Below are 1153433 nucleotides of genomic sequence, written 5' to 3'. Positions count from 1 at the left end.
AACCTCATGTTGGCATTCGGGATAATAATAATTAATATAGATATTCAAAACTTAATACTAAGTTAGTGGAGATAAAGAAAAATAGATGGACTTGAAAGTTTTTGAAGTGATACAGGAAGACTTTCTGATGAATTAAATGAAAGTTGGGGAAGAAAAGGGAGGAGTCAAGAATGAGTACAAGTTTATTGAAATAACTGAATGAAGAGTGGCATTATTTATTGAGATGAGGAAATATTAAGTAGGATCAGGTCATGGGTGGAACAATAAAATTCTCTTTTGTCCAACATAATGTGAGATACTTATGAAACATGAAAATAAGGTGTCAAATTTTGTAGTTAGACGTGCATATTTATGGCCAGAAGAAAATCACATATGTTGTAGATTTAAGAAAATTTGAGTTATAAAAAACATAGTTATTTTATCTCACAAAGTCCTCAGTAATTCAGGAGCATGATGTGCTTCCTAAAGACAAACAGTTTGGTGACTACTCAGTAACTTAATGGGACCAGTGAGATGTGAAAGAATGAACCGAATCCCACAGAACTAACCCACAAACTAGTCTTTTGACTTTGAAGATGCTAGATTGTAAAAGAGTTAATATCCTAATCAATTCTATATTCCCTAATTCTATGATTCTCCTTAATTTTATGAATTTCTCATTACCAAATCCATATTGGTAACACCAGTTGCAACGATATCCGTAATCTTCCTGTAAGGTTAAACCCAACCCATTAGACTTTCCTCTTAAAAAGAGATAGTATAGCCAAATGCTACAAAAATCACCAGTTCTGGTTAGCTCTTATTTTAAAACCAGCCACCTCCAAACTCACTGGTTTTAAATAATTATTATAATCTGCTACAGTTCTGCTAGCATAGCTTGGTAGTTCTCATTTGGTTTCTTGTGTACTTGCAGTCAAATCACATTTGGGCCAGAGTCATCTGAAGATATCTTCAATCACATTTTCAGTGCCTGAGATGGTGTGATACTGTGATATATAATAAGCAATGTATATTTGGTGTTTGTCCCTATTTTGGGCACAAAGTTCCTAAAACCCTTGACATTTCCTAAGTAGGGAAAGCAATCAAGGTGTCATTTGTTATGTTGATGTTTGACTTTTGGAAAGCACTTAAGGATGAGGGCTGGTTGCCTTGAGAACCAACCCTATGATTAGAGGGTTGGAATTTCCAGCCCCATCCTTTGACCTCCACAAAAGGGGAGAGGGGCTGAAGGCTGAATCAATCACCAACAGCCAATGATTTAATCACTCAAACTTACATACTGCAGCCTCCATAAAAACCCAAAATAACTCAGTCTGGAGAGTTCCTGAATTGGTGAACACCTTGAGATATGGGGAGAGTGGGAGTCTTAGAGAGCATAGAAGCTCCCTATCCTTTCCCTAAACCTTGCCCTATGTATTTCTTCCATCAAGCTATTCCTGAGTTATATGTGTTTTATAATAAACCAGTCATTTGGTAAGAAAATGTTTCTCTGAGTTCAATGAAACACTCTAGCAAATGAATCAAACCCAAGGAGAACACCCCTACAATGTCTGGTCTGTGTCCAGTCAGTCAGAAGCACCAGTGACAACCTGAGCTTTTAATTGGCGTCCAAAGTTGGGAGGAGGGCAGTCTTGCAGGACTGAGCCCTTAACCTGTGAGATCTGATGCTATCTCCAGGTAGAGACTGTTAAAAAATGAGTTGAATTGTAGGATATCCAGTTGGTGTTAGAGGATTGTTTAGATGTGTGTGGGGCAAAACCCCCCATGAAATGGAATTTGTAATCAGAATCTTAGATGGAGAGATTGATTCTAGCTGGGCATCTCTCTACATGGTCTTTTCATACATCTAGCCTGGGCTTCCTTACAGCATGGGTATCTCAGAGGAGGGACTTTCTTTCCTGGCACCTAATTTAGGTCCACAAAACCTAAAGGAAAACTGCAGTGTTTCTTCTTTTCTAAGCACACAGTATGAGTTTTACAATATTTGATTGGTCAGAGCAGTCATAGAATAGCCCAGATTCAAGGGATTAGAGGAATATACTCCATGGCCTAATAGGGTCAGTAGTACCTATCTTGGAAACAATCTATCACATCTCTCTGAGCAGCTTGAATGGAAAAGAGTATTGTTTTCCAAACATCAGCTCCCAATCGGGGATGCTAACCAGATATAATAAGTAGTGGGCTGATAATCAGAGCAAAGATTCTAAAACAACAATTTTATAAGGTTTATGCTATCATTTACCTCTGACACATAGTCTTTAAAAGTACTAAAATGTTGGCATATCTGATAACATCCTAGTTTGCCCATACCTTTTTCCATGTTCATGTATTCTATCACTTACGGTGGCAACAAATGCAAACTCTATCAATCTTATTATTCTTTACTTCTTGTTTGTTTCCTCATATCTCTATTTTTAGTAATTCCAAAGAGCTCAGAAGCTCTCCAGTCAACTATAGAATAGTGATCTTGACACTATGGTAATACATTAACCCATGATGATGCAGAAAGGCTTTCCATTGATGTGTTTGCACCAAGAGTTTTAAGGGAACTTATTTCCATATTCTCAACCTTCAGATCTTTGCTAGAATTTATCAACTTGTGAATGAAGCAATACTCGCAGTATTCTTTCTCCGAATTTACTAAAATAAACACACAAATAAAACTCTTCACTTATACCAAATCTTACTGTGCTATTGTAAAATTGTCCCTGGGTTGTAAAATCCACCAGGGCATCAAACAAAGGAGAAATTAAAATATTGGCTAAGAAAGATATAGTTTAATATTTAATTTAGGCAACATAAATCCATAGGGTTTTCTGTCTTTTCCTGCTTTGTTATATATTTCTATGAGGGAAGGATGAAGTTTGCTATTAGAAAAATATTTTGACCTATTTGGGTATGCATGTAATTTATAGAGCTTAAGCTATAGATTAGTGAAGCCACTTCTTTGAAAGGTAGTTGGAATGCATTGAGGACTGCCACATTTTTCAAAGTGTGTTGTATATAAATCATGTGGGTAAAACTTCTAGATAACGTATTTCAGATATTTTGCATTTCATTTAATACATAGCTAAAATCTATTGTATCAAATCATATCATGAAATGTTCATTAAAGTTATAGTCATTCATATTATTTTATCTTATAGTTTCTAGCTACTATATATAAAGCACATTAATCTAAACTCATATTGAAAATATTTAAATATCAACCTACAATACGTATGGAAGCATAGTTTATTAAAATTATTTTAGGCATTATGTAAGCAAAATGAATAGACTGTCTTTGCTCTATTATCTATTTTATTTATCAGGTTTTATTGAATAGTTGCTATTATTTGACTTTACTTCTGGACAATAGGTCACATTACTGCAGGGATCATATCTATTACAGCGGTATCCCAGATGCCAACTATGATGCCTCACATTTAGTACACACTTAATGAATGCACTGTGTTCACATAGGAATGAATGGATTAATGAGCAAAGGGAAAGATATAGAAGATGCAGAGGCGAGCTCTTCTTATTTAAATTTGTATTGATTATTATTTAAGCCATATACTGCAGTCCTTTTTGAGGTTTCATTCATTTATCATAATGTTTTTATCCATTTTCAAAAGTATGAGCCATAATTGATCAGTATATATGTTCCATATTATTTAATTTACTAGTTGATATTTAAATAACAGATATATTGGGGTATAATTTACATAGTATAAAGTTAACCCAAATAATTTTCAATGTATAGTGCAGTGGTTTTCACTGTATTCACAGAATTCTGTATTATAATGATAAGATATGATCATGTCATATCATTATAGTTAATTTTATAAATTTCAGCATCCTAAAAACAAACCCCATACTCAGTATAATCACTTTTCCTCTCCCCCTAGGTGACCACTGATCTCTTTTTGTTTCTATGCATTTGTCTATTCTGGACACTTTATATAAATGGACATTTTGTATAAATCATGCAGTATAGAGTGGGTTTTTTTTGGATTAGCTTCTCTCATCTAGAATAAAGTTTCTAAATGTTATACCAGGTGTCAGGACTTCAACCTTTTAAAAATTGCTGAACCACATCCCGTCATATGCATATACCACATTTTGTTCCTCCATCCCACAGTTGATGGGCATTTGGGTTGTTTCCACTTTTTTGGCTGTTATGAATCAGTTGCTCTGAGCATTTATTTATAGGTTTTATATGGACATGTGTTTTCATTGCTCTTAGGTGTATACTTAAAAGCAGAATTTCTGGGTCATATGGTAAGTCTATGTTTAACACTGAGAGACTATAAGCTGTTTTCCAAGGGGGCTGCACATTGTTCAATCCCACCAGTGATGTATGAGGGATCCACTTTCTCTATGTGATCACCAACAGTTGTTATTATCTTCCTTTTTGATTAGCTCATCCTGGTGGATTTGGTATTTATTTGCATTTCCCTAATAACTAGTGATGCTCAGTAACTTTTCCTAGACTTATTGGCTTTATTGGACAAAGAAGGTGTCCAATAAATGTCTAGTCAAACCCTATGGTCATGTTTAAAATTAGGTTATTTGGTATTTTTATAATTAAGTTGCAAGAGTTCCTTTTATAACCTAGATACAAGTCACTTAACACACACATGATTTACAAATATATTCTCCCATTCTTTGATTTTTTACTTTCTTGGTGGTTTAGTTTGTAGCACAATGTTTAAAAATTTGGCTACAGTCCAAATTATCTACTTTGTGTATTATCACTGAGCTTTTGGTGTTGTATCTAAGGAACACTTTGATTTTTAATTAGCCTTGTTGAAAATCAATATTGATCAGTGCCGTCCTAATTCACTTGTTTTGTGTGGCTCCCCTCATTTACAGTGCAAATCCCACGGACTTCTCCAGACCTTCAGCTGGAACTGTTATGTGCTTTCTTCAAAACAAGTCCCAAGTTTTTAATAAGGCTGGGCTTACCAGAAATCCTCTTTCCACTGTTCAGTTGAGATGTACAGGCACTTTGCAAAAATGATTGTTGCTTAAAAAAAAAGAACAAGAGGGGAAAAAATACGTGCAAACAAGAGAGAGAAAAAAATGTAGAAGATGAAAGATGAGAGTCTCATCAAACAAAGAATACCTAATTTTAAGATAAAACCCAAGGACTTCAGAGAGCATAGTGTATTTGGGAAAAGGAAATAAGGCTGGTTCAGTGGAAAACACACCATCTGTTGAGGATGGAGTTTCTCCCTTATTATCCTTGGGATGGAGTTCTCAATTGACCAGAAATTTGCATTCCGATCCCTCAGGGAAACCAAACAAAATACAACAAAAAACAAAGCAACAGGCATGAAATTAATTGTAATCATTTGATTCTGAAGAGCTCACACTTTAATGTATGTACATCACCTATTAAAAATGCAGGTTCAAAAAAAAAACTTTTTAAAATGCAGGTTCAAAAAAAAATGCAGGCTCTGGGGCACCAGGGTGGTTCAGTTGGTTAAGTGCCTGGCTCTTGATTTCAGCTCATGATCTCATGGTTCTCGGGATTGAGCCCCACATCAGACTTCTCACTGACAGCACAGAGCTTGCTTGGGATTCTCTCTCTCTCTCTCTCTCTCTCTCTCTCTCTCTCTCTCTCTCTCTCTCTCCCCTCCATGCCTGCTTGCACTCTTTCTCTCAGAATAAATAAATGAACCATAAAACAAACAAACAAACAAAACAAAACAACAACAAAAAACACTGCAGGTTCCGATTCGGCACGTATTGGGTAAGGGCTTGAAATTCATTTTTTAACAAGCTACACATGATGTTAATGCTGCTGTTCTGGGACCACAGTTTGACTATCAGAGCTACAAAGGGCAGAAAAGCAGGAGTTCATTCACTCCTTCAGAAGGGGAGAACATTTCACTTTAGAATCTGGCTCTGTTTATCAAAATTATCTTTTTTGCATGTTTTCAGATTTAAAGGTCAGATCTGTTTTATTTTCAACAGCTGCTTGGGAATTGCTTATCTTGCAGTTCCTGTATGGGATTTGATTACCTAATTGCATCAAAAAGCTACAAGATAGCTTCGGAGGACAGTCCTTCCAATAGCATCCAACAGTCAAGGGTTCAAATCTTAACAGGCAAGCTTGAAAAGGCAACTTCAGTTAGTATCTCTGGTCCACTCAAGAAATGAGAGCCCACAGACTATCTCCTCTCAGACACCTATGGTCACATGTGCATGTGTGTGTGCACGTGTGTGTAGGGAGGTAGATTTTAGACCCTACCACAAAAGTTCCCCCAGGGGAGAAGGCTGTCCTCAAAAGTGCCACTAAAGCATCCATAGGCCAGTGTAAGGCCCAACTATAAAATCAAAGAAATCTGTCCCTGGTAAATACTCAGGCAGACAAATAGTCTGACAAACTGTCCCAAATATCTACCATATTCTAAATGTACTGTTGATATCCTGAGAGACAGAGATTAACAAGTTTCTACTTGCAAAGGCGCACAGTTTGCTGAGACTTTCAATTAAATAGACACTAGCAACATGGTAATTAAGGTGGTACAACAGAGTTGAGCACAGGTGAGGAAATGTCCACTTCAGCCTCTGGAAGCAGAAAACTCAGGAATCATTTCTCAGAAGATGTGATGCTTGAAGCTGTTGTCCCTTCCTTTCTCTCTTTCCTCCCAAGTTCCTTTATGCAGCCCAAGAACTCTCCTGTCAAGAAGTGAGGGTCTGCTGAAACTCTTTAACCTAGTATTATTGATGGTGACACATCCTGTGATACTTTGTCCTTTTCACCACCACAAACTTTTTTTTAATGCTTATTTATTTATTTTGGGAGAGAGAGCACATTCATGAGCAGGGGAGGGACCGAGAAAGGGAGACAGAGAATCCCAAGCAGGCTCCTTATTGTCAGCACAGAGCCTGAGGCAGGGCTAAATCTCATGAACCATGAGATCATGACCTGAACCGAAATCCAGAGCTGGACGCTTAACCAGGCATCCCTCTCTGCAAACTATTCTTAAAATCAAAGCATGAATTGATAATAATAGAAATTCAACAATTAGGAAAGGAGACTATTTGGGGGTTGAGGTGTCAATCTAGAATCCTTAAAACAGCACCACTGGATGACTGTGGCCATTTAAGCCTGAGCAGACCATGACAGCCTTTCCCTGGAGCAAGAGGTATCCTTTAGGACTAAGCTCATTTACCTGGCCAGGCCCTGGATTCTGGAATTGGAGACAAGCATTAGGGAAATGCTAACTGCCTGCTCCCCTTATCACTGCAAAAGAGCAATTTGTAGAAGTGCCTGGTACTTTCCTCTAGGAGAGGAAGGTAAACCATGTATCTCTTACATGGACTACCTGGCAGGTGACTTAATATGGAATTATGCCTCTGGGGGAGACAGGTGAGCCCTTGATCACTAAGGATAGGTCTGAAAGGCAGCAGAATGTAGATTCAAAGATCAGTGATAGTTTATATAATATATAATTGCTTATATGGTAAACAATCTGGGTGAATCTCACAGACATCATAGTGAGTGAAAAAAAAAGAGAAATACAAATGAAAATGTTTTATATGTTTTTATTTATATAATGTCCCTAAGTCAGGTAAATCTGATCTATGGTGGTAGAAATCAGAATGGTGGTTAGTGGGGGCATGGGTGGGTTGGTTGTATTGACGGGGAAGGAACATGAAGGAAACTTCTGAGGTCCTGGAAATGTTCTACGCCTTGATCTCATCATGGTTATATAGGTGTATTCATATGTATACATTAATAGACAGTATAGGTTATTGTACTTTATGTACGTTACACCTCAAAAAGAGAAAATATAATTGGCGTAACAAATCTTGGTGACCAGAACAACAAAAAATCATGCCTTACTCATACTACAGGGTTTTAAAACTGCCACTCACTTGTGGCACCTAATTGGCTCAGTTAGTTAAGTGTCCAACTCTTGATCTCAGCTCAGGTCATGATCTCACAGTTCATGAATTCAAACCCTGACTCAGGGCTCTGTATTGACACTGCAGGGCCTGCTTGGGAATCTCTCTCTCTCCCTCTTTTTCTGCCCCTCCTCAGCTCTCGTGCATGCTCTCTCTCAAATACATGAATAAACATAAAAAAATAAATAAAACTGCCACTCACCTAACTTGGTCCAGTCAGTCAAATGGCCACACCTACCTTCAAAGAGGCAGAGTATATTTTCCCTGGAGGGAGAGAGAATGAGCAGAATATTTGTGATCAACTCCAAAGACTCCACATACTTAGATCTTGGAGTTCTGTGTAATAGACATATTTGCATTTATTCATTCTCTTATTCACTTATCAAGAAAACATTTACTAATTACCTGTTATGAACAAGGCCCTTTTTTAGGCATGTGAGTGGGATAAGACATAACGGTCTTGCTCTTATGGAGCATATATTCTCGTTAGAAAAAAAGGCATTACAATTAATACATTAATATTGTGATTGACGCAATGACATTTTGGCCACTGTCAATGCAAAATAAACAAGGCTTTTTAAAAAAATTGTAAAGAAAAAGGAAAACACTTTTATTGGAGCCCAAGTTAGGACAGCTGCCCTGGGTACACAATCTTCACAAAGAGAAATGCTCTGGAGAAGGAACATTTGGTGCAGGGTTATTTATGTTTGTTGTTTGTTTGTTTTCATATAGAAAGCATTACAAATCATGACAAAAGACATTCCACAAAGTTGCAGGCTTTATCTTCTGCTTTTATTATGTGCAAAGCTGTGTGATTTTAATCTTATGGGAACCAGTCAGATTTTTCTTCTGCTTATCTTTATGTTTTGAAGGCCTCTTTTTGGTTATTATTTTTTTTAATGATGCAGATGTACAATGTGTGCTCAGGGCAGAAAGAAAGCCCATGTTTTGAGGTTTTGCTGAGTCATTTTGACCTTGGTAAATGTTAAAATACAGCTTCCCTGAGAGCTCAAGAGAAGAGCCCACAAACATGAAAAGTGGAAAATGCCCTTTATTTTATCACCACTTACCCTCATCTTTTACTTTAGGACCTAGTGTCTCTCTTGTAATCAGGAAGCACCAGCTGACGTTTGTATGACACATTCTGGACAATCCTTCACCAGCCTTGACACTTCAGCAGCTCCATGAGTCATCAGGAGTTCCACAGATGGGGCAAAGAGTCCAAGATTCTAAACTGCATAGCTGCTGAATGCAGGGTTCAGAATAATCAGGCAGATGCAAGGAAGTCTAACAGGGCTTAACATTCACTGCCAAAACAGCACACGATCCAATCAAATATTCTAAAGAATTGACTAAGGTTGCAAAAGTAGAAGGTAAAGAAGTATAAGTGGGAAGCCAGAAAAACAATAACAGCAATGACAAAATGTACCAAAGGGTGAAGGGTACAAGAAAGTATCCAGAAGAATATCAGATACCTGGAATAAGGGTTTTCAAACTTGATTCTGTACCAGAATTACCTGGAGAGCTGTTTACCCAGGCTGCTGGGTCATATACCCAAAGTGTCTGATTGAGTAGACACAGAGAGTTAAGACTTTCCATTTTTAGTAATTTTCAGGTCAGGTTGATTTTGTTTGTCCCTGGACACACTTTGAGAACCGAAGAATTAGAAAAAGATAATGTACAATCGAAATGCTCTCCCTTCCCTCTGACTTTGAACAAGCTGTTTCGATTCTCAAACAAGAAACTGAGAAGTTCTGCCTACTACTGCTATTATTTTTCTGAACTTCACTATTAAGATGTAGGGATACCATGGCAGTGAAACCTCTTACCCACCTCCAGGGTCTTCCTGGAGTTGACTACAAACACATTAAGTTAGCTACTATTTTCTTACTCATTCTGCAGAAGCACCTTGCTTTTAAAAAAAGTGTATTTGTTGGGTTTATACTACAAACGGCAACCTGCTCTCCAGGACCACAAGCTGGAGCTGGATCAAGTTATAGAAGATGACACACACGAGGTGATCATGGAGACCCTCCTGTAGCAGATGCCAGGGCTAGTGGTGGTGGTCAAGGGAAGTTTAGTGAAATTGTGGGGCTAGAATAAAGGATAATAATAGCTCAGCAGTCATTACCATATTGCAAACATCCATTCTCTGATCTCGTACAAAATAATATTTTAATGTATATTTCCATTAGTCCTAAGCAACTGATAAATTATCACATTATCATTATAATCATGTTCATTCATGTGAAGACATTTTTTGAGCTGTTAATGAGTGCCAATTACTGGTACAGATTTTGGAGGTTCACTAATGAATGAGGTAAATCTACCACAGGTACTTAAATTACAGGGATCTTTTTTTAAACTACAGTCTTTTAATCATGTCGCCTATCCCCTCATCGTTCTACTCCTCTGCCTCTCAATTTAATCCCTCTACATTTGTTTATGATCCATTGGTCTACTCTTATCTTGCCCTACTGTCCTGATCAAGATGCCACTTTGAGTGCTCTTTGCATATTCTTTCCTCCTGTTGAAAAAAAAGATCACCTCATTGCTCTTAAGTCTGACTCACCCTTATTCATCTGTAAAGGTCCATATCAACCACCTTTTTTACTGAAACCTCTTACTTTACTGTGGCCCACGCTCTCTCAATTTCTTTAGGACTTAATGTATCCACAAAGCACTTAAATGTATGCACTATTGAATTTGTACTGAGCCATGTTATTTGTAAGTAGCACCTTCACCTTGCAATTTCAATTCATCAGAATTATGGATAAGACTTGCTATCCCTTCATAGAATTGTCATTCCACAGTAGTGTCGTTTAAAGTTGATAATTCTTCATCGGCACTAGGATTGCAATCTGGTGACTGGCTTGAAAGAAAAGACAAATTTAGCCATTCCCAAACAAACTTTGGTGGTCAGAAGTAATCACCTGAGTTATGTAAGTGTGCGTGTGTGTGTGTGTGTGTGTATGCGCACACGCACGTGCTCATGCATGTGTGTGCTTAAGTCTGAACAATAGACCAACTATCTCAAGATCTCCAAATACAATAAAACCTTGGATTGTGAGTGACTTGTTCTGTGAGTGTTCCACAAGACAAGCAAACATTTCTAATCAATTGTAACTTGATAAACAAGTGAGGTCTTACAATATGAATAGTACATGGCACTGAAAGTCACATGATCACAACTGAGCCAATAGTTCTTCTCTCTCTCTCTCTCTCTCTCTCTCTCTCTGTCTCTTGCTGCGAGATTGTGAATGATTGTCTCCCACGCTCGATACTTGGTCTCACACCATGGTGTTTGGCAGAAATCAGTGATTTTTCAAACTATTGCCACAACTGGCACTAGTGTATTTTTTGTCACTTCAAAGCACCTATGGACAGTCCTTTGCTTTTCCATACAAGAGTAAGCTTAGGAATGTTTTGCTTCATTCTCAGTCATTGGATAGTTTCCTTGTTAAAGTTGCATGAAAACAAAAGATTCCATTGAGCCAATGGGTAGCAGTGATTCGGTTAGTGATAGTGAAAGTCGTCCTACACAATAATCCTCCTCTTGTCTCCCTCACACCAGCCTCGAAGGTTTGCAAAGGTAAGTGCAGATTAATTTGTTTATATTTCTTTATATTTTGTATTTTCTTTATTATTTTATATTCCATTACAGTATTGTAATCATCTTATATGAATATTTTTGGGTTGTGGAACGAATCATCTCAGTTTCCATTATTTCTTTTGGGGAAATTCACTTTGATATACCAGTGCTTTGGATTACAAGCATGTTTCTGGAACAAATTATGCTTGCAAACCAAGGTTTTACTGTAATGTGATCTAGGAATCTATATTTTAAATAATAGCCTTCAGTGACTCTTATGAAGAAGAAAGTTTGGGGACCTCTGGGCTGCATATTAGAAACATCTAGAGTTTATAAAAGACACCAATATCCCAGAATAATTAACTCAGAGTCTCTGAGAGTGAAGTTCTCCTGGTGTAAGCATCTTCTAAAAGCTTCCTGAGTATTCCTCTTGGGCAGCCAGGACTGAGAATTGCTGCACAGCCTAATTTAAGACTATCAGTAAAAACGGGAATTTGGCACAAAATCCAGTTATGTATGTTTCTTCCACTTATGAGGATGTGAGGAGAGGGCCTTTAGATTAAAATAACAGGCACCTGGGTGCCTCAGTCGGTTGAGCGCCCAACTTCAGCTCAGGTCACACAATCTCACAGCTGGTGAGTTTGGGCCCCACGTAGGGCTGTGTGCTGACAGCTCAGAGCCTGGAGCCTGCTTCCAATTCTGTGTTTCTCTCTCTCTCTAACCCTCCCTACCCCAGCTCGTACTTGGTCTCTCTTTTTCTCTCTCAAAAATAAATAAACATTAAATATTTTTTTAAAAAGAATATTTATTCCAATTGAATTCTGATAATATAAGTCATAAATATTCATTTCGAAAAATTGGAAAATACTAAAAAGTATAGAAAAGTAAATAAAGTCACACATCATGTTAAGAATCAACACTGTGATATATCTCATCCTAGCCAGTTTCCTCTCATATTTTATAGATAAATGAAAGATAGAGATATCCTGCTCTATGGGCTCTATTAGTCACAAAATTAGTTTTATATTTACATATGAATTTAATGTATTTTCTTCTGTTAATATAATATATGTATTTTACATTTTTCTAAAATATAATTTTATGGGTGCCTGGGTGACTCAGTCAATTAAGTGTCCGACTTCGGCTCAGGTCATGATCTCACAGGTAGTAAGTTCAAGCCCCATGTTGGGTTCAGTGCTGACAGCTCAGATTCTGGAACCTGCTTCAGATTCTGTGTCTCCCTCTCTCTCTGCCCCTCCCCTGCTCACTCTCTCCCTCTCTCTCTCTCCCTCTCTCTCTTAAAAATAAACATAACATATAATTATAAAGAATGCCTACCCTTAATGGGTATAAGAAATTGTTTAACTGAAATTATGTATTTCCATATATTTTCCTGTTATTTATACATTATTTAAAATGACACCATATATTTTTTACACACACAGTTTTGTACTCACCATTAATCATCTTCCAGTATTATGACAGACCTTACCTCTTCCATATAATATGACCTCTACCTTGTCACATAATAAAATATGATTATTTCTAAGTAATTAGAAGTGGCTTTTTGAGTTAAGAGGTGATCATATGATTCTGAATTTGTCTTTAGAAAAATGATAACAGCTTACAAAAAATGCACGGAATTACCTGTATCCATTAACACTCTTATTGATAAACATATTTAAGTGCTGATTCTTTAGGCAAAATTTGTGCCTCGTTGTTCAATTTGCATGATTAAGAATAGTGACTCTGAATATTTTTTCCCTAGGTATTCATGTAATTATCCCTTTTGAGAACTGCCTTTACTCCCTCATCCCCCTTTTTTAGGAGGGGAGAGTAATTTTCCTAACTCCTTAATTTGTATGAATGAGATCCTTATGTTGGTAAGTTTTTCATCCCCTTTTTTCTCTTATCATGCTTTTTCCCTCTTAAGCTTTTCATTTTTAAAAAGTGTTTATTTACTGATTTTGAGAATGAGACAGAGTGAGAAAGAGAGAGAGAGTGGGGGAGGGGCAGAGAGAGAGAGGCAGAGAGAGAATCCCGAGCAGGCTCGACAATGTCAGCATAGAGCCAGACTCAGGGCTTGATCCCACGAACCACTTAAATCATGATTTGAGTTGAGATCAAGAGTTGGCCGCTTAACCAACTGAGCCACCAGGCCTCCTTCCTCTTATGCTTTTAGAAAGAAATCTTTTATGGGCGTGCCTGACTGGTTCAGTCAAAAGAGCATGTGACTCTTGATCTCAGTGTCATGAGTTTAAGCCCCACATTGGATGTAAAGATTACTTAAAAATAGACTCTAGAAATAAATACATAAATAAACAAGACTTTTATGATAAACAAATCCTTTATTTACTGAAAGCCAATAATCACTTTACTTGGAGTTCTTGATTTTGATATTATACACACATGTCTTTCCTAATTCAAGTTCAGATAATTATTCATTTATTTTTTAATTCTCTTATGGCTTCATATATAGGATGTAAGTTTCCATGAATGCCAGTATGTATACATAAATGGATATGTGTATGTGTGTACTTTTAATTCTTCTAAAATATGTTGCAATAAATGAACTAGTCATCCTTTTGTTCATTTTAGGAAATAATTATCCATTTTTCCCAGTACCAATTTAAAAATAGTTTTACTTATTCTAATTTGTGTACTACTTTTGTCATATACTGAATTTTTCTACACTTGTTTTTCTGTCTATTTTCTACATTGTGCAATTGCTCTGTCACTCTATTTTGAACCCATTTCATGCTATTTAAAATATTTCAACTCCATAGTGCACGTGAACACCATTTAATGCAAACTCTGCCTTACTTCTCTTTTATAATAAACTTGAACAACGTGCACTAAATCTAAGATGCTATTTATAAAGATAATGAAAGATGAACCTACTATCAATAAAATCCATAATAAATTTCTAATCAGATCCATCACTATTTAAATCTAATTCTCATTCTCCTTTTAATTTTGAAGGAAAGTATTTCACTTTGTCCCATTCATATTGTATAAACATCCTGGAATGTGTGTTTAGTTATCTTCAGAAAATTTCTGTATTTCATCCACTTTCCACCCTCTCTGCTCTGCAGGTGGCTGTTAACTTTGCCACATTCTTTATCTGCATCAGTGGCTCTACCACATGTATTAGTAAGCTTGGGCTGCCATAACAAAACACTACAGACTGAGTAACTAAGGTAACAGAACCTTATTTTCTCACTGTTCTGGAGTCTGGAATCCAAAATCAGTGAATCAGCATGGTTGGTTTCTAGAGCTCTCTTCCCGACCTACACAAGGCCACCTTCTTGCTGTGCCTCATGTGGAATTTCCCCAGTGAGTGTGCATGGGGAGAGGGAGTGAGCAAGCTCTCTGGGATCTCTTTTTTACAAGGACATCAATCCTACAGCATCAGGACCCCAACCTTATGCTCTTTAACTTCAATGACTTCCTTAGGGGTCCCCACTCTAAACATAACCACACTGGATGTCAGGGTTTCAACACATGAATTTGAGTTTTGAGGGTGGGGCACAAACATTCAGGCCATAACACCAGATCATTCTTAGTGAGATCATTGTTTTACTTTACATATGAAATGTAACTCATAGCAAAATTTTCTCCAACACATCATTGCATAAATTGATTTATGTGGGCCTATGGTGGATCACAGAATAGATGTCCAAAATATACTAATTGGCACCCATGTAAAAGACTTATCAGTGGTCTCTTGTGACATTTAATTACTCACCTTGCTTACACATTCTTCCAGTGTATTTAAGCTTATCTTAATTCCTGGCAGTTGGGTAAACATTCATACATATGTGTAAACAATTATTTCCAAAATGTCTTTCTTCTAGAAGCATGAATAATCACAAGGTTAATGTGCAAGCTAATATTGTCCTTTGTGGATCAAGCAAGTAACTCTCACACTGTGAAACCCTCAGAAATTACCCTCTTCCACTGAGAAGCTTAAGCTGCTCTTTGGCACACAACCCTTTGGTCTGACTGTCTTGTGTTCCAGTTGATACCATAATCAGTTAGAGGCCAAACACATGCTTTATTATAAGAGCAAACAGAGTACATCGGTTCTAGGGATCAGAAAGAAAGAAAGATACAAGATTTGACAGCCACAGACATCTAGAAACAGACTGGCCTGAAATGAAAATTTTTGTAAGCTGGAGCAGTTAGTGTTGTGACAGTCAGTTTACATCTAAACATCAGAATCTCCACCAGAGACCGCGCAGAAAAAGTGATGTTTTAATAAGATTCTTGCATGTTTGCATTGGTTCAGCCAATAGGCAGCATAGCAAACCCCAGATCAAGGTATGAAATTCTGTCTTCACCTTGTGTTAAGGGAATATCAATTAGGTCGAAAAGAAATTAAAACGTCAGACCTTGATAACATAGCATTAGGTGATAAACTGAACTGCCAAGATAGCAAAACCATTACGTTAACAGTACTGTGCATTACTATGACTTGTGTTTACTTCTGTGCCTCACACATTTTATTCTGCTTGTGCCGTCTAGTCTCTGGACCCTTAAAATGATTAAAAGCTGTAATTTTTCCTTAAATATATCTCCTAGGTCACTAATTACATTCTCTAGACTCTTACATCCTTATTCATGTGACCGTTGCTTGTATTTTACAATGGGACTATTGTCAGCTGAACAATCTAGCTGTGATGCCCAGGCAAGGCCACACACATTCCATGCTAAATCACATTACTAAATACTTTTTTCTTGGAACATGTTTTATCGACCACTTGAGAGCGGTTTAATTGTAAAGGTGCTAAGTGGGAATCTAAAAACCTGTTCCTTTTTCTTAAACAAATTTAAAGCTGCTTCGCCAAAAAGCATAAATGATGCCTGTGGTGTGTGTGGTGGATATGACTCCAGTCTCTATGGGTTCCACATGCTTTGCACCCATCTTTTGTCAACTGTCCACTCTAGGGTATTTGCAGAAAGGTTCAGACTTTCTTTAATGATTCTGAGATTTCTTATTTTCTTTTGCGTCTGTTCATTCAGTTCAAAAATCTAAACACCAAACAGCTCCCACAGTGGCCTCTCCATGAGCAATCACTGTTTATTCCATAAACGAACGACGTGTTCCCAGGAAATTAGTATTCCTTGGTTGTTGCCAAGTTAGGGAAAAGATTATTTTCTAGGTATTACAGTGTAGAGGATACACGAATAATAAGCATAAGAATAATATTATTTAAAATGTCTACAGCATTTCATGATACTCCAGGTAATTCTTGATCTTTGAATATACGAAGAATATGGTTCATTGGTCCTGTATTATATTGCAACATATGTTAAATTATTGAGATTAATTCAATGTCATGAAAATACACTCTTAACAGATGACAAGTAGCTGTCATACACTTACTATCTATACTAAGTAATAGACTCACTGTTGATAAACACATCTCTAGCTGCTAAAAAGGCACACTGGCATTAATTATTAAGCTTGTGTTTATTCTGTAACACCCGTGATGACTTCTATGGAGGAGCTGAGAAATGAGAGGATTTTAGAAAGACCTTTACGGAGAGGCTTTGGAGACAATATGCAATCAGTATAGGGAAACAAAGTTCAGGTGACCTTGGTTCTAGACATTTTGTCAGAGCAAAGATTAGGGTATTACTATGCCATTGTTAAATATTTTGACCAGTTCAGTTGGTCAGTTCCATATGGGGAGGATGGGTGGCGGATTGAGACCAAACAAATGAGCCAAATCTGCCTTTTGATTAAGCAATCTTTTTTTTTTTTTCAAAATTGTTATTCTCCTTGTTGATATGCCTCTTATAGCTAAATTAGGCCTTGCTTCTGTCTACCCTACCTGCTGTGGTCTACCTGTGGTTCTTTATGGGCATTTAGAATTTGAGATATCATAGTAAGTCATGTTTTCTGACAATTAGGAAGGCAATTGACTTAAATTGAAATAATTATTTTCTTTCACTGTTTTTTTTTTCTGAATACAATTTAAATCATGAATATATTGGAAAGTATAGAAGTTCTGTAAAACATTTTAAGAATCAACCATCACTCCAGAGAAAATTATCACTAAGGTGTTGCTTTTTGCTTTCATTGTTCTTAAGAATGGTTGAGAGTATAATATGTAGAAAATTCCTTCACTCCAGTTATAATAAAACTTAACAGCACAAATATTTCCCCATGCTATTATTATTTTGCTTTGAGCATAAGATGTTATGAGCGCACAGTATTTCATTGGGTTTGCAGGCTGTAATTTATTTACTTACCTTTTTATTATCCTGAGATAGTTCTGTAATAAACATTTTAGGGCAAATTTTTTTGATTAATTTCAATTTCTGTGTAATAGTTTTCAGTGATAGTTTGTGCATTAAAAAATATTTGTGGGCACAAAGTTGCAATTTGCTTTCTCCTGGGTATTTACACTTGGGGGGAAATTATTTTCTTGATATTATTAATAATGTAATTTATAATCACATTTCTTGATACTCTACTGATGATAATGTGATTCATTATCACACCAGTATAGTGATGTGTATACAGTAGTGTATATAATTCCGATTCTGCTTTAACTGTTATTGGCTTTGAACAACTTGTCTACTTTGACAGGAGAGTGATGGTACTTTGATTTCATAAGTGTTTCTCTTCCTCTGATGTCCATGTTTGCTTCACAAAATTTTTTGTTAAACACTTGTATCTCATTTTTTAAATCCATTATTGTGTATCTTGGCTAATTTTGACCTACATGTTAGGCATTCTTTTCCTTACTGTTTTTTCAACTATATTTCTTGTTATCCAACCAAGGGAAATAAATGGGCGTGACACTTTGTACCAGGAAACATTTATCTCGTGATCTGAAGCTTTCTGGAGCCTTAACACAGCCTTAAAGGCACTCCTCTTTCCACTGGGAGTATATAACCCAACAACAACAACTTTATGCCACTCAGGTTTTTACCAGGCACTGTACATATATTATCTTGTTTAGGCCTTCACACTGCATAGGAGATGCTGAGGTTAAAGGAAGTTTAGTGACTACTGGAGATTTTGTTAGATTTGTATTTTTGGATTATTCTTATCCAGTTTTCAGATCAAGAGTTTATTAGCTTACTTAGGGGACTTCTAAACTTTTCCCTCCCTGCTACAGTTTTTTTCCTTCATACTGATAATGTAGTAAATTCATTGATTACTTTTGGAGTGTTAAACCAACCTTCAATTTTCTGTAATAAATCCATGGGTTATTAACATTTTTGTAAACAGATGGATTTAGCTTGCTAATATTTGGTTAGGTGTTTTGTTTTGTTTATATCTATGTTAGTGAGACATAGGGGATTGTCTTCTCTTATCTGTTAAAGGTCTTAACAGGGCTTGGTATCAAGCTTTCTCTGGTCCCACCAGTGTGTTGGCAAGAGTTTCCTCCTTTCTTTTGTGGTAAGAATTGTGTAGAATTGATATTATTTCTTCCTTAAATGTTTAGAAGGATTGTCCAATGAAGACATTAGTCTGTGGTTTTCTTACAGGAAAGACTTTTGAATGTGAATTACATTTCTTAAATCTAGAAATATTCAGATTTTATATTTCTTGTGCCAGCTTTGGTAAGTGGTGTTTTTTGGAGAATATGAATGTTGCATCTAAATGTTCAAATAGGGGTGCCTGGGTGGCTCAGTCTGTTGAGCGGCCGACTTCGGCTCAGGTCACGATCTCGCGGCCTGTGAGTTTGAGCCCTGCGTTGGGCTCTGTGCTGACAGCTCAGAGCCTGGAGCCTGTTTCAGATTCTGTGTCTCCCTCTCTCTGACCCTCTCCCATTCATGCTCTCTCTCTGTCTCAAAAATAAATAAATGTTAAAAAAATAAAAAAAAATGTTCAAATATATTGTGTGATTTTTGTCTGCTTTTTTAAATCACTTCCTGAGAGTATCAAAATATTCAAGTGAAATTTAAGAAAAAACTTTGTCTTTTGGTCCATCAGTTGTTACTTCATATTTTTTGGTGCTACTTATAGATGTGCATATATTTTCTTATTACTTTCTTTTTTCATTAGCTGGATATATCAGAATATAATATCCACTTTGATATTGCAAAGCTTCACTTCAATTTTTTCCTGATAAGAAAGATGATTACATGATCTTCCATAATATTTACCTAATATACATTTGTTCCCAACTAATGAATCGCTTGTTGATATTATCTTAACGGATCTTGTATAAAATTATCTGAGAGCCAATCTTTATATTCATGAGTTGGATTTCAGTCCTGTACAATGACATAGTCATTGTTATTTTTGTTAGCTTATTTATTTATTTATTTACTTATTTATTTATTTTGAGAGAGAGAGAGAGAGAGAGAATGCATGTGTGCATGAACCAGGGAGGGGCAGAAGGGGAGAGAGGGAGAGGGAGAGGGAGAGGGAGAGGGGGAGGGGGAGAGAGACAGAGAGAGAGAGAGAGAGAGAGAGAGAGAATATTAAGCAGGCTCCATGCTTGCAAGCATGGAGCCTGATCTCACAACAGTGAGATCATGACCTGAGCTGAAATCAAGAGTCTGACACAACTGATGGAGCCACATAGGCACCCCTGTTAGCTTATTTCAAATAGTGTATCTCTGTGCTGTGATTTTCTTTGATTTTTATCTTTTTTATATTTTCTTGATTAAAAAAAGAACTTTAGTTAGTTTCAATTTATATATTCTGTTTTTGTTAACTTTTATTTCTCAACTTTTACAGGTATTCACGTTTATTTTTCATAATCAATCTAAAAAATATTATATATGTATATATTTGTATACACACATATACCTATATCTACTACTTATCTATTATAAACTTTTTTCTACAAATAAGGAAGTTTCTTCAGCATTTTTCACTACTCATTCTGTTTCCTCTGTGTGCCATCCCAACCCCCACACGAGCTTTGTTGAGTATCTGTTTTTTGTTATTGCTTTGGTTGACATTAAAATTCCATAAGTTATTTACTTTTTCATATTGTCCATATTTTTTTGCTTTTTGATGCAGTAATTTCTTGAAAAATCCTCTCAAAGAGGATTTTAATAAGATCACGTTTCTGAGCCTGTGTAACTCAGAAAACCTCTTTATTTTTCAAAAATGACAATTCTGATAGACATACATTTTAGGTTCAGAGTCATTTTTTTTCCCCTGACAGGCAGTTCTTCTTTGTAGATGTGTTTTCCCTCAGGAAGTTTTTAGAATTTTTTTTTTTTTTTACTTTTGATGTTATTAAATTTAATTTAGTTATGTTCCCAAGTGTTCCCACCCTCACTCCCATCTCTTTGGTTCAGTTTTGTTAAGAAATAAAATTTAACTGAGCAAATTTTAAAGATCTTATTGGCTTTATTCAACAATTCATGAATCAGGCAGCATCCCTTCTAACAGACAGAAAGGAGCTCTGAGGGGCTGTACAAAATGAAAGATATTTATAGGCAAAAGGGAGCAGGACAAGAAAGTTATACCAGCAAAATATGGATTTGTTGTGGCAAAGTCACTTTCCTTCAGGGGAGGGCAGGTGTCTACCTGGCCAATTACCTCACTAGTGCTGATGAGCTGATTCCCAGTGACTGGTTTTAGATACCATTTCTGTGAGATCCAAAACTGTAATTAAGTCCTGGATTAGTGACCCAAGGCTTAGCATAGTAACTCTATTTGGGGCTTGTTGTCTTTGTTTTTAACAATATTTTATGAGCTCCTTTAATCTGTAGTCTTAGCTCTGAAAGACTCTTGGTCCTTAGTTCTTCAAATATTCTCATTATTTTTTCTCTGCTGGGATTATTATTAAATGGATATTAATATTTCTCTTTATATCCTTAGTATCTTTTACCTTCCCTTTTCTCTCATTATTTATATTTCTTTATCTTTGCTTTCTGGAATAGTTCCTGAATCTAATGGTTTGGCTTGCTAGTTTGTTCTTTAGTTGAATTAATCTGGCCATTTAACCCTTCAATAAATTAATTTCATTCTTCTTTTTTATACAAATTATTTCTATTTGGGTATTCTTTAAAAATATTTTTACTTAGTGTTTCCAATATGACTCCTTAATTTCTAAGTCTATATATAATTCTTCTGGAGATTTTAGAGAGTTAAATGATTCAGAACAGAGAGACAAGAGTATCAAAATATGAGCTAAACCACTTTCATTTTCCCCTCTCTACCCACTATTGACCAACCTTTTCTCTCAGGATTTTTTTTTTGTACTACACTATCCAGTGATGTTGTTCTTTCATGGAAGGAAAGATTTTTGCCAGAAGCATACCTGTAGCTATTGTTAACCATTTACCACCCAGCTGGGCTCCAGGGCTTCTCAAACTTGAGTGCTCATGAGAAGCTCCTGGCAAGCTTGTTGAAACATAATTTGGCTTCCACAAAGGAAGCTTCCACAATTTGACTTCTGTTCACAGAGGCCCTAGTGGTTGGGGCCCACGACTTTGTATCCTAATGGATTACCCTATATTCTCTGGTTTGAGTTGGGCTAGTTGTACTGATTTTGATTTTTTGAATACAGCACTTTTGAGTAATTTTCAGATTCTAATGTCTGTACTAAGAAAACTTCTGAGTTTTCTACCCATACAATGTGTGGATAGTACACTGTTTAGTTACTTAGGTTCTGAAAGGACAGTGTTAACAACACCAGAAAGAAAAAAAAATTCTCCAGCATCTGAAAGATTTTGCCAAATTTGTGACAGGATTTCAAAAATTGAAAAATGTTGGAGTCTTTTCAAGGACTGGAAAATAAATGACATGGAAAAACAATACATGACAATGAGACAGATGTGAGCTCATATCTGATAATGAGGGTCCATAGACCACTTATTCGGTGGGTTGGACTAACATTTACATTTATGTCAATTCTATGGATTAGAAGGAAAGCATCTCTTGTTGGGATGACAATAGTAAGATACAATGCTATAATGAAATCTAATTGTTATTAGCTATTGCACTGGAATGTCAATGAGGGGCTGCTTTGTTCAAAAGCTGGCATTGGCAAAGTTATTAAATTGGTTGGTTCATCAGGGAATATAGTACATTAGTGAGGTATTCAGCCATGACTGAGTATATGTATTCGAAAGGATGCCTTTGTAGGTTTCCAACATCATAAATCAAGGTAAGATTTAGTACACAACACTCACAGGAAGGGGCGATCGTATATTTTACAAAGTTTAGCTCAAGTAAGCTAAACCTTCAATCATATTTGGGTTAGTATTTCATTTTTATAATTTGTTCCATACTATTGTCATGTTTATCATACCTGATTCTTGTACAGAAAACTTTATAAGGAAGATGAACATGATAACTGAGTGATAAAAAGATAATCCCTGCAGATTTCTATTGAGCTTCCTCTGTGCTTGGTAAATAAATCGTATTTTTTTGGCTTTTAATTATATATGCTTAAAAAGTGATCATAATCAACCAACTTTGCATTTATTTCCCAGGGTGCTTCCATAAGTAATTACTCTAGGTTATTAGAAGTAAATCTAAATATTGTAAAATACCCTAAAGCTAGACAGAAGATGAAGGGTTTTAATAATGAGAGGACAGATTTTTTTTTAAGCAACAAAATAAGAAATTTATTTTCTTATACTATTCCAGCTTAAATATTTCCTCCTTTTACTTTCATCAATTCTTCTGTTTTTCCCAATCTGAATTAAGATCACTGTTTTGGATTATATTACTTGCTTTAAATTTATTAGACCTTTGAACTCATTTGGCTCCTCTTAGAGTTTTTACACACTCATCTGCTCTACTGTTTTGTTTGCCTGTTGAGAGTAGGATGCGTACCTGATAAATTTCAGTAGTACCTTCCCCTTCCCCTAATATACTAACAGACATTTACAGTCCAATATTTTTTGTAAGAAAAGTAATATTTATATGATATTATTATAGGACTTAATACAATATTATTAAATGTGTGTTTGGCTTAGTAATAATTATTATATCAAAACTGTATTCCTTAAATATTAAATAAACAAGTAGCTTACTATGATTAGAGTTATAAACCTATTAGTTACCAAGCCAAAATACTAACATCTCAATAGAAGATATTTTGGGAGGATTATAAAATCAAGTAAATAAATAATAAATATACGTTGTATATGATAAAGTTCCCATGCACAAATTTAAAATATAAGTGGATATATGTAAATTACATTATTGTGTAAACACATACATATCCATAGAAACAATATAAATGAGTTTACAAGAAACACACACATACAAAACAAACTTTTTTTGGATTCAACAATACATCCTCTTGCAAGTACACATAAATGCATCATTCCTGTAGTTGCCATATAAAACACAAATATGTTAAAAACAGTGTGATATGCTAGTGTAATAGCCATAAGATTTGAGAATTGAGTTCTAGACTCAGGTGGAAAAATAATCCCTTAAGAAATTACCTATTTTCTCTGTTCTTAAATACCTTACCTTTTAAAAGTAGTCAGGGAGCTTGGGTGGCTCAGTCAGTTGAGCATCCGACTTCAGCTCAGGTCATGATCTCGCGGTCGGTGGGTTTGAGCTCCACATTGGGCTCTGTGCTGACAGCTCAGAGCTGGGAGCCTATTTCAGATTCTTTGTCTCCCTCTCTCTCTCTCTCTCTCAAAACTAAATAAACATTAAAAAAAATTAAAAGTAGTGTATGAAACTCTCTGATCTCTAAAATATCTGACCCAAATGGTAAAGTCTGGCCTGGTCCTAAATACGTCTAAGGCTACTATGTTATTAGCACTGTGCTAGGAGCTCTTGGCATCTGTGCATGTATGGACACGTGAGTTAGGTCACCATGGGTAAAGGGGTAATGAGGTAGGAAATGCACAAGATACCTGCTATCCTTAAGGAACAATAATTTTGCTGGTATATGTCTAGGTGTGTAGAACTGGCCCAATAAATAACTATGACATGCCTTGTATATCAAGGTTCTCCAGTCAGGCATAGCTTTTTGAGGAGATGTATGCCATCTAAACTGAGACTTAAGGATAGAAGGAGTCATCCTTTGGCACCAGGCAAAGGCTTTCGGGCAAATGAAACAAACTACAAGTGTGTGAGGCAAGACAGAGGTGGTTGAGTTTTTTCTTTTGTTGTTGTTGTTACTATTTTGTCCTATGTCTCTGTAGGTTATCAGCAGAAAATTCATAGGGACCCAGTAATCCAAAAATCTTTTAAAAATAACATTAACATCTTAAATGATTTATGCAAACTTAAATTCAATCTTGCTTAAGAGAATAAAACAATAGAATTGTATACCCACAGGGAACATCTGTGTCACTGTAGCCCCATGCTTTCCAAGGTCTGCACTGTGAGACTTTTCTACTCAGCGTAGCAATCTCATGAAGCATTTACTTAAAATGACACTAATACAATATATCTTTTTCATTATATTTAAAATTACATTTTAGAAAGTGCACAACTTCAAGTGAATTACAAACACAAATTTTAATGTATTAGACACTATTAATAAGATGAATTTTGCTCTACTTTGTGTTTTCTGAGTATGAAGGCTTCAAAATAAAACATTCCTTGCTCTGCCATCTGTGTACATGTGTGCATGTGCTCGTGCACAGCATGTCATGTGTAGTGCTCATGTTTATTTAGACAGGTTGCAATTCAGTATTGGTATTATCCCTAATCATGACCTCTTCCCCATGTGTGCTTGATAAAGTTCTGAAGATATATATCCTCCTATAGCATACACTTGCTATACTTAATTGAATTCTGGTGAAGTTTGAACACAACTTTTTGGTACGGGCTGTAATTCTAATTAATAATAGATCATTCAAAAAATAATATAAAACAGGGAGAGGGACAAAACATAAGAAACTCTTAAATATGGAGAACAAACAGAGGGTTGCTAGGGGGCTTGTGGGAGGGACGATGGGCTAAATGGGCAAGGGGTATTAAGGAATCTACTCCTGAAATCATTGCTGCGCTATATGCTAACTAACTTGGATATAAATTTAAAAAGAAATAAACTTACAATAATAATAATAATAATAATAATAATAATAATGTTCAACAAGTAAATACAAAATATCGATTGTCTTACTAAAACTATATTCCAGAAAATTTTGAGGTTTATTATTTGGTATACTCTGATTTGGCCTTTGTGTTTATGATGCATACTTTGACTTGCTTTACAATTTTCAAGCAACACAACTCAAATGCTGGAATCATTTAATTGAAAATATATATTAATTACAAATAATATTCTATTTATTTGTATGAATATGGATTTCTTATAATTGTTCAACCAAAGCAAAATATATAAATAAAATAATTCATGATGCTGTTATGATACTGTGATTCATAACTTTCAATAATAAATAGTTGCAATTTACAATGTTTTAAATTTTGAGGTTATTGTAATAACCTTATTATTTAATTGAAGGCTTTTTAAATAAACAATTATAATACATTTCAAATCATTAGATGACCTTGTAGTTTAAAGGTGCTGCTTTCTGCTTCACCTACTCGAGTTTCATAAAGGGAAGGCTTTTGAAAATTTTGCACAATTCAATATCCTTGTCGATCACTGAGCTGGGTCACTCTACTCTTCCTCCCAGCCCTGCTAAAGGTAAGCAACTCATGTTCAGATGGGGAAAGACACTCTCACAAAGACTTCTGCAGATTAGTATTTTTCTGTTTTGTTTATTCGTTTGTTTTGTTTGTTTTTTAGTTTGTCATGGTGTTATTTGTTAACAATTTTATTGAGCTATTATTCACATTCCATATAATTCACCCATTTAAAATGTAAAATCCGGGGGTGCCTGGGTGGCCCAGTAGGTTAGGTGTCTGACTTCCACTCAGGTCCTGGTCTCATGGTTTATTATCCCAAGCCCTGTGTCAGCCTCTGTGCTGACAACTCAGAGCCTGGAACTACTTCGGATTCTGTGTCCCCCTCTCTCTCTGCCCCTCTCCTACTCATGCTCTGTCTCTCTCTCTTTCTCTAGCTCTCAAAAGATAAATAAACATTAAAAATATAAAATGTAAAATCCAATAGTTATTAGTATATTCAACATCACTAATCTACTTTCTACCTCTGTGGATCTGCCTATTTTTGATATTTCATATAAATAGAATGCCTCAATATGTGACTTTCTGTGTCTGGCTTCTTCCACTTAGCATAATGTTTTCAATGTTCATCCATGTAACATCTATCAATACTTATTCCTTTTTACTGCCAAATAATATTCCCTTGTTACTGTATAGCATATTTTGTTTATTCACTTATCAATTGATAGGTATTCTGTATTGTTTCCACTTTTGGCTATTACAAATAAGGCTGATTTGAACATTTATGTATAGGTTTTATTTGTAATAGGTTTCATTTTTTTGGGGGGGTGCTTACCTAGGAGAAAAAATTGCTGGGTCTTATGATGTCCATTTTTAACACTTTGAGGAACTGTTGAACTACTATATTCACATTCCCACCAACAATGTATGAGGATTCGGTTTTCTCCACATCTTCATCAACACAGGCTATCTTTTATTTTTATTGTATTATTATTTTTATCATCATCATCATTATTACTATTACTGTTCTGAGAGTTGTATGGTAGTATGCTATCATGGCTTTTTTCAATAAATAATAGAGGAGTATGCATTTACTAATCCAGTGTCTCTGATATACAGCAAATACTTTGTTCATATACACTTTTGTTGGATGGGATATGATGAGTTATCTTTGAGTGTAACTGATGGAAAACTACAGTATTAGAATAATTTGCAAAGGCAATATTTTTTACAACTGTTAATTTTACTTACTTAAGAAAATATAAGTATAAATATATTTATTATGCATTTATTTCAAGTAGCAGGACCATGAGAAAACTAAAATATGATTTTGCATTTTTAGCTTATACAGGTGGAATCTTATTATCTATCCTCAAGACCATTTAAATGAAAAACCAGTCGCAATCATGATATCCTTCTGCACAGTGGTGATGGGTTATATCCATACAGTTTCTGCTCCAGTAAAATCCCATTTTAAGAAAATACTATGTGCTATTCACTCACTGGACATTCATTGTAATGGGATGTCATCTGTGTAACCAATATGAATTGTAATCTTCTGTCGAGTGGACATATGTTGAAGTACAGGTGACTTTGAGAGATTCTATACATGGTAACTGACCAATGTATTTTGCTGGCTCTAAAGCTCAAACGAGTTCAGTGGGTAGAAGCAGTTGGTATCCTATCAAAAATAGACAAAAATACATTCTAACTAAAGTTTTTGTTTTATTTATTTTTGCATGTAAAAAGACAATACAGATATAGCATAAAATATGTGATGTTCGCCAAGCAATGACCCACTATGCTCTTATAACACCTTGTAAAATGTAATCAGAGCATTTGTCACACTGTATTTGTATTTGTGTGTGTGTGTGTGTGTGTGTGTGTGTTTCACGAAAATCTGAGAAATAATTAAGAGTATAGAATGTGTGGTTTATCTTCATTTTGCTAGCACTTAATGCAGTCTCTGGCATATAAAAGGCTCTCAATTCTAGTTTACGAGTTCATCAGTAGGGCTGCTGCTGAATGAATACTATTCCTACTATTGATAGCTATTATTTACTGAGTGCTAATTATATGTTATGGTCTTTGTACTTTATCTCATTAATCCCTGTGTGTATGTATAATGTCGGTACTCTTGTTACCCCAGTTTTTATCAGTGAAAAAAAAAATGAGGTCAGGGAAAATAATACTGAGAAGAAGTTAAATATCCTTTTGTCAAGGTGAATTCTTTGGCTTGTTTTTGTGTTTATGTATCAGTTTGTGTGTGTTTTACACATACAGTTTCTTCAGAAAACGTGGAGGTAGGGTTAGGATCTAGCATGTGTTTCAAGAATAAGTTACAGTTAGTGTGATTTGACCACGTGAGAATTTATTCTATCCCTCATAGGGATCCTTACAAGGGAAAGAGAGTAGGGATGTACACGTGAGTTTTTGGTTCAAGCATCTAAGAGGAAAGATCATGTCTTCTTTTATTTCCCTTTCTGCTCCAAACCCACATTACAAAGCTTGTCCAAAGCGAATACTCACTAAAGATTATTGATAGGCAGCCTACCTGCCACACATCGTCTTTGTTAAGTGAATCATAATGAAAATACTTCAGGTTATGATGTCTGCCCTTTGAGAGAAAGAGAATTTAAAGTAACCACAGCCATTCTCAGCCTGCTGGAGATATGAATCTCTTGGCACCTATTAGCATAATCTACTTATGGAAGAGACATAAACGTGGAGCTGAAGACCTGCAAAATGATTTGCTGGGCACTATTGTTGAGCCTTAATTTAAATCACTTGGTTTTCTCCATTATTATTCCAAAGCCTCATCTGAATCCTTCTGATGCTAAATGTACTTTATAGGGACAATATATTTTCATAACTTGCAAAATCTTTAATGTAAGATTTATATATCTTCAGTGAGATGGATGAGAATAATTACTTTGAGTCTTGTTAAGTTCCTTAGAGCAATGCTGTTACAAATTTGTATAATAGGAAGAATTAAAATGTCACAAGATATATTTCTGAATCTAACAACCTTAGCATTTAAAAACATTCTTAAGCACACTATTTCTTTAAACAAAAATCCATGGGTTGTCTTTGCATATATTTACACATGATGACAGTATAGATTTCCTGAAACTGTTTCTTAACACCTGGAAATAGCGGGACCCAGATTTCAGGTCCATTTGCAGTGTGGCTGCTTTATGTGGAAGCAAAGACTTCACCACAGTCCCAAGGGCACTCTGGTTTTAAACAGCCAATGTGAAAGCATGCCATTGGTTTCTGAATAAACTTGACAAGAAAGGACACAAATTTCACTTTCCATCAAGAGAAATGCAATTCAAAATGCATACCCTTATAACAGTTAGCAGAATCAGTTTTTTATTCATAAGAAAGTTTTAGGTCAAAGAAAAGCTTTCCTTAAGTGATATCTTTATCTAAATACAGATGCTGAGACTTACAGATGCATGGAAAGAGGTAATAGTTCCATAATACGGCATAATTGTATTTGCAGTGAGGGAAGCAGCTAGAGCCAAAAACTCTTCTGGGTGCGTCATCGAACACTTGGCTGCTTGTTGAGCTACCATCTTTAGAAATACATCATTTGCCATGCCTGATGTCAGTCTCATTTCACGTACACTTAAAAATCCATTCATTTATTCGTTGCATATTTACTGAGCCTATAGCGTGCCAGACACTGATCTAGGTTGTGCAGGTACAGCAGCAAACAAAATGTATAAAACTCCCTGCCCTCCTCGAGCTTATTTTCTAGTGAGGGAGACAAGACAAACAAGTAAATCACAGCCCAGCATTTGATCTTACTCCACGTGAGATGAGCAGGCATTGATGAAGCATTTTGAACAGAAGAGTGACAACGTGACTCAGTTTTAGTAGACACTCTCTGGCTGCTTTGCAGAGTTCAGACCAGAGGACAAATGGGGAGGCTACTATACTAATTCAGTGAAGAGTAGTGGCTTGGACCAGGGTGGCAACTGTGCAAGTGGCAAGAAGCAAATCAGGTTGCACCTATTCCTTGAGGGTATGGATAGTAAGTCTGAGTGTCGGTCAGAGAACTAGGGAGAATGCAGATATTTCTTATGCAAAGGATCAAGGGGAAAATACACTTTCTTCATTTTCAATTCATTTTATATTTAATCTCTATCAACATCTCAGTATGGATTATTTTATTTAAATCAGACAAAGACCAAGAGATGACTTCTATATGATGGTAAGTGTCCAGGTAGTCTAATATGTGTATTTTTGTTCCCTTCAACTTATATTTAATTGTTTCAAGTTGGAACAAACATGACCTTGCAGATGGCTTCACAGATTACAACCATTGTGTCACATTGTCAGGCAAGTCCTGAATAGAGAGTATATTTTACTACAGATATAAGAGTGTTGGAGGAAAGCATATTTTTCCTTTCAAATTAAGAAAGAATGGTTATTATTGTGCATGTTAAGAGTGTTTCAGGTGAGGTTGGCGTGGGGTCTATTGATTCTGCTGTAAGTATATTTAAAGGGATAAAGTACACTGTTGTTCAAGAAGAACACTCTGACAGCTTATGAGTCTTAATGATGCCTACATAATAAAGGAAGAGAAAGTCACCATTTCTGCCATGGCAGAGGTGAAACAAAGTTTTATTACATGGTTCCCTTGAGGGAACTGAATTTATGCCAGGATAAGTGTCCAGGAAGATGTGATGTTAGATGTTGAGCAGTTGAAAGAAAGGCTATGCAAGATTTACTTTGACTCTTGATCTCTCATTGGAGTTGTATTCATAAGGAAAATGCAGAATGAGAGCTGGTAATTTAAATGACTCTTCTAAATTGAAATAACTTATTAAGATAACAAAGTAGTAACATTTCATATATTAACAATCAGCTGTGCCTCAAATATCAATAATTTTCATAGATTGATTCATTCATTAATTTTTCCTCTAACAGAAAAGGCTAAAGAAAGTAAGCCTAGTTTGAAACAGAGGTTTTCTTGGGAAGAATTTAAGTTTAAAAAGTTATTAAAGGTCGATATGGCATTTATTTTCTCAGTGGAATCAGATTTTCATGCAATGTTGGATCATTCAGTGTTCAATCAGAGAAGCGGAACCACTAGGAGGTTGTCCTTTTGTGTGTGTATATATAGTAATATATATCTACATATGTTATTTGTGGATGATACATATGGATTATATAGAGATTCTATATATAAAATCTTTATACATGGACTTCTATAAATGGAATCTATATATGTGGAATCTACATTTGGAATCTGTGTATGGAATCTCTACATATAGAGTCCCTATTTAGAATCTGTATGTGTATATATCTGCAGAGGCCAGAGTCCTTTATGGCAACCTAAATACTCACCTGGCCTGGGAGTCTGGAAAGCTGAAGGATTCAGGGGACAGTGAAGTGGTTTCAGGCACAACTGTTGCCTCACAGCAACAAGGGGACAACAGGTCCGTGACCATGTGTATAAGCTGCTCCTCACTCCTGCTCTCCAAATCTCCTATGAGAATTTCTAGTGACCCTTGAAACTGATAATATATAGGAAAGAGAATTCTAGAAAATGTAATGCAACATAGTCCCACACATATAGCGTTTGGGCCTGTGAGACCAAGAACATGACTTAGACTCAAGTCGTAACTTTATTAACCACAGGATTTGCATGGAGTCATGTAACCACTTTGTGCTTATTTCCTTAATCTGTAAAATCTGGTTAATAATGGATAGTTGTGAAGATTAATGTAGATGTTCTGTGTTAAACATATTAAAACAGTATCAGACTGAATTTTATTTATTTATTTATTTATTTATTTATTTATTTATTTATTTCCTATTTAAAAAAACAGTGGATATAATTTGTTTCTTAGTTAATTTCTTAATATAGAATAAGATTTTTCTAAACAATGTGTAAACTGGAGTTAAAATATTCCTGAAACTCCTAAAACATCACTAAGATATTTTAAACTGATTTAGAAAAATTGAGTCTTTTATTAGTAAAGCTAAAACATCAGATGAGAATTTTTCAAAGTATGATTAATATGCAAACTATTTTAGTAAATGGTATTTAAAAAAATTTTTTAACGTTTATTTATTTTTGAGACAGAGAGAGACAGAGCATGAACGGGGGAGGGTCAGAGAGAGGGAGACACAGAATCTGAAACAGGCTCCAGGCTCTGAGCTGTCAGCACAGAGCCCGATGCGGGGCTCGAACTCACGGACCGCGAGATCATGACCTGAGCCGAAGTCGGCCGCTTAACCGACTGAGCCACCCAGGCGCCCCAGTAAATGGTATTTAAAATCACAACTTAGAGACCATTGCGAGAATCCAGATTTATCATCTTTTCTGGAAAAAAAATAAGAAGGATAATTTGTTGTGAGAAAAATGCCTAAGGAAAAAGATAAAACCCACAGATCCAGTCGTTAGATTGAATACACAAGAAGTGTGTGTGTGTGTGTGTGTGTGTGTGTGTGTGTGTGTGTGTGTGTTGGGGGTGGGGGTTATAACACACATACAACCTGAGATCTAAAATTTATATGCGGCACTAAAACACCACATTATAGATTCCCTTCTCTCCATAACCAGACTGACGCTCTGTGCCAATGTAAATATAGTTATTAAAGCTCTTGGTGCAGCAAAAAGCAAAGGAATTTTAAAAAAAGTGCTGTCCTCAGCTCTCACCTGGCTTCCTTGGCAGGTGGGCTGAGCTTGAGAGTCTATAGGACTGACCCACATCTTCCAAGAAAGCAGTGAAGGGATGATTTAACCTGACAGTCTGGTCGCAAGGGATTTGCTGAAGATCAAAGCCTGAGGATCCAGCAGAGCTGGACAGAGAAATGAGAAGTGGAGGGTTGAAAAAGGAGACCTAGTAGAGCTGAACTAGAGGCAGGGGTTTTCAGAGGTGAAGATTGTCTTAGTCTCTGTGGGCTGCTATAGCAAAATACCAGAGACTGGTGGCTTATAAATAACATAAATTTATTTCTTATAGTTGTGGACACTGGGAAGTCCAAGATCAAAGCACCAGCAGATTCTATGACTAGTGAAGGCCCATGTCCTTGTTCATAGATGGCTACCTTTTTGCTGCATTGAGTAGAAGCAGAAAAGCCAGCTGAGTGTATGGGTACAGAAGCATTTAGGGTAGATGTGCAGGGGAGAGCCTGTAGAGGCTCTTTGCTGAATGCTTGTAGGTTTTCAGTGGAATATGATGCTGAGAATAAGACTGGTACTGAGAGTCTATGGACATGGTAGAGAGTGAGAGAGTGAGGGAGAGAATAGACTAGAAGAATATGGCAGATTGCCAGACTGCAGCGTGGACACTGTCCTGGGGAATTAAAGTGTCCCAGTTATCACTGTGTGGGCTATGAAATGCAGATAAACTGTAGTTGGGGGTCTGGGTTTAAGCAGGCATCTTGTCTGTCAAAATAAGTACAATGAAATATGGGGTTGGGGCAAGGCAGGGAAAGTATATGCAAAGGACTGGGTATGACTGATGATTTAAGCAAACAAAGAAAGAAGGGAAGTGAAAAAAGGGAGGGAGTGGGGAGTGAAAAGGAAGGACAATGAAAAGCTGAGAGATTTGTACATGTCAGTGAGGTAGAAGGATTATGTCTCTGTTTTAAAAGCTTCTTATTGGTCCTATGGCCCAACGGGCTTAGTTATTCCATCTGCTACATGTCTTCAGCTTCTTTTTATTTTTCCTGGCACTGCGTTATTTCAGGTTATCAAAATCATTATTCCAGGGGCATTGTCCTTGCCTCTAATCCAGTACTAATCAAAGTATGGTTCACAGACCAGCAGCATGAATATCACTTGGGAGCTTATTAGAAATGCAAATTCTTGGGCCTCAACTCAGGCACACTGAATAAGAATCTCTAGGAGTGGGGCTCATGTGATTGTTTATGCACATAGCATGTGAAAATTACTGCCCTTGCTGCAACCCATTCCTGCCCAATTATCCATGGGGTGGTCCAAACAAGCAAACCTCATTATGTCACATTGCCTCTCAAAATGTTTCATTGGGTCCTCTTTACCTAAAGCATAACATCTAAAATTCCTTGCTTATTCTATTCCCTTACCCCCATCTTATGTTCTAGCTTTTGTTTTTCCATGTTTTCATGCCTTAACCTCTGCAATTTTGTTTGCCCTGAATGGGCTCTGTCTTGCTACACTGACAGAAACAACTATGACTCAGTCTTTGCATTCAAGCTGAGACCTTTCCTGGTTCCCCTAGCTCAGCTCAGGTGACCTTCCTTCTTTGCTTCCATTGGACTGAATATAGACTTCTGTTTTAATAGGCATCTCATAATCTCATTACTTTTTCGATTTATTACTCTCCTCTAGAAAGAAGGGCCCTTGATGGTAAGGATATTTTTCTTTTATCTTTGTAGTTCAGCATCTAAAATAGATATTAGGCATTCACTGTATATTCATGGAGGATGAGTGACTGAGTTATTCCAGAGTGAAATGGTTTCTGAATTCAGATGCTATGCGATGTACACATCTGATTCACAACGATTTATTATGTGCCATGCACAGCCAGAAATAATGAACAATCTGTTTATAGAATACATTTCTTTGTACCAGGCCATTTACAACTATATTAAATAATAAAATATTCATAATATTTTCATTCTTCATATGTGAAAAACAAACATTTACTAATTTTTCAATAAGATTGTGTGATTTAAGAGAGTTATTTTTCTTGAACTATATGGAATTTGCCCCAAGTATTCAGATTCTTTCCCCAAGAGTACTCTTGTGATCCCTAAAAGTATTTGCCCATTTCTTTGTCAGGGCAATACTACTAGTCTTGTGGTTATATAGCAGAGTTTTCTAATTTGAACATTGATTGAAGCTATGACGATGGCTTCATAAATTTCATGTTCTGGACAATTGAGCCAACCAGGCACATTCAGATTTGTTATGCATTTCATTTCATGTGGCCACACTAAGCAAACACTTGATTGTTAATCTCCAACAGCTGGGCCAACTGACACAGTTAAATGGTAAGATGTTCTTGGGCACAGGAGATATACAATAGCAAACTGAGTCATTTTGGAATATCTATATCCAATAGGATAGCTTACGTAATTATTTTCATTTAATGTTGGTGAATTAATAAAATCCTCTGACAGGTAAACCACCAAAGGTTTTAGGTTTAGTTTCAATACTTTTGGCTCATGTAATATACTTTTCAAATAGTAATGCAGACTCATATTAGCTTTGAATTATTACAGCAAATGTGTGACTTCTTTAAGAAATCAAACTACCTCATACTCTTGTTTTAAAGGCGTATGTAAATTATGGGACAACTACTTGTTTTGGAAGAAAGTTACTAATTTTACAAAGGAATTCACATAGCCTCCTTACACAGCATTTTTACAACACAAATTCATTATTTAAATTTTTTTTCTCAATTATACAGAGATTACAACCAAGGTATACACACTAAATTAAATGAACCTGTGGAAGACACTTTTACAAAGTTGCATATCCCCAAGATTGATACTCATGAGGATCCTCTGCTTGACTTTTTGAGATCTTGCCTGTGGCAGATTATGTCAGTCCTCATTGATATCTGTGTCCTTTCTTTTCACAAGCTTGACTGCATTTTCTAGTATCCTTGTTTAGCTCTGGTCGATGCAGTATGAATGGAAGTGATATGTACCTCCTTCAGGCAAGGCCCAAATAGCAACTCTAGCCCTCTTTTCCTGCCCTTTGGCTGAAGGTGCAGGATTCTGAGGACCTAGAGGAAGTATCTGATTCTGAACTAGTTCCATGGAACAAACACCCACCATCCACCAACTCTCAATGAATTGCAGTATGATTGAGAAACTTGAATTGTTTTAAACCACTCAGATTTCAGGATTTACTTTTATAGAAGCTAATATTATTTGCCTTAATTAACATCATTGGAATCTACTCTCTATAGACAAAAGTTAGTTTTCTCCCACCATTGACTTTTCCTCAGGTACAGTTGAATGTCCAGGTCCTGCTTGGCAAATGATTTAGACAATAGGGGAGCAACAGTGAAATTGTGGACAAGGATTAAGACAGAATACATCCAAGCTTAACCTGGAGCATGCATGAATTTCCAACATGTTTGTCAGCAGGCTTACTTATGACCTCATGATGAAATGAATGGAAAGTTAGAGTGAGGATATAAGTCTGCCTTTAATAATCTAGATATGCCTTAGAGGAAGTGAAGTCACAGACTAAAAGGAAAAATTTTCTCTTCTCACAGTGCTTGATATATCAAGTGTGTGAGTTTTCCCTCACTTGAGCAATTCTGAATCTAACTTCCCAGAATTAGCCACGCCCCATAAGGAAGGGCTCAGTACCACAGGACTGTGTCCTATGTCAGATCCCAACTGCAAGAGCAGAGTCCCCAGGTCACCCATACTTCTGTCCAACTTGACTACAAACACAAGGTTTCCATGACTCCCTCCTGAGATTCGATTATTTGCTATAATGGCTCATAGAACTTAGGGAAACACTTTACTCATTATTATTGGTTTATTATATAGGATATCTAAAGGATACAAATGGACAGCCAGATGAAGAAGTACATAGGATGAGGTCTGGAAATATCCCATGAGGAGAAGTTTAGAACACACCACCCTCCTGGAACATGTGGATATGTTCATCAGCCCAGAAGCTCTCCAAACTCCGTTGTTTGAGGTTTTCATGGAGGTGCAGTACATGGTCATGGTTGGTTAAGCCACTGGCCATTAATAAGTAGCATCCAGCCTCTCTTCCTTACCCAGAGCTGGGGATAGGGCTGAAAGTTCCAGGTCTCCAATCATAGTTGTTTCTTTGGTATCCAGCCCCCATCTTGAACTACCTAGGAGCCCACGAAGAGGTATGTCAGTAACATGTCAGGTATGGCTGTAATGGGCTTATTATAAATAACAAAAGATACCCCTCTCATCCTTTTTACTTGGCGAATTACAAGAGATCTCTGTGCTAGGAACTAGGAAAAAAAGACCAAATATTTATTTCTTATTATATCACAATATCACAGAAGCAATAATGGGAAACTTTTTTAGAGGTTTTTAATTATAGGGGTTTATTGATGAAAGCAACATTTAAGCAGCTCATACCCTATGTAGCTCACTTATATTTTAAAAGCCCCTTCCCACCCCACTCATAAGGGTGAAAACAAGTTTCCAATGTTGGTAGTATGTTTACATCTAAAACTCTCCCATTATGCATTTGATAAAAGTTATATGTTGTCTCAGCATCACATATAGGGATGTATCCTAGCAGGCCAGATGGTGGCTAATCCCCTAACACCTGGGAGTATCACCATCAGATTGTTTTCTCAGGACAAGGGATAAAATCCAGTCATCTGAATTTTGCTTAAAACCGTAACAGCTAAACAGAAACCCTGATATTCAAAGTTTTTTTTTTCTCTTAACTGTATATATTAGCAAATATTTGGTTCTTAGTAGCAATGTATTAATGCAGCTTTGTTTACTTTACAACAAATTTAATTAGGATTTAGCAATAAATTGATTCGATTTGTTTATTCTTTCATCCAATCCCAAGGCTATTGATCTCTAGTAACTAGATCCCAGCCTTCAAGGGATTCAAAACTTAATGGAGTAGACAGGTATGTGATGGATGGTTGAGTTAAACACAGACTATTAAGGTAGCACATAGGATGTTCATTTAACCCAGACTACAAAATTGAAGGGCAGCAAAGGGGAGGATTTGTTTAGGAGATCATTAACATATAATAGGCAAGCCAACTGGATAATTCAGAAATTGTATTTTATAACATGCTTTTTAAGTATAACCCAGATTTTGTGGCTCAATACATATTCAATTTGAATAACAGAGTGGAATTTGAGTACCTCCTGTGTGACAGACACCATGTCCAATGTTTTACTTGTGTAAAGCTCACGGCTTTACTTGTGTAAAGCTCATTTAAAGCTCATGGCAATTTCACAAAGTTGACACTCAATTTAAAAGATAAGGAAGCTTATTCAAATTTGGAGTCACTTTTGGATACCATAATTCATGGTACACTAGCCACTTTAAGAAACTGCATTTTATAGCATTTACTAATTTGCTAACTTATCTACCTATTTACTTATTGTTTGGCAAAAAGATAAACTACATTATAATCACATGGTACCATTAATGGCCCCTTGGGAAAGGATTTTTATACCCTCTTAAAGCCACTACCACCTACTCACTTATGTTTTGAATCTGCTTGAGAAGAAATAAGGCTTTCTCTCCATTATTAGAGCTATGGTTTTAGATGTAAAAACACCACTGGAAGAAGCAACACATCAAAATTGATTCACACAGAAATATAAATGAATGCCAGCCTTCACTTAGCTTTCTGTGAATAAACAAAATTTTACTTTAGCTATAATGTGACTAAAAAAATAAAAGTTTGAGAGAGCAGGTAGACACTAAAAAAAATGGAGAGGAAGATGCCATGAAGTTCTAAGAGAAACAGAGAAAAAGAGGCAAGGGACACTGAAGAAAAATTTGAGACTGCTTGCCATTTTCCCTAAGGCACAATCTGTTCAGGTGTTTAATCTCTCATTATCAAAGAAGCAAACCAAACTTCCAAAATTAGTTATTTTTCTTGATTATTTTTATATCTAATTTTCATATTGAGACAATCAAGTTTAATTAATTCTCCTTCATACTAATAATTTGCAGTAGTAAAATGGCTGAGGAGAATTCTGTTGTTTAATCATGAACCACTACGAAAATCATGCCAGCAAACTTGGATTCACTAGTATCATTTATTACAGGAGCACTGTTAAAAACCAAGTTAGGCTACTACTATGAACAAGTTGGTTCTTCACAATTTATTCACTGTTTTGTTAAAATTCCCATTTAGGGGGCGTCTGGGTGGCTCAGTCGGTTAAGCGTCTGACTTCAGCTCAGGTCACGATCTCATGGTCCGTGAGTTCGAGCCCCGCGTGTCGGGCTCTGGGCTGATGGCTCAGAGCCTGGAGCCTGCTTCCGATTCTGTGTCTCCCTCTGTCGCTACCCCTCCCCTGTTCATGCCCTGTCTCTCTCTGTCTCAAAAATACATAAATAAATAAATAAATAAATAAATAAATAAATAAATAAATAAATAAAAAACGTTAAAAATAAAATTCCCATTTAGAATGAGACTGATTTAGATGGTAATCATAATTAATTCCTAGTTGTGAATCACTCCTTGGGCTTCACATTTTGCTATTGTCCTGGAGAATCATCAGCTTTGAACTTGATCTGATTCATTTTCCCAACAAATATTAGTTTACATAGAAATGCTTAGGTCCACCCTCACAACCAATTTGACTGACTTAATTTGAAGTTAGGGACACTTCTGATTAAACCTCTGCATTTCAGTGATTTTGTGTTCAGTTTTGAAGATTCAGAAAGGTAGAAGATCCATGGCCCAAGTAATACTCAAGCACAAATTTGGTTATTGTGTTTTATGTAGTATGAAGAATTGCTGTTCTTGACTAATGAATGAATGTGTCAATCAGCATGCTTTAGGTGTCTTACTCAATACATCTGCACACACACACAAAAGACTTACGATTTAAGATTAAGAAAAATGAGGGGCGCCTGGGTGGCTCAGTCAGTTGAGCGGCCAGCTTCGGCTAAGGTCATGATCTCACGCTCCGTGAGTTCGAGCCCCACGTCGGACTCTGTGCTGACAGCTCAGAGCCTGGAGCCCGTTTCAGATTCTGTGTCTCCCTCTCTCTGACCCTCCCCCATTCATGCTCTGTCTCTCTCTGTCTCAAAAATAAATAAACATTAAAAAAAATAAAATAAAATTAGTGTTTAAGAAAAAAAAAGATTAAGAAAAATGATTTAAGAAAAAATCTAGAAAGATTTGCAATCAGACTATTTTGCACACATTTTTAATGTTAATGTGTTGCCCTTCTTTAAAACAAATGAAATTGAACATTGTAGAAAATATAGTTTCTACAATGTGGTATGGTTATTTTGAAGGGAAAATTTTGAACTTCGATTAGTGGGCAGGTACTCAAAGAAGAAACATTCTAATCAAATAACTAGTGAACAGTGACTAGTGCAAATATCTTCTGGTTGACATAAAAATGTTAAGACACGATTTTCATTCCCATTTTAACTTAGTATTTTTTAACTCAGTGGTCACTTATTTATGTGAGAGTACTTTTGATTTTAAATTGGAAAATTAAATTTAAAATAAAACAAGTACATTTGACTTTATTTTAATTGAAGTAAAATAATTTGAAGAAAAACAAAAAAAAAATGCTGAATTTTACATAAATGCTTTTTATTACAAGAACTCTGGAAAACTTGCTCAAAAATTTTTTAAATATGAAAATCGTTAAAATGTGATTAATTTAAACTACACGTATCATTTTTATAGTGTCAATTGATTCTTTGCTATGAAAGACATGAGGATTAGCACTTTTTCTCTTCCTATTTCTCTCTCTTACCTTTCCTCCTGATTTTGTTGCTTTATTCAGCATTTATATAACATTCTGTGTCTATAATTTTCTTACCACTTTGTCTAAGTGTCATATTTAAATGGATTCAATGTTCACTGCTAGCTCTTCTACCATGGTGTCTCCATTTTTGTGTAGTTTATCTCTTTGCTGAATTTCACCATTGGGCAGTTTATTTATTTCTCAAGAACCTAAGTGCAATATTCCCCGAAGGAGAACAGAATATTTGAATACCCCCTCTTACTTTTTTCTCAAATGACAATATGGTTGGAAATAACACAGAATTATTGAATTATACTTTCCATTTTGAACTTTGTAAGTAGTTTTACATTGTCTTTTACTAAAGAATATTTCAGGGGAAGAGTTTGGAAACAGACTTTTTTCTCCCTTATAAGTGCCTTTTGTTTCTGCCTATAGAATAGTAAAATATTTTCTTCATCTTTGAAGCTCAATAAAAATTAGCTAGAATATACTTACATATTAGTTGTCCAATGATAAATTTTCCTGGTATTTTATTTATCGTACCTATATAGTATGTAGGTTCAATGCTCCCTCATTTCAAGAAATTTTTCCATGTGTTACCTTCCTCAATACTATTTCTCATTCCATTTGTTGGATTTCTACTTTGAAAACAACAATAATCTTTATATTCAACCTTCTTTGTCCCCTTTCCATATCTATCATTTTCAATTGTTTTGATTTCTCTGTCTCTTTTTTTTTGCATTTACTCTGATTATTTCCCTCCATGACAGTAATTTGATATTCAAGGGCTAACTTCATCAATCATGAATTCTATTCATTTATTAGATCTGAGTGGAATTGTTTTAATATTCAATTTGGTTTCAACATTTTTATTCTGCTATTGTAATCATAGTATTTTTCCTTTTGTGTTGAATTCATATCTATACTATTTTTATCTTTTGCAGTGGCCTCTGTTTCTTTGTTTTATGCATTTTGCTCATTCTGCTCCCCTCAACATACATCCCATCATGGTTAAATATGTTTGCATAACTATCATGCAATTGTTAAAATCTTGTTTATCTTTGCATTAGGCAGCTCTGTCCATACCTTCTATCTACTTCGATATAATGGGAATAAATTCCTCTTCAGTCTTTAGTCATCTTATCCAGGACATTTTTTTTTCTTGAAACTATAATTTGAATGGTAGATGTTGAATTTAAACTGTTTTTCTGTTCCTGGGGTCATGAAGACAGGGAATGAATGGGGAGGTTTTGGATGAAGCTGAGATAAATTCTTACTGGAGCACAGAATTCTGTTCTCTTCTTTGAAATGATATTAAATGATTTGTACTAGAGTCAACTCTCCTAGTTAGGTGGGCATCCCCCAAGTCAGTAACACTTACCACCAATCTTCCTCCCCCAAGACGTCAATCCCTCTAGGCCTTTTCCATCTTGACCAAAGTCCTATATTGATATGTAAAATTTTACAATCCCAAGAACTTGTTATTCTTAAAATTGTTCCTGCTTAACTACTTGCCTTCTTAATACTTCTTTCTCCAAATTGGAAAATATTATTAAAGTATTGAAATATATTAAAGTATTGAAAGTACTTGTATTGGAAAATATTATTAAATATTATTATTTAACTTGTATTGGAAAATATTATTAAAGTATTGAAATATATTAAAGTATTGAAAGTTAGTATTTAACTAACTCCCTTTCTCTTCTCAGTAGTGTTATATTCAGTTCTAGATTCTTCCTTTGTGTCCTTGGCTGCCACTTTTAAAAGTTTATGACTATTTGCTGTGGGTGAATCTTGGTAATTTATTTTGACTAGTTTTGTGCTTTTTGCAAATTTGGGACAGAGATTTTGCAATACTGCTTCCCTTTGACACCTTAGCTCCAAATTCTCTGGTTTCTAAAGTAATCTGACCATGACAAAAATGAAATAAAGAGAAGAAATTGAAAAGAATGAAATAAAAAGAAGAAATTGAAAAGAATTAGAAATAATTAAAGGTAGCATAATAAATTCAGTGGTGGTTTGGATCATTGCCATGACCTAGGCAATGTTAGGCAAAAGAAATCTCTATGGTCGTAGAAATGTTCTACATTGTTAAAGAACAAAAATTCAACTCAGTAAATTTGAAGATCTAGTTAGTTTTATTAAGTGATTCATGAATGAGTCAGCATCTCATCTAGCAAATAGAGGGGAGCTCCAAGTAGTTATAAAAATGAAAGTTTTTTTGCAAGAAGGAGGGTGGGACAAGAAAATTATTAGCAAGGGGAAGAAGATTATTCCAAGCAAGGTCACCTTCCCTTAAGTGGAAAGGGAGGGGGTCTTATTAGGTGAATTATCTCATTTTCCTTTGGGGAATAGAGAGCCCATTTGACAGATTACCTTTTTGGTAATTCAGATCCCTGAATGCAGGTTAAGACATATTTCTGGGAGAGGTTGAAACTGCAGTTAGGTTAGGTATTAAGCCTCGGTCTGTTGACTTGGCCTGAATAACACCATTTTGGGCCTGTAGTTTTCTTTTTAACAGTATCTTTACTCTGCAGTATGGTAGTCACTAGCCACATGTGGCTATTAAGCACCTGAAATGTGACTGGTGTAATTGAGGAACTGAGTTATTCTATTTTATTTTAATTAATTTAAATGTAAACTAAATAGCCCATGTGGCTAGCTTCTACCATATTGGAGAGCTGAACTGGTAGTTCTCACATTTTATATGTATGACAAGTTCCTTTTGCATGGATTGCTGGACTCCAACAACAGTGATTTTTATTCAGTAGTTCTGGGATATGGCCAGTGATGATGATGCTGTCTGTCCAGGGTACCACACTTTGAAAAACAACTCTAGATAATCAAACTTTCTTAACAGATTAAGAACACACCATTCATAAAATTGTCAGAGGAAAAGTACCAGTTTACAAAAAATGGTGGTGTTTAACAATAGAGAGATTCCCAATAACATTAGAACATACTCTCCAATAAAGATAAAACACTACTCTTTGTTCTTTCCTCATAGAAAATAACTACTTTGACTATGTCCCATCCCTGGTGTCCTGTGATAATAGTTTCAATGCTACAAATCCTGCTTTGAGTTTTCAGAGTTTTTAAAATTATAATTAAGTTTATTTCTAAACAGAAAATAATGGTAGCGATATTTTAATGTAGATATATATTCAAATAATCCCTCCATGGCATTGCTAGATATTTTATCAATAACTCAGTGAAGGCAAATCTTTTGAAGATGTGGAATCTTTTATTTCATATGTACCCATCATCAACAATGTAGGGATGATAATTATTTCCTCCCCTCAAATCTACTCCTAATACTCTGTTGACATTTCATGTTGCTGGACCACATAATTCAGTATGGCTCATCTCATACAAACTAGGACACTTTGTCATGTTCATACCCAGAGAAAAACACAGCCCTATGTTTCTTAGATAAATAAAATTGGTAGCATTTTCTCCCATTGAAATAATCTCACCATTTAGTTTTATTAGTCCAACAAATTATCATTTTTCATAAATCATTTGCATTTTGGAGCCATTTTCCATTAGTGTTTGACAGAGAGATTCACTGCAGCTCTAATATTTAAAATGGGGAATTTCTTTATCTGTCTTTATTAAAATGTTAACAATACACATGGGGAAATAGAACCAAGATAATCAAGACAGCTATTTTGAATGTTCCATTAGAATTTTTTATCTTTAATTATATGACAGACCCCATCAGTTCTCCCCAACAATGTTAATGTTCCTTATCATTTGTGTTGCTGTTTTTTTCCCCCCTATCATGTTTATTATTATTTGAGTTGATTATTTAGTAGGCTTTCCCAACTCTACCTATGGATTTGTACTCAGTTATCTTGGATTTTTATCACTAGTGGAGTGAAGTTCCTTGATATTGGGGAGTGATTACTGAACAGTCTGTCATATATAATAATGTGTAAATATTATGGATATATAACCTCTCATTTTAAAAACTTTTTGTTACAAGAGATACACCTAGTCCTGAAAAGGGTCAGAGATGAGATTTGTTTAGGGTAGATTTAAATTTTTGCAAATGACTGCATTAAATATTTTCAAGAATAAATGACAAACAATAAAAATTAATAGCTACTTTGGTAAATACATTAGAAAATTAGTGGAGAAGAATCTTTTAAAACTCATAAAATGCAATTTTAATTATATACACTACGGGTTTAGATAAATTTATTTTATAATATAGCTACCTATCAAACACACTAATCAAACACACTAATTTTCTGCCTTCTGGCATAATGTCAATTGATTTCTTCCTAAGAAAATTTTGTCAGTGTTCACAGTCTTTTCTAATTATTAATATATAACCTAAAAGTGTTTGTGTGTGTGCTAAATCTCCTTTAATCAACTCTGAAGATAATGTCTTTTAGGTTTTTGTTTGTTTGTTGTTTTTAAGTAACTTTATTCCCTTACTTTCTGTAATTTTTCTTGATTTCTTAATCCGACTAACCTTCTATGAGTGCAGTGATGTGCATGCAGTATGTGTCTGTGTGTCTGTTTCATTGCTTTATCCCTAGTATCTAGAAAAACATATGGGAGGAAGTAGAAAGAGTAATAGTATATGAATAACTATGAATCTGATCTTATTTATCTTTTAAAAGTTAATATAGTCACAAATCTTATGCTTTCTAATAATAGCTATAAATAATTCATAATACATTTTATGTTTTTAATGTTTATTTATTTATTTTGACAGGTTGGTTTAGGGGCAGAGAGAAAGGGAGGCACAATTCCAAGCAGGCTCCACATTGCCAGCATAGAGCCCCACGTGGGGCTCAAACCCATGAACCCTGAGAGCATGACCTGAACCCAAATCAAGAGTCAGACACATAACTGAGCCACCCAGGAGCCCCTAATAATACATTTTAAATATCATTGTTACATGACGCTGACATTGAAGAATATAGTTAAGAGTTATTACTCTACAGTTACCAAGATTCCATAAACAAATTTCAGGTACATGTGACAAATTTGGAAAATTACTTGTAACCTATATTAAATACAAAAGAGAAATACCATGCTTTATAAAGAGCCCCTAGAATTTGGAAAGAAAAAAAGGATGCTATAGAAAAACAAAAAAAAAAGAATATAATTAGGAAATCTAAATATACATTATAATATAGAAATCTAAATAGCCCAAACCCAATCGTGATCTCAATTAAATAAATACAAGTCTTAACAATGACATAGCAAATTTTGGCCAACGAGATTGACAAAATGTAAAGAAGAATAATATCTAGTGTTTCAGAGAGTATGAGAAAAACTGGCACTGTCATATACTGTTGATAGGAGAGTAAATTGGCTCAACTATTTCAGAAAGCAAAAATTTAAATGCTCAATTCCATTAACTGATTAATTCTACTTCTAAGAATCAGTCCTGCGAAGACCTTCAACTGGTGCTTCAATGTCTGTACAAAAGACCTCTGAAACATTGTATGTAATGGTAAAATATTGTAAACAACCTCAATGTCAATATTTGGTAACATAAATTATGTGAAATCAATAGAATGGATTACTTGCAATCATTAAAAAGTAAGAAACTCTATTTGAAAATTTATTTTTTACTGAGAAAGTGAGTTGAAAGACAATAGATCTAGTTATAATTATTTTATTTTTTTACAGATAAGATATATACACTTACAAATATATTTGTATGAGCCCATGAATTTTTATCAGTGTAAGGAATAAATCTAAAATGGTATTGTCCAAATTGTCAACTATGATAAACTTTATGAACTGGGACTGGGTAGCTAAGTGAGAGATTTTCACATTTTTTTAATCTTTTTTTTTTTTTTTAGAATGAGCATGTATTATATTTGTAATTCTTAATTTAATGCCAATAGCATTTTATATTTTATATTCCACAGTGTAGAACAGTATATTACTCTTATTTATTTTAAGAAAAATTATTTAAATACTTGAAATTTTATCTAAACATGTAATATCATTCTTTTGACCCAACTGAATAGCATAAGAGTCAAATTTATTATATATGTCATACAGTAACATGCAATATACTTTCTTTTTTATTTTGCATTAAATTATTAACTTTAAGCATTATAACAAAAATAGATTTTAATTTATACCACTGTAGACCATTAACATCTTTTTTCATTCTATTTCAACCAGTTATTTATTTTAGAAATTCTTCAGCTGTTCCTTCTCAACACAAAGTTTATAACAATCTATAAAAAATCTCACAGGAACAGAGCCAGTAGTTATGATGAAACCTTTTATAATTTTCCCATTTTACCTATCCCACACATTTTATTGTTTTAGTGATGGGTGGTTGTAATAAAACTAATTGTAGTAAGCATAAACTTTCTTTTAAAACTAATGAAATTTCAGCAAAATAACAAAATATTAACAAAAATCTTTTTTTTTTACTTCAAATGTAATACAGTTTTCATTTTCAACTTTCAAATCTGGAAGACTATTTTCATTACTTAAGTTTTATTGTCCTATTAAAATATTATTTCTATATATTAACTGTCCTCCAGTGATTTTAGGTTTGATATCAAAACCCATTTTCTCTGAAACAATAGTGATGGCACTATTCAGAGCTAATGATACATTATACACTTGATTATTAATTTTGTGTTTTTTAAGTGAATATGAAAATTGGATATGAAGAGAATGAAAATGGTCTTCATTGCTGTGAAGAATTCCTTTCCATGATTTTAAATCAGAGTTACCAGATGATCCAATTTCTCCCTAGAAAGATTTAATTAGTTACACTGGTTGAAAAGTTTGACATAGTTCCTAGATGCTTTATATTTAAGGCTATTTTATAATTAAATGTCATATTATAAAAGCCCTTCTTGCTTCTGAATTAACTTATTAATGGATATTGAATTAAAAATCATAAAGTTTAATGCTAACTGGTGAATATTTCTTGAGTCTTGACTAATAAACAGTTGGCATATGAACATTCTTGTTGAAATATAGTACATTTTTATTAGTGAATACATTTTCTATTTAAAAATTTTTAGGTTAATATAATATAATTGGTTCCATTAAGCCATTATAATATAAATTGCATTCCCCTAAGGTCATTTTAGTCTTTACACATGGTTAAAGGCATTCATCAGTTATATAAAATTGAGTGCTGTCAATGAATTTTACTATTAAGTAGGGAACTGTCCAGTAGACTGAATAACTAAAAAACAGTAGAGAAAAAGCAAAATACAATTGACCCTTGAACAATGCAGGGGGCAGGGATGCCAACCCCTCACACATCTGAAAATCCACTTAGAACTTTTGACTCCCGAAAAACTTTACTAATAGGCTGCTGTTGACTGATGACCTTACAGATAACATAAACAGTGGGTTAATATATATTTTGTATATGTTACACACTGTATTCCTACAATAAAGTAAACTAGAGAAAATAAAATGCTATTAAGAAAAACATAAGGAAGAGAAAATACATTCACAGTACTCTACTGGATTTATTTAAAAAAAAATCCACACATAAGTGAACACGCTCAATTCAAACCTGTGTTGTGCAAGAGACACCTGTAAGCTTACACCAGTCATGCGTTTTTAAAATTGTCTCACCCATATTAAATAAATTCTTATAAAACTCTCTAAGAGTTTGATCCTATTATTAGGTCCATGTTAGAGTTGAAGAAACAGGCCTGGAGAGGCTAGGCAATTTACCCAGTGCCATATAGGTAGTAGGAGATTAAGCCTGAATGTGAGCCCAGAGAATGTAGCTTCACAGGCCATGCTCTGACTTAACCATTAACCCACCCAGCCTCTGTACAAATTAGTTTTGAGTGACTGAATTAGGCACTTGGAATCAAGTGACATATAAAGTTGCAGACACAGATAGACCCGAGATTCCATAACTTTAATTTGCTACCAGAAGCCCATTTGACAGAAATTCTAATTCCTCTGCTTATTTAGCATGTTAATAGAGTTGTATACACCAAGATATCTGATTTGGTTCAATTTTGCTGCCACTTGGTATTAAAACCTGAAGAGATTTAGCTGATTTCTTCTAAACTCCTGCCAGACAGTTAATGTCAAAAAAGGATAAACTTTCTCATCCAAACCACTGATGCTTTGTCTTCTTTAAAGAGTCCCAGTGTTTTCACACTTTTGTTAGAATATGTACATTTCATTTAAAATATATACCCTGAGTTTTGGAGTGAACCTGGTACATATTTGTGACTGTTGTCTTTGGTTTCAAAAGGCCGTATCAAACCAGGAGGAATCTTATCTAAGGTGAGTACAGTTTATAACACATTTAGCAAAAAGAAAAGGGGGAAGAAAAAGGAATTGGTCCAAGCTGTAAGTCAGCAGGGTGTATCAGTCCCACAGACGTGTTAAGAATGAAAACAGGAAGATTAATATTAAAAAAAATCAGTTTGCAGATAAAAATAGGTGTTATTTGTAATGAAAAGACCTCTCAATTACAAGTAATACCAAAATTGGTTTTAAATAAGTTTTGTATTGTCCAACATATTGTTCTAATATTCTATTCTATGAACAACAAATAAAAGGGTAAAAAAGGAATAAAATAATAATAATAATAATAATAATAATAATAATAATAATAACCATCAGGCACCATTGCTGTCATCAAAAGGCTAGCATTATCTTAGTTTTTTCTTTTCCTAATTTCCTTGATCTGATGTCAGAACCATTAGGTAGCCCGGAGGTTCACTTTGAAAATGAAGGTAGATGAGGGATACAGGAGTGCTGATGCATAGGGGCACTTGTACCCCAATGTTTATAGCAGCACTTTCAACAACAGCCAAATTATGGAAAGAGCCTACATGTCCATCAACTGATGAATGGATAACGAAATTGTGGTTTATATACACAATGGAATACTACTTGGCAATGAGAAAGAATGAAATATGGCCTTTTGTGGCAATGTGGATGGAACTGGAGAGTGTTATGCTAAGTGAAATAAGTCATACAGAGAAAGACAGATACCATATGTTTTCACTCTTATGTGGATCCTGAGAAACTTAACATAAGACCATGGGGGAAGAGAAGGAAAAAAAATAGTTAGGGAGGAAGCCAAATCATAGGAGACTTTTAAAAACTGAGAATAAATTGAGGGTTGATGGGGTGTGGGAGGGAGGGGAGGGTGGGTGATGGGCATTGAGGAGGGCACCTTTTGGGATGAACACTAGGTGTTGTATGGAAACCAATTTGACAATAAATTTCATATTAAAAAAAAAGAAAAGAAAATGAAAGTAGAGTATAGCCCCTTTCTCCTTGTTCCCTTCCCCAGTTCCCTAGGCCAAGGTGTGATCCTCTCTGCCCTGTAGCACAGCCATGCCCACAGCTGTACACGGATTTCCATGGCTTCCACTCTTGACCTCCTCCAAGTTGTACTCCATGACCCATTCCAGAGAACTTTAAGTTAGAAATGAGATCACATCACATCCCTGCTTATATTAGTGAAAAACAGAAAAATTGGTGCATTCCCATAGATCTTAGAAGAAAATCCAAACTCCTTTTCAAGGCCCAATGACTGAACAATCTTGCCTTTGTAACTGCATCTCCTTTTTTTTCTTCCACTTCCTCTCCCCACCCCATGGTTACTTATTTCCAGTTATATGGTCCTCTAGTTCTCCAATGAGCCTACACATTCTCTTGTCTCAGGGTCTTTGCACTTTTCTGGAATGCTTTTGTCTGGAAGCATTTTGTCTGGAATGCTCTTCCCAAGCCCTTCAAAAACCTACCTCAATCTTATTCAGGCGTCTGCCCAATATCATCTCCTCAGAGAAAGCTTTGCTGGGCAGCGATTTAAAAGAAAGCCCCTAAGTCCCTTCCTGTCACCAGTGTATTTATTTCTTTCATGGCAAATGTGACAGTCTAAATTATCTTCCTTCTTTATTTGTGTATGTGTTTTCTGCCCCACTAGACTGCACACTTTACCAGAACAGGGTCCCATTCTTCCTCATTTGGGCTGTGCGGAGCTAGATACTTGGCAAAGGGTAAATGTCCATTGAATAAATGAAATTGGTGGTGAATTAGGTCAAGAGGAATAACCCACTATTGACACTCTGGATGATGAACATGTTCTTTGCATGTTCATTAGAATAGAAAGAGAGGCTGGAGGAAGTCATATTGGAGCTGAACCCCCTGAATGTATTAAATGATGAGGACATAGTAAAAAAAATGACTGTGTGTGTGTGTGTGTGTGTGTGTGTGTGTGTGTGATATTCAGTTTTATCCTCTCATGAAAATGTACATTGTATTTAATGGTCTTCAAATTTAATCATAACATGGCCATAATTAAAATAGGAAAATAGATTTGTAAAAGTAGTTAAATAAATGCACATAATTCTGAGTGTTCAGAAGTTGAAAATTTAAATAAGGATGCCTTGATCCTCAGTGTCAGATTAACTAAAGATATACTCTGTGATGTGGCTGTCAAATTACATGGTTAAGTAGTCTTTATAATTGAAATGCTTATACGTAATTTGTGTATCATCGTTTGAGGTGACAGACCTCCAGCAACAACTGAAATATTTTTGGTTAAAAGTGAAGCTGTCTTTTTGGAAGTTAAGATAATTAAGTAGTAAAATATGGAATTTAATACATGTTATATTTATATGGTATTTTCCTTTCATTTAAAGTCCAATAAACCTGTTCCAGAAACCTTTAAAACAGAAATTTGCAATAAACTGACTTCAAAATGGCCATTGTTTTTAAGTGTAGTTTTTCTTTTTAGTTTGGGCTGGGCCTTGAGTTTACAGTAATTACCACAAAACTTAATTAAGACTTAGCAAGATTTTGAGGAAGGGATCATTGCATTCATGTTCTTTCCAGAATTTGCAGCCATATCATTTACATCCCCTCCCTGAGGTTTCGTCTCATAAACGCTTTCTGCATATAATTTTGTAGGGAGTATAAGAATCTTTGCAAACTACTCCAAGAACATGGTCATGATTTGTTTTAACTGCCACAACCAATCAGATCTAAAGAGCAACTTATTTAATGAACACAAGTTCCTAAAAATAATAATGAAATTACCAAACTCATTATTTGACAGCAAAAAGGTAAATAATACAAATAAATAGCATGATTCAATGCTAAGAGGTAATGAGAATCTAGGCATTTAAGAGTATCTGCAAAAAAGGCTAAAGCTGACTTCTACAAATTCATTGCTGTAGGACAGACTTTCTAATTGCCTTTAAGGATTTTTGAAAAAAAAATGAGGTGTCAAAAGCTCATTGAAGTGTACACTTATCTGGTTGAGTTTTATGGTACACAAATTATACTTCAGTAAAGCTGCCAGTACTATTTTCCAGCTTCATCTCCCTCTACATCTTCAACTTTGTTCACTCTGTGCCTTCAACACTATCTCCCATACTTACCATGGCTTTCACTTCCCAGCCTTCTCCTAAACCCGCATTCCATCACCTATTTAAATAATTCATTCTTTTCAAGGGTCTTACACTGATATAACCTCTCCACGATTGAGCAAGTGTTTCTAAGCTATAACTTAGTACAACTTCACTTGTTGGTCCTCCCTCCTCTCCTACCTTCCTTCCTTCTTTCTTCTATTATTTTGTTTCTGTCTCTATAACCCAGTTATTCTCTCAAAATGTTTTCCTTCCTAATGTATATAAGATGTGAAAGGCTGTATTTCTTTGAAGTTGCCTTACTTTTGAATGGAAGTTAGTTATTAAGCACTTTTTTAATGTTAAATTAGTAGGAATTGCCATTAATCTTGTTCATACAGAAGGAGCCAGAGATATCTTTTATCTTACTGGGGTGTTATCCTTCACTACTGGTCCAAGACTGTGCTCCTAGAGTGCCAAGGCTGTATGTATGACAAAGAGATGGCAAAAAGCCAAGACTGTCCCTTTTTGTAGTAACTTTGTCCCAGATTCTTCAGGACCTTATACCGTAAATCATTTTTTTTCATCATGCCCTCCTACTTGATCCACCTTCTAAACATGCATTCAGACTCAGAACCCTGCTTCTTACAAAAAAATATTCCCTTGACCCCATGATAAAGTCATTTTTCTCTTCTTTATCAACAATACACCATCAATATTATCTACACTTTCTCACCCATCAGCTCAATTTGGCATTTTTTTCCTAAGTCCCTGTTTTCATACTTCTGTGGAAAGGTCCTATATGACCCTCTTAGTAGTTAAGTTGTATGGTTTATAACCAACCCTTTTGCCTATCAAAATACATTGTTTCTCACATTTTGTTTGAAGCAAATAGCATTTAGAATTTGTAATAATTGAAATAGAGCTAAATTCTCTGTGACATTTTCAGATTTGCTCATGTTCAATGGCAAGAAAACTTGAGCCTGAGTTGACAGTGAATCAGTTAATTCAAATCCAAAGATATTTATTAACAACCACCTGCTATATGAAAGGTGTAGCAGGAATATAGCAATAAATGAATAAACCAAGCAGCATTTTTCCCTAAAAAGATTATTATGTAGTGGCAAAAAACAAACAAACGTTAATTATGTTAAAAGCCAGACTATGATGATAGAAAACAGAGAGCCACTTTGCTAGGAGAATGGTGATTCTGCCTGAGAGTGGGTGTTTGTTTGTTTGTTTTTTTCTTATTTTTTTAGTTTGTTTTGTTTTTAGTTTATTTATTTCTTTTGAGAGGTGGAGACAGTGCGTGTTGGGGAGGGGCAGAGAGAGAGAGAGAGAGAGAGAGAGAGAGAGAGAGTGAGAATCTCAAGCAGGCTCTGTGCTGTCAGCGCAGAGCCCCAGGTGGGGCTCGAACTCATGAAACTGTGAGACCATGTTCTGAGCCAAAACCAAGAGTCAGACTCTTCACCGACTCTGAGCCACCCAGATGCCCTGAAATAGGTGTTTTATATTTCTTTTTCTCCTTTCTTTTCTTTAGTATTACTGTGGTTTGTATTACCCACATTTCTCCGTTCTTGAAACAGTATCATTATGGATCTCTGCAAGGATCACTTCTACTTTATGTATTCACTCCCTGTAACATCAGTCTCCGCTGAGGAAAATTTTATAAAGATCAAGTATGAACTGGACCTGGACCTGGTGGGGTGACTGGAAGTCTACCATTAGAGGAAGAGAAGAATGCTCCAGGAGAGAGAAGGTGAATGGAGCAACTAAGAACTGATTGCTGCTTCAGGCTGTGCGTGGTGACAGCATATGTGTCTAGGAAGACCGTTGCAGCCAAGTTGTAGAGGGCTCAGATTCATGTAAGAATTCTAGCTGAGGAATAGAAAATCTATTCCAGTAACTGAAGTAGGGGAATTAGTTTGTAGATGGTCCATTATTGAAATCATAATCACAATTAAGATTTGAGATTATATTTCCCGCTGGTACAGCTAGAATAAAACAGAGGTCTACTTGCAATTAATCTTTTCTCACATACTGATCCTATAGGCTTTATGCTGAAATTCTTTTAAAAATGCTCATGTTTTCCCTTTAATACTTACCACTACTGGAGTTTTTGTTTGCCTTCAGAAACATGAGTGAAGTTTATCATTGTGTTCATTGCTAAGACTAAGCCATAATGGATAAAGTTGTAGACTGGAAGATTTAACTTCTTTAATTTACCAGGTATCTTTTATGACTTTTTTTCTCTTCCTGCTCCCCCTTTCCCCTTCCTCTTTGTCATCTTCCTCCTTCCCTTCTTTTTTTGACATTTCAACACAACCATTCTCACCATCACTAGCCATGTATTTCCCAGGTATTTGTTTTCTCATAAACTGTATTTTTCCTTCCTCTTTCTGAATTAGTCCCTATCAGGGTGAATAGCTGAACAAACGTGAATTAATTATTAATGCTCCCTATACCAAAGCTAATTAGTTTTCTTTTGTTGCACAATTTAAATAGACTGAAGTCTTACAAAAAGAAACAGCTTCTTTTTCGGTAAAACTGACATGTGTATAAACATATAATCATAGTTTGGACATATTAACAATGTAGCTTTCAACACAGTCACATACAGAAACTGGAAAGAGGGAGATGCTAAATCTTGTGTGATGACACTCTATTAAAATCTAAGTTGAAAGGTGAGAAAAAAATTACTTTAAGATGTGTGTGTGTCTGTCTCTCTACCTATCTATCTAGCTTTTCCTCTTCAGCTCACCCTCTATCTATCTAACCTCCTTCCTGACTTTAAATTTGTTCATGATTCTCTAATTTCCTGGTCTCCATGTGTTATATTTGTCAATAGCTGAGATTTTGGGCTTGAATCTGCTCTGATTCCTTTATTATTCTAAGCAAATCAAAATTATTCTTTCTTATTCTAAAATCGTAAATGATTTGGGGGCACCTGGGCGGCTCAGTCAGCTAAGTGCCCAACTTTGGCTTAGGTCATGATCTCGCGGTTTGTGAGTTCGAACCCTGCCTCAGGCTTGTGCTGACAGCTCAGAGCCTGGAGCCTGTTTCACGTTTTGTGTCTCCCTCTCTCTCTTCCCTTCCCCCACTCATGCTCTGTCTCTCTCTGTCTCTCAAAAATAAATAAAAATATTTTTAAAAATTAAAAAAAATAAAAATATAATGTTTTTTAGGCCTAACAGTTACCTGATAACTTCCTTATATTAGTATCCCTTTCCTCATTCAAGTATGTAAAGCAGTATTCTTTTTACTTTTTCCTCCTAGCATTTTTGTTGTTGTTGTTGTTTCTACAAGAGCCTTGACTACTTTCGATCTGGGAATCTTTCTGGTCAGAGTTCAGACATGCCTTTGAAGTTAACATCTTGTGTTTTTTCAGAAGAGAGTTTCTACTCCTTTTTCATATTCTTTGACCTCAGACCAGCCTTCAGTAATGCATTGGATTTGCTGTCTCTTGCACGACTGCCACTGACATTCCATCACTGTTTCTCTTGCTCTATGGGAACTCAAACTCTTCATTACTCTCAAAATATTTTAGTAGGATTTATTAGCACTTAACATTTATAAATGACAATCAATGGCATGCATGTCTGTTCCACGTGCTATGTAATAAATTTTCTATACATCAAAGGATATGTTTTTTGTTTGAGGATAAACTTTTATCATACCTCCATAAGTGAATAACAGGTAAGAACAAATCACAGTTACACAAACTGAGATTACCTGGAAACTTTTAAGGATGTTTCATATTTTTATCGTAGATATAGACTTGGTTGGGCTGCCATAAAATAGCAACTCCAAAATATCAGTGTCTTAAAGCAAGCAAATTTTCCTTTTATCTTAAAGTCTGCCATAGGATTGGCCAACTGTCCAGGGCAGCTGTCTTCTGAGCTGTGGCTCAGCAGTCAAGACTCCATGATCATCCAGAGGGTGGTGGAGAGTTCTAGAATATTCACACCAATAATTTAAGGCATTGACCTACAAGCAATAAAAGGTTCTTCCCTGAGAAGTCATTCAGCAGAATTATTCACAGGTTTTCACTTTAGGAAAAGGCAAAACAGAACAAAGAAGGATAATTTCCTTGAGTAGCCATAGAAATGCAGAGAATCAGATATAGGTAATGACTAGAAATGTCTACCAGAACATTACACAATGAACCTCCATCTTAATGCTAACACCATATTAACTTTTTTTGACCCCATGGCTGTCAACCCCAGGAGGTATATTAAATTATTAGCAAGTGTTAAAGGAAGAAAGAAAATTTATTATGGATGAGGCATTACAGGCCTGATGAATGTAAACAAATTATCTGGGACTAGAATAGGTCATTTAAATACAAGGAAAATAAAGAGGATATATCAACTAGAGGGCAGGAAGCATTCTGAGAGCTTTTTTGGAGATAAGCATGGGAAGAATAGAGAAAAAGGTAACAGATAGGAAAAATGATATGGTGGCTTCATGATGACTATTAAAAGCGCCAAAAGACAGTATCTGAGTATGCTTATGTTCAGGCAAGTCCACAGGTGGGCGGGGATCTCTCTGAACAGAAACAAGGAATGGGTTACAGAGGTATACAGCAACAGACCACCAGCACGTGTGAGATGAAAACCAGATGGCTTAGAACAGATGTGAATCCAAAATCAATGACCAAAACACTGACTTATGCCCCAAAGAGGGCTATTTTAGAAGCTGGGGTGAATAGGAATCATGGTAGAGGAAATAAAGAAGTTTCAAAGAAGAGGAACTTTTTCAGAACTACTGAACCACCAAAGTGGACACACATTCTTCTGTCCATCTGCTTAGAGTTTAGATTGGCTTTTCTTATTTATAGTCAATGAAATGGTAGCCATCTGCCTGGTCACAAGATAACTTGCTTCTGGTTCAGAAGCAAATTCCCCAGTGTGAAGTTCTGAACCTGAGATACACTAATGCCAGCTTCCTACGGAGAACTTATACAAACTCTTGCTGTTGTGTCTTCCGTTTCCAACCTAGGTCCTGCCTTGTACCAACTAGTTGTTTAACACTTACTCTGATTTATTTCTTTTAATAAATCCCCTTTTGGGTTATTTAGCCAGAAGCAGTCTCTGTTGCTTGCAACCAGAGAACAATAATTAAGACTGCCCTCCCCCCACCCCCTGAAATACTGAAATTTCTGCACCCAGGTGATTGAGAAGCATCCGGAAAATGAATAGTGGGTTATTTTTTTTTATTTTTTAATGTTTATTTATTATTTTGAGTCATAGAGTGTGAGCAAGAGAGGGGCAGAGAGAGAGGGAGACACAGAATCCAAAGCAGGCTCCAGGCTCTAAGCTGTCAGCACAGAGGCCACAGTGGGGCTTGAACTCACAAATCATGAGATCATGACCTGGGCCAAAGTCGGACACAACCGACTGAGCCACCCAGGTGCCCCAAAGAGCAGGTTTTAGACTGCAGATGCAAGAGACATATAAAGGGAGAATGAGCAGTATTTGAGGACTAAATTGTTTTAGTGAGGAAAATTTAAAAAAAAAAAGAAAAAGTAATTAAGAGTTTTAAATTTGAGGGCATCCAAAGGGTGTGGTACCTTCAGTAATTACAGAGCATTAGCCTATGGACTATTTATAGATAGTCAGTGGTATTTGGGTAAGTATACTCTTCCATAAACTTGAGAGTTACCGTCACAGCAATTCTACAAGGAAGAACAGGCACATGGCTCCTTTTTCTCTCCAATTTTATTTTTCCTCACAATCTTGATTCCAACTACACCCAGCTAGTTTCATTTCTCTGAATATTTCATGCCCTTTAACATGTACGTGGTTGTGCCCGAGCTAGATCTCCCTCATTGTGTCTCTTTCTCTCTTGTTTGTCCTTTATTTCTTCCATCAGATGTTGTTCTGTGAAACCTCACAAACAACAGTACAAACAACTGCAGAAATTAGCACTCACTGCTGTCTTCATACAGTTCCTGGCACGTGCACTTAGTATTTCATTTGTCAAATTGCAGTCTACTATTTAGGTGTATCTATTCTCTCTGCTCCACAGAGAGTTCCTAGAAGTGAGGAACATTCTACATTGCATCCCTGGCACTTAGTACAGTCAGAGCGAGTAATCCTTTTTTCAGTTATTATTATTACATGGATGAATGAATAAATAACTGATCTACCCTTAAGGTTTTTCCATGTCAAAATCTGCTAACATGTACACACAGATTTTCAAACCTTTAAGTTAAAAAAAAATCAATACACTGAAAATGGTACTGTCCTGTTATATTTAGGCTGAAAATTCAATGTAGACACTGGATGAATTCTTATTGTGTGTTTATACAATGTGATTAATGCTTTAATGTGATGCTAACTCTCAGATTTATGGAAAAGTATACTTACACAAATTCCTCTTTACATAAAGCCTAATTTTATCCTGTGAATATAATTTGCATAGCATTCAGGTGCTTGCAAATAGTTTATGTTATCTTCCTATAATCCACTCATGGGTTGTTATGACTGTGTGCGTGTGTTTGTATGTGTGCACATGTATGTATGTACATGGGTCTACACATGTAGTAGATTTTAAGAAGCGATGCAAAGCACAGTGGAGTCCAGATTAAGTCTCTGAATATTTCTATGACAACTAAATAATTGATCTCAACATTTCCTTCCTGATTAACCTTATCCCTAATCCCCATCTTCTCATTCATCACTCCATGTTTCTGATCTGCACCTTTTTTCCCTCATCATCTCTTTGTCACATGTACTCTTCATGAGACTAACTTAGGCTTTATTTTAAGACAGTAACTTTATTTTCTTTGAACCAAGTTTAAAAAAAAAGCCCAATTGTCTAAAGATTCAAGGTTTTGTTGCTAAGATTATTAATTTACAATCTTATATTTTTGTTTCAGCTTTGCACAATCTAGTGGTTAGTATGCATGTTTGAAATATAAAAGGGAATTTTTAATACACTATAAAAAGTTCATTGAAACTCTGGATAGAAGTTGTGAAGTAAATGTAATTACTATGTAAGGTAGCATAGTATTTATAAATTACATGAGAAAATTACCTAGGGAAAAAATCCTTCCTATATATATAATTTGTTTTTAATTCAAAATGACCATTATCAGGACTAAGTCTCAAAAGTTCTGTGAAGCAGTAGAATTCATAATGGGCACTTCCATGACTGCCTTTTTACATCCATCCCTCCCCTTCAATATAACCAGTGTGCCTTCTGGGTCCCTCACTTCACCCCTACTCCCCACCCTGTTAAAACCTACTCTACTGAGAATTATCCAGCATGGCATGTATGCTCTCCAGGCTGTGACTTCCAATTTTCTGTAACTCAAATCCTCAACACTCAGGCTTTATCATCCATAGCTACAACTGATGTACTGTCATGTTATCATTATAGGTCCACTTACTCATTATACTCACTTTCGATATATTCACAATATCTGAAATGCCCTTATCTCCCTGGCAAATGACCATCTCACTTCCTCTGAAATCACCTGCTCCAGAAAGACTCTTCCAGTCACATAGCAGTTGTACAAATTGAATTACACCCATTGTCTAGTTTATCAATTTTATTATTGTACTTACCACACTAGATTTATTTCTGTGAAATTTTTGTATTAGGTTGAAAGACTGTTAGGTTGCAAGCCATTATCTCGCCCTGTTTCCTTTTGAAATGTTACTTTGTGGTATCTTCCCACTTCGAGTTCAACCATGTAAATCACTTTCTCCAATACCATGTAGGCAAATATGATACAAGCAGAGGTTTGAAATGTACTCGCACACTGAAGCTTATTTGCTCTTGCCTTTTGATATTAGCATGAGAAGCTGCCTAGACTACCCTGGGCTAAATACACATGGAGCAGAACCATATTGTCCCAGTTATCTCTGCCATGGTCATCTTGCACCAGCTGATAACCAGCTTATCAGCAGATACGTTTGCTAGGCAATACTATCATAGCAATAGGTAAACAATATGATCACTTTGACTCCACCTTGTGAGCTACTAGAGGACTCAGTGTCTTCAGTAACGGTTTCTTTCATACTTAGAAAAGTAGTTGACCTAGTATGTTTTGGTTGAATTGAACTTAATAACACCATCATTTATCCTTTCCCAAAGGAAGTGCATTCTATATCTTCTTTCTAATAGTTAAAATTTAGTCTCCTGCTTAAAGAGATTCTAAACAAAAATAAAGATATTGGAAAGAGAATTATGTAATCTCCCTAATCAGCATATGCACATGACTAATTTACATATCTCTATAGCCAATCTTAAGCTCTAGAAGAGAGTCAGTATTATATATTTTTCCTCAGTGGTCTTCATGTGATGTTCTGCATTTCTCTAAAACTGATTGTAAGAATTGTGCTTGTCTAGGAGGAGGAGACAAACTTTGAAAACATCATCAGTGTTCTTTTTCCATCCTTCCTCTACTGATCATATTAAGCTCTGTCCGTTTTCAGTGTAAGCTGCATATATAAATTATCTCCCCTGTTTCATGTACTTGATAAGGTACTATTTCTCATATACATTTTAGAATAAAATTATGTATAAATTTTCAATTCTGGGCAGTAAAACCAAATAGGTAAATCTCTCCCTTTTATATAAATAAAGAAAACCATACACTTAAGATATGGATGTAGAAAGATTAGGAATTCCAGGATTCAGCTATTTAGAAAGATTGTTCTGACCCCCCTCACAAAGGACTTCTCTTTCAAGCTTTGAAAGAATCAATCTATGTAAGGATATTTCTCTAAGCTGCTAGTGCAAAAGTAATAAACATCAAGCTTATGGACGGGTGTGGAAACTGAATGGCTTTGCTTTTCTTCCAGGGATTTAATTTATTTTTAATATCACAGGTGGCTTGAGGCAAGGTGTAATCATCTGTCACTCTTCAGTTAAATCATATCCCCTCACTTCTGAAATATTCTTTGATCTCCCTACCTGTAAATCACATTCTACTTTCTTTGTCATAGACTGTAGCATATAGATATAATAATGACATTATAAATTGCCCAAGAAGGTGGGGAGTACATCCATTTAAACAGATGATTAAGGGACAAAACACATGCAAATATTAACTCATACATTCACTATTTTTAATGTTTTTTCTTTTCTGACTTAGTTACCAGAAAATAGAAAGTACATAAAATAGAGTTGAAGGCAGTTTTTTAATTTCTTTAATTTAAAAGACACCAGACATTTTTTTTTTACTGGCTTTATATTTTAGGCAATATTGATACCTTAAGTCTACAGCTGTCTGGTTTTGAACACATAAGTTTAAATGTTCTGATTATCAGTTGGGCAGATCCTAGTCCATACTGAAATTCTCTAGATGCATACTACCTTAATAGTATTTTGGTTTGTAGTGACAAATCTTAGTTCACAACAGATTTCCTAAGGGAGTCACTGGGTATAGTATGTACTACTTGCTTATATTGGAAATGGTGATGGCTAGAACAATAATTTTTGTTACACCTATATGAAAAGCTACCTTTGCTTCCCCCAGTCAATGTAATCATTAAATACTTTAAAAGAAATTTAAATGTTGCAAAAGGATGTCAGTCTTCATGGATGAAGGTCATAGATGGTACACATTTCTGAGACACTTTGTGTGTGTGTGTGTGTGTGTGTATGTGTGTGTGTGTGTGTGTGTGTGTGTATACAAGAACTGGTAAAATGGCAAACAAAAGAATTCAATATGAAAAAATCCTTGGCTAAATGAATCATAATTTCTGGAAATATGAATGGTGGGATAGAAGGAAGGGCTTCTATTTCCACGAGGGAGGAGATCTGGAGAAAAAAGGGAAAATCGTGTACAATCCTTATCTGCTTCTACAATTCTTAAAGCAAAGAATCCTGAATTTGGTATCATCCTGTTGAATGATTGTAAATGTTGGGGTTCTTTGTCACATCATGACTTGCTTCTTCTCTGTAATAGAAACAGCAATCACTGACAAAGAGAATTTGCAGTTTTGAGTGGGTTCAGAACAACTAATTTATACGAGTATACAGAAAAGAATGATAACACTCATCCAAACCAACAAAACTACATAGGGAGAGGGACCTGAAGCAGCTTTATTAATTTCCAGTGTTTGGCACAATGAGGCTGAAACTGTTTCTATATTTACAGTGAGCTGACTAAATTTGGCAGTTTGTTCAAGTCCTGGCTTTGGAAAGGAACCACATGCATGTATTCATCAAGACCTTAATCTGAGAATTTCTATTTATGACTTGTATGGTTGACAACAACTACCTTGGAAACTACAGATAGGGGGCACCTGGGTGGCTCAATCTGTTAAGCCTTCAACTTTGGCTTGGGTCATGAACTCACAGTTCAAGAGTCTGAGCCCCTTCAGGCTCTGTGTTGACAGCACAGAGCCTGGAGCCTTCTTCCAGTTCTGTGTCTACCTCTCTCTGCTCCTTCCCTGCTCATGCTCTGTTTCTCTCTCTCTCTCTCTCTCTCAAAAAATAAGTAAAACATTAAAAACATTTTTTAATAGAAACTACAAATAGGACTCAGTCTGAAATCTCCATGCCTCACATGTTTTCATGGAGTGCGCTTGAGTCTCCCAACCAAACTCTACCCCAACCTGAGCAGTTCTTTATGGTCTCATTACGACTCATATGATTCCAATCTGGGCCTCTAGAGATACAGCCTTATTTATGGTGTTCCTGTAAGGGAGTACACAGATTCATAATCCAAACTAAAAGCTGTTGTCTTCCATAGGTGTCTTACCTTAAGAATACGTAGCCTTGAGGTAGTATCATGTGCTTTTTTTCTTTTGAGCTTTGCAAGAAATTTATAAGACAGTAATAAAAACACATACAATTATAACTGTCAAATAGATGAGAAGACTATGTAGTCAGTTGCCTTGACCAAGGAAAAAAGTTCTCTAGTCTATCGCCAAGCCTCTGCTAAATAATGGCCTTCTCCTTCCATTGTCAAAATCTAACTGGATAAAACATTAAGAACATTGCTTGCTGCCAGTATCTTTAATGGTGTATTACAAGACAATTCTGAACTAATGGTCAGCAAAAACATAGTTTCCAGTTTTCTTGAAAATAGTACAACATGTTCCATGAACAGTGGACTAGTTACTAGGACATATGCTACAATATAATATTTTATTGTGTTCCATTGGATGGATTTATGGTATTTTCATGTTCTTCTCTAGTAAATACTTGTCTTTTATATGCATGCTGTTAGATCAAAAAATAAATAGGCATATTAAAGTACTTAGGACTTTTAAAATAACTCCATTTGCATTTTTGATAGTTTTTTTCTCTGAATACTAACAGCTCAATTTTTGAATTCTTCACAGTACACCTTGACATATTGACTCAGACTCTTACATCAAGAATATATAAATTTCTGATGGGGCCCCTGGGTGGATCAGTAGGTTGAGTGTTTGATTTTGCCTCAGGTCATGATCTCACAGTTCATGAGTTCAAGCCCCACATGGGGCTTGCTGCTGTCAGTGCAAAACCCGATTCTCTGTTTCCCCCCCTCTCTGACCTTCCCCTGCTCATACTTTCTCTCTCAAAAATAAATAAACTTTTGTTTTTTGGGTTTTTTTAAGTAAATTTCTGGCTTTAATGGAATCTCCTGCTGTATTGGCCAGCATCCCTTTAGCTGCAATTTAAAAAAAAAATGAGGTACCATCAAGGGATAGTGCAGCACCCATGGGCTAGGAATAGCAAGGAGTTATTACATCCAGGCCTGGTGAAGCAGGAGTGGAGCAGGGAACACAGAGAAGGAAGCTGCACGGGGAGGACTCCCAGCAGATAGAGGGACCCCACCCTGCTGATCTCTGCCTCCTCCCACCTTCTGACCTCCTGCCCATTCCACCCATTGGCTGAAACCAATGAGAAACCAGGGGACCAGAGATTCTAACGGTCACCTTTCCAGAGCACAGAACTTAGGGCAAAGGGGTGGAGAATGATTTAAAGGCACAGACAAAAGGTCCAATAGGTTATGACTCATATTTATTCTTTTTATAATTTTATATTTTATAATTCATATTTCAACAATTCTTTATAAAGCAGGTAGTCATTTTATAATTTGGAGGCAAAACACTTTTTAGTTAACGTGGATTAAGTGTGAGTGTAGACATATGCATGCATACCCAGCGACAGACAGAAATCCACATATTCCCCACATCTCACCAGCTCCCAACCCCACACACAAATCTCCTCTACATCTTCCACCTTCTCATCTGTTCTTAAAAGAGAACTTCTCTGCTTTACAGTAAACTTGAATTCTAAACCCAGCTCGGCCATATTGTTCAACAATCAGGAACAAGTTGTTTAAAATGTATGTTTCAAATTTCTCTCCTGTACAAAGAGAAATATTCTTTCAGTAAAACTTAATAAACCAATCTTCCTACAACATTTTTTTTTGTTTTTCAGGCCCGGAGTTTTCTTTTTTGGTTCCCACATGTAGGGCCTGGAAATTAACTTTGAGTTCAAAATTGTCCTATCTCCATGAAACAAATAAGTGTCATTTTTTCATAGGACACATGGTTTACAAATTAATTTTTTCAAAACACACTTTCTAAGATGGCAGTTATTTAATACAAGTAACCTAATGCTTAAAGTCAACCAAGGTCTATGACCAGAGAAATGGCGTGGGCACTGAACAAAGAGTATGATAGGTTCAAATCCTAGCTCAGTCACTTAACTGCATCAAATGGGAACAAAGCTTAAATTACTAGGCTACAGTTTTCTCATCTATGGGGAAAAAAATCCCACACATCATAATCCTCCTATGAGTTTCCTATTACTGCTGTAAAACACTTACTACAAATCTAGTGACTTGAGCAACACACTATGTTCTGTAGGTCAGAAGGAGGTCTGGGACAGGCATCACCAAAATCAACATGCAGGCAATACTGCATCTCCTGCAAGTTCTAGAGCAGAGTCCATTTCCTTTTCATTTGGGTTCTTGGATTCAGTTCTGTGCAGTTATAGAACTAAATTCTCTTTATCCTTGCCAGCTGCCAGATCAGAAAGTTCCTAGAGGTATCTCTCTGGTCCTAATCCATTGCACCTGATATCTTGGAACCAGAAACAGGGATCCTACCCAAGCTGCCATGTCTCAGACCTTTCTTCTGTTGTCACATCTGCTTCACTGACCACAACCAAGGAAATTTTTCCACTTCTCGGGGTTCATGTGATTGCACTGGACCTCCCTGAATAACCCAGGATAATCTCCCTATCTCAAGATTTTAACTTAATTAGAGCTACAAAGACCCTTTCATCAGGTAATGTCACATACTGATTGGTTCTGAGGATTAGGATGCAGACATCTTTTGAGGGGTCATTATTCTGGCTATCGCAATCCTGAATTTGTTATGTTATTATAAAAATAAAATGAGATAATGCATATAAAATATTTAAGGTAGAGCTTTACAGAAAATAGATTGCAATAACTGTTGAAACTGTAATAGTACATGGAATGTTACAAAGAGGAAAGCAGTGACCTGTTTGATATAATTTCAAGAAATTGAAGTGACTTTTTATGATCCGAAAAAAACCCTCTTTGTTTTAGTGCTTGAAATGCCACCAAAAGTCATGTTTTCCTTTGGGTGCTAAAAAAAAAGGAGATTGTCCTCAATAACTAAGTAATGAATCAAACATTTCATGAAGTGTGGGGATATTGTACTTGAAACAGAGATGACTTTATTTTGCTTACTGCTGTACCCTCAATGTTTATAAAAGGAGCAAAATAAATATTTGTTGAATAAGTGAATGAATGTATGAGTGACTGCGTGGGGAGAACAACCCTGAGTGAACAGACGTGTAGTTTTGGGAAGTGAGAGAGAGGCGGGCTTCAACAACATAGCCACTGCCACTTCTTGAAGCTTTCATTCTCTCTCTCCCGTATTGCTTCCAGGAGTCCCTCTGAGTTCTTTTGAATTGCTCTCTTCTCCAGTCTATTCTTCATTTTACAGCTAGAATGTGATTTCTTTAGCCAAATCTCATCACTCATTTCTCTGGTTAAATTCCAACCGGAGTTTTCTTTTGCCTGTTTAATAAAAACAAGTTCCTGCAATGCCCCTGAAGATCTGGCCCCGACCACCATTTTTCTTACATTTGACTCTGCTGCCGCATGAAGTTGGCTGTTTCTTTGCTTACCTATTGTCCATACTTATCTTGACACCTTTGTCCATGCCAATCCTGCTTTATATCCTCCTCCATCTTGAGATGCCCTTGTCTGGCATTGTTTTGAATGTCTATTTATTTTTGAGAGAGAGAGAGAGACGGACAAGCAGAGAGAGAGGGAGAAAGAGAATCCCAAGCAGACTCTGTGCTGTCAACGCAGAGCTGATGGGGGGAGGCTCAATCTCACAAACCATGGAATCATGACCTGAGCTGATATCAAGAGTCAGACACTTAACCGATTGAGCCACCAAGTCACCCCATGATTTTAACACTCAACATGGGTGCTACCTTCTCCAAGAAGCCCCCCTAGCTTTCGAACTCCAAGGTTACTTCTGTATCATTCTGTGTATAGTTTTCTCCCCCCCCAGAGGATGCTGTGTCTAATTACTTGGCTCTCTCTCCTATCACCTCCTTTCAGCGGGGGATAGCAAAACAAAGGAAGACAACCTTAATTTTTTTATTTTATTTTAATTTTTTTGCATTCCCTTTGTCTGACACAGTACTCAGCACATAATAAGAGTCTTAAGAATAAATGAGCTAAAAACTACCAAACAACAGATATCCCACTTTCTAACAGAAAAATAGACGTTAGGAAAGCCAGGCATTAAAAACATAAAGAATGCCTTTCTACTTTGAAATTGCATCCTGGTGCCCCCAGCATACAGAAGTGGGGAAAGAATGACAAAGATAAGTTTACCCTCTCTGCTTTGCAATTTTGTGAGACACCCACCAGCTATACTTAACCTGCAGTTCCTTTCTGTTTGATATATGTAAGGGTTCCCCAGGGGAAAAAGAAGAGTCTAGCAATAAATGCTGCTTCTCTCCTTTCTCCCAGTATTCAACACCATTTCTATGGGTGAGAAGAACCCTGAAGGGCTACTGTAAAACCAGAGAATTTTACACCCAAAATTGGGAGAAGAAGCATGTTTTAGAAAACATGATAGTCTGAGACTGTGAAATCTTTAAATGAAGACAGTGGCTCTTGTTCCTCTCTGTTGACCATTGTGCCTAACCCATGCTTGGCTCAGAGCTAGAAAACAGGCTCTATTTGTTCAGTGACCCAGGATTCATGCAGAATGAACTCTAGGTGCAGAATGATGAGTAACAGTGTAAGTTTGAGCAAATTTGGTAAATGTTGAGCTTTGGTATTCTCATTTGCCAAACAACAATAATATCCAACTGCCTGTACAGAATTGTGATAAGATCATAGGAGACAACAGCTAAGAAGTCCCATTCAACTATTAGCTTCATATAATATGCATATGGCTTCTGAAATTTATTTATGAACAGCAAACTCACAAGTGAGTAAACAAAAATGGCCAATAAATTTATGAAAAGACTCTCAAATTACCTAGTAGTCAGAAATATGTAAATTAAAACAAATATGAGATACTTTTTTTCATCCTTCAGATTCTCAAATATTTTTGAAGATTGATATCATCTGGTGCTAGTAAGAAAATTATACCAAAAGCAGTTAGAGAAAGTGCTATAATATTTCTAAAAGACGGAGGACTTCCAAAATTTTATTTAAAGATTCTGTGACTTGGGGCACCTGGTGGTTCATCAGTTAAGCATCCAACTTCAGCTCAGGTTGTGATCTCACAGTCCGTGAATTTGAGCCCCATTTTGGCTCTGTGCTAACAGCTTGGAGCCTGGAGACTGCTTTGGATTCTGTGTTTCCATTTCTCTCTTTCTGTCCCTCTCCCGCTCATGGTCTATTTCTGTCTCTCAAAAATAATAAATAAACATTTAAAAAAAGTAAAGATTCTGTGACTTAACATTTTAAAAGGTGTACAATGTTATCATGGGAAGTCAAAGTTCTATTTGGATTTTCTTACATTTATGATATTTTTTAATTTAAATTATGTAGGTGGGAGTAAAGAGATACTACAAGAATTTTAGTACTTAGAGTTCAAAGTTTATTCTAGCTTTAGGTAGAAATATAAATTGCTGTAACCTGGCAATATCCATTATAATGAAAATGTAAAGAGTATTTTACCAGCAATTCTAACTTGGGGGATATTTTTCATGACATAACAAACAAAAATAAATCATGTTCTATAAACAGGCCTTTGCTACAGTGCTGTTTGAAGGCAAAAATCTAAAATCAAGCATATTTCATCAATAATAAAAAGTTGACAAACATCTATTTAAGGGAATGATTTGGATGAGTATGAATCTGGAGAGATGCCCATGGTGTGCAGTTGAGACAAATGAAAAAGGGAAAGAATAAATGCAAGTTTTAGAATAATGTAAATGGTAAAATAACACTTAAAGAAATACAAATTCTATATATATGATAAGCATTTAAATAAATACAAAGGCAGGTGATTTTGTAAAGTTATACATCTCAAATTTCTGATTTGGGTTACCTTGGTGGGTGAATGTAAGAGTAGAATGTTAGAAGAAATATTAACATTTAAAAAATCCAATTATGTTTTATTTTCCAATTTCAAAAGAATATTCAATTTTTGGTTAAAAAATTGAATAACCTATAAAAATAAAGTTCAAGACGGCAAAACTTGCTGGAGGTGGAAGTAATGGTTGGAAAGAGGAGTGAGAAAAATCTTCGGGGTGATAGAAATATTATTTTTTTTTATTTTGTTTTTTTAAATTCACATCCAAATTAGCATATAGTGCAACAATGATTTCAGGAGTAGATTCCTTAATGCCCCTTACCCATTTAGCCCATCCCCCCTCCCACAACCCCTCCAGTAACCCTCTCTTTGTTCTCCATATTTAAGAGTCTCTTCTGTTTTGTCCCCCTCCCTGTTTTTATATATTTTTTGTTTCCCTTCCCTTATGTTCATCTGTTTTGTGTATTAAAGTTCTCATATGAGTGAAGTCATATGTTTTTTGTGTTTCTCTAATTTCACTTAGCCTAATACCCTCCAGTTTCATCCACATAGTTGCAAATGGCAAGATTTAATTCTTTTTGATTGCCAAGTAACACTCCATTGCATGCATATATATATATATATATATGCATGCAATGGAGTGTTTATATGCAAGATGTGTTATATATATATATATATATATATATATATATATATATATATATATGCCCTCTCTTTGATGACAGACAGCCATCTGTGCTATGGGATGGCCAAAGTGACAAAATCCTGAGACTGGAGATGTTAATCCCTCAAAGTCCCAGAAATGGGCCCAGAAATGGAGGAGGATGGCTTGAAATCCAGGCCTGAGCCAAACACCTTATAAATATTCCTTCCTCAACATCTGGCGATGACAGGGATTCCTCATGCCCCTGTACCCCTTCCCCAAATCATCAGTTCCTAGTCTTCATCCTATGCAAATAGAGCCTGACCCCAGGCAATCAGACAGGAGATCCCGTTCACTCCTGGGTGTGCACGAAGTATGTTATCTGGCACTATCTCCAGGAACCTCCAGTCAGCAGAGGAGGTACAAGGGGGCTCCAAAGGGCGGATCTGAGTACAGATCCAGCTGTACCCCCAAAACTGCCTGATCAACTGGCTCAGATGGGGATGCAGAGCAGGGATGAAGCCAGACTGAGGCAGGGAACAATGACTCCTTAACTATGAACTTTCAAGTTTAGGTAACTCTGGGCTCATGTCCCCTGGTGATAGAAGTACCCTCAGTGGAGGTGCCCTTTCCCTGGCCGCCAGAGCTCTGGGTCTGATTAGGACTCACTCCTCCTGGTCAGAGTGGAAGGGGAAGGTGGCTGAGTCCCCTCCCCCAGGGAACACATGCTATTCTCTGAGAACTGAACCAGGGTTGCTATCTTGGGTAAACGTTTTCAAAACTCTAGGAGGCCTTGGAGTCCACCCTCTCATCATAAGCATGGCCATCTCTGAGCAGAGAGAGACCACTTCAGCTCTGAGGGAGGATGGTTGCCCCATGACCAAGCAGCACCTTTTTAAAGTTCCCACTTAAAGGAAGGAAGGGAGGGAGGGAAAGAAAGAGAGAGGTGGGAAAGAGAGAAAAGAAAAAGAAAGAAAGAAAGAAGGAAAGAAAGAAAGAAAAGAAAGAAAGAAAGGAAAGAAGAAAGAAGAAAGAAAGAAAGAAAGAAAGAAAGAAAGAAAGAAAGAAAGAAAGAAAGAAAGAAAGAAAGAAAGAAAGAGACCATTTGGGGATTTGGGGGTGGGGGTGAGGTTTGAAGCAGTTGTTAATAGCAGCTGTCACCAAGTAAGCACCTACCATGTGCCACCCATCATATTCTGCTTTATACACATGATCTGATTTAACCATCACAAAGCCCTATAATAATAGGGCTTTATTATTACTATTATTATTCCCATCTTGCAGATGAACAAACTGTAGGTCAGAGAAGTTGAATAACAAGTCCTAAGTTAGAAAGCTAAAAAATAGCATGTTCAAAATTTGAACCGTTGACTCTCTGGCTCCCAAGGGTATACTCATTTCACTAGCTGCTCTGCTGTCCTACCTGGTCCTTTTTCCAGCCTGTGAGGCAGACCCTTATCACCGTCCCCCTGCAGGACAGGTGGAGCCCTGAGCCTTGGTAAAGCTGATGATGTTACTGCCTGTGGAAGCAGAGAGAGGGCAGCCATTGTCTCACCCATTTGTTAAGGGCAGTGTTGAGCTTAAGAACACAGGCCCAGGAAAAAAGGAAGGAATTCAAATTGAGACCTAGATTCTCACTAGCTGGGTGACCTTGGAAAAAAAAAAAAAAAAAAAAAAAAAAAAAAATATATATATATATATATATATATATATATATATATATATCACATCTTCTTTATCCATTCATCCATCGATGAACATCTGGGCTCTTTCCATACTTTGGCTATTGTTGATAGTGCTGCTATACATATTGGGGTGCATGTGGCCCTTCAAAACAGCACACCTGTATTCCTTGGATAAATGCCTAGAAGTGCAATTGCTGGGTTGTAGGGTAGTTCTATTTTTAGTTTTTTGAGGAACCTCCATACTGTTTTCCAGAGTGGCTGCACCAGTTTGCATTCCCACCAACAATGCAAAAGAGATCCTCTTTCTCTGCATCCTCACCAACTTTTGTTGTTGCCTGAGTTGTTAATTAGCCATTCTGACAGGTGTGAAAGGATATCTCATTGTGGTTTTGACTTGTATTTCCCTGATGATGAGTGATGAGCATTTTTTCATGTGTTGGTTGGCCATCTGGATGTCTTCTTTGGAGAAGTGTCTATTCATGTCTTTTGCCCATTTCTTCACTGGTTTATTTGTTTTTAGGGTATTGAGTTTGATGAATTCTTTATAGATTTTGGATACTAACCCTTTATCTGATATGATATGTCGTTTGCAAATATCTTCTCCCATTCTGTAGGTTGCCTTTTAGTTTTGCTGATTGTTTCCTTGCTGTGCAGAAGCTTTTTATTTTGATGAGGTCCCAGTAGTTCATTTTTGCTTTGGTTTCCCTTGCCTCCAGAGATGTGTTGAGTAAGAAGTTGCTGTGGCCAAAATCAAAGAGGTTTTGGGGTCCATTTCTGAGTTCTCTATTCTGTTCCATTGATCTGAGTGTCTGTTCTTGTGCCAGTATCATACTGTCTTGATGATAACAGCTGTGTAGTATAGCTTGAAGTCCAGGATTGTGATGCTTCCTGCTTTGGTTTTCTTTTTCAAGGTTGCTTTGGCTATTCGGGTTCTTTTCTGGTTCCATACAAATATTTAGGATTATTTGTTCTAGCTCTATGAAGAATGCTGGTGTTATTTTGATAGGGATTGCATTGAATATGTAGATTTCTTTGGGTAGTATCGACATTTTAACAATATTTGTTCTTTCTATCCAGGGGCATGGAATATTTTTCCATTTTTTTGTGTGTCTTCTTCAATTTCTTTCATTAAGCTTTCTGTAGTTTTCTGTGTATAGATTTGTCACCTCTTTGGTTAGATTTGTTCCTAGGTATTTTATGGTTTCTGGTGCAATTGTAAGTGGGATTGGTTCCTTGATTATTCTTTCTGTTGCTTCATTCTTGGTGAATAGGAATACAATCAATTTCTGTGCATTGATTTTATATCCTACCAATTTGCTGAATTCATGAATCAGTTCCAGTGGTTTTTTGGTGGAATCTTTTGTGTTTTCCATATAGAGTATCCTGTTATCTGTGAAGAGTGAAAGTTTGACCTCCTCCTGGCCGATTTGAATGCCTTTTATTTCTTTGTGTTGTCTGATTGCAGAGGCTAAGACTTCCAATACTATGTTGAATAACAGTGGTAAGAGTGGATATCCCTGTCTTGTTCCTGACCTTAGGGGGAAAGCTGTCAGTTTTTCCCCATTGAGGATGATATTAGCGTTGGGTTGTTCATATATAACTTTTATGATCTCGAGGTATGCTCCTTCTATCCCTACTTTCTTGAGGGTTATCAAGAAAGAATGCTGTATTTTGTCAACTGCTTTCTCTGAATCTATTGAGAGGATCATATGATTCTTCTCCTTTCTTTTATTGATATGATGAATCACGTTGTTTTGCGGATATTGAACCAGCCCTGCATCCCAGGTATAAATCCCACTTGGTCGTGGTGAATAATTTTTTTAATGTATTGTTGGATCTGGTTGGCTAATATCTTGTTGAGGATTTTTGCATCCATGTTCATCAGGGAAATTGGTCTATAGTTCTCCTTATTAGTGGGGTCTCTGTCTGGTTTTGGAATCAAGGTAATGCTGGCTTCATAGACTTAGGAAGTTTTCCTTCCATTTCTATTTTTTGGAACAGTGTCAAGAGAATAGGTATTAACTCTTCCTTAAATGTTTGGTAGAATTCCCCTGGATAGCCACCTGGCCCTGGACTCTTGTTTTGGGGGAGGTTTTTGATTACTTATTCAATTTCTTTACTGGTTATGGGTCTGTTGAAATTTTCTATTTCTTCCTGTTTCAGTTTCGGTAGTGTATATGTTTCTAGGAATTTGTCCATTTCTTCCAGATTGTCCATTTTATTGGCATATAATTGCTCATAATATTCTCTTATTATTGCTTTTATTTCTGCTGTGTTGGTTGTGATCTCTCCTCTTTCATTCTTGATTTTATTTATTTGGATCCTTTTTCTTTTTGATCAGACTGGCTAGTGGTTTATCTATTTTGTTAATTCTTTCAAAGAACCAGCTTCTGGTTTCATTGATCTGTTCTATTGTTTTTTGGTTTTGATAGCATTAATTTCTGCTCTAATCTTTATTATTTCCTGTCTTCTGCTGGTTTTTGGTTTTATTTGCTGTTCTTTTTCCATCTCTTTAAGGTGTAAGGTTAGGTTATATATCTGAGATCTTTCTTCCTTCTTTAGGAAGGCCTGGATTGCTATATACTTTTCTCTTATGACCACCTTTGCTGTGTCCCAGAGGTCCTGGGTTGTGGTGTTATGATTTTCATTGGCTTCCATATACTTTTTAATTTCCTCTTAAACTTCTTGGTTAGCCCATTCATTCGTTAGTAGGATGTTCTTCAGTCTCCAAGTATTTGTTACTTTCCAAATTTTTTCTTGTGGTTGATTTCAAGTTTCATAGTGTTGTAGTCTGAAAATATGCATGGTGATCTCGATCTTTTTGTACTTACTGAGGGCTGATTTGTGTCCCAGTATGTGGTCTATTCTGGAGAATGTTCCATGTGCACTAGAGAATAATGTATATTCCACTGCTTTAGGATGAAATGTTCTGAATATATCTGGTCCAGTGTGTCATTCAAAGCCATTGTTTCCTTGTTGATTTTTTGATTAGATGATCTGTCCATTGCTGTGAATGAATGTTTACATGAATGAATGGCACATGAGTGTTTACAATTGTTAGGTCTTCTTGGTGGATAGATGCTTAATTATGATATAATGCCCTTCTTTGTCTCTTGATATAGTCTTTATTTTAAAGTCTAGATTGTCTGATATACGTGTGGCTACTCCGGCTTTCTTTTGTTGACCATTAGCATGATAGATGGTTCTCCATCCCCTTACTTTCAATCTGAAGGTGTCTTTAGGTCTAAAGTGTGTCTCTTGTAAACAGCATATAGATGGATCTTGTTTTCTTATCCATTCTGTTACCCTATGTCTTTTGATTGGAACATTGAGTCCATTGACATTTAGAGAGAGTACTGAAAGATATGAATTTATTGCTATTATGATGCCTGTAGAGTTGGAGTTTCTGGTGGGTTCTCTGGTCCTTTCTAATCTTTGTTGCTTTTGGTATGTATGTATGTATGTATGTATGTATTTACATTTTCATCTTTTCTCCCCTCAGAGAGTCCCCCTTAAAATTTCTTGCAATGCTGGTTTAGTGGTCACAAACTCCTTTAATTTTTGTTTGGGAAATGATTTATCTCTCCTTCTATTTTGAATGACAGCATTACTGGATAAAGAATTCTTGGCTGTATATTTTTCTGATTCAGCACATTGTATATATCCTGCCACTCCTTTCTGGCCTGCCAAGTTTCTGTGGATAGGTCTGCTGCAAACCTGATCTGTCTTCTCTTGTAGGTTAAGAACTTTTTTTTCCCTTGCTGCTTTCTTGATTCTCTCCTTGCCTGAGCATTTTGTGAATTTGACTATGATATGCCTTGTTGATGGCCAGTTTTTGTTGAATCTAATGGGGGTCCTCTGTGCTTCCTGGATTTTGATGTCTGTGTCTTTCCCCAGGTTAGAAAAGTTTTCTGCTATGATTTGCTCACATAACCCTTCTACCCTTATTTCTCCCTCTTCCTCCTCTGGGACCCCTCTGATTCTTATGTTGTTCCTTTTTAATGAGTCACGGATTTCTCTAATTCTTAAATTGTGCTCTTTTGCCTTAATCTCCCTCTTTGTTTCTGCTTCATTATTCTCCATAAGTTTGTACTCTATATCACTGATTCTCTGTTCTGCCTCATTCATCCTTGCCGCCGCGGCATCCATCTGTGATTGCATCTCAGTTATAGCATTTTTTATTTCATTCTGACTATGTTTTACTTCTTTTATCTCTGCAGAAAGGGATTCTAATCTATTTTCGACTCCAGCTAGTATTCTTTTCATGATTCTAAATTCTGGTTCAAACATCTTGCTTGTATCTGTGCTGGTTAAGTCCCTGGCTGTCATTTCTTCATGCTCTTTCTTTTGGGTTGAGTTCATCTGCTTCATCATTTTGAAAGGAGGAAAGGAATTATTGAGGTTGACAAAATTAAAAGAAATTAAAATTTAAAAAGTATTAAAATTAAAAAAAGTAAAAACAAACACACACATAAAATCGAATAAATGATGCTAGATCCTAGCTGTGTTTTGGTCTGGGTGTTGAAAGTGTCTTGATAGATTAGGGAAAAAAAGGGGGGGAAGAAAAAAAAGAAAAAAGGAAATTGTTTGAAAATTTTAAAAAATGAATATTCTGGGTATTGAAAGTGGCTTGATAGATTAGAGAAAAAAGGGGGAAAAGAAAAAAAGAAAAAAGGGAAATCATTTGAAAATTTGAAAAAACAAATACACTGAAGTAGACTAAAATGAAATGATGGAAGTAAAATAGAATTTGAAAAAATTTACACAAAAGTAAAAAAATATAGTAGAAAAAAATTAAAGAAAAATATTTTTAGTAAAAATTAAAAATAAAATGAATTTTTTTTCTTTCTGTAAGAAAATAAATGAAAAAGAGGAAAAGAAAGAAAGAAAATTGAGTAGTTGGACCAGATAACAGACTGGAATATGACTAAAATTACTTCGTTTTCCCCTAGCAGTCAAACTATGAAGCACTTTATAGTCCATAAACTAAGCAGACAGTGAGACTTGTGTACTTGAAGAGCAAGGTTGGCCCAGCTGGGCGGGGCTTAGTGTAACATCTCCATTCTCCACTAGATGGTGCTGCTTAGCTTACTGGAGTAGATTGTTGTGGCGCTTGCAGGTGCATATGCGCATGTGCAGGAATGGCGGAAAATGGCTTCACCCAGCTACCCAGTCTCTAGAATTGGAATTCTGTTCTCCACAATCAGCAATCATGCACCTGTCCTTCATCTTTAGCTTCTGTCCACTCCACTTCTGTCCACTCCCACTTCTCCACCGTCTGTGACCAAGCCCCAGGCAGCACCTCCCTCCTGAATTTTGTCTCAGATGTGGCTGCCTTCCCCAGCCCCCCACTTCTGAGGGACTGCAGCTTTGACCCACTCCTCCCCTCTGTGGAGTCTCTCACCGAGCAATGGCTGAATGCTGGCTGCACCCAGGAATGCTTGCAAGACCGTGCTGCTGCCAATGCCCAGAGACTGCGGCCAGGTGCCAGCACGCCCCAGAAAAAGTTCATGAGACAGTTGTAGCAGCAGTGCCTCAGGGATTATGGAAAATCACAACACACATCTGGCACCAGGCTTCACCCCCAATGACCTTGTTCTAGTACCAGTGAATGTGGCCATTCTCTGGGGTCTTCTGGGCCCGGGTGGCCTCACAGCCTCTACCAAATGTCCTTCTAGCAGTGGAAGCGCTTCTCCCCATGTGGCCTGAGAAACTCCTGGACCCCACTCTGCTCCTAGGGATTTGCCCTTCCCACCAGAACACCACCAGGTATTGAGCTGCAGAGTTGCAGCATTTGCGCTCCACTTGTTTATAGTCTTAATGGAATTTAAACCCTCTCCTTTCTCCCTTCTCCCTTTTCAGTTTAGTCCCTGTGCTTGTTTCCAATTTTCAACTTTCTCTCCAGCTGCTTTTGGGGAGGGGTGCTTTTTCCATATTCTCCCCTGCCCTGCCCCTGTCTCCATCCTCTTTCTGCACTCAAAAGTGGCTCCCTGCCCTCTGCAGCTTCTCTCTCCCCAAATTCACCTCTCCACACCACAAACCTGCTGAATTCTGTGGTTCAGATTGTGCAGATTGTTGTGTTAATCCTCAGATCACTTTTCTAGATGGGCAGGATGGTTTAGTGATGGTCTGGCTGTATTACATGGACACCAGACACACAAAAAATGTCCATGCTGTTCTGCCATCTTGGCTCCTCCTCCAGAAATATTCTTTATCTTGACTGTGGTAGAAGTTACATAAATGTATGTATTTAGCAAAACTCATCAAATTGCGCCCTTAAAATAGGTTCATTCATGGGTTGATATGGCTTATTGTTTTCTTTCCATCCTATACTTACATGTACTCCAAAATCTGTGGAACTACTGTTCTCCTGGCTTTGTTTCAGTGATAGCAAAGGAGCACACAAGAGGGTAACTGCTTAAAAAGCTTTTATTATTCATCCTACTAATCAATCTAATTTTCCCTATGGAAATGCTAGATGTGTGTAGGTCTTTTTCCTGTTGTTATTCTGACAAAACCTTTTTTAATTGATCAATTTCCTTTTTCCTCTTGATCATTCCCAATCAGTCAAATTTCCAGCTCAGTTATACTTAATTTAGTATATTTTATGGTCTGCCCATTTGTGTTTTCTAACTTCTCTGTCTTGGAGAGATAAGAACCTAGTGTTGAGAAGCCCCTCTTTAATTAGCTTTTTCTTATTTTTAGAAATTAATTATATTTATATACTTAAAAAAAATAAATGGCCTAAAATAATTTGTAGAAAAATAAGAGCAGATGATTTAAAAATCTAACTCATCAAGCTTCAAATTTAGTGTTTGTTATACATCCAGGACTGCTTGGAACATAAAGAGAAATTAGGAGACATAAGTCCTAGAGTTGAAAATTGTTGTCATCACCATTTTTCCTTTTTTGGAGTTAACAACTCCAGAAGAAAAAAAATCTTCCAAAATAACTGTGTTATGTAATGTGGAAAAGAAAACAAACCTTGTTAATTCTTTCAGAAGATTTTTTCAGTACCTGTAGTTAAGAATAAATTTGCATCTTTTATAATAGTTTTTGTCATTACAGTAAATAGCCTCAGATGGTTATAACCCACTCTGTTGCTCATAAAACCCATTTGATGTGTGTTTATCACTTGCTCTATAAGTAGCTTTTCATTTCTGTTTGTTCCTGCCATGGTTATAAAATATACTACTATAACAGTTCTTAAACACACAATAGCTCTATAAAACAGTATCTTTGGTGGATATTTAAACTATTTTAATGTTGAGGCAAAATAATTTAATGTCCCACCCATATGTTGAATGTTTCTAAAAGCATTTAAAAAAAAACCCTAAAACCGTCACACCTGCAAATATCTCAAATTCTTCTAAACCTGTTCAGGCTTATGAGTAATTCCACCACCAATCAAATCATGGCCATCAGACAAGGAGATAATTCATGCATGCTCATTTTCTCTAATAGCCATTGTTTCAGAGCTCAGAAAGTGAATACCAATTTCATCTCTTGGTTTTGTGACATCTATGACTTCCGGGGCATAAGAAAATAAGAAGAGCCTAGCAAATAAACTTGGAGTCCCATTAGTTTGTCCTGCTCCAACATTTTCTATATAGCCAAATTAATATCCTCGGTATTATCAATGAAAATTTTCTATTTATGCTCATGATCTACTTTTCCTCATTTCCAATACTAACCATCAACATCTAAATAACTTAGATTTTGACATTTTGACCTCTGTGAGGATTTTTTTGAATGTCATTATGAAGTGAATTATGTGAAATATTTAATTTGTAAATTAAATATTTAACATGAAGATATGGAGAATTTTAGAACAATAACATCACTTATGTAACATGAATAACTCACAAATAAATTTCAAAGCATACATAATTCTCCAAACTGCCACAAACTACTGGGGAGAAATAAACATTTTATAGTCATGCAGATATTCACCAACATTTCCTCATATATGTAGGAATTAATATATAAACATAAAGCAACTTTTGATAACAATCTTACCAAAGTTATATACTTGATTTATTATATTTTATAGCAGTATTATGTTATGAAAATATATTATTAGTTCATTCATCAGTCCAACAAATATTTGCTTAACCTTACCATATGCATGGAACTGGTCTATGTGCTGAGGGTCTAAAGCTCAGCCAGATCATTTCTGGTCCTCCAGGAATTTCATTTTGAAGAAAATAAAATAGATATTTAAAATGTAGTGTGATAGGTACTCTGATAGTGGGTGGTAGGTCTTCCTAAACTTCCCAGTTGATCTACCTTTAGTTTGTCATTTTCTTCATTTTGTTAAAATAAAATGAAGTTGAATATTTTTTGTGCTTTTCATGATCATTTTGCCATTCATAGTTGATTTTTACAAGTACACAACTTTATGATTTTTATAAATATTTTTTTTTTTAATTCCCTGGTCATTGAAGTAAAGGTAATGCAGAAAGCTAGGCACCAGGCTTGTAATAGATGGTGACACACTGTGAAAATGTGCACATATGAATGTAACAATGGAATCAAGTTTTAATTTATTCCTGCTGGTAGATAATAGCAGTAAGTCAGGCAGACTGATGTGCAATTGCTATTTATCCAGTCACATATTGTTTGTAACTAAGCACAATGCATGAGACCTTTTTTCTGCCTCACTAAATAAGTTAATCATGTAAATCAGAGGGAAATTTCTTAGAAAATATGGGTATAGTTTAAACACAAATGATGCATTTTTCATTGCTAAGAATAAAAACAGATGTGACAATGCCCAGGTGTCAATTACAAAACATTATCATTCTTTATCACATATCTATGTGAATTAATGGAAAATTAACAGGTTACATTGATATACACGGTTATCTGTAGAACATGATCACCAATACACATCATTCTGCATAATTAAAATAAATCTAACGGCTCAAATACTGTGATAAGAATTGAAAATGAGATGCATATTATTTCTGCAAATTGTGTTGAGATGCTTTTGCAACAGAAGCTCAAATATCCATCATTTAGTCGATGAAAAATCCATTAATGTATGTTTAGTGAGTTCATAGCAACAAACTGGGCATGGCTAAATCCTTTTATTTTTCTCAATACCTCAATGTTCCACATGCCTTCTACTATTATAAGCAATAGTAGCAAGACAGGAGAGGCAATACCTGAAAAATTGATGGAGAGGAAGGGAATGAATGAAGAGGAGGCAGCAAGGATGGCCATTACAATGTGCATAATTAAGGTACTGACTCAGGGGACAAGTATCAGCCTGGATTCCTTCATATGTTGTATTTTCATTTCCAATCAGTTCAAAATCCTATCAAATTTTCCTTTGGTTTTTGTTTAATTAGCATCTTATTTAGACATATTTTATTTCATTTCAAATACTGGGGGATTTTTGCATATATTCTGTTTTAATCCTATTGTGGTCAGAGAACATGCACTGTATGGTTTAAACATATTAGATTTATTGAGACCTGTTTTGCAGCTCCAAATCTGGTCTATCTGATAAATGTTCATTGTGAACTTGAAGACTGTACTTTCTGCTTTTGTAGAGTGTTCCATAAATGCCAGTTAGATCAAGTTTACTGATAGTGTTTTTCACATCTCTTATACCCTTATTGATTTTCTCTTTGTTTTGTCATTTATTGAGAGATGAATCTTGAAATTTCCAAATATAATTGAGGATGTATCTACTTTTCATTATAATTCTATCATTTTTGCTTCATATGTTTTGCTTCATTATTAGGCATATAAAAATTCAAGATTGTTAGGTCCTTCTGAAAACTTGACTTTATCTTTTTGGTTTAGTGTTAGCATGATACTTCTTGTTTCATTATCTTACTTTTAACCACATTGCATATTTATATTTCAAGTGAGTTTCTTGTAGACAATATATAGTAGAGTTTTGGTTTTAACCTGATGACAATCCCTTATCTTCATTTGGCATTTTTAGGCCATTTACATGTACTGAATGTGAATATTAATTAATATGCTTGCCACTTGCTTTCTATTTGTCCTATTTTTTTTTCTTTTTTCCTATTTCCCTCTTCTCTATTTGTATTAATTTTGTAACGATTTCAATTTTATTTCCTTTTTGGCTTATATGTTATAACTCTGGTTTATTGTTTTTTTTGTGTGATTATTTTAAGGTTTATAGTACTCATATATCCTTAATTTAATTCAGGTGATAGATCTATTTGCACATAGTATACGAATCTTCCTAATGTTACTTCCATTTCTACCACCCCATGCCTCTGTGCTATTGTCATACATTTTATTTCAACAACATTTTAAATTCTTCAATATGCTTTTACTGCTGTGGTTTAAATAGTTAGCCACCTTTTTTTTTTAATTTTTTTTTTTAACGTTTATTTATTTTTGAGACAGAGAGAGACAGAGCATGAACAGGGGAGGGTCAGAGAGAGGGAGACACAGAATCTGAAACAGGCTCCAGGTTCTGAGCTGTCAGCACAGAGCCCGACGCGGGGCTTGAACTCACGGACTGCGAGATCATGACCTGAGCCGAAGTCGGCCACTTAACCGACTGAGCCACCCAGGCGCCCCAGTTAGCCACCTTTTAAATAGAATTAAATAGTAAGACAAAATAAGTCTTTTTATTTGCTTATATAGTTACCATGTTTTGGTGTTTTTCATTCTTTTGTACAGATCTAGGTTTCCAGATCATTTTCCTTTCACCTGAAGGGCTTACTCTAATATTCCTTATAGTACAAGTCTGCTGGTTATTAAATTCAGCTTTGATGTGTGTTAAAAATTCTTTGTGTTTCACTCTAAATTTTGGAAAACATTTTGACTCAATCTAGAACTCCAGGTTGACAGGGCTTTTTTTTTTTTTCCTTTAGTGCTTTAAAAGTTTTACTCAACTGCCTTCTGACTACATTGTTTCTGCTGAGAGAATTGGCTGTCATTCTTATTATTATTCCTCTCTAGGTATTGTATTGTTTTATTCTGGTTGCTCCTAAGACTTTATATTTATCATTTTTTTAAAATTACAGTGTAGTTAACCCGCAGTGTTATATTAGTTTCAAGTGTACAATATAGTGCTTGAGCAATTCTATACATTACTCAATGCTCATCATTATAAGTGTACTCTTTAATCCCCATCACCTATTTTAGCCAACTCCCCACCAAACTCCGCTCTGGTAACCATCAATTTGTTCTCTATAGTTAAGAATCTGTTTTTTTTGGTTTGTCCCCTTTTTTCTTTGTTCATTTGTTTTGTTTCTGAAGTTCCTCATATGAGTAAAATCATATGATATTTGTCTTTCCCTCACTGATTTATTTCACTTAGCTTTATACTTTCTACATCCATCCATGTTGCTGCAAATGGCAAGATTTCATTCTTTTTGTGGGTAATATACCATTATATTTATGTGTGTGTGTGTGTGTGTGTGTGTGTGTGTGTGTGTGTGTACATACTTACATACATATGCATACCACTTCTTTACCCACTCATCTATCATTGAGCACTTGGGATACTTCTATAATTTGACTATTATAAATAATGCTGCAATAAACATAGGGGTGCATATATCTTCTTAAATTAGTGTTTTTGTATTATTTTGGGTAAACTTGGGAATTACTGGATCTTAAGGTAATTTTATTTTTTATTGTTTGTTTGAGGACCTTCCAAACTGTTTTCCACAATGGCTACATCAGTATGCATTCCTACCAACAGTGTACAAAGGTTTCTTTTTTTCACATCCTTACCAACACTTGTTGTTTCTTGAGTTTTGATTTTAGCCATTCTAATAGGCAAGAAGTGATATCTCAATGTGGTTTTGATTTGCATTTCCCTGATGATGGGTGATGTTGAGCATCTTTTCATGTGTCTGTTGGACATCTGTATGCCTTCTTTGGAGAAATGTCTATTCATGTCTTCTGCCCATTTTTAAGTGGATTATTTGCTGTTTTGGTTTAGAGTTGTATAAGTTCTTTAAAAATTTTGGATACAAAACTTTTATCAGATGTGTCATATGCAAATATCTTCTCCCATTCTATAGCTTGTCTTTTAGTTTTGATGATTATTTCCTTTGCTGGGCAGAAGGGTTTTTTTTTTTTAATTTTTTTATGTTTATTTATTTCTGAGACAGAGCATGGGGGGGAGGGGCAGAGAGAGAGGGAGACACAGAATCAGAAGCAGGCTTCAGGCTCTGAGCTGTCAGCACAGAGCCCAGCATGGGGCTCGAACTCACAAACCGTGAGATCATGACCTGAGTTGAAGTCAGTCGCTCAACTGACTAAGCCACCCAGCTGCCCCCAGGAGGTTTTTATTTTGATGTAGTTCCAAGGGTTTGTTTTTGCTTTTGTCTTCTTTGCCTCAGGACATATATGTAGAAAAATGTTGCTGTGGCTGATATCAGAGAAATTACTGCCTGTGTTCTCTTCTAGGACTTTTATGTTTGCAGGTCTCACATGTAGGTTCTGAATCCATTTTGAGTTTATTTTTGTATATGGATGTATGAAAGTGGTCCAGTTTCGTTCTTTTCCATGTAGCTGTCCAGTTTTCCCAGCACCATTTGTTGAAAGGACCATCTTTTCCCCACTGTCATTCATTCTTTTCCCTCCATTGTCAAAAATTAATTGACCACATGTTCATGGGTTTATTTCTGGACTCTCTATTCTGTTCTATGGATCTATGTGTCTATTTTTGTGCCAGTGTCCTACTGTTTTGATTACTACAGCTTTGTAGTGTATCTTAAATCTGAGATTGTGATACTTCCAGTTTTATTCTTCTAAGATTTCTTTGTTTATTCAGTGTCTTCTGTGGTTCCATACAAATTTTAGGATTATTTGTTCTAGTTCTGTGAAAAATGCTGTTGGTATTTTGATAGTGAGTGCATTAAATATGTAGAATGGTTTGGGTTAAATATAATTAAAATATAATTTTCTAAGAATGAGAGTATATAATGTAAGGAATTAATTTATAATATTTAATTAAGATATCATTTCCAAATGTAGCCTTACAGTTCTTGAGATGCCATTGTCGTTAGCAATCTTTTGATATGATGGCCCTGGCTAGAGGCTTTTTTAGCATAAATTGCCACTTTTCTCATTCAGACATTTCTCACTTGGAAGTGGTCAAGACACCATACAACAGGTTTCTTATATACTCAAAACTCCTCAAATGTCTCATATAACTTCCTTTCCTCCAGAAGAATATTTCCCAAGATCTTAGAAGAATCACTTAGGGGGAATGATGTCTCCTGTCAATTCAATGTATATTTGGAGACAGGGGAAAAGAGCCTGGAGTAACTTGAGGAGATTCAAATTCTGGAAAACCTCTCTGTGACATCATGGCACTGATTGATTTATCTTTGTTGATAGCTAATGGGTCTTACAGGCTGTCTCATTGGCTTCTCAGAGAATATGACTACAGTTGGCTTGGTTTGTGTTTGCAAATCAGAATGCATTGGCAATCCAATTAGTTAATTTGTTTTCACCTCTGTTCACCTTTAAGAAAATAAACACAGGAAACTTCCTAGATCATTGAATCATTGCTTTCTCTAAATTGAAGTCATTCTTCTGCATGCAGATTTTACATTAAATATAAGCAGTTTTATAGATGTTAGAGTACTGATGACAGAAACAAATAGAAAAGGTGAGATTTTTTTCTGTTTATCCTTTTCTCCGGTGATTTCATGGAAGAGTAAATCTTTACAAAAGCTCTCAAAAATAGCTTAAGAATAGCTTTTTACAACATGAACAATGCAGCTTTTAACAGTTTAGCATTTCTAACCTTGCTATCTGACTTAGGGGAAATTTTCTTTGCTTTCATCATGTCGGGTTTCTCACCTGAAATATAGCCATAATGCATTTTACTCTTGCATGGACTACATAAGATAATAGTTGTAAAAATCACTTTGAAACAGACTACCCATTACCTACATAATATACAACCACAATAGTATGTATCATTGCTGAATTATTCCTTTATAAATGCTTAGTATAATGGAAGAATGCAAAGCTTGAGTCTATCACATATAATTTTCTTATAAAACCCTCTAAAAGAAGAGTCAAAATAGGAGAACAAATTACTCCATGACTTCAATGTAGGTTTCATGAGAGTGAGAATAAAGTGGTTAAAAAATAAAACAAATAGGCAGTATTTGCTAACAATAGACAGAAATATCATGCAATCCATTTTTCTTAGCAATGGGCAGAGTTCTTTTTAAGTCATATTCACTCTGGAAATTGCCTTTTTTTCCTATAAAAATGCCAAGAATACCCATACAGCAGAGCAGAGACCTTGCAAAGCTGAGAAATCATTCCCAGAGTATCACTGCACTTTGCAGAGAGGGAAATGAGATAAAATCCTGAAATCTCAGTATCATACATGTGTATGTAGTTAATATAAAGAGGTGATCAGGCTTCATTATGCCTACACCTTGAACCATTATATAGACAAAGACTGAAAAACTCTGAAATCAAGTAGTTGTGATTAATGTGACTCAGAATAGGAAGAAAGATATTTATTTCCCTTAGCAACAAACTGAGTGTTAATATTCCTTAGAGATATGGAATGTTTACTTTATAAAAAATAAAAACAGAATAAAAGAATATTCCATGCATGTGTAGAATATAGGTTTATTGTTAGCCTTTTAAAAGAATATTCCATATATGTGTAGAATATAGGTTCATTGTTAGGTAGCCTTTTAAAATTTTCTGTCCCGTTTTCCCTTCTTGCTTTATCACAAAGACTAGCGATTCTGCTCCTTTATACTATGGCTCCTTGCACCTCTCTGTTAGATATAACAGTTAATTCTTCGAGGACACTTGCCCAATAGTAGTGTGTTCTGTTCTCAGAAGCCTTATCTCATTTGATCCTCTCAGTGACACTGGCAGCAGGGGGTGGTGGCGGGTTGGGGAGGTACTAGTAGTTTCCCATTTGGCAGATACGAAACTGAGACACTGAAAGGTTTAATAATTCTTAGTTCACACAATTAATAAATGGGAGAGTCAGGATTAAAACTGGGCTACTTGACTCCAAACACTGAGGCCATAAACACCGTGAGATACTGTATTTGTTACAATAACCCGTTCTCTCACTTTGTGGCCTCCCCCAGGACTGCACTCCATTAATACTCACTCTCTGCACCCCACTGACCTTCCATCACTACCTTCTACCTTTGGCTTCTGCATCTTCAGTTGCTCCTTTCACTCTGTTTACGTGTTAAAGTTTCTCATTTTTTTCTAAAACCTTAATAATACCATGATCCTTGCCCTCCACCCCCAACTCTTTCTCTTGTCAAATCCTCAAAGCAATAATCTACTTGGCCTCTGTCTCAACTTCTCATTCACTTCATCACATTTAATGAAACTAAAATGTACTGGTAAAATTTACCACCCCTTCCTAATTCCCAAATTTTTACTTTCAGTTCATTTCCTACTCAAATTGAATACAAAACTTGACATTTTTACCATACTATCTTTCTTTAAATGTTTTCCTTTTTTATCTTTTTCCTCCTGATTTTCCTTTTACTTTATTTTGCTCACCTGTATTTTTTGTCTTCTCTCCTTTTGTCTTCTCTCCTTTTCTTTGAGTATTTATGTTCCAAGAATTCCAACCTTTACTCTCCCCTCTCCTTGTTCTACAAAGCACCCTTGATCCATGTACAAGAAGAGCTATACATTTATAAACCTAGTCCTGATCTCTCTCTTCAGTGTGGGATCCATGTTACCAACAGCATGGTAGACATCACCACCCAAAGGGTATGTAGACTTCTCAAACAAAGCAAACACATTATTTCCCACTGCCCTCAGTATTTCCTCCCTCTCCTTTATTCTTTACATGTGAAATGGGAATCATCATTCAGTTATCCATGTTCAAAACTCAAGGCCTTCCTAAATGAGTTAAAACTTGTAAAATGTTTGAGTCCCTGCACCTTGTAAGCTCTCAATATTTGTGAGGTAACAGTAGTATTGCCTTTAACTTGTCACTCTTCCTTACTGCTATATCCAACCAATTTCTAGTCATGACAGTTCTATTACTGTTCAGCCGCTGGAATATCTTCTTCCTTTTGCACTGCCACTACTTCAGTTTTTTCATGCTGCTGATTTTAAAACAACTGAACTGGTCTCCCTGACTGTAAATTCTAACCTTTCTTGTTATATTTTCTCACTGCCTACAGTTATCTTGCTAAAGTACTCCATGTGATAAGTTCATGTAATCATGATATGTAAGGTCTTTCTCAATCTAAACACAAATTACCATGCCAATCATACCAGTTGCCATTTACCCCATAACACATTTAATGCTGTGCACTCGTCAGGATTGCTTCTCAACACTGAGACTCACCTTTCCATGCCCTAACACATCACGCTCCTTTTATACATTTACTCCATGCTTTCTCTTTTTGCCTGGAAAACTCCTACTTAATTTTTTGTCATAAGCTTGAACATAAATCTTTCCCTATTCATCTCTCTATCCACTTCCATGCTTATCCCCATAAGGCAGAATGGAGCACTGGCTCCTCAGATATCTATGCAAATTTCTAGAAACCAATTTTTAGCACAAATTATCAATTGTTTCTATAATGTTGTATCTTGACAATGATATTTTATTTTATACTAATTGAGCATGAATTAATTATAATCATTATTATTAATTATTAATTATCCTATGTCTTCAAGGAGAAATTCAGTCTTGTTTAACTTTGTATTTTCAGAGCAATTCATATATTTAGCACATAGCAATTCTCAAAAACTATTTATGGAATGAATGAAATTAAACAACTCTTAAATTTCACCTTCTCAGCCAACCCAATGCTGAAATGTGATTATAGCAGAAACTGCCTTTATATTTAACATCCTTCCTTTGCATCCTTTAAAATTTCAATGTGTCAAGTGTGAATTGGTAGAAAGCCTGAATCTATATCTGAAGACCGAATTCTGTATCTCATTTTCCTCAATTGTAAAATCATGCAACTACTTCATAAGGTCGTCATGGATATTAGTAAGTTTATACACATAAAATAATTAGCATTAAAGTAGTACAAGATTAGCAAGTAATAAAATTATTACTATTATGACTTATTTACTTTTCTGGTGTTTTCCCCCTCTGGTATCTTTGTGCACAATGCTTCCTATAAATGATGTTAATATTGTCTTATGTTTTCCCACCTACAAGGGAGAGATCAATGATTCCTTTTAAAAGTAAAGACATATAAGTAATTAAGCCCTGTAAAGCTCTTTGGTAAAAAATGATGAGAGTTGTAAGAGAGTACAATTATTATTATTTTTGGTTTATTGTTATTATTATTCTATTATTGTAACACCAAGGGACTTTTAGTCAAATTATTGTAGTCTTATGTTAAAATCTAAAAAAAATGAAAAGTGGTGTTTAATTATCGCATAATTCTGAAAGGATAACGAAGAAAACATGAGGTGTTGAGATTCTTGTTCTTATTTTCTAATTTAACACCTCAATATACTTAGCATTTTCTAGATTCTCCTCAGTTAAAGCTGTATCTGACCACAATTTTTTTTGTAGTCATTTTACATTGCTGTTTATTTTTTTCAAAGTACTTCATGTTCATTAACCCATCATCTGTATACATTTACAATTCAATATCTCGACATAAAGTTTTCTTGTTATGTGTTTTTTTTTAATGGAGAATTAAAGAAACCCCAATCTTCTATAGTAGAAACACATTAAAATGTAGAATACATGTCTTCTGCCCCCCAATCTGTAAAATATAAACCACCTTCCACTATTCACTTTTTGGGGCCTCAGGATGGAACTAGCTCTGAGAGAAGACAATGTGATGTTTTTTGAGAGAGAAGCAGTGGGAGCCAGTGTGATTCTTCTCCCTTGTCAAGTGGATCAGGCTGCCTGGAGAGTCATTTATCTACCAAACACAGACTAGAACTCAGTAGCTAAACACAATTCATGTGAAATGCAGTAACCTATGGAGGAGTGTGTATTTACAAATTTTGAAATAATCTTGTTTTGATCACACATTTTTAATAGTTATGCTTTCTCATTAAGTTTATACTACCTGAATATTACTGTTTACCCATACTGAAGAACTAAAGAATTATGAACGAAAGATAAATAATGAATATTCTAAAGTTGTTATGGGAAATTTTGCAGACTAACATATATCACACATACGTGTGAAAAAAAATTTTTTTTTTGCTTTCTGTCCTCATTTTTTCTAAAATATCAGGTGAACTCTTGGTTCATTTATTCATTTTTTTTTCATTTACAAAACAAATATACATGTAGCTGCCCCTAATTTCCAGATGCTCTGCTAGGCAGGAGAAAGTAAAGACAAATAGGATTGCCCTCAAGAAGCTTGTATTTCCTGTGCAGTGATTGCCAAAGTGTGGTCCTGAGACCACTGACATGAGAAGTACCTTAAGTATTTGGTAACTATGTAGATACCTGATGTCACTCCAAATCAGGGCTTCCAAAGTCTCTGTTTTTAAGCACCTCTGTTGATTCTTTTGCTTTTTAAAAGTTGCACACTCAGGGTACCTGGGTGGCTCAGTAGGTTAAGTGTCCGACTTCGGCTCAGGTCGTGATTTCATGGTTTGTGAGTTGAGCCCTGCATCGGGCTTTGTGCTGACAGCTCGGAGCCTGTGTCTCTTCTCTCTCTGCCCCTCACCCTCTCACACTTTATCTCTCTCTCGCTCTCTCAGTCTCTCTCCCTCCCTCCCTCCTTCCCTCTCTCAACAATAAATAAACATTTAAAAAAATGCACCCTGGATTACCTTTGCTATACCAAGTATGGTCTGAGAAACAACAAATCTTTCAGCACTTCCCATTCCCATCCCTTACTTAATTAGACTATACAGTCTAACTCATTAAATGGTTCACATGGACTTAAAAGTCTGAGAAGCACTGGTCTGGTCTATGTGTTTTCTGAGGCCAACCATACAATGAAGCTCTGTGATTTTATTGAAGAGTGATGTGGGAGACACTAAGTCAAATGTTCTCCAGAACTTGAATTCCACCATTACCTATTAATCTATTTTTAACATTTCTCAAGCGAATCTGTTAAAACTACTATACTTTACTTGTGTTTCTTGTTTGTTTGTCAAGCTCCAATGGTCATTGAAAATTTAAAGAGTAGTAATGCGTTGCTTGGGCTGATCAGTTAGTGTCTGTTATTTGACTGATGCAGGGGCATGTGGACAATCAGTACAGATGTATTACAAAAAATGAGAGAAACACTAGAAGTCACTGCAACCTGTCTTCGATCATCCGTTCATTTTTATTCAATAAATATTTATTAAGCTTCTGCTATGAGACAGAGTTTGAAACTGAATTTAAGGTATTAATAAAAGCAAATATTTATAGACAATTTTTACTATGTATCAGTGAATCTTCTTAATTGACACATGTGTTATTGCATTTAATAGGCACAACCATATAATGAAGGGACTGTGGTTACTCCTGTCTTACAAGTGAGGAAGCTGTGACCAGAGATGTAGAGGACTTGCTCAAAGTCACCCAGCCAGAATAAATTTTATTTGGAACTTGGATCCACCTCTATTTCATCACAGGCCTTCCTTTTTAACTTCTATGCTATATTACTATATACTATATTATATTATTTCCAACACCTTATTTTTGGAATTAGACCATCATAGTTCTTAAGTAGACACACAGGTGAAAAACTATGGCAAGCATACTACATTTGAGGCCCAAAGGAGTCTCAATGGAAACACAGAAGAAAGTAAGAATCATTGGTTTAGGTAGGAGTCAGAGAAGGCCAGAAGATGTTTCCATGGTCCATGCATGGAGAAGAAAGAGCAAAATTCTGGAAATATGGAGTAATGTGTACAATAGCACAAAGCATGACATAACATGCCATATCTAGGTGACTATAGTTGACCCTTGAACAACACAGATTTGAACTGGGTGAGTCCATTTATAAGTGGATTTATTTTGATACAGTACTGTAAATGTATTTTCACTTCCTTTTGATTTTCTTTATGACATTTTCTTTTCTTTAGCTTACTTTAGTGTGAGAATACAGTATATAATGCATATAACATGGAAAACACATGCTAATCAACTCTTAAGGGCTTCTAGTCAACAGTAGGCTATTAGTAGTTTAATTTTGGGGGAGTCAAAAGTTACATGCACATTTTCAACTGCATGGGGTTTGGCACTGCTAACTCCTGCATTGTTCAAGGATCTGCTGTGTAAAGTTCTTGGTTTTGCTGGATTGCATGTAAGTTTTGCAGTGGGAGAGAAGTACGAAATGATGGACAGAGAAAGCAAGTGGACAGATATTGCAGAAAGTTGTATGTCATTCCAAGGATCTCAGATTTATCTCATAGAAGGTACAAATCTATTGAATGGGTTTGAACATGTAAATCATCAGGTTTTACTTCAGGAAAATTAATTTTTTTTTATTTTTTTTATTTTTTTTTTTTTAACATTTATTCATTTTTGAAAGAGAGAGACAGAGTGCAAATGGGGAAGGGGCAGAGAGAGAGGGAGACACAGAATTCGAAGCAGGCTCCAGACTCCAAGCTGTCAGCATGGAGCCCGATGCAGGTTTCGAACCCACAGACCGCAAGATCATGACCTGAGCCAAAGTCGGCCGCCCAACCAACTGAGCCACCCAGGCGCCCTAAGGAAATTAATTTTTAAAGAATGGTAATTAATAGTGTAAACTTTTGATAACAGTGAATCCAAATTTTCTGTCGCTGCGTATTTTGGCTTCATCAAGGAAATTGTATTGCTGAGAGTTTGTAGGCATTCTGGCTCCAAGAAAGGGTAACTATGATATGATTTCTTATACAGACAGCCAACCTTCCCAGCAGGTTTTTGATCTGGAAAATTATGGGTACACACATTTTTCCCACGAGTTAGTGAATTCAGGTGAGTTATGAATTCTTGTAGGTCAGGTTAAAAAATTATTTTGTGATTAGCTCCATAAGCATGGGCCAATATTTATACCATCATTTTTGTTTTTAAGTAATTTTTAGGTTGTTTGGTACTTTGGGATCCTAGAGCCTACGTATTGGGCATAATAACTCATGGTGCCAGAATCTAGTGAAGTACAAGTGTTCCTGTCCATCAGCAAGTGTCTTGTGGACAATTTTCAAGCAATGCCTTACTAGCAACACTAATTCCTAGGACTGAACATGACACCTAACAAACCTTCATCTGATGAATCCATCCAACTAGCCATTCAAAAGGCCATATAAATATAAACATAGATGATGCTAGAATTTAATTCATTCCACCTCCCTCAGGTCTATTCAAGCTATGCACATGTTTCTTATTTTATTGTTAAAACTTCTAATTCCAACTTGATTTAAAAATTGACTTGCTTATGAGATGCCTGTGTGGTTCAGTCGATTAAGTATCTGACTCTTGGTTTTGGCTCAGGTCTTGATCTCATGTTTCATGGGTTCAAGCCCCATGTCTGCAGTGTCACTGCAGAGCCTGCTTGGGACACTCTCTCTCTCTCTCTCTCTCTCTCTTTCTTCTCTCTTCCTCTTCTCTCTCTCTTCCCCCACTCCATATGCTTTCTCTCTCCCTTTCTCTCAAAAGAAATAAACTTTTAAAAAGTGGTTTTTAACAATGGAGTAATTTATAATTGACTTTTTAATTTTTTAATGTTTATTTATTTTTGAGACAGAGAGAGGGGCAGAGCCTGAGTGGGGGAGAAGCAGAGAGGGAGACACAGAATTTGAAGCAGGCTCCAGGCTCCAAACTGTTAGCACAGAGACTGATGTGGGGCTTGAACTCAGGAACTGGGAGATCCTGACCTGATCCAAAGTCAGAAACTTAAACCGATTGAGCCACCCAGGTGCCCCGACTTATGTTTGTTTTTAATTGAGTAAGTTTAGTTCCAATTTCAGGTACAAACCAAGAGGAAAGGAGATTTTACCCACTTATGGTCATGTCTAGAGCAGATAGATACTCTTTTTTCTTTTTTGGTGTTCTGTGATCACCTGGCTAATGGAATAAAATTATTTATTGATATAATCTTTTTTCATTAACTAAGTTTCAAGGAATACCAGTTCTGCTCCCACCAATTTGATTTCCAGTATTTGGTACTTGTATCATATGAGACAAATAATCATTGGTTTCTTACTTTGAGTTTGGCCTGGCATTCACCCAAGAGAGAAGTGTTATTCATCATTCTTCCTAACCACGAGATGTTGCTTATCTGGTAGGATAAAATAGAGAAGATCTTCAGCTTAGTGATTTTTTTATGACCCAAGTCAGGATGTGAACTTCAGGATCTCTGCTTTTATGCATTAACAAGTTATATTCTTTATACATTTTTCATAGGAACTGTGCTGTTTTCTTTGTTGTATTTTTTGTCTTTTCTTCTTTTTCTTTATTTTTCCCCTTTTTGTAGCACAGTGGAAATTCTTCACTCTTTCTTCCACATAGTATATCTTTCTAGGTCACACCCTTGCTGCCTCAAGAATTGTAACGAGAGTTATAAATCTACAGTGTCCACATACTTGGAAATTCTCTTCCGGACCTTATCCTTCATCATTTTCACATGAGAATTTGTTATGACTTTGAGTAATGGTGTGTTTTAAGAAAACATATTCTATAAATAGGTGGTGCCTTTTGTGACACAATGAGAATGCCATGAGCCTACTGGCCCTCTGTCAATAGGCCATTTGTTGTTTGTTGGTTTTTCACAGTACAGTTGTCATGAAGCTTGCATCTCCCATTCTCAAATTAAGCTATGTTTTATTTTTGGTTTTGTTTTGCTTTCTCAATATTTTTTCTCTCAAGAACCTATGGTTTAGTGGGAAGAGAATTTAAAATTTAAAAAAATGCTGGTTTCAATTCTGGCTTGATCACTGACTCATGAAATTATTCTCAGTTCCCACATCTATTAAATGGATAAAATAAAGCCAACTTCAAAGGATTGATTTAAATTTTAACTTATGCAATATAGGTAAAATGCTAATATATTTTTATATGTTTATATTTGAGACTGAGAGAGAGAGGGAGAGAGTGCATGCATGTGCAAACAGGGGAGGGGCAGAGAGAGAGGGAGACAGAGGATTCAAAACAGGGTCTGAGCTGAGAACAGAGAGCCTGATGTGGAGCTCAAACTCAGGAAGTGGGGCTCGAACTCATGAACCGTGCCAGATCCAAAGTCAGACGCTTAACTGGCTGAGCCACCCAGGTGCCCCTAAAATGCTAATATTTTATCTTGAAGACTAAGTTCTCATAAAAACCTGGAGACATTGCTATTGTAATATTGTGAATATGTTTTATTCTTGATTGTTGATTTATGGGTGTTTGAGCTGAAACCTTTCTTAATTTCGGCCCTTCATGTTGCAGACTAGGGAAGTAAGACATAGAAAGGATGTTGCTCAAACTGCAAAAGGCAAAAATAGACTAGTCTCCTCAAATCATCATGATACTCCAACTTCAATTCATGCCATGATCCATTTTATTTTATTTTCCCCATGCTGGTATTTCTCTACCAATAGAGTTCCTCCTCTTCTCACTTCATAGCATGCACTTCTCGACCATTTTAAATGTGAACCTAATGATCAGGGACCCTGCCTAATTAACTAAGTCAGTGTAATGTTTCATGTTAACACCTTAGACTTTGATATTTAACATGTTAAATAATTTCATACTTTTGAGTTTATTTCAGTAATGATATGTGCAGAATTACTTTACTGAGGAGTGTTGTTTGACCAAAGCTACACTCTGCCCCAGAGACATAGGCAGGTTTCCCTTGCTCAAGGCTGCTGCATTCTATTTAAGCCTTGCTAGCCAAACTAATTAAAATATTTCATTTAAGTAGTTCTGAGTGTCAATTTTTTTTGAGAGTCTCCAATTGATGTTTCATGTGTTACTAGAGAAAAATTTATTTTGTAGATTTATTTCTGCTTAAAATACAATGTGATGTTGCATGACTATTCTAGCCAGTCCTGAATATTAGAAAACAATGCATAGTCACATGAATCTTGAAAGGGTCATGTTTATTTGAAAAATAAGTTGATTGGATTTAAATTAACTCACTTTCCAAGATCACAAAACTTGAGAGACCTTATACGTTTGTTAGGCTGTTGTTTGTAAGCACCCTTATCACAATATGTAGACATGTATATATCAACAATTTGTGTAGCTAGTAATTTAAAACGCCTTCTTCCATGGAATACACATTAAGCTTCATAACTTTTAGTTTCTAAAACCTATCATATATGACTATTAAAATTGAAAAAAATTGAGTGAACTCTCAATTATTCAGGGATGGACCTATCAGTTGATACAATCACCACGTTCTTCACTTTTCTTTCTCTCTCCTTGCTGATGTCTTGTGGTCATTATCAATACTCACTAGCAACTCAACCAAAATGAGGAAGAGAAACAAAAAATAAATCCATATTAAGTGTTTTTTTTTATTACCAAATTATCTTTTAAATTTAAAATTATAGGGGCACCTGGGTGTCTCAGTTAGTTAAGTGTCCAACTTCAGCTCAGGTCATGATCTCGCGGCCTGTGAGTTCAAGCCCCGTGTTGGGCTCTGTGCTGACAGCTCGGAGCCTGGAGCCTGCTTCAGATTCTGCATCTCATTCTCTCTCTGCCCCTCCCCCACTCGCATTTCTGTGTGTGTCCCTCTCTCAAAAGTAAATAAACATTAAAATTTTAATTATAGAGAAAACATTAGAAACATTGGCTTTTATTGGAAGTTTTGAGAGTATCTGTATATTAAATATATCAAAACTCTTCCCTTCAATAATTCTGTGGTGTTCAAAGATATATTTGGGCCAGATAAAGAAGGATACAGATGATACTTTTGATTTATCAAAATATCAAAATTTATCAAAAATATGTTAGTTCATATTTTTTTGTTGAGCTTTGTTCCATTTTGTTTCTTTCACTAATTTGATGAGTAATTTTCTTAAGTTGGCATTTGCACAAGAGAGACATTTGATGTGTGCTAGGAGACTGTATATGTGTGTGTTTTGATTGATATTAAATAAATTCAAACCATTGGTAATTTTGAATTGACCAGCTATTTTCATGTCAAAGCAGTAATAGACATTTTGGTGAGATAAAAGGAGAACTGGAGTTTTTAGAAATTAATGTGTAAACAACTTAGTATTATCTTCATCTACAAAACCATAATTTTCAAAAATGATACTGTTTTAAAGCAAGGACAGAATACAGCTCTGGTTACAAAGGATATAAATTTTTACCTAATTAAATAAAGGTAACTATTCAAAACCATACCATTTGAATTCTTGGAAACTTTAAAGCTTAAATAGATTTCTACCCTTCACACCCCACGGGCATTTTTAATAAGCCACATGGTATGATTCTCAGCTTGGGTGAGAAAATAAAATGGGAATCTCTCTCTAGAGAACCCTTATATATATTACATCCAATTAGGCTTGTCCTGGTTCTGTGAAGTCATCCTAAATCACAATGGATGATAACAGTTTGTAATTTTCAACCAGAGAATCCACTTTAGTTTGTAACTTTGGTAGTCAATGCTTGGCAGCAGTAACTTATTTTGATATAGGAGACATTTACAAATACCTTCTAAAGGCTGACAATCAAAACATTTAATTGTCCAAAGATATTATGGAAAGAAGGACATATCCCAATATAATTACTTTAAACATGATGACACTATATTTGTTAAGAATGTATTATTATTTTCCAAGTTCTTCCCAATTTTTGCACAAATTTGCTATATAAGCATTTTATGTGTATTAGCTTATACTTTCTGTTTCTGGCTCCTGTGAGCTTTTTAAAAATCAAAATTGCCATTTCCTCAATATTAGTACAGATTCAAATGTGTGGCTATATTTTGTGTTTTAATTTTGGTTTTGTTCTGTAAGCTTTATCAACAAAACACCATCTGGTACATGTTAAAAATGGACCATATCCTCATTCAATTTGGTTGATGTTCAGAATACAAAGTTGAAGAGATGTCCTTCCATGTTATTTTTTAATCATTAGTTGTTTGCAAGCATATGTGAATTAACAATTTTAGCAGTGGTAACACATTATATATCATTCTACTGAACAAGATCTGTTTTGATCCAGAGAAAACATTGAAAACTTTATAAATTATAAAGATGCTGGTTAGGTGTATCTCATTCCAATGTTGAATAAGTTCAATGTTTTATCATTCCCTCAATTTATCTCACCAGTTATCTGATTTTTACAAATATATTTACACTGTACCCTTTTAAGTCCATTCATTTTGTCATTGCTCTTTGCCAACGATGCTAAATGTTAATTAAATTTTCATTATATCAATCACTCTTACATTGCAATTGAAAAAATACTGTGTCTTCAATTGAATCTTAATATTTCTCAACTTTAGGAAATATTTGTCAATGCTCGTATTTTCAATGGTAAGAACTATTTTGGAGGAAGGGCCAAGATGGCAGAGATGCATCGAAGTTCTCTGTTTCTCTCATTCCTGAAATGCAGCTAGATCAGCACCAAACCATTTTGCGCACCTCAAAAATTGATCTGAGGACTAACACAACACTCTGCATAACCTGAGCCACGGAATTCAACAGGTACATGGCGAAGAGAGGTGAACTGGGGGAGAGAGAAGCCACAGAGGGTAGAAAACTGTTTTTGTTTGAGGAGAGAGGACTGAGACAGTGAGAAGAGTAGAGGAAAAGTACTACCCCTGAAAGCAATTGGAGAGAAAGAGAAAGAGAAAGAGAAAGAGAAAGAGAAAGAGAAAGAGAGGAAACACCCACAAGAGACTGAACAAGAAAGGGAGAAAGGAGAAAGGACAGGGTTTCAATATCATTTGGACTCCATAAAGAGGAAAGCACAGAGTTGCAAACTCCACAACTCAATACATGGCGGTGCTCTGGTGGGAAGGGCAAATCCCCAGGAGTAGACAGGGAGATCTGAGGGGTCCTTGGGCCACACGGGGAGAGGCAGTTCCTCTGCTGTGAGGATGTTTGGTAGAGGCTGTGTGGCCTACCCCTGGTCAAAGGTCCCTAAGGACCCCAGAGAACGGGCACATTTACTGATGTTGGAACAAGGACGCATTGAAACCTGGTGCCAGATGTATGTTGTGATTTACCATAGTCCCTGAACTGCTGTTACACAATCATGTGAAATTTTTCAGGGGTGGACTGGCACCCGGCTGCAGTTTCTGGGCCTCTGTGGTGGCACAGTCATGCAAGCATTCCTGGGGGCAAGGTGGCACTTGGCCATAGCTGTGTGATCCTCCCCCAGAAGGTTGGAACAGGTCAAAACTGCAGGGCTCTCTGAAGTGAGGGGTTTGAAAACACAGCCCCATCTAAGATAAAATTTAGGAAGGAGGTGTTGCATGGCAGGCTGATGGCCAGGCTTGGTTGTGGACAAGTATAGAAGCAGAGAGTGAATGGAAGCCAAAAACAAAGGAGGGGTGTTTGCCCAGAGCACAGAGTTCTGATGCTAGAGACTAGGAAGCTGGGTGACACTGTTTCCACCTCTCCTGAATATGCACAAATAATATGCGCACACCACACCCCACCCCAGTAAGCTAAGCAGTGCCATCTAGTGGAGAACAGACCTGTTGTACCAAGCCCTGTCCAACTGTGCCAACTGAGCCCTAGAGGACAACCACAAGTCTTTCCACCTGCTTAGTGAATAGACTATAAAGTGCTTCAGAGTTTGACTTCTAGTGGAAACTGGATGTAATTTCATTTGTAGTTCATTTGGTTCACTGGTCCATCTATTATTTCTTTTTCTTTTTCTTTCCTTTTCTTATTAATTTCCTTTTCTTATAGAAAGAGAAAAAAATATTTTTGCATTCCATTTTTATTAAAAAAAGATTTTTTTTACATTTTTACCTATTAATTTTTTTGTAATTTTTTTAATTCTATTTTTTCATTTCATCTTATTCTGCTTCAGTGTATAATTTTTTTAAATGTTTAAAACTTATCTTTTTTTCTCTTTCTCTTTTCTTTTCTTTGCTTTCCCTTTTTTCTCTATTTATCAAGCTTCTTTCAACAACTGGACCAAAACACATGTAGGATTTAGCTTCCTTTATTTGATTTTTTTGTTTTTTTTTTTTAATTTTTTAAATTTAATTTTATGTTTTATTAATTATTTACTTCTTCTAAAATGACAAAACAAAGAAATTCCCCCCAAAAGAAAGAACAGGAAGAAATGACAGCCAGGGGCTTAATCAACACAGATATGGGCAAGGTGTCTGACCCAGAATTTAGAATCACAACAACAAGAATACTAGCTGGGGTTGAAAAAAATCATAGAATCCCTTTTGTGGAGATAAAAGAAGTAAAAGCTAATCAGGAAAAAATTAAAAATGCTACAACTGAGATATAAACTTGAATGGTTGCCACAGGGGCAAGGATGGATGAAGCAGAACAGTGAATCAATGACATAAAGGACAAACTTAAGGAGGATAATGAAGCAGAAAAAAAAGAGGGAAACTAAGGCAAAACAACACTATAATAAGAATTAGAGAATTCAGTGATTCATTAAAAAGAAATAACATCCAAAGCATAGGGGTCCCAGAAGATGAAGAGAGAGAGAAAGGGGTAGAAGGTTTATGTGAGCAAATCATAGCAGAAGACTTCCCTAACCTGGGGATATCCAGAGAACTCGCATTAGATTCAACAAAAAACAATCATCAACAAGGCATACCATAATCAAATTCACAAAATACACAGACAAGGAAAGAATTATGACAGCTGAAAAGGCAAAAAGTCCTTAACCTATAAGGGAAGACAGATCAAGTTCACAGCAGAAACTTTCCACAGAAACTTGGCAAGCCAGAAAGTTAGTGGCAAGATATATTCAACATGCTAAATCAGAAAAATATGCAGCCAAGAAGTCTTTTTCCAACAAGACTGTCATTCACAATAGAAGGAGAGATTAAAAAGTTTCCCAGGACTAAGGGAGTTTGTGACCACTAAACCAGCCCTGCAAGAAATTTTAAGGGGTATTCTCTGAGAGGATAAAAGATGAAACAAAACAAAAAAGACCAAAAGCAACAAAAACTAGAAAGGACTAGAGAACACCACCAGAAACTCCAACTCTACAGGCAGCACAATGGCAATACGTTCATATCTTTTAGTACTAATTCTAAATGTCAATCAATTAAACTCTCCAATCAAAAGACATAGAGTAACAGAATGGATAAGAAAACAAGATTCATCTACATGCTCTTTACAAGAGACCCATTTTAGACCTAAAGCCACCTTCAGGTTGAAAGTAAGGGGATGGAGAACCGTCTATCATGCTAATGGTCACCAAAAGAAAACCAGAGTAACCACACTTATATCAGATAATCTACATTTTAAAATAAGATGTAACAAGAAATAACAAATAATTAAGGGATCTATCCACCAAGAAGATCTAACAATTGTGGACATGTATGCCCCCAATGTGGTGAGACCCATATATATAAAACAATTAATCACAAGCATAAAGAAACTCACTGATAATAATACCATAATAGTAGGGTATATTACCCCACTTGCTGCAATGGAGAGATCACCTAAACAGAAACTCAACAAGGAAACAATGGTTTTGAATGACACATTGGACCAGATGGACTTAACAGATAAATTCAGAACATTTCATCCTAAAGCAGTGAATACACACTCTTCTCAAGTGCACATGGAACATGCTCCAGAATAGATCACATACTGGGACACAAATCAGCCCTCAACAAGTACAAAAAGAATGAGAGCATACCATGCATATTTTCAAACCACATGCTATAAAACTTGAAATCAACCACAAGAAAAATTTTTGAAAGACAACAAATACTTGGAGAAAAGAACATCCTACTGAAGAATGAATGGGTTAACCAAGAAGTTAAAGAGGAAATTAAAAAGTACATAGAAACCAATGAAAATAATAACACAACAGCCCCAAACCTCTGGGATGCAGTAAAGGCAGGCATAAGATGGAAAGATATAGCATCCAAGCTTTCTTAAAGAAGGAAGAAAGGTCTCAGATACATAACCGAACCTTACACCTTAAAGAGCTGGCAAAATAACAGCAAATAAAATCCAAAAACAGCAGAAGATGGAAATAAAGATTAGAGCAGAAATCAATGCTATTGGAATCAAAAAAGTAATAGAACAGATCAGTGAACTCAGGACCTGGTTCCCTGAAAGAATCAACAAAATTGATAAACCCCTAGCCAGTTTTATCAAAAAGAAAAATGAAAGGACCCAAATAAATAAAATCCAGAATGAAAGAGAAGAGTTCACAACGAATACTGCAATAATACAAACAGTAATAAGAAAATATTAAGAGTGGCACACATATTTATTATATGCCAATAAATTGGGCAATCTGGAAGAAATGGACGAATTCCTAGAAACATATACACTACTGAAACTGAAACAGGAAGAGATAGGAAATTTGAACAGACCCATAACCAGTAAAGAGATTGAATTGGCAATTAAAAATCTCCCCGCCAAAAAACAAAAACAAAAACAAACAAACAAAAAAACAACAAGAGTTCAGCACCAAATGGCTTTCCAGGGGAATTCTACCAAGCATTTAAAGAAGAGTTAACATCTATTCTTTTGAAGGTGTTCCAAAAAAATAGAAATGGAAGGAAAAATTCCAAACTCATTCTATGAGGCCAGCATTACCTTGTTTCCAAAACCAGACAAAGACCCCACTAAAAAGAACTACAGACCAATTTCCCTGATGAACATAGATGCAGTAATTCTCAACAAGATACTTGCCAACCAGATCCAGAAATACATTAAAAGAATTATTCACCACAATCAACTGGGATTTATACCTGGGATGCAGGGCTGGTTCAATATTCACAAACAGAAAAGGACAAGAACCACATGATCCTCTCAATAGATGCAGAGAAAGCATTTGACAAAATGCAGCATCCCTTCTTGATAAAAACCCTCAAGAAAGGGAAAGAAAGATTATACCTCAAGATCACAAAAGCAATATACAAAAGATCCACTGCTAATATATTCAATGGGGAAAACTGAGAGCTTCTCCCCTAAGGTCAGGAACATGACAGAGATGTCCACTCTCACCACTGTTATTCAACATAGTATTGGAAGTTCTAGCCTCAGCAATCAGATGACACAAAGGGATAAAAGACATCCAAATCAGCAAGGAGGAATTCAAACTTTCACTCTTCACAGATAACATGATACTCTATATGGAAAACCCAAAATATTCCACCAAATAATAGCTAGAACTGATACATTAATTCAGCAAGGTGCAGGTATAAAAATCAATACACAGAAATCGGTTGCACTTTTATATGTTAATAATGAAGCAACAGAAAGAGAAATCAAGGAATCAATCCCATTTACAATTGCATCAAAAATCATAAAATACCTAGGAATAAACCTAACCAAAGAGGTGAAAAATGTATACACTGGAAAGAAATTAAAGAAGACACAGAAAAATGGAAAAATATTCCACGCTTATGGATTGGAAGAATAAATATTGTTAAAATGTTGATACTACACAAAGCAATCTATATATTCAGTGCAATCCCTATCAAAATAACACCAGCATTCTTCACAGAGCTAGAACAAACAATTCTAAAATTCATATGGAACCAAAAAGGACCCTGAATAGCCAAAGCTATCCTAAAAAAGAAAAAGCTGGAGGCATCACAATTCCAGACTTCAAGATGTATTACATAGCAGTAAACATCAAGACAGTATGATACGGGGGACACCTGGGTGGCTTAGTTGGTTAAGTGTCCTAGTGTGGCTCACGTCATGATCTCATGGTTCGTGAGTTTCAGCCCCATAACAGGCTCTGTGCTGACAGCTAGGATCCTGGAGCATGCTCTGGTTATGTGTCTCCCTCTCTCTCTACCCCTCCCTCACTTACATTCTATCTCTCTCTCAAAAATAAATAAATATTTTAAAAATTAAAAAAAATAAAGTATGGTACTGGTACAAAAACAGACACATAGATCAATGGAAAAGAACAGAGAACCCAGAAATGGCCCCATAACTTATGGCCAACTAATCTTTGACAAAGCAGGAAAGAATATCCAATGGAATAAAGAAAACCTCTTCAGCAAATGGTACTGGGAAAACTGGACAGTGACATGCAGAAAAATGAACCTGGACCACTTTCTTACACCATACACAAAAATAAACACAAAATGGATGAAAGACCTAAATGTAAGATAGGAAGCCATCAAAACCCTCGGGGAGAAAGCAGGCAAAAACCTCTTTGACCTCGGCCACAGCAACTTCTTACTAAACACATCTCTGGGGACAAGGGAAACAAAAACAAAACTGTGTCATTGGGACCTCATCAAAATAAAAAGCTTCTGCACAGCAAAGGAAACAATCAGCAAAACTAAAAGGCAACCGACAGAATGGGAGAAGATATTTGCAAATGACATATCAGATAAAAGGTTAGTATCAAAATCAATAAACAACTCATCAAACTCAACACCCAAAAAACTAATAATCTAGTAAAGAAATGGGAAGAAGTCATGAATAGCCACTTCTCCAAAGAAGACATCCAGATGGCTAACACACACACATGAAAAAATGCTCAACATCACTCTTCATCAGAGAAATACAAATCAAAACCACCATGAGATACAACTCATACCTGTCAGAATGGCTAAAATTAACAACTCAGGCAACAGCAGATGTTGGCAAGGTTGAGGAGAAAGAGGAACACTTTAGCATTTTTAGCACTTCTGGAAGGGATGCAAACTGGTGCAGCCACTCTGGAAAACAGTATGGAGGTTCCTCAAAAAACTAAAAATAGAACTATCCTCTGACCCAGCAATTGCACAACTAGATATTTATCCAAAGGATACAGGTGTGCTGTTTCGAAGGGACACATGCATCCCAATGTTTATAGCAGTGCTATCAATAATAGTGAAAGTATGGAAAAAGCCCAAATGTCCATTAATAGATGAATGGATAAAGAAGATGTGGTATACATATACAATGGAGTGTTACTCAGCAATCAAAAGGAATGAAATCTTGCCATTTGCAACAATGTTGGATGAAACTGGAGGGTATTATGCTAAGTGAAATTAGTCAGAGAAAGACAAATATCATATGACTTCACTCATATGTGGAATTTAAGATATAAACAGATGACCATAAGGGAAGGGAAGCAAAAATAATATAAAAACAGGGAGGGGAACAAAACATAAGAGATTCTTAAAAATAGAGAACGAACTGAGGTCTGCTGGAGGGGTTGAGGGTGGGGGTAGGGCTAAATGGGCAAGGGGCATTAAGGAAGACACTTGTTGGGATGAGCACTGGATGTTATACATAGGGGATGAATCACTGGATTCTACTCCTGAAAGCATTATTGCACTAGATGCTAACTAACTTGGATGTAAATTAAAACAAAAAAAATAAATAAAAATAAATTTAAAAAAATAAAAATAAATAAAAATTTTAACAATGATTTATTTTGAATCTGATTTTAACCAGTTGCCTTTCATTCTTTTAAATCAGTGAAACTTCAATATTTTTCTTCCTTTCTTATTTTATGAGTCAAAATGTTATAGATAACAGTGATCAATGTGAATCATATATACATTTTCATATATAAAATAAAAAGGCATCAAACTTGACATCTGAACAATAAATTAATGAAAAACTATTAGGCATGAAGAGAAGCACTTGTATGCTCCAAATGAGATGAAATAAAGAGATAAACACTCAGTAAGTATAGCCTTTAAAATTAGAAAATCTGAAAGTAATACATATTATAGATATCAGTAACTGAAGAGAGTCTAAAATATTTCCTGCTGATTTTCACTACCACAGATCTCTTTTGCCAGTACCAAATAAATTTCTCTATTCTTAAACTACTTCCCCCTGCTTACCCAAATCTCACTTCCTACTCACCACCCTTTTTAGTCCTCCATCCTTCATGAATTGATCCCTCATCTACTGTGCCCACAGTTTACTCTGCCTTGTAAATAGTAATAGCCTATGTGTATACAGTTTAGTTGTATAATTTTCCTAATCTCCAATGAGATCTCATCCATTTATTTTCCTTTTACATATATATGTCTTATTCCTTCAACCTAAGTGTAAAGCCACGAAGGACTAGGAACATGTTTTATTCTTTGCACTACTTGTGACATGTGGTACAGTGTCATGGCCAGTAACCTATTTTATACCCTCACTTGGATGTTTTCAATAGATTGAAAATTTGACCCAGGATCAGCTTTTCATATCTTTTTTCTTGTTTTTCAACTGAGTAGCTCCAGCATTGGTCAAACCAGATAAAGAATATCATTCTCCCTAGGCCAATAAATCAATAAGTTTTATCTTGTGTCATTTCAAGTTTTGTGTTTCTACCAATTGTCTGCAAGTAAATTAAATTTAAAGAGCTTCTTCACAGTTTCACCCCCAGCAATTAAAGAGAATATGTTTAATATCTTAATGAGCAAATAAATGGTTGAATAGATAAATGATGAGATAAATAAGTTTTAATATATAATAAGTATGTGTCAAAGGAATGAGCCATAAATTTATAGAGCACAGATACAATAACATATTATTTTCTTTTCAAATAATATTTTTTATGATCAAACCCCATTCTGTGCTCTGTGTTGACAGCACAGAACCAGCTTAAGATTCTCTCTGTCCCTCTCTCTCTCTCTGCCCCTCCCTTCCTTGCCTCTCTTTCTATCAAAATAAATTTAGAAATAAACTGTAAAAATGTGTTTTAAGTCCCTTCAATAATCCACTAAATTTCATATAGTATAAGTGATGATAATAATAATGAAGTTGTGCATCAAATATCTTAAGAAGTAATAATGTTGAACATTTAGTGTATGCTTGATATTATAATATGTCCATTTATACCAACATCATATATACCCCACTTAATTGTTAATTTTCCTACCAGTCTTGAGAAACAAGAGTTTATCAGAGTGTAGAAAGCCAGCTCTGGTTTCCATGTCATCACCAAAACTATCTAATTATAGTTACTCATTCTTCTCCTTATCTATGCAATGGAGACACTATTTGTTGACTTCATGGCACTATAGTTATGAGAATTGAAGCAAGATATTGGACACGATTTTAAACTCTTAGACTGTAGACATCTGATAGAAAGCTATTGCTTTCCTCAATTGTAATTTATGTCTTTTTAATATCAGAAAAGTGTTACTCTTATTCATAACAACATTACTCCACATCTGAATCTTTCTTTCCAGGCAATTGTTATACTCATTATATCTCAAATAGTCCTGGACACCACGTATAAAGCTATTCTTATGTTGTGTATTCCTGCACTCTTCCTACTGAGTTCAACTGATAATTTGACTCTAATACTTTCCCTTTTCTAACTTTTTTACTCTTAGTAGATTTTTTAAAAATATTTATTTACTTTTGAGAGAGACACAGCACCAGCAGGAAGGGGGCAGAGAGAAAGGGAGACACAGAATCCAAAGCAGACTCCAGGTTCTAATCTGTCAGCACAGAGTCTAATGTGGGGCTTGAACCCATGACCCATGAGATGATGACCTGAGCCAAAGTCAGACATTCAACCGACTGAGCCACAAAAGTGCCCCTATCTTACTAGATCTTTTAAATAGCATATGTAAGTCACCTCAAATCTGTTTCATAATAAACTAGGGGAAAAATGAGCTATAAGTTGTGAAAATAAAATGCTGTTATAACTGGAAAGGAATGAGGATTGTGTCGGCTATATGGTTATATTATCTTTTGATTTTTAACCACTACATTAAATGAGTGACTTATTTCAAAGGAAATTTCCAACAAAACAATAATGGCAGAAGAAAGAAGTCCAAAATTCCATTGTTCCATAAATAGAAAAGGCTCATATAAGCTATCTGAATTGATGTTTTCCAGTTGCTAGTAAATAACCAAAATCTTGCAGAAATCCAGGGAATCCTCAGTCAGGAAACATTAGCCGAATCTTGGTAAGGGCAGTAAGTTCTGTGGTATTTTAATTTGTTCTCATCATATCATTTCCCTTACTCCTCAGCTTAGTTGTGGCACTGAAAAAGATATTCTATATTTCTAGTACAAGTATCATTCAGTACTGATGGGAGCAAAACGGACCCCATTCACAAAAAATTGTAGTTGATTGTTTTGACCTGCCTGGTAGCTCCCTGAAGGACAAGCTCAAAGGGTTTGCCTTAATCTCTCATAGCTTGAAATTCTCCAAATGCTAAGGTGTCTATCAAAGGGGTATTTTTCAAAAACATTAGCTAATATATTAATGGTATATTAACATGAATTACCTGCTGCAATGAATAACAGGTAGACCAAATAATAGACCAACCAAAAGCTTTAGGACAAAAGACTGGAGAATTAAATGTTTGGGAAAATAAGGGCTTTGAAAATCTCCAACAGATTCCAGGAAGTCTAGAAGGCTACACATAAACAAGGCGATGAAAATGCTCAGAAAAAAACAGAAAAGGCTTTAAGCTTTCACTTCTGGTTACCTTTCAGATTCTTTGCCAGCATGAAGTAAATACTAAGATTGGGATGTAGATTGCATTGAAGGCATGCCATGACTCACAGAGAGATTCCATCTCCAGTCTGTGAGATTTGTTTTGTTTCTTGGTTCTAGACATGTAAGGAAATCATTGTCCAAACACTAGCAATTGCTAGCATAACAGAAAAGGGACTTCACTGACCACACATGATAAAGAATACAGACTTCATAATATTATTTTAGAAAAGCTATTAAATGGGGGCACCTGGATGGCTCATTCGGTTGGGCGTCTGACTTCAGCTCAAGTCATTATCTCGCAGTCCGTGAGTTTGAGCCCCGTGTCAGGCTCTCTGCTGACAGCTCAGAGCCTGGAGCCTGCCTCGGATTCTGTGTCTCCCTCCTCTCTGCCCCTTCCTGGCTCACACTCTGTGTCTCTCTCTTCCTCAAAAATAAACATTTAAAATATTTTAAAAAAAGAAGAGAAAAGTTATTAAATGAACAAAAACAATTACCACAACAAAGCAGCAACAAACCCTAAGGAAGGGAAATAATCTGAATTCCATACTTGCCATCAGATTTGAAATGCCGAGTTTTCAATGACAAAAACATTAGATATACTGACAAAGAAGAGGTTATGACCCATGTACAAGAAAATAAAAATTAATATAAACAGTCCCTGAATAATCTCAGACATTGGTGCAAGTAGATTAATCCCTATTTTATTTTCAAAGAGCTGAAGGAAATCATGACTAACAAACTAAAGGAAACAGTGAGAACAATGTCTCACCAAATAGAAAATATTAATAAAAAGTTAAAAGTTGGAAAAATAAATAGAAATTCTGGAGCTGAAAAGTATAATAACTGAAATGTAAAACTCAGTATAGGCACTCAACAGTATATTCATGCAGGCAGAAAAAAGAAACAGCAAATTTTAATATAGATTAATTGAGTTTATAAAGTCTGAAAAATAGAAAAATATTTGGAGCAAAATCAATAGAGCCTAAGAGAATTGTGGGACACCTTCAAACATACTACCATACACATAATGATTTCTAGAAGGAAAGGAAAGAAATAGATAGTGAAAAAAGAATATTTGAAGAGATGATGGCCAAAACTTTCCAAATTTGATGAAAATATTAATTTACACATATAAAAACCTCAAGAAATTCTGAATAGTACAAATCTAAAAAGTCCCACATTGAGACACATTATAGTGAAACTATCAAAAGACAAAGACAAAGAGAAAATCTTGAAAGCAGCAAGAAAGATGTATCTTAACTTGTGCAAGGGATACTTAATAAGATGAACAGATGACTTCTTATCATAGATCATTGAAGTCAGAAGGCAATGGGATGGCATATTTGAAGTATTGAAAATGATAAACAGCAACCTACCTACCAGCCAAGAATTCTACATATGGCAAAATTAGCCTTCAAAAATGAAGGAGAAAATATGTCCCAAGATAAAAAAATACATAGAGTTTCTCATTAATAGACTTGTCATACACGAAATGCTAAAGACAGTCCATCAAACTGAAACAAAACACTAGACAGTAACTTGAATCCACATGAAGAAAATAAGAATTCTTATAAAAGTAAATAAATAATTTTTAAAATGTAAATACATTTATTTTTTTATAACTCCTTCAATTTAAAATACAATAAACAGCTAGCATAGAAAAATAATTATAAATGTATGTTATATTGATGGGCATATAATACATAAATATATAATTTATAACAATAACAACATAAAGGTGGTAGATAGAGCTATACAACACCAAAGTTTTTGTATGCTATTGAAATTAAGTTGATATTAATCCAAACTAGATTTTTTAAAGTTAAGATATTAATTGTTACCCCCAAGGCACCCACTAAGTAAATAACTGAAAAGTAAATAGTAAACAAAATATCAAGTATTAAAATGGTACACCAGAAAATATTTATTTACTAAAAAAGAAGGCAGTGATGGAGAAATTTAGGAACAAAACAATAAGACTAATGGAAAATAAATATAAAACTGGGAAAAGTAAGTCCTTCCTTAACAGCAGTAATTATATTAAATACAAGGAGTAAAATCACCAATTAAAAAGTAGAGATTGGAATAATGGATAATAAAGTATGGTCCAACTGTATACTAGTTGTGAGAGACACATTTTAGATTAAAAAATTCAAATGAGGGAGGCACCAGGATGGCTCAGTGGGTTGAGTGTACAACTTCGGCTCAGGTCATGATCTTGCAGTTCATGAATTCAAGTCCCACATTGGGCTCGCTGCTGTTGGTGCAGAGCCCACTTCGGATCCTCTGTCTGTCTCTCTGTCTTTGTCTCTTCCCCGCTTGCATGCATGTGTACTTTCTCTCTCTCTCTAAAAAATAAACATTAAAAAAATAGAAAGAAATATTAAAAAATACAAATGAGGGACACCTGGGTGGCTCAGTCAGTTGAGCATCTGACTCTTGATTTCAACTCAGTCATGATCCCAGAGTCATAGGATCAAGTCCTGTGTCAGGCTCCATTCTGAGTGTGGAGCTTGCTTAATGTTCTCTGTCTCCCTTTGCCCCCTCCTGGCACTCTCTTTCTCTCTCTCTCTCTCAAAGAAAAAAAAAATGCAAACAAGCTTAAAGTAAAATAATAGAAAAGATAACACATGAAAAGTAATTAAAGGAGACCTCGATAGTAGCCATATTACTCTCAGGCAAAATAGATTTTCAGATGAAAATTGTGTATGAGATAAAGAATGTCATTATATGATGACAAAAGGCCAGTCCTTCAAGATATAACATTATAAAATATATACATATCTAAAAATAGAGCCCTGAAATACATGAAGCAAATATTGACAGAATTGAAAGGAAAAAATAGACTGTTCCACAATAATAGTGGGAAAATTTAACCCCACTTTCTACAGTGGATAGAACAAGATGGAAGGTCAGCAAGGGAATAGAAGACTTGAACAAAATTAAAACCAAGAAGACCTATCAGATGTGTCTAAAACCCTCCACCCAACAGCAACAGAATACATATTATGCTCAGGCTCGCTTGGAATATTCTCCAGGGTAGACCGTATGTTAGTTCACAAAAGAAGTCTCAATATTGTTTTTTTAATTTATTTATTTTGAGAGAGAGAGAGAGAGAGCACAAACATGGTAGTAGCAGAGAGAGAGGGAGAAAGAAAATCCCGAGCAGGCTGCGCACTGTCGGTGCAGAGCCCAACCTGGAGCTTGAACTCATGAACCATGAGATCATGACCTAAGCTGAAATCAAGAATCAGATCCTTAACTGATTGAGCCAACCAAAAGCCCCTAGAATTATTATTATTTTTAAGTTTGTTTGTTTGTTTATGTAATCTCTAAACTGAAAGTGGGGCTGCAACTCATGACCTTGAGATTAAGAGTCACTTGCTCTTCTCACTGAGCCAGGCTGGTGCCCCTTCAATAAACTTAAAATGATTGAATCATACAAAGCATTTTCTCTGACAATAGAATAATTAGAAATTGATAAAATATGGATGTGGAAAAGCACAGGTATTTATTTTTATTTTATTTTTTACATTTCTTAAATAAACTCAATAACCTAAATTTCTACCTTAAGAAACTAGGAAAGAATAAACTCAACCCAAAGCAAGCAGAAGGAAGTACACAATAAAAATTAGAGTATGGAGAAATGAAAAAAAAGATTAGGGATAAAAACAAACCAATTAAGCCAAAAGTTGGTTTTCTATAAAGATAAAAGAAAATTAGCAAACATTTAGCTAGACTGTACAAAAAAGAAAGTCTCAGATTACTAAAATTAAGAATAAAATCAGGAATATTACTACAGACCTTACAGAAATTAAATGCTTATAAAAATCCTATAACAAAGATATGCCAAAAATTTAGATATATAGACGAAAATGGAGTAAGACCTAGAAACCCACAAACTACCAAATTGATTCATAAACAGAAAATTTGAATATATTTGTTATAGATAAAGAGTCAATTAGTAATCAAACACCTCCCAACAGCAGACCAGAACCACTGGTGAACTCTACAAAACATTTGAAGAAAAATACCACTATTTCTCAAACTCTTCCAAAAAATACAATAGACGACATTTCTCAACTCATTATATTAGATTTATGTTACCCTAATACCAAAGACAGACAAAAGCCACACAAAATTATAATGTAGATCAAAATACCTTATGACTGTAGATGTGGAAATCCTTAACAAAATACTAGCAAACTGAATCCAACAGCATATTAAAAAGATTACACATAATGACTAAGTAAGATTTATCCCAGAAAACAGAAAGTGGTTCAACCTTTAAAAATAATGTAATGCAATACACAATATAAATACAATCTAAGAGAGGAAAAACACCCTATGATCTCAGTAGACCCAGAAAATTTTTGGCAAAAATCTAATATCACTTTTATGACAAAAATATTCAGGACAATAACATGATAATGGGACTTCCTCATCTTGATAAAGGGCATTTATGAAAACCCACAGCTAACTTCACATGAATGGTAAAGGACTGAAAGCTTTTCCACGAACATAAGGAATAAGCCAAAGAAGTCTGATTCCATCAATTCCATTCAGCATTTACTGAAGTTTCTAGTCAGAACAATTAGGCAGGAAAACAAATAAAAGGCATCTGGCATGGAAAGTAAGAAGCAAAACTATCTCTATCACAGATGACATGATCTCATAAATAGAAAACAATAAATAATCCACAAAAAGACCTATTAGAGCTAATAAATGAGTTCAGCAATATACAAAAACTCAGTTATATTTCAATACGCTTGGAATGAGCAATTCAAAAGTGAGAATATTAGAAACATTCCTACATATAATAGGATCACAAAGGGTAAAAAACTTCTGAGTAAATGTAAACAAGGAAGTACAAAATTGTTCATTGAAAAACACAAAATGTTGTTGAAATCAGATAAAAATTTAAATAAATGACATCCTTGTTTATGGATTGGAAAATATAATATTAAGATGGCAATATTTTCCCAAATGTTCTACAGTTCCATTGCAATCCTATCAAAATCTCATCTTCCTGTTTTTCAGAAATAGCTAAGTACACTTCAATATTTATATGCATTTGCGAGTAATTCCAAATAGCCAAAACAATATGAAAAAAAGAAAAATTTGGAGAATTTACAGTCCCTGATTTCAAGACTGTCTCCAAAACTACTGAAATGATCATACAGTATTTTTTTTCCTCTCCTCTATTTTATTTATATGGCGTAATATAATAATCAAAATTGTGTGGTACTGGCATAAAAATAGATATATAAATCAATGGAATAGAATTGAGAGTCCAGAAATAAATCCATATATGTAGAGCTAAATTGATTTTCAATGACAGTGCCAAGACAACTCACTGGGGGAAGAAAATCTTTTTAACAAATTGTGCTGGAACAACAGGATATCCACAAGAAAAAGAATGAGTTTGGACCCTAATTTCACACCATGTACAGAAAGTAACACAAAATGGATCAAAGGCATAAGATCTAAACATATCTGTAAGTCTTCCTATGCTTGTGTTAGGCAGAGTATTCTTAAATATGATACCAGAAGTGCAAGCAACAAAAGATAAAATGGATATCCTGAACTTAATCAAATTTAAAAACTTATTCCTCAAAAGACATTATCAAAAAAGTAAAAGGGCAGCCCATGGAATGGGAGATCATCTTTGCAAGTAATATATCTGTAGGAGTCTAGTATCCAGAATATGTTAAGAACTCTCACAACTCAGCAGCAAAATGATAGACAACACAACTGAAAAATCAGCAACCAAATGATGTGAATAGATATATCTCCAAAGATATACAAATGGCTGGTAAACATATGAAAAGATGATTAACATGGAGTCAGGGAAATGCAAGTCAAAAATGCAATGAGATACACTTCAAACCCACTAGAATGGCTCTAAAATAAATAAATAAAATGTGAAATAACAAGTGGTTGGTAGAGAAACTGGGATCTTGGCACATTGCTGGTGGTAGTATGAAATGATGCAGGGGCTATGGGGAACAACTTGACAGTTCCTCTAAAACTTAAACATAGAGTTATGATGTGACCCAGCAAGTCCACTCCTGGGTATAACCCAGAGAATTGAAAATATACTTTCACATAAACACTTGTGTGTAAATGTTCATATCAATGTTATTCACCATACACAAAAGGTGGAAACAACCCAAATGTCCACCAAGTAGTGAATGGGCAAATAGTGTGGTATAACCATGCAATGGAATTTTATTCAGCCATAGTAAAGGGCAAAATACTGATACATGCATGAACCCTAAAAACATGAGAAATGAAAGAAGCCAGGCACAAAAGGCTACATATTGTAAGATTCTATTAACATAAAATGGCCAGAATAAGTAAGGAATTCATAGAGACATAAAGTATATTACTTGTTAGAGGAGGCTGGAGGTTGGGGAAAATTGGTAGTGACTGCTGAATGATTATGAGTTTTCTTCTGGGGGTGATGAAAATGTTCTAGAGTTAGATACATTGATGTGATGGTTGGACATCATTGTGACTGTACTAAAGATGACTGAATTGTACACTTAAAAAGGGCTAAACTTGGAGGTAATATCTCAGTTTTAAAAATTTGGAAAAAGAAATATCCAATAGAAATTTTGAAAACTAATATAAGTATGGAAAACATATCTCATGTGCCTTCAATATAAGGTATATTTACATGAAAACTCAATTCTTTCAGACTTTTTCTCTAAAATGTATACCATGTTATATTAAGGTTTCCCAATATCTATTTGTAGAATACACTAGAGTATATCATCTTTTCTTCTAAACTATATGCTCCTTGAGGAAAACAACCATTTTTATTGTTGTTGAGTTTCTATTACTGTTTTCAACTAGCTTAGTCACTTACAACTTATGGCCATATTAATAAATAGTTGTTGAGTGACTTATTCACATTCTGGCTTAGAAGAAGGAAGTTAATATGCTGTCATTGGCAGTGTCTGGCCCAATTTTTGCCTTCCAGAAAATGTGTTTTTTTTGTCATAGTTACAAAATGAATGGAGCAGCCAAAACATGGTAGGGTTATGGAGATCATTCACTTGATGAACATAACTAAATTTGAGTAATTTCCTGGCATCTTACATTTTGCAGGATGATCAGTTTTTATCATCTTTGGTTTCAGTAATAAATGCTTTGTAGCTCCTCAGATCCTAGAACAATGTAAAAGGAGATAGAGACTCTACTCACTGAGACTTTCAAGCCTTTATGTAGTTGACAAATATGATGAACATCATATGATATGTTCATATGATATGATGAACATCATATTTGACTTTTGCTTCCTAAAGGCATTCTTAAAAGCTGAAGTCTGTTGAACTCAGCTCCAGTATCATTTCCATATATGATACTTCACTGCAAGTGACAGAATGGACTTCTCTCTGATAACATTCTTGGGAAAAAATTCACTTTTTGGTTCATTTTTGTAGTTTCTTGTAGCAGCCAGAGTTAAACTCAAGTTTTAGCTAAACAACTGAAGGTAAAATTCACTTTGTTAATTCAGTCTTTGGTCTATGATATTCTCATACTTGCTTTTTATTAGAAATATGTATCATATTTGATATACACAATTTCTTTAAAAAATATAATGTTTTTGGCTTCCTCCTTTCACTATATTTCTTTGCTAACATATTATTATTTTATTTTAACATCCCTTTTGAATTGCCCACAATCTTTAATAATAATGCTGCTATTTATTTTTGTCATGCTTGAGATAAAACTGTGCTATTGGTCTGTCTAATCTACAATTTCTCATACAACTTGGTTTTTTTCCCATTGAGTCTAGCTTTTAGTAAAACAAAAGGATGGCATGAACAACTAATGTCTTGACTATTCCAGTCCCCTGAAAAATGTTTTTTTTTCCATCATTCTCTTGAATTTCCACACAGCCTGTCCTGGTTTTAATCTATTTTTCATACATTGTGGAGATGTGGAACACAACATAGGAAGTAATAACACAAATAAAAGTTACTTCAGAACTACCACCAGAAATTTTTTGTTGTTTTGAAGCTTTCTGTAAGTGATAAATAGAATTCCAAATAACTCATCAATGTCATTCTTGGAAAAAATAGCTTTCGTTTTCAGTGATGGTAGAACTCACTTTTTTTTTGACCAAGTGTTTGGTAGAAGATAAACAGCAGGCTAAAAACCACTTGAACAGGTAATTTTAAAGAACTTTTCAAACTTGAAATTCTATTTTCTCAAGTTCATAAGTTTTACACTAACCCTCAGAAATGAAATTAGTATTTGATGAGCAAACTATTTGAAAATGCATATTTCAACCAGTTGTCCAAGAGTGATTTGAAGGGGACTCTGCATTTGCTGATAGAACTAGCATAATTTGTCTGCCACCTGCTTCTGGAATGGAGGGCTGGCTGAATCTTATTGCACCCAAGCTACTGTAAGAGAGAATTTGCTCATAATTTCATTTATTATTTTGTAATTTTTAGTCTCAAACATTTGGTATTGTTTGGCCTTTCCTGTCATATAAAAATTTAGGGTTTTATTGATATAAGACTAAACATGTGTCTTATTAGATTCACTCTTTAAAAAATTAACCCATCATGCTGCATTTAAGACTTAAAGAATTTATAAAGAATGCAATGAATAGCCATATCTAGTGCCAAGCTTAATATGTAAAATATTGTCCCAAGTCAAATATCCTTTGTCTCTTGCTTCCTGAGCATCTCTCCCAGAGATAAACCTCTCCCAGAGGTAAACAGGATTCTGTAAATATGACCACCTTGAATCTCCCTATTTGTTTCTTGCATATGTATGGATCTATAAGTAACATCCAGGGGTTGTAAGATGAAGCATATAGGCTATCGTTTGCAAAAAGGATGTGTGAGTCAAGGAAACGGTATGAACTGAATATACCCAAGTTGCCACTGAAATACTATTAGGTCCAGAGTTCGAAAAACGTGGGTCACTGAGGAACACATGATAATCATGTCTTGGATAACTATGAACCATGTCAGTGTAAGTTCAATGCTGCACATCCCCTCTCTCCAAATGGCCCAGAATGGAGGACAGGGAGTGGAAAAGTGAGTCAGAAAAGAGTGAATGGGAAGAAGAGGAAAAACAGAAGTAGCCAAAATGGGGACATCGATTCATCATGTCTACCTTTACAACCTTGCTCATTAAAGTGGCCACGGTCTCTTTCTCCTGCAACAAAATTGCTTAAAACATTAAAACAAGAATGGGATATAGGTTTTCATTTTTTTACCACTACAGCATCTAACAGCCAATGAGAGCAGACTGATAATAGATATCATTTTAATCATAGCTTGAACTCAAGTTGAAAAGAGGAGAACCACTCCCTACACAACAACTAATAATAATAATAATAACAGCATAACTGTATCTCTTTTAGATGTTTCTACTGAAGTTAATATCTGGAAAGAATTTCACAACTAAAGCTGCTACTTCCTGTTCATCTCTTTCTTGACTTCCTTGGAAAGGAGCTATAAGAAAATATACCAGGATACCAGCTTATCTCAGCCCCACTACCCCACTACCCACACCATGTGCCAATCTCCCTGTTCTGGAGCCGAAGATGGGAATAGAGTTTTGACTGCAAAATGTTCCCTTCTCCTTGCATTTATTATACATGAGAAAAAAATATTTTAGAACTGATGGTAGAATGGAGGGATCATGAAAACAAAGCTTTACAGTTTAAGGATTTAGAAGTTTCTTGCTTTTTCACATTCATTATTTCAACTACAGAAGAAGGTAAATATACCACACGCATCCATGAAATGAAGCAGCCAGGACTCAGTGACTTGCTGAGAAGGTGTAGACTCGTAGTTTTACTGGGTGAAGTTATCTTTCTTTGGAAGAATAGAAGGGATATAGGGTCTGTATTTGTTTTATTTTGTTTTGTTTTGGTAAATGCGCATGTTATTACCAACAACAAAACAGCAAGGATGGTAAATTATTCACTTCATGACTTCAAAGAGCTTCTACTTTATAGATAGTCTCGTAGATCATAGATCATGGGCATAAATAAGAGTCACAGAACTTAGGAGATGGACAGGGCTTTTGTGGTCATTTAGGGCAACACCTCCTAAGAGGCAATATTTTCCCAACATCTCTGAGAAAAGATGTGCTAGGCCAGACCTTCCTGCTGGTGTGGGTCTGAATTTGGGTGAGAATTTTCACTTGGATGTGGTGCACACTTGCTTTCTCTTTGGCTTCTTTTCAAAGCAGCAAATAAGCAGTCCAAAAACTACACAGCAGCTAACAATGTTGTGGGTCTTCAAGTTCTTGCAGTGTTCACACTGGGGCATGCTTCCCTCCTGTGTGCCTGCCCTGGAGGGTCTAGGAGATTTACTATTTTGTTTGTTTGTTTGCTTCCATGGTCAGAGTTGTCCATGATCTAACCCAAGAAATAGCTCAGACTGTGAGAACATTTTCCATAATGGGTGGCTGACAACATCATAGTGTTTTCTCTTTCAGTTTGGGAAACATAATTGTCAGCCTTTGCTCGACAGCTGTCGTATTGAAACCGAGGCTGAGTTTAAGTCACAATGACAAGAAACATATTCCTTAAAAAGCCCCAGTTTCTAGTACTTTGTTAACACCTTCTTCCTCTCATGGAAACATGAAATCCATCTCTTAAATTTCCAACCTTTTGTTCTAGTCTGAAGCTGCACCATAAAACTTAACAACCTTTTCTGCAAAACAACCCTTCAAGTATCTCAATGAATTACCTCCTTTCTACAATCACGTTTAGCCTTGATCTTATTTTCTTTTCTAGTCCCCAAATCCTGATACATCTCTTCCCATAACACAGATTCTCTTGCCTTTATATGCTCTCATTAGAACATTATCCAATGAGTCATTTCCAAATTTAAAGTGTAGATTTCTGGGGCACCTGGGTGGCTTAGTTGGTCAAACGTCCAAATCTTGATTTCAACTCAGGTCATGATCTCACGGTTTGTGGGATTGGGCCCATGGGGGTTCTGCCCTGACAGTGTGGAACCTGCTTGGGATTCTTTCTCTCCCTCTCTCTCTGCCCCTTCCCCACTTGTACACATGAGTGCTCTCTCTGTCTCTCTCTCTAATATAAATAAACATGAATAAAAGAAAAAACAGAAAGTGTAGATTTCTTGGCAGACCCTTGCTGAGCCACAACATTCTCCCATGATGCACATCTCCACCAAGGATTCATTCCTATCTACACTGGAAATCCTTTATTGCAGCCTTTCCACTAACAGTTGTACGTGTTCCATCTCAGGAAAGAAGGGAAAAGGGGAGGAAGGAAGAAATGGAAGGACGGAAGGAAGGAAGGAAAGAAGGAAGGAAGGAAGATTAAAGGGGAAGAGAATAAGAGGGAGGGGCAGAGGGAGGAAAGAAAAGATGGAACTAGAAAGTAAAAGAGAGTGGGAGAGAGGAAAAGAGGGAAGGAAAGAAGGAAGGAGGTAAGGAGGAAGGAAGGGAGGAGAGGGAAAGAAGAGGGAGTCTGAGGGAAGGAAAGAAAAAGGACCAAACAGAAAGAAAGAAAGAAAGAAAGAAAGAAAGAAAGAAAGAAAGAAGAAAGAAAGAAAGGAAGAAAAATTATTTTGGCATGATATGTTGTCAATAAATCATGCAAGTTTTTAAAAGTTTTCCTTCTTTGGCTTCTAACTACTCACAAACTATTTGATAAATATTACAGTAGGTTTCTGTTGTTTCTAAGTAATATCCATTCTCCATTTTTCTAACATTGCCCAAATCTCCTAATGGATCCAGGCCCTGTCACTTCCAGGGCAAGCATTTTGGGAGAGCTGTGTCTAATGTGAGCTTCAGTGGGCCCATGAGATTCTGGTCTGCCCAGTCAAAACACTTTATTCCTTCATCCATGATGACTAGTTCAGAGGTAGACATCTGACCCATGTGGAGCCAGAGCTAACCCCAGAATTTTGACTGAAAAGATCACAGTAAACTGTATATCATCAAGATTTGGAAGAAAGCTTCAGACTGCTAGTGGCTCCAAGAGGAAAAAGCAGATGTGGGGGGGTAAAAAAGCCAACGCAAAAAAAAAAAAAAAAAAAAAAAAAAAAAAAAAAAAAAAAGGAGCCAGGAGATGGAAACAGCTTCTTGATAACCTGGAAGTACAGAGAGCACACCACACCAGAAAGTCATTTCTACCAATGAACTTTCCAGTTACTGACACTTTTTGTTTAAGCCCCTTTCATCTGGGTTTCTTTATTTGCAATACAAAGAGTCATGACTAGTAATATCTACTTTCCCAAAGCAAATATCAAATTGCACTAGAGTTTCCAAAATCAATTATTCCCAATTTAAAATATGAGGATATTGTTTGTACATCTTTAGCATTATTCCTTTTTCTAATCCTTACCCTTAATGTACCTTATTAATTGTCTAATTATTTAAACAACTCCCTTCCAGGCTATTATAAGTTACATGAAAACAGGAAGTGTTTATTTGTTCTGTTGACCTTTATATGTCTAGCACAGTGTCAGGCACTCAGTTAACACAGCATACATGTTAACATGATTGATAGATAGATAGATAGATGCATACATACACACATACGCACATAGAAATAATTAAATGAACTTTCTATCAACTCTCCCATTCTCTACCGTTCTTCAGAATTTAGTAGCATATGCTTTGGGAACTCATTCACAACATCTTGTATTATTCTAACAGGTTTCATCTTTTGATCACATACTCTCCTGAAATCTTCTCCCTTCTGATTGCATCCTCGATTATGAATTTTCCTGTCTAAGGAATGTTCATTTTATGCAAATAATGTGAGCTCAGAGAGATGCTTCTCAAACTCTTTAACCTTAGAAAATGTCCCTGGTAATGTGTGTTGAGGGTGCTCATCCCATCTGGGAGAACAGATATTGTATCTCCACACTCATACATTTCAGTCTCCTTGAAGGTTTATGCTTTTATGCTTTCTGTTGCATCTCAAGATGAATTAAAATTCCCTCTGATGACTTACTCCCCTTTAAACAATTATCCAGGATCTTTTTGGTTACTTTGGAGACTCTTTTAAGACTCTTAACATTTTATCTGTCTTCTCCCTAGCCATTACACTTAACAAGGCTATGAATTATCACAATTAACAATATCGTTAAATGCCAGAGTCATTATTCATCCTGATTAAAAACAATACAAGAGCAGACATAGAGATTTCCCTCCTATTCAGGAACTTGTTTAAGAAACATCTGACCTCTGAAGAAGCTTCTGGGAAAACTTACATTTTGTCTATTTGTTATTAAAAATTGATAGGTAAATGCAGATGAAAATGACTCATTTACTTTTATTCAGTCATACCAAAATTAGCCAAATGGCTTTTGAAGCTGGTAATTTCCATTGCTCTTTGCAATGGAAAAGTGCTACCAATTTACGGAGGCGGGGGGGTGGGGGGCATTATAGTGGTATCCAATAATGCAATTTGAACAATAATGCACACACAAATAGCAAATTTGTTACCCTCTGTGCAAAAGCTAAGGCATTTGCATCTGTCAGTATGAACTTACACTGAGTTTGTTCTCAAGAGATTTAAAAATACATGCTAATTAAGTGAAATGCATAGTATCTATTATTAGGAAAAATAGTAATTGTAAGGATGATGATGATAGTGGTAGCTAGATAGCACTTATAAAATTGTTTTGGTTTGTTTGTTTGTTTGTTTATTGGGGGGTGTTACAAGTGTGCCGAGCATAGCTTTTAAGTGCTTTATACAAATTAATTTAATTAAATCTTCCCAAATACCATTTGAGGCAGGTAGTATGATTATCCTACTTGAGAAAGGGGACAAATATTACACAGATTAGGCGGTAAACAGCCAATGCTGAGCACCGGAGGTGACACTGAGCACAGCATGTTTAATGAACCACAGAGGGTCAGATGCTTTCGTGTGATCATATCTTATAATTTCAATTTTCATTTTCTTTCTAGTACATGGGTTATTTTTAAATATATTAAAAATTTTAAGGAAAGAGGTATTCGTTACTCTTGTTGGCTATTTCTGGCTGTTTCTTTTTAATTTTACCTTTTAATTATTTTGTTCAAAGAATGCAGCCTTCTGTTATATAATTTGTTCTGCTTTTAGTTGTGATCTATTACATGACAATTTTAAATACTCTTTTATGAGTGTTTGAAAAAATTGTATTATTGTCTTAAGGGTAGACCTCTCTCTCTCTTTCCCTGTACATGGATATATAGAATATAGAATATATATACTATCTATGTATAGCTATTAAATCAAATTGTTGCTTGAATTTTACTATTTCTCTTTATTTTGATTTTAATATTCTCATAAAATACATTTACAATGAAGTGTCCTAAGGTTCCCACATTTAAGGATTAGTAAATTTTTACTTATATTTTTATCAGCTTAGTTTTTTTTTATATTTATTTTTGAGAGAGATAGAGAGTGAGCGGGGGAGGGACAGAGAGAGAGGGAGACAAAGAATCCAAAGAAGGCTCCAGGTTCTGAGCTGTCAGCACAGAGCCTGATACATGGCTTGAACTCACAAACCATGAGATCATGACCTGAGCCGAGGTCGGATGCTTAACTGAACAAACTACCCAGACGTTCGTATCTGTTTTGTTGTGTATAGTTCAATACCATATTTTAGGTGTATAAGTTATCATAATTTTACTGTTACCAATATGAAATATTTTTAGCCTGTCTTATTCATCAGTTTGTTTTCTGCTGTTATAATTGACTTTACAACGCTAGTGCAATGCTTGCTTGTTTTTGTTGGGGTGGTGGTTGTTAAAATTTGCCGCATGTGCTTTCCCTATTATTTTATTATCATATTTTTAACTCTCTCACTCTCTGTAACATATAGGTAGGTTTGAGATTGTTGTAAATTTGATGTCTTTCATGATTTTATTTTATTTTATTTTATTTTATTTTATTTTATTTTATTTCATTTCATTTTTTGCCTGGTGTTAGGGCCATTGTTTTATAATAAGAAAATGTAAGTAATTTGTGTTTATGGTTCCTACTAACTTACTTAGCATTTCTTAGGTTGGGGTCCTCAGAGAGGAGAGTGAGAAGGAAAGGTTTATGTGCTTCTGCTACATTAGAGAGTGTGATCTCAGGGAAAAGCAGTGAGGTCAAGAGGAGGCAAGAAGGGGGAGTCAGTAAAGAATGTGTTATTGAGCTGGCTGCCACAAAATAAAACTGATGCTTGACCTTCAGAATCCCTCGCCCAGAAACCATACGACTTGGCATAGTATGAGCTAGGGAGACAGGGGTGAAAATTTGTCCACTCACTCTTGCTGACATACTGCTCAGAATTTTAGATGATGGACTATTACTTCCCCACGACTCTCTTCCTCACCGCCCCGTATGCTGGTTGGATGTAGATGAGCATTAGGTGAGGATCCTTAGCTTTCTACACTTATATGTGAGAGACAAAGGGTGGGAAGAGGAGGCATGAATGGGGCACAAGGCAAGGACACTGAAGTGACAAGCCATGAGGTTGCACCTGTAGAAGTTGGTCATAATATTCTCAGAGCTGATCATCACAGAGGTGGCCTAGAGAAGAGCGGTGGGTCTGAGAAAGTATAAACAAATGGTGCATTAGAGGCTTTTAAAACAGCTTTCTTCTTGACATTTAATTGCGTTTCTATTTTATTTAATTTAATTTATTTTATTATTTTATTTTCTTATACTGAATTGTTTCTTCCCATATTCTTTCTAGTTTAAGGCATAATGCATCATATACCTGTTACTGATAAATGTTTAATATACATGTTTATGTTAAATTTTGAAGAATAATTTAAATTAGTATCTATTTTTTTAAGTTTTATTATTATTTTTTATTCTGAGACAGAGAGAGACAGCAAGCCATGGAGGGACAGAGAGAGTGGGAGAGAGAGAATCCGAAGCAGGCTTCGCACTGTCAGCACAGAGCCCAATGTGGGGCTTGAATGCAGGAACTGTGAGATCATGACCTGAGCCAAAACCAAGAGTTGGACACTCAACTGATTGAGCCACCCAGGTGCCCCTAAATTAGTATCTCTTTAGAAAATGGACATCACATACATTCACCATCCTTGTACCCTACATGCTCCACATCTGTCAGTCACTCCCTATGTTCACATTCTCAGGGTTTAGTATCGACAAAAATTTTGCAATATCCCTAGGTTGTTACACACAACTGTGTTACGTGTTTCTTTTCTTTTTAATTTTTTTTAATGTTTGTTTATTTTTGAGAGACATAGAGAGAGACTGAGCATGAGTGGGGTAGGAGCAGAGAGAGAGGGAGACACAGAATCCAAAGCAGGCTCCAGGCTCTGAGCTGTCAGCACAGAGCCCGATGTGGGGCTCAAACTCATGGACTGTGAGATCATGACCTGAGCCGAAGTCAGACGCTTAACCAACTGAGCCACCCAGGTACCCCTATTTTCTGGATTTTTAGAAAAAAAATCTGTTTTTGAGCTCACTAGTTTCCTTTATACCTCTATCTATTTCTCAATTCAAACCATCATGTGAGTTTTCTAATTGTTTTATTTCAATTTGAAACTAAAAGTTTAAAGCAAACTCTTTCTAATCACAGCTGTTTCTCTGCTTGGGAAGGGTAAGGGAGGAGTTACCTATCTGTTCCAGGAATCACCATAGTGAATGACCAGGTAGCCATCCATTCACTCTGATCATAAGGGTCCTCTGGCCTGTTAAAACCTTGGCAGATGATCATTCAATACAAAATTGGGGGGCTCTGGTTTCTTATGCTTATTTTATTTTCTTCATAGTGCTTTTTAATCTCCATTCTAAGTTCCAGGGATTCCTCAATATTCAGGTTCTCTGATGGTGCTCTTCAGGTTTTTTGGTGCTCATTTTGAATGCTTATTTGTTTTTGAGAAAGAGAGGTACAGGGAGAGAGAGCAGGGGAGGGACAGAGATAGGGAAACGGAGGACCCAAAGCAGTCTCTGTGCTGACAGTAGAGAGCCAGATGCAGAGCTCAAACTCACTAACCCTGAGATCATGACCCGAGCTGAAGTCCCTCTCCTAACCCACTAAGGTCCCAGGAGCCCCTGGTGCTCATTTTGAAGATGCACGTGTGTGTGCACATGTGCGTGCATGTGTGTCTGTGTGTGTGGGCGTGCGTGTGTGCCTGTGCATGTGTGCACATGTATGTGCATGTGTGTGCGTGCAGGTGTGTGAGTGCAGCCACCTTTTCCAGTGGTACACCCCCTACCTTCTCCCTCTTGCTCTCTTCTGTCCTACTTTGTTACCTGGCTTTTTCTCATTTTATGGGATTTTGAAAAACAGCATAATAGCGTTGTGTACTCATCCTGTCCCTTTAATACAATCTGCAGTACACTTTCTAATTAAGTATACACATTTAGGACACTTAGTTTTCAATAAAACATACTTACCAAAAGGAAAGAAAAATGAATTCACGTATCTGAGTTTATACAGTGGATAATATTTCTTATCTTAAATTTTTGTTAGCTTTAGCATATTGCCTGCCATCCCGCGGTGGACTCAGTTTCTGAACCAGAATAAAACTTAGAGTGATACATTAAGAAACCACCAAGTCTTGAGATCTACCATCCTTCTACATGATGTGACCTGAAACACTGCATATTATCACCTGAGATCAATATTAAATATGTAAACTTTAAAAGATACAAACTGTTTACAATAGTTTAATCTAGTAAATAAATCATAAGTATTTATTAATTTCTATATATAAATCGCAGTCTGCATTAGTTGTTACAGATTATACGGTCTTAGAATTTAATACCAGTTGCAATTTTTGTCACGCATGTGGCTGCATGTGTACACATTTAAATCTCTGTATTTATAGATTATCTCATTAATAGGAGCTTCATTCAAGGATATTTAGCATTCCAAGAAAATACAAATATAAATATGAGAAAAGCTAGTGTAGTTATCTACACAACCTAAATACAGAACAAATCCTGCATGCTTCAGGGATCTAATGGGATCTTGGGGTCCATTACATGGCACAATTGGTTCAAAATTATAAAGTCTCTCAAATTTTGAAAATTAAAAGTTACCTTCAACTTAAAGCAAATGACAATAACAAAATGTTAGAATAACATATGGCACTAACCAAATTGATTCTAAATGGCCACCTGTCCTTATACCTGTAATTTCCCCAACAGATAATTATTGGGTACCTGCTTCTCAGTACTGTTTTAGGTATTAAAAATATGAAGATGAACACAGAAACAAATTCCCAATCTAGAATGATTCTTACTGTTGCATTTCTAAAAATATCTAGTAAGATAAGAAACAATAGTAACAGTATTTTTTGTTAAATATTGTACTTTACAGTCAAAACAAGAAGTTATTAAAGATATGCCATGACCATAAATTTAAAGAATTAATATTGTAAAATGTCCATACTACCCAAGTCAATCTGCACATTGGATGCTGTCTCTACGAAAACCCAAGTGGGATTTTTCACAGAACTAGAGCAAATAATCCTAAAATTTGCATGCAACCATAAGAAACTCTGAATAGCCAAAGAAATCTTGAGGAAAAAACAAAGCTGGAGGTATCACACTCCCTGACTTCAAGCCATATTACAAATCTGTAATAATCAAAACATCATGGAACTGACACAAAAAGAGACACATAGATCAAAGGAAAAAAATAGAGAATCCGGAAATATATACATACTTACATGGTCAATTAATCTTCAACAAAAGGCAAAAACATAAAATAGGGAAAAGATAGTCTCCCCAGTAAATGGTTGAGGAAACTGGACCACTTGTCTAACACCATATGCAAAAATAAACTCAAAACTGATCAAAGACTTAAATGTAAAACCAGAGACTATAAAACTAGAAGAAAACATGGGCAGTAAGCTTTTGGACATTGGTGTAAGCAATATTTTTTTAGATCTGTCTCCTCAGATAAGAGCAACAAAAACAGAAATAAATGGGACTACATCAAACTAAAAAGCATTTACACAGCAAAGGAATCCATCAACAAAATGAAAAGGCAGCCTACTAAATCAGGGAAGATTTTGCAAATAATATAACTGATAAGGGGTTAATATCCAAAACATATAAAGAACTTATACAACTCATTATCAAAAAAACGAACAATCCAACTTGAAAATGGGCAAAGGACCTGAGTAGACGTTTCTCCAAAGACATATAGATGGCCAACAGACACAAGAAAAGATGCTCACCATCACTCATTATCCAGGAAATGCAAATCAAAACCACAATAAGATATTACCTCACAGCGGTCAGAATGGCAAACAGACAAGAAATCACAAATATTGGTGAGAATGTCAAGTAAAAGGAACCCTTGTGCACTGTTGGTAGGACTGCAAAATGGGCCAGCCACCATGAAAAACAGAATAAAGTTTCTTTGATAAATTAAAAATACAGCCATCATATGAGCCAGCAATTTCACTTCTGGGTATTACCTGAAGAAAATGAAAACGCTAATTCAAAAAAATATATGCACTCCATGTTGTTTGCGACAGCATTTTTTTTTTTGCAATAACCAAGACATGGAAGCAACAACCTAAGTGTCCATTGATAGATGAATGAATAAAGAAGACACAATATACAATTGTGTAGACACAAAATACAAACACAATGGAATGTTACTCAGCCATAAAAAAGAATGAAATCTTGCCATTTGTGACAACATGGATGGACTTAGGGGGTATTATGTTAAGTGAGATTAGTCAGACAGAGAAAGACAAATACCATATGATTTCACTTATATGTGAATCTAAAAAAACAAAACGATGGAACAAACAAAACAGAACAGACATAGACTCAGAAAGACAGACTCAGAACAGACATAGACTCAGAGAAAACAAAGTGATGATTACCAGAAGAGAGAAGGGAGGGTGGGATGGGCAATACAGGGAAAGAGGATTAAAAGTTACAAACTTCCAGTTATAAAATAAGACACAAGATACAATGTATAGCACAGGGAATATATTCAATAATATTGTAATAAATTTGTATAGTTGCAGATGGTGGCTGTATTTACAGTGATGATCACTTCCTAACGTATATAAATGTTGAATCACTATGTTTTACACCTGAAACTAATATACTATTGTATGTCAATTATTTTGATTTTAGAGGAACTATTTTAGGAATTAATAGATGTCTAAAACTAGGTTCCCCACCAAGTTTGGGAAATTTAGGGATTTGTGAAGGTCATAATGGGTATTCTTCAAACTATTCAGCATTTTCTTACAGAAATTACAGTTTTAGTCTCGGTGTCCTCAGTAAGGTTGCAAAGACTCACTAAAAGATTAATATTTCTTTTCTTTTGTTGGAAATGCATTAACTCAGTCTTTACTCAGTTTAGCAGTGGTAAATGTGTAAGCTTTGACATTGATGCAAATTTGAATTCTGGTCTCATAGGTTGCATTATATACACATATAATAGAAGATTCAGCATAAAATAACCACCTACCTGTAGGCGTCCAATGTGGTGTTTGTTAACAAATGTAGTATGTATGTTTACATAGTGTAAAAATTTAAATACAATTGATTTGAGCTTAATACCCCTGTAGGTAGATTTATATCATCATAATCTATTAGGTTAAAATGTGGATGCTCTAAAACAAACAAACACAATGAAACCCCATGGGCTCATAAAAATATAATGAGAAATACATTATGTGCTGATAAGAGATAATACTTCATGCAAATGTGGCATTACATATCTCTTTGTGTTTAGGAATTAGCTTGTCAGCTATGCAAACGCTAGTCATTATTTCTTAACATCCTCTGATCCTTAAGTAGCACACAGAAGCAGGTGCTATATTTCACTCATTTAGTACATTACAGAATTGTAATTTTTTCGATAAAACTAAAAAGAACTAGATCACACTATCTTCTTTGATCAATGTTCAGAACAAATATATGGCAGAGAATTATTAAACAGTACCTCAAGCATACTCTGTCCAGAGGGCAATAGATTATTTAGCACCATGTCAAATCACATAAACTAATTCAGATATGATAAATTGCAATAAAAAGCACACTGATGTTTTTATTCCTGTATTCTAATAATGAGTATAAAGCAATGTTAACTATAATCAATCAGACACATTTATTAGCATGATAACCCACCGATTACTATGTATTGGCTATGAAACAGGTAACAGGATACGATAATAAAAAAGATAAAGACATTACTTACAGTATATGGGCTCTTTTACTTTAGGAATAATAAGTATAAAGGTAAGTGTAACAATACTAATTTGTTGAAAATGCAGTTAAATTCACAAATATTGACACTTACTGGCTGCTTCTTTTTGCCTCCCTGGGTTGTAAATAAGAAGTACATTAAATAACTTGAAATTTTCTCACATTCATTTTCAGTGCATTTAGCCTTCACCTCATAAAAATGTGTATTGGCTCCAGGCATGAAATTTCCCAGATAGTCAAAAACAAATCTGCCCAATCAATGCCAATAATTTTCTAAGTATTTTGAAAATTAATATTTATAAAGGACGAAAGGTTACTTGCCTAACTTTGCAATTAAATGACTATTTTCTCTTCCTAAATAGAAATTAATGAATCAATGTTTATGCAATTGTCTGCTTGCCAATTAAACACTTATCTTAGAATTCATAAATGTCCTTGCTCTTCAAGGAGTCAGCAACAAAGCATTCTTTCTTTTTTCTTTGTTTATAAACTTTCTTTTGTATACTTTTCCCTTATCCTTCATGCTTAACTATTTTTTTTTCTCATCCTCTTTGTTTTTTACTCCTTGCCCTTTCCTTTTCTTCTCTCCCCTTAGCCTCCCTGCACAGGGAGAGGCTAGCGATGGACCACAGTCCAGCAAGGTGGGAAGCAGCAGCTGAGGGCCTGACTGAGGCACGGGAGAGACGCAATTTGTTCAGAAGTGCTGATCACCTTAGTTTAAAACATTTTGAAGCCACGAGGGAGGGCATTCCCTGGCCCATAATCTAGGGACTCAATTTTTTTTTCCATTGGGTTTTCTCTTTCTTTCTTGCTTGCTTGCTTTCATTTATTCTTTTATTCTTTCTTGTTTTTTTTTTTTTTTCTGCAATGAACAGAAGATTTCAATGTTCAGCAGTGTTCAAAGTGCTCAGTCATTGGCAGTACCCCTGAGGCAGAGCCAGACAGTGAAGAGCTAGGCATCGTAAGGATGGCAAGGAGAGACTGTCCTGTTGTACATGTGAGAGCTTAACCCAAAGTTGAGACAATGGCTGTGCATCTGGAAAAGACCAGGAAGATACTGAGAATAAGAAAAAGAGACTGTAGAACTCAACAATAGGTTTCGAAAGGACAGAAATGAGTCACAGATTGGAAATGGAATAAATGCACATTTATGCATTCTTTCCCATCTGTTTTTTTAAAAAGCACATATATCACCTGATGGTTATCTGAACGAGAGCCCTGCTGAAGAAGATGACAGTCAGACTAAGCCAAGCAGACAAGTAACATCGCTAGAGGGAACAGTCCTAGAAACAGGTTTTACGATTTAGCATAGATATGTCTTTTTTCTTAAAAGAAACAATCTTGGCTTATATTTTATTCATAGAAGCCATTCTTTACTCTATTGCCTTGAGTGATTTTGGCTGTGTGGAGATGTGAGTATAGTAGTTTTAAATTCACCTGTGCCCTTGAAACAGCAGCCTCTGGTACATTCAACATTGTTACCCTACTGCTATTCTGCCTTCTCTGTGAGCCTCTCTCCTCTTTTCAGAAAATTGTGTTCCGGTGCTATTACCGAATTAACACTTTGCTTAAATATATACATACAGATGGACACGCACACGTACATTTGGGACCGAATGTGTAAAACCCAAGAACAGCAAAAAGGCATCTTCTCCATGAAGAGCATTTGAAGTGTCTAAAATACTCTTTCTCCCCTAGTTGTTGGGGAGATGCAAGGATTTATTAATAATGAGTAGAAACGATACATGTTAAACAGAAAGTATATCTTTCCTTTCATTTAGAAATAGTAAGTATAATGTTCCTGAATCTGCCTCCCATATTAAAGGATAATTTGCCTGTCTACAATTTAGTGTTCATTTGTCTACTAAATTTAAAGATGTAATGATACATTCCTAAAAAGAATTTGAACTGTACTTTCCAACATTATCTGCATATTGGGATCTTCTGGAAAGCTTTAAAAATACCGAAACCTGAATTTCACCCTCAGAAATTCAGGTTTTTAAAATTCTCCCTGATCGAGGTTCCTGGGTGGCTAAGTCAGTTGAGCATCCAGCTTCGGCTTAGGTCATGATCTCACGGTTTGTGGGTTAGAACCCCGCATCAGGCTCTGTGCTGACAGCTTGCTCAGAGCCTGCTGACTGCTTTGAATTCTGTGTCTCCTTCTTTTCTCTGCCCGTCCCCCACTCATGCTCTGTCTCTGTCTCTCAAAAATAAATAAATGTTAAAAAAAATTAATTCTCCCTGGTTTATCTCATGAATTGCCCTGGTAAAGAATCACTATATTAGGGCCTGCCTATACATGAAAACGAAAAATTTCTTCTCCAAACCTACCTAACTATATAATAGGATGTTAGAGGAAAGTTCCTCCTGAAATCAACCTCATTCCATTTATAATTCTTTCACTGAATAATCCTGGTAAAGAGTTAATCTGGGCCAACCCTGACTTGAGAGAACATAGTCTATAAAGATTAGAACAGGGATTTTGGAACCAGAGTCTTCAACTGGAATGGTGGCTCAAACTTTTATCTGTTGAGATATTTAGGAAAAGATGAATCCCTAATAAAACATCATGAATTTCCTCATCTATAAAGTAGAGGTAATTAAAGATCATATTCAACGGGGCGCCTGGGTGGCTCAGTCACTTGAGCATCCAACTTCGGCTCAGGTCATGATCTCACGGCTCATGGGTTCGAGCCCCGTGTCGGGCTCTGCGCTGACAGCTTGGAGCCTGGAGCCTGCTTCGGATTCTGTGTCTCCCTCTCTCCCTGCCCCTAACCCACTCGCATTCTGTCTCTGTCTCTCTCAAAAATAAACATTAAAAAAATTTAAAGAAAAATCACATTCAACAACCCAGGGGCTACTCAAATTAAATGGAAGATAATATGTGTAAGACTTAGCACGCAGGAAATAGTCAGTGTGTATTTTCTCCTTCTCTACAACCGACTTGTAACCTTTCATGTTATCTGCTGCTCATTTAGTATAAAATAGGAAGAAGCAAGTGAAGGTAATCAAAATCAAGTCAGTCTACTTACTACTTTGGCAATATCTCTTTAAAGACTGGGGAAAAGGTTGGTACTTACAAGTTTAAGGGGGGGGGGGAATGATTTAAAACACACACACACAAAGCAAAATGTTTTTGTCTTGATAAGTACCATTCAACTTAAAATACTGAGCTATGAGAGATATGAGGTTATACCAAAGACACTGCTGATGCTGAAAAAAATTCATAAGCACACATGTGAAATTGTTTTCCACAATTTAGGGCACAAAGGCAGGATGACAATGTAATACAATTGCAGAGTGCTAGGAATACAAACCTGAGAAAAACAAGCAAGTTTCTTGACTCTACAGTTAACCTTCCGGAGAAAGATATATTTTGATCAAGTAATCCTACAGGTCACTGGAACAAATTGAATGCTGCAGATAGAAGGGAATCAAATGTGGATAACAGCATACTATTTAGTGGTAACAAAGTTGCCCGCTTGAGAGAGATGTAAGCACCCTGGACTAGGGTGGGGTGGTGGAGACAGCGAACAGTTGATTTGCACAGACTATGTGGTCAAGAGAACCGCTGGGATTTGCATATAGAAAGGATTTATGCATGTACTATTTAGGATGTTCGTTAAATCAACAGGATTTGGAGAAGCTTGCCTGTGATACCTAGGTATCTGACTTGAGTTGCGACCAGCTAGGCTACTATTCAGTAAAATTGTGTGTACTAAATAAATCTTTTGTTTGGAGTGGAAGACATGTTATGAACAAGTGAGTTTGATATTCCTTTGGAGTATCCAAGATGAGAAGTTAGGTAAGCAGTTGGATAAATCCTTGGCCCCCTCAGAGGAGAGATGTGAGAAGCAGATAGACATCTGTGGGTATTGACTATGGATGGTGAGGGGGCAAATGAGGCTGTGTGCATGGGAGATCATAGTCAGATAAAACACACAGCAAGAAGAGTGCACACATTTTTATTGAGGTCTGCCTATGCTAACACTAACTGCCAATCACTCTGGTGTTTAAAATAGCCTACCTAACCCACAGGTACTCTTCCTTAGAAGCTGTTCGGAAGCGAAAATAAAGGGAAGCCTGGGTGGCTTACCTGGTTGAGTGTCCATCTCTTGATTTTGGTTCAAGTCATGGATCTCATGGTTCATGATGTTGAACCTGCATTGGGCTCCGCACTGACAGTGCTGAGTTTGCTTGGGATTCTCTCATTCTCCTTATCTCTCTGCCCCTCCCTTGCTCTCAGGCATACCTGTTTCTCTCTCTCTCTCTCTCTCTCTCTCAATAAAATAAATAAACTTAGAAAAAAAAAAGTGAAAGCAAAGCTGCTCATCAACGACTGTTTTTGCATATATTTGGAAGTCCAAGCAGGAAGCCAAAATTTCCAAAAGGCCCTTTGATACAGTCATTGTGTAGAAGGATCAATAGAATATCAGATTGAGAACTTGGAAGACTGTTTTGCCATTTCAGTTTAGAATTCAGTTCAGAATCCTAAGATTGTTTTGAATCCCTAAAGAAATAGTTACCCCTGGGGATTTTGCCAAAATGGTCTCCTTTAAAAAATAATTTTCATGTTTGTCAGCTGCAGTCCATAATCTAAAATTTAATCAGGGATCTTAAATCTCTTCTGAATCTCCAGTAGTCTTAGCAGCTTTAAAGGCATTTGAGAATTACTAGTTCTGTCCATCTTACTGCAGGGAAAAGAGCAAAAATGCAATATTGAAGGATTTTTCCTATGTTAAGCAACTCCCTCTGCTCCAAAATGCAGAAAACACCAGTTTTTTACTTAAAATTCTATTTCTAACCACCTTAGGCAGAGTGGTTGAATTCTTACTATTCAGGGACAGTCAGTTTAAAACTTCAACAAGTAAAATTAGGCTACCATTTCTTAAGTTTAATCTTACCATTCCGGGTCAAGAGTGCTTTGATAATTTGGATTCCAAATGGAGTGCAGGAAGCAATTAAGAGGGTGCTGCTGTGAATCGTGTACCACACTCACAATTGAAAGGCCCAGTTTCCATTCAGCCCATCTAGCCCACAGTACATGCTTGTGAGCTGAACTCTGTGGTAACATGAATTTCTCACCTTCCCTAGCCCTATATCTTCCTTATAAGGACTGGATGCTTTGTTGTTGTAGTTTTACATTTAATTGTGAAATATTTCAGACCTTCGAGTGAGAAGTGTTATAATGAATATCAAGTTTCATTATGTTAGTTTGGGAAATAACTATTTTTGATTTTTTAAAGAAATTAAACATTAAGGATACAGTCAAGAAGCACCTGGGAGGCCCAGTTGGTTGAGTGTCTGACTTTGGCTCAGGACATGCTCTCACAGTTCATGAGTTCAAGCCCTTCGTAGGGCTCTGTGCTGACAGCTCAGAGCCTGGAGCCTGCTTCAGATTCTGTGTCTCTCCCTCTCTCTGCCTCTCCCCCACTGCTCTGTCTCTCTCTCTCTCTGAAAAATAAATAAACATTAAAAAAATTTAAAGATACATTCAAGGTCCCCTTTCTAGACTTCTCCTGGATTAGTTTTTCTTCTTCCTCTGAAGTCATCACTTTTGGAAATTCATTGTACATAAAATAAAAGCTTTTTTTTTTTTTTTTTAATAGCCAAAGGTCTACCAGATCCTCACCTGTGACTGTAGAGGGAGGGAGTCAGAGACTGCGCTAAATCTATAGGTATTGGTCCCTTATGTGTTAAAATTATAACCATTCCTATATGTAACATATATATATATTATATTTATTTTATATATATATATATATTATATTTATCTTATATATATATATAATTATGAAAATTTTTTTCAGACCATTTAAAACATAGAAATCTGTGGAGTAACAAACAGTATTTTACAACTTTGGATTTCAAATTATTTTCATCACCATAGGTGACACATGGTTTATAAAATAAATAATGAAAATAATTAAAGCTATCTGCTTCTCAAAGTTGGAAGTTTCAAGTGAGGTAAAGTCCTCTGCAAATTTTAAAATCAAATGCTTTTTTAAATATTTTAATTTTTTAAAAGTTCATTTATTTAGATAGATATATGTGTGTATGTGTCCATATATATATATATATATATATATATATACACACGTATATATTATGTGTTCTATATTTTCATTGCATAATTGTGTATCCATAGTGTTTTGGTTTTTATTCCCTTTATTTAAATAGTATTATACTACATGTAATATTGGTGCCTTGCTTTTACTCAGTATTTCATTTATGTTGGTAGAGCTAACTCTAATTCATTCCAACTAGTACATAGTGTTGGAACTTAGGACACACTACCCCAAGATATGGCACCTTGGCATACTAAATAATATAAGTTTAAGGAATTTGAGAAAACAGCAGAGCAGGAAGGTCACTCTGATCTCCACCTCCACTTCTCTCCCAAAGCAGGTCATAAAACCCTCATGTAAGAGGTGCCCTCCCTATACCCACAGTAAAGGAGCATCTTTGTCTCCAAAGATGTGGGGATACCAGTTGAATCCAAATAAGCAGGCTTTGCTAAGTTTCCTCCAGTTTAACTACACCTATCTCATATTCTTTGGCCCTCCACATTTCTCTACAATTATCCACTTTTCATCAAGCCTAGAATAAAAACACTTAGGTTTAACTAGGCTCTGTTTCCTTGTAAGGCTTCTGTGTAACTTAAAACCTATATTAAATAAACATACATACTTTTCTCCTGTTACTCTCTTTTTGTCAGTTTAATTTTCAGACCCAGCCAGGAACCCTAAGAAAGTCAGGAAAATGTTTCCTCCCCTACAGTAGTATTCCGTTTACCAATATACCACAATGTACTCTTCCATGTTCCTGTGATGAATGCTAGGTTGTTAATAATTTTATTACTATAAATAATGAAACAGTGAGCACTATTGGTCTGGCACATGCCTTCTTGTTCATATGTGAAAGTCTAATACATAGAATATTTATTTTTGGATATAGATTATAAGATTGTTAGCCTTTTCCACCACATTGCAAATTGCTCTCTGAAGTAGTTGTAAAACTGTAGTAACAGTGGGAGTGTTTGTTTGTTTTTTTTCATTTCTTTACCAAAATGTAGTATTTTCTTTTTTTCATATGTTGGCACAATTTTATCTCAGAATTTCATAGCTACATCTATGAAAAGTTGGTACCACCACCATTGTCACTTTCATCTCTATAAACACCATCAGCTCCCTGATTCTTTTCATATGCACAGTTCTTAAACACTTATGTACAATAGAATGGACTACATACTGTAATCTGATATGTAACTGGGCATAGATCAAAACATCATAAGCAAAATCTTTATTTTGTTCACCATATATTAACTAGTGACAGTGAAAACAATTATAAGTCTGATTCAATAATAAAAAGGGGGGATTACGTAATCATTGATGAGGCCATACCACACTTACCATGAACTTCAAGGAGCCAAGCACAAAATTCTGCTCCTGCTTGAGTCAGACATGGCATCTGACCCATTGCTAAACTAGGAATTTGGTCAAATTATCAAACCATTTTTTAGCTCCTTTTAGCTCCTCTTCAAAATCCCTTCATTTCATGTATTTGAATTAAAGAGACTATGCTTAGTTTTGACCAAGCTCCTTTTTTTTAAAGTTGAAAAGCGATTTTTCAAATGTTGCGACCCAAAGAAGTGAAATAACTTGATGAAGTCAAATTACAACCTTTAACTTTTAACATGTTTTACCTGATTTTTTGGCAACCTAGGGCCCTGAAGTAAGGTGCACTGCCAAAACATGCTGACCCTCTTATCATGGAGAACAGTTCAAGCCATCCACATTTTGCTGCTCCACATATTCACTCTAACATCTCAACTATTACCTATTATTTGAGGACTTTTCTCCTTGCTTATCAATCTGGTAAACGAACTAACAAGTATTTACAGTGGCTTAATGCCCCATCTACCCTAGAAAATATTTGCCCTGGAGACAATTATTTTACTCAGTTTCTTTTTTAAGTCTCTCAAAAATATTTTTCTATAAGTATCAAACTAAGCTTCTTAAATGTAGGGGGAAAACAGAAATAATCTTGGAAGATTTTTATTATTGTTATTATTATTTTGATTTACTTAGGTATCTTTAAGAAAACTCCTCTACTATCACCCACCCCATAAAGTCCTGAGACAATAGCGCTCACCATTTAAATTCAAAGACACAAGCACAGCATGCTAAAGGAAGTAAGGCGAGTACATAGGTAACTGTTTTTAGTGCCTATTAAATATTGTTAAATTATAATGAAACATTTAAGAAAATATATGTGACATTCAAATGAACACCAAATGATTTCATTTCACACTAGTCAATATTAAATTAACTCCATATTACATGAAAACATTAAACATTACTGAAATAAGCAATAAAAGAAAATTATGCTGCAATATCACAAACATATCATTATTGGAAATTTGTTATTAAAAAAAAGAATAGGGTAAATATTGTAAAACTGTTTTAAAGTCGTTTATTTTAGAAATAATTAAAGGGAAATAACATCATACCAGAAGTTCCATTATGTGTTTTAAATCAATGAACAAATGGAACACACTCTAATGTAGGCAGGCATAAACAAATTGCAGTTTGCACAATGCAGTGCTTACTAAAGGTAATTGAAGTGACTGAAAATAACCAAATATCTAAACAATGTGTAGAGTCTATAAATGCTCACTTTTCTTTTTTTTTTTTATTTTTTTTTTACGTTTATTTATTTTTGAGACAGAGGGAGACAGAGTATGAATGGGGGGAGGGTCAGAGAGAGAGGGAGACACAGAATCTGAAACAGGGTCCAGGCTCTGAGCTGTCAGCACAGAGCCCAATGGGGGGCTCAAACTCACGGAGTGAGAGATCATGACCTGAGCCAAAGTCAGAGGCTTAAGTGACTGAGCCACCCACGTGCCCCAATGCTCACTTTTAAAATTATGTTTTAAAATTAAAAATTAAAATAACTGACTGAAGGGATTGCTAACCTAAACAGTCCTGAATTTGTAATAGACACACAGGATTGGCCAACTGATATGAATATTTAAATTGTTCCAAATTATGCACTTCATTAAAACAAAAAGTTTCTTTTGTCTTTATACCCATAACCATTATTTCCACACATTCATTCACATTGCAGACATATTTAAGTATTACCAATAATTTAAATCACTCAAGTGATTAGTTAAATTGCAGAAAACATAACACCATAATTATTCTACAATAATATTTTGATTAATTTGACCTCTGTTTAATCATGCTCAATAGATATTTATGGGTTATTTGATTAATGGGCCATTTTGATTTAGATTGATTCTGTAATAAACTCAAGGATACCAGTTTCATTGGGTTTTTTTGGTTAGTATTGTTCTTGTTTTGCTTTATCCAGTCATTCCTCGAAACACGCATACACACTTAACTGCATGCCCAATCTACAGCAAGCTGGGACACATACATAAGAGATCCTTAAGGAAATCGCAGATTCACATGGAAATCAGACACACAGGACATATTGTGTGGCTCACTGTGCTTGGGGACTATAGTCGAGCCCTAAGAGTCCAGAGAAATTGTGCGTGCTGGATTTGGGGCATCATCACTTTCTGGAAAAGAACAACCTGGGTGGAGTCTTGAAAGACTTTGTCAACTAGACAAAGTTGAGGAGAAGGATCAGTACAAACAGCTCAGTCCACCAAGCTCAGGAGACCATGATGCCCAGGTTAAGTGGTGAGATGAGCTTGGATGGAGTGGGAAACAAATGGCCACAGTAGGCAGGAAATATCAACACCAGGTCACAAGGGTGCTCATGCCATTGTGAGGAATTGGGGCTTGATGACCACATAGAAGCCCTTAAAAAATGTAAACAGGGAAATGGCATTATCAGATGTGTATTTCAGAAAGCCATTTTAGCTGCTTCGTTATTGTTAAATATTTCTTATAATTTACATAAATTAAGTAGACATAAGAGGAAGCTATGTGATGACCTCCCAGTATCACTCTGACCTGTATCTGTAGAAGGACTCAGAGCCTATGCTAAATATATGGGTACTGGTCCTGTAAATGTTAAATTGCAATAGTAAAGGAAAGGCTGGGCACTTGTTTGGTCCTTTGTGTCTGCCCGTTAAGCATGGAGGTAAACCAAAAGAGCTCAGGAGTAGAGCTGGAAGTTCACTAAAGTTAGGATGTGTAAACTCGTGGCCTGCAGGACACTTGTGGCCCATTTCCTGCTTCTCTTAACATAGTTTGTTGGAACACCGCCATATCCTCCTACCTTTACACATTGCCTATGGTTAGTTTTTCACTGTATTAGCAGAATACTCCCCAAAGAAACCATAGGGTATACAAGCCTAAAATATTTACACTCTGGCTCTTATAGACAAAGTTTGGCAATTCCTGACTTAAGAGATCACTCAGTCCCATGATTATTTTTTCCAAACAATCATACTTTATTTGCTCTTTATTTCTTCTTATACCCCACACATGCCTGGGATCATTTTCCTTCTGCCTGAGGTAAAACCTCGAGATTTTCTTCTGTAGTAAAGTCTGTCACAATGACCCTTCTACCTTTGCTTGACTGGGAACAATTCTTTTTCACCAACATTCATGAAATGTTTTCTGGGTTGCAATCATTCTCTTTTACACATAGAAGACATGATTCCTCTATCATTTGTCTTACTTTGTTACTGTTAACAAGGCAACTGTCAGTCTAACTCTTGCTCCTTTGAAGATAATCTTTTCTTTTTTGTTTGCCTCTGGCCTCTCTTAAGATTTTTCTCTTAGTCTTTTTTTTTTTCCCTGCACCTTCAATGTAATGTACTTAGTTGCAGATTTCTTTTTAAGTACCCTGCAAGAAATCTGTGGGCTTTTTGAATCTGCAGATTACTGTCTTTTTGGGTCTAGAAAATTCTCAACCACTGTCTCTTCAGATGTTCGCTGACCCATAGGCTCTCTTCTCTCTACCTAAGACTCTGATCCCCTGTCCCAGACCTTGTTAGGGTGTCATTCATGCTTATGTTTTTTTTAAGTTTATTTATTTATTTTGAGAGAGAGAGAGAGAGAGTGCAAGAGAGCACATGCTTGCATGTGTGAGGGGCAGAGAGAGGGAGAGAGAAAATCCCAAGCTGGCTCTGTGCTATCAGTACAGAGCACGACATGGAGCTTGATCTCACAAACCACAAGATCATGACCTGAGCCTAAACCAAGAGTTGAGTGCTTAACCGCCTGAGCCACCCAGCACCCCTGTTGTCCATGGTTATTAGTCTCCTCCTTGGGTCTTTCTGGTTTTTCTAAATAATTCTTTTCAAATAATTCATCTTCCTGTAGACCATGCCTGTCTTTAGCTCTCCTTAGCTTGTTAAGCCTACTCACAGAGATTTTAATTTCTATTCTGCATTTTTCCCAGATTTTTTTTTTTAATTTACTATGTCACTTTTTATAGTCCCAAGCCCTCTGCAAATATCTTTCAGTTGGTCCTTCATTTATTGAAGTTTTATCAGCATGGCTGTTTTGCAGTTGGTGTCTAATTATTCCAACATCTGATCTCTTTGCCTTTTGCTGCATTTCTGTTTCCATTTCTGCCCTTTCTGCATATCTTCATGGAGTGTGGCATATATTCGCACCTAGTTATTATTTTTCATGTGATGAACTTTCTACTTGAAAACTGTTTTTGGACTAATTTGACAAGCACTTTTTCAAAGAGAAAGGCCGTTGTTGCATCAAGTTCAGGGCTTGATACGGATAATTCAACACCTGACTGTAATTCTACCCAAGCTCTGCCACTTCCAGCTGACCCTCAGCCTGAGGGTCAACTCTTTAGGGTCTGGCTGACCAAGAAGGAATCAGATTCAACTTCCCGGGGTTGTGTACTTCTGGCCTTTGATTTTGGTCCCATTCTCAGAAGGTGTCTGCCAGAAAGTCATATACATTCAGGGCAGAATCACTTTCTGTGCTGGCATAAATCTCTGGTTTTTGTTATTTTTTCACTTTGGCCTGGTAATTCCTTATTATCCCGTTGTCTATGTGATGTTTTTAAGAAGCTTTTTTTTTCTTTTTGTAATATTTTATCCAGCTGTTTAAAGTTTTCGACATGCCAAAACCTGGCCCTCCCATTACTAGAAGGAAAAAGTTTTCTGAACTTGCATTTAAAAACTAAGGAGACTAGATTAAAAATGAAGCCTTACCTTTCTGCTTCCTCTGCTGCCTTGGTGGGGCAGGGGGAAGTTTCTCAGCCTATAACTGTCTGTACATGTAAAGGTCTATAGAAATGCTTCATGCTCTTTTTGCTCTGACATTATAAAAAGCTCATGATGAAATAACTTGAGGCCATTTTTGTCCATAAAGGGCTGTGGCTATGGCAGATAACCAGAACCCCAAGAACTGTCTGCTGGTGCTGCAGGAGACTGAGAAAACGGCAATTCATAGAAACTCTTCCACCCTTAGAATCTGGGCAGACTCTTATCTTTGGTAGATAGAGTGCTGGAGAAAGGATGTTATATGTTTTATGGGCAAAGTTTTAAGTATCTTTGAGCACATCCATTCTTACCTTCAGAACCCTGTGAATTTCACATGAATGAGCCGGTGATAGACTACCAGATGATTTGAAACCATGTAGGCAGATGCCCCAGTCACTCAAGCCATGGAACCTACCAGCTGACTACTGATCCATGAGCAATCTTACCTGAGATCAACTGAGATTACTCAAGTCTGTCCCAGACTAGAAGAACTACTTAGCCAAGCCCAGCCAAGGTTGTCAACTTGTGACTTCATGAGCTAAATAACTGGTTGGTCCTCAGAAAAAGCTAATTCATGTAGCTATGGTAGTTATTAAAATTATTCTTGTTGGGGCACCTGGGTGGTTCAATTGGTTAAGTGTCAGACTCTTGGTTTTGGCTCAGCTCATGATCTCAGGTTCTGAGTTCAAGCCCCTCATCAGGCTCTGTGCTGACAGTGTGGAGCCTGCTTTGGATTCTCTCTCTCCCTCACTCTGCCCCTCCCCTGTTCACTTTCTGTCTCCCTCTCAAAATAAATAAATAAACTTAATTTTTTAAAATTATTCTTGTTAAAGTCACTAATGACCTCTTAACTGTCAAATCAATGAGCATTTTTTCAGCCCTTATCTAAGGAGACCATTTGTATCATCTGACAGTGTTGGTTACTATTTAAAAATTCTGGATTTCTGTGACACCATACCTTCTTGCTTCTGCTAAAAGTTCTGCCCTGTTCTTTCTCCATTACCCTCACAGATTTTATTTCTTCTGGTTGTTCATATAAGTGTTAGCCAGATTTCAGTCTTCTTGCCACTTCTCTATCCATACACTCTCCTCTTAGCTCTCCTCCATTTTTTTTTCTTTCAATGACCATCTGTATGGTTATGATAACATTATCTCTATCATTGTAGAAAACCTCTTCCTACTTACAAACTTGAATATGTAATGTGACGCTTAGCTGACAGTTAGATACATGTCCCCAGGCCCTAAGATTGAACATATCCCAGAATGTGTAATCCTGTTCTTCTCTGCCACCTGCTGGCTGGCTGGCTACTCCTCCATTTCACATCATGTCACAAGTAGTCACCCAGAGGCCAGCTAGAGAAACCTGGGGGTGACACTGGACTCTGCTGAATTCCATCCTCCTCATCACGTGTCCTCTCTGTGTCCATCCCACTGCCCCAGTCCAGGCCTTCCATTTCTCTCTCCTGAAATACTGATCACTTCTGGACTAGTCTCCCTAACTCTAGTTTGTTTCTCTTATAGCTGTCTTAAACTTAGCTGCCAAAAGAAGTTATTAAAAACAAAAAAAAAAAAACAAGAAGCAACAAACTTTCAGAAGCTTAACATTTACTGCAGCAGATTCAGCAAACCATTAGCACATATGTTACGACAAGTATCTTCTCCCCCTCTGACAATCATCATGAAGTGATCTCTGCTTTAGTTCATGTTAAGTCTAGAATCCACCTCTATGAGACAGCCACTACCATTGACAAGGAGGTAACTTTAAAGCTGAAATCTATTTGACTTAGGATTGTCAGAGGTAAACAAAGCTGAACACTAACTTGTAAGGACAGATTTTAATCAGTAATAGGGAAGAGGACCCAGTAAGAACTGAACTCAGTTTTTATTGGTCCAGAGGTGACTGGGTATTTTAAAGGGAGAGTGAGCAAGTAGGAAGAGAGGCAAAGTCGGGGTCAGTAGAATCAGGGAAGAGAAAAATTACAAAGGATTGATCTGTGTAAATGCTGATTAGACCCACTGTGTCTGATAGCAGGCAAATAAGGAAGTTAGGACTCTGTCCTCCCACAGATACTGAGAAACTGAGACAATATCCTTTCTGATGTTCATATTTTAAAGGAATGATTTTCAGGTCCTTGAGAAAGATATTCGTGAATTGAAGGCAATAAATATACATCTCAAAGGGACGGGGAAAAATTCAATCGAAACCCCTTTTAGGAAATGCTCTAAAGAAAAGGTGTTTAAAGCCTATCTTCAGATGTTGGCTAGAAGGAAACAGTAAGTCCTTTTGGGACCCTTGAGTTTTCTCAGGCAGGCACTTTAAGGGAGACTAGAGTCATCCTAGGGATGAGGCTTTCGGCTGCCAGTAACTATGTTAGTGTTTGTTTAGTTCTTTTAATGTAGGAGGAGGCAAGTGGACAGAATTATTTGTGTTGAGAGTCTGCAGTGCTTATAGGCCAAGGTAGATACCTAGTCAATAGGAAGGACTAGAGGAGTCTGGCTAGAGGTTGGTCAAGCAGAAAATCTTTGTCAGGATTCAAGTCTAAACTCCTTAACCTTATATTTTAAGAATAGGGTAAGCACTTAGAAAATAGTGACTGATTGTTCCAGTTAATTATATTGCTGCATGGCAAATAACCTCCAAAGTCTTTACTTTATTCAAAATTATAATTTGGGCAAAGCCTCACCTCTACTCCATGCAGCACTAGCCGGTGCAGGTAAGCTGGGGCTGCAGCATTTACTGCCAGAATGGGTCATTTACATGCCTCGCAAGGTTGGATTGACAGTAGGCTGGGTGGTCAGCCAGCGCAGTTGGGAAGGAACTTCTATTTCTGTGAAAGTCTCTGCATGTGGCTGGTTGGGCTTCCTCACAGTATGGTGGCTGGATTTTAAGAACAAGAATTATGAGAGGCCCACAGTAGAAAAAGATTCCTAGGACAGAACCTGGGAAGTCTCAGAAGGTCACTCTAATCATATTTTATTAACCAAGCAAGTTGATAAGGCTGGCCCAGATTTAATAGGTAGGGATGTTGATGAGGAGAGTGTCAAAAGTGTGCCCATTTTTAACCCACTGTACTGAATGTCTGAATGAACATAGTCAATGAGGAATATTTATTAGCTGTCGCTGTCCATATCTTCTGAATTAGCTTTTCCATTGCTTCTTGACCATTTTCCTCCAAAATAAACAAAAATACAACCACTCATTATTCCTCTCTTGTATCTTCCTTTCTTTGCCTCCTTGTTGATGCTGTGTCCTCAACCCAGAATGCCCATCCATTCTCCTACTATTCACTCTATATAACACTACAGTTCTTTTAAGATGCAACTCTATTTTCTTTCATGTATCATTTTATGAAACATCTAGATGCTCTTCCCTTGGATTCTGTCCAACTCCATGTGGATCCCTATAAATACTCCTGTGTACAGTTTTGCAGTGTTTTGGTGATGTGCCCATTTACCTTACTAGATATCTTTATATCCCGAGCATTTAGCACAATTCCTGATAATTATAAGCATTCAGTGGTTCTAAATTAAACAACAACAACAAAATGCCTACAGGAAAACACTGACCTCCCCAAACTCCAGTAATACTTGTGGACTCAACATCATCTGAGAATTGGTCATTCAGTCAGGATTATGATTCCAAAATAACTAAGGGCTATAAGCAACATTTTCTCTTATCTCAGGGAAATTCCCAAGGAGTCCTATGCTCTATAGGCAAGTGTCATTTGACAAAGGGTTGTGAAATCAGGTTCACTGCTCTTTCAAATTCTGCCTGGTGCTATGATTATAGTGCCTAAGTAGCTTGAATTTCCTGGGCAAGAGTACACTATGCGGTAATAATTCAGAAGCTGTTTTTTTTGTTCTTGAAACATATGGTGCTAGCTAAGATTTATCTTGGGAAAAGCTGGTCAGGAAGGGAAAATGCTGAAGAGCTGAAACATCCTCCCAACAGCTAAGGAAACGATAGAGGGGCACTGGCGTCCTTCCTTGGAGAGCTCAGGCTCTCTGCCAGTTTGTGGTCCATATGTTGGACCCAGAGAGCTGCTCCCGTTATAATAATGATTGCCTCAAGTTGTGTGGGGCTGATATTCCCCCAGAGGGCTCACGGTTTCAAGCATACCTAAATGCACTCTGTTAGACAACACAGCCTCAGAAAAATGGATTAGCACTTCTAAGAAAAGAGTTTATTTTTATTCTTCCTGGTTACAGAGTTGCAGGTTGGCTCCTGGAGAATAAGTTCTGTTTTTGCACCACACTGATGTTCAGTTGGGTGCAACATTTATTCTGGTGAGAGTACAGAGCACAGAATGTGAGAAGAGAGAAAATCTGTCTCTTGGCTTATCTCTTGTAAAAGAATTTGCAACAGGGCTAAGGCTACCTGAAATGAATAACATCCTGAAAGTACAGTCTGAATTTACCTGTGATTCATTATTTATTTACATGAGCCAATAGTTTGATCAAGGAATAAAAAAATTTACTTGATTTGTTTTATGTGCTCTTTTTTTTTTTTTTAATTTTTTTAATGTTTATTTATTTTTGAGAGACAGAGACGAAGACAGAGCACAAGCAGGAGAGGGCAGAGAGAGAGGGAGACACAGAATGCAAAGCAGGCTCCAGGTTCTGAGCTGTCAGCACAGAGCCCGATACAGGGCTCTAACCCACAGACAGTGTGATCATGACCTGAGCCCAAGTTGGACACTTAACTGACTGAGCCACCCAGGCGTCCCTATGTGCTCTTTTGTAATATTTGTTTTATCTATGTACTCAACCAATCCCTTCCCCTACTCTCCTTCACCTCCTCTTTCCCTCTCTCCTCTCCTCTTTCATTCTCTCACTCTCTTTGCATGTGTGTGTTTGTATAAATTAAATATGCAATTATATATGTATATGGAAATAAATACATATATAACTATATACCATTTGCATGTATGCATATTCAATATAAATCAAACTGTCCGGTTGAGTGAATACAATAAACCTAGGATGTGAATTTTATACTCAGATACCTTCTAGGTAGAAGAGTAAGGGTTAGTTTCCTAGCATTAGCAGAAAAAAAAAATAGGTTAGTAAGCTTGTAAATATTATGTACTTGGGGGAGGAAATTTTAGGAAAATATTGGCAATAGTAAAAGGTAGACAGGAAGTTGAAGAAAACTCTAAATTAAAAAGAGAAAAAAATTGTTAACTTCCTATAGGAAGGAATGGTGTTATATGAATAATAAAATTTAGTTACAATAATGATTAATAATGGAGAATGACTGAAGTAAAAATATTCTGATTAAAGTATTTTAATGGTTTTTAAAGGTGGTTTTATTCTAATCTCCATACATCAGACTTAAAGAAAGAGGCTAAGAGAGTAAAGACTAGTGTTACTACACTCATAGCAACAATTTCTAATCAGCTTATCCAGGAAATACATGTTCTAGATAGGATAGCCCGATTTCCTCTGTATATAAATTTGAGCGTGTGTGCATTCACATTCATTCTGTTATAACTGAAAGCATGCCATTTGCTGGAGGAGGTTAAATAGTTCCCCTTAAATATGAATATGTTTGGAAAACCCTTTTTCAGAAAGAATAGAAATGTTAATTTCAACCCAGTCATTTCCAAATTATAATAAATTACTCTAATCTGAATAAATGAGTTTGTAGTACTATATTTAGAAAATACATAGTTAAAAAGAAACATTCTAATAAAATAATTGTTCTCAAAAAGGTGAAATTTAAATTGAGAAGTCAAAAGCAGATGTAACCTGAATATTTGGCCAATCCCATTAAGATAGATGATAGGAAATCTCAGTGTTTCCCTCAACCTCCATCAAAAGAAAAAAAAAAAAAAAGTGTTCCTCCAAAAACCGAAACATATCCATATCCCATTTAAATCAGCCTTTCTTGTGTTGGCTCATTATAATGCTGTTTAAATCCAAAATATTTTATAAAATATGTTTTATAAACAGCTAAATATCTTACCTTATGCTATCATCCAGACTATGCTCTTAACCCATGGAAGCAAGCACTGCGGATTATGTGACCTATTCTAATCCCATGAATATTATCCAGTCACAGGGCCAACATTCTCAGCCAATAAGCACTCTGTGTGTTCCAACTTGAGTTTAATGTACTTTATTTATTTTGCTGCACCCTCTAATGGTGCTTCCATTTATCTTATAGTAAACAGGTTTGATCTCTCATGACTAAAAGGAGCCTCTGCCAAACAGGGATACCCAGCTGAATACACTGGGTGTTAAAATAGTAGTGTTGTGGTGTTTGTAGATACCTTCAACAAAATGGCTGAAGAAAGAGATGAATAACAAAGAATGGTAGGAAACCATGGGTGTCAAAAAAAAAAAAAAATGATTCAATCAATTAGTGTAAATAACCTCTTGAGCAGTGGTCCTAAAACTCAGGCGAGTGTCTGAATCACTTGGAAGTCTGGTTAAACCACAGCACAGAATGCTAGCCCCATCTTGAGTTTCTGTTCAGTAAGTCTGGGGGATGGCCTGAGAATACTTACTTCCAACAAGTTTCTAGGTGATACTGATGCTGTTAGCTGGGGAGCCCACTTTGAAAATCATTTTTCTAGAGCAAAAACTATTAAAAAGGGTTCTTCGAGCTGAATTTTGTAATGCCTGAAGTTCTAAAACCTCCCACAAAAGACCACCAGAGTCGTAAGTCAAAGCCAAGCAGCAAGGGTCGTTTATTGCAGGTTCGAACCTGGTCCTCTGCGCACTCGTCGCCGGTGACGCAAGAGGCCACGATCAGGGTTGGTAGACAGAGACAAATAGCACAGGGGAGGTTTCAAATTATGAGGGGCCTGGTTAGTTGATTTTAAAGTAAGGACATTTGTTGTTCTCTGATTGGGCGTCCTTTGTCTGTCCTTTGGTGGGAAGGCTTTGTCCATTACTTGTGGCTGGAGGAAGAAAGGGGGAAGGGGGTAGGTGAGGAATGTGCTAAGCAAGCAGGTTTACAGAAGCGAGAAATGCCGGTTAGTTTATGTACAATCATTCATTCCATTACATATCAGACTACATTTAGGAAGTTTTACAGCCCATTCTACTACACAGCGGGTTACAATCAGGAAAGGTCTCACAATGCTCATAGCAAACAGCAAGCAAAACAGACTTCTCAGCAATTGTATTTCTTATCAAAGATCCATAATAAGCAGAAAAGAGAACCTAGCTTTAAACTAAGGCAGGGCTGTCATTTGGATTCAAAGCTGTTCCTTTCAAATTTCATCAGAATTACTAAAATTTTACTTTGAGAATTGTTTCAGAAGAGCAAAAATGGTGCTACCTGGCTAACTTCCATAAGGAAAAAAAAAAACACATATAGAGTAGGGTTTATAGTCATTTTATATTGCTTTTCTACTGAATGATGAGTGAAATGTGAATATTCAGCAAATTTAACTAAGAAAAAAAAATGTCAGTCCTAGAATTATCTAAATTCCTGCCCACAGTAGACTTCCACATTCATTACTACTCTCCTGTTTTGGCTACTCAGTCTCAGAATAACATCCTGGAAAACTGTCATTATGCAAACCTTCTCCACCTCTTTTTTTTTTTTTTTTTTTTTTTTAAATGCTGATATGCTACCCTCTCACCTCCTCAAAGCTTCCAGACTCTGATTTCCTCTTTTTCTCTTTTTTTTCTCTTTTCTCAAGTTCTCAGTTCACTCTCTTCTGCCTCATTATTTTTTCTGAAGCCAAGTCATTACCTAGATTTTATGGGTAAACATCACAATCATGAAGAAATAACTATTTCTTTCTATGATTAAAAATATCATTGTTTTCTTGTCATTCTTGCACATGGCCAAAATAATCCAATCTATGGGGCACTCGGGTGGCTCAGTTGGTTGTGTTCAACTCTTGGTTTCGGCTCAGGTCATAATGTCACATTTTGTGGGTTCAAGCCTCATGTGGGGCTCTGTGCTGACAGTGCGGAGTCTGCTTGGGATTCTCTCTCTCTCTGTCTCTCTCTCTCTCTCTCTCTCCCTTCCTCCCTCCCTCCCTCAAAATAAATATTCTTTAGAAAAAGCAAAATAATCTAATCTAGTCGTATTTTCCCTTCTGACTTCTGTATTACTGATCATTGATAGAAAAATATGGTATAGCCATCCTGTGAATATGCAACTGGAAATGTGTGAGCTCCAATATTAGTTGGGCAGGAGTTATACATGTCCTTGATTAGCATCTCCTGTCATTGTCCCCAATCTCTATTTCAGCTTCTCCTCACTGAGGTCCCTTTCTCACTATTGATGAGGTAGCATAAAGCAAGCTGTCAGGCCACAAACACCTCCCTCCCCCAACTAGGTGGGATATGTGGGATATTCCTTGGGCACTCCTGGTTGCCCAAGAACAAAGAAAAGGGGAAAAACAAATAGTTAACTGATAGAAATCATTGTCCTGCAGGAACTAAGTTTTCATCACACCTCTATAGTGAAGTAGGAAACAAAGACAGAAGGAAATGGCAGATAGAACTAAATTTCCTCATAACCTGCAGCCCATTGACAAATACTTGAGGCTGGCAGAGTAAACCATTTATCCAGGAACTCCCTACTGTCTTAATGTTAATGCTTTGCTAGAGGGAAAAAACGACCTTAGCTTGACAATAGCTAGGCCTCCACTATCCTGTAAGTCTTCTTTAGCATATGAAAATCTCACTGGAAATTTCCCCTGGACTTTTACCTCCCCTCCCCCCCAACTCCATAGTATAAAACCAGTCTCTCATGGTCCCAAGGCAGCTCTTTGGGCAGGGGTCCTGTCCCCATGCTTCAATAAAATCAACTTTTTGCACCAAAGACATCTTCAAAAATTCTTTCTTGGTCATCGGCTCTGGACCCCACAAACCCCACCATCACCCCCCCCAACCCCCCCCCAAAAAAAACCCTTATCAAATGCCTCTCTATCACACTCTGGAAAGATTTTTCCTCCCATGCCAGCCACATAAAATAATAATAGTAAAAATAAATAATAGTTTTAATAATAGCCACCAGTCAGTTGTCTCCTTCCACTTCCTTCACCCATCCCTATGCTGGTACTTCTGTCTGCACTAGTCTGTACAGCCTCATTGCTTCCTGCATCGGAGGAACACAGAAGAAACAAGAGACTCAGAGGAACACAGAAGAAACAAGAGCCAGCACATGCGTAGTGTTGGCTAAGTACCCCCATTTCACTTTATATGTCCCCTCACCAGAGGAGCACCTGAGAAAGTAGGCAACACTTAAAAGTTCAGAAACAGGGTCCATTGTTGTTTTAAAACAAAACCAAAACCTCACCAAACAAATCATTTCTTTCCTGGCCTGTCTCCTAAACTAGACTGTGCACTTTTGGTTCCCTGTGACTCTTGCCTTTCATCTCTGATTCCAACAGCCAGCTCAGGAGCTGGGACATCACAGGGACTGCTCAGTAAATGAATCAGTGGGTCATTCCTCTTTTTTTCATTGTTCTAATTTTTCCTGACTCTTACGTGGTGCTCCATAGCTATTACCACTTAGTTTTCTCTTCTTCACTATTACGTGGTAAAATATGTTTCATTTCCTTATCCACTTGCCTGATGTTTACATCTCATTTTTTAAAAGTGTAAGTAAGACATAAAAGTGCAAAGAAAAATTCTACTCACCCAGAGGTAACCTTCACTGGCATTCATTAAATGACATTCTGAACACAACTCTATGCATATTTAAATTTTTCAATCCCTGGATCTCATGCTGGTTTCTTTCAGTTCTTATCCCTATTTCAAAGCAGGTAGTGGGAAGCCATGGTAGTGAAAGCTACTTGGAGTAGCTATTTGAAGAATAGAGGGTGGAGCAAAATGTGTTGGGGTGGGGGGGGCACTTGCCTTGGAACAAACTACAATTTCATTCAGGTTTGTTGTTTCAAACCCCCTCTCACAAAATCTATTATGACTTCCGATTTAGGAGCATCTCCCTGTTCAGCGTTTGGCTTTTAGGGCAAAACTGCAGCTCACAGTGAACTCCTATGGTGCAATCAGATGATTTCTGCTTCCCCCTCCATTCTCACTCTTATGTCCAACCACCTCCCCTAGCTAGGAAGCAGAAAGGAAGACAATACAATGACACCTCAGCAGGGATCCACGTTAGGTGTTTCTCTCCTGTTCTGCCTTGTACCTTTGGGTCTACACAGGGTCACTTTCTCTTCCTCCCTCAAACCATGCACATTTCTGGACTCTGTCGACACTCTCCACAAAGAATTTTTGAATCACATTTTCAAGACCATCTTACTTTTTAGAGAAATTGCCAAGTCTGTGGTTACCTAAAGTCTGAAGAGCTAAGTATCAGCTCTAAGGCGCCATAAACATTTTGGTCCATATTATAGTGTATGACACAGATATTTTTAATTTTAGGTTTGCAGTTAGGGTCCTTTCTTAGCACTTTGAAAAAAAAAATGTGTCCCCTCTATTCCCCCGCCCCCTCCCCCCGTTGTCTATATTTGTTCAGTGAGACTTAAGGGAAGGAGTAGAATAAAAATGACTTACCTCTGCCATTTTTCATCAGAAGCCCTGTCAATTTGCTTTGAAATTATCTTTATGAACAATGTACTGGAGAGGCAGGAATTACAAAGAAAAAAAATGAAACCTGTTTGTAGTTGTACTTTGCTCTGGGAAAGGCTTCCTTTTGTTTTTATTTGCCCCACAGCTGAGTTCAGTTTCTCTTCTCTCTAAGTGTGGAGAAGTCCCCCCTTATCTGTGATTTCTTCCTCTGCAGTTTCATTCCTCCCACAGACTGTCTTTCAGAAGCGGATGATCCTTCTTCTGATGAATTGTCAAAAGGTCAATAGTAAGCCTAATGTTAATGTCATAGTACCTGTGTCATTCACCTCATTACTTAGGCATTTTATCTTCTCAGGTCATCACAAGAAGGGTGAATACAGGGCAGCACATATTTTGAGAGAGAGACCAAGAGAGACCACAGTCACATAACTATATTATGTATAATATGTATATGACAGTATATTGGTATAATTGTTCTATTTTACTGTTATTGTTCATCTCTTACTGTGCCTAGTTTCTAAATTAAACTTTATCATAGGTGTGTATGTACAGGAAAGGAAAAATCACAGTATATACAGGGTTCAATACTATGCATAGTTTCAGGCATCCACTGGGGGTGGGGGTGGGGGTCTCAGAATATACTCCCAGCTGAGAAGGGAGAGCACTGTACATGCAGCCCACCTGCCTCTGCCTTTTGTTGTCTGGTGTCATAGCTTGTTTGTCATTCAACTGAGAAAAACACCCTGTTATTAGTATGAACTGAAAACAGTCACAGTGGTGCTCTGGGACTTTCCAGGCAACACCATTAAATAGTGATCCTGAATCTAGCTACCCAGAGATGCTACCACTAACAGTAACCACTGTTGAGTGCATGCATCATGCCAGACAGTCTGCTAAGGGCTTTCATACATTTTAATCGCCTCAGCAACCTGGAACTTGTCTGCTTTACACACACTTTTTTTTTTTTTAAAGTAGGTTCCAAGCCAGCGTGGAGCCCAACATGGGGCTTGAACTCACGACCCTGAGATCAAGACCTGAGCTGAGATCAAGAGTCCGATGCTTAACCGACTGAGCCACCCAGGTGCCCCTTATATAAGTTTTTTAATAAAGAAACTAAACCAAGAAAGCTTAAATGATTTGTACTCCTTCCTCATACTAATAGATGGTGGACTCTCTCTGCTTTACTCCAGACTATGTTCTTGAACACCATCCAAATACCAAATAACTCACTTTCCAAACAATTTGTGTCTATTATCATGTGATTCATACATTATCACCTCACTAATTTGTTCATTTTATTACTCATTTCCACAATGGTTCTGCCACTCTTTTTAACATAAAACATCCCATCCAGTATTATAAAGCTAGTTTATATCTCATCTTGTTCTTCCCCTGATTTCTCAGCATGAAGTAGTATTTCTTTTTCTCTTCTACTAAGGTATGTCTGTTTCTAACCCTTGTTTTTAATGTCCCAGTTCATGTTAGAAGAACACTTACCATCTTTAGCTGTGTCTTTAGGTCTCACGAGTATACTTTACATGTCCTACACTATCTGGTACACAATTGTTGCTCATTTTAGTTCTCAGTACTTGATTTCAACAAATAATGTAAAGAGAGAGACATGATAAAATGGAGAAAAATAACATAGCACTTGATATAAGAATATTTAAGGGATACCTGGGTGGCTCAGTTGGTTGAGCATCTAATTCTTGATTTTGGATCAAGTCACAATCCTAGGGTCCAAGGATCGAGCCCTGCCTTGGCTTCTGCACTGGGCGTGGAGTCTACTTATGATTCTCTCTCTCTTTCTCTCTCTCTCTCTCTCTCTCTCTCTCTCTCCTCTCTCTCTCTTTCTCTCCCTCTATCCCCTCCCCCACTCATGTGCACACATGCTCTCTCCTCTCTAAACCTAAAAAAAAAAAAAAAAAAAAAGTCTAAGTTTAATTCTAGCATGTACTAGCTGTGTAATAGTAGAAAATGCAGTGGAGGGCACTGGACCTCATATTGTCCTATGGAAAAATGGTAATAACAATAACAATATTGGATTACTTTTCACTTTAAAGAAAATCAAATAGAATAATGGATGTAAAAGTGTTTTATAACTTGATGAAGTGCTATGTAACTGTATTATATCATCGTTACTAAAAAAAAAGTTGATTAATTACTTAATCGACTTTTAGGCAAGTATATAGACAGTAAAAAAAAAAAAATTCAAAGCTGAGACTGTGAACCTGAAATACAGTTGTAGTTGTTGAAACTATCTTTCCTTCAGGAGAAGTTACCTGGCTCTGCATTGCCTCAGGGGGTTTTCATCACCCATTAAGGTAAAAAGGCTAGAATCTAAAGATCAGGAAAAATAGTCGAGGTAAGGTAACAGTCTAGCTGGAATTCAATGAAACAAACCAAGATAAATAAAAACCCACCTTGGAGAAGAGGTAGAACTGTGGAAACCATTACTGATGGACTACACAGAGAGCTAGAGGTACACAGAACAGCAGAAATCCAGGGGTTCCATTTGAATCAGCTAACGCAGGCTGTCACATATACGTAATGGTATGTATGCATCACAGATCCCAAAACAAGACTGTAAATCTCCACAATGAGTTATATAATATCCTAATACAAAGAATATACTAGAGCTCCTGGGCGACTCAGTCAGGCTTCTGATTCTTGATACAGGCTCACGACAGGATCTCCTGGTGATAAGATGAGGGCCTGCATCGGCCTCTGCACTGACAGCACAGAGTCTGCTTGGGATTCTCTCTTTCCCTCTCTCTGCCCCTCCCATGCTTGCACTCTCCCTAAAAAAAATGAAATAAGAAGAAGATTTAAATATAAAATGAAAAAGAAGCAAGAGTTTACTACAGAACTGTCCAACAGAAAAAAAATTCTGGAGCTGGACAACAAACCAACTCACCCACCCCAAGAAAAGCAGACCTAGAAGAAGACAAAGAACTGGAGGAAGGAAGCCTTTGGCGTTCACGGAATACAGAGAGGGCAGCCATACTGTGTGGCTTTTTAATAAAGCTGCTGGAGAATTTCTTTCCATCACACTTCCAGAAGAGCCCTCAAAATGGGAAACAAAACTTGTGCACCCGGTTTAACTTGCAGGCATGGTTTTCTTACATTCAGTCCAAGGCGATTAAAAAATCATAATCGGGCACCTACGTGGCTCAGTTGATTGGGCATCTGACTCATGATTTCCGCTCAAGTCCTGATTTCAGGGTTTGCGAGACAGAGCCCTGTGTGCCTGTGCAATGTGAGCGCAGACCCTGCTTGGGATTCTCTTTCTCCCTCTCTCTGCTCCTCCTCTGCTTATACGAGGGTGCACACACTCTCTCTCTCTTAATAATAATAATAATTCAACAACAACAACAATAATACTAATTAACACTTTGAAAAAAGACTATACCATACTGAAGGACTACACTATCCTTTATACGATTATTTGCCATTTGTAAAAGACAGTTAACATTGAAAATGAAACTTTTTATGCTTAATCCAGACTTTAAAATGGATACTTATACAAAGTTTATTTAGTTTGCTTTGGAGGGAAACCAAATTTGGAGAAATAGCTATACTTTCATGTCACATACTGTCTAGGAAACAGTATACACCTAATAAATATTTGTTGAGTGAATCAGTGAAAGCAGCCCCTGGAATATAAGCAGAGCAGCCTTTCTGGGTAAAAGACAAGGCTGAAACCGGAATTCTTTTGACCCATGAGTGCTGGGACATTAATTATATTTAAAAACTTGAATTCTAAAGGAGTGTAAACTTTAGGGAAATGCATAATATGTCACTTAATATGTTCTTTGTTCTATTAAGTGAATTTCTTGGCATTTATGAGAGTGTATCTTGGCTCTGTGTGGACACACTTGTGAACTACTTCAAATAGATCTTTTTTATCTTTAATTTTCTAACAATGGAGAAATTCTGCTTTGTGTTCATGAAACATACATTTTCAAAGATATTTTATGAAACTGAATGGATAATTTAGGGATAAAAATGTGACATATGTTACAGTGTATTTTCTTTTAAAACTGAGTGGAAGACTTTGAGACTTACTACTCTTGGATTTTTTTAGGGGTGTCATGTAACTCTGAAGTATTGAGAAGTAAATTGTGGGGGCACCTGGGTGGCTCAATCGGTTTAGTGTCCGACTTCTGCTCGGGTCATGATCTTTCAGTTCATGGGTTGGAGCCCCACGTCAGGCTCTGCACTGACAGCTCAGAGCCTGGAGCCTGCTTCAGAATCTGTGTCTCCTTCTCTCTCTGGCCCTCCCCTGCTCATGCTGTCTCTCTCTCTCTCTCTCTCTCTCAAAAATAAATAAAGATTAAAACAATTTTTTAAAAAAGTAAATTGTGAATGATGGAGTTCATGTTTCTGAAAATGAAAAGAAAAAAACATTCATATTTTAAGTTTAAACACTTACTTTAACATAGTGATGTGCCAATTAAAATCAAGTACATGTCATTTAAATAGGTTTATTCTATTCATATGACAGCAGCTGACCTTTATGGTTATGCTTTACTGCAACAAAAGCTTTGTGGCTGTTATTCAATTTCTAGTGTGAATTGACTGAAAATGATAAAAGGAGTCGAATATCTAGACTGGGTATATGTCTTGGGAGAAAGAAAAATTATTTTCCCACCTCCAGCAAACTTTCTCATTGATCATAAGATTCAAAAGGCAATCCTCAAGACTGTAATTTACAACAGGTGGTAAACTACTTCAACTGTAATACACAGAATGAAATGTAAAGGAGATAGTCTTTGAGTAAAATGGGAAGGTTTTATTGAATTGTAAGCTTCCTGTCTTATTCAATTTTACATCCCCTAGACCTAGCACAATACTTATTTTGAAATAGAAGTTCTATGAGTATTTATTGAGGTTAACAAAATTTGACTATTGGAATTCAAGTGTAGTTGAATTATGTAAGCAATTATTTTTTCTTAACTAGTTATACTTAGCTAACGGTGACAAACAGCATGAAAATGGACACAGAAATAAGTATACTGAAGTTTTGCAAGCATTTTCTGGAAAGGACCAGATAGCAAGTATTTTAAACTTAGAGTATCAAAAAGAAAAATTGAGGCTATTGTGTGGTACCTATATACCTATTTAAAATGTAACCATTTAAAATCATAAAAACGCTTCTTATCTCACAAGCCATACAAACACAGTCAGAAGGCACACTTGGTTCTTGGGCTGTAGTTTACTGACCTCTGAAGTAGATCCCTATGCAATAAATCTGAAGATTTTGTTCACGTAGGTGACCTAAATATTTCTGTAGATTTGGTCCTTCATGATGCAAATTTATGGACAAAATGGTAATCAGGTGATGGATTGAAATCAATTTCCTGTGAATTTAAAGCAAACAATTGAAATGAATTGTTTAATTGTGCCTTTCTGTCACACATAAGTTAGCAAATTCTGGGAGCTCTGTGGGTGATGTGGATAATAGGGCTTAAATAAGTGTGGAGATGCTACTGAGAATGACATCATTGGAGGAAAGAAAAATCAATGGAATTTAAAGTGCTCCTTAGAAAAGGGATGGATTTAGATAAAAGGAACATATCCTTCCTGGCAGTAGGAGGAAGTTCACAGGCAAATGGACTTTGGAAACAATGTGAGGGTGAGTTACTTGGAGTAGGAGCTGCTACTTGCTCTATAGGCATGACAGGTCATTGTCCTTGAGGTCTGACTTCCGACACAAGAGTATCTAGCACTGGGAAATGTTAAACACAAGTGAGGTCTGTTCAGGAAACTGCTACTCTTTGCCAATAGGAATTCTGCATTTCTAACTGAACATGTGCAATAAAACATATGTGAGCAATGGAAATTAACTGTAATCAACTTATTTCTGTGTTTTAAATGAGATTAGACTGTGGTTCATTAATGTTGCATTATAAAAGGAGTCACATGACATTTTCCAAACTGTAAGGTATCTTACATATAGTACCTTCAAGTGGCATAATAATAAAATTTGAAAAACTATGAGATGGGCAAAGCCCTTAAATGTTCTGAGCCTTAGCTTTTTCGTGGGTCAAGTGAAGAGACTTTACCTAACGATTGCTGATGAGCTATTTATCTTTGAAATGCCAGGAAGCCACAAACTTTCTATAAGTTAAATAGCTAAAGTGCAAAATTACTCACTAAACCACCCAAGGTACACAGATGTAAACATATATAAACATATTAATGTATAATGATTTAATATGTGAACATATTATTTCAACCCTAGACCCATAGTTCCCAAACTATATGTCAAAGTGCCCTAGGGAGCCACAGTGAACTTACAGAGACATTTGTCAGACACTGTGCAAACTTTTATACGGACATACAGGTTTCCCTCACTATCCAAAAGTTGGCCAAGCCTATGAAATCATTCATCAGCCAAAATGGCATAAAGCAAAGCAGCAGTTACCACTGATTTATGTGGACAAAATATATGAGTGTTCCCAGAACCAAAAAGTAACCTCTGTTAGGCTTTTCTGAAACCAAACATCATTAGCAGATGCTAATATCTTGCTAACGAATGTACAAAATAAATAAAATCTCTCAGATGTTGAGACACGTCATTCGAAGCTATGACGGCTTAGTGCCAAGATGCTCGGTGTAGACCCAGGGGAAGAGCTTGGCGGGGCCTCACTTGTGGCTCAAGTGCCCACTGCGTCTATAGCAGCTTCCTACAAACCAAACGATGAACACTATTCTTGCTTTTCACTTTATATATATATACATATATATACGTATATATATATGTATATATATATACATATATATACATACATATATATACATATATATATGTATATATATGTATGTATATATATGTATATATATATATGAAAATCCTCTTTAGATTTATTTTGGTTAGAGAAAACAGGTAGTAGTATAGGTCTTTCATGAAAGCAAAGTGCCATAACGTGAACTTGCAAAAAGTGGAAGGTACATATAGTTCAGTTTCAGCTCGTTCCTTTTAACCATGTCCTATCTTTTAGAAACTGGCTTTCAGCTCGTTCCTTTTAACCATGTCCTATCTTTTAGAAACTGGCTTTTTGGCAGTTGCTTTGACAAACAGCAGGTACCATGTGAAAATCAAGGTGAAACAGGAAATGATGGGTACTGTGTAATCCAGTTCCAAGTCCTGAGAAGTGGCACAATGCTCAACAGGTTGTTAGGACATAGACAATCATTACTTCTTTCATTTATTTTGTATTGTTTATGTTTATTTATTTTTGAGAAAAAGAAAGACAGAGAGTGAATAGGGGGAGGGGCAGAGAGAGGGAGACACAGAATCCGAAGCAGGGTCCAGGCTCTGAGCTGTCAACACAGAGCACAAATTGGGGCTCAAACCCACAAACTGGGAGACCATGACCTGAGCCAAAGGCAGACGCTTAACCGACTGAGCCACCCAGGCTCCCCAACAATCATTACTTCTTAAAAATATTACTATGTCACTAAGCATGCTGTGAACCAAGAAAATTTGGGACCCTCTGACATGATATGTACATCATTTCTGGGTCATGTCTTTCTAGTACATTTGATTTTCTAAGGCTTATTAAGCCAAATATTAAGTATAACTGTCAGAGTAATTGTAATTTAAAAACTCAATCACATTTGCTTTTATTCTGCACTGTTCTAACCACAAAACCACCTAGACTTACAAAGCAACTCCTGACCCACAAGATGTAAGCGTTCCTAAAGAATTGCATGCAACCCTAAAAAACCATTTTTCCATAATAATATGGTGGTAGTGGGCAAGGGAGGGAATTTTAGTCATTCTCAGGAGACATTACATTCATTATTATTATCTTAGAGAGAGAGAGAGAGAGCACGAGTTGGGGGAAGGGGCAGATGGAGACTCTCTCTCCACCGGGAGCCATTTGTGGCCTTCATCACAGTACCCTGGGATAAGGACCTGAGCCAAAATCAAGAGTCAGATGTTCAACTGACTGAGCCACCCAGGCACCCCTAATTATAATTTTTAATGTTATATTATATTTCCATTCATTCCTAGGAGTATGATGAGAATTTAGAACTGTGGGATGACTGCTAGATGGAGAAAGAAAGTAAGCAGAGAAGATTCACTGGGGTTTAAAAGTCTGAACAGGCCATCTGCATGAATTTGTTAAGGTGAGGTCCCATTAGTGAGTATGATTCGTGGGCAAGCAATCATTAAAATGCGAAAACTTTTGTGAGTAAGTAGTAAATTGTCCTTTCCATGAAGGTATAAGTACTCCTTAAAGGAGAAGAAAACTTCAGACTTTTATTCCTACTAATGTACCAGTTTCAAAGACTGAGCTTCCTGCTGGAGAAAACTTTAATGTCATAAGTAACTGTACCCAGTATACATGGGAAACTAAACCCAGCAGAAATTAAAATATGGATCAAAGTAACACACACACACACAATCAAAAATTGCTTGCCTACATAAACTGAGAAAAATCTCTCTTTTTCAGCAGCATGATGCAATGCAATGTACAGGTGCAAAGGAGCAAACAGACCACAGTAAGTCAGAGAAACAGGAAATCAACACCAGCACAAAGGCTGGTGTTTTAAGAATTAATCTTAACTACGTACAGAAAGAGTCAGAGGAGCCCCACCAGATGTGAATTCCCAGGGCACTGATATGAGTAAATAAACCCAGTTTAGTGAGGAAAAAATGCAGATCCAAGGAAAGGTTAGTATAAAACCAGGCTCTCAGACTCAAATGCCACATGGATTGGATGGGCAACCAGAAGGAGAGAACGTGGGTTGTCGGAAAAAGCAGTGAACCAGAGAATGTTGTTTGGTCAAATGCGTCAGCAATCTTCCGGCTTTTCTGGATGATTATCAGGTGGGAAAGCAATGCCATCATTGTCAGATCTGCTAACGTTAGATGAGTCAGACATCTAGCTTTCTTATGTGAAATCTGCAAATCTTAATATATTGGCAACTAGCTAATGACACAATTTTGGATGCCATAAATATCACACAAACACGTGAAGGCCAAAGTGAAATCCTGGTTTTGCAGACCTTTTGCTAAAAGACTTCACCAATACTAGTATGTAAAGATTAGGGGTCACTTGATAAACAAGATTTTATTACATAAAATGTAATGTATGTATGTGTGTGTAAAGAGAGTGCAATTTCCAGTTCATCACTAATATGTATTTTCTTAGTCTGGATTGATTGTTAGAAAATGCCACAGACTAGGTGGCTCGGAACAGAAATTTATTTCTCACCATTCTGGAAGCTGGAAGTCTAAGATCTGGGTGCTAGCACAGTCAGGTTCTGCTGAATGCCCTCTCCTGGGTTGGAGACTGTTGACTTTTTGCTGTGTCCTCACGCGGTGCAAGGCGTTTCTTTTATAAGAGCACTAATCCCATTCATAAGGGGTCTACCCCAATGACCTAATCACTTCCCAAAGGCCCTACCTCCTGATATCATCACATTGAGCATTAGGATTTCAACATATGAATTTTCTGTGTGTAGTGAGGAGGGGCCATAGACATACAGGTCACAGCACTTACAAAGTTTTGGGTTTCTTCCAATGTCTTCCAGGCTCCTTGTTAGAGAGACATCAGTTTCACACCTGGCCACTGAACCTGAAAAAAAAAATGTCCTGAGAATTTTTAGTGACTTAATCAAAGTAAGTTGCATTAAAACTGCAGACTGTTTGGGGAGGGCTTCAATGAAAAACTACATATTTTGGAAGTGCCTGGGTGGCTCAATAGGTTGAGCAACTGACTTCGGCTCAAGTCATGATCTCATGGCTTGTGGGTTCAAGCCCAAATCGGTCTCTGGGCTGACAGGTCAGAGCCTGGAGCTTGCTTTGGGTTCTGTGTCTCCCTCTCTTTCTCTGCCCTTCCCCTGCTCATGCTGTGCCTCTCTTTCTCAAAAATAAGTAAACATTAAAAAAAAATTTTTTAAACTACATATTTTTGCTTTAGATGCAATCCTAACATATGTTAAATGTAATTTTACACCCAATGCCTGGAAACATAAAATTAGAACAAGAGAATAAGATCTGAGGATATTGCTAAACAATCATAGAATTTAAAAAGAGCTATTTAAGCACTTGGTTTAGGGGCAACTGTTCCATACAATCATACCCATCAATAACCCCACTGGGGCCACTGCTATATTAGAGGCCTACATATATAAATGACACTAAAGAATGACAACTGTGAATTTTTTGAATTTTTGAATTTTTTCATGAATATAGGTTAAGTTAAATTCAACATGTTCTCTGCAGGAAGATAGTATAAAATACCAGAGTACTGAAAGTGTTCTATCATGAATATTTCCAAGTTTTCATAGATTTGTTTTTGAAGTCCTTTCCTGGAAAGCATTTCTATAAGGAACATTTCATTTCCTGAAATTACCGAATAATATGCTATCAATGTAATCTGTATGAGAATGGTATATTGCAAAAAAAAAAAAAAAAAAAAAAAAAAAAAAGAGAGAGAGAGAGAGAGAAAGAAAAGAAAAAAGAAAACAAGAGGTAATAAATCATTCAATTTCTATATGATAAGCTTTTAAAATGTGATTTTTTTAATGTTTCCAGTATGAAATTGTCAATTTTTACAACCCCTTGAAATTTGGTTTGTCTCATGGCTTTATTGGACCATTATAATTTGATGGATGTGATATTCCAAACATACGACTCTAAGCTATCTTCCAGGTTGTGCTTTTGTTTTCTTAAAATGCTTCCCTAATAGAACCTTGAGGGGAAAAAAAAAATTGATGCTAGCCTTCTAAAGGATAAGAGACCAAGTAAGAGAAGTCCCGGCCAGTAGTCACCCCCAACCACTAGAGACAAGAATGAGTCCCTCTTGGACTACTGACTCCCTGCTGAGCAACCAACTGAGTGAGTGAGCCCAGAGGAGACCTGTGGCAGAACTCTCTGGATGCACTCAGCCTACACTGACAACATTCAGCATCTGAAGCAGATAAAGGACTGCTGGTTTAATCTTTGAAGTTTCAGGATGATTAGTTACACAACAAAAGATGACTAACAGGATGTGTAAATGTCAGGGGTCAGCAAACTTGTTCTTACACAACCAGATGGTAATATTTTAGGCTCGTGGGTCATAGTTTCTTACACATCTACTCAACTCTGCTGTTGTAGGATTAAAGCAGTCATAAATAATGTATAAAAAATGAGTAAGATATGTCCTAATAAATCTTTATGTATAAAAAGGGGCGGCTATCACACAAATTGTAGTTTGTAGAACTCAGATTAGATTTAGATACATTTAGATACATTGTGCAGATACATATTATACAAACATGTGAAGAGTTTCCTGGTTGGTGAATAGGATAGAATGAAAAATAAATACCTATGTGGAGAATGGGGATAAGGAAGACAGGAAGTGGATTAGAGATAACTGGGCAAAAAGAATGAAGACTACCAGAGTAAAAAGCTTAATAAGTTTAGTATATAATATGCACATCTATGCATGTATGTATACCTGTATGTATTAATGTCAGTTTCTCTAGGAAACATTGCTAGCAAATTCATTCTATATTTGTAGCAATGCTTATTTCAGATATGATAGTATCTAGTTTATATTTCTCTGAAACTTGTGTTTCAGATAAATAAATCAATGAATGTTCATTTTAAACCTATTTCTCAAATTTAAAGTCATTCCCATGGTGACATCTCTTAAATAGTAATAAAAGGTTTTGCTCAAACCGAATGCCTGCCTAATCTAGACATTATACTCTTGTGAAAATAACCACTTTAATAGTAATGAGATAGCCCAGTGTGGTAGAGATTGAACTGAGACAGCTATGTAACTATGTGGCTGACATTCCAATTGGCCGCATTATCAAGACCCTGGATATTGGACAAATTATTTATAGAATTAAGGGTGATAATAATAATAAGACTGTTGGCAGTCTGGCTAGCAAAAACCCTCAAAAAATCTTTTCTACTTAATAAATATTCCCCTAACTTCATGTTAAAGATTGTCACTGATCCTAGATAAGGATCAAATTTTTTAAATATAGATACTTCAGATGTGTATCTGTATTGAATTCTAATGTGAAGATCTTTGCTAGAATGCTTTGCAAGAGATTAGAAATATTGATTCTCATTTAAGTACTCTTAGATCACTGAAATCTCGCTAATGAAGAATTTCTTTAGATAATGACCACTATTGTCTAGTTAACAAACTATATCATGAACATGTAATGCATTAATCCCTCAATACACATGACCTGAAATCTCTAAATAATAAAAGTACCACCTTGCTTTCTGCCTATAATTGATTAAGGTATAGCATTAATGAAATATACAATTCTTGCTCAAAATTCAGAAGGGTATAACTTTTAAGGTGTAATAAGGCTCCAAAACTTGGAAATCATATTTGACTTTCCTTAGTTAGGAAATAGAGGTATGATTAGGTTATCCTGAGTGGGACAATGATTCTATATAAAAAATAAGGTTTATTCTGTTACCTAGAAATGTTTTGCTTGGTTTGGTTTTGGTTTTGGGATTTGGGGTTTTGGATTTTTTTTAGATAGTTCTTATGGCTGAATTCTTCTTGTCACTCAGGTCTCAGTTCAAACACCACATTTGTGGAGAGACCACTTTTCACCACTGTTTTAGGTAGGACTCTCCAGAAATTAGACTATGGGACAGAGATGTGCATGCAGGAAGTTTACTAGTCAATGTCCTTGGATTTAACAGCCATGGAGGAATGAAGGAAACCCAACTGGGCAGAAGCATGCAGTCAGAATTAAGGCCTCAGCAGATCCATCTTTCCCACTAACTCTGGTGCTGGGATGTTGATAAAGAATTATCCCAACTTGCTGCACAGGAGACAAACATTTATACCTCCTCATCAGTCAAGCATTGAAAAGGGGGTAGGGGCATAATTGTGAGTATATCAGCTCTCATTGGCTGAGGGTAAGTCCCAGAGGAAGGTCCTGGCTGAGAGCTGTCCGCCAAAAATACTCCCAGAAGCTAGGGGAATAAGAGTTTCAGTGCTGTGGAGAGAAATGATGGTGTATAAGAGCACCCACTGCATTCCACTTCCTCTATTACACGGATCCTTGTGCTTCATACATGACATTCTGGGACCAGCTCCTCAAAATTCCTGGGGAAACACACAAATGATAAATGGAATGAGCTATAGTGCATATCCTACAGCTAGTCCAAAGCCATAGATTAGGCTCATTGTTCCCCTCCCTTTTAGTTAATGTCACTGCTAATCTAGGTGTCTTACAGACTGGGTGTTGATGAACATTACGCCAGAGGACTTTGAGCTTATTTACTATATGCTTCTCAGGCTTTGTCTGTTGCACTATCCAGTTGCCATAAAAAATTGGCAAGAGAATACAAAGAGATGCCTGGTAAATCATCAGATACATCATGTGGGGACCATGCAAATTTTTCCCTGCCCCCAACATGCCACAGTAGCCTTATATTCTCCTGATGATCAAGGTAAACTGTCCTCCCAGGATAATTTCTTTATTTATCTGCTGGTGTATCAGTATAAAAAGTGCAAAGTGACTTGGTATCAGCTATAGCTTAAAGTTTAATGAGGCTTTTGTGACTCTTTGCAATCTGGGTCTTTAAAGTTATGGAATCAAAATTTGTGGAAGCACAAATTCCCTAAGTGGGTCCCTGGGAGTAATGGTAAGTGAAGCCATCCCATGGTTCCTATATCGTATATTATATCTGTTGAGGACACAGTTATACATAATGGTCATTGATGCACAGTGCATATTTTATCCACTGGAGGATGGAGCCCCATCCTCTCAGTCTGTCATACCCAAGCTGGAGTCTCAACTTTGCCTTTATAAGTCTCCTGTTGCTCTATAAGGCTAGAAAATTCGGAGTGCTGTGGTATGTGATGGGGTCTGTGAATCCCACAGTTATCTCCTTTGTTAAAGTGTGGATTACTTAGTTCAATATGATGCTATTTGAAATCCACGTTGATAATATCAAACACTCTTTAGTCCATTGTATAATGGAGCTGATAAGGCCTTGTGGGCAGAAAAGGCGAATCCACTCTTTGGTATATGGGCAGTTCTATTCAAGATGAATTTCTTCTCCTTCCTGGGTAAAAGGGATCTAATGCAATCAATGCACTACCAAGTAGCTCTTTGGTCACTTCACAGGGTGGTGCCATATTAGAGGTACACCACTAGTTTCTGTTGTTAGCAGGTTAGGCATTTAAAAGTGGCAGTAACTCAATTAAACTGGGTGAGTGTGAACCCATACTATTGGATTTATGCATAGATTCCCTCCCTGTTACCATGGCGGCTCTATTTGCACATTGCACTAACAATGAGATGGCAGATGAGAAAACCTAGCTCACATGAACTGGCTCACTTCAAATTGGTTTATAAATGCCTCTTCTATATTAGATACTCTCTGCTGAGTGTTCACCTATGACAAAAATGTGTTCACGCTTTGTGACTACCCCCATAGATCCATCCACATACCTATTTCTCATATACTGCCTTTATCTCCATCATTAAATCTCCCTCCTTCCAGACCCCTAACCAATTAGGCCATTCACCCTAGCCTATGATTCCATATATATTCTTACCTTGACACCTTTTCTCTTAACACACCAACCAGGTAGAAAACCAGATGCACCACCTGAAGCTCTGTTTGGGAAAGTCTGGGAAGATTTACTCAATATAACTGTTATTCAGGGTCATTTTTTAGTTTGCACTCTCATAATCAGCCAACCACCTATAGCAGAACTCAGTCATTTTCTCATCTGTTAGCTAGTCATAATGGTCCTCTGTGTGTCTTTGTGAGCCACATGTATGAGCTCAGGGAGAAATAAGGGTATAATAGTGATGGATGACATGAGGTCTAAGCTACTCTCTTCTGCATCTTACCTGTGCCTTCTGTCCCTGCTCTTGCTCTGTCCAAATGTACCTTTCCATCTTATGATTAATTTACTTTGGGCTCATCCCATCTTAGTACTTTTTGGGCCTCTTGGAAATCAGTTAATGATGGAAAGCTCTGGCTGACTGATCACTTGGATATCTCATGGTCAGCTGACCCATATCTTCTGGGAAATGTTTTTTGAATAGAGTGCAATTCTCCACTGCAGGTAGTAAAATCTTATACCAGAACCCTTGGGGTCATATTGTGGTTCTTTTATTAGAGCTACAGTAAACACCACACCGCATCATTTTCCGTCACTGATATAGGTAATAGTAAAGAATCTGGTGGGTCATATGCTCCAAGTAGTATAAGCACCTGCATTCTGGATCTGCTACAGAACTATCATTTTATGTTCTCATTTCTGGTGAAAACTGGCAGCCTTTGCTGTTACCCAGTTAACTGATCAAAGAAATATCCCCAAGTGTGATAGATGCTGTCTCTCAAATCCAAAGTGGTGTGATAGCTTTGTCTTTTAATTTTGTTATATTGTTTCAGTGTGCCCCAGACCATTGGATTCCTAAAAATATCACTGATGTGGCTGGCTCCTAAATCTTAATAGGTTTTTATTTTCTATTTTCTGGAGCATATGTATCTTTTTGAGGCCCCCAACACATTTATAACATCTTGTTATTCTTGACTGATTAACATGATATCATTGATATGGTGGGCTAATCAAAATATCTGGGTACCTGAACCAATTCTGCAAAGTATCTACAGCGTCCACATTTCCTCCGACTGATTATGAATAGGAGGAATGGAGATGTCACCATAGTGCTGGATCAAGACAGTAAATATAGAGTGAAGTGTGTTAGTTTGCTCAGGCTACTATAACAAAGTACCATAGATTGAGTGACTTAAATAGACATTTATTTCTCACAGTTCTGGAGTCTGGGAAGTCCAAGATTAAGATGCCAGCAGATTTGGTTCCTGGTGAAATTTCTCTTCCTGGCTTGCAGATGGCTGTTTTCTCTATGTGTTCTAACACGGCAGAGAAAAAGAGCTCTGAAGGATCTTCCTCTTTTGGAAGGACACTAATCCCATCACGAGGGCCATATTCTCATGACCTCCTCTAAACCTAATCATCCCCCCCCCCCCCCCAGAGGCTGCAACTCTAAATACCATCACCTCAGAGGATAGGGTTTCAACATGTGATTTCTTTGGAGGGATACAAGTATTCAGTCCACAACATAGGGGAATTCTGGTAAAGATTTCTTTCATTGACTGAAAGATAAAGTAATATGGATAAAGGTCTTCTTGTAGCCCCAGTCACCTTCCCTCCACACCTTACCCTTTCCACATCTTCCCCTCTATATAATCATAGTGTCTGAGGTTATGGCAACTACTTTGTGGCCATGTAACAATAAACACAAGCACAAAGGAGGCAATGCACTGAAAATGGTGGAAAAATGATAGTCTTCCAGGTTATTGACAATATCCTTGAGCTGCAAAACTTCACTGGGGTTCTTATTCCATTAAGAAGATTTTTCTTATTTAAAGCCATTTGCATTAGCTAATGCAGCCACACATGCTATAAAAATAAACTCCAAAATATCAATGATATCATACAAATTACATCTCTTTCATGTAACAGTTAAATCAGGGTGTTTCCACCTGGGTGATTCTCCTGCAAACAATGATAACAGAACCATGGCTTCCTTCAAATTTTGGGTCCACCAATCTCCAAACTTTGGCTAAAAAATTATCCTGGAGATCACTTCATTTCCACCATTTGGAAAGGGGCTAGAACATAGAAGATTATGCAGGGGAGGTTTTGAATAAATCAGGCCTAGGACCAGCATACATCACTTTGCCTACATTCTCCAGACTATATGGTGACTCTTAACTGCAATCAATAATGAGAAATTATGTTTTCCAGAAAGAGGCATAATGATCAGCTGAGATGTCACAGTACAGTCTCATGTGCCTCAAATATCCCTTTGCTCCATATTAATTTTTTTTTAGTGTTTATTTATTTTTGAAACAGAGAGCATGAACAGGGGAGGGGCAGAGAGAGAGGGAGACACAGAATCTGAAACAGGCTCCAGGCTCTGAGCTGTCAGCACAGAGCCCAACGTGGGGCTTGAACTCACGAACCATAAGATCATGACCTGAGCCAAAGTCAGACACTTAACCTACTGAGCCACCCAGGCACCCCTCATTCTACATATTAAGCACCTTCTAAAGAGAAACAACCCAAAGTTCTACCCAGCTACTTACTATCTCCAGCTCAAATTTCACAATTTTCAGGTGAGGTGCAACATATTTTTCATATTGGGTGTGGCTCTTCATGATGTAGCAAACTGTCAACCAAAGTAAAAATTACTTGTATCCTGACCTAATGTGCACTGATGGAACTGGCAGATAATAACTGGTGATTATCTCATTCAGTAAAGGAAGAAACACAAAGCAATTCTTGGTCCATAGCATTTATGAACCTTTGTATGAATTATGAAGTCTTCCTAAATTGGGGGTAACGAAATTCTTGATCAGATCCTGATTCTGTTCTCTTTCATAAATTCCTTTTATCCGTTGTTCTCTGTGGTCCTTGATTGCCCATATCTACAATGTTTGCTAAAAATGCATGTAGGAGAATATCTCACACATGCTTCCTGCTCCTGGAAGGTTATGAGTCCAAGAATTGTTGTCAGCTCCAAATGCCAAAGACTTTTTAAAAAGTAAGTTTATGGAAATTTGTAATACAATTCTTCAAAAACTTAGTAGGTATGATCTATTTTATTCCAGTCATGTTCTGTGTACTTGTAATCATATCCAAAGCTTTTTCTAGATATGTTTTTCAAGACAGATTGATTTGTTTAATTGTTTGCCTTCACAATTTATATTTTAGTTCATGGAGATGTTGGGGCTTTCTGGCATGGTTTTCAGATGGCCAGAGCTGTAATCTGATCCTTGTTTCCAGACTACATAGGAATACCCTTTATCATTCAAAATATTCTCTCTTATCTGTTGCTGTTCTTGGTCTAAGCAGTAAGCTTTGGTAACCATTTAGCACTCTCAAATCTGGTCTCTTTAATTCCTTTTTAGTTCTTTTGGCGATTTAACCAATTTTTTCCCAGATAAACTTTTTTATTATATTACCATCTCAATACACACAATTATATTACTATCTAAATTACTATATTTTATACTATATTTTATATTATATTATATTATATTATATATTTTATATTACATATATATTTTATACTATATTTTTATTACTATCTCAATTGCCATATTATATTACTATCTCAATACACACAATCACCCTTATCCTTTCCAACTATTTTCTCTAGAGGTACAGGCTCAGTAGGTGCCAGTCTAATTCCTAAGTTACCATGGGCCATGATTTTACCAAATGGTTTATAGCAACATACTACATACATTGGTTCCCATCTGGACTGCTTTCTCATATCATTAGTTCCCTCCCTGCCTGCTACCCAAACACTCAGCCACTGCAGTATATTTAGTTGTTATAACAACACCCCGTTTCCTTGTACTGATCTCCATTTTAGGCTTGTCAATTCTGCTTCTCACTATCAGAAATAATCATGTTTTGTTTCTTGTTTCTGTTTGCTTATTACCTGCCCTTTCTTAATAATACATAAGTTTTATGAGTTTAATGCTTATCTTTCATCACTTAATCTTCTGTACATAGAGCTGTGCTTGAGTCATAGCACACACTCAATATATAACTGTTAAACATATGAATAAATAAGTAGTTTTCTTTGCTCTGTTTCACAGCCAAGATTGTATACTGGGAACTAAATATATGTCTTGTCAGTGTCTTACATGACCATAGTATAGGACCTTGGAGGATCTTATATATACATACAAAACAGTAGCAATCTACTGTATCCTTAGTAACAATATATGTGACCTTTTTGGTTCTTCACACTAAGTGAAGTCTCATCAGTGTAAGTAAGATATAGTCTTTTCTTTTTCTTTGCCAATAATTTAGTGAGAGACCACTGCCCTGAAACATTTTTACATAACACCAAAAATGCCTGATCAACTAAGTAATATATTTACTCAATCTTTTGTTAGAAAAAGACCTATTTCATAAAATGAGTGACTGAATTGATTACATTTCCCATGGTTTACAAGGAAAGAATCTAGTTTGGCTAAGATGAGTTAGAACTGATTTTATATGTTATCCTTCACATCTATTTGAGTCTGGCTCTTCCTCACTATTGATTGTCCTTCCTTTTAATTCTTCTCTTAGATGGCCACACTCTGATTCTAAAAATCTATATGATTTAACACATTAAAATGGGTTAGCACAGTTATAGATCATTAAGTTTCAAAGACTATTGTTAATATCAATTCTTGCTAAACAAAATACTTATATTTTCTAATAAAATATGTACTAAAGTTAAGCACACAAATCTGATGAATCATTCACTTCTGTTGTTGCTGGTGGTATTGGTGGTGGTGGTGGTGGGATCATTACACACATTTTTAGTGATTACATGGAAAAATATACAAAGAGTCCAAATACATAAGTGAACATATTGGAAGAGATATTGCATACCAATGGCAACACAAAGGTTTTCATATTTATTTTTAGACACTTTAAAGCATAGGTCAGATTAACTCCTGACATAACCCCATTTATTAAACTTTGTCTCCTAGTTCTAAAGACATGGACATACATATGATTTCCATCACCAAAAGCTATTTTGACATCATTGTGATGGCCTACTGTACTTTGCAAATTACTTCATCTTTCTTACTGTTTTATGATTCTTCCTATCAATGCCATGTCTCTGATAATGTCACTTTGAACAGTGATTGCATAAATGCTTAGAATTACTGATAATTTCCACAGACAGCATCTTGTAGTGAAGGGAAGTAGTATGGGAATATTTTTCTGTTCTGTGCCGATGTCTTACAATGACTGATTTCCTACAAGATGGCTTTTTTGGCATCCAAAGCAAGGACTCTAGTCCCAAGAGATAACTCTGTGCACAAATTAGAAAGGAATGAAAAAAGTTTCCTAAAATAGAACTGCATTGGAAGATGCATTCTGTCTCAACAAACTTCTAAATTCCAGTAATCTCTAATTAACAAAGATTATAACTCCAAACACAGAATTTTGTGAGGTAACAGACATACAAAAGCTTTTTGTCTTGAAGATTTTTATATTACTTTGTTTGGGTATTATAACCTGAAGGGAATAGAAACCACCTATTTGACAATCTATTTCTTAGTCTAATTGCTTACAAAGCTGAATTTACTTAAAATATTGAAACTCTAGGTTTAAAAATAAATGATTTAGAAGAAAAAGAGGAAAAAAGGAAGCAAGTGGAAAATACAATAAAGAAGGAGAAATAAAAAGGTTTTTGTACTGGTTACAGCTTTATATTTATTTTATTTCATTTTTTAAGGACTATTAATAAGATTGACTATATGTCAGGTAGCTAGAAACTTAAAGCCTATATTTTAAAAACCAGGCCCATAAATTTGGACAGATACTGTTTTAACAATGATTCAAACAATAGATAGATAGACAGAAACTTATGTGTAATGATTATATATATATATATGTGTGTGTTTGTGTGTGTGTGTACACATATATATGCACTATATATATATATATATATATAAAATGCAGCATCTTTTTAACTAAAGTCAAAATGCTCTTATGCATTACCACTTGATCAGAAATTCAAAATGTACTCTAAAATGCTAATTTCCAGAAAATATAATGCCTAAGGCAATTTTACAGTACTTATGATTTGTGCCATTACTGTCTTACTTATTATAATTTCAAAAGATTTATAGAACATTTCTAGTCATTCTTTTTAAGAAAACCTGAACATGCAAAATTTAAAACAAGACATTCTCTTTTTAAAAAGAATATATTAATATATTTTCATCTTTATTTGGAGAAGAAAAGAAGCTGAACATTTATTTTATTGCAAATTATTGAGTGTGCACAACATAAGCTTTCGAGATTACTTTATACAAACTTAATCTTGTCATAATTGTTATTGTGAATCTGATCATGAAGGATAACATTGAGTCACCCATTATTTTTCCTGGTCCTGGTTTTCTCTTTGACCAGGCTATTTCCCAGGGTTATAGATAAACCCTCTCTAAATATTTATTCCTGAGGAAAAAATCTGCTCATTACCAATGTGTGTGTATCGTAAGTGATGTAGATGAAATGGGCAGGGGAAAGAGATTGTGGATGTGTTAATCTGGAGTAGAATCAAAGGCTCGTAGCACTTATGGACTAGAGTTTTCAAACTTAGATGCCAGTAGAGGCTTGGAAAGTAATATAAATGGATTGAACAGGCAGGTATAATTCAATAGACTGTGGTGAACATGAAAGCCTACACTCTCTCAAAAAGAGAGAGCATCTACAAAGGTCAAGCAATTGTTTTCCTGCTGAAATGTAGACTAGATATTACCCAAAATTAGTATAGGGAGAGACGTCAGAAATAGTTCTTTTACATCAAGTTTCAATTAAATGTGGGGATCTCATTCAAATTATTGAGCAATATACAAGGCATACAAAATACATCTCTGTGTTGGGGCACCTGGGTGGCTCAGTCAGTTGCAGGTCTGACTTTGGCTCAGGTTGTGATCTCACAGTTTGTGGGTTCAAGCCCCACATCAGGTTCTGTGCTGACAGTTCAGAGCCTGGAGCCTACTTCAGATCTGTGTCTCCCTCTCTGGGCCCTCCTCTGCTCACACTCTGCCTCTCTTTGTCTCTCAAAAATAAATAAAAATGTTAAAAAAAATTCAAAATACATCTCTGTGATCTACCAACAGAGATTTAAGCCTAATAATAGATCTTGTGTAGAAATGAGAAATTTGCTATAACAGAAGTCTACAAAAATTTCTTTAATTGAATTTTTTAATGTTTATTTATTCTTGAGAAAGAAAGATTGGGCACACATGCATGCACACTCATGTAGGGGAGGGGCAGAGAGAGAATCCCAAGCAGGTTCCTCTATATCTGTGCAGAGCAGAGCCCCAAGGGGGGCTCCATCTCAGTTGGTGAGATCATGACCTGAGCCAAAATCAAGAGTCAGATGCTTAACTGACTGAGCCACCCAGGTGCCCCTCTTTAATCTAATTTTACTATTTTCAACATTGTTAAATTATGGGCCCTATCATTTCTTATCATTTCATATTTGTTAGCTTTTTTTTTCATTCATTTATTTGCCTTTAGGCTTCTGAATACTCCTGAGATTATGACCACCATTGGTCCAAAAATCCCAATGACAATGTTAGTGACCACTCATCAGTGGAAGAGAGGGTGGGTGTAAGATTGAGAAATGAATGGAAAGAAGAGATTTAACAGATTCGTTGACAGGTTGATTCAGGGAACTGCAACAATCCCTCTTCTCTATCAGGAGTGGCAACTTTTCATCCATTTGGGTATCTGTAGCTATGTGGAACAAAAACCTGAATTCATGTCATTAATGGTGTTTTATGTTAAAATAGCAACAGAAAATTCTAATCTAGGCTATCAGTCCTAGGCAATAGAACAAAAAGAGCTGGAAGGAACCAAGTCCAAAATTTGGGTAGAGAAACAATAATTTTTGAAGGCAATAATTAGCAGAACAGGCAAACAAAAAATGGCTAAAAAATTATTGTACATAAAATTCAGCTACTGGTGGAACTGGTTTCACTCTACCATTTCTCTCCCCTCCCCCTCCTCCACACCCCCACATGGGCTCTGTTTCCTGCTAAATTACAGAATAAATTAAACTGGTTTTAGGACAGAAGAAACACACTCAGGGGATAGTTCTGACATGGCTACAAAAGGTAACATCTCTATGGCAGATCAAGTTTTGGCTTTATTTCTGTTCCACCTTTGCTCCCTTGAACTAACCTTGTCAATGGTGAGCCATTTCTTAGTCACTGAGACTGCTCTTGGAAACAAGTTGGTTTCCCCTCAACCCAGACCTTTGGGAGACAGCTTAAGCAAAGGTTCTGTGCCTCAGGCAATGAATCTCATCACACTGTTTTCTCATTTAGAGTCATTCACTTCAGCTAGCTTTGCCCTGACCATTTTAGTACTCAGCTGACATGTCAATTGTGTCCTATGCTGACAAATGTACAGATGTTAGCTCTTGAGCTGCTATTGTCTCTTGCTTCCAGCCTGAGGGTTCCAAACAAGCCCACTTAGAAGGCTGTGAAGACGAGCAACCTTTGAAGTCATTGAATGAAATACCTTATTTTTTTTCCTCAGTTATCTATTTACAGTGTACATTCCACATACTTCTTTTTTTTTTTTAATTAGGGGCGCCTGGGTGGCTCAGTCAGTTAAGCGACCGACTTCAGCTCAGGTCACGATCCTGCGGTCCGTGAGTTCGAGCCCCTCGTCGGGCTCTGGGCTGATGGCTCAGAGCCTGGAGCCTGCTTCCGATTCTGTGTTTCCCTCTCTCTCTGCCCCTCCCCCGTTCATGCTGTGTCTCTCTCTGTCTCAAAAATAAATAAACGTTAAAAAAAAAATTTAAAAAAAATTTAGGTTAAATGCAGAATTTTGATTCTGTCCTAAATGGCAGATACATTAAGTCATTGGCATTCCTTTTTGTTTGTTTGTATATGTTATCATAATGTCAGATAAAAAAAAAAACAATCTGGATCTAGGGAAAGAGAAACTTTATTTGAAAAAAAATACTGCAGTGGAGTGGGGGGAGGGGATGAATTATTGTAGCAGCAGGAGGGGGTTATTAGGAAGAGCTTCTAATCATGAGATCTGCCAGCTTCTCAAATGTTAGCCAGAAAAAGCCCTTTTCTTCAGAAAGAGGAGTAAACAAAGCTACAAAAGGGTTGAGCTTTGAGGAAGAGGATGAGCAAGGGTGAGGTGGTCTGACAGTAGAATGTTTTATGCAGAAGTCTGTCTGTTCTCAGGATGGGGACTATGAAGAGGGGTTATATGTAGGCTCAGGCTAAGGGTAGATCAAAGTCCAGAGGACTGGGAGGGAAGAAAGGTAACCAATTTGGCTATAAGCATTTATCAGTGCGGACAAAATAGTACATCCAATCATTTATGAGGCAAAGAATGGGAATTTGGAAGGTCTGTGTCTGGCCTTGTCAGAGGTGAACAAGTGGAACATCTGTTATTTTATATAAGTCAAATGGGGAAGGGTGGTTCCTTGCAGTAGGGACGGAGGGATTGCCTAATCATTGCTGCTCTCTAGACTCACAAGGCCCAGATAAAATTCACCATCATAAATAAGAATTTCACAGTAAGGTACAAAGAGAATGATAAAGAGAATCCAAGTTCAAGGGATTAGAATCCCATTGCGGGGGCGGGGGGGGGGGGGGCAGGAGGAGATTTCCCAATATGATAAAGCTCAAGAAGGTAATCCATACCGATAGAGCAGTGGTTCTCAGTTGACAGTGATCCTTCACTCTGTCCTCTGGGGCATCTGGAAATATTTTTGGTTGTTGCAAATGGAGGTGAGGGTGCTACTGGCTGTTTTACATCCCCCATGAAATAATTAGCCAGCCCAAATGGCCAATAATGCCAAAGCTGAGAAACTCTGCTTAGGGGGAAAAATACAAGTTAGAGAACTGGATAGTTTGCTGCCATTTTTGGCTGTGTAAACGGTCATAAGAAGCTAGTTTGAGCCTCGATTTCCTTATATATTAACTGGGACAATACTATTTATTTCATAGGGATTGTTGTGAGGAAATAAAACCTGACACCTACCACAGTGCCTGACAAATAAAGTCAGGTAGAAAAAATGAATTGCTTATGCATTTACCAATTCTCCTTCTATTTACTTCGATCCATTTCTCACATTGGCTCTTCTGGATTAACTCTTTTAGTTATAATTCATTTCCCATTAATTGAGAAGAGAGGTTAGTCATAAGAATCTGGGTTTGGGAGGACAAGGAACAAAGCTTTAGTACCATCAGGATTAGTTTGATGACCTTAGGCAAAGCAACTTACTCTGTTTTAGTTTTCTTAACTGTCAAAAGGACGAAAGACATTTTCCCTTATCTGTCTCAGAGATGAAAATAAATGACTTAATAGGGAAAGCAATGGCTTGCCCAGAAGAAGTGATCAATAAATGATTTTTGCTTCAACAACATGTGAAAGCACTTTCTGAAGGTATGAGCATTATCTAAATTGAGGGACCTAAGTGGCTATTAAAATTTATTTCACTATAATTTATTTACCTAGTCTTTTGTTGATATGGATTCTCTTTAATTTTTTTAACTTCTATTTTTATCATTTATCATTTATTTTTGAGAGAGAGAGAGAGAGAGAGAGAGAGAGAGTATGAGAGGGGAAGGGACATAAAGAGAGGGAAACACAGAATCCGAAGCAGACTCCAGGCTCTAAGCTGTCAGCACGGAGCCTGACGAGGGGTTCTAATGAACCACGAGATCATTACATGAGTTGAAGTCTGACACTTAACTGGCTGAGCCACCCAGGTGCCCTAAGTTCTATTTTACGTTAAAGAAAAAATCTTTATAGATGAGTCTCCAATTAAGAGTGCAAAATTCCTTCCACATTTATATCCATTTCTACTCAGGATAGTTAATTTCTCTTAATTGTTTCTGAATTTTATTTGAGTTCTGTCCTTTAATATACTTAAAATAAATATTTTGATATTTTTCATGATTTACTAATTTTAAAAAAAAATTTTTTTTAATGTTTATTTATTTTTGAGACAGAGACAGAGCATGAGCAGGGGAGGGGCAGAGAGAGAGGGAGACACAGGATGTGAAGCAGGCTCCAGGCTCCAAGCTGTCAGCACAGAGCCCGACGCGGGGCTTGAACTCACGGACCGTGAGATCATGACCTGAGCTGAAGTCGGATCCTTAACCGACTGAGCCACCCAGGCACCCCCATGATTTACTAATTTTTGACAGTATTATTTGATTCCAGTCTTTGAAAGATTAATCACACAGTGACTTATCCAACCTTGTATCTTTTTTTCCTTTCTCCCCTAAAGTTTATTGCTTCTATTATTATTTTAAAATTTCTATGTTTATCAATTTCACATTTGCAATGTAACTAGTTGTGTTCCAGTTTTACCATGGGTTGATTACAAATATATAAGCACAATAAAAACATTTACAGTTTTTGAATTATGTAAATATTTTAAATTATGTAACTATGTAACCCAAATACTGAAACTAAAACTGTAAAGAAAGAAATGTAATCTTACAATACTGAAATTTTAATGCTCAAGAATATCCTAACCATTTGCATCTAGTGACTTTTCCTTTCTATTCATTTGAGCTTACATATATATATAATTTCATGGACCATTAATTCATAATTATCTTGTCATTTTCTTTCTTGTCTACTTAAAAAAAAATCGCTGTGCACGTTCCTATTGCATTTAAGTTTCCCCAGGTAGCAGACTCTGAGACAGAGATCTGTGTTCAGGAAATTGAATTGATTGGACCCTGCTTCTAAGGATCAACATGGTGTGGGATGAGGGGAAGGAGGATGGATTGAAAAAAAAAAGAAAAGCTTGTCTGTGAAGTAATCCTAACAAAGGCCTCACATGATCTCATGAGGATTTCTTGACCAGAAATGCTCCTTCAGAATTATCCAAAATCAGGACAAGGATATAGGCATTGGGTGTGTGTTACAAGGAGGCATGAGGTTGGGACAAGATTGGGAGGTGGGTGGGGAGGAGACCAGCTGCAAACTGTCAGCAGTCCAGCAGCTAGGGAAATGCATGCTCAGACCTGAAAGGGGTCTTAGCCAGGGAATGAATCCAGCAGCCCCCAGTAGGATCCAAAACAATCTCTAAGGAGTCATTTTCGTATGAGGTCCTTGAACATTTCAAATACTGGATTTGTTTTTTTCTTTATGCTTCACTGAGAATTTGTCTGAGTTGACTCCATTTTCCTCAAGTCGTATCTTTATTGTCTTTTCAGCAGTAGTGTTCTTATCAGAAATTGATCTGCCAGCAGATTCTCGTGGTACGTTGTACCTCCTTTTCTCCCTATGGAAGGTCATGGAATTTCTCTTTACCCTATGAAGTTATGTAACTCATCAGGTATGGGTCTTTTTTCATTCTAGTCAGCAATAGAATATGAACATTATCTTCATATTATAATATGAAGATGTATCTTTCTTTACCTAAGACCATCTTTATTTTATTATTTGTTCCATTGTTTCTTAACACTCATCTCCATTCTTTTCAACTAGGATTCCTATTCGATGATTCAGTAGGATCTAGAGTCCTGGGTCTTTCCTCCATGGGAAAAATCTCTCCTTTTATTATGCTTCCCTTTGTCTTTTGCTCTTTTTGTCTTCTGGGGCATTTTGTCAATTTTTCTCTTTCAGATCAACAACTATATCCTTAGTTTTGCTCATTTTACTTTTCCTTCTATATGCTGACTTTAAAAATTGTCTAGGTACTTCTTTTAATACTTTTTTTCTTTGACAGCAGTCTCTTTTATAAATACCGTAAATACTTGTTTTCCTCTGAATACACTAAATATATCTTGTAGATGTTTTCTTCTGTGTATCATTTCTATTTCTGCCTAGTCAGCTATATGTTTCCCCACTGTAGTATTTTCTTTAATATTTTTTTCATGTTTGGTGATTGATGATTCAGCGTTTCATGAATAAAAACAACTCATTTGATTAGTATAGGTTGTTTTCATAGGTTTACTCTGCAGATAGATATAAATATTTTTCCCTAAGTGACTATTAAATATGCATGGAGTATGCATGTATGTGTGTATAACTGTGGGCTAGGTTTTATATATACATACATATATATATATGTATATATATGTGTGTATATAGGTATATATATTTTATGTGTGACATATTTATATATAATATTTACTTATAGAACTATATGTTAAATATATAATAGTTTGTATAGTTATATATTTTATAAATGCTATATTTCATGTTTGTTTGATATGTTTTACATGTTATATTATATATGATTTATACATTTGCATATATATGAATACATACACCTTTTTCAAATACATATTTATATTTATATGCACATAGATACTATGAGTCTGTGTGTTTGTTTAATCTAAATGTCCTGAATGGTTCTTCTGTCCCCAAATGTCTCCTCTGTTAGCCTCAACTTCTCATTATTTTAAATATTTTCATAAGGTATATTTTTGGTCATGTTTTTTGTTCTTTTCTACCACCAACCATCCCAGCTTTACTTCTCATCCCCAATTCTACACCCTGGCCCAAGGAAGACATTTCCAATCTGATTAGTCAGCATTCAAACAATAATGAAGTCATGCTCCCTAATGTTGAGTGTGCATTAAATCATACACATCCACCTTCTCTATCTCTATTTCTTTTCCATCTCTTTTCTATCTTCCTTGATGTTTATATGTAGGTGGAAGATCTCATCAGGGGCCAGGTTTCCAGAACTGGCCATCATAAGCTTCTTCTCATCTTTACTTTTTTAACTTATGTGACCAGTCTGAGGGTGATAAGTTCTTGAGGTAAAGATTTGGGGGCAACATAAATTCCCATATAGGCTACTAAAAATTGGACTTTACCAGAGCTGTGTATTAGGGTATCAGGCTTTTGTAGAGCACATAATAATGTGTTTTGTTTCCTACTCACTATTATTCCTTTTGTGTATTGCCCTTCTAAAAACACAGACAAAAGAAGGTATGATAATCAGGAATTTAATGTGAGGAATACCTTACCCTAATTCCTGATAGTACCCATTCATTTGTTTTCCTAGGTCTACATGATTCCATTTAAAATTATAACTATTAAGAATAAATCCTATTGATAGGGATGCCTAGGTGGCTCAGTTGGTTAAGGGACCAAATTCGGCTCAGGTTATGATCTCACAGTTCGTGAGTTCCAGCCCAGCGTTGGGGTCTGTGTTGACAGCTCAGAGCCTGGAGCCTGCTTCAGATTCTGTGTCTCCCTCTCTCTGCCCCTCCCCATTCTCTCTCTCTCTCTCTCTTTCTCTCTCTCTCTCAAAAATAAATAAATGTTTAAAAAAATTTTTAAAAAGAATAAAACCCATTTATCAGTTAGCTTCCACCAAAATTTTTTCTCAGACTTTTACTTACAATCGATCTTCTTTGTGTGCCACCAACCACGACACCCCATCTTCACCCCAAGCCCACTCGGATTACTGCATTTTCATTGTAACTCCACTTATTTAATTTCTCCTAGGAGAAAATAAAAGCACATTTCAATACAAGTGAGTATTTTTTATACTGATAACACTGAAGAAAGCTAGTTTAAATAATAAAATTTCCTTCATATAATTTTTGCATTTTATCTCATGTTAGTAACAAATTACTTTTGGCATGCCTTTCTCTTGATTAGGGGATATCAACGTGTTTCTAATTTGAGATTTATAAGTGTAGTGTTAACCCATTGGCATAGATTAATTCCTTGATTTAACTAGAAAGCTCAAACAAGGGAAGTGGGACAGAAATGGTTTGTTAAGAATAAAGAGGATCCAAAACATCCCGCTACCTGCAAAGGGCAGTCCTTAGTAACTTACCACTTTGAGAAGAGGTGAGCGGCATAGGGCAGCACGCAGTTACAGGTACATGTACGTGGTGGGTGTGTATTGAGGAGGTGGGATGGGGGATTGGCAGAAGACGGTCTAGAAAACTGTTCCTTCTTCACAGTTTTGACAAGAGCTTTTGTTGTTCCCCAACATCACTGTGTGGAGAGGTAGTGGGACCAGAGAGCATTATTTGAATAAATGACAGAGATCTGGGAAAAGAAGGGTGAATGACCTGAAGGCAGAAAGGTGTGAAGAGGCTTGCCTGGGCTTCTGAGTCTGTCACTCCGTTGCTGAGGCAACCATTGCTAGCATAAAAATAAGGTCCATTGTTACCTTTATGGTTGTGTTGAGTTGTTGGAGGAAAATTAGAAAAGAATTTGGATCATCCATTCTCAAGAGACCCATTTGAATCATCGAAGCTTAATGTCATTTGTCTGTATCTCTTTCAACTATGCATTCCACATACCAATTTGCTTAAATGGTGGATGCACATGCCAAATCTAATTATCCCTTATCTCACAAAGTCATTAATCATTCCTATCCATTATTCATTGACTACCGATAGCTACTCCAATCTTTAGTACATGAAACTTCAATATGCATTAGAATACCGTGTTTATGAGTGGCATTTATTTCTGAAATGTACTGCATGGCATTTCTTAGTTAGATGAAGGATTCTTGGCATGGAAGCTGGTGGTGTGTTTTATGTTGCTCTCCTCATAATCTATAAATATAATAAAATAAAAACAGTATGCTAGAGACAATTGTGAAGCTGCTGATAATTATTCATTGTGATGTTAATTAGCACAGTGGAGTGGAAATGTTGTGCAGCCTAAACAGTATCCAAGAATTTCAAAGCACACGGAAGAGAAATTGTAACTTATCAAAAGTATCAGTGGGGAATGATGTGAGGGGAATATAGGCCTAGTTAAAAGAAAAAAAAATAGTGTGAAACAAGGGTAACTATAGCATCCTCTAGCTATTTAGCATCCTCACAATTCATATTGCCTTGTATGTATTTTGACCTTTTGTGTTTGAGTGATATTGAAATACATGCAAAGATCAAGTTCAAGCCCCTTTTACTTTCACATACGTAGTCTATTGCACAGCAGAGATTTGAACTCAATCTCATGACTGCAAACCAGAGCTTTCATCCATGGACACCAAGGGATGTGACCAAAATTTTTTCAGTGCCTCCTACATAACCAGTTATGTAACACATATTATATTACATATGTAATACATATTATTTTCACTATTGAAAAGACTATCTATGTTAATATCTCTATTTATATCTGTAACATCTATCAATTGATCTAGGAAGAGTCAAGGCACATCATGGTTAAGTATCTGGCCCGGGTTTCCTAGATAACAAATGGGTTTGCCAAGATTTGAATCCTGGTCTGTCAGATTTAAACAATAATCTGACTATTTCCAAACACTCTACCTTTTGCTGGCTTCATATAATGCTGGACGAGTAAGAACTTGCTCTTTCTTTATAATATAAACTAATGTTAAGTGTCAAAGATTCTGTAGAGAACACTTAATCCAACTCTCTCATTTTAAAGGTGACAAAATGGAGAAGGTTACTGCTTTGCACATATATATAATTATTGTTAAGGTGGTTTTATAAATTTTTTTTTAACGTTTATTTATTTTTGAGACAGAGAGAGACAAAGCATGAACGGGGGAGGGTCAGAGAGAGGGAGACACAGAATCTGAAACAGGCTCCAGGCTCTGAGCTGTCAGCACAGAGCCCGACGCGGGGCTCGAACTCACGGACCGCGAGATCATGAACTGAGCCGAAGTCAGCCGCTTAACCGACTGAGCCACCCAGGCGCCCCGTTAAGGTGGTTTTAAAGTGTAAATTTCCTAGCTTTTAATCTTGTTGATACATCCCCTACAATACCACAATTTACTCTTGAGCTGCTCATAATTGGAATATCCTATCAACTTTTCCTTTCATTTCTTCTCTTTCTAGCTAAAATCTTTGTATTGTAACATTGAGCTCATAACCTTCATCTTCCATAAACCTTTACCAAATTTCCAATGCATAAAAATTTCTCTTTTCTTGGAATTAACATAACACATACATGGTACAATTAATCCACTCTTACTTGCTGTATCTTTTTATTTATCCTTCCTTGTTATCACTCATCCTTTTAAAAATATGTTCAGATCTTGTCCCACCAGCTAGACAGAAAGTTCTGGGAGAAAAACTTGTACATTCCTTGTAGCTCCTCAGTCTTCTCAGTATATTGACTTTGCCATGGTAGGCACTGAGTCATTATTTGGTGATTGCTTGATAAATTTTGGTTATGAGAGAAAATTATTTGGTTTATTTGCAAGGTACATCAAGTCAAATAATATGATCTTTTATCATTGAAATGAAAGAAAGAAAAGAATTATAGAGGTTAAAAATTCACTGTCTGCTACCTCAGAGGTGGAAACTCAAAATAGCAATTTTACCAGTCAGCTTTTTCTTTTGTGTGCCAATAAGCTCCATATTTCAATATGCATTGCCTGAAAATAATTGCTAGTATTTCTATTTCAAGGTGTGTCTATATTTCACATATTTTTTCACACCTTTGGAGCACTCACTTGTACACAGTTTCCTGAAGAGATTTTGCAAGCTTAATATATGATGAAAAGGAAGATGATAAGGACTGCCCTGATCTTGTTAAAAAACTTACGGTGGTATGAAAATATATAGCTACAATTAGAGGAGCTTAAGAGAAGGGGGAAGAATGTTCTTTTTGTTCTCTTCTATAAATATATATATATATATTTATATATAAATATAAATATATTTTTATAAAATATATATATATTTTATATATAAAAATATATATATATATATATATTGATTTCCTCAAACACCTTCAGAGTAACCATGCTGAGGGGAGGGTGGAAGAGCCTGGAGGAGAGAGGAAATACTGGAATATGAAATAAGACTAGATTCCCAAATTCAAGGATCCTCAAGGGTGGCTTTTCAGGGGTGATTTTGCCAAACAGTAACTTTTGTCTTAGCATGCCTTCCTTCTCTAAACCCATCCCTTCTCTGGGATAGATTCCAATTTTGATAAATGACTCCAGCATCCAGCCAGTAGCTCAAGCCCCAAACCTAAATGTTACCTTTTATCCCTTCCTCTTTCTCACCTACTACATCCAATCAACCACCACTTTCTGCTCATTGTCTCCCAGATATGTCTTAGAAGTCTTTCTACTTTTTTCTAGTCTACTGCTATCACAATAGTCTAACCAACACTGCGTGGGATAAACTTAGGAATCCCCTAGGCTTACACCAATGGGTTAAAAAGGCTTAAAGAAATAAAAGCCATAAAATGGTCACACCTGAGTTTGGGTAAACTAGATTGGCACCTCAAGAACAGGGGTGCAAAGGCACCCTGAGAATAGGCAGGTGCAAAGGTGCCAGGTATAGGAAGGTGCAAAGATCCCCCAAAATAGAGAGGGGCTGCAGAGTCCCCGGAATAGAAAGGCAGAGCAAAGGCCTAAAATAGTTACAGCACAAAGGTGCCCAATACATAGGTATATGAAACAAACAAGATTAGATATTTAGGGTGGAAGCACCCCCAATTTAGTACTATAGCAGAAAAGCTGCTTTCACAGGAGGAAAGGACCAAGTTAGGTAAACAGGTAAATTGGGCTATAGACCGCTGCACTACAGGTGTAGCAGCCCAGAGCGGAGATGATTAAAAAAAGAAAGTTGACTTGTTAACTCTGAGGTTATTTCCCCTGTCTCATCCCCAAGGCTAGCTAAGATAAACAGAGGTGCTACCTCATGTCCACTGTAAACAACCCTCTTTCTGATTGCCCAGCACCCGGATTTTGTTTTGTATTAACGCAAACCCCTAACCCCAAATATCCTCAAGACCCCCTTTCCCTCATATCCACAAGTTAATGTTCACAGATTCATTGTCCCTTTATGCACGTCCATTGCCATGTTTGTAAGAATTCTGATCCTAATAAGAATGGGTCGAGGACCCTTATTCAGGGTTCTTGTTTTTTCCTGGATATTAGCCATGTCTTGCTTTCAGTCGTGCGTCCTGCTTTTTTGCTAAGCAAGAGAGAACTTTAGACCCAGAGTCTACAACACAACACCATCTCTTACCTAAACTATTTACTCTTTCAAACTAATTTCCATCTCTTTCTACCATCAAATATGTAGAGAGGTTAAGATTGCTATAGCTCCAAATGAGCTTCTTTGATTGACCCCTACACACCTCTCCAGGCACATCTTTGCCATTCATGTGTTGATTATCTGATCTCTAGAACCACTGGTTAATTCAAATTTCTTATATATGTAAGACTCATTTTGGTCTAAGCTTTCATATAAGCAGGTCCTTTTACCTACCTTGGGCTGAACCATCTCATATCTTTCCTTAATTCCTGTTGTTATTTTAGAACTCATCTTAAGAAGCACTTCCTTGGGGGCATTTATTAAGTGACATTATTGTTTGACTACTCAAAACTAGATCAAGTTTCCTTTTATATGCAGTTTCATAATAACTAGAATTATAACTACTTAATTACTTATGTAATTATATGTTTTTATTCCCTTCTATCATGTAAATCTTATTACATTAAGTTTGTTGTGACAAATGGGCAATGTCTGTTTGCCCACTAGTGTCTAAAACAGTGCCTAACATCTAGCTGTTGTTTATAAGTTCTTATTAAAACAATCTATCAACCAATGGATTAGAAAAATAACTAGAGGTACTTTGATTCTATTCTTTCACTTACTAGGCCTCATCCTACATCTACTTACCTGGAGAGAGCCAGGGACACCTTGGAGATAATCCTTCCTTACTCTCCATTTTAATTTTTTTAATGTTTATTTGTTTATTTTTGAGAGAGAAAAAAGAGAGAGATAGTGCAGGAAAGGTGCAGAGAGAGAAAGGGGGACACAGCATCTGAAGCAGAGAATTTGAAGCAGGATTGAGTCTCCGAGTTGTCACTGCAGAGCCTGACACAGGCTGGAACCCATGAACCCTGATATCATGACCTGAACTGAAGTTGGATGCTTAACAGACTGAGCCACCCAGGCACCCTCCTTAGTCCCCATTTTAGGTAAACCCACCAAGTCCATGCAGTAATATAAAAAGGCCCTCTCCACTGTTTTTCTGTCAAAAGTTCAACTGTTTCTCTCTACTGTCACTGTGGAAGGAATCCCAAACACTAACAGGAGCATTCATGAAGATTAGTTAGGCAATTTATAAAGTTGTGCATGGCTAACTGTGTTAATCTAAGGGTTCAAAATTCAAGTGGTAGAAGTAATGATATCAATAAAATACCAAGATAAAAAAAAGTCTTGGGGACCATAAACAAATATTTCTCCTCCCTCATTGAATTAAAATTGTCCCTGGGCATGTAATGTAAATAATGATAAATATTGTTAAAGGTTTTTCAAACTAACTGTAAGTAGAAAAAGGCAAAATAAAGACTAGAAACTTGGATCTTGTCAGGTGCCTTAAAACCTGACCTGTTCTTGGCAATGTGGAAAAAAATGACATTTCCAATTCAAAGAAAACCAAACACATACAATACAAACTTGGACATCAATAACATTGGAAGTCAACATGAGATTTTTAAAATTATTTAATTTCGTTGTTTCTTTAAATAGTGGGTCATTACAGATGTTTAGTTTGACTTTAAAAAATATTTCAGTTAGATTTTTAAAAAGCCGTATTATTAGACTAAGTAAAACTCACCTGTTTCATCCTGGAATTATATCTCTATTTTCACAGTGGACCTAATACAGAGTTTTGCTGAAAGGACTTCATTTGTTGAATATTTCTATTCATAAAAATTTTTTGTAGTTTACAACACCTTTGCTATTGATTAAAAGTATATAACACTTCATTCATTTCAGGTTGTTTTGTGTTTTCTGTGTTTAGGCAATCTTGATTGACTATGAAAGCTCTCTTTTTGTTAACCTGGAGTAGTTGAAACATATTTATTTAAAAGTAATATTGGGGCACCTGGGTGGTTCAGTCAGTTAAGCGTCTGACTTTGGCTCTGGTCATGATCTTGTGGTTCATGGGTTTAAGCCCCACATCAGGCTCTGTGCTGACAGCTCAGAGCCTGGAGCCTGCTTCAGATTCTGTGTCTACCTTGCTCTCTGCCCCTCCCCCGCTCGTGCTCTGTCTGTTTCTCAAAAATGAATTAATGTTAAAAAAAATTTTAAGAAATACTAATGATATACACAGATACACTTGGCTAAGAGTTTTCAAGTGAGACAAAAGTTTATGACTGAAGTGGAGAAGGTAAGGTATATATAGAAAAGTCAGCTGTTTTGTACATTTAAAGTTCAATTGTTCTTTTTGTTCTTGTTGTTCTTGTTCAGATGATCTCTCTCGTTTCTTTTTGTGTGTCACAGACATTTCTAGGCCTCTTTTCCTAACCTAACCTTTCCCTGATTACAGACATTGTGCTAATTACTCACTGTGATTCCAAGGTTCGACACAGCCGGCTTTGTTCCCACTTCTGCAAAAACACACAGCTGCATCAATATTCAGTAGGGAGTTCTTGAAAATAACCTAAGTGGCATTTGGGAATAGATCTTCCTTCAGTGGGTAAATACCTATTCAAATCAACAAAATATACATTCAGTAAGCATATTTTTGAAATGCTACAGACTTTCCAAATGAGTCTTTTTACAATGAAAGATTCATAATATGCTAATACAAATGTAAATATTATACCGGGTCACATCTAAGGATGGGAAAGTCTAGTAAGTAGAAATGCCCATTACCCTGGGGCTTCAAGATTTTCTGCCAGAAAAGATGCACGGTGCTATCATTTCCTGACTGTAAAGGAACAGGAAGTTGTGTTGCTATTTGTTTTATTTCATTTTGTGAGTATGTATAAGCACAAGGTGCAGGCTATAGAGACTAGAATGTGTTTTGTTTTACTAATATATGCTGATCCTCTTGTTAAAATTGTTAATTCCTATTTTTTAAAAGTCAGAAATTATCACGTAAGTACTAGATTTCTATCTTCTCTGGAAAACCATGAGGATCTGCCTACTTTGGGCCCCATTCCTACTTGACAGCAAGAGCTGCTGCTGGGTGGTGGCTGCCCCCTCAGAAGGAGGTTGACTCTCCAGTCAGCGACCTTCGTGGACTGTCAGCCTCCCACACACTGAGGGTTAGAGTCAGGTACCATTCATCTATTGTTTTTCTAAGGTTAGAGCTGACAAAGTAAAAATTTTTATACTTGTATTTCCAACGAGTGTGGTAACATTAAACATAGCCAAATGTGGCTATATGTTTGAAGTAAAACATAGCACAAGGGTGTAGTGCAAGAAAGTAGTATATTTCCTTGTGGAAGGCAAAGAACATTCTGTGTATTTAATTTGTAATGTGTCTGTGTGAAAGACTGCATCTTCAACACCTCACCCACTCTAGCCTGCTACACAAATTTATATTAATTTACTTACCTCTTAGGAGTTTAGTTTATAGCCACTATGACATGGAGTGAGCTGACTTTTCTTTTTTTTTTTTTTTTAACGTTTATTTATTTTTGAGACAGAGAGAGACAGAGCATGAACAGGGGAGGGTCAGAGAGAGAGGGAGACACAGAATCCGAAACAGGCTCCAGGCTCTGAGCCGTCAGCACAGAGCCCGACGCGGGGCTCGAACTCACGGACGGTGAGATCATGACCTGAGCCGAAGTCAGACGCTTAACCGACCAAGCCACCCAGGCGCCCCGTGAGCTGACTTTTCTAAAAGAAGTGTGTGAACAGGAAAAACTGGCAAAGGATACTCCCAATGTCAACTGCATTATCTCTGGTCACATTGCATTCATGAGTGATTTTAATTTTATTTTGTTTACTTTTTTTATCCTATAAAATTTTCACCATGTGCTTGTGTTATTTTTAGAAACAGAAACAAGAATGATTTTTTTTTAAAAATGAAAGAAATGGTTTGGTCAGAATACTAAAGACATATTCCCTATTTGTTCCCCTCTGGATGTAATTAATGCATAGTTCAATCTTCATAGAACCTAACCCAAAATGCAAGGGTCCTTATAATCAGCCTTGCCAAATTGATTTTCACTCAATCAAAACCCTCCTTTCCAGGCATATTGATTTTCTCATTGTGGCTTAAACACACCTGAACCCTGAACTGTTTCCTCCTCTACATTTTTATTTATTCTGTTAACCCTCTCAACTTCCACCCAAACCCAGAATATCTTATTTTGTCAATGCTCAAAATACTCACATCATTCAATGTCAGTTCCAACTTCTCAGTAATGCCATCCCCAGATTTCCGAAATGATCGCCAGCTTCTCTAACTGCAATTGCACTTAAGTGACTATAGCAAACAGTTTAATCTTTACAACATTCCCTTATTTGTCCTCGGAGGAATAGGACTAAGTCCTTGAAATAGCAGTAGTTTTTATTATATAAAATAGTTCAATGGTTTAAGAAAAAAAAATTGAGAAATTTTAGAAACAAAATTAACCATATTTATTTACTGTAGTAATTCTCAGAGTTGTTACAATTTGCATGCTCTTCTGTTCCTATTGTAGAAGAGAAGTTTTCATATATGGCATTTTACAAACTCTTATCAGCATCAAATTCTCTTTGAGTCTCTACTTCCATTTTATGGAATACTATTCTGCAAAAGAATCTTTGGGCAATGCTACTTCATAATGTACTCTTATGTTTACCCCTTCTTCTAAACCAGCTAGCAAGTTACTAAAGACACTGAGCTTGTTCTTACCACTCTTTTTGTGCTTCAGTGTCCTTGAACAGCTCTGAGCACCTGGTATGTACACCACAACCAGATGGAGATAAGAATGGCACTAGCAATGTGTTATCCATGGGCTAAGATGTTGGAGCAGTAGCAAAAAGTGGGGAGGGGGGATCCCAGATTCAGCAAACAGGAGTAAATACCTAAAAGAGCACTAGGTAATCTCTGAACATCTAACGTTGTTTCTCTCTTCATGACACTTGTTCCTAGTCATGTCTCTTCTCTCTGGACCAAATGATTTCAGACTCACGCTTCATGTAGCTCTCCACTGTGAAAGAGGCTTAAAGAGATAAGATCTCTTCAATTCAAGGTGCAGCCTCATTTTTCCCTCTACATTTCTCAAATTGATAGAAACTTTACATCTGTCATGTCTTCTTTTAAAGATGAATGAAAGGAAGGTGGATGATAATGCATTCAACACCAGAATGAAGGGCCAGTTGAAAACCCTTCATGACATGCAAAAAAAATAAAATAAAAAATTAATCCAAAGAAATATTTCAACTGTCTACTTACCATCTTTAACAAGTGTTGACCATTGTTTATTTCTGAAATACTTATGTATCTATGTACTAATTATTAGCATTTTGTTTATGTTTTCTTATACTTATTAAGATGTCCTTAAACTCTCAGAGGTTCTGCCTCTGTGACTCTCCTGCAGTGTCTCTGCAAAGGAGAGGCATATGCAGCTTAAATAAGAATTTAGTACATTCTTAATGAATACATGAACTACTTGTAGACAATGCATTCTCGTTGTTCCTCTTTGCCATGTTTTTTTTTTTTAATTTTTTTAACGTTTCTTTATTATTGAGAGACAGAGAGAGACAGAACATGAGCATGGGAGGGGCAGAGAGAGGGGGAGACACAGAATATGGCCTGCCTGAAGCAGGCTCCTGGCTCTGGGCCGTCAGCACAGAGCCCGATGTGGGCCTTGAACTCAGAAACCAAGAGATCATGACCTGAGCCAAAGTGGAACGCTTAACTGACTGAGCCACCCAGGTGCCCCTGCCATGTTTCCCACCCCCCCCCCACTCCCTTGGCCAAACTAGGTCCTTATTTTGCATTTATGTTAATTACATTCAAAACCCATGGGCCTTGCTCATGCACTTTCCTTTACGTCCTTATTTCCCAAAGGGTGGTCAGGGAACCAGTACCACAGGCATCACCTAAGAGCTTGTTTGAAATACAGAATCGTTGGTCCAACTCCAGGCATAGTGTATCAGAATACGTGTTTAAACAAAATCCTTTGGGGACCCCTGGGTGGCTCAGTCAGTTAAGCTTCTGACTCTTGATTTCAGCTCAGGTCATGATCTCGAGGTTTGTGAATTTGAGCCCCATATAGAGCTCTGCGCTGACAGCGTTGAACCTGTATGGGATTCTCTCTCTCCCTCTCTCTCTCTCTCTATCCCTCCCCAACTTGCACTAGTTCTTTCTCTCTGTCTCTCTCTCTCAAAATAGGTAAATAAACTTAAAAAGAAATCCCTGGGTAATTCTTATGCTTACTGAAGTTTGAGAAGTTTTGTTCTATTTCTCTTTTGGACTTCCACTGTGGTCTCAGACACATGGCTTCCTGAATGGCTCCCCTCTCCACTGTCCCTGTTATCCAGGGAGATTTCTTCAGCTTTTCTCTCTCCTCCTTTCAGCAAGTCACCTTGGATGGGACTGTCCAAACCACCTTCACAATTAATATTCTGTCCAATTACCACCCTTCTATTCATATATCTTCTGCTACCACTCCAAAAATTAAAAAAAAAAAAAAATTCTTAGTACCTGCCTTCTTCTAGCTTGCTAGCTCAGATAGAATGCCCTTGTCCTTCAAGATACTCTGAAGAGTGATCTACTCCACTTTCTAGGCATTCTTGGTCTTATTGTCTTCCTTTGTGCTCTGTCACTCTCCTGAAGCTTCTCAAAGTCAAAATTCCTTAAAATTACTGAACATATTGAGCATTTTCCAAACTTCAATTTATGCCCTACTCTTTAAATCTCTCTTTTGTCTCCATTTCTGTGGCATAATCCTGATCTGATTTTACAAAGACTTGGATCTTCCATTTTAATTTCCCTACCTCTGCTTTTTTATTAAATATATTGTCTACAGCCACCCATCCTCACTTTCTCCTTTTATCTCTCTACACATTTTCTCTAAGTAATATTACCTACTCTCAAGGTTTCAACTACCAAGTTCAGTGCTACCGGTCCCTTTGATGGAACTCCTGAGTTCCAGCCTCATGTTTCTCTTTGCATATTAGATATCTTTCCTTGTCAGCATGCCCCAAACTGAACTTATTTTCTCCTCCTTTATTCTACTTTATATTCCTTAGCTTGGCTGGTAAAACTGAAATGCCTTTCTCCATTCCTCCTTCCCTTTACCCTCCATATCTAATTATCTCTGAGTTCTGCCAATTCCACTGTGTTAATAACTCTCATTTCTAGCCTATGTCTCTTAGCATGTTGTTACTGACTTGGTTCAGCATTTCTTCATTATTTCTTACTTGTACTGTAATAACTGTCCCCTACTAGATTTTCTTGTTCTTCACCTGCAGGGCTGTTTCTAATTAATCTTTCTCACTTCCTCCAAAGTGGAAAAGCTTTCTTCCTCAAACTGTAGTCACCTCAATGGGTTTCTCCCTGCAGGTCCACCAAAGGCAAGGAAGGTCTCCTGAGTTTGCAACAATGTGAAAGGGACAGGAAGGTAAATAATCCAAATGATATGTAGTTTCTCAGGCAACATTTCCTTCTAACAACTATGTATAAATGAAAATAAAGCAAAAATTTTACATTGATTCTGGGTCAGAAACATGACTGCAAATTGTTCTTAAAATATTCTAGCTTCATCTTTAGCTAGTAATTCTTAAACTCCACAACTTGCTCATCAAATTTACATGTGGTTTATTCATATACATGCAACATCTTCCTCCTTTACATCTTTGACTTATACCTGAAAATTCTACTCAGTGATAACCTTCTTTCATTCCTGAATTCTCCATCCCCAATTTCCTTTTTCTTTTCCCAAACCTACTTCTTCTAAAAAGGAGTCTGGAGACAACTTATAATTCATGGGCTAATTTTGGGAAAAGGGAATTATTCCAAGAGTTTGTGAGGGATTCCAAAATCAAAACAAAAAAGAAACCTCAAAAATCACCATTTTATGAGTCAAAAGATGGGGAGCAGGATTACTAAAAAGTTCTTTCATAATGCCAGTACCAAAATTAAAGCCTATGAAACCAGAAATCCAAGATCCTGCTAGGCAAGAGTGTATACAAGGAGAAAAGTCTGTGGCAATCACTGGTAATTACAATGAGACACTGCCTAACTCACTGCTTGGGGCTGGAGTTCAAGCACTTGAAGGGTTCAAAGGTCAGCCTGCAATGTTTATAGGAACTGGATTGGACAGGCACCATCCCCTGTCCCTTAGGTATGTGGAACAAATGTTTTTTATTACCCTTGTATCCTTTATTTTACATTAGAAAGGTGACTATGTGAGAAAGCCCAACCTAAATGTGGATGCATTAGGGTTCTCTGGGTTAATAATAAGGGTGACAGCAACTCCTGGCAGAGAGCCTGGCAGCTCCCTCAGGTGGGAACTGTCTTATTCAAATCTGTCTTCCCAGGGCCTGTCATACCCCTAGGCCCCCTATATGCATTAATATGCAAGTCTATTATTTGTAATGATCAATTCTATGTGGCTGTAATTAGCAAGAAACAAACACAGGATAAATGCAGAAGAAATTGAAAGAAATATGCAAAAGAAATATGAAAGAAATAGAAAAAAGTTGAAACACATAGAGAAAAGCTGAAAGTTGCACAGATTTGTCTGCAATGACAGTTCTGGTGTTCATCTGGTTACCAGGGTTTTCATGGATCAAAAATACAGTTACACTGGATGCCATTTGGGAAATGGGGACATTTCTAAATGTAACTCAACTATAGGACTAACAAAAATTAGTGTGCACACTTGAAATTTCATTACTGTTAGAACAGTTAGAAACATTCCATCTACTCAAACCAGCAGAAAATCAGGTATTTTTCATATGCACTCGTCAAACCCTCCCAGGTGGATAGCTTTTGGAACCTGTTCAAAATGTTACCAGAGTCAGAAGAGCTAGGAGTTTTGTTAAAGAATCCCTCTATCGTGTCTACAAAAGTAAATGTATAGTGCATGCTTCCTTTGTATTCCGATACAGAAACTAACAAGCAGCCCTTTAATGCTTCATTTCCTTTCCTCAAGAACATGTAAATATAAGTTCACACATGAAAAGTGATATTAATGGATAATCCTTAAAAGTACAGATCGACCAGGGATTTCTCTTTAGGGACTTAAAGATCAAGGAACTGACTTAACACTGAGTACTTACTAGATTCCAGGATCTTTTACTCGTGGGCATTTAGATGGCTTTTCTCATTTGATCTTTATAAAAACCCTGTTAAGTAGGTATTATCAATAGAAAACAAATGAGGAAAAGTAAGTGAAAACAATAACAAATGAGTACTTAATTAATGCCTAAGACTTTTTTAGACATGTAGATTATCTATTATCTAAACCTCATTTTGCAGATGAGGCATGCTGCTCAGAAATCCCAGGTGACTTACTTCTAGAAACAACACCTTTAAGTGGTAAAGGAGAACGTGAAGTTTTCCTAATTGACTGCATGGCCCAAGCTTCTTTCCTTTCAAGCACCTGCAATCTTTACTTTTTTTAAGAGTCCCCATTGGGATTGTCTCTCTCCTTTTTAAATGTTTGTTTATTTATTTATTTATTTATTTATTTATTTATTTATTTATTTTGAGGAGAGAGAGAGAACATGAGCAGTGGAAGAGCAGAGACAGAGGGAGAGAGAGAATGCAAAACAGTCTCCACAGTGTCAGTGCAGAGCCTGATGTGGAACTCAATCTCACAGAACCATGAAATCATGACCTGAACCGAAATCAAGAGTCAGATGCTTAACCATCTGAGCCACCCAGGCACCCCTATTCACTTTTTAATCAGATCTCCTTGCGAAGGAGTCTGCCAGATAGTTTGTATTTGCCCTCTAATGCCTAGCACTGTGTTCTACCATAGTCAATAATCAATAAACACTGGCCCAGTTGATGGAGGATCTTTAGAGTGCTATTAAGGAACACTTGTCAAACTCCAGGAACTGCTTTGGCCTCACGTTAATAAACAACTGATGATGATGAACCTTTTAAAGAAAATTAAATTATTCTCCTCTGCAAACATGTTTTGTAAAAATAAAAAATTTATTATTTGTGGTTTGGAATGTATTAATCTTAAATACAGTTTAATAACTAGAATAACAGGAATAGGATTGGAAAAACATTCCTTTTATGAGACATAACATAATGAGACATAACAATTATTTGTTATATAGATTTAAGTACAAATTCATAGAACTCCTTAAAAAGAAATTACTGAAATTACTGATTGTCCTATGCTTGAGAATCCAATCAAATATCTCTTAATAGATAATTTCATATATATGCTACTAATCAGTATAACCCCCAAATAAGTGTAACAGCTTGAGCCTTATCCTCTACACACGAGCAAAGGAAATGATATTTATTATGTCTGCTCTGAATTAGGTAGCTAGCTAGGTGCATACAGACTTCCTAATGTTGATATTCCAAACAATCATATGAAATATGTGTGCCTATAATCTTAATCAGATACAGAGACTGAGTCTAGGAAAGGTTACGTTAGTTGCCCAATTCACACACCTTACTTGTTAAGGCCAGAATTTAAACCTGCCTATGTGATGCCAAAATCTTTGTCCATTCTACTTATAGTATGCTAACTTCACTGACTCAAAATACAAGGAAGACACAGTGATGCAAATGCAGCCTTCATCTAAAAGAATCAGAGCAATAGCGTAATGGATAATAAAATATTTATAATATCTACAGGGTCAAGGATAAGTGCATTTTTGGGAAAAAAAATGACTGGAAGGAAACACACCACAATGTGAACAGTGGTTTCATTGCATTACATTTTGTTATTTTAGTAATGGAAAAATTTAAACTCATAATAAAGCAGGATAAGTGCATTTTAGGACAAGGCTCTACATCAAATTATAGAAGAATTCTGGGAGTAGAGCCCTGTGAGGCTATAGTCGAGCTTGGACAGAGGGAGAGAAGCTTCCACACTGCTGCTCTGGCTAAACACAAACTATGGTAGCTAGCACTAATTTGTGAAATTACACTTTTCATTTCAAACCCAGGATAGGAACAGTAGTCATGGCTGGGTGGGAATGCTGAAAAAGAAAACAGTGCTGAAATCTTCTAGTTATTTATTTCCTGGCATAGGCAGGCAGGTACCAAACTGATTAGGCACACAGTAGGCTAGATATTGGAGGTAGAAAGGTGAACAGTCACGTAGGGAAGTCCAGCATCCTAGGGGATAGATCACCCTACTTTAACAGGGTCCTACTCCTTTATGGCTCACTTGAGATGGGGTGTTCAGGCTATCTCTCACTGTATTGTGTACCCTCTCCCTGCAGTTCTGATGGTGAAACACAATCCAGAGACTGTCAAGAGGAGAGTAGAATGGTAATGAAAGCAAACAGAATTTAGTAGTATTTATTCCTCCTCCTGCATAGCTTTTATTCCCTTCCTCACTTCTTTCAAATATATGTCCTCTGCACAAATTCTCCAGTTACCTCCTTGCATATCAGACAGGTTTGGAGAATATATCCATTTGGCTTTATCAACAGCACCCAACTACCTGTTTTATGAAAAGGAAAACAAAACTCAGGTTTTACATTCCGTGTTTAATGCCCAGAAAGAAACAAAGACACCAGCATTGTGATAGTGCTGCCCGATTGAATGGCCTACCCGTTAGAACACTGTTCATGACTTAAAATGGAACATTGTAAAGTTCAGTGAAACAGTGTCTGGTCCCTGTGCAATGAACTTTGGTTCTCTCACCTCCTGAGGAGATAGACCTCAACATGGTAAACTGGGGTATTTTTAGTTCTAGTGAATGTGAGTGGTGATATGAAACCACCAACCTAGCCCAAGATATATTTTCCTATGTGTCTCTGAGGCTGGATATTCAGTCTTTAATGTTTTACAACCAATCCTCAATCAGTGCATAAAAGGCTTTTTGACTTCCATCTCAAGGATCAAAGGTGAGTTTTCACGGGGTTTGCAACTCTCATGCCGTAAATGAATGAGCCGGAAAGTCGTAAAGCTTTTCTCCCTCCCCTTTAACTTGAGGAGTCAGGCCTGCTGATTCAGTCTCATGCTGTCATTCAGAATCTTCCACCTGAAGAGTTTTTTAAGAAGCAAGAGACAGAGAGAGCACTTAGGCAAAGAGGTAGTGTTAATTATTTATTTTTAAGGAGTGGGGAGAACGGGGGAGTGAAAAGAGATGTCTTGTGTCTTTGAGGAGTCTTTCATGAAACTTTCTTTGTGAAACTTTAGAGGGCGGAAAGAGCAGCTACTTGGTTTCTCCTGAAAAGAAAAAAAAAAATAAAAGTGAATAGAAATCATGCAGCAAAGGCTCTGAGGTGGTTTCTACACACACCCAGATCCCTGTAAGCCTAGGTGTGTGTGTTAAATTGTCTATCTGGGAAAATTTGATAAAGCCAAAATCTGGGAGTCTATAACCGCAAGCAAGCACTTGTGTGAGTTCCATCTCAGTATTTCTGTGTGGATGTGGATGTGCTATGAAGATATTTGGAACAAATGGCAGTGTTTTTCTAGCTTTTATGCATTCTCATAGTGTTTGCAGGGACACATCGACTGGGCAGAGTTACAGCTATGAGCAAGAAAGTAAGGACATAAGATTTCAAAAATTATTTTTCCTAAAATTTCATGTGTATATTCTCAAGAGACGTCCTCAGGCGCTCAGTCAGAACCAATGTATTTTTATGTTATGACCTATTCTACCAAACATGGCTATCTCATTTCGCAGGTCAAAACAGATTAAAAGGGGAAATGCTGCTAGCAGTCGGCAAAGGCAAAAATTGCAAAGAGATAGATAGAAAAACCATAAAGCAGACATAGAGATTTACAGAGCCACGCAGTGTGAGGACACCTATTTTAGGAGCCGGCAATTACACCTCCGCTAATAATCTTTGGGGGCATAGCACAGAAACTGATGTTCCAAATGTTGACCAAAGTCATCATATTTAAAATCCCCAGGGTAAGAAAGCAGAGAGCAGTGTAGTAATTTTAGAAAACTGCCCATCCAAAATAGATTTTTAAATATTTTCAGTTAAAGAGAACATTTCCCTTACCAATGATGTGGGATAAACTATGTGTTATTCCATTTGGGTCCAAGGTTCAGTTAACTCAGTGTTTTCAGCAGGTGCTGGTGGTGGCTACTCCCTTATGTGGTCCAGGTGATTCTACTCTTTTTCAACAAGGCAGTGCCAGTGCAGTTAGCATGCAAACCATGCACACGTGTGGGGTGGTGGGGGCAGACGTGAGGAGTGGGTGGGAAGTGGAGGTCATTTGCATTGATGGGAAATAAACTCAAAGGGTATATCCAGTCTCACCTTCATAGGTAAAGGGCATTTATTTGCTTTCCATTTTCTGATAGGGAGTGATAGATTTACAACTAATACAATAAATAGAGCCTTAGGGAGTGCAACAAAAGAATCCCAGCCCTGGCCAGTGATTTGATTTGCTCTAGCACATCTATCTGACTGAGCCATCTGGCAGAAAAACCAGTGTATCAGCAAAGCAAAGGGTGTAGCCGTGAGACAGGCTAGCCCCTTATCACACAGGCTGGGGAGAAAGCTCAAGATGTGACAGGACTGAGGCAGGTCAGTTACCCAGGCTGCAAAGGCTATCAACACGGAAAAGGAAATGAGAGGTCCACACCAGTGTGTTTGACCAGGCCAGGTGCAGAAGGCATCTAAGCTCAATACCAAAGAATGTCTAACAGGTGGGCCAGGAATTAGGGGAAGTCGGGCTCTAGTTAAGAAGATACTGACTAGCGCTGTGGTTTAAGAGAGCATTCCATTCATAATAAGGGGGAAGGAAGGGCACTAGGAGGGAGAAAACTTTCCCCAGGTGGAGAAATAATGAAGAGGTTGACAGGGGCGCCTGGGTGGTCCAGTCGGTTAAGCGTTGAGCGTCTGACTTTGGCTCAGGTCATGATCTCACAGTGTGTGAGTTCAAGCCCAGTGTCGGGCTCTATGCTGACAGCTTAGAGCCTGGAGCCTGCTTTGGATACTGTGTCTCCCTCTGTCTCTGCCCCTCCCCTGCTCATGCTCTGTCTCCCTGTCTCTCTCAAAAAATAAATATTAAAAAAAAAAAAAAAGGTTGACAGAACTTGAACTAAGAAGATGTTAAATTACAAAAATTCAACTGAGTAAATTTAAAAGATGGGCTTTATTACACAGTTCGTGAAATGGGCAGTATGCCACCTAGCAAGTAGAGGCGTTCCCAAGGAGTTGTACAAAAAGGAAAGTTTTCATAGAGGAGGGGTGGGCAAGAAAGTGGTTAGCAAAGGAAAGGATGATTTCAGGCACAGTCTTATCATGCTGAGGACCTCCTCTTTCTTTGAGGGGATGGAGAGGGACCCTCTAGCGGGCTCCTTTGCACTGACTGAGAAATTGACCAATTTTGGGGGGAGGTTGAAATTCCAATTAGGTTAGGTCTCAAGCTCTGGTTTGGAAACTTGGTCTAAGTGACACCATTTTGGGCCTCTGGTTTTCTTTTTAACAAAGGTCTATCAAGAAACAGGAGAGTTAGATAGATGAATAAGGAGGGATATAGAGAATGTTGTGACTTAGAGCTTATGCAACCGCTATGTTCCAAACACATTTATGCTATTAGACAAGGAACTAATTCAAAGTTCCATTCAACAATGAGACTTAGGCTGCCAGTAGTTTGCAAAGTGTTACGTGTGGCTGTGCCAGACTGAGAAATGTGGGTCACCAGTAGAGAGCTCAAGGTGTTCAGAGCTTAAAGATATGATGTAGGGACTGGCAGAGTCACTGGCATGCCTTAAGAAGAACCTTACAGAATTGGAACAAATACGTGTTTTATTCTAATACTCTTACCCAAAAGTCGCATACACAAGTGCTTGTCAATTCTCCATCTCCTCTCCACATAGTGGGGGCTTGGGTAGCTATACGGAGGAAAAAGGAAAAAGCTTTTCAGGTATTTTTTTAGTACCCTATTGAACACATCACTGCATTTTAATCTGGGACAGAGGGTGGAAAAATAGCATCTGGTTAATCAGAGGTTTATAGATTATTTGGTGATACAACTTAACTGTGTTGATGAAATGAAAAATTGTGTGTCTTCCCTAGAGCAGCATTATAAAGCATCCTGCCTGGTACTTAAAATTGATTGTGCATTATATTGGTTAAAGAGTGGCATTTTGGAAATAAAATTAGGGCTGATTTGCATTTGTGTTGAAATAGTTGCGCATGCATTTAATAAGAATGGTTTTTCTCTTTTCTTCTAGAACACATTTACAGTTTGCATTAATTTATATTAACTCAGTGTTTTCACTCAACATTATTTTAAAAGATAAGACAAACATAGATACAATTACTTACCAGGAAAATAACTCTTGTGAGTAAGAATGATTGCTATATATTTCATTTGGGAAAATAAAATGCAAATGTGTTTATTAATTAGAGCACCAGCGGTACCTCAGTAAATAAACCAAGGTGATTTCATTATTTTAACTGACAATTTTATAAAGCACTGAGAAGCATTATATATCATTAATTTTCACACCTAGAGTTGCATTTGTAGATGCTATCAGAATCCTCAATCAATATCTGTTTATTAGGATTTAAGCTCCATGACTTTGCTGCATTATTTTAAATTTACATGTATTTCCTTGATTCACAATCTACAGTAAATTCTTATAGCTTAGATGTGGGCAAAATGTCTTTGAAATCATCATTGATTTCTAGGAAGTAGAAAAAATGAATTTCGTATTGATGGTAAAGGAAAACTGCTATGCGTGATGCACACAGATTTATAATTTAAATAAATCTTTATTTCTCCTTCAAATATGATTGAGAGTTATATTCTCTCTAGAAACTTCCATTTTCCAAGAGGGTGTTTGCAAAAACATTGTATTAACAATTAAAATAGCAACTATTCCAGGAATTATAACAGAGAACTTAAAAATATATTCAAAAAGAACAGAATAACTATATTATTTAATTTATGGTATATTATCTTTGAAGAGGGAGTCAGGAGACTTAGTGTTCAAAAATTTTAATCACATAAGTGAAAAAAAACTTCTTGCTATTATAAAAAATCATGTTGTAAGTAGTGTCAGAGACCAAAATAAAAGGGAAGTTCATAGATTTTGTTTACAATTTTTAAGTTGATATATATCATCAAAGGACTCTGGGAAGACATTCTCAATTTCTCTCTCTCTCTCTCTCTCTCTCTCACTCTCTCTCATACACACACACACTGTAAAAGCTTCACATTTTAAAAGACCAGGTAAATACTACTGAGACAGTGAAATATATAGTAAACATCTGGTTGTAAATCTAAGTGTAATCATCTAGAAAAATTGGCTACAAAATGGACATTTTGGGCTGAATATCAAAAGTTTAATAAATGAAGCTCTGTCAGGCAGGAGAGGGGACTGAGTTTCAAAGGAGCCCAGAAGTGAAAAGCAAGCATAGAAAGATGTGTCTGTGATACATTAAGGGCACCAACAGAAGAGCCTGAAATTGAAAAATCTGAGAAATACAATAATAAACAAAATCTTGACACTATTTTGTTGTAAAATAACTTAATGATTACATGTTAATGATACATGCATGAATCAATCTATCATCAAGACAGGGACATGGTCAGTAAACTGGCTCGAATATGAACCTCATTGCCCCAGACAAATGGTTCTAGGCCAGAAAAATCTAAGCTCTAGAATGCTGGATCCCACTGAGATCAAGATTCACACCTGTCTGTCAAATGCCTCCCAAGTGGCAGACCCCATGCTGTGTACTTCCGGTATGGAAGTGGACAAAATAAACAAAGGCCTCAAGGTGTGGAGTTTGTTATACCAGAAGAAGAGATGTAATAAGCAAATAAACCTGTTCCATGCGGTGATGGGTTTCACTAAGAAATAATAACAGTAATGAATCAGAGTAAAGAAGAGAGAGAGAGTAACAACAATGCTATTTTACAGTAGTTGGGAAAGAGCTTTCTGGCACAGTGGCATTTGACAGAGACTTGAAGGAAGTGAAGAATGAGATATGTGGATTTTAGAAAGAAGTGTGCTCCTGTCAGGAAACATCAGGGAGACTCAGAGAGTTTAAGGACCAGTAAGGTGGCTAGTGAGGCTGTAGGATGTGAGCAGAGGGCCATGATGGGAAATGATGGCTCAGAGGTCATGACAATAAAGGGGCCAGATCATTGAGAGCCTTTGGGGCACTGTAAGAAATTTGGCTTTTATTTTCATTAAGACAAGAGGCCATTGGACACTTCTGAGTAAAAGAATGACATGAATTGAGAAAATGTTTTCTTTGAGAAAATTCAAGAGAGGTGAGGGTGTAGGAAGGGCTGACAGCAAGCTTTTGCCACCATCCAGACAAAAGGTGTTAAGGTTTCTAGCAGTGGTAGTAGTAAGGAGTGGTGGGATCTGAGATCTGTTTTGAAGTGAGGGTCAACAGTGGTTTCTGATAGATTGGATATGGTGTGTGAGAGGAGAGAGATGGGAAGAGAAAAGTAATTGATGACTCTGGGTTTTCTATTCCAAGTAATTAGAAGAATGGAGCTGCCATTTACTGAAATGGGGTAGGTTATGTGTGGGAGATAAATCAGGGGTCTATATTTGTGCATGATAATTTTGAGATGCCTGTTGGAATTTCAAGGACAGAGGAAAAGATGCAAAGCATTTATCTTGGCAAGTAAGAGAATGCATAGAGTAGGGGAATATGGTAAGTTTAGCAGATCGGCCTAAAAATCCACCACAGTTTGTGAATTTCCCTAAGGGATGTTAACTTTCAGAGAGGAATGAAAACTACTGAATAGGACAAGAAGTTTCAGTTAAGGTGTTCAGTTAAGTGTTCAGTTAGGTGTTCAGTTAAGTGGTTAAGGTTACTGAAATTACTTGGAGTTACTCTGACATCTACACATTATGGTGGTGGTATCACAGGGAAGAGGCTGCAAAATGTGTGGCTTAGAAATCTTCCCTCACTGATTCTCACAACCTAGTCCTAACATGAAAGTCACCAATGCAGGAGAGAAATTTTTCTAGCTTCTTTCAGAAGCATTCTCAAACTAGGAACCAGAAACTTGACATTTATGAAGGGAGGCAAAGAGAAATTCATGGAATGCCTGTTGTATCTCAGTCATTGTGTTTGTTGGCTTTTCACATATTATCTTAATATGATCCCCCCAGCTTACTTTTGAGATGAGACTCTTAGCTCTATTTTAAGGGTGGGGAAAATAAGGTTAAATCATTATACCTAGGTAACACAGCTAGCATGGGCTAGAGCTAGCATTTTGCTTTACTTGTAGTCATTTCTATCTTAAGTTGAAAAGATGCTTCCAAACATTTTGGTGTAACGTAGGGGTTTAATAACTTAAGTGCATACAGCACATTAATATATTCGATTCTGGAAAGAAACACTTCCAGGTTTGTAATTTTCATGAGGAGAGAGTCCATAGTATCCCATATACAGGTGTATTCTTGTATTCATTCATCCATCTAACATTCATTGAGTGCTTTTGATAGGCAAGGAGCTATGTACTCCATAGCTAAATAAGACACAGCTCTTGTTCTCAAGGATTTCCTATGCTATCAGGAGAGTCAGATAATAGCACAGTGTTTCTGCTTTAAAGGCTGTACTCCTCTTGCTGTTTAATATTCATCAGCTGCCTATAATCCTGGGCTTTGCAGAAATCATTCACTGCCTTCTGTAGTGATCAGTTAATCAAGCATGGCCACAAAGGGGCTCAAGCAAGGGTGGTACAAGTCTAGATTTTGGAATTCAGGAGAAGCTTTTGCTTGTCAGAGCCCAGGTTCTAACTACAGACAAAATCAAAGCCTGGGAAACAAAGCAATGTGTGCTCTTAGGTACCCTGAACCCAGGAGATTAGCCCAAGGAATGGAGGTCGGATGAAAGCCAACACTGCTGATCTAAATAGAGGCAGACCAAGTTTAGAAATTCTAGCTCAAAAACTCAAATGTTTCAGAGGGGAGAGTTATTGCTGAAACATGAACTAAAAAGTAGGGGTGGGTGTGGCAAGGCCCAGAAGCTCCCAGAGAGGGATGACCAACTGGGACACACCTCTGGATCCTCTTGGGTCTCACACTCTTCTGAATGGACTCTATAATTTTCTCTATCTGGACTCAGGGGAAGAAGGTCTGCTCCCTGGGAGGGCTTACTGCTGTACCAGTAGGAAGAGACAAAGGTCAGACCCCAGGTCCCCACCTCTAGAGTTCCTTGGGAGTCCACGGAACTTCCATTTCTCTTTTAAATCCACTTCACTCTGAGTGGTGTTTCCCGCCCACCTCCCGAGGGGCCTGCTGCCTTTGGTGGTGGTGGTATGGTGTCCCAGAGGTGACTAGTTGCCTAAGATTGAAGTTAAACCCCAGAATTGAATTTGAGCTTTTATTAAAGGGCAGGGCTTTTGACCCACTTTTCTTTGGTGATTTGCTATTCCCAAAGAAGGTCCAGTGTTGAGCTCTCTAGAATTGGGCTTGAGATTTCTGGAGGTACTGAGTTCTAGATTCCCCTGCCAGATTCGCCTGTCTTAGGTTGTTGCCCATCCCTAGGAGGGACAGAAGGCCATATCACGGCAGACATGGATGATCATGATGCTGTGAGGTTGCCTGGAGTTGACCTGGAGTTGTAGGTGAATGGCAGGCAGAGGGATGCATCATTTATACCTGGTAGGATAGTCCTTCCCCAGCATATGGGTAGATGGGTAAACTATAGTTCCTTTCAGAAGCTGGAGGTTGAATCACTATTTATGAAACTAAATATATAGACAGCTGTAAGTGATGGTTCATTATGAATATTAAAACAACAACAGTATTGGCACTTCCCAGGCCAAGGGGATTTAAAGTATTATAGGATGCTCGGGTAGAACAAACTTTATCAACAGACCTGAAAAGATTAGTAAAATAAGAGATGAAATAGATGACAGAGAATGAATGGATCTGCTCAGTGAGTGGGGGCATTACTCAAGGTACAAAATAATTTCCACAAGGCTATGAATTCTATATGTCATTAATGCCAGGGCAGACACAAAAGGTTTAAAATGCATTGGGATCTTCCATATGCCAAATATGTTACAGAGTACAACAGATCCTACTGAGAATGGCTATACCTGAATAGAGTTTAGTCTTCTGAATGTCAGATCAGTTCTTTGATCTAATGGCATAAATATTTTTAACATCATGAATAAGGCGAGACCACATTGGAGTAATTGTCTCAGACACCCGCGGGTACCCTGGCCTGTCCCCTTCTGTATTATATCCCAGTACTAGTAGAGGGTGGAGAGCCTCCCAGGTAGAGCGTCAGCCAGTCCACAGATCCCCTGAGCAGATCTCCTCCTATCCTCAGGGAGAGACGGTCCTCACTTCTCCAGGACCCACTTACATACCCTTTTGAAACTATATGAAGCAAAATACTGGAATAAAATGCAGGTACGATTTAGGCTGAAGTCCTGTATGTTGCATCATGTCAGAGAATCGTGAGGGCTGTGTATAGCATAGGGTACAATGCACTTATTTTTCAGCATTTAAACAGTAAAACTTTTAAATCATTTATTTGGTCCACTCAGTCATTTGCAGGAAGGTAGAAAGCTCCTGAAACATCATTTTTGAAAGTTCAGAGTCTCACAGAGGCAACCAGGGCCATCTGATCAGGACATCCAGGAATGGGAAAAAGGATGCCCACATCAGAGAGACCAAGTGGCACTGACTGACTTGAGATGATACTGGCACATTACCAGTCAGGGCTCTGGAGGTGACTTCAGTCCAGAGGTGGTGACAAGACAGTTTGGTTGTAAGAGCGGATGGAGAATTGGGGTGACGTCCAAAGGATTAAACTGTCCTTAGTTTCTTATTAGAACTCATCAAGGGAAAATAGTGATAATAAAAAAGAAACTTATACCTTAATTAAGAAAAATAATGAAAGATCTTTATAAGGCAGTCAGGACGTTGATGAGTATCTAACAGAGAGTGCTAACATTTGGAAGGCTTTTTATATTCTGGAACACTTGCTGAAAATTTTGTAGATCACTGCCCAATGGATATATAATGTTAACTTGCAAAATTTTAGTAGTCACATAAAAAAATAAACATGAAATTAATTTTAATAATATATTTTACTGAATGTAACATATTATTTCAAATAGTAATCAATATAACTTTACAAATGAGATGGATTCATTTTTTTATACTCAGCTTTTAAAATCCAGCTGTTATTATTTTTTTTCACCTAGAGCATTGAGTTCATAGACAGTGTTGTTTCATCAGTATCACATTTTCATATTTAGCCATGCAAATAACACCTACCTTTTTTGTCTTGGTATTTTTTATGTACTTATTGACTTTATTTTTATAAGCAGTTTGTTTTCAGAATGAATAGAAAGTAGACTTCCCATATGCCCCCCCCAACAAACCACACACACACACACACACACACACACACACACACACACACGCACACACGCACACACACACACACACACACACATAGTTCTTGCTATTATTAATATCTTGCAGTAATGTGATATTTCTGTTACAACTGATGAGTCAGTATTGTTTTTATAAATTAACACTCAGAGTTGATACTAGAGTTCACTATATTGTGTATACTGTGGGTTTTGACAAACATATAATCGTGTTTCAGTATTATACAGGATAGTTTCACTGCCCTAAAAATCCCCATTATTTCACCTAGTCATCCCTTTCTTCCTTCTCCCACAAAACACTGGCAACCACTGATCTTTTCAATGTCTCTATAGTGTTGCCTTTTCCAGAATGTCACATAGCTGGAATTATACAGTATACAGACTTTTCATATTGGCTTATTTAACTTAACAATATGCAGATAAGTTTCCTCAGTGTGTTTTCATGTCTTTGATAGCTCATTTCTTTTTATCATTTATGTGAACAACGTTCCATTGTATGGATATACCACAGTTTATTCATTCATCTATGGAAGGATATCTTATTAATGACTTGTAATTTTTGGCAATTATGGGTGAATCTGCTATAAATATCTACATGCAGGTTTTTTGTGGGTATAAGTTTTCAATTCATTTGGATAAATATCAAGGAGTGTATTTGCTGAATTGTTTGGTAAGAGCGTATTGAGTTTGGTCAGAAACTGTCGACCTGTCTCCCAGGATGTGTATACAATGTTGTATTCCCATCAGCAGTGAATGAGCATTCCTATTGTTCGATTGCCTCACAAGCAAATGGTGTTGTCAGTATTTTGGTTTTTGCCATTCTAATAGGTGTGCAGTGGTATCTCACTGGTGTTTTAATTTTAATTCCCAGATGACATAGGATTCTGAGAACACCTCCATTTTTTACACTAGTAATACCACCACTATTACTACACTAATACCACCACTATTACCACTATTACTTCCTAAGTACCAGGCACCAAACCAATCACTTTTCATGTATTTTCTCACAAGGCTACGAATCACATACCATTGTTATTGTGCATTTTACAGAAAAGGAAACTGGAGTTTAAAGAATTTAAATACATTGCAAGTAAATGTATTGAATCAGGCTCTCTGGTCTTTCTGACTCCACATATCATCTCTTAACTACCGTGTCTTTTATTTTTGACTTAAAATGTGATCCCTCAATCTCTTCCGAAACAACTAGAATGTTGGTTAAATATCATATTCCTAGACACCACTCTGTTGGATCTTCACATGGAGATCTGGAGTCATAGATTCTGAAGGGCACCCGAGACTGAGAACCACTATGCCATCATACTAGGATGACTCAAAGTCCAAATAGAAGTTTTGATATTTTGTTTGTATCTTTATTCATGCATTCATCTTTGAAGCATACTTTCCAAAGCACAATTTTTACATAAAATAAATTATACTGGAAAGAGTGAAAGAATATGTTAAATGTAGGTGAATCAGTGTTTGCTGTGTACCCTGATTAGAGAATACCATATAAACTTTTCTCCATAGCTTTCCATACATATATCTGAAAATTTCTACTAGAAATTCTTATTATTAGTATAGGATACAGCTTTTAAAACACAGGTCTTCTTACTTAGATACAGATTTTTGAATAACATATCTGAATGAAGAAGACTGCATGAAACCAATAGTTATAAGGATCATGGGGAAGCACAGACATAATGCTGATAGCAGGAACATGTTGATCCACTACTATATATCCGTCTGTGCTACATAAATTGGACAAAGACCTTACAAAGTACTTTCAATGTTACAAACCATCTACCTATTTAAGTCCATTTACTGCCTTTTTATTGAGTAGCTCTGTGTATATACTATTTATATAGATATATATTATACATATATGTATGTACACACACACATTTATAAAGTTTATAGTATATTACATAGTAATTCCAAGCAAAAAAACAAAAACAAAAAATCAACACAGCAGGCACCCTATGAAACTTTACAGATTAAACTAAATAGACACCTATTCTTTGTGAGTTTTGATCTAAGACAGGATATTATTAAGGATATTTGCAATAGTATCACCTGTGTTCAAATCTCTGTTACGCCTCTAAGGAGCTGTGGAACCTTGGAAGTCATTGTTTGAGCCTTGGTTTTACATGATTTTAAATGGAGGTAGAGAGAACATCTACCCTGTAGAGTTGTTGCATTAAAAGCATTAGACAGTGCCTGAATCACATTAAGCAGTCAATAAATGTGAGTTATTATTATTTCCACTATTATTATTATTCATAGGAAAAATTGCAAAATGGGAATAGACTCGATAGAGTGGTGGAGTGGAAAGCATGCTATGATGCCAGTGTGACGGCTGGCGGTATGAGAAAATAAATGGCACGCGACAAATGCATGGCGTAGAGATTAAGTGCTCTAGGAATAGAAAACAGAAGAAATCACTTTTCACTGGAGTGGGCAGGGATGGCTTCTGTGAAGAGTCTAAATGAATTTGCAAACGTTTGTAGGTGGAGAAAATGCACATTTGGAGGGGGTATCTTTCCAGTGATGTACAAATTCAGAGATTTTAGCACTTCTTGGCAGATGGAAGAACCCCATTTGGACCCTCAGACACAGCCCACTGTGCCAAGATCTGGCAGTGTGGGCAGGGTTAGTGCCAAGGCAGGTGCTACATAAGAAAGAAGCATGGACATAAGGGAGGAGAAGGCATCCTTCTAATACTAATTGAAGCTCAGCTTGAAGAGCAACTGTACACCTGTGTATAGCTAGACAGATGCAGATGAGGACTATAGCCCTTCAAATAAGCATGTCGCTGGGTCTGGGAAGGCAAGAGGTGTAGCCCCCTGAAGCTACAAATCCTGCTAAGAAGGACATGAATTGTTCTGTACATCACACAGTCTGTGTAGTTCTGCAGTCAGAGAGTATGGGCTCGGACTGGGACTCATTGCTTTTTCCACATAAACTTGGAATTGAACGAATAGATCACAGTCTACAATTGTCTCCATGGTGTCAAATGCCAGCTAAGTTGCTATAGTATTTAACAGTATGCAAGTGAGTTAATGGCCTTGCGGTGAGGATCCCAATGAGGATCCCCAGCAAAATATAAAGTGCGTCTCTCCTTACAACCTCCTGTCTGTCTTAGTGTTTGCTAACTCTGAGGAGTTCTAAAAGCATAAACAAGGTTAGCATTCCACTTTCGATGCCATAAACACATTTTAGAAAGGCAGGAGCAATTTTGTAGCTGTACGTACATTGGGGAAAGAGCATGACCTTGAGAGCTGGAGGTTTACCATCACTTAAAAAAATATGGAAGGAATTGTTCTAAATGTAGCCCTTATCTTTTTACTTTATGGTCTTTAATAGCCACTCTTGATGGAGTGTTTACTAGGAGCCAAGAACTCTATTAGGTATTTTTTAAACTTTTATTTAAAAATATAGATACAGGAAATCACACAAAATTATTATTAAAGCAAATACCATTTTAGCCATCACCTAAGTCAAAGAATAAAACATTGCTAGCTACCCGAGCCTCTCCATATACTCTATCATCTCTCCTTCCTAAAGTAAACCCTGTCCTGATTTTTATAGTAATCATTTCCTTGGTATTTCATTATAGTTTATCACTTAAGTGTCCATCTGGATGCACTATAGCTTAGGTACTAATGTTCTAATTGGTATGTTTTGTCACTTTGTTTTAACCAAGGCATCCATTCCCCTAACCCCCCACCAAACTCCTTTCTATTCTTTAATATTCCTCTATTCCTTTTAATTTAATTCTCCTTTCTATTCTTTAATATTCCTTTAATATTCTTTAATGTTCCTCTGTTGATGAACTTGGGCCACTTGTCTTATTGAATTTGCCCCAGGGTAGAGTGGTTGTTATATGCGTATGGTGCAGCTTCCCGTGCTCTTCTCTTCTCTGTATTTCCTGCAAACAGGAGTGGACCCTTGGTTGGACACAGCTTTGATGTTTTTGGCAAGATGATGTTTTTGGCAACACTTTGGCAAGTGTTATGTTCTCTTATCAGGGGACACATTGATGCTTAATGTGTCAATTTATTATTTTATTGGAGCTTCTAAAATGGTAATACTCTAATTATATCCCTTGTTTTTACCCATTAGCTTGAAGAATTTTATTTAGAAGGAGATGCATCTTCTTGTCTACAATTTAGTCAATCAGTCATGCAGTTCCCAAAAGGGCCAGAATCAATGTTCTATTTTTTTCTTTCACCTAATTTTCTTAAGTTGCAATAATGTGATATTTCTGTTACAACTGATGAGTCAGTATTGTTATAGTATTATAAATTAACACTCACAGTCGATACTAGAGTTCACTATATTGTGTATACTGTGGGTTTTGACAAACATGTAATGATATATAGCAACATATAATCGTGTTTCAGTATTATACAGAATAGTTTCACTGCCCTAAAAATCCCCATTATTTCACCTAGTCATCCCTCTCTTCCTTCTCCCACAAAACAATGGCAACCACTGATCTTTTTAATGTCTCTATAGTTTTGCCTTTTCCAGAATATCATATAGCTGGAATTATACAGTATACAGACTTTTCATACTGGCTTATTTAACTTAGCAATATGCAGGTAAGTTTCCTCAGTGTGTTTTCATGTCTTGATAGCTCATTTCTTTTTATCAGTGAATAACATTCCATTGTATGGATATACCACAGTTTATTCATTCATCTATGGAAAGATATCTTATTAATGACTTGTAAGTTTTGGCAATTATGGGTGAATCTGCTATAAATATCTACATGCAGGTTTTTTGTGGGTATAAGTTTTCAATTCATCACTTAAATACACCTGATGGATTCCCATCAACTATAATTTCTATCTTTATCAACGTTCAAATTTTTCTTGACCAGATAGAGCTTTTTCAAGGCTGGCTTTTAATTCCATTTAATATTATCCTGGTATTTTTTGATAGCTTCCATGCTGGTTTATATCAAAATGTTCCAGGTTTATCTGGCACATTTCTCATTCACAGATGCATTTCTCTAAGAAGTCGTTTTTGTTTTTTTTTTTTTTTTTATGAACAAAATCTGAGTATAAGTGTTAATCATCGCTCCTATGTTTGCTAGAATTAACAAATACAAATAGAGGACATCCAGTTAAATTTCAATTTCAAATAAATTACAAATAAATTTTAGTAAAAGTCTACCCCCAAAAGTCTACAGTGGGCAACGTATACTAAAAGTTTGTCATTTATCTGGAATTCAAAATTAATTGGACACCCTGTAATTTTCCTCACAACTGATTCCAAGTAGATTGGTCATTGTTACCAGGCTGTGTTAGTCCAGGTACTGTGAGCAGCAGGTGTGGTTAGATGTGTAAGTTATTGGAGGAGTGCCTATGAAGGAACAAAGGGGAGACTTAAGGAGTAGAGAGAGGTCTCAAATAGTGATCCAGGCTTTACCACTGTGAAGGGCAGAAGGAAGATAGGAGAGTTAGATAAGAGTTTCAAATTATGGTTTAATTCTATGAAATACAGACACATATAAATACATAAAATTCCTGGCCCATATTTTATTTTCTTGAATAGCTTAGATATAACTTCATTTTACCCCTGAAGGTAAGGTGTTCCTGGGGGGAAGTCTGATAATATTACTTTTAAGTCAAATGTTGTTTTTGCCTAGGTACCCAAATAATTTTTTTTTTTTACTGATCCTTTAATTTTACTCGGTGTTGATCGTGCTATGTTGGCCTCAGGTACACTATGTGATTTTTCAATAAGTAGTTTATTTTATTTTATTTTTTTTAATTTCAGGATCATCTCTTGAATTAAAGTTCTTTTTTTTTTTATTTATTTAAAATTTTTTTTTAACGTTTATTTATTTTTGAGACAGAGAGAGACAGAGCATGAACAGGGGAGGGGCAGAGAGAGAGGGAGACACAGAATCAGAAAGAGGCTCCAGGCTCCGAGCTGTCAGCACAGAGCCCGACGCGGGGCTCGAACTCACGGACTGCAAGATCGTGACCTGAGCCGAAGTCGGACGCTCAACCGACTGAGCCACCCAGGCGCCCCTGAATTAAAGTTCTTAGTGTTTGTCTCACCCCCATCCCCAACCTTGCTTTTGATTTGTTCTCCCATTCAGAACTTCCCTAATCTGTATGTTGGATCTTCTTTGCCATCTATAATATTTGTTGGCAATATTATTGCCAACATTCTCCTGAATGTCTTTCTTTATTCACTTGTTTTTGGTTAAGTTTTGCCTTGCCACCTTCATTAGAGTATCATTTCTTGTGCTTATTTGCTCTAATATACCTCCTAGATTAATCTCTATTTCTAATATGATATTTCTTTTATTTCTCACTCCTTCTTGAGTTCTGTCCTATTTTATTTCTGGGTTTTTCTAACTCTGACTCGTGTTATTCTCTCATGTATTGTATGATTTTTTTTAATGTTCTTTAGCTCATTTTGAAACAGTAAGTTGCAGTTTTGAAAAAATTTTGAGCCTGACTTTTTTGGCAAGCTTTCTTTGTCAACAGCAGAGGTTGGCAAACTTCCCATAAGGTGCAAGAGAGTAAATATTTTATACTTTGCAGGCCATATGTTCTCTGTCACAAATACTTAACACTGCCATTGTAGCATGAAAACAGTCATAGGCAATATGTAAACAAGTGAGTATGACTATGTTCCAAGAAAACTTTATTTATAAAAACAGGAAGAGGGCTGCATTTAGCCTGTGGGCTATAATTTGCCAATTCCTTGTCTGTAGGGGTGTTATTCTTTTTATTTCTCATAGCAACTTTGTTTTTGAGTCCAAACTTTTCACGGGATTTGATTATGATTGGTCAAATGATCTGTTGTTCATTTTTTATGTGAATTTAGTTTTCTTAAACTTTCAAAGTTTTTTTTGAACTTAAATAGTTAAAAGTACAGATAGTCTTTTCAACTTCAAAGACATCCTTAATGTTTTTTTTCTGTAGTATTTTAAAAAATATGATGGCTTGTGCTCTTAAATTGCCTGAATCTTTTACCTTTGTGCTGGATTTCCTCTTTCCTTCATCTCTGTCATCTCTGTTATGCTCAATTTTGATTCTCTTTCCAGTCGTTTTTCCCAGTATGGGGTTCTGCATTGGAAAGAAACCCTTTTTTCAGCATATCAGATTCAAGGCTTCACAGGATCCAGACTTCTCCAGCCACCTTAGACATTGACATCAGCCTATTAAGAATTGAGATTTTATATAACTTGCAAGCTAACAAGTTAACCTACCAGTTTTATGGATATTTGCAAAAGACATGAAGCTCTTAGGGTGCCTGAGTGTCTCAGTCAGTTAAACTTCTGACTCTTGGTTTTGTCTCAGGTCATGATCTCATGGCTTAGTGGGTTCGAGACCTGTATCAGGCTCTGCACTGACAGTGCAGATCCTGCTGGGGATTCTCTCAGTCACCCCCTCTCTCTCTGCCCCTCCCCCACTTGTACTTTGTCTCTCTTAAAATAAATAAACTTAAAAAAAAAGACATGAGGCTCTTGAGTCAGAGACAAAGAACTTTATTACTCATGGTACAGCAAATAGCATGACCATCAGCATATTTATTTGAGCTGTCCTTGTCCCCATGTCCCCCATTCACATGAGGGTGAATGATTGGACCAGATTGGACCTGCTCACATGGTGGGTTTCAGTATAGAACCAAAAGAAATCGAAGTATTTTATAATGGGAAGGAAGCATGCCTTCTCTTGGTTTCAGAGGGAGACATTATCCTTTTTATACTGGAGAGAAAGCATGCCTGCTTTTTGCCCTGGAGAGGGAACAATATTTATCTTGCAAGTCTGTGAACAAACGTATTTTGCTCAGAGGGAGATGCTATTCCCCTTTCCAGGATAATTGCTATGCAAATATTCTTCAAATGATATTCTAGAACAAATGACTATTTCTAGGTAGTAAGACTCTTAGAAATGTGAGAGATCAATGGGAAATCAGCTCCCAACAGGGCCCCTTTTACCAACTGTTGGAATGCACAAAAGTCTTCCAGTTCTACCGGATATTCTTAAATTGATCCATTGTGCTTTCTAGTGTATATCTACTGACCGTTTGGAGGTTTTCTTGAATGTTTTGGCCTGCTCAGTCATTTGTCCCCCCACTTCTCTGTGCTTTTTCCTACATGGATACCAAAGACATTCAAGCGGTATGGCTTTTGGTATTTAGAAATTTGGAGAGATGTCTTGCTATCTAGATTTGTTGTAAATGTTGTGCTTTTGGGTTTGATATCTAGTTCTCTATTTATCCTAAACCCATGCTGGCATCACTGCAGTCCATCTTCTCAAAATAACCCTGTCTTTTAAAGAAGGTATGCCTAGCCTGATTTTACTTTTTTCAAGTCCACATTTTGAACATCAACGTTACTCTGCCATAATATGGTTATGTTCTAAGGTCCTACTGAGTTACGTAGGGATGTTTGCCTCTCTTCCCCTCTCCACACTAAATGATACTGTGTTGTTTTATTACTTTGAGTGGAAACGCCATTTTTTTTTCTTTTTTTTTTTTTTTTTCCTTTAAGATTATATATTTCCCTGTCTTGGCATTACTTGTGTATCCCATCCAATGACCATTCCTCTCACCCTATATTTAAAATGAGGTCCAAAGACTTAAAAATTAGAGAAAAAAAATCATTTGAAATGTATGCAGAGGATGCAAGGCAAAAATAATTATGTACTAAGATTGGGCATAATTCTGGAAGATTCTGTTGACCTTGTGATTATTTTTGGCATTATATTGGCAAGCTGTAGAAATTTAAGCTATATTGAAAACAATGAAGCATCTTATTCAGTTAAACTTTTCCGTATCATTTTACCCAGTATAGCTCCTCCTTTCTCAAGAAGTATAATACTTATATATTAGGGGGAAACAAATAAGTTAGGAGCAACATTGCCAATGTTGTTGTTTCCAAATTCACTTTACCCTGTGAGTTCTCAGCATTAGAGGCTCAGTACTTTATAACATATAGTATCTGCTCATTAGTGTGGAAAATTCCAAATTGATCTGGCTTTTACTTAATGTTCTGCAATCAAGCAATATCTTGTGGGCCTTTGTCCATATCCAGCATCAGTAAATCAGAGGAATATTAAGATTATATAACTTATACATGTCGCAGAGAAACGTGAACTATTCTAAGACAATAGAGAAAAAAAATTTCTCCTCAGTGACCCTGTTCTATAAATTAAGAAAAACAAAACAAAACAAGTGCATGGAAGTTTCTGAAAGAGCTTAATATTCGGGGGGTGAGGAGAATAATTTGTTTTTTTCAAAGTACATTTCCTCCAGGATCTTTCCTTGAGCAAGGAGACTGATGTTGACCCCTACCCACAACCCCTGGCATGTATACAAACTGTATATCAGTCCCCAAGTCAGTCCCCAAGGGGTTGTTCTCTTTCCCTAAGAATTTGCAATTTGGTTGGAAAGGTAAGAGGTCGCTTGTAACAATTGGAATGGTAAGCCAGCCAGTACAGAAAAGCAGCATAAACTGTGTGGTGACATACACATGATATGAGAACAGTGAATGAAGAAAATCCCTGTGAACTTGAATTAGGGGTGGATGGGAGAGGAGCTGGGGCTTAAAAAATCAGTCACGTTTGGGACAATGGACAAAGGAGTGGATGGCTTCTCCACAGGCAGGACTCAGGGACCACAGAAGAGAGCTGCTCATTCATCCTGTGAGGCAATTTTGAAGTCCTATCAACTTGGATTGAATACACTGCTGATTCAATAAAATAGCTAATTAAAGGGTATTTCTCTAGTCATTGATTTGTATAAACTGTGCTATTTGTTATAGATTCTCTCCACCTCCTCCACCGGTGCTTATAATCAACTAGTAAGTGCAAAAAATAATAAGAAAAAAACCACAAGAAAATACACACTTGATATTATTGTTTGAAAACATCAAATATAAATCACCTAGAGAGAAATAAAATTTGGACTATACTTTCTAAAATTATAAAAATACATAGAATATAGCTAATACAGGAGCAGCATGTAGGATCTAACCAGTAAGAAATAAAGTATTTCTAGTCCTTATGAGAACATGAATGAAAATATTAAAGGCTTAATATACTCTGATATCTCTAACAGCTTCAGAATGCATTCTTTTGGCTTTTCTTTTTCCTCCTCTTTTTTTTCCGTCCACTTCTCCCTAATCTCTTTTTCCTCTTTCTCTGATTTGAATAAAGATAGGACTTCAGTAAATATTTAGATTCATAAGAGATATCAAGTGACTCAATGATTCTCCTAAATAGATATAGATGGATGAGCGATAGGTGAATATAAGTGTATAAGAAGTGATCTACACCAGTAGGAAGCAACCCATCTAGGCTACTAGGTTAAACAGAGTTAAACAGTGTTCAGTAATGAGAGATGTATCTTAATGTGCCTCATTTCAATAGAGGTCATATCCCAAGATGTCCTGAAACTATATTTGTATAATCTAAACAGATGACTCTGTGTGGTAAAAGGACTAGCTATGAATCCAAGGACTTGGCCTTGATTTTTGTTTTGTTTTGTTTTTCGAAGATGGTAGAATAATTCCCAGTGTTGTTAGTCAATTAGTGGAAAAAAATAAAAAAAACACCAGGGGCCCTTTAATGTCAGCAGATGCTCTGGAGCAACTTCACCTGTATCCTAGACTATGTCTTGTTTTCCAGAGGAAAATTCATGGGGAGTCTGAATCTGCTACCAAATCCTTAAGAATAAATTGAGCATGGTGTATTTGTTACAAAAGATGGAAATTCTCCCTTCCCTCCAAAAAATTAGTCAGGGTTTCACAGTAGCATTTTCTCTTTCAATTCATGAAAGATTTCCCTGAATGGAAAATGTGCTTTGAGGTGGTGTGGGAATTGCATAAGGGAAAAAGTCAGGTAACCATTATGAAATCTGAGTGTAAGAGACATCTCAGTAATAATGTACTTTCCAAGGACAAAGATAAAGAGGTGTTTTGAATCATTAGAAAATCTAGTGTTGGTTAAGAAAACGAGAAATCTTAAGTTCAGAGAAATTTATTCATCAAACGCAGATGCACTCTCTGAAAAGAACAAATGTTATGCCAATATTTCTAAATACTCTTCCACATCTGACAACCTTTCTGTCATTTGCAGACAGAATGTGATTTAGAAAGCCTGATTTTATTTCTAAGGAAATGTAAAGATGTGACAACAGCAACAACAACAAAAAGAACTGACCGCTATCAGTCAAAAAAGATAGTCTTTTTTTTTTAACTATGCCAACATAACTAATTCATTAAACAATTACCCTTTAAGAAATCAAATGAACTCACATGAACCCCTTGTCAAGCATCAAATGGGTAAAAATAATGACAACAGGTAAATTTTCCACGTTCTCAAGTTGTTTTGGTGCTTTGATTCAGCCATATGTATGGAGAGAAAATATTACACAGAAAAATCATATGCATTAATCTCCTGTCTTAATACAACTGTGTACATCTTAGGAGGGCTATTTAAAGAAGATGTGAAGTATGCTAATATAACAACTAAGCGGACTCACTGCATCTCAGCATGAATGAGCAGTTTGTCAATATCTTCAGGTCTCCAGTGAACAACAAGAATGGCTCTCAGGATATTGCAACTCTGTCTGCTTCCACCAGAGATCATAATTGGGCTATGAATTTTTACAACAGGAAAGCCTTCCTGTCATAGAGACTGACAAAAAGTTTAGTTAAATTAATGCCCAAAGAATCTCTGAACAGTTTGAGTAGTGTACATGGTTATCACATAAATATGTGGTGACTTCTTTTTCTTCCTTTATTTTTTTCTTTTTAAAATAAATTTTTGTGATAGTTCACAAGTTAGAGCTTTTAACATATAGCTTGTTTCAGAGGATTGCTCAACATACTAGTTTTCTGCCTAATGACATGATGTGCAGTTTGGGAAATTCAAGAAGCTGATTGAGGTGAGTAAAGGTGATTGATAGATCGAAAGCAAATGATAGCAGAAGATGTGAACTCAAGCTATTTCTTGATCTGTGAAAAGCTAATTGGACACATTTCAGGCCAGGTCTCTGAAGGCACAGCTCATGAACTCTGCCTTCCTGATGCTGTGCTCATTAATGGCACTCAATAGCGGACTGGCTAATACTAGGGAAAACCCCATCACGGTGGCCTTTACATGACACTGCAGAAGTACCTCAGGAAAGAGAAGAGAAGGAAAAGGTAAGGAGAGGCTTCAGGGCACTAGCTGCTTACAAAATCCTATTTGCCTTATCCGAATGATCTGAAACTGAAGGTTATCTCTAAAGGCTACCCTGCTTCACCAAATCTCAAGGGACCATTGCCTTTCTCTAACATATCAGAGTTTAGCCAGGCCTTGTTATTGGTTGTTGTTGAAGTAAATTTGGGATTTGGGGGTCCTGGGTCTGTTCTTTGATATGGAAGACGGAATACAGAACACATGACTTAAATATTTCTGGAACATCCTATATTTGCCACTGATGCTTAAACATTTTAATGATTATGTTGAAATATTAGATAAATCTCATAACCCATACTCAATTATTCATGTTAATACTTCTAGGTAAAATGAAATGTACTGAATTGGCATCTCACTTTTAAAGAATCAAATATCAAGGGAAGACATTGTAGATGTTCACAATATTTTATGCAAGAAAATTTTTGAGTGACTTTGGAGATTCAAATCAATACGTTGAGGATGCAGCATGCTGGGTTATATCCACATGGGAACCTAAGATGAGGATTTGTACCAATGAAAATTTTCAGAAGAAAGTGGAGGAGTCTAAATCATAGAAATCTTGGTGATTATGTTGCAAAGTATAGAAATGTATAACCTAAAATAGAGGGAATTTTGCTAGGCAATCTCTTCACGTCTTTTGCAGTTATGAGAGCCTGACTCCATTCCACAAAAACTAGGAAAACCTATTTTACCACTGTATCACCGTTATAAGATGTATGGTTATCCATGAGTTAGCTCATTGAACATATTATGTAAGGAAAAATGGTCAAAATACTCTGTTAATCTCTGCAAAACTCTCTTTAAATCTTTTCTTTTTAGAAATGATACAGTGTAGAGAGATTTTTTACATGAATTTTCTGAATTTGAAAAGTGTTATCAAAACAAGAATTGTTACTGTATGTTTATATGTAACTAGAGAGCATGGGGAAGTTTGGATATTAAGGATTCTTCATGAAGTGGCTAACTTACCTATTGAAATTTTTGTATTTTTATAAACACCTGACTCCTACTAAAATTTAAACATGCATAAGTAATTTATCATTCATAGGATAGTCTTTTGATTCATAAAATTACAATATAAGCATAGAATTTTAGAGAAGGGAAGGATCCTAATGGTCATGTATTCTAAAATGTTTAATTTTACCAATTAAGGAAGCAGAGGCAGGAGACTAGTGACTTCATTCTTGCCCATACCTCGATGCTGTGATGGGTCTAGGGCAAGCCCATTCTGCTGACATGTAGGCTGGTACAGGTCCTCTTGTCCAGCTGCCCTAGGGTTATATCTACTTGGGTAGATAGATTTTGTAGATGTTTGATTATACTAGATAGATTTTATATATGTTTGATTATAGATTGGTGGTTTGTTTAAATGACATCCTATTATCAGAAGTCATATACAATTGAGATGTAGACATTCTCTCTTAGAATGTAAGCGTTCCTTTATTTTATTCTTCTTGGACATTAGAGTTTTTCCTTCATTAAGAAGTGAAGTAGAAAATTGTACACTGTAAGTCAAGTGCATCACATTTCAAGAAAATAGTGTGTGTTAATTTACATGTGATTTTTATTTAACTACCTTAACCTAGACCCCAACAGGTATAATGTTTTTAGTTTAGACAAAATAACAACCCATGCAAAAAAACCCTCAAGTCAAAGAAACTTTCCTTTATTAAAAAAAATAATATATATATGTATATATGTATAATATATATATAATTTTTTTTGAGAGAAAGATGGGGGGAGGCTAGAGAAAGAGAGAAAGAGAATCCTAAGCAGGCTCTGCACTGACAATGGTGCCAACCTGATGTGGGCCTGACGCCAGCCTGATGCAGGCTCCAACTCAGGAACCATGAGATCATGACCTTAGCTGAAATCAAGAGTCTGAGGCTTAACAGACTGAGCCACCCAGGCACCCCAAAAGAAACTTTCTTTTTAAAAAAAGAGATCAACAGACACAAATACACATTATAAGAGAAACACATAAAGCTTCTATCTTTATTTGTAACCAAAGTCGATTTTATAATGAGTACTGAAGAGGAGTACAAGTTGAACAGCTGACTTTAACCAAATAATCAAAGAGGATGAGAATAATTCCCTCTTGTCTATACTTGTCTAATGTCAACATAAATCTTTGTACATACACTTTCAAGTCAAATCATTTGTCCAAAATGGAAACATAGTCATCATTTGAAAAGCAAAATGTAAGGACAGAAGCATTTTTTGGAATAATGTAGATCCCTGTCTTTCCAGAAAATATCCTGTGGGAAAATATAGATTGCTGTGTTTATACTTTTACAACTAGGAAAGTTATTCCTGTCAAAAACTTCTATTGGGCCAACACACTATTAGAAATTACTCATAATATGCATTTGACTACCCATGTTTGAAAATGCCAACCAATTTCCACCTTTCTAAAAAAAAAATCAAATTTTTATTTTCTAAACTAATCAAATCTAGATATAACTGATTTTTCTTTATTTAAAAAATGTTTTTTAAAGGAACTATTGTTGCAATTAATATTTAGGGCAAAGGTGACAATTCACTGACAGACATGAGCACAACTCCTCGATTTCTGTGGTAGCTCCTGTCTAGGATCTGGCTAGTCCAAGGACAGAGTAGCTCAGACAAGGGTAAGGGATCCAGCCCTTAGCCAAGAAAACCAACTCAAGGCCACTGGACACCCTCCCCTATCCATATGCTCCATCATTTCTCACTGGAAGCTAGTCACCACCATGGCGATGAGTCTGGTAACATTTGGTTACCTGTGCCTGAGACTGGGGACTGCTAGTTACCCATCTGATCTGGGCAGGCCCTTTCTAGCAATAGGGGAAAACCATGTTGTAATGCATCTAGGTGAAACTGGTGGACTTTATGTGTTATACCCACCCACAGGAATTCAACTGGCAAGACCTTCATTGACTCATTGATTCCTATCCCTGCTCCAGGCTCCCAGTGCCACCGTATCAGGTAAACTTGTAGGCACGAAATTTGGTAAATTTGTCGGGTATTTAGTCTCCTTTCTTTGCAATCCCTCTAAGCCTTACAGTGTGATACATGATAGATGCCCAGAAAACGAACTTTTAAGGGGAGAAGGTTGTGTTGAGCCAAGGGAAGGCTGGAGAAAGTACTTAAAATGTCAAGATTTTTTTTATGTGTCGTGGGGAAAAAAAAAAAAGCAAAAAACAAAAAGTGCTGGAATATCATCATTAGTTATTATTATTTGTAATCCACCTTTCAGAATTCCTCTGGCCTTACTTAACCAGGCAGCTGGCAGGGAATCCAGGCTGGAAGCTAAGGATAAGAATGTCCATTGCCCCAAATCGGGAGGTGCAGAGCCTCGGGCCATAATCTGGGACCACCTCTTGGGTCCCGACAGGTGTTCGCAACCCTTATGGGGCTCCGGGTCCCCAGTCCACAGCGGCCCCCTGCCTTCTCGGAGCGCTGGAGCATGCCCAGTGGCAGCGATAGAGCCACCGAGGGCTTCGCACGGGCGCGCTCCGCTTCTCCGGGTTTTAGCAGGAGCCCGCGGGGGGGCGGGGGTGAGGGGGCCCGCGGAGCCCGGCAGCCTTGGCCGCGCGTGCGGGGAGCTCGCGCGACGCGCAGGGCTCTCTCCCGCGTTGCGGTTGCTCGGGAGATGCTGGAGCGCGGCGCCCGGCCGTTCCAACTGGCGCGCTGAGCGAGTCGCGGGGAGCCCCCGGGGGCGGGCGGGGGGCGCGGACTGCAGTAGAATGCGAGCCGGGCTCCTCCCGCGCGGTGAGACGTCGCTCGAGCGCGGTCAGGTGCCTCTCGCTGCTCCACTAACTTGCCACTTGGTCGTGTTTGGTCTCCGAGGCTCTCTACCCTTTGGGGTGGTGGGGGGCGGGGGGAGTGGGGAGTTCGAGGGTCTGCGGTAGCCGAAGGAGGGATCTTGCAAGGGGGAGCCAGCCTGGTGCCGCTCGTCTTCCCCTCCCCGTCACTCCCCTCCCCCCACCCCGTCGCTGCCGCTTTCCCTCTGCCAATTCGGAGAGCGCCGGGCTCCTGTGACATGCGACCGCTGCCAAGTGACGGTCCCCGAGTCTGAAGTGCCCGCGAGGAAGTGAGCGTCAAGGCGGGCCGCCGGCGATGACAGCCATGAAGCAGGAGCAGCAGCCCACCCCGGGGGCCAGGGCGAGCCAGGCGCAGCCGGCGGACCAGGTGAGAGTTGGCAGCTGCGGCCAGGCCCTCCCGGGAAGGGTGGCTCCAGTCCGCGCTTCCCACGCCTCTCTCTCCCCACCCTCCCCCCGCCCCAGTTCCAGGCTCCCCTCGCTCCTCCATGGACTCCGCAGGAAGTTAGAGCATCTGAGTGCGCTCTGGGGCCGGGCGAGAGGATGCGCAAGGTGGAGAGCCGCGGGGAAGGGGGGAGAGAGGTAAAGGCTGGGGGTGGTCCGGGAGCCCCGGCGGGTGGGCCACCGGAGGGGGGTGGAGAGGCGGTCGGGGCCAAGGAATGGGGGCCTTCTGGTTACAATTAACGCACACTGGAGGAATTGCTGCGCTCCTGGAGGCGTCCGCTGGCGGGGGTCTTCCCGGAGCTGAACCGAGCGCCCGGTCAAAGCTGCCTAGTAGGCAAACGACCTTTAGGCCGAGAGTTTTTCCTTTCCTTTTTCTTTTGAGGAGCCCCGGACGGGGCAGGGGGACGAAACAGGGGAAGGAGGCTTGGCATGCGTCTGTGGTCTGCTGAGTGGAGCGGAGCTTGGGAGCAAAAGGGCATTAATTATTAAGGGAAGCAGGCAAGGTGCTGGCTTCAGTGATTTGTCGGGTCCAGATGTCTTGTGTCTGCAGAGATGGGGTGCTCTGTGCCGGCTGAGGGTTATTTCTGTCCCGTGTCCGTCTTTCCGCACCGGCCACCCCCTTTTATTGTTTTGGTTTTCAGAGATTTGTAGCATAACCGTACGGGGGATGTTCATCTCGCCTCCGTCCCTGGATTGGGGTGACTCGGGAGTTCGGTGTTGCTTTTTCCTAAAGTTGTAACGTCGGGAGTGCTGAGGCTCCCAGGCAAGGAGGAGGGAGGCTGCGGCGAGCCGGCTCCAGGTGTTGTCACGTTTCCATCCATCAGGGACTCCAGCCGGGAGGGCTTCCAGTTAGGTTATCGGCTAACTACGGAGCTGGAGGTTGCCGGCGCCCGGGTACCGGCCGTGGGCCCTTTGCCCCGAGTGCACAGTTGAAGGCCGCCCGACGCCTTTCTGCCACAGACACTCCTAGCTCGTGGCTGGAGGTGGGGTGAAGGAGGTGCAAGCGGCTAGGCTCCGTTAGCGGCTCCGCTTTTCGCATAGGCTAACACGGAGGAGCAAGTGAAGAGAAGCTGTCCAAACCGCGGAGTGGTGGTGATGAGGGCGGCGGAGATGCCAGGGCTGCTGTTGTTAATATTCTAGTCTTGGTCATCTGTCCTGGCTTGTGGTCTCTCTTTTCTCCCTTCCCTCCTCATTTCCCTGGCATATATTTCACACAGGTGGTGGGGATTGCTTAGTGCCTTAAAGCTCCCCCTCCATTTACGGGGGTGAATGTTTGAATGTTTACAAAGCAGCTGTTTCCTTAAACCAGCCTCTTGATTCCCTACCCTGAGAGAAGTATAAACATATTAAAACATTTGTATTGTATGATCTGTCCCTTTCCCTTTCATCTTCTTCCTCTGCTTCCTTCAACACACCACAAGGTAGCAACTGGTTAGCAGATTATAAAACTCATTTCGGGAGAGGAGCATGGCTTTAGCCTCCTCTTTCAAGCTGACAGCCCTTAAATTTCATTAACAAGCCGCTCAGCCTGTCTACTGCTCTTGGAATGATGCTTCCAATAAGAATGATTAGTCAGGTGAGAGTCCCCACATGAAATCTTTGCTCACTAACCTGTGACACCAGCTGGTTACTTGAGGTGCTGCAAACAGCTTAGTGGCCGTGGAGGTGGGGAGGAAGAGACAGAGCGGAGCTCGCAGAAACTGAAAATGTGTATGTAAATAGTGGACAAGCCACATATGCACAGTAAAGCCTTTTGTCAGGATTAATCTGGTGCTTAACATTCAGCTGAAGAGAGAATGGAGCTTGAGTCCCTTTATCGAGTTAGCGTGCATTTTTGTTTATGGCCACTTCAGATATTCAGGGAGTGGCCATTTGCAGAACTCCTGTTTTAATTGAGTTTTTAAAGTGCCTTTCTGAACGTTTACATGAGTTAAAAATGTCAGTGATATGCATATTGTGTTTGAGTTAGAATGAAAGAGATGGCTTTTGCCAGGGGGAGGAAAGCAGAGTGAAGTATATATGGCAGCATCCCACTGAGGGTTTTCCAAGCACTTCCAGAAAATATCTAGATCTAGATCTATTCTTCGTCTGAAGGTTGACATACGAAATGATGACCAGATAATGTGGATGATTGCCGTGACCGTTTAAACTACTTGCTCTGAGATTCCTAAGTTTTTATTAACAGGATTAGTCATTGTTGTATCATTCTGCAACAGTCATACGATTCTTATGTGGTACTAGCTATAATACCCCCCGTATAGACGTGAATGATAGTTCTGGTTTCTCTGTTTCTGAAAAAAATGATTCACAAATTTAAATAAAAGTATAGCTTTATGAAGTCCTACTTAATGTTTAAATAGGGGGAATGTTCCAGCTAATCACTCACCGTATATTGATTTTGAGTGATTTAGGATTTTGGATATTGCCAAAAAGGTCTTTCACTTTTCATGGTATTTTATGAAATCTCAAAAAAGCCTTGTCCGAGGCCATCAGCACCTACTTCCACTTACTGCACAGGGGAAGACTCAATTACAGAATCTGGTTGTGGTTACGGTCCTGTCGTGAGCTCCACCTCTCTGTTTTACCTCATCTGTGACTCTCCTCTGACATGTGTGCCATGACCAGAGTCACCCCTTGCCCAGGCACAAGCAGCAACAAGAATAGCAGGGACTGTGTACTTTTATTAATATTCTGAGTCATTGGAAATGTCTTATCATTTTAGTAGTCTCTCCTTTAAAGCTTCCTTGATCACATGTTCATGACGGTTATTTCTGTTGTTCTCATAATGCTCCACATTTACAAAATGTCTAGATGACTGCTTTGACATGGGTAGATATAGTCATTCTTAATATGATTAGTATCCCATTTTACATTGAAGGATCTAAAATCTTGAGTAATTAGTTATAACTCACTATTTTTAGAAAATCACTTCCTACATGCTTGCCATGTGCCGAGTACCGTCCTCTGGACTGATAAGGTAACGCTTATTAAATACGTTTTTTCTACTTGATCCTCAAAGCAACTTTTTTGAGTTAGGTCCTGTGGTCATTCCCAGTTTAGAGATGAGAATACATAGGATTAAAGAAACTAACTTGATCAAGTTTGTCTTCATAAGTGGTGGAGATGAGACTTAACCCTAGTCTGTGATAAGTAAGATAAAACAAGGTAGTTTAATTGTAAAGTCCCACCTTCTGACTTCTACACAATTACAGTTCAACACATTATTATTAGCGTAATGCAAAATAACTGCAAATATTGTGTGTGTACAAACTGAATATAAAATGGATGAAGAATTTGTTTAAATCTTTGCTTATAAATGTAAATAATAGCTCTTGAAATTTTAAAATTAACTTAATAGCTCTTCTATTGATGGAAATAATACAAACAGAGCCAGGTAGGTCCTGATAAGTACATAGGAACTTAAAAAAAAAAAAATCTTGGTAATGATGGGACTTTCAAGCTTTCTTAAAGGAATAGATAGATGTTTATAGTTAGATCTGGTTTAGAATTCAACCACATTTCCACCAGGTGGCACCCTTCTGCTGAATCCAATGGGTAAAACTACTTCCTAAAATGTTGGAGGGTCCTCTAAACTCCAAATAAAGCAAAACAAACAAACAAACAAACCAAAAACAACAACAGCAAACAAAACAAAACAAAAAAAGCTGACAAAAAAACCCAAAACAAAACAAAAAACTAAGCAAACAAATGAAAAACCACAATCCTACTTTCTGAAGTATGACTAAAAAGTGTATTTTTATAAGCAACTATTTGGCTGCAAAGACATCATTAGTTCTGTATTTCTCCATAGAAAAAAAAAGTATTGGAAAATGAATCTCTTAAAATTCAGTATGCAGCAGCCTATTATGATGAAAGAATTCATGGCCAAAATTGAAATTAAGTATATAATGTGCAAAATGCCTTTGTAAAATATCTATTGTATTTTGGACTTTTAGGTAATATTTGCCCAAAATGTTACTATACAGAAATTAAAGTTCTGTTTTTCTATTTTACCTTTGGTGTAGTAAACGATTAAAATTTTTAAGTGTATGCTTAATTAAAACTTACCAAAAGTTATTCTTCCATGTTTCTCTGACAAATATAAAAATATATTATAATTTAGTCTATAAACTATTGATTTTTAGCACAGAACCTCAAAAAAAGCTTTTAGAAATCATGTTGAAAAAATTTAATGGATGATTTATTACTCTTCTTCTAGGCATTGAACATAAAATATATAGTATCTAATTAATGGGAGAGTTCTACATGATTTGGTTATAAAAGATAATTTAGATTGGATAAAGGTGTTATGTAGAAGTCTTTATAACTTAGGAGATACTATGCATTTCCTACTATCCCTTAATTTCTTATTACAGATATAATGTATATCTTATTACATGTATATATGACATTTTATCTACTGAGTTTAGAACATACCACGAAACATTCCTAGCTTGTAAGCTTCTAATGTATTTATTTCAGGGACTGAGCAAATTTCACATTTAAGAATGATTAAACTATATAAAAACAAGTTAAAGAAAATTGCATTATTAAATATTAATGCTGCATTATCTTATGCAGTGCATTACATTAGAAACAAAACACTGGAACCAAATTTCTCCCAGTCTGAGTAAAAATAAAGCAATTTAAAATTTTTGGTTCATTGAATCATTTATGAATATGTAATGTTACTATTGTCTATGGGTTATGTACTGGAAACCAGAGATTCAAGTTCATATCCCAGCTCCACCCGTCATCACTGTTTTCATGGTCAAGATCACTCACTTTCTATATTTAATTTGTGAATGGGGGTGACTGTAGGTCCTTTATGTGCCTGTTGTAAGAATTAAATGAAATAATATGTAGAGGCTTTTGAAGAAAGTCTGTCTCATACCAACTGTGCTCCCATTCCCTAGTCTGGGAATAGGAGCCTAGAAAAAGCAGAAAAAAGGCTTAAAGGATCATTAAGCCACCTGTAACTAGTATGCTAACATTTTACAAAACATTACATTGTTCAGTACACATGTTTGAATGATTCCAAATGAACTTGCACATGTATATAAATATTATGTTAATGATCTATAGTATTTGCTTTTAACATGAGGGCTGATTTGGCAGACATTGCAGACTTAAAAATACTCTGTTAAATCTCTGCTTCCATTCAATCAAAACTCACTTCTTTACTGTCTTACTCTATATGGATCCAGACTGGAAATAAACATTGGCTAATTCTCACTGACAGGTGAATTAGCTGCAGAATATGTTTTCAGTGTAATACACCTTATAAGGTTATGAGCATGGAGAAAGGGGATGTTTGATATGCTCTTTAATATTTAAGTTAATATTTCATACTTGGGTTCCAAATATAGAACTACCCCCATGTATTTTCGTACTTGCTGAGTGACTTCATGTGTGTTCTAATCAAGCTCATGTTTTACTGAAACGTTACGCAGTAGTCACCCCCACCCCCATTCGTTGTTCTGCTTTCCATGATTTCAATTCCCCACTGTCAGCTGAGATTCCAGAAGCAGATTCTCCTCTGTGGAGACCTGGTGTCAGGAGGTCAGTAGTAGCCTCGCCCTCAGTACCAGTGCCCACACCATTCACCTCACTTCATTTCCTCACATAGGCATTTTATCTTCTCACAGCATCATCATCGTCATCATCATCATCTCAGAGGGTGAGTACAGTCTAATAAAATAATTGAGAGACCACATTCACATAACTTTTATTACAGTACATTATAAAAGTTCTATTTTATTAGTTATTGTGAACCTCAGACTATGCCTCATTTATAAATTGCACTTTATTGTATATATGTATGTATATATATATATATATATATATATATATATATATATACATATCGTATGTATGTACATACATGTATATACACGAAATAACAGTATATGCAGGGTTCAACACTGTTGGGGGTATCAGGCATTCTCTGGGGGTCTTGGAATATATCTATCCCTCGTGGATGAAGGAGGGATGGCTGCAATGAGGGGCGTATAGGAATACATGCATCAACTAGGAAAGTTGGAAGTTTGTCTCAACTGAAGACCTTTAAAAGGTCCAAAAAAAGGGGGCAAATAAGTAATGGAATGCAAAGGTCTTTGTAAACATGTCCTCTTATAAATTTAGAAGTGTTTCTGCCCAAGTATATGCTGCCCTGCCTTAAGAAGTCCTATAGTTCAGTATTGATTATCCCCAGCATACTATTGTTTTAAAAAGTTTGTACTGATCTGATGCATAAGCTTTTTGTCAGTAGGCAATTCTTCATTACTTTTTCCAACTAGATAGCCCCTGTTCTCCAAGGCTTTTAAGTTGTACACCCACCACTGCCCTATCTGGTAGACATTCTGATTACTCATTATATATTAACTAAAAGAAATGCTTGTTTTTTCCAGGATGATAAAGAAAGATGGAAGTATGTGTAGTGGGGAGGATGGGGTGCTGAAGAGAGAGCTCTTCTCTTAGAGATTCATTGTTATTAAGCTCTCCTGAATCCTCAGGGTTTCAGACAGGACTTGATGTAATGGTGAATGTAACACTCACTGCCAGGCTAATACAGGAAACTTACTTTTATCCGAAACTGATAAAATATTTTATTTCAGACTGTTCCGTTCATTAATTGAGGTTAACAGTATCCCTTGTATTGTCTTCCATATAACAAGAAATGATTTTCATTTTCTATTCAAGGTTGACATGCCATAGTTTATTTGAAAGTTGCTGAAACTTTAATAATTTTTAAATCAACTTTCAGATAATATGGTAATTCCATTAACCAGAATAGTATATTGTACAATATTTTGGGAATTGCCAAATGATCTTCAGATTTAATTATGTTTGGGGGAGAGGCGACACAATGTAGGATTGGGAAGAGAGAACAGATTTCAGATAGAATCTTCTATCATTCTCTATGCAATCTAGGGCAAACTGTTTAATCCCTCTAGAACCATTCCTTCATCTTTAAAGGAAGAGGATGTCAAGAATGTTGCAAGAGTTAGAGACATTCTGTATGAATGGGCACATATAACATCTGGCCCAAGATAGAACTTAGTATTTTTATTCTTGTTGCTACTGTGTTTCTAGACTATCTGAGAAGATTACTTCATATCTTGCAAAGGCAATTTTCCATTTACATTGATGAAAGTGCAGAATATATGTATGGGTGGGTGTGTGTACCTAACAAACACCACACATATATACATATCCATTTTTACACTTACAAGCTAAATAAATGGGTTATTTTAGAGTTAGATTATTATAGGTCATAGGTAGAAATAAATGTATAACAATCTGACTGATTTCTTCCATTTTTAGATGATAACCTGTCTTCCCGAAAGACTCAGGATCTTCTTTGAAGTGTTCATGGTTTAATATCCTCTTTCCGGAAGTTTGGTTTCCAGAAATGACTGACTCAGAAATTCTTTGCATATAGGAGCTGAGTGATATGTTGAGTTGAAATTTAAGAAGAGTTAGTTGAGTGCATAATCAAAACTGACTTTACATCTGAGAGAGCCAAGCCAAGCTGTGTATTCCCTAGCCAAGCTGTATATTATCTGACTTTAATATTATTGCAATATATCATATTTACTGATTTTCTCAGGTCAGTGCAAGAAACTGTATATCTGGTTAGAAGATAGCAAATGAAGAAAAGTGAGGAAAAAAAGGCATTTTTATTATATTTATCCTCACCCCTTTTTTGAAATCTAAATGAGGATTCAATTTCTTATACCACCCGAAAGCCTCTGCTCTGAAAACATAATCTGACAAACCTGAATTTTATAATTGGAAACTTGAATGGCAGGCTGTCCTGCGATTTATTTTCAAATAATGGACCAGAGAGACCACTTGAAGTTGCATTAATAATGCTTGTACAGGGTTAGAGGTAGACCTCCCCTGTTATTGGTACTTGGGTTTACTTTTGGCAGGACGAATCAAATAAGTGAAAACTCTTAATACTGTCGCTTCCATTAATCGTATCTTACCTCCAAGAAAAGTTTTAATATAAGTTAATGAATGCAGGACATGGCTACTATTTTTTTCATTTCACATGTTTTGAAACAAGTGCCAGAAAGTCTTTTTTTTTTTTTTAATCAACACTTTAAATCAGTGTCTCACAAACATGCATACTCATTCTTCTCTCTTAGACACCAAATCAAAGATTATGAGTCAAGGCATCTTCTGAATAGAAGTCAGAACTATATCTTTTCAAGAAGAAAAAAATATAAAATTCATGAAGAATTTGTCCAATGTAGAAATAGGTGATTTGGATAGATTAGTATATAATTTACATTTCCTAGTGTCTAGGAGTTTATGAATAGATTATGTACTCCACTAGGTTTATGGGTTTTTAAGGGAAAAGACTATACATTTTACTGTTTGTTTCTTTACTAGAGTACTATAAAGGGATTATAAAAGGACTATTCCTTTCCTTTGATCCTAGGAATTATGTGTGTTTCACTTCTTGACAGTCCTATTGACAGTGACAGGTGGATGTGAAACGAGCATGGAGTTGATATAGAAGGGACCCACCCTTGTTCACATTTATGGAGGTTGCTTGTTACTGCTTTCAAATGGGGTTTACCAAACATTAGTGCCACAGTGGCATTATATGAATGTCTGACTGATCACAGTGTCATTGCCTCTTGTGTTATAGGATGAGAATTTTGATTCCTTTGTCTCAACTTGCATCTGTGCTCTGTCCAAATCCAAATCCAGTCCCTTCCACCTCTACATGTCTTGAGATCAGTCTCTGGCCAGGGTCGATTCCCTGATGTCTAAACCACAATGATGTCCACGGTGGCCTTGCCTTTCCAGATTATTCCTTGAAATGGCCATAAAGTCATAAATGATGATACCATTTTGAGAAAGCATTCCCATTGCTAAATCTAGTGCTTTTGTTTTCTTTTTCTTTTTTTTTTAATTTTTTTTTTAACGTTTATTTATTTTTGAGACAGAGAGAGACAGAGCATGAACGGGGGAGGGGCAGAGAGAGGGAGACACAGAATCTGAAACAGGCTCCAGGCTCTGAGCCATCAGCCCAGAGCCCGACGCGGGGCTTGAACTCATGGACCGCGAGATCGTGACCTGAGCTGAAGTCAGACGCTTAACCGACTGAGCCACCCAGGCGCCCCTAGTGCCTTTGTTTTCAAATCAAGAGATAGCCTATGGAGAGGTGAAGTGTGTTAGGTCACACAGTTGTTAAATCAAGAGGCAGTACTTGATTCTGGGCCTCCTTACTTACAGCCGTTTGCTATGTGTCCTGCTGCCAGATTCAGCTGTTGATAAACATCTTTGTTCTTGTCTTGGTGACATATCTGCCTTCCTTAGCACTTGACATCAGACTAACTTAAAAAAATTTTTTCCCTTAAAACCTTTGAGTCCTTAGGCAAAACTCACTTGACATTCCTTGGTTTCTCCTTTGTGATGTGTTGGTTCTAGGCCAATGGTCCTTAGACTTTTAGTACCTGGCCACAAAACGTTAGAGAAACATATATGCATCTTCTCTAATTTGCCATGGCAAGAAGTCCCTTCCGTGCCATAATGTCATTTTGAAAGTAAACTGAGATCCACTGTTCAAAGGACATGCCAACACCTTCCATCATACATGCAGACACTGGCATTCTTAAATCTCTTCTTTTCCCTTTGATGAATGACCTTCCATTTATCTCCACCCTCACCATTTGAAATTGCAGTTCAGTAGTCAGTGAATTAGTGACAAGATGACTCCCTCCTTCAGAAAGTAGGGATGTACTTTGGAACTCTGGAAAGCATGTAGGTGAATTATAGAACTTCCTCGAAAAGTTAATAGAACAGGCCTCTGATTCACTGGATTGCTTGGAAGATAAAGCTGATAGTTTTTTCAGAGTACCAAGTTCCAAAACTAGACCTGAGACTTTTATATGCAAAATAAATAAGAATTTTTGAAGGACACAGAATTCGTTTTAGTGAAAGAACTAGGGCTTTCTTTTCATTTAACTTCAGGTTAAATTCTATTTACTCATTTGAGCAGGTTCCTCAATCTCTCTCTGAATTTAATACTTCACCTGGAAATGGGATGATGCTTACATTGCAGGAGTGTTCTGAGGATTAGCAATGAGATGGGTTTATTATCCAGGAGGTGCTGAAAAGTGGTGGTGCTTATTTATGTATTTGTTTTTTTTGTTGTTGTTGTTATTAATATGTAGAGGCAAGCATTGTGAAATCAATGCTACACTGATGTTGAGGTTCCCAGATGATGGGAATACCAGCTTTAAAGCTCATTTCTCCATTACTTTGACCACAATTCAGAGCACCTTTAATATTGAGCTTCCATTTTTGTTGATATGGAGATTCTATGGAATAGTCCTGGCTCCAGAGTAAACATGGATTAGGGATTCGTTAAGAAAATTCATGGTATCCCTTTTTATATTACTGATAAGTACAGACGAATCAACAAAGTTTGTATTTTGAAGTTGGAGAACTGAATATGCATTTGCTTTTCCTGAATTTGTTCTTTTCTTTTCCCATCCCATGGTTAAATTCTCTCTCATGCTTATAATGCATTCTACATTTGGAGTGCTGCTTCATTCCTACTCAGAGCTGTAGTCTTTGAGCTGTAACAGCGAATCCAAAAAAACTAATATAGAATCACAGATGGTGCAAATATTTGAAAATAGGTAAATACAATCTAGGATTAGCTGCTTGGGCTCAGAAATGTCAGCTTCGTATTGCTTATTGGTCACATAAGGCACTTTTAGTTAAGGGAAAACCTAGGACAAAAGCATCATGATATAAAATTGCTGTTTTGGAGCTATGCAACATAACAAGCCCATAATTGTTATATAAACTCTAAAATGAGTCACTCTGTAACAAGGAAAGGTGTTTCAGAGAGGTCACCAAGTACCAAGGGGTTATACAGGGGATAAAAATTAAGCAGATATCATATCATGGAACTGCTGTATAATACCATCTGTTGACCTTCATTTAAAGCCAATTTTTTAAATGGAAAATATCCATTCTTACGGGTATGCTGTAGGTAGGCACATATTAAATGACCTGAGCATGGGAGCGAACAGTCAAATTGCCATCATAAAATCCATAGGTGGTGATTACTAATTACATGTGCTGTGTGTCTCTACTTCTGACTGAGAATTTAAAACCACACAGTCTTATTTTCCTTCGGTTTTGCCCTTTTAAGAGATGTATGTTTTTTAAAGGATCTTAGAACCAACCATGGTGACTAAGTCACCTGATTCACTGATAAGATAACTGAGAATGATAAAGGATGACTTCTTCAAGGTCACATCAGTGATGAATTGGGTAGGTGGGAAACCAGAGCCTCTCCCTCCTAGGTTGGGAGTTGGTATGAGACTCAGTCATCAGGATCATAGATCATCTTTTGTTGAATGTATTGATATCAGATGAAGAAAAAGTAGATGAGAATTAAGATGGGAAGTTTCCAGCTATTTTGAAAGTTTTTTTTTTTAATTCAATTTTGTTTCCAGGCAGTAGATTTAATAAAATTAGATCTATTATATAGATTGTATCTGGATGCATCAAGGAGCAGGTGGTTACATGTGTAATGGTAGGATGCGGCTTACATTCTCTGCAGTCTCTCATTTCTCAGATGAAGTGGCAGAGATTAGGAAGGGCTACTGTAGATCATATGTGAAGGTCTGAAGAATACAGCACTGATTTCTCTCAAAATACATGTTCACAAGTAAAAAATCCTGGCTCTCATATAAATATACAGTGAACATATGTCAAGGATTTAACTTATTAATAAAGGAACCATGAAGATGGTAAAGCTGGTTCAAAGAGCATTTCAAGGAGAGAGATTCATATAGTCACTCAGGAAAGGAATAGTGTGCAATGTTTGCAAAATCAGATACACAACTGGTGAATATCTGACAACACTTAAATCATAACTCTTATGGTTATCTTTTATAGCAGACAGAAATGTTTTGCAACTTATCTATCTTTTACAATGAATGTTTAGTTTAGATTGAGATGTAAAAAGTGAATGGTCAAAAGTAAATGGTAAGTTTAAGACAGGTGTATTTTCCTAAAATTGTATAATCTTTGTGTGAGCCAATTGGACAATGACTTAGCCTGACATTGAAAAGATAGAGATGCAGTGATACTTAAATTTTATTTCCAAATTCTCAAAAATTTTCTTAATATCCCCTAACTCACAAAAATGGTGCCATCTGGGTCTATACTTGATGTCACAGCCAACTTCTTAAGCAATTTTATCAAAGCTGTCTCTAAGCCCCTTGGAGCTTCAGGTGTCAGATCTGATTCACCTGCAGCGAGGGCCTGGAATGCAGCCAGTCAGCCAACGCTGTCTGTCAGGTTCATCCCAACAAATTGGTCCAGGTGCTTTTGAGGGACGGAAGACAACAACTTGGTAATTTCAAAGAGCTGTTTGTAGAAAAGATGAAGTAGAATAATTGCATGCGAGGTGGTGAAAAGCCATTCTTGAAGATGTAGCAAAATAAGGTTCAGATCCAGTTGAGTGGTGGTGGTTGTCCCTAGGAAATGGCTGCTTTCAAAGCTGCACTTAGGAGGAGATACCATACCCATTCACACAGTCTTATTTAAGACCCACATTAGTTTCCTTCCCTTGATGCTCACTTTCTTTATTGCCAGTCAAGAAATGTGCATCTGTGAATATCTGGAATTCTACCATGACTTTCATTGTTCCTTTGAAGGTGACCTAGGGGTGGTAACAGTTTAATGACTTGAATGTATTTGTCTCTCTGTGATTGCTTAGTATGGCCTTGAATGTATTTGTCTCTCTGTGATGCTTAGTATCGAGAATTTATATTTAGGGGCCATAGAAAATGAGGACCTTAGGAATGTGAAGGGGTAGGGACAGGAGGAAATAAACATAGAAATGAGTCTGGGAATCTCAAGAGAGAATCATGGTCTGCACAGGAAACAAGCTACTTAACAGGCCCTCTGTTTTTCTAATCTGGGTTTAAAAGGGAAAAAAAAATAAAATGAGTTTTTGTGTACAGAGTGCAAAGAGGTTTGTGAATAACTTGGGGTTTAAACAATTTTATTGCATTATTGAAACTTATTTTCCTGAAATATCTTTTACTAACTACAGGAGACTTTTAGATTGGGTAGTACCTTATGGAATGGTAAAAATGTTCTATATATGTGCTTTCCAGTGTGGTACTCATCAGCCACGTGTAGTTACTGAACACTTGAATTATGGCTAGTGTCACTGAGGAACTCATTTTCATTTAGTTTTAATTAAGTTTATTTATTTATTTATTTATTTTTAAATTTACATCCAAATTAGTTAGCATATAGTGCAACAATGATTTCAGGAGTAGATTCCTTAGTGCCCCTTATCCATTTAGCCCATCCCCCCCTCCCACAACCCCTCCAGTAACCCTCAGTTTGTTCTCCATATTTATGAGTCTCTTCTGTTTTGTCCCCCTCCCTGTTTTTATATTATTTTTGTTTCCCTTCCCTTATGTTCATGTTTTGTCTCTTAAAGTCCTCATATGAGTGATGTCCTATGATTTTTGTCTTTCTCTAATTTCACTTAGCATAATACCCTCCAATTTCATCCATGTAGTATCAATAATTTAAGTTTAAATAGCCATATGTGACTAGTAGCTACTGTATCATTTCTAGACCTTTGTTTTTCAAACTTTAGCATGCATAGAAGTCCCTTGGAAATAATGTAATGTGGCAAATTTTAACCCAGGGAATCTGGAAGGAGGTCCAAGATTCTCCATTTACAGCATGATGCTTTTTCTGTGGACTGTGCTCTAAGTAAGGCTTTATTTCCCAACAGGAAGATTATTGAATTTTAATTTATGGCTTTACCTAGTCTGACCCCTGTCATACAAGATAAGTCTGGTGGCCTATAGAAAAATTACGAAGTATAGCTGTAGAAATATAAAAGGAAAATAATTTTAGTCATAAAATCATTGGCATTTTTATTATAACTAACAGCTAAAATTTTGTGTAATATTCCTGTATACCATGCAGAGGTCAGGTGCCTGTATCTCATTCATTCCTTACCCTAAACTCTATGTAATAGATATTACTTTTATTCCAGTTTTACTAATGAACAGCTGAGAATCATATCATATTAGCTATCAATTGCTTCCCTTTATTAAATTGAAATTACATGATTTGATATTTACATGCTCTTGAATGATTTAAATTATATAAATGATTTGTGGCTGATCAATAAATCATAATTTGATTCTCTTTCATAGATAATAATAGTAATAGTCAGACTTGTAGTTAATGTGATAATCCTCATCAGAACTTGGCACAAGTTAATATTTTCTTATTGTAAAGATGAGGAAACTGAGGGATAGAAAATAATTTGATTAGGGTTACATGATGTCTAAGTGGCAGAACAGGGTTTTGAATGCTGGCTATTTGTATATATAATTTAAATCATTTAACATCATATAAATATCTAATAAATGATTTAATTTTAATTTATTTATTTTTTAATTTTTTTTAATGTTTATTTATTTTTGAGACAGAGAGAGACAGAGCATGAACGGGGGAGGGGCAGAGAGAGAGGGAGACACAGAATCGGAAGCAGGCTCCAGGCTCTGAGCCATCAGCCCAGAGCCCGACGCGGGGCTTGAACTCACGGACCGCGAGATCGTGACCTGAGCTGAAGTCAGACGCTTAACCGACTGAGCCACCCAGGCGCCCCTTAACTTTAATTTAATAAAGGAAAGCAATTTGCGGTTGTTATGGTACATATGATTGTGACCAAAAGGATATTTTCTTCATTTATGAGCTTTTCTACCTTGGGAATCTCTTATTTTCTCTGAACCTCAGATGCTCATTTGTAAAACTGTAATAAAAGTATTCAATTTGTTGGCATTCACTTCACTGCTATATGTTATATATAACATATATAGGCCTTTATATAACATTGGTCTCTCTATGAGATTCTTTTAACATCTTGAAGAGAGCTTAGCTTCCCTCCTACCCCAAGCATTAGACTCAGGAATAAGTGCCAGCATATGCCATCCAAAAATCTGGTAATAACTGATGAGCATTTCCCAGTGGGTAGATAAAAGGAAAGGTTCTTTTATTATCACATTTCTAAAGGCAGATCTATACTCTATGCCTCATCCATGTTAAGGAAATGAGACATTTAGGATTTTTGATACAGAACTTTAAACGTACCCTGTGTTTTCTGTATGAATAAGGAAGATTTTGTGTTAGTAGATGAATGAATGGTACCGTGGAGCAAAATATCTAATAAGGGACAGGACCCAACATTGTGAAAACGTGATTTCTTGTAATTTCATTAAGGGATATAGAGACTTAATAAGCAATGGTGAGCACATGTTGTGCTTGCATTGCCTTATACCCTGTGGGATTTACCTCATTTGGGAAATGGGAGGCAACTGTTTAAGGAACATACTAAACTTCATTTGCATCTCATTTGCCCTGGAAAGGCTGTATGTTGCTGTCAGTCACAATTACTTATTCTCCTAGTGAAAGGGAAGGAAAATAATAATAGTTGAGGAAGAGATGAAGGGCTTTGGCCTTTGCAGACTCCTTTTTTTTTTAATTTTCCCAGAAAAATTACTTCAGTAAATTATAAATTCATGAATTTTTATGTCCTTACCACCTCATGTAATGAAGAAGCTGAGAACCATTTCAAACTCAGAAAATTGATTTGGTCAAAATATTCCCCTTGTTTCCACCAAGTACTACTGAAAATTATTAACAAACACACCAGGAAGAAAAATGGTAGTAATGAAATGTTTTATTAGGTCTTTAAGGAGGACCAAGCCTTCCAAGACTTCAGCTACTTTCAGAGGAGGAATTTTTGGTTAGAATATTCTTAACAATAGGAAAAACAAGTCTTACTTTCCTTATTTCTTTTAAGATTCTGTAAAGATTACAGAGGTATTTAAAAAAGTGTCTTTTCTCTGAAAATTTTTAAAGTACAATCAATTTTTTAAAATACACCTGGTGAACTATGCTAGGACATACTTGGTAGCTGCTAATCTTTAAACCCCCCCCAAAAAAACATTTCGTTTCTAAAGATTCTGGAAAGTCAAACTACTGAATGGCAGGTGGATCAGGCATTAGTCATAGAGCAGATCAGGCATTAATAATCCTTGGTGTTCTGCTTGGGATATTAGAAGACAAATGGGGTCTCAGTTGAGGGGAATGCATTAATAAAAACCAAACAAGCCTTTTATAATTTCTTGTTTTAAAATCTCTTTAAATGACCCAGATATAAAAGGCATATGAAGCAATACCAAAAATATTCCTGATTTCATGTTGTAAAGGCTGAATGAATATGACTTAAAATAAACCTTAATATGTTAATAATTACATATTCATAAATGAAGGCCGGGTAGTGGTACCATTTGTTGTTCTGTTGTTGTTTTTCAATATTTGAAGTTTATTGTCAAACTGGTTTCCATACAACACCCAGTGCTCATCCCAAAAGATGCCCTCCTCAATACCCATCACCCACCCTCCCCTCCCTCCCACCCCCCATCAACCTCAGCTTGTTCTCAGTTTTTAAGAGTCTCTTATGCTTTGGCTCTCTTCCACTCTAATCTCTTTTTTTTTTTTCCTTCCCCTCCCCCATGGGTTTCTGTTAAGTTTCTCAGGATCCATATAAGAGTGAAACCATATGGTATCTTTCTCTGTATGGCTTATTTCACTTAGCATCACACTCTCCAGTTCCATCCACGTTGCTACAAAGGGCCATATTTCATTCTTTCTCATTGCCACGTAGTACTCCATTGTGTATATAAACCACCATTTTTTTATCCATTCCTCAGTTGATGGACATTTAGGCTCTTTCCATAATTTGGCTATTGTTGAGAGTGCTGCTATAAACATTGGGGTACAAGTGCCCCTATGCATCAGTACTCCTGTATCCCTTGTGGTACCATTTGATTTTATCACATGGAATCAACCCTCCTGTGCATTTTAATCCAACATCTCTTAGGTTGGACCTATTGCTTTTCCAAATTAACCTGGAAATCTTAGGTAAGATAATGTAAGTATGGTGAAACAGGGTGATTTGTCAGGGAGTCTGGGTTCCCTGGCCCCTGGATGTTACTGTGTTCAGTGGCACAGCACACTTTCTGTTCCTTCAGACTGTCAGAAGAGTCTCATGACATACCCAATGGATAAGTGATAAACTTTGCCCCTTGAAAAATTTAACTTTATAATTCTGTTAATAGAAAGATGTGTATGTATATAGACACTCAGAATTATGCACCAAGAAAGTTCCTCTAAATTAGTATGGAGAGAATGTTTTTCCTATTTACCTCAATATCATTGGAGCTTTGTGTTTATATTAGAAGCTCTGAGGGTAACCTCAGGCCTTCCTGGTTATAGTTTCCTTCCTTCCTTCCTTCCTTCCTTCCTTCCTTAAGTAGAGAGACTAGAGACAATAAAGAAGCAGATGAAAATCACTTTCTTCCTTCTGAAAATGTTCATCATTTAACAAAAAACATCTCACCTTTATTTTGATTTGTGAATACAGAAAATTTAAAAGCCATTTTCTAACGTGAACTGCCTTACGCTAAGACCTTGTGAGGCACATCTGTTTCTTTTATCCTAGACCTTGAAAAAACAATATTCAGACAAATAGTTTTGCTGCAAAAATTTTTCAAATGAGCAGCTTTCATTGTTTTTAAGAAGTTGCAGAGAAAAGTCTGGTGAATTATTGTGCTAACCTGAAGGCATTCAAAAGTATCTCAGGCATAATTCTGCGTTGATTACCTATTACTTCATAACCCATTACTCCACTTTCTGGCTTAAAACAACAGCTGTTTCATTTCTTTTTTTTTTGCGATTCTTTTGGTCAGGAATTCAGGAAGGGCTTCATGACAGCTCTTCTGTTCCATGTGGTGTCATTAACTCCACTGAATTCAGCTAGTAGCTAGACTAAGCTGAAAGGCAGAGAAGGCTTCATTCATGTCTGGTACTTTGGTGCTGCTTTACATGGCCTTTCTCTCTCTCCACACAGATAATTTGGACTTCTTCACAGCATGAGTCTTAGGACTTCTTACCAGGTGGTTGTCTTTCAAAAGGGAGCACTCTAAGCAGTGAAAGCAGAAATTGCAGATCTCTTAAGGATGAGCTGCAGAAGTTTCAGAGCTTCTCTTCTGCCACACTTTATTTTATTGGTGAAAGCAAGACACAGGGTCAACCCAAATACAAAGGGGAAAATCAACTCCTTGTCTCCGTAAGAGATGTGTAAAGAATTTGTAATCATCTCACATCTACCACAGACTACCAAAGAACAGAAAAAACAACAGAACTATATCTGGATATAAGTATTCACTATATGAGCATGTGGAGAATTTAAGGGTGTTTAAATGATGAAAATATTGTAAAGATAAAAGTGGTGCCATGGTGTCAATGCTGTACTTGGCCATAATCTGTCAGTGTGACAGATTTAGAATGTGAAGGCAAGTTATAATTGATTGAAAACAGTCTTAATGCAATGGTTCTTAAAGTATGGGAATTTATATTTTCATTGTAAAATGGAAATATATAAAACATTCACCTTTATCTAGGTATAGTCATGAAATATATTTATTTGGGAATAAATTTAATGTACTGCTTGGTTGAAAATACAGTATGCTCTAAATAAACTTTTAACTTCAGGGAAATTATGACCATCTAGAGTAATTTGGTGCCATAAAGGAAAACATATATCTAGACTTCTGAGAAGGTATACGTTATAAAGGAAGGGACAACATTGTGCACAGAAGTTGGTTATTATGGCTATAAAGTTACTTTGATTCTGAGATATAATTACTTTAATGAATTCTACCCCTGTGAAATATTTTATGTTGTCACATTTCATGCTGGATGAAGTAACTAAGCTGGGATTAGTATGTTCCAAACGTTTCACATAAAGTCACAATTTTCATGAGAGAAAATGATCTGGAACAAAAAAGCTTTGAGGTTTTCAGGAATGCGATAGAATTCTCTGTGGGGTACCTTTTTTTTTTTTTTTTTCAATATATGAATTTATTGTCAAATTGGTTTCCATACAACACCCAGTGCTCACCCAAAAGATTCCCTCTTCAATACCCATCACCCACCCTCCCCTCCCTCCCACCCCCCCATCAACCCTCAGTTTGTTCTCAGTTTTTAAGAGTCTCTTATGCTTTGGCTCTCTCCCATTCTAACCTCTCTTTTTTTTTTTTTTTCCTCCCCCTCCCCCATGGGTTCCTGTTAAGTTTCTCAGGATCCACATAAAAGTGAAAACATAGGGTATCTGTCTTTCTCTGTATGACTTATTTCACTTAGCATAACACTCTCCAGTTCGATCCACGTTGCTACAAAGGGCCATATTTCATTCTTTCTCATTGCCACGTAGTACTCCATTGTGTATATAAACCACAATTTTTTATCCATTCCTCAGTTGATGGACATTTAGGCTCTTTCCATAATTTGGCTATCGTTGAGAGTGCTGCTATAAACATTGGGGTACAAGTGCCCCTATGCATCAGTACTCCTGTATCCCTTGGGTAAATTCCTAGCAGTGCTACTGCTGGGTCATAGGGTAGATCTATTTTTAATTTTTTGAGGAACCTCCACACTGTTTTCCAGACTGGCTGCACCATTTTGCATTCCCACCAACAGTGCAAGAGGGTTCCCTGTCTTGATGATTACAGCTTTGTAGTAGAGGCTAAAGTCTGGGATTGTGATGCCTTCTGCTTTGGTCTTCTTCTTCAAAATTACTTTGGCTATTCGGGGCCTTTTGTGGTTCCATATGAATTTTAGGATTGCTTGTTCTAGCTTCGAGAAGAATGCTGGTGCAATTTTGATTGGGATTGTATTGAATGTGTAGATAGCTTTGGGTAGTATTGACATTTTGACAATATTTATTCTTCCAACCCATGAGCATGGAATGTTTTTCCATTTCTTTATATCTTCTTAAATTTCCTTCATAAGCTTTCTATAGTTTTCAGCATACAGATCTTTAACATCTTTGGTTAGATTTATTCCTAGGTATTTTATGCTTCTTGGTGCAATTGTGAATGGGATCCGTTTCTTTATTTGTCTTTCTGTTGCTTCGTTATTAGTGTATAAGAATGCAACTGATTTCCGTACATTGATTTTGTATCCTGCCACTTTGCTAAATTCATGTATCAGTTCCAGCAGACTTTTGGTGGAGTCTGTCGGGTTTTCCACCTAGAATATTATGTCATCTGCAAAAAGTCAAAGCTTGACTTCCTCTTTGCCAATTTTGATGCCTTTGATTTCCTTTTGTTGTCTGTCCACTCTCACCACTGTTGTTTAACATAGTGTTGGAAGTTTTAGCATCAGCAATCAGACAACAAATGGAGTATCTTTTTAAATTGTTCATGTTCCTCCTTAGACATGTAGTGCATGAAAACTACCCTGTTCTCAATGATAGAACTTTTTAAAATGGGCTCCAATACCAAGTGTAGATACTTTTGTTTATGGTATATTTCCCTCTTTATGATAAATTTCCCCTTTTTTTACCCCTTGGATCAAGTGAAAGTTATTTAACTAAGGGAGGAGGTAGGAAGGTGCTCTCAGAAGATTGCTGTATTTCCTGACTTGATGGGAATTTCCTGTCTTGTGCTCCCCACTCCTCCATACTGCCTGATCTGCTTGAAATACTGCTTCCTGGGGCGCCTGGGTGGCTCAGTCGGTTAAGCGTCCGACTTCAGCCAGGTCACGATCTCGCGGTCCGTGAGTTCGAGCCCCGCGTCAGGCTCTGGGCTGATGGCTCGGAGCCTGGAGCCTGCTTCTGATTCTGTGTCTCCCTCTCTCTCTGCCCCTCCCCCGTTCATGCTCTGTCTCTCTCTGTCTCAAAAATAAATAAACGTTAAAAAAAAAAAAAAAAAATTTAAAAAAAAAAAAAAGAAATACTGCTTCCTTACCTCCATTTTCTTTATTTTCAGGGAATATGGGAACGTAGAAAGCCAGATGTCCTAAGTGGTGAGCTTGACCACTTGAGAAGAGCGGCTTATACCACATAGAGCATGGGCTGCTGCAAGTCCTTTTAGGAAAGTGAAAAATTTTAAACCCCAAAAAACCCCCATACATTAACTAAGGAAAAAGTAGTAACATACTTGAAGATTTGTCTTGGTATGATAATGTATGACCTGTACCACTAGTTGTGACCACATTTTAACCCACTCTTACTTGAAGCAAAAAGAAATTAGAGAAAAATATTATGATGTCATTCTACCCTAAAATGCCACATAAGAATTATCTCTCACTTCTTAGAGATGGGTTCTTCCTTTAACACTCCAGAAAAGAAACCCTTTCTTCCGAGTTGGTTTTGACTTACTGTTCCTTGGGAATAAAGTTATCTGTAGCATTTTAAGCATCCCTGTCTTGGTGGTTTGGGCTAAGTGCCCTCCAGCTGTAAATCCATAGAACCTTTTCTTGACTCTGTCATACCGTGAAATTGTTTACTCGTTTCTCTCCAAATAGCTACATTTCTTAAAGACAGTGACTGGGTTTTGTTAATTCTGAACCATCAATGGGGAGGTTTCAAAAATATTTGTCAATTTGCATTTGTAGTAGAAATGCTTTGAAGGAAAGGAATCTGGCATTTAGGAGAGGGGCACATGGCAATGTTTATTAAGCTGATTAGTATTTATAATAGCTCCCAATCTGTGGATCAAGGGTACTAGGCAAAGTGGACTGATGAGTCCTGGATGAACTCATTGCAACAGGTGGAATGAATATTTAGTCTTTTGGTATATAATCTCATAGATAAAATCTACGGTGAGTTGTTGCACAGCAGGAGGATAAGAGCTTCAAAAGCTAGTTCAAAAGAGTTTTAAAGCAACTTAGAAGAGCAAATAGGGGAGAAACAGAATCCAGGAAGTACTAGGCTGGGAGGGGTATATGCCTCATGTGAGACCCCAAAAGTCTCTACGGAGGTAATGCCAGTTGGAGACTTCCTGTGGGACCAGGCAATGAGCCGGGTAGCCAGACTTACAGGGGTATATTGCAATGTTAGTTTTAACTTCAAATCCAATCAGCTTCTTTGGAACTGAGGCCCAGAAAGGGTGAGGGAATAGATGGCTCAATGACTTTTCTGCTAAGCAATCACAGAGTCTGCAAAATCTAATAAGAAAAATGATGGCTACAGGGGTAAGACCTATCCCGAGTGACATCATGGGTCAAAAAGGAAACAGTACATTAAACTCATGTCCAGTTATCTGAATGTATCAACTTCAGCTATTACTATTTTTTTTACCATAATATAGTTTATCTGGATGAATTCTTGTGCTACTTAATTGAGGATTAATGGCACACCGAGCTGACCCTGCTAGCCTACATTGGTAGGGTAGAAGTAGAGGAAATTTTAAAAAGAAGAAGAAAAGAGAAGTTGTGTGAACATCTGTAGATGATCCGTGTGAAGTTGGATTTCTTCTATTTCTTAGAATTTTAAAAGATGATGGTAGCCACTACCAGGGACTTGACAAGAGTAGCATTGTCTTTGGAGGCTGCCCTTGAGACATGTTCCCATTTATCACAACTTCACAGAAGTCATACATGGGAGAGCTATAACGGGCAACGCCAAGCCAGCAATAACTAATGGCCTGGGCCAATATTGGTCTTTGAAGTACTTGGATATTAATAAAAGTTAGATAAGAAAGGCAGCTATTTATCTCTTCACCCAATATACTTGCAAACATTTGTACAAGAGATAGATATCCTAATGTAAACATTTTCTGCCAAACATACTGTTGGAATCTCTGAATTGTGACAGGTGACAGCAGGTTGCTTTAAGTAATTGCAATGACACCGAATAATCTAGTAGGAGCTATTGTTATCCAAAGTAATATTTCCTGCCAAACAGTGTTAAGAAAAAAGAGTAACACTTTAGTAATGCATAATGTAAAACTCAAAGAGAATATTGAAAACCTTAAAGGATACTTTATTGCCAAATTTCATCATTGCTGGAGAAAAGTTATGGTAGTCTTTTGTTGTTATGTTTATTGAGTGATGAAATAAGTTACAGTAGGAAAAGAGCATTGCTTGATTTTTTAATTTTTAGAATTAGATCAGGACTATAAAATAAGGTATATCACAGTTGGACTGTAACTTTTTGGTTCTCTTAATTTTTTGTAAAAATTTTATTTTTAAGTAATTTCTATAGCCAAAATAGGACTCAAACTCCCAACCCCGAGATCAAGAGTTTCGTGCTCCACTGATTGAACCAGCCAGGTGCCCCAGGTTCTTACTCTTATAAATGCTATGACATTGTTTTAAAAGTATCCTAAGCTTAGAATACCCAGCATATGAACTGGATTGTTTCAAGGGTTTGCTTTAATAGATAAGGAGGTTTTTTTTTTTCTTCTTTTTTTAACTTTGCTACCAGACACATTCAAGGGATGAGCCTCTGACCTGTTTGATGGTGTTTGGAAGCTGAACTACATTGTATTGGGAGAAGTTAAAGTCAGGGAGTTAAATTATTAACATCCATTAACATATATTTAGAAACTTCAGAAATAAATGTAGTGACAGAAGTTTTAAAGTATTATGAAAGACTACTAAAAAAGAACTCATGGAATATTAACTACTGTTTTACCAAACTCATTTTGCAGAAAAATTATCACTAGAGTCCTGAAAATTGAAAAAAAATAAAAAGTATGTAAAATTTGTTATTAATGAGAAGTATTTTAACTTTATCTCAATTTATATTGAAGCTGCAAGCGTGTTAATTTCTGTAGAAAATTGCATTAAGAATGTATGGTTATGTTAGATTATGATTAAACAAACCAAGAGGAAAATAACACAAATATAGATATTTAATGTTATCTAATTGGGCATAGATGGATGTGGCTCTAATTCAGTGTAGCAGGAACTCAGGGAAGCTAATTTTAACAAAGGGATATAATTTGGACAATATTACATATGTAGGTCAGTATACTTAGAGATAATCACTATAATTATAAACCTGTTAGTATAGATTGTAATGCAAGTATGTTTGACTGGAGTTCTTCAGGAGGTATCCTCACTTTTGTGGTGAAAAATATTAAAATTAGTTTCAAGAATAAAGGTGATTACAGTACAACAGAGCAACTCCCCACCACCTTTACCTTGCAATAAATATACCCTACATTATTGTGTTAGTTATAAACTTAACAAAATGCATTAATTGGTTGAATTTTTTAAAGTCTATTATATTAATGTAATTATTTCTAACTCTTTTGCAATTAAATAGAAATTTTCTCTTATTTCTTCCCCTGTTCTCTCTCACCACTTAGCAATTCCACTGTTTTTTATTATCTTATTTGTGTTTTTTGTTCTCTTTATTGGTTTTATTTAATTGTAAACTCATTTTTACGTGTATATTTTTCTCTGTAGAGAGAATAAAAGTATATTTTATATGGTTGGAAAAACAAACATTTACTGAATGAAACTTATGCACCAGGAACTGTGTTAATTGCTGGATTTACAGCTTTGAAGAAGACATGATATAACTCTCAGAAGATAAAGCAGAATAAAAACAGATATACACCAGCACAATAATATGGTGACTGTGATCAAGTATGCAAAGGATGCTATGAGTCCCTTGTCAAAGCTTTGCTTAGCTCATCCGTGGTGGCGGGTAGTGGAATCAATGAAGTCAGAGGACGTGACCTTAGACTTGAGACTTGAAACATGGTCAGGAGATAAAGGAGGGAAGGAAGAGGATGGTAGCCATTTCAAGAGGTAGACAGCACCACGCACAAATTGTACACATCCCAGTCATTTGGTACTTATGGGGGAATTACAAGCAATTTTATGTGACTGTCATGTAAAATTCAAAGAAGTGGTATGAGAGGAGGCTGGAGAAGCGATGTCCCAGAAATTATTGTCTTTACAGGATATTCAGAGCAGCTTGGGCTTTAACCTAGAGGTTGTGGGAGGGCTTTAAGCTGGTGACTGACATAGTCAGTTTTAGATGTTTCATTTGGCAGCAGTATGCAGGATGGACTTAGGGTAGTAATACACTAAGGTAGGGAGTCTAGCCAGACTACCAAAAAATTCAGATAAGATAATAAAACACCTGGACTAAAATTCTGATTGTAAGAAAAGAACATAAGAGGTTGAAAATATAGTTTTAATTCATCAGGACTTGAGAATCAAGTAGAGTGATGTGTCATCAAGCTGGATATATGAATAAGAACTACTTTAGGAGAATAGCATGAGACCAGAATACCTCCAGATTTTTAGCTCTGTTGACTTAGGGAGGTGATGTGAAGACTCTTCAAATATAATGGGAGAAACAAATACAACTGAGGACAAGATTGCTTTTGATATGTGAAGTTTGAGATATTTATGGACATTGTTTGGCTGAGATGAGATTAAATCTTGAAAGAGGGAGGAAATAAGACATAAATTTTGGAGCCATCAGTATATAATATATATGAGTATATGTATATGTGTGTGTGTGTATATGTATGCACACACACACGTGCATATATATAAACTTGAAAGTAGATGGACTTAGGTTTAGTGTATATAATGAGAAAGTGGTGGTCAATGAAAGATCCATAAAGGAGAAAAATCTAATGGGCAGATGGAAGAACAACAGTGCTCAAGGCCACCGATATCCTGTGGCCAGAACAGTAGGAGGAACAACAGGATAAGCACATCATGGAACCCAAAGAAGTATGAGATTTCAATGACAAAGGGAGAGCTTCAATGTTAAAGATAACAGAGAGGTCTAGAGTTGGAATCGTACATTTTTGTAGCATTTTGGGAAGTACAGGCAAAAATATCGTGGGTTGAAGCATGAGAAAGAGCAGATGGGAAGTAAAATTTCAAGAGTTTTGCTGAGCACGGAAGGAAAAAGACTAATGAGACTGGAGGAGGCATGGGATTCTGATTTCTTGGTTTTAAATTTTGTTTTCTATTATCTGTGATTTCTCTTATGTTTTAGAATAAGGAAAATTGAAAAGTGCTTATCGGCTACAGGCAGAGTCAGACTAACATTGGGGGTGTGGGAGAAAAAGGGATAATTAAGGAAGCAAGGTCTTGGAGTAATGTCAAGTAACTGGATCATTCCATGTAAAGAAAAGTCCAGACTAAGATCTAGACACTTCATTAAGGTTGTGAAATTTTCTTTGAATTTCACCGAAAGGAAGCATGACTCAAGTAATTTTAAGCCAGCTGAAATTTATTAAGAAAACAGGGTGTACTTTATTGTCTCTTCAGAAAATTCATGGACTGGGTCATAAAATACAGGAAACTAAAGAAAATTGAGTGCTAGAAATCTGGTACAAAAACAGAAATGCAAATGCTTCCTAACTATACATAAAGATGCTTATATTCTCTTATAAAAAGAAATACAAATTGAAACTAAACTCAATGCCAGTGATGACTTTTTGGATTGTCAAAAATTGAAAAGTTTGGTAATATGTATTGTTGACAAAGCTGTTGGAATTGCCGATAGAAATGCAAACTGGTACAATTTCATATGGAGAGGAATCAGGCAGTATCTAGTAAAATTATGCATGCTTTTGCCTTTTGACTCAGCAATTCCATTTTAAGAAATCTGTTTCAATATATATTGGCAGAATATGAAAAAAAAGTACACCCAAGGCTATTCACTGTAAGGTCTATTTATAATAGCAGAAGACTGGAAACAATCCAAGTTATCTTTACTATTGTGATGCATCTATACAAATGCAGCACTTTGCCTTTATAAAAATGATTAAGAAATATATCTATTACTATATTACTATCTCTACCTACCTACTTATCTACCTACCTCCCTCCCTATCATAACACACAAAGTGGAGAGATGTATATTACTATTTTCCCAAGGACAGTATGCATTTTCTTGAGTAAATGATGCATAACATAGTTACATATACATGTAAATGTTCATATTTTAACATAAAAGCCTAGAAAAATAAATGCAACATTTAGAAATATTTACCTATAAAAGCAGTGCCTGGCTGGTTCAGTTGATAGAGCTAGACTCTTAATCTTGGGATTATGAGTTCGAGCCCTACATTAGGTGAAGAAATTACTTAGAAATAAAATCTTAAAAAAAAAATTACCTATAACATGAAGAGGGAAGTAATGTAGAGGGTAATTGGAAGATAAGTATATTCTTCTTTGAATGTACATTATCTTGTAGTAATGAATTTGGATCTCTAAATAATTTATATAATTTAAATAATGACAGTTTAATAATAGAATCCCTAAATATTAAAAATATACTGATAGATCTAAACAGGTATTTGGTAGGTTATGTGGCTACACAGAGAGAAGCTGTTCCAAGTGATTTTTAAACAGTAATTTGAATTTATATGCTTAGTGGTATATCCTAAATCTAAATCTATTTTGAAAAAAACTTTTTAAAATATAGAAAATAACTATTTAAAAAATACAACTTTTTTAGTTATATTTTTTGAGTATTGCTGCTGTTATTCTGTGGCTCTGTGTATGTAACATGAGCTAGGTATTATGCTATCAGATGTATGAATGAAGAAATCTGACCAGGACATTCTTGGCTCTTTCTGCACTGCTCTCATAAGAGCCTGAAGTGATTGTCAAGCCATCGTTACCTTCTACTTTATAACAGGCTGTGAACACTTGCTGTAACCTGGATGGCTGGGGACCAGAATGGGCATTTATGTGTGAAGTTTAATACACTAATGCAAGATGTTTAATATAATAGAAAACTATGCAGTGTTTCACATTCTTGTCACTTAGTCTTGGCAGAGGCAACATTCAGATCCCCTCAGGAAGACAGCACTTCCTAAGGAGACTTCACTGTGTTATGCATCAGAGGAGAACTGTGTTGGTCAACTTCCTAGCATTGAGTTTTGCTCTCTGATCAATCTAAATGGGGGCAATATGGGATGCAGATTTGAGGGGCATTTGGTGCATGTTCATCATCATCAGCAAGTGAGCAAACTTATGTTGAAAAAGCAACATGTAATTAGAACATGAAGGGTGCTCTGTAATTCGAAAGCTTGTTTCATACCAAGGAGACGTTGTAGTGCATTCTAATTCTAACTCATGGCGGCTTTCAAGATGGACATGTCTTTAAGATCATATGATCATTGTCCTCATGTTTTATCATTGCTGTGTACTCTTAAAGATGTTACAAGTAAACGTTATTTATGTTCTAGTGTGGTGAAAAAGACCACCCCCCCCCCCACCACACACACACATGTAGAGATGAATGTTTTGTTAGGTTTGCTACTTGTTTTGCACATTTGTCTTTTAAAAGTGTGAATATATTTCTAGATACTACTTTGAGCTTATGTTTCAAAGCTACCCAGTTATTTATTTATGCACTCAAGGAGTTTTACATGTTTTCACACTCTCACCTCTACTTATGTTAATGTGTTTATGTGACTGCTGTATTATTATAGACACTGGTTTTGGCTGTGTATGACCAGAAGTTATTACAGTGTGTTCTACAACTGAAGGTTAGGTAATAATACAAACTTGTGGGACCTTGATTTTTCATATAGATGTGGTAGCTTCTTGAGGCATTGACAGAATTTTTAAGGCTGCTTCTCCTCTGGTTTTGTTACACAGAATTCCTTCCCTTAATTACCCTTGGCCGTGTGTTTTGTGGCACTCCATCCTAAACAAAGCAGCGGGCTGGTACTCCAATTTTCTCTCGCTTCTCTTTCACATTTACTTGTGTACCAACAAACAGTAGATCACCTACTTTATTACTTCCAGTTTGGTGAAAAAGTGAATTTGCCATGACAACCAAGTATTTAATGGAACAAAAGCCTAGATAAAGAACACATCTTGAAAGGAATACACAGGAGCAATATTTCATGCCAGTCTGAGGTGTTTTCAGCATTGAGGAAAAAAAATGTGTGTCATTGAAGTGCCATTTTTTCAGGGACCAGATGTTCATTTTATTTATTAATTGTGGACAATCCATAAAGCATAGCAATATTTTTCCTGAGATTTCTCCCTATGGTTTTCTAATTTATTTGAAATGTAGAAAAGAAAAATTTCAGCTGGCGCTGAAGAATTAGAGTTCACCTTACATATATTTGAACACTGGAGCATATTCTTCCCTCTGATGTCAAATGTTTAACAGAATAAATTAATGTCTGCTTTGGTGAATTTGGGATCTGCCTGCTTCTCCTACTGGAGTTTGTGTTACATTGACAGTAACCTACTGGGTAGTTGTTCCTAGTATATTTAAAAATGATTGCTATAAGATCATGCTTATCTTAAACACACTTCAAGTAATTGGAATTTCAGAGATTCCTGTAATGAAATATATTTGTAATTTGTTTGGTGTTGACTCACAGTAGCTAAAACAGAAGCTACGTTAAAAAAAATCCTATTTCCCCTCCTTTTAGTGGGTAGCTATCCCTATGAAAAAAAGAACACCATTTAAAAGATTGACTTTTACATTTATTATACCATAAATGAGAAAGATCAAGCAAGACTTCTGAGCATGTCCTCTTGGAGATTGTTAAGGCATGCATGAATCTTCATAGAGCTCTCTGCTTTTGCCTCCCACTTTACTCGAACATATAGGGTGTGGATATGGTAAACAAGTTAGCTGTCCTGAAGAAGAAGCCTATCAGAGAATATTTGGAAGAAAAAGCACAATAAAACTGAAGCATGAAGTTGAATGTAACCACATGCAATGGTGAAATACGTGGAGCTGAATAGAGTAGAGCTTCCTGTAGGGAGTTGCTTTATTCTAACACTGGAATTAAGTCACGTCTTGAACACGGATATACAAGGCTTAGCCTAGCAGTGGTGGGATGGTAGACACTATGGCAGGTAAATATGACATGGACAAACTTTAATCATGGCACATACTGGAGAAAGAGGAGACAGGAATAAATGAAGTTGGGGATATGAACTCAAACTTACTTTAGGAGAAACAAGAACGGTTTCACTTCATCGGTGGTCAAAATATCACTATTGAAAGGCAGTCAACTTTAACCACTTTAAGTCAGTGTAATTCTACTCAGAATTCAAATTTTAGGGTAAGAGATCTTACTGACTATATCTTCAAGTGGTTTGACACATTATTTTCTCTACTGCATTTAAAGACTACCATAAACCGTCAAGAGATTACTTGATTCATAGCCAGAATTTAGGATGTTGATAAATCTTGGCCACAAAATTTGAACATTGACCCAGTCTACATCCCATTTGAATGAAGCAGCAGGACACTGAGGTCTTGAAGTATGCTTATGAAAGTGAATATTCTATGGCATTTGTAGTTGGCGTGATTCAGAATTCACCTGGGTTTGCTGCATAGCATGTGTTTACATTCTTTAGGATCTTATTTCCAAGTTTTGTAGCACTCCCCAAAGAGTAATTTTGCTAATATGCGGTGTGTTTATGATCATGATAAATGCTCTCATTTCTCTTTGATAATGTAATAGCTCATCTATGCCATGCCTTTTTCTTTGAAATATTTGCTGAGACTTGCTAATTGATTTAGTGCATTTCCTCTCTTTTTCTATACTCGTCATTCACTGTACTTTCTCATCACAACTTTGTGGTCACATCAACGTCGTTTGATTGAAAACGATACATATAATTTCATGAAGATCAATTAAAATAGATATGTCTATTGTAAATGATTGGGCTAAGACTTAAATGAGCTATCCTCAGCCTAAAATCCTTCAGTTGTTCCTTATCTTGCTCAGAGTAAGAGCCAAAGTTCTTTTAATGATTTATAAGAACTGTATAATTTAATGCCCTAATACTTCTCTCCTGAAAATATAATACTCATCTCCTCAAAAACTCTCTCTTACACATGCCGTTCAGCTTTTTGGTACCGTAGGTTGTGGGGAAGGTACCAAACTAAATGTCTGCAGTCTGTGTGTGTGTGTGTGTGTGTGTGTGTGTGTGTGTGTGTGTGTGTATCTGTGTACTCTCACATCTGGAAGATATTCACCACTTATGCCACTTTATACATACACCCTGCAATTCCTGCTTTTCTTCAGATATGCCTTTGTGCTAGCTGTTCCATTAGTCAGGAATTATCTTCTCTCAGATATCTTCATGGATTTCTCCCTCAGCTTCTTAATGAGTTTGATCAAATTACTTCTCAGTGATTCTGTCCCTAACAGGGTTTGTTTAAATTTCACTGCTTTCCTTCCAAGCAGTCTTTATTTTTCTCCACAACACTTTCTAATATATTTTACTTATTTATTCTCTTTGATTGTATCCCTTCCCCATCCACCACGGACATATGTTCAGTGAGGATGAGGAGTTTATTTTGTCGTTGTTCCTTTTTTACTATTAAATCTCTAGCACCTAACTCAAATTCTGGCATGGAGTAGGCATTCAATAAATGCATGGTAAATGAATGAATAGAAACATTTTCTAAATCGGAGCCTACCATTACTGCTGCCTCTCAAGTAGATCTTATGATGGAAAAAGATGGAAAAGCCCTTCTTACTTTGTCTTGTAACCAGAAACCTTTGACTTATTTGAAACATTAAATGGAACCAGATTCTAGTTTTCTATTTTTAATCTTTAAATTATTCCATCTAAAGACATGCAAGAGACTAATTGTGGTGTTATAGACAATAATAGTAATAAGTACTAGTACTACTAATAATAGCTAATATTTATTAAGGACATTAATTCTCAGCCACAAGTTTTAATTGAATCATTAACAAATTTTAACAAGTTAATAAAAGTACGAATTTTTAACAAATTTAGACCTTTTGATAAGCAATTAGGTGATAATTTTATTATGCCCACTTAAGATATGATGGAAATCAACCAGAGACTTAGAGGAACTTCCCCACTGTTAGACAACTGGTAAAGAGTAGATTCCAAAGGCAGGTGGGAGGCTCATTTGGTTAAGTGTCCGATGCTTGATTTTGGCTCAGGTTATAATCTTACAGTTCACGGGATGAAGCCCCACGTTGGGCTCTGCATTGACAGTGCGGGAGCCTGCTTGGGATTCTCTCTCTCTCTGCCTCTCTCTCTGTCCCTCCCCTGTTTATGTTCTCTTGTTCTCTCTCTCTCAAAATAAATAAACATTAAAAGAAAAGAAGAGAGATTCGATTCCAGATACCAAATAAGTATCTGTCTCAGAGTCCACGCTTCAGCCAGCGTGCTCTATGGCTCACTGTTAACCTCTACCTTATTTAGTGAGTCTAGCTGGGAGGTTGCACAGGGCCCCTTAATCTCTTCGTTGTTTATTTATTTATGTGCTTCTTTGTATTTATTTGTGTTTTATACTTGGGATCTCTTGTATATTTATATGTGGGTTTTACAAAAGCCGTATGTAGTATGGAGGTATCAGGGTCAGGTAAGTTCTATTGTTATTATTATTATTTTTTTAATTCAGCCCTGGGAATCAAAAACTATTATAAATAACTATTAAGTTGTTGTCATCTGACTTCTTTTGTCTTCCGCACTGAAGGGATCATGCTTGATTAGTCATTTGAATGTCTAGATGTTAGATTTGAATGTTACCAATACCTGTGAGAACTTTTTGTCCACACACAGCCATGTAACTCTTTCTTTATTTTAATATCATATTTCCTTCCTAGAAGTATTTGAGGGGAAATTTGTGATCCATTTAGGATATGACCTCTTCTTGGCTCTGGTGTTTGTTTTGTCCTCCTTTTGTGCCCATGCCCTTTTCACATTTGTATCACTGTTCATAGCACTGTGGGCTTTGAAATTTGCATTTAGACTAAAAGATGATTTAAAGGAAACAGTCATTATGTTATGGCTTCATTTTCATTCGTCATCTTCATGGGATGGTTAAAAATATCTGGATTTCATAAGGCGTATTTCACAGGTTGTAGATCTGAGTTTGAGACCATGTCAAATAGTATGTGAGACCCTCTGCTTGACACTTTTGAGATCAAACACTGTCCTAACACCCACAGTGTTTCAAAATAAGGCAGGAGGCTGGCTTCCTACATAGCTGACCTTTAATCAAGAGGAAGGATATAAAATGTCTCTAGAGTGAAATGATTGTATTCCAAACTTAGACTACATAGACATGACACCGGCTCTGGGTCCCATCACTATTTCTGTGCATCAGTTGTTGCATTTGAGGAGCAGAGTACTTTTTGTCCCCCCACAGTTCATCTAGTTTGAAGCAAGAAAATTGAAGAGCACAGCCAAACAAACTGCCTTTTCCAGCTGAACTCTATCTTCTCTGACAGATGGTTTGGTTGGGCGTCTTTTCCATCCAGAGCTGAGCTATATTTGAAGAATGAAAGCATTGAGAGACATCATTTGTTGTATAGCAGCAGAGTTTCAAATAACCATTACTACCACCGATCTCGGCTGTAATTCTTAGATTTTCACGTAGGTGTACAAGAAGCCCTGTAGTGAGATTAAACATTTAGCTAAATTTTTTTTCCCAAAGTCATTAAGCACCTAGCATTTAATCTTTTCTATAAGCAGATTAAAAATGATGGTTGATTAAGTAACAACAAAGGAAGATTCATTCAGAAAAATTGTGACATATTCGTTGGTGTCTTGGTGGAAATGACTAATTTATTATGCAGAAGAATGAGACTTTATAAAAGTATTATTTCCCTATGCAGGTACAGCACTTATGAAGGGTATGGAGTATCTGTTTACTTTGCTGATTTAATTCTCTCTCCTTTTCTCTAGTCAATGCCTTTTTTCTTAAATTTTTTTAAAATTTTTATTTATTTAAAAAAAAAAAATTTTTTTTAACATTTATTTTATTTCTGAGACAGAGAGAGACAGAGCATGAATGGGGGAGGGTCAGAGAGAGGGAGACACAGAATCTGAAACAGGCTCCAGGCTCTGGGCTGTCAGCACAGAGCCCGACGCGGGGCTTGAACTCACGGACCGCGAGATCATGACCTGAGCCGAAGTCGGCCGCTTAACCGACTGAGCCACCCAGGCGCCCCTTTAATTTTTATTTTTGAGAGAGAGAAAGAGAAAGAGAATGAGCGGGTAGGGGCAGAGAAAGAGAGAGACGCAGAATCCGAAGCAGGCTCCAGGCTCTGAGCTGTCAGCACAGAGCCCAATTCAGGGCTCGGACTCAAACTGTGAGATCATGACCTGAGCTAAAGTCGGAGGCTTAGCTGACTGAGCCACCCAGCCGCCCCAATGCCTTTTTTTCATTTTGGCAAAGAACACCTCACCTAGGACTACTTGTGGAATACAAGGGTCAGGCCCTAGACCCTTTTTAATCCTGTCCTCATGTGTCATGATTTCATTATTCTTTACCCTTGACTATTTGAATCCTTCCACCTAATGAGAGTTTATTTTTTATACTAATTTAAACTAAAATGCTACTGACTGACTTGCCTACTATATTTGCATTTTCCTGAGGGCTTCTGAACTTTATCCTACAGAAATAATGCTGATAGAGGGGGAAGTAGATGCATAAGTCATTTGTTAGGAAAGGGAGCAAACCGGGAATTAATATTCGGAAATAAGAGTTGTTCCTCAACTCATAGAATTTACCTAGTCCTAGTTGAGATCATTGTATTAATCCTACTAAGAAATGGGAACTCAACCATTTTAAAATCTAAATCTAAAAGAATTTCAAAAGCTAAAGTTAAAAAAAAAAGACTACTTAGATATTATATCTTATCAGTCCTCACCTAAACATATCTCACATTTTTCAAACAACAGAGCCCTTTTGGTGGCCATGTTGGAGATGGTTCAGATTTTTCATGTCAATTCTAAGTGATGAAGTCTTAAGCTAGGATCTACTTATTGTGAGTGTACATAAACAGCATTGGAGGTGAGTCCAAGAAAAGGAAACAGGAATAAGTCCTTGGCTGGTAGACCATTTCTTTTCAGAGGCCCATGGTACCCTTAAGTTGTATGGAAATCCTTTTTTTTTTTTTTTTTTTTTAAATTTCTCTATGCTCAGTCCCAGTCTTTCCCCAACCATTAGAGTCATAAGTGAGTAAAAATGCTTGATGTATCTTCAGGAGCAATTATTTTCCATACTTGGAATTTCTGCCAAATCCAGAAATCTTGTGGTTAAAAATCCTTATTTGAAGAAGGAACATATTAGGGAATTATAGCATGAGAATGTCTTTCATGTCCCCTTACATTAGTGTCTTTCTTCAAAAGGTAGTGCTCTCATGTCTTTGGATGTGGCTCCTGTGTTAGGAAAGATCCTGAATTTTATGTTAGTGTTTGTACGTTCTTAAAAAATACTACCAAGGCTATTTTACATTTGATTGAAACTCAGCCACACCTTCATAATTCATTTCTGGAAATGAATTCAAGAAATAAAGGCCACTGATTTTAAAGTCAAGCATATTTCTGTGACCTAGAAACTTAAGGTACAACCTTTTCTGGTTTTTCACTAAATGAAAAATACCTACTAATTGAGAATGGGAAAATTGTGGATCTGTGGACCTGAACTGATGTCAGTTTTCTGATTAAAACACCCTTGGAATTTTAAGCTCATCTACTTCAGCTTCCTATTGATATGCTTTTGTTGTTGTTGTTGTTGTTTTCTTTTGTTTTAATTTTTTTTATTTTTTTTTGTTTTGTTTTTAATTGCTTAGCTTCCATCTGAGTACTTCCAGTGAACGTTTGCCTCTTTTTCTTTTTTTGTTTTTTTTTTCCCTAGGATGTCTATATCTCTGACAGTTGTATTTATTTGGGAGTATTCATTATTTTAAGTCTAAATTGGATTTCTTATAACTTTACTTCTCCTATTTCCTATAACTTTACTATTCCTATTTCCTCTGTCTTCAGAGGAAGTCTGTCGAGTGACACTTTCTGTGATGAGGTAAGAAATGTTCTATATCTGTCCAGTACTGATAGGTGGCTACTGAGCACTTGAAATGTGGCTAGTGTGCTGAATAACTGAATTTTTATCAGATTTTAACTACATTAAATGAAAATTGTCACACATGGCTAGTAGAGTGGCTATAGAAACCATGCTTTCACCGGGGACAAGGAGAAGAAAATACATTCCCTTGTATTACTGCCTCACAGGCAATAGACCACACACAGTTTTTTCCACAAAATTTCGAGAAAAAACTTTTAGTGTGAATGGTTATTTTTGTATAGAAATAAACGCATTAGGAAGTTTTCAGTATGTCCAACTCAGGTTTAGAGGATAATCAGTAGGATATGGTAATGGATGAAGGGAGAGATGGGTAGGGAAAGTATGGAAGGAGGGATAGAGAGGGCATTAGAACAAACACACAGGATCAGTAGTTTGCCCAACAAAGCTCATGTTTTCCACAGGAATGGATGGGTCTTCAGTACAAGAAACAGGGTTGACTTGCAGTCTAGGCTTACCATTTTTTTTCTACTCATCCTTCTGATTTTTTTTCCCCAAGTTGTTGCCAGTGTGTATAAATTCTAAGATTTCTCAGATCTCTACTGAAGTGTCAGGTGTGTCAGTGTGAAAGTACTATTAAGATGAGGAGGTGGAGAGCCATGCACATATATGCTTGTCTTTGGCTTTTGTAGGATTGCTCTAGAGCAGTATAGCAGTTTTCCTGCTCTGAAAAAAAAAGGGGGGGGGGGGTTGATGATAAACAGAAATACACACACACACCACCATGGAATTAGTACTTTACCTTTGGCCTCTCATATCTCTTTTTTTTAATGTTTTATTGTAATGATGTTTTATTAAAAAGATCTCCTATCTCTTTTTGAACTGCTCTGTGACCTACCTGAACCTCCTTGTCCAAACACAATGTTCATTATACTCTGTATATTTTGTCATGTTTGCTTCTGGTGAAATATTTTTTTCTCCTTATCCAACAAAAATTCTTTCTTGGCCTATTGAAGTTTACCATAATTATCATAGTAAAGCAACTCATACTCAGATGTGGATAGATTCTCTAGGGTAAGAATCAAAATCATAGAAAAATTGTATTATTCAAATGAATATCTAACTAGTGAAAGTCTGCAGGAGTGGGTGATTTTAAGTAGAAAAGATTTCCCTTCCCTCCTATTCTCTTCACTTTTTCTAATTTGGTCTGATTTTAGATTACTTATTTTAAAAAAAGCTAATTAGTGAAATTATCTTCTACAGTTAAAAATCCATTATGCCTTGTCTACCTGCCTCTGCTTAAAGCTATGCATAAGCTGGTGGTGACCAGTGGCCACTTCTAATTTAGGCAAGGTAGAAAAATGAGTAGTAAGAAGATAATTTAAATTGCTCTAGGGAAGTCTTTATTCATACATGCACCAAGAACTGGCCACATGTCTGACATTGTCCTCAGCATTCAAGGAATTAAAAACAAAAACAAAAAACAACAAAGCCTCTTGCAGCTGACAGAAGCAATATATACCCCTAGGACTGTGTAGATCCAGCATGCAGTTGTGGTGAATTCCATGCTAGTAACAAAGAATAATCTACTGAAACTTTAGACAATGACAGGACTTGCTAAATATTGTATTCACATATGCTAATCTGCAAACAACCCACAAAGCAGGTATTACCACCTACATTTTACACATGAGGATCCCGAGGATGAGGGAAGGAGCCTTTATGGATGAAACCCTGGGCCCCGCCCCTGGCTGCAGGAACAGAGAAGAAAGTATCCACATTCTCAGGGCAAACAGGTCATAAACGAAAGAGGAAGCAGCTCAGTTTCTTCTCCCTGACTCTCCTGTCAGATAGTGAGAGCTCCTACTCTGGGGAGTGGTGACTCCATCAATGAGAGGAATACAGACAGGGAACAAACAACTTCTCACTCCTGAAGGAGACCAGTGTATGCTGTTTCTTAATGGGACTATGAGGGCAAGGAAATGTCCCCCCCCCCCCCCCCGCTTTGCAAGTGACTGGGCTGCTTACTGGATGTATTAGTTAGGCAAATATATTAGTGTGAGATAATGTAGTAGATGCCATAGGAAACCAATTGTACTTGTTAAGGAATCTATAACACCTTAAATCTATGTTTTCTAGTATGTTGTTTATAAGTATTCTCAGATCAAGAGTCTCATGAACAAAGAGTTCTGTTTGTAAGTACACGTGGGAGAAACTTCCTATTCAATTCTTCCTGTTCAATGTTCTGAAAAATAGTGCAGTGGAGAATACATTTGATTTTGTTTACAATAATTCTTCTCACATTTGACCATGGAACCCTGTTGGGTGTTTTTCCTCTTCTAAAGTCAGCCTATTAACATGTCATTTCTGCAGAACACATTGAGAAATGTTTCATTAAATTAAAGGAATGACTGAGGTAGAAAATTTAGGCAAAGTTAGGTATCATAGTGAGATTAGGGAAACATTTTTCTTGAGGTGGATTGTGGTCAAACATTTTGTTACACTATTCAGCTAGGTTTCCACTTCTGTTTAGTGGTGTCTTGTATGGAGAAGGTTGAATTCTCTAGTTTTCTGGGTTAATGGAACCAGTGGACTCTTCATTTATTCTGTAAATGCTAAACAATGTTAAATAAGAATGCTCAGGTTCAGCATGTGCATGTTATTTACTTAATCTAGGTTCAAGGAATTATGTGACATGAATAAACCAGGTTGAAGGTGGTATCTCTCTAACAGTCTTCAAATATGTGATCATAAGATTTGTAAAACTAGAAAGAGAACATGACTAAACAAATATGATTATGGGAAAATTTTCCAACTACCAAGAAGTGTTTTGTTGACTATTCCAGACTTTTCAAAGTGCTGTAACTTCAACATTCGAACCTCCTTTTTGTGTGCATAATAAACATTTCTGCTCTGTGTAATTTTAACTAGACTGAAGGATGCTTACACTTTCCAGATACCAGCTGTTGAAGCAGCAACTTTCAAATGATTTTGCAGATCGGCAAACACATTATATCATTGTGGGTTTTGCAGCTGTCTCTTCAGTTAGGCTTGCTTTGCTTTTTGCAGAGTAACTTGTGTACAGTTACAGAAGAGTATTTGTTTTCCTCCAACAGTCTTGGCAATTAGTGCTTTCCTATCTCCAGTTTTCCTTCAGCGCAATAGGTACTCTGTACTGTGAACCATTTACAAACCAAGGTAATGGCTTACAAGTTTTTAAAGAGCAATTACCGTAGAAAAATAAAGGAAAAGAAAAAGAAAATGTTTTTTCCTCGTTTGAGTCATTTTAAAATTGATAAACATTTGAGCTGCTCTTGTGTTTAAGGCACGTTGCTAAGTGTTTTACAGCCTTTGAATAGTTAATAGTATAAGTTAGTTGGATCAAGAGTAAATGGGAAGGTCGTTCTAAAGAAAAATTCTGGAGGTGAGAGAGTATTAATGTTTTCATGCAATGGAAGGAAACCCAATGAGGCTAGAGCAAAGAGTCCAAAATCAGAGTATCTCAAGGTAAAACTTGGAACACAGCAGGTAGATTGTGGAAGGATTGTTAAGGAGCTTGGCATGGAGCCTGAGGTAATGAAAAGCCTTTGGAGGCTTTTCAGCAGGGGATACCAAGGTCAGATACATGTTTCTAGGTGAAGATGACTCAGTATAGTAAGGAGGATAAATTGGAGAGCCAGGCTAGGTTTAGGGAAACCCTGGGGATGTTACTGCTTCTTATATTACAGTGGATTGACAAGAAGGGGGCAGCGGAGATGGAGAATCCCAGGAGTTTTCTTAGATGCATCTATCAACAGATACATCAGTTATGAGCTAAGGATGATAGAATTTCAGGGCTAGAGAATCCACTAATCTAAGCCCTTGGTTTAGGATGTGGAAACTTAGTCTCAGGACAGACAATTCAATCACCTTGCTAAAACTTTAGGGCTTGTTAGTGGCAGAGCTAAAAACAGACTCCATGTCTCTAGGGAAGCTTTGCTTTCTATCACCTCTCCATTGTGATTTTATTTTGTATTTTATTACCTTCATTTAGCCTTAACTGCATAGTATTGAGTAAAAGAGTAATTTCTTTTAATACCATTGCAGGTACCATTGCAGAAGGGAAATGTTTAATGGCAGCTGCCTCCGCCTCAACCTGTTGCTATTTGACTTTGCGCAAAGTGTTCATGTAGCTCTAAAATCTGCTTTATATTCTGTACTTTACCAGTCTCACTTATCTGCATTATTCAGGAAGCAAGTATTGATCACTACCTGTGTTCCAGGCACTATAGTAGGTGCTTGGTGTACACAGTGACTAAAGCTCTGTCCATGAGGCCCTTGCATCATCCAAGTGTGCAAGCCAGCAGGTGAGAGGAAGAACAGGCTACTTGCTCTGTGGCTGCAGTCACAGGACTTCCAGCTCTTTGTTAGGAGTTAAGAACAGCTTCTTGGGCTTGAGACTTTATTAAGGGAGGTGCCCACGTCACAGTTTCAAATTGTCTGGAAGTGTAAGTTTAGGAGGAAATCTACCAATTAAAATAATATTCATGTTTTGTTTTTGTACCTGACACTTCTGATTGGCTGTGACATATTTATTCTGAAACCCTTTCTGGGATTGGCTTGATGGTCAGCAGATCAGTTCTCAGACTAGAGAACAGAGCCATTGTAAACCGGTACCATGTTGAATTACTCGAGCCAGACCTCACTCTTCATTTGTAAAAATGATACTCATTTCTGAGGCATTCCTTTCTATCCTAGACTATACCATCCTGATCCTAAAGAGGTATCCTTGATCTTGTATACTTTTACCCAACTGTAAGCTGTGACTGAAAGCAATCCTTCTCATCTTAAGGAATACATTAGTGCCCTCATAAAACCCACATTCTATCTAAGGGGCCAAATATGCTTCCGTACAGAACTTGAACATCTTGGCAGAAAACGTACCTGCTTATACATCTTACATTCAGTACTCACTCATTCTTCAGTTGCTCTTATCAGACACATTTTACTAGCAACATTTAAGATATACACATTTGTCTTAACATATATTTGTATATATAATATATAACATTAATATAAATATATATTTATAATGTATAATATTATATTTACGTGTGTGTTTGAAATATTCTACAGCTAGGTTTAAACATGAAAAGTCTTGATATGTGAAATTGCAATAATATCGTCAGTTGCTTTCTTGCTAAAGTTATCTTTATTCTGTGGCGTTGGCTTCTCTAGTTTTGCTTTATCACTTTTTTTTTTTTTGGTCCTGTGTAACTTTCTTCTTTTATACCTTGCTTTAATCATTTTGCTTTTGCTCTTGCTAGAGCAAGCAAACACACCTCTGGGCAATGTTGGTTTTGTAGCTCAGAACAGCAAAGCAAAAAAAAATAAGTAATATGGTAACTGCAAGGAAGGAACTGTGTCCTGGAGATGAATTCGTGGCAAAGCAGATGCGCAAAGAAGCTGCTGCAGGGACAGATGTCTCAACGTTTCTACTTCACAGATTTAGTGACACTGATAGGAACACAGATTTAAAAGCACTACATTTCTACAATATATTCATCACAGATACTAAAGATACGGAGAGGAAGATTAAATAAATCCAAGCAATATCAAAAGAAATACGACATTTATATTTTAATCAGTTTGTTTATTTTGCATACAGCAATCCACAACTATTTGAGCAGTGACGCAAATCTGATAAATCTGTGCTTCAAGGATTAATATGTAACTTGACGTGAACAGTACTATTTATTAACTTTAGCATCAATTTGCTAAATTTGTGTGCTATTCAGAAAAATGAGTTGCTTAGTTTCCTTTGTGGATCTTACTAATGTTTGGCTGCCCTTTTGCTTTAGATCACAACATTTCCAATGAAACTATATTGTTTTTGAAACTGTATTTTTTAAAATTAATTCCAGTGTAGTTAACATGCAGTTATATTTGTTTCAGGTGTACGATATAGTGATTCATCAATTCCCTACATTACTCAGTGCTCATCAAGATGCATGTCCTCCTTCAACCCCTTCACTTATTTCACCCAACCGAGCCCCAAGCCCCACTGGTAACCATTACTTTGTTCCGCATACTTAAGAATCTGGTTTTCACTTTCTTTATTTTTTATTTTGTTTTGTTTCTTAAATTCCACATATGAGTGAAATCATGTGTTATTTGTCTTTCTCTTAATTTTGCTTAGCGCTATCCCCTCTAGAACCATTCATGTTGTTGCAAATGGTAGGATTTAATTCTTTTTGTGGCTGAGTTACATGTCTTGTATATATCACATCTTTATCCATTCATCTATCAATGGACACTGGGTTGCTTTCATTGTTTAGCTGTTTTAAATAATGCTGCAATAAATATAGGGGTACATGTCTCTTTTCAAATTAACATTTTTGGTTCAAATACCCAGTAGTGCGATTACTGGATCATATGGTAGTTCTATTTTTAATATCTTGAAGAACCTGCATACTGTTTTTCATAGTAGCTGCAACAGTTTGCATTCCTACCAATAGTACTTGACAATTTCTTTTTCTCTACATCCTTGCCAATACTTGTTATTTCTTGTGTTTTTGATTTTACCCATTCTGATAGGTGTGAGGTAATATCTCATTGTGGTTTTGATTGGTATTTCTCTGCTGATGCATGATGTTGAGCATCTTTTGATGGGTCTGTTGGCCACCTGGATGTCTTCTTTGGGGAAATGTCTGTTCATGGTTTTGAATTGTTTTTTAATTGGATTATTTGTTTTTGTTTTTTGTTTGTTTTTGGTTTTGTTTTTTGGTGTTGAGTTATATAAGTTCCTTATATGTTTGGATACAAACCCTTTTTCATATTTGTCATTTGCAAGTACCTGCTTTCATTCAGTAGGTTACCTTTTAGTTTTGTTGATTGTTTCTTTATTGGGCAGAAGCTTTTTATTTGGATGTAGTTCTGATAGTTTATATTTGCTTTTGTTTACCTTGCCTCAGGAAACCTATCTAGAAAAATATTACTACCACCTGTGTCAGAGAAATTACTGCCTGAGCTCTCTTTAAGGATTTTTGTGGTTTCAGTTCTTACATTTAGGTCCTTAATCCATTTTGAGTTTATTTTTGTGTGTGGTATGTAAGAAGGTGGTCCCATTTCTTTTTCTGCATGTTGCTGTCCAGTTTTTCCCAACACCATTTGTTAAAGAGACTCTTTTTCCCATTGCATATTCTTGCCTCCTTTGTCAAAGATTAATTGACTATATCATTGGGAATTTATTTCTGGGCTGTCTATTTTGTTCCATTGATCTATGGGTCTGTTTTTGTGCTAGTACCATACTGGTTTGTTTACTACAGTTTTATAGTATAATTTGAAATATGAGATTGTGATAACTCCAGTTTTGTTTTTCATTTTCAAGATTTCTTAGGCTATTTGGGGTCTTTCATGTTTCCATACAAATTTTAGGTTTGTTGGAATTTTGTGAAAAATGCTGTTAGTATTTTGATAGGAATTGTTTTGGGTACTATGGCCATTTTAACAGCATTTGTTCTTGCAATCCATGAGCGTGGAATGTCTTTACATTTCTTTGTGTGTCTTCATTTGCTTTCATCAATATTTTATAGTTTTCAAATTATGATGGGTCTTTCACCTTCTTGGTTAAGTTTATTCCAAGATGTTTTATTATTTTGGTGCAGTTTTAAATGGGATAGTTTTCTTAATTTCTCTTTCTGCTACTTCATTATTAGAGTATAGATATGAAATGGATTTCTCTTATTGATTTTGTATCCTTCCAACTTACTGAATTTGTTTATCAACTCTAGTAATTTTTTGATGGGGTCTCTAGAGTTTTCTCTATATAGTATCTTGTTCTCTGCAATTGGTGAAAGTTTTACTTATTATTTATCAATTTGGATGCCCTTTATTCTTTTTTCTTGTCTGATTTCTATGTCTAGGACTTCCAGTACTATCTCGAATAAAAGTGGTGAGAATGGACATTTATGGCTTGTTCTTGACCTTAGGGGAACAGTGTTTCACCACTGAGTATGAGATTAGCTTTGAGATTTTCATGTATGGCCTTTATTATGTTGAAGTTAAGTTCCCTGTAACATACTTTTCTGGGAGTTTTTATCATAAATGGATGTTGTACTTTTACTTCATCTATTGAAATGATCATATAGATTTTATCCTTCATCATGTTGATTTCTGAATATTCAACTACCCTTGCATCCCAGGAATACATACCACTTGCTTGCAATGAATAATGTTTTTAATATATTGTTGAATTCCATTTGCTAATACTTTGTTGAGGATTTTTGCATCTAAGTTTATCAGAGGTATATATTGACTTGTAGTTTTGTTGTTGTTGTTGTTATTGTTGTTGTTGTTGCTTTTAAGTGTCTTTATCTGGTTTCAGTATCAGGGTAAAGATGGCCTCACAGAATGAATTTGGAAGTTTTCCTTCCTCTTCTATTTTTTGGAATAGTTTGAAAAGGATAGATTTTACATCTTAATTAAATGTTTTGTAGAATTCACCTGTGAAGCTGTCTGGTGTTGGACTTTGTTTTTTGGTGATTTTTTTAAATTACTGATTCAATTTCACTGCTGGTAGTCAGACTATTCAAATTTTCTATTTCTTCTTGATTCAGTTTTGGGAGGTTCTATGTTTTCTAGGAACTTACCATTTCTTCTAGATTGTCCAATTTGTTGGCCTGTAGTTTTTCATAATATTCTCTTAGGATCCTTTGTATTTCTGTGGTCTCAGATGTTATTTGTCCTCTTTCACTTCTGATTTTGAGTCCTCTCTCTCTCTCTCTCTCTCTCTCTCTCTCTCTCTATGAGTCTGGTGAAGGGCTTATCAATTTTGTTGATCTTTTCAAAGAACCAGCTCCTGTTTTCATTTATCTGTTCTGTTTTGCTTCCTGAGATAGTACTGTTTGACTATAAACTTCCCTTTTAGTACAGTTATTGCTGAATCCCAAAGATTTTTGACCATGTGTCTTCACTTTAATTTGTCTCCATGTATTTTCTTTATTTCATCTTTGATTTCTAAGTTGACCCATTTATTGTTTAATAATGTGTTATTTAAGCTCCATGCATTTGTGCTCTTTCCAGATTTTTTTTTCTTGTGCTTGATATCTAATTTCGTAGAGTTGTGGTTAGAAAAGGTGCATAGTATCACTTTGATCATTTTAAATTTGTTATGACTTGTTTTGTGGCCTAACGTGATCTATTCTGGAAAATGTTCCATGTGCACTTGAAAATAATGTGTATTCTGCTGTTTTAGGATGGAATGTTTGGAATACATCTCTGTTAGATCCATCTGGTTCAATGTGTCATTCAAAGCCATTGTTCCTTTTGATTTTCTGTTTAGATTATCTGTCCATTGATATAAGTGAGGTATTGTCCCCTACTATTGTTTTATTATTATCAATGAGTTCCTTTATGTTTATTGTTAATTGTTTTATGTATTTGGTTCCTCCTTTGTTGTGTGAATTAATGTCTAAAATTTTTATATCTTTTTGTTGGATTGTCCCCTTTATTATTATATGATATTCTTTGCCCCAGTACATTATTTTAAAGATATAAATACTGCTACTCCAGTTTTGTTTTCACAGACATTTGCATGATAAATGCTTCTTCATCCTTTCATTTTCAATCTGCATGTGTCTTGGCTCTGAAATGAGTCTCTTGTAGGCAGCATATAGATGAGTCTTGATTTTTTTCCATTGTCACCATGTGTCTCTTGATTGGACCATTTAGTCCATTTACATTCAAAATAATTTTTGATTGGTATGTACGGTATGTACTTCCATTTTGTTACTTGTTTTATAGTTGTTTTCATAATTCTTCTCTGTTCCTTTCTCCTATTGCTCTTTTCTCACATGATTAGTTGACTTTCTTTAGTATAGCTTGCTTGGTGGTAATGAATTCCTTTAACTTTTGTTTGTCTGGGGAATTCTTTATTTCTCCTTCTATTCTGAATGATAGCTTTGCTGAATAGAGTGGTCTCAGCTGCAGGTTGTTTTTCTTTCAGCACTCTGAATGTAACATGCCACTCCCATCTGTCTTGCCAAGTTTCTGTTGAAAAATCTCATAGTCCTAAGGAGTTTCCCTTGTATGTAACTGTTTTCTTTTCTCTTGCTGCTTTTAAAATTCTCTATCAGTACTTGTTGCCATTTTAATTACTATGTGTCTTGGGGTCCCTGGGTGGCTCAGTCCGTTAAGCATCCAACTCTTGGTTTTGGCTCAGGTCATGATCTCACACAATTCATGAGGTTGAGCCCCATATTGGTCTCCGTGCTGACAGCATAGAGCCTACTTGGGATTCTCTTTATCTCCCTCTCTGTGCCTCTCCACCTCCCTTCCCTCTAAATAAATAAATAAATAAATAAATACATAAATAAATAAATTTGAAGAAAAATTACTATGTGTCTTGATATGGAGCTCCTTGGGTTGAATTTTTGGGGATATCTCTGTACTTCCTGGATCTAGATTCCTGGTTCCTTTCCCAAATTTGGGAAGTTTCAACTGTTATTTCCTTAAATAAACTTTCTGCCCCCTTTTCTTTCTTCTCCTTCTGGAATTCCTGTAATGTGGATGTTACTATGCTTCATGGTGTTGTTGAGTTCCATGTATCTATCTTCACTTTTTATTATTAATTTTTGTCTTTGCTGCTCAGCTTGATTGCTTTCCATTACTCTGTCCCCCAGATCACTGATCTGTTCTCCTGTGTCCTCTAGTCTATTCATTCCACCTACTATATTCTTAATTTCAATTATTGAGTTCTTCATATTTTCTATCTCTTTGTTAAGGGTCCCACTAAGGTTCTACACTCTTTTTGAGTCTAGTGAATATCTTTATGACTGTTACTTTAAATTCCAGATCAGGCATATTATCTCCTTTTCACTTAGGTCTTTTACTGTGATTTTGTCCTGTTCTTTCGTTTGGGATATTCTTCTGTCTCCTCATTTTATCTAACTCTCTGTTTCTATGTGTTAAAAAGTCAGCTACATCTCTTGCTCTTGAAAGTAATGGCCTTATGAGGAAGAGTTCCTGTAGTGTTCAGCTTTGCAGTGTCCCCTGTTCTCCAGAATCTGGTGCTTCAGGGATGTCTCTGTGTGTGTTGTGTGTACCCTCCTGTTGTGGCTCAGCCTCTTTTGCCTTAGTCCAGTCATCCGCAAAGCCTCTTTCCTGTTGTTGGAACAACTGGGTGCCTGCTCCCTGTACTGTTTACAGTCCAGTCTGGGGCCACTTTGGGCTTGAGTTGAGTTAGATCAGGCATTTTCCAGAGATACAGTAGTAGCACCACCCTACAGGACTCTTTACCTGTTTTGTCCCCTGGGAAACTTCTCTTGGTGGGCAGAGTCTCCAGTAAGACAGCTATCTGCCCCCAGCTCTCTACTGGGGCCACAGTCTGGCTGTTATGTGTGCTTTTTTTCCCCCCTCTGTCCAGGGCAGGAGCCACTTTGGATTGTGTTGGCCCCTGTCAGGGCTGCTTGTACAGTGCTAGGCTTGTGGCACCTTTTTGGATGGGCCCTGGCCAGGAGCATATTGGAGGGGGCAGGTCCCCAGGAGAACATGGGGTGGGGGAAACAGAGGTAGCACGGTTTGAGTAGGCCTGCTAAGCGAGGAGAGCTCCAGCCAGGCTGGAGGGGGGTATACCTACAGGAGAACACAGGGGCTGCCCACACTGTTAGCAAGTTAGGTAGAGAGTGTCAGGCATTGAACTGGTTCCCTGAGGTAGCCATATGTTTATGCTGGTGGGCAGAAGAGGAAAAAGGTGCCTGATATCTCCTTTGATACTGGAGAAGCCTACCAAGGAACCCTGCCCCTCCAGCACACACTCTGAAATTAGTAAACATAGATTCCTCCCATACATCTCAGGTGTCTGTCATACTGCTGCTTCTACACTGTAGCTCCTAAGGCTGTTTGTTCTGTTGTCTCTTTAAGGGCAGGGACTTAGTTTCCTCTGGCCCTCACCACCCTCTTAGAACCGAGCCTGCTGGCATTTAAAATTCCATGTTTTGAGTCCCACTGATTGCTCATGGTAAGAACTCTTGAAATTCTCAGGCTCTCTGGTTTTCAAAGCCAAATGTTACAGGGATTTTTCTTCCCAGTGTGGGCTCCCTGGTGTGATAGTCTGTTTCTCTTCCCTCTCTATACCTGTGGGGTCATTCCCCCCCTATAGACAGTCCCTCATGTTCCTTTAGCTCCTGACTTTCTCTCTGCCCTTCCCACCCTCTTTAACATGGCCTCTTCTCTACATTTAGCTGTGAAGAGTTCATTCTTCCAGTCTTTGGGTAGTTTCTGGGTTGTTTACACTGATGTGACTGGTATCTAATTGTGTCTGTGGGCAGTGTGTGCTTAGGACCCTCCTACTCTTCTGTCTTTCCCAGAAGTCCCTGAAACTGTATTTTTGATAATTTATCAGTGGGCTACAAAAAGACTCAATTTGCCAACATATATAAAAATGTTTGGCCAAAAAGCAATTGATGATCTTTTCTTATTTTTTGACATGGATAATTTCACATTAGTCCTAAAGCAGTCTTTTCATTACCTTTTTTTTTCTTTTCAAATCATTGTTCTTTACTTTTGAGTAACATATCTGTCATTGATCTGTAATTGTAATGAAACCATAGTGCAATACAATTTTTTTTCTCTAAATGGTCCAAATTATTTTAAACTTTGAGTTTATGTGGATATACAATGAAAGATCAAGTTTGAACATGAAAGATGAAGACTTTTATAGATGCATTCTGGAATTTATTTAAATGGCTCTTAAAACAATTAGATTTGCTAAAGAACACCTTGGTGTGGTGAATAAGGCATGTGATTGACACATGGCAGCTAAGACTTAGAGGCTTGGCCTCCTGCTTCCTGACTGTGTGTCTTTAGGTAAGTAAAGATAATGATACTAGATAAGCAGGCTCCAGGCTTCTTCTTTGCAAAAGGGCCCAAATATCAATACCTACCTGAGAAGAGTTGTGAGACAACACATGAAAATCAATTAGCATAGCCATGCCCTGAATAAATTGCCATTGGTAATAGTATCATTGCCATTTCCTAAGTTCTAGTTCCTGCTTATGAGATTAGTCATACATCATCCATCATACAGTGCAGACACATTTTGGATTTATAATAACATTGGCTTGTTTGCTTATTGAATTATGTTCAGTAAATATGTAATGCATTGTAAATGTTACATAATTCAAGGAATAGCTCCTTATAATATACATATTGTATATAAAATATATAGTCTAGTATATAAAATATGTTTTACATACTCTATAGTTCAAGGAATCCTTCCTTATAAATATTTTCTCTTCTACTTAGAATATTGACATTTGGGGAATATCCACTCTATATACGTTCATTTAATATGGCTGTAGTATACTGATCAGCAGTCAGTTGTGTACATCAGAAGTAATTAATACCATTTCAGTGTATTCATATTTTGTCAATATATTTACTTTGAATCTCATTAAGAAACAAATGGTGTCAAAATTTAGGTTAAATACAGAGACAAACTATTAGTGATTTACTCATTTTTGGTCAGTTTGTGTTTAAATGTGTGGATAGCAGCAAATGGCTTATTTGAGTGGTTGAAATGTTTTCTCATTCAATGTAGTATTCTTTTCTTGATTAACAAGTAAGTGCTAGTTAACACTATTTGATGCTATGGCTATTTAGCACCTTCTGCAAAAGACAGGTCAGAGCCATTTGATTTGTTGAGGTAACTGTGCATTCAGCATTATGCAAAACACAATAACCCAGGATGCATGGTTTAGCTTTGACCTTAACCGGCAATTATTTCTCCATGAAGCTCTGCCAGTGCCTTTGTCAAGTACTTGTACTTTACCCACCAATTAGCTAATTTTCAAGTTCTGAGGTTAATCTTTATCTGTGTTACCTTTAAACTAAATACTTATTGGTCCCTTAAGCACTTTAGTACTTTAGAAAACTAGTTGGAGTGAACCTCCTTGCCTGAGTCAGTTATGGCATGACCCTTTCATACAGGCTCCTTTGAAGATGTGAGGAGATTATATATTAGGCAGAGATGATCGGAGCAGTCTACTTTATGGAGAGAATCAGCCCAGTATGCATCGCGTGTACCGTGTTTCCTTTTGCCAAAGGACACACACTGGTCATTCAGATCAGAGACGGCCTTCAGTTACTATAGCTGAAATACACCACTTTGATCTGTGTCTTCTTAGATTCAACATAAACTTTTATGGAGTATGCCTTTGAAAGGTCCATGCTGGCACTTAGAGGGTCACTATATAGTAGTACACTCTTTTAACATATGAGACGAAATGATATTTTTGTGTTTGGTGGAATGGTAATCTATGAAACACAAGTGTGAACCCACTTTTCTTCCGTAGCTACCAACCTGAAGCACATACAGGTATGCTAAAACGTCTTTTACCTTGGTATATTTATATTATAATAAGGTTTTTATCAGTGTATCTATACATATTTGGGTATATTTGTTCACAAATTCTTAAAGTAACATGGCTATATATGTTTTGTCTTAAGTTCAGTGAGTGCTATATTTCATTCTGAGGAATGCTTGAGGTTATTCACATTGAGTTTATTACATATGGAATAAAGAGAGTCTATTTTACTTCTCTTTCACAATCCTATGAACAGTTCATTTATAACATTAAAAAGTAGACCCACCACATAACTAACCATGCTCATGAATATTTAGTTTTTATCACTCCATTATTCTTTAAATGGATTCTTAACATAACCCTTGTTTGGCCCATAGAATATAATTGAGGGGATAATATGCAGTTACAAGAGAGTAAAGTTTCCAAGAGGAAAGGAACGTCTTCACTGAGCACTCATTTTAGGTAGCTGGGGTATTTACCCACCTCTGGCCCTATCAGGGTACAATGCAATTTCATGTCACATATTTGATCTCAGAATTAGTAAGTGATAACTTGGAGTAGGAAGCCTTATTCTTGACTAGCATTAATTTAGAGAAAACTGAGACTACCAACTCAAATGTAGACCCATTTTGTAAATCACTTGCTCATTAGAAAGTCCCTGTGGTTTTACCCTCTCTCACCTACCTACAGCGTAAAGCGGTAATGAGAGTGATCAATATTTACCTTTAAGGCTTCAGGGTATGTTTTTATATCAAATCTTCATGGATCTATAGTGCCTTCTTTTCTGTCTCAATCCTGACTAATAATACACAGTTTATCTTTCTTCATTTCAGACTAATATATTATTTTTCTTCTGTTTATTCCTTGTTATTCAAAAATGGTTTCTCTACTATTAGTGTTTCATGTAATTTTGTTTGATGATTTTTAGTAGGAGAAAATAAGGTCTGTATTTTTGTTTGTGATCTTGTCCTAATTTAAATTTTTTAATTAAACATTTTTTAACGTTTATTTATTATTGAGAGTTAGAGACAGAGCATGAGCATGGGAGGGGCAGTGAGAGGGGGAGACACAGAATCCAAAGCAGGCTCCAGGGTCTGAGCTATTAGCACAGAGCCCAACTTGGGGCTTGAACTCACAAACCATGAGATCATGACCTGAGACAAAGTTGGATGCTTAACCGACTGAGCCAGCCAGGCACCCCTAATCTTGTTCTAATTATACCTGTTTTGTTTCCAGTTGTAGTTCTGCAATTAATATTTATGTTTGTTAACATCCATGTGCTTAGTCCTGTGAATAGTAGTAGATGCATTACAGTACAATCTGTTCAACAAGACTGGTGGATATCCATGTCCTAAGTACTATAATGATAAGCTTTGGTGTATAGTTCCTAGATTATATAGTTCCTAGATTACTATTATTTTAGTGCCTACTACAATCACTAGATTTTTTATGAATATTTCTGAGCTCAATAAACTGACTTGGGTCTCTAAGGCACTGAAATAAGGGCAGGGTTTAGAGATGGAAAAAATAGGCCAAATGCTTTTTTTTAATAAGAAAAAAACTAGGGGCACATAATTTTCTTCAACAGTATTTAACATTTGGACTTGAGTTATGCAGAGAAATTCGGTTTGGGAAGCAAGCCTTCCATGGACAGGAACTGGGCAGCAGACTTGAGACTGTCACATAACATCCTGGCGCATGTGGCCAGTGGGTTGTAGAGTGCCATGCAAATTGAGAACAGTTGTGGCTATGGAATGAATGGGGGTTTGGTCTGCGTGCCAAGTCAATGTAAGGAATGAAAGCTACATCCCATGAAGGTGGTTTCGTGACAACCCTGGCTTTCAGCAAGTTGATGAAAAGCTTTATTATTCCAATTCCATTACAGTTGCAGGAATCCTTTTGGGGGTTAAGCGTACCCAAGAGTATTACCTCATTTGCACAGAACCTCACAAATTTCAGTGATTGATTTTATAAATATACATGTGTCTGACTTAGCATAATCAAAACCATGCATTAAAATATTTAAGAGTGTAATTGCAATATACCTTTCAAATCGATATGTAGCATCTGTTTGGATTTATCCCTGTATCTGTCAGATAAGCTTCTATTAATCTTCAAGACCTAATTCACATATTAATTTTCCATCTTCTCCTAGGTGAATAGTTTTCACCACAAGGTTGTACCAAGATATTTCATAATTAGGAGCAAAGACTAGGCATCAGACAACTTAATTGTGAATCCTAGGTCTGCTAATTACCAGCCGTTTGAAATTGGGGTAACCATCTCATGGCTTTAAATCTTGATTTCTTCATCTGTAAAATGATAGAATAGTAGCAATTTAATAATAGTAACTGAACTTATTTTGGGAGTGGTAAGTGACATAGTATATAGTAAACATATATAAAGTGCTTATATAAAACTCATTTAATATTAGTCCTGTTTTTTGTAGGTGGAACTTAATATTATTTACTTAGGACTTTTGATATTTTTGTTCTAAATTTTTGCTTGTAGATTGCTTCCTCTTTTAGATTGGGTCTCTTTCCATACAGCAATAACTTGCTATGTATTGTTCTTTCCTCAGTAGCTAACATGTGTTCTGAACACATATTTTATTAATTTAGGGTAAATAAAGAAGAGTGCCATTCCTTCTCAAAATGCTGGCAGAGAGGGGGCACCTGGGTGGCTCAGTTGGTTGAACGTCTGACTCTTGGTTTTGGCTCAGGTTATGATCTTACCAGTTGTGAGATCAAGCCCGCATTGGGCTCTGTGCTGACAGCATGGAGCCTCTTGGGATTCTCCCTCCCCCTGTCTCTCTCTGCCCTTTCCCTGCTCACAAGGGCGCATGCCTGTATTTTCTCTTTGTCTCTCTCTCTCAAAATAAATAAACATTAAGAAAACTGCTGCCAGAAGGACTTACCAGATACACATTCAATCTTATTTTACCTCAGTGCTACCCACCACCTGTCCTAAAGCCTCTGATATCCCACACATGAAAATCAAGCTCTTTTGAAAACTACCTCACTGGTGTTGATTCCTGTCACTTTGCCCAACAATCTGTATATTGAAACCATTTTGTCTCCTCAAACACACTAGTGATTCACATGTGTTTTTGTCCTTTCTCTCACTGTTATTGGTTACTCATATCTAGGATTGTCCTTGCCTTATTTATTTATCTAATTTACTTCAAGTCTTAGCTCAGACATCACCTCTCACACTTTCAGCTACGTTTAAGTATACCTCCCCCATGCTCTATTTTGCCTACTTGTCATATGTTTCATAATCTTTATTGTTATTAATTGTTTTTGTCTCTCACCCATGAGATTGTATTCTTTTCAAGGGCAGGCACAATTCCAATGCCTTAATTAATTATGAATGTTTTGTCAGAGTTCTTAGTTTGTTGAAAAGATTGAGATTGGATAAACGTGTTGAGACGAACTGAATATTTTATATAGAGTTTAGCTTTCTTGATACAGCTTTTTGACGTGTTCAAAAGGACACAATTACTATTTTTGCCTTTGCCTGTTTAAAATGCTACTTTGAGGCCCCTACAACTTAGCACTCCAATATATGTAAAAAATTGAACTCAAGAAATAAGTAGCTTTGAGCTCTTAGAAAAAGAAAAAGGATTTGGTTCTTCTTGAAGCATGGTCTTTAGCCTTCCATATCTTTCTGTGATTTCAATCAGTGCATAGCAAGCAAGTTCTGCAGGATCCTTACATTTTCTAGGAAAACTTTTCTTCTTTTGCTTCTGTTAATACCTGGCTTCTTTAGAGCATGACATTTAGGTAATATATACACCTTAGGAAAATATGTCTCTTTTAAGTTACATGGTTTCTGGTTATCATACTGGCATAAGTTTTACAGCAGTAGCCAGCTGTGTCAAATTTTGTGAAGAAAGTAAAGTCCATGAGTAAACCAAGAAATGCATTTATTTCTTTGAAGGTTTTCCTAAGCTCCCCAACCAACCCCTCCCTAAAAAAGCCCAGCACAATACAAGTAATTCTAATTCTATAAAGCTTCCAGCTTCCTGTAAAATAAATTAATTGAAGGCAGTAAGATCTTGTTCCCTCACAGTCCACTGCTCCAGGCTGTGTCTCTTCCATCTGAATTTTTTTTCCTTTGAGAATGTTGTGAGTAAAACCCTTGGCTTTCTTCTCATGCCAAGGAAATCCTCTGTAGATTAGGGTACACTGGAGATAACTGTAGTAAACTACACTTCCAATTTCCCATGTCTAATGTTGGTTCCTTAACGTTCACAAACTGTGAGTCAGTTTTGTGATGACTGGTTTTTTTTGGCATAATTTAAGCAAACAATGCTATTGAATTAAATTGCGGTTCAATTGAGACAGACACAATGTAGTTTTTATGTTTTTTTCCTAAAGGGGGTCAACATGGTATGTTCAGTTTGAAATCGATTAATCTTTTAATGCTAGAAGAATTAATATAACTCCTCCTAATAGCCATGGTCATTGCCCACCAAATCACATTGAATGCTTACTATACACTAGGCTCTGGGTTCAGTGGTAACATGCACTATCTCATTTATCAAAGTGTCTAAGGTAACTATTATCTCCATTTTATAGATGATAAATAGGACCATAGAGAGTTCACAGTTACATAGCTTAAAAGTGGAAACAAGTTTTAATTCTACAGCATAAGATAATCACTCAAAACATAGGCTTGCATTTGCTTGTTTGTATCTGAGTTTCTAGGTTGAGTAATTTTGGTTTCCAGACAGTTAAACTCCTTGAAAATGAGGAAAATTATATTGTATTTATTTCTCCACTATTTATTACATAATAGGGATGCAATTAACTTTTGTATCTCAGCCTCGAGTATATGTGTGTATTTACATGATTCAAGATTTCCAGCTGTGATTCTCAGCATTTTTCCGTATTTATTTTACTTCAGGCTACAAATATATACCTTCATTTTATTACTGATCTTTCTTGTCCATGGTCCTGAAGCCCAGAAACTTCCATAAGGAAAAATGACAACAACAATAACAATACGGTGCCATATTCATCAACGATCAAGATAATTGATCCTTATCATATGTGATACCTAACACAGGTTTGTATTTCTTGAAATCTTACCCTAAATTCCCAATTTAAAAGCTGAGAAAACTTAGTAATAAGGAAGCAAAATAGCCGTAAATGTCATTAGCCAAACTATGAGGGACAGAAAGTTAGAGACTGACCAGAGACTCACACTTGGCTTGGAAATGAACTGGGAAGAAGACCCAGCTGAACTGGCTTATTTTCATGGCCTTTAATGATGCTACCTTGCCTTTACTCTTAAATTAACAGAGAAAAAACTGTCGTAAAAGATGAGTGGTTGAATTTTTAATCAGAATTTATCATCCATCATCACCAGCTAGAGAAGTGTGAGCCAGTTAGCCCAACCTAATTAACTTGCTGTGTTAGAGTGCTGGCTGTGATCCCAATAATCATACCACCAATGACTAGCATTTATTGAATGCTCACCGTGATCTTTATAAGCGTTATCCAATCTAATCTTCACTTTAGCCCATAAGAAGTAAAATTCCTATTACGTAGATGGAGCTCCTGATACACAGGGAGATTTAATTGCCCATTTCTCTTGGCATTGTTGAGGGTACATTGTTGAAGCCAGGGTCACCCCACAGTTTATACTCTTAGTCATTCTTCTGTATTGTCTACAGACAATACAGAATCTGTCTTTGTTCAATACACCACTGTAATCTACTGGTAGCTAGCAAAATTGCAGGCATCATCACTTCCAAATACTGACTTTGTGAGTTCATCTAAGACACTGATAAGGAAAAAAATATTTCCATTTTGTTACCTTTGTGTGGATTTTTCCATGTGATCTCATGAAGGACACCTTGAGTTCAATATTATTCTAAGAAAAATGCATTCAGGAAGAATTGTTTGTCATCACTTTTCAGGTGATTATGTATGTATAGTGTAGACATAACTAATCCTTGATAGGGAACAATATGTCACTGACACAAATGACCTTGAGAAATTATTAAGGCTGCCTTATCTGGGCATTTATTTAATGGACATTTCCAAAACCAAGACAAAACAACACACTGTGCCTTTGATGATTCTTGAGACATCCAAAAGGGAAATATAACAGTAGTGCATTACTTCCATACCAGATGCTATACTATGTATTTCACATAATTTACTTTTAATTATCATATCCATTCTTCAGAAATATACATATATAAATATAATTTTTTTGTATGTAACTAAAATGTTATAGTCAGTGAATTATATAGAGTTAAAATCATACTATTATTTTGATTCTAAAACATCAAAAGGTATTAACCACATCAGATGTTACAAACTGTCCAACCTAGTCCAAATGAATTGTATATTGCATGTGTACTCCAATATGTATTTTCCCCCCACAGTGTGTATTCTGTGGTTGTTAGAATTTGTTAACAACATTTAAAAATTTCACAAAGAAACCCAGATTTTCAAACTTTTGAAATAATAGTAATCTGGCAGTATTGGGCTGCACAATAATGTGTGTTCGTGTGTGTGTGTGTGTGTGTGTGTGTGTGTATTCCTTGGTATGCTTCTAGTTAGAGAAATAGTAAATTAATCAGTGACAGTTTTTAATAAAAAGTGTGGTGGCATAGTAGCCTCAAATATAAAACATACTCTCTTAAAATTTAAGTTTTAGAGGTATCTCTGTGTGTGTGTGTGTGTGTGTGTGTGTGTGTGTATTCCTTGGTATGCTTCTAGTTAGAGAAATAGGAAATTAATCAGTGATGGTTTTTTAATAAAAAGTGTGGCGGCATAGTAGCCTCAAATATAAAACATACTCTCTTAAAATTTAAGTTTTAGAGGTATCTGTGTGTGTGTGTGTGTGTGTATATACATATATATGTATATATTCCTCTTAACAAATGGGCTTACGGTAATATACAGAGTAACTTTGTCACAGTGTAGTGCAGAGGGAGGCAAGGCCCAGTGAAAGAGTTAGAAAGCATGAGTTTAATGATGGTTGTGCCTATTGCTTGTTAAGGGGGCTTTGACAAGTGATTTAAGTTCTGAATCCAGCTAGATTTCCTGAAATTGGACAAACTTACAGTCCTAGGTGTAGACCACTAAGTATATAGGAAATTAAAAATTAGATAATGCATATTATGGCAATTTGAGAAATAAAAAGTGAATAGCTTTAGTAGACTGTGTCCAAGATGATGACTGAGCATCAGACATGTCCCTCTGAAAGGCAGAAAAAGATTAAATGAAAAATACAAAGCCAAAAAGAAACTCATAAAAAGGAATGTAGTCTAGTGGCAGCAATATACTAGAAAGTTTGAGGAAACCCTCTGAAATACAAAGGTGTTGGGATCAGACTGATAGGCAAAAAATACTGGAGAGGAAACTCTGAGACTTTTCTACAAAATCATTGTAGAAATCATTTTCTACAAAAGTGGTTAATAATGTGCACAGAGATGCTTCCAGAATGTTTATCACATCAGTATTTAGCACGGAATTTGGAAGCAAACTTTCACTCTCATCAAAATACGTTCTTTAATAAATCATGCCATATAAATACTTTGGGACATTAATGAAACCATTAAAATGATATTGCAGAATTGTATCCATTAATATAAAAGCTGAAAATCACATTTTTAATTTATTCAGGAAACAGTTATTCAGCTCCTATTATGAATTGGGTAGTATTATGGGTGCTAAAAAGCCAATGGTGATCCCAAACTATCATGACTTTAGCCCCCTTTGGGTTTATGGCCTGTTACATGAAAAACCTCAATCAAGTAAATATGCATATGAATGAATGTGAAGTTACAACTGTGAAGCACTGTAAAAATAAGTGTGGTCTTAGCAAAGTATGCAAAAATGGTATCTGCTCTAATTGGCCTTCCTACAATCTCTAGGATGGGAGACTTAAGAACTGTGTGCATTCAGGGGTTAAGAATATAGGGGAGGTCAAGAAAGAAAAAAAAAAAGGTTATATGGCTTTTTTTAAAACCTAGAAACGGAAATAGGCATAGGTGGCTAGAGGTTAGAGAATAACAGTGATTGTGGGAGATGTTGAACTGGAAAAAAAGGAATTATGAGAGATTTCTCAGCAAACATTAAATATTTCCTCTGTATTAAGCATTATACAGTTATTACATAAAATACTCTCAGAAACTTTTGAGGTAGATGAAGTAGATATGGCTATTTTCATTTCTACAGATAACAACACTAAAATTAAAAATTTGCCCCTGATTACACAGTCCTGGCAAGGCTGGGCTTTGCATCCAGATTGAATCTTATTCACTGTGTTATATTCACTTTTAAGACAGACCATAGGTCTATTTATGAGATTCCAGACATTAAATTTCATCCTAAAAATAAGGTAAAACCATCAGCCTGTTGGCATTTACATACATTCCTCTAATGTTTGTGGTAAGGAGTTTTTAAGAGAAGCAAGAAAGACCACAGCGAGATCAGTTACAAGTTACAATGCAGGGAAGAGATCATGATAGCTTGAACCAGAGAGAGGACAGTAAAAATGGAGAAAAGATGAAATGGGTAACAAGCAAATTAGATCATCTTTGTGATTGATTTGTTGAAGAGAAGTGTGAGGAAGGTGTTAAAGGGGTCTCAGATTTATGATGGGGTGCCTGGTGGCTTAGTTAGTTAAGAGTCTGACTCTTAATTTTGGCTCCGGTCATGATCTCATGGTTTGTGAGTTCAAGGCCCGCATTGAGGTCTGCACTGACAGTGCAGAGCCTCCCTGGGATTCTCTCCCCACTCTCTGTTCGTCTCTCTCTTCTCTCTCTCTCTCTCTCTCTTTCTCTCTCTTTCTCTCTCTTTCTCTCTCAAAATAAATAAACTTAAAAAAAAAAAACCAGAAGCATCAGATTTTGACTGATCAACTGTATGAAAGGAGAGACCCTTCCCTAAGATGGGTGACCCTGAACAAGGACCAAGTGGTTGATTGGTCCAGGTGGTTGATTTTCATCTTGCTGAGTGCTTTTGAAATATATAAATGTTGAAACCAAAGCAGATGAATATATAGAACTGGAACTTTATAGTAATAATTGGACTAGAGATATAGATTGGTGACTCAGCTGTGGATAGTTGACAGTTAAAACTATGGACTTAAATGAAATTACCTAGGGAAATATATTAATGGGTAAATCAAATATTAAGAGTAATTGTTTCTCAGTCGGTATAAGTATTCTATATACTTTTTTTTCTTTACCTGTGTCTATTTTTATTTATTTACTTTTTGTGTCGAGTTTTCATTTAAATTCTAGTTACTTAACATACGGGGCAATGTTGGTTTCAGAAGCAGAATTTAGTGATTCATCACTTACAGCACCCAGTGCTCATCACAAGTGCCTTCCTTAATGCCCACCCCCCATTTGGCCCATCCCTTGTTTGCCTCCCCTAGTTTTAAAAAAGTAATCAGCATATCAGGGCACTTGGGTGGCTCAGTCAGTTAAGTGTCTGACTCTCAATTTCAGCTCAGGTCATGATCTCACAGTTCGTGGGATCAACCCCCAGGTTGGAGTTTGTGGTGACAGTAGGGAGTCTTGCTTGGGATTCTCTCTTGCCTCTCTCTCTGCCCCTCCCCTGTTCATGAGTGTGCATGCTCTCTGTCTCAAAAAAAAAAAAAAAAAAAAAAAAAAAGAAAAAAAACTTAAAAATGTAATCAATACATTGTTTTCTGTGGATGAAAATTAAATAACTTTATTCAGCTTTATTGAGATATAGAGAACAAATAAAATTGTAATATATTTGAAGTGTGTAACAAAATGATTTGACATATGAATACATTGTGAAAGAATTCCTTCCCTCCATCCTTTCATGGAGGAGAAACATCTATGTATTAATTAACACATCCACTGCTTCATATTTACCTTTTTGTTTGGTTTTGGTACACCTAAGTTCTCCCCTCTTAGAAAAATTTAATTATATAATAGTGTGTTATCAACTGTAGTCACCATGTTATACATTAGATCCTCAGAAATTATTCATCCTAAACTGAAAGTTTGCATCTTTTTTTTTACCAACCCCTCCTTATTTCCCCCACTCCACAGCCATTGACAACCAGCATCCTACTGTTTCTCTGCATTCAACTTTATTTTTCAGATTTCATGTATAAGTGGTACTATGCAATGTTTGTCTTTCTCTATTTGACTTATTTCATTCAGAATAAGGCCTCTAGGTTCCATCTGTGTTGTTGCAAATGGAAGGATTTTCTTCTTTTTTAAGGTTGTATAGTATTCCATTGTATGTATTTGCCACCTTTTGTTTATCCACTCATCCATAGATGAACACTGAGGTTGTTTCTATACTTTGGCTTTTGTGATATAAAAGGGGATATGAAGAGATATAAAGATGTCTCTTTGAAACAATGATTTAGTTTCTTTGGTATATACCCACACGTGGGATTGCTGGATCAAGTGGTAGCTCTATTTTTAATTTCTTGTAGTGACTGTACCAGTTTACATTACCACCAACAGTGGACAAGGGTTCCCTTTTTCCATATCCTTGCCAGAATTTGTTATATCCTGGCTTTTTCATAATAAATACCCTAAAAGCCATGAGGTGATAACTCATTGCAGTTTTGATTTGCATTTTCCTGATGATTAGTGATGTTGAGTACCATTTTATGTGCTCATTTGCCATTTGAATGTCTTTGGAAAAATGGGTACTCAGATGTTTTGCCCCTTTTTAAAATTGGTGTTTTTGTTGTTGTTACTGAATTGTATGAGTTACCTGTACGTCTTGGATATTAGCCCCTTGTTAAGATATGTGGTTTGCAAATTCCCCCATCATTCCACAGGAATGGGACATTGTTTTGTTGATGGTTTCCTTTTCTAGGCAGAAGATTTTTAATTTGATGTAGACCCCCTTGTTTGTTTTGGCTTTTGCTGCCTTCGCTTTTGTTATCAAATCTAAAAATTCATTGCCAAGACCGGTATCAAGGTCTTGTAACTCATTTGTTTTCTTCCAGGAGTTTTAGGTTTCAGGCTTTGTGTTCAGGTTTTCAATCCATTAAGAGTTGTTGTTGTGTATGGTATAAGATGGTGGTCCATTTTCATTTTTTTGCTTGTGGCTCTTGTGTTTTCCTAACACCATTCATTGAAGAGACTATACTTTTCCTATTGTATATTTTCAGCTCCTTTGTTGAAAATTAATTGAGCATAAATACATGGGGTTCTTTTTGTGCCATTTCTTTTCTATCGATTTTTGTGTCTAGCATACTATTTTTTTTTTTGAAAGTTTATTTATTGTCAATGCGGAGCCACATGCAGGGCTGGAACTCATGAACTGCAAGATCATGATCTGAGTCAAAAGGGACAGATGCTTAACTGACTGAGCCACCCAGACTCCCCATAGCATACTATTATGATTATCATAGCTTGTAATATAGTTTGAAATTAGGAAGTGTGACGCTTCCAGCTTTGTTCTATATCAATATTGCTTTGGGTATTTGCGGTCTTTTTTGCTTTCACTCAAACCTTAGAACAGTTGTTTTTTTATTTCTGTAAAAAAAAAATGCCATCAAAATTTTGATAGAGCTTGCATTGAACCTCTTGATTGTTTTAGGTAGTACAGACATTATTTTTAAGTGGTAGTTTCCTCACCCAACATGGGGCTCAACTCATGATCATGAAATTAAGAGTCACATGCTCTGCCAACTAAGTCAGCCAGGTGCCCCAGTATTTTTAACATTGGTTCTTCCAGTTCTTGAGCATGGAATATCTTTCCATTTTGTGTCTTCTTCAATTCTCTCATCAATGCCTTGTTATTTTCAGTGTACAGATTTTCCTGTTTGGTTAAAGTTATTGCAAACATTGTATTATATTTGATGCTATTGTAAATGGGATTCTTTTTCCAATTTCTGTTTTTGTTTGTTCATTGTTAGTGCACAGAAAGGTAAATGGGGGTACCTGGATGGCTCAGTTGGTTGAGTGTCTGACTCTTGATTTTGGCTCAGGTCATTAACTCACAGTCATGAGATTGAGCCCTGCGTCAGGCTGCATGCTGAGCATGGAACCTGCTTGGGATTCTCTTTCCTTCTCTCTCTGCCCCTCCCTAACTCATTCTCTCTTGCTCTCTCTAAATAAATAGACATTTCAAAAAGAAGAAATGTAAATGTATTTTGTTTGTTAATTTTGTATCAGGCAACTTTTCTGAATTCATTTATTAGTCTAACAATTTTTTGGTGGAGTTTTTAGCATTTTCTACATGCAATATCATATCACCTGTAACAAAAAATTATACTTATTCCTTCTGATTTGAATGCCTTTTATTTATTTTTCTTGGTTTACTTGCTCTGGCTATGGTTTCCAGGACTATTTTGAATAAAAGTGGCAAGAGTAGGAATCTTTGTCTTTTTCTGAATCTTAGAGGAAAAGTTTTCAATTTTCACCCTTGAGTATGATGCCGATTTGTGGGCTTGTCATTTATGGGCTTTATTGTATAGAGGTATGTTTCTTCTATACCCAATTTGTTTTAGTGTCTTTATCACAAAGTGATGTTGAATTTCATCAAATATTTTTTTCTGTGTCTGTTTAGGTGACCACATGATTTTTATCTTTTGTTAATGTGGTGTATCACATTTATTGATTTTCATATGTTGAACCATCCTTGCATCCCAGAAATTAATCCCACTTGATCATTGTATATGATCCTTTTAAAGTAATATTCAATATTGTTTGAGTATTTTTGTGAGAATTTTGCATCTGTGCTCATTAGGGATGTTGGCTTGTGGTTTTCTTCCCTTGTAGTGTCTTTATCTGCTTGATATCATGGTAATACTGGCCTCATAAAATGAGTTTGGAAATATTCCCTCCTCTTATTTTTCATGGAAGAGTTTGAGAAGTTTTGGTATAAGTCTTCTTTAAATGTTTGCTGCAATTCACCAGTGAAGCCATTTGGTCCTGGTCTTCTCATTGTTGGGATATTTTTAATTACTGATTCAATCTCCTTGCTAGTAATTGGTCTGCTCTGATTTTATATTTCTTTCTGAAGAAAGAATGAATGTTTTCAGGAATTTATATATTTTATCTAGGTAAATGAAGTTTAAAAAATATTAAGGAAAAAAGTTAAAACTTAAAATGATAGAATAAATATCATTGTACATCCTGCAAAGGGTAAAGGTGAGAGTCCAAGAATGGACCCAGGGTTTCATGTCTGGATTTAAGAGGCTTTTCTTATCTCATTCTTTTGTAGTACGTGTTCCACTTGGCTGATGACCATTTCCTCTGACTCTCTGATAGTATCATCTCCATCCAGACTCTCTCTGTCAAATATGTCACCTGACAGCAATGCAAGCTGTTGGCAGAACTCATCAACAAAGCTTGCATTCAGTTTCACTTACTCTTTGACAGAGTGTATATGATAAGCATCCTGTCACTTAGAATGCTGTTGTCATTTGCTGGTGTGCAGATTTAGTTGTCATGATGAAGTGAGCAAATTCTGGTAGTGGGTGAGCTAGACTCACTAAGTAGTATTTTCTGTCACAGTGTGTTTATCATGCACTATTTGGTGCATTCTTTACTAAGAAACTTAATTACTTAACAGCTCTAGATATATATCTTTGTGAGTTGTATATATGTGTGAATATATGCCAAGCTGTTTTGTTGCATTTGACACATTTCTGCAAAGACACTGTGAGAAAAGGAAGGCAATGAGACCTTCTGTTTCTGTTTTGAGTCAGAAAAGCTGCCACTTAGTCATCATGTGGTTCTCTACTATATTTCCATGAAAATAATATCAGACATAGTAAACCTATGTTTTTAAATTTAATACTTAAAAATATACTGTCACTCTCCCATAGCAAAACAAAACTTAACAAGCATGAACAAAATCTTCAAAATGTCAATGTAATATTGTGTTAGTAATCGTATTTGGCTATGAAATACTTAATGCTTTTCAAATGAACTTCACTGAACACTTCTATCTCTAACAGAGTTTATTAAAATGCTCATTTTGATTACTTATAACTGTTGTATCAATTTAGTATTTCCAATAGTAGTTAGAGTAAGCACAATTTAATTAAATATCTTGGAGGAGGAAATTGATTTCAGAGCAAAAGTTGCTGTTTGAAATTACTTAATTGGACCTCAGATTTTGCTTGTTAATGGAGTTACCTTTGTATATCCAATTGTAATAGTTTAAGCTATCCATGTGGCATAATGGATGTGTTCCTGTCTATAGAACTACAAATTTCAAGTAAGTCAAAACATAACAAGAAATCACCAAACCAGAGCACATAAATATTGACTATGGATAGCAAAGCACATTTCATATTTATATTAAAAGTTGGAAACTCCCTATAAATAGCCATGTTCCCAGGACATTCTTATATTCTCTGAATGCGGGGAAACTCTACATCTTGCTTTATTATGCCATCAAAACAGGTGGATGGGATTGATCTTCTAAAGATTAAATTTTAAATTGTTGTTTAAAGTTCTATCTGAAGTATGATAGACATCCTTTTTCTCAAGTTACATAAGATGTGTTCTGGATAATCTGAGTTATGTGAAGATGTAAGATTCTAGGAATTTAAGGAATTAAATTGTATTTTTCATTTCAGTACAGATGATTTTTAGCAGAAAACAATTTTTGGCAAAAAATTATTTACCAGAGTGAGGTTAGGTTTCAGAACACATGAAATCATTTAGAAACAATTCTCTTGCAGTAAAGAAATTTGCTGATTCTTCCATGTGGAATTCAAACTCTTTTCCTTTTGTCAAGTTTATTGAGATGTAATTTACATACAGCAAAGTTCATTCTTGATAGTGAACAGTTCTCACGTTTGTCAGATGCATATCACAATTAAAATATAGAAGAGTTCCCCAAAACTCTGTGTGGGCCCTCTTTGGTCACCTTCCATGATTATCAGTTCTTCATAGGAACTGACATGTTTTTGTCTATAGTTTTGCCCTTTCCAGGTTGTCATAAAAATAAAATCATACAATACGTAGGCTTCTTTACTTAATATAATGCATTTGATTTTCATTCATGGTGTTGTATGTATCAATAGTCCTTTAGTTTTGGTGCTGAATAGCATCCCAGTGTATGGATATACCACAATTTGCTCAGCCATTTTATGTTTTGTTTTTTTTTTTTTTTTTTTTTTTTTTTTTGTAGGTAGTGTTCCTATCATGAACACTTACCATTCTATTAGCATTCTAAATATAATTTTGTGTACTTTTTTTTAGGATTTTTCTAATAAACTCTCATTATTTTAGTCTCTGGAAAGAGGGAGCTTTATAAACTTATTATATTATTGTAAACATTTACATTTTAGTATTACATTTAATGAAAAATGAATCATATTAGAAGAGATTATGTTGAAATCCTCAAGGTCTGGTAACACTTTATTGGTTGTACTTTTTGGGGGATACATTTTTGGTATCAAAATGTAAAAAATGTGAAACTATAGACATATAAAGACTATGAGGAGAAAACTCTGCAGTGCTCTAACACTGCTTATGGTTTGCTGGAAAAGAAATACAGTGAGTACTTATTTCAATCTCTAATGTCTGTACACTCAGACCCAAGGATTGAGAACTAATGACTTAACCTGAAAGTTTTAAAAGTGAGATGAAAATTAGTTAAAATTTAATTAACTGAGTTGGGAGAAGCAAGCTGACGCTATGGAGTGTGGGATGAGAAAGATGATTCAGTATTCCAAACATTAAAAAAAGAAGGATGAAAACTGTAATTTATTATTTGAACTCACTTCCTGGGAGTTCTCTACTTTTATTAGCCTATATACAACCATGTTTCAAGTAGAATAAAAACTGAGACATTTAAAATTCTGCAGTAGAAAAGTTGCATGGATCTGTAGACTAAAAAATAAATTACTTGCGTATAATTAGCAATCTAAGTTTATGAAATACAGAAAAGTGGGGCACCTGGGTGGTGATTTCAGCTCAGGTCATGGTCTTACGGTTCATGAGAAATAAATAGATGGTAGATAGATGGATAGATAGATAAAATAAATAAAGAAACATTGAAAAATTACAGAAAAGTAACTCTAAACTCAGTAGCTTAAAACAAGAATACATATTTTTTTACCTTTATTAAATCTATGTGAAAATATAGTAACATGCTTTCTACTTATAAATGAGTTTGCCTGTCCTATGACACACATATTTCTAATATTTTTGTTATTACTCCTCACATATTCCCATGAAGAATTTTGAGTATCTCATTTATACTGCAATTCATATTAATATTTAAGTTTTATTACAAGTTATATGTTGATTTAGAACTAGAAGGGAGTTTAGAAAAGATCCTAATAAAACACCTCATTCTTCTGGAAAAAAAAACAAAAACAAACAAAAAACAAAAGACAAAACAAAACCTCTCTCTTGAGTAGTTAGTGAACAGAAGAATTCCAAGGTTAGAAGAGCTCCAACTCTCAGTTCTGATGAACTTCTCCTATTCCTTATTGCATCACTAAGATAAAATGAAAATCACCAGAAATAATGTTCTGTACTTTTGTTTGGAACAAACTCTTTCATTCAAGAAGTAGAGACATATTAAGTAAATCTGGCCTCTTGGTTCACTTTTTTTCTGTAATTCTCCTCTTGCTCTCTCCTCATACCCCCAGAGCCATTACTGTAGGTCATTCCCACCCTACCTCTTGTCAGACCAGTGGTTCTCATACTTTGGTGGCTGTAAGCATCATCTGGAGAGTTAATGCACACAGAAGCCCAGGCTCATATGGACAGGACCTTTAGATTTGTACAAATTTTGTGTATGATTTTTATGCTCACTAAAGTTGCAGGCCTTAGAGTCCTACGTGTGCATCCGCATGGGCCCTTCCAGTCTTTCTCACTCTGCCTAATCAAGAGAAAATGCTTTGGTGGGCAGTCTTTGTAATGCCTAGTCTATTTTTGTTGTTGTTGTCCTAAATCAGTGTCATTGGCACTCATTGGACAGAGTCACACTTTCTGCCTTAGTATTTAAGAACCCTGGCCCAACTTTCTAGCCTGTGTCCCTTTACTTCAGCACCACTGAACTCCTTACCTTTGGGAGGCAATATTAAAAGTGTGGTTTCAGCTCTTGAAGACTTGACTTAACATAGTTACTCTTAATAGAAGTTTTCTTGGCTTGCATTTTTTCTTTAGAAAAACAACAGCGACAGAGCTTTTTATGAGCTATGAATATATGTAATATGTTGAGTCTGGGGACAAAGGCACTTGAGTTAATCTGTGGGTACTTATATGGCAGGCTCATCCCCAAAAGTGTCATGTTGTCCCTTTTCTGATTATTTTGCTGATGATGTATCAACTGACCCTTTGGTTTGAGTTTGCACATAATTCAATACCCAGGTTTGATTTCACAGACTCCCTAAAGCCTTTTATGGCTTCCTCAGTGTTATATATTCTCTTCCTCCTCTGCACATGTGTACAATGGTCATGTGGCCACTGTTATGAAAGAAATTCTGACAATGTGAGTATATTTTCTACAGTATCCTCACACAAGGCAAATAAGCCAATTTTATTCCTTTTCATAATCACTGCACATGACAAGCTCCCTAAAATGCATATTGAATTCAGTGAATACACTCATTTTGAGCTCTTAATCTGTATAGCATTAATATTTCCCAATAATCATAATAACAGCTGCTGGTTCAGTAGTTAATATGTACCAGCCTTATTAAGAATGTTATGCATATATCATTGGATATCCTTAGAACAACCACACTGAGATGTAGGTTTCTTAACTCCATTTTAAATATAGAGCAATTTGAGACCCAAAAAAGTTAAGTAACTTAATTTGTTACACTAGCTGTTAGGGACCAGAGCTGGGTCATAAATAGAGACACCTACTAACTTTATTGAAAGTGTCCATGATCATCTTAATATTGGCTGTAATTATCTTTTTTTTTTTTAAAAAATGAACTTAAAATGACAAAGGCAGTAAGTAAGATATGACTATCTCGACATATCTTAAAGGCTTACAATGAAAGAATTTATTCTGTAATACAAAATCAAAGGTGATCTTCCAAACAAGATCAAGGGTTATAATTGTGTTAGACCACGTGTGTGTGACATTTGTCTATGTGCAATTCAACTGCGGTTAGACAGGTGGTATTATTTTCTCCAGTAACTGCTTCCACTGTGCTTTCTGAAAGAAAACAGTCTGATTCCGTATTTCAGGCACATTTTGTTATATAAAGAATCTCATTTTTTTAAGACCTGGTTCTAAGACGTCATCTAAAGATGCAGCCCTGAATATGATTCTTAGTTCTGTCCCTTCCAACCCACTACAGGCTAGACCTGACTGCATAGGCATCTTTTGGGTTGCCGAAGTCTGTTATTTCCCCACCCGCTTCCTCTGTTCCCTACTTTCCCTTCTGGTGTTCTATTTTATAGGGAACATTTCAATGTGAGTTCCCTCTGACAGTACATTTGATAGCTCTTAGAGACTTTGGGCATCCCCTCTAGGGTTTCCTGGCATGGAGACTCTGTTTCTGCCAAGAGCAAGTCCCAGCAGAGCCTGTCACAGATGGGAACCTTTCCCCAGTTTGCAACCCTCTTGTGGTGTGCATAGGATCCTAATCTCCACGTAACTTCTATAGCATCCTCTGACTGGCAAAACTCATATATCTTTCCACACCAAATGTGGGAACACAGGCTCTCCTTTTCTCTACCCCACACACATATACCCTGTCTTTGTTCTTCTGTCTCTCTCTTGACCCTTCTCCTGCCACAACGGTAACAGGTGGCTTTGAAACAAAATTTCAGACATGAGATGTAAGGTAATCCACAAATCAGTAAGAAAGGAATGGGGGAAATGCTTTCATGTTACTTCAACCTTAAAGCAAGAGGTAAATTCTAGTGATGGGATGGAGTTGGAAAAATGGCTGGGTTTTTTTTTGTTTTTTGTTTTTTTCAAATTCAGTCATTCCTCAGCTTTATTATCCAGATCAGTATTTATCATTTTTATCTCTGGGCCAAAGTAGGAAATGCATTATGCATCATAATTAAATTCTCTGCCTCTATCCCTGTCTTCTATGCACACAGACCTCTGAAATATTTTTTTTTAAACCTAATATTTTCCTAGGGGGCCTGAGTGGCTCAGTCAGCTAAGCATACAATTCTTGATTACAGCTCAGGCCGTGATCTCACAGTTTGTGAGACTGAGCCCTGTGTAGGTCTCTGAGCTGACAGTGTGGAGCCTGCTTGAGATTCTCTCTCTCTCCCTCTCTCTCTGCCCCTCCTCCACATGCATGCACCCTTGTGCACAAGTTCTCTCTCTCTCTCTCTCTCTCAAAATAAATAAATAATAAAAAACCAATACTTTTCTGTACTACATACCCTGCACTATAATTTTGGTTTCTATCAGTTTTCATTCATTCCTATCAGTTCATTCATTCCTATCAGTTTTCCGGACATTTATTTCATGACCCACTAACCTGATTAGATAACCTTTGAATGGATCAAGTTCCACAACTTATAAAACAAGGCTGTAGAAGGTAAAGACTAATAAACATGTTGGCCTTTCTCTCCCTGATACAATGGATTCTCAGATCAACAGCTGGACCTTTCTAAAATTTGCCCTGAAAATTTTAGAATCTTAATCTGCAGTTTTCTCTGCTGTGATCCCTGCACTACTGGGGAACATTTAGAGCTAGGAAAAGAGCAGCGGTATGTCATGGCATGTGCTCATCGTGGCCACTTTGATTGGTGGGTGGCTGGGTGTGTGTATGTGTACTTATGTTTATTAATACAATTTTATTGTTTTCCCTGAATGTGACAATAATGTATACTCTGGAACTATTTTTGAAACATATAAATGAATAAATTACCCACTCTTACTCATACAGAGTAAGCACTATTTCAGATCTTTCTCAGACCCTAGACAGTACACGAACTCACTCATGCACCCTTGTATTTTAGTAGTCTTTTTATTTCTGCCAGGGCTTTCTTGATTCTAGAAGTTGCTCATCCTGGAATATGACCTTGACATAAAAGTCAGCTCTTTTTCTGAAGTTTAAACTGGCATCTCCCTATTGCCTTGAAGGGTAGATTTATGCTTTCTCTGGGATAAGAACATGATCTTTAAACTCTATTAGCCTTTCTCTACCTCTCTCTCATTTAACATGAAAATGCTTGGGTTTTTCTTTCCAACTTTCTTTTTTTTTTTTTTTTTAGCTTTTATTGTATACTTGCTAATTTTATTCTCAGTGTGACCTCTCAGATATCCACAGGGAAAGGCAAATTGCTCCAGAAAACCCCTGTGCAAGGGGAAGTTCAGAAAACAGACTTCTCTTTGTAAGAATAATATGGGCTGGAAAATGGTTCACAGGGGCACATAAAACCCTCTGGATACCAAGAGTGAAGGAGAGTAGACGTAATGAACTGGACAGGAAAAATAGTAATAAAGACTTTGCCTCAATCATTTTTAAGTAGTTATCATTTGAGTTATTGGGGTGTGGGTCTCTGGTTTCCAATTTGCAAAAGCAAGAATCCATAGATGGAGGGATACTGTCTGGTACAGACTCATTTAAAGCATTGCAATTCCATTTTAACATCAAGTTGCCTTACTTGATTATTTCAAAGCCAAGAATAGGATGCCAATTCCTGAGTGCCCCAGTTTATCCTAAAGTTGAAATGTAATGCTGTGACCCCAAGAAGTACATTTTGTGGATGGCTTTGTCAGTGCTTGGTTTGGTCTCATGGGCAGTTTCTCAGTGAATTGTTTAAATTGCTAAGTGCCAACTATCATTCCTTATCTCAAAACTAAAATTAAAGCTTCACTCTTTGCAAAGGAGTACACCAAAAAAAAAAAAAACAACCAAAACAAAACCTATATGCATTTCCCCTTTTATACACGCACACTCTCAAAGTTCTCTGTCAGTGTCCGTGATGACAGTTGTAAAGGTCTATCAAGTGTATTTGCCTGACACGATGCTAAACATTCTTGTTAAATCCTCAAAACAGAATTTTGAGATAAATATTATCATTTTTTTTACAAATACAATTAAAAAGATTCGAGAAGTTTCTTACTGATCTAACATGCTGGTAGAGCTTTCAACCCAAGTTCTCAAGAATATCCTCTGGGCGTGTGCTAGTGTGCAGGTGCCCTTTGCTAGTTAATAGTAGATACCTTTTCAGACATCTGGTCAGAATCTTGTAGTTGTTTAGTAATAATGAAGAGGAAGATGAATAATGAAGAGGATCAGCTAATCCTTCAACCAAGTGATTTCCCTGGTCCTCTTATTTCCAGGCAACGTGTTTGTGTTAGTAATAACTCCCTAAGCAAGTGTCAGGGGCTCTCATTTGCTCCCATTTCTAAGGCAGACTTTACTAACAGATCATAGCAGTCTTTCCAGTGGAATCCTTCATAAACAGCACTTAAGCCACCCATCAGCAATCAGTTGTGAGTGACATCAAAATTGAAACCATTGTGCCATTCTGGCCTTCTCCCATCCAATGACTCTTCTACTCTGATGATTGAAAAGTAAGTTTTGAATTTTTAACTTGAATCTGTAAGAGATAGGTTGATTTGCATCAGGCACTTATTAGGTGTTATGCAGAATAAGCTGGTCAACTCATTGGATATCCTTTGTCATGGAAGGTAGATTAAGTTGGCTTTCCCTATTAACAAAAACAACAGTAACATCTTAGTGTTACAAGGAGTTAAGAATATTAGGAAAACGCATTACATCTATATTCTCTATTTTAGGATTTGACTTGAACAACTTGAGTTCAAAATAAAAATCTCATTGTTTTCCTTGCAACCCCTTAATGTATAGCATCTAGCAACAACCACCACAATAATTTTTTTAAGTTCATTTATGTATTTTTTAAAGAAAGAGATAGTGAATGAGTGAGGGAGGGGCAGAGAGATGGGGGGTGGGGAGGTGGGGAGACAGACAATCCCAGACAGGCTCCACACTGTCAGCACAGAGCCCAGCATGGAGTTCCAACTCAGGAACCCTGAGTTCATGACCTGACCTGAAATCAGGAGTCTGATGCTTAACCGACTGAGATGTCCCACAGCCACCACAATAATAATAAAATTTCCTGCCTTCCTACTGTGAAGCTAAGGTCTTTACTGGCTACTCCCTATGCACTCAAATGCAATTTTCACAAAAATCTTATGTATGAATAGAGCCAAAATAACTACAATTTAACCTTCGGTAATATAGCTAATAACTAGAAAATCCTGAGCTAAATACCAGATTGCTTCTCTATCTTTAAAGCTTATTATGATACAATAGAGAACATAATGATAGTAACAACTTTTCATAGCAAATGAGCTAAAATGAGCAGTTTTTCTAGTATCTCCAAGACTTTGTATGAACTGCATGTTTAAACATTTTGCTATATTTTAATATTTTGATTATCCTTGGTAGCTGCAAATTTCCACTGTCTTTTTTCTTTTTCTTGAAAGAACACAACCCACCTCATCTGACATCCTCAGAATCTTGCTTTGTGTAGATTATTGATATAAAATAGTAATACACTTACTCATAAATATGTTCTTAGATGTTGTGATTAGCAGTGAATCAGCAAGAGCTCATTGAACTCCCTCTCCTCCCCATCAACACTGGTGATGTTTGTCCTGTGAATTCTGTAGTCCTGGCACCATAATGAAAGGTATATCCAAGCTAGCCTTCTGCCACCAGCCAAGCCACTTCCAGCTTCACTGACTTTTCATTAGACCTATTTTAGTTTCCTATTATATAGGAACACTTGATATTTTGGAATAGAACTGTCCTGACTTACATTTCATCTATCTGTTAATTGTTCGACTTCCATCGAAGTCGATCAGCTAATCCTTCTGTGCCTCAAATTTTATCTTGAAAGCAGGGAAGTTCTGGTCATAAAGTTGCCATAAAAATTTTAATATATTCACGAGAGATTCCTTTGAAATTATGAGGCTCATTGACTGTTATTACTATCCCAGGGACTACTATGAGGTAGACAACACATGGATGTATAATTTTAAATAGTTAAAAGAAAGTAAGACAAGTAAGACAAACTTGAAGGGACAATATTTAATAGAAAATTATTAATATTTATTATGTAAATCCTTAATGGTATTTGGTGACGTTTCTATAGCTTCACATGGACTTACTGTTTTTCACATAAATTATAATACATATATACATACATATATTCTATATATATGCATGCATACACATATGAGAGTGTGTGTGTATGTACATAATGTTTTTTTGTGTTGTACTAACTACTGGGCATATATTTTGACTTCCAATTTCCTGCAGGTAGGAGTTTTTACCAATGTTTTGCCTTAGTAATATATGGAAAGTCATCTTGACAGCCTTTAGCATTAGTTTCTTGGCACCAGAATGCCTTATTGCTAAGCAGGTGACAACTATTTCTATTATAATTGTGGCAGCATCCTATTTTTAGTACCAATTTTGGTATAAGATCAATTATACACATTAATCCTAGTGATAGAACATCTTAGTGACTAAACTTATAAAGCCTGGTAGTTCTGTTAAAGTCTGAAAATAAAACTATGCTTAGGTTAAAACAAAACAACATAAAAAAAAAAAACAAAAGTAAGGTTTAGCAAAAAATATATTTTTATTTCCTCAGATTTTCATGTAATTATATATTTTTTTATATGTGCTATAGTAACATAAACTGTAAAACTGGTCACCTGGTAAAGAGTTACGTTTTGATAACAGAAGATGAGTGAAAAATCTCATCATAATCTTTGACTTAGTTAATGGCAGCTATGGAAAACAATATACATAAGTTAAAAGGCCATAACCCATGCCACCATCAAGTATTTGATTTATCCAAATTTATATCAAAACGTCTATTAGCTCAAATGTTGACCTCTCTTCTTTTTTCCCTTCTTATTTCTTTACCTACTTCTCTCCTCGTAGTCACCAGACAATGCTTGTGGGCAGTAAGAAAAATATTAGCTGGTGTTTTCGAACAATAGCTATGCTTGGCTGGATGAGGATTTGTGCAAAAAGTAGTTAAATGTGTTGGCTAAAGTGGATAATCTATGGATCAAGATAATACTCGAGTTTGGTTTACTACTTATAGTATCTGTCTTATTATTTTGAATTCAAAATTAGTTTTAAGAAAATATTTTAAGATTCAAGTCTTTAATGTGTTGGCTACTTACTAATCTATCGAAAGTGGCATTTTGAAGTAAGAAACTAAATGCCATACAATAAATAGATTAAAAGCCCATTTGATATTAAAAAAATAATTCTGTGAATTTATTTTTATGTGCTTTAGTATCAGAACTGAAGCTTTGCGCAGTGGCAGTATCGTAGCAAGTGAGGTTTATCTGAGGCTTGATTATTGCTAATAGTATCAAAACTGAAAATAAAGCCTTGTCAATCTATCAATATGTAAATAACTATATTAGTTATATATATGAATGTCCAATATGATACACAGGTCTTTTAAAATCACTTCCGCAATTGCTATAAATTAAGCCATATTGATAGCATTTTTTTTTTTTTTTTTTTTTTTGCCAATATGAAAGTAATATAAAAATGTTTCTGGGAAAAAAAAAAAAAGAAAAAGTGTTTCTGGGGGTGCCTAGGTGGCTCAATCGGTTAAGTGTCTGCCTCTTGGTTTCTGCTGTGGTCACGATCTCATGGTTTATGAGTTTGAGCCCTGCGTTGGATTCAGCACTGACAATTAGGAGCCTGCTTTGGATTCTCTCTCTCTCCCTCTGTCTCTACCCCTCCCCTGCTTGCATTCTCTCTGTCTCTCTCTCTCTCTGTCTCTCAATAAGTAAACAAACAAATAAATAAATAAACTTTAAACGAATGTATCTAGCATTATAAGAATTGCAATGGAGGGAGCCTGGGTGGCTCAGACGGTTGAGCGTCCGACTTAGGCTCAGGTCACGATCTCACGGTCCGTGAGTTAGAGCCCCGCGTCGGGCTCTGTGCTGACAGCTCAGAGCCTGGAGCCTGTTTCAGATTCTGTGTCCCCCTCTCTCTCTGCCCCTCCCCTGTTCATGCTCTGTCTCTGTCTCAAAAATAAATAAACGTTAAAAAAAAAAAAAGAATTGCCATGGAGAAGTTAGAATTTAAAGCCATAACAAATAGCTTACATAATTAAAACAATTTTGTATGTGGTAAATTGTTTGGCCTGGTGGTATAAATATTTCTTAATGATTCAAAGTAATAGCTGTGAACAACTTGTAAAATGATAGTGTGAGAGAGAATGCATTGTATTTAAAAGCTGGAGTGATAAATACAAAATCTTGCATAGCTGTGTATTTAAACCTTTCTTTGTGACAATTCTGAATACATTTTAGTGGGATTAAAATAAAGTATTAGCATAGATTTTATAGCAAGTTGATCTTTGAACAACAGGGTTTGGGGCACTGACCTCTGCACAGTTGAAAATCTGAGCATAACTTTCAACTTGGCAAAAATTTACCTACTAATAGCGTACTATTGACGGGTAGCCTTATCAATAACATAATCAGTCAATTAACCATATTTTGTATGTTTATGAATCATATACGGGATTGTTACAGTAAAGGCAGCTAGAGAAAAGAAAATGTTAATAACAAAATTATAAGGAATAGAAAAATACATTTACAGTGCTATGCCTATATTTAATGAAACAAAGTCCATGCATAAGTGGTTGCATGCAGTTCAAACCTATGTCTTTCAGTATCATCTGTATATGCTATTTCCTCCCATCTGTATCGCAAGACCCTCTCTCTTTACCTCTGCTTTCAGATTTTATTTCACAGAGTTCTAAAAGTTCTGTGATGGAATAGGAATACTTGCCATATTAATACATGGTAAGTTTTTTCTCTTATAAAACTCAGTCATAATAGGAATAATAGAATGATTCTCATGGCAGTTTTAAAAGTTTCTTAATGAGGGGCACCTGGATGGCTCAGTCAGTTAAGCATCTGACTTTGGCTCAGGTCGTGATCTTGCAGTTCCTGAGTTTGAGCCCGTCATGGGGCTCTGTGCTGACAGCTCAGAGCCTGGAGCCTGTTTCGAATTCTGTGTCTCCCTCTCTCTCTGCCCCTCCCCCACTTGTGCGCTCTCCCTCTCTCTCTCTCTCTCTCTCTCTCAGAAATAAAAATAAAACATTAAAAAAATACTAAAAACATTTTTTTTTTATATTTCAGGTGTATCTTCTAAGGTTTTAAAACTGAATTTTGCACCAGTATTAGTTTCTCTTCATTTCTTTTTGTTTTTGTTACGGTGTAATTGACATAACATTGTATTAATTGCAGGCAAATAACAATTCGATATTTGTATATGTTGCAAAATGATTACAACAGTAAGTCCTGTTAACATGTCTCGCCACAGAGTTTACAATTTTTTTCTTGTGATGAGAACTTTTAAGATCTACTCTCCTAGCTAGTTTTAAATATGCAATACAGTAAATACAGGATTATTAATTAAAGTCACCATTCTGTATATCATATCACATCCCTATGACATTCATTTTATAACAGGGAAATTTGTGCCTTTTAGTCTCCTTTGCCTCTTTTGCCCATACCCCACCTCAGACAACCACCAGTCTGTTCTCTGTACACATGAGCTTGGTTTTTGCTTTTGTTTTGTTTTGTTTTGTTTTAATCCTACAAGTGAACTCATACAGGATTCATAGTTTTCTGTCTGACTTACTCATTCCATATAAGGCCCTTACAGTCAATCCATTATGTCACAAATGGCAAGATTTCATTCTTTTTTTATGGCTGAATAATATTCCACTGTATATATCTTTGCCACATTTTCTTTATTCATTGATGGACATTTGGGTTGTTTCCATGTCTTGACTATTGGAAGTAATGCTGCAATGAGCATGGAGGTGTATATATATATTTTTAATTAGTGTTTCCAGGTACAATGGCACTGTAGTGATACAGATGAATCTCACAGTTTGTCTTTCCTATTTAATTAATGTTTTGATATAAAATACACTGTAAGAAGTAATAAGCATGGAGCACCTGAGTGGATCAGTCGGTTAAGTGTCTGACTTTGGCTCAGGTCATGACCTCACTGTTTGTGAGTTCGAGCCCTGCATGGGGCTCTGCACTGATGATGAGGAGACCTGCTTGGGATTCTCTCTCTCTCTCTCTCTCTCTTTGCCCCTCACCTGCTTGCATGCTCACATGCTCCTTCTCTCTCTCTCTCTCTCAAAAATAAATATTAAGAAAAAAATGAAATATTAAAAGAAGTGAATGGGGAGCACCCATTTACTCAGGAGTAACCATCTGACTTTTAATTTGGGATCAGGTCATGATCTCACACTTTGTGAGATCAAGCCCCATGTTGAGCTGAGAGCACAGACCCTGCTTAGGATTCTCTCTCTACTTCTCCCTCTGCCTCTCCTCTGCTCATGCCTCTCCTCTGCTCCTCTCAGAGTAAATAAACTTAAAAAGAAAAAAGAAAATAAGTGAATGATCAGGGGAGTTCAAACTGATTAGGTCTATATGAAGTGATCAGAAAAAGCTTTGTAAATAATGATGTTTTAGCTGGACCTCAATAATAGGTAGCATTTAAAAATCTAGGGGGAAATATGGTGCATTCCAAGAAGAGAAAACTTCTTAGACAAAGTAATAGTAGCCAGTGAGCAGCAAACATGCAAAATGTGGCTTATTTTCAGTAAGTAAGCTGTTTTAAAAGAGAAGTTAAGACAAATGAGGTTGAAAGTGAACTCTGATGTCAAATCATTGCCTGCCACACTAAAAAAGTATCTTAAAAAATTTTGTTGGTTTATTTTTTTAATGTTTATTTATTTTTGACAAAGAGAGAAACAGAGCATGAGCAGGGGAGGGGCAGAGAGAGAGGGAGGCACAGAATCTGAAGCAGGCTCCAGGCTCTGAGCTGTCAGCACAGAGCCTGACACGGGGCTCAAACTCACAGACGGTGAGATCATGACCTGAGCCGAAGTCAGTCGCTCAACTGACTGAGCCACCCAGTCGCCCCTTGTTGGTGTTTTTAAGCCAAGTTGTTATATGATATGATCTGAGAGTTTAGAAAGAAGTTACTGCACAACTTTTGAGTTACACATTTTTTTTTGAAACAAGCTTTACAGAAGAAGGAGAATTCAGGTCCATGGACAAATCATCAAAGAAAAGGAACTTTACTTTTTTTCCTTAAGAAGTGCCTAGTTGACATGAAAAAGGTCAATCTGGTTCCAGGAGAGGAACAGTAAATCTCTGGGGTCAGGAAGGGTGCTGTGGTGAATGAATAGCTTCATAAAAATGATACAGCAGTCCTGAATGATGGTGATTATAGTTGTTGTGTATTACTATGATTATCTTGTATTTATTGAATTTTTGCAACGGGTGAGTTACCAGACAGTAAAGAAGTATGTTCACTAGCTGATCAAACATTGAAAAAGAATAACAGAAGGATAGTCTTTTGACCTTTGAATTCAGTATTTAAGTATTTCCCAAAACCACTAGATTTTTTTTCTTCCTGTTCACTGTCTGCTCATAGTCCTTGGGTGCAATACTTGCTCATGTTAGAATATATCCCATGATCCAGATCTTTTTCTTAGGCACCTTCCTGGCAAGGTCTGATTTTGCAGGCAGTGTGCATTGTTTAATTCTTTTGTAAAATAGATATATAATGTCCGACTTTAGTGAGACAGACTTTTCACTTTAATTGAATTTGCTGCACAGCTTATCTACCATAAATCTTAACTGAGACACAGATCTTACTTTTTGTGACAGAGGTTAAAATTTAAAGTTTGTGTTGAGGAGAGAAACTCATACAAGAGTTTGGACTCTTGGACTACATACAAGATCTGTGAGGAGAAAGGTCTAGAGGGAAGGGAGAAAAATGGAATGGAGATGTATCTATGGGGCATGTACAGAATAGGGAATCAAACAGTATGAACAGTGGAGACAACTATGAGTCCATGGGGTAGGGTGATGATAATCACAGCTCTCAGAATATTTATATTCACTCTTCTTAGGGTCTTAGAGAAATTTCCAGGAAAAAAAAAAACTGCTATGAATGCCAACCTAATAACAGTTTATTTTCCGAAACTGTATTTGGTAGTTACTGGCAACTAAGAAAGGCTTGACTTCGGCAAACGTGCTATGAGATATCTCATTCCCATATTGGCTAGCAAAGTCCTCTCTCAAAACTTCTGTGATTATATTAATGAAGGGTAGTAGCATGCTATTTCAAATATGGTTTCTATGGGTAAATGAGTATTCAACACCAGTGAAATGCCACCATTCTGTATGTCCAAACTGTGAAAGTCCTGTGTGCTATGAGAGAAGCTTCCACAAGCTGGGACTTCTTTATGGCAGCAGTAGCAGGAGAGTGAGAATGAGATAGGGTCAGAGATCTGCTCCAGAAAAGTATTTCATGGCTTTCTTCTCTTGTGGCTTTGGAGGGGTATGCAACTGTGGTTACTGCAAAAAAAAAAAAAAAAAAAAAAACAACACAGTTAGAAATAATAGCAACAGTGGAAGCTACCCAGGGCAGGTCTGTGTACTTTGGGAAATGAAGTACTTGTATCTGCTCCTTTATCTTGATTGAAACGCAAAACCACTTCAACCACTTTTCCCTCATTTCCAACAGCTTCACTAAGAAAAGCTCTACAGCTTTCTCTAAGAAAAGTTTTGAAAAGTAGGTGTGATTGGCCTAATTTTATTAATGACCATTTTAAGGCATATTGAGATTGAGGCTGTCACTGCTAAACACAGCACCTTTTTTTCCCTAAATACCATATCTCACAGATATACACACATCTTGCTTTTCTGCCACCTTTTAAAACTGTCTCCATTGTCTCTGTGGGAAAAAAGATTTTTGTATAATTTTATTAGAAACCTTTTATTTGAACTCAGAATATCCCAAATCTTAGCTCTAAGTTTCTTCAACAAATATCTATGAGGGCTCATAGAAGTGCAAAAGCATAAAAGAGAGAAAAAAAACCAAAAAAACAAAAAACAAAAAAAGTAGGGAGTGATGTCTGCAAAATGACAGCAATGTTATTTCTAGTGTTTGCCCCCACCCCGCTCCCCAGAACATTTATTTGAACACTATCCACACATAAAAACACCTTCATAAGAGCTAAAAATACCAGCTGAGAGAATATAGCACCTATGTGAAGCACAGAAATAAGAAAAGCTTCAGTGAGGAAGGCAGGAAAAATAGATTCACATTGCCCCCCATTACCTCTCTCCCAAGCCTGGCTACCCATCACGGAGAGAGACACCTTCCCTGTGGGGAAAGGAGAGTGAAATAAGTGTCCAACTTCACAGCAAACCACAGAGCCAGCCTGCACAAGCACTAGGTCAACTACAGATGCCTTAGGTGTTTCCCTATGGGCTGTTCCAAACGTAGGTTCTAGGCTCACCCAGGTGTCTGCCAGCTCTTGTGGCCCCAGGTACCTTGCATGGCCTCTAACAGCTTTTAAGACATCAGGCTCTTGGTAGGATTCCACAAACCCAGATCCCTTGCCCAGCCAGGTACCAACTAGCTCCAGCAGCCCCAGCCAGCATCAGACCCCTCCTGGGGTAAATCCAATCCTGGTACATCTCATGGCCTTTCAGCTCCCATAGCTGTAGGCAGTAACCACAGGCTTGCAATCAGCCCCATGGACTTAGGTTCCTGGCCAGAATCAGTGTTACAGCAACTACTGCAGCCCCAAACTCCAGGCATTCTCCAACAATAGGCCAGGCCTTATGGTCCTGGATTTCACTGACTCCCTCAGATATAGGCTCCTGACCCTCCACAGGACCAGACCCTGCATTCTCCATGGCCCTACATTCTGGCTCCCACAGATACAGGCTCCCAGCCTGCCACTGTGCCAGACCCCTAGAGACCCAACCTTCAGGTTAGTCACCCAGTTCTCAGTTTACAGGCTTATTCCATGACCCAGGCTTTAGGATTGCTCTTGTGTTAGACTGGTCTCCATTGTCCCAGCTTCCACAAGGCTCTTAGAAAATTAGGCTCCTGACCTGTCCTGGTACTAGAATGGCCTGTGCATGCCCAGATATTCGTTCCATCTGAGTGGTCCTTGGTATATAGATAGCTTCTCTGGATTCAAGATCTAGGTTTACCCATGTACACATAGATAATAGGCCCATTACCACAGACTTAGGTGCCAGGCCTGTCCAATGAACCCAGACCCCCATCATGTACCTATGCACCAGGCCTATCCAGACAATAACTTTAGCGAAAGCCCACCCATGGATGCCACCAGATGGCTCACCTCAAATCTCTGGGTGGACTGACTAATGAAGGGCTTTACTTCTTGAAGCCACTGTGTAAAGACTGAAGAGGTGCCTACTTTAACAAATGCATAAACGGCAACCCAAGGACACAGGATCATGAATAATCAAGGAATAAATACCAACAAAGGAAACAAAGGGGCTTCTGATGGGCTCAGTTTGTAGAGCATGTGACTCTTGATCTCAGGGTTGTGAGTTCAAGCCTCACGTTGGGCATGGAGCCTACTTAGGAAGGAAGAAAGGAAGAAAGAAAAAGAAAAGAAAACTAATAAAACTCCAATGACTTGTCCTAAAGAAATGGAAATCTATGAACTGTCTGACAAAGAATTCATAGTAATTCTCTTAAAGTTAGTGAACTATAATACATAATGATAACTAAATGATATTATAAAAACAATTCATAAATAAAATTAGAAGTTCAGTGAAATAATAGAAAGCATTAAAAAAAGAAAATGGAGATCCCAAAGTTAAAGAATACAATTATTGAACTGAAAAAAAAAAAAACAAACAAAAAAAAAAAAACAACAGAGAGCTTCAACATCAATTTTTAACCAAGGTGGGGACAAAAACAGTGAACTAGAAGATAGGTCATTTGAAATCATCCAGTCAAAGGAAAAAAATACACACACACACACACACACACACACACACACAACACACTGGTAAAGGTAAGCATATAGTCAGGTTCATAATATTCCAATATTATAAATGGTGATGTGTTGGTTACTTAACTCTCATATAAATATTAAAAAGACAAGAGTAGTAAAATAATTATAGCTACAGTGACTTGGTAATGGATAGACAATAAAAAAGGAAATACTGATATAAAAAATTTTAAACGTGGGGAAGGCAGTAAAAGTTTAGAGTTTGTATACAATCAAACTGAAGTTGCTATAAACTTAAAAGTAGACTGTAACAGGGGACAAAAAGGTTATTATAGAATTATAAACAGATCAATATGTCAAGAGGATAACACAACTGTAAATATATATGCACCTAATATCGGAGGACCTAAAACTGTTAAGCAAATGCTAACAGATCTGAAAGGAGAAATAGACAACAAGACAAAATAGTGGGGAATTTCAATACCCCATTTTCAACAATAGATCATGTGGTCACAAAATCAATAAGAAAATAATGGATTTGAACTCTAATTAGATCAAATGGACCTAACAGACATAAACAGAATATTCTACCCAATAGCAGCAGAATGCACATTCTTCCCAAGCATACATGGAACATTCTCTAGATACATAGTATGTAAGGTCACAAAACAAGCCTTAGCAAATGTAAGAATATTGAAATCATACCAAGTATCTTTTCCAACCACAATGGTCTGATGCAAGAAATCAGTAACAGGACGACACTAGAAAATTCACAAATATGTGGAATTAAACAGTACCCTACTGAACAACCAATCGGTCAAGGAAGAAATTAAGTAGGAAATTAAAGTATATCTTCAAGCAATGAAAATAGAAATATAATATACCAAACTAATGGGATGCAGCAAACACAGTGCTAAGAGGGACGTTTACATAAAAGGGGCATGTTACATAACCACATAAACTAAGAAAACAGATAATGAACAATCTAGTTTTACACCTCAAGGAAATAAAAATAGATGAACAAAGTGGCTCAAAGTTAGCAGATGGAAGAAAAAGAAACAAACATCAGAGTAGGAATAGGTGAAATTAGACCAGAAAACAATAGTAAAGATCAACAAAATGAATTCCTGATTTTTGTAAATAACAAATTTCACAAATCGTTAGCAACAGTAACAAAGAAAAAAAAGGTGACTCAAATTGGAAATGAAAGAGGAGACGTTACAAATGATACCACAGAAATATAAAGGATCGTAAGAGACTACCATGAACAATTGTACACCAACAAATTGGATCACCTAAAAGAAATGGATAAAGTCCCAAACACACAATCTTCCAAGACTGAGTCTTAACTAGAAATTTGAACAAACTGTTAGTAAGGAGATTGAATTAGTAACCAAAAACATCCCAACAAAGAAAAACTCAGGACCAGATAGTTTTACTGGTACATTCTACCAAACATTTAGAGAAAATTAACCTCAATCATTTTCAAACTCTTCCAAAATTTAAAGAGGAGGAAACACTCCTAACCTCATTTTATAAGGGTAGGATAACCTGATATAGGAGCCAAATAAGGACACTACAAGAAAAGAAAGCTCCAGGCCAGTATCTTGATGAAGATAGATGTAAAAATTGTCAGCAAAATACTAGCAAACCAAATTCAACAGCATATTAAAAGGCTCATACACCAAGATCAAGGGGACTTTCCCCTGGAATCCCTTGGTGGTTTAATGCATGAAAATCAAGAAATGTGATATACCACATTAATAGAATGAAAGTTAGAAATTATATGATCATCTTAATAGATGCAGAAAAAAAAACATTTGGTAAAATTTAACATCCTCTCATAAAAACTCTCAACAAGTTGGGTACAGAAGGAATGTGCCTGAACATAATAAAGTCCATATATGAAAAATCCAAAATTCCCAATGGTGAAAGTTTAAAAAGCTTTGTGCTAAGACCAGGAACAAGATAAAGTTCCCACTCTCATCACCCCTATTCAACATAGCACTGGAAGCAATTAGGCGAGAAAAAGATATAAAACCTGCCAAATCAGAAAGGAAGAAGTACAATGATCTGTTTGCAGGTGATTCAACCATGTAAATGTGTGTGTGTGTGTGTGTGTGTGTGTGTGTGTGTGCGCGCATTTTGATCATGTAAGGACTCAAACAAAAAACTGTTGGAACCAATATACAAATTAAATAAGATTGCAGGATACAAAATCGATATGCAAAGTTTAGTTGTGTTTCTATACCCTAATGATGAACTATCAGAAATATAATAAAAAGGCCCATATATAATATCATTAAAAAAAATACTTGGAAGAATTTTATCCAAGAAGGTGAAATATCTGTATACACAAAATTAAAAGGCCTTCATAAGAGTAAAGATGTAAATAAATGAAAAGATAGCCCATATTCATCTATCAGAAAGTTAATATTGTTAACTACCCAAAACAATCTACAGATTTAATGCAATCTCTATCAAATTCTCATGACATTTTTCACAAAAATAGAAGTACAATCCTAAAATTGATGTGGAACCACAGAAGACCTAAAGAAAAAAAGAAAGCTGGAGACATCATCCTGATTTCAAAGTTGATTATAAAGTATAGAAATCAAAATAGTATGGTCTTAGTACAAAGCTGACATATAGGCCAATTGAACGACATTGAGAGCCCAGAAGTAAACCTGTGTATGAATGGTCAGCTAATATTTGACAAGGAGCCAATAATACTCAATGATAAAAAGATAGTCTCGGGACGCCTGGGTGGCTCAGTCGGTTGGGTGACCGACTTTGGCTCAGGTCATGATCTCGCGGTCTGTGAGTTCGAGCCCCGCATCCGGCTCTGTGCTGACAGCTCAGAGCCTGGAGCCTGTTTGGGATTCTGTGTCTCCCTCTCTCTCTGACCTTTCCCCATTCATGCTCTGTCTCTCTCTGTCTCTAAAATGAATAAACGTTTAAAAAAAATTAAAAAAAGGAAAAGATAGTCTCTTCAATAAATGGTGTTGGGAAAACTTGATATTCACTAGTTTTTACCATAATAAGAATGAAATTGGATCCCTAGCTTCAGATCCCTAGTTCTCTGCTTCAGGTTCTGTGTTTCCTTCTCTTGCTCTGTCCCTCCCCCACTTGTGCGCGCGTGTGCGCGCGCACTCTCTCTCTCTCTCTCTCTCTCTCTCTCACGCTCTCTCTCACGCTCTCTCTCTCTCTCTGTCTCAAAAATAAATAAACATTGGTGTGCCTGGTTGGCTCAGTCGGTTAAGCATCCAGCTTTGGCTCCGGTCATGATCTCAGGGTTCATGGGTTTGAGCCCCGCATCGGGCTCTGTGCTGACAGCTCAGAGCCTGGAACTTGCTTCAGATTCTGTGTCTTCCTCTCTCTCTCTGCCCCTCCCCTCACTCACACTCTATCTTCTCTCTCTCTCAAAAATAAATAAACTTAAAAAAATAAAATAAATAAACATTAAGAAAAAATGGCAATAATGTGATGAGATAGAGGCATTTAACTAACCTAATTGCAATAATCATTTCACAGTTTGTATGTGTATCAAATTATCACACTGTGCAACTTAAACTTATACATGTTACATGTCAATAGTGCCTCAGTGAAGTCAAGGAGAAAAGAGAAAAGAAAGAATAGAGAGTATTTAAGGACATAATGGCTGAATACTTCCTAAGATGTTGAATAAAGTAGAAATTCATGAGTATATGCTGATAGAAATGGAAGGAAAGAAGAGATGGACAGAGGGAGAAATAAAAATAAAAAAGGAAAGAAAGAAACCCTTTATTGTAGAAGGGAAAATACTATATATACAAGGAATGATGTTTTTAAAAAAATTAAGGGCTTAGATTAGTAGGAGACAGTTTAATGAGGAAAGTTTATTGATATAATCTTAAGTGTCTTATCACAAAATGCCTTTTAAATGCCAATAATGCCACTGTACGGGTCAAAAAATCAGATAGACATCATTTTAAATGAGTGATTAGTGTTAATGTCACTATAGTTGGGATAAACTGACATCATTGGCCTCTGGAAAAGATGCACTAAGAATAACACAGCATTGTGTTAGTGATAGTGCTACAAAAACGTATAAAGAATCTAAATGTAAGAAAATATCACATAAATGTAGATTGAGATGATTTTATAAAATGGCCAGTGTTCTTCAAAAATATCAATGTTAAGAAAGAATTTGTGGAAATGTTTCAGAATAAAAAAAAGACAAAAGAGATATGATAACTAAGGGAATACACAATACAGGATTGCATCTTGGAAAAAAAATGAGAACCATATAGGATGTTATTGGAAAATTGATAAATTCTGAATTTGTACTGTAAATTAGGTAATAATATCCTATCATTCTGAATTTGATAAGTAATTCTTACTCGTACTTCAGAAATACAGGGTATTTAGAAATAAAAAGTAAGAAGGGGAAAGAATTAGGAAAAGTAATAGAATGTAGAAAATAATTATTTACTCTGATGTACGTACTCCTCTAGGTGTAGTTATTTTCCAGTGTGAATTACTATTTACTGAATATTGACCCCATGTAGAACCCTGATCAAAATAGCCAGGGGTCATAATAAGTATAATAGAATTTGCTCTTACCTTCAAGATGGTTACAAAGTAATGGACAAATACAGATTTGTAAAATGTCCCAGACTATTTCTGAAGAGTTAGAATTGAGAATGTGACAAAAGAGCAGCCTTTGAAAAAATATTTTAGATAGATTTTCTTTGAGCAGTCCCACCCTCCCTGTATCAGTAAAGAAACCTATATAGAAAATTGCTACAAGACAAGGGCATTCAAAAAAAGAAAAGTGAGAAACAAATCAAGAAACAGACTTAATTACAGAGAACAAACTGATGGTTATCAGAGGGGAGATGGTAGGGAATGGGTGAAATAATTGATGGGGATTAAGGAGTGTGCTTGTTGGGACCAGCACTGGGTATTATATGGAAAAGTGTTGAAATCACTATATTGTACACCTGAAACTACTATAACACTGGATGTTAATTAACTGAAATTAAACTAGAGAGAGGGAGACACAGAATCTGAAGCAGGCTCCAGACTCTGAGCTTTCAGCACAGAGCTCTGACTCGGGGCTCGAAGCTGTGAACTGGGAGATCGTGACCTGAGCTGATGTCAGAGGCTTAACTGATTGAGCCACCCAGGCCCCCCTGAAAGATTTTTAAGCTTGGGCACCTTGGTAACTCAATCAGTTGAACCTCTGACTTCGGCTCAGGTCATGATCTCAGGGTTCCTGGGTTTGAGCCCCCTGTCGGCCTCTCAGCTGTCAGCACAGACTCTACTTTGGATCCTCTGTCCCCTTCTCTCTCTGCCCCTCCCCCACTGGTTCTCTCACTCTCTCTCTCTCTCTCTCTCTCTCTGTGTGTCTCTCAATAAATAAATAAATAACTTACAAAAATAAAAATTTCTTATTCCTATGAATTTTGTATTGTATCACATATTAGTATGACACCCTTAAACAGACTCCAGTAGAACCCTCTCATAAGACCACATAATCCCATAAATTACAGAATTAATGTGTTAATAAAGCCAACTTTCTATCTGATCCATAAATTTCTTTCTAAAATAGATTATTATTTTTAGTTATTATGATCTGACCTTTGTTTACTAATTTGTTCAGTGAAAAGTGTATTAAAATATATATTTGGGCATAATTGGTCATAGATACAAAAAAAACCAACCTCTCATTTTTTCCTTCCTATGTGAGTCATGTTTTCAAATTATTTAAATAATTCCAGTGAGTGACTTTTACTTAAATTATTTGGATAATTGCATCTATTCAAACTTGACCTTCTTGGGTATTGACCTATCAGCCCAGAGGACTACATTTGAAATAATTATCAAATTGTTGCTTAGTTAAACCATAGTTTAACTCAGAGACTCTAATGCTTCATTGTGTTCATTTTCTATATTCTGATCCTTCTTATTGATTAATTATGATTTATGGAGAGCAGCCTTTTTCTTCTGTGTTTACTTGAATCCACAGAGACTTCCTTCTGTAAGAGGGGAACTTTCATAGATTTGGTGCTTACTGTAGTTGTTGGTTCTAAATAATTAAGGTTTTTATTTTAAATGTAGTTCTACGCATAAAGAATTGTCAGAATTTTCTTTAGGTACTTGAATGAAGTTGCTTAAATTCTTCAACTCTCCAAAATCTTAATTGGGTTTCTCTGGTGTAATGCTTTCTTTCCCAATTCCTTTCTTTGAAATGAAAACTCTCTTCTAACCCTGTAGCTTTTGAGGATTTGCTGAAGGCAAAGTTGTTAGCAAAGATTTTTATTTCTGACTTATGGTTCCAACTTTCTTTTCATTTCAATAGAAAGAATGCAATATGTCCTAATAACCGTTTTATCTGCAATGGGTGAAAAACTGAAGTAGAAATTCTATCATTTTCAAATAGATGTTTGTTTGTTTTTTTTTTTTTCAGTTAGAAAAAACTGTGGTCTACATTAATCCATTCAAAATACATGTTTGCTTTCATGATATAATATATATTGTATTCAGGTTTAAAATTATTTACAAGGATGTTTTTGAGAAAATAAAGGCAAAGGAACTGAATTTAAAGTTATGAAGAATTCTAGAAGAGGTTTCTGTTCAGGGAAGGAGTCAAACTGAAAGAGAGGACACACATAGGATTTCAGGTGGAATTTAAGAATTTGTAGCCTGACTTTTCTTTTCCTTTTTGCTTTTAGTATTATTTCTAATCCTTAAATGAAACAGCTGTCATTAAAACTTGAAAACATTTCTGTTTAAAAAGCAAATATGATTTATCGATGCCAGAAGCATCGATAAAACCAACGTACTTTCAAGGTAATTTTGTTTGTGGTGGTACAAAGAAATAGAATTTGTTTTGTTTTATGGGTCTGAAATTAATATATTATGCAGAAGAATTCCAACCAAAGACTTCAGCAGGTCTACAGTGACGATTCTGATAGTGGTGGGTGTTCAACTGAACACCCACTGTGTGCCAGCTACATTCATTTTTGTCTCTTAATTTTCATGGCAACCCACTGAAATAGTTATCATCCCTGTTTTATAGATAACAAAGCTACTCAGAGAGTTTAAATAACTGATTGAAAAGTAAGAGAGTAAAGACAAGAAACTAGGAATAAGTAAAATTTGAAAAATGTTCAAATTAAACTTGTAGAATTCTATCTGGCAAATTCTCCATAGTATTTAGTTAAATAAAGTATAATTAAATTAAAGGTGAAATTAAATTGAATATAAAATAATATTTAATAAATAAATGCATACTCAAATTTTAAATGAGAAATAGATTTCACAGTGAAGGCACAATTACTCTGTTTCTAAAAATGTGCATATAGGTTCAGCCACATTTATCAGAACACCACAAATAATAATGGTTTAAGCAAAGTGGATCCTTATTTCTCTTATAAAACAAATCCAGAAGTTGTCTATTTCCTGCATGCTGCTAACACTTATGTTAAAATTGCTGCTGGAGTTACAACCACGATGTCATGCATTCCAGGTAGCAGAAGGGAGGGAAGGTGAGCAAAGAGACATGTTTCAGCTGTATGTACTCCTTTTCAACAAAGAGCTTACTCAGAGTCCACCTCAACAGTTTGCTTACTGTTCATTGGTCAAGAACTTTGTCACAGAACCACACTTAGTTACAAGAGACTCTAGGAAATGTGTGGTCTGTACCAAAACATATTGCTGCCCTAAGTAGAATTTACACTTTAAATGTGAACAGTATATGGAATGTCAGTAATACCTCAATAAAGATGTTTAAAAGAAAATAAAAACTGACAGGAAGAAATACATCAAGCAGGTATTAACAAGGGAAACCACGAAAAGATCACTTTTAGCTGTATTTTATGAGGCAAAATAGACATTAAGGCAGAAATCATCATTAGTGATAAAAGATACTATGCAATGATAAAAATTCAATTCTTATTAGACATTTTATGTTTAACTATAAACTTACAAATGTATAGTATTAGATATAAAAATATGAAGTTCTATGCACAGAGACTCTCAGAATAGTTTTCTAGCTCAAACCAAAAGGAGATATTGATCAATCCCCAATTATAGTGGAAACTTTCAGTATGTTTAGTAGACTCAAAATTAGTGAGGTATAACAAAATTAATAAATTTGATTTAATGGATATATGTGGACTTACCTGCCCTAAGTTTGATTCTAGGGTGGCCAAAAAGCACTCTCTATTCTGGTCTATTTGCATTGATTGTACAATGATTTTTTAAAAAAATGCACACACGTGTACAAACAAACTGAATATGTTTTATATATGTGTGTGCATAATTGCATTATCTCTGTGCATATTTCTATAGTTAGAAAATTTCCTTTAACTATACTTATTTTAGTGTGTTCACTAGTGGTTACCAGTGGAGTATATTTTTTAATTTATAATTTAAGAATATTTTTCCCTTATATGTGTATATTTTTAAAACTAACACATTTTTTAATAATAATTTTGAATATTCCTAATGTTTGTCACTGCTTTTCCATAAATTAATCCTTCAAGCCTCAGTCATTACTTTTCATAAACTACATAGAAAAAATATCAAGGTATTAATTTCAGGTCTTTTGTTAAGATCAGAGTATCTTATGTGGCAGTTAGTAAGTAGGATATGGGTTCAAATTATTATGTTTTTTTTTTTTAAACATTTTTTTTTAAATGTTTATTTATTTTTGAGACAGAGAGAGACAGAGCATGAACGGGGGAGGGTCAGAGAGAGAGGGAGACACAGAATCTGAAACAGGCTCCAGGCTCTAAGCTGTCAGCACAGAGCCCGACGCGGGGCTCGAACTCATGGACCGCGAGATCGTGACCTGAGCCAAAGTCGGCCGCTTAACCGACTGAGCCACTCAGGCGCCCCTCAAATTATTATGTTTGTGGTACTATGGACTTACTTTCTCTTTCAGTGTGTAACAGATTTTTAAAATTTGTTTACTTTTTATCATTCTTGAACCAAGAAATGTGGAAATCTTGTGAATGTGAATGCGCTTGCTGTTGAGTTGAAGGTCACATGTCCAGCTCAACAAAAGCTAGTTGTGAGATAAATCACCATGCTATGAAATGATCCCATAAATCAAAGACCCCTGCCAGGTCTAAAAAGAGTAGATTTGCAAATTTCTCAAAATCTCCATGACAAATGCCATTGTTTCCTTGAATATAAGGTACTTTTCTCCATGAATATGTTTTGTAGTTTAGAAAACTAGACCTCAAAATTCTATATTAACTAGTAATAGTAAGTAGTTACTTAGGCTAAAGTGATGGATGTATGAATATTTAAAACGTTTTTTTAAATGTTTATTACTTTTGAGAGAGAGACAGAGTGTGAGTGGGGGAGGGGCATAGAGAGAGGGAGAGACAGAATCTGAAGTAGGCTCCTCTAAGCTGTCAGCACAGAGCCTGACATGGGTCTCGAACTCAGGAACCATGAGATCATGACCTGAGCCAAAGTCTGATGCTTAACCGACTGAGCCCCCAGGCACCCCTGATTTTTTTAAAAGCCCTTTTATAACGGTCTTCTTTAGAGTTTTAAATTTTCTTAAGTTTGTTCCTTATAATATATCTTAATTGGAAGTGTTCTTTTGAAAAGCACAACTAAAATTTGGGGAAGGGAAATTAGTTTTAAAGTCAGAACCTCTTCCTGAGTTCACTAGTTCATTAAATTAGAAATTAAAAGTAGAGGAAACTGACAAGGGAATTGGGGCATACTGTGGAATTACTTTCAAAGCTAAACACAAAAGTGAAACTGTGTCAAAATCATAATTAGTATTTGCCCTTGAATTGTCCTTGTTACCAGAAGTGGAACAGTGGAAAATACTGCATAGAAGCATTGGCTAGAGACCGTGTATTTCTTAGCCAGAACATCCCAGTCGTTCTAGCAGAATATAATCAAGAGGAGGAGCTGTGATGTCTGTGGTTTAACCCCACCCCCACCACCACACACACATATCTTCTACCTTTCTAACTTGCATCATGAAATTACGTAAATCTGTGCCATTCAGGATCTCACTGACACCAGTTAAAAGCTGTATAGAAATTTAAAAAATAGTGTGTTATAGATGACCTAATTTTGATGACCCTAAAAGTCAGTGATTCATATAATTACTTTAGTAGGTCATTTCCACTTTGGATATTTCTGATGTGTGCCTTATCAATGTGATAGGGTACTTGTGAGGAAGTAGGGTAAGTGAACTTGGACGATGGGAAATTTGTCTTAGTATCATGGGGGATTTTTCTTCAGTCCTGCACATTTTGAACTACCATGGCCTTTCTGTCTCAACATTTCTACAGTCCAATTTATCACTGCTTTTTTGTTGAAGGGAAATAAAATTGCTACATATTTCTTGAGTACATGTGTTGGAAAGGATAAGGGGAGAGAGTTTATTTGTATGGAAGCCAATGTTTTGTGTTTGTTGTAAGACCAGAAGCAAATGTTTGAAGGTGATAAATGGTTTGAAAGGCATGTGAGTTTCTTAGACTACATCCAGTGCTTATGTAAAGCTTTTCTCATCCCTCTTTGTTAATCTTTCTCAAATTCTTCTATTTGGCAGGAGTATTTTACTTATCTCCGTATTGACATGTCTTTTCCAACACTTATTTTAACTCTTCTCAGATGGCACAGACATCCTCCCAACTATGTTCCAATTAGGTTCTATAAATAGGTGGTGGCTGTCTTAACTTGACCTTAGATAAACAGAGTCTTGGGTGACTTACCAGTTTGGGATTGCAGCTACAGGCAATTGGCAAGGGAGTAGAGATGACCTCGCAAGAAGCCTGCAGAAGGGATGCTGGAGGAAATCTTAACCAGAGTTTTAGGGCTGAAGTTGAAATAAAAGTGTCTCACTGAAACACTGATCTGAAAATGCTGAGAAATAAGGTAGAAACAAGGAGTGAGGCAAAGGAACCAAAACAGAACAGGTGGGAATAGAATATGAATTGAAAAGCTAGAGCCAGATCCCTTCCTTTTGGTGCTTAACTAACAGCATATGTTTTTTTTTTTTTTTTAATTTTTTTTTTCAACGTTTTTTATTTATTTTTGGGACAGAGAGAGACAGAGCATGAACGGGGGAGGGGCAGAGAGAGAGGGAGACACAGAATCGGAAACAGGCTCCAGGCTCCGAGCCATCAGCCCAGAGCCTGACGCGGGGCTCGAACTCACGGACCGCGAGATCGTGACCTGGCTGAAGTCGGACGCTTAACCGACTGCGCCACCCAGGCGCCCCAACAGCATATGTTTTATATAGGACAGCTCAGCCCCACTGGATGGAAAGGGAATTCTTCGGATCATTGAGTTGATTTCAGTTCTTTTTACAGGGAGATTGTAACCTGAGGGGTATAATAGCATTCTCCCATCTGATCTTGATTGGAAATTGAATACCCAGAGCAAATCCATATGAACCACAGTAGTGAGGCAGTAGGTAGAGCACATTGAGCTGATATCTTCCCCATTATATTGGGGAAAATGGTGTCCTCTTTGGGCAGTTTCAGAGAAAATTGGTGAAGCTGCATTCTTCATTATATTTTCATTGAAAATCAGTTATAAATCCTGTTGAAATGCTTCATACCCTTTCTATCCCCAAATTGGGAAACACTGAAATGATGGAATAAACAAAATATACCAAGTAGAATTATAGTATCAGTTCTGTTTTACTTAATCAAATTGTATTTAAAAGATTTTCTTTGTCATTAAGAAATTGACCTGGGCATTAGAGTTTAGACAAGTAGCGGTAGTAATTTTGGAGGGCTTTACTGTAGTCTTTTTTTTTAATTTAAATATTTATTTATTTATTTTGAGGGGGGCAGGAGGGAGAGAGAGAATACAAGTAGGCTCCACGCTATCAGTGCAGAGCTGGATGCGGGGCTCGAACTCATGAACCATCAGATCATTACCTGAGTCAAAATCAAGGGCCAGAGGCTTGACTGACTGAGCCACCCAGGCGCCCCTATTCACCACTATTTTATTTCTATTTTTTAAAATACTTTCTCAGAAATCTAAAATGTTATTGGATATAGCTCAGTATTTATTCATACTATACGTACAGAAAGTCACATAATATAAAGCAACTATTGATTGTGATGTGTATATCGACACTTAACCTTTAACATAATCTTCAAAAAAAAAAAAAAAACCCACGCTTATAGCATGCCTCTTTCTGTCCCAAATGTATGTTGGTCAGTAATTGATATTGAGAAAAATTCAGTATTTAAGAAAAATTACAGTTATCAAAAATCAGGTAAGGTAATTTTAATATTGAAAGCATTTATGGTTCTTGGATAAATTGTGTGCTCAGAAATTACACTTTAATAGAGTTTTTCTCCCCATATATAATCATCTCCCTTCTGTTGTCCTAGCATTTCCATAGTCACTGCTCTTGTGAATTACTTTTTCCCAAGGTTCTTATTGAGAAGATAAACTCACTGCAGTACACTCTGTATTAATCCTGAAATTCCATGTATTTTCACAGGAGAAAATATAAACCAAAATCATGATACTTTTTGTGGAAGCAGCAGAACCATCCCATGAAGTCACAGTTTATCGGTGTACCTTCCACAGTAATGATTAAATGGACCAATAAAATATTAGCATTGTTCTTACTCTGGAAATAATAGCTGTGTCCTAGAGTAAGTAATTTCATTTCCCTGGATGTAGTTTTTCATTCTCCAAAATTACATGGAGCTTATCTATGACAGAAGTCACATACCTCTTGTTTTACTAAAATACTCATTTTAGTAAGAATCTTAGCCTTTGGACCCTGGCCTGGAATTTTTTTTTTTTTTTTGAGAAAGAGCACACATGTGCAAGCAGGGGAGGAGTAGAGGGACAGGGAGAGAGAGAGTCTTAAGCAGGCTCCACGCCCAGTGTGGACCCAAACACGGGCATGATCTCAGGGCCCTGACATCATGACCTGAGCTAAAATCAAGATTTGGATGCTTAAGTGACTGAGCCACCCAGGTGCCCCTAGAATGATATTTAAGGATATGTTGAGCTATAATATCTATGACTTTGTACAATGAATACTTAAAGCTGCTTTGTCTTGACTTTTTTCACCAGAGTTGCTTGGTCAAGCATTGTTCTTCTAGTTAAGTATATGACAGTACTAATATACAATAAGTGATATTCTATCTTTTGAAGATATTCCCAAGGACAAATTTGGCATTTTAAAAAATGATAGCTGGGTGGGCTACTTTAAGTGCTTTATCCCCTTAACTACAAATCCAGAAAGGTCCCACTCTTGTATGAAAAATATTCCAACAATATTCCTTTGTAGTAGGGTTAGTCATTAATAAGTCAGGAGTTGCTTCACTGGTGTATTATCTATTTCCAACTGCACGTTAGCTATCTTTATTCTCTGAAAATAGATTCAAAACTTTATTTTTTTCTTTGAAAATGGTAGTGCAAAAATCCAGAAGATGTTCAAAATACACACACACATATACACACAAGCTCATTATTAAATACATCATTAAATACATATGGCAGTCAATAAGTCTATTGGTTGTTATATGTCTAAATTCAAGTAATTATGAATTACACCAGATTGCATTGGAAATGGCCAGGAGAAAGGGTCTTAATTCATTAAGGGAGAATGGAAAGTAGTCAAAAGTGATTCCCATAGTTAATATTCAACAAGATTATAAATTAAGAAGAGTGTATATACTAAGGAAATCATGCTGAAAAACAATTGAGGCTTTTCAAGAATGCTAATGGATTTTTGTGATCTGTTTTTAGGACTTTAATTTGGTTATTATGATACTCTTGAGTTGTGAAGTCTATTAATCATTTTTTCTAAAGTTACGCTTAACAAACCATCAAAAATCTCAATGATTTTTCTTTAAGAACAAAAGATTTGTTCTTCATTGAAGAGACTGCTCCTTGGTTGGTGTAACTCTGCTTCAGATTGTTGGTAGGTTCATGTCTCCTCCACGTGTCTCACATTCCAGGACTGATGTTTAACCGGGAAGTAATACTTGCATAGTTTAGGGAAGGATTATATATGCATGCCAAACCATACATACATGTTTAAAGCCTAGTTGGATATGGTTCATTATATCAATACACATTGAATGGTTAGAGCAAGTCACAAAATCAAGCACAAAGTCAGTAAGCAGGTACACCACCATGAAGCCATTTCAAGATGGGGAAGGAATCAAGAATTGTGTACAATCAGTACTCTTTGCCACATGGAATGTGCTTCGTATTACTCTGTATTGTTTTGGATACTTTACATAAGAAATTTAAAATATAGTTTGAGAAATTTGGTAGACAAAGATGTCATGGATTTTAGAATGATGTTGTGTAGACAGATGGTGCCGTTTCAGTTTTGTAAGCTATTCAATGTTTATTCACATGCCATCTTTATTTTAAAATAGAAAGCTTTATTTACATAATGTATGTGAAAAGTAGATACCAAATTCTGGGCTGTGTAATAGAACAAGAAAGGAAATGGTCATAAGAAAATCACGAATTTAGAAAAACACTATTTATGGATTTTATTAAGAATGCCAAATGTTCCATCTTACATATTGAAGAAAAATTAACCCATCTTTCATATTGCTGGGTGGTACAACTTACTGGTTATAACCTACTGTACATTACACTTGAGTTTTATGGTGATCCACAAAGATGTCCTCACTGAAGCATTGTAGTCATTGTGCCACATAACCTTGTGACAAATCAAAGCCAACTCCAGGTAGCATTGAAAATGAAATTTGGCCTTGGCAATTTGACATTCTCCATTTTTCTCTTCTAGTATGTATTCACTGATACTCCCAATGTCTCCGTTCTGTCCTTTAGTCTTGGCTTCCCATATATGTATCTGATTCTCCCATAGTTGTATTTATTCTCTTGTCCTACCCATTTTAAGCATTTATTTAATATATAATTGTTCGGTAGATTTCTTTTAATGTTTATTTTTGAGACCAAGTATGAGTGGGGGAGGGGCAGAGAGCGGGAGAAACAGAACCTGAAGCAGGTTCCAGGCTCTGGGCTGTCAGCACAGAGCCTGACATGGGGCTTCAACCGATGAACTGTGAGGTCATGACCTGAACCAAAGTCAGACGCTCAACAGACTGAGCCACCCAGGTGCCCCTATAATTGTTCATTAGACACTCAATGTTTAAACAAGTAGCAGACATGGTCTACTAAGACGGTTGCTTGCCAGCTTTTTAAAAATATTATAGTACTGTAAGAAATATTCATTGCAGTTCAATAAGCACATATCCGCACACCTACATAAAATAAAAATTTTGCAAGTCATAGATATCCTTACTACACATGATATATTCTGATCTATTTCATTGGGGACAAGAGCTGTGAAAGCAACTCGCTAACTAAATGTCAGTCCCACTAATATGTCTCAATTCACTGTAAAATTCTACTTTAAGATTTTTGGGTCCCAATGGTGGCCAGAGTTAAAAGAAGAAGAAACATCCACATATAACATATACTGTCTGGTATCATTAAGTACTAGGCAAATGGTGCACATTTTAAGTATTAAAAGTGTTTAGACAAGGAAGAGCTAATTGTGGTTAGAATAGTGATACCAACCCTCATTAAGGATGAAGCAAGAGAAGGGACTTGGATTTCTTGTTGATGTTTCAGGAGGATTAACATGAGAGAGCATTTTAATTGTTAGATTGGTTTGGCCATCAGCAAGACATAGTTTGGAAATTGAATTGGATAAGATGGATTACACATAAGGGTTCATTTTGAGAATTAGTGTGAGATAAACATGAGATGAAAGATTGATTCCTAAGTTAAATCTAAACATGAATGCCTGGCCAGGTGTCTTAAACTTTATTCTTTGAGCAGTGGGGGGTTTCTGATTTGGAAGCTGGAATGATGTAAGAGGTGTTTAAAAGGGGAATTTGGCAGGTGACATACGGCATGGTCACTTACCTGTTACTGTATTTTTGCATTTCTTAGACTTTCCAATAAATCCTTTAATGTTGAGGTTGCTAATTGCTGAACCAGTTTACCACACATTATGGGAGTCCATTTTTATTTAAAAAGGAGTTAAATTGAATAGTTGTTTAACTCTGGTGAAGAGTAACTTTAGGGACAATATTGAGAAGCTGTCCATGAGGATATGATGTGTTCATCTCTCAGATCATAAATTCTATGCTGAGAATTTTACATGTTCTTAAAAAGCATTATCCTGAATATCAAATATGTGTTGAATCTGTTCATTACTGTCCACAATGGTTTTATCTTTGCCTGTGGTCCTTTGCAAGTCAGCTTCAGATTTGAGAATGATAACAAATTGGTCATATTTTATGTTCTCATATATTAATTAATAAGAGTTTTCACAAACACTATATAGGATGAAATATTTATAGTGACCATCTATTAAAAAATAGATTTTTCTATTTTCATAAGGTATTTTGTAGAGGGTATCAACAAAGCCCTTATGGTTTCAACTGGGGGGGGGGTGGGCAAGCATTAGATTAATTATGTTTTAAGGCACTGGTTTTTCTATTATAGGCAAAAACACATTCACTCTTCAGAGTGCTGGTCACTGTCATATGTAAAGAGTTTGACTCTACATATCTGCCCCTATAGAGAGGGTTTCACTAGCTAAAAACATCTTAGATGCCATATAACTTTGCTTGAAAAGCTTTGCTCTGTAGTCTAGAAAGATGCTAATGTTTACACACAAAAGGGAATTGAGGGAGGTTTGGAGGAACTACTTCTGCTTTTTTTTTTTTTTTTAGATTATCATCTTGGAAAGAAAACATGGTTTCTGTGTGATGGCCCTCAGTGCCTATCTCAGGGACAGAATATAAGGCTGTGCTCTCATGGGGCTGACTCGGGTGTGGGAGGAATTTAGCTTAACTCATTTCTAACATAGAAACATATATACAATATATATTAAATAATAACTGCAGAAAGATATGTCTCTGTGTCTTGAGACGTAGTTATTGAAATTTCTAATTTCACAAACAGGAATGCTTTGGTGTATCAGAGAATTGTCTTTAGGAAAGGTATCTATGCATTAGCAACTACTATCATATCTAAGAGTGCTTTTTTTTCAGGCATATCAAGGATAAAATTCTTGGAAATGAGGGCACCATCATATAACTGCTTTTTTTTCTGTGTGTGTGCATGGTGTGTGTGTGTGTGTGTGTGTGTGTTTTGTTTTGCTTTGTTTTGTTTTTTTAGAGAGACAGAGTATGTGAGTGGGGAGATGCACAGAGAGGGAGAGAGAGAGAATCTTAAGCAGGCTGCACAGTCAGCCCAGAGCCTGACATGGGGCCTGATCCCATGACCCTGGGATCATGCATGACCTGAGCCGAAATCAAGAGTCAGATGCTCAACCAACTGAGCCACACAGGCATCCCTCATATAACTGCATTTCAACAGCACTTTTCACTGATGTGTGATGTATGCCCAGGAAACTTTCTGTCTCCCCATTTCACTTGCTTTCCTTTTCCTCCCTCCGTCCTTCCTTTCCCCACTCCCTCCTTCATCACCTGTCTGTCTTTTAATCTAGTTGAAAACATTTTTCCTGCACTTTCCATCCTGTGGACATTTATTCATATAGTATCTTCTGCCTTGCATATATCTTTTTTTTTTCTATAGGTAAATATAATTTCTAACCATTTTTTTAAAAAGCCATCTTAAAATCACAGTCTTCAAGAGGTTTCCCAAAGCTTTCTTCAGACTTAATCTTAGGTCCCCATTTTCACTGTAGCTTGTGCTTTTAAAATTGTAGTTGTTCTTCTTGGCCTTATTTGGCAGTGACTTATGCCTGTCAGATACTCTTTTCCTCATGTTGTACTGTAGGTCAGTGCTCTGTCTTGCTTGCATACATATTAGTTATTGGCCCTGTGATTTGCACAAAGTTGGTGCTAAATGGATATTTACGCTGAATTTTAACTATAAATTGGCTCTCATTATATATGTGGCTTTAACCATATTTATTGACGTTCTTTAATTAGAAATTTCTCTCAATAACTATGTGTACCTTGATGTTGGCAGTATGTCTCAGTCATCTGTGTGTCCCCATGTGTGAAGCTACCACTTACTGTATTCTAAATATGTTCCAGACTCACTATTGGGCCCTTTGCTCTGTGTTTGATTCATTTTGTTTCACCCTCAGAATAACCCTTTAAAATAGGTATGTGTTAATGTCTTCAATTTATAGGGGAAGCCAATTATGGGTCAGAGGTTAATTTACTTCATAAGATCTTAAGGGCCCGTCACTGACAGAACCAGGATTAAAACTCAGAGAATTCTGATTTGAAAGCTTCATCCCCTTCTGTAAACCTTGAATGATTTAGTGAATAAGCAAACATGACTTCATAGCTATAATATATGTTCAGCATAAGAGAGAGAGACTGCCATGTGACTTCCTAAAATATGATGTGTTAATTCTATTCAACATGTATTGGAATCAATGGGAGACAAAGATGTTAGTGGAAAAATAGAGTAGGAGAGAAATGGTGAGCCTGTTTATTAAGTATTTAAGTGATTTATCCTTATTTATACTATACTGTGGGTACTTAAACTTTTATTTTCTTTTTAATTTTTTCAATTTCCATTCTGTTGTAATTTCATTATATGTAATCATGAGGATCAGGCACTTCATTTATCTGTCTTCATACCCGCTAGATTGCTGGAATGCCTTGTATGAAATACATGCTTATTAAATGCTATTTGGGCAAAAACATCAGTTGATTTAAGGTTTAGGATTTATAAACAACTCAAGATTATGTTTTACAAAATAAAAAAAGCTTCCATTTATTGAGCCCCTGTGAAGGCATTGTGAGATACAAGGAGAAAGAATACAGAGTACCTGTATAAGTTATCTGTTGCTACCTAAGAAATTACTCTAAAATTTATGGCTTAAAACACCGAACATTTACTATCTCACTCTTTCTTTGGTTAGGAATCCATCACCTCTGATCTAACGTCTCTAATGAGATTGCAGTAAAGCTGTTGGCAGGGGTAGGAGTGTCATCAGACGACCAGGGGAAAATTGCTTCCAGATTCACTCAAGTGAGTCTCCATTTTTTGCGGGCTGTAGCCCACAGCCCTCTTCACTCAGTTGCTTGTCATGTAGGCTGTTCCACAGGGCTTTCTCATGACATGACACCTGGTTTCCCCAGAGTGAGTAGGCCAAGTGAGAGTGTGTGTGAGAGTCCAAGGTGGAGACCAAAGTCTTTGAGACTCTGGATCGAAAGTGACATTCTATCACTTTTGCTACATTCTGTGGGTTTGAGGTAAGTCACAAAGTCCAGACCACCTTCGAGGAGGGAGGATGATAGAAGGGCATAAATACCAGGAAGGAGATCTTGTGGGTCTGCCATAGAGGCTGCCTATGACAGTACTGACGTCTTCTGTTCTCAAACCCACGTCCCCATACTGAGATGTGCTCAAGCTCTTTTTGCTGCATCCTGGTGCTTGCAGTATCACTTTATTGCAGCTTCAGTGGGATTCACATTTAGGTATGTGTAAAATATCGACAAATTGGTGTTACAGGAACAGGCGAGTTGTTACTTCTTAGAAGAAATTGATTTGATTACCCTGATTTAGGTGGCATTAAAAAGCAACATTGCCCACATTCTGCACTTATGAACTACTAGTGACCATTTTAAGGTAGCTTGGTATTTTAGTAGGTGATGAAGTTTTGAAATAAGGAAATTTTGACTGAAGTTTTGAACAGTGTATTCTTTATCCTTTCAAACTGTGAAAAGTATGCACTTTCCTAGAGTAGATTTTAAAGTCACACAAGAAATCAGGTTGAAAATTGACTTCCAGAGTCTTTGCTCTGCAGGCTGTTGCGTTTTTTTTTTTTCTTATCATCGAAAACCCTCTTGTTCTTGCCCTTTTTTCTTACTGCTTTCAGAAATGTGGTGACAAGCTCCAAATTCTTCCAGAAAGAATAAGCAGTAGAGATACTGGGTACCATTGAACTGCTGTGATGTCTTTTGAAAAAAAAATTTTTTTCAGCTGAACTAGAAACTTCAAAATCTACCTAAAAACTAAAACAGAGGTTGGAAAACAAAAAACACGTTTTAAATAAACCATAGGTAAAAAACACTTGAGTAGGAAAATATGAAAAAGAATGGTAAAAATTGTGGACGATAAAGTGATGAGTCCACTGGAGGAATTCATAATGCAGGCGTTTTTCTGAAAATTTGACAAATACTAACCAGAATGTAAACGTGAAAATAAGGGGTAGGCATATTAATTGAGAAAGATTGAGTTAGCAGTATTTTAAAAATTTTCCAAGAGTTCCATTTTTGTTGAGAATAGTATTTTTATTTAATAAAATACATCTACAAAATGTTACCTTGATAATCCTTCTGGAGTTTTAGTATAAGATGCAATCAATGTAAGCATATATATTCAACCAACTAAGTATATTCCCATGCTCTATAAATGGTCTGTTAAGATGAAATGTTTTAGGGGTGCCTGGGTGGCTCAGTCGATTAAGTGTCCCACTTCAGCTCAGGTCATGATCTCACAGTTTGTGGGTTCAAGCCCCACGTCTGCCTCTGTGCTGACAGCTCAGAGCCTGGAGCCTGCTTCAGATTCTGTGTCTCCCTCTCGGTCTGCCCCTCTCCTGCTCCTGCTCATGCTCTGTCTCTCTCTCAAAAAAAAAAAAAAAAATTAAAAAAAAATTTTTAAGATGAAAAGTTTTATAAACACATAATAAAATGAACAAAAAAGCTTCTTGGGTAAATTGATGTTACTGTTGTACCAACGGTTGGTATTGTTATAAAAAATTCTTCATGTAATATTATGTTTTCTTAAGTGTTTTCTGTGAAACAGATACTGTTAGGCTGACAGAAATTTGATGTATATTCTCAGTACCTAAAATAAGACTTTCCAGGTTTCTTTTTAGGAAAATATCCTATTTGTCTGGTTTGTAGAAATATTACGAATGAACATAAAAACTCTACTTTTTGACCTAGAATATATGAATTCATTAGGGAATAAGTATGTTAATGTTATACTGATTTGAATTAGTCTTTACCTTGCACCACTGCAAGGAAAAGAGAATAGAACCAAGGTTATTACAGACATGAAATGTTTCAGGATCCACATATTTCTTAACTTAGACATGAACCCAAGTGGTGGAAAAACAAAACAAAACAAAAAATTAAGAACACCTGTCAGATTTTTCACTGAAGTATCTGAAAGAGTCAGCTTGGTCTGCCATAAGTTACTGTTATTGCTTATGTTTATTTGGGGAAAACAAACGGACAGACTTTACTAAAAACAGTATTTTTTATTTTATATATGAAGCATTTTTAAGATGGATGGTTGGTGGGTGGGTGGATGGATGGATGGACAAATAGATTGATATGGAGAGACAGGGAAGTGAGAGACAAGGAGAGAAATAACTATATTTACTTTACTCAGTTCTTTGGACATGTTTGTCTTTCCCCCTTTAATGTAAATTGTTTGAATGTTCAAGAGTGGAATGTATTTGTGTTCTAAGAGACAGCAAAATTTTCTGGTTTTATTTTTTGATATATTCACTCTAGATAATCAATTGAATTTACTCTTAGTACTTTCCTGTCTGACCAAGGTTATGCTTTTGATTTTTCAGTTAGTTTAGACTGCTTTTAAAGAGTTCTCACAAATAGTAACATTTCTGACTACCTTCTGATCTAAAATGTGATATTTCTGAATATATTATTAGAGATTTGAAATGATGTTCTTAGAAATCATTAAAGTTATTGATGTTTTTCTAAAGGTCAATAATGAATATTTATTCTGAAGATTGAATTTGGAACATGAGGCCCATTTAATTAGTTTCCCTAAACTGTTTAGAGTAGAACACAAGTGACATGTTCTTTTTTTAAATTTATTTTAATTTAAATTTTTTACTTGATGTATAGTTGACACATATTGTTACATTACTTTCAAGTGTACAACATAGTAATTCAGTAACTCTTACATTATGCTGTGCTCACCATAGTATAGCTACCATCTGCCATCATAAAATACTATTACACTATCATTGACTATATTTCCTGTGCTATACCTTTTATCCCTGTGAGTTTTTATTCATTCTTTAACTGGAAACCTGTATCTACCTCTCCTTTTAATATTCCTCTGCCTGCCTCCCCTCTGGCAGCCATCAGTTTGTTCTCAGTCTTTATGGGTCTGTTTCTGCTTTGTTTTGTCTTTCTGTTTTTTTGTTTTGTTTTGTTTTGTTTTTAGTTTCTATATATAAGAGAAACCATGTGGTATTTATCTTTCTCTGTCTGAATAATTTCATTTAGCATAATACCTTCTGGGTCCATCTATGTTGTTGCAAATGACAAGATCTCGCTTTTTATGGCTGAGTAGTAATCCATCACATTATATATATGATGTGTGTGTATATATATACTTATATATATCACTCCTTCTTCATTCATCCATCTATCAGTGGATATAGCTTGCTTCCATATATTGGATATTGTAAATAATGCTGCAATAACCATGGAGGTGTATATGTATTTTCAAAATAATGCTTTTTCTTTTTTCTTTTCTCTTTTCTTTCTGTAGTAGATACCCAACAGTGGAATGATTGGATCATAGATTGGATCATATTGTATTTCTATTTTTATTTTTTTGAGTAGCCTCCATGCTGTTTTCTGTAGTGGCTCTACCAATTTACTCACCCACCAACAGTGAGTGAAGGTTCCTTTTCTTCTACATCTTTGCCAACATTTGTTATTTCTTGTCTTTTTGATTATGACCATTCTGATAGGTGAAAGACACTATCTCATTGTCGTTTTGGTTTGCATTTCCATAATGATTAGTGATGACAACCATCTTCGTATGTGTCCGTTGGTGATCTGTGTGTCTTCTTTGGAAAACTACCTATTCATGTTCTCTGCCCATTTTTTCATCAGATTATTTGCTTTTTTTTGGGGGGGGGGTGTTGAGTTGTTGAAGTATTTATATATTGGATATTAACTCGTTATCTAATACATCATTGCAATGATCTTCTCCCATTCAGTAGGTTGCCTTGTCATTTTGTTGGTGATTTCCTTTGCTGTGTAAAAGGTTTTTATTTTGGTGTAGTTCTAATGATTTGTTTTGCTTTTGTTTAACTCTTGCCTGAAGAGACATATCTAGAAAAAGGCTGATAAGGGTGATGATTAAGTGATTTCTGCCTGTGTTTTCTTCTAAGATTTTTATGGGTTAAGGTCTCACATTTAGGTCTTTTATCCATTTGGGGTTTATTTTTGTATATGGCATGAGAAAGGGGTCCAGTTGTGTACTTTGCATGTGACTATCCAGTCTCCCCAGCACCATTTATTGAAGAGACCCTCTTTCCCCCCTTATATGCTCTTGTCCCCTTTGTTATAGACTAAATGACCATTTAAGTGTGGATTTAGAGCCGAATAAATTTGGGGATTACAGAGTTAAACCTCTTGTAGCTGTCCTTTAAAAGATTTCTGAGTCTACTATGCTTAGATGCTTCATGCAACTGCTTCTCAGAAACTTAGTGTGAGATGGTATGTTAGTGATTGGCATGAGCAAAGAACTCCTGCCTCCATCTATAGCGCCTCCAGAGGAAATGCTTTTTGTGTGTATATGCTTTAGATTACTAGTTAATAGTTATCTAAATGAGCTTTACATTTGAATGGTACTTCTATTATGTGTAATATAATTGCACTTGAAAATACATTCCAATTGTTTTGTCTTCCATTTTACTTTTAAAGGTGATTATAAAACTTCACATTTATGGCCCCTGCCATTTCATGTTGGAAGTTCTTTAACACTAGAACCTGCAGAATTAAGCCAGCTCTGATAGTAAAACTATTACGTTGCCATCACCTTTCTCTTTTTCTCTAATTCTTAGGCGATATTTGAGATCTGGTGTGTTATTGCTGTAGTGGTATGGCCAGAGTACTTTTTCTTTTCTTTTTTTCATCCTTTCATTTTTTTTGTTGTTGTTTAATCTACACAGAATTTCTGAGACCCTCCAGAGCTCTGGTGGGAAGACTTGTAAAGTGTATCCACCGCCCAAAGAGGTCATAAAAAATTTACACAGTTGAAGCCTTGGATAAATGAATTATTCATTGTCAGCTGTTCGTCAGGGAATTAGAAGTTAATGGCAACATGAGAGTGGAAAATAGGGAAAAAATGACCAATTACCAACTTTTTAAGTGGGAAAGTCAGAAATTAAGATAGAATTCAAATTTTAACTCGTGCACATATAAACACACAATGTAAAAACTGAGACTGCTACTGTTTATGTAGCTCATTATCTGATGAACATAAAGGCTGTCAGGGAACACTTGTTACCCCTTTCCAGTCTTTCTCCTCCACCTGATCAAGCATAATAATGTCTGTGGAGCAACCACGTTCTGGTTTGTAACTTTTTAACATTCCTCTGTAAGACTGCAAGTCCTTAGCACTTCAGGCAGGCAGAACTCACTTGCTAGAATAGAATCTTATTTTGTTTTCTTTTATATTAGCAACAATCCATTGCATCTTGACAAGATGTTATGAACCAAAGAGGAAAGGTCAATGACTTAAACAAGCTTTAGTAAAAGCACATATATAGAAGTTGTTTCTTGACTTTCTGAAATGAATTTTAGCAGCCATCTATAATTGAAAGCACTTCATGCAAGGTACTTCATGCAGGGCACTTTACCAAACAGACACTCAAAACCTGTAGGTTGACCCATACTGCAAAAGTAGAGTTGCTCTAGGCCTTTGAGAAGTACTCAGGGATAAATCAGGTACGGTCTATATTGAATTCCCTGATTAAATAACAATCTCTTTTTGTTTTATCTCTCTCTAGCCAGCCAGCCATCTATATGCATACACACACGCACACAGAGATGCTCAAATATATTTTACATAATTTATCTATATTGGCATATATTAATAAATAACTACCACGCATCTAACACTTGCTTAAGGCATGTGATTTCACATGCACTTTGCAAAAATCTATAAAGAAAATAATGTAATTAATATTATAGAGGTAGTAAGCCAAGGCTCAAAGAGTTTAAAGGATTTTTCCTGTTTACATAGTAAAGGAGAAAGTTACTATATATGTCACTTTGACAGCAAACACCAGCCTTTCTTCTTTTTCTGGATATTATATAAAAGTTTTGTAGACAAGTTTCTTTATAAATTCACACCATAAAAATAATTCTGCAGTTTCCGTTGTGTTGTTGGGGACAGAAACATCTTTCTTATATCTCACCTGGAGGTGAATTCTATCCTCTTTATTTCTTAATGGATATGTGGTGAGGCCAATTACAGTTTACTTTTCTCTTGGCTTTTAGCATAGTTATTGATAATGAGAAAACACACAATTGGCTGGTTGCCAGTTGGAGAAGAAAGAATAAAAGTACATACAGCCTGGCCACTCCAGGTTTGAGACAGTCACCTTTTAAGAAATGGAGGGTTCACTAAGGTTGCTAATGAGGCTTGTCACTTCTGTCACTCAAGAGGATAATTTGTAGATGGCTGGTGGAGAATGACAGACCAGAATATGCTCTTTCCTCTGAAAAGCAGAAAACACATTATATTGAGCTAATTATGCATTTTTGGGTTTAAAAAAAAGTGTTTTTATCTTTCCACAGACAAATGCATTGTTTTCTAAATATGGGCTATATCCAAGAATCTATAGTCATTCGTTCTAGAGAGAGAACAATGGTAAGTTGACTGTCTGAGGGACAACTGTCATAGGAGTTGGTACATTATTGAGAAAGGAGACATTACTTCAGAGGAATTTAATGATGCCATTTATTTCCCAGTGCTCTGTGGCACAGCCCCCATTTAAATGGGTTACTCTGAGATCCCTGTAAGATATTCAGTGAGATACAGTCACCTTTATTGGTGACACTGTAAGGGCAAACATGAGATATTTTGGCAAGATTGTCTTTTTTTAGAGACACATTTATCATTTTCCTTTTATTCTCCTTTATTAAGTAGGTTCTAATAATGATTCTGATTCACTTCTATGATGTTCCCAGGATTCTACTAATAGGATAATTTTCATAAAGCTCTTGACCACGATTTCCTGCTGCTGACCTGTGCCCCTCCATTTCTAGATTGATCCAAAGAGTATTTCAGCACAGACATACTTGCCAACAAAAGTGTCAGGTTTAATTTTTTTAAAGTCCTATTCATTTCTTTATTTTCCCAAGAGAGATTTTTAAATGAATTTATTGAGCAATTTCATTAAGATTAAAAAATAAAAATCTTGTATTTTTATACAAGAACTTCATGTGAGGTATAATTTTCACAATACTTTCACTTACATATATATTTTAAATCAAGAAAATGCCTAAAGAAAAAAAAATTTTCCATTTTTTCTTGTCTCAGAATTTGGATAAGCAGCTACTGTAGACTAAAGTAGCTGATGCCTTTTCAGTCCTCTACCAGTAGGCGATCCTGGAGTATCTGACCCTGCATTTCTTTGACACCCATGGAACCTGAGAACTAGAGAGTCAAGTGCAGTGTTAATGAAAACCTTTATAAAACTAGCCCTTAAGGACAGTCAGTTTGCAATCCTACACGATCTTTTAGTACAATGTACTTTTTAATATTGCTCTAGGGATCAAAGAGAATGGTAATGACACTTAAATCCTGCCAGCTTTTTTTTTTTTTTTTTTTAATTTCCCCTATACTCAATAGCACTTTCATTGTACTCCACCTATGACATTATGTTATAGGATGAAATGTTTTACAACAAAGTCATTTGGGCAATTCAGTCATTATACAAAATATATATATATATACTATATATATACAGTGTGTATATATATATTATATATGTATATATATTTTCTTTCTTGGTTTCTTCATATTCTACTCTTTTAGTAGTTGAAATTTAATGAAAATGTGGCATTATTTGAGAACAATAATTATGATGGTATTTCTTTCTAAATAAATTTAAAAATTTTACTATTGAATGTATCACATAAACAACACTACATGTAATGTTTGTGACAGCTTGAAGCACAGATTTTTAAACTTTCATAAAGTGTATATACAGTTAGCATTATAAGTTGTTACAACTTCTGTTGTTAATATTACTGTCAAAAATTAGGGTTGACAGTGTACAGGATGATGTTGACCTTATTGTCAGAAAATGTATGAGCCTGAAGGCCTCCATAAGTATCCTTGACCCACACTTAAAATAGATGCTTTGTTGCTGTATGATTTGATGAGGTGGTTAAGACCACAGCTTCGGAGACAGATGTGGATTCCATTCCTGGCTCAAGCATTTCTAATTATGTACAACTTTGGGCTGTCATTTATTCTTTCTAAAGCTTATTTCCCCACTCTGTCAGTGTGGAAATAATACCTTTCCTGTAACTTAAGGTTGTTGTGAGAATCCAGTGTAATAAATTCTTTCACATATCTAAATATCATGATTACTTCCTTATGATTAGTGTCAGTCAAGCCACAGTCTACTTATTGCCTCTGATGTGAAGCTGTCCCTGTGTCCCCTGTATAAAGGCTGAGCCTTTCCTTCTTTTCTGGACCAATTATTGACTATACCACTTGTTTGCCTATTAGATTTATTGTTGTAGATGCCTTTCTGAGTCTGACTACTCAGAAATCAACCTTTTTAAAAAACAGCTTTAGAGATAGTTTATATACCATACAGTTAACCAGCTCAACGCATATATTTTAACATATCTTAGCATATTAACAGAGTCATACCATAATGAAAGAGTCACAAAGTCATTGCCATAATGAAACCAGAAAACCCTTAGAAGAAAATTCAGCAGTATATCTTTATTACCTTGGGTTATACAATGGTTTATTAGATTTGACAACAAAAGTACCAGCAGGAAAAGAGAAAATCAGTAAGTTGGAAGTCATCACAATTAAAAACTTATATGCTTCAAGGAATACCATCAGAAGTCATTATTGCACCATGTACCTGACCCATGGCCATAATTGATAATTTAGAAATGGACATTGCACCCATGGATGTCTGACAGATATTCTCTCATGTTGGAGTTTGGGACAGACGTGGGAACTGTCATGAAGACAATCTCTATGGACCTGTAACTTGTAAACTTTAGAAAACTGCACTTACTGTATTTTACTCATTCCGTGGAATGAGGAGGTGGAAAACCAGTGAAGAAAGAGAAGGAGAAGGAGGAATGGAAGGAGAAGGAGAGAAGGAGCTTTATCTAGAAGACAGTGCTACTCACACTGTGGAGTGTGGATCAGTACCAGACCATGAGCTACTTGTTAGAGGCCTCTATGTGATAAGGAGCTAATGCTGGAATGAATAATGCAGTAGACATTTCCTTTTGGTAGCAAGATTTGCCCAATTGAATGTACCTATTGATTTGCATTTAATACAGAGTTGTTATCAGAAACTAGCTTTTGGGGTGGCATTCTTTTGGATTATTGGAACATCAAACTTTGTGATAGTAGTTCTCCTTGTGTCTTTCCCATAATTTTATGCCCAATGGTATCAGGTTGTGTGCCCTAATAGAGTTCAACAAGAACTGGCTGAACTGGGGCGCCTGGGTGGCTCAGTTGGTTGGGCATCAGATTTCAGCCCAGGTCATGATCTCGTGGTTCATGAGTTCAAGCCCCGCATCGGGCTCTATGCTGACAGCTCACACAGCACAGATTCTGTGTCTCCCCCTCTCTCTGCCCCTCCCCTGCTCATTCTCTGTCTCTCCCTCTCTCTCAAAAATAAACATTAAAAAATTTTTAATAAAAAAGAATTAGTTGAATGAATTTTGGAAGAGTGAATAGGAAGGTAAGATCTTGAGTTTGGGCTTATATGAGTTTTAAAGGGAAAAAAAGTGGCATGGTGAAAAATTTATTAAGATCAGCAAGCCTGTGTGAACTTGACGCTTACTTGCCTTAGAATTGGTAACAAGTAATGAAAGAGTCATTGCTATTTTACTAAGACACAGATGGAAACTTAAAATCTGTATGTTCTACTTTCAGGTACATAGATGAAAATATTGGTAAAAACTCTTCAAAGGTATTTTATCTATTTATAGTAAAATTATACTCTGGAGATTGAGTCTAAGGCTTAATAATTCAGGTTTTTCCTGAATTTCAGAGCAACTGTGACATCTTGAGGCATGCTCTCTAAACGATTAGTAAATATCAGTCTTACGGTGGTTCCCTGGTCACTTTTTATGATTTCTCACATGTGGGCAACATCATGGTAGATGCTTGTGAACAGTTTGCATTGGAAAACCAATCCACTATAAAAAAATTTTTTTTGAACGTTTATTCATTTTTGAAAGACAGAGAGAGACAGAGCATGAGCAGGGAAGGGGCAGAGAGAGAGGGAGACACAGAATCCAAAGCAGGCTCCAGGCTCCGTGCTGTCAGCACAGAGCCCAACATGGGGCTTGAAACCACTAACTGCGAGATCATGACCTGAGCCGAAGTTGGACGCTTAACTGACTGAGCCACCCAAGTGCCCCCAAAACCAATTCACTATAAAGCAAAATATCACATTTGTTATGACATCCTCTACATGTGATGAGAAACTGCATCGCTCGAAGATTTCTTTAGTTAACCTTGAACAATTAGGCTCTGTTGTAGGTTTGAGATTCTCTTCATTTTTCCCCACTCAGTGTGTTCTGTTACAGATCTTCCACCTCCTAGATTTGTGAGAGAGAATTGCTAACTATTTTACTCTTGGTTATCTAAGGAAGTCATGTGAGGGATTGCCTTGAATACCCTAAATCCACATTGATGGCCAACTTTATAATTCTGTTCTCATCTGATTTCTTTCATACTCGTTTGAACATGAGACTTTTACCCTGTCTTCCACAAAAGGTAGAATTGGAATATATATGCCATATATTTGTTCATAAAATGTGCAGAGATTAGTCTATGGAGATGAAACTGGAATTTGGTGTTCATGAACAATATTCTGCATACCTTTTCTGTTTGCTTTTTTTGTCAGCTAGACCATAAACAAGAGGTTTAGTTTTCCTTTTTCCTTTTTATCTAGTTGCTTCTAAACAGATTTGCATTACATCCCTTAAACCTCAGTTCTCCATTAATATTCACTCTTTAGAATAAAGTAGGATCCTTGCATTGTTTCAGTAGAAACTACAAATAGGTGCCTTAATGAGGCAATTCCTGACTCTTTGTGAGAACTGGGTAAAACTGGTTTTCCATTTCAATGCAAAAACAAGGCCCTGTGTGCTGGTGTGTTTCAGAGCTTTTTTTTTTTTTTTTTTTTTTACTATTTCTGCTACTTAGAAGTGAGCCAGAATTCCCATAGAGTAATTGTATCTGAGACCCCACAAACATGAAAACTTCACAGAAAAGGATGCTTTTTCCTCAGTGGAGCTCATTTGCTAATAGATACTCCGCTACATGATCGAAGCTGGTGTTAAAATGGAATACCCACTGTAGCTGTGTCTCTTGATAAAATCACATGAGCCCATTAGAAATAAGATGTACCTATAGGACTAAAAATGACTCCTTTTTTTTGTAATTTTTAAAAATTTTAATTTATTCTTGAGAGAACGAGAGAGATTGAGAGAGAGAGAACATGAGCAGGGAAGAGGCAGAGCAAGAAAGGGACACAGAATCTCAAGCAGGCTCCAGGCTTTGAGCTGTCAGCACAGACCCCGATGTGGGGCTCAAACTCACGAGCCATGAGGTCATGACCTGAGCTAAAGTCAGACACTTAACCAACGTACCCGGGTACCCTGATAGATTTCTTTTCTTTTTTTTTTAAATTTTTTTTGATGTTTATTTTTGAGAGAGAGAGAAAGACAAAGCATGAGCAGGGGAGGGGCAGAGACAGGGGGAGAATCCAAAGCAGGCCCCAGGCTTTGAGCTGTCAGCACAGAGGCCAATGTGGGGCCCGAACTCACAAGCCATGAGATCATGACCTGAGCTAAAGTCAGATGCCTAACCGACTGAGCCACCCAGGTGCCCCTAAAAATGACTTCTTATTTAAAAAAGTACACATGAATGTATTTTGTTTCTCAATGCCTAGCCAGAGAGAACTCAATATTAGTTGAATTAACGAAAGCTTTAGTCCAAGTAATATAACCCAGAGGATATAAATATACATGACCAATATTCTGTAAAAACAGCTAGGCATCTGAAAACTTTATAAAGTTAAATGTGAAAAAATTTTTGTTGTGCTTGATGATTATAAAAGTGGGGTATGTCCACAAAATATTCAAAAATACTGCAGTGTTTATAGGGTAAGATGGTATTTTAGGAATTTTGGAATACTAATCCAGGAGTAATCTTTAAATTTAGTATTAATTAAATTCTTTTTTGTTATAATTTATTTACTTTATAATTTACATCCAGATTAATTAGTGTATAGTGCAACACTGATTTCAGGAATAGATTCCTTAATGCCCCTTACCCATTTAGCCCATTCCACCACCCACAATCCCTCCAGCAACCCTCTGTTTGTTTTCCATATTTGAGTCTCTTATGTTTTATCCCCCTCCCTGTTTTTATATTATTTTTGCTTCCCTTATGTTCATCTGTTTTGTATCTTAAAGTCCTCATATGAATGAAGTCATATGGTATTTATCTTTCTCTGACTAATTTCACTTAGCATAATACCCTCTAGTTCCATCCACATAGTTGCAAATAGCAAGATTTCATTCTTTCTGATTGCCAAATAATACTTCATTTTATATATATATAAATATATATGTATTTATATATATAATATATAATATTATATATATTAAATATATATAATATAAATATATAATATATATTAAATATATATAATATATATATAATATATTATATATATTATATATAATATATTATATATATTATATATAATATATTATATAATATATATATATTTCACATCATCTTTATTCACCCGCTGGTGGACTTTTGGGCTTTTTCCATACTTTGACTATTGTCCATAGCACTGCTATAAGAACATTGGGGTGCATGTGGCCCTTTGAAGCAGCCCACCTGTATCCCGTGGATAAATACCTAGTAATGCAATTTCTGGGTCATAGGGTAGTTCTATTTTTAATTTTTTGAGGAACCTCCATACTGTTTTCCAGAGTGGCTGCCCCAGTTTGCATTCCCACCAGTAGTGCAAAAGAGATCCTCTTTCTCTGAATCCTTGCCAACATCTCTTGTTGCCCAAGTTGTTAATGTTAGCCATTCTGACAGGGGTGAGGTGGTGTCTCATTGTGGTTTTGATGTGTATTTCCCTTATGTTGAGTGATGTTGAGCATTTTTTCCTGTGTCGGTTGGCCATCTGGATGACTTCTTTGGAGAAGCATCTATTCATGTATTTTGCCCATTTCTTGACTGGATTATTTGTTTTTTCGGTTTTGAGTTTGATAAGTTCTTCATAGATTTTGGATCATAACCCTTTATCTGATATGTCATTTGCAAATATCTTCTCCAGTTCTGTCGGTTGCCTTTTAATTTTGCTGATTGTTTCCTTTGCTGTGCAGAAGCTTTTTATTTTGATGAGGTCCCAGTAGTTCATTTTTACTTGTTTCCCTTGCTTCCAGAAATGTGTTGAGTAAGAAGTTGCTGCGGCTGAGGTCAAAAGGGTTTTTACCTGCTTTCTCCTTGAGGATTTTGATGGCTTCTTGTTTTACGTTTGGGTCTTTCATCCATTTTGAGTTTATTTTTGTGTATGGTGTAAGAAAGTGGTCCAGGTTCATTTTTCTGCACGTCTCTGTCCAGTTTTCCCAACTCTATTTGTTGAAGAGACTGTCTTTATTCCATTGGATATTCTTTCCTGCTTTATCAAAGATTAGTTGGCCATATGTTCATGGGTCAATTTCTGGGTTTTCTATTCTGTTCCATTGATTGGAGTATCTGTTTTTGTGCCAGTACCATACCGTCTTGATGATTACAGCTTTGTAATACAGCTTGAAATCTGGGATTGTGATGCCTCCAGCTTTGTTTTTCTTTTTCAAGATTGCTTTGGCCATTCAGGGTCTTTTTTGATTCCATTTAGATTTGGGGATTGTTTGTTCTAACTCTGTGAAGAATGCGGGTATTATTTTGATAGGGATTGTTAAATTTTTTTTTTATTTTTATTTTTTCCACAGAGAGAGCATGACTGCATGCACAAGTAAGGGAGAGACAAAGGGAGAGAGAGAATCTTAAGCAGGTTTCATGCTTAGTACGTAGCCCAACATGGGGCTCCATCCCACAACTCTGGGACCATGACCTGAGCCAAAATCAACAGATGTTCAACCAACTTAGCCACCCAGGCACCCCAGTATTGATTTTTATATGTGTACTTTAAAAGTACTATTGTTGCTATTTATAAAGTGTGATTATTTGCAGTATATTCTTTACTTTGAATTTGGGGTGGGGAGGTTCTTTCATAAACTTAGTACTTATTGAAAAAAAGATGTGAGCCCTGGTAATTTGTAACATGTACTTTAGTAAGCATGTTTGAGAAGATAAACACATGAAACAGAATTACATGCATGATATAGCTATGGTTAGCTTTATGATGTTAATTTACATATGATAAATTTTACGAATTTGAAAAAAATGTTACTTTTTAAAAGATTTTTTTAATGATACTAATTTATTTTGGGGCGGGGGAGGGACAGAGAGAGAGAGAGGGAGAGGAGAATCCCATGCAGGTTCCACACTGTCAGCACAGAGCCCTGCACTGTGTGAAAATGTGACCTGAGCCGAAATAAAGAATCAGATGCTTAACCAACTGAGCCACCCATGCACCTCAGTTTTGATGACTAAGTTTTCCAGGCACCTCAGTTTTAATAAATGTATCTAATCATATAACCGTAAACATATCATTTATAAAGCACCTCCATCATTCAAGGATTTTTTTTTTTTGTATTTTCTTCTAAAAATTCTATAGTAGCCCTTATATATAAGTCTGTACCCTTCTAAGTTAATATTTTACATGGTATAAGGTCATGATAATGGATCATTACTTTGCATATGGATATTCAATTATTCTAGAATCATTTATTAAAATACAACCCTTTCTCCATGGAATTGTGTTGGCACTTTTTTTGAATATCAGTTGGCCATGGTGTGTGTATGTGTGTGTGTGTATTGCACTATATTCCATTCAATTCATCTATGTATTTATCTTGACCCCAGCATCATTCTGTCTTTACTTCAGTTATTACAGCAGGTCTTAAAATCAGGTAATGCAAGTCCTCCAGCTTTGTCCTTTTTCAAACTATCTAGGTTCTTTGAATTTAAATATAAATTTTGGAACTTGATGTCAATTTCTATAACAAAAACAACAACAACAATTTGCTGGTGGTTTGATGAGATTGCATTGGATCTGTAAACCACTATGGGTAGAAATGATATCTTAATGTTGAGTCTCCCCAGCTGATAAGATGGTATGTATCTCATTTATTTTGGTTTCCATTTATTCCATTCAGTGAACAGTAGTTTTCAGTTAACAGGTCTTGCACATTCATTAAATTTATCATTAAGAACTTCATTTTGGATGCTATTATAAATGACAATTTTTAACATAAAATGAGTATTAAAATATACATTATACACACATACACACTCTCACACACAATTGATTTTTATCTGATGAGTATCCTATGAATTTGCTAAACATACTTAATAGTTCTAGGATTCTTTTGTCTGTGTTCACTGGGATTATTTTTCTATAGATAATCATGTCACCTGTAAGTAGAGACAATTTTATATTTTTCTTTTTAGTATCTGAATGGCTAGTATTAATACTTTTTTCTGTGCATGATATTTACTCTTGGTCTTCTTAAAATAAAATTTAAACCTCATGAATTTTTTTCCTTCTGAATTCCACTCCAATTGCATTTTATATTTATAGTGTCTCACCAAAAAAAAAATAATAATTATAGAATAGAGCCCTTTAAAAGATGAATTATTTCATTTTGTATTTAGATCCAAGAGGGTTTGCTCCTCAGGGGATCTCATCCAGAAAATAACCCTCATCTGCAACTCTACTATTGCCCCAGAAAACTTTCCCTAAAATGTGCCAGAGCCTACTTAAACATCAAAGAGAGACTAGGTATTAATTGTTTGGGAATAGAAGATAATATCCACTTTTAAGCTAGCATTTTAAACCAACAGCATTTGCAGATTTTGAGATTTGGGGGGTTTGCTTAAGTCTCTCTAGCAAAATATGATTTCTGTCTTGTGCTCTGTTTCCCACTTTGAGCCACAGTCTTGACTCAGTCTTTGAATATGGACACTCTTTCCCCTTTCTCCTTCTGATATGTTTGGATAAGGATCATACCTATAAGTGTATTACAATCTACTTTGCACATTTAATTATTTTTTAACTTCTGATGAACCCCACTCACATGCCTTTCTTGAATGGGCTCCTATAACCTGGCCATGGTTTCTCTGTCAGCCCTTTCACTAGCTCACTTTATCCTATTCTAATATCATTTCCTGCCCTGCCTCTTTCTCAAGAGCAAAGGTCATAGTATAGCTTTCTGTATCCTTGGGCTGCCTGGAGCTAATGCAGATCATTCATTTGCCATATAGTAAATCATCTTTTTGAAGCATACAGCAATAATAGAGCCATTTTAATAATTTAAACTTTAATTCATAATCATATAGGAATTATCAATGAAAAATTTGTGATATAGAACATTATGTTTTGGGGTGGACAATTTTAGTGAAATACTAGCAGCTAGCAGTGATACTTGCTGAAGATGTCTTTTGGCTGGCTGTTGTCATGCTCTTTATTTTCACTGTGTTTATTCTTTATTGGTTTATATTGGTTAATATTTTTTTAAGTCCAAAGAATAGGTAGTCAATCTTGATAACTCCTGCTTACCTATCTTGACCCCAGTATCTGATGTGTGTGAAGTTATCCGATAGTTTTTTCAGAGGTTGTGATGGTTGGCTAAGCTCAGTGTTGAAACTCAGTCCAAAGTTGCTGTTACCTGGTAGGGTAGGGGCCAAATTATTAGCATTAATTCTAATCAATCTGACCCTCACTAAAAATGTGGTTCTCTGAGTGTGTATACATAGGATATTTTGGTTGTGATTATTTTTTAAATTACAAACAAAATAACTATGTTTTCTCCACAATATCAAAGTCTTAAATAATTCGAAGTAAAGAAGTCACAGAAATAAAGACAATCTACACCATTGTGCTGAAAAATTCTATGTGGGTTCTGAATACTCACAGCTGTTAATGACATACCCCTAATTTTTGGTGACATAGCCAGATTACTCTCACAATATGCCTGTTCTCTGTAACATTCTGATTTGTTTCACCTGGTCATATTTCTGTGACACCAATTGAATGGAGAGGGCCCAACAGTTTAAATAAAAAATGCATTATATTTCAAAAGTTCTGTTAACTTTTTGTGTATAATCTATGAGTGGCCTTGATAAGTCAAAACATGCCCTCGTCCTCTCACCTGTCAGACATTTAGGCACCACATAATCTTTCCTAAAGTTTTAATTAACAGCACACAATATTATCTATGAAGCAGATATGTTAAACAGTTATGATAAAATAGGGTAAAAGTAGCTTTTGGCTCAGTGGGGAAGGAAAAAGTAAATGCATTTATTGTTTGTTTGCAGATACATTATGTTTCAGTGTTTGCTATAGGAAAATGAGATGCTTGTGAACTAGATACAGGGAAGAAGAAAGGTTAAGACTTACAGGGTGTGCTTTGTAAACCTGTGCCAAGTTACCACACTGAGGAGGTGGCTCCGCTTAGCAACAGTGCAGTAGAGGGATTTAAGTCAGTGTCAGATTAATTTTACCTTTATCCTCTAATTCATTTCCCTTTAGTTTTCTTTCTCCTAAAATTTACCATTCTCCAAAAACTGCAACTCTTAGCCATGATTCTATGAAATTCTCAGCTTCTCAATGGCATTGCTTATCCATTGTGTTTTAACATGGGAAGTGTGGGTTTGTAATGAATTACCATAATAGCTCTCCCTTTACCAGATATCCATAGCAAGTCTGGCTCTGTGCTAAGAGCTTAAAACCCATTATCTCATTTAAACCTACAGAAGCACTCTGAAGTTGGTCCTCTTATGAATTCTGTGGATGAAGAAACTAAGGCTTCAGGAACTGAGTCACAAATATAGCCCTGTGGCAGAGTAGGCAAAGAGTCCCTGTCTTTCCACAATAAGACCCAAGTCCTTAACCACTACTCATTACCATATCACCTATTGTATCATTATTGTGCTGATTATCTTTAAAAAGAGAATTAACATCTGCAATTTCATAAGCTAAACAATACATTGACTGTATTTCTGGAATGTGATGTAACTCACCATGTATCTAAATGCAAGTGACAATGAGCATATAATAGGGTGTAAATGGGAGGGTATAGTAGGAGGGAGCAAATATGTGGGCAAATTTCTTTTAAAATTTCTTTCTGTATATATTAACGCTTCGGAATGTGTACAAGTTATACTGGTGACCTTTCTACATAGAACTCCAATGAGGAAAGGCATCCCATTGTTAGATGAAACACTTTTCATTTCAAGCATGTAAGCAATACTGCACTTGGTGGATTAAAGATCGATTGATCTCAGCAAGCGAAGAACATTGTTAAATTGGTGAGTCCTCTTTTCTGGCTTTCTCTTTTTGCTGGGAATAAAAGAGAAAGCCTCACTTTCTATTGCCTCCGTCTGGTACCCAGGGCTACGGTTGCCAAAATCCAAGAACAGTTTGGGTTTGGTTTCTATGTGTACTTACATCATAGCTGCTTCTCTTTGCCCTCTAGTCATGTTTGCAAGTTGTGATTATAGTATTAGTGGAAATAAAGTAATGATATATTGTAGGTAATTAAACATTTTTTTTCTATCTGTTGTTTCTTCATTACTTTTATTTTGTCCCATAGGTTTACATATTTATGTTAATTTTTATGCATGCTGTAGTTATGTGTCTATATATTATTTAAGAGAACTTTTATATTAGCTCTAATAAATAAACTGGTAAGTTTAAATCATAGTCTTTGCTCTATTTAATTTATTTGTATTTATTCTTTTTTATTACTGCAGGAGGAAACAGCCCCAGTGTTTTATTTTTATCATAAAATACTCTGAGAAAGAGTTATTATGGGCCCTAATACTGGTATGCAAACATCATTAAAGTTTACACAGCAATGGCTTTTCATAATATTTGGAGAATTTTTGGCTAATGCGGTTTTTGTGCTAATATTTCTGCTTTAAAATAAGAGAAACTTTACGGAAGGATTTAATCCTTCCTAGGATCCTGGAAAATGCTGATGTTATTCTTAAGTGCAAATTTAGAAGCCCTTAACTAAATTGCTTTCGAAGTTATACATGTGGAGTCTCATCTTTTTTTAAAATTTTTTTTAATGTTTATTTATTTTTGAGACAGAGAGACAGAGCATGAGTGGGGGAGGGGCAGAGAGAGAGGGAGACACATAATCTGAAACAGGCTCCAGGCTCTGAGCTGTCAGCACAGAGCCCCATGCGGGGCTCAAACTCCCAGACAGTGAGATCATGACCTGAGCCAAAGTCAGAGGCTCAACCGACCGAGCCACCCAGGCGCCCTGAGTCTCATCTTTTCAATTTGAAATTTTAAGATGGGATTTATTTTCCTGCATCAGGTGGCCTATAAAGTTTGATGTGAAAAATAGAGGCAGAAGGCTGAGAATTGAACCCGTAATGACTAATTGCTGACAATAGCAATTACAATAGGGCTTGGGAAGAGGAAAAGTGGGTGCCTGTGTAGGACAGAGGCAAGGGTGTGGATGAGGGGGTGGTCTAGGGAGGTGATAAGGGGAGGAAATGAAGTTTATTATTAAAATATTCTCTAAAAAATGCTTATTTTGAATGGTCATTTTGCTGTTTTGACTCCCCATTAAAAATGAATAAGAGCACTGAGAAAGTAGCCAATTTTGATATGTTTTTGATAGCAAAGGAAGTGTGCAAATTTTTTTCAGGAAATTTCCTTAAGTCACATGACACTGCTATGTTAATTTTTTTTTTTTTTTTACATTTTTATTTATTTTTGAAAGAGAGCACACGTGGGGGAGGGGCAGAGAGTGAATGAGACACAGAATCCGAAATAGGCTCCAGGCTCCAAGCTGTCAGCACAGAGCCCGATGCGGGGCTTGAACCCACAAACCGTGAGATCATGACCTGAGCCGAAGTCAGACGCTCAACTGACTGAGCCACCCAGGAGCCCCGACACTGCTATGTTATAAACCAGATGTACAATAGCAGTTTATCATGTATAAATTCTCTGCTTCTGGGTATACAAGACCTCTCTGTGACAGTTGGCTAAAGTCTTATTGAAACATTGCATAGTACAAATTCAAGTACATATTTGTGGTCTAGAGTAATTGAGGAGACTTTTAATAATTGCCTTTCTTCACTCTAGAAGGACAGAAAATGTAGGACTGTAGAGTCAGCATTCATGAAATGTATCACAAAATATATCACATGTATCATGTATACATGCATCATAAAGTGGAGGAGAGGTAGGAGTCTGTGGAGATTTCACTAAAATTTGAAAGAGACAAATATCAAGCCAAATGGAAGATAACAATACCTGATTCATTTAAGCCTTGTATATGTCTCTATGTAGATTTTACCCCTCAAAAATGTTAATGCTTACATAACAAAATAGTAATTCTGGGACCCCGCTGCTGAGTTCATGTTGTTCACTCTGCATTTTCCTCAACTTTTCTATATGTTTAACAATCTTCTTCATAAAATGTTTGGGAAAAAAGTGAAGCTACCTGAGACAATGGTAAGAAAATCAATAATGCCTGTTCATGTAATGATAGTTGAAATTGTTCAAAAAAGCATTTTGATTGTCATGGGTTATATAAACAGTGCTCATCTCTGTGAAATCCCCAATGTTTGACTTTGCAGGAATCCTGGACTAGATAAACTGTGTGTTAGATCAAAAATATCCAGTTTGGGGGCACCTGGGTGGCTTAACGTCCAACTTTTGATTTTGGCTCAGGTCATGATCTCAAAGTTTGTGGGTTTGAGCCCTGCATAGGGCTCTCCACTAACAATATGGAGCCTGCTTGAGAGCTCTCTCTCTCTTTCTCTCTTTCTCAAAATAAATAAACTTAAAAAAATCCAGTTTTGATATGCTTTTGATGTAAAATAAATTATAGTATACAAATACTTGGCAGAAACTTTCCTTAAGTCACATGATCTATTGCAAAGCGGATGTGCAGTAGAAACTTTAATATTAAAGTTATCTGCTTCTGGGCATACAGAACCTCTGTGTGAGAATTGGCTCAAATCTTGTTAAACCATTTGAGACTACAGATTGATGTGTGTGTTTGGGACCTAAACTAAAGCAGGGATGAGAACAAAGTTGAAAATAGCCTTTACGTGGAGACCATTGCCTTAAACCAAAAGATATCACTGACACTGGATTAGTTAGCATCTCTTTAAGGTGATAAATTATATGTTTTGGGGAAGGACACTTCCTTTTGTTACCTAAATTGTGACGTGTCAATAATCATGCGCATGCAGTAAGAATGTCTCTGATTTTTCTAACATTCCTATTATCACTTATGGGGGAGACTCTTCCTTCTGACCAGCAAAGAGAACTGCTTTCTTCCCTTTAAAAGATGAAGATAAAGCAAATCAACTTTACAGTGTCTGAGGCAGGGGAATCACCACTGATCTGCCCGTCTCTCCACTTTTAATCCACAAAGGCTAAAGTTGTTATATGACCACAGATCAGGCTTTGCCTCTTTATCACATATCACTTTTTTAATCTTCCCCAGACTAAATATTCAAGGCCATTAGTAAAATGTTATTAAATCTGAAAACATAAAAATCCTGACTTTAAGCTTTACTGACCAACATAGCATATTGAATTTTACTCACCACAAATTTCCAATAGCTGGTGAATTAATGATGTGTTTTGTTTTTCCTTTAAATATTGGATGAAGGACGGTTTTGCTATATACTGATATCATAACACTTGTCTTCCTGAACAATTTATATGGCCACTGTATCAATATATTTTATTTATTCACATAGTTTTCTACCGCTACCTTTACATAAATGATCGATGTGTTGACTCTTGAGCTCATTTATCCATAAACAATGAAATTAACTACTAGTTGGAAACCTTTGTGAGTTATATAGGCATGGAAATGTCAGAACTGATCTTTTATGACAATGAAGTGGTCACTGACCAGATCTTCATTGTAGACTCATTACTTTTTAACATATTTACCAAAAGCAAGACCTTGATAGTGACTGGACTTTATGTATCTATAGCTCTGTGCCACTGTGTACTCTGTAAATATCCATTACATAATACAGACCATGTTTTCCCAAACTTAACACTAGGGAAATTTATTGCCTTTTCTGTAAGATTACATAACCAAAAACATCTAGAACTGGAAAGTCTTGTAAGTCGAACATTTGCTTCCTTATGTAACTGTTCTTTATCCAAGACAGGCAACACCAAGTTCTTTTGTAAAATATTTTTGGAAAAAAATCTTTATTTAAATAATGTCATATATGTACCCAGTCCTTCATTATGTCCAGTTAATAGTCTAACTTTCTTTAGTGCTGTATAAGCCTTTATGAATCTACATTTCACCTCCATAGAAATGCATACCTCCTGGTAACACCGTTCATATAATAAATTTCATATTTGTGTAAAACTAAGTTACATTTGTTTTTATATGCATACATACTACATACAAAACAATTATAGTTTCTCTGTATATTTGTATTTTATCTACAATACACAGTTTAAAGTCTTTTCGTCTTAATTTGGAGTAGCATTCCTCAAGTTTTCCTCCTAAATAGTAACAAGGAAGACTAGAAACCCAATAAAAACTACTACTCCTTTTTGTTTTGATTGAGGCATCGTTGATGCACCATGATACATCAGTTTCAGGTGTACATGATAGTGATGTGATAAGTCTATAGGTTATGCTATGCTCAAAGTGTAGCCTACTGTCTGTCACCATACAACACTATTGCAATACCATCGACTATATTCCCTATGGTAAGACGTTTCATCGCCATGACTTATTCCATAACTGGAAGCCTGTACCTCCCACTCCCCTTCACCTATTTTGTCCATCCTTCCACCCTTCTCCCTTCTGGCAACAACCAATGTTTTTCTCTGTATTTGTAAGTTTATTTTTACTTTTTTTTCATTGATTTGTTGTTGTTGCTGTTGTTCTTAGATTCCGTATATTAGTGAAATCATATGGTATTTATCTTTCTCTGTCTGACTTATTTCACTTAGCATAATACCTTCTAGGCCTATCCACATTATCATAAATGGCAAGATTCAGATTGAAGCATTTACTTCTGAGGATCTGATCATTGTGACATGGTGTTAGGAGTGTTGCTGCTAAGCATGCTACTGGGAATGGTAACTAAATCCCAGAAATGTGTCTACTGTCAAAGACAGGTGATTGCCAAGTTCAGGCTATCCCTTGGCAAATCAGTTTGCCATATTTCTCATTGCCATTTATTTTGGAGGCTTTACCTAGGTGTAAGATCTGTCACTCAAGTTTGTGGCACAGATATTTGATGTTTATAATCACATTAAATTGATTCCTTTCTTGAGTGTATATTCATATTAACTAGTGACACAGACTGGCAAGTAAACCATAGTGCTAAGTTAAAAATTAGGAAAGAAAAGACAAATGACCTCACAGCCTGCACGGTTTAGAGTAGTTTGATCATGTGTTTACATCCCTATAGCAGTCATTTCACAGAAGCTACCTGAACATCTAGAAATTGCAGGGAATGTGAGATTAGAATAAGGAAAATCTCTTTTACAATTACCGTATTTAATAGTCTGAGCCTAATATTTCCTTCTACATTCATTTCTTCAATAGGAATTTATGTGTCTTAAGGATCAGAATGGTCAAGAACCAGGAGGGCACTGCTGCCATTGGCTTTCTGATTGCTGCACACCTTTTCTAGATGTAGGCATTGGGATACAGTGAGTATCTCTCTGTAGACCAGACCCAGTTCTATTTCTTATAATTCAACTCTGAAAAGAATTTCTTCCTTTTATTCCCCTAATTCACTTCAGTACTGCCATGCAGTACAGACTAGTTTCTTGTAAGGAAAGAATAAAGGGAAATGTTAAGCTGTTCAGAAACTGTGGGACTTAATAAACACGGCACTGTTAAAGTAATGCATCTAGTATGTGGGGAGATAGGCAGAATGGGGATTCAGAAATGATTTTTATAAAGGAGAGAAATTGAGGGTGAGAAGGATAAAGAGCAATTATGGTAGATTCATATATCTTGAGTAATATTATGAAAGTTTACATTTCATCACTGAAATCTAAGTCACTATGCATATCTATAAATCTCTCTTACTAAAGGAGCAAACTAAGGCTAAGAGAAACACTTTGTCTTCCCCAAAACCATATCAAAGGAAAGAGATAAGCAATAAGCAATTTTGTAACATGAAGAATAACAACAAAAGAAATATATCTTTCCTTAGAAAATATTTGCAAATTATTTGCAAACTCTAAACATCTAGAAGGTGTAAGAACATCTAAAATATGTAAGAAAGTCCTGCAACTAAGTAGCAAAAACAACCCAAACAGAAAAATTGAAAATGAGCCAAGAACTGGAAGAGACATTTTTCCAAGAAGATATAGACATGGTCAATAAGTTCATGAAAACGTGCTCAGCATCAGTAATCATCAGGGAAATGCAAATCAAAACCATGCTGAGGTATCACTTCCCACCTGTTAGAATGCCTATTATAAAAAAAGACAAGAGTTAACGAGTGTTGGTAAGGCTGTGGGAAAAAGGGAACCTTGTGCACTCTTGGTGGATGTGTATATTGGTATAGCCACTATGGAAAACAACATGGATGTTCTTCAGATATTAAAAATAAAATGACCATGTGATACAGCAGTCCTATTTCTGGGTATATATCCAAGGGAAATGCAGTAGGGATCTCAAAGAGAGATCTGTATGCCCATGTTCATTGAAACATTATTTGCAATAGACAAGATTTAATGTCCTAAGTGTCCTTCTACAGATGAATGGATAAAGAAGGTGCAATATATAACATATTCATATGTATATGAATATATGTACATACATACACATATACACACAAAATGAAATATTATTCAGCCATGAAAAAGAAGGAAATCCTGCCATTTTTGACAACATGGATGAACGACGAGGGCATTATGTTAAGTGAGAAAAGTCAGAGAGACAAATGTATGATTTCATTACATGTTGAATCTAAAAAAGCCACACTCATAGAGTAGAATGGTGGTTTCCAAGGGGTTGGGAATGGAGACGTGGGGAGATGATAGTTAAGGGCATAAATTTCCAGGTAAAAGATGAATAAATTATAGTTAATGATCCATGAAAATTTCTCGTAGCATAGATTTTAAATGTTCTTACCACAAAAAAGAAATGGCAATTATGCGAGGTGATGGAGGTGTCAACTAACACCTAATTGTTTCACAATTTATGAGTCCATCAGATCGTCATTTTGTAGATCTTAATCTTGTACAATACTGTATGTCAGTTAAATCCCAATAAAGCTGGGAAAAATGAGAAAAAAGAATCTTTCCAGAAAAGGAAAACACTCAGTCTTAGTATTAGACCATATTCTGTGCCATTCATTCCCACTCAATTCAAACATATTTGTTGATTAAAGATACAGTCTAGTGGAAGAGACATGTACAACTGGACAATCAGATGCAGTTTGACAAGTGCTACCATGGTGGTAAACCAAGGTGCCTTGAATCGAATGGAGAGGGTGCCTTGTGCAGCCTCAGGGCATCCTTGAATCATTCTAGAGTCCCAGAAGGCCATTATGATATGGTAGGTATTCATTAACTAGGAGGTTGACTTATGAAGAAAATATGTGTCTGGTTTTAGGGATTCATTTATTTACCAAGTATGCATTGAGATCTTATTATGTGCTCTGTTAACACTATGGACACAGTGAACCAAAGTAACAAGATACGGCTCACACGGAGTTCTTATGCCAATAGGTAGATTTTACTTATTTTTGGATTAGGCTTTGTAAATTTATATCTGGAAGAATTATTGTTTTGTTTTGCTCCCTCTCTCGCTCTCTCCGCCCTTTGTGTTTTGCTTTTTTAAAGGAGGAAGCTTCCAAAATAGTTTTTATTGCTTTTCTTCTTTGAAAAGTTTGGTATCTTCTCAAATGTCTTCTGAAAGGGCTTGATGAAATGAAAAGTGTCTAGGTTCATGTTGGTAAGCTTGTCATTTGTGACTATTAACATTGAATCTTTACGCCAATGTATTTTATGACTGGGAAGCTTATGATTGGTTTGAGACAACTGTTAAACATCCCCCGATTCTCAGAATGCTTTTTATGCCAATACATATCACCAGAAGAGGTTTATCATGTGGCCAAAGCAGTGATGCTTTTCCAGGAGGGAGAGATATGAAGTTGGCAAACTTTTTTTTGGCATGTGATTTGTTACTCCCATCTCTTCCTCCCCAACTCAGACAGAAGGTTGATATAATTTTATTCTCTTCTCTTGGAGAATAAAAATGTAAGACCTGCATATAAAATAAATTATAATGTAGGTTTAAACTACCCATAACCTAATAATTCGGGCAAAATGAACCTTTAGAGCAAAACTCTTTTGAAAGTGCATGGGGGATGGTCTGTTTTTAACTAGCAGTACTGTGGGGACATTCTGCAAACTGCTGCAGATACTGGCTACTGTATTCACAAAGACTAGGGAAAAAGAAGACTCTCTTCAGCAGATGAATAGAAACATTGACTGGCTTTGAGGCGAGTAATTGCCTTACTCATCCATACAAAAACTTCAGCCAGAGAAGTCCTCCCTTTAAGCAGAGCACAAATGATGCATAATGCATATGTACATATGCAGATAGAGTGTAACTCACCTTGGATTTATTTAATTATTCCTGGTCCAGGAGGTTTCTGAAAAATAGGTTACTACCTTACTGCAGATTTACATAAAAGGCCCAAATCTGTGTTCAATTCTTTTCTTCACTGAATAGTGTGTCTATATAATATATACGTGTTAGCATTGGTTATAACCAACACAGAATGCTAAAGAAGTTAAAGCATACATACTCTTAACATTTCTTATTAAAAGGAGCATAGGAATATTAATTACTACAGTGGAAATACATTGTTATTTCTTTCTTTCTTAAATACCTGTATGGTACTTATTAACATTTTAATGACAAAAGTGATAAAAATAATTAAAAGCACATTTAGTTCCTGTTCTGCCCCGTTTCATTAATTTCTGCTTTTTTTTAAAGAAAAAGTTGTAAAATTGATGTCTTAGCTATAGCTGCCTCTTTATGATATTAAATTTCAGTATGTGAAGAAGGAATTAGATTTTTCTCCTACAACATGCTGTCTTTAACACACATGCTATCTTTAAATGTTAAAAAAAAACAACTGATTATACTTCGAATCCTACTATATAAAAGGCAACGTTGGAAATTTTTACAGTGGACTGAATGCTTAATTTTCAAAATGTTTTATTTTTTCAGAGTTAATATGTAATAAGTGGTCAATAAGTGAATGTGTCAAAAAATTGAGTCTTAAGCTACATTAAATGTGTCTGTTTCAGTTAAATACTGGTTTTGACTCCTGAAGAACTAAGGTTTTCTACTGAAAGGTGATTTCTTCATAGCCATCAACTCTTCCTCTGGAAAGTCTTACAAAGAAATGACACTTGCTTCTGAAAAGAGGAATTTCCAGATCAGACCCATTGCTGACTTGGAAGATTTTTGGCATGGGACACGGTGGTCATGGTGGTGTAGAAGGGCAGTTAGTTAACATAAGGGGATCTAGTGAAGTGCTGAATTTCTACCCAGATGCTCAGCAACATCTAAAGGTCAGCTGTGTTTGAAGAGCACATTAATAGTGCCGGCTTTGAACTTAGCTGGAAGCTGTAACTGCACTGGTTCTTTTCAAGCACTTGTATTTTGCCAATGGCTTTACTATTTTCTTAACCTTTGTTTGGAGTCTTATTTGACTACCGGACAACTGCAACCTTTAATCACTAGAAAAGGCTGAAAATTAATCATACCTTGTTCAACTTGAAGACATAACAGGGAGTGAGGTTTTCCTCAGCTTGGGGTGACCTTCTTCTGTTTTTCATATTTAAGCTCTTCCTGATCAAAGTCTTTTTTTTTTTTAATTTTTTTTAATGTCTATTTATTTTTGGGACAGAGGGAGACAGAGCACAAGTGGGGGAGGGGCAGAGAGAGAAGGAGACACAGAATGCGAAATAGGCTCCAGGCTCTGAGCTGTCAGCACATAGCCTGATGCGAGGCTCGACCCCACGAGCTGTGAGATCATGACCTGAGCTAAAGTTGGACTCTAACTGACTGAGCCACCCAGGTGCCCCCAAAGTCTTTATCTAAGGAAGGATCAACATAGATTTGGTCTTTAGCATACCTAACATTAGCCTCACCAGGGACCTCTCTCTTTTCTGGAATCCTATCACATGGAGCATCTTACACTACAATATTGAATTTTTTAAATATATATTTTTAAACTAATGTTTAGTCAATCAATGGCCTTCCCAACTAGATTGTCATTTATTTGAAGTTATCAAATTGCAATGAGTCATTGCAATGAGCTTATCTGGAGTCCTTTCTCTCTTCCTTTTTCCCTTCCTCCCTTCCTATTCTTCCTTCCTTTGTTCCACCCTTCTGTTTTTCATCCAGTATAAATCAACATCTGTGTAAGAATAGGCCAAAATCCTACTTATGCTTCATAAATGCATATGTTTATTAAGACTTTACAGAAGTGTTAAAATGTGTGTGTGTGTGTGTGTGTGTGTGTGTGTTTATGTATGTATGTATGTATGTATTTATTTGGGAGACAGAATGCAGGGGAGGGGCAGAGAGAGAGAGCGAGAGAGAAAATCCCCGATGTGGGGCTTAATCTCACAAACCATGACATCATGACTTGAGCAGAAATCAAGATTCAGATGCTTAACCAAATGAGCCACCCAGGTACCCCAACTTTACAGAAGTCTTAAAACTGTCATTTATTTTTATTAAAAAACAATTTTTACATGTTTATTTTTAAAAGAGAGAGAGAGACAGAGTGTGAGTGTAGGAAGGGCAGAGAGAGAGGGAAACACAGAATCCGAAGCAGGCTCCAGGCTCTGAGCTGTCAGCACGTGATCTCACTGTTCATGAGTTTGAGCCCCATGTTAGGCTCTGTGCTGACAGCTCAGAGTCTGGAGCCTGCTTGGATTCTGTTTCCTTCTTGCTCTGCCCCTCCCTCTCTCATGCTCTCTCTCTTTCTCTCAAAGATAAATAAATGTAAAAGCAAAACTGTCATTTCAAAGACCTACTTTCCCTGATTCAGTAACAGTGAATACTCATGAACAATTACATGTAGTTTTTTAGTCTTTAAATTTGAGAGGCACAGTTACAAAACTTAAATTTACGCATACTAAACAGTTCATGAACAGTTTTCACTTGCATAATTTCTTGGAAGGCTCACAAGTAGCATGTACAAGTTGGTAACATCACCTCCATTTTGTATGGGAGCAAAACGAGGCTTTGTCTCATCTAATAGGAAAATGAGGATGGGTTTTGTGACATGCTTGATACATCAGACAAAGCCCAATGGCGTTATTTGGGCATAAAATGTTATTTCTGTTTGATGCCTAAGAAACTGAAAGTTTTATCTTAAGTCACACAAGTTATTATTAATGTGGGCAAACTAGGCTACTACTCAGTTTACTGTTCTCTATCTCTCTATCATGAATATTTCATATTAGACACAGATAAGTCATTGTCAAGTTAGTTTTGCATCACACATGGATATAAAATTAGTTTTAAAAGAGTATTGAAAATTAAGAATTGAAATTCTGAGGGGCACCTTGGTGGCTCAGTTGGTTAAGCTTCTAACTTCAACTCAGTTCATGATCTCACGGCTTGAGAGTTCGAGCCCTGCATGGGCCCTGTGCTGACAGTTCAGAGCCTGGAGCCTGCTTTGGATTCTGTGTTCCCTCTGTCTCTAACCCTCCCCGGCTTGTGCTCTGTCTTTCTCTCTCTCTCAAAAATAAATAAACACCAGAACAATAAAAAGAAAAGAATTGAAATTCTGAAAGGACCTTCAAGATGAAGATTTAAATATTAAAGCCAAAAAATAGTTTCTTAGTTTGTTACATTCATATATTCAATAAAAATGAGCGGATGAACCATGTATCCAAAACTGTGTGGGGCAATGCCATACCATGAGAAATGAGCAGATTCTCTCCTGTTCATAAGGCAGGAGGTTAAAGTACTAAAACATTAGAAAGAGTTAGCAGCCTGCTCATTTCCTGAAATAAGGTTCAAAGATGGGATTGCCTGGCCTGTTAGCAGTTCATGCTGGGTAATCAACCATAGAAATTTAGGGCTATTGATCCAGTTTATAGATCACTGAGATTCTTTTAGTGCTCTTTAACCACAAACATACAGCTTCTGAGATGAGTGGACAGCTGTCTTCTGCAATGTCTCTTCTCCTTAGATTTCAGATGAAGATAACTAGTTCACCTAGTCTTCACGTGGCTGAGATGCACCCCTCAAGATTAAAACCCTCTTCTTAATTCTTAGGGCATAAACCTAAGCATAGTGTTTCCTTATCAATATTTTTGTGAACATTTACTATACTTGGTGTTGAGGATACGAAGATGAATGAGAAATGGTCTCTGACCAGGCAGAACTCATTTGAGACTAAATCTTGACTTGATAAATAACAGATCAAGAAAATAACGAACGTGATCATTTTGTCTCCGGCACTGCTAGTTGGGTATATAATTATAACAGGTTAGGTCAATTGTGTATGTACTAGAGCTAGTAAGTAGATAATTAGAGATTAAAATCTGCCTGTAGTGACTGCAAAGCCACTAAGTTGTAAGGCTTCCACCAAATTCTTCGAGGGCAAAAGGATCGTTTTAGCAGTTCCAGAACTATATCACTCCAGAGTTTAATTTTTATGGCTAAGGTTCTCAAACTTGAGTGTGCCAAGGAATGATGCACAGGGATCATGGAGAGCTTGTTAGAGGAACAGTTGTTCACCCTTTCCACAGAAACTTAGTAGGTCTGTGGTAGGGCTGAATAATTGGTATTCCTATAATTGCAGAGGTGACACTAAAAATTATTTGAGTAGCTCTGACCTAGGGAAATGTGTGTCATACTTTAGCATGGAGCAGAATCCTCTGGAAGTCTTGTTAAAATGAATTGTTGGGCTTATCCTGGGCGTAGAGATCCAAAAGGTCTGGGGTGGGACTGAATATTTTTTTATTTCCAATGATGATATTTATTTTCAGATGATATTCAGCAGCATCTAAAAGTCAGCTTTGGAGTCTGCTGGTTCATGGACTGCACTGAGCTAAGGAACTATCTAAATGGATTGACAGAAGCACCCTACTAAGAATCCCAGTTTACAAAATATAAAACGTTTGATCAAAATAAGTACTTCACTTAACCTGGAGTTCTCCATCAGTGAGGTAGCAAAAAGTGACAGACTGTGAATGACATGAATTTTATGGGAAATTTTAAGAAGTAAGTACAATAAGTAACAACTGATTGTGATACCTAAGAAAGATGTTAAGTACAAGGATAGAAGGAAAAGTAGGCTGCTTGAAGGATACAGTGATGACCTTTAGCCATCTGTCTACTTAAAGATCAATTTTTTTTCTTTTAAAAATAGCTTGTCTGGGGCACCTGGGTGGCTCAGTCGGTTGAGCATCTGACTTCAGCTCAGGTCATGATCTCACAGTTTGTGGGTTCAAGCCCCATGTTGGGCTCTGTGCTGCCAGCTCAGAGCCTGGAGCCTGCTTCAGGTTCTGTGTCTCCCTCCCTCTGTCCCTCTGCGCTTGTGCTCTGCCTCTCAAAAATGAATAAATGTGAAAAAAAATTCAAAAAATAGCTTGTCCATGTGTTCTCTTTTTAACATGAACATATAAAATTGCTAGAAAATTTGCATGATATCAAAAGTGGAATTGGATGATATCACTGGAAATAATGTTCATGTAGAGCACACAGGGCCAAGGGCTGGGGAACTTCACTGGCCAGAGGTAAACCTGAGAAGGAATCAGTAAAGACAATGGTGAAGTGGCTAGCAATGGATTCAAAAAACAAAAATAGAAACAGGAGAATGCGGTGTTGCAGGAGCCGAGAAAATATTGTCCTCTGAGGATTCATTGGTTAATGGATGATAATGCTGTAAGAAGTCATGTATTAAAATAGAAAAATTGTCTGATGTGGTACCATAGAGACCATGAAGACATCTCATTTGAGTGTTGTGTGGAACCCTAGTTGCCCTTTCTTACAGAAAGAAGGTATAATGAGAAAATGAATGTCAAAAGTAAGCAATTCTGTCTATGTGTTTGTGTTCATGGGTCTTTTTTCTTTGAACTGTTGTTTCTAAGTTTTTATTAATATCACATGTTTATTGTTAGCACAGATTTAGATTATGTTTCAATATCTGGCATCCATCATTATTTTTCTTTGTTTCAAAATTATTCTATTTTCATATGGTTATTTTTCCAGATGAATTTAAGATCATTTTATCAGTTTAAGAAAATCGAGTTCTGTTAGGATTTTTATTGGAATTACCTTAAATTTTTAGCTTAATCCAGAAAAATGAACATATTAACATATTGCATTTTCTTTACCGGGAATTCATTGATTCCCTTCATCTTTCAAGTGGTCTTGATAAATCCTCCAGTAAAATTTTGTGGTTTTATTTCTTTGGATACTTAAACTTTCTAAAGTAATTAAAGTATTACTTTAATTTGTTGCTATTGTGAATTCTTCTGTTATCTACATTTTTAAAACTGTGGCAAAATATGTAAAACAGAATTTCCCATTTTAATTCTTTAAAAGTGTATAGTTCTGTTATATTAAGTATATTCACATTGTGCAACTTTCAACACTGTGAATCTCCAGAACTTTTTTGTCTTCTCAGACTGAAACTCCACATACACCAAATAATAACTTCTCCTTTCCTCCTCTCCCTGCCCTGCCCCCATCTCCTGGTAGGCATCCTTCTCATTTCTAGCTCTATGAACTTGACTTTTCTAGGTAACATTTATAAGTACTTGTATAACTGGAATCCTATACTTGTCCTTTTGTGATGGGCTTATATCACTTAGCATAATGTTTTTAAGACTCATCCATGTTATAGCATATATCAGCATTTTCTTTCTCTTTAAGGATAAATAATATTGCATTGTATATGTATAACATCTTTTACTTTTCCATTCATCATTGATGGGAAGTTGGATTGCTTCCACTTTTGGGTTACTAGCGAATGATATTGTTATGAATGTGAATGTGCAAATATCTCTTCAAATCACTGATTAATGATAGCTCCCCTAATCTCTCTTTGGTTACTATTTGCAGGTGATATCTTTTCTACCCTTTTGTTTTCATCCTAGGTGTGTCCTTAGATCCATAGTGAGTCTTTTGTAAACAGCATATACTTCAATCCTATTTTTTTTCCTTTTAACCATTTTGCCAATTTTTTTTATTAGGGTGCTTGATCCATTTACTTTAAAAATAATTACTCAGGGGCACACCTGGGTGGCTCGGTCTATTAAGCATCTGCTTCTTGGTTTTGACTCAGGCCATGATCTCACAATTTTGTGAGTTCAATGCTCTCATCGGGCTCTGCGCTGACAGTGTGGAGCCTGTTTGGGATTCTCTGTCTCTCCTTCTCTCTCTGTCCCTTCCCCACCTGTGCTGTCTCTGTCTCCCTCAAAATAAATAAATAAACTTAAAAAAATTACTCAGGGAAGGACTTAGAATTGTCACTTCGTTTGTTTGTTCTATGTCCTATAGCTTTTTGTCCCTCATTTCCTTTTTACTACTTTCATTTGTGTTTCATTGGTCTTTTTGTGTGATGTATTTTTACTCCTTTCTCATGTCCTTCTGTGTTTATTTTAAAGAATTTTTTTGTGCTTATCCTGAGGATTATACATAGCATCCAAAAGTCATAACAGTCTATTTTAAGCAAATACCAACATAACAACAATTGCATACAAAAAGTCTTTCATAGCACTATCCTTCCTACTTTGTTATTAATGTTATAAATTATATCTTCTTATTGTACACTTATCATGTAGACTTATAATTATTTTCATATTTTTGTTTCTTAAATCCTGTAAAAGACCAAAATGTGGAATTAAGAGCCAGAATTACACTAGTCCTATTTTTTATGTCTGTCCTTATATTTGCCATTATGGATGAAGTTTGTATTTTCATATGGCTTCAAGTTACTGCCTAGCACCTTCTCATTTCAACGTGGCCTGCTTTTAACATTTCTCATAGGGAAAGTCTACTAGCAGTATGCTTCCTCACTTTGTTTCCTTTTCTTCTTCAAAGGACAGTTTTGTTTGTTTGTTTTCTTTCAGTGTCTTAAATGTGTCATCCCACTGCCTCTGTCCTGCAAGCTTTCTGCAGAAATCCTCTGATAATCTTAATGTAGATACTTGTACAATATCTTGTAAAGTGACTTGCAGTGAGTCACTTTTCTCTTCACTCTTTGATATGTCTTTGGCTTTAAGTAATTTGGTTATATGTGTCTCAGTGTGGGTGTCTGTGTTCATCCTGCTTGGAGTTTATTTGTGCTTTTTGTGTTTCTTGTGTTTTGATATTCACATCTTTCCTAAAATGTATAAAGTTTCAGTCATTATGTCTTCAAATAAGCTTTCTGACCCTTTCTCTCTTCGTTCTTTTGGGATTCCTATAACATGTATATTCATTTGTTGGATGGTGTCCATTAAGTCCCTTAACGTCTGTTCACTTTTCTTGAGTCTTTTTTTTCCTTTTGCTCTTCACACTTAATAATTTTAAATGACCAGTCTTCATTGAGTTTTTTTCTGATGTTTGCATCTGCTATTGAAGTCCTCTAGTGAGTTTTTCAACTGAATTATTGTGTTTTTCAACCAAGGATTTCTGTTTCTGTTTTTTTTTATAATTTCTGTAGTTCTGTTGGTATTCTTATTTGACTTGTATGTCATTTTTCTGATTTCCTTTAGTTGTTTGAGCATATTTCTGATAACTGCTTTAAAGTCTTTCTCTAGTAATTTTGAAGGCTTTGTTATTTTACAGTGGATTTGAGAAGATTTATTTTGTTCCTTTGAACGCACCACTTCTCCCTGATTCTTTGTATTTCTTGTGATCGTTTGCTGCAAATAGGGAATTTGAAAATATTGGCATCTTTCTCAGTCTTTGTAGACTGGCTCTGTGCAGAGAAAGACGTTCACTAGTTAGTACAGTATGAAGGTTCAAGATCTTCTCAGATCTTTTTGCAATATTTTGCTTCCTTGGGCTCATGTGTGCATTTCCCCCACCCACCCTCCACAGTTCCCCTGTGTATGTGGATATTTTTAAATATTGTGATTATCCTAAGGGTTTCACCCTAGCTTTTTCTAGAGGACTTAGGTGTTCTACTGTGTTTCTCTGCCTATAATTTCTTGTTCTCATATTCTGCATGTCTGTGGTTCCACGCAGTTTTAATGTACCATGTACCACTGCCTTCCAGGGATTCTTATCTCTGCAGCCATTTCTCTCTGATCTCCAAGTCATGCAAGACAGAAATCAATCCCTCAAATAGCCCACAGACAGACCAGTGGGCTTTTGTGGGAAAAAAATTAGAATTAGGCTACTTCTTCTTGACCATACTTCACTGTGTTGGGGGCAGTGGGAGGGTAGGGCATTTTAAAAATGCCATGAAATTTCATTTTTTAATGTGGCTTTTTTTTGATTGGGCTTTTGCTTGATTGCTGCAGATCCTTAGCTGGTTTGCAGGGCTCCCACAAACTATTTTAATCAGTCTGTAGTTGTATAGTCTACTTGATATTTGTGTGGGGAAGATGGGGACTTAGAGTTTCTTAGTCTCCTATCTTGCTGATATCAGATCTATTTGTTTAAGTTTATTCATTTATTTTTTAGAGAGCATGAGTGAGGTAGGGACAGAGAGAGAGGAGAGAGAGAGAATCCCAAGCAGGTTCCACACTAGTAGTGTAGAGCCCTATATGGGGCTTGAACTCACAAACCATAAGATCATAACCTGGGTCAAGGTCAAGAGTCAGATGCTTAACTGACCGAGCCACCTAGGTGCTCCCAGATCTATTTTTTTTTAAATTGCTATGTTTTTTAGTTGTGGTTTTGAACTCTAAGCATGTTCAGATTCATAGATGCTCAAACTCCTAAATCATGATAATAGGAATGTAAAGCTATTACTACATAATATATTGATGATGCTGTCATCCTTGTTTTCTTTCTAATTTAATGATGATCCATCTAGGAGTGTGTCACCACCATCATAATTATTGAGGAGAGATAAATGTCAAAGTATAATTGAGATAATTGCTAGTTCTTTTATAAACAAATTAATGGTGAACAAATAAAACAAAATCAGAAAAAAAAAGTAAGGCAGATAGCAATAAAAGAGTCTTAATTTGCATATCTAACAAGCTCCCATGTGGTGGTGATGCTATTGTCTATAGTTCACACTATGAGTAGTAAACACTGACTAAACACTGCTTCATCTACATTAACAGCACAAAACTATAACAAGTATAATTTTGAAAAAATATATAACTTGTGATCACACTTTAGGGGTGCCTGGATGGCTCAGTCTGTTAAGCATCTGACTTTGCCTCAGGTAGTGATCCCAGCATTGGAGCCCCTTGTTAGGCTCTGTGCTGACAGCTTGGAACCTGCTTCAGATTCTGTCCCCATCCCTGTTCTTCATATTCTTGCCCCTCCCCCACTCACACTCTGTCTCTCTCTTTTAAAAATAAACATTTACAAAACGTCAAAAAAAAAAATACACACTTTACTTGGTATAGTCCTCTAATCAGAGAAGCATGATGAATGAGAAAATTGTGAATGACCATGAATGTATTTAAGAAGCAGTAGGCGTTAGGGGCACCTGGGTGGCTCAGTCTGTTAAGCTTCTGACTTCAGCTCAGGTCATGATCTCACAGTCTGTGAATTTGAGCCCCGCATCAGTCTCTGTGCTGACAGCTTGGAGCCTGGAGCCTGCTTCAGATTCAGTGTCTCCCTCTCTCTCTGCCCCTCCCATGTTCATGCTCTGTCTCTCTCTGTGTCAAAAGTAAATAAAAACATTTTAAAAAAAATAAAAAAATGAAAAAAAGAAGCAGTAGGCGTTAGAGGCACCTGAGTGGCTCAGTTGATTGAGCCTCCAATTCTTGATTTCAGTTCAAGTCATGATCTCACAGTTTGTGAGTTTGAGTCCTGCATCAGGCTCTTTTCTGACATTGTGGAGCCTGCTTGAGATTCTGTCTCTAACCCCTCCCCTGCTCCCATGCATTCTCTCTCTCTCTCTCTCTCTCTCTCTCTCTCTCTCTCTCAAAATAAATTAAACTGAAAAAGAAGCAGTAGGCATTATAAATATTAACCACATATTAGATATGAGATACAATCTTTATGATTATATTTTTATTGATATTCTTTTTTAAAAGTCTATTTATTTTTGAGAGGAAGAGAAAGAACAGGAGCAGGGGAGGGACAGAGAGAGAGGATCCCAAGCAGGCTCCTCATTGTCAACATGGAACCTGATGTGAGGCTTGAACACGTGAACCTTGAGATCATGACTTGAGCCAAAATCAAGAGTCCAACACTTAACCAACTGAGCCACCCAAGTGCCCAAGTGATAGTCTTAATATGTGTGTTGTGGGGTACTATGGCTGTATCTCCTGAAATTGGACAATATTTAAAGATTATTTAATTAAGCTCCTGCATTTAATTCACTAAAATTTTATTTCATTAGCTTATTTTTATTTAAAGTGAGTTTAAAATTTCTTTATGTGCTATGTTTTTAAGAGATAGTATTGAGAGAGTGGAGGAATTTAATAAAATTTGGAACTTCTCCTTGTTTTAGTACACTCCGAAATATTTTTTTTAATGTTTATTTATTTATTTTGAGAGAAAAAGCATGAGCAGGGGAGGGGCAGAGAGAGAAAGGGAGAGAGAGAAACCCAAGCAGACTCTCAGCACAGAGCCTGATGTGGGGCTCAAACCTACAAACCATGAGATAATGACCTGAGCTGAAATCAAGATTCTGACACTCAACTGGTTGAGCCAGCCAGTTGCCCCCAAAATGTTTTAAGTGGTACAAGATTAATTGTTTTTTGAAGACAAAAATCTGTGGTCCTCTATTTTGGGGGAGATCCTTAAAAATTACCCCAATTTTGTTTATTGGTCTGTTCCATGTTGTAAATTTTGTCAATTGGTTTTGCTAAAAGAAAAAAAAAAAAAACACACTCTGTTAAACTTGCCAAATACCTAAGCATGTATTTTTATGGACACTTCCCACTTTTTTAAAAAATAAAATCTGTGATTCCTTTTTTCATTCCAGATTTTGCATAGTTATGTAATCTCAGCACATCCAGCACCTCATATTTTACAAAATGCTGATTGGATGTTCAAAGCAAATTTTTTATATCATTAAGGAAGTTAAAACTTCTCCCCTCATTTCCCATGGAAAAATTTTTATAATTTCCTGTTTTAACCGTATTTATACAACCTTGTATTAATTATATTGGTCGTTAGCAAAATCTTCATTAGAGTTTATGCTCATTGGGGACAGTTCTTATTTTAATTTGTATTCCTATCTTCATCTAGTTTAATCTTTTACCCACTAAAATACTCCCATATATTTTGTGAAATAGAATTGTTTAAAGATAATTGGCCAACTGTTGATTCCCTACATCTTAAGGTTTTTCAAACCTTAATCCTAATCATCTCTAATATCATGAAATAATCTAGAACATTTGAAAGTATTTTAACTTTGATTAAGACATTTACTAATTATTTGGTATAAATGTCTGGATTCTGTCTAACCTTTTCATTGTTGAGAATGTGAGCACCATGAGTAAAGTAAAATTATTTAAATAAAAATAATTGAACTTCTGAGCTATTTAACAGAAAATGAACCAGTAGAATGTCATACCCCTCTTTTTTTTTAAATTTAAGGACCCCCCCTTTTTTTTTAATTTAAGGAACTTATTTGAATTCATTTCAGAAAACATTAACACTTTGATTTTGTGAAGACTTCAGTACAGCAGAGAGTTTTGAAGTAATAAAAGAAGTATAGGTAGGGGATAAAATAAAAGTGAAGAGTTGAGTTTTCGGATGGTTGGTATGGTTGTACTGAGAACCAAGCTAAGAATCACTGTATTTAATACTAATATTCTAAGCCTGAAAATCTAAGTTCTCCTTTTCAAATAGCGATAAAGATATTTTAAAGAATCTTCCCTGTGGTTCTCAGAAAGTAGACATGTGGTAGAAGAAAATCTATTTTTATTAAAATACACCCACATCTAATCTACAGACATAATTCAACATTATGATTCTCTCTTTGAATCTTCCTCTAAATGTTATCACTTTCTGAGACTATTATAATATGGAGGGATCATATTTCTTCTCATGGTGCATATGGCAGTGAATACATTGTAGTTGTCTAAGGGAAAGTACAAGTGGGATATATAAGTTTAAAAAGGCCCTCACATTTTTTGTATTCTTTACTTTTTAGAGAAGATAGGATCACTTTGGCTTTCCCCATTATTTTGCAAATGAAATGACATATAAATTTTATATGTTTTTTGTGTGATTTCCAGCACTTTTTTCTTTGCACTTGAACAAATAAAACATGCATTTTGATTTAGGTCAACTATTTTTTTAGTGGACAACCTTGTCATATAAGCTCAACTGTTCTCTGGAAGGTGATGAGTAGATAGGCTGTCGATAAAACATGAATAGCTAGGTTACAGACCCATTTCCTTTCTAGTACTGACTTGTCTCTTGATAGTCTCAGCACTGAATATTATCTGGAATTGGACACAAATGTTTCAACTGATGCATCCGTCTACTAGAGAACTAATTTACAAAAGCAGCTCTTGTATGGATTATTACATACTTGTCTTTGTATCTTTGAAGGTACCTCAGACCTATTCTGTGAATATGATTTCCAGCATGGACTCAGTTCTGCCTCCACAGCATCTAGATGACCTCATTGCCAACTCCTTAAGATGTTTTCTCAGGTTGCTGCAAAGCACCATACCTGTTCTGTGGGCCTAGCAAGTGAACTTAATTTGTTTCGGGTATTGGCTTGTAGAAAGTCCTTGAAAAGCAAAGCCAGTTAGGACCACTTTCCATAGCAATGGAAATTATGAAGTTTGTTGAAGAAGTTAACTTGAATGTTGGCAACTGCATTTTGGAAAGCTAGCATCAGATAAATGAGGCTAAAAATAACTGCAGAGAAATTAATCTTTAGCAAGTAGCTACATTTTAAAAGTTCGCTCTTAATGTGTATTTAACTAATGGCACTGTATCTCTATCCCCCTTTGGGTTTCCATTTATACCACTTAATTAATTGGGCAATTATTTTCTAAGCACCTATTAAGAGAACCAGAGATTGTTAAGCGGTTTGAGAAATCCGAAGTTGTCTAAGATGTCATTCTTACTTTAAGCAGATAGTGACTTTGACAGGGATATGATGGCTTTTTACATATGGCTTTAAGCATTATCATGAGAACCACTACCACTACCGTCATCATTATCTTTATCATAGCTGCTATCATTCATTCATTTGTTTTAGAATTATCTATGGCATGCCTAGTATGTGTCAAACACTTTTCCCAATCCTGGGGATACAGCAAATGTACTATATTAATGACACCATGATGTTTCTATTCTGGAAGGGTGAGAAGGATAGAAGGAACATTTAAACACCTTAATATATATTCTTAAATAGCTTAATATATTACTATAGATACATGACTAAATATGACTTGTGATATACCTAAAATGATAATGCTATGGAGAAAAAGAAAAGGGGAGGGAGCCGATAGAAAGGATATGAAATGTTACTTGAGAGAGAGTGGTCAGGAAGGAGCATCAGAGATGAGACTTGAATGTAGAGACAGAGTGATCTAAGTTAAGTGTGTTGAGGAGGAACATTCCACGCAGTTCATTTCATGTGAATTTTATTGCGAGTAAGAGTTTTGTTTGAAGAATTGATTTTAATCCTTACATTTAAAAATAATTACATTATTACTGCATTTGTTCAGATAAACCCCCCCCCCCCCCAAAAAAAAAAAAATCTGAGGCTCGGAAAAGTACATCTTTGCATTCTCACAGCTGTTAAGTGGTAGGGGTGGATTCAGCCTATTAGTACAATGTATTTTAGGCATTTTTTTTTTTCCAGAGGAAGGGAAATCATATGTGGCTTGCATAAGTAGGTGAAATTCGGAAGAGAAGAGACATTAGAGCTGGATGTTGAATGATGGGCAGTGCCTGCAAGTGGAGGCATGCAAAAGGGATTAGATGGGAAAGAATCAGGATGGAAGGTGAGGTGAAGGCTGAGGCATCGGAGGCATCTGTGCCAAATGGTTACCAGAGCAGTATGGGGCTGTGTTCCTTCTCAAAAGGGATCAAGCTGGATGAGGAGACTGGAGCTTGGCAAGAGACAAGTGTTAGGCTAAATTGTCTCATTTGCATTTTGATTATTTAGCTAGTACTGGGTCACTAAAGGACTTTGTGTAATAAAGGGACAGAAGTAAAACCATGTTTTATAAATATTGCCTTGGTAAGAGATGGAAAGGGGAGGATTTTATTAGGAGCTCATTAAGTCTGCAGTTCCAAAACAGACTAGGAGATGCCTTGGGTATTGATGAGTCATCTTAAAAGTAGCCACACATTCTTATGTGAATCACTTTATGAACAGGAAAAAAATTTTTTCTTTTTTTTTTTTCACTCAATTGTGTTTCACCATTTTAAAAATGGTATATTTTCCCAGTCCGCCATGACTAGGGAAAATATAAATTTATTGGAAAGGCATCACACAGCTTTTCTTTAATTGTGAATTTTCTCAAATAAAAGGTGATAAAGTACAACTGTTACTATGTCAGGGTCCACATCATTCCTTGACTCATTGATTTATTTATTGCTTCATGCATTTATCCTTGACATATTTATCTTTAGAACATCATATTTAAGTGATTAAGAGCCAGAGCTTATGGACTGGACCCTGAGATCCCCCACTTATTAATTGTAAGTGGGTTTTTAATTAATCTCTCCAAGTTCCATTTTTCTCATCTGCAAATCTGTCAAAATAATAGTAATCACACCTGATTTTTCTGAGGATTGTGAGAGATTATGAACATAAAATATTCAGTATAATACCAAACCTATAGTAAGATATCTAGGCTATTATTACTGTTAGACCACTTTTGGTAGACATTATATGGTTACATCCTATTCAAAAACTGAAAAGCACACTCTGAAGTCATTTCTTTAATAATTCGCCTTGTGTTTAAGAGTATGGTACCCACTGGATAACTAGTTTGTGAAAGCATCCCATGAATGCTCCTGTTAACCACTATCTTGAGAATGTAGAAATCCTATCTTCCCTCTATATGCCCATCAAGCAGGAGGTATAGAAGAACATGTTGTTCAGTGTTCAAAGACAGGGGCTCTGGGGATAGCCAACCTGCAGCATCTCCTTTGTAACAGAGTGTCCTGATGGCAGGCCCTGATATCCTTAGAACTCTCACCATGCAAGGAGGAAGGAGGTTGCAGGTAGTTGCTCAGGCAGGTTGCTGTGATGTGCACACTTGCTGCACTTAGATCCCAGCAGCAGATGCTTGTCCCATTGGCCACTCATGGACTCCCTGTAAGGAAGTTTCCCCAATCAAACTACATCTCAGTTGCTGTCTCTGGGTCTTGTCTTTGGCCTTACTGGACCATGACCCACTCTAGGCTTAGAGTCTGGTGAGGTGGCTGCCTATCCAGTGAGGAGGAACCAAGATCAGAATCAGTAGATTTAAAATTATAATTTACTCTCGATTCCTTTACTGGAGTGAGATGTCAGTTATAATTGCTAATACATTTGACCCTTGAATAATGTGAGGGTTAGGGACATTGGCCCCAGCATAGTCACAAACCCATGAATAACTTTCGATTCCCCAAAACATAACTACTTATAGCCTACTGTTGACTGGAAGCCTTACCAATAACATAAACAGGCAATTGATACATACTTTGTTTTATGTATTATATAACTGTATGTGTGGGTGTGTGTATATATGTATATAAACGCATTTCTTACAATAAAGTAAACCTGAAAAAATAAAATGTTAAGAAAATCATAAGGGAGAGAAAACACATTTACAGTAAGTACTAAACTAAAAAAATCTGTGTATAAGTGGACATGTGCAGTTCAAATAAATATGAATGGAGATTCTAACCAAAACTCAAGAGAAATAGGGGTGTTGGATAACAAGCATTAATAAGCATAGAAAAGAGGTATAGAGTGAGTCATTAAAAAAAGAATAGAATGGGGGTGCCTGGTTGAGTGCCTCAGTTGGTTCAGGTCATAATCTCAGGGTTCATGGGTTAGAGCCCCACATCAGGCTTTGAGCTGACAGTGTGGAGCCTGCTTTAGATTCTCCATCGCCCTCTTTCACTGCCCCTCCCCCCCTCGTTCATATTCTCTCTCTCTCTCTCTCTCTCTCTCTCTGTCTCTGAAATAAAAAAAAAATAAATAAAAAGAATTGATCTCTGCTGGATTTGGTTCATCAGACTGAAAGACACAGCAGTTGATCTGAGAAGGGGAAAAACTAGAACAAAATACCTTTCATGCACGTTCTCTTCTTACATTTATTTAGGGTTTAGTTCTTTACATCCAAAGTATTTATGGCAGAATTGGAAGCCAATATCACTATATGAAAATGTGCTCAATGTTTTAATCTGTGAGTCATAGGAACCCATTTATAATTTACTAAATGTTTGCTATTCTATTTATCTTTGTTTAAAGCAGAGCTACTCTGAGGCTTGTTGAGTGATCTGTGCACACCTGGTGAACTGGGTACCTTTACATTTTGCTTCATTTGTCTTACAAAATAAAAAACTTAGCTAGTTTTGAATAAAGAAGTCTTTGTTGGGAAGGAGGAAGAGAAGCTGGGAGATGGGGTAGGAAGAAAGAAATGAGAGACTCAAGGTTTCATAAACTTCACTGCAAAGAAAATCTGGCATTCGTTTCAAGCCAGTGTGGGGTTTGCTTTGCTTTGGGGAGTTATGCTCACACAATTCTAGTCAACAGGGTAGAACACAGATCATCTGAAAAATGAAAAGCTTTACTTGATGTATTGTGAGAGATGCTCAAGTTTATCCTTCCCCATCCATCTTCCTCCTTGCCAATATTAGGCATGCTGCCTAGGGAGAGGATGCTATCAACCACTGATATAGAAGCACTCATTTAATTTAGTTACTACATCCTGTTGATTTTTATGAGTGGTGGGGGAGCCGTTTAAAAAAGACCTGTTGTGTTGACAGATGTGCCCTGCTCTGCAGCATGGGGCATTTTGAATGATTTTCCCATCTCTAATCTTTCCCCCCCACTATCCAGTGAGAAAAGTAGTCCACAGTGCTTGGGAAATACTTGTATCTAAATCTTTGTCATAGGTTCCATTGTAGTAAGAAAAAAATGTAAGTGGGTGTACTTTATTTCCATAATTATTTTGCAGAGTACTTTGGCCATTGTCCTAGTGTTTATAGTCAATGCATTTTAACTCCATCTACATTTTGGACAGCAGGCCTAAAGCTCTGTTGGTTTATCTCTTAGAGAAATAAGATTACCACCACCCCCCCCCCCGCAAAAAAAGATAGCCATTTATAATATATTCACCTTTGAATAATTAAAGGAGCTACTGAAGAGGAAAAGGATCCTAATCAGCTTTCAAACTGTGATTGTGCCATGCAGTGAATTATTCCTTTATGAATACATTTCTTTTGGAGCATGTATAATTATGAAACTTTTTTTTATTTTTTCTATCTCGGTAGGAACTGGGAAGTAACAGCCCTCCACAGAGAAACTGGAAGGGAATTGCTATTGCCCTGCTGGTGATTTTAGTTGTATGCTCACTCATCACTATGTCAGTCATCCTCTTAACCCCAGGTAATCTGTCTTTATTCCTCTCTTATGATGGTATTGTGGATGATAATTTCACATTCAAATGCCTTAAGAGGGTAGCCATATGTGGTATCTTAAGACACATTAGCACCAGTTTGAATAAAAAAATGCATAACCAGACATTTTGCAAATGGCACCGTAATTCTGTGGTTCAAATACCAAGCAAGATATTTTGGGGAAACTGAAATGTAAAATATATACGTTGAGAATGCCAAGGAGAATTTTGGTCTCCATTACTACTTAGAGACTTATGTTTGTCAGTTGATAAATGCAGGGGACATTTGACTTCTATTGTGGGTTGAAGATGAGGGGGTGGAGTCTGGAAGTTCCCATATATAGGTGATAGCTCGACTATAATGATGGCGGTGAAGGAGGATTTGAGAGACAATGAGGGTTTGATGAAAAGAGAATGAGCTAAGCCCCTAAGTGCTTCTTTCTTCTGTTCCTTTCTTTCCTTGTAATTTTATATTCCCAGTTTCCCCTTGTCTAAAGAACATTGCCAAATTGCCCTTGCAGTGATCTTTAAATTGTGTCCTTTGCATTAAAGAATTTAACACTAATATATAAATTATCAGAAGGCTTAATTCCTCTTTGGGGATTATTTCAGTACCCAGAAGTTTTACTGTTCTTTAGTAGGTGCTGATATTGGAAGACAGCGAAAGGCTGCTGACTTTTAAAACTCTCCAAAATATCTTCTAGGAACAAATCCATTTGGTATGCTATTACAACCTGCCTGTCTAGCTTCCTCAAAGACTGGACACCCATATATTGCTCAGCATTATAAAAAATAGTCATTTTCTGGGGTAGGTAGGATTGAGCTAGTCCAAAAATCAACTGATATAATGAAGTTACAGCCTGTTGTTGAATATTATGTATTTACACTTCATTTCTTGCCCCAGTTTTGTTACTTAGTCCTTAAACATGTTGGACTTATTTCCCATGTAAAAAATGTGATTAACAATAACAGCTCTCTTTCAGAGTTAGTCAACTAATTATGGTGTCTAATTATACAAATGACAATATCAATTATTCCAGTATGGTACTTTGTGAAATCTATCATCCTGGTAAAAATATTGGCTTTGAAATATAAATTCAGAAAAATAGTTTGTAATTATTATTTAGCATATGAAGAGACTGAAAAAGAAACTAAGGGAATCGGGGCAGGGGGAAGAAAGCAAAAAGAAAGAAAGAGAAAGGAAGAAGGAAGGAACTGAGAGAGAGAGAGAGAGAGGAAGAGGGGAAGGGAGGGAAAGAGAGAGAAAAAGAGAAAGAAATTCCTTGATAAGAGCTGGCTTATCCAAAATTCTCTTCAGAAACCCTGTCTTATCTGCCTCATTTATACATCTGCAATCCAGTGTAATTGAGCAATGTAATGGCTCTAAGTTGTTGCAGAATGCCAAGAATCTTTGTTAAATGAAAATAAGCTTATGTCCGAAAAATAAGCTTATGTCCGACATCATGTTTGTCTTAAACATCAGAATTTTAATGCAATTACTAAAAAATGAATGAGTTGAGTGTACTGTCTTCTACTGGGGACTCTTAACCAGATGGAGAAATTGGTGCCCTCATGCCTGTGTGTTTCTCTTGAACTTTCTTCCATCTGATTATAGTATGCTTTTCCAGTGATTTCTTTTCTCAGATTTTCTTGTTTCTCCCTGAGGCTATAGTGATACTTGGAGGTCTTTGAATGTTTGGTATAAGCAAGGCCTTATTGGGTTGGCCACTGACAAAATTAAACTTCCTCTACACAACCTTTTCCATGTTGTTCAGTATAAAAACAGTATGGCTGGCATCACTTTGTCATGCACTTATTCTCTATTAAAACAAGGGCTCTGAGCAAGGCACACCTTCAAGGGCTCTGAGCAAGGCACACACACAGGAGTTCTGGCTCCTAGTTTTGTGAAGTTAGCCAGTTATTGAACCTTGTCTGCCATTTCATTCTTCTGTATTATGGGCACAACATATAGTGCCAACTTTACAATGTTATTATGAGGGAGAGATGAGATAATATAATTCAAGTGTTTAGAATAGTATCTAGCACCAGCATTGCTATTCCTCTTATTATTGCTATTATTCCGTACTTATTGACCACCAGACATGATGCCAAACACTATATTACATGAGGGAAATGTCTAAGAAAAAATAAAAGTCTCTCTGGAATATGGATCTTCTGTGATTTCAAGTTTAAATTATGGCAGGTGGAAAGGGACTAAATATTTAATCGGAGTCAGTCTTTCAGTAGTCTGTGTTTTCATTCATTCATTCATTCACTCATCACTAATTAATTATGGAGTTCTTACTACATTCTGGGTGTTGTGGGTAGCTGGCCTTGCTCTCTCCTGCTTTCTATCCATCACCTTCAACCCCCCTTTTTCCTAACTACACACACAAACAACCACAAATCTTCAACCCAAAGACTTAATTTCATATAAGATTAATCACATGTTCATATGTCTTTGGGTTTTACGGTTATTTTTGTCAAGAATATAATGATACAAAACAGGAGTCAGGATGCTGGAGTGGAAAAAGTTTTGCTGCAAGGGATAGTTAAACTGTGTTATGCACTCTCTGTTTGCAAACTCAGAGCCACCAGAGACCTGGGAAATCCTAGAAACTGAAGAAGTAGATAGGTGTAGTCAGAGTGGTTAGGAATTTATTTGAGTTATGAACAAGTAAATACCAGCCTAGTTACATGACCTTCATGGTGGGTTCAAACCGAACATAGTGAAATAGAAGGCTGGAGGACTAATAGTTTGTGGCCTAAGATATGAGTCCAAAGCCTTGAAGTGCTTTTGCTTTCCTCATGAGACAGGAAAAAAAAAAACCCTGCATTTGTTTAATCTCTGGTTCTGAGGACTAGAATGTGCATTGAGACCACTAGTGTAGACTTTGATGCCACACGTGTGTGTGCCTGTGCATGTCTGTGGTTAGAATCTAGTGCTCTAATTACACCATGTCTTTCCTCTTCTGACTGTCAGGTTTGAGACCCCTCTGCTGTACTAGAATAGATCCACAAAGGAAAACACCGAACTAGAAACATAATATACAACACCCCCTTCTGTTGTTCCCTTTGTCCACCAATAGTCTCCAAGGCCAGATTACTAGGGAAAACTACACAACCAGATGGAAACTTTCAACCAGGAAGGGGAATCTATGTCATGAGGGGAAACTATTGATCCATAAATCATTCAGCAAAATACTAGACCTCGAGAACTAAGGGCTGACTCTAGAACAATCCTTCCAGTAAGAGTGGGGGTTCAGAAATCCATATGCCTTTATAGCTATAGAATCTGGAGCAAATCCCTTATCTCATTTGACATCAGGTGCCTGGTTGAAGAAGAGGGTATTTTTGGTTCACCAGACTATCAAGTGATCTTTTGAGGTTTATTATAGCTCATATATCTATGATCTAATCAAATAACAGCAGTAACAGCAACAGAAATAATGGTGGTCTGTTTGGTGACAAATGTAGGAACAGATTAAATCTGGTGAACTCACACTAAGCCTCTTCTACTTTGAAAAAATATTTAATGTCTTTTCTGGGTGGGGATTGGAGAGGGAAGAAAGCATACAAAAAGTTATCTAGTCTAAGAAATGATTTAGAAACTGTTTTGCTCAAAATAGCATCCCATTTTGGAGGTAAGTGCTAAGGAATGCAAGCCTATAACCAGAGAAACACATGTTCATTGTAATTTTGGTTTGATTGCAAATTTTATTACAGAAGTAATTTGACACAGGTGTCTTAATTTCCAAGCTTGTCAGCAACTTCCCTGCCTGGTGAAGAGAAGTCCTAATTATATCTGAAGAGTGGGTTAACCATTCAAGTATTTCTTTAATAAGTAACTATTTTTGAAAGGAACAAATTATTCACTTCATTTTTTCTGATTAAAGGGCAGACTTATTTAGATGCATTGATCAAGCCTACATATTTTTTTGTTTGTATTGAATTAAAAGAGCACCCATGTTTATTTTCAGAATATGTAACTGTAAGATCAATACTTATACTGTGCAAATATATGAGTGTACATTCATGCTTAGAGTTGTGGAAAACAGTCTTATGTAGCCATGCATGCATTTTGCAGTCTCATATTTATATTGAATATGTAGAATGAGAATGATCATAATCCAGAAACATTTCTTGCAGAATGTAGTTACCCATTGTGACCAGTTTTGAGAGGAGAGACACATTTTATGAGTTAAAATGTGTTTACTGGAGAATATTCTTTAAGCTTTCAATTTGGTTGCCATATTGAGATAGCCACCTGTGTTGACTGTGTATAATCTACCAATTTTTCAGCTAAAGTGGCCTGTTGCCCTTTGCTTGGTGTCTGCAATCAGTCAGTGTCAAAACAGGGTCATCGGCTTAATTTATCGTCATGGCTGACTAAAGACAACATTGTAAGGCACTGAAATCGTGTCTTCATCATTAGCTGTAGCTCATTAGGCAATTTCCCATTCCTTTAGTACCCTCTTTAGGTGAGCATTCTCGTCTGGTCTTTGCAGGTCTGTCAGAGCAAAAAAGAAAACAAGCATTCACATATAAACTATCGGCATTCATGCATAAGCCATCAGAATTCTGCTTGATCTCAGTTAAACAAGAATTTAATAGGGATCCTCTAGGACCCTATAAACATGCTTTTATTTTCACTTCTAGAAGTATCTCTAATAGTAAGGATTTTACACCAGAATCCACCAAAGAATCTGACCCTTTGAAAGGAGGCTTAAAAAAGATTAATCTGTTCCTAATTATTAAAAAAATAATTTTCTAGAAAACATTTAATAAAATTAAGTATTTTATTGGAATGGTGACAGCTGATTAGTTATTGTTATGCAAAAACTCAAAATGAATTTATTCTCATTACTATTATGTTCTACCAAAATAATCGCTCCTGGTTATAGTTAGTTAAAATGTCATGTCATATTATGTTGCAAGCAATCTCTTGGCAGCTGCAATTTAAAAGGTGTCATTTAAGCATCTGACCTGTGTTTTAAAATGTCAAAGCAACAATTAAACTATCCCATTATGCTTTTATGAGAGGGAAATAATGTTTTACAGATTTTAAGATTTGCATTACTCACTTGTAAACATCAACATCAACCAAGATGCAAATTGTTTATTTTATTTTGTTGAATTAAAAAAAAAGGAGATATGTTGTATTGATAGTCATAAGCTAAATTGTCTCTGCTTGTTTTTCCAAGAACAGCACGGATGAACCCATTTGAATATGGTATTACCCAGACATAATCAGGCTGCCAGAGAGAAAACAATGGCAGATTCCAGCAGTTTCCCCCTGGATTACATGGGTTATTGTTCCTTTTCTAACAGATTTATCTCTGATGTTGAATGAAAAATAATTTTCTCTGTCATTAATAAAGTAAGAGTAGTTATACTTTTTTGTCTTTGCTTTACAGTTACATTTCTATTTTTAAGTCAAATTTGACTTCTTAGCCTCATCTTTTTGTATTGTCTAATCAGATAAATAATGGATTTAGTTTACATTATGATGTGTTCAATTTTATCAGTCAGAAGAGAATCTGCTTTAACAAGCTACATTTATTATCTGCTTGTTACAAGCCAGATATTGCGCTAAGTGCTTTGCATGTACTATTTTATTTATCCTCACACTACTAATGTGAAATAGATACGATTAATTTATGCCTCTTCTACATTATTCAGTTGAGTCTTACAGGTTACAGTAAATTATCTCTCATAGGACTGGAACATGGAAAAGCTGGATCACTTATGCCAGGGCTTTTTGGCTCTAGCTGGTGTCTTAACCTTTGAATATAGGTTAAGATATATTATTGCACCCATGGCAAGTATAGGCAAGAAACATGTCAGAAAAGAAAGAGAAAAATGAGTTCTGCTTTATTCCACCCCTGATTTTTTTAAATAAGTGAATTGATTCTGTACCTGCCTTAAAGGGAGTGCATGGCAGAGAAGGAATAAGCTGGGGTAGACAAGGGGTAAATGGGAAGGGAGTGCAGAAGTGAGCATTTGAAAATTATGCATGTCAGGAGCACCTGGGTCCTTAGTCGGTTAAACGTCCATCTTCAGCTCAGGTCATGATCTTGCAGTTCATGAGTTTGAGCCCTGCATTAGGCTCTGTGCTGATAGCTCAGAGCCTGGAGCCTGTTTCAGATTCTGTGTGTCCCTCTATCTTTGCCCCTGCTCCACTTACACTTTGTATCTCTCTCTGTCTCTCAAAAATAAAAACATTAAAAAAAACCTGACAGATTCCTTTAAAAAGAAAAAGAAAATTATGCATGTCAATTCTGTATAAATTCTTTTTTCAGCTATTATATTTTATTGGAACCTCAATATCCATGATAAAATATAAGTGCCCACTTCCTTTTCTAAACCACATCGTATAACAATTATTTATATGTCACTGTACAACTTTAAATATTTTGTTATATTTTTTCTATGAAATATAAGTTTTAGAAATATGATAGCCTGGCCTCTAAAAATGGGGGGAACAAGGCAGCCTGATCCCTCAGAAGCAAAGTTTCTTTAAAGGAGGGAGTTGCATTCAACTGCTTATACCCCTGGGGGAAAAAAGAAGACAGCGTTCACCATACATTTGCCCCCTGTATTTGTAGGGGCGGGTATTTTAATCTGCAGTTATTTGCCAGGGACTTTATCATCCAGTTCTCTGTGTTTGAACTGTAACTTAAGATCTCCCATCCTAGAATTCTTTCATTAGGTGTGAGAGGAGACTCTGTGAAAACAAATGAAAAAAACAGACAAATAAAAACCTTAATTAAATAGCCTTTTAAACTAAATAATATCCCAATTTATGCCTTTGTTCATAAAAGTGAAAATTTAGTTGAAACAATTTCAGTGAATATTCATTGCTTTGGCCTGTTTTCACCAATATTTCTCTTGTTCTAAGATTGTTCTACTAAGTGTAGAGTCCATTTGAATAAACTCTAGAAAAACTGGAATCATTAAAGTGAGACTTGGGAAACATCTTTATTCATATGGAAGACACTTCCTTAAATCTCTGCATTATTACAATTTGCACTTTGAATATGGCATAGAAGGTCTGTAATCCTAGATTCACAGCTCACCTTGCTTTTCCTGGGACATTATCTGTAATTATGTAACATTAGGAGAACAAGGCCAGTAAGAATACTTTCTTTTTTAATTCTTTTTATGTTTATTTATTATTGAGAGAGAGACAGAGCCTGAGTGGAGAGGGGCAGAGAGAGAGGGAGACACAGAATCTGAAGCAGGCTCCAGTCTCTGAGCTGTCAGCACAGATCCCGACATGGGGCTCAAACTCTTGGACTGTGAGATCGTGACCTGAGCCGAAGTCGGACACCCAACTGACTGAGCCACCCAGAATACTTTTTTGCATAGATTATAATTCAACATTTAGGAATTCTTCTTGCTCCAATTATCTTGTCTCTCCCAATCACATTCATTATCTTTATTCTTTGACTCAAAGCCTGATGTTGAGAACAATTTTTATTTTACTACAGTGCAATTCTCGGAGCGCCTGGTTGACTCAGGCAGTAGAGCATGTGACTCTTGATCTCAGGGTTATGAGTTCAAGCCCCACGTTGGGCATGGAGCCTGCTGGAAAAAAAAAATGAAATTCACATTTGAAACTATCAATTTTAAAGTGAACAATCCAGGTCACCTGGGTGGCTCAGTTGGTGTCTGACTTGATTTTGGCTCAGGTCATGATCTCACAGTTTGTGGGATCAAGCCCTGAGTTAGGCCCTGCGCTGACAGCACGGAGCCTGTTTGGGAATCTCTCTCTTCCTCTCTGTCTCTATGCCATCCCTGCTCACTCTCTCTCAAAATAAATAAATAAACAAACTTTAAAAAAGATAAAGTGAACGATCTATTTACTGTGAATGGCATTTACTACATTCACAATGTGTACAACCATTACTTCTATAAAATTGGAAAATATTTGTATCACCACAAAAGGAAACCTTATGCCCGGTAAGCAGTTACTCCCCATTTTCATCTTCTATCTTCTGGCAGTCAGCAATTTGCTCTTGGTCTCTACAGATTTACCTATTGTGAACATTTCATGTAAGTGTGACCAAAAAATATATGATGTTTTGTGTCTGACTTTTTGACTTAACATAATGTTTTAGAGATTCAAAGTTCTTAATTTTGATGGAGTCAGTATATTTGGTTGTTTCTCATGCTTTTTAGTATCATATCCAAGAATCCATTGCATAATCCAAGTCATAAGGAGTTACTGTTATTTTTTAAGAGAGTTATGATTTTTAGATTATCTCTTTAGATCAATGATTGGTTTTGAGTTAATTTTGGCATATGGTATGAAGTAGGGAATTCAACTTCATTTTTTACATAACTTAAATTTCTCTTCACACCATTTGTTGAAGAAATTCTTTTATCTCCACCATATGTTTTTTTAACCCTTGTTGATCATCATTGATTATAGATAATATGAATTTACTTAAGGATGTGCAATTTTAATTTATTGTTCAATGTGTCTATCCTTGTGCCTACATCACACTGTTATGGTTACTGTAGCTTTGGAGTAAGTTTTCAAATGAGAGTATGAACAGTCCAACTATTTTTTTTAATTGTTTGGCTATTCAAAACTCCTTACAATTCTATATGAATTTAAAGACTGACTTTTCCATTTCTGCAAAATTAAACATTTCTCTCACTATCAATAGGTTTTGATAGTGATTGTGTTGAATATGTGAATCACTTTGGGTAATACTGCTATCTTAGAAATATTAGTTTTCCAAGTGACAAACACAAATTGTCCTTCTATTTATGTCTTTGATTTCTTTCAGCAATACCTTGTAGTTTTAAATGTACAAACCTTTAACTCTTTGGTAAAATTTGTTCTCAAGTATTTTATTGTTTTGGATGTTAGAGTAAATAGAATTGATTGTTTAATATCCTTTTTAATTCTTTCTTTCTTTCTTTCTTTCTTTCTTTCTTTCTTTCTTTCTTTCTTCTTTTTTGGATTGCTCAGTCCTGGTGTATATAAATACAACTAATTGTTGAGTGTTGATTGTGTACCCTTTAACTGTGCTGAATTAACTTTTTAGCTCTGGTAGGTTATTAAAGATTCTTTGGGCTTTTCTGCGAATATGGTTTCTTTTTTTTTTTCCTTTCTAAATTCACTCCATTTTATTTCTTTACCTTGTCTAATTATTCTGGCTGGATTCTAGTATAATGTTGAATAACAGCAATGAAAAATGAACATCCTTTTCTCATTTCTGATCATAGGGCTAAAGCTTTCAGCCTTTCATCATTGACTATTGTCTTAGCTCTGGGTTTTTCATAGATGACCTATTTCATGTTGAGGAAGTTTCCTGCTGTTCCTAGGTGTTTTTTTTTTTTTTTTTTTTTTTTAATGTTTTCATAAACAAAGAGTGATGGATTTTGTCAAATGCATTTTAACATCGATTCAGATCATTGTGTTTCTCCTTTTTTTCCCCCCTATTATGTGTTGTTACATGGTTGATCTTGTTTTGTTGAGTTACCCTTATATTCCTGGGGTAAATCTGTCTCATTAATGATACATAATCCTTTGATATGCTAAAACATTTTATTTGTTAATTGAAAAAAATTCTGTCATTCCCTGCTGGAATTGCATTGAACATTTTTGCATCTATGTTTATAAGGAATATTGATATATTGTCCTTTCTTATGTTGTCTTTCTGGATTTGGATCAGGATAATTCTAACTTTACAGAGGAAATCAGTAAGTATTCCCTCCTCTTAGGGTTTTTAGAAAAGTTCGAGAAGCATTGATGTTAATTTTTTAAATGTTTTGTAGAATTCACAAGGAAAGTCATCTGCTCCTGTATATTTTTTTTTATCGGGAAGTTTTTCATTACTGATTCAACGTCTTGTTTTAAATCTATACAGAGTTTCTATTTCCTTTTGAGTCAGTCTGGTAGTTTGTGTGTTTCTAGAAATGTACTCATTTTATCAGGTTATCTGATTTGTTGGTATGCAATCAATCATTCATTGTATTCTCTCACAATCCTTTTCAATTTTGTAAAATTGGAAGGGAATGCTCCCAGTTTCATATCTGACATTGTTTGCATGTTATTTTTTTCTTTGTCAGACACATGTATGTCAGTTTTGTTCATCTTTTTAAAGGAACAACTTTTTATTTTGTTGATTCTCTCTATTGTTTTGCTCTTTCTACCGCCCCCCCCCCCACTTCTTTTTGTGTAAAGTTAGGTCACTGATTTAACTTCTTTCTTTTTTAATGGAGATGTTTCTGGCTATAAATATCCTTTTGAGAAATGTTTTCACTGCATCCCATTAAGTATTGGTATATTGCGTTCTCATTTTCATTTGTTCCAAAGTATTTCCTAATTTCCCTTGTGATTTCTTCCTTGAAATATTTCTTCTTAAGAGTATGTTGTTTAATTTCCTTATATAGGTGAATTTTCCAGTTTTCTTTCTGCTATTGATTTCTAGTTTCATTCTACTGAATTCAGAGAAGACACTTTCAATGATTTCAATATTTTTAAATTTATTGAGACTTGTTTTATGGTCTAAAATATGACTTGTCTTGGAGAATATTCCATGTACTTTAAAATAATGTATTGAAAATAATGTAAATATGTTTATATATATATATATATATATATATATATATATATATATATATATAAGATTTTTATAACACACACACAATGTATATATTTAAAATGTCTCTATTAATAGTGTTGTTCAAGTCCTATCTTTTGTTATTAATCTTCAGCCTAAACTTTGTATACATTCTTGAAAGTGGGCTATTGAGATCTCTAATCACCTTTGAAGACCTATTTCTTCATTTCTGTTGACATTTGATTCACATAATTTGTGATTCTGTTATTTGGCTCTGGTATCATTATTCTTGTTATAACTTTTGGGTATAACAGTTTTCAATATGTGATGTCTTTATTTGCCACAACAATTTTTGACGTAGTTTATTTTTTGTGATAATAGTAGAGCCACTTCTGCTCTCTTTCATTTACTGTCTCTATGGAATATCTTAATCCATCCATTCACCCTCAACCTATTTTTGTCTTTGGATCTAAATTAAGCATAACAATTTTTTTTAATTCAATTCTGCTGTTCTCTGCCTTTTGTTTAGAGAGTTTAATTCATTTACATTTAAAGTAATTGCAACAAAGGAATTACTTCTTAAATTTTACCATTTATTTTGTCTATGTATTTTACCTTTTGTGTTTCTTAGGTCCTCCAATACTGCCTTCTTTTGTCTTTGATTGATATTTGCTTTACTCTTTTGAATTTTATTTTATTTTTTTAGATTTTCTTATGGTTACCTTTGGTATGACTATAAATATATTAAATTTATAAAAATTATTTTGAATTGATGACAACTCAACATCAATAGTTTACATAAACTGTATTTTTATATGGCTTCACTTTCCCTCATATTGGTTTTTGCAGATTACATATTTTATACATTCTGCACCCTTTAACATAGATTTTTAGTTATTTCTTCATGCTTTTGTCTTTTAAATCATATAAGAAATATAGAGAGACATTCCAAACCTAATATACAACAATTTTCGCTTTTATATTTAACTATGTAGTTACCTTTACTGGAGTTATTTTTTAACCTGACCTCAAGTTACTACTGCCCTCTTACTTCATCCTAAAGGAATCCCTTTAACATTTCCTGGATGCCAAATATACTTGTTGTGACCTCTCAGATTTTGTTAATCTTGGGAGGTTTTAGTTTCTCTCACACAATTTTGAAGGATGGTTTTGCAGGATATAGAATTTTGGGTTGACAGCTTTTTCTTTCAGCACCTTCATAATGCTGTTTAATTCCCATCTGGCAACATAGTTTTTGACCAGAAATCTGCTGTTAAACACATTGAAGATCCCCTGTATGCAATTTGTTTCTCTCTTGGTGCTTTCAAGATTGTATATTTGTCCTTTGCTTTGGCAATTTGATTATAATATGTCTCAGCCTGGATCTCTCTGTGTTTGTCCTTTTTGGAGACTTTAAGCTTCTCGAGCATATAAGTGCATGTATTTTGTCAAATTTGGCAGATATTTGGCCATTATTTCTTCAAGTATTCTTTCTGTCCTTTCGTTCCTCTCCCTTTTGGACTCCCTTTGCTCATAGAGTGATATGCTTAATGGAATTCCACATGTCTCTTAGGTGTTATTGGTCTTTCTATTTTCTTCTTTGTGTTCCCCAGGCTATATCATTTCAGTTAACCTAAATTCCAGTTCACTGATTCTTTCCTTTGTCTCCTCATATCTTCTATTTGAAACCTCTAGAAAGTTTTAATTTCCATTGTGGTGCATTTCAGCTTTAGAATGTCTGTGGATTAAAAAAATTCTTTCTCTTAAATGGTATTCTCTCTCTCTCTCTCTCCACACACAAACACACACACACACACACACACACACACACACACACACACACACACACAATTGTTCTCTTGGTTTCCTTTAGCTCTTTGTCCAGAGTTTCCTTTAGTTCTGTGAGTATATTTAAGACAATTGATTTAAAGTCTGTCTAATAAGTGTCTTGTCTGTGCTTCCTCAGGGGCAGTTTCTGTTAATCTCTTCTGTGAGTGGACCGTAGTATCTTGATTCTTTTCATGATTTAAATTTTGTATTAAAAACTATACATTTTGATTTTGATAATGTGGAACACTTTTTTTTTATTTTTGAGAGAGAGAGAGACAGACAGAGCATGAGTGGGGGAGGGCAAAGAGAGAGGGAGACACAGAATCCAAAGCAGGCTCCAGGGACTTGAGCCACAGCCTGCGGGATCAGGACATCTGATGGTTAACCAACTGGGCCACCCAGGTGCCCCTGGAACACTTGATACATGATTTTTTCAACTCTTCAGAGCATATTTTTGTTATATGCTGTAGGCTATCGCTGTTTTTATGGTTGTTTGGTTGACTTTTTGGATGTATTTTGAAAAGTCAGTATTCTCTGTCATATATGGTCTCTGAAGTTTCTATTCCTTTAGCTTGTGTTCAGCTAGTATTTTTACAAAGAATTCCTTAAATGCTAGGATCCAAATAAACTCTCCCATTCTTTCAGATTAGTTCTGTGCTGGGGCAATTATTCAGTATTTATTTGTAGCTCTGCCTTAGCCTTCATTTCCTGTTTGTATTAAGCCTAGAGTTTAGCTGGAGGCAAAAACTTAGGGTCTTCTCAGGTCTTTTTTTGAACATGCATCCTGCCCTGGGCATGCATGTGTTTTTCTGAATTTCCCAGTATATGTAGACACTTCAATGTCTAATTACTCAAAGGAAAGCTCTTCCCAGCTTTCCTTCTCTAGCCTGAATGCTGTATTTTAGGCCTTAACTGTATCTTTTTTCCCCAGGCAACAAGGCTTATTCATTTGTCTTATAATGTTTTTGAGAATATCCGCTGATTTTCTGTGCTAAGTTTTCTGGATCAGGTGTAAGAAAAATAAATACCCCAGGTCAGTCCTTTAGGTAACGCCAGGCAGGTCAGAGCAGACAAAAAGTAGTTTGAGAAACCATCTACTCTGCTTCCTCCAGAACCCAGGGACCGGGGTCCCATACTGTACATTCAGACTGTTAACTTAAAGATCACCACTGAGCCAGGGAGGGGATTGGAGTAATGCCAAAGAAAAATGCCACAATGCTTTTCTTTCTTTTTTTTTTTTTAAGATTTTTTTTTTTTTAAACGTTTATTTATTTTTGAGACAGAGAGAGAGCATGAACAGGGAAGGGGCAGAGAGAGAGGGAGACACAGAATCTGAAACAGGCTCCAGGCTCTGAGCTGTCAGCACAGAGCCCGACACGGGGCTCGTGAGATCCCACAGACTGTGAGATCATGACCTGAGCCAAAGTCGGCCGCTTAACCGTCTGAGCCACCCAGGCGCCCCACCACAATGCTTTTCTACTGTTTTTAAGTTGCCTTTTTCTTGATTCCGTGTTTGCTAGGTTGTTGTGAACCTCTGACTCTTTTCCAGAGTTCTGAAAAAGCTTAGTCTGACAGTTTTGCTTCTTCTTCTTCTTTTTTTTTAAATGTTTCTGTGAGGAAACAGCCTCTTAGAGCTGCCTACTCCTCCATGTTCACTGATATCGCTTTGTTGACAAATTCTGCTGGTGCGATTTTCATGTGCATTGGCGTCTGTCTGTGATTAACCTGAGTTCCTTACTGTATTTGAAGCCTTCAAGCATAGAGTTTATAACTTTATCACCTACACAATTCCCTACACTTATTATACCAGTAAATGTTGACCAGTGACAAATTTATCCATTTAGTCCCTCTTGCATTACAAATTAGAGAATGTAAGAAGTATTTTGTGAAAGTTTGTGAAGACGAAATACTATAGAGCACACTCATTAAATCTAATGATATCATCAAATTAAAAAGAAAATGCACAACAGTAGAGACCTAGAATATTATGTACTATAAACTTAGCAGTTTGAAATATAGGCTAAAATAAACTTAATAAAATACATGAAGTACACACAGTAGAGCTTAGTGTAGGGCATTCTAACAGATTTTTGAGGACCCAAAAAATATTTTTTGGGCTTTTGAATTCTGTCAACATTTACTGAGTTAGATAATAAAATTTAATTGCTGAGGTTTTTTTCTAAAATGTTGATTAATTCACATAAAATGGCAATGATAAAACTATACATGTAAATATATATAACATGTAATAAAAATAGCTATATTTTTCAGAACAAACAAAAAATATAACAGCATTATTTTTTATTTTTTGCAAATTTGTTTAATGCCTGGATGAAAGACATTAGGATTTTCATATGTGCCCTGTGTTAATTCTTTTGCAGTAGGTTGTTTTAGTTGACATATATGAAGAATCATGACCTCATAATTAGTTAGAAATGGAAGATGTAGTTTAATAGCTTTTACATAATTGTAGATGTCCTTGTTTGACCCTTCCTGAAAAGTTAACAAATGATTGATTCTTGAAGGTTAGTTGCCATGTGGAATCTGAAAATACGTCAATAAAATATCAGTACTTTGCTACATTTCAACCCATCAGTCACCTTTTACTTTAAAAGGATCTCTTACCTATGCATGATTCTAAGCATTGTGCCTTGGACTTTTGCAAAATATGAGTTCACTGAGTTATGCCAATTTTCCAAATGTTGGTGGGGTTTGTTCTATAACATAAAACAAAACAAAAACATAGTTAACATCACTGATGGTACAACTTATGAATCTCACTAGAAAAGTTTTGGGAAGCTTTCACACTCAAGGGAGAGGACAACCCTTCCAAAATGTAAATATTTGCTTGAAAGTTTAAATTTTATAATTTGTAACAGCCACTTGTGTTTGGTTTTTGTGTGTGTGTGTATACGTGCATGCATGTGTGCTTTATAGGAGAGGTTCATTTTGAAGGCAAACATTTGCCAGACACAGGTATCCTTTACTCTCTGAAAGTTGGCATTGTGTGACTTTGTTTTTGTGAAAAATTTACATTCGTACAGTGTCGAAGTGCAAATCCCCTTCGGATTTCTTTTGGTTAGCAAAAACAGATAGTGATGTAGGACTTCAATAAAAGTGGAAGTGGTATAATGTGATGTCTCAGAAGGCAGGGGATGCTCTTTGCTTTACACAATTTCAGCATACAAAGTTTTCGTAGGGATGGTCTACTTTCAGACAGTGAATGAAACCTATATTTTAATCTGAAGTCATTGTTTGTTATTCATTACGTCCATTAAATTCATGTTACATGAAGAAAAAAAAAGTGGTTAGTTGAGCACAACCACCTGCTGCCAAGATGTTTTTCCTTGAGACACCTTCCAAGTTGATGCACAATGGAAGTGTTTTTGTTTTTATTGTTTTTAAGTTTATTTATTTCTAGAGAGAGAGTGTGATAGAGAGCAGGGGATAGGCAGAGAGAGACATGAAAGAGAGAGAATCCCAGCAGGCTGTGCCCTGTCAGCGCAGAGCCCAGTGCGGGGCTTGATCATACAAACCATGAGATCATGACCACAGTGGACATCAAGAGTCACACACTTAAGCGACTGAGCCAACCGGGTACCCCTATTTTTGTTTTTGTGTGCTTCAGATTTACTGCACAGATATTAAAAAGATCTTAATAACGATACTGAATACAATTATCATTTTTATAACTGTATCAAGAGATTCTCAAGTGAAACTGATTTTTTTTTTAATTGAGCACATGAGGAAGTAATCGTGTTGGCTAACGATAAAGTGCTCAGAATTGCACCCCGCATTGGTTTTGTGCCAAGGGTGAAAATTTCAACCCAGTGTAAGCGGAAGACAATGCTATAATAGTATTGTGTATATAATTTGAGTTTAGGACCCATTTTCACTAGTTGTTCACAAATTATACTCTGTAGATAAAGATAGGAAATCAAAATGTACTCACAGTTATGTAACTGGAATAAACAATATACCTGAGAGAAGAACTTAAACATGTCTACAGAGGAGCCCAAGGGCTCAAAGTAGAACCATAGGACTTCAGGGTTAAAAAAAAGACATTATTTCAGAGAGAGAGAGAGAGAGCATCATTGCATAATTTTCTCAAATGTGAAAAGGCTTTGTTCAAGTGTATTTCTCATACTTAGCTTTTCTACTCAAATTCAGGAGATGTTAATTTGAAAAAGGTCTCAAAAAGAGGTTTGAGAATGATTAGCATTTTGAATAATTGACCAATTTGACTAATTAAACCTATGAGTAAATCCTAAAGCTCTTGGTTGATTTATTCAAGAGATGACAATTTTGAGGTAGCATTTACTAAGTCCTTCAGAACCTGGAAATACATTCTTTATTTGATGAGCACTTAGAGCCTCTGCTGAAAACAAGAGAAAGTTGAGCAAAATGTAACAGAAACTAGGGGATCTCAGAGATGCAAGCTGCTTCATAGGCCATGTGTGTGTATGTGCATGCCAGTGTGTATGCATAGTATTTCCAATTAAATTATATATTAAGAGGTGAAAAATATGCTAAAGCAGAGCCGTTCTGATTTTAGAGTTCTGACCATGTAACCCCTGTCCTTCCCCTTCCAATCTCTGTCCTAAGAGAGCTTATAGGACTTTCTAGAATACACCTGACAGTGGTGTCATTTGCTCCAACCTTTTCTCTTTACAAAGAGGAAACTGATACCTGAATAGACTGAGTGCTAATGCCATGGGAATACATGCTAGTTAGGGGTGGAATAGAACTAGATTACAACCTCCTAGCTCTAATGACTGTTCTTGAAGCCTTATTGCTTTTTCTTGTTTGAGAACAGAGAATGGGAGAATAGGTCCAAAACTGTGTTGGGAACCTTAGAGAAGGTGAATGCATCATAGGAGGCAAATTTTTTGCAATCGGTACTTGTATTTCATATTTAATGTAAAATTCCTTAAAATCCCTTCCATGTATGGTAAAAGGGGCAGGGTGGGGATGGGGAAGAAGGAGACACATAAATAAATATGGATTATCTTATTTATCAGCTGTCTTCTTCATTCTATTCAGTATAGACACAGCTTTGGTCATAGTTTGGTAAGTTTTCACATAGCTGATTTTTAATATGTATTTTTAAAATAATACGGCTTTCTGGGGCACCTAGGTGGCTCAATCGGTTGAGCGTGTGTCTTCGGCTCAGGTCATGATATCGTGGTCTTTGAGGTTGAGTCCCGCGTTGGGCTCAGAACCTGGAGCCTGCTTCGGATCCTGTGTCTCCCTCTCTCTTGTCCCTACCCTGCTCATGTTCTTTCTCTCCCTCCCTCTCTCTCTCTCTCTCTCTCTCTCTCTCTCTCTCTCTCTCATGTTCTTTCTCTCCCTCCCTCCCTCTCTCTCTCTCTCTCTCTCTCTCAAAAAATAAACATCTTAAAAAATTAAAAAATAATAATATGGCTTTCTACATGAAAGCCACATGCTAGAAGTAGACTCAAGAAGGAACAAACAGTCATTGGAAGATAATTGGATTAGGGAATAAATTCAATTAGAAGAGTTTATATTAGTAGACTTTATAAGATACCAGGTTAATCTGATTCAAAAGTAGTTCTAGATGTTAAAATTAATGAGGAATTGACTGGCCTCTTTGTTCAAGAAATTTAGCTATTGCCACAAGATGTTAGAATAAGAAAAGGCAAAAGAAAGAGATCTGGAAGTAAATTCCTGGCATGCTAGAAGGAACAGAGGTCGTTTTCTGGGACCATAAAACAGGTGTTATGTGATGCACTATTTTTTTTTTTTTTTTTTTTTTGGTGCTTCTGCTTCAATGGATGAATTGCTGTTCACAATAGTAAGAGACAAGCTGCTTGAAGTGTCCTTCACTGAAAAGAATAATGTATTATTTGTGATTCATATTTTTGACTTCATGGATTCAACATAGTTCAGTGTCCTTCCTCCAAAATAGACCTTTGAGTGAAATGAACATTTTATCTTTTTTTTTTTTCATTAATTACTAGAAGAAACTCAACTGTACTTTTGGTAGAGTAGATCTGAGAATATACATTTTGAAACATGTTTGCTTAGGGAAACAACTGTGACAGGCGAAGATATTCCAAAAGAACAAAAAAAATTTTTTTAGGTTCCAAAATTGAAATTTTTAATTTTTTTTTAGTTTTTACTTATTTTTGAGAGAGACAGAGGCAGAGTGTGATCAGGGGAGGGGCAGAGAGAAAGGGAGACAGAATCTGAAGCAGGTTTAGAACTGTCAGCACAGAGCCTGATGTGGGGTTCAAACTCATAAACTGAGATCATGGCCTGAGCCGAAGTCTGATGATCAACCAACTGAGCCAGCCAGGTGCCCCCTGAAATTGAAAATTTTAAAGGTACTTCTTATTAACCAATACATTTTGTTTTTATTTTTTTTTTGGACTTATACATGTTAATGTTTCAATCATAATAATGACAGTGACTGACTTTAAGTGAACTGAATATTTTGCCTAATGATTTTCATGTATTTATTTATGTAAATACATTTATTTAAAAAAAGGAATAGGTGTAACTTGTGACACATCTTGTGATTTTTTTTTCTGTTCTAATGTGTTCTTTTTTTCATCAAATTTACATTATGAACTATCTAATTCTTTAACTGAGAGTTAGTAAATGTTTATTCATTTTCTGGGTAATGAATGAGGACACTTTAAAGAGAATTTGGGATTGTGTATCTGATCTCAAATGACATAAATTTTGACAGCATTTAGTCTGCTGTACAGTGTTTCAGCATCCTAATGAAAGAAAAGAATGGGGGAAAACTAGAAAGTAAGAGGGTAAATAATGCTACAGCTGTTAGGTGGTAAAACAAAACTTGTAAGTTCTGTCGACTGGTTAGGAAATGTACAAACAACAGATATTTTGTCTAGGTCTGGAATTTAGCAATGACTCTAATGATTTTTATTCTGTGTTTTCAACTAGTTTTATAAGGAGGTGTGGAAGGGATATTATCCTTTCAGTGAACTTTAAAAATTTACCCATGTTTCACATTGAAATGCACTAAAAGAGTAGCCCGAACTGACTGACACTAAACACAGACAATGAGAATAACCTGTAATATTAAATAGAGATTTAAACAGCGTGGTGGGAAATGCAGGTGGTGGTACAGTGGTCATCTGGAGAGAAGAGAGAGTCACAAGAACAAGAACAGAAAAGGAAAAGGGCTTTGTACTTCTCATGGGTAATTCTGAGTAACTGCCAGATTAGATTTTCCTTTTTATTAGTATTTTAACAGGAAATTATTTCAAATAGGATTTAAATTAAAAGAAACATTTCTGAACCTCTGATGTGGAGAGTAAACTAGATAAAAAGTAACACAATTGGTTTCTATAAAGAGAAACCAAGAACTGAAAGTCAGAAATTAGTTTTTCTTCAATTCAGTACTAAAGAACTTTATTTTTTCTTCTAAGATTATGCAGTCAACTTATTTCAAAAGGCCATTTAAAAAGCAAGATTGGATTTTTGGAAGAAAGCACACAAATACCAGTAGCCGTCTATGATCTTGAATGACAGACTAGAGCAAAAAAAAGAACATGATATGAATTATTTAATGTCAGTTCTGTCATTGCATTCATGTTGGCAAAGCTGAGTATTTAAGATTCTGTATCTTGTAACAATTTAACAAATGATTACTATGTTTCTAATTCCTTTGTTATTTGAGAATAGTTGACATACAATGTTACATAAGTTTCAGAAGTAAATCTTTGTGATTTGACAAGTTTCTATATAATGCTGTGTTCCCCACTGGCATAGCTACCATCTGTCCCTTTACATCCCTACTACAATATCATTGACTTTATTTTTCATGCTGTGCTTGTTTTTAATTGAAAAAAATTTTTCAATGTTTATTTGCTTTTTGAGAGACAGACAGACAGAGTGTAAGCAGGGGAGGGGCAGTGAGAGGGAGACACAGAATTCAAAGTAGGCTCCAGGTTCTGAGCTGTCAGCAAAGAGCCTGACGTGGGGCTTGAACTCACGAGTCACGAGATCATGACCTGAGCCAAAGTCAGATGCTTAACCAACTGAGCCACCAAGGCATCACTCTCATGCTGTGCTTTTTATTCCTGGGCCTTATTCATACCATAACTAGAAGCCTATTTCTGCCGTTCCCCTTTACCTATTTTACTTACCCCCTCACTCCTCTGTTCCCCTGTCCTCTTGTGATTTTGGTTATCCTTGCGTCTCAGTGCATTTTTGTGCTGCTCTTCATAATTATAACTATAATCATAGGGTCCTACTTGGTTAACCAGTACTTAGCATTTTGCTAGCAACTGTTAACACATATTAGGTTTACAGACTTGCACACATGTTTACACACACAAACACACATACACAGACACACATACATGCATGCACGCATTAGAGAGGTAGCTCCTATTTAGTTGCAAAGTAACTAGAGTTATGTGACCCAGTACTTTATTTGTGAAAAATAAGGGCTATGAGACGCGTGGATATTAAGTAATATTTTTTATCTTAGGAACAGGTAGTGATTTCAGAATTTTATTTTATGAAGATGTATTAAGAAAGAAGTTTTACATGAGGAAGTCATCTCTTAAAATTATTTATATTCTGTTACCATTTTCCTTCTGACTTAGCTTCTCAGTGTTCCTTGTGAATGATCAGCACGAATGAGTGGTGTCCATGATTCTTTGTTGCAAAGTGTGGGCTTTGTGTTCACATACAGAGACAATTGTTAAAATGTATCAAATAATAAGATTTCTCTGGACGATTCTAACATAAATCAGGTTCCTAAGAAATCAGATACTAATGTGGGTTATAAATGTTTGCTGATGGGATGTGGTTGGAAATGCTACTGAAGTTGTAACACTAAATAGCATGCAACAGTGAGCAGAGGGTTAAGCTGGAAATTTCCTGACATGTTATAGGCCAATGTCTTGAAGAAAACAAACAGAAAGCCCTACTTTTTAGTGAGTGATGTGGTATCACTCTCTCTGAGAAAAGAGAAGGACTGTGGCAATGGTACTTTCTCAGATAAGTTGGACTAGAAAGGAATTCTAGTAAGTTCTGGGGAGGGTTCGCTAAGTAGTTGAATTTCAATTTGAACAAGGGTTCTTGTGGGTAAAAGACATTAAGGATATTCTTAAAATAACATTTATATAATTGTGTATCATCTTTTTTTTTAAAAAAAGATCTAACTGATACAGTATTGAAGAGGATGAGGAAATAAAACTTATTTTGAGAGACAGTATAACTTTAGTAAGTTGGAAAGATACAGGTTCCAGTTTCAGTCCTGCCTCTTACTAATCACGTAGACCTTTGTCACATTTAACCTTACTCAGCTCAGTTTCCCCTGTGGAATGAAGATACCCAATAGGGTTTGGAGGGCATTTGTAAAGAGGAATATTAATTTTAAAAGATGAACACCCCAAAATATTATGAAGATACTTGAAGAGAGAGGAGATGGAGTATAGAAGTGAGTTTGAGAAGTTTATAGGTGGAAGATGTCTTTATTCCAGGACTGAAAAAAATTCAAGAGACCTTAGGGATTGTGCCTGGAAACTAAGGTAAATTTAAAGAAAGGAGTAAACAAATAAAGGGGAAAAAAGAAGTATATAGTTCATTTTCTAAGTAATGATTAAAACCAAAGTAATCCTTAAAACACACATCTCTCTCTCTCTCTCTGATTATTGTTTAAAAGAAAGATTAATTACAATAATTTGAATTACTTTGATAAGTTGATTTTAAAATAAACTCCAGGTTCAATTGCAGTTAAAAGAAAAATTCTTATGGGGCACCTGGGTGGCTCAGTTGGTTAAGCGTCCAACTCTTGATTTTGGCTCAGGTCATGATCTCACAGTTCTGTGAGTTCAAGCCCTGCATCGAGCTCTGCACTGACAGCATAGAGCCTGCTTGGGTCTGCCTCCCTCTCTATCTGCCCCTCCCCCACTTGCTCTTTTTCTCTCTCTCAAAATAAATTGTAAAAAAATAAATTAAAAAAGAATAATTGTTATTAAATGTATTAATTTACTGAAGGTCAGAGAATAAAAGTTCAAAAATATTTAATACAAATATTCAACTGTTAACTGATTTGTATGACACAAAATGGAAAAACAATGGGTCATCTCATTTCATTCATCAATAGTGATCTAAACATTTAAGTAAAGATTTTGCATATTAACCTAGCAGTATATAATAATAATAATTCACTTGGCCACATGAGCTTTGTTATAGAGATAGAAAGTGGCTGAAAATAGGAATTTCATTTATACAACTTTTATATCAATGCATTAAAAGAGGGGAAAATGTTTATATGTAAGAGGCTGAAACTGTATAATGATATAGTAATAATTTCAAATAAAAATTCTAACTGACATAGTAATCAAAATATTACCTAAGAATGGTAGAGATTCCTTACTAAAATTCTAGAAAAATTGTTTTATTCAATAATGACATATTAAGATATATAGAAATATTAAGCTCTTTTTTTAGAAGAAAAAGATAGGTGTATCATTACCACCATTATTATTCAACATTGATTTGACATTCAACATAATGGAATAATTCACTAAAATGAAAAGCTGCTTTTAGCAAATGGTGCTGGAGAAACTGGGCATCCAGTAGACAAAAATTTAAAAGAAATATAAACCTCAAACTAATTCTCACACCATCTGCAAAAAGTAACTCAAAGTGCCTCAGGAGCTTCCATGTAAAATATAAAGCTATGACCCTGTTAGAAAAAAGAAATGTAGGAGAAAGTCTTCAGGACCATGAATAGGTGATGTACTCCTGGTTTTGACAGCAGAAACATCATTTATAAAAGGGAAAACTAATTAAAAAATCGGACCACATTGATTTAAAAGCCTTTTCTCTGGAGAAGTCCTTTTTAAGAAAAGGAAAAGACAAGATAGAGACTTGGAAGAAATATTTGAAATTAAAATATCTGACAAATGATCGTATCTAGAATAAAGAACTTTCTAACTCAACAGTTCAGCCAACACACAAACGAAAGCAATCCAGTTAGAAACAGACAGAGGGCATTAACAGACATTTCATTAAAAGAGATACACTGTTTACATTCACATTAATTCACATTAAAAGATGTTCATCAGCTCTTAGGGAAATGGAAATTATAACCACAATGGGATATCATTACATTTATATGGCAATAGCTAAATTAAACACACACACACACACACACACACACACACACACACACACAAATTGTGGCAAGAATGCAGAGGAACTGGATCTATATATTGCTGTTGAATATGCAAAATAATGCAACTACTCCAGACCAGAAAAACCTATGGTATTTTCTGGCAAAACTGAACATATGCTTACCGTGTGACTAAGTAGTTGCACACTGTGGCATTTATCCCAAAGAAAGGACAATTTATTGCCATACAAAGCCTGTTAAACAATGCTCAAAGGGGCATCTGGTGGCTCAGTTGATTGTGCATCTGGCATGCTTTGGGCTCAAGTTGTGATCCCAAGGTCATGAAATTGAGGCCCACATTGGGCTCCTGAGCATGGAGTTTGCTTAAGATTCTCTTAATGTCTCTCCCTCTGCCCCTCTCCCCCACCTGTACTCTCTTTATCTCTCTAACATTAAAAAAATGCTCATAGAAGCTGTAGTCATAATAATTCAAAAACTATAAAGGACAACCCAGATGTATGTCAACAGGTAAGTGGTTCAAGAAACTATAGTACATTTGTGCCCTAGAATATTACTCAGAGATAAAAAGGCACAGAGTACTGATACACTCAACAACTTAGGTGGATCTCAAGGGAATAATTTTGAGTGAAAAAAAATTTCAAAAAGCTTGCATATTGTATGATCCTTTTTACCTAGTATTCTTGAAATAACAAAATTGCAGAGATGGAAAATAGATTAGTGTTTGTCAAATGGTTGCAGAGGGAGGCCATGGTAGTAAAAGTACAGTTCTATCTAGTGATAGAACTGTTGAGTATCTAACTGGTGCTGGTTATATATGATAAAATTGCATAGAGCCAGAGACACTCACACACACACACACACACACACACACACACACACACACACACACGTATACAAATGAATGCATGTAAAATGTGAAATCTATCTGAATAATTTTGATAGAGTGTATAAATATCAATATTTCTGATATTGATTATGCAAGGTGTTGCATGTTATTGAGGGGGACTGGATGAAGTACATAAAGAATTTTCTGTGTTATTTCTTTTTTTAAAAATTTTTCAAAGTTTATTCATTTTTTTGATAGAGACAGCATGAGTCGGGGAGGTGCAGAGAGAGAGGGAGACACAGAATCTGAAGCAGACTCCAGACTCCAAACTGACAGCATAGAGCATGATGTGGGGCTCGAACTCACGGACTGTGAGATCATGACCTGAGCTGAAGTCGGACACCCAACTGACTGAGCCACCTAGGCACCCCTGTCTGTGTTATTTCTTAAAACTGCATATGAATCGGCAAATACTTTAAAATTGTATATTGTATATATGCATTATATATAATATATAATAAAGTAAGAATGAGAATTAATTCTGTTCACAGTAATAAACTTATATAATTATAACTAAATCTAATAGAAAAAGTAAAGGATATATATGAAAAATAGAAGCTGCGGTATTATAGGGGTGCCTGAGTGGCTCAGTTGGTTAAATGTCCAACTTCAGCTCAGGTCATGATCTCATGGTTCATGAGATTGAGCCCCACACCAGGCTCTGTACTGACAGGTCAGAGCCTGGAGCTGCTTCCGATTCTGTGTCTCCCTCTCTCTCCCTCCCCCACTCCTGCTCTCTCTGTCTCTCAAAATTAAATGGAAACATTAAAAAAATTAAAAAACAATAGACAAAATATGTGGAATTTACCTGGGAACAGAAACAAAAATTTTTGTCAGAAAAACGGGTGTGTGTTTATTTAGACAAATGTGTAGTGACTTGTATCTACCATGACAGATCATACAGATCATGCAGAATAGTTTCACTGCTCTAGAAATCCGCTGTGCTCCACCTGTTTTTCCTCCCACCCCTGCTCCAAAACTCCTCACAGCCACTGATATTTTTAGTATCTCCATAGCTTGCCTTTTTCAGAATGTTACATAGTTGGAATCATATAATGTATATAGCCTTTTCAAATTGTCTTCTTTTAGGGCACTTGGGTGGCCCAGTTGGTTAAGCATCTGACTTTTGGTTTTGGCTCAGGTCATGATCTCACAGTGTCATGGGTTGAGGCTCCACATCAGGCTCTGCTTCCGTAGCACAGAGCCTGCTTGGGTTTCTCTTTTTCCCTCTCTCTCTGCTCCTCCCCCACTCACACTGCCTCTGTCTCTCTCAGAATAAATAAATAGACTTAAAAAAAAAAAAACAAATTGTCTTCTTTTACTTAATAATAGGCATTGGCAGTTCTTCCATGTCTTTTCATAGTTGATGGCTCATTTTTTATCACTGCATAATATTCTGTCATCTGGATTTATCTATTTGTCTATTCATTCACCTAGTGAAGGACATCTTGGTTCCTTCCAAGTTTGGGGAATTATGCATAAAGCTGCTATAAACATTCATCGCCAGAGTTTTGTGCAGACACAGGTTTTCAAATCCCCTAGGTCAATACCATAAATCACAATTGCTGGATTGTATGTTTAGTTTGGGTAGAAACCGTTTAACCCTCTTCCAAAATGTCTGTAGCACTTTGCATTCACTCTAGCAATGGATGAGAGTTGGTAATTTAATTTATAACTTAGGCCTTCTCTAATTCCCTCTGCAAGATCTTTCTCTTCCTTTCTTTGAACTTCTGTAATACTCTTTATCCTTATTCTGACATTTATCATATTCTTTCTTGCTTTGAACAAAACTATTAAAAATTTTCTAATTCATTAGTTTCAAAAAACTGACCCGAGATAAGTGTCTAATCTAAGAGTTATTTATCCTGAATCCCTCAGGACAGACAGATAGGTCTCCAGCATCTTACAGTAAGTTCTGCATTTAAAATTTTGAAAATTAAAGGTCCATTATCTGTTGAATGAATGAAGAAAGTTCAAATTTTGATGTGTCAGACTATCAACTGGGGCATTTTGTTTTGAAAATCCATATATAATCCCAATGCCCTACGCTAGGCTTGGCATCATACAATTCTCACTATTGCCATTAGTAATATTTTTTCCAGGTGTTTTGTAGCGATTATTTTGTGGGTTAAATACATGGCTGACTCATGTGAAAGGAAATTGCATTTGAAGTTATTGATTCTCTACCACAGCTTTTCAGCTGGAAGAAACAAAAGCTCTCACTGCAATAAGGCTGAACCTTTAAAAAACAATATCTAATGAGGTTAGTATATGTCTTTGACATTTTAGTATCAACCAGAGTGAAGGTCACAGCTGAAAGGTAACAAAGATGATTTTATACAGTAAATAAAAAATGCTATTGAAAAGAAAATGAAATACTGCTCACTTTTTATCGCCTCTAGTACCAAAAGCATGTTTGTTATGCCTGATTTGGGTACTTCATCCATATTATTCTTCCATTTCATAGATTTTTGAATTGAAAAGGGGAGTGCACTTAGTTTTTATGTCAGGGGCTTATATAAATGTGCTTTTTATTAATATTCTGCAATTGTATTATTTGAATTTTTTATCTTTTAAATCTATTTAGTGTTTGTTTGTTTGTTTGTTTGTTTAGTGTTTGTTTGGTAGTAATTGTGGGAACATGGTATTCGTTCTGTTTGGTGAACTTCCTTCTGAGTTGGGAAGTTTCTTTGTCATTTATTTTATGACCCTCAACTCTTTCATTTTTGGTGTTTACAACAAAAATGTAAGTTTAGCGTTAGGAGAATATGTCAAAGTGGTTTTGGAAAGTAATGGAATGGATTATGGTTAAACCATGAAAAATGTGTGGGCACAGTGCACAACAGGAATTCTTAATTGCTTTTATATTATATATCATTACATAAAAAGGGATTGATCTATTAAATTTGTGCTGGATGAAGATAATTATACTATTTAAAACAATTTAATGAAAACGTTCATGAAACAAAAAGCTTCAAATGCCAAAGGCCATATTAAAATGACTATGTTGTCCTCAACATATCTTTGAAACAAAATATTCCAAATTTTATAATTCATTAGTTTTGAAAACTAACATAAGACAAGTGTCTAATCCAAGATTTGTTTTATTTTAGATGAACTCACAAATTCATCAGAAACCAGATTGTCTTTAGAAGACCTCTTTAGGAAAGATTTTGTGCTTCATGACCCAGAAGCTCGGTGGATCAATGGTACGTGCACACATCTGTATGTGCTGTATTTATTTTGAGTTCCATGTAACTAAAATGAAATAATTATATTTGGTAGCTAATATTTTAATTAACATTATGCTTCAGCAATTATATATACCAATGTACCATTTAATCAGAAATTAATACCTTGGCTCATGTGAAAGAAAGCCAGTTCCTAAGATAGGTCATCTTTCAAATTATTCTCAAGCATTAGATTGTTCTATATCTGCAGTGCCTCATGATTGCTAGTTATGTGACTTTAAGCATGTGCTAAATCTTAACATTTCTCTGGATAATGCTTTTTGGTGTAGAAATCTGTACTTGTAGAAGTATAGATTTTGGGAGGCTGCGTATGTAAATGCTTCAAATTTGGCAATCAGATTAGTTTTCTTTTCTCTGTGTGGCTTTTCTTTTTAAGTTTAAGTGCTACAAACCAGGGAGAATCTTTGCAAAGTTAAAATACTTACATATGACATGGAAATATATCGCACTTTCTTTTTCTGGCTTGGTAAAAAAAAGCCCCAAAAGACAAAAACAAAACAGAACAAAAAAAGCATCTCAGTTCTTCTTAGGTTAGTTCTGATTTTATTATTGTCAAAAGTTTTAAAAAAGCTTTTAGATTTAAAAAGGAACAATGAAAAATAAAAACCACTGAATGGCTCTATGGACTTTGGTTTTTCTTAATGAAAGGTAATAGGGGAAATAATTGGATAAGAAATGTGTTGGTAAAAAGGAAGTCATGTGTCCGTTTCTTGAATATTCCAGTTTGCCTGACCATTCTAATCACTGTGGTTAGATAACTGTTAATCTTTGCCCTTCACTTTATTTAGAGATAATAACTGTGCTTGTTTTCAAGGCATAGACTAGATTATTTGTATGACAGATAAAAGGAGCTTTGCTTTTTCATCTAATAAAGATCATCTTACATACACCCCATTCTTTCTTCTCTAATATTCTAATTAAGTGCATTTATGCCTGCAAATTAAATGTTAATTTGTGGAAGCTATAAAAAGGATGTAACTTAGTTTGTGAGGGCAGAGGCCAAATCATACTTGTTTACCTGGCCCTGATACAATTCCTGGAGATCAGAAGACACTCACGATTTGAATAAATGAATGAATGTATTTAATTGAAGTCCACTGTTATTTTTAGATAAACTCAAGTTTCAGTTGAAATTGGTTGGGATATGAATGTGTGCCATGGGGATGGTGTTATTGATAGAGAAAAAAAAATAGCATTTTATTAACTTATTTGTATATTTTCACTTTGAATTGTTCACAATTTTGGGATTTGCCACATTGTTGCCTTGCATTATGATTACTTTAGACGTACACTGTATTTATTTCACATGAGCCCCATGACTAAAGAAGGCTAATGGAGAGGTATATCATTACCAGTCATTGCATGGATGTCTCACAAATATTTCTTCTGTTTTTAATTTCAAAATCGTCTTTGCACTTGCTAGCACTTCTATTTTCTATTAAAGGAGATGACATAAAAATTGTGGAAAAAATCAGGAGTCAATAGATTTGAACTGTTCAGCAACATTCTGTTTTATTTACCACGGTTTTGGCCAAACTATAGAAATTTGCATAGTCTTTGGAAATCAAGAAAAAAAATCATGGACTTTTCTCCTTTCTCAGGTGAACTTGGACTATTTAAAGAGGCATTTACTCCTGTGTATAACTGACACTTTGATATTGAAGTGCCAGAGGACTGGACAGATACATAAGCAGTGAACTGCATGCTAAATTAAGCCACATTTCAATATCTAGGACACACATTCTACTTTAGCACTTTACAAGATACTAAAGTAACATATTTGCAGTCAGTTATTTTCATCATTTTTTTTTCATGATTTCTTTACCAATCATTGGTAAACTTAATCTTGACAAAATATCTTAGGACAAAGCTGCAGTGTTCTTCTCATCATACTCTAAGTAAAACCTAAGACTTAACATGTTTATAAAATAATTTGGCTCAAAAACAAGCTTTTAAACAAGGTGAAACAAAATTTAAGCTCTTAGAGGCAGACACTCTTTATAAATACGCCTGAAGAAATTGACATACTGGTAGTTAGTAGATTGTATATACTGGGTTGCTTTTCAAGTAGAGGAATAGATTTGTACTCATTCATTTCTCTTATCCAGCTCAGATCTGCTTTCTGGCAATCACTAGATACTTGGCCTATTTACATATTCCTCACATAGCCAGAAAATACAGTGGGAACTCTGTGGATAAAATGTGTAACCTTGGCCTCATTATCACAGATTATATCAAAAGGTGAAATGTGATCTTTCTATTTATGAGATGTCTCACTAGGTTTTCTTAGTATATACATGAAAGGAGTCAAAGCTGAGCTCATTTGGAAGCTTCATTTGATTCTTGGAGGTCACCTAGGAGCACTTACTGCATTACTGGTCAAGGAGAAGGAGGGAGTCGAGATGGCCCTGACGTGTCTAGGTTGTCGTGAAGCAATGTCATTCATTATGCTGCTTCTCAACTAATATATCTGTGAATGTCACTGCAGCCTTGATAGGTGCTCATGTTCATGGTTAGCTTAACAACTCTCTTCCCCCAAATCTGCTCATATCCTTGAAATCTCCATTTTTATAGCATCTTTTTCCTAGTTACATCACCTTGAAACCTGGAAATCCATCTTCTATAACATTATTCATCTCCCCACATTCATTTGATGGTCAATCAATCATCAAAAAAAGACCTAACATTAATTGAGGGCCTTCTTTGTTAGGCTTTGTGCTAGATATTTTCTATACATATTTCATGAATAGCATGTAAAGTTAAACTACGAACCCCAGAAAACTGAAACTTAAGCAAAAAGTATGTATCCAAAAACACAGCTGATAAGAGATGGACCCTGCTTTCCTCACTATGTTTAAGTCTAAAACTCAACTTTTTTCATTGTTTGACTCTGAGATCCCAATCCCAGTCTCCAGTACACTTTCCAGCTGCTTTGATAATCTCATTGCTATGGATTTCATTGCTGTTGATCCTGTTATCTTTAATATTGTGGTAATGTCCCCTCCATAGGTATATCTATACGATGTTAATTTATGTGGTCACTAAAAGAAAGATAGATATTTCTTGACATGTTTATGATATAAAAAGTGAATAAAGACGTCTTCAAAACAGTGTTGATGGCATGTTATATCATATCATCTATATGTGATATGTGTGCAGATGGCTGTGTGCATATGGCTGGATTTTGGCCTGCCTTTTTTTTTTTCTTTTTGCCTATACATTATTCTCTCTAAATTTTCTTTAATACATGTGTACATTTATGTGATTTTTATAACTAATTAAGAAAGAGAATGTCCTTCCCATTTTTTCGTCACATGGATCTGCAACCAGTCCCTCCATCAGTCTCCTTCTCCTGTAAACTAAAACTTTATAAGGACCAGCTAAAAACTGTTAATGAATTTCTCAAAAAACATCAGATGGACCCCACTGAATAAATTTCAAACTCTTCCCTTTGTAGCAAGCCTCTTAGAATTAAGCTCAGCCTCTTGTCTACTATTCTGCTTTACATTGTATTTTAGACACATTGAACTTCTTGATGTTTTTCATAAGCTGAAAAGCTTTCTTGCTCTATGCCTTTGCCTACACTATTTTCTCTGCCCCAATCTCTTCCCTAATCTGAAAACCCAAATTTTATCCCACTTGAAACCCAGTGCCCAAAGAGCCAGTGACTATTTTTCCTGCCAGCTGTGAGGGTCACCATTGTCTTCTAAACATCTAAACCTCTAAACTCTCCCATATAGAGACTTCTACCTTGATTATAACATACCTCATCTCCTTTAATACAGTGCTTCTAAAACTATTGTGAAATGTCACTATTTTTAAATTTAATTAATTTGTTTTTATATCTGACCCTTGAAAAGCACTGGGTTAGGAGTGCCTATTAATATAAATAGTTGATTAATACATATTTTATGTATTACATGTATTATATACTGTATTCTTGTAATAGAGGAAGAGAGAAAAGAAAATGTTTTTAAGAAAATCATAAGAAAAAACAAATAAACAGTACAAGATTAGGGATAACTGTTAACATAAACAGTAGATTAATACATATTTTATATATTATACATATCATATACTGTATTCTTATAATGAAGTAAGGTAGAGAAAAGAAAATGTTGTTAAGAAAATCATAAGGAGGAGAAAATACACTTAGAGCACTGTCGTGTATCCAAAAAAATCTGCATGTAAGTGGACTCACATAATTCAAACCCATGTTGTTATTTCAAATGTCGCATGAATCAATACTTTTGAAATATACAACAAAAGTAAATTACTAAAAAAAAAAAGATTCCTACATATTCCAAATACAACCCCAAATTCTACCTTACTCTGTTCAAGAGTTCTAAAATTATATTTCAAAAATATATTAAATAAAAATGTAATATTGGAATTTTAAAAAAGAACGTTAAATATATCTTTGGAAGACTGGATACAGGCAGTTAATAGAGAGTATTGCTTTTACTCTTCTTTTTGTTAGTCCTAAATCAGAATTAAACAAATATTGAGAGAGAGAGAGAGAGAGAAATGATTCATATTCTATGCCTGTTCTCAGATTTGGAAGAAGCACTAGCCTTGGGTTTTAAAGATTTTAATGTAATAAATGAGCTTGCCTCCTTCTTGTTAATTAATCTAGGCTAGACTGATGACAACACTACTTACTGAGGATAAACTTTATCTAGATTATTTCTACTTTTTGTTTTGTTAATATTCATAGTAGAGAAGAAATCAGTCTCTAAAATAAGGATGATAGTGGGGGAAATTTTTAATGCAGTTTTGGTAACCTCAGTTTACTCATTTTGAGTTTTACCCATAACAAATCAGACGATAACTTGAGAACTTTATCTTCAACTCTTTACCACTAGCCAGTTTCAAAATTTATCCTGTAGGGTATAGACCCTTTAAACCACCTTTTGATAAAAAAATAGATTTTGGATTTTAAATACATATGGGTTCTAGTAGACAAACTGATGTTAAATTATACAATTGTGAAATGAGGTTTTATTGTCTAGAGCTAGTCTGTCATGGCCTTAACCACTAGTTCAACTATGCAGTGAGATTAGTCCACTTATACATTTGGGCCTGCAGGGATGTCAGATTGCCCTTGGAGTTTCTGAATGTGTGCTTTCAATTAACCTTATCCCATTGTGGCCCAGTGGCCAACCCTTTACTTGCTGACTAGTTTGCCAACATCAGCTCTAAGAGACAGAAAGCCCTGAGGAGAGGTGCTTATATCGTATTCATGTTTGAGTCACCCCAGCAGTTAGCACCCTGCCTGGACTCCTCTTCTGCTCAATAAATAGTTTACTTAGTGTAGTGGAGTGAACTATTATATTTTCCTTGCTATATAAACGTGGGCCCATTGATCCATAATCAGTACAGGATTCAGTTCGGCTCCTTTTCTCATGATATGCCTAGATTTTCCTCTGATCTGTGCAAACCTGTCCTTCCCCATGTCCACCCGGCACGTAAGCTGTTGCACAATGTTTTTGAAAAATGGCTATTTGGGAGGAGCAATGATATGTGAGGCTCTGGATTTAATCATGACTTTATTGGACTTCTGTTGGAACCAGTTCAACCCATCTCCCAAGTGATCTCCAAAAACAGATATTTAAACCTGTTATCTTTTATGTGATGTGTGCCCGTATGACCTATTGATATAGGGGAGTCACTAAAATGAGACAAGCCAGGGTCTCAGCAATTTTTTAGAGGCTACCAAGGCTTGTGTTTTGTTTTGTTTTCATTTAAACTGAGGGTAGATAGTCGTTCCTATATGTAGAAACATGGTGAAAATTAAGTAAGCAATAATGTGTGAATAGCAAAGATAACAAACAAAAAGGCAAGAAAAAAATAAAGGAAAGGTAAGAAAATGTGTAAGTAAAAAAGAAAGGTCTGAAGCCTAAAGATCTTTAAATGGTCAGTATCCTGAATAACCACTTTTAGAGATGATCCAGTCACCTGGTATTTCTCTGTAAATGCCCCCCAGCAGTCTCATCCCGAAGAACAGTGTCTGAGATACTGAACAGAAGGTGAAAAGCCATTGTTGTATTCTTCATGAAAAATAAATTATTGAAGTAATATCAATATTATTCCAATAATAGAGGAACTAATATTGGGAGAATCAAACAAATGAATCTCGTTTATTATTTTTTTGTTTGTCACTATTTCATCATGCTAGAATTTTGGTCTATCCGTTCAGTTTGGTTGTGTTGCAGAAACTTGGATTTTTTGTGCAAAGGGAGCTAGTTACAGCTTCGACAGCAATCTCACTCCCAGCCCTCCCTGGCAGAAGATTAACTTTTTTCCCTTATTTTTTGTTTGCTTTTACAAAAATAAAATTATAACCATCAATCAAAGTGTTATTCAAAAATGGTAGAATTGAATTCATGACTGTGAGGTTTGGGAGATAATTTGTATTTTTATTACAGCATAATTTATAAGGACAAAATATTGAATAGATAGCAAGTGTACAAAAGTAGGTATGTGATTAGATAATTCATCTTACATCTGTTTTTCCATCTCTTTAAAATTGACCTTGTGAAAAAAATTAATGACATTAGAACAGCTCAGCATAAAATGTTAAGTGAAAGTAGTAGAATCTAGAATTACATGATCTTGCATAGAATTATACACACAGTACATTCACAATTACATTACATGCATGTTCACATATGTAGATGCAAAGAAAATGATGTAAGAATTAAATATGCTAACATATCCAGTAACTTTCTGATGGAGTGATTATGAGTTACTGTTTTTAATTTTTTCTCCTCTGTTATCTCGTATCGAAATTTGAACAAGTATGTTGTTACTTTTGTAACATGTAAATAATTACTAAAATTCTCATTAAAATGTAAATTCAGCTAGCTAAATGTTTTGTCACTGTGTAGGGTACTTATTTACTGTGTGAAAACAAGTTAGGTATGTGATGTAAAATGATGAGTGCTTAGGATGTCTGGCAGGGCTGAGGAGTGTGGAGACCTACAAGATGTGAAAGAAGACACTAGAAATAGTCTCATCTCTGGTATACCCAGAGATGAGCCCCCACCCCTGCAACACTGGGATAAAAGACAGACTCTTCTCTTTTTGCTCAAAGACCGACGTGAGAGGTTCAGAGAGAAGCATAGGTTGTTACTGAGATTGGGAGAAGGGGAATGTTCTAAGAGCAATGCTGGACTTTTTTTCTTTTTTAATTTTTATTTGACTATAGTTGACACACAATGTTACGTTAGTTTTAGGTGTACAGCGTAGGGTTGGGCAGGTCTTTCTGTTAGGCTGTGCTCCTCATAAGCATAGCTACCATCTGTCACCATGTAATGCTTTTGCAATACCAGTGACATATTCTTAATGCTGTATCTTTCATTCCTGTGACTTATTCTGTAACCAGAAGCCTGTATCTCCTATTCCCCTTCACCTTTTTTCCCCACACATCCCCTCCCCTGGCAACCATGTTTGTTCTTTGTATTTACACATCTGGTGCTGCTTTCTGTTTGTTTCCTTATTGTTTTGTTTTGTTTTGTTTTGTTTTAGATTCTACATTTCAGTCAAGAAGAATCAGACCTATACTGCTTTAAGGGGTGCAGATTCTTAGGACAACAGTTTTATTCCCTCTTTCCCAAGAGTTTGGGACAGAATATTCCCTGTATTTTACTATTGTTCTTTTTTTTCTCAGTGATAAAAACATATTAGAGATAATTGGTTAGTGAGGTTAAAGATATAGTTAATTGTTATCCTGGTCATTGTTATTTTTTTTTTTTGGAGTAACATGTCAAAATATCTTACAATCTTACATAATTTCCTGCCAAGATTAAAAAGTACATACAAAAGTATACCATTAAAACATTTTTACGTATCTCTAATTACCAAAGATGTTTTCCTTATTGCTTTATGACTTATATGTCATATTGTGCTTTTACTGAAGTTTAATCTACATTAAATGACTTGGAATAAAAAATAAAATCAAAATATTTTCTATAAAAATCATACTGTGGCATCCTTATATACTAACTACAAGTATTCAAATTTTTGTTTGAAATTCAAATCTGGATAGTTTTTAAAGGAAATATTTTTAAGATTCTAGCTTATCTTCAAATGACATAATTTATACTAAACAATGAGGGAGAATAGGGAAATGGATTTACCCATAAAATTCAGTGTTAACATTTCAAGGAAAAAAATTTCAGGAAAACGATAGTTCTATGTTTTATAAATACAATGATTACCTTAGAGAATTTAAAGGGAGATGGAAGTAGAAACCAGACTTCAGATTAAGAGAACTAAACTTTCATGTTACAACCTACTTTTCAAATAGGAAACTGTGTTTGGTTTTCCTTCAAAGAAGGAAAAAGGAATCTGAGTTCGATGAAACAGCTATGTTTAAAGTTAATCAGCAAGCATTATTTAGTTTTAACTGTAGACCCTGCACAGGTTTTTGTATATTTCAAGTGGGATCTGTGGGCATTTGAAAGGTTTGTGATAAAATAAATAGTGTTCTCATAGACATAGTGCATTTCACACAATTGTGGTTGCTCTAGGCTTTGTAGGCCCAGGGACCGAGTTTGTCAACACAAATGTAGATTAATAGACACTTTAACATCGACACCTACCTTTCCATCAATTTATTCATAAAGACTATTTGTGGGGTATTGTTAACAATGCTTATGGATACAAAAGCATAAAGATGAATAGAGACAGCCTTTCGCACTGGGGAATTATGAATATTAGGATTCTTTCTCCATTGTGCACAGTATCTTTTCTGATATCTAGGGTTTAAAGAAGTGAAATTAGTAATCAAAGGCTGTAATCGGGCAGAACTTAGAAATAACGAGATTTATAAGACATATTCAATCCAAAGTGCGATGAGGTTTGATTAACATTTTTTTCCCCAGTATTGGAAACATATATCCATGTCCCAAATCTTTCTCTCAGGTATGATAGAGGAGACACACTAGCACATTTTGCTTTTTGAACTATTCTTTGTTCTCTTTGCCTCCACTTTATTTGATATAGTCTTCACCTATATGTATTAATAGTTATTACTAACATACACGTGTACCACTGACAAGTTTACAAGATACAAAATATGAGTAAGGTACCTAGAGGATTTAGAAACTAGATGAAAATTCAGTGATAGATTTCTGGATTATTTTTTGAATCATATAAAACAGTTGGAACTGTAAGAAATTAATTTGAGGTAAAGATAACTAGAGGTCCTTATGGAAGAGATGAAGTTTGGTGTCCCTGTAGAGGGCATGTGAGCATAGAAGAAAGAGGGCATTGCTGGGAAAACAAGACTGTATTGTGACAGTGTCATAGATATTAGCAAAATATGTAGGATTAAAGGATGCTATTGCTGTGTGTGTGTTGTAAGTGTGTGTTTAAAATTAATGGTGAAAGAACATGAGGCCCATGGGTGGCTCAGTCAGTTGAGCGTCCAACTCTTGATTGCTGCTCAGGTCATGATCTCATGGTTCATGGGAACAAGCCTGGCATCAGGCTATGTGCTCACTGTATGGAGCTCGCTTGGGATTCTCTCTCTCCCCCTTTTTCTCTATCCCTGCCCTGCTCATGCTCTTTGTCTCTCAAAATGAATAAATAAACTTTAAAAAATTATTTAAAAATTTATGGTAAAAGAAGTTGGTCAATTTACTATTGACATATAATTAAAATATTAATACTGTTATTTTACTGTGCTTGTTATATCTTAATTTCCTTTAGTGGATTTAATCTTTTATTAGATCACCTTTTGAAACAGAAGAATTTGTGGTTGCTCTGATGATTATCAGCTATTTTATTTTCATTAGAATTAAAAGAGGAGATGCTGGTAATAGGAATTTTACCTAATAAGTGAAATTTTTATAGTTTATTCAAAAACCATTTAATCAGAAACTGGTTAATAATACATCAGAATGTATGATTACTTTTCTACTTTTCTAGGATATTTCCACACGTTATTTATTTGCATTTCTTTGAAAAACCTTCTCTGGAAGTCAGAGTGGCCATTAATTTTGTGTTATAAATGAGTGAATTGAGGCAAAAAAGGTTGTCTTCACCTCTTTGCAATTCAAAATCAGTAATGAGCTCTAGCTAGAATCCAGTCTTCATGTTCAATTTTCGGTAGGATACGCTGGAGTAGATAAAATGTCTTAGGTGAATTTTTTGTGTTGTCCTTAAACTAACATTTAATAATGTTTATAAATTAAAAAAAAAACATTGATAGCTTAAGGAAAGGCATATTAATGGAAAGACCTAATAATAAGTGAAATTTTCTTTGACATATCTGTCTGAATTTGATTAGAATTCTTAGGTAATTTTGAGAAAATATAATTTTGTATCATTGATTGTAACTGTAATTAAAAAAAAAAAACAACTCTTGCAGCAAACCAAAATAACAACTTACGTTTACATGCTTTTAATTAATCTTCCTTTCCTTGAGTCACATTTTCTGTTTGTGTGTGTGTGTGTGTGTGTGCGCACACATGTGCATTTCTTTCTAAGGCTAATTTTTCTTCATCAGCTTGGTCATGTAGTTAGTTTGGAGACCACTGAGATCTTTAGATAGCACACAGTCAACTATTCCATTAGTTTGCATTGAACAAACAAGTATTAACATGTAAGCACATTTCAGAAAGTCTTTAGGAGAATTGCTAGAGATAATATTGTTTATCATTAAATGGCTAATACTCTCTATGGTAAATCATTTCAAGCACAAACATTGAGTCAACTGAAATATTCTATCCATTTGGTTTCATGTGTGTTCATGTGTTGTGTTCATACATAAGAGGAGGTTTATCAGATGTAGTTCTACTTCTTTTCTATATTTGCCTTTTATTTTTGGTTTTGATGAAAATTAAATGTTATTTTAATATACTTTAGGGATGCAAAAATGATGTTATAATATCTTCCTTCATCAATTTATTATTAATGATAATGATAAAAGTTGTGCTTTTGGGAAGGGGCATCTAATAGTAGCCAGAAGGCATGATTTGCATTTTTAATTTATTATATCTAATTTTATAGTTTCCTAAGTAGAGATATATTCCTTTTATAAATAAAGAAACTGAGTTTTAAAGCAAATAGATAATTTTTTTCAAGTTCACACAGCTATTCAACATAGTACTGCAAATCCTAGCTGTAGCAATCAGACAAAATATATATCCAAACTGGTAAGGAAGAAGAAAAAATTTCCCTATTTGCAGATAACATGATACTCTACATGTAAAACCCTAAAGAAGCCACCAAAAAACCACTAGTTCTAATAAATAAACTCAGTAAAGTTGCACAATACAAAATTAATATACAGAAATCTGTTGAATTTCTATACACTAATAATGAAGTAGCAGAAAGAGAAATTAAAGAAAAAACATTTACAGTTGCATCAAAAAGATTAAATTAGGAATAAACTTCACCAAGGTAGTGATAGATCTATACTCCAAAACTGATAATGCACTGATGAAAGAAATTGTAGATGGCACAAATGGGAAGATATTCCTTACTCATGGATTGGAACAATGAGTATTGTTAAAGTCTCCCTACTCCCCAAAGCAATCTACAGATTTAATGCACTCTCTCTGAAATACCAATAGCATTTCTCACAAAACTACAAATAGTAATACTGTAATTTGTGTGGAACCACAGAAGTCCCTGAAGAGCCAAAGCAGTCTTAAGAAAGATGAACAAACTGGGGATATCACAATCCCAGAAATCAAGATATACTACAAAGCTATGGTCATCAAAACAGCACAACACTGGCACATTATAATAGAATAGAATATAGAACCCAGATAAACCCACACTTATAAAGTAAATTAAGCTATAACAAAAGAGACAAGAATACATATGAGGAAAAGACAGTCTCTTCAACAAATGTACTGCGAAAACTGGATATCTACATGCAAAATAATGAAAGTGGGCTACTTTCCTATATCATTTACAAAAACAAGCTCAAAATGTATTAAACACCTTAAATGTGAGACCTGAGACCATAAAACTCCTTAAAGAAAACATGAACAGTAATTTCTTTGACATCAGCTCTAGACATGTCTCATTAGGCAAAAGAAACAAAAGCAAAAATAAACCATTGGATTACACTACAAAAGAAAGTTGTTTGCGCAACAAAGGAAACCCTCAACAGAGCAGCATGGCAACTTACTCAATGGGAGAAAGTGTTTACAAATGTTATATCCCATAAGTAGAGTTAATATCCAAAATATATAAAGAATTTATACAAGTCAATAGCAAAAAAAGTAAATAATTTGATTAAAATGGGCAGAGGGCCTGAATATATATTTTTCTAAAGAAGATGTACAAATGACCAATAGAACATATGAATAGCTACTCAACTTCACTAATCATCAGGGAAATGAAATCAAAATCATAACGAAATAATTACTTCCCCCAGTCAGAATGGCTAAAATCAAAAAGACATGAAATAACAAGTGTTGTCAAGACAGGGAGTGAAGGGAACCCTCATACACTGTTGGTGAGAATGCCAACTGGTCCAGCCACTGTGGAAAACAATATGGAGGGTTTTCAAAAAACTCAAAATGGAATTACCATATTATCCAGCAATTCCACTATTGGGTATTTGCCCAAAGAAAATTAAAACACCAATTCAAAGAGAGACATGCACTCCTATGTTCATTGCAGCATTGTTTACAACAGTCGAGATATAGAAGCAACCTAAGTGTTCATTCATAAATTAATGGATAAAGAAGATTTGGTATATACATACAATGAAATATTTTTCAACCATAAAAAAAGAATGAGATCTTGACATTTTTGACAACCTGGATGGACCTAGAAGGTATGATGCTAAGTGAAATCAGTCAGAGAAAGACAAATACCATATGATTTCACTCATAATGTGAAATTTAAGAAACAAAAGAAACTAACAAAAAAGAGACAAAAAAGCGACTCTTAAATACAGAGAACAAACTGGTGGTTGCCAGATGGGAAATGGGTGGGGGGTTGGGTACAATAGATAAAGGGGATTAAGAGTACACTTTTGATGAACACTAATATATAGAAATGTTGAATCATTATATTGTATATCTGAAAACAAATAAATAAAAGGTATCAGAATCAGAATTTAAGTTCACATATTCTACTGTTAAACTCAGGTAATGACGAACATTTTAACTATTAACAAATGTAAGCTTAAGGAATAGACTATTAAGAGAAAGACAAAAAGTAGAAAAATATAATTTTTAAAAATAAGATTGGGGTGCTGGGTGGCTCAGTAGGTTAAGCATCCAATTCTTGGTTTTGGCTCAGGTCATGATCTAATGGTGTGTGAGATCAAGCCTCATGTTGGGCTCTGAGCTGACAGTACAGAGACTGTTTGGGATATTCTCTCTCTCTCTCTCCCTCTCCCTCTCCCTCTGTCTGCCCCTCCCTTGCTCATGCTCCTTCTCTCTCTCACTCTCTCAAAATAAATAAACATATATATATATATATATATATATATATATATATATATATATATGTTTATATATATATATAAGTTTATGTATATATAAATAAACATATATATACACACATATATATGATTAATATATGCTATATGTCTATATCTATATCTATAGACATATATCTCTATATATCAATAATTTCTATCTCTATATCTATAGATAGAGATATAGATATATATAGTTAATATAGGAAAAAGTAAAATTTGTTTAATCAGTTTATATAAGACCTCTGAAATAATATGCACACACGACTGGAATTTAAAGCTTAACTTGGAATAGAAAACAGAGTATTACACTGAGATTCAGCAGTCCTGGCTCAATAGTTGAATATTCATCTTGGGCAAACTTCATCAGCTTGCTGGACCTCAGATTCTTCATCTGCATGATAAGAGGGTTTGATTGAAAAAAAATCATAGAATTTCTCCAGTTTTCTCATTTTGGAATTATCCAAATCTGTATATTGTATCACAATAGGCCCTCAAGCAAATGACTGTATGGCTAGTGCATATTTCTAAACTGTGTATCATCTAGTTTGGTGGAAATTTATTATTATTTAGCACTATTAGTGTTAGTATTTCACAGTTCTCTGCTGTCACTTTCGAAACTTGATGCTACTCTTTGTCACTTTCTGATGGACTTGCTAAATGGCATGAGTTAAACTGGTAATCAAATTTATGCTTTTAGGTAAGATGCCAACACTTTTTTTTTTTTTTTATCATCACTAATGACTTAATGCCCTTAATGCACTATATATTTATTTATGTGTTAAAATATGAATTTTTCCTTGTTTCAAATGATAATTGAGTGTTTGGGAGAGTGTGAAGAGTCTGAAAATGAGATATTCTGGTTATGTCATCTTTTATACAACTTTTATAGTGGAACTTTTTCTTTTATACATACAAGTGGAAAGAGTAGTGCAATGAACCTTCAAGTAATTATCCCCAGTTTGTTATCATCACCATCATCTTATGAATCTTGTGTCATCCAAGGAAAGAGATATGAGTGTGAATAACTAGGTTTGGAAAAGCTAAAGGAATAAATCTAATTGAAGCAAGAGAATTAGTATCCAGTTGTTGGAGATGAACTCAAGGGAAGAATTGTATGTTGATCCTAACTGCTTTCTAGAATTGTGCTAATTCTGAATGACAGCATTCATTACAAGTATATACAAGCTGGAGTGCATGGGTGGCTCAGTTGGTTCAGCATTTGACTTTGGCTTAGGTCATGACCTTGCGGTTTGGGAGTTAAGCCTCACGTCAGGCTCTGTGCTGACAGCTCAGAGCCTGGAACCTGCTTCAGACTCTGTCTCCCTCTTTCTCTGCCCCTCCCCCTGCTTGCATGTGCACTCGCTCTCTCTTGCTCTCTCTCTCGCTCTCTCTCTCGCTCTCTCGCTCTCTCTCTCGCTCTCAAAGGTAAATGAACATTAGAAAAAAAGGTACAAAATTCTTTAAGAAAAGAGTGTATGCAAAGAAGCAGACCAGAATTATGAGCTAGAATTCCTGAAATATGGTTGTGGAAATTCTGACCTAGAAAAGCAAGGAATTAGAGGTGTTACCAGAAGCATCATTGGATATGAAAGGTCATCCTGTGAGCAAGAGATCAGATTGATTTTGTGGACTTGAGTTAACAAAATGAAAGTTAGGAAGGGTGGGTGTCTGATCAACTATGATAAATCCAATTTGGCAAGTGCAGTTTTCCAACTTTTTGTGAGGATGAGCTAGAAAATAGTGAGTTCTTCATCCCTGCTAATACTATAGAGAGGTTGGGTAATCATGTGATAAGAGTACCTTACTAGGATTCATGTAATTGATATGAGGTTATAAAAATGACCTCTAAGGCCAACTTTAGTGCTAAGATTTTGCCATTTTATCTCCAAATCAACATAAAGGTTTTGTCTACACCACTATTTTTATAGTTCTTTGGTTTAGGAAACCAGTTGGTTTAGGTCTAAAGTAGTTCCTAGGGAAGGGTGTCAGCTTTCACAGAAATTTCTCCGCTTCTCATTTGCATACAAGAAACATTCAGTATATGATATGAAGCTCTTTTCTCTTTGGTTTGACTGGCCATATGGAGTTGCTGAAAAATAATTTAAAAACTGATCCCATTTTGCACTTTCAGTTGATAACACCTCTGTATCCTCCTTTGTGCTGTCAATACCCATGCCAGTTTTAATGAGCTTGAACATTCATTGCTGGGGCTGTGTACCCAAGCCATTAACCTGTCACTGCCGTCTGCTTGCAAATAGCATCTGAAAACAGGTAGCTCACAGCTACCTGGTCTCTGATGATATTTAATTTGTAAGTGAAAAACAGTACAGATATTAATGAGTTGTATGTGTATGTTTCCCTGTTTCCTGGGAGTGTGAATGTTAACTTGGTTTTCTGCCATTATTTCTGTCACTCACACCTGTGTGAAATGTATTTATTTCAAATATTGAACTACTTAGATTTTATTTTTTGTTGTTTCTTTTTTTTTAAGTTTATTTTCAGAGAGATAGCACAAGTTGGGAAGGGACAGAGGGGGAGGGAGGGGGGAGGGAGGAAGGGAGAGAGAGAGAGAAAGAGAGAGAAAGAGAGAGAAAGAGAGAGAGAGAGAATGAGAATGAGTCCCAAGCAGGCTCTGCACCATCATTACAGAGCCTGATATGGGGCTTGAAATCATGAACTCTGAAATCATGACCTGAGCTGAAATCAAGAGTTGGACGCTTAACCTACTGAGCCACCAGCCACCCCATTGAACTCCTTAGATTTTATTTCTCCCAAGATCCTATTATATTCAAAATATTAAAGAAAGATACATGTGTTATTTAGAAAAGTGAGTAAGGCTTCCTGGAGCAAAATGGCTCCATAATCTTCCCAGGCTCATGATTAAGTAACTTTGCTCTTATAAGCCATTCGTATGTATAGCTCTCTAAGGTCCTTATTAGTCATCAAGGTGGAGGAGCAGCCTGTCTCTATGTCAAACAGGTGTCTGACAAGGGAAAGTTTAGACCTCCAGAGACCAGCCCTTTACTCTGTGTCTGGTCAACATGGTAGGCAAGTCACTGGACTTCTTGAAGTCGCCATGTTTTTACCCATACAACTGAGAGGATAGTTCTTCTTATGTCTTATTTATTTATTTAATTTTTATTTAAAAAGGTTTTTAATTTATTTTTCAGAGGGGGGGGTAGAGAGAGAGAGAGAGAATATGAACGAAAACAAGTGGGGCAGGGACAGAGGTGGGGGGAGCAGAGGATCTGAAGCAGGCTCCATGCTGACAGCAGAGAGCCTGATGCAGGGCTTGAACTCATGAACCATGGGATCATGACCCTGGTCAGAATTGGACGCGTAGCCAACTGAGACACCCAGGTGCCCCCTCTTATGCCTTACTTCTAAAGCCACCGTGAGCATCACAAAGGATGTAGGTTTTAAAGCCAATTTAACCCACTTAATTTTTTTTCTCTTTTGTTATTGAATGAGAATTGATTTTCACTTCCATAGACTGTACGACCTTGGGCAAATCAGTCAATATTTCTTGGCAGTACTTTATCACGACACAACAGCAATAACAAATAGTTATTTGAGTGTGTGCCAGATACTGTGCTAACTGCCTTTAATGATACAACCTTACTTAATCTTCACAACAACTCTATGAATTTTTTAAATGATCTTTACGGCTGAGAAAGCAGAGCTCAGGGAGCTAAGTAGCATTCACAGGCTCACCCAGCTAACAGTAGCAGATCTGGAGGGAGATGCTTTACATCCTTAAATAAAGAGGGAATGGAAAGTACAAAGTTTCATTCATGCTAGATGAATAACCTCTGGGGATCTGATATACAGAAATGTGACTGTAGATAACAATACTCTCTTGTTAGACTTGAAATTTGCTAAGAGAGTAGACTTTAAGTGTTTTCACTACAAAAAAGAAAGAAAATAAAGAAAAGTTAACTCTGTGGGATGGTTATGTTAGTTTGATTGTGGTGATCATTTCCCACTTTATATGTATATGAAAACATCAGTGTGTGTAGCTTAAATGTGTACAATTTTTATTCATCACTTATACCTCAATAAAGCTGGGAAGAAAGAAAATAACAAAGAAAACCTAAAAAATTAGTCCAAAAAGCTTGGCTTAGAGAGGGCATGCATCAGAAGAAAGACAAAGGTAGAGAATGAAACATTTGCTACGTTGTTATTATTTATTCTAATTTTTGTTTTGGCCAATTTTGCCCAGCAGCCTATATGCATTCTCCTTATCTGCTTTGAAGTTTCTGCTGCTGCTGACACTTTGGGAAGCTAGAACTGCCCTTCCTGCTGTTTGAAGTTCCTATTGTTTAAACTCATGGAGTTATCCTAAAAGCCTGGGTTACATAGGTCTGACATATTTCTCTCGTCAGTGTATCACCTCACTACACTACCACTCTGCACTCCAAGATTCGCCATACCAAGGAGTAGTGTTGAACCCATGGAAAGAGAGTACCTTGTTGTGTGCTTCCCTCAGTACATGGGTTTGTGTCCCAGACCTACTCTCCTTTCCGGACCAAAAGCGGATTCTTACTTATGAAACATCAGTTCTGTTGTAAATTCAACCAGAATTTCCTAGGCATCTCTAATTAGAAATAAATAAATAAATTTCCCTGGGCTATTTTCATTCTGGTCCATGTTTGAGACTCATGCTTCTGAACTCAGTTTCCTTAGAACATGGATGTTACATTTTTTTTTCTTCTGTATTTCCAGCATCAAAAACAAAGTCTAGCATGTGGTTACTTTGGCAAATGATACCAGTGGCCCACATTTCAATTTGAAAGTAGACATAATTGTGAGGGCAAAATTTGAATTTTAAATTTTAAATTTATAAGGAATTTTAATGCCTTATAGTTTTTGGAGTCATACAAATAGTAGAGAACATTATTTCTCTTTTTAACAATTTAAAACAAGGAAATCCATCAGTTTGCTTAAACCTTAATAAAAGAACAAAATCACTGTGACCAACACTGTCCTAGAGTGTGGTATGATTACTGATGGACATGTATACATGACCAATATTGTTTTCCACAGTTGATGAGACAAGTTCTAAGAAATAGAAATATTTGTTTCTTTCAGGATTCCTGAAATACTCATTTTTTAAAATTTTTTTAATGTTGATTTAATTTTGAGTGAGAGAGAAAGGCAGACTGCAATTGGGGGAGGGGCAGAAAGAGAGGGATGGACTGAATTGGAAGCAAGCTCCAGGCTCTGAGCTGTCAGCACAGAGCCCAACGTGGGGCTCAAACCCATGAACCGTGAGCTCATGAACTGAGCCGAAGTCAGATGCTTAACCAACTGAGCCATCCAGCTGCCACCTGAAATACTCATTTGTGTCATGGAACTATACTTGAGCAAACTAGACAGACTGAAACTAGACAGACTCTGCTATAATTCAGTGGGCTGTTGGAGGTATCCTGCATGCCAATGGGGCAGTGGATTTTGCTTAAGTCCAGTATTATCTAACTCCAGATAAGATATAAAATAAACATGAAAAAATGCTACTATGGAGATGTTTTTAAATAGGAATACCTCAGACCCTTAAAGAGGGAAGTTTCGAGTTAGGGGGTAGATAGTTCCTTAGGGCCATCCTGGACACCAAGAACTAAAAGAGCCTTAAGGGATACCAAGATCAGCTAGGCATGATCCAAGTAATCAGGCAGAACATAGGTTAGTTCTTCAAAACACACCATATCTTTAGGAGCACCAATAGAATTTTAGTGTTTAGAAGTTTCTCCTTTTTTAACACTGCGTTTCTATATATTGAATCATTTATTTTTTCTCCTTAATTTTTCTAACTTCTCATTACTATGGCAATTAATCCTAGAATGCCAAATCTGGAAGAATTTTTAGAGAGGTCTTCCTCAGTTTAAAATAAGATATTTGAGAATGGGCACCATGTTGAGTTAACTTTAATCCTCTAATGCCTTTTAAGGTGTTCAGTACATATGTATATATTTTGAGCTAAACTGAAGCCATATCCATTAACTACCACCATTCACGCTTATCATCCACAGCCCTGTTTTAGGGTTAGAGGAAGTAATTTCTAGGATGACTGGTTTTTCTCAAGGTCACAAGGCACAGAGCTATATTCAAAATCAACCTTGTGATTCTTAGTTTTGTTATTAATCAGTATTAATATTTTGCTGGCTTTTCTGACCTTCTATAATGAAAATTTCTAATTATAGATTTATGGATTTTATGTAATCTAAAAGGTCAATTTCAAAGGAAGAGGACATAAACAGTGATTGGTAGTCAATGCCTGGGATTTTGCTGAGAAGTGACATTTTGATAATAGAATTATCTGGTTTCTTCCCCTAGAGAGATCTATAATGCTTAGGATAACTCTTTACTCTGAGCCCTTTTTATCCATCATTTTGCCCCGTATTTATTTTAATCTCTTGACTAACCTGCTTATTCTCAGAGTTCCCCAAATTTACCTTCTATGTTACTTGTTTCCTTTTTTTTTTTTTTCTTCCTTTTTTTAGGCTTCAATTCTACTCAGTACTTGGAGTGCTGCTATTGAAATTTTGGTACCTTGAAGATCTTAAGATTATATTCCTTCTTTATGTCATTCTAAATTTTTTAATCTCCATTTTATTCCTTACAGTTTTATGCTATGATTATATAAAAAGCACATTGTCATATCTCTTTTAGTTATTAAACAGGTTTTTAAACTTTTTATTTTTAAAAATAACTAGTCTTATACAAAGAGGTAAATATTAGTCACTTCTTCCCCTCTGATTCCTCAGGATGATGTTTTTTAGTTTTTATTTATGAACATTTTTTCCTGCTTATCTCTGGAGGTAGGGCTATTTAGACTCAGTGTTTATTGCTCTTGACTTTGCTAATTTTCCAAGATCCACAGATACATAGGGAGAGCTGCCTAGTTCCTGGGTCACTTCTCCACATCTAAGCAAATTCCAGCTAGTTAGGTCTCATGGGCATTGATATGCATTTTTTTTCCTCTTCTCTTCATGTCTTGCCTCCCTGACACTCTAAACAACATTGATGAAAAAAAATCACGTTACATTCCCAAGAATACCCTTTTAGGAAGGTTCTTCTGGCTTAAGCTCAAGCCTACAATTCTTTACTTGTAGGAGCTACATGTTACACAATATGTGGGCTCCATCACTGTCTTCCCCAACCCATCCAATATGTACCAAGGTATTTTCTGGAAGTTGACATTTCTAATGGATATTGTAAGAGTGATACTGGAGGGAGTAAGAGGGGTACTGGCTGGCTTAATTATCTGATACATCCTTTCATTTTAGATCCCAGAGACAAACAATGTTGACAGATTATAGGTTCCTCTTGATTTTTGTATGATGTTGTTGTTGTTTTTATTTTAGACTAGTTTTGGCAACATAGCCTGGTGATCTAGATATTGTAGTTTTTAATCTAAGTCCAGGGGCAATATGGATGATAGAAATTCTTCCAAGTTTCTTAGAGACTATTCTACTTTTCAATATAGTATGATGCATACTAAATAAACCTTTATTTGTTTCTATTTATAATTTAGTAGAATTTTGTGAAGACATGTGGAAAGTAATGTTACCCATTAATAGACTTATGACATTTCTTTTTTATTCTGAATGCCATTTTTTTGTCTTGACTGATTTAAAAATTTTTCAAGTCACCAAAGAATTTCCTATAATTTAAAGGGAGTTTAGGATGAATTAACACTGGAACTTCAATGAAGTGTCCAGTATTGAAGCTGCCTTTTTTACCAGAAATGAATTATAATTAATAATTAATATTATTAATATTAAATAATTATATGGACTAATGAACTTCTACATATTTTGTGAGGTATATGATTGCTGTTTCTTTGTTTTGATGTTAATGGTAAAATTCTATAAAATAGGTAATAAAATTAGCTCTAATATTTATGAAAACACATGTTGATATTTGATAGATGTTCAAATAGAAAAAAAAAATGATTACTTTAGTTTTCGGATTGGAGTTTAAGATTTCCAAAGGGAATCCGTTTAGAAATCAAAGGTACCTTGTCTGAACTGTGACTCCATCATATATGTAACTTTGGAAAAGTTATGTAATCCCAGGGATATCACTTAGTTGGAGGTCACTGATGGGTTCTCTGTACCTTTTCTTACCCTTCATAGTAAATTAAGGTCATTGATAAAAATTGGAGATTTCTGTGAACTTCTTTAAAGCATTGTTTTTTCATATTTTTCTTGTCATAAGATTTGTTCTAACAAAATCATATACATGGAAGGAGACAGAGAGAGAGGGGATAGCTTTTCTGAATAAAGCCTATATCAAGGACAGGAAGTCTGGAATGTGCCATATTCATCTTCTTTCTTCCTGGCAGCCTCTGGGGGCCTTTATGAAATTGCCAGGGTTCCAAGGAGCACAGGATGGAAATCACAACACACAGTATTATTCTGAGATTAAAGGATATATTTGAACACTTCTAGTGGTATGCAAAGCCTATAAATATTAGACTAAATATTATTTTATTCTTTTAGCTTTATTATGATGTATCCATCATTGTTTTCTAATGTATTATTTCTTTTAAACATTTGAAATTGTGTATTATTATCTTTTTTGCAATATTTTAATTGTATCAGTAATTTGAATTGCAATTGATAAGAAGGATGAGAAGAAATATTAATTTTTAGAAAATGTGATTATCCCTAGATTAAAGTGTTGCGAATCCACAGTTTTTATGGCCCAATGGATATGAGATATGTTTTAGTGGGATATCATCTTTTTACTGAAGGGCTGAATGTTTTTACGCACTTATACAGATGTGTGATATGCACAATGGTTGATTCTCTTTTTAATATATAGTACTTCAAAGTATTTTCTTTGAGCAAAATTTGACACTATTTTGGAATATCTATTTTGCTGACAATCTGCCTTTCTATGTTAACATATGGTAAATTTATATCATTATTTCTGTGATTGCTATCTAGTCAAATAATATGCTTTTATTTATTTTACTTGCTGATTAAAATGGACTATTTTCACTAATTACAGTAGTTACATTAAATAAGCATGGAATCTACATATATTAATAGAGGGTTTCTGAGTTTGAGCTTTCATTGAAATTGTTGCATAAGAGTTGGTTGCATACCAGAGGGAAATTTTTCCTAAAATCCCTAAAGATTCATATTTCAGTACATCTGTATCCTACAGCAAATGATCGGACGACTACCCAGACAGTGTGATTTATCTTTAGTCTTATTAGACTAAAAGTATAATCAAATGAATCAACAGAAAACATTAATGGAAAGAAAATGTCCTCAAAAGTATTTAAAATAGCAAAATTAGTTTATAAACTAGTTTATATGGTCACAATAAAACAGAAAATTGAAGTTTGGATTATTATAAAAAGAAAGCATTTGATTCAAATATGATCAGACAGTTTTTCTGTGAGTCTTTAAACAATATCAAATTATATTAATTGCCTTAATTTTTCTCTGTATTTTTGATTAAAGTATACATTACTGAGTGTCTATCATGTGCCAACCTATGCTTTGTGTTGGAAATACAAATATGAATGAGGTATTATACAGCTCAAGGATGAGATAGAGAGGCAGATAAATAGTTCCAGTAGAATATTTGAGTATCATGTTATCTTAGAAATCCATTTAAGATAAATTTAAGATAACAGTAGGAAGACTGATCTGTTGTAAAGCCTTTACAAAACAGAATAGAGCTTTTGAATGGGAGGAGATAATTTCAAATCATATATGTGATAAGGGGTTGATATCCAAAATATATAAAGAACTTATACAACCTAATAAACACAGCAAATGGAAAAACAAAACAAAATAGAAACAGACTCATAGAATCAGGAGAAAAACTGTCAATTACTAGAGTGATTAGTTGGGGGATGGATGAAATAGGTGAAAATGATCAAGAGGTACAAATTTCTTGTTATACAATAAATAAGTCATGTGGATATAATGTACAGCATAGACAATAGAGTCACTAATCTTATAATAACTTTGAATAGTGACAGATGGTAACTAGAGTTTCTGGAGATCATTTTGTGTGTGTACAAAAATACCAAATCACTGTGATGCCCACCTGAAACTAATAGGATATTGTATAGCAGTTTTATGTCAAGTAAAAAGAAAAAAGAAAGAAAAGAAATCCTGACACATGCTGCAATATAATAAATATATACATTATGCTGAGTGAAATAAGCCAGTCATAAAAGGACAAAAACTGTATAAATCCACTTATATGAAGTCCCTATTATAGCAAATTCATGGGCACAAAAAGCAGAATGTTTGCTAGGAACTCAGGAGGTAGGAGTGAATGGGGAGTTATTGTTTAATGGGAACAGAATTTTAGATTACAATGGCAAGTTCTGGAGATTGATGGTTGAGGTGGTTACACCACAGTGTGAACACATTTAATGCTACAGAACTGTCTATTTTAAAATGGTTAAGGGGCCCTTGGATGTCTTAGTCATTTGAATATCTGACTCCTGATTTTGGCTCAGGTCATGATCCTACGGTTGTAGGATCAAGCCCCATGTAGGACTCTGCACTGAGTATGGAGCCTGCTTGGGATTCTCTCTCTCCTTCTGCCCTTCTCTCTTCCTATCACATGTGCACTCTTTCTCTCAAACAAACAAACAAACAAACAAACAGAGTGGTTAAAACGGTAAATTTTATGTGTGTATTAACACAATTTAAAAAAAGAAAAAGTATATAGTATAGTAAGCATTCAATACATAAATACTTTCTTAAACAAAAAGAGCTTTAGTAGTTTTCAAGAATGAACAGAAGTTGCTAAATGAACAAATATGGGCCTAATAATATTAATAGGTCAAAAGCTGCAGAAATAATAATAGTGTCTTTACATGTAGAGATGAAGCCTGAATACTTTTCTACTCAACATCTGAGAAATTTCTTGTTTTTCTCTCTCCTATTCTCTCTTCTAATATTCAATTTGACAGATTATTCTGCCCAAGCCATAACAAACAAACAAACAAAAAACAATGAAAACAACAACAACAAAACAACAAAACTTTTCATTCATGGTAGTCCTTGTAAATCTATTACATGTAATCATAACCAGAGAAAAAATATTTTAGATCAAAGTTTATAGACTTGACCAAACAAAAACTTGAGATTCAAAGATGTGTGGGTCTCTGGAACTATGGAAGGAACAGTTAAAAAGGTTTTCTGATTCTTTACTTCAACCAGAAAAGTCTCACTATAAATTGGTTTTAATATTTAGGTTTCTTGTTTGGAGGAAAATAGGGAAAAAGAAGATTCTATTGCAAAAAGTAAATGTATAAGCAAGTTACTTTTAACTGAAATCCTCAATCAAAACTTAGGTTTATGGTCCTTTTTTTTTGTATAATCTAGATGATAGTGTTATTTATAGAATTGAGACATCAATATCTTGAAATCTATGTTTACTTATTTGGAAGTCACTCATTTTTGCCCTCTGATGGTTTTAGAAATAAGGACAAAAGATACACTAATGGATCTTTTTAGGATTGAGTTAATCTATGTAGAATTCAAAGTTTGCTCTTGAAAACATCCAAGTGCATGATGATTTTGAAAGAAAGAGAAAGTAATTAAAGACATGGAGAAAGAAGAATAAACATGGATCAAAAGGTGTAGTACAGTGTTGGAACTGGTCTATTGGTCCCACCTCTTTCTTTTGTAAAACAAAATGAACATTGAAAAATTAAGGTTTAATTTTTGGGTTCTGTGATTCGCAAAATGAAGAGAGAGATTTAAACAAAAAGATACTTTATTTTTTTTTTAATTTTTTTTTAACGTTTATTTATTTTTGAGACAGAGAGAGACAGAGCATGAACGGGGGAGGGGCAGAGAGAGAGGGAGACACAGAATCGGAAGCAGGCTCCAGGCTCTGGGCCATCAGCCCAGAGCCCGACGCGGGGCTCGAACTTACGGACCGTGAGATCGTGACCTGAGCTGAAGTTGGACGCTTAACCGACTAAGCCACCCAGGCTCCCCCAAAAAGATACTTTAAGCAACTATTATGTGTCCTAGAGTCCTTTGTCTATCTGTATCATCTACTACAAACAGATCAGAAAACATAAGATAAACCATAGAGCAAACTTTAGCATGCATTAGAATCACCAGGAGCATTGTTAAGCCAGGAATTGCTGGACTTCATCAGAGTTTCTTATTCAGTGGGTTTGGGTTTAGCCTGAAAATGTGCATCTTTAATAAATGCCAGATGATGTTGCTGGTCTCAGAACAACATTTAGAAAACTTCTAAGAAGAGCAGATCATATGAGTTTGAATTTCTGAGATTCTGTCATTTTCAAGTAAGAAATCACAATAATGGCCATGCTTCTGTCTGAAAATCTGTGAAAGCCTTTGTTATTGAAGCAATTAAACTAATTTTTCATAAATTAAATGTTTCAAAATTTTGTCCAAGTGACTACGTCAGTATCCACTACTTCTATTTTAACACAGTTGATTGGTTTACACAGCCCCTTTCCATGAATATTTTCCACAAAAATTGAGCTGTATTTGATCAGTTGATGAATTTATCACATTATATACCCTTTGCTTTCATAGTATGCCTTTCATGTATATTTTATATTACTATTTTTTTAAATGTTTGCTTATTTTTGAGAGAGAAAGAGACAGGCCATTAGCAGGGGAGAGGCAGAGATCAGAGGACACAGAACCTGAAGCAGGCTCCAGGCTCTGAGCTGTCACCCAGAGCCTGATGTGGGGCTTGAACTCATGAATCACGAGATGATGACCTGAGCCGAAGTCTGATGCTCAACCAACTGAGCCACCCAGGCACCCCTGTCATGTATATTTTAAATTTTACATTTAGTTTCTCAGGATGTTGAACTCTTTATGCTCTCAAATACTTTTCCTGTAATTTGAATATCCTGCCTCCAGATAGCAGAAGTTATATCTTAAATAAATATACCTCCTGAAAATACTTGCAAACATCTTTTCTAAAAAAAGCAAAGCAAGACTTTTCATTTAAATTCATGTACCTGAAACTTTTTATGAAACACTACTTAAAGATGATTGATTTTCAAACAAATTTTACTTTATTATATCAATTTTCCTTTCTTTAAAGATTTCAAATGCTACATATTGTTTTACCCTTTCAATATTTGTTTTCCTGCATAAATGTACTCAGGTATTTTTTTAAAGGTTTATTGTTGAGAGAGAGAGTGAAAACAGGGAATGGGGGCAGGGCAGAGAGAGGGGAATAGAATATATGAGGCAGGCTATGTGCTAACAGCAGTAAGCCCGATGTGGGGCTTGAACTCACGAATTGTGATCATGACCTGAGCCAAGCACCTGTACCAACGAGGTACCCCTGTACTTAGAATTATTTTAATGCTTTTCTTTCTGAGTGTCATTTTTAATATTATTATTGGAGTAAAGACCCAAAGTTACTAAGAATGCTGGGATCCTCACTGTGGATGAAATGTACTAAATGGAGAATAATACAGATATTCAAAGACTCAAAGGAATAACATTTGAAAAATGGTATATATCTTTATTTAGCCTAGCATCTGTAGAGGGAATTTATAGGGAAATGTATTTCATCCTAATATAAGAAAAAGAAATCTAAACACAGTGGTAGAACAATTGAATAATGTGCTGGTACTTTCCATAAATGTCTTCAAATTATGATTGAGTGGATGCTTATGAGAAATATTGTACAAATGGTTCTTGAATAGGATGAGTGTTAGTTTGAATGCAGTTTTGATTTCTTTGTGGCTCTAACAATGACCCTATTATAATTTAAGCTAATTTTTCCCCTAGTGCTTATTTTCTATGTAATTAACTAGCTTTTTAAGTCTTTTTAATATTCATGTAGTTAAGAGCATAAAATTCCTTGGGGGCTTGCATTCTAAAGACATTTTTTTTTCATTAATAGATGCAATTTTGTTTTTCATATGGTTTAGACCCTGGAACTATATTGGAGAAATGCTATTCTCAATTCTCAATGCTTTTCTCATTATAAAGGGGAAAACAATTGAAAATAAGAAAGGTCTTAGGAAGACAAAAGAAAAAAAAAGAGTCCATGTAAGATCTTTTGGTTTTAAAAGTATGAACAACCAATTTCTGGTGATAGTTTTTGAAAATTTCAGTTCTTTTTTGGATATTTCTTTAGCTTCTAGATATCACTTAAGACAGTGAATGAAAAGGTAATCATTACCCTTCGGAGGTAAAAGAAAATCTCTGCAGGTTTTATAGAACCTACTTAATTTCAATAAGTACTCTAAAAGGTTTTATAATTTCTCAGTGTCCCACATTCAGGGTAAACCCAAGTTGATTCTACTCTGAGCTCAGGATGAAACTTTTTAGCAAGTATGAAACACTCTTAATTGGCCCAAATTCTTTCAGGGGTTTAGCACACAGCCAGGGACCATTATTTGTGACAACTGGCTACTGACTAGTTATAACTGGCTCATAACCAGTTATAACTATAACTATATATATATATATATATATAGTTATATATATATATAGTTATATATATAACTATATATATATATAACTATATATATATATATATATAGTTATATAACTATAACTATATATAACTATATAACTGGCTCATAACCAGTTATAACTGGCTCAGCAACTGGACCAGAGAAAAAGATTCTTAGTGAATCCTGATCAGAGACCAGATTAGTTGGCCAGCCCCTGGAGTTTATAATCTGGCATATGGAGTAAACATCTAGCCATCATTGAAGTCAGAGTACTTTGAGCACTGTACTAGAGTCAGCACAGCATATAGAGAGGGAGGGCAGCACTGGTATCAGGTTGGTGTTGAATCCTAGCCTAGAACTTTACTGTGACCTCATGTCAGTTATTTAATTTATGCTAAGCCCTAGAAGTGTAAATGCAATAAAGTCATAGTGTTTGCCTGCTCTCAAGAAGTTTATGACCAACAAAGTTGTGATGCAGTCAAGTTATTGATATTACAATATATAATATGTACCATGGCTTACTATAGTAGAGTTTGATGGTGCTATGATAATGGTTGTTTTTATAGTCAGCCCTTGGAAGCCACAGGAAGGCTGCCTGTTGAAGGATATCAGGGAAAGTTCCCTGGAGGAACGAACAACTTAGCAAAAACCAGCAGGAAAAGTAGAAGTAATAACTCTTTAGTAAATATTGAGTGCTTGTCTATTTGTGTCAAACATTCAGGTAATAACAATGTAAGTGAAGTAGTTTAGTAGGACAATCCAATAAGATAGGCAATCTTATTCTGTTTCTTCCAGATGAGAACATAGATGTTTAGGGAGGATATATAAAATTATTGCAATGTTGCAGTCGAGCTAGGAGTCAAAATCAAGTTAATGTGATCAGTCTCTGTGCAGTACTGTGCGGAGTGTTAGACAAATGGATTTCTCAGTCTTATCTGTAAAGGTTATGTTGAAGCTATGGAAATGGATTGATAATAGGAGGGGGGAAAGAGATTGGAGCATTACACCAGGGGAACTCCCTCCCATAGGTTATAAGAATGGGGAAAAAGAGCCAGAAAAATAAGTGAAGAAACTAGGAATGGGAAGAATGTTTCAAAATAGTATAGTCAGGAAGATAACATAAAATCATTATGGATTTAGCACTTTGCAATTCACTAATAGTCTTTGATGGAGGAAACGCATTAGACTGTGTGAAGCCTAGAACAAGGAAGGCATTTGTGGGTAAATAGAGAGAGAGTGAGTGCAGGGAGTTAAACTCACTTTTACTTAACACAAATCAGGGGAGCTATGAGTGGAGGCAGTAGCAAGTAAAACAAATACATTTTTGTTTCCTTGTCTGTGTGGGTGCAGACTGAGGCTTTTAGAGGAAATTACTTCCCTTGTAATTGTTATACATTTTCTCCTAACTTTTGTGAGATCAATGGGAATGGGGGTACAAACTAGAATAAGAATTCCAAACTAAAAAATACAATGTGTGGCTTTTATATATGAACACCTTAGAAGTATTTTGAGTTTTGACCTCAGTTTTAGGAAAAGGTGTGATATTACAGTATCCCCTTCAAAGATTAAAGAGACTAGCATTTAGAATATTACCAAGGAGACAGTCTCTCACTTCTCTCTCTCTCTCTTTCTGTCATCTCTCTCCCTCTGGTTAGCTCCTTTTTTTGTTTAATTTTTTACTGTTTATTTATTTTTGAGACAGAGAGAGACACAGCATGAGCAAGGGAGGGGCAGAGAGAGAGGGAGACACAGAATCTGAAGCAGGCTCCAGGCTCTGAGCTGTCAGCACAGAGCCTGATATGGGGCTCAAACTCATGAACTGCAAGATCATGATGTAAGCCGAAGCTGGACATTTAACCAACTGAGCCACCCAGGAAACCCTCTTGTTAGCTCTTCCAAACTGGCATTTTGATGGTTTCTTTCCAATGCCATGTCTGTGTTCAGTTCATATTATTAGGTCTCCTCTCTCATCTAAATTGTTTCTAGTGGAGAAGATATATGCAGGGAAAGTATGGGTATTTTACTATCAAGCAAAGCTTGAATTGTATATAAAAAGAAAGCATGAGCTGGAATGGTTTTTATCTCACTTCTGCCTTCTGAATTCCCACCCATTCAATTATATTTTTAATGTTTAGTTTTGAGTGAGAGAGTTGGGAGGGGCATAGACAGAGGGAGACAGAGAATCCCAAGCAAGCTCTGCATGGACAGCTGTACCTGGGGCTTAAATTCAGGAACTGTGAGATCACGGCCTGGGTGAAATTAAGAGTGGGACATTTAACCACCTGAGCCACCCAGGGGACCCTCAATTATAATTTTAGAAGAGGCTATCTATAGTAAGAGGAAAGTAAAGAGAATGAAGACAAGAAATGTTGGGAAATCAGTAATCTAAGTTTTCATTTTAGAAAACTGGGGGAAAAGAGCTGATTAAATATGAAGAGAGCAGAAGAAAAGAAATATTATGAATTAGAAAAAAAATCAATGAAATTAAAACAGGAAATTAAATTAATAGGGGTATTAATGGGTGGCTCAGTCTAGTTGAGCAATCCAACTTCTTCTGGGGTCATGATATGGTTCATGAGTTCGAGTCCCACATCGGGCTGTGTGCTGATAGCTCAGAGCCTAGAGTCTGCTTCAGATTCTGGGTTGCCTTCTCTCTCTGCCCCTCCCCCATTTGTGCTCTGTCTCTCTCAAAATTAAAAAAACATTAAAAAATATTTAAAACAGGAAATTAATAGAGAAAACTCAACAAGACCAAAAGCTGGTTCTTTGAAAAGTTCTCAGTAAAATTGATATGCTTCTAGCTAGGCTAACTAAGAAAAAAAGGAGGACAAAAATTACTAATAACAAATGAAGGAAGATATCGCTGGAGAGCCCATGGACATCAAAAGGATAACTTTATGTTTACAAATGTGGTAACCAATTCCTGGACCAATTCCTTGAAAGACGTAATTTGCAAAAACTCCCACATGAAGCAGTAGACAATTTGAATAGGTCTATTCAACAGAAATTGAATTAATATTAATAACCTTGCAAAACAGAGAGTACCAGGCCCAGATGGCAATGCTATCAAATTTAAGAAATTATACCAATTTCTACAGTTACTTTCAGAGGATAGAAGCAGAGGGAATATTTCTTAACTCATTCTATGAGGCCAACATTACCCTAATGCCAAAACCAGACAAAGATATTACAGGAAAACTACACACTGTTATCTCTCATGAACATAGATGCAAATGCAAAAATCTTCAACAAAATATTAGCAAATCAAACCCAACAATGTATAAAAGAATTCTACAACAGAACCAAGGCGGGTTCATCCCTGGTATGCAAGGCTGGTTGAATATTTGAAAATCAGTTCATACAATCCATCACATTAACAGGTTAAAAAGGAAAAGTACATGAGCATATCAATCAGTGCAGAAAAAACATTTGACAAAATTTAACACCCATGGACAACAAAATTATCAATAAACTAGGAAGAGAGAATTTCCTCAACGTGATAAAGAATGTGTACAAAAAAACCCTATGACTAGCATCATACATAATGGTAAGAAACTAGAAACTTTTCTACTAGAACAAGGCAAAGATGTTCCCTCTATTCATTTCTTTAAAACATCATACTCATCATACTACAAGTCCAAACAATGCAATAAGACCCCCGCCAAAAAAAGGAAATAGTTATATAGATTGTGAAGAAAAAATGGTCTTTCTTCACAAATGAAATAATCATTTATAATCTGTAAGAATCACCAAAAATAATTTCTGGAACTAATCAGCAATTATGGCCAGAATGAACACTCTGAGTCTTTAGATGGGAGAATCACAATATTGAGTGGGATAAATAACAACCCACTTAATGAACCTGGAAATCCTGTTTTGCTTAAATTAGTTCAAACTGGGTTTCTGCCATTTGCACCTTTTCCAAGTTAGTCTCAGAATTATCTTAATTTGTAGTCATCAGTTTTATGCTTATTTTGCCATAGTGTTATAAATTTATATCTAATAAAATTTAACAATTTAATAATTTTTTGATTTAAAATTTGTGTTTCTTAGAGAATAATGATTTTGAATGTATTATGATAGATTCCTGCATTTGCTTATTTCATTAACCAGAAAAAGTTAGGACAATTTCCTGGCAGTGTAGGGCTGTGTCACTGAAAGACTGCCTTACCTTTTTGTTTTCTAATATTAGCCACAACAGAACAAAGAGAGCATAAGAAACATGACCAAATATGAAATATTTATCTAAGAATTAAATATAATTAGAATCCTGCATCGATATATCTAAATAGACTTAATGTTACAAAAGGCATGATGTTCATTTTGGTCAACAAAATTGCCAAAGGTCAACATATAAGCTGTAGTGATATTCTAAGCCAAATTGCCACCTGAAACAATTAAGGTCGGCCAGAGACGCAAGGCTGAATATCAGTATTTATTAAATGTAGTATTTTTAAATATATGTTATATAATGGAAGAATTAGTGGTTAGATAAGTTATATACCTCATATTGATTACTCAGAATCTCTAGGGAATTAATTGTATTGGACAACCTTTATAAAGGAGGTCAGAGTAATTGAAATACTATTAAATAAAAGGATCAAGTGAACAAGAAAATCAGGCATCCTTCTTTTCTCTGCCCCATGTAAAAGCAGAAAATTCTGTGTAACAGATTCTTTTTTTTTTCTCTTTTTGACAGAGAGAGAGAGAGAGCACAAGCAGGGAGAGGGGCAGAAGGAGAGAGAGACTATTAAGTAGGCTCCATACTCAGCAAGGTGCCCAACATGAGGCTTGATCCCATGACCCTGGGATCACGACCTGAACCAAAATTAGAGTCAGACACTCAACAGACTGAGCCACCCAGGTGCCCAGGACAGATTCGTTTTTTAATATATTTTTACCTGCCAGTATTTATTGATTGCATGTTAAATTCTCAAAAAACAAAACAAAACAAAACCAAACAACCACAGCTATATGAGAATACTAAATGTGATAGGTATAGTGTATCCCCTAAAGTTCCAAATCCAGCTGTAGATACTATAAATATCTACCTTTTTAATGTTCTTTTTTATTATGAATAATTTAAAACATACAATGAAGAAGTGAGAAGAATATAATGAAATCTCTTCAGGTCCTGGATCTCTGTGTTCCTATATACATTCCCTACCTTTGCCTGCCTACCTCTGCTCTGTGCTAATGGAGGCAGCCCTTTCATCTGTGATTTTTAGCATCCTCCACCTGTTCACTTGGCTCTAGCAGTGGAAGGCTCCAGTGGCGGATAGGAGGGATGGGACAAGAGAACCCTCAGGAGGTTTCTCCCCCAACACTGTTTTTTGGCCTTAAACATTATGTTAACATGTTGCCTTATTTGATTCATCAACTTTTTTTTTGCTTGTTTACATAATTTAAATAACAGACATCATGTTATTTTACCTATATCTCAGTATGCATCTGGGAAAAAAAAATAAAGACATTGTCCTGTAACCAAACCATCATTATCACATCTAACCAAATTAGCAATAATTCCATAATACCATTTAAAAATGTTTTAAAATATTCCTGATTGTCCCAAAATGTCCTTATGATTGATTTGTTTGAACCATGCTCCAATGAAGATCCTCACATCTTAACATAACTCATGCACTATGTAGAGCATAGTTACAGTAAAATAATATTTTTTGTTTATCTAAATTCCTAATTTAACTAGATGTTCTGCATTTTCATTTGATAAATCTAGCTAGCAATCATACTCACATTCCATTTGGGTATTGGGTTTTTATCGGTCACAAATATTTGCCAAGCCCTGGTTCATTTGCCACTAGTAAATATAATGAAATGGTCCAGGCTTTATGGAGCATACATTATATGATTAAGGATGATAATCAGGCAAGAAACAATTAAATGAGCAAGAGGAAGAAAGAGGACATAAAAGTGGTAGAATGGGATAGGAGAATCGGGATTAATCGCACTCAAGGAAAATTTGTCTGAGGCAGTGACATTGACCTGATGGTGAAACCCTGGAAAGCACCCATACCTGGACAAATGAGAAGAAAATGTGTTAGGAAGAAGGGATGAGAGATGTATACACACTTCCTGAGGTGAGAACAAATGTATTTTTTTATCTGAAGACTGTAGCACAGTATTAATTTCTGGGATGTTTTGAGTAAACTGGGAGGGTATTCTGAGATAAAGTCAAAGAGGTAGGGTCTACAGTATTAAGAGGGTTTTAAGTTGTGAGATGACATTTGGATTTTACTCTAAGTGTAACAGGAGCTTTCACGTAGGAGGATGGCATGAAGAGATTGTCTCTGGAAGATCCGGCAGGCAGCAAGAGATTGTCACTGTGCAGGGTCAGGTGTTGGATTGGTCAGCGGCGTAATTCTGGTAGATCAGTGGGAGACGGAAGTGGTTTCGACCAGGGTGGTAGTTGTGGAGATAGAAGTAGATGCCTTTTGAAAGCTGCGTGGACAAATACTTTGTGGGGCTTTAGGATGATTCAGCCAGCTCTACTTATTTCTTTATATTTCAATAGGACCCTGAGTAAACTGCCATCACAGCATCTAAAATACTATGTTGGAATTCCTGATTTTTTCATTTTTCTCCTCAAGACTATAAACCTCCTGAGGACAGGAAAAATGTTTTTCACAGCATGTGCTCATATTCATTGCTCAATACATGTTGTGGAGAGGAATTATTTAATGGGCATCTGCTTTACATTCCGTAAATGCTTTTCAAAAAAACATGCGTCCTACAATTGTGTTCATTAAAAATTCAAACCATACATACAGTATATAAGTGTGGCTCTTGTATATGATAAATATTGTTATATATGCAATATATAATATGTTATGTATAACGTGAAATATTACACATAACATAGTATTTGTTATATTTGATATGGGAGGAAATTTGTATGTTATAAATTGTTATATATTTGTCATATAATTATATGTGATATAATATAATAGATATATAGTTATCGTGCTATAGAAACTTTAAAACCTATTTCTTTTTTTAAACTCCTGAAAATTAAGCTGAGATTATGGTTATAAGCTCCCTGAGGTCATGGCAAAAGTAATTAAACGCATATGTTTTCAACTTCTTAAAAGAAACCAGATGTGACTTCCTCATTTTTCCTTTACCAAATCATAAAACTGCTGTCTGAACTCATCTTTTCTCCTTTGCTCCTTTTGCAATCAAAGCTACTCCCAGTGATGGTGGTAATGAATATAACCTTGTCAACTTAATGAAATCAGTTTTCAAAATGTTATCACAGAAAACAAAATGCACCCAACTGTAATATTCCCCCTGCCTGCACTTCCATCTAGGTACTCTTAAAATAATCACACACACACACACACACACACACACACACACACACACACACACATTCTACAATATACAACTACATGGAGCTTAATTCAGCAGTTATGGCAAGCCACATAACTTGTTGGCTTTTTTGAAAACTATGATCGATTAATCGTTTGTGCAGTAACCTTCAATTTTGCTTGCCCTTTAGCACTCCAGCAAGGCGTCACCTCTATGGTGTGTATTCTCCATCCACTCTCTCTCACATGTGCTTGGCACTTGGAATTCAGAGTTTTTGTGAATAAGTTAATGATACAAACTCAATAATAACCTTACTGAACCTAATGTTACAAAGTCAAGTGTGGTTATCTCCAGGAAAGTGTTGCTGGGTGGGAGGATGAGAAGAGTCCTAGTAAGAGAAGTGCCCATGAATTGTACAACCCCCACCCCCTGCTAACAAAGCAGTGCTCATGCTCGAGGGTACTTCCACGTAATGTGTGAGGACTGGGGACACTCCTGAGAACACTAGTCACAACAAAGTAATATTCAATATATAATTATTTATCTTAGAGCCTCTGAGTGAACACTCATTTGGTAAACAAGTTTCATTTCATAAAACATGAAAATCATAGAATACTCAATGAGTCTTCTCTGTAATTGATTAGTATCTCATTATTTAGGATAACCCATTTGTTATAAAACAATGGGTTTTATTTTTTAAAAATAATAAGCTTTTTTAAGCTTATTTATTTGAGAGAGACGGAGACTGTGAGAGTGGGGTATGGGCAGAGAGAGAGAGAAAGAGAGAGAGAGAAACAGAGAATCCCAAGCAGGCTCCATGTTGCCAGCACAGAGCCTGACGCAGCATCGAGCTCATGAAACCGTGAGATCATGACCTAAGCCCAAAACAAGAGTCAGATGCTTAACCAACTGAGCCACCCAGGCACCCCAAAACAACTTCTAATCTAACCTGAAACTAACCTTTGTTGACATCAAAGCTAATATATACCTTATTCACCATAGGAAGATCTTGGAGGCAATAGAGAGAATGTGAGAATTCTTTCTGTGGTGTGATGTATAAAGTACTGCTACATCCAACAATAGTCTTTTTTTTTTTTTAACGTTTATTTATTTTTGAGACAGAGAGAGACGGAGCATGAATGGGGGAGGGTCAGAGAGAGAGCGGGAGACACAGAATCTGAAACAGGCTCCAGGCTCTGAGCTGTCAGCACAGAGCCCAACGCGGGGCTTGAACTCATGAGCCGCGAGATCATGACCTGAGCCGAAGTCGGACGCTTAACCAACTAAGCCACCCAGGCGCCCCAGCAATATTCTTTACTAAACTCAGTTTCTTGGGGACCGTGAGTGGCTCAGTGGGTTGAGTGACTGACTCTTGATTTTGGCTCAGGTCATGATCCCAGGGTCATGGGATTGAGCCCCATGTTGGGCTTGATGGTGATCATGGAGCCTGCTTGGGATTCTCTGTTTCTCTCCCTCTTTCCCTCTCCCCCTGCTCACTCGCTCTCTCTTTCTCTCTCTCTGTCTCAGTAAACTAACAAATAAACTCAATCCCTCATTTTGTTACATTATTTTTGCTTCTTTGGTTCTTACTGAAGTGATTAGAAATTTACAGATACTGAAGTACTATTTGTTTTAAGTTGAATGAACAAAAAATGGCACTTGAGTTGAAATGGTTGTGTTTATGTGCCGATAGATGCATGTGTTGCTGACACACAAACACCATGCTTAAGTATAATCATCCAAGGAAATAACGCTAAGCTGAGATAATTCCCACAACAACTATTTTTAGTAAGTAATAATTATATGTTAGCCAACTGGTGTTTTCTACTAGAGGGGAGATGGCATTTCTGTTGATGATAAGTTGTATGTGTTCTACAGCTGCATCTTTGTGCTGTAACGGGCTTTCTCTAAGTTTCTATACATAGAGAATTAACTGTCACATGATCTTGCTCTTTTTTTGTCATTGCTTTGGCTTTATGACCTGCTTGGTGAAAATAGGGGTACTGGCCACTGCTTAAATGATCTTTTTTCTACCTTTCATTCAGCATGCCAGTTGGTCCTTTTAACACTCAAGTTTCATGTTAAGAAAGAAATGAGGTGGCTCCAAAAAAAAGCTTTTTGATGGTTGTATTTAATTAATGAGATAAACATCTTTTCTTTCCGAATCCTTTATACAGTAACTCACGTGCTAAAATTTTACACTATGTGTAAGGTGTATAGCAACATATGAAACAAAATACCAAAACTCTTTAGAACTAAAAATTGGAATCTAAGTGCCTCATTTTAGTCAAGAAGTTTGAATTAGGAGAGATTAAATCATTTGTTTGAAGTGCAGAGCTCCATCCCAGGATTATTGACTACATCCCAGAGTTTGTGTCCTCTCTTAATAACCAATATCAGCATATACTAGCTATCTTCACTCTCGTAAATAACTTGCACATAAAAGTATTGTGTTGTCTGTCACTGCTTGAGATCCCAGTATTGGTTTTGTGAAGTCTGTTAGACACAAGCCTACAGTATAAGAAGGAAAAGAAGAGCAGGGGGAAAAGGAGAGGTGCTTAGGAGAGTTGATACCTGTGTTCTGAGCACTCCATGAGGATTTTAGATTGTTTTGGAACTCAGAGTGGAAATCCACATTTAGCTAATATGTGACTTATCCATGATGTTACTTTTGATTAACAAGTGATATTCAGATATTTTAGTGAGCCAGAGTCTTCCAAAGCATGACTATACAACAGTGGGATAATGACTTACAGCATGGATCTCTCTATGCTTACATATCTAAGGTTTCTAATAAATCTAGTTAATATGAAGACCTGGATAGTGGACACAGATTACACACCTTATATCATGACACTGATCATGGAGCATGATCATGTTCTGAGATTATTCTGTCTCATCATAGCTGAGGGGCTATAAGAACATTCAGGATAAACATTGGCATCCAGAAGGAAGGGACTTTGAGTGGTATATTAAATGGCTAACAGCACATGTTTTGATGTCAGGTCTATGTTTGAGACTTGGATCCTCATCCTAATAACTTCACAAGCTTCATCAGCTAACCTCTAAACTACAGTATCCAAATCTATACATCTGGGCTGGGAATATCTAAACCTTAAAGATGCAATGAAACGTGTGTAATGCACTGAATGTGATTTTAGCACATAGAAATAATAAGCTACCCTTTATCATAATTATAAATTTTATCTATAAATAATTGGTCCAATGTTAGTTTTATTAAATTGAGGCCAGAAATAAAACATTTTTAAAAATTTCTCCATGTGAATGGGAGAAAAATACAAAGTGAATTTTAGAGGTAATATATGAGAGAATCATAATATCTTTACAGTTAAACTGGTTTACTTATTCATTTCACTTTTTAATGTTAAGTAGATAACTGAATTGAACAGCTAGCTAATAAGATGATCTATTAGTTAGTAGAATCTTAATACCATAGCAAAAATTATAACGACCTAAGTGACTCGGGATGTGAGTTCCGCTAGGAAATACTTGTATAACCCAGGACAAGTCAGCTATTTGTGTGCCATCTTTATATATGTATAATACAGATAGTGTCTGAGGTTTCTTCTGGACACATATTTCCAAGGTTCTGTGAAAATATTATACCTGTTGATATAATAATACCCCTCCGATTTACTTACTCTTGTGTTGTCAAATGGGAAATCAACTCAAAGCCTCACATTTTAATGTCATTTTATTATTTTAAAGAAAGAAAGATTTATTTGGCATCATGATCAGACTATTACATTTAGCCACAAAAGCTTGAGTACAAAAAAATCTACCCTAAAACCCTTTGTTGGAATGCTTTATACTTTTCACGGAACAGAAACTAAAATAGCCTGTTGTATAATTAGTCAGAAATACAGTCCTTGAGTTTTTGCCCATACATGTGAGTATCATCTAAAACATGGCCCTGCCACCACTGTGCTTGGCTGAGTTCACAAATCTGTTGGAACCTATAGCTTCTCTGTCACTTCTCCAGCTCTCTTCTCTTGCTAAGCTTTCTTTCCTGGAAGTAATTAAAGCCTCTGCCACTGCCACAGCCACTGCTGCTGCTGGAAGTACCATAGCCACTTTGGTCTTGTGGTTTGGCAAAGTACTGGCTCTACCACCATAAAGGCTACAGCATCTCCCTCAAAAATTTCCTCCTTTCATGGGTCCAGAATTTGAAGATTGAAGGTCGTAATTGCCAAAATCATTATAGCTTCTACCACCTCCAAGATTGCTTCCATCATTATCAAGCCTGTTGTGGCCATCTTTACTACCATCATACTCACCACCGTCCCAACTGTCAGCAAAGCCACTTCACCCACTGAAGTATCCTCCCCCCAAGCCACCTCCACAACCATCCCCAAAGTTTCCAGAACCACTTTGACCTTTTTTGGCTGGATGCAGCACTAGCCATCTCTTGCTTAGATAGGGCTTTCCTTACTCCTCAGTTGTGGGCATTCACAATATGGTATTTTTGAATGACAATGTTGTCTAAGGAGTCATGATCATCAAATGTTACAAACGCAAAGCCTCTCTTCTTGGCACTGCCTTGGACAGTCATGATTTTAATCACTTCAGTTTTCTCATATTGTTCAGAATAATCTCTTAGATGATGTTCTTCAGTGTCTTCTTTAATCCCACTAACAAAAATCTTTCTCACAGTTAAGTGGGCATGGGTCTTTGAGAATCTTCTCTTGAGACCACCCTCTTTGGTTCCACAGCTCTTCCACCCACCTTGTTTGGCCTTGCCTTCATGGCTGCATCCACCCCCTCCACAGTGGAGGAGGGAGCCTCTGGGATGCTTGGTGTTTGGATCTCTCACTGCCACACAGTCTGTGAGCATTCCTCATTGCTTCAAGTTGCTCCTCAGATTCTCATGGGACTTTCGTTGTTTGAAAGCTCAAACTTCCAAGGAAGAGCTCCACAGCTGTTCAGGCTTTTCGGGAGACCTCACTTAGACATGATGCCAGTGGTAAGGGAGGCTTTAGCATGTTTACTCGGCGGTATCCATAGGCAGAAAGCTTAACGTCATTTTTGATTGTTTTGCTTTCTTCCCCCTCAAGCCTTGAATTACTGGAAAGCTGTAGAGTCAGTAAAATATACTGAGGCTCTAATCCTTGCTGATCTTGTGTTTTATAAGCTGTGCTGCCTTTTATTGTCAATAACTAAGTTCTTTTAAGGAGAGGTGGTCACTTTGATATTGTGTTAATAAAAGGTCAAAAGAATGTCAGCCTTAAGGATATAAATTGTTGAGGTTTGTTTTGTTATTTCTAGTTTTTCGTTTTCAGTTTTTATACTTCATGTATAAAGCTATGTGCTCTCATTGAAAAATATAATTGCAGTGATACCTCAAAAATATTAAATACCTCAAAAATATTAAATATTAAATATATCTGGGATATAATAAATAAAGACTTATATACATACATTCTTTTTTTAGTTTGTACATTTTTTTTGAGTATGGAGCATTCACAAAACTGTCCCTGCACTAAATCATTAAAGAAGCTTCAGTTAGCCACAAGAATCAACATCATGCAACGTTGGCTAACATATGAAAGAAAATTAGAAATTAATAATGAAAGGATTTCATTTTTAAAAATCTGTATATTAAATATTAAATAATAAAAATATTAAAAATATTAAACACACACATACATATGTATATGTATATTTTTAGGACACTGTATTAGATGAGCCATGCTGTTTCCTAGATCAGACAATATTTAATATAGTTTAGTTTTTTAATTTCATTGGCCGTGATTTAAACTATAATGAAGCTAGAATTCTTATAAATACATTGTTTTATGGAGTTTAATTATTTATATTAATCACAATCATTAAATGAGTTTTCAGTATACTGAAAACAATATTTATAACCCTTGAATTCCGTTTGCTTCTAGAAATCCAATGTCAGGGAAATTGGGGCATTTGGAAAAAGGAGAATGTTACTTTCATTAACGATCAGTTTCAGCTTTCTGTCTTTCTGGGCCTTTGTGCATCTTCAAAGAAAAAGAGAAAGAACTTTTGGAATTCATTACTTTCTTTAGCTCATGAGAGGCAGGCCATATTTTGAAATGGTTAGGCTAACGGACCCAATAAAAAGGCAAATTAGCCTTCCAGACCTCATCTGTCTGGCATGGTTTATAAAGGCAGGAAAATGTAAGCTGAGATAGAAATTGTGAAGTTGGTGCAGGCCAAGTAAGAGAAGGTCATGTATAAGGGTATTCAGGCCAATGAAAAATTATATACATTGGTCCATAGATGGGAGAACATGGTTTATTCTAGAAACTGAAAGGAATCTGTAGTTGTAATGTAGGCATAATGTTTGTTATATGTAGGGGGTAAGGATTGATGGAGGCATGTGGGATGTAGTTGGATTGTTATACAGAGATTGACTTACTCAGGGTTTCATCACACATATAAAGAACTTTGGAATTGATTCTAAAAGCCATGAAGAAACAACACAGTGTTTTAAGTGAAAAGTGACATGATCAAATTTCCATTTTAAAAATTGGAAATTAAAATGATTAGATTCTTGGTATTCTTAGAACTTCTGAAGTTAGAGGACAAAATATAACTTGCAGTCATCTTAAGTAAGAATACAGAGAAGCTAAATTACCTACCTCAACATCACAGTGCTCTTGAAATGGGAGTGGAAGAATTGTTGAAACACAGGCCATCACTCTTGAAGGTACTCTTTTGGGAATGTGGAAGATATTAAAATTCTTTTTTAAATAAAAGTACTCTCTTTTAAATAAACATGCTTCACAGGCTGCTGTGAGTCATTCAAACTCAGAAACCAACCAAACAAAAAACAATGAAAGAAAGAAAAATAAAGGGAAAAAAATCTGCTAAATGTTACCTCTCCATAACACTAATGAAATGGCTGAATAAAGTCTTTTTAATAAAGCATTTCTGGGATGCCTCATTGGCTCATTTGGTTGAACATCCAACTCTTGATTGCAGCTCAAGTCATGATCTCAGTGTTCCTGGGATCGAGCTCCACATCAGGCTCTGTGCTGACAGATTAGAGTCAGCTTGGGATTTTCTCTCTCTCCCTTTCTGCCCCTCCTCCTCTTACTCTCTCTCTCTCAAAATTAATAAATAAACTGTAAAAAATTGCATTTGTCCCAGCATGATATAATTTTCTGAGAGGTAAAAATTTTAAATAACTATCAAAATAGTTCATATCAAGTATAATATTTTCCCTGAATTTCCAGACTATTAAAAAATAGAGGTCCAAACAAAGGAGTTTGTTAAGTATAACTCTGTTTACCATTTGCTCATGGAAGTACAAATTTTATTTTTTTGCAGGTTAAATGACCATCTACTCCTCTGTATCTAGACAGTTTTTGATAATATATTTATCTTTCTTGAATAGGGGGATTACAAAAATAACAGTGCTAGGCTTACTTGCTAAGAGTAATGATATCAATGTTATCAAGAGCTGAGGGTGTCAAAAGAGACTTAAGATCAGGAAGAAGATCAAGAAAATTTTGACCAAGGGAAAAATAAATGGTTTGCTCCCTTTCTCCTAGTGTGTGCTTTCTAACAGTGTAGAGAAAAAAAAATGCTCGTATTCTCACAAGTATTTTCACTCTTCACCTCTATATTAGTTCCCTAGGGCTGCCTTAGTAAAATACTATGGACTGGGTGTCTTAAACCACAGACATTTATTTTCTCACAGTTCTGATGCTGGAAGTCCAAGTTCAACATGCTGGCAGGGTTGGGCTCCTCTGAGGCCTCTCTCCTAGGCTTGCATATGGTCACCCTCTTGCTGTCTCTTTACATGGTCATCTTTCTGTGCATGTACTCCTTAGGGTCACTGTTTTGTGGGTCCAAATTTCTCTTCTCACAAAAACTGGATTAAAACTGGGTTAAGCTTTAAAATGAAGCCATACACTGTAATGTATGCCATTGTCCATACATTACAGTGTATGGCTTCATTTTAACTTCCCCTTTAAAGGCCCTCTCTCCAAATATAGTCATATTCTGAAGCACTGGGGTTAGAGCTTTAATATATGAATCTGATGGGGACACAGCTCAGCTCTATGATAACCTCCAAAGGTGTCAGTGATGCCTTATCACCAACTCAAAAATGCCTCCAACTTTCTTTCTAGGCCTTTCCCCATTTGCCTTCACTAATTGGTTTGCTCATCCTGGCCTAGGAGATTACTGACCCAATAAATGTCTACACCTTTTATTCCCCTTTCTCTAAAACCTATCTAGTCCTGGCTTTGCAATTCAGTTCAAAACCTTTACAAATAATTCTATAAAATCTTTGCTATGAATGAAACTTAAAGGTTTCTGATACACAATTTTCCACTTAATTTTAAGTTTTTCTATACTGGATTCTCATTGTCACATATATTTCTGTTGTCTCCACATATAGATTATAGTTATGAATATTGGAATGATACTTTATATTCTCTTTATGTCTTTGTAGTGATCAACAGAGTGTTGTGTACATAATATATTCTCAAATAATGCTGTTTGATTGGATTTCTGATTCGTAAAGTATGCAGCTACCTGAATCTGTTTCTTTTCAATGGTACCTTAATGGCTTTGTGAATTCCCAGTACTGATTTGTAACCCTCTATAGTGCTTGAGTGGACTCTTAAATGTTTTAGCACCATAAGCATGACAGTTACCTCAGTGCACTTAGATGTGTGTCTCCTGGATTATCAGGTTTGTTTTTACTGATGTGGATAGATAGTTATCTAGATGTACTCATCATAACTTTCATTTTCTTGTGTGTCCTTTCAAGAAGATGACCTAGCCCAATAGAGAATGATTTCACTTTAATTAAGGTTATGCACGCATCTGTGGTCTTTTATGGTAATCTTGGAAGTCATAGACATTTTCGGACTGTACCATAGTATTAGGTGAAAGATTCATGTTGATCTCTATCATCAATGCTTGTTTTTAGAACATTAGTGGAATAATGTTTACAAATAAATTGATGCCTGAACTAAGTAGTTAAGAACTCAAACCAGTTCACCAAGTGATTTTTAAAATTATTTTATTTTACTATTTTACTATTTTATTTTTTTAATTTATTTTATTATTCTATTTTATTTATGAAGGAGAGCATGTGCTCATGTGCTCAAGTCAGGAGGGGCAGAGGGAAAGGGGGAGAGAGAAAATCCTAAGCAGACTCCATGCTCAGCAAGGAGCCCTCCATGGGGCTCAATCTTAGGAACTCACAACCTGATCATGACCTGATCTGAAATCAAGAGTTGGACGCTCAACCAACTGAGCCACTGAGGCTTCCTCCCTTGTGATTTCTTAAAATGGAAATCCTGTAATGTGGCTCCTTCAAGCTTGAAATAATAATACACAAAATATCAAAATGAGTAAAGGGCTTTTAGTAGTCATTGTTTATTCTTTCCTTATTCTTTATTGTTTCATAGCCACTTAAAGAGACATGGGGTACAATGTCAATATCTCCCACTGTGTTAGTATTTTACTGTCCCAACATATGTCCTGAAGTTTAAAAAGCAATAAAAGTTTGCTGTTCCGCAGTCATTAGCTTTGGTTGTTGCAGTCAGTCACCCATAGAAGTCAGAGCCATATCAGATTTTTCTCCCATCATCATTGCACAATCAACTACAGCCATTGTCCTTCTTTATCATTTAAAGGAAAATGAACCAAGAAAGCCACCAAGACTCAAAAGTGAATTGTACTGTGAGAAAACTCTTATCAGTTTACTTGAGGGAAGGTATCACTGTCATGTGGAATAAATGATAAAAAAAATGTGAGTTAACATTATAAATGGAAGTGTTACCTTGTCTACTTTAAATGGATTAAGCATTTTCTAGTTTTAAAATATGTATTTACTGAAGAAAAAACATTACTAATTGACAGAAATACTTAAATAATTTTAGGTGAAATTCACTCTTGTCTCAGTGACTTGATCACTTCTATGTAGATCATAGTTAGGAATGCCAGTAAGATTATTTGAACAGAACCTGATCTGTCTATACAGTCAGGGAGTAAAAGGAAAATATAAGATGGTCATGTTTGTGTGTCCTTACTGGGTTATGTAACCTTAAGAAACTTTGAACAGGTTAAGGAAATTGATTTAATTTTTTTCAATAAGTTCATTTTGAGAGAATTAATTAGAAAAAGACAATTTTTTTCTTTACTTAGATCTTAGCCTCTGGTTTTCACACTTTATTTCATTTCAACCCAAGCCACATTCGTTGATAATGTATTTTATGCTTCTTACATCATTTTAAAAAAAAGGGATAGTCTAACATGGTCATATAATTCTAATTGACTAGAGTTACATTCCAGATTTTTTGATATTCAGTAATAATTTTTATGATTGGGTTAAACCTGTATGTATGAATTATATAAAACCTAGGCTTGCAAATGGCCATCCAAGCCTGATTATGAAAACCCTATACAAGTAGTCTTACTGAATGCAGTTACAGCACAACATGCTTCACTGATCAAGAAGGGAGATGATGATGTGTTAGTTGTTATTCATGTTCAGCTCCCTGTAACCAGTTTTGGCCCAGAATATTCTTCCTGTGTTTTTGATCAGAACTTTTTAACTTTTTATTATTTAAATTACTCTGCTTCCTATGAGCTAAGATTTTCAGGGTTAGTGTTTGTAAGGGTTGTGGAGACTATTACCATAAGTATTTCCCCTATATGCTTATTTGTATTCCTTTGTTTTGTTTTGTGTTTAGAGAGAGAGAGCACATGCACATGTGGGTGAGGAACAGAGGGATAGGGAGAGAGAGAACCAACCCTAAGCAGGCTCCATGCCCAGTGAGGAGTCCCACGTGGGCTCAACATGGAGTTTGACCTCATGACCATGAGATCATGACCCTAGCTGAAATCAAGAGTTGGTTGCTTAACCAAATGAGCTACCCAGGCATCCCTATTTATTTGTATTCTTTGGCAAATGGTCTTTGCTCATGTCCAGATGCCTCTGACCAATCCCACATTTGCCCCCTCTGCAAATTGCTAGGTTACTAGTGTGATAGTTGATCTGGTGCCATCACATAGAGTAAATGTTTGTGACCATTTTGTAATTTGATAAAGGGATTAAATTTGTGTATACTTTCTGCCTAAAAATGCTTATCACACAGTTGCATATCGTTTCGAGACGCTTTTTTGAACTTGACTTAGAACTCTTGGTTTAGAGGTGACTTTGAATGCATTTCCTTGTATATTTTCATTGTATGTGAATTTTTTTTCTTATTCTCTTTCCCTTGGTTATGTTAAGCTGCTTATTAATAGTTAGGAAAGTACTACTTAAGAAACTAGAATCTCTTTCCATATGAATATGTGATAAAATTTATTGCAACTTACATGATTTATTGAACTGAGTCACCCCTGAAGCAAATGCATTATTAAGTAGTTAAAAAATTCATGACATGTCCTTAACACAGTGAGAGTGCCTTAGAGGAGCTCATTCATCCGATAAATATGTGTTTAACAAAATTGCTTGAAATGAATCTCTTTTATGGGTTTTTGTAATTATTGTTCTTATTTAAGACATATATATATATAGCATAAATAACAATGTATTTTTCACATAGGGTTGTGGTTTGTTTTTGAATGCAAACAGTCACAGTGTTTTCTTTGTGAGTATGTGATAAAATGCTTTGGTGCATCATTAAAACTGTTCAATAGGCTGTGATGTCCTAGAATATATTCTCTACATTGTACATCGCTGCCTTTCTATTTTGAGATTTAAAGGAACATTGCAGTGGAAACCTTCTATGATTTCTTATTGTGTGTATTGAACTCCAAGCTCAATCATTTGGCTGCAGAAAGATCTTAAATTTTAACTTTCCTGAATTTTCAACCAGATACATTCAAAGGAAAAGGGCTATTCAAAAAAAAAAAAAAAAGTTGTTTCTTGTGCCATCTCGAATAGAAGTGGTTTTATACTTATACTATATTTTGAGATGTACTGAATCAAAGGCAAACCTAAGTCAATAACCCAGTGTAGTTTCCCTACAGCTGCCATGACTTAGAGAGCATGACTCTTTAAGAACTGCAGATTTCCATTCCTTTAGCACTTGTTCATATTTAGATTGATGTTGTCCAGAGCTGTACGTATTTTGACTCTGTATTCTGAGTCAGTGTCCAAGACCTGTTTTTGGCACCACCCTTGCTTCATTAGTACTATTAATACCAGTACCATTATCACCAATAATTACAACACGAGTACTCACACTGTGACAGACACCCAGGAAAGCACTTCATTTATTTAACCATGTTGCAGATAAAGAGACTGACAAAGGACATGTACTGGGAGGAGATCTATCTATATCTATATCTATCTATATATCAGTATCTATATTTGGTAATCCGCATATGTAAGCCAAGAACACATAATGATACAATTATGGATTACCTTTCAAGCTCTAATTAATTGGACACCTAGGCAATAGGAATACATGACTTAATTTTTATTATTTATTATTTACCTAAACTAATCGCTTCTCGGCCTTTTGGCTAAGATCAAGTGTATTTACCTAAACTGTTTGAATAATCCTGAAGTTATTCTCCACTTTTCCAGCTACATTATCTATGTTCAAAAAATTCTTAAAATTTTGCCGTAGAACCAGCCGATTATAACCTGCTGTAGTTCTGTGCATTTCTTTATCTTTCATCTCTGAAGTTTGTAATGTATTAATTTAAATACTTAAAGTCCAGTTTGTGTAACCTTATCTTTGAGTTAAAGTCTTATATGAAGACAGGAAAAAATAAGTTTTATTTCGTCACAAATTCATCCAAGTCCTTTATAAAAATTCACTCTTGAGTGGGGGGGAATTTACTAGATCTACTGTGAATGGAAAGATGTGAATGAATCCCAACAAATAAATGGATTTCATATTAATTCCTTTAAAGCTAGGAGTAAATATTCCATTTAAATTAATTATAATGGGCTTTCAGTTATGGCAATATGAAGAGGTTGTCAAATTCTCCCCACAGCACAAGTATAATATTGGAAAGAATAAATGTTTAAAATATCTCAGGGTACTGGCAGACAACAAGTTGATGAGAATTTATTCTTGTAATAAATACAAGAGCTGAAGGTTAGAAGATTGAGTACCTGTGCCCTGTTTGCCTAGGTTACTTCCATATTTCCCCACCATAAAAGGGTCAGCAAAAACAGCTGTTTTAAGAGTTGGCATCAACAACCAATAGCTTTGAAGTTATATTCAGTTTGGAACAGTAAATGAAGATCTATGGCTTTGGCAACAAAAGGTGGAAACTTAGATGGGAGCAAATGGTAACAAACACACAAACACACAAAGAAACAAATAAAACACCTCATTGTTTTGTTCACATAAGGTTGTCTCCCTGGTTGAGCTGAACAGTGAACCAGCCAGAAATTTAACTGAGAAATCCAAGAAATTAGAGAAACATAGAAGGTCTGAGATAAACTCTCCATGTATCACTGGGTGATGGAAAAGCTTTTACATTTGTCAGTGTTTGGGAAATTTAAATGCTGAGGAAGACTTGAAAACCAGCTAAAATTTTAAATGAATTTTCCTAACCACTCACTAATCAAAGTGAAGAGGGTAGACACCTTATGAGAATAATGATTTTGAACGTATCCCTTGTCCAAATAATTAAATGACCACTAACTTATAAAGACATGGGAGAGTTCTAGAAAAATAGGCATAAACATAAGGAAAATGATAATAATAAAAATAAGAAAATTAAACAGAGATACACAGGCTGCATATCATGGCTGGTACAGAGTCTATGGTAAATTCAAGGAAGTTGAAAGAGAGGAAAGAAAGGAAAAAAGTAAGGAAAAATAGGAAGGGAAGGAGGAATGGAGAAAGGAAGGGGAAGGCCTAAAGGGGGAGGAAGGAGGGAAGGTCACAGAAATATAATATGTGTTCCATAACTGGCATGGTGTTTTCTAAATGTTAAATTTTCAACCAAAAATGATGAGACATTCAAAGAAATATGAAAGTGTGACCCATACTGAAGTGTTTTGAGTCAATACAAACTGTCTCTACATAGGACCAGCTATAAAATTTAGCAAAAAAAAAAAAAAAAAAAAAAAAAAAAATCACAACACCTATTATAAATATTTTTAAAGAATTAAAGGAAACTATGTTCAAAACATTAAATATAATGGTAATGACACAACAAACAGGAAATCTCAATAGAAAAATAGAAATTTTTATTTTTAATATAACAAAAATATAGTGTATTTGAAAAGTACAATAACTAAAATGAACAGTTCATCAGTTGGGTCCAAGGACAGATTTGAAGTTACAGGGTAAGTATCCAGAATTTTGAAGACAAGTACATAGATATTATACATAGTGGTAACAGAGTAAACCAAAAATGAAGGAAAACAGACTCAGAGACATGTGAAAGAAGAAAATCTAACATGATATAACCTTCTTGAAAAAAATCTAATGTAATTAGAAGTAAATAAACTGTAAATATCACAGTAGGAATTAATGAAAAAAAATATAGGTACATGGAGAAAACCAGTAACCAAAACTTGTTCATTTTTTAAAGAAAAAAAAATGATAAATATTTAATTAGAGTGATTAAAAAATAGAGAAAAAACAGACCGTTAAAACTGGTAATAAAAAAAGACTTCTGTATAAACTCTTGAAATTAAAAGAAAAAAAAGGAATATTTTTAACTATTTTATTCCAACAATTGTGAACACCTAAATGAAGTGGATATATTTGTGAAAAACACAAATTATCAAAACTAACTCAAGGAAAAAAAAACGGAGATGTGTATGAAATCAAAAATTTAAACTATTAAGTAATACTCTTCCCACAAAGAGTCTATGTGGACATATGGATGAATTCTATCAGACATCTATGGAAAAATAAATACTAATACTTCACAAACTGTTTCAGAAAGTATGAAGCTGAACACTTCTCAACTTATATTTTGGGAGTTATTACTCTCATACCAAAACCTGGCAAAGTTTTCCAAGAAAATAAAACTACAAGCAAATATCTTAAGGAACTAACAAACTGAGTTCCACATTCCATAAAGAAAAATTATACAATTTGACTAAGTGGGGCTTATCCCAGGAATTCAAGAGTAGTTCACCATCCCAAATCAATTAATGTAGTATTAATTGAACAAAAGGCATACATATAAAATTATCTCAATTGTTTCAGAAGAAACACTTGATAAAATCTAACACACATTCATGATAAAAGCTGTCACCAAACTAGTATAGAAAGGGATATCCTCAAATTAATAACAGACATTTATGAAAAGCTATGTCTAATATAAAAGGTGAAAAAATGAATAACTTCACATTATGATTGGAAATAATGTGAGGATATCCACATTCATCACTTCTACTCAGCATTAGTTCTGGAGTTGTAGCCAATGCAATAAAACAGGAAACAAATTAAATACATGAAGATAATCAAGGAGGAGTAGAACTGTCTTTATTTTCAGATGACGTTTATTGAATGTAGAAAATCCTAATGAATCTACAAAACAGGTACAGTAAGTGAGGGGGATCCTGGGAAGATGACGGCGTAGGAGGACGCTGGGCTCACCACACATCCTGCTGATCACTTAGATTCCACCCACACCTGCCTAAATAACCCACAAAACCACCAGAAGACTAGCAGAACAGAGTCTCCAGAGCCAAGTGCAGACGAGAGGCCCACGGAAGAGGGTAGAAAGGGCAGTGAGGCGATGCACGCTACACAGACTGGTGGGAGGGAGCCAGGGCAGAGGGGTGGCCCGCCAGCCAAGCAGAGCCCCCGAGTCTGGCTTGCAAAAGCGGAGGGGCCGGACGGAGTGTGTTCTGACAGCAAGCGGGACTTGACATCTGGAAGGTTATAAGCTAACAGCTCTGCTCGGAGAACGGGAGGGCTGAAGGACAACAGGAGGGAGAGTTGTTGAGCCCCGGACAACAGAGCTCAGCTTGGCAGGGAACAAAGGCACTCGCCAGCGCCATCTCCCTCGCCCATCCCCCAGCCAAAATCCCAAAGGGAACCAGTTCCTGTCAGGGAACTTGCTTGCGCCACGCAAACACCCAATGCTGTGCTTCTGCGGATCCATCTCTCTGGTGGGTCTGACTCCCTCCCGGTGCCGCAGGGCCCCTCCCTAAGCGGATCTCCGAAGGATAAGCGAGCTGAGCCTGCCCCTCCTGCCCCTGTGCACCTTGCTGATTCACCCCAGCTAATACTCCAGATCCCCAGAACCACACGCCTGGTAGTGTGCAAGGAGCCCAGACCAGCCATGCCACCCCACAGTGAATCCCACCCCTAGGAGTGGGGAAGACAAGGCACACACCAGTCTGACTGTGGCCCCAGCGGTGGGCTGGGGGCAGACATCAGGTCTGACTGTGGCCCCGCCCACCAACGCAAGTTATTCAAGACAGCATAGGGGAAGTGCCCCACAGTCCAGCACCACTCCAGGGACTATCCAAAATGACGAAACAGAAGAATTCCCCTCAAAAAAACATCCAGGAAATAACAACAGCTAATGAACTGATCAAAAACGATTTAAACAATATAACAGAAAGTGAATTTAGAATAATAGTCATAAAATTAATCGCTGGGCTTGAAAACAGTATAAAGGACAGCAGAGAATCTATTGCTACAGAGATCAAGGGACTAAGGAACAGCCAGGAGGAGCTAAAAAATGCTATCATTGAGCTGCAAAATAAAATGGAGACAACCACGGCTCAGATTGAAGAGGCAGAGGAGAGAATAGGTGAACTAGAAGATAAAATTATGGAAAAAGAAGAAGCTGAGAAAAAGAGAGATAAAAAAATCCAGGAGTATGAGGGGAAAATTAGAGAACTACGTGATGCAGTAAAGAGAAATAATATACGCATAATTGGTATTCCAGAGGAGGAAGAGAGAGGGGAAGGTGCTGAAGGTGTACTTGAAGAAATCATAGCTGAGAACTTCCCGGATCTGGGGAAGGAAAAAGGCATTGAAATCCAAGAGACACAGAGAACTCCCTTCAGACGTAACTTGAATCGATCTTCTGCACGACATATCATAGTGAAACTGGCAAAATACAAGGATAAAGAGAAAATTCTGAAAGCAGCTAGTGATAAACATGCTCTAACATATAAAGGGAGACCGATAAGACTCGTGACCGATCTCTCTACTGAAACTTGGCAGGCCAGAAAGGAATGGCAGGAGATCTTCAATGTGATGAACATGAAAAATATGCATCTGAGAATCCTTTATCCAGCAAGTCTGTCATTTAGAATAGAAGGAGAGATAAAGGTCTTCCCAAACAAACAAAAACTGAAGGAATTCGTCACCACTAAACCAGCACTACAAGAGATCCTAAGGGGGATCCTGTGAGACGAAGTACCAGAGACATCACTACAAGCATGAAACCTATGGACATCACAGTGACTCTAAACCCATATCTTTCTATAATAACACTGAATGTAAATGGACTAAATCCGCCAACCAAAAGACACAGGGTATCAGAATGGATAAAAAAACAAGACCCATCTATTTGCTGTCTAGAAGAGACTCATTTTAGACCTGAGGACACCTTCAGATTGAGAGTGAGGAGATGGAGAACTAGTTATCATGCCACTGGAAGTCAAAAGAAAGCTGGAGTAGCCATACTTATATCAGACAAACTAGACTTTCAATTCAAGGCTGTAACAAGTGATGAAGAAGGGCATTATATAATAATCACAGGGTCTATCCATCAGGAAGAGCTAACAATTATAAATGTCTATGCGCCGAATACCGGAGCCCCCAAATACATAAAACAATTACTCACAAACATAAGCAACCTTATTGATAAGAATGTGGTCATTGCAGGGACTTTAACACTACTTACAGAAATGGATAGATCATCTAGACACATGGTCAATAAAGAAACAAGGGCCCTGAATGATACATTGGATCAGATGGACTTGACAGATATATTTAGAACTCTGCATCCCAAAGCAACAGAATATACTTTCTTCTCGAGTGCACATGGAACATTCTCCAAGATAGATCACATACTGGGTCACAAAACAGCCCTTCATAAGTATACAAGAATTGAAATCATACCATGCATACTTTCAGACCACAATGCTATAAAGCTTGAAAGATACAGTAAGTGAGCTCAGAAAGTAGCAGAATTCAAGGTCAATATGCAGAAATCAATTTGTGTATACTAGGAATATGTGACAATCTAAAAAATAAATGAAAAGATAAAATTTTATTAAAAAGTAAAATATTTAGGAATAGATTTTTAAGAATAAATGTAAATCCTATGGAATACAAGTCACAAAATATTATTAAAGGAAGTTAAAGACCTAAATAAATGAATATATATATATATATATATATATATATATGCCACATTATTGAATTAGAAGACTCAGTATGTTTCAGATGGTGATTATCAACAAAATGGTTTATAGATTAGATACAAACCTTACCAGAATTTGAGTAGGCATTGTCTTGTAGAAATTGATACTTAATGCTAAAATTTGTATGAAGATGTAAATGACTAGAAACCAAAATAGTTTCTGAAAAGAAGGGCAAATTTATAGGATGTGTGTAACTTGTTTTTAAAACAATTGTAAAGCTACAGTAATCAAGAGAGTAAGACATTGGCATAAGGAAAGACATAGATCCGTGAAACTAAATGGACAATCTAGAAATAAACCTGGACATTTATGGTCAATTTAATTTTGACAAAAGTACCAAGATAACACAGTTGGGAAAGGATAGTCTTTTCAACAAATGGTACTGAAATAATTGTATGTCCTTACTTTACACAAAAACTAACTTGAAATGCATCATAACACCTGAATTACGAGAGCTTGGACTATAAAACTTCTGAGAAGTATTAGAGAGGCAACTGTTTGTGATCTTGAAAAAGGTAAACATTTCTTAGAGATGTCACCAAAGCGTAATCAATAAATTGTAAAATTGACCAACCAGACTTTATCATATTAAAACCATTTACCTTTCAAAACACATTAAGAATATGAAAAGGCATGCAACATATTGGGAAAATATTTGCAAATCATATATCCAAAAATCAGTTGTGTTCATAATATACAAGGAATTGTTACAAATTAAAAACCAGAAGGCAAAAATGTTAAGAAATGGACAAAATGTTTGAACCATCCACTCCTTTAAGGATGCTATATGAATGAATAAGCACATTAAGTATGTTCACCCTAGTTGTTAGAGGAATACAGATTCTCTTCCATGTGATATTTCACTTACCACTTATCAAGTGTTTATAAACAAGCTAACTAACTAACATGAAGAGCGGGTGAGTATATGGAGATCTGGAACCCTCATCTATTTCTGGTGAGAATGTAAAAACAGAAGAGCCACTTAGGAAAACAGTGTACAAGTTTTTTTTTAAAGTTAAACATTTTCTTACCACCTGATCCAAGATTTTGATTCCTAGGCATCTACCTAAGAAAATGCAAACAAATGTTCATACAAAGCCTTGCACAAAAATGTTCAGAGAGCAATATTCACAATAGCCCCAAAGTGGAAACCAAATGTCCGTCAATTGGCGGATGGCTAAACAGACTGATACATCATACAATGGAATACTAATCATCAATAAAAAGAAATTAACTATTAGATTATGCAAGAGCATGGATGGACTCAAAACGTTTGTTGAGTGAAATCGGCCAGGTACAAAAGCCTACATATTATACGATTTATTAAATTATATTGTATCATACATTAAATTTTTTGATGAGGGAAAGGTATAGAGACTAAAGTCAGTATTTTCCTGAGACTGTGTTTGGGACTGACTGCAGATTGATACTAGAGGATATTTTGTCATGATGGGAGTGTTCTAAAACTGGATTGTGATGATGGTCATAAAACAATGTAAATTTACTCCAACTCTTTAAATTGCACAACTGAAATTGTTCAGTTTTATGTTATATAATTTACACTTTATAAGAGCTATTAAAATTTGGCAATTCATTGTCAGGATTAGTGCATGGCTTGTTTGTTATTCTTTAATACATGTTTAGTAAAAAAAGAAATCATAGCTAATCATTTATTTATTTATTTTTAATTTTTTTAATGTTTATTTTTGAAAGAGACAGAGATAGAATGCAAGCAGGGGACGGGCAGAGAGAGGGGGAGACACAGAATCCAAAGCAGGCTCCAGGCTCTGAACTGTCAGTACAGAGCCTGACGTGGGGCTCAAACACACAAACCATGAGATCATGACCTGAGCTGAAATCGGACGTTTAACCCACTGAGCCACCCAGGTGCCCCATACCCAGTCACTTATTTATAAACAAGTAAGGTTTTTGGTTTTTTGTTTTTGTTTCTTTTTTTTTGTTTGTTTTTTGGGTTTTTTTTTTTTGTTAACTTGTGTCAGTTAGGTGTTGTTTTCCCGTGGGAATAATACTATAAATGCTGGCTCCTTTTTCAAATAACCCAACAGATTTTTTTCAGATCATGATAAAGTTGAAAATGAGTAGTTATGATAACTTCAAATTTAACATTTTTTTCTCAACATCATATTATGAAATGTTGAAACATATGGAAAATTGAAAGAAGTTCAAGGAACACTACATCTATTGCCAACTTTAAAAATTGATCATATTTTGCCGTAATATACAGTATTTTCCTTTTTATATAAATTAAATGTTCTTTTTTAAAATTTATTTATTTTGAGAGAGTGAGCATGCACAAACATGAGAGGGGCAGAGAGAGAGGGAGAATCCCAAGCAGGCTCTGCACTGTCTGCACAGAGCCTTGTGCAGGACTCTAACTCACAAATGTGAGATTGTGACCCGCACTGACACCCAACCAGCTGAACCACCCAGGTGCACCTGTAGTATTTTTCTTTTAATTAATCAAATGCATGAATGTAACTTGGAGACATCATAGCATATCATTCTTAAATACTTCTGCATGCATGTGTTCACGTATTCAAAGTTCACATATTATGTGTAGTTATGTATTGCTATTCTCTTTTAATCAAGAAGTCTTCTGCATTTACGTATACATCTATCTATCTGTATGTCATCTATCTTTGTTGTGTTTTTTTTATCATAACTGGGGCAGTTGTCTTGGAGAAAGCCCCTTATTAGGGATTTGATTTATTCTCATTTTTGTAATTTGTTTTGTATCCATATCCCCTAAAACACTATACTCTTGGAACCTGGGTTTAAGGGTTTAATTATTTTTGGTTTTGGGAAGAAAACTCAGAAGTTATTTATTTCACATTGCATCACATCAAAACCATATTTTGTCAGGTGGTTGGTTCATTTATTAGGGATCCTAAGTTTGGGCATTTGACTAAGGGAGTAATGATTTGCACTCTACATTGCAAAATTACATTCTTTTGTTATTATTAGCAAGAGATTTCTGAGATGCTAGTTTACTTAAGCATCCTATTGTTCGTCAACTGCCTTTTATACCTAAGGGTTTTATCACATATTTGCAATTTTTACATAATTGTTTTTTAATTGGGAATTTGCAAAATGGTGATTGTTTTCATAATTTTATTATCCACTTTATATTTATTACCTGTCATTTTGTAAAAGTTAGCTTTTTCTTTGCAGATGACAATAAATGCCTTTTCTTTTTTAAAAAGCCAGATAAAACTGTATCATTCTATTAGACTTAGAGTGATAACAAATGAGTCTCTTTATGCCTGTGTGTATTTCTTTATCTTCCTTTTTTCCTCTCTCTTATTCTGGACTTTTGATTCCTTAGTATCAATTATAGTTCCAGACTGACAAGAAATTACCACTTTCTACAAAAACCCTGATTTTTTACAGTAAGGAGTTAAGGAGTAGTATTTTAAAAAAGAAACAAGCTTTATGGGTACATATATGTATGTGTATGTATGATTTTAAAAATTCATAAAGTAATTTTAATAGTTAACATTTATGCTTAAACAGGATTTTTCTGAAGTTTTTTTTTTGTATTTTTGTGTCCTGTTTTACATTGAAGTTTTTGGTTCCTAATATAGTAACATATTTATGCATTTCTTCTGTGATAGTCATGCTAGCTTCAAATTACAATAGAGTATTATTAATAACAACAAATCTATGTGTGAAATAGGACACTTATTTGAAGTTTTTCTTGGCCTTAGAATACTAGAATATAAATAAGATCAGTGAAAGAAGTTGTTCAGAAGTCACTGAAAGTGATTATTTTATATCAGTGGTTATATTAACATTTTGATATACAGTTAGGTGAATTTGTCTTCCATTTTATCATTTTCCTTCTTTTTTATTTCATTATGTTTGTTTTAATTTACATTTTTACATGGTTCAAAGTTCAAAGCATATTTTATGAGTGAAATCTGTTCAGAAATGACTCATTTCACTCTATTCCTTGTCACATGATGACTCCTCAAAACTATAATAACCAAAACTGATTGATTGGAAAGTTAAGGGTATCCTCACTGTAGTACAGGAGCATATTACCTTCACCGAGTCTTAGTAGAGTCTTGGAAAGAGAACAAAATTTGGATATCTTTGAGGGTTTTAGAATGTGATTTAAAGAGGGTCTTTTCTTGAGAGAGCTTGATTAGGGATGGGTAAGGGTTTTCATCTACTAGTTTTGATTTGGTTGACTCAGCAATCTGAATGTTTGGGAGAGGACTTAGAAGAATGTTGGGGAGTAAACTGTGCTGAACATCATGCTAAACATCATGATGCTAAACATCAAAGATGATGTTTACTTAAATGAGATTTTCAGGAAGCCTCTGGAATAAAGAGTTACTTGCAACTATTAGCTTCCTGAGAAAGTTTCCTGGAATTTAAGGTCATGCTAATGCAGGCAGTGCAATGGTGAAATCATGAGAACATAGGCAGTAAGCTCTGTGAGAATGGATGGTTTTGGTTCTCACCTTTTACCCTGATTTCCCTGCTCCCTATGGGTTGTCACTTACAGTAGTGTCTGAATTATCCATCAAGTGTTTATTTTTTGGGAGGAGAAAAGCAATTGCAGCTAGCATTACTTCTTAGACATTTGTTCAGTCTCATCATACATTTATGTGAGTACCTACTATGGTTTATAAACCATGCAAAGTACCTGGAATTAGAGATAAATCTGGTTTAACAAACAAATGAAACATCAAAATTTTGTCCTACATAAAAACTCATTCTAACTTGCTGATTAAGTTGCTAAAGGCACACAAACCACCTGAAATAAGTTGTCAGGGACTGGTAATGATTTGGGAGGAGAGGAAAGATCCTATCTACTCTGTTCATATTTAATTGTTGGTAGACAGCTGTTACCTGCATTGATCAAAGGACTATCTATAAAGATTTCACATTTCAAAAAAAAAAAAAAAAACATTTCACATTTCATTATTACATTGGAAGAAATTAAAAAGAAACATGATATAATATTTACATAAGTTTAAACCACCCATTAATTAAAGTATTTTAAAATTTATGGAGAATAGACCATTCTTAGACAATTTGACTGAAAAGGGCAGATTTAGAGGAGCAAAAAGAAACCACTTCATAAAGACAGGTATGTATTTGTAGAGTCATTGAAATTTAAATTTGTTCTGAATTCTTCACAATGAGCTCTGAATAGCATTTTCATTTGCAGCCTTATTGGGTTATTGGTCTCGGGTTAGGATACAGTTGCTGTGATGATCTTTGTTTCCTTTATAGTGACTCTGGGTGACTTATAATAGGCACCTTGACTTATAATAGGTACCAAAGTTTTCCTTGGCACAGGACTAAGCTATTCTGACCTATTTAATGCAATGTAAGTACCTGGGATTGTTCATTCTTACTACTTAATGTGTTGAGAAAGTTTTCCTCTCATTTTTCTTTTTTAAACAAGTTATTTGGGGGAAACAAGACCTTTAACTTTCATTGGGACAGAAGATGGATTTTCTAATCCTAGTATATGGCCGCTTGGTGTCAATTGTTATACCAGGGCACAATGGAAATATTCACAGCTATTGGTTTCTTTCTTTATAGAAATAATGTAAGGAATTGTTCTTGAAATACTAATGCCATCAAGTGTTCTATGATGTCTTTTTTTCTGAAATGTCTCACTGTGTATGTATGACCACGTCCATTTTCTGAGGGGTTCCCCACATTTGGGGCATCCAGCATTGTGCTGTGAACCCTTCCCGTTTGCAACACAGCTAATTGGACCAGAGAAAGACATTGAAGGAAGAGGCTGTTTTTGGTAGCCTGGCCAGGAGATGACAGAGTGCCTGGTCCCCAAGCCCTGCCCTACAAGGTTACTCTGCTGAATAGTAATTTAAGCTATTCACCTATTCTCTCTTCTGGTGTCCAAATGTAAAGCATATAGAAGACAGATGCAAAGAGACACACAGGAGAAAGTAGAGACCTTGAGTCGGTAAAACTCATGAAACAGAGTAAAGAGAAGGACAAAAAACAGAAGATACTGGCAGGGCCCCCACAACAGTGGAATGCTAGTCAGTTATCTCTGTGTAGTAAGGTTTGTGTAAATTCAATTTCTTTCTATTTTCCCTATTTTTTAGATAGTCTGCAATAAGAAAATGTTATTTTCATGATTAGAACAATATATTCAAATCACATAAATGTATCTAAAATTTTGGGGAAAAAAATCACTGGTTGATTTAACTAGATTTTCTTTTGTTTATCATCATGACTCTGCAAAAGCTACCACATCTGTTGCTTTATGAATGAAATACTGATTGAGCAAACCAAAACACGTTTTTTTCAGATCTCATATTCAGGCCACTGTAGAAAGTCTTGTTTCCAAGTACAAGCCAGAGGTTTCTATCCTGTATTCCAGCCCTGGGGCAGTTGATGGTGGGGAGTTTCAGTACCTTAGACATGAAGTCTGATTCTCCAATTGCATGTTTTAACCATTTGCCTTTGTCTCAGTAAGGTAATTCTACATCTCCCAGTGATTCTTTTCCACTTAGGTTTCTCTGTTATAACCGATGTCTTTGACATTCTGGCTAGAGCCTAAGGGATTTGATATATACTTCCGATTCAGTGGGCCAAGTGTTAGGGACACAGATTTATTCTGAGGGAGAGCCTTAAACTTCTTTCTTCCATTAGTATAGTAATAGTATAGTATAACTAGGTTTATGCCAGGTTTATCCACGTGCTACCTGGATGAGTAATAAAATATATATAATTACCATGCCCCAAACTCCTCCTATGAGGGATGATTTCAGAATCTTATTTCAAACCCTAGACTTTAAAAATAATTTAATCTAACTATTGTTGTAAAGATGAGTAAATGTAGTCCAAGTTAGATGAAGTGACTTGCCAAGATTATAGAAAAAGTGCATGACAGACCACAGGCTAGATCCATATCTTCCTGTTTCTTGCCAGATGTTCGTTCTGTCATGTTCTAGAGGAGATACATTCTCATTGATCTTTTATCCCAACATTAATAGTATCCATGACACAGAGTAGGAGATTAATTAATGTCATTTAAATGAATACTGAGTACATTCTGTAACAGATATCAGAGACATAATTTGTCTTCAGAGAAGTGTTTATTTCCACAGTATACATTGTTATGGGAAATTTTGAAACTAAAATAATTTTAACATCAAATAACACTTATTAATATACACGAATTTGTGCTTGGCACTCTGCCAGGATTTGCCAAAGAGATTAATATAAAATTATCCTTGCCTTTCTGAACATGTAGTCTCATGCAAAGTCAAAAGAGAGAGGAAGGGAGGAAGGGACATTGGGAGGGCAGAGAAAGAGAGAGAGAGAGTTTAGGGGGAGAGAGAGACTTAAGGAAAAGCTCTTGAGCTCCTAGAATGCCTCAAGCAAAGCACGTATCAAAGGCCAAACCGCAGAGCCCCTGTTTCCCAAGTCAACATTAATACACAACACTGTCTTCCGGAAGCATATGGGAAGGAAAACATAGCTATTCACTCAACATAATCCAGATTCTCACTGATAAACCATGTTTCTTAAGATGGGGACAGATTTCTCTAAAGTGCTGTTGCCAGGATCAACTTTTGAACCTTCCCGTGTCATCAGAAGGCTTCATCTTGATCTCAGATTTTAGTGTCTCTTGTGTTCTTCTCTGTTCTTGAGCTCTCACAGGTGCCTGCGATCTGTGTTATGGTTGTTAATCTAGGCTTACTAGCTTATTTGCCTAGTAAGAGAGGTGTTTAATTCTGCTAATTTTTCCCCTCTTGCTTTCTTCTGTTTTAAACTGGACTTAAACTTTCTGTTTATTAGTACTCTGCCTCAGCAAGTATTTGTCTGGCGGTACTTTGGCCAGTTTCATTGTTTATGGTTATTTGGTTTTGATGCCTGTCTATATTATCAATTCAAGACCTAGCTTGTTTGGAAAATTCCATGGCCCCATCATACACCAGACATTGACAGCAACAGCTGCTTCTGTATCTACCTTTGGCCTATGTGCCCATGTATATTAATATTCTCTCAACAGTTGTTTCTAAAGGGTTAAACTCTAAAGTCCATCCTTGTGTATTTGATCTCTGTTTAAAATGAAAACAGGAAGTAACACAGTCTGTATTAATTAAAAGGTCCATTAAGGGCTCAATGCCAAAAGCTGGGTAGATGAAAGCTTGCCAAGTGCACAGGGCCAGAAACTTAATTGCACCTTTCTTTAGCAAGAGTTCCATTGACTGTAATTCTCAAATATATGACCTTGCCTTAATTTCGTGCTAATGCATAAAATGAGGGTCCTGCTTGTCTTTGTACTTGCCATTTCCGTGATATATATGCATGTGCCTAAAATGGAGTTTGCATATGTATACGTGAGAGTAGAGTTCCTGGCCTGACGTCAGTGGGAAATAATCAACTTTGTGTAGGTGGGTCTGTCTGTATATCTGATATGTTTATGTAAATATATACACATTCATATTTATTTTAATGACCAAAATATTTTAAGGTATGTACAATGAGTTTTTAATATAGCAGTATTCTAATTCTAGGATTGTTGTTATTTTTAGTGCAGCTTCAAAAGGAATCCTTACACAAATCTGAAAATGAAACTATAAACTTGAAGTCATTGGGGTTTACTCTATTTTCTGAGGATATCAAGCAAATTATGCTACAAGGTATCCTTCCAAAATTGAAATTATATTTTGATGCTTGCAACTAGGTTATGCTACAAAATATGTTGCCATGGAATGGCCACTCTAGTCACTGCTGAACAGACATTTTTCTTTGCCAAGTCACAGAGGGAAGAAACAGGACAGGAATAATGTTGATACAATGCAAAGTCAATCCACACTTCTAGCTCCCTGATGTGCAGTGGAGTGCACTTTGGGATTTTGGAGAAGGGTTAATTAAGTTCGCCTTCCCTCTGTTCTCATAATTTGCCAATATTGTTTTCATGCTTACTTCAAATAGAAAACAAACCAGCTTTAACTGGTAGCTTTTTCAGTGGGTAGCTAATGCAGGTGGATAAGCAACCTTGAAATCATGGCTGAATCTAACAAAAATAAGTACACGGAAAACTGAGAGTACATTCTGGAGATATTGAGCTGTACTAGTCTGTATTATTTTTCTGTCTTTACCTTTCCTTGTTATCAAGCACTTAACTAATAACTTAAGGATTATAATGGAGAACAGAAGCTTGTGAAATCTTTCTTAGGCATTTTTATACTTTATACTTAGGCATTTTTATACTTAGGCATTTTATACTTAGGCATTTTATACTTAGGCATTAGTGAAGTCGCAATTTATGTGTGCCTTCCATGTAGAAAGGATGCCATTATATCTGGTCTTAGATAAAGATAACACACCATATCTGCCCACTGAAAGCTCAAAGGCTTTTGTGGAAGTCACACAGAAAGATGGGCAGTTACAAGGCTGAGTTCCAGTTTCATGAATAGCGGTTTACACTTTGCAGAAGTGACTGAGAAGGACTGAACAAGTAAAGGGACTCTACTGGAAGAGGGTGTGTTGCTTTACTGTGTTATTGTTTGCCTGGTGACATCCTACAGGCCTTACTTTATAACATTTCAGAGACTTGTTCTGTAACTCATACGTAAGGAACAGAATTCTGTCATTTCCACTCATACTTGCTGTATAAGACTGATATCATCTTGTGTTAGCCTTCTCTATGAAGAATAGATATTGGACATAGGTGCATATATTTGAAATAAGTCGTCCTTGGTGCAGATAGAGCTTTTCAACATTGATGCTGGCCTTTCAATATTAATTTCTTGGTACTGTATAGTATAAGTTGCTATGGGCCCACTAGAAAAAGATGAGATCAGACGGTACAGACTCCCAAAATAACGTAAGATTATCATCTCTCTGACTCTTAGATAAAGCTGTCAACTTCTTTCTAAAGAATATGGTTACTGTGCTCTTCAGAGAGGAGTACAATTGAGAGGGGATGGGCAAACAATTTGCAGTTTGAAAAAGGGGTTATATTTGAAAAAGGCTATATTTATACAATATAACCTATTGCATAAATTTTAGCGATAGCTTACGTCAATATTAATAATGTCATAACAATATAGCTATTATACCCAACTCTATATCTAAGAAATATTCCCAGTAGTTAACAAATGTTAATTATTTTGATACTTATAAGAACTCCATTACACAGCTCCGTGTAACTCCATTTTCCATGTAAGAAACGAGAGGGAAAAAGAGGGCAAGGTTGTTCAAGATCATGGCCAACACATGTCATAGTTTGGTTCTGGATGTTAGTCTCTTCAACTTCATACTGTCTCTGAATTCATGATGTCTCACTCTGCCTTCCATGCTGTGTCTGGTGTTTGTTGCAGTCGGTTTATTTTTTAGTGGAATCATCTGTGTTTTCCAGATGTTCAGTCATGCCACCAGGTATATGTTTATACCATTAATTTTAATTTTTCTCTCTATATGTTTTCTCTTCTCTAATTGTGTTAGCCGGTACCTCCAGAATAATAATTGTGATAGTGGGTATTTTGTTTTAGTGTAAATGCTTCAGTTGTTCCCCACAGGGTGTGTGCTATTAGCTTTTAGGTCCACCTACATATAGTTAAAAAAAAATTAAGGTTGATGTGAGAAAGTCACTTCAGTTGTTCCAGGTAAAAGTTAGTAGTGTGAAGAGAAGTAGTGAGAGCCTGACTCATTTTGAAGGTAAGTTTATATAATTTCCTAATGGATTAAATGTGATGTACAAGAGAAACAACTGAGTCAAGGATGTTGTAGTTGTTGTTGCTGTTGTTATTTTGGTCTGAACAAATGACAATAAAAAGTACGTTGTTTACCAAGATATGGAAAATGCCAGAGGAACAAGTATGGGGGAAAGTTAGGAACTTTTTATTTCACATATGTGGTAGGGTTCTCCAGAGAATCAGAATTAATAGTAGATGATGGATAAGGACGCCTGGGTGGCTCAGTCGGTTAAGCGTCCGTCTTCGGCTCAGGTCATGATCTTGTGGTTCACGAGTTTGAGCCACACATCGGGCTTGTGCTGTCAGCTCAGAGCCTGGAGCCTGCTTCGCATTCTGTGTCTCCCTCTGTCTCTGCTCCTCCCCACTCGTGCTCTGTCTCTCTCTCTCCCTCTCAAAAATAAACATTTAAGAATTAAAAAAAAATAAATAAAACATGCACACCAAAGCATGTGCCATTAAAAAAAAAGGGGGGAGATGATGGATGGATGGATGGATAGATAGATAGATAGATAATAAAGAGACTTTAAGGAATTGGCTCAAGGGAGTGTACGGCTAACAAATCCAAAATTTGCACTGCAGGCCAGTGGGCTAGAAAATCTGGGAAGAGTTGATGTTGCAGTCTGGAGGCAGAATTCCTTCCTCTTTAGAAATCCTGTCTTTCCTTTTAAGGCCTCAAGCTGATTGGAGTTAATACATAAGAAGGTAAAACATAACACTATTATAGCATATTAAGCTTTGGATACCAATTAGACGTCCGGGTAGAAATGTCAAATAGCCAGTTAAGAACACATTCCTCAGCACAGAGATGTCTTTTAAAGCCTTGCGACAGGCTAAGAAAATCATGTCCCAGAGTCCACGTGAAGAAAGTGGTTCAAGAAAATGGTAATTATCTGTATTCATGCAACTGATGGGTCAGCTAAGAGTTGGAAAATTCGACTATTGGTTATAGTATTGTAGAGGTCATTGTTATTGTGACAAGTTTAGTTTCCATGGAGTAGGTAAAGTATAAACTTGAATAAAGTAGAGCCAGGAAGGAGTGGGAGGTACATGAAATAGAAGCAGTACTTCAGTCAGTTTTGCTGTAAGGAAGAATAATAAGAAACAGTAGTTATGAATGAAGGGAGATGTGGGGTCAACTGATTTTTTTCAATAAAATACATTTTGTCATGCTGTATGTTGATGAAAATAATCTAGTAAAGATGGAAAAGTTGATGAAAGGAACATGTAATTGCCAGAGGTTTGCCCTTGATGAGGTGAAAAGGTTAGGATGTCAATCTCAAAAGGAGGTATTTTCAGAGAGTAGAGCAAGAAGGTTGATCCACAGTAACAGGGAAGGCAGAGCACATAGAAACAGACAGGTGCATAGATAGGGTGCTGGGATAATGAGATAGCACTCTTTTGATGGCTTCTATTTTCTCTGCGAAGCAATGCCATCTGGTGAAAGTAAAGAAGAAAAAGGAAGTATTGTGTATCGAGGAGAAAGAAACTATATGAATTGATTGTCTAAGAGAGTGGTACATTTGTACAATTCAGCAACATCTATTCTTTAAAAATGATGCTTTTCTGTCACCTGCTAGAAAATTGTTCTAATACATACAAATCTGCAGTGACGGTGAATGTAAATGGTACCCTCTGTGGTTGAGCAGTGCCCCACAAATACATGTTGATGCTTTACTAGGAAAATACAGTAAAAGAGCCTAGTGCTTATTTGCTGACTAAATAAATATAAAGCAGATAAGTCCCTTAAAAGAAAACTAATGACATCAATTTATTATGGGTAAGAAAGATTATACATATAGTTTGCCCTTTGAGGTATACCAAAATTAGGAGTGGGGTTAAGAGATAAAGCCCATCACTAGCTTTATGATTTAATGTTTGGCCTGACGGTGTCCAAATTATTAAAGTCAGCTTTCACACATTTATTTGAAAATAGGCCATCCTTTTCTGTTCTTTATGACTTAAATTAGTCCATTTTTCCAAAAAAAAAAATGTATGTGCTGCTTGAATTCTATAGAAAAGAAAGAACTAAGGTACATTTTAAAAATATCTAAAACCATTAAAATGTCCCCTGGTGATATTTAAAATGAGAAATAGGGCACTACTTATTTAAGTAGTATATTAATAATGTATAAATGGGTTGAATCTTCTCCTCTTGGGGTTCTGGAACTTTCCTCTTATAATTGTATATATCCATAGGTGAATTATATTGTTGATGACTGAGAGGTAATGTCTTATGAAAGTACTCTTGACTCCGTTTAACATAGTTTATGTAAAATGCCAAATGTTTGTTAGAGGTAAAGGTGAGATTTTGTTGTTTTTCCAGATTTTGATTGGATTATTAGTAAACCCAAATCCTGTCCTGCCAATCATGAATTCTCCACATGGAGTTCTTGAGAAGTTCTTGAATATCAAAGTATCACCTCAATAATAGTATGTCATTGTCTCATGCTGCAACACACATATGTGGACAAAGCAAGAGATGTCACAACTGACCTAGACTCAAGCCCTGAGAAATTTCTATATCCCCAGTAATATCTGTCTATTTACTGGTATACACAAGCCTGCATGCAGCAGAGACAGGGTATATAACTGAGCCAAAAAGATTCCATTGATATAGATACGGCAGAATAGAGCTGAAGTAGAAATGCCAAGATAAGGAAGGAATGAATCATGGATGATTTCTTATTAAGCATTATTTAAACCCAATAAATACTGCATACTCTGACCAATGAGATTTGCAACTTACCCTTCACAGAAAGATCTGGAAAAGGTCTGTGTAGAGCCAGGACCCGTTTGAGAAGTTTGGCAGAAGCCAAACATGATGTTTTAGATATGTTCTACCCCTTCTTTATTCTGACCACAATTGATTTAGTTTGGGGGATGACAATTACTTTGTAAGACATTTACTTTAACTCAGTGATAGTCAAAGAGGTATTGGAAATTAAGAGGGCTTAAGTGACTTATCCAGAGTTTCAGAGAAACTTAATAGAACTAGTACTAGAATTTGACCCTTCTTTTGGGATTTTTTTCTGATTCATACAGTTCATATATAAAATCTTTGTTTTCAGAGGATTCAGAAATATCTGGCCACTTGGTGGGAATATACCACTGGTAGTCTATTTCACATGAAAAACTGGGATGTGTCTTGGAAGGGACCTCCATCCAAGGCGAGTTCTTTTGTGGCTTTATTCAGTAACTAACCCTGAGTTTGACAGAGCCTTCCATAAAAAGGGTAGGGTGAGATTGTTAGGTGAAGTACCCAAACAGCTTAATATCTGTGATTCCCATTTATTGCTCTGACACAGGATGCATGTACCTAGAGATCAAAGAATTAAAAACTGTGTGACAGAGTGAATTAAATGTTTTTGCCATAGATAGTATGAGGTATGGAGCTCGAAACCTTTATTGCTAGGTCTCTGTCAAACAGGATAATAAACACAGAGTAGGGTCTTTCCCTCTATAACACAAGACATCATGTTGCTCAGACATCTTATAACTTTGGTTTATTAAGGATGAGGGAATCAGAAGCTCCTGAAAGCAAAGACTGATTGAGACCTCTTCTGAGAAGGAAACCTCATCTGTGATCCAAAAAAAGGATGGTCTTAGCTTCCTTCCAGGTAGCCAGGTAGCCAGGTAGCCAGGTAGCCACGGTTACCAAGAGACATCAGCAAGTAGCTTATGGCAGCAAGACTGAATGGGAGACATCAGAAGGAGGATCAGGGTAAAAGATGGAAGAAAATATCAGACACCCAAGAAAATATCATATGACTAAGAAGTGAATCAGAGAATGCTGAGATATCACAGTAACATGTGGAAATAGGGACCAGAAATGCCTAATCAGTTTTACTGCTGGGATGATCCAATTTGTAACTTTTCTTGCTGGATTCATCTGATCGTGGATCTGTTGGCCAACAAACAGAGCTGCCGCTACCCCAACGCCAGGGGGCAGAAGTTATATTTTTAGTTTATAATGTGGTGGTCTTACTTAAATTTGTCACTGTTTGCTCTCTCTGTTCCCCAGTTGCATGTAATTCACCAATTATTTATTAAATCCTTTACCACATTCTTATCAAGAACTTTATATCTGTGTATATTAATAGAATGTCAAACTTGAAAATGATCTTCAGCAGCATCAGTTTATTTATATTAATTTGAGTCGATTAGACTTAGGCAAATAGTGAATAATATAGGAGAGAATTCCATGAGGGACTAAATTAAATATACATTCATCTTTTTTTTTTTTTTCATGCCTGTGAAAATGTAAGGATGCCAAGTTCAGAGACTGATTTCTATTTCAAAATTCCCTTCCATTTCTAACAAGCTGAAAGCCCTCCCCCTACCCCAAGGCTCTCTGTAGATTAGAGACTATAAATAGGACTTTCAAATCACAGGGGCTTTATTCCTGGAACAGATGAGAAGTGACTGCACTGTGGCGAGCCTCTATGGGAGATTCCTTAGCAAACTCAAATGGATTTGAGGGAGAAAATTGTTGGTGAAAAGCTGTTAAATGAGTTCTGTTACTTTGAGGGGAGATCAGTCCTCACAAGGATCATTCACTGTGAGAGGTAGAATGGAAACTCCCTAAATATTATAAATTGCTGTATTGATATTTATAGCACAGGCCACATAGAACTTTGGAGTTTGAGGATTTTTTATTGTTTTTGTTTTTGTTTTCTTCCCAGTGAATACATTTTAGTATTATTTATTTCAAACAAAGCTATCTGAGAGAGCAGTTCTCTTCGGGTGGTGTTCTTAGCTTTGCAGTTCAGGTGAGGAGTCTTCATGACTATGCCAGCGGCATATTTCTTTGTGATAAGAATGTGCATCATTCTGCTAAGCAAATGACAAAATCATTTACTGCAAATAAGCACAAATTGTTGGAAGACTGAAATCACAAGTAATGAAAGTTTTACTACCCATAGATCTTAATTTCCATGACTTTCATTCTGTCCCTGTGAATTAGAGAATGATTTGATATGGTTTTAGTAAATAATCACACTTCATATTCCCAACCTTCTTTTCTTTTTTTTAATCCTGACTAAACTTGAGTTGATAATGAGGAGAATAAATAATTTCCAGTGATTTTAGATATTATTTAGATATTTCCAGTGATATTATTTAGATATTGTGGGTTAGTTCAATTAAGGGAGATAAATGAAAATTATATAAATTTGTTCACGTCCCATGACTTTCTCAGTGGTAGGGTTGTTGGCATAGATTCATTTACATATGCAGCAAATTTTTTAATCATTTAGCATTGAATGAGACAATAAAATTCCTTCAAATGTCACACTTGTACAATGTGTAGCCACAGTCCTAAGAGTGTAGAATACTCTTTTGTTATCCAACTGACATGTAATAAGAGCTACAAATACAAGCATATGAAGTTGAAATTGCCTAGTAGCCACAATGGAAAAGGGAAACAGGTAAAATTAATTTTAATAAAATAATCCATTTAACCCTTATAAATTTCAGCATTTCATCATGCAATTAATATAAGAATTATTAATGATATAATTTACATTATTTAAAATACAGTTGGTATTTTATAGTTACATTTCAACTCATTCCAGCCATATGTGAAGCACTCCATAGTTAAAGGTGGCTGGGATGTCTACATTATTTGGAAAGAGAATTCTACAGTGTATTTTCTTATTTATATACAAAGTTATTATTTTGAGGGAACATCATAAATACTATTTTTAAAATCTTAATTAAAATTTCAAATGAGAAAACAAACTCATCCCCTTTAAATAAATGGCTTGTTCGTATATATAGCTATCCCTGTCTGTGCAGTTTCTGCAGAGGAAAGAGTCGGTAGCTGAGGAAAAGAATGGCTTTTGCCTGGGATTGTGGGAGAGAAAACTGGATGAGAAAAAGAATGCTCCAAGGCTAGTTAAGCAAACATTAACTTAAATGTTGGACATCATAAATTATATAAGGGGCTTTTATGAGAGAAGTATTGTAATGTACATTACACAGCGAAGGGATAATGCCCTAATTGCTGTCTGATACAAACTAGAAAACAATATTTGAGCACTGTGATTGTTTTGTTGTATTATAACTATATTTGCAATACTTTCTGTAATGCCTGTTATCTTTGTTTACCTTTGATTCATACTTGTATGCATTTATCTTTAGCAAAAGCTGATTTAAAAATCTATAATTTGCATTCCTGGGTATGTTGGATTCCCCAAACACAGCTATAAAATACCAATGTCTTCTGGCACCAAATGCTTTCAGTACCTGATGATTTAGAATCTTTGTTGGAATTTGTATAACTACACTCCAACCTGGTGAGAACCATAGTTACTCAAACACTGGGACATCACTATAGGAAATATCCATTATAAATAGGACAGCAAAAACAACAGGCAACCGGTAAGGTTAAACATAATTCTAAACGTGATCGGTTTTTACTTGCCAATATGATAAAATAGTATTATTACTATATTTAAGATCTGAATGCTGTGTAGCAGTAGTTTTTACATTTGACCATAATTAATTTTTTGTGAAAATATTACTGTACAGAGCTTTGTTTTTTTATCATGAAATACCTAACTGGAATTAGAATGTATAACTTAAAGACTTTTAAAAATTTAGTGTTATTGTGTTCTAAAATAGTACAGTATTTTTACCACAGATTTTTGTCCCCTGGTGTAGGGGTGAGGTAGGTTCTTAGCTGGTAGAAAACAGAAAAATAATTAACGAAGATAGAGACAGGTCATATAGCAAGATCGAAGGCTAGCAGGTCCCAGCACTTACCTGTTCCACAAAAATGAACAAACAAACAAAAACAATAAGCAATTTCAAACTGACAAAAAACTAGAGAAAACTCTGTTCTATAATGAAGCAGCAGCAAAAACCCCGTGGAGCTTAAAAACTGAGGAGGACCCCACAGAAAGGCATAGGAAGCATTTTATCTGTCACTCCATCCCACAGTCCAGAGCAGTTTGGTGACAAGAGGCATTCCATCAGAGGAATTTCACCCTGTGGGGCAAAGGAGAGCTGGAGAACTCCAGTGAACTTTACCACATGGACATTTGCTGCCTTTGCTGTTAAGGATTCCCACAGTCTTCACCAACATTGATTTCTTTTTTTTTTAATATGAAATTTATTATCAAATTGGTTTCCATGCAGTACCCAGTGCTCATCCCAACAGGTGACCTCCTCAGTGCCCATCACCTACTTTCCCCTCCCCCCGGCCCGCATCAACCCTCAGTTTATTCTCAGTATTTGAGAGTCTCTTATGGTTTGTCTCCTTCCCTCTCTGTAACATTTTCCCCCCTTCTCCTCCCCCACTGGTCTTCTGTTGAGTTTCTCAGGATCCACATATGAGTTAAAACATATGGTATCCGTCTTTCTCTGTAGGACTTATTTCACTTAGCATAACATTCTCCAGTTCCATCCACATTGCTACAAAAGGCCAGATTTCATTCTTTCTCATTGCCAAGTAGTATTCCATTGTATATATAAACCACAACAACTCATTCCAGCCATATGTGAAGCACTCCATAGTTAAAGGTGGCTGGGATGTCTACATTATTTGGAAAGAGAATTCTACAGTGTATTTTCTTATTTATATACAAAAGCCCACAACTAATATCATCCTCAATGTGGAAAAACTGAGAGCTTTCCCCCTGAGATCAGGAACACAACAGGGATGTCCACTCTCACCGCTGTTGTTTAACACAGTTTTGGAAGTTCTAGCATCAGCAATCAGACAACAAAAGGAAATCAAAGGCATCAAAATTGGCAAAGATGAAGTCATGCTTTCACTTTTTGCAGATGACATGATACTATACATGGAAAACCCGATAGACTCCACCAAAAGTCTGCTAGAACTGATACATGAATTCAGCAAAGTTGCAGCATACAAAATCAGTGTACAGAAATCAGTTGCATTCTTATACACTAATAACGAAGTAACAGAAAGACAAATAAAGAAACTGATCCCATTCGCAATTGCACCAAGAAGCATAAAATCCCTAGGAATAAACCTAACCAAATATATAAAAGCTCTGTATGCTGAAAACTATAGAAAGCTTATGAAGGCTATTGAAGAAGATACAAAGAAATGGAAAAGCATTCCATGCTCATGGATTGGAAGAATAAATATTGTTAAAATGTCAATACTACCCAAAGCAATCTATACATTCAATGCAATCCCAATCAAAATTGCAACAGCATTCTTCTCAAAGCTAGAACAAGCAATCCTAAAATTTGTATGGAACCACAAAAGACCCCGAATAGCCATAGTAATATTGAAGAAGAAGACAAAAGCAGGAGGCATCACAATCCCAGACTTTAACCTCTACTACAAAGCTGTAATCATCAAGACAGCATGGTATTGGCACAAAAACAGACACATAGACCAATGGAATAGAATAGAGACACCAACACTGATTTCAAATGAAGAAGCTTCCTAGAGTGCTTGTTGGTACATCAGCTTCTTCATCTACAGCTCTTACTGCAGTGAGACATGTCCCCAAGGATCCCAGTACCAAGGTCTCTAGGATCAGGATACCAGGATGCCCTGCCATACACAGGACCAAGGCTCCACTGTTCTGTGCCCTGCTCCAGGTCCTAGGTCATAGCTTTGTTCTGTCATAATGGGTGCAGCCACAATGGGTACACCCAGCTGATGCCCTCCAAACTGATGCTTCCCAGCCACTTCAGGTGAAGATCTTTTCACACTGAAGCCAGTCTGAAAAGACTGGAAGACATTAATGATCCCTCAGATATACAGACATTAACACAAATCCATCAGAAACATGAAAAAGTAACACACACACACACACACACACACACACACACACACACACAAGAAACACAATAATTTTTCATTAATGAACTCCAAAGAAGCAGTAATCTGTGAGTTTCATGAGTAATAATTCAAAATGAATATTTTGAGGAAGCTCAGTGAGTCAAGAGAACACAGACAACTCAATGAACTCAAAACAGAATGCATGAACAAAACAAAAAAGATAAAAAGTATAAAAATTAAACAGTTGAAGAATACAGTCAATGAAATGAAGAAGGCAATAGAGAGTTTCAGCAATATGTTCAAGCAGGCAGAAGAAAGAATCTGCGAACTTAAAGACAGATATCTTGAAATTATCCATAGAAGACAAAAGAAATTAAAACTAAAAAGAAATAAAGAAAGCCTATGTGGATTATGATGCAATCAAAGTAATATTAACATTATTGGAGTCTGATAAGGAGAAGGGACAGAAAAAATATTAAAAAAATATAATGGCTAGGGTGCCTGCGTAACTCATTTGGTTGAATGTCTGACTTCAGCTCAGGTCATGATCTCATGGTTAATGGGATCGAGCCTTATGTTGGGCTCTGTGCTGATAGTGAGGAGCCTGGTTGGGATTCTCTCTCTCTCCCTCTCTCTCAGTCCCTCCCCCAGCATCTGCATGCTTGCTTTCTCTCTCTCTCTCTCTGTTTTGAAATAAATACACAAACTTAAAAAAGATAATGGCTGAAATTTTCCCAATACTGAGGAAAGATATGGCCACCACGTACATGGATCTTTAAGATTCCCAAATAGATTCTTCCCAAGGAGAACTTCAAGACACGTTATAATTGAGTTCTCAATAATTAGAGACAAAGAGAGCAGTTTGAAAACAGGAAGAGAAAATAGACTCACAAATATAAAGGGATCCTGATAAGACTCTGAGAAAACTGTCAGCAGACACCTTGCAGGCCAGAAGAGAGTAAAATGATGTATTCAATATACTCAGGGGAAACACAAACAAAAACAAAAAACAAAATCAGACAAACAAAAAACTCAAAAACAATATGCCCTGCAAAGTTATCTTTCAAAATGAAGGAGAAATAAAGACTTTCCCAGACAAATGAAAACTGTGGGGATTTATCACCACTAGACCTGACTTATAAGCAATTCTAAAATGAGTTTTTTCAGCTGAAATGAAAGAACATAGTTAGTCCATATATTTATGTATATATATATATATATATATATATATATATATATATAAAATCTGTGAATATATATGTATATATATATGAAAGTATAAAATTCACTGCTAAATATAAATATGTACTCCAATTTGAACTAATCTGGCACTGCAATGTTGGTTTTAAACCACTTTGAACTTGAGTGCATGGATGGCTTAGCTGGTTAGCTCAGCTAACTTTGGCTCAGTTGGCTCAGCTGATTTTGGCGCAGGTCATGATCTTGCAGTTTGTGCGTTCTAGCCCCATGTCAGGCTCTGTGCTGACAGCTCAGAGCCTGGAGCCTGCTTCAGATCCTGTGTTTCCCTCTCTATCTCTGCCCTTCCCCCATTCATATTCTCTCTCTCTCTCTCTCTCTCAAGAGTAAATAAACATTTTTTAAATAAATCGCTTTGAACTCTAACATACAGTTTACAAGACAAAAGCATTAAAATTAACTATAATATTTTGCCAATGGATATAGAATCCAAAAAGGTATAAATTGGAACAGCAACAGCATAAACTGGATGGAAGGAAAGTAAATATGTAGAACTTTTAAAATATAGTTCAAGTTATTACAAGCTTAAAATAGACTCTTATGTACTATGAAAGCTTTATAGTAAACACAAAGCTAAAATCTATAGTAGATACACAGATGATAGAGAATAAAGTACGCCACTGCAAAAAAAATCATCATCTTCTAAGGAAAGACAGCAAGAGAGAAAGAAAAGATGAAGAATTTTGGAGAGCTGTTAACAAAATGGGGATAATAAATCCTTAACAATCAATAATATTTTAATTGTAAATGTTTTAAGTTCTCCAATTTAAAGTCGGAGTGACTGAGTAGATTTCACACAAAACAAAACAAGAAAACAAGATCTGACTTCCCTGACTACAAGAAACTCACTTGAGCTTTAAGCGCATTCCCCAGCTGAAAATGAAGGGATTGAATAGATATTCCGTAAATGAGGACTACAAGAAAACGGGGTGGCCGTACTTATATCAGACAAAAAGACTATAAATCAAAAGCTGCAATAAGAGACAAAGACATTATATAATAACAAAGGGGTCAACTTCTCAAGAGAATAGAACAAATATAAATATATACACACCTAAATTTGGAGCACTTAAACATATTAAACAATTTCTAACACTTCTGAAGGCAGAAATAGCAGTGTAATAATAGTGCAAGACTTCAGCAGAATCACACTTCCTGATTTCAAACTATAATACAAATCTGTAGTAATCAAAACTGTGGTATCAGCATGAAAACAGAAACCTAGATCAATGGAACAGAAAAAAGAGCACAGACATAAGCCCACACAGATAAGGTAAGCTAAGTTTTGACAAGAGTAGCAGGAACACACAATGCGGAAAGGATAGCCTATTCAGTAAATTGTATTAGGAAGATTGGATATCCGCATGCAAAGGAATGAAACTGGGCTCCTTTAAAAAAATGTTTACTTATTTTTTAGAGAGAGAGAACATGAACAGTGAAGGAGCAGAGAGACAGGGAGACAAAAATCAGAAGCAGGCTCCAGGCTCCACTCTGTCAGCACAGAGCCTGATGCGGGGCTTGAAGTCACAAACTCTGAGAGCATGACCTGAGCTCAAGTCAGACACTTAAATGACTGAGCCACCCAGGTACCCCGAACCTGGCCTCCTGTCTTAGACATCTTACAAAAGTTAACTCAGAATGGATTGAAGACTTAAATATAAGACCTGAAACCATGAAAGTGCTAAAAGAAAACAAAGAAAAGGATCCTTGACATTGGTTTTAGCAATGATTCTTTGAATAAGAAACCAAAAGCACAGGAACTGAAAGGTTTAAAAAGTTTGAGATTAACTCAAACTTAAGTGCTTCTTCACAGCAAAGGAAATAATAGATTGAAAAGGTAACATATAAGAATGTGAGAAAATATTTTCAAACCATATATCTCATAAGGGATTAGTATCCAAAATATATAAAGAGCTCCTACAACTGAATAATAAAAAAGTGAATAATCCAATTAAAAATGGATGAAGGACCTGAACAGATTTTTTTTCCCAAAGAAGATATATATATATATATATATATATATGGCCAAAAAGTGTATGAGATGGTGCTCAACATCATTAATCATCAGGGCACTGTAAATCAAAACCACAAGGAGATATTACCTCATACCTGTTAGGATGGCTTTTATCCAAAAGGTAAGAGGTAACAAATGAATTACGGAAGTTGACGTGATAAAAATTGTCAAAAAAGGGTGAGCAGCTTAAGACTTGCTTAGAATACAAGGGCACCTGAATGTGGCTCAATTATTGAAATGTCTGACTCTTGGTTTCGGCTCAGGTCATGATCTCACAGTTTGCGAACTCAAGCCCTGCATCAGGCTCTGTGCTGACAGTGAGGAGTCTGCTTCGAATTCTCTCTCTCCCTCTCCCTACCCCTCTCCTACTTGCTCACTCTCTCTCTCAAAATAAATAAATAAACTTAACAAAAATTTTTAAAAACTTACTTAGAATACATAGATTAAAAATGCCCTTAGTTGTAGAGTATATATTATAAAAGACACTATTGAATATTTTAGTGAAAGTATAATTTTTATTTTTATTTCTTTTGAAGACAGTGGATGATCTAACATTTCAGTTTCTAACGTAATTTTATTATATAAGCTTTTAACCAGCCACACCACTTCTGGAACCTTCAAAATGATGTTCCTTACAAAACTATTTGTAAAAGTGATAGAGTAAAACAAATTAGTATTCTGCAAAGAAGAAAGTGGATAAAAAAAATCAGTTAGTTCCTTGTAATAGAATATTGTTCAGCTGTTAAAAAATGAAATACATGTATTTGATGAGATGAAAAGTCATCCAGTCCTTTTTTTCTGTTAGTTTTTCTTTCAGAAAAATAGATGATTGATAGGTAGGTAGGTAGGTAGAATACCTAACGGGAAACGCAGAAAGAAGTGACTATAAAGAAGGAAGAAAGTAAAGATGCATTAAAAAGAAATGGAAATGGCACATGTTAGAGTTTAACTGTGGTTATTTTTATGATGAAAATTATGGTGAATAAGGAAGGAAGTTTCATTTTTGCTTTACCCATATAAAATTTTTTCCCAAACCCCTTGTATTACTTTAGAAATATTAAATTAAAAAAATATTTTATACATGCATATGCTTTACTTTTTTGCTTTTATTTGAATACAGGCTATTATTGTATTTAAACTGAATTGTATTTATTAATATACCCCTTACCTTATTTGAAAAAAAACACATTAAGTTTTATAAGCATACATAAAATTCAACAAGCTAGCATAAATATAATGTTTGGGAAAATAAATGATAAGGCGAGATGTGATCATAAAATAGAGTAACAATGAGGCTTAAAAATGCATAACATAATGTCCAAAAATATGTTTCCATGCTGTCTGGCATATAAGAAAAGCACAAAATAGGAGAGATTTATTTTATATGCACATTAATAAAAGCCAAATGACACTTCCCAGACACAATATCCAGTGTTTTGAGAACTTTAAAAAAAAATGCATATTTTACAATTAGAATAAACATTAACTAAGAGCCTGACTTATTTGCCCACTTCCCCAGAATCAGATCTAGTCTGGAACCTTTATTTGGTCTACTTTGTTATCGGATATACAGAAACATAACCTTCCCCCCTCAGAAAAACAAACGGTGAGATCATTAACAGAGTAAGGAAGGTAATGGAGCAGGTTTCTATTAGCAGTCCTGTAGATCATTCAATGACTGTGATTATCACACTCTGTTGAACAAGTCATGCTTGTAGTTGTGTGTTCCGTTCTCATTCTCATTTAAAAATACATATATAAGGAACCTGGAGCATGTTCAGAGAAAGAGGACTAGAAGGGTAAAATCACCATATATGACAAGGAGTTGAAAGAACCTTTTTTGTTTGGAGAGGTTTCAAAAAGAAAAAAAAAAAAGGAGGGGCACAAAGCTGTGTAATATCCATTATCAAATGCTTTTTTTTTTCATTATTTGTAAATGTTTTTTTAATTCATTTTTTGAGAGAGGGAGGGAGGGAGGGAGGGAGGGAGGGAGGAAGGGAGAGAGAGAGAGAGAGAGAGAGAGAGAGAGAGAGAGAGAAAAGCCAGGGAGGCACAGAGAAAGAGAAGAGAGAAATCCCAAGTCAGCTTCCCAGAGCCCGACACAGGGCTTGATCTCATGAACCAAACCCTGAAGTCATGACCTGAGATGAAACCAAAAGTCAGACCTTTAACTAAATGAGCCACCCAGGCACCCCTCTATTATCATATACTTAAAGAGAAATTGCCACATAGAAAATGAAGGAAATGAATGAATAAACTTGGACTTCCAATTGGAGGTCAGAGGGTGGTGGATCTGGGTTTAATCTAAGAAAAAAATTTTCTAACAAGTAAATCTGTTCACTGGTGAAATTAATTGCCTCACAATGTGATGTTTGCAATTTAGCTCTAACTAAATGGCTGCAAGATCAGGGCTCAAATACTGGAAAAGTCCCTGGACTAGACAGTTCTAATTTCTAAAATGTTACCAGATTTATGGCCAGGTTCTCCTCTTTCCTTGTTTAGTAATTGAGGGATATGAAACTAATGCAAAACATCATGAAACACACACACATAAAATATAAACGTACTGTTTTAATCTATCCATGTGGCATAGGGAAACGATATTCTTTAACACTGAAAAAAAGTGGCTAACAGTAACATTAGGATTCCTCTTCATCTTGGTGGCTTGGGAAGGTCACTGTCAATCAGGGGCTTTCAAGTACTTGAGGAATTCAGCTGTTTATCAGAAATAGAGTAGACCAAATCACACAAAAACAACACCATACAAATAAAATGTAATATATTCTAAGAAGCAAATTAGAAAATAGCACTCCTTTTATAACATATATGAAGAAACAGCTAAATTGATAATCTTAGGTTTTTGCTTTTTATTGAATTTTCTAACTGAAAACCCTCAGGTGGTACATTTTTAAGAATGGTGTTCTTTTTGTAGAGGACTTTAATAAAGATAGCACACTGCCAAGATCCATGAGATGGTAGATGAGCAAATTGCTCTGCGTTTTACTTCTCCATCGACTCCTCCATTCATAGTATTTGACAAGAAGGACTTAAATGGGAACACTTCCTTCTTCTCTCCCCCACCCCACCCCAGAGAGGGCAGTTTCTCTGAAAGCTTAAATGAAACGTATTGGAGTAAGGTGGCATAAATTTCCCTCCTCATTTATTAAGATCCAATCCTCATGCAAACTCTGCCAGGCACATTATATTAGATTGGTTAAACAGATATGATACTAGCTTTTTAACAGAATGAAAATCAGATGACATCAAAGTAGGGATTCAGGACTATTATTCATGTCAGCGCACTGGGATTCTTCATGAAATAATACCTTGCAAAAGAAAAGAAATCCAGGAATGTTGTAATAAATATTAGACAGCCATGTCCTGACCAGAGATCTATGAGATAAAACTGGGCCTAAGAGGCTTTCAGGAGCCTTAGAGGACAAGTCCATGAATCTCACTAGACAGTGAAACAGTAGGTAAATAGTAGCACCAAGGAATGGATTCAGGTAACAGAGAGTAGATGTTCAAATGAACGGACCCAGGAATAGAAGATCAGTGAATACACCAGGGTCACTGACCCTAGCACAGGATCACCACAGCATGGAACCGGGAATCCCAACAAAATCTTCTACATGTTAGAGATCAGAATCTATAGTAGGTATGGAGTACACATGGACTACAAGAATAGAGTTTGATACTGAAGTTATTAAGGGATGGTGCTACTTAAACCATTCTGCCTGAGGCCAGTGATCTCTGAATGGGAACTGACAAAAAGCAAGTGGTTCTTTTTAGCTTGAGGACTGGGAGTCTAAATAAGATAACCAAACATCACAGCCAGTTCCATATTTCTTCACAGCTCTTGACCTCTCCATTGTGCTAATCATGGGTCTTTGTTGGTCCCGAACACTTTAGTGGTCTAACCATATAACTTGCCCTATGTCTGTGACCCAACTTGCCCCAGATGTCCATGTTCTGGATATCAGTCATCTCTTCTAGGCCTAACGTTTCCTCTTCACTCCTTGCAGATCTGAATATGGAAATAGGACAAACAGGCATTTGTATCTACCTACATATTCATGTGAACTACGTTTGGAATACTAGGATGCTGAATCTTTATTACTGCAGGATGTCTATAAAGTTGGATTTGGAATTTGTTTAGAATAATGTCAGAATTATTGCTAATGATGCAAATAAGCTGTTTTCAAAGCTGAGCAGGAAACCCATCTACTTTATTCTGAGAAAAATCATGCCAGTGAGCGTAATAATCAAAGCTGTGTATAAACTACCCATACTCCAAATAGAAAAGCAGACAAAAACCCATTATCCAAAAAAGGGGTTTGGGACAACATAGTCAACATTTGTACTCAATTTTCTACACTGGGATTCATTGTTATCTATCAGTTCTCTTTCCTCAGCAAGTATCAAGTCTATGGACAAGTACATTTAATTATGTTAGCTGAAATGTTAAGCTTTATGACAGGCCTCATCAGTTGCCTGGTCTTTTATTTAAGCTGTTATAGACTTCACTAATATCTGAATGAAAACAGAGGCCGTTTCTTACAGGAAATAATGCTTGAAATTAAAAGACTTGATTTCAAATGACAAAGATACATGTAAAACAGAAAGGTTGGTCTGCTGGTGTGGTTACTGTCTAGCTCTATGAGGGACTGTAGGCAAGCCATTCAATAATACAGTTTGCCTCTTATCTGTGATAAGGTTAAGGGATTAGATTTGACAATGTAGAGGGACTGTTCCTTTCTGTAATGCTGTAAATAATTATTGATGGATGGACGAAATAATTGGTTGGTTGAAGTTTAATATTGTGTTCTTGAAATCATTTGCATTAGTTTTGAGGGGTCCTTTTTTTAAATTTTTTTTAACGTTTATTTATTTTTGAGACAGAGAGAGACAGAGCATGAACGGGGGAGGGTCAGAGAGAGAGGGAGACACAGAATCTGAAACAGGCTCCAGGCTCTGAGCGGGTCAGCACAGAGCCCAACGCGGGGCTTGAACTCAGGGACCGCGAGATCATGACCCGAGCCGAAGTCGGCCGCCCATCCAACTGAGCCACCCAGGCGCCCCAAGGGGTCCTTTTTTAAAAGGCATTTACAAGTGAGTGAGATGGAGATAGAAAATCTTTTAAGTCATTGCCTATCAACGGGGGCAATTTTGCCTCCCAGGGGACATTGAACAATATCTAAAGACATTTTGATTGTCACAGAGATGTGGGTGCCACTGGTATAGGCCACAAATGCTGATAAACATCTTAATACACACAGCACTGCCCTCCCAAACGATGTTCAGTCCAAAATATGTTCAATGTTGAGAAATCCTGCAATCACTTATGGCTAGACTAACAGCATATCCCATCCTTCTGCATGCTGTGATCAGTCCAAAAGAGGCCTCCACTTAAATCAGATGCAGCAGATGCATATTCCTGTCCCCTCACCCCCAGCGAAAGGATCTTTCTACTTCCTGTATCAAACACTAAGAGTTGGGGGCCATGTTTGTTTCCATGGTTGAGATCATACCTCATTATGAGGTTAACAGTTCTTAGGCAATACAGTCTATGTATTTCTTTTTTTATTATTAATTTATATATTCTTATGTCCTGATGTGTATATTTTTTATAAGTGTTTCATATGCTATGAAAGAAGTGCACTCCTCATTTTCATTTTAAATCCATGGATCAAATTGCCACGGCTTTTTAGGTTGTCTATATATTTGTACCCAATTAAAAACCAATAAGGATATGTTTGCTGATTTCTGTCATAATCTTAATGATTTTCTAAATTCAGGCAGGATTGATTTGGCTGTTTGTATGTGGGATATATGCAAAGGCATATCTATAAATAAAAGAACTGATTTCTACTCCCATGACATCATTCATTCTATTAGTAAGATACTGTTTTTCTCTGTACAACACACAATTTCTTTTTCTATTTAAGATTCACATATACTAAATGTTTCTATACTCCTAATTTTACTTTAAAAGTGGAACATCATGCAAACATATGTCTTCCTCACACTGGGTCCACCTTCAGGGCCTCCCAAGTTGGAGATACCCCAGATTTTGTTCCTGATTCCTTTATTAACTCGATTAGTTTTCCCCCTTAAAAGGACGGGTATTTTCAAAGATGAAGTTGTCTAAATGAGCTTGTCACTTAACTTTAACCGAGATTTATCTTTCATGTGTCTTTCAGATTTAATGACTAACGTGCTCATATCCAAATGCACATTTCTGCATTATGAGATTTCCTAAATTTCTGAAAATTGAGTTCAAGACCAATTCTAACAGTCATTTTCCATGTATCTTTAGATAAATAACAACTATAAACTGTGACTCACTTTATTTTTTAAGAATCTAGACATAGCTTTCTTCTCAATTTCTTTCAGAAACAGGGTGGGATAATAAATATTAAGGAACTCTGAAAAATATTAATGACTATATATATAGGTGGTGGTGATAGTATAATTTATAAGCTAGACAACAGTAGCAAGAGCAACACAAACATAAAATTGACCAGGAGAAATAAAAATCTATGGTGTGAAAGTTCTTGGGTCATTTTACATTTAGATCATGCTACTTGTCTAAAATTGGGTACTTGAAAAATTAATTCAATCTTTATCACCAAAGTTTCTGAAATACTGGCTCATTTCAGGGCCAAGTAAATTGTGTTCTGTTCATTAAACAAAGTTGATTGAACACCTACTACTTAACCACATATTGAATTATGTCTTGAAAAATTGCAGGATGAGTGAAATTGGCGCCTCATCTTCCCAAAGCAGCCATTTCGGGTGAAATGGAGTGACAGATGAGCTAAGAGAGCCATATACATTGTAGAAAGGGACACACAGAAGCATGGATAAACCCTTCTCGGTAGGAGGACTCAAGACAAGCTTCACAGTGGAGGAAATGTTTGAACTGATTTTTAATGTGTTTGTGCTTGTTTTGAAGGAGGTATCAATACTTAGGGGCAATTTACTTTCATGCTCTGGCCTGTTTGGGAGCAAAGGTCTTTGGTAAGTGTGATAGAAACTTCATAGAGAGAGGGCCAATATTGCTAATGTGGACTCTGGACTCTGGAAGAGTGGCATCAGTCAGTGCCTTTTGGACTGTGGGTTTATTTATACTATCATTATGATCATGCACAATTTGAAATGCCATGCAAAAGTCTTCAAGAGCTTTCATGGGATTAGAGGTTATACACATTTAGAACAATTTAAATAATTATTTTTACATTTAATACTATCTTATTGTTCCATTTTCTGGAAAAATATTTAAGTCATCAAGAAAAGATACTTTACTGTTACCCCCCTCCCCAACTTTTGACAAGAGTAGATGTATGTTTTATATTTCTAAGAAATAGGTAGAAAAATTCAGTTACTGTTTCCTTTAGTCCTTTTAAGGTAATCAATAACATTAGGATAGAAATGTAAGATATTTTGCCACTTAGTGCTTTCCCCTTGTTCTTTCTTCTAACCTATTATACTACTTGCAAATGTGTGTCTGTTATAATTGCATATTAAAATTCTTTTCCAAGTATCTGAGCAAATTTGCTATCAACTTCAAAAGTACAAAGTAATTTTTTTTACTATAAAAACAATAGGGTGTATAAACATACTTCTTAGAAAATAAAATCTCTTTGGAGATAATTTGAAATGAGAAAACCTATTCTGCAAGTATAATCTGAAATATTTGGGACAGTGTCCAATTTAGAGCCAAGAACATTGATTGGATTTTGAATCTCAGTCTATATCTATGGCAGTGTGGCAAACTGTTTAAGAGCCAAGACTCTGCAGGTAGATAGACCTAGTGTTTAATTCCTGCCATGTCTGTGATTAACTATGTGAGATTTGGCATATTGCTAACCCTCTCAGATCTTTAGTAGGTTCTTCAAAATCGTTGGACTAAAAATAATACCTTCTAAAAGGATTGATGCGACAATCCAACCAGATTGTATTTGTTTATGTGTATGTGTTTAGTAAAAGGACTGGCAAATACTTGATTAATGTTAACTGTCATTATCTTATTGCTTTATTGTTAATATTATGGATTTGTGCAAAAGTAATACATTGTGAAGGTTTCTCATTCTCTTCTTCAGATATGTACAGATGTTGCCTATGTGAAATAAAGATCCAGGATATCCTTGAAGGGAAGGGTGTGCCAAGATAAAGATGAAATATTTTCCAAAGAGCATGTAGGGGGTGGAAAGAGTAATCTCTATTTGAAAAGGCGGGGTCAAAGCTTTGTTCACATGACTTTTCTCTTCCTAAAATGGCATATTCTTCAGGCACTAATTTCATTTTTCACAGCTATGCTCAGGATACTTTCCCTGAGTAGACCTTTCTGAACCTTTTGTGCTTCCTTCTACCCTTGTAGAGCTCACCACTCGTCCCTTGAATTCACACTCTTGCTATCTCTAGTGCATGCTTGGCATGTAATAAATGGCAACACTTAAGTGGAGGCTTAAGTATATGCATATATTCTTCAATAGGATGTAAATCTTTCCAGGTTTTATTCCTATATCTCTAGGCCCTTGTAGGTTGTAGGGATTTCATAGAATTTTGATGTCTGAATGAATATGGTGGACTCTGTGTCATGCAAGAGGAACAGAGGGTGTCTGCTGCAGCATATCATGTTTTCTTGGGTTGGGACAGTGGCCTCCATTTGATGTACTACTGAACTATTTCTACAACTAGAATGAAGTGTCAGAAAGTATGTCATTATTACCCCTCTGTGAGCCCAGCATTGTATTTTGTGGCCTTGAAAACCCAATGGCCTGCATTCATATGAATAAACAGGAGGGAAACACTCTTCTGAAGGACATACATTGGCCCTTCTGAAGATGGATCCATGATGGTAGTTTTAATACCATGTAGAGCAATCCACGGTCACATGTTTAATGGGGATAAGAAGGGAATGGACATTTGTGTGCTACATTCAACTGTAGGACATTGCCAAGAAGCATTTGCTTAGACCTTAAGAAAAAGAGATTATGGATTTAAGAAGGTAAAGAAGTAATCTTCTGTGTGAAAGCTTTAGGAGTTCCGATGAATTTTTTTTTTTTTTTTGAAACTTACAAGTGGGTTGAGAAACCTAACACAGTTTATAGAAGACAAATGTGTGTAGCAGGTTGATTTTGGTATTGAGAATAGGGTCATGCAGAACAACAATAATAAGAGAAAATTTGTTTTGATCCAGTCTTATTTTGTTCTTTTTTTCTTTTCACTTTAACCTCCTGCCCCAGATGACTTTCTATCATCACTCCCACCTTCTTTAGAAGTATGGTTCTTTTATTTTTCCAAAACATACCCATATTTATTATCCATTTTTTTTGTTCTTTAATTTATTTAAATATCCATGCTTGTTGTCATCAATAAGCTTTACTAATCTTAATCCCCTCTCCGCATTCCTTCAACATGCTTGGAATGCCAGCTACTCTTTGACCCTTCTCTCAATTATTTTTGTTCTACTTTTTTACAAAAGCAGTAAAGATTTCTTTGTATTTCAGTCCTCAGTAATTGTCAAAGCGTGCGTATTGTCTTTCTCAGTGGTTTCTAAATCCCAGTGATTACAGGTGGCATTTAATCATATAAATTTTAGACTTGTATCCATGGAGATTAGACTTTGGTCTAAGTTTATTTCCACGAATGTCTAATTTTACAAAGCACTCTGAGTGGTCATGACTGTCATTGGGCTGATGATCATAAAAAATATATTTCTAGAAAACAAAAACTACTGACATCTTTCAGCTAATATATTTTAATTGTTTATTCAATTATTTCATATTGTTTGGTCATTTCTTCTAAGGTATATTGGAAACTCCTTCAGTTTTGAGGCTATGCATTATATTCTCATTTGTAATAACGGAAGTATTTTGAATTTAGTTGATTTATATATATATACACATATATATATATATATTTTATAAATATGGGTATTTATAAAATATTCTTATAAATATGTGTATTTATAAAATATATTTATAAATACATGTACACACATATATATATTACAGTAATATATACATATGTATATATTACTGATATATATTACTCTTCATCATTTTAATGTCCTGGAAAAAGAAGTGCAATTTTGTTTCTTAGGGTGAGGCACTTGTTTAATGACAAGTGTAATTAGATGGAATAAATAAGAAGAAGGCAGTCTCACCTAAGATGTTTGGGATCTGCTAAAGCTAGAGACAAAAATGTCTGTAAAGTTATATTTATTTATTTTTAATTTTTTAAATATTTATTTTTGAGGCAGAGAGACACAGAGCATGAATGGGGGAGGGTCAGTGAGAGGGAGACCCAGAATCTGAAGCAGGTTTCAGGCTCTGAGCTGTCAGCACAGAGCCCAACGCGGGGCTCAAACTCACCGACCGTGAGATCATGACCTGAGCCGAGGTCGGACGTGCAACTGACTGAGCCACCCAGGCGCCCCAGTAAAGTTCTATTTCTAACAATAAAATTGGCTAAGTTATCATCTTGGCACAAAACACAACAAATATTAGAACACACACACACACACACACACACACACACACACACACACACACAGTTCTCTTTTTGCATAGTTCTGATAGGTAGGAATTCAGGTACCATGGTTTAGCTCAACAGCATCAGTCCTCCAACACTATGGTTCATATTTAAATTGCCATGGTATATTACCTGTGTGTAATTTGCATAACATGCAGACTTTACTGCTAGCTCTTCAGTCCACACCTCACTGTGTAAATAAAAAATGTGCATTGTGATCAATGGCCAATCATGTTATTTCTTCAGGGTCTATCTGTGATTGGTCATTGTGCATCTTTTATTCAGTTTGTAGACCACCTAAGTAAAGTGAGTCACATTTTACAGAAATGAATAATCAGATGAAGAAGATGGCCAACAAAGATAAAAGTGCATCAAACAAATGAAAAGTGATAATGAGCAAAGTGAAAATTGAATGTAAATGGATTGTGATGTAAGTGGATTTATGGAAGAAATAGCTGATGTGGGGATGTTGATAGCTGCCAATCCAGAATCTAGATAAAGCCAGAGAAACTTTAGGGAGGGGGAATGATGGACATAAATGAGAAAAGGGGTTTTGACAAACAGAGGAAAGTGACCCAGAGGAAGTAACAAAACTTAAAAAACTTAGCATTAAAAGAATTCTTAGAGTTATTTCACAACTTTTAAGGCATGAAAGATAAAATGTTAGAAACAAATCCAAACATACAAAATGGTTTAACAATTAAGGCATAGAAATGACGCTTTGTATCATTAAGTTATATATATAAAACAAAAAGACCAGTAAGATTCGAAATACTCTTTTTTTGTTTAAAGTACTCTTAATAAGTTTCTCATAAAAAAACCAAAAATGTAAATCTCAATGTTTGTAATGTTTTAAATTACATTGTATTAAATATTAGTTTTTTACTATTTTTGTGATTTCCCCATATATTTATAACTAACCATAAGGAAGTTTTTAATGTTTTGAAAAAAACATTAAAGGCCACAGGACGATCATAGTTTTTCCACTGATTATTAAGATCACTTTGCACAATCTCAACTTTTGTGAGCATTTTTTCAGTCTCACATAATGTGTAAAGCAAGGATTAATGTGTAGTCTTTATATGATGGGATTGTGCTTGCAAGAGAGTAAGGAAGCCCTTTGGGCCAGTAAGCAATGCAAGTGCCAGATTATATATGTTATACTAACATATATAATATCAAAACTTTGAGTCTTTACAGGGGCAAGGACACTTTAGACATGGGGACAAAAATGAGCAAGGTATTGGCAGATTCTTGGGCACACTCAACAGTACACTGATATAGCCATTCAGCCATTTTTAAACATCATTTACTGATGCCCACGTAGAGACATGGTATTGATCTTTGGATACAGTGGAGGACAGGGTGGGGACTACAAAAGAATTATAATAAATGGCAAATTAAGATTTCAAGAGTTTTAAAAACATGGAAAACTCATCTAATTTGAAACTTTCTGGTTCTGAATATTCATGTAGTTTGTGTGCCAGCTATATTCTAAAGTAAGGATTGGCGTTCATACGAAATACTTTCAAAATTAACTCTATTCATTCAATCAGTAAATTTTCTACCAAAATAATGATTAGTAATTTATTCTGTCAACAGTCAATTTAAAACTCAGGTTTAATAATCTGTAGGATGTGACAACTTCATAAAGTATAAGGTACAGTATTTCTTTAACAGAAGCGTAAAGTCTCAATGGTGATTAAACACATGACTGCATGAAGTTAAATCAGAATATCATTTATTGATAATTACATATGACAAAATGCCAACCTTTTAGAATCATAAGAGATTTCAAATGTCATCTGATCCAGCCCCCTACATGATTTCATCTGATGAACAGTTTCCATGAAAAGGTGATGTTTGAATTGATCCAAAATGACGTCACATTCCCTAATATTGCCAAAGAGATTCCTTGTGAATCTTGTCTAGTGTGTTGATCAAGCAGCAAACAACTCTGTTTCTGTTGTTGCAGCTCTTTTACTAATGCAGACTACCCTTTGATTTAACCGCAAAGATAGGTTTCCAGCTTTAAAAAAGTAACATGTTACCAATCTCTACACTTTGTAGGGCAAAATGAAGCTGTTGACCCAGAGTTCTACCCACCCCCATCTTGTGATCACCTAAGTCTGAAAAAGCTACTTAATTGCAATACTATTTTTATTGGCCCAAGGAGATGGAATCCATCTCATTTCTTCCCTGGAGATTTGCAAACCATGGCATAGATTCAACAGAGGGAGTCTGTGGATTCAAAATGGAGTAAAAGTGATAGAAGAGGCACTTCCTCAGCCACGTTAATTATATCAGTGGTGGGAAGTATGTTAATAGATGATCAAGTTGAATCTAAGACAGCAGGGCAGAGTTTCATTCCCCAAGTGTTAAGATTGATAAGCACAACCTTAGTATTGTTTAAGTTATTTACGGCTACAACAATAGTCTCTGTGATAAATCCCTTAGAGATAAATGTCTCCAGGGTGCTTTTAAAAATGGAAAATGATGCTGAATAGGAAAGCAGATGGCAACTTAAATATTCATAATCCAGTGTCCTCTTTCCTTAATCATGTAGTAAAAAACAGCATGCACTACAGTGTGTGAAACATATTAAGAATATGACTAATCTGTGTAAATTTATTCATTAGACATAGGTGTGAATTCTGAAGGTGAGAAATGACTCTTGGTTGTTCTTTAAAAGCTATCACTAAGAAAAAATGAATAAAAATGATAACAGAATTTTTGTGTCTGAATTTTTGTTTACACATAATTTATTTTATAACATGTATTATTTTGTAATTTTTTAATGTTTATTTATTTTTGACAGAGAAAGAGAGAGAGAGACAGAGACAGAGACAGAGAGAGACAGAGCATGAGCAGGGGAGGGGCAGAGAGAGAGGGAGGCACAGAATCCGAAGCAGGCTTCAGGCTCTGAGCTGTCAGCACAGAGCCCGACACGGGGCTCGAACTCACAGACCGCGAGATCATGACCTGGGCCGAAGTCGGACACTCAACCGACTGAGCCACCCAGGTGCCCCAACATGTATTTTTTAATTAAATTCATTTTATGAATCTCTTAGTGCTAAACAGCTGACATTCATGCACCTTAAGATTAAAAGTAATATGGGTTTTCTAGTACATACTAAAAAATAAATAAGTCTCTTTATAAGACTTGGAGTTCTAGCTGGAAAGAAGAGGGAGATAGGCTTATTAATGTGGATGGAATTTCAAATTAAACACGAACTATGATGGAAAAACTGGTGGGCAAAAAGTACTAAACTAGACTAATCATTAGAGAAGTGCAAATCAAAACCACAAGGAGATACCACTTCACACTCATGAGAATAGCTATTGTCAAACAACAGAATATAACAGGTGTTGACTGGGATGTGGACAAATTGCATGATTTGTGCATAGTTGGAGGGAGTATAAAATGGCACAGCTGTTATGGAAGACAACATGGCGGCTCCACGAATAATTACACGTAGAATTACTACATGATCTAGAAATCCACTTCTGGGCACATGCCCCCAAAGAACTGAAAGCGGGGACCTGAGATATTTGCATACCAACGTTCATAGCAGTATTATTCACAGTAGCCAAAATGTAGATGCATCTCAGATATTCATCAGTGGATGAATGGATAAATGAAATGTGGTATACATATGCAATAGAATATTATTAAGCCTTCAAAAGATATGAAATTCTCCTCAGCCTTAAAAAAGAATGAAATGTTGCCATTTGCAACAACCTGGAAGAAGGTAGAGTGTGTTATGCTAAGTGAAATAAGTCAGTCAGAGAAAGACAGTACCCATATGATTTTACTCATATGTGGAATTTAAGAAACAAAAGAAAAGGAAAAAAAAAAAAAAAAAAAGAGACCAAGAGACTCTTAACTACAGAGAACAGATTGATAGTTACCAGACAGGAGGTAGTTGTGGGGATGGGTTAAATAGGTGATGTGGATTAAGGAGTACACTTGTCATGATGGGTGATGTATAGAATTGTTGAATCGCTATATTGTATACCTGAAACTAATATTACACTGTATGTTAACTGGAATTTAAATAAAAACTTTTTTAAAAAAAGGAATGAAATTCTGATACATGCTATAACATGAATAATATACATATATGTGTATATATATGTATGTATATGTATGTGTGTATTTATGTGTGTGTATATATGTGTATATGTGTGTGTGTGTGTATAAAACCAGCGGAAAGAGTCAGAGGGGGAGAGAGAGAGAGAGACAGAGAGAGAGACAGAGAGAGACAGAGACTCTTAAGCAGACTCCACATTCAGTGTGGAGCCCAACCTGTAATATCACAACCTAAGCCAAAATCAAGAGTCAGACACTCAACTGACTGAGCCACCCAGGTGCTCCTACGTGGATGAATTTTGTAAAAAATATACCAAAGTAATATTTTCCAGGTCCTAGGGATAAGAGGTAATGAGTTATGGTTTAGAAATATCAATTGTGTGTGTGTGCATAATATTTCCATATATTAGAAATGAACTTTAGTGGCATAAGTTTTTCTTCTCTAAAAAACCCACTCTGTTTCTTTCATTAAGGTACTAGGGATTATTGGACTCATGATGTTTTTCTCTTACATTAGTTTTCAGCAAGTTCAATGACATACTCAATCCTATGAACCATGTAGAGTTTCATTAGTTTATTTTATCCTCTTCATCTTTTTAAATTTTATGTCCCCCTTATATTGTATTTTTCTTCTTCCTGATTTAGTGTTCTTCACATTTTATTATTTTACAGTACAGTTTCTTATTTTAACTCCAGAAAGATTTTGAGATAACTAAAAAAAATCCAATAAAATAAAATGATAATATTAGTCACAAGAAAAAAAGTTGAGAACATAAATAAATGTAGCATTAAGAGCCAAAGATGAGGTTGAGTAATGGTGCTGTGTGAAACTAGAGGCAGGAATATAGGCTTCCAGCTGGGCGCCTCAGCATGCTATGATTTATATGACTTTAGGGTAAGCTTTTTGCTGTGGGATTTGGTAGTGGATAAAGATTCTATGTGAAGTAGTGAGGGATGAGGTTGGGAGGGGCTTTTATATGTGACCCATATATGTCTATTTGAATTTTGAAGTCAGATGAACTATTTTCTCTTCCAGGAAACTTTTCTACTTTTACCTGTGGATGTTTAGGATAAATGATTACTATGGTTTTCGAGGATGTCCTATGGTTATATTCGCAATATCCTTTACCTGTCTCATTCTCTGGATCTGCAGAGTTCAGTGCAGTAGCCACAAACCACATATGTCTATTGAGCCCTTGTAATATGCCTATTTCTTGGCTCTGAGTTTCCAAAATCACATATGGTTAGCATAAATTTAGACTCCAAATTTGTGCAAGAACATAGACCTAGTAATTAGATTTATCATGGAACTCTTTTGTCTTTCAATCCTTCTCAGACCCAGATCAAGACAAGTTGCATCTTCGTTTTATGCGTCGGTAGGTGAAGGTTTTTTCTTCAGTAAGCTTATAATCGTGTAGAGTCTTAGGTTTGATGCAGTAGTTTCACTACTGCCTGAAATGGACATTATAGTAAAGTTTCCTTATTGTAACTGTTCACTACCCCTGCCCCTTTTCACCATGGCTCTTACCACTCATCTGGGATGTCTATTACTCTAGATTTCTATTTTTCTTTCAATCTTACAAACATACCTGTTCTGTGTGTGTGTGTGTGTGTGTGTGTGTGTGCGCGTGTATTTCATCCAGTATTTCTAAGTGTTATTATGGGAGTGTTTCTGAGCTAGCCTAATTCTTGATTTTCCAAAATCAGAATTTTTTGATAGTATTTCATTGTTCAATGAAACACTGTTTAAGATTTGTAAACGAAAGGAGATCAGGGTGGAACTTTAGGGAGATTTTTTTCGTTACTTACATGTGAGTAGGTCACAAAAGAGAAAGATTAAATCAAATTGCTATTTATTTAATGCCTTTAATGATTACTAAGAGATAAGGTTTTATATTGATCACAAACCTAAAGAAATAAATCGCTAACTATATACTGTGTGTTTTAAATGTATATGGAGTAGACACTCCTTGCAATGACATTAAAATTTATTATTGCAGACTTTAATTTTTCCTTTCAAGAGGGTTTCATAAGTGGGAGAAATGTAAGGGGAGAAAATTAAGCTTGTAATACTTGCCAGAATTATCAATGTTTGCTCCATGATCTATCTAAGTAGAGTTGTCTTTAGTGGTTCTGTACCCAGCTTGGCTTTAGTTTTATTTGGGAATACAGATTAGAAAACTGGAGATAGTATAGTCTCGGTAAGAAGGGAGTGATGAATAAAGGTTGAGCCTATTGGTCTGCATTATATTATACTTATTTATTCCTTTTAGTTTGTCTTTTTTGTTTTGCATTCATGCTAATAGTCTTTTTTTAAATTTAACAATATGTTCTAGTAAGTCAATTCTTTGATTTAGTGAGGCTCAGTTATGAGATACATGGTTTTCATTAGTGTCAACGACTTAATATAAATATTTTAAGTAATTCTTAAAGGCTTCAAACAATTTGAGCAGTTTTGTTGAGGCTTTCAACTTATAAGGCAGAAGATATATAAATGGTAGTAAATGTTCCCCTACCAGACTTTTCTCTCCTAATATTAAAAATCTGTGATTAAAAAGCATTTTGTTGTTGTTCTATAAGGAAAAGAGCCTTCAATCTCTTAGATTTTTGAAACTTTGTAGCAGTATTCTAAATAGTGAAGTTCAATAAATTTTTTATTCACTGGAAATTTGAGTGACTGTTATGTGACTAAGCAGTGATAAATGGAACAGACATTTCTTTTGCTTAATTGAGCTTAGAATCTAGAAAGGAAGATGGACGTTCTATTTTTTACTGTAAATATATCCTATATGAGGAGAAATGTACGATTTTATGAGTGCTTCTATCAGAGGGATTTAAGTCAAGATGATGGTTCTCAAAATGTGGTGCCAGACAAGTGGCATTAGCAACACTAAGAAATTTCTTAGAAATGCAAATTCTAGGGGCTTCCGGGTGTCTCAGTTGGTTATGGGTCTTGACTTCAGCTCAGGTCATGATCTAGTGGTTTGTGGGTTCGAGCCCCATGTTGGGCTCTGTGCTGACAGCTCAAAGCCTATAGCCTGCTTCACATTCTGTGTCTCCCTTTCTCTCTCTGCCCCTCCCCCACAAGTGCTCGGTCTCTGTCTCTCTCTTAAAAGTAAAGAAACATTAAAAAAATTTTATAAAAATATTTTAAAAAAAGAAATGCAAATTACAGGAACCCACCCAAGACCTACTGAGTCAGAAATACTGGGTATCCCACTTAGCAAGCTCTGTTTTTAACAAGTTCTCCATGTGGTTCTGATGGCTAAAGTGTGACAGCAACTGACCTGGGTCAGAGTTTCTCATTTACTGATATTAGGGATAGATAATTTTTGATTGTGGGGGCCTAGCTTGTGCTTTGTAGTCAGTATAGCAGCATTCCTGGCTTGTGACCACTAACTGCCAGTAGTACCTCCCACTTGGGTCGACGGGCCAAATATTTCCTAGGTACAAATTCTTGTTCCAGTGCCCTCCCACACCAGTGGCCCCCTCCACGCACTCACTCGAGATCATATTCAAGTAACATGCTCTGTGTTTAACATGAAATCTTGAATGTTTAACATGTTTAACATGCATCTTGTTATCTTACAGTGTGTCTTACAGTTACTTGTGTGAAACAAGTAAAAAGGGACTCCACCATGTTTCTTCAACAGAGGAGCCCTATATAAATTTGCTCTAACATCTAAACAGGGAGGATCTAAGTTCTAGTCACTTTCATATTTCATATTTTTTCTTTCTTTTGATGTCTTTCCTTTTTTTTTTCCTCACCTTTTCTTCACTCTTCACCCTGGTTTTCCCCCGTTTCTTTTTCAATGTAGGAAGTGAATTACTCCTCTTATAGATTAGTCTTATTGTGACCTTAATAGTAACTTATTCTGTGTATGTTCCAAACATAGCAATTTGATGAATCTCAGGTAATTAAAACGGGGTTTATTTTCACATAAATTAAATTGAGGCACCTTTTCCTTCCTAAGGCCCTTGAATGTAACTAAGAAAATGTAAGGTGCATTTTGTCTTATATTAATAGTAAGTCAGAATATTCTCATTGATGAGTTATGTCCTATAGAATTACCTGTCAATCATAGACTACCTTGGGAATTCATTTATTTCATTTATTACAAAGTTTCTTTTTTTTTCTTTTTGTAGTAGTGAACTATTTTATTTCAGAAACTTTTCCTAAGCCTCATCTATAAAGTAGGAAGATATTCCAGTTTTTATCTCTGAAGCAAACTCCAAAGTGTTTTAGTTTCCTGGCTTTCAGATAATAGAAGATCCTGTTTGAGGACACATTGCTTGGAGCCAAGTAGACAAAAGTAGTTGCAATTAAAAAGCAGAGATAACTACAAGTATATCAGCAATGCCTTTTGGTAGGTTCATAAACATCTGCACAGCTTCTAAAATAGTTAGATAGACCTGGACTTATAACATGTTTCTACAGGTTGGTTAGGCCCATACAGGATTCAAGTCCCATTAACATTTCACTCATACTAACTGGTAAGTGTCAGTGAGGGTCAGTGATATTTTATCTCTAATAATAACAAATTCCTGAACAGGATGGTAGTTGTATACTAAAGATGATGGATAGAATGGTGTGATGATGGTAATGATAATGGTCATAATAAATAATACATATTTTGAACAAGCTTCAAGTGGGTATGTTTCAAAGAGAGCGGAGGGTTGTAAGATATGGGTGGTAATACAAGAAATATAACACCACCTTGATTTTGTACAGAAGATTTTAGATATAACAATCTTGATTTTTTTGAATTTTTAAGAGCTTTTTTTTTTGGTGACAGTGCAGAACTATGGTGAGGATAAGGGGTAGTGGCCCAACGCTATACGCAAAACATGAAAAGAAAATCAAATAGACCATGGAGGGGGGTGGGGATTCAGTACATTTTGGTCTGTGGGGGCAGACCCTGGTCACAGCCTTGTACCAGCACCCACAATCCCCAGTGACACAGATTGTAAGAATCCATGATCCCTCAGGCTTAGTCACAAAAATAAAATCTCATGTTGCCACTGAATCCAACTAGAGATGACAGCTGGAGGATCAGGGAGTGAAAGGAGACAGATGGCAATAGATAAAAACAGGCAGAAAAAAGACAGAGTGGGAGACACAGGAAGGAGGGCCAGGAACAACCAGAGGCACCAAGACGATCTGAAAAGACAGCTAGAGTCAGAGCCAGAGAAAAGACAGCCTGAGACAGACTGACCCATCTTGTACAGAAGCCATGTTTCCAGTTTAAAAGCAGGCTCTGAGGGCCAACGTGAGGTAGGCAGAGGTTACAAAAGCTCTTCCCACTCGTACTCACATACACACCTCCATGTAATATATTTATATGTCATAGATGCAGTGCCTTTTGGAAACCAGGAAAAGGATAAATAGCCACAGGAGGGGCACCTGGTTGGCTCAGTTGGTTAAGTGTCTGTCCAAATCTTGATTTCAGCTCAGGTCATGATCTCAAGGTTGTGAGATTGAACCCCACATTGGGCTCTGCTCTGGGCATGGAGCCTGCTTAAGATTCTCTCTTTCCCTCTCCCTCTCCCCCTCCTCTGCTCACATGCACCAGCACGCTCTCTCTCAAAAAAACCCAAAAAAAACAAAAAAAACAGGTATAGGAGGCCTCTGGGTGCAGGGCCTGAACTTGTTTTTCTTCATAGCCCTAAATATTTACTTTTTGTTTAATGTATGCTTTTAGCTGACAGAGACTGCTAAACCGTTTATTGACTCTTGACTCATTCAGACAGTTGTGCTGAGTCCTAAAGACACCATCATTTCCAAGGTCTCTACCTCTGTCTTTCTCAACTCACCCAAACATCTGTGCATGTTTTTAGAGTTTATTTGTGTGATATTCAAAATAGGAGATACTAGAAATATAAACATAGAATTCCCTAGTTTATAAAATGCTATTTCTCATTTCATATCAAATCCTCTTTCATGAGGACCAGTGTTTTTATGGTCGTCTTCCTCATAAAGAATCTGAGGCTCATTGATTATAATTTGAGACAAATGACAAACCTACCAAATGACCAAGAACAAGGCAGGGATTTGTGACTCAGAAGCCAGTGGTTTTCCTGCTGTACTGTTTACCACATCTATTCACAGGCATCGTTGTTGTTCCAAAAAAATGTGTCATCTGTTTAAATGGAATTACCACTTAAAATGTTCATTAAAAAGTGACATTATCACGGGGCGCCTGGGTGGCTCAGTCAGTTGAGTGTCCGACTTCGGCTCGGGTCATGATCTCACGGTCTGTGAGTTCGAGCCCCCCGTCGGGCTCTATGCTGACAGCTCAGAGCCTGGAGCCGGCTTCGGATTCTGTGTCTCCCTCTCTCTGCCCCTCCCCCACTTGTGCGCGCGCGCTCTCTCTCTCTCTCTCTCTCAAAAATAAAATGTAAGAAAAAAAAAGTTTTAAAAAGTTCTCATCACAATACAAGACTCTATGTGATGATAGTAATGAGACTTTTTTTTTTGGTAATCATCCTGCATTATATAAATGTATTGAATCATTGTTGTATACCTGAAACTAATATAATGCCATAAGCCAATTATCTATTTTTTTTTTTGAGGCGAGTTAGGGACAGAGAGAGGAAGAGAAAGAATCTTAAGCAGGCTCCATACCCAGCATGGTGCCCCCTGGGCTCAATCTCATAACCACGAGATCATTACCTGAGCTGAAATCAAGAGTCAGAATAAAGAGTCAGACACTTGACAGACTGAGCCACCAGGCACCCCAAGAAAGCTTTCTAAACACACAAAACAGTGAGGAAAAAAAAAAACACCTAGGGATACAATTAACAAAATAGGTGTAAAATTTGTGCCCAAAAACTGAGAATTTGTGGAGATTCATGAAAGATTCAGTGCAATCCCCATCAAAATTCTGTAAGTTTTTTGGAGGCACAAATTGATAAAGTGTTCCTTAAACTTATACGAAAATTTAGAGGAGCTAAAAGAGCCAAGATAATTTTGAAAATGAAGAAAGAAGTTGGAGGACTTGCCCTACCTGATTTCAAAACTTTATAAAGCTACAGTAATTAAGAGATTGAGGTGCTGTCATCGTGAAGACATATGAATCAGTGGAATAGGCATTGTAAGTCAAGAAATAAGGCCTTAGATTTACAGTCAACGGATTCACAAAACCACAGTGGCAAGGCAGTTCCATTGGAAAGACGGTAGTATTTTCAAGAAATGGTGATAGCAGAGTTGTATATCCCCTTCAAAAACCTGAATTTCGCTCCTTATCTCACAAGATAAAAAAATTGAGGATGGATCATATATAAGACCTAAATGTTAAAGCTAACACTATAAAACTTTTAGAGTATGGCCTATGAGAACATCTTTGTTACCTTGGTTTAGACAGGTTCTCATATGATACCAAAAGCATGATCCATAAAAACTAAAGATTGATAAACATGACTAAACCCTGCTAAGAGAGAAAAAAAAGCCACAGGGGAGTGGGGGGAGGGGAATGATGCAAAACTTATATCCTAGAAGGAGTCTATCTAGAATATATTTGAAAACCTAAACCTCAATATTAAGAAAATAACATCATTTAAGAAAGTGGCAGGAGATTCAGAGAGATTTCTCCAAAGGAGACATATGAATGGCTGGTAAGCAAATCTAAAGGTGCTCAACATCATTAACCTTTATGAAATACCACTCCATACCTACAAGAATGACTATAATCAAAAAGAAACTACCAGGGCGCCTGGGTGGTTCAGTCGGTTAAGCATCTGACTTCGGCTCAGGTCATGATCTCACAGTTCCTGAGTTTGAGCCCCATATCGGGCTCTGTGCTGACAGCTCAGAGCCTGGAGCCTGTTTCCGATTCTGTGTCTCCCTCTCTCTCTGCCCCTCCCCCACTCACACTCTGTCTCCCTCTGTCTCAAAAATAAATAAACATTAAAAAAATTTTCAAAAAGAAACTACCAGGTGTTGGCAAAGATGTAGAGAGTTTGGAGCCCCCTACATTGCTGATGGGGAAATAAAGGAGCGCAATACTTAGGGAGACATTTTCACAGCTACTCTAAAAGTGAAATACATGCTAATCAAATGACATGATTACATGACTAGGTATATGCCCAAGCACAGTGAGACCTATATCCATGCAAAACCTCATATTAGAATGGTCATAAGAGCGTTCTTATTATAGCCAAATACTGGAAGCCGTCCACAAGTTTAACTGGTGAATGGACAAACACAATGCATAGATCTATGCAGTAGAATACTAATCAGTAATAAAAAGACCAAACTCCTGACGTACGCTATAAAATTGATGAACCCAGAATATATTATTGTATGTTTTCACTTAATATGAAATGTCCAGAAAAGACAAATTTATAGATACAAAATGAGGATTGTCTGCAGGGGATGGGGCACAGATGATGGAAAATATACTTGAGAGAATTTGGGGAGGATGATAGAAATGAGCTAAAACTGGATTGTAGTGATGCTTGCACAAATCTGCAAACTTATTACAAATATTTGAATTCTATACTTACAGTGAGTAAATGTTAAGTATAACCATTATATGAAAACATGTGAGAAAGAGAGGAGCCATTGCCATTGAGGGAGCCGTCAGAGCTATTTGCAGATAAAATCTCAGTCTCTGAGATTTAATGAGGCTGATGTTAATGGCAGAAGGATTCAAGAACATGTTTATTTTACTTGTGAAAAGAACAAGGGGATTTTAATTTTTTTAACATTTATTCATCTTTGAGAGACAGAGACAGAGCATGAGTGGGGGAGGGGCAGAGAGAGAGGGAGTCACAGAATCTGAAGCAGGCTCCAGGCTCTGAGGTATCAGCACCCAGTCCCATGCAGGGCTTGAACTTGTGAACTATGAGATCATGGCCAGAGCTGAAGTCGGACGCTTAACCAACTCAGCCAACCAGGCGCCTCAAGAACAACAGAATTTTAAAGAATAGAGAAAACATTCTAAGGATAAGTCCTCATTCCATTTACGTATTAAATTCATAGGCAATTGTTTAAGGGGAAAATTTTTCTTTTCCTTGAAACCATTTATCTAGACTGTCTTACTGCATTGAAAAAGAGTACATGAGCATATAGAGCATATATATAGAAAGCTTCATCTAGTTGCATAAATCCTTCAGACACTTCTTACATCCCGGTCTCAACTCTTAAAGGGAAGGAGAGTGAAGAGGAAAATATGGGAGAAGTTTTATTCAAATGATTATTTTTATGCAATACATTTTGGGATCAGTGAAAGCCAATATTTGGTCCATGTTTTTTATGTCTGTGTGTGTACACAAACACACAGTCCTGTATAAGGAGAATAAATATTCACCATGGTAATTTTGAAGTGTTGTCATGAAAATATTACATCAATGCTTACTAGCTTTTACCCACCAAGTCAAATCTAACGTGTAATCCAGTATTTATTTTAAAGAAATGCTTAACTAGTATGTGTGAAATAAATTATGAGTTAATCAGAAGACTTAATCAGGATCTAATATCACCCCACGTTTCTCCCTAGTTAAGTCAGAAATTATGGTAAATTTTGTGATTAGTAGGGCAAAGCTATGCATTTCAACTTAATAATCATTTGGGACCCGTTAATGCATGAAGAATATACATTTGTGTGTGTGTGTGTGTGTGTGTGTGTGTGTGTGTGTGTGTGTGAATTAAAGCCATACCACAGATTTCTTCATAGCAGTTGTGTTTACTCTGTCACTAAGAATATGTTATTATATTGTTATTATTGCTAAGGATTTAACTTCTCTCCCAATTATTTCAACATTTAAAATTAAAACTACGTAGGTAAATGCCATTGTAAGGTCTGAACACTTATTTTCATTTGCCATGGAGAGCGGAAACTGAGATGTCTTTGAAGAGACAAGCCATGATCAAACTATGTTGGCTGAGCAGCTATGACTTTGTTGTGTGTATCCTTAATCAAGCTCTCTCGTCATTCACTTATATGCTGGTTTTGATCCTTGCTAGAATATTGAGATTTTTGGAATTATGAGGTATGTTAAATTATGATATAGAGGACCAGTAAAAAGGAAAATCATTTTTTAAATGAAAGGAGATAAGATGTATTTGTACAGTCCATATCCTGTAAAGATGTCATCTGTCTACATATGTACGTGCCTGTTTTTATTAAATATGTAGTATAAGCATTCTAATAATGTTTAATGTGAAATATACATGCCAGCAATATATGGTTGATATTTTGCTGGGTACTCCTTTAATCTCAAGGAATATTAATCTGATTAAGACAAAGCTCTTTCCTTTATGCCTACATTCCAACAGTAGAGTCTACTATAGAGGCCAATAAAGGGACAGTCTCACTGACCTGGTGTATGCTCTTGTAGAGTCTTCCGATTCACAACTGCCACTGCACACAGCATTGCTAAGCACCTGTGTTAAACTTCTTGGAGGCCACATTGGTGACTTGGGTGGACATATAACAGTTGGTTGTCAGAGTTTGGGATAAGTCAGTTTTCATTTTGCAAGTTTGATTTTGATGCTTTCTAACCACATGAGAGGCTGTTTCTGTGGCTTTATTATCATGGCCGTCATTGATCTTTTTATTCTTCCACACAGACAGCATTAGCATTATGAAACATAAGATATGTACTAAACTTAATTCCCCCAAGTGCCCAACCAGCCCTTCCCTTAACTAATTGTTCTCTAGGAATGCATAAGACAACTTGAGGAAAGGTGGGACATGAACAATTCTGTCAGGGGATCAACAAAAATGGAAATTTTAAAGAACAAACATTAAATACAGTATGAATCCAAATTAGTGTGTTCATTTCTAAATACCATTTTTGCAACTTCCACTTGAATGATTGAAATTATTGTTAACTTCTGAGATTTAATTTTAGTCCAACTACTAACGTTTAAAGAAAGAATTGGAAATTATGGCCATCTCATCAGGCTACCCTTAGGTATTATTACCTGCAAGGCTTATATAAAGAACATATATATTGGGCATCTTTGTTCACATCACTCTGGTAGGTAATATGGATATAAAGCTGAATAGGATACAGAATTTGTCCTCAAGGATGGAAAACTACATTTAATTTTTTTCTCCTCAGCATATAGCAATAAATGTGGTAATTTTCCTTTTTAGAATTAGTAACCATAGTATTCATTTGAATATTCAGTGGTGATGGGAGTTTCGAATTTTAGCTTTATAGGTACTTTCTACTGACTGATATAATAGGTTTCAGAGGCCCATTAACTCTGCCGGGTGTCCACATTAGTGATCACACGTTCTTTTGTATGAATGGATTACATTTTTCATAGCGACTTGAAAATATAAAACCTTTCTTTCTCTCCCTATTAGTTATTCTCTTTTGGCACATAAGTAGAAGAGACATAATGAAGTACTAGGAATTTTATCTATTTGAACTCAAGTAATATCTCCCAAGGTGACATTCCATGGCTAAAAAAGCAGTCTTCTTGGTTTTGTGTCTTAAAACACACCTATTTAGATCTAGATTTAGTTGATGCTTTTCTTGCAGGAATTTGAAAATGCTTAACAAATGTAAAGTTAATCATTTCTCTTTACGAATATATTCAGGATTCTGAAGTTCTCTAATTAGCTGTTCTTCTTGGCCAGCTGCATGTACATGTCTCTAAAAAATTTGCATCATCTTCACAAGGTAGTAGTTACACAACTGTGACCCTACCGTTTGATTTTGGGTCTTTCTCATGTTGCCCTATCAGAATCCTGAGATATGGCAGAGAAAGGTCACAGCAGGGTTGCAGTGAACAGAAGTTTGACTTAGATACTAGGTTTTGTGAATGGAAAGAGGGAAGAGTTGATGTGCATGATAACCAGTAGTTAAAGTGCTGTAAAATACATTTGATCAGGAGGTATTACCTGGTCTAATCAAAGTCTGCTTATACTGACTTTGGGCTGAGTCCATATGAGGACACGTAATGGTTAAGGAAGTGACCATCTCAGATTTAATTTTAGAGTTATGGGGGCTTAGCTGTGGAGTACAATTTAAGATCACATCCCAAGGGAAAAATGAAAAAGAATGTCACAGAGATACATTCAAGAATGCAAAATTTATTACTCGATGAATTTTTATTGATTAGCTCCTCTGTGTTTTGTGTCAAAAAGATAAATAAAGCAAATAAAACCAGCGTGCCCTTATATCTTGTCATCTCAAAAACTCAGAATACTCTTAAACAAATTAGTAATTATTTTTTTTCTTTTTCACTAAAACTTAAAACTTAGTTACTAAAAGGGGAACTTCTTGGAGTAGTTGAGAGTTTTATATTTTGATTGCTATAGTGGGTATGTGCCTATATGTATGTATGTATATATGTATACCTACACATGTATACATATACATATGTGTGTGTGTGTATATATATATATATATATATATATATATATATATATATATTTGTCAAAACTTAATTGATATATAAAGTGAAAAGTGTGAATTTTATTGTATATAATAATTATACCCAAAGAAAGCCGATTTTAAAAATAGCGGATTATCTTTCTCTAATAGACAACTGCGTGTATTATTTTTACCTCAGGGAAGAAGTATTATTATGGAGAATAGTGCCAGTATTTATTTATACACTAGTAAATAATGTCCCCTTTGCTCTGATACTCTTATTGTGGAGTAATTATTGATTATAGAATCAATTCCAATCTCCTTCTCTCTCTTCCTCCCTCGTTCTCTTTCAACCTACCTTAAAGGTATGTATTTTTTTTATTTAAAAACACCTTTTTCTTTAGTCCCCTCTGATCATTTGGTGCTTTGAAATTTCTTTTATTCAATTATATCTTTAAGAAATTTTTTAGCATCTTGCATTACTTTTCCGAGTTTCTCCTAAAGAATCCAAATTTTAACTCTTCACAGGTGCCTCAAACTCAACTTGTTCAAAGTTGAACTCACTGTTGTTCCTTGCTAACTCTACTGTTTTCCAAACTATGGTGAATGATACCATTTTGTGCTAGTCCTTCAGCATTCCTCTGTGACTCCCTCTTCCTGATCCTTTTTATCCAAATGACATCCAATTTCAATTAATTCTACTTCCTTATGACTTCTTGTACTCACTCCCTTGTATTCATCCTTTTTCTCCCACCTTAATTCAGACTCCATTCATCTTTTTCCTTCTTCTGCGTGCTCTCTTTGTATTAGTCTTGCCTTCCTTCAATCCATGCACCTTGTAGCAGCAGCAGGATCGTTATATCATACTGGTCATATCAATTCCTGGCTTAATCTTTCTTCACTGACTCCTCATTGCCTACTAGGTTGGATCCAAATCCCTTGATAGGACATGGGAGGTAATCCATAATATGGAGTCTGTCTACCTCTTCAGTAGTTACAGGACCCAGCTAAATTTAATAGTTTGATATTTGTTATGGGCTAAATATTTATGTTTCTTCAAAATGAATTGTTGAAGTCCTAATCCTCAATGGGATGGTGTTAGGAGTTGGGGCCTCTGGGAGGTGATTATGGCATGAGGGTGGAGCTATCATGCATGAGATTAGTACCTTTACTCAAACAGACTGGAGAGCTTGTTTTCTCTCTCTACTTTTGCCCTGGGAAGATAGAATGAGAAGACAGCCATCTGCAAACCAGAAACAGGGCTCTCACCAGACACCAGTTCTTACAGCACCTTGATCTTTGAAATTCCAGCCTCCAGAACTAGAAAAATAAATCCTTATTGTTTAAGTCACCCAGTCCATGGTAATATGTTATAGATTCTTGAACTAAGGAAGTCCGTAAACAATGATACGATGTCTAATTCCTTATAATTTTTGTTTAAACTATTTCCTCTACCTTGAATGGACTTACCCAAAGAGGTAGAAGAGCCACTCAGCTCCAGCATCAGCTGCATTTGGAAATTAGTCATGTTTATCTGAGGGGGACTTGGACACTCCTCCCCATGTAACCACAGCAGCATGTTTCTAATTCATCCTTTCCTTGTTGTTTGAGGACAACATCCATGAGTTATTCATCTCAGAGGCTCCTACACTTAGCGTGGCATCTGACACATCGTAAACACAAAACCCTGGCAAAGTGCTGATAGCTATTCCTATTTTATGTCATTCATTTAGGCTTAGAGAGTTATGACACTTTAAGAATTTGAATACCAGACTTTTAAGATCAGTGAAACCCCAAAGAGATACTTGAAGTGTTGGCTTCTGAGCTTTTTAGAATGAAAGGAACTTGGGTAAAGTATCATAATACCATCAGTAGCATGTCTTTAAAAATATAGGGGTGATATATAAACACATTTATTCCTAAGTAATGATGTCACAAGATTGCGAATACTTCAACTTAAATAAACAGAGACAGTGCAATTTATTATTTTTTTTCTTTAACCAATTTGGTCTTTCCTAGTACTGCCAAGTACTAGGAAAACATACTTCATTTTGGTCCAGTTATGTCTAATCTATTGCATTAACCTGTACTGCTCTGGATTAGGCTATCCTTTTAGGCAGTGCTGACTCCCTAGACTAAAAATGATCAGTCTCTCAGCTAGTCCCCCTCTCCTGACTCTCACTATAAACTGGCATCTGGGGGAAGAGTTGGTTTCTTAACCTTGTGGTGCTCAGATAAGATTCATGCTTTGTAATGTCATCTGGTATCTCTAGACTCAACTGTTTTTATCCTGTATGCCTGTGGTTGATGCTCTCTCTGTTGATCTTAATGGCTGAGTTCCTAAACTGTGGAGCCCAGACTGGCCTCTTTACTCTGCATTGAGTATAGACAGTGGCAGTCTCTTGTCAACTCAGCCTTTCCTTAGCTCATAATGGCTCTATAGATGTCCTGAATCATAGCTTAAGCCTCCATCACATCTTCACTGTTCAGTCACCCAGGTACTTTGTCAATCCAATTCTACTCAGCATTCCTCCCAAATGATTCAGCGATACAATGTGCCTCTCCCCAATAGCAAGTATAATGTGATCAGAACAGGACCAGTCATAATGTTTTTAGGGCCAGAATGAGATATAAATGGAGATACTTTTCCACATTAAATATTTGATTCATAAATCAAGCTGAAATACTGTTAAATGAACTACATTCCATCCTCCTACTTTGATAAAGCTATCTCCCTAACAATCTGCAAAGTCAAGTTTGAATTGAGAATTACCAGACTTTTTAGAGTTTTCCACCAAAACTCAATGACACAGGAGAATCAACACCTGGCATCTGGCTGTTATGCCCCACACCCTCTTCTCAGTACCTTGAGGAACTTGAAACAAATATGTGTGGGAACCCCAGACTGCATTTTGAAAATGTTTACACCCTCCCATAAACATATCCCCTGCCACTCATTAAACCCAGAGATATGGTACAATCCATCCTAAGGAGGAAAGACTCAAGGAATGAACTATTGAAGAGAGCTCACGTAGGAAATTTTAGAGTCCTAGGCAGGTATGGACTCTGGATGGATATGTTACCAGTAGATAACTATGGCATCCACTGTGCCTCATAGAATCCTTGCTCCATGAATAGGGGTACAGTTAGAGGAGGGATAGAGAGTCCTATAAACTACAGGGGCCAAAGTATCCTTCATCTCAGGGCAGTCCCTGATCAACTCGCAGATTTTTTTCTGCCATAATCACAAGTAGAAAACGTTTGTGATCCTACCCACTATTGCCATTATTTAATACTCTGCGGTCTTCTCTTTATTTACCCCATACTCTGATTCTTCTTTTATATTCCTAAAGAGGAAAAATCAACACAGTCTGCCTGGGAACAATAAATTTTTGGCCCCATCTTAGAAAAGATGTAATGAAACAATGTAAGGATAAAATTAATAGATATTGTTAAATATTGGCAGTCCATTTTTCCTGTTATATCTATATAAGTTTTGTTCTTGACTCTTTCTAGATTGCTGTAACATGTACTCATAAATTCAGCAGTTAACTCCTCTGGACTTGCAATAATGGTGTTGATTATTTCTTTAAAGAATGCGGTTATCCTCTTGTGCAATGTGAACTTTGGAGTAAAAGTACATTTTAAAGCAGGACTAAAAATTAGAATGGCTCTTAAAGGCAGTAGAAGTGTTGAATTTCAAAAGAGTATAATTTTCACACTGGGGGGGGCGAAGCTATTCAAACAAATTGGTACTGAGTCAAAATATTTAATACGGCATATAAGGATTAGTGACAATGGTCTAATATCCTTGCTTAACTATGAGAAATTATATTTTAAGATTTCAGGAGGGGAGAGTGGGCAAAAAAAAAAAGATTTGAGGAAATGCTAAATGTATTGAAATGGACAGGGTGAAATAATGAGCATATTTTGGTCATTAGTTGGTATGTGTGCACGTAGGTTTGAGTTTGCCCTGAGTCAAACACTGGCTTCCCAAATTAGTTTACTTTCATAGTAATTTGCTTTTTAAGAGACTTCATGTAAAATTACATTATCGGTAACAATGTTAACTGTGTTTTAAATAATTCAGTAGCTATTAACTAACTATTTAAGGCAGTACTGATTTAAAAGTGTGAAAAACATTGTTTTGGATCAGTATCATCAAAATGTTTATGTACAAGTCCCTGATTGACTTATTTCCTTCCTCTATAAATAATAGGCCTATGTATTACAAACCAATGTGGAAATATTGATCCATACATATCTTTACCCTCCTGCCTCACATCAGAGACCTCTCAGATTGTTTAAACTGCATTTTGAAACACAGAGTTCCTGAAGTCTTCAAATCATGGAATCCTTCACCTGAAGCTCCAAGTAACATTTTGTACAGCTAGTATTTTTCAGAAAACAGAGAAATGCTTTAATTAAAACATTTTCCACAAATAGAACATTTCTAGGAATATTAATATTCCCCAAGTTATACTCAACATTTACTCTTATTTGCTGTATCAATAATAAAGCAGTTTAAGTCACATTAGTTTTTGAAAATTATTGCCAAAAGTTCTTGTCTATAAAAACATCCTCTAATGTAGTATATCTATAGTGCTAATAATTTTTATGATGAAATTAACATTTGAGATGACAAAGTAATATAAATCATGCTACACTTGTGAACAATTGGAAAGGCTACAGAATAAAACCTTAAGTTTCCTAAAACATGCCTTTCTAACTTTGTAACTACTGTTGTACATAGAAGCTTAAATCACTTTGATGTAGCACTAAATCATAGGTGTTCCTGTTGGAAATCTAGTTCAATGCTGGCTCCTTCCCTAGTTATCAGTGTGATGAGAGGCAGGTTACTGGATCTCTGTAGATTTGTTTACTCATAGATTAAAATGGTGGTAATAGTATATTCCTTAAAAGGTTGTATTGTTAAAGAGATGACCTATGTGTGTATGTGTGTGTATTTAATATATATATATTAAATATATATATATATATATATTTTTAAGATATATATATTAAATATATATATATATTCATTTAATGAATATATATATATTTCATATATTTCATATATATGTATACATATATATATATATATTCATTTAATATTTAGTTTTGAGAGACAGAGACAGGGGAGACAGAGTGTGAGCAGGCGAGAGGCAGAAGGACAGGGAGACAAAGAATCCGAAGGAGGCTCCAGACTCTGAGCTGTCAGCACAGAACTCGGGAACCATGAGATCATGACCTAAGCTGAAGTCAGATGCTTAAACTCAATGAGCCACCTAGGCGCCCTGAGAGATGACCTATATATTGAAAGTACTTGCCTGTCATGGGAATATTGATTATAGTTTACCTCTCCAATCTATCCACTTTCTTAAATCTTAAAAATCATTCTGCAGAAGTACCTAGATTTGTTAGAAAATTTTAAAATTCCCTCAGAAATGGAAAACATAGGGAAAATTAAGGGTAATGATGAAGGAATAAGAAAGAGAAACAGCACCGGTGGCATTGAAGAGAAACTGTAAATACATGTACCCTTATGCACACATGCCCACAAAACACAAACATACTACAAATGAAATAAGTCATTAAAAATGGGAGAAAATAGACTAGGAAGCTCCCTGGGCTTGTGGGATTGGTTGAATTATATTGCTGTTTAATATGGCAGACTTAAAGACCCATTTTAACAAATTTTTTAAAATTATTATTAGACAATTGACACTCAAAGCGTTTGCATTGGCTTCTGTAGAAAGTTTCATTCATTGTTCTGTGAACAATCTGTACACAGGTAGGAGGAGCTTGTGAAACAAAAATTGTAACCCTCAGTGAACAGGATAGATTCCAAACGTAAACTGAGATAACAGAATCAGGGCCTTGTTAGAATACTGCAGTTTTGCTAAATTGTGTTAAGAGAATTGGAGGGAATAAGAATCTAAAATATAATGTAAAGAAAAATGAAAGATAAAATTATGGTTTTTAAAAAACATTCAGAAGGGGTAACAAAATACTTAAATCGGTTTTCAAATTAAAATATTCTAGAAGGTTTTCAAATTGAATTTAATATGGTGAACATTGTCGATTGGATTTGGGGTGACAATGTGCAAAGTATCTGACTGAGATAATGAAACTGCATGACAGATTTACCAGTTGTCATGTAGTACTTGGTGATTTTAGCTTGTAGTTAGTTTTAGAGGTCTGGTATTTAGAACGTGTTGCCTGTCCATGATCATGACTGAAACTTTTACTACTCTAATTTTATTTCTGTTTAAAGAATTAGCACCCTTTCAAAACTTCTACAATTGCAGATTGAAATGCTTTTGAAAAAAATTTGCTTATCTAGGTATTATTCGAGAGACTATTTGCTTAAAAATTTGGGAAATCAGTTAAAGTCTATGTGTTTAATTGTATTTTGAATGCTTTGGATGGATTAAATTTTAAAAAAAGTAATGTTTATTTATTTTTGAGAGAGAGAGGGAGACAGAGCAGAAGTAGGGGAGGGGCAAAAGGAGAGGGAGACTCAGAATCTGAAGCAGACTGCAGGCTTTGAGCTGCAGCACAGAGCCCGATGCAGGGCTTGAACTCACAAACTGTGAGATCATGACCTGAACCAAAGTCGGACGCTTAACCGACTGAGCGACCCAGGCACCCTGGCATGGATTAAATTTTAAAATGAAATGTGCAACAAATCTTATTTTAAGGGCACAATCCCTCATGAAATTGAATAATTGTATCTTAAGATGTCCTTCTGTTTTGGAGTTTTTAAAATATGAATTTGGTTCAAGTTACAACAAACACACAGCATTTGTGTTTATACAAGTCCCCTGTTCTACAGCAGGAATTGTGAATCTGGGTAGCTATGTAAAGACAGAAAGAGAAGAGTTGCCATCAGTCTCTTTATATACTGGGGGCTTTGGCTGTTTGCCTTTAAAACTTTATAGAAGAATGTATTTCAGGGCAGACATGTTGGTAAATCTGTTTCTGTTGCCAAGAACAGAAGAGGACAACCCAACCTTTTAATTTGGTGAACTTCATTTATCATCCTGTCACAGCACCATCTTTTTCCAGTTTCATCCTGGACCAGGATCTCTGGCACAGAAGGAAACCTGGGCATCAAAGTACAGCATATGAACAAGTAGATGGCCCAAATGTTTGAAAGCATAAACGTGTCTGTCTCATCCGGCACTGGTTGAGAGGGTTGAAGCCCATTATTTTAATTGCAGTGCAGACTAGAGGAAGAAACTGTGTCCAGATGAAAAACAATTTGAATGTGTGTGTGGATTTGGATTCTAATAGCTTCTGTCACATTCCATCACTGTTTGCTTAAGCATTTCCTAGTCAGCTCTCCCACCACCAAGGCCATTTCTCAATTATTATTTTTTTCTAAATTGTTCAACACTTTCAATTTTGGGTTTTCTGTGCTCTTCTCCTAAAAAAATAGTCACAGTGAGATTTACAGTTTATTTAACAGTCAGTAAAAATATAGACCCCCTAGGAGCTTAGGTTCCTAAATAACATTTGAAATAGTTTAGTATAATGTTTACTTTTACATTTTTATTGCCTTTGTAGTTCTCATTCATCTGAAGATGCATCTGTCTTAACTAGAATTTTATTTTTTTCAAAATTTGTCATTTGTGTTCATTAGTTTTCAAATCTGAAGGATAATAAACATACATACATACATACATACATACATACGTACATACATACATACATACCTAGATCGAAGAAGAGGCAATTGGAAGATTATAGTGTTAAGCCATGAGTGACTAAATGCGGTCAGTAGATGAGGCTGCATAAGAGAAAGCACTGTCCTATGAGAAAGAACATGCCTTATGCAAGAGCAAAGGGGTTGAGCTGCTTCAGTGACACATTCAACACTGAGGTGGGGGGTGGCGACGAGATGGGTCATAGAGAAACTCTGAGAAACATGCTGATAGCATATGACCAAGAAGTATTTAAGGTATCTATTGGATGTCAACTGGGAATATGTCCTCAGGTGCTGTCACAGGATGTTGACATAGACCAGCTCTTTGTATCTAGCTGTTTAAACCATTGAAGACAAAGCAGCAAATCGTATGAGAAGAGAACACAAAAGAATGACTCTAATCAAAAGTAGAAGTTACTTCAGATACTATTGCTGTTGCTTACTGTTACAGGTTCTCCTATCATGCTTTTAGTATATATTATAGGTATATATGGATACATGTATTTGCCTTTTTCACTTTTTTATAATGTTTCTTTATTTAACATATTTAAAATTTAACCCACCATATTTCTTCCAGAAGAGTCACCTTTCTCATTATTTTATTGTCCTCATGACATGCCACTGCAACTGCTGTTGAAAGAAACAAGGAGGCCATTAGGCTGAGGCGGGTCTGTTGCTTAGGTAGTGTATGTAAGTAAACCAGTACCTAAGCCAGAGTCAGTGCACTAGAAACCAAACAACAAAACAAAGCAAAACTTAAGAATAATCATAAACAGCCTATGAGGCTTTCTCAAATAAGGCAACTGCTTAATGCTTAAAGCAGACCAAATGTTTTGTTTTGCTTCTGTGCCTTCTCTGTAAACACTTTTTCCTTACTCCTGCCAGCAGAGAGGTCCTAACCACTTTCTGTTTGGCATAGGCCACTTTGAATCAGTGCTTGTACGAATTAAAAATTCTTATGTGCCTCAGTTAATATTTTACTCCTTCCTGTATCTCTAAGACAACGCAACCCTTTTCAGATAGCTTCCGACATTTTCTCTTTCTCCTGGGAGGTAGGTCTTTGTAATTCTATTTTGTCTGTGTAAGTTAAAAACGACTTATAAGAATCTGTGTGTATCAATAATCAGAATAGAATCTGAGCAGTAGTATTTATTTTGGTGGCCTTGCCAATTTACAGAATTCAAAACTGTTGGCTTGTTGGCTTAATAGGCTCAGTTAGTGGAAAAGCTAACTGAGCTTTTAGCTCTTCTGATAGCTTCTAGCTATCAGAAGCAGCCTGCCTTGAGAGTAAGCTAAGTGGGGAAGAAAAAGTATGCCTTACTCCTCAGAAATTCTTTTATTAATATTTTAGCATTCACCTACACGACATCACTTTTTCTCATTTCAGTTCCTCTCTGTATATTTAGCTTTGATTCTCGTGGGACAGTGTGGCTGATTTTATACAGGGAGTTCTCAATTTCCTCACTTCCTTGGAATAGGATAGGACAGTGCATTGACCTGGTTTTTACCTCTTCTCTAGTCTCTTTTCCCACCACTGCTTTGAGGAAGTTTGCAATATTACACCTTAAAAACCACTTTCAGTTCCTGGAATGGCCCGTGGTTCTCTCCAGTTTTGATGACTTTATTCGTATTGTTCCCTATTCCTAGAATACTCTTCCCCTGCTATTACACTTGGACAACTCTCTCACGTTCTTTTGAGTCTCAATGAAACCATTTTTTTTTCCTCTTACAAACTCTTCCTTGAATTTACTTCTCCTGGCCTGAAGTGGGTACTCTTCTGTGTACTTATTTAGTAACAGTAAACTTTTACATGGTTTAATTCATGTACTCATTCCAACAACCTTTTCAGTCAATAATATTATTTCTCATCAGCCTATTTTTATGCATGACCAAACAGGCAAAGAAAATTAAGTAACTTTTGCCTAAGGTCTCACAGCTAGTAAGTGATTGAATGAATTTTGAAGACAAGAGTTCTTGCATAAGGGTTCATGCCAGTGTTATCCACCAGAAACCTAATGTAAGTTACAAGTGCATTGTAATTTTCAGATTTTTCTAAAGGACACATTAAAAAATAGAAATGAGTGAAATCAATTGTATTAATACATTTTTTAATACAATATATCCTGAGAGCAGTTCAGTATTAATCACTGTTTAAAAGGAGATATTTTATATTTTTTCATATTGAATTTTTGAAATCCAGTCTGTATTTTACACTTGTAGTTTATCTCGATTTTGCATAGTGTCTGAAAATACAGGTGGCTAATTGCAACCTATGTTCAATAACTCAAGTCTTTACTCTTAATCACAGTACTTCTCTTTGTATTGAAACAGTTTTATTTCCCTCTATCTTCCACTGACCTGTGAGCTGCTTTACCGTGAGAGGATGTGTTATGCATATGTTTTTATCCCTAGCACATAGACTAGTTAGTACCTGATATATAGTAGAAACTTAATAAGTGTTTATTGAGTTTTATTGCTGAAGTATTTTAATCGCTTCAGTGTTTACAGATTTATGGATATAATTTTTCATCATGGTTGAGTTGAAACTTCAAGATTCAAAATGCTTGAGCAAATTTCTAAATGGCATGCATTTGCACTCGGGCAGATCGAGAAGATTGAGAAGGCATTCGGGAAGATGGTTGTAGTTCTCAGGAACATTAGAATATATTTAAGATTCCACTTAAAATGTATGCAAATGCTGAATTTCACAACAACCATATATTGATATAATAAATGAAAACACAATCAGGAATATTCTGAAAAATGATTTTATTATTACAGAATACAGTGTTCTAGTATAATTGTTAAGTAAAAGAGGGGGGAAGAACTAGGATTATAATATCATGTTGAGTAAAATCATGAGTGAAACCATGCCTCCAACATAGTAGATGCCTAATAAATGTTTTTAAACTTGATTTATTTGAGCCAGGGGTAGTAAGTACAACTCCTGCAGGTGTTCATTATTTATTTGAAATCCTATCCAGTGTGCCATCAGTTTGGACAAGCTGGGACAGTCCTCAAAATGAACTCCATTATAGTCAAATTGTTCCATCTGTTTTCCCTAAATGAAAGAAGCTTCCCTTGATGCTAGTCAAAGAGTGAGGGCTCCTTGACTCAGAACCAGATGCAAGCTTAATACCAGCCTTCCATTTCAGCACAATTACATTCTTGGCAGCCTATGAGGCTCATGGGGTAAACTTTTTATAACAATTATCAATATCAGCCAATTTTTCAGAATGGGCAAGAATAAACTTCAATGGCTCCAGCATGAGTTTTCAGTCTTCCAAAGGCTTTCTCTGGCTGACTGCCATAGAGAATATGTAGTAGCATAAAGAGTGCAGTCTGTGTAACACTCTAGAAATCAGCTAACTTTATGTCTACTTAGGTTGTAAAGATTTAATCAATTAAAATTAACTCTTTAATTTTGGTTGGTTTAGAGTACTGTTTTTGTGAAAGCAGATTTGTTTTCCCTCTGATATTTTATATACAGAACTGCAGGTGTGTGTGTGTGTGTGTGTGTGTGTGTGTGTGTGTGTGTGTGTACATTATCTAGAAATACCTGAAGGCTGACTTATCATTGATTTCCTCATGAAACTATTGTGGAAGAAAAAGAAAACATCTTACTGATGGGCTATAGCTTAGTAAGAGCCTAGAACTTTTGGATTTCCAGGAGGTCAGGGTGTGTGTATATTGTGGTTGAAATTATGGTTAGGGATATAATTGAAATTCAGGGCGCTATGAGATGACTTTATATCCTTGAATCCAGAATGGCTAAATCCTCTCATTATTCAGCATTCCTTATACGTTGTGATCTTAGGCAGGTCATTGTACAAGGGAAATCCCAATTTATAAACACATACTGCTCTATTAGTTATTGAATGTACATAACAACATAAGTGGATTTTTTTAATTGCAGTGGGGCACCTAGACCTTTCCTTTTTTCAAAAGCCTTAATATTAGCACCAGACTTCTGTAAAAACTGAAGCAATGAATTCACATGAGAAGAGGGTGAGAAGTCATAAGGGTCATCTTGCGCCTCAACCAGGCTCTAATGGACTCAACCCATGGGAGCAGAAAGTGACAAAGACACCAGAAACAATATAGGCTTTAGTTTCTTAGGAATTCAGTCCCAGAATGTATGGTTTTGGATACATAATATCTGAATATGTAATTTTACAACATCCGCAACTAGAAGTGGTGGGGATGGAGCTGTAAAGGAGCAGAGACTTGTATATTATTGAGGATAAACTAGTATAAATTCAATTAGACTGTTACAAACTTTAAGATGTTAAATGTAGTTCCCATGGTAACTGTAAAGAAAATAGCTGCAGAATATACACTAAAGGAAATGAGAAAGGTGTTTAAACGTTTCAGTATAAAAAATCAAATAAACATAAAGAAGACTAATACAGGAAATGAGAATAAAAATCCATAAAGCATATAGAAAACAAATCGAAAAATGACAAAAAACAGTTTTATTTTTCTTGTGAACAGTAACTTCAAATTACCAGTAATTACAAATAGATTAAATTCTCCAATATAAAGATCAGATTGTCACATGGATTAAAATATGATCTAACTATATCCTTTATGTAGGAGACACATTTTCAATCCAAAGACACAGATAACTTGAAAGTGGAAGGATGACAAAAGATATTCCATGCAAACAGTAACCAAAAGAGATCATGAGTGACTATCCTAATATCAGACAAAATAGACTTTAAATGAAAAAAGTTTATAAGATACAAAGAACAACATTATATAGTAACAGTAGTTTTAGTACACCAAGAAGGTGTAATGATTATAAACATTTACACACATAAAAACAGACCATCAAAATATATGAATTAAAAATGGATGGGATTGAAGATAGAAATAAATAGCTCTATAACAGACACTTGAATACCCCATTCTTAACAATGGATTTAACAACCAGATAGAAGGTTGAACAACACTATGAACCAACTACCTCTAACAGACATCTAGAGACACTCTGTAAAACAACAGAATATACATTTTACCCCAGTGTGCATTTGATATCTTCCAGGATAGACCATAAAGTAGGCCATAAACCAAGTATCAACAGATTTTAAAACATGTATAAAGGCTCTTCTCTGATTAAAATGGGATGATATTAGAAATCAAATTTAGAAGAAAAACTGGAAAATTCAAATATTTATGGAAATGACATACACTCTTAACCAATTGATCAAGGCAGAAATCACAGTAAAAGTAAAAATAACTTAGGAATAAGTAAAAACAAATACTCAGAGATAAATGAACATGACAACACAAGGAGCCTCTAAATGTATGTGACACAGTGAAAGCAGTGCTAATGGAGAAATTTAGAAATGTAAATGTTAGCATAGAAAAAGAAAAAAAGATCACAGGGGCACCTGAGTGGCTTAGTTAGTTGAATATTTGACTTCAACTCAGGTCATGATCTTACAGTTTGTGAGTTTGAGCCCTGCATTTGGCTCACTGCTGTCAGCACAGAACCTGCTGTAGGCCGTCTCTCTACCACTCCCTTGCTCAAGCTGTCTCTCTCAAAAATGAATATGCATTTATTAAAAAAATAAGAAAGATCTCAGACCAACAATCTAACTTTATAACTTAAGTATAAAAAGAAGAAGAAGAAAAAAAAACTAAACCCAAAACTAGCAAAGGGAAGGAAATCATGAAGACTACAGTAGAGAAAAATGAAATAGAAAATAGAAAAACAATAGAGAAAATGAAAAAATAAAAATAAAAATTTGTTTCAAAAAGATCAACAATATGACAAATCTTTAGGTTTCAAAAAAAGACCATTCAAATTACTAAAGTCAGAAATGAAAGTGAGGACATTATGATGGATTCTACAGAAATCAAGATTTAAGAGAGTGCTATGAACAATTGTGCATCAAAAAATTGGGTATTTTGCATGCAATGTACAAATTACTAGAAGCATAAAATGTCCCAATACTAAATTATGCAGAAATAGAAAATCTGAATAGAGCTAAAACTATGGAAGGGAGAGCTGTAAGTAAGGAGATTGAACCAGTAATCGATTATCTCCCAAAAAAGAAAGCCCTAGACGGGCTTGTTTTGCTAGTGAATTCTACCAAAATTTTAATGAAGAACTATCACCAATCCTGAAAGAAATTAAAGAAGTTATCAATAAATGGAAATATATCTAATATTCCTAGATTGAAAAGCTTAATATTGTTAAAATCTCAATACTACCCACAGGGATCTGAAGATTCATTGCAATCCCCATCAAAATCCCAACAGTATTTTTTGTAGCATAGAAAAACACATCCTAAATTTCATATGGAATCACAAGGGACTCTGAAATAGTCAAAACAATCCTGAAAAAATTGAAAAAAGTTGGAGAACTCATGTTTCCTGATTTTGAAACCTACCACAAAGCTCTAGTAATTCAAACACTGTGGTAATGGTATAAAGACAGACACATATCCCAATGGAATAGAATAGAGAGCCCAGAAAGAAATCCTCTCATATATGGTCAAATGATTTTTGACAAGAGTACCAAAATCCTTCAATGGAAAAACAACAATCTTTTCTACAAATGATACTGGGAAAGCTGGGTATCAACATGCAAAATATTGAAGTTGAACCCTTACCTAACACTGTATACAAAACTTTACTCAAAATGGAACCATGACCTAAATTGAAGGCTTAAAAGTATAAAACTTTTACAAGAAAACATAGCACAAAGTCTTCAGGACATTGGATTTGGCATTGATTTCTTGGATCTGACCAACAGCTCAGATGATCAAAATTTAAAATTGACAAATTAGATTTCATGAAAATTAAAACAACTTGCACATCAAAAGATACTATCAATAGAGTAAAAAGAGAGCCCACAGGATGGGAGAAAATATTTTCAAATCATATATCTGATAAGGGGTCAATAACAAGAATACTTAGAAAACTCCTAAAACACAGAAACAACAACAACAAAAAGAAACAATGGCAACAAAAACCAAATTATGGACAAAGGACACGAATAGACATTTTTCCAAGATATATGAGTGGACAATAAACACACGAAAATCAGGAACAAGCAAATCAAAAACATAATCATAGAATGGTTACTATTAAAAAAAATAAAGCAGAAAATAACAAATGTGGACAAGGATGTGGAGAAGTTAGCACATTGTGCACCCCCAGTGGGAATGTGAAATGGTATAGCTACTGTGGAAAACGGTGTGGCGTGTCTTCAAAGAATTAAACAAAATTACCGTATGATCTAGAAATTCCACTCTGAGGTATATCCCCCAAGAATTGAAAACAGTTTCTTAAAGAGATATTTGTTCATCCATGTTTATAGTAGTATAGTTATACTATCCATAGTATAGTAGTAGTTCATCCACGTTTATTTGCAAAAGTTAAAATATGGAAACAACTCAAGTTTGTATTGATGGTTGGATAGGAAGATGTGGTATATACATACAATAGCACATTAGTCATCTTTAAGAAGGAAGGAAATTCTGACATACACTACAACATGCATGAATCTTGAAGACATTATGCTAAGTAAAATAAGCTAATCACAAAAAGATGAATGCTGTATGATCCCACTTATCCAAGGTATATAGAAGCAGGTGGAATTGTGGAAACAAAGTAGAATGGTGATTGCCAGGGACTGTGGGAAAGGGGGATTGGGGAGTAATTAAACATGTATAGAGAGTTTCACTAGGGGAAGATGAAAAGAGTTCTGAAGATGGATGGTGGTGATGGTTGCACATTATGAATGTACTGAATACCCCTCACTTGTACAGTCAAAATTGCTAAGATGGTAGGGGCACCTGGGTGGCTTAGCCAGTTAAGCATTCGGCTTTGGCTCAGGTCATGAATGATCTCACAGTTCGTGGGTTTGAGCCCCGCGTTGGGCTCTGTGCTGACAGCTCAGAGCCTGGAACCTGCTTCCAATTCTGTGTCTCCCTCTCTCTCTGCCCTTTCCCTGCTCTCACTCTGTCTCTTTCTGTCTCTCAAAAATAATAAACACTCAAAAAGAATTGCTAAGATGGTAAATTGTGTTATTGTTTATTGTTTATCACAGGAAAACAATTGGAAAAAAACCATGTACTGGGGCGCCTGGGTGGCTCAGTCACTTGAGCGTCCAACTTTGGCTCAGGTCATGATGGCATTCAAGCCCCATGTCGGGCTCTGTGCTGACAGCTCAGAGGCTGGAGCCTGCTTCAGATTCTGTGTCTCCCTCTCTCTCTGACCTTCCCCTGCTCATTCTCTCTTTCTCTCTCTCTCTCTCTCTCTCTCAAAAGTAAATAAACATTAAAAAATTAAAAAAGAAACATATACTTACTTTTTTTTTTAAATAACACACATATATAAATATTTCATATGATGGCATAGAGTCTAGTATAAGAGCAGGAGGACTGCATCATCTTGCTTCAGCCTCACAGCCTGCCGTCAGCCCTTTGAAGGTTGTATCCCTCCGTTCTTCCTGAACTTCAGAGGTGAGTCTGCACTAGTGGAGCATGGGCAGGCTCTGCCATCAGCCACATGCTGTTGTGCTGTTATCTTGGTTTCTGAAAGGATTCTGACAGCTGACACTGAGGAGGCTGAAAGAAGAAACATACACCTGCAGAATAGACATAGAGGCATAGGCTCCTCCATGTGCCAGGCTCAGACCTCAGTTGTATCCCAGAATGGAACATTGCAAGGGCTCTCAGGAGCTGCCCCATCAATGACCACCTCTGTTTGCTGCAGGTCAGGACACCAGCGTAGACTGGGAGGGGTGTGTGCTGGAAGGGGATAGAGACCAGAAGTAGCCTCCCCGGGGAGCGGCTATTGTAACTCTCATCATCAAATTGTATTTAAATCTGTGCCCTATCAGAATTCTGGCTCCACCATTCTCTTAATTCCATAGTGTTAGTCCAGTTATTGAAGCTCCCTGAGCCTCAGTTTTATTTTCTCTTGGGTAAAAAGGGCCATTACTGTAGGAATTAAATGAGATAAGTATAAATGTCTAATGAAACACCTTCATTGTTGTAGATAATAATACATGGTGGCTATTTTTTTTAATGTACCACATAACCATGTTTTATTCTACAGTCTAGATTTTAGGTGTTTTTTTTTTTTTCTCCCACTTCACATTTCTCAGGAACATGGTAAACACTTGACAAGTAAATAGTTGAGTACTAACCAGAGATTGAAAACCTGTGTATCGCCTTGTTACTTGTAGTAGCAGCACAGTTTGATAAGGATAAAAATAGTGCTTGTTTTCTGTATCATACCTGCATCTGTGAACACAGATATCTGCTAGCTGATCGTATGTGTGTTTCCAGCTGTGCTCCAGAGCAAATGTTAGGAAGGGAAAATGCAGGTGAAGCGAGGCAGGGTCTGCAGATTGTGGCTCCTATCTGCTTAATGTGGTGACAGCAAGTGTCATATTAGGAAGAGGTACAGGAAGGTTCATCTTTTTGAAGCAGAAACATAATGGTCGGCACAAAGAATCTCATATCGTGTTTTCTAAAAGATTATGGGAGACCAGGAAAAAAAAAAGGTGAAATAGAATGCGTAAGGAGAGACATCTGTTCTCTCTGATTCTTTAACTCACTTTAAACTTGGAGAAACAAAGCAAAGTGACAGTTTAACTTGTGTTTTGTCAGGCCTAGATCTTTAGCTCCTGCATAAAAGTGAGCAAGCTGCCATCTGTGCAAACAGGTGGCTTGAATTAAATATGATGTTGAGTATTAAAAAATTATAGTTGGAGGGATGGCAAGGAGTGGAGAATTTAAGAAAACCCAGAGTACTTTTCGTAAGATGAGAAATGGGGACCATCCCGTGTGTCAGTTAGAAGATAATGTGGGAGTACTTATCCAAACGGCTTAGAGTACCTGCAGACTTCCCATTTTCTCTTAATAATTCTGTCACCAGTGTGCTCATCCCAAGGAGCAGATGGAGCACCATTACCCTGGTGCCTCCCTCAATCGGCTACTGTGGGTCAATTGAGGCCATCTTGGAAACAGTAGTAGGAAGTCACTGACAGCTAATGTATTGCCTACCCATTACCCATTGCTTAGTTATGAGTTAGTAGTGCCTCCTTTAGCTTCAGAAAGGAGGTTCGTGAAACTTACCACTAAAGGGAAAGGGAATATACAGATGGGAGGGCTAGTTTAAGGAAGCAGGATAGGCCTCAGACATTGGTTAAGAGATAGCCAGAGTTGCAGAAATTAGACTGGATTTACAATCCCAATCCAGAAGTTTTACTTACTGATTCCTCACTGTGTTCACCCCAACTTTTCTGTGGTTTTAATTTTTCACTGATAAAATGAAGGGATTGGACAAGATCACCTCTGTCATTCCTCCTAGATCTTCAAAATATTTTGGAGACAATTATGTTGTCGACTTTATTCTAAGGACTCCTTTATAGAAACAATGTATAAAAATTACTGATAATCTGTATAGATTATACAGATAATTTACATCTGTGTGACTAATATATTAATATATATTTTACATTGATTAAGTGTACATGTGCATGATATATGTGGATATATTTGTATATCCACATATATATATTTAAATAAACAAATTGTTTGGAAAGGATTTAAGATAGAGGGATAGACTTTGAACTTGCGTGTGATGTTTAGTAAGGGAGATTTGGATGACAATAATCATAGGTGGGTCTGCGTCAGCAGTTTCAGGAAAATAACCATGGTAATAAAATACACACCGCATTGGTGTTGTAACACTAAGTGATAGGTTTTACATAGTATGTTTAGAGTTTATCCTTATTGGCAAGACTCATTTGTAAATTCAGTCTGTTCCTTGGCAAATCTGATAACTCTTAACAACTCAACAGGAGACTTGAAAATTTGATGGAAATTTGTAATTCTTCCAGGACATGCATCTATACCCCCACAGCAGTCTCACCCTGATCGCTGCCAGCAGGTTTCCCCGCTCTCAGTGCAGTGAAATCTCTGACTACACATCCTGGCAAAAGCACACATTCCTCCTGGCAAGCTTCCCCAGTGAGCCACAAAAGTCTTGTGATTTCAAGCAAAATCATTTTTCTCTAGGGGGAGCATGACTTGGGAATATGCCAGGACCTCAAGCAAACTCCTTTTTTTTCCTCAGAATTTTAGCAGTTACTACAGTACATTTCCTATTATGGACACAAACCTCTGCTTCCAAATCTCTCTCTCTCTGTCTCTCTCTCTGCCTCTCTCTCACTCACTCACCCTCACCATCTATTCTGCTTCACTTTCCTATATAATGAAGCACCAATTTGTGTTAGGTTTGGAGATGCATTGCTTTTGTTTTCAACAACACCCTTCATATGTAAAATCATTCATTAGCAGCACAGATATGCTGTGTGATACATCTGTTGTCTGTATCACTTAGCCAAACTTGACCCTTTTCTGACATCCACAAAACTTTTTTTAAAAATCAATCCTCAACACTTGGCACGAAAGGACATGGGATTTAGTCCTCTGTATGCTAGTGCATTACACATCCCTAACATCCAGAGCAAGACTGTCTACCTGGCCCAATCAAGAACAACAGAAGTAATGAAACACTCTCTAATTGAGAATCCTGGAAAAAAAGAATCTTGATTTTTCCAATTGGGGTTGAAAATAAGAGGCTGTAAGCTTTCCAGGTTGTTATAACCATCTTTTGATTGCAAAGAGAAAGCCTATCTGAATGGAGCCATCCGAAAATAAACTATGGTAAGATACTACTTGTGCCCATGATGACAGCATTTGAGCCCCTGCATAAAGTCATACTTGAAGCCAGACATACAATACAATCCTTGTGTGTGTGTGTGTGTGTGTGTGTGTGTGTGTGTGTGTGTTTTGTATGTTATGTTCATTTAGGTTGAGGCTTTTGATACTTGAAACAAAAATAGTCCTTTCCTTGCCTCCCCCCTCCTACCCTGAAATAGAAAATAGTAACAGTGACTTATTCAAGTATACTTATCTGATCAATTTTCTTCTAAGGACATCAATTTGTATAATAGCTGTTTATGGTTGAGTAAGTTACGTCCTTGGCATATGACAGAATATGATTAAAACCATTTTACAACTTGAACTTAATGAGTATTTTTCTTTAATCAACCCAGCTTTTCTCATGAACTCTCACACTGTTTTTTAAAAAAATGCCTAAATATGCTTGAGAAGTGATTTCATCCAAACTCAAAAACAAAAACCTGCTCCCCAAAGTTGCTGCCTCATTTCTACTAAACTCAGCCACAGAACTAACTATAGTTTTCTGTTGTTGGTGATTGTCTTATATTCATTTTAATATATTTAACATATTTAATATATTTAACATATTCATTTTAATATATTTAACATAACATAACATATATTTAACATTTAATATATTTAACATTCATTTTAATATATTTAACACATTTAACAGGAATGGTATTCATTCCTGGCTCTGATTGTCTTTGAGTATGTGAATTTTTTTAATTTTTATATTTGAGAAAGAGAATGAGAGAGCGAGAGCGAGAGCGAGAGCGAGAGAGAGAGAGAGAGAAAGAGAGGGTGTGCAGGGAGGGGCAGAGAGAGACAATCTCAGTAGGCTCCACACTGTCAGCATAGAAGCACAGAGCCCTATACGGGGCTTGACCTCACAAACCATGACATCACCACCTGAGAAGAAATCAGGAGTCAATGTTTAACCAGTAGCCACCCAGGCGCCCTTGAGTATGTGAATTTTTAATTATTCCTTTTGTCACCTCTTTCAATGTTGTTTTTGTTTAAATCAATGCAATACTTCCATATTATTCAACTAAATCAATTTTCTATTTAATGAAGTCTTACCTTATGGTTTAGTCGCATACTTCTTGGAGTGCAGTGATCAATGTTAGGCTCTAGAGATTTAATTGAAAAGTGCAGAAATTGATAAAGGTATGCCATTATGCATTTGAAGAGAGTCATAGCATCTGTTGTTTAGATGTATGAATTAGTTTTCCAGACAACAAAGTTTCTCAGTGCTACTTTGTGAATCTATATTCAGGGGTATCTTATCTACTTTTTTTCCCCTACATTTTAAATACTGCCGCTTTTCCTCTTTCATTTTACCAATGATTATGTTTCAATTTATTTTTCTTTCTAAAGTGTCATTTGGGCTGAAAGTGTTAAGAATTTGAATTAGCTAATGAAGAATTTTTAATAATGGGATATAATGCCTAATCTTCAATTTTAAGAGAAAGGATGCAAATTGTGATATACATTGAGATCTTAACTGTGTGTTTTATAAGGAAATACATTAACAGTTTCACAGTTATTTTTCCTTGATATGTTGGCCTTATACAAATTTTCCGTGGTGAATATATATTACTTTAAAATGAGGGAAGATGCAAAACGTTACTGTCCTTGATCTCGTGTATTTTTCTTTCTCTTTTTTTTTTTTCCATTTTTTTTTAATTTGAGTATAGGTAACACACAATGTTACATTAGTTTCTGGTGTTCAATGTAGTGATTCAACTTTTCTATGCCTTATGCTATGTTCACCACACATGCAGCTACCATCTGTCGCCATACAACACTATCCCAATATCATTAACTGTATTCCCTCTGCTGTACTTTTATTCGTGTGATCTATTTATTTCATTACTGGAAGCCTGTACCTCCCACTCCCCTTCAGTCATTTTGACCATCCCCTACCCCTGTCCACTGGCAGCCACCAGTTTGTTCTCTGTATTCTAGGTCTTATTCTGCTTTTTGTTTGTTTATTCATTTGTTGTTTTTTTTTAGATTCCACATATAAGTGAAATTGCCATATGTCTTTTTCTTTTGACATCTTCAGTATGCTGATGATAAACATGGCCAGAAAAACACTGCTGTGGGATAACAAAATCTGTCTAAGATGAGTTGGCACTAGATAGGCAAAAGTCATGATTTCGTATGTCCATTCAACTGAAAGAACCATGGCAAAATATTGCATCTTGAGAAGAAGGGCATAACCTTATCAAAGATATTGGAGAATAAACATGTTTGTCATTGGGACAATGTCAATAGTAAATGGAAATTCACTTAAGTGCATGGACTGGCCAGGAAGGATCCAAAGGGGATATCAAAATAGCTAAGTGATGGGTGGTTAAGTCTCTACAGATACATATTTAAATAGTGTAATTCAGAGCTTTAAATTATAGTCATTGTTGCAGTATCCAAGCACAAATTGAGTGTATAGAATTAATGTTCATTTTTGAGTTTTTAATTTACAAGTTTGATGAAAGATTATTTGATTTGTGATTAAATTAATAAAATGTCACCATGTAATATGAAGCTATTTTATTAGTGATGTAGAAATTAATAATAAAATTAAAACTTGAGAGAAAATGGGGGGATCCTTAGAATTGAGGGAGGAAAACTTTTTTCTTTCAATTTTTTTAATGTTTATTCATTTTTGAGAGAGAGAACACAAGCCAGGGAGGGACATAGAGAGAGGGAGACACAGAATCCGAAGCAGGCTCTAAGCTCTGAGCTCTGAGCTGTCAGCACAGCAGGGCTCAAACCCACAAACTGTGAGATCTTGACCTGAGCCAAAGTCAGATGCTTAACTGACAAAGCCACCCAGGCGCCCCCTGAGGGAGGAGACCTTTAAATAAATGCAGGATCTGAGGTTTCACCCTACTTGAAAATGAACTTGTATGTAAAACATTAGGGCTTTACATCAGAGACGAAGAGAGTTTATTACTCACAGCAACAGACAAATCACCAAGGCAGTGTGGTGAGGACCAGATAGTATCTTCACATCCAGAGAGGCGCCTTGCATGAGTGGACCCTGAAATGAGAAAACTCTCATTTTTTTAAGGGATTGCTGGCTACCTGCCCCACCTCCAAAGATACATTTGGAGGCTGAGCTCAGCCCAGTTTAATCTTCAGAATGAGAAAAGAAATGGTGGCATATTGGTGGCTGACTCCAGCAAAAACAAAATGAAAGGAGAGAGAAGTGCTTCAGATGTCTGCTTGTCTTCTTTTTGTTCCCCTATATTTTGCAGTTTAGATGTTACTTTAAAATAAGCTCTGTTTTCTGCAAGTGTTACTGCAGTAGAATTCTAGACCTTTAGTATCATGGAAACACACGCACCATTTATGTTCATTTTACATGAGACACTCAGTGAAGGGAAGGCTTGAATCTGCATGTGTCTTCCTTTTGCCTGCAGGCTTCAGTAGACTGGACCACTTAAGCACATCTTTGATTATGGGAGTCTGAAGTTAAGAAAACTTTCTCTAAAACTCTTGTAGGTTTTAGCTTAAGAAACTGAAACAGTTACAATCTGGTACTTATGACACTATTATGCAAACAAACCTTTTGGTGGCAACACATATTTGAAATTCTAGAGAGGGGTGCTTTATTTTCCTCTTCTGTGAGTTTTTTGGTCTGTTTTTTTTTTTTTTTTTTTTTTTTTTTGCAAATAATCTAAGGAATGAAATGATCATCCGAAAATTGCTGCTATTCACATTTTAGCTACAAATCAAAAAGACATCATTTAGCTGAGTGGCCATCAACTGCTCCATTACTGAGCCTGGAAAGGGCTCTTTATTACAGGAAGTGCCATTCATAGGATTGACACTTCTATATGAATTAATGATTACTTACAATTACGATGACTTTTAAATGAAGGTGACATTTATTCTGGTTACTTTTTAGGAAAATGCATTTATTTTGCACACCTAACTTTATCCTATTTGCCAGGAATTCAGATCATTTTAAGGCAAATATATTTCTCATGCCAGGTTGGAAAACAAAACAAAACAAAATAACTCTTTGGAGTATATAGATATTTTGGGGATCCAAAGAACATTCTTCTAGTGGAATTGCAATGATCGGTAACTAACATTTATAAATATAGTAAACAAAATGTATTTTCTATGATGAGTCAAGCAATTAATAGTCTAACACAGAGGTCAGCAAACTTTTTCTTGAAAGGACCAGAGAGGACCAGAAAGAACTTTGTGAGCCATTTCGTTTGTTGCAGCTATTCAAACCTACAATTATAGTGTGAAAGCATCCACAGGCAAATATAAATGAATAAATAAACAAACATGATTGTGGACCAAATTTTGTGGGCATAGATTTGTCCCATAGCAATAGCTAGAGTTTGTGGACCACTGGTCTAGTGTAGTAAACTAACTCTGTGTGTGTGTGTGTGTGTGTGTGTGTGTGTGTGTATTTCTTTGAGCAACATGTGGGTTAGGGATGCTGACCCTCCACACAGTAAAAAATGTGCATATATTGAGGCCCCTGGTTGGCTTGGTGGGTTAAGCGTCTGACAGTTGATATCTGCTCAGGTCATGATCTTATGGTACTGAGATGGAGCTCCAGTTTGGGCTCTGGGCTGTCAGTACAGAGTCCACTTGGGATTCTCTCTCCCTCTCTCTCTGCCCCTCCCCTCCTCATTTTCTCTCTCAAAATAAATAAATAAACTTAAAAAAACTATGCAAAAAGATTTGACTCCCTAAAAACTTAACTACTAATAACCTAGTGTTGACTGGAAGCCATACCAATAACATAGTCAATTAACACTTGTTTTGTATTTTATATATATTACATACTGTAATTCTTACAATAAAGTAAGCTAAAGAAAATGATGCTTTTTTTTAAGTTTGTTTATTTTGAGACAGTTGGGGTGGGGAGAGGGGGAGAGGCAGAGAGAGGGAGAGAGGGAGAGGGAGAAGAAAGGGAGAGAGAGAATCCCAAGCAGGCTCTGCACTGTGAGTGCAGAGCCAGTGCAGAGCCCTACACAGAGGCTTGATTTCATGAACCATGAGATAATGGCCTGACCTGAGATCAAGAGTCAAATGCTTAACTAAGTCACCCAAGCACCCTGAAAACAAAGTGCTTTTAAGAAAATAATAAGAGAAATTGTCTTTATAGTATTGTACCATATTTATTGAAAAAAATCTGCATATAAGTGGACCTGTATAGTTCAAATCCATGTTATTCATAGATCAGCTGTATGTATATAGTTTATTGATATGTATATATTTTATATAATTTAATTTATAGTAAATTATTAAATTACATTAATTTAATATTAATAACATATTAATTTATAATATATAACATATAATTTAAATTTAATACCAGAATGTTATTAAAGTAGGTTACCTAAGTTTAGATTTCCAAGGTAATGCTAAAGAAAAATTAATCGGACACTTGTTAAAATAGTAAGGAAGACTTTATTCATGATTATTATAATAGAAGTGAGACTATTGCTATAGAGGGAGAGAGACTCAACTGAACTCTGAATACAGAAATGGAACTAGAGATTTATTGCCAAAGAACCAAGTGGGGGGTGGGCAGTAGGGAAAAATTACTGAGAGGACATATGGAGGTTACAGGATTCTTACTAAACTGACCTAACAGGATTCTCATTAAATGCAAGTCCAAGCACTTAGATTTCACAGCTGGAGGGCAAAGAATGTGATCAGACATCAATGATTGGGCATATTGTAACTAAACTGGGTTAGCAGGATGTGGTAAAGACAGGCCAAGGTCAAGGACTAGTCTGGAAGAGGGCTCAGAGGAGGCTGACTGAATTTTGGTCAAGGAAGGAGTCTTTGTCACTAGTCCTAAATCTATTTCTAATTAAATTCGTAACAGTGAAAAACATAACATGTGAAAGATAGTGGAAAGATTTAGTCCTGTAGCAGAGAAGACTATTTCTTGAGATCCTTCAATTGGATATATACTATACATATTATATATTTTATATAATACAGAAATTTCAAAGAACTGAATGTCGGTTCCCCAGCCCCCCCCCCAATAAAAACATCAAGGTGACAGCTGAAGCTATTGCTCACTTTGGTAAAGGAGATCACCGTCTTGACAGAGAATGAACAGCACATGGAAAAGAAAGGAGAAAGGAAGGTATGTTTGAGATTTGGGGGATCTAGTTTGACAGGTCTGTCATTAGCAGTCTTGATTGGAATTGGGGGAGTTTGTGTTGTAGGAGTTTAGGATTGATCTATTCAAGGAGGTGAGGGTTTGGGGAGGCTTTCAAATAGTCAACAGTCATTTGGTTGAGTTGTGTATTGTTCTGAGAAAGAGATATTTGCTTTAGTAGGTACTAGTCCAGTATTCTGTTTTTCAAACAAATGGGTTTTCACAAAGTTCTCTGTAGGAGTGGAGGAGATGAAGTTATTTGCAACCTCATCTTCCTGGCAAGAGTTTCCTGAAATATTAAAGTCATATTAGTGCAGACAGTTGAATGGTAAACTCATGTTAATATAGATAGTAAGATTTGTGGGTGTGAATCCTCTCGCTTCTCAAAGGAACAAGAAATAGGTCCTTTCTTGTGTTTATAAAGTAATTGAAAACCCAAAACAGTGTATTGAAACTAAATAAAATAGTATTTTTTTTTAATTTTAACATTTATTTATTTTTGAGAGACAGAGTGTAAGCGGGGGAGGGGCAGAGACAGAGGGAGACACAGAATCCAAAGCAGGCTCAAGGTTCTGAGCTGTCAGCAGAAAGCCCAATGCGGGACTGGAACCCATGAACCCTGAGATCATGACCTGAACCGAAGTCGGTCCCTCAACTGACTGAACCACCCAGGTGCCCCGTAAAATACATAGTAATTTTTAAAGAAATATACTATTAAATATTAAATGAATTAAACATAGAAATTACGAAAAGGGAAAGATTGAGTGAGGGCTCTGTAAATTTGGGGAACTTAATGGTGCTTGGAAACACAGGTAGAGTTGGGGCAGCACCTGGGCAGTGTGTGTCATTAGCAAAATAGAGTAGGGGTGAGGTACAAGATGTGTAAACAAGAATAAACAACAGGTGATCTGGACTATTTTATAGAGCATCAGGTGACAATAGCTATGTAAATATATGTTGAAGCCAGGTAGTGAGTAACCTGACTGCTAGGCTTTGATTTTATACTTTATTATTCGTGAGCCATGACTATTTTTGGTGCATATGACAAAATACAAAGTGGTGTTTGGAATGTGTTAGGCTGTGTGATTGGAATAAACTAGAGGCATAGAGAACATGTGAAAAACTGAAACACTCTTCCAAGTGAAAGGTTATAAAGAACAGTATTAATATAGGAGGTGAAGAAGTAGAGAAGACACAGTAGACATACATGTGTGCATATATATGGAACTTTGAAGGAGGATATAGCCATAAGTATAAGGAGTTGACCTTTTGTCTACTGTCCTTTCTATAGCTGCAAGACATTTATGTGATCTGACATAGAATTGGACACACAAAACTGGCATACGGGGAGGGGTCAGAACCAGAGTTGAAAGTTGAAGAATCAATATAGGAAGGTCTGAGTAGAAGGGATCACTCAGACAACAGCAGTTGGAAAAAAAAAAATAAGTAAATAAAGCTCAGTGCTGAACTTGAAATGATGTCTTAGTTTAGGTAGCAAGGAGGCGGGTTAGAACAGATAGAAATTTTTGAGGAAATCATTCCAGGGCAAAGCAATGGTTCAAAGTCAAGAAAGATGATTTCAAAATCCTTCTGTTCATCATCATTATCATACACTGCAAAATCAAGTGAGGTAGGGATTAAGCTTGGTGGAAGAGCACATTGGATTTGGTTAATTTCAGGTCAGTGGTAATGTTGCAAGTTTGCAATTTCAGCAGCATAAGGACAGCAGCTACACAGCAGGAAGATACAGACAACAGCACATAGGGCAGAGGCACAGAATAATGCAGAAAACTTATGTAGAACGTTTATTGAAACAAACCTGGGGGAGAGTGAAAGAGCTGGATGCAGGTGATTATATTATTATTATTAAAAATAAATATGTATGCTCTGAAAAGTACAAGTAGCTGGCAAGAGGTACCAGAAATCAAAGATACTTAAAAGTTTGGAGAATACTGATTTGGCCATGAAACAGCATTTTGCTTTGCAAAGGAGAAAGATTACCTCATTCTCAATGTCTGGGAAAAAAGGAGTATGTATAGAGCAAGATTTTGAGGTAGGCAGGAAAGGTAAATGAAGCCATTTTTGATGTCTTCAGGTTTCACAGGTAAATATGTGGTTCTTTAAAAGTGACGATAAAAAAAAGTGAGGATACTTTTGCATAGTTATGAGCAGTGTTTTAGGAGAGATGAATGAGGGGTCTGCTGTGTTTCAAGTATGATTAGTTCAGTATTCCAGATTTAATGTTGATATGTTAAATGATTAAATCTTAACTTGATATTTAACAAATTCTTTCAAAAATCATTTGAGCATTTTCTGTGGTAATCATTTCATTATTTTCTTTCACTGTTTTTAGATTTTTTTTTAGTTCATTATTTGAATGTGACTTAAGAGATTTTAGACGCCATGGAGTTTTTATTTTAGATATCAAAAACAGATTTTTTTAAAAAATTTTTTGCAAAAGGGAGAATGTGAGCAGAGATGCAGGGAGAGAGGGATAATCTCAAGCAGGCTCTATGCTGTCAGCACAGAGCCCCATGTGGGGCCCAAACTCATGAAACTGTGAGATCATGACCTGAGCAGAAGTCAAAAGTCTGATGCCTAACTGACTGAGCCATGCCAGTGCCCCCAAAACAGATTAAAAAAAAAAAAAAACAAAGATCATATTTGAATTGATATCTCCAAAATAGTTGATTTGCCACACTTTTTTTTCCCAGTTTTTGAAAACTGTCTTTATAGATAGATGATAGATTTTGTTTTGAAATGTTCAAAGCAAATTATCCTATCAAAATTAAATGCATACTTACATTATCAATAATAGCATCAATGACAACAAAAACAAGAAAGTACTTTTATATTGATGCACATGGAAAGTGAATTTTCCGAAGGTTAACCCTCGGAATAACCTGTTAAGCAAAACTGATTTTATTACTTATTGCAGATACAGAGGACAACATTTTGTCAGTCTTAGAAGGTCCAGAAGGAGGAGATAATTGGGTGGGGGTGGGGAGATAAGTATAGGGCTGGGGATCTGGGCTTGAATGGTTAATGGTCTTTTGCTGTGAGAACCTGTTTGAAGTTTGCCATGTTTCATGATGTAATAGGATTGGTGGACAGAGAGGCAGCCATCTTGAGGTTAGTATTAATTAAACAGGTGTTTAATGATTAAGAATTTGCTCAGTTTTAAGAGCTTATTATTCAGATTAATTAATTTTTATTGAGTTTCTGAAAAAATGAGTTTGTATAGTTTTATAATTTCTATGGGCAAGAACTTGGAGTAACTCAAAATTAAATCTTATGGATGTAGTCTCCTTTGGTTCTTGGTCCTGAACATTTGGGGCAAACATCGAGGCCTCACTTCTCTCAATGTTATTAGTAAATTGAGAATTGATCTGTTATGTGAAGTGCTTTACTACCTGCTTTGTGTAGAAGAGGTCTAAAATAAAAATTAAAAAAAAACACATTTACCTGAATGATCTAAAGTCTATTTGTTTATTTTGAAAGAGAGAAAGCACGGGTGTTCATGCATGAGAGAGTAGGGGAGGGGCAGAGAGCGAGGGGGAGAGAGAATCCCAAGCAGGCCCTGTGCTGATAGCAGTGTGGAGCCTGCTTGAACTCACGAACTGTGAGATCATGACCTGAGCTGAAATCGAGAGACAGACACTTAACCTACTGAGCCACCAGGTGCCCCCCTGAATGATTTAAAGCTAAAATATACTATTATGTTTTTCCTTTTGTTAGACACATTAAGGGAAATAGGAATAGAAATTACAGTAATAATAATCATTTAGGGAGACAGACACTAAGAATATATTTTTGGACCTCAGGATAGAGAGGCTAGATAGTGATTCTATCTTGTCACACCTTTTTATTTAAAACAAAAATGACTGAATCAAATATGTGTTCAGGACAATTGACTCTTAACTTTCAATGATCTGAAAGAAAGAAAGATGATTTAGTCAACGTGCTGTATAGACATGCATGATACTGTGTTTTAAAGAATGTTTCAAATACACCTCCCTTAAAATTTCTGTGCTAATGCACTTTATTCATTGCTCTTACTCACTCGTATCTCATCACCTAATATTAAACAAAATATGACATGGCAATTTTGAAATATAGTTCTACAAAGTAATTTAATAATGCAATAACAGGAGTATCAAAATGGGAGATTCTACTAGTGATTATAAATCAAACAGGATAGGATAAATAGGAGACCCAGAAGACCAAATTTTGAAGACCAGAAAAAAAAATTAAGCACAATTAATAAAGGCAGATATTAGATGCTTTTAAAATAATTCATGCAGGGGTGCCTGGGTGGCTCAGTCAGTTGAGCATCCGTCTTTGGCTCAGGTCATGATCCCATGGTTTGTGAGTTCAAGCCCTGCGTCAGGCTCTGTGCTGACAGCTCAGAGCCTGGAGCCTGCTTCAGATTCTCTCTCTCTCTCTCTCTCTCTCTCTCTCTCTGTGTCTCTCTCTCTGCCCCTCCCTCACTCACACTCTGTCTCTCTCTCCTTCAAAAATAAACATTTTAAAAAAATTTAAATAATTCATGCCGAAATCTGTATTAAATTTTAAGCTAGAGAGTTACACTTGAATTAAAGAAAGTAGTTTTCTCCTGCTAATGCAATGTTGAGTCTAGTGGTAACATTTGCAGGTGTACAGATCTCAAGGTATTTGTAAATCTCAAATCTCTGTACATGTTTTTCAAGTCTAAGTAATTATTCAGCAAAAGTTACTTTTAAAATATTACATTTAGTATTTATCTTCTCAAATAAACTTCGCTTCCTTCTACTTTGGTTCTAAGGAGAACAAAACCTAGTTTTCCTTCCTCTACTCTTGATATAATCCATCACCTGCTTAGAGTTTTCTCTTAATGTGAGAGACTCTGGGGCCATACATTACTCTAACCCTTCCACTGAAGAGGAACCACTATTCATATTACAGTTGCTCTCTGAGCTCTTCTTCCTTCTTAAGGCCAAAGACCTAATCCCTGTTTAGAATTATGTGATGTGTTTATCCTCTAGAAGAAGAACCACACATTGCTGGCTTTTGGTTTTATCTTCACAGTATAATAGAAAGGGGAATTTTTTTTTCTTTTGACTTATAGTGAAAATATTATGAGGATGTCTTGATAAGGCATGCTTGTCGGGTCTTCAATATCAAGAAGTGGTCCAGAATTGAGAATATCAAGAAAAATAACAGAGGTGTTAAGGTTCGACTCTTTATTCATGCAAACATCAACTGAGAGCAGAAAGAAGACTCGAATCAGCTGGCAAAGCCAAATGAATAACCCAGACCAGTGTTGCTGCTGACTTATGATCCTAAACACAGGGTAGAAAAGAAAGGCCAGAGAGGAAAGGAATATAAATCAAAATAAATATTTATTATTTGTGTACAACTGTTGTTTGTTCTACATCACTAGAAAAGACAACAGGTAAAGTTAGTGAGAGGAGAACTCAGTTTATTTATTGCTGATGAGAGAAGTTCAGAAGGTGATACAGGCCTTATTTTGAAGATCTGCCCATACGGCCCGCTTCAGAAAGTAACTTGAATATCTTTTTTTTTTTTTTTTTTTTGCCTCTTTTCCTACTTTCTTAAAACACCATTTGTTGTTCCTGATTCAATGTTCCATTGTCCTCATTAAGCTCAAGAGGAACTACTGGCCTCCTGTGCCATCCTTAACCTTAGTAGGAGAGTCATATTGAGCTTCAGTCTTCTTAAATGAAACACAGATACAAAAACGACAAACTTAATTTCTGCTAGTATTGATTGCTTCTCATCATATGATTTCTGACTACAGCTTTTTATAATATTGAAATAACTAGAGAACAAGCGAGAAAACCTAGTTCTGTCTGAATTTTCAGACATTTCCATATAATCTTCATAACCCACCATGGAGTACTTGTTTACCATTATACATGTGAAGACATTTGGGTTCTGAGAAATTGTATCTTGTATAACTTCATTCACTGTGGATAGTGGACCCAAACTCCTTCAATACTGCCTTTCTTCCAAGAATGGACAGAGGGTTAGGGAGGTGCAATACTATGCAAAAGTTAGAATTGAGCAAAATTGGACAGAAGATTATCATTAAAAAAACACTCATGTCTACTTTTATTTGGGTATTTTACACACACACACACACACACACACACACACACACGTATATGTAATATGTATATATTTAACTTCTGAGTATCCTCTCTGACAGCTTTCCCTCCTGTTGATATTTTCAGTCTGACATATTCTTAGAATGATTTAATTTCCTGACATATGTGGTTGAAGTTAACTCATATATAAGATCAACAACTGTCCAGAAGCCATGTGGTTATTTAAAAAAAACCTCATTTCCCTCAGAGATTTTGGGCTGTGGTCACACAAGCCAGATAACCTGTCAGAGACAAAATTCCCAACCCTAAGGAGAAAGATTGGATGGGAATTGAGGGGTGGTAGGATGGGAAGCATAAAGTGTGCATGAGGGTGGTCCAGTATGAGTAGCTTAGACTTGTGTCGAGTTATGGTAAATGACAGCCTTTATTGTCAGCTTAACTGGATTATGAATCAGTAACAGCTTATCTTGGTAACTGGAGGCATTTCTTTGTCCCTTCTTTCTCATCCCGGAATGGGCAGCATATTTCCCGTATTTTAATTAATTTTTAGTTGTTAAACCAGAAACCTGAGTGGCCCTCTCACTAACCCTGTTTTCACTGCACAATAGACCATGTGCTAGCCAGGCTTCCTGATCACTGCAGAAGATTAATGTGAGCCAAATACAAAAATTTGCTCCGTTATTAAAGGCTAACAATGATTGTTCTAAGTGTGTCTGTTTGTTATGCACGTTTTCTCCTCTACAGGTCATTGTATTACCTAGTCAATGTGTTTGTCAATTGTTAATATCTTTGTTGTTGCAGATACAGATGTGGTGTATAAAAGCGAGAATGGACATGTCATTAAACTGAATATAGAAACAAATGCCACCACATTATTATTGGAAAACACAACTTTTGTAAGTAATGAAAAATTAATTACTTTATGCATTTCAGTGTTGTTTTGAATGCTCTCTAGGTGCACATAACTTTTTTCTTCTTCAGCTCCAGCACCTGCAAAACATTTCAGGTAAAGAAGGATGGAATATCATTAGAATCAGTACATCTATTAATAGAAAATGCCCATGTGACCATCTGCTTCATTTCTCTCCATTTCTCTTCATATCTCCCCATTTTAGTAAATGAGAAATGTTTCTAAGAATGAAATTTCCTTACAGCGAATATTTCTTCCAATATTTTCTATGTAAAATCAGTTATATGAATATCAAGATTAAAAAAATCTGACACAAGTTATCACAACCTTTTTCTCCCAGTTTTCATTCTTCCTGACTTCTAAATTTGTTGTGGTTTTCTGGATCAAGCAGAAGGCAGGCTTTCTAAAACTGGCCTTCGGCTGGCCTTCTGTTGGAGTGTTTTGCTTTTATGATTTAGACTTCTATCATTTTCAGTTTGCTTCTCCAGAATCACTGGTTAGCCTGACAATGTTTAAATAATGGAATGTATTTGTTTTGCTCTTACAAAAGAATATGAATCTTTTCTTTCTTGTAAATTCAAACTTCTTAAGGCTAGATTTTGTGATGATTATCTGTTGAGTGAGTGTTAATGAATGAAATGTTGCAGATACTCAAAATTCAGTTGTCAAACACCACTGAAAAATAGTGCACAGTTATTTGCTGACAGTTTTATATAATCAAAGGTTCACTATATTACCTATAAGATGGCTTTGTATGAAGCCATAGTCCAGAGCCTCAGAGGACCTTCTATGCAAATTAAATCAGTGAGCAAATCATGAGCTACTTTATTTTTTTCTTTTTTCTACTTGTACATCTGAAATAGACCTCAAGACTTCATGTTTATTATAGGATGGCCAGGTGAAATAGACTGGAACCTTCTCTTGTTTAGTATTTTTATATATTAAGAAAAAAATAGTCATTGAAATCATGAAGTGCTTATATAGTTATATATCTATTAGGCTACATTAAACCAAACATCTGATGTACTTTAGTAATTAGGTCAGAAACTAACAGAATAAGGATATTTTTGTTTTTAAACTCATTGGTTAATTCACAGAGATTAGAGGGACAGCTTCTAAATGCAACTGTTCATAAGGCAATTACTCACTTTCTAAATAAATGGATTTCCTTAGGGCAGAACATACTAACCCTAATGAAAAAGTTTAATAAACAGAATAGAGCAATGTGTATTATTTCTTAATTGCATGGTCCTCAGGGATACTAGAGAAAAGGCTGAGGAATTACCAAGAGATGTTGAAATGAATGGAAAAGAAGCCTTCCGTAGGATAGAAGGCAGAAAGCAGAATTGGTAATGACAGAGGGTATGCTAATGATTGGCTGATTAAAGTCAGTATGAATTGATTGTCAGTAAAATTAGTTTAGGGAAAAAAAACTAAATACATTTTGTTGTTGCTGTTGTTCTGTTGTTTTATCATAAAGTGTCATTTTTGATGTGGAGTATAGACCTTCAGTGGCCAGACATTTAAGTTAGTTATAGGCATTCAGTACATGAAGGTTCAGTTATGTGACTATTCCTTACTGACCTTTGCCTTTATACAGGCTGGTGAGGTCTTCACTGTGGTCACAGATTATGTATTTTTTTTCGACATTTGGTCCTTGCTTTCTTAGCTTCTATGATACATGTTTTGTTGGTACCTCACACCACCCCCACCTCATCTTGCTGTAGTTTCTCCATGTGTTGATTAATACCATTTTATCTTTGTGCATGTGTGTTTAATCTTTTTGCATCCTTTTGAGGTCTCTTCTACTCTCTTGTATGTAGGCAATGACTTTTAATTACCACAGAGTCATATTTAGCAAATATTCCAATTTACTGATCTTCTAAGATTCATGGGCTCCCTAAAGACATTTATCTCACAACACAGATAATTAAGCAATTTATAAGTCTTAGAGGTGTCGAATTGACTGTGGGCAGGGGGAGGGGGGGGGTTGGTGCAAGGATAAGGGATTGGAGTGTGGCATATATTTGCAACTAGTTAACTGAAAACTGTAAAAGAAAACAAAAAAACAAATATACAACCATGATTCTTTATTTCTTCAGAAGAATTCATTTAATCATTTCCTCCCCACTCCATGATAGCATTATTAAATGTAGTTGTATTTTCAAAGCTCATGCTAGGCTAAAGTCTGGATTTACTTTCCTCAAAGGCCATTCTGTTGAAAAAAACTCTCTTACTAGAGCATAAGAATTTTATTAACACAGCAGTTTTTTCATTGAACAATTATCAATATTTTAATTAGAATCATAATTAATTGGCTATGATCACTATAAAGGCTGTGTAGAAAAAGTGCCAAGTCAATTAAGAAAATAAACACATTACTGATAGAAATGTGATAACAGAATAGCTTATTATTTAGTAGGAAATATTATTCTAAAATGTAACAGTCATTTTATTATAAAAAATAAGATAACACTATATTGTGATTTCCTTCTTAAAAATATTTTAAATATGAATAGTGTGTACTTTTTAGCTATGTAATCATGGTTAGCAGACTCTGAGTAACAATAATACTGGACCTGGCTTTCAAAAATAAAACAAAAGTCCATCCTTTTCCTAAAATTATTGTCTTAAGGCTTCTTTTGGATTGAAGATAGGTAGATTTTTTAATGAAAGAGGAAATTAAAGAGTATATAACTTTTTGAAGATGAGTTGTACAAAATAACTGGTTTAGCCTCAAAACTGCTCTTAATCATTTTTAAGTGTTTGGAAATTTTATCTCTTAAAGCCAGACTATTTCAAACAAAAGCTCATTCACAATGAAATAATGAAGAAATGTTTCATAAGTATTAGCTGTATTCTTTCTGCTGTCAGTAAATTAAATATCACCAGTGGTCTTAGCAGAATACACCAGCAACCATAAATAGTTCTGTCAAATCACCAGTTTAAATTAGAAGGGAATTGGAAACATGGGCCTGATGTACTAATATGGAAATGGGTGATTGATGGATAAGACTCATATCTTTTTGATTCTGAAAATCTGCAAGCTTTTAAAAACATGCTAGAGGGAGGAACTTCATATATGGAAGCAGATGATTCCAAGGAAAATGTTAGCTACACATTTTGGGGGGTCCAACTGTCTTTTTATAGGCCATTAAAAAAATAGTAGGTTTGACTGGATCCAGGGAGTATTTATTGATTCATCGTGTGTGGAGAGATCTTCCATTGGCTTGCATGCCGTCATAATATTTCTATTTATTTTTTTTTTTAATTTGTTCTGCCACTAGGTATGTGGGGGTGGAGGGAATAGATCCAACTGTTTTTTTACCACCATGAAATCAAGAAACTTATTTTTCAGTTCATGTTTAAGGAAATAGGTGCCCTATCAAAAAATTCTGGCACCAATAAATACTTACTGGATAAAGACACCCAAAATTTCACCTCTTAAAATTTGAAAAAAAGATAAGGAGGGCACTTATTGTGATGAGCACTGGGTGTTGTATGTAAGTTATGAATCACTAAATTCTATCCCTGAAAATAATACTATGCTAACTGGAATTTAAATAAAAACTTGGAAAAATTTAAAATAAAGAAAGGTTATTAGACAGTTCTGACTGCTCGAGTGGCTTTATATGTTGGCTCTAATCCTGGAGAATTTGTTTGTTTGTTTTTAAGATCTAGCTTTAGCACTATGTGTTGGTATCCTGGTAGTAAGTAATATCAGTATTGTAACTAATATTGATGGGCCAATGAAATCACAGGAATTGCACACTTATGCAGTTGCTGTGTGCATGACAATACAGTTTCTTTCAAGCAGTGGTTCTCAGTTGGTCTAACTTTGTCATCAAAAGACATTTTGCAAGTCTGAAGACATTCTTGATTGTTATGGCTGGAGATAAGCAGTGAGTGTGCCATGGGAATCTAGTCACAGATGCCACTAAACATTCTACAATGCACAAGACAACTCCTTCCAACGACAACAAAAATTAGCTAGTCGAGAACATCAGTAGTGGAAATTTGCAAGATCTGGTTCTAGGCAAGAATACCAGGGAAACCATGAGATAATTAACAGGTGTTTGGTTTTTTTTGTTGTTTTTTTTGTTTTTTTTCTTAAGATGACAACAAGGAATGGTTCTTTTTTTCTGTCAGAAAAGATTTTCAGCTGAAGCTTCCACCTTCATTTTCTTGAGACATGTTTCTTCTTTTTATGGACAGACCTGGAAAAGAAGACCAGCAGGCATGAATATAATCTTTGGCCTTGGATTTCTCTTCTTTGGATAGGGCAGAGGACAGGCTAAAAGTATGACCCCAGATTTCGTATAATTTTCTGGGGTACTTCTAATTGAGACATGTTATTGTTCCAACAAGTTAGTATCACTTACTGGCTATTGTCAACTCCTTTGACAAAGAAGTAAGTGATTTCCTTTAAGTTAGAAGATGAAAACTCATGACTACTTGCTGTTCCAGTCATCATGATTCTTTTTTTTAAATTGTTTTAATGTTTATTTTTGAGAGATAGAGCGTGAGTGGGGGAGGGGCAGAGAGAAGACGACACAGAATCTAGAGCAGGCTCCAGGCTCTGAGCCATCAGCGCAGAGCCCAACGTGGGGCTCGAACTTGAGGATGAGGAGACCATGACCTGAGCTGAAGTCAGATGCTGAACCAACTGAGTCACACAGGTGCCCCAGCCAGCATAATTCTTTCCATTGGCATTATATTGTTTAATATAAAATATAACAATAATAATATATTATTTAATTTAATTTTTAGTTAGTTAACATAGAGTGCAATATTGGTTTCAGGAGTAGAATTTAGTCTTCAGTTTGGGCGTATCCGTCTTCTACCCAAAAGCAATAACCACTCCCTATCATTAGATACATTTATATTTGTGACATTTTTTTTTATTATTCACCTTGAAAGTATGTAGTTCCTTTGTACACCCATATTCATTTTAAAAATGATCATTTGTATTTAATTAGATGATGTACATAATTTCCAACTCTTAGGCATCAAAGAAGTATCATACTATATTCACACCATCAATGTACATTCAGGAGAATGGAAATAAGGTAATATTTTTCAGCAAGGATTGGAATATTTTGTTTATGTTTTTTCATTTAAGAAAGAGGACATGGAATCTACTGTGAATATTTAAGTTGTTCAAAATTTTCTCTAAGTTAGATGAATGTGAAAATGAATTCCTGCATAGTTTTATAAGTAATCGTTGTCAAAACAGGAGAATCGGAAAGGAAAATTTTGATCCTCACCCTGGAAGTTTCTTCAAGGACAAATATAAAATGTGAGAACAGATACTCTTGTCTCCATATGTTTGCAAGTGTGACATGATTATTCTAAAATTCCATACACTTATTCATACAGTTCCCTATAGGTGATAAAGACTTGAAGAGAGACCACTCCATATTCTTTTTCACCCTTAATTAGCATTGTGAATGATCCAGGAAACAGATGCTACTACATTTATTCGCTGGGATAAAATGTCGTGGATGGTATAAGCATTTTTGCCTTTAATATATCAAAGGTCTCCTTTGTGTAGGAGCAAAACACTACTTTCTATTTAAACATCATTTACTTAACGATTTGAACAAGAGCTTGTTTCAACTATATCTAATACTCCTCTTAAATATGTGCAATAAAATTATTACAATTCCAGTATTTGCTTCTTTAAAGATTCTTACTTAGTGTTCCCGGGGTTGGGGCTATAAATTTCTTTGGTGTGTGTCAGATAGGATGATGGAAGCTAGCTGGCTAGCATGGTGGAATTTGTGCAAGCAAATGCATTTTAATAGACCTTTGAATGTTTGCAAGGTCCCTATGACATAAGGATTTCCTTTGTTCCTTCCTTCCTTCCTTCCTTCCTTCCTTCCTTCCTTCCTTCCTTTTTTCCTCCCTCATCTCTTTTTCTTTCTTTCTTTCTTTCTTTCTTTCTTTCTTTCTTTCTTTCTTTCTTGTCTTTCTTGTCTTTCTTGTCTTTCTTGTCTTTCTTTCAGAAAACCTTGATTAGTCAAGCTTTGGTTAATGGAAAACCATGCATGAAGCAGAATTTTGCAACCATTTGCACTAAAGAGTGCAGATATTTTCATAATACGTTGGGACTAATATAGTAAATTAGTGTTTCAGTGTGCTTATGGAATGTAATATAGGGCATTCAGCATTCATTAAATGATAATGGGAGCCCATTACAGAGCTAGAAAGCATTCTCCCTGTCTTCTACTTTAGTTTCAATAAAAAGAAACTGAGACCCAGAGAAATACAGTGACTTGCTCAATGCTTTAGTGGAGTTTTAAGACTGGAATACAAATTTCTTGACTCCTAGCCTAGTGTTGCTTCTAATAGGCCTAGATAAGTTTTTCATTTTAAATTCTTAAAGAAATGTAAAATAAATTAAAATTCTTTCATATTTTTGTATAAGGAATTTCTATATGTATTTGTGTACTTATTCCTTAAACTGTTTACAAAACATACTTGAATCAAATATAGGTATATGTGTGTGTATATGTGTATATCTACACATATATATGTGTATATCTGTGTATATGCACATACACACGTATTTTATCACCAGTTAATCAGGAAGAAAGCAGCAGACAATGAAATGAAAAGAAAAAAAATAAACAAAAAGTAAAATATGTTTTAAAAGTGTTTTTGTTGCCTTGGCTTTGCTGAAGTCACCATATTTGTTTTTAGCATATTTTGAATTTTCACGGACTGTCACCTATGTCATCATTGTTTCCAATGCAGTTATTTTCAGTTCTTGTGGAAATGCTGCTCATGTAAACAAAGAGAAACAACATTATCTGCATTCCACAATTACACATACACACACTTATATCACCAAGCCACTCACAGCTCTGCTATCCCTTGATTAATCTTTCTGAAAAAATCTAGTCTACATTTGAGATTCTTACATCTCTTAAAAGGTTACAGAGATTTTTCTCCCTCTCCATTTCTGTACTGTTGCTGCATCATTGTTAAAATGACTCATCCTGTCTTAGTCTATTAATGCATTTGCCAACTAATTATTGAGCCCCTGCTACTTATCAGATTATATTCCAGGTTCTGGGGATACATGTTGAGCAAGACAGATGTATCAAACCAACAACAAACAAATGCTCAAGTAGAAATATAAGCAGTTGCAGCTAGTATTAAGTCCTTGGGGAAAAAAAAAGGTGGCATAGAGTGGGGATTAGACAAGGATTAGGTGCCTAGGAAAGGTCCACTGTAGAAGCAACATTTCAAGGTGAGGTTGAAGAGTTTTGTAGGCTCAAAGAAGAATCATTATAAAGAACCTTGGGTAGGAACTGCGTAGATCTATTGTAAGAATAGAAAATATATAAGCAGTGGAGAATGCAGAGAATGGTACCAGATGAACCCAGTAGAATAACTACTAGAAAAATTATGTTGTTTTGTTTTGTAATAGGCACACTTTGATATCTGAGTCATACTTTAAAAGAACACTTTGCTATGTGAAGAATATACTCTAGGGATTTTGAAGTCGAAATTGTAAGACCACTCTGAAGGCTACAGTAATGGTATTTCCCCTTTCTCTGTATCCTCACAAACACCTGATGTTTCTTGTGTTGTTTGTTTTAGCCATTCTGACAGGTGTGAAGTGATGTCTCCTTATGGTTTTGGTTTGTGTTCTCCTGATGATCAGTGATATTGAGCATCTTTTCATGTGTCTATTGGCCATCTGTATATCTTTTTAGAAAAATGTCTATTTGTGTCTTCTTATTTTGAATTGGATTATTTGTTTTTTGGGTATTGAGTTTTTTTAAGTTCTTTATAGATTTTGGATATTAACCCTTTATCAGATACATCATTTGTAAATATCTTCTCCCATTCCATAGGTTGTCTTTTAGTTTTGTTGATTGTTTCCTTTGCTGTGCAGAAGCTTTTTATTTTGATGAAGTCCCAACAGTTTATTTTTGCTTTTGTATCCCTTGCCTCAGGAGACATATTTAGTGAGAAGTTGCCATTTCCAATTTCAAAGAGGTTACTACCTGTGTTCTGTAGGATTTTGATGGTTTCCTGTCTCCCATTTAGGTCTTTCACCCATTTTGAGTTTATTTTTGTGTGTGGTATAGGGACATGGTCTAGTTTCTTTCTTTTGCATGTTGCTATCCAATTTTCCCATCACCATTTGTTGAAGAAACTATCTTTTCCCCAAAGGATATTCTTTTCTGCTTTGTCAAAGATTAATTGGCCATATAGTTGTGGGTTCATTTCTGGGTTTTCTATTCTGTTCTATTGATATATGAGTTTACTTTTGTGCCAGTACCCTGCTGTTTTTATCACCACAGCTTTGTCATATAACTTGAAGTTCAGAATTGTGATTCCTTCAGCTTTGCTTTTCTTTTTCAAGGTTGTTTTGGCCATCCAGGGTCTTTTGTGACTCACATAAATTTTAGGATTGTTGTTCAAGTTCTGTGAAGAATGTTGTTGGTATATTAATAGGGATTGCATTAAATATAGATTGCTTTGTGTAATACAGATTTTGTGTATAGGGATTTATGCTTTGTGTAATATAATAGGGATTGCATTAAATGTATAGATTGCTTTGTGTAATAATAATTGTGTCTTTTACCTCTTTGGTTAGGTTTATTCCTACATATCTTATGATTTTAAGTGTAGTTATAAATGGTATTGATTCCTTGATTTCTCTTTCTGCTGCTTTATTATTGGTGTATGTAAATGCAACAGATTTCTGTTCATTGATTTTATGTCCTGAGACTTTACTGAATTTATTTATCAGTTCCAGCTGTGTTTTGGTGGAGGCTTTCAGGTTTTCTGCATAGAGTATCAGGTTCCTTGATTGAAATGTTAAAATTAAAACTTTAATTTCAAAAGACTCAAATAGATGGTTGACATAATTAATGAAGTAGTTATTGATTTAGAACCCAGATATATGTAAGCTTATCCAAAGATAAATTTTGATTATGTTTTAATTCGTTATGATACATTTTTATATCTTTCATTAAACTTTCACTAGTTTATGAATATCTTAAGAGAAGAGGCCAACCAAAACTTACTCAATTTTTTGTTTTCAGTGACTAGAACAATGATGGCATAGCACAAAGTAGACACGTAGTGTACATTTTATGAATTAATCAGATTTATTTTCTTTTCCACATAGCATCATTTATTTAAATATTTTATTCATACTGGTCCATGAGAGAATGTAGGAAAAAATGAAATTTAATTAACTCTCCTAAAATTTGAATCAGTTGCAAAAAGGGTAATTTATAAGCCAAAATAATAATTTTCCCCGTTCAATACAGGTGTGATCTCATCAGATTACAAGCAAGTAAAAAGATCTTCCAATTATTGAAGTGAATGATATTCATTTTAAGCAGAGATTGGCATTTACAGGAAACAATTACTTGATTCTTTGCAACATCTTTATTATTTTGAAACATGGTTAATTTGTAGGCTATCCAAGAAATATATATAAATATAAGAAGCTTCATTTTATCCCCAGATGCATTCATTACTGATTAGACATTGAAAGAAATGTCTCCTGCACCTTAATTTCAGGAAAATCTGTTCATCTATTTGATTTTTTTAATGTTTATTTATTTTTGAGAGAGAGACACAGAGTGTGAGCAGGGGAGGGCCAGAAAGAGAGGGAGACACAGAATCCGAAGCAGGCTCCAGGCTCTGAGCTGTCAGCACGGAGCCCGATGTGGGGCTCGAAATCACAAACTATGAGATCATGACCTGAGCCAAAGTGGGCCGCTTAACTGACTGAGCCACCCAGGAGCCCCTCTGTTCATTTATTAATTAATGACACGTGATAAGCAAAGTAGGATTCCTGTAACTGATTTGTTTTTCTTGCTTTTGACTAATGGCAAAACTAGATCTGAATTAAAAGTTTACTTTAACACTTGGGAAAGAAATTAAACTATGCAAATAACACTGAATCCTCTGAATTTATCATACTACTCTTCAATTTCTTTTCTAATTTATCTTCCTCCTCTGTGTGTCTGTGTGTGTGTGTGTGTGTTTCTAACAGATTTCTTGGCATATACTTCATATAACATAATTGTCACTCATTTGAAATGTACAGTTCAATGTTTTTTAGTATACTGACAGAGTTGTGCAACCATCACCACAGTCTAATTTTAGAACATCTTCACCTACCCTTAAAGAAACCCCTACACACTACAAGTCTTTCTCCAGTTCTGGGTTCTTTTCTCTGCAACCTCCTGCAACTAGTAGTCTACTTTGTATCTCTATGGATTTATGCGTTCCATTCATTTCAGATAAATGAAATACACAGTATGTGATCTTTTATGACTAACTTTTGCACTTAGCACAATATGTTCAGGGTTTATATATGTTTTCGGATATATCAATACTTCATTCTTTTTTATTGTTAAATAATATTCCATTGTGTGATATGCTACTTTTTTGATCCATTCACTAGTTAATAAACATTTGAATTGGTTAATTTTAGGGCTACCATGAAACATGTTTCAATGTTTCAATTTTCAATGTTTCAATGTTTCAGTTGAACATTTGAAGTTTTCAGATAAACATTTGTATGCAAATTTTGTGTAGGTACATGTTTTCATTGCTCTTTCTTGACATCTTTCCACTATTGTGCAGTGTAATTCTGGGTCATATGGTAACTCTGTGTTTAGCATTTTGAAGAACTGTGAAATTATTTTCCAAAGTGGTCTTGTCTATTTACCTTTTCACCAGCAGTATAAGAGGAGCCAAATTTCTTCACATCTTTGTCAATGCTTGTTGTCTACCTTTTTATTGTAGTCACCTTAGTGTGTGGGGAGTGGTATAACATGTGGCTTTGGTTTGCATTTCCTGAATTTACTAATGATGTTGAGCATGTTTTCATATGTTTATTGGCTATTTGCATTTCTTTAGAGAAATTTCTGATAACATCCTCTGCCCACTTTTTAACTAGACTCTTTCCATTGCTAAATTGTAAGTGTCCATTTATATCTCCAAAATAGAAGTTCCTTGTCATATATAAAATTTGCAAATCACTTCTGCCAGGTGTGTAATTTTTTACTTTCTGGGTGGTATCCTTTGATGAACAAAGGATTTTATGTTCAATGAAATCAAGTCTATCTATTTTTCTTTTGTCTTATATAGCTTGTTGTTAATCCAAGAAATTATTGGCAAACCATTATCATAAAGATTTACTCCTGTGTTTTTGTCTAAAAATATTACAATTTTTATTTTTACATTTAGTTCTGTGATTTGAGTTAATTTTGTGTATGATGTGAGGCAGGGTATCCATTCTTTTGCCTGTGGATATTCACTTGTTCATGCAACATTGTTTGAAAAGACTATTCACACAGAATGGTTTTAGCACCTTGTAAAATATCAGTTGACCACCGATGTATAGATTTATTTCTGGACTCTCTATTTTCTTAATCTGTATGTTTATCTTTATGCCATTATCACAATCTTGATTACTGTAGCTTTGTGGTAAGACTTCGGATCAGGACCTGTGAGTACTCAAACATTCTTCTTCTTCCAGATTGTTTTGAATATTCTTGGTCCCTTTCATTTCATATGAATTTTAAGATCAACCCATAAATTAACATTTGGTCTATCCCTAGAGAGTGTTTCATTTGAATTTTAAGGTCAACCAGTAAATTAACATAAGAGAATGTTCCATGTGCCTCTCCTTAAAATATATTTTTTTCCTAGGGATTTCTGTCTGTTAGATACTTTTGCTTTATAATGTTGTTCAAGTCTTCTTTTTCCGTATTGATAATCTGCCTAGTTCTATCCATTATTGAAATTGTCTCAGGAAGTCAAACTATTACTGTTGGATTGTCTATTTCTCCCTTCAATTCTGTTCATTTTTCTTTATGTATTTTGGAACTTTTGCTTTTTGTTTTCAAGTACATATTTGTTTACAATTGGTATATTTTCTTGATGGAAATAGTATACAAAAACTGTACCAACATATTTCCATTTCTTCTCTCTCCTTTGCATTTTTGTTGTCATACAAGTTATGGCTTTATACATTTTAACCTAACAATACAATTTTAAAATTATTTTTATGAAGCCATCTTTTTAAATAAATAGAGGGAGAGAGGAATTACAGTGTGTTTATGCTGCCTTTCATAATTTCCATGCAGTTACCTTTACTAGATCATTTTTTTCTTCATGTGGATTCAGGTTACTGTTTAGTGTCCTTTAATTTCAACCTGAAGGACTCCCTTTAATATTTATTTGACCACAGGTCTGGTAGCAACAAAAGCTCTCAATTTTTGTTTATCTAGATGTGGCTTAATTTCCCCCTGATTTTTGAAGGAGTGTTTAGTTCAATATAGGATTATTTGTTGACGATGTTTTTTTCTTTCAATACTTTGAAGATGTCATCCTGACATGCGACATGTATGGTTTCTTAAGAAAATTTAGCTGTTAATCTTATCCATTCTGTGTGATACATTATTTTTTTTCTCTTGTTTACAAGTTCATTCATTGTGATTTTTGACTATTTGACTGTGATTAGTTTAGGTGAGGACCTTTTCAAATTTTTTTAACTAGAAATTTGTTGAGCTTCTTGTAAATGTACATTAATATTTTTCATCACATTAAGAAATTTTTACTTATTACTTTTGAATTTTTTATTTTCCTATTTCTCTTCTCTGCATTTTATATTCTGCATTCAGTTTTACCAAAGCAGGAAGGAATATAAGGAATTCCCCAATACAATATAACTAAGTATAGTTGTTCTCACCTTGCTTAGATATTCTCTGTAAAACAGTGAAGTCATTTTCATCTTTAGAAAAGTGGTGCTTTGTCTTTAATAGTCTCTTCCTTCCTTCCTTTCTTCCCTCCCTCCCTCTCTGCCTCCTTCCTTCTCTCCCTCCTCCCCCTTCCTCTCTCCTCTCTCCTCTCTCCCTCCCTTCCTTCCTCCTTTCATTCCTTCTTTCTTATCTCTTTCTTTTAGATAATAGACTCTCTGTATTAACTGAATGATTGCAACTTCTTAGCCATTAATACAGATAATCAATGGTTAAGAGTTACTATATGAATTGGGAGAGATTACAATGAAAATCCTATCCTTTACCAGCTATACTGTCTGACATTATGAACCTTTTCCAGCCTATTTTAAATACCTGGACTATTCTTAAATAGTTCTATCTTATTTATACAACTTTTAAAAATGTTCATCAGGTCCCAGATATTCTTATTTATGCAACTTTGAAAAACTTTCTTCAGGACTCAGTTGTATATACTATAGATTTTAATGAAACATTAAGGAAGAAAGAATATCTAAGATAAATGAATAACCAGATTATAATTTCAAAAAGTAAATTATAATGAAATATGTATTTCTAACTAAAGAAGTACAATCATATTTTATTCAGGATGAGAGATTATTCACATCATTATAAGTGGCAACACCATGGTGTTACTCATTTTAGAAGAAAAATACTTAGAATAACATTCTATTTTTTTATAAAAGAAGTGGTAAGTTAAGATTTAATTCATATAGATATGTGGAGAAATCTTGTATCCTTACATACACTCATATGTTTTTTCTAAAAATAAAAAAGAATTCACATTGTGAATTCTCTTTGTTAGGAACAAAGCGTTTATAAATTCTGAATAAATCAGAGCTTATATTTGTATAATACAATTCTATGGCATTCTTTTTTATCCTTGGTCATTCCCTACTGTATCCATAATTTATATATGCCCCTTAAAATACTGACATTTAATGGATATTTCAATGAAATATAATTAAGGACACAAATATTCTTAATCTTTTTCATTGACATTTCTAAAAACAATAGAATGAAAATATATGGTTAGAAACTATAAATAGTTTATTGAACTATCTAATATGAGTCATTAGCTACATGTGGTCTGTTTACATTTATTTTTAAATTCATTAAAATCATGTGAAAATTTAAAAATCCGTCTCTTAGTCACATCAGCCTCATTTCATGTGTGCAATAGCCCAGTGAAGCCAATGGTTACACATTAGACTGTGTGCAGAATATTTCCATTATCATAGAAAGTCCTGCTGGACAGAGCTGGTACTCATGTGCACATACAGTGAAAATAAAAGTTTTCCTCCATATCCTTTTTGAAGACATCCATGTCCACATTTGTACCAAATAATATCAAACAATTCTCCAGAAATAAGTCTGTATATCTTCATAGGTCTCTACATAAACAACATAATATTTTCAAATATATACACTCTGTGTGTGTGTGTATATATATTTCAACAGTATGGAGAGCTTACACTTTTTATTCACTTAATAATGTAACGTGAGGTTCTGTTTACATAAACCCATTTGTTTTTCTCTAATATTATTTGATGGTTATATAGAATTTCTTTGCATGATGTGCTATTTATTTATTTCCTGTTATGCACTTGTAGACACACTTGGAAACAGTTTTTGAAATGTATTTATAGGCTAAATTCACACAGTGGTATTGCTGTGTCAAAGGAAATTTGAAATTAAATTTGAAATTTAATAGATAGTATCAAATTGTATTAAACAAGTCAACTAGTGGTATATGATATTGCTTAATACTGTACTCTTCCTGTCACAACATGTTTGTTTTTTTTTTTTTTTGGTTGAGGCAAAATAACCCTTAATTATTACACTGATTTGTACTTACTTAATTATGAGTGAGGTTGGGCATCATCTTGTCATACATGCATTGGCAGTTGGTTCAGTTTTTTCCTATGAATTTCTTTGCACGAACTTTTCAAATTGGAACTTTGCATTGATGCTTATGTGCAGCAATTTTTTTCCTTCAGATATTTCTATTTGTCCTTGATATCATTGGAATTACTCATTCACCACCATTTGGAAAGTCCTGTGAAGGGATTTTATTTCAAATCTCTTGGGTGATATGTATCTATCATTAACTGGTAAAAAGGAACAAGTAATGAGTCTTAAAAAAAAGAAAAAGAAAAACAAAGGAGGGATAATGGAGAAGGTTTTGACTGAATGTCTGTAACAAACTCATTCAGCCATAATTACCTATTTAATAACAGTTAAAAGTATCATCTGCCCCATAAGACTTTAGGAATGTACCCCATAAGTTTCCTCTCAATTTTCCACGTGAAATAAAATTCATATTAAAAAGAAAGAAGTGTAAAAACTGAACACCTTCTTCATGCCTTAGACTTAAAACAGTCTGCATTGGAGACTTAAATATATGCAGAAAAGTTATTGATCTTTGTCTTCTATATATTTCATGAGAAGATTAAAGCTATTAATGAACATTTCTGAGAAAGGGGGCAGTACAGGAAATAACTTGTAGATTTGGGGCAGTAAGATGCAATGTTAGTAAATGATAACTCTTAAGCTAATTTACTCTGAAAATTATTTTTATATCCATCTTTGGAAATCTGGTGAGTCTCAGAGCTCTTAAGCACAGTTGAGGAGACCAGCAATATTTGCAACTCTGACTGTGAGATGAGAGAAAATAATACTGTTCTTCAGACTTGGGGATTTGGTCTCAAGACATTGAATGTGGAGGCACTTTATGATTGTTCCCTATTGTCATTCCATTGGGTTTGACTTACTTTGCAGTCCCTCTTTCTTTCCACAACTAAACGGAAAGTTTTGTGCCACCATGAACGTAAATCTAAAATTACTCTTTTCCTTTACTATTGCTCTTTGCTTTAGCAAAGAAGGGTCATGTATGATATCTCTGCTTATCAAATAGATACTGAAAAATGAGAAACAAATGGAGAATCAATTTATCATTATGAGTCCTGAGCATGAGTATTCAAAGACCACCTGTTAATATACTTTAGAAGTACTGATGTTCATAGGTGAAAACCCAACATTTTTATTCTGTTTTTTTCAAATAAATTGCATATTCAGAATCTTCCTCTTAAACATCATATCTTTATATTTTTGTTGTTTATATCTTGTATGTATTGTAGTCTCACGTTAAAATTAGAGCACACAGACAGATATTTTACCATACTAAAGAATGCCAAGTAAATGATAAAGATATGGTAAAAAGCATAAGTTAACTTAAAAAAATGTATAATTAATAATAATAATAAACACTTTCCCAATTCTGTTGAAAAATGAGCAAAATCTATTTATAGACTTTTTATAAAAGAAGCATTGTTAGTAAACAAATAAATATATGCTTAATATTATTTATAAAAAGAAAAATGATGACCAACAGTGGGATTGTATTTTACACCTGTCCGTTTGGCAAAGCTTAACTCTGATATTCCCAAGTGTTGGAAAGAATGTGGAGAACAGGATCTCTTACTCATTGCGGATAAGAGTGTAATTTGTGTTTTTACTTTGGGTAACCATTTGTCATTACTGAGTGAAATAGAGACTTCATATGCCCCACATCCCACAACTTCCTCCCTTGATATCATAAGAAAATGGTTGCTTGTGTGCATCAGGAAACGAGAATACAGACATTTATTCAGTCATAGTTGCCAACAACCTCTGGTGTCCTCAGCTGAGCTTGGGCCTATTAATGGACATTATGGAGAAAGTGGACAAAAAGAATGACTTTCGACTTTGGACCATTAAAGTGCAATTTAGTAAATGACAACTCAGTTTTTTAACTAATTCACTCTGAAAATTATTTTTACATCTTTGGGGATCTGGTGAATATCTAACTCAGCTTGTGTGTGTATGTGTGTTTGCCTAAATGACATGTTAGTCTTAACTGATTTTGAACTTTTAATAGATGCATCAGGCAACCCATGATCTTCTTCCATTTCTCTTTATTACTCAGCATTCTGTTATTGATTTGTATATATTTTCATTTAGCTGTGGTTCACTTATTTTCATGATTATTATAGGATATTCCATTATTTTCATATTATTTTCATAGTTATACTGTTATTATTTTCATATTTATGATATATTTTTGTTTATCTGATATTTATCTGGGCATCCTGTATTTTCATTTGATTGTGAATTATACTATGTCACAATTAAAAATTTATTAACCTAATTCTTTGCATCCAAGACCCATTAAGATGAAAACAACTAACAAATATTATACTCTATATAATGTTATATAGAGTATATTTATATGAAATTATTATTTCATCCAAGATAGAAAATAGAGACAGGGGAGTAGATATCAAACATAGTATTATTGAGGAATAGTCCAGAATATTTCAAATCTGGACTAAATATGTTTCTTTTTAGTTGCTAGCTTGTCTTCTCTCTTTTTATTTGGGATTATTAATGATAATGCTAAATTAATGATATCATACAAATTTTAAGTAGACCTTTTATCCATAAGAAAAAATGATGAGTTCTCAAGCAAATTTACTTTTTGAAGCACCAATGTTTTCCCATTTCTCTCACTTCTACAGAAGAGTCAGGTTAAAGCTTTTCTTTTTAATAAAGCAATATTAATCATTATGTTTTTCTTTCTTTTTAAATATAGGGTAATTGCAGGGGCATCTGAGGGCTCAGTCAGTTGAGTGTCCGACTTTGGCTCAGGTCATGATCTCGGGGCTTGTCGGTTTGAGCCCCACGTCGGGCTCTGTGCTGACAGCTCGGAGCCTGGAGACTGCTTTAGATTCTTTGTCTCCCTTTCTCTCTGACTCTTCCCTGCTCACGCTCTGTCTTTCTGTCTCTCTCAAAAATAAATAAACATTAAAAATAAAAAAGAAATAAAAATAGGGTAGTTGCACAGTTCTCAGTAGCCATCTTCTTGCCTATGGCAGAAATAAAATTCTATGACTAACATAAATACCTGAAATGTACATATCACATTTTAAAAAATAACTTCATTAATTAGATCTGTGGAATCATAGTCTCTAATATTTACCTGATGGAATATTTTAAAAGAATAGACAAGTGGGGCACCTGGGTGTTTCAGTTAGTTAAGCATTCGACTTTAGCTCAGGTGATGAGCTTGCAGTTTGTGAGTTGAAGCCCTGCCTTGGGCTCTGTGCTGACAGCTCAGAGCCTAGAGCCTGCTTTGGATTCTGTCTCTCTCTCTCTCTCTCTCTCTCTGTTCCTCCACTACTTGTGCGCTCTCTCTCTCTCTCTCTCTCTCTCTCTCTCAAAAATAAAAATAAAGATTAAAACATTTTTTTTTAACGAATAGACAAGTAATTTGCTGCTGGAGAGCTCTAGTCCACCCATCTTATCTTATAAGCCTTCTGTTGAACATGTGTTAATTAGGTCGTGATGAGGAAAACTCACCCAGAAATTCTGATGTGATAATTTTTAGGGCTTCCATAACTTTTGATATCTTTCAATATGCTCTCTTTTTCTCTTTTTAATGTGTTTTAGATGGGGGAGGGGCAGAGAGAGGAAGAGAGAATCCCAAGCAGGCTCCACATTCAGCATGAAGCCCAATGCAGGGCTCCATCTTACAACCATGAGATCATGACTTGAGCTGAAATCAAGAGTCAAACGCTTAACTGGCTGAGTCACCCAGGCACCTCTACTCCTTTTATTTTAATTGAAGAGTGTTTAACACAAAATATTACATTAGTTTCAGGTATATAACATAGTGATTCAAAATTCTATAGATTATGCTATGCTGACGGCAATTGTAGCTACCATCTGTCATAATACATCAATATTACAATACCATTGAGTATATTCCGTATGCTGTGCCCTTCTTCCCCATGACTTATTCATTCTATAAGTGGAAGCCTGTGCCTCCCACTTCCCTTCATCCATATGCACCCCACCCCTCTTCCTTCTGGCAGTTATGAGTTTATTCTCAGTATTTATGGATTTCTTTCTGTTTTTTGTTTGTTCACTTCTTTTTTTTAGATTCCACAAATAATTGAAATCATGTGATGATTTTCTTTCTCAACCTGACTTCACTTATTTTAGCATAATATTCTTTAGGTCTATTCATGTTTTCATAAATGGCAAGATTTCTTTCTTTATGGTTGAGAAATATTCCATAGTGTGTGTGTGTGTGTGTGTGTGTGTGTGTGTGTGTGTGTGTGTGTGTACATACATACCTACATACATGCTACATCTTCTTTATTTATATATCAGTGGATACTTGGGTTGCTTCCATATCATGGCTATTGTAAATACTGCAATAAACATAGGAGTGCACATATGTTTTCAAATTAGTGCTTTCATTTTCTTTAGGTAAATACCCAGTAGTGGAATACTGAATTGTATGGTATTTGAATTTTTAATTTTTTTTATGAACATCCAGTCTGGTTTTTACAGTGGCTGCAACATGTTACATTCCTACAAACAGGGCACCTGGGTTTCTTTTACTCCACATTTTCACAAATACTTGTTATGTCTTGCCTTTTTGATACTAGCCATTCTCACAGGCGTCAGGTGATATCTCATTGTGGTTTTGATTTGCATTTCCATGATGATGAGTGATGTTGAGCATCTTTTCATGGGTCTGTAGGCCAACTGCATGTCTTCCATTACTCTATAGGCTCTATTCTTTAGTGCAGCTGCACCTGAATGCAATCACTTAAAAGAAAATTATGCTCGAAATATAATGATTAGAAAGCCCTAGACAATTTGAAGTCAGTAGAATAGCACACACTGAACTTCAAAGAAATAATTTATATAAATATACATGCTACAATATCCTTTTCCTCCTTTCTCTAGCCAAAGCGTTTCCAATTTATTGACTTTTGGGGTAGAGGAATATTGACACTCTTCTCATCAAAATCACCTTGTCTGCCCTGTTTTTTAGTTATTAATAAAATTCAGAGACTATTAGTTTTCACCATCTATTAAACATAAAAATTGTTGGGCCGCCTGGGTGGCTCACTTGGTTAAGCGTCCGACTTTGGCTCAGGTCATGCTTTGCACACTGACAGCTCAGAGCCTGGCTTTGGATTCTGTGTCTCCCTTTCTATCTCTGTCCCTCCCTCCTCCCCCCGCCAGCTTGTGCTTGCGCGCTCTCTCTCTCTCTCTCTCTCTCTCTCTCTCTCAAAAAGCATATATGTATATAAATATTTAAAAAGTAAATAAATAAATAAAAATAAAAATGGGTTTTTAAATGTTTTAGTGTATGGCCTATGATCCAAATCAATAAATATTAATTTGGCTATTCACATTTATTGAGCAATAAATACATATGTGAGATACTCTACAGAGTATCGACCAATAGGTCCCTATTCAATAGTTTTAAAAACTACCTAACTTGTACCATGGCATTTTCTGCATTTAGTACTTTACACAATATTCTAGTATCAATAAAATGCATGGTTCCAAGAAAAAAGAAAGAGACCATCTATTAAGTTTATACAACATGGATGTCATGGGTATCACAAAGAAATATAACTTAAACACTATACTAACTAATTGAGTAGCTAAGAAAAGAGAACATGAAAAAAATACAGTAAGATATTTGATTTTTAAGTTCTTTGCATATAAACATAGTTATGGCTATAAAAACAAATCATGGCTTGGTTCAGAGCTACAAGATAAAAAACAATCTATTTGCTTCTTCTTTGTTCATTTAATTTGAAGCCAGGCAGAGAAAGAGAGCCCATTCTTAGCATCATACCATGGACTAAATTTTGGTTTGCCTTCTTTTCTAGCCTCCCTTCATCTCCTTTTCCTTTGTATCAGTTACGTGCATAGTGACCATTTTCCTCCTCTCATCCATTTAAGGTCAACTGACTTTCTAAAATCCTCCATCATGTATATTTCATGGTCTTTTAGAGACTTCAGTGTTAAAGAAACTTATTCATAATATATACTTAATCACATATTTGAAAAATTAGTATTTTATTTTTCTAGAATAAGAGATGATTTTTTCTAAAGTTTTTTGTCATGTATCAATAAACTAAAAATGAGATTGAGTGATGAGGGAAGTTGTGGCCCAAATAAATTAAACATAAGGGGTATAGGTATTAGTCTGTAGGGAGCTTGGTAGGGTACAGGTGCAGGGAGCAGGAAGAAAAGATCATAGGGTCCACAGAGACCTACCTTCTTGTTTTACTCATTCTCTATGTGTTAAAAATATACCCACTGACACTTGAAGGCTTAGAGCATTATCCGACTCAAGGTCCTAGGCCAGTTGTTTTGTTTTGTTTATTTACTTTTGTAAGTAGGGATGGCTATAAATATTTTTATCACCAGCTTGTTGCAAGATCGTGCACAATACCCACCCAAACTGTACAGTTCCCATGTTTCTCTTGTGTCTCAATCTTAAGACAACCAAATCCTTCTTACCAGTTAGTGCTAATTTTAACCCCATCTCTTATTCTTCTCCTCTTGCTCTGTCCTTTCTCATCCTCAAGTCCTACAAATGCATATTTTATCTTTTCTGGCACTTCTGACATTTAAGTTTGTGTTTAATGATTTCTTGCCCTGATCTTCAGTATCTGACACCTTGCAACACTATCATTATCTTATTTCTACCTCAAGTTATAATGTTTCTGACAAGAGTGAATCATTGCAATAGAGCCTCTTAATAGGGGCATTACTGTGGCAATAAAAGATGTAAATCGCAGTCCTAAACAACCTAGAAGAGCAATCATGAAACAGTGATCAATGATTAAATGAACTGCACATATAATTATATACATATAAGGTCAGATGAATCACTTGAGCTGAAAAGGACAGGGAGTATTTTAGAGAAATACAATTTGAATAAGGAGCAGATCAAGTTGTGAAAGTTTTATAGCAGGTGGAGCAGGTTGAACAAAAGTACAAAACAAAGAAAGCATATACATTTAAGGAATAAAAGTAATAGTAAGCAATACTTGTAATAATTGCATCGTTACTGATCCATCCCTTGTAGGGCATACTGTTTTAGGGGTTTAGTCCCTTTTATTTGATGGGGATAGATTTACATTGAATACAAACAAACTTTCATTTAATGCTTTGTATAATGATTAATAACGAAGCTCCTAGGTATATCTCTTAAAACTCCAGGCTTTTATTATTTAAAAAAATTCAAACATCCCCTGTAGGATCTTATGAATATATATTTTTAAGTTCTTTTTATTTTAAGAGAGAGAGAGAGACAGACAGAGAGTAGAGGGGAGGGGGAGGAAGAGAGGAAGAGAGAATCCTAAGCAGGCTCGACATTGTCAGTTGTCAGCGCAGAGCCCCACACGGGGCTCCATCTCATGACCTTGAGATCATGACCTGAGCCAAAATCAGGAGTTGGTCGCTTACCTGACTTAGCAGTGTAGGTTCCATCCCTCACTCCCACCCCCTGCTGGATATTCTAAAATGACTATAACCATAACATGTCTGAAATTGAAATGTTTCAGAATTTCCTCAAAATATGTTTGTTTTTCACTTTTTCCTAACGTAAGTTACAATAGCAACATTCACCCAGTGCTAAAAACTTGAAACATAAAATTACTTTGGATACTTACTTGTTTTTCAGTGTTCAAATCTAATCATTAAATTCTTTTGTTTTTATCTATCATCTCTCTTGCATGTGTCTCTTCCTCTCTATGCCCCTGCTTCACCCTTGACTTCTTGGCATTGCTTGACTAAACTGTCGTGAGATCCTCTTACCAGATCTAATGCCCTTAGGCTGTCATCAGATCCAGCTCAGTTTTTACCCAACTGCCAGAGTAATAGTTATAAATTCAAATCTGATTTTGTTGCTTTTTTTTGACTTTAAACTTCACCATTCATGAAACATAGCAATCAGCTCTGCAATATTCCTGTTAGTAATAGTGCATGCATTATTAATATCAACAGTAATCATGGGGCTGACCCCCATTTCTCCAGGAATCTTTTTAAGTTACTTGTGCATATTGTTAAGGTTATTCTAATAACATAGGCTGTAATTTCATTTAAGTGGGAAACACTACATCATGAATTTTTCACTTATATTGCCAGAAAATATATGAAAAAGTTACCATTCTGTTCTTTAAGTCCTATAACATTGTCTTCTTGCCCTTTACTCATCCTTATGGCAATTATTACTTTACCCCAAATTAGCAAACTGGTAGCCCCCAGGTAGAAATTGGTGCCTATAAATATATTTAAAAGTATTGGTCTATAGTTAAAAATCATGAGATTATAAATTAAAGTCTTGGTTTCTAGCTTATCTTGAAAAAAATTGGAACACTAGAAATACTATATGAACTTTCTTAGAAGATGATGGTTTTCTGGAGCCGAGGGACCACTGCCCCTTTTAGATAGTCTGACTATTCCATTTGCCCTCAATTTAGCCATACAGCTTAATTCTACTTATCCATACTCTGTCGCTCTAGGCATTTGGGTGTGGGACTCCTACTCTACCATAGACTATAGAGAAACAGAATGCTTGTCTCATCCTTTCCAATATTAGATGGAAAGGATTTTAATGAGCCTGGTTTCTCAACCTTCTAGCACTTTCAGTTCTACTATGGTAATGGTAATATTGTGAATGTTTAAGAAGTGAGTTTTGGTAGAATTGAATGATACATGTGAATGAGGTACTGCAAAATCTTCCCAAGCTGCCTAGAAACATGCATTTTCTTCTCAACTTGATCAAATGTCTTGCCTCCCTCATTTAATTGGTTTAGTTAACCATCTGCATATTTATTTTCCTCTGTTTATCCAACCTTGCTTGGCTTTAATTGAATGTTCCTGGATGGCAGAGTTCATGCATTTTAATGCCCTTTGTACCATGCCCAGTGTCAAAAAATGCACTGGTAGGTGTAATTGCTAAATAATTCCAATAAACACATGCAGGAAATATTTCTGCATCCTTTTATTTCAATAGTAATTAAGCGATTAAATATATAGATAACTTAATAGCCTTATTGGCAATAATAAACCTTTCAAAACACTAATTTAAAGCCATATCAAGTTGAGACTCAACCAGAACTGTATTAGTATCTGTAATTAGGGTCATTGTAGATCAAAGGGTCTCCTGTGGCCGCTAGAAAGAATGAATCTCCCAGATGCAACAAATGATAACATTAATGGTTTATGCTAAGAGAGATTTGCCTGAGACTTCTGATGTCCCGTGACTAAGCTGCAAGAATGTGTTTCTTACACGTGTACCATCATCAGCAAGTCACTTTGTAGCATCAGTGACCTGCTCACAACTCTCTAAATTCAGAGAAGGTTCAGCAGCTTGGGCCCCTGAAAAGGTATTTGGAAAGTTTCCCAGTTTATGTGCTGTATAAGCTGGAGGCAGTATAGTGATAATTAATAAAGTGCCAGACTGGATAATTGTAGGAACTGTAAAAGATACTATAAAATGTTGTTACCGGAGGCACAGACACACCTGTGAATGTGTGAAGTTAATTTCTTTGAGAAACATCACATGAGAGTGGATGAGGACGACAGAGGTGAGATGTTCTTTAAATAATTCAGAAGGGAAGCTCTCTTCCAAAACGTAAAGAAAGGAACTCCTGCTGGTGAGATAATGCAGGATTTATTTAAGGAGTTTCTCTTATATTCTCTTTTTATACATACTCATCTTCTTGCGCAATTTTTAAATAAATAGTAAACCTCGCTTTATTGTGTAACAATACACCTCTTGACACTGTAGCATTGAAAGACCTGATCTTATTTTCTCAATGTCCCCCTAAATTCTGTGCAGACAAATTTCCATTAAGTTTTCCTACACAGTAAGTTAATGACAGAGAAAGGAAGAATAAGAGTGAGGATACCGACCTCATAATATTTTCATTAGGAATATTGAGGACTATTGAGATTTGCTAAATTATAAGAAATTTACAGAGCTGATAATAGATCAGTGGTAGCTCCCTTTCTATGATTTTTTGTTGTTAGTTCCATTATTATTGAAATGAAAACTAAAATCCTTGAGGTGAATTACTGCCAATGACTATTCTGATCTTCTTTTGAAGTGTCTTATACATGGGCTGTATAAGATAGATGTATGGAGGCAAAACTCCCAAATCTTAATATTGCCATATAACAGTATTTTTTCCCAGACCATTGCATTCTCTTGTGTATCAGGCTTAGAGATTAACTATGTTATTCTAACAATTTTCTAACACCAGCTGGGTGTCCTATAGTTTGATTCAATTCTAACCACCCAGAATTAGTGCAGACCCTACCGGTTAAGGATTTAGTGCCTGCCCCCACTTAAAATACCAGCTGCATGTCCCAAGTCCCTAGGCTACCTGCATTTCAGACTAACTTGGCTGTAAATTTGGTGGTTCCCACAGTCCTCCTTCAGGTTTGATAATTTGCTAGAATGATACAGAAAGTGCTGTACTTATGAATACTCATTTATTTTAGAGAATACAAATGAAGAGCTAGATGAAGAGGTAAATAGGGCAGGTCCAGAAGGGTCCCAGCATAGTCTCTGTCTCTGTGGAGTTGGGGGATGCCACCTTCCCAGTACATTAGTATGTTTACTAATAAGGAAGCATCTCCAAATTTCATCATTCATAGTTTCTTATTGAGCTCTCATTACCTAGGCATGATTATCATTGGCCATGCAACTGAACATCCCCCATCCCTCCGCCCACCCTGGCCTCCAATTAGGGTTAAAAGTTCTAATCTTCTAGTCAGGTGGTGGGCACCCCCTCCAGAAGCTGTCTAGCCACTCTTCCCTGGCCTCTACCCCTTGAGTCATGTCATTCCTATACACCAAGCATGGTTAAAATTATTAATAATAAATGACACTCCTTTCGCTCAGAAAACTACAAGTATTTTAGAAGCTCTGTGCAAAGAATCAGGAAAAAAGACTCAATATATATTTTTTTATTATACCACACAAACTATTTCAAATATTGATTAGGCTGAGTTTCTTGTCCTTTCCATTGTGTTTTGAGGATTTCTAAATTTAAAAACCTTGACTTCTCTTTTTTCCATTTTTAAAAGAGTTCAGTCTTATAGAAATTGGCCTGACATAAAGTATACAAAATTATTTACATATGTATTTCTCTGCAGAAACTATGCAAACTAGTTTGCCTAAAATGCATATACGGTTTATTTTACTTTTTGTATTTTGTAGACTTTTGACGCATTAACTCAAATTGTTTGCCTTTTCTTTGCATCTGAAATTAAATATAATCTCTATTTCAAATCAAATTATTTCTCCACTCTCAATATATTTCTTTTTCACTTCATTTTCAATTATTTCTGATAGTAGGCCTATTCAATGATAGAATTGTAGGCGCAAAATCAATCAGGTGCAGTGTAGTTATAATCAAGTATAATCAGTATTTATGTTTTAATTAATTTTACTATGGGAGTGTCCTCTAAAGAGACTGTCTTTAATATAAGTATCTTCTTTTAAATACAAGTATGAAACCTATAAGGAAACAAAAGTAGAGACAGAAATTATGATACCACAACATGTTACTCTTTCTTCCTTCCTTCCTCCTTCCTTCCCTTTCTTTTCTTTTTTTTCTTTTCTTTCCTTTCCTTTTATTCTTTCTTTCCTTCCTTCCTTCCTTCCTTCCTTCCTTCCCTCCCTTCTAACTTGAAAATATAAAAGCATTTTGGTTACTTAAAAAGTTCAGTAAGTTTTTGCTTTTTTCTTATGAAAATATTAACATAGTCTTCACATGATATACATAAAAAAGATATGCTAGAAAATTTTCTTCCTAATGAAATTTGTAATATGGCCTCTCCAAGTGTTTATATCCATCGGAATAAGTATACATACATACATGCATATTTATAATAGAAATCAAAATGCCTTTTCCACAGAGTTATGATGAGAATTCAGATCTTTTTAAATATCTACATTAAATATCCAAATGCATATTAATGTCTCTGTTATTAAGGTTTTTACTGCTTTTGTAACTGCCTTTTTTTTTTATTTCTAGGTAACCTTCAAAGCCTCAAAACATTCAGTTTCACCTGATTTAAAATATGTTCTTCTGGCATATGATGTCAAACAGGTAAAGAAGTGATCTTCTTTGAAAATCTTTCCTTGTGATTCATTCAGGTAACAAGTCATAGTTTTATTTGGTCATCTACTCCTCTAGAAACAATTTGACATATCCAATAGCTGCAGGGGGGTACTGATAACCGGTATTGCACAAGAGAGGTTTGGAGAAAGTGTCCTGTCTTCCATACCTGGCTAGCAAATACCTGCAGCAGTCTACTAGGTCTACATGCTTCCTAGTCTGTCGCTTTTAGAGGGGAGTGTGGAAGGTGTATAGCAAATTGGACAAAGTAAGCCTTTTGCCATTTTCAGGACAGCCTTATTATATATGCAAGTGCTTCATGTATGTATAGATTAAGGAGTTTGCTGATGGCTGTGTCCTGAGATGCAGTGTACATAATGGGAAGGGACTGGTGAAAACATTGATTCTGGTTGTGGTCAATGAATTCTTTTGTGGTATTTGAGCATAAGCCTGTGGTTGTAGAAAATTCTGAAAGCGGGTCAAACCAAGGAATCAATTCTGAACAAATAAAATGCTCTAATTGCAATTAGCATTTCATTATTCTGTGTCAGCTCTACAGCACACAATTAGAACAATATGTATGGTTGTTGAGTATTTTGTGTTTAGATATAATTTGCACTGTTAAGAAGCAAAGTAAATGTTGAAAGGCAATTCAGCAGATTAGCTTTTGTAGAAAATAAATGATTGGAAATCATTCAAGAAATTTTTATGTGCTTTAAGACAATAAAAATTTATAGACTTAAGACAGAAGTCCTCATATAAAGCATTGAAAGCCTTTGAGCACATAAAATTTCACAGTTCCAAGGACCTTCTAAGTAATTATTTTAGTCTTTTAGTATTTTGGAATATACATGCACTATGTTTTTAGACAAGTTTATATATTTTCATTTAAAATAACTAATTTACACTGCAGAAGGTGGGAGATTATGATCAAAGATCTCTTTTCCCATTATAAATCTTGGCCTTTTTACTTTACTTTTGTCCTGTTCCCTGTATTCATTGAGATTTGAAATATACATGTGATAGGAGAAAAACATTTGTTTTATAAACAAAATATTACAATTTCCAAGTTTTTAAATAATATTAATTATCTAAACATTTTTAACTTCATATAAATCTGTATTAAACTGATAATGAATTTAAAAACAAAACAGGTTTTAGTAGCTACCATAATCAAGACTATGTGGAATGAGCAGGGGGATAGACATAGGCATCAAAGAAATAGTTTAGAGAACTGGGAAACAGATCCATACAAATTTGACGGAAGTGCAAATGTAATTCAATGGAAGAAAATATTTTTTTCAGTAAGTGTTGCTGGAGCCATTGGGCATCCATAGGCAAAACAAACACACAAGCAAAAATATACTGATCTAGGCCTCACAGTATATCAAAACTCAGAATGGAGTTGGTCTGTAAAAGAGGATGAAAATCCAACCTACAGGCTGGTAGGAAATATTCGCTACTCCCATATTCAACAAGGACTAATATCTAGATTATATATACAAACTCTCAAGACTCAAAGTTACAAAAGACAGAACAACTATACAGTCTTGTGTGCACGTCCACGCAAGATTGAATCACCTAATTCAAGAAACATACAAACAGATAGAGGTAATATGACACAAACACTTGTATCCACTGTTTACAGCATTGTGTGAGGTATTAAGGAAGTGATAGTATGGAAGAATAGAGAAAATTTCCATTCAAGATGATCATGGTGGGAAGGGAAGCCTTTGATGGTAATTGAAGAGCAAATAGGTAAAGATGAACAGAAAAGCATCCCACATGGGCAATAACATAGGGCTTTGTGGAACTAGCATTACATCTTGGAGGGATAGCAGTCAGTTCAGACTAACTAGCCTACTGGTAAATAACAAAACTTTATACCTAGTGGAGCCCAAATTATAGAAGAACTTGAATTCCATTTTATTCTTTACAGTTTATACTGAGATGGCCATTTGGGAGCTTTGATGGTTTTAGAGTAATGAAAGGCCATGATTTAATGTGTGTGTCTGTGCGTGTCTGGCTGTGTGTGTGTGTGTGTGTGTGTGTGTGTGTGTGTGTGTGCACATGTGTATAATGCCCATTAACAAAGACGGGAAGAAAACAGTCATACAAAATGCAACCACTTAAATGCATCCACTAAAATTATTTTGGTGTGTTTTATTCATTCCTTTTATCCCCTTTATGTGTAAAAGTAGGTAAACAGGAATTATCATATATTAAGCATTATTTGGGGCAGGCTGGAGTTGGACGCTTAATTGACTGAGTCACTCAGGTGCCCCAAAAGTAACATTCGGTAACTGAACTGAAATTCACAATAGTCAACACAAAATAAGCTGCTTTAAAGTGTACGATTCACTGCAATACAGTACATTTACAATGTTGTGCAGCTATCCCCTGTATCTAGTTCCAAAACATTTTTATCACCCAAAAAGAAATCCCTGTATCCACTAATCCATCAGTCCCCATTGTCCCCATCACACCATTTGGTAGTCACCAATCTGATTTCTATTTCTGTGGATTTACCCATTTGGATATGTAACATAAATGAAATCATATGGCATGTGACCTTTTTGTCTGGCTTTCTTCACTTAATATAATGTTTTAAGTTTTATCCACATTGCAGTATGTATTAGCACTTCATTTTTTATGGTTAAATAGTAACCCTTTGTATGTATATATCACAGTTTGTTTATTCATTTATCCTTTGAGCAATATTTGCCTTATTCCCACCTTTTGTCTATTAAGTATAGTGCTGCTGTGAACATTTGTACACATGAATTTCCTGAGTGCCTCTTTTAAATTTTCAGAGTATAAATTGAGGTATGGAAGTGCTGGGTAATATGCTAATTCTGTGTTTAACTTTTTGAGGAACCACCAAACTGCTTTCCAAAGTGGCTGCACCATTTTATATTCCCACTAACAATGTATGAATCCTAATTTCTTTGTATCCTTGCTAAACACTTGTTTTTTCCATCTGTCTTCTTTTTTTATTTTGTTTAATGTTTATTCATTTTTGAGAGAGAAAGAAAGAGAGAGACAGAGTGCCAGCAGCGGAGGGGCAGAGAGAAAGGGAGACACAGAATCTGAAGCAGGGTCCAGGCTCTGAGCTGTCAGCACAGAGCCTGACATGGGGCTCAAACTCAAACCATGAGATCATGACCTAAGCCAAAGTCGGATGCTTAACCGTTTGAGCCATGCAGGTGCCCCATTTTCTGTGTCTTATTATAAACTATCCTGAGTGTACGAATTGGTATCTCCTTGTGGTTTTGGTATTCACCTCCCTAATGACTAGTGATGTTGAATGTATTTTATATGCTTGTTGGTCTTTTGTATTTCTTTTTTTGGAGAAAGGACTCTTGAATTCCTTTGCCTATTTCTTTATTCTTTTTGTAGTTGTGTTTAAGAGCTCTTTTATATTCTGGACAGTAGACACTTATATGATACATGACTTCAAAACATTTTCTTCCACTCGGTAGATTGTCTTTTCCCTTTCTTGATAATGTCCTTTGATGCGTAAATTTGAAAAATTCTGATAAAGTTTAATTTATCTACATGCAAGCTCTTGAAGTTGTATTTAGGAATCTGCTGCCAAACTGAAGGTCATAAAGTTTTATCCCTATGATTTTTTCTGAAAGTTTTATACTTCTAGTTCTTATATGTAGGTTGTCGATTCATTTTGAATCAATTTTTATATATTGTGTGAGATAGGTTTCCAAGTATAACACATTTTAAGGCTCCTGATATAGTTGGAAGCACTGCTTTCCAAAATCGTCACGTTGCTTTATACTGCCCTTAGGCAATGTGCGGCTTGTTACATTACCATCTTTACCAACTTAGAACTGTATTTTAAAGAAAAAGTAATTATTAACTTGATTATCTACTGATCAAATACATATACACATTATCACCCTCTCTCTTTCACACACACACACACACACACACACACAGAATCAGTATTCGTTTTATATAACTATGCAATAAATTGCCCCCAAATTAGTGACTTTTTAAAAAGAGCGTTTATTGTACTCTGTTTCTGTGTAATGGGAATTTGGGATTGGCTTGGCTGGATGGTTCTGACTCAGCATTTCTAGTGAAGTTACAGTCAACCCTGAGCTGGGTCTTCAGGCATCCGACAGCTTAACTGAGGTTGAAGAATATGTTTTCAAGGTACATCATTCACTTGGGTTTATGTAAATTGGTGCTAGCTTTTGGCATGAGGCTTCAGGTTTCTCCCTAGGGACCTTTCTAAAATACTGCTTGAATGTCCTAATAACATGGTACTTGGATATCTCCAGAATGCATAATACAAAGGATAAAGGCAGAAACTTAAATGTATTATATAATCCTTCCTTAGGACTTACCTGTTACTTTGAGGGTGCCTAGGTGGCTTAGTCAGTTAAGTGGCCAAATCTTGATTTCAGCTGAGGTCATGATCTCAGGGTTCATGAGTTCAAGCCCCTGTGTCCAGCCCTGTGCTGACAGCACAGAACCTGCTTAGGATTCTCTCTCACGCTCTCTCTGCCCCTGTCCCACTCACATGCTCACTCTCTCTCTCTGAAAAATAAATAAACATTAAAAAAAAAAAGTTACCCATTACTTTCACAGACCTTTTGTTTTAATTTGATTTATTTAAATAACAAAAAATAAAAATAAAAACAGTTCACCCATTTTTCCTATGTCCCAATCCCATGTCTAGCAACTACCAATATATTCTCTGTATCTATAAGCTTAGTGCTTGTAATTAAATTTTTTAATATTCTGCATATAAGAGAGATCATATAATATTTGTCTTTCTTTGTCTTATTTCGCTTAGAATAATGCCCTCAATTTCCATCCATGCTGTTACAAATGGAAAGATTTAATTTCTATGGCTGAATAATATTCATATACATATGCACGCATATATGTGAATATACCTGTTGAACCCCTCTAGTGTATTTTTCAGTTCAGTTATTATATTCTTCAGCTCTGTGACTTCCTTCACTACTTTCGTCTATTATCCATCTCTGTTGACATTCTCGTTGTGTTCATCCATTCTACTTCTCGGTTCAGTGGGCTCTTTATGAGCATTACTTTGATCTCTTTATCAGGTAAATTTACTTAGCTCTGTTTTATTTAGTGTGTGTGTGTGTGTGTGTGTGTGTGTGTGTGTGTGTGTGTGTGTAGTTTATCTTGTTCTTTCATGTGGAACATATTCCTCTCTTCTTTATGTTGGACTCTATGTTGGTATCTATATATGAAACAATCACCTTGTCCAGTCTTAAGAGATGGGCCTTGTGTAAGAGATGCACCTTGTTGTTCAACCCCGCCTGAGCTCCTGGTTGTCTCTCAAATCTCTGCACTTGTCCAAGCAGCCTATTATATTTTAAAAACATTCTCAGTAGTTGAGGCTATGCCAATACCTGTCAGCATCCCAAAAGAGAGGATCCTAGCACTTCGATTCAGGCTGAATGGAAGACAGACCTCAGGCAGCAGCTTCTTAGAATATGCCAATATATATATTCTGTGGTGGGCCTGCAAGTGTAAAAGCCATGTGATCCAAAGGTGTACTTTTTCTTTTCTTTTTATTTTTATTTACTTTTTTTTTTTTGGTCACAAAGGTCAGTTCTAATTCAGTGTAGGAGACCACTAAGAAATGAGGATTTGGGGGACCATCTTAGCAGCTGGCTAACTTAGTCCCTTATTTTCTTATTTTATGTATGTATGTATGTATGTATGTATCTATCTATCTATCTATCTATCTATCTTACACGCAAAGTATAATCACTCTTTCCGAGGTCCCTCAGATTTTCATCCATTGCAGTTCAGCATTTTTGTTAAATCAGGTCCAGATCTTGAGAACTTTCCATAGGCATGGCTCCTTGGCTATCGTTCTCTGAGTATATTTGTATATTCATACACAAAATTAAATGTATTTATATACATCCATATAGATATAAAAACCACACACATATTTCCTAGTTATTTATATCTTATGTATTTGAATACTGGTTTAACTAACATTCTCAGCACCTATTTTCAGTTTTATTACCTTCATTGTGAGTAATGTATTTATGTATGCCACTCCTTTTTCTTTTGTTGTCTTTGTGTATTTAAGCCACATGTTTGTGTAATTCAATGATAGGTTTTATTATCTTTTTTAAACATAATGTTTAAAAAATATTTTGCCTTTAATTTTATTTTTCTTAAAAGAAAGTTTGAATTTTGTGATAAAATTCATCTTTTACTTTGCTATGTTTTTTTTTTTTTTTCTCTAGGCTTAAAAACATGTCCACCAGTATGAAAATACATCATTGTACTTTCTCCCCCCTCTTTTCTTGGTTTTTATGCATATATGTTTATTCCATCCTATTTTCAATTGTTCATGATGGTGATTAAAACCAATCTTCCTAAAAAGTCATAATAATGGAAAATACCTCTCTTTTGTATAAATTAACATTGATAATAGTCACTTGGGAGGACCATAAAGGAATATTTTCGATGTATTATTAGGAGGCCACACAGCACAGTTGAGAAATGTAACCTGACTCATGGTTACCACACACGTCCTCAGCCTCAGTTTCCCCATTGCTGTTATAAAGAGGAAGAAAATATGAATACTTCTCAAACTTACTATATTGAATAATTGCCTGGTATGAAGGGAAAGTCATGTGATGATAATTCTACCTTAAGTAGATATCTGTATCTGTGTATCTATCTGCCTACCTATCTATACATGGTGGATTTTTAATTTTTGTATTGGATCATTTCTCTGATCACTAATTTTTCTATTACCCTGTTTCTTCTTTGACAACTAGTTAAATAAGAGATTGCAGTAGAGGGGACAAATTTTTGTTGAGCACTCATATTGTGCCTATCATATGGGAAATGTATGTATCAATTTAAACCTCCCAACGTTCTTGCTTGTTGGCCAGTGATAACATTTTTTACAGAGGTAGGAGTCTTGGAAATCTAACTAACTTAATGGCCCCACCTCACCATTTCAACACTGGGACACTATCCCATCTTTCTAGGTCCAAAGCCCCTGGTCTTTTGATCACACAGCCATTTTGAAAGTCTTTATATATCTTCATAGCTTTATTCTGTATGCTGGAATAATTATTTTCTCATTCATTTGAAATCATATCAACTGTTCTAATTAAGTAATTGCAAGACAAATGGTACTTTTATTTGCAATGTTCATGCAGCATTTATTATGCTTCTCCAGCCTTGTGGCTTACATTTCATTTTTGTATCTGCTTCTTAGAAGGTTTTTTTTTTTTTCGTTTCTTTTTTTTTTTTCCAACTGTGGAATGAGTTTTTATGCCATAATTTGAAAATGGTAAAAAAAAAAAAAAAAAAAAAAAGAAGAAATTATGTTAATGATCAGATTATTTGTGGTTAAAAATTGGCTAGTCGTTAGCATTTCTTGTATGAGGCAATGTTATTTTTTGTTATTTGAGTCATAAGTCACAAATAGTTTCAATTTAAACATTTAAATACATTTATTTTATTTTTTAATGCTTATTTTTGAGGGGGGAGGGGCAGAAGGAGAGGGAGACAGAAAACCTGAAACCTTCTCCACACTGTCAGTGCAAAGCTCATCGTGGGGCTCAAACCATCAGTGCAAAGCCCATCTTGGGGTTCGACCCATGAACCCTGAGATCAGATCATGACCTGAGCTGAAGTCAGACATACTAAGTTACCTAGGCATCCCCAAATCCAGTTTATTTTATTTATTTTCACAATATGTTTGAAACTATTGGTCCATTTAAATTATTTAACAGTTGCATGGGGCACCTTGGTGGCTCATTCAATTGAGCGCCTGACTTTTGCTCAGGTCATGATCTCCCGGTTGGTTGGTCGGTTTGAGCCCTGCATCAGGGTCTGTGCTGACAGCTCAGAGCCTGAAGCCTGCTTTGGATTCTGTGTCTCCCTTGCTTTCTCTCTTCCCCTCACCCACTCATGCTTTGTGGCTCTTTTGCTTTTCCCCTTCCCCACTCACGCTCTGTGTATCTCTCTCTCTCTCAAAAGTAAACATTAAAAAATATATAAATTATTTAACAATTACATTTTTAAGCCATCCTTGAGAAATCAGTAGTGTTTTTATATACACATTTTTTAAGACAAACAAGTAGAAACAAGTATTTAAACTCATTTTCATTTGTAGTTTCCTTATTGTTTGGATTAAAAATACACATTAAATGGACTAATTAATAGTTAAATTAACCATTTATTTTACATTAACTCCCTTTCTTATTGTGTCTTATGTTTGAGGTCAGAAACTTTAATTAAATTTACTGTCATTTTAGCATAATTAGAACTGTCCTTTTCCATCATGGGCCATGTCTTGAGAATAAGCTTTTTCTGAATAGAAAAGTTAAAAACTGAATTAATCGCTTAAATAGTATCTAATAGAAGGAACACATAAATTATATATGTGATACAGTTGCTGTGTTGTTGTCTGTCCTCCAGAATTGATGCTCTGCAAAAAAAACAGTATTGTTATCCTCTAGAGTTGGATGCATTTATTTCCCTTTATGTCCCTAGTTACAAAGTTACTAGTTTGTAACTTTGTAGACAAGGCCCGCTTTATGATAAATATCTATTTTAACTAAGATGTAATCACTGTAAAGTGAATCCTGCATGCGCTACTGCCTGAAAAAGTAACTCGTCTCTAGTGAATTATCTAATTAAATTCTGAGCCTTAATACTTCAGTGCTTTACAATTACAGGCACATATTTAAGAAGTCTGTGGGAGTGCGTGATCTGGTCATGGGATTATCTAAGCTATTAAACTTCATACACTTGGGGCACACAAATATTTCAAATAATCCTGTTAATAATAAACTCAGGGAAGTTTCAGCCTAGGAAAGTGACTCTATTCAAATACATGGGACTTGAAGTTGACCCTGAGAGCCTCCTGCCTCCAGAGCCCATAGAATGCACCTTCCATGTTCTCCTGTAGCTGCTGCTACAAAAATGTCTTCCTAGTTAACCTTCTCCTTAGTAGAGAGAGATTATAAAGTACGAAATGTATATTAATGTCAATTTTGGATTATTTGTTGTTGTTGTTGTTGTTGTTGTTTAAAGGAGAAGAGTCCTAGAAGGGAGAAGGAAGGGAGGAGAGAGGTGGGGAGGCAAGGCAGCAGGCAGGCAGGAAGGAAGGAACCTAAGCTTTGGAAAACAGTAGTTACAATTTTTCCCCTTTGCAGTAGCTACTAATATATTTTTTGGTTTATCACTAATTCAACTGCACAGCATTTATTGTGTTTTGCTTTTGAAATAGTAGGTTTATTATAGAGAATCTGAAAATTCTGAAAAATATAAACAATGATTCTAGTGCCTATATTTCCCTCTTTTAGAGAAAACCAGTGTTAATATATTGATTTATCTTCTCTAAATCTTGTTTTTGTCATACTTAAGTGCACTCTTTCCAATTATAGACAAAAGCATTAGAATACATTGAGAAATACTATATTAGCAAAACACTGTCACACTAAGTGTTAAGATCATGTTCTGGTGACCCAATGCTGTATAATTAACTCAAAAACTTGGTAGTATAAAATGGGGAATTTATGATTATTATAGATTCTTTGGGTCAAGAATTCTGGAAGGGCTTGGCTGTGCAGTTTCCACTTGAGGCCTCTTATGTGATTACTTTCAGATGTCACAGGGGGCAGGGCTGCAGGAGGTCAGGGAGAGTTCCTGGTGCTGGTGGGCAGGAGGCTGGGCCAAAGGGGAGGAATAGCATCCGAAGGGCAGGGATCATTCTGCTCATGGAGCCCCGTGCCCCCATGTTCTGTCCTCCCAGGTCCTCTGCCCTGGGCTCCCTGGCCTCGGGCTATTCCAAGTTTAGCTCAGATCCTTCTCCCTGGTGGCACCTTAGCCTGTAGGCCTCCTACAATCTAGGCACTCATGTGTGGCCACAGCTGCTGATGGGTACCAATGAGTGGTACACCTCCAGACTGATCGGGCAATTGTACTGAGCCCCGAGGCTGCTGTTGCTACCCATGGGCCTCCTCTGCTCACCCTCATGCCCCTGTGGCTGCCTATGCTGAGCCTAGCCCCTAAGGCTGTATCACATCCCCATTTCTGGGCCAGCACCCTCCCTTCCCCCACCAGCTGCCATCATCCCTGGCCCAGCCCATCCTGGCCTGCTTATACATGGATTTTTTTCAATAAATATATGTATAGTACAATAAATGTATTTTTTTCTTTTGATTTTCTTTTTTTTTTTCATGTTTGTTTATTTTTGAGAGTGGGAGAGAGAGTGTGAGTGGGGAAGGGCAAGAGGGAGAGGGAGACAGAGGATCCGAAGCTGGCTCCAGGCTCTGTGCTGACAGCATGGAGCCCCATGTGGGGCTCAAACCCAGGAACCGTGAGATCATGACCTGAGCTGAATTTGGAGGCTTAACCAACTGAGCCACACAGGCGCCCTTCCTTTTGATTTTCTTAATAACATTTTCTTGTCTCTAGCTTACCTTATAAGAAAAATATAAATGTACAGTGTATATGTTAATTGACTGTTTCTGTTATTGGTAAGCCTTCAAGTCAACAATAGTCTATTATTTAAGCTTTTAGGGATCTGAAAGTTTTGGGGGATTTCCACCCCTGGGTGAGGTGGGCCCCTATAACCCCTGCATTGTTCGAGGGTCAGCTGTATTTCTTTCAGTATATACAACATACTGATTCAATATTTGAGTATATTGCAAAATGATCACAAAAAGTCTAGTTAACTACTTATTTGGGTAAAACTAGTTAACTAATTTATTTTGGTAAACCAGTTTTAAATAAATAAAGGAATTCTTATCAAACTGTAGAATGAGCCAGTCAAAATGGCAAGTTGATTTAGTAAACTACAGAGTCAAGATTACAGATAATCTGGAGGTGGGTATGCTGGCACATGTCAACAGGCACCTACCAGTGGTTAGAATGAACTTGAGCATGTGTTTTATAACAAAAATATACTTCTTAAAATATAGTATGAGGAATAGTAACTGATAGGCCAATTTAGATATTTTCATTGACCATATGCAGTGTGAACTTAGATTGTCACATGAACTTTAGAAACATTGATATAATTTTAGGCTGAGCTAATAAACTATCTAAAACTGTGCTGTTTGGTACTGTAGCCACTGAACATGTGGCTATTGAGCACCTGAAATGTGCCTAGTCCAAATCGAGGTGTGTCGTAAGTATAAAATACACCAGATTTCGAAGGCTTAGAGAAAAAAAAAAAAACAAGGAAAAATGTAAAACATTAGTAAAATGTCATATTCTTGACAGATTAAATTAATGGTTTTGATACATTGGGTTAAATTAAACATCTTAGTATGTTGATTTCACTTAGTTCTCTTTATTTTTTATTAACATGGCTACAAAAAATTAAGCTTATACATGCATGGTTTGCATTATATTTATGTTGCTTGGTGTTGCTCTAGAACACAGGAGGTAAATATTCTAGTGTTTGAAATGCCAGTTAAAAGACACCTGAGATGCTGTCCCTTAATGAAGACTATATACAAGGAGACAATCATAATTCTCAAAGATTTAGCAACTATAATGAAGGAATTAGAAATGTAGCTATGGAAAGAGAAAACATGGCAAAATATGGGGAGGATGGTATCTATTATGAGTGTTGAAAGGGCCGTCACAGAGAATAGAAATTAGATGTGTTCCTTAGTGTAAAACTAAAGCCAGGGATATTAGATGGTATCAGGACTGGCAGATTTTGGCTCAGCACAAAGAAGATCTTTCTGATAATGGTTTGATAAAACCAGGGCGAGTATGGGAAGGAGCACACCTACTTTGTTTAGAAATTTTTAAAAAGGTGGATAGATCATGTGCCTGGGTGGTTCACTTGGTTGAGTGGCCAACTCTTGATTTTGGTTCAAGCCATGATCTTACTGTTAGTGAGATCGAGCCCTGCATCAGACTCTGCACTCAAAGCACAGAGCCTGCTTAGGATTCTCTCTCTCCCTCTCTCTTTCTGCCCCTTTCCTGCATGTATGTGTTTCTTTCTCTCAAAATAAATAAATAAACTTTAAAAAAAGTGGATAGATAACTCTATTATAGACATTGTGCAAAGAAATCTTACATCTTTTTAAAAGGTGGATGGGTAAACTGTGGTGGGATAGGTCAATTACAATATCTATCATTAACCCAAGACAAATAGTAGATTTCCCTCTGAAATATAGTATACCATAAACATAAAAAGAAAGATAAATGTGTCTCTTTGGTATGTTTGAAATTTTGCAGATTGTACAGTCCCTGATTTTTCTTGGTACAGACTTGAAACAAAATCAGATTTGCTTTATTTAGTCATATCTATTTTGAAAAGGATCAAATAGAAGATAATGTTTCATAAAACGGTAATAATAGTGGGGTGCCTGGGTGGCTCAGTCAATTAAGCATCCAACTTTAGCTCAGGTCATGGTCTCACAGTACATGAGTTTGAGCCCCGTGTCAGGCTCTGTGATGGCAGCTCAGAGCCTGGAGCCTGCTTCTGATTCTATGACCCCCTCTTTTCTCTGCCTCTTCCTCACTCACACTCTGTCTCTCAAAAATAAATAAATGGTAAAAAAAAATAAATTAAAAAACAGTAACAGTAGTGAATCTTACTAGAAATAGGAAAAAACTTATGCACATATAGAAAGAAATCCACAAGTAGTGTTTTCTGATTATACCAGGAGACAGCAATATTATGATTCCTAATTGGAGTTTATACTAATTAACTTCTCATTGCTTTTATGTTGCCTATTTCACAAATAAAAACAGTTAAAGATTGTGAGTTGGTAAATTAAGCAGCCCAAAGATAGTGTGTGGTGTGGGGGGCCTCTTAATTAGCCAAATGAAAGAAGCTTAGCATTTCACAATAAAGAGGGACTAGAAAATACAATTATAGTATGAGGCCATGCATTTTTGAAAGACCTCAGCCAGAAAATGACCAAGGCTTATTGTCAGAAAATTGAGACTTGATTTTCAAGAGCAAAATGTGTGTTTATATATAAGAATTAATTCAGTGTACCTGAAACATAATGAAGTATTGCATACTCGTACTTAGTTTTACTTACTTATATTTAATGATGTTTATTTTTTAATGTTTATTTATTTTGAGAGAGATGTGAGGGGGGGGGGACAGAGAGAGAGAGGGAAGAGAGAACCCCAAGCAGGCTCCACGCTCTCAGTGCAGAGCCTGATGTGGGGCTTGATCCCACCAACCATGAGATCCTGACCTGAGCCAAAATCAAGTCTTTAAACTGACTAAGCCACCCAGGGGAACTTAATTAAGTTTAATTTAAATGTATACACATTTTCTCCCCTTGTGCTTTTGAGATTATAGAAGGCTCTAACTGGAGCTTAATCTGTGTGGCATCTCCAACACCAAGTACCATGCAGTGGTACTCTTCTGCCGTTTGTTTCTTGAATAAATGCATAGCTCGGGAAAGAAGTGGTCAAAACTTCATCACTCAGGGAGAGAGGATGCATTCCTTGCTGCTGCTTCTTTTTTCCCCTCTGCTTTTTCTTTTTAACAACTATTCAGCACCCTGTCTCAAAATAAGAGATCCTTTACATAGATGATGAAAAGCCAATGGTATTCATCTGAAATTTGATCTTTTTAAAAGAGATTCATTAAATAATTGACGTTCTTCACATTTAATTTTTCACCTTAAACTAGTTTTATCACATAAAATGTTGCACTCAAATTTATGAATAGGGACTGATTGACATGACTTAATCACTTTTTCTTTCTCAATAGAAAAATGCCTATGATATTTCAAATGCAAAATATTAATAATTTCAATATAAGGATATCACTTTGTCATCATTACTTTGCCCTACGTGTGGAATTGAGGAACAGATATTTATTTACTTATTTTTTTTTAATTTTTTTAACGTTTATTTATTTTTGAGAGACTGAGAGATAGAGCAGGAGTGGGGGAAGGGTAGAGAGAGAAGGAGACAGAATCTGAAGTAGGCTCCAAGTTCTGAGCTGTCAGTACAGAGCCTGATGCGGGGCTTGAATTCACAAGCTGTGAGATCATGACTTGAGCTAAAGTCAGACAGTTAACCCACTGAGCCACCCAGGCACCTCTAAATTATTTTTAATGTTTATTTACTTTGAGACAGAGAGAGAAAGAGAGACAGAGAGAGAGAGAGAGACAGAGCATGAGTGGGGGAGGGGCAGAGGGAGAGGGAGACACAGAATCTGAAGTAGGCTCCAGGGCTGGAACTCATGAACTGTGAGATCATGACCTGAGCTGAAGCTGGATGCTTAACTGACTGAGCCACCCAGGTGCCCCTATTTTTTTATTTAGTAGTTGCTTTTCATTTAGTATGTATGCTTATCATGTATAATAACACATTCTGGGAGGAGAGCATTTTATCAATCACTTACATTATCTTTATTTGTAGATTTAATAATGACAGGAGATCAAAATAGTGGGATGCATGCTTAATTAATCTCCCTTATAAATGACAAATGAAATTATTTTTGCAAATACAGGCATGTTGCAAAAGGTAGTAAGAAAGGAGAATCTTTTTAAATAATGATGTTGGTAGTGATGACATTAATAAAGAACAGAAATTTAAAATCTGCCTATGACTAAGTTATAGATTTAGATCTATAGGTTTAGATCTGTGCATAATAAGGAATAATTCATAAAATGAAATGAAGTCTTTGTTTTCAGAAAAAAAATGCTCCAGAGTACTCTATAATATGCTAAAATCATAGCTCTTTTTTTTTTATTATTGGACATTTACATTTTTTCCTATTTTCTCACTACAAAAATAATGTGATGATCATCCCTGCTCTTAAAACTATGTCCACATTTCTCATAAACTATAAGTCAAGTGATCTTAGTTTTATAAGGTTATCAAAGCATATTCCTCTAATTATTTCCAAAAAGATTATCTCAAATAGTATCCTTCTATCTGTATTATTGTGTGTGTATGGTCTTTTTTTTTTCAGTTTAACCTTTTAAGCATTATTAATTTTTTGGATGAGAAAATAGAATAAAAAGTTCCAAGAGATTTGATGAAGATTTACTAGATAATAGAAGAGCTGGGATCAAAATCAAAGGTCATGATATTAATCACAATGTTAAGATGATTTTTAATGTAAAATATATTCATTAATCATAAATTTATTCAGTATCTATTCATAGAGAGCTTACTGTGTGCCTAGAATTATACTCTGTAATGTGGATACAGCACTGAACAAAAATAAATGACAATTCTTAGTCTATATTGAGCTTATATATTAGAGGAGAGAAAATATTGAAAATAAATAGTAAATTGTACAGATGTTAGATAGTAATAAGTGCTAGAAAGAATTTTTTATTTTAATTTTTTATTTTATTTATTTTTTCTTGTAAGTATAGACTCACATGAATTCAGCATAGCACAGATGTGTCTGTCTTCTGTACTCATCACTAAAGCTTCCCCCAATGGTAACATCTTTCATAACAGCACATTATCAAAACCACGAATAGTGCATTCATGAAAAATTACCCTAGTGCATTTATTGAATATTGCACAATAAAATTGAGTGGACTATGGCTCTTACTTATATTGTACCAATGTTTTCAGACACTCATTTTTTGGCATACCTTTGTGCACAATTCTATTGCATTTGATCACATATGACCAATGCTGCTCCTTTATAGCACATCCTCCCTCCACTTTTCTAATCCCTGGCAAGTGTTCTCCATCTTTATAATTTTGTTATCGACAGCATGTTGTATCAATGGAATCACACAGTGCGTGACCTTTGAGATTGGCTTTTTTTTTCTTTTTTTGCATTCAGTATAATACCCTTAAGATCCATCTCAGTGGTCATGTGTATCAGTAGTTCAGTCCTTTTTATTGCTGATTAGTATACAGAGATATATAAAGCAGAAAAGGAAATACCATTAAGAAACGTACAGTTTTCAAAGGAGAGAGTGCTTAGTGAAGGCATTCCTGAGGAAGTTACGGCAAAGCATACAGTTAAGGAGGTGAGAAAAGGCTGATGTGCCTATCTGGGGAAGCATTTCCTAGGTGGAGGGACTATCAAGACCTTCATCCTGAGTAAAAGTCTGGAGAAGCAAAGACCCGTGTGGAGAAGTGGGAGAGATGGCATCAGGGTTAACAGGGGGACAGGTCTTATAAAGGTCTTTAGACCCTATGTGGTTAGTGTAACTGCAGTGATTAACAGTAGTGACTCACCAATTTCCCATGATGCTGCTTCCAAAGCTGGGAAGGCTGCAAGTATTCTCCCTTCTCTGAGGGTCTAGTGTAAATGAAACACACTTCATAATAGCAAAACACCTTGATTGGAATTCTATCTTTAGATGGGATTATATGAAACTTATATTCCACTTATGAAATATTTATGTTGATTATATCAAATCTTTAGCTTTCACATGAAGTGAGAAGCACATGTATTCTATTATTTTTCATTATACATCACTCATCAGTGCCTGCTGGCCTCACTCTTTTGTTTCTTTTTTTTGAAATTAAAAAAAATTAATTTCAGTACAGTTAACAGTGTTGTATTAGTTTCAACTATACAATACAGCGATTCAACAATTAGACACATTACTCAATGCTTATCACTAAGAGTGTACTGTCTTTAAAAAATATTTTTATTTTTAAGTAATCTCTACACCCACATCAGGCTCCAACTTATAACTCAGAAATCAAGAATTACATGCTGTACTGACTGAGCCATCCAGGCACCTCACAATAAGTGTCCTTTTAATCCCCTTGACCAATTTCACCCATTCCAACCCTCCCACACCTCCTCTCTGGTAACCATAAGTAAGTTCTCTATGGTTAAGAATTTATTTTTTGGTTTGTCTCTTTTTTTCTTGGTTCATGTGTTTCCTAAATTCCACATATGAGTGAAATCATACGGTATTCGTCTTTTCTGACTTATTTCACTTAGCATTATACCTTCTGGATCCATCCATGTTGTTGCAAATGGCAAGCTTTCATTCTTTTTATGGCTGAACTACACACACACACACACACACACACACACACACACACACACACATACACACACACACCACAACCCACAGATTTTTTTTAATTTTATTTTACTTTATTTTTTTTTTTACAACCCACATATTATTTACCCATTCATCTCTCAGTGGCCACTTGAGCTGCTTCCATAATTTAGCTATTGTAAGTAATACTACAGTAAACAGGGGCTGCATATATTTCTTTGAATTGGTGTTGTCATTTTCTTTGGGTAAATACCCAATGGTAGAATTACTGGATCATAAGGAAGCTCTATTTTTCATCTTTTGAGGAAACTCCATACTGTTTTCTACAGTGATTACACTGGTTTGCATTCCCACCAACAGTGCAAGAGGGTGCCCCTTTTTCTACGTCCTCACCAACACTTGTTTCTTGTGTTGTTGATTTTAACCATTCTGACAGGTGAGGTGATACCTCATTGTGTTTTCTTCTTTTTCTTTTTTTTTTCTTTCTTTCTTTGTTTTTAAATTTACATGCAAGTTAGTTAGCATAAAGTGCAATAATGATTTCAGGATTAGATTCCAGTGATTCATCCCCTATGTATAGTACCCAGTGCTCATCCCAACAAATGTCTTCCTTAATGACCTTTACTCATTTAGCCCATCCCCCCCACCCACAACCCCTCCAGAAACTCTCAGTTTGTTCTCTGTACTTAAGAGTCTCTTATGTTTTGTCCCCCTCCTTGTTTTTATATTTTTGCTTCCCTTCCCTTATGTTCATCTGTTTTGTATCTTAAATTCCACATATGAGTGAAGTCATATATTTGTTTTTCTCCAACTGACTAATTTCATTTAGCATAATACCCTCTAGTTCCATCCATGTAGTTGCAAATGGCAAGATTTCATTCTTTTTGATTGCCATGTAATACTCCAGTGTGTGTGTTTGTGTGTGTTTGTGTGTGTATCACATCTTCTTTATCCCTTCATCTGTCAATGGAAATTTTGGCTCTTTCGACACTTTGGCTATTGTTGATAGTGCTGGTATAAACATTTGGGTGCATGTGCCCCTTCGAAACAGCACACCTGTATCCCTTGGATATATACCTAATAGTGCAATTGCTGGGCTGTAGGGTAGTTATATTTTAAACTTTTTGAGGAACCTTCATTCTGTTTTCCAGAGTGGCTGCCCCAGTTTGCATTCCCACCAGCAGTGCAAAAGAGAGCCTCTTTCTCTGAATCCTCACCAACATCTGTTGCCTGAGTTGTTAATGTTAGCCATTCTGACAGGGATGAGGGGGTATCTTATTGTGGTTTTGATGTGTACTTCCGTGATGATGAGAGATCTTGAACATTTTTTCATGTGTTTGTTAGCCATCTGGATGTCTTCTTTGAAAAAGTATCTGTGTCCTCATCCCATTTCTTCACTGGACTATTTGTTTTTTGGGTATTGAGTTTGATAGATTCTTTATAGATTTTGGATGCTAACCCTTTATTTGATATGTCATTTGTAACTATTTTCTCCCATTCCATTGGTTGCCTTTTGTTTCACTGATGATAAGTGATGGTGTGCATCTTTTCATGTGTCTGTTGGCCACCTTGATGTCTTCTTTGGAAAAATGCCTATTCATGTCTTCTGCCCATTTTTTAATTGGATTATTTCTGTTTTTTGTTTGTTTTTAGTTCTTTTTGGTGTTGAGTTGTATAAATTCTTCATCTGTATTGGATAGTAGCCTTTTTAACAGATATGTCATTTGCAAATATCTTCTCCCATTGTCTCTTTTGCTGTGCAGATGCTTTTTATTTTGACATAGTTTTAGTAGTTTGCGTTTGTTTTTCTTGCCTCAGCAGACATTTATAGAAAAATGGCTATGGCCAATGTCAGAGAAATTATTGCCTGCGCTCTCTTGTAGGATTTGTATGGTTTCAGGTCTCACATTTAGATCCTTAATGTCTTTTGAGTTTATTTTTGTATATGTCTGTAAGAGAGTGGCCTGGTTTCATTATTTTGCATATGGCTGTCCAGTTTTCCGAGCATCATTTGCATAACATGCTTTTCCCTATTGCATAACATGCTTCCTTGGTCAAAGATTAATTGACTGTGTAAGTGTGGGTTTATTTCTGGATTTTATGTTGTGTTCCATTGATCTACATATCTATTTTTGTGTCAGTACCATACTGTTTTCATAACTACAGTTTTTTAATATATCTTAAAATCTGGGATTGTGATATCTCCAGGTTTGTTCTTTTTTTTTCTTTTTCAAGATTGCTCTGGCTGTTTCAGGTCTTTTGTGGTTCCATACACATTTTAGAATTTTTCTTCTATTTCTATGAAAAATGCCTTGTTATTTGGATAGGGATTGAATTAATATATATATATTGCTTTGGGTAGTATGGACATTTTAATATTTTTTCTTCCAAATCATGAGCTTGACATACCTTTCCATTTGTGTGTGTCCTCTTCAATTTCTTTCACCAATATTTTATAGTTTTCAGGTAACAAGTCTTTCACCTCCTTGGATCACTTTATTCCTAGGTATTTTACTAGTTTTGGTATACCCATAAATGGGATTGTTTTCTTTTTTTTTTTTTTTTTTTTAATTTTATTTTTTAATATATGAAATTTACTGTCAAATTGGTTTCCATACAACACCCAGTGCTCATCCCAAAAGGTGCCCTCCTCAATACCCATCACCCACCCTGCCCTCCCTCCCACCCTGCCCTCCCTCCCACCCCCCATCAACCCTCAGTTTGTTCTCAGTTTTTTGTTTTTTTTTTTTTTTTTTTAATATATGAAATTTACTGTCAAATTGGTTTCCATACAACACCCAGTGCTCATCCCAAAAGGTGCCCTCCTCAATACCCATCACCCACCCTGCCCTCCCTCCCACCCCCCATCAACCCTCAGTTTGTTCTCAGTTTTTAACAGTCTCTTATGCTTTGGCTCTCTCCCACTCTAGCCTCTTTTTTTTTTTTTTTTTTTTTTTTTTTTTTTTTTTTTTCCTTCCCCTCCCCCATGGGTTTCTGTTATGTTTCTCAGGATCCACATAAGAGTGAAACCATATGGTATCTGTCTTTCTCTGTATGGCTTATTTCACTTAGCATCACACTCTCCAGTTCCATCCATGTTGCTACAAAAGGCCATATTTCATTTTTTCTCATTGCCACGTAGTATTCCATTGTGTATATAAACCACAATTTCTTTATCCATTCATCAGTTGATGGACATTTAGGCTCTTTCCATAATTTGGCTATTGTTGAGAGTGCCGCTATAAACATTGGGGTACAGGTGCCCCTATGCATCAGTACTCCTGTATCCCTTGGATAAATTCCTAGCAGTGCTATTGCTGGGTCATAGGGTAGGTCTATTTTTAATTTTCTGAGGAACCTCCACACTGCTTTCCAGAGCCGCTGCACCAATTTGCATTCCCACCAACAGTGCAAGAGGGTTCCTGTTTCTCCACATCCTCTCCAGCATCTATAGTCTCCTGATTTCTTCATTTTGGCCACTCTGACTGGCGTGAGGTGGTATCTGAGTGTGGTTTTGATTTGTATTTCCCTGATAAGGAGCGACGTTGAACATCTTTTCATGTGCCTGTTGGCCATCCGGATGTCTTCTTTAGAGAAGTGTCTATTCATGTTTTCTGCCCATTTCTTCACTGGGTTATTTGTTTTTCGGGTGTGGAGTTTGATGAGCTCTTTATAGATTTTGGATACTAGCCCTTTGTCCGATGTGTCATTTGCAAATATCTTTTCCCATTCCGTTGGTTGCCTTTTAGTTTTGTTGGTTGTTTCCTTTGCTGTGCAGAAGCTTTTTATCTTCATAAGGTCCCAGTAATTCACTTTTGCTTTTAATTCCCTTGCCTTTGGGGATGTGCCGAGTAAGAGATTGCTACGGCTGAGGTCAGAGAGGTCTTTTCCTGCTTTCTCCTCTAAGGTTTTGATGGTTTCCTGTCTCACATTCAGGTCCTTTATCCATTTTGAGTTTATTTTTGTGAATGGTGTGAGAAAGTGGTCTAGTTTCAACCTTCTGCATGTTGCTGTCCAGTTCTCCCAGCACCATTTGTTAAAGAGACTGTCTTTTTTCCATTGGATGTTCTTTCCTGCTTTGTCAAAGATGAGTTGGCCATACGTTTGTGGGTCTAGTTCTGGGGTTTCTATTCTATTCCATTGGTCTATGTGTCTGTTTTTATGCCAATACCATGCTGTCTTGATGATGACAGCTTTGTAGTAGAGGCTAAAGTCTGGGATTGTGATGCCTCCTGGTTTGGTCTTCTTCTTCAAAATTACTTTGGCTATTCGGGGCCTTTTGTGGTTCCATATGAATTTTAGGATTGCTTGTTCTAGTTTCGAGAAGAATGCTGGTGCAATTTTGATTGGGATTGCATTGAATGTGTAGATAGCTTTGGGTAGTATTGACATTTTGACAATATTTATTCTTCCAATCCATGAGCAGGGAATGTCTTTCCATTTCTTTATATCTTCTTCAATTACCTGCATAAGCTTTCTATAGTTTTCAGCATACAGATCTTTTACATCTTTGGTTAGATTTATTCCTAGGTATTTTATGCTTCTTGGTGCAATTGTGAATGGGATCAGTTTCTTCATTTGTCTTTCTGTTGCTTCATTGTTAGCGTATAAGAATGCAACTGATTTCTGCACATTGATTTTGTATCCTGCAACTTTGCTGAATTCATGTATCAGTTCTAGCAGACTTTTGGTGGAGTCTATCGGATTTTCCATGTATAATATCATGTCATCTGCAAAAAGCGAAAGCTTGACTTCATCTTTGCCAATTTTGATGCCTTTGATTTCCTTTTGTTGTCTGATTGCTGATGCTAGAACTTCCAGCACTATATTAAACAGCAGCGGTGACAGTGGGCATCCCTGTCGTGTTCCTGATCTCAGGGAAAAAGCTCTCAGTTTTTCCCCGTTGAGGATGATGTTGGCTGTGGGCTTTTCATAAATGGCCTTTATGATCTTTAAGTATGTTCCTTCTATCCCGACTTTCTCAAGGGTTTTTATTAAGAAAGGGTGCTGGATTTTGTCAAAGGCCTTTTCTGCATCGATTGACAGGATCATATGGTTCTTCTCTTTTTTTTTGTTAATGTGATGTATCACGTTGATCGATTTGCGAATGTTGAACCAGCCCTGCATCCCAGGAATGAATCCCACTTGATCATGGTGAATAATTCTTTTTATATGCTGTTGAATTCGATTTGCTAGTATCTTATTAAGAATTTTTGCATCCATATTCATCAGGGATATTGGCCTGTAGTTCTCTTTTTTTACTGGGTCTCTGTCTGGTTTAGGAATCAAAGTAATACTGGCTTCATAGAATGAGTCTGGAAGTTTTCCTTCCCTTTCTATTTCTTGGAATAGCTTGAGAAGGATAGGTATTATCTCTGTTTTAAATGTCTGGTAGAACTCCCCTGGGAAGCCATCTGGTCCTGGACTCTTATTTGTTGGGAGATTTTTGATAACCGATTCAATTTCTTCGCTGGTTATGGGTCTGTTCAAGCTTTCTATTTCCTCCTGATTGAGTTTTGGAAGAGTGTGGGTGTTTAGAAATTTGTCCATTTCTTCCAGGTTGTCCAATTTGCTGGCATATAATTTTTCATAGTATTCCCTGATAATTGTTTGTATCTCTGAGGGATTGGTTGTAATCATTCCATTTTCATTCATGATTTTATCTATTTGGGTCATCTCCCTTTTCTTTTTGAGAAGCCTGGATAGAGGTTTGTCAATTTTGTTTATTTTTTCAAAAAACCAACTCTTGGTTTCGTTGATCTGCTCTACAGTTTTTTTAGATTCTATATTGTTTATTTCTGCTCTGATCTTTATGATTTCTCTTCTTCTGCTGGGTTTAGGCTGCCTTTGCTGTTCTGCTTCTATTTCCTTTAGGTGTGCTGTTAGGTTTTGTATTTGGGATTTTTCTTGTTTCTTGAGATAGGCCTGGATTGCAATGTATTTTCCTCTCAGGACTGCCTTCGCTGCATCCCAAAGCGTTTGGATTGTTGTATTTTCATTTTCGTTTGTTTCCATATATATTTTAATTTCTTCTCTAATTGCCTGGTTGACCCACTCATTCGTTAGTAGGGTGTTCTTTAACCTCCATGCTTTTGGAGGTTTTCCAGACTTTTTCCTGTGGTTGATTTCAAGCTTCATAGCATTGTGGTCTGAAAGTATGCATGGTATAATTTCAATTCTTGTAAACTTATGAAGGGCTGTTTTGTGACCCAGTATATGATCTATCTTGGAGAATGTTCCATGTGCACTCGAGAAGAAAGTATATTCTGTTGCTTTGGGATGCAGAGTTCTAAATATATCTGTCAAGTCCATCTGATCCAATGTATCATTCAGGGCCCTTGTTTCTTTATTGACCGTGTGTCTAGATGATCTATCCATTTCTGTAAGTGGGGTGTTAAAGTCCCCTGCAATGACCACATTCTTATCAATAAGGTTGCTTATGTTTATGAGTAATTGTTTTATATATCTGGGGGCTCGGGTATTTGGCGCATAGACATTTATAATAGTTAGCTCTTCCTGGTGGATAGACCCTGTGATTATTATATAATGCCCTTCTTCATCTCTTGTTACAGCCTTTAATTTAAAGTCTAGTTTGTCTGATATAAGTATGGCTACTCCAGCTTTCTTTTGGCTTCCAGGAGCATGATAGATAGTTCTCCATCCCCTCACTCTCAATCTAAAGGTGTCCTCAGATCTAAAATGAGTCTCTTGTAGACAGCAAATAGATGGGTCTTGTTTTTTTATCCATTCTGATACCCTATGTCTTTTAGTTGGCGCATTTAATCCATTTACATTCAGTGTTATTATAGAAAGATATGGGTTTAGAGTCATTGTGATGTCTGTATGTTTTATGCTTGTAGTGATGTCTCTGGTACTTTGTCTCACAGGATCCCCCTTAGGATCTCTTGTAGGGCTGGTTTCGTGGTGACAAATTCCTTCAGTTTTTGTTTGTTTGGGAAGACCTTTATCTCTCCTTCTATTCTAAATGACAGACTTGCTGGATAAAGGATTCTCGGCTGCATATTTTTTCTGTTTAGCACACTGTAGATATCGTGCCAAGCCTTTCTGGCCTGCCAAGTTTCAAAGGAGAGATCAGTCACGAGTCTTATAGGTCTCCCTTTATATGTGAGGGCACGTTTATCCCTTGCTGCTTTCAGAATTTTCTCTTTATCCTTGTATTTTGCCAGTTTCACTATGATATGTCGTGCAGAAGATCGATTCAAGTTACGTCTGAAGGGAGTTCTCTGTGCCTCTTGGATTTCAATGCCTTTTTCCTTCCCCAGTTCAGGGAAGTTCTCAGCTATTATTTGTTCAAGTACCCCTTCAGCACCCTTCCCTCTCTCTTCCTCCTCTGGGATACCAATTATGCGTATATTATTTTTTTTTAGTGTATCACTTAGTTCTCTAATTTTCCCCTCATACTCCTGGATTTTTTTATCTCTCTTTCTTTCAGCTTCCTCTTTCTCCATAACTTTATCTTCTAGTTCACCTATTCTCTCCTCTGCCTCTTCAAGCCGAGCCATCGTGGTTTCCATTTTGTTTTGCATTTCGTTTAAAGCGTTTTTCAACTCCTCGTGACTGTTCCTTAGTCCCTCGATCTTTATGGCAAGAGATTCTCTGCTGTCCTGTATACTGTTTTCAAGCCCGGCGATTAATTTTATGACTATTATTCTAAATTCACTTTCTGTTATATTATTTAAATCCTTTTTGATCAGTTCATTAGCTGTTGTTATTTCCTGGAGATTCTTCTGAGGGGAATTCTTCCGTTTGGTCATTTTGGAGAGTCCCTGGCGTGGTGAGGACCTGCAGTGCACTTCCCCTGTGCTGTGGTGTATAACTGGAGTTAGTGGGCGGGGCCGCAGTCCGACCCGATGTCTGCCCCCAGCCCACTGCTGGGGCCACAGTCAGACTGGTGTGTGCCTTCTCTTCCCCTCTCCTAGGGGCGGGATTCACTGTGGGGTGGCGTGTCCCGTCTGGGCTACTTGCACACTGCCAGGCTTGTGTTGCTGGGGATCTGGCGTATTAGCTGGGGTGGGTGGGCAAGGTGCACGGGGGCTGGAGGGGCAGGCTTAGCTCGCTTCTCCTTAGGTGATCCACTTCAGGAGGGGCCCTGTGGCAGCGGGAGGGAGTCAGATCCGCTGCCGGAGGTTTGGCTCCGCAGAAGCACAGAGTTGGGTGTTTGCGCGGAGCGAGCAAGTTCCCTGGCAGGAACTGGTTCCCTTTGGGATTTTGGCTGGGGGCTGGGTGGGGGAGATGGCGCTGGCGCCTTTGTTCCCCGCCAAGCTGAGCTCTGCCGTCTGGGGGCTCAGCAGCTCTCCCTCCCATTGTCCTCCAGCCTTCCTGCTTTCCGAGCAGAGCTGTTAACTTATGACCTCCCAGACGCTAAGTCGCGCTTGCTGTGGGAACACAGTCTGTCCGGCCCCTCCGCTTTTGCCAGCCAGACTTGGGGGCTCTGCTTGGCCGGCGAGCCGCCCCTCCGCCCCGGCTCCCTCCCGCCAGTCCGTGGAGCGCGCACTGCCTCGCCGCCCTTCCTACCCTCTTCCGTGGGCCTCTAGTCTGCGCTTGACTCCTGAGACTCCCTTCTGCTAATCCTCTGGCGTTTTTCTGGGTTCTTTAGGCAGGTGTAGGTGGAATCTAAGTGATTGGCTGGACGCGCTGTGAGCCCCGCGTCCTCCTACGCCGCCATCTTCCGGACGGGATTGTTTTCTTAGTTTATCTTTCTGTTGCCTCATTATTAGTGTATAGAAATGCAATGGATTTCTGTATATTGATTTTGTATCTGTGATCTTACTGAATTCATTTATCAGTTCTCGTATATTTTTGGTGGAGTCCTGTCATCTGCAGATAGTGAAAATTTTACTTCTTCCTTACCAATCTGGATGCTGTGGGCCTCAGTCTTAAAGCTTAAGAATTTATTGGCAAAACATAGATGGAATCTTCTATGACTCAGAAGGCATTGCATCAGAGTAGAGGCCCCAGCACAGCAAACTCTCATGCCAGACGAGAAGTGCAGATGAAGTCCTATCAGGACTGTGGTTCTTTGAGGTCATGTGTGATGGCAGACCCTAAGTGAGTCCCACCCACCAAATCCACTCCATTTGGGAAATTGTATGAACTTGAGCTAATCTTAGCCTTTGATCCTGTCAAAAGTAAGGGCTACTAAGTCCCATTGACAGGTCTCAGAAGCAGCTCAGTAAATGAACAAAACGTAGGAAGACAAATCTGCAGATATTAATGAAAACAATGAATTAATCTGATTTTGGGGAAAGCTGGCAATCCTAATTTTATTCATCGCAAAAATGCTGATAATGATAAATTCTCAGCTAAAAATAAATCTCAATATATAGACATTCATTCATTTCTGCTAAATAGTAAACTTCCCATGAAAACTTGATCTCTTTTATTCTGTACTATGTAATTGGACAATTACCCCTTCATTATTATATGTTCTATTTCCACTGTCATTAAGCTCCTTGAGGGCATACACTATGTTTTCTTTTTTTCCCCTTTTGCTAATTTTCCCTACCATGCCTAGAATGTAGTAGAAAGAAGTAAGCACTCAGTCACTATGTGTGAAAGCCATGCATTCATCTTATATCAGAGAACATAAGTTATGACTTGCAGGTGCATGTGGCAATGTTACTAGTGCTATAAACTATTCTAGACAGTACCTTCAGTGTGCCCCAACATTGATTATTCTCCCTCTTGGTTGCAACAAGAATTAGGAGATGAAACCTAGCTGCCAAGAATCTATTAAGGGGAAGTCATCATTTGACTTGAATGTTTGATGATTTGAATGTGGTGGAAATCACATTAATATTAAATGGGTTTTTATTTAACAATTGCATCTTTAAAGGGAAAAAGTAATTACCTGAAATAAATTAAAACATTCCTATCCCCAACTGCCTAAGTAAAGGGAAAAAATAAAACAAAACTGAAGAAACACCAACTCTCACATGCTTATTTTCTTTCTGAAAGTGTGAGATGGTGAAAACTGAGAAATAAATTAAAATGTGCTTTTGGCTATTTATAATATCACATCACAGAAACTATAATAAAATTAAGAATTCCTTTATAGTGTTAAATATTTAATTCTTAGGAACCTGTCAATATCATTAGCTTTTGGGGATTACAGGTATTTGCTGTTACTATTTTAATTTCTTGTTTGTTTATTTATTTTTAAGAATTTTGTTTATTTTAGAGAGAGTGTCAGGGAGAGAGGCACGGGGGGGGGGGGGGGAGAGAGAGAGAGAGAGAGAGAGAGAGAGAGAGAGAGAGAATGAATCCCAAGTAGGCTGAATGCTCAGTGCAGAGCCTGACTTGGAGCTCAATCCCGTGACCCTTGCATCATGACCTGAGCTGAAATTAAGAGTCAGACACTCAACCAACTGAGCCACCCAGGCACCCCTTATTTCTTGTTTTTATATTTAGATATTTTTCATTACTGCCACATAGGTGCCCATGAATGTTTTGACGGAAGATATTCAGTTGCTATTTCTGCAGGTGCTTTTATACTGATACATTTTCCCATTTACTTCTTCTTAATTCCTTAAAAATTAGGTGCAAGAGGGTAATCTCCGTAGAGGCCATAGAGAATACCAGACAACTTGGTCAAGGTTATAAACTTCATGTACGGGATTATTTTGTATTTGTCCCATAGTTTATTTCTGCAGAAAATTTAACATATATCCTATAACTATTTATTCTGCCCTTTCTCCTGATCAAAAGTAGAACTGTGGTTATAGGCTTTCAGTCTGGCTCAGTTTAGGTCTGGCTCATTTTAGGGCTCAAAGCCAAATTAGGTTGATCATATTTACACCAGTTGTCACATGTGCTGTCCCTAAGGGCAACATAATGCATGCCTTTTGAGCATGTGCTGCCTTAAAGTTGGAATCCCACATGAAAAGAGGTGCATTTTTTTTTGGCCAACTGCCACAGGTAAACTGAATGGTGAAAATGAGGTTGCTTCCAGTTTGAGGTTATTTCCTTTTTCTTTACTTCATCATGTGTTTTCCATTAGATTAATAGACTGTTTGTCTTAAAAGTTTGTCTTGACCATTGCCTAAGTTGTTTCCTTCCTTCTTGGTAAAGAAAGTGCTCTGGGAGAGTTACTAAGAAATTAGAGCATTTTTATGTGGGAGGGGACTTTAGAACACCCTGATTTTTTGCTGAGGAAATTAAGGCCCAGAGAGGTCAAATGACATAAAGTTAGGTGGTGGCAGAGTTTGACCTACATATTAGGTCTCTGGATCCTCAAATAAAGGACTTTTTCATGTTATTTAAAAAAAAAATATTCCGGGTGTGCCTGGGTGGCTTAGTTGGTTAAGTGTCCAACTTCAGTTCAGGTCATGATGTAATGGTTTGTGGGTTGGAGCCCTGCATTGGGCTATGTGCTGAGAGCTCAGAGCCTAGAGCCTGCTTTGGATTCTGTCTCTCTCTCTCTCTCTCTGCCCCTCCTCCACTCACATCTGCCTGTCTCTCTCAAAAATAAATCAACATAAAAATATTTTTAAAAATATTCCATATCACTGGTAGAGGGAAAATTGTATTGCTTCCAAAAAGTTAGAAAAAGACACAGGTAATTTAATCCCTTTTCATACTAATTATTTTGCATTTTTAACACACATCTACTCATTCATTTTCGAATTATTAAATATGAGGAAGTGTGCTATAGCAAATAGGAATAAAACTGGTTTTGTATCATTCCCACCTTTCATTTGAAGAGTTTGCACTCGAGTGGGGATGTTGGTATAAATAGAATTTTATAGTACATAGGGGTAAGGATCAGCTTGCAAAAGCCAAAGAAGGTTCAGAATTCCCAGGAGAGAACATCAAAACTGTATCTTGAAGACTGAGTGGGAACTTTCTAGGGTTAAAAAATAAAGTGGGAAGATTCCCTAAAGCATGTACACAACAGAGTATTCAAGGTCCTAGCATGTGTACAGAGCAGTGAGATACTTGGTGTGGCAGGAATGTTGGAAAATGAAGTGTGGAAGTTGTTCAGAAGACATGTAAGCCATCTACTTGCTAATTATCTTCAATCTCTCAAGTTGGTTGTGGTGAAATAAAATAATGTAACCTCAAATCCTTAATCACTTGCAGGCTCACAAAAGAGAATATGAGTTTTTGCTATCAAGTAAAGCCATCGATTTATTGTCTGTGAGTGTTTACCTCTGACTGGAATGTTTAGTCTTAACGAACTTGGCAAGATCACAAGAAACTACAATGTCTCCATTCCACTCTCTAACTAAGGGCAAGCAGTAAAACTTGTCTTAGTCTCCTCTCTTCCATGTTCTTATGTTTGGCATCTAGGGCTTTTCTAGTATGTTATGGACCTTGATACTACCCTTTCTGGGAATCAAAAGGCACGGTTGGGAATGGGCAAAAAAAGCTGTGAGTGACCCCTATACCTGTACTCTTAAACCTAAAATAGTCTGCATTGGGATTTGGCACCATTTTCTTTAGGTTTCCCACTTCTAGAAAGCAGTGATACTGAAGGGTTCCATCCCCTCCCTTCTCAATTGGTTACTAAAACTTCTATCAAAGTTAAAACAGCCAGGACCTACTTGACTGCTATTTATAGTCAGATGAATGTTTCTCTGGTTAAAATTGAAATAAGTAAATTTATTATCAAACTTTGTTCTAATCCAGTGCTGAGTATGTATATGTTGAATACGTTTATATATTTATGTGCATTTTTTTTTTTCGTGTAGGTAGATCACCCTACTGTTGTATTTGTCAGGTATTGTCAGTCTGGATAAAACAAAACCTGTAGTAAGTCCATCGTTCCCTTGTTTTGGGGTGGGAAATGTATGTCTTTCCCTTCCTGTTCATTTTGGATTTTCCACATATTATACCTTTAGTTGTTTTCTTCAACAGTCTCACTCCTCATTAATTTTGCATTCTGGCAATGGTAACTAAAAGGATTATGTGCTCTCACTGGGATGGACTAAATCATCAATGCCCTAATAAAATATAGGTATAAGGGTAGGATAAAAAGGAAGACACTGATAATTGAGCATCTCAGAGACTAGTGATACCCCCTGCATTCAGCTCCTTTCTTTGCAGATGGTAACGAGCTCAGAGTGTTGTTTGAGGACCTGAGGTCTAAAGCTTTGGAAGACCAGTCCAAGTAGGGGAAGCATGATAATGTTGGGGAACATGGATGTTTTTTGTTTATTTTGCTATTGCTGGACTACAGGTTTTATCAGCTCCTCCCATTCTGTTTACCATATTGCAGCCTCATCATATATACAAATGTAATTTACTTTGTATATTAGTGAGCTCTTACTAATCTAAGTAATATCTGCTGAGGCTGATGAGGAATAAAAATGAAATCCTTAGAAGCTCTGACCCTAGCCTGAGAAGCTTATAATTTATATTCTTTCCTTCACTCATTTTTAGTTCTGCCTACTACCCTGATATCCCTGGTACCAAATGCCACTTTATATCCATTTCCATCCCGGTGCTGCCTGACAGAAAAACTCCAAGCAAAAAGTGAATGATAACTTACTATAAAATTCCAAGTGAGGTCATTCTTCATTCTGTTAAATAATTGGAGAACTATTAATAAAAGCTGTCTGGGTGTAATGTATAAAGCCATTTTGAAGGATGCTTCTGTAGAATTATAGCGCTGAAATCCTTTTTTATTAGAGCTTCGCAATCTTTGAAAAGTCCCTTTGACATGAGAATATTTAAGTCTTCCATGCTACAGTGGTAGTTTATATTAAAAATAAAACACAATTCCTTATCTCATTCACCGGTTCTAAATTTGTTTCATAAATCAGATAAACTTTTCTTAAAATGACTTATAAATGATTTTATTAGGATGAAATGTTAGAGAATCAGGCGTATTTTATATTTCTTTACATGTAATAAAAGCACTCACCCAATAGGCTTGACTAGAATCAGTATCTTTCCTTCTTAGACTAAAATCTACTTCTTTTATGTTTCATTGTTCAAATGCATTTTACTTAATAAACCAATTGGACTTGAAAATAGTACTTGAATAAATAAGTCATTTTAACTTTTGCACAGTAAAATCTTGATTAGTTGGGACAAAACTAACAGGAAATATCAATTAACCAAAAAGAATTAAATTTTAAGGCGACTCACAAGTACCTTGAATTTAGAAAGCTATAATAGAAAATTTGGGGAAAATGTGCTGTAGGTTACAATCATCTAATCTGATTCTTTTGCTTTTTATGGTTTTAAAATCACAATTTAGACATTTAAGTCTTCAGGGATCTTTAAAGCAGGTTTCCTGTGTGCATTCGATTCTTCTTACAAACCAGGAAAGGAGAATAGTGTCATGATAGTACAGTCATCAAAGAATCATCAGCTGATTATTCCTCATCAATTGGCACAGAGCACAACCTCTGCTTTCACTGGCATTGTGCTGAAAGTACACATATATAGAGGAGCTGATGCAAGAGTTGGTCAAGTAGACAAATTAGGATGAAAGAGTGCACAGAGAAGACTCATTATGCAGGAGGATATTCTTCAAACCTCATCATAGAAAAGTCAGTGGCGCCTTGAGGAGCTTTGTATGGGAGTCTTTAGCTACCTCCTCGACCGATCTCAAGACCCTTTATTTTTTCCAGACATTACTGACTACAGAAGACAGTTTCTGGCCTCCATGAATTCACCAACTAATGATGGATGGTGGAGGGAGGTCAGTAATTACACACCTAAAAACAGCCATTGATAGATGATGACATGACCATTGTGTCCACAATGTAAACACATGTGACTTTTAAGCTGTCATTTGAAAATAGCAATTGTTCCCTTCTCAGTTACAGCTGTCACTTGATTCTATGGAAACATGGCAATGACATCACATCACATCATTTTAACATATTTATACAATTACCCTCTTCTATAATGTTCTCTTGACTTTTCTGCTTGTATTAATGGTATCATTACCTACCTAACAATGAAGCCTGAAGTCTCAGTTATTTTTTTGCACCACTTATCCTGTTATGCTTTGATATCAACAAATGGCTAGGATTCGCTTAGGCCTCTTTCATTCTTCTCCTTTTCTGGAATTCTAAAGGCCATGCCCCTACTACTGCTAGGTACATGCTATTAAAGCATAGTTTTGTTTGGATAAATTGATTTTCTGAAAACCTTCAAGGAGCCAATGCCTACTGTTGAATAATGTACAAAGGAGTAAACCTGCTGTCAAGGTCAACACAATAAGCCCAGAGCTGACTTTCTCACCTTGTTTTCTATGTCTGCATTAAGTGTTTCCTTTGTGTCCCAAATGTGTGTAATTACTATTCACCCTGCCCAATAGTCTTTGTCCTTTCCCATCTTATTAGCTGTGTTCCCAGATGCCTCTTTGACCTCTACCTTTTTTCATCAAACTCTTCTATCCTTTAATGTTTAGTCTAAAGATCTTATCATCTATGCATCCTCTTCTCATTCCCTCACTTTAAGATGACCTTTTCTGTCACTGAGATTTTACAAAATTATCTACTACTCCTGTGATACTTTGTAAATATTGATGTATGGGAGTCAAAACATCTCTGTGCTACTTGACCATGTGTATTAATTGTCTCTACAATACCACACTGGTCAGAACCTCTATCATCTTTCACCTGGATGGCTATAATAGCCTCGGAAGTGGTCTCTGTACAGCCAAGGCATCCTGTCTTCTGACTAGTCCATTCTCCACACAGAGAAAAACCAGAATGTTTTTTTTCTTTAAACTTAAATATGACTATGCCAATTATTTGCTTGAAATTATTCAATGACACCACATCAGGATAAAGTCCCCATCCTTTTCAAGGTCTACAATGATTTGCAAGCACAGCACTGTGTCTACATCTCCGGCTTTCTTTCTCCACTGTCTTTCTTCACTATCTACATTCCATGTACATTAGATGTGATGTGTTTTGGAGTATATCATGTATTCCTTCTTACCCCAACCTTCACATATACCATTTCCCCAATTGTTATTCTTTTTCCTACATCACACCTATTCCCTTCCAGTCACTGTGAAGATGTAATTCTACCACTCAGTATATAGAAGTCAATTCCATCAGTGCAGCTTGAGTGGAATTAATCCCACTCAAATCATTTGAGTCCTACAAAGAGGGATAGATAAAATTTCTAAGGTAAGTCAAAATTCTGCTAAGAAAATGGAAGACAGAATAGATGCAGTTAGGCAACTTTGAAACTCTACTACAGTCAGTAATGGCTCTTATTAACAATATATAATTGCAAAGGCTTTTTTTCACAATTGCAAAGTATAGTGAATTAGTGATATGTGAATAAAAAATGAGGAAAAATCATCATCATATATTGTACACATATCGGTCCAATGGCTATAGTAGCTGACTTGCTTCTGTGACCCAGTTAGAAATTATCATTCTCATAACACCGTCTCTTTAACCTGATAACCTCTTTAACCTCATGCAATTGTCATCGCATCTCTAAGACATTTTTCAGACCTGACAGGTATAATGAAATAGATACTTACAAAATGTGCTCAAAACATACTCACAGGAATATACATAACATGTTCCTGAGGCAGGTTAAGAAAGAGTCCCCAGTGCACTTTACAGCACAGAAATATCTGCTTCATTTTCTGACTATTTTACATGTAGAAACCAATCCCCCCCCTTTTTTTTCTTTCATGAAGTTCTGAGTAGCCATCTGCTTAAGGCTGTGACCTATTTTCTTTCTCAACTTTTCAGTTGAAATGAGAATCAACTTTAAAGCTTATTTAAAGGGAAGTGAAAAAGCTAAATATGGGGTTGCAGCTGGTTCAGGCTTTCTATTGAAATTCTCATGGCCTGGTATAATTTAAGATCTATTTGTGTAATTGTCATGAAGTAGGAAAAACAAAGAAAGCTGCATGTTACATCATTTTGTCAAAACGAGATATGTCAAAAAGGACATTGTCTTGGTCTTCTTGTTTAAGAAAATTAACTCTAAAATAGTAATTTGGCCCACACTCAGATATGTTCAGATTGACCCTTACAGTATATGTTCAAATATTGACTAAAAAATATAAAAAATAATTAGTGGTAACCATTTAAAATTTGGGAAATTTTACATGCAAACCCATGTTTCTTCTACTTTTCTCTCAAAAACTTGGAATATATGGCAATGTTGACATATTGAGATAGGATTTCCTCAGGGAAACAGTGACCAGCCATCATTAGATTGGTCATCCCTCTTCAGTTAGATGTGGCACCCGTCCTGGTTGATATTTTCTTGTTCTTACACACTTCACTTATTTATATTAACTGTCAAACTTGTGTAGACTTTTCAGATCATAACAATTACTTATCACCTCCAAAACAGAGGATTTGACCAAAATGAGCAGTAGAAGGAGCTCAACGTACAATATCAATATTAATTTCAGTCTTAAGAATGAATCACTCAAGTGATGAACAAATTGAAAACTGAATAAAGTAGACATTCCTTCAACTGAAAGGAAAAGAAAATATAAATGCAGGGGTTAAAAAGATTGTGACTTATTAGTTTCACAAAAGAAAAGGTCCGTTAGCAGGCAGCTGATGTTCTGTGGCTCTGCAGTTGCATGACTGGCATCTCTAAATGCTCTTAACCTTTCCCTCACGCTTGTCACCTAGTTGTTATAAGATGGCTACTGTAGTACCTGGTGTCTCATATCTATTCCAAGCAGAGAGGTAAGACAGTTGTGTAGGCAACGGACACAATTTGTCACATAAACCTTCTAGGCCCCCAATCAATTTCAAAGAAGTTCACTATAAATTCTGTCTTGTACTTTAGGAAGGCTACTCCCCGGACAACCATTGTCTCACACTTACAGAGTTATTATCAAGCCAATCAATATTTTCTGATAGATGAGGCTGCTGAGCTGTTCACTCTGTAGGGCTTCATACTTCTCATCTTTTATCTTGGACTGCACTAGACCTTGGCATGTGATACATGTGTGGTGGGAGGTGGAAGATGTCTCTCAGGCAGTATTGTTTTAGGGTGTGATAAAGTTAAGGGACAACAAAATAGTTTTAACAGAAAGTATCTTTGTTGACTTAACAAGCATCATGCGATATGAATATTAAATAATCATTGATGAAAAATATTACTAGTTAATAAAATTCAAGATCATTATTTCCAGACTGGGATGGCATTAAAGAATGTGTTAACCAGAGAGACAAGGCAGGGAAGGCCAAAATGTACCCATGACATCTATATTTTTAAAGCATTCTTCTTCCTTTGACTTTAGACAAGAGGAAATTATACAATTCATGCAAGAATTTACTTACAATTTAAAGTCCTAGATTTGGAGGGCTGAAATTTGAAATTAGGTTGATCTAGCTGTGATAAATGAAAAGAAGATACAGAAAATGGAAGACTTGGACCAAAATCTTCATAGAATTTTGTTGCCTGGCCTAAGAAATGAATGGATTCAAAGGGAATTCACTATGCCAAAAGCAATTCAGATAAATTTAATGTGAACATTTTAGTGTACACTCTTGCATTATTCATGTACTATCCAGATATTATAATTTTATATGCAAGGCTGTAGTCATTTGACTTTCAAAGCATATCCTGTAGATATCATAGACCTGATATGCTTGGTATAAATTATGAAATTACACGATAACATTACCATGAATCTTTATATTAAAATGCAGACTGTGTTTTTCCTCATAGCCATTCTTCTCGCTCTTCTAAATAATATAGAGCCAATATAAATTATATTTGTAAATGGGAATTATCACTATTTTCAGGAATAATAAGTATATTAACATATATTAATAAACTTTCAAATCTGTCATTGCACACATTTAGAGTTCTTCCTCAAGAAATGGATAACTCTTTCTCATTTTAACATTGAATGGATAAATAAAATGGTATATTAAATTAGCATAAAATATTCTGACTATTGAGTATAATACACTTGTATGGGCTTCCTGTGAGAAGAAAAAAGGGATCCTGATTCGATTAGGACATGGATTAATGCATTATTGAGTGGAAGATAGTATTTACTACACAAATGGCATATTTCACTTTATCTCTGCTATGATCTTTATAGCAGAATAATCTATTCTGATTCTTTTGTAAAGACCACCCCATAAACACATGATTTGGATTCACAAACTGTGCTGGCAATATGCTCTTACGATGCTGTTTTGGTTCCCAAAATTATCCTGGGGTGTGCTTTGCCTTAGATTATTTTTATCATATTAGTCAAGCAACTTCCTAAATAAGCCACTGTGGACTGAATTATTCAATGTTTCAGGTGGAGTGAGGAGCAGAGAGGACCAGATCCAGATCAGCCTCTTAGCCCTAATACTTCTCTCTCCCTCTCCCTCCCTGCCCCCCTCCCCATGGGGAAAATGAGCAGTTTTCTCTAGCCCCATAAACATATTAACTGAAAAAAAATTATCTTGGTTTAATGTCATTAATTACTTAAGTAAGTGTCCTTCTCCCAAAGCTGTGTTACCTACCTAGAATTTTGACATTACATTTGGAAAAACTTGGGAAGTTGAAATTGGTTATAATTGCAGAAATTTCATCACATGTGAGAAGATAGGATGTAAATATCAGATGTGTCCTTACATAAGTTTACTATAAGAAAAGAAGATGGAGAGAAGAGAATCAAGTTTTTGTTTTCAGTTACATTATTTTTCTCTCCGCCACTTAAGACAGCCATCTATCATTTTAAGAAGGACACCATCTGAGATGCTTTTCCCTGGGTTTACAAATACAGTGAAGACTAATATTTGTTCTTGGCCAATAGCAATTTGAACACCTACTATATGACGGGGAGGTGAAATAAATATATTAAATGCATTTGTTCCCTACCCCCAAATATTACATGCATTGATCAGAATAGCACCAATCTATGCTATGTTCACAAGTCAATCTTGATATCTCAAGGATTTAATGTAGTAGCATACCTTAGAGGTAACTATGTTAATGGCTCTTCAAGGGTCCTTCTAGAAACTTCTCTCTTCATAAACACATACACACTCATGCACATATGTCCTTTATACAAGGGGACTAGTATGCTGTGTGCTGTTCTGCAGAGGGACCTGATTAATATTAAATCATTTTCATGACATATCTTTATATGACCAAACAAGATACAGGCCTCTTCTTTTACATCAAATTATCTTAAAAAATAATTTCCTTGGTTTGCATTATAACCTTTGTCCTTTTTTTCTTAACAAATTCTGCCTATTTAACCACATAAATCACTCACTACATATTAGATTGAGCTCTTTGTTGATATTCTTTCCAGAAGCTTCCTCCTCTAATACAGAGGCAGCTCTTACTCTTCAGTTCCTTTTGGGTGCTAGGAGAACATGTATAATAAATACACTAAAATGTAGCTTTTCACACCTCTGAAACAGAGAGAAGAAGGTGGCTGTGGACTGACACCAGTATCTCATTCTTGTTTCCCTTACTTTGGTATCTGATATTTGATGTGGATTTTGATGTGGGAATTAATTCCCAATCTAAAATCAGAGGCAAAAATGAACCTTCTCAAGCCATTGCTTCCTCTTTCATGTACTGTTCCCTAGAAAATTTGAACATGTTGTTATGTACTTTTTTCTTTTCTAAAAAATATATCCCCTAAATCATCCTTGACCTTTCCTACCTTCTTACTTATTAGCACTTGAGGATGCTAAAGTTTGGAAGCCAGACTGATGATTTTTTTTTTTTATGGTGTGGGTGTTTTGGGAAGTACATGTGGAGACTTCTCTATAACTTCTAATTTCTTCAAATCTATTCCCAAGTTCTATTTTTCTTTCTGTATGTGTTTCCAAGTCATTGTCATTAACATGCATGAACTCTTGAGTAGTCACTTGAGAACCAGCAGTCTTTTACATCTTTAAAATAGGAATAATTTTTCTGAGTATGAAAAATATCACCTAAGGTTAGCTTGTAGGTTATTTCTTTGTTATACCCTAAGTCAATTGTATACGAGATGAAAAAAATTTTCTTAATAGACTTTCTTTTTAAAATTTTTTTAATGTTGATTTATTTCTGAGACAGAGAGAGACAGAACATGAGTGAGGGAGGAACAGAGAAAGAGGGAGACACAGAATCCGAAGCAGGTTCCAGGCTCTGGGGTGTCGTCACAGAGTCTGACGCGGGGCTCAAACTCAAACTCACAAACCGTGAGATCATGACCTGAGCTGAAGTCGGTCGCTCAGCCGACTGAACCACCCACGCGCCCCCTTAATAGAATTTCTTTATACCATTTATATCAATATGGAAAAAAATAAGAGTAGAAAACTGTCTAGATGGGAAAAGACACATTTACAAATGTGTCTTGCTCAAGTATAACACCAATGTCAGAATTGTGTACCAAAATAAAAGTAGTATTCAAATCTTTCTGCTCTTACAAAAGATTTAGATAGTGCTCACTTCTAAGCATGTATTCTGTGCATCACACACTGTCATGTTGTTTTAACCAATGTAAAATACAACATATACCATTTCAATTCCTACATGGACATTCTGGCTAAATTAGTTTAACCGAAGTGCTAGTATCTAATGTTCCCTCCTCCATTGTGAAACATGTATGTGAGAGCTCCTTTCATTGTCTGAATGGGTCAAAACTGATAGAATAGCTTTCCGTTGACTTCTTTATACACTTTTAAGAAGTTATAAAATGTAGAGTTGCACAGCCTTGTGATAGATACATGTTTATGCCATTTTCAGATGAGGATAATAACATACTGTGTCCCTTTCCCAAGGTCGCAGAACAGTGCTAAACTCAAGATTCAAACCTTTTTTTTTTTTTTTTTCTGACTGCAATGAGCATTCTATGTCCACTTTCTTAAGTAAACAATGAAAACCAGTAGCTTTACAACTGCAGCTTGGAAGTAGTTCAGAAATTATACAAATAATGCATTGTATCATATTAAAAATTGAAATTTAACCAAATGAAGAATCAAACTAAATGTTTGAACATTCTGTTGAAAGAGGTTGAAGCAGCTTTTAATACAGATTATCAAACCAGCTGCCATTTTGACTCTGCATAAGATGACCATAGAATTATGCAGTGTTGAGTGTTTTTCCTCAAGAACCCTGCCCTTCACCTTTACAGAGACTGCACATTGAACCACTGTCTCACTCAAAATTTCCTCTATTGCCTTAACCCTGACTTTTTGCAGTTGCCTTGCTTTCATGATAAAATTTCTCAACAAATTAGGTATAGAAGGAATATACCGCAACATAACAAAGGCTATAAAAGCTAAATCTACAACTAACATCATATTCAACAGTAAAACAAGGTGGCTTGTTTTCACTTTTGTGTATAGGCATTTGGCTTTATTTCAGGTTTAAGAAATTACAAACGGTAACTCAAGGAGAATTTCTAGATGTTGACTTTTGGGGGCATATGCAGTTTTATTGATTAAATGTTACTAAATTCCCCCCTGCAAAATTTATACTAATTTGCATTCAAAATTGCAGTGTTGAGAGTTCCTCTTTCACTTGAACTTCACCCAGAGAATGTGTTGTCATCTTGTTTCATTTTTGCCAATGAAAAATAGTATCTTAGTGTATTTGCATGTGCATTTCTCAAATTCAGGGTGAGGCTGAGCATTTTCCTTATTTTTTAAAAAAAATTTTTAATGTTTTATTTATTTTTAAGACAGAGAGAGACAGAGCATGAGTGGCGATGGGGCAGAGAGAGAGGGAGACAGAATCTGAAGCAGCTCCAGGCTCTGAGCTGTCCGCACAGAGCCCGATGTGGGGCTCAGGCTCACCAACTGTGAGACCATGACCTGAGCTAAAGTCGGGCACTCAAACGACTGAGACACCCAGGCGCCCCAGCATTTTCCTTATGTTTAAATACATTTTGCATCTTTCTTGTGAGCTGGTTTTGTCTTTTGCTTATTTTTCTACCATGTAGTTGGTCATTATTACAAACCCACTAAATGGGTAAGATTCTGTATAATACCTATGATATATGATATTAACACTCTATCTGTAATACACTTTACAAACATTTGCACTCAGTTTGTCAGTTTTCTTTTGAATGTATTTATGGCAATTATTTTCTATGTCACATTTATCGTGTTTTCTTTTATTGTATTTGGATTTTGAACTATAGTTTCTAAACCTTCACATGTAAACAGGACAGGTTATAGTAGAATTCACACATGTTATTTTGTAATATGGTTTAATTTTTTATATTTAGACCTATAAATCAATTGAAATTTATCCTTGTGTATTGTGAGGTATGTATCTAACTTGATCCTTTTTGACAAATGGTCACCCACTATCTTTGGTTGAGATACTCCTTTTATCATATTATATAGATTTCATATTTAGTATGTATTTTGTTCTATAAATTTTTGTTTTATTGTTTAATTCTCCTCCATTGTTGCCTTACTTTATATCTCTTTGGAGATTTATAATCTCTGGATTAATTCTTTTGCTTTTATAAATTATATGAACTAAAAATCCTTGAAATCATCTAGGGTATTTTATTTATTAATCAAGTCTTATACATTTACTCACATATCTTTTTCCAGATATCTAGTGTCACTTTTAGTATGCAAGTGCAGGTCTATTGTTTTTTGAAACTTTCTTGGATTTCAATTTTAAATATTAGTACTGTTCCATTTTATATTTTTTGCCTGCATTCTCTTTCAGCCACTTTCTCTTGATCTTTTTTATTTATCTCAATTTCATTTCATTGACATTTTTTTCTCCATTCCTTCAATCCCTTATTAGATTTTCATTTGCGTCTTTTTTTAATCGACATTATTAAAATTAATCCTAAGGTCTGAGATAATTTTTGCCATTTTCTTTCATTGATTTTTAGATTAATCAGGTATTTCTCTTTTTAAAAATGCTTCTTTATTATCTGATTATTGTTTTACATTTTAATTTCTCTGTTAAAGTGTTTTTTTCAGGGGCACCTGAATGGCTCATTCAGTTGGGTGTCTGATTCTTGATTTCAGCTCAGGTCACGATCTCACAGCTCATGAGATTGGGCCCTGCATCAGGCTCTGCACTAACAATGTGAAGCCTGCTTGGGATTCTTTCTCTCCTTCCCTCTCTGCCCCTCCTTTTCTTGTGCGCGCTCTCTCTCTCTCTCTCAAAATAAATAAATAAATATTTTTAAAAAAATGTTTTTGTCGCATCGTCTAACTCATTTTGAAATGTTTAGCTTTATGTTTTTGTGTATGTGGTTAATGTTCATAGTTTCATATGAGGATATGGAGTTTCATCGATTTAAACACCTTGGTCCTCCTTTCCTGCTATATTATAATTTTGTTGTGTAGATTTCTATAGTTTTCATATAATCACTTGGAAAATTTTTGATGTTATGTAAGATGGTGTCTTCAGTGGTACTCTTGTATTTCTTTACTTTTGTTTCCTTTTCATTTTTGCTTTTGAGAAAGAGAGGGATTCTATATAACCTCTAATTTGTTGCTTCTTTTTTTCACAGTAGGATCCTAAATGTCCCATTTGCTAATTTTTTACTTCCTAAATGATTTCTAAAATTTCCTCTTAATCTTCTTTCCTAGAGGTAATGTTTCCAGATTGCAACCTCAGATGTCATGTGCTTTCCTGCAGTAATTTTTCTCAAACCCCATGACTCTTTTTTGGTCTTGTACACTTAAAAGGAACTCTTCCCCACCCCACCACCCCTTCTCTATCTGTAGTAATATTTGGCTCAGTTTTATACCTGCCACTGGCTCACCTCTTCTCTCTTTCCTGACATTCTTACTCCTGGCAAAGGTTTTCTGTAAAAGCCGAAAAGATAGCTCACTGGGGATAGGTGTTTTTTCTTTCACCCACCCCTCCCTTTTCCCCTCTCCTCCTCCTCCTCCCTGTTCTTTTCTTTCCTCTTCTTTTTCCACAGAGGTAATTTCTTTTTATCTTTTAATTACACATGAATTGGCTACTTTTCTAGTTCTATTTGTTTTTCTTGTTATGTATTGTTTCTGGAGAATATGTAGGATATGCCATTATTCTCCACTATTTATTTGAAAGTCTTACACACACTCACACACATTTGACTGTCATTATTTTTCCTATAACTCATGAAATCATAAGTTTGTAAAACTACTCAGAGTAAGAGTAATATTTTTACCTGATATTCCTGTCTGTAATCTTGTATCTCCTCCCTATTCAGTCCTACCAGGGAAAGCTCAGGAGCCTTCTTTTAGTAATGCCACTTCCCCACTCAAGTTCTCAATGGCATCATTATTCATCTTCAAATAAACTTACAATTCCACCCATGAGTATTGTGGATTCCCAGGTTGCCCACTTTTCGTTCCATTCTGCTACCTTTCTACTGGCTCCATTTCCTTGCCACCTAGAAATCAGTTTTCCAGAATCATCTTAAGTATCCTCAGAATACATTGACTCTGCACTGGCTACCTTGGTTAATGAGAAATCCCATTAATCCCTTTGTGACATTTTAATCCTTTCTTACTCTGTGTTTCTGTTATCTTGGCATCTGTATTTTAATATGGGTACTTAGCAGTCTTTAATTTCTTTCTACTGTCCATGCCATAGACAAAGATTTTTCCTTTGGCAGCTGTGCTCAAATAATATCCTAAATCTTCTCTTTGTACTATATCACTTATCCTTTGCAATGAGTATATGAGTTATGTACTTTTACTAACCTTCAGTTTACAGATAAAAAAGAGAGGGGCGCCTGCATGGCTCAGTCAGTTGAGTGTCCGACACTTGATTTTGGCTCAGGTCATGATCCCAGGGTTGTGGGATTGAGCCCTGTAGAACCTGCTTGGGATTCTCTCTCTTCTGCCGTCTGCTCCTTTCCTCAGCTCACATGCTCTATCTGTCTCTTTTTCTCTAAAAGTAAAAAAAAAGAGAGAGAAACAAAATTAAGAGTGATGAAGTAACTGAGTTCAAATAGCTAGTAATTGATAAAACTGGGTTTTGGACCCAGGTAGACTGCTTTCAGAGCCTGAACTCAAAACTGCTAATCTGTTTGTTGCAAAGGATGAATGTATTTCATTGATTTTGAAAAGGTGAAGAAATTTAAAACCATATCCCAAGCTTTAAAATGACAAATGTTTGCCTGAAAGTACAGTAGGGAAATGAGGTATCTGATTTTAATTAAAAGGCAATAGTATGCTATAGTTCATATATTAAATAATTACAATTCTCTAGTGTCAGTGGTTTTGAAAATTAATTTATACTTAATGAGATATATCCAAATATTAATTATGCTTTGAGAGGGAGAGGGATTAATACAGAACTCATTAATAGATCACATTGATTTATTTTAATATGTACTTATATCATGTCTGCATGATTTAAAGGATATTTTTTGGTTTATTTGGTGCAAGAGTTACATGATCCAACACTAAATGTTCAGTAGGGAAGTACACTATAGTCTGATTAATTGACTTAACAGAAATAAATCTGGCATGGACCACCGTTGATATTTATTCACAGTCATATGAATATGCAAACTACATAAATACCTGCCCAGGCTGGGGTACTGTAAAGTTATCGGAGTCAGAAATTAGGGAGAACCTAAGTGGTTTCATTGACATTGGCTTATGATCACAATCCTATTCTTGTTGTTAATATTATTAACATGTATTCATTTACCACATCTAAGAACCAATATTAATTTGAAATAAAATGATAATGTACAATGTTTGAGTACTAATTATTCAAAATACAATACTTAAAATGATCAGGAAATAAATGTTCATATCACCAAATTCTGTTTAAATCAGGCTTATTGCAATTGAAATTACCTTACAATGATGTGTGTAAAATAGAGACTGAGGCCAATGGCCTGAGGAGAAAATTTTATTTAATATATTTCTTCTAGCATTAAAGTGTTGCTTTCTGAAGAGTCTTTATTCCTGCAGAGAAATCAAGACAACTGGAAAACCCTTGTCTTTCATGCCTGCTGTTTTCTTACTTTATGGAAGTGACATTCATCATTGGTTAGTTGATAGAAAGTGAGCAGTAAAAGGTTCTGAGACCACATCTGCAAGACCAAAATAACAGAAGGCCTTAAAGTATTCCCATGAACTCAGAATAGTCAAAATAGAATAAAGGAGGAAAATCCTAAATCCACATTTACGTACCTTGGCCCAATAGTTTCAATGACACAGTTGTAAAAAGTCATTCTTTACTATGCTAGACATTTTCTGTGTATTTCAAAAGTAAAATGTTTGACTGGAATTTCTGGTATTAAATATTCGGGTATTTCAAATGGAGCCTATGCTTCAGGTTCCACATAGAATCAATGCCCACAAATTCTCCCTCTCTGTGCACCTGTTTCATTTGAACTTCATTCTCTATGGTAGGGATTTCCTCTTAAAGAAATCACCTCTCCATCTGCGATTTTGATTGGTCATCTTCAAATGCTTGACAAATAGTTGTCCTGAGTTAATGCTGCAGTGTCATTATTCTAATCTCCTAACAGGAAAGCATCAATTAAGGTTGAAAAAGATCTGAAAATAAAGTTCTTTTGTTAAAAGTACTGCTTTAGAAATGCTTTTAAGTATACTTATTAACCAAAATACAGAAATGGATACTGAACTCCTACATGACCTAACACTCTAAGTAACTTGAGTAAACAGATGAACGTAAATAAAATAATAGAAAAGGACAAGCATTTCCCTCAAGATATTCATGTCTCACATACTGCCTTGTATCATTCTTTGCTGTTATTGAAGCATTTCACATGTGCTTTGTTGACTCGCTCAGCCCTGCCACCTGAAAGGGGGGTTTGTGGGTATCAGCCAGAGTGTGAATCAGGATGTGGAGATCCAGAGTCAGTCCTTGCCCCTGACACCCACACACTACTTAATGTTTGAGGAAGCTGGGACTTGTTCCCATGTCACTGCACTCTTAGCCTGGTCCATTTTACTCAACTCACTAAGGAAGCAAAATAATTAGATCCATTGAGACATTAGGTATGAGTCAATGAAATGCAAGAACTTTCAAAGCATTCAATCCCTACATCACCTTGAATGTTGCCAGTATGTTTAATCCAATATGCAATGTGTAGAAATGTGTTAGGAATAGCAGAAACCAGGCAATGACACGGTGTCACTTTGCATTCCCTTAATCCCAAGGATCCTGCCTAAGAGAGCTGAACCCTCTTTTGTTCAAAACAACCTGTAGACTTTAGGGTATTTTTTTCTGATTTTAGAAGAAATCTGTTTTCATTATGGAAAATGTAAAAAAAAAAATTAAAAAGAAATCGAAAATCACTCCTAATCTCAAACCCAAAAAGAACCCCCTGAACAATGTTGATGTATTTTCCTCCAAAATCTTCATATGCACATGGATATGTAAACATATGTGTGTATGTATGTTTTATAAAATAAAATGTGCATTCCCAAATGAGGATATAAACTAAATCACTTTTACCTTCCAAACCAAATTATGAAGGGCCATTCTTCTACTGACAGTCATATCATTCAATTTAAATATAAAGTTTTGGGGAACCTGGGTGCCTCAGTTGGTTGAGTGTCCGACTGTTGGCTTTGGCTCAGGTCATGAGCTCATTGTTTATGGGATTGAGCCCCACGTTGGGCTCTGCACTGGCATTGTGGAACCTACTTGGGATTCTCTCTCTCCCTCTCTACCCCTCCCCAGCTTGTGCTCTCTATCTCTCTCTCTAAATAAATTAATTAACATTTAAAAAAGAAATAGTATTTTATCCAGCTATTGTCTGAACAAACTAAAGCTATCTAATTGCAGTATTATGTAATCTTTAAACAGCTTGATATATTTACAGATCAAAGTGTGTAACATAACACCTGGGTTGCTACAGAGATGTCTAAATTTCACCAAGATTAAAGAATTAACAATAAGTAAATTTGTTTCATAAGGATGTTAAAGATTTACTGTAACTTACATACCTACAAACATTTCTTGCATGAGTTTTGTTGGACAGATACAGGTGCAAGATACTATGTGCCTCCAATTTGCCATGTTTTCCCGTCTCATCTGTTTCATTCTTCTGATGTATCCTCTCTACTGATCTATTTCTTCAGTTTAGAGTTATTAGTGAAAGTGTTATATTCTTTAAACTTTCCAATGTGGCCTGCCAAAATGATAATGTGATGGGTACACACATACATGTACACAGACATGATGTGTGCATGCATATATATTCATTCATATCTATCTTTAGGTATGTGTGAACATACGTTAGTGAAGATTTTTATGGTGTTCACGGGACAGAATTAAGGTCATCTGATCTATGTAAGAGCCACCATACAGACACATTTTTTTTTAATTGCCTGAGAGTTTGGGGAGGATATTTCTCTAGCGATCTGGAACCTTAACACTAGGCTATTGGTTTGACAGAGTCTTTAAGAAATCACTCTGTTATTAGTGAGACAAAAGTTTACCATTATTATGTTGGTTTTTTAAAACTATTTTTGAAAAACTTTGGGGGCAACTTTGGTTTGGATCTTATGGAAAATACCTGACCTGTGTTGGCCATGAGTATTTCATGTTGCCATTGGTGAGAAAGAAGGTGAAGAAGAAAGTGTAACTAGAATTGCATCTATAACAACACGCTGAAGGTGTACAGATTATTGCTTATGTCTCGGTGCTGTTAGAGTCTTGGAAAAAGGCTGGCGTTGTCCTTTGGAGGTAATTTAAGGTGAATTTGGTAGTAACATTCCCAAGAAAGCAGACATGTTAGAATGCTGACTGTATGTCAGACAGAGCTAGCACTACAGCAGTCAGAATTTATAGATCTTCACTTTATAGTTCTGCTCATTAATATGACTCCACCAGATTCTGGCAACTAATCTAGCTCCTATTTGGTACTAATAGGTTTTTCCACTCTCTCCCATGAGAAGCAGTGACTTTACGACCCTAGAAGCATCAAAGGACCTGAAATAGGCATTCACCATTTTTATAGATGAAGTTCATAGCTGACATAATATAAAAAATATAATTTCAACAACTGACTGGCGTTAATCATTGTCGTCATTGTCGTCATTGTCATCATCAATACAGGCTGAATTGTGCCCACCCCCAAATCCCCATGTTAAAGCCCAACCCCCAGTATCTCAGACTTTGACTCTATTTGGTGGCAACAAAAACTGGCAGCATAGCTCCAACGCCTCACTTGTTTTCAGATAGTCAGTGAAGCCAATGCCTTTGGCCTCTGAGGGGTTTTGTTACTTTAACATGAAAAACTGTCATATAAAAACAGGGAGGGGGACAAAACAGAAGAGACTCATAAATATGGAGAACAAACTGAGGGTTACGGGAGGGGTGTGGGAGGGGGGATGGGCTAAAGGGTAAGGGGCACTAAGGAATCTACTCCTGAAATCATTGTTGCACTATATGCTAACTAATTTGGTTGTAAATTTTAAAAAAATAAAAAAGAAAACAAGTTAAAATTAAAAAAAACTGTCTTCAGATTATGGTCCCATTTTTTGCACTTCATTGGGACATCCAGCTTAACTGTAGGAATGCCGCCAATGACAAAATAAATATGGAAAGCAGCAACTTTTTTTGCAGCAACTCAAGATCCCCTTCTGGGGGAGAAACAAACCACTAAAACTGTCATGGTTATGGTTAACTGGCATTTCCTGTTAGAGCTGCTCTCCAACTAGGCCCAGAGACTCACTGAGGAATTGAGTGATAAGGTTATATCCAGTCCTCAGAGGAGCAAGGATGTGGATAATGAGTAACATTTATCCTAGGGAAACTGATCAAGGAAGAGAAGCCATCTTATAAAAAACAAGTCCAGGAAATGTGCATACTCAGAATTATGATTTGAGATGCTAATCCAGAAGTGTGTTTTATTGGTCTATTTAATTTGATTTGGGGAAAAATCTCCCATAAGGATTTGGGGATTTTCAGACCTAAGACACTGGCGTAAAAAGTAAAGTTGGATTTTACTAAATCAGTTGCCCCTGTGGAATCAGTTCACCAAGGCTCCTTATAACCAAAGCAGTGTCTTTCAAACTTTAATGTCTTTAAGAATTATCTAGAGAGCTTGTTAAAATGCCACATGTTCAATAGATTCTGATTTATCTGGTCATGACTGGGACCCAGAAACCAGCATTGTATCAAGCCTTTCTTCCCTGATGTAATAATTTTTTCTAACACATTGTGTTTATTATATACCAGACACTGTTCTGAGTATTTTATTAATGTTAACTTCTTTAAAATCAGAAAATACTACATTTTGTTGACCTGTATTTTATAAGAGAAATGGAGGCAGAGTTTGTTTATTTTTGTTTGTTTATTTTTTTGTTTTGTTTTTTAGCCAAGGACATAATGCTAGTAAGCAGCAAAGCTGGGATTTGAATACAGGCTTTGGTTCCTGAGCCTATGCTCTTGGCCACTATATTATGTGGCCACCTCCTATTGATGCAAACTTTCCAGCATTCAGGCTTTGAGAAACACCACAGTAAAGAGTATTTACATAGATGTAATAACTGACCCCATAAAGTAAGGGATTCCTATCAATCATCTATATTTGTTTGTCATCAATAAGCATTTATTGAACAAATATCCATTGTGCAGATACGGATAATGAGGCCCAAAGAGGTTAAATTATGTGATCAAAGTCAAATTTCTAGAAAGTGGCAAAGCAAAGATGTGCATGCAGGCAATTGGTCACAGAGCCTGTGTTCTTATTTTTTATACATTTAGTCACTAGAGAAAAACATGAGGAGCATGACTGAGTCTCCTGTTTTAAAGTACTGGGGTTTATGTCTTCTTACTGGAAAAGCTGAATGCTCATGCACATGTCTCTTTCTGTCTATGATCAGTGTGCCCAACTCAGGTGTAGAAAAAATTAGTATTGTTACATGCGTTATGTCATTTTACTTTATAATGGGCCGGTGAAATGGGGCACTGTTCTATGGATGAAATTAAATCTCAAGGAGTTAGTTATTTCCTTAAGGTCATATAGCAAAAATGTCCTTGAATCAGAACTAAGGCCCAGGTTTCCAATTTCTGACCTGATCATTTCACTACCAAGCTTCTTGATTAGAGCCACACATACTACTGAAGTCTCTTATACAAAATAATACCCTGCTAAACAGAATTGACAAGCCACTGACTCATACAGAATTGTAGGTATAAGAACAGAGTTCTCAATGATACCCACAAATGATCAGATTGGTTGGAATTAATTTTACTCAGCAGTGCTAAAAGGTTCTAGGAAGTTGAACAAGGCCGTCTGGTCATTTGAGGATAGGCATGTAGTGGTAAAGTGGGCCTGAATGTTATTGTGAAACCAGAAGCTGGCTTGCACGTGACTAAGGGGAAGTGGAAGGTAAGACACAAGCATCTTTTCTGTAAGAATGACTGTTGTGTTTATCACAAATCGCAATGACATGAAACCGAAACATGGATCTAGAGGTTTTAGGTCCAGGAAAATAATAGACTCATCATCCTCAGTGGTCAACATTAAGATTTCATATTTTCTAGCATGTTTTAGCTTCATAAGCTCTGTTAATAGCAGTTGGACATATTTGAATCCCAATACAAAAGACCCAGTGAGGTTAGTGGATAAAGTAGCAATCCCCTTCACTGTAAAGTTGGAACAGGATTTCTTAGAGATGTCAATGGCTTATCTAGTATCTCATAGTTAATTTTACTCAGTCTCCTGATGCCAAGTCTGTCCTCTTGTCACCCATCTGCAGTTGGGAGTTCAGCTGGTTCATGCCTGCCATGTACTAGGCCTTGAGGCAACATTAGTTTTCTCTTTTCTTTCTTTCTGCTAATTAAATTATTTTATTATCTTAAAGTTCTGTGAAATGATCAGGCATTGTAATCTTTATTTTTATGAAGGAGAAACTGAAGCTCAGAAAGCTTCTGTAACTGAACCAAATAAAAGAAAAGTTTAAGCCCAGCAAGCAAAGAATGGGGGAAATGGTACACTGAATATTTGCATTAGGTTTTACATGTTGCGGGTCACATTACAAACAAGATGATTTTCCTCTTAGACCTCTCTCTGTTGTCAGGACTACTAGGAAATTAATTCCTTCGTGGTCCTCTTTGAATCATTTGCACTTAGAATTATTTCATTCTACTCTACTTGTTTATTGTTATATAAGAAAACAATCTCAGGGGCGCCTGGGTGGCTCAGTCAGTTAAGTGTCCGACTTCAGCTCAGGTCACCATCTCGCGGTCTGTGAGTTCGAGCCCCGCGTCGGGCTCTGGGCTGATGGCTCAGAGCCTGGAGCCTGCTTCCGATTCTGTGTCTCCCTCTCTCTCTGCCCCTCCCCCGTTCATGCTCTGTCTCTCTCTGTCCCAAAAATAAATAAACGTTAAAAAAAATTAAAAAAAAAAGAAAACAATCTCCAAATTTAGTAGCATAGAACAATGGGATTTCATTATGTATCATGGTTTTTATGGGTCAGAAATTTGGGTAAGGAGATTATTCTTCCGTTGGACATCAACAGAGGTTACTTGATGTTAGTCAGTTGCAAATGCGCTGGATTGGAAAGTCCAACAAGTCTTCTCCTCAGTGCCTTGGAGGAGATAGTCTTTTGGAATGGATGGTACTTTAGGAGTAGATGGATGGGAGGCTGCGTTCAGCTGGGACTATTGACTAAACACCTCAAGTGGCCCCTACAACATGGTGGTCCCACAGCAGTTGGATTTCTTACTTGGTAGCTCAGGGCTTCCAAAGAGAGTGTCCCAAGAGACAGGAAGCTGATAGTGGATTACAGCCTGGGGACAAAGCTAGTAGCATCACTTCTGTATTCTGCTCAAAGCAGTCACAGTGCCTGTTCAGATTCAAGGGATAGAGTGTAGACACCACATTTCAATGAGAAAAACGACAGATAATTTGCAGCCATCTTTAAATATTCTTATTTTTTATATTTCTACTCAATAATGATGAGCATGCAGCATCTAACATGGTTAGTCTAACCTATATAGCATAGAGAAGGAGGATAATGAAACCCGGAGAGTGATAAGCATTAGAGGGTATCTCTTACCTCTGAGGAGAAAGAGTTCCCTAGGCAAAAAGAAAAAAGTTAAATAGTAGTTGGTCTTTGCTATTCTTCTAATATTTTTGCTATCAACCTGTGGGGTGGAAGTTTTGGCAAATATATTGAATAACTGAATTCTTTTCCAGCAGCCACTTCCTGCCACAGCCATATCCATGAGGTTTCCTAAGTCAGTGGTTTCAAACTCGCTGTAATTCTGAATCATACTATTTTGTTTACCTATTTTTAACTTTAATTGAGCCTATTACAAACACACACACACACACACACACACACACACACACACACACACACACAACTATTTACCATTATAAAGCTTTGACTTTGAGCCTGAACTAGACTAGAAAATATGAGTTGCAAGAACTACTTTTGTTCTCTGGTATAAGATCAAGAACAGCATTTCTCAAGTTGCAGTGAAGTGAAGTGTTAAGAAACAAGTACAAAATATGAAGGTTCCTGCTATTTTGGGGAATGCTGTAATTGACAACCAATTTTTTGAAAATTCACAAAGTTCATATTAGTATATAAAAGTCATTGAGGAAACCAGTTTTACTCAGTGTTAGAATGCTTTTTTCATGGGCCTCCTGTATTTCATTCAACATATAACTATTATATGCCTGCATTTTGCCAAATCTTGTGTTATACCTTGGAATGAGAGCAGTGAACAAAGCAGATGTCAGCCCCTCCCTCAAAGGTTATACAGTGTAGTAGGAGAACCAGGCATCACCCAGGCTCTAAAAAGTCAGTGCCTCCTTTGCACTAGTCATATTTCAAGTATTCAGTAGCCACTTGTCCCAATGGCTTCTGTAAAGAATAGTGCAAAATAAAACCCTTCTATTTTTGCAGAACATTCTCTTAGACCACCTTGCTCTAGATCAGGGTTCCTCAAGTAATAGCCCATTGGCCATAAACTGTCTCATATTTTGCTGCATATTTTTAATATAATTTATTGTCAAATTGGCTAACATACAGTGTGTAAAGTGTGCTCTTGGTTTTTGATTCATCGCTGTGAATCATTGCTTACATACAGCACCCAGTGCTCATCCCAACAGGTGCCCTCCTCAATGCCCATAACCCATTTCCCCCTCCCCCCCCCATCCATCCTCAGATTATTCTCTGTATTTAAGAGTCTCTTATGGTTTGCCTCCCTCCCTCTCTGTTTATACTATTTTTCCCCTTCCCTTTCCCAATGGTCTTGTGTTAGGTTTCTCAAGATCCACATATGAGTGAAAACATATGACATCTGTCTCTGACTGATGTATTTCACTCAGCCTAATACCTTCCAGTTCCATCCATATTGCTGCAAATGGCATGATTTCATTCTTTCTCATTGCCAAGTAGTATTCCATTGTATATATAAACCACATCTTCTTTATCCATTCATCAGTTGATGGACATTTAGGCTCTTTCCATAATTTTGCTATTGTTGAAAGTGCTGCTGTAAACATTGGGGTACATGTGCCCCTATGCATCAGCACTCCTGTATCCCTTGGGTAAATTCCTAGTAGTGCTATTGCTGGGTCGTAGGGTATTCTCTTTTTAATTTTTTTAGGAACCTCCACAGTCTTTTCCAGAGTGGCTGCACCAGTTTGCATTCCCACCAACAGCGCAAGAGAGTTCCCTTTTCTCCACATCTTCACCAGCATCTGTTGTTTGCTGAGTTGTTCATTTTAGCCACTCTCACAGTTGTGAGGTGGTATCTCAGTGTGATTTTGATTTGCATTTCCCTGACTGTGAGAGACATTGAGCATCTTTTCATGTGTTTGTTGGCCATCTGGATGTCTTCTTTGGAAAAGTGTCTACTCATGTCTTCTGCCCATTATTTGTTTTTTGGGTGTTGAGTTTGGTAAGTTCTTTATAGATTTTGGTTACTAATCCTTTATCTGATATGTCATTCGCAAATATCTTTTCCCATTCTGTCAATTGCCTTTTGGTTTTGTTGATTCCTTTGCTGTGCAGAAGTTTTGTATCTTGATGAGGTCCCAATAGTTCATTTTTGCTTTTAATTCTCTTGCCTTTGTAGATATGCCATTGCTGCATATTTTTTAAAGATTCAGAAATATATGATTACTGAGCCAAAAGCTAAATAAATATACAGTTTGTTTGAGAAATGTCTAGTTCTATTCCATGTTTCATTTCCAACAGTTATGGAAGAAAGCCCCTGGCTTCCCACAGGCTTACCAAGTTGCCCAACATAGAATTCTGATTGTTCTCTCAGGGGAAAAAAATGTTGCTTAGTATAATTTTAATTGCCCTGTTATTATTGTGAACTTGAGCATCTTTTCATACATTTAAAGAATATTTTTAATTTATTTTACTCTGAACCATCTCATCATATCTTGGGCCCATTCTTTTTTTCAGTTTGTTGATTTTATTCTCCTCAATTTCTTGAAGCTCTTCATGTATTAGGTATATTAAACTTTTGTCTGTGATATAATTTGTAAGCATTTCCTGAGATAGAAGTTACAATTATTATTCTTTGATACAAATATTTGTCCCAACTTGTCTTATTTCGCCTAGATATTTTTATGGCATGTAGAAGAGTTCAAAAGTTTATGTAATCAGATTTATTGATCTTTTCCATCAGTGCTTTTGGAATCTTAGACACAGGGAATTTCTTATGTCTAGAAATATGTAAAATATAAACACATTAAAAAATACTTGAATAATTTTGCTTCAGTTTTATTTCTGACTCACTGGGAATTTACTCATTGGGAATGCACTTTGAGAATTGATTCATGTTTTTTTTTTCAATTTTTAGTTTGGTTATCCAGTTGTTTGTGCATCATGTATTTACAAGTTTATCTTCTTATTTGAAAACTCATATTCATCATTCATTGATACAGTCTACTTTCCTTTTAGTGTTTATTTCACTTTCAAGAAATGCAGGGGGTGCTGGTTAGAGGGAAGTACATTTCAGGAACTCAGTATGTATTTGTTATATAAATGAATGAATAAAAGAATGAATTCCCTGAACCGTGGTAGGGATTTGTGTACTCAAGTTTAAATACCATTCCTCTGTACAATTACAGTTAGGGCAACTAAAAATGAAACATACTTAGAGATCTCCAGATCCCTCCCTCCAAAAAAAGTCTCGGACTACAAAAAAGACTCCGATAAAACTGCAGATCTGATTATTAAATAAAATAAATTAATATATATTAAATTGATGACATGAGAAAGAGCCTGATCAGTTGTATATTAAATATTAAAGAGCTTTTAAAACGACATCCCCAATTGTGAGCCTTCATTCATTTGGCCAACCAAGGTTCATGTTATACTTCCTCCATAGTTGACCAGTCTATGAAGAATTCTTTATATGACAGGTTTTTGAGAACTCATAAAAAAGCACTTAATAATCAGAAAGTTCCCACTAGAAGTCACTAAAGCCATGAAATGCCAAATCCACTCTGGCTTGCTTTTTGATAGATGACTCTATTAAATTGTTTCATAGAAATCAAATATTATTATATAATACATTTTTATTTTAGTGGCACATGATTCAGTCTTCCATGTTGTTTATGGGATAAATCAGATGAGCATGGCTTAAAATTGTTCACTTAATGTGAAGCAAGGTGGACAACCACAGACTAAGTACTGATTAAAGTCTGAGGTCAATCCAGAGGGAAAGCTCTTGAGATCATTTTCAGAACTCTGTTCAGGCTCCTTTTTACTATCTGTCAATAACTTCAGTAACACAGAAATGGCTTTAATAAAAAAGTATATAATTTATAGTCAATTTAAATCTGGAATAGGAAGCAAATATGAATTCTAGAAACACTACTCACATTCTAAAGGCTGACATGCCACAACAAAGCAAACAAAATGAAATCTAACCAAAATCTAACTGGATTGGCAGACCATGTTTTAAGAAAACATTTATAAAAGTACATGTGTAGGGAATCTAGGGTTGCAGCAGCTCAAGAAAAAAAATGTTTAACCAAGCAAAATTTCAAGTTGTGTTGACACTTTAAGTTCTAAGATATAAGTAGTAATGTCCTAAAAGTTCCCTTCATCTTTGCCAAAATATTTGCCAGTATCCTAATAGATTATTCCTGCCAAATACTTTCCTCAACAGACATTTATGCAAGTGAGTGTCTCTGCTTTTATATGTTCATCTATTCAACAAAACAGAGTGTGTCCTGTAAAGCATGATAGTGTTGCCTACACTATAACATATTTCACTGTGCACAAAACTAATTATCTTCCTTTTCCTGCTGAGTCTCTCTCTCATTCTCATTTACCTTGAATAGCTGTGAGACCAATAGTGTATTGTAGAGTCTCAGGTTAAGGTGAAGCTCCTGCCTGTGTCATTCATGACTGAGGTGAGCTAGGAAAAATAACATGCAGAGCAAGATCAGGTCCCCTGATCCCCTGATCTTACCTACTAAAAGAGGTTGGAAGTATCACAAAAAGTTAGATCTTATGTTTTCTCAGTCTCTGACACCCAAGTAAATATCATCAGAGTTTCCTAGAACTGTAATAAGAGGACACTGATAACTTGGATACTAATTTATTCTGCTCAGGTGTCTGCTCAGGCTTTCCTCTTATCTGAAACACTCCCAAGTTCTTGCTTTGTTCCCTCTGCCTGCAACTACAGTCCTTATAAGAAGCCTGCCATTCCTCCTAAATTGGAAGTCATCTTATGTTCTACAGAACTTCAGTACTCGTGACTACTTGTTCATAGTTTATCATATACCGTCTTATAACATCACATGGTTCAAAGAAGACAGGATTGCAGTCATGAGAGAAGGCTCGTCTCTGGAAAACACATGGTCTCTGAGTACCACATCTTCATTTATAATTATAAAAGGTCGTACTAGAATATTATTAGACGCGATATCAGTCTAAGACTGTATAGCGTAATGTTTGTATTATATTTAATTTTTTAAATTATCTCTTGGAATACAAATATCTTGTCTTCTTAAAAAGATTATGAGCTCTTTGGAAGCAAGGGAATATATGCATATATATTTATATGTATATATGTATGTCTATATATACACATACATGTATACAATACACATATCTATACACACACACACACACACACACACACACACACATGCACATACACATTTAATACAATATTAGTATCTTAAACTTTCACAGTAGGGAAGTGCCTGGGTGGCTTAGTCAGTTAAGTATTAGAGTTTGCCTGGTCATGATCTCGTGGTTTGTGAGTTCGAGCACCACATTAGGCTTGCTGCTGTCAGCACACAGCCTGCTTTGGATCCTCTGTCCTCCTAAGAGTACTGATTTTTCCAGCTTCTGAACATGGTATATCCTCCTAAGAGTACTGATTTTTCCAGCTTCTAAACATGGTATATCTCTCTATACATTTAGTTTTTTTCTTTTAATTTTTCAGCAATTTTCTCTTGATTTCAGATACAGGTTTTGCACATCTTTTGTTAAATATATATATATATATATGTTAAGTATATATGCATTATTTTTTGTGTTCTTGTACACATAATTGTTTTTGAACTTTATTTTATTTGTTAGTAATATATAAAAACAGATTTAAAATATTAACCTAATAGCCACTGAGTTTGCTAAAATTGCCAGTGATAAGAGTTGTTTTGCAGATTCTTGAGGATTTTTTATGTCAATAATCATATCATCCATAGATAAAGGCAATTTCACTTCCTTTCTTATGACTTTTTTTCTTTACTCATTGCAATGGCAAGATTTTGTAATCTAGTGGTGAACAGAAATTGTAAGAACAGACATCCATGCCTTGTTTCTGATCTTAGAAGGAAAGTGTTTAATATTTTATCAGTAAATATGATTTGGGCTGTGTAAGTATTTTTCATAGATTCTATTTATCAGATGAAATACATTTTCTTCTATTTATAGTTTGAAAAAGATTCCATCATAATGTTAAAATTGTCAAATTCCTTTTATTTGTTAGATCAGATGGATCTTCTCCTTTTTTATAAACATGATAAATTATAAATTACAAGTGATTAATTACAAATGATTAATTTTCAAATAGTAAATTGATGTTGCATTCCTCAGAATATTCCCCAACATTGAATTGTTACTACTTTGTTAAGGATGTTTATGTAGTTTGTATGTGTGCTGTTATTTGCTTGTTTATTGTTATAGTTTTATCTGTTTTTGTTATCCAGTTATTGTCAAAGTCACAAAATAAGTTGTGAAGTGTTGTCTTCTATATTATGCATGAGTTCGTGTATAATGATTTCATTTATTATTTACATGTCTGGCAGAATTTACCCATGGAGCTATGTGAATTTGCAATTCTTCTTGTAAGACGGTATTTAAATTTTTATGTTAAAAAATATATATAACTAATATATATAATAATTACATAATTATATATAATTACATATAATATAATTAATTTATATAATTAACCTAGGGCTGTCCAGGTTACCTATTTCTTTTTGAGTGAGCTTTCACAGTTGTTATTTTTCAAGGAATTTTTTCATTACATCTAAGGTGTCAATTTCTTGGCAGAATGTCGTATGTAATATTACTTCATCATTCTTTAAATGTCTGAAAGACCTTCTATTTCTGATACTAGTGATTTGTAGCCTCTCTATTTTTTGTTGAGTATTATGATCTTAATATTTTCATTGAACAAGTTTTGGCATTATGAATGTTCTCTACTGTGTGCATCTTTTCTGTATGCTGGTTTTGCTCTTAGCATTAATATGTTTTTTCTTCTGTTTAGTTTGGGTTTACTTTGATCTTCTTTTTCTACATCCTATAGGTAGTACTTAAAGATGTACATTATCTCATAATTCCTCAGGCTTAGTTCAATTATTTGTCTTACATATGTATTTTTTTCTCATCTTCTGATTTAATGAAATCTGTTGATAGGTTTTCAAGGTGCAGTGGCCCTTTTCACTGGCTTCTTCAGTCTTCATTTTTTTATGCTCAGTTATTTTAGATGCTTATTTCAGTTCTAACTTTTCCTCTTATTTATTTTTTATGTTGAATGTATCTTTGCTGAGATTTCCTGTTTCAATTCATTATGAATACATTTCATTTACCTTAGAAAATGTAATTGCTTACCATCTTCATATGATAATTCTGGCCTCTCAGCCATCCAATTTGTCATTTGCTGATTATCTTTTACCTTGGAATTGGGTCACTTTTTTGTTCTTTCTGTATCTAGTCATTTTGGATTGTATCCTGGACATTATGAGTGTTATATTGTATAGGCTCTGGCTTCTGTCCCATTTTTCCCCCAAGGATTGTTTGTATTTATTTATTTTAGCAGGCAATTTATTCATTAAGTCTCAAATTATAGACTGTCACACCTTCAGTTTATAGTGACTCACACCTTCCTTGGTTTTTTTTTTTGTTTGTTTATTTGTTTTTTAATTCTCAGTTGTAAGTTGCTTTAATTCTTTTCATCATCACTTACTTCCCACATTAGTGATTTAGTGATCAACCAGGAACTTAGGCTGTTTATGCAGTATATTAATGGTTCACTGTCTCTGGATCTCTCCTTTCTGCCCTTTCCTCCTCTGCAGCCTTTCTTATTCCATGGCTCTTTCTCTAGTTCCTCTGACCAGTTATCATTTGTCTGTCTTTACTGAAATCACATCTACCACAAGGGTGAAGCACCAATAAAATGGGGATATATTATGTGCTTGTCATGTTTCTCCGCATTTTGACTCCCGTCTAGAAGCTCCCTTCTTTGTTCGACCTCCAAAGCCCTCAGCTAATTGCTTTTTGTATGTTATCCAAAATTTATTGCTTTTATTTACCTGAGGATAGGTTTGTTAGGAGCTCATTTCTCCATCAGAAAAGTACAAACTTCATACTCAATACTTTTTTAATAACTAAGAGAATAATGAAATGAATTTTCCCTCAAATGAAAGATACAGATTTAAGAAATTATGTCAGATTCTTTAGCATATATTTTGAAAAAGAACAATAACAATGGCATATTCTTGAAACTTTTATTTACATATCAATCCTTTTAAATGCCTTAGTTGATTTCAATATATATATTGAAATGCACAGGGCTAAATTGTTCAGGTAATCTATTTTTGTGCATCTTTGGGGAAATGATTTCTGCCTGATTGCCTCTAAAGCATGGTTCATTCACATTTAATTAGCATAAGAGTGGGCCACTTATAACATTAATCCACAAAGCTGAATTTATAATTTGTAAGATATGGCAACTTTGAAGTTGACATTTCTTTTATATCAATGAGATTGCAGCTGCAGATGAAGTGCAAATGGCGTATTATGCAAAATAAAAGTTTAATTATGAGGGAAAACTTCAGTTGAATATTTCTGTTTGATTAATAATCCATAAGCAGATACCATCTAATTTAAATTTACACAAAAGCATAACTGCTGCTGAAAAATTGCTACAATTTAACAGAGACATGGGTCTCAGTCTCTTTCCCCTCTTCTCTGTGTATAGGCAAAGCTAGTAGTCACTTGGATGTGAACTGACCCTTTTAGAATTAAAACCTGGTGAATATAAAAACAGTGAAAACTTTAAGCAATTCTGTTTCATGTTCATTCACTTATGTACCTTATTCATATCTTTTTTTGGTGCTTATCAGGCTAGAATATATTTTTCGATTTTGGCTGAGATACTTCTTACGAGAGGAAAACATTTATTCATTCATTCAAACTTTTTTTTTTTAATATGAAATTTATTGTCGAATTGGCTTCCATACAACACCCAGTGCTCATTCCAACAGGTGCCCTCCTCAATGCCCATCACCCACCCTCCCCTCCCTCCCACCCCATCAACCCTCAGTATATTCTCAGTTTTTAAGAGTCTCTCATGGTTTGGCTCCCTCCCTCTCATTCAAACTTTTTAAACCATGGCTGATATTCATGGGAATTGTGCTAGTTTGCTAAAGACCGTTTTGGTGTCTAGAATTGAACAAAGAATGTATTCAGGTAAAATGGGCTTCGTGTAAAATATGATGGGTTTCAGTTTTCTCATTATCTGGACTTCAAACTTCTATTCACTTATCCTTATCACTTATCACTTTTGTTTTTGTTTTTGTTTCATTTGTTTGTTTTAGCAGCTCTATCACTCTTGTAACAACGGCGATACAAAAACCAACTATCCAAGTAAAAATTCACGATTAAAGGCTATGTCGTTTTCTCATTAAATACGGTCATATTGTCATGTGGGATTTACCACCTGAAATCTGTAATGCAGATAAATGATGTTATGTGTGTTCCTATTAAAGTTGATCATACTGACACAATTTGACTATTTGGCAGAAGTTCTATCTCATTAAATAGGAATCTATAGGGGCTATAGGATGAATTATCACTTAGGTTACTAAGCATTAGATAGGGGTTAGAAAGTCTAATTCCTAACTAGTTGGGCTACACTAATTAATTGTATAACTTTAGGCAAATCATGTGACCTCTCAAGGCCTCTGGTTTCTTCAACTGTGAAATTGATATATTTCATATTAAATCACCTCTTAGATCTCTTTTTTCTCTCAAAAATTAACATTTCCATGAATAATACCCTGAATGCAAGCAAGAATTTAACAGCCTCTGAGTAAAAGTCTAGTTTTCAATAGGATAGAAGGCTTTAAGCCATGATAATCTTCTCATAATCTTATTTACCTGTACATATTTTGAGGACTCAAAGATCTATTAGACATGGTCTCTGTCTGAGGAATGGACTACTTCTATGGAATCACAAGGTTGTACATAAGAAAATATAATGAATATTTCAAAAAGTGATACAGGAATGTATACATTTCCAAAGCCAACGTGCATTTTTAACTCAGAATCTTATAAAGACCTCATAATCAAATTTATGTCACATTAAATAGTTTATTTCAATCCTTTATTTTCTGTTTATCTTAACATCTGTGTGTAGTAAGGGAGATTATTTCATTCAGTATCTAAAAGAATTTCTTCAAAAATACTTTCTTGGGCATTTCTCTTTGCCCTTTCAAGTAATATACATTTTGCCTTTATTTTTCTTTCTCTTTTTTCATGTGAAGTGGCTGATCTTATAAGACTGTGTTTTTTATGAAAGGAAAAGAAGGTCTTCCTTGCAGGCATATGTTTTATGTGAAAAAAAGTATATATTTGCAAGGTTACATTTCTTCAAGGAGTCAGTCATTGTGCAGTCTGGGTACACACAGATCATATGACAGTGGCTGCAGGGAAGAAGTCAGAGTTTTGCAAATTGCTTTAACTGTATCTGCCAGGGATTCATCTAGTGACACAAAAATGCCACTTAGTCACTGGCTCTTTTGAATAGCATTGCAGTGAATAGACATACATATACATTGGCATATGGCTGTCTTCTTATTTCCTTGAAGTAATTTCCATGAAGTATAATTATTATTAACTAGCTTGAAAGTAAATAATGTAAGATAAATTATTATAATTAATGTCCTTGATATACATTGATATATTACCTTCCAGAAATTTGGCACATTGCCTAATCTACCTGGAATGATTGTGAGCCATGTTTACTTTCATGTTTATTAATTCTAGGTATTATCACTTAAAAATAATTAATCCATATAAATTTTCCCATCTGATAAATGAAATATTGCAAAAATAAAGTCTAGGTTTTCATCAACATTTCCTAGTCAAGATACAGCCTGTCATTGTCCTCTACTTTTTTTTAATGCTTATTTATTTATTTATTTAAAATTTCTTTTAATGTTTATTCATTTTTTGAGAGAGAAACAGAGTGTGAGTGGGGGAGGGGCAGAGAGAGAGGGAGACACAGAATCTGAAGCAGGCTCCAGGCTCTGAGCTCTTAGCACAGAGCCCAAAGCAGGGCTTGAACTAATGAACTATGAGATCATGACCTGAGCCGAAGATGGATGCTCAACCCACTGAGCCACCCAGGTGCCCCAAATGTTTGTTTATTTTTAAGAGAGAGAGAGAGGGAGACAGAGTGTGAGTTGGGGAAGGGCAGAGAGAGACAGAGACACAGAATCCAAAGCAGGATCTAGGCTCTGAGCTGTCACCACAGACCCCCACGCGGGGCCTGAACCCATGAACTGTGAGATCATGACCTGAGCCCAAGTCAGACGCTGAACCGACTGAGCCACCCAGGCGCCACATCCTCTATTTTCTTTAGATGGTGAACAAGGGCTCCATAAGCTCTGTGAATTGTGACTTGGAAAAGGCACAAAAAGGAGTCCAGTCTCAACTCTGACAGTGGTAGTGACCAAGAAAATAAAACAGATCTGTTTACTCAGCTTTCTCTGTTCTCCTCAGTGTCTGAAGAAGCAGGGGAGATAAGGTATGAGCTCATGTTCCTCATAACATTTGGGCATGACAAAGCTTGACTAGAAGAACTTGGCCTCCCTTCAGCTATATATTTCTTTGGTTTTCCTGACAGCTATTACCATGTCAGCTTAAGAGCAGAGAAAAGGAGAAAAGTCACAGTCCTGCCACGTGCAATGCTGGCATGTTTTTAAAGCTGCACCTTGTGCAAAATAAACTGTAACCATTTCAGAGCAGTGATATTTCTTCCACAGAATTTTGATCAATGAACAAGTTTGGCCCACTGTCCCAGAGGTGGGATAAGCACAGGGTCCATTTTTTTTTTCTGTAAGGTAAAATATTTGTGAGATGATTTTTGTCAGGAGACACTTACTAAACAATCTTTATAGACTCTACGCTTCATGCAGAGCTATCTACACACAGTTACACTAAGGTAAACACCTAGGAGTTTACTTCTTCAGAAAGACATAAAGGGTACCAACAAATGAATGCTGAATAAGAACATGCATTTATAAAGCCTTGGTTTATAAAAGCAGAGACGTCAATGTACCTTGGGTTGTTGGAGAAAACACAAAAAAAGGGACAAACCACAGTCTGAATAAACTTCTCTTCAAGCTATCTTATCTGACAATAGTAGCTTTTGAAACAATGCAATCTTTCAGGATCTATAGATGCTCTTTCAAACAAATTGATGTTGTGTGACCCCAAATAGTGCTTTTTTAATGCAAAACAGGTGATGACAGTTGATTCTCAAGGTTGTCCTCTTGAAAGGGTAGCCTGGTTCTCCATTTTTAGAATTTGTCAACTTTCTCGCCTTCCCTGTACATCCCTCAGAAACTTTAGTCTCCTCGCAGCAGCCTTACATAGAAAACTCTCTCAACTTCTGATTTAATATCAAGCTGCCAAAGTGCAATTCTCACACCTGTCATTTCTTCTCTGACCCCAGAGGGACTCTCTCACCCTAGAGCACTTGCCCACTGAGTGCAACATAACAACACTCTGAGCCTGAACTGGCCAGCCACTGTAGTTCTGTTCTGTCAAGGTAATTGCTATCATGATTCACAAGCACTGTCTCTTTCCCTCAATGAAATGTCACTCAGATTTATCCTACTTCCTTCACCTTGAATACCATCACCTAAATCCAAGCCTTTTTTCATTTCATACCCTACATCTGCAAGAGTCTTTTAACTATTATCTCACTCTCTTCCACTATGCCAATACCAATATTCTTGCCCATTCTACTTTTGTATTAGGTTATTTATTTTTTGAAAACATTAAATAACCATGTCTTTTCCTTGCCAAAACCTCTTCATGAGGCTGTTAAGGTTATTTGTAATCTGAAAGTCTCCAATTTGATCTCTCATTATTACCACAAAAAGTTTAGGAAAGATTAGTTACCTGATGAATTATAATGGTTTCTATTGCATTTTATTCTAATTTTTAAAGTGCTTATTGTAATTTAATAAATGACTTCATTACCCACTGCAATTTTTTTTACCTTATTCCTTAAATATGAGTTCTATACAGTCTTCCATGATCTCACAACAAAATATTAGGATGGTTAGATGATGATAATGTTACAGAGAAATCAATGTTCACCAGCTTTACAGGAGTAGATCATGGCTATACTTTTGGAATATAAAGGAATTTCATAATTGCCTTTTGGGGCAGATGATGATTAACAGGCATTTATTGGGTATTGTCAGTTTCTGAGATCCTCCATATGTTATATCATCTAATGCTAATAAGAAACACACTAGTTACATTGTTCTCTCAGTTTGAAGTTGGGAAGACTGAATTAGACATATCATATAGCATAATTTTTCTACGAAGACACAATTTGGGAGATGGAAGTCAAAATTTTAAACTTTTCTGTCACCCCACGCTGTCTCCCTGGATGTTAAAGATAAAAGTTTTAAACAAAGCCATTGCTTCTGTAATAAGCTCATTGTCTGTTTTCTATTCTACCCAAATTCTTATTAATTTCCCATTCTTAGAAATCAAAACATTTTCTCTTTTTGTCTCAATATAGAATTTAATTATATAGTATATATTTCAGTATCTACAAACTTATTAAGGCATGGAAAATAGGATCTATTAACACCTAGATAATTATCTGTTGAACTCCTGTGATGATTCCCAACCAGAAACAGATAGTACTTTCTTACATTTAAATTTTGTAATCTGGGAGAATAAACAAACTTGGAGGAAGAGGTAGAAGGGGAGGTAGAAAGGTAGATGGGAAAGCAGGTAAAATGAGGAAAGAAGAGAGGAAGAGGGCACCTGGGTAGCTCAGTCGGTTAAGCATCCGACTTTGGCTCAGGTCATGATCTCATGGTTTGTCAGTTGGAGGCCCGCATTGGGCTCTGTTCTGGCACCTCAGAGCCTAGAGCCTGCTTCGGATTCTGTGTCTCCCTCTGTCTCTGCTCCTCCCCCACTCACACTCCATCTCTCTCTCAAAAACAAATAAACATTTTTTTTTTAAAAGACAGAGGAAGAAAAAAAGAAATATGTTTCAATGTCCTAGCATATAAACAAAATTGGGGCTCTCCAATACTAAGATTATGCCACTCTCAAATACCCAGAGGTAAGCATCCTAAGTCTTAACTGAAACTGAACAAACCAATAAACAAACCAACCTGCACCTGGCATCCTCTCTCATGCTCCATAATCCCAGAATGAAATCCATTGCTTATTTCTTTTCTAAAAGTCTTCATAGAAATTGAATTGGCATGTACATAATTGAAAATTCTTTTAAAAATACCTAAATTTGGATTTATCATTTCCTCAATCCATTTTGGCCTGCCAAGAATCTTCATAAATGTTATAGAATTTTAACAGATTCATAATTCTTCATCTTGTGTCTAGGTCTTTCTCTTAGTCATTCTCTGCTTCTAGAAAATAGGTTTTATATTATTTGATTAGCCATTCATTTAGCTCATGCTCTCTAGAAGGCTCTTCACTCATCTTGGTAGTTAAGTATGACTATAACTTGGAGTCCTACAGAATCCAGTGACTTAATGGGACTATGTCATAATTGAGTAGCCTTCCAAATTGCGAATTAAGCTCTTTGCTTTAATCAAGAGCCTCCAACACCAGTCTTTATAGGTTCTTTTATTTTTTTTTCTTTTGATAAATATTTTCCCATTTTTATGTGATTTCTAACTTTTCTCATATTCTGAATCAGTCCGTGCTAACAAAAGTGTTTTTCTTCTCAAATTTAAGTGAAGAACTTGGCATTTGACTGTAGTTTTCCTCTTCTTCCATCTAGAATAAACTATAGAGAAATGGAAGGAAAGAGAAGGGGGAGGAAAATGAGCAGTTTCTACCAGGTGTCAAACCATGATATATATTCCAGCCAAGAAGTTTCCCAGCTTGGGATCAAAGGAAATAAAATGTACCCAAGTAAATTATTTTAGAAACAGGAACATTTGCCTTGCCTTGTAAGCTCAAATTCAAATAGTGTTTCTGGAGTACCTACTATGTGATAGCATCATCTTTTTTCAATTTCCCAATGGCATCATGAATGGAAATTACTATGTATCAGGCAGAATCAGCAACTAAGCTCTGACGGGTTAAACACCTAATTAAAAGTCACACAGATCTCATGACTTCAAGATTCAATGCCTTTGCTATTCTGTATATCTTTATATGATATTCTAGCCCTCTACAGAGTTGTTGTTAATATGAAGATCTCTAGATAAGAATCTCTTTTAATATTTTTAATGTTTATTTATTTTTGAGAGGGACAGAGACAGAATGCGAGTGGGTTAGAAGCAGAGAGAGAGGGAGACACAGAAACAGAAGCAGGCTCCAGGCTCTGAGCTGTCAGCACAGAGCCCGATGTGGGGCTCAAACTCAAGAGCTGTAAGATCATGACCTGAGCGGAAGTCGGATGCTCAACTGATTGAGCCACCCAAGTATCCCCTCTAGATGAAATTTAAATTGACATACAAGTTATTAAAAATTTACTAATTCCTAACATATTTTTAAGATTTTTGTTGGTAACTCAAAAAACTAAAAAGTTATTGTCTCAGAAGTATTTGTTCAATAAAGTTTATTTTTAAGCATTGATAACAATTTTAGAAGCAATCTCAATTCCTGAATCAAGCAAATAAAAATGCTTTTTAAGATTCTATAGGGGAATTTAATCATTAGGTATTTATTTCTCAGTATGCACTTTTACAGGTTTTTTTAAATTTTTGAAAACCACGAATAAAAGAATATAATTAAAATAAGTTTTCATTAATATCACAAGCATTTTTTATCTAAAATAATAGTTTCAAATTAAGCTGTATATATAGAAGACAAAGCCAATCTAAACCAATGACACTACTTAAAAATATAAGCCTAAATATGTTCCTATTTTTTCTTGTCTGCTTCATCCTGTGCAACTTGTCACTGAGTACTGATTAATTTCCTTCAAATTGTTTCTTTCCTTCTCCTCTTGAGAGGTGGGTTGTTGGATTGAGCAGTGGATTATAACTACACTCATAGACACTTGGCTGGAGGACTCTCAACCTCTCTAATAGCAGAGCACTTTGAGTTCAAATGAGCCTATGATTTTTGAAGGGGTATCCTTCAAACAGTGAGGAAACATGGTACATCTGTTCATTAGACTCACCCCTGTCTATAAAGATACCACAGAAGGCAGAGTTAAAAGTACAGGATGTGAATGCCAGCAGTGCTGATTTCCTGGGCTAGTTCTCAAGGAGGTTTCTACTTGCCTGGCAAGTCTGGTTAAGTGCTCCTACAACAGAATCCTTAGCCCATAAAATGTTTTTGTCCCTTACTACTTTGAAAAATAGAAAGTGATGGAAGGCATGTCAGGCAAAAAAGAATGAGCTTTTTAATTTTCCTCTTTCACCTCGATTAGAGGTGATTGCAATCTAGTGTGTCATTAACCGTCTCGGGTTAAGATAACTCTTATGTGATTCCAAACTCTCTAAAAGTGGGAAAGAATAAAAATTGTGAGAAGAAAAAGCAAAGATTCACCAAAAACCTTAAAAACTAAAGCCTAAAGTTTTTTGAAAGGATGTTAGCTCTGATGAAGTACTCTTATGACTTTACCCTGTTCTTTCATGTTGGTACTTCCATACTAATGTCAAAGAAGGTATGCTTATCATGTTTGTAGATGGCATAATTCTGGGAGACTTGGTCAATATATTTGGGAAATGATACAAGTTAATTAAATATATCTCAAAGTGTAAAATCTAGACGTTTCTTCACAAAAGGAATAAATCTCACATTTAGTAAAAACAAACCAATGAAAGCAAACATATTTACACAAATATATAGAGACAGGAACTATTTAGCAACTGTTTATGTGGTAAAAACACATGAACACTTTAATTGATTACCTTTAGTACAGTGTCAGTCAACTGCATAATGTGGCTGTTAAAAAAAAAAGCATCGTCAAGTCATTTTAGTATCATGTTTAGAAACAATGTGTAAAAATACACTCTGGTAATGCTTTCATTGCACTCTATCTTTCTTGCATCCTTTAGCATTTGTTACAGCTTAATGAATTTACTTTAATGAGTGTCTTTCCCACATCTGTGATCTCCACATCACACCTGTTTTATTCACTAATACATATTCAACCTATGCCCAGTAGGGTATACTAGTATACTAGTACATGTATGCTAGTACATGGTCCAAGGTGTATGTTCACAGTGTTTGATAAACGATATATGAGGATACTTTAATGGGAGTAATATAGCAAAGCTGGGGGCTGGGAAGGTATATCATATATTGCAACCAGGAAACAAGCCCAGAATCATGTGGAAATAATGCAGAGATTAATTTAAATTCAGCATATTTTATTTTAATTATTCTAAAGCTTAGAGATATCCCCAAATGGAGTAAGTTGCACTTCTAATTAAACGTGGTGGAATAAAAAATATGTGTACCTCTGGCCTTGAAGACACCAAGTCAGACGGGGGCAAAGGGCTTACTAAACAGGAACAAAGTGTTAGTCTGTGTCCTAAATGATAAGACATCTCCCGCTCCTTTCCCAGCTGAGATCCAGAAACTCTGCCTGCTAATTCTACTCTCTCATAAAGGAATTTGGAAGGCTCTTAGCTGGGAATGAGATAGTCCAAGTGAAAATATGCACAGATGATGGCACATACTTATCCCAAATAAATGTCTGATCACTTTACAGTGAGGATTATTATTCTTCAAACTGTGTATGTGAGAAGAATTTCCAATCATCCGTTAGTGTCTCTTTCTGAAATGAAAATGATTCAGTGATGATCAGATAGTGTGAATAAGCTTTCAACATAAAAGAAACAGTAAGCAAACTAGAGAAAGGGAACATGAGAGTAACAGAGACAGTGTGGGGAGCATAAGAAGAAAATAATATCATTAATCTCCACAAATAAATTTCAAAAAGTCTTTTGTTAATGAAAAAATGCTATATTAAAGAATGTTTGGAAAAGGGAAAAAGTAGGTATTGGAAATTTCAAATAACTGATGGATACAAGTTTTTTAATTAATACAAATACAAATAGATGAAGATACTGAAAAAGAGCAAAGAAATTTGGGTATATAATATAAAGGAAAAAATTAAAAAAAAAAAAAACAATCCATAAAGGTCAATGTGAATTCCAGAACAAGAGAACAGAGAAAATTGAAAAGAATATTTTTTAAAAATAATATTCTAGACTGAGTACCAATAGAAATGGATGGTGTGGAAGAGGGGACATTCACACAAGGGCACCTTATGAAATTCCAGAATGTAGAAGATAAAGAGAAGATCCTAAAACTTTACAGAGAAGAGACAATAGATCTGGCATTACAAGGATGGAATATCAGAGTCTTCTCAATGGCAGTTCTAGATGTTAGAAAACATCGGGAAGTACCCTCAAAGTGCAGAGGGGAAATTATTCCCAAGGTAGAGATCCATACCTAGTCAATAGAGCATAGTGTTAAAATGGAGACATTTTCAGGTACACAGAGTCCTAAAAACAGTGACTTTCTCAGGAAACCACTCGATAATATGTTTCAGGGGGGGAAATGTATGAAAATAACAAGTAAAGGAGACATGAGATTGGTATCCAGGGGTCAGAGGATCTGTTAAAGGAGGCATGAAAAGGGAATTATCAGGAGGATAATGAAGAGATATTTCAGGATGCTATTTAGAATCTAGAGAATGGCAAGCTGTCACACAGATGTGTCCAAGTTAAAAATAAGCAAAAAAAAAAAATACATAAATTAGTAATAAATAAGCAAACACTCTGATAGATTACTAGAGCCTACTGTGACATTTACAATCCATTTGGAGAGTGGGAATAAATTGGCTTTCATTCCATATAATACTAAGAAAAAACTGCTTTAAAGAGTGAATTGTTGGGACACCTGAATGGCTTAGTCAATTGAGTGTCCGACTTCGGCTCAGGTCATGATCTCATGGTTTGTGAGTTTGAGACCCACATCGAGCTCTATGCTGACAGCTTACAGCCTGGAGCCTGCTTTGGATTCTGTGTCTCCCTCTCTCTCCCCCTTCCCAGCTCATGCTTTCTCTCTTTCTCTCAACATAAATAAACATTAAAAAAATTTTTTAAAGAGTGAATTGTTTACTTCAGTGAAACTAGATTCACATTAAAAAGTGTAATGGATCGGCTCTTGATAGTATTTATATAATCATTAATAGCAAAACTACCAAATACTTACTAAAGATTATAATATACCTATATCGAATGGATGGATAGATGGGGAATAAATGGTTCTTGGTGGAGATGAGAATGGATATGTTAGAGCTACATTGTCATCTTTGTTAGGGGAAAGTCAATAGAGAACACGTAAAATTTTTAAATCCAGAAAATGCTATGTAATTATTACCAATTGCTGCATAACCCATTATCTTCCAATTTAGTAGCTTAAAATAATATTAAAGATTGGTTATCTCACATAGATTCTGTGGATCAGAAATATGGGAGAGGTTTACATGTGTGGATGGGGTCTCTCATGAAACTAAAGGTAAGATGTTAGCCAGGACTACAGTCACTAAAGCTTGACTGGTGCTCAAGGATCTGCTTCCAGAATGAATCATTCACTTGGATGGCAGGCAGACTATTAGGGGGAGGCCTCTGTGTGCCCCACATATGTCCCTTCCTTAAGAGACCCATGTTTAAGACTGGCTGTTTAAGAGTCACAGCATGGCAGCCGCCTTTCTTATAACAGAGTGAGTGATTGAAGAGAGCATGTGCAGCAGAGGAAATGTCTTCTCTGACGAGTCTCAAAAGTCACAGGTTATGTTCACAATATGCTATTGGCTATTGAGATCCATTCTAAATTCATGAATTGAGAGCACTTGACATTAAGAATACCAGCAGAAGATCATGGGGCCTGTTTTAGAGACTAGCTACCACAAGCAGTGTGTGTGTGTGTGTGTGTGTGTGTGTGTGTGTGTGTACATACACGTGTATGTACATGTACATACACACACATGCTTAATATGGAATAAATGATAGAACCATTCCCAATATAGCTAACAGAGAGCTACATGAGCAGAGATCTTAGTATCTGAAAAAGAATAAGTATTGTAATTACCCATGTGAATGAAACTCCATGTTTTGGATCTTCTTGTCCTAAAATGCTTATAAATAGGTAGCATCTTAATCATTGAAGGATATCTTGAGTTACCTAAGAATAAGCTATGTCCCTCCTTTAAATTCTTTTTGTCTGTTTCCCAGTGCCACTACCACAGTGCAAGCAGGATATGAGTACTTAGAATTCACTGCTTTGCAGTAATACCTTCAAGAGAACTGTAAAATTGTCAATACTGAGCAGAATGGTAAAGAAAAGCTAACAGCAAAAAAATAGATGGATGAAAGAAAAAAGAGAAAAGCAATAGTGACCAAAATGAATATCTTTAGAAAGCATACTTCTTAGTAGAACATTGATATTTCTAGGCATGTCAGGAAATTAATCCAACCGCTTGACAATGGTTGGAAATTGGTGTCTTAAGATATACGTCATTTTGTCTACATATCTATATTACATCAGATCGATATAGCTTACATTCTCACAGTGAAAAGGAAATAGAATTTTAATAAAAGCTGGATTGTGTGACTAATATTCTTGGATTGTAGTGCATAAAAAGCCTTCATGCAGGAAATGAAAGAGAAAAAAAATAACCAAGATCCTAACTTTTCAGTAGGGGAATGAAATGTAAAATGATTATAGAAAATAGATCATTTTCAAATTAGTATTCTGCACTTCAGGGGAAGAGCATATTTTTCTCCTGCATAAATTATGTGGGAACACATTTCAAAAACCCAATCTTAATCTAAGCAGTGAACATTTCAAAAAGTAAATTAATATCTTCAAGGGAATGAAATATAGCATCTTCGGGAGCCAACTCTAGCGCCACAGTAATTATGGCTTTGCCAACATTTCCACAACATTCTGAAGCTGCTTTTTCCTGCCCTCCCAGCCTTGTTGATGACAGAAGTTGGTGTCTATACTAGGCTTTGAATACAAAGCTGACCTATTTTGTTTCTTCTTTAAGTGAAACTCCTTTATAACAACATGACTTTTAACTTCTTCAGATGAATATGCATGGCTCCAGATTTCTCTCCTGCTTCAAATATTCTAGTTTACAGAGAGGATATTATCACAGAATGATTGCATTTCAGGATTAAACTTTGGAATCATGTTGCTGAGGCCATATCATAAGGTGGGGAGCAGCCCATAAACCTTTAAAAGGTGCTGTTCCTGGAGTGAGAAGCCCTGTGTTAGCCTGGCTGGTTATAAGAGGGGTTGCCTATAGTGCCTTAGTCCATCACTTCACTTTTAGGAGACTTTGTGTTGTTTATTTTTTTTAACTTGTAAAATGAGAGTGCTGACCTTAATACCCTCTGAGATCTCTTGGGGCTCTGATGTTACTAAAGGCTGAATGGCGAGGTGAAGTTTGAACCAAATCTAGAATATATATCTCTTGTCTCTAAGTTGGGTATCTTAACAGATATTAAATGTATGATTGTTTGTTTGTGTCCTTTCCTTTCTTTTCCTTCCTTTCTTTACACTTTATTTTTTTTTAATTTTAATATGGGTAAGAACATTTAATATGAAAAAAATTTAACATGAGATCTACCCTTTTAAATGTTTAATTGCGCAATATGTTATTTTTGACTATAAGTATAATATTGTCCAGCAGATATGCTAGAATTTGTTCATTTTATGACACTGAAACTTTATACCTGTTGATTAATAACTAACTTCCCATTTCCCTCCATCCAGCCCCTAGCAACAGCCATTCCATCCCTTCATTTAATGAAGTTGGCTCTTGTCAATACCACATATAAGTGGAATCATGAATATTTGTCTTTCTGGTGACTGGCTGCTTTCACTTAGCATGATGTCCTCAAGCTTCATCCATGTTGTCACATCCAGCAAACTTCCCTTCTTTATTTAAGGCTGAAATCGAATCTGTTATATGTTATGTACCACATTTTTCTTTTTTTCTTATTTTTTTAAAATCTTTATTTACTTTTGAGAGAGAGAGAGAGAGAGAGAGATCACGAGCAGGGGACAGGCAGAGAGAAAAGGGAGACACAGAATCTGGAGCCGGTTCCAAGTTCGGAGCTGTCAGCACAGAGCCTGAGGTGGGGTGGGGCTCAAACTCACTCGAGATCATGACCTGAGCTGAAGTCGGATGCTTAACCCACTGAGCCACCCAGGCGCCCCTGTACCACATTTTTCTTGATCCACTTGCCCATTGATAGACATTTGGGATGTCTCCACATCTTGACTGTCCTTAATAGTGTTGCAGTGAACATGAGAATGCTTATATCTTTTTGAGATCCTAATTTTCATTATTTTGGGAAAACACCCAGAATTAGGATTGCTGAATGATATGGTAGAGAAAATTTAAGCATTCAGAATACACTTTTTGGCATATGAGAAATATTTACAATATGGCAGGAAAATGATACCCACTTGTGACACTTCCCTGTCTTTCATCACATACAGACATAGCAAGACATGTATCTAGCCAAAATTCATAATTTTATATTGTAGTCAGCTTCTGTGCGCTTGCTTTGACATCTTCTTAATATGACTAACATTTTAATGACTAACATTTTGTGACTAACATTTTATGACTAACATTTTAATGAAGCATGAAATATTCCAAACAAAGTCTCAATTAAGAAAATAAGACCCAGGGCACCTGGGTGGCTCAGTCAGTTGAGCGCCTGACTTCAGCTCAGGTCATGATCTCACAGTTCATAAGTTCGGGCCCCACATAAGTCTTGCTGCCGTAAGCACAGAACCCATTTTGGATCCTGTCCCCCTCTCTCTGCCCCTCCCCTGCTTGTGCTCTCTCTCTTGAAAATAAATAATCATAAAAAAAAGAGAGAGAGAGAGAGACCCAAATATAGGCATTTGGTGACTATTTGCCAGGATATTTTCCTCTGGACCAAAGGTCAAATGCCATTCTGGAAATCAGGAGTGTTTGATTTGAATATAGCATTGCTTTAGTTTAGAGTGATGATTATCCTTGTGAGTTTCTAATTAACTATTTGCAGGGTTATTTTACAATGTGGTTTGGCCAAAAGACTTCAAGCGTGAAGTGTGTGTGTGTGTGTGTGTGTGTGTGTGTGTGTGTGTGTGTGTAATCCACTAGAAAATGCATCATTATAACCATAGTTTCATTTATATACATTTCTTCCACAGGTAACATGAAGTGGTGTGTATCTTTCTAGTTCCCATAAAAACTTCTAACTGGTGATATCTTCTGCCCAAATGTAGGATGTGGGAAGTATGTGTTTTGCACGTACAGAGACCTGGATCAGAATCTCATTTGTCCATGTCAGAGTTATTTTGATCCTGGGAAATTTACTTATGTCTCTGAGCCTCAGTTTCTTCCTTTGTAAAATCAGTCCAGTAGTGCCTCTCTTGTAACATTGTGTGTACTGATATTTATTTTAAATATATATATATGCATCTATTTGAACTTTTGTTGATATTCCTAGTACAGTTAGATGCATTAAAAATGCAGAACACAAGCACCTTTTTTTTTCTTTGCCACTTCCATTACTTTCCATTTAATCACAGTGAAAGTATCACAACTGGTAATTTTAAGAATAATCTTACCACTAGGCAGAGTTGATAAATCAATTGTATAAAATGGGACATAAAGCAGAGAATGTGTTTCTTTTTTTAATGACTGCAACCATGACTGTTACATGACTTTCATACTTTGCTGCTGAGAGAGAGCATATTTAGTCAAGAGCTCAAGGAATTATATTCTCATAGTATTTAGTGGTTTGTTTCTGTAACTGGCTGCTGGAGTGATTTCTAGGAAAGCCAGATGCTTGGGTGCTATTTTTATACAAATAGAAAGGAAATCTCTCCATTTACTGGAAATTCCCGGCATGGTATTTTCTAATTTAGTGGGTGACCAGGTGAAGTCTCATATTCATAAATGAAGCTCAGGAAGACCCAATGTTTGGTCCAGTGTTTAATATGCACCAAGAAATATTTGAAGGCGCAATGTAGCTGTGGTTTATGACTTATATGCTGATAGAGTATCTTTTGGTCCTTGCTGTACAGCAACTCTAGTCCGACTGTCATCAGATCAGTTCTTTGCCTCAATGTCCATGAGTTCTTTATGGATAAGTGTCTCTAATTTGTTTATCTAATATGACATGATGTAAAATCTTTCCTGTGACTTCAAGGCACCTGTGCACCGAACAGACTCAGTCTTCTAGTGTTCTCTCTGTTCCAGTTCAATTCCCTGACTCACTCAAGCCTTCATCTTCAGAGAATCTTTTCCTGATGGCTTGACGAAATACTAAAGATACATCCCTCCTCAGAGAAGAAATTGCTTAGAGCCAATACATAACTGTCTCATTTGCATTTCCAGAAGAGCAGACTTTGAGCCATAGATTTGAGTAGAAGTAGGTTGTTTGGGAGATGAGCTTAAGAAACCCCAGTAAGAAAGTGAGACAGGGAAGGATAGGTACATTGTCAAAGCTACCTTGTCATCATGTTAGCATTGGGAGAAAAGTCTAATCCTTTTGAGAAGCCATGGGAAATTGTATATAACACATGCTTTGCATGTCTGCCCACAGGACACAGAGGGATGGGATCGGTCCTTGATTTAAAGGCAACCCCAGGGACATTCATTACCAAGCACTTCTATGGACTGCTGAAGATAATAGTCATGAAACTGGTTATACATATGCATTTTATTTGTGAAAATTTGCTGGCCAATTGCAATGTTATATATTAATTCAGTTGATTTTAAACACATGCATGCACACGTATACACATGCATTTTTTTTTTAATTTCAGACTGTTTTAAAATAGAAGCACATGTTTCGAACAACAACAGAAGGACATTATTTATCTCACTTGGTTGATTATAAATTCTAGAATGGTGTGGAGTTATAAGCTGCATCACTCTTGACTCCACAGACTAGGCAAATGCAAATTCTGCTCATAAGATCACAGCATTACAAAGTAAATGCATTCTTGATGTGCTTCACTTATCTTTGAAAAAAACATATATACATGGTAAAAAAAAAACAGTTCATTTTATATTAAACAAAAATCTAGAAACCACTACTTCAAACTGGGAAGTCATATCTGTTTAAGATTATTGAAATTATTTATAGGGATTATGAAAATTAGTGCCAAACCTAGTATTTTGGAAAACTAAAAGAGTCAGTGATTTAACCTGGAATTTGGAATTCCATCTCGAAGTCCCATTCCTTTTTATTTCCAGAGAGAATTTAAATGGAACTTATATTAGAGAATTCAGCTCTTATAGTACATTTTTCAAAAGTAATGTTGTAAGTATTAATTAAATAGAAGTGAGAGATGTATGGAATTAGTCTGAGTTGTTAAACTGACCATTTCAAAAATTAGAGATTTCTTCTTTCTACTATAGGACCTGTGAAATTATTAGCAATTCTAAATTATTCAGACAAGCTTAAATTCGATGAGTTGTGATTTAGATGAAATAGGAAAGTAACTTTATTTGTTAAAACTGTGTAAATTAGCTTTGGAGTCCCAACCTAAGATGCCTAGTTTCATTTTATCATAGCTGTGCTGAGATAGCTTTGAAGTTCATATGCTGAGTAACAGGGCATATTATGCTGGGGAACAGAATTGAACAATCATGATCATAAAAATACTTTTCTGCACATAAAGCAAATATCTATTGTGTGATAATTGTGTGCTAAGTATGTTATCTATGTATTATCTCATTCACTTCTCATAAGTCTATGCGATAGGTACTGTGATATTTTCCATTTTCCCAATGAGATAACTGCATGACAGAGAATTCGGTATGATGACCTTGGTTAGGCAGCTGGTAGGTAAAGGACCAGCTTTAACCTCCAGTGTCCCTGTTGTATCCTAAGTAGGAATGTAGACATTCTGATGAATATATATGTGTATGTATAATGAACATATATGTGTATGTGTGTGTATATCTATATATGTAGATATGTAGATATATTGGTACATATGTATCTGTATAGATAGATATCTATATAAATCTATATAGATATATCTATATATCTAGATATATATGTAGATATATAGATACACACATGTGTGTATATATATATATCTATATATATATCTATCTATCTATATATATATATATATATATATACCTATAGATGAATAACTGATGATTTAATACTAGGAAATGTGTGTGTGTGTGTGTGTGTGTGTGTGTGTACCTCACAAGCACAATATGTCACAAATTACAGGGTTAGTGCAGGTTATGTTTCTTTTTATTTTATTTTCTTGTTTTTTTCTTATTGTCTCTGTAGCATACAACAAAGTTGGCCACAACATCTTTCTGGACCCCATTTTCCCTTGTCTTCCCAGATAAGTACATCCTTCTGGTTGACCTCTTATCTCTCTGATGGTTACTTTTCTGACTCCTTTACAGAGTTTTCTTCTGCCTTTGCAAACTACAGTGGTAGTTTCTAGTGTCTTATTTTTATACTACATATTCTCCTTGGGAAATTTCCCATGTTCAACCACCGTCCCATGCTACTGACTCCAGTCCAGACTGCCCCAGATTTTTAGACTCATATATCCAGCAATCTGCTGGATACCACCATTAAAAGCTTGACCTAAGAAGTTTTTTTACATATAATAAATTATATTCCTATAAACATGTTCTTTTTTTAATGTTTATTTATTTTTGAAAGAGAGAGAAAGAGCATGAGTAGGGTGCGGAGGGTGGGGGGGAGGGAGCAGTGAGAGAAGGAGACATAGAATCTGAAGCAGGCTCCAGGGTCTGAGCTGTCAGCACAGAGCCCAGTGCAGGGCTCAAAATCATGGACCGTGAGATCATGACCTGAGCTGAAGTCAGATGCTTAACCGACTGAGCCACCCAGAAGCCCCAACCCATAAACCCGTTTTTATGCCCAATCACCTACACTAGAACCCAGAAAGTCTTACTTGACTCCTCCTACTTTTTCATAAGCTCCCAACCTTAAATTTCATTTTTCAATCTTCATTCATTCTTTTTTTCCCAAATGCTTCACATTTATTTACATATGAAATGTGTTTAATAAAGTCATGATGGATGTAGCATATAACACCTGAAAGCAGCAAAATAAAATATTTACTGTAGTATATCATGCAAGTATCTGTATATACACAGATTAAATTTATATATTTTTAAAATATTTATATATTAGGAATTTTTCCAGATGCTGGGATATAATTATAGACATGATTAAGTACTGCCTTCTTGAGACTTCTATTCTTGTTGAGGAGTTGGGATTGAGAAGACAATAAATCTGTAAAGAGATAAATATGTTTTCTACTAAGGATGAGTGTTTTGAAAAGCACATAAAACAGGTCAGTGGATAAAATGAAAGGAGGTAACATTTTATCTAAAATGTCCATTAAGAGAAATGTGTCAGTTAAGTGAACTTTGTTGCAAATTACCATTGAGGCGGTCAGAAGCCATAAAAGCCTTATCTACAGAGGTGGTATTTAGTCAGGGTTATGAATGATGAAACTAGGGAATTAATGGGGAGTTGGGAAAAGAGGCTGTGGGAAAAGCAAATTCAAAGGTCCCGAAAAATTAACAAGTAGGCACATCTGTGGGCTTCACTTACTGTAAGGTTTTCTCCCTGCAGTATTTGTGTCCACTACCCGGTTCACCCAGGTATTCTAAGCTCTGATTTTTCTTGGTGTAAATCTCTTCACTATGTAGTCAGAGTCACTCATTTATCTAACATACAAATCAGATTGTGTGACTTCAGTGCTTAAAACCTTCCAGTATTCCTGCGTATAGCTGTGTACCACAAAACGTCACAGGCTATAATTCACTTAGCCTGTGATATAAATAGTACTCCCTAGAGTTGTATGCCCTGGTGGCCCTGAATTACATGCCATCAATAGTGAGGGGGGAGGATAAGTTCTTTATGGCATTCTATTTTCTTCTTGATCTGCAGTGTACCTTTACTTGCACTCCTATTTCTCACAATGTCCTACTACTACCTTTATGCCACATGATAGTATCTCATATTTCTGCATCTCTAGTATCCATCCTTCTCTCTGTAAGGACTTGTCAGCTTAGCTCCTGTTCATTCTTTGAACTATAGCTCAGCTATCACCTCCATGGAGTGGCTTTCCCAACCGAGATTAAATATCTGTATTGCAACCCCTGCTCACTTGTTTTTCAATTGTTCATACCATTTATAGTTCTAAAATCCAGGTCTGGACATTATTAGTTCCCTGCTTAAAATACTTCATGTGCCCCCATTATTTATAATAAAGAGTCTAGTATCCTTGGCATGACATTTTCTGTGCTTCATATCTTCATGACAGTTCTCTCGTCCTTTTGAGAAAAGATCAATACTCAAGTATAGACTCACCTATAGCTTCCTGAATAAGCCCAGCTATTTGTAACACTCCTGCCATTACCCCTGCTGATTCCTCTGTGTAACCTTCTGCTATTCTAGTCACCTGCTTTTCTTTTAAGGCTCAGTCAAGATTCACTTAGACAGTGAGCCTTTTTCTAATCCAGACATAGAGCTGCCTTTTCCTGTGCCCTTGCTTTCCTCTGTGTGAACTTCTATTACAACACCTGTTATCATTTATTGAGTTCAGTCATTTGGTATTCTGTTTTCTTCAGTAACCTCACCAAAGATAAGACTTTGCTCTGACTTTGTTTTCCAACAACAGGTGGAGTGGGCACCTGAGAATTGGTTACTATTTGATTGAATAGCTGAATGAGTACTTTTAAATATTCAGAATGGATATTGAAATGGACTCCATAGTTGAAACCATACTCTTAATAAATATGAGTTAAGGAAAGAGATTTATTCTATCAGTTCAGTTTTCCCCTCAACTTTAAATAGCTCCATATTTCATATATCACATGTTGGATTGTTCTGACACTGCTACTGTATTAATGGGCGTTCTCATCTCTGAATTTTTTGCTCACTGCCATCAGTATGTATCAGCTATCCTTCAGGAAAATGGGTGTTACAACCTGAAAAGCAAGACTTGCTTCCCAAACAGAGCCCTGGTCCAGGTTTGGACTTGACATCTAGTCGCCTGTTGTGTGCTAAACTAGCCCGCCTTTCCACTTTACCTCTCTTCTCTTTCTATACACACTCACACAGTTTTTATGTCAGAAACACAATGTTATGTTTAAGTCATAGCACACATGGCCGAGTTTTAGTTGAAAGAGATCAGATTGTCTAGATTCAGAAGCCTATAGCTACCAATTTTTAGCTTTCCCCACAGTTAGTGTGGAGTAGGATTTATAGAACATTAGTTCTCCACTCTTTGCAGGTTAAAAAAATCTTACATGGTCACATAGAAGATTAACACCCACAAAAAGATAACATGTTATGGTTAGAAATCAGGCCTGTAAAATATTTTCAACTAACAAAAAGTTTGTCATATTTTTTTAATGAAGAAACCATAATTCTTTCCTGTCTATACTAACTATTCTCTTGGAGTTGATACTCTTGGACTGCTTAGGGAGTCATGATCCTCTATCCATTTGCTTAAGAGTATGCCTTTTAAAAATTTTTCTGCCTTTGTATATGATAAAGATCAGTGATGTCTTCTTTCCCAGACACTTCTTTTCTAATCAAATCTTTGCATAGTTACTTAGATAATTTCCATGAGAAATATGGTATTAGGGTAGAATGGCCATATAATTTATTGCCCAAGTCAGGTCAGTTTTTGAGAATAAGGAAAGCTCTTACTTATAATTACATCAGTATGGCAGGCATAAATTGGAATGTATGGTCAACCTATTTTGTGAACGTCATTTCTTGTAAAGGGAAATATTTCCAAATAACACAAATCTTAAACACCTCCAGAGACTTACAGCCCATTCTGAAAACATAATGTGCCTTTTATATTTCAAAATGACATGGTTATCTTCCAGGGGCAGAGAGATGGTGACAACGAATGATGTATGATGCATCTGATGAAATCTTTTTGTACTTACGTCCAATTGTTGGGTCCAAACACCAAATGCAGAAATAAGATGCGGAGAATTGTAGTGTTCAAGCATCTCTTTTTTGGATCGTAGAGTGACTATTAACTTTTAAACTATTTTAGATACCATTTCAAACAGTTTTTATTTGGGGCATCTTTTGAACCTAAATGCCAGTGTTCAGAAGTAGAAATAAGCATAAATACTGCAATTACCCTTCTCTCATAAAATATTACATTTTAAATTATAGTAATTATTTTTAGCTATTAATCTTCAAATGTATGATGCTTTACTTGTCTTTGATAATAAATAGACAATGCCTTGTGATACACAGTTGCCTGGGAACATCCCTAAATAGGAAAAAAAGGAGGATGAGCCCTATTTTTTTAGACTCAAATTGTTTTTTCTTTGACTTTACTTTCTATTTCTGTGGGTTCTAAGCTTCATGGATGGTGTAAGGAGGATTTTAGGCATGTAAGGAATATTTCTATAATGGAATTTGATAATGTAAAATCTGTAATATAAATTACAAAATTAAAAAAAAATTCTGTGTATATATTCCTAATAATATGGTTTCTCAAGTGGACTAATCATACCATATAGAGTGCCATCTACTTATAGTTACTTGGTCAACTTCAGAGGTCAATTGCCTCATATTTTTCTCCCTGAACTGTCTCCTGAGCATACATGAATGTTTTCCTCACATTTCTTTACACCTCTACATGCATGATCTTGGCCCTCATTTGGAAGAAAATAGACTATGTTCTTTTTGTGTGGAAATATTCTCCTTTCTACTCTGTAAACTTGACTCTAGAGAAAAAAAAAAGATCATCACCAAATGAAACAAATGTGTCTAAGGATGAGTGTGTTTTTTTAATGTTAGAGTTTTTTGTTGTCATTGTTTATTTTATTTTTCGCATTAAGAAGACTTTCATCATATTTTTTTCTTCTCTCTGTGAAGGTCAAATTAATTGTAACTTTTGTGGATGATCTATGAATAAGTTTGCATCCCTCAGGTTTGAGTTAAAAGCAGTGCTTTTCAAATTATCATACAAAAATAACTGGTTCTCAGTGATCCCAACAACAGCCATGTTTAGGAAATGTTAAATGTGTTTTTCATTATATTTATTAGCATTACCTGCAGCAGGTGTAAGACAACACTTTTTGGAAAATGCTGATTTAAAGGGACTGGGAGCATTTTTAAAGGTATTTCACAAAGGAGACCCCAATGTTGCAGGATTTTTTACCTCAATACCCAGGATTAATTGTCTTGCCACTTCAAAGAATGAAGAGGTGGACACAAATGAGCAGCAGGCAAAATTTATTAGAATATAAAAGAGTAAGAATAGAATGAAAGCTCCCTTTCCAGAGAGGGGACATTGGAAGGACGACAATAGGCAAGGGTCCTTGTTTTATAAGGTTCTGGTCAGTACCCCCAACCTTCCCTCTGGTTCCTCCTCAGGTTCTCCCCTTACTGGCTGGATAACTCTAAGTGCTGGGTTGTCCTTTCCTGATTGGCTCGACTCCATTGTGTGAAGAACCAGGTCATACTGTCCCCTGGTCATACTGTCCCCTCGTGTAACATAGGTTTTATGGTTTACTTTTTTGGTGAGGTATTTTGATTGTCAAATTGCTGAGGGGTACCTAAGGGGAAGTAGGTGGTGTCTGTTACATCCTTAAGAGGGATCTTATGCCCAAGGGTTTGCTGTGGTCAAATGCTCCCAGCATTGTTCCAAATCACGTGTTTTTCCCTACCCAGGGACCTCAGGTCCTAACCTTTCCCTATCTGTTTATTTTATCCTATCTTTTCCCTGTCATAATAAAGGAACCCAACAATCACACCTACTATTAAATTAGTGCACGGGGCTTTTTAAAAAAGCTGGTTATGGACAAATGTCATTGAGTGTTAGGATAACAAATTCAGTCCTCTCCTGAATCCTTCACTTAAGTCATTCTAGACTAGCTGCCAGTAAATATATCCTGTTGGTCATTAAGTCAACTGAAAGAAATCCATTTTCACTACAGGCAAAAATATTGCCCAGTAGGTATAAAGTATAAGAGTTTATTCTTTATATGTGGATTGTAGCATAATCTATTATTACCCAGGCAGTGTGTAATGATTCATTTCCTTGGGTTTAGTCTTTTTGTTGTAATTAGTATCAGAAAAGGATAAGATGAGTCCCCTAAACTCCAAGTCTGTTGTATCTTTGTTCTTGATATTGATGAGGTTATAACAGTTTGGTAAAATTATTCATAGCATGTAGGTACCCATGAGCCACTTTGGGAATCAGATCAAACTGCAGACCTAGAAAAATGCAAATAAGCACATAAATATACATATTTGCATATAATTTCAGGGCTAACAACCTGTATAGTTTATCTTTGGGTCCATGATCTCCAGAGTAAGACTTTGTTACTATAAGACTTGAGTCTCTTCTTTTAAGGATTTTTACTATTATACACATATAATCATTACATCAATTTTGAAGTTTATAGAAATTATTTTCATGTATTTGATAGGATCCAGTATCACCAATTTTGTCATTTCTGATTGAATATACCTTTATGAACCAGTGACATGTTCTAATTTTTCATGGTTTTAAATTAATATGCAGACAGTTCATATCATGCTTTTTAAACAAAAACAATACTTATTTTAATAATATGAGGGAGCAAACTATTCAATACAGAAAATGTTTATGAATCATCAACCAGATGTCAAGCATTGTTCTAGCAATGCATTCATAAAGATGGCTATGATAGAACACCTGCCTTTGGCAACTTACCATCTATATATAACTATAATGTAATGTAACTGACTTTTTCCATGTAATTAGATTCCCTAGCCACATTCAGGCATGTCTATAATACACATGGATGCATTTTTTCTCTTATATGTGTATATATTCACACATCTTGCTTCAAAGTTCCAAGAAAATTAACCTGAAAAACACAAACACAAATGGATAAAGGCACATCTAAATTAATGGTAATAATCATTATATCGGATATTTCTCTCTTTTTTAAATGTTTTTAATGTTTATTTATTTTTGAGAGAGAGACCCAGTGTGAGTGGGGGTGGGGCAGGGAGAACAGGGAGACACAGAATCTGAAGCATGGTCCAGGCTCTGAGCTATCAGCACAGAGCTGGATGTGGAGGTTGAACTCACAAACTGTGAGATCATGACCTGAGCTATAGTTGGACACTTAACCAACTGAGCCACCCAGGTGTCCCATATCGGATATTTATAAAGCACTTTTTTTAGGGTTTACACAGATCTTTCATATGTATTTTGTAAATTGAATAGGAAGATTTTTATCATTCCATTCAATTTTCTCTGCCTGGACTAGCCATATGCCATAGATCAGGGCCTTAGCAGTTTTAGAGGTGGGGCTTTCTAATTCAAAATCTTAGGTACTTTTTTTACTTCCATGGTTTCAGTGTATAGCAATTAAGAATTTTTACTTAATTTCAAAAATTAAGAATTTTTGAAAAGTGCTGGGCCGAGTCCTAGAGACTGCATCATTGAACCAGTAAGTCAGAGTCCTTCATGCTTAAAATCTAGAGATCAGAAAATCAAGGAAGAACTTAAGAAAGTATAGAATTAATATGAGGGGCAATGGCTAATTCAGGCTAGCAGAGATATGCCAGTTTCTCCATTGTCAAGGGGCAGAAGAACGTGTTTATTTGCATACAGGTGTTTTTCTGAATTCATGCCTATGATTTGCCCAAAATGTGGGCTAAAAACTTTTTCATCTGCGCCTGTGTCTGTGTACGTGTGCATTCTCATAAAATACATGGGTTCTAAGATCATGCACATGCACAACTCATAGTTTGGAAAATTCAATTATTTCTCTAGTAAAAAGAAGCCTTACGAATCAATTATTTTAGAGGTTGGAAACACTCTGCCACTTAAAATAGTTTTTCTTTGTTTTCTAACAAACAAATTAGATATAATTTGCGTGCTATAAAGTTCACTCACTTAAAGTACACAATGCGATTGTTTTTAGTCTATTTCCAGATTTGTGCATCCATCACCATAAAATTGTAGAACATTTTTATCATCCCCCAGAAAGAAACCTTGAATACATTAGCAATCATTTCCCACTCCCTCCACTGTCCACCCTTCACCCAATCCCCAGCAACAGATTATGCTTATCTACCTTGTCTCTCATATTTGCCTCTTCTGTATAATTCACATGGCATTGTACAATATGTGGTCTTTTGTGTCTGGTTCTTTCACTTTTGTATAATGTTTTTTGAGGCTTATCTGTATTGAAGCACAGTATCAATACTGTATTTTTTTTATTGTCTAAGAGTAGTCATTTGCATGATTATATCACTTTTATTTATCTATCATTTATTTTAGTTCATGGAAATTTGTGCTGTTTCCACTTTTGACCATTAATGCTACTATTCATACAGTTGTTTTTGTGTGTTTGCTTTGAATACGTGTTTTCATTTCTCTTTGGTAGATTCCACTTATGAGTGGAATTACTGGCTCAAATGGTAACTGTCTGTTTAACCTTTTGAGAAGCTGCCAGACGGTTTTCCAAAGTGGCAGCGCCATTTTGCATTACCACCGGCAATGGGTGAGGGTTCTAATTTCTCCACATTCTTGTCAAGACTTTATACACACACCACTTTTTTTTTTTTTTAGTTTAGGCATTTTAGTAGCTGACTAATGATATTGATCTCCTCTGCTTGTTGGAATAAATGAAGGTTTTTCTGGAACATAGACACACCCGTTTATTTATTCTTACCATCTGTGGCTATTTTTGCAGTGTAATGGCAGAGCTAAGTAGTTACAGAAGAGATCCTATGGCCTGTAAAGCCTAAATTATTTAGTATCTGACCCTTTTTAGAAGAAGTTTGGCAACCCCTGCTTTAGCAAATCAGAAATTCACATCTTCCATTGTGTTGTGGATTTCCATGCATTGTAGTGCTTAATGAGAGATACAAGTGTATCCAATTATATACTGCAGGGGACTATGAAATGCCTTTGTTTGGATACACATGTGAACTTGCTATTGGTGTAAACTTTGGTGTTAACTTTCTATTCATTCACTCACATTCATTCACTTTGATGCACTCACATTGCACTCACATTCATGTGCATCAAATATTCATGTATTCTATATGTTTATTAAAGTCTTACTATGTGCCTGTTGCTGTGTAGACTCTGGAGGTATTTCAGTGAGGATGCATAGGGCCTCTTCCCTAACAGAGCAGAGGATTTATGGAATGACCCCCCTTACATGGTGGAAATAGTGAGGTGCAGGGTGCACAGTGGAGTCGCAAGCCTGAGGGGAAGATGGGAAGTGAGAACGGATAAGGATTAGTGGAAGGAACCTTCAGAACAGCATTTCCCCAAATGTAAGCATATTTCTCAGTGTTGTGAGAGAAAAAAAAAATCTGGTAATATATTTGGGTCTGAAAAACAGTTCTCTTTCCATATAGTTTCTCAGAGCCTTTAATATGTGAAATGTGCATCATAGATCTCTAGCAGGATTTCCCAAAATTGCCTACTGCCTTTCAGGTTGACAGAGCATTTTCGAGGAGTCTGGGTTCCATGAAAAATTTTCTGAAAAAAAAAAAAAAAGATTTAGAACTTTGCTGTTCAAGAATTGAATTGAAGTTAGCAAGGATTCAAAAAAGCTCCTGGAAGCAAAATGAGATCACATACTCAACACCTTTGGTCTCCTAGTACAATGTGACCTTTTAGATCTTGAAACTTTCCCTTGTGTGGATGTTAGGGCTGTAAATTAGTTATGGTAATGCCTCCTTCAAAGGTTCTTTGAAGTTAAGTTTTCCCTTTATTAAATACCTGTCTTTCATTTGAGTTTTTCTAAAGGACTTTAAGATCCTGGAAAAGAAAGTTCAAGGAAAGATAATATAATAGATTATTCTTTCTTGGGCTCTCACACTTTTAAAAGGATTATTCCTTACCTTGTTAAATTAACTTAGATAAATCTCTCAAAGTGAAGTGTTTGGTTCTCAAAAGCTAGGGATATCATTTTATCCTTTTTTCCTTCTAATATTTTCCTTCCTTGACTAATTCATGGCTGGATAATAGTCTGAAAAATACCATCTTAATCCTCTTGCCAAATTTTTGTCAAACTCTCAGAAACTACCCCCCCAAAAAGGAAAACAGGCATTGACAAGGAGGGTCCGTTTAGCAAGACTGGAAGCACAAATATCAGGCTGTCCAGGAGAGCACCCAAACTTCTGTGTACAGCCAGTTACAATTCTGAACTGTGTGAAACTCAGCCTCCATTGCCTGCACTGCCATTTGATACCTGTGTGTTTCGCATGAATAACTGCCTTCCTCTATAACTCACTTTCTTCAGTTGTATGGCCAAGAGAATTAATAATTGTTATTTCAGCCAAGTAGATAGGCGACATGCAAGTAAAGGTAATTACCAGTACATAACATCAGTCTAACAAAGGAAGAAGCATCTGTTAGAAAAAAACAAAAATTTTTTTTGAGAAAAAACTTCGTGGCCAACAGCAAGATTCATCTCTCTTCTTGTGTGACAGTTATTAGCTGGTAAAATCAGTGAAATACAAAAGACTTGATGGATACAGATATTGTGATATCATTATGATCATGAAGGAAATGGACTCAAGTGTAGAAGAGTTAAGGATTCAACACTGGATGGATGTGCAATTATAAGCAATGGTTAATATTTAGAAAGAAGGTCGTTGAGGGTTACTGTCCTCAGTCTGGTCCACTGACTATATTTAGCAGTGTCTACAATAATGATATAAAGCAATTTAATCAAATTTGCCATTGACTTGAAACTGGAAAGGATTGATAATATGTTGGCAAACAGAATGATGACCATACCATATCGACAGGTGCCATGATGTATCTAATTTATGAGCTAATATGTAAAATAAGGAAGTGTGAGGAAAGACCCTTGTTGAGATCAAAAATGCCATCTTAACAGTCTGTGAAGATGCAAGTGTGAAAAACACTTAGGTGTTTAAAATGACTGTAAGAGTAAAATAATTGTTAATAGTGTGATAAGGAGGTGCACGTGCCAGAAATAGTCCAGTACAATTATGATTATGATAACTGCCCACATAGATACAAAATATCTGCAGCAATGCAGATGATGGCTCTACTCAAATTCAGACTTGCTTATAAGTGTTAGAGTCGGTTGTACTTACTCCACTCTGAGGGATAAAGATAAATGTTAATGTATCCTGGGAGAGTTAAGTAGTAGGTGGCAGCTGTCAATAAAAGGATTAAGATATTAGGGTTAGTTGTATAGATGTGAAAATCAGATATAAAAATTGTGCACAGAGAAATAATCTACCAAAACATTTGACTCTGGCAACCGCATATCTGGGAATTTACCGTAAAAATAGTTCTCCACACCCAAGGTTTTGAATTTCAGCATTGCAATTTTAAAGTTATGAGACTTTAAAATACTGGAAACAACCTAAGGTGCTGGTTGAGTGATTTATGTGCGACCACCCAAGGGAATCCTATTTTTCCATGAAAAAAAAATAAAGGATAAAGATGTTTTCTATGAACAGATATAAAGTGATTTCTAGGATTTATGGTGTAAAGAATGATTATAGAATGTTAATATTTATGTGTCAAGTATGGTGAATAAGAGTATATGATTCTCAAGAGGTTTCTATTATCTATTTGCCAATACTTCTGGAGCAAAAAGAAACGAAGACAAAACAGAAACTAATGAAAATAGTTAACCCGTGAGGAGTAGCTGAAAATGGGGGAGAGAGACTAGGAATGGGAGTGTGATTTTTCTGAAAACCCCTTTTTATATAATTTGTTTTTAAATTATGAAGCTGTTTCATGCATTCAAAAAACGTAATTAAATGGATGAAAAAGCAGTTGAATGAAATAGAAATAAGTGATCCCAACTGAATATTGAATTAATAACTACTACACCAAAACAGTAATTAATTCAGGTAACTTTTACTTGAATAATTTATTGATGAACATATTAATTAATTAAAATACTTAATTCACATAATGTTATTCATGAACACATGTTTGGATGTATTTTGGAGTACAAAACAGCTATACAAATGTGAGCTTTTTTTAGTAGGTTTGTTGTTGGTAGGTTTGTTGTTGGTCATTCTGAAATGGATGTCTTTATCCTAGGGCAAAAAATAAAATGAGCAAATTATAGATATTGTCCAGAAAAGGGAGATAAAATATAGAATATGATATTGTAGAAGAACACCGTAGTACTGGGTTTTATTTAAAAGTATCAGGAAATTTTTTTAAAAATAAATAAAAATGTCAGTACACACACACATACTTAATATATATTTCAAGCATAAGCACATATTCATCCACCATGAATCCATCTAACTATTCTATGTTCCAATACTATATTCTGCCTTTTGGTTAAAGGATATCATGCTATCTTTTTGTGCATCCAATGCCCACATCCTGACTCATCAGTGCCATTCACCACACACATATTAAAAACTGGAGAACTTAAACTCATAAATGATTTCAGGTCTGGAAGAGGAAAGAATAAGGCGAGTCTGAAGCATCTTGTTATGGCAGTAAGCAAAAAGGAGTGTTCAAAGATTAAGAGGGCAAGAGGCTGAAAGAGTACAGATATTATGTATAGGGAGTTCACATAAAACTAATTGTTTTATTAGCCCCCAATCTGGGGCTATATTTCATCAATGAGAAATACAGAATAACATGTTAAATTTAAAAATAAGTGCATGGGTCCATAGTGACACAAGAAATAAAAAAGAAAGAAAAAATGGGGTGGGTTGGCCCTTTTTTCAAAGGATAATGTATTTTGTAAGGTGGCCTGGACTTTTCAAAGAATTCAATATGAAAGAATAGGAGACGTCAGATCAACTATTCTAAATGAGAACAGACTAAGATGGCATAACCACCCAATGCAACGTATGAACGTTGTATAATGGATTAAAAAGATAAATGTAAAGAATGTTTATAGGGCTACTTATGAAATTTAAACATAGTTTGCGTATTGGATAATGTTAAGATTGATTTTTCTCAGGTATGGTAATGGGTTTGTGGCCATATGTGCTTGAGTGTGTCATGCTGAAATATCATGAAAATCTTCTTTAGATGATTTGATAAAACAGTTCTGTGTGTGTGTGTGTGTGTGTTCGTGTGTGTGCGTGTGCACATGCATGTATGTATGTGGAGAAAGAGAGATAGAGACGAAGCAGATATGGCAAGAAGTAGTGAGTTTGTGAATCTAAGTGAGGATTACTCAGCTCTTCATTATACTGTTTTTTCCGTTTTTCTTCAAGACTGAAATTCTCAAAATTAAAAATCATAATTCACATATATCTGAATGTGAAAGCAGATTATTATACAGAAATAACATAAAGACGGACACAAAATTCTATCCCCATCTCATATATATAATAGTAAAATTGCAAGAGTCAAAGGAAAATGGAATCTTAAAAGATTCTGAAGGAATGACAGACTACAGAAGATGGGAAATTTATTAAACAGGCCTCTTACCAACAACCAAGAAAAAGAAACACAAATATAGTGGAATAATATCTTCAGTGAGCTGAGAGAGCTTAATATTCTACTCCTAGTAATAAATATTTCATGAGCAAGGGTGAAAAAAGATAGTGCGAAACATAAAGGACTTTTTAAAAAAAATTTTAAAATATAATTTCTTGTCAAATTGGCTAACATACAGCGTGTAAAGCGTGCTCTTAGTTTTTGGGATAGTTTCCCGTGGTTTATCGCTTACATACAATACCCAGTGTTCATCCCAACAAGAGCCCTCCTCAATGTCCATCACCCATTTTCCCTCACCCCCCCGCCATCCTGCAGTTTGTTCTCTGCATTGAAGAGTCTCTTATGGTTTGCCTCCATCCCTATCTGTAATTATTTTTTGCCCTTACCTTCCCCCATGGTCTTCTGTTAAGTTTCTCAAGATCCACATATGAGTGAAAACATATGACATTTGTCCTCTGACTTATTTCACTCAGCATAAAACCTTCCGGTTCCATCCACATTGCTGCAAATGGCATGATTTCATTCTTCCTCATTGCCAGGTAATATTCCATTGTATATATAAACCACATCTTCTTTATCCATTCATCAGTTGATGGACATTTAGGCTATTTCCATAATTTGGCTATTGTTGAAAGTGCTGTTATAACAATTGGAGTACATGTGCCCCTGTGCATCAGCATTCCTGTATCCCTTGGCTAAATTCCTAGTAAAGCTATTTCTAGGTCTTAGGGTATTTCTATTTTTAATATTTTGAGGAAACTCCACACTGTTTTCCAGAGTGGCTGCACCAGTTTGCATTCCCACCAACAGTGCAAGAGGGTTCCCATTTCTCCACATCCTCTCCAGCATTTGTATTTTCCCGAGTTGTTCATTTTAGCCACTCTGACCGGTGTGAGGTGGTACCTCAGTGTGACTTTGATTTGTATTTTCCTGATGATGAGTGATGTTGAGCATCTTTTCATGTGTCTGTTGGCTATCTGGATGTCTTCTTTGGAAAAGTGTCTATTCATGTCATAAAAGACTTAATAAATGGAATTCTGAAGGTATAATTTAGGCAGAAGGAAATGGTACCATGTGGAAAGATGCAAGAAGAAATTGTGAGCAATTATATTGGTAAAATGTGGTTAAAGATTTTTTTTAAATGCCTGTATAAAGCAATGATAATTGGAAATTTTTTCAAGAGGAAGCAATCTTCTTAGAGCTTAAAAACAAAAAAACAAAAACTTCACCACAAAATCACCTGTAGAAACATGAATAGAGTAATAGACTGTAGTCTTTGTATGGTTTGGGAAGTGGGTAACTTAATTATCCTTAAATTTGTTAAGTTAAATTAGAATAACTACTGAAAGAATAGACATATAGCACAAACATCCAAAACTGGGTAGAAAAATAAAATAAGAAAACAAGAGACAGACAAGCAAGACTCGGGAAATGTGAAAAATGCAATTCAGTCACAGAGGAAGATTGGGCAACAATGACAGAAGAGATTGTGGAGTTGACAAGAACGTGACAGTTCTTGGCTCAGAATCCTCTTAGGGGAGAATTCCCAAGAGCTGAAGAAACTAGCACTTGTAAGTTATGAGTAGTGATTATTTTATGAGAATTAAGATGAAAAATATTACTGAATTTACTAGTGAGTCCAGAAATAGAACATATTCTATAGGCATGAGTCTTTGATGAATTTTACCTTTACTTGGGGGAGGAAGGTCCATACAAATGATCTAAGGGCAGGTCTACACAGCTTTCACCAACTGACATTAATAGTGATGATGCCAGTCAGAACAAACTTGTGTGAAGTTCGGTAAGCCTGATTATTATAAGTCTGTGACCTCTAGTAAGATTCCTGTGTCCAGTGCATGCATGACATTCAGTTGCTATAATTGAAATGTAAGTGAAGAGCGAAGGCATTGAATCATGGTAAAATGAGAGAGTGGCGTGTAGGATAATAGCCAGAAACCTGATGTCATGTTAGGTTTAGAAGAGAATCTGAGGGTTAATAAAGTCTTTGGAATGCAAAGATCACTCTTCCTCTGAAGAGGACTTATAAAAATCTCTGATATATATAGTTTCATATGCATCTGTGGTTCTGCCTAATTTTAATGGGTACTGCTTTGTGATTGTTTGGAAAGAAAAGTATCATGAGACTTTGAAATCTATCAGTTGATTGCACATTTCTTGTTCAGTCAAAACTTACTCAGAATTCTAAGTGTACATTGACTAAGACTGCTTGAAAGGTTGGTAATGGGTGATTTAATTCTCTGATATTATATGTGATTGCAATCTGGAAGGCTGAACTCTTTTGGTGATGGCCAACCATGCAGTAAGGAGGTTAACACAATTTGCAATGGTAATCGTTCCTTCATCTATATATTTCAATCAACCTTGGCATTTATCTCTAAGGACAGATCCAAGTGCCTGTAAACCAGAATTCTTCAGGAGACAGAATTGGCGTTTTCTTTTCTTAATTCTTAGACTCTAGGTCAAAACATCTGATGAAGGTTTTATGGCTAAAATATCAATATTGATCTCTGGGGATAAAAGAGGAACACCTGAATTTTTCTTTATCTTTTCCCCATAGGTCACTCAAAATAACCTGGTATGCTATCTTTAAAAATAAAGTAGGTCTCAATTGTCTTACTGTGTTTTTTATATCCCCCTATGGACCATAAAATATGAAGGGTCTGGACTGAGATTTGAGTTGCTTTAGTAAGTGTATACATTTGATTTCAGTCAACAAAACAGAGCTACCAAAATCATGGAAGCATAGGGAGTTACTATAGGAATTTGACCTTAACACAAATATGGGAGCAGCAGATGAGGTGAAGGTCTTTAATGGGGAGTAGAAGGGCTAGGAAAAGAATCTTGTCCAAAACTCTGGCCCAAATAGCCAGGTGAGAGCTTGCAGGGAAATGAAAGTCACCAAATATGTCTACCACCAAAGTGGAACACTAAAGGGGGAATTTGAGGCAAGAGTTCTAAGAATATGTTGTCTACAGGAGCCATGGCCTCTGTGGGCCCATAGCTATGTGCTCAGTGGTAGGTCAAGGGCTGCCATTGGTCAGCAGGATTGGCATCTGGAAAGATGTGCTGGAATCTAAGAAGAGGAGAATAAGCCAGGGCATGCCATGCACCTGGGTTTATGCATCCGTGTGTCCTTTCTTTGAAAACCTTCCGAAAGTAGTGGCTCCTTTTTGTTTTCTACCTTCCATATCGAACAAAGCTTTCTCTTCTCTCACCTGGAACTATAGAGAAAAGAGTATCTGGGAAATGTAATACCCAGGATTAGTCTGACGTAACACAACCAAATTCCTCTAGTGAGAAGCTGATGATTTTCATGTAGCTTAGTACAAATAGGAGTCTAAAGCAGTTGGCAAACTGGGAAGAAGAGACCAACAATCATAAGAAAATAAGTCAGGTGCTGTATACAAAAATTCATTATCCAGAAGAGGGAAGACAGGAAAAAATGGAAGTCCAGAGGATTTCCATCTTCTGTCCTGATGTTCTATGTCATGCCAGTATGTAGGAGGTCAAGGGTCAGAAGTTGGCAGTGGGAACCAGAGTTAAAACAAGGCTTCCCTCTGAGATATCAAAGGGTCATAGATAAATGAAGCTCAAATTTGTTGCATTTTTTTCTTCTCCAACTGTAATTAGCAGGACATTAATATCAGCAAATTTTGAGGTGCTTATTAAAAATACAGATTTCTGGAACCTACTTTCAGATCTAGGAATCAGAGTCTCTGGGGTTCAGACTCAGGAATCTGAATTTTTAACAAGATGTTCAGATGGTTCTTCTGTACAGTGAAGTTTAGAAACTTGTAACTAGTGGAGTGGCTAATATGTGCCAAGCTTATGTCAGGTCTTTGAGGCACTGCTGTATTTCAGCTCTGAGAGCAGAGACTGAGTTAGAGTCATTAAGGAGTAAATGAAAATTTAAAAAAAAAGAAAAAAGAAAAGAAAAAAAGTAAAAGAAAAAAGCTAACCAAGAGGTTTTGCTATCTTTTAGAGAAGAGAAAATTGAGGTTAGAAATGACAAATAAATTATTCATGTTGCATATCTAGTAAGTGACCAGGTCCATATTCTAATTTAGATCTGTTTAGTTCCAACATGTATCTTTGGGTTGTTGAATATGGTTAACAAACAAATAACAACATACACACACATGCACACAAGCTTGCTAAATTAGTCAAACATACTAAACAAATATTAGTGATACCCCACAGGAAAGGAAAAGGTATACTCATCTCCTAAGCCTGTGTCTCTCATTAAACTAAAGATATTTTTTTAAATTTTTTAATGTTTATTTATTTTTGAGAGACAGAGAGAGACAGAGCATGATTGGGAGAGGAACAGAGAAAGAGGGAGACACAGAATCTGAAGCAGGCTTCAGGCTGTGAGCTGTCAGCACAGAGCCCGATGTGGGGCTCAAACCCACATACCATGAGATCATGACCTGAGCCAAAGTCACATGCCTAATTGACTGACCCACCCAGGCACCCCTAAGCTAAGGATTTCTAAGAAAAGTCCTTGAGGCTGAGATCCTCCCTGAAAAGCAAGCAAAAAGTAATGCATAAAGTAAAGGGGCTGAGAAAATCCCTCCCAAGGAAGTGAAGACTTCACATTTTACCGTTTCCTGCTCAACCCCTCCTCCCTCGGCAGACCCACCATATATACCAAACAAGTTCTGTGTATGATTTTTCTCATCTTTGTGTGTCCTTAGCATACTGAGAGTTTATATTTATTCTCAAAGGGGAAAAAAAATCTTTGGCTTGTTTAGTTGGTATTAATTGTACAATTAATACACAAAACCTGATTTCTTTCCCCTACATTTTTGAGAGCAATACTATGGACTCACGTTGGCCAAGTTATTTAACTGTATTTTTGAAGGACTAGGCGAGTGTGAGTGAGCAAGCCGTGGAATCAGATTGCAGCCTTGGAGGTAAGCCTAGCTGTGGCAGCTGAAATGTGACCTGAATCCCTGCATTCTAATTTAGACTCTGCTAGGAAGCGTCCTGGGCACTGCTACATTGCTGGGCTTATAACAACTAGAGCTGGCCCACGTGGTGTCACTTGCCTTGGGAATTAGATAATTCTTCTGTATGAAAGATGACTTTGCAGGAGCTGGCTTTTATACATGGACATTACAAACATTAGTTTACAAAATACAAAATTTCAGTCCCTCAGCCTTAATTTTATACTATTAGCTATCCGTTCACCAAATAATGGTTAAAGCTGTCTTTTTTCACATATTTTGCTGAATTCCTTCTTAGCCCAAAAAGATATAAATTATAAAATCACTTTGGAAATATGTAGAGTAATATATGTGATATGATGTATTTATAGCACATGTGAATCACTTTTATATCAGCAGTGATCTATTGGTTCCAGTATCTCAACTCTGGATGCTTTCTAGTATATCTCCTAAGTCAGGCCATCATCTCTCACTGGCTTACTAGTCTCCTGAGCCATCTCCCTATTTTTCTGTTCGGCTTCCTCAAGAGTCCATTGTCTACTCAGAGTAATTGAGGTCCTATCTTTCCCTTGCAGTAAAAGTCTGTCAGAACAAGTTTTTCCCAGGCTTCAAGGCCCTGCATGATTTGTCCTCGCGTGTTTTTCCAGGCCCCATATTTATAACAGTGTTTGTTTACGTCTGTATATTCTGCCTCATGGACTTGCTTTCCAGTCATCAAATGCACCCAACTCATTCCTCTTCCCATTTTGTTCAAATATTACCTCAGAGAAACCTCTTTTAAACCAGCCTCAACCAATTAACCCAGACTTCTTTCCTCTACCATTATTCTCATTTTATTTTCTTCATAGCACTTATCACTGTCTGAATTTATTTACTGACTTATGTGTTTATTATTAGTTTCTTGATACTAAAGTACAAGCTCATAAGGGTAGTAATACTTTAGTCATGTATCCCCAGTTCCTAGAAGAATGTGTGCCATATACTGGGTTCAATGCAAATGTTGAATAAGTGAAAGAAAAAATGGAAGGGATTCACTTATATGGGATAGCGTGGTAACTGGCTAGATTCGGGGAAATTATGGGATATGAATGGCACCAAAGAAAGCCTTTTTATGTCATTTCATATATCAGAGTCTTACAAAATATCATGCTTTTCAGCCACAGGGTCTGAAATAATGAAACAGAACATACTAGCTGGCCTTGGAACCAACTTTGCCCTTAGGCAGATGGAGTAATGAGCAGAAAGCTCATGCAGAATTTAAGTTGATCATTTAAATAAAAATCCTCTTCAACACACAGAAAGGATGGGTATGGCATTAGTTTCTAAGTCATTGGATTTGCAGTGGTTAGATGATTATAAATATGTTATTTGCTTGTTGTATATTACTATAACTCTAATCCAAATGTCGCCTCTCTTTTCAACTTGGGTATAAATTTAAATAGAAAAGGAGAAATGCCTCATAAATACAATCTGAAGATATTTCACAAATAAGATACTGTGGTGTTTAATTTTATGTTTGACCAAATATTTAGACAAACGCTATTCTGGATATTTCTGTGAAGATTTGTTTTGTTTTGTTGTTGTTGTTTTCTGGATATGGTTAATATTTAAATCAATAGACTTTTTGAAAGCAGATTATCCTCCATAATGTGGGTGGGCCTCATCTAATTTGTTGAAGGCTGTAATAGAACAAAGACTGACTTCCTGGAGAGGGAAAGAATTCTGCCAGCAGACTGCCTTTGAACTCAAACTCAATCTTTTCTGAGTCCCCATACTGCTAGCCTACTCCATCAGATTTTGGACTTGCCAGTCCTTTACAATCATATGAACCCATGACTTAAAATATATCTCTCCAGATAGATGGATAGATAGATAGGTAAACAGGTAGGTAGGTAAGTAGATACACAGACTGATTGATTGATTGGCTTTGGTTCTGTTTCTCTGGAGAACCCTCACCAATACAGACAATATTTCAGATTATAGATGTAAAATACACTACTGAGAAAAGTTTACATAACCTGTCCAAATATTTATCTGGTTATTATTTCAATTAAATATTATTGACCCCATCTGTCACTTCTGAAAGTCTATCAGATTACTACTCAGAATCAAGAGATGATAAATAATGTCTTATGAAATATGATATCATTTAAATTATTTAACATACATGAAGAAGGAAAAGAAGGAATAAATTGAACTTAGTTCTTTTCCTTTGCTTTAGCAATTGAAGTCAGTCTTGGCCCTGTCAATAAAATTCTCGGGGGAGAGGGAGAAAAGATAGAAAAAACAAGTGTGACAATAGTAGTATTAGTGAAATTGCTGCCTTAGTGGGTTAGTCTTAGAGAAACTTACAAGACGTACAACTCGTTGCTGTAGTTCAAAGTTATGCTCAGCAGTTTTTATTTTAATTGCTCTAGATACTCTACTGTGACATTGGCTGCTGGGCTGCATAGAGAGTTTAAAGAATCAAGTCGTATTTTATAGTTAACATGATTGCTAATAAAGAACAGTATAGCATGAAAAATTCCAGAGACAGTAAAACTGAAGGTTCAAGGGCCCTATGTGTGCAGATTGTGAAATACATATTCCACACAAAGGTGTGAAAAGGTGAATAAAGATGAACCCATGACATAGTGGATGAACTCATGACAAAAGGTATGGTGTCTAATTCCAAATCCTGGATGACACTGGGGGCATGGGATAAGTCCCATATGAAGTTATATCAACAGAATTATTCTCCAGGTCTCTTTTTAAGTTAACAAGAATTACATATAGTTTTGGTAGCATTAAGGGTGCTTGTAAATGTAGCCATGTTCAGCATACTTTTAGAAAATTGATCACAGGATTTTTGGTGTGTGTTCCCATGAAATGACGTCAGTTCTATCTAAAGATTTTTACTTTTGTTAAGGTAGCTCTCAATTTAACAAACACTTATGGATTCCTACAACATACCAGCCACTGATGGGCTTAGTCAGTTATTTTGTGTGTGGTCACAGCTCAGGACAAGACAAGTAATTTTCTAAATATTCCTTTTGGAATATCTGGTGAAACTTGTATTAGAAATGCACTTAGCAACATGGAGGAACTGGAGAGTGTTATGCCAAGTGAAATAAGTCATACAGAGAAAGACAGATACCATATGTTTTCACTCTTATGTGGATCCTAAGAAACTTAACAGAAGACCATGGGGGAGAGGAAGGGGAAAAAGAGTTAGAGAGGGAGGGAGCCAAACCATAAGAGACTCTTAAAAACTGAGAATAAACTGAGGGTTGATGGGGTGGGGGGGTGGGAGGGAGGAGAAAGTGGGTGATGGGCATTGAGGAAGGCACCTGTTGGGATGAGCACTGGGTGTTGTATGGAAAACAATTTGACAATAAATTTCATATTAAAAAAAATGCACTTAGAGATGCTTCATGTGGTTCCCACGCTCATCCTTGTTGGTGTTCTCCTGTCATTGTCAATTATCAGAACCGTCAGCACCTGACTGGCCAACCAGGTCAGTCGAATTTGATTCTCTGCAATCCACTTAACAGTTCTGAACCCGGCTGCACACTGTATACTAACTGTGGTTAACCATCCTAGAAATTAGAAAAAAAACTGAACCATGTCTAATGTGCAAAAAACAAACATTGTGTTTACATATTATGAATAGGAGTGTTTGTGTGGGGTGATATTCAATACCCAGCATAAGTTCCCATAATTTAATCAGTTTATATGACTTATACCTACCAAAGATATAATTATTTATGTTGAAATATAAACATGTCCAACAACTTAATTGTGTTCTGTGTTTCTTTGCAATGGTGAGCAAGATAGGGGAAAAGTTATAGGGTAGTGAAGTCAGTTTCCTAAGGCAACTTGCACAGGAACTTGACTTTTGGGTTTACAGCTTCACCCTGTTGTTTTAAGTGTGTACTTTAGTGGTGCTGTGAAAAGATCCTGTAATATCAGATAAGAAGCCAGGACCCAGACGGTTTTATGAAAAGGGTCCTGAGAAGTGATATTGCTTTGAAGTCCCAAACTCATTTCCTTGTATTCCGAGTCCAACCCCCCCGGATGTATATCGTTTTGTTGCATTGAGTTTTAAAATTTTTGTATTAGTTACCAACATTGAGAGTGGTGAGTTTTTTCACAAAGATGATAATTTGCAGTTTATTTAGAAAATTTATAAGACCTGGTATACATTCCTGCATGCCCATGATCAGTTGCAGCTGAGAAGCTCTATATATATCCCTTTTCAGATGAGTCCAGTGATCCCTGGGGCTTCACAGTCCCCATTAGCAACTTTCTCTTTACATCACCTGCCTGGACTCTGTAATCATATGTGTTTGTAACCCCTCATTTAGCTTAAATCCTTCACTTTCCCCCATGTAAATATTTTGCCTAAAATTATGGAAAATGAAACTTGCTTGTACAGAGTCATCCTGCCGTGTGCCCTTCTTCCTTACTATAAACAACTTTATATTGTTTAGGGTGCTATATATCTAATTAAAAATCAAAACAAAACAAAAAGTATAAAATCCTTAAGTGTCCAGCCTCGCCTCCAACCAAAAGTGTTGGTCATGTGACATACTATGTTCCAATATTATATAAATAGAAATATATTGGGGATTCCTGGGAAAGTTTTGTCTTAATGTAAGACATTAAAGTGACACTGGAATGACCACAAGATAATGATTATTGAGACAAAAGGCATAATATAAGTATCATAATCAGGAAACATAGAAGAGCTTGAATATATTAAGCCATTGTGGTTGACTTTTTTGTTGTTTATTTACTTTGAGAGAGGATGAGTGGGGAAAGGCAGAGAGAGAGGGATAGAGAGAATCCTAAGCAAGCTCCCTGCTATCAGCACAGAGCCTGATGCCTGACTCCATCTCACAAACGTTGAGATCATGAGTTGAGCCAAAATCAAGAGTTGGACGCTTAACTGCCTAACGAACTGAGCCACCCAGGTGCCCCAGCGGTTGACGTTTCTTAAATGGAGCAAATATTACCCTGATAACTGATAGACATATATGTTTCCCTTTTCATCACACACACACTCATGGACACACACATTTTGCTCCCTTTTGACCTCGCTATTTATTGTTTTATTCATTAGAGCAACAGAGGATTGTTGAGGGCTTGTTCTAAGTCAATCACCGTACTGGTCCTGTTTCTATCTGGGAGTAACAGTGATCAGACTGTGGCACATTGCTCCGAGTTCTCATATTCATATGCTCATGAAGACCAAGAAAGTCAGACAAGGTAGTGCATCCTACTTAGATCTTTAAGGATTCTTACGGTGGGGCTGTCGGCGCTGTGAATGGGAACACAGCCTGACTCTTGATAAAAGAATTGAGGACTTAACAATGGGAACTTCTATTATTTATTCACAAAATTAATAGATAAGGAAATAAAGGTCTATAAACAAACAATAAAATTGATTCTCAGGAGGACTCTGTTAGTTCTATCTGCACTATTATTGGTGCTGAAACACTAGTGGATTTAAAATGTAATGCCATTAAGACATAGGTGAGAATATGTTTATGTGTTTTTTATGGGTGTGTGTATGTTTAATATACATTTGGATGTTTTATTTGCCTTTCCTGATTAATAGGTAAGAAAATATTGTGTGGGTGGCTATGCTGAAAGATTGTTTGACCTAATTTAACATATTCTTAGATCTTTGAATGAATCCTATTTTCAAAATATTTCATATTGGAAGGTTAAAAATATTTCAAACAAGTTCTGAAAAAGTTGACAACCTTGAGCCTCAGTTTCCTCCTCTTTAAGTAAAGATGTTGACTTGTACCATTACTAAGTTCCTTTCAGATCCAGTGTTTTTAGAATTCTACAAAGCCACTTTCTAATGCATTTTTTTCCTACCACTCTGTGTGTATTACTTGTTCCTGGATCACTCTCAACAGATGAGGAAGACCGTGGGCATATAAATTAATCAGAAGTGGTAGGTCATGAATATGAAGTAAGATATTTTCCTTTTATAGTAACCACAAAAAAATCCCCATCACATTGAGATGAAGGAAAATCATTCACTACACTCTAGAGAGTAGAGACTTATCTATATATTTGCAACTCCTTTGGGCTCTGGAGCATGGACAGAAAGAAGGAAGAGAACATAGAAGTCAGAAGGCACATCAAGACCTTTTCTTTCCTTAGCATGCAGCAGCCAGAGAAGGAAGACAGCTTCTCTCATGTGTATCACTGATTTAACGAACATCCCTCTAGGCGATGTGCACAGAAATGCATTCCTAATGATAGAATTTCAGGCACTAAAATAGGCAGTTGAGGATGAAATACTGGCACAAAGGAAGCTTTCCAAACCTCTCCAAGTGGCTATATAATGATTATACTCATTCATTAATTCTTTGTACAAACAAGAACTTAGTGGCTAGTATTTGCAGGACACTGACAGAAATTTCAGAAACACTATTATATAAGGCAAGATATTTCCTATAGGGAGTTCACATAATTAAAATATAATAAGATAAATGCTGTGTTAGAAATAGTACATGATACAAGATAAATTCGTAAACAGAGGACTGGGATAACTTGGGTAAGGATGTGACTACACCCAGGAAAGACTCTTATCACTTTTATTTTGGTAAGAAGGAAGAATTGTTTTTTTAAAGTTACTTTATCTGCATGTCCAGAGGGATAGTAAGTAACCACCCCACCTTAATCTAACTTACCAAGACAGATACAAGCAGGTTTTCACTTAAGGGACCATGAAAAGCATCCACCAGAGTAAGACGAATGGTGAGCCTTTATGATTCCTTTATTTAAAAGTAATCCATAGGCATTTTGTTCACCCTAGGATGCCCTGACTAATTTACATCAATTATATCAACATGGGAGGGAGGCAATAAGGATCTGTAAAAGCAAGAGTAGAGTAAAGCTTGAGTTCATAGATTAATGGAATAGAGATCCCAACCCAGTTGGAAAGCAAAGCAATAATTGAAATCATATGAAGGATCGTCATCATTTATCTTTGTTCCTTTAGCACCTAGCAAAGATAGAATGAGCCAAAATTTAATAGATTAATGGAGTAGAGATACCAACCCAGTTGGAAAGCAAAACAATAATTGAGGCCAAGCAGAGGTCCTAGATAGGTGAGTCCATGTTATTATGATTTTCCTAAAAATATCTTTCCAGCATTGATGGGAAGGAAGGCATTGGGAAAAGAGAGGAAACACTGTAATAGGAAGAATGAGAGTATTAATAACAGAAAATAATGTATCTGTCCTTGAAGGGATTAGTGAATTAACATTAATAAATAACCAGAGTACCTGGGTCAAACTTCAATACAAGCGAGAACAGTTACTCTTATGTTATTTTCTCTGAGTTCATTGTCGACCAAAAGGATTATTATGAACTTTGACAGGATTAAGTGCCAACTAACAAAGTAAGATGGAAGGTTATTATGGAGAATTTTCCATCATTTATATTAATTTCATAAAATACATTTTAGAAAATATAGTTTAGAATTTCCTGTATTCATATTCTTGAAATTCAGTCTTTAGTCTTCCTTCAAGATGTTCTTTATATAGGAACATAATACTTTTAGGAAGCTATTGATCAATGTCCTATTAATATATTCATTCTTTTATATGACCTTTTAAAAATATAGTTAATTTGATTTTAAACTACTTTAAAATAATCTTTGGGGTTAATAATGTTCTGCTTTCAATGGTGAAAAAGGAGAGAATTAAATTTCACATTTATTCACCATATGGATTTTTATGTGTTTTATATTATTTAATTAGAATGGAAATGTGTCCTATATTTTCAGAGTAGTTTCTCCCTTAGTTTTTCATATTAATTCAAGGAGTTAGAAAATAAATATACCTTCATTCTTCTTCCTATGTATTTTTCTTATATTTGTCTTCTAACCAGCCACCAGACTTCATTTCCACCTTTTTCCACCATTTAACACCTAGAAACAAGCCTGGCTGCTCTTAAGGTCATCTGCCAAATATCGCATTTTCTCTAATATGGAAGAACTAACACACATTTTTGTTCATGGCGTGTCAAATATGTCAATTCAATTAACTTCTGGATTTGTTGACAGAAAACAGACTTTCAAAAAAGCATGTGATATTTTCCATGTGGCCAGTACTAATTCGTTGGCACAGAGAATTTCTATAATATGAATGATACTCAGTTTTCTTTCTTTGATGGCCCCACTCTAAAAATAGATTTTAAATCAATAGATCTTAGTGACACAGAATTTCAATCATGTGTTTTTTTTTTAAGGTAGATACTTAAAAATGCCTTTAGTTACTTCATCTTGAGTCTAGTGCTGTTGAAAGATTTCTTATTAATGTGATAATTTCAGGGAATACCTTAAAGTTTTCACTTTTTTGACATGACAACTTTTATCTCCTTGATCTTGAAAAATCTGTGTCAAGATAAAGGTACGTGTTGGCATACCGTAGACAGGGAGTTATACAATTGGCATCTAATAACGATAATTGTGTTTTTATTCTTTTCTGATAAATGAAGTGTTAATGTATGAGCCTGGTTATGACTATAATTTTCTTTTTAGTTCTACATATTGCTGTCAAAGTTCATGGTACTGTCTCATATATTTTGGCATATAACCCACCTGCTGGAAAAAAAAATAGAGTATCTTTCTATTGTTTGCGGAATTGTTTATTTCTTAGAATGTAACTTCTTTCATGTGCTGACTCTTATCTGCCTCTGCTCCCCAGCCTCATCTGCCCTCTTCTTTTCATGGTATTTTCTGCTCCAGCAATGTTGCTATAGTTTAATCCTGACACACTCCCTGATCCCCCTAGGTGTCCATGTTTTACCCATAGTTTTACTCTTCTGGCAGTACTTAAAAAAAAAGTTGCAGACAGGGGAAGGGAGGGGAAGGAAGAAACAAAGAAAGAACTCCTACTCATTTCTCAAGACTCACCTCAAGTGCGCCTTCCCAAACCCCCTCCCATTCCCAGATAGCTAGTTTCTACTATACCTTGTACTGTCCTACCACCTACCAAATTCTTGTGGTGTTGTAAAGTGTCTGTGTGTGTGTGTGTGTGTGTGTGTGTGTGTGTGTGTGTATTTTTTGCATTCATATGATTAGAAAGTGGAAGGAAGCATCAGAGTTTTGTCTGTCCCTGTGTGCCTTATCACCTAGTAGTAACTAGAGCTAAAACTTTCTTTTTGAAAGAAGCAATAAATGGAAACTATAAGTTTATATTAAAATAAAAAAAGAGAACAAAACAAACAAACAAGCCAACACAATAGAAATTATACACCTAACCCTATTTATATAATGGAAGTAGACATGTAAATTAGTCTTTCTAGTTGGTACCACATTGTAAGTGCCACATTATAAACTTTGTAAGAACATAACTGGGACCTTTTATTCCTTCTGTTGCCCTTCTTTCCCTTTCTACCCTGAATTATCTTCTAAACTGTTTCACCCAAGTAAGAAGTTAATTTATATTAAACAATAAGAGGAAGAAAACTAATTTTAAGAGAGAGATGGCATATTCTTTATCCTCCATTTATACTGACAGTTTTACTTGTGAAGAGAATTAGCAGATAGTTTCCATGCATTGTGCACGTTTTCATCTATCTGTCTGTCTATCCATCTATCTATCTATCTATCTATCTATCTATCTATCTAGGCACTGAGATTCAAAAGGAATTGGCTCATACAATTGTGGATGCAGAAATATCCAACACTGGCCCTCAGCAAACTGCAGACTCAGGAGTCTAGACCCAGAGTCTAATGGCCTGGGTACCAGAAAAGCCAATAGTTTAAATTCTAGTCCTAGCCTGAGTCTAAAGGCAGGAGAAGACCAATGTCCCAGCTTAAAGGCAGTCAGGAAGAGATATCAAATTCTGTCTTATTCTGCCTTTTGTTCTATTCACGCCTTCACTGTGTTGGATGAAGAGAGCACACAATGCCCATGTTGAGGAGAGCAGTCTGCTTCACTCCAGTCTGTTGGTCCAAATGTTAATCTCTTTCAGGAACACTCTCACAGACACGCCCAAATTAATGTCTAACCAAATAACTAGGCACCCTAGGGCCCAATGAGGTTGATATATAAAACTAGCCATCATAATACATTTCAAACAAGGGAAATATTGGTGGATATATGATAAGGAAAGATAGGATTCATTAGGCAGAAAGGGAGAGGCTAGGGCTTGAAGGTCCCTGGGGGGTGGGGGGGGGGTGGGCGGAAAACACAAATTTTAAAACATTTCTGGGGTGTCTGGGTGGCTCAGTTAAGCATCAGACTTCCACTCAGGTCATGATCTCAGGGTTCCTGGCTTCAAGCCCTGCATCAGGCTCTGTGCTAACAGCTCAGAGCCTGGAGGCTGCTTTGGATTCTGTCTCCCTCTCTCTCTGACCCTCCCCCACTCACACTCTCTCAAAAACAAATAAACATTAAAAAAATATTTAAAACATTTCTTCTGGGAACGTCTGACCTCAAGCAAACTCCCTCAGATATAAAGCTCCTCCTAAGAATGCAACAGATACCACCTATTCCCCCTCAGGTTTCCCTCAGCAATTTGACAAACAAAAGATCTAACTAAATATTAGTAGACCAAAAAACAAATGACCCACAAGGAATATTACGGCCATAGACCACATACAATGGAAATGAGCCAATCAAAAAGGAAGGACTAGTTATTTAGAATTACCTAGCCATTGAGGGTAGGGCCTGAGAAGAAACGAGGGACAGGTGGTGACCCAAACCCTATAAAATAAAGTCCCTTGCCTATAGTCACTGGCATTCACTTTTGAATGCCTTCTGCCTGTAAAGAGAACTTTCCTACAATTCTTACCTTCTAATTTTATACTCTAATAAAATCCTTGCCTTCTTGCTCCCTTTATCCTTTATTGTCCACCTGTTCATTCTTTAAAGTGGCAAGACAACGAGCCCTGGGTACTGAGGTAAAAACTCCTGTAACACATTCGCTTAAAAGTGAATTTTCAACATACAGGTTATAATCATATTTTACAAGAGGCACAAGGGGAGTGAAAGCACAAAGGAGAATGGATTCCATGCCTCACACACAGCAAGCAATATTTATTCAATGAATAATTGAGATCATCAATTAGTTAGATATGCCAAATTTAGAATAGTTACAGGTAATTCAAAGGACAAAGTACAATATCAAGGCAAAAGAGAAGACAAAATAGGTAAGGCAGAATAAGAGAAAGTATAATAAAGGATATATCCATTTAGCTCAATATGTAAGATAACTACAGGTGTAGGTATGGTCTCAAGTAGAAAAAAAGGAAAGTATTCTTAGAGTAACAAACGATGACCACACACAAGAAATATCAAACTGTAGCTTCTCCTGTTGTGAATCCATCCTAATTAGTACCAGTAGCTTGCTGTTTACACTAGAAGTCTCATTGTCATCCACATGCTTAAAAACGTCTTAGAGAAACTCCACTGTCTAAATTAAATTCAAGCTACTTTGTATCCCACAAATGAACCTACCAATTTGCCTTGCTTTTCATTTCCAGCCTCATTTCTCACCACTGCCTCCCCTGGATGCCATAAATTCTGTCCATAATTAACTTAAATTCCTCCTCTCGCCTAAATGACTCCATCCCCCTTTTCCAACTGATGAGCCCTATTCCTTGAAAGGCAAGTGTCTGTTGATAATGACAATGATGAGGATGATAATGTCATGGGGAAAAGAGGAGAGTGGTGTTTATAGTTCTCTTTTATTGATTATTTCTGGCCAGCCCCAGTAGCGAATATCATAACTATATTATTTTATTTAATTCTAATAATAAGCCTAGTTTTTATTATTCACAGTTTATTGTTGAGGAAATTATAGTGTAAAGAGAATGATTGACTTATTCAAGGTCACTCACTTAATAAGAATAATTTGCATTGAGTCTGAAAACCAAATCCACTCAGCAAACTACCAAAATGGATTTTCTAAGGACTCTTTGATTAATAATAAAATTTAAAGACTCATAAAGCCCTCCTGTATGTTCTCTTTATATTGTATCTAATTATATCAGAATTATTTACACATCAGTCTACTCAATTTGATTTAATTTCCTTGAGTCTAGGAATCAGTTCAGTCCAGACGGCTTCCCCCATGCCCTGTATAGTGTTCAGTTCATCATAAGCACTTTATAATCTTTTATTAACATAAACAAATATAAAAAATTAATTCTAAATATACCCAAATGAAGGCTATAAACCTAATAGTAAAAATAAGAAAGCAAATTGCCTTTGCTATTTTAAACATTGGGAGAGAAAACCTTATTAAAATTTCCCTCTATGGGAATGTCAATAGATATATACATCGGATGAAAAGAAGCACAAAATTTAATTATTTTTCTTAATTATTATTAAAGGAAAGTCTTTGAAAAGAGAAGTGCCAAAGGATGTAAAAACAGAAAGATCAGGAAATGTACCAAATTGACAGTGATTGGCTAAGCAAAGCGAACAGTCTATAAATCATTGTTTTGGTGTGAGAGTTCTTATATCAGTCACAGAAAGCATGAAAATTAAGTAATTTGCTTTAAGTAATCTTGTCATAGGAAAACACTGTGTGCTTCTTCCTATTTTTTTTTCTTTTCAATGAATCCCTTGTATGGTTGCCCATTAAGAGGTAGGATAACAATCTTTATTGTTTATAGACCAATCAATATCTTTCAATCCCAATGTGTAAGCTCTTTGTCACCATTATGACAGGAGAGGGCAAAGGAGGTACAATAAATATTAGCATGGACAAGATGAAGTAGCTGATAGACTCATTAGAGTAATTATCAGGGACAGAGAAAGCTGGCTCCTGACATTAATTCCCAAAACTTTGACCTTAGGATTGGACTTTTTCATGGAATTCAGCTTCGCTTTTCTAATTTTTAAAACTTCTGCATTTATTCTCTAATTTCTTTTGTCTTTTTCAAGATTTTTTTTTGGTAAATAATTCGTCCAACTAAATAATTAAACAGCAATTAATGTTTTTTGTTTGCTTGTTTGGAACTTTACCCTGTTGTGGTTTTGTAAATGCATTTAACTGGAGGTAGAGGTGGGTTGACATTTAGACTTCATTATCACTTTATACTAAAGCATATATTGCCTTTTTGTAATATGTATAGTGTCCCAAATACACAACTTGTTTAAGTGTCTTTATTTATAAGTATTTGGCCAAATAAGCAGAGTAGATATTGAGCAATTATGTGATTCTGGGGCTCAGATTTGAAAAAATAAAAAAATAAAAAAACAATTTGCTACCTCTATAGTATGTATTCTTTATATAGTATATATTTAAAAAGCACTTCTTAGTAGTGTACACGTATCAGAATAAACTCTTTTTTTTGCTTTAATCAAGTGTACCAACGGTTCAGAAAATTTTTCATATCAAATCCTATAAGAATTAAATCATATTGTATAAACTTAAAATCTGTGAAAGTCACAATTTGTACTTTACTCACCGATTATATTTATTTACATCATATATACTACATCCTCCCCTTTCTAGATGACTTTATTGAGTGATTGGTTCAGGTACATAGACATAAATTATCAAGTCATATCAATCCTTGTTCTTTTCCTCCTTTAAGTAAATTGTCTTCAAATTCACAATTCTTATTGCTTACTTAAATCAATAGCAAAAGAAAATTAATAAATATACAAATTATTGAGAGGTTAATCACATAATTAATCAATAGCTTCCTATTGAGTTGATTCTAATCTTTAGAGAATTAGCTTTTTATTTAAGATAAATAAGTTTCAGGGCACCTGGGTGGCTCAGTCAGTTAAGTGTCCAACTTCAGCTAGGTCATGATCTCACAGTTTATGGGTTCAAGCCCCGTGTTGGGCTTTGTGCTGACAGCTCAGAGCCTGGAGCCTGCTTCAGATTCTGTGTCTCCCTCTTTCTCTGCCCTTCTCCCACCGTGATCTGTCTCTGTCTCTCTCTCAAAAATAAACATTAAAAAAACTTTCAAAAACAGATAAATAAGATTCAGGGTACTGGGTGGCTCAGTTGGTTAAGCATCTAACTCTTGGTTTCGACTCATGTCATCATCTCACAGTTCCTGTGTTCAAACCCTGCATTTGGCTCCATGCTGATAGTGCAAAGTCAGCTTGGAATTCTCTCTCTGTTCTCTCTCTGTCCCTCTCCTGCTCGTGCTCGCTCTCTCTCTCTCTCTCAAAATAAATAAACTGAAAAAAAGGACAAATACATTTCTAGGGGAAGACAGAGAAAAGATAAAGTGAAGAAGCTTTGGTGATTGGATGTTAAGTCAGTAAGACAGTGATGCATTGCAAGATACTGTTCATATTTTGAAGTGCATTTTCTCTTTTCTTTGTGTGTGTGTGTTATGTATGTATTATGTAGGCATTTACTTATATTTAAATTCAAGTTAGTTAACATCCAGTGTAGTATTAGTTTCAGAAGTAGATTTTAGTGATTCATCACTTACATATAACACCCAGTGCTCATCCCAAGTGTCCTCCTTTATGCCCATAATTCATCTAGCCCATCTCCCACCCATCTCCCTCCAGCAACCCTCAGTTTGTTCTCTGTATTTAAGTCTCTTATGGTTTGCTTCCCTCTCTGTTTCATTTGTTTTTTGTTTCCCTTCCCCTATGTTCATCTCTTTTGTTTTTTAAATTCCACATATGAATGAAGTCATAAGGTATATGTCTTTCTCTGACTGACTTCTTTCACTTAGCATAATAAATTCAAGTTCCATCCACATTGTTGCAAATAGCAAGATTTCATTCTTTTTGATTGCCAAGTAATATTCTGGTGCGTGTATGTATGTGTACCACATCATCTTTATCCATTCATCAGTTGATAAACATTTGGGCTCTTTCTATAATTTTGCAGTTGTTGATAGCACTGCTATAAACATTGGGGTGCATGTGCCCCTTAAAATCAGCATTTTTGTACCCCTTGGATAAATACCTAGTAGTGAAACTACTGGGTCACAGGGTAGTTCTATTTTTTTTTTTTTTTTTTTTTTTTTTTTTTTTTTTAGGAATCTGCATACTGTTTTTGAGACTGGCTGAAACAGTTTGCATTCCCACCAATAGTACAAAGTGTCCCCCTTTCTCTACATCCTTGCCAACATCTATTGTTTCCTGTGTTGTTAATTTTAGCCATTTGACAGGTGTGAGGTGGTATCTCATTATGGTTTTGATTTGTTTTTCCCTCATGATGAGTGACGTTGAACATCTTCTCATTTGTCTGTTAGCCATCTGGATGTCTTCTTTGGAAAAGTGTCTATTCATGTCTTTTGCCCATTTCTTCACTGGATTATTTGCTTTTTTGGATGTTCTGTTTGGTAAGCTCTTTATAGATCTTGGATACTAATCCTTTATCTGATAGGTCAGTTGCAAATATCTTCTCCCATTCTGTCAGTTGCCTTTTAGTTTTGTTGATTGTTTCCTTTACTGTGCAGAAGCTTTTTATAGTTCATTTTTTGCTTGTGTTTCTCTTGCCTCCAGAGACATGTCTAGGAACAAGTTGCTGTGGCTAAGGCCAAGGAGGTTGCTGCATGTGTTCTCCTCTAGGATTTTGATGGTTCCCTGGCTTGCATTTAGGTTTTTCATCTCTTTTGAATTTATTTTTGTGTATGGTATAAGAAAGTGGCCCAGTTTCATTCTTATGTATGTCTCTGTCCACTTTTTCCAACACCATTTTCTGAAAAGACTGTCTTTTTTTCATTAGATATTCCTTCCTGCTTTATTGAAGATTAGTTGGCTATACATTTGTGGGTCTATTTCTGGGTTTTCTATTCTTTTCAATTCATCTATTGTTTTGTTTTGTTTTGTTTGTGCCATACATACTGTCTTGATGATTACAGCTTTGTAATATAGCTTGAAGTCCATTAGCTTTGGTTTTCTTTCCCAACATTACTTTGGCTATTCGGGATTGTTTCCGGTTCCATAAAAATTTTAGAATTGTTTGTTCTAGCTCTGTGAAGGATGAACTGCTTTTTTAAGCTTAAATTTGTAATTTGGCACATACTATTTTTTAATTCTGGGGAACTGAAAAACTGGAAGATGAGATAGCTGTAGAATATTTTATATATAGTACTGAAAATATGAAAGAACCTTGGTTTCTCGTTTTCTTGCATCTTTGCATAAAAAAGAAGAAAGTGAAATTTGTGGGTATGAAAAAGGAAAATTAGAAATTCTAGTTAATGGTTTTGTGTTTACAAAGTTTTCATGATTTTGATTAGAGATGTTCATGTTTAAAGTTCAGATAATAAAAGTGTTATAAAGAAGAAAATTAAAGTTAACCGAAATTCTACTAGTTGAAGGAAACCACCATTATGTTTAACATATATTCATTCCTCAGGAACATACATAAGATATATGTATAAGCACAACTACAATGTTGACATGCTCACTTCCTTATAAAAATGTAATCATTCTATTTTTTCATATAATTTGTCATGGCCAGCTTACATAATACTATGGTAAATTTATCTTAAATTATGTTTATCAGCCCTAGAAAATTAACATTATTTTGCTCTCTTGGCATTAAAACACAATTATGTATCAGAAGTAAACTTAGAGTTAACCTCTTTTACTTGTTTATTTTATGAAATGAATATTTCTATAAACCTAAAAGTAGGTAAAGAGAGAATAACAGCAGCAATAGATTTTCTCAGAAAATTACATGTGAACTTGATTAATAAATGGTGATAATAATGGTAGAACAAACTTCTCATGACTTTAAAACCAGCTGTGTGAAAATTAGGCACTCATAGATCAGGTTCAGTATTTATAGTAGTACTTGAATCTGAAATCAACAAGAGTACATTTCTTATAATTTATGAAACTTAGAAAATAGAGTACCTTTCTCTAGTTCTTTTTTTTTTTTTTTGAGCCATTAATTCATCCTTATCTTTGCATTTATTGTTTTTCCTCCTTTTAATCTTACCCACTTCTTTTCTTTTTTTAAGTTCATTTATTTATTTATTTTGAGAGAGAGAAAGAGAGCATGTGCATCCAGGAGCAGAAGAAGGCCATAGAGAGAGGAAAAGAGAATCCCAAGCATGCTTCACACTGTCCTTGGGAGCTCTGGAACCATGAGATCATAACCTGAGCCAAAATCCAAAAGTCGGCTGTTTCACCAACTGAGCCACCCAGGCACCCCTTACTTCTTTTCACTCAGTTAAGTTCACTTGCTCTGCTTTATTATGTAATGCCTTGAATTCTCAACCACAATTCCAAACTTGCCTCTTCAGAACTTAAATTACTAATGTGAATGGCCATTGATTATTACTTTTATAGATTCTTTTTCTTTTAATGTTTATTTATTTATGAAGGATAGAGAGACGGACCATGAGCAGGGCATGGGCAGAGAGAGAGGGAGACACAGAATCTGAAGCAGGCTCTGAGCCATCAGCACAGAGCCCTACATGGGGCCTGAACTCACAAGCTGTGAGATCATGACTTGAGCCAAAGTCGGATGCTTACCCAACCGAGCCACCCAGGTGCCCCAGAAATTCTTGGGTTTTTTAAATGTTGCTGAGCAATTTAAATGAATCTAAAAAATGTAATCACATGATTTTTTTAAATAAAAATGATATGTCTTAATTTGCATTAGGTCCTTCATATTTATGTTCTTTCCACATTAATGGCTACTAAAAATAAATAGTATCAAAAAATTATCTTGAAGACTTTGAATATTGAAGACTTTACATTAGTATTTAAATCTGCACATCTAAAAAGAACCCACGGGGCGCCTGGGTGGCTCAGTCAGCTAAGCCAGCTAAGCCAGCTAAGCGTCCGACTTCAGCTCAGGTCACGATCTCACAGTTCGTGGGTTCGAGCCCCGCATTGGGCTCTGTGCTGACAGCTCAGAGCCTGGAGCCTGTTTCAGATTCTGTGTCTCCCTCTCTCTCTGACCCTCCCCCGTTCATGCTCTATCTCTCTCTGTCTTAAAAATAAATAAACGTTAAAAAAAATTAAAAAAAAAAAAAAAAAAAAAAAAATAAAATAAAATAAAATAAAATAAAATAAATAAAAAGAACCCACTTCAGTAGCCCATAGTGGAACATATATTCATGTTGCCATTTTTTTCTTCCAATATTTAAGGTATTATATGTGATGTAAAAATTGTATTATTCAATATAAAAAACTAATTAAGTTTTATGTGACAGTGATATGTTAATCTTTCAAGATAAATTGTATGCACTGTTCTTTTTTTGGAAATAATTCACCTATTCTGGATTGTTGCATTGTATTTAGAAGTATACATCCAAATGCTAGCAATATCTCTCTCTCCTGAAAGCTTAGCAAATGCAGTCTGAAAAAGACAACTATAGCTTCTTAAAATGAACATAATTGATTACTGGTTGATAAGTACATGGCAGGGGTTTCTATCCACCATCCCATCACTATTTTTCTGCTAAAACTATATAATGCACTTAGGTTTGACCCATTCACTTGTCTTTTTTTTTTTTTTTTTTTTTTTTTTTTTTTGCTTAAGTCTCTTTCCTGACCATGTTTCCCTCCTTGACAACATTTTTTTTTCTTAAGGATGAATTAAATGTATTAACTTCTCTCCCTCCCTCTCTCTCTCTGTCTCTCTCTTTGTATTTATTTTAGTTTGTCAGCAAATATTAGTTATAACTTGCTGTATTTCACTCTCCAAAGTGTTACTATCATTTATAAATTATGACCCATGGTAGGCACTGGTTGTTATCAATCACCGGGGAGTAATTGATGCTGATTGAATGAAATCAATGTGATGTTTGCAGAGCTATGACCTCGTCAGTTAACTTGGGTGCAACAAATCGATTAGATCTATAGGGACTGAATCTTAAAGATAACTGAAAGTAGATTTCCATTAATTTAGAAGAACAAAAATGGCTTTTATCTTTGACTAGTCCTTTCTTTATAACATGGGATAGTCTAAAAACTCTGCAAAAAATCATTACTAATCTTTTTTATGTGGAATCACATACTAATGAAAGTTGTTGAGAGTATTAAACATGAAAGAAAGCTTGTTTAACCTCACATTTTATAAATAAACTATATAAATGCAAAGACCAGAGAGGGGGAATTGTTCCAGGTAGTAAGTACAGTGAGCCTTTATCAAACTTGGGACCAGGACTCTCTCTTCCAGACCAACTCCTCATCGCATCTCCTAAAAAATGCTGTTTCTTTTTCTACAATGAAAGTGATTTGCAAAACATAATTTATGATTAAATCTATTTCCAATTAGCTTCAAAATGCAGATAGAGTCCACTTTAATATACATCTGTAAAAAGCTGCCATTCAGCCAAGACCCTAAGACTGCATTTAGATATGGAAAGAAACAAATTTTCATGAGTTGTGTTGATTTAGCCACGAATCAGTGGTTTTGATTTAGCCACTTTTTTCCCCAAATGCCTATGAATTTGATGTTGAGATAGTACTTTCATAGTATGCATTTAAATGTAAGATTATAGCTTTAATAATAAGATAATAATTTTAATAATACAATAGGTTTTTATAGGTCTGCTATGCAGAGACACTTTCAAAGATCATGAGTCTTGGTCAGTTTAACAGAAGGAATTCAGTCAGTAACCATTGCAAAGAAGAATTCATTAGTTTTCATTCATTTACCAGTTCCACCCGCCCCAGACCAACTTCTTTCTTTTTTCACTTTTTAATTAATTAACCATACCTTAAGTGCTAAAAGCAATGAGTTATTTTAAGAATTTATTTATTTTTTGTATGTCATCATTTCTAGTTTTGCCATTTTGTACTCACAAACAAGTCACAGATGGATTAATCATTATGTTATCAAAGGATATAAATACATGGTGTGGAGGCCAATTTAAGAAGTAGATTGTCCTAGAATTTTATAATAGCTTCCGTTTATTGAAGGCCTGGTCAGTGAACTGGGCATGCTCCATATATCATTTCCAATTTGTAACTGGCAATTACTAAAGGATTATCTCATTGAAATCCCTCCCTTTACGAAATGAGAAACCGAGTCTCAGAAAATTTGAGCATATTACCCAAGTTTAAATAACTGAAGAATGGAAAACCCAAATGCTAGCTAGCTCTTGGTCTCTGGATTCACAGTCTTATGTTTTCACTTCTACCAACAGTCTGATTTTGTAGAATTATATTTTGAGAATTTAGAGGTAATAACTTTGGTCTTTTAAGTCATCATCAGTTGAAGCAAATAGACTAAGGAAAAACCATGTCACTAGATAGTGTGATTATTACTGAATGTCAGATTTCTTTATTAATTTCTTTGCAAAAATTTTTTTTAAATACTTTATTATAAGTATTTTGACACCAAAGCTGGTTTTACTGTTCAAATGGTTGCAAGTAGAACTTAAATAAATGCTGTAAGAAAATATGGTATGGAAACATCAACGAAATCTTACTCTCAGTTGGTAGTCAGACCTGCTATATAAATTGTGGGGCCCAGGGCAGGATGAACAGGAGACCTTTGTTCATGAAGCAGAAAGAAAGTGTCATTAAACTTACTAAAAGATACATATTTTTTCATTCTTCTGTGGTCTCTCTCAAATTGTCATGGTGTTGGATTTTTATTATTATTATTATTATTTGCTATTTGATGTTATTCTTATTAAGGAAAATTTAAATTTAAATCTTGGCATCAATTTTAGCATTTGTACTTATATTGTGCAATACCGATTTTAAATGAAAATATGAGTTTTCATCTTATCTGTAGAACTGCTGAAATTACACAGTTCCTATTTCTTTGTTTGTATATGCATATGCATTTCTTTCCAACTGGGCAATGGCAATGCTGAATGAAATTAATTCAACTGGTTTTATTTTACATTTGATATACACATATTCTGCCAATAATCTCTACCTTTGGCTTAATGATGAGTAAGACAGGAACTTAAATGGTAAAGGAATTATGGGCATTTGTCTTTCCCTTTCCTCCAGTGACATTATTTTAAGCATACATGGTTGACTAACATAGGGAGGTAACACATGTAAAATGAATACAGTATGGTTCCTTGATCATTGATGTTTCTCTATTTATTCAAACAAGCTCTTCTTCAAACAGAGAGCCCCTTGAGGCTGGCAGCATCCCCTCTTACTCAGTTGTAGACATGACATACTTATCTTGTACTCAATTTAGGTATCACTGAACTCAGACACATTATGGGCTTACCAGAATTCTGTGCTTAGGAGGCATCATAAATACTACATGTGAACGGAGCGCATGCCTGTTCTGAGTGTCTCCTCTGATCACATGCATGCTCTGCTTTCCCAACAAACTTAAATTACAAAACACAAATTCAAAGATGTAATTGTTAAAAATGTCAAGGTGGTGAAAACCAGTCCAGTTTCATGTCCCTGAAACCAATTCAGCCAGTAGTACCTGCAAAGGTAAAAACATACTGTATCTTCAGAACACTTGTTATGTAAAGAGGAATTAAAGAAAGACTTTTCCATTCAGGAGATTTTTTTTTTTCCTACAAGAATGTTTCTTTGAAATTTGAGAAATTTCAGGAAATCAAGGAGCCTTTAAGAGAATACTTAGTAAATTTGACAGTGGACAAATTACAAAATCGTTTTATTGTTTGGCTCCAAAGTCTCTAAACTAGATTGGAATTTAAGCTGTATTGGAGCTGTGTGTTTCTTGGGAGAAAACACATGTGCTTTAGAGTCAGAAAATCTATTCTTTTGCCAACTATGTAAACACAGGAAAATTATATGACCTCATGTATAAATGGGGATAATTGTGCTCATATCTTGGAGTTTTGTTTGAACCAACTGTAATAATACAGAGAAGGTCTAATCATGGTTCCTAGATGAATATGTCATTTGGCATAATAGACATTTTTTAGATTATAGCTTTTTTTTTTTTAATTTTAGAGATACCCTGTGACCCTGGAGGAAAAATCTCCTTATTAATATGCTCTAAATGCCAAAAATACTTTTGGAAATTAAATCAAAATTTGAACAGTGTATACTGGAGCCTTTGAAAGTACCACCAAAGATAAAAACAGAAAGTAAAGGGGAAAAAATTCCAAGATTTCATAATGAGTTGTTCAAAACTGCAAGGAAAGAATCAGACCAAAGAGAAAGCTATTCCACAAAGAGAGCATTGTTCAACGGGAATCAGGAGTGCATTTTAGAGATCTGTCTGGAGGACAGTCCGGGAGCAAGAGTCCCATGAGGCCCTTTCTGCTCTCTGTAGCCTCTACTAATCTTGTTTTCCTTTCAGTCAGTACCTTTCACTGTATCATTTAATTCTGTTTTTTTTTATAACATTATCTACTCCAAATGTCTGTTTCTCATGTTCGTGGCAACATTTCAGATTTCTTAAGCATTAAAAACAAACAAACAAACCTCTAAAAAATGTGCCTTTTTTCTCTTTTGCTTCCCCATTGTGGAGTACAGTCCAGGTGAATTGTTTTTCAGATGCTTGTCTTGTTTTCCACATTTCTGTGACCATATCCAGAGTCATTATAAAATAAAGTAATACATCAGATATTTGGATGTAAAATGAGAGGCTTAGGCTAAATAAATAATAAAGATGTGGGGTCCAAAATTTTATTATGCAAATGTCTCTGGGAAACAGGGATTCCTTTAGTGAAAGTAGAGTATTTGGAGCCTAATAATTCAGATTGCTTATTTATATCATGTAAATCCCTTGGAAAGTAATATTCAATCTATTTGAAGTACAACAACCTGATTGAAATTACCATCTTATTACAGGTCCCATATAACTCTTGTTCTTATGCTTTCTTTTCATTTTCTCTGGTTTTAAGTCTTTTTCTGATTATTTTCATAGTTGCATTGTGTGGATGTGTGTGTTTTTTTGTTTCATTTTGCTTTGCTGTAATCATGAGAGTCTTTGTTTATATTTAGAATCAATAGTCTATCCTATAAGAATATCCTTTTTGTACCACATTTATAGACCAACTTCTTAACTAATTGTTGGGTTAATGTTATTTCTACAACTGTTCTTAAAAACCAGTAATTTTCTGTGTCATCATGCAAAAAGCCAAGAATAATAATAATGAGAAATAATTATGTAATCAATTAATGATTTATTTGCTATAAATGTTAACATGATTGTTTTACATGAAATATTGTATTTCTATTTGGCTGTGCACAGGATAACATAATTTAATTGGCTTCTGTGGGGATTTCTTAGGATTTGGCATGTAACTTAGACCACCAATAACGAACTTCAGTTCAGAATTATTCAGTATGAAAGAGAAGGCTCCCTGTGGTGTCTCTGAGTTTTGTTAGGTTAGTGGTCACACAAGTGTTGGCGTTCCACTGGCATCAGCTGCCATCAGTCATGTTTCTAGCCCCGAAGTGGTTTTGGTGGAGAGAAAGTGGTGCAAGTTTTCTGTAGGGTTCCATGTATCACCATTTTTTGTGTGTGTGCCAGCCAGTTTCATGGTGTAGTTTCAACCAATATTTCCAGAAACTTAGCACCTGTCATTGGTCTTTTAGTGTTCCCAACTCTTCTTTGAGATCCCTCATACTTAACTAATACATGCCTTTTGGGTTTAATTAGCTAAAATCCAATTCTGTCACTAGTAGTCAAGAATTCTGATAGAGTTTGCCTTAAGCCTTTATTCAAATAATGGAGACCTAAACATGAATAAACATAGCATGCTACTGGGAACATGTCTAGGCACATGTTAGGACCACTGCATCTTTGTGTTTAAAAAAAAAGTACTCCTACTTCAGGTAGACAAATTATGAAAAGCTCTTTCTCGATGCCTGTTCATCCATGGGCACACTGCTTGACAAGTGCTCAGCAGGTTGTGTGATGAAAGGTGCTTTCTCTTCTGGTCAGACGCAGTTCTGTGCAGGAGGATGGCCAGCATTTAGGTTGGCCTTCAGTCTTCTCTCCTCTGCTGGGTTGTTTTATATACAGAACAAGGTGTACAACCATATAAAATAGCCCTGATATAATATACATATAGAACATATATGTATGCATTTATGTGCATATGTGTGGTACGCCAGTGATGGTATTTTTTTAAGTTTTTTTATTTTGAGAGGGAGAGATAGCATGAAAGTGGGGGAGGGGAAGAGGGAGAGGAGAAAGAGAATCCCAAGCAGGCTGTGCACTGTCAACTCAAAGCCCTACACCAGGCTCAAGCTCACAAAACTGTGAGATCGTGACCTGAGCCGAAACCAAGAGTTGATGCTTAACCGTCAGAGCCACCCAGGCACCTCTCCCCTTGCCCTAAAGTGATGGTATTAAATTATTTTAAATTGATTTTGTTAAATCATTAAATTTTATTCAGAGTCAAATTACCATCTTCTTAGAGTTTAAACATGTTAAGATACTTTGGAAATGATATGAATGTACTAATTATTTGATACTGATAACATTTTTTAATTGAAAAACTCTTTAGTCCAAGTATATAATAAATGAAATACAAAAATATACTGGAAGAATGCAAAGTGCAATAGCCAAAAGTGATATAAAATGTCAATTACAGATTACAAATTGTTGGTTCTTCAGCAGGGAAGGTTGTGACCTCTGTTTAATCTCCGTACAGATCCGGATTGAAGTCCTCAATCTTACTTTTCTCACCATTAGCTGTTATATATTTAGACTACATAACTAATGTTACTACTTAATCTGCATCTTTCAGTTGTGTTATTCTCCCTGCTATCACACTAAGAAAAATGATGAAAATAAAATCAGGGCTGGGAGAGATTTGTCTGCTGGAAAAGGGAATGCTTAATTGCATGAAGGGTGACAAAGGAGAAACAGTTGGTGTTCTTACTGCAACCCAATGTCTCCTGTGCTAATCTTCGTACTTGTTGTTTCTCCCTTATCCCAAAAACAGGTTGATGATGCAGGACCATGGAGGCCAAAGCAGTGCTGATTGATACTTTCAGAGCTGTGTCATAGTCCTTTTATACTAATCCTAAAACCGCTTCAACCCAAAGGCTAAGTCTGTGTTGTCCACACTTATCAGCATGTGGCCTTTTGAATTTAAATTAATACTAAATAAAATTACATGTTCAGCTCCTCCATTGCACTAGCCACATTTCAAGTACTCTTTTGCCACCTGTGGTCTGTGGCACAGAACAGGTTGAACATTTCTGTCACTGCAGAAAGTCCAGTTGACCATGTGGGCCTATGCACTTACTTTGAAATTAATTTTCATTTTGAATTTACAGTTCCCTGGAATCTTGCTTTAAATATTCCAATGACATAATAAAATCCCATTCCCATATTGATTGTGTTCTTCCCATTTAGTAGTTGACACTAGATAATTAGGGAATGAAAGGCAGCAAAGCAGCATTTTGGCCTTTAACCCTTTTGACAAAGATATACTTCCTTTTAGCACAACTTGTTTGCTACAGTAGACTACTGTACTTCATCGAATCTGACATATCATCACTTAAAAGATGTACCATTATTTTGTGTTCCAGTAAGCTTGGCATTCTATTTGTTTCAGAGTCCTCAATTTCAGAGGCGTTAAAATGTGAAAACAGTGCACAACTTAGATTTCTTGAAATATGATGAAAATCTAAATCTTCACTTACAATATCTTGCAACATAGAGTAAAACAGTTTAAATACAGAAAACCATTCTTGGTAGTGTCTTAATAGATTGAGAATTTTCTTAAAATAGCCCTCTATTCCTTTCTTCATCTATACCTGGCTTTATCTCAGGTAGCAAATAACTCCTCTATTTTTTTTTTTTTTGGTGGGGGGGTTGTTTTATTAAGATATAATTTAGGGGCTCCTGGATGGCTTAGTTAGTTAAGTGTCTGAGTCTTTATTTCAGCTCAGGTCATGATCTCTGGCATGAAATCAAGCTCCGTGCTGATCATGGAGACTGCTTAAGAGTCTCTCTCTCCCTCTCTCTTTCCTTCCCCCACTCGTGTGTACACAGGCTCACATGCTCACTTTCTCTCTCTCAAAAAATAAAAATATTACTCTTGAAACCAATACTATACTGTATATTAACTAACTTGAATTTAAGTAAATAAATAAGTAAACAAAATCTTTGAAGATGTAATTTAAATGCATGAAAATAAGCCCTTTTTAGTGTTCAGGTCTACAAGTTTTAATAACTCCATGTAGTCATGGCACCTACAGGCAAGACACAGAATGGTGCCATCACACCAAAAAATTACCCCATGTTACATGGTACTTAGCTCCTCTCTCTATTTTTTATTTTTGTAAAATTTATTTATTTATTTTGAGAGAGGGAGAGACAGTGTGGGTGGGGGGAGGGGCAGAGAAAGAGAGAGACAGACAGGTAATTCCAAACAGGTTTCATGCTGCCAGCACAGAGCACAACACGGGGCTTGAACTCATGAAACTGCAAGATCATGACCTGAGTGAAACGAAGAGTCAGACACTTAACCAACTGAGCCACCCCGGCACCCCCTTAACTCTTCTCTTTAATCTCAGCTCATGGCAAGTATTGGTTTGTTTGCTGTCTATAGTTTCATGTTTTCTAAAATGTCATATAAATGGAAATCATGTACCTTTTAAATCTAATTTCTGTTTTTCTCTTACTTATGAGTGAGGTCCATGCATATTGCTGTGTGTATCAGTAATTTGTTTCTTTATATTCTTAAATTATATTTGTTTGAATTGATATACCACAAGCTATTCATCTATTTCTCTAGTTGAAGGACATTTAGGTAGTTTCAAGTTGATGATCATCTAAAAATAAAATATAAACCTTTGGACACAGGATTTTTTTATGAACATAGATTTACATTTCTCTGAGAAATACCTAAGAACAGGGATGGCTGAATCTTATGGTAAACATAAATCTAACTTTATAAGGAACTGGGAACTTATTTTCTAAAGTACCATTTGGTAATACCATCAAAAATGTTTGAAACTTCCATTTGCTCCATATAATCACAATTTTGTATCATCAGCATTATCCTTATTTTGACATTCTAATAAGTGTATAGTGGTATTTGAATTTTCCTAATAACTAATCATCTTGAAAATTTTTTCATTGCTTAATTTCTATGTATATTCTTTAGATAAGTTTTCAAATCTCCCACCCCTTCTTTTTTTATTTATTTTATTTATTTTTTTGGTTGGAAGAGTTAGTTTTATTATTTAAATAGGTGAGGGTGAGGGTGAGGGTGAAGGTGAAGGTTCTTTGTTTATTTTGGAACCAGGCCCTCTATCATATAGGATTTCAAATACTTTTTCCCAATCTGTGGTTAACTATATCATTTTGATATAAATGATATGTTTGAAAATCAGACATTCTTAGTTTTGATGAAATCCACTTTAATTTTTGTCATTTATGCACTATGTCTTTGGCTTTCTAGCTAAGAAATTTTGCCCAGTCAAATATCACAAAGATTTTCTCCAGTATTGTTTCCTTGTGGAACTTTTAGGTTTTACATTGAGGTCTAGGATTCATTATTAGTTAATTTTAACATATGATAAAAATATGGATAAATGTTTATTGTTTTATACATAAATATCCAATTATTCTAGCACCATTTGTTGAAAAGTCTGATTATTCCTTCTCCATTAAACCATTGAATTGCCATGGAATCTTTGTTTGAAATTCACTATGTGTATGTATGTGTGTGTATACACACACACACACACACATATGCACATGTGTATATATATGTATATGTACATGTGTATAAATATATGTACATGTACATGTATGTGTGTGTACGTACACACACACACACATACACATTTCTAGACTCCTTCTTATTCTGTGATTGGGCCCCTCATTTCTTTAATATCATATTGTGTTGAATACTGTACCTTTATAAGAAACCTTAAAATCAGACTGTGTGTGTCCTCCAACTTTGTTCTTACAAATTGTTTTGACTTTTGTAAGTTCTGTTTTGGTTTGGTTTGTTCATAACTCATATACATTTTATAATTATTTTGTGTATATATTTTGCTGGAGTTTTATTTGAAATTGTGTTAGAGCTATAGATCAGTTTTGGGAGAATTGACATCTCAAGTACATAGAGTGTTCTAATCCATGAATACCATATATGACAGCATACTTACGTTGTCTAATCAGTGTTTAGTAGTTTTAAGTATATAAATTTTGCATATTTGTTTAGATTTATATTTAAGTATTTCATAATTTTGACACTATTATAAATGGTACTGCTTTTTCAAATCAATTCCCAGTTATTTATTGCCAGCATATAACTTTTTGACATTTTTCTATGTCAACATGTTATCCTTTAACATTGCTAATTTATTAATATTGTTTCATTTATCAGTTCTAGAAACTTATTATAGATTCTTTGGATTTTTTACATAGACAATTATGTCAGTTAAGAATAGACACAGTTTTATTTATATTTCCTTTCCAATAAGTATATATGTTATTTCATTTTCTAGTTAGGAATTCCAATATGATGTTCAACAAGAATGGGGAGAATGGATTCCTTGCCTTGCTTCCAAGGGTAGATAAGCGTTTAATATTTCATCATAAAGAATGACGTGAGCTGTATGTTTTGGTAATACTATATATCACATTGAGGATATTTGCTTCTAATTATAGTTGTTCAAAAATTTTAATCATGAATGGATATTAAATGTCAAGTGATTTTTCTGCATCAATTACAATATAATGTGATGGGGGTGTTGAATGTGAAATATAATACTTGATTTTCAAATAATAAAGCAGTCTTGCATCTGGAATAAATTCTATTTGGTCATTATATATATATATATTTTTTCATTAGAATTTTGTTTTGAGGCTTTCTGTGCCTATGCTCATCAAGCATATTGGACAGTTGTATCTATTTTAATGCCTTTATCTCATTTTCATATTAAATAATGCTGGCCTCATAAAATTAGTTGGGGAGTATTCTGTTCTCTCCTGTATTCTGGTAATGTGTGTGTTGTATTGGTATTTGTCCTACTTTAAAGGCTTAATAGAGTTCACCCATGAAGCCATTGTGACTTGCAGTTTTCTTTGTTTCAAAATTACATTAGCTATTAATTTAATTTCTTTAATATATCTAGTACTCTTTAGGTAACCTATATCATTTTAAGATTTTGTAGTTTTATGTTTCAAGAAATTTGTCCATTTCACTTATCAAATTTATACATACAGAAGTGTACTAACTGCCCCCTTATATCTTTCTAATGGTTTGGTGATACTCTTATGTCCAATGTTTCTGGTTTTGTTTTTCCTTTTTTTTTTCTTTTGTTAGTCTTATTATAGGATTGTCAACATTAACGATCTTTGAAAAGAACGTGTTTTTGCTTTCAGTGATTTTATTATTCGTCCTCATTTTTTTTTTTTAATTGTTTTTTTTAAAGTTTATTTATTTTTGAGACAGAGAGAGACAAAGCATGAACGGGGGAGGGTCAGAGAGAGGGAGACACAGAATCTGAAACAGGCTCCAGGCTCCGAGCTGTCAGCACAGAGCCCGACGCGGGGCTCAAACTCACGAACCGCGAGATCATGACCTGAGCCGAAGTCGGCGGCCCAACCGACTGAGCCACCCAGGCGCCCCTCGTCCTCATTTTCATTGATTTTTTTTCTTGTCCTTGAGTATGGTAGTATTTAGTAGGATGGTATTACAAATCAATGCAGTTTTGTTGTTGAGTTGGCTATCTCTTATCCAACCTCAGAATAAATTAGTTTAATTTCTTTCTTCCTAACAAATACATTTCAGCGAGTTAATATCATGTGGAACATGTCTAATTAGGAATAATATAGGCTAAGAAGGAATTTTGTAAGGAACATTTTCTATCTCTTCATTCAACTCCAAGTATCATAGTCTTGAATGGAGTTGTTAATTAGGAGTTTAAGGAGTCTAGATATTTCTTTTTTAAAGATTTTATTTTTAAATATCTCTACATCCAGTATGGGGCTCAAACTCACAACCCCAAGATCAAGAGTCATAGGCTCTACCGACTGATCCAGCCAGGTTCTCCAAGAGTCTATATATTTCTAAGGCTAAATGATTACACATAATTGTGCAATTAAAACCCAGTGTAGTTCAGGATGACTACATTAATTGACATTGTATAAAAAAAACTCTACATAATATAATTATTTAAAGCACTTTTAAAATTTTTTTAATGTTTATTTATTTTTGAGAGAGAGAGAGAGAGAGAGAGCGCGCGCATGAGCAGGGGAGGGGCAGAGAAAGAGGGAGACACAGAATCTAAAGCAGGCTCTAGGCTACAAGCTGTCAGCACAGAGCCCAACATGGGGCTCAAACCCACGAACCATGAGATCATGTTGGGGAGTATTCTGTTCTCTCCTGAGCCGAAGATGGACACTCAACCAACTGAGCCACCCAGGCTCCCCTCAAGCATGTTATTCCTAATAACCATAGAAACAATGTTAATGACATCTAATGTTTATTGGGCCCTGAATTATCCCAAGGACTTCACAATATCTCATTTTATATACACAGTAAACCTATGAGATAGTCCCATGATCATCCTTTTTTCCAGATATGGAACTGAAACTGTCCCCTGTTCAGAATATAGTCAATGGAATTTAAATGTAATGGGTTGCTGAGACTAAATCCCTGTAGCACATCAAGTGCCTTAACCAGGTCATTGACAAAACTGTATTTCTTCTGTCCGGTCTTTGTTATCTACTTATTATTCAGTGTCTTCTCTATTTCCCTGAATCCCCATCCTGTTTTCTTCTAATCCAAGTCAGAACCATGATACTGTTAGCTCAACTGTGGGTTCTTATTTCTATTTCAGAAAGTTCAAAGCCTCAATTAGGAATAATTCTTTTAAATTAAAGAAAATACAGCATCTTCTACAATGGTCTTTTAAAAAAAGATGGTTTCCCTATACAATTGAGTGTGTAATACCAGATTAGTGTCTATTACTCTGAGCCTAGCTTCTCTCTTTGAATGGGCCAGGAATGATATTTGATACCTGGGTACTTCTGGATTCTGACCATGATACAGCATTGAGAAGAGATTTTAAAACCTTGTACTTTTGCTGAAAAGAATAACTTCCTTGTTGCAGTCTAAACTGAAAAGGATGATTAATTTTACATTAGGGAAGAACATTGACTTCGAAGCCCTTTTCTCATATTCTGTAATGAAACTTCTTTAGCCCCCGATGGTTCTGTCCAATTACTTTCTGCCCAAATGAAGAGAATTTTGATAGAGCAGAAGAACATTTCCCAAACCTGCCTGACGATAAGGTGACATGAGGCACCCACCAAAATACAGATTTCAGTGTCTCATCTCAGGTGATCTCCTAGAAATCATATTTTTATAAAGTGCTTCTAATCAATTTTATGATTCAGAAAATTTGAAGAACATACATACAGAATACAATTTTTTAGAAAGAGGAGGGTCAGGATAATTTGGAGTCATAAAACATTAATCAGTCAAAGTGTAACACGAGGCTTTTGGAATGAAGCAGAAATGGGCACAAAAGTGAAGAAAACAGATCTATGTACTTCAGTTTTAAAATTATTTTCCCTGGATCTTCTGATTTTTGTATAAGTCATATATACTAACCCCCCTTTGCAAGTAGTTACAAGTTTGTGGCATTTAGCTTCCTAAGGGAGAAAAAAATCTGTTCTTGAACCTCAGGTTCTGATTCCTCGTCTACGTGATGGTTTCTGGATGATCTCTGGCATTTTCTTCTTTTTTTTTAAATTTTTTTAAATGTTTATTTCTGAGACAGAGAGAGACAGAGCATGAACGGGGGAGGGTCAGAGAGAGAGGGAGACACAGAATCCGAAGCAGGCTCCAGGCTCTGAGCTGTCAGAACAGAGCCCGACACAGGGCTCAAATCCACGAACCATGAGATCATGACCTGAGCCGAAGTCGGACACTTAACCGACTGAGCCACCCAGGCGCCCCTCTGGCATTTTCAATATTCAGTTGGTTTGGCTGAGCTTCAGGGCTGAAGATTTGGCCCCTTCTGGAAGACACCCCTGTTTGGGGCAATAACCGGGATGGCATGGATCACATGCCAGGCCAGTTGAATATACATGCAGCATGTGAGATTGAAAGTCAATTTGTTATGTATTTGAGTTTCATGCCACCGGGAACCTTACAAGTATAGATGTCAGGGGGATTTTATGTTGAAAGTAGTGGAGTATTATCTTTGCTACGAGAGAAAACAACTTTCTTCAGATATTAATATCACCATTAGAATAATTCCTCTGTAAAGTTCTGTCCTGAGTTCTCTTTCCTTTTGGGGAAAAAAAAAGTGTTTTTTTTTTTCATCAGGTTAGTATTCAGGTCATTTTTCATAAGCAGCATATAAAAGACCACATTAATCTTTATCAGTGCCTGCCTGTATTTTTATCACAAGGTCAGTTATTCTGAAATACTTCCAGCCCACAACTCTTTCCCTTAATAAGAATCCCTCTTTATTAACCCCCCCAGTAACCACCCATCCTTTAAAAGAAAGGCATTGATTTTCTTCAAAGATGTTATCATCTCCAGGAAACTAAGGCAAGCAAAGTTGTGTCACTTGTCCAAGTTTTCACAGTAACTGTCGAGCCATACACACAATCCACACAAACACTTTAATACCCAGCAATCTTCACTCCTACCATGAAGACAGATAAATATGAGGATGAAAGATATTAAATAAAAACAGGAACAAATGAATGATGCTTATGACCGATATATTGGTGTTTTAAGAAATGACTCAGTTTTTTTTTAAGGTGATGAGCAAAAACATTTCCATTTACAATATTGAATCCTCTTAGTTTGACTAGAATTTAATCAGAAGATTAAGACTTGCACTTGAATAATCAAGATTTAGAATATATAATGTCACTAAAAAAGATGAAAATGAACTAATCTTCTCAGGTGTGAAAGTATATTTTAAGGTTGTATTATAGTGATTCTAGTCAGGTAAAGGCAAAGAAATAAATAAGGTGAAAATCATCCAGAAAAAGTCAAGCATATATAAGATGTAGGAATATTTTAATAAAGAAAAAATACTAAACTGATTATATTGGGCAACTCCTTGCTTATTTGGGGAATACAAAAAAATACACAAAAAACAAAAGACAAAAAACTGGAGTTATACTTCACACTTTTAAGAAAAAATGTTTTTAAGTGCATTGAAGAGATCATGGATCTTATCTTTTAATGTTTTTTTTTTAATTTTATAAATTTTTAAAACATTTTAAGACTTTTTCAAAGCTTTTACATTTTTAATGAACTGTAATCTCGAATAAGATTTGGAGAATAAATATAATTTTTTTTTCACTTTTAATTTTTTTAGTGGAAATATAGTTGACACTTGGTTACATTAGTTTAAGCATGTTTTACATAGTGATTTGACAAGTTTGTACAAGAGATCATGGATGTTAAAATTACCATAAAAAATACTTGTGCAAAGTGTGTAATGTTGAGTTAGTAAAGCTTCTCTTGACCTACTACTAGTTTCTAAAATAGGAAATGACTCTTAGAAATAATCACATAAAGATTTTAAATTTGGGGTGCATGGGTGCCTCAGATGGTTAAACGTCCGACTTCAGCTCAGGTCATGATCTCACAGTCTGTGGGTTTGAGCCCCGTGTCAGGCTCTGTGCTGACAGCTCACAGCCTGGAGCCTGCTTGGGATTCTATGTCTCCCTCTTTCTCGGCCCCACCCTGCCACCTTGCACACACACACTCTCTCTCTTAAAAATAAACATTAAAAAAAAAAAAGATTTAAAATGTTTCTGTAGAACACACACACAGTTGAAAAGACAAGCAATTGTGTAAAATATTTGTTTCAGTCATGAAAACAAAATTATGATTTACAATGTAATAAGAGCTTTTAGAAATCAATGAGAAAAAAAGAAACATGAATAACCCCATAGAAAATACACTGATAGACACAAATGAAGAAATATAAAATATTAAGAGCTATGACAAGATATTCAAACCAAATCAAAGTCAAATTGCAACTCTAAATAATTATGTTTGTGTTTGTTTTTGTCTTTCAAAGAACCCAAATCAGCACAACAGGTAGCATTATTTTATTGTGGCATTAAGCGCACACATACACACACACACATACACACACACACACACCCCACACATATAGCACATAGCAATATAAATTGTTTTCAGTCTTTGTAGAATTTGACTAGTTAATATGAAACAAAATATAAAACATGAATATCTTCTGATCTAAAAGTTTGCTCCTGGGAATATATCCTAAGGATATACATGAATGGGCAATGAACATAATCTCAGCATTTTGTATAATATGTGAAAAATCTGATCATCAGAGCTATTAATATGTAAATACTTCTGTAAATTATCATACATTCTTGAAAATGATATTTATTATTATTTTTTCCAATATTTAAAAATTATTCAATGCAGAGGACTATTGTCTATGGAAGTATAGTGTGAAAAGTGACAAATACAAAATTTATACAACTACAATTTTTTTCCTGCTTAATAGTAAGACATATTGAAATATAACTGACATAAAATATTCTATCAGTTTGGGTGTATATGATAGTGATTTAATATTTTATATATTATGAAATGTTCCCCATGATAACTTGAGTTATCATCTGTCACCATATAAAGTTACTATAAAATTATTGATGATATTCCCTATCTGTATATCCACATGACTTATTTATTTTATAACTGGAAGTTTGTACTTGTTAATCCCATTCACTTTTTGTGCCTGCACCCACATCCCTACTGCCACCGGTAACCAACAAGTTGTTTCCTATATCTGTGAGTCTCTTTCTGTTTTGTTTCATTCATTTGTTTTGACTTTTAGATTACATATAATAAGTGAAATCATACAGTATCTGTTTGACTTATTTCACTTAGCATAACACCCTCTAAGTCCTTCCGTGTTGTCACAACGGCTATATTTCATTCTTTCATAATGGATGTGTAATATTTATATGTAATGTATATAATAAAATAGATGAAGATATCTATCTATCACATCATCTTCATCCATTCATGTATCTACAGACATTTAGTTTGCTTCCATATCTTAGATATTGTAAATAATGCTACAATGATCATAGGCGTGCATATTTCTCTTCAAATTGGTATTTTAATTTTCCTCAAATACCCAGTACTGGGATTGCCAGATTGTATGGTAGTCCTATTTTAAAATTTTGGAGGAACCTCCATGCTGTTTTCCATGGTAGTTGCACCAGTTTACATTCCCGCCGACAGTATACAAGGGTTTTTTCTCCACACCCTCACCAACACTTGTTATTTTTTGTCCTTTGGATAATAATCAATCTGACAGGTGTGAGGTGTTGTCTCCTTGTGGTTTTGAATTGCATTTCCCATTTGATAAGTGATGTTAACCCTTTTTTCATGTGCCTATTGGCCATGTATATGTCTTCTGTGGAAAAAAAAAATGTCTATTTAAGTCCTTTTCCCATTTTTAATTTTTTGTATTAAATTGTGTAGCATCTTTTTTTCTATTTTGGATATTAACCCCTTATTGAATGTATGATTTATAAATATCTTCTCCCATTCAGTAGATTGCCTTTTCATGTTGTTGGTGGTTTTCTTCACTGTACAAAAGCTTTAGTTTTATGTAATCCCATTTGTTTATTTAGATTTTGTTGCCCTTGCCTGAGGAGACTGCCTCCCCCCCAAAAAAAACTGCTAAGATGATGTTAAAAAGTTTATTACCTGTGTTGTCTTAAAGGAGTTTTATGGTTTCAGGTCCTACATTCAAGTCTTTAATCCATTTTGAATTTGTTTTCATAAATGGTATGAGGCAGTTGTCTAGTTTCATTCTTTTCCATGTAGCTGTTCAGTTATCCCCACACCCTTTGTTGAAGAGACTGACTTTTCCATTTTATATTCTTACCTCCATTGCAATTGCCATAGATTAATAGACCCTAAAGCTGTGGGTTTATTTATGGTCTCTTTATTCTATTCTCCTGATCTATGTGTCTGTTTTTGTGCAGATTGTTTTAATTACTACTACAGCTTTGTAGTATAGCTTGAAATCATGATACTTCCAGCTTTGTTTTACTTTTTCCAGATTCCTTTGGGTATTCAGGGTCTTTTGTGGTTCCAAACAAATTTTAGGATTCTTTTTCTAGTTCTGTAAAAAAAAATGCCATTGGTGTTTAAATGGGGATTACATTAAATTTGTAGATTGGTTTGGGGGGTATCAACATTTTAACAATATTAATTCTTTCAATTCCTGAGTGCAGTATATTTTCCCATTCATTTGTGTCATCTTCAGTTTCCTTCATCAGTGTCTTAGTTTTCAAAGTACAGGTCTTTTACTCCATGGTTAAAGTTATCCTTAGGGATTTTATTCTTTTTTGATACAATTGTAAATGGGATTATTGTCTTAATGTCTCTTTCTGATAGCTCATTATTCACATATAGAAATGCAACCCATTTCTGTATGTTAATTTTATATCTTGAAACTTTACTGAATTCATTGATGTGTTCTAGTAAGTTTTTGGTGGAGTCTTTAAGGTTTTCTATATAGTTTCATGTCATCTACAAATAGCAACAGTTTTACTTCTTCCTTTACAGTTTAGATGTCTTTTATTTGTTTTCATTGCCTAATTGCTGTGACTAGGACTTCCAGTACTATGTTGAATAAAAGTGCCAAGAATGGGCCTCTTGTTACCGATCTTCAAGAGAAAGCTTTCAACTTCTTAACACCGAATATGATGTTTGTCATGACCTTGTTGTCATATGTGGCCTTTGTTATGCTGAGGTATGTTCCTTCCATACCCCCTGTGTTGAGAGTTTTTATCATAAATAGATGTTAGGGGTGCCTGGGTGGCTCAGTCAGTCGAATGTCCGCTTCTTGATTTCAGCTCAGGTCATGATTCCAGGTTTGTGGGATCTAGCCCTCTGTTGGACTCTGTTCTGAGCATGAAGCCTACTTGAGATTCTCTCTCTCTTTTCCTCTTCCCCTCTCATCTGCCTGCATGCTTGCTTGCTCTCTCTCTCTCTCTAAATAAAATTAAATTAAATTAAATTAAAATAAAATGAGGTTAAATTTTGTCAAATGATTTTTCTGAATCAGTAGAGATGATCATATGATTTTTCTCTTTTCTGTTGTTAATGTAGTGTATCATGTTGAGTGATTTGTGAATGGTGAACAATCCCACATCCCTGGAATAAATCTTGATAGTGCTGTCTGATACTATTAACATATTGTGTTAAGTTTGCCAATATTTTTAGAAGATTTCTGCATCTATGTTCAAAAGAAATATTCGCTTCTAATTTAATTTCCTTTCCTTTTTTTGTTGTTGTTTTGTTTGTTTTGTTTTTCATAGTGTCTTTGGTTTTGGTATCAGGGTATTGCTTGTCTGGTAAAATGAGTTTGGAAGCATTCCTTCCTCTTCAATTTTTTGGAATAATTTGAGAATAATAGGCATTAACACTTTAAATGTTTGGTGGAATTCACCTATAAGGCCATATGGTCCTGAACCTCTGTTTGTTGGGAGTTTTTTAAATTATTGATTTAATTTCATTACTAGTTCAGATTTCTATCTATTCAGATTTCCTATTTCTTCATGGTTCAGTTTTAGAAGATTTTGTACTTCTAGTAACATCCATTTCTTCTAGTTATTTTTTTAATGTGTTTGCATATAATTGTTCATAGTATTCTCTTTTTGATCGTTTGTACTTCTGTGGTATCAGTTGTAACTTCTCTTTTATTCCAGGTTCTATTAATTTGAGCACTCCTCCTTTTTTGCTTGATGAGTCTGGCTAGAGGTTTATTGATTTTATCTTTTGAAAGAAGCAGCTTTTAGTTTCACTGATCTTTTCTATTGATTCTAGTCTCTATTTCATTTATTTCTGCTCTTATCTTTGACCATTTCTTTCCTTCTACTAATGTTGGGCTTCATTTTTTTCTTTATTTTTCTTTTTTCAATTCCCTTACATATAAAATTAGATTTAATTGAGATTTTTCTTATTTTTTGAGGTAAGCCTATATCACAATGAACTTCCCTCTTGGGGCTGCTTTTGCTTCATCCCAAAGATTTTAGAATATCGTGGTTCCATTTTCATTGCTCCCAAGGTAATTTTTAATTTCTTGAGTTCTCTGTTGAGCCATTTGTTTGTTTTGCCTCCATGTGTCTGGGGTTTTTGCAGTTTTCTTCTTGTAATTGATTTCTAGTTTTATAACATTTTGTTAGAAAATATGCTTGATATGATTTTAATGTTCTTAAATTTATAAGTATCTGTTTTATGGCCTAACTGGTGATCTATTATGAATAATATTACATGTGCATTGAAAAGAATATGTATTCAGTAGTTAGATGAAATGTTTTATATATATATATATATATATATATATATATATATATATATATATATTTATGTATATATATACACACATATATTATATATATTACATGTATAGTATGTAATATATAATATTATATATAATATATACACAGACACACATATGTATATATTAAGTCCACCTGGTGTACTCTGTCTTTAAGGTCAATGTTTCCATATTGACTTTCTGTCTGGATGATCTATCTATTGATATAAGTGGGATATTAAAGTTCCCTACTATGCTGTGTTATTGCCAATTTCTTTCTTTATGTCTGTTAATATTTGCTTTATATATTTAGGTGCTTCTATTTTGGTTGCATAAATATTTATGGGTTATGTCCTCTTCTTAGCATTATCATTATGTAATATACTTCTTTGTCCTAGTTACATTCCTTGTTTTAAAGTCTATTTTGTCTGGTATGAGTATTGCTAATCCAACTATTTTTCTTTCCATTTTCATAGAATATTCTTTATCACCCCTTCACCTTCTGTCTGTGTATATCTTTAGGTCTGTGTTGAAGGCAGTGTATATAACTGGATCTTGTTTTTAGTTTGTTTGTTCAAAGTATAATATACAGTGTTAGTTTCAGGTGTACAATATAATGATTCAACAATTATATTACTCATTGCTCATCACAATAAGAGTACTCTTAATCTTCTACTTCAACTCTGTCCCTTCTGGAAGTCACTTGTTTGTTTTCTCTATTTAAGAGTATTTTTTTGTGTCTCTTTCCATTTATTTTCCTTGTTTATTTCTTAAATTTCACATATGAGTGAAATCATATGTATTTATCTTTCTTTGTCTGACTTGTTTCACTTAGCATTATACCCTCTAGGTCAACTCATGTTATTGCCAATGGCTACATCTCCTTCATTTTATGATTAATATGCCATTGTCTGTTTATACTACATGTTTTTTAACCAATTAATTATGGACACTTGGGTTGCTTCTATATCTTGCCTATTATAAATAACGCTGCCTTAAACATAAGGGTGCATGTATCTTTTCAAATTAGTGTTATTGTTTTCTTTGGATAAATACCCAGTAGTGGAATTACTAGATCATATGGTAATTCTACTTTTAATTTTTTGAAAAACCTCCATACTTTTATTAAAATGGCTGGGTCTTGTTTTGTTATTGTTTCTGTTTGTTTATTGCATTTATTCAGTCACTCTACACGTTTTGATTGGAGCATTTATCCCATTTACATTTAAAATAATTATTGATAAGTATGTACTTACAGATATTTTCTAATTTTTTTCTGGTTGTTTTTGTAGTTCTCTGTTCCTTTCTTTCCTTGGTCTTACTTTATGATTTGATGACTGTCTTTTGTGTTACGTTTGGGTTTCTTTCTCTTTATTTTTTGTGCATTTATTGTAGATTTTCGGTTTGTGGTTACTATGAGGTTCATACATATTGACTTATATATAGTGTAGATTATTTTAAGCTGATTGTCATGTAAGTTCAAATGCCCTATATTTTTACTACTCCGACCCTGTTTTTAGTAACATTATGTTTTACATCTTTTTACTTTGTGTATTCTTTAACTACTAATTGTTGTTACAGGTGATTTCACAATTTTTGTCTTTTAACATTCATACTAAATATTTAAGTGGCCAACCCACATCCTTTTTAATATATTTGCCTTTACCAGTGAGATTTTTTCTTTCATATGCTTTCCTATTTCTAGTTATGGTTTTTATTTTTTAATTAAAGAAGACCCTTTAACAAGTCTTATAATGTTAGTTTAGTGGTGATAAACCAGTGCTTCACTTGGAAACTGTTTATCTCTCTTTCAATTCCAAATAATAACCTTGGCAGATACAGTATTCTGGTTAGGTTTTTTGTTTTTTGTTTTTATTTTTATTTTTCCTTTTAGCACTTTAATTATATCCTGTCACTCCTTTCTGGCCTGCAAAGTTTCTGCTGAAAAATCAGCTTGTAGCCTGCCAGTATTTCCCTTATATGTGATAATTTGTTTTGTTTTTCTCTTGCTGACTTTTATATTCTGTTTACCTTTAGCTGTTGCCATTTTAATTATATTATATCATGATGTATATCTCTTTGGGTTCATCTTCTTTGATACTCTCTATCCTTCTTAGACCTGGATGTCTGTTTCCTTCTCTAGGTTAGGGAATTTTTCAGCCATTATTACTTCAAATTAGTCTTCTGCCCTTTCTCTCTTCTCTTTCTGGGATCCCTATAATGTGAATGCTATTGCTTTTGATGTTGTCTCTGAGATCCTTAAATTATTCTTAATTTTTTTAAAATTCTTTTTGTTTTTCTTTTTGCTGTTCTGTTTGCATGACACTCTTCTGTCTCCCGGAACATTGATCCATTCTTCTGTTGTGGATTTCCATAGTGTATTTTTCATTTCAGTTACTGTATTCCGTAACTGTGCTTGGTTCTTATATTTTTGTCATTGTTTTTGTTGTTGTTGTTGAAGTGCACACTGTGTTCTTCCATTCTTCTCCCACTTTTGTTAAGCATCATTATGGCCATTACTTTGAAGTCTTTATCAGGTAAATTACTAGTCTCTGTTTCATTAGTGTATGTGTGTTTTCCCCACTGTTTTTTTTTTTTTTTTCCTGTTTTTTTATTTGGAACCTATTTCTCTGTCTCCTCATTGTGGATTTTTATGTTAGACAAACATAAAAACATTATGAGTTAGATGGAATAGCTGCCTCTACTGGTCTTGAAGGAGTGGCCTTGTGTCAGAGTATTATTTTTGTAAACTGTGTATGCCTGGTGGCTTTGACAAGCCAACTGGGGCTGAAGTGGGCACAAGTTGCGGGAGATCCCAAAATGTGCATTACTGGGCTGTCTTGGTGGGATGGCTGGAATTGGTGAGGGCTAGGAACTCAAGGTGCACTGGGGCAGCCCTAGCAGTCCAGTTAGAGTATCTGGACCCTACTCCCATCTGTGCTATCAAGGTGAAGAGAGAACATAAAAAATGGTGCTCATTAGCACCTCTGACTCCAGAGAGAATTCCAGTAGTTCCCTGCCTGTGTCAGTTACTCTAGGGTTAGTAAATGGATTTTTTTTTTTTATCTCTAAGGCTGTAGTTGTCCTTTAAATTGCTCGGTTTTTGTTTTCATTTTGTTGTTGTTTGTTTGTTTTTGCTGCGCCTCAGGGCAGGGGAGACCCTTCAGTGGTATCTCCTTACTGTAGGTTTCACATCAGTGTAGGGTTCCTGTCATTACTGTGTCTCTGTCTCTTCTACCCTTCTCTATATGGTCTCTTCAGTGTTTGCTGTGTAGAAGCTGTTCAATCAGCCTCCAGTTCTTTTGAAGAAATTACTCTACATATAGGTGTAGATTTGGTGTCTCTTTGGGAGGAGGTGAATTAAGAGTCTTCCTATGCCACCATGTTGGACACTCTGGTCATAAGACTTTTATTCAAGATATTAAAAAGTTGCCAATTGAAATTGGTTTGAGTTTTTCTGGCTCTATTCTCTTGGCATAACCTCATGGAATAACTAAATAATTCCCATACAGTTTTTCCTCTAAATTTTGTATCAAAACAGTTGGATATATCTTGCTTGCTGTATTTTCCTGATGCGCAGATTAAATATTTCAAATAAATTTCTCACGAAAACATAAACTACATTTTAATTCAATTTAAATGAAGAGAGAACTTTTTCACCAAAGTTTCTGGGGAAAGAATGGACCACTTTCTAAGTTACATACTTGGTTCAGTCACTGGGAACCTGCAAAATATTTGTATGTGGAAACGTTGATTTTCATTCTTGACTTTCTAGTTCTAACACTACATAGGAATAAGGTTGAGTTTGTCTCTCACTCTGTCCTCTTACAATGTATTTATTTCTGCATTGACATGCTAGAGAGAAAACTAGTTTATACATGGTTAGATGATGTATAAATTTATTTCAGCACAAACTGAAAACCTACTGTACCAGTGTCAGTAATTAACCTTTACATGCTATTCAGGTTATCAAACCAGACATTTTCAGTGATTGGACATTCGAAATAGTTTAATGCCAATTGGTGTGAAAGTAGCTTATTTGCATTAATTAATGCAGAAAGGTCTGGTACATGAAAATATTTTTATTATAAAGAGTGGCATTGTCAATGAGGTTGGTACTTTAATCAGAGGTATATTATGGTGAAATTTCCATGTCAAATAATTAAGAAACTTTGATTATGGAGTATCATTGAAATGAAATTTTGTATTATAGACCTCTCATGAACTGAATTCTAAGATCAATTTGAAGGGGTTTGTCTGTGATGATCAGTTAATTTATCTAACATGGAATATATCAGAGATTGGTTTATTCTATTTATTCAAAGATCTCCTATTGTATAATACATTATATTCATCTTGTGCTGGCTATTGATAATGTTCAGCCCAGTTGGATTATATTCTGAGCACAGCAGTCCTACCTGGAATTGAGAAATGATGCCCAGGTAATTTGAATCATCATTGAATGAATCATCAACTATCCTTTTTCTTAAGTAAAATTAATGTATTATATGGAAACATGTTTACCTAATACAATCTCCTATTAGGTTTCTACTTACACACTATGCTGAAAGTATCACATTTCAATTCAGAGTGACTATACTATTTAGTTCAGAATGAATACATGATGAATACTAAAATAGCCAGAATAATATCCTATTTTTTTTTCCAAATGGGAACCCAACTAGACCCAATTAGGGCAAGGAGAAATATAAATATTACTTTTACTATGTATCTTCTGTGGCGATGGCTTTGTGATGCCTACAAGCTAACTAACAGAATGACTAAATTCGTCTTTTGGCAGATAGTGTTTTTTTTTTAGTAGTAGTAGTAGTAAGTTTATTTTTATTTGTTTTATATAGGTTTGGGCATAAATAGAGATGAAGTCAAGCAACACCTAAACGTTATCTTTTTCACCAACATTTATATTTAGTTTCACCATCTCGAGTATGTTCCTGTGCTTACCACTTATTGTAATGGTGAAGTAATTAAAGAATACTACATAATTCATGTTTGTGGTAACACATTAAAACAGTCCTTGCCTGTTTGGAATCAGTAAGATTTAGACTGCAATCTTGGTTTTACTAACTGTATATCTTGGTGAATAATATCTAAAAGTTTATGATGAACATTAAGTGAGGAAACAAATGAAAGTAGATTAAAATACTGAAAAATATTAATATACCCTTAATCCCTCCGATGTTTACTTTCCCTTTCAACCAATACTTGATCAGCATTCACAAAGCTTTTTTCATATAATGTTTTAGGAAAATTTCTGTAGAGCTGCAGCTTAAAATTTTATGAATTGTTTTTACTATATTCGAGTATTCTGATAGCTTAGTTCTTCACTGAATAATAAAGATAAAATTTTTTCCAGCAAAAGAGTCACTACTTACTCATCTTAAAAGGGATTCCATCATCCTAGAACAAGCTTGACATCATCATACCACTTACTTCCAAGAGAAACAAGTGCCCTTTTACCTATATTGTTTTTTTCTCTCCCTGGCATTTATTTGTAAATGCTATTAACTCAGAGACTTGCTTCCTCACATTGTAGTTTCCCTAACTGCTTGAGTCCATGGCAAATCCATAATCCTATTTTAAATATTCTCCAGGCCGTGAAAATGCATGCTCTTTATACCAATTCGGCAGTTTAACTGCAGTGCAGAAAAAGCTTTGGCACCCTGAGATATAAACCTCTGGTTTAATCGTAAATTACTGGAGTGCCCTGTTCTTGTTTCCTGTAAGCGTAACTCTCCTTGACACGAATCCCCATAGATGTGTTAGGTAATAACTGATATTCCAAGGAAAAAAAAATGTGAAAAACAGCTAAAGGAGAAGGGGATTTACATTTTTAATCTGATCTATTAGATCATCTTTCTAAAATGAAATCTCTCTTCACTATGGTAATCACAATTAATTCATGCCTACTCCTGTCAATAAATCTTTGCATGATGGCTTAATAGGTCTTTCAGAAATGAATCTTTTGCAAAGCTGGAGCCGTGCTTCCTGTCCCAGCTCCCTGAAAGAGAATGTGCAGAGAGATTAAGTCACAATAATCAGACAGATGTGAGCTCAAATTGTGGCTCTGTCTCCTACTTAAACTTTCAGTGCTTCACTTATCGTGAGAATTGTGAATGATAGTATATATTTCTTACGGTGTACTTAAATGTTAATATATTTAAAGCACTCAGCTGAGTCCAGGGTATAGTATATGCTCAATTCAAAAATTGTTCTTGTTAACAGTTACAATCTTGAAACCAATAAGATTAATTGATTCTTGGAAAGCCTATAGGTATATTATCTGCAATTCCTAATTTAACCATGACCTGCAACAGAGTGCTCTATACTAATGTAATGCTTCTCAACCTTGTCACCCTGACTGGATCAAGAGCTCCTTGGGGACAGGAATTACATTTATTATGGCCTTTGCATTTGGCAAGGAACTGAACTTACGAGCTTGCACATAGCTAGTATTCAATAAATGTTTATAAATCGACAGATAAAATAGAGTAAAATAAAAATGATCAATTGATATTCTTTTGTATTTTATCCTATTTTTAAATAATCTTTATTATTATTATTGTTTAAGTGTTTATTTATTTTTGAGAGCGAGAGAGAGCAAGGGAGGGGAACAGAGACAGGAAAAGAGAGAATCCCAAGCAGGTTCTGTGCGATAAGCACAGAGCCCAACAAGTAGCTCGACCCCATGAACTATGAGATCATGACCTAAGCTGAAATCAGGAGTCAGAAACTGAACTGATTGAGCCACCCAGGTGACCCACAATCTTTTTTTTTTTTTTTTTTAATGGTACTAAGTGCAGGGCTTGTGTCAAAGAAGTTGCTTAAAAGATGTTTGATAAACGAATGGAGGTAGCTAGCTTTCATTTGCAGAACATGAATGCCACCATTCTGGATAACTTTTGTGTTTTTCTTGTGTCCAAGTTCTGGCAAGTCTTAAATATGCTTATTTTTTGTTTCTTTCTTCCAGTAATATAGCATGCTATGTCTATATTACCAATACTGTTGATCTTTATTATTTGTGGATTCCGGATTTCCAAATTTAGTTGTTTTCTAAAATTTACTTATAACCTCAAGATCAATACTCTGTGTTTCTTAGGCATTTCCAGACACATGCAGAGCTGCAAAACATTTGGGCTGCCTGATACATACTTGCCGAGCTGAGATCAAACAGGATGATACTCTGCCTTCTTGTTTCAGCTATCATACCGTGAATTAGTGTCCTTTTCATAGTCCTTTTAGTGCTCTGCTTTTCACAGTTGTATTTTGTGTTGATGCGTTTGCTGTTTAAAATACCCCCCAAGCACAGTGCTGAAGTGCTCTCTAGTGTTGTGGCTAGGTACAAGAGGCTGTGATATGCTTTACAAAGAAAGCACACGTGTCAGATAAACTTTATTCAGGCATGAGTTGTAATGCTGCTGGCCAGGAGTTCAGAGTTAATGAATCAACAATATTAAATATTAAATAGTGTCTTTCGAAAGAAATACACATGAAACAATGTTATGTACTGATTGGTTGATAGAAATGTTGTGACCAGAGACTCATAGGAAACTAGCTGTGTATTTCTTCTAGGAGGCGATGGTTCTGTATTTGCTAATTCAGTGTTTGCGATGACTTACAGCACAAAACTACAGCAAATAAGGAGAACCAATTATCCTACCCTTAGCAATGAACACTTAGTAATCAACCTCTTCTTGAGGTTCCAAAGTAATGTAGAAAAATAGGGATGAGACTGGACTGCAGGATCTTATGAAGCTTTCTGTTCCACCCAAAATCTTTGGCATCATGAGATTTAATAATTGGACATCGCAAGGCTAGTTTCCAGAAGTAAGCTTTGATCAAGTTGTTACATAGTATTTCTTAAGTTTGCCCCACTCCCACTACCTTTGCCATAACCCTTCACACTCTCTAACAGGCAGTGGAACATCATTTGCAGAGATGCGATGAATATGTGATTTCGGGCTGTGAAATATCTTTCTCCCCAAGGATCTCATCAGACGTTCACTTTGGCTCTCATTATGCAGCAGCCAATCATTACAGGAAAAAGACTGTTCCTAACCTTCGTGACTCGATCTTTATCCTCTCATCCTGCAATAAAACCTACATAGCTAATGTAGAAGAGGAATTTGGGATAAAAGGAAATGAGGAAATGATAAAAACAATAGACATCCTATCCACGGAGTAGGAGGGAGAAGGAGAGAGAAAGATTGGGAGAGAGAGAGAGAGATGCAGATTAACACAGTGTTAGACCAGTGCACCTTAATAAAGATGTTCAGTAAAGCTAAATCAAATTCTCTTTGAAAAATCCCCCTTTTGAAATCTCTGCAGCACTATGCAAACAAATGTATGAAACTTCTACCTCTAACCCTGTTCAAGATCCTTCCTACTTTATACTTATTATATTCTATTGTGGGCATCGAGTACTATTTTAATTATGGAAAGTTATAAAACAGGAAGTGTTTGAGATCTGCTGGAAGTATACACACACACACACACACACACACACACTCCAAAGACAAGTGGACTCAGAGGAAAGCCCTAAACTAGGAATAAATGGTTAGTTTCTAGTTATCTGTAGACGGCAGACTACTGGCTTTGTGAGACACCTGTAAAAGAGGTGAAACCCTGCAATTGGTTACTTCAGCTTGCTGTGAGTCTGAAGACAAGTTAAGGTTAATTTTATTGTGGACTTCCACCTCAACGCATGAACTATGGGGGAAAATGTTGTACTGGGCTAAGAACTATGAAGCAAAAAGTGGGTTTATATATCCCCCTTTCCAAAGTACATCATTTGGAGGACATCATTTGGAAACCTTTTGATTCATGCATTGAGAAGAGTCAGCAAAGTCTGTAATAAGAATTACAGAAAGAGAGCAAAATTCAGTGGTTATATCTGGTTTTGTCTTGGTTGTTTTGGCCTCCTTTGACTAAAACACTAATGCCCAGGACTCTTTCTCTCAAGATGCCTGTGAACCTAGAATTCAGCTAGAGTGTGTTGGCTAATTAACAGGCAGGATGAAGAGACGAACTCCTTTTACCCATAACGTCATTGACACATTGTCTGCTTGGAAGACAAAGTGCTCACTTGGCAGTTTGCTTTGGCAACAGAACTTTCTGAGATGGGGAAAAAATGTTTATAGAGGTGGTCACATTTCTTATCTTTTTGTCAGCTCTCGTAGGAAATTCAAGGTTTAAAATTTGTAGTCAAATATGGAATTTTATAGCATAAAGTGTGAATGCCAAAATAGCAACCAGGAAAAGTTATTTTTGCTTCTGCAACTCTACAGCAAAGGCAATCTTAGATTTAATAGTTATTTTAAAAGGAATGGGAGAATAAAGCTTCATTATAAAACACAATACTATAATAAATGGTGGAAGAATTGTGATTTTAATGCAAATAGACAATGCTAGTATTGTCTTACCAAAATATGTGGCCAATCATGTTTAATTGAAGCTATTATTGCAAAAGGAAGAAATAGCAATTTGACTTCTAGGGAGTTTTAATTGACAATATTATAATATTTGTGCAGTGTACATCCAGTACTGGAATAAAAGAGGCTTTTATAATTATGTGCTGAAAAAAGAAAGTAACAATATAAGTTTTCCCCGAAGATGTCCTAGCAGGGGGTAAAAAAGAAAAAGTTCAGGATATACAGCAGGAATGTGTCTAATGTGATTGAAGCAGAGACTAGGTAAAGGGAAGTAGTGGATGGTAAAGCTGGAAAAGTGTGTAGAAACCAAAGTACCAAAAGCCTTGAACATCATTGAAGCTTGAACTTTATTTTATAGGCAATGAGGAATCATTCGGTATTTTAAACAAGACAGCAATATAATCACAATTATATTAAGTATGGACTAGGTTGAATAAGGGGTTGGAAGGACAGTCAGAGGAGTCATGAGGCTTCTGGAGTAAGGCTCAGAACTGGAATAGTTCACATTTGATTTCTCTCTAAAATCAATTCTTGGACTTCCCGGATTTTATTAAGAACATATCTGCACCTTAAGATAGAGCTTTTATTGCAACCTAGGGTCCATAACTCTTTTTTTCTTTTAATTTCAGATTTTTCATTATTCCTATACTGCTTCATATGTGATTTACAACATACACACAAGGTAAGTTCTTTGATTCTGGTCTTCATTAGCAGTTCCAACTAAATTATTGGTGTAAATGTCAATTTGTTCATGTAAAAATATTTACCTTTTTTCAAGGGAAGTTTGGGAGTTAAATCCTCCAGAAGTAGAGGACTCCATCTTGCAGTATGCAGCCTGGGGTGTCCAAGGCCAGCAGCTGGTAAGCACAGGCATCGGTATTCACCAAACACTGTCAGCCATGGCCCCGTAGAAAACGTTTACAGAAGCCACTTCCTTTTGCAAACTGTCCTGTTATACTTGATGTTTTCTATTTACCTTCCATCTTCCATCTGGTATTCCAATTTAAGAATATATGAAATAATACAGATATTATTTTATTAATTAATTAAAAAAGAAAAAAGTTTATAAATCATGGAACCTAGAAGAGATCCAAGAATACCGAGGTCTAGTTCTGTGGAATTTCCATTACATAACATTGTCAAGTTTAATTATTCTTTCTTTAAAATTTTGTTGTTTATTTCTGAGAGATAGAGACAAGCATGAGTGGGGGTGGGGGCAGAAAGAGGGAGACACAGAATCAGAAGCAGGCTCCAGGCTCTGAGATTTCAGCACAGAGCCTGACGCAGGGCTCAAACCCACAAACTGCGAGATCATGACCTGAGTTGAAGTCAGATGCTTAAGTGACTGAGCCACCCAGGTGCCCCATCGTCGTTTGTTTATTCTTAATGCATTATTCAGAGTAAAAATTTAAGACAGAAGTCTACACTTGACACTGGTTTCTTAGGGGAAGATTTCTTGTCATATTAGATTTTGAAACTATCACTAACTCAAAAAGAGCATTACTGATGCATAAAAGGAGTTTGAGCAACACTATATTTTTGTCCATGTCTTATGGTGAAAGTATAAAGACCTTAAGGGGATATTGCTCAGGAAGTGGTATTGCTTGGTTATATGGCATGTGAATGCTCAAATGTAGTACATGCTGCCAAACTGACTTCTAAATTGCTTGAATATTTATATGCAGACCAGCGACACTTTGAGAATTCCCGTTGGTACTATATTCTCACCAATGTCTTCTTTTTCCATATTATCGTATTGTTTCTTAATAATGACATTATTGCTTCTTCCATTCCAATTTTTATGCTTTCTGTCTTATTAAGATGTGCTTGTTCTACTTACCCTATGAATGTGGTTAGGTTTGGTGTGGTATTTGTGTGTGTATGGGAGAGATTTTTAAGAACTCATCCTATTATGGTAATAAAATTAAGTTTTGCATTTTTAAAATTAGTTTCAATAATTTATACATTTCTTTTTTTTAATCAAAAAAATTTTTAATGTTTATTTATTTCTGAGACAGAGACAGAGCATGATTGGGGGAGGGGCAAGAGAGAGGGAGATACAGAATCCAAAGCAGGCTCCAGGCTCTGAGCTGTCAGCACAGAGCCTGACGTGGGGCTCGAACTCACAGACCAAGAGATCATGACCTGAGCCAAAGTTGGACACTCAACCAACTGAGCCACGCAGGCGCCCCAATAATTTATACATTTCTAAAAATCCATCTCACCTAAACTTCCACTGGTTAGCATAATGTTTTTATCCCTTTTTACAATATTTTTTTAATCTTTGTATTTTGTACTTTCTTCTTTTCCTATGTTATTTAGAAGTACTTTCTTCTTTTCATGATCAACTTTGATATTTGTAAACTTCACATATGTCTTCTCAAAGGCCAAATTTTAAATTTATACAGTCCTTTCTATTATAATGTTAGTATTTTATTTTTCTTTTCTAATACAGAAACACTGATTCTATATTTTCTCTAAATTTTGCTTTATCTTCATCCAGCAAGTTGATAATATTTTTATTAGTATTTAATTTGAATATTATTTCAGTGTTCATGTATGTTCTTCTTTTCACATGGGCTATTTTGATCTTTGTTTTTAAGTTTACAGAAATGTAGAATTAGTTTTAAAACTATATATGGAGTTCATAAACATCTTTGTAATAAACTTTATCTATTATCTAGTTTATAAACTTTGAAGTTTATAAGACTTGATTTTTACCTTATAATAAACTTACGTTTTCATGGGATAGGTGTGGTGTTTAATATATGCATATTAGATCTGTCTTGATAATTACATTTTTAAGACTTTTATTTCTTTGCTGGTGATAGTGGGTGTGGTCTTTTACTTTAGCATGCTATCAGTTTTGCATTATGTAATTTAAACTATGATTTTAAGAGTGAGGCGGTTTAAATGTTAAATAAATCTTTCAGGATGGAATTGTTGATACTCTTATCAATATAGTATTCTACTTGCCTTTAATGGTTCTGATTGACCAACCCTAACTCTGACTTTTAGGAGAGTCCATGAAGGGAAGTTAGAATCCTCTAGATTTTTTTTTTTTTAATTGTTGCTTCAACAACGGCTGGGTGGGCTAAGGTGTGTTTCTTATTGCCTATGGGCCTCAAATTCCTCATTATAAAACAGAAATGTCTGCATCATCATCTCATTATGATAATTAATTTGGGAAATCTAAATATTCCCCTTAGTGAGGTATACATTATTATTTTTATTTCATTTTATAAATCTAAGAAATACTTTTATAGGATGATTGGTGAGATAGGGAGGTAGTACAAGATATGTCACATCTCAAGAAGGCTGTAGAATAATATATTGCTATTAAATAGTGCTTCTGTTCGTTAGAAAAGCTTCTCCACCTAAAATATTCTAGAATTGAATATACCTGTGATAGAACCTCTGCTAGTGATTGGCCATGTGATCTTGGCCAAGTCTTTTTTCCTCTTGGTACCTCATTTTCATCAGCAGAAAAGTGAAGACCTTTGACCATGCTTGTTGGCTTTGTTCATGGAATATGATATATGTTTATATATCCATAATATATATATTATGCTACATAATATATTTTTAAATATTATATTTTTAAAAAAGAATGAAATTATTTTTAAAAATATTTTCGGAATGACTGGAATAAAGAAGGGGGAGCATGAGAGGTTGAAAAGGGTTGTAGAGTAATTGCCTTAGCAGATTTTCTTCTTTTCTTTTTTTTTTTTGTTGTTTCTTTCTTCCTCCCTCCCTCCCTCCCTCTCTCTCTCTCTTTCTTTCTTTTTTTCTTTTCTTTCTTTCTTTCCTTCCTTCCTTCCTTCCTTCCTTCCTCTCTTCCTTCTTTCCTTCCTTCTTTTTTTCTTTTCTTTTGTTTTTTCTTTTCTTTCTTCTATAGTTTTCCACTCTGAAATATTTCCAGAGTCAACTGTGCAGTAGATGACTGTTTTAGAGTAAGAAATACATTTTTCATATTCAGAAAGAACTTTCATTGTATCTTGGTGGATGTGTTCCTTAAACATGTAAACTAGTTGTTTGATGGAATATTAAAAAAAGGAAACTATTTTCAACATAGAAAAAATCAACAGTAAAATAATTTTTTATTAAAAAAATTTTTTTAACATTTATATATTTTTGAGATAAACAGAGCATGAGCAGGCGAGGGGCAGAGAGAGAGAGGGAGGCACAGAATCCGAAGCAGGCTCCAGGCTCTGAGTTGTCCGCACAGAACCCGATGCCAGGCTCCAACCCACAGACCACGAGATCATGACCTGAGCTGAAGCCAGATGCCCAACTGACATAGCCACCCAGGATTCCCAATAATTTTTTTGAAAGGATATTTATTTTGAGAGAGCGAGAGAGAGAGAGAGCGCATAAGCAAGGGAGGAGGGTCAGAGAGAGAGAAAGAGAATCCCAAGCAGTTTTTTGTTGTCAGCGTACAGCCTGACATGGGGCTCAAACTCATGAACTGTGAGATTGTGACCTGAGCCAAAATCAAGAGTTTGATGCTTAACCAACTGAGCCACCTAGGCACCCCTTATCCCTGGTCTTTAGTCCCCTACATGTTTAACATGGCTTTAGGAACTCAGACAAAGAAGACTTTGGGAAAACAAAGGTTTACCAAAAATATTGAAAGAAGCATACACAAAGTTGCCAGACATTAGAAGCTGCTTAAACATCTTTACACTTGTATTTCACAAAGAAATCCTATATGACACTCTATTCACTGTGATATCCACACTGAATGGTTGAATGATTGATTAAATAATTATGAAGGAAACAAGCTAGTAATTTAAAATGCAGTGAATTATAAACATCATGCTTGGCTTTACCTTTTTCATATTCAAAAATTTTTGTAACAGTATATTTAGTATACATATATAGATCTGTCTTAGATCCATTCCATTACGATATTCCTAAAAAGTGGCAGCAGAAACTGCCTAGGATATGCTAGATATGGAGATGCCAGGTTGGATTCAGAGAAGGCATGAATCAGTGTAGGACTGTGGTGAGTGAGCAGCAAAAAATGGGCAGTCGCTCTAGTTTTACCTGTTTTACTCTGATGCTGTCAACAAGAGAGCTGGTCCATTAGGCCAAAGGCAAATTCCAAACACAGAAATTTCCAGAAACTAAAAACCCAAGACAATTTCATGTTTTTCTCACTGGAGAGTCCTTCAGAAAATCTTTGAAACTTTCATGAGTTTTATATAACTCTTATTCTCCTAGCCTTAGAGGTACCAAAATTTGTGCCAAAGTAATAGTTTGACACCCTGAGGGAAGTTGTATTAATTGCTGGCATTTTCTTTAATGCTTCCTACTTGTTATGGATTGTTTTTCAGTATAGTTGAGAAAATAATAAAAAGGACAAAAAATTTATAAAAATCATAGATCCTCTCATGGGAGTCATTTTTTAGGTGGTTAATTCCTGGGTCCATTTCTTACTAAATGTTGACCTTAAGAATATTACTTAATTTCTGTATGCCTTACTCTCCTTATCTTTAAAATGGTGGGGAACTGGAGAGTGTTATGTTAAGTGAAATAAGTCATACAGAGAAAGACAGATACCCTATGTTTTCACTCTTATGTGGATCCTGAGAAACTTAACAGAAGTCCATGGCAGAGGGGAAGGAAAAAAAAAGTTAGAGAAGGAGGGAGCCAAACCATGGGAGACTCTTAAAAACTGAGAACAAACTGAGGATTGATGCGGGGGTGGGAGGGAGGGGAGGGTGGGTGATGGGTATTGAGGAGGACACCTGCTGGGATGAGCACTGGTGTTGTATGGAAATCAATTTGACAATAAATTTCATATTAAAAAAATAAATTAATTAAATTAAATTAAAAAAAAATAAAACGGTGAGAGTAGTGGTACTTCACCAATAGTGCTAGTCTGGTGTTTAACATATAAGCATAAAGCACATTGAATAATATCTTGCATATAGTATTTTAGAGGTTAATTTTTACTATTTTTTAAAAAAGATTTTTTAGGTTTATTTATTTATTTTGGGGGAGAGAGAGAGAGAGAGAATTAGCAGAAGAGGGGCAGAGAGAAAGAGGGGGACAGAGGATCTGAAGTGGGCTCCGAGCTGAGAGCAGAGAGCCTGATGCCTGTGGGGCTCGAACTCACAAATCATGAGATCATAACCTGAGCCAAAGCTGGATGCTTTATTGACTAAGCCACCCAGACACCCCTAAAATGATTTTTAAAAGTATCTTTGTCACTTGAATTTTAACTTGTTTGGGAATTTTTGTTTCACTAGTTTTGAGGAGAATGAAGTCTAAGTTCTTTGTCATGGCATATCCCAAAATCCCTTGGGTAAGTTTTGGGATAAAGTCCGTATTTGTCAAGGTTATCCTTCGTATGCATGTAAACATAGATTCAATATAAATTAAAGGATGCATCTCTACAAATGGCTAATTGTCCATTTCATGTGAGTATGACAGGCTTTGTCAATATTTGAAGCCATCAGCAAACTTGGCAATATGATTTTATTAGATGAGTCATTATAATACTTTAATTAGTTTTGCATTAAATTAATTAAAGAGGCCTGTAGTGTTTATAAACTAAGGACAATTAACTTCCCATCCTTAAATCTCAGTTTTTAATTTTATTTGCTATGAAAGAAATCCCTGGTTGTAGAGAAGAGAGGTAAGAGGTTGATATAATTTATAGATAAAGAGGGTCTGAATTAGAATCAAAGGGAAAATTTTTCAGCACCAGTGAGATGGGGGCATTTTGCAGGTGGTAAACTTTGTGGGGAAAAAAAGAAACAAAACTTACACAATACAACATTATTGACACATACAACATGTACACTCTAAACAACATTTAGAGCAGGTTGTGAGTAGACTACTATAGTGGTTATAAAACAAAATGAAGGGTCCCAAAACATGTATACCAAACATATGTGTACTATATGTATACATGGATGTGGATGTGGATTCTCTGTAAAGGGAAGAAGATTTTAAGGAATCAGCTCATGCAACCGTGGGGCAGTCTGGTAAGCTGAAAACTCAGATGAGAGTTCATTTTATAATCTTGAGCAGAAGTCTTGAGGCAGAAGGCCTTCTTTAGGAAACCTGTTTTTTGCTGTTAAAGCCTTCAACTGATTGGATAAGGACCACTCACATTATTCTTTTCTAAAAATCAACTGATTGTAAATGTCAATCACATCTACAAACTGCTTTTACAAGACGTGTTTGACCAAGCAGTCAGACACCGTAACCTAGCCACGCTGACACATAAAATTAGCCATCATGGCATAGTAACCACTTGATTTGATTCCCACTTGTCCTTTCCTACAGTAACACACTTTAATTCAGATCATCGTCTTTCACATAAATATCCCTCTTCACTCGCTGGCCACTCTAACCCATCCAGCATCCACAGAGGTATGTGTTAAAAATGCAGATTATTAACAGCTCCCACAGGTGATAAAATGTCACTGCTATGACACACAAGATGCAGCTAAGGTGACACATCCTGTGGCTCCTGCCACTCCACTGCAGAGCAGAAGCACAGGTTTTTTTCTCTACGTAAACCAAAACTCTGTAATCTCCAGAGAGTGATTATGATTACACCCTCTGAGTGTCCTCTCCCGCATAATGTTTGTACCTTTGAATCATTCTCTTTGGTGTATCCCCTCATTGTTTTCTTTTCATTAGATGTCTTTGTCAAATACTAAAATGCAAAATGCTAACATATTCCTCTTCTCTGATAATTCCACCCCCCCCCCCCCGAATTTCTACAGGCTAAGTGAATTGCTTGCTTCTCAGGAGTCTAACATTCTTCCATTTTATCTCAAATCATTTAAGATTTTATTTATTCACATTGCTGTCTTTCACCACTGACTTCCAGTCATTTCCAGAGCATATGGAATACAGAATATGTTAAACATTTCCCTCCCTCCCTCTCACCTAAGCCCTCCCTTCCTCTATGTCTCTTTCTTTCCATCTTTCCCTCCTCTTCCTCCTTCTTCTATGTAAAACTCATTTTAGCCCAAGGCAAAATGTAAATTTAATGAGTATCTGGTTGCATTAAGAAATTAATGAAAGGCTGACAGTGGTTTGTGTGGAGGATCAGATACAGCAAAGAGTTTTGAGGATGGCATGATGTGAAGCGTAGTCATGCATGAAAGGTTGGGTCTGGTCAAAGAGTTTGTGTTAGACTGTAAGTAATTGAGTTTAGAGGCAGAGAGCTAAATTTAGAGGCTACTATAATCTGGAAATGATTTGGTAAATAATATATTTAAGAGATAAGTATGTCAAGTATTTAACTGAGATATAAAACTTGATCATAGTCAAGTAATAAAAATTGTCTTCTACTCATTCACATACATTAAGTTATACAAATATGATTTATCAATGTATTTCTACACTTAATATACAAGTGTATTCCTAAATCTCATTTTAGACTCCCAATTTTTTAGGCCACTTTATTGAGAACAAATAAAGATTGATACATACAAATGGCCGCACTTTGCATTGAGTACAAACAAAAAAGTGTACATATTTTGTGTAAAACTTGAGCTGAAGAGAAGTATATACCTGTGAAACAATCATCACATTCAATACCATAAATGTATCCATCAAGTCCAAAAGTTTCCCACTGCCCTATTTATTTTTTGTGTGTGATGAGAACATTTAACATAACATAGATTCCTTCTTTGATATTGCTAATATCTTTTCAATCTATTCAGGCTAAACTAAAATCATTACACCCATCCTTCCAGTGGCATTAACCTTTAAAAATATTCAGTGTTTTACTCATCACAATCTAGGTATTTGGAGAAATTACTTTTTCTATATTTTATTACCTATATTATTGAAAAATGTAATGTTTTAGGTAATTCTCCAAGTAAAAGTACAAAGTCACAACCTTTCCCATCACCTGCATTTTTGTTATTACTAGTATTGCTTTAAAATTTATAATAAAATCTTCAGTGTTTAGCAATGGTTCCATGCCTCCAGGAAATTTTCAATTTCCTTGATGTAATTGTTTACATTTAATAGTTCATTAATGGAAATTTTGAACCATTTCCTTGACTTTTCTAGTATGACCTTAGTCCTCATGGGTTTAAGGGAGGTGTTTAAAGTAGCATTTTTCAAACATGTCATCGAAATCTCATGTTTCCTAGTAAATACTGAAATGTTTTTACTGGACATTCCATTAAGTAATTTTTTAAGTATAAAAGTAATTATTTTAATTATTATTAACATATGTTTGGGAAATATATGATAAACATATACAAATATACTGTATATAAGAGATACATATGTATATACCCATGCACACCACAAATGCACACAGACACACACACTCACACCTGCTGCTGACTTCATGTATATTTTGGGATGAAAGGCTTAGGCCTGAAGTTCTAGCATATTCGAGGTGTCCCAAGTAGATGAAGAAAGGGCCAATAAGAGTCAAATTCTAGTTCAAGTCAGAACTTCACAGTAGTGTGTGCGATGGTCATTGCTAGTACATTAATTGCTACAGGAAAACTGCTACACCCTGAAACCGGAAAATTTACATCCTCAACATCCTCAACTATTTATTGCAATGATTATTTCCCATATAAATGAATTTTGAGCATTTTTTTACCTCATTCATCTTCATTAGTGGAGATGACTGAAAACATATTACCTTTTTCATGTTATCTGTAACAAAATTTAATGTTCCTGTTTTTTGTTACAGAAAACAAAAGCAATTCCTCTTAGCACATTTAGTACTAGGCACACCTAAAGTCAAACGGGTCTCACTTCAAATTTGACATAAGGAAAGTATCAAGAAGCTGATATAATTTCTTTACTCAGTATTAGACTGGAAAGAATCCAGTGAACCATAATAGGATAACTGCTTGGGTTTAACAAAAATAATAAAAACACCCTTAAAATGTCCCAAACATCTTGACTGATAAATTTGTAGTATATTCAGGTATATGTTTACATTAATATAGTAGGTATGTAAATATGACAGGAAATACATTCTCATGCAAGTAAAATACCATACCATATGTAAATATGACAGGAAATACATTCTCATACAAGTAAAATACCATTACAGTGTAGGTGTATGTATAGAAAAGGAAAAAGAAATATGCAATTACCATATATACTATAAAGGAAAATTAACTTGCAATTGCTGTAAAAATTACCTACCCACATATCAATTAAGCACTCCTGTAGACTGCTTGTGCCTTGTATTTAAATAGTATATTTATGACTTTTCTATCTAAAGTCAGAGATTTTTCAAAGAAATAGAAAATAAAGTTCTGATTCTCTATAAGCATACATTTCCTCTAAAGTGTTGCATATTTCAGTGTAAGGAGAATCTGAGCAACTTGCATACTGTTAGTTGTACTCTTACTGCTTTTAAGCTATCTGTACTGGCTTTAGTAAAAATCACTTGGTGGAGCGCCTGACTGGTTCATTCGGTTAAGTGTCCGACTTCTCTCAGGTCATGATCTCCTGGTTCATGAGTTCGAGCCCCATGCCAGGTTCTGTGTTAATAGCTCGGAGCCTGGAACCTGCTTCAAATTCTGTGTCTCCCTCTTTATCTGTCCCTCCTCCACTCACACTCTGTCTCTCTCTCTCTCTCTCTCAAAAATAAATAAACATTAAAAAAAAAAAGAAGTCACTTGGTAAGTATACGCTGACTTGGTCTTGCAGACTGCCTAGGACTGTGAACCCTCTGAAGGCAGGTGCTCCAACTGTGTAATGCTCATAGCATGTATAATTGTAAAGTGAGCTGTAGGCATGTATTTTCCCTTGAGAATAATAAAAGAGAAGCTGCTGACGGAAGATGTTGCAACCTGTGTGAGCATGTGAAAAGAGAAGTTATTTAAATGCTGACAGTTTCTAGTTGAGGCCAGCCCTAGAGATTTTGAGGGGAAGTAGAAATATTGTCAGGCTTATACAAAAAAGAAAAGAAAAGAAAATCATCAATCTGCTCAGTGCTGTTTGAGATAAACTTTACCTGTGTTGTATTTTTAATGTTTTATTCCACACTTAGAAAAACCAAACGGAAATCAATTCTTTATCATAGAAAGTACCAATATTAATAATGAGACATCTGAAATTTACTTACTTCTTTTGGGGGAAAGGAGGAGACTTCATCCCTATTTAAAGTGCTCCCCTTGGTTCACCTAGATGAGTTATAAAATGTTGTAGAGGTTCTAACTATATGTTATGAACATGCAACTCACTAGGGATATAAAAGGCACAATTTCTATATTCCAGGACCTCACAGAAAATAGAGCTAAAGGTAGGGATTCCCACCTCTTGGAACACCTGAAACAGAAGGGTTCCAATGTGGTCTTCACCTTGCAGGGGGCCCTCTCTGAGGTGATGGGGCAGTTTCTTGGAGAAAGTGACCTGAAAGCTGAGTGTTGAAGTTACACAAGACCCTTGAACAACAGTGCAGAGGTTAGGGGTGCCAACCCCACGTGTAGTCAGAAATCCACCTGTAACTTTTGACCTCCCCCAAACTTAACTACTAAGAGCCTACTGTTGACCAGAAGCCTTATCAATTAACACATATATTGCATGTTATATGCATTATGTACTGTACTCTTACAATGAAGTAAGCTAGAGAAAACAAAATGTTGTTAAGAAAATTATAAGGAAGAGAAAATACATTCATGGTACTGTATGGAATTTGTCGAAAAAAAATCGACATTATAAGTGGACCCACACAGTTCAGATGCATTGACATTCAAGGGTCATCTGAACATTCCAGGACCTTTATTTAAAGGCATTCCTCTAGACTATAAGGAAGTTCGCAATGTAAGAAGAAACAGAATATATGTATATGGAATCACATGCTTTAATTGATTGGTTTATATTTTTAATAACAAAAAGCTATAACTTAGATGTTAGTGACAAATGTGAAAAGGTAAAAAGAATCAAATAAGCCAGAAGAATAAAATATGCCAGCAGATTTGTATCAGAAAGAATCACTATTGTTTGTTTCCTAGTTCTAATAAGAATTCACTATATTTCCCTTAACTTATGTTTAAACAGTTTTGAGTTATTTAGCAATAATGAGGTAAATGTAACAACCATATCTTTTTTTTACCCATTTTCCCACAAATAGCAATTTTTATGGCAATTATTTTCTCAAGCTGCTCCTAACATTAAATCTAATAATAAATTTTGGTGTAAGAACCATGGAGGCTCCAGGGTTGCAGATTTTTTAGCTATAAATTTAGGTCATGCATAACCCGATGTACTGAACACTGTAGACAGTTCCTGCTAAGAAGTCATTGGAGTAGAATAACAATGTAGATGATAATCACTAAAATCTATTATTTCATTGCAACCAGGGTTTGGCATATCTCTTATTCTTACTCTGACCATACAGGGTTATCCTACAAGGATAACAAGGCACATTCTATCAGTGGTCTAAGTAGAAACTTTAAAAATAAAAGTATAAGAATGTTATTTTAAGATGTGAGCCATCCTACACAACCCCTAATATTGGGGGAAAAAAAAGATCCCAATTATGAAAGTTTAGTATTCTAGTGATTTACTTTGTTTTATTTAAATGACATGAAAAGAACTCACTGATGGAAATGGTTGTCTGCATTATGGCAAGATTTTTCTTGTCAGAAATAACTTTAAATGGTGCATTCAGGAGCTCTCCCCTTGTTCTGGTCCTTAAAAACAACAAAGGAAATGAAAATGTGAAAAGAAACTCAATCTTTTATGATACTATTAGTCAACCACAGCATAAACTGTAATCTCTAAGGGACATAAAGTAATAATTCCCCAGAGCCAGAAAAAGATTGAAAGCAAATATATACTTTACCACCTTATGGGAAACACAAATTGACAATTTTAGCTGGTAATTTCAACACTTGTCTTACAGTACAAGATAGGACAAGTAGATAGAACATCAGAAACAATATAAAATATATGGTCAACACAATCAACCAACATGATGTCATTGTCGTTTGCAAAACACTATACCCGGCAATTACAGAATACATGGAATATATACAAGTGCACACAATGGGCCATGAAACAGTTTCAATAAGTGTACCAGAATGGGAATTATACACAGCATGATTTTGGACCACAAAAAAGTTAAATTAAAAAAAATCACACACACACACACACACACACACACACACACACAAATTTTTATTGGACTAAGAATATGTCCAAAAGAAATACAGTATTAGATATCTAGCAGTTCCAAATGTAGATTTCGTCCTGTAAATGTATTCCACATGTGCCTAAAGATATATGAAAAGAAAATTCACTGGAACACTGTTTATAATTTAAAAAGCAAAATAAAACACTAGAAACAATTTAAATAAGTTATCATTATTAGACCAGTAAAAATTTAGGGTGCATAAATATAAAATATTGAGAAGCCATTAAAATTAATATGATTCTTCTACATGTGCAGATATGCAATGCCATCCAGTAAAAAAAGGCCACAGTATTAATCAGTATGCTCTCAATATTAAAACACCTATTACATATATTATATACATATAGCTATAAGATATATTATATATTAAATATTTATTTTACACATTTATATTATTTATATTATTAAATATATATCTAATTATAGTTACGTGTATGCATATATTTATATATCATATATTACATTTCATTATATTATATAATATGTATTTTATATTATATAATGTAACATAATTATATATTATATAAAATATATTGTAATTATAATATATTGCATACATTATTTATTTAGTGTAATATTATGATTATATATTATAAATTATTATATACTATAAAATGTTTATTCAATATAAAATCATGCATAATTATAATTATACTATTATATTAATTTACACTATACTATATTATACTGCACTGTATATTATATTATATTATATTATATTATATTATATTATATTATATTATATGTGTTGAGAAGTGACCAGGGTTGTCCTCTTTAGAGGAATACTCCCCTGAGAGAACTGGAGTTTGAGAGACATTTTATATTATTTAATTTTTGTCAGAGCATTTCTTATATTTTAAATGAAATATTTTTAAAAATTATTATAAATGACAAAAAGTTTTAAAACAAAGTTGAGGGACACCTGGGTGGCTCGGTCTGTTAAGCGTCTGACCCTTGATTAGCTCAGGTCATGATCTCATGTTTCATGAGTTTGGGCCCCAAGTCAGTCTCTGCACTGTCAGCACAGAACCTGCTTGGTATTCTCTCTCTTCCTCTCTCTCTGCGCACATGCACATGGTATCTCTCTCAAAATAAATAAGTATTTTTAAAAAATGGATTACCTTTAACACAGCATGTAGAATCAGGCACTTCAAGGACTTTCAAAATAGAGAAAATTTTGGCAAGTTTTACATGTGTATATATATATATATATATATATATATATATAGTACATGTATATATGTATGTATATGTTGTAAATTTAAAAATTTATAAGTACTTTATATATATACACTACAGATACTTGAAATACTTGAATTATATATATATATATCCATATATATATCCACTATATATGTGTGTGTGTGTGTGTGTGTGTGTGTGTGTGTGTGTATATATAGTGGGTAAACAGAATGTATATGTCTTGTGTCTGAAGTATGTGTTATCAATGATCATATAGAATGGTAAGAGGTTTTACCTCTGCTACAAATACGAAATATAACTGGGGACAAAGGTGACAAAATGGAGGGGTGCCTGGGTGGCTAAGTTGGTTAAGCATCCGACTTGATAACAGCTCAGATCTTGATTAGGTCATGAGTTCAAGCCCCGCATTGAGCTCCACACTGGATGTGGAGCCTACTAAAAAAAAAAAAAAAAAAAAAAAAAAAAAAGTAAAAATAATTACTGGTTCAGAGTAGTATATTAATAGGTAGTTTAGTCTTTAAAATATATTTGAGAGGTGCCTGGGTGGTTTAGTTGGTTAAACCTCCAACCTCAGCTCAGGTCATGATCTCACAGTTCATGGGTTTGAGCCCCGCATCAGGCTTTGTGCTGACAGCTCAGAGCCTGGAGCCTGCCTCAGATTCTGTGTCTCCTTCTTTCTCTGCCTCTCCTGGACTCATGCTCTGTCTCTCTCTCTCTCAAAAATGAATAAACATTAAAAAAATAAAATATTTAAAATATATTTGATACTGTTTTATATTAGAAGATAAATTATAGTTTGAGAAAGAGAAAGGGACATAAAGAATTACATATTTAAAGCTGAATAAAAGAACCATAGCTTGGTCCTTCAGTTTCCTTGTGAGGGGGAAAAAAATGCTGATCGTGAAGATGAATGTTAAAAGATTTTGGTCGGGGTGGCGCCTGGTGGCTTATTAAGTTAAGCGTCTGATTCTTGATTTCTGCTCAGGTCATTATCTCACAGTTTCTGGGATTGAGCCTGTCAGTGCAGAGCCTTCTTGGGATTCTTTCTCTCCCTCATTTGATCACACTCTATCTCAAAATAAATAAATATTAAATAATGTGTTCAGTATCTTGATTCTAATGTGTTCTGATATGAACAGGAGAATGAAGATAATTACATATAAAATTCGGTACTCAAATCTTTATTAAAAATTATCCTACTAATTACATTCTACATCCCAGAACTAAACTAAAACGAGCCGGGGAACATAGCTAAACTTGGCTATTCATTTAAGAACACACACAAAAAAGCGTGTTCATTAGTTTCTTTGTCTTCTGTTTATGTTATCCAAATTCAATGTCTTCCTAAAGAACTTTCCCTAAGAAAACTTACAGCATCTTCTGGGTTTTTTTTTTTTTTTTCTGATCAAGTTTATGTCTCTCAAAAAGCCCTATCCTGTCCCCAGAAAGGTAATGTCGTATGTCTAGTGGCCTATCAGATCTTTGGATTCTTTGAACTATAGTTGTCCTCACGTGCAAACCGCCGTCACTTTTTTGAAATTATGTTATTAGCCTGATATCAAGAGATTCAATCTTAAAAGGAAAAAGAAAAGTATTACCCTAGGAATATGATAAATGTCATGCTGGAAAACAATTTTCCATTTTTGGAGCATTCTCCAATTAAAAGAACTTTGACTAAAGTTGAATACATGACTCCTCACCTCAGATAGGTAAGAGTGGACTGTTACAAGCTTCATATGAATTCATCTGTAAAATCCAGACAAAACATTAACAAAGCAAAATGAAACTACCCAAGGATTCTGGAGACTGAACAAAACCGTGCAAACTTGGGAAGGAAGTGACAGTTCACAGAAAAGTGAATAGTAAAGTGTGTGTGCTCCATTTTGTTTTCTGTAGGGTTGTCTCTTACAAGCAGGTATGTTTGAGACAGAGGTGGATATGTAGGGAGCTGATTCTCTGAAAGGAAAACCCAGTCTCTTCTGACAGGAGCAAGAGTAGTAAGAGCCACTGGGTGACCATGACCGTGACTCCCAGAGTAAGGGAAAAACCCTGAGTTCGAGATGAGGTGTGACCCGTTGCGTGAATGAACCCAGCCAGCACTGTGGCTGGACCTGAGCTACACATGCTTGAACTTTTAAGCCACGTCTTTACAGTCGCTTTTCTGTGTTCCTTGAGAGTCAGGAAAATAAATGCATACAAAGGAATGAAAATCTAGGATATATCAGCATACAAGTGTGTGTGTGTGTGTGTGTGTGTGTGTGTGTGTACTGTATTTTAAACACACACATATAAAAATACTAAAAAAAAAATAGCATTGGACATTCCTAGAATTGAAAAATACCTAAAATTAAACAACAACTAGATGGGATTCAGAGTAGAATGGAAATGACAGATCAGTCCATGACATACAGATCAATACATATCATTAAATCTGAAAAAGAAAAAAATAGTGAGAAGATTAAAAAAAGAAAAAAAAAATAGAGCCTAGGGACCAGCAGGAAAATTACAGAAAGTCTTACATGACAGTAACTGGAATTTTAAAAGGAGAGGAGAGAAGAAAACAGGAAAACTCTTTGAAGAAATGATATCCAGATATTCTAAAATTATTGGAAGACATAAATGTACATATTCAAGGTGTTCAGCGACCACACTCCCCCCCCCCAAAAAAAAAAAAAAAACCCAGTAAATTCTATGAGAAACTCCCCTGGGCACTTATTAGTCAAACTGTTGAAAATAAAAAGAAAGAGAAAATGTTGAAGCTGCCAGAGAAACACCACAACATGTTAGATACAAAAGGACAACAGTTAGAATGCCTGCAAACTTCTTGTCAGAAACCATGGAGAATCAAGGTGAAATAAAGATAATTTCAGATAAAATAAAATAAGATAAAATAAGGGAATTTGTCTCAACCTGTCCCATGCTGTAAGAAATGTTCTTTCAGTCTGAAGAAATATGATACCAGAGGAAATCAGATCTTAGGAACAAAAGAACAGCGGAAATGTTAAATGTATAAGTAAACAGCGAACACTAAGCTGTGTCTTCATTTCTGTATAAAACATGTAACCATTAAAAGCAAAAATGGTAATAAGGCTTTGAGGGTATACATGTATGCATGTGTGATAGTCTTGACAACAGGAACAATGAAAATGGTAAGAGAGTAAGAAACTGTACCTTTTCAACATTTCTATATTTTTCATGACCTTCTTAACTTCCCTAATGATAACTTATACATGGCACTTCAAAATGTGAGTTGACTAATAAAAATCAAATTGTCTTAACTTTAGAATTTAAAGGTATGTGATCGTTTATTTCCATCAAACACTAGGTGGAATCATGCATTCATAAACAACGTTCCTTTTTTTGTTAACATTTTTGTTCCTAGTACATTTGAGAAATTGAGACAAGGCATTTTGAGAGTGCCTCTTGAATGATCAGTGATTTATATTTGTTTCAACATTTTTCTAGAACATTGTAAACTTTTGAGATTTTGGTTAAGGGTCTTATTTCCAAAACCTAAGCTGAATTATCTCAGTAGCTCATCTAGTTTTAATCATACAGTTTTCCTAGCAGCATGAATTACTCCCAAAGGTCAAGACCTTCAAAAATCTAGTGAATAAAATGTGGAAAATATTTACTGAAAAAAACAAAAACAAAACCCAGGCACTTGAATTTGGAAAGAACACTAAGTTTGTTGTTAGAATCTGCTATGTGTTAGTCATTCTAGATCATTGGTTGGAGTAAAATTCAATAACTGCTGAGCCTATAAAATCCAAAAGCAGAAGGTGATAAGTCAGGAAATACTTGGAACAAAATCGCAATGCATATAGCATAGTAACATGCAGATAAGGCTTGTTAAATGCATCTCTTTAAATTACTTACTTATTTATTTATTTTTATTTATTTATTTATTTATTTATTTATTTTCTTTGAGAGACAGAATCCCAGGATGGAGACAGAGGCAGAGAGAGAGAGAATCCCAGGATGGAGACAGAGGGGAGTGGTGGGAGACAGAGAGAGAGAGATTGATTGAGATTGAGAGGGAAGTGGGGCTCACCCAAAGAGGAGCTTGTGCTCACATTATGTGGGGCTCACGTTCACTTGGAGCAGGGCTCAAGCACACCCCATGTGTGACTCGAACTCACAAACTTTGAGATCATGACCTCAGCCAAAGTCAGACACTTAACATCTGAGCCACCCAGGCACCCCTAAATGCATCTCTTTTTAAAGGGAGAAAATAGGGGGTTTGTTTTCTTGAAATCATTGTTTCTTGATTTAGAGTTTGCCACTGATGTGTATCTATTCATAGAAAATAAAAAAAAGACTTGACAAAACAAAAAAAGTTATTGGAAAGATACTTGGGAATGATTTGACATGTTTGCTCAGGAAAGTTAGCTTGTTATATGAGAGATTTTAAAAGATAAAAAGAATGAGCGATATGCTAGGATAGAAGGAGTCTGTCTCTGTTGATCTGGTGGCATTATATTTGTGGGGATTTTTTAGTGTTTATTTATTTATTTTTTGAGAGGGAGAGAGAACAGGGGAGGAACAGAGAGAGAGAGGGAAAGAAGGAATCCCAAGAAGGCTTCAGCTGTCAGCACAGAGCCCGACGCAGGGCTTGATCTCACGAATTGTGAGATCATGACCCTAGTGGAAATCAAGAGTTGGATGCTTAACCAACTGAGCCACCCAGGCGCCCCGTGGCTATATATTTGATGGGACTATAAATTGAGAGTTACTTTGGATTCTTGTGCATCTCAAATGGAGTTTTAAGGTAACTCTAGCAGGGGCACATAGGATGGATATGTCCTAGTGTGGGGGACTGAGTTGGACGAAGTCCACTGAAGTGACTGTCCTTCTAATAAAATACTGAAATGCTAACCCATTACAATTGTGGGTATTAAAGGAAAAGCTGTATAATAGTATGGATGAGAATTATTTTAGAATGTATTTATTTATTTGACAGAGAGACAGAGACAGAGAGGAGGAGAGGGCAGAGAGAGAATCCAAGCAGGCTCTGTGTTCATCTGGGAGCCCGACCCAGGGCTCAGTCTCATAACCCTGAGATCTCGACCAGAGCAGAAATTAAGAGTCGGACACCTAACCAACTGAACCACTCAGGCACCCCAGGATAAGAATTATTTTTGTGGATTTTTAGTAAACCATGGACATGTGAGGAGACCTGTTGTCCTGCAAGACAAGATAAGAAAGATCAGAGTTAAGTTCTCATGCATGACTTGAAAGGCATAACAAAATGGTGGATCCAAGGGGGAAAGAATGGAAAGTTGACAAGTGAAGCCTGTCTTGGACTGAGGTTTCCCTTTTAAAGTATCATGTAGTTGAGTAGATTCGCACTGAAGTCAGGATAATATGTAAATACAAATTGGTCAGTTTGTGAGATCCTCACCCATGTTTTTAAAGAAAATATGAAAAGGTTGTTCTAAATTGATCACATTAATTCCAGTCAATCTTTAACATTATTTTCTTTGGGATGAGATTTGTGATTGCTACTGAACTTTGATGTCATAGAGTTGACCCACATCTTAGAGGAAGTACTATGCTATTTGAAAGCTATGAAAATAATTGGTCCTTAAGGATGCAAATAATGATCCAGATACCAGTTCATTTTTATTTAAGAAATAGGACCTATTTTAAAATGCAGTTTAAGATGTTTCCCTTAGAATATTAGACCTGCCAGATATCCTGATTTAAAAAAAAATCATGATCAAGTTCATTTAAGAAATGCGATATCATGAATTTCAATGATTCGTAATGGGATAAGCGAAATTTTTGAAGAATTCCATTTTAAAAAGAAAATAGAAAGACAGAAAAAAGAAAGAAAAAATAATTTTGCTTAATTCAGTGTTTTCTTATATTGCCCTATACCAAGGGACAGTAAACTTTTTCTGTAAAGGTCCAGATAGTAAATATTTTTTTTAATTTTTAAAAATTATTTGTCTTTATTTTTGAGAGGCAGAGAGAGAGAGAGAGAGAGACATAGTGCAAGTGGGGGAGGGGCAGAGAGGGAGACATAGAATCTGAAGCAGGCTCCAGGCTCTGAGCTGCCTGCACAGAGCCTAACACGGGGCCCAAACTCACGAACCGTGAGATCATGACCTGAGCCAAAGTCAGACGCTCAACCGACTGAGCCACCCAGGCACCCCGAGATAGTATATATTTTTGATTTTGCAGGACAACAGGTAAAATTGAGAGGGTTTTATACAGGTACTTATGTAACAAGACAGAAAACAAATTGTCATAACATTTTATTGAGGTAACTAAAAATCATAATTAAGTGCAATGTTTTGTAATACATGTCTACTAATGAGATTATTTTCTTGTGGGGAATCTTTTTACTTACCTGAAATTCCAAGTAAGTGTCCCCTCTCATCAAATCACAAATGTTGGTCTGCAAAAACCATTCATAGCTTGTGAACCATGCAATATCAAAGACAGGCTAGACTTTGCTCATGCACCATAATTTGTAGAACCCTGCCCTCGACCATGGCACTCATTTTCATATAATACCTACTTGTTAGAACTAGTGCTTTAGAATATCACTTCTCTCATTTGAGGAGCCAGAGATTGGTAAAGCTGATTGGCATGAACCTCATATGAAGAGGATTTTTTTATAATGGGGTGGAAACGTTACGTTCTAAAGGAACAATACAGAGCAGTGAGCAGCTTGAGGTGTGAGATAGTAATCAAGTGTCACTAGACAGGGCTGCCGGGTAATGATGCCCTCAGGGGAGACCAGATTCAGTTACAGCGAAGTGATAGAAGGAACTTTCAGAGAAGAAACAGGGTCAGGGGCAGTTGGTTGGTTTGGGAGTGACTGTTTTCAAATGTAGCGTGAAAGAGTATGGACACGGGGGTTGGCAAAAGGTCTGGGAGTGCTGAGCGTTATTATTTTGATGACAGCAAGGTGGAGGATCAGTTGTCAGTAACAACAGTTACAATTTTGGGATTACTGAAATGACCAAGAACAAGTGATAAGTGAGAGATTTAGTTGATTAAGTCCAGGAGAGGAAGGTGATCTCAAAACCTGGGGCAAGGAGACTTCCTTGTTCCGATGATGGGATCCTAAGGAAGCCTGATGGTCTTCTTCGGTTGGATAAATGCTATTATAAAACATTTATTGCTTAAACTATGTGAAGGATTCTGGACAGCAGACTTGAAGCCTAAATATTTTGAGGAAATAAGTGAAAAAATTCTGGGTGCATTTCCTCAAATCTCAGTCTTCTCCTTTTTGCAGTTCTCTTTTTCATCCTTCTCCATATTACTTTTAAATCCACCCCCCAAGAAAAAATCTTTTCATAGAGATTTTCCTGAAAGCTCCAATCACACTATGCTCACTTTTCATCTCTTCTTATCCCATTCTCTATTTACAAACCCAGAAATGGGTATGCACTGGTGGTGGCACCCCAGAATCCTGCTTCTTCAATCCATCGTATATTTTTTCAAGTGTTATGATACCCAGTCAACAGTGGCAACTGCGTTTGGACTTTCTCAAAAACCATCTTGCTCTCTGCCTAAGCATCTTCTTTTCTCTTTCTTTCTCTTTTTTTTTTAAAGTTTGTATTTAAATTCCAGTTAGTTTAACATAGAGTGTAATATTAGTTTCGGATGTCCAATATAGTGATTCAACACCTCCATACATCACCCAGTGCTCATCAGGACAAGTGCACTCCTCGATTTGCATCACCTATTTCCCCCATTCCCCCATCTACCTCCTCTCTGGTAGCCTTCCGTTTATTCTCTAGTTAAGAATCTATTTCAAGGAGCTTGGGTGGCTCAGTCCCTTACGTGTCTGATTGATTTCGGCTCAGGTCATGATCTCACAGTTCCTGGCATCAAGCCTGAGTTGGGCTCTGTGCTGACAGAGTGGAGCCTGCTTGGATTGTTTTTCTCTCCCGCCCCCTCTCTCTCTGTCCCTCCAGCCCTCGTGCTCGCTCACTCTCTCTCGCTCTCTCTCTCTCAAAATAAATGAAAATTAACAAAGTAAAAGGGTCTATTTCTTGGTTTGCCTCCCTCTCTCTCTTCTTTTTCCTCTCCTCATTTTGTTTCTTAAATTCAAAATATGAATGAAATCATATGATACTGCATTTTCTTTTCTATTTGTCACTGTTTTATCTGTTCTAACATTAAAGTATTATATGCATCAAACTTAGAAACTCACCTACCTCCCACTAATGGCTAATATGAAAAGCAGTCCATTTTAACACAAGGCATATTATTTGTTTACTGTATTAATACCTGTAGAATAAGGACACCCATGTGGGAACAGTGTTTGGAGGTTTATTCTGAGATAGGCTTTGCCTTAGTAGTTAATATTACAGTATCATTGGGATCCCATTCCAATTCCTAATGCTCAACCAGAACAGGGTACAGAAAATAATAGTTCAGATTAATTCAAAATGAAATGAAAGATCGTAGGATCATGATTTAAGATATTCAGGGCACTCTATACACCTTTGTATCTTCACAAGTGGACTAATATTTTAGTGTGTTTTTAGTTTGAACTGGTTTTCAGAATGATCATCCAAACCACTAAAAGGAAAATTGTTAAGAAAGCATCTCCTTATCTTCATATGTTTCCCACACTTCTCTCTAGTTCTCCGATAATTCTTTGATATCTAGTCTGGCCTCACTCCCTCCTATCACACATCTCTTTGCCTTTTCATCTCTCTTATTTTCCTTTCTGTTTTTTTTCCTCTTCACTGTGTTTTCAGTTTCAGATCATCTAAACTTGTCTTTCCTCATGCTATTTCCTCTACTTGGAATATTGTTTTACCTTTCTGTGCCTGGAAACATCTACTGGAACTCATAGGCTCAGCTAGAATGCCACGTCTCATCTGAAACCTTTTCTCTTCCTCCTTTTCCTCAGTCAACTTTGGACTATAGGCATCCTCCACTCTTGGAAAGTGCACGTTACAGCACCTTGCCTTACAAAGCACCTACCTTTTTCACTAAAAGTGAAAAATTTTCTCCAGACTTATTTCAGTTAGTGAAAACAGGTACAAAGGTAGGTGTTTCACAAAAGTGAAGTGGCCTTACCCAAACTTCTGGAAAGCGGGGGAAATCCATATTTCATGTCTTTGGCTTACATTCCAGTAATGTATGCATCACTGTATCACAGAAGTGCCATATTTTGTTAGCGTTTTTCTTATATTATTTTAAACTGTGAATTCATCAGCAACAGGGACTAAGACTTAGTGTTATTATAGATGTGGTACATATTAGGAATGCTATAGAACTGCAAATGAATGAGTTAAATAAAAAATGTACAACCATCACCCCTCCATGTATACCCCCCCCACCCTACACGTAACTTGCTGTCTTTTTTCCTCTTTAAACCTTCTTCATTAAGAGAGTTAAAAATATTTCCCCAACACTTCTCTAAAGAAGACATCCGGATGGCCAACAGGCACATGAAAAGATGTTCAACGTCGCTCCTTATCAGGGAAATACAAATCAAAACCACACTCAGATACCACCTCACGCCAGTCAGAGTGGCCAAAATGAAGAAATCAGGAGACTATAGATGCTGGAGAGGATGTGGAGAAACAGGAACCCTCTTGCACTGTTGGTGGGAATGCAAATTGGTGCAGCCGCTCTGGAAAGCAGTGTGGAGGTTCCTCAGAAAATTAAAAATAGACCTACCCTATGACCCAGCAATAGCACTGCTAGGAATTTATCCAAGGGATACAGGAGTACTGATGCATAGGGGCACCTGTACCCCAATGTTTATAGCGGCACTCTCAACAATAGCCAAATTATGGAAAGAGCCTAAATGTCCATCAACTGATGAATGGATAAAGAAACTGTGGTTTATATACACAATGGAATACTACGTGGCAATGAGAAAAAATGAAATATGGCCTTTTGTAGCAACATGGATGGAACTGGAGAGTGTGATGCTAAGTGAAATAAGCCATACAGAGAAAGACAGATACCATATGGTTTCACTCTTATGTGGATCCTGAGAAACATAACAGAAACCCATGGGGGAGGGGAAGGAAAAAAAAAAAAAAAAAAAAAAGAGGTTAGAGTGGGAGAGAGCCAAAGCATTAGAGACTGTTAAAAAACTGAGAACAAACTGAGGGTTGATGGGGGGTGGGAGGGAGGGCAGGGTGGGAGGGAGGACAGGGTGGGTGATGGGTATTGAGGAGGGCACCTTTTGGGATGAGCACTGGGTGTTGTATGGAAACCAATTTGACAGTAAATTTCATATATTAAAAAATAAAAAAAAAAATATTTCCCCATTCGTAAATATATAGTATTTACATATGTCTTCAAATAATATGAAACATGTAATATCATCCGACGTTAGCTTTTGAAAAAGTGCCATTTTGCTGGGAATTCTATATAACCGATCTGTCCAAGGTGGATTTTTCTGTTTTGTGTGTCAATACCTTTTTCAGGGAGAAACAAATAAAGCAAATACAGACAAAACCCACATATATGTGATGGCAAGTGGATGAGATTACAAAGGCAAAGGTTGCCTTATAGGTGGGTTAATACACGAGTCCTGAAGAGTATGTTTTGCTCATAATTTTAGCCTAAACAATTTAGGCTTTATTCTTTATTGAATACTGAGTAATAGAATACTTCTTTGAGCATTGACTATGTTGAAGCGCTGACCACAAGATGCAGTTTTGTGATTTTACTAATTGGATGGAAGTAGAGACCTGAAGGGAGGGGCACCACTGAATAACTGATGGAAAAGAACCAAAAATGAAATGCTGAGAGTCAGAAATTGCTCTTTTACGTACCCTCTTACATGCTTTTATGCATAAAAATAAAAAGTGATTTGGGTATACTGTGTTGCAATTACACATACATCAGAGGTGGATTTGATCACACCCCGTTGCAGTAGGCAGATTAACTGACATGCAGAAGCATGACGGATGGCTGTTTCAGTAGAACCTCATGAGGTAGGGAAATATTTCAAGTGCTTTTATTCTGAATCCCACGTTATGCTTGAATTGAAAGGATTCTCATCTTCAGTTTATCATTGGCTCACTTAAATTCGAGTTCATAAGAACATTAACTAGAATAAACAAATTAATTCTGGACATAGACATTACATTACCAAGTTCAACCTTTCTATGTCATTTTACTGATATCCACTATTTTGGGAGAATATAGTAAAAAAAAAAAAAAAATTTAGGTGTTTCTGTATTGTTTAAAAAAAAAAAAACAGCCAAACAAACACCTACATTTCTCCATTTGTGGCCGAGGATCCCCTGAAATTGCATGAAGTGGAATAAAGAGTCTAGAGCCGTGGGAGAATGTGCATGGGAGATAGCCAAGGCTGGTTCCACCTTCTGCATTTTTCAATTTGTTTTCTTATCAGCATGCCTATAAACTGGAAAGCATTAGGCACAGACTCATTGATAAGCATATGAGAATTTCTTCCAGTCTCCCTCAACCGTCCTTCAGGGACTTTATTTTAAGAATGTAGGAGTCCCCATTTGAAATAAAAGGAGTCATAATACAAATACAAAAACAAATTGTTTTAGCAACAGAGGCTAAAGTGCATATGCACCATGCTTTTTTTTTTTTTTTTTTTTTTTTGCAAATCTTGGGGTGGATGAAAGGGAGGACAGCTAGCTGCAGAAAAAAGAGGGGTTAACTCAGTTTGTTCCCAACACAAGACGGTGAAGGGCTTTCCTTACCCATGAGGTGGCTGTTAAACTGTTGCTTGCCATCTGGCAATTAGGATTCCTGGAAGTAAGCAAGAGAAATACTCAGGTTCATTTCAAGAGAAAATGAATTCACTAAAAGAATAGCTGAAACCTGTCAGAATCAGTGAGAAGGTTGGAATTCCGTGACCAGGAGTCACGAGGAGTCAGGCACTGTTGAACACTGGAATGCGTTCAGGAAAATTTGGGATGCCGCAGGAAATATGATTAGGCTGCTGAACTGGCAGTATATCAGTGGGCATCCTGCCTCCGCCTTTCCTGGACCCTTAAGAATTTGCTGTTGCTCGTGTGACTTATTTTTCAGCTGCAACTTTATTCCTTCAAGATTCAAAGTCATAGGTGGAATCATGACCTAGAGGAGTTTATCTGGCTTTTTGTCTTTAAGATTAGAGATTAGGCTCTGCTCCCCCACCCCCAACCCCGCCCCAGTACTCGCATAATGCAAGAATCCTCCAAAATAAATGGAAGTCAGATCTAAGTGGCCAAATAAGAAAAAAAAAAAAAAAGTACATTATGTACATTACATTATGATATAGAGAAACAGAGGGTAAAGTAATTAATTCACCTTCTTCAAATCCTTAAGCTTCTTTTTAGGGTAACTGGATAGGACTGTTTGATTTTCCTGAAATTATAATAATATTTTATGACCAATACTTACTAGCTTCAGTTAGTTTTGTAAAAGTTGAGCATCTATGTGCAGGTACATACAGCAACATTCATGATCTGTTCTAGGTTTCTTTAATCCTGTAGACCACCATGAAAAGTAGTAATATCACCACATTTTAAATGAGGAAACACTATCAGAGAAGTGAAGTAACTGAAGTGCCCAGTTTTATAAAGAGATCTACCAGGATTAGGTCTCATGTCTCTCTGATAAAAATCCCATTCTCTTGCTTTTCTTTTTATGTTCCATTTCAGGTTCGAATGCCATGACACATATTAAGCAGTCCCCATACATTGGCTTTATGTTTTGTTGTCTACCACACCTAGTTAACTTGTGTGTGCTTGTGTTGGGAAATCACATTAGATCGTAAGATCTTGTCCTTATATGCCCGAGGCTCAGTACAGTGCCTAGAATATAAACGGTACCAGATACATCATACATGCTTGTTTTTTGATGGAGAACTAGAAGGGAAGAAAGGGAAGCAGGTGGGTGGTGAAGGAGAAATGAAAGAGGAGAACATGGGGTAGAGGGGGAAATGGATACACAGTGACTAGGTCATTCCATCCTCTAGCATTTGACACATAAATCAGTACATAGGATATTTTTAATAATGTAATAATGTTTATAACTGTCTTCTATAGGTCCCATTTTATTACTGGAGACCCATAAATATTTTTATTAATTTCAATTATCAAAATGTGCTATTTACCATAAGGCCTTCTCTTATCCTAGATGAGTTTGATGGACTGACATTTCCAACTGATAGTCTGCCATTGTTACATTTCACTGATTGGAGTTTACTGTCAGTTGTCTGTTTGCTAACTTTTATCTGGGGTCCATTTTTCTCCTAAAAAGGCATGGATGCAAGGGCTTTGGAACTGGGAAGTGACTTACAAAATTATGAATTTAAGACAAAGGGATATATTTCACTTCTTTGAAAATGCATAATGTTCTGTAAAGGTTTGAGGAAATAGGAACTCTTTGAAAGGGCTTCCTGATATGAATAATTGCAAATGTCAAGGGATGAGTGTTCTCTGATAGTGATTATATCTCTAGAATGTCAGGTACTGGTGCAAAGGTGAGATGAATGATTTGAGTGAGTTGTTCTATAGCCGAGAGATGGTCCCGCAGAGAAATGAAAGCACTACTCTATAACCAACAGAGAGGTTTATTCAAAGCCAAATGTCAAAGGTAATCAAACTATTTAACTTGTGCTCATAGCTTTACTTTGCATTATATAAACGGACACTCAGAATTTATTACATCCTGGCAAATTAAGGAAACAGAATTTTTATGAAGTTGAATGATGCACTATAGTTTTCAGTGAAATATTGGTAATCTTTTTGGTAGTATTTTAAATGAATTGTGGTTACACATAAATATTCTGCATATTATTTTTTTTTCCTTTTTCTTTAGTTTTAATATAGATGTAGTACTTTCTCATATACACAGCGTCCAGAATAGAAATCAGAACCCCTCTTCTGTCCTTTACTAGTCACTGTTCCCCTCCAAGGATAATCTTTGTCCTGACTGACAATATCATTATTGGTTACTATAAAGAACTCTGCTATGAGCATTCTTGTATATGTCCCTTGACTGACTGACTGACTGACTGACTGACATATATGATTGAAAATTAAAAATCTGTTCTTGGAAAGCAAAAGGCAAGCAAAGGTTCCACACGAATTTTGGAACCTGTGTTGGGCCAGGGAGTATGATGAAGTTGGAGTATAATTGGTGGTTCAGAGGCCAGAAGGAGCCAAGGCCATGGTTGACTGAATGTTCAGATTCTCACTGAGCAGGGTAAAAGGTGAAAACTGCCTATGATTTGAACGGTATGAAAGTAGTGTTAAAACTGCAGTAATTGACTCTGGAGAGTGAAGCTTTAAAGGATCCAACTGAGAGATACTCAAATGGAATTCACAAATGTTTTAGACATAAGCAGGACATCATATGTTAGGAATAATTACTCCATGTTTATAATTATTACACCTATTAAGCAGAATATTTGAATTATCCTTCTGCCAGGGGTCTCATATTTCCACCTTCAATTCATTTATTGCCACCAGTTATTTTCCTAAATATTTTCCTAATTACTCATCTGCTTGTAAACAACTTATAGCTGTCAGTTATTGAAAATACGGAATTCAGGGGCGCCTGGGTGGCGCAGTCGGTTAAGCGTCCGACTTCAGCCAGGTCACGATCTCGCGGTCTGTGAGTTCGAGCCCCGCGTCAGGCTCTGGGCTGATGGCTCGGAGCCTGGAGCCTGTTTCCGATTCTGTGTCTCCCTCTCTCTCTGCCCCTCCCCCGTTCATGCTCTGTCTCTCTCTGTCCCAAAAAAAAAAAAAAAAAAAAAAAAAAAAATACGGAATTCAAATCATCCGGTCTAGCATCCAAGCTGCTCTATGGTTGACCACCATCTTAACATTTATTTTTATTTCTTAAATTTTATTTATGTATTTTGAGAGAGAGTGAAGGGGAGAGTCAGAGAAAGAGAGAGAGAGAAAGAGAGAGAATCCCAGGCAGGCTCCATGCTGTCAGCACAGGGCTCGAACTCACCAACTGTAAGATTATGACCCAAGCCAAAATCAAGAGTTGGACACTTAGCCAACTGAGCTAATCAGACACCCCAATTTTTAGACAGTCATAGGTATATAGGAAGTGTTCCTGAATCTTAAAAAAAAAAAAAAAAAAAAAAAAAAAAAAGTTCCTCTAAAATTTCCATAGTTGTTCACCTTTGGCTTTAGCTCATTCTGTTCCCTTAGCCCATTCTGTTTCCCTTAGTTCTAAGGGAAATGTCCCTTAGACATTTCTTTTCTCTACCTTCCTAATCCCATGAAATCACTCCTTGTCTTTTATGACATTGTTTACATTCAGTATCTCATAAATGTCTCATGAGTCACTTCCCCCCACCCTGAGCTCTGCCACTCATGCCTAAGCCCTGTAATATGTATTTTTTTTCTTCATTCAAATTTAGGAATTTACCTGCCCATCACATAAAATTATAATCTTCTTGAACATAGGGACTACACATTAAAATCTTTATAGCCCCAGGCTATAAGCCCCAGGCACACTTAGCAGAGTACTTTTGGACAACAAATTGCAAATTGGCTTTTAAAAGTTTACGGAATTAAACTAAATTATTTTATTCATGGAGCATACACATGCAAAACAATTTACCTCAAAATCATTGGTTCTCAGCTGGAGGTGATTTTGTCCTTCCCCTCCAGAGGACATTGGGTAATGTCTGGAGACAATTTTGGTTGTCACAACTGAGAGAAAGGGCTGTCACTGGCATCTTGTATGTAGCAGTAAGGGATGCTGCTAATCATCCCACAATGTCAGGGTAGTCGTCCACAACAAAGAAATATCCAGGCCTCAAGGCACCTGGGTGGCTCAGTTGGTTAGGCATTGGACTCTTGATTTAGGCTCAAGTCATGGTTTTACAGTGTGTGGGATCTAGCCCTGTGTTGGGCTCTGCCATGAGTGTGGAGCCTGCTTGGAATTCTCTTTCTCCCTCTCTCCCTGCCCCTTCCCTGTTCATGCTCTTTTTTTCTCTCTCTCTCAAAATAAATAAATAAAATTTTTAAAAAGATATCCAGTCCTTAATGTCAGTAGGTTGAAAAACCCTACTACTCCAAGAAAACATCCTTTATCTTTAGTTTCATATTTTTAAAAAATTAATATAAAGAATCACCTACTATTCATGTAGAGCCTATATGCCTAATTTCTGTATCACTGTCATTTTTTATTATCACTGAAATTATTGTTGGTACTTTACACATCTACTAACCTTTATACTTTACATACACGTATAAATGTAATCAAGTCTTTTTAGCATATTTTCCCAGTCTTTTCTGTTTGACTACCTGTTTCTTATTCCTTTCTCTTACTGTATAGCTACTTTCCAACACATAAACCCATATTAAAAGGCTAGCATATATCCTTGCAGAGTCACAGGCATACATACATGTATTTATATGTGGATATATACACATGTATGTAAATATAATACATACGTATATAGGTATCCTTAAATTTCCTCATGTTTATATATATGTGTTTATTTATAATATGTATAAATATTTTAAACTACAACTGAACCACTATGGCTTAAGTTGACATGTTAGACCAACTGTTAATGGCAAATGTCTTCAATTCCTATCTACCAACTCTCTTTTTGCACAAAGTAACTAAAACTCATCTAGCAAAGAAGATGAGATTAGTTTGCAAGACAGTCTGGGAAATGGGAATTTGGGGCTTTGAATGGCCCACAGTTATAAAAGACTATATTGGGGCAGGCATGGAACTAACTACAACAGATAATGAATGACCAATGTATATCTGTTGGTGATATTCCTGCTAGTATAATTTTGTATAAGTAGTGCTATTGTTTAGTGCAAAAAATGGGTTCACATTGAAATAACTTTTATGTCTTTTGTCCTTTGACAATATCTCAGTGAAACTTCTTCCCATCAGTTCACATAACACTACTTTGTTTTCCTCAAAACCTGAATGTTATAACATGATGCAGATGAATCATAATCCATTCAGGTATTTGCTTTGATGGGTTTTCACTTTGACTTCTCCTTTTGGCCATTATAAACACTGCTGATATAAATATTATCCGTCAGCATTTCCTACTTATTTGTGATTTTTCTTTCTTTTTTTGCCCTAAAAGAGAAGGTCCCAGGTTTGGGATAGCTGATGAGATTTCCCATATCATTTTCCCATATGGCCATACTACTTTATATTTCTACAATCAACATAAGAAAGGACTCCATTCACTACATTCATACCAGCAATATCTGTTATCTGGTATATTTTCTTAATTATAATTTTTTCCCAGAAAGCAAGTCACAGTAAAAGGCAACCCAAATACTATCCCAACTAGACTGTTTCATATCCTCTAACACCATTACACTGCATGGGGATTTTTGAGTAATTCACAATTTTCTTTTCTTTTTTTTTTTAATTTGTTTTTTAACGTTTTATTTATTGTTTTTAATTTTTAATGTTTTTATTTATTTTTGAGACAGAGAGGACAGAGCATGAGCAGGGGAGGGACAGAGAGAGAGGGAGACATAGAATCCCAACAGGCTCCAGGCTCCAAGCTGTCAGCACAGAGCCCAATGTGGGGCTGGAACTCATGGACCTGAGATCATGACTTCAACTCATTTCAGACGGGTAACCGACTGAGCCACCTAGGCACCCCTTTGTTTTATTTATTCTTAGAGAGAGAGAGAGCATGAGTGGGTGAGGGGCGGAGTGAGAGAGGGACACAGAATCTGAAGCAGGCTCCAGGCTGTGAGCTGTCAGCACAGACTCTGATGCAGGGCTCGAATCCACAAGCTGTGAGAACATGACCTGAGCTGAAGTCAGACGCCCAACCGAGCCACCCAGGTGCCCCTTCACAATTTTCTAATTTAAAATTATCATGACAGTCAGTGAATGTGGAATAACTTTTCAGTAACATTTCAGCAAAAATAGGTCTGATATTCAATTATATTCCTGTTTTATTTTGCTGTTTTTCTAAGCTCATTAAAAGTTTGCAAGAGTCTGCTACTATCAGGCATTATCTCTAGTTGAATCAGGCACAGTAGGCTAATGTACATTGTCATTACTCTCAGTTCCAAAATCATAATGACTTTTAACATTAAATGTTCACTTCTTACTATGTGTCCATCACAGTTTGGCTATGTGCTCCAAGCTTCTTCACAGCAATCAAAGCCAATGGGTGCCCACCATCAGAAGCATTGCGGGTGGTTATGGCAGTGGAAAGAAAAGGTGAATAATTGGCCCTTATAGACGCCTGCTCAGCAGTGACACATGCTATGTCCAATAACTTGAGAATGACCTATCAACTAGCACACTGATTAATTTCTTGGAACGTTTATTACATACTTGTTGCCATGAGTCGGCACATAGTACTTTGTCTTCCTGTTGCCTTTCTGATGTCTTTACCAGTTTTGAATAATTTTGTAAGTGTATTAAGACCATTGATTTTGGGGATTCTTGGGTGGCCCAGTCAGTTAGGCTTCCAAGTCTTGGTTTCGGTTTAGGTCATGGTCTCATGGTATTGTGGGTTCAGGCCCTGCATCTGTCTCTGTGATGGTAGGGTGAGGCCTGCTTGGGATTCTCTCTCTCCCCCTGTCTTTCTCTGCCCCTCCCCCGCACATGCTGTCTCTGTGTTTCTCAAAATAAATAAATAAACTTAAAAAAAAACAACTTAGAAGACCATTGATTTTCAAAAACTGTGTAGTTGGCTTGCTTTGTAAATTGAAGAGTTAAATGGTAAAATAGCTATCCATTCCTATTTGTTATACTGTTTAGGTGGCTCATTGAAAGAATTGATTAACAGCATCAAAAAAAAAAAAGTAAACAGCTTAATCAATAACACTAGGATAAATAGCATTACAGTTTGTCATATTTTCAATGTGATTTAAATCTAGTTTAAGTCCTCGATGATTGACATTTCGATCCAGTTTAATTCTATCAGAGTGCCCATGTAGTACCTGTGAATATTTGCAGTTCTCCTATTGTTAAGCTAATAGTTAGAGTTTGTGATGATTATTTGAAACTAATATAATTCAAGGAAAAACTTTGGCTATTTAAAAGAGGTCAGAAGATTACAAATGTACATTTTCATGAAGGCAGCTACAAATTTTTCGTCCATAGAAGAAAGATCTTGTGGACATTCCCTGGTATTTAAGCTTTCAGCAAATGGCATTAAAATTCAGATTCCATATTGCTTGTTCTTTTACATTGAAGCAGATGTCAGTTTCATATGGATTCTGAATATCATCCAATCTGTTCTTCAAATATAAATGTAATTACTGGTCAATGGTTTTGGATAATTTATACATCTGCTGAAATCGTGGAGGTTTTATCAATTGTTTTGACTTAGAGTTTGTTCCCTTCAGAAAGCTGAGGATCTGGAACTACATTACTTTGGATTAAGTCACCTCTACCCCCAAGAATAGCCACATGTCCTTAAGTATTCTGGGTGTAGGTGATCTGAACTGTTGTTGCTCACAAGCCCTAATAGAAGATTCAGGTACAAAAAGGGTATTCCTTCCATGTAGGGAAGACTTTGTGTGCCAGTTTGTGAAGGCACTTTGTGTGTGCCTGTTTGTGAAAGGCAAAAAGAGGTAGTTGACAAAAGATGTAAAGCTTAAATTAAGCTCTAGATGGCTAGAATAAAGTTAATATTTTTCCTTGGGATTGTGCAAGTTGTTAAAACCAACTTCCACCCAGTTTTAAGACACCTGAGGTATAGTTCTCAAGCTTTAAGCTAGGTATGATGCATGTGATTTCAATAATGAACTTCTTTCTGGGGCTCCTGGGTGTCTCAGTGGGTTGATTTTGGCTCAGGTCATGATCTCACAGTTTGTGAGATCGGGCCCTACGTCCGGCTCCATGCTGACAGTGGAGCCTGCTTGGGATTCTCTCTCTCCCTCTCTCTCTGCCCGCATGTGCCCCCTCTCTCAAAATAAATATTTGAAAAAGAAAAAAATAAATAAATGTATTTTCTTTCACTTGAAAACTTTCTAAATGAAATGAAAGCAGCAAGTGTCATTTGTTATTACCTCTCTTCTTTCATTATTAGTAGAACACTACTACTGTTAGTATATTACTACTACTCCTAATCCATATTTTACCAACATAATATGCAATGCTGGCCAATAGTTTGGGAGAATTTACACATCGGCTGAAGCTGGAGAGGGTTTTTGTTTTGTTTTGTTTTATTTATTTAAAATTTGTAGCCTCCAAAAAGCTTAGGATTTTGAACCAAATTAGCTCGTGTTTCTAGTGATAGTCATGTATTATATGTTCTACATTTATTATGTCATGTATGCTTCACAACAGATCACTAAGGCAGGTGTGAGACGTCCCACGTTTTATAAAAGAGAAGACTGAGATTTAAAAACTTTAAGAAAACTGTCAAAATCATTCAAATTTTGAATTTAGGCTGCCTGATTATAAAGCCCTCTCTTTTGAACACCCTGTTATAGCTGTCTTTCTCCCCACCCTCCCCCCAAATCCTCATCCTTACATTGGCATTCTTACCTGTAATACAAATTACATGTAGTGTTGGAATGATTAATTAGATCTGCTGTTTATATCCTTGCCAAATCACCAGAATCAAAGTAGAATATCAATGAGATTTTCTGGATATTAATATGGTTTTCATTATTTTTCACACCGAGATTTAAAATCTAGGACCTAATGAGAGGATTATATCAGAAGTTCTTGTGTTTGCTCTGTTTGCTACTGTGCAGTAGTCCTGTAGCATGCTGGAACACAAGGGCACTAACCATCTTCTACCTTCCTAGTAGAATGTTCAGTCTAGATATCAGCTTGTTTTCCATTTGACAGTCTTCTACTCCCCCCAACATGTGGATGAAACATGATTCCCTGAAGGTTATATTATCACATGGACGAGCAGTTTGAAAGGTTTGCATTAAAAGTATTCAAATGTAGGGCACCTGGTTGGCTCAGTCAGTAGAGCATGTGACTCTTAATCTTAGGGTTGTGTGTTCAAGCCCCACATTGGATATAGAGATTGTTCAAAATTAAAATAAAAAAAATCAAATATGGGTTATAGATAATTTTATCCTGAATTTTCTCTATTAAAGACACATCACTGGGGCGCCTGGGTGGCTCAGTCGGTTGAGCGTCCCACTTTGGCTCAGGTCATGATCTCATGGTCCGTGAGTTCGAGCTGTGCTGACAGCTCAGAGCCTGGAGCCTGCTTCAGATTCTGTGTCTCCCTCTCTCTCTGACCCTCCCCCATTCATGCTCTGTCTCTCTCTGTCTCAAAAATAAATAAAACATTAAAAAAAAATTTTTTTTAAAAAAGACACATCCCTTTGTGTGGACAGATTCTGCTCAATTTCTACTGTTGTTCCTATTGTGGGGGCTGTTGTTGATGATGATATTATTTTGGAAGACTTTGTGATGAGTTCCAATTAAAACTCTCTCTTGAACCCTCAAACACACATTGATTATTATTGCTATGCTATTAAGGAAAGATTTGCCAGCAAAGAGTGGGGCATAGCAAGATGTGTTCCATTAATCAATTCAAGGGAATTTTGCCATCCTTTCCTTTCATCAGGGTATTAGTGAGTCAGGATGGATGGAATCAGAAAGATTCTCTAGAGATTATCTTATTGATGACCAAGTCCATTTTTGTAAAAGACCCCAAATTGAAGCTCTTAAGCCATCTGTTGGCTGTTACTAAAATGGCATCTGATACAGTTTATCAGTCTCTTAAGTATGCAAAGAGTTAGTAAAACCCAAATCAATTTTGTGGTATAAAAAATAGATGAAATGATGAAAAATTGTTGTAGAAAAAACAGATATCAAAGCTTAAATACCAGTACTATGTAGTTTCTAAATCATAATTTGATACTGATATGATAAGGAAGGAAAGTGCCGTTAATAATTGAAAACAATGCAAATGTGTGCACTAAATAAAAAGAAACAGAAAGCAGGAAAATAATACGACACTTAGGTCCTCAGCTATTATTCTATAGCATGAAAGTATTTTTTTAGTATGAAAGTATTTTTTAAAAACTTCCTAATATGTTGGTATGTTTTTCTTTTTCTTCTTTCTTTTTTGGTTTGCTTTATATGTTTCTGGAACCAGATTTATATTTTTGAAAATAATATCTACTATCAACCTGATATAAAGAGCAGTTCATTGCGGCTGACATCTTCCGGAAAAGAAGGAATTATTTTTAATGGGATTGCTGACTGGTTATATGAAGGTGAGTTGAATAGATTTAGTTTCAGAAGAACACAAATGACATATTTTTATACAAAATCTGTAAAAGAACTCTATTCGTTCTAGAACAAGACTTAGAGCTCCATTTCTTCTTATTTTCACTCAAAATTGCCTTCATGATTTCATGTCTTTGCATGCACTCGTATTTTGACTGGTTGTGATTCATGTCTACTAATATGATTCCACATTTGGTGTGTGTGTGTACACATACACATACATTTTGTTCAGATTAGATAGATTTTATTTTGGTGATGCTTAACTAATGAAAGTGAATGATCACCTTATGTCACCCTGGAATTCGATTCTGAATTTTTCTGACTGTGGAAAAGAAGAAACAAAAACCTTTACTGTTGAAAAAGTACTTGAAAGCCACTTGATTTTAGTCATTCCCATTAAGAACAGTCTGTCACATTTTAAAAGCCATTGCATGGGGAGCAAAATAAAACCCACCTAAAGAGTTATTTGCAGTTATTGTTGAATCAAGTTTTCATGAGAGTTAAGAATATAAAAAGGAATCAGGTAATGAAAATCTCTATCCAATTTTAGCATCCACCAATTGTCAGCTAGGTTATAGGCACAGATTTCCTGGGGAAGATTCAAAGCTTGAGGTTAATACTTAGGTTTCAGACTCCACAACTGATCTTGGCAAAACATCGAGATTTAAACTAAGTTAGTTGTATTTGATTAGAAATTATAAAGCTAAGTCTCTTCTAGAAAATAAATTTTATTTCTTGAGCAATACTGCCAAATGCAATCTTTCTACCTCAGAGTCGATATTTTTAATTCTGTAAGAAAAGTAAATCACTTACCTCATTCTTTTGTTCATCCAGTCTATCATTAAACAGATATTATTAAAGACTTACTACTTTCCAAGTATTTGTAAGGGTGCTGAGATACATCAGGGAACTAAACAAAGTATACTTTGAGGACCTTACATTAAGAGAAACATTTTGCCGGGTGTAGCTATTTTATTAATGAAGAGACATTGTAACCTTTGAAATTTATATGCATATGTGCACATGTATATCTATATTTTTTATGTGTATGCTAGCATCAAATAATAAAATATTTTAGAGACCACAGTTTATTCTGAGGAGTAGCGGAAGCTACTTTGGAAATATCAATAATAATTACGGTATGAAATTTAAAAAATTCAAACACGCAGAGTAATAAGTAGGTTTCTTTGGTTCAGAGTGTCAGAAGCTGACAAAAAGGTAAGTTATTGGTGGGGCCTGAGATGGCCCAATGAATTAAAGAAACATCTGGAGAACAAACTTGAAACTTAGGTAGTTCCAGGAATCTAGTTAGCAAGAACTAACCATCTTTTATGTAGAGGAGCTGGGCAAGAGATGCCCTTTATCTTCAAAATATTGTCAGTACTGTGTGAGACCCTGAGGGATGAAGAGACTATGTTAGTGCAGCGTGGTAAACGGTCAAATCAGAGTAAACATAGGATTCTATAAGAACAAAGAAGATTTAGCCCATTCTAGGCATTTGCAAACATTTTCCTAAAGGAGAAACCCTCTGAGTTGACACTGAAAGATTAACAAAGAAAGTAGGTAAGAAAGAAATAGCCCAAGTATTCATCAATTGATGAGTGGATAAAGAGGTGGTGTGTATATACAATGGAATATTACTCAGACATTAAAATGAATGAAATCCTGCCATTTGCAATGACATGGATGGAGCTAGAGAGTATTTTGCTAAGCAAAGTAAGTCAGTCAGAGAAAGACAAATACCATATGACTTCACCTATATGTGGAATTTAAGAAACAAAACAAATGAACAGAAGAGAGAGAGAGGCAAACCAAGAAACTCTTATCTCTCTCTTAACCTTAGAGAACAAACTGATGGTTACCAAGGGGGAGGTGGGTTGGGGAGTGGGTTAAATAAGTGGTGGGAATTAAGGAGTACACTTGTGATGAGCACCAGATGTATGGAAGTGTTGAATCACTGTATTGTATACCTGAAACTAACATTACACTCTACGTTAACTAAACTGGAATTGAAATTAAAATACTTTAAAAAGAAGAAATTAGGGAAATGTAAGCAACAGTTTGCAAAAGCATAGCAAAGTTAAATAGCTCCGTGTGCACCTTGGGAACTAAAATATGCTTGATATTATTTGGGCATAAAATTTGAGAAAAAGGAAGACAGCAAGAACCAAGGGATGGTGACCCTAAAAATAATCCAGGATTTTGATTATTTTTTCACCTCATAAAGAGGGAAACTAATAGAGCTTTTCAAGTAAGGGAGTGTCAGCATTAGATCTTCCATATAAATAGGCCATTTTGAGTACAGCATAAAGCTGGGATCAAATAGCAGAAAGAACCAGTGAGCAGCTGGGGGCTTTTTCTATGTTCCGTCAAGAGATAATGAGCAATAGTACCAGGGTTAAAGCAGTAAGAAGGAGGGGAGATTCTAAAATTGACGAGGCAGCAAAATAGATCTTAGTGGTTAAAAGGATGGAGTAGATGAGAAGTCAAGAATGATTTTTTGGCTTCTGGTTTGGGTCGCTAGTAAACAGTGGTGACAGACCCAGTGAGCAGGCATTCCTAGTGATGCATACATCAGGGATGCAAAACTTAATTTAGTGGGAACATTGGTGCCTCACAGTGTGCTAGCATGCTACCTTGGGTAACAAAATGTGATCCAAGGAACTTCTAAGTCAACTCGGTGTAGAATGTACTGACTTGACCACTGAACAAGATGATTTGGGTCTCTATCCTTTACATAGGATATGTCATATTGCGTGACTTTGTGTAATTTTTGGCATTACATTTTTAAGAAAATTGAAAAAAGAGAAATTAAAGACCATTATCTTACAAATAAGGTTATTTTCTTAATTAAAGAATGAAATTATATATATTCCAGTAGAGAGTGAACACTGTGTCAGAGACAGGAAAGACAAAGAAATAACAAAAGTCTTCCGTAATAAGTCTGTAGGCCTGACACTTTCCAAAAAAGAAATTGAAAACTTAGAGTTTTTGCCATTCAAATGAAACTCAGTCCCTTGGCTCTTATTCCTATCTTATCTTATCTTATCTTATCTTATCTTATCTTAGGCATACTAGCAAATTCCAAATGTGCCATGTGATTGAATCCTCACAGTACTAGCATATTTATTCGTTTACAGAAGAAACCAAGACTCAGGGATAGGTGACTTGGACGTGGCCTTAAAGTTCATGAATGCCAGAGGTGGCACTTGAATATGTGTCCTCAAATCCAGTGCTTAGTCCTGATCTACTTTACCTGTTTCACTTCAGTGCCTTTCATCGTTCCCTAAGGAATGGCATACATTATGGACCCGAGCCATTAGATTTCCCTGGTATATTTCCTCAAGCAAAGACTCTGACCACAGACATACCTCAGTCCTCACTTTACTTCCAAGAGAAGGAACTATACCAAGGGAATCAGTGTTAAGGTTTGACAGAGGGATTTAGGCCATTCAGATGTCATTAATGTTTCCCTCAATATTTTGCCTGTCATCCCCAACCTGTATTTCAAGAGCCACACAATACCTTCACTTTCTTCTATCACTTTGCTTTTCCAAGATTCCATCAGCTCCCAGATTCCAAACCTTCTCTTTTCCCTTCAGTACACTCACCACAGCACAGTGATCTTCAGCAGTATGTATGTGACATTCTAGTGTGGAGATTTCCTTCTTGTAACTTTACAGAAATCAATTACAATCTGAATAGTGTGTGTGGGAGACTCCAGAAGTAACATGTAACATTTCCACCTTGTTTATTGAAATTTGCCTTTAGCAAATATCATAGGGGAAAAAAAAAGATTCAAGAAGGAGTCACATAAAGGATAATAAAATGTTTTCGTGGCACATTTAAGGGCATGGCTTAAACTTTTTAAGTCTAGGCCAATCTGTGAGTGTGGCTGTTAATCCCAACCAAAGGCACTTATGTCGAGATTTTAAGTCTTTAAAAGTATAATTTTAAAGCCTCTTTGTATTTGTAGTATTATTCAATTCCTAAGGAAAGTCAAGGAAAATAAAATATGTGTTTTAAAGAGTTGAAGTTTAGAAGAAAAATAAAACATCATGCTCAAAATGAAGTATCACTTTAAACATAATTCACACAAAATGCATCTAATGTTATTCATATAAATTGGCTCACTTAACATAGTAACTTAACTAAATAAAATATCACATGAATGTTTTGCTAAAAAAACCCTGAAGTTCACAGCTGCCAAGTTTACAGCTTTGAAAAATTTCATAAAGTATTGAACCTATTAACTAGAAACAAAAATTGACTATCACTTTAAGTTATTTGAGCATATGAAATATTGGAACTACTGTGCCTAAATGATTTATAAATGTATTTTTAAGGAATTCTTCCTCAATATTCAATTCAATAGTTACTGAGTATATATATCTTTCCAGGATTATCTGAGTACAATGTGATGAGGAATAGGGTTTCTATGTTTTGGGTATTTCCAACTTACTGGAGTGAAAAACTGTAAACAACTATTATATAAGGAACCATTTGGAGCATGGTCAATAGATATATAAATAAAAGAATTAATTCTAATGGGATAGAGGAATATAGAGTCACTTAATAGAAGAAATGGTCTGTGCATTGAGCTTTAAGAATGACAAGAAGAAAGAAGTGAGAGAAAAAATTCACGGCATTAACAATACCCTTTCAAGAGATGGAAATCGGTACATTTTTGGTTGCTCACTGAGAATAACACAAAATGCCTATTTTTGCTTTTTTTCCTTCCTTCTCTTGGATACAGGACATCTCATTCATCCATTCATTGATTTAACAAATATTTATTGAGCACTTACTAACTCTCAGTAAAACTGGACTATGGCAGATAAGAGAAAAAAATTAGAGGGGCAGCCATGGAAGCCAGAGGAAGACAGAATAACAATGCTGATTCTCTGGAAGTCAAATAAGCTAAGGATTCCACAGTTACTGTTGGATTTGCTACCAGAAATTGATGAAAGCAAAATCAGTCAATTTGTGGTACCAGAAGCAGGACGGCAGTGGATAGAGGTGTAAATGGGAAGAGAAAAGTTTATGAATATAGACAACTCTTTGAAGAAACTTGACAGTGAGACACAAGAAATAAAGGGGAAAAGTCATCCATAGACCCCTATGACTGGCAGTAGCATACTCAGGAAATCTTATCTGTCTAAATTGATATACCACAAATAGATGAAATCAGCTTACTTTTCAGAATAGCATGTTAATCTGAACACAATGATTATATATTAGTTTTCTCTAAGTGCTTTGTGTTGAGGCTATGTTTCTAAGTGTTTTTGATATAAAACAACATGTGTTGAAAACTCCATCTGTTCTGCACTGAGATTTTCTAATCATTGTAATAAAGACAAAGAACCAAACCTTTATTGGAATGGAATGGAATGCAATTTGTAGAAATACATTGTTTGTAAATAATATAATATAATTAAACAGGAAGTTTCATTCCATGAGTAAGAGCCCCTATTAGATGTAATTAAAAAAAGTGTGTGCATTATCCAAGAGAACTCTTAAGCAGATGCATATTAAAGATTCTTTTATTTATCTCCTGCCCATTTCAGTTAGCTTGATTTTTTGTACCTGAAGGAAGTCACATAACTTTTTGTGTGTACTACTTTGCTATTTTAACATTTTTGTGAGGAACAACTTTAGACATGGATCGCACTAAAATAAATTAGAATAGACGATACCTAGTTTCTCCTGAATAGTGTTCTCAAATCTCGGCCATTCTTATTCTTGGGCAGTACTTGTGCATACATATTTGCAGCTAGGATAGAACCCACTTCTTAGAAACCCTGAGTGTTGATTTTAGGCAACGCAATCTGATCTCTCTGTACCTTTAAGTCTCACAAGAATTTACACCCATTTGGCATTTAGCCTTTTTTTTTCCTCAGTGTGTCCTGTGGATGGGTCTCCTCATATGAATTGCAAGTAACTTGTACAAATCAGGATCAGAATTACAATTGGAAAAAAATGGCACATTCAAAGTAGTATTAAACAATTTATCAACGAAGGGGTCACTTATCAAAGACAAGGGATATGTAGCAATCTATGGCTGGTAATGATTTAGTCATTAACACCCGAAATGGAAAGGGTACGTAAGCTGTTACTAGAACCTACAAAGAAGGAATCGTATAGTTTTTGCAGTAACAGAAGCAGTAAGTTTTGGTTGGGAAACATAGCCAGACTCACATGATTCCAATGGGTGAGAACCAAGAAAATAAAAAAGCATGCAAAAAAACCTTTATTTTCTTCATTTGATTTATCTGGTTTCATCTTGGCCATGGCCAACAAAAACTCATAGATAAAGTGGTATTATTATTACTTAAACAAAAACTTTGTGTCTTTGAAAGAACACATGAAATTCCATCTGCTACTGTTTCATTGTAGAATGGCATCAGTCCAGTTTATATTCCTGAAATTTATAACTACAGCCAACGCTTGTGTTTTTCATATAAGGCTTCAGGGGAAATGCCCCAATTAAATAAGAAATAAGGCCTTACCTAGTAATCATAGCTCCTTTGTCAATTAATGATTCATTTTTGCCTTTACCTTTTGCCAGCATTTTGACTACATAGGTTATTTACCTAGTAGATCAAACCAAAATTTTATCCCTGCCCAATCTTATTCCTTTGCTTCTTTTTCTTAATTAGGTTGCTACAATTTCAATTTTGCATTGAAATGGAAATTGGAATGTGGAAAATGTAGAATTGGAAAATGAGATAGAGTTGAACAAAGGAGTATTTGTGAATCTCCTGAGTCCAGATATATTTTTTCTTTCCTCTCCTTTGTATAGTGAAGACATATATATTCTTCCTGAAAGATGAGATTATCAGACAGACACACAGTGACTATGTTTTCTGTCAGTTTTTTTTTTTTCCTCCAGGCCTATTGAGCCCCAAATGGTCAGGGGGAAATTTCAGCTTCTAATTCAGAGGAACATGATTATGACATTTCCTGTTAGAAGCAATCCTCCCTTAGGCATTTGGACTTCTAAAACCACTGATCTCCTTATCTTGAATACAAGAAACAAAATATGTCCAGTGTCCAGTGGGTTAATAGGGTGATGGTGAAAGAGAATGCTACACTCCTACCCCTTAGTTCCCAGATCTGTGCTTCCTGGCTATGCAAGAGAAACACATATGTATGATGACATCCTAACTTTAAGGTTGTTATAGGGCCAAAACCGAGATAGAAAAGACTAGTTCACACTTCCATCAAGCCAGGTACATATATCTAATGGAGAACACTGAATTTTATGGTCTGAGCCTATTGCCCTCCTTTTTGCTATAAAATCTTTTCTGTTCGGTGGTGATGTGGGTGAATCATTGTCATAATGGGTACGCTATTCTGTAAGTCCATGAATAGCAGTGCTGACAGGACTTCAAGCAACCAAGGCATATCTAAACCAGAGTACGTGTCTGTCTTTGTAATGACAAAATGCTACCCGTTCTTGATGGAATGGTTCCCATGTGATCTACCTGTCACCAGGTAGCCAGCTGGTCCTGTTGGGAAATCATGCCATTTCAAGAGTTTAATGACAGCCACTCTTGTTGGCAGGTAATGGTGGGAGCCCAAGCAGACTGACCTGTACTTAGTAGTCATATTGGCCATCTGATGATTGAGAGCCTCCTCCGGTATGCACACCAAAGTGTTCTGGTGGATATCAAGTAGGACACTACTATCTTCACATTTTTACATGTTCACCCCTCCTGATAGATGGATGCAGTTATCTTTCCCTACATTTCCTTGTCACTAATTTTCTAATTTTAGTCTTCCCATAACACTGATCAGGTCTTTTGTTAGTTACCGTGCATGAGTCAGGGTGGACCCATGCTTCAAGCCAATTCTCCTTCCACAAAAGGTAGAAAACTAAGTATCTTGTTCAAAAGTCTGCCAACTTGGAGGATTTATGTTTAGTTTGGTCTTTTAATGCCATTCCTCAGTCAGACTGTAGTACAGAGCCTATCCAATTTCACAGTCTTCAAGTACATCATACAGACCTGCCCATAAACCAGGCCTGCATTTATTCCTCCCCTGTCAACGTGTATTAGAAAACACATCTTGAGATTTTGACATGAGCTGAGGAGATAGAGTAAAGCAGAGGATGCAGTACTCTGGGCATTTTACTTCTGTGTTCTGTCCCAGTCCCATATATACCCCTTCTATTTTATAGTGGGATATTGCTTTATGTGTTTAGTTTTATGGTCAGTGAATTGGATAACATTTAGTTCATGATGGGCAATTGGGGTTGCATAGACACTTGGCATCCCATGGTCAGACTAATTGCTTCTGCAATTCCCCAGTAGAGATCTGCTTTTGAAATAGAGAACATTAATCAGCACAGGAGGAAATGGCCTTTCTCTAAAGCCTGTAATATCTATGTTTTGATTGCCATATAGTGAGTGTCAGAAGCTCTGCACAGCATCTCTGTTTACCATGAATATTTATATTAACATTGTATCTGCTGGCTCACAAGGTAAAGGTGGCAGAAAGGGTTGTACCATGGCCTTGATGTGCTGCATAGCCCTTTCTTGCACAGACTCTGCTCAGAACGGGCAGCTTCACAGGTTGTCTGGGAAGTAGAACAGGGCATCATATGTGAATATGCTTTAAGCTGTTTCTTCAGAATCTGAAGAATCTATTCCCTCTTCACTTTTGCATGAGTACAATTCCAACAAATTTTCTCTCACTTTAGAAGATATATCTCAGTGTGTACTATGCTACTAGATCTCCAAATTCTCCCCTAGGGATATAGAACTCATAAACTTTACAGGGATTTATCTTCACTCTGCCTTTATGCAGAGGATGTCTCCCTCCCTTGGATAGAGGCTGCCTCTGTCAGCAAGAAGACTTGTGGGAATTTTCAGGTTCAGCATCTTCAGCCATAAAATTAGACACATATAGCAACATTCCACTATAAAATGTTTTATTTATGAGACTGGTCCAGAAAGCATAAGCATACTGCACACATTTACCTAAGCATCTTTATCCTATGTGCCAGGGTCCCAGTACTTCTCCGCTAATATCTCTGTCTTAGCTTAAACAAACAAACAAACAAAAACAGAGTTGAGCCACTAAACTTGTGTTGTAGCCCTGCAACCCTTGCTGTGTACTCTTGGACCTCTGCCTTACCTACAACTACAGAAGAGACAGACTCCTTCAAAGATGCCCTGATGATCTTTTTTGTATCCCTGATTTTGCAGTCATGGTTTCAATTTCAGTTTATGTCTATGTACTCTCCCTGAGGTGTCATATGAACCATGTGAACTTCACTTTATAATCTTTAGAGTTGCCATTGTTGTGGAAATCAAGTGCCACCACCAATTACCCTCCCAAACCTTTCCTCTCTATCTGCATTTCATTCTGTGTCATCACCCGTGACAGTGGATTACTCATGATTCCATTCTTTGCTACGGATTATTTATGCTCCAATTCCTTCCTGGAAAGGTGATTGTTACCTCGAAGGTAGTGCAGATATAGATGGATATAGATATACAGATATAGATACAGATATAGATCTCCAAGGTAATCTCAAAGTCTCACTTTAAAGGTCCCTTTTCTGAGTCTATTGCTGGTATTCTTCACGGCATTTGTCAAGGTACCAAAAGGAAAGAGCTGGCACATTCAGTAATCTGAAGAAGATCTATTTACAAAGAGACCACATTTATGAAGTGAAACCATAAAGGACAGAGATATAATCTAGACCAGTAGCAACCAAGCTATTATACCACCCCTATGTCCATAGAGATGAACCATGCATTGCAAGATACAAAAGGAGAACATTGCATAGAAAAGACTGCATCCATAGGAGTAGTGACATTATTTAAAACATACAGCAAGCCTGAAGTGCCATTTCAGGATAAGGCCAAGGGAGTGAATACTCTGATTTCACTCCTCTCCTTCTAATCTCTTGCCATTGTACCCTAATGGCCATGCTCTGGAAAGCATGACAGCCCTTTTACTGTAGTTGATACAAGTTAACTTACTGGGTCAGAAGGCAGGTATAGACAAATGAATAGTGGATCTGGTCACATGAATGATATCCAATATATTTCTTATTCTATTTCCTGAGAGCTCAAAATAATTTCATGAATCTAGTTTGTCAAGGCATTGACAAATGCCGAAATTCAACTTGTTTGATGATGGAGATATGATCGAATGCAAATATAAATGAATGGTGACATGAATATGGTTTTATACCGTATCTCAGTCTTCAGTTACTGTTCTTAGTCTTTTTATTCCAATAGTGCTTTCACCTTCTTTCTTCACATTTGCTGATGGTCTGTGAAATCCTGACTTCATTGCTTCACCCTTTCTTTCCATTGCATCTGCTTCCCCTGGGACTAAAAGGGTAACTCAGAAATAAAGAATTCTTCATGATGTTGATAAAACCCAACACACCGCATAGGAAAAAAATGTATATGTGCGATGGAGATTTCAAGGACAGATGTTTGTGGGTCACTGAGCCCACATCTCTACAGTTGGTTTCAAATAACACTCATTTATTCTAGAGGAACTTCTGCATTCTCATATTGCCCACTGGTGGTCACCAGATGGAGAAAGGCTTGCCTTCCTGATGATAAATGACTCGTTGGTGCCTAACATGATTATTCCTCGATTTACCGGAGCATTGTATCCCAAAGGAAAGCAGTATCCATATCCTAAGGTAAGTATCGTAGAAGTACTAGTTTGTTCTCTCTCTTTGCACCATTGACTTGATTGATAGTATCCTTGGTTCGTGAACAAATTGTCTTTGCAGAAAAAAAGAAGCTTTTCCTACTGGTCAGCTGACTCATCTTTTTAGAGCTTGCAGTAGCCTGTACACACTGTTCTGGTAGGAAGAGGTAGAGATGATTAAGGGCTTGGGAATGGTCACTTTTGCTGCATTTATTTCCCTTTGATGCTCTCATTCTTGTTTTCCCTCACCTTCCCAGTTAGAAAAAAGGTGAGAAGAGATAAGGGGCAGCACTGATGCTAAGGCACAGGTTTCTCCAAAAGTACATTCTGTTTGTTAACATTTGTTAGTTCTAGTTGGTAATAGGTGTTATAAGGGAAGAAAAAGTCTCATGGTTAAATGAGTTGAAATTTCTTAGTCAAAAAAAAAAGAAAAATCCAACTTCGCTCAGATTATTTCGTAGAGCATTTAATATACTATATGTTAATGTGCATTATAAATCTCCCATAAAAAATTGACTAAGCATAAAGTATCTCCAGTAAGGAATAGACTAAGCATAAAGAATCTCTATAAAGAATTTATTAGTATTAGTATTAACATCAGCATTATTTTGGCAGAGCATACTCTGGAACATACTTTATAACATGCTGGGGTAGAGCCATAGCCAGGCATGGCTAAGATAGATGGAATTGTTTTATTGAGTGAGGCAAATATGGAAATCTTGCCCAGAGAGCAAAACCATTTTCAAGTAGGGAGCAGGTTGCAAAACATCTGGAGTGTAACTGTTTTTTCTACTGTATGGCATTTTTGATACCTTAAGTTCTATTTTTAAAGGTGTATTTACCCCATGATTATATTACAAAGAAAAAGGCTCATAAGTGAGGACCCTTATGCATTAATCATGTAAAGATGTTTTATAGGAAAGTTTTTAAATTCCACTTTACACAGTTCACCTCTTAATTTGGTAAGAGATGGCTGCTAATTCGATTTAGAAGCTATTTTTTAGCCATTCCTTTCATGTGTTGTACTTTATATTTCCCAAGCATGATAGGTTTTGTACCTTTCAACTTGTGCATTACATTAATTGGTCAAAGTATTGGACAAATTACCCATGACACATATTATTCTATACTTGCAGTGAAGGCATGGTCTGGGTAGGGGTGACTTTCTCTATTTTCCTCTCATCTACCAGACCCAAGTTACTCAAGGTAGGGAAAGAGAGGAGAGGAGAGGAGAGGAGAGGAGAGGAGAGGGGAGGGGAGGGAGGGGAGGGGAGGGGAGGGGAGGGGAGAGGGAGGAGAGGGGAGGAAAGAGAGGAAAGAAAGGAAAGAAAGGAAAGAGAGGAAAGGAAGGAAGGGAAGGAGGGTGGGAAGAAAGGAGATGGAGGGAGGGAGGGAGGGAGGGAGGAAGGAAGGAAGCAAGGAAGGATGGATGCTGGCTTGAATATAGAGAGTCAGGAATAAGAAGATTGTTTACTCAGTGAGATTCTGTACCATCTGTTGTGGCTTTGTTTTTTGGGTTTTGTTTGCTTGCTTGTTTGTTTTCTCTGAATCTTGTCTTCCTTCCATAGACTGTAGGTAGTATTAAATGACTGGCTTATAGCTGAGAAAGACAGGAGAATTGAGAGGAATCTAATTTTATGATTTTGAAATATTATGTATAGGGTCTTTTCTGGATATAAGTTAAAAGCCGTATATATTCTGTGCTCTTCAGGAGAAAATGGCAACCTGGCCTAACAACAAAATAATCACATTCACGAAGAGATTTTTATTGTACTTCAAGTACACAACTTATGACTTCTCTAATGTAGATTTAGCCATGTTTTACGAATGACAGTTTGTTCCTATAAGGCATAACTGCATCTTTCCCCAAAAAATGACTGAAAAGACTTCTCAAATGTATTAATTCTCACATCATTTGATTTACTTATGATAATGAAAATTCACCTGACAATTTAAATACAAAATGAAGTGGCATATTGTGAAAAGCATATGTGAATAGGCAAGATATTCACACACAACTGTTTAGTTTGTTCACTGCAAAAAGGAAATAAAATCAGCCCCAGGGAAGAAACAAATTTTTTTGTAATTCATGTCCCAAGAGGAGTGGGGAATTGTAGGACTCAACGCTAAGAACCATACGCAATAGGTGCGTTTTCAAATTGCCTTCTCAGTTAGAGGCTGCTGGTGCTTGAACTGGGACACTCCTAGACCTCATAATTTTAAAAGACTGAGGCAAACACATAAACAAATAGAAATATCTGAGAAAATTTGATTCAGAAAATACTGCGTTGATAAATCTAGACATTTTGTTATTAATAGGTTAATTATTTTATAATTCTCAATAATAAAGCTAGGCATAAAATAATCTTTGCTATTATGTAAATCATGTGTGCTAATAATATGCTTCATATTTTCAGAGATAGTTTCACTATTTTTTTTTTCCTTATTTGGACTTCTTCACAATTGCCTCTATTTATAAATGGACAAACTGAGCTCTCTAAAAGGCTAAGTCCTTCTATAAAAGTCAGAGTTATTTTAAGAACAGGGAAATAACTCAAATTTATTGATTCTGTCCCTCTTTGTAAAACTACCAGAGGTTAACTTATATATCTGAGGACATATCTGGAATTGAAATATCATCTTGTCAAATTAACAAATATATGTGTAGCTCTGTTTGCTCCATTTACTCCTAATGACTTAGTAAGATATACATGATTCTTAGTCTCACACATGAGATAGATAGATGGATAGGTAGGTAGGTAGGTAGGCAGGCAGAGAGAGAGAGAGAGAGAGAGAGAGAGAGAGAGAGAGAGGTGATGGATGGATGGATGGATACATAAGATATATAAATAATAGATACATAGATAAAGACAGGTAATGCAAGGTAAAAGTCCTGAGTGTGTGTTAATTACCACCACTGAGGAGTATTAAACACAAAGAAACATTAGCTATTCTAGCAGCCATGCCAAGAGAAAGAATCGTAAATCCTCGGGAGGTTTTTAGTAGGAATCCCTGCCCAGGTACTTAAGACCATAGGACTGGAAGAAAGTAGGTCTGAGCTTGATCCTTGTTCTCAGAATAAGTTTCAGTATCATTTTGGATAAATTACTTAAACTTTGAAAGTCATTATTTTCCACTCTGGTTTAAAAAAAACCAAAACATTTGTCAGTTCTTCCACTAACAACTGTATTATTTTGATTTGCTCTTACTTTTGCAATAAACTTACAAAAAGTAGTACTTTAGACATTGAAGTAATTCATAGAGTTCACACTAAATTGTGCTTCAAATTAAACTAGATTAAAATAAGTGCAGCAAATACTCAATGTGGTCAGATTTACTAATGAAATACTTACACTAAACAAATATATTTGTATTTTACTTAATTCAGCATGATTCAGAACTCATAAAATACCCTATCATTAGCAATTCAGCACAAAAGAGATGCACAGTTCTATCTCAGTAACCTCAGGTTAATCTTCTTAATTAAAGCATTATCTCGTTTAATGACAATTTAGTTGCCAGTAAAATAAGGTTAATTATTATTGAGGCTTGTGTTTCAGAATTATAGAGGAAGGATTCTGTAGATATGCAGTCTTTCTGGAAAATGTGACTGTAAAAAAGCAAATAGATGAACTCCTCTAATTTGCAAAGTATTGAAATGATCCAGATATTGAAAGGTGTGAATGAACTTGCAGTGTGCACTTAATTTCAAAACTCCATGGAGAGATAAAAATCTAATTGAGATTATAGACTGATGGACAGCTGAGTTTTGGAAATAGCCTAATGTTTGTTTTTTATCTAAAATTGGCCACATGTGTACACAAATTTTAGTTTGTTTTCATGTAAAAGCTAACAGGGTTATCGGTGATCCCATACAGGTAGAAGCATAGCAGAGTTGCAAACATTAAAAACAAACAAACGAACAAAAAAACTATCTTATGGTATGGTAAATACCATCTGTGTCTTTGACAAAGTATGTCATAAAATTATTCATCATTGATAAGAACTGACAAAAAGATCAATTTAATTTCTCTTTTTCTAAATGAGTTTATTGAAAAATAAAAAAATAATAGGCACAATTTTTCAACAACTAGAAAATTCAGTGTCTTTATGATAGCTATCTTTTTAATTTTCTACTATTTACTGTTTTAGACATTTTTTAAACTTTAGACATTTTTAGAAATTACTGTTTTGTTAGTCTATGTGACAAAATTATGAGCTATTTTTAAGCTACAGAAGGTAAACCTACTTTGACTCAAAACTGCTGACTTGTGACATATTCTCAGAGAAGTATTGTCTCATTTTTGATAATCAAACAATACTTGAGGATCTTTAACATCTTGCCCATCGTCTATATTCAGTAAATAAGAGTCATGTCCCATGACATGAGAAATGCTGGTTAAATCTTATTAAACAAGCCTTCCTGCCCTCTGAGTAATTCTGATGCAGGTTAACACCTTTGGTAACCACTGAACTGTAATATATAATATATATATGTATATATTACACATGTATCCAATATGTGTATATATGTATACAATATTATATATTATTATATGTTATTATATATTATTATACATTATTGAATATATATGATTACTACATATACTAGCAATAATATATATTATTGAAAAAATATATACATATATATCAGTGTCTTATAAAATTTGCATACTAATTATAGCTATCTGAGAGTCTTGTTAAAACACAGAATCTTGGGCCCACAACTATAGATTGTGATTTTGAGTTTGTGTAGGGCCTAGTATTTGTGTTTCTAAGATGCCAGGTGATACTGATGGATACTTGCTGCTGGTCAAAGTTCAACACTTTGAATGGCACTACTAAATATTGTATCCCAGCTCTAATTTTTAGTATATGTGGTCAAACTAAAGAAATGGTTAGATTGAAAAAATGGATAAGGCTGTTTTTTTTTCAGGGAGGGTCATGACAATTAAATTGAAACAGTAGTGATGTGAAAGGGAGCTCCTGTGTGTGGTATAAAACTAAACTGTCCAAGACAGATGTGCCCAGAACTTGAGGGTTTTAAAATAATGAAAAACTTTACAAAATCTGACACCAGATCCTACTCCATGAGGCAGGATCATAGCTTATCTTCCAGGAAGCCCTTCAGTATATGAACCATTGCCATCATCTCTCTTTATAGCATTGTTTCTGTAGTGGAAGACATTCCTGACCCCTTTCTTTGGCTCAGAATCTCTGATCTGTGTATGATACACTTCCACAGGTGTGCTAGTTATTTTTGTGTATTATTAAGACTTTATTTTTTAGAGCAGTTTAAGGTTCACAGCAGAATTGAGAGAAAGGGACAGAATTCCCATATGCCATCTGCACGCACACATGCATAGCCTCTCCCAATATCAGCATCACTCACTACAATGGTGCATTTGTTATAATTGATGAAGCTACACTGACATATCATAATCACCCAAAGTCCATAGTTTCCATTACAGTTCACTTTTGGTGTTGTGCATTCTGTAGATTTGGACAAATATATGACATGTATCCATCATTATGGTATCACAGAGTAATTTTCACTGCCCTAAAAGTCCTCTGTGCTTCACCCATTCATCCCTTTGCCTTTCCCTCCATGCTAGTCATATTTAATAGCCTAATAACACAGTTCTCATGGAGCTATTACTGAGTGTTGGTGGAATGCATTACGTTGCTTCTGGTCCTGTTCAACTTTGGGTTTTATCAATGCCAATTACTTGGACATGGATTTTTCATTTTCATTCTCCTCTTTAAATCACTTTTATCATCCTCCTTAGATTTTGTCAGTCTTCTAATTTAACCCACTTTTAATTTCCTTGTCTTTCTTTGTATATCTCAGATAGCCTTCTCCTAAAACATCAGTCACACCCCAACAACACATCGGTACTTTGTTCAGAAACACATTGCACCACCAGTAGTCAACTGATTCTGTAAGTCATTTATTCACATACACATTCTTGTATTCATTCCAAACTGCTTGGAATATATTGGTAAAAGGTCCCATTTCTTCCCCCTATGAGTTCATAGTATATTCAGAAAGACTTTGGAAACTATTGCCTAGGAATGAACTGGCGCATAACTGCAGCAGGGAAGAGCATCCCGGGTTTACATGCCGGCTTCCTCAGTTATTAGATATCCCATCTTCCACTGTTTGCTTGGCTTCTCCATTGTCATCTGGAAAAGGGTTATAATTATATCTTAAGTGGGAAGTAGGAATATTTAGTAGGTTGTTTAATGTAATGCCTTTACTATATACTGTGAGTCAGAAACATACTAATGCTCTAGGCTAGTTATTACCTATTCTTATCACTGTCTTTCTACTCTTCTAGCTCGGTACTTAGTGAGGGCAGTATGTTCTGTGGCCCACCACCTCTGAAGGGGCACTTGCACCCCATGTAGTGTTCACTACAGTTTAAAAGGAAATCTAGGAATGTTTAATGCAATGGAAGGGATTAGGTATTGAGGAATTTTAAGCATGTGCTACCTAGATTGGCAGGTCGTCTTCTTCGTTTTCTTCTTCTTCTTTTAATTAGCTAAGCTTTTCTCTCATTGCATTTCTTATCCTATAATGTAAGTAGCAGCTTGTTCTACTCATTGTTTTGTAAAGCCAGCCCTTCTGGTGTTATCCTAGGGAAAGAACACAGTAGCGATGCCTAATGAATAAAGCCATCATGATTTTCCATCACCTTTAATTGTCTGACTAAAATGCTTGAGAAACAGCAATCTACAAAAACAATTGAAGGCAATCAGGGTGTTGAATTTGAAATCATTTCTACTTTAGAGAAATTAAACTTTTTCCGTATTCTAATGCAGAATTGTAAAGGAATCGAAACACTTTCCTTTTCAATATAATTTAATGCTTAATATGTTTGTATTACAACTCTCATTTTCTCAAAGGCAGGTCAAATGAACCCAACCATCAAATTATATGTTGTAAACCTATATGGACCAACTCATACTTTGGAACTCATGCCACCTGACAGCTTTAAATCAAGGTATGCAATCTCCATTTTATTTTTACTTGGAAATAGTTACTTTAACTTCAATTATCATTTTGTTGCAATTTAGAGAGAGGTGATAAGCTCAACAAATCCACTTGAAAATAAATCTGAGGTTGTCCCATTAGTGCAGGAATGAACTCATTCTGGATTTCTTGTTGTTCTCAGGGAGCATTTAAAGTTTCCAAGTGATTAGCAGCACCACAAAATGACTAAATGTAGTGATACTGAGAATTAGGCCTTTTGCAGGAGATGTGACAGGGAAATGGGAGCAAAGGATAATTTTCCATTGAATTTTCTTCCTGGAAATGCCTCTTTTAAAAGGACCTGAAAAGAGATCTTCTTTAAAAGAGTACAGTCTTCCTAGAATTTGTGTGGTTTTTCCAGAAGAAATTCTCCCTATAACTTGGGAGTGATTCCCTAGGTTTCTTCTCCAGGCAGGGAAATGTAATGAGATGTTGTTTTAAAACATCCTACATAAGAAGCCTTCTTATTTAGGAAGTTTGAATGGAAATAGAAGAAACACTTTATGTGTCAGAAGCATAATTTTAATATTAGCAAAATTTCTAGTAATGAACAGTGAATCAAATATCCATGTGGATTTTGAAATTCAGAATGGTCTCAAACTTCAAGGGTATTCTTTAAAATAGTGCAGCCCTTTAAAACTTTACAAAGGTCCTGGGGAAGGAATAGGTAGCTGACTTAGGAAAATACTTTCACACTACATTGGATGATATGGGGCTAAGCTCAAACTTTGTTTTGATGCCATCAACAATCAGTCCTAGGGGATTGATTCACCTATAAATTCCACTCAAATGTTGATCCATCAATGTATTCAGGAAAATTCCATCAGAATTGGGGATTTTCACAGATATTATAGCTTGAAGTATGTGGAAATGTTTCCTACTTATAAAGTTATTAAAAATTTATGGAAGGCTTACACCAGAAGGGCACCCATAACTACCTAATATAATTTGTTCCTCTTAGTGATGGAAAAGATGAGGCTTGGGGAGAAAATTGAACCCCAAGATTAGTTGGTAGCAGAAGTAGAAAATGTGGTAAAGCCTCCTACAAGTTACAGAGCATTTCATGCAGGTCATGATGGAAGACCTTACAGGACCACTGGAATTAACATTTAGAAGGCAATAGAGTTGGCCAAATCAGGTAGGAACTCTAATTCCACACTCGGTCTGCTAGCCATGAAGAAATTAAGCACAGATGAAATAATGATGGAAGCCATTTGTATTTTAGGTCCTGAGCTCTTGTCTTTTTCTTCAGTTTGTTTTAATGCTCTTAATTAACAGAGAAGGTCACTAGACTGGAGTGTCTGAGTCAAATCTCTGCCATCATTTCATTAGGTGACCTTGGGCAAATCTCTCTCTCTCTCTCTCTCTCTCTCTCTCTGGGTCTGAATAACTTCATCTTAAAGTAATACACACACACACACACACACACACACACTTCATTTTCATTAATCATTTGAAATCTTTGAAGTGGAAGTCAACTTTACAATATCCAGTCTTCTTCTGAGAAAAAGTGGTGATTCTGGACCTTGACCTTATAACCCCAGAGGCTGCTAGAGAGTTCACCCAATAGGATATAGCAATGTCACTAAACACAAAAATTCTTAAAGATAGAATCAATTATCATTTATTGGGTTACTAGTTAAGTGTATGTCTGTAATATTTGAGGTACAATATGATAAAATTAGTCACCCATGCCGAAAAGGGATGTATGTATGTGTGTGTATGTGTGTGTGTATGTGTGTATGTATGCATGCGCAATAATATAAAAGATCCCGCTAAAAGTGAGGAAGAATCTTGTGAAGAAAGATTTCTTAAATGTAATTCAGCTATGTTGATTTAGTGATGAATTTGGTCTACAATTTTGGGAGAGTCATGTATTAACTTATGTATACAATGCACCAAACAATTTGGCTTTTTCTGCCTCATGGTCTTACATTAAGTGCATGTGAAGTGTACCAAAATGTATGATTTTTGTTGAAAAACTCAAGATCAAAATTTACTTTAAAACTGATACTTTAAAATATTTCTCCTGCTTCAGTTTTACAGAAATGTATTTCCTTACTCATTTGTTTCTGGTAGAGAGCTTCAATCCAGTTCACAGAGGAGTAATAAATGAATTTTAGATCATTTTAGAGCACTTGATGCTCTATGTATAGGTATTAGGTCCAGAGACACACAAACATGAACAAAATAAATATATCCATGGTGTGAATCAAACAAAGTTGCATTCCTCTAGCTTCACATAAGATGGAAACCAAACTTTTATGTTTTCTTTGATTTTGTTTTAGGATTATTAACATCTCTAATATATAATACTTAGTATTTTAGCCATATAGAAATTAGCTAGAAAACTATTGTGCCCTCCTAGTGAGAGATCTAAAAGAGTGTACTGGTTTTCATAATTGAATGGTCAGGGTCCTAAAAATTAACAAAATGGCACACTCAAGACGGGTAAGTGAAATGCAATTAATTAAGGGACTATTAACAAAAATGTGGGCAGGATTAAGGGGAAACACAAAGGATGGGAAAGCAATTTAAAGTCAGCTATCAGGGAAAGGTATGGTGGTCCCAGGACTAAAGGAATGAAGCACAGGCTGTTATGAATCCAGAAGCCTGTAGTTCTGAAGAATAGGATGGACCAGTAGGGTGTGTCTACAGATTAAGCAATTCAGTCATTGCCAAGCCATACCCTAATAGTGAGTGGGTCCCGGGAATTAATACCCTGAACTCTCTCTCCTCTCAACCTTTGAGTATCCTGCAGAGGCCTTCCACTGTCAAGGCATCCTCACTGTAGAGGCCAGCCTCTGGAAACTGCAGAGGGACAGTTGGAGAACGGACCTGGCAAACAGAGAGTATTCCATACAAATAATTTAAGAATATATTTGCTCTAAGAAGTTTATCATTGTTTAGGCATAGGTTGGAGATGTCCCCGCCAGAACACTATGATTTTTCTGAAGCCACGTGAGAAGTGTTCTGTCTCTGTGTCTAGTACTGTTTCTGTTTCTGTCTCTCTGCCTCTCTGTCTCTCTGAGTGTGTGTGTGTGTGTGTGTGTGTGTGTGTCTGTCTTTAAATCTCTCTATTTCTATACAGTGTTCTGTCTGGTGCTGTTTCTATCTCTGTCTCTTTGCCTCTCTGTTTCTGTGTCTTCCTGTGTGTGTGTGTGTGTGTGTGTGTGTGTGTGTCTTTAAATCTCTCTATTTCTATACAGTGTTCTGTCTGTTTGGTGCTGTTTCTATCTCTGTCTCTTTGCCTCTCTGTTTCTGTCTCTTCCTGTGTGTGTGTGTGTGTGTGTGTGTGTGTGTGTGTGTCTTCAGTGTCTCTATTTCTATACAGACACATACACATACACACTCATATGCAAACATATACACACATCTATGATTTATCTGAACTGATGCATGTGCTTCTCCTGCAAACTTCCCATATTTTTCTTATGTGTATGGTGAGTCATGTAACTGCATTAGTGTACTTTGGACATGACGCTTACCTTTGGTAACACCTGTTTCCCTCTCTTAACTTATTTTCCTTTTTCTCTTTCTAATTTTCTTTATCATGTTATTCTTAAATCTTTCTAAGCTAACTCAAATTCTTTTTTATATTAAAAAAAATTATATATGTAAATATATAAAGTAAATTTTTGTTGTCAACTATCAGTACCAGTATTCTCATATTTATTAGTGACCGTATTCCTACAAATTCCAAGAAATACAAATCATTATTTTTTAATGTATAAATGTAAACAAGCATAAATTAATTTTATTAGTTTCATCCTTTCCCCATGCTCTGTTAAGACCATCTATGCTCTCTTTTTTGTGGAGTTTGTGTTGTGTTCATAACATATGGTTTCATAGCTACCCATATCATTTGAAATTCTATTTAAACTCTCAGTAGCAGAATACCCAAATAGTTAATTTAGCCCGTAATAATGTACATATCTACTCCTTTTTTGGGTATGCTATCTAAACATCTACTATATTTTTATAATATCTTCAGATCTGCACAACAGCAATCAATACATGACTCTTATTCTATTGCTCTGTGTATTTATGAACTATCTTTTTTTTTCTTTTTCTTTTTTTCCACTAAATCTGAACCTCATATATGACCATCTCTTAGCTTTTTCTCCCTCTCATAAAATCACCATCATGACAATAATAATAATTGAATATATATGTGCATACCATATAGGGAGGAAGACTTATAAATAGAAAAAGCATCGCTTAGGCCTTGAGCTACCTTATAAGCTCGTATTCTTTCATTCTCATTCCAAAGAGCAAGGTTTGTATAGAATTTGAAGACGTTAGGTTATTTGTTTTGGTCTGTTGATTCTTTACTTGGTTGATTGATTAATTGATTTATAACAACTAATGTTCATAATTATAATAGAAATATGTCCCCAAGGTAGAATCAGCATTCGGTAGATCTTCCCTTCAACCAGATACTTAAACTCTACTCAAAGAATGTAAAGTAAATTTCTATCCATTTATATGGTTTTAAAAATAAAAGGATACCATAGCTTGGAGAAAGGCATAATTTCTTTTCCTTTTTCCTTCCCCCATACTTCTTTATTTTTTCAAAAAGCATATTTGTGATTCAGCTAAAGATCTTTTATCAAACAAATTCAGATCATGAATGAAACTTTTCTTCAACAGTAATTCAGCTCATACTCTTTAATTATTGTCTGTGTTGATTCTTCAGAATGTAGCACAGTAGGAAATAAGATAATGCCCCTTCATGAACATTCCAGACCCATTTGGGAGTTAAATGATTCACCTCATCTTTTTTTTTAAGTTTATTTATTGATTTTGAGAGAGACAGCAGCCTCACTCTCTTATGAGTGGAGGAGGAACAGAGAGGGAGAGAAAAAATCCCAAGCAGATTTGTGCTGTCAGCACAGAGCCAGACACAGGGCTTGATCTCATAAGCTGTGAGATCGTGACCTGAGCCAAGATCAAGAGTTGGCCACTCAACCTACTGAGTCACCCAGGCTCCCCTGATAATTCATCTCATCTTAAGGGGAAGTAACATTTTGTAAATTTTTACACTATGAGTGTAAGGTATTATAAGCATTCCTTATCTTTACTGGAATTTATAAGTAAAATTTTAAAATATATATTTAAGTTCTAGGCATTTTCCAGATTGTTTTGAGGAAGTGATTATCCTTTGTATTCAGATATCTCCAGGCTGAGGAGAGACAGTAATGTTTTATCTGTAGTTTCTCCTTACTCTGTGTCTTTGACTTGATAGTTTGTCCTTCCTGTATCGTTGAAGTATGTCTAGTCTATACTGTATCTTTCTTTCCTGCCAAGGAGTGTTGTTTCTTCCAAGAGAGTCAAGTTAATAACAATTTCTCTGTTCATAGAAATGTCCTAAGTGACCCTTCTTACAAGTAATGCATAGTTATTAACAGAAGTCTTTGGAATTGACTAGCGATGAGTTGGTCACGCATGCCATGACCATACAGTTATGGGTAGAGATCCCGGACTATCTGGAAGAGAGAGAGTTTGGTGCCACTATATACGTACAAAGATTATGTTGTGAACTTGGAGTGGTGATTGGACAGGAAGCCAGTGAAAACGCATGTGTGACTTCTAGCATAGTACCTGTCTGCTGATGATGCTGGGGCCTCCATTCCACGTGCCCTTGTGAACAATTAGATCTTCTGTGCCAGACCACCCAGCTGATAGAAAGTCTTTCTTGACTTGAGTGCAATCCCTCTAACCTGCTTGTCTCTGTCTCTGTGGCTCAAGAGGATGAACTCCTCGAGGACTTCCTGGGTTATCCAGAGCCATGGAGACTAGGAACAAGCAGGAAAGCCAGTTGTAAGGAAGGGACACTTCCACTGGTCACTGGTCGTGGGACACCAGATCTAATGTGTTCCTGAGATGGATTTCCAGGAGGACATCATCAGCAGGCAGGCCAAGGAGTGTGATTTCCAGGTAAGGGCCCTTCCCTATTCCCTCATTTGAGGAAGCCTGATTGCTTATGAGCAAACTAAGGGGAAGTGCACCTAGGATCCTGAGACAAGGAAAGAAAGAATACAGGGTGTGACTTACTTCTTATGTGCTAAGCTTTACTTTAACTTTCATTTTAGATAATCAAAACACTTTATCGTGGAAATTTCAGTGGTTTGAAGTTACCCCTGATAAACCTTATAAATTCAATTTTGGGGAGAACTCTCATCTTTCATATTATAAATAAGGGTTTATCCTAAGATAGATGGCATCACAGTAAATTGTGCTTGTAGGCATAAGACACATTACATACAAACACACTAATCACATTATCTAATCAAAGAGAAATGTTAAGTGGTATGAATATAAATTAATTATTTTAACTTTACACCTAAATTAGTGTTCCCCTTTAAAAATCACTTATTCACCAGATTTGCACTGGTTGAATTTCAGTTGTTTTATTAACATGAAATCTTGTTAAAAGTCAAGATTTTCTACTGTAGGTAATAAATATGTGTCAACGTCTGTGAAGACATTATAAAGAAGATGTTCTTGCAACATTACACTTGAGGGCTACTTTGGAAGGGAAAACCCTTAAGATGAATATTTAAATTATGTTTGTTGTGGCCGCTGTTAATTATTTTAAAAATTGTTCATGTTGGTTGTCATCTCATTTGGCACAATATATAGTATTACTCACTTTAGCTAATTAAGACAAATTTCTGATTGGGTTTGAAAATTTATGTATGCCAGTTCTATCTAGATTTTTCTATAAATTAACCTCTGTGATTTTGTAGTCTGTGGTCAGTTGTTTACAATAATCACACTATTTTTTTTTTGAAAAAAAATCACACTATTTTTTAACTTTAATTGTGAATAACATTTGCACCAATTAATCAGAAATATATATTGTCAGAAATCAGCATTTCTTTTCCTGATTATAGTATCCACTATCATTTTCTTCCATGCTCAATCCTCTAGATAAATCTATTAGAGGTTAGTACCTATATTTCCCCCTTTTTGATATTCACACTGCTGAACATGATAATGCGTGCAAAATAGTTTAAACAAAACACAGTAAAAATGAACAGGGCATCATTCTTTGAAGAATCCCAAAGACTGATCCTAAACCAGTTGCATATTTGATTCAAAGTTGCCTTTGTTAGCTATTTAGAGAACTTCATGTAATGATTTCAGTGGGTTTCTTGGCAAGTTTCAAGTGAGACTTAGCTGGTGTTGAAGGGTGCCAGATGTCTTGAAGAGATTGCTGAAGAAAATATGGCAGGGTTCACTGTATGATAAGTTTTGCTTGCCCTTCTACTGACATCTTCACTCTGATGGGCTGACAGGTTTTCTGGAGAAAGTGGTAGTTATTCAGTAATGTTAGAAACGTAAGATGCATATAACTAAATGTCTAACCCACCTTTGTCTAAGGACAGGTGATTTGTATCACAAAGCTTTTCTCCCATAGGTGGTCTTTTCCTAAATCACATAAAAACTGGGTGGATTAATTTTAAGACAGTGCTTATGGATGGCACTTCTCAAGCCATTTCTAAATCACCTCATCTATTCTGAAACTGGGCAAATTTGTTGGAAAGGTTTTTTTTTTCCTTTTTATTATAAATTGAATCACTATTGACAATTGTATTTTGTCTGTATGGGTTGAGGATTTTTTGATACACTGTGTAATTTCCTAAACATAAAATCTACAATGAAAGAAATATATACTAATTATAAGAGGAAAAAAATATAAGCTTTCCTAATCTAGAAGTAGCCTTAGAACATTCTGGGCCCCACTAATTAGCATCCTCACTATACCAAAGGTTCAATGTCCCTCATCTCCCTCATTTTGATTTCTTCATTTTAAACTGTTTTAAATAAGAGTTAAAATTATAATATATGTATATGTATATATTTATGTATGTGTGTGTGTGTATGCCTGTGTGCGTAGAATAAGATTGGGATTGGCCCCTGGGTAAAGTGAAATAACACAGAGATCATGTATAAGAAAAAATTGTTAAATCAAAAATAAGTCTTGCCTTGTAATTAATGGTTGCATTTTTACAAAAATAGAATATAGCTTAAAAAATTATGCTTATTGCACCTGTTAGTGTTAATCAATAGAAAATTAAAAAATATATTCATAAATGTCTATCACCTTGATTATTTTATTTTTCCAAGGATTTCCTTTCTGGGATATCATTCACTTTCAAATTTATTCTCAAATTTTCTGTATATTTGTACCTGTATGTATATGTACATGTGTTAACATACATACACATATATTTGTATTTATGTGTGCATGAGTATTCAGAATAGCAGATGTGTATACATACATAAATAGAAATTAATGTGATATGGCATCCTTATAGTGTTTCATTTATCCTTATATATAAAATAACAAGTGTATATTATTGATGCCATACAGGTTCTCTGGCTCTAAATGTAAATTTTAATTTTCTTTCCGAACTAGAGAATATTATATCACTATGGTTAAATGGGTAAGCAATACGAAGACGGTGGTCAGATGGTTAAACCGGCCTCAGAACATTTCCATCCTCACGGTCTGTGAGACCACCACTGGCGCTTGTAGTAGAGTGAGTATAATTTACTTTCTTTCATGCCTCAAATGAAGCATTTTATGCTACTCACAAAGGGAAATCAGGCAATCCATTGTACAAAAACCAATGTTTAAGTTCCAAAGGTAGTTGGGAAAGAGTCCTTCTATTAGGAGTATATATTTTAATCCATAAATCATCTAAACTTTGAAGTGAGAAATATATGATAAGCAAAAGAGAACAAACCAAGATTTAAAAAAAATGAATTCTTGTATTAAGGGGATTCTAAATCACATTAGTTTAATTCCAAAATACATTTTTCTCTCCATAGTTTGACTTTGATTAACTTGAGAATACAGAATATTTTTCCTGTTTTCTTCAAACACATTCCAAAATTCAATTTTTATGGTCATTCAGATTAGTCTTATAAAATAATGGACAGTATCTCTATTTTTAAATTAAGAAGAGTAAAAACTAAAATGGTCCTTGAACCACTGTGATTTTGAAAGCTGGTTGCATTTCTATTTCTATAATCAGTTTTTATAACTCTGCAATAAATCCTGTACGTGTAATTTTTAAACTTCTTTACAGAGAGGAATACTATAATCAGTTTAAGTTGCTCTGTTCTACGCTTCTATTGTTACTTGCCAAAGTATTCCCAATTATTTAACAACAGAAATTTTCAAACTTCTGTTTCTAAAATTGTTTTGATGTTTATTTATTTTTCAGAGAGAGAGAGAGAGAGAGGGAGAGAGAGGAGAAGAGCGAGAGCAAGCAGGGGAGGGGCAGAGAGAGATGGGTGTCACAGAATTCCAAAGCAGGCTCCAGGCTCTGAGCTATCAGCACAGAGCCCGATGCAGGGCTCAAACCCACGATCTGTGAGACCATGGCCTGAGCCGAAGCTGGACACTTAACTGGCTGAGCCACCCAGACTTCTGTTTCTAGACAAGATGGTGTACATGTTGAGAGTCCAGCATCTCTGCTGTTGCCAACTATAAAACTATACAAAATGTATTAAACAACTATTCTCAGACAATAGCAGGATAAGGACACAAATAATGAAATAAACACAGAGGATAAGCCTACCTTTCTGTGGGGGCTACTTTGAGATCACAGTGCAAGTTAATGAGGCCCTAGAAAAGCACAGTGGTATCACTGATGTCAGTAGGCAGGGAGAATCAGTTTGAGATTGTTGTGGTGGCTGAAATTTGGAGGACAAGTACCACCAGATTGGGAGTTGCAGAGAGAAGAGCTCTCCGGCAATCCATGTAGAGGGACTCTCAAGACTGTAGCTCAATGCTTAACTGTGCAAGTACATGACACGCTTCACACAGAGAAGCAAAAGGAGAATCTGCAGGTTGCACAACGCTTGGAGACTTTGGAGTGCTCAGCAGCAAACATAGAGCACTCTCACTGAAAACCCTTTGCATTCAACTCACAGCCCAGAAAGAAAATGCATTAGGAATAAGGTTGTTCTGTACTCTTTACAATAAACCTTTATATCTAACCTGGGAAGGATGAAGTGCATGCCTATAAATTAGCTGTCTTCCCAGAAGATAGTTTACTCTTTTAAAAGGAAAATTAAAATTTAAAATATCAATTACACAATCAAAACATACTATATATGTAGAAAAATAGAAAATGTAACCTGCCTGTCTCTCACCCCCCTGCCAAAATATTTATAAAAGCAGACTTACACACAATAGAGTTACTAAAATTAACAGATACAGATTTTTTAAAAATCTGTTTGAAAAATAGTTGGTAAATTAAAGGGTGGCCCTAATTAATGAATAGATGAGACATTTCAGTAGGTAAATAAACTGTAAAACAGAGAACAATGAAATTTCAGGAACTCAAAACAACAGTAACTGAAATGAAAAATTGTCTGGATGGGTTAAAACACAAACTGGACACTGTTGTTGTCAGGGAAATAAAAACAATTCAAACTGAAGTCCTGAGGAAAAATGACTGGAAAAAAAAAATGAACAAAGCCTCAATTACCTGTAGAACAATATGAGCTGATGTATATGTATGATGGAAAATATACAGAAGGCAAGATATGAGATATTGTGGCAGGAAAAAAAAACGAATTAATGACTTAAGGGGCACCTGGGTGGCTCAGTCAGTTAAGTGTCTCACTTCGTCTCAGGTCATGATCTCACGGTTTGTGGGTTCAAGCCCCACATCGTGCTCTCTGCTTTCAACTCAGAGCCTGCTTGAGATCCTGTCACCCTCTCTCTCTGCCCCTTGCCCACCCCTCCTTCTCTTTCTCAAAAATAAATAAGCATTTAAAAAAAGAAATAATGACTTAAAATATCCCAAATTTGCAACAAAATAAAACAAAACATTAACCTATATATCTAAGAAGTTAGCAAACCCCAAACAAGATAAAAACAAAGAAAATAAGTAGGCACATAATATTCAAATTATTGCAAACCAAAGATTAAGAGGGAAAAAAATGAAAACAGCTTGAGAGAAAAATATATTACATATGGGAGAATATAATGATGAAAATTACTGCCTCTGTGTCATCAGAAACAACATAAGCCAGAAAGCAGTGGAATGCATTTTTATTTTATTTTTTTAAATTTTTTTTTTTTTAACGTTTATTTATTTTTGAGACAGAGAGCATGAATGGGGGAGGGGCAGAGAGAGAGGGAGACAGAATCGGAAGCATGCTCCAGGCTCTGAGCCATCAGCCCAGAGCCGGACGCGGGGCTCGAACTCACGGACCGTGAGATCGTGACCTGAGCTGAAGTCGGACGCTTAACCGACTGAGCCACCCAGGCGCCCCATGCATTTTTAAAGGACTAGAAGAAAAACAGTGTAAACTAGAAGTCTATGTCCTATGAAAATAACTTTCAAACATGAAGACAGACATTTACAGACGAGTAAAAACTGAGATAATTCATCACAAGTAGATCTGTGTAAATAACATCAAATTAAGTTATTCAGTCTGAAAAAAAAATAGCACCAGATGGAAACTCAAGTCTAAATGAAGGAAAGAAAGGTGCCAAAAATGGTAAATATGTGAGGAAAATAAAAATGTCTTCTAGTTTTTTTTATATATATTCTAAAAGGTAATTGATAATTTAAGTAAATCAAAACTATCAAACTAAAAGGCTTGTACACAGCCAAAGAAATAGTGAAGAAAATTGAAAAGCCGGCCTATGTAATGGAAGAATATATTTGCAAATCATATATCTGACTAGGAGTTAAGTCTAAAATATATAATGATCTCATATATCTCAATAGCAAAATAAAACAAAAACAAAAAAATCTAATAATCTCATTTAAAAATGGACAAAGGACCTGAATAGACATTTTTCCAAAGAAGATATTCAAATAGCCAACAGGTATATGAGAAGATGCTCGGCATCACTAATCATTAGGGAAATTCAGTCAAAACCACAATGACCCTTATACTTGTTAGAATGGCTATTATCAAAAAGACAAGAGATAAATAGAATCAGGGCGATGGAGAAAGGGAATCCTGTGCACTGTGGTAGGAATGTATATTGGTACAGTCACTGTGGAAAACAGTATGGCAGATATAAATTAAAACTTCTGTATGATCTAGCAATTCAACCTCTGGGTATGTATCTCAAGGAAACGAAATCATTATTCAAAGGCCTCTTTGTCAGCCCATGTTCATTGCAGCATCATTTACAATAGCCAAAACACGGGGTAAATATGTCCATCAGTGGATGGATGGATAAAAAATGTCACACACACACACACACACCACACTGGAATAACTATTCAGCCATAAAAAATGAAGAAATCCTACAATTTGTGACAACGGGGAGGGAACTTGAGGGCATTTATTCTAAATGAGGTGAGTCAGATGGAGAAAGACAAATACATTATGATCTCACTTGTATGTGTATTGAAAAAAAAAACTTAGAGAAAAAGAGATTGTTTGCAAAGGGGAGGGTGTGGGTGGGAGTGGGGAAACCGGGTGAAGGTGGTTAAAAGATACAAACTTCCAGTTACAAGATAAATAAGTTCTGGGGAAGTAATGTACAACATAATTATGATAGTTAACAATACTTTATTGTATATTTGAAAGTTGCTAAGAGAATAAATCTTAAAAGTTCTTATCACAAGGAGAAAAAATGCAGTTACGTGGGGTAATGGATATTAACTAAACTTGTGGTAACCACTTCATAATATATACATATATGAAGTCATTATGTTGTATACCTTAAACTTATACAATGTTATATGTCAATTATATCTCAATAAAACTGGATAAAAAGGAATAAATTTTATAATTTCTACAATCTCCAGAGAGTGGAGAAGGAAGGAAACTTTTCAGTTCATTTTGTAAGCATAGTATAATCCTCTTACCAAAATGAGGCAAGGCCATATGAGAGAACACTTTAGACTGATGTCTCATGCACGTATATACAAAAAATTCCTTAAACATATTAACATATCAACTGTGGCAATATAGAGAATTGTGCACTGTGACTAAGTGGGGTTTATTTTGGTAATTTATGATTGGTTTAATACTGAAAAACAATCAGTGTAATTCATTATTTTAATGGAAGGAAAGAATTAAAATAAACAGTTATCTCAATAGATGAAAAAAACCAGTTGACAAAATTCATCACTCATTCATGATAACTTCAACATAAATGAATAGAAAAAAAATTTTCAATTTGATAAAGGATACCCACAAAATACCCCAATAAATAGACTCTATGGTAAAACATTTTCCTTAGTTATCTTAATACCAGCAATAAGGTAAGGATATACATTCTCACTCTGTTATTCAAACTTTATTAGAGATTCTAACCAGAGTAACTTGGTGAGGAACAAATATCATGGTGATTGGCAAGGAAGAAGTAAAATTCTATTTGTGGATGGCATTATTGCATAAATAAAAAGTAAGAAATCTACAAAAAAAGACTAGAATGGGTCACAATTCACAAATCAGTGTACCAGTTTAAATTATTTGTTCAATTTCCTGATTTTTATCATTTTACTATAAATAAATGTGAGTATATAGGATACTGTAATTTTCTTGAACACTTACTGAATTATTTAGGGGTAAATGGATATAATGACTCAAAATTTCTGTTAAATTGTTTAGAAAAAGTATATTTTTAACATTCAATTGATTTTGAAAATATATATTTTTTTGCCTTCTTTTCAAATGGTTTAAGAACAGGAGAGAGATATAATAATAAAGCAAATAGAACAAAATAGAAATTAATGAGGGATATGTCTAAAGGCTGTGCAAATGTTTCTTGAACTGGTCTTTTAACTTCTCTGTAAGATTGTATTTTTTTTCAAAATAAAGATTTGGGAAGCATCAAAATGTGTTTCTAGATTCAGAGTATTACAGTGGGAAAAATGCCACTAAAATCTTTAAAACATTAAATACATAAGGATAAATTTAACAAATAGCATGCAAAATCCTCATATTGAAAACTACATTTTTGAAAGGCATTAAGGATGACCTAAATAAATAAAAGATATGCCACATGTTTGAGCTGAAAGGCTTAATATTGTAGATGGCATCCTACTCAAAGTGAACTGTAGTTTCTTTTTTTTTTTTTTTAACATTTTATTTATTTTTGAGACAGGGAGAGACAGAGCATGAACGGGGGAGGGGCAGAGAGAGAGGGGGAGACAGACTGAAACAGGCTCCAGGCTCTGAGCTGTCAGCACAGAGCCTGACGCGGGGCTCGAACTCACAGACTATGAGATCATGACCTGAGCTGAAGTCGGACGCTCAACCGACTGAGCCACCCAGGCGCCCCTGTAGTTTCAATACAATACAAATTCCCAGCAGATTGATCAATTGATCTAGTAGAAACAGATAAGCTGTTTCTTAATGTATATGGAAGTGTAAAAGACCCAATGAGCTATACAATCTTGTTAAAAAAACCAACAGTGCTGGAGAAGTTGCCCTACTGGATTTCAGGATTAACTGGAAGCCACAGAAACTGAGAGATTATAGTGGAGGCATAAGGACACACAAACAGATCAACTGAATTGACTGTTAAGAGTTTCCGGAAATAGATTTCCTATTTATATGATCAATCGATTTTTATCAGAGGTGCCAAAACAATCCAAAGGGGGAAGATGATTCTGGAACAATCAATAACCAAAGGAAAAATACAGTGGTATTTAACATCATGTACCATATTCTAAAATTAATTTGAGATAAATTGCAGTCCTAAATCTAAGAGATAATACTGTCAATCTTCTAGATAAAAATATGAGATATAATTAGTTATACCGAAGAGGCAAAAAGTCATTAATCATAAAAGAAAAAATAATACATTAGGCATCATCAAACTTAGAAAGTTCTCAACAAAGTCACCATTAAGAAACAGCCACAGGGGTGCCTAAGTGGCTGAGTGGCCTCTGACTCTTGGTTCTGGCACAGGTTTGTGAGATGAAGCCCCACATAGGGCTCTGCACTGAGAGCTGCTTGGGACTCTTTCTCTCCCTCTCTGCCCCTCTGCTTCTCTCTCTTTCTCTCTTTCTCTCTCTCTCTCTCAAATAAATATAAAAAAGAAAAGAAAGAGAAACAGCCACAGAATAGGAGAAAATATTTTGCAAAATGTGTTATCACACAAATATATGCATCTCAATAATGAAAAGACAGACCAATTAAAAAGATCAAAATGTGAACAGAAATGTATAAGGAAGTAATAAATTCATGAAGAAGTATTCAACATTATTAGACATTAGGAAAATATAGATTAAATCATAATAAAATAGCACTACATACCATTAGAATGACTAAAATTAAAACAACAAAAAGGTGACATTAACTATTGAGGAGGATGTAGAAAATTTCAGTTCTTATTCTTTTTCTTTTTTTTTTTTGCCATTATTAGTCTTTTTTGGTTTTGTTTTTTTTAATTTTTTTTTAATTTACATCCAAATTAGCGTACAGTGCAACATGATTTCAGGAGTAGATTCTTTAATGCCCCTTACCCATTAGGCCCATCCCCCCCCACAACCCCTCCAGTAACCCTCAGTTTGTTCTCCATATTTATGAGTCTCCCTGTTTTTATATTACTTTTGCTTCCCTTCCCTTATGTTCATCTGTTTTGTCTCTTAAAGTCCTCATATGAGTGAAGTCATATGATTTTTGTCTTTCTCTGACTAATTTCACTTAGCATAATACCCTCCAGTTCCATCCATGTAGTTGCAAATGGCAAAATTTCCTTCTTTTTGATTGCCGAGTAATACTCCATTGTGTATGTGTGTGTGTATATATATATATATATATATATATATATATACACACACCACATCTTCTTTATCCATTCATCCATCGATGGACATTTGGGCTCTTTCCATACTTTGGCTATTTTCCATAGCACTGCTATAAGAACATTGGGGTGCATGTGGCCCTTTGAAACAGCACACCTGTATCCCTTGGATAAATACCTAGTAGTGCAATTGCTGGGGTGTAGGGTAGTTCTATTTTTAATTTTTTGAGGAACCTCCATACTGTTTTCCAGAGTGGCTGCACCAGCTTGCATTCCCACCAACAATGCAAAAGGGATCCTCTTTCTCTGCATCCTCGCCAACATCTATTGTTGGCCTGAGTTGTTAATGTTAGCCATTCTGACAGGTGTAAGGAGATATCTCATTGTGGTTTTGATTTGTATTTCCCTGATGATGAGCGATGTTGAGCATTTTTCCATGTGTCGGTTGGCCATCTGGATGTCTTCTTTGGAGAAGCATCTATTCATGTCTTTTGCCCATTTGTTTACTGGATTATTTGTTTTTTGGGTGTTGAGTTTAAGTTCTTTATAGATTTTGGATACTAATCCTTTATCCGATATGTCATTTGCAAATATCTTCTCCCATTCTGTTGGTTGCCTTTTAGTTTTGATGATTGTTTCCTTCGCTGTGCAGAAGCTTTTTATTTTGATGAGGTCCAGTAGTTCATTTTTGCTTTTGTTTTCCTTGCCTCCGGAGACGTGGTAAGAAGTTGCTGTGGCCAAGATCAAAGAGGTTTTTGCCTGCTTTCTCCTCGAGGATTTTGATGGCTTCTTGTCTTACATTTAGGTCTTTCATCCATTTTGAGTTTATTTTTGTGTGTTGTGTAAGAAAGTGGTCCAGCTTCATTCTTCTGCATGTTGCTGTCCAGTTTTCACAGCACCACTTGCTGAAGAGACTGTATTAATTCCATTGGATATTCTTCCCTGCTTTGTCAAACATTAGTTGGCCCTACATTTGTGGGTTCATTTCTTGGTTCTCTATTCTGTTCCATTGATCTGAGTGTCTATTCTTGTGCCAGTTCCATACTGTCTTGATGATTACAGCTTTGTAGTATAGCTTGAAGTCCGGGATTGTGATGCCTCCTGCTTTGGTTTTCTTTTTCAAGATTGCTTTGGCTATTTGGGGTCTTTTCTGGTTCCATGCAAATTTTAGGATTATTTGTTCTAGCTCTGTGAAGAATGCTGGTGTTATTTTGATAGGGATTGCATTGAATATGTAGATTGTTTTGGGTAGTATCGACATTTTAACAATATTTGTTCTTCCTATCCATGTGCATGGAATCTTTCTCCATTTTTTTGTATCTTCAATTTCTTTCATAAGCTTTCTACAGTTTTCAGTGTATAGATTTTTCACCTCTTTGGTTAGATTTATTCCTAGGTATTTAATGGTTTAGTTCTTATTCTTCATGAGAAGAAGTGTAAGATGATACAGCTACTTTAAAAAATGATTTTGCAAGTTCAAGTAAAATTAAATGTACATATATAAACATATATATATTATAGTGTATATTATGTACATGAATGAAGGTGTGTATATGAGTGTGTGTGTGTGTACCCATGCGCGCGCGCACACACACACACACACACACACACACACACACACACATACATCCAATAGCTCCATTCCTAGATATTTGGACAAGAAATAAAAACCTGTGTCCACCAAAGGATGTGTAAAAAAAACAACTTTAGAGATGATTCATTTATCGTAGCTAAAAACTAGAAGCTATCAAATTATCCATTAACAAGGAATAGATAAACAAAATGTGCCATATCTGCACAACAGAATTCTGCTTGAAAATTCAAAAAGAAACAGAATACTGATATGCCCAAAAAATATGAGTGAATCTCAAAAACATAGTGTGACAAAAGTCCCACTTAGAAGAATATATAATATATAATTTCTGTAATCTGAACTTCTAACACAGGTGAAATTAATGGGGAAAGAGTTCAGAAGAGTGACCACCTTTTTGGAACCTCTAGGAAGGAGCACAAGAGAATGTGTGAGGAAGTGAAAAGACCTTGTATCTTTATGGGAAGTAAATATATTTGTTAAAACTCATCGCTTATACTGGAGATCTGTACATTTCACTATATGCAAATTATACTCCAATATTTTTAAAACGTAATTTTTAAATGGTCTATAAAAGAGAAAAGAGGAAGAAACTTACCTTTGGAGTGATGAGCATAGATGTGTAGATTAAGTTCGATGCATCAACCATGTACTTACTGGCTTTGGCTAATGTTCTTTACATATAGCTTATATTTATTAGAAATATTTCAATCAGCCTCTTTCATCTGATTAGCTTATAGAAAGACTAAGATCTCACCATTCATTTGTTAAAGTGTTCTAGATGATTTCTTATTCAGCTGATTGCTAAATGATTTAGAAATTGGCATGTGTATATTCTAGTTAGAGAAAGCGTGTCATCTTTTCTATATAATGATAAGCTATATAGGCAATGTCAAGAATGTATCAAAATGCTTCAATAGAAAATAGATATAGGAACTGTATCATACTGATTTGGTACCTTATTGATATTCTATTTCTCATCCATCTATGGAGTTAAATAAAGGTTTTACTCTCTGCTGGAACTGAAATAAGACAAATGCATGTCAAACTTTAGACTTTCGTGAATTCTAAAAAAATTAGTAATGCTTTGGGGTGCCTGGGTTCAATTGGTTAAGTATCTAACTCTTCATTTGGGCTCATGTCCTGATCTCACACTTCGGGAGACTGAGCCCTGCGTTGGGCTCCACACTGACAGCACAGTACCTGCTTGGGATTCTGGCGGTCTCTCTCTCTCTCTCTCTCTCTCTCTCTCTCTCTGTGCCCCTTTCCCATTTTCACTGTTGCTCTCTCTCTCAAATAAACAAATAAATAAACAAACATTACAAAAATTTTAATAAATAAACATAAAAAGGGGCATTGATATATTTTTGTGTGTGTGTCTATGTTTTATAGATAGCAAGGTGCAAGAGGTGCAAATAGAAAATCAAGGAATAATTTAGTTAGATGTTTCCTCAATATCCACATGTAGAAAAATCTATTAATAAATAAAAACAGGCCCTGAAAATAGAAAGTGATTGATTTTAATGTAATAATAATATGGCTTTAAAAGAGAAAACTGGTAAAAAAAAATTATAAATAATTATTAATAACAATTTAACGTGAATACTTCTGCATATTGATAAAATTTATAATATATTATGATTTTATTTTCTTCATTTAAATACCTTTAGTATAGACTGTTCTAGAATACAAGATTTTCATAAATTACTGTATGTAAAGAGTACTAATAAAATTTATTTTATCTACACATATTTAACTTGAGATTAATCTAGTTTTGCTCTGTGAAATAATGACCTCAGTTCTGATCATTTGCAAGATAATTTTAATGGAACATAAAATTTTGCCATTTCAAATTTTTAATTCTTTTTCCTTAAGAAAAGAAAATGACTATGAAGGAGAGTGCATTGAATGTTAAAAGAACATCTACCTTTTCATTTCATTGTTGGCAGTTAGCCCAGTTCTTTTGAAGGACTTAATAATTTTGTTTCCTGATGATGCCTAGAGGTGAAAAGAGACAGTGCCTAGTGGTTCAAAACAGTTTGAATGAGGTAATCAAACAGCACTGGAAAATGATCTTCTATCCGTGGTGACATACTACTGGGAATTCTAAAGGAGTTCACCAAAGAAAAGATTTTATAATTAAATTATCATTTAATCCCAATTCTGTACTTATTCATTCATTTTAAGTCAGTAGTGACAATGGGATCTCTCATGGTATTTCATCAGTTGAAGAGAGAAAAAAAAATAATACCTTAAGGATAATGTGTAAAAGAAGTTAAATTGATGCATGCACATTTTGGTGTTTAGATGCTTCATGGAGTTCATTGTTTCTTTTCAGAAATATGAGATGACATCAGATACGTGGCTCTCCAAACAGGTACGGCACAGGAGGTTGCTTTATGTTGCATTTCGGCCATTGTGCTCATTCTATTTACCCAGTGGCTGTATAATAATTTTCTCTCAAAAGTTATCTCAGTAATATGACATTAAGGCTTTGCTATGTTTGGCTAAGTAAGTCTTTTCCATTAAAATATTTATGGCTTGGCCTTTCTGTGACATCATTTATGAAAAGGCTACTTCCTTTTTTTTTTTTTTTTTTCAAGAAGGTAAGTTACAGAGTAACTACTAGGATCCGTTTTCAGGATCATTCATATAAGTAAACTTTTGTGTAGATGAAAGAGGAAAAAGTTGTGACCCATTAAAGCTGGAAATTGTCAGTATTGTTCAAATTTCCCAGAAGATTGACCAAACCTCCACATATATTGGGTATGTGGACATTGTTTAGATAGATGCTTCTTTCCTTAGATGTATCCTAGATCATGATGCTAGTTTGTGACATACTTGGGGCTGGAATCCAGACCACAATAGAATAACTACTAAATGTCCCCACAACATGGTCTCATACCAGACATTTCAGAAGGAAACACAAGCAGAGTATCCAAATATGGCTGAACCCATTTTACTACTGACTCCATTACTGTTTTTTTCTTTTCTTTTCTTCCCTTTTTTTTCGCAAAAGGAAGTGTTTTGTTTGGTTTGCTTTTGATTTTTGTTCTTTGCAGTGATCTTTTATATTCTCTCCTGAAGTGTCATACACATCTATGGTTTCAGTGACCACCCAGGTATTGAGACCTCTAGATGTATAGCCCTGGGCAGCTCACTTGGCTGAGTTCTCAAACATCCAAATTCATGCTTGAAAACTTCTCCTAAGTCTGTAAAAGTAACTGCACACTCCACAGGTCCACAGTGGACATATTCCCCTTCTAGTGACTATATGCATTCTTTTCATCATAGGAGTCAAGGACATAATTACCCATCCAGCTATTAAAAATTGGAAACCTAGCAGTCATTCTTAAACTTTTTCCCATTCTTTTCTGCACATATTATTCATCACCAATTTCTTCAATTTTACATCAGAAGATCTCAAGTCAATTTACTTTACTCCAATTCACAAATAGCATCCAGGATCAATCTGCTGGTACTGCAGCACCTCTCTCACTGCTAAACACTCAACCCCTCGGGCACATGCCAGTCTGTTCGCCACACTGCAGGCTGGCTGAGGGACCTGTGCACAGCATGCATTTTGGTGCCTCTAGCCACGTCACTGTCACACTCCCACTCTCACAACTGGAATGATTCTTGTTGATTCCTTCTCCATTGTGGCACATTAGCACTCATACTACAAGGTTTGGTATGAACCTTTCCTCTGAACAGAATTCTCTCAACTACTTTCTTTTGTGAAGCCTGATCATTTTTCAAACCTCAGCTTAAATCACCCACTTAAAAAATCACCTCCTCCAACCACCATAACCAAATCCCATTTCTTAATAAGAGTTATTTGAAAGTCAAGTGTAATCTTTTTTGTGATACTTACACAATTATTTCTGTGAACTTTTTTCTAAATTCACAAGGGCAGGAGGAATATTCATCTTTTGTTTCCCATTATAAACTAAATGCCTAATACAGAGTCTGGGTATAACAAAATTTCCATAAATACTTGGTGAATAAATAAAGAAAAAGAAGGTCTGTAAATAAGCTAAAACTTTTCTTGTTTGAAGCCTAGGCATACCAAATCTACAGCTAGATAGATAAATAGATATTAATATGGACTACTTAATCTTCATGAAATTGGAGGAAAAAACCCAACTTTGGTCTTATAGTCAGTAATGGACTTTCTTAAGTTAGATACTGAAAATAATAACAATGAGAAACAACATCATAATGGATATTGATATATTCTGAATTGTACTGTATTATTAAACCTATTTTGCTATCATTTTTATTGCCAGTGACATTCATAATAGTCTGACATGTATCAACATAATGTATGCTCTTTTGGAATTATGTTATCTACATTTTAAATCCAAAATTTATGAATGTTTAATAGAAACTTTTTTTAAAGCAAAGAAACTAGTTATCAATTATTCAGTAAAAAAAATGCAGGTGGTAGTTTGTCACAGTTGAGGTTTTCTCTAGAAGTTCTTAGGGAATTTTATAAAATATTTAAAATTTGATGAAATTTAAAGTATGAGACTGATAGTATTGAGATGAACCAAATTTCTAAGACAACTAGGAATTAAGTATAATCATCATATGCTCACTTTCTGGATAGTAGGAAGAACAGAGAGAATGTGGCCTGGCTTTCAAGAGGCTTGTGATAACCCATGTACAAAACTATTGGTCAAGAAATAGAGTTTGGTATCCCCAATCCATTGTTCTGTGTGTCATAAACATTGACTTGCTTACAATCGTAAAAGTAGACAGTGAAATTGGCTCCATTTCCATTATTTGATTCTAGGAAAAGGTTGGCATAGAGCCCTATTTATATGTAGATATTGCCTCATGGTGAAGGGTTTTAAGCCCAGCAATGCATTTAGGAATATAGTATCCATCTGCTCCTTTGCTGAACCATTTATAAGACATTAGAATTGGAAAGGGCTTGGGGGGGTGGGGTAGACAAATATAAAAAGGAGAATTCTCAGATAATCCTGTACCTTAAAAAGGCAATTTACTTTTGGAGCAAATCACAAGGAGAGAATAGGGAAGGAGCTGATAAGTTGGAGCAAATGTGGATAGAATGATATATATATATAACAAATATTTTGCCTGTTGTAAACATGCATTCATCTATCCAATTATGAGCTGGACACCTACTGGGTCCTAGGCAATAAAGCTAAAAAGATAAAATTATAAACTTAGTTTAATTATTACTTGCCTAGTGAAAGAAGCCAACCATATAATAGAATGCATTGAATGTCATGATAGAGATAAATACAGTGTAATTGTTAGAATCTCTAAGGAGAGATTTCTTAACTACGAGACACTCTCTAACCAGGGAAATTTGGCAATGGTTTCTGTTCCTTGAGTTTAAGAAAAAAAAAAAGTAAGATTCAATACAAAAAGCAAAGCAAAAAAGTTGTTCCAAGCAGAAGATGTTTCATGTACAAAGACAAAAGAGAGAGATTCCAGAGGGCAAGAGAGGGAACCTACAGAATTATTGACTCTATCATAGTTGAAAGATGTGATTCACTCAGGTATCTTGTCAGTATTTATTATATACCTAGCAATGCAATGTTTTCATCCTTGAACTGTATATTCCTTCAGTTTTACATTTTTACATATGTCATATATTTTCATGAGTGTCCATGAAGTAGAGAAGAAAAATATTAGCCTTATATCTCTATCAAGGGATATTCTCACTAATAAAGCTGAAACCAGACTCTTGAGATTATGAAAATAGTTACTAATTTACTTATTCAAGTAAAATAAGTAAATAATTATTAAGCACAATTTATGTAACAGTCATTATCTAGGTGCTGGAGGTAGAGCAGTGAAGAATTCAAGGGTCCTCTCTCATGGAGTTTACATTCCTGAGGAACTTCACCTACTTGCCTATCTACTTGCCCACCTGCATACATACACGCATATACAAAAAAAATGCATACCTACCTGCAATAAAATATGTTGGATACTGTTAGGTACTATGGAAAAAAAAAAAACAAAACCAGAAGTAGGTAAAAAGAGATGAGGGATTCAGACAGAGTTGGCTGATCTGGCTTCTAAGATCACCCTCTGTATGGGGTAATGGGAAAACACCTCACTGTTAAGGTGATACAGAGCCAAGATATGAAAGAGATGAAAGAAAGAACCAGGCAGAATAAAAAGTGCAAAGGCCCTGGAGCAGGATCATGCAGAATGAGGAAGCAGGAGAATGAAAGGAGATGAGATCAGAAAGAGAGTGGAGGGCCAGATCATCTGAAAGGGTTTATAGGGTTTAAAGGGTTTAAAGACCTGCAAAAAAAGTAACCATAGCAAAAGTCTTTCTTTTACCGGATGTATAATCACTGTCACTAATCCAACAGAAAAGAACTGAATGTTTTTCAGACAATTTTCTTAATGTTTCCCCTGGAGCAAAAGGAAAGCAGTCTATATGCATAGCTTCCATCATTTAATTTTCAGAAAATAATTCTATTGATGTAACATGCCACTTAGAGCTTAATTAAAAAATCATCAAATGGGCATTTGTATTTGTGTATTTTTGAGGGGGTGAACAATGAAGATGGGAAGTTTGAATTAAATGATTTTCAATGGATTCCTTCCAATTTTGCAGCCTTTTAATTTCAGCGTTTCAGTACATTTATATATGCATCAACAGAAATGTATGTTCAAGTAACTAGAGTGGCTGGGTGAAATATTTCAGAAAAAAATATATTAGATACTGTTTGGTTTTTGTAAGCCAGTCATTAAAGAATTTGTTCTGGTAGAGTCAAAACAAAGAGACAGAAAGGGCATTGATGGTGCTTCCAGGGAGTGGGGTAGGGAGGAATGGGAAGTTACTGTTTAACGGACACAGTTTCTAGTTGGGACACATGAAAATTTTCTGAAGATAGATGGTGGTGGTGCATTCACATTATTTTTAAAATAATTTGACCGTTTTGCAAACAAAAGTCCAATACCATCTTGATGTCATCACGTGCACTTCTGTTTTTAGAATGAGGAGCCAGTGTTTTCTAGAGACGGCAGCACATTCTTTATGACAGTTCCTGTTAAGCAAGGGGGCCGTGGAGAATTTCACCACATAGCGATGTTTCTTGTCCAGGTACGTGCTGGCTCCTTTCTGTGTTTGGTTTCATTGCTGTCATACTCACGAAGGTACAATTCTTAGGGCATATTCTGAACCTACAGTTAATGCCTGTGAAATCCAGGCATACATTTAACCCAAGGACTAAGTTCTAGAAAGAGGATCCCCCTCCATAACTATAAATTCAAACTGTACTTTCCCATATAATAGTCTCAACACTCAAGAGAATTTAGTGAGCCATAATATATGCTAAGAGACTTGGGCCTTGGATTAGAGAGAATTGAATACATGAAAATTACCAACCCCTACTTTCAGAGATTGGAGGACAATTTAGAGAAAATTTTTCATTCAACAAATATGTATATTCCCTATTTTGTGTAAGCACTATTTTCAAGGTGCTATAAATGTTTTAAATATTTGAAGCAAGCTAATTTCTGGGGCACCTGGGGGGCTCAGTTGGTTAAGTGTCTGACTCTTGCTTTAGGCTTAGGTCAGGATCTCACCGTTCATAAGTTTAAGCCCTAGGTTGGGCTCCACACTGTCAGTTGCAGCATCAGAATACTTGGTATTCTCTTTCTTTCTCTCTCTGGCCCTCCCCCTCGGATGTGCTCAGTTTCTCTCTTTCAAAATACGTAAACGTAAATGAATGAATGAATGAATGAATGAGTGAATAAATAAATAAGTGCTTGAAGCACACTAAATGTCCATCAAAAACTGAATAGTTGAATACTTTATGATAACCCCCCACAAGGAAATACAATGCATATTTGAAAAACCAGGATAAAATGTATTGTCAGTGACACAGAGTCTGTGCTATATTTTTATAGACTTTCCAATAAAAATAAGGAAAGGGTTATTTTTCTTTTAAATTCCAAATGAGTTAGCAGACCATACAGTTTTATCCAATTATTTAAAAATGGGAGAATTCACAAATGGTTTAAATGTGACAAGGTTAATGAGTCAATTTGAATGTAATGGTCAATAACAAACATTCAGGAGAACTGGTTTCCTTCAAAATCAAATAAATAAACATCCTAGTCTCAGGCAAAAGATAATTTACAAAGGCAAAGGATGTGGATAAATTGCAATCCTCTATGAGAGTTTACAAACAAACTAGCCAAAAATCAATTTCACACTTACAAAATATAGAGTAAATATAAATGTGCCAAAAGATCCCTAAACAACCTGGCTACATTTATGTTGTTAGAACCTTCACAAGCCTTGTGCAAATTCTCAAACTTTTATCATAATCTATATACATATTTATGTGCAGCAGCTCAGTGCCTTGAATTCTCAAAATCTTATGTCGGTAGTTTAAAATTTAACACATGTCTAAGTTCTGTACCTATTAAAACAACTGCCATGACTTTAATTTGAATTAAAGCCAAAATAAGTAATTTGGAACATATATAATTTTCACAATAAAGATGTGGATTAATTTTCATAGTATATCATTTAAGTTGGAAAATAGGTTATAGACTAAGCTATAATATCTCATTTATGTTTGAAATAAATGTATCTATATATGCCTAAACTTTTTGATGATTTTATATGTATTAAAATGATTATATCAGACAGCACTAAGGGGGCTATTTTTTTTTTTTATGTAAACTGGAAGAAGTTTCACTAGCAAATTATTCTACCTGATTAACTTTTGCTAGCTAATTATAAATTTTGTTATCATAAATACTAGATCTTTTGGTCAAAAATAATATATCACACTATAAGTGTGGGTGCGGGGCTCAAACCCACTAAACGCAAATGTTAACACTGTGACATTTTATTAAATTTTTAATGTTTATTTTTGGGAAGGAAAGAGAGACAGAGAAGCAAGGGAGAAGCAGAGAAAAAAAGGGAGACACAGAATCTGAAGCAGGCTCCAGGCTCCGAGCTGTCAGCAATAGAGCCTGATGCGGGGCTTGAACTCACAAACCTCGAGATCATGACCTGAGCTAAAGTCAGACACTCAACTGACTGAGCCACCCAGGCACCCCATTTTATTAAATTTTTAAACCACAGTATTTTATATTCACAAAACTATGTGAAAACCCAGGTTGTCCAAATTGCATACAAATTGTAAATACAGCAAATGATAGGGGAAGATGTATAATACACCATTATATATACAATTCCAAGAAGACAATCTATTTAACAAATTAAGGAGAGAAATAGTGTCTTTTAAAAAGTGTTGGATTGGAAGGGAATGGGAGGTGCTAATGCTGGCCTGTAGGAATTGAGACATTTATGAACCAACAGAAGTTTCTTTATAAGCCTTGGAAAGAAATACCTTCTTCCCCCAATCAAAACAGCCTGACATGTAGTCTAATTCATTATTCCTGAAGTGTTCAGAACAACTTCATAGAGTAGATGTGTTTACTTTGTTCCTCTTCTATATGAAGATTATAACAAAGCTTTCATTGAAGTAGAAAAGATTTTGATCTATTCCGGTTGCAGTTCAGAGAATTTGTGGCTTGCCTCAGTGAGAAATAAACATGACTGCACTATTATTTATGGATGTTTTGGCAATGTGGATAAAATTAATCTACTTTGTTAATGAGTTAGAGGTCAGTGGTTAGATAAATGTACGTTATACCTAAGTTTACACACAGACACAATCTTAGTAAACAGTTTGAATTCCTTTCCCTCAAAAAAAAAAGTTTTTAAAGTTTTTATTTATTTTTGAGAGAGAGAAAGAGAGAGCATGAGAAGGGGAGGGGCAGAGAGAGAGGGAGACACAGAATCTGAAGCAGGTTCCAGGCTCCAAGCTGTCAGCACAGAGCCTGATGCGGGGCTTGAACCCACTAAACGCAAGATCATGACCAGAGCTGAAGTCGGATGCTTAACCGACTGAGCCACCCAGGCGCCCCCACCTCAATTTTTTTAAATAGTTTACAAAAAAGATCTTTTAAGAATCCTCTAAGATTATGATATTGACACATATATATGCTATGAAAATCTTAGAATTCGAAGCTGAATTAACTCATTTAAAATCAAACATAGTCTCCTCACCTCACACATCACACTGTAAATAAATTTGTATATATAGGTATTTCTAATTCATTTTAACATTGAAAAATATTTAATTTTCTTTTGAATATTGCAATCAAAGCACATGTATGGATTTGTAGTATTTAAAGAATAATGTATAAGAATTCTTATATTATTTATTATATTCTTAATGTTTTAATATTAGTCTCCAATGTCATTTTAATAGCTGTTCAACATTCTGCCAAATAGGTTTAGTATACTCTATTTAAATGAATCAATTTTAATCAGCATTAAAGTTACTCTAATTTTGATACGAGAAATTACTCAGAGGTAAACATTCATATGCATAAGTATTTATTTATGATTATTACCACAAAAATATATTTTAAGATATCAGAGATAAGTAGGCAAAGTGTATGTGTACATACGTTTTTAAGTTTTGCTATGGAGTGGCAAATTGGCTCTCCAAAAATAGTGTAATAACTTAGAGTCTAAATAGTAATGCATATACCAACATTGATGACTTTTTACACTCTTTCTTCCTTGACCTACTGCCAGTGAGGAGGAATGATGAGAACAAAGTTTGACAGCCAACCAGCAGGATGAGCACCCTTTGATGCTTAGCTATATTTGAGAGCTTCCTCCCTGACTGAAAATGTATTTATCTGTATGAAGTAGCTCACTAAATGAAGTTAGTAATTTTCTCCAAACATTTTGCTCTCTTTGACAATGAGTAGGTAGATGGAAACTATTAATTGGAGACCAGGCTATAAAATTAGCCTTTCAGGCTATTTTCGTTAAGAGGGTGATGGTTGTCATTACACATATTCTCGTATTTATTTTTCTCATTTACAAAGGCATTCCTTACTAATTTCAAAAAATAAAACTAGAAAGAATTTATGTTTCCCTCCTTTTAGACAAGATTATAATTTTATGTTAACTATAGAATTTCATAGTTTAAGTTCTAATTATAAAGCATACTTTTCCCATAATGCTACATAATTTTGAGAAACAGTTCTTTAGAAGATTAATATTTAGTTGACTGGATGTAGATAGTTAACCAGTATAATTCAGTGTTTAATTCAGTGGCAATTTGTTGTAACTATATCTGTCACTATACAAAAAGCTAGTTTATATTATGGATCCTTTATGTAGTTTTGATTAACAGACCTGGAGTTCCTGCATCAAAAGTAAGATATTTGTAAACTCATATATATATGTGTACACACACATATAAACTCATACATATACACATATATGTGTGTGTGTATATATATATGTATATAAAATTTATTTCTAGATTACTTTCCATATGAATATGTGATAACAGAATTTCTCTACTTTCATAAGTTACCTTAAAGATAATATGAATAAAAATAAAAACTGGCTTTTCTAAAAATCTATAAAGTAATTGCTCTTTTGAGTAGAATATACACTGTGCAGTATTAATATCAGTTTATGTGGTTCTTGAGTCAAACAATGATGCAAAACTTCTTTCCCTCAGAACATTAGACTTGCAATTGCTTCACAAGTTTTCTCCTACCTCTCTCTCCATAGCAGTCCTCATATAGACCTTTAACTTCTGAATTGCCTTGTCTGGAACTCTAATATCCTGCATTCGCTGTAATGCAGGCTGCAGTTAAGTAAAAAGGTTTTTGCCAAAGACATGGCTACCTTTTTTCTCTCAGATATGGAGTAAGCAGAGTTTCAATCATGCTAAGTGGTTCAGATTCATAAATGAAAGGAACTGCCCTGTCATCTTCCTAAATTGTGTTAAATGAAAAATTATATATGTTGGTGAATCCATTCTCTTTCTCTACACAGCAATACAAAGTTTTGCTCATGAGAGCTGATGATTTCACTTGGAACAATTTTAAATGCCATTATTCATTACAAAAACTGTAGAAAATGGCATGCCCCCAATTCACAATTCTATCACCTAATCAACCCAATAAATTTTTTTTCATTAAATTTCACTGCTGTATCTGATTAGGACATTGTCTGAAAACAATTAGCTCACCTCGTGTGATAAATAGTAAATTATAGCATGCTATTTTAAGCACTATATCACTTATTTAGAAGCTGTAGAAATTAAACAGAATTTAATATAAGAAATTTGAATGAACAGTGTGTAATCAGGTAAAAAGCACATATATTATGAAATTTTCACTGATACCAATCTTCCAAATTTTTAAATAGAAATACAAGATTAATATTTAACTTTGCTAAGTAAGAGAAAATCTATACCAATTTGAGGAGAGGTAATCTGATTTCTAATGGTGTCTAATACCTTATTCTCAAATTTTATTTGGCAATAAAAACACTTCATCTGCATCCTAGATTTCCATCCCACTAATGAATGAAAATCATTAGTTGTATCGCCATTTAGTCTAAAATTAAAAGTGAAATATGAGTTTAAAGTACATTGCCATGTTGCCCTTGTCAAAAGTCCACTATGCTTTCATATTTATCATCATTTTTTTGTATTCTACCAAGTTAATATAATAGAGACCATGGTTGCATGGAAAGAATTATTACTGCGCAGTGAGAATGATTCTTCTTTCCTCTTTGTTCAGTTATCTTAGCTGTGATTGTCTTTGGAAAGTGGACTGAAAACTAACTGAGATACAGACACCCCTCGGGAAGATTAGTCAAGTTTCTTGATATTTATTTTGAACTCACTGTATGAGCCATCTACCATATTTTGATTTGTATTAGGATTGTTTACCTCCAGTCCAGATCAAATGTAATATGCTCGCTGATGCAATATAATCTGATATGCAGTAGTGGAGAATAGTTGAGTCTTACAACTATATCTGTAGAACTATAAAAGACAGGCTATGCTCTTATATGTGAAATGAAGTTGCACTTATTCCTCAGCCCAGATTTGCCCTCGTGGATATAAAGTGAGCAAAGCAATTACAGATGCTTGAACTGAAATCTAAAAATTGTGAGGCTGTTGTTAAGGCTTCCAACAAGAAAACTTTTGGTCCTAAGTTAGAAGAAAAATATTTTTATGCTGGATGCATCATTGAAATGAATAATGTGTAATTTTTAATATTGGGTACACGGTGTTCAGACATTGTCTCAAAGCATTGAGTTTTGCTCATGATAACTTGTACTTTTTAATTTTTTTAAGTATTTTTTAAGTTTATTAATTTGAGAGAGAGAGAGAGAGAGATTGTGAGCAGGGGAGGGGCAGAGAGAGAGGGAGAGAGAGAGAGTCCCAAGCAGGCTCTACACTGTCAGTGCAGAGCCCCATTTAGGGCTCAAACTCACGAACCATGGGATCATGACCTGAACTGAAATCAAGAGTCAAACTTAATTGTTTGCTTAACCAACTGAGCCAGCCAGGCTCCCCACTCATGATCACGTTTAATGTGGACACTCTTCTATCCTTGAATACATACCTACAAATAACAAAATTTTCTGAAAAAATGGAGAAAATATAATCAAGCTAGAAATCTTGAAACCAAGGCATCTCTAGATATGTTCAAATAATAGAGCACAATTTCTGTACCTTTCAATGTTTTGAGGTATTGTTCATCTTAAAATTGGGCACCAAAGATGCACTAAAACCTTAAGCTGTTAGTATTCTGTCCTTGGCTCATTCAAAGCAAGGTCTGATAATGACTATTGGAATCCAAAGTTATAATCAAGAAGTCATAGGTCTGGGGTGTCTGGCTGGTTCAGTTGGTTAAGTATTCTACTCTTGGATTTTTGCTCAGGTCATGATCGAACAGTTCGTGAGTTCAAGCCCTGCATGGGACTCTGCACTCACAACGCAGAGCCTTCTTGGGATTCTCTTTCTCCTTTCTCTCTGACCCTCCCCTACTAATGGCTTTCTTTCACTCTCTCTTTCAAAAATTAAATCAACCTAAAAAAAAGTGTAAGTTACACAAAGGAGGCAGAACTGCATATTTAAACTGTATTTTAAAATACTATTAACTTTATGCCAACAAATTTGAGAACCTGAATGAAATAAATAAATTCTAAAAAAAAAAAAAACATATTTAAGAAACAATGTGATTGTCCCATAATATTAAGGAAATGGAACAGCATTTTAAAACAGTGTTTTCAGGGGCACCTGGGTGACTCAGTAGGTTAAGGGTCTAATTTCAGCTCAGGGCATGATCTCGCAGTTCGTGAGTTCGAGCCCTATGTCCAGCTCTGTGCTGACAGCTCAGAGCCTGGAGCCTGCTTCAGATTGTCTGTCTCCCTCTCTCTCTCTGCCCCTCTCCTGCTTACACTCTGTATCTCTTTCTCTCTCTCTCTCAAAAATAAATGAACATTAAAAAAAATTTAAACATTTTCACATCAAGTACAGGTGGTTTTGAAAACTGGGCTCTACCAAAATTCAAGAAGCATGCACTTAAAATGTATAGAAATATATTCAAAAAGGAGAAAAAGATGGAATATTTTTTGATACATTTAATGATACAGATATCTTATAACCAAAATCAAATGAAGACAGTATGGGAAAGGACAGTTACAGGTCACTTAAGAACTTCTAAACCAAGTAGTGGCAAACTGAATTCTTCAATGGATTTTAAAAAATACTGTTATTTTTCACAGAAGAATGCTGTTTGCTTAAAATTTAAATATCTATGATATAATTCACTGCATTTTCATCTACATGAAAAAATATAATCATCTTAATAGATGCAGAAACAGCCTCCAATAAATTCCACAAATCCATGTTCAAAAACCTTACAAATTTAGGAACAAAAACAATTTCTTTATGCTGATAAAGGCATTCACCAAAAGCTTAGGTTATATAGCATAGTCTATACCGTGGAACATTAGTTACATTCCTTTTAAAATTCAACATTGAAACTTTGTATATTGACAGACGGTAAGTAGACTTAACCTGGGGATCACTTCTTAATGTGTGCAATATTGAAGCACTATGATGTACACCTGAAATTATAAGATATTTTATGTCAATTAAACCTAAAGCAAAAATAAATGAAATTAAAAAAAGTAAAAGTTAGCACTGAGACAAGGAATCACAGTGAAGTACCTTGAATATGCACAAAACCAAATATGATTTTTTTTAATACCACCTAAGAAAGAAAGAAAGAAACAAGCTTGACAGACCCATCTCTTGGAATATTGTGGTGAAGGGAAAGGTAGAAACTAGAAACTGGTGATAGAAATTAAGGACCCCCCAGGGGAAAAAATGTGTATCTATATATATACACATATATATTAGCTGTATATATATATGTGTGTGTGTGTGTATACACACACACACACACACACACACACACATACATATACATATACATATACATATAGGCTGTCAGAAAACGCGTATCTACTCCTAATGGTGTTACCTTGGGGTGCTTGAGAAACAAGTTCTTAGAGTACTAGAGATAGCATTCCTTAGGGATGCAGCTCCTTAGGGTACTAGTAATAGAAGTTTAGTGGCTCACCTAATCTTTCACCACTATTAGGCATCTATATCCTAGGAAATCCAAGATTTTTATAAAGAAGAAATATGGCTGGCAGTAGACACGCAGTTGCTATGTGAGGTAAACAGAAAGTGAGAATAAAAAAAAATATTTAATAGATAAAGCTACCCCTCTCCCAAAATCAACTATGAAGCAGAAGGATCCAGTAGTATAATACTCCCCAAATAACTAAGTATCACTAAATAAGCACTTGTAGATATGAAATTATCAAATGTGAAATTCAAAACTCAGAAAAGCCTTCAAAAAGTATAAAGAAAAGTTGTAACCCAAAAAGTAACAGATTTCAGGAAGAATATTGAAAAAAAAATAGTACAAAATCGTAAGAAACTAATGGAAAGATGACCAAGGGTAAATAAATATTGCCAAAAATATACTAGTGGTTATCAGGAAGAGAGATAAAAATAAGTAAATAAATGAAATAAAGTAGAGAGGATCAGAAGTAGCTAAGACAGGGAAATAATATGCAACTGATATTTAATTGGGTTTCTTAAAGGAGAGAAGCAGAAGACTGGAAGAAAGGCAACATTAAAACTATAATCCAGGGGCACCTGGGTAGCTCATTCAGTTGAGCCTCTGACTTTGGTTCAGGTCATCAACTTTGGGGTGTGTGAGTTCCAGCCTCGCGTCGGGTTTTGTTCTGACAGCTGAGAGCCTGGAGCCTGCTTCAAGATTCTGTGTCTCCCGGGGCACCTGGGTCAGTCAGTCAGTTGAGTGTCTGACTTGAGCTCATGTCATGAGATCACAGCTTGTGAGTCCGAGCCCTGTGTTGGGCTCTGTGCTGACAGCTTGGAGCCTGGAGCCTGCTTCGGATTCTGTGTCTCCCTCACTTTCTGTCCCTAACCCACTCGCATTCTGTCTCTGTCTCTCTCAACAATAAATAAACACTAAAAAAAAAAAAAAAGATTCTGTGTCTCCCTCTCCCTCTCTCTGTTCCTCCCCCGCTCGCACTCTCTCTCTCAAAAATAAATAAAGATTAAAGAAAATTAAAAACCATAATCCACAGCAAATCAGAACAACAGAAATGGTCAAGAAACAAAAGATAACTGTGAGAGGGATAAGAACATTACTGAAGTTGTTAATATAATGATAACATGTAAAACTAAAATAAAAACCTAGCACTGGATTTAAAAACATTTTTAAAAATTACTAAAAGACTTCCTACAAAAAAACTCATTAAATATGACATCCATAATGAATATATAAAATATGATGGAGGTTTTTAAAATAGTTTTATAAACGAGGTTTATAAAACAGTTATACCCAATAAATGTAATTTGGCTTAATTTATGTACTACAATTAAAAAAAGTTTTTCATATTGCTTCTTGAAATTCATGCAATTCAATCTTTTTGCAAAATACACATTTAAGAAAAAAGGATTTAGAAAGGGTAAATCCTAATGCTAGACAAGAGAATTTTCATGCCGCAAAGCATTAAGAAGACCAAAAGAAGATACTTTATAATGTTCAAGGGTGCAAATCACAAAGAAAGTATATTAGTTAAAAATGTATCCACATCTTGGATAGTATAGTCACCACCTTCATAAAGTAGATATGCACGAAAAGTATTTGATATGTGGAAACTTCTTTTACCTTCCTCAGTCCAAAGTGAATTATATGATGTTCATATATATATATATATATATATATATATATATGCATATATATATGTTCACATATACACATATATATTGTTATATATAATATATTGTATTATTTTTATATTTTTATTATATTAACTATATTATTACATATAATATAGATTTTATTTTATAAATATAAATATATAAATATAATATATAATTTTGAACACATCCAAATGAAGAAATCCTTTTTAAGTGTATAGGGAACACTGACAAAAGTTGAACATACATTAGTTATTTTAAAAGCTCAATAAGTTCTATAAATTGAAAATTACATGAAAGCATGCTGTGATTACAATGTAATACGCCTAGAAATCAAGAATATATTCCTAACAAGTTTTCTGGCTAGAAACATTTTTAAAGTAAATCCAATTAAACAATTCCTTTGAAAAGTTCAAATTTGCAAAGTTATAAAACAGTAATAATAATAAGAATGAAAACACCTTTCAGAATCAGATGTCAGAAAAAAAATCATAGCTCTAAAAACCTATAAAAACTAAAATGGAAGTATGAAATTAAATGAGTTTAATTTCAGGTAGCAAATTATCAGCAAAATCCAACATAAGTCAGAAAGATGAAAATAAATTTGAAGCAGAAATGAGGTACATTATACATTATATAGAAAGATGTAGAATAAATTTTTAAAAAGTAATGTTTTCTCCTTGAAAACACACACACACAGACACACACACACGCACACACACAAAACATAAGCTGGCCCAATCAAGGAGAAAGAAAACAAATCAAAGGAGAAAGAAAACACATATAATTGGAAATGGCTGGTGGGAAATAACAGAGGACATTTCAGTAGATTTTGAGAAAGTATTTTGTAGAACTCTATGTCAACTAATTTGAAAACGTAGATGAAATGAACAATTTCATGAGGAAATACATTTAGCCAAAACTGCCCCAGGAGACACAGACAGCTCACATTGACTCATGACAGAGAAGAAATGTAATGTCATTGAAGAACTGCACCACAAAGGAGCACCAGGGCCCATGTGATTTTATAAGAGAACCAGACATTCAAGGGTAATGCCAACACAGTTTGAACTGTTGTACAGCATAGGCTTTCTTTACAGTTGCTATAAAAGCCTTTTGCAAAATTTCATACCAATTCCTGGTTTAAAAAAAAAAAAAAATTAAAAGGACACCTGGGTGGCTCTGTCAGTTAAGTGTCCAACTTTGGCTCAGGTCATGATGTCACGGTTCATGAGTTCAAGCCCTGCATTGGGCTCCCCGCTGACAGTGTGGAGCCTGCTTGGGATTCTCTTTCTCCCTCTCTCTCTGCCCCTCCTCTCTCTCTCTCTCTCTCTCTCTCTCTCTCTCCAAAATAAATATTTAAAAAATTAAAAATCTAGGAATTGGAGGATAATTTCTTAATGTGATAAAACCTATATGCCTCAGTCCATAATCCAACAAAGTGGCATTCCCATTAAGCTCAGAAAGAAGGAAGGATGCACAGTATCTTCACATTTTTGTTTTGGACGTATTTGTGTAAATCAGATGAAAGTAAACAACTAGCCATAAGATTTGGAAAAGTATTCAGTGAGATAGGATACATATTTAGCATATGGAAATGAACAGTTGTTCCTATATGCTAACAATAACCATTTAGAGTGTATGGAATAGGAAGCCATTCACAATAGCAACAAAATATAAAATACTTAGTGACATAAGAAAATGAAATGTATTTGAGATATATATAAAATATATAAATGTGCAAAATGTACAAAACCTGTATGAGGACAATGTTAAAACATTCCTGAAAGACAAAGTAGACTTGAACAAATGGGAAAATATCCCTGCTCTGTGATAAAATGAAGATCGTAAAGAGGTGAGTATTAATTATAAATTTTATATTATCCCAATAAGAAATTCTAACAAGTTTTATATGTTTGAATGAGATATGCTTATTTTTAGGTTCATTTAGAAAAATAAGTATGCAGTAATATCTGAGGAAATACCAAAAAAAAAAGTAAGAAGGGCTGAATTCTAAATAATATGGATGTTAAAAAATCTATAACTAGAAATGTGTGGTTTTAGGACATGAATTAACAGAGATTAAAGGAACAGAATATACAGTATAGAAAAAGACATATATATATATATATATGTATATATATATGTTATATATATATACATATATATATATATAAAATAGAGATGGAACTTCAAAGTACTGGAAAAATGAATTGTTTTAATAAAATAGTTTTGGAAAAATTGAATATCATAAGGAAAAAGAAAAGTAGTTACTTACTACCACCATAATTCCAAAATGATCAGAAATCTAACTTTGAGAAATAAAACCTTACATGTACCAGGAGAAAACATCAATAAATTATTTGTAATCTTAGTTTGAAGAAAGCCTTTATACTATGCACCAATAGCCAGAGACAATATAAAAATACGATGGTAAATTTTATTACATAAAGATTAGAAGAATATTTTTGGTCTTTCATCCATTTTGAATTTATTTTTGTGTATGGTGTAAGAAAGTGGTCTAGCTTCATTCTTTTGCATGTTGCTGTCTAGTCCTCCCAGCACCATTTGCTAAGGAGACTGTCTTTTTTCCTCTGGATACCCTTTCTTGCTTTGTCAAAGATTAGTTGTGCATACATTTGTGAGTCCAATTCTGGGTTCTCTATTCTATTCCATTAGTTTGTATGTCTGTTTTTGTCCCAATACTATACCGGCTTGATGACTGCAGCTTTGTAGTATAGGCTAAAATCTGGGATTGGGATGCCTCCAGCTTTGGTCTTCTTTTTCAACACTACTTTGGTTATTCTGGGTCTTTTGTGGTTCCATTACAAATTCTAGCTCTGAGAAGAATGCTGGTGCTATATTGATAGGGATTGCATTGTATGTGTAGATTGCTTTGGGTAATATGACATTTTAACAATATTTCTTCTTCCAACACATGAGGATGGAATGTTTTTTCCATTTCTTTGTATCTTCTTTAATTTCCTTCATAAGCTTTCTACAGTTTTCAGCGTACAGATCTTTTACCTCTTTGGTTAGGTTTATTCCTAGGTATTTTACGGTTCTTGGTACAATTGTAAAGAGGATCTTCTGTCGCTGCATTATTAGTGTACAGAAATGCAACAAATTTCTGCACGTTGATTCTATATCCTGCTACTTGGCTGAATTCAAAGACCTAAATATGAGCCAGGAAACCATCAAAATCCTAGAGGAGAAAACAGGCAACAGCTTCTTTGACCTTGGCCACAGCAATTTCTTACTTGACATGTCTCCAAAGGCAAGGGAAATAAAAGCAAAAATGAACTATTGGGACCTCATCAAGATACAAAACTTCTGCACAGCAAAGGAAACAATCAACAAAACTAAAAGGCAAGCAACAGAATAGGAGAAAATATTTGCAAATTACATATCAGTTAAGGATTTGTATCCAAAATCTATAAAGAACTTACCAAACTCAACACCCAAAAAAAACAAATAACCCAGTGAAGAAATGGGCAGAAGACATGAAGAGACACTTTTCCAAAGACATCCAGATGGCTAACAGACACATGAAAAGATGCTCAACATTGCTCATCATCAGAGAAATAAGTATCAAAACCACACTGAAATACCACAACACAGCAGTCAGAGTGGCTGAAATTAACTACTCAGGAAACAATAGATGTTGGCGAGGATGTGAAGAAAGGGGAACACTCCTGCACTGTTGGTAGGAATGCAAACTGGTGCAGCCACTCTGGAAAACAGTGTGGAGGTTCCTAAAAAAATTAAAAAAATTATTACCCTGTGACCCAGCAATAGCACTACTAGGAATTTATCCAAAGGAAACAGGAGTGCTGATTCATAGGGGCACATGTATCCCAATGTTTACAGCAACACTTTCAACAATAGCTAAATTATGGAAAGAGCCCAAATGTCCATCAACTGATGAATGGATAAAGAAGATGTGGTTTATATATACAATAGAATACTACTCGGTGATGAAAAAGAATGAAATCCTGCCATTTGCAACAACGTGGATGGAACTGGAGGGTATTATGTTAAGTTAAATAAATCAGTCAGAGAAAGATATCATATGTTTTCACTCATGTGGAATTTGAGAAACTTAACAGAAGACCATGGGGGAAGGGGGAAGAGAAGGGGAAAAAATAGTTACAGAGAGGGAGGGAGGCAAACCACAAGAGACTCTTAAATACAGAGAACAGACTGAGGGTTGATGGGGGTTGAGGATCGAGGGGACAGGCGGGGAGGGAAAATGGGTGATGGGCATTGAGGAGGGCACTTGCTGGGATGAGCACCAGGTGTTGTATATGAGTTATGAATCACAGGAATCTACTCCTGAAGCCAAGAGAGACTATGCTGTATACACTGTATGTTAGCTAACTTGACAACGAATTATATAAAAGATACATATATTGGAAAAATAGTACCATAACCAATGTCAAGATAAAACAACAATCCAGAACATACCTGCAGCTTATAGCTCACATAATGAATATAAAGACAAAGAGAACTGTTGAAAAATGAAGACCAAAACACAAAAGAAATCTGATAATAAAAACAAACATTAGCAGAGATTCAGATAATGATTGACTCTCATTTATAATTGTGCAAATGACACATTATATATGTTATATTATACATATATGCATATATATGAAGCTTAACTTTTTTCCTAAGAGAAATGCAAAATGAAATTACACCAGTATACCTGTGACAAGTTGGGTTTCACAGGAAGCCAAGTGAAGAGAAGATTAGCCTGCAGGACCATTTTCACACAGGACATCAATAACTTTGGAAAGTTACACAAGGAAGCAAAATTGGCCAGAAAAATGTGGGCTCCAGGGCCATCTGAATGAAGGCCTCCACTGATTCCACAAAGAGTTCTAGACTGAGGTGGCTCTCAGAGAAGTCCCAAGTGAGAGCAATAGGGTTGGGCTTGTATCCTTCAGTACTGATCAGTCCCATTGGATGTGGACTGCCCTTGAACAGAGGTCTAATCTTGGATGAGACATTGTCTTCAGTCCCGGCAACCCTCAGAGAAGACTGACAGCTGAGCACTTTCTTCCAACAGCACTTCTAGGTGCTGCCAAGGTCCTTCCTTCCAGAGAGGGTTCCCATTGGCATGTCCTAGTGTCTACTACACCACCATTTCTCCCCTATCGGATTGGCAAAAATTCAAACACTGAACAACATACTCTGCAACATGCCCATGAGAAAATAAGTACCTTATACATTGCTGGTAGATGTGCAAGACGATACTTCCCTTATAGAGGAGCATACCCTGACAATATTTCCCTACACATTAAATCACAAGCATATGTACAGAGTTAACCACTGTGGCATCATTTGAGATGTGCGTCTTAGGAGGCTCATTATAGTATATCCACACTTTGGAGAACTATGTAGGAATAAAAAGGATGGAAGAAGATCTGTAACAAGAAAACATGCCCTGTGTTCTCTGATTTATCTCTAGCTTATATGTGTATGTGTATCTGGGTTTACATTTATAGTTATGAAATATTAATGTTTCACTTATAAAACATTTCCCCCCAGAAAAGGATAAACAAAGACCTAATAACTTTTTTGTATGTGATGAGAATGGCATGAAACCAAGACTTTTTGCAGGGATGCTCCCTCTGTCTGTCTGTCTGTCTCTGTCTCTCTCTTGTAATCTTAGTTTGAAGATATATATATATATATATATATATATATATATATATATATATACACACACACACACACACACACACACACACACACATACACACACATACACTATATGTTTGAACTATCTACGTATTTTTAAAATAATATTGGGGCACCTGGATGACCCAGTCAGTTAAGCATCTGACTTCGGCTTAGGTCATGATCTCATGGTTTGTGAGTTTGAATCCCACAGCAGGGTCTCTTCTCTCAATGCAGAGTCTGCTTTGGATCCTCTGTCTCCTTCTCTCTCTGCCCTTCCTCTGCTCACACTCTTGCTTTCTCTCTCAAAAATAAAATAAACCTTAAGAAAATAAAAAGAGGGGCACCTGGTTGGTGGCTCAGTTGGTTAAGCCTCCGACTTCGGCTCAGGTCATGATCTCGTGGTCTGCGAGTTCGAGCCCCACATCAGGCTCTGTGCTGACAGCTCAGAGCCTGGAGCCTGCTTCTGATTCTGTGTCTCCCTCTCTCTCTCTGCCCCTCCCCCACTCATTTTCTGTCTCTCTCTGTCTCAGAAATAAATAAACATTAAAAAAATTAAAAAAAAATAAAACGAATATTAAATAGAAAACATGAGGACACCAAAGCTTTGTTGAAATACTAAGAGAAGCAAATGCACCTGAATGTAAATCAAACGGATATGGATTTTACTTAAAGATGATACTAAGAACACATATACACACATGCACACAGAGAGAGAACATAGGGATATCTCTCTAGCTAGCCATCTATCTCTTCTGAAAAGGCCCACAACTAATAACATTAGAGTAGCAATTAGCACACATAACCCCAGATCTTTATATCTAAATACTGTAATCCAGTAGAAAAACTCATTGGAGAAATGACTGACTACAGTTAGGAGGTAGGGGAAGTAAAAGGATCTCAGAACATGTGATTGTGCAGAAAACAAAGTGCTCAAAGACCAATGTAATCATTTCTAAAGAATAGAGGTGTTGGTTTGAAGGAGTGCCCAATAACCAAATTGTGACAATTTTAACATCATAAAGAATAACAACAATCATGGAATGTAATATATTACATTAAATATGGTTAAGTATGTCGTCATATGAAGAGGAGGGAGAGCAAGGATGAGAGTGAACACAGGCAAGGGGAAATAGTTTTCTTCACAGAAGAATGCTACCTGATAAATACAAAAGTGATATTAGAATTAGAAAATCACTTTGAAATGATAATTTATTCAGGGAAAGGTCATGAATGGATGCTAAACCTATGACGTGAAAGTTAATGGAGAAGAAGATGCTCACATAATGTGCAAGTATCATCCCACTTTTAATTAAAAGGCAAAATGTATTTTTCAATGCATATGTCACAGTTACCATGTAAACAGCATTGTCATGAGTGGGAAGATGTGTAATGGTATTCTTCCTAATATGAAGCAGAAGAGGTATCCAATATCACCTGTGTAATATTCTTGCCTAAAATATTTAGCCTAAATTAAAGCATAAGAAAACAATCAGACAAATCCAAAATGCTGGACATTCTATAAGACCATTGGACCAAGAGTCTAAAAAATGGTTAATATTATAGAAATCAAAAAAGATAAATGTTTTTCTTTAAGAGAGATTAAAGAGATGATAACCCAATATATGTAAATATTTATTAAGACATCTATTTTATCTAAATATATAAATGTACATATTTATATGTCTAAACGTAATACACACACACACACACACACACACACACACACACATATATATGGTTACTTGGGGCTGTTGTGGAAATTAGGGTATAGACTGTATGTTTAGATGATATTAACATAAATATTCATATGTGTTATTTGCTTACATGTGGAAATCGTCTTAATCTTGAGAGATGTATATTGAAGTATTTAGGCAAAAATATCCTGATGTTTGCAACTTTTAAATGATTCAGCAAACAACGAAAGAGGGAGGGCAAATATTCAACGTGTTGATATAAGATGGTGAATCCAGGAATGATCTCATGGGTGTTTATGTAGTATTCACTCAACATTTCTGTAGGCTTGAACATTTTCTCAATAAAAAGAAAACAAATGTGGTACCATTTCATACTCATTAGATTGACCAAAAATTAAATAATCTAATGAAATTAACTGCCAGTAAGGAAGCGGCAAGGATGAGAAGCAATGGGAACTCACATTGCTAGTAGACTGTAAGTAGGGGCGACTTTGGAAAATACTTTGTCACTATCTAGTTAAGTAGAAGACATGTTTACTAATGACCAATCCCACTTCTTGGCGCTTGTCTCAAGAAAATCCTGCCATGTGCATGACGAGACCTTGATAAAACTGTTCATAGGCGACTTGTTTTTAAGAACTAAAATTTGGAAATGCTCAAATGTCAATAAAACATAAATTATGCTATATTCACATAAAATACGACATAGTGGTGGAAACCAACTATGGCTGCAAACATCAACATAAATTAATCTCAGAAATAAATTCTTGTGTGAAAATAGCAAACCATAACATGATGCAATGGTGTAAAGGTTAAAAGTATACAATAGCGTTTATTTACAATAAAATATGTTGTGAAATGTTTCACCTAAAGCTGTCCAAACTGTAGTTGTCGGCCATTTAGATGAGCGTTACCGAAGTCCTGTGTCTTTACTAAATGCCAAGATGACATCCTGTGTCAAAGTGTTGCACAGGCGATCATCACCTAGAGGTGTCTTCTAATGCTTTTCCCACAGTAATGGAGAAAAGGCACTCTTCTACCCGGATCAATGTTTACATGAATGTGTGTGCATTCTCGAGAATGAAAACAAGAAACTGAGTGTTAGCTGCAAATTGCAGAATTAAAAGCGATACAGGTAGTTGGTATTTTTGTGTTGACCAGAGAGATACTGTTTAAATAAAAAAAAGAAAATCAATATTTTCTATTTCTTTGCAGAGTAAAAGTGAGCAAATTACCGTGCGGCATCTGACATCAGGAAACTGGGAAGTGATAAAGATCTTGGCATACGATGAAACTACTCAAAAAATGTGAGCATTTTGGTTCTCTAGTCAGATTGGTAGTCACAGTTGTCAAACGCAATCTTTCGGCCAGATTGATGTTTTGCTTACCGTGGTCCTAGTCCAGACACCTCGGCCATGGAAACAGCAACATTCTCTTTAAAGACTCTCCCTACCCTTCACCCAGAGAGACACTTGCACACACACATTTACACAGATACGTACACACTTAGACTGAGAGAGATCACAGAGAAGTGTGGTATGATATTTTAAGAACAAAAAGATGTGTTTCCCAAACGGATCAAAGTTCAGTGGTTGAATGAGAGAACAGGCCGGAGCTCGAAGATTCAAGTGAAAACTCAGCGTGGCAAAAATTGATCTGTGCCTGATGTGTGTGTTTTCTCTTTCCTGGGCAGTTACTTTCTGAGCACCGAGTCTTCGCCCAGAGGGAGGCAGCTGTACAGGTAAGCAAGGTGCAAAGACTTGGCTGTGCAGGTTGATTTCTCAGTGGCCATCTACACACCTTAAGGATAGGATGGAAAACTCTGCAGTTTCATTTTTGACATGACGGAACCTCACGCTCTTGGTCCAGTCTCTCACGTCTGGACCTTTGCAAGCCTGAACGTTGGGACCTGAAGACCATCCAGCTGCTCCTTTTGTAATTTTTTTCCTCACGGGCTTTTACAGTCTCAAAGTGTCTTTTTTTTTTTTTAAGGCTTGCATTTCTCAACTACCCATCTCACGGGAGTTTACGTATTTTCCTGAGTGGACTTTTCTTCCGCTAAGCCTCATTTTGAATTTTCAGTGCATTTATATTGTACACCGGTAACTTATTCCCAAAGTAAAACCATTGTGAACACTTAGAAGAGTAGATCAAGGGGAAGGGAAGTTTTTCTCCCCTGCCCCCACGATGTGCAAAACCTGGTAAGATTATTATTTGAGCCAGTAACACTCACTGCTTAGTAAAATAAAGCATTAGATGGGGAATGTTCTCATCTGCCCAATTTTCCCAGATGGAAAGTTATATTCATAAAAGATGCTTAAGGTCATACCTATTTAGTATTAAAACATCTCCTCACTCAGAAAGCTTTCACCAGGATCTCATAAGAATGACTTTTATTTTTGTCTGGCAAGCAACTTATTAATTCTAGACTTTATATACACTTTCAAATTTCCATTTCGCAGATTCATTTTTAAAGTGTCAAAACTGCCATGGCATATTCTCAGTGGAAATTCATCATGTTTGAAGAAGTGTCACCACTGATCCTTACCCAGTAGCCTAGACTTTCCTTTGAGAGTAAAAATGCATGTTTAAAGCACCCTAAACTCCCTCTAATACACTGCACACTCTTATTTATGCATAAATTGCTTTCATCTGAAGCGTCTATTTTTATCACCTCTCTCAATAGGTGATTTTTGGATTCTTTGTTTTATGGGGTTTTTGTTTTGTGTTTCTCTTGAGTCTGAAACCCATAGTCTCAATTCTAATGACTTCCAAGGGAAGGAAAGCTGTTTATTTAAAGAGACTGATGCTAGTGGTTGGTTTAGAGATCTTGATGAACGTAGTGGTCACTTTGTGCTTTTTGGTGATCTGAAGCTTATCTTGAAGCGTATACTCCGGTTGATACTGGCAGTTGTGAACAATTTAAGGTTGTGGAACTAGTATATCTAAGTGTTATTTCTCTCATTTTATGAAACTCTTGAAGAAAAATCACAGTGTCAAAAGATTAGACTAGGCCCATTTCAGCCAATGGAACTATCTCAATCTCTCTCCCCAATATGATTAGCCTAAAATGTGATCTGAATCAAAATGACTTCTTAGATTTGTGTGCTTGTCTTTGTTCTCTAGTGACTGAGGCAGCAGTCTGTCTATGAACTGTACTAGTGGAGCAGGCCATGTTATAAAGGAAATATAGTACCAATAAATTTCCCCTTAAGTTGCTCAGCAAATGCCAGTTGGCTTGACTGTAAGATAATGTTACTGTTTAACTCAGAAAACTCAATCACTGTCTTACCCAGGTCATAAAAATAATCATTGGTTGACCAAATTTATGGGATGAGATAGACCTGTGAAGAATCACAGATGCTGCCATAGTCAGTGTTAGAATGAACGTTGTCTCAAAATGTGCATTTCTTTATTTCAATAGATTATCATAATTTAGACTATGATCTAAGTAATGATAAATACTAACATAAATCTCTGAGGAACTTGAATCTGAAAAGTTATATGAAGGAGAGAGGGAAAGGGTTTAAATCCTAGTTATGTCATTTCACTAGGCACGCATTCTTCTCTGTGGAGAGTGCTGCACAACATTGTGACTATAATTAAAGACACTGAATTTTATACTTAAAAATGATTAAAATGGAAAGTGCTAAGGTGTAGGTGTATTTGAATGTATACACACACATAGAGCAATTTCAAAGAGAAAAAATAAGGTATGATTACCTTGCAAGTTATCGTAAGGGTGAAATGGCCTAATGTATTAAGTGCTTCGTGTGTGTATTGATCGGTTAGGCCAGTAAAGGAAAATTTGGATTCTAATGAGCTCAGAATGTTTCAAATGTGAAATTTTGAGTTCATGAACGATACTTAACATCTATTCTCAATTGCTTCTGGTGCCCACGCCAATATTCCTGTACCCATCCCCGTGTCTACAGCATACTGCACATCAAAATGACTATCATTCATTTACAAATGTATATCCAGAATCATGTTTCAGTATTTTCTCCAAGTATAAGATGAAGCTTCACCAGCATTTCCAACTGTCAGAATAATCTATGATACATCTCTCTTTATAAAATATTCTACACAGGAAATTTAACCTTGGGTAAATATCTCCATCCCTCTGACCTTAAGCATCATTGTTTGTAAAATAAAGAGATGATGACTTGTCTCTTTACCTACCTCCCTGATGTCTCAAAGTATGCATGATCATGAAGATTATATTATCGCACAAAACATAATTTTCCTCTACCAAAAATTTCAGGGCAAGTGTTAAGTGCCAGTATTTCCCATGTATCTATTTAGTGGTAAAATTTGACAGATAACCAAATTCTAATGTTTAGAATTCTGAATTCAGGAAATCATGAGATTGATTCTTTGTGTGACTTGTGAAAACTTTCATTAGTTCTTTCAACTAATCTTTATTGATGGTGACTTTATTCTAGTCTCTGTGGGCACTTCCTTTTAAAACTTTACAAAGAAATATCTATGGAGAAAAGGCAGATAAGAATAAGTTCTATTGAGTCCTGTGGAAATCAGTTCCTTTATTTTAGAAGCATGCATATATACTTTAATATACATATAAGCATACATGATTTTAATTTTATCACAGAGAAGAAAACTGTGTCTCTTAACATTAGTAATGGAAATTGACTTTGTGTTTATATGGTAAGTCCTAATTGACAAGGAGCCTCAATATAAGCAGTGCTGTAGCTCCTGAGTTTATGTTAATGTTTAAATATATGCCACATATTCATGTACCTGGAATGGTACCATTTCTAATTTTCTTTTTCTTTCCCCAGTGCTTCTACTGAAGGATTACTGAATCGTCAATGCATTTCATGTAATTTCATGAAAGAACAATGTACATATTTTGGTGCCAGTTTTAGTCCTATGAATCAACATTTCCTATTATTCTGTAAAGGTAATAAATTATTTTATTTGATCAGTATCTATTACCATCACAAGTAACTATTGCTCTCTAGCTATATGATTTGATACTCTAAATTTGTTTGTAATAAATTATGAATTTACTGAGATAAAAATTGCATCTTCATGTAGAAAACATAATTGGGAGTCAACATTTACTCGTGACCACTAAGGGCTGTTTGAACGTGAACTGCTTAAAAAAGTGAACAAGCATATTTACATCAGCAAAGTCCTGCTACAGCAATAAACTAATTTACCTAGTCTTTAGGGGAAAAAAAAAAAACAAAACAGTCCTCTTATTGAAATATTGGCTTGGCTGTTAAGAGGTTTAGGTTCTACAGAAATTTAACTGCCTGGGTCTAGCATCCTGAAGTTCAGAGAGATTACATTCACCCTAATTAGATCTATCAGGTAAAAATATTCTATAATCTTATATAGGAGTATGGTATATCTATGTTATACTGATAGGAATCATTGCCCCTTAAAAAGATACTGTAATTCTCAAAGATCAGATGGGAGACATCTGTCCCTTATAATGTGATGGACTGAGTGTTCTTGCTTTAGCTGGTACCTGAAGCTGTCCTGTTTTTAAGACACCCTGAGGAATAAATCAACACATGCTCTTTTTAGTTTTTTTTTTTTCCTCTTGGTATCTGAAAACAAAGTAATCAAAAAAGTACTTGTTTGATGACATCAGGGAAAACCATTAGACCTCTAGTTACAGTTCTGCAGAGGAATAAAGCTTCAAGATAACATCTTACAGTTACACTGAATTAACTAGTATATCTGAAATATTTGGTGATTCCAGTTAAGGTATTTTTTTCAATTAGTATATAATTAGAACCAAATTTTTATTCATCTTATGGATGAGATATTTCCATTCCAGAGTGTGCATTCTTTCTTTCTTGGCTGAGTGGAAACAATTTAATTTTGGATGAACAAATGAGGGGTCATGAATCAGCATTCTGAGTATCACTAACTGTTCTATAAAAGAGTAGTGAAAGAGTAAGGAGCTTAAGATTGGGAACCGTAGAAATGTAGAAGTACAAGGGCATTTTGGAGAAGGGAAAAGCTTAAAAATAATCTGTGCAAATGGTTTCTTTCCCCATATATTCTTTTCTTTAATAAAATAGCCATAGGTAGTGATTAAATGTAGTTATCTGGTTTCTGTTTCATTATGTTTTTAATATGAAATACTTCCATTTGGAAAAAATAACACTGTCATGAATTGTTACTCATATCTTTAAAATATTTATACAAATTTTTAATTTATACATATTTTTAATATGTATGTTTGTAAAATCCAGGCCCAGGCATCCCAATGGTCAGTCTCCATAGCACGGAAAACCCAGCGAGTAAGTACACAAACCGGACAATGTGGAAGAGTCATGGTGGGCACTGGTACGAGGTATTATATATTCTGAGTGTCATATTCTTATAGAACCTTTTTCAAAGGTGTTTCCAGTATGGGGAAAGATGAGTAAGTACCATCAACTTGACCTTGTTTATGTAAGAGAAACAGTAAAGCAAGTGGTTTGAGCCATGTTACAGCTGGAATTGAATCTTGCATGCCTGAAATAGGGTGTCTACTGTATCCAAATTGGTGAGGCCTGATTGAAGAGGCCCATTTAGGTACATTTCAGCCTACTAGCCCCTTAGTGCTCTGGTTCATGTTTTTCCTGGGCTTCATATAGATTATTCCTCCTTTTTGTGTACTTTTGGGAAAAATATGAAAAATGTTACTTTTTATATCCATTTCCAGATATCCAGGGCTTTCTAGTTTTATACATTCATTTATTCTTTTATGTATTTAACTCTGCATCATCTATTAAGTGAGAATTTACTTTATCAAACAATAGGACAGAGGTTGGCTGGACCTTGCTTGTCCTATATGGTCAACGTGTTTAAGAAATTAGTAAAGTACTTATGTAAATGCGTGCTTGATTGAAGTAATTTTCAAAATGAATAGCCAGATACTTCCTGCCTTCCTTTCTTCCATGTAACCTTCCCTTCTTTAATTTTATTTGATAAATACTCTTCTGGTCTAATGATTTACATTAGGCCACTATGATCTAATAAATCCTATATTTATCAACTTATTTCTCAGAACACCCTCTGAGATAATTTTTTTATTATCCTCTTCTAAGGATGAGGAAACTTAGTCACAAGGAGGTTAAATAACTTGCCTAATTCATACTAATAGGTAGCAGAGCCAGGAATCATCTGAGACGTCTGACTCCAGAATAGGGTTTGTAATTGATGTAGGAGACTTATGAGTCACTATTGCTTGGTGTTAGGGGTTCATACTGGAAAAGGATCTAGGGTCCATGTTCCTTTAGAAATCCAGGGTAGGGTCCAATCAAAGGTGAGTGACAGGTGAATAATAGTTGTTCTTTCATGAATCATCAAAGGTAGGAGGTATTGATGCCAGTGTCGGCAGAGGTCTATTTGAAGCTAATGTCCTGGAACATGTTTGGGATCCAGTTCTTAGATGTTAGTTATCACGTGGTAAGGACCTAGGACAAAACCCAGAGAATGATTAGCTTTTTTGCTTCCCCTTAAAGTGGGAACATGGCTTCTTTGGCGTGTTCAGAGGCAAAATACAAAAATGTGGCCTAGCAGAAAAAACAGCAGAGACCCAGCCTTTCTAAAATGGATTCCCCTCAGTTTTCCTACTTCATAATCACAACCATAAGATGGCAACTTATTTTGCTTTTGTCTTTCACATCTTGTATTTAAGAAGGAGTCTTACTTAGATGCCTTGACATAATGGAGATGCAGGCATTAGACTAATGTTGAAAGACAATATTATTTTTAGAGAACAGAGGAAGACCGTTTATGCTCTTCAAATACCAACATATGGAGATTTCCTCCCTGTTCTAGAAAAAGACACAATTGCTTAGTTTGTGATGGAGTTTTGTGTGGTTGGGAATAGGTGAACATATCATTTAGTTTCTAGTTATCAGTATACATTTTAAAGAGGTTATGGTAAGCAAATTAATCTGTTCAGTATTAACACTAATGTCAATGATAATAAAACAGAATATTTGATAAAATAGAGGCTTGCATTTTACAGATTATGAGTTCATTACATACCTTTTGTGAGATCTGAGACAATTAGCATCTCATAGGATCAATTTCCTTGTAGGCAAATTAGCAAATGAATTTTTCAGGAAGATGAGATATATTTGCAACATAGGATGCACTGAATATGTATTATATTGCATATTCTGCCAAAATGATGGTTTTCTAAAAATTTCCAATCTGACTTTAATTAACTTCATTCTACTGTTACAAGGCAATGTTTTCTAGTAATATCTACTGCAAACAATGAAACATTTTTGTTATGAGTGAAATAAGCCAATTATGATTATCTCAGGGTCAAAAAAACCAAAAAGGGGCACATGGAGTAGTCAGGTGCTTAATTTTCTTTTTAAAAGACATGTATTGAGATAAAACACATTCAATATCAAGTAAATTTTGGAGTTAATGGATTTTGGATTAATCTTTGTTACACTAATGAACTAATCATAATTCATTTGGGGCCACATGAAGTAAAATAGGATATGAAAAGAAAAATGAAAATAACAAACATGAAAACCTTTAAACCTAATAGTTATCAAAGAAATGCAGAGTGAAACATTGTCATATAATTTTCCAAACAAATTAATAACATCAAAAACTTACATTGCTAATAAGGATATACTCTCATAACTTGCCAGAGGAAATATAAATTATAGCAATCTCTTGGAAAAAATAAGTCATAAGCCTTAAGTGTTCTGTATCTATTTACCTGGTATTTTTTCTCTTAATGGTTTATACTGAGGAAATCATGCTAAGTAGAGAACATCTAACAGCATTATTGATGATAGAGCATTATTGATGATAGTGGGGGAAAAAACAAATAATAAAAGAGGGGGATTTGTAAATAAACTTTAATTAAATATTAATTGGTGCCCTGAATATCTTCCGATTGTCCTCCCAGAACCACTGGATCTCAGTTTCTTTCCCCTTTGGTTTCTGCCTCAGAAGTTATCTATACAGATGACTTAGGTTCTGTTCCATTTGGCTGCCAGTTAGTTTCAGCTAAAGTGAATCTCCTGGATGACTGAAGAGAGGGAGAAAAGAGGTTTTGGGACTATCTATTCTTCCATCCCTATCTATCCCTGTGGAGTTACCCCAGGTTGCCACAACTCCTAGCTGAAGGTCACATTGGATTCACACAACCATCACTGCTCTCTGCCCTTGACCTGCAAGCATAGCCACTAAGCCCTGGGTTACTGTCCCTTATGAACTCCTGTCCATTGTCCATATATTTGTAAATAGTTTTTCATTAAAATGTTATCAAATTATTCTAAGTCAACATCAGTTTCCTATTAGGATTAAAAATAAAAATGTTTATAAAAGACAATTCTTCAAAAATGTTTAAACTATATTTTTAAGTGATCAAGGAGTCCAGATGTTTATGTCGCACTAACAAAACTGAAATGCATCTAAAATTGTAAGAAAATAATACAAATGTTAAAATTCTTGGATTTGCTTAGCAGCCTTCCAGGTGACCTTTATTCTTTCTTCTTGAGTATTCCCTAACACTCTACAATGAACATGTATTGCATACATATACATGTATATACATATATATACATACATATGTATGTATGTGAGTGTATATATATATATATACATATACATACACACATATATGTGTGTGTGTGTACATATGTATGTATATACACACATATTACTTTTTGAATGAAAAACCCCTCATTAATATGCTCAGTGACTTGAGAGGAGGTATAAATATGTAAAACTTTAGTTATTTCAAAAATCCTTTATCTCATATTATTACCATTTTCTCTTTCTTCTTTTTACATTTTCATCTTTTCTTTCTCCTTAATTTAGCATATATGATTGTCTCCTTCTTCCCATCTCATGTTCTCATCTCTCTTTACTTCTCTTCTACTTTCTTTTCTTTCCCTTTCTTCTTCCCAATTTTCTGTTTTCAATTTCTTCTCTTTTAAGATCACATCTTAACATTTCTTCCTCTTCACACTATTTTGCCAAAAAACTATGTATTGTTTTTGGAATTTATGAAAAAAAAATGCTACCAACTCTTAATATTTTCAAAATGGCTTTACTATTTCCTATATTTTTTTTTCTTACAATATTTGTTTAAAATAGAATTGACTTTTTTTGCCCCATGCCTAAATGAATGGCCTTTTATTTAGAAGTAAAAAATTTCTCAACTGCCCTGTACTCATGTATTTAGTTTATATGTAATTAGGTTTATTTTTTCCATTGATATTTGATAATAAAGAGAAATCATTAGTATATAACACTCATTGGTGCCTCTGGCTGTATCTATTGATTTATTCATTCGTCAATTAGCCATGTTAATAAACCACTTGTCATTTATTTAAAAAATAGCCAACAAGATGATCTGCTAGAGGTATAAAAGTAAAAATTTAATAGGATTTATTCTTTAAAAACTGTCCTCCTTGTAGTTAGCAAATATCAGGTGACACTGGCTTCCTCTAAATACAAAACAAATGGTTTTATCCACAATTAAGTGCATTTTTGTGACTATTCTTAGATTATAGATGCTGAATCTTTGATTAAGGTATATAGAGTTTAAGCATACACATTTTAATTTTTATAACTGAATATTTGGTATAGCTGCCTTGAAAATATCCTATTTGAATATCTGGAATTTCTTACATTTTAGTGATAGAAGAAACCTCTGAGAACATCTAATTTCCCAAATTTGTATTGTAGAGGATGGCACTTATTTACAAGAGATGTGGTTTGATGTGCCTGCAATCACACACAGAATTCAAAGGACAGTGCAGGAAACAAAGATAGATGGTTCTAATTTCCTCTGATAGAAGTGGACACAATTTCAAGGAAGCAAGTCAGCAGAAAGGCAAAGAATGTGAATGTACAAAGATGAAGAGATGAAAATATTCAAACTTGCAAGATAAAAGTTGTTCCATGTGGCTGGAAAGAAACATTTAAGTTACAAGCAAAGATATATGTATGGGTGATAGGGGCAAGCTGGAGCCAGGTCATAAGTGTCTTATGTTTCATTCTAAGGAGTTTAGATTTAACAAAGTATCAACGATAGGGGCGCCTGGGTGGCTCAGTCTGTTAAGCATCCAACTTCCGCTCAGGTCACCATCTCATGGTTCGTGGGTTCAAGCCCTGCATCAGGCTCTGTACTGACAGCTCAGAGCCTGAAGCCTATTTCAGATTCTGTGTTTCCCTCTTTCTCTCTGCCCCTCCCCCACTCATGCTCTGTTTCCCTCTGTCTCAAAAATAAACATTAAAAAAAAATTAAAGTATCAATGATAAACCACTGACAATTAAAAAAAAATAAATTTGTATTCTGGCCATGAAGTCACTGAACTAAAAGTAGAAAAAGCCTCTTGCTAGGGGAGAAAAAAAAAAAAAAAAGAAAGAAAGGAAAAGAGAAAAACTGGATAAAATAAATAATAGTTTTCAAGCATCTGACAATAGTCAGGATAGGACTCTGATCCCTAGAAGGGAAATTAGCGAGATTAATGTAATCACCCTGGCTTTCTGGCTGGAATCTTTTTCTGAATCTCAGTGCAATGAAGAACAATCCAAGAAGAGTACAGTGGTATCTCAGAGTCATACTAAAGACAGAGATTGGAGTTCATAAAGGTTGAAGCTTTGGGAATGTTGAGAAGATGGGAAAATACAATGGATAGGAAGAGGCAAATGGGGACAAAACAAAACAGAAATCTTAATAGGGCTGTGGAGGATCATCTGAAGTCCACTGCAGAAAACACCTAGCTGGGCAGACGTAGGAAGATGCTTTGTGAGCTTGGGAGAAGCCAGAGCTCAAAAAGTGCGGGGATATGATAAAAGTTCCAATCAGGCAACATACCAGAATGTTCTCCTAGGAGACAGCCCACAAGAGTCATGCCTTAGTAGTAGAGCAGCACTAGCCACAGAGCAGAGGTCAACCAAACCCACACTAAAAAAGATATTTTTCAGAGCCTTGAAATGATTACGCTGAACTGCAAATAGCTTAAACATATGCCAGAACAAAGTCCAACAGTTTCCAAAAGAACAAAATCCAAAGCACTGTAAATATCATAATGGTCAGAATCCAATAAAACACTACTGGCTTTGTGAGGAAACTAGAAAATGTGATGCATAACTGGGAAAAAAGCTAGTAAATAGAAACAGACTCAGAAATGACAGGGAGGGAACCTTCTGACAAATACAGTAAACCAGCTATTACATATATGATTTTGAAAATCAAGCAAAGGTTGAATACAATGTGAATATAAATAGGATATTTTCAAAGGAACTTTATGAACTTAAAATATCTGCAATAAAAACTTCACTGGAAAATACTGAAAGTAAATTAGACACTACAAAAGAATCAGCAAAATTGAAACATTATCAAGAGAAACTTCCAAACACAAAAAGAACAAGAATGGAAGACATGAACAGAGCCTAAGCTAACGTAGGTCATGATCTGTATCTATGATATTTTTAACTGGAGTCAAAAGGAGAGGCATGCAATAAAACATATGATGAAATAATGGTCAAATCCAAATAAGATGAAAAGTATAAAATAGCTCAACAAGCCTCAAGCAGGATGTATCCCAATAGAAAAGGTTATTTAAAAAACAAAACAACCTTACATCATCAAAATTAGAAGGACATATTATATCCACACATTACATACATGGTAGCAAAGCCAAGAATTAATGCAAATGTCTCACCAGGGGGAAAAAAAATAGAGCAGTCTTTAAAATGATGATGGAAGAATTCCAGAGAAGGTGGCAGAATAGGACAACCCCAAGCACATCTTGTCCCAGGTATACAACTAGGTAACACTCACATCAGTGTAAATAACCCAGAAAATGCCAAGAAGACTAGCAGAACACAGTCCACAACTAAGGGGACTCTGGCACTGTCTGCGGGAGGGAGGGATGCTGCCATGGCACAGAGGGGAGTGAAGCAGACTGTCACATTGGGGAGCCCACATGGGGAAAACAAATCCTCATGACATTTGGCTTCAAAAACCAGAGGGGCTGAACTTCACGAGTTTTTACAACCAACAGTACTCAAAACGTAAAATTTGAAAACTGAGTGCACTCAGGGATCGCCTGGGTGGCTCAGTTGGTTAAACTTTGGACTCATGTTTTAGGCTCAGGTCATGATCTCATGGTTCTTGAGTTCAAGCCCCACCTCAGCCTTCACACTGACAGCGGGAAGCCTGCTTGGGATTCTCTCTCTGCCCCTCCTCTGCTCATGTGCTCGCTCTCTCTCTCAGTAAATAAACTTAAAAAAATTTAAAAAAAATGAGTGGACTCAGCTCTGGGAGAACGCTGAGAGCAAGAGGAAACTGAGTCCCCACCCTTAAAGAGACAGCACAAGAAACAGTCCACAGAGACACAGCATAGAGGCAGCATACAGAAGGGAGATTTCTTCACTAATCAATCTCATGAGTGTGCTGGAGTGCCAGGGATCCTTGAGAGACTTCAGAAACAAAGAAGCTGGTGGGCACCATTTCCTGCCCCCATCTCCCAGCATAAACACATGACCACTTACAGGAACCAGTAGGGTCCAGACACTTGCTATTTGGTAACACTGCACATCCTGCACACCTCCGTACCCTGCACTTTGGATCTGCCCCCTCCAGCCAGGCTGGCCTTGGTCCTAGAAAATGCAAATCCCCTCCCCCGGAGGATAAACACAACCTTACTAACACCACCACCCCTCCCCCATGCACTTTGTGGATCCTTGCCCGTGGCAGAGCCAACCCCTCCAACATGCTCTTGGCCAGAACCCAACCAAAAGGTGCCACAAGTCTGGCAGTGTGCAAGGAGCCCTGACAAGGGCCAACAGATCTCCAAAGTAACTCCAGTCCCAGGAACCGGGGAAGATAACCACATACACTACTCCAGCTGTGACCCCAGTAGTGGGCAGGAGACAGAGCACTGGTCTGACTGAAGGCCCCACCCACCAAGAAAAAGCTTCTCAGGGGACAAACAGGTAAAGCATTCTGCAGTCTGGTTTGACTGTATCTGTGGTAAACACCTGGTCTGACACAACTCAAGCCCAAGGCAGCCCAAGACTGCCCCGCTAACACAAAAGGACCAAGCATTGCCTACAAAAGACAAAGAGAGGCATTGCAGAGGACTGGACTGGTGGAAAAAGTGGCAAGGCCCACACAGCACATGTAGGAATCATGCCCGAAGTGTCGGTTCTGCGGAACAGGGGACACTGCACTGAAGGGCGCTACAGGGCCTCGTCTTTGTAAGGCACTACTTTCAAGAGTATGAGACGTAGCTGACTTTCCTAACACACAGAAACAGACGCAAAGATTTAGACAAAATGGGAAGAGGGAGTATGTCTGAAATGAAAGAACAGGAAAAAAATTACAGCAGGAGACCTCAGTGAGACAGACCCAAATAATACGCTTAATAGAGAATTTAAATTAGTGATCATAAAGAGATCTACTGGACCTGAGTAAAGAATGGAGGACATCACTGAGACATTTAACAAAGAGCAAACACAGAACAAAGAACACAATCAGATATGAAGAACTTAATAAGTGATATTAAAAATATACTAGATGGCATAAATAGTAGACTAGAGGAAGGAGAAGAATGGATCAGTGACCTGGAAGACAGAGTAACTGAACGCAATCAGCCTAAGCAGGTGGAGGGAAAAAAAAGTTATGCAAAATGAGAATAGACTTAACATCAAGCGTAATAGCATTCACATTATTGGGATAAGAGAAGAAGAGAGAGAAAAGGGTGTAGAAAATATATCTGAAGAAATAATAGCTGAAAACTTCCCAACTCTAGGGAAGGATCCGGGAGGCACAGAGAGCCCCCAACAAAATCAACCCAAAGAATTCCAACCAAGATACACAGTAATTGAAAAGGCAAAAATAGTTATAGAATATTAAAAGCAGCAAGAGAAAAGAAAATACTTATATAAGGAGGAAACCCCATAAAGCTGTCAGGTGATTTTTCAGGTCAGAAAGGAGTGACATGATATATTCAAAATGCTAAAAGGAAAAAAATCTGCAGAAAGAATGCTCAATCCAGGAAGACTATCATTAAGACTAGAAGGAGACAGGGGTACCTGGGTGGCTTAGTCAGTTAAGTGTCTGACTTTGGCTCAGGTCATGGTCTCACAGTTCATGGGTTTGAGCCCCGCATCAGGCTCTGTGCTGATAGCTCAGAGCCTGGAGCCTGTTTCAGATTCTGTGTCTCCATCTTTTCTCTGCCCCTGCTCCACTCTCATTCTACCTGCCTGCCTCCCTGTCTGTCTCCCTCCCTCTCTCTCTCTCTCTCTCTCTCTCTCTCAAAATAAATAAACATTAAAAAATAAAAAGACTAGAAGGAGACAGAAAAAGGTTTCCAGGAGCTGGCTATTTGAAAAGATTAATAAAATTGATAATCCTATAGCAGGACTCATCAAAAATATTAAATAATTAAATAATTGAGAGAGAGAGACAGAGAGAGAGAGACAGAGAGGACTCAAAGAAAATCAGAAGTGAAAGAGGAGAAATGACAACTAACACCAGAGAAATAAAAAGGATTATAAAGGAATATGAAAGGTTATATACCAACTAATTGGACAACCTAGAAGAAATGGATAAATTCCTAGAAACCTATAACCTCCCCAAACTGTATCATGAAGAAATAGAAAATTTGAACAGACTGAGTACAAGCAATGAAATTTAATCAGTAGTCAAAAAACCCAAAACAAAAATAAGTCCAGGACCAAACGGCTTCACAGGCGAATTCTACCAAACACTTAAAGAACAGATAATAACTATTCCTCTCAAAATATGCCATAAAGCAGAAGAGAAAGGAAAGCTACCAAATTCTATGAGGCCAGCATTACACTGATGCCAAAACTAGATACAGACATTATGAAAAAAGAATTATAGGCCAGTATCTCTGATAAACATAGATGTAAAACTCCTCAGCAAAATACTAGCCAACTGGATCCTACATTAACCAAAAAAAAAAAAAAAAAAAAAAAAAAAAAAAAAAAAAAAAAAAAAAAATCATTCACCAGAACCAAATGGGTTTTATTCCTGGGATACATGCATAGTTCAACATTCACAATCCACTCAACATGAATCATCACATCACTAAGATAAAGGATAAAAACCATATGATCATTTCAATAGATGTAGAAAAAACATTTGAAAGGGTACAACATGATGAAACCCTCAACAAACTAGGTTTAGAAGGAACATAACTGACCATAATAAGGGCCATATATGAAAAAGCCACAGATAACAATATACTCCATGGTGAAAAACTGAGAGCATTTCCCCTAAGGTCAGGAAAAACACAGGGACATCTCACTTTTATTAAACATGATAGTGGAAGTCCAAGCAGCAGCAATCAGACAACAAAAAGAAATGGAAAACATCCAATTGGTAAGTAAGAAGTATAAAATGTTCACTATTTGCAGATGATATGATACTATATATAGAAAACCCTAAAGAATCCACCAAAAAACTAATGGAATAGATGAATTTGGTAAGGTTGCGGGATACAAAATCAGTATATAGAAATCTGTTGCATTTCTATTCACTAATAATAAAGCAGCAAAGAGAATTTAAACAATCCCATTTACATTTGCACCAAAAATAAGAAAATACCTAGGAATAAAATGAACTAAGGAAGTGAAACATCTGTACTCTGAAAACCATAAAACATTGATGAAAGAAGTTGAAGAGGACACAAAGAAATGGAAACATATTTCATGATCATGTACTGAAAGAACAAGTATTGTTAAAATGCCCATACTGCCCAAAGGATCTATAGATTTAATGAAATATCTATCAAAATATGAACAGCATTTTCCAAAGAAATAGAATAATCCTAAAATTTGTATGAAACCACAAAAGACCCCTAACAGTCAAAGCAATCTTGAAAAAGCAAAAGTTGGAGGTATCATGATTTCAGACCTCAAGTTATAGTACAGGCTATAGTGGTAGTAGCAGTAGTAGTAGTAATAATATAGAGTATTTTATATATACACACACACACACACCACATATATATAGTATATCCATACTGTATGTATAATATACACATACTGTATAATAATTACATACTGGAATATAGTATATGTTCTGTTCCATTGATCTAAGTGTCTATTTTGTGCCAGAACTATATGCATATATGTATATATATGTAAATATATGCACACTATATATGTATTATATACACAGTACTATATGTGATATTATTACTACATATATACTGTATATACTATGTACTATATATACGTATACTATATATGCAGTACTATATATTATTATGTATATACTGTAATATACATTACTGTATTACTATACTATATATAGTTATATACTATACTGTAATACATATTACTACCTATATGTGATGTATATACAGTACTATATATAATATAGCACTAGTATATATGCTAGTATAGTATAGTATAGTATAATATACATAGTACTGTATATACTGTAATACATATTACTATACTATATATGTAGTATCGACTATATAGTATATATTATGATATATAGTTTATATATATAGTATATATGTATAGTATATATATAATATATATACTATGTATATTACATATAGTACTGTATGTACATAGTATATATGTAGTAATTATATAACATATATATAGCACTGTGTATATATAATATAGTATAATACATACATAATGTAGTGTGTACATATATATAGTACTAGCACAAAATAGACACGCAGAATAGAAAGACCAGAAGTAAACTGACAATTATAGGGTCAATTAATCTTCAATGAAAGAGGCAAGAAAGTGCATTGGGGTAAAGACAGTCTCTTCAACAAATGATGTTGGGAAAACTGGACAGCTGCGTGCAAAAGAATGAATCTGGACCATTTTTTTACACCATACACAAAAATAAACACAAAATAAGGACCTAAATGTAAGACATGAAATCATAAAAATCCTGGAATAGAGCACAGGCAGCAGTAATTTTTCTTACATCAGCTGTAGCAATAATCTTCTAGATAGTTCTCCTGAGGCAAGGGAAATAAAAGCAAAAATGAACTATTGGAACTACATCAAAATCAAAAGCTTCTGCACAGTGAAGGAAATAATGAACAAAACTAAATGATATCCTACAGAATGGGAGAAGATATTTTTGAAACAACATATCCAATAAAGGGTTAGCATCCAAAATATATAAATAATTGATACAACTCAACACCCCTAAAACAAATCATCAACTTAAAAACTGGACAGAAGACATGAACAAACATTTCTCCAAAGATATACAGATGGCCAACAAACACATGAAAAGATGCTCAATATCACTCATTATCAGGGAAATGCAAATCAAAACCACAATGAAGTATCACTTCACTCTTATCAGAATGGTTAAAATCAACACCACAGGAAACAACAATGTTGGCAATAAAGAGAGAAAATGGAATCCTCGTGCACTATCCGTGGGAATGCAAACTGGTACAGCCACTATGAAAAGTAGTATGGAGGTTCCTTAAAAAGTTAAAAATATAAGTACCATACAATCCAGTAATCCCACTACTGGATATTCACCCAAAGAATACAAAAACACTAATTCGAAAGGCAATATGTACCCCTATGTTTATTGCAGCACCACTTATAATAGCCAAATTATGGAAGCAGCCCAAGTGTTCACTGATAGATGAATGGATAAAGAAGATGTGAGATACACACACACACACACACACACACACACACACAGGAATATTGTTCAGCCATAAAAAAGAATACAATCTTGCCATTTGCAACAACATGGGTGTACCTACAGAGTATAATGCTAAGTGAAGCAAATCAGAGAAAGACTAATACCATATGATTTCACTCATATATGGAGTTTAAGAAAGAAAACAAATGAACGAAAGGGAAAAAAAAGAGAAACCAAAAATCAGAGTCTAACTACAGACCAGTTTACTCTGGTAAACATGGCTACCAGAGGTGGGGGGTGGGGGATGGGTGAAATAAGTGAAGGAGATTAACAATACACTTATGATGAGCACTGAGTAATGTATAGAACTGTTGAATCACAGGGCGCCTGGGTGGCTGAGTTGGTTAAGCGTCCAACTTCAGCTGAGGTTGTGATCTCACAGTTCGTGGGTTTGAGCCCTGCATTGGGCTCTGTGCTAGCAGGTCAGAGTTTGGAGCCTGCTTTAGATTTTGTTTCCTTCTCTCTGTGCCCCTTCCCTGCTCTTTTTTTTTTTTTTTTAATTTTTTTTTTAACGTTTATTTATTTTTGAGACAGAGAGAGACACAGCATGAACGGGGGAGGGGCAGAGAGAGAGGGAAACACAGAATCGGAAGCAGGCTCCAGGCTCTGAGCCATCAGCCCAGAGCCCGACGCAGGGCTCGAACTCGCGGACCGCGAGATCGTGACCTGAGCCAAAGTCGGACGCCTAACCGACTGAGCCACCCAGGCGCCCCTGCTCTCTCTCTTAAAAATAAACACACATTAAAAAAATAAAAAAAGAATTGTTGAATCACTATAATACTGTATATTAAGTGTACTGGAATTAAAGTTAATTAATTAAATGATGCTGAAAAAGAAAACATAATTCTTAACCTGGATAATGATATTAGAAAAGAGCTTTCAAAAGTGAAGCCAAAATAAGGAATGGAGAAGAGCTGAGAATGTTTTGTTATGAGACCTGAACTTCTACGTAGGACATAAATCAAAGAATAATTTAGAACACTAATTAGAAAATATTTTGAGCCACAGAAAAACACCTGACAATGTGACAAGAAATTTTGGCTCTAAATTCTTGCTTTGTAAAGAAGGAAATCAATTATCTAAGCTTCTGCCTTAAGTAGGTAGAAAAAGAAAAGCAAATTACATTGAAGGGAGGAATAATAAAAAGTGGAAATAAATGATGACATAAATGGACTAGCAGTAGAGAAAATATACAGAAGTAAATATTGTTTTAAAGATCAATAAAATTGATAAAGTTCTGTACAGTCACCAAAGAAAATGTACATTCTCATCATCCATTTTCATTAACGAACTACATAATGTTAATAACAGATCCTACACACATTAGAATGATAGTAATAGAATATTATAAGTAATCTTAAGGCAGTAAACTTCATATTTTAGATGAAATGGGTCTAAACAGGCAGGGTAAGTACAATATAAAAATATCTCATTATCTACTAAAAAAAATCTTCCCACAAAGAAAATTCCAGTTACCTTCACTGGTGCATTCTGTGCAATATTCAACACATTTATACCAAGCTTACACAAAATCTCAGAAAATATAAGGCCAGCATTCCAAATTCCAAATCCAGCATAAACATTATAAGGACAAATAATAATAAAAACAAGGAAGGAAGAAAGGGAGGGAGGGAGGAAGGAAGACCTTTTTAATGAATATAGATGCAAAATTTGCTAACTAAATACCAGCAAGTAAAATCTACCAGTTTGTAAAAGAATATTATGAGTACATTGGGTTTACCTGAAGAATCCATGATTGCTATAATATTCAATAATCAATCAATGTAATTCACCTTATTTTACTGTTAATGCTGAGGATTAGAAGAAAAAATTTGATAAATATGAAAACCAGTAACAATAAATTAATAATAGAAAGAATAGAAATTCCTTCAAAAGATGAATTGGAATCTACAAAAATCCTACAACTGACATCATACTTAATATTCAAAGACTGACTGCTTTCCCCCAATATTGGGGAAGAATGTCCACTCTCACCCCTCTATGCATCACTGTATTATTTAGCCAATGAAATGAGGGAAGAAAAGAAATATAAGTAGAAAACTATCTTTCTTTGCCGAAGATATACCTGTAACAAACCAAACAAAAATATGGAATTGAGACACTGTCACAAAACTTAGCAATGAGTGAATTTTTCATGGTTACAGTTATAGTACACAAAAATCAACTGTTTTATGAAATACAATGCAATGCAAAATTTGAAAATAGTTCAAAATGTTTAAAGTAACAAGAAATCTGACAATATCCAATAATAAATCTAATAAAAATGTGAAAGTCCCCTAAAACGAAAAACAACAATCATTGCTGGGAGATCTTAAAGGCTCAGCGGATATACATACATACTTATGAATTAGAGGGCTCACTATGTGAAATCTCTCCAATAAATTTACAGATTTAATGTATCAATAAAAATTCCAACAAGTTGCTGATGTTCAAATTCCAACAAGTTGCTGATGTTCTTTTCATGGTTTGTCAACTTGTTTTTTGATTTTTTATTTTTTACATTGTCTATTTGCCATAGTCTCAAATTCACTAATTGTTTCTTCTACAGTATCTACTATGCTACTAATCCCACCTACTATTTTTTTCATTTTAGATCTTATAGTTTTTATGAATATCAGATTTTACTGTTTTTAATCTTTAGAATTCTAATTTGTGTCTTATTTTTAAATTTCATTCATATATCCCCTTAAGATCCTCATGCCTATTTTTTTTCACCTTAATAAACACAAGCGATAGGGGCGCCTGGGTGGCGCAGTCGGTTAAGCGTCCGACTTCAGCCAGGTCACGATCTCGCGGTCCGTGAGTTCGAGCCCCGCGTCGGGCTCTGGGCTGATGGCTCAGGGCCTGGAGCCTGCTTCCGATTCTGTGTCTCCCTCTCTCTCTGACCCTCCCCCGTTCATGCTATGTCTCTCTCTGTCCCAAAAATAAATTAAAAAAACGTTGAAAAAAAAAATAAATAAACACAAGCGATAGAATTATATTCTCTATTTTAATGTTATTTTCAATCCATTATATCATTTGTATTATTTCTAGGTTATTTTTATTGACTGGATTTTTTACTCATCATGGGTAATATTTTCCTGATATTTCCAATAATTTTATGTTTTATTTTATTTACTATATTTATTTATATATTATATTTTATTTACTATGCCTGGGCATAGTAAATGTCATTTCATTGGGTCCTAGATAACTTTGAATTCTTTTAAATATTCTTAAGCAGAGTAGGACCATGATCAGATTTGCATTTTGAAGATGTAAATGTTAATTCCAAGAATAGGGCATGTGGACAAAATTTCACTGAAATAAGAAAGGTCAGTTAGAAAACTTGTAGAAATCTACAAGGAGAAGAATTTTAAAGAGTTTAATCAGTGCCTCACACAGTGCTTAGCAAATGACAATCACTGGATGATTATTTGTTGTGCTGCACTTATTCCTGATCAATACATAGTAGTTAGTTATTTAAATTAACTTTTTTGATTTATAGAGTATTTTATATTGGAAAGCAATTCTATGCTGAAGGAAGCTATCCTGAAGAAGAAGATAGTGAAGTCAGAAATTAAAATGCTTCATATTGATGACTATGGTAAAGTTTTGTGCATGCTATGTTATTTAACAACAATTTTCTATGAATCATAGTTTTACATGTAAATGACTCTCCATCTTTAATATTTTGCTCTTTCTTTAAAAGAACTTCCTTTACAGTTGTCCTTTCCCAAAGATTTTACGGACCGAAACCAGTATGCTCTTCTGTTAATAATGTAAGTATTTCATTTGTTTTTGAAATGAAGGAATATAAAGCTTTTATAATTTTTCATATGCCTCACACGACAGCATTCTGATTAAAAAACAAAAGAAGTCCTATGTGTGTAGTTAACTGGGGCAGCTGTCAGTGGTATGGATTTGTCAAGGACACCACCATTAAATAATATGCAGGGATGTGTAATTTGTTTGTACTTCTTACCTCTGAAATTGAATTCGATGTTACTACTGGGAATAGTGACACATATGGTTTGGTTTATGATATCTGTTTAGCAATTACTCAAGCCCTATGTTCACTTTTTCATTTTGTTTGTTTTCATATATAATATTGGTCTATTGTTTTCCTTCTTTGTGATATTTTTGTCATATCAAAGTTATGCTGGGTTCATAAAAGCCATTTTTTTGTTATTGGAAGACTACTTAATATGAGATGTACTCTCTTGACAAATTTTAAGCACACAGTAAAGTACTGTTAACCATAGGCACAGTGTTGCATAGCACATCTCTAGAACTGACTCATCTTCAATGACTGAAACTTTATACCCACTGAATAGCAACTCCCCATTTCCCCCTCCCCTGGAAAACACCATTCTACTCTCTGCCTCTAGGAATTTGATTATTTTAGATGCCTCATGAGAGTGGAATCATAAAGTATTTGACTTTTTGGCTTATTTCACTTAGGTCCTTAATGTCCTTAAGGTGCATCTATGTTGTCATAGTTAGGACCTATGCTCTTTATCAGTTGCTTATGCAACATTGAGGAAACATTTTCTTCCATTGCTGAAACCACAATGCTTATACTTGTGTCACTCCTGCCAGTTTTCCTTCCTGGCTTCATGGCCAGCAGGAAGCACCCGCCATGCTCAGAAAACCTTTTAGGTTTTTTCCAACTTGGAATTGAATTCATTCATACTTTCTGTGAGATCATACTTTGACATATAGCATTAGGCACAGAGGCCCATAACATGTAATGGTTGATTAAACTGATATAGATGTAGCATTTCATTCTCAAGAGTTATTATTTTCCTTATTAAGAAACCAGCCAGAATATTGCTATGACAATGCTTAAAATGGTCTGTAATTATATCAGAGCCTTAATAGGAAAAGAGAAATGAAAATAACATTACTTGTTGACTACTTAATATAGAGGGTAAGTATTCAGTCTGTGAAATCAAACCTCCTGGCTTCAAGTTCCAGTTTTGTCATGTATTAGCTGTGTCCTTGAGCAAGTTACTTAACCTCATATAAGACTCAGTTTCTCCAAATATAAAACAAGCATTAAAGTACAGCCTACCTGTTATGTCTACTTTTTAGATTAAATGAAATACAACATGTAAAGTGTCATGCACGTATGATTGTTTTAATTGTTTTGATTACAGTTCATTATTTGTATACAGATTGCATTGACTTTATTTAGATTCTTTAATAAATAGAAACAAGTTGTCACTTAATTTTAAGCAGCTAAACACAGAAAATATCATACTTAATATTTTCCCACACTCCAGTATCTATTCCTAATGTTAATGCCTTGACCTCATCTAGTTTGTCATGCCCATCTGGTTCTCCTTTGTCCCTAATAACCAGAAGGCCCTGGAAGTTCTTGGTGGCTTGCTGAGAAGGTTGTTATTTGCTCTTTTATAGGTCTCTTCTCTTTCACTACCTGTTTTCAATCCCTAATTGAATTATATGTGTGATTTATTGAAAATAAACTTTTAAGGCATTAAAATATTTGAAAGGCATTAAATATTTTAAGGCATTAAAATATATGAAAATATTTAAGGCATTAAAATGAAACAAAAAAGAAAAAAATCTTAACCCTGTCTTCTGTCTCAGTCATATCTCCAAAAGGGGCTGTTCTTTTTGTTCACTGTGTGACGGGGATGTGGTTCTCAGGGAAAAGAACCCTACCAGGCATTCTTCTGTGAAGCATGCCTCACTTGTTCACATAGATGTGTAAGGAATTATCCTCGCTTGCCTATTCATTGGCTCCAGAATAATGTCACACATAGGGGGGAAAAAGTAGACAGAAGTTACAGATTCTCTGTGTAGCCTTGAGTCAGAGAAACTAATGGGCTCGTTTTGGTATCCAATATGAGGTTTAGTCTGAGTGACTTTTTGTTTTTAAGAAGAAATTAGTTTGTAAGAGATTAGCACAAGACAATTTTTGTTGTTAAAAAGAGATAATCATTTTTTTTAGAGGCAGGATAGTACAATAAAGTTACTGATTTAAGAGTCAGGTAGCCTGGGTTCAAATCTCAGCTCAAAGATTTACCAATACATTGCTTATGTTTTCTAAGCTTCAGCTTCCTTATAAATAAAAGTTGGAGATGATAACTTGGGATAATTTATAGAGACACGTCACCATAGTGTTTGGTGGAGGATAAACACTTGCATGTAGTGTTTAACAAATTGAAACCACAAACGTAGTTATTTTTGGTACTAGTAATTTTAGTATTTAAAATTATCAGCTTCCACAGATCCACCCCTTCAGACAGTGTCTCTCAGTCTGGGTGCTGCAGGGCCCTGCCTACAGAAAAATGGCAGCACTCAAAGGTTACTAGCCCCCGCCCTGCCTGTGGGTGCTGCAGCCCTGGCAGCGTGAAAGCGGCCCCTACAATAGTCAGCACCATTCCACTGTGTCTCATGCCCCTGAGAGAGGGAAAGATAAAACACACACACCAGTCAAAGACATAGCAGTGGGCCAGAGGCCAACAACTAGTCTGACTGCATGCCCCACCCGCCAACGAAATCTTCTCAGAGGGCAACCAGGGAAAGTGTCCTGCAGTTTGGTGCTAATGTCTTTGGCAAATGCCTGGTCTGACTCAACTCAAGTCCAAGGCATTCCCAGACTGGTCCACTGACACTACAAGGGAGTAAACACTGCCCACAACAAGCAAAGAAAGCTATTGCAGATGACTGGGCTGAAGGAAAGAGCAGCTCAGCCACAACAGCAGGGTTCACACATCACACATAGAAGACCTTGCACCAGGTTCTGGTGAACAGCAGACACTATACAGCAGGACACTAAGACCCTCTTCTTCATACGGACATTACTTGCAAGTGCAGATGTGGCTGTCTCCCTTCACACACAAAAACCTACACATAAAGTTATACAAAATGAGGAGACAGGAATATGTCCCAAATAAAAGAATAAGAAAAAAATTACAGCAAGAGACCAAAGCAAAATGGAGATAAGTAATACGTCTCATAGAGAATTTAAAGTAATGATGATAAAGATACTCATCAGACTTGAGAAAAGAGTAGAGAACATTAGTGGGACACTTAATGAGGTAAAAAAAAAAAAGAACCGATTATGGATAAGGAATACACTAAACTAATTTAAAAATATGCTAGATGTAATAAATAGTAGACTAGATGAAGCAGGATTGGATCAGTGACCTGAAGGACAGAGTAATAGAAAGTAACCAAGCTGAGCAGATGAGTGTGTGTGTGTATTTTTTTTTTCAAGAATGAAACTAGACTTAGAGAACTCAACAACACCATCAAATGTAATAATATTTGCTTTATATGGATCACAGAAGGAGAAGAGAAAGAAAAGGAGACAGAAAATTTCAAGAAATAATAGCTGTAAACCTCCCAAATCTGGAGAAACAGAAATCCAGATCTACTAGGCACAGAGATCCCCCCAAAAAATCAACCCAAGAAGTCCACACCCAGATACATAGTAATTAAGTTGGGAAAAGTAGTGATAGAGAATTTTAAAAGCAGCAAAAGAAAAGATAGCAGTTACATAAAAAGGAAACATCAAAAGGCTGATAGCTGATTTTTTAGTAGAAATCTGGCAAGCCAAAGGGAGTGGCATGATGTATTCCAAGTGCGGAAAGAGAAAAATCTGCAGCCAAGAATATTCTATCCAGCAAGAAAGGAATAGGAGAGAGAAAGAGTTTTCCAAACGAAAGTTAAAGGAATTCATGACCACTAAACCAGTCCTACAAGAAATGTTATAAGGGACTCATTGAGTGGAAACGAAAGACCATGAGCTAGAGTAAGGAAAGTAGGAAGCACAAAAGCAGTAAAAATAAGTATATTTATAAAAATAAGTCAAGGAACTCAAAGGGATGAGGATAAAAGGATGTAAAGTATGATACCATACACCTAAAATGTGCTCAGTGTAGACAGCTACATACAGAGATGTTATATACAAATCAAATGGTAACCACAGATAAAAAACCTGTGATATGCCAAAAAAATAGAGAAAGGAATCCAAGTATATCACTAAAGAAAACCGAGTTATCATGAGAGAAGAAAGCAAGGGAAGAAAGGAACAGAGAACTATAAATAACCATAAAAAATAATAATAATAGATACCTTCCTATCAGTAATTATGTTGAATGTAAATGGATTAAATGCTCCAATCAAAAGACAGAGGGTGAAAAATGAATGAAATAACGAGACCTATCTATATTCTGCATACAAGAGACTCATCAGACCTAAAGATACATGCAAGTTGAGAGTGAGGGGATGGGGAAGCATTTGTCATGCAAATGGATGTGAATAGAAAGGGTAGCAATACTTGTATTGGACAAATAGACTTTAAAACAAAGACTAGCAGAAGAGAAGAGCACTATATTATCATTCAGGGGACAACCCAACAAGAGGATATAACAATTACAACTATTTATGTACTGAGGGGTGCCTGAGGTCTCAGTGAGTTAAGTCACTCTTGATTGGGCTTAGGTCATGATCTCACTATTGTGAGACACTGTGGAGCCTGCTTAAAATTCTTTCCCACACTCTGCCCCTCCCCTGCTTGCACATTTACTCTTTCTCTCATAAAATTTATAAACAAATAAATGTGCATCCAATATGGGAGCACCCAAACACAGCAGTTAATAACAAACATAAAGGAAGTAATCAAAAGTGATACAATAGTAGCAGACTTTAACACCCCACTTACATCAATGGACAGATCATCCAAACAGAGTATCAACAAGGAAACACTGGCTTTGAATGACACATTGGATCAGATAAATCTAATAGATACATTCAGAACATTCCATCCTAAAAAAGCAGAATATACATTCAAGTGCACATGGAATGTTCTCCAGAACAGATAGTAGGCCACAAAATAAGTCTGAACAGATTCAAACAGATTGAAGTCATACCATGTTTCTTTTCTGACCACATATCTATGAAACTATAAATCAACCCCAAGAAAAATTCTTGAAAGAACACAAATACATTGATGTTAAATAAGATGCTACCAAGAAATCAAAGAAAAACATACATGGAGACAAATAAAAAAGAAAACACAAGGATCCAAAATCTTGGGATACAGAGAAAGTCCCTCAAAATACAAGAAAAATATTAAACAACCTAACCTTACACCTAAAGGAGCTAGAAAAAGAACAAACAAAACCCCAAACCAGTAGAAGGAAGGAACTCAGGTTAGAACAGATCAATGAAACTAGGAGCTGATTCCTTGAAAAGACCAAACAATTCTGAAGCACATTTAGCCATATTCATTAAAAAAGAGAGAGACTTAAATAAACAAAACCAGAAAGTAAGGAGGATAAATTACAACTGATACCACAGAAATACAGAGGATTATAAGAATATTATGAAGAATTACATGGCAACAAATTGGACAACCTAGAAGAAATGGGCACATTCCTAGAAACATATAACCTAAACCAAAACTGAAGCAGAAAGCAAGAGAAATTTGAACAGACCAATTACTACCAATGAAATTGAATCAGTAATTAAAGAATTCTCAGCAAACAAAAATCCAAGATCAGATGGATTAGCAGGGGAATTCTACTAAACATTTAAGGAACAGTTAATACCTTTTCTCTTCAAATTATTCCAAAATAAAAGAGGAAGGAAAACTTACAGACTTATTCTATGAGGCCTGCATTACCCTGATACCAAAACCAGATAAAATAAAGAGAGAGGAAGAGAGAGAGCAAGAGAGAACTACAGGCCAATATCTGTGATGAAAACAGATGCAAAAATCTGCAACAAAATACCAGCAAATTGAATCTAACAATATATTAAAGAAGTCATTCATCAAAATCAAATGGGATTTATTCCCAGGATGCAAGAGTGGTTCAACATTTGCAAATCCATCAATATGATACATCACATCAATAAGACAAAGGATAAAAACCATATGATCATTTTAATAGATGCAGAAAAAGACATTTGGCAAAGTAAACCATCCATTAATGATACTAACCCTCAGAAAAATAGGTTTAGAGGAAATCTACCTCAACATAATAAAGGCCATATATGAAATACTCACAGCTAACATTATGGTCAATGGTGAAAAACTGAGACCTTTCTCCCTAAAATCAGGAACAAGACAAGGATGTCCACTCTTTCCACTTTTATTCAACATAGTACTGAAAATCCTAGTCATAGTAATCAGACAAGAGAAACCAATAAAAAGCATCCAATTTGGTAAAGAAGTAAAACTTTCAGTATTTGCAATGACATGGTATTATATATAGAAACCCAAAAGACTCCACTAAAAATTACTAGAACTGATAAATGAATTCAGTGAGGTTGCTAAATACAAAATCAATGTACAGAAATCAGTTCCATTTCTATACACTAATAATGAAGCAAAAGAATTAGAAATTTAAAAAAGCATTCCTAATTACAATTACACCAAAAATAATAAAATCCTTAGGAAAAACTTAAATCAAGAAAGTGAAAGAGCTGTGCTCTGAAAAATATAAAACATTGGTGTCAGAAATAGAAGAAAACACAAATAGAAAGATATTCCATGCTCATGGATTAAAAGAACAAATATTGTTAAAATATCTTTACTACCCAAAGCAGTCTATGGATTTAATGAAATCTCCATTGAAATACCATTAGTATTTTTCACAAAACTAGAATGAATAATCCTAAAACTTGTTTGGAACTACAAAAGACCATGAATAACCAAAACAGTCTTGAAAAAGCAAAGCAAAGCTGGAGGCATCACAATTCCAGACCTCAAGTTATATTACAAAGTTGTAGTAATAAAAACAGTATGGTAATGGCACAAAAGACTGATCAATGGCATAGAAAACACACAAATAAACACACACCTATATGGTCAATTAATCTTCAACAAAGCAGGAAAGAATATCCAAAGGGAAAAAGACAGTCTCTTCAACAAACGGTATTGGGAAACTGGACAGCTTACATGCAAAAGAATGAAACCAGACCATTTTCTTACACCATACACAAAAAGAAACTCAAAATGGATTAAGGGCCTAAATGTGAGACACAAAACCATAAAAATCCTAGAAGAGAACACACACAGGAAGTAACTTTTACATAGGCCATAGCAACATTTTTCTAGATACGTTTCCTAAAGTAAGGGAAATAAAAGCAAAAATAAATTATTGGGACTATATCAAAATAAAAAGCTCTGCACAGCAAAGGAAAAAAATCAACAAAACCAAAAATTAACCTATGGAATGGGAGAAGATATTTGCAAACGACATATCTGATAAGGGGTGAGTATCCAAAGTATATAAAGAACTGATACAACTCAGCAGTCAGCAAACAAATAATCCAATTAAAAATGGGCAGAAGACATGAGCAGACATCCAAAGAAGACATACAGATGCCCAACAGACACATGAAAAGCTGTTCAACATCACTCATCACCAGGGGAATGCAAATCAAAACCATAATGAGGTAACACTTCACTCCTATCAGAATGGCTAAAATCAACAACATAAGAAGCAACAGGTGTTGGCAAGGATTTAGAGAAAATGAAATCCTCACACACAGTTGGTAGGAATGCAAATTGGTGCAGCTACCGTGGAAAGCAGTATGGAGGTTCCTCCAAAAACTAAAATAGAGCTACTCTATGATCCAGTACTGAGTTTTTACCCAAAGAATATAAAAAAATAATTTGAAAGGCAATATGCACCCCTATGTTTACTGCAGCATCATTTATGATAGCCAAATTATGGAAGCAGCTCAAGTTCCATCAACAGATGAATGAATAAATAAGATGTGTATATATATGTGTGTGTGTACACACACACACACACACACACACACACAGTGAAATATTATTCAGCCATAAAAAGAATGAAATACTGCCATTTGTAACAACATGGATGGAACTAGAGAGGGCAATGCTAAGTGAAATAAGTTGATCAGAGAAGAACAAATACCATATGATTTCAATCACATGTGAAATGTAAGAAACAAAAAGGGAAAAGTAGACAAACCAAGAACCACACTCTTAACTATTTATACTTACAATTACTTATACTTATTGAACAGACGGGTAGTTACCAGAGGGGAGGTGAGTGGGAGGATGGGTGAAATAGATGATAGGAACTAAAGAATACACTTAGCACAATAAGCACTGAGATATGAAATTGTTCAATCATTATATTATATACCTAAAATATAACACTGTATGTTAACTGTACTAGAATTAAAATGAAAAACTTAAAAAATAAAAATGTCAAAGATCATGAAAAAATTATGGAGGAGAAAGATGATCCAGTAGGCATTATGGTCTTTGAAAGCTATTTGATTTTACACATATCATACAATTAAAAATATACTTTCAGAAAATATTTTTTAATTATCAGTAGAATTATGTAATATGTAATTCAGCACCCATGAAATTATTTAATAGACATTCATTACAAAAGCAGGTAAAATAATGTAGTCAGGCCTACAGAATTTGCTAATTTTTGGTTGATACAGGGAAAAATGAAAGTATTTTTTTTTAAGTTTTATTTCTTTATTTTGAGAGAGAGAGAGAGAGAGAGAGAACATGAGTGGGGGAGGAGCAGAGAGAGATTGGGAGAGAGAGAATTACAAGCAGCCTCTTCACTGTCAGAACAGAGCCCAATGTGGGGCTCAAACTCAAGAACCATGAGATTGGGGCACCTGGGTGGCTCAGTCGGTTAAACGTCCGACTTTGGCTCAGGTGATGATCTCACAGTTCCTGGGTTCGTGCCCCATGTTAGGCTCTGTGCTGACAGCTCAGAGCCTGGAGCCTACTTCAAATTCTGTGTCTCCCTCTCTCTTTGCCCCTCCCCCGCTTGCACTATCTCTTTGTCTCTCAAAAATAAACAAACATTAAGAACCATGAGATCATGACCTGAGCTGAAACCAAGAGTCAGATGCCTAACCAACTGAACCACCCAGGTGCCTTGAAAGTATTTTTTAAGTTTATTTATTTATTTTGAGACAGAGAGAGTGATTGGGGGAGAGGGAGAGAGAGGGAAAGAAAGGATCCCAACCAGGCTTCACACTGGGCGTGGAGCCTGACACGGGCTCTGTCTCACAACTGTAAGATCACGCCCTTAGCCCAAATCAAGAAATGGATACTTAACCAACTGAGCCATCCCTGAGCCCCTAAATGAAAGTATTTTTATTTATATATGCTGATTATACTAAATGTTAATTTACTTCATCCAAACTGCTTGTTTTTCAGAGGTAAATTCCCAGAACTTTTACAGAATAGGACTTACTAAACCAACCCAGGATTTTTCTTTTTTGATGTCATTTTAAAAAGTGGTATAGTGTTTTAAGCTGATCATTTCTAAAATATTTATGCTTGGAAACCTACATGGGTGAGAGTGGCTTAAGCGGTTTTTAAGTGTTTTGCCGGTTGCTTATAATTTAAAGGCATATCTTTTTTCTTAAGATTAAAGTATCTGCAGTGACAAGTAGAGTCCCCACTGTAAAAAAAAAATAATAAATATTTATTTTTTTTACCTAAATGGACGATTAGATAGTGAGGAATAATAAAGTGACTATTATTTAAATGACGCTAAGATATGATTTGGTGATTTTGGTGTCACTACTTTTTTGCTTTTTTGTATAGTGTATCTAGCACTTAACAGACTGTAAGTCATTTCTTCACCTGTACAGATGGAATTACATCCAGGAAATTCTAAGATGACTGCATTAGTTGGAGACAGGCTGCAGCAAATACCAGAGTAGCTGGAAGGAAGACTGGCCTTGAAGAAAGTAGACTCTGACAGTTTGGAATTCCCTTTCTACCAAATCTTCATTATGGAACCTCAGAAGAAATGGTCCTCTGAGGATCTCTGTATGGCCAGATTTTCTGAAACCCAAACCTAATTTCATGATATAGGAAGTAAAAGTGAATCAATGGTAACAGTATATTTTACTGTAATAGAAAAGCTAAGAAGCATTACCACTACAGATAAATCTCATGACCTCCATTTACAGTGGTCTCTATGGAGTCATGACCACCCTTCTCTTTCCTATTCTGTATTCTCCTTTTGGATACCTAATTATCTTTCTCCTGTCTTTCTATTTAACATTATAGGGAGCCCTTAAGAACCCAGTGTCTATATTCATCTTTATAACTATACTATATACATGTATATCCATTTCAGCATTTATCATCTTGAATTTTTTTTTTAGTATTCTTATTTTCTACTCATATATACATAATTTAGTGTAACACATTTACATGCTGCTTTATGTGCAAAAAACTACGCCAGTGGCTGTGGGAAGATAAAAAGATCACAAGCATCTTGAAATACATAATCCTTTTTTAGATTTGTTAAATGTGTCTCCATAATGCCTGGCACATATAGAAGAATCCTAAAAAACTTACTAATCTGTCATTCTTTTAATAGTGCAAAACTAAGGATTGAGATAGCCTACAGTTATAAATGTTTATTTTATACATAAATAAATATGAACTTAAATGCCTAGACCCTGGTAGGAAGCAATCCAGATAGATGTACTCTTATTAAAGATGAAAGGTTGTTTGTTTGCAGTATCCATGAAGATAAGCAGTATGGATCTGGAGAGTTTCGTTCAGTGCCAAGAAATCACTATTCCTTTCCATTTTCTACTCTTTCATGTTCAACTTATCCATGCTACACTTGACAAAGGTCTAACTCTGGGAGGCAGTGTCTGTGAAACAAATTACATTAATTTCCAGAATGCCTCTATGACTTTGTTTCTTCCTCCATCCATTTTCCTTCAAATTCTAATAAATTTATGGCCATGCATCAAGTCTTATGTTCCTGAAGGTTTCTTTCACCCTCCTTATCCAGCCGTCTGTAACTTATTACAATTCCAAATCTGTGTTTCCTCCTACAGCCACAGCTTTCTGTCCAAAGTCTCTCCATATATCTTGAATCATATCAATCATATGGTCACTTTTCTAGTTTACTCTAATTTTTGTCAGGATGTCTTTACACACTATTTAGGAAATTTCTGACTCTCACTAGATTTTGGACCAAGGTTTCTGGAGGAAGATCCACAGTCTAGAAGTGAATATTGAGAGAAATAATTCATAGAATGGTTTATGGAATATTTAAACAATTTAAGAAAACATAAAAAAATCTTTACACATGCCATATGCCTCCTAGTGTTTAGCTTTTGGAGTAAGAGTCACTCCACAAAAACATATTGAGTGAATAAATGGATGATGTCCAGAAAGCAAATGACATGATCACTATTAGTTTTCACACTAAGCCATTCTAACTAGAAAGCATGATTCATTTTTATCTAGAGTTTCATCAATCAGTGTTATGCATATCAGAGCACTGCAACATGGTCATCTAGATGGAAGTGAGCTGTTTGTCAGCTCTGTTCTGTATAATTATTCCATTAAATAGCAGGATATAATTAAGTGATACAGATGTAGTGAGTGAAATTATATAGCCATGCATGTCCCACAATCAAGATAACATCATTGCTTTTTTCATAAACACACTTTCAACAAACAATGGATATTGTTTATAATTTTGAATAATATGCTCATGGGACCACAGTGTCTTGCCTTGATCTTTGAACCAATGGGGTTGTCCAAGAGCTCCCACTCTTTCTGAAGCCCCATAGAGGCAGACACCATGTCTGGATGAGTCAGTTCTTTTTCCTTTTCTTTAATTTTCTTTTCTTTCTTTTTAAGTTTATTTGAGGGAGGGAGAGAGAGAACATGCATGAACAGGGGAAGGGGCAGAGAGAGAGGCAGAACAAGAATACCAATTCCACTGACAGTGTGAAGCCTGACACAGGGTTCCATCTCACTAACGAACCATGAGATCATGACCTGAGCTGAAATCAAGAGCTGGACATTTAACCAACTGAGCCACCTAGGCGCCCCTGGATGAGTCAATTTAATCTGCTACACTGCTCTCTACCTACACTTCCTTTTCTGTACTTTATTGTTCTATCTGCTCTAAGTTGCTTTTCCACTCTGATGCTAGAGTGAACTTTGTGTGATCCATATCTGGAAATGTGGCACTCTACCCCTAGTAGAGATTCAGTCTCTGGATATTTAAAAACAAACAAGCAAACAAAAACAACCAAACAACAAAAAAACTATTTTATTCTGCAAGATAGGAGCTTCCCAATCATTCCTCTGTGTTTTTTACAGTCTTCCAGTACCTTGATTTTTTTTAAACAACTGGAAAAGTTCTCCTTAACATTTTAAGATGTATTTCCTCATATTCTGTGCTCACCTCTGTTGTACCATGTAACCACAACAGATTACAATATTTTATTTGCTCTCTATTAACTGTAAACTCCTTGTTTATAAGAACTCCTTTTGTATGGTTTTGTCTTAACATAGTGACGGGCTTTATCTGTGTTCAGGAAATACTGAATGAATGAATGAATGAATAAATGAATGAATGACCAAACAAATCAGTCAACCCTGAGTTAGTCATTAGGAATGAATTCAGCCAAGATAGGGAAAAAGGGAGAAATAAATTATTTGAGAGTTTATAATGTGTTTAAATTCAGCCTTTGAATGAGTCAATTTCTTTGCAGTGTAGTTTCCCCCTCAGAAAAATGTGAGGTCCATTTCTCATTTCTCTAATAGTCTTTCTGGAAAATGCTTAATAATGACTGATTTTCATGTTATCTTTTCACTGTTTCTCTTTTATTTTTGATTATTGAGCTTCTTAAATTAGTAAGATTATTTATTGGATAAAGGACATCATTTTAAGGATGTATAGATACCACCTTTAAAGCTTACTGAAACCATGAAAGATAAATATCATTGTCTTCATTTTAACACAAGGAAACTGTGACTAAAATATATCATGTATATTATCTCTAACATCAGGAGCAGGACAAAATTAGGGTTTGAACTTAAGTTTTATTTATTTCTTTTTTGGATCAATAATCTCTTTTTATTACTCAATTCTTCCTGGGTACATAGTCCATTGCATATTTGATTTTGGAAAATTATCAAAACTGCTGACCAGAATTAGAGACTTTACTACAACCAAATTCTTAGGACCTTTTTTGTTGTTGTTGTTGTTGTCCCCACTTAGATGTATAATAATCTCTAGATTGTAACCTTTTCCAACAGGACCATGTTAATGATTATAGGAATCATGATTAAGTTCCTAGATATTCCACATGAGAGATCAAATTCTCACCTAGACTATTTAATAAAATTCCAAATTCTAATAAAATTGTTCACTTTCTGAAAAGTGTTTATAACCACCAATTTTTCTGTGGACTCATATACTTTTGAATGGGTAAGACAGCCAGGAGTAAGTTTGTTTGGTTTCCCAAGAGTAAATGCACATCTATTCCACAAGTTCTCTAACATCTTTTGATCTCACACTTGTTCATGCCAAATACAGACCTACTTCATTATCAAGTTCTTGCGAAACTAACACATATTGATTGCATATGGATGACAGAGTCAGTATTCGCCTCAAAGAGGGATTATTTATAAGGGGCAAAGCTTAAATTGTAAGTTTCTGATTTTTCTCATTTTTAAAGATTTCCCACATTTAAATGGATAGAAAATTCTCCCACTCTTTAATGCAGATGAAATGATTAGGAAAAGACAGTGGCATTTAATCCAGGTAATGGAAGGGGAAAGGGTGATCATCACTTTCCATATTTTTTATGAACAAATTGGACCTTGTTCTTTCATAATCTATAGATAATGCATCTTAAATGTCATCATTAATTTCTGTATTATTTACAAGTGTACAAACTCAAAATTGATATCTTGAGAAGGTTCCACAGGGGGGAAAAATTCTAAGTTTACAGAAAATGTGTATATACTGCAGCAGTTATCAGATTATCTTTTATGATTCTTTTAAATTGACAGATTTTTCTCCATATAAATACATAAAAATCACTTCTATGACTTTTTTATTGTAACCATTTTAGCTCTCTTCTCTTAATACAGATATTGATGATTTCATATGAATGACATGAATTATAGTTTCGTATGAACAATATTGATTACTAGTACCAATGAAAACATACAAGTATATTGTATATTTAAAGGTATAGCTCCTAAACACTTTTCATAAAAAAATATTTGATAATTTACTGTTTCTAAAGTTTTGATGGTCATACACTGGGTCATAAATGTAAGAATATACCTATATTTAAATCATTCTCTTTTTCTGGTTTAATAGTTTATTTTTTTCTAAAATCCACAATAGAAGAAAATATTAAGTATGTTACTAGTTTAACATGTATTTGAAAATTTAAATCAAAGATGCTGAGAAACTTTCTCCTTTGACAATCTAACAAAACCCCGAGTACATCAATGACATGTTATTTGAGGGTTCTCAAATCTTCCTTTTTGCCTTAAATATAAAAACATTCATATAAGACTATACAGCATACAGGCAAAGCAGAATTAAGGAGTATCAATGAGGATTAGAAGCTCTGCCAGAAGCAAAGACTTTTCTTTTATGACATCACATGTATATTACTAAGAAACAAGTATTATACAAAATCACATGCTAACATTTACAGAATATCTAGGAGAAATGAGACTGGGGAAGAAATTCAAAACTATTAAACTTTTGTAAACAAAACCACAATTCAGACGTTAAGATTCCTAGTAAAATTCTTGTAGGGTTAAATCAAATAGCATTTTTAATCTAGAGTTACTCCATTTTATTCAACCTGGAAATGGGCACTTCCTCTTTGAGAGCATTCTCTTTCAGCCATTTTTCATTGTACCATTTTTATAAAAATTACAAACCAAATCTAGGTGTGCCCTGTTTCATTCACTATTTATTCTATTCCCTGTTTTTGCAACATCTATAATCAGAACTCTCAGTTGTCATCAAATAGCCTAATGCAGAGGGACCCAGTGATTTCGAGAGCTACTATGCCATCCATAACATGCCCTTAATCAAGGTGCTTCTACTGAGTTTCACATTTTTTCTTGAAGTCTTAATATATTGCGAGGGCTTTCCCTTTCATCTTAAGAAAGTGTGTTTCTGACTACCTGCAAATATTAATGTCTTTGGAAAAGCTGTGCAGAAACCACAGTGATGTCTATGTCGCCATCATTTCCCTTTTAATCCATCACATGAAATATAGCATATCAACTGAACACACGTCGAACAGAACCTACTGCATCTTTAAGAATTAAAGCATAAGGGGTGCCTGGGTGGCTCAGTCAGTTAAGCGTCCAACTCTTGGTTTCAGCTCAGGTCATGATCTCACGGTTCCTGAGTTTGAGCACCACATCAGGCTCTGTGCTGGTGGTGTGGAACCTTCTTTTTTTTTTTTTTTTTTTTTTTTTTGGTGTGGAACCTTCTTGAGATTCTGTTTCTCCCTCTCTCTCTGCCCTTCCCCTGCTGTGCTTTCTCTCAAAATAAATTAATTTAAAAAAGAATTAAAAGTATAAAAAGATATGTATACATATATATAATACACATATAGCTTCATATGTGTGGATATTCTTGTAAAAAATCATCTGTGTATCATGCAGTTTACAATGCTTATACATTATTTTATTTTGTCCAATGAATATAATAGGGCAGATGTTATAATCAGAAGTGGTAGGTAATGTGTTACATGTTAGACATATACTAAAAGGTGAACACTTAGCCAAAAGGTACATTTTCAGACTTTTACTACTTTTCCCTAAAATTTCTAAGATAAAAACCTTCAAAAGATATGGTATAAATTTGGGAAAAGGCCCAGAGTCAGAACTTGGAAAAAAAAAGGCCTTTATTTTATTTATTTTTTAAATGTTTATCTATCTTTGAGACAGAGAGAGACAGAACATGAGCAGGGGAGGGGCAGAGAGAGAGGGAGACAAAGAATCCGAAGCAGGCTCCAGGCTCTGAGCTGTCAGCCCAGAGCCTGACGTGGGGCTCAAACTCACAAACCACAAGATCATGACCTGAGCCGAAGTTGGATGCTTAACTGACTCAGCCACCCAGGCACCTCAAGGCTTTTAAAACCTTAAATTCTTAATTCTCTTTCAGCTAAGAATTCCAAATTCCTTTTGAGAATGTAATTGCTCATATGCCAAAGATAGTGAAGTGGGCCTACTGTATAAGACATTTACCTAACAGTTATATAAAATAAAGAATGAGGTTGATTCTCCTCTGAGTGATCCATTTATGCAATGTGCTAAACTTTCTTTTGACTGTGACCCTCTCTAAAGAGGTCCAAGGAACGGGATCAAATGCTGTTTTACCTCAGTGATGATACAGGCATTCCTAGTAATTGAAACTAAAGATCAGCAAATTCCTTCCTTTCTACCTCCTCACCCATTTGTTAGAAATTATCCCAAATGGAAACTGGCCAATGGATACGAATTAATGTACTAAGACTTTGACAGCAGAGATGATTAGGAGATTGGAACTTGCTCTCATTTTATTGCACAATTTCTATCTGTGAGATATCCCTGAGGCCCTTTTCCATTGGTTCTCTTCCAATATTTTCATGTGCTTAGATGTTTATCCTGAGGTTAATTTTGTGTGGATAATACTAACAGTCCATTTTTGAGTTTTATAGCTGGTTCATTAATATCCATGCTGTTCAGTGTTTCATCCTGCATTCTGATAAGTTTTTCATTTTTCAGCTTCCTACAACAATAGAAATAACTTGATTTAATGAACTGGATTCTGCTTTTTCTTCATTGCACTAATGATAATCATTATGCAATTTTTGTATCATGCTAAGGATATAATCTGTGGCTTTTAATCAAGAGAAACCAAAGAACAAAATATGATTAAATTCCTTTCAAAGCAAGGAAGAATACCTTTAATAGAAATTGAACCTGATATGAGAAAGGCTACTTATTAAAAATTAGGAAGAGGGCACTGATAGCATGGAGCCTGCTTGGGATTCTCTTTCTCTGTCCCTCCCCCATTTGTGCATGCTTGCTCTCTCTCTCTCTCTCAAAACAAACAAAGAAACAAACCTTAAAAAACAGGAAGTGGGAGAAAGGAGTAGCAGGGTAGTGGAAGGATGAAAAAACAGATCCCATTTTACTAACACAAAATACCCTCCCAAATTCAAGATCCAAATTCTGATCAAGAAAAAGTATTACTTATCTCAACAGCTTTTTCAATATAAAGAAAACTTACTGAAAAAAAATAATGCCTTAAAAATAAAAAAGACCTAATTTCTATGGCATACATTTTATAATCGAGAAAAGCATACCAGGGTAAGATTTTTCTGTTTTTATCTAATTTTATTTATTTTTTATTTTTGGTGCTAGAAAAATTATACATCTGTGGAAGCAAAAGAAAGAACTTACACATACAGGGATGCACATAGTACAAACACAAATAGCCATGTGTGGAAAGTAACCAAATAGACAGACAGACACACACACACACACACACACACACACACGTCTACATATACACATCTTTCATTCTAATTAACTGAAAGACCCACCCACTGTGAAAAGCAGAACTTTTGTTTGTTTTTATGTTTACTTATTTTGAGAAAGAGTGAGAACATGAGCAAGAGAGGGGCAAAGAGAGATTGAGAATCCCAAGGGGGCTCCTCACTGCCAGTACAGAGCCCAATGCAAGGCTTTATCTCACCAACCTGCAGATCCTGACCTGAGCAGAAATCAAGAGCTGGACGCTTAACTGACCAAGCCACCCAGGTGCCCCCAAAGTAGAACATTTTTAATGCAACTGAATTTGTTCCTTAGACTAAGCAAAATAAGAAAAACTTGACTATTGTTAAACAAAGGCTCAGCAATTATCAATGCAGAATTGCCTAGGGAATCACCAGATATGGCAGCTCAGCTTCCAAGAGGGAAACAGAAAATGAAAAGGTCAAGTCCTATAGCATTGGACAGAACTGGGTTAATTAATATTTAGTATCTATCAAGAACCAGACACTGTGCTATGTTTGCATATATTTTTTTTTTCTCATTTAATCCTTGCCATTATTTTACTAGGGAGACAGTCTTATTATCATCCTCTACACCAAAGATAAGCAAACTTAGGGACTTAGGCATAGGGAAGGGAAGTAATTTGTCTAAAGCCACTGGACCTGGGCTCAACTCACTTTGGTTTTACCATCATACCACCCTGTGCTCTTTCCAGGATGGAACTCCCACATCCCTGCAATCCCTAATTCCAGTGGATTGATGCAGGTAGTTTTTCTAAAAGGTTTAATGTGAACAGGATCTATGAATGCAAGTATATGAACACAAGTGTTGAAGAGTAATACAATTTGAGTATTTGGTTGATAAGCCTAATTTTGTATGTATTCTCAACTAGGCTTTATCATTACTACCACCAGAAACACCGGCTTTGCCAGTGTAAGAAAGGGTCTAAGTAGAGGCCTAAATAACCTGGACCATATCATGGGGTGCCTGGGTGGCTCAGTTGGTTAAGCATCCGACTCAGGTCATGATCTTGTGGTTCATGAGTTCGAGCTCCACATTGGGCTCTCTGCTGTCAGCATGACAGCAGAACTAGTTATGATATTCAGCCAAAATTGTATTATAAACAAACCACAGATCAGAAATTTACAGATATTAATAATACTCCTAATGGAAGAAGAGGGGCATGTGGACAAGAAACAGTTCTCTGACAGGCAAAAATAATAATTCTCATATGATATAGTAAATATACAACAAAACTCATCCTGCCATTCTGCATGTAGGACAATCCATCCATGAGAAGAAATCTAAGGATCATAAAATAAGAAACAGAAGGAATCGGCCAAGAGGCCTTTAGCCCACATACATATGTATGTATGTATTGCTTCAAAGAGGTCAAACTTCATATATGTTACAACTAAATCATCCCTAACTATAAACTTCTATTTAGTAAAATTCATATTAAGGCAAAGAAAATATTGTTTAAGGCTAATGTCCTGTAAAACTCACCAATTATGAAATGAAGGATCTCCTAAAGACAAAATCAGAAGGGTTGACAATTGATTTTCCTTAAAAATTTAGTGTGGCGATGGCTCTTTGTGGCATCAGTTTTATTTTTGTTTTCCCTAAGCTCACCTTCCATTGTATTCTTTTCCCTTACTTTCACACGTTTTAAGTCTATCCTATCTAAAATAAAATTGCAACACTTAGTTGTCAATGATTCTAGCTTTCATCTAGCTTTCATGCAGCTGAAATCTATCTATTCTAGGCCCAGAAAGAGGAAAGAACCGAGGTGACTAACCAATTCTGTGTCTCCTCCTCTCACATCCCACTGGACAGATACACAGCTATCAGTATAGCAGCTTTAAAATTCTGCCATGTAGGAAAACAAATTCTGTCACGCAATAGATCAGTCAAGTAAAGAGTACTCATTAGAAAATATTTTCTTCGGGCACCTGAGTGGCACATTCAGTTGGGCATCCAACTTGATTTCGGTTCAGGTCATGAACCCAGGGTCATGGGATCGAGCCCCATGTCTGGCTCTGTGCTGAGTGTGGAGACTGCTTAAGATTGTCCCTCTCCCTCTCCCCTTCCCCACCTTAAAAAAATATATTTCCCTTCCATTTATTATAACCTTAGTTTTACTGTTAGGGAAAGGCTTTTAAAAATGTACTGTAATTTTAACTATTTACAACATAGTATTTTACAAACAAGAACAATAAAAATAAAAACAGCATATAATTACTCAGGGAAACTCAGCACTTCCTAACAAAGTCAGGACCAAAATCTATGTTTTTTGAACATAAATTCAAGCTCCATACATGAATTTAAGTAGCACTTTGTGAACTTGACCAAACATTGCAGTCTGAACAATTTGATTGTTCTTCACACTTTAATTCAGGTTTGGTATAGGTATTCTGTTAGGTCATAAAGATTGTTTTGTCATTTTAAAGGTCTGTTAAATATCATGTATAAAACTCATCTTCCTTTCTATATTTTACTATATGCCCATATCTTGAACTCTTCATCCATTCAGGCACGTGTAGTGTTGAAGGTATTGAAATAAATGAGGAGCCTGTCTCCCAAGAACTTAACCTCTAAGAAAAGCTTAGTATTAATTTTATTTTTCTACCTGGGTTAGGAAATAAATGTTGTGATCTTTCCACTGCTTAAAACAGATGTAAATGTTCTTTTACCACAGCTTTTGAACAAAATTGTATGTCCCCACTCTCAGCCTTGAAACGCCCTCCTTTCTATGGGTCCCCAGAGTTTTCAGAGACAGAGAGTCAAACAAAATAGTGCAGGAAGATGACTGTACACCTGAACCTAATACAATACCATATGTTAACTATACTAGAATCAAGATTTTTAAAAATTATGTATAAACACTTAGATCTTAAAAAAATTTACAAAGATGAAGATGACACTCAGAGAAAGACAAAAGGGAACAAAATAAACTGGAGCTCACCAATTCTACACGACCAAAATACATGAGTCGTGGCCCCCTCTTATCGGTGGGTGATTTGGAGTACTTCTTTGTGGTCATTCTCACTGCCACGTGTCTTACTATTTCTATCTCACCGAATAAGCAGTATTTTTTGCCTTCATTTGCAGAAAAATAATCTAGTATTTCTTGCTCAACACTTTGTGAAGAATCTCCATCCCGTTCCTGCAATTGTTTGGCTTTTTCCTTATAAGGACAATGCTTAGCATAATTCATGTTCTTTGATAACTCATCTTGAAATAGATATGCATGTAACATACACCAAAAAAGAACAATGAACCCAACTAGATGGAGAAATGTGTTAAGATCTTTGGTAATGTATTGATATCATTTTCTATTCTAACACTGAAAAACTGTAAAGACAATGTTGAAGTTAAACATGGCAATTAAGAGAAAATACCAAAGGAGTGGAATTGTATTTTTTCATTGGGTATTGCAAACTTTAAGGGATTAAAGGTTTTTGTTTATAAAACTCTACAAACATTTATTAATCATTAAGTTTGAAAAATGTGCCTTATTTTAAACTGTATCTTAAGATAATTTGCCTGCCATAAAATGTCTATGACTTAACATTTTGTCTACACTTACATTAGCTTTGAACTCAACTCATTAAACTGCTGTGAACAATGCAATGGGGTTCATATATAAATTGGAAAACTATTATCTTACATATCAACAAAACATTTTACAGTGTGATCTTACTCCAAAGGGTCTGTTCATTAGTTTTATATTTTCTTAGAAGTCTTTAGGTATCATTGGTCCATCTGACATAATACATCATATGACATGACACATTACCTTTATCCACAGATACTGCCCAGTTTGATTTCTGCACAATTGGCCCAAAGCCTTTATATAGTTTTTTTTTTTTTTTTGGTTTTTTAACTGCAAGGAAATATGCTCAATATAAGCAAAACTGCTCACAAACAGAAAAGCAACAGGTTTCTACTGTGTGATGAATCTAAACATTGTTTTACATTTCTTACTATATTTTGTAAAATATTTCAAATACATCATGCCATTTAATGTACACGAAACTCTTGGAGACAAGGATGCCAGTATTTTGCCAGTATTAAAGACAAGGACACAAAGAGTCTTTGAGCCTTAGCGTCTTGCCTATCAACATTCAGAGTAAAGTATGACCATCTGGTCATATTTTTACTAAGTTTAAAAACTGAAGTTAAGGGGTGCCTGGGTGGCTCAGTCGGTTAAGCGGCCGACTTCGGCTCAGGTCATGATCTCGCAGCCCGTGAGTTCAGGCCCCGCGTCGGGCTCTGTGCTGACAGCTCAGAGCCTGGAGCCTGTTTCAGATTCTGTGTCTCCCTCTCTCTCTGGCCCTCCCCCGTTCATGCCCTGTCTCTCTCTGTCTCAAAAATAAATAAACTTTAAAAAAAAATAAAAAAAAATTGAAGTTAATCATTGAAGTGAATCATGTTTTGCTTTCTAATATTTGCAATAAATCCCCAAGCTTCAAAATATAGTCCCTTTATTTAAACTCTAAAGGCTTTTCATTTTTTTTTAATTTATTTTTTTGTGTAAATGTTCTCCATTTTATTTTTATTTTATTTATTTTTTTAAATATATGAAATTTATTGTCAAATTGGTTTCCATACAACACCCAGTGCTCATCCCAACAGGTGCCCTCCTCAATACCTATCACCCACCCTCCCCTCCCTCCCACCCCCCATCAGCCCTCATAAACTAAAGGCTTTTTAAACATCTTTCCGGGGTGCCTGGGTGGCTCAGTCGGTTAAGCCGCTGACTTCGGCTCAGGTCATGATCTCACGGTCCGTGAGTTCGAGCCCCGCGTTGGGCTCTGTGCTGACAGCTCAGAGCCTGGAGCCCATTTCAGATTCTGTGTCTCCCTCTCTCTGACCCTCCCCCGTTCGTGCTCTGTCTCAAAAATAAATAAACGTTAAAAAATAAAAATAAATAAAAATAAAAAAAATAAAAGTCCTTCCATTTTAAACTTCACATGAGTATACTTTCCCTGAAAAAATCTAGGTAAACAGCCTTTTCTGTGTTCAGGTACCACAAACTGTGCTAGGCATAATGATTCATGGTACTCCTCAATGGATAGACAAGTTATATTAGTATCACCTGGGAATCTGGAAAAAATAGCAATTCTGCACTTTGTCCTGAACTAGGCAATTAGAACTCTAGGTACAAGCACGTGGGTATGTGTAGTAAAAATTCCTAATAAACTGATCAAGAGCTAATGCCGTAAAAACTAAATTAAATTAAAAATAAAATCACAAGAAGAGTTAAAGATTGAAGACACCGTGGAAAGACCAAACAGATCTAGATTTGGCTCACAGGATCACCATTAATTATGTGACTTGGGGGAAATGGTGGGAGATCATGATTAGACACTTTCATGGGTCAGTTTATTTACAGTATAGGAGAAATAATTCAGGAAATAAGCCATGCAAAAGACAACTTCATCCCCAGAAAGGTTAAATAAATTCTGGTAGTGTATAGTAAGTAAAATAATGGATCTCAAGTACTTAAACCACAGAAGACATTTTTATTACTTTAATAGGGCTGGGTATGCTAAACAATAAAAATTTATTTTATCACAGTTCTGGAGAATAGAAGTCTAAAGTCAAGGTGTCAGCAGATTTTATTCCTTCTGAGACCTCTCTCCTTGGCTTGCAGTTGGGTTTCCCTCTTGTGTCTCTTCACAGAGTCTTTCTTCTGCCTGGTTCATGTCCCTAGGGTCTCTGTTGTATACTAGTTTTCTCTTATAAGGATACTAGTCAGATGGATTAGGGCCAACCCTAATGTCCTCATTTCAACTGAATCACCACTAGAAAAGCACTATCTCCAAATACAGTTACATTCTGAGACAGTAGGTGTTAGAGATTCAACAGGTAGATTTTCAGAGACAAAATTTAGCCTATAAAAGCATTTAGTAAATTTTAATTGTCCTATGTTTTTTTTTCCTATTTCCTACCTCCTCCTTTACCTAACTCACTGATCTCACATGGCCCCTGTATCTGTTCAGTTCTATTTGCTGCCCAGAAGTTATGTTCCTTAGCAAATGTGATAACCTAGAAGCTTGTTGATGGGAGTTAATTTATGTATTGGTATATACTGGTGCTTCTAAGCAACACATTTATATAAACAAGAAGTCAAGAGATTGGTATCCTTACAAGAGTGAATAGGGTAAAGATTTCTGGTACACAGCTCAACTAAAATTGAAGATGTTCTCAGAAAATTAGATGTTGATGCTCTTTAAATCTATCACATGGACAAATGAACGTTTGAACTATAACTATGTTTGGGCCTAGAGTACCTGTGATTTTATGAGATTCTGCTTTTTTTCCCTTTTCTATATTCTAGAAAGTAAAATAATAAGTACCACTGTAATTGGACATTTTAAAGTTGTATCACTTTTTCCTGCCAGAGACAATGTTCATGCTTTATAACTTGTGTGTCCTTCTTTATTTCTAGTTTTCAAATTTTTCAAACATCTGTGTCTCTCTTTTCTAGTTAACTTTAGTGATGAAAAACCATATTTCCTCAATGTATGCTTAATTTCTCCTTAGTGAGAATTCTACTACAAAAAGAAATTCAGGGTATATTAATGTAGTATGTCTATTTGAGTCAGAAAGTCTTTAGGATTGTCCATTTATTGTGTCAAGAAACAAAATTCAACTGAGTAGTTTAAAGATCTAGTTGGCTTTATTCAGGATTCCTGATTTGGGTAGCATCCCATCTAGCAAATAGAATCCCCAAGGACCTGTACAAAATGGAAGGATTTTATAGGCAGAAATGGGGTGGGACAAGAAGGGTTTTAGCAAAAGAACACAAAAGATTGTTTCAGCCCAGGTCACCTTCCATTAAGTGGAAGATGGGGGCTATGGGAGGGGTCTTAACATGTAGATTACTTCATAGTACTGAACAGGAAATTCCTGATTTTCATTGGTTTAAAATTCCAGTTCTGGGAGAGGCTAGAAGTGCAATTAGGTTAGGCTTTATTAAGTTCTGGAATTTAATATAAGTGACTTCATTTTGGGTCTGTTGTCTTTTTAATGCTTGTTAAACTATTATTAAGTCTCCATAACTGGTTCTGCTAACAGATCCTTTAGCCTTTGTACACCATCTCCAAGACATTTACAAAACACACTATCTGGAAGAAATCCAATAAAGTAGGGCCTGTATGTCAACTTGATCATTGTTCTTTAGAAATGCTTATGGAGGGGCGCCTGGGTGGCTCGGTTGGTTAAGGGGCCGACTTCGGCTCAGGTCATGATCTCGCGGTCTGTGGGTTCGAGCCCCGCGTCGGGCTCTGTGCTGACAGCTCAGAGCCTGGAGCCTGTTTCAGATTCTGTGTCTCCCTCTCGCTGACCCTCCCCTGTTCATGCTCTGTCTCTCTCTGTCTCAAAAATAAATAAAAACGTTAAAAAAAATTAAAAAAAAAGAAATGCTTATGGAAAGTTAATGTATTTTTCTTCCTTTCTCTCATTTGAAAAATGAGTTACAATAATCTCGTATGAACAGTTTTAAATCTTGTTTCATGTTTTCAGTGCATTAGAGAACTTTTCATTTTAAATTTTACAAAGGAAAATGGCATTATACTTTCAGGTTTCTTATCAAGGATTAACAGATACTTTCAGGCTTCTTATCAAGGATTAACAGAAATTTTAATAGGCAACCTGGGTCTTTTCCAAAATTTTGAAATAGTAAGTGCAAAAGCTAAAATTTCTACCACGTGGTCAATTGCTCTTGTTTTGGTCCAATGTGTTGGTATTTACAGGGATGAAGAACCAGGAGGCCAGCTGGTTACAGATAAGTTCCACATTGACTGGGATTCAGTACTTGTTGACACAGATAATGTTATCACGGCACGATTTGATGGCAGAGGAAGTGGATTCCAGGGCCTGAAAATTCTGCAGGAGATTCATCGAAGGTTAGGTTCAGTGGAAGTAAAGGACCAAATAGCAGCTGTGAAGTAAGTGGGTCCGCATTTTCCTACTGTTTTTCCTTTAATGCAGAAGCTAGGTATATGATACATTACCTCTGAATCATGCACTTTAGTACAGCAATCTGTACTTTAGTGAATAGACAATTTTCTAAGTTAGTCATATAGACTTGCATTCATTTCTTCAAGTACTTTTCACTCATCACAGGTAATAAAACAATTATCGAACTTCCACCTCCTTGGAATTAAAATTCACTTTAGATTTATAAAAATTGGAGCAACCTTAATTAAACCACTCTAGTATTTATTTACAATAACCTACAAAGTCTATTATTTCCCAGTTAACTATAATCTTGAACTTTCACAGACACCATTCCCCCGCTGGCAGGAGTGACCTAGAAAACTAGTAGGTTCTTTAAACCAGGACACAGAAACTGGCTGGGATATTGTCAAAATGTAGATCTGTAGGCCTGAAATGGGGTCCCCAATTCGGCATTTGTATCTTCCTACCAGGTGATGCCCAAACAACTGGACCATCACTTAGAGTAGCAAGATAAAGCTCCAACCACTAAAGTATTTCTGGTTTGACTTCTGGGTTTTGTGTGTACATTTGCATGTGTGTGGGTGCCAAAAATGAATTCCCATGTGTGTTTAACTCAAGAGAATATAACGTTTTTTTTTTTTTCCTCATTGCAGATTTCTACTGAAACAGCCATACGTTGATTCCAAAAGATTAAGCATTTTTGGAAAGGTAAATAGAAATGTTATGCATACGTATATAAGCACACAGATTTACATATGTGTATTATACATATAGGTATATACATGTGTTTGTATGTGTGCATATATAATTTCCCCATTTTACTATAATCTCTCTGTACCATTCTTTAAAATGTAATATTATAATTAATACTATATACATTCAGTCATTTGTTAATCCAGCAATTATCTATAATCCAATTGGTGCTGGTATTATAAGTAGAGCAGCAACTAAACAACAACAATAAAATCTGTTTTCGTAAAGCATATCTTCTAGAAAGAAGAACTTGATAAACACATAAATGCAAAACATGGTTTCATATAGCATGAAGTCTTACAAGGAAACCAAAAAACAAAAAAAGTGGACACAAGTTAACTCTAGAAAGGGCTAATGTTCTTAGATTAAGGGGTCAAGTAAGGCCCCTTGGATTAAGTGATATTTAGGCTGATACCTGAATAACAAAAGGGAGCCAATTGTACCAATCTCTTGAGGCAGGGTGTTCTCTATAGAAGGATCAAGTACCACAGCCTTAGGGATGACTTACATGGCTCAGAAACTGAAAGAGGACCAATATTCATAATTAGGTCTGTGGTATTTTCTGCGTTTACTTCTCATTGCAGTAATTTTACGTCAGGTCCGATATCATTTTCACAGTGTGGATAGAGACTCCACATAGATACTCACTGAGCACCTAGTTTATGCATATCACTAGGCTAGATACTATACAGGTACTAAAATGAAAGGAAGGAGGTCTAGTACTATTTTAGTTTGGAGACAAAGAAAATTATTGGTGTTCATGGATTTAAATATAAAACAAGTTTTACTATCCATAAGTGAACTCAGAGATACAGGACCAGAATAACCGACAGTTTTACCGGGGGTAAATTTTTGTGGTATTCACTGACAAATAGGTATATGGAAAGCTATTTAACAAATGAATAAATTGTAAATCAGCCCAAACCACCACCACTCTCCCCTGACTTCAGATACCTGCAGTGTACCATGTCTTTGCTTTATTGTATTCTTGCTCTTCACAATATTCAGGAGATTGACAGGGACAATGCTTCTCTGACACAAGTACAAATAAATAAATGAAAACCTACCCCTATACCTTATTTAATATTGATTTTATTTTTGAGAGAGAGAGAGAGAGACAGAGCATGAGTGGGGGAGGGGCAGAGAGCGAGGGTGACACAGAATCTGAATCAGGCTCCACACTCCATGCTGTCAGCACAGAGGTCAATGCGGGGCTGGAAAAGCAAGAACCCATGAATTCATTACCTCAGCCAAAGTTGGGTGCTTAACGAACTGAGTCACCCAGGCGACCCCCCCCCCATCATTACTAAGAAAGATATTAGCAAAATAATGGAAATGTCTAAGAAAGTGATCATTCCAAAGACATGGAAACACTCAACAAATTAACAAGTGCACACAGTGAAGACTTATCACATGCAAGAGCATGGATGAACCTTGAGGACACTGTGCTCAGTGAAGTGAACCAGTCATAGAGTGACAAATACTGCGTGGTCCCACTTACATAAAATATCTAGAGTAGTCAATTTCATGAAGACAGAGAGTGGAATGGTGATTACCAAGGGCTAGGTGGAGGGGGAAAAATAAAGTTTGTTGCTTAATAGGTAATGGGATCTCAGATTTGGAAAATGAAAAAGTTGTAGAGATTTGTTTCACAATACAGACACTAGACAAGACACAATACACTACATACTACTGAACTGTGCACCTAAAAGTGGTTAAGTTGGTAATACTGTATTAGGTGTTTGTTACCACATACACAGCGCATAAAATTGACAACATTTTACTCTTTAATGGTCCTGAGATATGTAATAATTTACAAAGGACTTAGTTCTTATGTATTTCAAGGCTCTACTTGCTATACACATACATAAGTATAAAAGATCAAATAAGCTACACACACATTCATTATTATGGAAATTTAGATTCAAAAGGTTGTAAAATGCCTTATAGAAAAAGTCTAACATAAATTGGATAGTGAAAGTCATTCAGCAAGTAGAGGACAAGGAAAAGGCTCTCATGTAAATGTTCAAAGAACATGAAATAAAATAATTGACTATAATTAAGGCTCATATAAAGGAATGAAAAGTGACAAAACCAAAATGACGTCTTGGCACAGACCTTAGAAAGTCCTTCATATTAACTAGAAAGCTGAGTGCTAGTCTATAAACAGGAAGAAATAAAGCTCTAGGCCTCAGATTTAGAAGTTCAAAATCCCATATTTATCATTTTATTAGGGGGCTGATGAACCTCAGGGTAATTGACAGTCTAAATATATGAAAGACTGACATAGGATATAAACAAAGAAATATAATTAGATTTTAAATGGAAAAAAATGTTCCATTTCCAATTAACCAAATATGCTTATCTGTGACTGAATTATAATTTAGAAGGTGGCTTTCTGAGCATACAAAGGAACATTGTTAGCTTCAAGACTCCTAAGTCTTGTAATTTTTTTTTCTTGGAATGTACTTGTTTTGTTTCCATATCAAATAAAATAATCCTAAACTCATAAAATTGGCTGGGGACTAATCATCTTGGTTTTCTGGAATTAGATTGTAAATGTACCTGGGGCTGTTTCTTTCTCTGTTGGAAATTTTTAATTAATATTTACATTGATTTAATCAAGACTATCAAGATTTTTCCATTTCTTCCGAAGTCAGTTTTAGTACTTTTAAAATAATTGTTTCCATTTCATATATATTTAAAGACTATTTTTAAAGCATAGTATATATTGTCTTACTATACATTTAATCATTTCACTGTGGTGATAAGGTCTCATTTGACTCCCAGTTTGGTTTATTAGTGCCTTTCTGCCTTTGCTTGTCTTAGGTTTCATGCACAGTCTCTCTTACTTGCTCTTTTCTCCCTGCTTGACTCCCTTCCATCCCCCATCCCACCTCCTTTTTTAATGAACCGTATTTTGGCTTAGCTGTTCTCATCTTTGTTTTTGATTTCCCTAATTTCTGCCCTTACCATCATTATTTTCTTTCTTCTACTTTTTAAATCTATTTTGTTCTTAAATTATTGAGTTGAATGTCTAGCTTATTAACTTTCAGCAGTCTTCCTTTCATTTGAGTCATAAAATCCCTTTGCATTAGTCCCTCAGGTTTTTCCCACCAGTGCCAACAGGTGGCTATCCCCAGAACCTAACCTAACCTTACATAATGTGTCATAATTTTAATGTTCATTCTATCAAGAAATCATATCTAAATGTTAATGGTAAGAAAACTTCTAGAAAAAAATTTCTCGCTTATATGTTAAAAAAAAAAAAGGAAAAGACTAACTAAATGAATTGAAAATGGATGGCAAAATTCAAAACCTATAAACATGATACATAGAATGGATATTGCTATGATTACCAGGCTACATCAATGGGGAATAAAATTAATTCATTCCATAAACATTTATCAAGTGTGTACTATGTGCCTAGTATGTCTGAATGTGCTGGACATACAGCAGTCACAAAAACAAACAAGTTTTCTTGAATTTCTAGTTCGGTGAGTAAAGATAAATAAAAGACAACTTACTTAGTACAATATATGAAATGTCAGTTAATGATAGGACAATTCAGAAAAATAAAGCAGAGAGGCAGATAGGTGGCCCAAGATAAAGATAAGGTAGCAATTTTCATTCATAAGACAGGAAAGATTTCACTAGGAAATCATGTTTGATCTAAGTCAGGGAAATTTGAGGACGCAAGAAACACAGATATCTAGGAACGAAAAAAATATATATATAAAGAAAGAAAAAAAAAGTATAAACATAGGAATATGGAAACTTGTTAAAACTTTACTTAGGGAGGTAATTATTTAAAACTATAAAATATTCTCCATTGGGATAGGTCTTGTTACTAACATGGAGTCACTTCTAAAAGGTTGAAGCTTTTAATATATAGAATATGAAGGAAACAATCAAGGCAGAATTGTAAGAATTGTGATAAAATTTGTGATCACATTAAACAAATAAAGATTTAATGCAAAATAAAACTGCAATAAACTGTTACTCCTAACGTGCAGTATTTTTATTTCAAATTAATTCATTGTGTACTATAAGTGATATGTGGTTTACAAAGAATCACGAATCTGAGGATAGGAAATATCTTTTTTGTTGTTAATTTTTTTATTCTTTATTTTTGAGAGAGCAAGGAGCAAGCACATGTGGGGGAGGGGCAGAGAGCGAGAGAAAGAGAGAGAGAGAGAGAGACACACACACACACACACACACACACACACACACACACATACACACACACACACACCGAATCCTAAGCAGGCTCCAGGCTCTGAGCTATCAGCCCAGAGCTTGATGCAGGGGTCAAACCCAAGAGTCCTGAGATCATGACCTGGGCTGAAGTCAGATGCTTAACTGACTGAGCCATCCAGGCGCCCCAGGAAATATCTTTTTTTTTAATTCTATCAGTATATCTTTTTGACTATTCATGAACTCTCTCGGGAATACTCAAAAAACTCAATGATTACCTTAAAACACAAGGCACATGAAAATGTTAGCTCAGTAAAATGGTATTACAGACTCTACTGCCTGCTCCTCTAAGTCCATCTACCTATTAGATTCAGTTTCTTCTACTATGGGTATATCTTTTTTAAGATAAAAAAAATCTCAGGAAACATTTCCATACTTTAAATTCACCAGACAACAACTTATAAAAAATAGATTCTAATGCTAAAATGCTTTGCAAATGGAAAGGACATAACAACGAATGGAAAAATACGATCACTGAGAAACCAATGAAATGACAGACAGCACAACTGAACAGAACAGCCTAAGTATTAACTACTTTTGATCTATAGCAAATAAAAAACACCCCCTATTTGATTAAATCAATATGATGACCCACATTTTCTGGCATCTTCCTGATAATTATCTTCTGATAATTAAAGTTATAATACTGTATCCAGCTAGAACTTATATCTGATTTCCACCCTATTCCAGAATGTATTTTTTCAGAACCCTTTCATGATCTATTCTTGCATTCAGTGAATAAATATAAAATGGCAGAGAGGAAGGTGAGCAATTAAAATTTAATTTATTCTAACGCCTCCCAGTGTTTATTTTTCTTTTAAAAATAGAAGTTATTTTGTTGAAATAAATTAAACTAAAGCAGTATTTTGGGGTTAGGTTTTTGAATGCTATAGAGAGAATTTTATTTAACAGCTTTCACTATCATTAAGTCTTAAAGAGTATTTAGCTTCATTAATCTCAAATTTTCATGTAAAAAGTGGTAAAATGTAACTCTTTGGGCAGCAACAATGATTTACAGCCCTGGTTTCACTTTAGAATCACACGGAAAACCCTACAGCCCATTCTCCACAGATTGAACTGTTTTCGAGAACATTGCTATATATGTTTAAATCTCCACTGGTGTAGGGAATGCTGATTGAAGCTAGGGAGATGTTTGGGCAGGGATATTCATTATATTATTATATTGTAAGAACTTGTTATTGAAAATGTGGAGCAACAGCCTAGGCATCCCCTGGAATCTACTGAATTAGAATAGGCATTTTAACAAGATCTCCAAGTGATTTGAATGAACTTTCGAATTGAAAGGCATTGTTCTGGAATCTGCCCCTTCTCTGGAAGACACCATTCGATTTAATTCCTGGAGAGAATCAGACTGAGATTTATGTGAAATGGGAGTAAAAAACAAACAAACAAAAAGCATAATACCAATTTATTAATTTATATTAGTAAATTGTGATGTATAGCTGTTCTGTGGATTGGAATATTCACCCATTCTCTCAAAGTAGTCAGGTTATATAAACAACCAAATTATTATCAATTCAAAGTCTGCTGTAATTCCATTGTGGAACTAGAACCAGAAAAGTTATCAACAGAGGTGTGCATCAACTGAGATACATTTTTCACTGTGGAAACAGTGTTGCCCCATGGGACATACTTGAAACCTCTTGGGTTGCAACATCTTGGTCTTACCTCCCTGATCAAGAACAAGGAACAATATGCTGGAAAAGCTCCCTTTAAGGACAGAACTTTTAGGGGTTTTCTACACTTTTGCTCTATAATAGTTACTTACTTACTTGCTTTGCAGAACTCATCCCATCCCTGCATATTTCTGAAGGGGAGAATATGCCATCCCAGAAAATGCCTCTTTGGCATAAGGATTATTTTGAGCTGATTCTTTTAAAAAACAGCAGACACAGGAGAAGCTTTGGAAACAGAAGTTACTCTTTTGTAAGAGACATTTACATGTATAAAGGAAATCTCCGTTTGTGTCTCCCTCCCTGAACCAGGATGAAAAGATTGACTCTAAATCATAAAGAAACCCTTATTAACAGAAGGCACTGACTGCAAATCAGACTTAAATCTGCCTAACCAACCTTATCCTCGTTTATAGTTCTTTTCCTGGTAACCTCCCATAACAGCTCCCTCCAACATCTATCTTTTTCTTTTTTAATGCTTATTTTAAAAGAGAGTGAGAAAATGTGTATGAGTGTGGGGGGGGGGGGGTGATGAGAGAGAGAGAGAGAGAGAGAGAGAGAGAGAGAGAGAAGGGAGGGAGGGAGGGAGGGAGAGGGAGAGGGAGAGAAACAAAGAGAGAATGCCAGGCAAGCTCGGTGCTGTCAGTCCAGAGCCTGATGTGGGGCTCAATCTCAGGAACCGAACCATGAGATCATGACCTGAGCCAAAATCAAAAGTCCAGTGCTTAACTGACTGAGCCACCCAGGCACCCCACGCTCAACATCTTTCTTTTGTCTTTGGCTAACTATGGTATTTAAGGTGGTGGCTTGGGCCATTTTTAAGGAGTTATTCAGTTTCACTGGGTATCTCCCATGTGTACATGAGGTATGCATGTTAATAAACATTTTTTCTCTTTTTTTCCTTTTTTTTTTTTTTTTTTTTTTTGAGAGAGAGAGAGAGGGAAAGAGGTCACACAAGAGGCAGAAGAAGAGAGAGAGAGAATCCCAAGCAATATGCCCAGTTCAATTCCACGACTGTGAGATCATGACCTGAGCCGAAATCAAAAGTTGGACATTCAACTGAGCCACACAGGCACCCCCCCCCAATTGTTTTTTCTCTTGATAATCTTTTATTACAAGGCATCAGCAATGAATTCAGAGGATTGAGGGAAACTGTTCTTCCTTTCCACTTCTTTCTTTATATGTGTTAACACTCTTAAGCCTACTACTTCTGAATTTTGCTGACCTAAGGATATTTTTATATCTTACAAAAACAATAAGTAAAGGCACTCTGTGATGGCTTATGTCTATAAAGGATAATTTTACATCCCTCAGTTCCCAATTGTTGGAGAAGCTTTGCTCAAGCTTCTGGGTACTAGCCAACTAATCTAGGACAAAACAGACATGTGCAAAGGATGAAAAATCATTTTCCCTCTACCCTTCTGAACTCTTGTCTGAGACCCCTGTAATAAAAGACAGATCCACAAGAGAAAAACAACAGAAGTTGATTGACATGTACACCTCACGCATGTATACATGGGACATACCCAGGTAAAGTGAGTAACTCTCTCAGGTGAGTTTAGAATTCAGGCTTACATACCATCTTAATAGAGAAAGGGGAGTGGGATATAGGCCTTTTAGGAGACTGATTATTAGCAAAGATGAATGGGACCTTAGAAGAACAGATAGGAAATGTGATACTTTGTGACAATCTCTCCAGGTGTGTTGTGGACTTCTAGTGACGAGTCAATCTTCCTTAGTTGATGACACTCCCAGGAAGGGGATCTATGACAATTGAGTTCTTTCTGGAGGATCTGTCTTTAGGCAGATAGCGGGAGTTCAGAGAAAGGCTTTCCCTGTCATTTCTTATTCTCCAAGTGCCTGCAGCTCAAAATAATCAATAGGCAAAGTGGTGTATTTTGGGGTGGCATATTCTGCTACTCTTTGTTCTCTCAGATACTTCGGTAATCTCTGACTGCATTTAGGACTTTGATGTCAATTATTTAAAAATCATCCCAATTTTTAAATAATAGTCCAAATAAGCATAAATGAGATTCTGTATTTCGCATCTCAAGAATTTAGTGAAGACAGATTACTATTGCATAGGACAACACTAATATCATCTGGTAATCTTTAAAGTAGACCTCATCATGAACAAATTACATCAGAATTTCTGAGGCTAAGGCCTGGGTATTCATTGTTTTTGTATCTCCCAGGATACTCTGATATCTAGCAAGATGAAGAACACTGCTCAGAGTACAGCTAAAAATTAATTTATAAAATGAATATATAACTCAGTAGGTCATTCCCTTAGCCCAAATCTATTAAATTGTTAAAATCTCTTCTGGAATTTTCCTGGACAAATCATGGACTACAAAAGAAAACTGGACATCTTGATTTTTTTTTTAAGAATTTAAATTAGTTCAGGGTGCCTGAGTGGCTCAGTCAGTTAAGCGGCCAACCTCGGCTCAGGTCATGATCTCGCGGTCCGTAAGTTCAAGCCCTGCGTTGGGTTCTGTGCTGACAGCTCAGAGCCTGGAGCCTGTTTCAGATTCTGTGTCTCCCTCTCTCTGACCCTCCCCCGTTCATGCTCTGTCTCTCTCTGTCTCAAAAATAAATAAACGTTAAAAAATTTTTTAATAAAAAAATAAAAAAAGAATTTAAATTAGTTCAAAAGCTTTGCAGGAGGACATTTAAAAATTAAATTTGAAAAATAATCCAACTCATGTAACTAGTAATATTATTTATCAATCTCATTTCATTCAAATAGTGAATTGTGTGGGACTGAAAGCAGAATCTGTATTTGTGAAAATAGATTATAAATATTTAATTCTTATTTCCTATTTCTACATAACCATCATTTTTAAATATTTCACTAAATATACATATGTAATTTGCTGAAAATGATGTGTGAGTTAATAAGGGCTATATTTCCCTAGCTTTGAATGGTTTGGAGTTGTTCCCAAATATACTACATGAGATGAGAGAGCAAACATTGGACACTGGTGATATATAATTAATTTTATATTTTCCCTAAAGTTATTAAAATAGCTTGTTAAAAATTTAAATTATTTTCCAATTTTTCAGCTGGACAAAGTGTATCTTAGTGTATTCTTTTCTCAAGTCTGAGACATCAGAAGACATTCTGTTATGCATATTACCAAATAGTGATCAAAAGCTAAAATTATCTCCAGGGATAATTGATGCGCGCGCGCACACACACACACACACACACACACCACATGCATTATTATTATTATTATTGTTATTTTTTAATTTTGCCAGGGGTATGGAGGCTATATTGCATCAATGATCTTAAAATCAGATGAAAAGCTTTTTAAATGTGGATCAGTGATTGCACCCATCACAGACTTGAAGTTGTATGGTGAGTACTTCCCACAAATTGACCTAATGTATTGATTTGTAAAAAAAAAAAAAAAAAGAAAATCCCAATGCAGAAGAGCTCAGTTGACCTCACTTATTGTGTGCTATCAGAGATGTTTTCAGCTGTTTATCACCTCACTGATTCAATCAATTTTACTGGAGCATGTGAAATGTAGAAATCAAATAATGAAATAAGCTAGTCAAATGATTTTTAAATTCTAAAATTTCTGTTTTCTTGGGTCACAGCCTCAGCATTCTCTGAAAGATATCTTGGTATGCCATCTAGGGAAGAAAGCACATACCAGGTAACAAAATTTAAAATAATCTAGAAAGAGTATACTTGTTCTAAAAATTCAGTCAAATTACAAATATAAGTAGATCTATATAGAGATATTTGTGCTTTCCTTATAGGCATCCAGTGTCCTCCATAATATTCATGGCTTAAAAGAAGAAAATATATTAATAATTCACGGGACTGCTGACAGTAAGTATCGTATTTGCTGCTACTGCTTGATGGGGTCTGACCTTGAACAAAGGGGTACATCTATGAACTTACTTACAAAGGACCCTGTAAACTTTCTGAAGGTGATAGCAGAGGATAGCGGCACAAAGAAGTCAATTTGTGATAGGGAGTAGGAAGAAGGAAGTCAAGACCAAGAAGAAAGGAAGTTGTGAGTCTCAATGACAACACCATCCAATAAAACTTTCTGGGATGATGGGAATGTTCTGTACTTGTGCTGTGGAACACTACAGCCACCAGCCACATATGGCTCTTGAACACTTGAAATGTGTTTAATATGATCAGGAACTGAATTTTAAATTGTTTAATTCTAATTAATTAAAAATTTAATAACCACATATGGCTGGTGACTGCCACTGTGGCGTTACTCAGCACACTTCAAATGGAAACTAGCCGAGAAAACAACAGGATAGCAAAAAGATGCCAGCACTGAGATAAAATTCTGATGAGATCACTCATTTAAAGTTAACACAAAAAACTTTCTAAAGAGCCCTTTTATATCACTTCTCCTTTTTTCATCACTTTAAACACTGGATATGGATGTGATTGATATTACTAGTAATAAATATAATTTTATATTCTCTTTGAAGTGTTTAGGGTTCAAAGAATTTATATATATATTTATTATTTTATGTGATACTTTACAACAGAATGCTGAGTATTTATAGCTCCATTCACAGATGAGAAAAATCAATTTCAAGGAGGAAACTGATTTAACAAAGGCTGTGTGGCTCATGAGCAGAGTCAAAGCCTTGAATCAGTATTTCCTAACACCTGAACTTGATTTTGTTGGCCTACCCTGCCCCGACTCTGTAGTTTTACCCTAATTTACAGACAATATCCCTAAAAAGGTCTTATAGCAAAGGCTATATAAGCTGTTTACCTTAACTTAAAGTATGTCAGGACATGATTAGAGTGTAGATCAATACTGATGTATGTATGTGTGTGTGTGTATGCATATATATATACACACACACGTGTTTATATATATACACATGTATATGTATATATATATATAAATACACAGTCTACAGCATATAACGTATGTGTATATAGTGTGTATATATAGTGTATACTTCAAATACACACACCACGTATAATGTATTATTCACTACGTAAATTTACACAGTATGTGTATATTTGAATAAACAGGTAAATGGACAAGAAGAAACAAATCACCCTTAGGTATAATTCCAAATAATTTATGTAGGTACACTCCCTCAAGGAAGCAAAGCTTTAACTCTCCTCCCTTACCCCTTAAGAATGGGTTGTACTTAGTGATTTGCTTCTAAAGAGTACTGTACGGAAAAGGGGGAAAAGAGGGAAAAGAGTGACTTTACAATAGAGAAACTCAATAAATAACATCTCAGCCAGGTGATCAAGGTTAACATCTCAGCCAGGTGATCAAGTAACGTTGATGGTATGCACCTTTGACATCAGTTCATGAGAAAGGCATTCTCTATGGTCTTGTCCCAAAAACCCATTACCTCAGTCTACCCACGAGAAAAACATTAGACAAACCCAAATGAGGTATATTCTGCCAAACATTTGACCTGTACTCCTCAGAATTGTCAAGGTCATCAAAAACAAGTCTGACGATTTCTCATTGATCAGAAGAGGTTAAGGAGTCATGATATCTAAATGTTTCTTAATTGTAACAAATGGGCCATAATAATGTGAGATGTTAACAATAGGGGGATTTGGGTAAGGGACATACATGGACTCTCTGTATGGTCTTTTCAACTTTTCTGAAAATCTCCAAAAATTATAAAATTTTAAAAAATACTTAGATGACCTCATACCTGTGTTGGGTTAAATATAGGAAAAAGAGGATAAACATTTTGAGACATTAGAATCTTGTTCTAAGGTATTAAGATCTTACATGTATATTAATAGTGGCAACAAAAAATAGAAATCAAGTGTTGAGTATATGTCAGAAAATATACCAAAAGCTCTTAAGATTACACTATCCTTTTTTCACAAAAACGTTGCATAATAGGTATTATTACTCTTAACTGATTGGGGAAGTAAATATTATGGAATGTATCTAACCTGCCAAATATCACACAACTACTAATTCATAGAAAGGGGGTTTGAATCTGTCATGAAGGCTCCTTTTCATTGTGCTCTGAAGCGTCAGTTGTGAGAATAAGTTCTCTTGGGTGTTAAATTATTTTACATCTGGTCATTACCCTAGAATGTATTAGTGCTATCCAAATGTCTCTGTCAATGTGTTGCAGCTATTAAAATCATGTTCTTCCTGTCTGACTCAGTCATGGATCTGGGTTTTCACCCCACTGATAACATGCTAGCAGAGGTTCAGCACTGGCCACTTCAGAGGAAAAGCACCTGTGCGTGAATGCGCGCACCTGTGCGTGCATGCGCGCGCGTGCGCGCACACGCGCACACACACACACACACACACACACACACACACACACACACACACACACTCTTATACACCCACCACATACATACACCTCATAAGGGCCTGGTGGATTATAGGTGCTCAATGGTATTGTAATAGTACTATTATTAATATTACCCCCAAAAACTATCAACAAATTAGTTCACAAAGACAATCAGACCCTTAATACTCCTGTTTTAGGATGGGGGCTAGTGATAAATTCCAACAGGATTCACACCAGAAACTAAACAAATAAAATCTAACTATAAGATATATTTGTACATTTATCTTCTCAGCTGAATCCATACAGTGAAATGACAGAGTCCTTTTCAAACTTTTTTTTCGATAATAAACAACTGAGCTCTGTTAGGGATCGTTTTACCTTAATCATTGTGTCCCCCCCCCCCCATCAGCATTTCTCATAACTGTTACATTTACAGGGTGATTTTCAAACTTACTTAGAAGTAACATGATGGGGCGCCTGGGTGGCTCAGTCGGTTGAGCGACCGACTTTGGCTCGGGTCATGATCTCGCCGTTCATGAGTTCGAGCCCCTCATCAGGCTCTGTGCTGACAGCTTGGAGCCTGGAGCCTGCTTGGGATTATGTGTCTCCTTCTCTCTCTGCCCCTCCCCCACTCACACTTTGTCTCTCTCTCCTTCAAAAGTAAATAAACATTAAAAAAAATTTAAAAAAAAAAGTAGTAACATGGTCTTAACAGAAGACCATGGGGGAGGGGAAGGAAAAAAAAAGTTAGGGAGGGAGCCAAACCATAAGAGACTCTTAAAAACTGAGGGTTGATGGGGGAAGGGAGGGTGGGTCATGGGTATTGAGGAGGTGACCTGTTGGGATGAGCACTGGGTGTTGTATGGAAACCAATTTGACAATAAATGTAATATTAAAAAAAAAAAAAGAAGTAATATGGTAATACTCTAAGTACAAAAGGAAGAAGTTGAAAAAGATCTTGGGTAGATTTTAAAAAGATTTAAGTGATCTTTTGGAATCTTTTATTGTCTACTATGTAGTAGGATTAAGCAGCATCATAGAATTAGAGCAATGAAGGAGATTAAACTATTTAAGTCCAACCTAGTTTGATAAAGACACCTAAAGGTTAGCTTAAAAGTTATTTAAAGAAATTTAAAGATGCACAAAGTATAGGAATAAATAGCCAGGCAGCATCTGAGCAAAGTGCTGTACAAAGAGGTTTGAGTGATCCATCTGTCTTCAGAGCTAGTTAGGGCAATTTACACAGCCCCAAGCTACTGTGCCGTGTATTTCAGAGTTTTGGACCTCAGGTTCAGGCAGAGAGGGAAGACAGAAGGAAACAGGAGAAACCTGTATGATCCCCATTAAATACTGAGTCCTTCAATAATGAGATGTAGAGTCTAATTTCTTAACATGGAATAATTTTTTCCAATTTAAAATAAAACAAAATGTCAGTATCTGACAGAGACTGGGCCCCAGTAATCCTCAGAGAGGAACGGAAAGATGGTTTGCTATATTACCATACAGATAGATATTCAGTGTGTTAAATAGTTGTAATGATATAACATATTTGAACAATTAGAAATAAACAGATGATAAAGTAAATTTAAATACCATCCTTTACAATAAGTACAGCCTCAGTAGTAGCTCCTGTGTCAATCTATTTTTTTGTAATGTTTAGTTTTTTTTTTTTCATAAACCTCAAAGTTTTATCAGCATCGTATCTTACTGGCTTTTGAGTTGATGTGCAATGTATGTGAGGTAACATAATCTTTTTAAAAAATGATTTAAAACATTCTGATCCTAACAAATGTATTTGCATTGAATAATATAATTTAATTTCTTACAGCAAAAGTCCATTTCCAGCATTCAGCAGAATTAATCAAACATCTAATAAAAGCTGGAGTGAATTATACTATGCAGGTAAGCCACTTTTTCACAAGACTGTTTTCCTACCTTGGTTTTTAGTTATGGGATACAGAACACAGCTTCTGTACTACTCTGTCTCCCATGCTATTATTTTTAACTGTGATTTTTACGTATCAAAGATTGTGGGCTGTTTTCCCGTTACCATGCTGAGAAGGCAGATCAGCTCATGCTTGATAACTAAATTGAATAAACTTCCAAAAGCATCTTTTTCCTCTCAGACTTTTATCTCTATCATGAATAACGAATTGTCTTAAAGGCTTAATGTTCTATTTCCCTTCTAGTCCCTTTATCATCCTTTATTACGTGCGCAACCACATATAGTAAATGGTATCCAAGACTTACTTTATAGCGATCACTAGGCTAGATGGATCAATACGACAGATCTTACACCTTTAAGGAACTTTCCATCTGAGGGAGGAGTCACAGAAGGGGGAAAAGAAGTGATTTTCATTTTTCAGCATTTTAAAGAACCAAAAGTAGTTCAACATTTCTACAACGCACGTACCAGGGTTAGGATGATGACCCATGGAGATATAGAGATAGATGGTAGGTCATGCCACAATACGAAGGAGTAGGAGGCTTTCGTCACAGCAGTGAGGCACCATCTAAAAAAAGTTATACTTAGATACTTGCTTCAGCAGCACATATACTGAAACTGGAACAATACAGAGAAGATTGGTAGGGCCCCTGCACAAAGATGGCATGCAAATTCATGAAGCGTTCTATATTTTTTGTATGAAACTGGTGAATTACTGTGCTGTGCATCTGAAACCAACATAATACTGTAAGTCAACTGGAATTAAAATAAAAACTTGAAAATATTAAAAAAGTAAAAAATAAGTGATGTCATGTTAATAGTAAAAGTAATAAAAAGTTTAAGAAATAAAAAAAAATAAAAACTGTACACCCAGGAATTGACAAATATTTATATTTGTAATTTTAGAAAAATTACTAATGTCTTTTATATTGGAGGGGTCATTGTCAAGATAAAATTTGTACCGGACAAGATTAAACAGACAAGGAAGACTTTATTTAAGACTATTGCAAAAGGGGAGAGAAATTAAATCTTTTGAAATAGAGGGCTGGAGAGTATTTAATAACTCAGGTGGAGGGAATCATAGGTCATCTGTGTGTGGTAATTCACCTTACCAAAAGGAAAAGTAAACTTTGTTTATGACAAAAGGTAGTTTTACAACTTGGAGGAGGGTTTATCCCCTTCAATATTTACATTTAGGAGAAATGGCTTTTAGGTCCTTGAGAAGGACATTTCCTAAATTGTAAAAGTGGCACTACTGAAGAAGATTTACACACAAAGGGACAGAGAATTTACAAAATTGCGAGTTTTCTAGAGCGAATGCTCTTAAGAAAAGAAAGGTCAGGGCCCTATAGTTGGGAAGAAACTTTAAAATTTAGTCAAGCTGAGGGGAATGTTAGTGTTCTTAGCCAACACGAACACAGAGAGCTCTACTTTTTTTGACCAATGAATTTTGATTTAAATACATAGAAAATTGTATTTTATCTCAATTATTACCATGGGATCATAATTACAAAAAGAAAAGCTGGGCACAAAGAACTCAAGAGTTAAATTAGGTTAGATTTTGGTCAGATATTACTTTCCAAAGTTCCCTTGCCATTGGGCTAAAGGAATGAACTCTGAGGGACAGTATCTATTTGGTAACTTTAAATCTCTTCCTCCCTCAATATCTTAGATCTACCCAGATGAAGGTCATAACATATCTGAGAAGAGCAAGTATCATCTCTACAGCACAATCCTCAGATTCTTCAGTGATTGTTTAAAGGAAGAAATACCCGTGTTACCACAGGAACCAGAAGAAGATGAATAACGGACCCTATTTATATAGAACTGAAGGGGATATTGAGGCTCAATGGAACCTAACCAAGAGACTGTAATATTGTACATGCTCCAGAATTCCAAGGGCAGCTTAAGGAGGTGACACTGGAACAGCACACTCAGAGACAATGAACTAGAATTTGAAACCAGATGTCCAAGTCTACTGTGTTGCTAAGGGTGCAGAACCTGTTTCTTTGTGTAAGGAAGGTCTAAGGGTTGGTTTCCTGGGAGAAATTAGTTTTGCATTAAAGTAGGAGTAGTGCATGTTTTCTTCTGTTATCCCCCTCTTTGTTCTGTAACTAGTTGCTCTCATTTTAATTTCAGTGGCCACCATCATCTTTGCATAGGATGCACACTTACTTATCAGTACCACACCCCTGATCTTTGATGGCTGAGCTGCAATCTAACACCTTACTGTATCTTTACAAGTGCAATTCCTTCATTGTCTATTATTATGCTTACGAAAATATTCAGTTAATAAAAAACAGAGTATTTTATGTAATTTCTGTTTATAAAAAGACATTATTAAATGGGTCAAGGGTCATATAGAAATACGGATTTCAGCACCTTCCAAAGTTCAGCCAGTTATCAGTAGATACAGTATCTTTAAAACAACACACGAGTGTATGTCTCACAATATATAGACACACGTGTGCATATACAGTCAATAAATCTATCTTTACATGTTATTCATGCTACAAAGGATAAACTTCTGATGAATTAGAAGAGATGCTCTTTTACAGGCTGTAATGGATGCTTTGTTTAATGAGCCAAATATGATGAAACATTTTTTCCAATTCAGACTCTAGCTGTTGCTTTCCTATAAATGTTTGGGTTGTGTTTGGTATCGTTTTTAGTGGTTACTAGTTTTCTAGTTGCAATTTAATTTTTTGAATATGATACCTTGTCACATGTAAATTAGATACTTAAATATTAAATTATAGTTTCTGATAAAGAAATTTTGTTAACAATGCAATGCCACTGAGTGCTATTTTGCTCTTTTGGTGGAGAAGGCTTTTTTTAAAACACTTGGTCCTTTTACTTCTCTCTCTCAATGCAGAATCAATTCTCATTTTCATTGTAAAAGCAAAGAGCTGGATTATTTCATTCGCCAGTTCCTATTAGTATTCTGTTCCTGCCCACTTCATCTGTTACTGTTTAATTTAAATCCTTCTGGTGAGAATTAGAAATGAAATATTTTTTATTCATTGGCCAAAAAGTTCACAAACAGCAGTGTTTGCTATTTGAGTTGAAGGCACAAATGCATTAATTCCTGTGCTGTATTGACTTGCAGTAGTAAGTAACTGAGAGTGTAAAATAAACTTGACTGTCTGAAGTCAAATTTAAGTCATGAGAATATTAAATTTGGTGACTAAAATCACTTTGGTGACTTAAGGGATCTTCTCAGATGTCTGAAAGTCTGTAATCAAGCTTAGAAGTTCAGATAATTCTAGGCAGCGTGCTATGTTTTTGTGGTTTCTCTCAAATTCCTCAGGACAGGCTGGATATCATGACATTAGAACACCAGGAGGAAACTTAAAGATGTCACAGAACTGCTCAGTAACCCTCCTGTTTGTTTAAAGGATCAACTCCAAAATCTGGGTATTTGGAAACGTAGAGATTGTTTTTTAGATATTCGACTTTTCTTCTGGATGCTATGGTATTGTGTCTTCACTGCTCCGCTGAATTCAGTTTAAAATGGGAAAGGCTCACTTTTCTGAGAGACCCATTTCAGGTCTTTTTCAAGAATAGTAAACACATTTTTTTAAAAAAAATAAGTTTTAATGTTTAAAAGGAAAGTTTTGCCTATTTTATTAAGATGGAAATTTCTTTTTAGGCTGATTTGAAGTCCAGCTGAAGCTTTTTAATCAATATTTTAAATTTCAACCACTAGAGTTTTTTATGATGCAAATAATTATGTTGTCTGAAAGATGTGGTTTTATTGAATGTCTATTTGAGCAACATTTTAAAAGTATTTACCTTTTACTGTTCATCATTTCTCCTGTTTTATTACTATTATCAATGTTTATCTATTTTTCAATTAATTTAATACAGTTTCTAATGTGAAAGACATTTGTCTGGAACCCACTTTCACCTTAAAAGCTAAATGGACCTCCAGTGAAAACATACTGCTTAATAGGAAGGTGGACATTTTTCATCTCCCGTGATTCTTTGAGTTTTAATCACTGGGCTGCTTTAGAAAAGGGAGTGCTCACCGACATAGACACCAGTTATTAGAAGAATCATGTGACTGAACGTTCTCCTTGATACATTTGCCCTTGGTTACAATCCAACTATTTCACGTGTATTTGTGCATTCTATCTGCTTCCTAGAACTCTGGCAGCAGGCTTTTTAAGTGTGATTTGCCCCTTAAAGGTAAAAACCTCAAGACAAACTAAAAATTCTATAATAAAACAGGTAAGCAGTATCAAATCATCCACATAGATACACACATAACCTTTCAAAACTATATTTTTAAATTTTTTTAATGTTTATTTATTTTTGAGAGAGATAGAGACAGAGCATGAGCGGGGGAGGGGCAGAGAGAGAGAGGGAGACACAGAATCGGAAGCAGGCTCCAGGCCCGGAGCGGTCAGCACAGAGCCCGACGCGGGGCTCGAACTCATGAGCCGTGAGATCGTGACCTGAGCCCAAGTCAGACACCTAACCGACTGAGCAACCCAGGCACCCCTCAAAACTATTTTTAAAAGAAAAAAGTGTTGTTTCTGTTACTTTTTATGTTAATTGCCTCCATGGAGGTCTCTGATTCAACACCTAGACACTAAGGAGACCATGAGATCTGTTTGACTTTCCCTGGGAACTAAAGGAAGATACTCTTCAAAACGTGGGTCTTAGTTCACCCTGAGAGGGTGTCTTTTCTGATTGGATACTTAGCATAGGAATCACCTTTGAGTGTCATGCACATTCCAGTTGTAGATCAACTAGAAAGAGGTGATGTGAACATGGGTCTTTACCATACGGGGGATTATTTAAGCCATTGTCCTCAAGTGGTGGGCTTTGAAACAGAAGAATCTGGGATTGAATTGCTCTCAAATTTCAAAGATCATGGAGAGCGCCTGGCCTGTATAAAGAATCACGTATGAAATACCTCCTCGTCTCTCCTCAAATGCTCTCACCACCTTCACATCGTACAGCACCCAGCAGTGCATAAATAAAACTTTCCCTCCGCTGCGTTCTCTTTCCCTTTCTGTCTGGGGATTCTCTGCCATAATATCAGCTCTCTACAGGAACCAACATTCTCATTCACTTACGCACTACAAATATACATCAGGATGTTCATACCCATACTCAAACCCGGTTAATGGAAGACAGGAGCGGTTGACTACATGTTCCCCATTTTCTTTCCTCAGATAGTCTGCATGGTCCTTACAAGGCCCCACGGGACTCAGCTGCATACCTTTCTATTTCCCATTTTCCCTATTCATCTCATCTCAGTCCCTCACTTGTATCTCCTAGAACCAGTTCTCAAAATAAAATACACATGCATCAGGCTGTACTCTGGGGGGAAACCTTTTGGCCCACAAGAGTATAGCAATGTGAATACTACAGGATGAGCAAATAAAATGAGAATAAAGAGGTGGTTCCTTTTCAGGTTTGAATAGCTGTTTTTTTAATGTTCATTTTTGGGGGAGAGAGAGAAAGTGGGGCAGGGACAGAGAGAGAGGGAGACAGGATCCATAGCCAACTCTGCACTGACAGCAGCAAGCCTGACATGGGACCCAACCTCATAAACTGTGAGATCATGACTGGAGCTGAAGTTAGATGCTCAAATGACTGAGCCACCCAGGCACCCCTGGAACAAGCTGTTTCTACCTAAAATTTCCTGGATGCTTACTAATACCAAGTATCAACTAAGTGTTCTACATTCATTATCAAATTAAACTTCTCAGTGTGCCCTCAAGTATGTAAAATGATTCCCATTTTACAGATAAGGAAATGGGACTCTCAGAGGAGTATGTAAGGTGCCCACACTAATATAACTAATGAGTGAATAGCTGAAAACCTAGTTCCAGCCATTTGAGAAGCCTTTCTGCACTATAGTACTCTTCAAGTAGGAGGGGTTTCATCTCAGAAAGGATTCTGAGTATTTAAACATATAGTTTCAGATATTTTAAAGAATGATTTGATACAATAATACTGAAAGGTAATGATAGGCTAATGCACCACTCTAGCCATATTTGAAGCTACGTGGATTCACTGACGTCAAGAGGATGTATGTAATATTAAAGTATATTTTGTTTTTGATTGGAAATATGCAAGAATTATTCGCATCCATGGAAACCCTTGCCCAGAAGACAATGACCATATATCTAAGATGTCATTAGTAAAATCCCTTGCTTGGACATTATGCCAAGAACATTCCAAAATCATTCCAAGAGGCATTAAAAACATTATGTTGATCAAAGCACCCAGGCTTGTAAACATGAAAACCCTACCTAATCTTCAAATATTAAAACCCAGAAAGCACACTGCAACATTTAGAGTCATACCTGACATCCGCAATCCTCTTTATAATATGACTTAGGAAAACTGCATTACCTCCCATTTGTCTATCACTAGAAGAAATGTTTCTGTTTTTACCACTGATCAGATCTGCTAGCAACAGTCATTCCATTGGGCAAATTCCCAGCAATTTTGGGAGGAAGAGTCTGTAAATTAAAAAATTTCCTTTCTCATCAAAGACAAGGCAGACAGATTAAAAAAAAGTCCTATCAAAGTACAATTTTGATTATTTTTCTTTTAGACTTCCAATTAAGTTTAAGATAGTCTGATACAAGCGTTGTAGGCTTGTGATACAGCAGCTTGGTTAAGAGAAAAGTCTCTGGGCTGATTCTCGCAATGTCCTCTATCAGACTTGGCACCATTTTAACTAAGCAATCTTTGGCATAAGTGAAGCTTAATAATACAGAAGTCCAAAAGAGTCAATAGAAGAGGAATTCATGTATGTTCAACATCTAGGCGCTCTGTCACATCATCTCAATGAATGCCCAAACCAACCATGTGAGACAAGTGCTGTTCTTAGAGGAAATCAACATTCAGAGAAGTTAAACAATTTTCCACAGGGTCACACAGTTATTAAACTGTTAATAAACCAGGTTTGGAACACAGACCATGGTGACCTCAAAGCCTTCACATGTGATAACCCTATCTATGAATTTTTTAGCTGGTGAATTCTTAAGGTCCATCCTGCATATCTTCAGGTTGGGTTAAACTTTCAAGTCCCTCACTATTCAGGGTCGCCACTTAGTATGCATCTGATTTCAAGTAACGATGCAAACTTAAAAGTGGCTTAAATACCCGTGACCCAATATGTGGGCAGTTTGGGTACTAGCTGAGAGTTCCTTAGAAATGCAGACTCTCAGGCACCATCCTGGCCCTCCAAATCAGAAAGATTTGGTGGTAACAAATCTCAAGTGATTTATATGCAGAGTAAAAGTTTGAGAGACACTGGCTTAAAGAACAAGAACCTTTATATACTCACATCACAAGAGCTAAAATTGGGTGCTTCTGGGGGACAGTTGAACAGATCAGTGTGGAAATCAAATCCCAGGCTCTTCCCACTTTGCCACTTCTCTAGCTTCCCTTTGTTATCTGGCTCCTTCATTAGCTTCTACATAACCACAACTGCCCCAGCTGGTGTGTCCTTTCACAACAGTATCCCAGGCTAGATAGATAAAGAGTGACTATGGTTTTTATCAGGAAAGATGACTTTCTCCAGAAGTCTCCAACAGAATTCCTTTCAAAACCTTCTGTCCAGGCTTTGGCTGCAAGCCCCTATTGTACGTAGGTATTCAGGTGTGGCAGGCTAGGAAGTTACATATCTGAAATTGCCTTCCCCTTAGTGGGGTGCAAATAAGAATGTAAGAACAAGGACAATGGCTGTAAGGCAGGTGCTCAGTGTAGGACACAGAAGAAATAGGTAGATCCTACCCAAGGTGGTAAGAGCCTACTTGCTGATATTTTCACTACAGAGAGATCAAGACATTGAACAGTGAGGACCTGGGGTTTACACACACCCTTCGTTTGTAGGGATCTCACTTTTCCTCCCAGAAATCCCCCCAAATCTGCCCCACCCTCTCTTCTGAAGAGTTGGTATGCTCCTTCCCTAGCTGACATTTTCTCTTTTCACCTTTGCTCTTCATTATCAACATGGTTTCTAGTGCAGGCAGGCAGTTTTGAAATTTGATTGCTGTGCTAGCAGTCCCATTTTGCAGGCTTTATTTGCTCTAACAGGATTTATGATGCCTTGATTATCTCCGTATGGTCTGAATTGCTAGTCACACCATTAATTCTCCTGATTGATGGATTACATAAGGCATATTCCAATGGGAAAAGCAAAAGAAACACAGGTAACACAGCCTCCCCATTCACAAGCTCTTTTAATGGGAGTAATTGTCATTACACTCCAACTCTCTATCCCTTTAGGACACCATGTGTGACTTTTAATGATCTGTATGATGTAATTGGATTCTGAGCCTCTGGGGAGAACAAGTTGTAAATTCTCTTGCCCAGGATAAATGGAAAATTTCAACTTCAAGGTTGACTTCAAATCATGTAATAAGGAAAAGACGTTTTGTGCCTACTATGCGGCAGGTACTGTGCTATTTGATATAGCATTAGGATCCCCACCCCCACTTTTTGAACACTTAATTTAACTAACATGTCAAATGTATAAATGGCTATTTTTATTCAAATGTTATAGCTAAAGGAGTCATCATTTACTAAAAAGTATCAGCATATTCAATCATGGTTTGATTTTCACTGAGTCATTTATAATGCTCCCTTATGGCATATGCTAGTCCCTTGGACCTGTTCCCTTTGAATAACTATCTCATAATGAATTTACTTGTTTTTCCCAAGTCAAAAGGACTCCACAGTCCACTGTCGCACTGGCTAGCAGTGGGTCTGTACGCAGCTACCTATCCCACATCAATTTAGAGAAATTTGGAGTGAAGTCCTGCCATTTCCTAACAATTCTTTCTCAATTCAAATAACCCCTGAAAGAGGGATCGTGATTACAAAATTTTGGGTTAAGTTTAATTTTCTTATTTTGTGGTGTGTTAGATTTGTTTTAACTGAAGAATACATAGCCTATAAAAACATAAGTATTTCCACAGGATTAAAAATGATAAATAAAACAAACTGCTGCCCCCAGCTCACTATCTGCCTTAGGATCTCAGTTCAGTCTTTCTCTAGCTTAGACGCAATACAAGTCATACACATTGTATTTTACCAGCCTTCTTTTGGTATGCTTTCCTCTTTCCTCAAGCCCAGAAAACCATATAATTTGCCTGCTTTCCATTTGTTCCCAAATTGATAGGTATTAGTAAAAGAAGTTAAAAAGTTTGGTATATGAAATCTATATGTTTTAACTTCATCTGGACTCTGTATCTGTACAATATTTTGAAATTTAATTTAGTTTATCCTCATTTACTTCGTCAAATTCTATCTCCCAGTTATTTTGAATTCTTCTCAAAACCTAAATTCCCTCTCATTACTCTACGTCATTGAGCATAATGCCTCATTCATGTATACTTTTTAATGTGTGTGATTTATACTATACCCTAGTCTGTTTATAATTTGCTCAGGAAATAAAAGGTAATAACAGCTAACATTAACTCATTGCTTAGTCTGGGCCAGGACCCAGGGAAGCCACCTTGGCTCCTCTGGGCAACCCACTTGTCTTTACACTTTAGCAAATAACCTTAGCCCAACCTCAGCCCATGTGATTCACCTATGTATATCTATACATTATGCATTCTTTCCTAGAACGAACAGAGAACTTGTGCACATCACAAAACAAAAACCAGACCCTTTACACAATGCCTGGGCACTAAGGGACCAGACCCCCTTGAACAACCCCCAGGGCACTAAGGGACCTGACCCCCTTGCACAACCTCCGAGCACTAACATCTGTAGCTGGCACCATCGAGTCTGCACGTAATCAAGAAATATTATGACCTTACTGATTAACTGCCCTAAATCCCTTTAAAAATCCCTGGGCCAGACAGAAACCTTGAAGTTGACCTTTGGAGAAGAGTCCCCCATTTCCCCAGGTAGCCCGCCTTGGCCTCCTGAATAAAGCTCATATTCCTTTCCAATCAAGACTCCCTCATGAGTAATGGCTTTTCTAGCAATAGGCAGCTGAACTTAAGTTTAGGTAACACCAGGATAAGTTCATTAACAGATTTATTTCACCTTTAAAGCAGCTGCGGGAATTAAGTACAATTACTATCCTAATTATTATATAAGGAAACTGTAAGCTTAATAAAGTTGAGTTACTGAAAGCCTATGGATTACTCAAGTAAGACTCACAGGTTAGTGCAATCAAAGAAAAAACATTAAAGAACTAAAGCTTTCTCACTCACATGAGGTCAAAAATGGGCAGGTGTCATATATATGGTTTTACTCTCACCTGTTATTGGAAACACCTGTCTCCAAGCTGTAACATCAAGGTTGAAGGAGACACCCAATAGCAGCTTTCAATTGCCATCTCTCAGAAGTGATACCCATCACACCTGCCTGTAGTCCGTTTTTCAGGATAGCTCTCAGGGTCCAACCTAATATCAAAGAGATTAGAAAATTCAGGGAGGCAAATGTAGAATTTAGGGAGTGCTAGCTATCACTGGCACAGTCCACAATTCTGAATAGGAGACATTTCATGTACTCCTTTGATTTCCCCCTTACACGGAGCACAATAGACCCCACCCCAAGAGACGTAATCCCAATCCTTTCCAGCATAGACCCCGCGATTTCTGGGAGAACAGGGCTGAAGACGGTGGTGTAGGAAGATCTGGCACTCACCTCTTCCCACAGACAAAACAAATTTACAACTACATATGCAGTAATTTTCTCGGGAAAAGACTTGACAACTGGTCCAAACAAAGCCTCCACAACAAAGGATAAAAAGGGCAGCATCCAAAGCAGGTAGAAGAGGTAGGGTCTCACCAGAGAGACCCTCTAACAAACAGACAAAACACTTCAGGTGTAGCAATCCACAATCAGAAGGCAACTCCAAAATACAAGACTTTTCCCTGGAAAGCAAGGGCTGTGTGCTTTACATCAGGCACCCCAATCCCTAGATCCTACACAGGAGACATGAGCACCCAAACTCCTGGTTCTGAAGACAAAGGGGGATTCTCTATAGGAAAACCACAGGCTGTAGGGAAAGGAGAACCTCCTCTTAAAGGGCCCATGCAAGGACTGACTTGCCCCACGACCCAGCGCAAAAACACCTTTGAAAAGCTCCTGGAGAATATTTGAAGGAGACACACTTACTAATCTTAAAGTGTCTGCGGCGGAGATGGGAACTCATTGGGACTCGCTCCAGCAACAGAGACACCAGAGGACGCCACAGTCCGGCGGATCTCGCTCAAACTTGCAAAGGCCAGGCTGACCTGCGTCCTTTGGAAATTCTCGGAACCTGTTAAGTACCAGGGCGCATGCGCTGCAGAAGGTTCCCGTAGGCCTTGGAGCAGCCGCGCCTGCGATCAGAGTGAGTCCCTGTTTGTTGTTATTAGTTACCGAACGAGTCCCACAGTGAGGTGTGGAGACGTTTACAATTTAAAACGGTCCACGACGGTGGACGAGGACCAGATAACCAAAATACATAGTGCCATTTGGAAAGGGACGTAGGGGGTAGGTTGGCTTCCAGAGTAGCATGGCTTCCCGAGCTTTCTTGCCTGATAGGAACCCAATTCCCTTCTTCAGTGTTACGCAGTTGCATGCTGTTTACATATTTTTAACATTAAAAAATATTAATGTATTTCTGGGGGGCTGGGTGGCTCAGTCCGTTAAGCATCGCTCTCGGTTTTCGCTCAGGTCACCAGCTCAGGGTTTGGTAAATTCCAGCCTCCCCATCCCCCGCCCCTTGTCAGGCTCAGTGCTGGCAGCACAGAGCCTGCTTGGGATTCTCTGTCTCTCTCTGTCTCTCTCTGTCTCTCTCTGTCGCTCCCTCTCTGTGCTTCCCCTGCTTGCACACTGAAAATAAATAAACTTACAAAAATTAATGTATTTCTTAAATCTACCTGTAAGCCGGTGTAAAGTCAGTAACTAAACCTAAATTATTATTATTATTATTTTTAAGTTTGTTTCTATTTCTTTTGAGAGAGACAGCAAGCCGGGGAGGGGCAGAGAGAGAGAGGAAGACAGAATCCCAAGCAGGCTCCGTGATGTCAGGGCAGAGACCGACTCAGGGCCTGAACTCAAGAACTGTGAGATCATGACCTGAGCCAAAATCAAAAGCCAGCTGTTTAAATGACTGAGTCACTCAGGTGCCCAAAACCTAAATTCTTTTTAAAGCATAGTTTAAGAATGTGCACAATCTTTGGAGGAATAGGGTACCAGAACTTCTTTACCTGTCACTCAACATATAGGTAGCTAATAGCAATAGAAGACTATGTCCCTTAATCTGAGCTTCATTTTTATCTATTGAAAAGAAAGATTTTAATCCTGACACTTTCCCTTTATGATCAATAAACCGTGACTTTTTGAATCCCAAGACCCAGATACATAGACTCTTTCTATGACCTTCTACTTAAATTTCTTTTTGAATGAACTCTAATTCATAAAACCATACAAATGATGTTTTAAAGTGTATAATCCCTGGGGCTCCTGGGTGGCTCAGTCAGAGGAGCCTGTGACTCTTGATCTCAGGGTCATGAGTTCGACTCCCATGTTGGGTATAGAGATTACTCAAATAAATAAACCAAAGAAATAAAAGTGTACAATCAAATGGTTTGTAGTCTATACACAAAGTTATGCAAATATTATTTTCAGAACATTTCTGCCATCCCAGAAAGAAACCTTATATCCTAACCTTATGTCCCATGTCTACTTTTCCTTAGCCCCTGACAAGCACTAATCAGTTTTCTTTCTCTACAGACCTGCCTATTCTGGAATTTTAATGTAAATGGAATCATACAATATGTGGACTTTAGTGATTGGCTTCTTTCATTTAGCATAATCCATGTTGTAGCATGTATCAATACTTCCATTTTTTTTTTTTTTTTTTTTTTTTTTTGTGGCTGAGTAATAACCCATTAAGTGGATATACCACATTTTCTTAATCCACTCATCAGTTGGTAGACATTTGGCATTTTGTCACTTTGGGGCTATTATGAATAACGTTACTATAAATAATCTAGTTTTTGTGTGGACAGGTTTTCAACTCTGCTGGATATGCACCTAGGAGGGGAGTTACTTGGTCATATGAGAACTGGTTTAGTTTGTGAGGAACTTCCAAACTGGTTTCCAATATGGCTGCACTATTTTACATTACTACCAGTAATGTGAAAGGGTCCAATTTCTCCACATCCTGAAAATGCTAGGTTTTTTTTTTTTTTTTTTTATTGTTAAACATCCTAGTGCGTGTGAAGTATCTTGTAGTTTTGATTGGAATTTACCTAATGCCTAATGGTATTGAGGATCTTTTCATTTACTTACTAGTCATTTGTCTTCTTTAGAGAAATATCCAATCAAAATGGTCTGTCTTCTTTAGAGAAATATCCAATCAAAATGGTTGCCACTTTTTAATTGTGTTATTTTTTAAGAGTCTTTCAATATTCTGATAATGGTTTCTTATCAGATATAGGATTTGCAGATAATTTCTCCCCTTATGTGGGTCTTTAATATAAGATATTGTCTCTTTATGCTCTTCTAAATTTTATATCAACTTTGCTTGATCCATCTGTTCATTAAGTATCCCAAAGTTTGAAATTCTACATCTCTTCCTTCTTAATTAAAAAATTTTTGTAAAGAAAAAAAAGTTTCTATAAAGAAAATTTAATGCCACCAAACCTTTTCCTACAGTACGTGTGGGAAAAGCAGGACAAATGCCTGAGTTTTCCCTTCTACTTAAACATTTTCAAGATGATTAATTGATTTCCTATCATTTTCCAAATTTACCAAGAAATTATTTTAATTTTAAAAAATTGTTAGAAACTTATAAATTTAAACACGTAGTGTGGCTTTTAATTCTTTGAAGTTATTATCCAAACTGATGCTTTACAGCATGCCTGTCTGAGTTGATCTTTAAGTTTGTTCCTGAGTCCTTTTGTTATAATCCAGGTAGTTTGTGATAGCTTCTTTTCTTTGTGTTATGCCCAAATATTCTGCACTTTCTTTGTATTTCTTTCCCCTAACTTGGAGCTCTGGTTCTTTACAGTGAAATTGAATTTGTACATTATGATTTGAACAGAAGTGCTCAGTGCTACTAGGTTAATCATTATTTCTAGGCTTTTTCAGTGGACAGAGTGAGAAAATTAAAAAAAAAAATGCTATCCACTGAGTACCCATTTAATAAAACTAATTCATTTATTTTAACCTATAAATCAACATTAGAGTCTCAGGGAAAACATACCAACCTTGCCACTAATAATAAGATTAGTAAATCATATTTAGTTTATTTTTTCAGTTTTTTCAATCCTTGGAGTATAGAGATGAATTAATGTATTTAAAAATCATTTAAAGGAAAAAAAGTCCTTTGTTTTTAAAACTTTCTTTTTCTTTTAATATTTATTCTTGAGACAGAGAGAGAGAGAGAGAGGCAGAGACTGAGAGTGCAAGCAGGGGAGAGGCAGAGAGAGAGGGAGATACAGAATCAGAAGCAGGCACCAGCTCTAGGCTCCAGGCTCCGAGCTGTCAGCACAGAGCCTGATGCAGGGCTCGAACTCAGGAAACTGAGGAACCTTGAGATCATGACCTAAGCTGAAGTTGGACGCTTAACTGACTGAGCCACTTAGGTGCTCCCCCAAAATTCCTTTATACACTTGTTCTTTGTACTCAATATAAAGTTAGAATTATTGGTTTTATTTTTCTTTAAATATTTAATCTCTGCTTATTACACTGAACTTCATTGTATAATAATATAACATACTTGCATTATTAAAAATTAAATATATATAAAAAGAAATAAAAACTAGGTCTTACTCTTCTTCACTCTACTCATTCTCTCCCCATACATACCACTGAAAATATGGATTATGTATTCATTTTAGCACTATGATTTAAAAAATATGCATAGATTGATACTAATCTCTATCTTCTTAAATAAACAGTAACATATTAAGACACATTTCTCCACTTAAATTTTTCACTCAACAATAAATCCTGGCGATCACTCTGTAGGATTATCAGGATGTATTCCTTATGCTTCATTACTGGTGCATATTGCAATCATGTAATAGTGGTAATACCCACTATTTGGAGGCATCGTATTAAATTTATAAATTAACTTCAGGAGAATATCTTTATAATGTTGATCCTCCCTAAGAAAGAACACAGCATGTTTGGATTTATGTTTCATTCAGAAGTATTTTGTAGTTTCGCTCATATGAATTTACACATCTCATATTAACCTAGATATTTTCATCTATTTTTCTGTTCGTGTGTTTGTTATACGATATAATTTCTTCTCTTAGAATTTGTTTTTTTTTGTATCCATGAAGGCTATTGATTTTTCTATGTTGTTTTCTGAACCAGCTACTTTACAGAATTCACTTAACTTTTAGATAAGTTTATCTTGATTCCTTTAGGAGGTTATCAGATATATATTATCATATGCAAATAGAGGCACTTTTATTTCTTTTTCTGTTTTTATGCCTCTTATTGCTTTCACTAGCCTGTTTGCATTTGCTGAAAATATGGGACATCCCTTTTTATTTATTATTATTATCATTATTATTATTAACGTTTGTTTCTTTGTGAAGGAAAGAGAGAGACAGAACTTCCAAGGGGGAGGGGCAGAGAAAGAGAGAGACACAGAATCAGAAGCAGGCTCCAGGCTCTGAGCTGTTAGTAAAGCTAACAGCTGTTTCCTTATTAAGAGAGAGGGTAACTATTGGGTTGAGATATTTTATTGAGTTATTTAGCTTATGTGGGTATTGAATTTTGTCATATATCGTGATGGTACCTATTGAGAGGATCATTTTTTTTCTTCTAAGATATTTTAATATGAATTGTGAATAGATTTCCTAATATTGAGTGCCCTTGCAACAGTGGTATAATGCTATATAAGTTTTAAATAGAATATTAAATTCTCTTTACTAATATTTTATTTAAGCTTTTTGTATTGGTATTTAAAAGGGAGTTTGGTATAAAGTTTTCTTTCATGGCTGTGACTTTTTCCCCCTGGTTTTTGATCAATGTTATGCTTGTTTCAAGGAATTGTGGACATTTTTACTTAGTGTTTCCATGTTCTGGAATGATTTAAGTAGCATTGACAATGACAATTGACAACCTTAAAAGGTTTTTTTTTTGTTGTTGTTGTTTTAATTTCTTAAGAACATCTCAGCCATAGATCACATTTGCTTTTTATTTGTATGAGTGTGTATGTGCATGTGTGTGGGGGGGGGGGTGTCTTTATTTATAGTCATCTTGGTCTCTAGTCTTACTGTCTCCAATTTGACTCAAATCTTTATTACCAATGATTTTTAAAATTCTTTCATGTAGGAGTTAACATTTATTTGAATATATTTGTTCAGAGTAGCTTATTTTTTGTTGTCATTTTGTTTTTCTTTCCATAATTTTGAACAGCACAAAGTATCTTTTCTGATTTTGTGTGTTTGTCTTTTCTTGTTTGTTTTTGAAATTAAATTATCTATGAGATTTTAGTTTGCCTGTCCCTGCAAAAAGTAATATTTCAGTTTGTTCGTTCTGTTGTTTTCCTGTTTTCTAACTTATTAATGTATCCTTTTATCTTATTACCTTATTCTTTGTACTTTATTTCTGTGGACTTTATTCTTCTTCAACTTTTGGGTTTAATGTTTTATTCATTTTTGTTTGGTTTTAATGCTGAGATTTTTCCTTTACTAAGTACTTTTGTCTATCTCATTGCTTCTGTATCATGTCTTATTATTATTATCAGTAAATTTCAAATTTTTAATTTATTCTTGGATGACAAATGAATTGTCAAATAGAATATGTATGGTTTTATTATTATTATTATTATTATTATTATTACAGTGGAAAAGACTTGTTTTAAAATCACATCTGGTGTTATTACACAGTAGTGATAGAACACTATTTAAATTACATGTTTTGAAATATGGGATATTCCTTGTAGCCTGAGATATGGTCATTTGGTAATATTTTTCTAATGAGTGTTCATTATGCATTTTGAAAAGAAAGTTTAATTTCTAGAACTGGAGTTCACTGGATAATATATTATACGTATATATTACTGGCCCTTAAAAAGTCTTAATTTGTAGCCAGTGATTAACATTTGTCCTTCTTGGTAGAGAGGTGGGCAGTGGGGGCAGGGGCACCTTTAAAAAATATAGTCCTGTTTTTGGCAAATAGGGAGAGAACAGAGAGCTTTTCGTGTATCTGTTTCTTGTCTCCTGCTTTCAGCTCAAAATAATCCTTACATCAAAGTGACATATTTTTGGGTAAATATATATTCTGCTACCCTACAGCTGTTAAGTTTTTTATATTATCATTAATATTTTGTCCACTTCATCTGTCTTCAGTTGAGAGAGATGTGTTAGAGTCTCCTACTATCAGTCTGTATTCTATATCTATTTTTTCTTACACCCTGTAATATCTGCTTTATAAAAGTTGCTAGGTTATCTGGAGCCTGGATGTCTAAACAGTTTTCTACTTTTATAATTAAAGTTTCGTTTCTGAAATTAGTTTTAATTTTTTAAACTTACCTAAATTCTTCCAATATACTCTTTCAAATTACTCTTTTTCTCCAACTACCTCATTATAAGTTTAATTCTAATATATGCTATTATTTTGATTCTTATAGTATTCTCTTAATTTCTTGACATTTACTTTAAAATATTTTATAGTAGCTTTAATCTACTTTGTTATAATTTTCTTATATTCTTCTAGTATCAGCACTAACTAGTTTGAGAATATTTCCATGTAAATGCTTGGCAACAAACAGAAGTAGTGCTGATTACATATATATTATAATTCATCCAAGAATAACCACATTAACATTTTACTGCTGATGCAAAATCAGTGGGGTTGGGCATTATAAGTGCTAGCATTTAGCAAACAATCAAAGCAGTGACACTAAATAGAACTAGTAGGCACTGCACTCTTCATTGTCATATACTTACAGGAAAACAAAACAAAACAACCAAACCAGTGTCACTTAAAAATGTTTCTGATGAAGCAATGAAAAAATATTAACCTTATTAAATGTCAACCAACAAGGACATGTCTTTTTAATATTTGGTGTGATTAAATAAGCAATATGCATAAAGCACTTTTCCTGCATACCAAACTATGATGGTTGTCTTGAGGAAAGATATTTTTTTGTGTGCCATTGTGTGATTTGAAAGCTGAGCTAGTTATTTTTCTAGTGAAACACTATTTTTACATGAAACAAAAAATTACCGACTGATAAATTATGTTTATTCAGACTTGGAGTTTTGAAAGAAATATTTTTGAAAATTAACAAATTCAGGCTATAGTTTTGAGAAAAAGCTGATTTTATTTGTTATTTGTAAAAAATCTGTACTTTCAAATGAACATTAAAATTTAGGAAGGGGCACCTGGGTGGCTCAGTGGATGGAGCATCTGACTTCAGCTCAGGTCATGATCTCAGTTTGTGAGTTTGAGCTCTGTGTCGGGCTCTGTGCTGACAGCTCAGAGCCTTGGAGCCTGCTTTGGATTCTGTGTCTCCCTCTCTCTCTCTGTCCCTCCGCTGCTCACGCTCTATCTCTCTCTTTCTCTCTCAAATATAAGTAAACATTAAAATGTTTTTTAAAAAAATTAGGAAAACGTAGTTATCTTACACCGTGATCTTGACAGCTTTTCAACATTTATGAATTTTAGGGTGAGATTATTAAGAATGTGATTTTTCATATCATATTAAATATCTGCAAGAATTGCCTAATTTAGTGGATCAGTATTTCCACAATGGCCAGTTAATGATGATACAAAATCATGCATCAATTGCAAGTAGACCCCAACAGTTTCTCATATTTTGGGGGCTTTGTCCTGAAAGGAAATTTTAGTGGATCATTTTAAGGGTTCAGAGATCCCCAATTACTCTAGCACCATTTGACTTTACCTCCCAGCAGTCGATTTCCCCATTCACTGGAGGCTTGAAGCCACTTTCCATTGTCTGCAGCTGTTCTCACATTGCATCTTTACGCTCTCCAAACTCTCTTCTCCTTCCTTCTGTACTACTGCTAGTACAACACAGGTTTTTTATTGTTGTTTTTTTGCTCCACTTATATTTTGGGGACTATGGATGTGCTTGGTCACTTAATTTTGTTCTAGATGCTGGCCATATGCTTATTGTTTTTGCTGTCTTGACGCTTATATTTACTTCTGTGCAAATGTTCAGGGACATTCTAAAACTATGTTACTGCCATCCTCTCAAAATTCTCCTGCCCAAAGTAACATGAATTAGAATTAATAATATTAATAATAACACAACAACTCTTGATATGGGACTCTGCTGCTTGATGTCAGTGAGGATGTATTGATAGCCAAAGTCCATTTGCTAAAACTAGGGCTAATATTTTACTGTAATTACTACAGTCATAAATGATGTGTGCTCTTTTTCTCAAGACAAAGATCTGACTTCAGTTAGCATGTTTTGGGGCACCTGGGTGGCTCAGTTGGTTAAGTGTCAGACTTGGGCGCAGGTCATGATCTCCTGGTTCTTGAGTTCGATCCCTTCATTGGGCTCTGAGCCTAGAGCCTGCTTCTGATTCTGTGTCCCCCTCTCTGCCCTTTCTCAACACACACTCTGTCTCTCTCTCTCAAAAGTAAATAAACATTAAAAAAATAAATATATGGTTAGCATGCCTTGCTTGTGATTAAATATTTTAATTATTCCTGTAAAAAAGTGTAAATGTATATATTTTATTTATTTAGGTAAATTTAAACCTCAGAAAGACATGAAAAGAGACTGGATAAAAGAATTGGAAGGGACCTGATTTGTTGCCCTCTGCAAATGAATATTTTCTTCCATTATTAATAAGATGAAATTGTTATTAGAACTTTTCCTCTTCAACAAATTTTTATATGCAAGCAGAAATAGTTCAAAAAAGAAATAGCATTATCTAATCACATATTATAAAAGAACTACTCAATTTGTAGCATAAATCTTAAACTGTGAGAGCATATTTTTCCCCAGAGCTCAAAAGAAAACTTAAATATGCAAACACAATCTGTGAGATCCTTGAGTAAAGACATCATCTTTATACATCGTTGAACCCCTGAGATGTAGTAGAAATTGACATTCAGAAGGTACTCCATAAAGATGTTTTGATTTTCTGAAATGAGAGGCCTACTTGAATTAGTGAAAACTACATTCAAACACATATGCTGAAAATATGATTTATAATTTCATGTGCAGTTGAACATTTAGAAATGGAGTAAAATTTGTGATTTGCAGCAGGAGAGCTTTATCCAACTTCTTAAATATGTCACTGAAAATGCAGTTGAGCGCATTGATTGACTGTATGTGAAGAGTAGATTCCCTATTTTCCTAGTTTCCAAATGGAACACATTAGTCTGAAAAATATGACTTACTATGTGAGCAATCTTTCTTTTGAAAAATAGATCAATCAAACCACAGAATTTACATAAACCGATGAGGTATCAAAGGTAATCATTTAAGTCCAAGTTGTTATAGAACAAAGATTCATCATTATGAATCTAAAATATTGAAAGAAAAAAGTGAGTAAATATCACTAGTAACTTTTAACTGAGGCTGTATCTTATTTAATTTATGTTTTATGTGTATATTCATATCTCTAAATGTTTAAATATGAACCAAGTGTGAATGCAAGCAAGAAAGGAAGCAAGCAATTTCCAAGAAAAATACCATACCTGTAAGGAAACCATTTCAGTCAGAAGTAAGAAATTTCTGTATGGAAAAGGGTTCTTAAAGGAAAGGATAGAGATTGAAGACAAAGCAGCAAAAATTAGCCATGAATGAAATTGCACGTAAGAGATCTCAGAAATTGACTAGACATACACTTAAAACTGATTAAAAAATAAGTAAATAAATAAATAAATGTAGGCCAAAATCTGTGGTTGATCATATTCCTTGACCAACTTTCAGCATATCTCCACAAAATGTTACCTGAAAATGGTCTTTTCCATTCACTTTTATTTCTTAACAGAAACCATTTCAATTACCATATTTTTAAATTAAAATGTAATATTTTCAAGCATAAATATGACTATATTTAATTATATTTGCCAAATATTTATAAATAGATATCTTAGGAGAATAGTTTTTTGGAAGAGACTAGAATTTTACCTTAAACAAATACGTTTCTCAATACGGGTAAGATTTTTCTCTTTCTCTTTTTTTAAACAAATTTTTTTTAATGCTTATTTATTTTTGGGAGAGAGAGACAGAGAGAGAGACAGAGAGAGAGAACACGAGTGGAGAGGGACAGAAGGAGAGGGAGACACAGAATCTGAAGCAGGCTCCAAGCTTTAAGCTGTCAGCACAGAGCCAGACACAGGGCTTGAACTCATGAGCCATGGGATCATGACCTGAGATCATGACACTTAGCTGACTGAGCCACACAGTCTTTCTCTTATAAGATTAATTCACTTTGGTATTATTGAAACTCTGTATTTTATATTTTAGGGGAGGTAAAGAACCTTCTTTCTCTATTCTCCTAGGTTCTCTGTCTGGGACCCTGCAAATTAGATTGTCTAAAGACAGATTAACAAGAGAAAAGCAAGCCCTTTATTAACACATGTGGTTCACAAATGTACAGGAGAAACTCAGTGATAAATAACTCAAAGGGGTGGTTAGAACTTGGAATTATATAGCATTTTAACAAAGAACAACAGATTTGTAGACAAATGACAATACGTAAAAAAAGGGCTTCATATTTCCGAGAGAGACAAACCATAGGAAAGTAAATATATAGGGACACTGATGGAAAGTAAGGGCTGTTTAATAAGGTTTATTATATAGATTCCTCTTAACGTCTTTTATGGACTGGTAAGATTCACCAGTGATTAGAGCCTAAGCCTGCTTTGATGCAAATTGAAGATGAGGTGGGGTGGGCAGAAAGCTGTTTTTGCTTCTTTGTGGTCTTCAGCTCAAAATAATTTTTTTGCCAAAGTGACATATTTTGGGTGACATATTCTGATCTTCTACAGTATAAGTGCTTTTGGATAGATAAACCAAGGCCAAAATTACCTCTTTTACCTATTAGAGTAATTAATACAAAGACAGCTTACTGGCATGGACAATGTAAATTCATGGGCTGGAATGTCCAAAGAGGATCATGAGTGTGTAGAAACCTTTTAGGAGCATGTGGGGAAGAGTGTTTAGTGTCCTGAAGGGTGGATTCGTCTTCCATCTGTACTCCAACCATGTCTGTGATCTTGCCAAGTTATATCAACCAATATTAACATGAGTGCTTATTGTCCTTGAACTTGTGGTGAATGAGTTTATCTTAATAGTTAAAATTACTCTTTAGAATTTACATTTGTATCTTTCAGATGTTGTCTTAGAGTGGAGGACTGTAAAAAGGTCAATTAACAATTGATAAAGAGTAGGCAGATTGTTTCAGGGTGTTTTCAAGAGTGTTATAAGGCTCTTCTGATCAAAATTTCTCTTGCTCATCTGGAATGATACTTAAAATTCCTCCCATTGAAACTGTTCCTTTAGATTAAGTGATTGTCTCTAGACGGCCTTGAGTGAAATGGAAAGCACCATTATAAAGGGTAACACATTTACATTAATACAAAATCATTGATGTAAAGAGGAAATAGAGTAGGGACATGGGGCACTGACTATTAGAAAATTTCAGTGAAAGGAGTCTTGCTGGGCAGGAAAGACCCAGCAAGTGTTAAGGTGGTAGACTTTACAGCAGCAAGAAGAAACACAGTGCTTTGAAAATAAGAACAAAGGAAAGTCTAGAATTATTTAATGTTCATTTACTAGAGGATGGGGATAGTTAGTGAGCATATAGTACCTCTGGATGTGCTTTGCTAACACCCTCCTCAACAATTTTTCCCTTCTGTATCTCTATTCCAAACTTCTTCATTTAAACTTCGAAGATTCCTCTCTGCAAGTTTAGAACATGGACTGACTCTTCCATTTCCTTTTTAATGCTTGAGGTTACCTTGTAAATATTTTACCTACTTTGGTCATAGAAATGTTCTCAGGATTTGCCATGGCTTCTTTATATTTTATTGGTGTCGAGCAGGGATCTTACACATGATGCCGATATATAAGTTCAGTGACAGATGGCCCAGTACAGTGGTTTAATGATCTGATAATATAAAGCTCAGTGTTACTAAAAGAGATAAGACATCCAAAGGACTTAACATGGTGTCTGGGTGATAGTTCTTTACTTTTATGTAACTAATCCAGATGGTCATTTATTATGAAGTGGTGAAATAAATAATTTTCTTAAAAGTATTTTTAATTTCTTCAGCCAGAAGCCCCATATTTTGGTTTTGGAATTATGAGGGATTTTGATACATCCATTGATTATCTCCAAGATTTAACACAGAACCAGGAAAATATAAAAGATTGCTGAGTATATGTAGATTGATCAGGCATATTAATAAACACAATAGATTCTTGTGTTGGTTTTCTGAACAAGTTTTCAATTTCTGTGGATCTTGATACATTTTAATTGGTTAACTCTTATATTAATGTCATATGCTGACTATTCCTAGTGTCAGGAAACCCCTGGAAAAATCCAAATGTAAACATTTGAAGTTAACAAGAACTAGTAATTTCAGAGGTACAAAAATAGAAATTAGTTGAAAAATAGAAAGAGGACAAAGCAAATAATAGTCACTGCTAAAATTATTTACATAGTGTTTTGGAATCTAAACTATACTTTTTCAAAAAGGTTTTAGTGCCAATGCATATTTTTTTAAACTTGGTAACTAAGACTGTATTGACTATAGAGAAGATAAACTTGAGATGAATTAAGAAAATAGATTAATTTCATAGTTGGGTCAATTATGGCAAGAAGTCCAAAATGAGAAGTAGTCACAAGTAGGAAAATCTAAGTGGGAAGCCCTTAAACACTGAGAAGTACAGGGAGTGAATTTGTAATAAGTCTTAAGGCGAGCATATATGGGACTCCTGGAGTACATGAGAAAACAAATCATTACGCTTGGATGATACCAGTATCTATTAACAATTTACCATAACATTTAGCCATAATATCCCATCACCCAATCATTCTAAATTAAAACATAAGCGAGTAGTATAAAGGTACTCTTTGAGGGGGCTAAATCCATAAAATGTACCTATTACTCAATCATTTCACATAAAGCAGAAGATTCTAGGGATAATTTCCAAGGACCATTCAATCTCCAAAGGGGCTCTGTTAACTAGCTTTTCAAAATAAGAATGAAACAACAGAATAATAGAGGTATTTTTGAGATCTTTTCCAATGGTTAAATTCTAGGGTTCTAAGAAATAGAATATTTTTATTAAAAAAAATTTTTTTTTAACGTTTATTTATTTTTGAGACAGAGAGAGACAGAGCATGAACGGGGGAGGGTCAGAGAGAGGGAGACACAGAATCAGAAACAGGCTCCAGGCTCTGAGCTGTCAGCACAGAGCCCGACGAGGGGCTTGAACTCACGGACCGTGAGATCATGACCTGAGCCGAAGTCGGCCGCTCAACCGACTGAGCCACCCAGGCGCCCCAAAAATAGAATATTTTTAAAGACTAGCAAAGTAGACAATCATTTTTTAAAGAGCAAAGAAAAATTATACTTTGGGGTTTAGGGTTAAAGAAGAGCGAATTCAAAAAATGACGAAATACTTGGTGGCTATAACTCAAATTAATACTAACAATCTAAATGTCATGATCTTTCTCCAAACTGCTAGTATACAACCTAAACTCTGAAGTCTCTTAGCTTTCTATCTCTTGAAATTTCCACTTATCTTAATAAGTATCCATCAGGTATAGAGACCACAAAGTACCCTACAAGTTTTCCTATCTAATTCTGGTTTTCTCTTGTTGGTGCCCTTGACTTAGGAAGCAGCCAAAGGATGCCTCCTTGCTCTCCCTGTCATTGTTGCTCTCTAAAGAGAGTGTGACCACCACTTGTGTTCTCTCCACATTACCAAAGTTGCCAAAATTGTTCTGTAAGTAAGTCTAGAGTTTCTGGCCATATTTTATCATTTAATCCTCAATACTTACTCCCAGTTTACACATACACACACACACACCACACCCCGAAATGGTTTTATCAATGCCAAGAGTTTCTGTATCTTAGATTTCTGACTTAGATCTCAGTTTATAGTTGCTTGGACCCATTCTAAGAAATCTGGTAAGGAACCAAAGACATTCTATTGACTGGTTTTCCCAGAATTGAATTCCCTAACTTTATTTGTTTCTCTAAAGGAAAGCCTTCATGACATTGTCTTTCAAACACTTCCAATATTTTAGAAGTAGGCAAAATTTGAATCTCAGCATTGAATTTGAATGTTGAATATCAATTTGTTAGAAGAGAATATTTCATTTGCACCAAACATAGAAACTACTTAAACAGGCATAAGGAGGAAATAAAGGATGTCTAATTACAATGTATAGAGACTCAAGCAAAGTCATCAGGATATGGTCCATTGTTTTATGGATTGGACTTTCTATTTTCTCTCCTGGTTTCATTCTCTCAACATTGTGAGCCCTACCCATCTCAAGGCTTATATCTTATTAGTTGGGTTTCAATGAAGATAGAATTCTCTTCCCTTGGTAGTTCCAACAAAAGCCTGAGAATGCATACCGTTAGCCTTTTGGGTTATATGGCCGTTCATGGATCAGTTGTTATGGGTATAGGAATTATATGCCCTGAATGAGTAAGCCTGGCTCTCCTTAAATCAGTAGTTGAGGTCAGCCATATGTGTGACTTCATGAACTGAGACAGAGGAAGAAGATAATCCCATTGGAAAACCAAGGCACACATACTGAAAGAAATGGTAAAGAATAGTAGGCATCTGTGCTCACTAGTACTGATAAAAAATACTCTTGGTGTAGTATCTTTATCTTTACCAGTTGAGGAATTTTCTTGCTAAAAGATAATTTTCTTATTAAAAAATAAGGAAGAAAAATAAATTCAAATTTCTATTTACACAGTTTTCTCAATTCATATCCTTGGGACATAGGCTTTATCCGTCCTTTGCACTGCTTTTGAGAAGGCACAGCATAATTTTAACAAACACATTTTCATCTTTTCCAGCATTTGGCCTTATGACTTTATATCATCCGTGTAAATGTTATAGGAATTGGATTGACCATTTGCAAAGAGGAAAAAAGCTGGCAATGTGTGTTGGTAGAGAATCAATTCTAGAAACAAATAAAGTATAACCCCAGCCTGTTAACCTTAGTATTTAAGCAAATATCACACATTCTGACAGTGCATCGTAAACAGACACCTCTTCCTCATAGGAACCCCCTTCCAGATTTGTGAGTATGGGGGAGTTTCCCATGTTAACCTCATCACCGTAAGTAGAAAATTGTTAGGGTAGTCCATTTTTCCAGTTTTATAGAATATGAAATCTTGGTAAGGTTTGGGGATTTATTTGTCTCCTCCCTTGATGTTGTTCTTCCTAAATATAAGATGTGGAGGTAGCAAGTGTAGGCTTGTGAGGATAATCCAAATGCTAGTCCCAGATCTCCTATGGCCTATGCCTATATCTGTGTGTAAGTAATTTTAACAATTGGTAGTTCAGTCTCTTCATATTAAAAGATGATAGTAACTCCCTTCTCTTTTTTCTCTTTATATTTCTCATTCAGTTCATCAGCAATATCCCACAATTTATCTACCATCACATTCACTTTTAGCCACTTTAAGAAAGCCTTCCTTTGTCTACTTTCTCCTTCCCCATAGGCCACATCTAAGGGGTGCAGGCTTGATGGTTCCTTTTGCATTGATCGTCATATTTAGCATCACATTGATAGTTGGGCTAGAAATTAAAATAAGTGGTGTGTTTAACAAAGGTTGTGCTGGACAAAAGCACACTCTATTTGATCATGATAGGCTACACTAACATAATCAGGGATTAGTAAGTTTTACTGTGGGAATGACAGCTAGTAAGTCAGGAGTAGTGGCAACAGAATCTAAGCAAGTCCATAGAAGGAAAATAATATCAAAAGCTATGGTGCTGGAAAGTGTACATATGTGTGTGCGTGTGTGAAGTATTTAAGTTGATACAACAGTTAAAAGAAAAAGAGAAAATAAGTTTAGACATTACATCCTTGGGATAGAGGACTGCTAGGGATAGTACTGGGACCTGAATGAGTTTCCAATTCAAGAGTCTTACTTACACAGGTTTTGAAACTGTCATTTTTCTCCCCCCCTTTAACTTAACCACCATTAACTTAGGCAACCAAAGCCAGCACATGCTCCTTGTAGTATGAAAAAATAAAATACCATTTAAAGTAGTTATTCCAGGGGCACCTGGGTGGCTCAGTCAGTTAAGTGTCTGACTTCACCTCAGGTCATGATCTCACAGTTCATGGGTTAGAGCCCCACGTCGGGCTCTGTGCTGACAGCTCACAGCCTGGAGCCTGCTTCAGATTCTGTGTCTCCCTCTCTCTCTGCCCCTTCTCCACTCACACACTCTCTCTCTCCTTCAAAAATAAACACACATAAAGAAATTTAAAGTAGTTATTCCAAGTTAATTTGCAAGTAATGGATCCTCAGAAAGGCTTGGAGGTTATGATACTGGCAATGGTACAAGTAGCAGGTAGTAACTCGTGGTTTGTCTGTGAATCTGAAGATTAAGCCATTTCATAAAATATTTCTATACCAAAAGAAAAAAACAAAGCAGAGCTTTGACTGCAGCTTTAAATGTAAGGCACATTAAAAGTAAAGGTTTACTTCTCATACCTCAAAATGACTACAATAGAAAAAACACAAGACGAAGGAGAAAAAAGACTGAGTGTTATCATCCAAACATTTCAAGGTATGTTTTTTCCTTATAACTGATACTGTGAGATAATGTAAACCTAGCCCTTGAGATACGGGAGTGCATTTTTGAGAAAACCTGAGGTCTAAAGATGATAAGATTTCATGATCAAGATCAGGACCTTCATAGTCAAATCTCTGGCACCCAGGAATTTGAATGATATTATTTAGGAAGCATTGAAAGTGACTGGGGTATTGGAGATTCCTGACACTTAAAAACCATACAAATCTGCTCTTAATTTATCAGTACACGTAGAGTAAATGCTATCAGAATGCTCTGTGCACCTGAAAAAAATGTCAAAAAAATCAGATTAACAAAGAAAGAAATGGATTATGAAGAATTAAAAAAAAATTTTTTTAATGTTTATTTTTGAGACAGAGCATGAGCGAGGGGAGGGGCAGAGAGAGAGGGAGACACAGAATCTGAAGCAGGCGGCAGGCTCTGAGCTGTTAGCACAGAGACCGACGTGGGGGCTCAAACTCATGAACCGCGAGATCATGACCTGAGCCAAAGTCAGACGCTCAACTGACTGAGCCACTCAGGCGCCCCATTATGAAGAATTTTTATAGAACCTTGTAAAAGAAGCCAAAAAGTAAATATGTAATTTAAGTAAATATGTATATTAAGGGCTTCTGATGAGAAGCTTATCAAATAGGTAATTATACTGAGATGATTGGTTCCTTGTTTGTTTGTGGAGGTGCATAAGGAGATGACACACTGTTCAGTGTGTTAATATCCATATTTAGTAGCTGTCAAATCTTTCTGGGTTAACTGATATAAACCTAAACCCAGTAGTGGTCCATGCTGCTCAACATTGAAGAAATAAAAGACCACCTGCTATGGGAGGAAAGAAAGTGGGATTGCATCTATCACATGTATCTGGCTGACTCACTCCTCCTTTAAAGTCCCTTCCAGGATGCAAAATAAGAAGCTGTCAGAGGTGGAAATAGCCCTTGCCTGTTAGTCCTACCTGAGCCAAAAAAAAAAAAAAAAAAAAAAAAAGCTAATGAGAAAGGAAAACATAAATAGTCCTATTGACTATAGCAGGAGTGGGAGCCTATAAGGCTTAGTTAGAATTGAACATTTCATGCAGTTAAAAAAACAACAACAGATTAATCATTAAATCCCAAAGGCTTAATAGCAAAGGTTTATTTCTCTCTCAGGAAGTGATAGGGATTACAGACTGAAAAGGTGTGTAGGGATTTTTACTAACCCAACCAGTAAGTGGCCCTGATTCCTCACTGCCTGTGGAGTTGAACTACCATCTGACTGTGCAACTATAAGGAGGCTGGACAATGTTAGTCAAAAGTGAGGTGAACATTACTATTTCTATCATACTCACCCATTCTGGTTCCAGACTCTCCCCTTATTCCCTTTTCCATAGAGCACACTCTATCTTCCCCCCAAGGGAGACAAACCCTACATTTTTTTTTGAGTATGAAGCTCAAAGTTCAGGAAACCTAGGTGATGTATGGTGATCTCTACCTTGACCTTATAGTTGTTTCCTCTGGGTCTCAGGACCAATTAACTTAAAAAGACAATTTATCCCACCACATCCAGTAAACAATAGTAAATAGGATTGACATAGCTATAATTAATACCTCACTTCAAGAAGGAGAAGTACATAAATACTCTGAAAACCCACTGGGTAGGATGTTGTGTGGGTCCTCACCCCCAAGAGAGACTATTGACCAGGCCCAAATCTCTCACCCTGAGAAGTGTTCCACTGTCCAACAGCCCCTAAGATTCTTTTCTATTATTCTTCCTTCTCTATTATTCATCTTGACCATATCTAAGGCTGAGAAATAACCTTTTCCTGGATCATGTGCAGCTTTCTCAACACACTTTTTTCCATAAAAGGTTAGGGTCTCATTGCTCTTTATTTTTGTTCTTTAATGTTTATTTATTTTTGAGACAGAGACAGAACACAAGCAGGGGAGGGGCAGAGAGAGAGGGAGGCACAGAATCCAAACCAGGGTCCAGGCTCTGGGCTGTCAGCACAGAGCCCAACATGGTGCTTGAACTCACAAACCGTTAATCCATGACCTGAGCCAAAGTCAGACACTTAACTGACTGAGCCACACAGGCACCCCTCCCAACGCTTTTTAAAGTACAGTCTCTTTTAGTCTAGAGTCGAAAACCTGGTTACTTTGCTCCTTATGAACTGTATTTGGTCTGCATCATGTGACAGTAATCCTGCCCGCAGTTCTATTTCAAATATACTTTTTAAGATAATTTCTTGCTCTTTGTTATTACTCTCTCCTTCTTTCTGACCCCTCTCCTTCTCACACACTAAATGGATTTAAAGGTGGCTACCTTGAATTTATATGATTAGTTAAAATAGTCATTATTATAAACTTCCCTACTAATTATTTCATAAACTGAGAGGATTTAATGGGTGCCACACTTTAGTCTAATCTTTCCACAGAGGCAATCAATTAGAATATTTTGCTAGCTAGATATCTATTACTCAAATTCTCTCATTGTAATATTTGACCTTTTGCAATTATTTAGAGACCTATTTTTTTTAAGCAATCTCACCAGTGTGGGACTCGAACTCATGACCTGGAGATCAGTAGTTACATGCTCTACCTACTGAGCCAGCCAGGTACCTTTTGACTGTTTCCATTTGAAAGTTGGCTTTCCTTATACTTCAACTGCTTCCTAAATTTCTGAGATTTCTCTATTCCCTTCATTTTTTTAAATGTTTATTTATTTTGAGAAAGCAGGTGAGAGAGTGGAGGGAGGGGCAGAGAGAGAGAATCCCAAGCAGGCTCCATGCTGTCAGTGAGGAATCCTATGCGGGGCTCCATCTCATAACCATGAGATCATGCCTGAGCTGAAATCAAGAGTCAGATGCTCAACTGACTGAGCCACCCAGGGGACCCTATTCCCTCATTTCTTCTCATAAAGTCAATAGTCCTTTCTTGAATTCAGCTTTTTCCTGAAGTGCCTTCCTGATGTATCTGAAAACAAGCAAAGCCCACCACTAATGTTATGTCCTTTGCCAAGCTCTTTGTGCAGATGTATAATTTCCTAATATAGGACTTGCTTTCCAGGTTTCCACAGGTAATAGTGTTGCCTGCTATTTTGTCATTTTATCATATGGATCTCTACCTTTTTGGACTCATAGTTTACTCACCCATGAAGCTTAACTATTAAAACGAAAGCCATGGTTTTTGTTTGGTTCTGCAAATTATCATTTTCCTGTTTTTGGTTTGCTTGTTTGTTTCCTGTTTCTTTTTCTTTTTTTTTCTTTAATTTGTGTTTTTAAAAACCAATAGGAAAGGCTATGCTGTGATAATAATAATCCCCAAATAATTTTATGAACAAACTGGCAGATGACATTTATAGTTTTCAAGAGAAACTTTTTCTTGCTTATGCTTTGCTCCATTATCTTGTGCCTCCATCATTGAAACATACATGCACACACAAACAAAATTATCTTTTTGGTTGTCGTAAAAGGAGAGACTAGAGAACCATGCATGTTTGTCTGGAAGTTTAATTTTATTGCCTTAGCTCTACATTTTGCTTTCCTACACAACCCAATGGCCAAGCCTCATTTCTCTGAAGAAGCTTTGAAAATTTAGGGCTGCAAATGGAATATTTGGTAAGCATTACAGTCTCTTTCACAGCAGATTCATGTGGCACCTATTAAGTGTCAGATATGGGCTTAGTCAATGGCTTGGAGACTTCAAATCCCTTTTAATAACTAGATAAAGTATACTAGATAAACTATATCCATAGCTCACAGGAAGAATGGACTTGCTATGGGGAATGTCCTGAAGATAATTAAGAAAAAAATCCTCTTATTCGGAATACTATTTTTGTACGTAACCACAAGAAAATAATCATAGCCCTTTGGATAGAGAGTAGTTCAAGACAAAAAGATAGACATTAATAGGTGGATCATTCAACTAAAAAAGGGTTTTGTGAAATAGTTCTGCCCAGCAGCCCCTCAGCATTCTGTTGTGACAAGTCAGGACAATTTTATTCCCTCCCAGGACTTCTGAATATGAGACAAAGAGAGCCAGTCACTAGGAGACATAGAAAGAAAGAAAGAAAGAAAGAAAGAAAGAAAGAAAGAAAGAAAGAAAGAAAGAAGGAAAGAAAGAAAGAAAGAAAGAAAGAAAGAAAAGGGTGACTGGGTGAGCTGATTGGCAAAGCCTTATATTAAGCAATAAATGTTTTTGTTTTCAGTACATTAGAAGACCACAGGTCACTAGAACCTTATGTCCTGAGATGACTCTTATCATAAATGTCCACTTACTGAGGTAGAGTGTCTCTGTTCCTTGCAATTTGAAATATCCTGACTCACGTAAAAAGTGAATATGTGTATGTTATTGACTGAATTGTGTCCCTTAAAAATTCATGCATTAAATGTCCTAATCCCAAATGTGATGGTATTTGAAAGTAAAGCCAATAAAGAGGTAATAAAGTTATAAGGTTAGTGCTGTGGTCCAATAGGATAGGAGTTCTTACAAGGAAGAGACACCAGAGTTCTCTCTTTTTCTCTCTGAATGCACACAGAAGAAAGAAGGCCATGTGAGGACACAGCAAGAAGTCAGCTATCTGCAAAACAGGAAAGGAGGACTAAGAAGGAGCTAGCTCTTAGGACACCTTGATCTTAAACTTCTGCCTCCAGAACTGCGAGAAAGTAAGTTTCTGCTGTTCAAACCATTCAATCTGTGATATATTTTAATAAGAGTTTAATCAGATTATTATGATGATGATGATGATGATGATGATGATGTCTTGGTATCAGCAAACTGTGCCTACTATACTGCTTTTCTTTTAAGAACCTCTTTCCACAAATTTATTTTTTGTTTCACGAAAGATTGATTGTTTTGTTTTGATTTTTGCAGCTTGTGTGGTAGTGTAATGATTGGAAGATCAGGAAAGGGGTGCTAGGGTGGCTCAGTCAGTTAAGCATACGACTCTTGGTTTCGGCTTAGGTCATGATCTTATAGTTCGTGAGTTGGAGCCTTGCACTGAGCTCTGCGTTGATGGCATGGAGCCTGCTTGCAATTCTCTCTGTCCCCCTCTCTCTCTGCCCCTCTCCTGCTCGTTCTCTGTCTCCCTGTCTCTCAAAATAAATAAATAAACTTAAAAAAAAAATAAGATCAACAAAGACAACCCATGGACTTTACAAATTAAGAACACTAAGCAAATGTGAACATTATTAGTATTTTAATAATCCCCATGGATGCTGATAGGGAAAACTGAGGTAATTATATGGACCAGTGGCCCTTGATATTTATAAAATATATAATGATATTTTGTTCACTGCTCCACTTTTTTGGAAAGCTTTTTCTAAAACAATATATGTTTAGTTTTGTTTTTAAATAGTAAACTTTTTTTTTCTATTTTAGTCATATTTACTAAATTTATACAACAAATTATGAACACTTACCAAAATGTCACACACAGAACGAGGTGCTGAGGTGTCATCAGTCAGCAAAACAGACACAAATCCCTGCCCTCGTGGAGCCTGGTAAGAGGAGGCAGGCAATAAACATTATAAATCCACTAAATATCTGATATGCTGTATGATGATCTACACTATCTTGTTGGAAGGGAGATTTGGGTGGGAGGAATTCAAATTTAACCGAAGGTGGCACTGGGTTAGAAAACCTGAAGCGCATATGAGACAGTCATGCGTATACCTGAGGGAAAGATCATTCAAGTCAGAGGGAACAATGCACACAAAGACCTGAACTGAGAGCATGTTGGGCATGTTTAAGAAGTAGCAAGGAGGTCAGCATGGCTGGAGAGCTGTGATGAGGGGAAAACAGTGGGAGATGAGATCAGAAAGGTAATCATGTGGGTCCTTGTCTATTGAACGACTTGGCTTTTGCCCTCAGAGAGAAAGAAGCAACTGAAGTGTTGAGTAAAGCAGCAACATGCCCTGCTTTATAGTTTAACAAGATCATTCTGGCTACTGCATTGGAAATAGACTGAAGGAAGGCAAGGGGATAGACATGAGACCAGTTAGGAGGCTACCTTAGTAACCGAGGGGAGATGGTAGTGGCCTGCATCAGGAGCATTGGGGTGGAGGAGTTGAGAAAATGACTAATTTTGGACGTATTCTGAATATAAAATCCTCAGGATGTGCTAAGATACTGGATGTAAAGTATGACAGAGAGGACTGAAGAGTAACTCTAAAATTACTGACCAGAAAATGTCATTAACTGAGGTGGCTTAGGCGGGAGGCAGCACACGTGTTGGAGGTAGTTAGGAGAGTTAACAGTTCCCTGTCGACAATGTCAATTTTCAAGTATCTAGCATGTCTGTGTGTAAGGTGTTAGGTGGGTAGTTAGGTATTTGATTCTGGAATCGAGGGGAATGGAACAGAACTTTTGAGAGTTGTTGGTGAATAGGTGACAGTTAAAGCCACTGCATAAGATGATACATACCACAGAGGAAGATGTGTAGATAGACAAGATGAAAAACTCCAGGGTTGGGCTGTGTGGCACAATTGGAGATTCTGATAGATGTGGCAACTTTTATGAAACTATTGTCAGGTCTTTATTTCAGTATTTCTTTGATCTATTCATATATATTACATCCAGATTACCTTATAAAATAATTCTGGACATTGAGTTCCTTACATATAAAATAAATCTTTATTGCATCAAAAAATGTGTTCTTGGGATGCCTGGGTGGCTCAGTAGGTTAAGTGTCCAGCTTCGGCTCAGGTCATAATCTCACAATTCATGGGTTTGAGCCCCGTATGGGGCTCTGTGCTGACAGCTCACAGCCTGGAGCCTGCTTTGGATTCTGTGTCTCCCTCTCTCTGCCCCTCCCCTGTTCACACTCTGTCTCTCAAAGATGAATAAACATTAAAAAAAAATTAAAAAAAACAGTGTGTGCTTTAAGACTAAGTCATTTGTAGTATATCTTCCTTTTAGGTCTTGGTGAATTTTCATATTTTTAAGTTTACTGATTTTATGGACATCCTGAAGTATATTTGCTTTCATGTTTTCAGCCTTGTCATTTTAGATTGTGAAATCTAATTTGTTCGTATTCCTAAACATCATTTCATGATGAGCCATAATGATTGCAGTTTTCAAGAAGCTTAAAACTTAGTTGGCAATAAACAAAGACATATATAAATAACTAATCTCAGGTGTGTTGCATGTTAAAAAGAAAATACAAGAGGGTAAAGGGGTAGGGAGTGACATCAGTGGGTGACAGGTAATCTGTTTTATGTTAGAGATCAGGAAAAGCCTCTCTAAAAAGATACCTCTAAGAAGAATAATGAAGAAGATCCAATGGGTGCATACACACAGACACACATACAAGTAACAGGGAAGGTTGTTACAGAGAAAGGGAAGGGCAGTTGTAATAAATATATAAGTATTCATTCATTTTGCAAACATTTACATAATAGCTGCTAGATGCTATAATTTTAATAATATAGTCCCAATCTTGAAGATCTTAGCGTCTCTGGGTCTAATGAGCACTCTTATCAAGCTTTATTCGATATCAACAACTAATTACCAGAACTCATGGAGGTGTGAGGTGAGTTTTGAACAGCAGGTTTTCTTCATTAAAAACAAGTTTCATGTTCCTTGGGAATAGTTAGGTCATTTTGTGAGGTCTGCTTCTGTTTTCTCTGCGCCTTTCTGCCACTTGTCCTTATTTATATGCATCATGCAACAAGCCACACACTCTTTGTGAAATCTTTTCAGTGTCCAGCTGCGTCACTGACAGAACATTGATGCCCTTTGCCCTTCATTTTATACCCCTTCTACTTGATGCATACTTTGAACGTCACACCCTTTCTACACTGTGCATATACTCCTTTCTGCCTACTTTCGTTTCCTGCAGAATGTAATTCACTACATTGTTTTTTCTTCAGAGTTGTCACCTGTTTCTACGTACTGTCCTGTTTCTTAAACTTTTAATTTTAGAATAGTTTTAGATTGACAGAAAAGTTATGAAGATAGTGCAGAGTACTCATATACCCCTGACCTAAATTCTGCTCTAATTCATATCTTGCATCAGTATCATACATTTGCAGCATTGATGGACCAATACTTATATATTGTTGTTAACTGAAGTGCATACTTTATTTAGAGTCCCTTAATTTTTACCTAATATCCATTCTGTCTTCCACAGTCCCATCTAGTACTTTGGGACCCCAAAAGAGTTCAGTTCTTTCTGGCACATGGACTGCAGTGCTTTTGATCATCTCATTGGCTTAGGAGAAGTAAACAGCTGAATTAGGAGATAGAAGGAAAGCAAAAATCACTGAGGTTTCATGCCTGATAATTCATTGTTATCCAGCTTCATGGATGGGCCAATTTTTCTAACCTGAAACTGTTCGTTTGTTTGTTTTGTTTATTTTTATTTTTTTCTCCTAAAATATATTTAATAAGTACTATTTATTGTCACTTTTTATCTATTGACCTATCTACCCTCACTCTATACCCCCCTAAAATCTAGTTTCCATTCTACCTTACACTAGAACTGACTCTAAAAGTGTCAGTTATTTCTCAGCTGCCATATCAGCAAAAATTAAACATTTTCACAACAGACTCCATACACAATGACTCAGGTTCTTGTCCTCTTAGATCAATATTATTATTACTATTGATCAATATATTGATAAATATATTATTATCAATATTGTTGCCCTCTTAGATCAATATCCTGGCCCCTACTGTGACCCTCTCTTTCTGAATTTTAGTCCAGTTGCATAAGGATAGGGATATTATCAGCTTCAAATATAATGGGAATTGTTTTTAAATAATTCTAGCACTAGGCAAAAGTCCACAGTGTTACAAATTTTCCAGTGAAATAAACCTCACAGGACTTTTAAAATGTATTCCCAGGACATTTTATCTGAATTGCTGTCACAATTTCTAATGTTTTATTGTGTATTTTAGGTTTCTGAGCATGTCCCTTCTTTCCTTTGGCAGTTGAGAAATTAAGATAGATTCCATATTTTAATTAACTTAGCATGTTTTCCATGATACAGGGAGCAGTATTCACCAGTTTGATAGATCACTGAAATAAGCTGATTCCAGTTACCACAGTTGCTATGTTGTTAACAGTTGTTTTAAGAACTTTCCTTTCTTTATTCCTTTTTTTATCCAGGCAAGAAGCCATTTATACATATACATATATACATACATATACATATATAGGTAATTTATATACATATTCTGCCTTCAAGGAGGTGGATCAAAATCCCCACCCGTTAAGTGTGGGGTGTACACAGTGAATTCTTTCTAAAGAGTACCATATAGGAAAGGAAGAGGAAGTAACTTAATTAGGGAAACCGACGAACACTTCCTGCAGGTGATCAACGTTGACAGCAACAGCAATGAGTCATGTTAATAGTACATATCCTTTGATATGGTGTTGATGAAAATGGCACTTGATATCTATGGTCTTTCTCCAAATAACATAACCCAAAATAATCATGAGGAAAAAAAATCAGATCTACCCCAATTGAGGAACATCCAATAAAGTACCTGACCAAATCTTCTGAAAACTATCAAGTTCATCAAAAACAAGAGAAACCGTCACAGCCAGAACTCTAAAGAGACAAGATTGATGACTCAATGTAATATGGGATCGTAGATGAGATTGTAGAACAGTAACAGTAGCAACAGCAACAACAAAAGGACACTAGGTAAAAACGTAGGGAAGTTGAATAAAGTAAGGACTTTAGTGAATAATAATGTCTCACTGTATCAGTCATCACTGCCTTATGTTTCCTTTCCAGGTTTATTTTCTCTTGCTCCCCCATATGAGTCTTCAACTGTAGTTAAATTAGTATATTTGTGTCCCTCTACACAGAACCTTATTTCCTGTGTCCACATCTTCACATTAGCTTTCCTACCCATCAGTCAACCAAAACTTCTTCCCTGCTCCACTCCCATCTCCCTATCAAAACTGTATCAAACATTAATTTTCCATTTCAAATCATTTTTATGTTTGTCCTTACATTGCCTCAACCTAAAGAAACTTTCCTTCCCTCCACAGCTGTAAGAATTATTATCTGTGTTATTTATTTCACTCTTCATGTGCTAGTTTACACAGTTATTTTTCCATTTGTATTTTGGAAGGCCATATTTTATAGTTTTGTACACATCTGCCCTTGCTGTACAGAAAGTACATTTCCCAGGATTACTTTTCCACTTCACAGTTGACCCCAAGAGAAATATGTGTGTGATAGGGCAGGTAAAAGGCAAACAGCTCTGGAGGTTGGTGCAAAGTATAGGGACTATTGTAGCTCACACGTGTTGCTGATCTTCTGGCTCATCTTGCTTCTGCAGGGTGGCAACCTGGCCTGCAGGCCTTCAAATCCCACAGGACCTCCTCCGTCTAGTCTTGGGCCAGGCACATGTGCAGCTCCATGATGAAAGGTTGCAGCTTCTCCTCTAGGTCATCAGTGTAATCAGGTGAAATCAGATTCAGGTTTCAGGTTGTCCTTGTGGGTTTCCTTTATGGATTTCATTCTTTCCCCCCTTATTCTACATCATATACAGGTTTCCATTCTGTCTGCTAATCTTGCTGGCCCTTAGTGTTCATGGTCTCGCATGAACTTCATCACCAGCAGTCAAGTGTGCATTGTGCATACTCTAGGATGACAACTAACATATATATAATTATATATATATATATATATATATATATATATATATAATTATATATATATTATATTATATTATATTATATATTATATTATATTATATTATATTAATATAATTATAATTATATATATAATTATATATTATAATATATAATTAAAAATACATGCAATTAAAATGATAAAAGGGAAATGGAATCATGTAAAATGTTTATTTAAAACTCTTAGAAAGCAGGTAAAGAAAGGACAAGAAAAAATATTGCAATTAGTAGTTACAATCATAGTAGATATTAAGCCATATCTACCAATAATAATTTTAAATGTGACTGCCCTAAATACACTAAAAATATAGAGATTGTCAGGGCACCTGGGTGGCTCAGTTGATTAAGCATCCAACTTGGCTTAGGTCATGATCTCATGGTTTATAGGTTTGAGCTCTGCCTTGGGCTGTACGCTGATAGCTTAGACCCTGGAGCCTGCTTCAGTTTCTGTGTCTCCCTCTCTTTCTCTCTGTGCCCCTCCTCTGCTTGTGCTCTCTCTTTCTCACTGTCTCTATTTCTCTCTCTCTCTTTCTCTCTCTAAAAAATAAATAAATTTAAAAGTAAAATAAAATATAGAGATTGTCAGAGAAAATAAAAAATAAGACCCACCTATCATCCAAAAAAAAAAAAAAGAAAAAGAAAAAGAAATACACTTTAAATATAAGAACTCAGCTAGGTTAAAAGAGATGGAGAATGATTTACCTTCCTAATACTGATCAAAAGAAAGGTGAAGTTAATTATATTAATTTCAGACAAAGCAGATTACAAAGCCAGGAAATCATCAGAGAAGGGAGGGGCATTACAAAAATGATAAAGGGGTTAGTTCTTCAAGAAGACAAACAACAGTTCTTAATGTGTATGTGCATAATAGCAGAGAATGAAAATATGTGGAATAAAAACTAATAGAACTAGAAGAGGACAACTATTTTAGGTGAAGACTTCAACACCCTTCTAATAATGGACAGACCCGTTAGGCAGAAAACCAGCAAGGACACAATTGAATTCAACTGACCATCAGTCAACTGGATCTAATTGGCATTTATAGAATACGTCAGCAGACAACAGCAGAATACAGCTTCTCAAGTTCCCATGGAACATTTATCAAGACAGACCATATTCTGGGTCAGAAAACATACCTTAACACATTTAAAATAATAGAATGTATACAATGTGTACTCTCAAACCACAAGGAAATTAAATTAGAAATAAAAAAAAAGAAAAATAGCTGGGAATTCACAAAAATACTTGGCGATGGAAAAAGTCAATTCTTAGTAACACATAGGTCCAAGAGACAATCTTAATAAATAATTTTTGAGCTGTTATAATAAAAATTATATCTTACCAAAGTTTGTGGGTTACAGAGAAAGTAGTGCTTTTTTTTGTTAAGATTATAAAAACTTTATTTTCAAGGTTTTAACATGTGACATATTTCTTGAATAAATGGAAAGTATCCAATACACTGAAATATAAATCATCGTACATATAACACATGGCAGGATAAAACAAAACAATAAGATTCCACAATCCCTGCAGTAGTCATGGTCTTATTCTCAGATGCTTCCTCCATCTGCCAAATGTGTTTTGCTAGATTGTATAACTCACCATGCCTTCTGGGATCACACTTAGCCACATCTGTAGCCCAAAGAGCATTCAACTGGATGGACTGTGGTGTTGTTGGCTCTGTTCAAATGCAAGGCAGTCATATTCAAACAATGTATTGAACATCCTTTAAATATCGAAGTGAGGAACATGAAGGCAACATTATAATACTAGCAGAAAGTTTTTAGCAAATTAGCACAGCTGTGTAATGCTTGAGGATGAAAAGTCACTTGCCAACTTCATTTCTTTGGTTTCTTAGGCAGTGACCAGTGAAGTAGCAAGATGTGGAGGAAATGATAACATTGAACACATATAATAGAAAAGAATAAATGTCTGAAATCAATAATCTAAGCTTCCACCTTAGAAAATAAAACAATAACTTAGCTTAAAGCAGTCAGAATAAAATCAGTAAGAGTAAAATCAACTAAGTTGAAAAGAGGGAAATGATAAAAATCAATAAAATCAAAACCTGGCTCTTTGAAAAGATCAGTAAACTTGATATACCTTTAGCCAGAGAACCAAGAAAAAAGAGAGAAGACACAAAATCAAAGTGTCCTAATGTGGGAAATAAGTTTAAGAATGCTGTGTGCTTGCACCAATGGGTTCACAAGACTTAGGGTCTAAAGCTGCCACAGGGTGAAAGCACCCAAGGCCAGTCATTAAGTAAGACAAAGCATAGAGGTGGAAAGCCACCACCCGCGGGAAGAGCCCAAGGTTAGTCACTAAGTAAAACAAGGCCTAGGGCAGGAAACAGCCTCCTTGGGACCAAAATGTCCAAAAAACATTTAGAGGAGGAAAGCTGCTACAAGGCAAAAGCACCCAAGCTTAGCTAGTGAAAAGGGTGCCTTGTTAGGCTTGAGGCAAGGCTCCAGCAATCTTACACTTTGGAGACAACAGCTACTTGGCTGTATTGCCCACAGAGAAATACTGTCCATCTGGAGTCTGGCTCCAATATATCATTGTGCTTTAATCTTTATTTCTAATGCCACTCACCCCACAAACCCTTTGCTTCTCACACGCACAAATTAATGGTCACTATCTTATTTTTTTCTTCTGCACATTCACCACATATGGAAAACCTTGAGAGCTCAAAAAATACAGAGACAAAAGCCCTCTCAGGGCCTCTTGTCTCCTCCCGGACATTAGCCCCTCTCGTATTCAGTTCTGCATCCGCTCTCTGGACACGTGAGAACTCCAGACTCAAAGTTTGCAACATCCTAATAACCAGGAAACCAGTGGTGTAAGTTCTTGTCCAAAAGCTGGGAGGCTCGATACCAGTTTGGGTCCAAAGACAGGAAGACCAACATTCTAGCTCAAAGCAGCCAGACAGCAGTTATCTCTTACTTAGTCTTCTTTGTTCTCTTTGGGATTCCAGTTGATTGGATGAGGCCCCTTCACTTTAAGGAAGGCAGTCTAGTCTGCCTTACTCAGTCAACTGATTCAAATGTCAACCACATCCAGAAACACCCTTATAGACGCACCCAGAATAATGTTTGGCCAAATGTCTGGTCATCCAGTGGTCAAGTCAAGTTGACTCATGATGTTAATCATCACATATCGAATGAGAAATGAAAGAAAACTCACTACTGAGCCCATAGACATTAGAGGAAAATTAATGTTATGAACAATTATATGAATTGGACTAATTTCTTGACAGACACAACCTATCAAAAACTAAACAAGGAGAAATAAATAATCTGAAAAAGTTCATAACTATTATAAAATTTTAACAACAATCAATAGTTTTCCAAAATTAAAAGGACTAGGCCCAGAGGGTAAATGCTACTGAATGTTTTAAGGAAGAAATTATTCCAATTTCCTGTAATATCTTTAAAAAAACATAAGCAGATGGGTATCTCCTGCCTCATTCTATGAGGCTAATATTGTCATAAAATCTGATAAAGAAATGATAGGAAAACTGTTACAGACCAGTATCTCCTATAAATGTATATGCAGAATTCTCAGCAAACTTTGCAAATCAAATCCAAGAATGTAGAAAGAGAAAAATTCCCAATTACTATTCGAATTTATTCCAGATTTGTAAGTCTGATTCAACATTTAAAAATGAATTTATGTAATCCATTACAGTAACAGGCTAAATCATATGATCATATGAATGGATGAAAAAAAAGCATTTGACAAAACTCAGCATTTGTTCAAGGTAAAATAAGGCTATGAATAGAGAAGAACTTTCTTAATAAAGAATATCTCCAAAATTGGTGGGGTTTTTTTGGTTTTATTTTTTATTTTAGTTTCTGGTTCAAATCAAACACTATAAAAATGTAACATTGTAAAACCACAACAACACTAACTGAATAGAAGCTGAATGAAAGAGACAAGTGACCACAGATGAAAAGAAATATAGTTTTTGCAAAAATAGTTGGGGAAAATCACTAAACAGATGGACCACTACTGCCTTCAACAATCAAAAGAATAAAAAATAAAATAAAAAATAAAGCACACTAGGGAAGAGAGGAATCTAATTTCCATAGTTACCATTTTATAATATTCAAATGTTCAGTTCTCAAGAAAAAATAACGAAGCAACTAAGCAGATTATGCAGTTTTATATACAGTGTTCTCTGAGGAGGCAAGGATTGATCAAAGACCTGCATAAACAGAGTGAATGAACCACAGAAATACCTCAGTACACTCCAGGCAGAAAGAAACTTAGAAAAACCGTAGTTAAGGTTTTCACTGATGTTTTGGGAAACAAAAAATTTTGGGGCAAATAAGGTTTGAGGAGAGGTAGCCATTGGCCAGATTACAAAAGTCAAGAAATTTGACTACAGTGCTCACTCATTTTTAGATATCTTATTTAATAAATTTGTGACCCTGGATTATTTCTGATTCTCTTATTTCTTACCTGTGAAATCAACTACAATTACATATTCATTGTTATAAGCCCAAGATAGGAATGTGAAGTTGTCTAGGATGCTGGTTCTATTGTGTTCTTTGATCTAGAAAAGGGTTACATGGATTTTTCATTTTGCATACACTCATGACTTACGCATTTTACTGCATGTGTGTTGAACTACAATCAAAATTTAAAAATACATAGCTATTTTACAGTGCTTTTGTAAAAAATAAACAAAGTAATAAGTACATATGTATATATGTGAAGCAAAGTAGCTAGTACAGATTAGTCAGTACCTCTTATCCTTTTCTTGTTGTTTTTTTCCTCTAGCATAGCTGTCCTAGAGATTTCATAGTCCTTCTAGTTTACCTTTGTTTTCAAAAGAGCTGATTATACAGAAAATAAAACAAATTTTAGGAAAAAAAAATTGAGAATGTGCTCAGTGCTAGAAGAAAAAAATCCAAACAAATCAAATTTTACCACCAGCCAGCAACCTATCCCTACCCTAACCAAAATATTCCAATCCTCTTCTCTTTTTCCTTAAAAAAAATTATTTTTCCTTCTGTGAATAGTTGCATTTCATTTCTCAGAAACATTTACTTAGTTTTCCTACCTTCTTCCCAGTTATCTTCCCTAAACATTTTTGGTCAGTTTCAAAAATAATAATAGGTAAGAAGAAGAAGGCAAGGGTAGCAGTTAGAACAAGCCAGAATTCTTCAAAGCAGTGAAGCTTGAGGAAAGACTATATTTGGAAGTTAGTAGTGTACCTTTCAATTTTTTTCTATCCCTTTCTATATTTAATACCTCAATGCTTCTGAACATCTAAGTTTTTTTTTTTCCTTGCTCTTATAATAATGCTCTGCATTTATTTTTATCTGGATACTTCCATCATTTCATTGGAATTTAGAAACAGAAAAATAAACATGTGATTGTGTGGCATTCTGATGGGAAAGAACTGTTTTTCTAATACATATTTTCTTCTTTTTCACTGTTTATTTATTTTGAGTGAGAGCATGAGCAGGGTAGGGGCAGAGAGGGAGGGAGACAGAACCCACGAGTAATGAAATCATGACCTGAACCAAAATCAAGAGCAGATATTTAACCGAGTCACCCAAGCACCCCTGTAATACATATTTTTAATATATATTCAGAAAGAACTTTTTTCTATAGTATTATAATACTTTATGTTTCAGCTTTTGGAATCAGAGTTACACTGGCTTTTGAAAAATGGATATCTTTTTTTTTTTTTTTTTTTTTTTTTTTTTTTTTTTTTTTATCACTTGTAATCATTCCCCAATGTAAAGATTATTTAATCTTAGTGTGTGAAAGAATTCTCCTAAGTCACCATCTGGGCGGCCATGCTGAAACTTTACTTCACAAATATTGGTATATTTATTTATACTAAAGAAGAGTGATTGTAAATTATGTAATAACAGTCACAGGATGCTTTTGACTTGCCTAAATTTTCTTCCCTTAAAACCTTTCCTCACTTGAGGACACCCTCAGCTGAAGAAACCAACAAGTCCTCAGACTCTCCTTCTTATGTAATTTTCCTTGAAGAAATTCTCAGCCCAACACATAAGCAAGTAAAAGTATACACCACTTCCCCTAACATGACACCATTTCAGAATTGTCTCTGTGGTGTTTTTCATGCCCTGGGAAATCAACAAACTTTGTGTTCTTGTAACATAACAGGATGCTTTATTTGAGGGAGGGAATTTTTATAATTTGGAGGAGGCATTGAGAGTCAGCAATAAATCTTAATGACATAGGCTAGGACCTTTTTACCAGACAACTTCTAGAAATATCTTTTGAGGTTGTTTCATTTCTTCTGCTTGATAATCCTGACCTAAGCTGCATCTGAGCCCCAATTTCATTAAACTTCTCAGTCTATGAGTTTTATTTTATCCCATAAAAATTAGAATTCACCTGTCCGAGTATTTGTTACTCTCATCAGAGCTGTCTGCCTACAACATCTTGGTGACATTATGTTCTTCATCTAACCTCATATTTGCCTTGTCCTATTTTATTTAAAAAAAAAATGTTGTTTGCCTAAGAATAAAAAATACTGTAGAATGATCAACAGAGAGAGTCCTAATAAAACGGACTAAAACCATTCTTGAGTACTACTAAGTTTCATGTTTTGTCAGGCTAGCATCTTGTAGTGGGCAAACTTCTCCCTAGGTTACTATCCAAAATGCTGATGTGAGTTCTGTAGGCTTTATCCTGCCTTTGTGTCCCTGAGAGTTGATTTGGGAAGTGAAATCCCCTTAGAGATGGAGAAGCCATCTTGTTACTACATGAGAAAATCCAAGAAAAATCGCAGAGAAGCTGATTAATTGCCTTGAAATCATTTAATTACCCAATTAGTCAATCATTGGCTATCTACCTGTGCACTTCTGATTCTGTGGAGGTTTTCTGGTCTGTGGATTTATAATCTAGACTTCTTCTTGGCCTCAGTTTTCTCATCTGTAAACATCGGATAATAAAAATATCTCAATCTTAGAGAGTTATTTTGAGGATGAGTAAAATAAAAGAGAAATTGCTTAGAAAAATGCTCATTATATACAAAGTGGTCAATAAATGCCAGCTGTTATTATATATTCATTGTCATAGTTAAGTTTCTTTCATCAGATGTTCTATTATGTGCAGCCACAGGAGCACTAGCCATTACAACCACTACATCCTTCACACATGTAGCTGCCTGCTGGCAGCTGTGGGTGGTTATGTTCCATGGCATATACTGCAATGATAGGTTAGGCTTTGATTGTTTTTCCTTCAATAACATTAAAGATGATTTCTCATCTAATGAATTCATTTAAGACATTGTTTCTTTTTTCTTTCCTTGTTCAAAGGCATTGATAAACTGAGCATCATCCTCCTCCAAAACAAAGTGAATTAAACTAGAGCCAAGAAGACTCTTGACCTGTCCAAGTTATTCTTTTCTAATACCACACTGAAATTTCTGATGTTGTTGCCACCATTTAATCCCCACTGAAGAATATCTGTGTATTTGATGATTTTTGGGGGGAGGAGGGTCATCATCATTAAATTTATTTATTTTTTTATTAAAAATTTTTTAATGTTTATTTATCTTTGAGAGAAAGAGACAGAGCACGAGCAGTGGAGGAGCAGAGAGAGAGGGAGGCACTCTAGACACTGCCCACCTCCACAGAGCTGGAGGCTAGAGACAGCAACCACATCTTTGGGCTCCCTCTGTGGCCCATGGCCTGCCTGCTCCCAAACCAGAGATGCCGCCTTCACAGAGCCAATGCTGTTGTCTACATCATTTTGGATTGATTGATTTTATAAGATAAAAGTACATTTTAATAAAGAAAAAATTCAACATTGAAGGCTCAGACATTCTTGGGGTACTGGGAAGGGGAATTCCCACTTCTTCCTCGCACCTTCCCAGCATCATTGTGGAGGTGGGGTAACAAGTTTTTCTGAAGTTGGAAAAAACAGGGCAGGGAGTGAGGGGGGCAGGGAGACTTTCCTCTGTCTGAATGTTTCTCCTCAGGGACTGCCTGGCTGCCAGTTGGTTTGTCTCTGTGTGCCTCTCGCCTATGTTCGGCACCCTTGCCCAAGTCCCCTGTGGAGTGCAGGGATGGTGCTGTGCAGGGGGCAACAGGGCACGTCAGCTGGCGAAGAGACGGGTGATGGTGGTGGTGGCAGCGATGAAAGGGGGTGCAGTGGTGGGTCAGCCAGAGGGAAGTGGGGAAGAGGGAAACGAAGGGAGAGAGGGAAGAAGGCAAGAGGGAAGAAAGCCAAAGAAGGTGGGTCGGCACCGGAGGGCAGGAGTGGTGGGGGTTGGGAGATGGTCTCCAGAATCTGAAACAGGCTCCAGACTCTGAGCTGTCAGCCCAGAATCCAATGTGGGACTTGAACTCGGGAACAACAAGGTGATGACAGAGGCTGAAGCCAGACGCTCAACTGACTGAGCCACCCAGGCGCCCCTAGATTTGTTTTTTATCAAAAAAGTATTTTTGGAATAAGACAGCATCTGAGTACAAGGCATCTGTATCACAGATATGATACATCTGTATCTTTACTTGTGATATTCCACACCTGTCAATGAACTGTTATTAACAGTCTTTCTTCCATTAGATTGTCTAGGTTTGTCGGACTTTTGCATAGGAAATATAATGTGAAGTGGTTGGTGGAGGCCTGGCTGTTACTTTGGTGTCAGTGAACACTCATTTTCCTTTCTATACTTCTTTTAAGAGGTCAAACGCCTTATTTCACCCTCCCCACTCTCGGCTTCTCATCTCTCTCCCTTCCCAACTCTCTACTGTTATGATTTTTACCTAATTTATGAAGGGAATGAGAACATTGATTTTTAACAAATAACCCACTGAAGTTATGAAAGATATCTAGGATTCAAGGTGTAGTCACAGTATTTCAAGGGCATATAGTGTACTATATGTGTCCTTCAAACTTTCAGGCAGTAACAGTACCACTCCAAGTATGGAAATAGGAATACTGCTAAAAATAGGTTAAAATGTGTACTATATCTTGACTTCTCATTTTTATCTTTCAACTAACTTATAAAAATTAATAACTATTTGAACAGAAATAGCTTCCATATTTTTTTCTTGTTTTTCTGAAGTCAAGCTATACTTGGTATCACCATAAATCTCTTCTCACCTCACATAAAAGTTTAGTATCTCACAAGCAGATGGGTGTGGCGAGGGAAACTAAAAAAGAAGATTGAATAATCAAATCAAATTATTATAGTCCTTACATCCCTCAGCCTTTCAAAGAAAGCTTGACTGGATTGAGTGGTTTATATATGCTCCTGTCAAATATGCTAAATGCCAAGAACCCACGTAATTTTTTTAGAGCACTATTTTCATACTTAATTTGATGGACAGTGTAGTGTTCCCTTTCTACCATAGCAAGTGGCAGAAAACAGCAAGATAGTAAATCAAATTTTAATAAAAAGGATTTTAACAAGAATAAGATATGTCCCATTAATTTGATCTTGTTAAAGTAGAAGGCATTAATTAATAAATGAATGAAACATTAATGGGGATCAAATATGTAGAGAATCAAGAGACACTAGAAACCATACTAGAGAGTCAGGAGTGAATGTTCAGTCATAAGTATCTGCCCGAGGCTTACTTTTGTTGTTATTCCACTATATTCCTCTTTTTAAATACAATTCAGTGTGTAGTGCAGTGCACTGAATTTGAGATATTGGTAAACACATATAATTTTGCCCCCCATTCTTTTTGTCTTCTTCCATCCCTCAGGTCCTTTCTTAATACATGGTTTATGCCCACTATGAACTGAATGTTTGTATGTATCCCAGAATTCGTATATTGCAGCCCTTATCACCAATCTGATAGCATTTGAGAGCTAATTAGATTTAGATGAGGTCATAATGGATGATGGATTAGTACCCTTAAAAAAGGAGAAAGAGGGCTCCTGGGTGGCTCAGCTGATTGAGTGGCAGACTGTAGCTCAGGTCATGATCTCACGGTTCATGGGTTCGAGCCCTGTGTCTGGCTCTGTGCTGACAGTTCAGAGCCTGAGCCTGCTTTGGACTGTGTCTCCCTCTCTGTGCCCCACCCCCATTTTCACTCTGTCTGTCTCTCTCTCTCACAAAAAATAAATAAACATTTAAAAAAATTAAAAAAAAACAAAACAAAACAAAAAGCAAAGGAGATAGAGACAGGAGATCTCACTGCATGGCTGAACCAGAGAACCAGGGAAGGGTCTTATGAAGATATAATCAGGAAGAGCCCTATCGTGCTGGCCCCTAGACCTCAGATGTCTAGCCTCCAGAACCATGAGATACTTGTTTGTTGTTTAAGCCATCTAGTCTGTGGTATTTCATTACAGCAGTACAAGCTAGGTGCTTAATTTGACTTTTCCGATCTTCAAAGTCAGGGTTGCCTTGGCCTCACTTGATAGGGCTTAAAGCATCTTAAATGATTAGCTTTTCATAAACAAATTTCCCTTCCCTGAAGACCTTCTGAAATCCATTCTTATTTGTTAAAAGATGATATTTTGCGGGGAGAGGTGTTCCAAGCAATGTAAATAAATCTGGAGTGATATCCTTTTATGTCCCAGTAACTGTTGATACTCTTGAACATATTGGCTTATCAGATTTCTTAGTTGTCATCTGAAAATGTGCAAGTTTTTCCTGATGGAATGTGTGAGAGGATAGAAATATTTCATATTGAGTAGAGGCATGGGTACCTAAATATTACTAAGAAGAAAAGCAGTTTGGGGTCTTTGGCTGTGGAAATAAAACCATGTCTCATTCTATTAAGGGTAATAATAGACCTCTCCCTCCTGTTTTGCAGTGATCAAAAATTGGAGGGGGGGGGGGTAGGTGAGGAGAGTGGAGAGATTTTGAAACGTATCCTGATGTTTTCTTTTCACTCTGGGTTCTTTTAAATTTTGGCAGCAGTTGGAGTTTGCACTAGATATGGCCTCTTTTTGACAAAGATGATTTCTATAAAGAAGTGATGTCCACTGAATAAAAGCCAATAGCCACATGTGGAACTAAAATTAATTAAACTTAAAGAAACTTAAAAATAGGTTCTCCTTTAAAAATAGGTTCCACAAGCCACATTTCAAGGGCTCAGCATAGACAGCACAGTGTAGAACATTGCCATCATCATAGAAAGTTTTATCAGAGGTGGTTTTCAAGATACAGCTATAGCCAATAAATATTTCTATATAATTTTAATTAATTTAACCAAGTTAGTTAAATTATGCCTTATTCATACGGACCTAAAGACATCTATCTCTTCTGTGATTAGAATACAATAATTGAGCATTATAAAAATCTACAACTATCTTACCTAAAGGTGAAATGTTTGAGAAAAGGAACAGTGTAAAGTGGATTGCTATTGTAACTATAAACATTTACTAATTAACAATTTTGAGTCACTAACAAGTACAATAGGTTGACAAAAAGAAATCAAGGTAAAGGAATTAGAAAAATTAATCATTACTTACATATTATATGGTATATATGGAAAAATATCTAAAGGATTTTTTTTGTTAAATATTGTTTTTAGTAAGAAAGTTTGCAAAGCATATTAAATCAATATGTTTTAAAAGAGATTGTGTTTCTATATAAAAGGAACAAACAGAAATGGAAATAATCTGTGTGTAATTTCCAATAGCATCAAAGTAAAAGTACCTAGGAATAAATCTAAACAAAGATACACAAGAATTTTATGGTACCACATGTAAAACTGTTGAAGATCATTCGAGAAGATCTAAATGAATGAAATAATATACAGTGTTTCTCAACTGGAAAACTCAATTGTAGAAAGAAGCCAGTTCTCCTCACATTAATCTCTAGATACAAAGCAATCCCAGTAAAAAATTCCAACAGTTGGGTTATGTGTGTGTATATGTATATATTTAAATTGACGTCCTGAATTCTAGCATTTTTACAGAAGTAGAAAGGGCTACTACTATCAAGATTTTTGAAAGAGAAAAAATGGGAGAATTTAGTAGTTAGAAAACTTACAATAAAATTACAGTAATTAAGATAGAACAGAAATATGAAAGAATAACATTAGAAAATATAATAGAACAGGAACTAGAAACTGCATAAATATGACAACAAACACTGCTATTTTCTGCTATTCAGAAAAGTCAAGGAATAAGGAACATAAGCACAATTCATTAGTCTTTAGCAGTTCTAATATCTTGTTGAGCAGACATTGTAAAGAATCCCCTACCTTGAGATTAGTGGTTAGGGATAACCTCATAAGATCTGAATTTGACTCTATATACCCTTACACACATCCATACACACATATATGTATAGTGCGGGCGTGTGTGTGTGTGTGTGTGTGTGTGTGTGTGTGTAACCTTGACATTATCAACTGGGGTCTTGCCTATCAAAAACTGAAAAGCCTAAGACCTGATATTCTACCATGCTTGCAGTTTACCAAGTTAGCCTGCCATAGTTTCGCATGTATTGGCAGAAAACATGAGACTCTTGGGATGAAGACAAAATTTTTATTATTCATAGCAATAGCACTAGTCAGAATGTCAGCATTTTCTTATCCCTGTCTCCTGAGCCCCAGTTCCCTCCGGGTGATATACAAAGGGCCAGATGGTCCCTGAACACACAGTGGGCAGCATTATAGAAAAAAAATCATGCACTTAGGGAACTCATGTATTCAAAATGAGCAGTAAGAGTACCTGATTTGGAGGGATACATTATTTTCATTATACTGGACAGTAAACATTTCAGACTTTTGCCTGAATAGACATTATTTCTATTTCCCAAAGCTGCTCACTATATAAACATCTTTGCATAGATAGTTCAAAACGAAACCAGTTAATGCCTCTGCTAGCAAGACAGAAACATGAGAAATCCATGGAGAATTGTTTCCTAACATGCATTTTCATCCTCCTCCTTGGCCACTTCTAAAGTATACTTGGTGAATAAGTCCTCCAGGGCGGGTAGGACCAAGGATTGGGGAAATGTTTCCTGTTGGTAAAGGATTTAAGTTCCTAAGATGTTTTGTAAATATCATATAGTCAAAAATATTTTTAGTTCAGGACTCTTCAAAGCTTAGTTTAAAAAAATGTAGCTTCCTACCTATGTGATCTTGAGTTCCATGTGTTATTAGCCATATGCATAGATCTAGATGTTTCTCTGGCTTTGGATTTAATGTGAATATGCTGAGCCTATCAGCTTGGTGACACAAGTCTCCTTACCCTGAAAAACTTTGTTCAACTGTTAAGGTTCCATGGGCATCTCAACTCATTCAGCCCTTTAAACTGTTTTTTGCCTGGATTTACCCTAAATTTGACATTTGCCATTATGTGAGTTCTAACTGAACTTTCTTGCTCATAGAATTTTACATTTTTATCTTTTACTGTTTAGGATTATTAATAAGTTGCAATGCCCAGTTCTTCATAACCATAAATTCCTGAACTTTTTATATTTCCTTTAATTCCTTCTTGCGAATAGATTTTTTTTTTCTTAAAGCAACCATAGTAAGTGCAACCAAAAAGAAGCCAATCCATACATATTATTACCATTCTGATTTTTAACATCAATCTCTAAAGCTACGAATATATTAGCTATATTATCTGTTTTTCAAATCACGGGCAGAATTATTACCTAGTATTTTGCCTGTACATTTTATGGATTGTCATGTGTCCAACTCTCAATATTAGATTTCTCTCTGTAGCCAGTCACATATTTTAGTTTATGATGATGATGATGATGATGATGATGATGATGATAGTACCCTAATTCTAGGATCCAGTTTCTATAACACATTCTGTAACAGTTTCTATAGTAAACAATCCTTTAAATCCCAAGATTAAAGCAAAGATATCTTTCTCCTGCATCATATATGTCTACTGAATGTTGGTAGGAATGTTCTGTTTCTAGTAGTCTTTTAGCAACCTAAGCAGACAGATCAGCTACCATTTTAAATGTTACTGGGCACTGAGCTAGAGGAAGTAAGAAGTAGGGCAGGGGAAGGGGACTCTTGCCCTGGCAATTAAGTATTTTCACCAGAAGAGACACATTTGTGGTTCTTACCACTCATGGTCATAACTAGCCACATGCCTCACTCAACTACATGGGGTCAGCAAGTATGGTTGGCCCATGTGTCTAAATGATGATGATTCTGAAATATCTGGTCAGCAAAATTAATGATAACCATAATACCCTGATGATAGTTTTGGTTGTCACAAGTGGAAGGGTCTGTACTACTGGAATCTAGTGTGGAGGCCAGGGATATTGCTAAATATACTATACTGCCCTGGGCAGCCCCCAGGCCCAACAAAAAATTACCCAGTCCCAATGTCAATAGTGCTGATGTTGAGAAATCCTGCCTTTTAGAAACTAATCTATTTGCAGAGGAATATACATTCAAGATTGTTAATAACTTCATTGTTAAAAATTAGGAAACAAAACCCCAAAAAAACCAATTGGATCCAATCTGAATACCAGTTAATAGTATAATAGATAAATAAAAACAATTTATAAAAATAAACCAAAGGTAAGTAGAATAACACAAATGAAGATCTCAAATGAAATATTGAACACAAGAAATGTTACATAGGAATGCACATAGTATGTTCCATTAATATATGGTTCAAAAACAAGCAAAAGTAAAGCATTAATTTTAAGGGTTCATTCATAAGTAGGAAATTAGAGGGGTGTCTGGATGGCTCAGTTGGTTAATTGTCTGACTCTTGATTTTGGTTCATGTCATAATCTCACAGTTTGTGGGTTAGAGCCCCGATTTGGGCTCTAGCATGTAGCCTGTTTGGGATTCTCTCTCTGCCCCTCCCCTGCTCCCTTTCAAAATAAATAAACTTTAAAAAAACATGAGTGGAAAATTAGAAATAAAATATAAGTTCAAATTATCATAAAAGTTGAGATTGTCCTCAGAGTAAGGAAAACAGGATGTAAGAGCAATATATGGTAGGGGGTGCTTCCAAAGTTCTGGAGAGTTCTGTGCCTTCATCTGGTAAGTTGTCACCTGAGCATTCACTTGATGATAAAGGAGGAGGAGGAGTAAATCCAGCGGCCTGCCCCCTTTCAGAATGGCACCTTAGACCTGAGGACACATGCATTGGGTGGACACATTCTGTCACCTGATCAGACTAAATGTTTATCTGAATCCTGCTACTGGAATATTGCTACTTCTATCATAGATGCTGAAGGGAATATGAAAGCAAGGCCTGGGTGGAATACTTAAACGGAGTGAATAATAAGGTAGAAGTTTGGGAATGGAGAGAGAGAAGCTGAGGTGTAAGTAATTGGTGATAACAGGAAACTTAGGAGTTGATTTGAGAAAAAACAAAACAAAACAAAAAACACTCTGTAAGTCTTTCAAATGGTTCTCTGAACAATTAGAGTTGGGAGGATGTAGCCTCTACAAACTCTTCTCCCCACCCGTGTGGCATGCATAATCTCTACATTGGGGGTGGGGTTGTTATTTGACTAAGCAGTGTAGCACAGGGAAAACGTGAATTTGTTTGAGATTAGATAAACCTGTACTCGAATACTAGCTTCTCTGTTTACTATATATGTGATCTCGGGAAAGAAATTTAACAATATCTAAGTGTTTGTCTGTAAAAACTAGATATACTAATATTCACTTACTAGGGCTAAGTGTAATTAAGAAGCATGTGGAATGATGCCTGGCAAAAAGTAACTTTAATCAATAGCATCAGCTATCATTATTGTCATTAATAGTAGTAGCAGTAGCCAGAGTGCCTGATAGTGTTTACTAATATGTTCCCGGTGAAAGTCCATAAATGCTTTGGGTAGAGTGTTTGATCTGATAGAGTGTGCATCTTATTCTTATCTCATCCTTGTTAATTTTCTTTTCATCTACATAGTTGTAAAAGCAGGAGTAATAAAGAGGAAATTATACTTTTGTAGAAGACACCACAGACAATTAGTATACACAAAAGTATACTACAAAATCCACAATTATTTAATTACACAAGAGTGCTTGGACAAAACTCAGCAATAAGAAAACAATAAGATAACCACTACACAACTATGAGAATGGCCAAAATCCAGAACACTGACAACAGAGAAAATATTGGCATTAGTTGGTTGTGGGAATACAAAATAATACATCTCCTTTGAAATACACTGGCAGTTCCTTGACATACTCTAGCCATACAACCCAGTAATCACACTCCCTGGTTTTTACGTGAAGGAGTTGAAAACTCTGTCCACACAAAAATCTTTTCACAAGTGTTTTTGTAACAGCTTTATTCATAATTACTAAAACTTGAAAGCAACCAAAATGTTCTTCAGTGGGTAAATGTATAAGTAAACTGTGGAATATTATTCACTATTAAAAATAAATGAGGGGCGCCTGGGTGGCTCAATCAGTTAATCGCCTGACTTGGGGCTCAGGTCATGATCTCATGGTTCATGGATTTGAGCCCTGCATCGGGCTCTGTGCTGACAGCTCAGAGCCTAGAGCCTGCTTAGGATTCTGTGTCTCCCCCGTCTCTGCCCCTCCCCCACTCATGCTCTGTCTCTCTGTCTCTCTCTCAATAATGAATAAGCATTTAAAAAATTACAGATACATGAGCTGTCACTCAGATCAATGGAACAGAGTAGAGAACCCAGAAATAGACCCACAAATATATGGCCAACTCATCTTTGACAAGGCAGGAAAGAATATCCAATGGAATAAAGACAGTCTCTTCAGCAAATGATGCTGGGAAAACTGGACAGCAACATGCAGAAAAATAAACTTGGATCACTTTCTTAGACCATACACAAAAGTAAACTCAAAATGGATGAAAGACCTAAACATAAGACAGGAAGCCATCAAAATCCTAGAGGAGAAAGCAGGCAAAAACCTCTTTGGCCTCGGCTGCAGCAACTTCTTACACAACATGTCTCCAGAGTCAGGGAAAACAAAAGCAAAAATGAACTATTGGGACCTCATCAAAAGAAAAAAAGTTTCTGCACAGTGAAGGAAACAGTTAGCAAAACTAAAAGGCAACCAATGGAATGGGAGAGGATATTTGCAAATGACACATCAGATAAGGGTTAGTATCTGAAATCTATAAAGAACTTATCAAACTCAACACCCAGAAAACAAATAATACACTAAAGAAATGGGCAAAAGACATGAATAGATGCTTCTCCAAAGAAGACATCCAGGTGGTGAAAGGACACATGAAAAAATGCTCAAATCACTCATCATCAGGGAAACACAAATTAAAACCACAATGAGATACCACCTCACACCTGTCAGAATGGCTAAGGTTAACAGTGTAGGCAACAACAGATGTTGGCAAGGATGCAGAGAAAGAAGATCTCTTTTGGACTGTTGATGGGAATGCAAACTGGTGCAGCCACTGTGGAAAACAGTATGGCGGTTCCTCAAAAAATAAAAATAGAACTACCCTATAACCCAGCAATTGCACTACTAGGTATTTATCCAAGGGGTACAGTTGTGCTGTTTCAAAGGGGCATATGCACCCCAATGTTTATGGCAGCACTATTGACAACAGCCAAAGTATGGAAGTATGGAAGGAGCCCAAATGTCCATCTACGGATGAATGGATAAAGAAAATGGTGTGTGTGTGTGTGTGTGTGTGTGTGTGTGTGTGTGTGTGTGTCATACACACACACACACACACACACACAATGGAGTATTACTCGGCAATCAAAAAATGAAATCTTGCCATTTGCAACTATGTGGATAGAACTGGAGGGTATTATGCTAAGCTAAATTAGTCAGAGAAAGACAAATATATGACTTCATTCATATGAGAAACTTAAGATACAGAACAAATGAACATAAGGGAAGGGAAGCAAAAATAATATAAAAACAGGGAGGGGACAAAACATAAGAGACTCTTAAATACAGAGAACAAACTGAGGATTTCTGGAGGGGTTGTGGATGGGGGGATGAGCTAAATGGGCAAGGGGCGTTAAGGAGGACACTTGTTTGGATGAGCACTGGGTGTTATACATAGGGGATGAATCACTGGAATCTACTCCTGAAATCATTATTGGACTATATGCTAACTAATTTGGATGTAAATTAAAATAAATAAATAGTTGTTACCATAGAAAATAATAAAAAATAAATGAGCTATCAAGCCATGAAAAGGCACGGAGGAAACTTAAATGCATATTAATAGTGAAAGAAATCAATCTGACAAGTCAGCATACTTTGTGCTTCCAACTATATGAAATTCTAGAAAGGACAAAATTATGGAGACAGTAAAAGTATCAATGGTTTCGCAGGGCTGTGGAGGAGAGAAGGAAGAGATGAAGAAACAGAACAGAGAATTTTTAGGGCAGTGAAAATACTCTGTATGATATTATAATGGTGGATGAATGTCATTCTACGTTTGTCCAAACCCATAGAATGTAGGACACTAAGTGCAAACCCTAATGTAAACTATGGACTTTGGATGATAATGATGTGTCAATGTAGGTCTATAGATTGAAACAAATGTACCCCTGGTGTAGTGTGGCCATAGTGGGCAAGGTTCTATGTCTGTGGAAACAGGAATACATGGGGATTCTCTGTACTTTATGCTCAATTTTGCTGTGAACCTAAAACTTCTCTAAAAACAAAGTTTATTAATTTGAAGGGGGAAAAAAAGAGTGGTTTTGTTGAGCTGACCTGAGTTTGAAGAAAAAAAAAGAATAGAAAATTTAGGTTATGTAAGAGTGTTTGCCACCTTGATTAGTTGGGTATCTTTATTGATTCTTGTGGCATGATACATATATATATATATATATAAGTTAAACTGTTCTGGTGAAGAATCATACAATTAATCAAATGGAAATGAGTCAAACAGAAGGTTAATCTAACATTAAATTATCTGAAACATCCCCTATTCCATAAAAACAGGCTGAAAAACATTGACACATACTCCATCTCTCTTCATTCATTTTACTTCTTTATAGAGAGATGTGCATAATTAAAGTGTCAGTGTTTCCAGGAACACATGGCTAAATAAGACATTCATGTCACTTTGTCTTTCTGATAACTTCATGGAAAGTTATTCAATTAATTAGACTAACCCCCAGTATAAAGGGAGACATCTCTATGTAAGTCGCTATGAGGCAGGAGTGACTAAATCAGACTGCTGGAGTTGCCTTTGAGCCAAGTTTTGACAGGTGTTTTGACCTCTTTCTCTTTTTCTTTCTTTTTTTCTTTCTTTTCTCCCAACCCCATGGAGTTTTGACTTGTTCAAAATGTGACAGTGAAACAGAATAGGCTACATTTGACTGTTTTCTAAAAGAAAGGAAAACATTTGGGAGTGGGAAATCAACCACGGTGCATTTCTGATCTGTCTGATACATGCTATGCCTCTTAAATGCATTGCCTCTCAGTTCCAAATCGCCCCTTCTTTGTTCTCCTTTGAGATATTGAAACTATACCCTGTAGACATTTCTCCCTTATAGCTGTCTCATTGTTAGGGTTTGTCACTAGAAGGAGCTGGAGGGACATTGTAAGAGGAAGGGGTTTCCTGCTTCTGTGTATTATTTCCAAGAGCATGGCAGGCAGCGAATCAGCATCTAAGAGGTCTAATAGTACTCTCTTCAGGAAGCTTCATAGACTAGCTATGGCTTTCACTATCCAGTGGGATTTTTCCCATCTGGCAGGCCACTTTTGCATATGAGTTCTGGCCTGCTCATTCTGGCAAATTTCTTCATCTCTGGAAGGCTGGTGTTCTTGTAGTAGCAACATACTCTCCAAAGGGGTATGAATTGAATATGGGAATGGGAAGCTATTTTAAGTCTGTCCTTCTATGTACACTCCCTCAGCTCTTCAGGGTACTAGTAGTTGATTTAAGCCTTTTCCACTTCTGTGAATATAGTTTCCTTTTAACCTTCAACCACCTACTTGATCATTCTGTACATAAAATCCCAACCCCCCCCCCCCTTTAAATTTCCACTATGGTTTATGTCTTCTGACTGATACACATGTATTAAGTACCTATTGCTTGACAATAGGAAGTCCAAACATGGCGGTTTAAGTCCAATTATTTTTATTAGAGGAGGCTAGGGCAAAAGCCTGCTTCTTCCATAATATTGCTTGGTAAGAAAGCAACTGTTTAAGTTGAGCATTCATGCCATCAATGAAGACTAATAAAAAATTTAGTATATCCAAGATTTGTCCCGGCTTTTCATGGTGCATGTGTTTATTTGTAGTATGTGATCTCTACAGATAAACCCGCTAACTCTTCAGTTTCTTGAAACTATTATATTATCTGCTATACTTACTGGCACAATTCTACTTTCTTTATCACTAACATGTGGAAAAGGACATTATGGTGAATTAATCCAGCGACTACTACATGAATGCATTGTTTTATAATGGTCTAATTGTCTTACATTTTTTTTTTACCAGAATAAGAATTGCATTGTACTTCACATATAGAAGTCAAGCAGCTAAGTATTTGGATATAAATGCATATCCTGTCTGCTGGATAAGATAAATTGCAGAATTCATAGTACTTTTTCTGCTGCTTCTCCTAGGTATAGATTTCCCTCAAGTTAAAATGTGAATGTTTGTTAGAAGGATTTTTATGCATGAGTATAAATATCAGAAAGAAGAGAATTTTCCCAATAATTTCTCCTTGATTTACCATAGTGAAGGGTATCTAGCACTTGTTTGCTAAATGGTTTATCTACTTGACTTAGCACTATGAGAGGGGATCCTGGTGATACTTTAAAATTCAAATATCCTGAATCTCCCCCTGGTTATTTGTTATAAATTACTCCATTTTTTCTTCTTCAGTTCTAATCCTTGTTTTCTCATTTTACTCCACTTTAAGTCACATATTACCTGTATTAATTTCTTTGTTACTGCCCTCACCCTATCATGTTCAATGACTTTAAACGGAAGACAGTAATATATAATGAAAACCAAAAACCCACTTTGTGTTCTAACTGCTTCTTGATTAATATTTTATCTTAAGTTACTTAAATGCTCTGAGCCTTTCTTTAAATTATGATAATAATATGGTCCATGTGATATTTAATTATATAATTATATTAGTTAGGGTCTGCCTAGATAATGCTTTGTAACAAAGAGTCCCATAATCTCAATAAGCATTTATTGTTCAAACCTCTAAAAGTCTTGTAGGACAGTTCTACTGAGGAGATAGTTCAGGTACATCCCCATCACTCTGGGAACTACAGCTACCTGGGCATAATCTTACTATGAGTGATGCTAAAACTGAAAAGACCGTGCTAAACCAAAGTTTAAATACTCATATTTAAATGCTTTGTTTACATTACCTCCACTAATATTCCATTAACCAAGACAAGCCATGTGACTATCCTCAAGTCAGTGAAACAAGGATGTACATTCCACATATTCTTCAAGCAAGCACTGTGAAACACACAGGAAAGTATGCAGATGTATTAATCTATTACAGGAAGGAAGTGAAGATTTGGAAACTACTGTCCAATCTGACATAGTCTTACCTCTTGTTTATAAGCACTTACTTCCCTGTTTCATGCAAATTCCTCATCCCAAAGAAGACACATCAGTAATGTCAGTGTTATCCAATAACTGCATGAATCTCATTGTTTAAAATCTCATGTTCTGCATCATAGCTGTATGTAGTTCCTCTTTTCTTGGAAACCTATGAAGTAAAAGGATAACGTATTTTCTCCCTCCCCCAAGTAAAACAGGGATAGAAAAACCATGTTAACAATCCCATTTGGAAAGGAGCAAAGAGGTACACAGAAGACTAGCTCAGAACAATTCCACAGTCCTTCTGGGTAAATGTTGAAAAGTTTTGCCACTCACATGGTAGGAATGCTTCTTGATTAAGCTGCTATTTTGCTAGTCAATAGGTCCTAAAACATTGTTCTTAACAATTCTTGGCTCTGCCCCGTGACATCATGCCTGTTGTACAATATGGTGTTCTACTGCATATAGATTACTTCAGGTTGCTTACTTTTACCTCCGACATTGCAAAAGACCTTTCCTTGATAGCAGCTTTCTTTTAGAACACTAGTTACAAAAGAGATTTGTGTATGTGTTTATGCATTGCAATAAGCCTGTGAAAATATTTGCTTTCTCCTAAGCCATTAGGAAAATGCAAACACAAAACAAGAAATGTGATCACCCTCTCACCTATCCATTTGTCGTAAATAGTTTATATCTGGTGTTCTAGAGTTTGCAGAGAAACTGCCACTCACACAGGTGATGAGAGTCTAAATTGGTAAACTTTCTTGCAGAGCAATTTGTTGAGTATCTACAGTAAAAAGTATGCATCTTTTGAATATTTTCTGGGAGTTTAGCCACTGGACACATGTCAAAAAAGGCCAGTTCTTTATGTGAAGAGTTTACTGCAGCATATTTGCAATGACCAAAATTAAATAAAATAAATAAAAATTGTTTCATTAAAAGATTCAAAAATAATCTAAGTTTCCAAGAATACATCACCAGTTAAGTATAGTATGCTACTTAGGTACAACTAAGTACAGAAAGCTGTGCAATTATTGAAAGGAATAAAGGAGATCAGTACTGGCAGAAATGAGATTATAGCTAAGATATATTCCTAAATGGAAAAGAAAAACAAAGTGAGGCCTTTTATGTTTTAAAATTTGTCAAAGCACTGATTTGTTGATAGATACACCCTCCCATCCTCCCTTCCCTATCCCAACCTTCCCTTCCCTATCCCTGCCCCCCCCCCCCCCCCACATACATGCTTTTATTTCTGCTAGAGGAATACAAAATAAAGGATACAGATAAGATGTGGTTTGGGGGAGAGTGACTACTCTTTTTTAATGACTTTCAAATTCTTTGAATTTTCTAAAGTGAGCAATGTTACTTAAAAAAATGGAAGGAAAAGTAGAAAAGAAAGTTACTCTGCCGATGATGTGTTACTTAATGGTTCGGAAAATATTTGGTATGTGGCAAATGAATCTATAGATCCTGAGATCTTCTATGGTAGGGTAGTGGATGTGAAATAGGATGTCGTGGAGAGAGCATGCTTTGGACTGGCTGCTACCCCTGAAGCAGAGTGAGAATATCAGGTGAGAGATGGGGGTGGTCAGGGGGCTTTCTATAAAATCAGCAGTTTAGCATAGTGATTGGATAAGATATTTATGAAGTCACTTGGTCTGAGTTCAGTTCTCAGTGCTAACATTTACTATGTGACCTTGGGTATGGTTTTTGTTGTTTCCGTGTCTTAGTTTCCCCATCAGTAAAATTCAGTTGATGGTAATAATGCCTATATCTTGGAGGATTTGTGAGAATTAAAATGCTATTCAGAAAAAGCTTTTAGGATTGTGATTTGCGAAGAGTAAGCCATAAATAAATGTTAAACAATATTGTAATTAACAAGACTTTAAGAAGCATTAGTTGTGGTAAAAGTAGGCTATCTTTTTGAAGAATATCACTGGCATGATAGGGTGACTGAATGAGGCTTGGAAGAAGTCTACTGCATTTCTGGTAGTGCTTGAACACTTTGGTTTTAGCTCTTTCCTGCTCAAAAGGGGCCTTTGTTTTTAGAATATTAAGAAAATTGAAGCTGATCATCTCTGGCTGATAGGTCAGATTTTTTTTTTTCATGTCTTTCTAATAGAAATTCAATACAAGTACAAAATTCCTTTGGTCTCAATAGATCTGAAAAAAATGTTAAGAATTTGGCTAACTGCATCCAATGAAAGCTTTTCTCCCTGAATACTGAGCTTGTTCTCTGGATAATATATGAATTTACTCCTTAAGAATTACGTGTGAAAGTCTTCCTCATCTCTACTCTTAATACTAATTTGGGAAAATCATCCAATTTGTTTACGTATATTGATGGTACATCATCCTGGTTCATGTCACCTAAAATGAAGCCAAGACAGGCTCAGTAAAATTCAGGTTCACATTACCCTTGTAATGCCTGTTTTTGTTCCCCTTGTTCTTCCAAGTGTATGCTTCCACAGAATTGTAAGCCACGTGCTCTGCTTCTTAAAATCATTGTGTTGTTATTTTTCATGCCCTTTGTGTCATGTTGCCACATGCCATACTGAAACTATCTTCTTTCCCCATAAAAGTAAAACTTTAAACATAAATAAGTAAAATATACATGTAGATCAGCAACTTCTTCACAAATCGTCTGTCAAACAAAACAAAACAACAAACAAAACAAAACCAAACCAAATCCAGACCTGATTAAAGAAGACCTGTTGGGAAAGGGCTATTGCAAGGGAGGAGGAGCTAATGCAGTAGGGAGAACATTCTGACCATAAGGTATGCAAGTGTCTCAAAGGTTCCACAAAAGCAGTGATTTTTTGTTGTTGTTGTTTTTGTTTTTGTTTTTTTTTTTGTTTTTTGTTTTTTTATAGAGAGGAGTGAACAGGGAGGAACCAGAGTGGGGAAGTAGGATGAAGGGTGTGCTGTGACCTTGATGGGCCAGAAGACCACATGCTATTTCTCTCTGGGGCCAGTCTATTCTCAGGCGGGGCTTTTAGGTCATATGCTGGCTGGGGCCAAGGGTTCAAATGAATAGACAATTATTGAATACAAATATGGGCCAAAGTTCAGGGCCGGGGGGTGGGGGGGGGGGGGGAGAAAGAAGATTGACCAAAGTTTGGTTAACAAGCAGTAGAAATAAACAAAGAACAACCAATTGCCTTAAGCAGAGGTTTATTTATCCCGAGCTCCCTGTGTCAACGGTGTGAGCCACCATCACCTGGGTTTGCAGAGACACAGAAGCAGGTAGAATGAGAAAGCTTTCTAGCAGAAAAGAGAGGGAAACTCAGGTGAACTGGTAGGAGGCTGTTGTGTGGGGGAAGCTGTACGTGGGCTAACTAGAGGTGGAGTTCTCTGTGTGATTGGTGAGGGGTGCAGTTTGGCTTTCTCGTTGGTGCTAAGTTGAAAACAGGTACAAGGATGAGGGAAACTGTTAGTTATTAATTCCTGGCCATTAGTTGACTGCTAAAGAAGTAATTGTTTAGCTTTTTGGATTATCACTAGGGATAGCAATCTGGCTTCCTGGCTGGGTTGTTGTAGGTAAGGGTTTGGTTCCCTGAGCAGGTTGCTGTAAGCTTGGGGTCAAAATTCTGTATTTATATATGGTCTGGCTATTGCTCATTCCTATATTCCTTCTGTCAAAGCTTTTTGTTCTGATGAGTCAGTAAGAACAAAACACTTGAGCTAATCACTTAGAGGATAAGAATGGGAATTCTGAGTGTGTTTTTGGATTTTGGGCTTGTCATAGGTAAACAAGGGAGGCATCTAAGGTGGTTCTGTGCAGTAAGCCATTTCCAGGAACACAAAAGGGCGGGGGGAATTTTTTAGAAAAAATAATTAATGTTTATTTTTCAGAGAGAGAGACAGACAGAGGGTGAGTGGGGGAGGGGCAGAGAGAGAAGGAGATACAGAATCTGAAGCAGGCTCCAGCACAGAGCTGAGCTGTCAGCACAGAACCCCACATGGGGCTTGAACCCATGAATTGTGAAATCATGACCTGAGCCGAAGTCTGAAGCTACCCTACTAAACCACCCAGGCACCCTGGGGGGATTTTTTAACTTTGCTGTTTTCCAGGATCATAGAGTTTATGTAAAATTCAGCATTCTCTGACCCATATGTATACAGCAATATACATATGTATGTGGATAGATATGTAAGTGTTAATTATGGACACAAACACCTCATAGAAGTTAATGTGAACATCTCTAACATATCCATCTATATTTGTCTTTAACTACATATAGATATAGATATATTTTAAAATATTAAACATTTAATTTTGAATCTTTTGTTTGTGTATTTACTTTTTGAAAAAGAGATGAATCTAAATATTTGGGAGTATGCCTAGGGCTTTTCGGTGTTCCTTCCTATGATACATCAATGAGGTATTTGAGGAAATTTAGAAAATATTCCTCACCTAATGAGGTTGCTGCTGTTTAAATTGAGAATGCACTTCAGGCCATCACTAATATAAGACTCCTTCCTCCGTTACTGAAATTAATAGATATTTTATCCCATGTTGGTCATAAATGTGATTCCTCAGGCTTTCTTTTCCTTACCCTTAGTGTTAAAGACTCAGCCATCTTTTTATCCAAGTCAGTTTCTATGTGCTATCACGGACTTGTGCACCTTCAGGAAACAGTGCTTAGAACGGATACAACAGACGCTATACTTCAGGATCTACCGAGATTGCATTGTAATTCAGAGCTAAAAAGAAATTCAGAAAAGGTTCATTCATAGGATTCTTCATTATCACCTTCATCGATTTCCTCAAATTTAACTTCATGTGTCTATAATGATTCAATAGAAGAGCCTCAGGAAATTTGAAAGGGCTGTTTAAAACAGCGTGACTGCCTTGTTTGTGTGGACATCTCTTTGATCATCTAAAAGTGAAATAAATTAGATGGTGGCATTTCCATTGTTGCCCTCTCACTGCTTAATCTATATCAGAGCAATATACACGTTATCAACCCATTTCAATCTTAACTCGATGTGAGGCTTTCAAAATTGAGCCATAAATCATTTTGAAAAAGGAATCCAAAAAAGGAAACAAAGATTTTCATATAAGAAGCAGCATTCTAAAATTTAATTTTGCAAGAATCTTATTTAGAAATGTGAGATATAAAGTGCATGGCATGGAACAGCTAATGGAAAGCACAGGGTCATGTGGAAGACAAGGATGTGGCCTGTGGATTAAAGAGGTATACTCTAGTGTCCCTCCTGTGAAAGAGACCACTAGCATAAGTTAGAGGATGCCGGAGAAGCTCCCTTTCTCCCCAAGATATGTGACCTTGCCAGTTTAAATGTTGAAGCATACCATGTATATATTAGAATCATCAGATATAAATGGAAGAAATGACTATGTAAGGATACGTGAAGCATTAACCTTTGTAAAGTGAAGAGGGTTTTTTGTTTTTGGTTTTTGGTTTTTGTTTTTGTTTTTTTGGTTCTTTGTTTGCTGGGTCATTGCTGCTTAATTGATTGAGCATCCAACTCTTGATTTCAGCTCAGGTAAGGATCCCAGGGTTGTGAGATCAAGCCCTGTGTTGGGCTCCAGGCTGAGCATAGAGCCTGCTTAAAATTATCTCTCTCTCTCTCTCTCTCTCTCTCTCCCTCTCCCTCTCCCTCTCCCTCTCCCTCTCCCTCTCCCTCTCCCTCTCTCCCCCTCTATCCCTCCCTCTCTCTCCCTCTCTCCCCCTCTCTCCCTCTCTCCCTTTCTCTCCCTCTCTCCCTTTCTCTCCCTCTCTCCCTTTCTCTCCCTCTCTCCCTTTCTCTCCCTCTCTCCCTTTCTCTCCCTCTCTCCCTTTCTCCCTCTTCTTCTACCATGCTCTGTTTCTCTAAAGTTAAAAAAAAATGGACTTCTGAGAGCAAGAACATTTTATAAAATTATGGTCAATAATCAAATGCAAAATATGAGCATCTTTAGAATGAGATCAGCGAAGGATAAAAGTAGCAGAATGGATAAGTGAGAGATATCTGATTATTGTCACAATCACTCTGGCTTAAGTACTACGAAAACTTCGCTATTAGTTTTAAATCAGATTCCAAACAAAACCAAGCACTAATTAATTAGATCGTGGAAAATCTGAGAACTTTCAAAACAAATTTGGTTTAAAAAAGTAAACTACTAACCCATGTTTTCAGTGTAAATAAGGCAAGCAGAGATGAAGTAAGTGGGAGTGTGGGTAAACTTGTCCCAAATTTCCCATTTACTAAATTTGGCTCTACAAATGCATAGCAACTAGACTGGGGTATGTACTCTTTACTGAGTACAGTTGTTCAGTTGAATTCAATTGTTCAGTTGAATAACAGCACTATCCCCAGTATTGTACGTGTGCCGCCTATATCCCCTTCTCTTTACCAATTTGGTGCGTGCTCACCTGACTTCCACAGCAGAACCTGTATTCCTTTACCTGAGATCTTTCTATAGTTAGTGAGCAAGGTTCATCAACCTAAGCATGGGCCATTTGTGCTGAGGAATCAGGACCACCTGGAGCAGTACTTACTCAATGACTAAAGGGAGGTGATGAAAAAATTACACCACTCTTCTTTTCCCTTGTGTAGGGTGACTTGGAGGCATGATCTTCACACTGGCTCCTAGGATTTCCCCAGCAGAATTAAGCTTCAGCAATCCCCAGTAGTACTGGGCTTGATTATGTGCCTTCACTCCAGTATCTCACTTCCCTACTATTTCCTTCACCTGTCAAATAACTTGCAAGAGATCCTGGTCTCAGGGTCTACCACAGGGGAATCTAAACTCAGACAAAGTCAGTGGAGTAAGTTACGTTATACGATGTGAATATATCACGGTTAAATCCTCTAATTACAAAGATGTTATCCTAATATAACCTGTTTGGTGAATGTACCTTTGAAGTCTCCTCTTGGGGAGAGAGAATGAGAGACAGCAAGTGAGTGAGCAAGCTTGGGTGTTTCAGTGGGTATAAGAAAACAAGATTCATTCTGGTACAGCCATTTTCAAGAAGTAAGGGATGCTGTGAGCAGCAGCTTGTGGTTGAAGTTAGTGATGTGGGCACTACTGCCGAGGCATAGATTTGGCCTCCGGTCCATATGTACGCACAGCTGGCTGGGCTGCTGGAGGAGCCTAGTGTAGAAGGACAGCCTGCTGGGCTTGAGATAAAACACACCTGCTCCTCATTGCTTCCTTCTGGGACCTTCTATGCTAAAAGGGATCATCTCTTTTTCAATAAACACTGGGCTCTGTTGTGGGAATACATCATGCAGGACTGAAAAGAAAGCCAGAATCCACAGAGGAAAGTTGGTAGAACATTATTCCAGGCAAAAAGAGAGTTGTAGCTGCCAATTTATATTGGTCTCATACCCACTATCATTACTAAGACATCCATAATCCTAAAAAGACTTTCAGTAGAAAAATAAGCTTAATTGTCAAAGGACCACAGATTTGCAGTTGGTTTCAATGGTCCATTGCCAGTTACACTACTTGACATTTGAAGTCCTCCAAACAAAAATATTAAGAAGATCTACTGGAAACGTTAATTGTTGTATAAATAGATCACCAGTCTCCTTAAAATTAAGAGTATTTTTAAGCAGTATTTTGACCTATGAAAAATTAATATAGCCAACAGCATATTCTATGTGATTCAAATTCCCCCAGATCTTTTTTTTTTTCTTATGTGTTTGGTTTGTAGATTCAAGAATCAGAAACTACTACTCAAGGAAGCAAAATGGTTCTTGAATAAATATGTGAATTTTGCCTGATGTAAGAATTTCTAATAAATTCATTGTTTCATGGTGTCTCAGAAGGAGTTATTGGGAGTTATGTCTCCTATGAGCCAGAACAATTTGAGAGTTGGGAGAAAGGGGAGATCCATATGCCCAAGATAGCTCTGGGTTGGTGAGTCAGTCTGTCTTTTTCCCACTCTATCTCTTTTCCTGCCAGAGCATCTTTTCAAAGACCAGCTTACTGCCCCTTTTCTAGGAGACACAGCTACTTTTTCCTCTTGCACATTCACTCTGAAATGTGCACTGCATGGTTTGTGGTTTACTGGAAGACTATACTTGAGTTGTCTTTCTATTTCCTGTAGCTATTTCTTCTTGACTCCTGGGTATCTTGATTTTCATTTGATCCACAGACTGGTTTCTAATGAAGAACACCTAAACCACATTTAGGTAGAACATAGCTGCAGTTTATACAGGTTGGAAAACCAAATATAGAGAGAGGTTTTTACAATTTTTTTTTAGGGATTCTGTGTTCGTCTTCAAAAAGTCACTACCTAACAGTATTTCCTCTCCTTCATACTGAAGAAGTTAAGAGCAATTTTTTGAATTCCGACCAAGGGAGAAATAATAAATTCTGTGCCAATTAATGGTAATATTAATGAACTCTTGCCATTATGTAATTATGGAGCTTTTTGAAAATGATGTCAACTTTGATTTTGCCAATACCTTACAATAGCTCTTTTAATGATAGCTTCAACCAGGAGTTGTTTATAAATGTCAGTGTATATCAATTTGAGAAAGAAAATCCTATGAAAGGATAGTTCAGTTTCTCTAAGGCACATTCAGTAGAAATATAATGCAAAACACATGTGATTTAAAATGTTCTAGTTGACAAATTAAAATTTTTAAGTAGGTAAATTGATGATACATTTACTTCAATACATCTAAATGTTTTTATTTTAAGTTCTAATCAATATAAAATGATTAATGAGACATTTTATATTTTTTTCGTACTAAGCCTTTGAAATTTGGTATGCAATTTATGATTGTAGCACATTGCAATTTGGACTGGCTATATTTCAAGGACTCAATAGCCACATGTGGCTAGTGACTACCATGCTGGATAGTAGGTCTATATAGTATCTAGATACAAAATCCAAGGATGAAAAGTTCTGTTACTTTAAAACCCAGTAAAACACTGTATTGCTTTGGTGGCATTTTTGAGAGAGAAAGCTTCTATAAAACAGTGATAAAAACTCACAGCAGATAATGCCTTTTTCCAAAATAAATTGCTTCTATTTAAGAATTAGGTGTACTGCTCAGTGCTGTACATTTGGAATTGTCTCAGTTTACTCCTTGGCATCGCAGAAGGATACAGTGACTTTTACTGCTTCTTGGGCATGATTTGTTTAGCATTTTGTAGGTAAGCAATGACAAAAAAGTATGGAATGTATAAATATTAAGGGAGGTTTACATTGTACATTTAGGTGTTTTTAGAATAAGAGCAGTTGTTTTTTGTTTTTGTTTTTCCCCTCCTCCCTATAGTATAATCAGTTTGTTGAGATACCATCATGGTGACAAAGAGTGCTGCAAAATTGATAGGGCAGCCTCTCCTAAATCAAGCTGACTTTATAATCATTAGAAAATGGAATAGAGACCATTTTTAATGGTGTTATTTTTGTTGTGTTCCAGTCACTGTGGGCTGCAAAGAATACAGAAGTGCGCACTGGCTCCAATTTGGATGCCTTAGGCATGAAACCGTTCTGCTCTACATACTGAGAAGAAACCATTTCCACTTAATCCTACATAGCCATGAAGTATCAGCAAAACATTCGAAGCTAGAATGCAGTTCCTGTGATGCTTATAGAAACATAAAACACTTTATTTGTTAGTGCATTTATACCACATATATTTCTGACTATGGGTGACAAAATACGAAGCGAATATATGCTATCAGTACGTTTTTACTCTTGTTTTTTTTTTTTAATTGGAGTAATCCAGTATTTCTTTCCAACTCTTTGTATCCCTTCTTCATATTCCTTAAAGATTTTGCTCAAAAAAAGCAAAGTGTATTATCCTGTCCAGGAATGTTCCCACAATGAAGAATATAATTAGAGTTTTCCATTTGTCAATATTTCCTTCTTAGGTAAACAAGAACTCTAAGAATCAATCGATAAAATCTCAACTACAGAAAACCATTTTATTATGACAAATACTCTATATTAAGGTTTCTCAATTTTTCACAAATTGTATATAATATTTTTTTTGCTAAGCCCTAAGTCAAATACCAAGGGAAGTTTTGATAACTCATGAAAAGTAAAAAATACAAAAGAGAAAAAAAAAAACTTTTCTCTATAAGAACTCTAGGAAAATAGTGGGTTTTGCTTGTAATTGAATCATGACACTTTTAAAATAGAATTAACTCTAGAATTTTGCCTTATTTTATCAATGGACATGAGATTTTAAGTTATATATAAAACATATTCAAAAATCTTTCTCAACCCACAGGATCTCCTTTTCACAAAGTTCTGGATCTGTTGGAAGAATGTCAAATCCAGAATACATGAGGCCAATCATCTAGGAATTGTTAGAAGCTTAGAAATATGATGTGGTAAAAAAAAATAAGGGGAAAGGAATGTAAAAAGCTGATGAAGAGGAGATATTATTGAAGCTGTCTTAAAATCATTTTTAAAAGCTGGAGAACAGTTTAACTAGAATGTTAGACTTTGTTGGTGGGAGGAGTTATGAAAAATTTGTGCTTTTGGAAATATTCTAAAATTCATTACGAAAAGCATTAGGAAAATGGGTTTTCTGAAATGGAAAAAGAGATTTCATAATTTCATATTTGGATGAAGACCCACTCCCAGAAACATAGCCATTGAAAAATGCATATTATATACAGAAAAAAAAATCCACGTGAGACTAGCAGTGAAAAGAATGTATGAGTACAAAATAGAAATTGACCAGAGTGTCACAAATTTTAAGTAATTTAAAATCTATTGTCTTTATATTTATTGGCTCTTTTTGGTGCAAGTGTGTGTGTGTGTGTGTGTGTGTGTGTGTGTGTGTGTGGTGTTCAATATGAAAACTTTCATGAAATCTGTTTCCCAAACTGTATTTTCCTATAAGATCTTAAGTCCTTAGAAATGATTTTTTTTTGTATTTTTTTTACCCTACAGAGTTTTATTTGACCACTTGGTTCTTTAGTGATTACTTAATGTGTATTTTGCATGATAGTTTGCAGTTGTCACCCATTATAAGCAATGCATATTTTTAGAAGAAATATTTGGCCCTGAGATATTATATTCATATAAGCATCTCAAAGTTCCTGCCAAGGCTCATCTTGCTTTCCCTAATATGATGCATTTAATGCTCCGATATTAATACTACCTAGAAATCAACATTCAGTCTCCATTATTTTTGCACAAATATTCTAAGTACATTCATATTTAAATGTTTCACACAGCTAATTCCTGCTGCCTAGAAGTTCTGTTTGACTCAATAGGACTTGAATGTTTAAACAGTCTAACTTTTATGTCATTGCTTCCCGGTAATTTATTGCCAGGAGGCTAGCATTTGATTTGTTTTTCAAGCAATTCTATATTTGAAGGAATAAAGAAAGGGATGTAAATACCTTATATAATAGAAGTGCTTTTTTTCTAATTCAAATATGCATCTTTGTTCAGAGGCTATATTTTTGTTCATTAACTGAATTAGTCTAATATTCAATTATTTAAAATAGTTCAATAACTAATTATCTGGAAGCTACTATGGACAAGGCCAATGAGCAAGTGTTTATGGGGTGGAGGTGTGGGGTGATATAAAAATGAGGAAGCTTTATGTTATCAAGGAAAGCTTAAGCTATTAATGAAAAGCTATACATAAATAACTATAGTACAAGGAAAAAGTAGTAAGTTCATGAGAATGGATGGAAGTATTTTATATTCAGAAGAGAGAAAACTCACTCAGCTGTGATGAGTGGAGATTTCATGCAGTTGGTGACATAATTAGAAAAATACAAAAGAGGACTAAGATTTAAACAGAGTACCATATTCAATGAGAGTAACAGTTCAAATTAGGAAAAGCCCTTATTGTATATAGGAAATGAAGCTCACTGTGAGGAGAGCAAATGTCCCCTGCAGTAGGGCACCAAACCATTTTGTGAAGGGCCTGGAAGAACCCAGGAGTCAGTCTTTGCTTGAGGTGTTCTATTCCCAGTATTTGAGCAGAGAAATCATATTACAAAATAGTGAACTTGGAGGGGCACAGTACTGTGTGATTAATGGAAGAAGGCTGGTGGCAGTCTTGTTAGGGCAGGGGAAAGCTTGTGAAGGATGCAAAAGGTATTGTGAAAAACAGCCAACCAAGTGTTTGTCATAAAGGAGTAGGAAAACTCAAAGGTCCATTATAAAAGTTGGGTGAAATCATCAGGAAGAGAATTGGAGGCTGAGGGAGGAGCTACTGTGCGAGAGGGAAGACAACCCAATAACAAAGTACAGAATGAGATGTGGATGTGCAGATGTCTAGTGGGCCAGAAAACATGAGGACTGGAACACAAGAGTGATCTGGGCCATTTGAGAGACAAGTCTTTATTTATTTAACTACTAAATTTTGGTACGTGAATATTCACTGATGTTGAAACATCTTTTAGAAATTGGGAGGGTTGGCCATGGGAATTATGACATATAAGAATATGAGACTTACAGAGGCACAAATCCCATCTGTGCTCTGGTTGGTCATGTACATGAAAGCAAAACAGGGCAAATGAATGGATGTGTTAAAAATGTGTGTCTTAAAAATTAATCTCTTTATACTTACCTCTAGTTTTGGAATACTACAGATTTTTGGTGAATATTTGGCAAATTGTGATGCTTTGTCATGCATAAAATTGAGATTAAGATGGGAAAGAAAAGAAAGCTGGACACAGTAACAATGAAATACTCAAGAGATCAGATAAATATCAGAGGTAAAGCAAGTCATGGGTAAGAATCAAGGCAGCAGGCCATAGAGAGATAATAATGTGCAAGGATCAGAGAAAGCAGTGTGTCAGGATCCATTCAAGAACAAAACTTAGAAGTTCACATATTCTGGAGAGCAGAGTAAAAATGAGAGGTTCAAAGACGTGGGAAATGTGTACACCAAAAAGCAGAGCAAGCCAGCAAGAGGCACCTGGAATGAAGTAGTTACTTAATACCCAGGAAGTGTCTAGCTGATATGAAAAATTTAGGCATGCATAAACTAATGACTCAAGTCACTTGTAGGGATTAATATATTTGCTCATATTTTGTTTTGTTGTTGTTCTATGGCAGCAAGTAAAAATTCTTATGGAATCTCTGTATGTCCCTGACTTTCAACTTTGGCTACTCATTTGAATGACCTGAAGTGCTTTAAATTTTACAGATGACTGTGCGACTCCCCCCAAAATCCAAATTAGCTTTCCTAAGTGTAGTTTGGGCATCTGTAGTTTTGGACCCTCCCCATGTGGTCCTACTAGCCCAGATTGAGAAACCCTGCATATGTAAAGCTGACCATAATGGAATTGATCACAGGAAAAGAGAGTAAAGGAACCTGTGTGCTGCTGGTTGTCTCTGTGCCAATTTGATCTAGGTTATGAAGCAGAACACCTAGGGGATAATTCTAACAATACAGAAGCCTCAGTCCCACCCCAAAAATATTGAGTGGAATCTGATTGTTGAAGGTAGAACACAGGTGATTCAGAAACACTAATTCTCTTTTTAAAGTTTCCTGCCATTAGGTCTCCCTAACATATATACTCCATAAATCACTACTACAAATAAAGATTTTTGACAAATAAAGAGTTTCCAAGCTTCTTATGAAAGATCATACTTTGACCTGTTTAGGACTCATGATGCAGTGCTATTAATTTCTATTTCTATATTACATAATACTTAATTACCATAAATTAAGAGCAATGTGACAAGATTTTGGTAGTCCCTAAAGATTTATAAAGAATCAAGTCATGGTCCGTGTCTTTAAGAAGCCACCCACCGACTGGAGGAAAAACAAGTAAATGATTGTGACAATGTGGGGACTGATTGCTCTAATAAAACTGTGTGGAGCATGTAGGACTGGCACAAGCAGTAAGGAAGTCAACAAGACTGCCTCAAAAAAGTGAGAGCACTTCCTTGGTAGGAAAGATCAGGAGAAGACCCTGGGTGGCTGAAGACAGAAAAACAGTGTGTTAGGTAGGAAAATGGGCAAACAAACTAGGAAGTAGACAACACTCTAAATTATGCAAATTTCAAGGTTTAACCAAGACATGGGCTACTTTCTCTGGGAGCTTCATGATGTCTCTTGCCTTCCACCTCCCTTTGGAGTTCAGACTAATAGAGTATATGCATAAAGGCCTATTAGTTTGCCACAGGACACGTGAGAGGATTCAGGAAGCAAATATGTATCTTTTAAGCCAGCAGTTCTTCCTCTTACTAAAACAAGACAAAATTATTTTTAATCTCTGATGAGTCAGGTTGACCAGTCCTCCCTCTTTGGGTACTGGATTAAATGTGTATGATAGGGTAGGGGAGAGGGAGAAGAATAGAGACTTTTTCTCTTGGTCCTTCTATGACAAACACCATTAGTTGCGACTAATATCCATTCTCTACTTCCTTAACAACATAACCCAGGTTTTGTTGAGACTGACAATGTACCCAGTCTAAAAGCAACATTCATGAGTCCCATGTCGGGTATTGATGTCTATAGGACAGAGTTCTGACTTGTGTGACATTACTGGAAGTTGGGCAGAGCTTGCAGGAAGTTTCTCTGGAAGAGTGTCATTCTTTAAGGACATATCAGCTTTTATATGTGGTTGTGCTGTTTCCACTGTCTTGAAACTCAGATGTGAGGGTTGCTGGAACAGCACCCATTTCATGAAAACAAATGTGAGGGTATAGGCCTGAGTTATACATAACAACATGAAGTATGATACCAATATCGGATGGCCTATCTTCAGACTATCATTACTAGAAGAAAACACCCAGTTCCCTAATTTGTTTAAACCACCTTGTTGTTGTTCTTGGAAAGAGTAGTGATATCTCTGCTGCTTACAGAAAAATTACAATTTCTGATACTTTTTCCCACAAGGGAAGAAATGACCAAAGTAATTCCCCTTCTCCATAAGGCGAGATCAAAATTTTAGCATGTAGGTATACATGCTTTACTTTTTACTTAATGAGAACCAGTAAAATCCACTGACTTAAAAATGTATATGCTACACCAAATTGCATACCAGTCAATAACTAGAAAAACACTGTTTATGACCTAAAGTAAGAAATGTCACTACAAAATCCCTAAGATCTGAACTAGTTCTCTTATAAGAGAAACATTTCATTCTTAAGCAATACTAATAAGACTCGCTTACCATTGCGTGTTAAGTCAACTCTTAAAATTATTTCAGAGAAAACTCCTTTCAGTTTTTTCCAATTATTAGGTGAGTAATTTGCAAAAGGCTGCCCCAGGAAGTGTCCATGAGAGGATGTGCCAGTCCCTTAAATGGAAGTGACAGCTGCTGGATAATGCTGGAGTTCTGGCTTATGCCTTCTGCCCACTCACTGTGACAGACTTGTGATGAGTCACCTTATGCTATGAGCATAGACACATCCCTTATGAAGAAGAATGAGAAAAATACCAATAATATTTCTTTTTTTAAGTTGACTGAGCAGTTGTAAGAAATCTGCACAATTATCCTCACATCTTTTTAAGGAGTTGATCATCATTGTGGACATTTCATGCTTTTAATGGCTTTGGTTTAAAATTAATGACAATCCTCAAGCTCTAATGATAAACTTTACAATAATGTTTTCCACAAGCATTTAGGGATGCAACATTAGCCACTGATCTGACATTACTCAACAGTAACAATATCTCTCCATAGAGTTTGAATGCTTAAGGAAAACAGCATCAACAAAACAATTTTTATTAATAAGAAAAAGGAATTAAACCACAAAAGATATGTTATTTTCCCTGTGTTTTCTTCTAATAGAAAATTTTATTTTATAATGCCTCTGGTGTTCAGGTATAGCTCTCAGTCCCAGAAATACCTAGAGATTGTGGGCACTGGGGTTTAGGGTACTTAAATCAAGATACTGGGTGTGGGTCTGTGGTTCAGCTGTGGGATATCAACATCACACTTTATAATTTTCAAAAATGCTTTTGCTCGAAGCAAATGTGTAAATTTGGGGTTTCAGGCAATGTGGAATGTTTTTTTTAAACATTTAGTGAAAAATCATTTGGGTTATCTTTCTCTATACTTATGGGATCACAGTTTCCAGATTATTATTCAGTCTTTAAGGACCACTGTGACTAGAATACACTACTGAGCCCACATCCTAGCTAAGTCCCCCAACTGAGAAGTAAATTAAAGAATTCCACAACAGCCTCCATGATATTTTGGATTAGAAGTAGATTTAATATGTGTAGTGCTTTAACTTGGAAAACCACTGGATAAATTTTATTACTGATAAATTCAGCATAGCTGGGAGCAGGGGAAGACCAGCAGTGCCAAGACTGTTTTTCCATACTCATTTAATGGGATAATGTGGCCTTTGTTTCATGCATAATAACCATGTGAATATCAACAAAGCAGAAAACTTCAATCTGGTCTTGCCATCCCTTTTTACTCAAATATAAATTTCTCCTGCACCAACAGGCACGTTTTTATTTTTATTTTACCAAAGCTAAATGCAACAAAGAGCCTTCTCTTTTCTTGTCACTCATATCTCTTTCTGTCTTATTATAACCCACTTTACTGTGCTGGAGACTGAGACCCAGAGCTAGGACCAGGGCTCAGGAAAATGCTAGTGTGTCAGAGATCAGTAAGCTTTTGCAAAATCCATTTTCCAGACTTCTTAGCAGTTATATGTGACTAACACATCTTTCCCTTTCCACTAAAATGATGCACGTGGGTTTGGTAACCTTGGGAGTCATATGTTCAAAGAGATGAAGCCATGGGATAGGAGAAAAGTGAGTCTCTAAATTATCAATTGGAGGAAAGCTGTTTGTCAATTAAGAGCAATGGTTTTACTTAATATATTCAAGAAATGAACATTTGTCATGTCATTATCATGTCAAATGTCATGCTTGAGTCTTTCTATATTGGGGGGTTTGTTTGTTATAATAGCTAAAATTACTTTAAACAAGCAGAAAACAGATGATTAGTATTCTTTTATCTCACTGATATCCTGCTCATTTGGAAGGTCTCTGTAGGAAACCTGTCTCTTCATTTCTTAGTTATCTGTATTAAATCTGTCCCCACTCACTTTTGCCTATGATCAAGGTTTACGTGCCTCCTCCTGTAACCATAGCCTATTTCCTCTTTTAAAACAGACCTATCCCTGTCTCATGTCTTCATGGACTTTATTCTTTGGAAAACAACTAATTCACTCAAATATGTAAATAACTGAATGTTGTTTTTAAAACATTGCCTCTCAAGTACTAACACCCTGGTATTTTAAGAGACTCATAATAGACTGATTTAAATGAATGGCTAACATGAAAAATATATGCCAAGGGACCAACTTTTTGAATATTTTTGGTCCTCTCTGTCACATTTCCTAACGTATTCCCTATCTAGCAGTATGCAAGATGAACCCTCAGCCTGGCAATCCGTTGGTAGCACCAGATTGGGGATTGTATCCTCACTGATTCAGTCATATCCTCACCACCACCATCCTCCCAGCTACTCACCCCACTCTCTGCCCTGTCATGAAATTTTGAAATTGGTAGATTTTGAAATTGGTATTCTTCCAGTGCAGCCATTGATTCCCTGCTTGTTTTCTCTTCCCTCCCTGATGCCCTGATGACCCATGAAGCAGGAAGCCAGGATGATTTCACCAGGGAGTGTGGATTGATCTTCTGTGAATTTCCCAACTTAAAAATCAGCTAGGAACTACCAAAGCCTCCATCAGAATAAAGTGAAGTATGTGACTTCATGGTGATTTACCAAATAATCCCCTGCCCTTCCTATTTTACTAAAGTGTCCTTGATTTATTAGAGAGATATTCAGTGGAGAAAGTCAGGTCCATTAACACAGTAGGTCAAAAGTGTTAATGTGCTCTTCAGAAAGTTTGCCCACACAGCCGCATACAAAGTGGCTGTTGTGCCAGTGATTCGTTCCACATAGATGGTTGCTCTGGACAGTGCAGTCTGAACAGAAAAGAGTCTATAAACCTGGAAATGCCCAGTGGCCTCTATTATTCTGTGTGAATGCCTACACAGGTCTAAAAGCCTGGAAGCATATTGGGTTGTGTTAAATGAATGCCAGCTCAGACTTCACTCTGTCCTTCTCAGAAGGTACTCGGTCTGCTTCACAGCGAGCTTGTGGGAGTGCAGGGGCTGGGAATGCTTGCCAAATGGCCTCCTCTCATCAGGGCCTCTAATATCCAATTCATTTGTATTTGGCCCCCATGCATTAGAGCAAATTGCTAAAAATGCCATAAAAAGAGTTATTGTAGGGTTATTGAAGTTCTGATAGGTGATTGATGCCTTAATTAGGCCTGTTAATAGTCTTCATAGTGGTCTGTAGTAATAACTAAACAGTCAGGTTGGGATTTAGGGTCACTATATTAGTTTGTTGAGTGCCACTAAATGAGCTTTTCTCTTCAGAACCAAATTATGGTTTTATAGCTAACTCATAAACTTAACTCAGCTCAAATACTATTTAAAAGGCTCAGAGAGGTGCTTTATTTACCAAGCTCTGAGCCACTAAGTTCTAAGCTGTAAAACTTGAATTCCAGCTATTAGAATCTTAATCTTTACTTGATAATAACTCCTTTTTAAATAACGTCCTACATTTTATAAAAGCACAAGGTAAATTCAACTATCCTAAAGAGGAAGTTGTGAGTATACACATAGTAGCATAAAGTTATATTCACTATTTCTATCAACTTAAAGGGAAACATTGATAAGTGCTCTCAGTGCTATGTGTTCCCGCTGGATTAAGCCTAATTCCAATCATTGTGAGAGGCACCAAAAAATATATGTAGTTTCAAAGGCTAAGAAAAACAAATTCCTTAATAGTCAAAATTTAACTTAGGAGAGTCTCTTTCACTTATTTTAAACCTATACTTTTTCTGTTACTATATTTAATTCTATATTTGACCTACGAAGACTTCAACATTCATCGCATTAACAAAAGAAGCATTTTTCCTCTTTGTATAAAAGAAGGTTAGCCTCTTTAAATTCTCATCTAAGAATAACGTACTTAAATATGCTGGTTCTATTTTTTACTTTACTCCTAAAAGGTATTTCCAATGAGACCGTACATAGGTTATATAAATTTAGCCAAACAGTACATGTGGACAGATAGGACAGGCATCACTTCCTTCATGTGGGAAAGACAGACAAAAACAGTCCATGCTTGTGTGATTCACCATGAGGATCAGTTGCAGAGTTCCTATTTTAAATCCAGAAGGCCTTGATTCCATGTGCTAAGCTTTTCCAAGACTAATTCTCATAGCATAATGATTAAGTGAGATAAACAGATAGAATTAAAAATAAAGGTTTACAAATATGGTCCCTCTCCCCCACCTTCGTGGGCTTCCTGAGACTTCAGATAAGATTGGTTGTGGGGTTCATCATACTTGTGGGGAACACAGGTGCAACTGGGGGGCTAGCATTCAGAGGCTGTGCTGGCTTCAAATGTAGACATTGAATTCAAACCAGAGATCTAGAGAAAAGGGGAGGTAGATAAATATGGAGGTAGATAAAGGACAGTTAAAAATGAAACAAAGGATTAAACTCTGCTTTAAAGCACTTATGCTTATATCCCCCTTGACATGTTATTGTAGTTATTTCTCTACTTTTCTGTTTCCTTGCCTCAAAATCCTTGAGATACAAGACTGTTATCTATACCTGCCTGTTAGAAACCTAGTTCTACATTGGCCACATAGAGGTTGCTCAATAAATGTTTATGCAATGAATGAATCATTTAGTCCTTGGGAAATGTAAAAATGTACAAGTAAGTGGAACCAGATTATGAATTTAAAAGGTCCTTTAAGCCTCTCCCAGGGATCTGTCAAGAAGACTCTCCACCCTTAAGAATATTCTTATAGGTTTGGAGAATTTTGCATTCAGAAATATCAGTACCTTAGTCTCCACTTAGGTACTCTGAGGTTCGGACTTTATAAATGCTTACTCATTGTGGCCTCTTCTGTTGTCAGGAGATTTTAACTTAACTCCAGATGTGATCTTTTCCAAATACAGAATCTACTTCACAATACATCTAAGGACTCTGATTTCCAATGTTTTTATGAAACTGCCGTCCTCTGGGAAAATTAAATCCATATGTAGTCTGATTAAGAAAAAATGGTTTCTCTATTTTCTCTTTGCTGTGGCCCAAATAATTCAGCTGCTTTTTGCTGGAATTCCCTACACAATTGCCTCTCCACTTTATTTGGTGGAGGAAGCCTGATTAGCAGGAATAACTACCTTACCTCACCTCCATGTGGGGGGGAGGGGGGGGAAGGGACCACTTTTGGTTAAAGCTCTTCTGGTTAAGAATTCACTCAACCTAGTGGTAGAAAAAAAGGAGGAGTTGACTGGACTTGGGGCCTGGAAAACAGCCAGGATATAAGCTGTGTCTCCCTTTCTTTTAAGAATGTATTATCTTACATTCCTGTTTATATATAGGCATTTCATTAATCCTTGTGTCAGCCAAATGCTTTCTCCTGCTTCTCCATATAAATGGGAGAATGTGGTCCCTTCACAACTCATGAGTTTAGTTTGAATGTTAACAGAATGTAGCTACATACCATATTTAAATCCCAGTATTTAAATCCCATATTTAAATGCTTGAGACAAAGAAACTAATTATCCCAATGGGTCAGCTATCCACCTCAATCACCTGTAACAATAGGATGACCATGGTCATGGATGACCCTACACATGGCAGAGTAGATCCTTGTCAAGTCTTAAGACATGTTATACATACTTTGTGGGATAGACCTAACTGGAACAGCTGCCTATCACAAAACATATTCCATCCAACAAAATTGGTAGTTTATCTATGGCTTAGCACTAAAAATTAGAGGCAGGGGCACCTGGGTGTCTCAGTCAGTTGAGTCTGGCTCTTGATACCGGCTCAGGTCATGATCTTGTGGTAGTGGGATCAAGCCCCATGTTGGGCTCTGTGCTGCCTGCTTAGGATTCTCTCTGTCTCACTCCCTCCACCCCTCCCCCACTCATGCACATGCATTCTCTCTCTCTCAAAATAAATAAATAGATAAATAAACATAAAAAATTAAATTTATTTTTAAAGTGTGCAACTTAGTTGGTATCACTGCCAACAGTCATCATTAAGTTCAAATATTTTTTAACACCTCTGAGAGAAATCTTGTACTTATCAGCAGTCACTCCCCTTTCCTACTTCACCTACTCCCTGACAACCATTAATCTACTTTTTTTTTTTTTTTTTTTGTCTCTAAAGATTTGTATTCTGATGTGTATTCTGGACATATAATATAAATTAAATCACATAATGTCTGGCCTTTTGTGTATCTGACGTCATCAAATTATCAAAATATATTCAGGGTTCATCCATGTCGTTGCATGTATCAGCACTTTGTTGCTTCATATGTTCATTATATGGGTACACCACTATTCTTTCATCATTGATGGACATTTGAGTTGCTTCCATTTTATTATTATTATTGTTGTTATTTGCTATTATGGATGAGTCTGCTATGAACATTTACATATAGGTTTGTGTGTGAACATACCTTCCATTTGTGTTGAGTGTATACATGAGGGAGGAATTTCTGGGCCATATGGTATAATGGTTAGTTTTATGTGTCAACTACAGTATCCAATTATTCAATCAAACATTAATATAGGTATTGCTGTGGAGGTATTTTGTAGATTTGCCCAGTAAAATCAGTTGACTTAAAGGAGATTATCCTTGATAATGTGAGTACTCCTCATTCAATCAGTACTTAAGAAAAACACTGAGGTTGCTATGAGAAGAAGAAATTTTGCCTGAAGACAGAAGCACCAGCCCCTGCCTGAGAGTTTACAGCCTGCCAGGTTGGCCGACTGATTCAAATTTGACAGTTTCACTATCATGAAGCAAATTTCTTTAGGTGAATATACCTGTAAGTCCAAATGGTTGTGTTTCTCTGGAGAAAACCGACATATTCAGATTTTTGTATTGAGAATGGTTTTGAGGAACAGATATTAAGGATGAGTTTTCTGCATTGGTTCTGAGTTTTTTGGAATTGATTATCTAATCTGACTATATTTCAAGGTACTAATGACTATTTCCAGTGGTAAAAAGAACACGAGTAGTCCATGTGGCAATGGAAATTTGCAAAATATCACCGTATGATATTCTGGATGACTATGTGTTTGGTACTGTAGGGCATTTTTGTCAAATGAAGGAGTAGAATGAGATTGAATGGTTATTCCTAACTAATGGAGAAAGTGAGGGACATAAAGGATAGATCTGGACTTAAGTTTTCTAGCTTAAGCTTTACATAAATGACCTAAAAACACCTGTGTGTGTCCTGAAAGAAACACTTATCTCCTGCAGGTGTAGAGGTGATATTTCTGAAAAGCACACCCAGACTCTTACCTTAAGAGTGACTGAATCACAACATGAACTGAATTCCTAACTTCTCAGGATTCCCATTAAAGTGAGGATATTGATTGGGAGAAAAATGGGATCTTGAAAATTAAAATAGGAGCATGTAAAGAAGGTCTCAATGAAGCTGGAGATACAAAACCCGTACATTCTACTGAGTCTTATTTGACAGTATTCTAGCACCCCTTTCTGAGGAGTTTAACCCCTGTCAAGAGGAGTTTAACTCAGATTTGCCTGAAGAAACTCTGGTGATCTTCTCTGTGGAAATGCCTTACAAGATACTGTTCTCTCTACCCTTCTTTTCTCCAATACCTATAACTGCTCTTATGTTCCAGCAGGTGGCCCAGAAGGGTAAGGTTAATGTGTGAACTACAGGGAGATGGGCTACCCATGAAAAGAACTGTCAGATTTTCCTAATATATATGGAAAGAAATCTGGGGAATCATTAATATCAAATGTGCAGGGTAATAGTGGAAAAGGAAAAAAAAATGGATTAGTCCAAAGCAATTCATATAGAACCACTAAGCAGAGAATCTGGATTCAGTGTTGCAGCTGAAGGGGTTAGAATGGGCTCTGACAAGTTGATTGGTTGGTTGGGTGAAACATGGCCGGGAAGATGACCTACACTAAATAAAGTTGAAATGAGAAAACAGTCTTGGAATACTGTAGGAGAGATCCAAAGATGTGGGGAGACTGGAATAGTAGAGTGGATTTATCATGTCTGGGAATACTGTAGGAGAGATCCAAAAGCTTAAGGAGATTGGAATGGTAGAGTGGATTTATCATGTAAGACCTGGTCACTCATTGTGGAAGGGTCCACGGGACACATCTTTCCCCATTATTATGAAAAGTAAATTTGTGAGAGATACCCCAGCTTCCTTGAAGACTGCTATAATTGTTCTTCTCTGTAGGTCTGAAATTAGAGTGGGAAATGTTGCCACTGAAGTGGGATTATTAAATGCAGTGAGAGATTGTTAGATGCCAGTGGCAGTATTTCATTGCCAAAGACATTTAAATACCAAAGGCAGACATGATGGCTTTAAAAGACAGAAAGTCAAACAACAATCAAAAGAGTCTGACTCACAGAGACAACAAAAATATTGTTCAGTTTATCATGATGTTCCTGGAAGAAAAATAGATGTATAATTTACTGAAATTCTTGCTTGATCTTTGTAAGCAGAAAACTTCTAGGTCAAGTGAACAGAAGTCTAACTTGAATCACCAAAACAGTCACAGACTCTCAGTCAGTTCCTACACTGGATCTAGTTTATAGACCTAAAGCCCTTTCAGTGAAAAGGGAGGCTGAGTCTACTTAAGGAAGAACCCTACTTCCTTAAAATTAATATTGATGATTTTTTAAAGCTGTCATACGGATAATCTTCCAGCATTCTCCAAAGGGGAAATAGGAAAAGAAGAAATTGTCTCCCTTGTTTGGGATCACTGGACACTACCTCTGAATTGACACTAATTTCAGGAGATCCAAAATATAAGTGTGATCTACCAATCAGAGTAGACATTTATGGAGATTAGATGATCAATGGAGTTTTAGCTCATATCTGTTTCATAGTGGGTATAGTTGGTTGTTGAACCTATTTGGTTATTTCCACAGTCACTGTATGCAAAATAGACATAGATGTACTCAGCACCTGGCAGAATTCTTGTATTATTCATAGTAGCCTCTTTGATACTGTGTATTTCTGTGGTATCAGCTGTAATGTCTCCTTTTTCTGATTTTATTTACTTGAGTCATCTGTTTTTTGTTAATCTAGCTAAAGATTTACCACTTTTGGTTATCATTCAAAAAAATGTTAGATTTGAACTTTTTCTTTTCTTTCTTTCTTTTTTTTTTTTTTTTTTTTTTTGTCTCTATATTGTGCATTTCTGCTCTGATCTTTGTTATTTCTTTCCTTGTGCCAAATTTGGGCTAATGTGTTTTTTTTCTGTTTCCTTGAGGTGTAAAGTTAGATTGTTTGAGATCTTTCTTTTTCCTTAATATCGATGTTTATTGCTGTAAACTTCTCTCTTAGAACTGCTTTTGTTGCATTCCATAAATTTTGGTATATTGTGTTTCCCTTTTTATTTGTCTCAAATATTTTTTGGTTTTCCTTTTGATTTTTTCTTTAATCTATTGGTTGTTCAGGGGTGTGTGTGTGTGTGTTTATGTGTATGTGTGTTTTAATTTTCACATATTGGTGAGTTTTCCTCCTGTTACTGATTTATAGTTTCTTGCTGTTTGATTTAAAAAGATAATTTTTTTAATTTAATTTTTAGTTTTATTTTTTTCTTAAGTTTTTATTTAAATTCCAGTTAACATACAGTGTAATATTATTTTCAGGTGTACAATGTAGTGATTAAAAAACACTTGATGCAGGGCACCTGGCTGACTCAGTTGGTTAAGCGTCTGACTTCTGCTCAGGTCATAATCTCATGGTTCATGAGTTTGAGCCCTGTGTGGGGTTCTGTGCTGACAGTTCAGAGCCTGGAGCCTGCTTTGCATCCTGTGTCTCCTTCTGTCTCTGCTCCTCTCCAACTTGTGCTCTGTCTCTCTCTCTCAAAAATAAAAGACATACTAAAAAATTAAAAAAAAAATACTTGATATGATTTCAGTCTTCTTAAATTTGTTAATATTTGTTTTGTGGCCTTACACATGACCTTCTAGAGAATTTTCTGTCTGCACTTAAGGATGTATATTCTGCTGCTGTGAAATAGAATGTTCTCAATGTCTATTTAGTCCATCTGGTCTAAAGTGTAGTTCAATTCCAATGTTTTCCTATTGATATTCTCTCTGGATGATGTAGCCATTGTTGAAAAATGGGTTTGGAAGCTCTCTATTATTGTATCACTGTCTCTTTCTTTAGTTCTGTTAATTTTTTACGTATATTATTCAGGTATTCTACTTGGATGCATATTTATTTACATTTGTAAATAAAGATACATATATATGTATATACATATACACACATATATTTATCTTTACATAATAATTTTTCTTGTCTTTTCATAGATTTTGACTTAATGCCTGTTTTGTCTGCTATCAGTGTAGCTACCCCTGCTCTCTTTTGGTGTCGACTTGCGTGGTTTTTTTGTGTCCTTAAAGCTAAAGTGAGTTTCTTCTAAGCAGCATATATATATGCAGCATGGAGTTGGGTTTTCGTTTTTTATCCAACTGGCCACTTGGACTGCAGAATTTAATCCTTTTGCATGTAAACAATTATTGATAGGTAAGAACTTACTATTGCCATTTTGTTACTTTTTTTGTTTGTTTTTTTAATTCATTAGGGGTTCTTTTGTTCCTCTCTTGCTGTCTTCCTTTTGATTTGATAATTTTTGGAGTCCTTCCAAAATTTTGGAATTTGATTCCTTTCTTTTTTTCTTTTGTGTCTACTATAAGTTTTTGCTTTGTAGTTATGAAGCTTAAAAAAATCTTAATGTTATAATAGTCTGTTTTAAACTATTAACAACAGTGTCAATGGTATACAAAAACTACATTTTTGCTCCCAACATTTTGTTTTTTTAATATTTATTTATTTTTGAGAGAGACAGAGAGAGAGTGTGAGCGGGGGAGGGGAAGAGAGAGGTGGAGACAGAATCTGAAACAGGCTCCAAGCTCTGAGCTGTCAGTACAGAGCCCAATGCGGGGCTTGAACCCAAGAACCTCGAGATCATGACCTGAGTGGAAGTCGGTCACTCAACTGGCTGAGCCACCCAGGTGCCCAAACATTTTGTTTCTGATGTCATAATATATACCTTTTTATATTGTATGACCATTAACAAAAGTTGCTATTGTTATTTTTAATCATTTTGTCTTTGAGTTTTTCCACTAGATTTAAAAGTAATTTATATAACACCATTACAATATTAGAATATTCTGAATTTGTATATATATCTACTTGTACTATTATGATATATTCGTATATTTTCATGTTACTAACTAGCTTGCAATTGTAGGGTTCTTACAGATATTCCTTAGCAGGGTGAGGACTTTTTCTTTGATTCCTTTTAACAAGAATTTTTATCATAAATGGGTATTGGATTTTTAAATTGTTTTTCTCTATTAATTAACATAATTGTTTTTTTCTTTTTTTTAGCTTTTTGATATGGTGCATTATATTGTGTGATTTTGAAATATTTAACAATCCTTGAAACCTGGAATTATCTTATTTGATCATGGTATATAACTCTTTATGAACATTTGGATTCTGTTTACTAATGTGTTATTTAGGTATTTTGTACCTAGATTCATGAGAATTATTGGTCTGTAGTCTATTTGCTGTGGATGGCAGGGGGAGACTGCATTTGTTTACATTTGGTACCAGGGTAATAATAGTCTTATAAAATGAGTTGGGCTATGTTCCCTCACTTTCTGTTTCCTGGAAGAGGTTGTATAAATTTAGTTAAATTTTTCTTTAAATGTCTGGTAGAATTGTCTGGTGAAACCAAATGTGCTTGGAGATTTATGATTTGGAAGCCTTTTAATTATGAATTTAATTTTTCTGATTTATATAGGGCCCTTTAGATAGTTTATTTCATGTTGTTCTGAGTCTTGGTAGTTTATGGTTTTTGAGGAATTGATCTATTTCTTCTAACTGGTCAAATTTATGAGTGCAAAGTTGTGTGAAGTATTCTCCTGTTACCTTTTTAATGGTTGAAGATCTCTAGTGATATTCTCCATTTTATTCCTGATAGTGGCAATTTTTGTCTTTTCTGTTTTTATATCTGTCAGTCTGGTTAGAAATTTATCACTTTTACTGATTTATTTCAAAGGACCCGCTTTTTGTTTTATTGATTTTTTTTCTCTGTTTCACTATTTGAATTTTGTTGACTTCTATTCTTTATTAGTTCCTTCCTTGTGCTGGTGTTGACTTTATTTTTCTTTTTCTACTGTCTTGTGGGAGGGAATAAGCTTATTCATTTGATGACTTTCCTTGTTTCTAATGTAAGCATTTGTTTTCATAATTTTTTTTCTCATCACTATTTTAGGTTGCTATACTTCTTTATTCTTTCCTATTCAGTTTTTCTGTTTTTAAATCTCCTTTGAGGCCTATTTAGGCCTCATTAGGATTTAGGATTATTTAGAAATCTGTTTTTTTTTTTTTTTAATTTTAATTCCTACATTCTTATATTTTCCTGTTTTTATTTTATTATTGATTTCTAGTTTTATTCTGTTATGGCTAGAGAACAGAGTATGTAAGATTTAAATTCCTTTGAATTTGTTGATTTTTTAAAAAATGATTCAGGATATAGTCTATCTTGGTGAATATTCCATGGGTACTTGAAAAAAATTTGTATTTTGCGGTTACTGGTTGGTGTGTTTTTATACATGTCAGTTAGATTCTGTTTGTTGACTCTTTTGCTGTTTTTTTGTCTAACAGTTCTGTCATTTGCTAAGAGGTTGGTGTTGAAGTCCCCAATTATAATCATGCCAATTTTTCATTATAGCATTATCTGTCATCACTTCATGTATTTTGAGTCTCCATTGTTGGGTACATACACACTTAGAGTTGTTGTATTTTCTTGGTGGGGAGGATTAATCCATTAGTCTTATATAATTCATCTTTTAGTCTCTAGGAATTTTTCTTAAGATTTTCTATTGTTAAGTAATCTCTACACCCAACATGGGGCTTGAACTCACAACCCTGAGGTCAAGAGTCCTACACTCTACCAACTAAGCCAACCAGGTGCCCCTTAAATAATGGTATTTTCTCTGGAGATTACTTTGTCTGCTATTGATATGGCTCCCCCTTGCCTTTTTTGATTAATGTTTGCATGTATATCTTTTTAAAAAAAAATTTATGTTGATTTATTTTTGAGAGAGAGAGAGAGAGTGAGAGACAGGCAGAGCATGAGCAGGGGAAGGGCAGAGAGAAAGGGAGACACAGAATCTGAAGCAGGCTCCAGGCTCTGAGCTGTCTTCACAGAGCCCAGCTCGGGGCTCAAACCCATGAACTGTGAGATCATGACCTGAGCCAAGTTGAAAGCTTAACCGAATCGCCCAGGCGCCCCTGCATGTATATCTTTTAACTATCCTTCTATATTCAGTATACCTATGTCTTTGAATTTGAAGTGACTTTCTTGTAAACAGTATATAGTCATGTCATGTTTTATTTATCACCTTTGCCAATTTTTGTCTTTTAATTGATGTATTTGGACCATTTACTTTATGGATAATTACTGTTATGTTACAGCTTAAGTCTGCCACTTGATTATTTGTTTCTCTGGTTCTTCTTCCCCTTTCTCTTGCCCTTCTTTGGGCAGCTTGTATTGTCCAAACTGGGTAAATTTTAACTGTTTTTAGGTATATACCTTTGTGTAATTTTTGTGGTGATTGCCATGTGTATTGTAATATACATATGACTTATAATAGTCCTCTGGTAGTAACATTTTTGAAGGATATATGGAAATGGCATTTCCACTTAGGTCCTTTTACCTTCTCAACTTTTAAGTATCATTGTCTTGGGTATCACATATTATTTTGTTTCAATCATCAAATGTAATTTATAAAATTTATAAGGAATAGGACAGCCTATTGTATGTTCCTGTATCTCTGTTCTTCTGATTTTTGTTCTTCCTTCGTTTTGTCCTAAGATTCCTTCCATTATCATTTTTTTTTTAAGAATGTCTATTAGCCAGTTTTTAGGGACAAATCTACCTACTAATAACAAACTCATTTTTGTTTTCATTCTTTGGACAATGTTGTTGTTTTTTTCCATTTTCATTACTTTTCATTACTGAAGTATAGCTTTACTAGTTAAAGAATTTGCAGGTGACAGTTGTTTTCTTTCAGCACTTAACGAATATCAGTTCAGTTTTCCCTGGCCCCCATTATTTTATATGAGAAATGCACTGTCATTTGAATTTGTGTTCTATGGATAATGTGTTGCTTATCTCTGGTAACTTTTGAGATTTTCCATTATCTTTAAGTTTTCTTTTCTTTATGTTTTTTTGGGGGGTGGAGGCAAAGAAAGAGAGAGAAAGCATGCAGAGGAGGGGCAGGGAGAGACAGAGAAATAGAATCCCAAGCAGGCTCCATATTTGGCACAGAGCCTGACACAAGGCTCCATCCTACAGACCATGGGCTCAAGATCGGAGCCCAAATCAAGAGTTGGATGTTTAACCAACTGAGCCACCCAGGTGCCCCTAAGTTTTCAAAAGTTTAGTTCTAATGTATGTTGGCAAAGGTTTCTTTCAGTTTATCTTGATTAGTGGTTAGTCAGCTCCTGGGATTTATAGGTTTTGTCTTTCACCAAATTTGGAGAGTTTTGTATTATTTCTTCAAATCAATCACCTCCAATCTCTTTTGTATATCATGAAAATATGAACGTTGATGGGGCGCCTGGGTAGCTCAGTGGGTTGAGCGACCGACTTTGGCTCAGGTCATGATCTCACGTTTGTGAGTTTGAGGCCTGGAGCCTGCTTCTGATTCTGTGTCTCCCTTTCTCTCTGTCCCTCCCCCACTCATGCTCTGTCTCTCTCTGTCTCAGAAATAAATAAACATAAAAAAAAGTGTTTATTAAAAAAAATATGAACGTTGGACCTTTTGTTTTTATACCACAAGTCCTTGAGTCTTCTGTTTATTTTTTTTTTCCAGACTTTTTTTCTCTGTGATATTCAGATTGGGTGAATCCTATGGTTTCATTTTCAAGTTAATTGAATCTATCTTTTGTCACCTCTATTACTGAGGCCATCCAGTGAGTTTTCTTTCTATCTTGTATTTTTCAGTTCCAAAATTAATATTTGGTTCTTTTTTTTAAACTTTATTTGTTTATTTTGAGAGAGAGAATGCAAGCAAGGGAGGGGCAGAGTGGGAGAGAGAATCCCAAGAAGGCTCCTCACTGTTAGCACGGAGCCCCATGCGAGGCTTGATCTCACAAACCATAAGATCATGACCTGAACTGAAATCAAGAATCAGATGCTTAATTGACTGAGCCATCCAGGAGCCCCTAGTTGGTTCTTTTTGTAAAATTAATTTCTATTTCTTTGTAGAGGAGATATATATAGTTGTTTAAAAAGAATTGTTAATTATTGAAACATTTTTATTATGGCTATTAAAAATCCTTGTCAGATAATTCCAATATTTGATTCACCTCGGTGTTCATATCAGTTGATTGTCTTTTCATATTCAAGTTGTGATTTTCTTGGTTCTTGGTATAACAGATGTTGTTTTTGTTTTTCATTTATCCTGGACATTTTATCTATTATGTTAGGAGATTGGATATTATATAAGTCTTTCATTTTAGCAGTATTCACCTGTTGAGGTTTAACATGTGGGTGTTGGTCTATTTTTGTGGGCTGTGGTTCCAATATCAGTTTAATTTTAAGAGCCTTTGTAGTGTTATTTTGTCTGCTTGGTTAATCTGCTGCCACTGGGGTTCCCACTAGTTCCTGCTGGTTTCCCCAGATCTGACTGCAGGCTGTCTCTCAGTGAAGGAGTGAGTGTAGTAGAATCTGTTCACTGTCCACTCCTCTTCTTCTCCCCTACTGCTCTGATGTTTCTGGGGGGGGGGGGGGAGGAGAGTCTCTGACCCACAGAGACAAAGAGGCTTCCAAAACCAGGACACTCTTTCCAGCTAGTTGTCTCCTACCTACTCCATCTGTCCCCTGTTTACATCAGCATCTCTTAGAGGAAAGGAAAAAGTCTCAGACTCAGCAAGGGAGAAGGCCTCCACTGGTAGCTTACTGCTGGCAGGGATCCCAAATAATTCTCCTTGTTGGTGGTGTTGTGCAGCTCAAATGATGTCGTCAGAAGGATGCCCTTCTATCTGGGGGAAGAAGGAGCTGCTTTTTGTCGCTAGCTCAGACATGCTGGGTTTGGGTGGACTTCCTCTGTTGGGTGGGGAGATACAAGATACTATTCTACTGCGCCGTTCCTCTCATTCTGGGATCCCAAACCAGACCACATTCTTCTTACCACCTCTCAGAGTTCTCTTTTGTTGTTTCTTGAGTCATTTCCGGGATTTTCCATTGTGCTTAGCAGAGAGGGGCAGGGAAAACAGATCCACATCATTTTGCCCCTATCAGAAGTCTCTAGATATCATTCTAATAAACTGAGGGAAAGAAGACAAATCTCACATTCAGTGTGAGCCAATGCAATGTAAAGAAGTTAGGAGATTTTTTTTATTTTTATTTATTTTTATTTTTAGTGTATGGTAGACTATTATTCCTGAGATACATTTATTAAGTTTTCCATATATTGGAAACCTAATGTGGTTTACAAATGGCTCAGATTTCAAGATTTCCATTACAATGATGATGTGGGCTGTGGTGTTTATACCTTCACATAGAAGAGAAATTTGTGTTGTTACTCTGCCCAAGGAATGTTGTCACTCTCATGCCAGAACTTAAGGTCTTTCAGTAATATAGAAATTGGAATAAAAGAAGAATGATGAGGTGACTTTTAATGAATAATTGCACATTTGGTAAGGTATTGGAGAAGGAGGTTGAAGCCATGCCAACACTCCTAACTTGGAGGGTAAAAACAAGCCAAAGGAGAAGAAATAAATGCGTGTGATAAGGAAGCTGCCAGGTGCAGAGCCCCCTGCAGCAAGGCAGAGTACTGGTCACCAGTTTTTTATGTGGTAGATTTTCAGAAGGCCAAGCAGTGGAAAATATCTCCACAACTGTTAGCATAGTCGGGGGCCACACCTGATGGCCACAATAAACAAGATTGACTTTTGAATGAGCTAACGTCGGGGGAAAAAACCTCTTTAGGTTCATGGGAAGCCACCTCAAGACCAAAGAAAGTCCCTACCGTGAAAAATCAGAAAGTTTATCTGAAGTAGTTTCTCTATAGAATCAAGAAAATAATTAGGCTATTACTGAGTTGTGTATTCACACATACCACAAAGCACATAAAAAATTGATTGTGCAGTCATGAAGAAGTAATAGAATGAGATTTCTAGAAATGAATGGAGGTTACAAATATTGCTAAGTAAGATGAACAACAGCTTGGATTGTGCAGAAAATCAAATAATGACTATAGACTCTGGATTCTGAAGGCCTGAGATGTGTGTATTTGCTCCAACACTCACATGCTGATTGATGTGGAAGGAAGAAGGGCAGGCAGAAAAGGACAGAGAGGAGAGGCGAGGCAGAGAAATGGATACAGATATAATTATGGTATAGACCTTACAGGGCTGAGAGAAGTTTTGTTTTGTTCGTAGTTTTCTTTTCTTTTTCTCCTTCTATAAAATGGAATAACCCTAATGGTTTGTTAAATTAGGGCAAAGAAACTAACTGAAAATGTAAGAGCAGGAAGAGGACATCCTAGAATAAATAGTAACAGGAGGAGGTCTGGAAGAAAGGCCACATGAACAGGGATTCTTTACTGAAATAATAAAGGAGAAGGATTTTGTGTCACTCAGGGTCTCATCAGGAAAAGAGAAACTAGTTTAAGAGTTCACAGCAGATGCTGTTATGGCAGGAGTTGGTTGTACCCATAATGGAGGAATTAAGGAGCAAAATGGACAGTGAGATCACAGTAGTAACAGACTAGCAACAGCAGGAAACACCCTGCTCTCAGGCAGGGGCCCGAGTGAGAATGTGATGTACCAGAGCCCACACACCATATACTACAAGCTGGAATGGTTGCAAGCCTGCCTGATGGGAGCTGGAGGAAGTGAGGAGAGGCGACCACTGAAAAGAAAATGCCCGAATCCCCATAATATTTTGGAGCAAAGAATGGCAATATGGGCTGTGTTTAGCATTGGCTAAGTGATGGGAGGATTCAAGGATGCTAATGAGGATGCTGTTAAAAATTTGTCAGTATTTATTCAGACCACATAGAGAGTTGGGTGATTTAAAAAAAAAAATGGAAGGGGGGAAAAAAAAGGAAGAGAAAGAGATAACAATGTGTCTGTCACATCAAATGTGACATTGGGTATAGTTTGCCGAAGTGGCTCAGATAGGAATCAGATTGCTAGAGGTTCAGGTAGATATAATTTGTAACGTATGGGCTGCAGATGACCACCAATTGAGCCAGAAATTAGAAATGAATGCAAGAAGAGAGTAAGAGAGTAATCGGGAGTAGTTATAACAAAGTGAGTGAATTTTTTTTCAATATAGTAAAAGTTATGCCCACATTCAGAAAATTAAAGGAAATGGCAAATTTCCTTTGACAGGTATTTAAGAGAACCTTATATAATTTTGTTTAAAAAGTGGTTTCAGTCACCTGTTTACATACCCTTCATTTTGATTCAGATGATTTTATTTCTTTATTTATTTTGTGAGAGAGAGAGAGAGAGAGAGAGAGAGAAGAGAGAGCAGGGGAGGGACAGAAAGAGAGCGAGAACCCCAAGCAGGCTTTACACTGTCCTACATAACCCGATGTGGGGGCTCAATCTCACAAACTGTGAGATCATGATCTGAGCCAAAACCGAGTCGGGTGCTTACTGAGTCAGATGCTCACCACTGAGCCACACAGGTGCCCCCGATTCAGCTGATTTTAAATGCTAACATTGAATGAGTAGGATTGAAATCAAGATATTTATAAGATCTTATAGAAATTTTGCAGGTATAGGGGCGCTGTCAGCACAACCTGCTTGGGATTCTCTTTCTTCCTCTCTCTGCCCCTCTCCTGCTTGCACACTCTGTCTCTCTCCCAAAAATAAATAAACTTAAAAAAAAAATTTGGAGGTGTAGCCTTAGCAACTGTATCTCCAAACATCCCAACAAGAGCCTCATGTTAATCCCTGGGAACATTTCCAAGCACAGTCTTACAATAGCAGTTGTGAAAACTGGGAGACAAGATTGTATACTCAGAATGAGGGCAGTGTGTTGTCAGAGAGGATAAAAGCAAATGATGTACAGGTGACTTTAGCATAGACAACTATGTGCTTACATCTGGGAAGTATTCCAAAGGACAGATCCTGAAAAGACACCAAGCCCTGGCAATGGACTGGGCAGATAATCATGCAAGCTCTGTGATTCTATACCACTTACAATTTAGAGCAACTCAAGGGAGAAAACTCTAACAAGGAAACCACTGCAATAATTGAGCCATAATTATTAGCATTTTAAAGAGAACATTAAAATTAAACTCAATGTACTGTATCTGTTCTCTTTAAAAATGGGGCACCCTGTGGAGAGAAAGAACTCTGAGTAAAAAGTCATCCCAATTATAATGAAAATAAAGTAATATTGGAAATCTGGAGGTCAGGCGAGGTGTGGTAAGGTCATCTTCAGCATTTTGATTTATTTCAGAAGACTTGGCTATTTCTTGCCCACTCACAGCATTTGGAAAGAGTTAGTCCTATTTAGATTTCTTGGGATGCATTCTGTGTTAGTCTGCTTGGGCTGCCATAACAGATTACCCTAGACTGGATGACTTCAACAGCAAACATTTGTTTCCCACAGTTCTGGGGGCTAGAAGTCCAAGATCAAGGTACCAGTTAATCCGGTTCCTGGTGAGAGCTTTCTTCCTGACTCCTGTGGATGTCCTCCTTCTCACTGTGTCCTCACATGTCATAGACAGAGAGAAAGAGAGAGACAGAGAGAGACAGAGGGAGAGAGAGAGAGCTTCTTATAAGGTCATGAATTCTATCAGATTAGGAGCCCATCCTTATGATCCTACTTAACTACAGCCTAAAAGCCGTATCTCTAAATTGGATGTTAGAGCTTCAATATACCAATTTTGGGGTGACACAGTTAATCCTATGGCACATTCTAATAGTTTATTTGAGTCAGAGTCCTCAGCATGGTCTGTAAAGCCCAGGATGTGTGGCCTGGGCCCTAGGCTGATTCTCTAACATGTCTGTCCATTCTATATAAGCATCCTAAGCACTGGCTATTTCTTAAAATGCTAGATATAGTCTCTAGTCTCCTCCTGGGGCCTTTATATGCAGTGCTTTCTCAGCCTGCTGACATACTACTTTCTGTGCTTGGCTTCCACTCTTCAGTCAGATCTCTGCTCAAATGTTGCCGCTTTCAATCTTTAGGTACTTATTGTTTACTTTCATCAATAGATTGTAAATTCAGTGAGGAGACGCACTGTTTTGTTACTGTTTATTGTACAGTAAATAGTAAATAAATGTTTGTTGAATGAATAAATGAATCTAGAACCAAGTCAAGAAAGTAAAAAGCTTGTGAACCAACTCTATTTTAATTACATGCCAAAGAGGAATGAGTGTCTAGACTTCTTCTCATTTGTGTATAAGTAAAAGTCCCTTGGACCTGAGAGCCACTCATGAAGAAGGGTATGCCTTCTCTCTCTCAATCTCTCTCTCTCTCTCTCTCTCTCTCTCTCTCTCTCTCTCTCTCTGGCCTTTCCAGCACACATTCATGAGTACACATATCTAACGCCTTTTTAGATTTCTGATATAATCAGTGTCATGGGAGTCCACATTACTACTCACTCACATCTCCAGTTTGGAGTATGCTCTCCCAAAAGCTTTATGAAATGGCAGTATTAAAGGGGTCTCTCAAAGGGGGTGAACCCTTATAGTCTCATTTTGGGAAATCCAAAATTAATTATACCAAACAGATAAAACAAGAACAACGACAACAAAAAACAACTCAATAATCTTTGTTGTAAAAAGCACGATTTGACTCTGGCTACTTTGAAAACACAGTTTGCTGGAAACCTGTCAGCAAAGCTGAATCCACAGATGATCCCTCCTCACCTCTTTGCATGGTATCGACATTCCTGGTAACAGCAGGGAGCAAAAAGCACAATCAGGGTAGCCGGGTGGCACATTTATAGAAGCCTATGGCAATTTATATAAGCCACTGTTCCAGAGGAATGGCTCTATCTTCTCCCAGTCCTGTCATTCCTTCCTGTGCTGAGATGGCCACCAGGAAGAACATGAGGCCGTGTACACAGGTGACACTATGCTATTTATGGTCTCCGAATGCAGTAACCACTCTTAACTTGCAAACTCAGCATACTTCCTTTTATTTACAATCTGTCACTTCTTGCTTCTCCATTCCTCAAAACAAACAAGCTTTCTCAATTTCCTAGACCTCCATAATCATGAAATATAGGCAAGTCAACCCAAAATGCTGTTTATATCGGTTGCATGTGGCATTTCTTTTTATAATATATTTGGCATGATAAGGCAGTTATAAAAATGCATACTTGCAGTATCCTTTTTCCGTTTAACCAGGTTTGAATCCATTTGAATATAAGTGAGACATCTTATTTATCTTACATCTGTCAGCCAGCTATGTAAACTCATTTATTTTCCTATTAGCCAAACCAATTTCAATAGAGCATTTAAAATTATCCAAGTAACTTATGTCCATATGATCACCTCACATAATATTACCAGCTTTCTAACAAATGATACTAACTTTTTAACTTACATGATGACGTATAAGTTTCACTAAAAATTACCATAAATTTTTATATAAAATGTTTTCTTATGCATTTTATCTGATGTTATGAAGGATATTGCAGCATGCAAGGGAAGCAGAGAGACTGAACTTGGAAATGCCAGGAACCTAAAATGTCGCAGAATGTTATAAGAGGAAGGAATGGCATGGCCAGGAAGTCACCACATTGGTGACTTCAGTGTTAGTCCCAGCATATTTATCAACAGAACTTTTTTTTACATTTACAAAAGTATCCCAGTTTGAATATTATATTATTGCTCTCGTAATGACATCAAGAGATATCAAGCTATTGAACTATTCATTAACTGGGCCAATTCCCCAAGATGAAAGAGCTATATGGGGGTGGTGAGGTGATTCATAACATCTTACTGACTTGTTAAAATAAGCCTGAGTGTAACTTATGAATCTGCTCATTCTTTCTTCTGCATTTTCTTTTGGGGAGAAACACACAGAGGGTAGGAACCCTTGGAAACTGAAGTTGAAATTTTACCTGAGACTCACTGGGAAGAAATTTGTGTACACCTCCTAGGATATGACTGATAAAATGTGTGAACAGAGAAAGGTTTAAAACCACTGCAAACTACAAAATTGAATGCAGGAAATTCCATGACGCTGAAAAAATGCCCTGGAAAACTGAATGAATAAGACATCTATAACTGGCCTCTCTAGTGATCAAAACCTTAATCTAAAGAAAGTGTTTTTTCATCTATATGGACATAACATTGCTTCCATTGATGAAATGATCCAAACCAAGGAAATATTTTCTTTTGTGCTCCCACACAAATTCAGGGAAAGGTAACAGAAGCCTGACCAGCTGCTGCTTCCCCCTCTTAGTTTAGCTTCAGAATGAGAACTACTGCTTCAGATCTGAGCCAGGAGACTTCAGTTATTAGGTTTAGTTTCGCTATTGTTGTCATCATCCTGCAAGAAATGGTAATTTGCGTTCTGCAGATCCTTGAGAAAGAAATACTCATGTGTATTGCCTGAGTTCACTGTGAACAACTCTCTAGGCAGAAGTGAGATAAAACTGAAACAAATTAGTTCGACAACAGGAAAATATGTACAATGGAAAGGATAATTATTTCTTTTTTTTCTTTCTAGTATTCCATTAGTTAGGATTGTTATCTTTTGTGTTAAATTTCAGATTTTTCTACCAAGGCAAGAGAGTGTTCTGCACATAAAATAGAAAAAAAAAATGGCTAGCATTAGAGCTTTCTTAATGTTTCGAATAGGTAAGTTTTGCTTTAATAAATATAAATCATTATTCTAACAATTTATCTGAAATGCTGTGATTGCCTTGATACTGGAAAACAAAAGCTTATTTTACATATATATTTATATATATATATTTATATATATTTATATATATATATTTATATATATATATATTTATATATATATTTATATATATTTATATATATATTTATATATATTTATATATATATTTATATATATTTATATATATATTTATATATATTTATATATATATTTATATATATTTATATATATTTATATATATATTTATATATATTTATATATATATTTATATATATATTTATATATATTTATATATATTTATATATATATTTATATATATATATAATGTATGTATTAAAGTGTAAAATAATACAGGTGTGCAAATTATGGCAGCTTAGTAAGTGAAAGATATCTTTATTGAAGCATAGTTACCATACGGTATACCATATAGTGATTCAACAATTCTATACATTTCTTGGTGCTCATCAGGATAAGTGTACTCTTAATCCCCTTCACCTATTTCACCCATTCCCCTTCCACCTCCTCTCTGGTAACCACCAGTTTGTTCTTTGTACATAAGTATCTGGTTTTTTGTTTGTTTGTTTCTCTCATTTTAACAATGTTATTCTATAAGTATGTGATTTTTTTCAGGAGTGGGGGGCAAGCATGAAACTATTATACGATAAAGGCAGCAAAAATTTCAGAACAGCCAGGCCCGCCCGAAGAAAATAAGGGAAAGGGAGAGACAGGGAGAGAGAGAGATAAGCAGAGAGACAGAGACAGAGAGAGAGACAAAGACTGAGAAGGAAAAGGCAAACCATTTGAAGTCAAGAATTTTGAAAAGTTAATAATAGTAGAAGTGGAAGGAAAGTGCAAGGATGGAATTAATCAGGGAAAAAAAAAACCAGAGAACACATTTGAAACGAATGTAGCAATAATATGTAAATCCAAATGTGATTTATTTCAAAAACAGTAAAATCTAAGCTAGTCAGGAAATGATAAGGGAGAAAGTATAGACACAAAAGATTAGACAGGAAATGGAAAAGAACCAAAGAAACAGAGGAAATTAAATGAATTAAACAATTTATCACTTTTTCGAATCAATTTGAAAGCTGAATATAATAAATGAGATACTGGGAAAATGCAAATTGCTAAAATCAACAGTTGAAGTGAAAGAAAACATAAACAGACCAATTTCAGTAGGGAAATTAACATGCTCAGAAAGAAAACAGCCTCCTCCTGACCACCGCATCTCTAATATCCTGCAAAAGGCCAAGAAGCAGAGGTTATTACTGGTGAATTTTATCGATACTCCAAGAAATTGATCATGCTGATGCTATTTAAACTTGACCAGAGTACTGAGAGCAAAGGAAAAGTTCAAAACTATTTTTAAAAGTCAAACATAGCCTTGATATCAAAACCAGACAAATCAGTTCAAAGAAAGAAAACTCATTTAAAAATATTGATTTATAAGTCTCAAATAAAATAGACTCCAGCAAAGAGCTAAATTAGGAAATACCATAGAAAACTAGTTTGTTTCCAGAATAAAAAAATAATGTTAAGAAATATATGTATATAACATAACATGAAACATATACTAGTATAAAAACGTATGCAACATAGCATAGAATTAGTATACAAATTATACATTTAATTAATACAAAAACATTTACAAAAGCTGGATTGATGGCCAGAAGACATATGATAAAATTTAAAATATATTTTTCATTAAAATCACTTACCTTTCAAGAAAATAGGATTTGTTTAGTGTAATCTTTAATAAAGGAACACTGAAAAAACATTACATTCAGAAAATATAAATGATTTGTATCACTACCACCACTATTACTTAAAATTATTTCAGAAGTACTAAATACACAAGAAAACTGCGCTTAAAATATGCATAAAACATCTTCTTTAAGGAAAAGATCCACTTATCCTTATTTATAGATGATGAGGGGTGCCTGGGTGGCTCAATTGATTAAACTTCTGACTCTTGATTTCGTCTCAGATCACAATCTCACAATACCTCAGTTTGAGCCCCGCGTTGGGCTCCGCGCTTAGAGTGTGGAGCCTGCTTGGGATTCTCTCTCTTTCTCTCTCTCTCTCTCTCTCTCTCTCTCTTCCCCCCCCCCCAAAATAAATAAATAAATAAGAGATGATGAGATCATATAGCTGGTCATTCAAAATATTTAAATCTAAACTCTATTAGAAACTCTTGAATTCATCAGTGTAGGTACAAAAGTAATGTACCCAGCATTCGTATTTACAAACAGCAACCTCTTAGATATTAGAGATTCCATTTACAGTAGTAAACACGTGCAAATTATAGAAATAAACATAATATCCAAACCTAGAGGAAGAAACTTTAAATACCCATCAGTTGTTCATAACTGTGTAATTAACCACCTCAAAATTTAATGGCTTAAAACACAATAACATATTCACTCTGTTTCTGTTGGTCAGAAGTTTGGGCTGTGCTCAGTGGGAATGACTCCTCTCTATTCCATGTGGTGGTGTTGGCCTTAACTGTGTCTCCCTTTGGCCCCTCTTCTCTAGGAGGATAGCCTGGGTTTATTCACAGGTGGCAACAGCCTTCCAGGTGAGAGTGTAAACCACAAGATTATTTTAGGTTTAAACTTGGAACTTGCAGGGATCCACTCAGAAGTTGAGAGTTGGTATAAAGATTATTTGAAGCTGAAAATATTTGAGATTTAACAGATGTAGAAAGAAGCTTTCTCAGAGCATCCCTGATCTGACTAAAAGCAGAAACTTCTGAGAAGTGAAGACTGACATAAATTCCCTTTTCAGGGCACCATCTACTCCCAGGAGAGAGGCCGAAAGTGAACCTACTAAAAATCCCTCTCTGGGCCCTGAAGAAGACCACTCATACCTGTATAGACAAATGTTATCACAAGCTTTCTTATTTCCCATTTGTTCTAAAGATCATTTTCTTTCCTTCCTTCCTTCCTTCCTTCCTTCCTTCCTTCCTTCCTTCCTTCCTTTCTTTTAACATTTATTTATTTTTGAGAAACAGAGAGAGAGAGAGAGAGAGAGAGAGAGAGAGAGAGAGAGCGCACACAAGCTGGGGAGGAGCAGAGAGAGTGAGTGAGACCCAGAATCTGAAGCAGGCTCCAGGCTCTAAGCTGTCAGCACAGAGCCCAACACAGGGCTTGAATTCAGGAACCATGAGATCATGCCCTGAGCCCAAGTTGTACACTTAACCAACTGAGCCACGAGGAGCCCTGCATTTCTCTTTCTTTAAAAGACCTATTTGTACTTCCAACAGAAGCCATTTCTCTTCTTTCCTTTCCCCTACTAATGTAGGTTTATAAACCTTCACCTTTAACCATTTAACAAGCTAGCTACTTCTTTTGTTGGCTCCTGTGTGTGTATGAATAAACACATTTCCCCTGTTAATCTAGATTTTGTCAGTTTATTTGTAGATTCCAGGTACCAAACATGAGAGATAGAAGAAAAAAGTTTGTTTTTTTTTTTGTTTTTTTTTTTTTTTCCCCTAACAGACTTAAGGTACAAGCCCAGCCTGGGAAAATAGATTCCATCCCTTTTGGGGAAGAGCTACAAAGCATTTGTGACCACTTTTAATTTACTTATATTTACAAAGGGAGTTAAATAAGACACCTAAATGCCTGGTTCTTAGTCAATGAGAGAAAATGTTGTAAGCCTTTCAGCTCTTTCAAAAGGCATCTATAAAATTAATGGGATTGATAAAATATTGGCTAATTCTTTTGTTTCTTTGACACTTGATGCTAAACCTCATATGTGAAAATATGTAAGAGTTGGTATAAATAGTGACAAAAATGATAATGGTAAGTCATGATTAAAGCAAAAAAAATTAATTAGTGGTAATGTTTCTACAAATATGAAAACATTACAAAAATACAGTAATAGAAACTTTTGATGTTGGCACGGAAATTGGCAAATAGGTAAGTGAAATGGACTGAAGATTTCATAAAATATACTAACCATATGACAAAGTCATCATTTAAAAACACTAAGAAAGCTATGAATTAGTCAATATACAGTTAATGGATAAACCAAGTAAAAATAAAATGCTAGATCTGTACATTTTTTACACCACACTCCCTTGCAGAAAAATAAAGCTAGAGGACAATAGAGAGAAATTTCTTTTATAATCTTGGAGAAGAAAAGGTTTTCATAAATAAAAAAAGAATACAGAATTTATAAGATAAATTGTATTATGCAGAATTAAAAATGTATGTATAGAGGGGTGCCTGGCTGGCTTAGTCGATGGAATGTGGGACTCTTGATCTTGGGATCATGAATTCAAGCCCCACATTGGGTGTAGAGATTACTTAAAAATAAAATCTTTTATTTATTGATTTTTAAATAAAATATTAAATCAAATCTGATAAATATCTAGAGAACAATTATTACTCTATAAAAAGTCTACCACAAATCCAATAGCAAATAGAATGGGCAAAGGATATGAGTAGGGAGTGCAGTGGTTAATTCTGTGTGTCAATTGGACTGGTCTCTGGGATGCTCAGACAGCTGGTAAGACATTTCTGGGTATGTCTGTGAAGGTGATTCTAGAAGAGCTTAGCATCTTATTTAGTTGGCTGAATAAAGCAACCTGTCCTCACCAATGTGGATGAGCATCATCCAATCTGTTAAGTGCAAAATGGAACCGAAAGGCAGACAGGGTGAATTCTCTCTTCTTGAGCTGGGCTTTCATTTTCTTCCAGAGTTCCTGGTTCTTTAGCCTTTGGACTCCAGGAATTGGTAGTTTGAAATACACAAATGATTATTACAACAAAACAAACTCTGTAAAGGTACTTTAATTAAGTGCCCAGAGCTGAACCCAACATACTGTTACTGTGCTAAACTATTATAGAATAGAGAGTATTTTTCTGCTTTTATCGTAAATAACAATAGACCAAGAAAAATAAGTTAGCTGCTTGTTCCAAGAAGTACTTGTTCCTATGAACCAACTGAACACTTAAACCACAACAATTTCCTTATTAAAGCTCGTTTTAAACACCCTTGTTTCACTTCATTGTGTCCATTAATCCAAAATTATTAGGTCATACATTTTCCCTGCTTCATCTCAACCAGTTCCCCATTTTGCAAGACTTAGCTCAAAATCACCAACAAAGACTAAATCCAGATTTTCCCATTTTGAGACACTATTGGTTAAGAGGGTGATTCTCTACTGCTCAACTCTGAGTAACAGATTTTATTGAGAGTCTTTTGGGGAGTTGACAGTTGACTACATCAATAAAGACAGTGCAAAAAAAAAAAAAAAAAAAAAGACATTGCAAGAGATAGGTCATTTAAGCAAATGTTAAAATGAAGTGCTCCTGGATTGGCAGTTAGCCTTCTGTGGGCTGCGACCCATCTCATCACCTTTACCTAAATGATAACACGTTTCAGAACTACAGTCATTCAGTGTCACTTTTCTGTATATGGATATAGAAACTGGTTTCTAAGGATGTTAATTGAATAGTCAACATTAAAACATGGAATTAAAGACATGGGGCTAGAATTGCTGTTTCCGAACTTTCAAACTTAAATGTTCTGTTAAAATAATGCTTATTGCTGGAGAACTCAGTCTTTTTTTTAAATAAAATATAAGCCTCAAAATTATCCTGTTAAATTTGAAATGTTGGCTGAGGCATTTTAAAAATGGTACTGTAAGTAATAATGTTACCGAAATGTGGTTCATTTATTTTAGGGGTATATGTAAAATTTTGCAGTAGAGTTTCTCAAACTTACTTGACAGTAAGAATTTCTTAAAATTATTATTAAAATTTATGTATGTTTGGCCTCTCCTCAGTCTATTGAACAAGCTTATAAGAAGGTGCCTGGAACTTGCTTTTTTATCAAGTTGTCAGATGTTTCTTGACTTAAGGCAAGTATGGGAAATGATGATGCATTTTAGGCCAGTGGCTCACAACCCTGTCTGTACTTTTTAGTAACCTGGAAACAGTTTTAAAAACACTCACAGCTACCTATATCCTAAACCAATTAAATTAAAATTTTAGGGGGAGATGGGGTACCTGGGTGGTTCGGTCGATTAAGTATTTGACTCCATTTTGGCTCAGGTCATGATTTCAAGGTGCAGGTTCAAGCCCTACATGGAGCACTGTGCTGATGGTGCTGAGCCTGCTTGGGGTCCTCTCTTTCTTTATCTCTGCCCCTCCCCCACTTGTGTGCACACGCACTTTCTCTCAAATAAATAAACTTAAAAAAATTAGGGGAAGAGATGCAAGCATGTACATTTTTGTATCTTCCCGGGTTAAGCTAATGTGCCCATAGGACAGAGACCTAGTGTATCAAGCCAATGAGAAAAACTTCTCATTTATGTGCATACAAATCTTAATAAAATGTAAATTCTGATTCAGTGGGTGTGGGGTGGGGTCTGAGATTTTACAGTTCTAACAAGTTTCCAAGGGAGGCTGATGCTGCTGTTCAGCAGACCACATAATGAGTAGCAAGAAATTAGAACAGTGATTCTCTAAGCCTGATCCCCAGACCAGCAGCATCAGGCTCACCTGGGAACTTGGAAGAATACAAACTCTTGGGCTCCACCCTGTTTCTACTCAGTCAGAAACCCTGGGGCCCGGATCTTGGCTTCACAAGGCACCACCCTACCCCTCACAAAAATAGCAGATTCATAGTCATTTACTTTATACACTGAGCTTCCAGCAATGATTTTGCTCAAGAGCAGTGATTAATAATTAAAAATACATATGTAGCTAAATAATTAAAAGCCCCACATTTACAGGAAAATTCTGATTATAGAATTAAACAGCCAAATTTTAAATTGTAGTTCAATTTTCTCTTGCTTATGGCAACTTGGTGAATCATGTAACCTTGAGCCTTCAATTTGTTAACTGAAAAAATGCTAAAATAACCTTCCTCAGCTACTTTACAGGTTAGCTGTGAGGAAACAAGTTTTTACAGGTAGTGGAAATATACACTTGGTAATGACAAGTAGGTGCATAAAGAAATATATAATTAAACTTTTAAACTTGGTTCTGGCTGCACAGACTTTTCAATCTATTCAGAAACAAAAGTTCATTAACCAACACTAAAGAAAGCAAAGGAACAAAAGAAAGTATAGAAACATTTACAGAAGACCAATTGGGTGCTTTCTGTATCGTAATTTATTTTTCCAGCATCCTAATAAATTACAAGTGAGTAAATTGGGATTGCAAAGAAATTAAGTGAATTGCCTTTGAAGCTACATTAATGGGCTTTTGCATCAAAAGATCTAGGTTTGAGTAATGTCTGTCAGTAGCTATGTGACCATTGATTCAAACTCTGTTGTAGTGTGTCTTTACTGAAGTGGATATAATATCTGTCCTACAAAATACTTAGTATCTATAAATTTAATGTGAAATTGCTGTAAAAATTTCAAAGATTTTTAGTGATGTGAGGCATTGTCATGCAAAATAGCACAAAATAGCATGTAAGAAGCCTTATGGTAAAGACTTTAATATTTTCAGATTCGCCTAAGTTTGCCTTAATTTCTCTGACTTATACATACATGTATCATTGGTAATGTTGAGTTGTAGAATATAAATTCATCTTCAATCTTCATTTCCATACATTTTAATTTCATAAGTTATTTCTTACGAATATTATTTATTCAGTAATCAGGAGAGGACTCTGAATATAATCATGTTGAAGTTTTCTGTCTGATTGCTGTGTCATTTTCATTTTATTGGGAGGGAATTCATCTACTAGTGTTGGTTTTACTGGTAGCTTCTCTAGTTCAATTGTATTGATATATTCAGAGTTTTGTTGTGCTGGTGTTTAGGGACAGGCTCTCTCTCCCCATCAGATCCTCACTCTTGTAGTTTTGCAGTTGCTTTCACACAACTTCGCAGGGCTCCCAGTTGAGAACAGCATCCTGCCTGTGGCTCAGTTCCTCCTCCACAGTGACTGCAGGATTGCTGCTGATTCAGTGGCTGAGCTGGCAGGGGTGTCTCTCTCCTGCTGCTTCCGAAGAAAGCGGATGTGTGTGAGCCATGTTGCCAGGCAGGGGTTGTCAGAAACATTTTTCAGCTCTCTTACTTTTACAAGTAAAGGTCCTTTATCATGCCCTGCTTTTAACACAGTGATCCTGACTCTATTTCCTCACCTTTTGTGGAGAATGTTTATTCCTTATAACCCTAGATGAGTCAGATTCTCAGCTGCTTCTACCTGCTTCTATACCTGGAGCCTGGAGTGCTCATGGCTTTAGTTCTGCTTTGTGCTGTGTTTTCTGATTTTTAGAGACATTTATTTACTTAATTTTAGAGCATGGCCATATCTTTTTTTTTTTTTTAAATTTGCCTTTTATCAATCATTATTCTATCTTTAGAGATGAGGAAAAGCCTCAAAATATAACTTTTAATGCCAGCTTACTAGGGAACACGGTGTCAATTCTATGAAATGATGCTAAGAGATATAAGGGTTAGAAGAGGGGAGAAGGTATCACGGGAAAACGTCTGCTAGCACCCACATAGGCAGAATCAGATCATTACATGAATTTCTGTGTGTTGGCTCTGTGGGTACTGAAGCAATGCCTGCTCAGCCTCAGTGCTAAGGGGGCTGAGACAATCCTTTGTTCCTCTTTTACTGTTTTCCACGTCATTGCTTTTCCTCATGTGTTAGCCCTTGGGGAGGGGTAGTGATCTTGTTTGGTCTTTATAGCACCTGTAAATTGGCCATTCTTCAGTTGAATGTCTCCCCAGCTGACTGTGACTAAATCGGATCAACCTTTGCAACTTGATGGACTTTCCTACACTCTGTCATCAAGAAGGCTGAAAAAAGAGGGACAGGAAAGTTGTCCATATGTAGGCTTTTCCTAAAGGCACATTCACTTACCCCATGCCCTGACTGCAAAACTCACCTGTCCAGCACTAAGTTATAAAATACATTAAAAAACAACAACAACAAAAACCAAACAAACATCAATTAGAAGTCCTGAGTAGAGTTTTTTGTCACCTTTTCAATTGATTGGGTTATATTAACTATATTAACTCTTGGGCATTAACTGAATAAAATTATTTTGTCATATTATTCCTGGTTTTATCTCAAAGGAGGTATAGGTCTCCTTATCATTGGAAACTTATCCTGAATAATGTCCCAAAATGACTCTATGAGAAAAATCATCGTATATATATATATATATACACACACACACACACACACACACATATATATGTGTATATGTATATATATACACAGTAGTATGTATACACAGTATATATTTATAATATATATAATATATTAAACATATAAATATATAAATATATATGTTTTTATAGTATATAATGCATATATTAAAATTTAACTGGTTTATTCTCAAAATCATTACTGAGCTTCTGAATTTATTTTTGAGAAAATGGGAAATATGTGTAGATTTAGAGGTTTTTATTGTATTATAAATTATCTGGAAGCATATAGAAGTCATTGCAATATAGTGTATCTAAACATAAATAGAATATTTAGAGAAAATAAATATAATAATTATAATATTTTTTTCATTAGGGTGTACTTTTTGTTTTAACTGACAATCTGGAAAAACAATTATCTATCAATTATGTAAGTAGTGGATTAATCAGTGTGTAGGTTAATAGTGATTTAAAATAGTAATCGTGTGGGATGTTTAAAAAAGGAACAGACTATTAAATTTAACTTTTTTTTTCCTTAATAATATTAGCAGAGGTCAGACCATCAATGAAGGAGAGGCTTTGCTTGCTTAACAAAGCAAGTTTTGGAACGCTTACTTTATTCTGCTCCTGGATTGGTTCCAGCAGTGAGAAATTCTTTGGAGAATGTATTCAATATACATTGTGTTTCCAGGAAGGACAGAGTTGAACTGGTTCACTCCCACCCTGTTAAATTTGGGCTTCAATGCATGAACCCAGGAACTTGCATAAGACTGATCTCTGAAATAGCCTCTGATTGCAGAATGGAAGAAATGGGCCAAAGTGAAACCAATCTGTTCCCAAGAAATGAGCTAACATCTTGTTTCTCATGGTTCAGACATCCACTCTGTGAAAGAATCTTATCTTGGAAGGGTCTTCAATCAAGAGGATATGGTGGAGGAGTTGGATACCCTCCAACAGAGAATTCCCTGAGCCCTCCATATGTGTTTATAAGGATGTTTTGCAACATGAGAGCTGGCTGGGAGTAAAGACTGAAAAGATATAGATAAACCCTAAATTTTATGGTATAGTGATAAGAACATAAAACCTGAGCTCTCAAGTTCAAGTTTCTTTCTTAGTACTTTCTCTTTTGGAATCTTGGGCAAGTTAGGCTTTAGTGCCTTAATCTGTAAAATGATTACAGGTATATAAGCCTCATACTGTAGCTAGTGATTATCAAGTCAGGGGACTCCACACAGTTAAGTAAAGAATATGAGGGTGGGAGATGAGAAATGGATGCTGTTCCTCCCCCCTCCAATGAAGGACCTCTGGATTCATCATCTGTACCAGTGAGGTTTAATTTGAAGAAGGGTTGACTAAGAAAAGAAAACCAGGGGGGTGCCTGGGTGGCTCAGTCAGTTAAGCATTCGACTTCAGTTCAGGTCATGATTCAGCTCAGGTCAGTTCGAGTGCCGTGTTCTGCTTTGTGCTGACCACTTGGAGCCTGGAACCGGCTTCAGATTCTGTGTCTCCCTCTCTCCCTCTCTACCCTTCCCCACTTGTGCTCTGTCTCTGTCACTGTCTCTCTCAAAAATAAATAAACATTAAAAAGAGATTTAAACATAAAATGAAAACCAGGGATTATGAATGTAAAATATAAGGGACAGAATAATGGTTTTTCATTTCAGGTTTTCAATCCCAGAAAATTTAGGACTATGAGGTCATAACAGGGAGAGACAGGCCTAGCAGTATGGGGTTGTCATAATGGAAATCTCAGCAAAACTGTGTGTCTCTCAAAGAAAGGAGAGAAACAAGAGTCAGGGCAGAGCTGAAAGTAGGTGTACAGAGGTAGTGTGGTATTTCTAAAGAGGGTGGAATTTGAAGTCAGAAAGTGAGTTTGAGAAATGGCTTGGGTAGGCTTTGGCTCAGAATTCACTTTAGGCTCAGAATTCTCATTGGGGAGCAGCCACTGTAGCCAGGCCTTTCTCTTTCATCTTCTCCCTCAGCTTCTGCCCTGCATCCATGCTTTACTGTCTGCCATTTCTTTGAACCTAGAAAGCTCACCCATGTCTACTTCTTTGGGCACATGGTTCTGTTTTCCCAAAGTGTTTCCAAGGGGGCTCGGAGTTCCAGGACAGCAGGGCCCAAATCTTCCTTTTTAATATCTCCAGAATTTACCACAGTCACACATAGAATAACATTGGCACCCAAAAAGTGTTTTTCAATGCATAGAACAAGAAAGGAAGAACAGAAGAAAGGAGGAAGGAGGGAGTGAAATAAAGTGGTTTAGTATTGATTTATCCCTACCCAGTCACACACGTATAAGACATATTCCTCTGGTAAGATCAAATCTGTGGCTAAGGAGCTGAGTGGTGAGTTAGGGATGTGGCAAGGCAATAATAAATTGATGATATGTCTCATTAACACAGGTTTTCAAATCAGTGAGCTAATAAGCTTGCAACCTAGGAAGGTGAGGATTGAGAGAAAAAGAGAAGGAATATAGGGAAGTGTGTGTTTTAAGGCTGTGAACCCCAGCTGTGCCCTCCAAAGTAGGCAGTATGCACTACCATTCTATATTGACTTTCCACATACTATCTGTGGTGATAAAGGTAAAAAAGATGAGCAAGTTAAACAGCAGAACAACCCAGGCATCAGGCAAGTCAATGCTTTAACTTTCTGCTAAAATAGCACTTAGCCAGGCAATTTACTTTTTGGACTCTTTGGCCTGCCATATGGGTAGCAAATTCCCCCACAGCCATTAACTCAAACCCAGTTGAAGTACTGGAGATGATCCAAGAAGTGTTTCCTTTCACCATCACTTGTCAAAGCTAAGATCCTACACCTATATAAAACTGTGCCGTGATTTGACTCTGCAATTCAGAGATCTCATGAGGGCCTTAACAGGTTTTCCCACTGTAAATTTCACCACCCCATCAAGCTACTCCTAACTGTTCTGAGCCATATAAAAACTCCCTCTGTTAATATCCTTCCTCTCATACTTAAATCAGTGGCACTTAGACTTTCTCTTAGTAAAATAACTATTTGTTGGTGTCAGAGTTGTTAATACAGAATTTAATGTGGAGCATCAGTGTGATCGAATAGCTCCAGAAAAATGAGTTCAGATGGAATGGATTGGAGTTCTGTGTTGAGGCTGTACTGATGCTAGTTCCACAATAGCTGACTGGGAAAAGAAAATGAATAGAGGTCAGAAAATTGGGTTCTAGTTTTAGCATGAAAAAGCTGTGTGAACTTCATCAACTCAGCTCACCTATCTCACCTAATGTTTCTAATATACAAAACAAGGCAAGGGATGCCTTTCAGTCTTAAAATTATTCAGAGTGAAATAATTTATGAATCTTGTAATTTTAATCTTGATAAATTAAAAATGGTTTTCTGCATCAAAGATTGAAAGAAAAATGTCAACAAAAATTTTTGAGGAGCATGGATTCATGTAGCTTAATATTGCACAAAGAGCCTGTGTTATTCATTAGGGCATTGATTGGTTATTGACTTGATGTAAGAGAAAAAAGATCTATAATAAATGAAGAAATAATGTGAAAGCCACATCCTTAAAAGTTCAAACATATTCCCATATGTGTATGTCATTTCTCTACTTTATTTAACACAATTTGAACAAAACATTTCATTGTTATGCCCCAACTACTCTGCTGGCTGAAGTAAATATTGGATTCCCCAGATATAAAAAGATTTTTCACCTTTCAAAGGGACTTTGTAAGGTTCCAGTGACCTGTTCCTTAGGCAAACAAAATGTCTTTTTCTGCACATAATTTTGACTTGAGAGAAGGTAAATTGAAATGACATTTTGAAATTTAAAATTAGTTTTAGTAAATCCAATATTGACAGTGTACTACCTGGGGGCACCTGACACTTGAAAGATCAGAGATCAGTTTTTCCTCAGAGAAATCCTGCTTTGTTTGTGTCAAGAATATTTATTTATTTATTTATTTTGGAAACCTTGACTGTGAAACTGAACATCAGAAATAGCAAGTTGATAAAAATAATATGATGCTTATTTTTTTTATGTTTTCAAAGTACTTCCATATGACTAAATTTAATTATCATAATTTTTGTAGATTTTTAAAGTGACATATAACATAAGGTTAAATATATAAATCTTGTGTGTGAATTTTTCTCAAATGTAAAAACATCTGTTAAGTACCACCCAGATCAAAGTAAAGGACAATATTAGCAGATCAGAAACTTCCTTTGTGTCTTCTTCCAGTTAATTCCTACCCCATAGTTATACAGAGTCTTTTATAACATAAATTTTCTGTTTCTGAACTTCACATAAAGAATTATATAATATGTGCTATTCTTTTCATCTGGCTTCTTTATCTCAACTTTATTATTTCTATCAGATTTATTCATGTTGTTATATGAATGTTATATGTTATACCAGATTTTTTTCCCGAATTTCTGTATTTTATTATATCCCATTAATAAATATACCCAGTTTATCAATTTTAACGTTGATATGTGATTAGACTATTGCTATTTTATTATGAACAACACTGCTATCAACGCTCATGTACTTACATTTTGGAATTTATTTTCTGTATGTGGGATAAAATTGTGTGTACTCTATTTAGTAGTAGTTACTGCCACAAGTTTTCCAGAGTAGTGGCTGCAATATTTATTTACATGCCCACTAGCAGTGTCAACACTAATTTCTGTTAACATATTATCAGTGTTTTTCAAATTAACGTTTTTAGTTTAAATATGAGCATAGTGATATCCTGTTCTGTTCTTAATTTTAATCCCCCTAATGTAAGTTATATGAATATGTTTTTGTATTGTGTTCTATTAAACTTATCTCTTGAATTAAGTTCTATTAATGCAGAATTTTCAATTCTAAAATTTCCAGAATATGTTTCCAGTTTCCTGCTGAAAATATTTTTTTATTTTTTCTTTCAATTTTTGTTTAAGGTTTTCATTTATTTTAGAGAGAGAGAGAGAGAGAGAGAGAGAGAGAGCGCGCGTGCATGGGCGGGGGAGGGGCAGAGAGAGAGGGAGACGCAGAATCTGAAGCAGGCTCCAGGGTCTAAGCTGTCAGTACAGAGACCCACGTGGGTCTCGAACTCGTGAACCATGAGATCATGACCTGAGCCAAAGTTGGACACTTAACTGACCTAGCCACCCAGGCACCCCAGAAAATCTGTCTTTTTTCTATATTTTCAGAACATATATATGTTTTAAAATTTATTTATTTATTTATTTATTTATTTATTTATTTATTTATTTTTAGAAAGCGTGCACACATGAGCAGGGTAGGGGCAGAGGGGGAGAGACAGAGAGAGGGAGAGAGAGAGAAAGAAAGAAAGAAAGTGAGAAAGAGAAAGAGAATATTAAGCAGGCTCCATGCTTAATGTGTGGAGCCTAAGGTGGGGCTCGATTCCATGACCCTGGGATCATAACCTGAGTTGAAATCAAGAGTTGGATGGTTGACCAACTGAGCCACCGAGGCGCCCCTATATTTTCTAAACATATTAAGTATAGTTATTTTAAAATTCTTACCTGATATTTCCAGTATCTGGATCACTGTTCGGTATTTTTATATTATTTAACTTTACTCTTGATTTTTTGGTCATTTGATTCCTTTTCTTGGCATGCCTATGAATTTTCCATTAAAACTGGGATATTCTATGCTTTGGATGATGCTTTTTTCCAGAGAAGGTTTAATTTTACTCTAGCATAGAGTACAAGTAAACTATCTTATTCCATTGGAGCCTTTGTATCCAGTTTTACCAGGGCTGCTGTATTTCAGGTTGTTCTTATCCTCTGGTGTGATTCCCACTCATTCAGTGTAGCTCTTTCAGTGTATCACCTGAAACTACTCTTTCCTCCTTTCCACCCTTTCTTTACCTCCATGGCCAGTGCTGAATTTTAACTTCATTGTAGCAAGGCTGCCAAACTATCTTCTCAGCCCTTTACCTCATCAGATACCACTCTCCACTTGCTCTTTCAGAGTCTCCGCTTACACACACTAAGTGTAACAATTGGGCCATGCTCAAAGTGGGAATGACGTCTAAATTTCAGGCTCACTTCTTTTTGGTTATTCCTGCCTCTAGTCTTTTGCCCTTTATGTTTTTGTCACCCTAGGAACCCCAAACTCCAGATTCTGTGTCCCTTCCCCAGTTTGACTGCTCAACTGTTCAGGTTACTATGGGTTTCATTTTCCTAAAATGTGATTGGCAGCTTCTCTGAGGCAACAATGGAAGTGAGTGGAGGCTTTCCTGGGTTGTGCTTCTCTTCTCCTGCCTGCATGCCTTTATCTTCGAACAGCTGTTTGTGCATTTTATCCATCTTGTAGAGTTTCTCTTAGTGGGGAGGTTGACTTCTTACATGTCCCATTTTCATGGTTGCAAGTCAGAGAGCATTTTTTTAAGTAGAGTGATAAGCATTGTAGTACTGTTTTGAAAGATGGAAACAATAAAAAAAATGAAGAAGTAAGCATTTCCTGTGCTTACAGAGCAAGGCTTTTGTGGACTGGGAATTAGGATTGTAGTCTCAGAAACTTGTGGTCCAAGTTTTTTATTTGTGTGTGTATCTTTTACTTTATACCCTTTAGATTTCAGATAAATTGAGCTCCCATGGTTAGTTTTTATCAGATTATATTGAGAAGGAAAATTAACAAACCAACAATCCCAGTTTGTAACAAAATACAATCTTGAGTGTATTCTTATGAATAGTAACTTAATTAAATAGTACATTCAAAGAATGGGGAGGCTTTTTCTTTAATTAGCAGCTACAGATGAAGTCCACAATTAGGAGTACATAGAATACTATAAAAATAGGGGTGCCTGGGTGGCTCAGTCTGTCAAGTGTCCAACTCTTGATTTCAGCTCAGGTCATGATCTCTCGGTTTGTGAGTTTCAGCCCCACATTGGGGGCTCTGCGCTGGCAGTGAGGACCCTAATTGGGATTCTCTCTCTCTCTCTCTCTCTCTCTCTCTCTCTCTCTCTCTCTGTCTCTCTCTCTCTGTCCCTCCTCCAGTCACATGTACATGCTCTATCTCTATCAAAATAAATAAACTTAAGAAAAAGAATACTGTAGAAATAAAAAATAATTCCTAACTTCTCTTTACATTAAATCTAATGATATAACCTTGTCCAGCAGTTATATGATGCTGATATTGACATTCATCATGAATGAGTGTATTCATATCATCTGAACCAATGGCTGACAAGTGGACCCTTTAAATGGAAAATGACATTCATTTTATGACATCTTACAAAGCTTATGGTGATTTTCATTTACTGTCTCAAGTATTTTATGGTAATACTATAAGGTAGTTCCATATGTTATAAAGATGAAAGAAAATGGATGCACAGATATAGTCACAGGAATTAACCTGGGGCAAAGAGGAATTTATGACAGTCAGAAATGAAACTCGTATTTTGTCTCAACCTTAGCCTCAGTCCCCTTTTGCTGTACTGGAAAACCTGAACGTATGATGGATACAGCCCAATAGCTTTGCTTTACCCTACATCTCTTGAGCTACCCTCAGGCATTTGAAAATACAAAATAAACTCCATGAGGAAAGGTTTCTGAGGCTTATGATGAAAATGTTGTGGAAAGTACCTGCTATTTAAGTATCACTGGAAAATTTCTGTTTTACTTTCTCTGTATTTTCATAGGAATTCCAGTATTCTGTATAGATCCTCTCTTGTTTCAGGAACTTAGGGCATTCTCAGTGAGAATTTCATATGAGCACCATTTACTTAGATCTCACCATGAATGATACATTAGTGATTCGTTAGCCTTGGGATAGTGTCCTTCCATGGTTTTCTTCCATGTTCTATTGATAAAGTTTCAGGCACTTTCCCTCCTTACAATTGCTGCTGCTTTGCCAGACACAACAAGTCCTGAAAGTGCTTTACAACTGTTTATGAGGTTTTCTTTCATGTAAAACAGTTATGAGCTGAGTGATGCCCCCAATTAGAATTTCAAAGTTTCACAAAAATCAAGAGAGGTTGTCTTTTCCTTGTGTGTCACACTTTGTCAGAGAAACCCCGAAGAAGTCATACTTGATATTGAATTGTGACAAAGTTTAATGAAAAAGACCCTGTCCTCCCAGTGGATATTAATTTTCTGATGCCTAGCTTAGGGAATTAACACTATTGACAAAAACAATGATGTATTCACCATTTCACTTCCCTTCTGATGAATAAGCCATCATTAGTTATAAAACTCTTTGCTCGATTGACTTTCCAGTTTCATTTCAAGAAATTATTATCAGAATAGCTCAACAATCTTGAAGCTCAGAAATATCTGAATTTCTCAAAATACAGTTGGAACCTCCTACCAAAGAGATTGTAACTGATTTCCTTTACAGATGGAAGAGACTTGCTAGAAAACAACTGTGCATAATAAATAAAATAAAATGCTATGTCAGATCCATAGAAAAGGTCATTAGCAATCATAGAAACAGGTGTTCATGGTTGGCCTAGCCTTTTTGTAACTGGACTATAATGATCCTCATTTTCTAATAACTGGTTTATCTAGGGACAGCAATGTATTTTATAGATTGGAATCATTAATTTTTGAATGGTCACAGTAATTTCTGATTTTTACCAAACCTCATTACATACTATATAGAATTTGGTGAAAAATGAACTCTCTCTTTTAATGAAAGCTTTCTTTCTGATTCTTGGTATGGAAAAATGGATTAAATTGTGCTAGAAAGGACTTTTACAACAGCAGGCCACAAAAAACCTATTTAACACTTTCCTTGAATCATATGAGTGTTCAAAGATTACCATTTCAGAGGTTTGCTAATTTTCAAAAAAAAAAAAAAAAAAGAATGATTCAGATAATTGCTATGATTTCTTTCCTTAGGTGTTATCACTTGTAGTATGCTATTATTCTGTCACAGAATAAAAGGTTAAAAAAAAAGAAAAAAAACAGCTTTGGTAATTTCCTGAAATGAGCCTTCTTACTTTGTGTAAGAATTCAGAAAAGACCAAGATTTAATAAAATGCATTTTGTTGAGAAATCAAAATACTAGAGGAAAAGGAGTGGGTGCGGGCAGGGAAGAGATTCAATTGTAGTTAAGTTTTTACCAGCAAATGCGCCATTCTGGTTGAGTAAATATAGTTACCTTTAGAGAAACAGATGCACAAATGAGTTTGTGCTTCGAATGCCAACTGCTTTAAATCTAATTCTTATATAACTTTTGAGACCTAAATCTGTAGTTTCCCTTTTGTTTTTAGGCCAAGAAAAACACTGCCGCTTGAAAAACCTACAACTTTGTGGCCTCGTGGACTAAAAATAATGATATCATCCCAGTTACCTTGTTCTATGATGGCAGCTAATCAGAAATAGATTATTGTGTGTGGGTAAAAGGAAATAATTTGATGTTTAGTGAGATAGGCATTAGATATCTCTTCCTTTTAAACCAAAACAGTTCCGCTAAATCTGTAGAGAGGTCAGCATTGCTCTTGAACTTTCAGAGTTTGGGAGGGAAGAATGATAGCATCAATCAAGGCAATTATGAGCTTAATGCAACATTCAGATGTGAATAGGAATCCCTTTGAGGAATGCTAGCATGTTTTCAAACATTAAGGCAAATATTTCTTAAAATGCAGAAAATATTTATTTAAAGATTTGGAGACAAGTCTGTGGAAAAAGTTAATTTGACCCTAACGTGAGATATAGCTCAACTTAGTAACATGAAGGTAGCCATCAGATGGTAAATAGTCATTTTTAAGCACATGACAGTTTTTCTCCATATTTGATATATAATCTCGTAGTCTCTCTTTTGTGTGCATAAACTTGTTTGGTTTATTAGCAAATGATCACCATGCCTATCAATGGCTATTAAAGTACAGTCACAACCATGACCTCTGTGCTTGTGTTTTTGTACACCATCTAGCCCTTCAGGCTTTCTTTATTATTATATGCCCCATAGCTCAATTCCACTTTACTGATCTTATCTCAGTGTTGTTGTATTTTACTTCAGTTATGATAATATTTGCTTGTGTATGAATATTCTCGCTGGAGGGAGTCTTAGTTCTCTATGTTGTCAGTGAGTCCCATGGAGGGGGATTATTTCCTCATGGTTCATCAAGCTAAAAATGAATGGTTTCAAGCTGGAAATAAAGTCTTGTTTTCTGTCCTCTGCATTAAGCTGGAAATTGGTTCACAATCTTTGATTTGATCACAAGACAATATGGATCATCACCTCTGTGTGTAAACTAGTTGTAGTGACTTCTGTCATCTTCCCATTTCTCCTGGAACCCAGCAAGAGAATTATATATTTTTATGTAACATTATAATTAGCCAACGTGAGGATAATCAGTGGAGAGTTTATAAAATGTTACTAGTCTCCCTGACCCATTAGCTAATACTTCTTATATAGTGCATAATTCTGTTTATATTTATTTCATATATAGCATTGATTTAAAATCATTATCAGATTGTCTCATCTAAGAAATTTTCCTGCTATTTAAAGTTCTTAACTCTCTGGGGACGCCTGGGTGGCTCAGTCCTTTAAGCATCCGACTTCGGCTAAGGTCATGATCTCGCAGTTTGTGGGCTTGAGCCCCGTATCGCACTCTGTGCTTACAGCTTAGCTTGGATTCTATGTCTGTCTCTCTCTGCCCCTCCCCCGCTCACACTCTGTCTCTGTCTCAAAAATGAATAAACATTATTTTTTTTAATTAAAAAAATTAAATTCTGAACTCTGTGAAATGCATGAGTTCACCAAGATCATTTTAATTTGGATGTTGTGGCCAAATTTTGGTGATCTGGGTTGTCCAATTATCAGAATATCAGAATTGGTATATTTTCTTATTTTGTACTACCTAATGCCTACAGTAAGATATTCATTCATTTTTTGTTCTCTTTATTCACATTGTTCCTTGCCTACTTTTCTTTCTTCCAGCAGTTGTTTTTCAAAGGTTTATTATATACTGAGGACAGACATTCCAAATATATCCTAACATAAATAAGGTTCATATTTTCCAGAAGTTCAGAAAACAGTGGGGGAAGCAACCCAAGTCAGATCTGTACAGCAGTGAAAGTATCTCTCTGGTGGAGTGCTAGAGAGAAGGTTGTGCCACTTAATTTACCAGGAAAACTGGAGAGTGTTCCTTGAAAGGATGACACTCAAAATATAGACATAGAATAGAGGAAATATGAAATTTCTGTTAGGAGGGGCCCAGCGATTGCAAAGCCACAGAGTCACGAAAGAGCACAAGCTGTTTAGAAAGTGTCAGTGGACTCATATGCAGCTGTGATCTCCTTGCTCCCTTATCACAGTGAGGAGGTGGTGGGGGTTGGCACAGAAGGGGATGCTTCTATGGGACAAGTTAATAAAAGGTTACTGCTGTAATTGTGCTCTGGAACTGATTGGTTGAAAATTTTTTTCCTACAAGTTGCTCTAGGAATATAAACAAGTATTCAGATTACCAAGCAAATAATTTTGAGAATAACACAAGCACAAAATATACTTTTAGACGAGATCGGGCACATTCAGGGTGGCATGGCCGTAGACAAAATATACTTTTGGAAGTGACATGTCATTCTTTTTGTTGAAAGCAATCCTTTAAAATCCATTATTTACAACCAATCACTTAAGAAGCCAAACTGTGGTTCACTAGGTCCTTTAACTGAGGAAAGATGGCTTTCTACTCAATCTACCCACTGGGTAGAATCAGTTAATCATATTTATGTTGTCATGGTGGACATTTTTTAAAAAATTGGTATCCTTTCCCTTCTTTGTGTTTTCTTTACTGTCAGTGGCTGTTCCTAGTCAGGATAGATTGTTAGAAAATGTTTGTTCTTGGCAGTCTAATCCCCTTAGAATACTGAGGAACCTATGGACATCATTCACCCATTAGGATTAAAAGCTAAGTGTCATTAGTGGATTGCATGGACAGGTGTACTTATTTTTTTCTTCCTCTCCTGGCAGTAGAATCTAATTAGAGAGCATCCTCAAAGCAATAAGAGGAGGTCCACAATGGTACTCACTGAGATAAGAGCCTTATGGTGCTGAAAATTCCTGTTGCTACAGTGAATAAAACACACTTTAAGGTGTCACAGTGAGCACATGCATGTATGCTTCTCTAACTTCAAGAAGATTTGGATCAATGTTTTTCACATTTAAGTAGTACACTTATACTTTCCTAAGAGACAGATATCTGTGTATGTGTATCTGTAAATTCATGTGCATGTGTTTATAAAATTAACACTTGAGAATAAAATTTAAAACCCAGGATGAGAAGCACCTTAGTAAAAGGTAACGTTGACTTCTATTTCTAGCCACAATAAATATTAATAGACACTGGATTTACTATGCCAAAACAACTGAAAACTAGACAACATACATAAAACCATGTTTTTCAGACATTAAACACTGGCAATGCAGAAATTATACTTGAGACAGAGGAGAAAAATGAGGCAAGCCCAAGATGTTTCCAGTGTACTGACTAGTAAGGTTGCAAGCTGAAACAAAGGTACTAGGAAACCAGCTGGAGGGCAGAGGTATTTCTCAATTAAAGAGACAGAGTTCAGAGTCAGGGAGTTCAAGAAGAAATATCTGCAGAGGCTCATCCTTGAATCTTCAACTGAGTACTGATCAGCACATGCACATAAGGAAATTTCCAAAGTTGGGAGAGAGAACCGCTCCAAAAACATTAGAGAGAACAATTACTTATAGTTATTATTATTATTGAGGTAAAATTTATGTAACATAAAATTAACCATTTTAGTGTGAAACACTCAACATTTGGTACCATCAGAGTGTTATACAATCACCATGTCTACCCTAATTCTGAAATATTTTCATCACCCCCAAAGGAAACCTTGTACTCATTAAGCAGTTGCTTCCTATGACAACCAATAGTATGTTTCCTGTCATATATATGTATATATATATGTACATATATATATATATATATGATTTTTTGTTTGATTTCTTTCACTTACCATATATATGTATATATATATGTACATATATATATATATATATATATATATATATATATATGACTTTTTGTTTGATTTCTTTCACTTACCATAATGTTTTCAAGGTTCAAAAATGTTCACCATGTATTAGTACTTCACTCCTTTTTATAGTTGGAATAATATTCCATTTTATGTATATACTACTATTTGCTTTTCCATTTATCTATAGATGGAAATTTGGGGTATGTTCACCTTCTGGCTATTGTGAATAGTGCTGCAATAAGGTATCTATACATGTAATTTGTTTAATAACCTATGTTTAATTCTTTTGTGCATGTGCATATCACGTAATGCCTCTTAGGATTTTGATTTGCATTGCCCTAATGATTAATAATGTTGAGCACCATTTCATGTGCTTGTTAGCAATGTTTTTGTATATCTTTTTTAGAAAAAGCTTATTCATGTTTTTTTACCCATTTTTAATTCATCTGTCTTTTTGTTTTTGAGTTGTGAGAATTGTTTATATATTCTGCTTATTAGACCCTGATCAGATATGTGATTTGCAAATATTTTCTCTCATTCTATAGGTTGTCTTTTTCACTTTCCTGGTAATGTCCTTTGATGTACAAAAGTATTTTTTTTTATTTTAATGAATTATGATTTATCTAATTTTCTTTTTGTTACGATTTTAGGGTCATATCTAAAAATCCATGCCAAATCCATGGTCATGAAGATTTATCCTGTATTTTCTTCTAACATGTTTATGGTTATAGCTCTTATATTTGCGTCTCTGATCCACATTTAGTTAAATTTTTCATAGGGAATAAATTCTTAAATCTCAAATAGGGAAAGGATTTGTCTGTTTCCAATGACTAGAGTAGAAAACTTTATAATTCATGGTGTATAGGAGTCTATTTGGAATTATTATTCAGCAGGGTAAAACTAGCCTTAGACAAAAGGTTGTGTCCTCTTTCCAAAGTTAAAAGAAGCCTGGCAACAATTGTTCTGTTTCCAAGTAAATCCATTGTATCCTGTAACAATGCACAAATATATTTATAGAAAATGAAAAATATTAATAATCCACAAAGCAAAATTCCCAAAGACCTAGCATGCAGTGAAGCAAGAAAATAAGTCCCATAATAAAGAGAAAAATCAAACAATATAAAGAGAGATTAGGGAGTTACTAGGCAAATGCATTAGATTAGTCTTCTTTATAATTGTATCCCATATGTTCAAGAAGTAGAAGAAACACAGAAGACAGTAGATACATGAAAATTATTTTTAAAAAAACATCAAAAGTCTGGAATTAAAAAACTTCAATATCTGAAATCAAGAAGACACTGGATTGAATTGACAGCAGATTAGCCAGTGTGGAAGAAAAGTTTAGTGAACTTAAACATACAGCAAATTGAAACTACTCAAAATGAAACACAGTGAAATAGCCTCAAGAAAACAGAGCAAACATCTTTCTTTATGATTTTTTCCCTCTATTATTCAATTTTGAGACTTGATTATATATCCTGCATACACGTCCATTATTAGATAAGTGATTTTAAAATGTTTTCTCCAGTCCATGGCTTTTCTTTTCATCCTTTTACAAGTGACTCTTGAAATGTAGTGGTTCTTAATTTTGATTAAGTTTGTCATTTTTGTTGTTTTGTTTTGTTTTCACCTGTGGGTCATGTTTTTGCTTTCCTACCTAAGAAGTCTTTATTTAGGCAATAGCACAATTTCTCCTATGTTTAATTATTGATATATTATTAAGTTTTACATGTAGGTCTATAACTAATTTTGAATTAATTTTTATATATGAAGTGAAGTAGGAAAAAGGTTTCATTTTGTTTTATTTCTTTTTTTTTTCTCTTTTTGCTTAGAGTACTATTTGTTGAAGACACTATGCATTTTCCTCAACCATGTTAACAAGCAATTGGTCACATATGTTTTAGTCCATTGTAGTCTCTATCCTGGTATGTTGATATATGTGCAATTTTATTATAAAGATACTCATAAAGCTGTACAGTAAGATGGTACAGGTCTTCAGTTAATACAGGTTCTCCAAATTTATTTTTCCTTTCCTAACTTTAGCTACTCTAATTTTTTTTTTTTTGCTGTTCTTTCATATAAAGTTAAAATTGGCTTGTTGATTTCTACAAAAAATCTTGCTCCAGTTTTTTATTGAAATTGCATATTCAATGTAAGGAACATTTTTATCTTAACAACGGTGAGTCTCCCATGAGACTCCCATGAACATAATACATCTCACCATTTATGTAGATATTTGAAAAATTTCCTTGTGTTTTTACAGTTTCACTATATAGGTCTTGCACAGGTGTTCTAAGATGTATACCTAAGTTTTTCAGGGTTGGGGGACAGTAATAAGTGGATCTTTTCAAATGACAACTTCCAGTTTTGTAACATCGATCTTGTATCCTTTGACCTCACTAAATTCATGTTAAAGTTCCTGTAATTTTGGTAGATTCTTTGAAATTTTCCAAGTCAGCGATCTTGTTTTTTCAAATAACAAGTTTACTTCTTCTTTTCCAGATTGTATACCTTTTAATTCTTTTCCTTGCCTACACACCTAGCTAGATCCTTTAGTTCAATGATGCATATGTGTGGTGACAGAAAATACCTTGCTTTGTTAACCATCATTAGGGGAGATCATTTAGTCTTTTATCTTTAAATATGAGGTTACTTATGGCTTGTTGCTTTGTAACTTTTTTTTTTAATCAGGTGGAAGATGTTCCTTTCTCATGCTAATTTTTGGAAGTTTGTCACTAATAAATGTTGAATTTTGTAAAAGTCTTTTACTTCACATTTTGAGATGATCACAAAATTTTTCTTTACCTTGTTCACATGGTGAATTGTAATGATTGATATTTGAATGTTGACCAAATCTTGCATTCCTGGTATAAACTCCATATTATTATTTTTAGATTGCCCTGAAAAGATAAAATCATATATAATTCCTAGACTATAAAAAACACATCTGTAAAGTTCTTTTTTAGAAAATCTTTTGTTTTTGTTTTTTTTTTTTTTGTATTTTATAGTATTTTAGATTCTAAAATTTCCACCTCTATATTTCACTGATGTTAAAATAATTAACCGATTGACAGGTATTATTTTTAGTTTTCATATAAGACTTAGGGAGATCTTTGTTCCAGGCATCAATGGAAATTAAAAATCGTATGGATCAATAAATATTCCACAAAGTGGGCATTAATCTTTGATTAAATGCATTGATAACAATGGCAGCAATGTGATTGTATTAGAATGTAAGTATAGAAGGATATCACTGATGGATAGGATTGATGGCTGGGAGGGTACATGACTGAAACAGCTCAGGAGAAAGAGAGATTATCTCATCTTCCTTTGGAGGATAGAAAGGGCCTATGTGGCAGATGACCTTGCTGGTGCTTACCAGAAAATTTCTGACTGACTGGTTAGGACTACATCCTGGGGAAGGTTGAAACTGTAATTGTGTTAGGTATTAAACTCTAGTTTAATAGATGGTTTGGTGATGTGGACCTAGGACATGTGATTTCATTTTGGGGCTAATGGGATTTGTGGTTATTTATTTATTTAGTAATTTTTAATTTAAATACAAGTTAGTTAACATGTAGTGTAATAATGATTTCAGGAATAGCATTTAGTGATTCATTACATATAACACCCAGTGTTCATCCCAATAAGTTGTTTTTTTTTTTTTGAACGGCAATTTTCTTTTTGTACCTGTTGATATTAAAGATTAAGTGATTTTCTATATCACACAGCTAATAAATGTTATGGGTAGAAATCAACTCAATGATTTTCTGCATCCGGAGCTGTTGATACTGATCACCATGCTAGAATTTGAGCACTGAGAAGGAAGGTGGGATGTGTCAGTTGAGATCATACCAGAACCCTCTTGGAACCTAAGCAATAGCTCAACTTTCTCCAGGGGTTTGAGCTTGATGGTCATATGTGTGAAACAATGAGAGAGACAAAAATGACTCTGGAGTTCATGTAAATTTCACAGAAACTCACATTAACAGAGGTTCTGCAAGGTTCCAAGAGGAAGAAATAAATTTCAAAAGAGGAAACACATTTGGATATTTGGATCCAAGTTAATTTCTACTCACCTACTCTTGAAGATATGATATATTGTCTTGGGTTGTTCCTAAAATTAAATTTGGAAATGGTCTTATGTTCCAGTAGACTAACATGGATATTATATAAAGAACAACTTTCTCAAATAGATTGGTGAAGAAAAATTTGCCTATATCCATGGTCCTTAAAATTAAGAATGCTTCAGAATCTGAAGGCTTGTTAAAACAGATCCCCGGCCCCTTCTCCAGAGTGTATGATTCAGTAGGGCTTTGGTGGGTCCTAGAAATGTGCATTTCTGTAAGGTTCTAAATGAGGCTGATGCTTCTGGTCCTGAGATCAACCTGGACATCCACTGGCCTGCCCTAGGTCATTTCAGCTGAAATCTTCTCTCAAGAGCCAGGAATCAGGACACCTAATTTCTAGTGAAGGTTCCCTACCTGCCTGTGTCACCATGGGACAGTTCCTTTATCTCCTTCGGTTGTATCTAAATTGTGGGTATGGACTAAGTGATCTTTAACAGTCCCTGTAATTTTATGGCTTTTTAAAATTTTATTATTTTTTCATGTTTTAATAGTTATTTCATTTTTCTTTTTTTTTGTGATTTTTTTTGCATTTTTTCATAAGTCTGAATTTTTCTGTAGCTCCTTACTATTGCCTGATTTAAGAGCAATTCATTTATTCATTAATTTATAAAATACTGACACCTATTTCATGCTGGGCATGGAGTTGTAAGATGAGTAAATTAGTCTTGTTTTCCAGGAACTATATCTAATTTTGCACATCTCCAACTTCACCATACATCAGAATCATTTAGAATTAAAGACAACTAGGCCTTTCCCTGGGAGATTCATATTCATTAGGTCTAGGCAGAGGTGTGGTACCTAATTAGTCTCAGAAATGATTGCACTAAGTGGCCAGTATTAGGAATTAATGATTTCATAGAGGAGATAGGCACAAAAAAGAGGTGATCATGGTGCAATATGATCGGCACCAAGAGAAAAGCCCTCATAAGGTGAGGAAGCCAAGAGAAACACAGCTTTGTTATTTCCCTCTCTTTCCCTTAGTAGTTCAGTTACCTTTTGCTGACTATAGAATCTTGAAGAAGCTTATGTTCTCAGTCAGATGATAGAGATCACAGCAAATACACTCAAAGTGTAAACTAGAAATCAGGGACCAGTTATGGGGCCCCTACTCTGCCTTATTCTCCCTAGATTCTGGACACATTGTTCCACCTCTTGCGGCTCAGTTCTTCCAACCCTGAAATGAGGACATTGGAACTGGCACCATCTGAGATGCCATCCAGTTCTCAAGGCCTGGAAGTTTAGGGGCTAAGCATATAGATATTGCGGATGGTTTCTAACAGTCAGCTCTGAGACAAGTTTCTTTTGTTTGTTTGTTTGTTTGTTTGTTTAGTTAGTTAGTTTTGGTTTATTTATTTTGAGAGAGAGAAAGAGGAGGCGCAAAGAGAGAGGGAGAGAAAGAATGAATCCCACACAGGCTCGATGCTGTCAGCCTGGAGCCCAATGTGGGGCTCCATCTCACAAACTGTGAGATCATGACCTCAGCTGAAATCAGGAGTTGGACTCTATCAACTGAGACACCCAGGCATCCTGAGACAAGTTTCTGAAGTGGACTTCTTTCCAACAATTTTCTTATTTCTCCTGTAAGTGAATTAGGAGGGGAAGGAGGGGAGCCCATCCAGTGGCTTGCAGATATGGTTCCTTAGAATCCACCCATCAGTGCTTTTATTGTTGGAGAAGATGATTATGTATGTCTCTCTCTGTGGTTTGATACCATGTGCTTTCATGATGTAGACTTCCTTTATAGCATATGAAATAACCAAATAATCACTTTCAGTGTCTGCTTCCAGAGTATCCTCTTGACTGGTAAGTAAATTAAAAACAAGAGAATCCAGGGGCGCCTGGGTGGCGCAGTCGGTTAAGCGTCCGACTTCAGCCAGGTCATGATCTCGCGGTCCGTGAGTTCGAGCCCCGCGTCAGGCTCTGGGCTGATGGCTCGGAGCCTGGAGCCTGTTTCCGATTCTGTGTCTCCCTCTCTCTCTGCCCCTCCCCCGTTCATGCTCTGTCTCTCTCTGTCCCAAAAATAAATAAAAAACGTTGAAAAAAAAAATTAAAAAAAAAAAAAAACAAGAGAATCCAGTTAAGGAGCCACTTCCTTGTGAGAGCTCAACAACTGTTCCCTCATTTACTAAAAAAAAAAAAAAAAAGAAAGAAAAAAAAAAAGAAAGAAAGAAAAAAAAAGAAATCTAGTTTATTCTAACAGAGCTCTCTGAGATACGCATTTGTCAGAGAGATTAATATCTCTCACAGACCATTCAGCAGGCAATATGCAAGGAGCCAAGAGGCTTCAGAGGGTAATGCAATTCTGTTCAGCACGATTTTTTCTCTTATAAAAATGAAGTTAGTGTTATGCCACCCTGTTAAGTCTTTGCATGTTTTAATTCAAAGTGATATATTTTAATGTTACCTTTGTCTTTAAAAAAAAAAAAAAGGCCCTTGTATCTAAGCTTGTAAAACTCCAATGACAGTGATTTCAAATGGCAATGGGAACTGGCATTGGTTATGAAAAACAGGAAAACAACAATTTGCTGTATGGTTAGAATTTCCGATGGAATTTTAGTTTGGTATATTAAGAGGTACATGGATGAAGGAGTGTATGGTTAAAAACAATATTCATTGTAACTAATATTATTTTCATCATTGCAAATATTGGCATGCAAGCACATATTATCTCCATGCTATTTAACCATCCTAACAACAAAGACAAATAGAAATTATTACAGTTAAAGATAAAGAGCATGAAGCACAGATAAATTCTTCATTCAAGGTCATGAAGGTTATAAGTGGGATTCAAATTTATTTACTCTTTAAACGTGTTTAGTGTTTATTAATTTTTGAGAGAGAGAGAGAGAGGGAGACACAGAATCTGAAGCAGGCGTCAGGCTCTGAGCTGTAAGCACAGAGCCCAGTGCAGGGCTCAGACTCACAGACCATGAGATCATGACCTGAGCTGGAGCCAGACACTTAACTGACTGAGCCACTCAGGTGCTCCTCAAATTTAATTCTCTCTGCAATCACTTCATTCTGTGTTCTCCTCTGTTCATTTCCCTGGAATGTAGCAACAGTTCCCATTTCCATTGTAGCAATACAGCTGGAAAAGTGTAAAGTGGGAGGACCAGAGATGCATCTAGATGCATTTGCTAGATGGCAAACTATGACAGAAGCATGAATGCTTCCTGTTTATGCACTGATGCCAGCTTTTACCGTGACTGTAATACATGCCTGCCATCAGTGGGAGAACCAGCTTTGGTCCTGTTGACAAACAGAAAAAGTTTGCTGGTGACTTCACTAAGACCGTTTTGAGTCTGGGTCATTGAGAGCTATATGAAGAGCACATCCACACCTAGATGAGTTGCCTGAAGTTGTAAGTGTAAACCATGTTCCAGGCACTGTCAAAGCTACATCTTAACTAGTTACATGTTTTCAGATGTCGTCTTTCCTCTTGATAAGCATCACATTTCCCATCCACAAACTAAAATTATAAAGGCTGGAAAAGGCTCAGGGAAGTCCTCTTGCTTTTTCTGATGCTCTCTCTCACATGGAATATCTGTCGGCTCCTCAGACTGGGGCAGAATTCCTTTGCATACTGGCAATCCTTTCTTCTGTTTTGCTTCACTTCTGTATCCACCCCCTCCACCCTAAGCTACCACGTGTGTGCTGTGTTAATACATGTGAGAGCTTGCTGATTTTTATGAGCACACAGGATTCTGTATAGAATTCTAGGCTATAGGCTAATATAGAATTCCTTCTAGCATCAGCTCCACTGCTGCTCACATTCCTTTCTCACTTGCTCACCGCTGGGCTCCAGGATGAGCTTAGTCAGATACAACTTGATTCTTCATCCTATTCTAATGAGTTTCCTGAAGAGCCTAAAAAGATAGCATTAACACAACACTATGCCATGCTGCTGGAGGTAATATTAGGGAGGCATCCAGTCACCTTTTATAGTTAATCAAATGATAAAATAGGTCATGATATGGCAACCTTCCCATCAGGAACTTTGGGGAGTGGGTCCTCCTCTCCAGGGGGTCCCCTCTCCTAGAAAATGCATGATCCTATAATTAGCTCACAAACCCTGTGTGAATCCTGAGGGCATCCTGGCCTTAGGCACCTTCTTGTCTCCCTGTGTTCACTTTGCTTTCAGCCACACTACCCTCTTTGCTGTTCCCAGAGGTCTTTTCTGCAGTCTTTGCACTTATTCGCCTTCATGTCTGGACTGTTTCTCTCCTATAACTCTACAGCTGCTCATTCTTTCCCTTCCTTTATGTCTTTGCTTATATGATACTTGCACAGCAAGGAATTGCTCGGTAATCCTGTCTAAACTGCAACACAGGGGCGCCTGGGTGGCTCAGTCGGTTAAGCGTCTGACTTCAGCTCAGGTCACTATCTTGCGGTCCTCGAGTTCGAGCCCCGTGTCGGGCTCTGGGCTGATGGCTCAGAGCCTGGAGCCTGCTTCCGATTCTGTGTCTCCCTCTCTCTCTGCCCCTCCCCCGTTCATGCTGTGTCTCTCTCTGTCTCAAAAATAAATAAACGTTAAAAAAAAATTTAAAAAAAAATAAACTGCAACACATACGTAGACATTTCACATTCCCTCGCCATCTTATCGGCTATAGTATTTAATGTGTCACTTCATTTATTCTTTTGCTTCTCTCTCCTGTCACTCAAATATGATTCCTCTGGATATAGATGTAGGTAGAGATGTTGCTGTAGATGTAGGTGTAGACATAGATATTCGTTTGCTGCTGTGTTCACTTTTTGTTTTTGCGTTTTGTTCACTGCTGAGTTCCCAGGGTCTCAACCAAGTACCTGGCACATGATCCCCTCAATATATAGTTGTTACATAAATGAACATGTCCAGGCAGTTCCCTAAGTAGACTCGACACAGCCATTTTTCTTTGTCAGGAATGAGGAGCAAAATGAAGAACAGGAGTTTTCAACAATCTGGATTAAGAACCAGTTTTTAGTGTAAGATTTCACTGACTCTCACATAATAGAAACAGGTTCTATTAGTTGAGCAAATACGTAATAACAACAAAGCTGTTTTTAACTAAAAAATTTAAGTCAATCTTCACTTGATCAATCACAAAAGCATGACATATAATTTATTCTGTTTGGGTTGCAAAAGAGATTCTTCAGAGTCTTTCTGACTGAGATGGATAGCTGTGAGGCCAACAGTCTTCAATGTCCTGGAAACAGATGGTTTCTTGGGCAACAATGACTGAGTTTCGGTTCTAACACCATCACTTTTCTAAGCCTACCCATAACATGAAACCATCTCTTAGGGATTTTGGAAGGATTAGATATGATGGCATTTTAAACAATGGTACTCAACAGTGGCCTGCCTGGGCCTGTACAATAAAAATGGGAATCCTGTTAAGAAATAATGGCAAGAGTGAGGATCCACTGAATAGTGAGAAAGAGTGGGTTCTGCTTGAACACAGATATTGGTTGAGCTGTTACTGAGCATCAGAGATGCATCAGTGTCCCCAAAATGTCCTTGCAAACTATACATTTCAGGCCAGTCTTCACCCAAAGGTGCTAGAAAAACAAAACAAAAAGACTGTCAATTTTTATTCCTGTATATCTCCATACAGAAATAACTACTGGGGTGGCTGGGGGGGCTCAGTCAGTTAAGAATTCAACTCTTGGTTGTGGCTCAGGTTATGATCTCATGGTTCATGAATTCAAGCCCTGCTGTGTCAGCACAGAGCCTGCTTGGGATTCTATCTCTCCCTCTCTCTGCCTCTCTCTCTTTCTCTCAAAATAAATAAATAAACTCAACAGAAAGAAATAGCTACTGAATTAAATATCATTTTCCCCCATGAAGTGTTCAGCTCAATGTTTTATTTCTTAAACAATGAACGAGTATTACACTTATTGCTTATTACAAGCCTAGCACTGTGCTAGTGGGTGACGAGGACATGATGCAGCACCTAGGGCACAGTCATTGGGATCATTTAGACTTGGCAATGACCCTTGTTTATGGTTCCCAGCTATGCTCTCCTCCTGAGGTTGCTTATGTACAGCTCAGTTTTCCCATTTTTAATATAAGCATAGTTCTTCATAGGTTATTTGTTAGGGTTAAGATTGATATAAATAAAGCAAATTATAAAAAAAAATGAAGTAATTAATATATTAAAGGAAAAGAAGCTAGCAATGGAGCTCAATAAAATCCAAAGTAATTTGTATAATTGTAGAAAACTTACAAAAATTTTCTAAGCCAGAATTGTAAAAGTTACTACATATAACCATACCAATCTCAGAAAAACATCATCAATATTATGTTTTAAGATTGTCTGAGACCACAGGAAAAGATTAAAAAGCAAGAATGTTACTATATATATCATGCAACTTGTGGGCAGTTTTTTCCCACAAATGTTATTTCACATTTTTAAAAAGTATTTTTTTAAGTGCTGCATTACCTTTAAGAATTGGGCGTAAAGAATCAACCCAGGTTCTGTTAGTGAATTCCTAGGCTAATTTCAAGTAGTTTTCATTGTTATAAGCTAACATTCTATAAACGATTAAAGAGCTCCTGCCACAGGGCTGGAGAGGGCAGTCCACAGGGGAGTGCAGTGATGGAGAGAGCAGGGTCCCAGCAAGGTCCCTGCAGCTGCCCAGATCTGGGGCAGGGTGGAGGTGGTTGGAGTGAGCAGATCTGCAGAAGAACTTGGGGGGCAGGTGTGCAGTGTCAGCAAAGTCTGTGGGGGTCCGCCTTGGAAGGAGACCTGGAGCCATGGCCTGGCTGGCCAGAACGTGGGGGTAGAGGGTGCTGTTAGCAAGTTAGGTGAGAGTGTTCTCCCTGTGCCAGTTCCTGCAGGTGTCCCTGTGTCTGGGTGCAGGGTGTGGGCAGGAGAGAAATGGCGCTTGCCAGCATCATGGTTCCTAGAGAAGTTTCCTAAAGATCACTGCCCCTCCAGCACATGCTCTGAGATTAGTCAACAAATCCTCCTCCTGTTTACCCTGGGCATTTTTCAAATGGCTGCTTCTATGCTGTATCTCAGTGAGGTGTTTGTTGTGTTCTGTGTTTAAGGGCAGGGACTTCTCCTGAGCCCACTGACTTTTAACACTCCAGTTGATAAGTCCTGCTGACTGTAACTACCTGCTTAATTTGGCCCCTGTAGTTTTCAAAGCCAAATGTTATGGGTATACATCCTCATGCAGGCTCCCTGGTGTGAGTCTATTTCTCTCTCCTCTTTGGGCCTGGGACATCCTTCCCTCCTGGGGGCTGTTCCAGGTCCCTTTAGCCCCCGCTATGTCTGCCCTTCCTGCCATGTGGCCTCTTCTCTACATTAGCTGTGGAGAGTCTGGTCTGCTGTCTTTGTTTTGTTTTGTTTTGTTTTGTTTTTTTCTGGGTTATTTACAGTGATGTGGGTGTTATTTAGTCATATCTCTGTGATGAGGTGAGTTTAGGATCTTCTTACTCCACTGTCTTCCCCAGAAAGCCTTGTCTCCCTTTTTAAATTAATAATACTTTCCAAATACTTTTCTACAGTATTTTTCTTCTCAAAAAGAGAAATAAAGAACACTTTTAATTACATTGATCAAATCTTCTGTGTTGGGTTTTGTTAACTTCATTCTTTATGTTAAATTTTAATTTTTAAAAGCAACTTGCTTCTTAATTGTACATGAAATAAATGAATGTTTATTATAATAAGTACAATAATGTATTACAATATGTCTATTGTCAACGTTATTGCTACCCTGGTATGTGTCTTTTCAGAACTTTTTTCTTATTGTGAAAACTTATCTAAACATAGAACTTTAACACTATATATATACATGTGTGTATATGTGTGTGTGTGTGTGTGTGTGTGTGTGTGTGTGTGTGTGTATACTTTTCCCTTTTTGAAAACTTTGTGAGCATATCTACTGTCAGTAGATAGAGCTGAAAGTAAAAATTGTTTGCTTGTCACAAATACACACAAACAGATCTCACGCTGGTGACTTTGACCCCCCTTTCATATATCTGATAGTCATCTACATTTATCTTTAAAAAATTTTTTTAGTGTTTATTTATTTTTGAGAGAGTGAAAGAGAAACAGAGCACAAGCAGGAAAAGGGCAGAGAGAGAGAGGGAGACACAGAATTTGAAGCAGGCTCCAGGCTCTGAGCTGTCAGCACAGAGATCAATGCGGGGCTCAAACCCATAACTCTGAGATCGTGACCTGAGCCAAAGTTGGACGCTTAACCGACTGAGCCACCCAAGCGTCCCTGCATTTATCTTAAGTAGATTGCATTTTACTATAATTTTTCTTTCCTTTTATAGTTTATAATATTTTCTTAGCTATAAGATTTCTGCACCCCGTATTATATTAAGTCATGTACTTGTTCAGTGCTTCTCAAATAAGAACCACTGAGTATCATTTTATTTTTTTATTTTTTTTTTTTTCAACGTTTTTTATTATTTATTTTTGGGACAGAGAGAGACAGAGCATGAACGGGGGAGGGGCAGAGAGAGAGGGAGACACAGAATCGGAAACAGGCTCCAGGCTCCGAGCCATCAGCCCAGAGCCTGACGCGGGGCTCGAACTCACGGACCGCGAGATCGTGACCTGGCTGAAGTCGGACGCTTAACCGACTGCGCCACCCAGATGCCCCAGAGTATCATTTTAATGGCAGATGTGGTATATTGGGGTAGAGCCAGAGAACCTGGGTCAATAGGACCTCTGCTGCTGCTAGAGGTCTAGATGTTCTCCTTGGGTCAGGGAATTTATGTTACCTACATAGAAAAACAAATGTGCTTTAATATACGGTATAAGTATTTTTTATCAAGTTAACAAGTTTATTACTGGTCTTTATGCTGTACTGGAGGCTCTTAAGGTCTACAAATATGCAACATACCATTAGCAAAATGCATTTTTGGAGCTTCTGACATACTGCGAATTATTATAATGGTAGCGCACCACTTTTGCAAGGTTACAGATTTTAATTTTAATGATACTGGTGTCCTTCCATTTAAAATATGTGCTTTGCCTTGGAAATTAACTGTTGTTATATTTACTTGGCTACTTTTAAGTGTTATAGCATGTTGCATTTTATTATTTTATATGTAAAATATCAACACTACACAACAATATGAGGTTTCTTACTCTTTCTATATTTAGATAATACATGAATGGCTTTCTTCACATGAAACCTCCCTTGTATTTCTGGAACAAATCTACCTTGGCTGTGGTATATTGTAGTTGTTGGTGGTGATGTGTTATAGGATTGCATTTGCTAATATTTACATAGGTATTTTCGTATCTGTGTTTTAAATGTTAGGAAAAACTCCTATTCAACCTGTTGGTGAACAAGGAACCCTCTGCCCTAATTAGTATGAGATGGCTTAAAGCACAGCACCTGACACTAGATGGCTGAGCTTTGTAGCAGTTCATTGGCCGTATATACTCCCTGGAGGAAGAGGACACTGTACACCAGGCAGGGCCACACAGAGGTTGCAGTCAGGAGAAAAGTGACTGAACACGGACCAACTGAGGCAGGCTTTGTAGTACCAGAGAGTGTAGGGACCCCTGGTTCCACTGGCACTGTGTGATTGGATTGTTTGAAAAGTTTCAAGGACTGGCAAGGAAATAAAATCCATTAGATTGAGCATTGGTAGGAGGCAGTTGGTATGGCTGATAGGCAAACTGGCCAGGCACGGAGAATTTCCCAGTGGGCTGGGGCACGTGTGGGGACAGTAGGGGAACTCGTAATTAGGCTTTTTGGGAGTTTCGTGAGACTCAAAGAGCTCAAGCCATCATTTGGCATTTTAGGTTTTTTAATACAATAAGTTAGATTAGTCTATAGATTATTTTTATAATATTTTCAGCAGAATTTGGAAATAAATGTATGCCAGCCTTATAAAATAAATTGGAGAGCTTTCTAGAACATTTTTTCTAGGATATTATTTGAATATTTTAACATTAGAATATTATTTATAGAATATACATTTTCTAGGTTGTTTAAAATAATGGCCTCATCAGTTCTTTAACAGAACTCAGTTGTAAAACCATCTTTTTCTAACCTTTTGAAAGGCTGAATCACTTTTGCAATCACTTTGATGGAGAAATACTCTAATTATTCTTAGGTTAATAGAAAATTAAAATTTTACTTCAAAATTATTTATTCTAGGTCTTATTTTCTTTTGTTATAGACTTGCATGTGGTATTTTCTTTTTTTTTTTAATTTCTCATACTTATGCATAATCAGGTATAGGAATAATATAAAATATTTCTTCTCTCATTCCTAATCATGTTTTTAACTTCCTTTTAAATTAATAAAATTAATGAAGGCTATTCTAAATCTTTTAAATCTTTTCTAAAGATGAGTTTCAATTTATCTTCAAATATTTATGCCTTTTTATTTCATTAATTTAATTTAATTTAATTTTTAAAGTTCATTTATTTTGAGACGGAGAGAGAGAGAGTAGGGACACAGAGGGAGGCAGAGAATCCTAAGCAGGCTCCACACTGCCAATGTAGAGCCCTATGCGGGGCTTGAACCCATGAACCGTGAGATCATGACCTAAGCTGAAATCAGAAGTCAGATGCTCAACCAACTGAGCCACCCAGGTGCCCCTTTCATTATTTTTAATATTTCTTTTTAGTATAATATCCTGTATCATTGTGATTATATTGTTCATATTTTGATATCTTAAGAAAAATTCTAAATTGATCTTTTAGATGTGTGAGATTCAGTTCCTAGATGCTGAATTGGAGACAGGAATTCTTGTGGAAGTGACTTAGGGAGAAACCTCTACAGAAAAGTCTTTAATACCTCACCATTAAGTGTAATGTTAATTTAGGGTTTTGGTAGATCTCCTCTATCAGATTGAAATGTTCTCTGCTCTAACCAAAAGCAGGACCTGGTACATATACTTTTCAGTGGCTATATAGTTGTTTATTATTATAGCTGTTATTGTGTTTATTAGTTGAGGCTTCACTGACCAGATTTTAAGCTTCTTGAGGGTAAAGATTGTTTTTAGACAGAGCTTATTTGGTATCTTAGTGTTTGAGAAAAAGAAGTGTAATTAGTACTGGCAGTTTGACCAACCAGTTTTGTACGTGCTGTGTTTTTTTGTTTGTTTATTTTTGTTTTTTTTTTTTTTTTTTTTTTGTTTTGTTTTGTTTATTTGGTAGCCAGGACTAGAGGGGAGAGGAAAATGAGGAAGTGTTGCTCAGTGGGTTTAAAATTTCAGTTATGCAAGATGTTTCCATTTTCATTTAATCTTTTCAAGTTGCCATGAAAAGTTCTGTGCTTAGTGTATACTTTTTCTTCCTATCCCAAAGTCTTTGTACTTTCAACAAATAAACTTAGCAATTTCAAATATCTTATGTAAAGAAGATAAAAGTCAAAAGATTGATGATTTCTGGCATTTGAAGTTAGAGACAGTGTTTGTTAGGAATATTTTTTGTTTCATCTAAGTTAATTAACAGCAACGTGGATTTATCACAGGAAAAGGAAGTACTCTTGCTTATTTCTTAAGGGTATTAAGAAGTCCTAAGGAATTTTCCTAGAGCCTTTTCTACCCCAAATCATGGTTTTCATACACAAAGGGACTGACATTATACATTATTCTATGTATTTTGTTCACTTTCTTAATGAATATTTAATAAAAATCTATAACCTAGATCGAAAATATTTTTTTATTAAAAAATAGCATATCCTGGTAACCAGAACAAAGATTAAAGTTTGCCAGGATCCTTTGGCTTAAAATATATACCTTCCTGCTGTCCCAGAAAGGATGCATTTATTTTAGCCAGTAGACTCAATATTTCACTGATACCATTATTATTTTAAAAATCTCGATGGTACTACCAGCATTCATCATGACATCTCCCATTATAACATCCAGATTGTGCTAAAAGGTGTATGATTTTGGTTAAATGAAACTTATTATTTGGGTATGTCATAAAACTGCCAAACATGTGCTAATGTAATAATTTAGCAACTGAAAATAGCTACCACTAAGAAAGCTTTTATAAATAACTGATGACCATGTATTTCTACATAATATTTACACATAAAAAGAGGTATAGATCTCCTATATTGTATCATAGATAAGATGAATATTAAATTTACATGTTAAATTCTCCTGTAATTTATAATTTCATGGGAAATGGTGTAAAGAGGTTGGTTGCCATATGAGTTAGCTTTATGTGCTTTTCCAGATTATTCTATTTGTTTATATTTGTGGTTATGGCAGCCCCTGGTAAACATTGTTTTTAGGCAGAATCTATCTAAGATTACAGTGAATTGGGATGACTATACTGGAGCTGTTGCCTTCTAAGACCCTGAACTAGTTAGTAGATACGGAGTCTCAGACCATCAGCTAAAGGGAAGAAGTGGGGCCAACTCATTATAAAATTTTCCCAGCACTTATGTCTCTTGAGTATACCAGGAAAAGGTCAAGTTTCATGAAGTTATTAAGACCCAGTTACATGTTAAAAACAATCTAAAGATATTGAGAGGGGATGTTAACCTTGTGTCCTTTCTCATTGCTCTTGACACAGTAGATGCTAAGAAATACAATTGATTGACAATGATTATAAATCTTCCTCCTTGTTCCCATTTATCCAGTGTCTGTTCTGGCCCTAGGAACTCCAATTTGAATTAGTCTCCCTACCATTTTTCAGGAGACACCGTTTAACACTGTTGCAAAATAGAATGAATGATCCTTCTTTCACAGAAAGGATGGATGAGAATGTAGAGTGAGAACTCTTTAGGGCAGATTGTAACTGGCTGAAAGACAAAATGATACAGATTTCTGTCCTCAAAGAGAATTCTTTGAGTGTCTTGATGAGTCTAGTACAAGTGTTCATCTTTTATCTTTTCACTCCTAGGTCAGAAAGCATCTTTCTAAACGCTTTTGTCAGGACACTGTGCTTTTTATTCTGTTTCCTTCAAGATTTTTATCCTTACTTCCATTTGCTCTTCCTCATTTTTTCTGGCTAAATTATATTTGTGCAAAATGGCTAATTAATATTTAATCCAACATTTCAAGTCCTGTTTAATTTTTTAAGAGTCTGTTCTTTTAGGTTTCTTACATACGGACAATTCTTTTCGGTAGCTATTAGTAAGCAGTAATTAGCCATAAAGTAGCCCAGTGAGTATGAATATTTTATGGTAATCAAGTCCCTGGTACTCTTAAAACATGAATGTATAAGCATTCATGAAACTATGAGTTGGATTATGAAGTACATGAACCCAATACTAGCCGAAGACAGACAGAGAAGAGAGAATAACAAAGATGTGCAAAAGAGAACCCCTAATTCTGAGCAGTACTCAGAAGCTTCAGGAGCAAAAAGAGAAAGGGTGAACAGCTATTACAGTTGGTGTCATGAATGTGACAAGCATGCAAAAAGCACTGGAGACTTAAAAGACAAATAATTTCTCCAAAGGACGACATGATGCCATGAAAGAATAAATTTGATTGATACTTTTTATAACAGAAGTTCTTGAATTGAGATAATTAGGCAACAAGAAATCATTGGAAGCTCTCTGAGTTGATTTCCACCACTTCAAAAACCATAACAAATCATACATTTAGCAATGCCAAATATGTAGACATTAATTAAAATCCCAGGTGTTTTTCCTTTTTTGGAATTACATTAGTATGGTATGGTAAGGCATCCGAGATATCACTCATCAGAATGTCATTTTAGCAGATATGTGAGGGTGAGTAATGTAAGAGGTAGTATACAGATAAGGTTTTTCAGAAATATGTTCTCCCTCCCCCTACTATGTTCATGAGAAGCTTAGATATCTCCAGCTCTTTGATTTTGATCTTTTTTACATTTACTTACTTTTGAGAGGCAGAGAGAGACAGAGTGTGTGTGTGTGTGGGGGGGGTGGGGGTGAGAGGGCAGAAAAAGAAGGAGACACAGAATCCAAAGCAGGCTCCAGGCTCTGAGCAAGCTGTCAGCACAGAGCCTGATGAGGGGGTCGGACCCACGAACCATGAGATCATGACCTGAGCGAAGTTGGATGCTTAACTGACTGAGCCACCCCGGTTCCCCATGATTTTGGATTTATCTTATAATCTACTTAACAAAGGATGTCAGGAGATGGACGTAGCTTAAAAATCGTTTTGTCCAATTTAATATTCACTCTTGCATCGCTGCCCTTATCATGAGCTTAATGTGTTCTCACTGGCTTCTTGTTGGAAAAAGAAATTTTTGGCATCAACTTGGCCTCAAATTGCTGCTAAAAGCCACCTAACTATGCCCACCATATATCAAACAACACCAGTGAACCCACAAACCCTTGAGGGAAAAACAATCCTTATTGTAATGCCACAGAAATTTGCCTTCATTTTTTGTTATGCACTATATGACAGATACAGCCAATGAATGCTAAGAGATCTGGCTATAAAAATAGAGAAAGGAGCTTATTTGCTAGTTGAGTAAGTTTGGAGTTTACGGGTAATGAGTATTGCTTTGTACATTTTTAAGAAGAGTCATTTAGAATTCCCATTCGGGTAGGCCATTGAATTGTATCAATAGAGAATAGATTTTAAATTTGGGTGGTGGTGAAAGTTGAAAGAATAACAGGCTAGAAGAAAGGGTATTAATATACAAAGTCAGGATATATTTAAAACAGTATATGTTTGACAATTATTTGCACTATGTATGTATTGCCTCACTGCACCGAACTCATACTTAATTAACTGCTCTGTGATAATAGAGTTGGATCCTAGAAACAATTTTCCTTTTAGCTAACCCAATATTAAGCGTTATCAATAGAGGGCATAGGAAGGAAACTGAAAAAGGAGGGTATTTCTCTTCCTTGTTTCCATTTCCTTCTCTTGGCTTTTTGTTTTTCCTGCCATACAACTGCACACTGCAAGCACATGCAGTCCCTTGGTAAGTTTACAGCTCATCTCTGGCCCTGGTACTGCCTTACCCCGCAGGCCTTGTGTTACCCATTCAGTGAGTACGCTCCTGAGGCCTTGACTCCCACTATGTGTCCATCTGTGTGCCTTGGTCAACCTGAACCGTATAGGTGTGTCAAGAAACACCTCTTATACACTCCATATACCTCAGACCTCACACCACCCAGCCATTAAGCAGCAACTAAAGCCCTGACCCTGTTGGTAGATTTTCCTATAAGGGCGGTCACCTTCATCCCACAGGTTTGCTGCTTGAATATCTTCTCAGCCACAATTGTTTCCACCTGGACAGGTGTTTTGTTTTCTTGGAAACTGCCAGCAGTTTCTGGTCCAAAAATTGAACCCACTGGTGAGCTGCCATCTTATCTCTTCCAACAAGATCTGAAAGACAGTCTTGAGGAAAAAATCATGTTTCCAAGTTTGTTTTTTTCTTGGATATTCTCCATCAGGCCTGGGGTATTTACTTATTTTTTTAAAAGAATTAGCCTCATCTTTTATTCTCTTTATACAGTTGATAATTCTTTACAATATTTTTTTTCCCATATCAAATCACTGTGTGGTTTCTGTTTCCTGATTGGATTTTAACTGATAAAGAACACTGATGAGTCAATTGTGAGAGGGAAGAAGAGAGTGGTCAAGGGTGATTCTGAGATGGGGACTGATTAATGGTGGCGCTTTTGACTGATGTATGAAGTAGGAGCAAGTAGGGGAAGAAAATCAATTGCATTTTGAATGTGGACAATGTGAAGTACTTGTAGAGCATTCAGAGGTAATTGACCATCAGGCAGTAAGAAAGCATAACTGAAGCTTGGTGGAGACAAGACAGATCAGCGATATGGATTTATGAGTCATCAGCATTCAAAAGCAAGTTGAAATTATGAGAGTAGAGGCGATCACCCAAACTACTGAAGTATGATGAATGATAAAAGCAGAGACTCAAAGACAGAAATCCACAAAAAACTAATGTGTGATAATTCCTAAGAGTAACTTAGAGACAGCCATGAGAGGAAAATAGACATTTTCTCAAAAGCAGAGTAATTAGTGATGCCAAATATAACAGCAAATTTTATTAATATAAAGATTGAAAAATATTACATTTGGCAGTTCGATTTGGTTAAAAACTTCATTTCTTTTCTAAGAATAGAAAAGAAACTATCATAAGTTGAGAAGTAAATGTCAAGTGAAATGACAGAGAGTAGTTTTGTCTTTGTGATGTTTCAATGAAAAGAGAAAAAGATAAAACAATACCTTGCAGACTGCATGGCATAGAAGGCAAAGGAGAATTTAGTTTTTTGGGTGAGAGAGTTTTAAGCATGATTAACAGAGGAAAGGTAGTCAGAGTGAGAAATTAAAGGTAAAAAAAAAAGGTGCAATAATAATAGAATTTAATCTCTGGGAGACAGAAAGTGTCAGGATTAAGAACTCCTGTGGAGGGATTGGCCTTGAAATGAAGATGGTACTTGGGGCTTTGTGACTGGAGGATGTTGTTGAATGTATAAAGTATGTAATATTGGGCAGGGGAATTTAAATAAAAAATGCTTAATGACTTAAATCGTTGCAATGAAGTGAAATAATCTGAGGTTGATGAAGTGGAAAAAAAATGTAAGACTCTTTGGAGGAATTAAAGGTACAATATGTTGCTTTTAGGTTAGGAGTTTATGACTCATTAACATGTAATAGTAGCCATCAGCAGTGGAGTGTGTAGGTATATGTTAGTGTTTATATGTTTGTGTATGTATCCAAAATGTGGTTATTTGCTCATGTACATACATGATATACTTGTGCTCTGGACAAATTGTTTCCATATATATTTTATATTTTCCTCATTTGGCTTTTCAACTGGCAGCATGTGTAAGTAACCTTTAAGTACAATTTCACACAGTATTCAAAATCAATTGCAAATCTATTTTGGATAACTTTAGATGCAGCATGGAATAGTGGAAAGAGCATAGGCTTGGTCTGAGAAAATCCTGAATTCTATTACTGACTCTTTGCCTTTTAAACTGTAGGATATTGTTTCCTGATCTTGACACAACCAGATGTGCAATAAATGTTAGTGTAATTCTTAAATGTATAAGTTCTTACATTTCTAGGAGGACTCTCTAAAAATTTTTTTCTGTCACGTCTGAGTTTTCTCTTGTCTACAATCAGGATAAGCCTTATTTTGAAAAGGTGTGAATATCAAATGGCTGATTAATATATATGAAGTCTGTGGCTCATGGTATCTGCAGAGTTTTTAAGTTCATGACAGAAACTTAACAGAAAATGCAGATTTTCCTTTTCACCCACTGACTTTCTTTAGTCGAAACATTTAAAGCGATCCACATACATATTAATTGTATTAATTACTTGATTTCTCTGATACTGACTTTTATTCCCTAAAACAACCATTAACTATTATTTAGGACATAAAGGTTTTAATTAGCAATTAATTGTTTTAGTAGCAAGAATCACCTAAAAGCAAACAGAAGTCATTGAGGAAATATTCACTGAGAAGTGAGTAGACAGTTTTCAAATTTGTAAATACAGATGAAGGCTTCTATTTCTATGGGTATAGCAGATTAAATGTTCTTTTTCCGTCATAAAAATAACTAGAAATCCTGCATAAAATGCAACAGATATGCTAATGAATGCATAGCTGTGATAACAAGACAGTATGGAGACCATAAATGACAGAGGAGCTGAAACCAGTAAAGTAAACAAGAAATGAGATAAAGGCTTTTCTTACATTTGTTTGTACCATAAATTTAGTGTCTCTTCAGGGGACAGGGACAAGTCATTTAGTTTATAGCAGAAGAGAGGTTAAATGAGACTCTTTACAAAGTTAGGGACCTCGTCTACATGAAAGGTTGTGCTAAAAAATATTTTGCTTTCACACACTGTTTGAAGTTTTCATTTCAGTGACGATGGAACTTGTTAGAAATATAGAAACCCTCACCCTTTTTCCCAGGCCTGCTGTCAGATTCTGCTTTTTAACAAGATCCCAAGGTGATTTTCATGTATATTGCCTTAGTTTCCTATTGATGCTATAACAAACTTAGTAGAACAAAATGTTATAACTACAAAGTTAGTGGAAGACAGCACAAATGTATTATCTTACTGAAGATCAGAAGTTTTAATATAAAGGTATTGGAAAGTCATCTCCTTGCCTTTTCAGGTTCCTAGAAGCTGCCCGCATTTCTTGGCTTGTTAGCTCCTCCTTCATCTTCAAAGCCAGCAATGCAACATCTCAGACCTCTCTCTTTTTCTCCCTACTCTGCATCATCCTCACATCTTCTTCCCTTATAAATGCCCTCCTGCTTTCCTCATATAAGAACACTTGTGATTACACTGGGCCTACCTGTACAATCCAGTATGATTAACTTCACCCCATTTGCAAAGACACCCTTCTTGTACAGAGGGTAACATATACAAAGGTTCTGGAAATTAAGATATAAGCAACCTTGGGTGGCTTTTGCTCTATCTACCATATACATTAAAGCATGAAAAGCACTGTCTTAGAGACCATGAAAGAAACAAATGTAGATAGTCTCTAGAGAAACTCAAGTTTACCCTAGATGCTTCAGGATTTTCATCAGATAAGATCAGCTGAATAGGAGATCAGAAAAAGAAATTATAATGGAAACAATGAGAGAATCAGAAAGAGCAAAGAACAGAAAGAATAAAATGCAGAATTAGGACTGCAGATGCTTGTAAATATGTATTTAAAGAAGTAATGTTATGAATAAAAAACACAAACATGACTTTTAAAAATAGGTTGGCATATTTGACAATTAATGTGTTATAAAGCAAATTAAGAACATTGTGTAAAAGAGTGCACTGGCAAATACTAATGGGTAAATGATCTAGAATGTAACATAAAGAAACAAAAGCTATTAAAGCAGGTTTAAACACATTGGGGATATAATAAGAAGACCTAATATACATCTAATTGGAATCCCAGAAGGATATAATAGTGAGAAAGGGTGAGAGTGCGTGTTTATTGAAAAGGATATATGAGAATTTTACAGTTGATGAAAGACAGTAATATTCTCAAAACGTAATTAATTACAAGAAGGATGAATGACAAGAAATACGTATTTAAATATGTCAAAGTGAAACTATATAGTAGCAGGACAGCCAAACTGGGGAGAAAGAGATTATGTACAAAAAATGGTAGCTGACTACTCAATCACAATAAAGAATACCAGACAAAAAAGAATATTTTTGTTGGACTGGAGGATATAATATAAAATCTGGAATTGTATAATTACCTGAGAGTTAGGATTGGGTAATCCCTTTATAATATAATACCATATATTGTACCAAGATACATATAAACGTAATAAAAGTATTAAAGATGTAGAGATAACAAATCCCAATTCAGTAGACTCGATAGTCAAAAGGGAGTAGAGGTTTTTGTGATTATGGAAATGTACACAAAGATCTTCATTTCTATCAGTATTCTTGTACTTATTAAGATAGTGGCTTGTATATATATATCATATATATCTATATATCTATATATCTATCTATATCTATATATATATATACACCTTGTGTGTGTATATATATATATAGATATAGATAGATAGATATACACCTTGTGTGTGTGTGTGTGTATATATATATATATAGATAGATAGATAGATAGACATATAGATATACACACTAACATAGTATAATATTCACACATTTTTGAATATCTTAAAATGCATAACAAAATCAATACAATATATTTGACTTTGCTTTTATTCCCCAACATGTCAAGCACTGGAATTTTTAGTTAAGTAAATCCTCTGTGCTGGGCACAGTTTAAACGCTACATGAGTCTAAATTTACTTCAACTTAGAGATCTAAGTTTGCTTCTTTCCCATTTCTACACTCTTTTCTGGTAGTAGTGTAGGTTGTGGAAGGAGCACCTACCAGGGAGACAGGCAGCCCTAAAATTGAATCCTGTCATGGAAGCTTGACATGTGGGTTATACAAATACAACAACTACAAAAGTAATACTTTTCTTACGAGGTTGAGCACAGGGATAATAATGTGGGTGTAGGAGAACTAATACTGAACCAGCACATGCAAGGAGCAAAATTAATAACCAGTTGATAATTATGGACCAGGAAAAAGTAGTTTATGATATATTCTCGGCCATTTGAACATTGCTATGAACAGTACAGATCAACTCAGTATGGGATAATTATTCTTCAAGGTTAAGATACAGAGAAATAAAAACTGACCACATGAAGCTTTTATGTAAGTAGAGGTTTCAACATGGAAATAATATTTAAATTAATATTGTGGCAAACCAGGTCATTAATATGGATGAAATGTGCCAGATATAAGACAGTTGTGTTTGGTGGGACATAGGTCTATCTACTGGGGCCAGTTACAACCAGTTGTTGCCATGCAATAATCACAACATGAGCTAGTATTTCCATGTGGTTAGAGAATGGTTAGCCTAGATCAGAACCCATTTCAAAGCCACGAAGAAACCATTGCTTTAAGATGTATTATAAGTTCTGGCTACCAATAGGCAGTCATGTTTACAGTGTATTGTTTCAAATTCATTCTAAATAAAATAAGAATTTTGATGTATTTTACTGGTAAAAACGATTCTTTATTTTCAAGAAATAATTAGACAAAAGTTGGGTGGAGTCAATGATAAAGTCTTGTCGAAAGAACTTTCTAGGCCCTAGATGTAGCCACACCTGCCCAAAGTGTCAAGGCAAAAACTGAAACATTCATGTTCCTGTAAATGCAGTGTAGCCAGTCAGCCAGCCCCAAAACGCCAAGCCAGCTCTGGGCTTAGTATTTATTGCCTTGTTCTTTGATCTTCCTAAATAAGGCCAGGTATGCATCCCCAGCCAGTCATGCCCTGTTTGTTCACTGCTGCTCTTGGCCTTCTATAAAACTCCCTTACCCAAAATTCCTCAAGAAGAGTATGCCATTGCTTGTGCCACTACTCACACAATCCACACCTTGGCTTCCCTTGACTAAGACCACAAAGCTTTTAACTAAATTGTTTTATTTTTGTCATTTGAGAGATTGATGTTGTGTTTACGTTTATCAGGTTTATTAACAAATAAATCTCATCCTTAGTAGGGTGATCTAACCCACTGGGATAAGCAGTCACATGCCAAAAGGAAATTTCAAGAGTGAACAAATGACAGTTTTCCAAATCCCTTCATTCTAATATAGACATTTTGAATTTATTTGGATCTAAAAATAAGTGTCATAGATGTGAATTACATTTCTTATTCTACACTAAAACTCACCTGAGGTTCTCTATCTTTCATAGAAATGAAGTCAAATTTCGAAGAGCTGTGAAAGATTACATAGAACTTCAAGTATGGTCTATGAATCGGTGCTAAGCAGTGAATTGTTTGTTAGAGTCATGACAAGATGATACAATAATTTAAAAAAAAAATGTTTCTAGTAATTACTGCCGCATTCAAAGAGCAAGATCAGGGAACTTGTCTCAACAGGAAGCAGATCCATTTAGGTGTTGATGATCTGGGCGTGGTAAATTGTATCTGATATGAAGTAAGCAGTACTCATGTGTTATTTAAAGGTTAATCTGTTAGATCAAACCCAAAAGCATTAAAAATATGAGAAAGCTTAAACATTTAGTTATTGTATGACTTGTTTTTATGAACATCTTTTTTTTAATCAAGTACTTACAAAAATTTATGGCTATGTAGTAGTATTAAGAAAATATGAGTTGTAATTTTTTTCACCTAAAATTTTATATGGTGAAACAAGTTCACATTAAACTTGGGCAAGAATTAATATGAATTATTTTATATATAGCAGTAGTAGTAAGTCTAATGACAACGTTACAAGTGATTTTAAAGAAATGAAAAACAAAATGATTAATACTAATTTTACGCAAAAGTATGGTCCTTCAGGTATTGAGTTTACTTTTGTAGGCATGATTTATAGTGAAGTATTAGAATAACTGTGTTTTTTGTGAGAGATGTACTGGCCAATGACACAACAAATCTATTCTAATTTAAGTAGCATTTATATCCAAAATAAAAAGCACATTGAATCATAAAGAAATTCTGAAAGAGAAGATACTGGATTAAAAACTCAAAGGAAGCTGATGTTCAGTAATTCAAATACACACACTCATTCTTCAAGGGCTTCTTTTAAAGTAGCACATCACGTTGAGACTGAAGGACCATATTAAATTGCTGAGACATTAGTGAAAGACTGTATCAAAGATGCACTCCTGCAAATGTTAGGTAAATTTAACATTTAAAAAGGATAGATCAAGTACCGTCTAACTGTTAAAACATAGCTTGACATATTTGGGAAACGGTTAATGATATGGAATACCAGCTCTTAGAACACATAAAATCATCAAAGTATTTTTTTTTAATGGCATCTTACTGAAGTCCTAGATATTGCTAACACAACAGTTCTTGGGTGGGATGACAAGAAGGATTCATTTCTTTAGCTTCATTGCTAATAATTACAACCAGTTCTGAAAGGCATAACATTGTAGTATGATGTTGTTTTGGACTTCGGTTCCAATGACCCAGATGCAAAGACAGGAGAACATTATGGCTTAGTTATACAGTGCTTCAGTTATCTTTTGCTGATAACAAATCACCCCAAACTTAATGGCTTAAAAAAATCAAACATTTTTTTTTCTCACCATTTTTATGACTCATGAATGTGGGACAGCTGATTGGGTAGTTCTGGCTCAGGTGAGTTCATTAGGTTCTAGTCAAGCTGGTGACCAGAGCTGCAACCATCTGAAGATCACATGGGACTGAAAGATCAACTTCCAGCAACTCACGTGGTTGTTGGCGGAACTCAGTCGTCACCAGTTATTGGCCATTTCCTTGCCTTGGTAGCCTCCTCATAGCCGTGTTGATAGGATGGCCTCTCCCATGATGAGTGATCAAAAAGAGTGAGAACAGTTCCAGACAGAAGCCACAGTTACAATGATTTAAAAGTTATATACCATCCTGTTTACTACATGCTATTTGTCACACAGATCAAACTGAGCACAAAGGGTACCACACAAGAATGTCAATAGCAGGAGGTATGGGTATTGGGGGACATCTTGAAGGCTGGTTACCAAATGTAGGTTAAGAAGTTTATGCTAATTGTAAATCAATGGGATGCTTTCTTCACTGAGGAACTATTGCTACAAAAACCAAATCAAACAATAAACAGAAAAGAAGACCTCAGCTGCACTAAAATGTGTTATTAATTTAGTAAAAATTACAAATCATCTAAAGAATATGTATTATATTCAAGGTTATTCTCTTTATTATGTGACAGTATCAAAACATCATAACCAAGTTATTACATGCTGGGCAATAGTAGGTAATAAGGAGAAGAATTCTTTCAATGATGTTTGAATCATGGGCAAACACTTTGCAAGTAGTACTGTGAGGTAGGACATCAGTTTAACCCTGATATAAACATACACTTCGGATAACCACATTGATTATTCGTTGAGGTTTAAAAATCCTGATGTTCCACAATTTGAGAGAAATTATCAATAAAAGTAGGTGATTTTGATACTGTATATCTGTGAAAAGTGATCAACAACACCTTAAAAAATTTAGTAGAACATTTTGAATTTCACATCCCTAAAAGGAAGATCCATGCATAGAAGGTTTGTTATCCAAATCTATGTCTTTAGTCAAAAGACAAACTTGACTCTAAACTTATAAATTAGGGAGACTAGCTATTAATGAAAGACTGAAAATGACTTTTAAAATGGAGTATCATTTGCTTGCTACATTTTGACGGAAAAAAAAGTTTAAAAGAATAATCTGAGCTCAATGAAATTGCATTAAAATCTCTTCTGTTCCCATCAAGACACCACTGTGACACTGGTTTTCTACTATAAGGGTGATTAAAACAAGACACTGAAGCAGTTTATATATACATTATTTTTTATGAGTTGTGCTGTTGTCAATGCAACCTAGATTAGAAAAGTTAAAAAGTCAGAAGCAAATTCATTTATCACATTAATATCTGATTATTCATATATATGATATTCATTTAAAGTGTCTTTGCAGATATTTAATATGGAAAATCATTATAACCTTATACATTTCCATTTAGTTATGACTCTAGAATGTCAAAATATGTTGCATAATATTTTCTATATTAATGTTTATAGTTTCAATGAGCAATGCATATATTTAATTATTTCACCATGTTATGTTTGACCTGAAAATATTAAAATTTAATATGCCTGTTGACTCTAAGGGATGAAAAAATCTTGAGCTTGTATATTATCAATCTTTACTATTTTATTTTTCTAAGAATATTTTTTAATTGTATTTTTTAATGTGTTGGACCATCATGGGTTGAGATGTTTAAAATGTTTTTTGTTTGTTTGTTTTTGTTTTTGCTTTTTAACGAAGATGGTTTGGGAAATGATGATCTAGCAGATTCTTTAATAAGTTAATTACCAGTTTATTACAAATACTTTGGCTTGGGCCCCCTAGAAAAGCAGTAATGGATTCAGAGCTCAATATAGAAAAAGTTGTGTGGGTGTTTGGGGTGGGAGGAATGGAAAAAAAAATTAGGTTACTGAAATGAAGTATAGAGAACTTTGATTTTCTTTCTTTGACAACTGAAAGAAGAGAAAATGAGTAAGATTTAAAAGAACACCTTCATTTTTTTCTCATTTTGGCATAATTGCTTTGCCAATAATATTGGCAAGCAACTTTGGTTCTTTAGAAGAAGATACAGATTTTACCTGATTGCCTTGAATATTTTTCCTTCCCACTGAAATTATTCAGGGCTGATGTATAAAAATTTATTTTTCCACATAATTCAGAGATAGGTATTTCTGTAGAACTTTGCAAACAATGACACTGACATACTTAGGAATTTACCAAAAGAAATTTTAAAAATCCTGAAATTATCTATGAGAATGCCCAAGTTTTTTCTTTTGATGTTAATCTTATTTTTATATGAAAAGCTACACAGAATCAGAAATTATTATCCCTGTGAATAAGTATTACAATATTTTGAGAGATAATTATGTCAGGCATTGCATATTTGTTAAACCAATACAAATGTTATATATTTTGCATGTATTTCTCTAATTTAAAAAATAATTCTGCAGAATAGATCATCATCTTGCAGATGGAAAAATTGAGCCACAAGAAAGTTAAATAATATGGTTAATGTCACCCAGTGCTGAATGCTAAATGCTAAAATTAAACCCAATTCATTCTGATTCCTTTTATAGTATATTATTTTGTCCTGACATTCATTTCCTGCCATTATATCATAAGTAGATTTACATCTACAAAGATATACATTTACAAAGAAAAATATCTATAAATTGAAAAAAAAAACCTGTTAGGTAAGATTTTACTAGAGAAAGTAATCTTAGTTTTAAACTTGATTATTTGGAATTTTGTGTTTTTTGTTTCACTGAAGCGGTTATGAGACTGGCTTTTCTAAATGAAATTTTCTACATGAAACCAGATCAATATACACTACTACTTAGACAATTTGTATTTTAGTCTGCAACCTTGAGACGAAATGGCAGTTACAAAACTCCCCAAATAAACATGTTTCCCAAAAGTGGTAATTTTTGTGAATGAAAATGATCTTCAGATAAAAGTTATCTGTGATCATTCTATGAATAAATTATTACAAAATAATTTCGCAAATTATGGAAAGAGCCTAAATGTCCATCAACTGATGAATGGATAAAGAAGTTGTGGTTTACATATACAATGGAATACTACTTGGCAATGAGAAAGAATGAAATATGGCCTTTTGTAGCAACATGGATGCACCTGGAGAGTGTTATGCTAAGTGAAATAAGTCCTACAGAGAAAGACAGATACCATATGTTTTCACTCTTATGTGGATCCTGAGAAACTCACCAGAAGACCAGGGGGGAGGAGAAGGGGGGGGGGGGAATTACAGAGAGGGAAGGAGACAAACCATAAGAGACTCTTGGGAACTGAGAATAGACTGAGGGTTGATGGGGGGTGGGAGGGAGGGGAAAGTGGGTGATAGGCATTGAGGAGGGCACCTGTTGGGATGAGTACTAGGTGTTGTATGGAAACCAATTTGACAATAAATTTCATATTAAAAAAATAATTTACCAACTACTTATAAAGCAATTCTGTTTTTCATAGATTTTCTATTTATATGCATGATTTTTCCCACCCATAAGTTGAAGTAGTTGCTTGTGTAATATCTAATATATTTTTCTTTGTCTTAAGCATTTGATGTTTGCTACTCATTTTCCTTTTTTTTCTTCCCTCATAATATTTCCCTCATAAGCCAACAAGATATGGTGTTTACTCTTCCTTCCCACTCACCCATGACCTCCAATAAGTCATTAGGACCCAATTTCACCTATTGCTTCACTATTCTAGCTACAGCTTATCTGCTGGGGATGTAACCTTTTTCTTCTTAGATATTAGAGCAAGCTCTAAGTTCTGACTGTCCAAAATAAGTAACCATTAGCCACATGACTGTTAACTTGTAATCTGGCTGGTGCATGTAGCCACTAGCTAAAAGCATAAACTACATATTGTAGGTGAAGGTGTATACATATATACATATATATATATATTTATAAAAATTTATATATATATAAATATATATATATATATAATTTTTAACGCCTTAATGTTGAAATGGCAGTATTTTTAATATGTTAGATAAAATGTATTCTTAAAATTAATTTCACTTCTTTCATTTTGCTTTTTTAACATGGCTAGTAGCAAACTTTAAAATGACCTATGTGGTTCTAATATATTTCCATTTGACAGTGCTGCTCTGGTTGATCTCTCTGGTTTTTGACTTGTCAGTTTTAAATTCATTCTTACACCCAGCTGACAGAGTGGTCTAACACACAATTCTGACCACTAAACAAGACACCTCCAGATGATGTATAAAACAGCTTCATGAAGAAATTGTAACCAGAGTGGAATAACAAGACTCAAATTTAGAGACAGTTATGTGAATGGCATGGTAGCCCTTAAAAGAGTCAAATATATAATTGCCAGTGTGCACATTGCATAGAAGGTGGTGCTTTGAAATCAGCTCTGCATAACAGGAGCTGACAAAGTGGAATGACCATTTACAAAGAACCATCTTCCTTCTTCACCTCACCAACATACACTCACATATATGCCTTCCAGTGTTTACAAATAAGAAATTTTAGTTGCAATAGAAAGAAAAGCAGCTAAGACCAAATTTTATATTTATTTTTTTATTCTTAAAACTTTTTAAATACTTATTTTTGTTTATTCACTTAAAAATAACGTTTATTTTTGAGAGAGAGAGACAGACAGAGCATGAACGGGGGAGGGGGAGAGAGCAAGGGAGACACAGAATCCAAAGCAAACTCCAGGCTCTGAGCTGTTGACACAGAGCCCGATGCCAGGCTCCAACCCATAGACCACGAGTTCATGACCTGAGCCAAACTCGGATGCCCAACCGACTGAGCCATCCAAGTGCCCCAATGTTTATTTATTTTTGAGAGAGAGAGTGTGAGAGTGAGCAGGGGAGGTGTGGAGAGAGGGCAAAGGATCCGAAGTGGGCTGTGCACTGACAGCAGAGAGCCTGATGTGGGCTTGAGCTCACACACCATGAGATATGGCCTGAGCTGAAGTAGGACCCTCAACCCACTAATCCACCCAGGTGCCCCAATTAAGACCAAATAAAAAAAAAAATAACTATTTCCTTGTATATTGGTGTTGTTTTCCCATTCCCTCTTTATAATCCCTCGTTTCGACAAAATAAAAATATCCACTTCCCAAATCACAGGTTTAAATGTACTAATATCATATGATAACAACTTTTTTAATAATACAAGAACAACATTACTTTGCAACTGCTTTTTCTTCTAATGCATTTTGAGAAGAAACGAAATGTCACTTTGACTTATGTTCATAATAGTAGTGGAATATGTACATGAAAGTAGACGCAGCTTTAATAATTTTTCCTTTTATAAAGCAAATCACCATAATGCCATATTCTCCTCTAATTTTTATGTTACTTTAGGGAGCAAAAATATAATCTGGCATTTTTTGGGAAAGTAGTTGGTTGGGGATAGTGATGTGGATTGATGTGGTATTGAACTAAGGGTAGCAGCTCTATACAAGGATTGAATGGATAATCAGATTTCATTATTAGTTCAGTGATTCAAGCTACTTGGCTAATTGGCTACAAACAAAATGGAAATAATTAGAGAGTGACTTTTACAGAAGTGAGAGTAAGTAAACATTTCATTCTTTTGTGGATATTTGAACTTTTCTAATGAGATTATGATCAAAAGTTGAGCCATTTATTTTCATTTTGAAAATATGTCACAGGGTTCTCAGACTAGCTCACATGAAAACAGTGACTTCAGATCTGAAATATAAAGGAAGGCTCAAAAGATGAGAAATAAAACCAGGTTTTAGCAAACCTACTTTAAAGGCTGACCTCCTACAGTGCAGGGGTCATGGCAAACAGTAGTTGTTCTCTATGTACGAAGCAGGTGAATTAAAAAAATTTTGAGATATGACTATGACTTCCAGAGGACCCACATTTTTCTCCCTTGGAAAACACAAAGAAAATGTAGGAAATAATAAATGTAGAAAATGTAGGAAAATGCAGGAAATGTAGTATTTGAGACCTCATTTTCAACCTTCTCTCCCCTTTGGATAAATATAATTGCAGATAAAATTAGTGAAGAACTTAAAGTCTTTGAAAGTAGACAAAGGCTGTCTGATTGCATTGATTTTTTTTTTTTTTACTCTTGAAACATATATGGCTTAACTTTTATGAAAATGAGTTATGTATAATATAGATGTATTTTTCATTGCTAATACAACTATGTCTTATGTGCAATTAAATTTGGCAGAATAGATTTTAAAAATATCCTTTCAAAGAATCTACATGGAACTGTATTGTTTACTTATACTGGTTTGGCATACGTTATGTGTAATTTATACAAGAGTATAGTTGAGTAGGTATGGTATCATCATTTTCAAGATAAAAAAATGAGGCACAGAAAAGTTAATGACTTACCAAATATCACAATTTGACTCTGATGGTGCTTGAAATTGCACTCAACTCTCTGATTTCAAAGCTTCTTATCCTTCTACTGTATTGTTCATATTTCACATATGAATACAATTTTTGTGTAAGAAGTATATTTTCATGGAAGTGTATGTAAATTGGAAAACTCCATTATGTAAAAATTTGCCAAGTTAAAGAAAGTCTCTAATTCAGCTCTCAGTCATTTGACATCTTGCTTGTCTGTTGCATTGCTATTCTTATGGGATCAAACTGATCTTTGGGAAATTTAAAATATAAAATAAAATTAGATCAATAGGGCCTAATTAATTTGGTGATTTATACTTCATTATAACTAATGGGGTTTCCTCTGGGGACATACTTTCAGGAAGTTGTAACTTAAATGAACAAAATATGATCTGTGCATGAAGATTACAGAAATAGGCAGTTGTTCTGAATCATTTAACCATTTCCAGAACTTCTAGTAATGCAATTCTGCCTCCCCTATATGCTTTATCTATGTGGGTGACTTATTTATTTAGTTGTATAAATAAACTTATTAAGGACTTTAAGATGTATTTAATTTTAATTTTTTAATTTCAATTTTTTAAACATTTTTATTTATTTTTGAGAGAGAGAGAAAGACATTGAGTAGGAGAGGGACAGAGAGAGAGGGGGACTCAGAATGTGAGGCAGGCTCCAGGCTCTAAGCTGTCAGCACAGAGCCTAACATGGGGCTCGAACCCACATATCATGAAATCATGACCTGAGCCAAAGTCGGAGGGTTAACCGACTGAGCCAGCCAGGCGGCCCTATATTTAATTTTTACATTTACTTGTTGTTTGGAAGGTGCGGTATGTTTTATTTGCTTCAGGAGCCACATAATTTCTCTCTAGCAAATTCTCCATCTGGCTATATCAACAGATATATTCAATAACATTTGTTCTAATATTCTAATGGTAACCTTTAAAGTGATCTATCTAAACACAACTCGACCTGTGTTTCTCCCTTAATTATTATTCTCCAGTGGTCACTCAGTCACGTAAATGATAGCATCAAAGTCCTTAATTTATCTCACTCGGCCTTTCATAATGTTTGCTTAGTTTTGTGACCTGATTCCTCACCATGGCCTCCCTTGCCTTTTATACTCCAACAGCACTGAGCTCTTAGCCAGGGTGTTTCTGACCTTTGGCCCTTTGCTTTGGCTACTCCTTTTCATTCATTCGTTAAACACATTTACTGGACATGTACTCTGAGCAAGATACCGTCCTTGGTGTTTGGAAATTTAAAAAATGAAAATAATTGTTTCTGCTCTTTAAAAAGCTCACCATTTAGTAAAGAAAAATCCAAGGACAAACAGACAAACAAACAAAAAGCACACTATCATGTAACCCAGAAGGTTGTTGGAATCAAAGGAAACACATTATACTTCTTCAATACCTGGACTCTTCTTCCTCTTCTGCTTGTTTTTTGTTTGTTTTTAAATCTCCAAGTCAAGAAATCAGGTCACATCTAATTTTAAGCTTCTGCCATGCCAACATGCCATGAATCATATTAGCAGCTAATGGGAACACAGAATACGTAGGAGATGCGGGAGTTTCCTCCAATAAGTATATGGTATCTTTGAAGAGACTTCAGTGAAGCAACTAGAGATTGATTTAGTTATGTCCGCAAAATTTTTCTGCCAAGAGCTAGATAGTAAATATTTTGGCTTTGGTACTATGGTTTTTGCTTCAACTACTCAAATCTATTGTTGCAGGACACAAGCAGCCATGGATACCATGATAGACATGGCTGTGCTCCAGGATAATTTTATTACAAAAATAGCAGGCCAGATTTGGCCCAGAGGCTGTAGTTTGCCCACTTTTGATTTAATGGATAGGAAATAGAAGGTACGGTATAAAATAATAGTCATATAATTATTCAGAGAAAGAAAATGCATTCTGAGTTAGGCCTAGTCAGGACAGAATATCTGGTTGCAGTAATAATTATGACAGATACTTTCAGAAATGACCAAATGAGGGCTTCTGTATAGAGTAGAATACTGAGTATCAGTATCTTACAGACCATTGTGCAACTGCATGGTGGACTTTAAAAAAACAAATCAAACCAGAATAATTCCTAGAATTAGATCGCAGAGTATATTAGTCAGATTTCTCCAGAGAAATGAAATCAATAGAAATTTGATTATAGATATAGATGGCTGATATAGAATTGATTTGATATATTAAATACATAATTAGATACATACTTACATAATATAAATATCAAATATATGCCACATATTTAAATACAATAAATCTTGATATATCACCCATATACATGCAAATAATCTACTTGCAAAATCACAAATCCATATAATGACATGCTATCTCTTTTATACAGAGAGTGTGTTGCCTTGTTCGTTGCATCTGTCTTTGTCTAAAGCCAGGTGTGAAGAGATGGCATATCTCATTTTAATTTACTTTACAATTTTATTAATGAGATGTATTACTAGAAACTACCATAAAGGAAGTAGCTATATGCTTAAAATATTTTTTTTTCTTAAACTTAATAAGTAAAAGGCCATTATCATCATCTATTTTCTTTTCATCCTCTTTACCATAACAAAAGAGAAAAGTGTTCTTTTATTTATAGCATCTATTCAAATAACAAGGGTGAATATTCCATTGCTTAAGTAGAGATTAATGCTGCTTAGGAATTCCTGTCTTGTATTGTCAAACATTGCTTTCTTTCATATCTCTGCCTCTCCACCCTAAACAGCACCACCCACTTACACTAATGAAGCAAATATGTTGCTTATTAGCATAAGGAACCAATGTGAAGCCATCACTCTCATGTGAGAAACTTTCAGATTGGCACACATCTCTGAAACTGAATTTCTCTTGACATAACTTTTGAAATTGATTTAATTCCCAACAGCCTGGAAATTCCTTTGAGTCTTTGGTTTGTGGGTTCATGTTTATAAAACTGACTGGCATCTATCTTCTGCATTCTTTCTCCAACAAACAAAATATGGTTTGACAAAATAGCATCTCTTTGTAGGATTTTTAGCAAAACAAGAACTTTAGAGATTGAAGCATATATGAAGTTATCAAATTCTGATCCAGTTATAACTATGCCAAATGACATTCTTCTAGGTAAACAGTGAATATCCTTTCTTTTTTATTCTTCTCTTTCTTCAAAACCTATGAAGTTGTCCTTAGAGCAAAGTAAAGTTTAAAGGGAAAAATATGATTTGTAATTGAGGTTTTCTGTTAATCTTCAGTCTATATTGGTTGTGTTCAGTGCATTTATTTTTCTTCTGGAAATAGCAGTAAATTAGTATGTGGGTGACATTTCAGAAATCCCATTTCAGCATACACCTTATACTCTATATTGCATTATAAATACTGACTTGCTTTCAAACCCCATGTGTGTCTGTCATGTAGAAACCAACTAGAGGGGCGCCTGGGTGGCGCAGTCGGTTAAGCGTCCGACTTCAGCCAGGTCACGATCTCACGGTCCGTGAGTTCGAGCCCCGCGTCAGGCTCTGGGCTGATGGCTCAGAGCCTGGAGCCTGTTTCCGATTCTGTGTCTCCCTCTCTCTCTGTCCCTCCCCCGTTCATGCTCTGTCTCTCTCTGTCCCAAAAATAAATAAACGTTGAAAAAAAAAAAAAAAAAGAAACCAACTAGACAGTGAAGTCATTATTCAACTTAATTTGCAACATTTATTACCCTTGCTGGACATGCATGTGCGTTATAGTCACAACAAATGGTCTCAGAGTTTTGAGGTATGTATTATATTCTTTAAAAAATTATATATATGTATATATATATATATATATATATATATGAATATATATGTATATATGTATATGTATACATATATACATATACATATATACATATATACATATATATACATATATATACATATATACATATATATACGTATATACATATATATATTCATATATATATTCATATATATGTATATACGTATATATATGTATATATACATATATATATTCATATATATATATATTCATATATGTATATGTAATTGGGATTAAGATACCACATTTGAATTTAACATGTGATTCCATCTGAATACGAATCTTATGCATTACTCTGCTGTTTTTATCAACACTATAAATTGTAGTAGGAAAAAGGTGGTTTGTTTTTTAAATTCATTATAATCATGTCTTAACTTCCCCATTCCATCCCTTTGGTTTTCAAGCCTCACTTATATATATTCCAAAACTTTCTGTGTTGTTTTTTTCTGTCTCTTCTATTCTTTTGGTCAATGTTTATTCGTCAGTATCAAGAATAAGACAGCTTTTCTCCCTTCTGATAAATAAATCAGTGCCCTGTTGAGGTATCTGAGTTGCTCAGCGTAAAATAAAGAGATGGATATAAAATTTGAACTTTTCCAAGGTATAAGCTGAACAATAGCTGTTTCTGTGACCATTGAAGGTATAACTGGTGGGTTGGGTTCTGCTTGAACATTTATTTTGGATCATTGTACTGAGAAGATAAATATACAATGATTTTTTTTCTCATTTGAGCATATGGTACAACTACTAACAAATCCATCCACTTTTTCTTTTTGTTCCCATATATTAATTTTCTTTAGCTGCCTGAATAAATTTGCAAGAAGTGGGTGGCTTAAAACAACAGGGCCATGTCTCTACACAGTTCTGGAGTTCAGATCTGCTCTTTGCCTGCCTCCTAGTTTCTGGTGATGGCAGACAACCCTGGGTATTCCTGGGGTTTTAGCTACATGACACCAAACTCTTCCTTCACCTTCGCATTGCTTTCTCCCCTGTGTCTCTGTATTTCTGCTGTTCTATAAAGATACTTGCTTTTCAATTTAGGGCCTGAGCTAAACCCAGGATAATCTCATTTTGAGATTATTAACTGAGTTATGTCTACAGACTCTTTTTTTTTTTCCAAATAAGGTCACATTTACAACTTTCAAGTGGAAGTCTCTTTTGGAAGGTCACAATTCAACCCATTATGATCTGCCCTCTGCCCTCCAAAAATTCAAATCTGTTCTGTATGTAAAATACATCCATCCTGTTCCAATGCCCTTGAAAGCCTCAACCCATTATATAGCATGACTCCAAGTCCAAAATTTCATCTAAATATAAAATCAGATGGTCTTAGGTCACATTATCTAAATCATCTCAATCAAGTATGAGTGAAACTCTGGGTATAGTCCATCCTGAGGCAAAAATCTTCTTCTTCCATGAAACTAGAAACAAGTTAGTTACTCTTAAAATACAATAGTGAGATGGGTATAGAACAGATAGTCCCATTCCAAAAGGGGGAAAATGGAAAGAACAAAGGGTCCATTCAAACCCCAGCAAGTTCAGAACCCATCAGGGAAAACCTCATTATGTTTCAAGGGCTGAGAATAATGCTCTGTGGCTTGAAGCTTTGTTCTCTGTTTTTGGTGGCCCCAAGAGTTATTCTTCCTTTTTCTTGTAGAACAGTATATGTTTGCGGCCTAATAGTTCCATGATTCCATTCTTAACTGTAGACTTTTAGAAGTCTAACAGTCTATTGTCATTTTGTCTTATTTCTGTCCCTTTCAGTCTAAGATGGTAGTGTTTCTGCTGATATAATATTCTCAAAAACCGTAGTGGTCTCCTGTGTGTGTCTCAGGGTCCATGCATTATACAAGAATCTTCCTCAGGTCTTTCCTGCATAGTCTCCGCTCTAGTCCTGGCTTCTTCTGATATACTTAATTGGATCTATGGGTCATATCCCCAGTCTCTTCAGCAAAAGGTTGTCCAACCACACTTTCGGTCTTCCCTTTGGAACACGATTTCTAAACAGTGAATCTTCCAACATGTTCTGATAGCAATTCTCTGATACCAACTGAGTGTCCTACAACTCACATTCAATGTGGACACTACCCAGAATATGTGTAGATCCCACAAGTTAAGCACAAAGTAAGTATTGCAATTCTAACACTAAATATCCATAGTCAGTGTCAGATCTTACAAGATAGGAACAAGATCTTCAACAAGATTGTTCAGATGCCAGGCACCAGAGCGGTCCACAGGCTACCTGGATTTCTGAGTTGGTTACAAATGTAGGGATACCCACAACGCCCCCTCAGATTCTGGGGTTTGAAGCTGCATATCTTCAGTCTCTGCCTCCATGTTCACATGGCCTTCTCCTCCATGTCTTTGCATTTCTCTTGTGCTATCAACTGCCTGTCACTGTGTTTAGGACCTGCCTCAATTCCAGGAAATGTAATTACATGCACAGAGACCTTCTCCAAATAAGATCATGTTCATAGGCTCCACCTCCATATATCTTTTGGAGGGCTACCATCCAGTTAATTCCCTATGCCCTCCTACCTTTCTCTCCTCTCTCTCTTGTTCTCTCTCTCACTACTAGTTTTTCCTTTATAAAACTTAAAAAAAATTTTTTTTTTGTTTATTTTTGAGAGACAGAGAGAGAGCACGAGCAGAGGAGGGGCAGAGAGAGAGGGAGACACAGAATCTGATGCAGGTTCCAGGCTCTGAGCTGTCAGGACAGAGCCCAATGTGGGGCTCAAACTCTCGGACTGCAAGATCATGACCCGAGCCGAAGTCGGACGCTTAACCGACTGAGCCACCCAGGTGCCCCCTTTTAAAAAACTTTTGATATCATTAAATGATATCTTTCTTGAAGCTATGATTATTCATGCCAAACTTTACTTACAATGGTAGAACCACACTAATTTTGTCAAGGTTCATTTACCACCTCTCCTATAGTTCAAACATTGATAATTTGAATTTTACCCCTTAGGTCACCTCCTTAAGACATTAAAACATTTGCTGCTCTGGTTGTTGCATTTATTAATATGTAGTTTAAACTGATCATCATTTTATTATACCTTATTTCCACTGTACCTTAAATTAACCTTGTTCATAATGCTTTATCCTATGTGTTCATAGAGATAAAAATAGCTTCCATTATATAACACTATTAAATTTTAATGGCAATCAAATTCAGTAATTGTTTATAGAACTCCTAATGTGTACAAGGCCAAGTTGCACTGCTTGTCAAAGTGTTACCTGGAGATTTGCTGATTGAAAAAGTCACTGAATGAGCTTGTTAAACCAGCAACTTACAGGTATAATCTTAGACCTATGTCGTGGCAATATTCAAATAATAAAACTCAAAAAATAGAGGCTTTCTACTCTGTATTTCTAGTGCATTGTGTATACATGCACTATCATACAAATAAGCAATACATTACAATGTATCATGTTTTGCTTCCAAGTGTGTTAGTGACAAGGACTGTCATACTCATCTCTTTGTGCGCATAACATATAGCTGCACCTCTCTCATTCATCTTTGATGGCTCCATGGTATATGATTCCATAGTTCAAAGCAGGACTAATTTTGTAAAGGAATGTGTACAAACAATTGTAAGATGGTAAGCATAATCGTCAAGATATTCTGGAGGCCCAGTTTCGTCACATACTTTATAGCAAATTGGACAAGTATGTCCTCATTAGGTAAAGATATATTATAAAGTGTCTCTCTCTGAAAATTTTTATGAGTAATACATATGTAATCTATATAAAGTAGAGGTCTTTATTAAATGTTGAATGAGTCAGTAAAAATATATACAAGTATTCACTAAGAATCATGCAACATGGTTACATCATAGACTTACTATTTCTGGCTTTTCTTATATCATGAATCTCATTAAGGTGACATTTTCCAATAATCACACTGATAATTACAGCAACACCAATGGTCACCATCATTTATTATCCACTAGCTTGGTAGCAGGAACTATACTAGGTTCTGTACCCATTATTTCTACTCCTCACAGGATCTCCATGAAAATAGTATGAAAATTTAAGATTGCTCAAGGTTACAAATAGTTAAGTGTTGGAAGCAGAATGTGGACAGAACTGCATTTTTCCAAAGCTAATGTCTGTCTTTAGCGTCCATATAGAAGAGATTATGAGACCCTTTATTCTCTACTTGGCAACATTTCAGGTCACTTGCGTATGAGTCACTTTTCATAGTATCAGAAGAATTAAATTTATAGGAGTTTTTCAGAAAGAAAGCCTGTGGAAGTAACAGGCAGAAATATAGCAGGTGTCATTGCAATAAGAACAACATACTCCTAGAGTTCTACCTCTGATTGGGCATATGGGAAGGCTTGAAGAAGATGAGGAATCCAAAGTCTGTGTTGAATAATGCCTGACATTTTTGATGGCAGGCACATTATATTATCTTATGAATAATCCTGTGGAGTGAATTTGGTGGGTTTATTATGACCACTTCAGATATGAAAACACTGAATCTTTGGAGGGTTATGTTTTTTTCTTAAGCTACTGACCAGACTGTCTCCTTAGCTAAATTTTATTTTATCTATTTATTTTTGTTTGTTTATTCGTTTTGAGAGAGAGAGAGAGGGAGAGTGCATGCATGCGCACACACACATACACACTGGATAGGGGGGAGAGAGAGAATCCCAAGCAGGTTCTGTGCTCTTAGCACAGAGCCCCATGTGAGGTTTAATCTCAGGAACAGTGAGATCATGACCTGAGCTGAAATCAAGAGTCAGACGCTTAACCAACTGAGCCACCCAGGCTCCCCTCCTTAACTAAATTTTACTCTCGTTCCTCTAAGCCCTGCAGGCTTTGACCTTCAGTGTCTGTTCCTGTCTGGCTGGTATCACCTAGTTTTAGAAGAATCATGTTCAGTCAGAAAGAACCCTCACCCTCAATATCTGATCAAATTCCTCATTCTCCACTAAACCCCAGCTGATAATCTGACCATCCTGGTCTGCCTTCAGCTGAATTCTGTCAAGTCAGTTTAGCCAGAAATCCCCCTTTACTCCTAATATTTCCTCTTAGTAATTTTTTATCTACTCCTTGGCTATAAATCCCTACTCACCCATGCAGTGCTTGGAATTAGCTCAGCTCTTTACTGAGGTCTCTCCTCCCCTGTTGAATACTTCCTGAGGAATATCTGTTTTTTTTTTACCTCTAGCTACTGCCCAGCTTGGATTTTTCTTTGACACTAGTAAGCTAATGTGAGATACAACAAGACAGCTAGGACTTTGCTCTTCTGAATTCTAAATTAGCAGCTTTCCTTCTGTCACACATAACATATATTATTCCTCCAAACTACAGCCAATTGAATACTGGTGTTGACAGAATTGAATGTATGCAATTAAGCCAGTATGGTACTTCTGTTCAAAGTTTGTAATAGAACTTATAAAGAAGTGGTGAAGGAGGTAGACAGGGTTAGTTTTTGTGAGCTAATCAAGGAATGGATGTATGTTAAGGATCACCTGGAATATTTTCATTCTTTGTTTTAATTTCATTCATTCCTTCAGAAAATATTTATTGAGCATCCTCTTTACCTCAGCAATTCTGTACAAAAGCAGGCATGTGTCTGGCCTTCAAAAGTTTAAAACCTGCTAGAGTACACATACATTAATCAAATAATCATGTAGTTAAGTGGAAAAAAATGTGCAATTATGATATCATAAGAAAGGCTGAGAACAAGAGGTACCTGATACCTTTAGAGCAAATACTGGGGGTGGGGATACAGCCTGGTCAGTAAGGTCAAGAAAGGTTTCTTCCAGGAGAGGAAACAAAGTCATGGATCTCCTTCTAGGCAGAAGACACAGCATGAGAAACTGAGATGTTACAGGAGCCTCATGTCAGTACTAGAGACTACAAGCAGCCTGGTGTGGCTGACGTGCATTCTGCACAGAGGCCGTGATGCCACATGACAAGAGAGACCTGAAAGGCGTTTTAGTCAGGCCTTCTATTATACGCCATGGCCCCCCATGTTAAGTAGCTTTGTCTTCACTTGCAGAGAAAAGAGAAGACAGTTGGAGGGAGTTAAACACTGAGTGATAGCATAGCAGATCTGAATGGTGGAAAGGTCACTGTGCCTGTTCTGGAGTGAGGTTAGAAGAAGCAAATGTTGACCTTGGAAGGTGGGTCAGAAGGAAGGTAACTGTAGCTGGACCGAGTGGAGGGGAGGAAGTATCTGGAAGGTACATCTATAAGCCACAGGGACAGATTATACATGGGGGATGAAATAAGGGGGGCTATAGATGAGGCTGTGGCTTCTGACCCACTTAAGTAAAGATCGGTGGTGACATTCGCTGGTGTCATAAGAAAAGGAGCAGATTTCAGATGAAGACCAGAAAGCTACTTTAGCTATATTGAATAAAAGTACTCAGTAAAAAATGCAATTGAAAATATCTAGTTGCAAGGTAGATGTTTGGGTCTGACTCAGAGCTTGGTTTTTTTGTTCTTTCAATTTCTTCTTAGAATTAATAAACGGTGATCATGGCCCTTTTGAACACTTGATGGTATTTTTCTTTACAATGTGATAGAAGAGAAAGACATGCAGACTCCTTCGTGTGAGAAGCAATGTGTTATCAGTTTTTCCCAATCCACGATGTACTGATTTTTATTACTGCAAATGACAAACAAAAAACCAATTCTAAATCAAACAAAAAAAGAATTTGCTGGTGTATGGGTTCATGTAAATGAGAAGGTTCAGAGGTCAGGCAGGCTTCCGGTATAATTTGCTCAGTGCCTCAGCTACATTTTCCTGCCATTTTTGTAAATGCTTTGTCTTCTCCTTCAGACTCAGGCTGGTTTTCCTTGTGGCAGAGGAAGGGCTGCAGCAGGCATTTGCACACCATGTAATCCGACGCAAGAAGACTACATCTCTATTATAAAATGTGTAAGAAGAGACCTAGGATTAATTGTCTTTAACAGCCTTAGAAGATGCATCATTCCAGTTACTGAGGATAGAGTCAGCTGGCCCAAAGCTACAGGGATTTTCAGTATTCCTTGGGAGTCAGTTAGAAGGATGAATGGATGTTAGAAAGTCAACCAGTAGCTATTCACAAAAATCTATTTGGCTTACAAACACTTATGTCATTTTCTTAACACATGCCTTTTCCAATATGATTTTACCAGCCCGAACTTTACTCACTTTCTCTCCAAAAGGAGTTAACAAAAGTCATATCCAATTACATGATTGAATTCCCAGTTTTAGGCTCACTGGATGATGTGCAGTATTTTTTATCAGGCACAGATATAGCTCCTCATAGTCCAGTAGTTAGAGTTAATGAAAATTTATGCACTCCCATATATAGACTGTAATAAAAATTACTAGTTCGAGAAGGGACATTTGGAAACAAGAAACAGTGGTCACTTACTCATAACACATAGAACGTCCTCTGGAAAAGAGTAACAAAGTCTCCCTGACTTGGAGAAGTGAATCCTTCAGTCTATTGGCTGAATCCTGGTTCTGTTCTTCAGGGTAAATGGGCCCTGCACATTTATCTCTTCTCCATGGTTATATGTATTGTTTCTTGTAGATGTTGTCTTTCGAGGTAGGAAACATCAAAAAGCAGCACATTTCCATGTGGTGTGAGTTCAGGGATGAGGACATTGTTCCACAGCTGGAGCAATCATAAGCCATTGGGAGTCAGGCTTGAGATTTCATTGGCAATACATCTTCCTTAAATCCTCACTAGGTTTCTGGTGTGTTCGGTCATCCTACAAAGGCAGGAAAGATTCCCACCCAAAATGTGGCTTCAATGTTGAGACTAATGACGCCACATACACATATACCTACAGTGTATGAAATAGTTTATTTCTTATATCATAGGGCTCTTCTGGGGAAAGCAAGGCAGACTTCCCAAGCTGGCCCATGAATGGCTTGAGAGAGCATGGAAAGCTACCGGCTTGGGGCATTCATTTAGGCTAGGGGTTGTAGCTGTGGTGAGGGTTCCCATCATGGGAAGAGGATTTATGTGATTTTAATCTTTAGTCATTTCATAGGAGGGATCCCTGGACATCAGCTTGTTCAAATGTGTGGGAAGAAAGAAGGAAAAGACTTAAAAGTGGTTGTAGTTAAATATCAAAAAATGGAGTCAGACATTTTATTTGCACAGTCTGTATCTTTTCCTAATACAGTTCCTGTTCTAGAAGTCGTGGAATCATATCTAGCCAATGTTTGTGGCTAGTAATGAACCCAAATATTTCTGTCCACTCTTAAGTACTTCTGTGTCCTTAAGCCTTACTTCATTTTTTTTGTTTGTTTTCAACCTCTTTCCTCTGTGATTTATTTTTTTTCAATATATGAAATTTATTGTCAAATTGGTTTCCGTACAACACCCAGTGCTCATCCCAAAAGGTGCTCTCCTCAGTACCCATCACCTACCCTCCCCTCCCTCCCACCTCCCATCAACCCTCAGTTTGTTCTCAGTTTTTAAGAGTCTCTTATGCTTAAGCCTTACTTCAAATTCTCCCTGGGTGAATTGGCCAAAGTGGATCTGGAAAACAAAAGAAAGGTAAATTGTCCTTTTGTCGCAAGCTATATCCTGTCTTTCTACACCGAAGAGATTGTCCCCTTTGACAGAGATTGTTCTACCAAGGCTGTTTGGAGAGGCTTTGTGGATCAGGCTTTACCTGTGTCCCAGTCTTAAAACTTTCCAAGATTTTACCTTTACTGTCTCTGCCAGAAGAGACGTTAGAGTTTGGGGTAGAAAATCTAACTCTTCAGTACTGATATCCTCTAAAATATTGATGTCTCGTTGACATGGATTGAAGTCTTCGGACAGGAAAAACATCTCCTAGCAGAGTTGCAGATCTTCCACTCCTTTCCGACAGACCAGTTCCACAGCAGCTTAGCTCTGTGACGAATGAACTTACCGAAGTTACTGAAAATGGCAATCAAACAACACTCTCCTGAGTTTTTGGTTCATGTTCCCCAATGTTGCAGCCTCACAAAGCAAAAGATCCATGTTCAAACATTAGACCACAATTTCACAACAGTTTCATTAATGTAAAACAATCACTATCAATTTCTCACTTGAGGTAGAGACACGTTCTGTACCCCTTTCCTCTCTATCTTAACTGAGGACAGCCATCTTACAGAACTCCCTTTCTGGTGTTAATTCCATGTAAATTGGGATGGTTTGCTTTCAAATACAGAAAACCTAAACTAAATTAAAATATAAAGATAATTTGATTGTCTTAAGTAACTCAAAGGGATTAATAGGTAGGGCAGTTTCTGACAGAACTCTGGGCCCATTTATCTGCTATTTTCTTGACTTTCATCTCCTCATGGTTACTTTCTTGGGGGCCCACATATGACTACAGAAGTACTAGGCCTCATACAATCCAATAAAAGAGAGTGTCATTTTATTTTTTTCCCCCGAATATTCCCATCAAACATTCTCAGATTTACCAGGTGAGAACAATTTAGGTCAGGTGACCAGGCTGAATTTATAATTGTGGCCAGCATGGTAGGATGCATGGTTGGGATTAGTCCCCGTCACCTGCTGCATTTCTAGAAACTGCAGTGAATTCTACCTACTTGGAAACATAATGACTCTGCAATAGAAATTGTGGAGGTGACCAACAGGTATCAACTGTAGTAGGTGCCCAATAAAAGGTATTTTTCCACTAAGAAGATAGTACCTTTCCAGAATTTGAAGATTTGATTGATTGCCTTAAATGTTAAGCAGCGTGGGGCACTAATTTTCTCCCACTTTGTTTCCAGTATTTAATTGCACAGGATAATCTGTGCTAGGAAGGACCACCACTGTGGAGCTGTCCTGACATGGCTCCCAGGGGGCCATAGTATTTTCCTCTATGCTTATCAGTAAAAAATCCTATCTCTGTGGAGATCTGTAAGACTCATGCAAGGAAACTGAGTGGATGACCTTAAGGTCTTTCCCATCCACTCAGGGGCATGAAACTTACCACCCTATTATCCATTAACGTTATGAAAAATTGTCTTCTGTGGTTTCCCATGTGAACTTTTTATATTCAGTCATAACATTTGAAATCAAGCTGCTTTTCTTTTATCAAACAGATTCTTCTAAGGAATTGTGCAAAGCTTTCAATTTTATAAGGTTGTGCATTCAAGAAAGCTTTTTAAATAGAAATAGGCATGAATTCCTTTGAAAGTTTATGCTAAAGTTGTGTCCTTCTGAAAAGGACTCCTGCTTCTCTTTAATGGTTCTCTCGGTGCTGAAATTGGAATAATTACTTTGGTTAGCTTTTGCACTTCTAAATTAGAGCCAACTGGATAAAATTTATTTTTCTCTTACTGAAAGCAAAATTTATTTGTATGTAGCCCTTTTTCCTGCTTCCTCATTTTGAAGTAATCTCTTTTCCACCATATCCAAGGAAACAAGTGACTTCATTTTTGCTACCCCATCTTCTCTGCTCAAGCCACTGTCCAGCTTTGCCACACTTAAGTGTGTACCACAGCAAGCATTGTGTTTCTCTACTTCAAGAATATTTCTGCCCTATGTTATTTTCCTTCTGGCCTTGCTATCTGATAGGCACTGTCTGAAGAATTGACTCAAACAAAGGCATTCAAGGTTGAATCCTGCATAGAGGAAGCATCAAGAAGGCCACTTGAAGAGGCTTCTTTTCCTCATTAGCACAAAGGGACCATCTGCTCACCAAGCTGTACATTCGTAGCTTTGCATCAGACCAGAATGAAACATCTTTTTCAGTTTGCAAAAATGTGCTTTTTCCTAGAGTTTCAGATCCAGTTGTATAATCTATTAGAGTCCCATGTAAGTCAAGCATTTGCTAGCAAGCAATGGAAATTAACTCTGATTAACTTATGAAACAGCAAAGGAATGTGTTGCAAAGATATTGGGGTAGCTTATAGAATTATGGAACATTGGGACTTTCAGAAGGACAGGGACCAGTGTACAACTATAGTATCTGCAGCAGAAAAAAAAATGGACAACAAAATTAGCCAAGGGCTAATGTTTCTTCTCTTTTTTTCATGACTCCAGTTTCCAATTCTCTGGGGACAGTATGATTGACCCAGTTTACTGCATGTTCATCTGTAGCCACGGATCAGAAGAGCAGGCTTACCAGGACTTGCCTGAAAGGTTCTTCATTAAAGGGAACAGAGACCTTGTTACCAAAAGAATGAAAAAGAAATGCCGAGTCTATCAGAATAAATAAGTCCACTTGTGATAGACATGAAGATACACACCCCTTCAAGACAAGGCTCACTGTCCAGTTCAGAGTAGGTCGCAACCAGCCTTCAGCTACTGTCATCTCTAGGTCCACCTCGGCTTTTGAGTTGTAGTACATCAGAAATGGCCATGACTGACAGTGGCAAGAGAGTATCTTTCCAAAGGGAAGAACCTTAGGTGCTACACCTGGGCATCCACTTTCTGTTCAGTTAAACGTCTGACTCTTGATCTTGGCTCAGGTCCTGAGTTCAAGCCCTGTGTCGTGCTCTGTGCTGATAACATAGAGCCTGCTTGGGAGTCTCAGTCTCCCTCTCTCTCTGCACCTCCCCCACTTGCATCCTGTCTCTCAGAATAAACAAATAAACTAAAAAAACAAAAAGGAATATATACAGACTCATGCAAAGTTACAGATGGACTGGTCAGCTGTCAGGGGCTTAGAATAGAAAGTAGAAGATCAAGGACAAAGCGGTCTGGGGTAGAGACATTCGGATGGGCCTATGGGAGTAGGCATGCAGTGTGAAGGTTTTTCTTTCACATATGAATACCAGCAGAGTATTATCTACCTGAGGGCCACTATCAACTGAGTACACAAAATGCCTTATTAAATGATGTGCCATCAGATGACTGCCTCTGGTTGGTCCCACTTCATAGCAACGAAGGAGCAGGTGTGAGCTGTGAGCTTGGGATCCACTCATTGTCTCATACATACCAGTTGGAAGCAGCTACCGAATATAGCATCATAATGGTGCTTTTAAGGCACTAATTAAGTGCCAGCTGGGTGGCAGTCTTCTGTGAGCCTAGAATACCATCTTCTAGAAATTAGAGACATGTCTGTGGCATTGTGTCTCTAGTAGCAAGAATGCATAGGTCTGGGAATCGGGGCAGAAGCAGAAATGGTTCCAATTGCTATTATTCCCAATTCTAATGATGCCCCAAGGAGACTCTGTGCTTCTCATTCCCTCCACTCTCGGCTCTGCAGAATTAGAGATCCTGGCCAACAGGGGGAGTATACACTCTTGCCAACAGACACAGTAAACATCCTATTGAACTAAAACCTCTGACTACTACCTGGTGCTTTGAACCCCTGTATCCAGGGACCAGCAGACCAGAAAAGGAGTCAGTGTCTTAGCAGACCACTGAAACTCATCAGCAGGAGGAGCTAGAGCAGCTGTTATTTAACAGGGGCAGTAAGGAATATGTGAAGGTATCCAGTTGGGTTCCTTTCTTGCTCGATTGTAACTGTGAATGAGTAAGTGCAGGACACTGGCCTGAGAAGACTATGGTTGCCAGGAACTCACATCCCTCAAGAAAGAGTTTGGGATACAACCTAAGGTAAACTGCCCACTGAGACCAGTAGAGGTTACAGTCGAGTGGGGATTTGAAAAGATGAAGGAAGAAATAGATGGATGAGTACCACTTGCAGCCCTGGGATGGGAGTGGGGAAGAGAGAGAGAATTCCAGCCTCTACCTTCCTGTTTTAAATTCTACCCCCACAAGCATGCGTTTTCCAGATGTATATGGAACAGTGAATCCACAGGGTACAAAGTATGGGTTGTGACAGATACAAAGAGACGTAACTCTGAAATTCTCCTTCAAGGAAGGGCTCGTTGCCCAGTGTGAGAAGTGATGTTAGCTGGCAGCTTCCTTCAGTTCACTTTTTCAGGTGTGCCTCAGCTTTGAGTTAAGTTCATGTTCTCTTTGGGGTGGCCTCAGCCAGTGACTGGACAAGACTGACAGAAGGAGAGAGCAGTTTCTGCTCACTGTAGGATTACTCTAATATCCTTCCGTAGCCCCCATGGGCATTTATATCACACTTTCTTGACAGACCCTGCGTCATCATTCCTCCCTTTTGCTTTCATAGATGTTACTTCTCCTGCAAGCCTGTTGCCCTCCTGCCTGCATTTCAGTGTCAGCTTCTGTAGCACCCAACTAACATACCACTAAAACCTTTTTTTTCCTTTTCTTTTCTTTTCTTTTCTTTTCTTTTTTTTTTAATTTCCACAAGCAGTGTCTAAATCAGTATAAAATAATCCTGACCCCCAGAAATTTCAATTCCTTTTAGAGTGCCATACATTCAGATCTTGTCCCATGGTTTAGCACGCAAGCAAATTTACATTACTGTATAATCCTCCTTCTAACTTTTACAGCTTTGGGTGACTCACCATGCATCAGCATAGAAGCATTATGCTCATTCTGATTGTCCAGTGTCTGTTTACCTACTCTGGCTACCCAATACAAATACGAAAGGACCACCTTTGTGAGCCAGTATGGGCAGCATTGCCAGCGCTCAAATACAATGTTTTGTTTTTCTCTGATCTTGTGAAAATGCTTCTTAAGAACATTGAAAACAAATTTTCACATCCAGGCATTACTCATGGCTGATCCTGAGTTACCTCAGGTGCTAAAATAGCTCTGTTGTAGTGGAACAGACTCAAGTTTTTCGTCAGAATCAGCTAGGTTGAACCCTGGGTTTTGTCCACATAGCCTGTGACTTGAGGAAAGTTACTTCATCTCTTTATTCCTAAAATTTCTTATGTGTAAAATGGAGGAATGATAATACCTGTCTCAGATTTTTCCTCTGAGGATGAGTATTGCACACAATGCAACCAGTATATCTGGAACATGGAACCCAAACAAGAAATAGTTTCTTGTAGAAGTTATAGTATATAAGTAGGGTCCATAATCTGAAAGTGAAAGAAACTGGAATCTGTTTAGCAAGTAGCAGGGGTCATGGCCTCCATTATTTATGTTGTGTACATGATCTAATTTTTTTTCATCCACATAATAACCTTACAAGTTAACTGTATTCAACCTTATTTTATAGCTGGGAAAATATGGGTCTCTGAAAGGTGAAACAACTTGCCCAATGTGAAATGGTTCATAAGTAGCAAGGATGGGAAAGTTATAGAATTAGCAACAAAGTCCCTGATAAGAATTAAGTACCAGAGGTGAATGATAATAGGAATGAATGTGCTTTCTTATCTCTTGTGCAGCCCGCCATGTATGGTGAACCAGTGCTTTCACAGTGTGTGTTTTCTATGAGAAGTAGGCTAAGATTTTAAAGGGTAACTTGCTTGTGGGTTTGATTTATTAGACTGTGGGCTAATCAGTGGGCTAATCAGTGGGCTGATTTATTAGAAAATATTATTGCTTTTCAATGCATACGAAAGGTCAATATAATGTGAAAATAAGACATTGGCGATCTTACTGCATCCACTTTCATGATCATGTCTAACTTTTTGCCATTAGCAAATAGCCTGTTAAAAGAAGCTGATAAGTGGATGTGTACTTGCACACTGAAGTACTTGCAGTTCCCAAATCGTGCCAAGCTCAGTCAGATCTCCCCCTCTGCATATGGCTCACATCTGTGACTTCTCCTTGGAAAGACCTTTCTCACTTATTTGCTTAGCTAAGACATTCGTACTTCAACACCAGCATCAACTCCCCTTAGAAATGTTCCTTGGAACACTATCCCACCCCTCCCCACCAAACCACCTCCTAATGGTATGAAACAGGTCCAGTGCCTTTCTCACAGCATATTTCTTTAGGATAACAATAAATTTTGTGCGATTTAATGGATTTTGCTGTTTGAGGACAGGGGATATAGGAGCTCAATAGAGATTTATTAAAATATGTTTGGGGAAGTTGGGAGGATGACCCATTAGAACTAAAAGCAGCTAAGAGTATTTTAGTTTTAGACCTACTAACATGGGCTGGACTATTAAATCCAATGATCTTGAACTACATTTTGTAGTGGACACTGTGTTTCGCCCAGATCTCTTCAGATCTGTTTTCCCATTCTGTGTGACCCTCCCCCAGTTTATTGTTCTTGTGTTTCTAAAGGCCCCACCTGCCCTTCTTCAGTGACTATCTAAGGGCTACTTTGCTTGCATTACCAGAAATGAAAATATGTGAAGATTGAGTTGCTCTCATCTGCCGGCAGCACAGCTCTTAGCAGAGCTAGACTGGAAGCTGGAGCAGAGTGGAAAAACCCAGCTCCCTTGCCTACAGTCAGGACCAGATGTTAGGGGATCAACCTGAGGCTGAGACTTGCTGAAATCACCTCTTTACCTCTTTTCCTTCCTTGTCCTTGTCAGACGACTGTGTTCCTGGTTTCTCCCAGGAAGATGTCAGTATAAATTATTTGCACATGAAAACACATCTCAATGTCCACTTATGGGAAAACTCTATCTTGAAGACATTAAATGCGTATTTAAATGCATTGTTTATTTTATCAAACTAATTCTCAAATAAGACAACAGTGAAAGGCAACAGTGACCATCCCTCCTTCCCCATTCCCCACTTGTGGACACAATGACTCTCTCTTTGTTTTAGGCTTAACTTTATGGCATTTTCTTTCACATCACAAAATAATTATTGCTCTTACTTTATTAATTATTGCTCTTACATCAGAGTTAGATGCTGTTTACTTCCGATGAGGAAATAGTTCACATGTTAATATGTGACCTTCCTATGCAGGGCCCTCCTCTCTTTCCTACCAAGTGGGTTCTGTTGTTGTTTTGTTTGTTTTAAATTCATAGTTCTATGTTGGTCTGCACCTTCTAGCAATGTGCTTAAACTTCTGTCCTTTATCTCCTGAAAATGTTTGACATTTCCATTCATAGAATCGCCTTTTTTCAAGAGAAATCCCTCCCAAACTTTTTCTTCTGCTCTAATAGTAGCTTCCTGGCTGGAACTCTCATCATAAGATTTACTTTTCTTTCTCTCTGGAGTCTATGTATTCCTTTTAATTAGATACATTTCTTACCTTGCTAAAATATATCCTTGAATAATTTCCTAAGTGTGAGTGAAGGTAATTCTTTGAGTCTTTTCAAATTTTTTTTTTCAACGTTTTTTATTTATTTTTGGGACAGAGAGAGACAGACAGAGCATGAACGGGGGAGGGGCAGAGAGAGGGAGACACAGAATCGGAAACAGGCTCCAGGCTCTGAGCCATCAGCCCAGAGCCCGACGCGGGGCTCGAACTCACGGACCGCAAGATCGTGACCTGGCTGAAGTCGGACGCTTAACCGACTGCGCCACCCAGGCGCCCCTCTTTGAGTCTTTTCATGATGAAAATGTCTTTATTCTGTCTTCTCACTTTATAGTAGTCTTCCAAAGTATTCTAGTCTAGGTTGAAAAATCTCTTTCCCTCATAATTCCAAAGGTATTTTTTCATTGTCTTCTTACATTCATTGTTGCTAAGAAAAAGGCTGAGGCCACTCTATATTTCATACCTTTATGACTGAACTATTTTTTTTTTCATTGCTTTTGGACACTTTTAGGGCCTTCACTTTATCCTCCACAATCTGCAATTTAAAATTGATACATCCAGATTTCTGATTTTATTTTCATACGTCTTGTGTGGTACTCTTGCTCTAAGTTTCATTTGAATGCCCTATAGCCTTCCTGGTGTGGAAAATTTTCTCAAATTGTTTCTTTACTGATTTTCTTCCTCATCATTTTTTTCTATTCTCCCTTTCTGGAACTTTTATTGGTTTCTCCTCTGGTCCTCTTGTTTCTTATCTCTTTTCTCATTTTCTATATAATCTTTTGTTCTATGCTCAGATATATTTCTTGACCTTCGTCTTCTGTCTCGTTTATTATATGTTCTATTTTTAATGCTACTTTTAATGTCTAGTTCTGTGATTTTTCTGTTTCACAAGATCCTGTTTCTCTCTCCATATAAAATGCATACATTTTTCTGAAGCTATTTTTTTTAAGTTCCTTTTCCTTCATTCTATTTCATATCAGAGCCTTTCAAATTTCTTGAAAGGTCTGTGGGTCCTTTACTTTGGACTGTTGTGTGTGTGGAACAAAAGCAAGGCCAGGTTGCTCACTCTTCATAGATAGGCTGTTGATAGGCAGGCTGTGGTCCTGGGAAAGCTCTTAACATCAGGTTAGGTAGAGCTCTCCTCAGGGGTCTTTTTTTGCCCCAGATGTTAAATACCTGTCTGTGCAGAAGGACATTTTGTCTGGACATAGATACCACACTGCCAGGAGCATTCTGTGTGCTCACTGGGAATGAACTGTTCCCACCTACTTGTGTTCTATTAGACCCATGATTTAGGAGTGGATGCTCATAACAGCCCACATTTTAGCCCGATTTCTAAATGTGAATTATAAACGTCACATTCGAAATGTCAAGCTCTGCAACAGGCGAGCAACCTCTTTGGCTATATAGAGCCCAGTGCACATGGCCAAGTTTGAGGCTGCATCCCTAGATGTGTCTTCACGTCCTTTCCATGATCCAGTAATTGTTGAAATTTCCTGCCCATGGGTCACGTTTTTTCTCATTTTCCTTGTCACAGTTTATGCCATTTTATAAATTCTTTTTTTTTTATCTTTTTGTAGAAGTCTGAGAGGGAGAAGAGATTATATGGTGTTACTTCTATCTGTCTTCTCTTACTCCTAGAAATTTACAATTTATCCCATTACCATTATTACTCCTATTGATTGTAATTTTGGTACTTAACTATTAATGTATAGTTGGATTGAATATTAGTTTACCGTACCTTGTGACAAGAACCTGGTTATGAGATTTGCATATTTCATGATTACATTTAATTATCCCCTTATCGTTATAGGTATTGCTCTCTCTATTAAACAATCAAGGAAATGCAGATTCAAAAAGATATCTTTCAGAGCTTAAATTTGCAATTCAGTTCATCTAACTACAAAGGACATAGTCATTCTGTTATGTTAGGTTACAGGCTACTCTGTGCCTCCCAATAGGTTGGTTGGTTGGCCTGCAAATTTGTGCCATACTAAATGACATCATTTGTGAAATAATGAAGGGTATCTTTTGATTCAGGGTTTTTCTTGATGTTATTATAGTTTTCTATAGTGATGTTGCCTTTTCATATTTGACTTGGACTACATTTATATCGAATACCAACAGACTGGAAATATGTTTCTCTGTGAGAATCTTGCACCTCTGAAATGTAAGATAATATGCAAGATGGAACTACATTTAACTAACTTGAATATTCCAATTACTGATAAACAGAACTCTATAGGGTGTCAGACACAAAGTATTAAAATGACTTTATATTTTTTTCTCATGATGTAAACTTACCAGAACACTAATAAGTGTCTTCGCAAGATTTATCTTGAAATTCATTTATTTTGAATTTGTTTCCTAAAAACATTAACTTGTGTAATAACTAAATAGCTGATTATATCAATATATATCAATTCTATCCACCTTCTTTTACTCCTAGAAATTTACAACTTCTCCCATTACCATTATTACTACTAGTGATTCTAATTTTGGTAATTAACTATCGGTACCAAACTATTGGCACTTAACTATTTGGTACTTGTTTCAGTTAGTTTTTTAAAAGTTTATTTATTTATTTTGAGAGAGCACAAGCGAGAGATTGGGGAGGGGCAGAGAGAGAGTGAAAGAGAATCCCAGGCAGGCTCCACACTGTCAGCACACAGCCTGATATGGGGCTTGAACTCACGAACTGGGAGATCATAACATAAGCCTAAACTGAGAGCCAGACCCTTAACCGACTGAGTCACCCAGGCACCCCTTAGCTGGGTTTTCTTAACACTGGCCCATTTTTGGAGACTTGTACATACATGTGTAATTGTACTTATGAGCATTGAGCTGCAAAGTTAGAAGACAATTTCTGTCCTTCTTCGGATGGTCTGGATTCATGAGAAAGAGAAATAAAAGATAAGACTAATGGGGGCTAAGCAAAATGATTTTTCCACTGTGAAAATTAAATTTAATTCCTTCCTAATTTTCCTTTCAAATTCTTAGCTGCGACCTTGTGGAACTCCTAATCTCTATAAATGTTCATATTTCTCATGTTTAAAATGACAGCATTAAAATAGACCAATAGTTAAACATTTCTTTTCAAATCCTTTGTTGTTGTTGTTGTTGTTGTTGTTGTTGTTGTTGTTGTTGTTGTTAAAAAAGATATACAGAAGTCCAGCTTTAAAAACCAACAAAAATCAGGCAAGAGCTGAGATTCTCTGGCTGAAGCCCTGTGAGGAGGAGTGAGGAGAAGCTGGGAGCTCTGGTTCTCCCAGCTGCTGCAGCTCAGCTGCAAGGGGCAGCTTCAGGGTGCCTCTCCTGGGCCTTTGGGTGCAAGAGAAAACTGCTCACATATATATTATCTAAGTGTACTTCAGTCTTGAAATGTATGTAACAGTATGGCACAGAATACTAAGCTTTGGAAAAGAGAGACCGGAGGGGGGGAAAAACCACTAATGGAAAATAGGGAAGTATGAAAGTGATTGCTCATGTCTCATTTCCATGTTTGTTTGTTTCCTTTTGGAGTTTCCTGCAGCTAAATCTACCTGTGTTCCTCATTATTGCATATAACCATTTGTATAAGATTTTCTAGGGCCAAAGAGTCTCTTACATTTTTTCATCATGACATAGATAACAATTTTTATACTTTTATAAGCCATTTCAGAAAAATTAAGTCAAATATCAGAAGCTCAAAGATCAGAATCCTTGGTCCCCCAAGAAGTCTATATATTTGGTTCCGAAATCACAGTCAAGATGAACTTCAACCCCATACCTATTTAGCAGTAGACTTTCCTAATCCACAAAGGCTTCTCACCTCTGATTTCCTTTTGCAGTTATTACTTGAATCTACCTTAAATACACATTGCTTTATAAAGCAAGGTGTTGTTTTAAACTTTTTGGTTTCAGGTTTTATGACTTACTCATTTGAATTTTATTCAGTATTTAGAAAGTAATGCCTTACACATAAAATGAGCTCAATCAATATCTGGCAATGGTGAAAGAAAGGGGGAAAGGATGTCATTATTGGCAATATAAGCTTCAGTATGGGATTTCTAACCTTTGCCTTATATCTAGATCTACTTTGAACCCAGCAATATGATCTGGATCATGAAAAAATACCATGAAAAAGTATCAAAAGTCTGATAAGGACATATTTATTGATAAAATACAATGATAAAGAATAAATTATGATAATTAAAGGTTGAACCCATCTATTTTTCTGGTGGGTGCACTGAGCTATGATCACAGGTGAAGATAAGAATGGTGAAATTGTAAGCACTGTAATAAACATGAAGCGATAATGTTATTTGAAATTGTAGTGATTATTTTCAAAGTTGTCTTGTATGAAAATCTTCTTTTAAGTTCACATGAGACATTTTGTAAAACAGCGTTGAGTGTTTAAAAGTTGCATTTCATTGAGCATGAAAATACACATGTTTCATATGATATGGTAGTGTGCTGGGTTGAGTCTTTTGGGATCAAAGATCAAAGGAGGCACAAATCTGTTAAATGAAAAATGCAATAAAGCCTCAGTATAAATCTGAATATATCTTGATACACTTCATAAGTTCTGAGTCTTTTTGGGATGTAAGAATTTTTCCAGTCTCTCAAAAATTCATGTTGCAGAAGGTAATTTTATCCAAATCATAAATCCCTACATCAACGTTTTAGAGTTCCCAATTATCCAAATATTCATTCCTCCAGAGATAATATCGTGCAGTTGGTAAATGTTCAAAAGAATCCAATTTTAAAAGTTGCCTCTTAGAAGGTGACAAAATACTAGGTATAACATCTAATATCAATCATATCTTGATGCCAAAACAATGATGATTCAGAGCATTATGCACACTCAAGGATGAGCATCTCAAATCATATACCATAAAATGTATCATTAAGGTTTATATTTTTCAGGAGAATGTCAGCCATTCTCTGGGTCTATATCGTCATAATAAGCTTGCCAGGGAGCTGCAAACTGAAACAGAAAATCCAGGGAAAGAAATAAGATTTTCTACAATTGTATTTTGTTACAAATTGAACACTAAAAATGAGAGGTTATTTTTTTTTCTTAGTCCCTTGGATGTTTCCTGAAGATGCAAATAAAATGTCAGGCTTTCTGCTCTCACCTAGCATTTTACACCACTCTTCTCCATGACTAGAAGAAAGGGACCCCCGCCACACGTGTCAAAGCTCATTCTGTTGTTTTCACTTCCAGGTATAGGATGTTAGAATGATCATAAGCCTAAGCTGGGTATCTCCTAAGAGAGAACAGCCCCAAATTAATGCCTACCTTATCCTTCCTGTCTGCACCAGTGGGAATGTTCTCTTAGAGAGAAATCTTCTCCATTTCACCGTGGGTCTCAAGAGTTCCTGGACAAAAAAGTGTTTCTTGGAAAAATACTAAGGATCCTGCCCTAGTTCCTAGGAATCATGAAAAACACTGTGTAACAATTTGCTGCCTTCCACATTTCTATCAATTCAGTCTATATTATGGGTTATCTATTATGGACTGCAGTTGTTGTTCTACATCTTTTCACCACGGTCACTATTTTGTCCTGGCACTAACGTGAATCAGCTTCTTTCTGTCTTCCTTTATTAAGTGTTGTGAGCATTCAGAAGAGGAAAAGATTGCTTCCAGAGGGAAGAAACTTCATCTTTTCAAAAGGCGGCACTAAATCTCCTATTGTATGTTAGACAGTAAGGGTACAAATACGAACAAGTTGTATCTTTTCCTTCAGAAGCACTCAGTCCAGATGGAATCAAGGAAGAGTTAAGTAGGAGATAGCATTTGAGCTGAATCTAAAAAGATGGTGTATGCTTCCTAGGGCTGCTATAAAAAAATACCATAAACCTAGAGGCTAAAAACAATAGTAATGTATTCCCTCACAATTCAGGCTAAAAGTCCAAAATTTGTTGGCAAAGTTGGTTCCTTCCCGGGGGCTCAGAGGTAGAATCTGCCCCTTGCCTCTCTCCTGCCTTCTAGTGATTGCTGGCATTCCTTGGTGTTCCTTGGCTTTTGGCATCATGGCTTCAATTTCTGTCCCAACCTGTGTCTATCTCTTTTTCTTCTCTTCTTGTGAGGATGCTAGTCATATTGGGTTAAGGGCCTACCCTACTCCAGTATGAGCTCATCTTAACTAATTACATCTGTGATGACATTATTTCCAAATAAGGTCACATTCTGAGATTCTGGGAAGGACCTGAATCGAGGAGGGAAACTATTTAACCCAATATCGATGGATAAGATTATATAACTAGAAATAAAAGAGAGAGTTTTTATTTAATTCTCTTTTCAACAAGCATTTGAGTGCCTCTCTTGGTCTAGGTATAATGATAAATCTGAAAGTATAGGGAATAGGTGTGGTCACTATAGTCAATGAAGAAGGAAAGGCATACATTTTCCCTAGATATCTGTAGGGTATGGGTGATTTTTCAGCAATGTTCTGCACACTTGAGGGAAAGCCTTCACCTTACAAATTGATACTGAGCGTGGAAGGGATTCCCAACCTCTGGGCTGCACTTGCCTGGAATTTAGCCTCTGTGAAACGTAGCTGGGAGATGAAGAAGGCTAGCATTGGCCCTTCCTAGAAAGCTACTGTAGCCCTTACCTGGGAGTTTGGGGGAGAGGGATTAGTCTTCTTGGTCTCACCCACTCAGAGTGGAGCTCTCCCCTGCTCAGCTGGAGATTGGGAGGAGGGAGAGAGCAAGAGAGTCATCATGCAATTTTTATTGACATTTAGATTTTCTTGAATAAATATTTTGTTTGCTGTATGTCCTAAGGGCAGTTTTTAGAGACTTTAAAAGGTTAATTTTGGGGTGTCTGGGGTCTCAATTGGTTTAGCGTGAGACTCTTGACCTTGGCTCAGGTCATGACCTCATGGTTCCTGAGTTCAAACCAGACATCAGACTCTGCTGTGGGCACAGAGCCAGCTTCAGATCCTCTATCCCCCTCTATCTCTGCCCGTACCCTGCTCGCGCTCTCTCTTTCTCTGTCTCTGTCTCTCTCAAAAATAAATAAACATTAAATTTTTTAAAGGTTGATTTTTGTTTTGTTTTATAATATTCACTAGTTGTAGTTGTTTCACTGGCAAGTGTGTCTGCAGAGCTCCTTATAAGGTCCATTCAGAAGTGGAATCTGCAGATAACTGTATATCCCTTTGCATGTCTCCACCTCTGTCTCACTTGGGAATGACTACAAGAAACCATAATGACAAAGCAGAGTAGGTAATGTGACCTGGGCCATGCGTGGCACTCTTGGAGTGTAAAAGAAAGGTAGCCCCTAGGATTTACTGAAACACTGATGATCTAAACTGGGATTTTATTTGTATCACATATCACTCTGTTACCTGATTTTTTTAGTGGTTTTTTTTTTTCATATTATTACTTCAAATCTAATGTAAGCTTGTTGAGTGTTGGGACTGTCTCACACCAGCAAGTGCAAATGTACGTGGCGCACTGTGGAAACACGATAAATAATTATTGACTTAGGACTAGTGTGGATGTAATTAAAAAGGGGAAAAGCGAGCAGGTTTGAAATCTAGTTCAAACATAAATTTCAAAGAACTTGCTGATATATGTTCTAAGAAGAGTCAGAAAGAGAGTTGTCAAGGAACTAGGTCAAGTGGCAGTATTCACAGAAATGGGAAACACAGGCAGCCCTTCAGCCCTGTCATTGAAGACACAGGACTCTGAGTTCAAATACTTAGATCTATGTCTTTGTGTCCTATTTCCACATCTGAAGGTACATTGACTGGAGATACCATCTTTAAGATTCTTTAAAATGTTAAGATTCTGTCACTGAGTTAGTGCTTATTTGTTTAAAGGAAAATGGGTTGTCATTAGCTTTCTTGGATTAAAATATTTTGACAATAGAGACAAGTGCTCAGTTTAAGGCCACAGCTGTCTTTAACTAATTAGTGAGGAAATCAAAGGGTTATATACCCAGAGCCTAAATACCCCTAATTAGGATAGTCTTTATTTTTAGGGGAGGGTGTAAAAATCAAGCCTGTATAATTGGAATTTTTATTTGTCATCCTCTTTAGAAAACCTCCTTAGAAAATCTCCTTTGCATAATAATTGTTCTAAACGTTGTTGTTGTAGTTGTTGTTGTTATTTTGTTATTGTGATTTCTTTGCTATCTCTTTAATAAACTTTGGGGAAGAAGAAAAGATGTCTGTCATCTTGAGCCAGAAGCCTATGTGCATTTTTGAATACCTCAACTTGTCACCGATTTGAAAAATGTTCATGTGTAAGTTTTGTTGCAACCATGTGACAAGGAACTTTGGAAAACCTACCATAAATTCTTGTCCATCAGTCTTGCTTGTTTAAAATACCTTCATGTGTTTGTTTGTTTGTTTGTTCTACAACTTAATGTGTTTTTTTTTAATTGAAAAAATAGTTGGCACACAGTGTTACTTTAATTTCAGGTGTATATTCGTATGATTTTTATATGCTGGTCATTACAGATGCTAATCTTCAAATGATCAATAATATTTTTCCATCAACTATCAGTAATAGGTGCTGAAAATGTAGCGGGTGAGGCAGCCTGGTGAGCATTAAGGAGATCAGGATCAGGCAGTGGCGGTTGTGTGTTTCTGATTATGCAACACTGGGGAATTCATTTCTCACTGACCCTAAGTTTTCTTATCTATAAATGGAATTTGGCTAGGTGGTTTCAGACTTTTTTCAGATCTGACGTTTTATGATTTCATATTTCTAAGATACTAATAATTTCTAGTCAATGCTGGTCCCATAATAAGAAAAGTGATGGTAATATAACAGACACCCAGAATGGTTCACATTTTAGCTGATTTTCTGTGGCGAGACAAAATCCTATAGCTGTCACAGAAGGAGAATGTTAGCACCTTCTGTCTTCAAACTAGTTTTACTCTGTTATAACTCTTTTAAAATAGATATCTTTTGCACAGTTTATTACATAAATTTCAAAGACCATGCATATTTTATTCTATATATGCAGAAGTCACTGAAATGGATCACACAAGTTAAATCTAGTCTTAAATTTTTTAACCCTATCTCATTATTCATAATAAAATCCAGATACTTTAACGTTAGATATAGAATTCTGTTTGATCACTTACAACCATGTTTGTCCCTATTGATTTTCTCCCTTAACATTTCATCCTGCCCATGCTGAAGCCACAGTGAAATGCTTGGAATTCTCCAAATTGTCGGCACTTTCAAATGTGTGCCTTAGTACACAGTGGTCACTATTAGCAATGCAGTTTTTCACCTTCTTAATCAGATCATTCCTTACTAAGTTTTTAAGACATTGCCTTTAGGAAATGTTCCTGTCTATAACTCAACTTTACCATTAGCTGGACTGAGGTCTTTTTTTTGTGTTCTGTAGTATACTGCATTACCTCTATAAAAGAACTCCATATCTACCTCTGTAAAAGAGTTCCACAGGAACATGAATTGTATTTGTATACCTTACATCCCCAGTATTTAATAAAAAGCCTGATCTAACAGTAGATCATTAGTATATGTTTATTGCATGGATCAAAGTAAAGACCTCTGATTCCGCTTCCTACCCCTTTTTCTGTCTTCCTCAGAGTATGACAGAGAAGCAGGTACCCAGTGAAAGGAAAATACTTTGCTCCATACTACTCATTTCCATACTACTATTGCTACTACTAATAATAATCATAACAACATGTTGATTGAATGTTTTTGCTTATTAGAATTGGTCCTTGTGCTTCTCTAGCACCTTCTGTCTCCAAGAAGTTTTCTTTAACTTACTCATATCAATCTGCTTGACGCTCTTTGTCTTTCCCTTCAAGGAGCAGTCTCTCACTCTTCATATAGGAAAATAGAATTCATTTATTTTATTTGTTTTTTATTTTAATTTAAAAAATGTTAACGTTTATTTTTGAGAGACACAGAGATACAGAGCGCAAGAGGGGAGGGGCAGAGAGAGAGGGAGACAGAATAGGAAGCAGCCTGCAGGCTCTGAGCTGTCAGCACAGAACCTGACGCGGGGCTCGAAATCACGAACCGCAAGTTCATGACCTTAGCCGAAGTCAGACACTGAAGGGACTCAGCCACCCAGGCACCCCTATAATTTATTTATTTATTTTTTAAAGCATGAGTAAGGTATAACCGAAATGCAGTGAGTTGCAACTATTTAAGGTTTAAAATTTGATAAATTTTGATGTATATGTGCGAAGCCACTAGTACAATTAAGGTAATGGACATATCCATCTCCCCCCAAAGGTAAAAAAAAAATTATATAAATATATATGGGATGCTGGTGACAAATATTATTCCCTTTTAAAAATATTGATAAAGAGAATGAGATTGGGCCATCTATTTGGGCATTAACCATGATGGCTATGATGACATACTGCCTGGGGACACTCACTAACAGTCTAACATAAGCAAATGAGTTAATCTCTGGGAATCCATTGACTCATATATAATATCTATATAATAATTGTACTTACCTTAAGCTTATAATGAGGACTAAATGAAATGTTGCATTCAGAGTTCACCACCATGGAAAGTATTTAACACTATGCAAGACACTTAGTGATTACCCCCAAACATGCCGAATAAAAGAATAAAAGGGAAAAAATGAAGTAGGCCACTTAGCAGAAGAAAACAGATTGCCCCAACAAATGACTACTCCTGAAAATCCTGTCTGATCCCACTCAGGTGCTGTGGCAAAGAGTCTCATTTTTAACTGAGTTTCTTTTTGTTAGCCAAAGATGAAAACTTAATAGAGACATGATTGTACTTTTTTTGTTTTTTTGTTTTTTAATTTATTCTGATCACGGCTGGTACATACTGGACCTACCTTGCCTAAAATTAAAACCTGTATTACTTCTGACACTGTCTTCAATTTCCTCATTGAAAGAATTACAAATAATGTAAAATTTTAAATCTTTTTGCTTCAGAATTAAGTCCTTGAGTGAAATTTTTGCTTCCACTAATGTAATATAGTAGAATGTGTGAGTTTGTATTGCATTATATACAGGAGACTTCCTCTATTTTGATGTCCGTTATCTTTAGAGAGCTGTCTAGAGCCTTGATGTTGATATACCAGACGGCTAAGTGGTTTCCCTGAGTTGTTTGTACCATTTTATTCCTTGAACATTTTTGTGGGAAGTTTTCAGTGGACTGCATTTAATGGTATATAAAGCTCTGAGGGAGGAGAAAGTAGTTTGATAAATAAAAAGCAACTGATGCTGTCTTTCCTCAACCCAGCTATTCACTGTCCTTCAGTGTAGATGTGGTGAACAGAATTGTAAAATGACCTAAAAGACACTCTGATTTGTCATGACAGTTGAGAGCAGATGTGATGAGAAGGAAAGCAAAAAAATAATTTTTGAAGGAGTAGAAATTCAGATAAGACCATTGGAGGATGAATTGAATCCAGAGAGGGCTAAGAATTGAATGTGGCCTGCAGTGATGTCTTGTATTAAATATAATAGATGAGTAGATGCCAAATTATTAAACAGAAACATATATAGGTGATGAAATTATGGGTGATATTTTTTTCTTCCTTGGAAATTACTGTATTTTCAGTGTCCTTCCAAAATAAGGATATATTATTTGTGAAATCATAAAAAATAAAAATAATAACCTTTTTGCTTAAAAACTTTAGATTTAAAAAAAAACTTAAATTTTTGCTAAAAAATTTCACACCCAATTTAACTTAAAAGTAAGTCAGTCCTTAATTCTACAGAAAAAAAAAAAAACAGTAAATGACAGAGATCAAAAAGAAGCCCTTTCCTATTTTGGTAACTGCAAGGACTTATTAGACTACATTATCTGATAATTTCTAGTCTGTAAAGGACATTGAGAGGTCATCCACTTCGTTTCCTTATCATCACACAAGATGCCTCTGAAATTATCCAAGAAAGATTAGAACCCATCCTATTTTAGACCTTTTGAGAAGTTTCCATGTTTTCCTTTGCTGGTGCTTTTCAGCACTTAATAATGTTTTGCTGACAGAATATTTAAATTTTTATATTTAATGGTGGCTTAATGAAAAGTTATGAAGGAATGACTGCTTTTTAAAACCAGACAATACTCATCACTGACCTGTGATCTCATAATTGTTTTATCCTTCTCCAGAATCAAGTAAAATTACTAAAAATACTAAATCATTTCTGTCTCCTTAAAAAACAGACTTTCTGGGATGCCTGGGTGGCTCAGTCAGTTAAGTGTCCTGACTCTTGATTTCAGTTCAGGTCATGATCTCACGGTTCATGAGTTCGAGTCCCGTGTCAGGCTCTGTGCTGATGGTGTGGAGTCTGCTTGGGACTCTCTCTCTATCTCTTTCTCTCTCTCTCTCTCTCTCTCTCTCTCTCTCTCCATCTCTCTCTGTCTCTGTCTCTCCATCTTTCTTTCTCTATCTCTTTCTCTCTCTCAGATATAAATAAACTTAAAAAAAAATCAGTCTTTCTTCTATGATTGAAGTTTCACCTCTCTGGGAGCGCTTGCTTCCACAGGGTGGACATCTTCCTTGGGAGCAGGAGGTGAACCCATGTGGCGAGAGCATCCGGATACACCAAGGTCGTGCCAGACTCTGTACTAGGCTCTTTTGGTATGATCTTTAGTTCTCCAATCATACCCTTCTACATATATTTTTAACCCTACTCTACAAACTACTCAGACAAGCACCAATGTGATCATAGATTTCCTTTGTATGAAATGCTTCCATAGTTCCTTATGGTCAAAGGAAAGTAAAAAGGTGTTAGTTGACTCATCAGCCTAATGCATGAGGCCTTTCTCAGACTTCTCTTGGTGCTCAGAGGGCTTCTCATCTATGAGGACTTTCTCAGTTGCTACTTCTGCCCTCAATGTTCTTTCTTATCTGAAACTTTCAAAAGTTTCCACATTCAGCAAAATGCTACCTCTTCAGTGGAGCCTTCACGGCATATTCCCTACCATCCTGAAAATTCCTTCACTGGGGCCACTTCATCAGCATATAATTCTAATTTATATTCTGTAACTATGAAACTCAGCTATTTTTTTGAGGACTGAGCCTATCAAATGTGTACTTATAACTTTAGGGGCATATACATATAAGATGTTTAATAGATGTTTGTTGAATAAATGACATGAGAAAGAAAAATAGCTCCTGAGAGCTCAGGGTAGCCTGGAACTTAGAGAAAAACCTTGGTGTTTTTCTATTGGGCATAATCTCACACAGCACCAATCTCAGACAAGGCCACACAGTGCCTGATGAATCAAGGCAAAAACATGGTATTACCCAAACCACAAAAATAGACCAGTATCCTCTATCTTGGCTAATATGATTCATTGATGTTTCTTTTTTCAATCATAGCTTTAGCCTCTCTTTGCTCTCCTTGTTTTCTAGGTAAAAATTATTAATACATCCAACATGGAATAACCTCAATTCTTAACAGCATTCTATATAGAGCTGCTTCTTTGATTTTTTTTCACAATCACCTAACATAAGCCCAATTCCTATTCTAAGTCCTCTCCAACACCCTCTAATGAGATGTCCCTTCATTTTCCCATTATCCAGTTACCTCTGTGTTCCTGCAGGTCTTTGGTTAAAGACTTTAAGAGAATGAATGAGTGAATGAATGAATGAATGAATGAACGACAACTCTTATTTATATTAGACTAAAATTTCTGTGTATTCAGGGATGTCATGTTTTCCCTCCATCTCAAATGTCTAGATTTAAATAGTCACAAAACAAATGTGGGATGAATGAAATAGCCTTGACTCTCTCACTGCCTTGGTTTCTGCACCCCCCCTTCTCTGCTGGGATCACTTTGTGGGAGATTCAGCCTCTACCATTGCCACTGTCGACTCCCCCCTGCCCCAGCACTGAGAATCCACACTAGGAATTTCTATCTTCATTTATCCCAAAGTCTTCTCAAGTCTAAGTTACAAGCTCTGAAGGCCTTTTTATTTTGCTTTTACTTGGCCAATATCCAAGAATGTCGTTTGGCCTCACAGTTTTTTGGTCAAGGTATACCTGTTTAAGTGTAAGAACCCTCAGTTCTTACATTTTGGCTGATGAGAAAAATATCCCTTTTATCACCAGCTGCCTCACTTAGTATTTCACACTCTTCACAATATTGAAAAAACCTGAATATTTGCAGGTACAGACTAAGCACCTGATTTGCTACTCATTTAGGAAAGCTAGTATCTAAGTCCTTTAGGGAGGAATTCTTCTTAGGACAGACCATTTGGGAAAAGTATTTATTTCAAGCATACATAAAGTTCTAAATGGCTCCCTATTACCAATATTTTATCAGGACATACAAAGCCCTTTGTGAATGAGCCCCTTCTATTAGTAACATAATTATGAGAGATACATAACAACATTAAGTTGCATGGTTAAGTTCAATTATTGTGTTTGGAAACAAAAGGATAGATTTAGGTTATAAAAAATTGGCTTGAAATAAAAGGAAAGAAATGTCCAAAAGTACAAGTATGATGTATTATATGTCCATTTAGCAACAACTGATACCTATTAACATAGGTCTGTGTTTTGGTTTATGTTTTCCTTTTTGATAATTTGGATCTCAGCAGCCTAATATGCTCATCATGTACTTAAGGGAAAAAACAAACAAAAGATAGCAAACCACATCCTACATGATGATGGCAGGATAATACCAAGAAGTGGATATAGAGGCTTAAGAATATGAAATTGTGGCCTGTAGCCTCCCCGTCCCTCCCGCAATACTCTACCCAAGGATCCCCCTGGCTTGCCTGCCCACTGTGGCTGGCAAGGAAGCAGCATTTGATGAGGCAGAGGAAGAAGGTGTGATCAACGAAGAGTACGAAGTATGGAAAAAAACCCACACCTTTTCTTTACGATTTGGGGACGACCCATGCTCTGGAGTGGCCTAGCCTAACTGCACAGTGACTTCCAGATATAACCAGACCAGAAGGGAAAGACTTCAGCATTCATCGACTTGTCCTAGGAACACACATGTCAGATGAGCAAAACCACCTTGTGATAGCCAGGGTGCATCTCCCTAACCATGATGCTTCCCACTATGACAGTGAGAAAGGAGAATTTGGAGGTTTGGGTTCAGTTAGTGGAAAAATTGAAATAGAAATCAAGATCAACCAGGAAGGAGAAGTAGACAGGGTACACTATATTCCCCAGAACCCTTGCATCATTGTAACAAAGACTGCATTCAGCGATATTCTTGGTTTTGACCATACAAAACATCCTTCCATAGCAGACCCTTCTGGAGAGTGCAGCCCAGACTTGCATCTCCGTGGACATCAGAAGGAAGGCTATGGGCTCTTTTGGAACCCGAGTCTCAGTGGACACTTACTTAGTGCTTCAGATGAACTTACCATCTGCCTCTGGGACATCAGTGCTGTTCCAAAGGAAGTTGTGGATGTGAAGACCATCTTTACAGGGCATAGTAATAGTATGCAGTAGCAGAAGATGTTTCTTGGCATCTGCTCCATGAGTCTCTGTTTGGGTCAGTTGCTCATGATCAGAAACTTATGATCTGGGATACTCGTTCAAACAGTACTTCTAAACCACGTCACTCAGTTGATGCTCACGCTGCCGGAGTGAACTGCCTGTCTTTCAGTCCTTACAGTGACTGCATTCTTGCCACAGGATCAGCCAACAAGACTGTTGCCTTGTGGGATCTAAGAAATCTGAAACTTAAGTTGGATTCCTTTGAATCACATAGGATGAAATATTCCAAGGTCAGTGGTCGCCTCACAATGGGACTATTTTGGCTTCCAGTGGTACCGATCTGAGACTGAATGTCTGGGATTTAAGTAAAATTGGAGAGGAACAATCCCCAGAAGATGCAGAGGACAGGCCAGCAGAATTGTTTATTCATGGCGGTCACGCTGCCAAGATATCTGATTTCTCCTGGAATCCTGATGAACCTTGGGTGATTTTTTCTGTATCAGAAGACAATATCATGCAGGTTTGGCAAATGGCAGTGTACATTTATGATGATGCAGACCCTGAAGAAGTGGATCCAGAAGGGCAAGCATCATAGATATGTCTGTACTTCTTGTGATTTTAGACTCCCCCTTTTTTCCCTCTCAATCCTGACATTGATTTAACACTGGTTTTGAGACACAGACTGTGTTTGGTTATCCCTCTATGATAGGTAGCATCAACACCCAAACAGAGGGTGTTTTCTAAATATGAACTGGGGGATTTGATTCAGTAAAACCACAGACTTCTATTTAAGTTTTATTTAGGAATTTTCTAGTAACAAAGGTCTAAAGTAATCACAGAAAGGGGAATATTGTGTGTAGTTATTTTTCTTCTTAGGCTGTATCCCCAAGTTTTTCAGACTCCTTTAAGTAAAGGCTACAGTGAGGAAGGAATAGAGCCAAGTGACGAGTTAGTCCTTGACCACTAGTTTGGTACCACCTCTATTTTGGGTGACCTGTTTCACCAGCAGGCCTGTTACTCTCCATGACTAACTGTGTAAGTGCTTTTAATGGAATAAATTGCTTTTCTACATTAAAAAAGAATGAAATTGTGAATATTCTGCTCTTTCTAACCTACAGAATTGACCTATGGATTCCATATAATTCAACCTAATAGCCTAATTTGAATTGGTGCAGGCAGGAATGGGAGATTCTAGATAGATACTGGGTGAAACCTGAGTGGTGTTAAAAGGTGACAAAAGAAAAGAGGTACTTTTTGTTCTGTGTGGTGTCTGAGTCCAGGCATTTATGTTTGACAACAACATGAGGTATACAGTAAGCCCCTGTACCTAGTGGCCTGATGGTCAGCAGGGTAAGTAAATCACTAGCAACACTGACTTACATCCTCTGCCTGTTAGTGAGAATCAATAATACATCATCCCGACTGTGGAACTTTTGAGAGTAAGGGCACACTGTTAATAACTACTTCAAGAAAATGCTCCCAGACCTGGACTGTCTGAGGCAAGTTCTCTAGGGTTACTCTGCTTTTCACAAACATCACTGCAAATGACCGATCATAAGACTTGTACTTGAGGCCTGTGGTCTACCTTCTTGTCATTCTTCGTGAGTTTAATTGGGGTGGACAGAGTAAGAGATCATATTACGATAACTTCTTAATTCTTGACCTTATCAGATACAAAACCTCTTTAACATATTTTAATATTTCTTAATGGATAATAATACACATTTCAATACTTCTTTATCTTCCTAATATTCATTAAAAACTAGGGGCGCCTGGGTGGCTCAGTTAAGCGTCAGACTTCAGCTCAGGTCATGATCTCACAGTTCATGGGTTCAAACCCCACGTCAGTCTCTGTGCTGACAGTTCGGAGCCTGGAACCTGCTTCAGATTCTGTGTCCCCCTCTTTCCCTACCCCTCCCTTGCTCACACTCTGTCTCTCTCTTTCTCTCTCTCTCTCTCTGTCTCTCAAAAAAGAATAATTATTTGAAAAAAATAATAAAATAAAAATAAAAACTATAACCCACCCATAAACACTATTCCAAAAAGCAATGTAATGCTTTTACTGAACTCTGAAAGAAAAACAAAAGAAAGCAATTCATAGTAAAATATTATTCCATAAATAAATGCTTAGAATATCTGCACTACACAGTAAAGTGAAAGGACCACATATTTGCCACAATTTAGAAGAATAAGTTTGAGTTTAAGAAATGTAAAATAATATTCAGCTGAATAATATTATCCCTTTTTTACTTGACATTTAAAACAAAGGCCAAGTAAATACAATTTTTTTCTACACATAGAAAAACATTAAATACAATAGCTACAAAGGCAACATAATAAGGTTAATCATTTGGCGATTCAAATATCATGAGTGATGTTATAGTCAGTGACGTGATTATCCAGATTCATGAATAAAACCTTGATAGTATTCCTTTAAATCATAAACAGGGACACCTGTTGGTTGACTCAGTTGGTTGAGCATCTGACTCTTGCTTACAGCTCAGGTCATGATCCCTGGGTAGTGGGATCAAGCCCCACGTCAGCCTCTGTGCTTAGCATTGAGCCTGCTTCAGATTCTGTCTCTCCCTGTGTCCCTCTCCTCTACTTAAGCGCTCTCTCGCGCGCTCTCTCTCTCTCTTTCTCTCTGTCTCCAATAAAAAAAAAAATCATGAACAATCTTACCTTAACATTATTGACTCTTATAGTCCTGGAAATTTTAATATGTATTAAATCCCTAAAAAATATTTTTGTTTATTCATCAGAGCCAGTGTGGTTCTAGGTTCTGATATTTACAAATAAACTTTTTTCTACGGAGTGTGAGGTGGGACGATCACATTTGTGTGGAATGTAGCATATCATCCTTATGCAGAAGAGTCCCGCGCATTGCAGAGTATCTAGAACCCCTGGCGTTTGCCCATTGGATGCCATATATTCCTCTCAACTTTACTGACAATTAAATTTGGCTCCACAAGTTTCCAAATTCATGAATCCCACAATTTACCAAATACATTAACCTATGAACTCTCCTTGTTCCTTCTGGTCACCAAGGAAGAGGGAGATCACTGAAATAATGTGGTCAGAAAGGCACTGACCCTACATACTGTATGGAAGTTAACATTTATGTGGCATCAGTATAGCTCCAAAATTTAATCAGTTCAGTAGAAAATGTCAGAGAGACTAGCTGGTTTACAATCCTTTCAGAAGAAAAGAAAAGCTGTAGTGACTAAACATTATAATTACTTTTGTGTACCACCAACCACTGAGTCTGTGAGTCTGTTGTTACTGAATTATTTTTGCCATACTTCACAATCGTATTGTAAGTATGAAGTTTTTGTTCCAGATGGAAGCCAACCTTTAGCAATGGAGTTTATAGGATCAAAACTGTGTGTGCACTTTTTAAAAACTTAGTGTTAGATTTTGAGAGACTGCTCCCAAACTGTAGCCCAAATTTCTACTCCCAAGTTTCTGAGGCAGCACACTTTGACTGTACGATTCAGCTACCTTACACTCCCAATTTTAAAAGACCACTGATGTTACCTTAGAATCTAAATGTGTATAAAATATATCAAGTCAGTCTACCTTACTTACAGTTTCTATAAAGCTATATACATAAAACATAATACAGACATCTTTACATTTATTTTGCTTATTATTTAACACATTTTATATATGTTCAATGCAAAACTACTAATTTCAATCTATGTTTTAATTAGTAGAGTAATTTTTCTTTTGGTCTTCTGAAAATGAAAAATTGGGTATCTTATGTTCAACAAATCAAAGGAAAAATGCTCAAAAGATCTTTTTCTGAGAGTATAAATGTCTGCAGCCTGCACATTCTTTGGCTTTCCATAAATTCTCATTCCCTTCCCATGAGCGCTGTCAGTCCATAATGACCTTGAGTGGTAATCCTCATTGGTAATCATCTCTAATTTTAGACCATATAGCCTGGCTCTTGTGATATGTATCAATAATGACACATGATTGCTGTCTCCTGGGATTCATTCATAAAACAATATCATCTATTTGGTTTATATTTTCAGATGGACCTTTGGTTTCCTAGGTGAGGTTAACTCTGACTCTCTCAGTTTGCTTTCTTGTGAAATTAAGGATAGAAATGACTATAAAACTCAGTTTTATCATTTAGCATCTGAAAAATGTGAGGAGCACATCACATTGGGAAAACAGAGATGCATGTATGACAAAAACAATTTCATTTAAAAAAAATTGTAATGTTTATTTATTTTTGAGAGGGACAGACTGTGAGGGGGGAGGGGCAGAGAGAGAGGGAGGCACAGAATCTGAAGGAGGCTCCAGGCTCTGAGCTGTCAGCACAGAGACCAGCGCGGGGCTTGAACTCAGGAAGAGTTGAGATCATGACTTGAGCTGAAGTCATATTCTTAACTGACTGAGCCACCCAGGTGCCCCGGAACAATTTTAAATGGCTAGTTTTATGGAGATATGGACATAACGTGAAGAAATATCCCTCACGACACTTACTTGGAAAACGTGAGTTTCCTTTTTTGGCCACATATTTGTAAAGTATTGATAGCTGACAGAAGTCCTTCATAACAGTGATCTTAATCTCATCTCATAACCCTAAGAGATGCCAGTTTCTCTGTAGTTATACCAAGGAAAACTTTATTACATGTGCTCTCTTCGAGAGAAACAAAAGATTTATGGAAATGTTTCAATGGGACTATTAAAAGAAACCCTTAAAGACTCAGTGGACTATTTCTTTCCTAAAATAACAAAACACCATCTGTCAGACAGAATTTGTGTGGAGAGAGGATAATAACTTCATTTACTATATACACCAGGAGAACTGATAAATCTTCTTGAGGTCATGGATGTTTTTTGGAATAGTTTCAATTTAAATTTTATTTGTGAAGATGGCTGTCAGGAGGCATGTTGGAGGCAGTCAGTGATGTGTCATCATGATGCTGGCTGTTCACAACACAATGTGGTAAGAGAGACCGCTGAATGCATAAGACAAGAAAACTAGACCAGAAGGCAAAGGCCAGAAAGACTGGAATCTCGAGTCAGTTTTGTTTAAGAGCCAAATGTTAGGGATATTTTATGGAAAAACATAGGGGAAAGAAATGAGGAGTGGTGGAGAGATTAGGTTCAGTTTATCTCAGTCTTTGAGTTGCTTTCTAAACTCATGGTATTGGCAACATTGGCAAGTACAGATTTTGATGATTTGTCTTCAGGGAGCTCAATTCAAAAGCAGAGATACCGAACACAAATGAGAAAGGCAGTGGGCTAAATAATGGTGAGAGTCAGCTAAATTTAATATAATCTCTATCATTGAGGTACTCATAAAATCGTGTGGAAGCCAGGCAACCCGAGCAGGTAATCCCAAGGGATAAATATAATTAGGTAGGTATATTAGTATTCTCCAGAGAAACAGAACCAATAGGTTATAAATACATATATGTATGCATATATGTACAAGGAGAGTTATTATAGGAATTGGCTTGGTGGAGGCCAGAAGTGCCATGATCTGCCATGTGCAAGCTAGAAAACCAGGGAAGATGGTGATGAAATTCAGTCTGAGTCTGACCAGGGTATTTGAGTTTGAAAGCCAGAGAACCAAGAGCACCGATGTCCAAAGGCAGGAGAAGATAGATATCTTAGCTCAAGCAGAGAAACAGAATTCACACTTCTTCTACCTTCTATTCAGGCCCTCAAAGGATTGGATTATGCTACTTACATTGGGAAAGGACATCTGCTTACTGAATTCACCAATTCAAATACTAATCTCTTCCCTCAAAGACACACTCCGAAACAAAGTTTGGGGCACCTGCGTGGCTTAGTTGGTTAAGCACCGACTTTGGTTCAGGTCATGATCTCAGGATTCGTGAGTGCGAGCCACATATCAGGCTCTGTGCTGACAGCTCAGTGCCTGGAGCCTGTTTTGAATTGTGTGCCTCCCTCTTTCTCTTTCTCTCTCCCTGCTCCTCCCCATCTTGCGCTCACTTGCTGTCTCACTTTCTCTCTCAAAAATACAATAAACATTTTAAAAAAGAAAGAACGTTTTACCAGCTATCTAGGTATCCCTTGACCAAATGAAGTTGACATAAAAAAAAAAATTGTCACAGAATGAATGAAGGTGGACAGGCATTGTAGGCAGAGACAATGCCACAAGCAGGAACTCTACCTCCTCCTTCTTATCATCATGAATGTCACCATCACAGAAGTACTAGTAATGCTAATAATAATAATAGTTTGTATGTAGCATTTACTTGTTAAGTACACACACACACACATATATATATGGTATATATATATTATATATATATAATTTTATCTAATTTTCTAAGCAAATTAGAAGTTAGGGGAATTAGTATTTTTAATGAAATATACTGAAACTTAAAGATGCTAACTGATTGGGTTTGGATTTATTTAAATCTACACAGACTGACTCCAGAATATGAATTCAAAATCACAATACTATACGGTCTCATTCATGTATCATGTGTATGTGTGGGGACAGGTTGGGGGTAGAGGAGGGTGGCTAGCAATTTGCTGTAAGGTAGAGTACAGTGGGAGATAGGAGTGGAGTAGTTAGAGAGACAGCTCATACTGAACTTGTTGGGAAAACAAAACAAAACAAAAAGCAAAACAGGCTCAAAATTGAGTCATTTGCTTCCATACCAGCAAATGAAGACTTGATTGAAGTTTCAACCTCTCCCAGAAGGTTGCCCTTTAAAACAGTCAGTCTGGAGTTTCCTGAGTAGTACTGGTGGCACAATTTGCATCATATAATGCCTGCCATCCCCTTCTCCCAAAAAAATGATGACCTTGCCTGAAACAATCCTTTCTGTTCTCCTGCTGAGAGTTTCCTTGCCACGCTTTCCCTCTACCTATAACAACCTTCCATTTTGTACAACTCCTTAGAGCACCTGTCTGTTCACCAGAAGGGATGCTGCCCAGTTTGTGAATAATTGAATAAAACCAATTAAATCTTCACATTTGTTCAACTGAGTTTTTGTCTTTTAACAGATTTGGTGGCAGCAATGGGATCAAAGTGAACTCAGCATTTGGGGATGATGAGAGACATGGGCATGGGACCCTGCGAACACTTCTGAGTTCATGGTCTTTCTCACCATTTCCTAGGGCTGTCGGTAAGTTCCTCTTGGTTTGAGCTCTGCTCTATTTGGTTTACGCTTCTGGTCTAAATGGCTTTCCAATCCAGGCTTTGGTGGGTCAGCTTGAGCTGGTAGATGGTTCCATCAAGAATCTGATTCCCTAGCCTTTGGCTCAGTGGGGAATTCCCCAGTGTTTGGTATCCAGTCCACAGTCTCTGTTTGCTAATCCATGTTGGGAATTGTTGGTGGTTTTGACTGGAGTTGGACGGGGTCCAGTTTAAGAACTGGACTGGATCTGGTTTAGGCTGGATAGGATCTAGTGGAAGCCTCACGTGAATAAAATTTGTTTAAATGGGATCCTTTATATCCAAAGAGTTGAGCACTCCACCTTCAACCTAAGATAATTCATATGTCAAAGAGACGCATTTTGGGGGTAGCATATTTTGCTTCCCTACAGTCCCAGAAGTTTCACAGTCCAAAAGTAAAGTTGGTAGATTGTTTCATCTTATTGAACGAGTGTCTTAGTCCAGACAGTAGATAGGTTCAGTTAAACTTATTTCAGGAGAAGGTGGTGGTGTATTACCTAAGTAAGGCTTATGGTTCACGTAACCACATATTAAATAAGAGTCATTTCCATGGAAATAAAAGTAAAACAGTGATTAATGAATGGAGCAAATTATAGACTGGTTTCTGAGTTCTGAGGGTAGCCAGTCAAGAAGATTTCTAGATGTCAGGGTCAAAGGATCTTTTGTAGTTTGAATGTCTCTGATTATGTCATTGGGTGTTGACAGATAAACTTTCTGAGTGGCCCCACGTCAACTGGCACAAAGATTACCCATATTCAAGCTTTTGTGGTGATTTCTCTAGAGGTTATATCAAGTTGTTCATATTCACTTTTCAGGGCTTCAGGAAAAAAGGCAGTTCTAGTTCTCATGACTCTAAGTCAGAAGGGTAGAAAAAAAATGAAAAATTTACTTTGGAGAGTTATATCCAGACATTGGAGGAAACTAGAATTCAGGATCTAGTTCAGTTTACAATGCACAACATGAGAATCTAATATCTGCAAAAATATGCTATTGAAACATCCTTTGTTTTCTCTTTACAATCACCCTCATTTCTATCAAAGATAGCCAACTTCAGACTACTTTGTAAAATAAGTCTAGTTTCAGTAAATTTGGCCTGATTGTTTGTATAAGTGTAGCAAGAATATTGATTAATCTCATAGGCTCTTTTAAGTCTGCTTTGCTGGAACTTTTTATAAGGAATCTACAGATTCAACTTTTAAGAACCTCACGAGGCTGAGAAGCCAAGTTAAGTATGTGCTATCAGATTTTGTCTGCAGTACTTATAGATCTGGGTTAATTCCTCTCTTCTGAGGTTCCTGTATCTGCCAGGACCTTCTTTACTCACCTGATAAAGCTGCTGGGAATCCTGTAAGCAAGTATCAGGCCACTATATCCAAACACCTTTCTGGGCTCCATAAAGCCATCCTTAGTTCTTTAAAGCCGTCTGGTCATACCTGAGTATATGCGTGTCTCTCTAAATATGACATTCCAATCAAAGCCTTGGTAATATGACCACTGTTTCCAGTGGGTCCTCTGACAAGGAAAACAGATTCTTATTGAACTTATGCAAATAAACATATTACCTTAAAAACAAGAATGTTCACTGACAATTTCTGAATTCTGGAGTTAACACGTAGGGAAAAAAAGATAATTGTTTCAGTTCTGCTTGCAAAGGTATAATGTACCCAATTGTGAATCATAGTTGGCTTAAGAGAAGAAGTTTCCTGGTATCTTTGCACTGTTAACAAACAAAATTTGCAACTTTTAAGAACATTAATTTTTAGTAAAAACTAAGAAGTAAGCAATTGTGAACTGTGATACATCAGCATTCTTTAGACTGGCAAAGTATTAGATACATTTCATAGTTTCCAGAAGTGTGTTTCTTCATAATACAGTCTTTCAATAAAGCGTAAAACATGTTTACTACCAGACTCAAATTTATCCTTAGTTTCTCTGAAATTAGAAAGCCAAAAGTTGGTAAATCTTTGTTGAGTAATTAGTATTTCATTATTTTACCTTATTTGGAAATGATCCAAGCTATTCAAGGAATTCCCATCATTTAACTTAGCAAAACTCTGAAGTTTCATATTACCAAAAACATTTTGGAAATTATTTTAAAGTATACATATCATAAAACATATATTTTGCTAAAAAGTTTACCTAAAAATTCTAATCACAATCACATCTGTTTACATCATTTGCTCCCAGCAATTATGTTTAGATTGCTCACAAAAACTTCAGGAGTTATTAGACAAAATAAATCATCATTCTAAGTTGTTATTATTGTTATTGTTATTGCTAATAAATTTTGCAACAGAGATAACATGAACCTATTTGAGTAGTAAACCCAGGTAGAATAAAAAGTAAGACATGTCTGTTTTAAATTAACTTTGATACTATTTTCCCAGATCATGTGAACCTGAAATTTATTTTAACTAAGTTTCTATTTTATTTTTGAGAATGTTTATGAAGACTAAATTAATATGTGCTTAATTTTCCTTAAGCCACTTACATAGAGCTATTTTATAAATTGACTTCAGCAATACCGTGCTGAGGTAGAAAAATATAGTATCTGTAATGTACATGTGCATATAGACAAACAGAGGTCTTAGAGCTTCTGTTTTAAAATAATGTAAAACTCACTAATTTATAAATAGCTGAATAAATTAAATTTACTCAGATGGCCAAAGTTGTTTTACTATTTGTGGAAAGGAGTTTTAAGATTTGCATTTGTCCCTGGAAGTAATCTTAAGGAGGAGGCTATGATCTAAAGTTTGGGCAAGAGAGTGCGTTTTGTAAGTCCTCTTTTCTTTTTATTCCTTTACTCTTAGGTGAGTGTGGCATTGTTTTAGATACCTCCTGGGATGTTTATATTTCAAAGACATGTAAGATTTATATCTTCATGAGGCAGAGAAAGAATGCAAGTTCTTTCAAGAAGTACTTTGATTTCCTAAGGCCACTACTTTACAAACCTTTTGAGATAAATAAGGGATATTTTAGGATTTGTAAGAAGGAATGGATGGACTTTAGATTGCCTCTAGAGTTGAATTTTTAAGATTTGTAAATCTCTAGATAAGGAAAGTTGCTCTCATTTTTTTTCTTTTCTTCTTAAGTGCAGAACAATTGTACTTCCAATGTCCTGATTTTTTATATCTGCAAATATCTGAAGGCAAGTAGAAAGGGAGTCTGAGTGGACTTTGATTTTTGTTCTAAGTCTAATTTCTGTTCTTCTGTCCTATTAAGGGAGTCCATAAGGCTAACTGTTAAACCAATTTGACACTTTTCAGGATGACAGCATTCTGATTTTTTTTCAAATAGAACCTATTTAAAGGATCATCCTCTAGACATTGACAGGTAGGATCTTATTACTCTCACTAGCAAGTCAAACCATTAAGATTTAATGAGTTAACCATGGACTCAGTAGGCATCCCCAAAGGAGAGTGCAAATAATGAAGCCCTTATAAGGTCCAGAAATTCACTGCCAAAGTTAGCCTAGGTAAGCAAAGGACCTTCGTTATCAAAGGCATGGATGCCTCTAGTCACAGACCTGCTAGTCTATGAAACTGGCCAAGTGCTACTGGAATGGAACTTCTCCAGAACTAACAAGACAATGAAGGTTGAGACAGCAAAGGTCCCTTATGGCCCAGGATTCCTTATGAAAACCTGCCCTGAGAGCTGGAAATGTTGAACAAACGATGCCAGTAAAAAGCCCAGGTTGTTAACTATGCTTTTGACCAACCAGCTTATTGGATTCATAGCCTATTTAGCTGTCCACCAGATGCATGCTGGTACCTGCACCCTCTGAATGGTGGAGAATAGGGAAAACATTCTCACTGGTGATAAAGCCAAGTTCTCAAGACATAGGACAAGATGAAAGGGAAACCTCATCCTCCTTTCTTTATATACACATATAATTAACAGTAGACTCAAAATGACACCTCAGAAGAATGGTCATGGGGTTAGGAATTGTGTGGTATTTTACAATGTACCTTGTTGCATGGAAGTTCTCTTGGTGTTGGTGTGTGACCTAGTGTCGATATATCCCATTCTGTGACCAACTTATCCTAACGTGGGAGTCTTTGGGTTAGGTGGAAATGCTCTAACAGCTCTTAGGTGCTTGACCCATGCCCACCAATTTTGTGGCTTTGGCTTCCAAGATGCCCCTTAGTAACAGCCTTTACCTCATGTGCACTTTAAACCACAGAATAGTTAGTCTAAGCAGAAACCAGTCTGATGAGAACTATGAGGTCATCACTCTATGAGGCTGGCTCAAACAGCAGACCCATGAGGGCCTATGCCTGTGTTCTGCCCCATGTTTTTTTGTTCGTTTGTTTTTGTTGTTTTGTTTTGTTTTGTTTGCCGTATTATGACAACACAAAGACAAGAAAAACAGTGACCATCTCTGGAAGGAAATGAATGAGTCAAACAAAGAGTACTTTACCAAATTTACCAGAGTTGCTAAGCCCAAGGAACTAGTTCCACAGATATTTTTTTTTCCTGTTATCTAGATTTATAAAGAAAGAGAAAAAGGACTATCTGTGCTTTCATTTTCACTGGGCCCCACAGACAGAGATTGGGAGGCTGACATGGTAAGAAATCTTACTTTCTGCCAGCTTTCACCAATATCTCTCAGCTGCAGTAGCCTCAAAGTGAACAAGTGTCCAGCCAGGAAAATTTATCTTGCCAACTGTATCAACTGTTGGGGAGGAAAATTTTCCTTTATTATTCATGATTCTTCTGGCTGGTTTAAGAATTGCATTGACATGAAACAGATTACAAGAGAAAATCAAATTTAATTACATATGTATGGGAAAACCACATAAACATGAGAGATTCCAAAGACATTCAGGCAAAATGTGGTATATATGTCATTCTGTACTAAAGAGAAGTGGGGAGGGGTTGGGGGCTTCAAAGGGAAGGAAGGCAATTCACAGCAAGAGTGGAAGGGGTCAATATTTGGCAAACAAATATTTGCTGGACAATACAGCAAACAGAAACAATTGTTTCTGTTACAATTTAATCCTGAATTATCCCTTCATATATTAGTTTTAATAAAGTGTGATAATGTATACAAGCAGGTTTTACATCTTGTACAATTCAATATTTTTTTAATTAATGGAATATATGCAACCAGGAAACTCTTTAGTAAGTTGTAAGCCTGATCCTCGAACAATGCAGAGGTTTGGAGTGCCAACCCCCATCATTGGAAAATCTACTTATAACTTTTGAGTCCCCCAAAACCTGTTAATAGCCTACTGTTAACTGGAAATCATACTGATAACATAGATTAACACATATTTTGATTGTTATATGTGTTATATACTACATTCTTACAATAAAGTAAGCTAGAGAAAAAATGTTGTTAAGAAAATTATAAGGAAGAGAAAATACATTTGTAATACTATATGTATATTTATTGAAAAAAAAAAAATGGTTGTATAGGTGGGCCAAGCCAAACTAGGACAGGAGCACTGGCAACCGGGCTCTGGGATGACAATGCTCTGTAGCCTGGTGATGTTGGCTCAGCAACAGCAGCTGTGGGGTACACCTGCAGGTGACAATGTCAGCCTGAAGGTGTAATACAACTGTCCCTTCTTCCTGGAGGTAAACCACCAGACTGTTGCCATTGACAGCTGTTGCCACATGTGAGTGTACAGGCCTTTGGGAGGTTCCAGGACTGGGGTGCCCCCACAAGGATGAGTCTGTGCCTGGCTCATAGGGGCTCAAGGACTAAGGTCTCCCCAGTACAGCCTCCAAGCTGGATGTGCAAAGGACTTGGGGAGCAGGAGCACTGAGAAACAAGGCTCCTTGCATAATACCATTCCTGCCCTCTGGGCACATTCCTCTGCTTCAGCCCAGCCTCCTGATCACTAGCCCTGGAAGCTTGACTTGACCACCTTATGGGCACACAGGGTGACCTGTAGCCCTGTGTGGTCTAGGGCCCCCAGGAGCTGTTGAAAACCCCAGCAGACTTCCCCAAGTACTCAAAAGGCACTGGGTGTGACCTCTGTGCCAGTTGTCTTTGATTCATTCTGGTGAAGACCAGGGTGGGCAGATATAAATAAATGTCTAGTGGCTTTTGCTGTCAACTCTTAAAAAACAAACAGAAACTTCATATAAGTGGGCCCTCATAGTTCAAACCCATGTTGTTCATGGGTCAACTATACTTCTCAGTCAGTATCCATTGCTTGGAAACTTCTCCAAAGGATGTTAATAAGCGTTTCATAGCAGTCAAAGAAAAACAACCCTAAAACTTAAATTGTTTTTTTATTACAAGATTTCTCAGATTCTTTAATATGCTGCTATACATTATGAATGTACCACATGGGATCGATCTATCCATCAATGCATATTACTTATCTACGTAGTCTAGTTCATAAACTTTTTGGCTAAAGAATGCTTCCCCCACCCCCACCCCCAGAACATTTGGAGGGACTGTTTTCCTTGGAGTACATTTTGATATATGTTGAGGACTCTTTGAGGACAGTGAGCACATTTGCTGTCGTTTCACTCATTGCACTTAGGAACCCAATTAAGTTCCAAATGATTAGGAAAGTAAGGGTCTGAGATAACATTTATCGAGTCCTAAACGTGTACAATGTTCTATGCCTAAGAACTTTGTATTTGTGGTCTAGTTAGTCTGTGCAGTATTCCTATATTATCTTTAGTATTTACCATATTACATGGTTGAGGACACTAAATTCAAGCGGTAATTTGCCCAATGTTGCACAACTGAGAGTTGCCAAGTTCAGATATAATCCCAATTTATGAAATGTTGAGTACACCTGCTACTTACTTCATCTCTATTATTATTTATATTCCGTAAATAGCCAGGCAGGACTTTAGGTGGTTGTTGATTTTTCATGATTTGTATATATTTTATGAGTACCATGAGAAAGGTTAGGTAATTAACTCATTTAAGTAAGTTAACATGGGCAAACCTCTACAGGAATTTAGTAATTGCTGTTATAACTATCAATTTTGCAATAAAAGAACTCATATCACTGCATTATTTCCCATTTCAATATTTAGAGGCAATAACAAGCACAAAACATTTACTAGGGATTAATGACCATCTGAAGTTAACTGTCCTCAACCCTATCTTAGGCAGTTTCCCCCCCCGCCCCATTTGTCATTAATTCCTTAAAAATGCCGCACATTTGAATTGCTATTTTTGAACAATAACACTTTGACTCTGTTGGCTGGACACAGTATAAGGGGTCATTATTGTATCTTTTTTTTTGTCTTTACAGTTATTTAGAATTAAAAGATGCAAAATCATAGACTTACTTAATCCTCATGACTATATATATTTGAAAAACATGTTATTATTGATGTTTAGGACATTTTATCATCCTAAGCTTTTTACCTAACCTTTTTACTGCAGAAAAAAAAATATTTCACTGATCTACTGGAATGGTTGGGTGACATTAATTTCCTCCTTATAAACCACCCAACTCTCCCCCAATATAGATAGTAAAGAGGCTTATACTTATCCTCCAAATAATAGTGCATCTTGGAATATTTGTCATAGTAAATGTTAGTATAAAGTTATGTTCATAAATGCAAAATATTTTCCAGCCAAAAGAATATGCCCTTTGTGACCTGGTTGGCTATCTGGGGCAAGCAATATCTGATTTGTGGTTCTTTATCTTCCTACAAATTAGCTGAATGTGTCAGAGAGGGTTTATAGTACTCTATATTCTCAGGCAGATAAGGGGATGAGAAAAATATCAAGTCAGTTAATTCCTGTAAGCTGTTGACTAAGGGCTAAATATACTAATCTGCTAAAAATTATAGTTTGATGAACACGTTCCTACTTATCTTTGAGAAAATTAGTAAATAGATGTGTTAAGTAGATGCCTTATTTGACCTAGACATTTTTATCTTTCTAATCTAGGTTATCCAGATCATTTGTTTTCATTCTAAAGTTGACTTACTTGTTTCCATCACTACAAGTTCACAAGGCATAAAAACTATAATGACTTCTTTAATTTTCCATGGGTGAGGTGGGTTTTTTTTTTAATGTTTATGTATTTTTGAGACAAGAGGTAGGTTTTTATTGTAAAATAGCTCAAAGTTAAAATAAGCCAGTTCATTGATGTCTGTTGAGAAACACCTAAATGATGATATCTTGATTTTGCTTTCTATTTCATTATTTATATAACCTTTAACATTTAATATGAGAAGGAAGGCTTGTGCCTCACAGAAGAGAGGGAAAAGACATCTATTCCGCCTTTAATTCCTTTTTGAAATCTGCCATTCACTGCTCCCTTTGATACAGTTCTTTCTTATGTTAAAATATATTCTATTACTTATATAAATAGCAGGACTGTCACTCTTAATGCAACTTGCCTTCATTTTTGCTTTGTAGTTTGCAGGGGACAAATGGGATGATTTTGAGGTATTTTATTGCTGTGAATGCTAACTTTAATGTAAAGGTGAGAAAGTTTAAAAAAAAATCTTTATAAAACTTGTGAAAAAGGAACACTTGCTCAACATGAGCTGTTTAATTAATATACCTGAAACTAAGATTAGTTAAAAATTCGTCTCGGTCTCTGATGTCCTATACACCAGGAAGGATATGACACTCATCTTGTTGTGTAGAATGTCTTAGTATCAAGTGTTCTAATTCTTTGCTCTAAGAAGATGGAGATTTCAGGCAATGGAAATTGTCATGGTTCCTTCAAATCATCCTGCCCAAGGCATGGCCACACTCACAATTTCAGGTAGATTTGGAATAATAAATATACTGTGGAGATAGAAAACTGGAATGAAATAGGGAGACAAAATGCACTGCCTTTAGGGGCATAGGTTCATTATGCCAAAAAGTAGAAGTGGTATGCTAGGAAACTGATACCAAATCTTAGTGAGTGGAATCTCATTACAGGGAAGAGGTTAGTTTCTGGTGATCAGCCCAGATAGCAAGACTAAATCTACTAATTAGAGAAGCAGAAGTCTGAGAAACACTCTCCCCTTACTAGGCTCACCTAATTAGGATCTACTGGTGATATTAAATGCTTAATCAAATGAAGGATCTATTCCTTTTCATCGTGTAATTGTGGGCAAGTTTACTTAACTTCTCTGGGTCTCCATTATTTAAATTTGCAAATCAGGAATGATAGTAGTATCTGCTTCATAGGGTTATTGGGAAATCAATTAATATCCTTCAGAGTGATACATGGGAGAGTAAATCCTTTGCTGTCATTATTACATCAATCTATGTGGGGCTGCTTTTGCTAGAAGATGGCAAGGGAAGTACTTTGCATTGGATAATTTGGACAATGAGAAGTAAAATGAATTAACAAATGAATTATTTTTCTCTGTGCGAAACAAGCTTTTAAAAAAAAAATTTCCTGAACTTAAAAATTAGTAGATTTGTTATCAAATTGTGTTCTCACTTAATTTCTTCATTCTTTCTCATTCTCAGGCTTCTACCATACCTGATCTCATACTTTATAAACCACTTCAGATCATCTGAATAGTAGTCTTCCTCTTGGCTCCAAGGTCTTCCAGAATCTCAGGTGATTTCAAATCTTGGAGCATGACTTATTTTGTTTTCCTGGCCTCTATTTAGCTCCAGTGACTACCTCTCAACTCTCCTTTAACATCCACTCCTGTAGCCATATCTTTGCTGCTATGATCATAGGCTCCTCCAAAATTGAAATCTTAAGTGACCATACTTCAGTCTATGACTGCAACCTCATGTTGTCCCAGGTTTCCTCTACCTTTCCCAATTCACCTTTTCTTTGACTTCATTGACACCTGTTTTTTTGTTTTGTTTTGTTTTGTTTTCCATTCTGTGAGTCCACTTCTGACTCCACTTCCTCATGTGCCCTAATACATCTGTCACATGTAACTGGAGCATTCTAACATGAGATAGTTCTCATATTCTACCTTCTCTCCTTTTATAAAGGAGCTCCTGAGCAAATCTGAAGAAAATATTCTAACCACTCAGCTCTGTGATCTTAACAGGTTCCTGCTGCCCAGTCTTACTGAGCACTCAAAACTATCTAGTAATTTTCCACAGTGACTATTTCAGATTGTCTCTTGTCTTTTCTAGTTTCTACCCCATATTCTACTTCTATCCCTATGACACTCCTACATATAAACAACCCAATTCTGAAGAGAAAATCTCATTTATTGCCTATAGAAAAAAATATATATATAATACTCAGAACTGTACACAGTAAGTCTTACATAAATGTTTAATGTTTTTATTATCATTGTACTTTTCAGGAGGTGAAAGTCCCTCAATATTTTATCTCTCTGCCTTCATCTATACAATCTTCCTTGTCTTTTCCCATTGTCACAAAGGATAACACAGAACAAAGTTTTCTAAGGTGATACCTCTTCTTGTAATCATGGACCCATATTTACCTCAAGTAAAGTAATTGATCAATTTTCCTTCTCTAATGGCTCTTTACTATCATCATTTAAACATATTTTGATCTCTTCTATTCTTCTTTTCAACTGTGAGTCTGATCCTGTATCTTTTCTTCAGTTATCCTATGCGTAACTTTCATTTTTATAATTTTTGACAATTTCATCCTTCTGAAAATGTTTGTGGGGAAGTTGGTATTGAATCCAATTTCCCAATAGCATATTTATAATCTCATTCATTGGTTCTTTTTCCTTTGTCCAGATGTTGATGTTTCCCCTGATTATCATATCCATATATGTGATTCCATTCACATCCATTGTTGCAAGAACTTTGCATTTTTTCCCATCAATATTTCTTTCCTTGAATTGTTCTAGACTGGTATAGCCAACTACTTACTGCCTACATATCAAACTTAAGATATGAACCCAGAACTCATCATGTCTTACCCTCCCACCCAGAATGTATCTACTTCTTATAATCACTGTACTAGTTAGTAACACCATCAATTCTTAAGTAAAAAAATTTCCTGGTCCATTTTGACTATGGCTTTTATCTTTGCACCCAGATATAATCAACCCAGTCAATATTTTTTTTTAAATATACTTCCAAAATATCAAGTTTATTTTATTCTTCATTACTACTACCAATATAGTCAATACACTCTCCAAGACTCCAGTCTTTATTTGGTTGAAACCATTCTCCACACACTATCCAAAATTATTTTGAAATACAGTCATGACAATAGCAAAAACTTATGTAGGCTCTCTGCACTGAGGTACACATAGGAGTAAGCTCCAGGTAACTTATTTGAACTGCATTTAATTATACTAACATCTTTTCCCTGTTTCCCTTTCAAATATTCAAATTTGTTCGTGAAAATAAAAGAGCCAAGCATACAAAATAATTGAATTATCAGAAAAGCACCATCATTCATCAAAATTACATTTCTTTGAACTTAAATGAGCTTACAATGGCATATATTTCCCAAAGCTAAAAGTAAATACTCTCATTTATTAAACACATATCATATTTTTATACTAGTAGACATAATGTATTTTAGATGGTAAAATTGATAATGAGTTTATAATGTTGAAAGAAAGATGTTATTTACCTAATGGTGTAAATTTTCTTATCATCTTATAATCATCTTAAAATTTATGAATTAAAAATATCATTAGGATTTATAGAACTGATACTTTAAGATTTGACAATTTGATAATACTTTTTGTAAGTCAACTGAAAAGGTCTGGTTATACTGAAGCTAGCTCTTCCAAGAAAAATGAAGTGTCTCTTATTAGAGCAGTGCTTTCATTCTTTAGTTGGAGGTATGGCTAACCAATATATACTATTTAATAAATAATAGTTGAATGAATGTCTGGTTCTCCGAGCTTTTCTCTAGGCTGTACTAAAAAACGTTCTTTTGAGGATAGCTGTTTAAATCTGCCTAAGTTATTTCTTGCCTACTACTACCATACTTTTATTTATGATCATTCCTTGTCATTAATCCATGCTTGCAATTTAATATTTATTTGTTGATATTGCACTAAAAAATTTCCTTGAGATACACTGCAACATTTCAACATTATGTTCTAATAAATGCCCTTACGCAAACATCAGTGTTTATGGGGCATAAATTAGAAAACGATGTTTTGTTTAGCAGTATTTTAGTTTGTTTGTTTTTGCCTTTTCTACTCCTAAAATATGCTGCCTAAGAATTTAATTTCAGAGCTATCATTTTCTGAACACTTTAATACCATTTTAAGTGAATTCAGGTTTCTTTAATATAATTATAAAGACTAACTTAGGGGTACCTGGGTGGCTCAGTTGGCTAAGCATCCAACTTTGGCTCAGGTAATGATCTTGCAGTTTGTGAGTTCAAGCCCCACATTGGACTCCACATTGATAGTGTGAGCTTGCTTAGGATTCTCTCTTTTCCTCTTTCTCTCTCCCCTCCCCCACTTGCTTTCTCTTTCTCTCTCTCTCTCTCTCAAAAATAAACTTTGAACATAAAAAAATAAAAATAAAGACTAATTTACATAAAGCTGACTAATATAAATCTTGAGATACTTAAATTTTGACAGCCCCGTATTGGCAATCCAGTACTTTATATGTAGACAGCTCAAATTCATTTAACTTTAATTAATTATTTCTTTATTCAAATAATTGTTCAAAATTTATAACCAACAAACTTAGGCCTTTTTCCCACAGGGATGCCTTTCTCTATAAAAAATACTGAAAATTACATTTTACAGTTGTTTCGGTATGAAGATGAATACATTCCAGAATCAAATTATTATTATATTTTCATAGCATTACACTATTACCTTTTTTTCCTTACTTTAAAAGAAATTAAAATTAAGTCTTTTCTCCCTAAAATTATATTGAGCACTGTGCCCACAGTCCTGAATGGACAAGCCAGTAGTTCAAAATTAACAACCTTTTGTTTTGAATCTTGTTTCTACTCTCACCCACCTGCTCAAAATATGGGGTGAGCATTGAACTCTGAATGACAAATAGGAAGAATTCATTGTGGTTTATTGTTTACTTACTCTATTTAAAAAATTTATTTTGGTTAGCACTATTAGATACTTTGGCCCCAAATATGTAATTTAAAGGCCTGATCTTTCTTAACTTATTTGCTGACATTAGCAATCTTTGGATAACACAAAAAGTATAAAATATACAGAAAAATAAATATTGATCTTTTACTACTTCAGATACTTCCTGTCAGATAATTTATAACTAAACAGTTAAATGATTGTCAATTCATCATTTTTTCATTAATATAAAATGACAGTTTTTTTAAAGTATAAAATAGAGTTTGATTAAAATTTTCAATGGAGATATCAAGGTATATAAATGTGCACATGTTTATGTGAATATTAAGAAAGCACAAGAATCCTCTGTACTTTCTTTAGGAAAAAAATCATTTTTCAGGAAATTTGCATTGATATAATTGCAAATGTACTGTTGAATTCCACAGTGAGAATCAACAACTGACTGATTCATTCAACTATGCATTTGCAACAGCTTTGAGATGAAAATTAGATGAATTTTAACAGTAAATTGTAAAGCCTAAAGTGTTTATAGCAGTCCTACAGCTATGTATCATCATATTTCAACTGATTTCATTTGTAATACTCACTGAACCTGAGGAACATAAAAAAGTTTAGTTCTTTCAGAAGACATTGCTATTTATAATTGGTCTGTCTCATTGTGCCTCTGCTGAAAAATATACACTTTACAGTTGAGCATTCTTTCATTTCTACTGACTGGAATGTTAGATTAAAAAGGAGAAGCAATGTGGAAAGAGGAAGGGCCTTCAGTTAAAACAACACTGGCTTACATACTGGCTCAACCAGTATTCAACTATAGGCAGGCTATATTTTCAGACTCAGCCATTATTCTGTGCCGTCTTGAAAATTGAGTCAATCCCCCAACCATGCCAAAAACGAAGGAGGTAGGAGAGGAACTTCTGGGTGCATTTTGAATTGTTGATGGAATTTGGTAGTTTGTCAGATTTTCTCCATTTGACTCAAAAGTCACAGGGCACACAGTAAACATTTACTCATTCACTCACACACACACACACACACACACACACACACACACAATGGAAAAAGGTTATACATTTTTGGGAAGAGGGCTTCCATACACAATATTCAAGAATGTATTAATCAAAGTTGAAATCATGAACTGCTACAACAAATAATCCCCAAATGTCAGCTGTTTGACGCAATAAATTTTTATTGCTCACTTACTTCAAACAAACAAAAAAACAAGATAATTTTTTTTACTGGTTTCTTTTCAGCCTTTAAAAAATGTCATGTCATTCTATATTTAACCTCTCATAGCTCAAGGCATTGATAGCTATATTCTTCCTATATCCACAAGCAAAGCATGTCAAATTAGGAAATATTTTAGGAGTTCAGGCCTCCCGTTCAAAACAGGTTTAGAATAAATCATTTTGCGTATAAGTTTATGATCTTGTGTTGATCAAAAATGAATTCTAGGCACCCACACACTGGGGGAGCATACAAAGATGCTGGGTGGTGAGAATTGTCAATAAGAGTTATTAGCCCCCGCAAGAATTACTGCAATCTCGTGATAAAACTTGGAGGAAGAGATGCTTATTACAGATGAGCAAAGAAAGTGGTTTCTTGAGATAGAATCTACTTCTGGTGAAGATGCTGTGAAGATTGTTGAAGTGACGGCAAGAGATTTAGAATATTACATAAACTTAGTTGATGAAGCAGCAGCAGGGTAGAAAGAGACTTACTCCATTTTTTAGAGAAGTTATTTTTTTAAAAAATTTAATGATCTTTTTATTTTTTAGAGAGAGAGACAGAGCATGAACATGGGAGGGGCAGAGACAGATAGGGAGACACAAAATCTGAGCTGTCAGCACAGAGCCCAAGGCAGGGCTTAAACTCAGGAATCACATGATCGTGACCTGAGCCAAAGTCGATGCTTAACCAGCTGAGCCACCCAGGCGCCCCAAGAAGTTCTACAGTGGATAAAATGCTTTCAAACAGCATGGCATGCTACAGAGAAGTCGTTCTTAAAAGGAAGAGTCTGTTCATGTGGCAGAGTTCACTGTTGTCTTACTTTAAGAAATTGCTGCAGTCATCCCAGGCTTCGGCACTCACCACCTTCATCAGTCAGCAGACATCAACATCTAGGCAAGACCCCCACCAGCAAAAAGACTGCAACTCACTGATAGCTTAGATGATGATCAGCATTTTTATTTATTTTTTAATTTTTTAATGTTTATTTATTTTTGAGAGAGACAGAGACAGAATGTGAGTGGGTTGGCGCAGAGAGAGAGGGAGGCACAGAATCTGAAGCAGGCTCCAGGCTCCTAGCTGTCAGGACAGAGTCTGACGCGGGGCTCGAATTCACAAGCTGTGAGATCATGACCTGAGCTGAAGTCAGCAGCTCAACCAACTGAGCCACCCAAGTGCCCCAGCATTTTTATTTTTTAATTAAGTTATTTACGCTTTGTTAGGCATAATGCTACTACACACTTAATGGGCTACAGTAGAATTTGTATATGCACTGAGAAACCAAAAAATTCATTTGACTTTCTTTATTACAATATTTGCTTTATTGTGGTGGTCTGGAATTGAATCTGCAATACTCCTAGTATGCCTGTAATTTGAAACTACACCCTGTGAGTTCTCTAAAGGCATTTTCGTTAGGTGTTTATATTTTTTAAAGAACAAATCAGGGTAATGACAATTTTTAAGAATTTTAACATGATCATTTCCAATGTGCCAGAAAAAAATATAAGTTGATATTATGTATTACATATCATGTATTGTTTATATTTGGGTTTTTTTTTTGAAAAATGTATTTTGAGTATAGGAGAGAAATCATTATCTGTATTGGTGAGAAACATAGCTTTCTAAGAAAAGCGAAATTTTCAGATAGTCCAAAGATAAGATTTTCTCCAGTACTTTAAATTGTAGGCCTTATTCCTTTTGTAGCAACGTGGATGGAACTGGAGAGTGTGATGCTAAGTGAAATAAGCCATACAGAGAAAGACAGATACCATATGGTTTCACTCTTATGTGGATCCTGAGAAACCTAACAGAATCCCATGGGGGAGGGGAAGAAAAAAAAAAAAAAAAGAGGTTAGAGTGGGAGAGAGCCAAAGCATAAGAGACTGTTAAAAACTGAGAACAGGGGCGCCTGGGTGGCTTGGTTGGTTAATCGTCCGACTTCAGCTCAGGTCATGATCTCACGGTCCGTGAGTTCGAGCCCCGTGTCGGGCTCTGTGCTGACAGCTCGGAGCCTGGAGCCTGTTTCAGATTCTGTGTCTCCCTCTCTCTCTGCTCCTCCCCTGTTCATGCTCTGTCTCCCTCTGTCTCAAAAATAAATAAACGTTAAAAAAAATTAAAAAAAAAACAACTGAGAACAAACTGAGGGTTGATGGGGGGTGGGAGGGAGGGGAGGGTGGGTGATGGGTATTGAGGAGGGCACCTTTTGGGATGAGCACTGGGTGTTGTATGGAAACCAATTTGACAATTTCATATATTAATAAAAAAATAAAAATTAAAAAAAATAAGTAAATTGTAGGCCTTATTAAACATTTCATTTAAGCTTTTGGATTTTCTGTTCATCTCTTGTGGAGACATAGAAATAGAAATTTTCAAATGCTGATAACTACAGACAAAGCAAGAAGACTGCTTTGAAATCATCCAAAGGTAAAATAAATGCTGACGTAAGTCTGATCAACTTAATTCATTCAGGGATGATAACCTTTCAGAAGAGAGAATTGGAAGAATAGTCTGGTAGTTTCAGATGACAAATTGCTGATCAACAGAGTAAAGAAATAGACAGCAGATATTCATTTTTGAGTCTATATTAGACAGTATAGTCAGAACATTGAGATATAGAACCTTATACCTGTAGGTTAAACAAATATCATCAGATAACTTTGCTTGAATTACTTAAATTATAAACTTTTATTAGTCTTATCCTTTTCTTACAATCCAAAGCATCATCCAGTTGTTTTGCTCTTCTAAAGCCAAAGTTCCTTTGTGTGATAACATTGTGATCAGTTTGAAAATAAGGATTTTACCTGAACTTCCCTTGATTCTCAAGGGCCTTCATTTCTATACAAACTTATTTTTATTTTCAATAATTCACAACAGAGACTCTGGTTATACATGTGGACATGGCTAGACCATAAACACTACTAGAACTTAGAATTATATAGGAACCCCAGGAAGCCAAACCACAATGTCTATGGTAATCACCGTGGGTTGGTCAGTGATTGCAGACTTCCCTATTTTTACCTCTACTTCCAATTTAGGAGCAACCAGAGATCTCAGAATATGTTCCCCAAATCAGTTGTAAAAGCTATCCCACTTGCCATTAGCCCACCCCCAGTCTCCACTTGTCAACAACCTCCAATCAGAACATACCTGAAGCCCCACACCCCTAGTTTATTGTGCTATAAAATTTCCTATATCCTGCAAAACATTTGAATTCCTGCCAGGGGGCCATGGCTGGCTCAGTCAGTAGAGCATGCAGCTCTTGACATTTGAGCCCCAAGTTGGGCATAGAGATTATAAATACGTACATATGTACATACATATCTACATATATACATAAAATCTGAATTCCTGCCAAACACAAGAGATGGAGACTGATTCCCTTGCTATAGTAAGTTCTGAATAATTAGCCTCCATTTGTTCTCATTTTGATGGACTGTGTTTATTTCTACATACCATATAGCTCTCTGTTTTGATCAGGTTTCCTTCTTCAGCATCCCACTAACTTACCTTGCTGTGCAAGCTGGATTTTTACTCATCCATGAGGGGTAATGGGAACTTTAGGACTCATGGTAGTTTTTATGTTCTTATGTCAGTTTACTGCTGTCTGTCAGAAGCTCTTTCTCAACTCTCAAGGCATCCACTTTCTACAAAGGTCTGTGGAGACGAGAATGAAAACCTTTCAAAAGGCAAATGTATAATTCTATGGATAGATGGGATATGTATAATATGTATGTGAGGCTTTCAGATGCACAAAGTGAAGAATAAAATGAGAAAATCAGTGTTACACACACACACACACACACACACACACACACACACACAGATTTCCTGTCACATATTCAGAAGTTTAGAAATTTTAACTAGCAAAGAGATCTTCATGGTTTTATTCTCCTGGAGAAGCGTTTATAGTCCTTTTATAAATTCTACAGTTTACCATTAAGAAGTTTTTAGCTGCCACTGAGTTGAGAGACTCTAAAGGGATATAAATATGTTTTTTTTTTCCTTTTTTTAATCTGAAGAGTGATAAATTTGATGAATCGTAAGGAAGACAACTTAAAGACCTTCAAATGTCATAGCATTTGCCATTATTTTATAATCTTAAGATTATATAGCTTTCAAAGGATTGTGTATAATTATAGGTTTAAGGATTTTCAGACTTCATATGTGTTAATTAACTAAGCTATTACTGTATTCATATTCAAATTATATCAACTTTATGTATCAGTAGAGGTTCCCTTTGGACTGGCTTTTGTGTCTTTCTGCCATATATGAATAGTCTTTGGAAACGTTCTTAGCTTCTGGCACAATTGAGCGTATCATGCTCTCCTCTGTGTCCTGCCTCAGAATCAAAATGAAAAAAAAAAAATTCTTCAGAGAATGCTGTATTTTCTTTGTGACAAATTTATAGAAAAATAGATATCAGAATCTGAGCACTGAAGGCATTGTGGAATTGCCATTTCAGTGGGAAAACCCAGAAAAACTAGGTTTTTATTTTTATTTCTGTTTTTGTAAAGTTATATTGATCTTTCTAATATAGTAACTATATTTTTTACAGCTAAGTACTTTATTATATGATTGTACTGTTTTTTCTTGTTTTGAAAATACTAACTGCTAATAAAGTATATAATTAATTAAAATATGTAATTACCTATCTTTTCTAACTAGAATGCCAGACAGTAGTTTCAAAATAATATATTTATACCAAAAGAAGCTTACTGAATAGAGTTCAAAACACTCTGTGTATTTCATCGTATTTTAATAATGTATGGCACCTTGAATTTTTATTCAAATTACTTAGGTCTTGATAAGTAAATATCTCATGGAGAGTTGAGTTTGCTTGATTTAGGTTCCTTTTGCTTCTAGGACATTGATGCTGCAGATAATTCTTTATTCTTACAAAGTAGAGTCTTTTAGTCCCTAGTCTTTTCTTGGAAAAGATTAACTACTGGGTAAGAGGGGAAAAGAGTCAGACCCAAAGGATAAATACTGTACAATTTCACGTATATGAAGCATCCAGAATAGGAAAATTCTTAGAGAAAGAAAGTAGAACTGAGGTTATTCAGAACCGGAGGATGGGAAATGAGAAGCTACTATTTAATGGGTACAGAATTTCCAATTGGCATGATGAAAAAACCTGGAAGTGAATTGCCAGAGTTGTTAATATATTCTGGTTACAAGTTCTTAAATTATGTATATATATATGTTTTTTTTTTAACCTGAATCTTCTCTGTTGATTTACTAGATGGTCCCTTTGGATGTATACAAGGTATTAATGATAGTAAAGTCCCAATCTATCATTTTTAAGTTTTATTCTTAGTGCTTTCTGCTCTTACCCACACTACCCCTCCCAAAAAAATGTTTGACTCTAGATTCCCAAGTCCTTTCTGCAGTTTTATTCTACATGTTTATAATTTTAATTTTCAGATTTACATCTTTAGTGTAATAGAGATTAATGTGTATATATGCATACATATACATAATTTATCAAGTTATATATATATGCATATATCAAATTATTGTAGCACCATTTTTAAGAATGACTTTCCTTTACTCATTAAATCGTGTTATTATTTTTTATTCATTCTATATAGATGGATCTACTTTTGGAATCTTGTTTTGTTTTATGTTTTTCCATTCAACTGTTTATCTGTCCTTTAGTCAATACGATGCAGACTTAATTACTGTAATCTGATAATACAAACCATCTATGTTTATTTTTCTTTTCCAACATTTTTTGTATATATCCTATATCATTTGCAGTTTTGTATTTTTACATAGTACTCATGAATTGCTATAAAATGTACCTGTAGGAATTTTGATGTAATGAAATTGAAGTATAGATTAATTTGAGGAACATTGGTATCTCTGCAATAAATACCACGTCATCTGTTTAATAGACATGATACATCTATGCATTTAATAGATCATCTTTAATTTTTTCAACAATGTTTTCTAGTTTTATATACATTTATTCCTAAGTATGTTACGTATATTATTGTAAATGCTATTTGCCTGGAATATCGGTCTCATTTCTCTGCCCTACTCTCAGCCTTCAACATACTCCATACACCTGCACTTCTTTCCCATCTCCTGTTTCTACTCAGTCACTGCTGACTGCTTCCTTGTACTCAGAATATGGCCCAATATATACCTATAGACTTCCGTTCTTTTGCCCTGCCTTCAGACTTTAAGAGGCTCAATGTTCCAGCACTTAAGGGAAAGAGTTCTTTCTCACTGCCTCCCTCCAGCTCCAGGTGACGGCAAGTTCATAGTCCATGTAAGGCTCAGATGTTTGAGTTCTCAGTTATCCTTTCCTTAACCTTCACCAGGCTTGCTGTGTCTGTGGTTCAGATGGTATCTCTCACAGCTTTTCTGCCCTGCCCTCGCTCTTTCTCATGAGCACTCAGTGAAGCTTCAAGCAGAGAGCTGGCACTTTTCGTGTTTGGGGCTCCTAAGGTCTCTAAACCGCTGTGCCAGCCCATAAGATAGCTTTAAACATGTGTTAAATTTTATCAATTTATCTTATTTTCTCTTAGCCACTGTGGATCCTTCTTTTGCTATGTTCTGCTGAGAATAAAATCAGCCATAGATCTCATCTCTCTTAGGAGAGGTTTGCCATTTACTCCTGTGTGTGTGTGTGTGTGTGTGTGTGTGTGTGTGTGTGTGTTCACGTGCGTGTGTGTATATGTCTGTCCTTCCCTGTTCATCCCCTCAGCTCAGTAATGGATGTTAAGAAAGAAACAAGCAAATTACAATTTATAGGTTTTCTGTCCTGTTCTTATTATTAGGACAGGATTGATATTTTCTTACAATGTTGTTCTTCCTAAGCTGCAGCTGGAGCCCCACTACATTTTTATTTCCATCTGTGACACCTCTACTCTGCCTATATAGAGTTCAATTTCAGAGGTGGTCACAATAACCTCCTTTTTCTATCCAACATTTTTTGGTGTTTATGACATTTTATAGCATTTAATATAGGAAAAACTCAGTTGGGGCACCTGGTGGCTCAGACAGTTAAGCCAATGACTCTTGATTTCAGCTCAGGTCATAAATCTCACAATTTGTGAGTTCGAGCCCTGCATTAAGCTTTCCGCTGACAGCATGGAGCCTGCTTGGGATTCTCTTTATCCTTCTCTCTCTGCCCCTCCCCTGCTAACATTCTCTCTCTCTATCTCAGAATAAACCTAAAAAAAAAAAAAAAAAGAAAAATTCGGTTAAAAATTTAACAAGTATTTACACATGAATACTTATGAAATATAAAGTTTATAGAGTGCAGTTGGCTGTTTGAGTTTCTCAGAACAACATGGAAAGACCACTGGACATAGAACTGGATTTAAAGCTGGACATTAAACTCTGAGACCTTGAACATATATCTTTAAGTTACTGTTTCTCAAATTTTTTATCTATAAAATAGAAATTAAAACACCCACCACAAGGAATTCATTAGCATTAAATGAGTTAACGTATAGTATAGAGGAGTATATGGCACACAATATATATAATGACGTATTGATGTAGTATAGAGAAGTATATGGCACACAGGTGACTGAGCTCTGTTCCCTGAATCTGAATATAAACCTAAATATCAGAAATTAGTCAAACACAGATATAGCAAATTATAATTCACCTGAAACATAAAAAAATGACATATTTTAGTTATCCCTACAGGCTGTGTTATGGTTATTTTTTATTGTCTACAACAACAAAAAAATAAAGATTTTACAGAATCATTGACTAATAAATGTGACAGCAAGGGACTTCCATTTAGAAAAAAGACTCTTTAATTTCACACTTTAAAGTTTTTTTTTCATATATTGATGACTTTTCCTTTTCAAGAAATTTTTGAATTCTGATTCAGATCTACAAAGGCTAGTTTGATGGCATTAAATTTACGTGATATGTTACAGGATTTCTCCGTTGTTGTGGCTTGGGTGTTGAAATTTTTTTCTTTCTTTCTGTTTTCTCTTTGTTGTAGTTTTACTTACGTATCACTTTCCACTATGTGTTTATTTTAAAATATTTTATATTTTCTTAGATCAGTAATAACAGCTGTTTTAACATAGGCAAGGATGAGGAGTTTGGCCAATTCATGAATTAAAGTTGCTGCTCTTCCGTTGGAAAGCAGCTTCTTTGATTTTTGGTGCCTTATTGATAGAGAGGGTTGATTTTGTGAATGTTTTCTGTTGTTTGTTTGTTTGTTTATATAGAAAACTTAATTTTGACTGCTTACATCCTTCTTTACCTTCACTGCCAAGGCTCTGAGGGAAGCTTTTCCCTTCTAAATCACCTCCCTCCTTCCTGAAGTCCCGCCCTTTCTTATCCGTTTTCCTGTGGCCACTGAGGTGATCAACCTAGCCTCAGCTTGAAATATTTTTCCTTTAGAGTAGGACTTTCCTCTTCCTGAGGAATCTCCATTAAATGTTGCTTCTGCATTATGGAGGCAGCTGGCTGTGGAATGAAATGAGATGTTCATATCATCACACACATGATTTTAAACTGTAGTATTCTGTCTCTCACTCATTCCAGGCAAGGGTTATGGGTGGTTTTCTTTGTTCTCTTTGTTGACCTGGATGGTTTGGGGATGATGTATGGAGATATTCAGATTCAGGAACTTCCATTATTTTTCAGGAAATGGCATGTCATAGGAGGTGTCAATTTATATGAAGTAAATGAAATTATTTTTAAACTTGTAGTTTTTTGATATTTTTTATCTCATTTATAAAAAAAGACAAGTGGTAAGAAAAAGCTTACTTTCTATGGTTTTACTTAAGTATAAATCATCTAAATTCTGTGCATCCCATATATACAATATAATATGTTTTGACATAGATATTCAGGAAGCTTCTTTTTGCATGATATGGTGTTACTGGAAGTAGTACATATGGGAACAGGTCCTTGCTTAGCACTGTTCTGTGATCACAGGTTACCATGGGACTATGAAGTGCAAAAACAAGGTATGTTTAAGTTTCCATTAACCCCTTACCATGCAGTGAGGACTATATATACTCATGACAACATCACTACAGTCAAGGTAAAGGACATTTCAAAGTATGTTCATGCCTCTTTGTAATCAGTCCATCCCTCTCTCTTTACCCTTCCTTAGGAAGCCTCTGATCTGCTTTATCTTATATAGCTTAGTTTGCATTTTCTAGAAAGTTATATAAATGGTATCTTACAGTATGTACACTTTGGGGTCTAGCTTCTTTCTTGTAGTATAATTAGTTTGAGATTCATTCAAGTTGTTGAATATAACAATAGTTGAATTAGATAAATTAAGCATACATTCTCCTAATATGTTCTCCAAAGTACTTTTTCTTTTCTAGATCTTTTTAAATCCCATATAAATTTTAGAATCAGCTTGACAATTTCTATATGAAAGTCTGTTGAAATTTTAATTGGAATTGTAAGTTCTCTATAGATATAATTGGGGACAATTGACATCTTAATTATAATTATTAAATTTATGTGTCAGCCTTACGAGGTAAAGGATGCCCAGATACCTGGTAAAACATTATTTCTGGATGTGTCTATAAATACGTTTCTGGAAGAGTTTAGCTTTTGAATCAGTAGAATAAGTAAAGAGTGCCCTTGCCAATGGGGATGTATACCATCCAATCTCTTGAAGGTTTGAATAGAACAAAAAGATGGAGGAAGGGGAAATTTGCTCTGTTTGCTTGAGTTGACACATTTACCTTCTTTGGCCCTTGGACATTGGCACTCCTGATTCTTGGGCTTAGACTGGGACAAGTCTATCATCTTCCCTGGTTCTTAGGCCTTAGGATCAAACTCTATTACACAACCAGCTTCCCTGGTTTCCCAGTTTGCAGTTAGCAGATTGTGGAACTCCTCAGCCTCCATAATCCTGTGAGCTCAGTCCTGCGATAAATCTCTCCCTAGATAGACATAGAGACATAGAGCTAGAAATAGAGAGAGAGATAGAGATAGATAGATAGATAGATAGATAATCTTCTATTGCTTCTGTTTCTCTGGAGAACCCCAACTAATACAAACATGTTGTGTCTTCTGATGCATCAGGTTATTATATTTCTAAATTCATTCAGATATTAGTCAATTTTATCTTTTTCAGTTTAGAAGTCTTGTACATCTTTTGTTTAATTCCTAAAATGTTATGTATTTTTATGTTGATTTCTAGTCATTTGTTGCTAGTATATAGAAATGCAATTTACATTTGAATTTTGATTTATATCTTCCAACCTTGATAGATGCACTTACTAGGTATAATAGGCTTCTTTTTTAGATTTTTACAATTTTCTACATAATCATTTAATCTATGAATAAAGACATTTACTTATTGCCTTCCAAACTATGATTTCATTTATTTTTGCTACCTTACTGTGCTAGCTAAAACTTCCAATACAATTTTTAATAGAAGAGGTAAAAACAGATTTTTTACTTATTTCTAATCTTCAAGAAAAAACATTGTTTTTCACTAAAAATGATTAAATATATTTTCTCACATATACCCTTAATCTGATTGAGAAAGCTTGCTTATATTACTAGTCTGCTAAGGGTTTTCACCATAAATGGAGACTGAATTTTGTCACATGCCTGAGGTGATCATAGATATTTTCTTTGTTAATCTGGTGATAGGATAACTTTTTAAAAAAAATATTAAATCGTCCTTGCATTCCTGGGATAGCCCCACTTGGTCATGATGCATTGTCTTTTTTGTATATCATTGAATTTGATTTGCTAAAAATTTTGTTACAGAATCATATATCCGTGTTCATGAGGGTTGTTGCTCTGTAGTTTTCTTGTAATGTCTTCATTTGTTTTGTGTATCAGAGTAATGCTGGTTTCATATAATGAGTTGAGAAGTGTTTCCTACTAACTCTCTTTTCTGAAAAAGTTGTAAAACTGAAATTACTTCTTTCTCAAATGTTAGGAGGAATTCCCTGGTGAAGTCATCTGAAATTGGGATATTGTGTGAAAGTTTTATCTACCAAATCAGTTTCTTTCATAGATAAATATTTAGGTTATATATTACTTAGTGAATGAATTTGGTAGTTTGGTAGAATGAATTTGGTGTCATTCAAGGTGTTTGCCCATTTCATCTTGACTTTTGAATGCATTGACATACAGATCTTCATACCATTCCTTTATCAAGTTGTTAAGACTTAGAATACTTGCAGTGATGTCCCCTTCCTTTTTGCTGACATTGATAATTTATTTTTTTCTCATATTTTATAATCAACCTAGCAGGAGGTTTGTCAGTTTTATTCATGTTCTCAGAGAAAAATCTTTTTGTTGTATTGATATTCTCCATTAGTTTTCTGTTTTCTATTTCATTGTTTTTTGTCTTTATATTATTTATTTTCCTTTAATTTTAGTTTAATCTTCCCCCTCTCTTTTTCTAACTTTCCAAGGTAGTTAGGTCATTAATATTGTTCTCTCTCTCTCTCTCTCTCTCTCTCTCTCTTTTAATGAATGTGTTCAGTTCTACCCTTTTTTCTCTAAGCATTGCTTTAGTTGAGACTTAGAAATTGATATATTTGATTTTTTGTTGTTATTGATGTATAGGTTATTTAGAGGTATATTGTTTCCTTTGCCCATATGGGGAGATTTCCAGATAGCTTCTTGTTATTAATTACTAATTTAGTTCCAGTGTAGACAGTTAATAAATGATGTATGATTTAAATCCAGTGAAAATATTGATAGGTATTTAATGGCCCAGAATATGATCTGTCTTGTTACATGTTCAGTATGCGCTTGATGAGTGTTTCTTCTGTTGTTCAGGGAATGGATGTCTTATAATATCAGTGAGCTTATTTTGGTTCATTAATGGTTTTAAATCATTTTTAATTCGAATTTTCAGAGATGCATTCTCCCTTCAAATACTAAGATTTGACTGTACTCTATATTCAGGTCTTAGGTTTATGTTAAGTGGGAATTCACAGAAAATGAAATGATTATTGTATTTCTGCCTTCATGTTTAGTGTGTTGTGTGAAAATGTTGGAAAGGCAGCAACATCATACTTTTTTTTCCCTGAAATAGAGATATCTTTAAGTAATACAACTATGTATTAGGAAAAAAAATGTTGAATGAGGAGAAATACTTCCCAAATTCTAGCCAAACATTTTTGTAGTAAATCAGCTTTAAAGATCAACAGAAAGTGTAAGCCCATAGGGATAGAATAATAAGAATAAAGATTATAAAATAAATTTGAAAAATGATATCATGACAGACAAATGTTGGTGAAATTTCGTAGACTTGGGTTCTATGTAACCTTATTTTATTATTTGTTTATTAAATTTGTATTGGAAAGTTAGTAAATGTCTAAAAACTTCAAATAGATATGAAAAAATAGTTAATAATTTCATCTCAGATATCTTATTCAGCATTACTTGAAGTGGTTAAAAAATAATTTGGTATGTATTAGTTGATTCTGATCTGTTTTTTGTGTTTCTTCTAAGTCTCTGTATCTTGACTTACATTAGGAATATAATAATTTATTACTCCAAAATTCGAGATTGTCACCAAAAACTAAACGGTTAAACTCATTCATGTTATATTAGTATTAGTCAAAGTTCTCCAGAGAAACAGAATTAATTAAATGTATGCACAGAGAGACAAAGAAAGATGTTTATTACAAGGACTATTAGTTCTTGTGACTGTGGAGGCTGTCAAATACCAGGATCTGCAGGGTGGATCAACAAGACGAAGACACCGTAGAGAACCAATGGTGTAGTTGCAGTGTGAAAACTGGCCAGCTTGAGACCCAGGAAGAGCTAAGTTGGTGTGTTTGTTGGAGTCTGAGGCAGGAAAAAAGCCTATGCCCCAGATCAAAGATCATCAGGCAGGAAGAATTATTTACCTCTCTTGGGGAATGGCTAGCTCTTTTGTTCTGTTCAGGCTTTCAACTAATAGATTAGGCCCACCCACATGATGGAGTTCAATCTACTTTACTTAGTCAATTTAAATGTTAATTGTCTCCAAAATACCCTCATAGAAACATCCAGTATCTGGGCAAGTGTCGGGCACCCCATGATCCAGTCAAGCTGACATATAGAATTAACCATCATCCACACCATGGGGAAGTGACTGATCGAAGAGTTATGTGCTATACACTTAAAGGGTACTTTGCATGTAAAGGGCACCATTTCAGTGCCCTTTTACAAATAAAAACAATTCCAATTGAGAAAGTATGCATATACAATCAGAGTTAACCAAGCACTTGTTCTAAGTTGGACCCCCTTCAGGCTCTAACTCTAGGTGGTTATATGAAGTAGTCTTTATAGTAGATATACTGCCCTGATATTTAAATTATAGCTGCATGACAATACACATGGTAGCATTATAGTACATAGAAATAGAAGAGGAAACAGTTATAAAAACTGGAATTTAGATATGTTATATATGTGTTTGTATAAAACTGAATTCTGGAATCACTGTGTGAGCTACAGGCCAACAGGGAGGCATGAGTTTTATTAAAGATGTTTCTCTGAGATCCTTTTGTAGAAAAAAATGCCTCAAACGCCAATCACTGCCAAGACAGCCATAATTTTATACATCTGATTCACAATAGGAGTATGAATATCATTTCTTGGTGCACTGATATCTGCCTCTTGTCAGGTAGTTTCCTCACATTTCATCTCTTCGTCCTTGACAAGTTGGAATTAGAGTCTTCAGTTTCAAAGTGATTGATGTGAAATGTTGTTATGATAAAAGCTGCTATGATACCAAGAAAACCAAAACCAGAAGCAAAACATAAGATAAATAATCCCTAACAACATAACTTTGAATGCAGCAATATTTTCAAAGCGCCCCCCTCCGCCCCCCCCCCCCCCCCCCCCCACACACACACTTGCACAATGTTTCTTGTCATTTGCACTGGATAAGAAAGGTAGTAATTTTTCTTTCAATAACTTCTGGATATATTCCTACTAAAGTTATGTTGCTTTTGAAATTTTATTAGCCAGTTAAAATTTTTATTCCCAGCATGTGGAGACTTGTGGAATGTATTGGGGACCTCAATCTTCCTTCCACAAAGTAGGCTATCCATGATAGGAGCACCTCAGTTGGAGCCAAGTGCCACACTGTGAATATGAGTCACGCTTGTCTTGTATTTCTCTGATACCACTTGGATGGATGTCTTCATTTTCTCACCTTCCTCCAGAAGATCACTTATATGTGATTAAATCCAATGCAAATTAAATCCATAGTCCAATGAATTTAGACAGGCTCCAGATTGGGAAAGGAACTTAATGGAATCAATCCACATAGCTTAAGAGAGCGTGATGAGAAGGATGTGGTTTTGAAAATCAGTTCAAGTGAATGGCTTGTTGCCAGAAATGGAAATCCATATTTCACATTTAACATCTAATTAGGTCAAATGTACTGTTTTTGCATGGGTTTCTAATGTTAAATGAATGTAAATGGGTGATTTTTCAAAGTCATTGGAAGATATTGATAGGTAATTTTTCCTTAAAAATCATGATACTTAATTTTACTCCAGAATTTTTGGTATAAGACATTTTATTAGGACCTAGCTCCATGAGATATTAAAACTAATAAGAACTAATATATACCTATATAATGAAAATGAATTCTATGTAAACTTATAATATATATATTTAATCTAATTTCTAGATTTGTTACATAGTGCTTTTATATGTGACCTGTAAAAGGAAAGCATTTAATATTTGATAAGCGATATTTTTATTTCATGAAATTTAATAAAGGTGATAGCACCTTTATGTCTTCTCTTATCTTTTTATTTTAAAAAGTGTTTATTTAAAGAAATACCTCAAAGAATTTATAATAACATAGTGACATTTAATGTACCCACCAAACAGTTGGAGTACATCCTAATATCGGTGTAATTTTCTCAGATCATATGTATAGTTTTGATATCTCTTCTTCCTCAGAGGAAATCACTACAAGAAATTTGGATTTTATAATATATTCATACTTACCATTAAATGTGCATACTCATACATATTTTATAATATTTGACTTTTAATAAATAAGACAATATATATGTATTTTTCTGATTCTATTATTTACATTGTGTTTTGAAACTTATGTTAATATCTGTCATCTAGTTCATTCACTTTAAGTACTTTATATCACTGAGCATTTCACAAATTATGTATCCATTTACTTTCTTATTATTTAAAAACATTTTTTTTAAGTTTACTTATTTTAAGAGAGAGAGAGAGAGAGAGCAAGATAGCAGGATCGGGGCAGAAAGAGAGAGAGTGAGGGAATCCCAAGCAGACTCCACGCTGTCAGCACAGAGTCCTCTGCAGGGCTCGAACTCATGAACTGTGAGATCAGGACCTGAGCAAAGACCAAGAGTCAAATGTTCAACCGACTGAGCCACCCAGATACCTGTCCATTTTATTTTTGAAGGTCATTTATGTTGTTTCCAGTTTCTTAAAGTTTATTTATTTATTTTGATGGAGAGAGCAGGTGAGGGGCAGAGAGAGAATGGGACAGAGAGAATCCCAAGCAGGCTCCCCACTGTCAGCACAGAGCCCCATGCGTGACTCTATCTCACAAACTCTGAGTCATGACCTCAGCCGAAATCAAGAGTTGGATGCTTACCTGTTGGAGCTACCCAGGTACTCCTCCAATTTCTTCAACTGTGCTACAATAAACATTCCTGTAATTATGTACTTTTGCATATATAGCTTATCTGGAATATACTTAAAGGTGAAATTTCTAATATATTGCCAAATTGTTATCTCCATTAGATTAACCAGTATTTATTCTCATTGACAGTTTGTAAACATTCTTATTTTTTGCATCCTTGACAACATTTTGCCTTCACAGACTTTTAAAATTTTAGTGTAAATACTCAGAATCCTCCACTGTAGGTAGAACTAAGTATTTGCATACACCGAAAAAGGCAGGTGAGCAACCTCAACTTCAGTGGAAAACACCTTCCTTGTACTACTGTCCATGTTTTGCTGCTAACCCTGGTCACATCAAATTAAGAGATCCATCTAATTGGTGGTGTGTATTTCCTAATCACTTGTCTCATTCTTCTAATTATGTTTTTAGTGTTTTTCTTTTGATTTGTAGTTTTCTTCAGATCTCTTGAATGCTAATCCTGTCTCCATTATGTATATTGAAAATATCTTGAGTTTTGTCTTCTCTTTTTACTTTATTTATGTGAAAATATCAATTGCAATAAAGACAGTATCCTCAATATTTAATTTTATATTTTACTATTTTTGAGTGCTGTTCAAGAAATAATTCCCTGTCCCAAATATCAAATAGTCATATAAAAGGCTGCAAATTATGCTGTTCCATTTTGTGTCATTAATCTAATTTACATTTGTTTTACAAGTGTGGTGTATTGCGGGGCATCTACCCTCTACCTACCTCTTTTTACACACTTAATGAGTTATCCTTATGTCATGTATTGTGTAGATTTAAGATAGCTTACAAGAAGCCATGGTATCATTATCTGAAGTGCTAAAAAAGAAAAAAAAAAGGAATAATTTGTTATCTATCAGTCTACTCTGATTTGTTTTATAAGTTGCTTTCACAGAATGCAGCAGTCTTCTCCTAAATGTCCAAACACCACAGGTATTACCTAGAGTTTTCGAAGGATGCCTCACGTGCATTTATTAATCAGTTTTTTTGTTTGTTTGTTTTTTTGTAGCCACGGATATTGTTTTCATGCCTGAGACATTCCTGTCAGGCCAGTCATCAAGGCTTTGCATTGGTATTCACCATGAGAGTGCTAATATTTATACCAGGATGCTGTGTATTTAGGCACCCCAAACCCAAGTCCTTATGATTTTGTAGTGGTTCTGTGCCAGAGTAGAGAAAGTGGCTATATCCTTAATTCTTTCCAAACATTCGAATCTGGACCTTTAACCCTCTGCTCTGTACACTGATATCCACCTTATTTTAAAAAGACATTTAGGAGCACGTAGGTGGCTCAGTCGCTTAAGCATCTAACTCCTGATTTCGATTCAGGTCATGATCTCATGGTCTGTCATGAGATCAAGTCGCAGGTGGGGCTCAGTGCAGATTGCGGACCCTGCTTGGGATTCTCTCTCTCTCTCTCTCTCTCTCTCTCTCTCTCTCTCTCTCTCTCTCCCTCCCTCCCTCCCTCCCTCTCTCTGCCTATCTCTCACTCATCCATGTATGCATGCTCACTCATTCTTGCTCTCTCTTTCTCAAAATAAATAAACCTCAAAAAACACCGCTTATCTTCAAATCTTCTATGGAATTTACACTGAATGGCTGTAAGTTGAATGATAAGTGGAGAATACCTGAAATTAAGCAATTTTACTGAACCAACTATTGTAACAGGACAATTTATAACTCTATCAAAGATCACTTGTATTGTTTTCTAATTGCTTATTAGTGTAATAAGATTTCTTGCACAAATCCTAAACTATAAATTTCTAGGGCATAATGGTAATAACTCTCTTTTTTGTGTTTAAGAATTCAAGGCATGTGGTAGATTTAACTAGATTCTCACCAATTTAGTAATTAATTAATTATCACCAATAAAAAATGCTCTCTAAATTGCATGGAATTTATAGATGTACAGACATACATTTAAATCTTATTCCAAAACTTCATTATATAAAAAATTTTTCCTTGAAACTTTTTTCTCATGGGGAAAATGGGAACAGCATTGCCCAAATTATAATACATGTATATGAACTATACAAAGTAGAATAAAAATACAAAAATGTCCTTGCCAATTACATATAAAAAGTAATCATCATAAACTCCCAAACCAATCACACTGCATTCTGTGCTATAAACACAGCACCTGTACTTTCATTTTTAATTAATTTATGGCAGGATTGCTATAGTCTTTGTATTCTCAGAGAATCTTGGGATTTCAGCTAAATATATTTTATAGTACCTCTTTTTTAGTGGCTAAAATATTTATAAATATAAGTTGACTTTTTCACAACTTTCTCTGAGGTTGAGAATAAGAGCCAGTGTCTTGCAGGAGCAGGAGGACCTATTATTTAAATTGTTTGAGTAGAAACCAAAATAGCAGGAAATTTTAAAAATACATACTAGAGAGACCCAGACTTTTAATTAAGAATAGTGGTTCTCAAGACTGGGACCAAAGCACTTTAGTGCTAAACCAAAGACTGGGTTGAGTGAAGCACTTCAGTTGTAAAATGTCAGAGGCACTCACCCTAGTCACTGTCCTAGTGGTTCTCAATCTTTAGCCATAATGAATTGAGGTTGTTTGAACTAATTTGGATTTAATAGCCATCTTGAATCATCGTAGTGAGAAAAAAGAAATAAACTAATAGCCCAAACCTGGACCATGTGCCCATCTTTGGACCAAATGAAAACTGGGGTGAGACTGGAAAAAATAAAAAATACAAGGAAGAAAAAGCAGTTTATTTGTTTGTTTGTTTGTTTTCCTTAGGATTACAGCTAAACTGTACTCCCTAGCCTTCTAGGCATTTAAGTGGGGCCATATAAAACTAAAGATTAGCAAATTACCGGTTAGCAGAAGTGATATGTGCCACTACTAGGTTTGCCCATAAGAAACCAGCAATATTCATCTCTTTCCCCAGTGAACCTTGAGGATCCATGAGAATATTTCAAGGACTAAAGTAATAGCAGAGGCACAAGATGGAAATTTCTGGGGTCTCTGCCTTAATGAGATCATTGGAAGCTCCATCTAACATCCTTCTGTTCTTGATTAGATTTACCAGGGTAAGAAACCATATAACATATACAGAGGAATGTGTAAAACATTATGTATATTTTAAAGAATAATATTAGTGTAATAAATGTAAACATCTCCAGTTATAAAAATCTAAAACTATCCAGGACACTAAAAGCGTTGAATATGTACCTCCAGAGGCAATTATAATGCTGTAAAAAAAGACTTAAATCTGTAATGTATAAAAAGTTCTTACCAGTCAACAATAAGAAAAAATTCAATTCAGTACAACTTAGGCAACATAGTGACCAGTTCACAACAGAACGAGACTACCAAACATGTGAAAATATGCTCAACATCATTAGTCATCACATTAATGTTTAGCTTAAAACCATAATGAGTTACTACTACAAATTCATTAGATTGGAAACACCAAAAACAGCCGAGTGTTGGTGTGATGGTTAATTTTATGTGTCAACTTGGTGGACCAAGGGATACCCACATAGCCGGTAAAACATTATTTCTGGACGTGTCTGTGAGGCTGTTTCTGAAAGAGATTGGTATCTGAATTGGTAGCATTGGCATTTGAAGATCCACCTCACCAGTGTAGGTGTTCATCATCTAATCCGTTGAGAGCCTGGTTAGTACAAAAAAAGACCAAGAAAGGGCAAATTTGCTCTCTTGAAGCTCTGCTTGAGCTGGGACCCCCATTTTCTCCTGCCTTTGGACATCGGCACTCCTGGTTCTCAGGCCTTTGGCTTTGGACAAGGACTTACACTATTGACTCCCCATTCCTGGGTCTTTAGACTTACACTGGGATTTTCTCTATTGTCTCCCCCTGTTCTATGGCCTTCAGGTTTGGATTGGAGCTACATCGACAACTTTCTTGGGGCTATAGCTTACAGATCATGGGATTCTTAGCCTCCATATGAGCTCATGTGAGCCAATCGTCATAAGAAAGATCAATCTTTTTCTAGATATCTGTGTGTATCCTGTTGATCTGTTTCTCAGGAGAACTCTGCCTGATAGAATTGGCAAGTATTTGGAGCAACTGGAACATCCAAAATATTGCTGGTAGGAACATAAAATCGGATGTTGAAAAACTATTTGTCAGTTACTTATAAAATTAAATGTACACTTATTGTAACACCCCAAAATTTCATTCCTAAGAATTTACTTAAGAGAAGTAAAAGTATACGCCATAATACAAATGCTTATAGCAGCTTTCTTCATAATAACATAAAACTGGAAAAAGTCCAAATGTCCACTCACAGGAGACTAGATAAATCTTGGTATATTTACACAAAGGAATACTATCCTACAATAAAAATAGATGAACCAATGGCAAGTTAAACAACATGAACAGGTCTCAAAAATACTATTTACTGAATGAAAGGGACCTGAAGAAAGAGTACATACTGTGGGATTTTATCTGAAATTCTAGAAAAGGAAAACTTAATCTTTAGTGAAAAAAAGCTGATTTATGATTGCCTGGACATGAGGGACTTCATGAGTTGACTTCAAAGGAGCACGAAGGAATTTTTAGAGGTGATAGTTATACAGATGTATATATTTGCCTAAATTTATAGAACCCTGTGCTTAGAATTATTGATTTATTATCCATCCAGCTGTCCTATTAAATCCTTGTTTTAATGTTGATTATATATTTGTAATTTATTTTGGAATATTTACATACACAGTCGTATAATCTATATTCTTAATGGCAATTTTATTTTTCTCTATAAACTCCTTAAACATTCCACTTATTCTTGCCTTACTCCACAGGACAGCATTGTCAGTTAACTGAATAAAGATGGTGAGATTGAACATTCTTGGCTTCTTTTCCATAAAAAGAAGTCTTCTAAATATAAATTAATATTTATTAAATACATAGACAAATATATTCATTCATACACACACATATATATCATGCTATATGATTAAAATGTATCTATGCATCTGTGTACATGCATATGTATATATGCATAGATACATTTTAATCATATTAAGTGAACATTTATCTATTCCTAGTTTTGTAAGGGTTTGTATCATGATGATGATTTTGTATCTATGACATGATGATATAACATACCTTATTAAATGTGCTAATATGGTGACTGGCATTGATTAATTTTGCAACTGTTGAAACAACCTTTCATTCATAGGAAAATCCAACCTGTTCACAATGTATCTCCTTTTCATGTATTGTTAAATACTTTTGCTAACATTTTGCATCTATGTTTATGAGTGAGATCAAAATGTAATGAGTCATTTTCACACTTTCCTTACCATCTTTCCACCTGGAAATTCTGTGAGCCTCATAAAGTGAGTTGAGGAATAGTTTCCCTTCTCTACTGCCTGGGAAGACTTTAGAGCAGGATGAAATTGTGTGTTTCTAAAATGTTCAGTGAAACTTGTTGATGAAACTATCTGCATCTGATGTTTACTTTGTGAAAATATTTTTGATACTGATAGACTTTCATAATATTATGCCATTCAAATTTTCTGTTTCTCCTCATATCAGTGTGTAAGACTTATTTTTCAAACAATAAGCAAATTTTCTAAATTTTCTAGTACATTGACACAATTTTGTATATATTATTGCCTTATCCGAATCATCTGTAATAATGTGTTGATTTCCATTCCTGATTCTGGCTGTCTGTGCCTTCTTATTTTTCTTCTTGCATACTGTGCCAAAAGTTGGTCAGTTCTATTCTTTGAAAGAACTACATTTTAGCATATTGTATTTGTTTATTTTTTTAGCCAATTATAATATTACTTTCATACTCCTACAAGTTGAGTATGAGAAAGAGAAGTTATGGATAATCTCATTAGTGGCAGAGATGTAAAAATTCAGGAAAAAATTAATGAACAGAATTGAACAAGGGGTGTAAAAGGTAATCTGTTTTGAACAAGTTGGGTTTGTTCCAGAGATAAAGATTTGTTTCAATATTAAAAAACTCACTAATCTATCATATTACTAGACTCAAGGAGAAATCTCATGCTCATCAAAGTACCTGCAGAAATACCATTTAGTTAAATGTATATTAATTTATAATAAAATTCATGTGTAGTTAGAAATAGATATTGAACTATCCTTACCCTCATAAGGGGTTTATGTTTAAAATTAATGTCAAATTAAATGTTGAAATACTGAAGAATCTCTGTTAAATACAAAAAAATAAGGCTAGGTGCTACTGCCTTGAATTAGAGGGATGCATCAGTGCCATAAAGATTGAAGGGGATGCGAAGAGTGCCAAATTCTCCCCTAATACTTCTTTCTTGATGGATGGGAAAAAATGGGCCCTACAGAGAGAATTTTACAATCACCCAAATTTGCCACATATTCTAGACATAAGATGTAAAAGGCAAATGCAGTTCTATATATATGCAGCAGCAATCAGAAACTCATTTAATAATTAACTCACAGCATATACGAGAAAACTCTTCAAATGACTCATTAATCTAAATTTTAGAAATTGTGCTATACTAGTGCTAGAAAAAAGCACGTGTGGATTTTCCTAAAAAACAGTAGAAGTCCAGATTCACAAAGATATTTTTGTGAGTAATATATTTTCCATAGTGTGTTCTACAGGGCATGGATATCAAGGGTCACTAGCATTCTTTAAGCTGGTATGTGTGAACGTTCACCTTAATAATAATTGTTAATTTTAGTTCTGTTTTGTGTTAAGATTAAATTACTGCTAAGATTTTATCCTAAAACCCATGAGTCCTTTGTCTAAGTCTGTATCTTTGATAGTTTATATCAGTAAGAAAAGAACTGTAGAACTGTTCTTCAATTTTAGTGCCTTAAAGATAGAAATAACTTTAGAATAAGTTTTCACATGGGGCACCTACATGGCTCAGTTTGTTGAGCATCTCACTCTTGGTTTTGGCTCAGGTCACGATCTTGTGATTTGTGAGTTCAAGCCCGGGATCCAGCTCTGCACTCATAGTGTGGAGCCTGCTTGGGATTCTCTCTCTCCCTCTCTTTATGCCTCTCTCTCTCTCTCTCTCTCTCTCTCTCTCTCTCTCTCTGTCTCTCTCTCTCTCTCTCAAAATAAAATAAACTTGGGGTGCCTGGGTGGCTCAGTTGGTTAAGTGTCTGACTTTAGCTCAGGTCATGATCCTGTGGTCCGTGGGTTTGAGCCCCCCATAGGATTCTGTGCTGATAGCCCAGAACCTGGACCCTGCTTCAGAATTTGTGTCTCCCTCACTCTCTACCCACCCTCCCTGTCCCTCTCTCTCAAAATAATATAAACGTTGAAAAATATTGTTTTCAAAATAAAATAAACTTTAAAAAATATTTTAAAAAAAGTTTTTACATGCATACAAGTGTGTACAGATTTCTCTTTATTTAATATTAAATTTGTTGTCAAATTGGTTTCCATACAACACCCAGTGTTTATCCCAACAGGTGCCCTCCTCAATGCCCATCACCCACTTTCCCCTCCCTCCCACCCCTCCCCCCATCAGCCCTCGGTTTATTCTCAGTTTTTTAAGAGTCCCTTATGGTTTGGCTCCCTCCCTCTCTAACTTTTTTTTTCCCTTCCCCTCCCCCATGGTCTTCTGTAAGTTTCTCAGGATCCACATAAGAGTGAAAACATATGGTATCTGTCTTTCTCTGTATGACTTATTTCACTTAGCATAAAACATTAAAGGAAGGAGTTTTAAGAGTGGGCTTTGTCCTTCTAAAGGAAGGGAGGGAGGAGGGAATGTAAGAACAGGAAAAGAGGTACTTGACTGCAGTCTAAGATTTGGGCTTGAACTGTAGTTCAAATACTCCTTGTTTTCTTAAAAGCTAGCAAACTTCCATGTGTAGTGAAGCACTTTTGTATGCTGTCCCCACTTCTTGCAAAATAGCTTTGAAATGAGAAAGCTGATGATTTTTATGGTTGTTGACAAAAACTTTCAGGGTTGTTGGAAGAATCTTTAGTGCCAATACATGTCTCTATAAAAAGTGACACATGGCAACACTATGATAACCTTGCTTTTCTGCTAAAGTAGAAAAAAAAAAAACAGAAGACTTTTCAAGCATGTCAGGAGCTTTATTTTTGGCAGGAGAATGGAGCTTTTATTTCCACTGAAAGGTATGTTTAGGGGGGAAAATGAAAAGCAAAAAACATCTTTTAGTCATTTTAAAAATGTTGACTGCCTTAGTAGTTTTTATTCTTTGTATATTTTTAAATGTTTATTTATTTATTTTGAGAGAGAGGCAGAGAGAGAGAGAGAGAGAGAAGGAGAGAGAGATAATCCCAAACAGGCTCTGCACTGCCAATGCCGAGCCCCAGGTGGGACCTGTATCCACAAACTGTGAGATCATGACCCATGCCAAAATCAAGATTCAGATGCTTAACTAACTGAGCCACCCAGGTGCCCCTGCCTTAGTAGTTTTTAAAATGAACACACCAACAAGTGAATTTTTCTTCCATGGCATCAGCATACACCTAGAGAATAATACTTGTATATACATATTCCATATAAAAATTATATATATATATATATATATGTATAATTATATATATAATTGTATATTATATATGGGGGGGATGGTTCCCATGGAAGCTTTATCCAGGTTCATATTGAAGGAGAGAGGTGAAGCTGCCAATACTGTCATGAGCAATATCCAAAAGTTAAAAGATATAGCAAGCAAAAATAGAATATATTTAGAATTTATAACTATGGAATTATAGTTGATAGGATAGATAGATAGATAGATAGATAATCCATGATACATAGAAATGGCATATTGCAAGTATAACAATTGAAACAATAAATCCATTGGAAAGGGAATATCTCTCCTGTCTTTTCCTCTTTTCCAGCTCACCAACTAGTTTGAAAGTTTTGTGGCATTATTATAGTCTCTGTAGTACTGCTGAGGTTTTTGTTGTTTGGCCATCTAATAAAACAGTATTGATGTTTCAAGAAATGGTTTTAAGGAGTGGAGACTCTACTATATCTTGGAAGTGTCCCATTGGAAAGTTTAGAATTCTCATTTGCATTGTTCCATTTTACAAAACTTAAAAATGTTAAAAGAAAAGAAAAACAGGAAACAACCTCTTTCCAAATATTGATCAATGCACAATTGTAAACAGAGAACGCTGAACTAAACTTAGCTATTAGGGTCACTAATGTGACAATATGCCAGAAGGTAGCTAAATGGCTCCTAGGTTCCAATTCACCTAACATGAGGCCAGTTATATCATGGAAATATCTGAACATAAGAGGACTGTAATCACATGACTTCTGTCACAGAGTCTAAACACCATTGTTTTTTGAAGAAGTCATGAATATAACTGATGTTTTTAGATATTTGTAACAACTGTAATTGACAATGAAAACATTATTTCTATTGGTGACTTAATTATAAGTACTGCTAATAGTAATTTTCTTTATTTTTACTTTTGTCTACTTTCATAATTGGAGAAAATGCTAAGTTTTGACTAGAGATCAGTAAAAACAAAGATGTAATTTTTCCTCCATCCAAGTTTGTTGAAGACTCTAAGTGTAAAGTTCTTTTTTGGCCAGCAAAAGAACAGATGCAGGGTTAAAGCGAGAGATGGCTAATGTCCGGGAAGAGATAAGAGCCCTGAATAAGGGTCCTTGCCCTGTATTTATTCAGATCAGAAGGCTTACAAACATGTTGGGTGTGTACAAAGAGAAAAAGAAACTGGGAACATTAACTTGGGGACATGAGGGAAGAGGGGGATTTTGAAGACATACAATGTTTGGGGTTTGGGTCAATATAAAACAAAAGCCGGGCGCCGGGCAGAGGGGTAGATGGTTGTTAACAGCAGACAGGAGGCTCTGTGCCTGTTTATCTTTGCCAGCCTAGGGGAGGAGACAGATAGGGTGAATAACCTCAAGGTTGACAAGGTCCTTTTTTTGTTGTTGTTAACCATCTCCACTCTGGGCCGCCTTGCCTACAGCACAGCAGTCCATAGTCCAATTCACCAGTTTACCTGACCTGGCCCTATCCTTCTGTGAAAGCAGCTTTCTGCTATAGTACTAAATTGGGGGTGTTTCCACCCTGAATATCTAATCTTGTTTATTTCATATACCTATGTATTGGGCACCTTTGCGCCATACCTATTTTAGGCCTTTGCTTCTTCCTCTCTATTCTGGCGGCTCTACACCCCCTCTCTATTTTGGAGTGCCTTTGCGCCTCCCTAATCCCGGCACCTTTGTGCCTCCCTATTCTCGGGGTGTCTCTGCACCTGTCTATTCTTGGGGTGCCAATCTGATTTAACCAAACTCGGGTGTGAGCATTTTATGGCTTTGTATTTCTTTATGCCTTGTTAACCCATTGATGCAAGCCCCAGGGATTCCTAAGTTTATCCCCCCCACAAGTTTAAAGACATTAGAAATCTGTTCATGCACATATTTCATTAAATATCCCTGCTTTAAGGGCTCAGTGGTTAAGCATCCGACTTTGGCTCAGGTCATGATCTCAAAGTTTGTCATTCTTAAAATAGCTATGCCTTCATTATCTAATTATCTCCCAAAGACCCCACCTCTAGATACCATATTAGGGATTAGGTTTCAACATATGAATTTTGGGAGGACACAAACATCAGTGTATTGGACTGGTGGTTTTCTTGGGGCCAACACAGAGGCTAACATTTATTTCTTTGCCCTCCATCCCCCAATCAGGCTGGATTGGCTTTCTGGGTAGTGACAGCCTCTATCAAAGGATTTAAAGACATATAGTGCCTACCTGAGGAAGAGACTGTGAATGGGGCAAACAGCAGACAGTCCAAATACCTGGGAGAGAGGCAGCTCAAGAGGAAGTTTCTTGAAAAAATAAAGGCTCAGAAGGATCAGTTTTCACTGGGCAATATGGAGTGCAGTGTACATGCTGAGGACTTGAAGCAGTCTCAGAATACACCGGAGAGGACCCGAGGCATGCATATTTGAAGAATCTGTGGGTTCCTCAAAAGCAAGAGATGAAGGTTAAGACAGTTCTAGGTAGCCTGTATTAGCATGAAAGAGCTCAGCTCTGAACCAATCTTAAAAAATCTAGGAGGGTAGTTTCTTTTCTTTTGCAGGTATTTTTTTTTAATGTTTACTTATTTTTGAGAGACAGAGAGAGAGAATGTGAGGGGGTGGCAGAGAGAGGGAGACACAGAATTGAAGCAGGCTCCAGGCTCTGAGCTGTCAGCACAGAGGTCCAATGTGGGACTCGAACTCACGAACCGTGAGATCATGACCTGAGCTGAAGTCAGATGCTTAACCGACTGAGCCACCCACATGCCTCTCTTTTACAGGTATTTAAGGAAATCACTGTCAGGTTTCCTATTGACTGCTAAGATAATGGACTTATATAAACTTCAGTGACCACAAAGCAAAAGGAACAGAGTCTTTAAGAAATAGTTTGTAAAATTCACCAGACAACTGCATCCCTAAATAATTAACATTAGCAAATTCTGGAAAAGAAGTTGATTTACTAAAGGGTTTAATTTCCAGAGTTACTAAAGTGTTCAAAATTGTACAATTTTCAACAGAAAAATCACAAGATTAAAAAAATAAGAAAGTATGACCCATTCACATGAAAATAATAAATTGACAGAAACGGGTTCAGAAGAAGCACACACATTGTACATACTAGACAAAACCTTTACATTAAGTGTCTTAAATATACTCAAAAGGCAAATAAAAACCATGGACAAAGAAATAAAGCCAAGAACACAATGTATTAAGAAAACAAATATCAATAAAAATATAACAATAACATTCAAATAGAAATTCTGCAGCTTAGAAGTGTACTAGCTGAACTAAAAATTTCACTAGAGGAATTCACCGGCAGATTTGAAAATGTAGAAGAAAGAATTTGCCAACATGAAAATAAGGACAACAGGGGTTATCAAATCTGAGGAGCAGAAGGAAAAAAATGCTGAGGAAAAGTGAACAGAACCTATAAGAGCTCTGGAACAATATGAAAAAGATCATGGTCATCTCAGAAGAAGAAGAGAGAAAAGGGCAGAAGTAATTTTTGAAGACAAAATGATGGAAAGTATCCCAAATTGATGAAAGATTTGAACCTAAACGTCCCAACACCTATAAAAAAAAAAAAAAAAAAAAATCAAACTGTTGAAAACAAAGACAGTGAGAGAATCTTAAAAACAGCATGAGAGTAGCAACTTGTTACATTCCAGGATTCCTTAATACTATTAATAGATAATTTCTAATCAGAAACCATGAAATTCAGAAGACAGTGAGATGACCTATTTAAAGAGCTTAGAAGAACAACTGTCAACCAAAAATTCTATACACAGCAAAAGTATACTTAAAAATGTAGGAAAAGATTAATACTTTTCAGATGAGCAAAAGCTAAGGGAGTTCTTTGTTGGCAGAACAGAAAAGGTAAGTTAAAATTACTATATGACCCGCCAATGATATTACTGCATATATAACCCAAAGTAGTGAAAACAGGGATTCAGATACTTGTTCACCAGTGTTCATACCAACATTATTCACAACAGGGATAAGTTGGAAACAACCTAAATGCCCATGAGGAGATGTTGGATAAACAAAATGTGGATTGTACTTGCAGTAGAATCTTAATCAGTCACAGAAAGGAATGGAGTGCTCATAAATGCTATAGCATAGATGAACCTTGACGATATGTTAAGTGAAAGAAGCCAGATGCAAAAGGTCACATATCGTATGATTCCATTTATATGAAATATCCAGAATAGGAAAATCCACAGAGAAAATGTAGATTGGTGGTTTCCAGGGGATGGGAGTGACTGCATTATGGTTATAGAGTTTTCTTTTGGGGTAACGACATGTTTTGGAACTAGAGAGGTGGTAATTTTACAACATCAACTAATGCCACTAAATTGTGCACTTTAAAATGGTGGATTCTATGCTAAAGGAACACCATCTCAATTTTTCCTATCATGGTGAAAAACATATAACATCAAATTTACTATCTTAATCACTTGTTTAAGTACACAATTCAGTAGTGTTAATTATTCACATAGTACAACAGATCTCTAGAATGTTGTGATTCATCACTTACATATAACACCCAACGCTAAGATGAAAAAGTTCCTGAAAAAAGTGTGCTATGTAGAGACTGACTCAGAACATTTTTAGATGCTTTGTCTTTGTGTTTCTCAAAATAAAAATAAAAATAAGCAAGTAAGATATTTTTCTACATCTCATATCCAAATTACAGGTTATTTGTATATAAAAACTGTAAACATTTCATCTGTAATATTAAGTCCTGACCTGACAATTCAATAAAAGTTATTTAATACCATGTTTTTTTTTAAGTTTATTTATTTTCGGAGAGAGAGAGGGAGAGAGCTCTAGAGCAAGTGCATGAGGGAGGGGCAGAGAGAGAGGTGAGAGAGAATCCCCAAGCAGGCTCCTCACTGTCAGCACAGAGCCCTATGTGGGGCTCATGCTCACAAACCATAAGATCATGATCTGAGCTGAAATCAAGACTCGACTGCTTAACACTGAGCCACCCGGGCACCCCCATGTTTTGTTTTGTTTTTTAAGAACTTTTTCATCTTTCAAAAAACTGAAACTCTATACCCATTAAACACAAATTATTCCTTCTTTTTCCACCAGCCCTTGGCAACCACACTTCTACTTTCTAAGAGTTGACTAGTCTAGATTGTTTATATGAGTGCAACCAGAGAGTGTTTGGCCTTTTGTGATTGGCTTATTTCATTCACTTAGTATAACGTCCTTCTTCAAGGTTCATCTATGTTATATTATGTGACAGGATTTCCTCCATTTTTAGGGATGCATAATATTCAATTATATGTGTATACCAAAATTTCTTTATTCATTCATATGTTGGTGGACACTTGGGTTGCTTAAACCTCTTGGCTATCATGAATAATCCTGCAGTGAACATGGATGTGCAAATATCTTTTCAAGAGCCTGCTTTGAATTCTTTTGTATATATCAAGAAGTGGGATTGCAGGATTATATATAGTAGTTACATATTTTTAAGTTTTTTGAGGGGCCTCTGGACTGTTTTCCATATAGCTGTACCGTTTTACATTCACAACAACGGGGCACAGAGGTTCCGATTTTTCTGCATCCTTGGCATGCTGTTTTTTTTTTTCTATTCTTTTGATAGTGGCCACCTGAACAGGTATAAGGTAATATCTCATTGTGGTTTTGATTTTGCACTTCCTGGATGGTTAGTAATGTTAAACATCTCTTTATGTGATTGCAGGCCATTTATATATATTCTTTGGAGAATTATCTATTCATATCCTTTGCCCATTTTTAAAATCAGGTTATTTGTTTTGATGTTATTGAGTTTCAGAAGTTACTTACGTACCACTCCTTATCAAATATAAGTGTGCAAACAGTTTCTCTGATTCTGATTCTGTGGGTCTCTTTTTTATTCAGTTGATAGTTTCCTTAACTATAGTTAAGTTTTTAGTTTTGTGTAGTCCCATTTGTATAATTTTTCTTTTGGTGCCTGTGCTTCTGGTGCTATCCAAAAAATAATTGCCAAATCCAGTGTCCTGACATCTTCCCCTATGTTTTCTTACAGGAGTTTGATAGTTGTAGGTCTTATACTTAGGTTTTTAATACATTTTGAGTTAATTTTTGTACATGATGTAAGGTTAAGGTCCAAATTAATTCTTTTGTATGTGGATATTCAGTTTTCCTAACATCATTTGTTGAAAAGAAGACTGTCATTTCCCCATTATGTAGTCTTGTCAAAGATCAGCTAGCCATTTACACAAGAGTTTATTTCTCGGTTTTCTATTTTGTTTCTTTGGTCTATGTATCTGTGCAATACCACACTGTCTTGGTTAGTATTGCTTGTAGTATGTTTTGAAATCAGGAAGTGTGAGATCTCCAATTTTGTTCTCTATTTTTAATATTGTTTGACTATTACTGGCCCCTTGAGATTCCATATTAATTTTAGGACTTTTTTTTCTATTTATGCAAAAAAAATGGCATTGAGATTTTGATAGGAATTGGATCAAATCTGTGGATTGCTTCAGGCAGTAGGAACATTTTAACAATATTAAGTCATTCTGTCCACGAAAATGATATATCTTTCCATTTATTTGTATCTTTGATTTCTTTTAGCAATATTTTATAGTTTTCAGCATATAAGGCTTTCACCTCCTAGGTTGTTTATTATAAAGTATTCCTTTTCATGCTATAGTAAATTGAAATGTCCTTTTCAGATTGCTGAGTGTTAGTGCATAGAAACCCAGTGGGTTTTTGTATGTTGATTTTGAATTCTGCCATTTGCTAAAATCATTAACACTTGGGGGGAATCTTTAAGTAAAGAGATATGAGATCATGTCATCTATGAACAGAGATAATTTTACTCCTTAGTTTCCAATTTAAATGCCTTTTATTCCATTTATCTTTTTTTTAAATATAATTTATTGTCAAATTGGCTAACATACAGTATGTAAAGTGTGCTCTTAGTTTTTGAGGTAGATTCTCGTGGTTCATCGCTTACATACAACACCTAGTGCTCTTCCCAAGAAATTCCCTCCTCAATGCCCATCACCCATTTTCCCCTCTCCCCCACCTCCCATCCACTATCAGTTTGTTCTCTGTATTTAAGAGTCTCCTATTTATCTATCGGATCTGTCTGTCTGTCCATTCATTCTTCGTCTATCCATCCATCTATCTGCCTATGTATTATCTGTCTGTCTGTCATATATTTGCTCTGGTTAGGACGTCTAGTACTCTCTTGAATAGTAGTGGCAAGAGTGGGCATCCTTGCTTTGCTCCTGATTTTAGATGTAAAGTTTTCATGTTAGCTGTGGCCTTTTGTTAATGTATATTATTATGTTAGGGTAGTTTCCTTCTGTTCCGACTTTGTTGAGTGTTTTTATTATTAATAGAAGTTAAATTTTGTGAAATGTTTTCTTTCCTCCATCAGTTGAGGTGATTATGTGTTTCTTGTCCTTTATTCTGTTAGTGTGGTATATTATATTGATTTTGGTATTGGGAACCACCCTTACATTCTTGGTATAAATCCCACTGGTCATGGTGTATAATCCTTTTAATGTGCTTTAGAATTTGTTTGGCTCATATTTTGTTGAGGATTTTTACATCAGTATTCAAAAGGGATATTGGTCTATAATTATCTTTTGTTGTGTCTTTGATTTTTTAATCAGGGTGATTCATTCATTTCAAACATGAAATGAGTTTGGAAGTGTTTCCTCCTATTAAATTCAAAAAATGTATTTAAGGTAGATTGTTGTTAATTCTATTTAATAACATGTTGGGTAAATTTTAAAATTTTAAATGTTGGGTAATTTTCCAGTGAAGCCATCTGATCTTAGGCTTTTTTATGAGGGTGGGGAGGGTTTGGTTATTTAATCTACTTTTTGGTTATATGTCTATTTAGGTTTTTAAAAATTCTTTATAATTCAATCTTGATGGGGATTTATATTTCAAAAATTTATCTATTTTTTTCTCAATCATCTAATTAATTCGAATGTAATTGTCATTGTAGTCTCTAATCTTCCTTTTCATTTCTGTAGCATCGGCTGTAATATCCCCTCTTTCATTTTGAGTTTTAGTTACTTGAGTCTTTCTTCTTTTTTTCTTAGTCTATTTAAGGATTTATCAATTTTGTTGATCTTTTAAAAAAACCCAACACTTCTATAAGGTTTTCTATTATTTTTCTATCCTTTTTTTAAATTTTTAAAAAATCTTTATTTATTTTGAGAGAATGACAGAGTGTGAGGAGGAGAGGAGCTGAGGGGAGGGAGACACAGAATCCGAAGTAGGCTTCAGGCTCTGAGCTGTCAGCACAGAGCCCGATGCGGGGCTTGAACTCATGAACCGTGAAATCATGACCTGAGCTGAAGTCGGACGCTTAACCAACTAAGCCACCCAGGCGCCCCTTATTTTTATATTCTTCATTTAATTTATCTCTCCTCTAATCTTTATTATTTGTTTACTTCTGGTAACCTTAGGGTTCATTTGTTCTTTTTATAGTTCCTTGATGTGTTTTGTTAGGTTGTGGATGGAGAACTTTCTTCTTTCTTAATATATGTGTTTATCACTATTAACTTCCCTCTTAGTACTACATTAACTGCATTTTAGAGTTTGAGATATATTTTCATTTGTATTTGTCTATACATATTTTCTAATGTCCTTTATTATTTCATATTCGACCTATTTGTTAGTGAAATTTGGATAGTTTAGTTTCCACATATTTGTGAATTATCTTCTTTCCTTCTACTGTTAATTTTTAGTTTCACTCTATTGTGCTCAGAGAAAATACTTTGGATGATTTCATTTTTTTTAATTTTTTAAGACTTGTATTGTGGCTTATCATGTAGTCTATCTTAGAGAATATTTTATGTGCATTTCAGGAGTATATGCATATATCATTATAGATTGCTCTGTAATGATATTGTTCAAATCCTTTTTTCCTTATTGATCTACCTGGTTGTCCTATCCATATGTGAAAGAGCAATATAAAAGTGTACTATTTTTGTGTTGCTGTCTATTTCTCCCTTCAGTTCTGTAAATGTTTGCTTTACATATTTGGGTACTTTTATGTAAATATGTATATGTTATTATTATATTTTCCTGGGAAATTGATCATTTAATTGTTATATACCCCCCTTTTTTGTCTCTGGGGACAATTTTTATTATAAAGTCTGTTTTGTATCATATGAACATGGTCATCCCTGTCATTTCACTTTCAGCCTCTATTTTCTTTATATCTAAGATGAGTCTCTTGTAGACAGTGTATTGTTGTATCTTGTTTCTTTATCCATTCATGTACTCTGTATCTTTTAATTGGCATGTTTAATCCATTTACATTTAAAGTAATTATTCATCCAGAATGAATTACAATTGCCATTTTGTTGTTTTCTGGAAGTCTTGTAGGTTTTATCCTTTTTTTCCTCTTCTTTTTGTTTTATTTCATTGACTTCCTGTAGTGACACGTTTTGGTTTCCTTTTCAATTTCTTTTTGTGTATATTCTATAGATATTTTCTTTGCAGTTACCATTAAAATTATATTAAACATCTTAAAGTTACAGCAATGTATTTTAAACTGGTATCAACTTCAATCACCGGCATAAAAAGGTTTTCAAAAAGGCAATGATGGATGACAGAAAGTCATTTGATTGACAACTATATATTTCCCATTTTCTTCAGGTTGTCAATTACATTTTTAATTCTTTCTCTTTTGCCGTAGATCATAGAAGATTTATTGTGGCTTACAGGTAATACTTAAAATATGATAGTAAAACACAAAACATCAACTGTTTTTTAAGGAACAACAAGTTAGGCAATACTGGAGAACTAAAATTTTAAGAGGTATAAAAAATAATTTCAGCAATATGCCTTTATGTACTACTAATCTGTTTAATCAAAGATATATTGGTTGGATTATAGTTATTTCCCGTATTTTAATCACTTTGATCTTCCCTGTATAAAATATATTTTACTAATTTGTTTGTTCAGCACATTAAAATAAGTGCTACATGTTGGGCACTGAGCTCAGGACTAGAGATACAGTAGTAAAGGAAAGTGATTGTTGTTACTCTCATAGTGCTTATATTCCATTGGAGAAGGACAAATTAAAAGTAAATATATAATAGAAACAAATGTTTTCAGATAGCTATACTTGCCTTAAAATAAAATAGAAGTATATAATAAAGTTTGTAGGTACAGTTTTTTTGATAGGGTAATAAGAGGGGCTTTTTTTAGGACATGTTTGTACTGAGACCTATACAGATAGTCATGAAAATGTGTGGGAGGATAGACTTAGAGGCTTAGGAAACATAAACTTCAAAGACTAAGACACAGAAAAAGGAGACCATTGATCCTAGGATATAGTAGGAGATAGGAAAATAAGAAGAGAAAAGTCAGATAAGCAGGGCCCAGATCATGTAGGAACTTTTAGGTCAATGAAGTGCTTTAAATGTTATTTTTTAAAAAATAGTTTTCATGTTTACTTATTTTTGAGACAGAGAGAGAGAGAGAGAGAGAGAGAGAGCGCAAGTGGGGGAGGGTCAGAGAGATAGGGAGACAGTATCTGAAACAGGCTCCAGGCTCTAAGCTGTCAGCTCCGAGCCTGACACGGGACTCGAACTCACAAACTGCAAGATCATGACCTGGGCTGAAGTCAGACATTTAACCAACTGAGCCACCCAGATGCCCCATGGACTTTATGCTAGTGATGAAAAATCTCAAATATATTTTATGTAGGGATATAATGTAATACAATTTATTTTTTTTAAATATTACTATTGTTGTTGTGTGGAAATCAATAGAAGGGGGATGAGCCTGAATGTTGGAAACCACTTCCATGGATATTAAAGTAACATGTATTTTGATACATGGAGTCTTGAGCTAGAGATGTAGCATTGCAAATGGTGAGATACAGATATATGCTCGTTACAGAGCCAAAAGGAGTTACCAATGAATTACATTAGGGAATAAAGCAAAGAAAGGGATGACAAGTTTCCAGTAATAGAGGTGAAAACCAAGAGTTCTGCCTTTCACCAAGTTTAAATTTAAATTGCTTCATATGCTAAGGTGTTTATTCAGTTGGTTATATGAGTCTGGAGTATACAATAGAGATAAATGCTAAAGACTATATTTTTAAATCATTGTCCTACAAATGATTTTTTAACATTTATTTATTTATTTTGAGAGAGACACCACTAGTGGAGGAGGGAAATGAAAAAGGGAGACAGAGAATCCCAAGCAGTCTCCACAACTGTCAGTACGGAGCCTAACATGGGACTTGAACTCATGAAATGGTGATATCATGACCTGAGTTGAAATCAAGTAGTACGCTTAACCAACTGAGCCACCCAGGTGCCCCTGGCCTATAAATGATTTTTAAAACCATGAAACTGGGATGCCTGAGTGGCTCAGTTGGTTAAGCATCTGACTTCAGCTCAGGTCATGATCTCATGGTTCATGAGTTCCAACCCAACATTGGGTTCTTCACTGACAGCACAGAGCCTGCTTGGGATCCTCTGTCTTTCTCTCTGTCTGCTCTTCTCCCACTCTCAAAATAAGTAAATCAACTTAAAAAAGTTCTTAAAAAATAAATTAAATAAAAATAAATACATAAAACCATGAAACTTAGGGGGGTCTGGGTGGCTCAATTGATTGAACATCTGACTCTTGATTTCGGCTCAGGTTGTTATCTCACAGTTCCTGATATCAAAGCTCTGCTCTGACGGCACGGAGCCTTCTTGGGATTCTCTCTCTCTCCCTCTATCTCCACCCACCGCTTTTTCACTTGCATGTGCACGCACACTCTGTTTCTCTCTGTCTCAAAATAAATAAATAAAGCCATGAAACTTGATAAGATCACCCAGGGAACAGTATAGATACAGAAAAATAGAAAGCCCAATTCCCTAAGATTCTTTAATTCTTAGACACGAGCAGAAGAGATAGAAAAGGAAGACCTGTGAAAAAGAAAGAAAACAGACAGAGATGACGCTCTGCAAGGCAGAGGAAAAGAGTGTTTCTAGAAAAAGGGAGAAATATATACAATGCTGCAAGAAGTTTGACTAGGATGATGAAAGACAATTCAAATGGAGGAGATATAATACAGTTACTATCCAAAAAGCACACATATTATTGTTCAGTGTTTACCTAGAAATTTTTAAATTAATACCATAGCATACCCATTGGAAAATTTCAGTGTTTTAGAAATTACTCTCAGGGTTTCTGAACAGAAATCTTTAGGAGATGGGTAGTTTCCTAGGTAAACTCACTTGGTTCACACTTCCCATTACAAATTTGTTTGCTGTGACAATTCTAAACCATTGTCATTTACACGGAGGAGATTTTGTTTTTTTGTCTAAAACAATCCATGGTACAAAAGGAATGTCATATATATATGTGTGTGTATATATATATACACACACATATATATATGAATTATATATATACACATATACACATATACATATACATACATATATACATATATATGTATACATATACACATACATATATACATATATACATATACATATACACATATACATATACATATACATGTATATACATGTGTATATATGTATATATACATGTATATTATACATGTGTATATATGTATATATACATGTATATGTATATATATATGTATATACATGTATATGTATATATATGATATGTATATGTATATATATGTATATATATGATATATATATATGTATATATATGACATGTGTGTATATATATGTATGTGTATGATGTGTATATATATATATGTATATATATATGGGAAGGAGAGGGAGCACCATTTGAAAGATCAGAGCTACTTGATGGATTATTAAGGTCTTTCCAAACACTCTTTCTTTTATTAATGAGTTTAATCATGGGGTTGTGTGGCTTATAGAGGTGGCAGGAGGTTGATATCAGTCTTAGAAGTGTGTCTCCTAGAGTGAGTCTATGTGGGACTGTGACTAGTTGGATGGATTTTAGAAACACGTTCACTGAAGTGAAATATTATTGATGTGTCAGGTTTAAAACTGCTTCTGGTTTTTCTTACTTACTCTAGTTATTCAACTGAAGGTAATTTTCTAAGAGCAGGCGATGTTTTTGTTATCACATGTAATGATTTCCTGACTTTCCTACTTCTAAGTTTGTCTTCCTCTGAAACACAATTTTTTGTTAATATAAATTTAACATATTGTTGTCCGCTTCTTGAAATCCTTCAGTGTTTCCCATAGGTCTCTGCTTAAAATCTAAGATAAAGACTATAGTAATATCTAAAATAAAATCTGCAAGATCGTATATGATCAGCACACCTGAACTTTTCCTATGTCATTTCTGACTTGTGCACAACTCTCCTGCTTACTCATGATTTTCTGCCACCTGACATCCTTTACATTCCTTAACCACCCAGGCTCTTTACTTTCTCAGGTTCATCTGGGTGGGGCTGGGTATTTCTTCTTACTTTTCTGTAATCTAAGGAAATGATGGGGGTAGAGAGAGTTGATCTGAAGTGGTGTGCCATTTTTCATAGAGTGCTGGAGTTCTTCCCTCGCTCCTGAGGCTCTGTGAATGCCACCTGTGAGGGTTGGTCACGCAGAGTTGAAGGAGTCTGCCACTTGGAGTATAGCCCCAGGCTTCATATCAATTCCAAACAGCATGTAGCCCTGAAAACTTCATTGCATTCAGAGTGACTGAGATACATTTTTTTTCATTTCTTAGGATTTGCAGTTAATGTAGCCTTACATGACAAATGTCTGAAAATTGTAAAATTTGTAAATTTCTCAAATATAGTAGTCTGTCTTTTTCAAGTTGTTTTTTTTTCATTTTATTTTTTATTTTTAAGAATTTTTTTAATGTTTATTTATTTATTTTGAGAGGCAATGCATGCATGGTGGGGGGAGGGGGCAGGGCAGAGAGAGAGGGAGAGAAAGATTCCCAAGCAGGCTAAGCACTGTCAGGCCCCTTGGGCTCAATCACAGGAACTCCTGTGATCATGACCTGATGGCCAAAATCAAGAGTCAGACACTTAACTGACTGAGCCACATAGGCACCCTCTTCATTTTATCATGCTGAATAAAAAGATGTTATAGAGGTGGCCCCTACTCTGTGTAATCTTTTTGGAACTTGGGCTAGCCAAAGCTTTCCCAGCTTCAACTATAGTTTCTTCAGTATTTTTCTTGGGGCTGTCTCCTCTCTGTCTAGCATGGCAAAGAAACAAAGGAGGTTTCTAAGAACCTGGACTAGAGTAGTCCAAATCACTTCCTGTCACATTCCCTTTGGACTCAATCACAAGCCCATCCTTATCTGCAAGGGATACCAGGAAGTGTAGGAGAGCTACATAATATATTTTCTGCTATACCTGTTTCATCTGTTTAACCTTTTCAACCCCTTTCACTCCTCTTCTGTCATAGGAAAGGATGAAAACTCCCTACTTAAAAGATTTAGGGCTATTAATGAAAGTTCTCAGGATTTGGAATTGTAGGATACCAGTTTGCCTTCTCTGGGTAGAAACAGGTGTGAGAATCTTGCTATGCTGTGATTTACTACTCTAGAGTCTTGTATTTTGTTCTTTGTTCATGGGTTTTGTGATCTCTAATATTTATGCTCTTAAACTCTGTTTTTCCTCATTTATTTTCTAGTGGTCTCTGGGAGCACTTACATTATTTATCTGCCTGAGTAGATATTTGGGGAATGAGATTCTGTATGGTGGTTTTACTTTTTCCCAGCTACTAGGCTATATACTTCCTATACTACCCATTTCATCTTCACAAAAACTATTGAAGTACATAGTTACTATCATCCCCATGTACAGACCAAACTGCATAACTGAGAGATTAAATCACTTGGCTAAAGTCAAACAGCAAGTAAAAGGAAGAGCCAGAGTTTCATCAAGGCAGTTAGTTCTTGAGTCAAACATATACCTGGCCCGTTTCCTGGGTAAGAAAGAAAGAAAACTCAGATAAACAGAAGGGGGGAAAAAAAACCTCACAGTTTTGGAGGTATAGAACAACAAACTAATAATTTCAATATAAAAAAAAAGTTTACAAAGATGGTTTTAAAAATAAATGAGATAAGAAAAATAAAAAGAGAAACTAGACATAAGGCAACAGACTGAGAAACACTAGTGAGAAGAATAACAATAAGCACACAATAAAAAAGAAGCAGAAGTAGAGATTAAAGTATAAATGAAAGGAACGGATGTATCTTCTGAAGAATGCAGTTACTGACATGGAATAAAGCTGTAGTTAATTCCAGTGGATGCAGGTGACAGAAGCAACCAAAAAGGAAGTCAAAATTAAACAAAAAGATGAGCTGTCTTCTAAGGTAGAGAAATAAACAAATGGAACAGAAAAGCATATTAAAAGATTTATTGAGATAAACTTTCCCTGAAGTAAAGAATAGGATCCGCATATTAAAGAAACATATGTTCCAGAAAACTTGAACACATCGCCATTGAAACATTGCCTAATTAAATTCATGGTGTTTAAAAGTGAAGTAATGTAAAGTCAGGTAGAAAAAAATAAAGCTACTAGAAGAAACGAAAATCAGGTTGGCCTCAGACTTCTCTACAACAACATTCAATATCAGAAGATAATATGAGAAGAGTTGTATATGTCAAATATATTTTGTTCTGAAAGAGCAAATATTCTGCCTGTCCCAAATTACCATTTTAAATAAAGCAAAGTAGAGGTTTATGTTCTTAACATGAGTAAACTTAGGAAATAGAGAATAAGTATCCAGAACTGTTGAGATTACACTATTTTACAGTAGGAAATTTACTTGTTGGGAACATTGACAGTACAAAAGTAATGATATAATCGATAACAAGCAAAATAGCAAATATGAAGCAGTCTGGAGTGAAAGTGGGAGAAGAATCAGATGCTAATACCTTTGACTTTTTTTTAATGTTTATTTTTGAGAGAGAGAGACGATAGAGTGTGAGTAGGGGAGGGGCAGAGAGAGAGAGGGAGACACAGAATCCGAAGCAGGTTCCAGGCTCTGAGCTGTCAGCACAGAGCAGGACATAGGGCTTGAACTCACGAACCGTGAGATCATGACCTGAGCTGAAGTCAGATGCTTAGTCAACTGAGCACCCAGGTGCCCCTACTGTTGACTTTCACAGCAGAGAGTCAATAAGTACTACATAGATTGAAATTATTGATGAAAAAATATATCAAAGCATTCATGTTTTTCATGATATTTCTACAGTAGAGAAAGTCTTTTATAACCTTTTAAACACTGCCTTAAATACTGTCATTTCCTTAGTTTCTTTTTTCCTTTTTCTTAACTTGAGTGAAATTGAAGTAAATTTTAATATGCTGTGTAGATACAAAGAAAAATGATGTCTAGAATTTATAGCAATTTATAATTAGTGATGTAATGTGGGATGATTTTCTTTCTTTTTGCTCCTTCATGTTATCAATGCTTTGTAATAAGCAACACTATTTTTACAGCAAAAAAAAGTGATGCTCTTAACAAAAGAAGAAAAGAAAACTCCAAGGGATTATGTGCATATACTTGTTTGTAGAATGAGTGTATAAATTCAGTATCTGAAAGTTCAGATGATGTCCTCAAAATTTCAGAGACTTTTTCTGATGCTGTCCCTAAGTGACCATCCTCACTGATAACATAAATCATCGGGCTGGACGACCTTACCTAAGTGCTGTTGAAATCCTTCTTGATTGTTTTTCCTTTTACCCAGCTCTAAGTGGCCATCATTTTTTATCACCCAAAAAGCCTAGATCTAAATGTTGACACTGAAGAAGTATAGAGGAGAAGAGAAAGATTGACTCTACATCACTTTTATGATCTGAAAAGGCAAATGCAGTTCATTTAATAACATTTTTGGAGCTTCCACTATGTTCCAAGTGCTGTATCAGTTGCATGGGAAATGAAGATGTATTTTACATTTTTTTTTCTCTGACACCAATGCCTAAGCTATTATAGGAGACATATTACACTAACAATCCGTTTTCTTATTTACTCACTTAACAAACAACTATTAAATGTTTACTATATGGGAAGTAAGGGCATGTACACAACTTGCTGAGCATCAAATTGGAGAGGCCACTCACACTCATGGGTGAGCGGTTAGGAAAACATCAGATACATAGCACCTTGTGGTAAAAGATACATCTGACCTAAGTCCCAAAGCTCTTGCAGGTACGTTCAGGAGTAAGGCAGAAAAGAGATGAAGCAAAGTTTTCAGAGTTGAGGTAGATACTGGTGTTGGTCAGTCCATTGAAAGGATGGGTGAAGGAAAGCAAATAGCCAGCTAGTTTTATTCCATTAGTGATTCTGAAATAGGAAGTGTACATGAATTATTCCCACATTTTGTAATCCCAGAACAGATGTCATGATTGCTCTATCATTTGATGGTCAAGAATAGGTGGATCAAAAATAAAGCTACCTTTCCCAAGGGGTGAAATTTAAAGAACAGATGGGTCAAATTCTCGAATTACAGAGCTGAACATGAACTAGGAGAAAATTCACATGGATGGTAACTGTAATTTTAAATGGAGAATAGACTTTTTAATAGGCAGATATTGTTTTAAAATAAAAAAGTGTTTTAATATGGTGGCAAGTGGAAATTTCTCAAATGCTATACATGTGGTTCTGCGTCACGAAAGGAAGGACTCTGGGTGCCTAGGTGGCTCAGTCTGTGAAGCGTCCGACTTCGGCTCAGGTGATGATCTCACGGTTTGTGTGTTTAAACCCCATGTCAGGCTCTTCACTGACAGCTCAGAGCCTGGAGCCTGCTTCAGATTCTGTGTCTCCCCGCCTCCACCCCTCCCCCACTTGTGTGCACATTCTCACTCAAAATAATAAACGTTTAAAAAAAAAAAAAGGAAGGACTCAAACTCTATGCCATTTCAAAAAGCACAAACTGTTTTCTAATATCGTCTGATTTATTGTAGTCAAATGAGAACATCCTTCAGAAATTGATAACAATATGAACATATCCATCTCTGTCCTCTATGATGTTGTAGGTAGTAAAAATATTGTGAATATCAAGATCATTAATAATAATTCTCAGGTTATTGGAAGGCAGGAACAATTACACAAGATAGATAGAAAATTTGCCAAGCTTTGCTAAGATAGAAAATTTGAAAAATAAAGAGAGACACAAAAATCAATAGAAAAGGATACCCTAGCAGATATTATTGCTGCCAACAAAATGATGTTCAGTTAGTTTTAAAATTTTAGGTGATAATAGAATCAGATACATGCCCTAAAATGGTCAACTTCCATTATCTGTCAGAGCAGGTAATGGTGGTACAAAGAACTGAAATAAAAAAACTCACAACAGCTCTGAATGTGTGTATTTCATATTTAACCACCCAGGATTCATTATGAAGCTATATAAAAGGGAAAATGGTCAGCATGATTTGTAGTGTTACACAGTGCCATTTACTCAGACTTTTTTTGAATAAGTTAATGAACCAAAAGCATACTGATATTCTGTTAAAAGCTAGCTTTTCATTTGAAATTTGCTAATTATTATGGGGTATTGCAAATGATAGAGCAAACAAATGTATTTCAAGCGTATGTTATGTAGTAGCCTCATTCCATATTGAGTTTGAGGCAACAAACAAAACTAATGTGTAATAATCAATAAAAATGAAGCAGGAGTAATGAATTGTACTAGTAAACAAATATTCCAGATTAATCATGATAGTGACAATAATAGCTATTATTTATAGGTTTCCTGTCCCAAGCAACGTTTTAATGTGCATGAACATTATCTCCCTTAGTTTTCCCAACAGCCATGTCTACTGTGTGCATTATCTTCATTATGAGGAGGGAAGACTGAGGTCTAGTGAGGATGAGAGTAAGAATCATGCTCCAGATTGAAAACTTGGGAAAGACTGACACTGAAATCAAACGGGATTTTTCCCCCATTCTCAGTATTCTGTATCAGAAGAATGCAAATATTTAATTATTAAAATGAATATGATTGTGATAGCTAATTTCGAATTTAACTCAATTTCTAGACTCCTACAGAATTATTTGCAAAGTAGTAATTTCAGAGAAAAGGAAAACATCACACAGTAATTCAGAAAATTTTGAAAAATATGTTACTGGCATCAGTAAATTTTAACATGTACTTGGCACTTCCTAGATCCTGACAAAAATTTTATAATTCTCTGAAATTTTGTACCAATATAAATTATAGTTTGTTTAAGTACAAATTATGAACCATTTTTAAGGAGAAAAAAAAGGTTAGCTGTTTTTGTAAATTACTTTAAGTAGTGCTTAGAAATATGTTGTTACATAGTGGGTAAAAAAAAAAAATAGAAAACTTATAAAATAGACTCAACTTCTGTTATTCTCAGTTGAAATGAGTAACTGATTCATTTGAGCATATTCTCTTTTTAGTTATTTAATAAAAAATACCATATATTGGGGCACCTGAGTGGTTCAGTAAGTTAAGAGTTGGACTTTGGCTCGGACTTTGATCTCATTTCCTGAGTTCAAGCTGTAGGGCTCTGTGCTGACAGCTCTGAGCCTGGAGCCTGCTTTGGATTCTGTGTCTCCCTCTCTCTCTGCCCCTCACCCATTCTCTCTCTCTCTCTCAAAAATAAACAAACATTAAAAAAATAAAAAAAAAGAAATATTATATCTTACAAAGATTTTATATATACACACAAAATTTTCAAATAAAAGTAATTTCATTTGTATTTTTGACATTCTTTATAGTTTCCACAGACCCCTTTAATCAAATGCTTACTTAATTCTAAGTTTTTATGGAGGTGAATTTCATATTGAAATAATTAATGGTATTGAATGAATATAAAACTAAAATTTTTTTTCAGGCCTATTTTTGCCAATGGTTAATTTTCTTGATTTGTTTTGTAAGATAGTATGGATATTCTTTTTTTTTATGCTTTATTTTTTGAGAGAGAGGGTGCAAGGGGGGAGGGGCAGAGAGAGAGGGGGACAGAAGATGGTTACTGCTCCATGCTGACAGTCTGGCCACACTGAGCCTGATGTTGGGCTAGAACTCACAAACCTGACCTGAGCTGAAGTCGGATGCTCAACCAATTGAGCCAACCCGGTGCCCCAATAAGAATAGTATGGATATTCTTACCTGTTGAAATAAGCCAATAAATTAGAAGTTTGTAAATAAACAGGTATTCCTATATTGTGTCTAAATTATAAAATTCTATGTACACACACATATGTATATATATATATATATATATATATATATATATATATACACACACACACACATACACATGTATTTATATGTATATAAAAATATGTATATGCACATATATGTATACTTTAAATTTTAATTTTTGTTTACATAGTTAAAATGGTTAGTGCTTAACACAACCCTTAATTTCTCTTTCAAATGTGCTCATACTTTAATTTGTTGATTTGCTCTATCTGGAACCCTAGCAATTTGAGGCCCACACAGTAGAGGAAATGTATAATTCCTTTTTGGCCCATGTATTAGTTGACGTGTTTTCCTATTGAGCTAATCTATAAATGTGGCAAATAGAGAACAGTACTGAGATTAGAATACATGGACAGGACTCCTGCTTCCATCATTTACATATGTCTTAAAGCAAGTTATTAATCTTTGTGACACAATCTTATCCTTTTGTATGTGGGGACATAAAACCTATATTTCAGGGTTAATATGTAGTCTAAATGAGTTGTTGTTTATAAAGCATGGTGGTGCCTGGTTCAAAGTGATATTTTGGAGAGATTTTAATAAAAGTAGTTCTTGTAGTTGACTTAAATAATGCTTGCAATTAGATTAGACCAGGACAAATCCAGAAGCCAGACCAAGGCAGGCTCTGGGAATGGGATGGGGGGGTGGGGTGGGGGAGGAGGTTGAACATTACATCAATCTCTTATTATTTCACTTGGTTTGAAAGGGAAGAGATTAACTTTAGCAAAGGTAGCTTTGAGTAGGCAGGATCAGGCAAGGATTAGAAGTCCAGACAGGTAGAAACCAGAGAACAGGAGGTCAGTGACACTAATGAGCAAGAAATAGTGAGGTTGACCCAAAGTCTCAGAAAGGGAACATTTTACTCTGAGTTCTGTTTTATATACTCTTCTTGTCATGAGTTCTCTTTGACACACAGGTATTCGGTATAACCAGAAGAATGTCAGAGGACTGAAAGTCAACTGTTACAATTGTAGGCAGACAAATGGGTCACTAGCAGATTCTTCTAACTGCTGAGAGTATAAAATATTCCAGCAATGAGTGGAGAGTACAAAAAGAGAAGATTAAATATTTGGGGTTTGCTGACTTACAACAAAAAGTACACAATCAAACCATTTGTAAAACAATAAAGAGAACTGAAGAATTGTCACATTTGCAAATATTCCAATTTAGAAAAACAAAAACAAAGCAAATGAGCAAGACAGGTTGCAATGCATACCGTAATTCAGGCCCCTTTGACATCTGTTGGATGTGTATTGAATTCTGTTTATAAAGATTGTCTTTTCCAGAATCAAATCAAGTTCTGTTTAATATTCAAAACCATGAATGCTTAAGAGAAACCATTTAATAGGGAGCTGAGTAGCAAAAATTTCCAAGTATTTCCATTCTCAGATTGACTTTTCCGTAGCCAATTTCATTGAAGAACCAATTCTGATGACTTATTTCTCATTAGAATTGCCAATATCACCAAGTCTTCAATTTGTAAATTAATAAAGTTTTCAGTTGTGGTTAACCATATTTCTGACTCTCTTCATGCTTTTGTGTATCCAGTATATTGAGAAGCCTGCACTAGCTGCCTCTGTTAACATACTTATCTGGTAAGCCAAACATCACTGGATTATATATTACAAAATCTGTTTTTATATTGTAAGACTTTATGTAAGCAGGGGAGCCTCTACATATGAACAGCTTACATCTCAATAGGCCATTAGTCCATCTACTTGAAATCCCTAAGTCTCAATGTATATTGATCATTAATGCCATCTCATGGCAGCAAGCCAAGGAGATAAACATTGTTTGCATGTAGGACAATTTATGAGCTACTGTGAGGTAAATTCTACAGCTGTCTGTCTGTTTTAGTTCAGTGATCTGCCTGAATGTTCGTGAATTTTAATTATTTTTGCTTTAGAATATATTTCATTATCTGGTGGGGAAAGTTAGCCCGTTTTTATTCTTTCATCTCCAAATTTCTGTTTACTTTTTCAAGTGAAGTTTTGAAAAATTTATAGCAGCCTCTAGAAAAGAATCTTATTTGGGTGTTTTTATAGGAGTTATATCTTTACATAATCGATTCCATGTATTTAAAATTTTCAATCTAGGAACTTCTTTTAAAATTGCACCTTCTCAGTTTTAGCCTTAATAGCCAATAAATTTTCTTGTGTATGGTAGATATATAATATATATTTCACCAATTTGGCATTAAAATTGTAAGCTTTTCTTTTAGAGCTGCTGGATACTAGTCCTATATCCATTCATCTAAGCAAAACACTCTTTATTGGAGCACAAAAAGGGTAATCCTAAATATCCATCAAGTCCTTTAATGACACATCCACGTGGTTATTTTCCTTTCCCTAATTCTACACTAGTTGTTTCTATCTAAAACAATTTTTAGTTATTCTAGGAGATTGGCTCTGAGCTTCCTTTGATTTTATTTACTCATTGACAAAAGAGCAGACTTCTTGCTATTATTCAGTTATTGGAATACTCACTGTAATAAACTAATGAGAGAAAAGTTCCGTTTATCTTTAGTCTTTTGACTGAATGTCTCCTTACCACCTAAACCCCGGCAGAGCATAGCTGTTACAATCCCATATGCCCACATAACTCCCCCACCAACAGGGCCTCCATGGTATCCAGCACTTGGATATCATTGAATCTTTCCTTTTAAATCAACAAGAGTTGGAAAGTATTTTCTTTTATAACTTACATTAAAATAAGTTTTCCACAGAAATATTTATTACTGGGGCGCCTGGGTGGCTCAGTCAGTTGGGCTTCCAACTTTGGGTCAGGTCATGATCTGACAGTCTGTGAGTTTGAACCCTGCATCGGGCTCTGTGCTGACAGCTCAGAGCTTGGAGCCTGCTTCAGATTCTGTGTCTCCCTCTCTCTCTGCACCTCTTCTGCTCATACTCTGTCTCTCTCTCACTCTCAAAAATAAACAAACATTAAAAAAAATTTAAAAAAAGAAATATTACTGAACAAATTCTCTTTGGGATATATTGAAATTTATCTTTGTTTAGAGAGTGAAACTTTTTTTTTAAGTTACTATTAGGAAATCTTTTGCAGAAAATCTCTTGCATCTTATTTACCTATATATCTTTTTATTTATCTGAAATATACTCTCTTTTCTGTCTTTCCTAAGAACCCTTACTCTAGGTGCTAGAGCATAGGAAAATATGTATTTTTCCTAATATTCTTCTTTAGTTATTTACCCCTGAGATTTTCAGTAAAGAAGACTTGTAAATAAAGAGAAAACAATAGTAATGAAATAAAAATACTCAGAGACCCCACAGCTGGGAGGAATGCAAATGTTCTTTTTGACATTTGGTAACAAAATACACTGCTTCCCCTCTTGTAATTACTTTGAGATTCCTTGTGATTTCTAAAGGTCATATTTTATATTTGGATGTTGCTGTTAATTAGTTCTTGGTCAAACGTTAAGCCAAATAATTATTCTTTTTATATAATGAATTGTTTCTTTCAGCCTGGATTTTTTAACTTGCTAAAGATGTATCTGGATTCTGGGGTATGTAGGGACAGAAACTGATAGACTTCATTTCAAAGAGAAGAGGCGAAGATGGAAGTATTTACTTTAATGCTGTGTAGATAGTTGACAGGACAGCCAAGGCCAGATCCCTGATTCTTATAATTGAAATGTTCTCTGAAGTTTATTACGATTTGAAGTCTAAAAACAAAAATAATTGCTTTCTTTCATTTTCATTCCTGTAACAAATATCAGTTGAGTATTTTATGTATTCTGGGCACTCTTTCAGGGAAGAGAAATAAGAGAGAACTTCTTCCTATTCTGAATATATTACGTGGTTAAAAAATCTGATACTCAATAATGGTTAACTAATAATAACCAGCACTAACTGGTGATGTCACTGCCACAGAAGTTTCAAAGTACAACTAGAGTATTTTTGTTTGAACTGATCAAGAAAGCTTAATAGAAGAGAAGAAATTAAAATTGTGTACACAAGAATGAGAAGAATCTGGATAGGCAGAGCAGAGAGTGTATTCCCGAGAAATAGAATGAGTAAGGATATATTAGTTACGTGTGTTTAGGGAAATAACCTTGCTCCAGGAATATTACTGAAAGACTAACATTATGGAATCAGAGTGGAGCCAAGTTATGGAGAAGGTGAAATGTCAGATGAAGTTTTATAAAATGTTCTGCAGGGAATTGAGAGCCATGTAAAGATTATGAGAAAAGTTGGGGCACAAAGAGTATTGTTATTTTTATGCCTTTTATGATGAAGATTATTACAAGGACTACATCAGGCATTATAATTTGACAACTTGAGATTTAATACTTTTTAAATATTAGTTGTGTTGTTAGTTTTTTTTTTCTTTTTCTTTTTTCTTCTTTTTTTGTGAACAAGTGAGGTAAATGCTCTGAAACATTCAGTTATTAAAAAGGTACAGGGGTGCCTGGGTGTCTCAGTCGGTTAAGGGTCTGACTACTCAGGTCATGATCTTACAGATTGTGAGTTCAAGCCCCACGTCAGGCTTTGTGCTGACAGCTCAGAGCCTGGAGCCTGCTTCAGATACTGTGTCTCCCTCTCTGCCCCTCCCCTGCTCTCTTTCTCTCAAAAATAATAAATAAACATTAAAAAAATTTAAAAAGGAACAATTACAATACTTCAGCACCATTGATAGGAAGGACATGGTTATAAAAATCATCACCACTTGAAAGGATTGTGATGGGAGATATCCTTATGGTAGAAATAGGTTTCATGTAGGTCGACAAGGGGAAGGGAACTTCAAAAGCTAATGAATTTTTCTATTGTGGGAGGAATAAGCATAGGGGGTTTTTCTATTGTGGGACCAAGTATTCCAGGAGGGTCAGGAGGAAGATTTGGAAAGAGAAGAAGACATAGAAGATGGTTGATATTAGAGGATACAGAATACAATATTTTACATATATGTAAACATATAAGCAACTTGATCTATACCATTTGTGTTCTGTAAGTCTGTTGGAGAATGGACTGTCTTTTAATAAATAGTGCTGTAACTTTATACCATAGAATCACTTTGTTATAAAATAGAAAGGTAAAACACTAAAAGTTAGGAAAACATTCTCATGACCTTGAGACAGGCAACTGATTCTTAGAATAAGATATAAAAAACTATAGCCTTAAAGAAAAAAATGATGAAAAGAATTTTACTAAAAATAAAAACCTCTATTCAATGAAAGGTATTATTAAATGAATCAAAAAGTGAGCCGCAAATGAGAAGACAACGAAAATATTTGCAGCCAGAAAACAAAAATGACTACAAGTAGGTAAAAATATGAACAACACATTTAAACAAAACCACAAAATTCTTAAGTATTTCATAATTAAGAAGGTAACTAAGCCCAAACATAGATATTTAGCATTATCAGTTACCAGATGCAAATTACTGCCCTGGTGAGGAGTGTCACGTCCTACATGACAGCAAGCAGTGCTCTGCAGACCCTCTCCCCAGTGAAGATTATTTTTAAAAAAATATTTTAGAAATCATTTTTAAAAGTACAGTCATCTCGCTTCCCTCAAATGCACATAATCCTTCACATTCCTTATAAGGAATTATCTGTGAATTAGAGGAATGGGTGTAGAGACCAGAGGAGAGATATGAATAGAATATCCACCTTTTAAAACAGTGTGGAATTGAATGTAGTAATACATGTATATTCCTCAATTTCATTAATTACCATTTTATTATGTTTTTTTTTTTATCATTACTCCTTAACATTTGTGTCTTTCATTCCCGCATGTATTTGAAGCTGCTTCTCAAAACTTACAAAGAAAAGTCTCATTTCTGGAAAACCTCTTTTCCCTGTACACTCCCCTCATTGCATTGCTCGTGACTGGTTTAGTGGTATATTTGTTATATATTGCCATGTAACAAATTACTCCCATGCTTTCCAACTTCAAACAACATACATTTATTATTTCCCTTTTTCTCGTGGTTAGAAGTCCAGCTATGGCTTAGCTGGGTCTTGTACTGCAAAAATTCCTGCAAGGCTATACTCAGGATGTTGACTGGGGTTGCAGACATCTCAAGGCTCTACTAGGGAAGGATCTATTGTAGGTTCACTTAGTGTGGTTGGCGGGAGTCAGTTCTTCATGGGCTACTGGACTGATGGCCTTGGTTTTTACTGGCTGTTGACCAGAAGCTGTCCTCATTTTTTTTTATCCTCTCCAACACGGCAGCTTCATCGAAGTCAACAAGTGGGAGAGAGGTTCTGCTAGCAAGGTTAAAGTCACAGTCTTTTGTAACCAAATTTCACAATGACAATACTGCACTGGTTTGGGTTCTCCATCCTGACAATGAAGGGGAAATTGGATTGTGAATACACCATGGGAGTAGGGGGCAGCAAGTCTGGAAGACAAAGCATCCCCTGGAAAACCTCCCAGTTGTTGCTGAGGTTGGAATTGATGAGTAACGGATGCAAGTTCTTGTTGGTACTTACGGATTCCAGTTTGTCTTCAGTGCCCTGCTTTGCTTCTATCTATTCTTCCTGTTAGCTCTATTGATCTGTACTGACTTCTGGAGCACCAACACTAACGTTCTGTGAATACCTTCTCTAGCTTCTGTGATTATATAGTCTAATCCCCATAGTGAATCCCTTACTCATGAAACAGATTCTAGTTTTTTTTTTTTTTTTCTTTCTGTCTTGATCATGTATTAATGGATAGAGAATTAGCAAAAGAAAGATGGTAGGGCAGAAGAAAGAAAAGGAAGGAATGGAGGGAGGGAAGGAGTCATGAAGAGAGAGGCAAGGAGGGAAAGACACAGGAAGAGAGGGAAGAGAAAGGAAAGTAGGAAGGAAGGAGAGAAGAAAGTAAAAAAAAAAAAATTCCAGTTGCTAAATATGAGAAACAATTAGTAATAGTAAAAGTTGTAACACATATACTGAACATCTGCTGTATGACTTAAAGTTTTCAATGAAACATCAAATTTAGTCATAAAAATCGCTTTTTAATGTGTGCTCATTGTAATGTTCTGTAGTGTTCTACCTGTGCTGACACACTTGAAACTTATACCTATGAGGTTGGTACTACTATCAGCTCGATTTTACAGATAAGCAAACTGTAGGATAGAGCAGTTACATAGATTGCTCTGGGTCACAGAACTAGAAACTGAAAAGTGTCAGATTCAAACCCTGACAGTCTGGTTCTAGAGTTCATACTTTTAAATAGCTTCCTTCTCCATGTCTACCATCAAGATTGCAACATTGAAGATGACGTTATTAAGGTTCCATATTAAAGTGATCCTCTAAAGAACAAATTGGAAGTAATGGCTGAGCTGGGATTCAGTCCACGTCTGTCTGCCACCAAATCTTGCATTCTTAACCAATATTACGTTATAAGCTGTAGGACAATTAGGAGTGCCTAGGTGGCTCATTCGGTTAAGCATCTGACTCTTGGTTTCAGCTCAGTCTTGATCTCATGGTTTGTGAGAAGCCTGTTTGGGATTCTCTCCCTCCCCCTCTCTCTCTGCCTCTCCCCTGCTTTGTCTGTCTGTCTGTCTGTCTCTCTCAAAATAAAGTAAAAAAGTAAAAGATAAGCTGTAAGACAATTAGATTACTGTATCTCTAAGTGTAAGAAATGTGGCTAAAGCTACATTCAGAGTTTCATCATAATTTGATATTCAGTATATTATCAGGTAAGAATGTATGAAAGTTAGTGGGGTATATATTCAGCACTATTTTGAAAAAGGACTATAAAACTTTTAAAGTTAGAAGAAATATACAAATAAAACAAAAAATTAGCTAATTAAAATACAGAAGAGCCACAGATTTAATAAACTCACCCAAAATTATTGTTTTGAAAAGACTAAAATCATGGATTAGCTTTTGTAGTCTGGTCATAAAAAAAAGAGAAAAGAAATACATATAAAAATGAATACATAAAGACAAGTACATATTAAAATAAGTCACAGGGATATAGAGCACAGCATAGGGAATATAGTGAAAAAAATAAATATATGATTGATAGATAAAGGGGATGTAAAGAAGTCTTCAAAAATCTGTAAGAAATATATAACATTCTGTTAACTGAATTAGCAAGTCTCAATAAAATGTAGATTTAATAGGAAAATGTAAGAGTTTTAAAAGAGAGCTATAGAAATAAGTAGAATGAATTTTCACAAGATGAAATTCAAATACCAGGATTCCAGGGGAAAAAAAAGTGTCATCTGGATGGAGAATAATTTGAGGGATAGTTATATATTGCTAAATTTTATATATTACTCAGGAAAGGGCTTAATATATTTGTCCTGACCTATTGTATCTGGAACCTGATAGTGATTAAGCTTTGGCTAGAAAAGAGGGTACAGAACATTAGGAACAGCATGGGCTAGACAGCAAAGAATCTGTGTTCTCATCTCCATGACCTTCAATGATCATCTCAGCTAATTTCAGTTTATCATCTGTGAAATAAAGAGGCGGAACCTCATGATGTCTAAGATTCCTAGTTCTAGTTGTATGATTATGTGGAGTGTCCACTTTCTCTTTTGTAGGATGATAATTGAAATTTTATTGCTAACAAGACATGTTCCTTTGAAGTGTAATTTCACTTTATTATTGTCCTTTACATAAAGAAGACATTTATTTTTCATTGTAAATGCTTCCTTTATATGCAATTAAATCTTTCAAAAACATGGAGGAAATGGGGGGAGGAAATCACTGTTATATTTTATTTTTTTTTATTTTTGCCATTTCTTTTTTTATTATTTTTATTAAATATAATTTTTTGTCAAATTGGCTTCCATACAATACCCACTGCTCATCCCAACAGGTGCCCTCCTCAGTGCCCATCACCTGCTTTCCCCTCTCCCCCACCCCCCATCAACCCTTAGTTTGTTCTCAGTATTTTAGAATCTATAATGGTTTGCCTCCCTCCCTCTCTGTAACTTTTTTTTTCTTCCCTTTCCCTCCCCCATGGTGTTCTGTTAAGTTTCTCAGGATCCACATATGAGTAAAAACATATGGTATCTGTCTTTCTCTGCCTGACTTATTTCACTTAGCATAATAAGCTCCAGTTCCATCCACATTGCTGCAAATAGCCAGATTTCATTCTTTCTCGTTGACAAGTAGTATTCCATTGTATATATAAACCACAATTTCTTTATCCATTCATCAGTTGATGGACATTTAAGCTCTTTCCATAATTTGGCTATTGTTGAAAGCACTTATATAAACATTAGGGTACATGTGCCCCTATGCATCAGCACTCCTGTATTCCTTGGGTAAATTCCTAGTCATAGGAATATGTCATAGGGTAGGTCTATTTTTAATTTTTTGAGGAACCTCCACACTGTGTTCCAGAGTGGCTGCACCAGTTTCATTCCCCCCAACAGTGCAAGAGGTTTCCTATTTCTGCACATCCTCGCCAGCATCTGTAGTCTCTTGATTTGTTCATTTTAGCCACTCTGACTGGTGTGAGGTGCTCAGTGTGATTTTTATTTCACTGTAATATTTAAAATTTTTGTTTTAATGTTTTTATTTTTGAGACAGAGAGAGACAGAGCATGAGCAGGGGAGGGGCAGAGAGAGAGGGAGACACAGAATCTGAAGCAGGCTCCAGGCTCTGAGCTGTCAGCACAGAGGCCAACGCGGGGCTTAAACCCACGGACTGTGAGATCATGACCTGAGCTGAAGTCGCACGCTTAACCAACTGAGCCACCCAGGTGCCCCGATTTCACTGTAATATTTTAAAACAAATATTTAAATGTTCACATTGCCCCTGTCTCCATATTACTGTTTTGGCTCTGGTACAAAAGGTACAATTTGATCAATTGTCATAAAAATTATACCGTGCCCTAGTTACCCAGAATTACATTCCTTTGCGCATAATGCTATGTTGAGAAGTCATGGCCACTGAAGCAAATGAAGAGCCAAATTGCCTCCATCTTTGTTCATCCAAAGCTCTTAAATTTGAGCTACTTTTCCAGTGCAAGAATTCCTAGAAATGAAGCAATTCCAACAGATCTCATAGAATCATAATTCTGAATAGTGCCTTTACAGTAATTAGCCTTATTTTGGCAGGCATGGAGCAAAGGCACAGGAAGATGAAGAGATGTACTGGAAGTCACCCTGTTAGAGCCAAGGATTGATCCAAGGCTTGGGTTTGACAATCACTACTTTGCTTGGTCCTAAACCCAGTTAATCCTCAGTATCCTCCAAAATATGTTATACTACTTATTGCTGTTATTTTCTTTATTAAACATTGTTAAAAATTCAAAAATCTACATTAGGACACCAATCAATAAATGTAGAAGACATAAATGTAGAAGAAATGGTTGAGTTGGAAGGTCAACATTTTGCAATTATTATGGTAACAAAGAATCACCAATGGATTTTAAACTAGTAGGTGGGCATTTAATGAGGAAGAGGATGCTTACAAAACATTAAAATATCTCTCCACCCCACTATCAGCTATGAATAAAGGAGAAAATAGTAAGTTTATAGTAGAGAAATCTGTCAGACAGCTGTTTAACCAGGTGATCAGAGAGCTCCATATGTGTCACACTGTCGTGTTCCTGACAAAAAAGCACACAGCCTGTATTTGTCATGAGAAAACACCAGACAAACCAAAAATTCTAGAAGTTTCTACAAAAATGACCTGTACTCTTCAAAAATACAAGTGTCTTGAAAGACAAAGAGAAACTAGAACTGTTCTATATCATCAGAGACTGTAGAGATAATGACATTGGATGTAAATTTGAGATCCTGGATCAGATTGTGGATAGAGAAGCAATCTGTGAAAGAGAAGATTGGAGAAATTGGTGAATTTTGGCTATGAACCATGTGTTGATAATCACATTGTCTCAATGTTAAATATTCTGATTTTGATCATTGTAGTTCTATAAGGAAACAAAGTATTCCTAGGAAATACATGTGTGTGCATGCACATGTGCATTTATGTGTATCGACAAAGCATACATACTCTCAAAATATTAATAATTGTTTAATCATCATAAAAGGAGTGATCTGTGCTTTTCTTGAAAATTCACTAAGAGTTTAAAATTATTTTAAGATAAAATTAACAAAAAATTTCAAATTGGAATAGTAATAAGCTCTTTCTGTGACAAATGAAATCTTCCAAAAATTTATAAAGAGAAATTTATTAAATTCTCCTACACTGTCCCCTGCCATTCTTTTTCTCCTTAGCTAATAGATATAAGCAGAAAAGCTTTACCACTCCACACCTCACTACAACATGTCCATCCTAATTTATAGTTAGGTATTTATGTGAACCTACATGTGTAAGGTTTTTGTTGTTTATTTTCACAAATAATTTATTGTTTACACATTACTTTGTAACGTGGATCACCACATCAAGAACATCTGCTAGGTTGTTTTTTTTTTTTTTTTTGTGGCCCCTAATGTTTATTTTATTTTATTTTTTTAAATATGAAATTTATTGTCAAATTGGTTTCCATACAACACCCAGTGCTCATCCCAAAAGGTGCCCTCCTCAATACCCATCATCCACCTTCCACTCCCTCCCACCCCCCATCAACCCTCAGTTTGTTCTCAATTTTTTAAGAGTCTCTTATGCTTTGGCTCTCTCCCTCTCTAACCTCTTTTTTTTTTCTTCTTCCCCTCCCCCTTGGACTTCTGTAAAGTTTTTCAGGATCCATGTAAGAGTGGAAACATATGGTATCTGTCTTTCTCTGTATGACTTATTTCACTTAGCATAACACTCTCCAGTTCCATCCACGTTGCTACAAAAGGCCATATTTCATTCTTTCTCCTGCTAGGTTTAATACATACAGAATTAGCACATTTTCCCCCTAGTTTCTCCACTGTTTCTTTAGCTATATTTTCAGTTCCAAGTTTAGGTTGCTATCTTTTTCCACTACAAACAATGCTGCAATAAATTCCATTATATATGTATAATATATATCATTATACACTATATATATTATAAAGGTATGTTAAATATGTATGTAAATATCAAGTATGTAAATACCTGATATTTCTTTATTTCAAATAACAGAAATCCCCAAATGTGTGATGGCTTGGGGAAAATGCGTATTTTTACAAGTATTACTGTATTGCTTTCCAAAATTATTCTAGGAGTTCACAAATTCCATCTAAAATATATGAGAGTTTGAATTCTTGCACCCTTAAAAATACTAGAGTTTTTCAGATTTTTTGCTTTTCCCATATATTACTTTACAAAACAGGGATTCCTTCCCCCCCCACCTTTTTGTGTGTTATCCTGATTTGTATTTTTAAATACTTTTTAAAAATTACAGAATAATACATGCCTCATATAGAAAAAAGCATAAAAGTTATATGCAATATGACAATTTATACCTGTCATATAATTTTATATGACTTATATATAAAGTCATACTTTTAATTTTATTATAATTTTAGAGGATGTATTTTCAGTAGTTATTAATGTAATAATGTATTTTATTTAAAGGGTTTATGTGTCTACTATTCCAAGATTTACAAGCTGCCCTAAAGAAATAAATTTAGGATAGAGCAGTAGTTCTGTCTTTCTCTGCTTTTTCTTTTGCTTTTTCTTTTCCATAATTTGCCTTCCCTTTGTCACTTGGCCAGTCCATCATTGTAAACTTCTGCACTCATAATTTGTCAATACTTCCCAGCACCTAGGAAACTAGGCTGGCCTCTGGAACTCAATTCCAGCACTGATCCTCATAACAGAATTTTACAGTTCAGCCTGAGCTAAATTCACACTGCATCTCAGGAGTATAAGCAGAGAGGTGTTTCTTGTCATTTATTGTCTGTTTTAATTACACAGGTAAGACCTACTTCATAAACTTAAAACAAAAGCTTTAGGGATAGGACCCAGGCAAGTTACTTTTGAAAATATTTTGTCATGAGGTTGAAAGACACACAACTGGTTTGACATTTGAGGGACCAGAATTCATTACCCAAAATGATTTATGCTTTGTTATGCCTTACACTTATAGCTACTATTATATACTTTATTAATTCACGAACACATTCTTATGGGTCATCTATTTAAAACTAAAAGGCATCTTTGTTTTCTTAGGTTAAGCCTTATACTCTAAGGCTTCACAAGCTCTGTGTGCTGAAAGATAAGTTTTGTTTCTCTTTAATTTTTAAGTTTATAACTCATCATAGACCAATATATGCTATTCACACTACATGTGATTTAACACGTAATTTCAACCTCAACAGAACAGACCTAGAACTGTCCTCTAATAAGATTCATTTGAATGTTGCTGCCATGTGTTTCTGAAGGCTCACTTTCAATTTCTCTGTTTTCTCCTTGTTGACATTTAGCAATTTGAGTGCCCTCACTGGGGCCACAGGCCACACTGGTGGTGAAAGACTGGGAAGGATAATAAACTCAAGCATTTGCTAACATAAAACCCTCTGCTCACTCTCAAAGCCTTTGCTTCCTACCCTGTTTCTTGTCATCATCTATAATATCTTTTCCTCTCCTTATTATATCTCTGCACACATAATGGAACTATGAACAGTTATATTTAAAGTGGAAAATGGTAAGGTAATATAGAAAATCAGAGTAGAAACAAATAGCAACTACCTAGCCCTGGAAATCATGCTCCAAACCGATCCCCTTTGACTGGTGTTTTTAAAGTGTTGAGTATTCTCTAGCTAGATATATGAATGAAGCACCATTCTAAAAGCTGAAAATATTTAATAATTAATGCATATAATTGATTTGTCAGGACCATAGGGACCAAGGATAATTGAAAGGGATTCATGTCTGCCAGCTCTTACATCTAGCTTTTAGAATTACATTTTTTTTAATAAAAGCTGATTCTCTTGGTAAGACACTTGTATGACAAAGACACTCAAGGGGAAAATAGAGAATGCTGAAGCAATGTAGGACATTACCCTTTCTCCAAGAGAGTTATAAAATCTAGCTGTGCAAAGTACCTGGCTTAAACCATGATGTTCTCAGTACAGGCATTATGTTTTTGTTTTTTTTTTCCTTTCACTCCTTTATTTTAAAATCTCATATAAATGCTTACATTGTTCTTAGTTTATTGTGGACTGCTGGTACATGGATGGCTGACTGAATATCTATATTAGACAACAAATATTTACCAATTTTGTAGCAGATACCCAAGGTTGCCTGTAGAAACATTCTTCCCAAACCCTTGTTACCAATGCCCTAATTGTGTTGAGATATTCACCTGTCAGAGAAATGTAAATCATTCATGGAAATTTTTTATTAATGCTTATTTTAAGAGGGAACATGTGACCCATGAAATGTGGAAAAAGAGAAATTGTTTGAGGGAATTCCTAAGAAATATTTACTAACATTTTAAAAGGGACATCTGGAAAGAACCAGGTTATTTTTCCACTTAATATTGTCATGACTGCAAGTGATGCCTAGAAATGAAATAGCAATTTTTACTCACGAGAAAATCCAACACACATACGAAGTGCGACAGAGCAAACAGGTAGGAAAAACTGGATTCTCGATGACTTCATTTTGCCAATGCACTAACTACCCCTAGAGCTGCTTTATCTCTGGAATGTAGCTAAGTGAATCAATTTTCTACATTGTTTTGGTCATTTTTAGTTAGGTTGCAGCTGAACTCATTTACACTCATCACTGTGGTAGGTGCCAGTGATAACTTTTTTTTTTTTTAATTTTTTAACGTTTTGTTTATTTTTGAGACAGGGAGAGACAGAGCATGAACAGGGGAGGGTCAGAGAGCGGGAGACACAGAATCTGAAACAGGCTCCAGGCTCTGAGCTGTCAGCACAGAGCCTGACGCGGGGCTCGAACTCACGGACTGAGAGATCATGACCTGAGCCGAAGTCGGCCGCTTAACCGACTGAGCCACCCAGGCGCCCCTAGTGATAACTTTTTGAGGTGGAATTGATCTGGCTATTCTGCAGCTTGCATTTCTGTGCTGTGTCTCAGTACCTTCAGAATTAGAAAAGATTCATCCTTCTAGATGTTAATCCTGAGTTGAAAATTAGAATCTAGCTATGATTAGTAATAAAGTAAGTTATATGAAAAAGGTTTATATTTTCAAACTAGAAGTTTAGACTTGTTCATTCTTTCCTACGTTCATAGCTTGGTCATAGGGTTTCATGAGATGTCTTTTTTCATATTTCCTTAAACTGTTGCCCAAAGAGAGGAACCTGGGAACAGATTTAGGCTCTTGTTTCTGATGGATGTTGGCTATGTGAAGTGATAACATTTTGCATCCATACAAAATACCTTAGGACTTTAATGGATTTGGAAATAGTCCCAGGTAATAATTACTGTTGTAAGTCTTTTAGAAATGCCCAGTAGGCTAGAGGGAAGATGCGGTTTGGTACAGGGTTACTTAAAATATCCTATGAAATGAGGGCATAAGTTAAAATAAATAGAATGGGTCTCATGTGCAATTAGCATCAATCAAATGTAACATTACAGAAGGCATAATTCACTCTACACATTGGGGAATAATTTGAGGATTCTAAATATCTAAAACCATGCATGGAAAGATAAGTTTAAAAAAAAGTTTAGTGGTTTTTATGTGGTTTTTAGACATATATAAATGGTGGGTGCCAAGACTGAGTGACATTAATGGTGAATATGTTGTGTTGGGAGTTTGTGGTTACAAATATTTTAGATCACTGATTAGAAAGTTTGCCAGTAATTGCATAGTATAAAACATCAGGGTAGGTAGGAAGGTTGATACTGCATCTTGCTTTTTAAAAAGAACATAACTGGGGCGCCTGGGTGGCTCAGTCGGTTGAGTGTCCGACTTCAGCTCAGGTCACGATCTCGCAGTCTGTGAGTTCGAGCCCCGTATAGGGCTCTGGGCTGATGGCTCGGAGCCTGGAGCCTGCTTCCGATTCTGTGTCTCCCTCTCTCTCTGCCTCTCCCCCGTTCATGCTCTGTCTCTCTCTGTCTCAAAAATAAATAAATGTTAAAAATTTTTTTTTAAAAAGAACATAACTTTTTTTTAAATATGAAACACTGTAAGCATTAAACAGATGTGATATGAAATAAAATTTTTGATGAGATTCCTCCCAGGTAATTAGAATCATGGAATGTTGTCAGGTGATCAGCTTCCCTGGCCTCAAAACACTTAGAAAAATCTGTTATTTCAGATAAGCTACTTAAGCAAAATTATATCATAGTGTTTAAATAACATAAAGTATGCTTTGATACACATACGGTTTCAAACCAAGAGAGCCAATTTGGAATGCACAATTATTGTATACTTTTGGTAAATAGAAGTGGTAAATAATATTTGCCGGAGTGTGAGCACTGGTTCCTCCCATAAGCTTCTTTCTACATTATTACAGAAGCAAGTGTCAGACAAAACTCTACTTACACATATACTTAAACACTTTTTAATACAGGCAAAAACCAGTGTTTTTGTTTGTGTTTTTTCATACAGCATTTATACAAAAAATCTTTTGTGTGAACTGTAAGGTGCCACATTGGCTGTCATTTATGTTTGTGATACATATCATAAGTATCTGCTAAAGCTTTAGTAGGTGCATCCAATTTAAAACCTGAGTGACATTATTTGTAAATACAACTAGTTGTGAAGCACACATACCTTTATTCACAGGACAGATTTCTGAAAAATACAGGCAAAACCCAATCTTACAACCTCTGTATAAGTCCAGTGATCTCCAGTCTCAGTCTTTTTGGAGCTCCAAAACACCCTGCATGTAAGAATGACCTTACACAATTATGACAGTATTCTAAGAACAGCCCTAGAATGACCGCTAGTCAGGTGGAGACAAGTAAGAGGTTCTCCAAGTGGGTGGCTCAACACAGGGTCATTTATAGTTCAAGCCAAGTAGGCAGTATTGAAAGGGCCATAGGGATCACGTGTGCTGTTCATTTAAAGTCAGAATGTCTACCAACTCTTAGTTACCACATCTGCAATGTTACTTACCAAATGAGAGCCAAATTCTAACAGTGTCTAGCTATTTAAAAAGACACATATTCTCTAATTAAAACTTGTTTTCACTAGGGGGAGCCTGGGTGGCTCAGTTGGTTGAAGCACCCAACTTCAGCTCAGGTCATGATTTCACAGTTCCTGAATTTGAGCTCCTCATCTGGCTCCGCACAGACCATGCGGAGCCTGTTGGGACTCTCTCTCTTCCTCCTCTCTCTGTCGCTCCCTGGGTTGTGCACTCTCTCTCTCTCTCTCTCTCAAAATAAATAAATGAACTTAAACAAAGAAAGGAAACAAAGAAACAAAAAAACACGTGCTTTTCCTATTTTTTTTTGCATTAATTAGAAAGGCTTCTGATATTGATATGGGTATAAAAAAAAAAGATATCCCAAACATGGTCTAGAAACTTCCTGGGGTCATGACTCACAACTTTCTTCTGAAAAGAAGTTAGCATTCTTGATAAAATAAGTGGTTTTTTGAAGAAGATAAGATTGTTTTAAAAATAATGGAGTAACTGTGTATACTCCTGCCTAGCTGACTGTCAGTCAAAATATAGTGACTTTCACCAGGTTTTCTTTCTTCCTTTCTGTCTAAAATGATTATATTTCCTATAAAAATGTCCTAACAAAAAATGAATCTTTCTGGTAGCCTATTAGGGTCTTTTCTCTTTCCAAGTAATATTGTAATAAAAATCTAACACATACTCATAAATAAATTGTCTAAGAAATTTTCTTTCTCAGGGATAATGATGGCTGCAGCAACATCATTATAGTATATAGTATAGTAGAATAGTATAGTATAGTGTGGCATAGTATAGTATAATATACCATAGTAGATGCCATTAAAGAGGGGCCTTTTCATTAAAATACTAATACTGGATTATATGTTACTGATTAGAACAACTGATTACCTTGAGCATGTTGTTTAATATAGCTAATATGTAGATACTATTCCAATGTCTATGTTAAAATAGGAAAATATGAATATAGACTTCTGCTTCCAGAAAAATAGAACAGTCACAATTTTCTCCATATCTTCAGATAAGCACAACTAGAAACCTGAGACATTATATATAGTCCAACATAAGAAAAGTCTAAGAGGTGGAGAGCAGAAACAAACTAATTAGGGATCCCAAAATGGAAAGAATGATGGTGGTGAGTTTGCTTCTTCTCTTTACCTGATATAACCCAAATTTGGTGCTGAAAAAGCCAAAAACCTAGAAACACCAGTAAGCGCTAACCAAAAACAGTGCCAACACAAGCCTGCTCTCTAGCCAAAGGGCTGAGAAAGGTATAGTTTACATGGACACAGAACATTCAGAAAATATTGACTCTAATCCAACAAATCCTACACACACACACACACACACACACACACACACAATCAGTGGCTTCACTAATACCTCACCAGCAAAAACTGGATGGAGAATGTAAATTTCTACTCTTACCACACTGTAGCAAGGCACATGGTAAATCAGTGAAAAATGAGTAGGGAGCATGAACTTTCATCCCTGATGAACAGTGATGAGGCCCTATCCTGTGGTGTCAGTGGAGACAAGGTTGGAAACAGAATTCCCACATCCATCCAGCAGCAAAAAGGAATCCAAGACCTTGATAACAATGAGGATCAAATGGGGAACTTGGGACTTCTACTTCTATTTGGCAGTAGTGAGGTGACATACTCCCTTCCTCTGTCCGAATGATGACAGAGAAAGTGTCTGAAACAGAATGTTTACATAAGATCCAGTCTAATAGTACACACAATGTTCAGGTTTCTATTAAAATTCTTTGTCACATTAAGAACTAGGAAGACTTCAAAATGAGTATAAAAAATAATCAAAATGTGCCAACATTGAGATGATATTATCTGATAAAGAATCTATAGTAGTCATCGTAAGGAAAACACTATAGACATATAAAAATAGAATTATTAAAAAAATTTCAGGTAAACCAAAGAAAGGAGCCATTGCCATGCTGGTTCTGTGCTTAGAATTAGAGCATTCTGAAGCATTTTTAGATGACGGTCCAATTTGTAAGGAATCATCATTTGTATATCTTAATTCGCTAATAGTACTACATTTTAATTTCCAAGGAAAACAAAGCAGTATGTCTTCACAAGTAACAAAAACACAAGTCCTGAGCAACAGGTCTTTGAGAGGTGTTCACAAAGCGACTAAAGGAAAGTTATCAGAAGAGGAATATAGAGGATATATGCACATTTCTTATGTGAGATATGCAAGAGTTGCTTAATGTCTTTGTGCCATGATTTCCTCCTTTATAATTTAGGGTATAATTTGAGGATGAAATCAGTTAATCACAAAAGTATCAATCATGATCATGATGACAACAATGATGATGTTTTTACTATCATAATTTGTGTGTAGTATTTTAAAGTGTTAGAAAATATACACTCTTTATTTCCTTTTTCTATTTTAGATTGCAACATATTGGCAAAGTGAGACATTCACAGGATGAAGGGAAATGGATGAGAAGAGTTAGAAGAGCTTAATTTTAAATCTACCCTCCATGGTTTCATTCTGTCCTTTTATCCTCTCATATCCCCACACATGTCTATCCATCCATTCATTCTTCCATAGCTCTTTAGGGACCAATTCTGAATGCCGGATTTATGATGAGATGGATACTTAGAATCCTATGGACCTCCTAGAATGTTTTTAATGATGAATGAAAGGTAGCATAATAGAGTAGATAAAAACTCTTTCTTGACTGATGGTTGGACAGAGACATTGAGAGATGGATAGAACATGTGATAAAGCAAATATAACAAAAATTTTATTATAAAATTAGTTGGTGGCTATAAGGCTATACACTATACAATAGCTGTTTGCATGATATTAACTTTAAACTTACCCATTGCTCAAAGATCATTGTAGGGTAGCTTTCTTCCAGGGTAAAAAAAAAAAAAAAAAAAAAAAAAAAAAAGTAAAAGAAAAGAAGAGACAAGAGTCTGTTGGGAATTAGACATTACAATAGGCTGAGTGAACAAGTTGTTCTCTTTTTACTTGAAGCAAACAACAGATGTGTCATATGTCCCTAATTAAATTAATCCTAAATTTTGCACTTTTCACTAACTGGAATATTAATGGAGTTGAATTACAAGACTCAATTCATTAAACTCTCTAGTTTTCCCTCTTACTCTTATTGTTATGTCATGTCTTCAGATATATAAGGATAAGATGAAGGAGAAAAAAGAGTTTGTGTGAATAATAGATCAAAATGGAGTCATAAAAAATGTTCAGGTAACTCATAGGAAGATGAGCGAGAGAGCAGAAAGAAACATAAAGGTCAAAATAAAATGGCAAACTTAGGGGCACGTGGGTGGCTCAGTCATTTAAGCATCTGACTTGATTTTGGCTCAGGTCGTGATCTCACCATTTGTGGGTTTGAGCCCCACGTCGAGTTCTATGCTGACAGCACAGAGCCAGGTTGGGATTCTTTGTCTCCCTCTCTCTCTGCCCCTGTCCCACTCACTCTCTATCTCTCTCTCAAAGTGAATAGTTTTTTAAAATGGCAAGCTTAAGCCATTGATATTAACATATCAATAATTTTATTAAATGTAAATTGTTTAAATGAGCCGATTAGAAGACAAAGATGGGGAGAGTAAACTAAAAAATATGACCGAACTTTATAATATCTGAATCTCACTTCAAATACAAGAAGTATGCAGGTTGAAGGCTACAAAAGATATGTTTTGCCAAAATTAATCAAAAGCAAACAAGAGTAGCTATGTTAACATCATATAAAGAAGACTATAGGACAAAGTCTATTATTAGAGAATTATTAGAGAAAGGATGACCAAAAAAAAATCAATCTACCAAGAACACATAACAATTGTAAAAGTGTTATGCAGTAAACAACAGAGTTGTAAAATTTTTGCAGCAAAAACCGATGGAATTAAAAGGAAAATAGATATATTCACCAAGTAGTTGGAAACTTTAGCACCCCTCTCTCAACAGTTGATAGACCTATTTAATCAGAAAATCAGTCAGGATATTAAAAAAAAAAGTGAAAAACGCCGTCAACTGAGGGGATCTAACAAACATGTACGGAATATTCACCAAAAATGTCAGAATATGCTTTATTTTTTAGTTTTTTGTTTATTTTTGAGAGAGGGAGAGAGGGAGAAACAGCGTGAGTGGGGGAAAGGCAGAGAGAGAGAGAGGGAGACACAGAATCCAAAGCAGGCTCCAGGTTCTGAGCTGTCAGCACAGAGCCTGATGCAGGGCTTGAACCCATGAACTGTGAGATCATGACCTGAGCCGACATCTGACGTTTAACCGACCGAGCCACCCAGGCATCCCAAGAATATGCTTTATTTTTAGGTGTTTACAGAACATACACCAACATAGGCCATACACTGGATCATAAAACACATTCCAGCAAATTTAAAGGAATTCCAATCATACCAAGTACATACTCTGACTACAAAGGAATAAAACTAGAAATCAGTAATAGAAAAATAACAAGAAAATCTCCAAATACTTGGACACTAAACAACACATTCCTAAATGATCCATGAGTCAAAGAGGAACACAGAGGGGCACCTGAGTGGTTCAGTCAGTTAAGTGGCCAATTTTCACTCAGGTCTTGATCTCGGGCTCCAAGCGTTTGAGCCCTGCATAGGGCTCTATGCTGACAGCTCAGAGCCTGGAACCTGCTTTGGATTCTGTGTCTCTCTCTCTCTGTACCTCCCCTGCTTGCACTCTCTCTTTTTCTCTCTCAAAAATAAACATTAAAAAATAAAAGAGGCAGACAGAAAAGAAATAAAAGTATACACTGAACTTAATGAACATGGAAATATATCGAAATATCTGGAAACAGTAAGGCAGTGCTGCTGACAGAGATACTTATAGCACTAAATGCATGCTTTAGATTAAGAGCAAAGACCCAAATCAACAATCTAACCAACCATCTTAAGAACCTAGAAAAAGAAGTGCCAAATAAATCCAAAGCAAGTGGAAGGAAAGGAATAACAAAGAGCAGAAAAATAAAATTGAAAACAGGAAAAGAATAGATAAAATGAGTGAAATAGTGCTATTTTCTCAAAAAGATAAAATGCAGTTTAACCAAAAACAAGCCCACACAAATATATTTGGGTGATTTTTGACAAGGGTGCAAGAAAAAAAATGTAGAAAAGATAGCCTTTTCAACAAATGAAGGAAAAATAAAGAAGAATCCTAAAATACTTGAAAAAAAAAAAGTATGGGGACACCTGGGTGGTTCAGTCAGTTAAGCGTCTGACTCTTGGTTTCAGCTCAGGTCATGATCTCACAGTTTGTGGGTTTGGGCCCACATCGGGCTCCACACTGGCAACACAGAGCCTGTTGGGATTCTCTCTCTCCCTCTCTCTCTCTGCCCCTTCCCTGCTCACTATGTCTGTCTCTCTCTCTCTCAAAATAAATAAATAAACTTAAAAAAATGTATAATAAAATCTTCAGAACTAGGGGTAGACACAGAATCCTTAGACTTGTAACCAAAGCATGATCCTTAAAAGGAAAACTTGTTACACTGGACTTGATTAAATTAAATCTTTACTCCGCCTGAAATGTCATTAAGTGGATAGAAAGGCAAGCTACAGATTTTTATTAAGTAGTTGTAATTCAGATGTCTTAGTAGAGCTGGTCCCTAGAACATATTACAAACTTTAATCTTAATAGTAAAACAACAATCCAATCAGAACATAGACAAAAAACCATGAAGAGACATTTCACAGAAGACACACAGATGGTAAATACACCCATACAAAGTTGTTCAACATCACAACCATTAGGGAAATACAAACTAAAACCACAGCACACCCTCAGAATTGCTAAAGTAAAAAATAGTGACATCACCAAATTCTGGTGACTATACAGAGAAGTCTGATCATGCATATATGCTAGTGGGAACATCAAATAATGTAGTTACTCTGGAAAACACTTTGGCAGGTTTTTAAAAGTGTAAGTTTTCACTTACCATATTTACATATTTAGTTTTATCCCTGGGCTTTTATTCCAGAGAAATGAGAAATTATGTTGACACAAAAACCTGTATACAAATATTTATAGCAGCTTAATTTGTAATACCTAAGATATAGAAAGATCTCAGATGTTTTTCAACAAGTTAATTGTTAAACAAACTGTGGTACATTCACACCATAAATACTACTAAGGAAAAAAAAAGAATTACTACTAATTCATGCAACAACTTGGATGGATATCCAGAGAATTATGCTAAATGAAGAAAAGCCAATCCCAAAATATTATATACTGTATAATTTTATTTACATAATATTGATGGAAAAATTATAGAAATGATGAATATATAAGTGGTTGTCTGCAGTTAATTAGGGCGTAAGATTGAAATGCTTGTTCCTGTAAAAGGGCAACATGAGGGGTCCTTGTGGTGGAAATGCTCTGCATATGTTTGTGTTCTTGTAATAGAATTTTAGAAGATGTTATCATTGCAAGAAATTGGGTAAAGTGTACGTGGTATCACTCCTTATTTTTTCTTCAAAGGCATGTGAATCTACACTTATTTCAAAATAAATAATATAATTTAAAAACATTTAAATCCCATAACAAATACCAAATATTAAGTGTCTAAACTGGTATAGACTCAGATAAATCACAACTGACTTCAGTCTAAAAACTCACTCACTGCATGCATGAATAATGGTAGCTTTGTCTTCTTCCTTCAGGCTTATTTGGAACATTGTCTTTTTATGCAATTACATTGAATAATTATCAACATAATCAACTACATTAATTTTTTGACATATTTGAAATAGTGACACAACTTACTTTGATGTTTGTCTTTCTACCTACCTCTGGTCGATGTCAGGAATGAATTAGGATTCCTCACTAGCTCAATCTCTGGAATGTAGCAGGCAGTATCTCTTCACATGTGAGAAAAACAGAATTATTTATTCTTCTTTTTAAGACTTTCTTTTTCTTTAAAGAGCAGTTTTAGGTTTACAACAATTGAGAGGAAATTGAGGGGAAAGGACAGAGATTTTCCATATGTTCTCTATCCCCACATATTCAGGAACTCCCCTCTGCCCCCCACCAATTATCATTAACACCACTCACCAAAATAACACATATTTTTACCAAGTTTTATTTATTTATTTTTTCATTTTTATTTACTTATTATTATTTTTTAATATGAAATTTATTGTCAAATTGGTTTCCATACAACACCCAGTGCTCATCCCAACAGGTGCCCTCCTCAATACCCATCACACACCCACCTCTCCCTCCCACCCCCCATAAACCCTCAGTTTGTTCGCAGTTTTTAGGGGTCTCTTATGTTTTGGCTCCCTCCCTCTCTAACCATTTTTACCAAGTTTTAATTAATCTACAGCTGACAGGATGTAGTCACCCAAAGTCTATAGTTTACCTTAGAGTTCACTGTTAATGTTGTATATTCTATGGGTTTTGACAAATGTATGACATATCCATCATTGTAATATAATACAGAATATTTTTTTAACGTTTATTTATTTTTGAGACAGAGAGAGACAGAGCATGAACGGGGGAGGGTCAGAGAGAGGGAGACACAGAATCCGAAACAGGCTCCAGGCTCCAAGCCGTCAGCACAGAGCCCGACGCGGGGCTTGAACTCACGGACCGCGAGATCATGACATGAGCCAAAGTCGGCCGCTCAACCGACTGAGCCACCCAGGCTCCCCAATACAGAATATTTTTAATACCCTAAAAATTCTCTGTGCTTCACCTGTTCAACTCTCCACATCTACTGACTACTGATTTTATAGTCTATAGTTTTGCCTTTTCCAGAATGCCATATGGTTGGAAACATACAGTATGTAGCTTTTTCAGATTGGGCTATTTTCATTTAGTAATGTGCATTTTATGTTTTTCCATGTCTTTTCATAGCTTTAACAGCTTACTTCTTTTTAGTGCTAAATATAAGATTCCATTACTTAGATGTACCAGTTTGTCCATTTACTTACTGAAGGACATCTTGGTTGCTTCCAAGTTTAGGCATGTATGAATAAATCTGCTATCAACATCCTTGTGCAGGTTTTTATGTGGACATAGGTTTTCAGCTTTTTGGGGTAAATAGGAAGGTTCATATGCTGGTTCATATGTTAATGATATGTTTAATTTTACAAGAAACTGCCAGATTGTTTTTCAAATTGGCTGTATCATTTTGCATTCCCATAAGAAATATATGAGAGTTTCTGTGGCTCCATATTCTTGTCAGCACTTGTTGGTATCAGTGTTCCGCATTTTGGCCATTCTAATAGGCATATAGTGGATTTCATTGTTCTTTAGTTTGCATTTCTGTGATGACATATGATATGGGACATCTTTTCATATACTTATTTGCCATCTATATAGCTTCTTTTTCTGTTAAATTCATTGGCCCCATTTTTTAATCTAGTTTCTTTTCTTACAGAGTTTTAAGTGTTCTTTGTATATTTTGTATAACAGCCCTTTATCAGATACATCTTTTGCAAATATTTTCTCCCAGTCTGTGATTTGTCTTATTCTCTTGACAGTGTCTTTCACAGAGCGTAAGTTTTTAATTTTCCCGAAGTCCAGCTTCTCAGTTATTTTATTCATGGGTCAAGTCCTTGGTGTTATATCTAAGAAAGCATTCCCATACCCAAGTTCATCCAAGTTTTCTTTTATGTTGTTTTCTAAAAGTTTTATGCTTTTGCCTTTTACATTTAAGCCTGTGATCTATTTTAATTTTTGTGAAGACTGTGAGTTCTGTGTTTAGATTATTATTATTTACTTACTTTTGTACGTGGATGCCCAGTTGTTCCAGCACCGTTTGTCAAAGAGGCTATCTTTGCTCCATTGGATTGCCTTTGTTCCTTTACCATATTTATGGAAATTTATTTCTTGGCTTTCTATTCTGCTCCATTGATATATTGGTCTGTTCTCTCATCAGCACCACAGTATCCCATTTACTATAGCTTAAAATAAGTCGTGAAGTTGAGCAGTATCAGTCCTCCAACTTTGTTCTCCTTTAATATTAATGTTGGCTATTCAGAGTCTTTTGCCCCGCCAGATAAAATTTGTTGTAAATATCCACAAAATAACTAGCTGGAATTTTGATTGAGATTGCTTTGAATCTATATATCAATTTGGGAAGAGCTGACAACTTGACAATATTGAGTCGTTCTATCTATGAACATGGAAAATCTCTGCATTTATTTCTTTATTTTCTTTGGTTTTGTTTATCAGAGTTTTGTAGTATACTGCATACAGATCTTGTACATTTTTTTAGGTTTATATTTCAGTATTTAATTTTGGGGCTGCTAACATAAGTTGTATTGTTATTTGTTCTTGTTCATTGTTGTTACATAAGAAAGCACTGACTTTTGTATATTAACCTTGGAATTGGCAACCTTGATATTCTCAATTATTAGTTTCAGGAGATTTTTGTCAGTGCCTTTGAATTTTCTACATAGATGATCATGTCATTTTTTTAACAAGGAGAGTTCTGTATTTTCCTTCTCAATCTTTATACCTTTTCTCCTTTTCTTGACTTACTGTATTAAGAAGGACTTCAAGCATGATGTTGAAAAGGAGTGGTTGGAGGGAACACCCTTGCCTTGTAAGTGATCTTAGTGAGAAAGCTTCAAGTTTCTCACCAGTACGTATAATGTTAACTGATTTTTTTTTATAGGTATCCTTCATTGTGTGGAAACATTTTTTCTGTATGCCTAGTTTAGTGAGGGTTTTTATTGTGAATGGGTATTAGATTTTGCAAAATGCTTTTTCTGCTCTATTGACATGATCATGTGATTTTTCTTTTTTACCCTACTGATTTGGTGAGTTACATATCAATTTATTTTTATATGTTGAACCAGCTTTGCATACCTGAGATGAATTCTACTTGGTCATGGTATATATATATATATATATTTTCAATTCTTTTATATATTGTTGAATTAAATTTGTTAGTATTTTGTAAAGGATTTTACATTTATGATTATAAGAGATATTGATCTGTAGTTTTCTTGTGATGTTTATGTCTGGTTTTGGTATTAGAATAATGCTAATCCATGGAAGTATTTCTTATGCTTCTATCCTCTGAAAGAGATTATAGATTTAGTACAATTTCTACCTTAAAAATCTGGTAGAATTAATCAGTAAGCCCATCTGGGCATGATGTTTTTTTTCTGTCTTGGAAGTTTGTTAATGATAGATTCAATTTATTTAATACATATGGGCCTATTCAGCTTGTATATTTCTTCTCATGTGAATTTTTGCAGATTGTCTTTCAGGGAATTGGTCCATTTTATCTAAATTATCAGATTTGTGGGGGCAGAGTTGTTCATAGTGTTCCTTATTATCCTTTGATTTACATGGGATATGTAGTGATGTCTGCTCTTCCATTTCTGATATTAATAATTTATGTCTTCTCTTTTTTTCTTAGTTACCCTGCCTAGAGACTAATCAATTTTCTTGGTCTTTTTTTAAAAATTGTTTTTTTAATGTTTGTTTATGTTTGAGAGAGAGAGAAAGAGAGAGAGCACGCACACATGAGTGCGAGTGGGAGAGGGACAAAGAGAGAGGGAGACACAGAATCCCAAGCAGGCTCCAGGCTCTGGGTTGTCAGCACAGAGCCTGATGGGGGCTCACACTCATGAACTATGAGATCATCACCTGAGCCAAAGTCAGATGCTCAACTGACTGAGCCACCCAGGAGCACCAATTCTTGATTTTTTTGAAATCAGCATTTGGTTTCATTGATTTTCTCCATTGATTTTCTGTATTCAGTTTTACTGATTTCTTCTCTAATTCTTATTATTTATTTTCTTCTCCTTTCTTTGGATTTAATTTGCTTTTCTTTTTCAAGTTTCTTCAGGTAGAAACTTGGATTACTTACATTAGATCTTTCTTCTTTCCTAATATATGTATTCAGTGCTATAAATTTCCCTCTAACTCCTACTATTACTGCTTCTCACACATTTCTATGTTGTGTTTTTATTTTTATTTAGTTAAAAATATTTTAAAATTTTTCTTCAGATTTCTTCCTTGACTTCTGTGTCATTTCAAAGTACACTTTTAATCTTCACATTTTCCAGTTAACTTCCTGTTACTGGTTTCTAGTTTAACTCAATTGTGGTATGATTTTGGTATGACACTGTATGATTTTGTTTCTTTTAAATTCCTTAAGATGTGTTTTATGGCACAGAATGTGATCCATGTAAGCTTGAGAAAAATGTGGATCCTCTGTTGTTGGGTGATGTATGCTGTAGGGACAATTCTCCAGGAAGACAATACTTAATGTATACACACCAAATAACAGAGCATCAAACTACCTAAGGTAAAACCTGATAGAAGTACAAGGAGGAATAGATGAGTCCACTATCAGTTGGAGACTTTACTTCCCCTCTTTCAGAAATGGACAGATCTAGAAGGCAGAAAATCATTAAAAACATAGTTGAACTCAACAACACCATCAATCATCTGGACATAATTGACATCTGTAGAATACATTATCCAGCACATTCTCAGAAAAATTAAAATTTAGGCACTTTGTTGCTAGTAGACCTGACTTGCAAGAAATATTAAATTCTTTGGAGAGAATAAAAATGATTTTCAGGTCAGAAAACTGAGCATACATAAATAATGGAAGAGGATCAAAGGAGGAATAAATAGGAAAAAAAATAAAAACTTGTATTTATCGTAGTCTTAATTGATCTAACAGATATATGCTTATGTGTATATCTTATGCAAAATGTATGCTTATATATAAGTGAAATAAATGACAGTAAAAACTCAAGGGACAAAAAGGAAGAGATAGGATTACTTCATTTTTTTCTGGTACTCACACAGCCTGTGGAGTGATATAGTGTTATTAAAAAGATGTTTTGGTTAGTTATAAATGTGTATGCAAACTCTCTAAGGCAACCATTATTAAAAAAAAAGTCTTATAATTGATATAAGACAGAACTAAAAATAGAATCATACAAACTGTTCAGTTAAACCACAAAAGACAGAAAAGGCAAAGACAACAAAAATAGGAACCAAGAACAAGTTCACCAAACAGAAAATAGTAACAAATATAATAGATATTAATCCAACTATATCAATAATAACTTTGAAGTTAATGGTCTAAATGTGCCATCAAAAACCACCACCCAACTTCATGTTATCTATAAGAAACCATTACAAATTGTTTAAATCTCTATTTATTTTTGAGAGAGAGACAGGGTGTGAGTGGGCGAGGGACAGAGAAAGAGGAAGATACAGAATTCAAAGCAGGCTCCAGGCTCCGAGCTGTCAGCACACATCCTGACGCTGGGCTCAAACTCAGGAACCATGAGATCATGACCTGAGTCAAAGTCAGACACTTAACTGACTGAGCCCCCCAGGGGCCCTACAAGAAACTATTTAAAATATAAAAGCACATTTAGATTATAAATAAATTGAAGGAAAAAAATATGTCATGTTAACACTAATCAAAAGAAAGCAGGATTAGTTTTATTAATTTCAGGAAGAGCAGACTTGAAAATGAGGAAGTTAGATTAATTAAGAATAAGAGACTATTTGGGTTTTCCAAATATCTGACATTAATTTGGGGAAATTCTCAGCCATTATTGTTTCAAATATTTCTTCTGCTTCTTTCTCTCTTTTTTCTTCTAGTATTCTCATAACGTTTACATTACATATTTTGTAGTTGTTCCATGGTCCTTGGACATTCTGTTATGTACTGAAAAAAATTGCCTTTTACTGCTGTAAATTGGCCCTTAGTAATGTGTGATGGGGGAAGCATTCTATAGCCAGTGAGTAGGTCTCAGTATCTTGGTGAGCTTTTGCCTCTGACCTGGGAACTTCACAAGTACTTTTCACTTTCTTTTTCTTCTCTCTGTAGGTTGGACAGCACAGGTACAGTGGACTGGAATTGGTTATTTCCCTTCCTAGGTCCATTAGGCTCAGATAATACTTCAGCAGGTCGGGCTCTGGTTAACTAGATTTCTCTGAGGGCAGATCTTGTGGAAATGAACAGAGTGCTCTGGTGTGTTTCAGAAATGGCTGGGGTGCCTGGGTGGCTAGGTCAGTTAAGTGTCTGACCCTTGATTTCGCCTCGGGTCATGATCTTGATTCATGAGTTCGAGCCCCGCATAAGGCTCTGCACTGACAGTGTGCACAGACAGCGCAGAGTCTGCTTGGGATTCGCTCTCTCCCTCTCTCTCTGCCAGTCCCCTGCCCACATTCCCTTTTCTCTCTCAAAATAAATAAATGAACATTTGTTTTAATGGCTGCTTTCCCTCCCCCTGCTGCAAGCCTGAAGGAATTTTTCTCCCACATTTACTATGAGGACCTGGCTGATCAGGCGGTATAATATTGTGGGTAAAGAGGCTTTTAACTTAGACTGATCCACACTGAGCCTTGAGCAATTTGTCAATTACAGTTTGGGCTCCTGCTCCAGCTCTGGTTCCTGCATGGTTTCATCTTGTGAGTCTTTCCTCTGATAAGCCACAACTCCCTGTATTCACCTTGTCTCTCCAGTACTGGGGGCAGTGGTTTGTACTGCATCCCTTTCTCTTAGGAGTCCAAAAAGAATTGTTGATTTTTCAACCTGTTCAGCTTTTTATTTGTTAAGACACAGTGGTGACTTCCAACCTCATTATATGTAGGACCAGAAACCATTTAATGTAAATTTTTGTCTGAGAAGGCAGCTAGGAGTGTAATTATGAACACCAAAGCTAATTCATCTCAATATTTTCAGTCTACCTGAAGGAAGAGCTGAAAGTTGCACTCATCGTTTGCTGTGAGTTCATTGTTCAGAGTTCAGTTGTCACAGTTAAGAATGCTAAATATCAGGGCGACTGGGTGCTCAGTCCCTTGAGTGTCAGACCGGCTCTGGTCATGATTTCCTGGTTTGAGTCCCACATTGTGCCAACAGCAATGAACCCACTTCAGATCCTCTGTCCCCCTCCCTCTCTCTGCCCTTTCCCTGCCTGCACTCTCTCTCTCTCTCTCAGAAAGTAAAATAAACATAAAACTGAATATCTATTCAAAGACAGGCTGCAAAGCAGAATTATTTCCTTATATATTTAACTGGGTCCTATTAGAAGTATGTAAAATACATGCGTTGTTTCTTACTACATAGCAAACTAGTTTGTGAGTCCCCAAATCTACTGACTTAACCTAACAATTTAATGTCTTCCTTCACAGTTCTAGAGTCTGACAGCCTCAGCTAGTTAGGGTTGTTTGTTGAATGACTGATTGAATGACCTTAATCAATCCAATAAATACCTACTGATTATTTCTAACATTGTGTTTAGAGAGTGATTTGGCAAGTATTTGTTGAATGAATAGATACATGAATGAATGAATCTGAAGATAAATGTCTGATGAAGTAAACAATCTTTCTATCACAAACTATCTCTGTGTTAGTCATAGTTGAAAGTAAAGTATGATATAAACCTTGAAGTTCCCTGCTGGTGTAAAGAAAAGTCCATGAGTTTTGCCTAACAACAACTTCTGGGCTATAATTAGATTGAATTGGCTGTACTATCCAAAGGAAAAATAGAAATTTCATAATATTATCTTTGTCTGTAACTGTTAGCAAGAAAATAATTAGAGAAATGAGACTGATTTTCTAAATTTAAAGTAATAAATATCTTTTAAAAAAATTTTAACGTTTATTTATTATTGAGAGACAGAGAGAGACAGAGCATGAGCAGGGGAGGGGCAGAGAGAGGAGGAGACACAGAATCCCAAGCAGGCTCCAGGCTCTGAGTGGTCAGCACAGAGCCCGACTTGGGGCTCGAACTTACGAACTGTGAGATCATGACCTGAGCTTAAGTCGGACGCTCAACCGACTGAGCAACCCAGGTGCCCCTAGGTGATAAGTATCTTTTATAAAATAGTATACAAAATTGCCAGTTATTCTTATTTATTTTGCTGTAGAGCACCAGCTAATCTTTTCACCCTCAGTATAAAACAGGTAGGAATTGCCACAAAGTCACAAATCCTGATAAAATTATACCAAACAAAAACCATAAAAAATCCATCATCAAAATACAATAGAAATGTTGTTTGAGTTTCAAGGGCATGGTCTGATATTCTCCAATTACTTTTATCTTCACATGAAACACTTGTTAATTTAAAATTTGAATTTAAACATGAAGGACATTGTTTCCTCCAGGCTTTCTAAACCAAATTAGTATGTGCGATTTAAATCTTTCTTCACTTTCTAATCTTTTAAAATCTAATCAGGCAACTGTTTTTGTCTCAATATTGTATTATCACATCAAATATATCTTATTGCCAGTTCTTCTACTGTTCTAAGTTCAGTGACTCTTACATAAAACTCACACAAAATGTTATTTGCATGAGCAAGTTTTACTTTCTAGTATCCCAAAAGTACACTTACGATCTGCTTTATAAAATGAAGTAAATTATGAGGTCTCATTCCCTGAAATTACATTCAAGTGTATTAATTGCAAATTGATTCATTAAGAAAATGTTTAATGTACAACGTCTCTTCCCTGATTTTCAGGATCTCCTGAGAAATCACTTGTTACTTACACACACTTCATTATCTTAGAAAGATTTATTTTAAAGTTAGCAAAAAAAAAAAAAAAAATGAATGATTCAGCAAGGACCGTCCTTTCATTTGCAATAAGGGAAGCCATGGGAAATGATTTCCAAATATAATACAGTAAGTTACCAATTTGTAGAAAATGTATCTTAGTAGAAACCTTATAAATTATCTATTTATATTTAAAAAATGAATAAATGTTATTTATAACTGTGTTTTTATCTAAATGATACTACAAAAGAAGCAAGGACAATATAAATGTAAATGTGTATGAATTCACAAATAATTGTAAGAAGTGTAGACAGATTTGATGAGTAAAGTAATGACGTTTGAATGTCAGAGAAGTTTATTTTCCCATTAACACAATTTTTGTTATTATTTTTTTTAATGTTTATGTATTTTTGAGAGAGAGAGACAGAGACAGAATCTGAAGCAGGCTCTGGGCTCTGAGCTATCAACACAAAGCCCAACACAGGTCTTGAACTCATGGAACGTGAGACCATGATCTGAGCCGGAGTTGGACACTCAACTGACTGAGTCACACAGACGCCCCATTATTGGTTTAAAAAAAATTTTTTTAACGTTTATTTATTTTTGAGACAGAGAGAGACAGAGCATGAACGGGGGAGGGTCAGAGAGAGAGGGAGACACAATCTGAAACAGGCTCCAGGCTCTGAGCAGTCAGCACAGAGCCCGACGCGGGGCTCGAACTCACATATGTGAGATCGTGACCTAAGCCGAAGTCGGACGCTTAACCAACTGAGCCACCCAGGTGCCCCATTATTGGTTTTAAATGTGATGGGACCTAGTAACAATCATAAATTAGGAATAAAAGCTATAAATGAATATCTGATTTCATTTCCTCCTATTTCATTGACATCTTTCCCCTGTATTTGATTTAAATCTCACCCAATGTTCACTACTCTATCCTGCTGTCTTCAGTTAAAACCACCTTATATCTATCCTTTTCCCAAAGATTTGCTTCCATATCTCATCAGTTTCTTACTGCATTCCTTCTCTTCCTCTCAGAATTATTTTTAAGATAATCCCAGTTCTCTGGCCCTCAATCCTATCTCATTCTGCTGAAGAAAACATGACAGTGCTCTCAGTATGCTATAGGATGATGGCTACTCACCACTCAAGATGCATTTGAGATAAAAAAAAAATTATAGAACAGTTCCTCATTTTTAATCTGAAATCAGTGCTGAAATGCATCATCTGCTACATTACTGAATTAAGCTTCTTTTCCTCAGTATTTCTATGAAAACTCTTGACAGCTTTGGTGTCTAATTTACATTCCACATTTTATTTATATTAAATCATTAGTACATTAATTTGACATGTAAAGTGATGTGGCATTTAGATTAAGCATGTGACTCATTACCTGCTCTTTGAACATGGGCCAGTTATTCCAAATGACTTGAAAATACCTGATTCTTTACTTCAAAAGTTTATCTTAATGATCAGATAAGTGTATGAAATACTTATTTATTCATTTATTTATTTTAAAGTTTATTTATTTATTTTGAGAGAGAGAGAGAGAGAGAGAGAAAGAGAGCCAGCGCAAGAGGGGTAGAGACAGGGAGAGAGGGAGAGAGAGAATCCCAAGCAGGTTCCGTGCTCAACACACAGCGTGATGCGGGGTTTGATCTCACAACTGTAAGATCATGAACTGAGCCAATATCAAGAGTCAGATGCTTGGCCAACCGAGCCACCCAGGTGCCCCTGAAATATTTAAAAATTGCATCATTCTCAAGTTGAAACAGTTTAAAGTAATTACTGAAAAGTAATCCCAATTCCAGTTATCAGTTAATTTATATTTAAGATGAAAGATGAGACAAAAATGTATTTTAAAAAGTACCTTTGTATTTCTTCTTTTTTCCCTTTTCCTTATACACTATGTATTTATAGACATGCGGCATGCTGTAAACTGCAATTCCTATCATTAGGAAAAGTTTTTTGAATTTATTTTATTCTTATTGTTAAGTAAAGGAAATACTTTGCTTGATGGTCCATACCTTGACAAGGTATTTACACATGGAAATTATACCCAGAGAAAGTAGAAACATAAAGTGAAAGAAAACATGTAAAGAAAAAACTAGTCAGGCTATATGAACTAAAGCTGAATTTTGGAATAAATATTAAGATAACATTAAGAAATCTAATAGTTTTATAACTGTAACTATCTATTAGGTACTTGTGTATAATAGGTAAGTGAGATATTAAGTAATATATAAAAGTTATCTTCCATAACTCATAACGAGCCTGATTAAAATATTGCTGCCTAGCGACACCTGGGTGGCTCAGTTGGCTAAGTGTCTGACTCGATTTTGGCTCAAGTCCTGATCTTGCAGTTTGTGGGTTTGAACCCTTCCCCCACTGTCAATGCAGAGCCTGCTTGGGGTTCTCTCTTTCCCTCTCTCTCTGCCCCTCCCATGCTCATGCTCTCTCTCTCTCTCTCTCTTTCTCTCTCTCTCAAAATAATAAATAAACTTTAAAAAAAATAAGGAGGGGTAAGCACCCACTGAGACCCTTGCTACACCAAAATTAGAATTGCTGTTCAATATGTTCTTGTCTGCAAATTTGAGGTATTTTTATAGCAAGAAGAAATGATTAAGTGCTTATAATAGTTTGGTAAAAGCTGTGATTATAGCAAGAAACTACTTTTGTTTAATTTGGTGTGATTCTGTTTAAAAATAGTTACTTTCATTGTCTCTTAAAAGTGAACAAAAGCACCTCCTTAACAAGCACCTTTATTTGTCTCAAATGGAAGACAATAATCATTAAACTAGACTTGCAATACAGAGTGGAGAAAAAGCCCTCAGATTTCAAGCGCTCAATCTGCAAAGGGTTGCATTAACTACTATTTAATTTATATTTGAGTTTCATTTTTTGACTTTAATATTCATTATGGTGATAATAATAATATAAATTGTGAATCACTTTATGGAAAAATTTGCAATAATTAAAATTCTAGAAGAGAGACTCTAGATTTTAACTTCAGCTATGACCCACAAATCTCAGAGATTCACATTCTGGAAGCCTATGTGTATGACTTGGGGTCTTCAACTTATTTTATATTAGATAAAATTACACAATTTGTGAAATGATTATATTAACCATCATAATACCTGGCACCAAAAATATTTGAACTTCAGAATATAATTGTTAAGTTTCAAAATTATACCTTGAACAGTTCGTGATTTAACATGACATCACAAAATTTCTCAATTAAAATAATTTGAAAAATTCCAAACTCTCAAGCATAGAATTCTTATTACAATTAAAAAGATCCTTCAGGATATGACCCATGTTTCCTGTCCAGCCTGATGTTCTTGGTGTCTCTAATCCAGCTATACACACTTAATTAAATTACATGCACTATTTAAGCACTTCATGCCTCAAAGTCCTTGTGCATATAATTTCTCTGATTCAAGTTTTCTTTACTATTCATGTGACTAACTCCTACTTAGCCCAAATCCCCAACCTCAACATAACTTTGTCTTATATAATATCTGGATGTTTCCTCATTCATATCACAATTATGTACAAATTAAGAGCCCGATAGGAGCCAAATACTGTCAATAGGCTGGAGATACAGCAGGGAAAGCAACTATGCAAAATCCCTTTTCCTAGGCCCAGTTCTGCTTCCTTGTAGTTTACTGCATTCATTCAGAGCAGCAGGGGCTGGGAATGAGGAGGTGCTAGGCTGCTTTTGTTTTCATGGAATTTCCCCCAAAAGTTTTGTTTACTAAACATCTCAGGTATAATGCAAGAATTTTCCTCAGTGTAATTTACTTTTGTATAATTTATTGTATTATTAATAATCTTCAAAGCAAAGACAGTTTCATCTTAGAGGAGCTCTTTGATCAATGTTACAATTCCTGAGACCTGGAGAAAATGGTAAAATCTATGGACTTCTATACCCCCCTACCCCCACCCCTTTTTTTTTTTTCCACTTTTGGTCATACCTTCACACCTGTGCAGTTCAGGTTTCCAAACACTCATTCTATGAACTTTCATGTTGTGAACTTCCTTTTGCTATTGTACTTAAAGTAGTTATCTTCACAATTAGTCTTATAATTCATTCCTAAAAACTATTTTTATGATTGCACTTATAAATTACTGTTAACACTTACTGTTACAATATTGTTCATAGTATCACAGAAGAGTCATTACATTTTATAACCTTTTATTAAAACTACTTGCATATCATCCCTGTGAAGCTCTTGGGATAATTAGTTCTGTAAACTCATTGACAACTTTATCTGTCTTAAAATAATCTTCTTCATACTTCTTTCTTTTTTAAGTTTATTATTTATTTTTGAGAGAGAGAGAGAGAACACAAGCAGGGGAGGGGCAGAGAGAGAAGGAGACACAGAATCTGAAGCAGCCTCCAGGCTCTGAACTCGTGAACCACGAGATCAAGACCTGAGCCAAAGTCAGACAGTAAACTGACTGAGCCACCCAGGCGCCCCTCTTCTTCATACTTCTTTTTTTTTTTTTTTTTAATTTTTTTTTAACATTTATTTATTTTTGAGACAGAGAGAGACAGAGCATGAATGGGGGAGGGTCAGAGAGAGGGGGAGACACAGAATCAGAAGCAGGCTCCAGGCTGTCAGCACAGAGCCCGACGCGGGGCTCAAACCCACAGACTGTGAGATCATGACCTGAGCCGAAGTCAGCCGCTTAACCGACTGAGCCACCCAGGTGCCCCTTCTTCATACTTCTTAAGTATGCATGTATGGGTGTTGATGGATATTGGTGCGGGCTGAGATTAGACTTCTAATTCAGTGTTCTGACATTTGATTAACAAATTTAAGTTCACACTCTACCTATTCCATGAAATGATAGATTGTATGCTGATCCTATTTAAATTTTTCTAATTATTAATCTACAGAAGATAACATTTTTAGTCTATATGCTTGTAAATTCTTCACTTTGCTCATATATACCTTTATTCAGGTGTGTTAAGTACATGCTAATTCAGTCCCAAGTGCAGATTAATTAATTAAGCCATTCATTTATTGAACAAGCATTAATTGAATATCAATTATGTGCTTGGCCCTAGGGATCCAAATTCCTAGACATTGCCTTCAAAGAGATTGTGTCTAGTGGAGTAATCAGAGAAGTAAACCAGCAAATGAGATCTAAAAATGCCTCATGGGAATCCAGTGTGTTATGAAAACATGCTGATATGACAAAATGAAGCTTTGCCCAGGAGTATTAGAAAGGTTTTCTGCAACAGGGGACACTTGAGTTTTAAATAGTGAACAAGAGTTGACCATATGAAGACCCGAGGAAGTGTTTTAGGCAGAAGGGAAAGCATGGTTACAGAAGATGTTTCCACATGGTCTACTTAACATAAAGTATATGTATATGTTGTAACTGGATTAGAGAATGTGTTAATGGGGGGACAGGGGGACTGAATAGGAAGGATGAGTACAAATTATGGGCTTGTTAAACTACCATAAGGAATTTGGACTTAATACATTCTGTGATAAAATTCCACGAATATATACCTTAATTCTGGGGTTTAATCCCTGTTCTCTGTAAAACTAGCAGTCATTGCTCAGGAACACTGACCTGTCACCAAAAACAACTAATAACTGTGTCCAATGCCACTGTGTGCTATTTCATTTTTTTACAATGAGAAATGTCCTAGCCACTGCTCAGGTTAATCCTCTTATTGGGTTCTGATTTACACTCCTTCATAATTCCTCAGCAGTTTGTTTCTCTAATTTTTCCTTGCTTCTATATCTCTATCCCTTTGCAACTACTGCATCATTCCCATCTCATCAAATTCACTTATTAAGATAAGCAAGCAAACAAGTAAATAAATATTAGAGAGCAGTCACCCTTGACAAAGAGATCTGGGAAGGAAATGTGAATGGACTTCCTGGAATGTGTGCCTATGAAAATATTTATGTGACCCTCTTTTCTGCTTTTGGCACGATGAAGACAAAGAAAGTTCTTAATAAATCTCGAAAGGCAGAAACTGTATATAGTCCAAATAAGAGAAATATAGAAATTATAACAAAAGTTAATGTCAAACTGAGATAATTAATAAAACTTCATCCTAGCTGAGTTGAACCAAAAATCTGATTTATCTCTTTTAGAGCACTTGAAAATTTTCAGCATTACATATCACACCATAGGGTGGTGCCTAAAACCGCACTTGGAATACAGTTCATTGGGGTAATTATTAAATAAGAAAAAGTAGTTTCCACTCACTGTTAGAAAATTAGGAAAAACAGGATATGTAAATTAACTAAGGATTAAGTAGAATGCTAGTGAATTAGAAAGCCACAATGAATAAAAGGTAAAATTGCTTTAAAGTGCAAATGTTTTCAAAAAAGATGGGGGAGGAAAAAAAATTTCCTCATTTCTTCTAGAGTCCCTGGCTGGAGCTGAAAATTAAGCTGACAAAGACAGTTAGCTGGAGAAAAGCATACACATTTTATTGAGTGTTTGTTTGTTTTAGAGAGAGAGAGCAGGGGAGAGGGGCAAAGAGAAAGAGAGAGAGTGAAAATTTTAAGCAGACTCCACGCTCAGCACAGAGCCTGATTTGGGGCTCAAATCCACGACTCTGGGATTATGACCCGAGCCAAAATCAAGAGTTGAACATTCAACCGACTGAGCTACCTAGGCGCCCCCTGTTGAGTTTTTACCTGTATATGGGAGCCTTCACAGGAGAAGGAAGACCCAAAGAAGTGGGCAGAAATAGGAAGTTATACCTTTTAGACAAAGACAAAATAATATTGTTTAGAATTGACAAGAGAAAGAGGATGGGGCTAGGGTTAGTAAGTGATGAGGAATTAACTAAGATCATAAGTGTTAGTTTAATAAAGTCTGTTTGTATAGGTTTATCATCCCTAAATTCCCCATCTCTGGTTTTAAGAATGTCTTTCTTCCTCCTGGTACAGGGAAGGTACACTTCACAGGATAGTTTTATGACCTGTTTCAGAGAAAAAGTGCGAGGCAGGTGAGGTCAGAGTGGCCTCTCCACTTCTGCCATTTTCTCAAACTCCTTCAGCTTAAGATATTCAGTATATCAAGGTGCCATTTTTGGAGGGTAGCAATTCCTGAATCCAGTCAGAAACATTTAGTCAAAATAAATGGAAGAGTGTCTGTATCTGTGCAATATGAATAAACAAACCAACAACATCAACAAAACTAAAAAAAATAAATAAAATGTTTGAAATTTGAAAAGGCACAAAGTCAAAATAAAGAAAAATGTAATAGAAGACAATGTTAGGTGCAAATCTCTCTTAATATGTATGAAATAAAATCCATTCTGTGCTTCTAGGATGGTAAAGATTACTAAAACCAGTGAAGAAGCAATGTAAATTTAAGTACTGTCAC

At 35.9% G+C, this 1153433-nt stretch overlaps 1 protein-coding gene, 2 long non-coding RNA genes, 1 other non-coding gene and 2 pseudogenes across 4 annotated transcripts; 5 read left to right on the top strand and 1 right to left on the bottom strand.

Moving 5' to 3' along the window:
- Window positions 1–150969: 150969 nt before the first annotated feature.
- Window positions 150970–180542, bottom strand: LOC122228216. Its single transcript, XR_006206479.1, has 5 exons — window positions 180310–180542; window positions 179867–179968; window positions 160458–160532; window positions 156163–156299; window positions 150970–151283 (listed from the first exon to the last, which is right to left on the bottom strand). It is a non-coding gene; the product is annotated as an uncharacterized LOC122228216 (long non-coding RNA).
- Window positions 180543–221998: 41456 nt separating this feature from the next.
- DPP10 (dipeptidyl peptidase like 10) lies at window positions 221999–862700 on the top strand. Its single transcript, XM_042948503.1, has 26 exons — window positions 221999–222070; window positions 367765–367879; window positions 395451–395546; window positions 531413–531507; window positions 558226–558300; window positions 701638–701690; window positions 701787–701868; window positions 737392–737512; window positions 748046–748200; window positions 755121–755218; window positions 763676–763799; window positions 774934–774972; window positions 779587–779694; window positions 798361–798452; window positions 798839–798886; window positions 801948–802069; window positions 803382–803429; window positions 819363–819461; window positions 819567–819636; window positions 844976–845170; window positions 845837–845891; window positions 855155–855254; window positions 855500–855558; window positions 855665–855737; window positions 860013–860086; window positions 861802–862700. Exons 1-26 carry the CDS (start codon window positions 221999–222001, stop codon window positions 861934–861936), a joined length of 2403 nt encoding a protein of 800 aa, XP_042804437.1. The 3' UTR covers window positions 861937–862700.
- On the top strand, window positions 296444–296599 carry LOC122228887 (annotated as a pseudogene).
- LOC122228951 lies at window positions 860722–860824 on the top strand. The gene has a single exon (XR_006206834.1). It is a non-coding gene; the product is annotated as a U6 spliceosomal RNA (small nuclear RNA).
- An 8728-nt stretch (window positions 862701–871428) lies between the features above and the next one.
- Window positions 871429–906210, top strand: LOC122225814. Its single transcript, XR_006205371.1, has 3 exons — window positions 871429–871461; window positions 892390–892516; window positions 906065–906210. It is a non-coding gene; the product is annotated as an uncharacterized LOC122225814 (long non-coding RNA).
- A 138876-nt stretch (window positions 906211–1045086) lies between these two features.
- Window positions 1045087–1048642, top strand: LOC122225986 (annotated as a pseudogene).
- The last annotated feature ends 104791 nt before the right edge of the window (window positions 1048643–1153433 follow it).

This window comes from Panthera leo, chromosome C1 (assembly GCF_018350215.1).
Source record: "Panthera leo isolate Ple1 chromosome C1, P.leo_Ple1_pat1.1, whole genome shotgun sequence".
In the NCBI taxonomy this organism is placed as follows: Eukaryota; Metazoa; Chordata; class Mammalia; order Carnivora; family Felidae; genus Panthera; species Panthera leo.
Note: the sequence above shows the minus strand (reverse complement) of the source record. Positions and strands in the feature narration are given on the sequence as shown.

Bases quoted from the DNA above. Each gene is read 5' to 3' on its own strand.
- DPP10 (XM_042948503.1), top strand. From the start codon at position 221,999: ATGACAGCCATGAAGCAGGAGCAGCAGCCCACCCCGGGGGCCAGGGCG. The intron at 222,071-367,764 runs GTGAGAGTTGGC...CTATCTCGGTAG, and splicing joins AGGCGCAGCCGGCGGACCAG to GAACTGGGAAGTAACAGCCC. The intron at 701,869-737,391 runs GTAAGCACAGGC...TTCTGGAACCAG, and splicing joins GTGTCCAAGGCCAGCAGCTG to ATTTATATTTTTGAAAATAA.